Source organism: Balaenoptera physalus, assembly GCF_965194825.1.
Source record: "Balaenoptera physalus genome assembly, chromosome: 14".
In the NCBI taxonomy this organism is placed as follows: domain Eukaryota; kingdom Metazoa; phylum Chordata; class Mammalia; order Artiodactyla; family Balaenopteridae; genus Balaenoptera; species Balaenoptera physalus.
The window spans coordinates 73,686,146-74,509,899 of NC_138893.1; the positions used below are offsets into that span (position 1 = coordinate 73,686,146).

At 40.6% G+C, this 823,754-nt stretch overlaps 5 long non-coding RNA genes across 6 annotated transcripts; 3 read left to right on the top strand and 2 right to left on the bottom strand.

Annotated features, from left to right (window-relative positions):
• Positions 1 to 1,199: 1,199 nt before the first annotated feature.
• LOC309642566 lies at positions 1,200 to 192,952 on the top strand. The gene is made up of 3 exons (XR_014253258.1): positions 1,200 to 1,710; positions 54,163 to 54,251; positions 192,664 to 192,952. It is a non-coding gene; the product is annotated as an uncharacterized lncRNA (long non-coding RNA).
• Positions 22,524 to 32,706, top strand: LOC309642567. The gene is made up of 2 exons (XR_014253259.1): positions 22,524 to 23,729; positions 24,201 to 32,706. It is a non-coding gene; the product is annotated as an uncharacterized lncRNA (long non-coding RNA).
• LOC309642563 lies at positions 133,182 to 338,471 on the bottom strand. 2 transcript variants are annotated; one of them, XR_014253254.1, is made up of 5 exons: positions 338,456 to 338,471; positions 268,008 to 268,104; positions 258,674 to 266,389; positions 218,078 to 218,159; positions 133,182 to 138,304 (listed from the first exon to the last, which is right to left on the bottom strand). It is a non-coding gene; the product is annotated as an uncharacterized lncRNA (long non-coding RNA). The 2 variants fall into 2 exon arrangements; XR_014253255.1 differs by lacking the exons at positions 133,182 to 138,304; positions 218,078 to 218,159 and having other exon boundaries at positions 240,821 to 266,389.
• On the top strand, positions 234,932 to 239,755 carry LOC309642568. The gene is made up of 2 exons (XR_014253260.1): positions 234,932 to 237,252; positions 237,319 to 239,755. It is a non-coding gene; the product is annotated as an uncharacterized lncRNA (long non-coding RNA).
• Positions 338,472 to 338,578: 107 nt separating the features above from the next.
• Positions 338,579 to 628,802, bottom strand: LOC309642564. The gene is made up of 3 exons (XR_014253256.1): positions 618,700 to 628,802; positions 489,914 to 490,014; positions 338,579 to 344,065 (listed from the first exon to the last, which is right to left on the bottom strand). It is a non-coding gene; the product is annotated as an uncharacterized lncRNA (long non-coding RNA).
• Between the last annotated feature and the right edge of the window lie 194,952 nt (positions 628,803 to 823,754).

Genomic DNA, 823,754 nt, shown 5'->3' on the forward strand with positions numbered 1-823,754 from the left:
CGGACATCAGTACAGCCAAAATAGAACACATTTTCACCATCGCAGGACTCTTCATATTGTCCTTTTGTAGCCACATCCACTTTCCTCTGCCTCTTCTTAGCTCCTGGCAACCACTAATCTTTTCTCCATTTCCACAATTTTGTCATTTCAAGAATGTTACATATGTGGAATAATGCCGTATGAAACTTTTAGGGATTGGCTTTCATCACTCAGCATAATTCTCTAGAGATTCTTCCAAGTTGTTTTGTGTATTAATATTTGATACTTTTTATTGCTGAGTTCATGACTCAGCAATGGATATACCACTGTTATTTTAACCATTCACCCATTGAAGGACATCTGAGTGCTCCCAGTTTTTGCCTGTTACAAATAAACCTGCTATACAGACACACATGTACAGATTTTAATGTGAACGTAAGTATTCATTTTTATGGGCTAAAAATCCAGGAGTGCAATTGCTGGGTTGCAGTTGCTATGATAGCTATATGTTGGTTTTATAAGAAACTGCCATCTCTATGGGCATTCTTTCTTTGTTCCTGGTTTATTTTTTTACCATTAAGTATAATGTTAGGTGTAGATTTTTTTGGTAGATGTTCTTTATCAAGTGGGAAAAGTTTCTCTCTATCCCTGTTTTCCTGAGTGTTTTTGTATTTTTATGTATGTGGTAGGTTAGTTACGTTTCTTGACCTTGAAGAAGTGGCCTTCTGTAGATGTCCTATGCGTCCTAGCGGCCCATTCCCTCTCGTCACCGGAGCTATATGCTCTAGGGAGTCCCCCTAAAAGGGCTGAGTACGGCCTTCTTTTTTTTTTTTAATTTTATTTATTTATTTATTTTTACTTTTGGCTGTGTTGGGTCTTCGTTTCTGTGCGAGGGCTTTCTCTAGTTGCGGCAAGCGGAGGCCACTCTTCATCACGGTGCACAGGCCTCTCACTATCGCAGCCTCTCTTGTTGCGGAGCACAGGCTCCAGACGCGCAGGCTCAGTAGTTGTGGCTCACGGGCCTAGTTGTGGCTCACGGGCCTAGTTGCTCCGCGGCATGTGGGATCTTCCCAGACCAGGGCTCGAACCCATGTCCCCTGCATTGGCAGGCAGATTCGCAACCACTGCGCCACCAGGGAAGCCCCGAGTACGGGCTTCTGTTGTGATAGGCTGACTATGTGGGTGGTCTGGTGGGCTTGGGTGGCCCCTAGTCCGGTTGGTTGGTTGCTAGGTCCTACCTTGCGGGGATGCTGCCGGCTGCTGGTTGGTGGAGCCTGGTCGTGAGGGGCCTGACTGCAGAACGCCAGGGAGCCCCGGGGCTAGTGCCGGCTCACGGGTGGGTGGAGTCAGGATCCAGAAAACTCTGGGGCTGTTGCCCACCCACTGGTGGGCGGAGCTGACTCTTGGCCCTCTGGTAGGCTGGGCTGTATCTAGGGGCGTGTCCCAAGGTGGTCAAGCCTGGAAGTCTTTAGGCAGCCCGTCAGCTGATGCCTACGGCTGTGTCCCTGCCCAGTTAGTTGTTTGGCCTGAGGTGTCCCGGCACTGGCACCTACAGGCTGTTGGGTGGCGCCAGGTCTTAGAGCTAATGAGCTAAAGGGAGGAGCCCACGAAAATGCAGCCAGCACCGGCTTTCACGCGGAAGAATGTTCCCAAGTATGGCTGCCGCCAGCGTCTTTGTCTCCAGCGTGAGCCGCCCTCTCTTTCTCCTGGGAGACTCTCCTGGACCAGCAGGTAGGTCCAGCCCAGGCGCCTATCAAATTACTGCTTTTGTCCTGGGTCCTGGTGCACGTGAGGTTTTGTGTGCGCCCTTTAAGAGTGAAATCTCTATTTACACCCGCTTATCCCCCCCCACCCCGCCCCCGGCCCCTCTGGGGCTCCCAAAATTAAGCCCAGCTGGCCTTCAAAGCCAAATGCTCTGGGGGCTCGTCTTGCCGGTGCAGGACTCCCAGGCTGAGGAGCCCAATGTGGGGCTCAGAATTCTCATTCCTGTGGGAGAACCTCTGCACTGTACTTATTCTCCAGTTTGTGGGTCGCCCACCTGGGGATATGGGACTTGATTATATCTGGAGTCCACCCTTCCTACTGGTCTCATTGTGGGTCCTTTGTGTCTTTAGTTATAAAAGATCTTTTCTGGTAGATTCTGGTCTTTTTCATTGATGTCTGCTTGGCAGATAGTTGTGGTTATGTTACCGGGCCCTTTCCAGATTCTTGGACAGCAACATCGTAGAAATAAATATCACTTCCACAAGACTCTTAGGCAAGCAAAGCTTTTTACTAAAAGAGATGGCAGATGCACAAAAGAGAAGGCAGAAAAAAAAAAGTGCCAGCTCCCCAAGTAGAAGGGGCGAGTTGCTTTTATAACTAGAGGGGGAGGGTTTGTGTCATGATCACTGATAATTTCCCTAAATCCTCACACTTGTGTGATCAGCAGCAGGTGGCTCCATGGTGGATGTCAGGAATAGGGAGCATTTCTATGAGCAGAAAGAAATGCATGAAAATTTTCTGCAGGAAAGCACAGGAACAGATAAGGTTAAAATTTATAGTTGAACCTGTCTCTTGGCAACTAAGTGTACTTGTTAGTGTAGCAGAGATAAAGTAATCTTTTATTCCTGCAAGCATGGTTTTTGTCTCTGGGACTCAGGCCCTCAAGGCCTTTGCTCTTTAGCTTGCAAGGCCTGTTTTGCCCAAGGCCATTCCCCTTTTCCAAAATGGTTGTGCTCTTGTCTTCCTGTCTCAATTTTGGTGTGTTCCTGGGAGGAGGTGAGCTAGGGTCTTTCTACCATCTTGGCCAATCTCCTTCCTGAGTTTTTTTGTCATGGGTGTTGAATTTAACCAAATGCTTTTTCTGCCTTGACTCAAGTGAGTGCATGATTTTTTTTTCCCCTTTAACTATTTAATATGGTAGATTGCATTGATTTTCAAATACTGATCTATCCTTAAATCCCAGGAAAAACCTCACTCGTAATAGTATAATTCTTTCTATACATTGCTGAATTTTATCTACTAATATATTTTTAAGGATTTTGTATCTATCTTTAAGGGATAAATATACCTGTAGGTTTTTGTTTTTTGTTTTTGGTTTTGGTTTTGGTTCTGTCTATGTCTTGTCTTGGTATCAGGTAACAGTAGCTTCATAAAATTAATTAGTACTGCTTTCTGGGAGTGATTGTGTACAATGGGTATTAATTCATCTTAAATATTTGATAGAATTCATCAGTGAAATCTTCTGGGTCTGCATTTTTGGGGGGTGATAGTTAAATTAAAAAATCAATTTCAAGACTTCCCTGGTGGCTCAGTGGTTAAGAATCTGCCTGCCAATGCAGGGGACACAAGTTCGAGCCCTGGTCTGGGAAGTTCCCACATGCCACGGTGCAACTAAGCCCGTGTGCCACAACTACTGAGCCTGTGCTCTAGAGCCTGCGAGCCACACTACTGAGCCCACGTGCCACAACTACTGAAGCCCACGCACCACAACTACTGAAGCCCGCGTGCCTAGAGCCTGTGCTCCGCAACAAGAGAAGCCACCGCAATGAGAAGCCCGCGCACTGCAACAAAGAGTATCCCCTGCTCACCGCAACTAGAGAAAGCCTGCACACAGCAACGAAGACCCAAGGCAGCCAAAAAAAAAGGAAAAAAATTCAATTTCATTAATTGTCCATTAAAATTATGTTTCATATTGGATGAATTGTAATAATTTTTGCTTTTTGAGGAATTGATCCATTACACCGAAGTTGTCAAATTATGTTTTGTAGAGTTATTTGTATTATTCCCTTTTTATCCTTTTGAAGTTAACAGGGTCTGTAGTGATATCTTCGGTTTTATTCCTGATATTGGTAATTTGTGTCTTTTCATTTTTGTCAGTGTTGCTAGAGATTTGTCAGTTTTATTGATCCTTTCAAAGAACCAGATCTTGGTTTCACTGATTATCTGTTTTTCTGTATGCAATGTTATTTATTTCTGTTATTTTCTTTGTTGTTTCCTTCCTGTTGATTGTTGTGGGGTTTTTTCCCCCCTCTGGGGTCTTGAGGTGTAGGCTTGTATTGTTTTGAGACTTTTCTTCTTTCTAGTGTGTGTATTTAGTGTTAATTTTTTTCTCTTAGTACTGCTTTCTCTGTGTCTCACAAATTTTGATTTTCCAATTCAATGAATTTTTTAAAAATTTTGCTAGAGATTTTCTCTTGAATCTTTGGTTATTTAGAAGTATATTATTTAGTTTCGAAGTGTTTGGAGATTTTCTTGTTATATTTACATTATTGATTTCTAGTTTGACTCCATTGTAGTCAAAGAACACACTGTATGGTTTCAATTTTTAAAAATGTGTCGAAGATTATTTTATGGCCCAACATATTTTTATGGTCTATCATGATATATGTTTTACAAGAACTTGAAAATAATGTGCATTCTGCTGTTGTTGGGGGAGGTGTTCTATACATGTTGATTAAATCTTGTGGATTGACCATCTTTTTAGGTTCTTCCATTTCCTTGCTGATTTTTTTGTTTAGTTGTTGTATTGATTGTGGAGAGGGGCATATTAGAGTCTACAACTGTAATTGTGGATTGTCTATTTTTCCTTTCAATTCTATCAGTTTTTCTTCACATATGTTGCAGCTCTATTTTTTTGTGAATACACACATACCTTTAGGATTTCTATGTCTTCCTGGTGGATTGATCCTTTCTAAATCATATTATGTCCCTGTCTGTCTCTGGTAATAAATTTCTTTGCTCTGAATCTACTTTATCTGATAGTGATATATGCACTCCTGCTTTCCTTTGATTAATGTATACATGATATAACTTTTCCATTCTTTTACCCTCAACTTGCCTACATCATTATTTTTGTAGCTTAAAAAAAAATAAACAGCATATAATTGGATTATATTTTAAAATCTACTCTGCAAGTATTTGTCCTTTATTATAATTATACATTTGCTAGGGCTTAAGTCTGTCATTTCTTTTTCTCTTTCTTCTCTCTCTCTTTTCCATTTCTTTGTTTCCTTTTACTTTTTCCTGCTTTCCTATGGATTATGGCAGCTTTTTTTCAAGTTACATTTCCATTTTTATACAGCATATTTTTTTGTTAATTTTTAAATTTAATTTTATTTATTTTTTTGTACAGCAGGTTCTTATTAGTCATCCATTTTATACACATCAGTGTATACATGTCAATCCCAATCTCCCAATTGATCACACCACCACACCCATCCGCTGCTGCTTTCCCCCCTTGGCCTCCATACATTTGTTCTCTACATCTGTGTCTCAATTTCTGCCCTGCAAAACTGTTCATCTGTACCATTTTTCTAGGTTCCACATTAATGCATTAATATGCGATATTTGTTTTTCTCTTTCTGACTTACTTCACTCTGTATGACAGTTTCTAGATTCATCTACGTCTCTGCAAATGACCCAATTTCATTCCTTTTTATGGCTGAGTAATATTCCATTGTATATATGTACCACATCTTCTTTATCCATTCGTCTGTCGATAGGCATTTAGGTTGCTTCCATGACCTGGCTATTGTAAATAGTGCTGCAGTGAACACTGGGGTGCATGTGTCTTTTTGAATTATGGTTTTCTCTGGGTATATGCCCAGTAGTGGGATTGCTGGATCATATGGTAATTCTATTTTTAGATTTTTAAGGAATCTCCATACTGTTCCCCATAGTGGCTGTATCAATTTACATTCCCACCAACAGTGCAAGAGGGTTCCCTTTTCTCCAAACCCTCTCCAGCATTTGTTGTTTGTGGATTTTCTGATGATGCCTATTCTAACTGGTGTGAGGTGATACCTCATTGTAGTTTTGATTTGCATTTCTCTAATAATTAGTGATGTTGAGCAGCTTTTCATGTGCCTCTTGGCCATCTGTATGTCCTCTTTGGAGAAATGTCTATTTAGGTCTTCTGCCCATTTTTGGATTGGGTTGTTTGTTTTTTTAATATTGAGCTGCATGAGCTGTTTATGTATTTTGGAGATTAATCGTTTGTTCGTTGATTTGTTTGCAAATATTTTTTCTCATTCTGAGGCTTGTCTTTTCCTCTTGTTTGTAGTTTCCTTTGCTTTGAAAAAGCTTTTAAGTTTCATTAGGTCTCATTTGTTTATTTTTGTTTTTATTTCCATTACTCTAGGAGGTGGATCAAAAAAGATCTTGCTGTAATTTATGTCAAAAAGTGTTCTCCCTATGTTTTCCTCTAAGAGTTTTATAGTGCCCGGTCTTACATTTAGGTCTCTAATCCATTTTGAGTTTATTTTTGTGTATGGTGTTAGGGAGTGTTCTAATTTCATTCTCTTACATGTAGCTGTCCAGTTTTCCCAGCACCAGTTATTGAAGATGCTGTCTTTTCTCCATTGTATATCCTTGCCTCCTTTGTCGTACATGAGTTGACCATAGGTGTGTGGGTTTATCTCTGGACTTTCTATCCTGTTCCATTGATCTATATTTCTATTTCTGTGCCAGTACCATATTGTCTTGATTACTGTAGCTTTGTAGTATAGTCTGAAGTTAGGGAGTCTGATTCCTCCAGCTCCGTTTTTTCCCCACAAGACTGCTTTGGCTCTTTGGGGTCTTTTGTGTCTCCATACAAATTTTAATATTTTTTGTTCTAGTTCTGTAAAAAATGCCATTGGTAATTTGATAGGGATTGCATTGAATCTGTAGATTGCTTTGGGTAGTATAGTCATTTTCACAATATTGATTCTTCCAGTCCAAGAACATGGTGTATCTCTCCATCTGTTGGTATCATCTTTAATTTCTTTCAACAGTGTCTTATAGTTTTCTGCATACAGGTCTTTTGTCTCCCTAGGTAGGTTTATTCCTAGGTATTTTATTCTTTTTGTTGCAATGGTAAATGGGAGTGTTTCCTTAATTTCTCTTTCAGATTTTTCATCATTAGTGTATAGGAATGCAAGAGATTTCTGTGTATTAATTTTGTATCCTGCAACTTTACCAAATTCATTGATTAGCTCTCATAGTTTTCTGGTAGCATCTTTAGGATTCTCTTTGTATAGTATCATGTCATCTGCAAACAGTGACAGTTTTACGTTTTCTTTTCCAATTTATATTCCTTTTCTTTCTTTTTCTTCTCTGATTGCCATGGCTATGACTTCCAAAACTATGTTGAATAATAGTGGCAAGAGTGGACATCCTTGTCTTCTTCCTGATCTTAGTGGAAATGCTTTCAGTTTTTCACCATTGAGAATGATGTGTGCTGTGGGTTTGTCGTCTATGGCCTTTATTATGTTGAGGTAGATTCCCTCTATGCCCACACTCTGGAGAGTTTTTATCATAAATGGGTGTTGAATTTTGTCAAAAGCTTTTTCTGCATCTATTGAGATGATCATATGGTTTTTATTCTTCAATTTGTTCATATGGTGTATCACATTGATTGATTTGCATATATTGAAGAATCCTTGCATCCCTGGGATAAATCCCACTTGATCATGGTGTATAATCCTTTTAATGTGCTGTTGGATTCTGTTTGCTAGTATTTTGTTGAGGATTTTTGCATCTATATTCATCAGTGATATCAGTCTGTAATTTTCTTTTATTGTAGTATCTTTGTCTGGTTTTGGTATCAGGGTGATGGTGGCCTCATAAAATGAGTTTGGGAGTGTTCCTTCCCCTGCAAGTTTTTGGAAGAGTTTGAGAAGGATTGGTGTTAGCTCTTCTCTAAATGTTTGATAGAATTCACCTGTGAAGTCATCTGGTCCTGGACTTTTGTTTGTTGGAAACTTTTTAATCACAGTTCCAATTTCATTACTTGTGATTGGTCTATTCATATTTCCTATTTCTTCCTGGTTCAGTCTTGGAAGGTTATACCTTTCTAAGAATTTGTCCATTTCTTCCAGGTTGTCCATTGTATTGGCATAGAGTTGCTTGTAGTAGTCTCTTAGGATGCTTTGTATTTCTGCAGTGTCTGTTGTAACTTCTCCTTTTTCATTTCTAATTTTATTGATTTGAGTCCTCTCCCTCTTTTTCTTGATGAGTATGGCCAAAGGTTTATCAATTTTGTTTATCTTCTCAAAGAACCAGCTTTTAGTTTTATTGATTTTTGCTATTGTTTTCTTTGTTTCTATTTCATTTATTTCTGCTCTGATCTTTATGATTTCTTCCCTTCTGCTAACTTTGGGTTTTGTTTGTTCTTCTTTCTCTAGTTCCTTTAGGTGTAAGGTTAGATTGTTTATTTGAGATTTTTCTTGTTTCTTGAGGTAGGCTTGTATAGCCATAAACTTCCCTTACAATTGCTTTTGCTGCATCCCATGGGTTTTGGATCGTCGTGTTTCCATTATCATTTGTCTCTAGGTATATATATATGTGTGTATATATATATATATATATATTTTTTTTTTTTTTTTTAGGTATATTTTGATTTCCTCTTTGATTTCTTCAGTGATCTCTTGGTTATTTAGTAACGTATTGTTTAGCCTCCATGTGTTTTTTTTTTTTTACTTTTTTTCCCCTGTAATTGATTTCTAATCTCATAGCGTTGTGGTCAGAAAAGATGCTTGATATGATTTTAGTTTTCTTAAATTTACTGAGGCTTGATTTGTGACCCAAGATGTGATCTATCCTGGAGAATGTTCCGTGCGCACTTGAGAAGAACGTGTAATCTGCTGTTTTTGGATGGAATGTCCTATAAATATCAGTTAAATCTATGTGGTCTATTGTGTCATTTAAAGCTTGTGCTTCCTTATTAGTTTTCTGTTTGGATGATCTGTCCATTGGTGTAAGTGAGGTGTTAAAGTCCCCCACTATTAAAGTGTTACTGTTGATTTCCTCTTTTATAGCTGTTAGCAGTTGCCTTATGTATTGAGGTGCTCCTATGTTGGGTGCATATATATTTATAATTGTTATATCTTCTTCTTGGATTGATCCCTTGATCATTATGTAGTGTCCTTCCTTGTCTCATGTAACATTCTTTATTTTAAAATCTATACTATCTGATATGAATGAGTATTGCTACTCCAGGTTTCTTTTGATTTCTATTTGAATGGAATATCTTTTTCCATCCCCTCACTTTCAGTCTGAATGTGTCCCTAGGTCTGAAGTGGGTCTCTTGTAGACAGCGTATATATGTATCCATTCAGCAAACCTGTGTCTTTTGGTTGGAGCATTTAATCCATTCACGTTTAAGGTAATTATCGATATGTATGTTCCTATGACCATTTTCTTAATTGTTTTGGGTTTGTTTTTGTAGGTCCTTTTCTTCTCTTGTGTTTCCCACTTAGAGAAGTTCCTTTAGCATTTTTTGTAGAGCTGGTTTGGTGGTGCTGAATTCTCTTAGCTTTTGCTTGTCTGTAAAGCTTTTGATTTCTCCATTGAATCTGAATGAGATCCTTGCTGGGTAGAGTAATCTTGGTTGTAGGTTCTTCCCTTTCATCACTTTAAGTATATCATGCCACTCCCTTCTGGCTTGTAGAGTTTCTGCTGAGAAATCAGCTGTTAACCTTATGGGAATTCCCTTGTGTGTTATTTGTCGTTTTTCCCTTGCTGCTTTCAATAATTTTTCTTTGTCTTTAATTTTTGCCATTTTGATTACTATGTGTCTCGGCGTGTTTCTCCTTGGGTTTATCCTGTATGGGACTCTGCACTTCCTGGACTTGGGTGGCTATTTCCTTTCCCATGTTAGGGAAGTTTTTGACTATAATCTCTTCAAATATTTTCTCAGGTCCTCTCTCTCTTCTCCTTCTGGGACCCCTATAATGTGAATGTTGTTGCGTTTAATGTTGTCCCAGAGGTCTCTTAGGCTGTCTTCATTTCCTTTCATTCTTTTTTCTTTATTCTGTTCCATGGCAGTGAATTCCACCATTCTGTCTTCCAGGTCACTTCTCCGTTCTTCTGCCTCAGTTATTCTGCTATTGATTCCTTCTACTGTATTTTTCATTTAATTTATTGTGTTGTTCATCTCTTTTTGTTTGTTCATTAATTCTTCTAGATCTTTGTTAAACATTTCTTGCATCTTCTCGATCTTTGCCTCCATTCTTTTTCCGAGGTCCTGGATCATCTTCACTATTATTATTCTGAATTCTCTTTCTGGAAGATTGTCTATCTCCACTTCATTTAGTTGTTTTTCTGGGATTTTATCTTGTTCCTTTGTCTGGTACATAGCCCTCTACCTTTTCATCTTGTCTATCTTTCTTTGAATGTGGTTTTTGTTCCACAGGCTGCAGGATTGTAGTTCTTCTTGCTTCTGCTGTCTTCCCTCTGGTGGATGAGGCTATCTAAGAGGCTTGTGCAATTTTCCTGATGGGAGGGACTGGTGGTGAGTAGAACTGGCTGTTGCTTTGGTGGGCATAGCTCAGTAAAACTTTAATCCCCTTGTCTGCTGATAGGTGGGGCTGGGTTCCCTCCCTGTTGGTTGTTTGGCCTGAGGCGACCCAACACTGGAGTCTACCCAGGCTCTTTGGTGGGGCTAATGGCAGACTCTGGGAGGGCTCATGCCAAGGAGTACTTCCCAGAACTTCTGCTGCCAGTGTGCGTGTCCTCACGGTGAGACAGAGCCACCCCCTGTCTCTGCAGGAGACTCTCCAACACTAGCAGGTAGGTCTGGTTCAATCTCCTATGGGGTCACTGCTCCTTCCCCTGGGTTCTGATGAGCACACTACTTTGCGTGTGCCCTCCAAGAGTGGAGTCTCTGTTTTCCCCAGTCCTGTCAAAGTCCTGCAATCAAATCCCACTAGCCTTCAAAGTCTGATTCTCTAGGAATTCCTCCTCCTGTTGCTGGACCCCCAGATTGGGAAGCCTGACGTGGGGTTCAGAACCTTCACTCCAGTGGGTGGCCTTCTGTGGTATAAGTGTTTTCCAGTTTGTGAGACACCCACCCAGCAGTTATGGGATTTGATTTTATTGTGATTGCTCCCCTCCTACCATGTCATTGTGGCTTCTCCTTTGTCTTTGGATGTGGGGTATCTTTTTTGGTGAGTTCCAGTGTATTCCTTTCGATGATTGTTCAGCAGTTGTTGTGATTCTGGTGTTCTTGCAAGAGGGAGTGAGAGCACAGCCTTCTACTCTGCCATCTTGGACCAATCTCCTATATAGCATTTTTGAGTGCATTTCTTTGCATAGTTTTCTTAATGGTTGCTGTAGGTATTATATTACATGTACATAACATCACTGTCTATTGGTATTGTCCTTTTATCAACTAGTATGAAATGTTACTATAACCTTACATCCCTTTCCATTATTTTACTTTTCCTGTTTGTAGTATAATTATCTTAAATATTTTCTTTCCATACATTTAGAACCACATCAGACTGTTATAACTGCTTCATCCGTTAGTAAACTCAAGAGAAGAAGGGAAGTCTATTGCCAGTACTTGGGCTTACATGTTCTTTCTTCCTTCCTTATTTCCTGGGATTCCTTCTTTTATTATCTTCTTTCTGTTTAGAGAACTTCCTTAGTCATTCTTTTAGGGTAAATCTGTTGATGACAAATTCTCTCAGTTTTATTTTATCTGAAAGTGTCCCAATTTTGTCTCCATTCCTGAAGGATATTTTTGCTGAATACATGGCCTTTTGGCCTCCATGGTTTCTGATGAGAAACTCACTGTTATCCCAGTTGGTTTTCCTTTCTAGGTAAGGGGATCTTGGTCTCTTGCTAATTTCAATATATTTTTTTTGTCTTTAGTTTTCATATGTTTGACTATGGTGTGTCTTTATCTGGATTTCTTTGATTTATCCTGTTTGAAATTCAGTCAGCTTCTTGAACGTATAGGTTTATGTCTTTTGTGAAATTTGGAAAGTTTTTAGCCATTATTTCTTCAAGTACTATTTCAATCCTGTCTTTTCTTCTCTCTTCTGGGACTCCGGTGACATGAATGTCATATATTTTTATGATGTCCCGCTGGTCCTTGAGGCTCTGTTTATTTTTATTGCAGTCTATTTTCTTTCCTTTGTTCAGATTGGGTAATTGTTATTGTTCTGTCTTTATGTCCATTGATTTCCTCTGATCCCTACTTTCTGCTGTTTAGCCCACCATTGAGGCTTCTTTGTTTGTTTGTTTTTTTTAACCTCTGTTATTGTATTTCTCAGCTCTAAAATTTCCATTTGGGTTTTAGTTATATCTTCTATTTCTTTGTTGAGATTTTCTATTTCTTGGCTGAGACTTTCTTTTTCTTTTTCTCATTTTTAAAAATTTATTTCCAGCTCAGTGCTAATAGCTCATTGAAGCATTTTTTAATGATACTGGCTTTAAACCCTTGTCAGGTAATTCTAACATCTCTGTCTTCTCAGTGTTGACTCCTACTGATCATCTTATTCCATACAGTTTCCTGGTTCTTGGTATAATGCATGCTTTTCAGTGGAAATCTAGACATTTGGTGTATTATGCTATAAAGCTCTGGTTTTTATTTAAACCTTTTGCTTTAGCTGGCTTCCTCTCACTGATACTGCTCTGGTAGGAGAAGGTATAGGCACTGCCTGGCTACTTTCATATAGGAGTAGAAATTCAAGTTCAGCGCTTGGCCTCCAATGACATCCGACATTGGAGGACTCTGTTACTTTTGGGTGGAGGTGGAAGTTTCAGCTTCACTGACACCATGGTGGGGGTTGCCTCATTACTGTTGGGCAGTCCTGAAAGTCCTGACTCTCTACCAGGTCTCCTTGAATACCTCCCAGTTATTAGGGAGAAAGGTAACATTTTTCTTTTGTTCCCTACTTGGACTTTTCTGTTAACACCCTGGTGGGAGGAGAGGTGCTTTGTTACAATCTGACAATGGTAGAAGTCTAGACTCCCCACTTTGCTTTTGTTGGCATGGGTAGAGGTGGAGCCACAATTTTTTTCTGTTATGTTTCATAATAGTGGAACAGTTATTGTCCATAGTTTTCTGTCTTGATAGACTATCCACTTCCTGGTCCTTTGCTTAGAGAGAGCAGGGTTTTACTGAAGCTGTTTTTGTCTGTGCCTATTAGTGTTCCTAGGTTGCCTGCTCCTTCAGCTCCATGTCTGGGATATATGAGACAAAATAGAAAACCCAGGGAACTCACTGCCCCCAATCTCACCCCCTTTTTTTTATTGCTATAACAGAGGAGCTTTCCCATCTGGGAGCTAAGGCCAAACCTCCTACTGAACACTAGATCCCATCCACTCCTGCTTCCCTAGGAGCATTAAAATGTAGATTGTCTTTCCTTTCCCTTTTACATAGATTCCTCCTGTAACTAGATTTTTCTGCTGGCTTTTAATTGTGTACAAGTCATTTCTTGGTCTCACATTCCCTCTGGCTCCCCTCTTCTTTCTTTGAATTTCTCAAAAGAAAATGTCCTTATTTTTCTGTCTCCTATCTACCATTCAACCATTCCAATGTGGGTTTTGTTCCCATAATTGCACCTCCAAGTGGCTCTACTGTATATCATGTTTCTTGAACTGTCAGCACCTTTTGGCTCTGAAAGTCACTCTCTGCCCTTAGCTTCTGTGAGGCAGCACTCTCCTGGTTTTTCTCTTCTCTTGCCATTTCTTTATTTTCTGAGCTCATTCTCTTCTACCCTACCAGTAAATGCTATTCTCAGAGCTGAGTCACATGCTCTCTTCTCAGATCTTTCAAGTTTTCTCCCCGGATAGTCTACCAAGACAGAAAACTACCCTGGGCGTTTTCATTTATACCATGACTTCAGTTATTATCTTTATAGATAGCTCACACATTTATATCCAGCCTTATCTCTCCTCTGAGTTTCATACTTGTATGATCTCTCTTGGAAGGCTGAAAGTCTCTGCAAGCCAATATGTCCCGAACTGAAATCAAGATCTCCTTAGCAGTACCCCATATTCTTAATCCTCTTCCCCTGTTCTCTGAGTCAGTGAATGGTACCATGATCCATCCAATTATAAAAGTCAGAAAACTATATAGGAATCTTTTTCTTTATCTTCCACATTCTGTACATCACTGTGTACTGTTGATTTTACCTCCCAAAGAACTCACAAGCATATCTTGTCTGCAGTCCCACTGCCCTCACCCTGATCTGAGGCACCACCACATCTCTCCTGTCATGGCTATTGCCATAGCTCCCTAAACATTGCCAATGTCTACTCTTGCTCCTTGTCAAGCTGGTTGCCACACAGTAGCTGGAGTAGTTTTTTCAAAATTTAACTTAGATTCCCTGTCTTTCTCTGCCTCTCTGTCTCTCTCTCTCTCTCTGTCTCTGTCTTTCTCTGTTTCTCTATCTCTGTCTCTCTCTCTGTCTCTCTGTATCTCTCTCACACACACACACACATACACTTCATGCTCAAAATCTGTAGATGCCTCCATTGTCTTGCCAGCACTCAGAACAGAAACATGATTTAGTTACGTAGTCTAAAGCTCTGTTTGGTCAGCTTCTCCTCTAACCTTCAGTCTCATTTTGTACTATTTTCTCCCAGTTTCTGCATCAGCCACACTGGCCTTTCAGTAACAAGGTTGCTCCATGGTGCTTCTGCCCCAGGGGATTTGCCTGCATGTCTCTGCCTGAGTCTGTTTATCCTCTTCCATTCAACTCTTTATCTTTTCCTCTTCCTTCAATTCCTGGTTCAATCATCATTTCCTGAATCATCTTTGCAGTGTTTTATTTATTTGATGCTTAAAGTATTTATGCCCAGACCCCTCCGTTAGATTTTCAGATGCATGAAGGCAGAGAATGTCATTTACTGCTTATCCTTATATCCCCTGTGTAGCCCAATACCTCACAGAGTCACTGTGTTACACAAAATATAGGATGTCCCTGGAGTCATGCATTGCTAGAGCTGGAATTATTTACTTCACACACAAAGGATTAAAAATAAATACTGTAGGATGAATGAATGAGATTAAATCAATGAGACTTAATATTGAATTGGGCATATGTATGGGAGTAACTGATAAAAAAAGTAAATTGTCATTCTTAAGTTTTGACCTTAAGCAGTATGATTAATGTTAATGCCATTAACAAAAAAGGAGATCACAAAAGCAATTTTAGGAGGAGAAAGTTGGGTTTACTCTTTGACATATAATTTTTGCTATATAAGTGCAGATCTCCAGTGTTAAGTTGAGGTCCGGACTTGGGAAATTGGTTTTGGAATCATTAGCTTATAGATGGTATTTGTAGTCATATATGTAGATAAAATGTATTCAGTGGAGGGGGGAACTGGCTAAGATTATAAATGTGTTATCACAGAAGTCACAGAAGGAGGAAGTTTCAGAAGGAGGGTGTGATAAACACTATTAGAAGGTGCACATTTCAATTAAGATGAGGAATGGAGTGGAATTATAGATTTAGTCTTTCCAGAGTGGCCACGGGAAGATAGCAGGGGACTTGGGAGTGAACGGAATGATTGATGATAAACATAAAGACACAGCGGACACTTAATGGCAAGGCATGATCCACGGAGATTTTTGACAAAGTGGAGTCCTGCTGAAAACCAGGATATTTGAAATCTGAGGGACAGGTGGGGGACAGAAATGGGGCAAGAAAGGGGATTTCAGAGCAAAGATGAAGGAGTTCATGCTTAATGATCTCAGTTTTCTCAGTGACACAGACCACTTACTCCTCAGCAGAGAAAGTGAGGGCAGGAGCCTAGTGGAGTGCCTGGCGATGAAGACAAGACTGAGGGTCATCGCTGCGGGGAACAGGAAAGGCAGTCAGCTTGAGCAGGATAAAGGATTTAGAGTGAGACAGGAAGCTCAAGACAGCTGAGTTCATACATGTGTACTCCATTCAAGTCAGTGGCACTCCGCATCCCCAGACCAGCCAAGGGAAAAACAGGTGGTTGTACTAATCCAGGTCTGGACATCATCAGAGTCAGTGCTGAGAAAGATTAAGGGATCAGGGGAGTGGAGGAAGTTGGAATGACTTGTAGTCATGTAGCTGAAATGACTGACAACAGCAAGGAGGTTGATAGGGAAGGAAGTGAAGCTGGACTGAGGTTGATGGGCTGGAAACATACAGCAGGATTCTGAGACTGGAATTCTCCATGAGGCTTAAGTTAGGGCAGTTCTGCTGAGTCAGATGAAGAGAGAAACTGTAGTCAGACACTGAAAGATTAAATTAGAGATTGCAGCAAAGAAGCAGTGTGAAACCGATAAAAATATATACTTTGACGGTAGACACACCTGTGCATAAATCTTGTCTCTTAGATATTAACTGTGTGAACTTACAACGCAATTGCTTAATCTGTAAAATAGAGATAATAATAGTTCCTATGTCAAAAGCTTCTAGCAGGAATTAAATGTGCTAATGCATGTGAAGCACTTAGCACAGTGTAGACCATGGTAGGCCTTCTAGAAGTAGGTGGATATTTATATTCTTAACTTTATGGTGATCATGATGTGACCTCAGGGTGTGGTGTGACTGTGAGTGGCTGAAGATGTGCAGAGGGGCAGAATTTCGGAGTGGAAAAGACTTGAGACCAGGGTATAAGAAGGGTGAATAACAATATTCTTGCTTTGTCTCCATTACCAACAGGGGTGCCACAGCTGTAGGCTGGAGATGGTGCTCTTGGCTTCCCCCGCCTCACACAAGGCACTTTGCCAAGGCAGCCCAAGACTCAACCCAGTTGGGACCTTGCAACCGGAAATATGTGTGCAGACAAGTTCAGCTTTGTTTGCTTGTAGTCATTCTGTGTATATCACAGTGTTTGATTTGCATTAAAAGGATGCCCAGGTTTTAGTAATGAGACCTTTTTAATTGTTTGGTTTCTGCACATAAAATTGGTTCTGAGTCAGCCAAATATGCTCATAATTAGGAGACAAACAGCAGAGGCCAGTTGTTAGCATTTTCTTTTGCTTATTTAAATAGTCATCTTGTTTGGAGTCAAGCCATATTGATTCCAAGAAAGCTTTATTCAATTAGTGCCCATGTGTGCATTCAGCACTGTTTAGTCAGTGAGGACTCAGGTGGGCTTGAGAGTGACCCTGGTTACTTCCCAGAAGTGTTTGGTTACCACGTGTCCTGCATAGAAGATGGAGAGAATCTGGCTCCTGCAAGATGGCACTTACGTGCTGCCTCTGCAGACACAGACCATGTCAGCATCTTCAGGGTCCTATGGTCCTGTGCGTGATCCATTAAAGCCCACAAGTCTGGGTGCTTAACACAGGCTGAAAGACCTGGGGAAGATAAACTATGATTCCTAGCTTAAGAGAAGAAAGGAAGCTAGCAGTTAATAAGTGCTTACTGTGTGCCCGGTACTGTTCTAAGTGCCATTAGTGATATCTAATCATTTAATTATTACTCCATCTTACAGCAAGGGGAACCAGACTCAAAGAATTAAGTGCCTTGTCTAAGATCACACAAAGTGGTGAAACTGGGATATAAATGCAGGTGTTATGAGATCTAAGGCTCACATGCTTAGTGAACTGTTAGTGTTTTTGTCTTTTGTTTTGTTTCCCTTTGTGTACATATGTGTTTTTAAAATTTTTTTTTCAGGGCTTACTGGAAATTTAAGCAAATTACATAAAGGACTATGTATTTGTAGCTTGCAAGACCAAATACATGGGGAACATCCAGGACCAAGGTGAGATATTCTAGCAAGTTAGAGCAGGGCACTGGGTGTCCAGGGGCCCAAGGCCTATTGGGAAGGTGATGATGAGAATTACTGGGGCTAATGGGTACCTATTATGCCCAAAAGAAACATCCTGGCAAAGTTTCAAGAAGATCAGAGATCAAGGTATATTAGTTTTGAGTCTGATTGGAGATCGCCAAAATGCAGGGGTGATATCCATATTTCTCTTTGGCTTAAACAACTTAAAATTAAGTGAGAAGACAGATGAGGATAAAGAAGACACAAGGATGGTATCAGGATGTAGTATATGAGGGTCCCAGAGGTTCTGGCAGAAGAAGGATTTCATTAGGATAACTGGTAGAGTCAAAGTGATATTTCCTCAGCAGGAATAAAGTCAATACAACAGAAATGGCAGTTAAGTCCAGGAGTGGGGATTTAGGGTGCTTAACCAACCAGTTTCCCTAGAACTGTCTTCGTTTTTCATTGCAAACCCTACTTCTAGGAAATCCCTGTGTCTGGAATGAATAGGAAATGAGTCATCAATGCAGATTCCAGGAGAGGCTCAGGAAAAGCAACAGGAAGGATGGTAGGGCAGCTAAGTTCTTGTCACTGTAATCAATTATCTCTCTCAACCTCAGTGTCCTTAAATATAAAGTAGGGAGAGGGATTCTTCTTGTGTGTGGTTACTGTGAGACCTGGCTATAATGAGCATTAGAGAAAAAGGGACAAGGAACTAAAATCATGGAGCATTCTCTCTGAACCCATGCTGGAACTACAATGTCTCCTTTAATGCTCATTTGTAATATTATTATTGTTTTCTTTGTCTTATAGATAAGAAAAAAATGAATTAATGAGGCACTAAGTCACTTGTCCCAAGTTATATGACTGGAATGTAGTAGAGTTACATTTGAGAACCAGACAGTAGAGATGGGGTTAGATACAACTGAAGGAATTTCCTTGCCAGTGGGGTTTGTGAAAAATCCAGTGTTAGGAGCCCCACTACCCCAGTGAGGCCCTTCTACTGAGAAGAATGCCTGGGAATGATGTTATTCTGGCTTGAAGTGTCTGAGGTACAGGGTGCTGGATGGTTCTCAAAAGAGCTGACCTTTTTGACCTGAAACTATTTTTTTAAGAAGAAAAATAACCACTCCTCTTAATTTCTATTAAGGAGAGAGTTGGCCATTCCAAGCAAATAAGGCAGAGATAAAATGAAATAGGATCTGTTGCGGTCTACCCAAGAGTGCTTGTTTGGAATTATTTCTTCTTGGCTTGAAAGAAGATAATCAGCTCAGAAAAGAAAAGATGGCTTTGGGTATGAAATCTGTTTTTACTGTAGATGGTTGGTAACCATTTAATCAGGTGGAGAGACACACCTTAATCCACTGCAACCCAGAAGCCGACATGTCTCCACTGGAAATTAATTATTTCTGACTTAATTAATAAGGAAAGTCCCTTTCCAGAACCAGCTCCATGGGAGACCCCTGAGTGATGGCTCTTGGAACTTCATGGAGGCCTGAAGCCACCATCTTGCTCTGATAAAGGAAACTCCAGTCAGACTGGCCTCATACCTAGCACTCTCACATTACAGGGGACATTTCAAAAGGGCAAATGGCCTGGCAGATGTAGATCTTTGAAATGATAATCTTCTAATTCTTATTCATTAGCTTTCAGTTTCTGCAGAGATGTTTCTAAAGGGGGGGGGGGGAGGCGCAAAAATGACAACTAATCAATGTAGAATTTGAAAATCACAAATTTTCAACCTCTAATGTAAAAATTTATTCAAGCAAATATTACCAATTGATGCAAAAACCTTTGGGTGAATTTTTTTTGGGGAAAAAAGAAATTCACACAGTAACAAATATCACTGCCCAGTCCCTTATCAATTATTAAAGGTGTAGGTGTATAATGCAGTATTATATTACATAGATATGACCAAAAAAGTTGCAAAGGACAAGAAAAAAATGAAACTATGCTATAGGAAGATCCATATACTTATGGTAAAGTGGTATAATATTAACTTTTAAAGATTCTTAATGTAATTCCTAGAGCAATCACTAAATGGAATACAAAGACGTATAGCTAAATGCTAATAGAGACATTAAAATCAATTACTAAAAAAAAGAAAAAGATTTAAACAAAAAAACAGGAAAAGAATAATAGAAGATCAAAAAAAGACAGGGTAAAGTGAAAACAAATGAAATAATACAGCATGTCGATAACAGTGGGTACACCGTTTTACATTCGTACCAGCAATGTATGAGGGTTCCAATTTCTTCACAACCTCACTAATATGTATTTTCCATTTTTTGATAATAGCCATCCAAATGGGTTTGAGGTGGTATCTCACTGTGTTTTGATTTGCATTTCCTTAATGATTAGTGATGTTGAGCATCTTTCCATGTGCTTTTGCTGGCCATTTGTGTATCTTCTTTGGAGAACTGTCTGTTCAAGTCCTCTGCCCGTTTTTGAATTGGGTTGTTTGTTTTTTTGTTGTTGTTGAATTGAAGGAGTTCTTTATATATTCTGGATATTAAGCTCTTAGATACAGGATTTGCAAATATCTTCTCCCTGATTGTAGTTATTGATGCCTAAAAATAATTTGATGAAATTTAAAACCCATTCATGTTGTGAAACCTCAGAAAACTAGAAATAGAAAAACAATTCCTCAATATGAAAAAAGTCATGAAAAACTACACCTAACAGTATACTCCACAATAAAATATTTTACATTGTCATCCTGTGATTTAGATCAAGGCAAAGATGTCTGATCTTATCATTTCTATTTAGCATTGTACCGGCAGTCCCAGCCAGCACAATAAGGCAAGAAGTAAAAAATAAAAAGCATAAATACTTGGTAAAATAAAAAAGGTGAATTATCTGTGTTCATAGATAACGTGATTTTTACATTAAAAAATCCAGAGAGATCTATAAAAAACCCAACTTAGACAGTAATTAATTTAGTAAGATAGCAGGATACCTGAGCAGTATACAAAAACCATTTGATTTCTACATCATAGCAGCAAATAATTAGAAAATGGTGTATGGAATAAAGATAAAGGATAATTTATTTAAAAGTAACAGATATAATGAAAGTCATGCACTAAAAAATTTAATGCATAGCTGAAAGAAATTAAAGAAGGCCTAAATAAATGGCAAGATATAATATGTTTATGAATTAGAAGTCTCCACATTTTGTGATGTCAGTTTTTCCAAATTGATCTGTAAGCTTAAGGTAATTCTAATCATAATCTCAGCTGGTGTTTTGTAGAAATTTAGAAGCTGATCTACAGCCACAAAAATCTTGAAAAATATGAGCAAATACAGAGGAATTAAACTTTATGATTTCAAGACAATATAAAGCTACATTTATCAAAATAGTGAGTTTTTGGCATAAGGGTAGACAGATGGATCAATGGAAGAGAACAGAGAGTCCAGAAACAGGCCTACACTATCAATTTTTTAGAGGTGATATTTTAACTTTTTAAATAATTTTTATTGAAGTATAACTGATAAATAAAATTGTAAGATATTTAAAGTGTATAACGTGATGTTTTGATATACTTACAAATTGTGAAAGGACTCCCTGCAATGAATTAACACTTCCATTCCTTCACGTATTTACCTGTTGTTGTTGTTAACACTTAAGTTCTACTCACTTTGTAAATTTCAATTATACAGTACAGTGTTATCAATGTAGTCACCATATTATACATTACATCTTCACACCTTATTCATCTTATAACTGAAAGTTGCACCCTTTAACCAAGCTCTCCTTACTTCCCCCACCTCCAGCCACTTACAACCACTCTTCTACTCTCTGCTTCTATGAATTTGACTTTTTTTTAATACATGAAGAGCACTAACAACTTAATGAAAAAAGAGTAGAAAAATTGGACAGAAACATCACAAAAATGATATCAGAATGATCAGTGAAGTGATGCAAAAGCGCTAAACATAGTTAGCCCTTTCCTCCCTCTCTCTCTTCCTCCCTCCCCCTCACTCGCCTCACTTGCACTGTTGAAGCAAGTTGCAGTGCTATAAGCTCCCCTTTGGAGAGGCCAGTGCGGTCAGGAACTGGAGTCCAATAGCTAATACTAAAGAACTGAGGTCCTCGGTCCAACAACCTGCTAAGAACTGAATCTTGGCCACAGCCGCATGAGTGAGCTTGAATCATATCCTTTTCCAGTAGCACCTTGAGAGGGATATAGTCCCAGCCACACCTTGATTGCATTCCAGCTGAGCTGTGCCTGGATTCCTAACCTACAAAAATTGTGAGATAATAAAGGTTTGTTACTTTGAGCTGCTAAGTTTTGTGGCAATTTGTTACACAGCAATAGATACCTATTACAGTGACTTTATCAAAAATCAAATAATTTATTGGCTCCATTTCTGGACTTTCTAATCTATTGATCTGTTTGTCTATCTTTACCCCCCAGAACACACTCTGATGATTTCTGTGATTTTCAAATTAGGTATTGCAAATCCTCCAACTGTATTATTCTTTCTCAGGGTTGTTTTAGTTATTCTAGGTCCTTTGTTTTCTACACTGATTTTAGAATAATATTATCAATTTCTAAAGTAAGTAGATAAATAAATAATGAAAGCCTGATGTGACTTTGATTGGGATTGCATTGAGTCTATATCATTTGGAAAGAACTGACATCTTAACGAAGTTGAGTTTTCTAGTATATGAATATGATAGATACCTTTATTGTCTATCTTTATACCTTTCTATCTCTTTTTTTGGTCTTTAATTACTTTCTGCCTTATTTTGTAGTTTTTAGTATAAAAGACCAGCATATTATTTGTTAATTTCCTCCTAAATATGTTTATGATAATTGGTGGTGGTATTGCATTACTGTTGTATAAATTTTACTTGTCAATTTTGATTTGCTAGTATTAGAATTATATTTAGTTTTTGTATATTTAATTCTTGCTTCTAGTAGTTTTTTTAGTAGATTCCATAGGGGTTTCTACATATACAATCATTATCTGAAAATGATAACAGGTAACAATTTTACCTCTTTTCCAATCTTTATTTTCCTTTTCCCCTAACCTCCCTCCCTCCCTCCCTCCCTCCCTCCCTCCCTCCCTTCCTTCCTTCCTTCCTTCCTTCCTTCCTTCCTTTATTCTTTACTAGTTTGGACTTCCAGTATAATGTTGAATATAAATTAGGAGCAGATATTTTTGCCTTCTTCCTGATCTTGGTGGAAAGGCATTCAGTATTTCACAGTTAAGCATGGTGTTAGCAATAGTGGGTTTTTTGTTTTCATTGTATAAATGTATTTTATCAGAATGAGGAATTTCTCTTCTGTTCTTGGTTTCCTGAGAGTTATTATCATGACGAAGTGGTAAATTTAATCAAATGCTTTACTGTATTTACTGAGGTGATCATTTCTTTTTCTCATCATTCTGTTGATGTGGTAAATTACATTGCTTGACTTTCACATGTTAAAACAACTTTGCATTCCTGAGATAAATTCCTTTTGATGATTTATTATTCTTTTTATTGACTGCTGGAAAAGATATGCTGATATTTTATTAAGTATTTTGTGTCCGTGTTCATGAGGAATATTGATCTGTAATTGTTTTCCTTCTAATGTTTTTGTAAGATATTTATATCAGTATTATGTCAGTTTAATGAAATGTGTAAGAAATTGCCCCTTTCTCCTGTATATTCTAAAAAGTTTGTGTAGAATTTGCATTATCTCTCTTAATGTTTCATTGAATTGTTATGAAGTCATGTGGACTTGGAATTTTCTTTGTGGAATGATTTTTTTATTATAAATTTCATTTTTAGTAGATATTGTGACTTTTAGATTTTCTATTTCTGCTTCTGTTAACCTTAAGTTCTACTTTTCAAGGGTTTGTTCTTTTAAGCTATGTTAAAGAATTTATTGTCAAAGTTCTTCATACTATTCCCTTATTATCACTTTATTTATTTTTTTAACATCTTTATTGGAGTATAATTGCTTTACATTGTTGTGTTAGCTGCTGCTCTATAACAAAGTGAATCAGCTATACAACAAAGTGAATCAGCTATACGTATACATATATCCCCTTATCCCCTCCCTCTTGCGTCTCCCTCCCACCCTCCCTATCCCACCCCTCTACGTGGTCACAAAGCACCAAGCTGATCTCCCTGTGCTATGCAGCTGCTTCCCACTAGCTATCTGTTTTACATTTGGTAGTGTATATATGTCAATCCACTCTCTCACTTCGTCCCAGCTTACCCTTGCCCCTCCCCGTGTCCTCAAGTCTTTATTCCTGTCCTGCCCCTAGGTTCTTCAAAACCATTTCATTTAGAGTCTGTCATACAGAGTGAAGTAAGTCAGAAAGAGAAAAACAAATACAGTATGCTAACACATATATACGGAATCTAAGGAAAAAAAAAAAAAAAAGCCATGAAGAACCTAGTGGCAAGACGGGAATAAAGACACAGACCTACTAGAGAATGGACTTGAGGATATGGGGAGGGGGTGGGGTGACATGTGACAGGGTAAGAGAGTGTCATGGACATATATACACTACCAATGTAAAATAGATAGCTAGTGGGAAGCAGCCACATAGCACAGGGAGATCAGCTCGGTGCTTTGTGACCACCTAGAGCGGTGGGATGGGGAGGGTGGGAGGGAGGGAGATGCAAGAGGGAAGAGATATGGGAACATATTGTATGTGTATAACTGATTCACTTTGTTATAAAGCAGAAGCTAACACACCATTGTAAGGCAATTATACTTCAATAAAGATGTTTAAAAAAAAAAACCATTTTTTTTTTTTAGATTCCATATGTATATCACTTTAATGTTAATAGATCTATAATGATGTTCTCTCTTTCATTCCTGATGTTGGCAATTTGTGTTTTCTTTTTATCTTAACCAATCTTGTTAGATTTTGATTAATTTTATTACTGTTTTCAAAGTACTGACATCAATTTTTTTGTATTTGTCATTTTTCTATTTTATTGACTACTGATATTCGTTTTTCCTTCTGCTTATTTTTGGTGTAATTCGATCTTTTTTAGCTTCTTAAGGTAATTGGTTTCAGCCCTTCCTTCTTTTCTAATATAATCATTTAAAGCTATTTAATGCTGTCTAAGCACCTCTTTAGCCATAACCCACACAGTTAGATATGTTGGGTTTTCATTATCACTAACTTCAAAATGCTTTTTAATTTTCTTTCTGATTTTTTCTTTGACTCATGAATTATTTAAAGCGGTATTACTAAATTGCCAAATATTTGGGGATTTTCTGGATATCCTAATGATGTTGATTTCTAATTTAAAATACTTTTAGCCAGATAATATACTCTGCATGATTCCACTGTTTCATATTAATCAAAACTTGTCTTATGACCTAGAATATTGGTCTGTCTTGGTGACTCTTCCACATGCCACTGAAAATAATAAGTATACTGTGGTTTTGAAGGGAGGTGTTCTATAAATGCCAGTTAGGTCAAGTTGCATGATAGCATTTTTCAAATCTTGTCTTCTACCAATTTTTGTGTACTTACTCTATCAGTTACTCAGAGAGGAATGTATAAATACCCAACTGTAATTTCCCTCAGCTCTCCTGCTCTGCCCTCAGCTGTCCAGTTGTGGCAAACCCAGTTTGCCTTGATTGATCAGTTTCTCTCAGTTCCCTTCCTACCTCTGCTTTTGGAGGGTATTTGCCTTGCACTTGGGGGAGGGTCCATGCACCTCACTGGGATCTCTCTCAGCTCTTGCCCTGTATCCAGCCTTTCACATGGTACTCCTGAACGTTCAGTGAAGATCCATGGGAAAGAGTTGGTGGGTGAGGAAGACTTTGTAGCTGAGGTAGCTCAGAATTTCAGATCGTAATGCAAGCCCACTCAGGGCCATGGCAAGTGTATTAAAAGTGTTTTTATGTTCTCCTAAACCTCATCCATGATGGATTTTTCCTCTTCACAGTTCTCCATGAGCCATCAGTTTCTTTTATCCTATAATGTGTTTATCCTTTTCTGGAATTTAGTGCATTTGCATTCTGAAGTTTCTGATGGGATTGTTTAAAGCTATAATTTTATTGCATAACCAGCTTGTTTTGGTTGGTAGAATAAGAACAATGATTTCTTGCAACTTTCTAATACTAACAGGAGGAGTAAGTCTGTTTCAGTTGATTTTTCATTTTGGGGATTACTTTTTAAAGTCTATTTTTAAATATGAAAAACATTTACTTGGTTCAAAACCAAAAGCATATAAAAAGTATAATGTGAGAATTTTTGTTTTAATTCTTTTCTCCTTTTAAAATTAACAGTTGTACTTTGCTTCTTGTTTATTTTTTCAGTGTTTCTTTTTCAAAAATAAGCAAGTGTGTGTATGTGTGTATCTAGATAGGTTAGATAATATAAGTATATAGATCTTAATTTCCCATCCTTTCTTACACAAAAGGTAGCATTCTAAAAATTGTTCTGTACTTTGTTGGATTGTAAACTTAAAAAAATTTAAAGTTGACTATAATACAGAAAAGTATAAAAATGATAAGAATATAGCCTAGTGATTAATTATAAATGAATCCATTTGTGTGATCACTACATTATCCAAGAAATAAAATGTAAATAGAAACCCCTAAGACTCCCTCATGTCCCCTCTCAATTATTATATTCCTTTTCTCCTGGAATATAACCACTATCCAGGTTTTTACCATCACTGATAAGTCATGCAGGCTTTTGAAATTTTATAGGTGAAATCATACAGACATTCTTTTGTGTCTGGGTTACCTACTCAATGCTATATTTGTAAGAGTCAACAATCGTTTTTTATGTAAAGCCTTAGTTCATTCATTTTTATGGCTGAATAATATTCCATTGGATGACTAGCATGCGCTTTATTTTGCTGTTCTATTTTTCATTATATTTGCTATTGGAAATTATATTTGTAATTTAGATATCATCTAAAAATAATTACAGCTTTATTCCTTACTTTTTGATCCTTATACATGTGTTTTCTTTCCCTTGTCCTACAATGTTGAAAAGAAGGAGTAAGAGGGAACATATTAGTTGCTAAATATCATCAGGTTTTTATTCTTTGAGGATTAAGGCAAAGCTTTATATTCTGGGTTTGCTAGTAGTTTTTAATTTTTGTCATCAGTAGAGCTTGAATTTTATCACGTGATACCTAGGGCATCTATTGAAATAACGTTTCTCTCCTCTGTTCTGGTAGTGAGTCATATTACACTGATTGATTTTTGAATGATAAACCAACCACATTTTATGTTATCATTTTTATGTATTGCTGCGTGTTTTTGCAAATATTATCTTTTAAAAGTTTCATTTAAGTAGGATTGGCCAGTACGTTTCCTTCCTTATAATGTCTCCACTTTGTTTTAAAACCAAGTTCATTCTGTTTTCATAAAATGAAATGGCGGATGCTCCCTCTTTTTCCATTTTCTGGAAAGATTTCTATAAGCTTGGTGTTTTTCTACCCTAAAAGTTTACCGGACTTTCCCTATGAAGCAATATGGGACTACCATTTCATTTGTGAGGAGTTCTTTTTTTTTTTTTAAAAAAAAGGATACAATTTCCTTGATAGAAAAGGACTATTTATATTTTCTCTTATTCCTATGCCAGTTTTAGTGAATTATGATTTTTCTGAGATTTGTTTATTGCATCTAAATTATAAAATTTATTATCAAAAAGTTGATCATAATACCTTTAATTTTAAATGTGATCTCCTCCTCTTCCTTCCTGATTTTGGAAATTTTTTCTTTCTTTTTTTTCATCATTACTGTTAATTTTTTTAATCAATCTTTTACTCTTTAAAGAACCAAGTTTTGTTTTCGTCAGTCCTTTCTGTTATATTTTTGTTTTCTGTTTAATTTGTCTCTTTTCTTAGCATATTGATTTTCTTCGTATATTTCCTTTGTGCTTCCTTTTTGGACTTAATCTGCTTTTTGCTGTCTTCTGACTCTCCCTCATGGTGGATCATTCTCTTATTTTATGTAAGCACATCTTCAGGAGAGACTGTTTTGTCTATAGACATCTTTTTTTTTTTTAAATAAATTTTTAAAAAATATATTTAGTTTTTGGCTGCATTTGGTCTTTGTTGCTGCACTCGGGCTTTTCCCTCTAGTTGTGGCAAGCGGGGGCTACCCTTCATTGTGGTGCATGGTCTTCTCATTGCGGTGGCTTCTCTTGTGGAGCACGGGCTCTAGGCATGCGGGCTTCAGCAGCTGCAGAACAGGGACTCAGTAGTTGTGGCACACAGGCTCAGTTGCTCCGCAGCATGTGGGATCTTCCTGGACCAGGGATTGAACCCATGTCCCCTGCATTGGCAGGTGGATTCTTAACCACTGTGCCACCAGGGAAGTCCCTAAACATCTTTCTTATACACCCAAACTGTATAATAGTTAATCTGGATTGCTTTGCATTTAGTTTTGCCAGACAGCCTAAGAGTTTTCAACAGCTGGAAACTACATTTTACTGTTGTTTTTCTCATTTGTGAATTACCATCCTGAGTAGAGAAAATTCTGACTTTATTTCCACACATGAAATAAACTTACGAATTAAATTTCCATGGGAGACCTAGAAGACATTTTTGCCCACCCAAAGTCCTAGACAGAAGCTGTCATTTCCTAGGGTTCTGGGGGCTGGGGGGTGGGGGCAGTGCAGGCGTTCTCTTTATCCTATCAACCAGGTACAATCCTCCCATGATTCTGATTCTGAACCCGGCCTCACTGGCCCTCCTTGACTCATTTGGGCCCAAAGCCAAGTGATCTGTTTCTGAGACAGCACTGAGATGCCAAATCTTCCCTCTGAAGCCTCAGTCTGTCATGTTATGGCTTCTGTAGTGACACCTATAGGGCTCATTATTCTGCTTAATTTTATACATTGTTTCTGGGTTTTCTTTTCCTTTAAATTTTGGAATAGATAGATACTCCATTGGGATAGAGATTCCTGCTAACTCTTTCATCATCTTGCCTAACTTGATTCTAGGTGAGCTTTATAAAAGTTAGACTGGAATCTGATTAATCTGTATGTTTCAAGTGAGGTGGTTAGAGGTGGCAGTATAAGTGGGGAGAATATGGAAATGTAAGAATGCATTTGGATGGCCAGGAAAAAAGACAAAATGGATGAACTGTGTAACATGCATCTTATTCTGCTTGCAAGATAGCCAGCATAGAAAAATATCACTCCCAAGTCTTCTTAGATATCAAACAAGTCTTGGCAAAAAATTGCCTGTGGAATTAAGCATAAATAAATCAGAACACAAAGCTTATGCTTCTTCAGAATGCAAATATATATGAGATTTGAGGTTGAAAATAATTCTACAGTGAGAAATAAAATTCAGTCCATCAGTATGTATTGGGTTTTAGTGAATTTGGCATCACTCACCCCTAATTTAGAGTGTTCCAAAGTTTGCAGTTAAGAGCTACAATTGAAGAATGCCTGAACACAGGCTTATTAGTAGAGAGTTACAAAAGCTCACCAAAAATCACCTAAATTATAGACCTTGACTGTTCACAGGGCTTCCTCAGTTTTGGCAAATCAATGTTTTTAAAGGGTAAGTGTGTTGTTGGGGAAGAGATTGTGTATTTATTGCTTACTGTATTTATTTATATCAATCTTTTACTGTATCTCGGACTCAGAGATGTGCGTGACTTGAACTTCACATTCAATTATCCAGTAAAAAAACCCTTTCAGTTTTTGTTTTTGCTTTTACTGTATTTTTTTTTAAAGCAGTTTTAGATTCACAGGAAAATTGAGAGGAGGTTACAGAGATTTCCCATTAGAGCTCTTGCCCACAAACATTCGTGGTCTTCCTCATTATCAACATCTGTCACCAGAGTGGTGCATTTGTTATAACTGATGAACCTACACTGGCACATCATAGTCACCCAAAGTCCATAGTTGACAACACTCTTTTTTAAATTTTTTTTATTAAAAAATTTTTTTTGGCTGTGTTGGGTCTTCGTTTCTGTGCAAGGGCTTTCTCTATTTGTGGCAAATGGGGGCCACTCTTCATCGCGGTGCGCAGGCCTCTCACTATCGCGGCCTCTGTTGTTGCAGAGCACAGGCTCCAGACGTGCAGGCTCAGTAGTTGTGGCTCACAGGCCTAGTTGCTCCGCGGCATGTGGGATCTTCCCAGACCAGGGCTCGAACCCGTGTCCCCTGCATTAGCAGGCAGATTCTCAACCACTGCGCCACCAGGGAAGCCCCGACAACACTCTTGGTGTTGTACATTTTATGGGTTTGGACAAATGGACAATGGTATGTATCATGCAGAGTATTTTCACTGCCCTAAAAATCCTCTGTTCTCTGCCTGTTTATCCCTCCCTTTCCCCTTTCCCTGGGCAACCACTGGTCTTTCTTCTGTCTCCATAGTTTTGCCTTTTCCAAGATATCATATAGTTGGAATCATACAGTATGTAGCCTTTCCTGATGACTGTTCATTTAGTAATATGCATTTAAGTTTTTACTTTACCCATCCCTAACTTCATTTCTTTTTCTCAACACTTGTCATAATGTGTGAAATCTACATGTTTGGGGGGTATATATTCATTCTGAAAAATGATAATATTGTAATAGATAATGTTGGTAGCCTGCTGCATCCCTTAACTGCCATGAATGTTGACTTGTAACATTCCCAGTTGCCCCTTCTCTGGAGAATTGTCCTTAGCTAAAATTCCTTAGAATTTTAAATGTAATGTTTTATTTCTTAAGCTGAGTGGCAGGTATATGGGCTTTTTGTTATATTGTGCATACATCTGTATGCCCAAAAACTTTCTTGATAAAAAAGAAAAATGTATTTTATGCTGTTTCCTATGTATTTAAGTTTACATATATAGCACATGCACACCAACATTGCTTTGTTTTATACTTTTTTCCCTCCGGATTTGTTTTGTGTTGTTCTTAATACTACCTGTGTTGCTCTATGCAGATCTTAAGTGTTTCTGAATGCTGCAGTGCAGTCCAGTATTTATCCCTCACATTTTGCTTTCATTCTTCTAGCAGTGGCTCCCTTCCACCATTTTACCTGTTCTCTTGTAGACCTGTGTTGGAGTTTTCTTCATGTATTGCTGGATCATAGAATGTGCACATATGTAATTTCACTAAGTATACCCAGATAGCTCTCAATCAGATAGATCCAAATAACATCTCATTTTACACTTCTACCAGAAGTGGATGAGGGATTCTGTTTTTCCACCATCTTCTCCTAGGCTGTCATCAGATAACAAAATCTACAGCATCCTTTGTTGAATAAGAATTCTTAAATGTGATGTAGCAAAATTAGTTCATTCTTACCTCAAAATTTATGCTTTTTTTTTTTTTGTATCTGATTTAGGAAGTTCATTGTGACACCAAGATAACAGAAATATTCTGAGCTGAAGAATGGTGGTTCTAAAGGTTCTATCAGGGGAGTGCAGCTGGTTGTATGCTCTTGGTCAGAGAACTGTTCTCCTCTGTCTGAGAAAGTGATCCTTCTCAACCACAGGGGCAGTTTCAGGAGGAATGCCCATGGGGGTTTGAGGGAGAGGACTGCATTTAGACACCCAGAGCACATGTGTCGTCCTGGACAATCAGTGGAGACCCAGCTGTTCCAAACAGGACATTCTCATGTATGAGTTAGGAGACTTGAAAGCAAGACAACTCAGCCACACCGGACTAGCCTTTCCCTTTCTGCACCTCAGGATTCTCATGTGTAAATATGGAGAGGATGGCCAATAACATCTCTATTATCTCCTTAAACTCAAACAGTTCATGTAGGATATATATATATATATAACCAATTTAAAATTTCATCATTTCAGAGCTGTAAGAGTCAAGTTTGGTGCTCGTTTTTCATGTGCCCTAGAACAAGCCATTTATAAATCAAGGTCATCTCAGATTCTAGTTGGGACCATATTAAGCTCTTTACCAAGAGTATTACTTTAGCTTAACTGCCATATAGATGTATATATATAAATTCTCAAACCTTGGTGATTTACTGCAATAGAAACAAATTTCTCACTCAGGTAAAGTCCAGTTGAGGGATTTTGGTTGGGTGGCTTTCCAGGCCATCACTTAAGAACCCAGGATTCTTCCATCTTGTGGTTCTTCCCTTTTTGAGGTTCTTGAAGTTCTTTCTGGTCACCTTCCAGACAGGAAGAGAGAACCGAGTTCACTGTGGGAGGATATTTTGAGACTAAGCATTGAAGTGGCACACAGCACTGCATTCTCTGTGCTGGAACTTGATCCCATGGCTACAGTAACAGAGAGAGAGGCTAAGGAATCCAGTTTGGGTGTGTGCCATGAAGAAGACATAACTTTAAGAGAACACAGAGAAGTCTCTGCCACAGCAGCACTCCCTGTCAGGCATCTGCAGAACACAAATTAGTTTTGTTTTAATTATAGAAGCAATGTAACAACATTAAAAACAGTGTTTCAAAACTAGGGAGGAATTACCCATAATCCCATGCCAGGAACAAAATACCTGTTAGTATTTCTGCAGCTTTACATAGCTGGGACCTTAGAGGGCATGTACATGAGTAGTCCTCCCTCCCTTCCCTCCTTCTTGATTTTCTAACTTCCTTCTTTAAACATTTCTTGTTTTGTTTTGTTTAAACACTTCTTGGTTGTCTACAGGGTTAGACATCAGGAACACAGAGATCAGTAAGACACAGAATTTTGGGAATTCCCTGGCGGCCCAGTGGTTAGGACTGCACTTCCACCGCAGGGAACACAGGTTCGATCCCTGATCCCTGGTTGGGGAACTAAGTTCCCACAAGCCGCATGGCACAGCAAAAAGAGAAAAAAAAAAAGGGGGGGGAATTTTAAATTTGCCCTCGAGAAGTTCCGGTAGCATGAGATCAGGCAAGTAACCAACCGTTATAACATAACATGACTAGGGATGTGATAGAAGTAAATGTGGAGTATTGTGGCTGCACTTATCCCAGAAACAGATATCTAGAGAAGGTGGTATCTTAGCTGAGTAATAAAGGATAAATAGAAGCTAGTGTGGTAGTAAAGAGTTCCAGAGCATTCCGTGGAGAGGGGGGAGTGGGGGCACCATTCTCCAAGACCTGGAGACATGAGATAGAACAGCGAGCTGTGGGAAGTGCACATAGTTCAGGTTGATTGGAAAGTAGAGTGTGAACGGGAAGTGGTGAGAGCTGAATCAGGATGGGGTCAAATTGTGGAAGATTGTCAGCTCTGCTAAGGAGACAAAATTTTAGTTTGAACACAAGAGGAGTCATTGAAGTATTTTAAGCAGAGGAATGATTTAATTAGAACCTTGCTTGAGAAAGATAACTCTGGTTGCTATATAAAAAAAGACACCAGAGGTGGACAAAACTGAAGGCAAGAGACAAGTTAAAGGACTAGATGTATAATTCATATGAGATATGATGGTGGGTTTACTTGTGTTGTGATTGACATTGGAGAAAAATGTGTAGCATTCAAGAGATATTTAGGTGGTAAAACCAACAGGGTTTAGGAACTGATTGGATATGAGCAGTTAAAGAGAGGAATATGTTAGGGATGACCCAGAATTCAGACTTGGCTGATTGAATGGAAAATTAAGACAGAGATTACTGGAAAAGAGAGGATAATGAATTCAGTTTTTATTTTAATTTTGTGACACTTTGGGAAATATAAGTAGAGGAGACTAGTAGGAGGTTGGTTGATTATAAAACTGAAATTCAGGAAAGAGAATTACACTGGAGTTAAGATTCCTAATTGAATGTATAGGAATAAAAGAGGTTGTCCAGGGACCATATATTGAGTATGAAGACCATCATTTAGGTGAAAGATAAAAGAATAAAAGTTGACAACAGAGGTTATAAAGGAGCAAGCAAACAAACAGAAATGAGCAATAGAATAAGAGCATTAAATCAGAGAAACCAACGGAAGAAAATTTTAAGTGCTGAGAAGAGATCAAGGAAAATACAGATAAAAAGTGCCCATTAGATTTGGCATCCAAACAGTTCATTAATACCTTTTTCAGTACATTTTTTTATGGAAAAGAGTCAGATGACTTGAATTAAGAAGTGAGTGAAAAGTGAGGAAGTATCTCAATGACAGTCAATGGTTATCAATAAGAAGAGAGAACGAGATAGAAGCTCTAATGTTTATCTGAACAGGTTTTTTTTTTCAAAACTGGAAAAGATTTGATAAAGTGTAAATGCTTTTGGGAGAAATCTTGTAGAAAGGGATACTTTGAAAATAATTGAACGATAACAGAGAGAGGAGTAATTAATAGGATGAGGTACCCAGGAGGAAAGAGCAGACCTGAAGGATAAGGCTTCCACTTTAATAGGCAGAAAGAAGGAACAATGATTTTGGATGAGGCTACATTTATCAATTTAGTAGTGGGAATTTCTGGTAGATCTCATGTGCTGACTCCTAATGCATTTTTAGTGAAATGCCAACTGCTGAGGGAAAGCAGGGTGGTAGAGTCAGATATTTAAGAAAAGTGGAGAAGGTTGAAAATTACCGTTATGGAAGAAGATCTCAAACACACAAATATAACATCAATACTGAGTAGTGCTGGGAACTTCCTTGAAATCAGAGATGCTACAATGACCACCCTCCCAAGGGTGTGCTTTGGGAGTTTTCTCCAGCAGTGTTTAGTGTCCTATGTCCGCAGGTGAAGAAGGAAAGTAGTTGAATGGTCTCACAGTAGCCAGGTGGGTTTGGCAAAAGGACAAGAGAGGCAAAGATAATGGCAAGAAAGTGGAGAAAATGATCAGCCAGAAAATCTAAGCCATGAAAAATGGAAAAAGCTCCACAGGACTGGAGAGTCTCACAAGATGGAGATTAATTGACACTAATTAATTGAGTGAAAGAAAAGGAAGAATAAATGCTAGTACTCTGAGTAGATGTTTAATTTCATAAATCCATGAGGCTCTAAATAAATATTTGTTGAATGATGACTGAGCAGATTTGCTTATAGGCACGTATAAACTTTCCCCTGTGTTGTACACCTAGGTTGCTTTTATTTTCAGTTTTTAAAATGATCAATACAGTAAAATAGATTTTTTTCTTCCAGTGTACAGTTCTGTGACTTTTTAGCTAATGGAGTATATTTTTTAGAGCAGTTTTAGCTTTTCAGAAAAGTTGAGCAGGTATTACCAAGAGTTCCCATATACTACCTTTCTACCCCATATTCTGTACACAGTTATTAACAACTTATATTAATGTGGTACATTTGTTATAATTGATGAACCCATATTGATACATTATTATTGACTAAATCCCATAGTTTACATTTAGACTCGCTCTGTGTTGTATAGTTCTATAGGTTTTGACCAATATCAATATCATATTTCCACTATCCACAGTAAGCACCAAATGAATATTTGCTCTTATTGCATTATTAGTTTGGGAGGTAAATAACTGTTCTTTTTTTAATAGACTTTTGTGGGGTTTTTTGTTTCTTTTTAACAGGAGAAAACCAAACAAGTGTAATAACATGTGCAACTCCTGCATACGTGGGAGAGACCCAGGAAAACTGAGTAACTCCTAGACTTTATTTTTTAGGGTAGTTTTAGGTTCACAGCAAAATCGAGAGGAAGTTCCCATATACCCCCTGCCCCTATACATGCACAACCTCCCCTTCTATCAACACCTTGCACCAGAGTGGTAGTTTGTTACGATCAATCAGTCTCCATTGACACATCATAATCACCCAAAGGTCATAGTTTTCTTTATAGTTGACGTTTGGTGTTGGGTTTTAACTAATGTATAATGACATATATCCACCGTTGTATTATCATACAGAGTATCTTCACTGTCCTAAACATCCCCTTCCCTCTACCTATTCATCCCTCCTTTCCCCTCAATCCCTATAAACCATTGATCTTATTAGTCACTGTAGTTTTGCCAGTTCAGAATGTCATATAGCTGGAATTATATAGCTGGCCCTTTCAGACTGATTTCTTTCACTTAGTAATGTGCATTTAAGGTTCCTTCATGTCTTTTTGTGGCTTGATAGCTCATTTCTTTTCAGTGCTAAATAATATTCCATTATCTGGATGTAGCATTTTATTTATCCATTCACCTACTGAAGGACATTTTGGTTGCTTCCAAGGCTTGGCAGTTATGAAATTACTATGTAGATTTTTGTGTGGACCTGCAAGGAGAGATATTGCTGGATTGTATGGTAAGACTGTGTTTAGCTTTGGAAGATACTGCTAGACTCTTCTTCCAAAGCAGCTGTACCATTTTGCATTTCCACAAGCAATGATTGAGAATTCCTGTTGCGCCGAGTCTTCACTAGCTTATGATGTTGTCAGTGTTCTGGATGTTAACTATTCTAATTGGTGTGTAGTGGTTTATCATTGTTATTTTAATTTGCCATTACCTAATGATATGTGATGTGTTACATCTTTTCATATGATTATTTGCCATTTGATTATCTTCTTTGGTGAGATGTTTGTTTGGACCCTTTACCCATTTTAATTGAGCTGTATGTTTTCTTATTTTTGAGTTTTAAGAGCTCTTCATATATTTTGGATAGTAGTGCTTTATCAGATATGCATTTGGCAACTATTTTGTCCCAGTCTGTGGCTTGTTTTTTCATTCTCTTAAAAGTGTATTTCTTAGGATAGATGTTTTTCTTTTTAATGAAGCCCAGCTTATCAATTTTTTCTTCCATGGAGTGTGCCTTCGTACTGTATTACAAAGTCAGTGCCAAACCCAAGGACACCTAGATTTTCTCCCATGTTTACTCCTAGAAGTTTTATAATTTTGCATTTATATTTGAATCTATAGTCCATTTTCAATTAAATTTTGTGAAAAGTGTAAGGTCTGTGTCAAGATAAATTTTTTTTGTATGTGGATGTCCAGTTGTTCCATCAACATTTGTTGAAAAGACTGTCTTTTCCCCATTAAATTTCCTTTGCTGCTTTGTCAAAGTTTGATAAGCCCTATTTGTGTAGGTCAATTTCTGGGGTCTCTATTCCGTTCCATTGATTTATTTGTCTGTTCTTTTGCCAATACCACACTGTCCTGATTAATGTCGTTTCTATGAATTTTAATACATGTATAGATTTATGTAACCACCACAATAATCAGCATATGGAACAATTCCATCACTCAAAAAAAAAGAAGAACTTCCTTATGTTTTCTCTTTATACTCACATTTCCTACCTACTCACAACCTCTGGCAACCACTAATCTGTTTTCCAACACAGTAGTTTTGCCTTTTTGTGAATGTCAAATGAATGAAATCATGTGATATACATCCTTTTGAGATTGGCTTCTATCAGTCAGCATAATGCTTTTGGAGAATCATCCTTTTTTTAATGAGTATTAATGGTTGTTCCTTATTATGGCTGAAGGATATTCCATGGTGTGGATGTAGCACCACTTGCTTATTCATTCCCTATTTGAGAGATATTTGGGTTATTTTCAGTGTTTGGTGATTAAGAGTAAAGCTGCTATAAATATCCATGTACAGGTTTTGTGTACATGAACATAAGTTTTCACTTCTTGAGGTTCAATGCCTAGGAGTGAAATTGCTGGGCCATAATAAGTACATGATTAACTCTAGAAGAAACTACTGACCAATTTTCTATAGTGGCTGCATGATTTTATATTCCCACCAGAAATGTATGAGAGATCCAGCTGTTCCACTCCTTCTCTAGCACTTGGTATCATCAGAAATTTTTAGTTAAGACATTCAATAGATGGCAGTTTTGTTGCATCATGATTTTAATTTGCATTCACTAGCTAATCATGTTGAATACCTTTTCATGTGATTATTTGCCATCCATACATCTTTGGTGAAGTGTCTGTCAACATATTTTGCCCATTTAAAAAAAATGTGTTGTTTATTTTCTCACTGTGTGTTTTGAAAGTTCTTTATTATTATGGGTAGAAGTCCTTTGTCAGATATGTGATTTATAAACATATTCCCCCAATCGGTAGCTTGCTTTTTCATTCTTCTGATAGTGCCTTGTGCAGAGCAAAAGTTGTTAAATTTGATGGTTCAATTTATCAAAAATATATAATTTTTATGTCTCAGGTTTTTGGTATCATGTCTGAGAATTCTAATTCTTTGTATAGCCCTAGGTTACGAAGATTTTCTACTAAAATATTTATAGTTTTGCATTATATATTTAGATGTATAAGCAATTCTGAATTAATTTTTATATAAGATATGAGATGTAGGTTAAGGTTTATTTTTTTGTCTACATATATCAGATTGTTCTAACACCATTTGTTGAAAAAGGCTGTCTTTTCTCTCTTCAGTTACTTTTGCAGCTTTGTCAAATATCAATTTGCCATATTTGTGAGGGTCTATTTCTAGACACTCTATTCTGTTTCACTGATATATGTGTTTATTCCTTCACCAATATCACAATGTCTTGATTACTATAGACTTATAGCAAGTCTTAAATTTGGACAGTGTGATTTCTCCAAATGTTTTATACTTGATCAAAATTGTTATAGCTATTCAAGTTTCTTTACCTTTTCATATAAATTTTAGAATCAGCTTGTCTAAATCTACAATATGTTTTGCTGAAATTTTGGTCAGTATTACATTCATTTACAGATCAAGTTGGGAAGAATTAATGTCTTTACTATGTTGAATCTTCTAATCTGTAAACATGTGTCTTAGTCAGTTGGGCTACTATAATAAACATACATAGACTGAGTGGCTTAAACAAAAAAGTTTTATTTCTCATAGTGCTGGAAGCTGGGAAATCCAAGATTAAGGTATTGGCAGATCCAGTGTCAGATGATAGCCCATTTCCTGGCTGGTAATTAGCTATCTTCTTGCTCTATCCCTACAAGGCTGAGCGAGAGATCATATAACTCATACTTCTTATAAAGACACTAATCCCATTTATGAGGGCTCCACCTCCATGACCTTATTACCTCCCAAAGGTCCCACCTTCAAATATTATCACATTGGGAATATCTCCATTTATTTAGGTCTTTGCTAATTTCTTTCATCAGTGATTTGTAGTTTTTGGTATATAAATCCTATACTTGATTTTTTAAAAATATTTATACCAAAGTATCTCATTATTTTCTTAGAACTATTATAAATGGTATTGATTTAATTTCCGTTTTTAATTTTACATTGTTAGTATATAGAAAAAGGATTGATTATTTTTATGTTCTGCAACCTTGCTAAACTTATTTATTATAATTTCTAGAAGGATTTATGTTTGGTTTATAAAAATTTTTTATCCTCTGGGATTTTCTATGTAGGCAAGCAGTCATCTGTGAATAGAGACAGTTTTATTTCTTCATTTCTAGTCTATTTCTTAAAATAATTTGTTTCTTGTTTGTTGCACTGGCTGAAACTTCCAATACTAAGCTGAATAAAAGTAAGAAAAATGACATCCTTATCTTTCCCAATCTTAAGAAGAAAGCATTCAGTCTTTCACTAGTAAGTATGATATTAGCTGTATGATTTTTGTTTTTGTTTTTGTTTTTTTGATGCCCTTTGTTTGTTTGTTAAGGAAGTTCCTTTATAGTCCTAGGTTTTATCATGAATGGATATTGAATTTTGTCAAATTCTTTTCCTTCATCAATTGATCTGTTAATTTACTTTTTCTTCTTTGGACTTTGAATATGGTAGATCACATTGATTGTTTTTAAAATATCGAAACAGCTTTATTCTCTTGGGATAAATCTCACTTGGTTGCAGTGTTGACTGTGAATATATCACTTCATGTAGTTTGGTATTATTTTGTTATGATTTTTGCAATTTTTCATGAGGGATATTGGTCTGTAGTTTTCCTTTTTCCTACAATCTTTTGGCACAGGGTGATGAAAGTTTCATAAAGTGACTTCAGATATGTTTTCTTCTATTATCTGAGAGACATTTTGTACAATTGGTATTATTTCTTTAAATATCTGACATGATTCACCTGTGAAACCATCTGGGCTTGGGGATTTCTTTTTCAGAAGATGTTTAAACCAAAAATTTCATTTCTTTAATATTTATAAGACTGTTTAATTTATTTCATCTTGTGTGAATTTGGGTAAAGTTTTCAAAGAGCTGCACCATTTCACATAAATTGTGGACTAGATTGCACAGAGTTGGGCAGAATATTCACGTATTATCCTTTTAATATCTGTAGTATCTTTAGTGAAATTTCTTCTTTTATTTCTGCAGTTGGCAATTTGTGTCTTCTCTCTTTTTGCTTTATAAGTCTGATAGAGATTTATCAATTGTATTCATCTTTTTAAAGAACCAACATTTGATTACATTGATTTTTATTTTTTGGCTTTTAATTTTATTGAAGTTTACTCTTTATTATCTTGTTCCTTATGCTGTTTTAGGTTTCTATTTCATTTTTCTTTTTCTCAGTTCTAAACTTAGAATCATGAATTATTGATTTGAGACCTTTCTTATTTTCTAATAAAAGCATTTTTTGCTATGAATATCACTGCATACACTGCTTAAACTGCACCCCACAACTCTTAATATCTTGGTATTTTTATTTTCTTTAAGTTCAAATTTTTTTCTAATTTACTTCAGGACTTCTCTTTGACCCACAGATTATTTAGAAGTGTGTTGTTTGATAGCCAGGTGTTTGAGGATTTTCTAGTTATCCATTATTGATTTCTAATTTAATTCCATTAAGATCTGGGAACATAATTTGCAGGATTTAATTATTTTAAATTTGTTAAAGTTTGTTTTATGACCAAAATATCGACAATCTTGGTGAATGATCCATGTGGACTTTAAAAGAATGTACATTCTGCTGTTGTTGGGTGGAGTGTTCTGTAAACACCAATTAGATCAGTTGGTTGATTTTTTTTTTCAGTTCCTCAATATCCTTGTTAATAGTCTGTCTGCTACTTCTAACCATTACTGAGTGATGTATGTTGAATTCTCTAAATATAATTGTGGATGTTTTTATTTCTCCTTTAATTTCTGTCAGTTTTTGCATATTGAAGCTCTGTTCCTACATGCATATGCATGTAGGATTGTTATTTCTTTTTTTGTGAATTGAATAATTGATTAATATGCAATGATTCTCTTAATCCCTGGTAATTTTCTGTGCTCTGAAGTCTTCTTTGTCTGATATTAACATAGCCACTTCAGCTCTCTTTGGATTAACCTTTGCATGGGACATAATTGCCCACCCTTTTATTTTTAATTTACCTATTTTGTTACATTTGAAGTGAGTTTGTTGTAGAGAGCACATAATTGGGTTATTTTTTTAAATTGAAGTATAGCTAATGTACAGTATTATATGTTACAGGTGTACAATATATGGATTCACAATTTCAAGAGTTATACTCCATTTATAGTTATTATAAAATATTGACTATATTCCCTGTGTTGTACAATATATCCTTGTAGCTTATTTCATACATAATAGTTTGTATCTCTTTATCCCCTACTCCTATATTGCCCCTCCCCCTTCTGTCTCCCTACTGGTAACCACTAGTTTGTTATCTATATATATGTCTGCTTCTTTTTTGTTATATGCACTTTTGTTGTATTTTTTACATTCCATATATGTGATATCATACAGTATATGTCTTTCCCTGTCTGACTTATTTTACTTAGCATAATGTACTCCAAGTCCATCCATGTTGCTGCAAATGGCAAAACAAACAAACAAATAAAACTATTGATATTTTCATGTAATTGCTGTGTTTAGACCAATGCATGTAGTATAATTATTGATAGATTTAGATTTAGGTCTAATATTTTGTTGCCTGTTTTCTGACTGTTTCCTCTATTTTTTCATTTCTGTTTCTCCCTTCTTGCATTCACTGGGTGAATTTTACATTTTTATTACATTTTAACTTATCTATTTACATAGATTGTTAGTGGCTGTTCTCACAGTCGCAATACACATACTTTATCTTTCATTGACTCCTAATAATTTTACCTCATCAAGTGGAATTTAGAAATTTATCATCATATAGGTCCTTTTAGTCTCCCTCTTTTATTTTATAGTTGTCTTACATATTACAATTACATTAAAAACCTCATCACACAATGATATATATATTTTTTATTTTCAACAACTGAATATATTTTAAAAATTGAGAAGAAAAGAATAGTCTATCACATCCCCCAAGTTATTTACCATTTCTGTGGCTCTTCCTTCATTCCTGATGTTCCAAGTTTCCTTCTGGTATCAGTTCCTTTTTGTCTGAAAAACTTTGGTCCACAATTCCTTGTCTGCAAATCTGCTAACAACAAATTGTTTTAATTTTCTTTCATGAGGGAATGTCTTTATTTCATTTTGTATCCAGAGGATATTTTTACTGTCTACAGAATTCCTGGTCAATAGATCTTTCCTTCATCAGTTTAAAAATGTTGTGGCGTTGCTTTCTGGCCTTCATGCTTTCTGATGAGAGATCTGTAGTCATTCAAAATCAATTTCTTTAAAGGTAATGTGTTGGTTTTCTCTGATGCTTTTATAATTTTCTTTTTGTTTTTCATTTTTAGCAGTTTGATTATGATGTGTTTGAGTATGGAGTTGTTTGGGGGTTTCCTGGTTAAGTTTCATTGATGTTGGCTCTATAGGTTTATGTCTTTTGATGAAATTGGAAAGTTTTCAGCCATTTCTTCTTCAAATACTTTTTTCAAACTGTACTTTTTCTCCTCCAGTTCTAGAATTCCAATAACATAAATGTTAAATATTGTGTTATTGTCACACAGGTCCCTGGGTTTCTGTTTATTTTTTTGAATCTTTTTTTTTCTCTCTGTTGTTGCTATTGAGCCTATCCAGGGAGTTTTTAAGTTTGGTTATTATATTTTTCAGTTCTAACATTTCTATTTGTTTCTTCTTTATATATTCTATTTCTTTGCTGACTTTCTGTTTTTCCATTTTTTGGAATATTTATTTTTGCTTCTTGGACCATTTCATAATAGCTGCTGAATAGTCCTTATCAGGTAGTTCTGCATCAGTGTCATATTGGCATTTGTACCTGTTAATTATCTTTTCCATGCAAATTGAGAGTTTCCTGGTTTTTCAGAAGAGAAATAACTTTGGATTGTTTCCTGGTATTTTGAATATTATATCATGTACTTCTTCTATGGAAAATGTTGGTATTGTTCTTTTAGTAGTCAATTGACCTGGATAGCTTCAGACTACAAGTTTCAGCTTGCCTTCTGTGAACTGTGAATCCAGTCTCAGTTCAGTGTTCAGTGTCTTGCAGGACCACTCAGATTTGCCCCAGATATGTGCCACCCTGCGGTCAGTCCAGGGCCTAGACAATGATCTGTGTGTTACTTCAGTTCTCTAAATGTTTTGTGCGCTCAGTAGAATCAGGTCCACGTGTGTGTGGCTTGAAGACTAGTTCTTAAACAACTTAATACGGTTGTTTTCTCAGTATATATCAATACTGCCTTTTCACAGTCTCCAAGGTACAATATATCCATTCTTAACAGATTCCAAAGGGCCCCTGGCACTCTTCTTTTTTGTCCTCCAGACAAAGTGCTGTGGCTTAATTTGCCCCGCCCTCCCCTGAACTTCTAAGACTGCAGCTATGTCTCGGGTCAAGTGGAAGGAGAACATGAAAAAAAAAAATGGTGATTCACTCCACACTCTTAGGACGCCAACCCCACTGACTGGAGAGGCCTTTGCAACTATCACTGTGTTACTGCTTAGGGGCTGGGCATGAGATACCAGAGGAAAGAAAATAAACAAATTAATAAAAACAAAACCTGGGAATTTCCACATTCTCTTGAGATTTCAGAGTTCCCTTTCCAGCTCCAGAGCCAGAACTGGGAACCTGGAGGTCTCTCTGAGCTGATGGTCACCTTTAGGTTTTGGTTTGAATTAAATTCAGGCCAAAGGATACTGGAGGAAAAAGCATGTAAACTCACCACCAATTTGATGGTCTTTGGAATTCTGGTATTCTTTCCTGATCCACTTGCTACTACTTACTCTTCAGAGTCCTAAAACAGTTCCTCCAGGTATAGTGGTCACAGCAGTGGGAGAGACACGGGAAGTACAGTTACTCCACATAAAAGAACAGAAGCTGCAAAAATAATACAGAGAGTTTCTGCATGTGCTTCACCCAGCGTTAACATTTTACATATCATAGTGCTTTCCCCAGTGATAACATTTTACATATCATAGTGCATTTCAAAACCAGGACATTGGCAGTGGCATGATACTATCAATTAAACTACAGACCTTATTTGGTTTTCATCAGGTTTTTGTTGTTGTTGTTTTTGGTGGTGGTGCATAGTACTATGAAATTTCAACACGTGTATGAACTTGTGTTACCACCACCACAATGAAGATATGGAACTCTTCCATCACTACAAAGAAACTCTTTCACGCTACCTCTGAAGAGTCATACCCCGCTTCAACCCTAACCTGGGCGACCACTGATTTGCTCTCCATCATTATAATTTTTGGTCATTTCAAGGTTATTCTATAAATGGAAACATACAGTAGATCCATCAGTTGTTAACAGAATTCAGTCTTTGGCACTGTGTGTTTTGCTGCTATTATGCATTCAGACATCCAGCAATATTCCTTTACTGGGACAAAAACTATGAAATAGTGGCGCCTCCCCTCGAGTCCCTCTAACAAGTACAGGAATTTAAAAAGAAGGAATTATAGCCCAAGATATATATAGTGACTAGGGTCTGTTAAAGGACCAAACACCCCATTATTGCTCATGTCTGAGCACCCAACTCCTGGCCTTCCGGAGTCGGAATGAAACCAGCTTCCCCGGACGTAAAACTTCTGAGTCATTGCCTCAGGTCACAAGGGATGACAAGGGATCAGTGCATGCCTTCTCCCTAACCCCAGGTGGCCCGCTCTGCCTTCATGTGACTGTGAGAGCTGGAGAAAGGTGGGCTAGCATGCCCCAGGGAAGCTGTGCACAGAAAGGCACATTTAAACGCACCTATTATCCCTGTGGCTTTGTCAACAAAACATTTCAACCCCTGATGAATCTCTCTGTGTTCCTAGATTTATTTGTAGGCGCAGCACAACAGATTGTTTCTTTGTTTGCTTTTCTATTTGCTCATGGTTGTTACTTTCTCCTGAACAGTTCATCACAGTGGCAGTCATACAGTAAACATCTGGCAGTATATCGTCATTTATTATGTATTGAGTGCCATAAAGGCTCATAAAGCTTACCTGGTGTCTATGATGATATCAGCCATCGGCTGCAGAGCTTACTGCCGCACTCGGGCACTTACTGGGGAGCTTGAGCTGGAGGCTCAACGATGGGGCAGGCAGTTCTGGGAGCAATCTATTACTCCTGCTTCCTCCTGGCAGTATAAAGGGATGCAGAGCTCGAGAAGCTCCATGCAGTCAGGACACAAAGAAAGATGTGGATGGAGCATGAAATCTTGATGTGGATTGAACAAGGGAAGGTGGTGATGCCTGTAATAGCATGGATGGCTTGACTTCTTCAGTTCTGAAGACCCTGATTCTCATATCTTTTGAAATGAGATTCTATAGTTGTGAGAGAGGATGGGGAATGAGAAAAGGAGGGTCGAGCTAACTCATGTTTATTGATTATCTCTATAACCAACACTGATCTAAGCATTGGGGTATAGAGGACTGAACTCATAACGTGTTACAGAAAAGACAACAGGTGAATACATAAATGCATAATGTAGTGTCTAAGAAGGAGACTAAAGTTGGGTAAGGAGATGAAACATAAAGAGATGGATATTTTTAATGGATTGGTCAGAGAAGTGTAGCCTGAAGATGTGGCCTTTGTGCAGAGACCTTGATGAACTGAAAAGGGGAGCCGTGTAAATACCTGGGGAAGAGTATTGAGTACGAGAGAACAGCACATGCAAAGGCCCTGAGTTGGGGCACACTTAGCAAGTGGAGGGTCAAGTGAGAGCTCCTTTTGCTGTGTTGATCTTCACTCTATCAGGGAAGAGCCCAGGTTGGCTGCACTGGCCACTTTCTCCAAGCTCACAAGCCTGGGGGCACTCAGTTCAGTTACTTTCAAATACTGCCTGTTTAGGTCAAAAAGGAACAGAGGAGGAGGAGCTGCCTGAGGCCAGTCCTGCCTTGCAGGCTTGCCCCTCATCCTCATGGTGACTGGGGAGTGGAGCTCCATCAGGGTTTTCTCACCTCCCTCATGGGACACACTCCGGTCTCAGGAGGACGGCTGTGTTCCCTTCGTGGGTGTAGGAGGCTTTCTTCGCTCTTCTCCTTCTTGTGCTAGATTCATGACAGAATTCTACAACCGATCCCCCATCTTTCACTTGACATCTGCAAATTCCAATCAGCCAAGAAAATTTTGTCAAATTTACATTTTGAAGTTTGTTTATGAACCAATTCTCTCATTGCCTCTGCTTTACCAGCCTACTTGATGCCTCTCTGGAGTTTCAGGCACGCCTCTTTATTTTCCCCTGGATGAAAATAAGGTATAATTTAGAAATCCTTCAAGTTTATTTTTCACTTTTGACTGCAACCTGGGCCTGATAAAAATATTTTTCTCCATTTTTATTATCTATCAGTCTTTCTAATGAAATTAATGGAGATAGAGACAGTTAGATTCCTGTGCTGAAATCACTATCTTACCCCAAATCCTATGTAAGACCAAATGTTATATATTTTGAATAATATGGAGCTCATATATCCCTTAGATAAACCTACTTGCTGTTGCTAGTTTAAATCTTCCTGTTTTAATTCCATCATCTTTCCAGAGCAGGCTCAGATGAAGTCGGGAGTTTCCAGGAGACAATAGAGCACTTCTCATGCATAACAGGGACAGTGCCTCGGCTGTAACTCTCAATCTGACCAAACTCTCTCACACGATCACATGATTTCCAGCACTTGACACATGTCTATCAGAAACAGAACTTAAGAAATTAACCCCATTTACAGTTGCATCAAAAAGAATAAAATACCTAAGAATACATTTAACCAAGGAGGTGAAAGACCTATAATCTGAAAAATATAAGAAATTGTTGAAAGAAATTGAAGACAACACAAATAAATAGAAAGTATTTCATGCTAGTGGATTAGAATAATTAATATTGTTAAAATGTCCAGTTAGTACCCAAAGCAAGCTACAGATTCAATGCAGTCCCTATCAGAATACCAATGGGGTTTTTCACAGAACTGGAAAAAGATAATTCTAAAATCTGTATGGAAGCATAGAAGATCCCAAATAACAAAAGCAATCTTAACAAAGACGAGCAAAGCTGGAGGTATCATGCCCTCTGATTTCAAACTATAGTACAAAACTATAGTAATCACAACTATATGGTACTGGTACAAAAACACCTAGTTTTGATTAAGAACTTTCTTACTTATCAGTCTTTTCCGTATCTGTTAACTCTAGTCCTGGTTTTGTTAATCTAATAGTTGATGGACAAACATTGAGTACCTACTGCAATCAAAGGGTATTGCCAGGCATTAGATATATAATCTAGCACCTCAAAGAATCTAGCTAAATCATCAGGCTCAACAGGATTATTCTTTTTAACACAAGGAAACTTTGAGTTTATGTATATTCCTCCTCAGTCTTAGCCACATGCTTCAGAACTTGGGTTTGGCTCCATCTCAGAAGCTTCAATTTTTCAATGATGTTAACTTCAGAAAATTGTCGAGCAATCTCTGTTTTGATTTGACTTCTCACTCTGCCAGTGATACTGTGCTCACTTCTATTCGGTCTCCCAGTCTTTCTTGTCAAGTGATGTGAGGTATCCCCTTCAAGAACATTCAAGAGACGACAGAAGAGGAAACAGAGTGGGAAACCTTTTTTTCTGTAGAGGTGTACCTGTGGTGGGCAGAATTCTAGATAAACACTCAAGATTCTACACCCTAGTCCTGGAACCTGTGAACATGAAGAGATATTATTCCCGTGGCTATGTTATCTTATATAGCACACTTGACCAAGAAAAAGGAAGATTATTTGGGTGGAGCTAATCTAATCGCATGAGCCCCTAAAGCACAGAAGAGAACACAGAAGAAAAATTCAGAGCTGGAAGAGTGAGAAGGACTGATGCACCACTGCTAATATGAAGATACAGAGGATCATGTGAGATGCAGAGGAATCTAGGTGGCTTCTGGGAGCAGAGAGCACTTCTTACTGACAGCCAGGATGGAATTTGGCTGACAACCTAAATGAACTTGGGAGTGGAGTCTTTCCAGAAACTCCAAAAAAGCCCCAGCTAGGTCACACCTCCCTTTTGCTTTGTGAGAACCAGAATTTAGAACCTAGAAGAGGCCTCCCTGTCTTCTGACCTCTAGAAGTGTGAGCTAATAAAAAACTTTTGTTTTATGCTGCTAATCTGTGGTAATTTATTACAGCAGCAGTGGAAGGCTAATACCTACTCCTTCATGTGTAATTAAATTCTAAACAGAAGAGGTAAATGGAGTTACTGAATATCCTACTCTCAAAAACTAAATTAGAAGGTGAACTCATTTGCACTATAAAAGAATTCTTTATATTACAAAAGGATTTAGAGGTCCCTTTAAGTAGCACTTATTTAAGTGTTTGTTTACAGATCATTACTTGCTTAACAGAGGAAGAAACTAAAAGCTGAAGTTTTCCAAGCTATTGCTGATTAAATAGCAATCAAAAATGAAGATAAAGAATGAGATTATAATAATAAAAAATGGACATTTACACAGGCATTTCAAATATTTTCATTTTACATAAATGAAAGCAAAAATTCCAGGATCTCCAGTTCTCTCCAGGACACCTGCCCTTCTTATTCAAGTCATATTTAGTGCAAGCAAGAAACTGTGCGGCTCCAGAGACCTTAGAAGTACAAAGAGAGACAAGGAATTCTTGCCCTTGGGTCCTTTGCTCCAAACTATTTTGCCACGTACTTCTTTCTAACACTGAAATTTAGAGCAGAGGAGCAGGGATCTTGATTCTGGGGAAAGGAAAAAGGGAAACTTTGTCAGGCTCCCACTCCTAGGGACTGGTAAGAGAAAAAAAAATTCAATGACACTTGTTAAAGATGGTAGGGCAGACTTTACTGAGGATGATTGCCATGGAACAACTTGAATGGGGTTTTGCAGCAGCAGGAGAGAGATTGGGCTCAACTCTGAAAACAGATGGGCAGGTGGTAATTTATAGCCAAGGAACAGGGTGGGGTTGCTGGATGGAAAATTACTAAGAAGAAACATCAGGAGTAAAGGAGGTTCTGGTTAAACTGATCTCATAGGATTCCTGCGGAAGGCAGGCTAGAGTAATCAGACATTACCAGGGGGATGGATGATGCAGGATGAAGAACTTGGTCCAATATCAAGGATGAGCGTGATCAGATATCAAGGATGGGGGAATTCTTGCTAAACTGACTTAACAGGGTTCTTGCTAAAACTGGATTTTACAAAGAAGTGCATACATGTACCCAAGAGAAGGTTTAGGAACCTGAATAAAGTTTGGTCAACCAAAGAATCTTTGTCACTGGGCCAGGCCCACTTGACTTTTATTATCTCATTCAATTCTGCAGGGTATACAGCTTTGCTCCCATGTTTCGGGTAAATAAACCAAGGTTCCAAGAGGAAAACCAGTTAGCGCAACCTTACAAACATTTAAATAAAGGGCAGACTCAGTTTGGTTCCCAAGCCCCTGCCATTTTTATTTTAAAAAGCTGCCTCTCCAGACATTTGCAGAAGTGGACAGATGATTAAGAGAAGTTACAAAAGCAACACTAGGGCAATATCAATTCTATCTTTGTAACAGTGACCTTAGGACTCTGACCAGGTAGCAACAAATTCAACATTTTGACTAAAAGTTTCCTAAGTGCTTAGACACTTCCTCCTCCTATATATATATTATACATATATAATATATATAATCTCAACAAAATTGTGGTTAGTCCTAATAATTTTCACAATTACCTTTAAAGGACCTATGGTGGAACTAGGGGCCATTCATTGCCAGGATATCTTATTGCCCTGAACTCAAATTTTACCTTCAGGATGCTAAAGGTTTTAAAAGTTATCCAAACCAACTAAGCATTCCTTTACTTTCACCATAATTACAGCTTGGTGAATGCTGTGGTAGTTCATCATATAAGCTCAGCGTTACTAAATACTTCACCTGGTATAAAGTAGGCATCTTATAAGCATTTCTTAAATTACTAATATTGGTCTCTAGCTAACTCTGGCTCTTTCTCATAACCCCATGAGTTCTGTGAAGCAGTCAGTCATATACTCACCCACTCTCTGACTCATTAAGTCATTAAGACTCTTATGATCAGGTTTGTCACATTTATATTCATTTTCCTCACTCTCTCGAGTGATTTTTTTTTAGTTCAAATAAGAGTTCAGCATTTATTGAATGATTTCTATGTAGCAAATAAATTCCCCAAAACTATTTACTAATTTTGGTACTTTTATGCAAAATGATCTATGTGGTGGCAGTAGGATCCTGAACATAACTGCAAACCACTAATTCATTCATTCAACATATGTTTGCTTAGTGCCAGCTGTTTGTCACACACTGGAATGAAGATACAGAGGTGATGGACAAGTCTTCTGTCTTTCACAGAGCTCCCAATATAAGTGAGAGAGACAGAAGAAATTATTAATTACAAGAAAAAAAATGGTATGTTGGCAAGACTCAAAGGAAAATGCAAACACAGAGAAGAGACCTAACATGGGTGGAAGAAGGGGATAAAGGGATGATGAAAGGCTTTCTAGAGGAGTGAAAAAATGAGGAGGATTGTGAAAAATGAGTAGGACTGAGCCAGGTGGATAAGGAAAGCAATGAAGGACGAAGCGTATGCTTTTGAGAGTGATATTCTAAGGGATATATTGAGAAACTCAGACGTGGCTGACTGGTGTGTAGAAACGAAGCATGAGAAGGAGTTGGGAAGGTCAGCCTAATTCCCTTGTACTTCTGGCTGGGCTTGCACGTGGGCTGAGCAGATAACCATGGTGTCTGACAAGGTCCTGGCTGAGAAGCAAAGCTGACAGATGCCTGGCTTCTGCTTGAAGTGGAACACTGTCCCTGTAAGGTGAGACTGAGCTTATGTGAAACCATCCGCTGGCTGAAATGACAGTCCAGAAGGATGTGATGGGGAGCACTGGGGCCATCTTCATGCATGTGACTTTGGGAGTAGGTGTTCCTGGATCAACTGCCATTGCCAGGAAGCCCAGGAGGCCCAACTGAGATCAAAATAAAAGCAGGATGGGGCCTGAAATAGTCCAGCCAAAGGTCCAAAGAGAGTGGAGAAATATCGGACAAATGCCTGCACCACAGCTCCTGATGCACCGTTTGGCTCCTCTGGACCTCTCTGACCTCAGAAATGCAACCGTTTTTTTCCTTTTTGAGACGTGGTGGGATCCTGACTTAAGTGCTGGGGATGGACATTTGGGAGAGATAATGCCCAGTGTTGGGGATGGACAAACCTGGCCTGCACAATGGTTTCAGAAAAAGAAACCTGAATCCTTTTTAGCAGAACATCTAATTTCCAGTTTTCCATGCTCTACACCACTCCCTATTATGCCTGATTCATTAACACGTTCATCCTCCTTCCCTGACTCTCTAGGTATTTGAGTTTAAGACCTATGAGAAAACAGATAATGAAACTCTAGGAGACACCAGGCCAGCTTGGGGCTGACCAAATAACAATGATCAGAGGGAGAGCAGTAAGAGGGGTGTGATGGAGGCCCAGAGAAAGCGTGCTTGTTTGCAGCGAGAGGAAGGTGTGAACCCAAGTGCAATGTCAGAGGAAGATCAGGAAAGATGCATGTTTGTAGTGTCCCTTGGGTGTAGCACTGGGCAACACCAAACTGGGTCCCATCTGGTCCCTGTGGCATTGTCAGGAACTTGGAATTTTAAGAACCAAGTTTATTAGAGTCAATTTGCTTCATTATTGACTTCTCTGCGAGGATTCTGATTCATACAATTGAAATTATATTCAAATTGTCAAGAACCAAGTCTAAAGGGAGAACACTAGTTACCCCTTTCCCCAAGTTTTCATCCCTACTTCCTGACACCCATCTTCATATCCACCCCCCTAGCTTATCTTTGTCCACTTTTCCCAACTTGGGCCAGTTCTGTTCTTACTTTTAAGCTCAAATCCCCCTTCTAAGGACATCTTCCTGATGCTTTTCTTCAAGGCTGAATTGATTTGAACCATTTCTGAAAGCTTTTCCTGTGTCAATTTCCCTGTCCAAGGCAGTTGGCCACTTTGCTTGAGAGCTGATGAGGCCTGTGTAATGCCTAGACATTTTCTTCTGCCTCATTCAAGGGCATCAAGGCAGAGCCTCCTAACATTTGAAAATGGAAAAAAATTTGCAAAGATTACTCACCAGCAGCCTCAGGGATGAGTGGATTGTTGGGTAATGGTGCCAGGGATTTAAGAGGGTGGATTCACTGAAACTCCCTTCACTCTCCTAATAAGGGAATCTTTTCTTCTCCTCCCTGAGTGGGAAGGAACTGAGAACAGTGCGGGAAGCTGTGAGTCTATGGAACCTTGATTCCACTCTGCTGGCTCCTACCCTCCTTGTTCTCTCTGTGAGCTCAGGCCCCAGTAATCCAAACTCTCCAGTAACCCTATAACTGGCTTTTTTCCCAGTAATCATTTCACAGTTGGCTCTCTGGATAAGAATGCTTCCTAACATCTGTAAAAATAATTTCTCTTCACATCTGCCTAAGAATCTCTTACATCTGTAGCAGCCTTCAGTATTCATTATCTCATTTGATCCTTATAACTGTCATGTATAATCATAATAATGATGATAAAGATTATTTAATACTTAATTGTTCTAGGCAGTATCCTAGAAGTTTTGTGCTGCCCAATTCAATACTCTCAAACCCTACCATGGAGAGATTTTATTATTCCCATTTTTCAGAGATAGAAACTGAAATTTAAATATCCTTTAGTCAGAAGCATCAAGCTTTTTAAGGCCATGCTACTTTTTGGTTACAAAACTGTGAAGGGTAGCAAAATATACCACCCCAAAATAAGTCACTTTGGCATTCTGAACTGAAGGCAATTGAGAAGAAGCAGACATAAGAAAAGCTCTCTGCATTTCCCCTATTTGCCTAAAAGCAGGTCATACATTTGTAAAGGTGTTCCCACTCCACCAGAAGGGACAGAAGTTAATCAAGAGGGATAACTCTAGACCCTTATCAGCCCAGAGACAGCACCAGAGGAATCTAGATGATAAACCTTGCTAAAACTAGCCCTTAACTACCATTAGTTTCCCCACATGTTTGCTTTTCCATAATTTGCCAACCCTAGAAGCTCAAAGTCCTTTTTTTTTTGTCATGTCACTTCTCTAAAAATTTACTGTTCTTTTGTTAAGGTGCTATATAAGCTCAAGTTCTAACCAGCCCTTTGAGTTACTCATCTCTAGGTATTCTCATGTGTATGGGCGATGCACATGTTGATAAACTTCTGTTTTTCCCTTGTTATTCTGTCTTTTGGCAGTCTAATTTATAGGGTGCCAGCCAATGAACCTAAGATGGATAGAGGGAAACGTTTTTTTTCCTCCCCTGCGGCAGGTACCATAGATCAGGTATCCCAGCTCATGATCTTGTGCTTATTTGGTTACACCAGGTTGCTATAAACATATGTTATAGACAGCACTTCTCAAAATTTATTGTGCACAGAATCACCTGGCGATCTTGTTAAAATGCAGATTCCTATTCAGTAGGTCCGGGATGAGGCCCAGAAATTTGCATTTCTGACGAGCTCCTGGGCAAATGCTGATAGTGCGGATGCAGGGACTACAGTCTGAGTAGCAAGGTATTAGGAGATTGGACATATGGCCCCATCTGCATTTCCCTTTTTGAGATAACAGCCACTTTCAAAAGGGGATTTTTGCCACCTGATCCTCATCTTGCTTGCTCTGACAACCGTGCAAACAACGGCTTTGCATAAGCAGCTGAGCTGGCCCTGTGAAAGGAAAAGAGCAGTTACTGGAGAACCTAAGAGAATCTGCATTATGGGACATTAGATCCTCTTCCTGGGAGCTGGGGAAGGCATTGGTAATAGAGAAAAAAGCCAGGGCCTTTTGTCTCAAAAGCAGCCTTACTTGGTATGGAAGAAGGGTGTGATGTGGCAGGGGAGTAGATGCATTTTTTATCCCACAGGATGCATTTTTTTCCCCTCAGATTATCAAAGCATTGTATATCTTTTACGAGTCATTTGCAAGATACTTAAAATAACAAAAGAACTGTTTAACTCACTCAGAGCTCAAAATCTAGCAATGACCACTATTTACAATTTTTATGTATTTACAATGAGTTTTTAAGCCAGATGAAGATATCAACTGGCTGATAAAACAGTTGAGCTCACACTGCATTTTCAGATTTATGTGTTGCAATTGGTTGAAAATTTTGTTAGAAGCATCTCCCTGTGTTACTAGGGCTTCTTTGTAAACATTGTTTTTGATGGTTGCATGATTTTCCATTGCTTGTTCCCATCATAATTTCCTGAACTATTCTCAGATTTCTGTTCTTTCTAAGTTATTTTCAAGTTTTCACTCTTAGGATCAACGTTGGAATAAATCTTGGTTTACGTTTTCTGTGATTTCCTTATAATAAATTCCTAGGAGTGAAATTACTAGAGCAATGGTTTTAGACATTTTTAAGACTTTGGTTACATATTGCCAAGTCGCCTTCCAGAAATGCTGTTTTCTGGAAAGAAAGTTTTACAGGTGTCTTCTTCAAGACATGGCCCTGGATCGGGACACTGAGCCCATCTTCGGAGCCTTCCTCCTCTGGGAAGTTCAAGCCGTGTCCCTGCTATTTGCTTCGCAGTTGTTTTCCCAGGCTTTCCTCCCTCTCATTATCAGAAAAGTAGCAGTGGAGGACCAATTTGGTTCTAAATGCACTTTTACTAATTGCACCGTATGTTACACATTTGGGTCACGGTAGCTTTGGTTTCTGTTTGTGTGTCTTCAGGGAAGGAAATGGAAAGAAGCCAACAGAGGAAGGAACCAGTGATGTGGGAAGCCCAGCCCTTGGTGCCTCCAGCCGTCCTCTCCATCCTGGTAGGTCATGAGATATGCAGAAGGTGGACTGGGTACAAAGACCCACCCAAGTTTGCCTTTTTGGTCCATTTTAATTATCTGGCAATTTAATTGTAGTTAAGTTGAGCTGAAATTAAATTGTGACTTAGTTGTGGGTTCTTCCCCACCCCCAAGGTTGTGTTTTGTTGTTCAAAGTCACATGTCTTGGGACACATTTCCTTGCAGAAGATGTGAGAATAGCATGGGCTGTATAGGAGGCAGAACCCTGTATCACCCAGTAGCAACTTGTGTAATCCTGGCATTGCCATTTTGGAGCAGAGCCTTGTTTATATTGGGCATGAGGCAGGGCATTATGCTGAGGACCCCAGGCAGCCCATGGTCTGCAAGGAGGAAGGACACATGTGGGAAAGGTCGTGGGCACAGTGATATTGACAGTCAACACAGAGGTGAGTGAGGGAAAGGTTTGGGGATAGGAATGAATCCCAAGCCTGCAGGATAGGATCCAAGTGGTGGAAAGAAGATCCTGAAGCACAAATCTGTTAAGTCTGCAGTTTGATCTGAACCTGGCCTCAGATGGAGCCCAGCCCCTAGACTAAGCATTAATCTTAGTCACAAACTGGACTTGTCCCCAGGCTCACTAAGCCCTGACCCAGCCTCCATGTGAATTTGGACTTGAGCACAGAATTAAGTTGTAACCTGGCAAGTGTCTGAGCCTTAGCCCCAACCAAGAACAATTCTGTTTATCCATTCAAATAATGTTTATTCAATGCTTACAGATTTCAGGTCATTCTCTGACCTTGAAGCCTCTTCACCTTTTCTCATTATTAGTGTGAAATTGAATGAGATAATATACGTTCCAGGTTAGTGCAATTCCTGCACATAGCTGTTACCATGACCTACCCTCACCACAGCCTGAGCCCAACCAATCCCCCTCACTGTTGGGAGGACAGTAGTCTTCTTAGGATGCAAAGAGGGGCTCTTATAAGGCTTTCCAGCAGTTCTCTTGAAGGCTTGCCTCCGTTGGTCTTACATGCACAGTTTTCTGGGTCTAATAGCTGAACATTCTGTGTGGGTCTCCTTGCTTGCTCTGGTCCCCAGCCCACCTCCCTGCTTCTTCACAGCCTCACTCTTCCTACACTCCTGTCAGTGGAAACGCTCCAAGAGGAAAAGATTTCTGGATGACGTCTTTCCTTCTTTAACTCCTCTTCACACACAAAGCTATTTCTTTTCAGCTCCACTGTTCTGAGTATAGAAAAGATGGCTGGAGTTTAGAACTGTCTGTTCTTTTGCCTCTTCCAAAGGCAATGATGTTCTCTATCTTAATTTGGGCTGTTATAACAAATGAGCACTGATGCACAACTCATAAACAACAGAAATGTATTTCTTACAGTTCTGGAGACTGGGAAGTCCAAGAGTAAGGTACCAGCAGGTTCTACCAAATATATTTACAGTATCTGGTTAGAACCCACTTCCTGGTTCATAAATAGCTATCTTCTCACTGTATCTTCATATGGCAGAAGGGGCAAGAGAGCTCTTTGGGGTCTCTTTTGTAAGGGCACTAATTCCATTTATGAGGGTCCCACCCTCATGACTTAATCACCTCCAAAAGGCTCCACCTCCTAATACCAACTCATTGAGAGTTAGAATTTCAACATATGAGTTTGGGGGGACACAAACATTCAGTCCATAACATTCTCCATTGATGTTGGACAGAACTCTGTATCCCCAACCTGGGGCAGAATGTGGGTGGAGGTTGCCACCTGCAAATGACTCCAAATGATCATTCCTGATTCATTTATGATTCAGCCGTTGCTAGACTTCTAGTGGTACGTGAGGGCCTGTGACATTGTTGGCCTGGCTTCCTCCTTCAGATGTAAGTACCTGGGCATTCTGAACATCTTTGCTCTTTGTGATGTCTGCCATTTGGAGACACTCCTAGTGGGGACCAACCCCAGAGTGCATGGGCATTGCCCAATAATTCAAAGGTGACTCTGAATTCTGAATAAGCTCTCAGTCATCCAATCTCACTGGAATTGTGCCTGCAAAAACTGTTCATCTCTCTTGGAGACTTGAGGGATAGCAGGTATTTGTGAATTCTTTTCTACTTTATAGAGAATTGGGCCAGCAGAATCCACCGGAATGGGGCTGCTTTTTTGTTAGCAACAGACCCACCCAGATTCCTGGAGATCAGCCATTGGGAGGAAGGGGTTGTTGCCTTCCTTATACAAAGAAATGGAAAGGTCATTTCACTTGATCCTTAATATAGTTTTTAAAGTCAGTACAATTATTCCCATTTGCCTGATGTAGAAATTGAAGCTTGGAGATGTTAAGGAAACTGCAAATCACACAGTTATTGGCCCAAGTGGGACTGGAAGGGACAATTTCAGCATTCAAATGATCATGCTCTAGCATAGAGAAAACCACAAATCAGTTTTGTGGGGCACAAGAATGAACTTCTATTTGTATCTTTTTGTGATACATTTTAACTGGGTCTTCTCCCCTTGTTCCTTCTGAGATGTTTAGAACTTGAGAGTAAGAGGGGATCTCACAGACCCCCAGGTGAATATTCATGCTTCATAGAATGGGTCAGGCTGCTCAAATGAGAAGCAGATTACCAGCAGGAGGGATTTTCCAGGGCAGAGGTTGTGATAAGAAAGAAAGAAAGAAAGAGAGAAAGAGAGAAAGAGAGAGAGAGAGGGAGGGAGGGAGAGAGAGAGAGAGAAAGAAAGAAAAGGAAGGAAGGAAGGAGGAAGGAAGGAAGAAAAGAAAAAAAGAAGGAAAGAAAGAAAGAAAGTGAGCACAAGTTTTATGGTAGACCATACATATGTTTCTTAATATCTTTCAAACTTCTTTGTTTCCTTATTTGTAAAATGGGAGTAATAATACTTGCCATCCAGGGCTATGGAAAGAATTAAATGAAAGTGCATTTCTGAAACATTTGTCACTGTGCCATACAAGTTTAAAGAAAAAAATGTTCCAACATGCAGAGTGACTCTAAAATCTAAAGAGTTGGGAACCCAGATCGGTCCTTCTCTCCTCTGCCTCCCCTTCTCCACCAGCCTTTCTTTACCTGCCTCTGTCTTGCTGCCCCCTTTCTCGGAGCTCTGCTGCAGCCCACCTGCTCTTCACTCCCCGCAACCTCCCACCCACAAGCACACATTGTTCAGGTTCAACCTCTAGGCTCCCCCTCCTTTTCACTACTTTCTGCTTGTCCAGACTGTTTCCAGGTTCAGTGAACACTCGTTTAACCAGTTCAATGCCCATGGATCTCTGCCTTCTTTATGGCTCACTAATGGGTCTAAACAGGACTTGATCTATTCCAGCAGTTTGGGAGCTGTTTTATTCGAGGGGTTGTAAGACCATCAAGGGAAGAGTTTTCATTCCCAGCACAGCTGAGTGCAGGCTTCAGTTCATGAGAGTAACACTAGGCATGCCCTGACCATAATGGTCTAGAACAGTGCGTAGAATATGGACGAGAAGGGGAGGGAGAGGTTTAGAATCTTCTGCTGCTGCTCTTCTTCTTGTTGCTCTTCCCACCCCCTGACATACACACTAACTCACTCTCTCTGTCTCTCTCTGTCACACACACACACACAGACACACACACACGCACACTTAGACCTTAGCAAAACAGAGCACAGGGCTGGATCCATTTCACCACAGCAAAGCCTGTGACTTTTCTTTTAAGCACCTTCTTGGGAACCTCATCTGCTATGAACTTCAGTTTTGCCCAATGACCTAATTTATCTAAACAGTTCAGGATGATTCTGTCATCATGAGACAACTCAAACACCTTGAGTAATTGCCGAGCGCTCTGACTTCTGATGGAAAGGCCCTTCGTCAGTCGCAAGAGGTCTGCATGGTGAAGGAGAGGGGGAACAAAGAAACAGACCCACTGAGGTGTGGTTCTCCTCATGTTGGAGGACTGAGAGAAAATCTGAGCCTAAACACTTTCCAGAAACTTCCACAAGCCTTGCTTTAAAGCCAAGCCTGTCCGAAAGCTGTACCTGTAAAATCTGACAGAGCACATTTAATTTCCCCAACTTGGAACAGTCTCTCAATTGCTCCCAACTCAGAGCAAAATCAGATTACCTCTGATGTGATTTCTTTCCCAGTTTCATGGGTCATAGGTGTAGGTTATTTTAAGAACTGCTACCGGGCTTCCCTGGTGGCGCAGTGGTTGAGAATCTGCCTGCCAATGCAGGGGACACGGGTTCGAGCCCTGGTCTGGGAAGATCCCACATGCCGCGGAGCAACTAGGCCCGTGAGCCACAACTACTGAGCCTGCGCGTCTGGAGCCTGTGCTCCGCAACAAGACAGGCCACGATAGTGAGAGGCCCGCGCACCGCGATGAAGAGTGGCCCCCACTTGCCGCAACTAGAGAAAAGCCCTCGCACAGAAATGAAGACCCAACACAGCCATAAATAAAAATAAATTAAAAAAAAAAAAAACTGCTACCAAAGAAGAAAGGGAAAGGAATTCAACGGGTCTGTGCAAACTTCTTCTACTTGCCCCTCCTCCTTCCCTTCTTCCCATGAATCCTCCCCTCCTTGCTTTCCCGAACAAAATTTATTGATCCCCAAGCCACAGACTAGGTACTGAGGACAAGGGGGTGAGCAAGGACAGTACCCTCACCTAGTTCACAGGCCAGTTGGCAGAGGGAATGGCATAGAAGGGACCCAGTTTCTGATCAGGACTCTGCCGATGACTGCATTTTCTTCTCTGTGCAATTCCCCAGTGTTTCCTTTGTAATTACTGCTATCTTTCAGATTCAGTGACATCAGAAAGGTGAAACCTGGATGGAAAGGGGTTCAAGCAAGAGGGAGGGGGTTGCAGCAGACAGGATTATAGCCAATTCTGAATTTTAAGATTCTTCAGGCTTCATTCCTTTTTTGCAATATTTGTTTTTTTGTAGACTTTCTTGTTATACACAAAATAAAATCTCATTGCAGAAGCGTTTAAAAAAAAGATAATAGCTCACATTTACTAAGCTCCTACTTGGTTGCTAGGCCCTGAGCAAAGTGCTTTATGTGAATTACACACCTCATTGCTACTGAGACTTAGAGGGGTTGAGTTACCGAGCTGGCGGAGCAAGTTAGTGACAAACCAGGATTCTACTCAGGGTGTGTTGACTTTGGAGTGCAGCACCTTGACTACTAAACTATCCTGCCAAGAAAAGAAGGGGCCAGTTAATTCCCTTGTAAAGTCATTTTAGTTAGTACGCTTCCTTCTTTCTAATATTCACAAGTCTTTTTTTGACTCCAATTGCTTTGGGTTCCACATGCAGATTGATACTCAATACCATTAGCAAAGAAAATCAAAACCATGATGAAATATCACTTCATGCCTGCTAGAATGGCATCAAAAAGACAAGAGATAATAAATTCTAGCGAGGACATGGAGAAAGGGGAACCCTTGTGCACTCTTGGTGGGAATGTAAATTGGTACAACCAATATGGAAACAGAAAACAGTATGGAGGTTCCTCAAAAAATTAAAAAATAGAACTACCATATGATCCAGCAATTCCAGTTCTGGGAATATATCCAAAGGAAACCAAATCACTCTGTCAAAGAGATATCTGCAACCCCGTGTTCATAGCAAAATTATCTATAATAGCTAAGACATAGAAACAACCTAAGTGTCCATCAATGGATGAATGGAAAAAGGAAATGTTCTATCTATTTATCTATCTATGAAAGAAAGAAATCCTGCCATTTGTGATAACACAGATGGACCCTGAGGGCATTATGCTAAGTGAAATAAGTCAGGCAGAGAAAGACAATTGCTGTATAATTGACTAATATGTGGAATCTAAAAAGCCAACCAAACAAACAAAAAACACCAACAACAAACCCATAGAAAGTCATAGAAAAAGAGAACAGATTTGTGGTTACCAGAGGCAGGGGTTGGAGGTGGTAGACTTGGATGTAGGCAATCAAAAGTTACAAACTTCTAGTTGTAAGATAAATAAGCACTAGGGTTGTAATGTACACATTATGATATGCATGGAAGTGGTTTTCCTTGTATTTATCCTGCTTGTAGTTCATTGAGGTTCTTGTACCTGTAAGTCAGTGTTTTTCATCACATTTTATAACTTTTCAGTTATTATATTTCACATCATAGGCAGACTACTGGAGACCAAGCTAAAGATACAAGCTTGAAAGCATCCAGTGAAAAAAGGTGTGTTGTGTACATGGGAACAAAGATGAGACTGACCACTGACTTCTTATCAGGAAGACAGAAGACCAGAATGCAATGGAATGACCTCTTTATAGTGCTGGGGTCTTGGTGGCAGGGTCGGTCCACGGGAAGGCTATATAAACTAAAAACAACTTTCAAAAGTGAGAGTTTAATACAGAAATCTTATGGTAGAACAAAAGGTGAGAGAATTTGTTGCCAATATGCCTGCAATAGAAGAAATCCTGAAACCAAAAAGGAAATGATATCAGAGAGAAACTCAGATATCTAGGAAGTAAAGAAAGGCAACGGAAGTGGAAAATAAACACTTAAACATAAAAGACATTTTTTCCTCCTAGTAATTTCTATAAATATTAACTGATTTTAAAATAAAACAAGTAACATCATAAAGTAGAATTTATCATGTATTTAGAAAAACACCATGACACTACAGAAGGGGATTGTATACATAAAATAATACTGTTCTTTAGTTATTCTGTTTGAAAGATGCTAAGTGGGAGGTGTGAAGAGTGAAGTGGAACATTGTAACATCAGTAGTGGATCCCTCAGGTGTGACATGGTACAATATTAACCTAACTAGATTGAAAGTGAAAAATACAGCTAGTTAGCCCTGGAGCAACTACTAACAAAATAACAAAAGATGTCTTGCTAAGAAGTTAATAGAGGAAATAAAAGAGATTTTTATTTATTTATTTTAATTTGGCCGTGCTGCGTGGCATGTGAGATCTTAGTTCCCCAACCAGGGATTGAACCCATGGCCCCTGCATTGGAAGTGCAGAGTCTTAACCACTGGACTGCCAGGGAAGTCCCAAAAGAGATTCTTGTATATGAGTAATCCCCCCAACACCCCCCAACGAGAAAAAAAGGCAAGAAAAGCACAAAAGAAGAACAAAACCAGAAGACACAAATGGAAAAAAATTAGATTATTCCTCTTGCCAAATGGAAAACAAACAGCAAGATTGTAGACTTCAACCAACCACAGGAATAGTCCCATAGAAGAATGTAAAAGGACTAAACACTAATTAAAAGTCAGAGCTTTTCAACTGAAAAAAAGCAAGATCCAACCCTATGCTCCTTACAGGAGACACAAACAAATTCCAGCCTTACGTGGTTTCACCAAGGAATGCTACCAAATATTCAAGGGAGAAAGCAGTCCAGTCTCATACAACCCTTACAGAAAATAGAGGGGGAGGAGATGTTGCCTACCTCATTTTATAAATCCAGCATTGTCCAGATTCCCAAACCAGACACACCTATTGAAATAGAAAACAACAGACAAATACCTTCATGAACCTAGATACAAAACTCCTTAAAATATTAGTCAGTTGCATCTGTCGTTGGGCCCTCGTTCTCATTCCCAATGTTGATGAATTTTCTCTTTTAGTCCTTAGTTAAATTTATCAGAATGTTGTTTGTTTTATTGACATATACAAAGGCCTGTAAAGGTATTAATTTTAATTTATGTCTTACTTTAATATAATTTCATCTTTTAGATTGTATTGAGTCAGTGTGTATCGATTGTAGTATTATGGTTTTTTCCCCGCCCCGATATCCTATGGTCATTTAAAAAGATAGTACAAAATATATACATCTGGCAAATAAACTTTATTTACTGTATTATTCAGTTTCCCTGAAACCCATTTATTCTTGTTTATTTGATCTGTAAAAGATTTAGAGAATTGGATTAGTTTCCCAACTTGATGATAGTTCCATTAATTTCCCCTCATATTATAGCGGTTGTTATATTTACGTTGATGCAGTGTTATTGCCCATAAACATTTCATGGCAGGTCTATTGAGAGCATTTATCATTATCGACAATGCTATTAATACTAAATATACTTCCCGCTTATCTTTAAATATCCAGTTCAGGAAGCACCTCCTCTAAGTCTTGCCCTGGTCCTCCAGGCTCGTTTTTCTACATCCCCCCCAGCCCCCGGGGCTTAATTCTTTATTAATATGGTGCTTTGTGCGGTGTTCTTCCTCATTAGATTGTGAGCTCCATGAGAATGGAGTTCATGCCTTATTTCCTTTTAAGCTGCAAGTTTTAGCATAGTTCCTGGATTGGGGATGGAGCTGGGTAAACGTTCATTGAATTGGATTGAAAGAAAAGTGACCAAAAAAAAAAAAAATAGGTATTTAGAAATAGTCATCATAGGTATTGGAGGATGTGCTGGATGTGAAGTCAGATAATGGGAAGAATTTGAAAACAAACAGAGAAACAGAAGGAAGAGGCAGCCAGCTTAGAAACTGCCCTCACCACTCCAGCCCCATCTCACCTCCAGCTCCCTTCCCAAATCCTTCTCATCCCCACTCCCCCGCTAACCCCTGCACATTCTTCCCTCACCTTTGGCCCTGGAGCAAAGCAGGTCAGCTGGCTTGCTGTTTGTATGGCAAGTCTCTGGGATAAAAATACTGTGTTTTGACAGCTTGGTAGTGTGAAATCATTCTTTACAAGGCACGTCTGCGTGGGCTGCCTTACCTGGGAAGAGGATAACAAGGCAGTAACTGGGACGCTCTGTAGACACAGGGATGGGCCGTGGGAGAAATGAGTGTTTCTGTTTCAGTGTCAGGTATCAGGCACACGTAGCTCAGGGAATGCTCTTGGATGAGACAAGCCTGGGACTGGAGAGAAGCAACATGGCACCGTCAGCCCCAGTGCTTCACCTGCTTCTGACCTGTTGATTCCTAAAGGCCCCTGAACTGCAGCTTCAGCTGGGGGTCAGTAGAAAGGGAGACAGTTCCAAACTGCTCAACCCATTCCTATTCATCTCCACCCCTGCTCAGTCTTTGCACCTGGGGAGGAGGGCGGGGAGGGGATCTGACCAAAGAGACCACTTGCAAGTCCTGAAAGTAGTATTGTGTGCTTTACACTTTGGCCTCTGCACCTGCTATTCCCTCAACCCAGAATGCCCACAGCCCTCATCCTCTGCACCCCTTGCAATTCTATACATCTTTCAGGAACCCACTCAAATATCAACTCCTCTAGGAAACCTTTCTTTGCTTCTAAGGAGTACTGATAATATCCTTCTGTGTGCTTCTAATATAGCCTGGTCATTTAGCCATCATAAAATTTTAAGGGATAGATAGTAATGAATATTTTTATTAAGATATCTCTTTCTCTTACTAGTCTGTGGGATCCTTTTCTGTTAGGGCAAGATTTTATTCATCCCTTGCATTCTCAGTACCTAGTGGTTGGTACATAGTAATACTCAATAAAGGTTGCAAATTTATTGGAATTGAGGGGGTAGATGGATTAATTCACTGATAACTGGAGGGAAGAATGCTTTACATTGGAGGACTGACCTTTCTGGAAATGTACTTGGTATTTCTGATTTCTAAAACTTTGCCCATATAGGTTCCCACTGTCTAAAAAGTCTCAGTCCTTACTTTTTTTTTTTTTTTTAAAGAATCTTGTGCACTTGACTGAAAGGAACTCCAGCTCTCCTTAACCACTAAAGCAACATTGTCTACAGGCCTTGGATCCCAAAAGATACGGAGTCACATTTCTGTTCTATTACTAGAGTCTTGGTCTTGGTCTTGGTCATAACTTTTAGAGCCAATTTATTCATCTGGTAAAATATAGATATTAACTCCTACTTCTTTTGGCATAACCGACTGCCTGTGGATTTTTTTATTCTAATAATTTTTGTATGAAATCTAGTCTCTGATTTATGGTGTTCCTGACCTTCCCAGAATATCGTGGAGATTAAATGAGATGACATAGATGACAGATCAGAATGGCATTGGGAGTTCATGCTGTGAACCTCCCTTTTGCTTTAAACACATCAGTGATGGGTGAGCTGTGCTCACAAGCAAGAGGAACCTCTCAGGGGCCCAGAGCATAACTGAAGCCCTCTGTGGTGAGCAGAGCTGTAGTCACAGGCCTGCTGGGCAATACGTCTGGAAGCAAGCAGAAGCAGCCTGGAGTGAGTGTGACATCTGGGGGTAATGGGAACCAAATGGACTCTGCATGGGGTGGGGGTCCCGTGCCAGCACACTGCATGAGACAAAGGCAAGCACAGCGTTCTTGCACCTGGTAAAGAAGGCTGAAAAAGATACTATGGGCCCTGTCCTGAGGCGTGGTTTATATAAGCCGTGCATGCCTTGGCTGAAGAAAGATTTTTCAAGTTCACTTAGAATTTGCCCTCCCTTGCTAACATAGTGCTGGACCTGTGATTTGCAATATCAGTCCAGGATGGAGCCCCAAGCCACCAATATAAAATCTGTTTAAGGACTGGATGATGCAGGGGCCATATGGATAAAATCATGAAGCCACTAGATTGCAAGGAGTGAGCTTAGAGAGAAGACAAATAAAACACCAAACAAAGAAAACAGCCTCTCAGGATGAGTCTACAAAGAGCAACTCTAGGCAACCTGAAATGTACCAGGAGATGGTACCATCTCCCTTTTTCTTCAGTGGTCCTATCAATTTCTACTTTTTCATATATATATCTGTGTGTGTGTGTGTGTGTGTGTGTGTTTGTGTGTGTGTGTGTAATCATGTTTTCCTTCTAGACAGTGTGCTCTTGAGGCCAGTGGCTTTCTCTAAGTCCTCCCTCCTCCCTGCAGGGGTACAGGCCAGGGCAAACAGTGGAAGCTCTGTTTGCCATTGGCAGAACTCTGTGTATGCCAAATGCTGTGACTTTGTAGTGGAATCATTGCAAAGAGCACAGTGGGTGTTATCAATGTCTGTGTGAAAGGGAGTTTGAAATTCTTTTTGTTGAACCATTTGTGAAGACTGGGTAGTTGCTCTGGGGGATTTTCCTATTTCTTAGCACTAATAACATTCTCTACAACACAACTTCAGTGCACAGGAATCCTTCTGGCCATGGATGTAGCTTCCATCATAGAGTGGGAAAGTCCCAGGCCAGCCGCCTCCCGAGTTCCAGGCTCATCAAGCGTATTTCATCGTTCTGACTGCCCAGTACTATTTAGTGTTATTCTCTCTGCCGCTTTTTCAGATCTTTCTTTTTTCCCCCCATCTATTTCACATGCTTGGGTTGGCAGCTGCTCACTCAATAGTATGAGGAAGCCAGTTGCCTTCAAAACAGTAGGATAGTTTCCTTTGTTTTTTTTTTTCCCCCTCTCAAGTGTTTAATTTGATATTTTCGGTGAATTTGATATCATTTGGTAGCAGTCCATCAGCGCATACCCTGGGGCTACAGTTTGCCTTTAAATGAAACTAACTTTGCTTCTGAACTTCTCTCCATTAGTTATTGCTGTTTTGATCCTCCTCTGTCAGCCCACATCCGTTCTTCAGCTTCTCCCTTTTTCACCTCTAGCTCCTCATCACTCTCTCTTTGTTCCTAAGTGCCTGGGTTTCAAGAGGAAGGGGCCTGTGTCTTGCCAAGGCAGTCCTCTCACTGCCATTACTAATCAAGCCAACTCCCACCTTTGTTTAAATGTCATGAGCCAGCCGTGGCACTGTAGTCACACCCTCATTTGAACTCACAATATTCTCATGTAATTGTAAGTCAAGATCCAGGCAAATAAGGCAAGCCACTACAGAGTGATTGTTTCTACACTCAGCTCTAGACCTACCTGACTCCAAAGTCCATGCTTCTTTTTTTTTTTTTTTAATTAATTAATTAATTTATGGCTGCGTTGGGTCTTCGTTTCTGTGCGAGGGCTTTCTCCAGTTGCGGCAAGCGGGGGCCACTCTTCATCGCGGTGCGCGGGCCTCTCATTATCGCAGCCTCTCTTGTTGCGGAGCACAGGCTCCAGACGCGCAGGCTCAGTAATTATGGCTCACGGGCCTAGTTGCTCCGCGGCATGTGGGATCTTCCCAGACCAGGGCTCGAACCCGTGTCCCCTGCTTTGGCAGGCAGATTCTCAACCCCTGCGCCATCAGGGAAGCTCCCAAAGTCCATGCTTTCTTCACCCCAGTGTGATGACCCCTCTCTCTGACCACAGCACACTGTTGTGCTCGGGCTTCTCTGTTTTATCATGTCATGCACCATGCTTCTTTCTGGTGTTGCAAATCTATTCGGCTTAGAGTGTCTGTCATAGTTTTAGAGAGGGGGCTAAATCTTCTGGCTGGCCTGAAATACTCACCATTGCTCCTTTCGTTGTTGGCAGTCTGCTACAGGCCTGACAGAGTTACCGAAATTACAACCCTGGAGTTTTCTTCAGTCCTCCTCCTACTGTTGAAAACTTTTCTCCTCTGTCCATGGTTCTGCTTCTTGCTAATCCTGCTTCCATGCCCTCACATTTCTTCCTTTCTGGACTCTGGTCAGAGAATAGGTCTAAAAGCAAACAGATGTTAGACTAGCACAGCCTACTTTTCTGCTACTCAACATTGATTCTCAACTTCTGCCTTTATTTAACTTGCATACAACAGCAACTTCATGAGACAGAAGGGGCAACACAATGTCCTGTTATTCACTGTACCCATCTGAAAGTCTCACATCTCCAGTGATCTACCATCTTCCCTTTTACTTCTAGATGTGGCTTCTGGTGTTCTGTGAACTGAAATGTAAATGTAAGCACGACTTAAATATATATCACTCAACTTAATAGAAAAATGGAAAACTAAAAGAATGAAATATATAAATGTGTATATATATATATATATGTGTGTGTGTGTGTGTGTATATATATATATATATATATGGTTGACCCTTGAACAACAGGGATTTGAACTGCGTAGGTCCACTTGGATTTTTTTCAATAAATATATTGGAAATGTTTTTTTGGAGATTTGCGACAAATTGAAAAAACTCACAGATGAACCGGGTAGCCTAAAAATACTGAAAAAATTAAGAAAAAAGTTAGGTATGTCCTGAATGCATAAAATATATGTAGATATTAGTCTATTTTTACCACTTACTATCATAAAATATACACAAATCTATTATAAAAAGTTAAAATTTACCAAAACTTGTGCACACAAACACTTACAGACCATACATGGTGCCATTTGCAGTTGAGAGATATGTAAACAAATGTAAAGGTGCAGCATTAACTCATAACTGCATAAAATTAACTGTAGTAATACTGTCCTACTGTAGTAATCTCATAGCCACCTCCTGTTGCTGTTGCTGTGAGCTTAAGTGTTGTGAGTATCCGCTTAAAACACTGTGTGATGCTAATTATCTTTGAGTGAGCAGTTTGTCTCTCCAGTAAATTGTGTGTCATAATAAAAAGTGATCTCTTGCAGTTCTTGTGTATTTTTCATCGTGTTTAGTGCAATACCATAAACCTTGAATAACACCATGGGACCCATACGAAGTGCCACTAGTGATGCTAAAAGTGCTTCCAAGAAGCAAAGTCATGACATTACAAGAAAAAGTTGAATTGCTTAATGTACACCATAGATTGAGGTCTGCAGCTGAGGTTACCCACCATTTCAAGATAAATGAATCCAGCAAATGGACCATTGTAAAAAGAGAAAAGGAAATTCGTGAAGCTGTCGCTGCAGCTACACCTTGCACTTTTTGTGAAATACCTTTTTATCTCATAATGAAAATGCAGCTTTTATGTGGGTGCAGGATTTCTGTAATAAATGCATACCTATAGACTCTAATACGATTCAAGAAAAATCAAAGTCATTATATAACAACTTCAAGCAAGAGGAAGGTAAGGGATCTAAAGCTAGGGAATTTAATGCCAGCAAAGGATGGTTTGATAATTGCTGAAGAGGTTTAACTTAAAAAATGTCAAGATTACAGGAGAAGCAGCTTCTGCTGACCAGGAGGCAGGAGACGAGTTCCCAGATGCCTTTAAGAAAATTACTGAGGAGAAAAGATATCTGCCTGAACAGGTTTTTAATGCAGACAAACATGCCCTATTCTGGAAAAAAAAAAATGCCACAAAGGCTATTATCAGTAAGGAAGAGAAGCAAGTACCAAGATTTAAGGCAGGAAGGGATAGACTAAACCCATTGTTTTGTGCAAATACTGTTGGGTTTATAATCAGGACTACCTTTATCTATAAAGCTGCTAACCCTCGAGACTTGAAGGGAAAAGATAAACACCAGCTGCCATTCTTGGTTGTACAACAAGAAGGCCTGGACAACAAGAACCCCTTTTCTGGATTTGTTCCATGAATACTTTGTCCCTGAAGTCAGGAAGTATCTTGTCAGTAAGGGACTGCATTTTATAGTTCTTTTGATACTGAACAAAGCCTCTGGTCACCCAGAGCTCCATGAATTCAACACCGAAGGTGTCAGTGTGGCCTACTTGCCCCCAAACACAGTGTCTCTAATTCAGCCTTCAGATAAGGGGGACATAAGGACCTTTTAGGCTCATTATACTGTAATATAGTACTGTATTGGAAGGATTGTCAACTGTATAAAAGAGAACCCTGGTAGAGGGAACATCGTGAAAGTCTGGAAGGATTACACCAATGAAGATGCCATCGTTGTTACAGAAAAAGCCGCGAAAGCCATGAAGCCTGAAACAATAAATTTCTCATGGAGAAAACTGTGTCCAGAAGTTGTACATGACTTCACAGGATTAACTACTGAGCCAATCAAGGAAATCATGAAAGAGATTGTGGATATGCCAAAAAGAGTAGGGGAGAGGAGAAGGGTTTCAAGATATGGATCTTGGAGAAATTCAAAAACTAATAGACACCACACCAGAGGAATTAACAGAAGACAGCTTGATGGAGATGAGTGCTTCTGAACCAGTGCCAGATGATGAGGAAGATGTAGAAGAAGCAGCGCCAGAAAACAAACTGACATTAGACAATCTGGCAGAAGGGTTCCAACTATTAAAGATGTTTCTTTTGGCTTCTTTTAGGACATGAACCCTTCTATGATGTGGGCATTGAAACTAAAGCAAATGGTGGAAGAAGGATTGGCACCATATAGAAACATTTTTGAAGAAATAAAAAAGCAAAAAAGTCAGACAGAAATTACCATATATTTCCATAAAGTTACACCAAGTGTGCCTGCCTCGCCCGCCTCCCTTACACCTCCTCCACCTCTTCCACTTCTGCCGCCCCTGACACAGCACGACCAACCCCTCCTCCTCCTCCTCCTGCTCAGCCTACTCAGCATGAAAACGATGAGGATGAAGACCTTTATGATGATCCACTTCTACTTAATGAATAGTAAATAATCATCATGCCATCCAGTTACTAAACATATCTGTCGTGCATGTGTATGAGCTTCTTCATGTGAAAATCTAATAACTGTATGGCAAGAACGTGCCTGTGAATTTTGAGTTGGCACAAACATTCCTACCAGAAAGAGTGTTCCACATTTGCTTGGTAGCTGGTTCCACGGGCAGGGTTGGAATTACCAGAAGGAACATGCAGAAAGAATGGAAGAGACTCAAAAATCATCTCAAGAGACCAACATATCTCGGGCAGGCAAGGGCAAAGACCTGAGAATGGAGACCAGTACAGAACAGAAAAACAGCAGCAAGAAGATGGTATTTTGTTTATCATAATTACTCAAGAGAGAAATATGGTAAGAAGGTCAAGGACTTGAACTTGTAGGAGTCTGAGACATAAATACTCTATTTGGTATTGGGGAGGTCAGTTTCAGTGAGTGGTAGGAATGAAAGATAGATTGTATTTGTTGAGCAACGATCATGAGATAAAGAAGTCTGATCTTTAAAAAAAGATAGCATTTCTGGCTGAATTTTGCATTCTCAATAATTCCCTGTGGAGAATCTGGCACATGACAGATGTTTAATAATATCCTCATTGCTCCCTTGGAGTCTGGGTCTCTCTGCCTCCTCTAGGGATCTGCTCTGGGCACTCCTCCTAGGATCTACTGTGCCTCCTAAGTATGCTTGACATGTACCCTTGTGAGCTCTTGGTATTAAGCTCTCAGCCCCAGTTCTGCGATGGCTGACCTCAGCCTGCTCACTAGTGAGGGCTTGTTGCTTATTATCCCAGAGAGGAGAGAGAGGGCATTGCAACATACACAGGTTTTGCTTAGATAATTTCACAGAGTGATGACATTTCATTCATTATAAGTGCAAATGTTAGAATAAAGGAAACACGCTGTTTAACAGTTATAGTTTTAAGAGATGGTGTCGTCAATCATGATCTCTCACTGGACAAAAACATTTTTAATTAGCTGGTTTGAGAAAACAATCAACTGGAAGATGTTGTTCTAAAGCTGATGAACAAGAGTTGGATGCTATCTAGATTATTCATTTTTTGTCTGTGATGCTGACCACCTGATCAGCACGACCCACTATTCTCTGCCACCATTTTACATCCCGATGTTCTGTCTCTTCTGGAGTGAAAATGGTTCCTTAGCCCTGAATGACTGCCACCTAACCTCAGCATTTAATCTCTCCTCTCACTGCAAATAGGTTGTGGTTTCCTTGGGTCTTCTCCTCTGGCTCCACTCCCCTATGTCTCTTTGAGTCTTTTCGGAGCATGTCTTTGAAATAAAGAATTGTACCAGAGTAAGCATTATGTGCCTTCTCTTTCAAAGAAAAAGAGTCTAAAACACATTGTCTCTCTGCTCTATGCTAAGCACTTCCACAAATTTTATCTAATTTAATCTTTACCACAACTCAATGGAGTATGTTTTATTATCCCATCTTAGAGATAAAGAAATTGAGTCTCAGATTAGTGACTTGCTTATGATGACATATCCATTTGTCAGTAAAACCATAATTTATAACCAAGTCTGTCTTACCCAGTGCATTGCATTCTGTAGTGCATATTAAATCCATGTGATAACTTAGCACCTTATATCACTTGATATTCCCTCTACCTTGAATGCTCTTCTCCTGTGGCTGGATTCTGCTTTTTGCTCAGATGTAAGCTTAAATATCGTCTCTGCATAGGGCCCCTTATGACCACCCTATCCTCCAGCACTTTCTTTCACAATATAGCCATTATCAGTACTTGTCATTTTATTATTTATTTGGGGTCTTTATTGTTTGTTTTCTCCTTCTAGAATGAAAATTCTGTAATAATAGACCTCTTGTCTTTCCTAGTCAACACCATATCCAATCTCTATAACAGTATCTGGTATATCCTAGCCACTCAATAATTTATTGATTAATGAATAAATAAATAAATTGATTATGGATTAAATGAATGAATAAACGAATGAGTAGAAATTTATCTTTTTTATCAACTATACTTTTTAACTATTAAGTTTTACTCTATAATATAAATTATAAATCAGTAGTTCTAAAAAGGAATGAAACATTCTTTTCAAATTGAATTGGGCTTAGTTGATATAGAATAATATACACAAGTTCAATTAGAGAAAGAAGAACAAAAAAACCCCAAAGTTAGCAGAAGGAAAGAAATCATAAAGATCAGATCAGAAATAAATGAAAAAGAAATTAAGGAAATGAGAGCAAAGATCAATAAACCTAAAAGCTGGTTCTTTGAGAAGATAAACAAAATTGATAAACCATTAGCCAGACTCATCAAGAAAAAAGGAGAGAAGACTCAAATCAATAGAATTAGAAATGGAGAAGTAACAACTGACACTGCAGAAATACAAAGGATCATGAGAGATTACTACAAGCAACTATATGCCAATGAAATGGACAACCTGGAAGAAATGGACAAATTCTTAGAAAAGCACAACCTTCTGAGACTGAACCAGGAAGAAATAGAAAATATAAACAGACCAATCACAAGCACTGAAATTGAGACAGTGATTAAAAATCTTCCAACAAACAAAAGCCCAGGACCAGATGGCTTCACAGGCGAATTCTATCAAACATTTAGAGAAGAGCTAACACCTATCCTTCTCAAACTCTTCCAAAACATAGCAGAAGGAGGAACACTCCCAAACTCATTCTACGAGGCCACCATCACCCTGATACCAAAACCAGACAAAGATGTCACAAAAAAAGAAAACTACAGGCCAATATCACTGATGAACATAGATGCAAAAATTCTCAACAAAATACTAGCAAACAGAATCCAACAGCACATTAAAAGGATCATACACCATGATCAAGTGGGGCTTATCCCTGGAATGCAAGGATTCTTCAATATATGCAAATCAATCAATGTGATAAACCATATTAACAAATTGAAGGAGAAAAACCATATGATCATCTGAATAGATGCAGAAAAAGCTTTTGACAAAATTCAACACCCATTTATGATAAAAACCCTCCAGAAAGTAGGCATAGAGGGAACTTACCTCAACATAATAAAGGCCATATATGACAAACCCACAGACAACATCGTTCTCAATGGTGAAAAACTGAAACCATTTCCTCTAAGATCAGGAACAAGACAAGGTTGTCCACTCTCACCACTATTATTCAACATAGTTTTGGAAGTTTTAGCCACAGCAATCAGAGAAGAAAAAGAAATAAAAGGAATCCAAATTGAGAAGAAGAAGTAAAGCCATCACTGTTTGCAGATGACGTGTACACAAGTTCAATAAATAAAGGCCAGTAGAAAAAAAAGAGCACTGATGGGGATGTAAGGGGACTCGGGTTCTATTGTTAATTTAGCAATGCCTGGCTACATGATTCAAATCAGTAACTTTTGTGGAATAAAAATTTCCTTGCTTGCTTTAAAAAAAATCTAAATGTATGTGTAAATATTTGCCTAGATTTCTAAGGCGAAGTCCCAGTTAACATTCAGGGATATGGGCACTTGGAAAGTGTTTCCCAAAAAGAGTGATTGCTTGTGATTGCAGAGCATGAAAAAGTACACATCAGTTTACACTCCTGGGTGTCTGGATATTTTAGTTTCATATTGCTCTTGTAATAAATTACCACAAACTTAGTGACTTAAAACAGCACAGACCTTTTCTTTTACTTTTCTGGAGGTCAGAAGTCCTAAGTGGGTCGTTTTCCATGTAAGATCATATTCACAGGTTTGGGAACTGGTTTGAGGGCCTCTTTGAGACTCCATTATTCTACCTACCTCAAATTTTAGGTCTTTCTCCCATGGCCTTCAAAGCTACACATGACCAAGCCTTCATGTCTTCTACCATGTTTTGCATTGTTTTCCCTTTCTTGTACTACATTCTACTACATCTTTCAACTTCCCATAGCCTTTTCCAACATGGGATATTTGCACACATTCTTACCTATACTCGGATTTTCCACCCTATTCTTACCTATCCACTTATTTCCTTAAATATCTCATTCCTTTGTGTGTTCCCATTCTTGTCATTATGCCTTCGAGTTATTTTATATGTCTTTTTCTTTTTCTCTCTCTCTTTTTTGCCTCCCCAGTAGAAAATTAGCCCGTGAAAAGAGGACCTGTGTTTGCTTTATACCTGCAGTGCTTTGAATAATGCTTACTACAGGGCAAGCAGTCAACAGATATCTGTTAAATAAGTGAACCAACAAATGGCTTGGAGTCCTTTTAAAGGTTTTGGTATTTATTTTAATAGTGGAGAAAATTTTACAGAGAGTAAGATTGGGATTGGTTTGACATGATCTTTTTACATTTTAAAAATATTAACTTGGCTGTTGTGTATAGAGTGATTCTAAGGAAAACAAGAATGAATGCATGGATACATGAAGGCTGCTGCACATAATAATTGATGCCCCCTTGACTTAGTGGTGATGAAAATGGAGAGAAACATTGATGACAGGGAGAAACAGGTGTAAAGAATGATAATTGGGTTTTTTCTTTATGCAACTGAATGTTTATGCCATTCCCTAAGATAGGGAACAATGAAAGAGATTGCTTATTGGCAGGGAAGATTGTAAGTTTAAAATTGAAGATACTGAGTCTGAGATATGTTAGGGACATCCAAGTGGAGAAATCAAGTAGGAGATTGTTATACCTGTGGTGACCGCATGTGTTCTATTTTGCTTCAGACAGTCAGGTTTATGCCAGTTATTCCAGTGTTATAATCCACAGTACCTTCTTTCACTTAAAACTAGTTCTTTACTTAGATCTATTACATCAGAAGTTGGTTAGTATCAGAGCAAATTTTGTAGTCTTCTGCATCTAGATTTAATTTAAATATTGGGAAAAGGTATTACTGCTTAAAGAGAGAAGATAAAGTGAGAAAAGAAAGGGATCAAGGACCAAGGCTTTATAAGTTTCAGTGATGACATTGAGAACGTTGAGCCTACAAAGGAGATAGAGAAAATATGTCTAGTTCTACAGAAGACAAGGGAAGAGACAAAAAATTTCTGTATTTCTATGTAAAAAATATCAAATGCCTCTAAGTTGATAGTCTTGATATGATTTAAGGTCAATAAGCAATATTAACATGTTTGATTCTAAGACCCCCATTATCTTTTCCTAAGTAACACTCTCCAGACAGTGCTACCATATGATTGAAATAGAGGAATCAGAGCATGGGAAAAAGGAGAGAGAAGTCAGGGAGGGAACAGTGTTGATCTAAGCCTGAGCCAGGAAGGATATCTGCTCATTCTGTTTGGTGAAGCAAATTGTGAGGAAGTTTGGAGAGGTGTGAATTTAAAGCTGAAAAGACTTCAAATCATCTTCTAGAGTTGCTATTCACAACACATGGTGTCATGAACCCAACAGAGCCTCTATAAATATTTGTTCATGGAGAAAGTAATTTATTTGCCTAGCTCTTATATTGTCTTAGCTTTCACACCCACTGTGGTAGGCAGAATAATGGACCCTCAAAGATGCCCAGGAACTAATTCCCATACCTTACATAGAAAATGGAACCTTGTATATGTGATTAAGTTAAGCATCTTGAGTTGGGAAGATTATCTTGGATTATCTGGATGGGCCCATTATGTTCACAAGAGTCTTTATAAGAGGGAGTGTCAGTGTTGGAAAGAGATTTGAGTAGTCTACTGGATTTGAAAATGAAGGAAAGGACCACAAGCCAAGGAATGCAAGTGGTACCTAAAAGCTGGAAAAGACAGAAGCAAATTCTCCCCTAGAGCCTCCAGAAGGAATATAGCTTGGCCAACACCTTGACTTAGCCCAGCCAATTTGGGGCAAAAGGAGAAATCATGAAGTATTTCTTAAGTTTATGATTTGAGTAACTGGAGGAATAGTTCTATTTTTTGAAAGAGGGAAATCTAGAGGAAGAATGAATTTAAGAGGGAAAATGGGGACTTCTGTTTCAGGTATGTAATATTTGAGATTCCCACTAGACCATCAACTGGAGCTGTTGAGTGGGCAGTTGGATGTATAAGTCCGGAGTTCAAGAAATCGGTTAGTTCTGAGATATCTAGTTAGAGACATTTCATAATGCTAACAGCTTAATTATCAATTCCAATATACATGCTCCTGATAACAGAGCTTTGAATTTCATGCAAAGATTGACAGAAGTCCAAAGAGAAATAGACTAATCTAAATCTAATCTAGAAATTTTAACACTCTTCTCTCAGTAACTGATAAAAGACGAAGTAAGGATATAAAAGATTTGAATAAAATGATTAGCAAATTTGACAGAATAGGTTATATATAGAACATTGCACCCAACAAACACAGAATAAACATTATTTTTTCAAGTATACATGGAACATTTACCAACATTGACCACATGCTGGGTGGTAAAGGGAATTTCAACAAATTTCAAAGGATTGAAATTCTACAGAGTAGGCTCACTGAACACAGTGATATTAAGCTAGAACTCAATAACAAAAAGATAACCAGGAAATTCCGATTTGTCTAAAAATTAAGGAGCACTGTTCTAAATACCCATGTATCAAGATAAATATTGAATAAAATTGGAAAATATTTGAACTGAATAATAGCGAAAATTTTTATCAAAATTTTTGGAATGTAAGCAAACAATCTTAGAACAAAATCTATAACCTTAAATGTGAATATAATAAAAGAATAAAAGCTGAAAAATTAGTGACCTAAGCATGTATCTCAGAAAGTTAGAAAAAGTAAAATAAATTAAACTCAGGTAAAACTTAGAGAAGGAAACCATAAAGATATAAAAACAGAAAATAAGTGAAATTGAAAACATGCAGGGAGGGGATAAAATGTAAAAGTTGTTCCTTGACAAGACTAATAAAATTGTTAAGGCCCTGACCAGAAAAAAAGAAAGAGGACTCAAATATTCATTCTTAGGAATGAAAAGGAAATATCAGTATAGATGCTAAGGACACAAGATAGATAGTGAAAAAAAAAAAAAAAAAGATAGTGAAATTATATGATGAATGGCACTTTGACAATAAATTTGAAAATGTAGACTAAAGAAATATCTAGAAAAAGAAAATACTAAAATTGATGAAAGGAGAAGATTGAAGAGTAAGTGTTAAAGAAGTTGAATCTGGAATTTAAAATTTTCCAGCAAAGTATATACCCAGATGACATATCCTTGGAAGATTCTGCCAATATTTAGGAAAAAGTAATGGTGAAAAGTGAAAGTTTTCTTTCTGAGATTTGGAAAATACAGCATTTTCCCTCAGAGTAGGAACATAAAGATCACTACTCTCTTTGTTTTGTGTGACCAGAATAACCTTAATATCACAATCTGACAAGTGTATTATGTAAATGAAAAATAGAGGACAATCTCACTCCTGAAGATAGAGCCAGAAAGCCTAACACATTTTTGCAAACAGAGCCCATTATACATATACATAGTACAATTATATATATATATATAGTATAAAGTATATATATAATTATATATATAATAATTATATGTATCTGTATATAGTGTAAAGCTTCATGGCCATGTTAGATTAATTTTTGGTGGGATGATTAGTTTAAATATTAAAAAATTAAATAATGTGATTTACCACAGGAACAAAATAAGGAAGAACAATTATATTACCATTGCGAAAGATGCAAAGATGTTGATAAAATTTAACATCCATTCATCTTTGATGTCTTTAGCAACCAAGGAATAAAAGGGAATTGCCTTGATCTGATAAAGAATATCTGTAAAGGATTTTGTTGCAAATATCATATATAATGCAGTAGGATATTTTATAAATTATACAGGTACACCACAAAAATGGTAAACAGCCCAGATTCATACCTACTCATAAATAGTCACTTGTTTTAAAAGGAAGAATTACAAAGCAGTAGGAATAGAAATACAGCAAATAATAAATGTTGCTGAGTCAGTTGGATATCCAAGTGGACAAAAATGAAATTTGACTCCTATCTTGTACCTAACACAAAAATAAATTTCAAGGGGGCTGTAAATATGGATTTTCAAAGTCTATATGGATTGCAAAACACTGAAACTTCCAGATGATAGTATATGAAAATATGCTCATGATCTTGGTGTAGGAAAAGCTTTCTGAATGACATAAATATATGTAAATATAGAGGAAAAAATTGAAAAATGAAACTATATTAAAGTTAAGCACTTTTGTTTAAAAAAGACTATTAATAAAGGAAAAAAAAACAAGCTACAGAGTAAAAGAAGATATTTTAAGCCCATATAACCAATAAAACCATGTATACAGAATCTATAACTATTTCATTAAGAAGAAATAATAGACCACCCAACAGAAAAATGGGCAAGAGAACTGAACATTTTACCAAGATGTCTGTCCAATTGGCCATTAATATAATATTTATAAAAGTGCTCAACTTTTTGATAGTAATCAGAAAATGTAATAATTTTAATCACAATTTAATACAACATTGCTCTCACCAGAACAACTAAGAGAAAAAAAAAAAAGACTAATATTTCTAAGTGCTGACAAATATGACAGGGACAAAAAAAAAAAAATCTCTCATAGACTACTAGTGGGAGTGTAAGTTGGTGTAAGTGTTTTGGAAAACACTATTAGTGAATTATCTATGAAAGTTGAAGATACATAAAGCCTGTGATCTCTCACTTTTACATCTATTGGTATGTACCAATAGACATGTACAAGTACAAGGATGCTCATAGCAGCATTATTCGTAAGAGCCCCAAACTGTAAACAATCCAATGTCTATCAAAAATAGAATGGATAAAGAGGCATGTTCATTTAATGGAAGACTTTTTAACAATGAAAATGTATAAATTGCTTTGTGCAATATGACTCTCACAAACGTGATGTTGATCCAAAGAAACTAGATCCAAATTACTTCACACCATATGGTCATAAGATTAAAACATCAGGCAAGATAAAGTATAGCATTTAAGGATGCAAGCATAGGTGGTAAAATTACAAAGCAAAATTAAAAGGTGCTTAAGTAAATTAAGAATAGTTAACTTTGGAGTTTAGAGAAGAATCTGGAAGAGCAAATGAAGGGGCTCCTAAGGTGCTGACACTGTTCTATTGTTCTTTTATTGACCAGTGTGACAATTCATTGGTTTCTGTCTTTTGTAAATGTGTGTTATATTTACTAATTTAAAAATTGCACATCTGTGTGTGTGTGAGAGAGAGATTGAGAATGAGAGGTGAGAAACTGCTTATGAAGACAACTTTATAAAGAATTTCGTCTATAAAAAGAAAAAGAGAAGCATCATGGCAGATGCTAAGGGAATGTGGGTATCAATGCAGTTGTTTTTTAAGATAGAAGATACTACAGTACGTTTGTATACTAATGATAATCCTGCAGAAGGGAAAGGGACATCAGTGAGGTTGAACCCAGAGAAAGTGACAAAACATGACACCCTTGAAGGTGGTGGGAGTGAGCTGCAGAACATGAATGAAGGGATCAGCCTTGAAAAGAAGGAGCTCCTCAGAAAAGGGTCTTGAAGGAGGTTGAGATGAGTGTAAGTGCAGCAAGGTTTGCAGATACGAGTCTCAGAAAACCATCTCTTCCTTAGTGAGCTGTGGACCTCAGCATCCCCACAGGCTCACCTCAGCCTCGGCAGCTTTCTTTCCATTCCTGCAGAAGATCCTGCTCCTTCCTACATCATGTGCACCTCTGCACGTGCTGTCTGCTGCATAGAGTGATTCTACCCTTGGCCCCTTCCACCTGGTTAATGCCTGCACATCCTGTAAATCGCACCTGAGCCACCAGGCGTGCAGGAAAGCTTGACCTGACTCTCCAGTACACACTCTCAGCTCCCAGGGCAAACTTCTCTCACAGCACACATCCCCGTTGTGACTTCATATTCATTTAATGTAAGCTGTCCTCCCACAAAACAGTATGTGCTATGTATTCAGGGATTGTTTCTTCTTTAGACCCACCCCTGCCACGGTGCCTAACACCTAGTAGGTGCCATTTTATAAATGCATGAAACCATGAATAAATGAAGGTCGTGCAAAATATTCTTAGAAATATTACTTGAAGAAGTCAGAATTTGTTCACAAGAAATGTTATTAGCAATAATGTTTCTGCTCACTGATCAAACACTTTAATATATTTAACCTAATAAATCATATTTTCCTTTAGACAGACGTTCATTAATAAACATGTATTTAGTAAGGATGTAATGGGAACGGTCACAGAAACAATTCAGGTTTCATGTAGGTAAAATTGTTCTGTGGGAACAGCCCCTGGCTTTGGAGTTTATAGTTTGAATTTTAATTTTAGCTCTTTTTCCTACGATTTTTTTGCATTGGGTAAGTCCTCTAATTTCTTTGAGCCTTTGTCTCCTTAATAGTAAAATAGGACTCCTCATGCAGCTTTTACATTATTTTTGTAAAGATGGCATATGGTAACCTGTGTAGAGACTCATATGATGCCTGGTGCGGTGCTGTGTCCTGCCCTTGGTTCATATCTAGGTGGAGAAATGAGGCAGGAAGGTTATGCCCTGAGTCAGATTCTGCACATTAATGGGGACGGGGGACTGATGCTGAAGGAGGTCTTGAGTTGATCCTCAGATCCTTAGATAAATAGAGTGTCACAGCTGGGAGGAACTTAAAATTCATGTAGTCAGAATGCCTTCTCTACAAGTGAGGCCTCTATAGTCCTGAGAGGGGAAGGGCTACCGCAGGTCGCTGGCTTCATCTTGGAGCAGAGGGCAGCCTGTATCTTAGAGACGGCACACTTCTTCCTCCCTTGCCTGTAGGAGCTCTCGGCTGGGGTGCTAACAGGCAAGCTATTTTGTGCCAGGAGTTGCATAAAGAAAGACTCAACAGCAGTGCCCAGCCTTGGTCTTGCCATTGTGTTGGCCTCCTGTGTTGCTTCCCTCCTTGCAAGGCACTTTGTGTCAGCAGGAATGTGAGGCAAGTTGTGAAATTCAATTAATTCTACAGCCAGCCCACACACCTCCTTCCAGGGCTGGCCCAGCCGGGACTAGGCAGCATTACCAGCTTAAAAAAAGGAGGTTTTCTGATGCCCCACCCCTTCCCTTCTCCCAGCTCTTTCTTAGGTCTTCTCTCACTCTCCCCATTCTATCTTTGATAGAAGACAAAGCTGATCTATGGGGATGTGTTTCTATATTAAAATACTGTTGCAGACCTAAATTTGATTTGGAATATCTGAAAGCTTGAATTATGGAATTTCTTCTGTTGAAGATGGGAGGGAGTGACTAAGAGACTCTCTCCATCTCTCTGGAGTTCTAACAGAACAAAAGCAAAAAGCATGAATATCTATATGACTAATGTGTTTCCAGGATGCACCTGTAAACCTTATATATAGAGGTTCCAGTTAATTAAAACCAAAATAAGGGCACCAGTTTTCTCTGCTATGAAGGAGGAGGGGGTGAGGGGCAGAGACACGCCCTGGTTTCAGTGCATGAGATGAGAAAACCATCAATGTCCATATAAAAGACCCAGGTATCAGGAAGTGAGAGCAGGGGTGATATGATTCAAGTATTGCAGCCAATTCAGTGCTCCCTCTAAGCCAGTGAGCATCCTGGACTCTAACTGCACACAGAAAGAAAATTCAGGAGTGCAGAGAAGAGCCGAAAGTATTTACTCCAGTATTTTCTCCTTCTGGAGAGTTAAATAAAGTTCCCCTTTGTATGGACAAAGTGAACACAGGGAAATACTGGATCTCTTCTAACATTCTCCAAAATATTAATCTTGATATATTGGATGTGGAGTCTACAGTCTGTCAAGACTATAGTTGTCATTTTTGAGGAGGTCTATGACTTTTCAGAGCCGACCTGTCTTTGCTTTCTTGATGTCTCTCTTGATTAGAGGTGGAAGCTCAGATCAGCTCCTCCACCCAGGAGAATCTGAAATGGATTAGAATGGGCAGCTAATTAAATTAAATTTTAAGGTCAAGTTTTGCCCTTGGCAAATGGTTTACCCATGATTCTGTTTCCTGTTCCACATTAAGTCCAGACATATTGCCCAACAGAGAACACCAAGGAAGGTGCAACACACAGTGCACGTTGCTAGCACCTCCAAAGTTGAGTTATCCATCTTTAAACCTGTTATTCTCCACATCTGTGAACAGCTCACACGATCACGTAAGAATCACAGTGTCTGCCCCACGCACCAAGACTTCGAAAACACAAGGATGTTTCTCATATTTCCAGTTTTTTTTTTTCCTGGACCACAGTACAGAGTTTAATTTAGAGTCATACTGCTTGTTGTAAATCAAAGATGAGAATGGGGGCCTAATGCTCTCCAGAGGCTTGTAGATAAAGTAGAAAATGGGGGGAAAAAGGATGAATATTCTTGGTGTAAGCAGCACCAGAATGTCAGTCCTTCTAGTGAGTCTGTTCCAATTGTGTGGTGTATGTATGATACATGAACCTCCCTGCAATGGGAGAAATCTCCCAACAAGAGTTTAATTGTGAGATTATGAATGAGAGTTTCCTTATCCTGAAAAACAATCAGCTCTTCATACTTTTCTTTCCAAGTAAGCATTTAAGATATTGCTCATTTTGAAATATTTAGAAAATTGTTGCGGTGACACCCTACATCAATCTTCAGGTCTAATTTGAGACTTCCTTCTTCTCCTCACTGACTATCACCCACATTTAAAATCGCTTTACTTGCTATTTCCCTTTTGTTCCTGGCGTCAGAATGGAGACTGTCTTGTGGTCCCTTTTCTCTTGGTAACAAGCAAAAGCAGTTTTGTAAGACAGAAACTCCTCTGGCATGTTTCATTTCCTTATATTCCTCATAGCCCCAAATGTTTGTTGTTATATCTATAATTCTTTGGCTCAAATAAGACCTTAAAGAATTTTTGCCAAGTCTTTTAAATTCCACATGAAATTCTGAGTTTTTGTTTGTGAAGCCCAGTTTGAGAAGTACCGTTCAGCGCAATGAAGGAACATGGGTTCCCACAGTGGCTGCCATATGGATGGCTCTCAGTTTCCATCAAAGGCAGCACAAGTGCACCTGCCCAACAAATGAGAAAATTTCATTTATTCACAAATACTCTCAGGTATCTATCAAGCGTCAGGCACTATTGTAGATGCTGAAGATATATCAGTGAAAATACTGCCGAAATAGCTTGCCTTCACAGAGGTTACATTCCAGCGAAGGGAGACAGAAGATACTCCAAACAACCAAGTAAACACATATAGCATGTTGAAGTGTGAAAAGTACTATGAGGGAGAATAAAGAAAAATTAAAACGGCTAGAGGTTGCTAGGTGGTAGTGGATTGCCTTTTTAAATGCAGTTTGAGGGGGAATTCCCTGGCAGTCCAGTGGTTAAGACCCGGCTCCTTCACTGTCATGGGCCGGGGTTCGATCCCTGGTCGGGGAACTAAGATACTCACAGCCAAAAAAAAAAAAAAAAATCATCATAATAAATGTAGTTTGAGAAGATATTAATGAGAAAGTGACATTTGACATTTGAGAACAAATTTGCCTAATATCAGAAGTCTTGAATGTGTGCATGCACACAAACACACTCAGACACACACACTCTAGGTAGGTAGGAGAGGGAGATACAATTCTAATATTATCAAAAGGTATAGCCTGAGGATCTGGATCAATTTGGAAACAGTGGTATCAGAGCTGCACATCTTGTGGTAATACCTAGAAGGAAAAGCCAGAAGCAAAGTTGTTACAACCTGACACTGGTAGGACAGTTGCAAAAGTGACCCTAAGGCTATAATTAAGTGGTAAATATAGACTAAATTGGCAGGATGAACCTAACCACTAGGTAAAAATAAATCATGGAGTGGAATAAGAGGGTTATAGAAGATAAGGAAATTTTCAATAAGCAGATATTAAACATTTATGGTGTCTGAACGTATATTTTACAATGATATCTCACTTCATACACTAATAGCTTTAGGAGATGCATAGGTTTACCCCCATTTGGCAGTTGAGGAAAATGAGACACAGAATGGTTAAGTGACATGTTCACTTGTTCCACAATAAACTTTATATAGTTTTCTTCTCTAGTTCAGTATCTAATTGAAGACCTTGCAATGCATTTCATTGTCATGAATCTTCATTCCGCTTTAATATGGAATAGTTCCTGAGGTTTTCTTCATGTTTGTTGACCTTGATGTTTTTGAAGAGTCCAAGCCCATTGTAGAATGCCTATCAGTTTGTGTTTGTCTGATGTCTCCTTGTGGTTATTTTCATGTTCTTGTTTTTGTTGTTTGGAAATAATAGGAGTGTTGTATTCTCTTCAATGTATCAAATCAAGAATCACGTGATTCCAGATATCCTCAGTATTAGTGATATTAACTTTGATCACTTGGTAATATAGTGTTTACCAGGCTTCTCCACTGTGAAATTACTATTTTCTCCTCTTATAATAAATAATTTGTGGGGAGATACTTTGAGACCATATAAATATACTTTTCCCCATTAAGTGTTAAATCACTGGTTTAGGATCAATGAAGATTTTCTAACTTTATCATCCCTCTATAGTTAGTTGGCATGCTCCTGTAAGGAAGAGTGCCTGTTCTCCCATATTTATTAATTTATTCATTTATTTAGTTATATTAGTATGCCTCATGATTTCTTACTCCATTTAAATATTTTGGTGCTCAATTTGTCTGACAATTGGCTAATAGGAGCCCTTCAGGCTGGCTCTTACGACCTTTTAATACATCCATGAAAAAGGGAATATTACTATGAAAGAGGGGACATTATTAACAATCTTACAGAAAAAAGGGATTGTAAAGAAACAATTGTATGCCAACAAATTAGATAACCTAGGTGAAGTAGACAAATTCCCAGAAAGACACAAATGATCAAAACTGATTCAAGACAAAATAGACAATCTAAATAGACGAAAAATAAGAGATTGAATTAAAAATCAAAAAAATTCACCACAAAGAAAAGCCTAGGACCACATGGCTTCACTGGTGAATTTTATCAAACATTTAAAGATGAATTAATACCAGTTCTTCACAAACTCTTCATAAAAATAGAAGAGGAAGGTACACTTCCTAACTTCTTACATGAGGCCAGCATTGCCCTGAGAGCAAAATCATAAAATATATACAAGAAAACAAAGTAAAGAATACTATCCCTTACAAAAATGTAAAAATCCTCTTTAAAAATACTAGCAAACTGAATCCAGCAGCATATTAAAAAGGATTGTACACCATGACCAAACGACATTTAACCCAGAAGATGCAAGGTTGGTTCAAATACGCAAATAAATCAATGTAGTACACCATACTAATAGAATGAAAGTGAAAAAACACAAGCTCATCTCAAAAGAAGCATAAAAAGCATTTGAAAAAATGCAACACCCTTCCATCATAAAAACATATAGCAAACTAGGAACAGAAGGGAATTAACTCCACCTGATAAAAGTTATTTGTGAAAAACTGATGGTGAACATCACACTTAATAGTGAAAGACTGAAAGCTCTCCCTGTGAAATCATGAGCAAGCAAGGATGTTCTTGCTACTTCTGTTCATCATTGTATTAATGGTTGTGGCAAGGTTAAATAAATGGCATCTGAACTGGAAAGGAAGAAGTAAAACTATCTTTGTTGACGACATGGTCTTAAATGTAGAAACCTCTAAACAATCAATGAAAAATGCCTATTAGAACTAATAAGTTCAGCAAAATTGTAAGATAGAAAGTCAATACATAAATATCAGTTGTATTCCTATATGGTAGGAAATAACAATCCAAAAATGAAATTAAGAAAGCAATTCCATTTACAAGAGTATCACAAATATTAAATAATAGGATTAAATTTAACAAAGAAGAGTAAAAGTAGTACACTTAAAACTACAAAATATTGAGAATTCCCTGGCAGTCCAGTGGTTAGGACTCGGTGCTTTCACTGCCATGGGCCTGGTTTCGATCCCTGGTCAGGGAACTAAGATCCCAAAAGCCCCATGGTGCTGCCAAAAAAAAAAATTACAAAATATTGCCACCTCCCCTGCCCCGAAAAAAAAATAAAATGAAAAAGACTTAAATAAATGGAAAGGCATCCTTTGTTCATAGATTAGAAGACTTAATATCATTAAAATGGAAATACTCCTCCAATTTATCTAGAGTCAGTATCATCCTTATCAACATTCCAACTGCCTCTCTTTGCAGAAATTAACAAGACGACCCTAAAATTCATATGGAAATGCAAGAGACCAGAATACTCAAAATAATCTTGACTGTGGTGAGCAAAGTTGGAAGACTCATATTTCTGAATTTCAAAACTTACTACGAATCTATGGTAATCAAGTCTCTATGGTGATACTAATACAAAGATAGACATGTAGATCCATGGAATAGAATTTGGAGTCCATAAATAATCACATTTATTAGTGGTCAATTGATTTTCAATAAGGCTGCCAAGGCAATTTAATGGGGAAAAGGACAATTGTTTGTTTTGTTTTTAACAAACGATGCTGGGCCAACTCAATAACTGCACGCAAAAGAATAAAGTTGGACTACTACCTTACACCATATAAAAAAATAACTTGAAATGGATCAAAGACCAAAATATAAAAGCTAAACGTATAAAATTCTTACAAGTAAACAGATATAACTCTTCACAGTCTTGGATTAGGCAATAGTTCCTTAGATATGACACTCAAAGCATGAATGACAAGAGAACAAATATATAAATTGGACTTCATTAAAATTAAAAACCTTTTTGAATGAAAGGATAGTATCAAGAAAGTGAAAAGACAACCCCCAAATGGGAGAAAATATTGGGAAATCATATATCAGATAAGGATTTAATATCCAGAATATATAAAGAACTTTTACAATTCAACAAAAAGTAAATATCCCAATTAAAAAATGGGCAAGGATCTGAATAAATATTTCTCTAAAGTAGATATACAAATGGCCAATAAGTACCTGAAAAGATTCTTGACATCATTAGTTACCAGGAAAATGCAAATCAAAATCACTATTAGATGCCACTTCACAGCCCCTCTTATGGTTTTTATATAGTCAATATAAAAGTGCACTTATTTTACCTACATATTTTCTTTTTCATTACTCTGCATTTGTTTCTGCCCCTCTCTTCCCTCCTGGATCATTTTTTTTAATCTGCCAGAATGATTTTCTTTAATCTTGTTTTTAAAGATTTCTTAGAGACATATTTTTAGTTTTTATTTGTCTCAGAATATTTTTATTTTACCTTCTTTATTAGTGAATACTTTTTCTGGGTATAGACTTTTAGTTTGACCATTGTTTTCCTTCATTTCTTTGAATGTAACATATCATTGCTTTCTGAATACTGCTCTTTCTGTGAGTCATATTATTCAAACAAAATGAGATATAGAACACAATATTTATGTATGTAATAGAACACAAAAACCTACATTTTCATCGTCATGTAAAAATATTTTATCTCTTTTAATAAATAAAGGAGAGCCCCTGGGTTTGCATTTTCTAAATTAATATTTATTCATAATTGATGTTATACTTTTATCTATGAAGACTAATTTCAAGTAGATGAACTGTGAGGGTTCATAATCTTAGTTTTGGAAATTACTCAGGGAATAATTGGCCCTTCCTATTGACTCATAAGTGACAGAAATCCTGCCGAAGATACCCTGAGATCCCTCTTGAGTATCAAGAGGTACTTGGTATGGTGACCATAGCTCAGGCACACCACTGGTTGAAAGAAAAACTCAGATTCTTCATTGAACACAGGCAGAGCAAATGAAAAGAAGGTAGGCAGTATGCCCTTAAGGAGTTTGTAGTTTAATGTAAACAACAGTTTCATTAGAGACAGGGATGCAACAGAAAATAAATAGTGTAGTACTGTTGAAAAACAAATAGATTATCTTCCAGAGCTTGCAGGTAGATAGTGGGTCCAGAAAGCTTCCTGAAGATCTTGACCATCCAAGTTGTCTTATGTGAAATCTTAAAAATAACCAACCGTCCTGCCTCATGTCCACGCTACTCTTTATTCTGTCATAAAACACAAGCCTTTCCTTAACCCCATGTTATTTTAGAGTTCCTCTGTTTCCAAAATCCAGCTTTGCACTGTTGTCCTTCCTCAAACTCTGGGGCCTTTAAGATCTCACTCAATGTTAAATCAGCACATGCCATCATCATCCTGACTGAATCTTCCCTCTACCTGATAAAACTAAGATTCCATATCCCCTATAGACACTGATTTCTGGTAATCCTTTTTAGCAGATGCTTATTTTAAGGTAGGAAGTCAGCTTCTTCATCCTTTTCCTCCTAGGCACCTCTTCTAACTATCACTCTACACTCACTTAAACCCAGCCTCTCATTTACAGCAGGGGTTAAATGTGCACAACAAACAATCAGATGGCCTGGAAGAAAATTCTGCTGTACTGCTTACTGAAAGTTTATTTGACCTTTCAGTGCTCATTTATAAACTGGGGAGAAGAGCAGTATATCCCCCATAGGGACATTTTGAGGATTAAGTTAATATTATATATGTATTAGTTCCTGGCTCACAGAAAGTGCTTAATAAATGTTAGCAGTTATAATGGTTATTGTTTGAAGCTTATGATGCCCAGCAATAAAACTTTCCCCTGCCCTCTTTTCACCATCTGTTTAGTCACTCATCACAATTTGAGTGACTTGGCCACCTGGTGCACAGTCTTTCTTTACCCTAATATCTGCTTTCACTCCTGGTCACGTGCAGAAATATCCATCTGACATCTTTGCACCTGGGATCTTCCCATTTCTGGATCTTACTACTCTCTGAACGTAAACTTCTGTGCCTTCTGTAATTTAGGCCCTTCATTTAATCCTTCAGTTTGTTAAGACAACAGACCTTTGCTTTTCTATGTTCTCCCATATCAATGAGCTTTCAGATTCACCTTTTTTTATATAGAGCGTTCTGGCCAATACCCTCATCTCCTCTCTCCCTGTGTCCCTAAATGATTCCATGAGGCTGGATAAATACAAACATCTGCCTTCATTTATCTTGCTTTGGGACTATTGAATATTACTAGTGAACATTAGACAAACCTGAAATTTGGTGCTACTTTAGGCACATGATCACCATTGTCTATAGGGGCATTAGTATTTCCTGATAACCTTTCCAAATTGTCCTGTTTTATCCTATTTCTATTTTTCTTTCCATTCTCATTTAAGAATATAACTATTTAGAGAAATTTTCCTTAATACCAAGCTAGTAGGATGTTCCTCCTCCATGCTATTATAGTATCCTACTTTATCTCTATCACAGCTCACATCAAACTGGGTGGTAATTTCTTCCTTAATTATCTCAATCTACCACTAGACTGTGAGTTCCTTAAGGACAGTGTCCTAGGTTGAATAGTGTTGTCTCAAAATTCATATCCATTTGGATCCTCAGAACGTGACTTATTTGGAAATAGTCTTTGCAGATATAACTGGTTAACTTAAGATGAGGTCATATTGGATTAGGATGGACTCCAAATCTAAAAACTGGTATTCTTGTAAGAAAACCATATAAAGACACAGAGACACACAGAGCAGAAGACTCTATGATGACATAGGTAGAAACTAAAGTGATGAATTTGCAAGTCAAGGAATGCCAAGGATTGCCAACGACAACCAGATTCTAGGAGAGGGGCATGGAACAGATTTCCTTCAGAGCCTCGAGAAGGAACCAACACTGCTTATATCCTAATTTTGAAGGTCTGACCTCCAGAACTGAGAGAGAATAAATTTCTATTGCTTAAGCAAATACTGAAGCCTACGAAACTAGTACAAACTGGGACAATATCGTTTATATCTATACACTTAGCTTCTACCTTGGAGCATGGCACCAGGTGGGTTCTTAGGAAATGATTGTTGAAGGAATGATCAAAGCAAAAGGGAGATCTTACATGCAAGCTTGGTACTAGGACTAGGATTGACTAGTCTAGCTTGTTGAGTATAAGGCAGATTGAGCCCCAAACATTAGATTAAAAAGAGCACTTGGCAGCCCTGCTTGTGGCCCTCTGCTTAAGGGGACTTTGGGAGATGCGAGAGAGAAACTTGCCTGACTTTTGTATCCTAATCTAGTTGGGTGGATTCATACATACGGACCGAAGAGATGGAGCATCGGAACAGGAAACTGGAAAGTAATATGGCCAATGCCTGACGCTGGTGGAAGACCAGAGTCTGAGCTTCAAGCCAAGTATTAGGAGGGGAGAGTAGGAGGGTCATCGCCAGTGGAGAACAGGGATCCAGCATAAGGGAGAGCAGAGAAGTTTGCTAATTCTTAGCCACAAGGTGAATACATTTCAACACAGATAAAACAGTCATGTCAGGAAAATGTAGCAAGAGACAAGAAAGAATTTGTTACTGGAGTTCCCAGAATTCTATAACTGGAGAAACACTCTATGCTTCTATCATTTTACGACCTCAGCCTTTATAAAATTGAGCGCCAATTGTGATTCAATTACCTAGACCCAGGGGCCTGGGGAACTTGCAGAGTGAATGAGAATTCACTTCTAGGCACCCAGAAAAGCTTAACCTCTCTAATTCAGATGAGAATTTGGCTAAAAACACTTAGCTCTTCTTGCCTTGAGAGCCAAACACAACCATCCTGTTTTACTAGCAAATGTTATTAAAGGGAAGCATTTGTTTGGAACTGCTGGCCAGTCATTTTTCTGCTCTTTTTGTTTGCTTCATCTTTTTACAAATGCATCCCTGGGCTAAAAGCCATTCTTGTTTTCCTTTTGCTAGAATCCTAAATCCAAACAAATAAAAGATGCTCTTTGGCATATGAAACATGAAGCCATCTCAGTAATTAGTGCAGCCCATGGATTCAAACAAAACAAGAGGACTGCTAGACCGGAACCTGGAAGTCTTGTTGAAGACAATACCATCCAAGAATCTGTCGTTTTCTAGTCTGAGGATCAGTGGCAGGAGAAACCCATCATAATTTCCCTTTGAGCCTTTGAAAATCCCATCTGGGAGTTTTGATTCATTCATATCACTGCCTCATCTGTTGGCAGATTGGGCTCAGGAGTCTCCTCACTGCTGATATGCCACTGTTGAGACACAGATTTGGCAAGCCAAGCAAAGAGAAAGTCAGGAATTGAGGTTGGTTTGCCACAGGCAGGCTGAAATATGGAAGGGATTAGAGCAACTGAAAAAAACCTAGGGATATAAGGAAGGGAAGGAAGTTAGTGGAATTCAAGCTGCTGGATAGTGGCAGCTCCCGTTTCTGGAAACAAGGGACTTAGGGGCATCAATATGAATGCAAAGGAAATTAAGGACAGCAGAGAACTGTAATGAAGCTGTAACAATGTAGTTAGATTGCAGAACTAAGAGCAGCAGGGCTGTGTTCTTACAATGTGCTATACACTGCTATAAGTGCTTTACGTATACTGACTCATTTGATTGTCACAAGGCTGGGACTGTTACTTTCATTTACAGATGAGGAAATTGAAGCAAGCTCACACAGTTAGAAAGTGGCAGTTCTGGGGCCACAGATTCCAATGGCATGGCCCCAGGATCCATTCTTTCAACCCCCAAGCTATGTATCTCATACTCTATGTTTATTTGTATTTGTTTAGCTGGTCATGGAGATAACGTATGATCCATCTTTGCCACCTATGACTACTAGCTTAAGGTCAGGAATCGTGGAGGGTGATGGCTAGGCTGACCATATAATTTATTGAATTATAATTATATCATTTGGAAATATTTCTATACTGATCAACAACTGATTTATTTGTAGATGTATAAAATTGTTCTTTTATTTTTTTTTATTTTTTATTTTTTAAAATTAATTAATTTTTTATTTTATTTTTTTGGCTGTGTTAGGTCTTCGTTTCTGTGCAAGGGCTTTCTCTAGTTGTGGCGAGCGGGGGCCACTCTTTATCGCGGTGCGCGGGCCTCTCGCTATCGCGGCCTCTCTTGTTGTGGAGCACAGGCTCCAGACGCGCAGGCTCAGTAGTTGTGGCTCACGGGCCCAGTAGTTGTGGCGTGTGGGATCTTCCCAGACCAGGGATCGAACCCGTGTCCCCTGCATTGGCAGACAGATTCTCAACCACTGCGCCACCAGGGAAGCCCAAATTGTTCTTTTAAATAAAGCTTTCCATAATTATTTCTAAGACAAAATAATGATGTATTTCTATGAACCTTAAAACAACATTTAAAAATTTATATTGATTATCTGAAATTAAAAACATTAAACAAAATAATACAGTCTTGGCATACACTTATGTATCTTAATCAATTTTGTAGCCTTGTGTAGCTCACTGGTATTTTTTTAAAAATAAATTTATTTATTTATTTATTTTTATTTTTGGTTGCATTGGGTCTTTGTTGCTGTGCGTGAGCTTTCTCTAGTTGCGGCGAGCGGGGGCTACTCTTTGTTGCGGTGCTCGGGCTTCTTATTGCAGTGGCTTCTCTTGTTGTGGAGTATGGGCTCTAGGCATGCAGGCTTCAGTAGTTGTGGCACACGGGCTGAATAGTTGTGGCTCTCAGGCTCTAGAGCACAGGCTCAGTAGTTGTGGCGTATGGGTTTAGTTGCTCCGTGGCATGTGGGATCTTCCCGGACCAGGGATCGAACCCATGTGCCCTGCATTGGCAGGTGGACTCTTAACCACTGCACCACCAGGGAAGTCCCCTCACTGGTATTTTTAAGACTGTATTTTTTATTGTGATCTTATTTTTTCAAATAAAACTGTTCGAAACTTACTTCCAGGTTGCATGTTATGATTAATAATTTTCAAGTTATGACATTTCAATTAATCATTCTCTGTTGACCATAATATTTTTAAAAGAAAAAGTACTGTATAAGTGCTGAGATACTTGGTAATTACAAAGATAATGTTTACATTTAGTAGTCTAAATGGAAGTTATTCATAATTCTATTTTTTGTAATAAAATTGATATCTGTATTTCCACAGGACTGTTATTTTGCTTCAAACAAGTTTATCGTTCTTTGAAAAATATTTTTACAACTAAAATCTCATCAAATTCTTTTGAGTGTTTCACCAAATGTAGATACTGTAAAACCAGAGACCATTTCAATTTCATTCTTCTCTGGCATTGAATATCAATTTACTGAAATAAAAATAGGAGCTCTATCAAAAGATTCTTCCCACAGTTGAGATATTTGAAAGAGTAATTACAGAATTTAAAAATTAAATCTTCAACATCATTTGAATTCTCTTTGTTTAATTTGTTCAGCTTCACGTTCACTTTTACAGGATTAAATTTAAATGCCTTCCTGTTTGCAAGCTTTGCTTTCAAGTCTCAATTTGCTGAAAGCACAAAGGCTGGATTTTTTTGGTACCCCAAGTTTTGAGTATACTGATTAAAGTTTTACAGCTGATTTTTAATAAAATGCATGGTAGATTTAGAAAATTCATTTTAACATGATTAATACCGTTGTAGGGCATTTTAGTCAATTTACAAAGTAGTTCTTCAAAAGCTGAAACATTTCTAAAATTTGACTGATGTTAAGCAACAGTGAAAGCATGTGTCACCACGCTGAATTTTTGTAGTCAACATTTTTGTCACAATGATTCTGTAATTCAGTTACTTTGTGTATCTTGACTATAGTTTATGTATTTTGATTACAGTTTTTACAGAAATATTTGTTTCATTGTACAACTTTGAGTTACTGTCTACTGTCCTTTCATTTCAAACTGAAGGCCTTTTATAGTGTGTCATGTAGGGTGGGTCTTTCCTCAGCTTTGATTTATCTGGGAATGCCTTAATTTCTCCTTCATTTTTGAAAGATCATTTTGCCAGATTAGAATTCTTGGTTTTAAGTTTTGCTTTTCTTTTAGTTCTTTGAATATGCCATCCTTCTGGCATCTATATTTTCTTTTGTAAAATGGGTTATTATTCTTATTAAAGATTTCTTGTACATGGTAAATTGTTTTTCTCTTGTTGTTTTCAAGATTCCTTTTGTCTTGTCTTTTGACAATTTGATGACAATTGTCTCAGTGTGGATCTATTTGAATTTGTTCTACTTAGACATCATGAAGCTTTGTGGGTTTGTAAATTAATATCTTTCATCAAATTTGGAAGGTTTTTGGCTATGATTTTTTTCAAATATTTGTTCTCCTCCTTTCTTTCTCTCTTTTATTTCTGGGACTCCCTTAATACATAACCTGGTCTGCTTGATGGTGCCCCACAGATTCCTTAAGTTCTCTTAACTTATTTATTCTATTTTCTTTCTGCTCCTCAGACTGGTTAAAATCAATTACAGGTTCATTGATTCTTTTTTTTTTTTTTTCCTGCCTGCTAAAATCTACTGTTCAACCCCTCTAATGAAATTTTTACTTCAGTTATTGTACTTTCCAACTCCAGAATTTCCATTTGGTTCCTTTATTTGTACATAGTTTCCTTAGCTTTTTGATAATATTTAAGACAGTCACTTTAAAATGACTTTTCTTTTTCCTAGTAAGTCCAATATCTGAACTTCCTCTGGGATGGTTTCTGTCAATTTATTTATTTATTTTCTTTGAATGGAGCATCCTTTACTGTTTCTTTTTATCTCTGTGATATTTTTTTGTTGTTGAAAACTGAACATTTAAATATTTTATATTAAACAATATTATAATGCGGTAACATTGGAAATCAGATTCTCCTCCTTTTCTAGGGTTTTCTATTTTTGATTGTTGGAGGCTGCAATTATCTATTTGTTTAATGATTTTTCCAGGCTATTTTTGCACAAACTATATTCTGTGTTGTGTGTGGTCCCTGAAGTCCTTGTTTCTTTAGCTTCTGTCAGTGTTTTGACAGAAATTTTCTCAAATGCCAGAAACTAAAAATAAAACAAAAATGACAAAACAAAACCACTTCTCCTAGACTTTCTGGATTGGTTCTCTGTTGGGCCACTCCTTCAACACTTAGTCAAACTGCTTTCACTGAGCATAAATATCAGCCAGTGGTGGAAGTTCAGGGTCTTCTCAGGTATTTTCTGAGCATGCATCCAGTCATGCATATGTTGCTTTTGAGTGTCTTAATTTTCTAAAGGAATTCCCTCTCCAGCTTTTCCTCCAAGATTTAGGTGATCTATTGTGTGTCTAAACTGTAATCTTTTGCCCCAGGTCCTGAAAAAAATCAAGTGAGTTGAATGAAGTAATTCAAATTTCCATGGCATTTACCTGTTTTGTGTTGACACATTTCTTTCAACTCATGTTTTCAACCTAAGAGGAATAAAAAAAAAAAGTTTTTTATTCCTATTTACAGATGGTTCTGATAATGTGCCCATATCAACCAGTTTTTATCACCCCAATCAGGAGTAGCCATAAATTACAGTGGGGAAAATATATTCTCTCATTGGGCAAATCTTTGGGCATTGAATTTGTTTTCTCACTTTGAAAGAAGAAATAGTCAGAGGTATAGATGTACACTGCTTCATGGGCAATGGCTAATGTTATATCTATTGGTTAGAAATTTGGAATGACAAGATTTGAGGATTAGTGACAAGGAGTCTGGAAAAGACGTGCAGGTGTGCCTTGTTTTGTTGGGCATCACATTATTGTGCTTTGCAGATATTGCATTTTTTACAAATTAAACTTTTGTGGCAACCCTGCATTGTCAGATGATGGCTAACTTTTTTTTTAGCAATAGGTTATTTCTTAGTTAAGGTGTGTAAATTTGTTTTTTAGACAAAATGCTATTGCATGCATAATACACTACAGGAGAGTGTAAACATGACTTTTACATGCACTGGGAAAACAGAAAATTTGTGTAACTTGCTTTATTGTGATATTTGCCTTATTGCAGTGGTCTGGAACCAAACCCCCAATATCTTCAAGGTATCCTTGTATATGGAAAGCTCTCTCAAAATGGAGGATTTTTGTTTCGTTTGTGTGAATGTACACCAAAGGTAATCCTTTGTAGAGGGGTCTTTTAATAATCAGGGTGACAAAATTACAAAATCCTGGCTGTAGTTGACCACTTTCCTCAGTCAATAAAGTACTTGTTCGCAGGACTCAAGAATAAAGTAACCAGAGTAGCAGGGATGAAAGATTACATGTGGGCTAAACAATGTAGGTTTCCCCTGACCAAAACTTACTTATCCATCTTTTATTTTATGTGTCTACCTGCTAATGATAGAGACCAATACTGAGCTTCCAGTACAACCACATTCTACAGGGGAATCAGTTGTCTACCTAGTGGTGGGTTAATTTCAATGACCTCCTCCATCATGAATAGGCTTTCTATCATGAATGTATTTGTACTCAGTAGAAAGCCTTTTGCTTTAGATATGGACTTGCCTTAATATCCTAATATTTTTGCCAGCATCACCATCCATAGATTTATGGAATGCCTTATTCACTAACATTTTATCCCAAACACTATTGCCTCTTGTCAAGGAACTATTTCTATCCTGTTTTCCAAAGTGGTTTTATCAATATATGCTCCTGTTGAAAGTAGGTGAGAATCTCCATTGATACTCATCCTCATCAACACTGGCTATTGTTCAGCTCCATTTATGGGTAAACAGTTTGTCATTTTCTGGTGAAATTGAAAGTGAGAATACCGTATAGCTTAGCAAATCATTTCAGCAATATATACTCTAAAATACTTGAGAAAGTTTATGCTAAGATACATATACAAATGCTCGTATCAGTATCATTCATGATAACAAATAAATGGAAACAATCTATATGTACATCAACAGTAGAACAGATAAATAAATATTGGTTTATTCGCACAGTACAATAGTGGGAAGCAATGAAAATAAATGAATTAGAGTTATAGGTTTCAGTGTGAATAAATCTCAAAAACATAATATTAAGTCAAAACTGAAGAATATACACTTTATGATTCTATGTGTATAAAGTTCAAGAAGAGACATTCTCTCTATGTATATATTTTAGCAAGTGTTAGAATCTATAAAAAAGAGAAAGGGAATGGTTAACACAAAATTTAAGGTAGTGTTTTCCTTTGGGAGGTTGATGAAATGGAGTAGGGCCCATATGGACTTCTATGGTACTGTAAAAGTCTATTTGTTTCTTTTTTTTTTTTTTAACATCTTTATTGGAGTATAATTGCTTTACAGTGTTGTGTTAGTTTCTGCTATATAACAAAGTGAATCAGCTATATGCATATGCACAACCCCATATCCCCTCTCTCTTGCACCTCCCTCCCACCCTCCCTATCCCACCCCTCTAGGTGGTCACAAAGCACCGAGCTGATCTCCCTGTGCTATGCAGCTGCTTCCCACTAGCTATCGATTTTATATTTCGTAGTGTATATATATGTCCATGCCACTCTCTCACTTAAATTTACCAAGGCTTGATTTGTGACCCCAGATATGATCTATCCTGGAGAATGTTTCATGAGCACTTGAGAAGAAAGTGTATTCTGTTGTTTTTGGATGGAATGTCCTATAAATATCAATTAAGTCCCTCTTGTTTAATGTGTCATTTAAAGCTTGTGTTTCCTTATTTATTTTCATTTTGCATGATCTGTCCATTGGTGAAAGTGGGGTGTTAAACTCCCCTACTATTATTATGTTACTGTTGATTTCCCCTTTTATGGCTGTTAGCATTTGCCTTATGTATTGAGGTGCTCCTATGTTGGGTGCATAAATATTTATAATTGTTATATCTTCTTCTTGGATTGATCCCTTGATCATTATGTAGTGTCCTTCTTTGTCTCTTGTAATAGTCTTTATTTTAAAGTCTGTTTTGTCTGATATGAGAATTGCTACTCCAACTTTTTTTTATTTCCATTTGCATGGAATATCTTTTTCCATCCCCTCACTTTCAGTCTGTATGTGTCCCTAGGTCTGAAGTGGGTTTCTTGTAGACAGCGTATGTACAGGTCTTGTTTTTTTTTTTTTTTTTTATTAATTTATTTATTTTTGGCTGTGTTGGGTCTTCGTTTCTGTGGAAGGGCTTTCTCTAGTTGCGGCAAGCAGGGGCCACTCTTCATCGTGGTGCGTGGGCCTCTCACTATTGCGGCCTCTCTTGTTGGGAGCACAGGCTCCAGACGTACAGGCTCAGTAGTTGTGGCTCATGGGCCCAATTGCTCCGTGGCATGTGGGATCCTCCCGGACCAGGGCTCGAACCCGTGTCCCCTGCATCGGCAGGCAGACTCTCAACCACTGCGCCACCAGGGAAGCCCCAGGTCTTGTCTTTGTATCCATTCAGCCAGTCTGTCTTTTGTTGGAGAATTTAATCCATTTACATTTAAGGTAATTATCAATATGTATGTTACTATTACCATTTTCTTAATTGTTTTGGGTTTGTTTTTGTAGGTCTTTTCCTTCTCTTGTGTTTCCTGCCTAGAGAAGTTCCTTTAGCATTTGTTGTAAAGCTGGTTTGGTGGTGCTGAATTCTCTTAACTTTTGCTTGTCTGTAAAGGTTTTAAGTTCTCCATCAAATCTGAATGAGATCCTTGCTGGGTACAGTAATCTTGGTTGTAGGTTTTTCCCCTTCATCACTTTAAATATGTCCTGCCACTCCCTTCTGGCTTGCAGAGTTTCTGCTGAAAGATCAGCTGTTAACCTTATGGGGATTCCCTTATATGTTATTTGTTGCTTTTCCCTTGCTGCTTTTAATATTTTTTCTTTGTATTTAATTTTTGATAGTTTGATTAATATGTGTCTTGACGTGTTTCTCTTTAGGTTTATCCTGTATGGTACTCTCTGTGCTTCCTGGACTTGATTGACTGTTTCCTTTCCCATGTTAGGGAAGTTTTTGACTATAATCTCTTCAAATATTTCCTCAGACCCTTTCTTTTTCTCTTCTTCTTCTGGGACCCCTATAATTTGAATGTTGGTGCATTTAATGTTATCCCAGAGGTCTCTGAGACTGTCCTCAATTCTTTTCATTCTTTTTTTCTTTATTCTGCTCCCTGGCAGTTATTTCCACCATTTTATCTTTCAGCTTATTTATCCATTCTTCTGCTTCAGTTATTCTGTTATTGATTTCTTCTAGAGTATTTGTAATTTCATTAATTGTGTTGTTCATCACTGTTTGTTTGCTCTTTAGTTCTTCTAGATCCTTGTTAAATGTTTCTTGTATTTTCTCCATTCTGTTTCTGAGATTTTGGATCATCTTTACTATCATTACTCTGAATTCTTTTTCAGATTGGTTGCCTATTTCATCTTCATTTATTTGGTCTTGTAGGTTTTTACCCTGCTCCTTCGTCTGTAACGTTTTTTTTTTGTCGTTTAATTTTTTTTTGATGTGTGGTGCTGTATTCCTGTCTTACTGGTTGTTTGGCCTGAGACATCCAGCACTGGAGTTTGCAGGCAATTGGATAGAGCTGGGTCTTGGTGCTGAGATGAGGACCTCTGGGAGGCCTCACTCTGATTGATATTGCCTGGGGTCTGAGGTTCTCTGTTAGTCCAGAGGTTTGGACTTGGAGCCCCTACCACAGGAGCTCGAGCCCGACCTCCAGCCTAGGAACCAAGTTCCTGCAAGCTTTGTGGCATGGTAAAAAAAAAAAAAAAAAGGAAGAAAGAAAGAAAAAAAGGAGCAGTACAATATCAAAGAATAAAAAACAAAATAAAATTAGAAAGATAAAAAATATATTAGGAAAAATAAAACTATAATTGAAACAACTGCAACAAGATAAAATAAAACCACAACAGAAAAATGAAAAAAAAGGGGGGAGGGGGGAACAAGCCAAAAGGAGAGATCACTAACAAAGTATAAAGAATAAAATAAAGTTAGAAAAATAGAAGATTTATTAGGAAAAATAAAAATATAAAAGTATCAACAACAATGAGTCAACAAGGTAAAACAGAACCTCAATCTAAAAGAGGAAAAAAGAAAAGAGAAGAAAAAAACCCCAACAAAACAAAGAACAAAAAAAACCCTTGGCTATGTGGGCAAAGTTTAGGTAGAGGTGGAACTTAGGCAGGGGCGGGGTTTAGGGTGGGGCGGGATCTAGGTGGGTGGGGGTGTGATGTTTGAGTGTGAGGCAGGGCCTCTGCTTAGGACCTGCACAGAAAGGGAGAGGCAGCACGTGGAAAGGAGGGCCTCTGGAGTGTGGAGTTCCGGAGTTTGGAGGTAGGGGCCTGAGTGAGGGTGTGTGGGTAGGGTTTAGGCGCCGCTGGTTGGAGGGGGTCTCCGAGCATAGAGGTGGGGCCCTGGGTGTGGGTGTAGGGGCGGGGCTTGGGCTCTGTGCAGCAGGAGGGAGGCTCCGAGGGCAGAGGATTAGGCCCAGGAGCCCAACAGGCTTCCCGGTGCCTGAGTGGACAGGGAAAGCACTGGCCCCGTTCCCTTCTGTTCCTTCATGCCCCTCCCCCGCCATCTCCCCCAGGGTCTCCCCCGTCCCTGCTGGACCTCTAACCGTGGGTGGCTACCACTGGGTGTAGGAACTCCTCCCCTCCCCCAGCCACCCCTCAGGGGTGCTGGTCCCAGAGATCCGGCCTTCACTTTTGCTCCCCCTTCCCTCCCTCCCACTCCTTCAGGACCCACGTGCCTGGAGGGGGCCTCAGTGGGCAGAGGATCAGGCCCGGGATCTCAGCAGGTTCCTGGGGGCCCAAGTGAGCAAGGGAAACCTGACCATGCTCCCTTTTGATCCTCTGCCCTCCCAGTGGTTCCCCAATTTCCCCCTTCAGACGTGGGATCCCTTCCCCTCCCCCAGCCACCCCTCAGGGGTGCCAGTCCCCTCCAGCCTCCACTTCTCCTCCCCCTTCACTCCCCCCACGCCCCACGTCCTACCTGGTCTCTGGGGGTTCCCCCCATCCCCTTAGGTGTCCGTGGTCCCCCACCAGTGCCTGGTAGGTGCCCTAGTTGTGAGGAGACGTGAATTCCACGCCCTCCTAGTACACCATCTTGACTCCCTCCTCCTATTTGTTTCTTGAGTGGTAGGTATATACATCATCATTTTATTGTTTTCTTTAAACCATATTTACCAAAGACTACATCTGTGTTGACCAAACCTTTTCCTCTTCCTGGGTACATAGGAACACAGCAATTCTTAGCCCCTTGCCATTAGGGAATCCCATGGCATCAGTTTCAGCCAATGAAATGTGAGTGATGCACATCACTTCCAGGCTGAGGAAGGGAAAGATACAACGTGGTCTTTCTGGCACTTATCTTCTCCTGTTATGTTGGCTTCATGTTGAGACAGAGACTGCTTAGACCTCTTAAGTCTTAGATGTCTTCCTGCTGTGAGGGGGTGCCCTGGAGAATCTCTGGACCTGCAGTGGACTTTGTGTGAGTGAGAACTATAGTTTATGTGCTAAGCTACTGAGATGTAGGTGTTTGTTACTGCAGCATAAACTAGGCTTTCCTATCGAATGCAGCATACTTACATCATTTCTTTCTTTATCCTTGTGCATATAATAAATTTCCCAATATAAAAACTAAGCTCATGTTTTGGAACCAAATATGGAGAGAGAAGTTGTGAGGGGCAGGATCACTTACAGTTCCATTCTATAGTAGGTATGCTCCTTATTCAAATAACTTACCTTCCTGGAGCCTCAGTTGCTTCATTTAAAAAATTGAATAAAGTAACTACCTTACAGGGTTGTCTGGGCATTACGTGGGATAATGTGTGTTACTGGCGTAGTGAAATGCCAAGGACATAGTGGATATTAAAAGAATAATATTAATTTTAATTAATTAAGGAAGTAAGAGAAGATATAAAATAGGTAAAAGGCCCTTGGTTTCTTAAATGAAGATATTGTAGTCTCTTGACTTAGCTAAAACCGAAAGAAATGGAGGCAGAAAGAACTGAAACAAATATCAGTCAAAGGGAAAACCCAAGTAAACCTCAGGTAGGCTGGTTAGGATTTTCCATCTTCCCCTGTATGATCTGGTTAATGCAGTATTGAGAAAAGGTGAGGGTCATCACAAGCGTGATTTTGCGTCATGATTATCATCCCCAAACCGAGTGCTAAGTATGCTAAGAAATTAATTGTGACTTAGGACCAGACTGTCAGCATTATCTCCTTTCTGAGATCTTTGTGGTTAGAGCTGTGATTAGTGGGCTTCAGGGTAGGTTTAGCCACTGATCTGTCCTGGGTCATTCAGTCCTCAGTCACCGATAAGGTCTCATCTTTCTCTCTGTGTACTTTCCTGGACAACTTTTCCCTTTCCTCACTTCAGCCCCCACCCACCAGGGTCCTAGCGGCTTTGCAAAGAGCTAGGATTTCTAGACCAGTGGTTCTCAAAGTTGAACATGCCTAAGAATCATCTGGAAGGCTTGTTAAAACACAGCTTGGCTTCTCCCTCAGGACTTTGAACCCATTAGGTTATACTGGGTCCCAAGAATTTGCATTTTGAACAAATTCTCCAGTGACTCTGATGCTGTAGGCCTGGGAACCCCACTGTGAGAACAGCTGCCTAAGAGCATCTCCTGATGTTCTCTGATGCTCAGAAAGTTGCAGAAAGCAGGAGCCCCAGGCATATTGGAGGACTAGATTCTCCATAAGCAACGGTGACTTAGTTATATCTTTCTCTGGGTTTTGTGGTCTGGGGCTAGATGTCTGCCCTCATAAGTCAGAAGTCATCCCAGCATCTACTTTGACCTCTTTCAGGTGACTCAGCTAAATAGCAGAGAGTGATGGAAGAAATCAGGGAAGAGAACTGAAGCTGGACTCCTTGAAATGGACTTTTTCTTGATAAAATTTGTTATTCTGTGTATTTCTCAGAAGCTATCATCGCAGGCTGCTTGTGGGAGTGACCCTTTTTAGGAAGGGGAGAAGGAAGTTCTGGACACCCTGTGGGACCCTCCCAGCTCTAATTTCCCTCATTGTAATGAGCACTGAAGGGTACTGGGATCAGCTTTTTACCCAAGGGCCTGCATGGTTCTGTAGGAATCCTTTCCCGCTGTGGCACGTTTGGTCTGTGGGGAGAGGATGGATGCTGGTGGCACACTTGCTGACAGTAAGCCACGTTCAGGCTGGCCTCACATCATCTGATTCCCAAGGGAACCACGTGCCCTCCTTCTTCCCCAAGGTCGCACGAGGAACAGCCAGGGCTGATGGCCGCCCCCAGTTACAGCCCTTCAGGGCAGGCTCAGTGGAAGAATGTGATTCCATTAAAACACAACCGTCCCCCTGGGACAACTGAAGGAGACAATAATAATCTTTAGATCCAACCCTGAAGTTTAAGGAAATTACCGAGAATTAAAAACATGTTAGCACATTTTGCAAAAGAACTAGACTGAGTCTAAGCTAGTTAGGGAAGCTGGAATGAAGAGGAAAACTAAGATTTCTTGAGCACTTTCTAAGTACCTGGTGATTTAAATATGTTCTCTAATTGCACATTCAGGGAAATTCTGGAAACTAGAATTTATCATCTTAATTATATGAGGAAGTAAACTGGGGTCAGAGAGAGTAATTGATTTGCTGAAGTTTGGTGAGCGGTAGGGCATGGCTATGAAGCCCAAACTGGCCTGGCTGCACAGCCGTGTCTGTGACCACATGACCCTGCCTTCCAAAATGTTAGGCCTCATTTGGATCAGAATTCAGCTGGCCATCAGGAAACAGAATACCTATACACACTGAGCCTGTGTCTTTAATTTTCTATGCAGTATCCACACATTTGCCAAACTCCACACTTTGGCCATGGTGCAAATGGAATATTCCACTTGTGTTATCCTTGAAGATGGAGGAAAGGGGCCATGACCCAAGGAATGTTGGCAGTTTCTACCAGTTGGAAAAGGCAAGGAAATGGATTCTCCTCTAGAGCCTCCCGAGGGAATATAACCCTACCAACCTCTTGATTTTGCCCCTATAAGACTTATTTCAGACTTCTGACCTCCAGAAGTGTAAAATAATAATTTTGTATTATTTTAATCCACTAAGTTTGAGGGAATTTTTTCTAGCAGCCGTAGGAAACTAATATATTCTCATTCCCAAAGCAAGGAACAGTGAACTGGATCCAGAGAGATGAGTGAACTCCAAACTGAGAAGGGCTTGGTCCTCCAGGCAACTTTACCCTTTAATCCAGGGACATTTATCCCTTCCCTCTGCTTTTATCTCAGAGTATTTCAGCATCTAGCAAAAGACACATCTAAAACCCTGGTTACTTAGTTCTAAACCAGTTTCACTACTAGAGCCCTCCTTCCTCACTTCTCCCTCAACATTCACCATTGTATTCATTGGGCAATCCAAAGAACCATTCCCAAACCAGAGCTACTTTATGCCAGACTTCTCAAACCCTTAACTGGCCCCAGACTACAACCTCTTGTCTCACTTTTCACTCCTTTTAAAAACCCATCACCTTGTGATTTCTCAGATCAGATCATTCTTCTAGATATCAAATGTAGCATCTCAATTTGGATGTCCTGTAGCAACTTAATTTTATAACTGAAATATACCCCCCCGCAATAACCCTGCTCTATCTTGATGAATGGCATAAACATCTTCCTAGAAAGACAGTCGAGAAATTATAGAGATGTATTTGGTTTCTCCTTCTGCACCCCACCTTGATGTCTGGGTGCCAGTGTGCTTTGATGCTAACCTCATAATGTTTTTTTTGCAGCTGCCCCTTCCTCCCCCTCCCACTGTCTATGTTATTTTTCTTCTTTACTGTTTTCTGTTTGACCAACCTTCTGCATCCAGCCTTGGTGTCCTCCAATCTGTCCTACACCCAAGTTACCTAGTGGGGTCGGTGCCCCAGCACATCTCAGACCGAGCAAGTCAGTGCCTTCTCAAACACTCCCCTCGCATACATAATAATGTTTTTCTTTGTTTGGCATTCCCAAATCTTCCCAATTTGGCACTAGTCTATTTTTTTTTTTTTAAGCTGGAAGATTTTTATTTTTCACAATAGTTTCAAATCAGTCTATGATGTCAGATATTTTTTTAATGTTGATTTTTAAAAACTTTATTTATTTATTTATTTTTGGCTGCGTTGGGTCTTTGTTGCAGTGCACGGGCTTCTCATTGAAGTGGCTTCTCGTTGCGGAGCAGGGGCTCTAGGCGCGCAGACTTCAGTAGTTGTGGCACGTGGGCTCAGTAGTTGTAGCTCCTAAAAGCAGCAGAAGTCTTGTGATGATCGTCAGCACATCTTCACTTACTATCAGGAAGCAACATGGCTGAACCAGAACTCGTCTGGCCTGGGATTTCTCTGAGCAGGGATTCCATCACTGACATCTCTGGAACTGGCCACATCTTGTCATTGTCATGCATTTGAGCAATTTGAGTTTCTCTGGTGTTCAACGCACAGGCAACATTTTTGTTGGTTTGTTTTATGAAAGATACTATTTGCCCTTCCTTCAGTTCCTTTAGGGCTTCCTCAATACTTCCACCCACTGTGGGCTGTCACCTGAGAGTCAGGGAGAAGCCAGGGTTGACAGAGACCTGGCTGTCCCCTCCTTTTTTGTCTGCCCAGTGCTCTTGGAACTTGCCGAAAACTTTGACTGCTTCCCCAGGCAGCAGAAGCCTTGCAGGCAGCCTCCTGGGAAGGTTTCACAGAGAGAGAGAGAGAGAGAGAGAGAGAGAGATGGAAGACAGGCGGGGTGGGCTGTCCTTTCTTCAGTGCATTCAGCTCAGGCACTGGTCCGTTTATCTGCTACAGTGAAGCTCTGCTAATGCAAAAGGAATACATTCAGCCCAGAGTGCCCTGGAGAGCGGTGGGGATAATAATGCCACTATTCATTATTTTAAAACAAACACAATTTGGAGTGTGGATCTCTCTGGAAGTGTGAAATTGGTTCCTCTTAGGGAACAGCTGGCAAAGGAAGAGCATGTGACCAGCCCAAGGGCTAGGAATTCTACCTGGGGCCAGCAGTGTGGTCTCTCTGAGTCCTGGTCAGCCCTGCTGACTCAGCTGCAGCTGCATGTAATGCAGGAGTACAAGAAGAGATATTTAACATGTATGGAGCACCTACTGGATGCTCTATATGCTCTATTACACAACTACTGTGTAAGATGAATATTTTCCCCCCATTTTCTATAGGAAGAGACTGAACATCTCAGAGAAATTAAGACATTTGCCCAAGGTCACATAGCTCAGCCTTGGCAGGGAGGAATTCAATCCAGACTGACTTGACTTCAAAGCCATGTTCTGTCCACAGTACCTTAGGGATAGGGGTAGGGGTAACACCTGAACTACCTGAACTGTGAAACAAGGCCTTCTAGACTTGTCCCAGAGCCATGAAGTGGTGTGAGAAGGGAAGTATACAAAAAGGAAGGAGCCCTTCTTGTCATGGTCAAGGCTGGATCTCCCTTCCAGCCTGGCCGAGAGTAGGCACCAGAAACATGCATGACTTTGGTAGGTTATTTGCCAGTTCTGCCCCCAACTCCTCATCTGTGAAATGGGGATTTGAATGGGATGAAAGCTCTGCTTTTTCGGTTTCTTGTGCTAAAATCTTATGCCAGCAAGAGATCATTACTCACTGATCCATCCAGTCACTTGCAGGTTCCAAAAGGACCCGCAATGAGTCAGGAGCCCATGCTAGAACTTCAAGGCCCAAAGGTTCCTTTAAGGAGAGGGCAGACCTTCATGTGAGCTAGTTGGGGGTGGCCTGAATGGACCTGGTGCGTTGGTGTGGTCATTCCCTGAGGTCCAACTCCTCTGCACCAGTTATATGAAAGAATCACTGTGATGCGGTGGGAAAAGCAAGGTTTGGAATCAGAAAACTCTGGGTCCAAATCCTGTCGTAGTGTGGTCCATCCTCTGCAACCTGCTCAACTGCTTGGAGCCTAAGTTCCCTCATCTGTGAATTGGGGAAAGTAATGCAACCTTGCAGCTAAAGGAACAATTGAGTGAATACCGGGTGTGAAGCAGCTGGCCCAGTGGCTGGCCCAGTGTTGGTGTCCTTTGCCCTTCTTTACTTCACGTGCCTTCAATAGAAAGATTCCTCCTCTGAGAGGTGATTCACAGGCTCTAGATCTCATTGGGCCCAGTGAATCTGTAATGGCTATGCCTCTTTAAGATATTTAGGGTCATAGGCCCTTTTGAGACAACATGAAATTTGTGAAATTTTTTCCTAGAAAAGAATCACATTGAGCCATAAATGTTAGCTCACACTTTTAGGAATCCCTTCCCTGGAATCTCAGCCATGCACTCCAGGTGGCATTCTTGCTCTCATAGAAGGGTCTGGAAGGGTCCATGTGTCCTTTTTCATAGCTTTCGAGAATCCATGGAGCTGCCTGCGATTCAGTTCACAGGAAACAGGAAAATCTGTCCCAGATCCTGGGAAGGCAGTGAGAGAGGAAGTTGAAGGCCAAGTGGGTTGCCTGCTGGCCTTTCCTAATTGCTTTTCTTGTGCTTGCATGTGAATGTGCGCTTGTTAATCTGTGCTTCCTGAGCCCACGGTCCTAGCACCTCCTCTCATCTGTGACACCAGCAGGAGCGTAATTAGTGAGGAAGAACAAAGGCTCTGAGGCACCTGAACCGGGCTCTGACCTCACCAGATGTTGCGTCCTGGCTGTTTTCCTGTCGCTTCCCGGAGCGCACTGAAGGCTGCCCGTTGCTCCTCTCCAGAACACTCCCTGGTCTATTGAGGTGGCCGTACTTCTCTATTCTCAGTTACCCTGTGCAGTTACAATCATCTGTCCTCAGGCACTTTGCTCACACCAAAGCCAGAGACGCCCATCTTCTGAGATCAATGCTGTTTTGTTTATGACCTAACAGGAGAACAGGATAGACCGTTGTGCTTTAATGCGAAAAGGGTCCCTTAGTTCCCAGCCAGCCCCACACACGTGAAACTGCAGTCCAGGCAGCCGCAGAGGCAGCGGTGGCAGCAGCATCCTTGAATGCAGGGGCCGGCCGGCCGTCACTGGCTTGCTCGTAGTGCCATCCCCTGGGAGGGGGTGCCTGCAATCTGGCATCATTATCTGGCTCTTTTCCCCCCCCAGCCAGAAGCTCTGTTCCTGGGCCACCCTTGATGACACTAATAGATTCTGACCAATAAATTATGGAACTCCTACACACACACAAACACACACACACACACACACACGGCCCTGTTTTTGTGTGACCTTATCCCATGCACACAGGATTTGGATAACAATAGTTTTCATCTTCCCAGTGGCCACACACTGCCCCCTCCACATTCTGAACAAGCCCCTATTCCTGTAGGCTTCTCCATCTCATTTGCCTGTTATATTTTATCTGTAGAGCTTACCATTTGCTGAACTTCTATTACTTATTTATGTTTCTACCTGTTGACATCCATCTCTCCCACTAATGGGCAAGTCCACGAGAGCAGGGCCTTCAACCCTTGTTCATGTTCTATCCCCAGGGCAAGGAGTAAGCACACAAAACCAGTTCTGTTGAATCAAGTGTTTGTGGTAAAGGCAGCGATATATTATATGGATTCAAAACTTTCCCCTGCGTCTTGTTTTGCCAGGGATTTTATCCATCTGAAAAAGATTCAGAGGCTTTGCAGACCCAGGGCTGCGGTTAGTTGTATCTCTAAGATAATGCGTGATGCCACGGGAGTGGACTGCACATTGCAAGCGCTGTGGAGGTTTGTGCTGTTGTTTTGGCTGCTGTGTGTCTGAGTACCTAGATCTTGTCTCTGATACCTACTTGCTCCTCCTGATTTTTTAACTCAATTTCACTCATGTGTGTGCAATTTCTGGTTTCCCAGGAATGGCCTTCTCTGCCATATTGTGAATTCCGATTTCCAACCATTGCTGTGCGACCTGCTAACTAATCATAATGGTCACAGTCTCAAGGGCTGATATGCCAGTGTGGGGTCACTGACAGGAGCCTGGAGCGAGATCATCTCCTTCCTAAACTTGTGGTGCATGAAGCCATGGAGGTTCATGGTGCTTTGTGGCCGATTAGCACAAGAAGCTGGGATGATTGGTCTTCTGAGCATAGGGGGTCTACAGTGGTGATAATGATGATGATGGTGGTTTAACTATGTTAAACACTTACACTTTTATGGGGACTCTGCTAAGTGATCTATACATCATTGCATCTAGCAATCACAACAACTTAATAATGTAGGTCTTATTATCCCTACTTTTCAGATGAGGAAACTGAGGCCCAAAGACGTTAAATAACTAGGGCTTGAGTGTGACTCTAAAGCCCATTCCTTTAGCCACTATGTTCTGTGGCTTCTGTTCCAGTGAGGTAGGGAGAACAGACAGCAGGGTGCATGCCTGAGTGTGGAGAGGCTGGTTGGGATGTTTCCACAGCGGTGAAGCTAAACCACCAAATTTGGTGACTTGGGTATGGATTTGGTTTCTGATTTGTCCTTCCATTGATGTCACCTTGATCAAGTCACATTCTATCTTAACCCCACACATCCATAATCTTGAATAAAGAACAACAGCCTCCCTCTCAAGGTTGTAGTGGGCTTTAAATAAGATAGTCACTTAAGAGAGATAGTCACTTGGCATTTTCTCTGACTAATTGAAAATGTTCTGAGTCAGCAAAAAAGAGACCATGTGAAACTCCCTGGGCACTTCCCTTCCCCGCCTGCCCCAGACAGAATCCTCCATCTGGTCCTGGCTGATGGAGAGCAGGTGGTCCTCTCTGCCAGGCCCAGCACAGGCATTAGCACTCACCTTGTGGGATGAGGCCCTACAGTTCAGATGTGGGGTGCTGATGGGACAGATGCTGGCTGATGGGACACACCGCTGCCATGGAAGCTTGTGTTTTGTTGTAAACATGGAAGATGCAGGGACTAGATTCTCTTGATGTCCACCACTTTCCTTAACTGAGGTCTAAGGATGAGCTCATATGGGGCGTCTCTGATACCTGAATTGCATGCACATAGTTTGAGAAGTTTTATATCCTAAGGATCCAAAACATTCACCAATTCCTCAAGGAGCTCTGTGATCCAGAAAAATTAAAGGAATGTAAATCCTAGATGACAGTCCATGACATGGAGGGAGCAGCTTGGTACCTGGCCACACTGTAGGCTCCAATAAACATCTCCTAAAAGGAGAGAGGGCAGGCAGGTGTGTGGGAACCTCCGCAGGCTCTGATGTTTTCTCTTTCTGGAAATGTCTGTGCTAGAATCGGCATCAAAAGAAATTGGGGCGGGGGTGGGGTCGGGAAGAATGAACAAAGTTGCCATGGGTTTGTCTTTGCTGCATCCTTTGGATCAGCCCTTTGCCTCTATAATTCCATTTTAGTTTCACGGATAACCTCTAAAGGGTGATGAAGTAAGCTGCATTTTACATTGACGGGAACAAGCCCAGAGATGCTAGGCGACTCTTCCAAGGCAAACCAGCTAATAAGTGTACAGTTAGGATTTTAAACTCAAATATGCCCGACTCTCATGTTAGAACTTTTGAAAAGAGAAGTGAGAATATAGAAGAATAGTCATCATCCGTAGAGGCTGCCCTCCAAATTTAACGAATATAAAGGTTATGATAGACTTAGGGACTAACATCACCATCTTTGGTAATATAGAAAAAAATAGTTTTGTTTTTTTTTTCCTAAAGGATTAGAGACATGTTTCCATCTTTCCTTCCTTCTTTTCAACTTGACTTATTTTCTTCCTTTTTTTCTCTTTCCTTCCCTCCCTTTCTCCCTCTTTTCCTTCCTTCCTTCCTTCCTTCCTTCCTTCCTTCCTTCCTTCCTTCCTCCCTCCCTCCCTCCCTCCCTCCCTCCCTTCCTTCCTCCCTTCCTCCCTTCCTTCCTTTCATCTCTCCTCCTTTCTTTTTTTCCCCACAAATGTTTCCTGAGCCTTTCTTATGTGAAATACAGAGTACAGGGCATTGAGGGTCATACAGACCTGAAAATATGCCCAATGCCTTCCCGCTCTAGAGAAAATCTTAAACTACTAGGGTACTAATATCTAACCCAATATGCCAAAAGAAAAACCACCTAGGAAACAAAAATTCTAGGTGAAAATTTAGGAGAATAATTGTAGAATTGTTGGATGGAGGTACATTTTAGAGAAGAAAACTCAAACTATATATTACAAATATGTATACTATATATAGCAAACTACATAATGCATTAGTTAGGTCTCTTTCAATTGCAAGTGAAAGAATACAAGTAAAACTAGCTTAAGTTAAAACTACCTTAACAAATACGAAAGCTAGGATAGTTGCATAGACTATCACCATTCTTTTAAGTTAAAAGAAAATTTAGAAGCATTCAGAGATGGAAATACAAATTGTACATGACATTAATAATTAATTTCCTGAATATATCAGAAATTCCCACATTTTGATACACTGCCTAGCTGGATAATATCTGAATGAGTTTAGGTACAAGGAAACACACAGTTGCTGATGGAACTGTAAATTGCTTTAACTTTCTAGGAAAGTAATTATCAGGGTATTAAGTGCAATTGAAAATAACTATATATTTTGACCTTCTGGTAGTTGATAATACAAACATATATGTAGAAGGATGTTTATCACAGCAATGTTTAAAGTATCCAACGCACAAAAAAGCTTGAAGATACAACAATCTAAACATCTACCAGAAGGGGGATGGTTGAATAAGCAGCAGAACATTCTTACTATGAAATTTTATGCTGCTGTTAAAAAGGAAGAAGGAGGTACATGTATGTGGGATGGCTGTGATGGATTACTACATGTAAAAAACTCAGGGTGCAGAACCGTGTGTATAGTATCCTTACACTTTTGTACAACAATATAGATGAAAAATAGCATTTGTACATGCATATATATATCTTCATACTATCAGAGAGAAAGATGAGAAAGAATGCACACAGAGCCACTGTTAACGCTGATTAATTCAATTTAGTGGGACTGGGAGGTGGGGAGAAGTTGTAATACCAATATTTTTATTTTTAGAACTTTGCATTTTTAAATGTGTTGGAACTACTGTGTGTTATTTTTTTATTTAGGAAAGCAACTTACACAAGGAAAGCATAGAAAATCAAATATGGAGGTAAAATTCAGCATACTCCTTTACATTAAGAAGGAGTAGATGGTTAGCTGAGGCCAGGCATAGGAAGACTTGGCCTTTTACAGAACTCAGCGCGGCATGGTTATTTCGTTATCGGGGTGCTGCATGGACTCAGGACGCACCTCAGAGACAGGAAGGGCGACTGGCTCTCCATAGACGGCAGGGGGGGGAGACGTGTGTAAGAGACGCTCACATTTCACAACCCCGTAACATTAAGGAGAAATGAGAAAACTGATGATTTGCAGCTTGTGATGTGATTGAAAAGATTCCAATTTTAATTGTAATTGGTCAAAAATACGTATGTATTTTATCTTTGTCTTAACTCAGCGTAATTCCTTTTTGTTGTCCGCTGCAGACCATCCTTTGTAGAGCAATTTATTTATATTCTTCAGTTTCAGCAAGTCCCTAGCTCACCTTCAGCAGCTGCAACAAGTTGGGTCACGAGGCACATCATTTTAAAAAAACATGAGACTCTTGCTGAAGTGAGAAGACTTGGGGAAAATTTTTCCAAGTGCAAATTAGATGGAGGACACGGGTCCTAGATGGTTGTATTGGTGCCAAAGGACAAGTTAGTTTTCTCAGAGGCTCCTGAGCAGCATAATAAAGGCTGTTTCACAGGCTTCCAGTTCATAGGAGCTGTTTGATTTCAAACCCCGCCTGTCTTACATGCAGCTGGATCATTAACCTTAAAAATGTCAACTTGTTCATGTTAATGTGAAGTGAGTTACAAGCCAAGGGACCCTGCAGAACCAGCAGGTATTACGGACGTGCACATAACGTTCCATCTGCATGTTTATTCAGGCCAGAAGCCAGAGAGGGGCAGAGCAGCGAGTAACCCACAGTCTGTCCCTGTCAGATCTGCTGTGTCCAGTGGGAGAAAAGAAGGAAGGCAGGGTTGGGAGGGGCAGGACTGATACTGGAGTGAAAAATCCATGGGACAGGCTGAAGCCAAAGGCTGACCACAAGCACAGACCCGGGGAGGAGCCAAGAAACAAGGTTCTGCTGGCAGGAACAGGGTGGCTGCATCAGAAGGGCTGCACAGGGTGAGGTGGATGGAAATGTGCCTGCAGCCCAGCCTTTTCCCCACAGTTCTCTGGGCCAGACCCTCTGCCCCTTTGGTCAGGGACCCACCGTTCTCCCAACCTGGGAAAAGCAGGCTGCACCTGGGAGTCCCAGATTCTTCACTGAAACTTGGTATAGAGTTCATGGCCAGTAATTGACCATATTAGTTTGCTAGGGCTGCCGTAACAAAGTACCACAGACCGAGTGGCTTAAAAACCAGAAATTAATTTTCTCACAGTTCTGGAGGCTAGAAGTGAGATCACGGTGTCAGCGGGCTTGGTTTCTTCTGAGGCCCCTCTCCTTGTTTGGGGATAGCTATCTTCTCCCTGAGTCCTCACATGGTCTTCCCTCAGCGTGTGTCTGTGTCCTAACATCCTCTTCTCTAAGGACACTCTTCATATTGGGATAGGGCTCACCCATATGACCTCATTTTAACTTAATTACCTCTTTAAAAGCCCTGTCTCCAAATACAGCTACATTCTGAAGTGCTAGGGTTTAGGACCTCAACATCTGAATTTGGTGGGCGGGGCACAATTCAGCCCATAACATTACCTCTTTCCATTTTTTTCCCCTCAAATAAAACCAAGTGCCCAGTTAGAAATGTGTAAGTGTGTATGTAGGAATGTGAAATGATCCTTCTCCTCCCTAATGATACTTTATTTCTTCTAGTTTTCAACACTATGCATAGTCAGCCCCCTGAGCTGTGTACCTCCAAGGAACATGACAGTTAATATCCCTCAGAGGGACAAGGTATCTCCAAGCCTGTCCACATTGTACAGCTTTGAAGCCAACGCTCATCACTGCCCCCTGAGCTAGGCAGAAGCACTGCCTCCTTAAAGAGGGCTTGAGGTCAGGATCTGTCTCGAGATCTGATTTGGATCATCCGCCCTTTCAGTCTGCTCATACCCTAAAGATGCCTGCATCATTTATGAGATACTCTTAAGGCTGGCCCTTCTTCACCAGGCCCTTTATAGGGCTTAGCTCACTGACATTGTCTGACCCCTTCTAACTCTCTGTCACCATAGATATATGTGCATATTTGCATGTTGATTATTACATACCATGATTACATACCTGCTACCAGGTATTCTAAGTGTTTTGCAGATGTTAAGTGGTTTAATCTGCACAATAACCCTAGGAAGCAAGGGTCTTTATTATGCACATTTCTATAGTTGAAGAGACTGAGGCTTCAGGGAGCAGAGCGACCTGTCTGAGGTCAAACACCCAGCCAGTGGTGGAGCCTGCACCTGAAACCAGGTATTCCAGAGCATATCTATTCTTCACACAGCCTTGTGAGGGAGTATTTGCTTTCACATCTTCCAAACGAGGAAAGAGATTTATAGCTGTTAAGACCCAGGGGTTTCTAATTCTAAAACCATTTTTCTTTCCACTGTGCCAGCCTGTTTGCTTGGACACTGTCTGTTCCCCAGAACCTAGGCTGATCCTCTCTCCTGTCACACATCCCTCAGAAACACCCAGAACCAAGCACAGTCACTTCTTCACATCAATATTGCAGAGTGTAGAGTGCCATCAGGTCCCTTTGGGGAAATGGAGAAAGCACAGGCTTTAGAGTCAAGTAAAACTTGCTTCAAACCTCATCTCTCCTAATTTCCAGCTCTGTGGTCTTAGCCAAGTTACTTAACTTCTCTGAGTCTCATAAAAGTGAGGATAGTATAACTGGGTAACAGTGCATCTTAAATGCTCAGCAAATGGTAGTTAACCCACTCACCCTGTCCCCAGTGAATAGTATGGTAACTTGGCTCTGCAGTAACATGACTTTGCAGTTCTCCCCATCAAGAGATCACTCCCCATCACTCCCTTCCCTACCCTGGATTCTGAGCTGGCCTTGGGGCTTGTTTTGGCGAAAAGAAAGTGACAGAGTGATGGTGTGTCAGTTGCAAGTCTCAGGAGCCCTTGTATGCTTCCACTTTGTCTCATGGACTCTTACTGCCCCCATGAGAGCAAGCCTGGACTAACCAGCTGGAAGATGAAAAACCACATGGTGCAGGACAGAGTCATTGCAGCTGAGGCCGTCCTAGACTGGCAAGTCTCAGCCAGCTGGCCGGCTGACCACAGATGCATGAACAAGCCCAGCTGAGATCAGCTAACCACCCTGCCATCCTGTTGACTCCTGAGAAATAAGACACAGTTGTCATTTAAATTATTGATTTTGGTGTGGTTTGTTATGCAGCAATTGCTGACTGATACAGCCAGATATTCATAGTATCAGTACTTTCTAGAAAAACCTCAAAAACATGCTCAAATTTGCCCAGAGAAGCATCCCCTCTCTTGTATGTACTCTCATGTACACACTTATATTCTCCCCATGTGTTCATAAGAGAAGATCTATATACAGGCTCCTGTATGATGATTCTAATAACAAATGAGAGCGGTAAACCTTTGTTTCCATGGGCTCCAATAAACTGTATTTGCACATGCTTCTCATTTTCCTTGTGTCAGAATTGGCATATGGAGCTGGGATCTTTTTATGAGGCCTTTAGAGTTTGATTTTAGCAAAGAGGCTGGCACTTCTTTTGGCAAAGAGAACACAATTCAAATGACATTAAAGTGTTAGGGAAAGGGTCCACTTTCTCCCAAACTGGCCAATCCAACAGGGCCCAAGGGCCATGGTCATGGTTCCGTGTCCTTGTTGTGCCTTCTGTTCCATGGCTATAGCCAAAGCACTAGGGTACTTGCCTGGATGGCCAAGGCACACCCCAAGTTCCTATAACAACTGGTGGCCTCACATGAGCCTGCAGGGCTTGTAGCACTTATCAGGCCTAATGTAATTATTGTGTGTATGTGCACGTGTGTACCTGTGTGCATGTGTGTGTGCCTTTCTCCCACATTGTATTACACAGCAGTGAAATTTAAAATGGCTGTCTTTTATGGAGTCCTGAGTATTTATAATAGATCCTTTCTACCCCAGTTGAAAGATGGATCAGGAATTCCCACCAAAGCTGCTTGACGCCAGAGAGCCCAACAGTCCCGGCTATAGTAAGCACAGTTCCCTTGTATACTTTGATTCCAGGACAGTGTCAACACAGCCCCCTAGTGATTAAGTGAATCTGAATTCATGGTCTATAAAGAACGCCTTCATCACCTTCCCCTCTACTTCCTCAAACGAAATGTTCATTTCTTAGAGTCCAGCATAATTGTTAGGAGCCATGGGTGGGTTCAGATTTCGGCTCCAGCACTTTCTACTTGAGTGATCTTGCATAAGCCCTTTAACACTGATGAGCCTCAGGATGCTCACATGTAAGTAAAATACCCCATAATATTTATAGTGTCCCGATGAGGAAGTACACACAGGTAGTTAAATGAGATGGCGCATGTATGACGCTTAGAACACTGCCTGTCATAGAGTAAGCACTAAATACATAGCCCCTGCTGTCCATTTATACTTCCATTTAAATCACACTTGCAGAGCAGCAATAATTTGCCGGCTGCAAAATATGCAGAGATACTGGGATGGAAGAGAGCTGGCTCCTCCGTGAAAGGCTCACTAGCTGTAAGGGGGAAAGGAGGGTAAACAGTGAGGGGTGAGGGGGGCAGTTGTTCTGCAGATGAGAACATAGGTCTGAGGGAGCTCAGGGGAAGAAGCATATAATTCCTTCTTGGTCCAGGGAATCGGGGAGAAGTCGCAGAGAAGGCGATATTTGGGTTGCAATTAGAAGGATGAGGGGGAATTTGACAGTTGAAAAGGTCGGTTATTCCAGGCAGAGGGAAAGGCCTGTGGGAAGGAATTGGGCCACGCAGGGCCTGTGTTTTGATCTGGGGAAACGTGGAGAAGTTCACGTGGAGGCTCTCGGGAGGGAAGTGCCAGGGGTTTCAGGAAGTGTGGATGGAAGAGATGAACAAGAAGCGGGAGGGGAGATGCAGGGCAGGGCAGAACCAGGAGAGAGGGTGAGGAGGAAGGGAGCACGGAGCTGCCAGGGAGATAGTGGAAGGTGAGGAGGAGGTTTCCAGGCTGCTGAGAAGAGAAGAGGACAAGCTGTCTGTCACTTGAGCTGTCTGTCACTCGCTTTTCGGCTGCTGGCTCTGCGGTGCTGTCTTGCCTCTTCAGGAAAAGTGGCTGCACCGCCAAACAGCCTGCACAAATGGTGTTTGTGAGAAATGAAGGAACAGGGGCTGAGTTCCAAGTTGAGGTCAGCCCAAGGCAGAAATAAGTGGTAAGGTATCAAAATAGAGTAGAAATTAGGTGACGTAAACACAAAAGCCTCCAGGAAGTCACAAAAATGTGGAGGCAGTATTAAACTGCAGAACTTTTGAACCTATTTTATTTATATATTATAGAACAGAGAGACACTGGCTGTCAGTTGCGTTCACACGTATGTCGTATGTCACCCATGATCTTTGCAGGCATGAGGTCTTTTTCGAACACAGCATGCAGCTATTGCATCTTCAGGAGAAATGAGGAGGGTAGATTTTGAGAATATTTTAAATTTGGGATCCTTAACTATATATTTAATTTTCATAGCCATTTTTCTTGCTCAGTGATATGAGGGCGTCTTGACCTTTCAAGTTTATCTACAGCCTCTTATTCACTAAGCCCATGAAATAGATGGTACCAGAGCATAGGGCCGCCAAGACCTGACGTGTCTCCACTAACAGCAGGAGAGAATGAGAGAAACGTTCTAAAACTCGTAGTGCCTGAGAAATGACTGCGTGTTTTTTTTTTTTTTATTCAGGCATCACTGAGTAGTAAGGGACAGAAACCCACTCCAAATATCAGGAACAAAAGGGGGGCTCTTCTGGAAGGAAATTACAGTTAACTCAAGGAACCCAAGGCAAGGCATGGAGCCAGGAACAAGCACAGAACTGGGAAGTCAAGTGGTCTCTTGATTCTGTTTCTTCCAGCTGCATTTTGTCTTTCTTTCCTCCACCCCAGCATGCATGGGATCCCCAGCCTTGCTCTAGATAACCTGGGGGCGGGTTCTCCAGTCAAATGTTCCCCGGAGGCTGGCACCTCTCACCTGAGTTCAGATTCCCAGGAGCCCGAATCTCACTAGTTTGTCCCTGTGGATCAGCTGCCGGTTTGGGAATCTCCCTCCCTTCCGATCATCTGTACCTGGGAGTGGAGGCAGGTGGCAGGGAAGTGGATTCTCACTTTTGAAATGGACTAGTTTCAAAGAAGTCAGATTAATAGGAAAATACCCTCCTGCCTGTTGGGCAGAACTGCTGCCATTTAGAGCGTCTCCTCCACAAGGAGAGGGCACTGGCTTTTAGAGTACCACGTCTGCACGGCCTCATGCCAGACACTCTGCCCTTATCTCACTTTCTCCTGTCAGCCACTTTGGGTAGGAGATGTGGTGGTCCCCATTTTACAATTAGTGACTTGCCCGGAACCTCATAACCACTTCAGGGTGGGAATCACAGTTTAACCTGAAGGCTTAGCCCCTTTCTTCATGAATAGGAGCAAGCTGACAGGGCTACTCTGTCACCAGAGCTCATTCCTTGGCATCCCAGGCCCTCCTAACCCTGGCTCTGCAGGCCTCCAGATGTGCTGGAGGAGTCGGGGTGGCTTTGCCAAAGGAACTGGTCCTACACCTGGTTCCTGCTTTTGCTGTTGCAGTAGCAGCACTTAAAAGGGCCAAGGGGCCACAGGTGGACGATCATCCTGTGGAGACTGCTCGGTGAAGGAAGGGCTTTGAGAAAGAGAAATTATCAGAGGTGGTTTTGTTTACGTGGGCACGTAGGGGAAGCCTATCTGCATGCAATTGTCAAGGGCTCTCTGTACACAGAGACCCCTGTGCAGGGGACGCCTTTCACACACACATGCACATACACACGTACACACACACAAACCCCTACACAACATGCATGGAGATTATATATCTCACACACACATGCATCGGGTACACTGCATCTACAGTGTGTCAGACCAGGGATTTAAGATGTAATCCCAGCTTCGCCTCTTGCTACCTCTGTGATACTGGACAAATCTTTCTATATCTTTGATGTTCACTTTCTGCTTCAATAAAATGAAAATAATTATAGACTTTCAATGGTGATGTGAAAATAAACTGAGATAAAATATGTAAGAAACTAAGTGCCCACCACATATTTAGCCATATATAAATTTAAACAAAATATAAATTATTATTCAACTATATGTACCTAGACCCACGTGCACACATGCTCATTCATATGCATGCATACTTGTATTTCTGTACACATACATCTTTGTATATATACAAGAACATATAACCGTAAATACCAACATACACAATGATTTTATACACATCCATGGATAGTATTAACGTTTATAACCATTCACATACACATGTATGTTTATATGTAAACATACACATGTGTAAGCATACATCAACTTATTCTTAGACACACCCATAACATTAGACATATATGTATATACATCTAATACATAATACATAGCACACACACATATACAAATTGTATATGTGTGTGTGTATATATATATAAATATATATTACACATTTTATATAGTAAGAATTCACCTCTAATACTTAAACAAGTCAAGATAGTTCATAGCTCTGAAAATATCCCTCTGGTCTGCTGATCTTATTGCCTCACATATGACAAAATACTTCTGTTGCTTCCTTTGGGGAAAAAACACCTAGACTGCGGACATGCACTCTGTGATCTTCATTAGCCTGTTGGTGGTGGAGAAGGTCATCACTCCACGTCAGGCGTGGAGGAGAGACACCCACTTCCCAGCCTGGCGAGAGGAGCCAGTCTGCATTTGGAGCACCACCAGCCAACCATGAGATGGGCTTTTCTCATACAGAAGTCCTGTCTTTGGTGCTGGCTCACAGAAGGCTGGGCTTGGTTAGTACAAGGTGTCTTTCTTCCCTCAGTGATATGCTCATAGGTGAGCTGCCAGAGAGCTGCAGTTTGTATTCCTGAGTGTGTGTGTGCAGTGGGAGTGCTGTGTGCAGGGCACCAACGTCCTCTCAATCTATCTGCACAGTCCCAGAGTCCTTGGGAAATTGAATTTGTGTTCAGTGGCTCTGGAGCTGGAGCACAGGCAGAAATCAGCACTGCCTACTGCTGCCTGGGCATCTGGGGGCCTCACACCCAGGTCTCCAGTCTGCTTGGGACTTGTGGGTTTGTACATCTCACTTTGGGGAAGACACCCAAACCTAAGGGACTGGAGATGCAGGCAAAGCTCCATGCAGAAGGACATCAGGCTACCTCATTTATATGGTCTCACTTCCATTTGTAAATTACGAAAGGCATGAAGAAGGAAGACTTTGATCCATCAAATTTATGGATTCAATAACTGCTGCCATTTCAGACAGCAGGGATCCCTGCAGATTATTTCTCCATGTAGGCTTAGGTAGGAGAGAGAGAGAGAGAGAGAGAGAGAGAGAGAGAGAGAGAGAGAGACAAATGCTAAATATTCTGCTGTATTTATGAAATGTCAAATGTGCTTTCCAGGGTAATTACATGAATATTGAATAGACTCGCTGAAATTTACAACCTTGCAACCGAGTGTTTGGGGATGCTTCTTGCCAGCAGCCTTCGTGTAGATAGGACAACAGCTGTGGCACAAAAGACCCAAATGGAATGGAATCCAGCCTTCCCTCACTGCTCAGCTTGCTTTGCTTTTGCAGCTGGATGACTTGGCCTGACTTCATAAATATTGACCACCCAAGAAGTCCATGTCAGACCCAGTTGACATCGTAAGCATAAAGAGGGGACAGAGTTGACATTAAATATCCCATGACAGTTCTCAAAAAAAAAAAGTGTCATTTTATGACAATTGTCCCCAGATCTGGTGGAATAGCATATAGCATATCAGAACCCAGGACTCTTCTATGGAGAGATGAATCATTCCTTTGCTGGTTTCTCCAAAATATTGGCATCTTCTTTGACTGAGAAGAACATTCTAGATTCTGGCGGGCAAACAGCCTCGTCATTAACGGAGGCAAAATCCCGTAGACTTTCCCACTTGCAGACCTAAAGTCCTATTAATATGGGGGGGGGTGGATTGTAGTCCCCTTTTTTGTCAAATTTCAGTTAAATCAATGTAATAGTCTTACGGGGCATTCTCACCTCCTCTTTCTCTTTAACCACTGATAACCTTGCTGTCATAGATAAGACTGCTCTAATCTCAGAAATGTCTCTCGAAGCTCTAGCTTGTTTCGCCACTGTCTTTTCCCAGGGCCCCCCCCGCCGACTCCCCGAGATTATTTGAATAGCATCCTATTTGTCTCCCTGCCTCTAGTTCATCCTTCACTTTACTCCCAGAGTGACTTATTATTTAGGATATCATAACTATATGTACTTTACAGACATGTCACCCACTATTTCCCCTAGGCCCTGTGCTATAGCTCTTCATTGTCACTCACTGCTTCCTCAGCCCCCATAGTCTTCTCATACCTCTGTGCCTTTGTATATGCTGCCTCTACTGCCTGGAGGCCCTTTGTCCTTTTCTCCACCCAACACATTCCTAACTACCTCTGAAAGTCTAGCTCAAATGCTAAAGGTATATATTCTCTTTCAGATTCTTTTCCATTATAGGTTATTACAGGATACTGAGTATAGTTCCCTGTGCTATACAGTAGGTCCTTATTAGTTATCTATTTTAGATATAGTAGTGTGTATATGTTAATCCCAAACTCCCAATTTATCCCTCTCCCACCCTTTCCCCTTTGGTAACCGTAAGTTTGTTTTCTATGTCTATGAGTCTTTCTGTTTTGTAAATAAGTTCATTTGTATCCTTTTTTTAGGTTCCACATATAAGTGATATCATATATTTGTCTTTCTCTGTCTGACTTACTTCACTGAGTATGATAATCTCTAGGTCCATCGATGTAGCTGCAAATGGCATTATTTCATTCTTTTGTATGGATGAGTAATATTTCATTGTATAGATGTACCACATCTTCTTTATCCATTCATCTGTTGATGGACACTTAGGTTGCTTCCATGTCTTGGCTATTGTAAATAGTGCTGCTACAGACATTGGGTGCAGGTATTTTTTCGAATTAGAGTTTTCGTCTTTTCCAGATATATGCCCAGGAGTGGGATCGCTGGGTCGTATGGTAGTTCTCATTTTAGTTTTTTAAGAAACCTCCATAGTGTTCTCCACAGTGGCTGAACCAATTTACATTCCCACCGACAGTGTAGGAGGGTTCCCTTTTCTCCACACCCAGTTCATGTAGTGAAATGTTTGCATGGCCATGCAAGGTGAGTGTTGTGTCTGTATTCTGCCTTGAACTTCCCAAGGGACAGAAACCTTCGCTGCCATCACCCTGAAATGCCCCGTCCTTCCCTGGATCTCCCGTTTTCTCTTCTCTACCCGTATCTCCCTTCCTTGCAGCCCTCCCTGTCTAGTGCTCTGTCTCCCATGGCCCTGACACACACTGTCCCTCCGGTTCATGACAGTAATTCTTTCTCGTCTTCAGGTCCTCTTATGGCCTGTAAGTTCCAGAGCCTCAGAATTTAGTCTGCTCAGTTTCTTTCCGTGGCAGGGAGAGAATGGTCTCTTGTCTCAGTTCTGTTGAGTCTAAATGAGCTCTGGACAGGAAATTTGGTAGTGGTCAGGGGGCCTTCTAAGCCCACAGCATGGGCTGTGCCTGAAAATATTAATTTTTTTATGAGAGTAAATTGTATTCTGAAGACCATCTAGCCTCATCTTTGTCCTAAATGCTGTAGAAAGGGTAACAGTGGCCTTATGATGCTAAGGGCGTTGTTTCCTTCTCTTTAAGTGTCATTTTAAAATTTTTAAATAATCTGGCATTAATAGATAGTGAAGTTACCAGGCTCAACATGTTGCTGTCAAATTATTGGTAGGGGAAAGAGAACAGCCCTGATTTCCAAACCCAAGCCCTCCCCAGCACTTTTCTAGAGCAGTGGATGGTGGACTAAACCTTTCTCTTTGTGAATCAGACAGTCATTGACCTTAAAGTTATTGGCTGGCCCTTACCGTGCGTTTCAAGCAGATTAATAGACAAAGTCAAGATTCCTGCACGGAAGGTTCTGGCAGATACAATGAATCCAGATTGCACTCTCAGAAATGCGTAGACTATGAACAACGGGCTGAGGCCAAAGAAAAGCAGAGAAATATCTGCATCCAGCAACTGAGATTCATGCTGGGCATCGTGGAGTGTGGCTGGACTTCCAGATGGCAGCGCAGGCTACTGTACACCCCATGTCTCTAGTGCCCTGTGCAGTAAACTTTCTTGACAATAATTAATAAATGAATGGATACATTGATTAAAGCTTAGGGCCCTACTTACCCTGTCCCAGGGTGGTTACTTTTAGAAAAATACTGTGGTAACCAAGGGTAGTTTAAAAATTTATGATCTTTTGACAAAAATCTTTCAGTCTTTGAATTGAAAGAGTATAATTCAATCTATGAGCATTCTGCTAGGAATCTCACTTTCAGAGACTGAATTTGTCCAGGAAAATCTGGGGGAACAACTGACTACAAGATACCTTGGAACAGCACTTCTCAAACTTTAATGTGCACTGGGATCACGTTGGAGATCTTGTGGAAATGCACATTCTGATTCAGTAGGACTGAGAAGAGGCATGAGATTCTGCATTTTTAATAAGCTCTTAGGGGATACTGATGCTGAAGCTGCTGGTCCCTGGACCACACTTTGAGTAACAAGGCTCTAGAGGTGACTTGTTATAGGGCTCTCAGTAAGGTAGGGATAGAGGAGGGGTGTAGAGCTTACCTCCCTTCCTTGAGGATACTTGGTGACCTCTGGGAATTTTTTGATTGTCTTAACTAGAGAGATGCTTCTACTGTCGTATCATGGTAGAGGCCAAGGATGCCACTAAACACCCTACAAGGCACAGACTGTTCCCACACAAAGCATTATCTGGCCCAAAATGTCAGCAGTGCTGAGGATTAGAAATTCTGCTCTAGGGGAAGAAACACAGATTTGCAGTCTGGTTTACTTGCGGTCCACCCATGACCATTCCACTTAATTGCTGTAACCATTACAGTACTCTCTGAGTGTCAGTTCTTTGGAGAACTACCTAACGAGGATCAGCAGAAGGCCTGGATATGCAGTAAATGTTCAATAATATTTGCTATCAATTAAAAGAAGGTCAAAGAACTGTCTTTCCTTGTAGACCTATAGAAAAGCAATTACCATAATTGAGTACCTATTATTGTATAAATCAATAATTTGAATATTTCAGAGATGCTTCAGATTATACAGGCAAACCCTGGGCATAGACTGTCTCTTGAATCTGTAATATTAGATTTCTAAGATAAAATGGTCCTTCAATCCCCATCGTTGGGCAGATATTGACAGCAGCTATTCTCACAAAGTAACAAGTTATAATGGCCGGTCGATTGAGAAAGTTGGGTACTGTGTCTTTGACCATCCCAAGGGCAACAGTGTTTTCTTATCTCAGAGGCACCCGGCTTTGACTTGCAAAAGCATGAGTATGCAGAATCCCACTTCTGGTGATTTCAGGGGCTTCCCTTGGTTTTTCTCTTAGAACTGGAGCAAAGCTAACCCAGTAGGGAAGTCCTAGCGGGGTGATGGGGCAGGAGCAGGCCGATGCTGACCGTTCTTGGCACTGGTGTACGTGCACTTCAGGCAACAACCGAGGCTTAATCTTTCCATGTGTCTCAGAAAGCTTCTCCTATGTTCTTCCCCTCCCACACCCACCCTGCAACTGCTCTGCCCATCACATAAGCAGATGAACACAAACACACACAGACCGGTCCCCTGCAACACACACACACTGCCCCATCTATGTCTCAACAGATGAGTCTTTCTGCTACCTGCCTGTAAAAAGAAAAACAAGCAGATGGCACAGCTGGAAAAAAAATGTCTGTGCTTTAGAGGGTCAATAAAGCTCTTTATCATCCCAGCAGGAATGGGCAAGAACCCGGCAGGACACCGGGGTGCTCAGGAAGAATGTTAAGCATCTGTCTGACGTGTTGGTGGAGCATTCAGGAATCATCTCCAGGTCTCGCTCTTGCCAAATATCTTGCGTAATAGCCCTGGGACCCAGAGGTTGCCTTTTCCTGGTTCCCCTATCACTTACCATGCTGCTCTGCAGCCTGTCTGCCTGCCTGTAGAATTTCATGAAAAGTTACTCTAGAAGTTTCTTATATTTGCCTGGATGGAGACAATTATTAGATCAATTCATATGAATAGATAATTCATATCTATTAGAGTAGATAGATCAGGGATTTGGGACTGAATATGCTAGGAGGACTACAGGACTAGCACATAGTTCTACTCATGGCTATAATTTATTATGAGGAAAGGAAACTAAGCACACTCAGCAAAGGGAAGAGGCGCAAAAGGCAAGGTCTGGGGGAGACCAGCCTCAAGCTTATAGAGTCCTTGCCCATTGGAATCAAACAGGATACACTTCATCCCCCAAGCAACATGTGTGAAGAGTTGCCAACCAGGGAAGCTCATTAGAGACTTAGTAAAGAGTAGTTTTTACTGATCCCATAGGCAGGCTCTGCCTGGATTGTACCCAAATTCCAGACTCCCAGAAGAAAAGCAGCTGTTCAGCACACACCACATTGTTCACACAAACAGCTTAGGCACAGTGAGCCACTCTTACCTGGTTATGGTGGGAACTTTCCTGAAATCTAAGTTCCCAGACACTGGTCAAGGTCCAACCTTGCAAACAGGCCTTTTCAAGGATCACAGTGGAGACCTGTGATGTTAACTGTTTCTGCACAGTCATGGGCCCTGTGGTTCCTCTCTCTGTCCTCCCTGGGGCAATGGGCAACTCAGTGGGAGTCCAGACTCCAGAGCTGTGACGAGGTGCATTGAGGCCCCCGCTCCTTCCACAAAGGCAGAGACAGCTGGTTCTCAGCCACTCTGCCTGGAGCCTTTGAAGATGCAGGTCCTGTGGGAGAGGACCATGATTCCCAGGGGTAACGGGTTATGCCAAAACAAAGACAATCTCTTCTCAGAACCTTCTCTGTCTGTAAGATCAGCTGCTCCATTTTCTTCTTTGAATTAGGAACACTCAGGGTTTTATTCTTGTAAGTCAAAGGATCTTTTTGAAGAATGGCATGTAAGATTTTTTTTTTTTTTTTTTGGCTTGAAAGCTTGCAGGAGTCTTTCTTTATCTTTGAAATTGGAAGCTTTTCCCTCCTCCCCCTAGGATATGCCTTGGCATATTTTCTTATTATTAACTTTGTCCAGCATGTAATGCTCCCTCTCCATTTCTTACCTCAGATCTTTTTAGTATTTTCTTGGCAGTTCTACAAAGTTTTCTTCTATTAGATCTGTAATTATTGATATTCATCCTTGGTAATACTGACCATTTGGGGGCTAGATTTCCATGTTCTGTCTTGTCATTCATTTTCTAACTCATTTATTTAGTCAGGAATTTGTTCATTTACTCAATAAACAGTCCCAAACATCCATACCCACTAGGGGCACTACCAGATGCTAGAGATTCAAAGATAACTATCTTAGTTTGGGCTGCTATAACAAATTACCATAGACTGGGTGGCATAAACACCAAACATTATTTCTCACAGTTCTGGAGACTGGAACATCCAAGATTAAGGAAGTTCCTGTGTCTGGTGAGGGCTCACTTCCTGGTTTGCAGATGGCCATCTTCTCCTTGTAACCTCACATGGTGGAGAGCAGAGCTAGCTAGCTCTCTGGTCTCTTCTTATACTGACACTAATCTCATTCATGAGGGCTCCACCCTCATAATCTACTTACCTCCCAAGGGTCCCACTTCCAAATACCATCACATTTGAACTAGAGTTTCCACATAGGAATTTTGTTGGGACACAAACATTCAGTCCATTACAATAACTAAGGTTATTGTTGGTGTTTAGGATCTTAATAGTGAAAACACATGTGCACAAATCCCCAGAACAACAGGGCTTTAATGGAGGCCTGCCCACCATACCAGGGAACACGAAGGATGGGGATCTTTAGAGTGTGAGGGGCTTGTCTGTGAACTGTTTTCCTTAAGTTTATCTTTTATGCCAGCATTTGGTTCTCTGCAAAGCCACATTCTAATTATTTCAATCTCATTTTTATTTGGTTGGTTGCATTGCCCGTGCATTCACATTTTGTTGACAAGTGCCAGGATTTTGTACTTTGTGTGATGTGCTGATCTTCATCCTTCCCTAATGGTCTTAAGGAGCTGCTTGAAAGCTTGTTCCCAGCCTGCATGGTTCTAGTCCTAAAAGAGAAGTCAGTGAGTGGGAGAGGATGCAGTTTTCTCTTTCTCCTACACCTCAGGGCTGACAGTGCCTCACCTTGACACAGATGCAGAAAGTAGCAGGTGGAAGCTTGAGTGCTTCCACTCTCCTGTCTAGTGTGGCTGGAAGCATAGGGTACTTCCCAGGACTGGGGCTGGAGAGATGGTTCTGGAAGCCTCAAGGAGAAAGCCTCAGAGACATCATCACTGTCTGGCTGCACTGGGAACTCTACTCAGATCACAGATGGACGAGGGGTGGGAGCTGCTTCTGACACCTGCGCCAGGGGCTCAGGTGTTTTTAGATGGTCTCCTAGACTGTCGGTGGTAGCACAGACCAGGTACAGAAGCAGGTTTAACTACAACGATGAGGCGTGGTTGGACACAGAGACAGTCCTCTGATGCTGTGGGAGCAGCGTAGATGAAAGGAAAATGTCATGTGCCTTCCATTCCTGGGAGCCCTTGTTATTACCTGTAATTGCTGCCGCTACTGCTGTTGCTGTTGAAAACTCCTTGAATTAGATGATTTAACAGTAATAATGATGAGCATTAGGGGGAATAGATTCCTTGTTATTCATCTTTTTCTGCCATCTCTTCGGAATTCTTTCACCAGTTTATCTTCAAATAGAGGTAATTGAAAATTAATTTTTGTCATAAAAAATAAAAACCCTCTTAACATAATTGGAGCCTCCAGAGAGGGTCTTCTTAGTCAAAAAAGCAATCCTTCCCAATTACTGCTTTCCCGTGCTCTTTAGTGGGGGTATTTCAAGAGATCTAAGTAGAGGAAGAGATGAACTGCCCTCTATTGAGTACTTAAGTGAGTATTAGGTACTGGGGTCAAGTCTCTACCTGTGTTATTTTATTTGGTCCATAAAACAAACTGACAAATAAGTGTCCCCATCTGGCAGGTGACAAGACTGAAGTAGAGGTGAGGTTGAGAGATCTATGCTTGAATGAGGTTTAGGAGTTTCATTGGTTTCTAAGCCACTCTTCCTAGAAACATCTCTCACAGGTTAACTTACCTCTCACCTGCACAGATGACACAGTGTCCATTTTCTCTCCATTTGCTTTACCTGGTTTTGGGTCAAGGCCCTTTACCGTTAGGGCTTGGTGGGTCGTTCAGGGGCAAGGAAGTAAGAGCCTTCACACACCCCCATCCTCCCAAATCGAAGCTCCTTCACTGGCTATTCCATCCTCATCCTGGAACTGGATTACAGGCAGGCTGGGTTTAGGATGTTCCTCTGTCATTAAGGCTTGTCATAAGTTGTCATTATTCCTTAACTTCCACTGTCATTACTTACTTGGAACTGTTTTTTACACTTTCAGATGCATTACCAGTTCATTTTTCTTCCTAAAAGGATCTTTAAGGCAGGCATCCCACTACTTGCACAGATGATGGTGGCTGGACTATACAGCCATGCCCTAGAGGGGACTGGCTCTAGGAAGCAGGAGACTCAGTATGTGCTCATGCCTCTTGGATTACACAGATATCAAGTAAATGGGGAACCGTTTATTTGTTTCAAGGGTGATTAAAGTATTTGGGGTCATATTAGGAAAAGGGTCAAAAAGTTGAGAAAAGAAATTCCAAGCCAGGCTCTGGGGTGTGTAGAAGTGGTGAGCATGCCCCCCTGATTTTGGAGACAGACTGGAGGCTCCAGCTGGGGGAGCTCTGATTCCCCTGGGGTGCATTTGCAGCTCCATCCAAGGATGCTTCTTTTCCCAGTACCCGTGGCCTAACATGGGTGGGAAACCTCACTGTACACATGGTTGTGAGATCTGTCAATTCAAGACATTGTTTGGTACTTGGGGGGACGGAAACATCTTTGCTGGGGCCAGCTCTGAATATTTCACTTAGGGTCTTTCGTCCATCAATTTGCCATGTGGACTCTCCCAGTCACAGTGTGCCCTGTGGATGAGAAGATTTTTGTCCCAAACAGTCATGATCATAGAAGGGCATCCATGATATGCCAAAGCAAAATCCATATTTCTAGTTTTCTTGCTTATTTGTCATTTTGTTTTCCTTTTCTCTTTTCATTTACTAATGTATTTATTCATTTTTCTGCCTGATAAGGGTGAGGAGAGATGAGATGGCACTAGACAAAAAGTGTCTTTAGAGGACTAGTGAAGCCCCAATCACATGGTTTGAGTCATTCATTCATCCAAGAGTTCACAAGCAGGGACCACCTGTTTGCACTAAATGTCATAACATAGCATTTGTTCTTCACCTTCTTAATTTTTTTTTTTTTAAAGAAGCACTTATATAACTACATTACAGATGTCTTTCTTATTTTGGTAATAGTATTTTTTAAAAATTAATTAATTAATTAATTTATGGCTGTGTTGGGTCTTAGTTTCTGTGCGAGGGCTTTCTCTAGTTGCGGCAAGTGGGGGCCACTCTTCATCGCGGTGCGCGGGCCTCTCACCATCGCGGCCTCTCTTGTTGTGGAGCACAGGCTCCAGACGCGCAGGCTCAGTAGTTGTGGCTCACGGGCCTAGCTGCTCCGCAGCATGTGGGATCTTCCCAGACCAGGGCTTGAACCCGTGTCCCCTGCATTGGCAGGCAGATTCTCAACCACTGCGCCACCAGGGAAGCCCCTTAATTTTTTTTAATGTTACAAATTTATTTTAGCTCCTGATATCAGCAGTAGGCAGCCTCCTCCTTTGCAAGGTGTTTATGATTACCTTGACACTAATATATGGGTCCCAAATTAAGAAACCATAGGCTAGATAAACTCCAATATCTCTTCCAGCTCTTAGTTCCTATGATTCCTTTTTAATTTTAATTATGCAGATATAAATAATGAGATTGCTAAGCAGGGAGTTTAAAAAAAAAAAAAAGCACTCCTCTCCATCCCTACAATCATACTCAACTCTAAAAACCCAACCTCTTCAATTTGACTCTAAAAGTGGCCAGCTCCAATACATGAAATTTAAAATGTGGATTTAACAACAGTGAGGCAGAAACTGGCCAAGGTCTCCACTGGGAGAGGCCTCAGGAGAAGCAAGACTCACACCTGTGCAAAGCGGGCGTAGGGGTGGGAGCCGACGTGCTGAGAGCTGGTCTCTCAGCAATCACAGCCCCTTCCACTCGGAGTCAAGTGCCCCTCCTTAGGTGTGTAGGCATCAAAAGGCAATGAAACCCTAATTAAGGAGCTGCTGTTTTTTTCAAGTAGAGCCACACAGGCCGGGCGTGCTGCCATTTCAGCCCTAATTCAGACCATTCATCTGGAGGGGAGCAAGTTGGGAAAGTTTCCATTCCCAGCCCCAACATGCCCTGATTGGACCCTCTCCTCCTCTCTCACTTGAGCTTATTGAGATGAGCCTGCCAAGCCTGGTACTTGGTACCCAAGGCCTATGGAGGCGCTGGAGGCGCTGTCGGGACAGGTGAGCTGAACATCTAGGGCCTCTTCACTGAGGAGCCCACGTGCGTGTTTACACCAACGAACAAGTCTGTGGGAAAACAGAAAGAAGAAAAAAATTCCCCTTCAAACCAATTGATTCTTCAGCAGCAACAGGAAAATTTAAGCTGAAATGTCGATGGAACTCCAGCTTATGAAAGGCTCCAGTGAGGGCTCTGGGGAAGATAGGAGACACCTGCTAATGAGAAGCGTTTTTTTTTTAAACCATTGCAAATCTTAGTTTTTTATTCTTTAAAAAAAAAAAAAAAAAAAAAAAAAGACACCCCTAGAATGACAGTTTCCAAAACTGGAGGGAAGAGAGAAACAGCGGAGGTTTTATAGAGACGGAATCTCTTGCTGAGACAAACTGTCAAATTTTTCATTATATCCATTTCAAGGCAGGCATTTATTAGCTTTCTAGTGACTATATATCTCCTGTAATGTTCTTACTGTGGTTTGCCTCTTAATTACCTGTAGAATTTGCATTTAAACTGAGTTTAAGTGTGCTATCTACTCTTCGGCTTCACACAGCTGTTTCCATGGTAACCAAAGGGGTCTCCTTCACTTCACAGATGAAAGTGAATGAAAGCATCAAAGGATCCACTGACCCCTGTTGGATTTCTCTAGAAACTACTATCAGCAGCAAGATTTCCCTTTTTTGATGAGCCTTTCAGGATTGGGGTCTGGGGTTGATTTCTCCCTCTGTAGTCCACTCAGATTGTCCCCTCAGCTTCAGATACATCAATTGACTGGGCCTGATGTCCAGTCCCCTCTGTTGACCCAGAGACTTAGCACAGGTCCCGAGTCCAGGCTCCTCCTTGCCTGGAGAGCATGAGTGGAACTTCTTCCTGATGGGGAGCAGCCTGACCCTACATAAGCATTGTTCTTAAAGACAGTCATAGCGGGAGGTCATGACAACACTATGCAAACTGCACTGAGCTAGTAATCAAGAGCACCTGGAGTCCAGGCCTGGCTCCTGCAATCTTGGACGAAGCTGGTTTAGTCCTCCAAAGCTAAACAGAGATGAAAGGAAGATGAACGTGTGCTGAGTGATTTTCCTTGATCCCACTGGCACTGAAAGCAAATGTTTCTAAGGTTACTTTTCCCCTCAAAGAGAAATGGATTAAAAACAAACAAAGGTGCAGTATAACAATTTTTTTGGGGGGTGGGGGTGGGGAACGACTTGTGATATGGCCCTGCACAGACCACAAGGGAAGAAACACAGACCTCTGACCCATCCCATGGTGTGGCCTCAGACTTGGGAAGCAAGGAGGCAAGAAGGGAACTGCACAGCAATCTGTGCAACTCTTGCCCTCAGCTCTCTGAAAAAGCTAAGCAGAGATTATGCTCACACCTTCAAGGACCGGAGCCCAGCTACTAATGTTCCCCCTTAATCCTCTCTGTTGACCAGTCCCGGGGTTGGGCTGAGAAAAGGCATAGATCTAGGTCTGCCATGTGATCTGTTATGTACCATCTCATAATGGAAGAAGCAACTCAACTGGGAGTAGTGGTGGTAAACAGACTCGCAAATCACATGGACAATAGTAAGTGGCCAAAAGCCAGGATTCTAGGTAGTTCTACTTGCTTATCCTGGGAGCCAACTTTCCATTGCAACCAAATTTCAGAAGATAAAAATGTGGCAGATGTCAGTCATTGTTTCTCCATATTTAGTAAAGTCCTTCAAAAAATCTCCTTCGTTGCATCAGAACACTTAATCTGGTTTGTCTTCAAGATTGGCCGTGACTGAACCTGTAACTATATTGCCTTTTACTGGACTTTTTTGTTTTCTCCTCTCCCTGGATGCTGCAGTAAACTTACTTCAACTGCCTGTATTTCAAATTCATCAGTGATTTAGACTGAATGTCTGTGGCACATGGGAGTTCAGCACAACTCCCTGGTGACCCCCTGGCTGAATTCCTGAAAGGGAATGAGCTCCCTGTACTTGTCTTGATCTGTTTCCATGGGTCCTGAGTGGACCCCAGAATGGTGTGTATCTGTATAATGTGTGTCTGCTAAGGTGGCAATGTTGAAGACAAAACTTTCATCAACTGGGATTTAGAAAAATGCCTGTCTAGAAAGCACTTCAGCAGATAACCGAGCAGGGAAACGTTTGGGGACCCCCCCCGCCACCGCCCCAGGTAGGCATGGAGGCTGCAAGTTGAGCAACATCAGACTTAGGAATTGAGCCACTTCAGACTTGTACCTGCTTTTCCCAGTCCTCTCTCCATGTAACTACTTGAATATAAAGCTTTCACTAGGGGTTTCTGCCTCCTAAGCTTTAGCCTTCAGTGTTCTTGTGCCTGAGCTTAATGGTTTCCATTTTGGTTTCTTCTCTAAGATATTCAAAACAAATGTAACCTTACTGAAGACTGAGAGACACAGAGGCTAATGTCTTGCAATTTATTTTTTTCTCATGAGATCACTTAACCCTCTAGCCTGTGTAGGTGTATATCCTAATTCCCAGGATGTAAGTGAGCCTGAATTGTTCACATCTGCATGATATGAGTAGACAACTTTCCATCAGGTGATGGAGGGGTTCCCATGATCTTCCAGTGATACAACCAATACTATATTAGGCGTTATCCCTTTCAACAGTCTACTTCTAATTCTAGTTACTTCATTAGTTATTTCTCTTTCTGTTGCAATTAAGAGAAATCCAATCTAAAATATCTTAACTTTTAAATAGTTGGGAAGCAATAGTACATATAGCTGAAAATACCAGAGAAGAGCTGACTTAGGATGGCTGAATCTGTGAGATCATTCAAAACACATATCTCATCTCCCAGCTCTGTTTTCCTTGTATTACCTCCACACTCAGGTAGGCTCTCCATTTGAGGTGGCAAGATGGTAGTCATAGTTCCGAGCTTATAGAGTATCAACCTCCCAGAAACAACAGAAGGAAGAAGGGGAGAGTCTCTTTCTCACTGAAAGTTTTGGATGCACTGCTTATTGGGTCAAGTCAGGTTATATGTCCATACTTGATCCAGTCATTATGACCTAGGATATAAACAGCAGTGATTGGTTTAGGCTTGGTCCCTCTGACTGTCTCTGGTAGATGGACTGGGAACAATCCCACCTTAAACTACATGAAAGAGAAAAATCTCGATGCTACCACAAGAGATATAATTACTCCAATTTCATTTCTTTATGTCACTGTTGTGAAAAAAGACTTATTTTCCTTACGCGAATTTGGCAACTGATGCCAAGTGTAGTAATATTATGATACTATACGATTAATAGATCGTGATTTGAGTTCTTGTCTTTCTGACTCCATATTCCATGTTTTGGACTAAATTCTCTTGCTCAGTTTTCCTCGTGGCTACATTATGGAGATTGGACTCAGAAAATTTAGTTTGGTTTCTCAAAGTATACTAATTTTAATATTCTGAATCTTGTATGATGATGATGATGGTGATGATGATGATAGTGATTTTGTTAATTGGTATAAATTTCTAAATATGTTCCATCGATTATTTTCTCACTTGCTGATGATTTAAGCAAGTATTTATGTCCCCATATCTTTGAAGCTAAGAGGAAAGTAGACAATTCCCATAGTCACCCAGTCAGTGAAATGGAGAGCCAGGATTAGAAACTGGATCTCCTTTCTTTTATTTCAGAGTCCTTTCAACCACCTCCAATTCTCTGTTTTTATGATTTCTTTTCTTTTGCGAAGGACAGGCCCCCTGAGGAACAGGGTGAGACCCTAAGGACCCATATGGCAGATTCTTTACTGGTCCTGAGGGGAAAAGCCAAGTGAAATGGTCTAGAAGTAGAGGAACATCTATGAAGGTTTGAAAACCAGCATTACCCCCCAAACCACATTTGCTACCATAGTGAGAACTCCGGGTCCACCAGAAATCTCTGTTGGCCCTAAGGTGTTTTTGCTTTTCTGAAGGATTTTTATAATACTATGAGGAAGATGAGCTCTTAGCTTCTCCCCTTGTTCATGCGACACCTCTATTTTTGCAGTTCCCCCATTGAGTCACAGCTTAGGGGGAGGATGTGCCAATCTAAGTGGTCTGATCCTAAGACCACTAGGACTTTAGGATCTAGGCTTGGCTATGTTTACTAGTGAGCAAGGTCAGTGATGCCCAGGTATCGAAGGTGGAGCCATGTGGAAGTCCGCCCTGGCTGTACACAGCAAGGGAGGAAGCTGTCTTCAGGGAATTTAAAAACAATACTAAAATTGACTGAAAGTTGATCTGGTTTTTATTACCACTGTGTTCCCAAACTCAGTGTCAGTGACAAAATCCTTCTCCCCAGAGGGGTAACTGCTCCCACCACCACACCCTTTATATACCCCTGCAGGTAGGACGAATAGAGGCCAGGGGGACTGGAATAGAAATTTCCAATACTTAGCATTTACTGCAGCTGAAACCCCGCTCTCCTCCCCGCTGCCGGCCCCTCCCGAGCTTGCCCACAGATGCTCTGAGGGAGCACGCTCAGCAAAGAAACTGCTACCGATCTGTCACTGCAGACTGTCTGCGCTCCCTTTGGGCTGCTTGCCTCTCCCAAGTAACTCCCAGCCAAAAAGAGCTCAGCAGTGGGATCCCCCGGGGCAGCATAATGACCCAGACTGTAAATGTGGTTATTGCTACCGCAGCACTGGAAAGGGAGAAAGAGAGCGACAGTGAGAATAAGAGAGTGACTCTGAGTTGGGTACTGGGTGGGGGGGTGGTGGTGGTTTGAGACAGGGAGAGAGAGGGAGTGGGTGAGTGTGGATGCGAATGGCTATAGCATTGGGAATAAGAGAAAAAGAGAGAGAGAGGCTGTGAGCTCACCCTGTCGTCCAACTCTCACCCCTGGATAGACTGTGGCTTTAACTTTCTGTCCTTTGCTTTTCTCAGCAGCCAGTCCTTACTTGGGTCACTACTTACAATTCCTAACCCTATTCAGTTTTAGAGAAGTATTCACTTGCTTAGGAGAGAAAGCAGGGAATGTGTTGAAGGCTGCAAAGTGTCTCTCTCTGGCCCTTTCAACCTTGGAGTGCTTTGCTGGGCTTTATCTGTCCTCAGTAAACCTTTATTTTTCATGAAATGTCCTCAGCACCGCGCCCTGTGACAATGCTCCTTTCTTCCAATGTATGCACAGTGACATGAGGATAGCATCCCCAAATATACCCAGAAGCTGTGTCTGCATCCTGAGCTCTTTTGGCAGAGGGCAGGGAAACTTGCAAGGCCTCACACCCCATCTCTTGGCAGATGAGGAGTTGGGTACTAGGCTAAGAGGGGAGATACAGGGACAGGCATCTAGATTGAGGCTCTAGGAGGCTTGCTTTCTGGGGTCTCCCTGCTCCTTTATCTGACATAGGGTTGTCATTTTCCTGAGCTTTGGGGGTCATCTCTGCAGGACATCTTTAGAAACATTTGCTGGGCCTCTTTGATCTCCAGGCCAGAATGTATTTTCTGAAATACCCACCTGTGTCTAAAGATCACTCCTGTCACGTTCCCTGTCCAGGGTTGGATCTGAGAGAAATCCCTACGTGTTCCTGTGATTGCAGAGATGGGCATTTTCTCTGCAACATCAGTCCATGTCTCTAAGGCTGTAGACATGACACATCTCTGTAGAAAATTCTGTTTTTGCTTCTGTGACCCCTGTGGATCTGTCAAGTGTCTGCCTGTGGTTCTGGGGTCCCTGCATCTTCCATGGAACGGCCTTCCGAGCCGCTGTGATCCTTGGACTGGTGTCTCCTGGGAAACATCTTTCCTGGCCTCTGTGACTGCGGTGGATTTCTACCCTGGAACACCTGCATGTGCCAGTCATCTTTTAGGCTTTCTCAGGGAATCATGGTATCCTGCAGTAGGGGGGGAGCATTGCCTGGCACTAGAGCTGTCAGTTCAGTCTGGAAGGACCCTGGGCAAGCCCTGCAGGGAGAAGATGCGCAGTCACCCTTGTCAGCTAGGTGCCCTAGTCCATCCTTGGTGTAGAAATGAGGGGCTGCCTTGCCTGCAGAGAATTTAGAAACAATACTGAAACTTTCTAAATACTAATCTGCTTTATATCTGTATTAGTTTGCTAGAGCTGCCATAGCAAATACCACAGATTGGGTGGCTTAAACAACAGAAAGTTATTTTCTCACAGTTCTAGAGGCTGGAGGTCCAAGATCAAGGTGTTGACTGGGTTGGTTGGTCTGATGCCTCGCCCCCTTGGTTTGTAGATGATATCTTCTTGCTGTGTTCCCACATGGTCTTTCCTCTGTGTGCACGCATCCCTGGGGTCTCCTTTGTGTGTCCACGTTTCCTCTTATAAGGACACCAGTAAGGTTGAATTAGGGCCCCACTCTAAATTTTTCATTTTAACTTAATTACCTCTTTAAAGTTCCTATTTCCAAATATAGTCATATTCCAAGGTGCTGTGGGTTAGGACTTCAACATATGAATTTTGAGGGGATGCAATTCAGTCCATAACAATAATATTCTCATGTTCCAGAAATTCTAAAAAACTTCAGTAATAACATTTTCTCCCCCTGAAAGATATTTTTGTGATCTGAGTTCTAAGCAGTTGCTCTAGTTGTTGAATTTTTATTACTTCTACATTAATAAACATTATATTTAACATTGGAATTAGTTTACACGAATATGGGTTATACATTTGGCCCCTGCACGGGAGGACTTAGCTACACATGGTCATTCCAAGAGTAAGTTCTTAAAAGTTTGGAATCATTGAAGGCTTGTATCTGGTAGAGTTCATGTCTCCAACCCCTGTGTTTACTTCATACACCTTCATTTAAATGACTGATTAGAAATTAAAGGGAATGTTAAAGACAAACAGAATTCAATTTACTTCAGTTAGAGTTTGTGTTTAAATTTTAAAACAGTGAAACATGATTATTTTATTATCTCCAGAAATTCATAATTAATTGACATTCAATATAAAATTTTCACTGTCTATATTTTTTTTAATTTCTGGTCATTATTACCGTATGCTTAATACTGAAAATAACTTAGTAAAGAGGATGAGGATGCTAAAAAAATAGAAGTCCGTGCATGATGATCTTTAGCTCCAGGAATGCAGTTAACATTGGGGATTTAGAGGGAAAAAGTGAGGGGAGAGCCCACAGGTGTGTACAGGTTAAAATGCAGGCATCCAATAACTAGGGTCTAGGCAGGAAACCTGGGATTCCATCCTCAGTTCCCACCTTTCCCATGCGCGTGTGCGCACACACACACACATGCACACCACACGCACACATGCACATGCATACATTGTGGTGGATGGTATCTTAGCACTGGGACCAAGACAAACGTCCACTTCCATGAGGCCAGGCACAGGGCCCTGCAGGGCCCTGCAAAGGGGCTCCATTCTGCACAGGATCATGGTGGTGAAGCAGATGACCTCTCAGAGTGCGAGGTCCCATACAGAGACTCAGGGCCAGCCTCTGGGTTCAAGGACTCTAGGGACTGTCAACTCCCTTTTGCTCCTCAATGTAGCCAAATATTCCCTAACCTTCTTCTGTCAGCTGCAAAGTTCTCTGCCCAGCATGGGATACACAAACCATGGGGACAGGTCTTTGCCCTTGGGGAACTTAGTGTGTTGGAGGAATCAAAAATGTAAACAGATAAAATTCACCGGGTGCCAAATTTCCCCCCTCTGGCCAAGAGAGAGGGGGAGAATATTGGTTTTAACAGAGAGCTTCTGTCAGCCAGTGTGTAATTCCAAACTCTGGAGAGCAAATACCGCTGAGTGTCTAGTTGGGAGTCATATCCACCAAGTCCAAACAATCCCCCAGATCTGATGGGCCAAAGCTGATGTTGGGAACGAGATACTCCAAATACTGGAAAGAGGGTGGAGAGTTAGGGAGTGGAACTCCAGGGAGATGACGGAGGAGCTGTGCACATTGCAGAGCAACCTTGTGCGAGGCTGGGGGGGGGGGCGTGATGTTTCTTTATTAGTTGGTGGCTGAGTTTTCTGTGCAAGTGCTAGTGCGTCTGGGAGAAAGCCCGCTATCCCCACTGGTCCAGGACAAAGTGAGCTGGGCATACAGGAAGGACTGGGAGGATACCTAAGAGAGCACCCAGGAAGCTTCCCACGGGGGTGGTTCTGGAAATGAGCCCTAAGCATGAAAAGCATTTTAATTTGGTCAAGAACAGGGAGAAGTTTATGCATATTACAAGAAGAAGCAAGCATTCAAAAAAGTAACATGGTCACATGTGGCAGCCTGGCAGAGAACTTCAAACATTCCTGGTATAATTAACATGGGGGTAAGTGCCCATGATGAAACTGGAAGTGTGAAGCTGGGGCTGACCTGGCCCTCAGGGCACCTTCCCTGCTTCCTGCTGAAAAAGAAGGAGTCAGGCCATCAGCATTGAATCTCCGTGTTCTAGGTCAGTCCTCAGGGAGGGAGACTTGGTGCCCTGCCATCTGCCCCGGGAATTAGGACAGAACAGCTCCTGCAGGTGGAGAGCTGAGGAGCTCCGTGGGAGGAAGCCGGGCGGGACTGGCAGTCGTCTGTAATCAGCCAGGTGGGGCGTATCCAGCTTGTTCAAACGCAGGTTGAATTAAGCTCAAAGCTTTATCTCCTTTCTGTCCTCTGATCGTGGCTTAACTTTCTTCAGTTACTGCAAGAGATAAGAAAAAGCCCAAATGAGAGAGAAGCAGAAGGCCAGCACCTCTTTGCCTTAGTAAGACGGAAATGTGAGGGGAAGAGGATTCACTCCTGAGCAAATTAAAATCAACCAATTGGCCAAACTCAAGGATATGCTCATTATGTCTGCTTGAGACAGGAATTCTCAGGAACCAGAGCATTTACCAACGACCTCCAGAGATCAGCTAGGTCACCCCTGCCTACTGAAAACTTCCATTTAAATTTGAGGCCTTTAAAAAAGATTTTTTTTCTTATTATTCAAAAAATATATGCATTGTAGAACCTTTGGGAAATAGAAAAAAATTTAAATAATCCACATACCTTACTCAGCAATACCAATGTTAAGATTTTGGTTTAAATCCTTCCAATCTTTTTACACACACACACACACACACACCCCTCCCCCAACCCACACACACCCATACATACTCATTTAGTACTTCTTGTTTGACCATTATAATGGAATGGTACCATTTAGAAATCTGATTAGTAGCGTTAATTAATAACTCATACATAAAGCACATATTAACACCTCCTTTGTACAGGCCCCTTCTTAGGCCTGGGGATGCAGTGGCATCAACAGTTTCCATTCCCTTCTGGAGCTGACAGTGTGTAGAAGGATACAGCATCCTGTAAACTCAAGATTAGACCTCACGATCAAGTATTCTGATGGGAACGAGGTGATGGCACAGAGCCTAGCAGGACGGGAGCGGGGGTTCTGGAGCCAGGTGATCTGACACCTGAGAGCTGTTTGAGAATGGGACAGCCAGAAGAGTGTTCCAGGTGGAGGAATACACGGTCAAGCTGGAGGGGGAGGCCAGGGCCTTGTGAGCCACGGGAGGATTTTAATTTAAGTAAGGCTGAAAGCCACAAATGGATTTAAAGCAAGAGAGTTTATTATATAATCTTATAAATTGTTTTAAGACATGGCTGCTGTGTGGAGAACATAGTGAAGGGGCACATCAGAAGCAGAGAGACTGATAACTAGGAAGCTATTGCAGTGGTGCAGGCAACATGCCACAGTAGCTTGGCCTGGCTCGGTACCATCAGAGATGGAGAAAAGTACATGCCTCTGAGAGATACTTTGGGAATAGATCAACTATCTATGCTACTGACTTGGATGTGAGTGGTCAGTTATATCCTCAAGGTTTCTAAAAGGATATGATAGTTACTAATGTGGATCAGGTTGGGAGAGGACTACATTTGAGTCACTTTCTTTTGGGGGAGGTGAGTATGGAAAAGTCAAGAGATCCATTTTGGGCATTTGTTATTATTTGAGATGCTGTGAAACATCCAAGTGAAGGTTTTAAGTAGTCAGTTAGATCTGTTCATCTGGAGAGGATAGGTCTAGACTGGGGATTTGAAGGTAGAATATTGCTATCAAACCAGCCTTGGCATTGGTGTTGGAGAATAGGGTATATATACAAAAGATCAGCAGAGACCCTGGAAGAAGTTCTACAGTTGGTAAGAGAAGGAAAAGTCAATGAAGGGGCAGAAAAAGGAGAGGCTGGTGGGGTCAGGGTGGAAGGCAGTATGAAGGTGTGGTTTCATAGAGGCAGAAAGAGGAGAGGGTCTTCCTTTCCCATAACTAAATATTCTAAACCTTAACTTAAAATCTGTACAGTATCTTACTGAATGGGTATACCATAAATTTTTGAAATGCATGTGCTTTCACGCTGCTCATTCAGATGGAGGCCAGGGCATTTCTTGATGCCTGGGCTTGTCATCAGTGCTGCTCACAGACAAGATACTTCCCTTTCTAGGCACACGTAGAATGGCACCTCTGGACCCTTGAGGCTGGGCAGGGCCATATGGCCACCTCTGGCCAGTGAGTTTTGAGTAGATGGGCTATATATCAGCTTGGTTGGAGTATTTAATCTTCAGTTTGAGAACAGTGATTTCTCTTCCTCTGACAAGCAGCTGGCCACATTGAAGATGGTAGCTGCTCGGTCTGCCCGGGTCTCTGAATAACTGAAATGAGCAGAGTTCTCCAAATAACCCTTGACAGGCATATATAAAAAATAGATATAAACCTTTGCTATTTGAAGCTTCTGTGATTTGGAGGTTGTGTGTTACTGTAGCATGTCCTAGCCTGTTCAGACTGATTAACTTTTTCCTTTTCTGCCTCTTTATTCCCTTGAGGTTTGGTCACCTCAACCTCAAATTTATCAGCCTCTGCTCCATGCCATGTCCCTCTTGGCCTCTTTGCTCTCTGTGCTCTGGGGAACTTTGTCTAGCATGTGGCTGAGGGTGGAGCCGTGTTCTGCCCCAACATGGTCTTTTTTTTTTTTTTTTTTTTCCTTTATGATGCCGTGTGTCCTCTCAGGATTAGGGTTTTTAAAGCTTTAAAAGGATCTAATAACCCTTCTCTGAGGTTTCACTGGGGAGGGCCAGGGAATAAAAAATACCATCAAGAAAAGCAGTAACACACCATTTAGTATATTAAAATGTTGTTCCAGCTCAAGTACATCATACTGGGCGCCTATAAACCACTTTATTAAACTGTGCTTTTGCGTGGTACCATTTGATTAAGTTGAAGGACACCATAAGGAATAGCTCTGTGAAATGTATTATTGTGAATTCTGTCAGAATGTTGCTGAGGACTGTTGATTTTATCACATATGGTCTCTGTGTGAAGATACTCAGGAGAAATTCTGAACTTAGAATGGTTGAAATTGTGAGCAATTATTTTGTTTTTATATTGTAGATACTATGTGTTATACAAATAATTAGACATGAATCCATCCATGCATCTACCTACCTATCATTAATCAATGAAGCAATCCTCAGTGTGCATATAGTAAAGCAAAACCTAGTGACAGGATTGGACTTGCTATTCCTGTTCCACAGTCTTTGGAGCACTGGATTGTTCTCTGAGCCAGGGCTGGCAGGCCTTCAATTTTCCATCTTAGGAGGAAGGGCTATGTCCAACTTCACCTTGAGCCCGTGTCTCGGTTTAAAAGGACCAGTAGAGGCTGTTACAGCTGAGGCTCAGGATTTGACTGCCTCTTATTAAGAGAGGTGAGTTAACTGTGGAATTGTCTCAGGAAATCCAACATCATTTAGATGCATCAGGAATCTAGCTCCGATAAGAGTGACGCAAACTCAGAGCTTCTAAGATCCTCTTCTTTAACTCCAGCATCAACTTTCCTGGGTGTGGTGGCTTTGTAACAAGGTGTCAGCTTGGCTAGTGAACTACGCTTCCCTAAGTCCCCTTTCCTCTGTGTTTTTGGCCTGAGTCAACCACAGGGAGATGCTTAGATGTGGAGGCAGAAAGGAAGCAGCGGACATCCTGAAGCTCACAGACATTGCTTGATCAGCTGACTCACCTTGTGGGCGTGAGGCTGCAGCTGGGCCTTCAGCTGCTTCACCTTCCCCTGGAGCTTCCTTCTGCTTCTCTGACTCCTGGGCCAGGTGTGTATTTAGTTCTGTAACAAAGGGCCCTGGCTTTGGCAGGACACCCACACATCTGTAGTTCTACTGCTCCGGTTGAGAAGTGCCCTGGGATGGATCCACATAGCACGTGATAAGGAGTCTGCAGTAAGTGCCTCTTCCAGATCCTTCTTGGGCAGCTCAATTCCCAGAATGCTCTATTTCTGCCAGTGTGATGTTCTGAACATGATGTTTCTTTTCTGACTCATGGCCTTGTCTGCTAGTGGATAAATCAGCATACACCTGTTAATTCACCAAATAGGTGCTGAACATCTAATATCTAATGTATCTCAGTCATTTATCAGGTTCTGGGACTACAGAGATGAATGATGCTGGTAAAGATAGTCTACAGATAACTATTAAAATGTGGTGGTGGGGTAACAAAGAGATGTAAATTTTCATGATGGGAAATGGGAAAGAATGACTACTACTTCCTAGAAAAGACCTGAGATCAGGGAGGACTTCACAGAGAGATAAGCAATGGCCTTAACAGACAAGCTCATCAGACATGAGTATTCTTTGAAACAAACAAACAAACAAACAAGCAAACAAATCTAACAGTGCAAGACAACCCTGTTAAATGAAGTGGGGTCCACAGGAGGAATAGTGGGGGGTAAGATAAGAGAAGATGCTAATTCTCTTTGGTACATGTAGATTATCAGATGCCAGTAGGGCAGCCAGATAAAGATGTCCAGGAGAATGTTGTCTAATCCAGGTCTTCAGAGAGATCTGGGCTGGAGGTGTAGATTTGGAAGTTTTCAGCACAAAGGTGGGAGTTGCAGTCAGAAGCAAGGACCTCAATCCAAGGACAAACAACTTTCCTCAACCTGTGTCTCTGCTCACTGCAGCAGGAACCACAGACAAAGTGACTGCAGGTCCTTAATCATGGCTCAAAGGCTCCATGATTTTCCTGTTCATCCAGGCTTTGACTCCCCAGTTCCAGACTCAGTTAGCTTGACATCTTGGTTTATGCTTTGCATCCTATCCATGTGGAGATCACATGGGATCACTCACTAGGAATGTGCCCTAGACTCCATGCTCTGCACCTGTCGTGAAGTAGCAGGAAGTCCAGTCCACATTCCTGGGATCTGGCCTTGGTGAGTCTCCTGTGCTCTCCCATCTTGAATCCATTCATATGTCTTATTGATACTACCTCCAAAACATACCTCTGCTGCTCTAGGCATCCTTGCTACTACTCTGGTCTAAACCACCATGTTTCACTGGGACTATGGCCTCCTTACCATCTCCTTGCTTTCATACATGGGCCCCCATAACACACTCCCTTCACAGCAAGAAGAGTGATTGATCCCTTTAAAAAATGAATCTGGGAGTTCCCTGGCGGTCCAGTAGTTAGGACTTGGTGCTTTCATTGTCATGGTCAGCGTTCAATAATCCCTGGTCGGGAAACAAAGATCCCACAAGCTGCGTGGTGCAACCCAGGAAAAAAAAAAAAAAAAGATTCTGATCATTCCCCTTCCCTGCTCAGAACCATTTAGTGGCTTCCATTACACTCAGTATAAATCCAGTTCTCTACCTTGGCAGGGAAGGCCTTGCATGATATGTCCCCTGACCTCATCTCAAAGGTCATCATGTGTCAATCTCATCCTGGAGCAGCACATGCTTCTGCAACACTGGCCCTTTTTCTGTTCCTGGAACATGATAAACCTTCCTCACCTCAGGCCATCACGTTTGTTGATGGCCCTACATACAATCTCTTCTCCTAGCTCTTTTAAAGGCTTCTTTCATTCTTCAAATCTCAGTTTAAATATATCTTCCTCAGACAAGTTGTTCCCTTGACCCCCAATCCAAAGGAACCCCACCATATTCACCCAGTTACATGCTAGCCATTGCCATGCTTATGTCCACCAAACTTACGACCAGTGAATACCTTATTCATTCAGGTGTTTTTTTGCTGATCTGCTGTGCTCCACACTCTATTGTGAGTGTGTGTGTGTGTGTGTGTGTGTGTGTGTGTGTGTGTGTGTGTGTAGCGGAGTAACTTCCCCACATCTGAAGAAGATGATTTGATCTGATAGTTTATGAGCATAGGAAGAGGGCTAATGTCCTAGAAAATAATATGGTCTTATCCTTTTGTCTTCTACTATTTTCATTCCACTTTATTTCATATTCATTCCAAGTTGGAGATAGTCCTAATATTTCTTATTTGGAAAGGCAACATAGTGTTTCTTCATGTTGAGATTTATCAAGCTCTCCATTTGCTTGGTAATTGGATTATTTACCAGTTTTTTTTTTTTCTATTTTCAATTGTATTTCTATGAGTACATAAATTTTTGTTTATTGTATCCAGGAGAATTTCTTTGGGATATAAACACAGAAGTAGAATTTCTGGGTCAAAACTGTGAACAATTTTAGAAGTCTTATTACATAGCAACAGATTTCTCCTTAGAAAGATGGAACCAATTTGCTGTGCCCAAAGCAATGTACAACTGTGCCTGGTTCCCCAGAGTCTTGTCAGAATTGACTTTAAACTTTTTTTTTATCACTTGAACCTTGTTTTGCTAATTTAGGTATGTTGGGAGGCAACCATAGAAAATTGCACAAGGGAAAAATCACATGGTAGAGTCACTATGTTCCAGTGTGAAGCACTCACTTCTGCAATCCTAGAAACTTGATTTTATCAGAGCCTGTATCTTTTGGAATGCTTTCAGCAACAGAAAACAGGAAAAATAAAAATTCAAACTGGCTAATATCATGAAGCAGATTTATTGGCAGGTAACTGCTCTGTTCATTAGGACCGTGGCTCGTATCTCTACCATTCTCTTGCATTTGCTTTCCTCTTGGTGTCCACTTGATATTGGAGGGAAACTTGCTAATGCAATTCCAAGCCTCGCTTCTGCATATGACAACACCCAGCTAAGGAATGAAACAATTTCTCGTGACTCTTTTTACCACTGAGGAAGCTTTTCAAAAATAACTCCTCTCCCCTCCCAGATACATCCCCTGTGTCTCATTGTACTGAAGTGGGTCCCTTGCTTGTTTCTGAACTAATTACTATGTGCCAGCAATAAATGTGGGTATTATCTTAGGCTTGCATTCCTATACTTCTCCCACACAATCCATGCAAGGGGCAGATGTATGGTGAGTAGCCAATTAGACCCAAGCCCCTGGAGCAGGGCTCGGAATGAGGTGTCCGGAAAAGGAGAACACATGAATAAAAAACAGAACGATTAGGAGAGGGGAATAGATGCTGGGTAAACAATTTCCAACAAAATACTAGAATATAATCACACTCACATTAACCAAACTCACAGAGACAGAGATACCAATGGATTACTATTTACAATGAGAAACGGCACTGCCAAGAGGACAATGCTATGTTAAATACCTAAAGCATTTTCTCCCTGCAAGCTAACTGCATGTAAAGCAAAAAGTCCACTTAAAAAATGGAGCAATAAAACAAGTCTAGGTATTCTTCATGGCCTGTATCATCAAGCTTTGGGGGCTTATCTTACCATCTCCCGTACTGGTCAGAGACTCCAAGGGGGCCAGGAAGTGTTGGACTCTTGACCAGGATGTTCCTTTCTTACGAGCAGTGCCTGGACACTCCTGAGTTCTCTGATAAAATCCAAGTTGAGAATCCCCTATCCAGTAACCTAACTCTCATAAAGCCAAACACAATGGAAATTCGTGGGTTTCAGCTTTGAAAGCCATTGAATTTAGATTACCTGAATTAAATATTGTGTCCAGGTTACTTTTTATGTTCTCTGAAACTCATTCTCAGAGGTTGATTGAACCACACTTTAGGAAGTATATTATGCCCTCTTCATGTCCTATCTGCCCGTTTCCTTGCTTGCTCGGCTTGAGCGGCTGGGATCTCTTCCTGTTCTTCATCTGCTGGAAGCAGACTATCACCACTGGGAATTTTCATCTACTCCCTCTGCCTGGAGTACTTCTCTTCCACACACACATATTTCAATGGCTCCTTTTCTCATTTTATTCAATTCTGTTCGCACATATCTCTTTATAAGTGAGACTTTCGCAGACAATCCTATTTAAATAATATCCCATCTCTCTTGCTCCGCTTCAGTTTTCTACATTGTTCTTATCACAATCTGACATAGCTGTTATTTATCTTTCATCTCTTTGCTCTGAGGATCTTGTCTGTTTGGTTCACTGCTGTAACTCTAGCACCTAGAAGAATAACTGACATATACTAGATTCTCAACAAACACCTATTCAATCACACGGTTTGGACATGAATTTGTTTTCTTTTGTATGCCTCTTTGTTACAAAAGTGTGTATGTGTGAACAAATTCAGTATCAATTTAGGCCATTTTAGTAGAATCTATTTTATGCATCCAAGATTTATTTTTTTCTAAACTGCTTTGGCAATTTTGGGTCCTTTGCATTTCCACATAAATTCCGCAATCAACTTGTCAATTTTTCACAAAAAGGCTGCTAGATTTTATGGGGACTGTATTGAATCCATAGATTGATTTGGGTAGAATCACCATATTCACAATATTGAGTCTTCCAATCTATAAACATGGAATGACTTAATTTATTTAGCTCTCCTTTAAATTCTATCAGCAATGTTTATAGTTTTCAGTGTACAAGAAATTGTTCATTTTTTCCTATGGATTTTTATTCTTTATAATGCTGCTGTAAATAGGATTTTTTCAAAATTTAATATTCAAATTGTCCTTTGTTAATATATAAATACACTTGTTTTTTATATATGAACCAGTGATCTCCCTCATCTCTGTTTCTCCTTGAGTCAAGTTTTGTTTTTTTTTAATTTTTTGGTTTCTGCTCTGTTAGATTCTTTTTTTTAAATTAATTAATAGGCAGTAATTAATTAATTTTTGGCTGCATTGCGTGTTCGTTGCTGCACGTGGGCTTTTCTCTAGTTGCGGCGAGCGGGGGCTACTCCTCGTTGCGGTGTGCGGGCTTCTCATTGCGGTGTCTCCTCTGGTTGCGGAGCATGGGGTGCCTTGAATCAGTTTTGATAATTTGTGTCAATTTTTATTTCATCTAAGTTGTCTAATTTGTTGATATGGTAATTTATAATGACCCCTTTAAAAAACTTTAAAAGTTTAATTGGTGGTGATAGTTTTTCTTCCAGTCCTGATTTTTGATAATTTGTCTCCTCTCTCTTTTTAGTTTGGCCATTTCGGTAAAGGCTTATCCATTTTGTTTATATTTTCAGAGAAAGAACTTTTGGTTTTATGGATATTCTTCTTTGCTTTTCTGTATTTTATTTCATTGATTTTCCACATAATATTATTTCCTTCTGCTTTCTTTGTATTTACTTTTCTCCTATTTCTCTAGTTTCATAAGGCTGAAGTTTAGGTCAATAATTTGAGACCTTCCTTCTTTCTAATACAGGTGTTTAAAGCCATAAATGTCCCTTTAAGCACTGCTCTAGCTGTATCTCACTGATGCAAACATGTTGTATTTTCATTATCATTCAGTTAAATATATTTTCCGATTGTTCTCTTTTGTTTGATCAATAGGATATTTAGAAGCATGCTGTTTAATTTCCCTCCAGACTGGGCTTCCCTATAAACTAAACAGTGTTTTAGTGTTGATGAGCAGTGTTTTTTAAAATAACAATGAAGTCAAATTTATCAGTTTCATTAGGTGTTATTACTTTCTGTAACCTAAGGATATTCATATATCACAAATAGGTTCTCCTGTGTTTTCCATTAAAATATACTCAGTGTGAACTTTTACATTTAGATCTGTGACCTAACTTAACTGAGTGCCTTTGGTCTATTTCATTGATCTATTTGTCAATTCTTATGTCAGAACTACATTGTCACAAATATTTTAACTTAGTGATACTCAGCTTTTCCACTCTTGACATTTTGGACTGGATAATTTTTCGTTGCTTTGGGCTGTCTTGTGCATTGTAGAATGCTTAGGTGCGTCCTTGTGTTCTAAACACTAAATGCTGATAGCACCCTCCTCCAAGTTGTGGCATTTCTTATAGTTTGGGGACAAAGGATTTTCTTAATTTTCCTTTATCTAAAAATGTACTTATTTTTCACTCTCTCTTAAAGATATAGATATAGAATTAAGGATACAGAATTCTGGATTGAGATTATTTTTCTCTCATTAATTTGAAGATGTGTTTTCACTGTCTTCTGAACTCTGTAGTTTTTGATAAGAAGGCAGTGATAATTCAAATCATTATACCTCTGAAGGCTGTGTTTTTTCCCTTGTTGCCTTTAAGATCTTCTCTCTTTCTGTCTCTCTCTTTTTTGTTTTTGTTTCAGCACGCTAACTGATGTTCTTAGGAGTGTGTGTGCGTGTGTGTGCGTGTTTTAAACCTGCTTGGAATTCAAAGAGCTTTTTAACTTGTGAATTTGTAATGTCATGTTTTGGTAATCCCACAGAAATGGTCTGGCTTCCCCACCCACCAAAAAAATTGGTACAAATGTCAAACCTGATAACACCAAAAACACACACCAAGAAAGTATGTAAAGATTTATTACTCACATGATGAAGGTTTATGGCGAGAGCAAGGTGGGTTTCCCAAGCAAGTCCAAAATGGACTGAGAGAGCAGAGAAAGGAGATTGGCTTAGGGTTTTTATGGTGGTTAGGAATTTGGACCAGGATGAGTGTTGCTGCCTGTAAGCCAGAGCTGCATGGTATGAACTTCCCACTGGTTCAAACTGAGGCTACATCTGGGCTTTCTTATTTGCTTGCCCAGATGTGAGGCAGAAAGAGAAGAGGAGGGGTGATGCTTAAAAGCAATCAGCAATCAAACATCAAAAATGGAGTCAGACTCTTTATTACATGTGACCCAAACTGGAAGACATTTCAGAAACTAGATCTTCATTTTTTTCCCCTCCAGTCACATACTCTCTCTCTTCTGAGTTTGATATCAGCAAATTAATTTTTATCATTTTCTTTTAAATTATTTCTTCGTATTGGCTTCTTTCATTTAAAATAATGCTTTTGAGAGATAGTCATGTGATTGCAAGTCATTAGTCCATTTCTTTTTATTATGTGGATATGCCACAATGTGTTTATGCACCTACCACTTGAATGGAAATTTGAGTCATTTCAGTTTGGGGTTTTTAAAAAATTAATTAATTAATTAATTAATTATTTTGGCTGCGTTGGGTCTTCGTTGCTGCGCACAGGCTTTTCTCTAGTTGAGGCGAGCAGGGGCTACTCTTTGTTGCAGTGCGTGGGCTTCTCATTGCAGTGGCTTCTCTTGTTGCAAAGCATGGGATCTAGGCGCGTGGGCTTTAGTAGTTATGGCTCACGGGCTTCAGTAGCTGTGGCTCACGGGCTCTAGAGCACAGGCTCAGTAGTTGTGGTGCATGGGCTTAGTTGCTCCGCAGCATGTGGGATTTTCCTGGACCAGGGATCGAACCCCTGTCCCCTGCATTGGCAGGCGGATTCTTAACCACTGCACCACCAGGGAAGTCCCCAGCTTGGGGTTATTTTTGATAAAGCTTCTATAAACTTTTGCCTGCAAGCTTTTGTGTGGACACAAGTTTTCTTTTATCTTGGATAAATATCTGGGAGTAGAATTCCTGAGTCTACTATTATAAGTGCATAATTAACTTTATAAGGACTTCTCAACTTGTATTTCCATTAGCAGCATATGAGAGTGCCAGTTACTCCAGATATCACCAGCATGTGGTATTGTGATTCTTTTTAAGTTCAGCATTTTTAGTGACTGTGTAGTAGCAGTGTCTCATTATGGTCATAATTTGAATATTCCTAATATTTTTTTTCTGTTAATGGTATCTTGGGTCTAATTGAACTACATCATGTATTTGAGCTTAGTAAATTTAATTGACCATATGAAGGATATATAATACATGGGGGGCAAAGCACACTGGATATGGCACCAGATGACATGGGATTTGCATCCCAGTTCTGCAATATCTTAACTGTGTTGCCTAGAGCAAAGTCAGCTTCTTTGGTTTTGTTTTGTTTATTTTTTATTTATTTATTTTCTCTTATTAGTCATCCACTTTATACACATCAGTGTATACATGTCAATCCCAATCTCCCAATTCATCATACCACCACCCCCACCTCCCACCGCTTTCCCCCCTTGGTGTCCATTCATTTTTTCTCTACTTCTGTGTCTCAATTTCTGCTCTACAAACCGGTCCATCTGCACCATTTTCTAGGTTCCACGTATATGTGTTAATGTATGATATTTGTTTTTCTCTTTCTGACTTCCTTCACGCTGTATGACAGTCTCTAGATCCATCCATGTATCTAAAAAAGACCCAATTTCGTTCCTTTTTATGGCTGAGTAATATTCCATTGTATATATGTACCATATCTTCTTTATCCATTTGTCTGTCGATGGGCATTTAGGTTGCTTCCATGACCTGGCTATTGTAAATAGTGCTGCAATGAACATTGGGGTGCATGTGTCTTTCTGAATTATGGTTTTCTCTGGGTATATGCCCAGTAGTGGGATTGCTGGGTAATATGGTAATTCTATTGTTAGTTCTTTAAGGAACCTCCATACTGTTCTCCATAGTAGCTGTATCAATTTACATTCCCACCAACAGTGCAAGAGGGTTGCCTTTTCTCCACACCCTCTCCAGCATTTGTGGTTTGTAGATTTTCTGATGATGCCCATTCTAACTGGTGTGAGGTGATACCTCACTGTAGTTTTGATTTGCATTTCTCTAATAATTAGTGATGTTGAGCAGCTTTTCATGTGCTCCTTGGCCATCTGTATGTCTTCTTTGGAGAAATGTCTATTTAGGTCTTCTGCCCATTTTTGGATTGGGTTGTTTGTTTTTTTAATATTGAGCTGCATGAGCTGTTTATATATTTTGGAGATTAATCCTTTGTCTGATGATTCATTTGCAAATATTTTCTCCCATTTTGAGGGTTGTCTTTTCATCTTGTTTATCATTTCCTTTGCTGTGCAAAAGCTTTTAAGTTTCATTAGGTCTCATTTGTTTATTTTTGTTTTTATTTCCATTACTCTAGGAGGTGGATCAAAAAAGATCTTGCTGTAATTTATGTCAAAAAGTGTTCTCCCTATGTTTTCCTCTAAGAGTTTTATAGTGCCCAGTCTTACATTTAGGTCTCTAATCCATTTTGAGTTTATTTTTGTGTATGGTGTTAGGGAGTGTTCTAATTTCATTCTTTTACACATAGCTGTCCAGTTTTCCCAGCACCACTTATTGAAGAGACTATCTTTTCTCCATTGTATATCCTTGCCTCCTTTGTCATAGATTAGTTGACTATAGGTGTGTGGGCTTATCTCTGGGCTTTCTATCCTGTTCCATTGATCTATACTTCTCTTTTTGTGCCAGTACCATATTGTCTTGATTACTCTAGCTTTGTAGTAGAGTCTGAAGTCAGGGAGTCTGATTCCTCCAGCTCTTTTTTTTCCTCAAGACTGCTTTGGCTATTTGGGGTCTTTTGTGTCTCCATACAAATTTTAAGATTTTTTGTTCTAGTTCAGCAAAAAATGCCATTGGTAATTTGATAGGGATTGCATTGAATCTGTAGATTGCTTTCGGTAGTATAGTCATTTTCACAATATTGTTTCTTCCAATCTAAGAACATGGTATATCTCTCCATCTGTTGGTATCATCTTTTATTTCTTTCATCAGTGTCTTGTAGTTTTCTACATACAGGTCTTTTGTCTCCCTAAGTAGGTTTATTCCTAGGTATTGTATTCTTTTTGTTGCAGTGGTAAATGGGAGTGTTTCCTTAATTTCTCTTTCAGATTTTTCATCATTAGTGTATAGGAATGCAAGAGATTTCTGTGCTTTAATTTAGTATCCTGCAACTTGACCAAATTCATTGTTAGCTCTAGTAGTTTTCTGGTGGCATCTTTAGGATTCTCTATGTATAGTATCATGTCATCTGCAAACAGTGACAGTTTTACTTCTTCTTTTCCAATTTGTATTCCTTTTATTTCTTTTTCTTCTCTGATTGCCGTGGCTATGACTTCCAAAACTATGTTGAATAATAGTGGTGAGAGTGGACATCCTTGTCTTGTTCCTGATCTTAGAGGAAACGGTTTCAGTTTTTCACCATCGAGAATGATGTTTGCTGTGGGTTTGTCATATATGGCCTGTATTATGTTGAGGTAGGTTCCTCCATGCCCCCTTTCTGGAGAGTTTTTATCATAAATGGGTGTTGAATTTTGTCAAAAGCTTTTTCTGCATCTATTGAGATGATCATATGGTTTTTATTCTTCAATTTGTTAATATGGTGTATCACATTGATTGATTAGCATATATTGAAGAATCCTTGCATCTCTGGGATGAATCCCACTTGATCATGGTGTATGATCCTTTTAATGTGTTGTTGGATTCTGTTTGCTCGTATTTTGTTGAGGATTTTTGCATCTATATTCATCAGTGATACTGGTCTGTAATTTTCTTTTTTTGTAGTATCTTTGTCTGGTTTTGGTATCAGGGTGATGGTGACCTCATAGAATGAGTTTGGGAGTTTTCCTTTGCAAATATTTGGAAGAGTTTGAGAAGGATGAGTGTTAGCTCTTCTCTAAATGTTTGATAGAATTCACCTGTGAAGCCATCTGGTCCTGGACTTTTCTTTGTTGGAAGATTTTTAATCACAGTTTCAATTTCATTCCTTGTGATTGTTCTGTTCATATTTTCTATTTCTTCCTGTTTCAGTCTTGGAAGGTTATACCTTTCTAAGAATTTGTCCATTTCTTCCAGGTTGTCCATTTTATTGGCATAGAGTTGCTTGTAGTAGTCTCTTAGGATGCTTTGTATTTCTGCGATGTCTGTTGTAACTTCTCCTTTTTCATTTCTAATTTTATTGATTTGAGTCCTCTCTTTCTTTTTCTTGATGAGTCTGGCTAATGGTTTATCAATTTTGTTTATCTTCTCAAAGAACCAGCTTTTAGTTTTATTGATTTTTGCTATTGTTTTCTTTGTTTCTATTTCATTTATTTCTGCTCTGATCTTTATGATTTCTCTCCTTCTGCTGACTTTGAGTTTTGTTTGTTCTTCTTTCTCTAGTTCCTTTAGGTGTACGTTTAGATTGTTTATTTGAGATTTTTCTTGTTTCTTGAGGTAGGCTTGTATAGCTATAAACTTCCCTCTTAGAAATGCTTTTGCTGCATCTCATAGGTTTTGGATTGTTGTGTTTTCATTGTGATTTGTCTCTAGATATTTGTTGATTTCCTTTTTGATTTCTTCAGTGATCTCTTGGTTATTTAGTAACATAGTGTTTAGCCTCCATGTGTTTTTGTTTTTTACTTTTTTTCCCCTGTAATTGATTTCTTATCTCATAGCGTTGTGGTCAGAAAAGATGCTTGATATGATTTCAATTTTCTTAAATTTACTGAGGGTTGACTTGTGACCCAAGATGTGATCTATCCTGGAGAATCTTACGTGTGCACTTGAGAAGAAAGTGTAATCTGCTGTGTTTGGATGGAATGTCCTATAAATATCAATTAAATCTTTCTGGTATATTGTATCATTTAAAGCTTGTGTTTCCTTGTTAATTTTCTGTTTGGATGATCTGTCCATTGGTGTAAGTGAGGTGTTAAAGTCCCCCACTATTATTGTGTTAGTGTTGATTTCCTCTTTTATAGCTGTTAGCAGTTGCCTTATGTATGGAGGTGCTCCTATGTTGGGTGCATATATATTTATAATTGTTCTATCTTCTTCTTGGACTGATCTCTTGATCATTTTGTAGTGTCCTTCCTTGTCTCTTGTAACATTCTTTATTTAAAAGTCTATTTTATCTGATATGAGTATAGCTACTCCAGCTTTCTTTTGATTTCCATTTGCATGGCATATCTTTTTCCATCCCCTCACTTTCAGTCTGTATGTGTCCCTGGGTCTGAAGTGGGTCTCTTGTAGACTGCATATATATGGGTCTTGTTTTTGTATCCATTCAGGAAGCCTGTGTCTTTTGTTTGGAGCATTTAATCCATTCATGTTTAAGGTAATTATCGATATGTATGTTCCTATTACTATTGTCTTAATTGTTTTGGGTTTGTTTTTGTAGGTCCTTTTCTCCTCTTGTGTTTCCCACTTAGAGAAGTTCCTTTAGCATTTCTTGTAGAGCTGGTTTGGTGGTGCTGAATTCTCTTAGCTTTTGCTTGTTTGTAAAGCTTTTGATTTCTCCGTTGAATCTGAATGAGATCCTTGCTGGGTAGAGTAATCTTGATTGTAGGTTCTTCCCTTTCATCACTTTAAGTATATTATGCCACTCCCTTCTGGCTTGTAGTGTTTCTGCTGAGAAATCAGCTGTTAACCTTATGGGAGTTTTTTTGTATGTTATTTGTCGTTTTTCCCTTTCTGCTTTCAATAATTTTTCTTTGTCTTTAATTTTTGCTAATTTGATTACTATGTGTCTCTGCGTGTTTCTCCTTGGGTTTATCCTGTATGGGACTCTCTGCGCTTTCTGGACTTGGGTGGCTATTTCCTTTCCCATGTTAGGGAAGTTTTCGACTATAATCTCTTCAAATATTTTCTCGGGTCCTTTCTCTCTCTCTTCTCCTTCTGGGACCCCTATAATGCGAATGTTGTTGCATTTGATGTTGTCCCAGAGGTCTCTTAGGCCGTCTTTATTTTTTTTCATTCTTTTTTCTTTATTCTGTTCCACAGCATTGAATTCCACCATTCTGTCTTCCAGGTCACTGATCCGTTCTTCTCCCTCTGTTATTCTGCTATGGATTCCTTCTAGTGTATTTTTCATTTCAGTTATTGTATTGTTCATCTCTGTTTGTTTGTTCTTTAATTCTTCTAGATCTTTGTGAAACATTTCTTGCATCTTCTCGATCTTTGCCTCCATTCTTTTTCCGAGGTCCTGGATCATCTTCACTATCATTATTCTGAATTCTTTTTCTGGAAGATTGCCTATCTCCATTTCATTTAGTTGTTTTTCTGGGGTTTTACCTTGTTCCTTCATCTGGTACATAGCCCTCTGCCTTTTCATCTTGTCTATCTTTCTGTGAATGTGGTTTTTGTTCCACAGGCTGTAGGATTGTTGTTCTTCTTGCTTCTGCTGTCTGCCCTCTGGTGGATGAGGCTCTTCCTAATGTTTAATGACACTGTTAATCACTTCTCTTGCTTATTTACTCTTCATATATCTTCTTTGGTAAAATTTCTATTAATATCTTTGGCCTGATTTTTAAAATTCTTCTTTTTATATTTGCTTGTTTTATTTAGATTTAAATATTCTCTATATATTCTGGATAAAGATATTTGTGTTACTAATACCCTTCTCCTAATTTATCTGACTAGTAATGGCTTGAAAGGCAAAGGAAATCCAGGTCACAAAATTTTCTCCCATGTTTTCTTCCAAAATGTATATAGGTGTAGGGTTTACACCTCTATCTTAGTGACCTACATCAGGCAGCAATTTCTTAGATAAGACACAAAAACATGAACCTTAAAAGAAGGAAAAAAATACAATAGACTTCTCTTTATAAATAATTTAAGGCAGACGACAGTGGAGAAATATCTTTAAAGAACTGAAAGAACAAACAAACAAACAAACAAACATCAACCTAGAATTCCATGCCCAATAAGATAGTCTGCAATGATGAAGGTACAATAAAGATTTTTTGGGGGCATAAAGAAGCTGAAAGAATTTATGAGCAGCAGACCTACACTATTAAGAAATATTAAAGGAAGTCCTTCTGACAGAAGGAAAAAATCATATAAGATGGAAATCAGATCTACATAAAATAATACCACTGGAAATGGTCAAATATATGGATAAACATAAAATAATTTTTTTATAAAAATCTCTTTATAAGATAATTGACTATTTAAAGCAAAGCAAATGTGTTATGTAGTTTATAACATGTGTAGAAGTAGAATGTATGATGACAATAGCAGAAAGTCCAGCGGAGGGAAAACAGAAGTGGATTGCATAAGATTCTTACACAACATGTGAAGAGCTATAATGTTACTTGCAGGTGGATTGTGCTAAATTAAAGATGCATGTTGTAAATCCCAAAACAACCACTAAAAACACAAAGTAAATAGCTAATAAGCCAATTAAAGAAATGAAATAAAGTCATAAAATCTATTATGTCTGAACATTGGCATACACACACAAAACTCAGAATTGAAATTTTTACATGTTCAGAAATTTTCCAAATATAAAAGTTCAATGGGTGTAGAGCAAATGTGTTAAAATAACAAAGTGAAATATCTTCTCATTAGTGTGTAGAGACTGCTGATTGACTTCAAGAATTGTGGAAATATTCAATATAAAAGTCCAATTTCTGCAAAAACTAACCCCTATTTGGAATGAAAAATGATACTATAATTAACTATGCACAGCCGATGATGACATTTTCATTTAGATTCATGAATCTTTGTGAGCCATCTTTTTCAGATACTATAGCCATTAAACCAAGAATCAAAATGAACTAAACTTAGAACCAGACTTTGGAATTTCTATATCACCAAGGGTGAAATAAATATTATTCAAAAATAATGATGCATATTCAAACACATTGTCACTATTAAAACTTTATTATTAATGAGAATATTTACTATGTGAAAAATATTAAAATGTAAACATTGATTATTTCATCTTTATCTCATTGTTTTAATTTATAATTTTATACCATCTAATGTAATATCTATTTACAAATTTTACATTTACAGTTTATTCTGTTATTTATTGTAATAATTATGCTTACATAGTGATAGATACATATATATTATAAAATACATGTGAAATATACATATTACTAATTGTAGGAGTTATGATTATGTAATATTAATTATTTGGAGAGTAAAACCAATAAGCATAATGAGGTTTCAACGAATGGGAGGTTCAGTTCTAAAAGCCCAGTCTTGTCTGTTCTGAGAGACAATGCAAATGGATGGACAAGCAAAAAGTTCCAGAAAGAGACTTGCATGGGTTGAGGTCGTTTTAGCACTTTCTAACCATGAGAAAGTGCCTTTTCATGTCTTTAATTCAGAAAGTCCCTTTAATTCACACCTTTTAGCCTCATTTTCCCCTTTTATGAAAAGGAGCATGTATTAATACCTACCTCAGTAAGTTGTTGAAAGGATTAAATAACTTTGTAAAATAATTAACACTTGTAATTAGCATATGTAAATGAATTCAAATAGTGCATGAGACGCATTAGTGTTTACAACTATGATTAGCATTACTGCTACCATTAATTATTGCTAAAATTTATACAGCATTTTTAATAAGTGCTAAGGCCTATTTTAACATATTTATATATGTTAACTCTCTTAACCCTCATTAAAAAAAACAAGCTGGATATGCATGAGGTATTAGTCCTACTTTAGAGATGAACAAACTGGCATACACAGAATTAAATTTTATTATTATAGTGTGTGTGTTTTAAAGTAGCCTTCTATTTGGAGAATAAGTCATTTTTTTTTATGGTAGATAAATAAGGAATTAGGTTGGTTAAGGTAAGCTTGAAAAAAAGTGTCTTTTTAAAAGATTTTTTTTAAATTTATTTATTTATTTATTTATTTTTGGCCACGTTGGGTCTTCGTTGCTGCATGCAGGCTTTCTCTATTTGCGGCGAGTGGGGGCTATTCTTCGTTTCAGTGCATGGGCTTCTCATTGCGGTGGCTTCTCTTGTTGCAGAGCAGGGGCTTTAGGTGCGTGGGCTTCAGTAGTTGTGGCACACGGGCTCAGTAGTTGTGGCTCGCAGTCTCTAGAGCGCAGGCTCAGTAGTTGTGGCACATGGGCTTAGTTGCTCCGCGGCATGTGGGATCTTCAATGACCAGGGATCGAATCCGTGTTCCCTGCATTGGCAGGTGGATTCTTAACCACTGCGCCACCAGGGAAGTCCGAAAAAAATAGTTTTGCGTGGATTGTCTTAAGTTAGATTAGAATATAATGTTCTTTTTTTTTGCCCTTAACATCATATTTGACAATCAGAGTCACACTTGCGTCATAAAAACAAGTGAGCAAATTAGCTCTAAACTTTTAAATCTACTTTGAAATGGTTTGTGTAATATAGGAAATATTTGGTCTTTGATATCAAAAAATAAATCCAAAATTAAGGCCAGCTGGTGTGTGTGTGTCTGTGTGTGTATTAACACAACTAATTTTGATATGATATGAGAAACCTTTCTTTGATCTCAGTGATGGAAAAATATAATCACTCTATACATATAAGCAACATACAAATGAAGATATTCAAGACACCTTTGGGGATACTATGTGACTGATTATTTTGATTCCTATTAGCTGTTAATAATTAGTGTTTCTCTAGCCAAAGATTTATTGAAGGCATAGATCCACTGGGTCAATGGTCTATGACCTTCATTGTTAGAAACAAAGCAGCAAAAGCCTATGTTCTCTTTTCAATTAGCATTTATTGCACACCTACTTTTGTGCCTCGCACTGTGATAAATGTTGGGCAGCTAGCAATGGGAGGTATCAAAATTCTTGTCTTGAGCAATTCACAATAAGTGAGAGAGCATTGCAAGAAGATAATGACAATACACAGTTAAAGGTGTTAGAATAGCTAGAGATATGGGAATACAGTTATGGATTCAAGAAGGTCTCCATAAAGGAGACTGTATTTCAACTGCATTCTCAAGATACTTTTTTCCTCATATGAACTAGGCATTCAACACAGCAGGAGTTAAAAGAAGTCAGATTGTGAAAGAGTAGGGCATGCATAGAAACAGCTAGTTCAGAGTAACTGGAGCTAGTTGTTGTTAAGGTGAAGATGGACAAGCTGGGGTTTGTTCATAAATAGTTTAGCTTTTATCCTATAGAATACAGGAATGCAATTAAGGTAATTTCCATAATCAGATTGTTCTTTGGGTCAAAAAGAAAGATACGTTGAAGCCTATCCTGTGCCAGGCACTACACAAGACCCTGGAGATACAGTATTGAAGAAAGTAGAAATGTTTTCTGCCCTTGGGGTGCTTACAGGGTACTGAGCAGGTGCCCAGGTACTGTGGTCCTATGTCCTGACAATAGATGTTGAGGGTCACTGAGCTATTTTGGAGGTAGACTCAAGAGTATTTAGCAGACAAGTAAATGTTGCAAGTGAAGGAAAGCGAGGAATGGAAGATTTCTGGTTGGGAGGTGAATCGCATAGTGACATTACTGAGACTTACAGAAGAATCCGGGGTAGGGAGGAAGATGCCAGTTCAGTCTTTGACATGGGTGTGAAACTCTTCAGTATGACTGAACACACACTGAAGCTAATTAAAAAATACTCATCAGTAAGGTGTAAGTTAAAATATCTCCTCAAAGAGAGCTTCTCTGACCAGCTTAGCCAAAGAAGATGCTCTCCCTAACCACTTTCTACTCCATTACCCCAATTTATTTTCTTAACTCTTTTCCCTATCTAGAATTATCTTATCTGCCTATTTGTTCATTTTCTGTTTTCCCGAACTAGAAGGTGAACTGCATGAGGGCAGAAAAATGGTCTGTTCTGTTTTTATTCACCACTTTATCATGGACATTAGAGAGAGCTTAGGTTAAATTGGAAATCATTGGTGTTTAAACTCCAGGTGAGTGTGAGAAGATACAAACAAATGAATCAATATGTGATTTCAGATTACTGTGCTTTTGAAACAGAAAGAAGGCCGATATGGTGGAAGTGTCATGAATAGTGTCTTAATGGTATAGGATGAAGCTCGAAGAATAGAAAGGGACAGGTCATGAAGGGTCATAGTCAGGAGTATAGATTTTATTCTAAGTGTAACTGATGCTTCACAAACATGGTTTCATCTTCAAGGGCAAAGCTAGAGACCAGATATTCATCATGCCTAGCTAGACTTCCCAGTGGTCCCTTAAAAACTCTCCCAGTGGGAATCACTAACACCACCTTTAAATTTAATGTGACTCAAAACCCACCCACTTGGGAACACTTTTCAGCAGAATTAATTCTAATTGTCCCTTGATCTCCCACTACCTGTTTTACAAATCCGAGTTCCCTTCTTGAATGTCTACTTTCAACACTGCTTTGCTCCAGTCTGTCATATCCTCCTGATTTCCTCTTCACTCTCTGCTCTGTGATTATGGGTAAAACCTGTCATGGGTATCCTTCTCTCTTACTCCATATATGGCTTGGGTCACAAAATATAAATTAAAATATGATCCATTTCAGTTATTTTCCTTTTCTAACCTTCATAGACAGTTGAGGAATGTGCCGTATCTAGTATCTTGCTCAAGAGTCCTCTCCAAGGCATGACACTTCTACAGTTCTTCAAAGTGCTGGGAAATAGCAAAAATAGGAAGCATGAAAACGTAAACTGAGCTCTTCAACCCAGATTGATCCCTTGACCAAAAGCCAAATGTTATTTAAAATTTGTACAGGATTTCACAATTAAAGGTAACACTTGGCTGCAATTTCCCAACAGTTAGCATTCAATTTAGCATATCTTGGCTTTTTGTTTACCCTATTTGGCTTCTTGTACAGTCTTCATATTTACTATATTTTTTAATTAAAGGAAACTTGCAGAATTTCAGTCCTGTGTATTCGGTTGTTCTTCATGGAGTTGTGCCTTTTGAGAGAAATCTTTTCATTTTAAGAGCTCCATCTGAGAAACTCCTTAATGGAGTAGCACTTCCAGTAAGATCAAGAGTCAGTAGATGCAAGTGAATTGCAGCTGAACTCAGGCTTTCTTGTGGCTGGGTTACTCTGAACCATGCATTGTTCCTATTATTCTGTAGAATCTTTGCTGGAATGTTGTTTATGTTCATTGATTTCTCAAGGCAAGTGGTGGAGCTCAGTGAAATTCCTTTCTAAAAAGATAAGTGTACAACAGGAGAACTTGGATAATTTTACACTGCTTTCTTCTCCCTTCTGACTTCCACCTCCCTCTAAGGAAGAAGGATATGGAAAATAGAAAATATGGAATGGTGGATAAAAAATGGGATAACAGAAAAGAAGGAAAGGGGAAAAGTCTAATGGAGAGAAAGATAATGGGGAAGAGAGACATGAGAGGGAGACGCTGAAGGAGGGAAGATACATAGGATATATTGTTGGTGGAGGGAGGGAGGATATAAGAAGGTAGGTTTATTCCTAGGTATTTTGTTCTTTTTGATGCGATGGTAAATGGGATCATTTCCTTAATTTCTCTTTCTGACAGTTCGTTGTTAGTGTACGGAAATGCAACAGATTTCTGTATATTAATTTTTTTTCCTGCAACTTTACTGAATTCATTGATGAGCTCTGGTAGTTTTCTGGTGGCATCTTCAGGATTTTCAATGTATAGTATCATGTCATCTGCAAACAGTGACAGTTTTACTTCTTCCTTTCCAATTTGGATTCCTTTTATTTTATTTTTTTCTTTTCTGATTTCTGTGACTAGGACTTCTAAAACTAGGTTGAAGAAAAGTGGTGAGAGTGGGCATCCTTATTTTGTTCCTGATCTTAGAGGAAATGCTTTCAGCTTTTCATCATTGAGTATAATGTTAGCTGTGGGTTTGTCATATTGGGCCTTTATTATGTTGATGTATGTTCCCTCTATGCCCACTTTCTGGAGGGTTTTTATCAGAAATGGATGCTGAACTTTATCAAAATTTTCATTTTTGTGAAGGTGGGGTAAAGAGAAGTAGGAATGAGTGAATAAAATCTTTTGTTAGAACTATATAATCATTATTTAACCATTGACATATTAATTGATAAAACAAGGCAAGTTAATATTTGAGAGGGTAATATTTAAGGTAATTTAAAAATATATATTCAAAATTAATGGGGATGTTGGAAGAGAAAATGGTGTAAGGCAGGAAAAAGAAGGAAAAGAAAATGAACAAATAACAACAACAAATAGCAGACAGTTTAATAAACAGAAAATACAAATTAGAATGGAAGAAATAAGACCATGTATGTTAGCCAGCACAATAAACACAAATGAATTGATATCCTCTGTCATGATGTTGATTTTCACAATAGTACACATAAATACACATACACACACACACTTTGATATTTTAAAGTAGTATGCTCAATGAAAGCTACCAAGGAAAAATTTGAAATTAAATACTCTAGCAAAGATACGTCAAACCAGTGTAATACAATGAAAGTAGCCAAGGCTAAATGCAAAGCCAAACACATCATACAGGAAGAAAAAAGGTCTTATGTGTAAAGAATTATGAAAATATATTTCTTTATGAAAAAGCAAAATGGAAACCAAGTACATAAAGTAAATACTGTAGAAGATAGACTTGATAATATGAAATAACAGAGGAAGATATTAATAAAATTTATCAGGATGAAAAAAACTGATAAGTAGACTATATATGTACATAGATAAAGAAGGTTTAGATAATAAAATATTTGATTTGATGGATTTTTACAAAGATAATTTTCTTATATAGACTTTATATTGTTTTGCATTTACAAAATTAAATACTATTCAAAATTTCAAAAAGTTGAGACCTTATTAGCCTCCTTCATTGCTCATAAATTTGCAAAACTGTCAAACTTAAAATTAAATAAAAATTAACTAAGACACTGTTCTTAAATAATCTCTGAAGCAAAAAGGATATCATAATTGAACTTAAAACTTTACGAAAAGGAGAAAACCACACACTAAAATATATATCATATAACAACACGTTTACCTATAGGAAATTTATAATGGCATTTTTTATTATTAATAAAACAATAAAAAATACATTGAGTATTTGCCTACAAAATATAGAAAAAATTAAAAAAATTAAACAATACAAGATTAAGAACAAAAATTGAAGTAATAGAAAGCAACTAAATGGTGAGAGAGAACAATTAACAAACTCCCTTTTCCTCCAAGAATAGTAAAATAAATAAATTCCCAACAAGGTGGTCAGTTTAGGAGAAAAAGAGAGGCTAGAACAATACAAAACATTAGGAATGACATGGGAGGTATAAGCCCAAATACAAACAAATTAGATTTATTTTATTTATTTATTTTTTGACTGTTAATAAAAATACCTTTATTATACAGAAAAACATAAATTATGAAGCAAAACTACCAAAGAGAAGACTGCAGTCAAATGACTGACATATTCTTGAATATTCTGGGAGTGTGTCAGGCTAATAAATATTTAACTAAGATTTTTCCTTCCCCATCCCACTCCACCCCTCATTATTCGAATATTATTTTACCTTTGATTTTAGTAACTGACCACTCACTCACTGTGAATTTGGTCCTGCCCTGGATCCTGAGACACCACTGAGTCAAATCCACTTGTAAGTTCTGGTTATTCCTCAGTCAGTCTTACAAGGATTCCCTTCCTCCACCTGACAGACATTTAAAGTTTGGGATTTCCTAGGACTCTGTTGTCAGACTTGTCCCCTCCCTGTCAGTCACCTCTCTGGTGAGGGGTGATGAGATAAACCACTAACAAACATATGAGTATCTTGACTATGACAGTGTGTTTCATCTATCTCCAAATATTTACCTCCTTTAAGTTCTCTCTCCAGTCCAGGCCTGGCACATGCTCAAGGCAGAAAGTTGGAATCCTCCCACTTACTTTTCATATTCTATTATTTATAAGTCCTAAAATTCTACTTCCTGAGAATCTCTTTAATCCATTCTTTGAGCTCCATTTTGCAGACCTTTGTTTTTTCCTACCTTGAAGTTTGAAAGATTCTCCTATTTTCCTAATTCCTGGGCTAGCCCCTTTCTGGGGCACTTTGGACCTTCTCTGTTTATAACACTTCAATATCTGTAGGCTAAGCACCTTGGAAGGACACAAAGGTCCCTTGTGATTGGGCTCTTGTCCACCTTTTCAGCCTCACCTCCTCCCACTCCCTCTAAGATTCTGACAGATTTGCTCTGAGAAACTACAGTTCACCAAGTCACCTCTTTCTCTCAGGTGTCTGTGGCACTGTACAGATTCTTCCATCCATCTGAAGTGCCTTTGGCCTCTCTGCCTATTGCGAGACACCTATGTATCCTTCTGGTGACACTCCTGTGTTCTGTAGTCTCCATGGTCCCATTCCCATAGTGTGTTTTTGCAGACTTTTTTTTTTTATGGCAGGCATCACATATTTCAGTGGTTCTAGTAACCTGAATGTTTTATTATTGGAGTTTGAACTCTTTGAGCATGGAAATCTTTTTTTTTAAATTATTAAGTTTAACACCATGAATATGACAGGTAAAAATGGATAATTTCCTAGCAAAAAAGAAATTTTCATATTTCGAGATGGCAGGATGAGCTTTATGCCACCCCCTTATCCCACTCCCACCATAAATGGCTTCACATGGTAGAGAATATTAGATGAAAACCAACTAAACCAAACCTAACAAGAAGAGCAGAAGTAACACATCAACAACAAAAAAGTGGAAAAGAAATACAGTAAATCCAAAAAGCCACTGAAAACATAAAAGGTTATTATTGGTAGAAAGTAAACAAATACCTGTACACATAAAACTGTTACTCTTATATTAAAAAAGAAAAAAAAAAAAAAGGCAAGAAAGAAACCACCAGCAAAAGCAGGCACAAAAGAAGATTGCTAAAATGGTGAAGGTGTTTCTAGACTCTCTCCAAGCCTGATAATGGACAATTCTGGGAATAGAAGGGGCTCCAGTGTCCCTACAGAGACAGTATAATTAGCAACACCCAGCTACACCAGCTTTTTGACATCCATGCAATCCATCTGTCCTGTGCAGCATATGCAAAGTCACAAATCAGCCTCACTAGGGGCACGAGCAGTGAGTTTGGGCACTGATGTCAACATGGTGGGACTATCCCAGAAATCAACACGAAGATGTGGTACATCCCAGCTCTCCCCTAGGAACACTACATAGACTCACAAGTGCCCCCTATCAATCCAAGTAACTCTCAAATACAAAAATACATTCAGAAATACAATCACCAACTAGTTAAGAAAAATCTGTACCATGTCAGACAGAAACCACATTCAACCAATGCAAAACCTCATATCCGGTAGAGAAAATAAAAGGATATGTGGGGTTATTTTTCTTTTTGAATAAGGAATTTAAAAGGTTGGTGGGAGGAGGGTGATATAGATATGGATTAATGCTAGCAAGGTTTTGTTTGACAAATATAACTTTAAGTACATGTGTTAACACCTAAGGGGAAACACTTGAAAAATGGAAATAGAATTAATAACTTGCAGATCATTAGAGGAAGGGAAACAACAAAAAGTCCTTGGAGAAAATGTAATAAAGATGTACACAAAAATCCAAAAAGTGGGAGGAAGGAGTAATTAGAACTCAGAATAAATATAAATTGCTGAAAGGATGGAGAATACCCAAATATGTGAATAATCATTACCAAGATGAGTGAATAAAATTCATGTAGTAGAAACAGATTTTTAAATGCCAACAAAATAAAGCAAGCAGGATCAAGTAGAATTCAAGATGAAAAGATTTAAAAGCATAAAAAATATTTTTTCATTCTGATAAAAGGAACAATCCACCATGAAATTATTATATTCAATAATATTTATGTACCCAGCAGAATTGCTTGAAATATATAAAAGAAACATGATTAGCCATGGAGGACAAATTGACAAAGCTACAAACCTAGTGAGAGAGTTTATTACACCTCTCTCAAAAATGACAGAACAGATAAGTAGATCAAAATAAGTGTAAGTATATTGAATAATAAAATGAACAAACAGAATTTGAATTCAATAGAAATTGCACATTGTTTTGTGAATTTGAAGAATAAAAGAAATTTATTTGAGCAAATAACTATGTTACTTTGAATTTCACAAAACTGTGCTTTTTAAAAAACACAAATGAAACATTCACAAATATTGATTATGAATTAGGACCCAAAGGAAATCTCAACAAATTACAAGAAGCTGATATAATGCAATCTATATCCATTAAACAAAACACAATACAATTAAGAATTAACAACAAAATAGAAGCGAATGATTGCACTCACTGAAAAGTAAAACATATGCATACATAAAACCCACAGTTACAGAGAACAATTGAGTTAGAGAAAATGTAAAGTTAGAAATTACTATTCAAAACTTATAGCAAAGGCAACACCTAGATATTTTTTAAAAAAACAGTAAACATTGAATAACATATAGCCTTAAAATAAAATATTAGAAAAATAAGAAATTTTGGAAACAAATAAACTGAACTTTTAATTTAAAAACTAGACTAGGCCAATCCAGTGATTAAAAATAGAAGCAGAAATAATAAATAAACAGTCAAAACGATATAAAAAGGTAAAACAGAATGAACCAAAAGCCCAGGGAAGTTTTAATTATATTAATACATAATATTTATGAAATTTATATCAATGTGTTTGAATTAGGAAATCAATGTGTGTTATTTCTTAGTGTCCTGACATTCAGGGAAGTGACTTGTTACCTAATCCTTGGCAGAAGTTGACTCCTTTATAGTAGATAATCCCAACCATCTGAAAAATCCTACCTTCAGAGAAGACCAGAGAAAGTGAGGAGCGCCATTCACCTGCTGAAAATGCCAAACAATCAGACGCAAGGCAAGACTAGATGGGGAGTGTTGGGCAGGGTGATAAATTGCCTTTCATACAGCCCGAAATAGTCTGTGCCCATTTACAACTTGAAGAGCCCTCGGCAGGTACAGGGAGCTCTGCCAGGAAGCAGATACTCTAAAACAGCGACCTTGAATCTTGGCTGGCTGATAATGGACCACAAAGAATTGACACAATCCAACTGCTTGCTGGAAGATACATGGTTTCCTTCAGCAGACAGTGAAAGATGAAATAGATTGGTTTAAAAAAAAAAACAAACACCAAAGAGCATTGGGCTTATTGATTTTTATAAACAAAACCCTTTGGGTGCCCTACGAGTAGAAAGATGCTATGAAAATCTGTCTTCTTGGAATAAAAATAGAGACATATAAATTAAAGATGCTTTACTTCTGAAATACATGCTAAAGTAGAAGTAGAGTTAACTACTACTGGACCCTTTCCTTTCTTTTTTATTTTTTTAATCAAAAAGAAGTTTGCTTAGCTTTTTCTTTCTAAAGAAGTAGAGAGCAATGCACTAAAGCCTCTTCAGATCTTTGATCTACACAGAGATTAAAAGCTGGATTGAAGCTAGATCCTTCACAGGGGTTCCACCCTCATCCAGCCTCACTCTTAACCAGAAAAACTCATATTCATTATATAAGTTTTAACTTAAATGGACATTTTTTTGTAGTTTTTTGGGTATTTAAAATATTCTCCACTTCTGAGTTCATAAACTTTTTGTTCATTTCTCCTTTATATCATTTCCTAGATTCTATGTCTGTTTACCAACCCACCACCCCCCAACCCCCAACTCAAGGAAGCAAAGCAAAGTCACAGTGTGCTTCCAAAGGTGAAGAATCAAATCTTATTTTTGTTTCTAGGACCAGGGAGAAAGAGAACAAAGAAAGGAGGGAGGGGGGTCATGAAGCTAAATTTTAGTGAGTGATTACACTACAAAAGGTATTAGCTAGATTATTTCACCTTTTATTGCATTTAATTCACTCACCAACCTTGATATGTTGACACTGATAATATCAGATTGTATGTATATGAAGTCTACAAAATTTAAGGACTTTGGCAAAGGTCACAAACCTGGTTAATGTTATACCCTTCATCTAATTCCAAAGTGCATGCTCTCTTTGCTACTATACAATAATGTCAAATTTAAAAGCAAAATAAGTTGCCTGCAATATTGTCATTCCCTACAAGAGATGAGCCTCTAAAATGTACAGTGAACCTTTCAATTGCCAGTAACCATGAGAAAAATCAGAGCAGGTGTTATGGTACCTTTTGATAATGGTGTTTATTTAAGTAAAAGTAAAACAGGCTTGATTTTGAAACACAGCTGAGAAAATATAGGGAAAGATTTCCTGGGGGTGAATGAAGTTGTCAAGGAAGTCACACAGTTCAACTGTCGGTCACTCGATAGTAGTTGGAGTATGAATCCATTTAAGGCATTTTTAGATCAGATTTGCTATCCAAAGTTATAGGAACCTCACTCTCTCTGGCAGGATATCAATTAATTTGCCAACTTGACAGCCTCCAAATAATGATAAAGCTTTATGCACATGTAATTTTTTATGTCTATAATAAGATTTGGACTACTCAGTTTTAATTATATATTTGGTTTCTACCTGTTATTAAATATATATACATATTATATATGTACATAGCTGTACATGTATTTATTATATACATATATATACACACACACATATAGAGAGATCATTTTGTTTCAAACAACATTAAGTGATTGTAACTAGTTTAAGTATGAATAGAAACTTTTGGAATTATATTCTGTTGTCTCATGGAATCCAAAAAAGTAGTGAATCAAACATCATGTAGGTAAGCTACTGCTTATCTAACCCAGAGTCTTTGATATCAGGAGTTCACCAAATTTCTGTCCAACTGTTAATATAAATATGATTCAGCTCACAATCCAATCAGCTCATCATGGATGTGGTGCCCAGTTCTTAACCAATCAGAGCTGCCTGATGGTGCCAAGTAATATAATATAGACATGGCTGATGGGGATGGGAGAGATTCCCCACTGTTTCAGGAATAGTTACCAGAGAAGAGGGACTCATAAACCTGGATGATATGTCCCTTTATCAAACTTTTGATGAAAGCATTCTTCAAACTTTATTTTTACGTTCTGAGTACAATATGTTACACATTCAAAGTTAAGCCTGATTAAGCATTCAGTAAGGATTTTGACCAAACTAGAATTTTTATTCTACTTAATTGGGCCCACCTGGTTTAAGAATTGTTATAATAATGACATGGTATATGAAGAATACAAAATGATGTATTCAGAATGACTAAGCCCATAATCTATAGTAACAACTGTCCATTTTGCATTTCCCCAAGATGGCTACACAAATTTATATTCCGTTACACACACTCCTCTTAAAGTGCAATATTGATACCCTTGCATTAGCTGGTTTAGTCTATCTTCCTTTCCATTGAACCTGGGTAGAACTTTCTGACTAGCACAACTGATAAAATTGTAGACAGATGTGACATTGCATGACAATCAAGGACAGGTTGTAAAAGGCAAAACAGTTTCTGTCTGGCCCCCTCTCTCTCGGGATGCTTGTTCTGTGGGAAGCCAGTCACCATGCCATGAGAAAACTCAGACTAGCCCATGTTGAGAGACTACATGGAGAGAAGTTGAGGCCCCAGCTGACAGCCAAAATCCTATGCCAGACTTAAGAGTGAGCAAGCCTATGGTATATCCCAGCTTGCCGGCCTTGAGTTGCCCAGCTGAGAGAGTGGAGGCGGGATTTGAGCCCTGCACAGATTGCAGATTCATGCCCTGATTAAATGTTATTGTTCTAAGTCTCTAAGTTTGGGGTTGGTTTGTTATGCAGCACTAGCTAACTGGTACACATATTGGGACCTGGATGTTGTATGCTGCCATAAACAAAACCTAAAACTCTGATAGTAGCTTTGTGACTAAGTGATTGATTAGACGGTATCTGGAAGAACCTACAAGAAGCATAATGGCCCTTTTAGAGGCTACTGGTGAAGACTTAAAAGAAAGAAAATACTCTTGAAAACTGAAGGAAAGGGGATCCTTTAACTAGTTTCAGGAAGTTTAGCAACACTGTTATTTGTTATAATGTGGAAAGTAAAAAATGTACGTAATGAACTGTATGGTCTCACTAGAGAGATTTCCAGGCAAAGGATTAAAGGTGTTTTCTGGCTTCTTTTATCTGCCTATAATAAAATGCAAAAGAGAGAGGCAAGCTGAAGAAATAACTATTAAATATAAAGGGACCAGGGCTTACTGGGTTTAAAAATACAGCTCTCTCTCATTCTCAGTTTCGTAGCTCCAAAATTAAAAAAAGAAAAAAAAAAGCTTCAGAGCAATGATAAAATCCAGGGTGGGACTAAATTATGCCTTATAAAGTCCTCAGAAAGATATAAGGTAGTGTCTTAGAGAGTCATTCAATCAGAATAGGCATGACTTAAAGAATCTTTCCATTAAACAAAAGACCCTATAAGGGCCATACCACACAGCTGACTTAAAAAGTCTAAAGTAGGAAAAACAACAACAACAACTGTTCTTGAACAGGTTTGTGGATGTGGCTCTTTGTCTATTAGAGAGGATCATAGATTGATTCATAACAGATTCACAAAGTGTAAAAAGAATTCTATCACTTTGGACTGAAAGAGATAAAGATAATACAGAATGAAAATAGACCTTTGGATATTCAAATTACCTCTGTCAGAATGTACTCTGGGTAAACTACACAGCTACAAACACCTGTCACTTCTCATGGAAAAAAAGGATGATTTAGAGGGCAAAAGCAGTGGGTCAGAGGGTGGAAAAGAGAATCATGGAGAATCATGGCAGTAGGACAGGGTTCTAATTTGGTAACTGATATCATTGTCCAACTGGATTTCAGAATTGGAGCAGTTACTACTGTGTGCCTCCCTTTTTCTCTTCTTTGAACAGGCAGCTCCAGAGCAGTTAACGGATACCTGCTCTACCACTGTATGTTCGGTGTGTAAAGGGCATATAACTTGCCTTTTTAGCTCACAGATCTTCAGATCTAAAAAAATTTAACTTGAAGAGCTGTCCTTGAGAAATTTAACCCGAGGAGCCTCATTGGCAACTATACAGTATCTGGATGCTATGAACCTGAATTTGAAACGATGTCTTACTGAGATGAGGCTTGAGGGTCTTGGGGGAGAGAAATGAGTGTATTTTGGATATGAGAGAGGTGGAATTATGGAAGCCAGAGAATGAACTGTGGTAGATGATATTTTTCAAAGATGGAAGCACTAATATTTATCTGATCCCACATATTTTTCTTACAGTGTGGCGCTGACACTCCTCCATCAGGAGCTGAGTTTCACAACCGCCTTAATTAACTTTTTGGCCAACCTAAGAGAATGCAGTATAAGTAATACTATGACTTCCCTGGCTAGGTCACAAACAGCAATGTGACTCTGACTTGGTCTTCTCTTTTTCTCTGTTCTTGCTCTCTCTCTCCCTCTCTCTGAATCTCTCTCTCTCTGGATTTCTCCCCCTCTCTGAATATCTTTCTCTCTCTTTGAATCTCCTTCTCCCTCTGAATTTCTCGTTCTCTCTGGGACACTCACTCTCTGGGCAAGGCAGACACTGTTCTGTGAGAAAGTCCAAACTAGCCTCTGTTGACAGACCATGTGGAGAGGAAACTGAGCTGAAGCCTTCACCAAACCAGACATATAAAGATGTTTACAGCCCTTAGCCTTGGAGCTACTTCAAGGTGGTGCTCGTAGGAGCCAAACTTTCCCAAGCTCTACTCCAATTGTAGATTTACGGGCAAAATAAGTGTTATTCTTGTAAGGGGTATTTGTTGTGAAGCACTAAATAACTGAAACAAAAGCTATGTATGTTGGGATGTTTACATTCCAAACCTTTGAAATCAGTACGCCCCAATTTTTCCAAATGTGGGGAAAAACACCATATATGACCCTTCATATATGCCAAAACGTAGTAGTTCTAATCTCCCATCTGCTCAAGCAGAGGCTTATCCTTCTTCAAACCCACATCTTGGTCTTCTGCATTCTATGCTTAAAAAGAAGACATGTGTTCATGTGCACACACACATATGCACACACATGCAACAGTTCTCCCCTGTCTGTACAATTCACATCACCTCCATCCAAAACACAACAAATCCTTTCATTCAGGAAATTTACTCTCCAGAGATGCATCTCACTTGTATCTACCTATAGGTACAATCCTCAGGTACCAGCTTCATCTTCACTACAAAACAGGTGTTAACTCCTAATCAGAGTAACTAATGAAAAATACTGTTTTGTCTGGATTCATCTTTTTCTATGTAATGGAGATGTCCTTTGGGGCCGTGTGTTGGAATTTTTTTCACTGAACTGCTCAGCTTTGCTTCAAGGTTTTTTTTTTTTTTTGGAAGTGTAAAGTTCTTTATTTGCTTATGTTAAACACTACTTTTGAATTGAAAATTCATGTTTTACATCTAAGGAATCAAAGATTTTTATAAGTGACATCATTCTCCAAATTTAACAAATCCTTAAAGTCCAATAAATAATGAAATTAAATTAGAAAATTTTTCATGTTTCTAGGTAAATAAACATTCCTGATCAGCATATAATGAGTATCACACCTCTATCAAGAAAATAAACCTTTATGACTTGTTGCTTTTTATTTTTTCACCTTTTTTTTCAAGTCTTTATCCTTCAGTTCTTAATCTTTGCTCAAACTTCAGCCTTTTTGTTTTCTAGCCATGCCCACAATACTTGGCTCTCCTACCACATGCAGTGTAACTTGCTGGTGTCTTGCCCATCTGTTAATGGCTGGATGAAACAGCAACTCTGTCTCCTTAAACTGAGAGCATTATCTCTGTGTGGTCTCTGGCATCATCAGCATTCTGCTGAAGCTTTGGAATAAAAGTAGTGCTTTACAGTAACATTAGTAGAGAGAGGCTGATATGAAAACACATCCCCATTGTGCAGAACGTTGGGGTCTTTTGCATTCTACCATTGAATGACTCTCCAAAAGCCACAGCTCAAGGGCTTCACTGGTTAATTGTTTTATACCCAATGTCATGGTAGGTTTCATGTGCAAGTATCTTTGTCATATCAAAGTATTCATTATATTTTTTACCTTTTTTCAGTTAAAATTAATGTATATCATAGTTCCTATATGGTTTTTGAAAACATAATTTTAACAGTTGTATGTAACGGTCAATTCAGTGAATCAACTGTGACTTACTCAACCATTCCACTATTACAGAAACACTACATTGCCTTCCTATCTTCCACTACTATGAGTACTACATACATGGGAATCTGTTTAATATAATAATTTTTTCCCCAAATAGTGGACAATTTATTTAATCCTGTCAAGAACTAAAAAACTATGCTTCCTAACACAATATTGTCATTTTTATTCCTTGATGTTTTCTTTTCTCATTTTCACTGTCACCTTCATTATACAAGAGAAAACAAACATTTTCCTTACTCTTCCTAGGATCAGATATTTACCTTATTCATATTTTGCCACTTTCATAAATGAAAAAAGAACTGGTTGCCTTAATGAGCATTTCTTTGATTATTGGCAAAGATGAACTTTTTTTCATGTCTTTGCTTATAATATTTACTAGTTTCTGTTTCTCTTATGAATTGTCTGGTTTTTTGTGCTCATTATCTTTGCTAAAAGTCCTAGACCCTGTTCTCTATAAGGTCAGGGTTTGAAGCCAGGATTGCCAGACCCTGGGCAAGTAGTAGCATTTCTTTTTCATCTACAAACCTCAGAGATACAAGGCATCTTTTTTTTTTTTTTTGAAGGGTTTAAATTTCTTTTTTTTTCTTTAACATCTTTATTGGAGTATAATTGCTTTACAATGGTGTGTTTCTGCTTTATAACAAAGTGAATCAGCTATACATATACATATATCCCCATATCTCCTCCCTCTTGTGTCTCCCTCCCACCCTCCCCATCCCACCCCTCTAGGTGGTCAAAGAGCACCAAGCTGATCTCCCTGTGCTATGCAGCTGCTTCCCACTAGCTATCTATTTTACATTTGGTAGTGTATATATGTCCATGCCACTCTCTCACTTCGTTCCAGCTTACCCATCTCCCTCCCCGTGTCCTCAAGTCCATTCTCTACATCTGCGTCTTTATTCCTGTCCTGCCCCTAGGTTTTTCAGAACCATTTTGTTTTTTTTTAGATTCCATATATATGTGTTAGCATACAGTATTTGTTTTTCTCTTTCTGACTTACTTCACTCTGTATGACAGACTTTAGGTCCATCCACCTCACTACAAATAACTCAATTTCGTTTCTTTTTATGGCTGAGTAATCTTAATAGACATAAGAACTAAAACTGGAAATTAGTGGAAATTCAAGAAATGATTCTTGATAACAATATTATTATTTTTGTTGCTGTTGTTACATAAGTGATTTGATTATCCAGAGAGTATTAAAAGAACATTGATGGCAGGAATTGTCTTCATTTGATTCTTAATATTTATGGAATCACTTTTTTATTATTTTCACACTGTTATCATCTTGAATAGTGGTTCTTAGTATACACCACTTATTAGAAAGAATTTTATATTTTAACAAGGCTTTTTGGTTTCTATTGAGATGAATTTTATTTTGCTTTTTTTTTTGATTTGGCCAATTGATTTGATGTTTTGTTATAGTAAAGTTCTTAATATTTAATATTTGTGTTTAAAAGAGTAATCCTTATTTGGTCGTGTTTTAGTGAGCCACTAACTTCCATTAAGAAAGAATTGAGAGGAGGTAGAGAAGATGGTGGAAGAGTAAGACGCGGAGATCACCTTCCTTCCCACAGATACATTAGAAATACATCTACACGTGGAACTGCTCCTACAGAACACCCACTGAATGCTGGCAGAAAACGTCAGACCTCCCAAAAGGCAAGAAACTCCCCCCATACTTGGGTAGGGCAAAAGAGAAAAGAAATCACAGAGACAAAAGAATAGGGACGGGACCTGCACCAGTGGGAGGGAGCCGTGAAGGAGGAAAGGTTTCCACACACTAGGAAGCCCCTTCGCGGGCAGAGACTGCGGGTGGCAGAGGGGGGAAGCATCGGAGCCACAGAGGAGAGCGCAGCCACAGGGGTGCGGAGGGCAAAGTGAAGAGATTCCCGCACAGAGGATTGGTGCCGACCAGCACCAGCACTCACCAGCCGAGAGGCTTGTCTGCTCACCTGCCAGGGCGGGCAGGGGCTGGGAGCTGAGGCTCAGGCTTCGGTCGGATTGCAGGGAGAGGACTGGGGTTGGCGGCATGAACACAGCCTGAAGGGGTTAGCGCACCACAGCTGGCTGAGAGGGAGTCCGGGAAAAAGTCTGCAGCTGCCGAAGAGGCAAGAGAATTTTTCTTGCCTCTTTGTTTCGTGGCGTGCAAGGAGAGGGGATTCAGAGTGCCGCCTAAACAAATTCCAGAGACGGGAGCGAGCCACGGCAATCAGCGCGGGCCCCAGAGACGGGCATGGGACCCTAAGGCTGCTGCTGCCGCCACCAAAAAGCCTGTGTGCGAGCACAGGTCACTTTCCACACCGCCCCTCCCGGAAGCCGGTGCAGCCCGCCACGGCCAGGCTCCCGTGATCCGGGGACAACTTCCCCGGGAGAACGCACGGCACGCCTCAGGCTGCTGCAACGTCATGCCGGCCTCTGCCGCCGCAGGCTCGCCCCGCATCCGTACCCCTCCCTCCCCCCGGCCTGAGTGAGCCAGAGCCCCCGAATCAGCTGCTCCTTTAACCCCGTCCTGTCTGGGCGGGGAACAGACGCCCTCAGGCGACCTACACGCAGAGGCGGGTCCAAATCCAAAGCTGACCCCGGGAGCTGTGCGAACAAAGAAGAGAAAGGGAAATCTCTCCCAGCAGCCTCAGAAGCAGCATATTAAAACTCCACAAACAACTTGATGTGACTGCATCTGTTGAATGCCTGAATAGACAACGAATCATCCCAAATTCAGGAGGTGGACTTTGGAAGCAGGATATATTAATTTTTCCCCTTTTCCTTTTTTTGTAAGTGTATGTGTATATGCTTCTGGGTGAGATTTTGTCTGTATAGCTTTGCTTTATAATAGCTTTATTTTACATCACTATATTTTATCCTTTTTCTTTCTTTCTTTCTTCTTTCTTTCTATTTTTTTCTCCGTTTTACTCTGAGCCGTGTGGATGAAAGACTCTTGGTGCTCCAGCCAGGCATCAGGGCTGTGCCTCTGAGGTGGGAGAGCCAACTTCAGGACACTGGTCCACAAGAGACCTTCCAGCTCCACGTAATACAAATGGCAAAAATCTCTCAGAGATCTCCATCGCAACATCAAGACCCAGCTTCACTCAACGACCAGCAAGCTACAGTGCTGGACACCCTATGCCAAACAACTAACAAACAAGACAGGAACACAGCCCCATCCATTAGCAGAGAGGCTGCCTAAAATCATAATAAGGCCACAGACACCCCAAAATACACCACGAGACATGGACCTGCCCACCAGAAAGACAAGATCCAGCCTCATCCACCACAACACAGGCACTAGTCCCCTCCACCAGGAAGCCTACACAACCCACTGAACCAACCTTAGCCACTGGGGACAGATACCAAAAACAACAGGAACTACGAACCTGCAGCCTGTGAAAAGGAGACCCCAAACACAGTAAGATAAGCAAAATGAGACGACAGAAAAACACACAGCATATAAAGGAGCAGGGTCAAAACACACCAGACCTAACAAATGAAGAGGAAATAGGTAGTCTACCTGAAGAAGAATTCAGAATAATGATAGTAAGGATGATCCAAAATCTTGGAAATAGAACAGACAAAATGCAAGAAACATTTAACAAGGACGTAGAAGAACTAAAGAGGAACCAAGCAATGATGAAAAACACAATAAATGAAATTAAAAATACTCTAGATGGGATCAATAGCAGAATAACTGAGGCAGAAGAACGGATAAGTGACCTGGAAGATAAAATGGTGGAAATAACTACTGCAGAGCAGGATAAAGAAAAAAGAATGAAAAGAATTGAGGACAGTCTCAGAGACCTCTGGGACAACATTAAACGCACCAACATTTGAATTATAGGGGTCCCAGAAGAAGAAGAGAAAAAGAAAGGGACTGAGAAAATATTTGAAGAGATTATAGTTGAAAACTTCCCTAATATGGGAAAGGAAATAGTTAATCAAGTCCTGGGAGCACAGAGAGTCCCATACAGGATAAATCCAAGGAGAAACACACCAAGACACATATTAATCAAACTGTCAAAAATTAAATATAAAGAAAACATATTAAAAGCAGCAAGGGAAAAACAACAAATAACACACAAGGGAATCCCCATAAGGTTAACAGCTGATCTTTCAGCAGAAACTCTGCAAGCCAGAAGGAAGTGGCAGGATATACTTAAAGTGATGAAGGAGAAAAACCTACAACCAAGATTAATCTACCCAGCAAGGATCTCATTCAGATGTGATGGAGAAATTAAAACCTTTACAGACAAGCAAAAGCTGAGAGAGTTCAGCACCACCAAACCAGCTTTACAACAAATGCTAAAGGAACTTCTTTAGGCAAGAAACACAAGAGAAGGAAAACACCTACAATAACAAACCCAAAACATTTAAGAAAATGAGAATAGGAACATACATATCGATAATTACCTCAAATGTAAATGGATTAAATGCTCCCACCAAAAGACACAGACTGGCTGAATGGATACAAAAACAAGACCCATATATATGCTGTCTACAAGAGACCCACTTCAGACCTAGAGACACATACAGACTGAAAGTGAGGGGATGGAAAAAGATATTCCATGCAAATGGAAATCAAAAGAAAGCTGCAGTAGCAATTCTAATATCAGACAAAATAGACTTTAAAATAAAGACTATTACAAGAGACAAAGAAGGACACTATATAATGATCAAGGGATCGATCCAAGAGGAAGGTATAACAATTGTAAATATTTATGCACCCAACATAGGAGCACCTCAATACATAAGGCAAATACTAACAGCCATAAAAGGGGAAATCGACAGCAACACAATCATAGTAGGGGACTTTAACACCCCACTTTCACCAATGGACAGATCATCCAAAGTGAAAATAAATAAGGAAACCCAAGCTTTAAATGATACATTAAACAAGATGGACTTAATTGATATTTATAGGACATTCCACCCAAAAACAACAGAATACACATTTTTCTCAAGTGCTCATGGAACATTCTCCAGGATAGATCATATCTTGGGTCACAAATCAAGCCTTGGTAAATTTAAGAAAATTGAAATCGTATCAAGTATCTTTTCTGACCACAACGCTATGAGACTAGATATCAATTACAGGAAAAGATCTGTAAAAAATACAAACACATGGAAGCTTCACAATACACTACTTAATAACGAAGTGATCACTGAAGAAATCAAAGGGGAAATCAAAAAATACCTAGAAACAAATGACAATGGAGACACGACGACCCAAAACGTATGGGACGCAGCAAAAGCAGTGCTAAGAGGGAAGGTTATAGCAATACAAGCCTACCTCAAGAAACAGAAAACATCTCAAATAAACAACCTAACCTTGCACCTGAAGCAATTCGAGAAAGAAGAACAAAAAAACCCCAAACCTAGCAGAAGGAAAGAAATCATAAAGATCAGATCAGAAATAAATGAAAAAGAAATGAAGGAAACAATAGCAAAAATCAATGAAACTAAATGCTGGTTCTTCGAGAAGATAAACAAAATTGATAAACCATTAGCCAGACTCATCAAGAGAAAAAGGGAGAAGACTCAAATCAATAGAATTAGAAATGAACATTGACACTGCAGAAATACAAACGATCATGAGAGATTACTACAAGCAACTCTATGCCAGTAAAATGGACAACCTGGAAGAAATGGACAGATTCTTAGAAATGCACAACTTGCCGAGACAGAACCAGGAAGAAATAGAAAATATGAACAGACCAATCACAAGCACTGAAATTGAGACTGTGATTAAAAACCTTCCAACAAACAAAAGCCCAGGACCAGATGGCTTCACAGGTGAATTCTATCAAACATTTAGAGAAGAGCTAACACCTATCCTTCTCAAACTCTTCCAAAATATTGCAGAGGGAGGAACACTCCCAAACTCATTCTACGAGGCCACCATCACCCTGATACCAAAACCAGACAAAGATGTCACAAAGAAAGAAAACTACAGGCCAATATCACTGATGAACATAGATGCAAAAATCCTCAACAGAATACTAGCAAACAGAATCCAACAGCACATTAAAAGGATCATACACCGCCCTCCTCTCAGAGGCTGCGGGCTGCGGAAAGTTTCTCTTCTTGTCGCTGCTCGCTCCCTGTTCTACTGAGGCTTAATTGACGTTGAGTAACTGAAAGTGGGCAATCATTGATGAGTTTTCACGTTTATTTATTTATTCAAGCATGTATTCAACATACTGAAGTGGGTACATTTGCTTGCAAGTTCTCCTTCTCTTGGAAGAATTCAAGAGACACAGAAAAGCAAGACTCCAGCCTCCATGACCTTCCCTGAGTTCCAAAGGGCAGATTCAAACAGTTGTTAATCAAGGAAGGAGCAGCCAAGAAACCACCTGAGGCAAGATTAAAGGGACCAGAGACGCTCATCAAGATTAAGAGACCAGGACTTCCCTGGTAAGTCCAGTGGCTAAGACTCTGCCCTCCCGATTAAGAAGCTAGCAAAGGGAGGATTAACCAAGATGGCGGAGTAGAAGGACGTGCTCTCACTCCCTCTTGCGAGAGCACCAGAATCACAACTGGCTGCTGGACAATCATTGACAGGAAGACCATGGACTTCACCAAGGAGGATACCCCACGTCCAAGGACAGAGGAGAAGCCACAGTGAGACGGTAGGAGGGGCGCAATCAGAGTAAAATCTAATCCCATAACTGCTGGGTGGGTGACTCACAGACTGGCGAACACTTATACCACAGAAGTCCACCCACTGGAGTGAAGGTTCTGAGCCCCACGTCAGGCTTCCCAACCTGGGGGTCCGGCAACAGGAGGAGGAATTCCTAGAGAATCAGACTTTGAAGCCTAGTGGGAATTGATTGCAGGACTTTGACAGGACTGGGGGAAACAGAGACCCCACTCTTGGAGGGCACACACAAAGTAATGTGTGCATCGGGACCCAGGGGAAGGAGCAGTGACCCTGGGGGAGACTGAACCAGACCTACCTGCTGGTGTTGGGGGGTCTCCTGCAGAGGTGGGTGGTGGCTCTGTTTCACCGTGGGGATAAGGACACTGGCAGCAGAGGTTCTGGGAAGTTCTCCTTGGCGTGAGCCCTCCCAGAGTCTGCCATTAACCCCACCAAAGAGCACGGGTAGGCTCCAGTGTTGGGTTGCCTCAGGCAAAACAACCAACAGGGAGGGAACCCAGCCCCACCCATCAACAGTCAAGTGGATTAAGGTTTTACTGAGCTCTGACCTCCACGGCAACAGTCAGCTCTACCCACCACCAGAGCCTCCCATCAAGCCTCTTAGATAGCCTTAACCACCAGAGGGCAGACAGCAGAAGCAAGAAAAACTACAATCCTGCAGCCTGTGGACCAAAAACCACAGTTACAGAAAGATAGAGAAGATGAAAAGGCAGAGGGCTATGTACCAGATGAAGGAACAAGAAAAAACCCCAGAAAAACAACTAAATGAAGTGGAGATAGGCAACCTTCCAGAAAAAGAATTCAGAATAATGATAGTGAAGATGATCCAGGACCTCGGAATAAGAATGGAGGCAAAGATTGAGAAGATGCAAGAAATGATTAACAAAGACCTAGAAGAATTAAAGAACAAACAGAGATGACCAATACAATAACTGAAATGAAAACTACACTAGAAGGAATCAATAGCAGAATAACTGAGGCAGAAGAACGGATAAGTGACCTGGAAGACAGAATGGTGGAATTCACTGCTACAGAACAGACTAAAGAAAAAAGAATGAAAAGAAATGAAGACAGCCTAAGAGACCTCTAGGACAACATTAAACGCAACAACATTCACATTATAGGGGTCCCAGAAGGAGAAGAGAGAGAGAAAGGACCAGAGAAAGTATTTGAAGAGATTATAGTCGAAAACTTCCCTAACATGGGAAAGGAAATAGCCACCCAAGTCCAGGAAGCGCAGAGAGTCCCATACAGGATAAACCCAAGGAGAAACACGCCGAGACACATAGTACTCAAAGTGGCAAAAATTAAAGACAAAGAAAAATTATTGAAAGCAGAAAGGGAAAAACAACAAATAACATACAAGGGAACTCCCATAAGGTTAACAGCTGATTTCTCAGCAGAAACTCTGCAAGCCAGAAGGGAGTGGCATGATATACTTAAAGTGATGAAAGGGAAGAACCTACAACCAAGATTACTCTACCTGGCAAGGATCTCATTTAGATTTGATGGAGAAATCAAAAGCTTTACAGACAAGCAAAAGCTAAGAGAATTCAGCACCACCAAACCAGCTCTACAACAAATGCTAAAGGATCTTCTCTAAGTGGGAAACACAAGAGTAGAAAAGGACCTACAAAAACAAACCCAAAACAATTAAGAAAATGGTCATAGGAACATACATATCGATAATTACCTTAAACGTGAATGGATTAAATGCCCCAACCAAAAGACATAGACTGGCTGAATGGATACAAAAACAAGACCCATATATATGCTGTCTACAAGAGACCCACTTTAGACCTAGGGACACATACAGACTGAAAGTGAGGGGATGGAAAAAGATATGCCATGCAAATGGAAATCAAAAGAAAGCTGGAGTAGCTATACTCATATCAGATAAAATAGACTTTAAAATAAAGAATGTTACAAGAGACAAGGAAGGACACTACATAATGATCCAGGGATCAATCCAAGAAGAAGATATAACAATTATAAATATATATGCACCCAACATAGGAGCACCTCCATACATAAGGCAACTGCTAACAGCTATAAAAGAGGAAATCGACAGTAACACAATAATAGTGGGGGACTTTAACACCTCACTTACACCAATGGACAGATCATCCAAAATGAAAATAAATAAGGAAACAGAAGCTTTAAATGACACAATAGACCAGATAGATTTAATTGATATATATAGGACATTCCATCCAAAAACAGCAGATTACACGTTCTTCTCAAGTGCGCACGGAACATTCTCCAGGATAGATCACATCTTGGGTCACAAATCAAGCCTCAGTAAATTTAAGAAAATTGAAATCATATCAAGCATCTATTCTGACCACAGCGCTATGAGATTAGAAATGAATTACAGGGAAAAAAACGTAAAAAAGACAAACACATGGAGGCTAAACAATACGTTACTAAATAACCAAGAGATCACTGAAGAAATCAAAGAGGAAATAAAAAAATACCTAGAGACAAATGACAATGAAAACACGACGACCCAAAACCTATGGGATGCAGCAAAAGCAGTTCTAAGAGGGAAGTTTATAGCTATACAAGCCTACCTAAAGAAACAAGAAAAATCTCAAGTAAACAATCTAACCTTACACCTAAAGAAACTAGAGAAAGAAGAACAAACAAAACCCAAAGTTAGCAGAAGGAAAGAAATCATAAAGATAAGAGCACAAATAAATGAAATAGAAACAAAGAAAACAATAGCAAAGATCAGTAAAACTAAAAGTTGGTTCTTTGAGAAGATAAACAAAATTGATAAGCCATTAGCCAGACTCATCAAGAAAAAGAGGGAGAGGACTCAAATCAATAAAATCAGAAATGAAAAAGGAGAAGTTACAACAGACACTGCAGAAATACAAAGCATCCTAAGAGACTACTACAAGCAACTTTATGCCAATAAAATGGACAACCTGGAAGAAATGGACAAATTCTTAGAAAGGTTTAACCTTCCAAGACTGAACCAGGAAGAAACAAAATATGAAGAGACCAATCACAAGTAATGAAATTGAAACTGTGATTAAAAATCTTCCAACAGGGGCTTCCCTGATGGCGCAGTGGTTGAGAGTCTGCCTGCCAATGCAGGGGACACGGGTTCGAGCCCTGGTCTGGGAAGATCCCACATGCCGTGGAGCGACTGGGCCCGTGAGCCACAACTACTGAGCCTGAGCGTCTGGAGCCTGTGCTCCGCAACAAGAGAGGCCGCAATAGTGAGAGGCCTGCGCACCGCGATGAAGAGTGGCCCCCACTTGCCACAACTGGAGAAAGCCGTCACACAGAAACGAAGACCCAACACAGCCAAAAATAAAAATAATAAATAAATAATAAATTTAAAAAATTAAAAAAAAATCTTCCAACAAACAAAAGTCCAGGACCAGATGGCTTCACAGGTGAATTCTATCAAACATTTAGAGAAGAGCTAACACCCATCCTTCTCAAACTCTTCCAAAAAATTGCAGAGGAAGGAACACTCCCAAACTCATTCTATGAGGCCACCATCACCCTGATACCAAAACCAGACAAAGACACTACAAAAAAAGAAAATTACAGACCAATATCACTGATGAATATAGATGCAAAAATCCTCAACAAAATACTAGCAAACAGAATCCAACAACACATTAAAAGGATCATACACCACGATCAAGTGGGATTTATCCCAGGGATGCAAGGATTCTTCAATATATGCAAATCAATCAATGTGATACACCGTTTTAACAAATTGAAGAATAAAAACCATATGATCATCTCAATAGATGCAGAAAAAGCTTTTGACAAAATTCAACACCCATTTCTGATAAAAACTCTCCAGAAAGTGGGCATAGAGGGAACCTACCTCAACATAATAAAGGCCATATATGACAAACCCACAGCAAACATCATTCTCAATGGTGAAAAACTGAAAGCATTTCCTCTAAGATCAGGAACGAGACAAGGATGTCCACTCTCACCACTATTATTCAACATAGTTCTGGAAGTCCTAGCCACGGCAATCAGAGAAGAAAAAGAAATAAAAGGAATACAAATTGGAAAAGAAGAAGTAAAACTGTCACTGTTTGCGGATGACATGATACTATACATAGAGAATCCTAAAACTGCCATGAGAAAACTGCTAGAGCTAATTAATGAATATGGTAACGTTGCAGGATACAAAATTAATGCACAGAAATCTCTTGCATTCCTATACACTAATGATGAAAAATCTGAAAGAGAAATTATGGAAACACTCCCATTTACCATTGCAACAAAAAGAATAAAATACCTAGGACTAAACCTACCTAGGGAGACAAAAGACCTGTATGCAGAAAACTATAAGACACTGATGAAAGAAATTAAGGATGATACCAACAGATGGAGAGATATACCATGTTCTTGGATTGGAAGAATCAACATTGTGAAAATGACTCTACTACCCAAAGCAATCTACAGATTCAATGCAATCCCTATCAAATTACCAATGGCATTTTTTACGGAGCTAGAACAAATCATCTTAAAATTTGTATGGAGACACAAAAGACCCCGAATAGCCAAAGCAGTCTTGAGGGAAAAAAATGGAGCTGGAGGAATCAGACTCCCTGACTTCAGACTATACTACAAAGCTACAGTAATCAAGACAATATGGTACTGGCACAAAAACAGAGACATAGATCAATGGAACAGGATAGAAAGACCAGAGATAAACCCTCGCACCTATGGTCAACTAATCTATGACAAAGGAGGCAAGGATATACAATGGAGAAAAGACAGTCTCTTCAATAAGTGGTGCTGGGAAAACTGGACAGCTATATGTAAAAGAATGAAATTAGAACACTCCCTAACACCATACACAAAAATAAACTCAAAATGGATCAAAGACCTAAATTTAAGCCCAGACACTATAAAACTCTTAGAGGAAAACATAGGAAGAACACTCTTTGACATAAATCACAGGAAGATCTTTTCTGATCCACCTCCTAGAGTAATGGAAATAAAAACAAAAATAAACAAGTGGGACCTAATGAAACTTCAAAGCTTTTGCACAGCAAAGGAAACCATAAACAAGACGAAAAGACAACCCTCAGAATGGGAGAAAATATTTGCAAATGAATCAACGGACAAAGGATTAATCTCCAAAATATATAAACAGCTCATTCAGCTCAATATTAAAGAAACAAACACCCCAATCCAAAAATGGGCAGAAGACCTAAATAGACATTTCTCCAAAGAAGACATACAGACAGCCACGAAGCACATGAAAAGATAGATGCTCAACATCACTAATTATTAGAGAAATGCAAATCAAAACTACAATGAGGTTTCACCTCACTCCTGTTAGAATGGGCATCATCAGAAAATCTACAAACAACAAATGCTGGAGAGGGTGTGCAGAAAAGGGAACCCTCTTGCACTGTTGGTGGGAATGTAAATTGATACAGCCACTATGGAGAACAATATGGAGGTTCCTTAAAAAACTAAAAATAGAATTACCATATGACCCAGCAATCCCACTACTGGGCATATACCCAGAGAAAACCGTAATTCAAAAAGACACATGCACCCGAATGTTCATTGCAGCACTATTTACAATAGCCAGGTCATGGAAGCAACCTAAATGCTCATCAACAGACGAATGGATAAAGAAGATGTGGTACATATAGACAATGGAATATTACTCAGCCATAAAAAGGAACGAAATTGAGTCATTTGTTGAGACGTGGATGGATCTAGAGACTGTCAGACAGAGTGAAGTAAGTCAGAAAGAGAAAAACAAATATCGTATATTAATGCATGTATGTGGAACCTAGAAAAATGGTACAGATGGGCCAGTTTGCAGGGCAGAAGTTGAGACACAGATGTAGAGAATGGACATACGGACACCAAGGGGGGAAAACTGCGGTGGGGTGGGGAAGGTGGTGTGCTGAATTGGGCGATTGGGATTGACATGTATACACTGATGTGTATAAAATTGATGCCTAATTAAAAAAAAAAAAGGATCATACACCATGATCAAGTGGGGTTTATCCCTGGAATGCAAGGATTCTTCAATATATGCAAATCAATCAACGTGATATACCATATTAACAAATTGAAGGAGAAAAACCATATGATCCTCTCAATAGATGCAGAGAAAGCTTTCGACAAAATTCAACACCCATTTATGATAAAAGCCTTGCAGAAAGTAGGCATAGAGGGAACTTTCCTCAACATAATAAAGGCCATATATGACAAACCCACAGCCAACATTGTCCTCAATGGTGAAAAACTGAAACCATTTCCACTAAGATCAGGAACAAGACAAGGTTACCCACTCTCACCACTATTATTCAACATAGTTTTGGAAGTATTAGCCACAGCAATCAGAGAAGAAAAAGAAATAAAAGGAATACAAACCAGAAAAGAAGAAGTAAAGCTGTCACTGTTTGAAGATGACATGATACTATACATAGAGAATCCTAAAGATGCTACCAGAAAACTACTAGAGCTAATCAATGAATTTGGTAAAGTAGCAGGATACAAAATTAATGCACAGAAATCTCTTGCATTTCTATACACTAATGACGAAAAATCTGAAAGTGAAATTAAGAAAACACTCTCATGTACCACTGCAACAAAAAGAATAAAATATCTAGGAATAAACCTACCTAAGGAGACAAAAGACCTGTATGCAGAAAATTATAAGACACTGATGAAAGACATTAAAGATGATACAAGTAGATGGAGAGATATACCATGTTTTTGGATTGGAAGAATCAACATTGTGAAAATGACTCTACTACCCAAAGCAATCTACAGATTCAATGCAATCCCTATCAAACTACCACTGGCATTTTTCACAGAACTAGAACAAAAAATTTCACAATTTGTATGGAAACACAAAAGACCCCAAATAGCCAGAGCAATCTTGAGAACGAAAAATGGAGCTGGAGGAATCAGGCTCCCTGACTTCAGACTATACTACAAAGCTACAGTAATCAAGACAGTACGGTACTGGCACAAAAACAGAAATATAGATCAATGGAACAGGATAGAAAGCCCAGAGATAAACCCACGCACATATGGTCACCTTATCTTTGATAAAGGAGGCAAGCATATACAGTGGAGAAAAGACCGTCTCTTCAATAAGTGGTGCTGGGAAAATTGGACAGCTACATGTAAAAGTATGAAATTAGAACACTCCCTGACACCATACACAAAAATAAACTCAAAATGGATTAAAGACCTAAGTGTAAGGCCAGACACTATCAAACTCTTAGAGGAAAACATAGGCACAACACTCTATGACAGAAATCACAGCAAGATTCTTTTTTACTCAGCTCCTAGAGAAATGGAAATAAAAACACAAATAAACAAATGGGACCTAATGAAACTTAAAAGCTTTTGCACAGCAAAGGAAACCATAGACAAGACCAAAAGACAACCCTCAGAATGGGAGAAAATATTTGCAAATGAAGCAACTGACAAAGGATTAATCTCCAAGATTTACAAGCGGGTCATGCAGCTCAATAACAAAAAAACGAACAACACAATCCAAAAATGGGCAGAAGACCTAAATAGACATTTCTCCAAAGAAGATATACAGATTGCCAACAGACACATGAAAGAATGCTCAACATCATTAATCATTAGAGAAATGCAAATCAAAACTACAATGAGATATCATCTCACACCAGTCAGAATGGCCATCATCAAAAAATCTAGAAACAATAAATGCTGGAGAGGGTGTGGAGAAAAGGGAGCACTCTTGCACTGCTGGTGGGAATGTAAATTGATACAGCCACTATGGAGAACAGTATGGAGGTTCCTTAAAAAACTAAAAATAGAACTACCATACGACCCAGCAATCCCACTACTGGGCATATACCCTGAGAAAACCATAGTTCAAAAAGAGTCATGTACCAAAATGTTCATTGCAGCTCTATTTACAATAGCCAGGACATGGAATCAACCTAAGTGTCCATCATCAGATGAAGGGATAAAGAAGATGTGGCACATATATACAATAGAATATTACTCAGCCATAAAAAGAAATGAAATGGAGGTATTTGTAATGAGGTGGATGGAGTTAGTGTCTGTCATACAGCGTGAAGTAAGTCAGAAAGAGAAAAACAAATACAGTATGCTAACACATATATATGGAATCTAAGGGAAAAAAAAAAAAGTCCATGAAGAACCTAGTGGCAAGATGGTAATAAAGACACAGACCTACTAGAGAATGGACTTGAGGATATGGGGAGGGGGGAGGGGTGAGATGTGCCAGGGTGAGAGAGTGTCATGGACATATATACACTACCAAATGTAAAATAGATAGCTAGTGGGAAGCAGCCACATAGCACAGGGAGATCAGCTCGGTGCTTTGTGACCACCTAGAGGGGTGGGGTGGGGAGGGTGGGAGGGAGGGAGACGCAAGAGGGAAGAGATATGGGAACATATGTATATGTATAACTGATTCACTTTGTTATAAAGCAGAAGCTAACACACCATTGTAAAGCAATTATACTTCAATAAATATGTTTAAAAAAAAAAAAAAAGAAAGAATTGAGGATTTCCAAAACTATATTCATTGATTTATAGTTTTCTGTTTTTATTATCCTGGTATTTTTTGATATCAGGGTCATATTTTATCCCTTATAAATTTTTGCTTCATTTCTTCTGGGTTTTAGATCATTTTCTTTGTGTAGAAATTTTCTGCTGCTGAATATTTATAAAAACTAACTTTAATAATCAGCAAGACCTGAGGCTTCACTTGGGTCATTTTTTTAACAAATTTATGAGCTACTTTTCATGTTATGTATTTATTCAGTTTTTCTACTTCATTTTGTAATGACTTTTGTAATTTGAAGTTTTAATATTCTATGTGAAATATCTGCTACATAAAATTTCAGATAAATCAATATATGCTATTTGTTGTATGTTATTATAAGTTAAACATCTCTTCTGAATTCCTGTTACATCTCCTTTCCTCTTTCTCTCTTTATTTGTACATGTTTTTTTCTTTTTTATTTGTTTTGTTGGATGTTTATTTTTCAAAACAATATTGTTGTCTTCTAATCCATTTTAACCTTTTTGTAGTCATTATTTTAAAAAACTTATTTTTTGTTGTAAATTCCCAATGCATAACATTATTCTTATTTAATTATCATTATTATTAAAATTTTATATCTGTAAACTCACCTGTTTTTGCACCTTTGCTACAACATGTAACTCTTAAATACGGTGCTTTTATAAATTTCATTTATTTAAGCTGTATTTATTTCAAACTCTGTGCTAGGCCATTACTAAGCATTCATGATATAATTATGACTATGATATTTTTCTTACCACTTGGAGCTTACATGAGTGAAAAAGAAATTGGTAAATAAGGATTTATAAAACATCATGGTAAGTATTAAAATAGTATCCACAGGGTCCCATGGAAACACAGAAAAAAGGAAGCGCATGTGAGAAGTATCATAAAATGTTATACAAATATTAAATATTACATTTATTTTTCTTTTTTGCCTGTGTCATCTTTAAGGCTTTATCCAAAATGCTTGACTCTACTCTTGTGTATTCCTCTATATATCTAATCTGACCATCTAGGCAGCTGCAGGCTTAGAAATCTCCTTTCACACATAGACTGGACACCATGAGCTATAAACCAGCTTGAAATAGCAGCATTCCAGTTTGGCCCTTATGGTATATTCTGTTTATTACAACACAGTATTTTCCAAATTGGCTTCCAAAAATGATAGGTATTCTATGAAAAAAGTTGGGAAATCTCTAAGTCAGAGAATTATGTTTTCTATTAGATTTTAGAGATTTTAATGTGCTTTGAAATCTCTGCGTAAGAAATAAAATATACACAAATTTTCATATTAATTTTATCATGGGTTTCTTTGATCTGGGACCTTCTTGAGAGAACAATGTTTCTTGCAACAGAATTTGGGAACAGCTATTTTATACTACCATGGCTCTACTGGGTGTGTGAATCTGCCAGCCTCAGAGAAGGAGACTTAGAAAGGCCACTGTATTTATCTACATGTACTGGGAAATGTTAATTGTAGGATAAATCACAAGTAAAACAAAAGGTACACACATATACAATAAAATATACAATACAGTATGTAAATATATATACTATTTAATATGTAAATCCTGCTGTGCCTTATAGTATTATAAAACAAAATTGTTTTAATGAGACAACCTATGTGTGAAATGTTTCATAGAAAATAACTATTAGACAAGTTAGGGAAAAAAAGTACCCTTTCGTGAGACAGTCAGCAAAATGGCATGAACAATGTAAAAAACGATTGCAAGACTAACTTTTTATTTTTAAATTGGTAGGACTTACGATTCGCATTTGCAGGAACCAAACTATGTCCAGCTGGACCAAAGGAATAACAAATTGCATCTACCCCTATTTGGATGACACCAAAGGGGGACTCACAGTGAGGAGACAATTTCTATACTCTTAGGACATGGAAACCACTAGGATTGACTGAAGGTTGGTGATAATTCAAAACAGGACAGCTATATAGGCCATCTTTTTCCAAAGTAGAATCTTATTTAACTCCATATCACTTTTTCTTTAATTTTTTTGAAATAATTTCAGACATAGAGAAGTGTTGCAAAGCTAGTTTCTGTATACCCTGCACAGTTTCTCCTCATGTTAACATCTTACATAACCGTGGTACAATGATCAAAACTAAGAAATTAATGTCAGAAAAGTACTAAGAACTAAACTATAGACTTTATTTACATTTCCTCAGTTTTTCCACTTTTTAAAAAATTCTAGGATCCACCCTTGCATTGTACATTGCATTTAGTTGTCATGTACCCTTAATCTAAGTGGTGATGCGTCAATTATTCCTTGTCTTGGTGACCCTGACACTTCTGAAGTGTACTGGTCAGGTGTTTTATAAAACATTCCCTGATCTGTATTTTATATGTTCCCATGATTGGACTGAGGTTATACATTTTTGGAAAGAACACCTGAGAGGTGATGGCCCTTTTATTCTGTATGATAATCAGGAGCATGTGATATCAATATGACAGGTGATGTTAACCTTGATCACTTGGTTAAAGATGTGTCTGCCAGGTTTCTGTTCTGTAAAGTTATTATTTCCCTTTCCTTACTTTATTTGTTAGATCCACTAAATCCAACCCACGCCTAAGAAGTGAGGAATTATGCCTCACCACCTGGGAGAAATATCAAGGAATTTGTGAACAGATATTAAAATCATCATAGTAGTTAACAAATATTTCAAGAGAGATACTTCGAAGACATGCAAATATCCTATTTCTCTTTAATATTTCTTCTACTAAATTTGGCATTTATCAGTGGATTTTGTTTGAGTAATTATTACTGTGGCATTCTAGTGACAGCTTTCTATTTCTGTTATTCTTCTTTGTTTATTAGCTGGGATTCTTCTGTAAGGACAAGTTGCCGTTTATATACCTCATTTATTTATTTATTCAGTTATGCATTTATATATTTATTCTTTGGGTTATAACCCAGTACTATTATTTTCACTTTGTTGCTCAAATGATTCCCACATTGGTCACCGGGAGCTCTTACGGATTGGTTCCTGTGACTTTCTGACATGCCCCCATGCGTTTATATTTCTTCTTTTTTAAGCGTTTCCTTAATTCTGGCGCCAAAATACTCCAAGCTTATCTTATATTCATCTTGTCCCAGCCCTAGAATGGTCCATTTCTCCAAGGAGGCCACAATGGTACTTGGAGATCAAGATATTCTTATTTCTGTTTCTATATATTCGTACATACGTTAAAAAATGTAAGTTCAGGGGCTTCCCTGGTGGCACAGTGGTTGAGAATCTGCCTGCCAATGCAGGGGACACGGGTTCGAGCCCTGGTCTGGGAAGATCCCACATGCTGTGGAGCAGCTGGGCCCATGAGCCACAATTACTGTGCCTGTGCGTCTGGAGCCTGTGCTCTGCAACAAGAGAGGCCACGATAGTGAGAGGCCCGCGCACAGCAATGAAGAGTGGCCCCCGCTTGCCACAACTAGAGAAAGCCCTTGCACAGAAACGAAGACCTAACACAGCCAAAAAATAAAAATAAAAATAAATAAATAGAAAATAAAAAAGGGCTCTATTAAAAAAAAAAAGTAAGTTCTCACTGATATATCTATTTGACTCCAATCCAACATCACAGGTTCATTCTAGCATTACCTCTTTGCTTATTTGTTATATCTTTCTCTGACAGTGAAAAACCTGGCTTTCACTGTATAAATACATATGATTTTGTCCAAGCATAGTGTATATGTAAAGTAGTTTAGAATAACTAACCTGTACTCCTGTGAGAAATACATTTACCAATCAGACTACAAACACGATAGTGTTTACGTACAGTTCTTTTTGTCCTTAGCCTTATGATATGATATCTGCTTGAAATCACTGTTTCACAAAGATAATTAGGTAAGTTCTTTTCTTTCCCATACCTTAGTGTGGTTATGTTTTATATTTGTAATGCAGTTAGATTCATTTGTCAGTTTAGATTACATTTTGAATTGCTGGGACTTACTGATTTTTCTGCCTACTTGTACTATCAATTGAGAGAGAAGTGTTGAAGCTTCTGATTCTAATCATGGCTCTATCTCTCATTTTACTTCTACCAGTTTTTCCTCATTTATTATGAAGCTCTTTGTTAAATGCATTATTTTTGGATTAATATATCTTTTCAGATAAACTATTTTATCATTAATTAATGTCCATCTTTGTTCCTGAAAATATTCTTTGTTTGAAATGTGCTTTCTTTGAAATTAATATAGCTACTTCAGTTTATTTTGGTTAGTGTTTGCATGATATATTTTTTCATCCTCTTACTTTTAACATCTATTTTTTTATTTAATGTGATTTCTTGTAGATAGATAGCAATAGTCAGGTCTTGGTTTGTGTTCAGTATGACAATCTCAGTCTTCTAAATAATTTTTTTATAACATTTCCTTTCAATGTGATTATAGATAGTATTGGATTTATACCTACCACCTTATTAGCTCTTTTCTATTTCTTCCATCTGTTTTTTATTTATTTTTCTTCTTTTTCTAACTTCTGTTGGGTTATTTGAGAATTTTATTTCCTTTAGTGACTTGTTATTTATACCACTTTAAATATTTTAGGGGTGGCCCAAGAGTTTACAATATATATTTTTAAATAATCTGCGTCTACCTTCAAATTACAGTAAGTGTAAGGATCATGCAAGAGTATATTCCCAATCTCTCATCCTTTGTGATAGTGTCATCATATATTTTACTTTTAAACAGTGTCATCATATATTTTACTTTTAAACTTGTTATAAACACACAATACGTTTATATTAAATTTACCTTAGGACATCAATTATCTTCTATAGGGATTAAAAATAAGTAAAAATTATGACTTTTACTTCACCACGATATATTCTATTTCCAGTGATCCTCATTTCTAGATCCAAATTTTCAAATGATATCATATTCTTTTTGCCTCAGGAATTTCTGTTGATATTTCTTGTTGAGTAGATCTGTTAGCAGTGTATTATCTCAGAGTGAGTTTGTTTGTGAGAGAATATATTTATTTCCTGTTCCTCTTTAAAAAAAATTTTTTTTTAGTTACCATACAGCAAAACTGACCTTTTCTTGGTGTATGTTTCAATGTATAGATTCACATAACCGGGACTCCCTTGGTGGTGCAGTGGAGAGGACACGGGTTCGATCTGCCAATGCAGGGGACACGGGTTCGATCCCTGGTCCGGGAAGATCCCACATGCAGCGAAGCAACTAAGCCTGTGTGCCACGACTGCTGAGTCTGTGCTCTAGAGCCCGCGAGCCACAACTACTGAGCCTGTGCACCGCAACTACTGAGCCCGTGTGCTGCAACTACTGAAGCCCGAGTGCCTAGAGCCCATGCTCCACAACCAGAGAAGCCACCGCAACGAGAAGCCTGCATGCTGCAACTAGAGAAAGCCCACGCAGCAATGAAGACCCAACACAGCCAAAAAGAAAAAAGAAAAAAAAAAAAAAAAAGATTCACATAACCACTGACACAATAAAGAAACAGAATAGTTTTGCCCCTAAACAGTCCCTCGTCCCTTTGTGGTGATTCGTTGGGTTTAGACTGTTGGCTGTTTTCCAGAAGTTATTTCTCAATGTCTGCTTCCTTCTTGGCTTTGTATCTTCCCTTTACTCTGTGCTCTGGAAGGAGTTTGTCTCCTGCAGTTTCACAGTTAGCACTCCACTGTTATTTCCATTCTATAGTTATTAGCCTGTTGGAGGGCAGCACGTGTGTGTGAGTGTGGGTAGTACCTGATGTTTTGACTAAGCATCAATCTTAGGTAGACATTATATCCCTTCCTAGCCATCTGGCACCTCCTCTAGCTTTTGGGCTGTGCCTAGCACATATTCCTGCCCTGCACACAGAGTTAGATTCTTTTTGGTTTTTCATTTTATTTTTTTCTGTCTGCTTTACCCAACTGTAATGGATGCCCAACAGTACTTATAGGTAGAACTTCGTGATCTACTCTCACTGCAAATAAGGCTTTTAATCTCTAGAGGCAATAGGGGAGATGCAAAACCTATAACTTAAATAACTGAATTTTAAGAACTCATTTTAGGGCTTATCAGCCAACTGGTCACAATTAAAAGAGGATTAGTGAATGAAACATAAATCTGAAAAATATTCATACTGAAGAATGGAGAGGTAAAAGCAAGGAAAATACAGAAAAATAAAGGCATATGAAGTATGGTGAAAAGATATAACATGTGTAATTCAACTCCCAGGAAGAGAGGAGAAAAAGAAAATGTGGAAGATCAATATTTTAACAGATAATGGCTCAGAGTTTTCTATGAACTGGAAAGTAATACAAAGCTACATATTCAAGAAGCTGAATATTAAACAGGAGAAGCATTTGAAAATCATACATGGATGCATAATAGTACAACTACAATCCAAAGACAGAGAAATATCTTAAAAGAAGCCTTGAGCCAGGGGTAGATAGATATATTAATTAAAAGTGGCAATAATAAGGCTAGTAGGTGATTTCTCACCATAAATAATGGAAAAGGAAAGACAACTGTATTATATATTCAAAGTGTTGAAAGAAAATAAAATCTGTAAATTTAGAATTCTATACGCAAAACAGCCTTCAGATATGAAACAAAAAATAAATATATTTTCAAACAAACGCACAAAACCTAGAGACTTTACCACCAGCAGGCCCACACTAAATCTAATATTAAAGCATATATTTCAGGAAGAAGGAAAAAATAATCCCATATAGAAGCTCAAGAGAGCATAAAGGAATAAAAGCAATGGAAAGGGTAAAACTGTAGATAAAAGACAAATTAATGCTAAGTATATTAAAACAATAATAATGTATTATGGGGGTTAAAACTATAGAATTCAAATAATTAAAAGAAGACCATGTATGGTAGGAGGTGATTAAAAATAGATACTGTGTTACAATGTCTTTCCCTTGTCTAATAAATGATAAAAGTACTGATGTACATTGAACTTTAATTACTCAAGGATGCATGATGGATTTTCTAGGGTAACAAGTTAATAACAAGTGGATGCAGGGAATGGTAAATAGTAATAATAATAATATTAATGATAATTCCTATAAAAAGGAAGAAGGGAGAGAAAAAAAATAAGATGGTAAAGTAGCAAATAAAATGATAGATTTAAACACAAAAATTGACACTGGATGTAAGAAAACTAAATAATTCAATTAAATGACAAAGATTAAAGGGCTTTAAGTTTAAAATCTTATAAGATATATATATAGGAGACAAATGAATACACAAAGTTTGAAAATTAAAAGATCCAAAGAGATAACACCAGGCAAGTACTAAAAAGAAAGAAGGAAGAGTAATATTAATATCAAAGTAAACTTTAAGGCAAAAACCATGGATAAACAGGAATATGTAATAATGATAGAAGTTTTAAATCACTAGGAAATCATACAAACTTTAAATTTCTATGTATCTAATAACATACCCTCTCCATTAATTTCCAAGGGCTGCTGTAACAAAGTGAGTGACTTAAAACAACAGAAATTTGTTCTCTCACAATTCTGGAGGCTAGAAGTCTGAAACCAAGGTGTTGGCAGGGCCATGTTCCCTCTGAGACTCCAGGTAGAATACTTCCTTGCCTTTTCCTAGCATCTGGTGGTGATGGTCAATCCCTGGAATTCTCTGGTTTGCAGCTGCATCTCTCCAATCTCTGCCTCTATCATCACATGATGTTGTGATGATAGGGCCACTGTGTGCCTCTGTGTCTTCAGATGGCATTTTCCTCCCTGTGTCTCCACTTTCTCTTCTTATAAGAACAGTCATTTTTGGTTAGAGCCTACCCTAATCCAGTATGACTTCATTTTAATTTATATATGCAAAGATTCTATTTCCAGATAAGTTTATATTCACAGGTTTCAGGGGTTGGAAATTCGACGTATCTTTCCAGGGGACTCAATTCAACCCACAATAGCCTCAAAATATGTAAAGCAAATATTGAAGGAACTAAAACAAACAAATTACAGAAAGATGAAGCCAAGATCAACATGGATGATATTAACATACCATTCGTCACTGATAAGAATAAGAAGACAGGGCTTCCCTGGTGGTGGAGTGGTTGAGAGTCCGCCTGCCAGTGCGGGGGTTGTGGGTTCGAGCGCTGGTCCGGGGAGATCCCACATGCCGCGGAGCAGCTAAGCCCATGTGCCACAACTACTGAATCTGCGCTCTAGAGCCCACGGGCCACAACTACTGAAGACCCTGCACCTGGAGCCCGTGCTCTGCAGCGGGAGAGGCCACCGCGGTGGGGGGCCTGCGCACTGCAACGAGGAGTAGCCCCTGCTCGCCGCAACTAGAGAAAGCCACGTGCACAGCAACAAAGACCCAACACAGGCAAAAATAAATAAATACATTTAAAAAAAAAGAGTAAGACAAAAAAATCAGCAAGAAATTTGATTAAAATAATGATTAAAACCATGTATCCAACAGCAATAAAATATAGATTTATTTTGAAGAACACATTGGCTAGTAACCAAAATTGACCAATTGCTGGGATAAATAAAAATTCCAAATCACTGAACTTTTCAAAACTGAGTGGAAAGACAGTTTAGATGCTACCATTCATTGAAATGCCTTTGGAAACAATGATTTCAAAGATGCAGTAGAAAAGAAAATACTAATACCAAAAAAAAAGAAAAAGGGAGAGAGAGAGTATAAAATATAAACTGGAAATGGGAACAAAAACAAAAATAATGAACTGAATCATAATAAAATATGCTTATGAGAAGAGTGGAGAAGATGGCGGGAGAGTAAGACGCAGACATCACCTTCCTTCCCACAGATATAGCAGAAATACATGTACACGTGGAACTGCTCCTATAGAACACCCACTGAACACTGGCAGAAGACGTCAGACCTCCCAAAAGGCAAGAAACTCCCCACATACTTGGGTAGGGCAAAAGAAAAAAGAAATCACAGAGACAAAAGAATAGGGACGGGACCTGCACCAGTGGGAGGGAGCCGTGAAGGAGGAAAGGTTTCCACACACTAGGAAGCGCCTTCACAGGCGCAGACTGCGGGTGGCGGAGTGGGGGAGCTTCGGAGCCACGGAGGAGAGCGCAGCCACAGGGTTGCGGAGGGAAAAGTGGAGAGATTCCCACACAGAGGATCGGTGCCGACCAGCACTCACCAGCCCGACAGGCTTATCTGCTCTCCTACCGGGGCGGGGGGGTACTGGGAGCTGAGGTTCGGGCTTCGTTCGGATCCCAGGGAGAGGACTAGGGTTGGCAGCGTGAACACAGCCTGAAGGGGTTAGCGCACCACAGCTAGCCGGGAGGGAGTCCGGGAAAAGGTCTGCAGCTGCCGAAGAGGCAAGAGACTTTTTCTTGCCTCTTTGTTTCGCGGTGCGCAAGGAGAGGGGATTCAGAGCGCTGCCTAAACGAACTCCAGAGATGGGCGTGAGCCGCGGCTATCAGCGCGGGCACCAGAGACGGGCATGAGACGCTAAGGCTGCTGCTGCCGCCACCAGGAAGCCTGTGTGCGAGCACAGGTCACTCTCCACACCGCCCCTCCCGGGAGCCTGTGCAGCCCACCACTGCCAGGGTCCCATAATCCAGGGACAACTTCCCCGGGAGAATGCACGGTGCGCCACAGGCTGCTGGAAAGTCACACTGGCCTCTGCCGCTGCAGGCTCACCCCGCATCCGTACCCTTCCCTCCCCGACGCCTGAGTGAGCCAGAGCCCCTGAAGCAGCTGCTCCTTTAACCCCGTCCTGTGTGAGCGAAGAACAGAAGCCCTCAGACGACCTACACGCAGAGGCGGGTCTAAATCCAAAGCTGAACCCCGGGAGCTGTACGAAGAAAGAAGAGAAAGGGAAATTTCTCCCAGCAGCCTCAGAAGCAGCAGATTGAGGCTCCACAAACAACCTGATGTAAGCATCTGTTGAATACCTGAATAGACAACGAATCATCCCAAATTCAGGAGGTGGACTTTGGGAGCAGGATATATTAATTTTTCCCCTTTTCCTCTTTTTGTGAGTATATATGTGTATGCTTCTGGGTGAGATTTTGTCTGTATAGCTTTGCTTTCACCATTTGTCCTAGGGTTTGGTCTGTACTTTTTTTTTTTTTACTTAAAAAAATTTTTTTTTAAACTAAATTTTCTCTTAATAATTTTATCCTTATTTTTTATTTAATAATTTTTTTCTTATTTTTTATTTTAAAAAATTGAAAAAATACTTTTCTTAATTTTTTTCTTATTTTTTATTATAATAGCTTTATTTTATTTGATTTCATTTGATCCACATTCTTTCTTTCTATTTTTTCTCCCTTTTATTCTGAGCCATGTAGATGAAAGGCTCTTGGTGCTCCAGCCAGGCATCAGGGCTGTGCCTCTGAGGTGGGAGAGCCAACTTCAGGACACTGGTCCACAAGAGACCTCCCAGCTCCACGTAATACCAAACTGCGAAAATCTCCCAGATATCTACATCTCAACACCAAGACCCAGCTTCACTCAACGACCAGCAAGCTACAGTGCTGGACACCCTATGCCAAACAACTGGCAAGACAGGAACACAACCCCACCCATTAGCAGAGAGGCTGCCTAAAATCATAATAAGGCCACAGACACCCAAAAACATACCACTGGACGTGGACCTGCCCACCAGAAAGACAATATCCAGCCTCATCCACCACAACACAGGCACTAGTCCCCTCCACCAGGAAGCCTACACAACCCACTGAACCAACCTTAGCCACTGGGGACAGATACCAAAAACAACAGGAACTACGAACCTGCAGCCTGCGAAAAGGAGACCCCAAACACAGTAAGATAAGCAAAATGAGAAGACAGAAAAACACACAGCAGATGAAGGAGCAAGGTAAAAATACACCAGACCTAACAAATGAAGAGGAAATAGGCAGTCTACCTGAAAAAGAATTCAGAATAATGATAGTAAAGATGATCCAAAATCTTGGAAATAGAATGGACAAAATGCAAGAAACATTTAACAAGGACGTAGAAGAACTAAAGAGGACCCAAGCAACGATGAAAAACACAATAAATGAAATTAAAAATACTCTAGAAGGGATCAATAGCAGAATAACTGAGGCAGAATAACGGATAAGTGACCTGGAAGATAAAATAGTGGAAATAACTACTGCAGAGCAGGATAAAGAAAAAAGAATGAAAAGAACTGAGGACAGTCTCAGAGACCTCTGGGACAACATTAAACGCACCAACATTCGAATTATAGGGGTCCCAGAAGAAGAAGAGAAAAAGAAAGGGACTGAGAAAATATTTGAAGAGATTATAGTTGAAAACTTCCCTAATATGGGAAAGGAAATAGTTAATCAAGTCCTGGAAGCACAGAGAGTCCCATACATGATAATTCCAAGGAGTAACACGCCAAGACACATATTAATCAAACTATCAAAAATTAAATATAAAGAAAACATATTAAAAGCAGCAAGGGAGAAACAACAAATAACACACAAGGGAATCCCCATAAGGTTAACAGCTGATCTTTCAGCAGAAACTCTGCAAGCCACAAGGGACTGGCAGGACATATTTAAAGTGATGAAGGAGAAAAACCTACAACCAAGATTAATCTACCCAGCAAGGATCTCATTCAGATTTGATGGAGAAATTAAAATCTTTATAGACAAGCAAAAGCTGAGAGAGTTCAGCACCACCAAACCAGCTTTACAACAAATGCTAAAGGAACTTCTCTAGGCAAGAAACACAAGAGAAGGAAAACACCTACAATAACAAACCCAAAACATTTAAGAAAATGGGAATAGGAACTTACATATCGATAATTACCTTAAATGTAAATGGATTAAATGCTCCCACCAAAAGACACAGACTGGCTGAATGGATACAAAACAAGACCCTTATATATGCTGCCTACAAGAGACCCACTTCAGACCTAGGGACACATACAGACTGAAAGTGAGGGGATGGAAAAAGATATTCCATGCAAATGGAAATCAAAAGAAAGCTGGAGTAGCAATTCTCGTATCAGACAAAATAGACTTTAAAATAAAGACTATTACAAGAGACAAAGAAGGACACTATATAATGATCAAGGGATCGATCCAGGAAGAAGGTATAACAATTGTAAATATTTATGCACCCAACATAGGAGCACCTCAATACATAAGGCAAATACTAACAGCCATAAAAGGGGAAATCGACAGCAACACAATCATAGTAGGGGACTTTAACACCCCACTTTTGCCAATGGACAGATCATCCAAAATGAAAATAAATAAGGAAACCCAAGCTTTAAATGATACATTAAACAAGATGGACTTAATTGATATTTATAGGACATTCCACCCAAAAACAACAGAATACACATTTTTCTCAAGTGCTCATGGAACATTCTCCAGGATAGATCATATCTTGGGTCACAAATCAAGCCTTGGTAAATTTAAGAAAATTGAAATCGTATCAAGTATCTTTTCCGACCACAACGCTATGAGACTAGGTATCAATTACAGGAAAAGATCTGTAAACAATACAAACATATGGGGGCTAAACAATACACTACTTAATAACGAAGTGATCACTGAAGAAATCAAAGGGGAATTCGAAAAATACCTAGAAACAAATGACAATGGAGACACGACGACCCAAAACCTATGGGATGCAGCAAAAGCAGTTCTAAGAGGGAAGTTTATAGCAATAGAATCCTACCCTAAGAAACAGCAAACATCTCAAATAAACAACCTAACCTTGCACCTGAAGCAATTAGAGAAAGAAGAACAGAAAACCCCAAAGTTAGCAGAAGGAAAGAAATCATAAAGATCAGATCAGAAATAAATGAAAAAGAAATGAAGGAAATGAGAGCAAAGATCAATAAAACTAAAAGCTGGTTCTTTGAGAAGATAAACAAAATTGATAAACCATTAGCCACACTCATCAAGAAAAAAAGGGAGAAGACTCAAATCAATAGAATTAGAAATGAAAAAGGAGAAGTAACCACTGACACTGCAGAAATACAAACGATCATGAGAGATTACTACAAGCAACTCTATGCCAATAAAATGGACAGCCTGGAAAAAATGGACAGATTCTTAGAAATGCACAACCTGCCGAGACTGAACCAGGAAGAAATAGAAAATATGAACAGACCAATCACAAGCACTGAAATTGAAACTGTGATTAAAAATCTTCCAACAAACAAAAGCCCAGGACCAGATGGCTTCACAGGTGAATTCTATCAAACATTTAGAGAAGAGTTAACACCTATCCTTCTGAAGCTCTTCCAAAATATTGCAGAGGGAGGAACACTCCCAAACTCATTCTATGAGGCCACCATCACCCTGATACCGAAACCAGACAAAGATGTCACAAAGAAAGAAAACTACAGGCCAATATCACTGATGAACATAGATGCAAAAATCCTCAACAAAATACTAGCAAACAGAATCCAACAGCACATTAAAAGGATCATACACCATGATGAATTGGGGTTTATTCCAGGAATGCAAGGATTCTTCAATATATGCAAATCAATCAACGTGATACACCATATTAACAAATTGAAGGAGAAAAACCATACGATCATCTCAAGAGATGCAGAGAGAGCTTTTGACAAAATTCAACACCCATTTATGATAAATGCCCTGCAGAAAGTAGGCATAGAGGGAACTTTCCTCAACATAATAAAGGCCATATATGACAAACCCACAGCCAACATCGTCCTCAATGGTGAAAAACTGAAACCATTTCCACTAAGATCAGGAACAAGACACTCTCACCACTATTATTCAACATAGTTTTGGAAGTTTTAGCCACAGCAGTCACAGAGGAAAAAGAAATAAAAGGAATCCAAATCGGAAAAGAAGAAGTAAAGCTGTCACTATTTGCAGATGACATGATACTATACATAGAGAATCCTAAAGATGCTACCAGAAAACTCCTAGAGCTAATCAATGAATTCGGAAAAGTAGCAGGATACAAAATTAATGCACAGAAATCTCTTGCATTCCTATATACTAATGATGACAAACCTGAAAGTGAAATTAAGAAAACACTCCCATTTACCATTGCAACAAAAAGAATAAAATATCTAGGAATAAACCTACCTAAGGAGACAAAAGACCTGTATGCAGAAAATTACAAGACACTGATGAAAGAAATTAAAGTTGATACAAAAAGATGGAGAGATATACCATGTTCTCAGATTGGAAGAATCAACATTGTGAAAATGACTCTAGCAACCAAAGCAATCTACAGATTCAATGCAATCCCTATCAAACTGCCACTGGCATTTTCCACAGAACTAGAACAAAAAATTTCACAATTTGTATGGAAACACAAAAGACCCCGAATAGCCAAAGCAATCTTGAGAACGAAAAGTGGAGCTGGAGGAATCAGGCTCCCTGACTTCAGACTATACTACAAAGCTACAGTAATCAAGACAGTATGGTACTGGCACAAAAACAGAACTATAGATCAATGGAACAGGATAGAAAGTCCAGAGATAAACCCACGCACATATGGTCACCTTATCTTTGATAAAGGAGGCAAGCATATACAGTGGAGAAAAGACAGCCTCTTCAATAAGTGGTGCTGGGAAAACTGGACAGGTACATGTAAAAGTATGAAATTAGAACACTCCCTAACACCATACACAAAAATAAATTCAAAATGGATTAAAGACCTAAATGTAAGGCCAGACACTATCAAACTCTTAGAGGAAAACATAGGCAGAACACTCTATGACATAAATCACAGCAAGATCCTTTTTGACCCAGCTCCTAGAGAAATGGAAATAAAAACACAAATAAACAAATGGGACCTAATGAAACTTCAAAGCTTTTGCACAGCAAAGGAAACCATAGACAAGACAAAAAGACAACCCTCAGAATGGGAGAAAATATTTGCAAATGAAGCAACTGACAAAGGATTAATCTCCAAGATTTACAAGCAGCTCATGCAGCTCAATAACAAAAAAACAAACAACCCAATCCAAAAATGGGCAGAAGACCTAAATAGACATTTCTCCAAAGAAGATATACAGATTGCCAACAGACACATGAAAGAATGCTCAACATCATTAATCATTAGAGAAATGCAAATCAAAACTACAATGAGATATCATCTCACACCAGTCAGAATGGCCATCATCAAAAAATCTACAAACAATAAATGCTGGAGAGGGTGTGGAGAAAAGGGAACACTCTTGCACTGTTGATGGGAATGTAAATTGATACAGCCACTATGGAGAACAGTATGGAGGTTCCTTAAAAAACTAAAAATAGAACTACCATACGAACCAGCAATCCCACTACTGGGCATATACCCTGAGAAAACCATAATTCAAAAAGAGTCATGTACCAAAATGTTCATTGCAGCTCTATTTACAACAGCCAGGACATGGAAGCAACCTAAGTGTCCATCATCAGATGAATGGATAAAGAAGATGTGGCACATATATACAATGGAATATTACTCAGCCATAAAAAGAAATGAAATTGAGTTATTTGTAGTGAGTTGGATGAAGTTAGAGTCTGTCATACAGAGTGAAGTAAGCCAGAAAGAGAAAAATAAATACAGTATGCTAACACATATATATGGAATCTAAGGGAAAAAAAAAAAAAAAGGTCATGAAGAACCTAGTGGCAAGATGGGAATAAAGACACAGACCTCCTGGAGAATGGAGTTGAGGATATGGGGAGGGGGAAGGGTAAGATGTGACAAAGTGAGAGAGTGGCATGGACATATATACACTACCAAACGTAAAATAGATAGCTAGTGGGAAGCAACCGCATAGCACAGGGAGATCAGCTCGGTGCTTTGTGACCACCTAGAGGGGTGGGATAGGGAGGATGGGAGGGAGGGAGATGCAAGAGGGAAGAGATATGGGAACATATGTATATGTATAACTGATTCACTTTGGTATAAAGCAGAAACTAACACACCATTGTAAAGCAATTATACTCCAATAAAGATGTTAAAAAAATATCCATTTTACAGAAAATAAACAAAGGCACAAAGTTATTTGAAAAGACTAATGTAACTGATAAACTACTGGAAGCAATGAACAAGCGAAAATGGATAGATGGCATAAACTCCACTGTTAGAAATGAAAACCATCCCAACAGAATCCATTGCCACTTTTAAAAGATAGTAAGAGGACACTCTATAATTTTGAAAATTTTGGTGAGATAAATTCCTAGAGAATACTACTTAACCAAACCTGACACAAAGAGACATAATAATCTGCCAATTCCTAGATCTATTAAAGAAATTAAAACTCTAGAGGATACACTTCCCACCAGACAACAGCCCAACCACAGGAACAACTGCAGGCTGAAAGGCTTTGACCAGTGAACTCTACCAAATATTTGTGAAAGAAAAGATACAGATGTTAATGAACTTGTCCAGATAATAGAATAAGAGGGAATTCTGCCTAGTTCATTTTATGAGATCAGTATAACAATAGCAAAAGTTGACAAGGGGTTTGCAAGGAAGGGCAATGTCTTGAGGAACATAGGAGGCAAATTCCTGAACACTCATTATTAAACCAAATCCAGAGTTACAGAAAAGCAAATGTACTCTTTTAACTAAGTTCTTTTTTTTAAATTCCAGATATTAAAGTTTGATTAAACATTTGAAAATCAATTACTGTAATTTACATTAATAAAATAAAGGTGAGCAATCACATGATCATATTTAAAAGATTGGTTGAGGTAGAGAAAAGATTTAATTAGTAAATTATAAAACATGCATGCTCATGAGTACACACACACACACACACACACACACGCCACTCATGAATTCTTTATTTCATATGTGAATTGTCCAAGTCCTAGCAGAAAGACAATTTAAATACTAAAATTTGTTGGAATACCTTTAGGAACAATGATTTCAAAGACACAGTAAAAAAGAGAATCCACTTGCCAGAGCAAAGTAGATGTTGGTGGGGGAATGAGTATTGAGCTAAACTTTTGGGTAAACTGCTACTTTTGATAGGATGCAAAATAAAATTCTAAGTGCCACTATGCCTCTTTCCTCAGATGGAGCCCAGGGAAGTGATCAAAATTCAGAATGGAAATGGCTGCAGGCAGGTCAGTTGCAGACAGCCCTGAAAGGGGCTCAGAGTTTTTCTAGCACAGGAGGCTTCCAGAGAAGGAAAACATCCCTCTGCACCAGGAGTAACATGGCCTTGGGGAAAGGATGGTTTCTCAAGTCCAAGGTGATGTGGTTACAGGCACTAAGTCTCCTGTATCATAAAAAGGTGCTTGAGTGAGCTAAGGGAGAGCTGCACAGCCAGGAGCCTGAGGACGGGAAACTGGAGACTGTGGTCATCTGTGTGGACTGACAGCCCCAAACCAAATGCGAGCCATGAAGTCTGAGCATAGGCAGCATGGTAAACAAGGACCTAAACAAGTTACCTCCCACACCACCTGAAAATCCTGACATATGCAGAACTTTGGAAACCTAGACGGAACTCTGAGCAAGGCTGGTGGGTAGCCCTGAGTGGATTATTCTGTTTTCAACTCCAAGCTACTGATGTATCATGTCTCGTTAGAGAAAAAACTAAAAATAAAAAAGGAAGCTACACATTTCCTACAGCTCAGTTGGTGAACTGCTAAATGAGCATTCTGGGATGAAAGATCTAGCTATGGAATTTTGGAGCAGCCGGGAATCACTGTAGAACTATAGTCTGCAGTCGTAATTAGGAACATGATCTAGGTCAAAGGCTGGCCAAGGTGAGGAATAGGGATGCAGCTTGGGCACAGAGAAGGGCTACACCCTGGGGTTCAGGGACATGGGTCCTGGTGTCAGTAGCACCATGTACATGGGCTGTGAGAACCAGCCCACTTCCATTCATGGGAAAGAAGTAGAGGATTTATTTCATTTGACTTCTCAAGTGCTTTTCCAATTAGCCTGACAAATGGGAATGGCCCAGAGACCTACTGAGACCTGAGTCTGGCCCATACAGAGAGCTGCTCTCCTTTACTAGGGCTCAGGTGCCACGTCCCCATCACTAGCCTTCAGAAACATCTGTCCATCAGCCCAGCACCTTCAAGGGGCCTCCCAACAACCCTGGATCCTGGAAGGTTGCATCTTAGGGATACAATAAGTTGTTAAAAGTTGATCCCAGAAAATGAGATTTATCAGGAGAAATAAGTACCCTGGTCCAGATTCTCATCTGCACTCTGTTCTCAAACAGGGCAATGCCAATTGACTTCCTCAAATCTAACCTGCAAGATGGCACAGGGTCTCCACACTACTGGTAGGGGGACAGCCTACTGGGACCTTCAAATGTAGCTTAGCTCCTCTTTATATCATTAATTACAAAACATGGAAGTCAGTATTTGTCATCCCAAAATAGGAATGGCCCGTATGTTGGGATTTAAACATAGAATAAAGTTTGCATGTCTCGCTCCCCCTTCCCTCCAAATTCATCCCCTCTGGGCTGACATATTTTTTGTTTGCTCTGAACTTGGAAATAGAATGTTTGTGGCTCTGAGACTCTTCTTGTCTCCTTATTTTATGGGAACAGTGTAACATACATTTCTATTTCGGACAGAGACCTTCTGTTCTGAAAATTTGGGGGAGAGAAAGGCCTGCGGTCCTTTGTCAATACAGCATATGTCAGTGTGAAGCAGAATTAATTTTCTGAAAAAGAGAATGTGTTTGTCTTTAACCTTTTAAGGTGTTGTAGCGGAGGACAGATAGTGGTGCTGGGGATCTCAGAGAAGCTGGTTTTGTGGATGAGTAAGGAAGCTGTGTGGGAAGAACCCAGGTGGAGGTTTCTTTACAGGGGGTCTGGGTGTGAAGTGCGATTGGCGTAATTTCTAGTGAGTGCTCTGCGGCATGATCACTAGCAAAGGCAGCCTACAAAGCCATGGGCTCCCGTGTCCAAGCCACACGGGACACCACAGACTCAGAGACGGCAGAGGGCTTGTGCCGCCCCCTTTATAGGCCCACATTACTTACAAATAATTTCTTATGAATTTATGAGAATGGATCATGTTTTAACTCCTTGAGTTTTGGTTTCTCTGATTATCCTTGGGCAGAGGGTGCAGTGGAGAATGCAGGGGCTTCAGAACCAGACTGGGAATTTGGGGTACACCACCCATCTTATCTGAGCTTCATTCTCTCCTCCTGTGTAATGGGAAGGATAATCAATAATTTGTCATGCAGATTAAATATGGGAAATGCATAGAATACACTTGGAAAGCAGAAGGTACAAGTTACATTACATGTTGGCTATTTTTATTATGAAAATAAGATAGGCATCCTCTGAGTAAAACTCTGGCCACCCAGCTGTGATCATCATTCCTGATTGTCATTTTCTATCAGTCTGAGTAGGATAACAATTCTGTTCTCCCCCACTGTTTTTATTAATCAACCAATCATGGGTCAGGAAATATAATCTCTTTATTCTTTCTTCCAAAAAATGTAGTCAGCATGCTGAATACAGCTGTGCAATGTGGAGTCTTCACAAGTTGACTTAAGCGTAGGTTTCATTTAAGGACACACATGTACACACATCTATAAAACTGGAAGCATCTGTTTAGGCTTTAATCCAACTTCTCTCACTTTGGGGATGAGGACCTTGAGACACGGAGAGTTCAAATACAGAGTCGGAGCACCTCAGAGTTGGAAATGACCTCAAGAGAAGCGGTTATCTGATTGCAGATTGTATTTCTTCCACGACATCCCTGAGGAGTCTATTCCTTTCCTTTGCTTATTCATCTCCAGAAAACTGCCTAGTCCAGAGCGAGAGCTCGGATGGTCCAGCAGTTTCCTTTTAGTATCAAATGGAAACCTGACCTCCGAAAGCTTTCACTCTCATTGCAGACCTGGGTTCCTTGGAGAACGAGGACGACCCTCCCACGTGCTGGTGCCTCAGTGATTTCTCGGCAGCATCATGCCCTGCTGAGTCTTTCCTTTGTCAGAACCTTCTACTGTCACCTTCGCCACCCTGACTGATGCTCTGAACTAGCCCAGTGTGTGACAAACAGAAATAGATAGTGGCATTTGACATCAGACGGGTCAGATTTCTGATTTGTGAAGTGGCATTAAGAGTTACCACCTCACAGGCACATTGTGAGAAGACGTAGCGAATGTGTTCATTTCTTTGCCTCCTCCCATTTCTGTACCCATATGATTAAAACAGAAATACATTGTTAGCTGAACTGTGGAGGAATAATTGGTAGGAGTTAGATCTTCTTCCTTGGTTACGGATAAAGCCCAAAATTAAGAAAACGAGAAAGAAGGAGACTGTTATGCTGCGTTCATTTTCTCCCCCCAAATCGTTGCATAATTACATTGCCTCAAAGCACATAATTAGAACTTATAATTCTTATCTCATTATACTAGCTTCGAGCTTTAACAAATTTTAAATGTAAATGATATTTTATGGCCTATTATGTTTATAAAAGGAAAAAAACAAAAATACAGTGAAGCTGTAATTTAAGTAATGATTGTTTTTCTTGATCTCCCTTTCCCCACCCCTGTCTACAGGATAAAGGCAAGATCTCATAGTTGTAGATACTCTTCATCACTTGGCTATGTGTTTCCTTTTTTCTGAAAGTCACAAAAAATAAGGCCTTAGCAAATCAGTTGAAATGTAGTGTTTTTTTTTTAAAGATTTATTTATTGATTGATTGATTACTATGTTGGGTCTTCGTTTCTGTGCGAGGGCTTTCTTTAGTTGCGGCAAGCGGGGGCCACTCTTCATCGCGGTGCGCGGGCCTCTCACTATCGTGGCCTCTCTTGTTGCGGAGCACAGGCTCCAGACGCGCAGGCTCAGTAGTTATGGCTCACGGGCCTAGTTGCTCCGCGGCATGTGGGATCTTCCCAGACCAGGGCTTGAACCCGTGTCCCCTGCATTAGCAGGCAGATTCTCAACCACTGAGCCACCAGGGAAGCCCTGAAATGTAGTTTTTTAAACAAACTTCATTGAGGGTCTATTAAGCACCAAACACAATGATGATTGTATTGGATTTTTTTTTCTTTCTTTCATAATACTAATGTGTTTCCAATGTCTGGAGACAATAGGGGCTTCTGCAGCTGCTGGCAAGTTTCAAGTGTAAGGGGCAGGGAGACAGGGCACACTTCTGCTTCATCTACGACCTGAGTCCTGGTCCTGGACAAAGGCTCCTGCCCTGGCTGGCATGGTCCAGGCTAGGGGCAAGCTGAGCGCTCCCAGTGGGAGGAGGAGCAGGGTGAGGAAGGCATGAGATGGGGGTGGGGAGAAGATTGTGTCCACCCCCCCAGGATGGCAAGTAGGCAACACCCTTGTAACTCAGGAGGATGGAGCAGCAAACCTGACTCCACTGGAGGCTGAAATTATATCTGCTGAAGGTATCTGATCTCAGGCTCGGGGACTGTGAGGCCACAGGGCTTGGAGGCAAAGAATTTTCTGTTACATGATGAAGGTAAGAGTCACAGGCATTAGCAGGAACTCTGAGTTGACACAAGAGGTGCCAGGAGTTGGAGCCCACCACAGGAAATAGGAAAAAGTAGGGCTGAGCAAATGCACATCAAACCAGGAACTGGGCAGAAAGCCCATTGACAGACTGAAGGCACCCAGAGGGGCTCATCTGGGACTGCTCCTTGCTCCAGCATGGCACCCGGAAGCTCCCTCCGCTTGGATCCACTGTGGCCTCATTCACTGTGGGAGGAGGATTCTAGCTACGCAGCCAGGCAGGCTGGAATCTGCAGGCTCTGGGACTCGGTGGTGAACTTCCTGCTGCGGCTGGCAGAGCGCTGAGCTGGCTGAGGTGGACAGATCGTCCCTGAGCCCCCAGGTCCTGATGCCAGGGGACCTGGACACAGGGAGCAGCTTCTGCTTTAATGATAAGGGGTGGCCTTAGCACCTCACCCTGATCTCCTGCTCTCCTCCAATCTCATGGTACTTCTCTTGCTCAGATAAGATGCTCACATAGGAGTGAGGAAGATTAATTATTTAGTGCCAGAAGAGGGTGGTATTTCTGATGATGAAGAAGAGTTTCATGTAACTGCTAAGTATTATTATAATTAGGGAGCTAAGCAGATACACTTATCCTGCATCTACTAATTAGGCAGGGAAGTAAATTAATTCTTCCCTATCAGGCTCATTTTGCTTGTTGGCTATTTTCATATCAGGCACAAGGAGAAAACCTTCTCTCTTTCAGTACAGATTATCTACGCTGTGCTCCTCTGTCCAACCAATTTAGATAAAACTGGATCCACCCTACGGAAATTTCACTTGGGGAAATGGTGGTGGGAGGAGATAAGACCTCCTTGTCTGAGTGAGTTATAAATAGCGGACAAATAAATAGAAAGTCCCAGATGCTGTTGGGAAAAAAAAAAAATGTCTGTATTTTTTTTTTCTTCTCCGGTTACTATATAATTAGCATGAGTCACGGTCCTCCCGGCTTGAAGTGTATGAGGGGGTGTGGAGGAAGACAGCCAGGCCCAGGACCGGGGAAGGAGCTATTCTTCGTTGAGTTTCCCAGAGAGACTGGAGCTCTAGAAGAAATGGTACACAAAAAGCATCTGGTCCGAGTGGGGCACCAGGAGGAAAGGAACATTGTTGCTCAATGGAACTCATAGACAAGACGTTCTGGATGCATGTCCACGATGTGTCATGTCTGCATTTCATTTCCTCTTCGAGGCCTCATTCCCCAGGAGTTGTTTTAATAGATGTCTATCAGTGATCTTCTCATCACTTTTCCCTGCTGCATGCACCTTCCAGGGGGTGTTCATCTGGTCCTTGGTGGTGTCCATGCTGGCAAACTCAGACAAGCTCATTCCCTATCTGGCCTGGGACCCCATTCTCAAATAGGCAAGGCCACTCCAAGACTGTCTCCATCTGAATGAAACCCACTCCACTCTGGGGTGTTACGAGAGAGGGGTGTTACTCTTGTGATCAAGGGGAATCATTCTACTGCTCTATTTCTTCCTCCTTGTCTCTTACTCAATGTCCACACACACACACACACACACAGTCATTCAGGCAAACACATCCCAGCTCCTGGAACCAGCAGGAACTCTATTGGACTGTCTCAGGCCTGCTGCCTAGACATAGCCCCACCTATTTCTGCTCCAGCTCTGTTCTGCCACTCCAAGACAGGATCCAGACTAGGGTAAGGTGAGCAAGGCATCTAGTGCACAAAATATAAAGGCACACTCATTTTCAGCAGCTGATCCCTCACCTGGGATAATCCTGAAAGTGATGGACTCCTTAAGTCTCAGGCCCTGAGTGCTGCATTCGCCTCACCCTAGTCCCTGCTCTGCTCCAGGGTTCCCCAGGATTTACTCATTAAAGGAACTCTGGAGGGCTGAAGAGTGATCCCCAGAGATGTCCAGGTCCTAATCCCTGGAACTTGTGAATATGTTACCTTAAATTGCAAAAAGAGCTTGGTAGATATTGATTAATTTAAGGATCTTGAGATGGGGGAGGTAATCCTGCATTATCCACTTGGGCCCTAAAAGTGTTGTTATAAGAGGGAAGTAGAGGGACATTTGACTACTGAGACAGAAGAGAGAAGGCAACGCCATGACTATAGCAGAGAGCAGTATTTAAAGATGCTACGCTATGGGCTTTGAGGATGGAAGAAGACACCAGCCAAGGAATATGGACAGCCTCCAGAATCAGGCAAAGGCAAGGAAACAGATGTCCACAGAGGAAGCATGATCCCTTTAATTTTGACCCACTAAGAACTGTAAGAAAATAAATGTGTATTTTTTTAATAGGTCTTCATTGGACTATAATTGCTGCACAATACTGTTAGTTTCTGTTGTACACCAAAGTGAATCAGCCAAATGCATACACATGTCCCCATATCCCCTCCCTCTTGAGCCTCCCTCCCACCCTCCCCATCCCACCCCTCTAGGTCATCGCAAAGCACTGAGCCGATCTCCCTGTGCTATGCTGCTGCTTCCCACCAGCCAACTATTTTACATTCGGTAGTGTATATATGTCGATGCTACTCTCACTTCGCCCCAGCTTTGTCCTCCCACCCCATGTCCTCAAGTCCATTCTCTATGTCTACCTCTTTATTCCTGCCCTGCAACTAGGTTCATCAGTACCATTTTTTTTTTTTTTTAGATTCCATATATATGTGTTAGCATACTGTATTTGTTTTTCTCTTTCTGACTTACTTCACTCTGTATGAAAGACTCTAGGTCCATCCACCTCACTACAAATAACTCAATTTCATTTTTTTATGGCTGAGTAATATTCCATTGTATATATGTGCCACATCTTCTTTATCCATTCATCTGTCAATGGACACTTAGGTTGCTTCCATGTCCTGGCTATTGTAAATAGTGCTTCAATGAACATTGTGGTACATGTCTCTTTTTGAATTATGGTTTTCTCAGGGTATATTCCCAGTAGTGGGATTGCTGAGTCATATGGTAGTTCTATTTTTAGTTTTCTAAGGCCACCGACTTTGGGGTGATTTATTACAGCAGTCATGGGAAATGAATCAGAAGCCCAGCTCCTTCTACCCTTGGCTTCCCCCAAACCATCTGGGATGCTTCTCATCATGCCCCAAAACATGGAATAGGATAGAAGGACACAGACGTTGTACCCACACATACCAAAGTTGACTCTTGCCTTCCCTTCAGACTCTGACTCTTAAATCTTTAGCCTGTTGCCAGAGATGTGGCTTTTGCAACTCCAAAGCTCAGAATTGACATAGGTGGTGAAAGTGGAATGCCTGGGTACGAGGCAGCAATGAGGGAATCTTGGTAAATATCACAGCGAGCTTTATCTCCACAAAGATGGTGAGCAAGGCGATTTATACACTAGGATATTTACCCATGAAGGTAGCCCAGTTCACCCTCATTATGCAAATAAGTAAACAGAGTATCTAATCTCACAGTTAATAAACAGCAAAACAGGGGTTCTCTTTTCTCCTAAATCTTATTTTCTCCTTCAAACCAGGAGTTTAGAGCCCCCTCCTGGAGCTTGCAGGATCTGGAATTTAACATCTGCTGCCTGTAATGAGCCCTGGACCAGGGAAAATACCTCCCTGACAGCCACCAGTGATGCAGCTGTGTTGGTATTGCCCCACCTCTGTTAGTTTTTAGGGGCGTAAAGTTTAAGATCTTACCACTGCTCAGGAGGCCCTCTGTGATGTGGCCCTGGCCTCTTGCTTCACGGGGCATGGTGGGTCACTGTGCTGCTCCCCATGCTTGCTCCCACAACCTCTGGCACCAGTCTCTGTCACTAAAAGAATCATGCATCCCTATCTCCCCTGGTTCTGTAGACACACTCGCTTTTGCACGTGCCTTCTCCATTTATTCTGCAAGTGCTAAATCAACAGTATCTTCTTTGGCTAACTCTCTTCTGATACCCTTTGGGCAGAGTGAGGGTGCCCTTCTAGGGTTGCCACCAGAAGCTCTATCTCACTGCTCTATGATGGTTTACTCTCATTCTTCCTGCAACAGACAGAATCTGTATCTTACAAATTCTGCATCTTTTCCCTAAGCAACTTGCACAGTGCCCAGCCCAGTACATAAAGGTCACTCAATAAAGGTTTGTTCATTGAGTGAATAAATGAATTCCTAAGTATAATAAAGTAGAATGTTATCAGTGATAGCAATTTCTTTCTGGTATCTCTGAACAGCACCATCTAAGACTTGCTCCAGGGTGAGATAAAGCCTAAGAGAATACTTTGGAGGATAAATTCCAGTCTGACCCTTTGGAAACAGGGTGAGGGAGGGCTGCAGATATATATTTTTTTCTTCTTGGTTTTTAAATTTCATTTCAGTAACTATAACCCATCTCACCCCCAGTGGAGCTGTATGTCTTATAGAGCACATTGAATAGAATGAGTGTGCCTGGGAGATTATGTGGGGAATTGAAGATGAACATCAATTTACCTGGACCTGAAAATAAAAGTTTCATGGTAAGAAAAATCAGTAATGTGACTCTTCCCTTGAACTCAGAGGTAGATGAATGGATGAGGCTAAGTAGTGATACTAGAAAAATATACCACAGGATCTCGGGGAGTGGAAGAAACTCGTAGGGCAGGGAGGGGAAGCCTGAACAAGGAAACACAATTGGAAGACTTATTCTTCTTCGTCCTTCTGCTTTACTTCTCTCACTTTCAGCATGAGGTTGCCCCAAGGTGTACCTGGTTCATGAAACTCCTATTTTAAGAGTATGCCTTTTACCTTAGTGATTATATATCTTAGTCTCCAAATTCTGTAATTTCTTTTTTATTTTTTATTGAAGTATAATTGATTTACAATGTTGTGTTAGTTTCAGGTGTCCAGCAAAGTGAGTCAGTTGTACATACATATATATCTATTTTTTTTCAGATTCTTTTCCTTTATAGGTTATTACAAAATACTGAGTAGAGTTCCCTGTGCTATACACTATAGGTCCTTGTTGGTTATCTATTTTATACATAGTAGTGTGTATATGTTAATACCAAACTCCTAATTTATCTCTCTCTCCGCTTTCCCCGTTGGTAACCATAAGTTTGTTTTCTAGGTCTGTGGATCTATTTCTGTTTTGTACATAAGTTCATTTGTATCATTTTTTTTTAGAGTCTACATATCAGCAATATCATATGATATTTGTCTTCCTCTGTCTGACTAACTTCACTTAGTATGATTAACTCTAGGTCCATCCATGTTGCTGCAAATGGCATTATTTAATTCTTTTTTTATGGCTGAGTAATATTCCATTGTATATATGTGCCACATCTTCTTTATCCATTCATCTCTTGATGGACACTTAGGTTGCTTCCATGTCCTGGCTATTGTAAATAGAGCTGCAATGAACATTGTGGTACATGACTCTTTTTGAATTATGGTTTTCTCAGGGTATATGCCCAGTAGTGGGATTGCTGAGTCGTATGGTAGTTCTATTTTTAGTTTTTTAAGGAACCTCCATACTGTTCTACATAGTGGCTGTATCAATTTACATTCCCACCAACAGTGCAGGAGGGTTCTCTTTTCTCCACACCCTCTCCAGCATTTATTATTTGTAGTCATTTTGATGATGGCCATTCTAACTGGTGTGAGGCGATACCTCATTGTAGTTTTGCTTTGCATTTCTCTGATAATTAGCGATACCAAGCACCTTTTAATGTGCCTTTTGGCCATCTGCATGTCTTCTGCAAAAATCTGTAATTTCAAAAGCTAGGAAGTCTGGGAAGATGTGAGTTGAGGGAATAATGACAAGGTGAGTGAGGAATAGGTTTCAATCCTTGACCAGAGAAAAACAAGCCCTACAAAATATGTTTGGCCTAAAAGGCAAAAAAGACCCTAAGTACAGAAGCATTTTCTGTTTCCAGGTTTAATGGAAATAGAAGCATGTGTAAGTCCAATAGAGGAGAGAAAAGAGCATGGCCCCTGGGGTCAGAGTGGCCCCAGGCTCACGTCCCAGCTCTATCACTTGCTAACAGAGGTACAGGAGGGTACCAGCCAGCCTTGCCTCAACTACCCTTGCAGAAGTACGTTCATCTCCTCTATGGCTGTGGCTGTTGTACATGACAGGACACAAAGACTGTCCCTGACACATGCAAACACACTGCGGAATCAAAACAAGTAAGTTCCTCCTTCCCTGTAATTAGCACTGGTCTGCTAATTCAGATGCAGAAATACTACCGCATAGCATGTTAACGGTTTATGACATGCTTATCATTTTAATGTCATGACATCACCCTCCCTGACTCTTTCCTGGGAAGCTAATTTTAAATTTCTCTAGGTTAGGTTATAGGTTTGCTACAAACATCCTCTACATTCTTTTACAGTATTTCCCAAGCTGATAGTTATAGATTTGCTTCCCATATTCTTCTCTCTTTAGGTTTCGGGAGATTAGAGGATGGCATTGAGTCATGCCTGCAGGAAACCAACATTGTTCTTCAAATCTTTGTTGAGTCTTACTGTCCAAAAACACACACACACATATATGTCTTTTGATATATACATGTACGTGCATATATGTGTGTTATACATATATATACATGCTCACACATATATAAGTACATACATGTATACATAAAATATATGTATGAGTGTGTGTTAGTTTATACATAGAAAGAGATCAAATAAGTGACTCAAGTCGATGTGAGCCCTGAAACAATAAACCCATATCCATTATATTTGGCTTCTGTGGAAGCTCTTGAGAAATTGGAAACAGTTATATACAAAATGCTGTCCCCTTTGGCACTGACATGTGCTTTGTTAGGAATTTTCTGTTGCAAGGAGCAGAAACACACTCAGAAAAGCTTAAGGAAATAGGAGGTCAATTTATAAGAAGAGAGGAAAGTACAGCCAGACCTCATGGGAGCGTAAACCCTTTAGGCCGACATGATCTTCTATCTCACACTCTTCTTGCTCCAGGGGCCATGCAACTTCTTGTCTCAGTGAAACTGACTTCTTCTGCAAGCTCCCTATTTTCTCTCATGGTTTCTGTATACTCGTCTCCCGGACTTTGACCTGCATGTGATGTGATTCCAGCCATTCCTGGCATCACCTCTGGTCCCAACACCACTTACATTTCAGAACAGAAGTCTAAAGCACTTTGAGTTTCTCAGAGTAAAAATATAATGCAGAAAAAAAGAGAGGTTCTTCTTATATTGGCCCAGGTCCCAACTACTGTGGAGAGGGTTAAGTTCAAGGTCAGGGTGGTGACATATATGCCATGAAAGACGCAGGCTGGAGAGGATTGATTTGCATTTCTGGTAAAGGAGGTAAAAGTACATGGTCCAAACTTTTTGAAAAGAAAAGTTTCAGAAATTTGAGAACAGAGTTTTAAATTTGCTTGGAATCTTTGATCTACATATTCTACTGGTGGGAGTGTCATGTAAGAACCTTATACTGAATTTGGAAACAAATAGTCACAAAAATGTTCAATGAAGCATTAATAGAAGTGGAAAAGAAATTCTCAGTAATAAGGAAATGATCACTTAAATTAGAATCTGCTTCTGATGCATTATTTAACCGTCACAGTGTATAAGCATGATGACCATCCATTGAGTTCGTTAAAAAAAAAGTAAGATTCCAAATAGTACATACAGAAAAATCTAAAATACGCTGAGAGTGTGCATATACAAAATATAAAAAACGTTTGCATCTGGTGGCTTTGGTATACAGATCTGCATTTTTCTTCCTTTTTTCTCTAAAGTTTCGTGTTTTACAAATTTTGTATTATGAGTGTGTATTATGTTATACTAAAAATTTATGCTAAGTCCTATAACTGTTTTTAAGAGAACCCTTCTGGCTTCCTCTTCCATTTTGTCTCCTGCATATTTTTGGAAACATAAACCAAGACGTGTGAATGGAGGACACAATGAGCAGAGTTACACTGATAGGGGGTTTAAGAAATAAATCTGGTGTACTCCAATTTGTGGCAAGGAAAATATCCTAAACAGGGCTTTCATTTTGCCAAATTTCAATTAACCTTAGGCGTTTTTGGATATGTTAACACTTTTTTTTTTTGTCAGCTAAATGATGATTACTCAGTTTGCATGCCTCCAAACCCTCATTAACTCTTCTACTGAATCCTCACAAATTACAGCATTTGAGAGGTGCATTCTGCTACACAATCACAAGAAACCTTAGAAAAATGTCATTGATCACTTGTTTCTTCTCAGGGAAGAAAAAACTTAATTAGAGTTATTGGAGGTCCATCAATATAGTCTAAAATAGCAACCATTCTGACAGAGTTTTTAAGCTGATCTCTGAAAAAAGCTGGTGATTATTTTGCATTATAATAATACCTTCCCTCTTCTTCTTCTGTCCCCGCACACATTACCCTGGAAAGTCAGACTTCTTCATGAATGAATGCCTCTTACCTGCATACCCCATTTGAAAACTCCATGGTCAATAAGGTAACTTTTAATACCACTGGGAAGGAAGAAACATCAACATAGTACTGTCATAGGCCAAAGAGGACTGTTGTCCCCCTCTGAAGCATACATAGCACCTATGCCACTGTAATTTGCAAAATTATATTTTAATTTATATGTCCATGTATTCATTCATTTACTCAGCAAGCATTTGCAGAAAAGCCTAGAACAGCTATGGCTAACACCTAAAAAAAAACTGTTAGAAGAACTATTAGAAGAATATAAAGTACGTCTTGCACATTTGGCCAGGTAGTCTCTAGGTGCTGGGAGTATCGTAGTTAACAAGGTAAGATCCCTGCCCTCATGGAACTTACATTTCAGTGGAGGAGATAACAGTAAAGTAGTAAATAGTATATGATATATATATACATGTGCATGATATTTTTATCTATCCATATCATAATGTATACATATACATACATAATTGACATAGCATGTATATGTGTGCTTCTATTGGACCACACACCATGGAGATTGTGTGCTGCTAGAATGGGTTTGGGATTCACAGAGACTTGAGTTTAAACCCCTGGCTCAGTTATGTATTAACTTCATGGACTTCAGCAAGTGACTTAACCTCTCTGAAGAACCAACTTAAAAATGGGCAAACAACTTGAAAAAGATCTCACCAAAGAAGATATACAGATAGTAAATAAGCATTTGAAAAGCTGTTGAACATCATATGTCATTAGGGAATTGTAAATTAAGACAACAATAAGATACCACAACATACCTGTCAGAATGGCCAGTCTCCAAAACGCTGACAACACGGAACGCTGGCGAGGATGTGGAGCAAAAGGAACTCTCACTCATTGCTGGTGGGAATGCAAAATGGTACAGCCATGTTGGAAGACAGTTTGGCAGTTTCTTGAAAAACTAAACATACTCTTACCATTAACATGCAACGATCATGCTCCTTGGTATTTATATAACACAAAGGAGTTAAAATTTATACCCACTTAAAATCTGCACGTGAATTTTATAGAGCTGTATTTATAACTGCTAAATCTTAGAAACAACCAAGATGTCCTTCAGTAGGTGAATGAATAAACTGTGGTGCATCCAGACAAGGGAATTTTTTTCAGTGCTGAAAAAATGAGCTATCAAACCACCAGAAATATGGATGAACTTTAAATGCATATTGCTAAGTCAAAGAAGTCAGTCTGAAAAGGCTACATACTGCATGGTTCCAACTATGTGACACTCTGGAAAAGGCAAAACTATAGAGACAGTAAAAAGATCAGTGGTTGCCAGGGCCTGGGGGAAAGGAGAGATGAATATGCAGATCACAGAGGATTTCTAGGGCAGTGAAATGCTTCTATATGATACTACAATGGTGGATATATGTCATCATGTATTAGTCAAAACCCAACACCAAGAGTCAACTCTAAACTATGGACTTTGGGCAATTATGATGTATCAGTGCAGGTTCATTGGTTGTAACAAATGTGCCACTCTGGTGCAAGATGCTGATAGAAGGGACAGTTCTGCAGGGGCAGGGAGTATATGGGAACTCTCTGTAACTTCCTTTCAATTTTTTTAAAGTGAAACTGAGACCACTCTAAAAAATAAAGTCTTTTAAAAAATGAACAATTATTTACCTCTCATACTAATAATGCAAAATAGCCAATATTTATTTGATGTTTACCGTGTACCAAGTCCACCTATTTCTTTTTTCATATGAAAAAAACAAGATTCAGAGTGGGTAAATCACTTGCTTAAAGCCATGAAGCTAGTACTGAATGGATCCAGGTTTTAAACTCTAGGCTATGTGACTCCCAAACCTCTTTTAAGAGTGCACCATCTCCATGGTGTGTGGCCCGATCGAAGCATATTCACACCAAGAGTAATTACAAGCTTGAAGCAGGAAAGTGACAGACAACACCCAGCGCAGCATTCTCAGGATCTGAGGCCAGGCAGGATCTGCAATGGCAGGCTGGGGGCTTACAAGGCAGAAATACAACCCTTGCCTGAGCATTTATGCTATATGATGGACCTGCCAGGTATTCTTTTATCGCTATTCAATAATAATAACAATAATCTACAAGGAAGGTATTATGTATTCATTTAAGAGACCAGGGAACTGAGGCTCAGAATGTTGAAGTACTTCCCTAAAGGCTGAAGAGTTGGCTGTAGTAACGCTTGCCTTTGTCCATTCCAAATACTATCTTTCATTTGCTGGTGCTGAAATATTATTTGTACTTCATCAGTTCAAACAGATTACCAGACACTTATCGAAGGTACCAAAGGACCGAAGACACTGTTGAAGGACACTGGAGCCACAGTGTCACAAAATGAAACAGACAAGCCAAAGGAGCAGAATTCTCAGGTAGCACAGAATCTCCAGTGCTTAAGGGTCTAAGCAGTGTTTGTTTTTCTGATCCCCCATCTGCTCTGCTGGATTAGGGACCCTTGGGCACCTCATGGGGTAGATCACTCAAGTTTTCACTAAGACTCCAAACTGCTCATTCCCTTTCTCATTTCATTTCATCCATGGGTCATGGATTCTCTCAAATGAGAAAATTAATTGTAATTATTATTTTTAAGAATGTGCATCTTGGCTACTCTTTTTATTCATCTTGAAAACTAGAGAGCCTCTCTGAAAGAGTGACATGTCAATGAATAGGAAAATGGGAGGGAGTGTTTCAGCTTTTAAACTGTTCTTGAAAAACAATGCAAGCCATCTACTGAAAGAGGCTTTAGTCTGGAAAACCAGGTGGTCAGTATCACCTCAAGAGATGTGACAAAGAGGATTTAGTAAAAGGTTAAGGAGAAGCAGGCTTCTTTGATTTCCGTGATAATGACTAACAGGGTACTTCACATTATTCAGGAAGACTCACAAGTGCTTTGTCGATTTTTTGTAACCTGTGCACAAGTCCTTGTAGGTGGGAAGGACTTTTCAAGAACACTCTCAACACGGATACTCTTTGTTTCCATCTTTTAGTATTTATGATATTGAGATTTCTGATACTCACTACTTTTATAATCAGTATATCTGGTATTCTGAATTCCTATATTCAATATATATATTTATTTATTTTAAATTTGTATTGGAGTATAGTTGATATACAATGTTGCGTTAGTTTCAGGTATACAGCAAAGTGAATCAGTTATACATACATACATACATATACACATATGTGTATATGTATAACTTTTTTAGATTCTTTTTTAGATTCTTTCCCCATATGGGTCGTTACAGAGTATTGAGTAGAGTTCCCTGTGCTATACAAGAGGTCCTTATTAGTTATCTATTTTATATATAGAAGTGTGTATATGTCAATCCCAATCTCCCAATTTACCCCTCCCCCTCTTTCCTCCCTGGTAACTATAAGTTTGTTTTCTACATCTGTGACTCTATTTCTGTTTTGTAAATAAGGTCATTTACCATTGTTTTAGATTCCACATATAAGCAATATCATATGATACTTGTCTTTCTCTGTCTGACTTACTTCACTCGGTATGACAGTCTCTAGGTCCATCCATGTTGCTGCAAATAGCCTTATTTCATTCTTTTTTATGGCTGAGTAATATTCCATTCTGTGTGTGTGTGTGTGTGTGTGTGTGTGTGTGTGTGTGTATACACACATATATACACCATATCTTCTTTATTCATTCATTGGTCAATGGACATTAAAGTTGCTTCCATGTCTTGGCTCTTGTAAATAGTGCTGACATGAACATTGGGGTTCATATATCTTTTCGTATTATGGTTTTCTCTGGATATATGCCTAGGAGTAGGATTGCTGGATCATATGGTAGTTCTATATTTAGTTCTCAATATTTTTAATAATCAATGTTTCTCTTGGGATTTCTAGTTTGGGAACTCACTTTTTTTTTTTTGTAATTTTCTGTTTTTAAAGTCTCTGCCTCTTAGTGTCACATTCGTACCTTACCTTTGGGGTCCCCCAGGTTACTAGCTTAGATGTATCACCTTTGTGGGAATGTTTCTTTCTCAGAAGTCCTAGAAACATCTACAAAATGGGAAAAATGTGAGTCTCACTAACATTCTTAGTATTTGGTATTGAAAAAAAGTATCGATAGATGAAATATAACTTCAAACATATTGCCCATGTTAAGGGTAAAATTCTCACTATGTTTCTATTCTCCTTGCTTGACTACTGTGATAGAAGAAGAAAGCAAATATCCTGGTAACCAGCACCGCTCAGCTTCACAGTGGAGCCTCCTTCTGTCCCCAGGACAACATGCATTCCTGAGGAGTCCTTTTTCGAATATGGGTCACCAAAGACTAAGGGTCTTCTCGTAACGTTGCCAAGTTGTACTGTAGAGGGCAGTATTTTGAATTTACTGTTTTTGTCATCTTTATTTTAATATGGGTATGGTGCTGGTGGTCTATGACATAGCACAGATGTGGATATCCCTGCTCGCTCTCTGACCTTGCTTATAGATCAGTAGGCTGACCTGTGGTTCACTTAGAAGAACTTGAGACTTTCTTAAGCATCAGAGTGGCAATTTTATATGCAGCACAGACCATACAACCATGTAGCAGAATACAACTGCATCCACATTCTCCATTGTCCAATAACTGTGCTGTCCAATAACTACATACTGTAGTGGGCCACATTTTTATTTTTTAAATGGAATGTTCAAGGTAATATTGTCCTTTCGATGGCTTCCATCTTTCTTGATTTTTCATTACTCTTCTAAGATAAGGAATTTAGCAGTTTCTCTCTTTTGGGTTGATTTTGGGGTACCCCAAAATTGTCTCTATTCAAAATTATAGACAATCTTGCTTAGCTCCTGTTCTATAGCTATGGGACTAGGTCTTTACTAACTGCTTGACCTATTCCCACCTGGACATGACAACTGAGTTTGCATTTTCTTTTCATGAATATGACAAAATAAAAAATTACAATTCAAAATACATAATCACCTGAGATTAATTTTATCACTATTGATGACAAAATGGGTATCTATTTCCAAAGACTAACCCTCTAGGCATCAATCATGGAGTAGGCCATAGCCACTGTTCAGCACGTTGTCTGGGCTGCCAGAGCACTCTTTCTCTTGCGCTCACATGGTCATGGGTCCAACTAATTTAAAGAGCACAGCTAGGGCTTCCCTGGTGGCGCAGTGGTTGAGAACTTGCCTGCTAATGCAGGGGACACGGGTTCGAGCCCTGGTCCGGGAAGATCCCACATGTCGCAGAGCAACTAAGCCTGTGTGCCACAACTGCTGAGCCTGCGCGTCTGAAGCTTGTGCTCTGCAACAAGAGAGGCTGCGACAGTGAGAGGCCCGCGCACTGCGATGAAGAGTGGCCCCCGCTTGCCACAACTAGAGAAAGCCCTCGCACAGAAGCGAAGACCCAACACAGCCAAAAATAAATAAATAAATAAATAAATAAATAAAGAGCACAGCTAAAGCAAGGCAATCAGAAGCTAGTTTTTGCTGAGGATGTGAGCATGGAAAGCTAGAGTTCCTGATCCCAGAGCCACAAACATTTCACTTTCTGTGGTCAGTTACTCAGTGCCTGCAAAACTCAGGGCTGACCCTCAGTATAGACCCAAACACTTTTCCATTGATCAGGGTGTGTGTGTGTGTGTGTGTGTGTGTGTGTGTGTGTGTGTGTGTGTGTGTGTGTGTGTGTGTCTGTGTGTGTGTGTGTCTGTGTGTGTGTGTGTCTGTGTGTGTGTGTGTCTGTGTTGAAGCGGAGACAGGAAGGTCAACTCATTTTCTCTTTCAATGACTTTCAGGTAAAGAGCCAGGGATGAAGTGAGGTATTAGCAGTTTTTCATTCAGCTTATGAGGTCTGATAGACATTCACCCTGGTTAGCACAGTGAAAAATATGCCTTCCCTGGGAAATGATGCCTTGTTGTATTACCCCCATAATAGGGAAAATGTTTTGCTGTTCTTTATCTTTTACTGAATCATCTTCCCATTTGCTCTTTGGATTCCAACTTCAGGCGATGTATCAATACCATCCTATTAATTTAGAAAGAAAAATGCCAAGTTTTATACATTACTTAGGTAAGTAGGGATGAGTTTGTTAAAGTGCTGATAAATGACTACAGCAACTGGGCTCAAATTGTCAAAATTTCCCCAAATTTCATTTGATTCCCAAAGTTTTTAAAGTAAAAGAATTATTATGATTTCTAAGAATTAACATCTCAATTATGATTCATTCCTATAGCCAATACATCTTCTGAAGTTTGAATACGTATACAAGAGTGCTCAGATGTCTAGAAATGGCAAGGCTTTAACACTTTAACACTTGATGCTTTGAGTGCTTTAAATTTGATGAATTACAAAATAAATCACCTGCTTTTGTGAAATAATTCAAATTTGGATGATGTAAACATGGAGCTAAATATTCTTTCCAATTACCTTTAAGAAATAGCCGTTGCTTTAAGGATTGTATAGGATGTAGACTGCACTTGGTAAAACAGCAATTCCTGATGAGTGAATTTTTTGAAGCAGCAAAGAAATTTCTCTTCCAAATTTGTTAAACTGATATACAAATGATAAATAAGCACTTGAAAAGATGTTCCACATCATATTTCACGAGGGAAATTCCAATTAAAACAACAAGATACCACTATACCCTGGTTAGGATGACCCAAATCCAAAATACTGACAACAAATGCTGGCGAGGGTGTGGAACAAGAGAAACTCTAATCCATTGCTGCTGGGAATGCAAAATGGTACAGCCACATTGGAAGACAGTTTGGCAGTGTCTTACAAAACTAAACATACTCTTACTGTATGATCTAGCAATTGTACTCCTTGGTATTTACCCAAAGAAGGTGAAAATCTATGTCCACACAAAAACTTGCACATGGATATCTATAGCAGCTTTATTCTTATTTACCAAAACTTAGAAGCAACCAAGATGTCCTTCAGTTTAAGTGAATGGATAAACTGTGGTATACCCACAATGGAATATTATTCAGTGCTAAAAACAAATAAGCTATTAAGCCACAAAAACTACGGATGAGTCTTAAATGCATATTTCTAAGTGAAAGAAGCCAATCTGAAAAGGCTACTTACTATATGATTCCAACCATATGACATTCCAGAAAAGGCAAAACTATAGAGATAGTAAAAATATCAGTGTTTGCCAGGGGTTGTGGGGAGGGAGGGATGAATATACAAAGCACAGAGGATTTTTAGGGCAGTGAAACTCTTCTTTATGATACCATAAGGATGTATATATATCATTATACTTTTGTCCAAACCCATAAAATGTACACCATGTGTGACCTATAAACTATGGACTTCGGGTGATAATGATGTGTCAATCTAGACTCAATAATTGTGACAAATGTATCACTTTGGTGGGAGATATTGACAGATAATGGGGAAGGCTATGCATGTGTGGGGTAGGAGGTATGTGGGAAATTTCTATACCTTCCCCTCAATTTTGCTGTGAACCTAAAACTGCTCTAAAAAATAGTTTTATAAAACAACTCTGTATGCTGATCCTTTGGTATAGTATTTGGAGAGAGAATTGCCCTCCTCACTCCCCACATTCCTAAGCATGTTTGCATCCAGTGGATATAATCAAACCTTGGTAGAGAGGCAAGTTAAATATAAGCTGTTTGTCCCCTTAACTCATCCTATTTCTCTCCTTTGGTCATACCTATGTCACTCTACTCTCATTTCTCTGCAGAAAACTCAATTTTTAAAAAAGAGAATAAATCAATATACCTGAAAGATGATGTATTTTCTCTTTAATTCAGTCATTTGACAAACTTATATTGTGTCTATAATATGTGCCACACTCTTTACTATGCTTTTAGGGGGATCCTATGTAGAATACCATCATCACTCCTCTCAAAGAGGGTAAAAAAGAGGAATATTAGATGAGGAGAATTTGGAAATAAAACGCAAAAGCAATAGAGAAGATTTTAAAAGCCCAACATTTGTTTTTTGAAAAGATTAACAAGATAGACCTCGGGCAAGACTAAACAAGAAAAATCAGAAAGTACAAATAAATACCAAGTGAAAGGGGGTGATAATTAGACACATTAGAAATTTAAGCATATTAAAGCAACAATTAGAGAAGCAAAAACCAGATAGCATGCATAAGACAAGCTGTTCAAACTCATTAGTAATATGAATAATGCAAATTAAAACAACAATGGACTATCTCTTTAAACCGTGTAGATTAGAAAATTAGAAAGCTGGATGGTGCCAAGTATTCACAGGGATTAAGAACTCTGGGAGTAAGAACCTTGATTCACTGTGAGTGCGAGTAGACTAGGGCTACCAACCAGGAGAGTGAGCTGGCAGTACCAAGATCCAGCATTTATGCCCCTGGTTTTACATGCCGTGAGAGTTAATTTTACGTGTCAACTTGACTGGGTTATGGGATGCCCAGATATTTGTCAAACATTCTGGCTGTGTTTGTAAGGGTATTTGTGGATGAGATTAACATTTAAATTGATATACTGAATAAAGGAGATTACCCTCTATAATGTGAGTGGCCCTCATCCAATCAGATGAAGGCCTGAATAGAACAAAAAAAAACCTAACCCTTTCCTGGGGTAAGAGAGAATTTTTCTTGTCTGTTGGCCTTCAAACTGGAACATCAGCCTTTTTCTGCCTTTGGACTAGAATTGAACATCAACTCATCCTGGGTCTCAAGCCTGAAGCTTTTCAGTCTGGAACTACACCATTAGCTCTCCTGGGCTTCCAGTTTGTGATTCACCCTGCAGATCTTGGGACTTTTCAGCCTCCATAATCATGCCAACCAATTCACTATAATAAATTTTTTTAAATTAATTAATTAATTTTATTTTTGGCTGTGTTGGGTCTTCGTTTCTGTGCGAAGGCTTTCTCTAGTTGCGGTAAGCGGGGGCCACTCTTCATCACGGTGCGCGGGCCTCTCACTGTCGCGGCCTCTCCCGTTCCGGAGCACAGGCTCCAGACGCGCAGGCTCAGTAGTTGTGGCTCACGGGCCCAGTTGCTCCGCGGCATGTGGGATCTTCCCAGACCAGGGCTCGAACCCGTGTCCCCTGCATTGGCAGGCAGATTCTCAACCACTGCGCCACCAGGGAAGCCCATAAATTTCTTTTTAAAAAAAAAATTTTTAAGGCTTTTTTTAAAAACATTTATTTATTTATTTTTGTCTGCACCACGTGTTAGTTGCAGTACGCGGGATCTTCGTGGAGGCATGTGGGATCTTTGGTTGTGATGCGTGGGCTTTTCTCTAGTTGTGGCATGCCGGCTCCAGGGCATGCGGGCTCTCTAGTTGAGGTGCGTGAGCTCAGTAGTTGTGGCCCACGGGCTTAGTTGCCCTGCGGCATGTGGGATCTTAGTCCCCCGACCGGGGATCAAATCCACGTCCCCTGCATTGGAAGGCTGATTCTTTACCACTGGACCACCACGGAAGTCCCAATAAATTTCTTGATATATTAATACATATACACACACACACACACACACACACACACACACTCTATTGGATCTGTTTTTCGGGAAACCTTGACTACTACACACGCCAAAGTCTATCTACCAGTCCGTAAGAGGACATAGATAAGGGTGCTCCGTTTATCTGTAGACGTAGAGAGTGGCTAGGTCAAATGTGGCGTGATTCACATCATGGAGGGCTATACATTAGTCAGAAGCAATGAACCAAACAGAGCTGGAACGGATGGATAATGAAGACAGAGTGCTTAATGAAAAGCGAGAAACAGAATTAGATATATTACACAATATCATTAGTGTAAATTGAAAATGCAGGTGTGTAAAACAATAGTATACATTTTGTAAAACGAATGCCTATTTAGCAAGGATACAGTTTTATATAGCAATGGAAAGATATACGGTGAATATATTAGAATTTTGCCTAATGCGGGTGAGAGAAATGAGAGCAGACTGTGTGGAAATAAGAGGAAATGATTAAATAATTAAATTAATAAACAAATAAGAGGAGAGCTTTACATAGGCCAGCAGAAATAATATACCAAGAACTAAGTAGTATGATTAACTTAACTCTGTACTTTAAAGGGAATAAAGAAAATCTGATATCATCTAACATCTAATTAGATTATTTTAGACAATTAAAAAAAAAATCAAGCATTCCAGGGTGAGAGATTCACAAATTCTTAGCATTGGAGGGGGCCCTTGAGGTCACTGGCCCAATGTACCTCATGATACTGAATATCCTCTCAGACCTCACTAGGAAGTGTGTGTGCAGCTTGGGACAGAGCACTTGGGTGGTGAAGAGCTCAGAGTCGCCTACAGCAGAGACAATGCTGTCTTTTGGTAACTGTGACAGCTAGAAGGATCTCCTTCAAAATGTGATTGAAAATGTCTCCTCAACATTCCTGGCTGGCTCTAGGCCTTGGTTCCCTTTTTCCTGATTTCCTTTGCCTCGTTATAGTCTCAACATAACACCATAAATGTGAACATTTTTCTTTGTACTTAAATCTTCATTGTCATGATGCTAACTGCCTTAGGAATGCTTGGATAAAGGATCTTCCTTCAATCTCCCAACCTCACTCTACAACACAAAAACAAATTTCTACAGCTTACAAAAGCCCTGTGAGGCATAGAATTACCTTTATTTCTTTCTTAATTGGACTGGAAGTGTAATTAAGAACCTCACAGACGAATACAATTAGGTGTCACCATAGAAATAATTGTTAGATAAAATATAAAAGTCCAATCTTGGGCTTCCCTGGTGGCGCAGTGGTTGAGAATCTGCCTGCCAATGCAGGGGACATGGGTTCGAGCCCTGGTCTGGGAAGATCCCACATGCCACAGAGCAACTGGGCCCGTGAGCCACAATTACTGAGCCTGCGCGTCTGGAGCCTGTGCTCCGCAACAAGAGAGGCCGCGATGGTGAGAGGCCCGCGCACCGCGATGAAGAGTGGTCCCCACTTGCCGCAACTAGAGAAAGCCCTCGCACAGAAACGAAGACTCAACACAGTCATAAATAAATAAATAAATAAATAAAAAGAACGTGAATTTCTTTAAAAAAAAAGTCCAATCTTAAATTTGTAACCATGATCTATTAAATATTTTTTTTTGTTCTGAAGGGTCATGGTATCTAGTCAGGGCTGAAACATCAAATAGAAATGAAGTTGAATGAATATTCAGAACTAGGTCAGCAAATCTGAGATTCAATCCATCAGAGAAGTTATTGCATTCTCTATCATTGGTGTCCATTCATTTAAAAGGAAGGATGACACAGCCTTGCTCCTATAAAGAGTCCGTTTACATAAAATATCATGCACTAACTCAGGAGAAAAACACCAGATAGCTCCAATTCCTTAAAACGTCATTATGCAATGACAGGTTGGGTGTTTCAAACTAATTCTTTCACTAACAACAAATTAAAAGGCTGGGAACATGTAGAAAGATTTGTCTTAATGACATCAAAGACCAAACAAGATATTGAAGGTTATTGGACCAAGTCACTGGCTGAAAATAGGAGCAGAAAGTGTAGAACAGAATGCCCTGCATGGACATCTTCCTAGGAGTCAGGAGGAGGCGGAGCTCTGTGAGCAGGTGGGAGGCAGGGCAGCGTTGAGCCAGGGCACTACAAGGCAGGGACCAGAGAGACTCTGCTCTTGTCACGCTCACACACGCTGAAATCCTGTCTCCTCCCCCGTCTGTGCTTCCCTGACAAACAGCTGAGAGGTGAGTGGAGGTTTTGGTTGACACTTGGGGTTGACAGGATGGGAGCTCAGATCCACCAAAGGCAGAAGCCAAGAGTAACACCTCATACAACAGAGGTTCTTAATCTTTTGTTTTTTCCTCACGGACCCCTTTTCACTGTCTGAAGAAGCTTATACACCCCTTCTCAGAACAATTTTTTTTAATGCATTGTAATGAAATACTTAGGATTACAAAGAAACCAGTTATATGGAAAAGCAGTTATCAAAGTGTGTTTTGAAGGAAAATTTATTCTTTTTAGTGTGTAATTCTATGATTTTTGACAAATGCATATATTCCAGTAACTACAGTGACAAACAAGATATAAAACAGTTCTATCACCTCAAAAAATTCCCCATGTCTCTGTTGTCAACCCCTCCACTAAACCCCTGCCTGGCAACCACTGGTTTGTTTTCTCCCTGAATAATTTGTCTTTTCTACAATGTCATATAAATGGAATCCTATAGCATGTAGTCTTCCGAGTTAGATTTCCTTCACTCAGTATAATGCATTCGAGATCTATCTAAGTTATGTATATCAATAATTCACTCCTTTTTATTCCTGCATAGTAGTCCACGGTATTTATGTACCATAATTTGTTTATCCAGTCACCCTGTGAAGGACATTTTGTTTTTTCAGACTTTTTATGATTAGGAAAAAAGATGCTGTAAACACTAAGTACAGGTTTTATGTGTGTGTGAACATATGTTTTCACTTCTCTTGGATAAATAAGAAGTGTTGGGTCTACCTGTTTTATCGAAAACCCAAAGTTTTAGAGTATATAGAAGAAATGCAGAACTCTTTCTTTCAAATCCTTAACACGTGCTGCCTTAAAAAGTGAAACTATTTCATTCCTTGGAGGATTTTCTATGCGTTTCAATCAATGGGAGGAGACGTTTATAAATTAGCAAAATCACTGTTTGCTGATAATGGCTTTTTTCTTAATAATTTCATGAGCATTTAAAGAAAGTTTCTTGATTTTCATGATGAAGGATAAACTTTTCCCTTGTTTACCTGCTGATTCACCTTGTAAACATTTTCCCATTTGAACAGTGTGATTATCTTACTGTGGGTGAGGTCTCACTGGGCTCTTACTGGTTTATTGTGCCATGTCTGGCAGAATTGAAGCTCAAGGTCTTATCCAGGCTAAGGGGTTAGCCACCCTGTCTTGAAAGTGTTTCCTTGGAGCAGTGGCAAAAGTAAAGGCAGCCTAAAGTGTGTGTTGGGCAGGGGTGGGGGGAGGTGGATTCCAGACCTGCATTAGAGAACCTGTATTAGTTCCAGCTCTGTCACCAACTAACTACATGAACTGACCAAGCACTTTGTCTCCATGGGCATCAGTTTCAAGGCTCAACCCTGAGGTGAGTAAGGTGCTTAGGACACAAAAATCCCGGAGGCAGTCCCTCTCGGGGCAGGCCTTGTACCTGTAAGATCCTGTGAGCAAGTGCCCTTCAAATTTTGCACCCTAGTTGCCTCACTCCCCCAATCCCAGTCCAGGCATAGATGGTAATTTCTAGGAAAATTACATATTCATTTACCCTTTGACCCAGCAATTCCACTTCTAGGAATTGATTACCAAAATGCACAGACAAAAATATAAAAAGTTATATGCTCTCAGCATTCTTTGCAGGAATATTTGAAATATAAACAGACTAGAAACAATGCAGGCGACCAACAGTCTCCAGATAGGAGAATGGATGAATAAACTGTAGTATTCCACAGTGGAGTACTAAGCAGCTGTGAAAAGTAATGAGGAATATCTCTATACCTTATTGATAATTTGGGGAGTTCTCTAGAATATCTTATTGCCTAAGAATAAAGGGGAGAAGAGTGTATAGCTTGCTATCACTTATACAAGAAAATTGAGAATACCAAATTGTGTGTGCGTGTGTGTGTGAGCTTAAATATACTTGGGGGATGAAGCAGAAATATTCAAGGAGGGACAGAGTTAGAAAATAGACATCTTTGAATGTACTTTTTTTTTTAAGATTAATTTTGGAATCAGATACTTGAAAAATTGATGAACCGGTTTGCAAGGCGGAAATAGAGACACAGATGTAGAGAACAAACGCACGGACACCAAGGGGGGAAAGGGGGGATGGTGGGATGAATTGGGAGATTGGAATTGACATATATACACTAATATGTATAAAATAGTTAAGTAATGAGAACCTGCTGTATAGCACAGGGAACTCACCTTCACTTTGCTGTACAGTAGAAACTAACACAACATTGTAAAACAACTATACCCCAATTTAAAAAAAAAAAAAGAGAGAAGTGATATGGTAAAATGAAATTAAATGTTTGTCTATTTGGTGGCTAATCATTCAGGGTGGAACTGTTACAACTGACTCAAAAATGCCAATCATTTTACTCTAATATCCTAGTGGGACATATTCTCAAAGAGAAAAACTTCAACAAAAAAAATCTCAATTTTTTTTTACAGTAAACATATTGTTGCTGTTATTTATTTGTATTTGTTTGTGAGACTATTGAGTATGTGTATTTTGGGATTCATTGAATGAATAATTATATGATATTCTAATTCAATTATCCCTGTGTCCTGGAGTACTGAGATTCAAACTATAATTTCTATATCTATTACACAAAATAGATATATAAGATAGATAGGTGTGTAGATAGAAATAAATATACATACACACAAGTATATACATAGATTACCTATATAAATACATACATATGTGTCTATGTGTATTTTCTAGCTCTGTTCCCTGAAAATGCCTTGAAAACATAACAAACCAAATAGCAAGGAACACTCACGGCTCACAGACTATAGTCTTGAAATGCCATTTCGTACCCAAAGTAGCCAGAGCTCCTTTAAGAATGACTGCCCCTAGACACGGGTTCGAGCCCTGGTCTAGGAAGATCCCAGATGCCGCGGAGCAACTAGGTCCGTGCGCCACAACTATTGAGCCTGCGTGTCTGGAGCCTGTGCTCCGCAACAAGAGAGGCCGCGATAATGAGAGGCCCGCGCACCGCGATGAAGAGTGGCCCCCGCTTGCCGCAACTAAAGAAAGCCCTCGCACAGAAACGAAGACCCAACACAGCCATAAATAAATAAATAAGTAAATAACCCCCCCCCCCAAAAAAAAAGAATGACTGCCCCTAAGTCTGGGGCAGTGTTAAGATGATCATGGAATATCTTTTTATACTGGATAACAAGAACTCTATCAACTGGGAGGGTCATATCTAAACAAATTTGAAGTCAACCCGAGTAAGTTGTTACTGGCAAAAGTAGTACAATCTGAGCATCACTAGCACTAATTTCTGCTATGAATTTAAACACATAAAATTTGTATAAAACTGTAAGCTGCAATATGATACTGAAAAAAAAATAACCTTGGTGACCACTGGAAACTTGAAAATAAAGGAAAAGTATTCAGCATGTTATCATTTCTTCCCATACTATTAGGTCACCAAAAAGTAGATGAGGCAGTTTCTCTTTACAGAAGTATTCTAGCTAATGCATAAGGAAGAAATGAAAGAATTAGAACACCATCACTGCGTAACACATAGTGAATTCATATATCGAAGCACTGGTCATTAACTACTGCTAACATCACAAAAAGTGGCAAACAAATATTCCATATACCCTGATGAAATACACAAATCTATATGCAAACTACCCTTGTCCTCACTCAGATCAATCCTGAACCTGATCAAGACTTCCAGATTCAATTTAGCAAAATATGAAAGACAGAACAATATGTTGAACAACATATTATGTTAAATAACAGATGCTAAAGAACAACCTCAGGGCTGTAATCAGCAAAATACAGCTTGTACGAAGCTCTACACGATAAATGATCCTGTTTCTTCAACAAGTACATTGTAAGGGGGATGGAGAAAGATGGAAAGGAACTTAAAATATGGAACTTAGTTGAATACTGAGTCAAAGAAACTTTAAAAATGATATTTATGAGACAATTGGAAACTTATTTTAGATCCGTCTTATTTTTTGCCTTGTGGTCATGGTTGCTTGACTCTATACATTTATCAATACTCATGGAGCTGTACACCAAATACAGTAAATTTTTCTACATGTAAATTTTAAAGAATTCTAAACAAAAAGTAGCAAACCAAATCCAGAAATATAAAAAGTATAGTACATCATGCCCAAATTAAGTTTACCCTTTGAATACAAGCTTAAACATTAGAAAAATCAAACAATTTAATGTAGACGTTAACAACTTAATAGAGGGAAGAAAAACATGATCACCTCAATAATGTTTGATGGAATTTAACATTCATTTTCAAAACTCTTACTGAAATGTGAATAGGACTTCCTTAATTTGACAAGGAAATCCACGAAACGCATAACAAACATCCCATTTAGTGATGAAATGTTGAAAGCTTTCCTTTGAAATCTAGAGCAAGACAAGGATACTATCACAGACTGGGTTCTCTTGAGAGCAGACACTGAGATTAAAGCATAACCAGTATCTGAAACATAAAACAGGATAAAATGGAAATAACAGGAATTTAGGTACTTAATGAGGTTTAATGAAACTTCTGCTCCAATTCTACATATTGTCTACTGAATCATGATACAAATCTTATTTCTTGTTGTGGTTCACATCACAAAAGTATGAGGAACACCACACAGAATAGAGTCCAAACAGCTTTGTAAGTTACAGGAGGCTTTCCTTAACCCTGATTTTGCCTACCCTCTACCTGCCTCGATCCTCCTCTTCCACACTTCTTTTACCTTTCTTTTTAGCATTATTTAACAACTTGCAGTTTTTAGAATGCACTGTATAATTTCAGGTCCTGTGTGTTTGCAAACGAGAATCCTTCCCTAACTCACCCACCTAGTGCATTTCTACAGGTTGTTTAATGCCCAGCTCTAGTGCGCTCCCTGCAAAGGTGATTCACTGCCACCTCTCTGCCCCCTTGAATATACTTCCACTATAGTACTTAGTATATTTCCATTATTTGTGACAAGCTTCTTTATCTCTGCACAGGGTGCTTTTTGAAGGCAGGTATTATGCCTCAATTATCTTTTTAATTGAGATAGCAGACATTTTAGGAAAGTCAAGAAGTGAGGAAGGGAGAGAAGGAACGGAGCCTTGAGTAGCAGAAGTACATTTCCAGCAATGTCTTTACTTAGGCTTGAGCAGAGTATGTAGGATTTGAGGTAGCCTTTAAATGGGGAATCCTCCCAACACCTCTTGTCACTCACTGCCTGTCAAGCCTAGCAGCAAACACGTTGAGCCGTACTTTCCCACGTGGACCCCTGTCACCCCGGCGCAGTGACATGCCCCCACAGGGCTACTTTCCATAATGAGAAATGGGTCACAGAAGCATTTTGGCTAATAGGCAGCACTGAATTGTCAAATTATCCTCTGCTCTGGGATAGCAGAAGCCTAGCTTCTGTCGTCATGTGCTTCTAATTACTGTCAGCTTTATTAACTTCATGATGCTGGGTAGAACCTGATGATGAAAAGCTACAGATAGCTGAGCTTGAACTCTAGCATTTTCTCCACCAAAGCCCCAAAAGTGATTCACTAATGAATTGGGAAAAGAAGTGCTTCTTAGGGGATTGTAGAAACCATTCTTTCTCTAATAATTCTGAAAATATTTTCTGAGGAGGTATGAGCCCAGAACTGTGCATGTGAGGATACACTGATAAATAAAACAGATTTCTCATCCTCAAGGAGCTTAATAGTCTGGGAATTCATGCAGACCAGTAAAGAGAAAAATGTAATGGTGTAAATATAAAAATAGAGGTCTGCCCTGTGTGCTTCCCACACTTTAATGCACATACAAATCAGATGGGATACTCGATAATATGCAGGGTCTGAGTCAGTAGGTCTGGGATGGGTCCTGAGATTCTGCATTTGTAACAAGCTCTCACATGGTGCTGATACACTAGTCCGGGAACCATTCTTTGAATAACTAGGAGCTGGAAACATAGGGAAATGGAAGTGTATCCTCTGATAGTGTGTGAATAGAATAGTCTTCCCAAAGGCTCCAAGGCTTGAACCACATCTTGACAGCTACGTCGCTGTTTCCATCCTGATCTAGAGGGGTTATAGGCATTTAAGGTAGAGAGACGAGCACGCCCACAGTCCATTATGTTTAAGTAATTACAGTGGTGTCATGGGATGAAGCAGAACCATGAATAAATCAATGACAGGTGACAACCAGGGAAGGCATAGACCAGATGTTCAAGGGCATAGTAAGAAGCAGAAACTGTATCTTGTAGACACTGAGGAACCATAAAAAATGAAGATAGTGTATGAAAATATATGTGCCTTTTATATGCTGGGGAAAATGAGTGCTGCTGTACCTGTGAAGTAATTTATTTATGAATAAGATTAAGGAAATGATATCAACCCAATGGTTTTATGTATATATTTTAATATTTGCATATATATACATATATAGTCATATATATATATATATGATTATATGATGTGTGCAGATTATTTTATGCTTTTCAAAATGTTTTAGCCCAAATGGAAGCAGAAATAAATGAATTCAAGATTTAAAGTTAGAACCTATATGAGTTGGGGAAAAGTATAATATCAGGTTTTTTTTAGTCAAGTAAAATTCACATAAGATAATTTCACCATTTGAAAGTGCGTAATTCAGTGGCATTTGGTACAATCACAATGTTTGTGCAACTACCACCTCTATCTAGTTCCAAAACATTGTCATCATAGCAAATGGAAACCCCATACCCATTAAGTAGTCACTTCTCGTTCCTCTCTCCTCCCAGCTCCTACCAACCACTAATCACTGGTAAAGGACTTCTGTTGTTTTGCTATTTGTTTCTTTGTGTATTATGTCTTTTTATATGCCTATGTTCCTCCATTACTGCCTTTCCCAATAATCTATAAATTTTTTTCTAGTGCATCATTTTTATTTCCTTCTCTTTGTATTTTTAGGTTTTATTTCCTTAGTGGTTACCATGAGATTACAATTAATATCTAACTTTATAACAGTCAAATTTGAATTTATACCAACTTAGTTTCAGTAATATTCAAAAACTCTGATCCTTTACAGCTTTGTCCCTCCTCCCTTTATGTGTTATTGTCCCAGTTACATCTATATACATTATTTGTCCATTAACATTCATTAATAATTACTGTTTTATGCCTTTGTCTTTAAATTGTATAGGAGAGAAAAAAGAGGAAATACAAACTAAAATGCAAAAATATTGGCTTTTATATTTACCTCTGTAGCTACCTTTGCCAATGTCCTTTGTTTCTTCACATGGCTTTGCCTTACTGTCTAATGTCCTTTTACTTCAGTCTAATAGACTTTTGTTTAGCATTTTTTGTTGGACAGGTCTACTAGTAATGAACTCCATTTTTTTAAAAATCAGAGACTATTTTAATCTCTCCATTTCTGGAGGATTTTTTTTCTGGATATAGAGTTCTTTGTTGACAGGTTTTTTTTTTGTTTTTAATTTAAGTACTTTAAATATAACATCCTACTGCCTCCTGGACTGTATGGTTTCTGAAGAGAAATTAACTGTTAATCTTACTGAGGCTCCCTTATACATAGCAAGTTGCTTCTTTCTTGCTGCTTTCAAAACTCTATCTTTGGCTTTTGAAAATTTTACTATACTTTCTGTTACTGTGGATATCTTTGAGTTCATCTAGTTTGCAATTCCTTGAGCTTCTTGAACATGTACATTCATGTCTTTCATCATATTTTGGCCAATATTTCTTTAAAGATTCTTCTGCCCCTTTCTCTCTACCCTCTCCCTCTGGGGCTTTCATTATGCATATGTTCATTTGCTTGATGTTGTCCTACAGGTCTGTTAGCCTCTGTACACTTTTCCTCATTTTTTTTTTCCATATGCTCCTCAGATTGGATAATCTCAATTAACTTATCTTTAAAGTTTGCTGATTCTATCTTCTTTATAGTCAAATTTGATATGAACCACTTTAGTGAATTTTTAATTTCAGTTACTGTACTTTTCAGTTCTAGAATTTCTATTTAGTTCCTTTTTACAATTTCTGTCTCTTTATTAATATTCTCTACTTGATGGGACATCATTTTCATGGTTTCCTTTAGTTCTTTGTCCATGTTCTTCTTCAGTTCTTTGAACATAGTTAATACAGTCTTTGTCTAGTAAGTCCAATGTCAGCTTTCTCAGGGATGGTTTCTATTAATTTATCTTTTTTCCCCTGTGGCTGGGACATATTCCCTTGTTTCTCTGCATGCCTTATCATTTTTTGTTGAAAGTATTCTTCTGAATATTTTACTGTGGCAACTCTAGAAACCATACTCTTCTCTCTCCCTGGGTTTGTGCTCCTGCTTGATGGGGGTTGTTTGTTTGTTAATGACTCTTCTAAATTATTCTTCTAAAGTCTATATTCTCTGCCATATGTGGCCACTGAAATCTCTGTTCTATGAACTTAGAAGTCAACCAGTGTTTTGACAGAATTTTCTTAAATTCCTGGAGACAAGAAAAGAAAAGAAAATTCTCCCAATCTTTGTAGATTGGCTCTGTGTTGGGGCAATTTTTCAATGCTTATCCAGGACATTTACAACTTTGCCTTAACCTTCGCTTCCTGCTGTGTGGAGCCTGAAGATCAGCCAGAGGTGAAAACTTAGTCTTTTCAGACTTAGTTACTAAGAATATATCTATCTGTGGGAACGCGTTTGACCTTCTTGATTCTCCAGTGTCCACAGGAACTTTTTAAAGCCCTTATTCTCCTCAGATATCTCATTTCCCAGCCTATTCTTTCCTAGGAGTTTTGGTCTGTCTATTGTGCTTGTTCTGGCTGTTTTCCCTTGCCCCAAGATGCTGCACTCAATACTTTTGCCTTTAAGTACTTTCACTAAAAGCTGCCCAGCCCTGGGAATGCTCCAAGCCAGGGAAAACCAATGTCAGCCTTTGTGCCCATCATCAAGGAAGCTGCCAGCCAGGTTGAATCCTAAAACCACAATCTTTTTTTAATAATAAGATATTTATTGCTCCTGTGGTACTTGCAATATGAACCAGGTGTTCAGACTGCTTTTTTCATGGCTTCTGACATTCTGGAGAGTGGGGGAAGGTAGATGGGTGATGCAAAATGCCACAGCTCTCTCTTACCATAGTGAAGCAATTTCTATCTCCATTAAACTTTTCCTTGGCTATTGTAAGTTTTTTTTTCTTTTTTAATTTATTTTTGGCTGTGTTGGGTCTTCGTTTCTGTGCGAGGGCTTTCTCTAGTTGCGGCAAGCGGGGGCCATTCTTCATTGCGGTGCGCGGACCTCTCACTGTCGTGGCCTCTCTTGTTGGGAGCACAGGCTCCAGATGCGCAGGCTCAGTAGTTGTGGCTCACGGGCCTAGCTGCTCCGCAGCATGTGGGATCTTCCCAGACCAGGGCTCAAACCCGTGTCCCCTGCATTGGCAGGCAGATTCTCAACCACTGCGCCACCAGGGAAGCCCTATTGTAAGTTTTTGACTAGATTCCAGAGTTCTATAAAAGTTAATTCTGACAGTTTTTGCCAGCTTCTTAATTGTTTTTCTAGATGGACAGTCTTGGAGCTCCATATTTCACATTTGTTGAACTCATCATGATATTGTTTATACAGCCCATGCTGTAATCTGCATTTGTTTGTTTGTTTGTTTGTTTGTTGGCCATGCCACATGGCTTGCGGGATCTCAGTTCCCCAACCAGGGATTGAACCTGGGCCATGGCAGTGAAATTGATGAATCCTAACCACTAGACCACCAGGGTAATCCCCTGTAATCCATATTTCTGCCCAATTTGAGCAGAATAGAGAGCAATGTTGAGTGTTAATTATGGAGGAGTATTTACTTCCAGAGAAATTGTTTTTACTTCTGGGGCAAAAGGATTTCTGATCTTCCATCTACCTTGATTAGGTCTCATTGAGCTGGCCTCACAGGAACACAACAGTTCTGATCACAGGAGAAAGAATCCAGCCGTTGACTAAGAAAGTTACTTGTATGTTGGTTTGGGGTGCACATACCTCTGTGCCTCATCTTCGCCTTTCCTCCTCCTCTCAGATAGGGCTTGTTAAAATGTGACTTTTAACTTTCTAGTGATCTCTGAGAGACTATTTTGGAGGCAGGTCTGGGGCATGTATATCATCCTTAATACTTAGTTATTCATTCAATGTTTAGAATAACTTCACACATACCCTATGCCAAAACAAAGCCAGGAACTGGGGAGATAAGGAGGAATAATGTGTGGTCCTACCCTCATATAGCTCACTGGCAGCAGATGCTGGGTTCCAGATCAAAACAGTCTATCATTATGTAATTGTGGGGAAAAGATTCACCCTAAAAAGAAGTGCAAACTATTAACCTACAGCCATGATTTTTGTTAGCAAGAGAGTGTTAGCAGTTTCAGCAACATACACTTCTATCTTCTCTCAATAAATTCATGGACAATATTCTAATTTGTGCCTTTATTTTCTAAGTAAAAGCAGGCAACTGGGCTTCCCTGGTGGCGCAGTGGTTGAGAATCTGCCTGCCAATGCAGGGGACACGGGTTCGAGCCCTGGTCTGGGAAGATCCCACATGCCGCAGAGCAACTAGGCCCGTGAGCCACAACTACTGAGCCTGCGCGTCTGGAGCCTGTGCTCTGCAACGAAAGGTCGCGATAGTGAGAGGCCTGCACACCGCGATGAAGAGTGGCCCCCGCTTGCCACAACTAGAGAAAGCCCTCGCACAGAAACGAAGACCCAACACAGCCAAAAATACATAAATAAATAACACTCTATGGAAACTATTTTCAATACATATGACACATAAAGGGTTAAATCCATAACATCTCAAGAGCTCCAAAAATTGATTAAGAAAAAAAAAAAAAAAAAAAAAGCAGGCAACTCTGAAACCCAAATGGATATCTAAAAATCAGAGCAGATCTGTCACTGTTTGATCAGACCTCTTAACCCAATGTTCACATGAAAGCCAGTCACTACACAGTATGCTCCTTCCTTTGTTAAAAGGTTATGAATGATAATGGTCCAAGTTCTAGTAACTTTCTGAAATCTTATTGGTAGTTTGAAATGGAAGGAAAAGGATTAACAATTAGTTTTGTTAGTAAAATTTACATGAAATCCATTTGGGGAGGTGGGGCTAAAAGGCTAAAGAGTATATTTAACCAAGATTGAGTAAATACCGGATTACTCTCCTTTCATAAATTAGTAGAAAATTGGACAAAATATATATGAAAGAATAGTTTCCGATGGGTAGGACATGATTGTGATCTCTGAGTGAAGAGAAACAAAGGAGGTAAGCCCTATAATCACCCTACATTTCTGAGCTGCTTTCCAGAGAATGGTTTTCCAGTGGCAGAGAAGGAGAGCCCAAACATACAAATGTGGTTTCATTTCATTGAGGACAGAGATTCATGGAGGCCAAGGCAGCTAGAATTTCCATGGCAGATACCAGAGAGGAAGAAGTCACATAAAGAAAAAGCAACGGAAATATTCATAAGTTTCATAGGTTTCTATTTGAATCTTTGTCTGTTCATATATACAATGATTCCCCCACAAGGCCAGGCAAAGAATGACCAAAGACCTTACCTATAAACTGAGCAATTGTCAGATCTCACACAGGGGTAAGAAACTTTCTAGTTCCAACCAACCAATGTGGAGAGGCCTTGTTGAACATCTGGAATACTCAGTAAATAGCTCAGTAGGGAATCTTACTAGGAGGGCTAAACTATCAAACCTGGAAGGAAAATAGTCAACATTTTTAACAGCTTTATTGAGATAGCATTCACATACCATATATTTCATCCATTTAGACTGTGCAGTTTGGCAATTCCTCAAAATGCTAAATGTAGGGTTGCCATAGTCCCAACAATTCCACCCGAAAGAAAACACAAATCCACAGAAATAATCCACAGCAACATTATTCATAAATACTTAAAAAGTAGAAGCAATTCAAATGACCATAAGCTGATGAATGAATAAACAAAACATGTTATATCCGTACAACGGAATGTTATTTGGCAATAAAATGGAATGAAGTTTGGACACATGCTCCAATATGGGTAACCCTCGAAAACATTATGCCCAGTGAAAGAAAGCCCAATTAAGAAAGACAACAGGGGGCTTCCCTGGTGGCGCAGTGGTTGAGAATCTGCCTGCCAATGCAGGGGACACGGGTTCGAGCCCTGGTCCGGGAAGATCCCACATGCCGCCGAGCAACTGGGCCCGTGAGCCACAACTACTGAGCCTGCGCGTCTGGAGCCTGTGCTCCGCAACAAGAGAGGCTGTGATAGTGAGAGGCCCGCGCACCGCGATGAAGAGCGGCCCCCGCTCGCCGCAACTAGAGAAAGCCCTCGCACAGAAACGAAGACCCAACACAGCCATAATTAAATAAATAAAAAAATAAAAACTTAAAAAAAAAAAAAAAAAAGAACGACAACAAATTGTATGATTTCTTTTATATGAAATGTCCAGAACAGGCAAATGTATAGAGATAGAAAGTAGCTGAGGGCTGGGGAGGGGCAAGTGGGGAAGGGGGACTGACTCCTAATTTGGGGGGTGATAATATGTTCTAAAATTAGATTGTTGTGATGGTTGTACAAGTCGATGAATATACTAAAAACACTGAACTGTACGTTCTAAACGGGTGAATTATAGGTTATGTGGATTAAGTCACAATAAAGCTAGGGTTTTTTTCTCCCATGAGTTTTAAAGAGCATAAAGACTGGATACAATACCTGGTTCTGTAATGGATGCTCATAAACAAATAAATGAATTATTAAAGACGGTTACAGAAATTTGGATATGGAATAGACATTATCGAGACAAAGAATATTGAATATTGACATGGAAGCATAAAGGTAGACATTGCTTCTCCCAAATAATAAAATAAACACATTAACAACAGAAAAAAAAGGTAATTAAAAATGTATACTTTTATCTAATTTTGGTTAAATTAAAAAAAATAACAAGTAAGTGTGTGTGTGTTTACACATATGTAAAGATTTGGAAGGACATACAATATAAGAACATGCTATTAATTAAATTCTGGGTAATAGATGATGTTTCTATTTTCTCATTTTTTCTTTACTTTTTTTCAATTCTTTACACTGTACACATATTTATTTTATAATTTTATTTTATTTGTATATGTCAAACAAATGCAAAGTAGTGAGAATAAAGTGACAAGCCCCCATGCACCCATCATGCTGCTTCGACAATTATCAGCACAGTCTATTCTGTTTCATCTGAACCTCACCCTTATGCTCCTTGTGTTATTTTGAAGCCAATTAAAATGTTACTTTTAATTCAAAGATTATCATCAACTTGATAATTAACTTGATATAAATGCATAGAAGAAGGTCTATTAGGTACATATCAATTTGTGATTGAGAATAGAATAAGGACGCGGTAGAGTGGGTGGCTCTTTTATGATGGAAAAGTATTTATGTAGAGTTTTTTAAATCATGCAAAACAGAACGATAATTTTTAAAAAAGAAGCATTCCTCCATATGTATTAGAGGCATAAGGTTTTCCTCAAATTAGTAAAGGTCCATGGAAAGAAGTTGAAGAAGCACTGAACTAGAAATCAGGAGATGAGTTTTACTTCTATTTCTGTCACTGTAACAATAATCTCTGAGTCACTGCTTATAAGGATCAAGCATATTATTCACTCATTCCGATATCTTTGAGCATCTACTGTATGTCCTGCATTGTCCTTATTGCTGGAGATACAGAATGACTTCATTTCCATATTAGTCAAGACTCTTTGGTGGTAAGTAATAGTAACTTTGACTCAAAGTAGCTTAACCAAAGAGAAGATGCAACGGCTTACACAACCACAGAATCTAGGGATGGATCTGACTTCACATGCATCTGGAATCAGAGGCTATTAGAGTTTCATCAGGACCTAGTCTTACTATCTCTCCATCCCACCTCCTCAGCTCCACTTTCCTCTGTGTGGGCTTCCCTTTCGTGCAAACTCTCTCAATATGGTGACCCCGGGCAGCTCTATGGTTATATCCTCACTGCATCAAGACCAAGGGCTCTCCGTACTACCTTTCCTCCTCTAGGTCAATTATGATCCCATCTCAATATACTCTCTTGCGTAAAATCCAGAGTGCACCAAGCAAAACGTCTGGCACATTAGCTGCTACGTAAATGTTCTCTCTTTCCACCGTCTACCTACAAGGCTGCATCACTTATGCCTGACAACCAAGTTGTTTCCTTTCTTTGTTTTTTAATTTTTTAATTTTTAAAAATTATTTATTTTTTATGTTTTTATTTTTAATCTATGATCTATCTTCTGAGGCCATAGTTTGGAAAAGATCCATAGCCCATTGACTCATGATGATATTCTGGGCTGATTTTCATTAATCATCATGGATGTTTCCCTATTGAACCATCAGAGATCCTGCATGGGGTTACTTTGCCAGTACAACCCACGTTATTCACACTCAGTGCTGATGGAAAAAAACTGTGCTTGTGTGTTCACAGTTATTTCAGGAAGAAAAATGCCCATGATTCCCATCTCTCTTTTGCAGAATTACTTATAGTTTCCCTATTATCCAATGGAAAGTTGCAGCATAACATAGTTCTCTTTTTTCTTAAGGACAGTGTAAACATCTTTCCTCTCTACTTTCTCTTTCCTTAGAGTCAAGGAGGTATTCCAGAAAGAGAACATAAGACAGTGTAAAATCCCTCTCATCATCTGCTAGCTGGGGCTTCCTGGAAAGTCATTTGGCCCTTCTGAGGCTCATTTCTCACAACTATTAAATAAGGATAGTAGTGGACCTACCCCACGGAGTTCAGAGGATTACGGAAAATAGGTTTATAAAGTTCTAACATAGTGCCTGGGACAGACACAAGTCACTTTTCCTCCTCCAATGGCACAGCATGTTCAGATTTCTTTCTTTAGGTCTCACTTTATTTCTTTTTGTTGTTGTTATAAATTTGTTTGTTTGTTTATTTATTTTTGGCTGCATCAGGTCTTCATTGCTGTGCATGGGCTTTCTCTAGTTGTGGTGAGCGGGGGCTACTCTTCATTGCGGTACGTGGGCTTCTCATTGCTGTGGCTTCTCTTGTTGTGGAGCACGGGCTCTAGGCGCGTGGGCTTCAGTAGTTGTGGCACGCGGGCTTAGTAGTTGTGGCTCGAGGGCTCTAGAGCACAGGCTCAGTAGCTGTGGCACACGGGCTTAGTTGCTCCACGACATGTGGGATCTTCCCGGACCAGGGATCGAACCCTTATCCCCTGCATTGGCAGGCGGACTTTTAACCACTGCGCCACCAGGAAAGCCCCTCACTTTACTTCTTATATGACCATTACTTTTATCTCTCCTACTCATTCATAAATCCCTTTAGTTTGTGAATCATGCTTTGGTTCTACTTATTGCCCATGGAGCTGAGCACAATGCCTTTTCATGCAGAAGGGCCCTAGCCAATGACTCATAGCTGTAAAAAATGTCGTAACTTTGATACTCCTATCCCCAAACTATGGGTAGGAATATATTAATGATACAAGCATCTAATAACCCCACTACATGTGAGACTGTGTTATGTGATTTCTGTTTATTTTCTCATTTGATCTAACACTGTGAGCATAGGTATGGCTCCTTTCTCATTTTACAAATGAGGAAACAGGTTTGTAGATGCTAAGAACTCACTGCAAAGTCATTCAGCAGGTGAGTGGTGGGCTTTGTCTTTAAGCCCAGGTCTGATTACGCTGGACACCTAGTCCCTCTGACTCGACTGCACTGCTGCACATCGCCCGTCTTCCCAGTAGGCCAGTGCCTAGGACTTTGGCATCTCAGTCTGGTGCAGTATCAAAAGATCAGGCTAAGATGTAAAGTCTTCAGGAACCCATACTTCATGGTACAGGTGTATAGTACTGTGGGAGCAGAGATGTGAGTGCTCACAAAGGCAATCAGGGGAGAAACCTGGGCTGCAAGAATTCCTCTCTAGCTCTAAAGCCCAGTCAATTATGTGCAGATAAGCTCTTGTTCCAAATAAGCTCTTGGGCGCTTAGGTGTGGCGCCCATTCCCTGCTCTGGTCCCTCTGAGGATCCTCTTTATGTTATGGTTCCAGGTCTAGCCTGGGTTCTCTGTGGATGTTTTGTTTTGAGTCTCAGGTCTGTGCCCCACAAGGACACCCCCTCCTTGCCCTCCTGCTACACTGAGGGCTTTGATGTCTCAGCTCCCTTCTCAGCTTCCGCCTGCCAGATGGTCTAGTCAAACTCTAAATTGTTGTGGGAACCTGGCTTCTCCACCTCTCTTTTGCAAAGTAGCATCATGCTTCACTCTTGAGATTTAAAATTTAACAGCATACATATTTCTACAAAAGGAAAACATTTCAGCTCCCTTTCCACTGACTTTTTGCTACTTTAAACCTTCAAGCTTTCTCTCTTCAATAGCACTTGGGTCATTGCAAGCCCTGCCCAGTTGCAGGTGGATAGAGCCCAGTCTAGGTTTACAAAACAAGAGTGGGTCCCAAAGTGCTAGGTGGAGATGGTAGAACTGCCAGGTATTTGACCCTTTGATCTGGATTCAAAAGGAGGCAGGAAAAATGCACCTGGAGCCAGACACTGGGAAATGAGTGTAGAAGGAAATGAAGCAGGACCCTGAATCCAGATCATGTGACTGGAGAATAGGGTAAGAGCATCATGACTCTGGAAGGCAGTGATGGAGAATCCTATAGATGGAGGCAAAAGGGGTTAGACCAGGAAAGGTCTAGCCTGCCATGTGATACTAACAAAAAGAGTTGCTATCACTTTACAAATGTTATTTCTTTTCATCTTCCAAATAGATCTTTGGTATATATTTGTATATCCATTTTAAAGATGGGAAATTTGAGGTTCAAGTAGGTTAGGTAATCTGTCCAATGTTCTAGAGACAATGGGTGGCCAAGATTTAGATGTTGATTTGTCTGATTTCAGAACTCACACTGATTTTCCAGAGATACTGTATTTAAGGAGCTACACTTCAATATTATCCATGGAAATTAAGATGGTCTCTGAACCTAATGAACTGATGGGGCAGGACGTTACTGATGTACTGCTCAGTCAGATTGCTTCGCCATGGTACTACTCAGGTGACTGTGGTCCCTTATGGCCAAAGGAGACAGGGCTGGTACTGCTGGAGCTCAACACACGTGGATAAAGGGTTAGCACCAGAGGGCATGACCTGGGGCCCCTTGGATGTGGCAAATAGCTTCACCCTCCTTATTTCCCCACTCTTTGACATTTTACTGCCCTTACAGGCTTCCTCTCTCATGCCCCCATAACGTGTCTGCAGTGATTTGAGAAGGTTCACATGCTTTCCTGTGTCCCTTCAAGCTTGTAATTCCACAGGGCATGTTCTAAAAATAAAATGAAGCTATTCTGAAGTAGGAATATTCATTTGCTCAGAGCTCAGCTTCTGGGGAGCTCCAGGCAGTCACCGACACATTTGCAGAGACCTGTTCCATCTCTTACAGCACTGTCATCTACTCCCTGGGCCTCGAAATACTGCAGCCTGCCTCTGTAGCCCAGTATGACCAGTGCAGATTCTCTAGGCCTCCATTTCATTAAAGATAAAATATATTCAGTGAGGATCAAAGCACAGAATGCTCTAAGCATCCCTAGTGCAATGGTGGGAGCTTGGGAGCCAGCAGTGAATGATTGGCGGGGGTGCAGGGCATGGAGGCGGCATGCAGGGCAGGGAGGCTGTGGGAAGAAGTTATAGAGAAGTAGACTGTGGTCATATGAGGACATTCTAATAGCCTGAGCTGTCTGAGGATGAAATGAACCATTTTGGAAGGCAGAGAGTTTCTTGTCACTGAGAGCGGGGCTGTAGCAGCACTTAAGGGTACAGGGGAAGTGCTCACCCCCGCTGAAAACCTGGCCCCCAGGCCTGCACAATGGGGACAGAGTTCTGGGAAATAACCAGTTGAAGTGCTTGACCATGAAGGAAGCCGTTAGCCCAATCCCATCATCTCTGTGCGGCGTTCCAATTTGGACTGTGTGGGAGCAGGGTGGTAGTTCCCCGGCATCAGCAAGCTGGGTGTTGGCATTAATCCAGCTTAGCAGGGAGCAGAGGAATGAATGAAGCCAAGTGGGGCATTTGGCAGCATCTGAAAGAGTAGGGCCAGCTTTGCTTTCTAACAGAGTACAAGGTCAAGTCTCGTAGATCCCACAGAGGGGGCGCTACGGTCCAGGCGGGTGTCCGGAACTCTGGAGAAGCAGAATGATGTGCCCTAGACGCAGATGGTGTGGAGGATGGTGGGAGGGAGTGTTGGGGGCAGGGAGAGTTCCTTTGCTTCGCGATCCTGCCATTGGGCATGAGGTTCTTAGGGAAGGGCCTGTGTGTCTACACCCACTGAGGCAGGGCAAGCAGGAGCTGACTTTCCCTGCAGGGGCTGGGTGATTGCACCTTATACTGCCTTCCATTCTGAGACCACAGCATCCCATGGCCTGAGGGAATCTGGGATTCAGCCAGAGTTGTGTTAAGTGTAGAGGCGTCAGTCCTTGGTCTAAAGCAGCGATTCTCAAAGTGTGGCATGTATCAGATCACCTGGATGGCTTTTCAAACCCCGGATGGCCGGCCCCACCCCCGGAGTTTCTGATTCAGTGGGTCTGGATGAGGTCTGAGAATCGGCACTTCTAACAAGTTTCCAAGGTTGCTGGCGCTGCTGGTCCAGGGACCACCCTTTGAGTAGCTCTAGTCTAAAGTAATACTAAGAAAAAAAGTACCCAGGAAAGTGGCGCTTAGTCTTGATGCCAAGAACTAGAGATATCCCAATAAACAAGACAGAATCCCTGGTGTCAGTGGCTTATTATCTAGAGATACATGAATGGGCAGTTACGAGGCAGAGTATTGCCAAGACAGGAGTAACTACTGGTGATGGTGAGCCTGTGTGCACATGCGTACTGAGACATACAGTCCTGGGACGCTAGAGAAAGTTTCTGAACCACTCGACCTTGAAACTGGAAGCTGATTTTAGGGTCAGAAAACCCTGCATCAGCTCTTGGCTCTGCCCTTGGTAGCCGGTTGACCTTAGATGAATTAATTAGGTTCTTTGAGCCTCAGATTCCTCGTTAGCCAAGTGGTCCATAGTCACTCATCACCATGGCCACAGGCATGTTCTAGGCACAGGACCATAGAGAGTAAGCCTGACAGCCTGTCCCTGTTCCCAAGGAGTGCACACTGCTAGTGGCATTGGGATTGGGGACAGCACACTACCATGTAGATGCATAAATGAGATAAGCTGTAACAAAGTACAAACAGGATAGCCAGGACAGGGAGAGATGAAGGAGGACAGACGATTTTATAGAAGGTTGTCAGAAAAGGCCTCCCTGAGCAGATTACGTTTGAACTGAGGTCTAGATGACAAGAAGAAGACTGTATTTTCCATATAAGGTGGACATTGAGAAGATATGTGAGATAAATAACTCTGATGGTCAACTATCAATAAAATATGCTTATTATTATCACCATCTTTCTCTTTATTACACTTACTGCTGTTGTTATTCTTACAGTTATTACAATGACTATAATGCCAGGAATGCCAGCATATGAGTGAGGCCCAGAGAAGCGTGGCCTCCCAGGTACATTCAGAAAGGTCATAGGTCAGCAGCACTGAAGCACAAAGCATTCAAGGGGCGTGAATGACAACACCTGAGATCCAGTAACAGATCTGTGGAGCTGGCCAAACTCTGGACGTTGTCCTTGGGAGCCAGGGGAGAAATCTGGGTAGCAATGTGACGTGTTCATATTTGCATTTTAGGAAAAGCACCTGTCATCTCGTTTTCTCCTGTGTGCGGCGTGGGGAGTGGGCGGAGGTCAACAAGATTGTGGGCGAGGGGGAGATGCCAGCAGTCTACACCGGGAGGGACCGGTGGGGCAGGTGGTGACAGAGACACTTAGAAGGGGCGATGAACAGCCGTGGATCGGACTGGATGGCAAAGGGGCTCGGGCCATGGAGGGCGCCTGCCGCGGGAACAGGACACGCCTCTCCCCAACCTCCCTTCAAACTACGAGGAGGCAGGGCTTTGAGGAACCTGCTGCGGGATGTCAGGCAGGTGACTCTGCCATGTGGGCCTTCTTTCTGTCAAACAGGATATTTTTCTGCTTCCTGGAGAAGAGTATTGTGAGGACTGAGTCAGATGGCAGGTATGAAAAGCACTTTGGCAATTGTAAAACACTGTGTCAAATGTGAGGTGCTATTTTTATTACCCTTCATTTCCTTGTATAGAATGTGACCCAATAACTGGATGACAGTGGCTGGCTGCTCCAGAGGCAGCAACAAAGGAGGAGATGGCAGGCCCCGGGTCCCACCTGCCAGGGCCTCTGGACATGGCCTGAGCTAACTCCCCAGGGGCCCACCTTTCCCAACAATGCCCTTAATGTATCTCTCATTTAAAATGATTTGCTAGGCAAAGCTGTGTACATCATCAGAGGAAAGGCGGCAGCCTCGGATGATTCAGTGGTTGCAAAGAAATAATCCCCATCAACTCTAATGGGGGCTAAGGCGGCAACGACATGATTACCAAGCATCCTCCCAGGATTAGGCTGCGCAGGGCAGCTGGCTCTGCATGCAAACAGGCACTCCCAGCAGGGGCTCCCTGTGCAAAGCATTAACGAGGACTTAAGATAAATTCCTCTTCATTGGGCTTTGGAAATGGAAACCTATTTAGGGCAAGGCTGGGCGTGACACACCGTGGAAGTCATTTTACTCATAGCTGATCCCTTCCTTCTTTCCTTTCCTCTCTTTCTTCTTCCCGCCCACTTCTATTTCCCTTCCTCCTCCTGTCCCTCAGGTCTTTCCATCTCCTACTGTGACATAAGGAAGTCATCCCCGAGGCATGTACCCTGATGCATTTGGAGCCCAGCAGTTTAGTGATGGGGGCGCCCATGGGAGCGCAGGGCAGCACCTGCAGAGCTTCTCTGCGTGGGTGCTATGGGGGAGAACTGTGGGAAGCCTGTGGTCACACACACACTTGATTCTGTCCCTTGGAATGTGATGCACAGGTGAACACGTGGCTTTCCCATCCTTGTGTGTGTACACGTGTGTGCACTGTGGCCCAGCGTCGCCTCCTGTCCTCTCGCTCCAGCCAAGCATCTTGAGGACTTGCTCAGAGCACAGTGGCTACTTGAACTGTGAGGCCCCCGAGGTCCCAAAAGAATCTGCAAACATCAGCAGACTCATTTGCTGTGAAGGATTTTATATCAAGACTCCTACAAGGGCCACAGCAAAATAGCTCAATCTCAGATTGCATCCATAGTCATGGGTCTCATCCGTTCTCTCTCCTTCCCTTCCCCAAGTAATGAGCAATCTTGTCTATCCCAGCTCAGCTCCTAGGAGCTCTGTTCTCACCTTCTCTCAGACTGAAACCTTGAACCCTAGAGGAGGTCCTGGATCTCTGTAGGAACAGACCCTGGACTGGGTCCCCCCTTCTCAGAGCTGCTTTGTCCTTTCTCCCAGGGCCTATATTGGAATAGGTTATCACCTTCTCCCCAGAGATTACCGCCTTTCCAGCGTAAGACAGCATCCATTCAAGGCTGCACTGTTTACTGTGATAGGGACCACCGTCCCCGTTTGAGCCTCAGTACACAGCTGGCATTTCCATTAGTTCAATAAATGTTTATTGATTAGTGATTAGTGGGGATAAAAATGAAAATAAGACATAGCTTCTGCCTGTAAGAAAACCACAATCTAGAGGAAAGAGAAAGATGTAAACAAATAAGTTCAGTAGCTTATTTTAAGTGTCCTTTATAATTTGGAGATGTTTGCATTTACAGATATGTGTTCATCTCTGGAGAAGCCAGGGTGGAATAGAGCATCTAACTCATAATTCCTAGGGATCTCATGTTATTACCAAGAGTGACAATAATATTACAAGCCTTACCGTGATCTTCAAGCATCTGTAAGCACTAGTTCCATTATACTGCCAAGGAAACTGAGGCTTAAAGCAGTTAAATGATTTTCCCAACGCCAGACATCAAGAAAGTGGCAGAGCTATAAATCAAATTCTTACCTATTTGACTCCAAAGGTCTCACTCTTTACCTTACCCCAGCCTGCCTTTCTCTGACAGCCTTCTTTTTGGATGGGGACTTGCTACCAAACTGCAAACTGGTGGAGGGTGACCCTTTTTATGTCAGCATCACGTTTCAACTTCTGAAATCAGGCAGCATCGGTGACATGACAAGGGAACATTTCCCCCATTCAGAGGATCATTAACGGAAATGAAAGCCGGCGGATCATTGTTATGCACGAGGAAGCAACATAAATGGAAAAATCTATGAATGTCATATCCATAAGTCTCTGGGGAGTTTGCAGTGGAAACAAATGGGCCAGAGTATGAATGGGAAATGCTTCACCAATGGGAACCTGGGAACCATCAGGCCGAGCTCTCAGCAAAATGATCCATTCTGTTCAGCATGAAATGAATTCTCTGGCAAAATAGAGGAAAGGCAGCTTAACCACCTGTTTCTCAACTGTAAGATCTATGGATCTGGGTTTTGTCTTCTGGAAGATGAAGGAATGCCAAAGCATATTCCTTTGGGCATGTGGACAGAAGCTTGGCGGATTCTCCTGCAGGTGGGTTAAAGCCCCTTGGCCATGGCCCTGCAGACTTGGCAGTGTTTGGAGATCAGGGCTTGTTCCACACTCCTCAGGTTCGTTCTAAAGATGGCAGCTGGAAGACAAGGCCACTCCAGGAAGTTGGACATGGCATCCAACATGATGCCTCTTAGAACAAAATCTGTTCAGCAAGCCCGGGTCCTTTCTGACAAAGGGACAGTTCCTAGTTGATCGGGGGGATGTTTGAACATTAGGCCAAAATTTTCACTCTGTCCCTACTTGGGCATGGTCCAAATTTCCCCCAAATCTCTGTCTACTTGGGAATTCCATTCTGCTTCCCCTCAGAAAAGTGTCTTCCTCATGAAGATCTGATTGATCATTAGTACCAAACCAACAGCCCCTCTCCCTCAGGGTCCTTATGCAGCCACTGGAAAGTGTGAATCATACAGAGAAATTTGTTTTTCCTTGCCCACCATCTATCCTCACTTTGTATAATAGCACCAAGGTTTTCGGAGAGGAAGCTTCAGGACAGATATTTGTTCTCTTCCTAGGATTCAGTAATTTTATAGAAGAGAGGCTCTGGGCAGCTTCCATGAAATAGTATGATCCCATCTCTTCTTAAAAATAAAAATAAGAATTATAATGATGAATTAACTTCTATTGCATGCTTAAATACATGTACGGTATTAAGCACTTTTCATAAATTATCTCATCTAATCACCACACATACATCTATGAAGAAAACACTCTTATTCCCATTTTATAGGGACTGAGAATCAAGGTGCCAATAGTACAGAACCAGGTATTTACATCCAGATGTCTCTGACTTCAAAGTCTTTTCCTTGACTACTATGCTCTGTGCTGCCTCAAAACTCCTTTTTTTCAGATATACAATATAAATTTGAGGACTGAATGCCCGGACATGTACTCAGTAAAGAACATTATTTAATTTTGCTTCACCTTAAATAACATGGAGAGCTTTGTTAAGCTTTTCCAGGTACCACTGGCACTATCAGCAGGTATGTCCCTGCCTGACCTGTATGTTCAGAAGAGGACAATCGTGTAGAAGTTGGAGTCGTAGTATTGGTGGTGGTGGTGGGGATGGTGATGATAGTATTTACTGAGAGACTATCATGTGCTAGGTGTTTTCCATGTATTATCTCATCTAAGTCTTACAATTTTGGTAAAGAGTGAGTGTTATTATCGTCCCTATTCATAGTAGATGAGGACACTGGGATTTTGAGAGCTATCTTGCCAAAGGTCATACTATTAGGAAATGGTAAAACAGGAATTCGAACCCAGAGCCACCTGAATTCTCAGCCCCTGGGTGGTGTCTGCTTTTCTCCTAAGCGATGGCAGGCTGCCTTCCCTTGGGGAAGGGCCAGCCTCCAACCCAGCAGAGCCCCACCAACCCTGGTAGCTCAAACTCTAAAAGGACATGATGATTTTCTTTCAAGAAAGAAAAAGGAAGCCCCTTGTCCACCTGTCACTCAGCCTTCTAAAATGTAAAACATCGGAGCCCGTGGAAGTTCTGCTGTCGGCCACAGAGCTCTCCTGCAGGAGGCTGGACACAGGGAGGGAGCCCCACAAGCCTCCCTGCAGCAGCGCGGGCATCGTTCTACGTGGAACCCTATAGACCAAGAGGAGATTAAGGCTCCAAGATGCACGAATTTCAAAATTGAAGCAATAAAGCACATTTTTTTTTTCTCGGCTGGCAATTGCCCCTTAATTGGACCATGAATAGCAATTACACTATAAAGCCTAACAGGAATTTGTGGGTAATTAGAGTGTGTCTTGGGTGGTGGGTTTTAATGGAGAAATCCTGCTAATCATTGAGTGACTTTCACCCTCTACCAAGTGATAAAATCATCATGCAACGCTTATCAATCACTCAGAGAAATTGCAAGTGTGATTTTAATTCCTGTTAGAGTAGGACTAAGAAGGCTGGAAAACCACTCTGCCCAGAAGGCTCTGTCTGTGTCCTTGAAGAAGTGGAAAAAGCAGGAGCAAAGGTGCTCCCATGGTCTGGGAACTTACAATGCTCTGCTCTGTCTGTAGCTGCTTTTTACACAGTACTAACTTCAGTCCTCAGCATGGCTTTGTGGAGAGCATATCTTTACACCCAATGCATAGATAAAGGCATCGAGATTTGGAGTAATTTACCCAAACTCATATAGCTAGTAAGTGACAGATCCAGAATTTAAATCCATGGGTTTAATTTATGTCAAGCTCAAAGTTCATGACCATTTAACTCTACAATTGCTCAACATTTATTGAGTACCCACTCTAGGCACTGGCTTTCCACACATCATGCGATTTAATATTTTCAACAGGTACATTGGGTAGGTGCATTTTATCACATTTACAAATGAAAAAGTAGAAATCAACAGGAATGGTGGAAGTTCCTGTTCTGGACTATCACCCTCTCCTACACTTCCCATCTCACACACACACATGCACACCCCACATACCACATTTCTTCTGTCCTTCCATCTCTAGTTTCAAGTAGCTGAAGCCACACTTTTGGGGTTTCCCTCAAAAGCAGGCCGTGAGCCAACAATACAAGAGATACCCTAAGAAGCACCAGGGGGATGGAGAAATGGCACAAGGAAGGTAAGGCAGCCAAGAAAGGATAAGTTAGCAAGGCAGCTAGCAATGTTAGAGCCTGGGTACGGACTCACCGGGAAGCTAGAAAACAGTGTAGATCACACACAGCACTCACTGCAGAGCAACAGGGTGGGTATTCATCTATCGATTTCAGCAGTCATAGTTGGGGAATCCCGGAGGTGGGAGAGTTAATCCTTCCATGCTTTCAACTTCTGGCAAAGATAGCAAAATAGGTTCCAGAGCAAGAGAAGGCCCTCAGCAAAAGAATTCAGGCACAAGTGGTAAGGACCAGTTCAACAGTAATGGAACAAACTCGTCTTCAATGAACCAGGAAGCAAAGGAGAGGCAACAGAAAGAATAGCTCTGGCATGTGATAGACCTGCTTAGGTCTGCTTGCTGTATCATCTTCTGGCAGTGACTGACCTGGGCTAATGTGCTCACCAGCTTCCATTCAGTCTAGGTCAACTCACACATGAGCCAGGGAGACTGATGCACACATCCAGAGTGGATTAGAAGATTCTAGGGATAAGACCTGTCCGATCCCAGCACTGTACTTATCTGGCAGACATTTGTTGCTCAAGATAGTAAGTCACCTGCACCTTGAAAACTGCCTTAAAACCAAACAATAAAAGGCAATTTCTGGTCTAGCCAAAATGTCAAATCATTCTTCAGATGGGACCTCTAAAGAGTAAAGTGTAACTTGTAACTTCTCTATCCAAGGGGTCATGGATTTCTTTGAAAATCTCTTGAAATCTCCCAGCTCCATCCCAGAAATACACACAGAAGATACAAAAAGATAATTTGCAGAAGGCAAAAGAGATACTTCCACAATTATCTGGGGGAATCAATATGTAAACACAAGTACATTTAGTGAATTTGCTGGGTTTTGCCTACTATGAGCATTCCCTAGTCCTAATCCTGGTAGTGATGTAAGCCTGTGTAGACTCTTAGAAGAATAACATCCTTTATGGTGTCTCTGAATGGCTGAGGGCCAGCTAGGACCCTTATTCTGTATCCTCGTTCCCAGCAGCATCAGGACCACATGTTTCAGCAGAGACAGAAGCATTTTGTGAATCATTTGCTCAGTTCGGCTTTGGGCCATTGGTTTCCCTTCATGTCAGTGTCCTTCCAGAAAATGATTTAGGTCAAGCTGTAGCATAACTGCTGACTGGTTTATTCCAAGCTCTCAAGTATAAGCAGAAGCGTGATGGAAAATACAAGCCATGTTTGGAGTTACTTAACCTGGCTAAGAGACATCAGTCTTCCATGGAAAATATACCAATCGGCTGAAATTTTGGATCTGAATTTTGATTTGTTCCTTTTGGGAAAGGAAACCTCTACATGGGGGTGATATAATATCCCACCACCTTTTTATAATTGAATTCCTAAACTTGGCTTGCTAAGGTTCTACTTCCCTACCAAGCAGCATAAGTCAGAACTACACAGCACAGGGACCCATTACTTACTTGACATTACCCTGTGCCCTCATTTTCTTCTCCCTTTACTCCCTCCTGCAATATTTCGGGACAGAGAGTTGTGTTCTGAAGCTTCAGAAGAGGAGTCGTACTAAATCTACTTTGTGCCAAGGGGCTCTTCCATGTAAAAATAGACTCTGTTCCACTCAGACTCCGAGGGACCGAAGAGGGATCACTTAACCACAGGTTTACTGCCGAGCAATCCCGCCACTAGGCTCCCTTCCCGTGGAAGAGGAATCTGCTACCATCTGTATATGTGACAAGAGCAAGTGGCTAGGGGACCGAGTCACTGAATAAGGATTTATTCCTCCTTCAGAGATGAAAAAAGAAGCACATGTATGTCTTTGCCACACCTTCCCTGTTATCTCTTACCCTCTTTAGTCCTCAGTAAAGTATATAGTTATCAACAAGCCTTTCAAATGCCATGTGACAAGGGTACGCAAGAGTGACAGAAAAATAGCAAGAACTCCGCCCCTCCTCACACCCTCCAGTCTCCTGATGTATCGCCCTAGAGATCAGCACATTGTGGAGATATAGACACACAGCCTTAGGAAACAGGTAGTTCTGATCAGAGAGCTGAGCCTCTCCTACCAGCCCTGTGACCCTGGGCAAGTCCTCTCTGAGTATCTATTTCCTCAAAGCGGTGACACTCATATCTGTTGGGGTTGTCGAGAGGTTCATGTGAAATAAAACATGTGAAATACTGGATGTATTTTAAGTGTCCAAGAGATGAGAGGGCTCTTCCCCATTGCTCTGGGTTCCCAGAAGTCTGTATCACCTTTTCCGCGCCTCATATTAAAGTATAACCACATTACTGTGGATCCCACAAAAGCAGACAAAAAGACACATTTTTAAAAGGATGTATAACCGTAGGAAACACACCTGGCATCCTTATACCTTACTGAGACCTATGATAGGGTCATCACGTAAAATATGGGGTATCCAGTTAAATATGGTTTTAGTTTAAGTATTTCCAAACTTGCGTAGGATACACTCGTACTAAAAAATTATTTATTGTTTACCTGAATTTCAAATTTAATGGGCTGTCCTGTATTTTGATTCATTAATTCTGGCAGCCGCTTGTGCGTGTGTCTCACGACTCTCAATTTGCCTTACCTGGTTGAGCAATGTTAAGAGCTCAAGGGCACTAGTCAAATTACGTTGCCCTAATTTGGATCCCAAGACAAGATGACTGTCCTGCATAATCTTAACCATGTTTTAGGCAACATTGGAAAGATATTAACAAGCTTCAGGCAAGTAGACACAAATATCATTTTTATGATATGTAGGTTTGCCAAAAGCAATACAATAGCAAAATGAAAACAGAGCAGGCAGAACCAGATAAAACATGTTACTTCTTTGTTCAGAGGCAGCAATCTATAAGGGAAATTTAAGTTTTGTCATAAGAGTGTGGAGATATACTTTAATGATATGTAGATTTGCCAGAAGCAGTATAAAAGCAAAATGAGAACAGAGTGGCTAGAACCCGTAGAATGCTTGTTACTTCTCCATCCAGGAGCATCGATCTCCAAAGAAATTTTAACTTTTTTTGTTTTAAGAATATTTCTTTGTCTGTGCTAACGTAAGAAATAGGAGAGGAAAACTTTCCAAAGGACAGATAAGATTTGTCCAAATAGAAGATTCAGTGTGTCCTTCTAAATGCCTGATTTGTGGTTCTCCTTCTTTTAGAGGAAGGTGGTTCTTTGGAGAGGGGTACAGGCAGGTAGACTCTTAGCAGGATGTGTATTGGGAAAATCTGAGATCATAGGCTAGATCCCATAATCTAGATGTTTTGAGGCATTTCCAAGTTTGCTGTTCTCTTGTTTCAGCTGTCTATTGCTGTGTACCAACCACACCCCCCCTACACACACCCACTACTTACTTAAAAATAAACCACCATTTATTATCTCTCACAATTCCACAGATCACATGGGCTTAGCTAGGGTGCTTTTGCTCCTCATGTTTTTGGCTGACACTGCTGTGGTAAACAAGCAGGACCCTATGGGGTTTTCCCAGAATAGACCCCACCCCCATGTCCTCTGCCTGCCTTTTGTCTGTAGAAAAACTTCAATCAGAGAATAAATGTAATCAGAGAAGTGAGAAAATGCAGAAAGAAAGGAAAACAATCCAGCAAGACAAAATAATAATAGTTTAGCCATTAAACAAAGTCAAGAACCTTTAGTTCTTCCTCAAGCACTGCAGATAATATTCTGAGCCACGTCCTTTGAGCTGTTTGGCAGACACTGAAATCCCCACCAGGTGGAAGAAGTTAACTGCATGCTGCCCACAGGCCAGAGACCCCAGACCAGTTGGAACCAGAAGGTTGATGACGTTGACTCCCAATTACCTCACCACCAACCAATCAGAAGAATGTTCACCAGCTGATCACGCACCCCACAATCCCCCTCCCTCACCCGGTCTTTAAAAACCTTTCCCTGAAAGCCTTTGGGAAATTGGGCCTTTTAAGCAATAGCTGCCTGGACTCCTTGCTTGGTGCCCTGCAATAAACACTGCTCTTTCCTTCACTACAACATGATGTTAGTAGATTGGCTTTACTGCAAGTACGGACAGTGGACCCAAGTTTGGTTCGGTAACACTATCACCTGTAGGCTTGGCTAGGCCCGAACAACCAAGATGACTCACTCAAATGGCTGATGTTTATTAGCACTGTTGGCTGGGAGCTTGCCAGGGGCTGTCAACTAGAGAGCTTGCTGGTCCTCTACCCAGACTCTCTAACTGCTTGAGCTTCTCACAGTGCAGCCACTGGGCTCCAAGAGAAGGTGTTCCTAGTGCACAAAAGCTGCACATCTTTTAAGGTCCACACTTGCAAAACATGCAAGGTCACTTCCACCACACTTTATTGGTCAAAGCAGGTCCAAAGACAGCCCACATTCAAGTGGAGAGGAATAGGTTTCACCTCTAGATGCAGGAGGTGGCAAAAAATGACCACCATCTTTCATTACCCACAGTTCATCTTGTGGCCACAGATTATTTACATTCCTCCCACATGAAAATATACTCCCCTACACCCCAGGAACCATAAAAGTCTTATTCAATTATAGCATCAAACTTAGGTTTGAAGTCCAGGATCTTGTCATTTAATCATGTTCAAGAGTGTATGCGAAACTTACCCTGATGTGTCATTCCTTGGGGGTAGGTCCTTTAGTGTGGTTCTTCTCAATTTGATGACCTAGGAATTAAAGAGATACAATTTAACATGCAATGATGGAACAGGCATAGAATAACTACTAGAGAAACTCATGTTCACAAAGGGAGGAAATATGAGGTATATAAACATCACTATTCCATAGAAATCTGAAATCTAGCTGGGCACATGTCACAACTCCCCCTCCTTTGGGTGCAAGGGATGTATATTGATTAGGGCCTGGTTTTGCTCTCTCAGATCTTAGCTTTGTTAGATCTGGTTCTCCTGCAGTCTTAGCTTTGTTGTCTAGGCCCTTGGTTCTATCTGAATCATCTTTCCTGTATTGGCTATATTTTCTTATTTTCTATATTCCTGATGCTCTGACATTTGGGGCCTTCATCCGCAAGAGAATGCCCCTCCCAAGGCTAGCTAATTCCTAGAGATAGCAAACACCTCCCTTTATAGTACACTTTTGATATCAATCAATCCAGAGCCCACACCTCCAACCATTTCCTTTATGAAACTCTCACACACTAAGCCAATGATTCCTCTGTCCTAAATCACCCCAGGGGAAAGACACTTGAAAACTGGGAATTACCCCTATAACCTAGAGCCCACTTGAAATTATTCAAACTATCTAATCCTAAACCTAGCATATTCTACCCTGCCTCACCCATTCCTTCCTACAAAAACCCTTAATTGGGTTTTTGTCTCTGGATCATACACGCCCCTCTCTGCCTCCTGACCTTCCCTGGCCCTTTCCCATAAGGCACTGCATGGCATGGCATGCATTCAGCTTTTAGGAATCTGTGAGTATAAACTTCTTCCCTCATGACAGTCATTTCTGTGCCTGCTGTCGTACCATATTTGATTAAAACAAACCCTGGGAACATTTTAATACATCTCCTTTTACATAAGAAATAATTCATGTTTACAGTACAGTAGCTTTCTCAGGCTGCTTCCTGCCTAAAGAAGTTTGAGAGCATGGAAGCTTCCTCATTTCCTACAGTCAGGGTTCAACCAAGAAGGAGATCCATTAAAAGCACTGTGGAATCAGGGATTTATTACAGTAATTAGAATTTCCACAGTTTGTGGAAGGAGCTGGGTCAGTCCAGGTCTAGAAGGAAAAGGCACAAGATCCTAGGAGAGTCACAAACTCGGTGTCCTGGAGAAATGGAGCAGGTGGAGACGCAGAAGATGGCGGAGAAAACACCGAAGTGGATGGAGAAGAGGGTCTGGAAAGACATCTATGGAAAGCTGTTGTTTCTGTGTGACTCTTGCCTTTGGGGGCCTGCAAACAACTTTCTGATAATGGCCAAGGACCACTACTGGTTAGCAGAGCCAGCATCTGGAAGAAGATCGGGACACAGAGCAGATGGGCATAGGGATCAGCTGGAAGCCACCGGGCACGATGCATCTGACCTTCATCAAATCTCTGCCACACTTGCCTTTACTTCAGACATTCAGTTTCAGTTTTTCTCTCCTTTGCTGAGGACAGTGTTTCCCACTTCCTATGGCAGGAGACTGTGTCTCCCTTCCCTAACTCTTTGTGGACAGGCTTGATTCACAGTGTCTGAAGCACTCACACTCTCCCAGCATTATCCAACCCCACCTTTGCCTACTGGTCCAAGAGAGAAAATTTAATTGATGGGACTGTAATGCAGTTAAATCTTGACCTCACTTCAGCTCGTTCCTCCCTCTCTCCCTCCCTTTCATCTTGCCTTCCTGCCTTCTATCCTTTCCTTATGCAAGTTCTATGCATCGAATACCTATGATGTACCTAACACTGTGCTAGGTGCTGGGGCAGGTCACCATCTGAGTAACTGAGTAAAGGTACAGCTTCATTTATCTGTGCCTGCCTACCTTATTCATTCATCTAACAGTTGTAATTTGAGATAACATTTGCAGGACTTCGTGCTGGGGTCAGGGAGGCACCCAGCTCATTCTCTGGCAGAGGACAGGAGACACTAACTAATAGGTAAAGTAGATATTGAAAAGGCCAGAGGGGAGTTGAAGACAAACTACTGGAAGGTTGAAAAGATACACTAAAGTCAGATTATGAGAGTGTTTTAATGTTTGTCTAAGGACTCGGCCTTTTTCTGTGCCTAATGGGAAATCATTAAAGACCTCTGAGCTGGAGAAGGCTATAGTGAGAGTTGAGCTTTAGGGAAGTGTATCAGGTAATGCTGCAGAAGGATGAGGAGACGAAGATGACTAGAGTCAGGCTTATCAGCTGGGGGCTGAGGAAAGGTGAGCTGTTACTGATGTATTAGATGAATCTCCTTGGAGCTGGAGCCTCGGTGGTATGCATCGTCCTGGCATGACTGCAGGTATCTCTGAGTTTTCACAGCTGTGGGCATGGGAGGTACTGGGCAAGGGTTGTGCCATCCTGTGGGTGGCAGTGGGGTGTCGAGATTGTAGGGCCAGGGTTTAAGGCATTCTGGAAGACAGGGTATTTGCAGGACTCAGGACACCATGTCACGCAAGTTCACTTCATCCCACAGGCACAGTAAACTGTTCTCTTGGCTGTGTCCCCTCTGACAAGTGAAACTTCTCTTGCTACCAGATCAATAGTCACTGAGCTAAAGACTTGTTAGAGATAATTTTTAACTCAGTGGAGCATAGTTCCTATAAATCATACTTATTTTTACATCCATGTATTCACAAATATCAGTTAAGTGTGGGCTGTGGCACCATGATATATAGAACATTAATGGTGGTAGAGATGCGAGTGTGCCTGTCCTTTCCCTTATAAAATGATGGTGATGGCAGTACTTTCTTTTCTTTCCTTTTTAAAATAAGTAAATAATGTCCTAACTTGGCAAAATAAAATATTGGCAACCTTATGTTAATATCCCACCTCCCTTGCTGGTCCGTGACTCCAGGGTAGAAATCATTGCTTCATGACAGAGGCTGCACATTGTTTTTATCCTGTTCAAATGATTATTATGGACTTATAAAGGCAACGATGATATTCCTATCAAGTTTCTGCATGACAGGAATAGGAAAGGGGTCTAATATGCAGATATCTAATATGCTGAATCATGATCCAAAACTTTCCCAAAAAATTGCCAGTGCCTTCAGGAGATAGATTATGGACGTAGCTGGTGACACATGGCAGCATGGTTCAGACCACAGCTGCACATTGGGTCTAGAGCTGGCCGGCCTACTCTAAGAGCAATACTGACAGGGCCAGTCAAGGAAAGACTCGCCAGGATGTAGAAGCCATCGTTTCAGAACAGGAAACAATTGAAAGAGAGTTGTTTCTTCTTTTTTTTTTTCAGCCATGCCAAGAGGCTTACGGGAGCTTAGTTCCTGACCAGGGATTGAACCCATGTCCCCTGCAGTGGAAGCACAGTCTTAATCACTGGACCACCAGGGAAGTCCCAGGAAGACAGGTGTTTCATAAAAGAAGAGATGGTTTGAGGCAAAATGGAGAGAGTAGCCTAAGAATGCTCATTAAAAAAAAAAAAAAAAAAGTTATACAGTTGTATTATAAAGAATTTTGAACTTTTTATGCGTCCCACCAGGAGGCAGAACTAGGGAGAGCGGATGGAAACTGTAAGAAATGCCGTTGGTCTAACTATCAGAAAAAAAAAAAAAATCCCTCCAACGTTAGCATTTACCCCACAGGGGATATATCATTGCCTTGTCTATGATCTCATTCAGTTTATAGCTCTGCGACGTCCAGACCTCATCTTGGAGCTTTGGGTAGATCCCCAAACAAGTAGCCAGTACAGTGCCTGCCCAAGTAGGAGATGGATAATTGTGCAATGAACTGAATTAAGTGGATTCACTGCTTTGGTGTGATTTGTGTCCAGTATGGCAGTTTTTCATACAGTTCTTTTCGTCCTCACTCATCATAGTTAATCCACAGATAAGGATTGCCCAGCGCACGAACATTTTAACTTGTATTCCCTGTGGTATATAACTTCTTGAGGCTAAAACAGTGCACTTCCTCAGTTTCTCCATATGTACGAAAGAAATCCCCAGGAGTCCATTAGCCTAAATGATATGTACTTGGAGATACATAAAGATAGGGTATTTTGTGATACTACTCTTTCTGCCACTTGTTGACATTGATTGACGATGACTGAAACTCAATGGAGCCAGGTAGAAATAGCAGGGAGGAAGGACATAAGGCTGCCTGTGGGGGTCAGGAAAGGTTTCACAGAGGAGGTGGTATTTCTGCTTAATTTGCTAGGTCAGCAGTCCCCAACCTCTTTGGCACCAGGGACCGGTTTCGTGGAGGACAATTTTTCCATGGACTAGGGTGCTGCGGGGGAGGTGCGATGGTTTTGTGATGATTCAATCGCATTACAGTTATTGTGTACTTTATTTCTATTATTATTACGTTGTATATAATGAAATAATTATACAACTCACCATAATGCAGAATCAGAGGGAGCCCTGAGCTTGTTTTCACTCGCTGATAGGGTTTTGATATGAGTCTGCAAGCAGTTGATTTATTATGGTCTCTGTGCAGTCAAACCTCTCTGCTAATGATAATCTGTATCTGCAGCCACTCCCCAGCACTAGCAGCACCGCCTCAGCTCCACCTCAGATCATCAGGCATTAGATTCTCGTAAGGAGCACACAACCTAGATCCCTCGCATGCGCAGTTCACAGTAGGGTTCGAGTTCCTATGAGAATCTTATGCCACCGCTGATCTGACAGGAGGCGGAGCTCAGGTGGTTATGCGAGTGATGGGGAGCAGCTGTAAATACAGATGAAGCTTCGCTCACTTGCCTGCCGCTCACCTCTGGTTCCTAATGCGGGTTGGGGACCCCTGTGCTAGGTAGGCAAGGGGTAGAGGGTTGAGGCAGGAGGTGAGAGTGGAGAGCATGGGTAGAGTCAATCTGGAAGCGTTAGGGGCAAGATGGTTTGGGGAACTCAAAGATGTGATTAGATATGATGTGAGCACGTATTTTGAGAGAGAAGAGGTTGATGGGACAAGAAACCAAGCTACATAAGACGAGGAGACATGGTAGTCTTAAAGGGCAGGTAAGGGGTTAGTGACACCCTGCAGGTAGCTGGGCTTCTTCTCGGGGTGGTCTATTTTGTGGATCATGGAAGCTTCTAATGATGTGACTTTCCTATCTTTAACCCACAACTACTTAGATAATTTTGAAAACTTGTTGTATCCAAAGAGATTGCCATACAATGACTCAGATATCTATTGCATTATCTGCCATCAGGGAGATGGAGCATTGGTAATCATGTCAGAAGAAGATCCTTATTTTCCCCTTTGAAATAAATGTTTTCTATCCTCTCTTGTCCTATACCTGTTTCTCATTCTGCTGGCAATAAGAATCACAGATTTGACAAATGAGCAGGTAAGCTACCTTCAGCCTAACAACAAAGGCATTTAAAAAAATTATTATATTTTAAAATAAGCTTGACTTCACTAAGTCTTCCTGTTTCCTAAATCTATGAAACAGGAAGACTTAGAGAAAGTGGGCCTTCATTGTGAAGAGCAAACACTCCAAAATGACCCTTTTCCCTGCACAGACCTCTTAAAAAGCCAAGACTACTTGTGTGTGAGAATCATGTTTTGATAAAAAAAAATGTTTATAGCAAAGTTCCCCCACCTTGAATTCATCAGCAGGTATTAAGACATCCTTGAAAATGACACCAGAAATTAGGAAGATTGTCCTAGGGCCACCAACGTAAAAGGCTTAAGGAACCCAAATGGTTTTAATAAGATAATTAGAAGCCACAGCCTGAGTTGAGGATTACAACTCTCTCCTTTGTCTTTTTCAGTAGAAAACAGACGAGAAATAATGATCCTTAAAAGCCATCAGAGCAAAATAAGATTGTCCAGAAGGGATGGAAGTGTGTGTCTGTGTGTGGGTGGGATGCTGGGACTGGAGCAAGCCAAGCAGAAAAATTGCAACCATTTGCGTGATGAATACATCTAGGCAGCCTGTCTGTACCACACACGCTGGAATGAAGGGCTGGCTGGTCGGACAGGAGACGGCCGGGAATTTTGATAAAGCAGAAGTGAAGATGGAGTCACACCCCAGCCATGCCTGAGCCCTGCCAAGCACGGGGCTTGTAACACGTTCATGAGGAAATGACCTAGCAGGTAAGATAAGGCCCCTCTTTTCCTCCTTTACCTATCACTACTGGCCCAGGTCTGGGTGCTCACTCCCTCTTCCGTGGGGCCCTACTGCCTCCTGGGAAAGCGATCCTGACCGTCAGTGGCCCCTTGGGCTAAAGTGTTCCCACACATGGTACTGTGGTCCCCCCCAGCATTCTCAAGCATTGCCCACCAGCCTTCCTGTCCTTTGTCTCCTGTTCCTATTTTTCGCTTCTCATCTCTTCCTTGCAATGGTGACTCTAAATAATTTCAAATAAATATGACCCTGCAGAGCAAACTGCTGTTGACAGTGAAAAGACTTTGGTTACAAGGACTAGTTATTCGGCAACCAGTACTACTGCTAGGACTTATCCAGCACACAATGAGCATGGCACTAAATGCTATTAAACAGTGTCTCATTTTTCCTCACAAGAAATTTGGGAGGGAGCAAATTTTTATACCCAATATTGTTTGTGGCTGAGGAAACAGAAAGGCCAGGTAACATGTATGAGGTCACACAGCTAGTGAGCGGCAATGCCAGGCTTTGGAGCCCCGTGCCCATCGACACTCTTGACAATGACAGTGAGAAGCAGGTAACAATCCACCCTCCCCGTTGATCACTTACCCGTGAGAGCAGAAGATCCAGGATGCCTCGTTGGTACACTCTGACCTCAGTAATTCTGACAAGTCTGATTTTCTGAATTTAATTTCTGTGACTCTTGATGAAAAGAATCAGAGAGTTGCCCCCAGACCTTGTCCACCAGGGAGATTCTCCAGGGCTCATGCACCCATGAGCATGGAATTTGGAAACATACTGGGGGCTGCCCCGGCCTCCCAGAAAAGCTACCAGTGAGCTGGGTAAACACTGAGCTTCTTCACGGAAGGTAATATTTTCCCCAAGCAGCTCTGATGGGGGATAAATGAAATCCTGTGTGTAAAAGACAGTACAAAACCTGTCACAAAGGATGTGCTTGGAAAACATAAGTGCCTGCCTTCATTCCCTCTTCTGTAATCTGCAGGCTCGTGCCAGGCAGGCCCACGGACAGCAGCAGCCAAGTGGCACGGCTTCATGTGGAACATTTCCCGGTGGCATGGCCAGAGAGAGGGACAGGCTGAATATCCCTTTTCCAGAGCCTGTACAGGAAGCAGCATCCTGAAACGTGGAGATCATGATGTTGGGGTGAGAAACTTAGGGTAGAGGTGATCTGGAGCAAGTCACTTAACTGTTTTCAGTTTGTTGATTAAGTCACCTTCCAGACCCGGCTTCTGAGGGTGTTTTGAAAGTTATATACGATGACACATGAGAAGTATTTGGCATGATGCCTCGTTGAGAGGAAATGGTTAATGTGCATACACTCTCTCTTGTCTCCTGTATTTCCTTTCGTGTTCAGATTCAGACCTCTGCCAGGGGTTGATCTCTGATAGGATTTGGAAGATTAACAAAATGAGCTGTGACTCTCTCAGATCCAGGACTCTGTCCAGGTGAAAGATGCACAGCGCCCTGAGGTGAGTGCCGCCTTCCGGCACGGAGGAAGCAGCATGAAGGATGGGCCTTCTCCCGCCTCAGCACTGGATCAGGAAGGCAGAAAATCACACTCACCGGGAGCCGTTCTTCATTTTCTGCAATGAAATTTGGGAGGATCATCTTCAATCAGTATCATTCTCCGGAGGAGAAGGAGCCACTTTATATGTTCCTTCTGATTTCCCACAAAAAGAAAACCTGGATGAGGCCGGCCCCTGGCATCCACCGTCCTCCCCATTCACACCTCCCCCACCTGAAACGCCTCCCGAAGAGCACAAAGTGCAGCCCGCAGACTTGGGGAGACTGCCGTTCCCTGCAGACCCCATTTCCACCTTGTTTCTCAGAGGTGCTCCACAGCTGACACCCTCTCTCACCCGCTGGGGCTCCGTGAAGCCTCTTGTTTCTGCATCCCGTGCACAGAGGACATTCAAGGGGGGCTCTGTAACACCCCCGCCCCCAAACACCAGTCACCGCCCTTGGCCATGCCTCGCTCACAGATGTCCCCACCTCCTTCATTTCCTTTTTGCCTCACTTCCAGGGCTGGAGGAATTATAAACGTGTACTCTTGCCTATGATTCCAACATGGCACTTTGCCAAACGGCCTTAAGGTTCTTGACCAGAGACACTGTCAATTTTATTCAAGTCTAGAACTTTTCTTTCGCGTCTGTTCCAGCAGGATGACCACCTGTTTTACCCCTGTCTATAGGCGAAGGCTGAGCACAGTCTAACACGTTCTGTAAGTCAGCCACGCCTCATCCTTACTGCCGTCTTCTCTGTTTAAGTCACTCTCATGGGCCACCTGCACTGCTGTAATAACTGCCTGCCTTGTTCCCCTGCCCACGTCCTGCTCCCCCTCTTCCTGTGCCTCCAGAGTCTATTCTCAGAGCAGCGGCAACAGAGGGACTCATTAAACGGAAGTAAGAGCCGCTCTGAACTGGCTTATGTCTTCCTCTCTTCCAAGGAGGAAAAGGCTTTCAGTATCCCAGCCTCTCCCCTTTCCATCCCAGGCTACCCACGACCTGACCCCACCTCCTACTGTCTTCTCTGCCCCGTGACTCCTTCTTGCTGTCTGCCGACACGCTAGGCAGGCCTCTGCTTCGAGGAATGCTCTTCTCCCAGAAATCCAGCGTTTTATTTTTTTCTTCATTTCCTTTTTTTCCCCCCTCAAACACCACCTTTTCATTGAAGTCTTCAGCAAACACTCCATTTTAAATTGCAGTTTCTGCCTCCTGTACTCTGGCATCTATCATTCTGATTCCCCTTCCTTGCGTTATTGTTTTGTTCACAGTACTTATCATGTTCTAACATACTACATATTTTAATTATGTTGTCTGTCTCCTCACATTCCATTTTAAGCTCTATGATGGGAGTTTTATCTGCATCCCAGCGCCTAGAACACTTCCTGGTACATAGTGGGCTCTCAATAAATACATGTTGGTTAAGTGGACTCTAATAATTGCAGCCAGGTCTGGGATCTGGTCATCTCTCCATCCATCCCCTCTCAGTTTTATTCCTCACTGCTATGCACATGGCCTTTGAATGGACCCAGAGGCCCACAGCAGGAAGATGATAAAGGCATCACCCCTTTCTTCCGGAAACACATCTATCTAGACCTTTTTCCAGTCATTATCTACGCCCTAACTCTAACTAGTTTTTCATTACCACGTGTCATTGACTTTAAAGGACTCTTTGGAGAGCAGATGACCTTGTACACACCTGTTTCCTGTTCAGGGGCCAGCGTGGAGATGAAGGATGGTCCTGCTATTATTATAAGTTGTCAAGAAATCTCCTTGGCTTGATCCATCCAGACAACCTTTATTCAGAGGGGAGAGACAAATCAGTCAAATCAGTTATTTGACAAGGTGTCAAAGACACTTCAGTTATTTGGCTGAAACAAGATTTTTCTATCAGTTAGGGTGGTTTTGTTTAGAAACGTGCCTTCCCTCAAAGACTCTATAAAGTACACATATACTTAGTTATTCAAATCCCTAGAGAATGAGCCCAAACGTGCCTCATTTACTTGTCCTAAAACCAGGAACTACTATTTGTGGATGGACATGGTGGAAAGCTCCTAACCACTTCCCTATGTCAGTATTTGTGAGCTTCGGTAGTCAGAGTCAGATAGGTTGCACTTGAGGGTGGATGGGGAACTAATATTTATAGGGTGGCTACACTGGCCAAGGGCTTTACATAAATACAGCTCCTTATTTCTCAGAATAACCCTATGAGACAGGTTTTATCATCACATTTTACTGATGAGAAAACCACGGTGCAGAGAGGTTCAGTAATTCTCTATTTGATATGCAGCATCAGAGCTGAGATTTGAACCAGGTACTGACTGATTCCAAGCCCAGGTTTCTTTAGTGTTTCAATCTGTATTCCTAGTCTCATTCTTTCTCTTCTAGGTTACTTCTGTGGCCAGTTGAATACGAACTGTCTTTAAAATAGTCAAAGGTTCAATAGAAAAAGCATATTAAATATCCAATCCTTTCCCCTTGCATGATCCTTGGAGTGTATCTGCTCTCCAGCTATGTACATAAGCATTGAGGGGTCAGCCGTTCTTAAGTTAATATCTGAGGTCAACCATTACTTATTTAATTCAATCTTAACACTCATCCAACTGCTAGAGAGAGAAATCCACCTTAAACTGTCTTAAGGAATAAAGGAAAAGTGTTGGCCTCCTAAAAAGTCACATGGGTAGCACCAACTTCAGCTATGGTGGAACACAGGTGCTAATAACTATGGCACCGGGAATATGTCTCTCTTTATCATACGTCTCTAATTTCTTTCATATCAGCATCACAATTAGCTACACTTATCTTACCCGAGCAATCACAAGAAAGAGCTATTATCTTTCCTAACATATTCAGGAAAATGCAGGAGCTCAGTCTCACTGGCCTGGCCAAGGCCATGTGCCCATACTGAATTCACAAAATGGTCAGGATAATGGAACAATCTGCTTAGCCAGACCCAGGTTGTGAAATGGAGTCAGCCCCATTTCCATACAACATGTACTAAAAAATTGGGAAAATGCGTTTTCAAAGGCAAATCAGGGTACTATGACCTGAATAATGGCAAATGATTGCTGGATAGGCAAAAACAATAAATAACCACCAAACCAACAGTGTGATATAGGATAGCTTGCGTACCCTATATGTATATCAGTTTCCTTATCTGTAAAACAAACATACTGTGTATCTCACAGCATTTGAAAAGGATCCAATGATATAATGTTTGAAATTGCTTAGCACAATGCTTGATGCTTTGCAAGGCCTCCAAATAGCATTGTATTATTTTATATTACAATGTCCCAGGCCTCATGACTTCTACATGCAATAGCATTGAATTATTTTACATTACACTGCCCCAGGCCTCAAGACTCTCTTCTGATGCCTTCTTACATGCAACTGTATTGCCGTATTTTCCTCATGCCTCTGGCTCCTTATTTAAATGGTCCGGAATTTGTTAGACAATCTGAATTTTTGATGGCCAGAGGGTCCATGGGAAGCTGGAACCTTCAGAAAGGCTGCTACAAAAGCTGTTGGCAGCCATCCTCTTTCAGCGGGGGTTGTGTGTGTGTGATTTGTGTAGAGACGGTATGAGACAGAAGTACACATCTCATTATCCTATTAATCCTCTAACATGTTGCTATTTGGCCATAATCTCCTTTCCCCAAAGACGAAAAGGGAGAGGGAGGCAACAACAGTACCGCACATAACAGATTGTGCTTTGATACCCATGAATGATCTGGGGGGAGAACCACTTCATCCACAGAAAATACTTACTCCATAAAGTTTGGCCCCAGTAGCAATTAACTGGTTGGGGAATATTTTGGGGGAAGGGGGAGTCATATTAAATAAACTGTGGAAATAAGCTTCTGGGGACAGCTCTTCCCTTCCCTTTCTTCAAATCTGTTCTGTAAATATTTCAGGATAAGTGCTGAGAGCTGACTTTGCCTCCCTGGTGACACATATCATCGTTTCAGAAAACATGGTTTATAAGCAAGTTTCTGTGGAATGCTTTTTGTTTTTTAAAAAAAGCAGCCAACTTTACTTTTCACTGATGGAACATGAAAATGGCCGAGGAAACAAAGGAACTCCAGGGAGCAGGTAACCATGACAAGGACAATGGACAAGTCGGTCCTCTCATTTTGCTTTTAACGCCTTCTTGGTCTGAACACAATTGTTTTTCCCCATTCCAGGAGAAGGTGGATGGCAATCAACACTCACTCATTAAACCAGCCTTTGTTCTAGAGTCTAGAGATGTAGCTATGAACAAAACAGACGAAGTCACTGCTTTCAAGATCCTATGCTCTAGTCAGGGAGACAGAAAATCAACCAGTGATTAAGCAAGAAAAATATCAGAGAATAAATGCAAGCCAAAAGTTAAGTTAGGTTTATGTGACAGTGCGTAGATGGCAATGCTGGGCCAGGTGGTTGCAGCAGGTGAGCTGATGCCCTGCCTAGATCCTATTGTCAAGCCAGGGCACACATCCTCCAGCTGCTGGAGGATAATCCTGTGGCCAGTGGCTTAAATGTGAGACCTTCTCAGGAAAATTGTCCTTGGCTGGTAGGAGATGCCTTGGAGTCAGCCAGTGATGGACTGATACAGTGGTACAAAAGCCTGGCTCCTTCCTTCAAGGCCGACCGCCTATGCGGAATGATTTACCCTCCAGATCCCCCACTACCATCACAACCCACAGGTCAGGCCAATGTCAGGTAGACATTACCTAAGATCACATCTCAGACCATGTCCTGGTTCTCTTTTTCTCTTCCCCTCCTTGCTGCCCTCACCCCTTTGTAGGTTTTTCCTACGTATACGCTTTAAACAAAGCGTGTGCTCCCAAACCCTTCTCTCAGGCTCTATTTCTAGGAAACACAGCCAAGACAGTGGTCGAGGAAAGTCTCTTTTGAGTTATCATATTGAAGCTGGGAAATGAGTGATGAGAAGTAGCCAAGAATGCAAACATCTGTGGCACAAACTTGACATGCTTAAAGAACCAAGAGAAAATCTTGGGTGGCAGGCACTAGAAAGAGGGAAAGTGGAAACAGAGGAGGTTGGAGAGCCCCAAGAGCTGGGCCCAGATCTTACCGGAAGAAGATCCTGGATTTTAGTCCAAGTGTAACGGGAAGCTATTAGAAAGTTCTGAGCGGTGAGTGTTCTGACTTACGTTTAAAAAATTCCTCCAGAGAACAGAAAATCCTGGGGTCAGAATAGAAGCAGGGAGATCAGGTAGGAGACTACAACGATGACATTGGTTGGACTAGCAACTGTTGTGTGCCTGTTATGTGTTAGACAGTTTACCTCTACTGTATAAGTTCTACTAACAACTCCACAAGGTGGGTATTATTCTACCCATTTTAGAGATAAGGAAAGCAAGATAGATTGTTCATATAGCTACCGTGAAATCCCCCAGCTATTAAGTAGTATATCTGCTATTTAAACTAGACCATTTGGTTCTAAAACTGATGTTTTTCTTACTATATTACCCTCCTCATCTGATTTCCTGGTGTACAGTTTTCTTTGAAAATAGCTCAATCACTCTGGCTTGCCATATTTGGGTCATCAGAGGTGCTGAAGCCTCTCTGTCCCACTGGGGATATGAGTTCATGCTGAAGCATCGGTCTGTGGGGCCCCTGAAAGACTGGTTGCCATTCTTCAAACACATCTGTTTGTAATTACAAGGTGCCCTTACACTTCCCCATTTTGTCAACATAATTACTCTCAATTATGTGAACACTCCACCCTGACCAGCCCAGGGATCCACACCCCTGCCAACTACAATGGTTGATTTCCAAAGCCCCTGCCACTCCAGGCCAAACATATGGACCCTCTTCTCAGTTTTAAGCACAAGAGGGTTCAGGTCCAAATACAGTATGAATAGTAGCTACTTCTTGCTCTGTCTGTATCACTATGGCAATGCAAGAGATGGTTAAATTACTTAGGGCCATCTTTGAAATTTGCAATGACTTTGCCAACTAGAGGGAAATTTTTAATGGGCATTTAATTTGAAAGTGGTTCTCTTGCCACAAAAAGCCATGGCAATCCAAAATCTCCTCCTCCCAAAATGACGCAGAGAGAAAAAGAGAAACCAAATCTGTTTCAAATAATCAATTTAGAATTAAGGCAGAGGAGATGTACCCAAATTCAAGAAGTGCACAGTTCTGAAGAATAGCAAAATGGGAGCAGCAGCAGTGAGAGCTTTTTTATGTGGCTGATGAAGGTTCTAGATTAAAATCCAAACTTTGAGAAAGGGCGGTTGAAAAGTTTTCTGTAGTTAGTGTAAAACCCTGAAGTAAGCATGAGATGAGTCCAAAGTGCACTAAAATATGGAAGAAAAAACAGAGAATTATCACTTACTTTGCCTCCTCTTGCCAGGCATGTTTCAAGGTGTTTTACCTTAATGATGACATTTAATCTTTATACCAATACTATTAGGGCGATTGTTATTCTGGTTCTCTAATGGAGGAAATGGACTCAGAAAGCTTAACAACTAGCCAGAGGCTATAGACTTCATAAATGGCACAGAAGTCATCTGAGCTCTGGTCCCCGTGGTTTCAAAGGTTACAGTATCTTTTTAATCTGCAATAGTGAAAATGGAAAAGTGAGTGAACTAGGGAGAAGCAGAGAAGAGGAAGACAACATCACTAAGGAAGAGAGATTTCCTTTGGAGATACTTGACCAAGAAGATCAAGCAGCTCTTCAATTTGGTGCTGAGGGAATGATCAGAGATAATAATCAGAGATAATGATCAGAGAATCCCAAAGCAAACTAATTATAGCTTGATGAGTACCTATGTGTGTGTGCACCCAAAGCAGCTATGTATAATTGCCTATCATTCATTGCATAGTGTATATGGTTCAGTTGCTCTCAATACTCCTCTTTGACCCTAGTAATACTGAAGAATCATTGAAGTCTTTGGGACCCATGTACCATGCAGCTTGCAGAGCAGGTGACCATGCCCCATCATAAGACAGAGCTTAAGCAAATTCCATCTCCACTGGGGTAAGGCAGAGCTTAACCCTGCCCTGCTCAAAGGAGGCTCATTAATTGTCCTGGTTCTAATTCCAGACCTGTAGAGATCACCTGAAGTTAAATCCATATGCAGGGCAGTGCTGCTGATAGGAGTCTTTCCAAAGAATTCCTTTCCCACGAGTGTCTAATTGGGTCCCTGTGACAGAGATATAAAGATATATAGAGTAACAACAACCACCAATTCCCGAATCTCACGTCAGAGACTGTTCTAAGCACTGTGCCATGTGTCATCAATGACAACCCTGTGAGGCAAGTATAATTAAAATCCCCACTTTACAGGTGAGAAAAGTGAGGCTTAAGAGAAATAAAGCCTTGCCATGGCCACGCTATAGGTCAGTTTGGCACCCTAATCAGTACCCTTAGCATGCTGTGTCTCTCTCAAGGCTAAGTGCAGATTAGAGCCCCAGGCAGGGGAAAGGAGGCCTCATCTGTCTTGGGTACTGGGAAGAACAGAACAAAAGAACTGGAAGGTAAGGGGTGCCACCGTGTGCCAGGCACCCTGGGAGGATATATATAGATGCTTTATGATTGAATCCTCACCACAATCATGCTGGCAGGTTACTTTCATTGCCCACATTGTGCATGTATGTAAATATAAGCTTGAGGCTGTGACTGTGCTCCCCAAGGATATTCATTCATTCATTCATTCATTCATTCATTCATTCAACAGCCCTTCACTGGACATCTACAGGGGATCATGTCCTGTTCTGGAAGCTGGAGTGAATGAAATAAGTGACATTACAGCTCAGGGAAGGGGCTGCACACTCATCAGACAGTCACAAGAATGGATATATGGTTACAACCGTCACAAGTAAGTGCTCGCCACGGTGCTCTCGGAGGGAGTGTATGTCTCCTCAGGGGGTCAGAGGAGGCTTCCCAAAGGAGGTGATGGCTGAGCTGAGGTCTAAAGGATGCAGAGGTGGTGAAGGGGAGAGGGAGGATGGTTTTAGGCAGGTAGAAAAGCAAGGATGAAGACCCTGTGGAAGGAGACAGTGTGACCCATTTGAGGAGCTGAAAGAGAGCAGAGCGGGGAGCCACAGGGCCACGTGAGGCCAAAGAGTTTGTGTGGAAGCCAGGCTTGGCCGAGCCACGTGAGACCACAGAGCTGGTGATGGCTCGACCCCCAGCTACGCCCAGCCCTTGTTGTTTGCTCTGTCACAAACAGAGCCTCTTACAGGATGGGGAACAGGTGTACAAGGAACTGGAATCTTAAATGGTACACTGTCCAGTGGCTCCAGACATTATAGTCTGTCTGACCTCTCATAGGACTGAGACCTTACCAGTAAAGGCCATGTAGCACTTATTTAGGAAACCTATATTCACTAACCTGGCATCGAGGTCTTTCCCAGTCTTTCCAGTTTCAGGATAATCTACTCTATGGAACTCAATCTTCATAAGACTGGGTCCCTGATACAAGAATTCCTACCCACCCAACCCTATTCAATACTCGAGTTTGGATAGCAGACAATTTGGATAGTGAGGGATACATGGACTTGGCGGGATTCCACGATGCTCTCTGAATGCCTGGCCATCTTGTGGTGCCACCTCTCTGTTCACCTGAGTCTCTGCTGAGCTCAGATCCCATCAGTGACTTGCCTGGACCTCATGTAGACCATAGTCACACGTTGCCAGCTATCTTTACAATGGGAACCGTCTGGCTGCCCACCTGTATGAGTGCCGGACACCAGCTGCCACCCATCTGCCAATTGTCTGCCTGCCCTCTACTTGAATGTCCACTCTGGATGCTTGGGTCCATCTCAGCCTTTTGCCGGGACCACTTGCCTGCCACCTGTTCTCCCCTCCCTGGAACAGATGACTCCCTCTTGCGCTTATCTTTGCATATTTGTGTTGGGTTCTGACCTCGGCAATCACACTCCCTCTGAGTCCTCGAGGCTTGGAACCTTCACATCCAGGCCATCCAGGCCCTAAGTAAAGCCAGCTGAGTTTCAGCAGGCCAGGCCTTTGCAGACAGGGACTGGATCTGTCTCACTGCTCTAACCCTGGATTGTTGCTTTATCCGTGGTAGAGTGTGAGCTTCTACTGATCTCCACCATACATTCCCAATGCAATGCATTTGTACCTTTGCCTCATTTCTTACTTTGCTTTCCTGCTCTCCATACTTTTCTGGGGTCTGAAATTCCTGCCTAGTTACTGCCACATGCCTCTTTCTAGGGGAAATCCTTGTCCCCTTAAATCCAGTCTCTGCCAGAGGTTTTCTGCCGAACTGAATGGACTGCCTTGAGCCACAGACCACCTCCCACCGCACTGTGAGGGACAAGCATGCCCTTTGGAAACTTTGTCTTACTAACTTACAAAAGTTGAGGATGGATGGATGGATGGATGGATGGAAGAACTGATGGTGCCTGGCTTAGGAGGGATGAAGGACTCTTCAGCATGGCCTGGCAGGTGATATGGGTTGGCAAACATCCATCTGGTGCTTAAGTAGATATTCATCTCACCCACATCCAAGTGCAGCCGAAAGGCTCAGGGACATAGTGGCTATTGGGAGCAGCCCTGGGAGGCAAGAGGTGAGTTCTCTGCTAAATGCAGACTCAGTCCCAGGCTCACTGGGGATCAAGGTCAAATTGCTTCACCTCACTTGGTCTTGTTAACTCAGATGGAAACTTGGGTTAGAAGCAAATCACATACATGGAGAAGAGCTGCAGCTACCCAGGGCCTTTTACAGTGTAGCGGGGTCTCTGAGGAAGGAAGAATAGTTAAGGTGGATGTGTAGACAGGAATGAGGAAGGGATGCAGGCTCCCAGGGGAGTGGAAATCCCCATTAGCATCAGGAACATCATGCTGGAAAACCTTTTTTCGTTTCCTACCACAAGTAGTTGCCAAAAGTCCCCGCCTTCTGTCAGACCACAGTGAGGATCGCTGCCTAGACTTGGGTTGCAGAAACAGAGTGGGCATTTGGGAGTGAGCATTGCTCTGGGGATGAAAGCTAGTCAACACATGGCTGGCCAATGAGAGCAAAAGAAACAGCTATACTGCGTCCTGTCCCACCACCCTCATCTTACAACTCAGCTCCAGCTAGAAGCTTTGGTTCCCTGGCTACTGCTGGAGTGGCTCTGGGCTTCTCAGGTTAAATTTTGATCAGCACTGATTCTGTCCCACAGATCTCAGAGCCGGACAAGTAACTGTGTGCTCTGGCTGTACCTCAGCACCCTTGCCCACTCCTCCCACATTCACTTCTGCCCAAGTGTTCTGCTGGCCCATGTCTGAGAGGAACAACCACCAAAACTTCCTGTAGGAAGCCAATGCACTGCAGGATATTTTCATAAGGAGAATTTATCAAACCCCATTGTATGAAGATCATGATGGAAGAGCCTGAGTTAGGTGTGCTCACTCTCTGCCCCTCCAGCAAAGCGCAGCCTCTGGAAAAAGAGATAAATTGGTATCTTCCATTCACTACAGAAAATGAAAATTTTCTGCTGGGTACCCAGAGCCAGACAGGAAACCATTGATCATCCTGAACAAATATCCTTCAATAAATCTTTATCTCTTCTGAAGATAATTGGAAGGACAGTGACTTCTGAGTTTACTCTCTTTCAGTAGTCACCTCCCTTTCACTTTTCTGGGTATATTTGTTTTCAAAGCCAAAATGTACTACATAGTCCCATCCATCAAGGTGAAGGAACATCAAATGATTTCCTATTTCATCTCCAATGTGTTGAGCTTGAGAATTCTCTTAATCCACTGGCTTTGCAAGGTGCTTGGCCTTTTCCATCACAGCTAAGCACATCATGTTGCCTAATTCCTCAGGAAGGATGTACCCACACTACTAACCCCATTGCTCTGTTTGGAGTTAAGACTTCCTCTCTTTTAATGAGCATATTCATTTGTTCATTTCACATGCAACTTATCATATGCCCATCACTGTGCCAGGATGCCCAATTTTTAAAGTAGATATGATGACAGATTTGCATGTGCCTGAGCTCTCTGGATCCCAGCTTGCTTACTAGTGCCCCGTGAGGTGTGCAGCTGAAGCAAAGAAAATCATTTTGGTGGACCACGTTCATAACCAAACCTATACATTCTCGGTTCTAAAAGTCATTTAAAACATTGAAAACCTTAAACTTGGTATTTCTGATTTTCAGGACTCTTAGCTGTGTAGCTGGTACATCAATATCTTAAGACCCATATTCATTAAAAAAAACTAGGTTATTATAATGTATAACTTTTAATAAAACCTTCCAACTATAGTAATGCAAATCATAGCAGTCCTGAAAGCCCTATGAATCAATGCCATCACCTCACACCCAGCTGTGGAAGTTATTTGCTATTCACACAACAACCTTTAAATACGAGAGTGTGTTCTTAAGCATACTGGGCCTCAACAAGGGGCCCACCCACATGATGAAGAGGCCTGGCCTCTGTGTTGCACTTTTACGTGAAAATATAATGGAAAGAATTTTTAATGTGGCAGAAACGAATGTCAACTCTTACAAGAAGATTTCACAAGCATCTATAGAGTTCGAAGATCATTGACACAATGCAGATGGTTCTTTTATGCAAGTGTATGAAATACAAAAAATGATGGCTCCTCTGAACAGAGGAAGTTGTCAGATCTCACTAGGAAGGCTGTTTGAATAAATTTTAAAATAATAAGAATGAGGAACCAAATTACTTTTACAGTGGAGTAATCTGGAAAACCCCTTGTTTACCGAGTGATCAATGCTAACCTCACTGATAAAGGCATAAATTGGCATCATGTGCCTCCTGGTTTGATGTGCTGAATAGAGCAGAATATTGCTTTTATAGTAGTTGTACCAAAAATGTATAGCTTGAATCTAATCCCGAGATAAATGCAAATTGAGGGATAGTCTAAAAAAAAAAAACTTTGATTCTTCAAAAACATCAAAACCATAAAAAAGAAAGAAAAGGGGAGAAATCATTTCCCATTAAAGCCATGACCCTAGATTAGCACTTGGATATAGATGAAAGATTTATTGATCAATCTATTTAATCTATTTATCCATACATAATTTTCCCTCTATATCTGAGTGTGTATATCTGAAGAGAAGAAGGACATTCTTTCACATAACTATCACACAGTTATCAATTTTTGGAAAATTTAACACTGATAAAATAAAAAAAAAATATTATCTAGCTCTCTGTCCATATTCAAATTTGCCGATTTCCCCAGTAATGCCCTTTAGAGTAGGGGTTTGCAAACTACGGCCCGCCCACCATCTGTTTTCATAAGTAAAGTTTTATTGGAACAAAACCATGCCCCATTTGTTTACATGTTGTCTATGGCTGCTTTCACGTTACAACCACAGACTTGAGTAGGTGCAACAGAGACCATATGGTCCATAAACCCTAAAACATTTATGATCTGGCTCTTTACAGACATAGTTTGCCAACCCCTGCTTTAGAGCTATTTTATTCCAGTCTCATCCAGGGTAATATATTGTACTCAGTTGTCAGGTCCTTAACATCTCTTTTAATCTGAATTAGCTCCTAACCCTTTCTTTGTGTTTCTTAACCTTGGCATTTTTTGAAGACTACAGGTCTGTTTTGTAGAATTCCACTCAAGTTGGGTTTATCTGATGTTTCCTCATGAGATTCAGGTTATGCATTTCTGGCAAGAATAGATTGATGTTGCATCCTTTTCAATACCTCATATCAAGAGATGTGTGAGTTTATTTTTTGCTTTTTTCCAGTTTCATTGAGAAATAATTGATATATATTACTGTATATGTTTAAGGCATACAACATGAAGGTCTGATTTACATATATTGTGAAATGATTATCAAAATAGGTTCAGATAACATCCATCTTCAATACAATAAAAAGAAAAGAAAGAAGAAAAGAAAAAATATTCTCCTTGTGATGAGAACTCTTAAAATGGTTTTATCCCAATATTGATGATGGTAGCTTTGGTCAGCTGGCTAAGGTGGTGTCCTCCAGAAGAAAAAATATTTTATTTTGCTCTAAAGGACATTATCTGGAAGATTAGTAACATTCAAATACAGGTTGTATATTTGGTAACAGAAATTTTGGCATATTAGATTTCCATTATTTGATCATTGTGATGTGGTTATATTAAAAGAGTCCTTGTTCTTAGGAAATTTGTACTAAAGTATTTAGGGATGCAGGGTCATTATAATTACCACATATCAAATGATTTGGCACACACACACACACACATACACACACACGATGTAAATTTGGAAAATCTTACCATTTGGCCAATCTAGGTAAACAGTATGTGGGTGTCCATTGTATTATTCGTACAACTTTTGGGTAGGTTTAATTTTTTTTTAAATAGGAGGTTAAAATAATGATGGATCTATATTATCTGGCACATAAGACAGAACAGAGTGTCAGGAAGACAGTAAGGAAGTAAGATTGAGAATGAAGAACATCTTCCCCTCTGTACTGGGGGGAGCAACTGTGTAGACTCCAGTGGATAATAAAGGGAGCTCCCAGAGGGGAGATCCCAGGCTACTGTCACATTCCCAGCCATAGCATTTGCCCACCAACTGGATAAAATCGATTTTTATTTAACTGTATAGAATGCTTCAGCACAGTTTTGATTTACCCATGAAAGCTACAACTTCCAAATCAGTTAGAGGAAAAAAAAAAAATCAAGAAGGAAGGAAAAAGGAAAAAGAAAGATGACAGTAAGGAATTGTAAGAGATTTGCAGTAAGCCAAAATATATCAGCTATAAAAATAATGCAAATGATTGAAGAGCAACCTCTTGTGTAGGGTCAAAACACAAGAGCAAACTAGAAGATGAGCTATTTACAAACAGATAAACAAGCCTGAAACAAAAACTACAGAAGGGAGAGTAGAAAAGTGTTTGCCAGGGGCTGGGGGGTGGGGGACATAGGGAGAGGTTAGTAAAGGAGTACTAACTTTCTGTTATAAAATGAATAAGGTCTGAGGATCTAATGTATAACATGGTGACTATAGTTGATAATACTGTATTGTGTAATGAAAACTTGCTAACAGAGTAAAACTTAAATGTTGTCACTTAAAAAAAAAAGTAAATATATATGGTGTTAAATGTGTTAATGAAATTGATGGGGGGAATTCTTTCACAATGTGTGTGTGTGTGTTTATAGATATATACATAATTATCATGTTGCACACTTTAAATACCTTACAATTTTGTCATTTATACCTCAAAATAGCTGGGAAAAGAAACGCAGAAGGGAAGAGCAACTAGAGATTAGACAAATGCAAATGCAGAAAGCAGATGTAGCAAAATTAATAACAGACAAGATAAAATGGGAGGGCAAAAGCATAAACAGATACCAAGAGAGTTTTTTTATATTTTAAAATGAATAATCCACAAGGAAGACATATATTCATGAAATGAATAATAAAACATTGAAAAATATAAAGGAAAAACTGTTAGAAAACCAAGGAGAATTTGACAGTACCATAATTATAGTGAAACACAAATTTCAGTCTTTGACACACTAAGCAGACAAAATTTTAAAAAAAGGTATGGAGAACTGCATTAATTAACGTTTCACTCATACATATATATCAAATATATAACTATAGAAAATACTTATAAAAAGCATACTTTTTTTGGGCTTCCCTGGTGGTGCAGCGTGGTTGAGAATCTGCCTTCCAATGCAGGGGACTCGGGTTCGAGCCTTGGTATGGGAAGCTCCCACATGCCGCGGAGCAACTAGGCCCATGAGCCACAATTACTGAGCCTGCGCGTCTGGAGCCTGTGCCCCGCAACAAGAGAGGCCGCAATAGTGAGAGGCCCGCGCACCGCGATGAAGAGTGGCCCCCGCTTGCCGAAAATGGAGAAAGCCCTCGCACAGAAACGAAGACCCAACACAGCCATAAATAAATAAATAAATAAATAAAATTAAAGAATGATTGTTAAAAAAAAAAAAAAAGCATACTTTTTTGATGCCAATATAACATTTATACAGAGACCATATCCAATAATAAAAAAGAGAATCTCACTGATCCCAAGAGTAGAAATTCTATTAAGTTGCAATTGATTAATTATAATGTAAACAAACCAAATACTTAATACTAAATAACTTTTGACAAAATACGGACTTATAATTACAAAAACAATGCATTTAAAAATAAATAACAAAGAGTTAAGCAAAAAGCTCCAAATATTTACTTTTTAACTTTTAATTTTGACTGGGGCAGAGAACAAAATTAACTTTGAAGATTTTTTTCAAAATTAATTAGTGTTGAGCTGTCATTATAGTTCAAAGATTATCTCATATGAAACTATATATTCAAGAAAGTTTGTATGCTTATAAAATTTACTACTAAATATGAAAAAATTAATGAAATAAAAAAAATTTTTTTTTAATTTGGGAAGTGTGATGATGTAGCAGAACTCTAGGATCAATTGCATCTATTTAAAAAAATTATTTTTCTACTTAATTAATTAATTAATTAGGCTGTGTTGGGTTTTCGTTGCTGCACGCAGGCTTTCCCTAGTTGCGAGCAGGGGCTACTCTTCGTTGCAGTGCGTGGGCTTCTCATTGCGGTGGCTTCTCTTGTTGTGGAGCACAGGCTCTAGGCGCATGGGCTTCAGTAGTTGAAGCACGCAGGCTCAGTAGTTGTGGATTACAGGCTCTAGAGCGCAGGCTCAGTAGTTGTGGCACACGGGCTTAGTTGCTCCGTGGCATGTGGGATCTTCTAGGACCAGGGATTGAACCCGTGTCCCCTGCACTGGCAGGCAGATTCTTAACCACTGCGCCACCAGGGAAACCCTGAAATAAACTTTTATTCAATTCTAGAAGCAAAGAACAATGAGACCTTCCTAGAAAAGGCATAGAAAACAGGTAATAAAAATAAAACCAAAAATTAATGAATTAGAATAAGACGTAATAAAAGTAAAAAGTCAACGACCCGATTCCTAGAAAAGAGAAATAAGATGGATATGTCTCTGGCAGTACAAAAACAAAAACAAAAAAAGGCAAAAATAAAAACACAAAAAATTTATTACATTATGCAAAGTAGCATATACACACAGAATAAGAATGGGTGAAATAATTACAATGGGATGCAAAATGTCATTATAAGCTTAACAACATGCAGTTCATTGATAAATGCATGACTTTCTAGAAAAATGTAAACTACCAACACTTATTCATGAAAAGTTAGAAAAGGGAAATAGGCCATTAACTATGTTAGAAAATGACAAAAGTTGTCAAAGAACTTCCTCCAAAATAAATGTTTAAACCAAATCATTCTTCGAAAGAATTTTATCCAACACTATTTAAACTGTCAACATATAAGAAATTAATGCAAATTTCTCAATGAGCAGTATAAAACTAGGGTAAAACTGATGCAAAACTTGAAAAAAAGATAGCACCAAAAGAAAACCTGCAACTTAATCTCACTATGAATGTGTGTGGGTATAATCATAAATAAAATATTTCAAAACGTTTAAAATGATATACTATAGACATGTAAGTATTAATCCCAATAAAGCAACAAGTCAAAGGAATTTAAAAATTTTGGAAATCCTAATATGTAATTACTTTAATAGAGAAAAAAAAGGTCAATATGATTATCAGAAAGATAAGCAGAAAAGGTATTTGATGAAGATTTGCATCAAATATACTATTTTATTGTAGACCACTAGGAAGATAAGAATTAGCCCTCAGGGACTTCCCTGGTGGTCCAGTGGTTAAGAATCCGCCTTCCAATGCAGGGGACACAGGTTCAGTCCCTGGTCAGGGAACTAAGATCCCACATGCCTAGGGGCAACTAAGCTAACGCGCTGCACCTAGAGAGCCCACGCACCACAACTAAAGAGAAGTCCACGTGCCTCAACAAAGCTCCTGAGTGCCGCAACTAAGACCCGATGCAGCAAAATAAATAAATAAATAAATATTTAAAAAAAAGAATAAGCCCTCTGTTTGAAGTCAACAACCATCATTATGTTAAAGGAACATACTAGTGACACCTCCACTAGAGCCCCAAAGGGTCTCAGGGGCATTGCTGTTATTTAACATTGCTAAGGTCAGTGCAAGAAGCCAAGAGAAATAAATATGACAAACATACCTATAGGAAGATGGAAGAGGTGACTGATTACTTGGCAAATCAAAAGAATTTATTCAACAAATTTAGAAAGAGTGAAATAATCTAAGGAAGCTAGTTTACATACAGTCATGTTTAAAGATTTATCCTACCATTCAGAAGTAACCATTTGGAAAAGATTTTTTAAAAAAAACTCCCTTTCCAGTATCATATGTATTATAAAAATTTAGTAAGTAATCTGCAGAATTCTTTTGAGCAAAGCCATAATTTTCACTGAAGGAAATAAACACTTTATATGCATTATATAATGTAATCCTCATAACTAGACTATGAGGTAGACATAATTATCTTCATTTTGCAGACAAGAATACTGATTCAGTAACTTGCCCAAATTCACAGACTTGAAGTATCATATATTACATTTTATTTGGGGATCATAAAATAATATAAAATATGCAGTAAAATAAGAAAAGACGATAAAAGGCAATCAACAGAAACCCAAGACATTCAACAAAGCATCTGAATAATACATATGATATCTTTTAGTCACTGAAAGAAAAGATTAAAAGAAAAATTAAGCAATTGGTACACCACTACAGAAAAACATAATTTAGATGCTCACACCACGATACACACCAAAAATTTTCTGATGGATTATGAGTTAAGTGATAAATAAAAACATCAAATAAACAATTAAACAATGGCAAATGTATGTTAAATATCAAGCTGGGGAAACCCTCTAAGAATAACATCAAAGGCAAATGACGAATATCGTTAATAGATTTTACTAAAAATAGAAAAGTTGTATACAAAGAAACTCACTATAAATCATAATAGAAGTAAGCAGAAAACTGAAGACAGTGTATACTACAGGCAAAGAGTCTATGTTTTTAATCTTCAAATTAAAAAAAAAAACTCCTGCAAATTAATAAGTAAAAGTCTAATACGAAATAATCAAACTAACCTACTTTTAGGTATATACGCCAGGTAAAAACTAGAAACGTGTGCTTAGGTAAGTTTGTTCTGTGAAATACTGTTTATAAACTCCAAAATTGGGGGAGTGGAGGTTAAACATCTAAAAATATCTGTACTTTAAATTATGGTACACAATGTTATACGACACATTAAGAATACTATCACATTTTATATATTACACATCATGTACAAAACGTGATGTGCACATTAATGGAAATAAATGATTACTAGTATATTATTACTAGCATATTCTTTGTGTGATGGTGCTCACAATTTAATTCTACATTTTTTAAAATTATGAAACTTCACATTCAGTATGTTTTCATCTGTGGGAAAAGCATCCTTATAAGAAAGATTTCAGAAGGATTTGCACCAAAATTATATCAGCAATGTATTTGGAGACATGGGTAAAATTTCATTTTTTCTTTTGTCTTTGGTGTTTACAATTACATTTTAATGTGCCCCATGATCTTCCACTCACCCTCTAGTCATGGCCTCTCTACTAGGTGTCAGGCGTTATGGAAGCTGATGATACGGTGCTTAGCAAAACAGAGGCTCTCTGTCCATCTCAGGGGGGAGTAGCCAGGAAACAGATGAACTAACCAGTTGGTAAGGCCATTAGTTACAAATGCATACAGGAGCTCTAAAGGTACATGTAGGTAGTAACGGGGTACTCCTTCCAATAAAGTAATTTCTCTGAGCAGGCAATAGTAGAAATGGAACCTGGAAGATGAGGTTAAATTAAAGTATTGAGGGAAAGGTGTGGAGACCACGGGAACAGCAGATGTCAAGCCTCGGGAGACAGTGGTTAGTGGTGTTACGAGAAGGGAAAGGAGAGAGCGGCGGCTGAGTGGTATGAGAAGTGGTGGGAGACTTAGGCCAGGACAAAGAGTTTCGTTTTTATTCTAATTTGACAGAAGCCTTTGGAGGTAACACAGCATCTGGTTCACCCTGGAGGCAGACAGGGTGGAGGGACGGGCACGGCTGTGTTGGCTGGGAGGCTATGACAGTGGTCCAGGGTGAGAAGGGCTTTGGGCAACATTATGAGCAGCGTCAGCCAGCAAAGGAAAGAAGATGTGATCATAGGTAATGCGATCCTGACTGCGGGAGACAAGAGTAAAGATTCTGGGGTAAGAGGCCATTCCATTACTGCAGTTATCCAGGCCAAGACTTCGGAGCCATCCTTCCTTGCTCCCCAGCTCCTCTCTTTATACCACTCATCCAATAAATAAGCAGATCCAGTTTGCTTTACCTTCAGGATGTCCCCGGAATCCAATTCCTTACCTCCTGCACAATGACCACCCACATCCTGTAGTCTCCCAGTTGCTCCCCCCTTTCCTGTCCTCTCCTCCTTCCAATCTGCTTCATCTCCATATAGCAGCCTACACAGTCCTTTCAAAACCTAAGTCAGGTCACGTTACTTCTTTGCTTACTATCCTCCAGTGGTTTTTCATCTTATTGACAATAAAACCCAAACACCTTGCGTTTGTCCACGTGCCTCCTATACACCTCTCTGACACCATGGCAACCTCATCTCTCACAACTCCCCTCCTCTAGCCACACCGGTCCCTCACTCTTCCCGGAACCCTGTGAGCAGCTTCAGCTCAGGGAAGGCACCGACCACGCCCTCTGCTTGCAGTGCTCTTTCACCGGGGATCTGGAAGACTCCTTGCCTCACTTTTTTCAGGTCTCTGTTCAACAGGGAGGCCATCCTGGATACCTTATATGAAACTGCCCTCTGCCATTGTCTAGGTCAACTCCATGAGGGCAGGGAGCTCTCTTGGATTCGCGGCTGTATTTTCAGTGTCCAGGACGTTACCTGTCCTGAGGCGGTTCTCCTTAAATGGTGGGGGAGTAGATGAGTTCATTCAAAACATTTACTAAGAACGGGTTAGGAATCAGAAACCACACAGATGCTGAGGAAGCCACTACGTACTAAGAAAACATCACAGTCTAGAGGAGGAGGTAAGTGGAAGAAAAGGGCTGGGGAGTGGGCAGGTGTTGGTGGTCAGCTCCGTGGATGTCTACGTCATGCTGAGTGGCATCTCACTAGCCCTTGCAGCTCCATGATGTGGGCACATGCCCTTCATCCTGAAGAGGGAGATGGAGAACCATGGTAGAGTTTCCTTCAAGGGCTGATAGGATCAGTTTTGTATCTTAGAAAAATGGTTCTAAGTTCTTCATGGAGCTGGGAGGGCAGTGGGAGCTGGGAGACAGGGGGCTGCTGTGATAGGCCCTATGAGAAAAGACCCTTGCTTGACCTAAGACAATAGATCCGTGGGGATGGAGAGAAAGAAATGGCTTTGAGAGAAAGGTGGAGGCAGAACCCTAGCCTTCAGTAATGCAAAACAATAAATCAGGCATAATCTTGAGAGGCAGACAGAATTTCCAGAAGCCATCTCACTTCGTCTGCTAGAGTTGTTTCTTTTTATCCCTTTCAATAAAGGCAGTTAGAAATACTTTCAAACTGTCTTCTTCATCAAAATCGAGCTTGTCCTTGCGCACACGCAGGAGAAATTGATGTCACTATAACCATTCAACCCTATGGTCAGTCACCTGCTCACAATGCTCAGTGAGTGATAAAACACTAAAGTGAGGACCCTGGCCCAGCGTCTACATGGCCCAGTACTGGTGCCACAGAGAATGAAATAGATGCTTTGGGGGGAAACAGATACATTTGTGGGTATGGTGCCAAGTTTTTAAAGCTTTATCCTGGCATTACTAAAATCTAAACCTGTTGTCAGACTCAGTGGAGACACCTCTTCTCCTATAGCATCACCATCACTTTTTGACATTGTAGGCACCCACGTGCAGCCAGACCCCCGGTCCCCAGGGATCCTGTTTAACTCCAAATCCAGGACTGCTTGCCTTGGTTTCTCTGCCCAGAGAAATTGTCTAGGTTAGAGGGACTTCAGCTCTCACATAGAAGGCTAGAGTTTGGGCAAATCTAGCACTAGAGCAACGACTACATGAAGTGGAAACATTGCAAAGTTTGAGAAGAATTTTTTTTTTCAGTCCAGGGATTGGTGGTAAACCCCAGGGTAGTCAGTTAAAAAAAAAAAAAAAAAAAAAAAAATATATATATATATATATATATATATATATAAAACCCTGTGTTGAGACTAACTCAGCGGTGAAGAGAGAAACAAACATCAGGGGAGCAGAGAGACACAAAATCCACATAGAACCAGGGAAAGTGCTATATGCCCTGTAAGGGTAACGCCACTTTCTTAGACCCCAGTGTGGCTTTGGACAAGACTGGGTTAAGCTGGGCAGGAGGTCCACTGCCTCAATATCTTTATTGTGGATTTCACTGGAAAGGGATCAGGCCTCTGCAACTAGGATAGCTGGGGCACTGGCAGAACGGAGCAGTCACAAGATAAAAAGTACCTCAGTAAGGTGGGCTCTACGTGACCGGTCCCCTGGAAGGTGGGCATCTGATGGTACAATGTCAGTACCCAGCATGCAAAAACTGTCACCACCGTGCATTTATTCATGCAACAAACCCCTCATGTGCATTCCCTGCTGGGCAAGAAATGTGGGAAAGTGCCATCCTTCTCCTTTTTCAGCTTCCCATCAAAAAAAGGGCATGACACAGCTATCCAAGCAGCCCTCCAGAAGATGCCATTTTTCAGACCAAAGACCCCAGAGACCCCTTTACTGAGCCTTCCCCACCCCGCTCTTGAGATGTGCTTTCTTTCTTGAGATGTGAGAAACAGTTTTCCACGACCAGATACTGGGAGTTACGATGCTGCTCTGATTTGATGACGGGAGCTCAGCGCCCTGCTTATCTACACTTTATTTTCTTGCTTTTGAATTTGCAGGTCATAATAAAGCATTGCATGTCCACAGACCAGCCAGAAGAATTAATTAAGGAGAGCCTTTTAATGTAAAAAGCAGCTTACTGAGATAATGGAAAAGGCCTTGGTAAGACTTGGCTTAATTGGAATTTCAAGCAATTCCTCGTGTGTTGTACCAGGGATTTTTACTGTTATAGACAGGATGAGCAAGCTGTTTAAAGAGCTTATGGGCAGAAATGGACTCAGAGGTTTTGGCAGAGATGGATTTGGTTCAAACAATCAGGGCTGCCTCAGAAAACAGCAAGCGGGGAGCACGGACTTGTTCTCTTGTCACTGCACGGACAGGTAAGGCTTTTAAGCCTCTGTTGTCTCAGATAACCCAGAAACCAAGAGATGAACTGGAGGGTCAAGTTCCAGTGCACCACACTTGCTGCCCATTCCTAGATATAAATACGAAATGAAGCAAAGAGGGACGAAATACAGAGCGTGGGCTTTGGAGTTTGAACTGTATGTTCATGCCCCAATTCTACCACGTACTTCCTGATACAGCCAAATGATAATTCCCGCTCCCAGGAGCAGTGCGGATGTTAACTGTTAACCAAACATGTTAAATGCACAGTGCTCTGCTGTGATGGGTAGTATTCTCTGGGTAGGACACATCAGTGGGCAAGATAAAGACGCTTCCTTAAAGAGGTTTACAGTGTGTTGTAGACGGCCAACAAATTATATTAGCTGGGATGAAGCCTTTTCAATTTGAATCACTAACTAAGCATTAATGAGCAACCGAAAGATGAAGCCAGTTGAAATGACTGCCTTTAAAGGATATGGCAGGGTTTCAGGAAAGAGGACGGTGGCTCTGTCTTTTTGTGGGCTGAAGTGTGCAGGGGCAACAGAAGATGACTGAGGATTAGTCTGACTGGCCCACAGCACAGCTCTTTGCCTTTTTCCCTGAGTCCAGACGCTCGCTACTCATCATAAACATTTATGCCTGCAATTTGATGGGACCATCTGAAGGGCTGTTTGTCTGGAAATTTAGCCTGATTCACCTCTGGATTACCAATGATTACCAATGATTAGTTGATTATGTCTTGACTTGAGCTCCAATTGCTATAAAGTGCTATATGTCACCTTAAAATATATTCCACTGAAGACTATTTCCATTTGCTTCTTGCTGTATTGAGGCTAGGCTGAGATTCTCTTAGCACACCTAAAGGACAGCTTTGGGGAACAAACACATGGTCTCTTGTAATGTTCAGTCCACTTACTAGGTCAGGGAGTGCAAAGAATAATTCCTTGCTTCCAAGAAAAGGATGGGAACTCTTTCAGGGTGTCAATTTCCCCAGTAGAAACACTGTTTCTGCTTTAGTGATAACAAAGAGAAGAAAACTGAATCCAGGGCATTGTCCTGAAGCTTTTTCCAAGTAGCATATATATATGACTTTGAAAGTAAGCAGCCTTAAATAAGTAAGACCCTAGAGTCAAGAAAGAATCCAGAAGAATATGCATTTACTGGAATAATAACCTTCTAAATATAGCAACACAAAGCTTCCCCAATGCAACAGAAAATTCCAGGATGAGCTTTTCAGAAGAGGCTGGATTACAGCATTTTATATGAAGAAAAAATGGACCCATGTCCATTACTCTCCTCAATGTTTCTTGTACCAATGCCTGATATGCGTATATTACTCTGAAGAGCTTTCATGTTTGCCCTCCAGTTTTATCTACACATCAACCCTAATGGGTATCTATTTTACTCCCATTTACATGTTAGGCTACCAGGGCTGAGAAAAGGGAAGTCATTTTCCCAGGTTCACACAGCCATAAGGAGTGCAGTTGAGATGTGGAACACAGGCTCTTTCCTCCAATGATTGAGTTTTTTACTCCATGGTTTCTGGAATACTGTTTTGCTTCCATTTTTGCAGTTCTCCAGAGCACTTTCCTGGAGGTTCTACTCTAAAACTCCTACCAGGACCCCTATCCCAGCAGCAGGCAGATCTCAAGACCCTAGCACCCTAGACCAGGGGTTCTCAAGTGGGAGTCCATCTCAGAGCTACCACATTTCTGGGCCCTATTCCAGAGCCTTCTAATTAAGTAGGTTGGGAATGGCCAGAGAATTTGCATTTCTTTCTTTCTTTCTTTTTAATTTAACAACTTCATTGAAATAGACTTTACATACGGTAAAATTCAACCATTTTTAAGTGTACAATTTAGTGATTTTTAACAACTTGACCTACTTATACAACCATCACCACAATCGAGTTTTAGAATGTTCCCATCACTCCAGGAAGATCCCTTATACCTGTTCGCTGTCATTCTCGGCCCCTGACAAGCACTAATCTGCTTTCTGTCTCTATAATTGGCCTATCTGGAATCATACGATATGTGATCTTTTGCATCTATCTTCTTTCACTTAGTGTAACATTCTTGAGGTCCATCCATGTTATAGTACGTTTCAGTACTTCATTCCTTTTTTATTGCTGAATACTATTCTATTCGTTGGCGACACCACAACTTGTTTATCTATTCACTGAGAATGTGCATTTCTAACAAGCTCCCAGGTGATGCTGACGCTGCTGTTCTGGTAGCTACACTCTGAGAACCACTGATTTAGGCCAGCGGTTCTCAACCTTGGCATCCCATGTCCAACTGGAATCTCCAGAGAACATTTTACAAAGTACCACTCAGACCTCATCTAAATTCTGATTTACATGGTCTGAGGTGGGGTTTGGGAACTGGCACTTTAATAAAACTTCCCAGGTGATCTGAATGCACAGCTGAGGCTGAAAATTACATCTCTAAACCCTTGTTACTCAAAGTGTGTTCCTTGGACCTGCGGCAGCGGCGCTTGGCCTGGGAGTCTGATGGAATCTCCAAATCTCAGGTCCCATCCCAGAACTCCTGAATCAGAATCAGCATTTTAGTAACATCTCAAGGTGATCTTAGATACATGAAAATTTGAGAAGTGCTGTTCCAGAGCAGGGCAAAATGCTGAGGAACAGAAGACAGGAATGAAAGGGAAATTTCACTTTCAGACTGAACTGTAATGAGGTCCAAACAAAAGACCATTGATGAACAGGTTGTTCCTTTAGTATGAATTGCCAAGATGAGCTCTTGCATTGATTAAATTATGGAAAAATTGCTGACCTTCCTTCCCAGTCCCTGTGGCTACTGATAACTTAGTGAAGGGAGTTGGGTTAAACTGCCTGCTCTAAATAGATCTCATTCTCTTTCAGAAAGTGTGGCTGGTACATGTTAATGACTTGTTTCCTCTGTGTCCATCCTAATGAGGATGGGCTGGGATTCCTCCAACGATCTCTTGTCTGGACTGCTGAAGTCATGTATAGATTCCATGGAACCTTAACATCTTGACCAGATTATGACAAATTTTTTTGGTGAACCTATTTAGTTCTGGGCATGGAGATGTATTAGGGTACAGAGATCAAAACCCAGGGTCTGTCTGGAGGTACTTGGTGTACTAAGGGGTGCAGAGGCTCAAAGACACATGTAACATTCAGTGTGATGAGGATAATGGAAGCCCCAGAAGGGAAGACCCATAACCACATATTGAGGGGGAGGTGTAGCCAGGGAAGGCTTCCTGGAGAAGATTCCAACTGTCACCTGCCCTATTCACCTCCCATATATTGCCTGATATATTTATATCCTGACCTTTAGCCTTACAGCCAGTGCCTCTTCCGTTGGTGACTGCAGATCTGTGCAGCAGTCAGCTCTAGAACTTAAAGTCTAGGTTTCTCTTCTCTCCCTCTCTTCCTTTAGATTTAAATTTTCATGCTGCAGCTGCCTGAATACTGAGGACTTAAAAAGCATTCGAAACAAGTGGAAAAGAATTAACATTCAAGGGATGATCTCATTTCAATCCTCAAAATAACTCCGTGAAGTAGATAATAATATATTATCTCCATTTTACAAGTTCAGCAACATTGAGGCATATCATCTTGTCCAAAACGCCCCAGCTAGTAAGTGGTGGAAATGGTCAATCCAAGGTTTTCCCAGGACCAGGCTTCCCCTCACTGGGGCTATTTCATGTGCCAGTGGCTCAGCAGACACTAGAGATGCCCCAGTTGCAGTAGTGGTTGGGTCATTATCCTCAGAAACAGACTATGATGATCTTGGGAGCAGTTGTGGCCTGTGAAATGTTGCCGTGAATGTGAGTGGATATGAGAGTGGCCTCAATCTGCTACGTCTATGATTCCAGGCCAGGCAGCCAAGGGGCTGGCCTGAAAGTGTGCTCACCTGATGTTTCCACGTGTTCCACTGAGAATCCACGTTGTGAGGTCAACACAGGACTCAGACCCAGGGAAGAGCACATGCATCACAGCTGCAGAACAATTCTGCTTTGTTGGATACCAGCAGGCGAGTTAGCTTGAAAACAAATTATGCCTACGAAAGGGTTGGATGGGTCCATTGTGGATGGGCCTGCAGTATAGCAGGTTATTTCTTGTCCTTAATTACACTGTCCTCTGCTGGGGATGGAAAATAAGGTTAATCCATTACATTCTGTCCTCAGAATGGAGACCCCCTTTGATTATTTCAACTTTTAAAATACTCATTTTGTGTCAATGAGTATGATTGTTGTTTTAAATTTGTAAATTAATATAATTAACGAAGAAATCCTAATGGAAGTGTGAATTACATTTATTTGGCATCTACTCCATTAATGTCTAGCATGTAAAAAGCATTGTTAATTATCTCAACATGGTTAATTGCTGTTTTCTTAAATAACTAGTAGGCCACATGTAAATGATCTTTCAAGCATTAACATTTCATTTGTGAAAAAGTAAAACACTGAACAGATTGCATGATACATTAGACCGAACATGATCTTTGGGCCTTTCATGATGTATTAGGAGAATGGCAAACCAAGTGAATGATTCTCCCTTACCATCCAAGCTAAAACCTCAATGGCCCAGAGGAGCAAACATAACTACACTTGGAAATATGATGGAATTATCAAAAGAACAGTAAGTCTGCAGCATAAATTGTGAAACATAAGTTAGAATTCTACTTTTCTTATGACTGCAAACTTTGTATTTATTTGTCAAGCTAGGAGACAAAAATAATAATGTCTAACATGTAGGGAGCACTTGCTATATTCCAAGCACTGTGCAAGGGCCTGGTGCATTTTCTTGCTTCAATTCATTCTCATAACACTCCTGTGATGAAGATAATGTGATTATCTTCCCCTTTTAAAAACCCAGGCAGGGAAAAGTTAAGTAACCTGCCCAAGGTCACATACTAGTTTGGTTGGGATTGGGATGCTTATCTAATAGTCCCTATTTTCCTCCTTTTACATAGGGTTTCCCAGCAGCCTCTTTTGGTGGGTATTGCTTTAAAATAACAATGACCCCACCTTCTCTGCTTGTTGAGAACCTGAGCTCAGCATCAAGTAAGACTTACAATACCCACTCTCTAGAAAACCTGGAAACCTTCTGTAAACCTGCTTCCCATCCAGTGTGTTTGGGACAGATATGTTAGTCTGTTCAAGAAGCATGTTTGCTAGATGGGATGGCAATGCTTTTTTATATTTTTTCCTCCAGAGGCAGGAAAAAGGACTAAGGGTCATGGTAATCTTGGTGAGTTGGAGACAGAGTGTAGTGTGAATAGCGATAAGAACTCTACAACCAGACAGTGGATATACCATGATGCTAATGAAAGAGGAAAAGGTTGTGTGTGTGGTGATGGACATGAAATAAGAACATGACATTTAACTATAAATGTCAATCAACTAAATATGTTCAGCTAAAATACTATACCAATTTAGAGCTTTGTTAAATCTGGAAAAGCTGAAAAACACAGAAAGTGAGTGAAGAAACAAAGTCATGGTGATAAGTGGGGTGTGGCTGGTCAGGGCCCATGCATATGGCAGTGAGGGTGAGAGAATAATTTGGCCATGAGCAGCCCAAGCCACTGCCAAAGACATGGTTCAGAGCACAATTTCCCTGAACTGTCACCAATGACAGTAGCTGTATATTTTTAAAAGAAATAGCTTACCGCAATATTGAATCCTTGGTGTTTCCTGGTTTTTTAGCTTTCCTTAATTTGGCTCATTTCCATTATTTTCTAGGGTTACACATAAATCTGCGTCTGTTCATGGGTTCAAATGCATATATCTCCTTAGAGAAAAGAAACAAGGACAGAGAAGCCACTTCAGTTGGAGGACCTCACTCTCTCTGGGGAAGTTACCTCCACACTACTACCTCCACCATCACCCCCATTCCAGTTGACCTGGAAGGCTCCGAATCATTCTTCAAGACTCAGTCCATAAGTTAAATAATCTCTGCAGCCTTTCCTAGTTGCCCCAAATCATGTTACCTTATTTTTTATTTAAAATTTCCCCCCAATAAACTTGTTAACAGTACTTACTATATGTACTTACTTAATATTTCTCTATGTAACCCGAGGATCTAGCAAGAGATCAGTAAAGTTTCTTGAATGCATAAATGAAGGACAGTTAGGGAAGAAGGAAAGTAAAGGCAGAGGGAGTGGGAAAGAGAGAGAAAGAGAGAAAAGAAGGAAAGAAATAAAAGCTCAAGTTCCAGCCATATGAGCTTTGTTTTCGTTTTTTGAGTTATAATTAACATACATATTATATTAGCTTCAGGTGTACAACATAGTAATTCAATATTCTTATACACAATGAAATGATCACCAGATAAGACCAGTTACCAGCCATCACCAAAGTTGATACAATATTACTGACTATATTCCTATGCGTACATTACATCCCTGCGATTTATTTATTTTATAGCTGTACCTCTTAATCTCATGTCACCTATTTTGTTCATCCCTCAAAACCCCTCCACTCTGGCAATCACCAGTTTATTCTCTGTATCTATGAGTCTGTTTCTGTTTTGTTTGGTTTGTTCATTTGTTTTGTATTTTGGATTCATGTATGTGAAATCATATGGAATTAGTTTTTATCTCTGACTTATTTCATGTAGCATAATACACTCCAGGTCCATCTATGTATGTTGCCACAAATGGCAAGATTTCATTATTTTTTTAAGGCTAAGTAATATATTTATATATGTATATATAAATATATTATTTAGCCTTAAAATATTACCCATTCATCTATCCATGGACACTTAGGTTGTTTCCATATCTTGACTATCAGAAATAATGCTGCAATGAATATTGAGGAGCATATATCTTTTAATTTAGTATCCATGTTTTCTTTGGATAAATACCCGGAAGTAAAATTTCTGGATCGTATGGTAATTCTATTTTTAGTTTTTTGAGTACCCCCATACTGTTTTCCTCAGTGACTGCAACAATGTACATCCCCATTAACCATGCACGAGGGTTCCCTTTTCTCCATGTCCTCTCCAATACTTGTTATTTCTTGTCTTTTTGATGATATTCATTCTGACAGGAGTGAGATGATAGCTCATTGTGGTTTTGATTTGCATTTCCCTGATGATTAATGATGTTGATCACCTTTCCTTGTGCCTGTTGGTCATCTGTATGTCTTCTTTGGAAAAACGTCTATTCAGATCTTCTGTCCATTTAAAAAATTTTTTTTATTGAGTTGTATGAGTTCTTTGTATATTTTGGATATCAACCCCTCCTTGGATATTTCATTCACAAATATTTTTTCCCACTCAGTAGGTTGACTTTTCCTTTTGTTGATGGTTTCCTATTCTATGCAAAAGCTTTTAGTTTGATGTAGTCCCATTTGTTTATTTTTCATTTGTTGTCCTTGCCTTAGGAGACATATGAAAAAAATATGTTGCTAAGACTGATGTCGAAAAAGTCACTGCCCATGTTTTTGTCTAGGAGTTTTATGAATTCAGGTCTTACATTTAAGTCTTTAATCCATTTTGAGTTTATTTTTTACATGGTGTGAGAATGTAGTCCAGTTTGATTCTTTTGTATGTAGCTGTCCAATTTTCCCAACACCATTTATTGAAGAGACTGTCTTTTCCCCACTGTATGTTCTTGCTTCCTTGTCATAGATTAATTAACCATCTAAGCACAGGTTTATTTCTGGACTCTCTAGTCTGTTGCATTGATCTATGTTTCTGTGTTTGTGTCATTACCACACTCTTTTGATTACTATAGCTTTGTAGTGTAGTTTCAAGTATGGGAGTGTGACACCTCCAGTTTTGTTCTTCTTTCTCAAGATTGCTTTGGCTGTTCTGGGTCTTTTGTGGTTTCATACAAATTTTAGGATTGTTCATTCTAGTTCTGAGAAAAATGCTATTCACATTTTGATAGGGATTGCATTGAATCTGTTGATTGTGTTTTGTCATATATGGTCTTTATAATGTTGAGATATATTCCCTCTATACCCACTTTGTTGGCAGTTTTTTTGTTTTTTTTTTAAGCCATAAATGGATGTTGAACTTTGTCAAAAGCTTTTTCTGCATCTATTGACTTTTATCCTACTTTCTGTGGTATCCTCCATTTTGTGGTATCCCCAACACATGGGTCCTCTCTCTTCATCTTTGCTCTATTATAACAGCAATTCTACTGGTGATACTAGTCCATTTTTTTTTATCCTACCTCATCTCTCAAAGATCTCAAGGCATATTATCTGTAGGATTGGTCTGAAGAAAGTGCCTGCATCCACAGCATCACATCCAAAGTCAACTCTTCCATCTGCTCTGAGTCCCAGCATCTTCCCTTATCTGCTAAGGTGGGATATTTACATCAGTCCTACTGTCCATGAATTTAACTCCAAAGTGCCCAGTGGCTATTTTCTCTCCCCAAATGCCTATAGGTCCCTTCTGCAAATAGAACCCTTGGGCGCCAGCCCTGATACAGTGCACCATCTCAGAGTCTCTTCTCAGACGGATTTACAGAAGAGAAATATCTCTGCAACCCTTGCTACATTATCAATGAGCTGACCAAGGGAACATCGGAGAAAGAAATGGAAAGGGACTTAAGGAAAATTGACTTCTAAAGCCCACCCTGATTGGATATTGAATTGTTTCTTGCAAGGATGACTTTCTGTCCAGTCATTCTATGGAGTCAGCTGTCAGTATATTAATGTGATACTTATGCAGTCCAGGGAGAATAATGATAACCTGGCACAGACACAATTACACACTGACAATTTCAGGGCTGCCTCTGCCATCCTCATCCAGCCCAGCAACTTGCAGCTTTCAAGCCTCATTCTTGGTCTAGGCAGGGGACTGCCAGCCCACAAGGGTGTGCTCTTCTTTAAGGACATTATGGGCATGATGGGGTTGTACCCTGAATATCCTGTCATCTTCCCCAAATGCCAGCAAAATATCATTGAGTCTATTCACAAATATGATACTGTTTTCCCAACTGTTTTGACATTGAGGTTAGGTCTGCAGCAATAACCCAATGGAAAATGTAGCTAAAGAGATGATAATGTACCACCTGGGAAATGAGGCAGCATCAAAACTCTAATTTCCACGAACAAATTTTCTGAGCACTCACTGATAGGACAATCATATTCACCTAAATCTTTAACTGAGCATTTGCAAACCATGATTCTATTAGATTTTAAACCAGACTATATTTGCAAATGTGTTTTTATAGAAAAACTAATTAAAATAACCTGATATTGTATCTAGTGTGAGACTTAAAAAAACAAAAAGACTATAAGCTACAGAACAAGAATAAGCAATAGCTCTACTTTTCCTGGTGGATATAATGAACCAAAGAGATCTTAAAGCCCTGTTGGAGATTAGGATAAACCTTAATGTAAAATTTGGCACGTGTGCCAATTTTAATTTAATCTTTCAGTTATATTTAATCATACTTCTCCTTTTATGCAGGGGTATTGTCTTCAAGTTTTCTGTGAAGGGTGCACTTTTGGCCCAATGCCTCCTCAGGGACCTTGCGCTTCAATCTCTGAACCAGACCCTTCCAGCGCCCAGTGAGGAGATCAATCACTCAGGCATCTCCCAGGACACCAGGTCAAGTGGCGAAAGTTTGTCCTCCAGGATTCTTGGTCCTCTGGACTATTGCAGCATCGACTGTCAACTTGACAAAGTCAGCTGAGTTTTTGTGTGCAATCCCCAGACAGCGTAAGGCAGAGCAAATCCTGAGAGGCCAGCACTAAACCTTCAAGCTTTTTAAAAAGAAGACTGATAGGACATCGTTCTGCAGTAGGAAAAACAAACCACGTATATCCAGCACCATTTAGTAACTGTATCAACATGGATCAATTGAATAACCTCTCTGGACCTCTGTTTGCTCATCTGTAAATAGGGTGGTTGCCCATCTTGCAGTAGGTGAGCTGTCTCTATAGAGCTCTAAACCTGTCTTGTGATCCCACCACATGTTCCTCTGGGAACACTCAGAGGGGCCCATTCATTGTTATCCTCTTCTCCCCACCTCCCCAGTCATTCAGCGACACAGACAAAGGGCACAAATCTTTATGTGACCATGATGGAACTTGAAGGAAGATCAATAAGACCTAGGAGAGGGTCCTTGAATAACATCCTCAACCCATCGTTGCTCTGGGAGGAAAAGTATCCACTGCCAAAATCCAAGCATGTATCCCATTAAATGATAAATGCAGCAAGGGCACAGTGGGGCAGTCATTTTGGCAAAGATGCTCAGATTATCATAGCCTTGTCAGATCAGCCGGGAAAAGAGCCACTAGGGGATCCCTAGTGAGAGTTCACAATATCTTGACATCCAACAGAGGTTGGCTAGCCCAAGGCAAAAGAATTGTGATGTCCCAGCCTAAGAGTCTGCATCTTATTTGTACAAGAAGGGGAGGGGCTTCCCTGGTGGCGCAGTGGTTGAGAATCTGCCTGCCAATGCAGGGGACATGGGTTCGAGACCTGGTCTGGGAGGATCCCACATGCCACGGAGCAACTAAGCCCGTGCGCCACAACTACTGAGCCTGTGCTCCGCAACAAGAGAGGCCGCAATAGTGAGAGGCCCGCGCACCGTGATGAAGAGTGGCCCCCACTTGCCGCAACTAGAGAAAGCTCTCGCACAGAAACGAAGACCCAACACAGCCATAAATAAATAAATAAATAAGTAAATAATTTAAAAAAAAAAAAAAGAAGGGGAGGCTGGGAAATGGGGATCTGCAGATGGGGGCAGCTGGGATTTTTCCTAAGTATTTCTAGGAATTATATTCATCCTGTTAATACAGGAGTTAGATGAGCGAGAAGGATACCTCTGGTCACACAGAAGTTTGAGACATGCTAGATTAAGGAAAATGCTAGACCTTTAGTACATGACCTATCATTCATTCCTCTTCCCAGCATTTCAAGTTGCAATACCATCTCTCTTTCTCTATAGTGGGAGACAAATTTAATGACTTGCCCAAGGTCACACAGTTAGTTATCTCAAGTCTGCCTCACTCTCATGCTGATAGTTTTCTGTGAGAATGTGTTCCTTACTGAAGAAGGGAGTGGGCAGGGTTTTGAAGAGGACTTCGAGAAGTAAAAATAAAGCTTGTCAACGAAGGCCATGGAAATCAGAATCAGGCCTGCATGTGTATGGGCAGTATGCAGCTGATGGCGTTCCCATACTTTCAAGCCTGGGAAATATTAACATCCCAAGGACAGGCATAAGCCACATTCTCTGTCCGTGCCTAGAACAGAGTCAGAGCAAAAGGTACGTGAACACTCTGTGTGGAGAACAGAGGCGTCATTTGACTAAAAAGTGTCACTTGCCCTGCCTTGTGGCCAGTCGCAGTGCGAGCCTCTTCCCTGCTGGGCACTGGGATTAGTCAGGTGGCCAGAGGCAGGACTACCTCTTTCCAAAGCCAGAGCGAACAAGCCCATCAGGCCTCAGGGGCTTGCAGCTAAAGGATGCAAAGCCTTTCACTTTTTTTGAGGGGGTGGGAGTGGTGAGGGCAGCCCAGGCTTCTCTGTCCCTCTGATTCTTTGAAACATGGGGAAAGCATTGCTGTGTCATTCTCCTTTCCTGGAAGCCTGCCCACCTTTCCAGCCAAGCTCCTATTTTTTTTTTTTTTATCATCCAAGCAATATCTCCACTGGGCATCCCTGGACATGACTTAGCTCTGCATGTCTGGACTCTGAGGGTTAAGCTCACACCTTCCTTCCTTAGAATCAATACCCTTACATGCTCCCCAAAGTAAATAGCATGTGCCAATAAGTGCATTCAAGCTTTTTCACAACCATTGGTCTTTTGTTGTGATTCTGGTCCCCCTGGACTTGAAGGGCCGCAACTTCTCCTCCCTCCCTCTTAGTCTGTGCCCCTCCTTTCCAGTGTGTTGTACAGGAGGTGCAACCCTCTCCTGAATGCAGTTGCTTCTGGGGAGTCTAAGACCACAAATGGTCACTACCTTTCCCTGGACATGGAACCTCAGAACTTACATGGTTGAAGGCTCTCAAAATGAATTTAATATCTAGACAGGACTTCTCTGAAAAGGGTTTGCTTGAACCATGTTCTTTTAAATATATCTCTATGGGCAACCCACTTTGTCTTGAAGCCTCCAGAGGACAGTGTCCCTGCCACTCAGGAAAGGCATCAGTCATGTGGAGGATGCTTGGAAATGCTCCTCTTCAGAGAGGCACCAAGGGCTCCCTGGGCCCGGAGCTCTCAGCAGTGAGAGCAGGAGGCAAGGGGGACTTCGGGCCAGTGTTGTTTCTGAAGGATGGTGTGGCCCTGTTCTCAGAAGCCCCAGGGTTCTGTCTATAGGTGACTAGAGAAAGCAAGTCTCTGTGGCTACCTCCAAATGGAGGGATATAAATGGCACTAGTGTTAGGTGGCAGGGGGGCGAAACCATCGTCCAACTGCTGATTATGCGGAAATCAAGTGCTATTTTCTAACATGGAGAAATTACAGGTTGATAATGTGATCCCAATGGAAACAAAATATAGTGGCTGATCCCGTCCGTCATTCAAATCCTAGTGTCAGCAGGGAATCCCCATGCCGTGGGTTAAAATATGATGGTTTGAAAGGGAAGACATTAAAGCATAAATATCATTTGTGTTTTACTTTATGGAAATTCTTGACCATTTAGCTATTTGGTAATTGCTCTGCACAGCTGAGTAAATATACAGTGAGTCCCAAATCATTCAATACTAAGAAAGTGGAGCCATATATATATAACACTTTTCCTTACAACTTCTCTTGACACTGAGGTTCGCCATTCTTTCTAGTTGTGACTGGAGGTCAGCTGGAATGTTGTAAAATGTCAGAACTGCCAACCATTTTCTTTGATTTCCAATTCAGAAATGTTGGCCAAAGTGATGGGAAATAGAAAACTAGATCTCTCTGAGCACTTTTTTATTTTCTTTCCATTCCCCACATCTTTCCTCCCTGAGCAGGTTGGGCATCTCTACAAATAAATGCATTCATTCTCTTCCTTTCTCCCCTCTGGCAGCTATCTTCAGGGCAGCGCAGGACCTATAGGAGTGAGGTTGACCCAGGATATACAGAACCAGCAGTCTTGTCAGTTTTGTGCCTCAGGACCTTTGCACATGCTGTGCCTTATGACTAGGAGACAACCCTCACCTTACACTCTTCTGGCCAAATCCTCCCTCATCTTTCAGCTCTCATGTTAAATGTCACTTCCCCATGTCACTTTATCTGGCCCGGCGAGACCACGCCATATCTCCTGTGATTGGTTCTCTCTCTATCCTATACTTCTCTTTTATAACTTATCACAAGAAATGACAAAGGGATTCTGAGTGGTCAGCAGGAGTCAGAGAACCAGAACATGGGGTCTTATAAGGCTAAGGGAGCCGACTGGCATCTAATCAATATGCACACAATGGTTCAGCCTCTTCTAGAGCATCAGGATCAAAGCAAGCCATAGCGGGCAACTTCCAACTAAAGATAGCTGGGACAGACCTTTGGGCAAACTAATTTGTCTTCTTGCTAGGTGGATATTCTCATACTCTAAGGATATCATCACTGTCCCAGACCCACTTAAAAATATTGTATTTTCAACCAAGTTCTGCTGGATTTTAAATATATATTAAATATATATATTCTGCTGTCTTGAAGATAATTTTCTGGCATGAATCTATGACAAATTCCTGGCTTTTCTTCTTTACCTTTGTCCTGAGAATCTGTGTCCTCTTACCAGTTAACTCCCCTCCCCTGGTCTCCTTTCTGGATGGCTCTGAACATATCTCTTAGACTTTGACATCTGTCATATCTCACCTGGGGTCTGACCTGTCACCAGCCATTCTCAGCTGGTCCTTAAATGTAAGTGTTCAGGCCTTCGCCTGTGTTCTGGGGAAGAGTTAAAATCCCCAGCAAAAAAAAAGGGGATCTTAATCTTTAGGAGGAACGAACTTTAGAATAAGTAGTTTTATTTCTCCATGCGGCAGACACTTTATTCTTGAATTTAATAACCAGAGCTCCAAACCCACCTAGAGCAAGAGAGTCTTAATGATGAGTTCAGAGTGTGGAAAAGGAACCTCTGATTCCCTTTGGCCTAAGTTGAGAATTAATCCTAATGATGAGGAATGGGCCCGGGTCTGGAGTTTCAAGTCAGATGTCTCCATCTACGGGTAAATACAGATTGTTTGTTCTTATGATGCCAGCATCTTTATATCTCGCCAGGTCTGCTCTCACTTCCCGATGTCTGCAACTTCAAAAGATGAGACACTGACAACTTCTAAAGAGGAGAAGCCTCAGCCAGTGTCATTTCTAAAACAACATGTTTTTGCTGAGGGAAGTTATGGCAGCTGACATTAGTGACTCTACTGCTACATTCCAGGACTGGTTGTGTGTATGGAAATGTGCTTACCTTACCCTATAAGGATTGCTACCCAACAGCTCCTTTGGGCTTTCACAGCTCATTATCACCTCGTTAGAGAGGGCTGCAGGTCAAACTCTGGCACGAAAAATCCACCGTAGGTAGGTCCTTAGTGGCATGATTATTTGTGCTCTCCTCTTCAGAATTCAATTTACATGCTAATTAACCTTTCGTGCATCTAAGCACATTTACCTGTATAGAGTAGTCACTCTCTTCTTCCTCCTTGAACTCCAATTTGGTAGCATTACCATCCCACTGAGAAGGAATCATACTCACTGGGCCTTTGCAGCCCAGAATTGGGGGCACTCCCATTTCAAAACTCAAGAAGCCGTGTTCATTCATTTAGCTTCCAGAGATGAAGAGCAAGGACAGAACTGCCTGCATTCCTCAACACAAAAGAGGGCTTTTTTTCCTGCCTGAGTCATTTTGCAGGGCAGTATGGAAATCGGTTGTCTAACGTTCAATACTGCAGATCAAGTGACTTCCCTCTATCCAAATGTGGCTCCAAAGTCTTCAAATTGTTACTAAGGGAACTATTTTGCCCTCTATAGTGTGTCTGTGTGCAAGTGTTTTGAAGCACAAAATGCCAAACTGTGTGCATTAACCGAGGACTGCTCCTTTGCAGATTTTACTCCACAGTTTTAATTCAAGTGTAATTGACCATGACAATGCTGAAGGCGCTAAAACTCTTCCTTTATTGGAATTAACTGCAAAACATTTCACCCATTGGTGAGATATGCTGTACAGGAAGGGCTTATGCAAACATCCTGCTGAAAATTCATAGATAGGAACATTTCCTGGAAAAGAGTAAAAATGGAACTCAGAGGACAGTGGCATGAAAAAGAGGGCAAATCAAGCACATGGGCCAGCTCTGACTCCTCTTTGATTTCCACCATATATTTTTATGGCCGTTTAATAAGATGGACCAGCCGTGACAAGATGAGCTGCTGTTGTGATGCTGATGTCTCTCAATTGCCTAGATGCTGCTTTTCCCTGAATGATTTATAGATTCTGCCCACACCGGGCATTCTACTAGGGACCTCAGCGTGGGAGTTAGAAGAAGGATGGCAGATTTGGAATTCTAAGAAACCACTTTCAGCATTTCTCCTAAACTGGATCCTATAAGTCTTTCTCAGAAAATGTAATTGAAATGGGAATCTGTACCTCTAGTTGAATAAGACATGATATGAGAAACTTATCAAGACCCTGAAAGGACAAATGGTGTCTGGGTGGGTATTTCAGCAGCAGTGAGAAAGCCCTGATGTTTACATGGGATCTAGGAGACCTCAGAGAGCTCTTCAGGATAACCTCACCAGGAAGCATTTGTTGATCACCACCATCTGCCACCACCACCCACTGCCTCAGATGAAGCCTCTCCCCACATGCCACCAAGGGGCTCCTCGGATATCTACAGTAACAGTTATGAACACTAAATTGCACTTATGTATTTGTTTACACAAGTGTCTTACCCACTAGAGGGAGAGCACTTCAATACCATAATTGTGTTACCTTTGTCTTTATCTTTCTAGATCTTGGCACTCAGTAGGTGGTCAATCAATACTTGAGCTGAACTTTTTAAAAGGCTGCCTAAAGTGTCCATGACAGCAGCAGCAAGAAAAAATACAATCCTGCAGCCTATGGAACAAAAACCACATTCACAGAAAGATAGACAAGATGAAAAGGCAGAGGGCTATGTACCAGATGAAGGAACAAGATAAAACCCCAGAAAAACAACTAAATGAAGTGGAGATAGGCAACCTTCCAGAAAAAGAATTCAGAATAATGATAGTGAAGATGATCCAGGACCTTGAAAAACAATGGAGGCAAAGATCGAGAAGACGCAAGAAATGTTTAACAAAGACCTAGAAGAATTAAAGAACAAACAGAGATGACCAATACAATAACTGAAATGAAAACTACACTAGAAGGAATCAATAGCAGAATAACTGAGGCAAGAGAACGGATAAGTGACTTGGAAGACAGAATGGTGGAATTCACTGCTGCAGAACAGACTAAAGAAAAAAGAATGAAAAGAAATGAAGACAGCCTAAGAGACCTCTGGGACAACATCAAACACAACAACATTCGCATTATAGGGGTCCCAGCAGGAGAATACAGACAGAAAGGACCCGAGAAAATATTTGAAGAGATTATAGTCGAAAACTTCCCTAACATGGGAAAGGAAATAGCCACCCAAGTCCAGAAAGCGCAGCGAGTCCCATACAGGATAAACCCAAGGAGAAACACGCCGAGACACACAGTAATCAAATTGGCAAAAATTAAAGACAAAGAAAAATTATTGAAAGCAGCAAGGGAAAAACGAAAAATAACATACAAGGCAACTCCCAAAAGGTTAACAGCTGATTTCTCAGCAGAAACTCTACAAGCCAGAAGGGAGTGGCATGATGTACTTAAAGTGATGAAAGGGAAGAACCTACAACCAAGATTACTCTACCCGGCAAGAATCTCATTCAGAGTCGATGGAGAAATCAAAAGCTTTACAGACAAGCAAAAGCTACGAGAATTCCGCACCACCAAACCAGCTCTACAACAAATGCTAAAGGAACTTCTCTAAGTGGGAAACACAAGAGAAGAAAAGGATTTACAAAAACAAAACCAAAACAATTAAGAAAATGGTCATAGGAACATACATATCAATAATTACCTTAAACGTGAATGGATTAAATGTTCCAACCAAAAGACACAGGTCTGCTGAATGGATACAAAAACAAGACCCATCTACATGCTATCTACAAGAGACCGACTTCAGACCTAGGGACACATACAGACTGAAAGTGAGGGGATGGAGAAAGATATTCCATGCAAATGGAAATCAAAAGAAAGCTGGAGTAGCTATACTCATATCATATAAAATAGACTTTAAAATAAAGAATGTTACAAGAGACAAGGAAGGACACTACATAATGATCAAGGGATCAATCCAAGAAGAAGATATAACAATTATAAATATATATGCATCCAACATAGGAGCACCTCAATACATAAGGCAACTGCTAACAGCTATAAAAGAGGAAATCGACAGTAACACAATAATAGTGGGGGACTTTAACACCTCACTTACACCAATGGACAGATCATCCAAAATGAAAATAAATAAGGAAACAGAAGCTTTAAATGACATGATAGACCAGATAGATTTAATTGATATTTATAGGACATTCCATCAAAAAACAGCAGATTACACTTTCTTCTCAAGTGCGCACAGAACATTCTCCAGGATAGATCATATCTTGGGTCACAAATCAAGCCTCAGTAAATTTAAGAAAATTGAAATCATATCAAGCATCTTTTCTGACCACAACACTATGAGATTAGATATGAATTACAGGGAAAAAACCATAAAAAACACAAACACATGGAGGCTAAACAATACGTTACTAAATAACCAAGAGATCACTGAAAAAACGAAAGAGGAAATCAAAAAATACCTAGAGTCGGGCTTCTCTGGTGGCGCAGTGGGTGAGAGTCTGCCTGCCAATGCAGGGGACACGGGTTCGAGCCCTGGTCTGGGAGGATCCCACATGCCGCGGAGCAACTAAGCCCATGAGCCACAGCTACTGAGCTTGCGCGTCTGGAGCCCGTGCTCCGCAACGGGAGAGGCCGCGACAGTGAGAGTCCCGCGCACCGTGATGAAGAATGGCCCCCGCTCTCCACAACTGGAGAAAGCCCTCGCACAGAAACGAAGACCCAACACAGCCAAAAATAAATAAATAAATAAATTTTTTTTTAAAAAAAGGAAGACATTAAAAAAAAAAAATACCTAGAGTCAAATGACAATGAAAACACGATGATCCAAAACCTATGGGATGCAGCAAAAGCAGTTCTAAGAGGGAAGTTTATACCTATACAAGCCTACCTCAAGAAACAAGAAAAATCTCAAGTAAACAATCTAACCTTACACCTAAAGGAACTAGAGAAAGAAGAACAAACAAAACCCAAAGTTAGCAGAAGGGAAGAAATCATAAAGATCAGAGCAGAAATAAATGAAATAGAAACAAAGAAAACAATAGCAAAGATCAATAAAACTAAACGCTGGTTCTTTGAGAAGATAAACAAAATTGATAAACCATTAGCGAGACTCATCAAGAAAAAGAGGGAGAGGACTCAAATCAATAAAATTAGAAATGAAAAAGGAGAAGTTACAACAGACACCGCAGAAATACAAAGCATCCTAAGAGACTACTACAAGCAACTTTATGCCAATAAAATGGACAACCTGGAAGAAATGGACAAATTCGTAGAAAGGTATAACAATCCAAGACAGAACCAGGAAGAAACAGAATATATGCACAGACCAATCACAAGGAATGAAATTGAAACTGTGATTAAAAATCTTCCAACAAACAAAAGTCCAGGACCAGATGGCTTCACAGGTGCATTCTATCAAACATTTAGAGAAGAGCTAACACCCATCCTTCTCAAACTCTTCCAAAAAATTGCAGAGGAAGGAACACTCCCAAACTCATTCTATGAGGCCACCATCAACTTGATACCAAAACCAGACAAAGATACTCCAAAAAAAGAAAATTACAGACCAATATCACTGATGAATACAGATGCAAAAATCCTCAACAAAATACTAGCAAACAGAATCCAACAACACATTAAAAGGATCATACACCACGATCAAGTAGGGTTTATCCCAGGGATGCAAGGATTCTTCAATATACACAAATCAATCAATGTGATACACCATATTAACAAATTGAAGAATAAAAACCATAGGATCATCTCAATAGATGCAGAAAAAGCTTTTGACAAAATTCAACACCCATTTATGATAATAACTCTCCAGAAAGTGGGCATAGAGCGAACCTACCTCAACATAATAAAGGCCATATATGACAAACCTACAGCAAACATCATTCTCAATGGTAAAAAACTGACAGCATTTCCTCTAAGATCAGGAACGGAACAAGGATGTCCACTCTCACCACTATTATTCAACATAGTTTTGGAAGTCCTAGCCATGGCAATCAGAGAAGAAAAAGAAATAAAAGGAATACAAATTGGAAAAGAAGAAGTAAAAGTGTCACTGTTTGCAGATGACATGATACTATACATAGAGAATCCTAGAGATGACACCAGAAAACTACTAGAGCTAATCAATGAATTTGGTAAAGTTGCAGGATACAGAATTAATGCACAGAAATCTCTTGCATTCCTATACACTAATGATGAAAAATCTGAAAGAGAAATTAAGAAAACACTCCCATTTACCACTGCAACAGAAAGAATAAAATACCTAGGAATAAACCTACCTAGAGAAACAAAAGACCTGTATGCAGAAAACTATAAGACACTGATGAAAGAAATTAAAGATGATACCAACAGATGGAGAGATATACCATGTTCTTGGATTGGAAGAATCAATATTGTGAAAATGACTATACTACCCAAAGCAATCTACAGTTTCAATGCAATCCCTATCAAATTACCAATGGCATTTTTTACAGAACTAGAACAAATCATCTTAAAATTTGTATGGAGACACAAAAGACCCCGAATAGCCAAAGCAGTCTTGAGGGAAAAAAACGGAGCTGGAGGAATCAGACTCCCTGACTTCAGACTTTATTACAAAGCTACAGTAATCAAGACAATATGGTACTGGCACAAATACAGAAACATAGATCAATGGAACAAGATAGAAAGCCCAGAGATAAACCCACCCACCTATGGTCAACTAATCTATGACAAAGGAGGCAAAGAGATACAATGGAGAAAAGACAGTCTCTTCAATAAGTGGTGCTGGGAAAACTGGACAGCTACATGTAAAAGAATGAAATTAGGACACTCCCTAACACCATACACAAAAATAAACTGAAAATGGATTCAAGACATAAATGCAAGACCGGACACTGTAAAACTCTTAGAGGAAAACATAGGAAGAACACTCTTTGACATAAATCACAGCAAGATCTTTTTTGATCCACCTCCTAGAGTAATGGAAATAAAAACAAAAATAAACAAATGGGACCTAATGAAACTTAAAAGCTTTTGCACAGCAAAGGAAACCATAAACAAGACCAAAAGACAACCCTCAGAATGGGAGAAAATATTCGCAAACAAATCAACGGACAAAGGATTAATCTCCAAAATATATAAACAGCTCATGCAGCTCAATATTAAAGAAACAAACAACCCAATCCAAAAATGGGCAGAAGACCTAAATAGACATTTCTCCAAAGAAGACATACAGATGGCCAAGAAGCACATGAAAAGATGCTCAACATCACTAATTATTAGAGAAATGCAAATCTAAACTACAATGAGGTATCACCTCACACCAGTTAGAATGGGCATCATCAGAAAATCTACAAACAACAAATGCTGGAGAGGGTGTGCAGAAAAGGGAACCCTCTTGCACTGTTGGTGGGAATGTAAATTGATTCAGCCACTATGGAGAACAGTATGGAGGTTCCTTAAAAAACTAAAAATAGAATTACCATATGATCCAGCAATCCCACTACTGGGCATATACCCAGAGAAAACCATAATTCAAAAAGACACATGCCTCCCAATGTTCATTGCAGCAGTATTTACAATAGCCAGGTCATGGAAGTAACCTAAATGCCCATCGACAGACGAATGGATAAAGAAGATGTGGTACATATATACAATGGAATATTACGCAGCCATAGAAAAAGAACGACATTGAGTCATTTGTTGAGAAGTGGATGGATCTAAAGACTGTCATACAGAGTGAAGTAAGTCAGAAAGAGAAAAACAAATATCGTATATTAACGCATGTATGTGGAACCTAGAAAAATGGTACAGATGAACCAGTTTGCAAGGCAGAAGTTGAGATACAGATGTAGAGAACAAACGTATGGACACCAAGGGGGATAAACCATGGTGGGATGGGGATGGTGGTGCGCTAAATTGGGCAATTGGGATGACATGTATACACTGATGTGTATAAAATTGATGAGAACCTGACATATAAAAAAACAAAGAAACAAAAAAAATTAATAAAAAAATAAAGTGTCCATGACTTGCACAAATGTGCCCTTGTTATGTCCTTTGATTAGGTTTATCTTCCCACCCCACATTTCCCAGGCAGATTAGTATGGAGGGAAAACCTCTCACATCTTTACAGAACAGTTCATCCCTTGGCCCCTGAACAAACAAGCACCACCATACACTCATGCCTCCAACTGATGAGGATGATATGGTGCCTGCTACAGTGAAAGGAAGCTGGGACATTCCACTTAGAAAGCCAGCAAGTTTCCTATTTCTACAGCTATCTGGAGGGGGTTAGATAATCACTGCCTGCCTTAGAAGGAAGGAAAGAACCACAGGTCTGGACAGCTACAGTGGGAGAAAAGACTGTTATTTCTGGCCAACCCCCAGATAACATCCATGTACAAAATTCCAGGGGAGGAACTCTTGAATCTCTGTAAATGGTGTTGAGCAAACCCCACCTCAGACAGAGTCTATGTCCTGGAAGCCACTTGAACCCGGAGAACCTCACACCCTTTCCATCTCTGGTTTAAAAAGATTAAACTGATTAGACCAGAGGACACCAGGTATGAGCAGGCGGGAGGTTGGGAGTTGGGTGGGGGAGCGTAAGAGTTGGGGGTGTTTGTGGGGTAGGAAACCAATATAAAACTACTCCCATCTTATCCCCCATTTCCTGTTGCTGAGAAGCAACTGGACATTTCACAGATTGGCATCCAGCAAAGTAGGGCTTTATGGATTATCTAGCCTGAGACCCCAGAAAAGCTCAGGCTAGCAGAACACTTGGGAGCGAGGTGAGCTACAAGGGAAAAGGAACCTAATATTTCCTGAACTCCTACTATTGCCAAGCACTTTACATGCATTATTTCATTTAATGCCCACAAAATCCTGGAGTCTAGGTATTCTTCTCTCCATTTTAGAGAAGAGAAAACTGGCTCATAAACAATTTATGTAAGGTTTAAAAGTCATTAAAATGGATGAACTGGCTACACTGACTCATTCCAAAGCCTATGATCCATTTTACTAGGAAAGGAGAAAACGGAAAATGAAGAAAAGGCAATGGACCAAGGAGAGGAAAGAAAGAGAAAAATAAAGGCTATATACGCCATGAGAAAAAAAGATGAGGCATCTGGGCTCATGGGTCTCTTCCCCTTAGTCTGTATTGGAAGGACAGCTCAGGATAAATAACAGTGAGCAGATTTACCGGCCTTCTGATCCTTCCTGCTTTGCCTGAAGCTAGTTCTCTTCTATATTTGGTTCTTCATTTCCTTCAGGGGGTAATCTGAGTTTTGGCACATTTTGGTACCAATATGCCTGATGAAGTAGGCATAATGATCGTGCAAAAACCACATTAATTTTCAGGTCCTTATAACAAATACATGAATAGCTGCATAAGTCAGTTCCTTACAGGAGAACGATTGAGCGCTGAGGTGACCAACCATAACACTGTTTTTATCTTGAGTCAATGAGCAGGACACAGGGTGACTTTCAGGAGTGCAGGTCCATTCATGGTCAATGCACACTGTCTAATCTGTCCAGCTGGATGTGGGAGTCAGGAATCTGGGTTCTGGTTCTCACACCCATCACTGGTTGGATAAATTTACTTGGGATAGACATTGAGTTCTCATTGTTTGTCTTATTTACTGAAGTATCATTCTCAGATTAATTTTGCCTTTTTAAGCTTGGATACATCCTGATTACATTACCCTTTAATCTTAATTTAGCCACATCTGTCCACTTTTTTACTGAGAATTCTTTCATTGCATCTAAGCTTGGAAAATCCTCTTCCATGCGCACATGTAATACATATTTACTTCTATTTTACTAAATTGTTTTGTGAATTTTAAAAATTTAAATCCATAAAATTTATTTTGTAGTATTGTATAAAGTAGGGATATGGTTTATTTCCAATTATTCAACTCTAGTTATTAAATAATCAACTTTGTCCCTATTGATTTATGATGCTTCTTTTAAACTGGGGGATATTTTAGCTCGAAATTCTTGTGTACTATAAAAATAACCCTTTTCTCCAAATATTCTGACTCATTTTATAGAGGGAGAAGATCCTCCACAGGAATGTTTATAATTTATAGGTGGTTTCCAACCATGTGTCTTTTCTGCCTTCTCTCTCTCTCCCTCTCTCATCTCTTCCCCTCCAAATACTATAAATCTTTGTTTCCTCACTGTCTTCTTTGGCTCTTTCCTCTGACTTCTGGAATAATTTCTCAAATAGTTCTTTCAACATAATTTAATTTTCTGCACCTTCAATTTTATTCCTTTTTGACCCCAATGCCAATTTTAAACCTGACATAGCTTTTTTACTTTTGGTTTTGTGGCAGACTTTAACATTTTTAGCTTATGCTATTTTATCTCAGAATTTTGTCTTTTTATCTCACCTGTTCTTTCCTTATATGTCATTTTCTTGTTTCATGGTTCCTCTTTATCTTACCAAGAACATAAATCAGATACATTTTTTAAAAACTTGATCTATTTTCACAGGAACTGTCAAAGATAGGCTTTTCCTCTGAATCCTCCACACCTATTATCCTGCAGACTTTTCTCATAGGCCACAATGTCACATGCAGCGAGAGAGCGAACTATTTGGCAGAGAAACAAATTCCCTCAGCTCTTTGTAGCGTTATTGCCTCTGAAGGTCCTCAGAGAAAGAGTGCAGGGGATACACTCTGTGTCTTATTTGTCACTAGCCTCCACTTGGCTATTCTAAATCTGGAGACCCTCCCAAGTAAGGGGTCATCCCAAATCTCCAGCCTCATGCAAATATGAATCCAAAGTTTGTAAATGACCCCTCTGCCCCTTGTTCCAACCCAAATACTAGCCAGAGTCCTAACCTATTTTCTTTACACAATCAAAGTCTCATCTTCAAATCTTGTGGACACATTTTCAGCCCATGAATAGGGAGCCACCTTCAATGACTATCTTCACCAATGGATCAGGTATGTGATGGCCCTAGACAGCTACATACCCATTTGGATCCTCATAGAAAATTTCTTTGGGGGATATAGCTGGAAAGAGCGTGCCCATCCTCTGGCCCACATTCTGCTAGCCTGAAATACAACTGCATCATGCTGCCACCACCTAATTCTCCCAGTAGAGAATGAAAATATAGGCCATGGAGAATATGTGGTGGTCATTAGTCACCTTTTTTTTCTTTATAAACTAACCGTGATACCCAAAACACTGTTTGTGTGCTTCTCCTGCAATTCTTGCTGCTCCCACCTCACATAATATACTTAACCTGGGAAAACTGTAATTCCCAAAATGTCCCATCCCACCTTCTCTAACTTTTAGCAACACTGTATAGTGAGGGTTATTTTCTGAGGGGATGTAGAAAGCCAGAAACAGGAGAGTGATAGGAATTAGAAATGGATGGTAGATATATGATTTTTGCTTGATGTAGCACTTGTTTCATCCTTGCACTGTCAAACGTTAGTGTGCGTAAAAGTCACCAGGGAATGTAGTTAAAATGAAGATTCTAATTTAGTAGATCTCGGATGGAGCATGCGATTCTGTGTTTCTAATGAGCTCCCAGATGATGCCAATGCTGTTGATTGATGGACCACACTTTGAGGTGCAAGACTGTGAGCTCCTAGAGGCAGGGACCATATTATGTGAACTTAGCTCAGTGCCAGAATGATGACAGACACTTTCCAGGCATTTCTTCTACTGAACTGAAATGAAGCATTTTGGATTTGAAAGGCAGAGCACTCAGAAAAGACAAAATGTGCTTTTTAATCTGGCTGTGCTGGTAACACAGTTATACTTCTTTGTCTTAAAAGCTGACTCTAAGACATGTTTGAATTCTGAATCCCTAAATGACCATGAGTTTAGAGTTTGGGGAAAAGTCTGATGGAGATACACTCAGTTGTTTTAATCACAAAACCAAGTTTTCCTTCCTGTATATTTGAGTCTTCTGTGGCTCAATATCCCCCTTTCTCCTGGGCTGGGCGTCACCCTACTGAGCACAAGTATGTTCACCAAACGCACATAACCAGCAGATGTGTTCACACAGACACACATGACCATGGTCACCACCCATCACCACCCTCACCATCCCAGTCCCTCCAACAAATGGCATTCCATTGTGACTTTCACACAACACTAGTTCTGGTGGAGTTTATATCAGTATGGATCCACTCAAGAGACAGAGATTACACTAGTAATTTTATCAGACGATAGTTGATATACAGAATTGTAAACCGGGTATAAAGTTGTTCACTAGGTATCATGGAGGTGGCAAATGCAGGAAGCAGCTCCCACCCCAGAGCTGGGGAACAAGGGGAAGAGGTTGAACTTATCGAAAATGAGAAGCTTCAGAGGAAGGGCCCTGAAAACTGAAACTCAGATCCCCAGGGCCGGTGTCTGAGCTTGAGGGAGAGGACCCATGGGCCTGGGCCTGACCCTCTAAGGAGGTGCTGGTATCTCGGAGAGGGATGTAAGACAGTTGGCTCTGCAAGTGTTGGGAAAACTGCAAACTGGCTTCAGCTGCTGCTACAGGAAGGAAGTGCCTCTGCCAGGGCAAAGAGGTGTTGCTGGGGGGGACACAGGAAAAGGAAGCACAAGGCAACAGGAAACAGACAAGAAGGAGCATGTCTACCTCTTCCTCCTCCGGCCTTGTGTCTCCGCCTAGTGTCCCCTATTTGAAGTTCCCAACAAGGAGCATCTAGTCGAACAGAAATGTGGTTTGCAGAGGCCCAGCCTCAACATGGCAGAGCTAAGTATGGAAAGATGGGTCTGGAGCCAACAGACAATAACCAACAGCTTAAGAACTGATACACACATTGTGGGGGTGGGGGGAGTTGTATAAGTAAATAGATTTGGGGAAAATTGGGTTAAGAAAGTGTAAATATCAAAGTAAAATTGTAAAGTATCCTTTGCCTTAAACTATGACCCCCTATGGTTTTCCATCTATTGAACAAAGCTTTTTCCTACTTTAGAGAAAAAGTAGCTGCCATCAAGAACATAGGAACCACTGGAGGAAAGATGGAGGCTCTGACTCAGAGATGTCCTTATTTTCCATCAAAAGTGAAGGGGAGCTGGAAGTTCTTCTGGTTCTGGGAGGTGGGAATGAGAGGAGGATAATGAAAGAAATCAGGTGATCAGATATAAGAATCTTGGTTGCTAAAGCTCTAGGAAAAGAAGATGAAAGAGTGACAGAAATTCCAAGGAGGTTGAAGGAGAAGCTATGTTTGGGATTCTTGGAGGGAATTCCCCTCATCAGAGGGCCTGGAAGTGACCCGGGAGCAGCCACACTGTGTGCTTAGGAAGAGGGATAACCAGAGACAGCAACCCTGCTCTCTGCTCCTTTGCATCATGGATGGAATCCAAAGTTCTGTGTGCTTCCAGGATGCAGGAGGACGCGGTGAGGTACTAAGACCATGCGCTTTCCCTGGGGTCACTGTGAGCAAGAAAAAGAGTTCCTGTGGCAGTGGACATCTAGTTAGAAGATCTGACCTAAATACAGGGATTTGAAGGGCCAGCAGGAGCCATGGTGAGGTTAAGTTAGCACAGAGTCGCCAGGGAACTCTGATTAAAAAAAATATAGGTCATGGATTTCACCAGCCACAAACGTGAGCAGCCGATACTAGCTGGATGCCAAGTGTCCGGGCAGGGTGATGGACATCACTACAGAGGGCTCGTGAGTCCAGAGGATGGCACAAGCACCCTTTTGTAAGGCAGTAGTCCCTTTCCAACCTCCCTGAGGACCCAAAGAAATCTTCAGCAAAAGAAAAACCAATCCTGGTAAGGAGTTTGAACTTTGAATTTGACTAAATATTTATGAGTTTATCAATACAACATCAAGCTAACTTGAAAGTGATTTTTTTAAATGGAAGAGAATGAAATTACTTTAGATGATGAGACTTTTCACCACCACTGCCCTCTCTCTCCCTCCCTCCTTCTCTCTCTCTCTCTCTCTCTCTCACACACACACACACACACACACACACACACAATTTATCTAGGAGGATACAGGGGGCTTAGGAAAATGATAAGAGACCAAAAATAAAATTAATCATTTAAAAACCTTTCTCTCTTTTTTTTTACACCTGAGCATAGCCTGCAATTGTGAAACTTTCACTACACAGTCAATCAGTTGCCTCCATCACTTGACTTCTCCAAACTTTTACTATAATAGTGAGCGTGTGACTTTCCAAGAGGAGGAAAACACTGCTCCCCTGGAAATGTCCTTAGAGAAATGTACTGTAGACCACCCTTTGGGAAATCTGGATCATGTTTTACTAAGCATCTACTAAATGCAAATCATTGTGGAATCACTTACCCTGAATCATCACGAATCCTCAGATAGGCAAGGTAGCATTATGTCTGCATTACAGGTGAAGAAACTGAGTTTCAGAGAGGTTAATTCTTAGTCAAGATCATACACCTAAGTAGAGTAAAACTGGCACTCAAGTTCACATCTGTTTGGTCTCAAACCCACTATATAAATCAATATAAAACCAAGTGCTAAATAGAATAAGCACAAATTACAAACAAACCAGCAAAACTAGACCATACAGAAATAGAGACACAGATGTAGAGAACAAATGCATGGACACCAAGGGGGGAAAGCGGCGGGGGGTGGGGTGTGATGAATTGGGGGATTGGGATTGACATCTATACACTAATATGTATAAAATAGATAATTAATAAGAGCCTTCTGTATAAAAAATAAATAAATTAAATAAAATTTTAAAAAGAAAACAATCCCATTTACAATAGTATCAAAAATAATAAACTACTTAGGAATAAACTTAACCAAGGAGGTGAAGAATTTGTACACTGCAAACTTCAAAACATTGATGAAAGAAATGAAAAAAAAAAACGAAAAAAAAAACAAGACCATAAGTGCTCTGTGAGCCAATAACCCCTCTGTCCTTAAGACAAATACCAGAAAATAGCTTAGAAATACAGTCGCCCAGAGGTCTAAGCAAAAGCATTTACCACTACATTTCAGATCATCTGAAGACAGATTATTTGCATTTTATTTTATCTATCCAATTTTCCTTACACAATTGTCAAGTAGTATCTCTAGATCTAATTTAATTAAAGTTGGCCAAAGGGGACAAAGACAAGGAAACATATTTTGTAAGAACATATCAGATGCTATTATCCACAGTGCTGCTCTTAATCACTGCAGAAGTCACAGAGGGCACCACTGAGCTAATTTTTACTTTGTATTTTCCTTACTAGTTCATATTCATATCATCTCTGGCATCTCCCATTACTTCAGTTCCTCCATTCTAAAACTGGCACGTATATAACCACATGGCTCTTCAGCTCTCTCCTTCCCTTCCACAGTGATATTTTAGGTAGCCAAAGTGGTATGCACTGTTTTTAATTTTTTGCCTTTTATTCACTCTCCGTGGCATTTTGACTCCTGAACCCCCACTCTATTAATGATTCAGGCAAAAGCCAAATACAATTGACTAGTAATCAAATGTAGTGGATTCTTTTCAGTTCTCATTCTATTTGGTTTATCTGCAGAAGTTGACGTCAGTGTAACACTCCATCATTTATGAAAACCTCACTTTCCTTCCTTAATTCCTATGATGTCACTCTCTCCTGCCTCTCACACCTCTGACAGCTCTTTCTCTTTTTTGTCAAGTCCTCTTCCTTCCACTTTCTCTAATGTGATTTGCAATGTCTGTCTCTATCTACCTAAAACTAAACCTGTAAATACCAATCTTTTCCCAACTCTGAACCAATGGAATCTCTTTCTAATCACTGGCTGAACATCTGCATCTGGATAGACTACAGATGAGCTGACATTAATAGCTTCAAAGTCCGCTTCGTTTTCCACCCGCTCAAACCTGAAGTTCCTCCTTCAACCAGTTTTGTTTTATGAGTCTTGTGAGCCAGCTGAAGACCTCACACCAGACGACCTGAGTGTTGCTCTGGGCACTCCTTGGTTGGATATCCTTACCGTCTGCTCACTGCCAAGGCTAGCAAATCCGCCTCCACTGCCTCTTCCCTGCTCCAGGTAAGAATCACCTCTCAACGGTGCTGCTGTGACTGTTTACAAACATGCCTCTGCCTCTAGTCTTTGTCCCTCCAACCAGCCCTCCAACGGACTGACAAGACCACCTTTCTAAAACACAAATAACTTCACAAGACTCCAAAAAAATTTCTGACACTAGGAAAATGATAGCTTCCCACTACTTCATTATTTTGTTGTAAATTCATGTGGCACACACTATTTTTAATACACTGGCTTCAGGTCACTTTTGCAAATACACTTTTCTTCTCCTCAAAACCTTCCTGTCTCTGTATACTATAATTCTTCTCATTGCCTATAACACTCTGTGTAATTTCAGGACTCTAGACCTTGTTCATTTTGCTTCCTTTCTTTATTATTCAACATTGTTAAGATGCATTTCAAATGTCACTTTCTTTCTGCTGCTCCCTAGGATCCTGGAACAAAATCGACTGCTCACCTTTTCTCTTTATGAATGTGTATAATGTCAGCACATTGCACAAGCACAAACTGTAGTATATAATAAAAAAAGACTTTGTTTTTGACGTCCGTATTTCAATATTTGTTAGGCTCCGTAACTGACTGCTTCACTCTTAGATAATAATAATTTCTCCTCTTTCTTTATTTTGCAAGCATAGCCTCAGTTGAGAAGTTAGAATGTCAAGTTCCAAAAAAACTTAATAAGCTCCAAAAATAACATTGGCTACTTGGGAGTGGCAGAAGATGCCATGATTCTTCTCTTTTTTATCAATTATTCTAGAGAGACAGAAGAAGAAAACAGGACAGGGAAGTTCTTTCTAGAGCTGGCCCATCCACAAGGTGTCTTGGTGGTCTTCAGCCCTGGCCAATGTTGATAGTGACTCTCTTGGGTATTTCTGCAGAAATTTGGAGGCTCCTCTGCTAAGGCTTGCATATAATTTCCCACACTCCTTCAACTACTCACTTCACTCAGTGCCCTGTTTTTAGAGGTCCACATTCACTCTCATTGAAGTTCCATCACCTCTTACTTAGTGTTCTTGAGAAAGCCACAAAATAGCTCCAGGCTGGCTGTCTCTCCCGCAGAGTATGCATCTGGTTCCCAGAAAATGCTCATCCCTATTTGAACTGCCAACAGAAGGGAACTTAGTTGCCTCCCAGAAGCAGCAGCAACTTGCCTTCTTCTCTACAAGTAGAGCAGTTTGCCAGCTTATGTTGCCTGCCCTCCATATACCGTCACAGAATTCAGTCCCCTTTCCAGTCTCCCACATATCTCAAGTCCTCTGTGAGATTCCTGTGAAATCCCTGTCTCTAGTACTGAGGTGAAGGAAGTAGCATCCTCCCCCATCTACCCCGCCTTGGTGGGAACCAGGTAAATCAGGTACCATGTCAGTTCTTGCCAAAGAAATTTCATTATGATATCTTATTTTCATCTCCATTCTCTCAATCTTTTATAGCTTAGATTTGTTTCAGGATTCACTGTTTAAAGCGACCATGAGACATGAAATCAGTTACCAGTCACTTATTATGAAATCCTGCCTTTTAGTCTGGTATAATTCACTTTACAAGCAACATCTTTAGTGCTTTGGTTTCTTGGTTAAAACTTTAATTTCAATATCCTATTACACACAAATTCACACACATGCATGTAAAATAGCTGGGAGTAGAAAATGCTTTTTCCAAGTAATCTTAAATTTGGGTCAGCCCCACCTCCTGGGATTGGTAAGAAATCCAATATCAACTAACCATTTATGCCATGAAGATTGTGCGGATTTTTGCCCCTGTGCTGTGACAGTTTACTGGGAATGGCATTCAGTAAGGAGGAGTGAGTTCCTGATAAACTAATTCACCCCAAAATGATAGCTATGAAAGCTGAATTAACTTAAAATCAAAACAAGAGAACAAAAACCCAAAGTATCTATTTTGAGGGCTGTGGAGACTGAACAAAAGCAGATAATATTTATTTATTTATTTTTTAACATCTTTATTAGAGTATAATTGCTTTACAATGGTGTGTCAGTTTCTGCTTTATAACAAAGTGAATCAGTTATACATATACATATGTCCCCATATCTCTTCCCTCTTGCATCTCCCTCCCTCCCACCCTCCCTGTCCCACCCCTCTAGGTGGTCACAAAGCACTGAGCTGATCTCCCTGTGCTATGCGCCTGCTTCCCACTAGCTATCTATTTTACGTCTGGTAGTGTATATATGTCCATGTCACTCTCTCTTTGTCCCAGCTTACCCTTCCCCCTCCCTGTATCCTCAAGTCCATTCTCTAGTAGGTCTGCATCTTTATTCCCGTCTTGCCCCTAGGTTCTTCTGACCATTTTCTTTTTTTTTTTTTTTTAAGATTCCATATATATGTGTTAGCATACGGTATTTGTTTTTCTCTTTCTGACTTACTTCACTCTGTATGACAGACTCTAACTCCATCCACCTCACTACAAATACCTCAATTTCATTCCTTTTTATGGCTGAGTAATATTCCATTGTGTATATGTGCCACATCTTCTTTATCCATTCATCTGTTGATGGACACTTAGGTTGCTTCCATGTCCTGGCTACTATAAATAGAGCTGCAATGAACATTTTGGTACATGACTCTTTTTGAGTTATGGTTTTCTCAGGGTATATGCCCAGTAGTGGAATTGCTAAGTCATATGATAATTCTATTTTTAGTTTTTAAAGGAACCTCCATACTGTTCTCCATAGTGGCTATATCAATTTACATTCCCACCAACAGTGCAAGAGGGTTCCCTTTTCTCCACACCCTCTGCAGCATTTATTGTTTGTAGATTTTTTAATGATGGCCATTCTGACTGGTGTGAAATGATATCTCCTTCTTGTTTTGATTTGCATTTCTCTAATGATTAATGATGCTTAGCGTTCTTTCATGTGTTTGTTGGCAATCTGTATATCTTCTTTGGAGAAATGTCTATTTAGGTCTTCTGCCCATTTTTGGATTGGGTTGTTTGTTTTTTTTGATATTGAGCTGCATGAGCTGCTTGTATGTTTTGGAGATTAATCCTTTGTCAGTTGCTTTATTTGCAAACATTTTCTCCCATTCTGAGGGTTGTCTTTTCGTCCTGGTTTTGGTTTCCTTTGTTGTGCAAAAGCTTTTAAGTTTCATTAGGTCCCATTTGTTTATTTTTGTTTTTATTTCCATTTCTCTAGGAGGTGGGTCAAAAAAGATCTTGCTGTGATTTATGTCATAGAGTGTTCTGCCTATGTTTTCCTCTAAGAGTTTGATGGCGTCTGGCCTTACATTTAGGTCTTTAATCCATTTTGAGTTTATTTTTGTGTATGGTGTTAGGGAGTGTTCTAATTTCATTCTTTTACATGTAGCTGTCCAGTTTTCCCAGCACCACTTATTGAAGAGGCTGTCTTTTCTCCACTGTATATCCTTGCCTCCTTTATCAAAGATAAGGTGACCATATGTGCATGGGTTTATCTCTGGGCTTTCTCTCCTGTTCTATTGATCTATATTTCTGCTTTTGTGCCAGTACCATACTGTCTTCATTACTGTAGCTTTGTAGTATAGTCTGAAGTCAGAGAGCCTGATTCCTCCAGCTCCGTTTTTCTTTCTCAAGATTGTTTTGGCTATTCGGGGTCTTTTGTGTTTCCATACAAATTGTGAAATTTTTTGCTCTAGTTCTGTGAAAAATGCCAGTGGTAGTTTGATAGGGATTGCATTGAATCTGTAGATTGCTTTGGGTAGTAGAGTCATTTTCACAATGTTGATTCTTCCAATCCAAGAACATGGTATGTCTCTCCATCTGTCTGTATCATCTTTAATTTCTTTCATCAGTGTCTTATAATTTTCTGCATACAGGTCTTTTGTTTCCTTAGGTAGGTTTATTCCTAGATATTTTATTCTTTTTGTTGCAGTGGTAAATGGGAGTGTTTTCTTAATTTCACTTTCAGATTTTTTCATCATTAGTGTATAGGAATGCAAGAGAGTTCTGTGCATTAAGTTTGTATCCTGCTACTCTACCAGATTCATTGATTAGCTCTAGTAGTTTTCTGGTAGCATCTTTAGGATTCTCTATGTATAGTATCATGTCATCAAAAGCAGATAATATTTAGAGGGGAGTCAAAATTTAGACACAGTGTCTAGTGGGGAGTGAGTTCCTCCCCACCTTTTTTTTCCCTGTGCTATCTTTTGCTTTCCTTCTCTTTCTGTCGTTCCCTCTTTCTACTTTTCTTTCTTCCTTTCTTCCTTCCTTCCTTCCTTCCCCTCCTTCCTTCCTTGCCTCTTTCCTACTCTCTCTCTCTTACATTTTACATCAAGGGCAGCCATAGTTACGATGATCACAATTGCTCCAGGCAACTACAACTTTGATAGAAAATCCACTAGTTTTCTTATTCAGTGGAGAAAACCCTGGCCCTACAAGGATGGGCAGAAAAAGAGAGAGAAACACTAGAAATGAAAGATCAAAAGAGAAGTACAGTTATGGAACACTAATTCTATATGGAAACACTGTGAAAGTTTGTGACTGACTTCTAAATCACATATATGTGAGGTAAACTGAAAGTAGCTTGAACTTGAGCTCAAAGAACTGAACTGGCATTTGAACCACTGCTCACCACAGATGATCAGCTGGATTTGAGTCTAACAAGTCAATTGCCTACTTAAAAAAATCAACAACCTCTGGGGAAATATGAGAATCCAGAATCCTCACAAGATAACATTCAAAATGTTATGAATCCAAGATGCAATCCAAAGTTACCTGGCATATTAAAAACAAGAAGAAAGATACGCAACAGATGCCAATCTTGAGATGATATAGATGCTAGAAATATCAGATAAGGACATTAAAAAGTCTATTACAAGTATGCACACTGAAATAAAGTAAAACGCACAGACAACACACTTAAATGGAAAAGTTAATAAATGTCAGCAAAGAAACAGATAACAAAGAAATTAAAAGTTGGACCTTCAAGACCTGCAAAATACAATACCTGAAGTAAATTTTTCAACAGATGGGTTTAATAAGTGTAGCAATGAAAAGGAAAGAATCAGTGAATGCAAAGATGGATTAATATAAATCATAGAATCTAAAGACAAGAAAGAAAAGTATCAAAATAAGTTAAACAGTCTGAGAATCCTGAGGAAAATTTCAAAAGGTCCAGAAGAGAGGGAGAGAGAAGAGGGAAAAAAATATTTAAAGAATTAATGTCAAAAACTTCCCAAGTTTGTTCAAAAACAAATATACAGATTCAAGCAGCTCAGTAAACACCAAACATGATACATTTGAGGAGAATCACACCTAGGCACATCATAACCAAATTGCTAAAACACAGTACAAAGAGAAAAATTTGAAAGCAACCAGTGAATATCAACACATTACATACAGGGAAATAATAATTTGGATGACAACAGACTTCTGATTAGAAACAGGGGAGGTCAAAAGATGGTGGAACAACATCTTTAAAAAGACTAAGAAAAAAAGATATCAGTCAACCCAGAATTCTGTAAGCAGCAGAGAGCTTAATAAATGAAGGGAAAATAAAAACACTTGTAGTTAAAGGAAAAATAGAGTAATTCATTGTCACCAGACTTTGTAGCACAAGAAATGTTCACAGGAAATTTTTCAGCATGAGTGAAAACTAGACTCTTCAGAAATAAATGAAAAGCATTTGAAATGGTAAATATAAAAGATTATTTTTTTTTCTTAGCTTCTTTACAATTATATACGCTACAAAAAATATGTAAAAATTATAAATTATCTTACTTATGTAAGTGGATGCAATACATATAACAACTATAAGAAAAAGGAGGTGAAAAGATTAAAGAGCCTACATGGTTGCAGAGCTTCTGTATTTTACATGAAGTAATACTATATAAATTCCAGGTAGAATTTGAAAATTTAAGATTGTATGTTGTAATCTCCATAGCAACCAGTATAAAATAATGCACAAAGGTATTTTAACCCCTTGTTAAAATGAGAAATCTGCAAGATGGCCAGGAAGGAGGACCATCCCTCCCTTCCTAACTCCCCCCAGTTCAATTTAAGTAAACCCTCCCTTTCAGTGACTCCTGTGGGAAGCTTGTTAATACAAAAAAACATGCTCAGAGAGGAGCGGCCAGGTTCAGCTAATTGTTTCTATCTCAGGATTCGATGCTGCTTTCCCAGCTAGCTGCTTAGTGCACAAGTTCATTGTGACTCTTTCTGTAGTCTGTCAGACACGTGGAATTGCTGGGCTGCCAGTCAGAAGACTTAGAAGAAAATGTAGTAAATTATAGATTAGACGTACATGAAATACACGTAGAAAATAAAACCTAAGCAGTCCTGTCATAGAGTGAAGGGAATACAAGGTAATCCTCTGAGGGCTGTTGCTACTGTGATTTTATTTATTATATGTTATAAATCTGAAAGTATGCATTTACTTTATTGTTTTTGTAATGCTTTAAAATTTTTATTATTTTTTTATTTTTGCAGTAAGCCCTTTGGCAGTAGTGAACAACAAAAGTAAGAGCACATTTCATAAAAAAAAAAAAAAAGTGCTGAAATTGCATCTCTTACAAAAGCTGATGACAAGCCTGTAGCTTAATTTTTTATCAAAATTTACTTTTTACTATGGGGCCATAGTACTTTTTCTTGCTGCATGGGAACAAGAAGTCAAAAATTGCTAAGAAGTGTTGGAATCCACTATTAAACTTAGTACTTTGACTGGATTGCACTGGCTAGGATATCCAATACAGAGTTGAACAAAAGTGATGAGATCTTCGTTTCATTTTTTTAGCTAACAAAGAAAACTCAGTATTTCAAAAATAAATATGATGTTTACTGTAGATATGAAGTACTCATACTAGTTTGCTATTTACTTTTTAAACATAAATGGTTATAGAATTTCACCAAACGCTTTTTCTACGTATGTCATAGTGATCACATGGTTTTTCTCCTTTCTTTTTGTGTGTCAGTAACATTATTGATTTTCAAATGTTGACTCAGCATTAGAGATCCAGATAAGCCTTACTAGGTCATGATAGATTATCTTTTTAATATAGCATTGAATTTGATTCACTAATATTATGTTTAGGATTTCTGCATCAGAACTATGGTATAGGTATCCAATATAATAAAACCAATGTCTATTAATACAGAGGTACTTTAAATGATATTATTTATCATTTAGGTACCCTCTTTCTCTTTCAAAATTGTCTTATCATGAAAGATAAATTATATGGCACATAATAATATACCATAGTGTAAAATAAGAAGAGCACAGTCAAAAGATTCAGAGGTATAGCAAAGTTCTGGGAAGGATAAGGAAAACACTGGTTGAGGATAAAATGTCCAAAATATTTTGGCATCTTCAATAAAATAGAAAAAGATATATCCTCAGTGAAACAAGAGTAGAAAACCTTAAGCCAATGAAAGATAGAGATGGAAATTCAACAGAATGCAATAAGGAATGAAAAAGATGAGCTTTACAGAGAAGTGGATGATCACAGAAGGAGTTACAAGGCATCTACACAACCAAAAAACAGAATTAACATCCATGTTAGAGCATAAAAAAAGAGCAGGTCTGAAATGGCTGAACACAAAATCAGTAGGACTTTCAGTTCAAATGGCAATTTAAAACCACACATTTAACTTGCCTCTCTAACAACCCCACTAAAATGAATAATGAAATATAAGATTGGGAGAAACATGTATCACCACGTGAAACTAAGGAAACATGGCACCCAAAGGCAAAAGAAAAACTCAAAGGCTCTGTGAACTAGAGCATAAAAGCTCTGGATAAAATGAAGGGCCAATGGTCTCCAACAGAGCTGGCTGTGCTTAGGAGTGGGTGGACTTCCTCCAGCAAATCCCCAACATCAATTCCAAATTTCAAGAAGCAGGACCTGAAGGCAACCTTCGGCCACTGCATAACTGGCTCAGTTCAAACGCAGCCCTACAAGGGCGAGTGGTAACCAGCACGGCAGACCTGTTCTTGCGAACATTGCTCTAAAGAAGGGAGAAGGTACTGCTCTAACTGGCTGCAAATGAGGGATGACCTTCTCCTTAAAAAACTCATATACTAATCAGATATCTTTAAGCTATCATAAAAAAAGCAAAGATAAAAACAAGAGAGAGAGAGAGAAAAAAAGAAATCCAGAGAAAAAGAAAGCCAGAGAAAAGGCCTTCTGTACCTTCAGAGCGTGCAAGTACATTTACCTCTTGTGCTTGGACCACTACACATCCATGCACAAAAGAAAAGTCAGCAAATCTAAACATGCTCTTCTCACTCATCCAGCCCTAGAAATCTGAACAGTGCTCTTCATGGTCTCTAACCATGCCCATCTTGATTCCCAGTATTAGACAGACATGGAGCTCCCTCTTTAATGAGAGCAAACAGGAAAAAAAATATATATATATATATCTTTTTTAACTGAGGAATAGGGAATAAATGTTTCCTTCTAAGACAGATTATTCTAAGAAGAGGTATTCTAAGGTCCTGAAGGTATTCTAAGAAATACCTTCAGGAAATAGTTTACTTCATATATTTATCAAGATCTGAGATTAAAATAAATGTGTGAAAAAAAATAAATGAGCAATGAGAAAATATTGTTTTCAGATGAAAAATTAGATTATCAAAAAGTGTAAAGTCAATGAAGGCTGGGAATATCAGAAACTGTGATATTCTGTGGAAGCCCAGAAACTGTGGAGAGACAAAGAAACTGTGGAAGACAAAGAGTGGATTAAAAAATTGAGTTTGTAAAATATCAAGTGGAGCCCAACAGAAAAGGATAAGGAGACGAATGCAAGTTCAAGGATAGAATCTATGAACACAGAGTATTTATGGAGAAAGACACACACATTCAAGAAAAGGACTACAGAATAGATGAATAAGCAATAAATAAAGAAAAAAAAGAGAAATTTTACTGAGTTAAGGATTGAGGCTTCACACTGAAAATTTTTATTAAAGAAGTCTACCCAGACTGTTGATGGTGAACTTTCTGAAATTAAAAAAAAAGAAAGGAAAAAAGAGAATCTTAATTCTTATTTAAATGACTCACTGAGCATAAATATTTCCCTCTTCTTTCTCTCAAAATCTCATGAAAATGACAAAATTGCTCTGATGTAGGGGAAAAAAGGTAATGATACAATATTAAGAATGCCTTCAAAAGCAAAGAAATATAGAGTATTTCTGGACAATATTAAGCTAATGCAATGATATTGATCACCATACCTAATATGTCTGAGGAACCTTGAAACTTATGAAACAGATGAGAGAACCTCTGAAAAATTAAGTTTGTCCACAAGAGACCCTCAAAAACAAGGTCACAGAGAGCAAGAGCAAAGGAGCTAGAACAGAGTGTGGGCTTTTTTTAATGTGTAATTAAAGGATTACAAAATAGTTACTGCAGGCCTCTGCTTTCAGGCCTGCTGTCTGTTATATTTTCCAACTGGATAAAATCTGCAGGGCCACTTTTTACTGACCGTGGGAATTCAGCCAAAGGGTCTATAAAGGGGTGACTTCAGACTTCTGTCCCCCCTATGGGGGACAGGGCCACTTACATTGTCCACATAGGTTCTTTCTGCACCTTTAAGGTAGAGCCTGCTTACTTTTCCCTTGCTGTCCACTGGACAGAGCTGGTCTCAGCACTCATCATTGTGGCAATAACTACTGTCACATGTGCCAAGGAAATTTTCATGAACAGTGATCACAGCTAAATCTATAAGTGTATTAATATATGGAAATGAGCAAGGAAAAAAATCATCAGACATTGGAGGAAGAAAATAATTTTAAAAATTTAACACCATGAAAGGGAGAAATCAAAATCAACAAACAGGATAACTAACATTAGCGGAATCAGAGTTAGCACTGAATACAGAAAGATTTTAACTGTCTTGTATTCATATTTTCATAGAATGAAAGGATGCTCTGAAAAATAGAAAGTAATTATTTGTTTCTTTAAATTAAAAACATGATTACTAAGATTAAAAATACAATAATAATACAAAGGTTGGATAGCAGAATTGTCATGGATAAAGATTATTTTTGTGATTGGGAAGATAAAGCTGAAGAATGATCCCAGTGTACAGTTTAAAATTTCAAAGCAGTAAGAGTTGAAAGATACTAAGCAGAAGACATGGAGGTTAGATCTACAGTCGCCAATATCCTTTTAAGATTCCGACTGACATCCAACTTCTCATCTCAAACGCTGAATTCTAGAAAGTAGCAAGTAAGAATGAAGGATTTTTGAACTAAAAAAACCCTATCCCTATCAAAACTTTGATCCAACTATGAGAAAAAATAGACTTTTTAGACATCAATGGAAAAAAGCTATATTTTACTTACACTTCTTTTTTCACAAAATGCATTCACTAACATATCCCTGCAAACTGAGAAATGAATCTTAGTATGTGGAGGATACATAATGACAAAAGTAGTTAACTTTAAATCGTCATAGGTAGTAATGCTATGGAACCTAATACAGCTGTTAAATAAGTGTTCTTTTCCCAAAAAATTAGGGTCCAAGAGGAAGAGAAGAATTCAAATCCTATGGAAAACAGTGTGGAGGTTCCTCAGAAAACTAAAAATAGAATTACCATATGATCCAGCAATCCCACTCCTGGGCATACACTATAACTCAAAAAGATACATGCACCTCTATGTTCATAGCAGCACTATTCACAATAGCCAAAACATGGAAACAACCTAAATGTCAAGTTGTGGTACATATATACAGTACAATGGAATACTACTCAGCCATAAAAAAGAATGAAATAATACCATTTGCAGCAACATGGATGCAACTAGAGATTATCATATTAAGTGAAGTCAGAAAGAGAAAGACAAATACCATATGATATCACTTATATGTAGAATCTAAAATATGGCACAAATGAACCTATTTACAAAACAGAAACAGACTCACAGACATAGAGAACAGACTTGTGGCTGTGGGGTGGGGGAAGGACTGGGAGTGTGGGATGAGCAGATGCAAACTATTATATATAGGATGGATAAACAACAAGGTCCTACCATATAGCACAGGGTATCCTGTGATAAACCATAATGGAAAAGAATATATAAAAGAAAAGAATGTAAAGAAAAATACCCATTTCAAACCTATAGGACCAAAGAATAAAACTGACAGATTACAAAATTCAAAAAAAAGAAAAAAGAGAGAGAGAGAATTCAAATCCTACTAGAGTTTTTGCCTGTTCTATGGGATTCTAGGGTTGGGCTATGGTTAGCAATCCAGTTTTGACAAATGTGTTTGCTTAAAAGTTAATGTAATAACTAGTAGAACAGATGTGTGAAGTAGAAAGTCCAATCCATGAGAACAACAGAAAAAGATCAATCTAACAAAACTCAGGGTAAAGGGAAAAAAATCCATTGTAACTTAATGAAATAAAGCTTAATAAAGAGAAAACATAAACTGTGTCTAGAAATGTTGTTGATTTTATTTTATGAAAACCCTCTCATTTAAAACCACCTGGAAATAGCAGATAAAATTCAATAAAGATTACTTTACTTGCCTACCTGAATTTTCAAGAATGTTAGAGAAATCTTTATAGTCTGACATCTAGTAATTGGGATCACAAGCTACAACTGAAGACCTGGCTGTACTAAGGGCATTTTCCAGTTATAATAAAACCAGGTTTGACTCTTAACAACCTCAAGATCTTTAGGAGAAAGGGTCTTAGGTAAATATAGGTGGGAGTTAGATCAAATCCACCATATAAATCCCTCAGAAGGTTATACTGTCAGGTAAAGATACCTGTTTTCAAAGAAAGGTAACAAAAAACTTTGATTGCTCTAACCAAAAGCAAAAAGTCATAATTTCAGTCTTGCCCATACACAGGTAAGGGGATTAAATTTATTTGAATGTTCCAGAAAGTACCAATTCTGGATGCTAACTTAAAGAGTTTCCAGGTTCTTGACATACTTTTCAGGAGAAAAAAGAAGCCAGCCTTCTCAACTTTGTCACTAATAAATACCTGGTGAAAATGAGCTCATGCACTGAAAGAAGTCATTATAAGCTAAAGTAAGCTGAAACAACAATCAACAGAATTAAATCTCCACGGAGTTTAGACAGAGGAAAAATTAGATACAGAACATGAGACTTTTACTTAAAATGTTTAAAGAAATAAAAGAGAATCTAAAATATGTAAAAGAAGATGCTATTTATGAAGAACATGAGTATTTGAAAAATGAACCAAATCAAACAAGTTCTGAAAATTAAAAATTATACTCATTTAAATTAAAAACTCAGTGAATAGGTTAAAAAATAGAATAGACATAACTGGATAGAGAAATAGTGAAAGAAAAGATTGATTTCAAGAAATAACCCAGAGGCAACACAGCAATTAAGCATATGAAAGACAGATTGAGATACAGTGGTAGATAGACTGATAAGGACCAACATACATGCAACTGGGGTCCAGAAAAAAAGAGAGAATGAAGGAGAGACAGTATATATTTAGTTAAGTCTATAACTAATCAAATGCCTCGTTCTTCAAATCCTAGAAATAAACCAAATCCTAATCAGAAAAACTAAAATGAAAATCATACCTGAGTGCTAGCTACCATAACAAACCCTAAAATGTTTCATGGCTCAAACCTGATAGAAGTTAATTTCTTGTTCACATAAAATCCAAAATAAGAATGTTGATTATTGAGTGTCATCTATCATTTCTGCTCACATTCTTTTGGCTGGAAAATAGCTCATCAGTCACAACAAGGTGCAAAGAAGAGTGGGAAATGCAGGGTAGCTTTGAACCCAGGAAAAGTAAGAAAAGGACATTGATGAATGCATAGTGTTTTATCTGAAACAACTTACCCTTCTCATCATGAAATATTCATTTTATCCTTCCCCCTATAGAAGGAGATTACCCATGCCTATCTGGTTCAAAGTTCGGTATTTCCAGATGATTCCCATTCCTCTCCACCAGGTTTGTTTGTAAATCACCATGGGCCAGTGATCGGGGAATAAAAATATTTTATTTGCTCTAATACACAATGGTGGAAAAGGCATAGAATATTCATAATAAACACTTTCATTGTGAAAAGATAAATCACTTGTTCATTTGTTTGTAGGACTAATGAAATCTAACTGGGCAGGTTCTGTGAAAATCAGCTGCTTGTATGTGGAATGATTTTGATTCTTCTCTCTGGCCAAATCTGAAGTGGGTAAGGGCACACATATTCTCGCAGATATTAGGAGTTACTATAAAGTTATGTAGTAACTAAACTAGAGTATTAACACCACAGTAGTAGCAGTGCCAAAGGTTTGATGGTGGAACTTGATGACGGAACAAGTCTTTTAGTATCACTTAATGTGCTTCAGAGCCTCAAAAAGAAGAAATCTGAATTTGTTGGTAACATAAAAGGTGCAAAAATGCATAGAAATAGATGAATAGGTCATTGAAACAGAACAAGACAGTCAATGTATATATGCCAATTTAATATATGCAGAAAGTGGCTTTTCAAATAGGTGAGAAAGGAATAGATTATTTGGTTATTCAAAAAATGGTATTGGGACAACTCACTATTCACTTGGGATCAAAATATACATATCTCACTCCATACACAGAAACAGATTCTAGATAGATAACATAACTTTTCAATGCTATAAAATACACTATAAAACAGAGAGAATATTTTCATATTCTTATATAAGGTAAAATCTTTCCTAATGAATATTAAAAAAAAAAAAAACTAGAGGCTACAAATTTGACAAATTAAATTGTATATATTCCAAATGAAGTTTTGTTTTGCTTTTTAATTACAGAAGATGTGGTAAACAAAGCCAGCAGGCAAGGAAGCTTGGAAAATATAATCCTCTGAAATACAGAGCAGAGGAGATAAGAGGAATGGATTTTTGGTAACAAATAGACAAACAGACTGATACAAAGTGCATTTTAGACTGAAGAACAGAGTTCATTAAATGAGTGGGTCATTTCACACAAAAGGCTATTCTTATTTCAACAAAAGGGAACACTTAAGCAAGCCCCTCAATCTGTATATATGCTTTCAGTTATGGAAAAAGACAAGACTGCAAACAATGACCTGAGGTTTAGTGCTTAAGATCACCCATGTTTTAAATGTGGAATCTTTTGCTTGTAGGAAAGACAGCAGTTATGTCTATTTCAGGCTGAGGAACACACCAAGTGCTATCAAAGAGCATTCGTGTAATCACAATGGGCCACTTAAATGTGAATGGCACTCTGATAACTGCACCATGCTTTTTGTGTTATCTCATTTAATCCTCTCAAAACTACACTAGTCAGATAATATTGACCTTCTTTGTCTAAGAGAAATAAAGGCTCAAAGAGATTTAGACTACTTCCAAAAGGTTAGACAGTGAAGGCAGGAGTCAGGATTCAAATCCAGATCTTCCTTTGACACAAAAGCAGTGATACTTCTACCCCTTCAACTATGACCTCTCCCTCTTTATTCAATTGAGTTTAAAACATTCGATAAACAAGGTTAAAAGCCATCATAGCTCAAGGAAAATGATTTGCAACATATATAATACATAAAGCATTCATGGCTACACTCTTTAATGTGCTCCTTTGCACCAAAAGATAAAAGGCAAAGAAACCAACAGAAGCATAAGTAAATGACAAGAATGGATAATTTAAAGATAAAATGTATAAATGTTCAGAAACATATTAAACTACATTCTCTCATACTGATAATTAGGAAGATGCAGATTGAAAATGTAATTGCTATCTCATTTCTTGCCTATCAATTTGGTAAAGACATTTGATTATATTTTGTGTTGGATATTTATATATTTCAGTGTTATACAATGTATCATTTTGATAGTCAGAATACAGGAGAGATGCTATTGATTGATTAGAAATTGATCAATTGATTAGAAAGCAACCCACGTGGTATTTTCTACTAATCAAGACCAAGAACTTGCAAGAGAAGAGACTGAGGCTTTATCTTCAACTCTCATTTCTATCAGAGAAGATCTGCTTATATGTTAAATCTCTGGATAAAAGTTTATTTAAAAAAAATTATTCTGTCAAGAAGAAAAAGAGGGGGAGAAGGAGAAAAAGGAAGAGGAGGAAGAAGAGGACAAAGAAGGAGGAGAAAGGAAAAGAAAACAATGAAGAAAAATAAAGGTGTTGGAAAATCCTTGTTGCATTGGAGAGAGTGCAGGCACTGCGGAAAGCAGTTTCAATTTTACATTTCTTCCACCTCTCATTTCCTATGTGGCTATGTATAATTTGCATAACATGTATGAGCCCCAATCTAGTCATTTATGCCAATATTTTGCAATTTCTACAAAAGCTAAAAAAAAAAAGCCTTCTGAGGATAGACTGGTAACTCAACTGATTGAAGGAAACTGGTGTAATCACAGTAGGGTGTGGTAGGTTCCAGAAGCAACTAGAGAGTAAAAGCACACTAAAGGAATTCAAATACAAAAGTTCTTAAAAATATCATGCAAGCTAAGTAGGTCATCTCTTGGCACAAGCTGACTGACTGTGTTGGGAGTTTGAGCCCCTGATTTACAATTATGTTACATGGTAGGTTTAGTCCAACTTTAGAGAGCAGTGCTGTTTTATGGCTACAAGTATAAATTAATCAACTAAAAATGTTGAACAAATCACTTAAATGGTCTTATTTTATGGAAATACTCAAATAAAACTTGAGTGATAAATTATCTTTCATTTTGAATGGTGAGCCAGTCCTCAACAAGGATGGGCCTCTTTAAAAGATGTATTGCCTTAACTGAATATTAATTAGCTTTATTTTATACGTCTGCAAATGTTCCAAAGCTTCATTAAAAGTTTTCTTCTTAATTAGGCTCTCAATAAACATATTGATTAATATTACAAAAAAGAAAAGATCTGAGCAAGGCTCCTCTGTGGAGGACATCTGCTGTTTCTATTCGCCTTGGATTCATTCTACCTTTTCTGCAAAGAGTACCTCGACTTACCTTCAAGGATTTCCTCCACAAATCCTTAGGTGACATCACTGCAGTGACACTAGGCTTTTCCCATTGTCCATGCTGCCCTGACTCAAAACGTCCATGTTCCTCCTTTGCTAGCTCTGGGAATAAGAAACCAAGGGCTCACACTGAGGAGCAAGCCCAAGTATCAAACATCAGCAGTTATTTTTCTCAGTCTCTCCTCCCTCTGCATCCGCTCTATCTTTCATTGCATCATTAAGGACCCATTTCTCTAGTGCCATCAGTTCCTGCCATTTGTATCTGAGAATTCTGATATCTAATCAGAGACTATTTGTCAGAGCCACCCCAAAACTGCTTCCCCCAGTGCCTGTGCTCTCTCTCCAATACAAAGAATGATGATTGGTCCCACTTGGGTCAGACTCCCACCACTGGACCAGCCCACTTGGGCTAGAGCCACACCGCTCCCACTGCAACTGTGTTGATGGGGTTTGGAGAAGGAGGGACTATTCTCAGGAGAAAAAAAAAAAAAAAGGGTGCTAGAAATGTAAACAGATAGGCGTCCGCCACAAAGCCTGGAGATAGGGTGCCATCAACAGCAAAGGAGGGAAAATGCCAGGATCATTTCAAAGAAAGATGGAAAGTGTTAAGAGTGACAAAGGCTGCAGAGCACACAGTACCATAAGGGTTGACAGGAATCCCTGGATTTAGCAATGAGGCAGTCACAAATAACCTTGGCGAGAATGCAGCTCGTTGGGTGAGGTGTGAAGGAGACTGAGGTGACCACATCCAAGGGGCTGAGAATGCTATTAACCCAAGTTAGAAAGAATATATCCTTGACAAGAATGCTATTGAGATCTGACAAGAATGCTATCAAGTTAATTTTGTTTGTTGTTAAAGAATGAGCATGGTCATAGGCTAATAATCTCTTGACTTTATAATCCCTGGTTTTCTACCACGTGAGACTGGGAAGAGAATAGCCTCTGAGCGGATACTGGGGAAAGGACCACACCCCGAGGTTTTTGGCGGTTCAGGATCTCCTGTGTTTTTTTTTTTTTTTTAACATCTTTATTAGAGTATAATTGCTTTACAATGGTGTGTCAGTTTCTGCTTTATAACAAAGTGAATCAGTTATACATATACATATGTCCCCATATCTCTTCCCTCTTGCATCTCCCTCCCTCCCACCCTCCCTATCCCACCCCTCTAGGTGGTCACAAAGCACCGAGCTGATCTCCCTGTGCTATGCGGCTGCTTCCCACTAGCTACTATTTTACCTTTGGTAGTGTATATATGTCCATGCCTCCTGTGTGCTCTTAATAAACCATGTCTCTGCCATCCAAGGAACATATGCAGTGCCACAAGGAAGGCTCACCACAAAATATCTCACACTACCTGTACCAACAGATTAATTTATATCAACAATACCATGTCTGTTCAAGTCCCTAAGTTATATTCTTTCACGTCTATAAAACATTTTCTCTCCCCCATCAGTCTGACCACAGAAAGCCCTCTCTCCTCTAATATCAACACTTTCCTTTGTGGAAGTTTTCTGGAGTTACCCACAGAGAGTTAATACGTTTTCATTCGAATTCTGCATCTCTGAATGACCCTCATGTAACAGAGACAACATTATACTATGATGGTTCATGCACTCGTCTGACTTACTTCCCAGGTGTTACGCTGACCAGGTCAGGAAACGGTGCAGCCATTACAGAATCTCAGGTGTGGGCTGGGGCACAAGACACAGACCAGCGCTCAAGGGTACACTGCACTTCTCTTCCTCAACTGGCCTGCCTTACAGGATCGTTTGCATACCTACAGGAAAACACCTGCGACGTGAATACACCTAAGTAAGATATCGCCGCTCTGGAACCATCTTGTATTCTGTCTGCCCACCTTTCTCTCAACACCTGAAACATCCTGGCATCCCCCAGCTTGCCTCACCTACTGGATGAGACCAATCAGGACTCAGCCCCACATACTCTGTTCCATTCTCTGCAGAAAAGGTGACCCAGTGTTATGAGAACAGATGGGATTTACCCAGCATCTGGACTCAGCACAGAGGAATGTTATATATGAAACGAGGCCACTTGGTGGGGCAGGGCTTGAACCTCAGCTGGGAAGATTGCAGGCCACATTTGGCCTGCATCCCTTCAGAGAAGAGGGTGAGCCAGCTCTTTCTAGAAATGGCAGGATGGACGAAAGGAAAGGGAAAGGCCGGTTAGCAATAGTTGGTGCTCACACGTGTACAACTCTGACTCTCCAGAGAATAAGTTAGCATTTATTTAGGGATCAGTGACAATAGTACTCACTAGGAATAGGTGAGATTAGCAAGCGGGGCAAAAAGAAAAGTCTTCGGTGCCTCTGTTTAGGGGATCTTCCCTGACACCTTGGGTCTCTCAAGGGGAGAAGCCATGAGGCTTTGTGGTTAAAGGCATAGGCTCCAGAGTCCAGGTCCACCCCTGATGAACTGTGTGATCTTGGACAAGTTACTTAAATTATCAGCATTTAACTTCATCATTTAAAATTGAAATTTAAAAGTCCTAGCTAGCACGGCTGTTGAAAGGATTATAAAGCATAGAAAGCACTTAATACGTGAAGTGCTTAAGACAGTACCTAGTAGGTGTTCAATGAACAATTATTAACTGGAGGGTTTTCAGATTTCAGGATTTCCAGAAATTTGGGTTTTTAATTTCAGGTAAATGTTTCATTTATTTGATAGGTTTTGTTTTCTAATGCCATCAGTTGTGGTTTTGGTGGGAAGTTGGGAGAAGCTGAAGGAGATAATGCAATGGACTACCCAGTAAGATGCTATATTTGACCGGAAGCCTCAGAGAAAAGTAAACTACATTACCATAGTTTTAATTTTTAAAGTATTTAATTATATTCCAATTATTTGCAATTTGATCATCCCAAATGGCACAGCTCATATATGCAGTCTATTTAATAAACTACAAATTATGTTTCTTAACTCACTATTCTGGAAAATCTGCCTTAATTGATTTCCCAACCATTGATGACATTTTGAGCACTTGATTCTGCATGAACTTCTATAAGAAAGGATAAAACAGGCTAGTCCTATGTAAAATGCCTTGCCACAAAGAGTTAATGCACTGTCAATGATTATGTTTATAAAGTTATTTTAAAAAGCAAACCAGAAGCCTCAGCAGCTTTCAACCTTCCAGAATATGACAATAGGCCTAGTCAGGGAACTGTTCTGCACTTTTCTCTACCACTTTTGTGGAGTCTAGGCTCTCCCTGAGCGCAGCCCTGCTTGCTTCCTCAAGTTCCTCTCTCACCACTCTGCCTGGCTCTGTTTGATCCAGCGACATTGGCCTTCCCTCTTCTGGTTTCTGATTCTCCACCAGCCATTTCCTCTCTCTGGGCCTGTACCCACACTACTCCTCTGCATGGTATGCTCTCTGCCCTTCTTTTGAGGCTAATGTCTACCTAGGTTCAGCTCCCAGCTTAAGTGCTTCCTTCTCAGGGACACCTCTGATACCATATTCTCCTCCTCTGATCCTTTTAGAGCACCCTGCACTTTTCATCATAGCCCTTGTCACAAATGCATTTAAATGGTTACTTATGTAATTTTCACTTAATTGTAGTCATCCCTATTAACATGTATTTTTCATATTGAGAGAGACCATGTCTTTCTGATTTACTACTCTATTCTGAGCATTTAGCCCAGTACCTGTTCAATAAATATTTATGAACTGGGTGAATAAGTGAGGAAGCTTGTAGGAGAAGCCAAAGCTGTTTCATCTTGAGGCTGGTGCTCAGGCTTTTGAGCTTGACAGGTTTGGGACGGAAACACAGATTTGCTATTTAATTATCCTGTGACTGTGAGCAAGAAACTAAATATCTCTAAGCCTCAGCATTTTCCCTTCTGTGACATGGAGATAATATAGTACCTCCACATAAGGTTACAGTAAGATATAAATTAGGTTGTGTTGTACCCACAAATACCTATTATAGTGCACAGAGTAAGCACTCAAAAATTCCCAGTGCTCAAGGCTCACTACTATTAAGAGTGATGTGGAGTAGAAATCTATTTCCATGATAAATGCCTTGCATGTATCATTAAAACTCAGACAGCTGATATCATAGCAGAGTTAACATCAATGGCAGCTCAGTTCTTTCTGAAAGCTGATTGAGAGCATAACTGACCCTGATATAGCACAGGAAGACCATCTGCTGCCTCTCTAAGCTCAGCCTGAGAAGCAGTTCTCATCAAGTTGTAGCACTACACAGCTTCTCCCATGAGGGCTTATGGCTTCCCAAATACAGCCAAACTACCATCCTCAATTATATTGTTTAAAACAATGTACAGTGTCTCTCCTTCTGGGAGGGCTCAGCAGGGGCTCTTATAATTATCACCTAAGCAACTTTCTAGTCACTAGCCAGCATTAGGAAAGAGAATGTTCTGGTAACATCTGTTCTGGGCATACAAATGGACTTCACATCTAAGTATAAAACATGTAGGGGGGCTTCCCTGGTGGCGCAGTGGTTGAGAATCTGCCTGCCAGTGCAGGGGACACGGGTTCGAGCCCTGGTCTGGGAGGATCCCACATGCCGCGGAGCAACTAGGCCTGTGAGCCACAACTACTGAGCCTGCGCATCTGGAGCCTGTGCTCCACAACAAGAGAGGCCGTGATAGTGAGAGGCCCGCGCACCGCGATGAGGAGTGGCCCCCACTTGCCGCAACTAGAGAAAGCCCTTGCACAGAAACAAAGACCCAACACAGCCAAAAATAAATAAATAAAAAATAAAAATAAAGGAATTCCTTAAAAAACAAAAAAAAAAAACAAAAAACATGTAGCACTCACCACACCCAAGAGTCTACACAGTCTGGTAGGATACATGAATATCTAGCTCCTTACATCCCAGCCTCTTCAACATATCCATTTCAGATGTAGTTTGTCCTTTACATCTGCAAAACAAAATCATTAAAAAAAATCTGTTTAATAACTTTTTATTTCTAATTACACACTGTAGAAAATTATTTTGTACCAGAAGGAGCACTCGTCCCTTTAGAATACAACTTCCGGAGAACTTTGTAGATAAAAACAATCTTAAGAAGAAAAGAACAAAGCTGAAGGTATCACCCTCCCAGACTTAAGACTATACTACAAAGCTACAGTAATCAAAACAGTATAGTACTGGCACAAAAACAGACACATAGATCAATGGAAAAAAATAGAGAGCCCAGAAATAAACCATGTATGTATGGTCAATTAATCTACAACAAAGGAGGCAAGAATATACAACAGAGAAAAGACAGTCTCTTCAATAAGTGGTGCTGGGAAAATTGGACAGCTACATGTAAAAGAATGAAGTTAGAACATTTCCTCACACTATATACAAAAATAAACTCAAAATGGATTAAAGACTTAAGTGTAAGATCTGAAACCATAAACCTCCCAGAAGACAACATAGGCAGAACACTCTTTGACTTAAACCACAGCATTATTTTTTTGGATCTGTCCCCTAAGGCAAAAGAAATAAAAGCGAAAATAAATAAATGGGACCTAATTAAACTTAAAAGCTTTTGCATTGCAAAGGAGACTACTGACAAAACAAAGAGACAACCTATAGACTGGGAGAACATGTTTGCATATGATATGACTGACAAAGGGTTAATATCCAAAATATATAAAGAGCTCATACAACTCAACATCAAAACAAAAACAAAAACAAAAAAACCCCACACAACTCCATCAAAAAATAGACAGAAGACCTAAATAGGCATTTTTCCAAAGAAGACATATAGGTAGCTAACAGACACATGAAAAGATGCTCAACATTGCTATTAGAGAAATGTGAATCAAAACAACAATGAGATATCACTTCACACCTGTCAGGATGGCTATCATCAAAAAATGTACAAATAACAAATGTTGGAGAGGGTGTGGACTAAAAGGAAGTTTCCTACACTGTTGATGGGAATGTAAACTGGTGCAGCCACTATGGAAAACAGTATGGAGGTTCCTTAAAAAAACTAAAAATAGAGTTACTATATGATCAAGCAATCCCACTCCTGGGCATATATCTGGAAAAGATGAAAACTCTAATTCGGAAAGATACATGCACACCAATGTTCATAGCAGCACTATTTACAATAGCAAAGATATGGAAGCAACCCAAGTATCCATCAACAGATGAATAGATAAAGAAGATGTGGCATATATGAAATATTACTCAGCCATAAAAAAGAATGAAATTCTGCCATCTGCAGCAATATAGATGGACCTAGAGAACAGTATGCTTTGTGAAATAAATCAGACAGAGAAAGACAAATACTTTATGATATCACTTATATGTGGCATCTAAAAATTAAAACAAACAAATATATACAGCAAAACAGAAAGAAACTCACAGATATAGAAAACAAACTAGTGGTTACCAGTGGTGAGAGGGAAGGGAAGAGGGGCAACATAAGGGGATGGAATTAAGAGATACAAACTACTATGTATAAAATAGATAAGCAACAAGGACATACTGTACGGCATAGAGAATTATAGCTATTATTTTTAAATAACTTTTAATGGAGTATGATCTGTAAGAATACTGAATCACTATGCTGCACACTTGAAACTAATATAATATTGTAAATCAACTATACTTCAATTAAAAAATTAAAAACAAAGAAAAATTAAATCTTAATTGGGGCAGCTGTTTTTAAGTGAATTCATTTTATAATAAAATTTCAAGTAGTACATCTGAGAGAAGACAGTGGCTAAATGGCTACTATGACAAGGCTGGGTTCGTTCAGACAGAGACGGTTTAGGGGAAAGACCTTCTTGGCTATCTTTCCATCATTACTAAGAACAAATATATTACATGCATATGAAAGGGAATTTCATATTGAGGCGAGTCTTAACATTTGGAACTACCCAAGAAAGAATAAAAATCTCAGCTTTGCAACAGAGTTGATGCTGGAAAGTGGATGCTTAATCAGGGATTATAGTTGCCTGACCTCTTTTTTTTTAAAAATTTTTATTAATTTTTATTATTTGCTGTATCAGGTCTTAGTTGTGGTGTGTGAGCTCTTCGTTGTGGCACGCAGGCTCAGTAGTTGTGGCGTGCACGCTCTCTAGTTGTGATGAAAGGGCTCAGTAGTTGAGGCATGTGGGCTCCAGAGCACTTGAGCTCTGTAGTTGTGGCACGCAGGCTCTCTAGTTGTGGTGCGTGGGCTCAGTAGTTCCAGTGCGCGAGCTTAGCTGCCCCGCAGCATGTGGGAACTTAGTTCCCCAACCAGGGATCAAACCCGCATCCCAAAATTCGTTCCTTTTTCAGTTTGGTTACTTTTACTTGTAAACCTTGTACTTCTTTATCATGATACTCCTTTAGTTTTATCCAAAGATCCTTAAAGTCATTAGATACATCTGCAGAACCAGGGCTTCCACAACTGCTTCCCGAGACGTTCATCTTGCTTAATATATGCAACTCTTCTACTGCTTAATGTTTTCTGACCTTTTCTGTTACATTAGACAGGTCTGAAGTTGTCTTTGGCCAGTTTAAATACCCAAGGTCACAATGCTAGGACACAGCTACAGCTATATCACGCTGGAACTCAAGTTGTGATGCCAATGAACTCCAAAATACTTGGCTTGCAAGACTGCCTCGAGATTCTCAAAAGTCCCAGCAGGAAAGCGAGCACACTTTGGGGCGGGGAAGAGATGGCTGTTCGCTCTTCTTATTCCCTCACTAATCTGCAAAACTGCCAGCGGCCAAGCCACCCCCCTCGGGGCAGCCCGCTCTTTCCAGGGCTGCGGGAGGGCCCAAGGGCCACCGGCCCCAGTTGCCTGACCTCTTGAATCTAGATGAGGCCATGTGAGCAAGCCTTGCCAAAGATAAATGAGCAGATGTGCTGCTTGTTACTTTGGGGCAGAAACATTTAGGAAGTGGGTATGCTGGCCCCATCTGTCAGCTGTTTCCTGAGGAGCCTGAGGTCAAAGGGATGGTGAAACCACAAGTTGTAAGGAGCCTGATTCTCATAATCATTGCCTGAAGGAAAGTCGCCTGTTGACCAGGACTATCCATGTTGTACTGTTTCAGGGGCCAGACATATTATTTCTGTTGTCTCAAGGCACTGAAATTTTGTTAGTATTTATTACAGCAGTTAACATTACCCCAACTCATATATTCTTTTCAAAGGAAAGAAAGTCACACATTTTTCAGAAGGTTCTTGAGATCTTTAAGTCATCCAAGAAGTGGAAACATCTGCATGGGTGTGTCTAATATAGGACAGGATTTATCATAGGCACATGTCTGTTCTACTTGCTGAAGTGATATCTCTGGAGTTTTTGACTTTGGCATGCTTTGGAATTCTGATAACTATTTCTTAAATATGATCAATTACTAGTTTGAGACACTTCCTCATTTTTGGCATTTTGCTCCTTGACTTCATGCCCCTGTCATGGACATCGGGGACCACAGAGTCACCATGTGCATGCTCATTATTTCTTCCCCAGTGCACACAAGGCATGACATGTGCAATAGTCAACCCTTTCACTGAGAGGCAGACCAGAAAGCCATACCTCTAATAATCCAAAAATTATAAAGCAAATGAACTCACTGATCATGTTGCAGGCAGACAAAGGACTTAACAATTCTCAGAAGTGGCACAAACTTAGATAACCAGATTCTAGTCCAGTCATAGGATGTATCTGACTCGAAAGTTGAAGTTACGGTAAATTTTAAAGAAAAGTTCAGGTTGATTAAGCCAATAGTGGTCATCAAAGTCAGAATTATAATTGTTGTTGTTGTTGTTTTTAACACATCTAAAGAGTCTGCTTGAGTAAGTTTGGAACTAAGCTTGGACAACTGGCACTTTAAAACAATTTCCCACGTGCTTACAATGCACACTAACACTTGAGAACTACTGTATTAACTGTAAATCGTAACGTATAAGCATCCATGAAAAGGTAGTGTAAAGGCTGATACAAAAATATAAATGGAAGCATTTTGTTCTAATGTTAAATACTAGAAATGGGAAGATACAGCTTTTTAAAGGAGAAAACACATATATTATCTGAGAGAAGCTATCTAAATTACAGGCCTTGTCCTTTTACCATCGTCTTGCCCAGGTACCTCGGCCATATAGAGATAGCACACTCCATTGTAGGTTCTTAGTTGGGTGGATGAATTTCTGTAAGGAGTTGTTCCATTTCTGAAGCTATATCAGGGTCCATGATGGTGTTGGCATAAGGATATATTCAGGGAAGGCAGAAGATGGAGTGCCGTAGGGTTGTCCATCCTTTATGGACACATTTCAACCATTCAATGCCAAAGAGATTTCATAGACTCTCTACTTAAAAATCCTAGTGCTGGTAGAATAGTCATTAGAGTACAGGTTTGGATTTTCAGGTCTAAAACAGAAGCATTCAGAGCCACAGTAGAGAGTTGGTATAAAGGAAAAGACAGAATTAATAATTACCTTGTTCTATGCATTATACTAAACATTTTATTGACAATTTAAGGCTTTACCTTCCGAGAGGTAAGTGCTCAACTACACGTAATTTTACTTATATATATTATTTATTTATTTATTTATACAATCTATATTTATATATATTCTGATATAATTGGGGTGTTAGCCCTACCTTTCCATGGAGGAATTAAATCAGTACTTGATAAAAAGTTCTTTCCTAATCCTAGAAATTCACTGACATGCAGTGTCCTGACCCTTCACCTTGACAACACCCTAAAGGCAACATAATATCAAGGGACATATGTAATAGAGAATAAACAACATATTTCAAGTATGCAGAGTCTATACCATAACTTGAAGCCTCATTCTTTATTTTTTTTACTGCTCCTATTAGGCCCACAAAACCATCACTGCATTTGAATGAGAGGTTTCACTTCTAACACTCCTGAGTGATGTTGAGATTACTAAGATGTATGGGTGAGTGACTTCCTGATTCTGAAAGCCAGAAATCAGGGTCTTCTGTTCCAGGGACACCATCCATACCCAATGGTTCTTTTCAATATTTATTCCTTGGGAGTCAATATGTTGTGAGCAATTTCAGTGGCTTATTTACCATATTCTCCTGGTCCGTTACTCCCTTGCTACCCTCTCTTTCCAAACATGGAAACTGCAGGCCCACAGCAGTGACAGAGTCCCAAAGTTGCTATTACTCATTCTAATGAGGTGCCCTGGTACCTCTCATCCCTCCCTCCAGACACACCATCATTACCTGTGCTCATTTATAAGCATCTCTGCATATTTTCAACAACCCTGCCAAGGCTTGGAGAAGCTCCTTCATGTGATGAAATAATCAGAGAAACAGTGACTTTTCCGGTGGTTAGGCTCAGGGTGAGCACTGCTTGGAAGAACACGCCCTTCTTTTCAGGCGAACTGCTGTGTCAGGGAGCCAGGAATGCAGCTGAGGGTCGCTCACCAGGGCCAAAGGCAGCATCAAAGGAATGATCTGAAATGTGAAAAAGAATCAATAATCATTCTTCAAAATAAGGCCTTTTCAAACATGGCAAATGTCACTGGCTTTTGGCAACACTACTTGGGATTTATTCTCTCAAAAAAGGGCACCACCACAGGGCTGGAATAAAAAGCCCTGGTATGTTATTCTTTGAAATGGTAAAATGACAGAAGAGCAGGCATGGGAATTCAGACGCAGATGTAAATTAAATGTGCATAATTCCTCGAGGCATTTGCATCCATCTCCCCTTAAGGGCTGTGCTGCTAAACTAGTGGGTCAGGGTAGGTCTAACGGGGGTGGGGGTGGGGGGAGGACAGGAGGGGTCTCAGCAGAGCCTGGATGCTCTCACACACTCCCACATCCCAGTTTCAAATAAACGTCAAAAGTGGGCACTAACTTCTCGTTTCCTCCGCCGCTTCTGCCTTACATGCTACAACTCAGTGTTTCACTCCTCCCTCCCCTCTTGTCCACTTCTGAACATGTTAATCTCACTCTGATTATTCCACTTCTCTCCTTCCCTTGACCTTGAATCAAGCCAGCTGGGTCACCATGATGGCCTATCCTCTAGTTTCTTGATGCTGAATTCTCCTTGCCAACATGCACCAGTCATGTTTACATCAGAATAATGGGTGCAACACTTAGATCTGATCATACCACACCTCCTGTTGACCTCTGAAGATGCTGGGGGATGATCAACCAACACAGAGTTCAAACATCTTGAGGTACATTTTACATCCTTCCCAGTGTAGCTCCAATCTTTTTTTTTCAGTGCAATCTCCTATATGAACCCCCAAATCCCTATACTGTAGCTACAGCTACCCTCCAAATATACCATGCTTAAATGTGTATCTTCTCCCAACTGTCCATGTAGCAGCAACTTGTATCCATCCTTCAAATACCATTGTCTATAATGGAAGACTTCATAGGGATAAAAAGAGCTACAGGTACACACTGTCCAGGATGGATCTCACAGACCAAAGCTGAGCTAAAGAAAACAGTTACCAAAAAAACCTCCACCCATATCATATGAACCCATTTATATGAAATTCAAAAACAGGCAAAATGAATTCATGGTGATAAACTAGTAGTTACCTCTTGGAGGTGGGGAGGATTGGCTGGGAAGGGGCACAAAGAAGCTTTCTTGGGAGGTTGAAATGCCCCACCCAATATCTTAATCTGAGTGATAATTACATGAGTGCGCACATATGCAAAAATTCACTGAGCTATACAATGAAGATGTGTGAACATTACTGTATGTATGTTATACCTCACTTAAAAAGAAAACAAATACCAACAGATAAGTGATATTTTGGAAGAAGCATTTCCTATGTCCAACTGGCCACCACCACCCAACTCTGCTCATAGAATAATCACTCTTTTATGTTCCCATTGTCTATTACAGCTTAATTACAACAGATGGCCTTTATTGGCGCTTCTTTTGTTCTTAGCCTTGGGCATCATTATAAAAAGGGATTGAAGAGCATGTTTCTTTCCCTCCCCAGCACTTAACACAGTGTTTGGTCAAATGTTGCTGAATGAATGCAATAAGAAATCACAAACAGAATTGAGTGGGACCCCTGCAAATGTGGAACCATTCCTGCTATAAACGTCTCCTAGCAGGGCTATGCATTTCTCAACAGGCAGAATTCTAAACTGCCACCCTCTGTCACCAAGGTGTCTGTTAACACACTGCACCGTCTTCCCCAATAAGAAGTTGAGTGAAAGCAAAAGAATTTATACTACATGATGACATTCAGACCACCCTGCTCTGGGCTAAGAGAGGACACACAGTGAGGCTTGCCAGCTGCGTGAACATTAGGCTGGTTAGTTGTTTAAAGAAAGAAAAATTAATTTGCAGCTGTCAGTCAGTTGAGCAAGATTTGCTTCACTTCTGAAATTTATTGACAGGCTCTAATAACCAGCACTTAAACTGTCTTTTCTGGAAGCAAACAGCGAAAACCAAGAGCTAGAAATCTGATGATCACCTCTGGTTCCCAAGCAAAACAGAAAGAGGCTATTGTGGTCATATAGTTTTTAGAGCATTTTCAAATTTTAATAGACATTTTTGTTATTGGAAGTTTCCCAAATTAGGTTGCTGTTTTTCTTTACTACTGCAAGGTTAATATAGTCTGAGTGTTTTTGGCAAGGTTTATAGCACAGAGAGCGGGGGAAAAATAAGAACTGTGATTGCCTATAATAAAGAGGGTGTTGAAGACTCAGATTCAACAACCATTTTATTGAGGGACTTCTGGTGATGGGCACTTTGACACATTTTTATTCAACTACTCTTCACCAAAAGAGGGGTTTATTAGACCTAACTACAGATGAGGACAATGAGAGTAGTAAGGTAAAATAATTACCCAATATCACACAGTAAGGTTAAAGTCAAATTTAATACAACTCACACTAAATCCTATGATGTCTGGTGAGGTAATAATACCTTGTAATGTTATAGATGCAGTTTTTAGGAAGACACAAAGTCCTAGCTTCCCTCAAAACTCATCACATATGTTTACTTGACTTCAATAAGCCAGTCTCCCAGCCCGAGATACTTCCTACCATACCAGTCAACTCAAGGCAATATTTACCAATAGCTACTGAGAAACACACACCTGTTCATCTATTATCTTTACACACAATAGGGAGTCATGAGGAGAAGAGAATAGCCCTTGCCCTCAAGGAGCCCCCAGTCTACAATGAAGGGACTTGACCACTTCTCCAAGGTGTACAGAAAGTCGGGGTTGGTCTTAGTGTGATGATCTCTGCACTTGCTACTCAGCAAAGAAAAAAGCAGCAGCCTCCTCTGAAGTCGCTAGTTGTTGCCCTTGTGAGTCATGAGACTTGGATGTCCAAGGGCTGCAGGATCTTGGATCCCAGGGGACAGCTATCTTTGTCCCCTGGACTTCCCGCTGCAAGTTAGACAGCACTCGGATTGCCAAAGGAATTGAGGAGGTAGACAACGCTTGAATGTCAGGGACTTGGTGGGGAGGATGCAGGATTTGATCTCCTCTTGAGGAACTGATTATACCTATGGCAGATAAGAAGAACTTAATGGGGAGAAATGAGTTGTAGGTTAAAGATCTTCCATTCCACAGAGATTAAGTGAGGACCCAGTGGGTGTTGAGGTTGTGAGCCCCAGTGGGGAAGGTAGATGTAAAAAATTGTCACTCAGTGTGGGAATGGTCCAAATAAAGACAGGGGCAAAGTGTTATGGGGGCACAGAGGAGGTCACATCTAAATCCACCTGGAGCAGCTGAGAAAAGTCAGGCAAAGAAAATTGGAAGAGTATTCCAAGATGAGACGCTAGCAAGTAATCCAGCACACAGGCACTAAAGAATTAGTTGTGTATCTGGAACGATGGGGCTTTGACACGGTTAGAACACAGGCTTGTGCTGCTGGTTGTTTTGAATTGTTTTTCTACTTGTTGGTTTTTTGTTTGGTTATTATGTTTGATGGTTTACGTGACTTTTCTTTTTCTTTTTAAAAAATATTCCAAAAGGTGAATTATTCCATTTAAAGACAGAAGATCAGGTCCTATCTATATTAGTCAGCTTTCTCCAGAGAAACAGAACCAACAGAATGGTTGAAAGAGAAAGAGAGATTTATTTTAAGAAGTTGGCAAATGCAATTGTGGAGGTTTGGTAAATCCAAAATCTGCAGGGTAGACTGGCAGGCTAGAGACCCAAGGAAGAACCGGTACTACAATTCAAGCCTGAAGGCTGGCTTCTGGCAGAATCCCTTCTTGCTCCGGCGGGGGCGGGGGGTGGGTGGTCAGTCTTTGTTCTATTTAGACCTTCAATTTATTGGATGACCCCCACCCACATTATGAAGAATACTCTGCTTTACTCAAAATCCATCAGTTTAAATGTTAATCTCATCCAAAATAGCCCTTCACAGAAATATCCAGAATAATGTTTCACCAAGTATCTGGGCACTGTGGCCAACCAAGCTGACATATAAAATTAGCCATCACAGGTCCATAAAGTAAAAAGGCATGTTTAGAATTCCCAGGATTTTGTTTTTTATCTTTTGGGTTATACAGAGCCCTTGAAAAGTTTTAATGAAATAATGATTTATAAAATAGGTAGAGTTACATTGCAAATGATGCCTAAATTTTTAATTGAACAGATGCTAATGATATTAACTGAGACAAATATAGAAAGAAAAATAGGATTTGGTCATGTTGAGTTTGAAATAGCAGTGTGACAGCCAGGTATAAATATGCAGGAGGCACTGGAAACACAGGCGTGTGTGTCTGTGCAGCTTAGGTTAGAAGATATAAATTTTGAAATTGTTATTATATAGTTGACAGCTAAAATCATGCATTTACAGGGGGTAGAGAATGAGAAAAGAGCTGAGGATGGTATTCTGGTATGCACAGGCATTTTATATAGCAAGAGGGAGCAGGGAGAGGGTAAAGAAAGATTAACTACAAAAAAATACTTCGAATAAATGGTGAATAAAGAAAAGGTCTCAAAATGCAGAGGGGAGGGACTTCCCTGGTGGCGCAGTGGTTAAGAATCCGCCTGCCAATGCAGGGGACACGGGTTCGAGCCCTGGTCCAGGAAGATCCCACATGCCACAGAGCAACTAAGACCGTGTGCCACAACTACTGAGCCTGCGCTCAAGAGCCCAGGAGCCACAACTACTGAGCCTGCATGCCACAACTACTGAGCCCATGCACCTAGAGCCTGTGCTCCGCGACAAGAGAAGCCACCGCAGTGAGAAGCCCACGCACCGCAATGAAGAGTAGCCCCTGCGTGCAGCCATAAATAAATAAATAAATAAATAAATTTAAAAAAATGCAGAGGGGAGAATGGACATTGAATTAAAGGAAGAAGAGTAAATTATGAACAAAACAAAGTCACAGTGGTCTTCTCGGTAAACTATTCTAAATACTTGTGGGTATGAAAATATCCCACCTGGAAAGCTGAAGGAGGGAGCCAGAGGGTAATAGGGAAAACCATAGATGGAGACGTGAGAACTCTGAACATGAAGAAAGCTGCTACCACTCAACATCAAAGATGAGTGCAAAGAGGAGGAAGAAAGAATACGCGATGCACCGAATAGCAGAGGTGGTATGGAAAAGTTGACACACTGTCAGATGAATCATTTGAAAACAAAATGGTGGAGGAAATAAAGGGTCTTTTAAAGACCTTAGGGGAGTTTTCTATAACTGTGAGGAAGGCAGAGTTTATTCCCCAGCCCTTCTTTTCCTTCCAGGTGAAAGGTCATCATTAACATAACACTGCTGGACTCTCTCTCTCCCAGCACTTACTCTTCCCCCATGGTGTGTGGAGGGATTTATTTTCTGGGTAAACATGGAAAGAATAAACTTAGTGCACATGACTCAGAGCCTCCCTCTTCCTCTTAGGAGCAAGCCTTGCCAGCAGAGGGTGCGTGCCCTCGACTGCTCTCTGCCATGTGGCCAATGAAGGGGCAGGTCTGTCTATCTAATCCTGGGGATCAGTGTTAGGGCCACGATCTACAAACATCTGCCTTCCTCTCCAGTGTCATTATTACAGGTAAAAGAAGAGCTGTTTTGATATCACTTCTGCTAATTTTTGGTCTTAGTCCTCCATAGCTTCATCTAACTATGCATAAAGGAGAGATGCTATTATTAGGAATTTGATTCCTAACAAGGATTAAAGTAAAGACGAAATGAGCGTGTTTTCTCATCCACATCTAGACTGAGATATCGGAGGGCAGAGATGGGCTGTCCTCGCGCTTCATTGCCCATAGTACCTACATGACCCATAGGAAGCACCCGAACACATCAGGTTTAATTAATGATGAATGAAACGTTTCCTAACTTCGACAACCTTCATTTATTCTCTTTCCTAAATGGTTAGGGAGCAGGAAAAGGCAGACAGACAGAACATGACTGTAACATATACAATACAAAACAAACAAACAAACAAACAAAAACCAGTGTTCAATATATAGGAGGAGCTCCTACAAATCAATAAGAAAAAAAGACAGTAATCAGAAAGAAAATGGGTAAGGAAAATAAATGAAGCATTTCACATAAAAGGAAATAAAGTGGTCAATTAACAGACAGAATGGTGCTCAACCTTATTCACATCAGAGAATGAAAATTAAGCAACAATAATTCTGTTGTTTCACAAAGATTAAAAAGATTGATGATATCTAACGTTGGTGAAGATTCAGGGAAATGGGCAATGTCTATTGCACTTTCAACGGGGGTGTAAATCAAGGAAGCCTTTTTTGGCAGGTGATCTGGCAGCAGCATCTAAATATTAACTGTGCATATTCTTTTTCCAAGCAACTCCATGAATAAAAATTTATTCTTAAACATCATGAATACATAATATCAAAAGATATGGGCTGTGGCGATCTTTTCAGCATTGTTAGAAACAATCTTAGTGTTGCTTAGCAGGGGCTGTTTACACAAATTATGATACAACTATGTTACATTATGGAATACTCCACAGCCAGGTCTCTCAACCTCAGCACTGACATTTCAATCTGAACCTTGGTATTTTGAGCTGGATAATTCTTTGTTGTGGGAGGATGTCCAGTGCATTGTAGGATGTTTAGCAGCATCTAAACATGGCCTCTAACCTTCCTGGCACCCATTTCCCCGCAACTGTGACGACCAAACATGCTTCCAGACATTGGCATACGACAACATGTTTCCAGACATTGCCAAAAGACAGCCTGTGGGCCTAGAGCAAAATTACCTCCATTTAAAAACCACTGTTTCACAGATATACAGAGGAAAGTGCCTAGTAGACAGCTGAACGTTTTAAATGGTAGGGTTCCAAATCATAGTTTCACACCAGTGGAAAGAGCACGTTACAGAAAAATACATAGAGCACAACATTAATGTCCTAAAAAGATATATGTGAACACATGCATGGAGCAAGCATAGAATGAGTATAGGAAAATAAACACCAGTCCCCCGTTGCCAGTGGTTTACTCTGAGCGGAGAATGGGAGTTTTTTTCTTTTAATTTATTTTTTATTGAGGTAACATTGGTTTATAACATTATGTAAGTTTCACGTGTACAACAAGACACGTGAAGCACTGTTTTATTACACTGCAGTGTGCTCACCACCAAAAATTTAGTTTCCGTCTGTCACCATATAGTTGATCCACTCTAGCCATTTTAACCTTCCCCCCACCCCTACCCCGCTGGTAACCACCACTCTGTTCTCTGTATCTATGGGACTGCTTTTGTTTGATTTGTTCATTTTCTTAAAAAAATTTAAGAAAATGTTTCAGCGCATCTAACTAAAGTAAGTTAGAAATTGCATACCACTACAAGTAACAGAGCCTTGAAAATAGTGATTTGAACATGTCCAAAGGCAGGCAGTCTAGGGTTGGACTGTGTCTTCCAAGACCAAGGTCCTATATTTGATCGCAGGTAGGCTTATATGTCCATCACCTAGTGCTCATGGGATGGCAGCTTTACCTGGAGCACCAAGTCTTCCTTCCAGGAAGGGGGAGGACAGTGGGCACCAGGTAAGCTGAACTTATCCCCTCCACATACATGTCACTGGCCAGAACTATGTCACATGGCCACATTCATCTACAAGGAATCTATATTTTTTAAGCTGGCATATTACCAACTTGGACACAATCAATGTAGGCTTCTAACAATATTGCCACACTTGTAAACCTCTTTGAAAATGAAGAAAGGAGGGGAATGGAAAGACGTGAAGGAAAAAAGGGATGAGTGCAGAAGGAAAGATAAAATGGACATAGACCTTGAAGACAGTAGACTTGGGTTTGAAACCTGCTGTCATCACTTCCATGTTTATTGATGGAAGGCAAATTAGTTACTTAGAGGCTGCTTTCCCAACTGTAAAATGCCTATCTTACAAGGTGGCTATAAGGATTAAATAAAATCATTTTTTGTAATATTCTTAAAACAGTGATTGCACACAATAAGTGCCAAGAAAAGTGGATTTTCTTTTTCTCCCTAGAATACCCACAGTCTATTAAATATTAAAACATACAGGGGGACTTCCCTGGAGGTCCAGCGGTTAAGACTTGGCCTTCCAGTGAGGGGGGTGCCAGTTCAATCCCTGGTCGGGAAGCTAAGATCCTACATGCCTCGCGGCTAAAAAACCAAAACATAAGACAGAAACAATATTGTAACAAATTCAATAAAGACTTTAAAAATGGTCCACATCAAAAAAAATCTTAAAAAAGAAAAAAACACGCAAGTGCACACACTTGGTTCTCTAACTGTTTCATGGATGTCATATTGGATCATAGCGAGAGCTTCTGCTCTTCAAGGGCAGGGACTTTGGCATCTTGTGGGATCCCCTAAAAGATATGGATGTCTTTTATACCACATCCACATTCATTGGACACCATGTACCTTCTGCCCTGGACACTGGGCAGGGCTGATGACATAGCGATTCTACACAGAGGTGAGGCTGGACCTTCAAAGTGAGATCCAGTGAAGGTAAAAGAATGACTATTGTGAGGGCAAGTCCCTCCAACACATAAACAGGACTGACCTTCAGGATCTGGATTGGCTATGAGACTACAGAGACTCAACATGGGAAACGAAGGACAGAGAGATGCTCAGAAAGGAACAGAGGGAACCATGTAGTCTTTGCAAGGCGGAAATTTTGCTGAGTGAAAACTGTGTTTATGTGGTATGGGTAATTATGGAGGGCACCAGAAACCCTGGTGTGCGTACACACACACACACACACACACACACACACACACACACACACACACTTTTCTAAGGCTGGAGAAATCCCCCTGATTATTACCCCTCTTAGACTACCCACTTCAATTCCACCCCCAAACACAGCCCCCATCTCCACCCTCTCCTCTCATTAAGTGTGCTCTCCTTTTGGACATCCCAATCTCTGTCACGGGTGTCTTCCTTTTCCCTGCTCTTGGGTTCACAACTGAGTCCCCTTTGACTCACCCGCCAGTCATAAAATTACCTGCCAATCTTGCCTTTCACAGGACTTCCTTCCTTTGCATTTCCACGGCCATCACTTTAAGGTCTGTGGATTATTTACCCAATCTCCTTACAGTTCTCCTCACATTTCATCTCTACCTCCCCGTCACCATGCAAAACTTGTCTATCAATTTCTGAAACACAGCTCTTTTATTACATAATGCAGTATTACCCTTACTTTCTAGGTAAGTAAACTAAGGTATAGAGAAATGAAAGACCTTGACCAAGGTCACACAGCTTGTAAATTTCAGAGGTGTGGCACAGAATGTGGTCTCTCTAGCTCCAAAGCTACATTTTTTTCCCCCATAATACCACAGTGTCCCTCAGGCATCAGGGAAATCTCCTCCCCATGCTTCTGGAAGGTGGTTGACTTCCTGCCTTGCTCAACAGCTTCCTGCCTGTGTCTCAGCTGCTTTACCATCACTGACAACCAAGCCCTCTACTGAGATCCCTGCTGGAATCTGTAGTGAAGCCAACATCAGGTCAGGATGCCAGTTACTGGGCAGTGGAGTCAGGGAGGGATGAGTGCCAGTGCCTGTAACTTCTGTGCTTTAATATTCATTTAACTTTGTAGAGAGTAATTATATTCCACTCATTCTTCACCAGCTGGTATTTACTTCATCCGCCATCAGGCATCAACAGAGCATGGGGCTGCAAGACAGAAATATTACTCTGGCAAACATAAATATTTCATTTTTCACACCACAAATGTGCTGATGATTTATTAATTAGCCTAAAGGCTGCTGCCTCTGCAGAGCTGAAAATGAAGCCTTTCTGCTCTGTGGATTGGGTCTGTTTGGGGCACAGTGTCTGTGGGTGATGCTTAGCCAGGAACGTGGCCCAAGTTTGGCAAACAGTCTCTGAAATGCCCACTCCAACTTTGCAGGCCCAGCTTTGGGTTTTGACTATGCACAGAAGCCCTGCAGAGAACTTTCCCAGCCTCAAAAGTATTTTATCTTTGCCTTTCCATAAAATGTAGCTGGGACCAAAGCCAACTGGTCTACCTACCAGCTGGCTACTGAGATGAGGCTGCTGACCTGCCAAGGGGGTCACTACCTGCCTTTGACCCAGCTTTTGAGGTTACAGGACTCATCTCAGGGTTAGATATTCAGGAGACCCAATGGAGCCTCCCCTTGAACTTTAGCCACAAATGTCACTCAGTGACAGGGCTCAGAGCCCTCTCTTTCATAACTGTCTGAACATTATGAGAGGAATAGCTATCCTAGGGGTGAAGCACTCATGTGACAGAGGTCCACTCCAACTGGGACCTACACACCCACCCTATGCAATTCCCTGAGCTCTCTGAAGAGACTTTCATCTGAGTTCTGAATAAGTCATAAACTGTTAAAATGAAGAGTAAAAACAGAGCCCAAAACATCAGCTTTGTTGTTGATAAAGCTAAATGAGAGGCCACAATTTGGTGTCAGGTCCAAGTGGTCTGCCAACCCTTCACAATTGTTTAGGACAGTGGTTCTCGGGGTGGGGTGGTAATGCAATTTTGCAGTATCTGGAGACATCCGTGGGGATGCTATGGGTGTCTAGCAGGTGGAGTCCAAGGATGCAGCTAAAGATCCTACAATGCACAGGAGAGCTCCTACTAGACCCCACACCAACCCTAACACAAAATCATCTGGCCAAAATGTCAATAGTGCTGAGGCTGAGAAAACTTGGGCTACACTTGTAGGCAGCACATCTGAGGTGAACATGGTCTGTCAAGTAGACACACTTACACAGGTCATCCCACTATTCCTGGGGAAGAAGAAAGAAGAATGATAACCCATACGCCATGCTCAGAATCTTTGACAGATTGCCACTGAGAGATGCAATGGTTGTTGTGCTCTACCCAAGTTAACTTATTCTATCTTCATAGGTAGGAGTAAAGGGTGGGGCAGGAGGCCAGGAGCATTCTTGGGAAAATCTCCCTCAAAGATACCAGGAACAAGGAAAACATTCTCCCTCCTAACAGTATCCATCCTCAGACTCTAGCCAGACATGTAGATGAACTTCAAACACCAGCAGGTGATCGATGTAACAATCAGGAAGACACCCTGCCCCGTTCCCTAATCTTAACATGCTTCCCCTTCGTCGTCCAGCCTCAAACCCTTGGCTTCCTAACCTGACTCAGATATCTGTCCTTGGCTCCACTGACTTGCCCCAAACCTTACCCTAGACCTCAGCATGATGATCCGACTCCTTTCTCCTTCTGGGGTTTATGATCATTTTTCTGACTCCTCATGTATAACTGGAGCCATAGACTCTATATGTAAAACTGAACCGGCCCCTGGCTAGGGATAACCTGGTAAAAGGGTGAGAAATCCACACATGGAAGGTTCCCGGGTTGCACAAAGTTCTTGATATTAAGAAAAGATAGCAATCACTGGGTATTTACTCTGTTTCAAGACTCTCCCAGTACTTTATCTATTTTCTAACTATCAGCATTACATGCATTGCACACCATTAGTACCCCTGTTGTACAGATGAGGAACACAAGGCAAAGGCTGAGAGGATGCAATTTTCTCAAGATGGCATGGCTAGGAAGTAGCACATAAGGATGAGAATTCAGACTGTCTGGCCCCAAATCTGCCTTTGCTAACCACTACCCTACACCATGCCGGGGGATGGACATGAGAAAATGAAAGACAACTTCAGTGTGGGGAATGCATGACTAAGTTACACACAGGTCACTAAACAGAGACAAAGGGGACCTTAAGTAAGAGAGGAGGTCTCCCCAGAGAGGCAGTGTTTGAGGCTTGATAAATGAGGGCTTTTTCGAGGGCTGGGGACAGTCTTTGGTGGGGATCTTCTCGCAAAAGCACGAGAACAACAGAGGAACAGTGGCAGTTTGGTCTTGCTAGCTGAAACGTGGATCGTGAAGACAAGCAGAAAAGTGGAGCAGCTGGTGAGGCAGGCACAGTCTAGGTCACAGAGGACCTTAACACACTGCGTAAGCATCTGAGTTTTTCCAGAAGGCAGTAGCAGAAGGAAGGCCACAGGTCATTTGTGTCTTAGAGAGGCTCCTCTAAGCCCTAGTGTGGTAAACAGGTTGTGGGGTGATATTGGTCAACTAGGCCCAACAAAAAAGTTCTTATAAGGCCTGAACCAAGTCAGTAGCATTGGGCATGGGCAACAGCAGACAAATAAGAGAGGTATTTAGAGGGTGAAAACCTTTTGGGGTTTGAGTAAAGTTAAAAAACAAAATTTCTGTGTAAGTAAAGGGAGAGTTTCCTAACAAACCTAAAACCTCATAATAGCAAAGTTCCAGCACAGGGCACAGCCATCAATGGCCCAGGCCACAAGAGGCAGGAAGGAGAGAATTCCCTAATGGTGGCAGCAGAATCCATTCAGCGTATTGGGATGGCTAAAACGTTCGTTCCAGCTTTTCCGTAAGATGTTATGGGAAAACCCGAACTTTTTGGCTAACCCAATACATCAAAAAAGCTCTCCCCTCACCAGTGGCCCTGCCCACACAGTTGTCAGGCTGGAGCCACAGGCCTCAACATGAATAACCCACAGCCTTTACATTGGCCAATGTAGCTGGAGAAGCATGGATTGAATTGAACTAAATGAGCAATTCCTAATTCTTATTTTAGTGAATAAGGAACATCATCCAATAAAATTAGGCATCATTCAAAATGATTAACACTAGCAACTTCCCATGAAATAATTTAATCCACTTGATTTAGGGAATCTGGAAACCTTCCACAAAACCGTTATCAACATATGGATAGTTTTCGTTATTATTAATAAGAATCTGGTTTAGGCAAGTTGCATTAAAAAATGCTTTATACATCAAGTATTGAAACAGATGATATTCTTGGAGATGGCTGACACAGCCTCTATTTACAGGTGCTGCATCAAGGTTGTATGCAGGTCTGTGAGATGACCAGCCTCCCGCTATGGGTGACAAAGTCCATGCAGATCACAAGGATTTTTGAGAGGAATCTGTGGCAATCAGCCTCAGCAGAACCATTTCCTGTAGGAAAAGCCAACGAATATTTGTGGACCTGGGAGTACCTGAGAACTCAGGCTCCAGGTCAGTTTTCCTACGCCAATTCCACTAAATTTTAATAATAATTTGTTAAATGAGATGCCTGTACATCAAGTTTATTTCTTATATGGTAGGTTGATGTTAAAGCAGATATTGAAAATCCTTTTCTTTATATTCCTCTAGGTGTATTTTTTTTTCCATCTCATTTATTTTTAAGCATTTTTTAAAAAAAGAAATTTCAATGTAATAATAAAAAATGTATGTCTTCAGAGGAAGTAAAGTAAATGTACAAGAAGTGTCAATGTCTTCCTTATAAAGTAGAATGACTATCATCTCAGAGCACATATTTATCTTACTTTCTGTTGAGCTTTGAGGAAAATGAATAATCAGGAAGTGAAGAGGAGAGCCGTGCACCAGATCACTATGGATCCTTTCTTCGAGAGGTTATAAAGAGACATTTCCTCAGAGATTCATATAGTAACACAAAAAGATGAATTCCTAATGGCTGAGCAGTTAAATATTTTTAAAATAAAGCAATAGATCTCTAAAAAATAGAGCTGTATATTTATTCAACCTCTGCAGGGAGGACTTTTGAAAACTAAGATTCAATAGAAGAGATGACAAAGGATAAAAAAGACAATTCTGACTACGTCAAAGTAAATATCACATGTAAAATAAAAACTTAAATTAAAAGGCCAATAAGAATTTGGAAAATATTAATTTATTGATATATTTATCATATACAAATCTCAAAGTTGATATCTAGTTGATATCTAGGGTGTCTAGTAGCATCAGTGATGAACCAAAGATAACATTAAATGAAGAGAAATGCTTGAATGTGGTTATTCAGTCAGGTATTAACTACATAATTGCAATCCTGGTACATGAGTCATTAGACATATTGCTACATAAAAACAAAAGCCTAGATGTTTATATTTTGGGTGGTCTAGGAACCAGATGACCTAATGAATCCAATTGTTGAAACTACTAAAAGTTCTTGGCAAACAGAGCAAAAATTATGTTTACATTTATCAATGATATTGATTTAAAAAACAGAAACAAAATAAACAAACAGGAAACCTCCAGCTTGATAGAAGAAATGGAAAATAGTCTCTGGAGCAAAGAAAATTTAAAATAAGTGTCAAAGAATTTAAATATATGAAGTTTCAAGGAATGATATTTCTTGGTTAAAGATGAAAGCAAAAGGCATATGGTAAAAAAAAAATCATGAGTGAAGGACAGAAGAAACAACATAGACAAATCAGATCAGCAAAATGTCTAATATTGGAATTATCAACTTAAAAATGTAAGCTTAAAGGAAAAAACTTGAAACTGTGATTAAAGGACAGGAAAATATAGAATATAACCAAAATAGATTTTTCAAATTATCAAATTGAGATTCTAGAAGTGGAACAAAGTCAGTAATGAAAATTTAAAAATTCAATAACTAAGTTCAACAGCGAATTCAACAAAGCTGAAGAGTAAAATAAAGGATAGGATCAAATGAAATTATAAAGGATGAAGAACAGTAACAAAGACACAGATAATTGGAGAGAAATTTTAATAAACATTCAAGGTTAAAAAGCCTAACATAAGATCTGTTGGAATTGCTGAGAAAATGAGAGCTATTGAGAGAGACAATTTATTTGAAAGGAACAGCTACAGTAGTCAAGACGATGTGATACTGGGGTAAAGACAGACAAATTAAAGAGGCCAGAAATAGACCCACACAAATATGGACAACTCATTTTTGACATGATGCAAAGGCAATTCATTCAATGGAGAAAGTATAGTCTTTTACAAAAAAATGGTGGTGGAACAATTGGATAGCCATATGCAAAAAAAAAACCCAAAACCCTTTAGTCCATACCTCCCACCACATACAAAAATCAAAAGGATTATAGACCTAAAATTTAAAACTTAAACTATACAATTTCTAGAAAGAAAACACTGGAACAAACCTTTGTGAACTTAGGTTAGGTGAAAGTATCTTAGATATAACACTACTATAGATTTTTGTTCCCCCAAATACGATATGCTGAAGTCCTAATCTCCAATACCTCAGAATGTGACTTATTTGGAAACAGGGTCTTTACAGAGGCAACTGAGTTACAATGAGGCCATTAGGGTGAGCCCTAATATAATATGATTGGCGTCTTTATAAAAAGGAAACGTGGACAATAGAGATAGCCATGCACAGTGGGAAGACTTGGAGAAAAGATACAGGGAGAATGGCATGTGAAAGCAGAGGATTGGAGTGATGCAGCTACAAGCCAAGGAACGCCAGAGATTGCCAGCAACTACCAGACACTAGGAGAGAGGCATGGAACAGATTCTCCCTCACAGATCTCCAAAGGAAGCAACCCTGCTGACACTTTGATTTCAGAACTATGAGATAATAAATTCCTGCTTTTGTAAGCCAGGTTGTGGTGCTTTGTTACAGCAGCAATAGGAAAGTAATACAAACACTATAAACATAATTCATAATTTTTTAGATGATGGTAAATTGGATGTTATCAAAATTAAGAACTTCTGTTCTTCAAAAGTATTTGTTAACAGAATGAAAGGATAAGCACAGACTAGGAGAAGATATTTGCTAATCATATATCTGATAAATGATTTATATCCAGAATATAAAGAAGTCTCAAAATTCAATAATAACAGCCCAATAAAATAAAAACAGCCCAAAAGAAAATGGGCAAAAAGTTTCAAGAAGAAAAAAAAAAGATGTACAATGGCAAGTAAGCATATGAAGAGATGCTCAACACCTCAGTCTCTAGGAATTGTAAACTAAAATTACAATGAGATATAACTTCACACCTATTAGAATGGGTAAAATTTAAAAGACTGACCATGCCAAGTGTTGGCAAGGATGTGAGGCAACTAAACTCCTATACATAGCTGGTGGGAATGTAAAATGGCACACTTTGGAAAACATTTCTGCAGTTTCCTAAAAAAGTTAACATACACTAATTTATGATTCAGTCATCCCATGCCAAGGTATTTACCCAAGAGTAATAAAAGCATATAAACATATAACTTATATCTGAATGTTCATACAGCTGTATCTGAAATAGCCAAAAACTGGAAACAACCCAAATGGGCATCAGCAGATCAACAGATAAACAAATTGTTTCATATCCATACAATGGTATACTACTCAGCAGTAAACAGGAATGAACTATTTTTACACACAACAGCAAGTTTTTAAATAATTAATGTAAGTGAAAAAAAGCTTGACATAAAAATTATATACTTTGTGACTTCATTTATATATAATTTTAGAAAATGCACATTAATTTATAATGACAGAAACTCAATTAGTGGTTTCCTAGGAATGGAGAGGAAGGGCTGGGAGGGGCATTAGGGAGGGATTACCAAGGTGCATGAAAAAATTTTGGGGGGGTGGATAATGGATATTTATTATCACAATAGTTTTGATAATTTCATGGGTGTATACATCTGTGAAATTTATCAAATTATATACTTTACATGCAATTTATTATATGTCAATTATACAAAAGTATAATATACAGAGTGTAACTTGATGTGCAGTTTCTTTTATGCCAATTATACAAAATATAATGTCAATTATACAAAATCATAATTAAATTGGATTTAACCCCCCAAAATATAAGGGAATAAAGACATGTTTATATTTTAGTATCTTCTTTTATAATAACTATAAATTGAATATAACCTTTAAAAATTGTGAATCACTATGTTGTACATCTGAAATATATAATACTGTACGTCACCTGTACCTAAATAAAAATAAAAAAATTTTTAAATGTGATCAGATAAATAAGAGGTAGAATAAATGCTACTTTGTAGATGAATGCTCAGCCTCTGGACAGATAGACTTGGATTCATAATTCTGAATCAGCTACTTACTCATAAATGTGATCTTGCTCAATTAAAAAAAAAAAAAGAAGAACATTGGAGGAAACAATATGGCATTAAAGCACATCAAGATACCAAGAGGAGCACAAATGTATTAATTATCATTGTGGTCCATGTCCACATTGTACCTGACGCTGTAAAAACATAACGTGACTAATCAGGATGCCATGATGTCTTTCATCTCTGTCATAGGGCTGCCACTGAGTATTGCTCTGGTCTGATCATCTAAACTACAGACATTAAGAATATATCATCATCTTGCCAGAAGACAATTTACCAGTGTCTAGTTCTTTTCCATGAATGTTTTTGGTCAGTTTAGATTTGAAAACAATGCAGTGAATCACAACATAAATAGGTTTTATAAGCTTGCTCAAGATAAGATCCTGGTAGGATTCAGGGTTTAAAAGAATTTTCTGTTTTTTCACTATAAAATTAATTTTTAATCACAATTTACACAGTATTTGAGTTAATATTCATATGATACCCATATTCACTATTGACTCAAAAAAATTCTTAGTTATACTTTCTATTTCCCCCCTTTTTTCTTTTGTTTAATTTTAAGATCTATTTGATGTAACTGTCCCTAATACACATATCACATATTTCATAAAAGTTTGTATCATTACAATGTTAAATAAAACTTCCCCATAAAATAAAAATTGTATTTAATATATAATAAATATTAAAGGTAAAATATCAAATAAAAAATGCATCAATGACCATAGAACAATTAGAAGGGAATGTCTCTTAAAATTATGGAATTTTTTTATGCCTCTTAAAATTATGGAAAGCTTTATTTTTCTTACTCCTTTCTTTTGAGCTTTCCAACTTTTATTTAATGAGTATATACTATGTTTATAGTGAAAGCAGTATCCTACAAATCTCAAAGTCTTAGGTTAAATTACTGTAGCATGTGATTAACTGTTTTTTGATCAAGCATTACTTTATGATGTAGATTATTGAATAAAACAGAGAAATGGAGCTAAATAATTTTTATTCCTAGTGTCAAAGTATAATGTTCCACTAAAATGGCAAATTGGGTATCAGCTGATTTGCTTCATAGGTCCACAAGGGGTGCAAAGTCTCCTAAAATAGCCCCCAAACAGCAAAATGTAGGCCAGAACACCAAAAGGGATGCATTTGATGAACTGCATATGACATAATGTAAAATTCATAAATGGAAGCTGTCTGAATCTAAAAATACTTGAAATACTCAAGTAGCCAAACAACTCAAAATATTTCTAAAGGGATGCAAGCACTCACTCTAATAAGTGTAACATTGTGTGTATTCCATAAAATGCATTGCATTGTGTAAATATGGGTTTTGAGTGTCACTAGGAAACTTTCAATTAACCAAATTAGTGCCCATCATGGTGACGTCAGTGGGCAGGGAAGACCCACTGCCAGCACACAGACACTTGGCAGAAGCCAAACAAATGTCTGAATGGAAAGGGAAGAGGCACCAGGTTTAGCTGCCCTGGGAGGGAAGTTGACAAGAGGAAGAAAGAGTCTCAGAAAATGCAGTCAGTAGACACTCAGTGCTAATATGTGTCATATACAGTGAATAAGAGATCATTAAGAACATGCAGCTAAGAGAAAGAAACAGAAATACACAATATCATTGTAATATTATAAGCTCAGTATCCAGGTCTGTAAAAAGAGCAAACAAAGCTTAGAAGAGGTATTGGCATATCTGCTTTGAACATTGGGGGATAGAGTTGGGGGTCAGTGAGGAGCTGCCCAGAAAAAGGCATATTTTCGGACCTTAAACCTGAGTAAGATTCTTGTCAAATAGAGAAAAGGGGGAAAATAATGAAAAGGAAAATTGAAAGGGTGTGACTTGCTTATAAAATCAAAAATCCCTTTTCAGTACCAGAGTTTAAATACTTCAGGTGAAAAGTGGCAAATGTGAGTTCAAAGTTAGTTAGAGACAGTGTTTGGAGCTGAGAGAATGCAGGGCTGCATAGCTGTAACTTCTTCCTTAGGCATCTGAGACTCCATGAAGGTACTTTCGTTATTGCTGTTGTTTTGTTTATTTTTTTTTAAGAACAGAAATGAAACATGATCATTATTTTTTAAAAAGCTTTGAAGAAAGGACTAAAAATGGAGGCAGAAATTATTGTAACAGTCCAAGTGAGAGATGATAAGGGACTGAACTGAAGCTCTGTCACTAAGGAAGGACTATAAAAAGACTTAAGAAACATTTTGAAAGATGAATAGTCAGGGCTTGGTTCAAAACTGACTGTGAAGGAGAGAGAGAAAGAGCAGGAGATAAGGCCTCTGAAAGTTCTAATTAGGACAACCCAGCGGATGGCGGTATCATTAACCCAGATACGGAATGCAGGAAAAAGAGCTGGCTTTAGGAAGCAGATAATGAGTTTAGCTTTGGACATGCTGATTTGTATGTTCCTCTGGTACATCCAGAAATGTAGACAATGGAAATAGAGGTCTGGAACTTAAAGGTGAGTTTTGAGGTAGCGAAACAGATTTGAGACTCAAGAGTCCAGGGCTGGTGGTTAAAGCTCTCAGAGAGGATCAGAGACTAATAATCAAAACAGGATCCATGGATTTGGGTGCTCACTGTGTGATCACTTTACATATATTCATTTATTTAATTCTTACAGCGACCCCACACGTTAGGTACTGTAGTTGCTTCTCCTCTCCACAAGAAGCTGATTCACGAAGGGGTTAAAAACTTGTCCAGGAATAGAAGTGACCAAGCTGGGATTCACAGCCAAGTAGTCAGAGCACAGAAGTTTAGCCAACACTTTTACTTTCCTCAGCCAGTACATGACAAGGAGGATCGCGGATATTTGGGGGGCAAGTCTAGGAAGAGAGACCAATGGGCATCACAGAAGATAACCAAGGAGAGTGTAACGTTAAGAAAAGCAAAGGATGAGAAGGTCTCAAGGCAAGAGCAACCCACGGTGTCAAACACTGCAGAGAAGTCTCGGATGCCTGAGTAGGGGGTCGGGGCCAGAGAGCCGTCTTCTGGGAGGAGATGGGAAAGGAGGCTAGACTGCAGGGGGCTCTGGTGGCCATAGGAGTGAAGGGACAAGAGCAGTCAGAGCAGAAGACTTTTCCAGAAAGGAGAGAAAGGAGGCAACAACTTGATTGGTAACAGAATGGAGGAGAGATTTATGGCATTTTCAAAAGCAGAGGTTGTCCTGACCTACATGTCTGTCTTGACTCAGATAAAAAAGCTGAAGTCTGCAAAAGGGGATCACAGCCTTACCACTAAGCTTGTCTGAATACACTTTAGGTTAACATAATAGGTCAAAGGGAAGGCACTAGTGTTTAGGGTTGCAGTCAGGAGCAGGAACTCCGAAAGGTTGAAGGAAGCCCACTAAGACGGCCCCTGCCAGAGTGAAGATCTTGAGTGCCACAGCCAGGAGGAAGCATGGACATCGGCATACAGAATGAACAAAGGACACCCAAGACCTTGAAGCGGCACTCACCTAAAGCTGCCTAAATGGTGAGGTCTGGGAATCCAGATTTAGCAATGGACTGAGGTGAGGCACATGTGGTTGGGGGAGGTCTTAGCATTCCCCAAGACAGAACCCTCTTCTTAAGATGACTAATGTCCTTCTAAGCCTCATATTATTCCAGGCTTTGGAGTTTTTGTGCGTTCTCCCCCCTCACTGAATTAATATGCAAAAGAAGCTGTGCTGGGGCACGAGAACACTGGAGGTTACTGGTTCTCAGGGTCCAGTATGGCAGAGGCAGCAGCCAAGCCAGAAGGACATGCAGAGAGCCAAACACAGAATTCACGATTCTAAATATAAATTATTGGGAAGTCAGAGGTGGCCGGAGACTGACAGAGCCTTTCCTCTCTTTTTCAGTGAACTTGGGTCTTGCGTGTAATTCCCACACCCATGAACTTTCTCCTAGAAAATGACAGCTAAAACCTCCATTTGGCACCACAGGGCAAGGAAGACATGGGCCTTTAATAGCGGGAAGGAAGGAGCTCTCTGGCCCTGCTCTTCGAATCAACCTACTCAGTACTTAGAAACCCACGTCATCGCAAATCAGCCAGGTACATGGGACCTTAGACAATGGAATTCTGCGACCACTTTCTATTTGCCCACCCTAACTCTTAACTCTTGACATTCTAGGTTCTCTAAGATCCCCTTTCTACCAACTAGCCTTCCAATACTTTTCCAAGGATATCACCTTTATGCTATCCCTACCTCTTACCTGACAGCCATGTTTAGAATTGCCTATCTGAATTAAACTCCATGATTTTCAAACAACATAAATTTAGTATGTGCTTTCTGGTCCTTGAAAGATAACTGAAGGTAAAAGATGTGCCATTTTCCATCTGGACTCCAGGGTCCAACTAGCCAAGCTCATCTCTTGCCTGGTTTTCCACCAAGGTGAGCATGGACAGACAAGAAAATAAAACACAAAAGCTTGGGGATGGGGTGTGTATCCTTCCCCGTCAACTGTCCTGAATGATTCTCTTTTCTCTTCCCCAGCAGAACCACAGGGAAGCCTTCTGTTGTCACTCATTATCTTTGATTTGGAAAGAACAGAACCATTTTGCATAATACATGGGTCTCCCCTAAATTATAAATATGCTGTGACTTCAAATTTTCCCCACTGCCTCTGTCTATACCTTAATATCAGCTTAAAAATTGCCTTCCCAGAGTCAGGAAGATGAAAGGAAAATTAGATGTGGCAAGATCAGAAGTCAGAGCAAGGAAGTAACCATGTGTCCTGGCCAGCTTCTAAGACGTATGAGAACATTCGACTTAACTAGATTCTCCCACAGCTCATATGGGTCTATTCTTCTGTTTCATTTGCTTCTTCAGTGGCTTCCTATGAGTCCACTGCTTCCTGAGAGCTGGAATCTTCCCAGGTTTGTCCCGTTCTGTGCCCTGTCTCCCAGGACCCTGTTCAGCCTGAATCCTGACCCATGCACTTAACTTGTTGGGATAATTAGAAAGGATTCTGATTCGACTCAGTGCCTTACTCTACTGGAAGCCAACTTTTTAAATGGCTGTTTGATTGGTGTGGTTGTTTGTTTGCAGTATAAGATTTCATAATATCAAATCATATCTGGGTTCAAATAAAAAACAAACATTTTAATACCCTTTGCCTTCTGTTGTTAGGTTAAAGTAAACTAAAACAGGGATAGATTTAGAAAAAATAAAGAGCTCAGGGTAATAGCTGGAAAATAACTTCAGCCAGGCAGTTTTGCCAAATGTCCTGACATCCACTTCTGCTCAATGCAGTGATGTTGGGTCATGGGTTTTCTCACCTTGCATGTTGCATATCTCCTATACTTGTTGAAAAGTCAGGCTGCCATTGAGGGGTTCCTGCTTCTCTGTTTGTTTGGTTTTTTTCCCTAGTTCAGGTCCAAAACAAATCTACTCTTAGAAATAAGGCCAAATAGTAAACAGTTAGGTGGTATAATTCCTAGAGGCCAAGTGGTAGGATAAGGAGCTATTGTCCCTAATCTAAGAGTAGTAAAGGCAGTATCCAGACACTCTGTCCCCTCCTGCTTATCCCCACTGTTACGTCTAAGAACTTACTACAAGGATTCCTGCAGTATCCCAACAGCTCACTCTTGGCAATGACACAGTGCTTTCAAGCCCACTGGTTCACTTTGTCAATGGGAGGGATCATTTCAGCCAAGGAAACCAAGGCATACAGAGTTTAAAAATGTGTTTTGGAAGCTTGTCTTCATTAACACCCATGGAGAGAGCCCCATGCTGTCCTAAGATCATGTTCCCTGTTGTTGAAGGGGCTTATTAGATTCATGAACTTCCTAGGTATTTACTGGCTGCATACACACTTTTTAATTTAATAATAAACAACCAGGGTACAGGGACTTGTTTCCTTTATCTTATATTCTACAGTACTTTGCAGGCACTATGTACTAAAACTTGGTTCTCAAGTTCAGTTGAACTGAACCTAGCACCATATTCTACACGCTTTCGTTTGTTTGTTTTCTTCTGGTATACTTTATTTTTTATTTATTTGTTTATTTTTATTGAAGTATATAGTTTATGTACAATATTCTGTTACTGGTTGATGAGAATTTGAAATTGGGAGATTGGGATTGACATATATATACACCATATATATACACTAATATGTATAAAATAGATAACTAATAAGAACCTGCTGTATAAAAATAAATAAATAAAATAAAATTAAAAAAAAATAAAAAAATTTAAAAAAACTGCAACAAAATTTCCAGGTTGTAATTTTGCAATATCTACCAAAATGAGCAATAGCTTCACCCATGATCTTATCATTCAAATTTTAGGAATGTATCCTAAGAAATAATAGCACAAGTTGTAATGCTACACGCATATTCTAGCACCTTTGTATCAACAACAACAACATAGACTAATAGTCCAAATGTCCATTAATAGGGAATGAGTATAATGAATAAAAGTATAATCACACAATGGAATACTATATATCTGTTTAAAATAATGAGGTCAGTATTAAGGCAAAGCATGAAAATGAAAACAGTGCTCCATAAAAACAGACCAGAGTGACCAGCAGAATCCCTGAACAGCTGGGTCTTTACCTTGGTATTCCTTATACTTTACTGTAAACCCTCTGGTTTGGCTGCACCCCTCAAGGATATGCTTTGAAACTCCTGGAAAAGCTTCTCCATGGCTCCTGGTGAACAATTCTTACCACCCATCCTACTCCCCATCAACACTGCCTCCCACTCAAGGAAGTGGTCATGTTACCTGTTCCTGGAGAACATCTCACACTCTCATGCACTGACTACCACCCCATGTTCGTCCCTATTATACCAACATAAAGAAAGGAAGTGAGGACCAGCTTTGAGTGTCTGGTGAATGGTTATCATAGGCAGGGGAGACCCAAGATCCAGTGCAGTTGTTTTTTACCTTGAATACTGAGATCTTTAAGATACTTTAAAATTGACACTTTTTTAGTCTTACCATTTTTACGCTGCTTGCTCAAACTACTGTTGAGGGAGAAGAGGAATAAAGGTGGGCATATGTGGGTCACGAGCTAAGGGTTGCTTTCTGCCTATTCTTTGTGGCTTCAGGGGTGTGGTCCAAATCCAAGCATCCCAGAAGATGTAGCAAACTCAAATTCAGTTCTGGTATTAGATTATCTGTGGGCATCGGATATGGTGGGGAAAGCAGAACCAGGGAGCATGGAAGTGTTCATTCAAGCAGGTGGAACTGGAGAGACCCTGATCATTCTCTCTGCTTTCATTAATTCAACACACCCAACTCCGGTCAGTATCCCCTCTGAGGGTACAGAAGTGAGCACGATAAACATGACGCCTGTTATCATACAACTTGCTGTCTTTTAAGGGTGATGTACAATTCTGCTTTGGAATAGGATACTGGAAAGAGGTCACATAGGAGCAGAATACACACACATACATATATCATACACAAATGCACAAACTTTCTTTTCTCTTCTGAACACTCATTTTGAAACATCTTGTATTTTCTTTCTAGAAAATGGGTCTCTGTAACAATGGAAATGGCTGCTGTTTTCAGTCCAAGGGGATATAGGATTGTGTGTTTAAGGAGATACTAAATAAGCTTTGATGGCTGCTTGAATGGAACTTTCAATTTCAACTCTTCACCACCCAAAGCTCCCATGGCGGATTAAAGTGGCAACAGGAATCACCGGCTGCAGACCCTACCCCTCACTTCCTTAAGTCCAGTTGCAAGCTTACTTCACCCCTGCTGGGCCCTTGGAATTAACAGCAAGAGTGAAGGTAACCAATATCCCCCATCCCCACCCCTGAAAGACCACACACAGTGCAGCTGGGAGAAGGCAGCGGCCACTTTGAGTCACAGCCCCTCATCCCACTAAAGCTCTAAAGCGGACCGATTCCTAGGCGAAGAACTAGGGGAGCCTCCTGGGCTGCAGAAGCCTCTGATTCCTTTTCCTGGATGCTCTCTAGGGGTCAGATGCTGGGCCTAGCAAGATGCCCATGGGGCCCCAAAAATGATTGCTTGGGAGGGCCTGACTGGGCAGGAGTTGAGACCGCTTGACCTGAAGTTAACTTTGTGTTTTTATCTCTCCTGCACTATGTACTTTCTGATAAATCTAATAAGTCTCCTCTTGTTTAAGTGACAGGCAGTTGGGATGGTGATTTTTGCTTCTGGCAAATCCTCAAAGGGGAAAATCAACCCACACATCCCAGAAGGGAGGAGAAATAGGTCAAAACAGAAGCAAAGTTGAATTCCTTAGCAGTGGGCAGAGCTTAGGAGGAGGGTCCCTGCTTTTGACTAGAGACCCCTCTATGGGCCCCAGCAGACACGAGCACCCAGAGGGGTGAGGGGGCTCCGTTTGGCTCTTGGCCCAGAAAGAGAGCTGTGGGCACATGCAAATCCAAGCAGCACACGCAGGCACATCACAGTGGACAACCGTGCATCCCAATGCTACCTCCCTCTCCTTTTGAGATTTCTGTGTTCTCTGGCCAGCTTCCTGGCCTTTGCTTTATTGATCCCGGTAACTGGGGAGAAGAAAACGGAAAGACCACCAGAAAAACTAAATTAATCTACACTAGAAAGGGCATAAAGCTATGCACGATAGGAAAATAAACAAATAGAAGTAGAGCCAAAGAGATAGGAGGAGAAGGGGAGAGAGCGAGGAGTCAGCCTAGGTTGTGTTTACAGAGGGTTTACGGGAGTTGGTAGATGTGAAAGGAGAGGTCGAGGGGCAGCTTCAGCACCTTGTAAATGAAAGGGTAGGAGAGAGACCAAGGAAAGGAATTTCAGAGTTTTGGATTTGGGTTAGCTAGTAATCCCTATCTAGTGCCTCTTAAAGAGCCCTCAGTAAAAAAGTCAATTGCTTCTCAGTGCTCTTTGGATATCATACTAGTTTTACTTCTGAATGCAGCTCCCTGTATTTGGGCCAGTTTTATGTGGATTACATGTGATTAAACAAACGTGGCTCAGTGGATTTTCGAGTGCCTGACACCCAGCCGTCCAAAAGGGCCTCCAGATTCCGCAGGCTGGAGTCTGAGCCAGCTGATAGCCTGCGATTCCGGGCCAACAGCGGCTTGGGTGCGCTCAGTCTGGAGGTTGAGAATCCTCAGTGACGTGACTGAGAGGGCTCAGAAAGGCGGGAACCATGTGCCACCATTTTCCTCTAGACATCCTGTCTGTTAGCAGCTTTTCTCTGCCACCTTTGGCTAAATGCGGTGGCCATGCTCAGTTCCTCCAGCCACTCTGGGCACTGCTGACCATTCCCTCTTCCTTGGAACAACCTCTTATGTGGCCTCCATAACACCACTCTCTTGTTTCACTCAGTCTTGCTGGGCACCCTTTCCCAGCTTCCTTCACTAGCTTCTCCTCCTCCAGGTTCTGAGCTCAGGCCATTTCTCTGCCCACATCACTCCCTGAGTCATCTCATCTAGTTTCATGGCCTTAAAAGCAAACAAATGATGACTCAAGATTTAAATCTCTGGCCTGAACACCTCTCTGATCTCCAAAACCACATTTACAACTGCCCATATGACATCTCCATCAGATGTCCAACAGGAATCTCAAACACCACAGGGCCAAGGTTGAAATTCGACCTGGCCTTCTTCCCCTCACCCCCAAACCTCTCCCCATACAGCTCAATGTCTTGACAAATGCAATTCATCTGTTCTCATTGCTCAAGACAAAAATACCCAAGTCATCCTCAAATGCTCTTTTTCTCATACTCCCCACATCCAGTCCATCAACAAATCCATTGTCCATTTTCAAAATATATTCAGAATCTGACCACTGTCATACCCCTCACCACCAGCACCATCCTGATTCAAACCACCACCACCTCTAGCCTGAATTCCCACAAGATCCCCCACCTCGTCCTCCTGCTCCTGCCTCTGTCAGTCAGCATCCAGAGTAACCTTTCAAAATGTCAGCAGGATAATGCCATGCCTCCACTGAAAGCTAGCCAACAGCTTCCCAGCACTAAACAAAACACCACACATGCACACACACATATCCCGGAATTTTCTTCCCCTTTTACTTTGTTGTATCATCTTCCACAGCACCGATCGCAAATATACTATATATTTACATGTTTCTTTATTTCCAGTCTCCCCCCTAGAATCTAAGCTCCCTAATAGTAGGAATTTGTCCTGTTTTGTCTTATCCCTTATACCTGGAATTTTCTGACACATGGTAGGTATTCAATTAATATTAAATTAATAGATTATTGTTCTGAGCTTTATGCTTCCTTTTCCCAAGACAGGATATACCTTGCAAGGAACAAGGGTGTGAAATGGTGTATTACCCTTCCCAAGTAGTTGCTATTCTCACGCAAGAGTATTGTATTTCCCTGTCCCAGTGATTCCAACTTGGCTTGGTGACTTGCTTTCACTAAGAAAATAGGAGTATAAGTCACGGATACCACTCATAAGCTGATGCTTTAGGAGCCACAGTGTGGTTGCCCATCACTCTCATCCCAGATAGCGGCTAACCCTTCATCTCTGGTCCTGGAATGAAGATGTGGGACACAGCCCCAGTCCATCCATTATAAAGACATGGGACGTGAGTGAGAAATAAACACTCTGTGTTGTAAACCACTGTAATCTGGGGCCAAGTGTCACGCAGCAGAAGGTAGCCTACACTCAGCTGGTGAAGGTATGTATGGGGGGACACTCACGGGCCCATGGATGTTTGTGTGATGCTGTGTTCCTGCCTTGGTGAGCGTGTGCTCTCTGGGATGAGTGGGCTCGTCCTGCTCAGCAATTCTTCAGGGATGACCCCCCCATCTCTCCAATCTGAAGAGGACAGGTAGAGGGGCCACTCTAGGACATCAGCCATCCCATACGGGTATAATGTGGCCGCTTTACTTTTCCATGATGTGAGTTAGGGTCAGTGACGCTGACACACATTCAAAGTACTTTGGCTATAATTTCCAAACTTGCTGCTAGCCTTACTCATTCTGAGAAAGACTGAGGAAAGAAAAGAGCCAGCTGACAAGCTCTGTGCCCTGAGCCTGGGCCCAGATGCTCTGTCGGGGATGCAGAGAGTGGGAAATTCTTCCAACAACCTCTGGGATGAACGAGGGAAGAGTGATAACTAGAGTTTATGCCAGGTGGTGAGGCCAGCCATGGATCTCATCTGTGCCTGCTTTTTCACAACTAAAGGGTATATCCTCCAAACACTGAACTGAGCGCAGCTTCCCCCAGGCAACATTCTAAATCATGGGCTCTGGCTGTGTGTGGGGTGTGTGTGCTGGTGGGGTCCTCTTTCCTGGGCCCACTCACAAAGCAGACTTTGAGAAGTTAGACCCAAGATTTCCACAGATCCATGCACAGCCCTTGCGATTTCAAGGGTCTCCGTCCTAGGAGAATGTGCACCCATCTCGCCCAACTTCTTTTGGACCACAGAGAACTGAGCAGCAGGGTGAGGCTGGACTGCTGCCTCCCACACTCTCTCCTGGCAATTCCCTGAGGTCTGGCTCACCTCAGACAGATGTTAGGGCAATGCTTTGCATTTTATTCCCGACAGAACAATGCTTCTTCTCCTTTTCCAACCAAGGAATTTTCCATCATATGAAACAAAGTACATTCTGTGAATTAATGAGACAAGGAGGAAGGACTTGAGCTTCCTGTGGAGGCTTTGGGCGGCGGTGAGCCGCCCAGGAAATATTTAGAGGCATTTTTCCAAAGTAGCAGACTGCAGTAAATTGGTAAAAGTCAAGAGCTGTTTTCCGGAGCCCACAGAGACTGAAACTCGCAGCTGGGACCCAGGCATGATGTCTAACCTTTGCCTGCCTCCCGTGCCTCTGTCCTAGCATGGAGTTTCTGCCCGGTCCTCTCCAGTCTGTGAAAGCTTCTGTCTTTAAAGTTGGATCATCTGTCTGTTGCAATTACTGCCCTGGCCAATGGACATGGGGGATTTGATCAGATTAGGCCAGGAATACAGAGAACATACAGATTGTACTCATCATCCATTGCTGTTTGTCAATTATGAACCAAAGATCGTGTGGATGCTCAGATCTTGCAAGATGGGTTTGCCCCTGAAGTTTCAGGGATGAAGCACCATCGTCACATACAGCTCTCTCCTGGGATGAGAATCTGTCACATTATTTTAGTATCTAAGGAGCTTACAGCCAGGTCATCTATTCACAATCTCATTTGCTATGCATAAAACTCGCTTTGTTGCTACTCTTACCAGCAGACCTAGAGTCCCACAGAGAATCAGATTGGATTAGAGTGAGCAGGAGAACTACCATACGTAATCATTATCTTTGCAAAGCTCCAGGTTACAAATAATAGCCTCCAGGACAGGTGCAGCACTGCAGATGCATTAGGTTCTGTCCATACAATGTTTTCAACCAAGTTACACAATAATTTTTTAAAATAGGATATGCCATTTAAAACCATGGATACGTGGTTATTCTTTTTTTTTTTTAATTTTATTTATTTATTTATTTTATTTATGGCTGTGTTGGGTCTTCGTTTCTGTGTGAGGGCTTTCTCTAGTTGCAGCAAGCGGGGACCACTCTTCATCGCGGTGCGCGGGCCCCCCACCACCACGGCCTCTCCCGCTGCGGAGCACAGGCTCCAGACGCGCAGGCTCAGCAATTGTGGCTCACGGGCCCAGTCGCTCCGTGGCATGTGGGATCTTCCCAGACCAGGGCCCGAACCCGCGTCCCCTGCACTGGCAGGCGGACTCTCAACCACTGCACCACCAGGGAAGCCCCCGTGGTTAGTCTTAAACCTTGAAATATCTGGTAATACTGGCTCCAGACTTTAACATGGCAATGGTATACCAGAACTGAATAGCTAATTGTTGGACTTGAAACTAGCATACATTCTTCAGTTGACCAGAGTCTCCACCACTCTCTATTGCATTATTCACATCACATCTCTTGTGGTCATTTGAGTCTGTGACCTTAAAAATTATTGTTTAGTGACACAGCTGCTAGCCGAAGACACTCAGATACTCTAATATTTTAGCTTCATCTCAGGTGGAATGTAAAGCATGTTGGGCTCTGGTCAGGATGCGGTCTCCATCCTGCCCCTCTGTATTGTGCCATCATTGTCCCAGGAACTAGGCACTGCATATCAGATTCCCTGTTTATTACCCCAGTGAAGATTTTGATTTAGGGATCTCTTTCCTGCAGCTGTTATGACTACAGAGGGCTTTTCTGGACTTCAGTCTAATCCACTTTTTTTTTTTAAATGTCAAAGTCACGTATTTTAATAATCTCACATATTCTTCATATTTTCTTCCATGTCATTCTCTGAAGATCAGCTTTTTAAAACTATTTTCTAAACTTTTTATTTTATATTGGAGTATAGCCGATTAACAATGCTGTGATAGTTTCAAGTGCACAGCAAAGGGACTTAGCCATACATATACATGTATCCATTCTCCCCCAAACTCCCCTCCCATCCAGGCTGCCACATAACATTGAGCAGAGTTCCCTGTGCTATACAGTAGGTCCTTGTTGGTTATCCATTTTAAATATAGCAGTGTGTACATGTCGATCCCAAACTCCCTAACTATCCTTTCCCTCCATCCTTCCCCCCTGGTAACTATAAGTTCGTTCCCTAAGTCTGTGAGTCTGTTTCTGTTTTGTAAATAAGTTCACTTGTACCATTTCTTTTTAGATTCCACATATAAGGGATATCATACTATACTTCTCTTTCTCTGTCTGACTTACTTCACTCAGTATGACAATCTCTAGGTCCATCCATATTGCTGCAAATGGCATTATTTCATTCTTTTTAATGGCTGAGTAATATTCCATTGTATATATGTACCATATCTTCTTTATCCATTCCTCGGTCAATGGACATTAAGGTCGCTTCCATGTCTTGGCTATTGTAAACAGTGTTGCAATGAACACTGAGGTGCATGTATCCTTTTGGACCATGGTTTTCTCTGGATATATGCCCAGGAGTGGGATTGCAGGGTCATATGGTGGCTCTATTTTTAGTTTTTTAAGGAACCTCCATACTGTTCTCCCTAGTGGCTTTATCAATTTACATTCTCACCAACAGTCTAGGAGGGTTCTCTTCTCTCCACACCCTCTCCAGCATTTATTGTTTGTGGATTTTTTTGATTCCGTCTGCTCCTCCTGCTTTGAGCAGCGGCCAGTCTGGAAGGGGCATTTTGAGAAGGAGATGCAGTCTGTTTGATGGTTTCATTGTTGTCCCGTATAGCACCATGTTCAGCCTGTGAATGACTTGTTGTCTCCTCCTAAGCAGGAAGGTTCCTGCTGGTGGATAGGAGTTTCATAGTGACATGTCAGCATGATTCCAGAGTTTCCTCTAGACATATAGAGCAGTAGGATCTACTGCACGTTATGGTGAAAAGTATAGTCTAGAAAGCCCATCAGATATTTACATCTCCCTGAACACAGCCAGGATTGTCACTTGTGTCCCCCACCACTACAGGGAAAAAAAGGCTGTCATCTCTTTCTTGCCCTTAAAACACATGTGGTAAGCAAAAGCAGGCATTGGACGGGAGTGATCCATCTACCAGAATGACCCCTGGTCTGCTCCTGTGTTCACTGCTGTACTCACTGGGCTGAAAGTCTTGACCTGAACTCTCATCTAGCCAATGGTAGCCTTGGTCTTGCCAGCTACTGCCACTCAGGGGTGGGTTTCACATCTGATGTCAAATGAATCAATGCAGACAGTTCTCTCTGGACTCAGGAGTCCACCCAATACTGAGATCTGCTCCTGCAGTAAACAAGTGACCTTCCCTATAGATCATGCTTTTCATATAACCCCAATATCCCAGAGCTTGGGTTAGAATTTGGATGTTCCCTCATTGCCAACTCCCCGTCTGTTTCTTTCCCTCAGTCTCTACCCTCTGAGCTCAGCTCACTGTCTTCTATTTTGAGGAGACTCCATCATATCAGCTGGTTGGGCTAGCTCTGGTTGGAGCAGGACCATGCATCAAAACTCGAGTTGATTAGTTACCAGGAATTCCTTTTCCTGTTGCTTGCTCATAGAGAATTCAGATGAATATAGAAGAAACAGAAGGAAATAGGTGGTATCCCATTATCGGCTCTCTGGAAAAGAGCCCCGGAATATTTTATTATTAATTTAGCCTTCAGAAAAGTGCTGAGGATCAAACACCCATCTTATCCACAAATGACTATTTAAATGTAAATCAGATCACGTCACTCTTTTCTCAAGGAGCTTCCAACAGCCACCTGCTGCACTGAGAATAAAAGCAAAGCTTTGCCTATGGCCCACAGGGCTGTCATACCTTGGTACTGACCTATCTCCTCCAGCTCACCCTTGCCACAGGCTTCTCTTTGAAATCCATGATCCAGGACAATCACCTTCTTACAGTTCTTGAAAGGCCATGCACACTTTCCCTCTTCTGGACTTCCTTCTCCATAGATCTTGTCTGTCTGCCTAGATCACTCTTCTCATGGATTCTCATAGCACTCAGGTCTCAGTTTCACAGCAAGACATTTTCTGCTGACCCTTCTAGAGCAGGTCACTCTAATCCCCATCTCTGCACTTTACAATTTTCTCTCACAGTACTTATCAAAACTGGTAACTTCACAGTAATTTTTTAAAAATTGTGTATTGTATGCTTGCCCAACTAGACTATTCATGAGGCTAGAGATCATGCTTTCTTTATATACCAATACATCCTCATTGCTTGGTAGAAGTTCAATACACCTTTTTTGGATATATAAACAAATTCCAGATATCCACAAATGAATAAAATAATTAGCAGTACTAAATCAAATCTCATTTTCTGAAATTTAATTTTGTAGTTATCAAAAATCTATATATAGGTAGGGATGCAGGGAATCCTAGAATGCTCTCTTTCTATTCTCTGCCATCTCAGGCCTGAAATTATTTTACCCACTGAGCTTTCTGTTAATTTCATTTGGCATTTGCTGTCACCTGCTTCATCTACGCACAGGAGTAATACCTATAAAAGGGCCGAGACCTTTCTTCTTTGTCTCTAAACTAGAGTAGAAGTGCATCTGTAGCCCTATCTCATTCAAACTGTCTTAAGACTGCCCACCTTTGACTACAGGGATTGACTGCCCAGCGTTGGATCTCAGCATGATTACAAACAGAATTATCTATAACTTCCCTTTTGCCACAGGCTTTGTTTTATGTTGAGGTTTCCTCTGTGAGTTGGAGAAAATCAAAACAGCACTTTAGAGAAGATCAAGAAGAAGAGAAGTATTAATGGCAAATATCTTCCTCTGAATGTCACTGGTATCCTAAAAAGCATTGAAGAGCAGGATGGAGACCAGAGCTTTGGCATTTGACACATCTTTTTTTTTTTTTTATGACACAGAGAACACTAACTATGAAAACCTTACTCAGAATTTATCCTTTAACAATGAGCATATACTTATCTGTCAAGGGAGAATAATACTATTAACATCTCAGGATTGTTTTGAAGATAAAATGAGACAATAGGACACCCCAAATAGTGTCTTGATCAAAAAGACATTAACTTCACTCCTTCTATGATTTTCAAAGGTCACTCTTCATCTCCAGTTGTAGAAGGAGTAAAGGTCCCCTCAGGAAATTTCCACTCTGGCCTGTGCAGTAACCCAAAAGAGGAGGGTCTCTAAAGCATCACACAAAGCACCCCCTCCCATAGCGGAAAAACTGAGTCTTCAGAAAATCGTAAAATACTACTTAGTAGGACAGCCTCTGAAAAGAGCACACAAATGAAACCCTATCACCCCATGACTGGGCAACTTTGTCACAAGCTTCTTCTTCCCTCCCTCTACTCAGAGTGATATGTCACTGGTCACTTGATGAAGGATCTACCCAGTTTCTTGATTAATTTTCAGAGTATTCAGAAAGCCTCGGTCTTTCTGTAGTTTGTAGGTACCAAACTTAATCAATGTTTTCTATGAATCTGCTGGTGATAAAATGAGTGTTTTTTCCTCCTTTGTCTCAATACTTAAAGTCCTCGTGGTCAGATCCTCAAGGGGGACAGGAAGTGGGAGACAAAGGAAACTTCTTGTCCAGTTGGTGTCCACGTATTTTCTGAGAGAGAACACACTCACATGGACACCTCAGCCATCCTCCTGGCCCCATCTTCAGCTTCCACTTTGCCTCCGTGTAGGCTTATTGGAGTCCCAGCTGCCTTTTTCAGTTATACATTGAGCAGTGGCTTTTTGGGCACTTCTTGGTCCAACTGAAGATTCTAATATTGTATTATCTTTGAAACAGATTATATTTCCCCAGATTGATTAGAACACTTTCACCCCACATCCTCATCTCTGACTTTGCTCCTGCAGCATTAAGAGATAGAGTCTTACGCTGCTCCCTCTTGAATCTGGGCAGGAATGTTGCTCATATGGGACCAACAGAATGTGACAGAGTGATGCTGTGTGACTTGTAAGCTGAGTCACAGAAGGTGATGCAGCATCCGTCTTATGAGCCAGGACACTGACTCTTGGAGCCCTGAGTCATTGCGCAAAATGTCCAACTACCCTGGGACCACCACAGCGGAAAGGCCATGTATAGGCACACACCAGTTCAACAGCCCAGATGAGTTCCCAGAAGAAAACCAACAATAACTACCAGTCTTGTGCGTGAGTTGTTTTGCATACCCAGCCTGTCAAGCTTTCACAATTCTGCAGCACCAGCCAACATCTGACTGCACCTATATGAAAGAACCCAAGTAATATGAGGCTTTTCCAAATTTCTGACCCACAAGACTTTGAGCAAAATAGAGGTGGTTTTAAGCTATTAACTTTTAGAGGAATTTGTAAGGCAGCAGTAGTAACTAGAATAATCCTGGATGGGCCATAGTAAACAGGTTTTCCTAGCACCTGGTTTATCTGGATTAACTCTATTTTTCAATCTTATGCCCCAGAAAAAAATAAACTTAAGTAGATGTCTCATTTGAAGCTTCCAACAGTCTATTATATGCCTGGAATTAAACTTTCATGTTCAAGCTGCCATTGAAGATATGGAGCATGTATGTCCATGGCAAAATTATGTTTGTTGGAAGGCAGATTAGACAAGCTAGTCAGGAATGTAACTATTCATTTTGATAGCAAATCTTTTTTCCTTTATTGGGAAGATGATCTGAATTCCTTACTCCAGAAGACTTTGGACCATAGTCCTTGAAGGTTGGATAAGGTGGTTTAAAGACTCAAATATCCCTGGGCATTGCAGAGTCTCAGCAATAAGAGATTACCAGGAGCTTATTTATCTGTGTAGAATGTCACCAAAGAGAGGTTTCTGGGATTCAAAAGGAAGAAGCCCAGCTTTTGGTTTCTTTATGGCTGTGGGTCAGGAGAGAAGAATCCCATGAGGCTTCCTCACACCTAAGTGCAGACTATATCTGGCATCTGGGAAAGATTAAAAAGGAAGAGACATAGGGAATCAAAGATTCTGCACACTTAATATTCATCTGAGTACTGGAATCACTGTATCATTTTAACTCTAAGGACCAAAGTAAAGAGTCTAGAACTCTGAGGTGAAAATGAGAATTGTGTCCTACTGCTCCTATTACAGTTAAGTACCCAGTGAAATCAGTGGGAATATGGCTTAAGGCTTGCATGGATTACAAAGCAAATCCAAATTACATTTCTAATTAGCCCACAAAGAAAGAATAATTCTATAAAAATAAAGAGAGGTAGGCCAGCGTGAGTGGATTTATGTTTTAAATTCAAGGCATTTGAAACATGTTTCTTGGTAGGAAATTGAGTACCACTGAGACTTAATTGTGGACTAGTGGGACAATACCATATGGGAAAGCAAACAGAAATCATGGGTCTACTACATGTCATGAATATCTTTCCCTTAAATCCCACTGAAATAGGTATAAAATCTTCCGAAGCAAACAAACAAAATTTTCCTGAATCTGCAAGAATGATTAACAAAATATCTGACCTGACTCATATTTAAATATGACTCTCCGAATACTATTCATGTTGCTGGTGAGAAGTTTTCAGATGCATCTTCCTCTGAGAAGTTCTTGAGTCACAGTCATATTAAGAATACTCTACTATCAACTAAGCAGCTGGAACTCTATTTAAAAGTATTAAAATTTTTTGATAAACTATATGTATTAACTGCAAGAATACTCTGCAAGGTATAAAACAAGAATTGAAAATAGACAGTGACAAGCCAATTTTGACTAAAAGGTATTTTTGAATTCTTAATCATTTTTTCTTTTCTCCAGGTAATTCAGTTTTCCAAGGTCATTGCCTTGGGAAAAGAATGGGATGAGAAGATAAAGTGGGAGTGAGTTAGGGCCAAAGTCTTGGCTTTGGTTTGCAATAGCACTGGTCCTTTGGTAATGGAGTGCTGTCTGTGCATAAGCATCATACATGGGAGACACACGACGGGAGATAGTGGTCTCCTTCCAAAAGCCTCATGGAAAAAAGGGTGGTTAGGAGTTGGAGAGGGATGGGAGTGATATGATGAAAGCAGAGGAATTAGTGGACCTCAGTAGTAGTTACTGCAGGGCTCAGAGAACTGCTCCCTTGGAGCAGCTCCCACTTCCATAATCTCTATTTATCACATAAGTCCATTGTTTCCCTCAGCTCATGACTCTGATATGAAAGGTCTTCCTTTTTTATATATAATGGCCTCTCTTTGCAATTGTATCTCTTATTAACATTTTAATATCTGTTAAATCTATAGTAATGTTCCCTTTTTTACTCCTGCTATTGGTAATATAATCTTCTCTTTACTCTCATGTTCCCCCATGCTAAGGAAATGTCAATTTAAATGATGTTTCAGAGGAGAGAAGATGGCGGAAGAGTAAGACGCGGAGATCACCTTCCTTCCCACAGATACAGTAGAAATACATCTACACGTGGAACTGCTCCTACAGAACACCCACTGAACGCTGGCAGAAAACGTCAGACCTCCCAAAAGGCAAGAAACTCCCCACGTACTTGGGTAGGGCAAAAGAAAAAAGAAATAACAGAGACAAAAGAATAGGGACGGCACCTGCACCAGTGGGAGGGAGCTGTGAAGGAGGAAAGATTTCCACGCACTAGGAAGCCCCTTCGCGGGCAGAGACTGCGGGTGGCAGAGGGGGGAAGCTACGGAGCCACGGAGGACAGCGCAGCCACAGGGGTGCGGAGGGCAAAGCGGAGAGATTCCCGCACGGAGGCTCGGCGCCGACCAGCACTCACCAGCCCGAGAGGCTTGTCTGCTCCCCCGCTGGGGCGGGCGGGGCCGGGAGCTGAGGCTCGGGCTTCCGTCGGATCGCAGGGAGAGGACTGGGGTTGGTGGCGTGAACACAGCCTGAAGGGGTTAGCGCACCACAGCTGGCTGGGAGGGAGACCGGGAAAAAGTCTGCAGCTGCCGAAGAGGCAAGAGACTTTTTCTTGCCTCTTTGTTTCGCGGCGCGCAAGGAGAGGGGATTCAGAGCGCCGCCTAAATGAACTCCAGAGACTGGCGCGAGCCGCGGCTATCAGCGCGGACGCCAGAGACGGGCGTGAGACGCTGGGGCTGCTGCTGCCGCCTCCAAAAATCCTGTGTGCGAGCACAGGTCACTCTCCACACCGCCCCTCCCGGGAGCCAGTGCAGCCCGCCACTGCCAGGGTCCCGTGATCCAGGGACAACTTACCCGGGAGAACACACGGCGTGCCTCAGGCTGCTGCAACGTCACGCCGGCCTCTGCCGCCGCAGGCTCGCCCCACATCCGTGCCCCTCCCTCCCCCCGGCCTGAGTGAGCCAGAGCCCCCGAAGCAGCTGCTCCTTTAACCCCGTCCTGTCTGGGCGGGGAACAGACGCCCTCAGGCGACCTACACGCAGAGGCGGGTCCAAATCCAAAGCTGATCCCCAGGAGCTGTGCGAACAGAGAAGAGAAGGGGAAATCTCTCCCAGCAGCCTCAGAAGCAGCGGATTAAAACTCCACAAACAACTTGATGTGCCTACATCTGTGGAATAACTGAATAGACAACGAATCATCCCAAATTCAGGAGGTGGACTTTGGGAGCAGGATATATTAATTTTTCCCCTTTTCCTTTTTTTTGTGAGTGTATATGTATATGCTTCTGGGTGAGATTTTGTCTGTATAGCTTTGCTTTATAATAGCTTTATTTTACTGCACTATATTATAGCCTCTTTCTTTCTTTCTTTCTATTTTTTCTCCCTTTTACTCTGAGCCGTGTGGACGAAAGGTTCTAGGTGCTCCAGCCAGGCATCAGGGTCGTACCTCTGAGGTGGGAGAGCCAACTTCAGGACACTGGTCCACAAGAGACCTCCCAGCTCCACGTAATACCAAACGGCAAAAATCTCTCAGAGATCTCCATCTCAACATCAAGACCCAGCATCACTCAATGACCAGCAAGCTACAGTGCTGAACACCCTATGCCAAACAACTAGCAAGACAGGAACACAGCCCCATCCATTAGCAGAGAGGCTGCCGAAAATCATTATAAGGCCACAGACACCCCAAAATACACCACCAGATGTGGACGTGCCCACCAGAAAGACAAGATCCAGCCTCATCCAGCAGAACTCAGGCACTAGTTCCCTCCACCAGGAAGCCTACACAACCCACTGAACCAACCTTAGCCACTGGGGACAGATACCAAAAACAACAGGAACTAGGAACCTGAAACCTGTGAAAAGGAGACCCCAAACACAGTAAGATAAGCAAAATGAGACGACAGAAAAACACACAGCAGATGAAGGAGCAGGGTCAAAACACGCCAGACTTAACAAATGAAGAGGAAATAGGTAGTCTACCTGAAAAAGAATTCAGAATAATGATAGTAAGGATGATCCAAAATCTTGGAAATAGAATAGACAAAATGCAAGAAACATTTAACAAGGACATAGAAGAACTAAAGAGGAACCAAGCAATGATGAAAAACACAATAAATGAAATTAAAAATACTCTAGATGGGATCAATAGCAGAATAACTGAGGCAGAAGAAAGGATAAGTGACCTGGAAGATAAAATGGTGGAAATAACTACTGCAGAGCAGGATAAAGAAAAAAGAATGAAAAGAACTGAGGACAGTCTCAGAGACCTCTGGGACAACATGAAACGCACCAACATTCGAATTATAGGGGTCCCAGAAGAAGAAGAGAAAAAGAAAGGGACTGAGAAAATATTTGAAGAGATTATAGTTGAAAACTTCCCTAATATGGGAAAGGAAATAGTTAATCAAGCCCTGGAAGCACAGAGAGTCCCATACAGGATAAACCCAAGGAGAAACACGCCAAGACACATATTAATCAAACTGTCAAAAATTAAATATAAGGAAAACATATTAAAGGCAGCAAGGGAAAAACAACAAATAACACACAAGGGAATCCCCATAAGGTTAACATCTGATCTTTCAGCAGAAACTCTGCAAGCCAGAAGGGAGTGGCAGGATATACTTAAAGTGATGAAGGAGAAAAACCTACAACCAAGATTACTCTACCCAGCAAGGATCTCATTCAGATGTGATGAAGAAATTAAAACTTTTACAGACAAGCAAAAGCTGAGAGAGTTCAGCACCACCAAACCAGCTTTACAACAAATGCTAAAGGAACTTCTCTAGGCAAGAAACACAAGAGAAGGAAAACACCTACAATAACAAACCCAAAACATTTAAGAAAACGGGAATAGGAACATACATATCGATAATTACCTTGAATGTAAATGGATTAAATGCTCCCACCAAAAGACACAGGCTGGCTGAATGGATACAAAAACAAGACCCGTATATATGCTGTCTACAAGAGACCCACTTCAGACTTAGAGACACATATAGACTGAAAGTGAGGGGATGGAAAAAGATATTCCATGCAAATGGAAATCAAAAGAAAGCTGGAGTAGCAATTCTCATATCAGACAAAATAGACTTTAAAATAAAGACTACTACAAGAGACAAAGAAGGACACTATATAATGATCAAAGGATCGATCCAAGAGGAAGGTATAACAATTGTAAATATTTATGCACCCAACATAGGAGCACCTCAATACATAAGGCAAATACTAACAGCCATAAAAGGGGAAATCGACAGCAACACAATCATAGTAGGGGACTTTAACACCCCACTTTCACCAATGGACAGATCATCTAAAAGGAAAATAAATAAGGAAACACAAGCTTTAAATGATACATTAAACAAGATGGACTTAATTGATATTTATAGGACATTCCACCCAAAAACAACAGAATACACATTTTTCTCAAGTGCTCATGGAACATTCTCCAGGATAGATCATATCTTGGGTCACAAATCAAGCCTTGGTAAATTTTAGAAAATTGAAATCGTATCAAGTATCTTTTCCGACCACAACGCTATGAGACTAGATATCAATTACAGGAAAAGATCTGTAAAAAATACAAACACATGGAGGCTATACAATACACTGCTTAATAACGAAGTGATCACTGAAGAAATCAAAGGGGAAATCAAAAAATACCTAGAAACAAATGACAATGGAGATACGACGACCCAAAACCTATGGGACGCAGCAAAAGCAGTGCTAAGAGGGAAGTTTATAGCAATACAAGCCTACCTCAAGAAACAGGAAACATCTCGAATAAACAACCTAACCTTGCACCTAAAGCAATTAGAGAAAGAAGAACAAAAAAACCCCAAAGCCAGCAGAAGGAAAGAAATTATAAAGATCAGGTCAGAAATAAATGAAAAAGAAATGAAGGAAACAATAGCAAAAATCAATGAAACTAAAAGCTGCTTCTTTGAGAAGATAAACAAAATTGATAAACCATTAGCCACACTCATCAAGAGAAAAAGAGAGAAGACTCAAATCAATAGAATTAGAAATGAAAAAGGAGAAGTAACCACTGACTCTGCAGAAATACAAAAGATCATGAGAGATTACTACAAGCAACTCTATGCCAATAAAATGGACAACCTGGAAGAAATGGACAGATTCTTAGAAATGCACAAACTGCCGAGACTGAACCAGGAAGAAATAGAAAATATGAACAGACCGATCACAAGCACTGAAATTGAAACTGTGATTAAAAACCTTCCAACAAACAAAAGCCCAGGACCGGATGGCTTCACAGGTGAATTCTATCAAACATTTAGAGAAGAGCTAACACCTATCCTTCTCAAACTCTTCCAAAATATTGCAGAGGGAGGAACACTCCCAAACTCATTCTACGAGGCCACCATCACCCTGATACCAAAACCAGACAAAGATGTCACAAAGAAAGAAAACTACAGGCCAATATCACTGATGAACATAGATGCAAAAATCCTCAACAAAATACTAGCAAACAGAATCCAACAGCACATTAAAAGGATCATACACCATGATGAATTGGGGTTTATTCCAGGAATGCAAGGATTCTTCAATATATGCAAATCAATCAATGTGATACACCATATTAACAAATTGAAGGAGAAAAACCATATGATTATCTCAATAGATGCAGAGAAAGCTTTCAACAAAATTCAACACCCATTTATGATAAAAGCCCTGCAGAAAGTAGGCATAGAGGGAACTTTCCTCAACATAATAAAGGCCATATATGACAAACCCACAGCCAACATTGTCCTCAATGGTGAAAAACTGAAACCATTTCCACTAAGATCAGGAACAAGACAAGGTTGCCCACTCTCACCACTATTATTCAACATAGTTTTGGAAGTGTTAGCCACAGCAATTAGAGAAGACAAAGAAATAAAAGGAATCCAAATCGGAAAAGAAGAAGTAAAGCTGTCACTATTTGCAGATGACATGATACTATACATAGAGAATCCTAAAGATGCTACCAGAAAACTACTAGAGCTAATCAATGAATTTGGTAAAGTAGCAGGATACAAAATTAATGCACAGAAATCTCTTGCATTTCTATACACTAATGACGAAAAATCTGAAAGTGAAATTAAGAAAACACTCCCGTTTACCATTGCAACAAAAAGAATAAAATATCTAGGAATAAACCTACCTAAGGAGACAAAAGACCTGTATGCAGAAAATTACAAGACACTGATGAAAGAAATTAAAGGTGATACAAATAGATGGAGAGATATACCATGTTCCTGGATTGGAAGAATCAACATTGTGAAAATGACTCTACTACCCAAAGCAATCTACAGATTCAATGCAATCCCTATCAAACTACCACTGGCATTTTTCACAGAACTAGAACAAAAAATTTCACAATTTGTATGGAAACACAAAAGACCCCGAATAGCCAAAGCAATCTTGAGAACGAAAAATGGAGCTGGGGGAATCAGGCTCCCTGACTTCAGACTGTATTACAAAGCTTCAGTAATCAAGACAGTTTGGTACTGGCACAAAAACAGAAATATAGATCAATGGAACAGGATAGAAAGCCCAGAGATAAACCCACACACATATGGTCACCCTATCTTTGATAAAGGAGGCAAGCATATACAGTGGAGAAAAGACAGCCTCTTCAATAAGTGGTGCTGGGAAAATTGGACAGGTACATGTAAAAGTATGAAATTAGAACACTCCCTGACACCATGCACAAAAATAAACTCAAAATGGATTAAAGACCTAAGTGTAAGGGCAGACACTATCAAACTCTTAGAGGAAAACATAGGCAGAACACTCTATGACATACATCACAGCAAGATTCTTTTTGACCCAGCTCCCAGAGAAATGGAAATAAACACAAATAAACAAATGGGACCTAATGAAACTTAAAAGCTTTTGCACAGCAGAGGAAACCATACACAAGACCAAAAGACAACCATCAGAATGGGAGAAAATATTTGCAAATGAAACAACTGACAAAGGATTAATCTCCAAGATTTACAAGCAGCTCATGCAGCTCAATAACAAAAAAACGAACAACCCAATCCAAAAATGGGCAGAAGACCTAAATAGACATTTCTCCAAAGAAGATACACAGATGGCCTACAGACACATGAAAGAATGCTCAACATCATTAATCATTAGAGAAATGCAAATCAAAACTACAATGAGATATCATCTCACACTGGTCAGAATGGCCATCATCAAAAAATCCAGAAACAATAAATGCTGGAGAGGGTGTGGAGGAAAGGGAACACTCTTGCACTGTTGGTGGGAATGTAAATTGATACAGCCACTGTGGAGAACAGTATGGAGGTTCCTTAAAAAACTACAAATAGAACTACCATACGACCCAGCAATCCCACTACTGGGCATATACCCTGAGAAAACCATAGGTCAAAAAGAGTCATGTACCAAAATGTTCATTGCAGCTCTATTTACAATAGCCAGGACATGGAAGCAACCTAAATGTCCATCGACAGATGAATGGATAAAGAAGATGTGGCACATATATACAATGGAATATTACTCAGCCATAAAAAGAAATGAAATGGAGGTATTTGTAATGAGGTGGATGGAGTTAGAGTCTGTCATACAGAGTGAAGTAAGTCAGAAAGAGAAAAACAAATACAGTATGCTAACACATATATACGGAATCTAAGGGAAAAAAAAAAGGCCATGAAGAACCTAGTGGCAAGACGGGAATAAAGACACAGACCTACTAGAGAATGGACTTGAGGATATGGGGAGGGGGTGGGGTGAGATGTGACAGGGTAAGAGAGTGTCATAGACATATATACACTACCAAATGTAAAATAGCTAGCTAGTGGGAAGCAGCCGCGTAGCACAGGGAGATCAGCTCGGTGCTTTGTGACCACCTAGAGGGGTGGGATAGGGAGGGTGGGAGGGAGATGCAAGAGGGAGGAGATATGGGGATATATGTGTATGTATAGCTGATTCACTTTGTTATAAAGCAGAAACTAACACACCATTGTAAAGCAATTATACTCCAATAAAGATGTTTTTAAAAAAAAAAAAAAAAAGATATTTTAAACTTTTAAGATATTTTAAACTTTTAATGCAGACATGCAAATAATTCAAAATATATGTTTCCTTGATTGTTTGTATACTAAAAAAAAATGATGTTTCAAAGAAATAATATTTGGCTTTGTTGATTTTTAATCAAGTACTATAAATAAAATAAATTAATTATAAATAAAATACTCCTTATTTTGTGTCTTTTTTCCTGACTTCTTGTGAAACATGCTTAGAACATCTATTTTCAGTCTTTTATAATATATCAAATTAAGCTCTAAGATTCCTCTAAGCATAGCTTTAGTTGTATCCCACAAGTTTTAAAATGCTATATTTTCATCATTATTTGAGTCAAAATATTTTCAGTTTTCTATTGTGATTTATTCTTTGGCCCACGGTTTATTTAAATGTGTTTTACTTAATATTCAAGTATTTGGGGATTTTATTTCTAGATGGATTCCACTGTGGTCAGAGAATAAACTCTGTATGACTTCAAACTTTTGAAATTTGTGTGGGTGGCTTTCAGGCCCATCGTATGGTCTATTTAGATAAAAATTTCATGTGTACTTTAAAAGATAATATATTCTGCAGGGTTTGATTACATATGCATAATCAGATGACATTTGTTTCTATTTGTTAACAGATTTGTTGTTATTATGAAAGTCTTCTATAGCTCCACTGATTTCGTATCTCCTTTTCTTACCAGTTACTGGGAAAGAGATGTTAAAATCTCCACCATGATTTTGGATTTGCTGAAGTCTTTCACACATATCATTTTGCTTTATGTATGTATTTAAATTTACATAATTTATCTTATTAAGTGCAAACAAATTTATGTCTTTATAATTTCCATTTAAACAAAGGCTTTAATCATTGTGATATGTCTCTTTTTATATTTTTATTCTTTATTTTAGTGTGAGACTACTGGCAATAAATTCTTTTTTTGTTTGTCTGCAAAGTATTTTTCCATCATTTTTGAAATATGGAACAACAGGTTAGAGAATATTTTCTTTCAGAACTTGGTCTTGTTTTACCCTCTGTTGGTTGTGTCAGTCTTACTGCTGCTTCTGTGAAGCTAACGGGCCTTCTTTCGCTCTGGCTGCATTTAAGATTTTCATTTTGACTTTGGTTACAGCAGTTTTACTATAATGTATTCAAGTGTAGATTTCTTTGTATTTGTTCTGCTATGGTTTGCAGAACCTCGTGAATTTGGTCTTGAGGTCTTTCATTAGATTTTGTGAAATCCTTACCCTGTAGCTCTTCAAACATTTCTTATGCCCTGCTTTTTTTCTCTCTCTCTCTCTCCTTTCCTCCCAAGACTTCAATCACACATATTTAGACCTCTTAGTGTGCTCCATTTTTTTCCTTCAGATTTTATCTTTGTGATTAAATGTACATATTTTCTACTGCATATTTTAGTTCACTATGACTCAGTTCTGTTGCAATCAAACTTCTGTTGAACCCAGCTATTGGAATTAGTTCAGTTCCAAAATTTCCACTTTACTCTTTTTATAGGTTCCAGTTCTCCATTGAAATTTTTAATTTATTTTCTTGGACATGTGAACTATAGTTTCTTTACAGTACCTGTCTGATAACTCCAAATACTGGAGTTGCATTGTATATCTGGAGGTTTTTGGGGTTTTTTGTTTGTATGTTTGTTTTTTTTTTTTACATTGTGGCTCTGTTCCTTTTTTCTTTTTTCTCTTGATTTTCAGCCATATGGTCATTTTTTACTGTCATGTTTAGTTAGTTTTATTGTATATTTTTAAAATATAGAGGCTTTAGATGATTTATATTCTTCCAGATAGAATTTAATTTTCTTCTGACAGACTACCTTGGGAAGACTACCTTGATTTAATCAGGAATTAAGACGGCTTCAGGTTGTGTTTCAGGCTTTGTGAGGACTGGCCTTCTTCCAGTTTGCTCTCAGTCTTAGGAGGGGCTGTTCAGGGGTCTCAATGTCTGTGTTGTTTCCCAGATCCCTCCTCCATGGCAGGCTTTAAAATTCGCTCTCTCTCTCTCCCCTAGCTTCTCTCCCCCGATCTCTCTCTCTCTCTCCCTGAGATTATGTACATCTCTTTAGCTTTTTAACATCTTAAATATCTGTTTGGCTTCTCAGTCTCTTAGGGATTGGCAAATGCCTCCAGAGAAAACTTCATGCAGAACGTCAGGCTCACTTTTCTATGATACCCCTTTCTTTTGAATTTTGGACCCTCAAATCCACCCATTCCCAAAACTAAATTTCAAAATGTGGGTCCAATTAATAACAAGTATAACCCAATCTTGATATATATATCAGTCTAATGTGTCAGTCTAAAGAAAGAGTGAATGTGGGGTAGTTCTGTAAAAGGAATTTCATGTGAGAACTAGTTAACAAGGCTATTGGAAGCATCGCAAAGCCAAATAAGGGAAGAGAAAGCGATCCAGAGATTAGCAACAACAGAAAGCTGCTTCTGCTGGTAGGGCAGGAGAATAATGTGATGAAGCGTTTACAGAGGCCAGGAGCCAAGTCTATCAGGTAGACACCAGAATCAGAACAGAGGCTTCCAACAAGAGTGGGGAATCACATGGGAGACAAAGCCAGTGCTAAGAAGAGAGCAAGAAATGTGATTCCCCCCCTCCCCTGCTGCCACTCAATTGCCAATGTGTCCTTTTGGATAAACCTAACTGGTAGTTGGGAAAAGAGCCTGAGAAATGTAGGATCAGTCTTCTTTGTGCAGAAAAAAAGGACACTAAAGGCACCTACATGCAAAAGGCAAATGACCAGAAAGGTTCTTTTGGGGCCAGGTGCAGGGAAACTAATAGAAATACAAGACTTCCAGGTACCAATTACCTTCATTGACTGATTAAAAATATTCTTAGATTAGATATAAGATGAAGGAAGTTAAAGAAAAAAATGGCTCTTCTGAGTCAAAGATTTTCCTAAACAAATATTAAACAACCCTGGAAGAGATCAGTCATTTCAGCAGTAGCCAATTTAGTGGGTCTTGGCCAAGATATTTTAAAATAGAATGGAATGGAATAGGATAGAATAGAACATAGCAACTCACAGGGACTTGGAGAGAAAATATTTGTTCAAAAAGTTTTAAATCTCAGCCATCTAGGTGAGTTATTTAAAGTTGGTTGCATTTCACTGAAGAGGAAGCAGACAAGGATAATTTCATTTAAGAATATCAAGTCAAGACCCTTTAAAGAACAGAGAAAGAGGAAAGAAGATTAAACGCTCTTGGAAAAAAATTCTAAAGTGCCAAGTGAAATGCAAATTTTAAATATTCCCCAGCTAGTCAATAAATCCTTACAAATGTGTGGATTGTTCATCAGAATTGAAATAAGCCCTTGAACTTTGATTTTAATTAGTCTGGGTACATGCTGTTTAAAGAATCTTTAAATTTAGACCGTCACCTGTGTTGTGAAACATCTGACAGTAGAAACAAATTACCTCCTCATGGACTGATCTCCATTTCCTTCATTTTTCTCAGATATTCAAAGTGAAGAAAACAATGACCCCCTCACTGGGTCTTCATGAAGTGTTTCTGGCTGGGATTAAGTGTCTCTAGTCAAAAGAAGGGCTTAATTTCTGGGAAGGCAATTTTAGTTGTTTTGATTAGACAGTTTCTGTGACAAAAGGACTAAGTACTGGATCTGAGTAGAGCCAGCTGTGTTCCCTTTATTAGCTGCTGAGATGTTAGGAGAGGGATCCAAGGTAACTGATGACCCGGCAGGTGGGAAATGGGTGGGCATGGAGGACAGAGAGCTCTCCTTTCAGCCAAAATTGTGATTGCTTGTGTTACTAACAGGAGGGTTCATTTTGATATTTTATTACTAATGAAAAATTTATAAGTTAAGATCAGTTGGGTTGCAAGGAAGGGAAAAGTCAAATCATATTCATAAAGGGAGTGTATTAACCTTCAGTTCTGGAGCTTAGAGGTGGAGCTGGTTTCAAACACAGTTTGATTGGAAGGTTTGACAATCCATCAGGACCTAGGTTCTCCCACTCTATTTATTCACTTAGATTTCCACCTCACAGCCTTCATGCTCAGACTAGTGGAGAGCCTCATAGTCACAAAAAGCCTGAAGCAGCTTTGGAACTTAAATTCTCTCCTGGTCTCAGGTAGTGTAGGGGAAAAGGCAAGAGTTTCTTTCCAATGACTCCCTGCAAAATCTTTTGTATCTCATTGACTTTGACTGAACAGTATATCCTTGAGTCAATCATTGTAGCCTGATGACTAGCTTTAACTTAGGTCACATCCTCCACAGAGGTCTATGCAAACACATGGCTTGTGAATGGAGGACAGAGAGTCGTTCAGAGGGAAATGAAAGTATTTGACAAAAGCGAAGAAGGAATGAAAGGTGGTTAAACACACCCATGACGAAAACACATGTCCTCTTTATATGGTGGCCAAGTCCACTCAGCCACAGCATACTGTCTTCCTGAGGTGAAATGTGTTTTTGTTTGTTGTTTGTTGGTTTTCCCCATGCTCTTTTCTCATTACATCTTTGAATGGAAAAGTGTGGAGAACATTCCTGAGAGCAAACTTTTGCTTGAGGGAAGGGAAATAAGAGCCTTACCATTTGCTACTAGCTACCATGACCTCTTTTTTCAAAAGCTAATTTGCTCTACTTAAGACATACAAACAGATACTAAAACAACAGATTGAATATCTGTGAATTTGCATTCCTAATAAGGAATAAAACATTGTCAGCAGAACTAAATACCCCTTTGAAAATCTCCCCAATTCTCTTCCTTCCTTTCCCAGAAAAATATTATCCTGAATTTAGTGTTTTTTATTCCTACACCTTTATTCATATATTATCTAAAATTTTTATGACTCTCAATACAATATGTAGTACTGTTTTGCATGTTTTCACATATGTAAATATATAATTATATTAATATACATATTATAAATATATAATTATTATATTAAATATATATATTTCATATATATGTAGTCATGTTGATTACAACATTTTTCTCAATTATGTCTGATATATGTAGCTCTAGTTCTTCCATTTCACTATCGTGTTGTAGTCCTGTTTTGGTTTTTTTTTTGGTGTTTGAATACATCATAATTGAATTATCCATTCTCCAGTTGATGGACATTTGTATTCGTTCCATTCTAGCTATTAGAATCAGTGTTGTATGAGTGTTTTCTACCTGTTTGCTGGCATACATGTTTAAATACCTCAATGGTAGAAACCAAGAAGTGGAATTGACAGCTCAGGGAATATAGGCAACTTCAACATTACTGGTTATTGTCAAATTGTTTTTCAAATAAGTTGTACCAACATACATAATCACCAGCAAAGTACAAGTATCCCTGTGGCTCCACATCCTTGCCAACATGATAGCATCAGATGTTTTCATTTTTACTGTTCTGACTAGTGTGAAATTTGTGGTTATAGTTTGAATTTCCATGATAGCTAATGACATAGAACATTTTGACCTATCTTTACTGACTATTCAAATTTCTTCTGTGAATTTTCTGTTTACATTTTTGCTGATCCTCTGTCCACACCTCAACACCCCCCTGCTGCTTATTTCTTTTATTAGTGCTTTGTAGAATTTTGTATTATTCTGTATATTATTTTTTTTATTGGGGCCTCAAATATCCTTCTTCCAGATTTTGCGTTGTTGTTGTATGTATTTCTTAATAAACAGAAAATGTAATTATAATGTGATCAAAATTACCATTTTGTTTTTATGATTTGTGTTTTCTGTGCCCTAATTAAGAGATCCTTCCTTACCTCAAATTTAGAAAGATGTCTTCCTGCATGGCAGCCAGGCTTTCCCTGTTACTGAACTTCATGATGATGTTTATACAGAAGAAAGCCCATCTCACTGACAGATGGCTGGAGAGCTTTGCTAAATTAGCTGTGTCTTTCAATCTCTTTGAAGCAAGTGTTCCACACCAACGAGGAATGATTTCTTTGGGAAAGATCTTTCATCCCCTGTAGGATGCCTGTGGATCTATATACAGCTGAAAGGCATGTCCCATCCCAGTGGCACATAATGTGGGCGCTGAAGGGCAGCTGGAGGAAGGGGTCTTGAGCACAGGTTCAAATGCCCACAGGCCTATGCCAGAATCTCTTATGCATCTTTTTTCCCCACCGCACCCCCCTACACACACACGATGTCCAGGTAGGCAGCCTGGTCTGTGCAGCTGGGCAACCCATACTTAAGCGGTGGTTTTAATCACAAGACTGTGTAATTTTAGATTTGAAGCCGAAACACTGGTGCCTGTTAACCCCGATCAAGTTCAGGAACCCCTCTCTCTCTCTTACACTCTATCTCCCTTACCTACTCAAGAACAGCTGCATTTTAGCATTTGATTTTTTTTTCTCTCTCTACTGTGAGACTTGCAATATGAGGAAAACAGTGAGGAAGATAGGAGGGAAGGTAATGAAAGGTAAAGCTTTCAAAACTAGAAAATATTTCCACCTGCCAACTAGAGAAAGCATTCTGACTGTGAAACTTATGGGGTAGCCACATTTATCCCTGACAGAATTCCGGGAATCACTTTACCTTAAGAAATTTTCTCTAGCATCAGTACTTAGTCTAGTGGCCATGGCCATTTGAGGCATTAGGTAACAAAGTAAAGAAAGAGGTCATTTTTGACTATCAGAAACTAGGGTAGCTTGTCACCGAGGTTAAGCCTACTACTATGGGGAAACAAGCTCTGTGCTGTGTCAGTCTTAGATGAGGTTGTAGGAATTAGGCTCTTTGTCAAACTGCAATAAAATCTCCATTCTCCTCCCCAATCTCTCCCCACCAACCATCACTATAATAACTCACATCTCATAATAAGCAATCAGCTCCCCTGTAGTCTCAATCTACTGACTGCACCACAAATCAGTCTGTGAATTGCCCAGGTGCCTCTGGAGGCTTCCTAACACTTCAGCATGTGTCCTGTATCCCCAAAGACCAGCACACTTGCATTTGCAAAGGCCCCCTGAGCAGACAAAGAACAAGGCTAAAATGTTTGGTGTGGGGCCAGGGGAGGACATAATTTCATGTGATAGTAATAGGCCCCTCCATGCAATGGCACTCAGTATGTCGGTTTCTTCAATTCACTTTCTGTTTCTTCCATAATTCTTATTTTTTAAATTTTTTCATTAAATTGAGTGATAAAACAGTGATTCATTTCAGGATTCAACATTGATTTTATGAACTATCATATATTAAGTAGTTAACATGTTTTTCCCTCTTGAACATCAGGAAAGAAATTATGTTGAGAAATTTGGGGTGGGGGGTCATGCCCCTCTTCTTCCCTTTCTTTTTTTCCCATGCTGTGTTCCTCCCCTTAAGTTATGAATTCTGAAGTCCTCTATTGAAATAAGCATCAGGGGTGTTGTCACTCAAAGATCAAAGTGAGATCATGGGGTCTCTTAGACCTTGAAGAAAGTCTTACTTATTTTAGAGGCTGTTATCTTTTTCAAAAAAGATAGACTCAAGAAATCTTTCACAAATCCTTTACCTTTCATCCTGGCTATCTAAGGCAATTCATTTTAATTCTGATTGTGCACTTTCCTTTGCTCTTCCTTAACAAGCTTTAGAAAGGTGGATGTCTGCCTCCCTGGGAGAGCCTTTGTCCAGCCCCGCAGAGCTCTGGCACCATTAGCCTGACCTCCCCCCTTCTTATAAAAGCAGCATGCCTGGGTCTCCTGACAAGAGCTGGGCACAGGGAGGAAGGGCAGACCAGCTACTCTCCTAACAAGAGAGAGTCGATGTGAGTATTCTTCTCTAGAAAAGTATGGAACGTCTCTCAAAGAGACAAGCCATGACCACAAAGTCTTCTACCTGGGAAGGAAACATGGTTCACACTCCTTTCCATCTCTGCCTTGAACAAGACTGTGATTGTGCCCATGGAAACACATCTGGAATCAGTCAGAAGAACAGGACCATCCAGCGTGATGTGGGTTAGGGAGTGGGTGAGGGGGTGAAGAAGTATGAGATTAGATGATTAGATGATGGAAGTGGGGGAAATCCTTGACAAACAGATTCTTGCTGTGCTTACTCAGCCCTTCAGCAAACAACATCCTCTGGATGATGTTCTGCATCAAGATGAAAGAAGAGTGTTTTAGGTCTAAGAGTGAAAATTTGGGATCCCAGGTCCTGTAACTGTTCTTGTGCCTGGAGTAGGAGCTACTGAAACATGTTCAGTGTTCACGAGCCAAGTCGACACGACACTCAGATCACAACCTCACAAGAGAAAACTTTTTTGGAGGAAGTATCCATTTAGATTTAAGGCAATTCTCACTCATTCTTTCCTGAAGTGGTTTGCTAGTGTTATTCATTGGGTCTTATAAAAAAAAACTTTGCAAACTGTTGTTTTGAAACTCCAAAAGGAGAATGTCTTCTGCAGTCAGGCTGATCCAGAACAGGGTCAGAGGGTTGAAAACGTGTCCCAAGTGTAGTAATTCCTGAACTGGTTTCCTTCTCTTCACCTGAAACTTTTTGACTTTTCACCCTTTTATCAGCTTCAGATTCCTGGCAGCTTAGCTTCCAACCATCTTCACTCTGCCTCTGATTTTTTTACTATAAGAAGTAAAGACAGGTTGTTTAACCTGAGGCGATCCAGCACTGAAGCCATACCTGGCTCTTTGGTGGGACTAATATGGCAGACTCTGGGAGGGCTCATGCCAAGGAGTACTTCCGAGAACTTCTGCTGCCAGTGTCCTTGTCCCTGCGGTGAGCCACAGCCACCCCCTGCCTCTGCAGGAGACCCTCCAACACTAGCAAAACTTGAAGTCATATCTATGAATCCAGAGCTGAAATTAATGTCAGGGATCTGGAGCCCTGTTCTGTTGATCCCCCTCCTACAATTGCAGCCATTGGACACTTTCTGAGAGCTGCCGTGTAGCATTGGGTCTTGGTGCTCCGGCTGGGTGTCAGGCCTGTGCCTCTGAGGTGGGAGAGCCAAGTTCAAGACACTGGACCACCAGAGACCTCATGGCCCCATGTAATATCAATCGGCGAGAGCTCTCTCAGAGATCTCCATCTCAATGCTAAGACCCAGCTCCACTCAACGAACAGCAAGCTCCAGTGCTGGACACCACATGCCAAACAACTAGCAAGACAGGAACACAGTGCTGGACACCACATGCCAAACAACTAGGAAGACAGGAACACAACCCCACCCATTAGCAGAGAGGATGCCTAAAATTATAATAAGTTCACAGACACCCAAAAACACACCACTGAACACAGTCCTGCCCACCAGAAAGACAAGATCCAGCCTCATCCACTAGAAAACAGGCACCAGTCCCCACCACCAGGAAGCCTACACAACCCACTGAACCAACATAACCCACCGGGGGCAGACACCGAAAACAATGGGAACTACAAACCTGCAGCCTGTGAAAAGGAGACACCAAACACAGTAATTTAAGCAAAATGAGAAGACAGAGAAATATGCAGCAGATGAAGGAGCAAAGTAAAAACCCACTAGACCAAACAAATGAAGAGGAAATAGGCAGTCTACCTGAAAAGGAATTCAGAGTAATGACAGTAAGGATGATCCAGGGCTTCCCTGGTGGCGCAGTGGTCGAGAATCTGCCTGCCAATGCAGGGGACACGGGTTCGAGCCCTGGTCTGGGAGGATCCCACATGCCGCGGAGCAGCTGGGCCCGTGAGCCACAATTACTGAGCCTGCGCGTCGGGAGCCTATGCTCCGCAACAAGAGAGGCCACGATAGTGAGAGGCCTGCGCACCGCGATGAAGAGTGGCCCCCCGCTTGCCACAACTGGAGAGAGCCCTTGCACAGAAACGAAGACCTAACACAGCCAAAAATAAATAAATAAATAAATAAATAATAATTTAAAAAATAATAATAAAATAAAATAAAAAAAGATGATCCAAAATCTTGGAAATAGAATGGAGAAAACACAAGAAACGTTGAATAAGGACCTAGAAGAACTAAAGAGCAAATAAACAATGATGAACAACACAATAAATAAAATTAAAAATTCTCTAGAAGGAATCAATAGCAGAATAACTGAGGCAGAAGAACGGATAAGTGACATGGAAGATAAAATAGTGGAAATAACTACTACAGAGCAGAATAAAGAAAAAAGAGTGAAAAGAATTGAGGACAGTCTCAGAGACCTCTGGGACAACATTAAATGCACCAACATTGGAATTATAGGGGTCCCAGAAGAAGAGAAAAAGAGGGGGACTGAGAAAATATTTGAAGAGATTATAGTTGAAAACTTCCCTAATATGGGAAAGGAAATAGTCCATCAAGTCCAGGAAGCGCAGAGAGTCCCATACAGGATAAATCCAGGGAGAATCACGCCAAGACACATAATAATCAAACTATCAAAAATTAAAAACAAAGAAAAAATATTAAAAGCAGAAAGGGAAAAGCAACAAATAACATACAAGGGAATCCCCATAAGGTTAACAGCTGATCTTTCAGCAGAAACTGCAAGACAGAAGGGAATGGCAGGACATATTTAAAGTGATGAAAGGGAAACACCTACAACCAAGATTACTCTACCCAGCAAGAATCTCATTCAGATTCAACAGAGAAATTAAAACCTTTACAGACAAGCAAAAGCTAAGAGAATTCAGACCACAAAAACAGCTTTACAACAAACGCTAAAGAAACTCCTCTAGGCAGTTAACACAAGAGAAGGAAAAGACCTACGAAAACAAACCCAAAACATTTAAGAAAATGGTAATAGGAACATACATATCAATAACAACCTTAAATGTAAATGGATTAAATGCTCCAACCAAAAGACACAGACTGGCTGAATGGATACAAAAACAAGACCCGTATATATCCTTTCTACAGGAGACCCACTTCAGACCCAGGGACACATACAGACTGAAAGTGAGGGGATGGAAAAAGATATTCCATGCAAATGGAAATCAAAAGAAAGCTGGAGTAGCAATTCTCATATCAGACAAAATAGACTTTAAAATAAAGACTATTACAAGAGACAAAGAAGCACACTACATAATGATCAAGGGATCAATCCAAAAAGAATATATAACAATTGTAAATATTTATGTACCCAACAGAGGAGCACCTCAATACATAAGGCAAATGCTAACAGCCATAAAAGGGGAAATCAACAGTAATACAATAATAGTAGGGGACTTGAACACCACACTTTCACCAATGGACAGACCATACAAAAAGAAAATAAATAAGAAAACACAAGCTTTAAAGGACACATTAAACAAGATGGACTTAATTGATATTTATAGGACATTGCATCCAAACACAATAGAATACACTTTCTTCTCAAGTGCTCTTGGAATATTCTCCAGGATAGATCATATCTTGGGTCACAAATCAAGCCTTGATAAATTTAAGAAAATTGAAATCGTATCAAGTATCTTTTCCAACCACAACGCTATGAGACTAGATATCAATTACAGGAAAAAAAACTGTAAAAAATACAAACACATAGAGGTTAAACGATACGCTACAAAATAACCAAGAGATCACTGAAGAAATCAAAGAGGAAATCAAGAAATATCTAGAAACAAATGACAATGAAAACACGACGATCCAAAACCTATGGGATGCAGCAAAAGCAGTTCTAAGAGGGAAGTTCATAGGAATACAATCCTACCTCAAGAAACAAGAAACACCTCAAATAAATAACTTAACCTTACACCTAAAGCAATTAGAGAAAGAACAACGACAAAAAAAGAAACCCAAAGATAGCAGAAGGAAAGAAATCATAAAGATCAGATCAGAAATAAATGAAAAAGAAATGAAGGAAATGATAGCAAAGATCAATAAAACTAAAAGCTGGTTCTTTGAGAAGATAAACAAAATTGATAAACCCTTAGCCAGACTTCTCAAGAAAAAAAGGGAGAAGACTCAAATCAACAGAATTAGAAGTGAAAAAGGAGAGGTAACAACTTACATTGCAGAAATACAAAGGATCATGAGAGATTATTACAAGCAACTATATGCCAATAAAATGGACAACCTGGAAGAAATGGACAAATTCTTAGAAAAGCACAACCTTCTGAAACTGAACCAGGAAGAAATAGAAAATATAAACAGACCAATCACAAGCACTGAAATTGAAACTGTGATTAAAAATCTTCCAACAAACAAAAGCCCAGGACCAGATGGCTTCACAGGCAAATTCTATCAAACATTTAGAGAAGACTTAACACCTATTCTTCTCAAACTCTTCCAAAATATAGCAGAGGGAGGAATACTCCCAAACTCATTCTATGAGGCCACCATCACACTGACACCAAAACCAGACAAAGATGTCACAAAGAAAGAAAACTACCAGCCACTATCACTGTTGGACACAGATGCAAAAATCCTCAACAAAATACTAGCAAACAGAATCCAACAGCACATTAAAAGGACCATACACCATGATCAAGTGGGGTTTATCTCAGGAATGCAAGGATTCTTCAATATACGCAAATCAATCAATGTTATACACCATATTAACAAATTGAAGGATAAAAACCATATGATAATCTCAATAGATACAGAAACAGCTTTCAACAAAATTCAACACCCATTTGTGATTAAAAACTCTCCAGAGAGCAGGCATAGAGGGAACCTACCTCAACATAGTAAAGGCCATATGTGACAAACCCACAGCCAACATCGTTCTCAATGGTGAAAAACTGAAACCATTTCCACTAAGATCAGGGAGAAGACAAGGTTTCCCACTCTCCCAACTATTATTCAAAATAGTTTTGGAGTCCTAGCCACAGCAATCAGAGAAGAAAAAGAAATAAAAGGAATACAAATTGGAAAAGAAGAAGTAAAACTGTCACTGTTTGCAGATGACATGATACTATACATAGAGAATACTAAAGATGCTACCAGAAAACTACTAGAGCTAATCAATGAATTTGGTAGAGTAGCAGGATACAAAATTAATGCACAGAAATCTCTTGCATTCCTATACACTAATAATGAAAATCTGAAAGAGAAATTAAGGAAACACTCTCATTTACCATTGCACCAAAAAGAATAAAATACCTAAGAATAAACCTACCTAAGGAGACAAAATACCTGTATACAGAAAACAGTAAGACACTGGTGAAAAAGATTAATGATGATACAAACAGATGGAGAGATATACCATGTTCTCAGATTGGAAGAATCAACATTGTGAAAATGACTATACTACCCAAAGCAATCTACAGATTCAGTGCAATCCCTATCAAACTACCAATGGCATTTTTCACAGAACTAGAACAAAAAATTTCACAATTTGTATGGAAACACAAAAGACCCCAAATAGCCAAAGCAATCTTGAGAATGAAAAACGGAGCTGGAGGAATCAGGTCCCCAGACTTCAGACTATACTACAAAAGTACACTAATCAAGACACTATGGTACTGGCACAAAAAGAGATATATAGATCAATGGAACAGGGTAGAAAGCTCAGAGTTAAACCCACACACCTATGGTCACTTTATTTTTGATAAAGGAGGCAAGAATATACAATGGAGAAAAGACAGTCTCTTCAATAAGTGGTGCTGGGAAAACTGGACAGTTACATGTAAAAGAATGAAGTTAGAACACTCCCTAACACCATACACAAAAATAAACTCAAAATGGATTAAGGACTTAATGTAAGGCTAGACATTATAAAACTTTTAGAGGAAAACATAGGCATAACACTCTATGACATAAATCACAGCAAGATCCTTTTTGACCCATCTTCTGGAGAAATGGAAATAAAAACAAAAATAAACAAATGGGACCTAATGAAACTTAAAAGCTTTTGCACAGCAAAGGAAACCATAAACAAGACGAAAACACAACCCTCAGAATGGGAGAAAATATTTGCAAACGAAGCAACTGACAAAGGCTTAATCACCAAAATATACAAGCAGCTCATGCAGCTCAATATGAAAAAAACAAACAACCCAATCCAAAAATGGGCAGAAGACCTTAACAGACATTTCTCCAAAGAAGATATACAGATTGCCAACAAACACATGAAAGGATGCTCAACATCATTAATCATTAGAGAAATGCAAATCAAAACTACAATGAGGTATCATCTCACACCGGTCACAATGGCCATCATCAAAAAATCTACAAAAATCTATAAAATCTATAAATGCTGGAGAGGGTGCGGACAGAAGGGAACTCTGCTGCACTGTTGGTGGGAATGAAAATTGATACAGCCACTATGGAGAACAGTATGGAGGTGTCTTAAAAAACTAAAAATAGAACTACCATATGACCCAGCAATCCCACTACTGGGCATATACCCTGAGAAAACCATAATTCAAAAAGAATCATGGGGGCTTCCCTGGTGGCACAGTGGTTGAGAGTCTGCCTGCCAATGCAGGAGACACGGGTTCAGGCCCTGGTCTGGGGGGATCCCACGTGCCGTGGAGCAACTAGGCCCGTGAGCCACAACTACTGAGCCTGCGCATCTGGAGCTTGTGCTCCGCAACAAGCGAGGCCGTGACAGTGAGGGGCCCGCGCACCGTGATGAGGAGTGGCCCCTGCTCACCGCAACCAGAGAAAGCCCTCGCACAGAAACGAAGACCCAACACAGCCAAAAATAAATAAATAAATAAATTAATTAATTAATTATTGAACACCCATTAAGTGCCTGGAGCTGAAGATACAATGATGAACAGTACAGAAACTCCTGCCTTTGTGGTCAAAGAGCAGTTTGGGTTTATACGGCAGAGGTTTATGGAGCTCTATAGTGCCTTGCTTCTGGGGATCCAAATTCCTCTTCACTTTCATACTCTTGTCCAAGAAAAACAAACAAGTAGTCGAACAATCCAGGAAGAAACTGCTATCCCATGACTTGGAATCTAATCTTTAATACTAAAGAGCTTCTGACTCTAATTTTCTTACATGATCCTCATTTTGTCCTCATCATTTTTCACTGTGAGCTACAGAGCTTTACACATCCAGGAATGGGAGGACGCTCCGCATGTCAGCTACAACTTCGGAACTTTATCATCAACTCAATGGACAAGTAGAAATCAGGCCACTAGCAGTGAGTAAAGGAAATGCTTAGGTTCACAAAAAGGAGGATTTAAGGTTGGAGAGAACAGATAAAATTCAGCCTTGAGGGATATAAGCAAAGCTAGACTTCAGACCCAATTCTTCCTGAGTTGTCGTTCATGGTGTGTGTGTGCATGTGCATGCATTATGGTAGCTAAGACACTGATAGAGACCACATAGGTTTTCTTATTACACATAGTGGACTGACATGATAGAGAGTACATTTAGGACTGTATAAACTACACCTAAATCCGGGAAACTACTTCTTCTGCATTTGGGAGTGCCTATCTTCCCTGGCCATGCTGGCTACATAAGCTTCTCTTTGTAAACAACCAATGTATTCTAGGTATTCAAAACCATGAGAGGACTGGGATTTGGGAGCTAGGAGATGATTGAACTTGTAATTTAACACCCTGGACAATTCAAGAAATAATGGTTTCAGTAAACACTTCAATAAGATAATCACAAGGATACTGATAAGAAGTTCTAGACAAGATTGTCATGGGAAATAATAACTGGATGTACTAATTACCTGACTTTACAGAACAGGTGATGATTCCTATCACCCAAGATCTGGGGAATGGATGTTGTTCTTGACCAAATTATACAGGTCCCATCTAATTCCTTGAATTCTCTGGGCAGGTCCTCTCCTTCGGTACAAATACAAATGAAAGTACAGTGAATTTGTAATTTGAGATAATGGTGGTACCAAATGAGGCAGATTAATGAGGTATCTGCATCTTGTAGAAGGTTCAGCAATGCTTTCTTCATCCATTTCTCAATTATCTCTAACGAGGAACTTAATTTATATTTTGTCACCTAATTTCAGGCCAGGAGAGCTATTCTATCAGCAGCATGTGCCAGTTAACTCATGATAGCAAAGGAATGAAGATTCCCCAGGGTGAACTGTGAAAGAGAAACAACTGCCTCAGAAATCATTATTTTCATTTTATTAAGTCTGTATATTTTTCCTTTTTATATAGTGAACATTTGCTTCTTGGGAAATATTTTTTTAAATGAAAAAAGAAATCGGTGAATGTCACTATCAAAGAAATGAGTCTAGTGAAATAATTCACAGGCTTTGCACTTGAGAGATGTTTGAAGTAACTACGGGGTGTTTACTTTGGAGAAGAAAAAACTTAGGAGGTCATGATGATTAGCTTCATGATATAAAAAGGTCAATAGTGTGAAAGAGCGATTCAGCTTAGCCTATGTCAACTCAGAGAACTGACCTCAGGATAGCATTTTATTATAAAAAGCTAATTCTCTAAAAATCAGTGTTGTTTTGTAATGGACCAGAATAAGAGTCCCAGAGAAGTGGTGAGGTTCCTGTCACTGGAGGTATCCAAAATGATGGATGACCTTTTGGAGTAGAATGTAATAAAAGAAGAGAAAAGTAGGAGTGGTCATAAATTAGCATCTATTCTATGCTAAGTCTTTTCATATATCATTTAACACCTGTTTCCATGAGGTAGATATTATTTTCCCAGTTTATAGTTTATGACACTGAGGCTCAGAGAAATGAAGTCATTTGTCTAAGGTGACATGGCTAGAAAGTGAAAAGCCAGAAGTAGAAATCCAGTTCCACGGTTCTTTCCAAAATATTTGCTTTTGAGATAGAAGGAATAAATAAGGAGTTAGTCTAGTTGTCTGTAACTTTGCTGCCTACTAAATCACCCTGACCACTGCCACTGATGCAAAACTAGAAGGTATTGAGCCTTGGGTACACAACTATCTCACAGCTAAGGAAAACTCCACCTGCCACCTGGTCCTGTACAAATCCTGGAGACCTCCAAATCAAATTAACAAGGAAGAGAAGTAACTGACATCAAGGGAGATTGCTTCTACCCAAGACGCCAGATCAAGACTTCCTACTTTAGCTTAACATGAAACCCTTGCTTTTCTTATTTCCTTTACTTTGGCATTGGCCTGGAAAGACTCATCCGTATCTCCCAGGCCATTGTTAAGGAGGGTAACCTTTCAGGCTGCTGGATTTGTCATCAAAGATTCCGATCTATCCATGATTATCTAGATCAGATTCAGAAGAAATCACACTAAGAAATCTCACCAGCAGCACCTGTCTTTGCAAGGTATTTAGGATGACTCTTTACCTCAGGCTAGGGAAATGCAGTGAAAACCTGACTAATCCCTGGATTGAACAGGTAAGCACAGCAATCAATCCCTGTGAGTGAACCCACAGGGATTCCCTGGTTAGGAGATACAAATGAGAATATGATCAGAAACCTGAAGCCTCGTAATTATTAAGAGTTGACTCAGATGTAATGCTGGTCCCGATGTTTGCTAACTAGGAGAACTTTATCAATTTATTTATCATCTCTGTGCCTGTTTCTTCATCTCTAAACTGGAATAATTGCCATACTTATCTTGCAATTAAGATGCAAAAAACAAAAAAGCACTGGTACATGGTATGCACTCAACAAATTTCAGCTATTACTGCTCATAGTATCAGTTGGAACTAAGAAAAAAGAATATTTCCAATACATTTGAACATGTAATATCAAACAGGAAACAAACACAGATCATCATCTGCCCTATTTGATGAAAATTTTTGTGTCTTCTCCTGAAGACTCTGGGACCATGCTTTCTCCTTCTACTCACTCAACCACTACTCAGTGACAAAGGATATTAGAGCTGGGAGAACTGACCCCAATTTCTTGGCTTTCAATTCCATGCTCCCCCATTCTAGCTTCTAGGGCTGGCCATGATGCCCCTGCCCTCAGCTGCAGAACAAATCCTGGCCAGGGTGGACAGTCATGCTTTAATCGTGCTCTTAAAGCCCACTACCCTGCGGGCTTGCTGAGGTTCCTGCTGTCCTCAGCTTCCCCATCCAGCCACCTTTCTGGAACCGGGCGACGTCTGGGTTCCAGCCCCACTTAAAGAACTTCTGCTACTGTGCAAAGCTGCCCTTTCATGTGGGTTGAACCCCATCCTCTATGACAACCAAAATGAGCTGAGAGGGCTCCTAAGGCAGGTTGGCCATCCAGGACCAGGAAGCTCCCCCTGCATGTTGCTGAGCGGCCGGGGAGGGTCGGGGGAGGAGGAGTGTGGCCAGTATCTATTCCATGCTTACTGTCTGCAAGGAACTGAGCTAAGCAGTCTACAAAAGTAACCTTATTAATGTCTCACAACAACCCCTCAAGACAAATACTAAGAGTATCCCCAGTTACCGATGACAGCTACTGCATGATGGAGACTCTATCTGAGCATAGCTCTCCCTTGCTCTAAAGTCCAAGATTTAGGCCGCCGTGTGGTAACTGTTCTTGATTAATATAACTGCTTAGAATTAGGATAGGCAACTTTTGGGCACAAGAGCGATGCAGGGGGAAATAAGAGTGGGGGGTTAAGGGAAGCATTACTTATTAACTGAAAATAAAGAGAACTTTATTGAATCCCACAGGGGAAATACATATATTTAGCATTATGGAAATACTTTACCTTAATATGTGTGAGTAGTAGAGGCTATTTCCAATCTGTTGTCTCAAAACTGGATGGACTCCGGAAGTAGTTCTTACTCCCTTGAATCTCAGCCCCAGCCTGGATAGGGCTCAGGTTCTTTTCTTTTTTTGAAAGGTGTTTTTTGTTTTTTGTTTTTTTGGCCACACTGTGTGGCATGCGGAACTTCCCCAGCTAGGGATGGAACCCACGCCCTCTGGAGTGGAAGCGTGGAGTCTTAACCACTGGACTGCCAGGGAAGTCCCAGGAATCAGGTTCTACACGCGGTTCTGGACACTGTGATTGGACTTCACCCACCACACTCCAGTGGAGACCAGTGCCCCCCAGTCATCCCAGCTTCCCCTCCGTTTCCCTACATACTACTGAGCTCTTAGAATGCTTTGTGGCTAAGCATCTCCAAATGGTGACAACATCATCCCAGTCAATACAAGTGATTTTCCTGGGAAATTATGTGCATGTAAGTTGATTCAAGAAGAATAAGCAAGAATGGAAAGCTGGCATCATGATGCATTTTCTAGCAGTCGTGCCTTTCTATGAAATGAATAGCATATTCAAGATACTTTTAAGGTATATAAACAAAGGGACTATTCACAAATGCGTCAGCTGGGTTTAAAGGAACTACAAGAGGTAGTGCAGTGCCTTGGGCTTAGCATCAGGGACTCTGTTACCCACCCCTAGGCCCAAAAGGATGAGGGGAGAAAGTATTTACTAGACTCAAGGTGGAAAGAATGATGTAGAGAAAGCTTCCTTGAGAGGAGCAGAGACCTTCAGTTGGAAAATACAGGCAGCCTTAGTAAACCTTGCAGGGAGGGAACTGCAAGAATTAATATCCTGGTTTTACTCTTCTTCTACCTTCTCATTATTTCCAGTTACAGCTCCCAAACCCATAGGATAGCAAGAGAAGTGTACATGATCACTTTCCAAGGCAGAAAATCAGATGGAGAAGAGAGAAAAGTAGATCTGGAAAGTAACAGAAAGCAAAAAGAAAACCACACACATAAAAACAGTTATGAATATAATTATACATCACAACTGCTTAGCTTATGAAGACTTATAAGAAGTGCTGTAAGAGGTTCGAATAAAATGTTATGAATTAGAGCAGAAGCACACTTGTGCCTTTATTCAAATCCTTCTTAGAGTATCGTCTTCAGAGAGAATTGGTGTTCCTGCAGCGCAGAAGGGTTAGTAAGACCAGTTTCCAACGTGGCCAACCAAAGACTGAGTGATATACAACAGAGCCAGTGATACACAACAGAGCCAGTGATACACGGTGCTATGAACTAAACTGTGTCCCCCCCCAAATTTATACATATAAGCCCTAAGACCCAATGTGACTATATTTGGAGATAGGGTCTTTTAGGAGGTAATTATGATTAAATGAGGTCATTAGGGTGGGACCTTAATTTGATAGGACGGGTGTCCTTATAAGAAGAGGGAGGGCCACCAAAGATCTCTCTTTTTCCAAGAGAGCACAGAGGAAAGGCCATGGGAGGACACAGCAAGAAGGTGGCCAACTACAAATCAGGAGGGAAGGCTTCACCAGAAACCAAACCTGTGACACCATGATCTTGGACTTCCGGCCTCCAGAACTGTGAAGAATCAAGTGTCTGTTGTTTAAGCCACCCAGCCTGTGGTATTTTTGTATTGGCAGCCCAAGCAGACTAATACACGTGGCTTCTGAGATCTGTCACCAGACTTTTTGTCACCCTGTCTAGTCCACCCAGCCCAGCCCTGTAAGATTCTCTAACTGCATTACAAAGATGATTATTTCAACCCAAACAAATCCTCCCTTGGACTAGTAAGGAGTTTTACCCCTGAGGCTCACAGATGTGTGCTTTGCTACCTTTGTCCACAAACCAGAGAACTCAGAAGGTAATACCTCCCAGTCCCCAGGCACTACACCGTAACTATCTAGCCGACCTGTTGGCCATTAGGAAAATGGATTTTGTTGCTCACAATCCAAGGCATTATAATGTGCGACCTCTGAGTACCTTCTTGATCATCACGATATGGTCTTTTGGCTTCTGCCCTTTGAAAGTATCATTTGCCTCCCATAAACATACCTTGCAGATTATAGTATTATTAAGATCATAACTTTGGACTTTATAATGTAGCCTCATGATCCATTCTCCTTACCCCACCAAGACTTTATAAACTGGAAACTGGCCTTCAGACTGCCACTTCAGACATGATAAAATGGTTTTGTGACCATACCCCTTGGACATTATAATGCAGCCTCTAGGCCAATGTCTTGGGATATTATGTTATAGTTTTCTGGTCATCAACTTGGACCTTTCAATTCGGTCCACTGGCCACTGTCTCTGAGATTTAGTTCTAACAAACAGATGAATACCTAGGGTTTCACTTTGTCCACTTCTGGCTTGCTCTCCTCTCTCTGTGCTCCCCTTCTTGCCATCCCAGCAGACCTTGTGACAGAGCCTGTGTGAATTATGACAAGCTGAAAAATCTAAGACTTGAGCATGCTGGCAAGTTTGATTATTTTTTCTGCAATTCCAACAAAGTGGAATAATGGAGTTATCTAACTGCAGGATACAGTTAGAAAATGCATTTCCTTAAAAAATCAAAATGTCAGTGCAAGATAAAGCAACTAGACTTTGTTCAAGTCATCAAAATTCTCTCTTATTCTTTTAATTTAGTGGAAAGAAATGTCAGTTGTGACCAATGTCTCCTAGATCAATATTACACTTCAGTGCTCTATGAAGAAATGTACAAAAGGCAAAGTGTGACAACCCATGGCGTCTCCTTATTCTTGCCTAGGGGTCTTTGGTGTTGATGCTCTGCAATGGCTAATAAGGAAAAGTTCATGATGTTGCCATAAGGAGAGTATTCTACCCACATAGCAGGGTCTCTCCAGCCTTTAGGACTACCAGGGAATGGGGAAAAAGCAGACACAGTTGATCACCACTGCTCTGTGCCTCGAGTTATAATTTCAGGCTTGACCGAGAAGTCTTAATGCACAATTTCTCTAACTTTGAAGCTTAAATAAATATCTTTAGGTTTCTATTTTTTAATTTCCTTTTTCAAAGCATTAACGCAGGTCTCCTTGTTGAGATGCAGTAGATGTCACCGAAAGGAAGCAAAGCTGCATGCCCACTGCTCAAATTCAGGTATGCCCGCACATGTCCCGTCATGTTCTGCTCAGTTGCTAGGACTGGTTCATATCATGGTATTTATTTTACCCTCCTGTAAGGATGAGGTAAAAGCGCAATTGAAGCTGAGGGACTTCCCTGAGTTTGGGACAAAGGGAATGAGAATAAATACCATTCTCTTAATGCCAGGCACTAACGTAAACAAGAAACTGTGTCCTCCCCCACACCCAACTCCCACAACACACACACACACACACACACACACACACACTTCCCTGCCTAGGGAGTAAGCCTCAGAAAACCAGTTTTGTCCTTGACCAGTAATTTAGGGCTTTACCCAGGGCATTTTCTTTCACAGTATCTTTAGTCTTAAAGGAAGATGTTCCAAGTTCCCAGGGATAAAATGAAAGACTGAATCAAATTCAATAGTATAATTCTTGGTTTTTCACTCTAAAAGTCTGAGAACAAAGCGTACCTTGTGGCTGAGCGACAGAGCTATATTCTTCACTGGCCATCTCAGAAGGGCAGTAGAAAAAGCCTTGGTAACGGAGAGGAAAACAAGGCTGAAAGTGAGAGCAAGGGAGTTTGTGGAGAGTAGGTTGCAAGAGAGGAGTAATAACGATCTCTCTGGGATGCTGGTATGACATCAGCACAGAGTGTGTGGAAGCCCCACCTAAAGCAAGAGAGGAGGCCTTTTCTGCTTAGACTATAACTCCATTAAAAACGTGATATCAGCTCACATTATTTTATTAGTGATATAGTATCTATCGAAGGCCTATATTAAATAATTCTATACAGTAAGTGACTTTGGACTGAAACACCTTCAGGACTACCAGTGGAGCAGAGACATATTAATGACTCCTGATGTGGAAACATGCCTGAGCTTGATCATCTGCTGGGACCCCGGCACCACTGGCCCCCTTCTATGCCCTCTCTTACATCACAAGGACTACAAGCCTAGGAGCTGCATTTCCTAACCAGCTGGGTTCCGGTTTAGATTCTGCCAGTGAAAGGCACTCATGTGAGAGATGGAAGGTGGACAATAAGGTGAAGTCATATTGTTTTCGTGGCAGATACAGACAGATGCATGGGTTTCAGCAGATGGTAGAGGAGTGACCGGGGTTTGGAGCATATTTGAGTGAATCACTCACTTTGGTGCTACACGAAAGTGAGGTATCTCATGCAGGGGGTGGTTTCTGATTATTCTATCACATATTGATTTCCTAGAAGCCATCAGAAGCTTTCCCTATCACTCCCTCAGTCCATCTAATGGTATTGTAGTTTTCTATACGAAATAGTTTCCTGTTTGGAATTTTACAGTGCTTTCTGCTTTCCTGACCAAATCCCACCTGGGAAAAGGATACTACTGGGATGAGGGTAAGTGGGGTGGCTTAGGAAGAACAACCTGCTGGGGGGAGGATAAGACACGTGAAGATTTCATCAACTCTTCTGGGGACACTGAGCTGTATTCTTGTTGTTGATACCCTACATTTCTACCAATATGACTTTGGGCTATTTATCTGGGGAAATTATCACTGTACTCATGTAAACATAATTTACATCACTCCTCCCTCCCCCCAACCCTATCCCCTGCCTTGTTCTTTATCTTATTAACAAAGAAAAGAGACAAAAAATGGTTCTAACAAAGAGCCCATTGTTCTTTGTTATCTTATACACTAGCCCCTGCCCCTCCTTCCACCTTCACCTTTCTTAAGGAATTATAATTACTTATATTCTACCTTCATTTGGTTGTTTCCAATGATAATCCTAGTTGTTTTTTTCTGGAGTTTTTAAACTCTGAATCTATTGTAAATTGTAGTAGGCAGACTTGCATCATTCTAACATGAAGACACATAACAAGTATTCAAATTTGCTGAATCAAGATTTAAAGGCAGAAGTTGTTGTTTTCAATCTCCCTCTTGACAATATCTCATGTTTTACTGGTCTTTATGGCTGCTGAGCCAGTGCATCAAGCTAATGTTGCCACAAAACACTCTATAATCCTGAGTTTTGTGTCTCAACTCCTGATGGAAACAAATAGCTCTGAGCTCACTGTTTAATGCGGTTTAATCTGAAGTGTTATTAGATACAACACCTTCTACTCATGCACAGTGAAGCTCATCATTCCCTCTTCTCCCAACCAGAAGTCCTGAAAACTCCACAGCTTCATCAAGTCCTCTTTCCTCCAGGGCATGTATGGAAGAGTCCAACTGGCCCATCTCATGGAGGCTCCTATATACCATGAGATATACCCACTTAGCACGGAAGGAGAACAGATCTAGTTAAAATGAGACAAGGGGTAAATCCAGTTAACCAGACGCACAGAAACTGCAAAACATAACCCTATACCAAAAGTAAATGAAGTATAAGGCACCACTGCCAACTCCTCCCTGTTTTGGAACCTTGATATTTCATCAACTAAACTTGAGGTGGGACCATGTGACATGTGGACCAAGTAAAGACATCAGTGTCAATCCATATAAAATATTAGTAGAACTTCATTCTTGTTCTTTTTTGATAAACTATTAAAATAGAAGCCCTTATCTTTTTTTTTTAAATGCATATTGCAATGGATGATCTTGAGCACCCCTGGAGTGTGAACAGCCCATTTTGGAAACCACTGGTCAAGAACACTGCTTCGCACCAGGTGGTTCATGGGCCAAGAAGACAATGTTCTTTTGTCTTCCACTAGTTCTTCCCTTGGTCCACTGCCCCCTTCTGGCTTTTAAACAATGGCTGTGCTCCCTCCACTTCTCCATGATATCCATTATGAAATGTGTTTGGGGCTGAAAAGTATATTTGTAACACACCTATGAACCAGGATTCTGTCTAGAAAATGTGTCTTTTCTTCTAGGTGGTAATTTTGGAAAACCAAGACCCAAAGGACTTTTTTGACTTTTCTACTCACGTTTATTACCCTGCAGTTGAGCGGGGTGTGAGAAAGAGGAGGTAAAAATGTACCTTTGCTGTCAGTTGACTAGCAATTAGGAAACAGTGACCTGGACACAAGATGGCTAGCCAGCCTTGTTCTCAGAGTGGAGCCTGAGTGGGGGAATGCACGAGCCTGAACCCCAGTTCCCTGGGGCTCCAAGAACCTCCCAGTAACTGCGGCAGGGTACCTGACCTCCTCACAGGTCCCTCTCAGGAGCCAACCATGAGGACAACGCTCATCGTGACAGATGAATAGCACTCCACTTCAGAAATCTTTCTCTTAGAGTCATCAGTGGTTCCATTTTTTGCTTCAGCGTTACACGGAGATCTCAGAGACCCAGAGAAGGTTAAGGGGAAGTCAAAATTGAAGTTTTAGGTGCTCAGAAGGAACTTTAAATGCATGAGTTTCACTAATCCATGAAAAGAGAGCCAAACTTTATATTGAAGTCAATGGGCAGTTAAAGAAGGTTTGTGCACACAGGCATGACATAATCAGACCTATGTTTTAGAAAAAATTCCGGCAGTGGCTTGCTTGGGAGAACGCCAAGCGGTTAGAGTTCATTCTCTTGAAACACCCATATTTTCTGAGTTTCTGGTATCCTTGTGTTTTAATCAAGTGCTCCTTTGAAAGTGCAAGCTCTTTTGTCAGCAATTTCAGTTCTTTGTAGAGCATCTGGTTCTATCTGGTTGCCCATTGCTGGGCCTGGGAGAATCTACCTCACATAGACCCAGAGAAAAATAAGAGTTCAAGTCAAGACTCTGCGACTATATACTGAGTTCCCAGGTCTCTGGAGACTTCACTACCACATGCCTTCTTTCATTTCCAAAGGAAAGAACTTGTGTCTGTTTTCCTATAACACTGGCATCAGCCCTCTCAGTAGTAGACTTAGGAAGAGGTTCTCACAGCAAATAAGGGCTTCCATGTGTGGCAAGGAGGGGAAATGTGGTGAGGAAACATGTTTCAGTTCCACAGGTTTACTGTCAACAATCACAAGGGTGAAAATGACCTGAAAAATTTGAAAGAGCCTGTCACTGTTATTTCAGTGCATGGGTTTGGGTAGATATAAATTCAACAGCTTGCTTGTGAAAACCTAGAGCTAGATTGATATCTCCCTTAGCCATCAAAATAATCAAGGAAAGAGGAATCTGAAAGGAAGAAAGGAGGGAGAGAAGGGGGAAAAGAGAAGCATATTTTCTGGACATTAGAGGAATGGAAAGGGGCTGGCATCAACTTTCCCAGAGCTTATGTTAATGCCAAGTGTTCCACATGCTTTTTCTCATCCAGTAACCCACGGCTATAGAAATAGAAGCCCCCAAACCATGTGCACCTTCACTCTGGCTACTCCACTGGCTTCAGAACAAAGATATTTTCCTTCTTTGTGAGTGCTCTAAAGATCTGTTTGTGGTTCTTGTTTTGAAGGAGAAGCCACCCTCTGGTTTGGATATCTCTGTGTGAGGACGTGCTCATCTGCCCCAGCCTACACCTGAGGACTAGACAAAGGACCTCTGTGTTCTTTGTAGCCCTGCTGTCCGCCTGTACTGGTGACAAGGTCATCCTGGAGGAGCTACTTTTGCAGACCACCATCCTGAACTACCCCAGGGGCCAACATTCACATTAAAACCTATGTGAATGGTGTCCCTGGAATATTGACCCTCACTTTCTGCAGGGCTGCCCGTGGTAATTGTGTCTTTGGTACCCAGGGCATACACTGATGCCTGATATTTGGATACCACTGAGCAACAGATATCCTTGTGTCCTCTAAAACATATACTCCATTAATTGGGAGCAAGAATTAGGAGTCTAGACTCAGAAAAGACAACCATCCCAGAGCAAGGTCTCCCTAAAAAAGCTCTCACCTCCCTGTACCTATACACGTTAGAGTTCTGTCTTTAACGGTCAATGTTTCCTTGTTATCATATAATATCACATCATATCACATCACATCCTATTACATCATATCCTATCACATCACTTAACATCACATCATATCACATCACATCACATCACATCACATCACATCACATCACATCACATCACATCATATATATAAGGAAGAAGGTCAACATGGAGTCCTGGGAGAGGTACACTGAAGGATCCCAGGAATCATCAACCCTATGGAAATTATGCAAAATGTTTTGCCTGTATAAATACCTGCATTTTTTTCATGAAGAAAAATTTCCATAGTTTTTTTAATGAATTTCTCAAAGTGTTTTAAAACACAAAATGGTTAGCAACCAGGAGTTTAGAGGTAATTCACTTCTCATTTGGATATTTTAGCCCATCATTATTTGGTAGTTTATGTGGTTCCCAGTTGTCTCTTTCCTCAGGGGTTAAGAAGCCCTGACCTTTTTTTTTTTTTTTTTTTTTTGTCTTTCTTTTGCTCTACTTGAACTCTCTTTCCTTGCTTCCTGTGCCCCCCTCCAGGCTTTCCATTTATCTGTGTGCAAACATACCTGCTGGCCCAAATTATCACTCAGAAGAAATGTTTCATTTCTCATTCGGGAGTATTAATGGCCACAGAGTCTGTATGCTTATCTCATCTGTGTCCCAAGAACATAAGACGCCTCCAACAAGGAAGGTTTTCTTTTCAAATAAAGCAATCTCACACCTGTCATATTCCTCTCTGACAGAATGGTTTGTTTTCCCTGGCTTGCGTGCCCCTCGACCTCTGGAAGACATTTGCCACCCGGGAGAAGATGCCCACAGTGGGGGCAGCCGCTCAAGTTCATGCTTCACACTGGTCCCTTTGTCACCCTTAGTAATTTACAGCAGTTCTTTGGGTACAGTAAGTGTCTAAATGGGAGGGCAAAGCCTTTACCAAGTCTCCTCATAAATGTGCACAGAATACTATCCTGCAATAAACTCCCCAATCCAGGGCACAAAGTAGTCGTATATACGGATGGTTTTCTTTTTTCAGTTTTTCCTGTAGTCTGATTTTTTGTTCAGTGTCTGTTGGCGATGGTGTAATTGTGGGCTACCAGTATATACATTTCCCCTTTCATGCAGCAAAACCCACAGGTCACAAGGCACAGGCAATCACTTCTCCAAAACGGTTAATTATGTAAAAAATTCCTAGCCCAATAATGTCATATTGCTGTACATTTTTCAGGTTTGCATAAATATTTTCAGTTGTTGATCTTCGCAACAACCCTATCAGGTTGATAGGGAGAGGGTAGCTAGTATCTTATTACACAGGCAAAGACATCTTCAAAGAGATTAAAGTTACCCCATACACTAATAGCTAAGAAGGATCGGACCCTGGAGGTTTTTGTTTTGTTTTGTTTTTTAATCAAAGTCCAGTGCATATTCCATGATATGAGACTGTGTCTGAAATTTGAAAGTACACAAATTCAACGTTAATATGCCTACAATCATCCTTTGACGGGAAGTCTCAATTTAGTCTCTAGGTTTCAAGAGCGAGAAGGTAGAATTTCAAGGGGTGCTGGGGGTATGACTTCAGGATAGTTATGTAATCCTAACAAACGTCAGAGTCCTAGAAGATCGTCTCTTTTCTGAAGTCACGAATAATCAAAGTGATTACAAAAGTGATTCCATATTCTCCTTTGCATCTCTCAAAAGAACACAAATAGGAAAGCAAGTAATGCTTCATTGCAGTGCCTCTGATAAACCCAGGGTCCTCTGTCCCATAAACCCCAGACCTCAGAGCTACTCCAGAGCAGCGGCCATGTCATGCTCCCAACATCCCTCCCTGAACTTGCCGCAGGGCTGCTTATCCCTCTTTACTTTCCTCCCTTAAACACCCATCTTCTAGCTTCTTCATTTGTTTATTGACACAGAGTTTCTGGCAAAGTACTTCTGACTTCTCTCCCAAATATCAATCCAAAAGTAACATAGAAGTGAAAGGAGTGAGAAAAATGGACAAGAGAATTATCTTCTTTCTGGTGGCCTGTGTACTTATCCTGCAGATAAAGTTACATCACAGGGCCACTAAAACAAGGTAAAAAAAAAAAAATCGTTGCATACTAATTAAATCATTCTACTTCTCCCTCTTCTTAGCCCCAAATATTTCGTAGTTCTCTAGTACATGCTTTACGAAATTATCTAATTCAGACAACTCTACTTAGACCATGTTAGGAAAGAACTATTTATCAAAACATAAACTCATTTCATGATTCATCATTTTATGTTTCATGGGCCCTTGACTCTCGTCTAGTCTAATAAAAACAGCAGCACTATTTAGTCCTTAGCACACCGGGGACCTCAGTTCCTAATCCTTCTCACCCTTCCAATTCCTCTGCTAATGATTATATGAGAAACTTCAGCTTCTGGGGCAAAGACCCTACTGCTCTGTCAGAGAGAAAGAAAGGTGGGAAATTTCTGGATACTGATAGACTTTAGGCTCCTGTTCGAATGTAAATAGAGAGAGAGACTTGAGGGCAGAGAGGACAAAAAATTACTGTTCTTAGGAATTTGCAAAAAAGGAAACTGAAATGGCCAAGAAACATACAAAAGATGCCCAACCTTACCAGTAATTAGAGAAATTAAAATTTGAACCATAAACAATATGATTCTACACCAGCAATTCTGCAAAAATTTTAAAGTATGACAATGCCAAGTAATGATATGGTATAGAGACATGAAGACATGTATTACACTATTGATGGGAATATAAACTGGTCAACCACCTTAGAAACTATTTGGAAATATCTAATAAAGTTGAAAATTTAGATACTCTACCACCTAGCAACTCTATACCGGCATATATATTCTATAGACCACCTTAAAATTGTGTCATAAGGAGCTGTAGATAAAAACGTTCACAGCATAATAAATTGTAAAATTTTCATACAATGAGATACCATACAGTACTCAAAGTAAGTGAATACACCTGGAAAAATCAACATGAATAAATAAATAAATGTTACAAACAAGGCTTTGAGCAAAAATCAAAAAACACAAAAACAAAACAAAACAAAGCAAATGGCACTAGAATATTTCCAGTATAATACAATTTACATAAAGTTGGAAAACATGCAACTAAATACCATATAGTCTTTAGGGATACTTAGGTGGGGAAGAACAGCATAAAGAAATGGGTAGGTGTGAGAACAGCAAATCAGTATACCAGGCACATTTTGGAGGAAGGACCTCCAAATAATGGGATCGATGAGGGGTATACAGGAAGTTCAACTAATTTTCTACTTCTTGGATATACTGTGCATTGGTGTTTATGATATTTTTCTTTACAGTTTTAAATGTATAAGATCTTTCATGCTTTATTATTTAAAAAGTTCCAGTGCCTTGACTGCATGTTGGACCTCACTACATTACAGCTTTACTCCTATCACTCAACTGGGTTCTGGAACTTTGCATGGTGGGAGGGGGACTGGGGTGGTCACTGCCAGTGGAAGCCAGGTGAGAAGGTCTAACAGTTAGGACGGATGTGTTCCACTGATCTGCCAAATAGAAGGTTTGGCAGCAATTCCTCTCAACAGCATGAGAAGGTCATGAGGGTAAAAGAAAAAGAAGGCAGGACTCAGAGTGTGGTTTATTGCCACTTCTGAAAGTGTAGTTGTACTCCCCATTAAAGGGGAATCCATCCTGGCACGGAAACAAGTTTTCTGTGCAGATGTTTGGGTTTAATGCATCACTTAGGCTCCAACAAGGGAGGCTTCACCTCGAAAGCACAGCTGGATCCTCCTGGCTGGCAGGTTCTACTCTCCACATTAAGGGGTCAGAGAGTAGGAGGGGTTGTGACACCTGTTCCCTAATTAACAATTTAGAAGTGCTTATTTCTCCAGCACTACCCTTGGTAAAGAGAACTTCTAATTGCACTTCTGGGGCTTTAGTGGCCTTGAAGCATGGTTACATGTGGGCCCAGGACAGGACTCTCTTGTCTTAAACAAACTGATCTTCTGCCAAGTGTGAGGTCCTCACCTGGAGATGAGTTACTACATATGCAATTCAAGGATGAAGAAAATGGACAGGCGATCATGTCAGGGGAACAGGGTGAAGGTAGACAGGTCGGGTAAGGTGGGGGAATCCACAGAGTAAAAGACACTCATCTGGCTGGTGAAACACTTGTAGAGAAAAGTGTGATCATCAACAGGTGCAAGTGCAAAGGATGGCAGCAGATCGCGGAAGGCAGTTCGTGGCCATGGAAGGCCAAGATAAGGAATGCAAGATTTTGACTTACAGGCAGTGGCAGGTATGGGGTATTATGCTGTGATTAAAAGGCAATATGATGTCCAGAACTTAGAAAGATCACCCTATGCTACATCTTTTGCTGTATTACCCTGTGCAATTCATTTCTCCTTACTTTGCTTTTACACATCTCATCAAAGCACGGAACAAGTGAGCAGGGCCTAGGAATGTGCAGAGACAATACTCACTTAAGACTCTGTGAGCAGGTTAAGGAACGAGCTGTCAGGATGGAAAGTAAACTCACTACCCCAAAGAGGGAGGCATCCATCTCCTCAGCCAATGAGCTGGATAAGCTTTGGGCAAATGACTTCCAACCATAACGTGGTGTTGTTCTGAAATGAAATGAGTCACCAAATTATTGGGGGTTTTACAATCCTGGCTAACTGGCTAAACTCTCTAAAGGCTTCGGAAGATGACAAGTGAAGAAGCAGACTGGTCTTCTATTGGTCATGCTTTCAAAGAAGCAAGCACCTTCCAGCTGTTGAGAGTTGAGCCCTGCTGTGCCAAGCCACACCACCGTATCCTAGAAAGATGGTACCTTTCCTTCGCCACGATGAAGGAGGAACCCAAGAGGAAGTGAAGACCCAAAAACTGAGTCCTCTAAATATTGTGACCAAATTCTTAGTATGAATATTCTCAAGGAAACTTTGAATATTTTCCCATTTCATCTTTGTTCTAAAACAAGAAGAGGACTCCTGTTTGAGGTCTGAGGGAAGATAGAGGGACCTTCAAGTTATTAACTATAAGCTTGATATGAATTGTTTCCCATGGGAAGCCTCTGGTTTTAAGCTTCCCCAGTCATGAACTACTTTGACACAGTAGAGGGTGTGGCACAAACTGCAAGGGTTCGCAGCATGATTCTGCCACCCTCCAATTCTATAATCCTGGGCACATTACTTAACCTCCATATGACTCAGTGGAACGGGGAAAGTAATGATCACTATCCTTAGGGCGCAAGTGAAGATGAAATGAGGGCTGGGAGCTTAGTAAGTATCTCCAAACAAGCCCATTATCCAAATTGTTAGTGTCTGTGTATGTGTGTGCAAGTGTCTGTTTAAGATGAAGACAAGTGGGTTCCATTTCACACCACAAAGCAAGAAATTTAATAACATGTAACAGCAGATATATCTTCTCCCCCAAATACTTCTTTGGTTGCTAGTGTTTAGGACTCCGGCTATTGGAACACCCAGCCTAGCAACTATAATTCCCATGCAGCTTTGGACCTCAGGTTTTGATCTTTGCTGTTCTTCCAAACCCCTTTCTTACTGCAAGAAACTAAGCTCTGTCCTAGCTCCCCCAATCCCTAGAGTCCATGTCCATGGTTTCTATTAACCTTCAAAGAAATAGAGGGAAAATAAAATAACACATTCTTTGTCTTGTTATTTTCATACTAGGAAACTGTTAGAATTTGGACGTTGTCCAGCTGCCTCATTTAACGTTCTGCTTTCAACCACCTGTCGCCTGTTTATTTTTAAACACTTATTGTTTACCATTATTTGATTTCTAGTAATTTAGCTTATTTTTCATGTTATTGTCATTATCTTATTTCCTTTGTGATTGAATATTTTTACATTTCACAATACTTCACCATACGATTGACTTTTAAAATATTGTTTTATTTTTCTTACGCATGTTTCCTTTTTTTCTGCTCTGGTGAGAGTATTGATTATAATCTGAATCAGGACTTCCAGAATTAGTATAGAAATGATCATTGACTTTTGTTGTCGTTTCAGTTTTTGCTCTAAATTTTCTCCTTTATATACACTTTCTGTTTGTTTGTATTTTGGAATAACTGTGACACAGAAAGAAAGTGTCCAGATTGAATTTGTCTTCATTTATTCTCAGTATAAAAAGCAAACAGCTAGTATGTGTATTATCCAAACCTGCACACTCTGGGCATTTGGGGATCTTGTTCCCATTTAGTTAAATTTAACACTCAATAAAAATGTAATCTTGAACTATTTTTGTATATTTTCTTTTTTAGATTTTATCTAATCATTAGCTTTTATGCCATTTCATGATTTTAGTACTTTTATCATATTTTATTAGTACATTCCATATTGACCTAGTCTTTTCTTTACATTTAATAATTTTTCATTTCTTAACACTTTTCTATTTTACTTTAAGTAAATTTAATTTTCTCTTTGTATAAATATGTAATGTACTCTTTGTGTAACCATTTTTCCTTTTATTTGTTTTAGCTTATCTTAACTTTTTGTTCTTTTAAATCTTCTAATCCTTAGAGTTTTGGTCTTGTTTTGTTTTCTTTGCCCTTATTCTATTTGAATTTTAATATATTTTAATTATATTTCTGTCTTTCCATGATATTTTGACATTATATATTTATGCACTTCGGTCATTTTATTCATTGTATATCAGTAATTTAAAAGAGATTTTAAATTCCTACATTCCTAAAATACATTGAATGCTCAAAAATACTAGTCCTCCACTCATTCTCTCCAACCATATAAGATCTGTGTTACTGTGTCTACATTTTATTTTAAACCTTTGGATATTTATTGTATTATTTAGTTTTTGGTTCATTACTTTCATTTTTAATTATATTCTATATTTATATCTCTCTTTTAAAGTATCCAAATTTAAATATGACCTATTGATACACACAAATATGACAAATCGTACAAAGATAAGAATAAAAGTTGACTATGAGCGCCTGCACAGATAACCCCTGTTGACAAGTATTCACACAGTATGACTATTAGAGCATTCAAACAGTATAGAAAACTAGAGAATGAAAAGGAAAAGCTGTCCTCTATCCATTTTCATCCCTCCTGTGAGAGCTAACCGCACTTACACTCCCTAAAACCATTATTAATATTAATTTCCTATCATTCCAGATGTCTATTTGCACAAATGTAGATATAAAGACAGAGAATTTTTTTACTTGAATTTAATAGGAAAAAATATGCTAATGTGAAATCAAAGGGCTTGCCAAACTTCAAACAAGTATTTCTTCACTAACAGAGTATAATTTTATAAAAGCTTCCTTTTTGGTTTAAGAAATAATATTATGGGAAAAAAATGAAGATGCTGAAGTCATTACTCACTTGTTAATATTACGGTTAAGCTTGTGACAGTAGCGTTTGTTTCCCTACTATCAAAGATAAGGAAATTAGGTCTCCTATACTTTTTCCCAATGTCCTTCCAAGTTCCATGCATTATATGATTAGTATTATTTTGTAACTTTATAAGTACTTTTTCTTTGTAACTTTATAAGTACTTTTCTTTTTTTCTTTATATACACACACACACATATGATGGTACAAGGTGATGATCTGATCCACATATGCATTGTGAAATATCATCACAATCAAGCTAATTAGTATTTCCATCACCTCAAAGTTACCTTCATGTGTTTATGTGGTGGGAATATTTAAGATCTACTTTCTTTTCACCTCTCTCTAATGAGTCTCATTCTCATAGATAGCCAGCCCTGGACTCCTGTCTTTGAATTAATGCTCTCTATGCCTTTTCTGCCACAGTTTCTCTGTTCCTTCATTTTAATTCATCTAATAATTGGTTTTAATTCATCTAATAATCTAATTATACTTTTGTAGCCCTCTCAATACCTTATTATCAAGGCCAGTGTGACTGAATCACAGCAAAAAAATAAAGTGACTTAGAATGATGCTAGTGAGATACTCTGAGCCTAGTAACTTATGTTAAGAATTTTGAGTTGTATCTTGAGAGTACATTGAAAGGTCTTCAGCATGGGAGCGATCTAATCAGTCAAACCACCATCCTGGCTTAGATTTAAAGACTGGAGTGGAGAGGCAAGAGCAGACATGGATACGGTAGTAAGGAGATGGATGTAGGACAAGAGATCGTGGTAGTCTGGAGTTAGGTTGTAAAGGGTAGATAAAAAGCAGAGAGTGATTTGAGAACTATTTGAGCTGTGGAATCAAAAATATTTGGGGACTGATGTCTGTGGGGATTGAGATTTTAAGATTGCAAGTTTCTTATTCAAATAACTAGATAAAAAACAGAAATATACCCACAGACATAGAAAACAAACTTATGGTTACCGAAGGGGGGGGATAAATTAGGAATTTGGGATTAACATATACACATTACTGTATATAAAACAGATAACCAACAAAGGACCTACTGTATAGCACAGGGAGCTATACTCAACATTTTGTAATAATCTATAAGTGAAAAGAATCTGAAGAAAATATATATGTATTCTATACACCTGAAACTAACACTGTATTATAAATCAACTATATTTCAATAAAAAAGTAAAGAAAAAATAAACTCAAAAAAAAAGAGAATTTGAACTTAAAAAAAGATGAATGAGTTTTCCAAAGTGTGTCAGTGGCATCTCCTACCCCAGGTTCTTAACTAAATTATTAGAGAAAAGATATATTTAATTATTTGATTAAATAGAGAACTTAGTCATCCCTGGGATAAAATGAAGATTCCTTTACCTTTCAAGGAAAATAACTAGATAAAATAGATGAACAATTAGGTAGATAATTTATGGAGAACAGAAACTCAGAAGGAAAATCAGCACCAGAGAAAAAAATCATCAGTTCAGTTTAAAACCTTCATCCTAGGTAAACTCAGCTCAATGTTTATCTCATCTAAATGGCCCACTCCTCTCATCTGGCACCATCATATGAACTCACCATCATAAGAACTCCTTAACTGAGTTCTTTTCATATCCAGGGCATCTCCTGGATATAATTAAAACTAAAAATGTAGACTTAGAAATAATTAGTATGGCTTAAGTTAAAGATACTTAGTAGTACTAGAGAGGTATATTTATCTCAGAGTTTTAGTCCCAGGACAAATAATACCCACAGCTTATAAACCAGTAACTTCTTCAACCATAAATCATCAGATAAAATACTTTAAATCAAATAAACCTTGGATCATATTCTTGCTTCATCATCATTTTTTAAAATTAATTAATTTAAAATTTAAAATTTTTAAATTTAATTTTTAATTAATTAATTTTTAAATTTAATTAATTTTTATTTTAGCTTTATTGAGGTATAATTGACAAAAGTGTAAGATATTTAAAGTGTAAATGGTAGTGATTTGATATATGTATATATTGTGAAAGGATTCCCTTCATTTAGTTAATTAAAATTAGCACATCTACACCTCACACATTTATCTCTCTTGTGTGTGAGAACATTTAAGTTCTACTCTCTTAGCAAATTTCAATTATGCAATACAGTGTTATCAACTATAATCATGTTTTACATCAGATCTTCAGACCTTATTTCATTTTATAGTTAAAAGCTTATAACCTTTTCCCAACCTCTCCCTATTATCCTCAACTCCCAGCCCCTGGAAACCACTTTTTAAATTATCTGTTTCTATGAGTTTGACATTTAAAAACTTTTTTAGATTCCACATATAAATAATACTATGCAGTACTTGTCTTTCTCTGTCTGGCTTATCTCACTTAGCATAATGCCCTCAATTTCCTTCTTTCTCATGGTTAAATAATATTTAGATATATATCATATATATAAGCACATAGCACATCTTCTTTATCCATTCATTCATTAATAGACACTTAGGTTGTTTCCATATCTTGGCTATTACGAATAATACTGCAATAAACATGGGAGCACAGATACTTCTCTAATACCTTGTTTTCATTTCTTTCAGATATATATCCAGAAGTGGGATTGCTGGATCATATGGTAGTTCTATTTTTAATTTTTTGAGGAACCTTCATACTGTTTTCCATAGAGGCTGAACCAATGTACACATCCATCCACAGTGCACAAGGGATTCTTTTTCTCCATATCCTTGCCAACACTTATTTCACTTTTCTCTTTGATAAAAGCCATTCTAACAGCTGTGAGGTGATATCTCACTGTGGTTTTGATTTGCATTTCTCTGATTATTAGTGATGTTGATCGTCTTTTTCATGCACCTGTTGGCCATTTACATGTCTTCTTTGGAAAAACGTCAGTGCAGTTCCTTTGCCCATTTTTTGATAAGATTGTTTTTTTGCTATTGAGTTGTATGAGTTCAATGTCAATTCATTTATGACAGAGGAGCCAAGAATATACAGTGGGAAAAGGATAGTTTCTTCAATAAATGGTGTTGAGAAAACTAGACAGCCCCATGCAAAAGAATGAAATTGGACCTCTCTGTTACACTGTACACAGAAATCAACTCAAAATGGATTAAAGACTTGAACATAAGACCTGAAACCATAAAACTCCTACCAAAAAACATAGGGGTAAGTTCCTTGATATCAGTCTTGGTAATGATTACTTTTTTAATTTGACACCAAGAGCAATGGTAACAGAAACAAAAATAAACAAGTTGGACTCCATTGAACTAAAAGGTTCTGCACAGCACAGGAAACCATCAACAAAATGAAAAAGCGAACTATAACATAGGAGAAAATATTTGCAAATCATATATTTGATAAAGGGTTAACCTCCACTGCCATTTAAAAGTCTTTCAGGATTTAGGTTGCTCTAATCCTTGAGAAAGAATTTACTTTTACTTACTTTTAATATATGCTACATTCTAAAAAGTTTCAAAGTGATACCATATTTTTCCAAAGGGATTCTTCTACCCCCTCAAACCACATATTGGTCAGGTTGTGGGATATGTTCTCACAACCTGATACAAACTATTTTCTAGAAAGTGAGGTTTCTCCATCCAATATTTTACATGAAAAGTTGCCAAGCATCAACCAAAGATGCTTTGCCATTGCTCATATTTACAGCATTTATCAATTACCTGACATTTGTAAATAGGATGTTAGACTGTCTGAAGCTTTTGTTTGTATCTCAATGGTTATCCACGAAAAGCAAATAGGGACAAAAAGTCATGAAGTTCAACACACTTGAGCTGTTATAAGGGCAATGAAGGATAAACACAATTCTGCCAGGGCTACTGTAAGGTTATAGGTGTGTACCGCTTCAAGAAGGGCAATTTACACCATGAAATTGGATTAACGATTGCTCAAATGATCAAAATACAAGTATGAATGTGTTTCCTCAGAAGGGATTTATGTTTTTTAAGGCAAGGTATGTTAGCCAGCTCAGACTGGCATCACAAAATACTACAGACTGGGTGGCATAAACAACAGAAATCTATTTCCTCACAATTCTGGAGGCTGGAAGTCCAAGATAAGGGTACCAGCATAGTTGGGTTCTGGTGAGGATTCTCTTCCTGGCTTGCAGACGGCCACCTTCTTGCTGTCTGCTCACATGGCCTTTTCTCAGTGTGTGCACATGGAGAAAAAGAGAAAGATTGATCTCCTGCTCTTCTTATAAAGCCACAAATCCGATCAGATTAAGATCCTAACTTATGACCTCACTTAACTGTAATTACATCCTAAAAGCCCTATCTCCAAATACAGTCACATTGGGGGTTAGAGTTTTAACATATGAATTTTGAGGAAACACAATTAAGTCCATAGCACAAGGTAATATAATAAAAGGGATTCCCATCATAGTTTGAGCATCTGTGATTATTCAGTATCTCCAGGCCCCTTAATGAGAACAACACACATGGATACTACCCAACCAGTGGTGCTTATACTGGTGCAAAATATAGTTTCTCATGATCATACCATTCCATAATATAAATGCATTTCTCTGGATTCTTAGTAAATCTGGAATTGTTTCTTAATGGCAGTAAAAATACCAATGAGATATTCAAATAGTCAGAATGTCCTCAGCTTCTTGGCTCTCTTATCTGTTTCTAGCTATAAAGTGTTTCATGTTGAAGGCATGACATAAGAACAAAGTTTCTATAAGCATTTTAAAGCTATTTTCCTGTTTTACTTTCAAAAAGGGGAAGATAAAGATTTTCAATCTTCCAAAAATTTTAGATGGAAAATCCCATAGAATTGCATCATGTGGTTCACTCATTGTCCTGAAGAAAAACTCCTATGCAACTAGAGCTCCTTCAAAAGCAGTATTAGAGCTGTACATGCATATGTTAGAAATTATCATGTTCTCTTATCACTTATATTGGTTTCAGTAAGATCTGTAAATGTTAGGCCTAAATCAAGAACTGATAAATTCTAGCATGGTGTATTGTGGCCCTCCAAAATAGACAACTATCCTTGATCAGTGAACTGAGTTATTCTAGGTAAAAATAAGAGAAAATAACTACTATAATTGAAAGTATACATTCATCAGAATCTAAAGACTTCAAACTCCGTGCTAGAAACTCTCTGTATCATAGGGTAAGGTTGGGGTGGCGGTGGTATAAAGATACATATCTGAACCTTTCTCAAAGAAATGTACTATGTCTTTTATTGCTAAACAACCCACTCTCAGGAAGTCATTGGCGGGGTCCGTGTCAAAAGTTGACATCTCTACAGAAACATTTTTCAGGAGGGGAAATCAATGCTTTGACGGGGACACCTTTATCCCTGTATTAATTCAATCCCATGTCTAACTCAGAAGTGACTTAAAGCCTATATTTGGAAACAATGTTTAAGACTCTGTTTCCTTCTTTCCACGCCTAGGCAGAACAATCTTCCCTCTGAGGTCACAAAACATTCTACCTGCCTCCAAGTGCATATACTGCATTTTCCCCCCACCAAAGTGCATATATTTATTTGTTTAACTGTCTGATACCTTTTGTCAGATTAAAATGTCACTGACAGTAAGAATTACATCATATTGCTCTTTGCTATGGTGATAGGAGCCAGAACATAAAAATAGTTCCTGGATTAGTCCCAGCACATGTAATTTCCTGAAGTTATGTAGTGGAGTTCAAAATCGGCATGCATTTGTTGCCAGGAGCACGAGGTCAAAGGAGACAGGAAGTGGGGCCCTGAGGTACGGGACTCTGACTTTTTCAGTTGGGACAAGCGTTTCACGCGAGCTAAGTCAGTACCCTGGACAGTGCCACGGGGACTGGTTGTAATGAAATTTGATACGCTTTTATCTGTAAAAAGCTCAGAATGATGTTCTAAAGTTCCATGGCTGGCAAAAGGACCAACCACACTTACAGTGCGCTTTGTTCCTATGGCTCTTGAGCTCTGTCCGCACTGTTCTTCCCAGCTTTTAGTAACATCTTCATCAGAAGTGACGTTCAGGTCTTGCTGACCATTCCATTAGGATATCTATACTTTTGAACAAATGTAACCAATTGACAAGATGGGTTTTTTTTTACTTTTCATGGAACTTTCTTTTTCCTTTACGTGCTTTATATGATGGTGAGTATGGAGTAATGACCATGGTCCTTAATAGATATGAAATGGATAGACAAAGACTATTCAGCCATACTTCCATAATACAGCTGGCTCACAAATGATTTCTCCTATGTGTTTCATGGTGAGATAGTACTTGTTATGTCAATTCTATGTGCTGTCACACCCTTTGGGATTTCTGATTTGATTAAAAGAACTAACCTCACTTTTTTTCTTGCTTCAAAACTTCTATTGCCTTTATATGTGCGCCTCCTTTCTGCTTAATAATACAGCTTTATCTCTGGTAAATTCTAACTGAGACACAGCAAACACATCATTAGGTAAGCAACCTAAGCTGAAAATTGGCTATATTTTTAAAAAGCTGATGCATGGGATTTGGAGGTCTTACCTTACCTGACAGATGGCCAAAGAAAATTAAAGAAAATGGTTACAGCAGATCCCTTCCTCCACACTTCAATGCTTTGTTAAATAAGAATATGCCTATTTAATTAATATTGATTTAACACTGACTGTCCTTGAGACATATTACCCTTTGACACATTTTTACCTTCAAAACTGCCAAAATTGCAAAATGTATAATTATAAAGAAAAATTCAAATCCATTTCTAAGCCCAGGGTTACCGTGGTTTGTTATCACCAATTCCCAGCTACTCCAGGAAGGAGCTACATGTCTCAGCAAGCAGCAATGTCTTTATTTATGACCTCCAGAGATGCACTAGTTTTGCCAGACATTTCTCAGAGCATGTCCCAGGTCACCCAGGAGTGGAACTTTAGGGCAGGATAAAAGATTCTGAATATATTTGGCTTATGATCCTGGCATTTGTTAGAACATGACAACTTCACTTTGATAGAAATATCAGGTAGTTATTTCTTTGTAAGTAAATAACACAAAGAAGGAATTTATCACTTGGAAGAAGAGGGCAAGTTTATTATTCTTGACACGTTCTATCTGCATTTGAATAATGGATAAATAACCAGAAACCTTTGTTTACCTAAGGTAAGACTTCTTTTTTCTTTCATTTGAAAATTTGCTTATTCAGTTCTCACTCTTGGATTGCATCCAAGTTTCAGAGAAGGCCTTTAGGTAATAGTCCCTTCTAGTAAAACCCCATCCCTCTGTGAGGGGAAATGTACACATCATTAGATCCAGCAAGCATCTTTTGAGATCCACACTCCATTTTCAGTCTCAGAATACTAGGTCTGTCCTCCCACGTATAAATTTTACTCAAATATCGTAATTAATCAGCACCCTCATTTGTGTCATGGTGCAAATCACAACATTTTTTCTAACTCTGACCCCTCAATGAGTGAATGACATGCAAGAAAGCCAAATATCTGTTGAACTTTCCAGGTAGACACTGACTGGAGGAGGAGATGGGAGGCACTCATTTCAGCCCTAACCAACCTGGAAGTCATTTACCCTTGGAAGTCCTCTGCCCAAATCTGGGCAAAAGCAGTGTTTTCAGAATAGCGTGATCAGAGGCTCTCTTCCTGGGGCAATGTAGAGCTAAACGTTAGAGGTCTAGAAGTGAAAAATCTTGGCTACTTTTATCTCTAGTAATAACGGGGTGGATTTGTAAGTAATAAGACAGAAAATAAAGAAAAGCCTGGGACTAGGGTGAGCCATTGCTTCACCTAATTTAAAGAAAGATGCATGGTCACTCAGACTGGTATGATATTCTTGATAGGGTTGAGGTTAAATGGTTGGGTATGAAAAAGGGTCAAGATAAAACCAGCTGATGTAACAGAATGATTCTGAGTTGAAGCGCAGAAGTCAGGGCTGGTAGAGGCCATCTCTGGAGCAGTCTTTGCTAGAAGCATCAGGGACAGTCCCCCTAGTTACTGTTGCTGTGAGAATGGGGTTTTGCCAAAACAGCTGCCTTATTTTCCTTTCTGGTATGACTTTGCTTTTCTTCTTTGCTTTGTTTCTATGGTAATCATGGCCCTTTTCTCTGGATCAAGACCCCGTTCACTCTCTAGTCAACATCCATGGCCACAACTCATTTCCACACTCCCATGAAGTGAATTATCACAGAGAATGAGTGTTTGGGGTGTGCTGAAGACAGAGAAATGATATCAAATGTCTCTGTCTGAAAACCAGTAGATTACTGTAGCAACTAGAAGAGTCATATAATTGTCCCAGAAAGTTCTCACTTCCTATTCCAATCTCTGGAATAGCTCGTCCACTTGGCACCTTCCTCTAAGAACACAGAGAGCCACACTGCACAAAGGACTTGTATCAATGCAGAGATCTCAAGGAAGGTTTAGTGGAGTCTCTCATGCACATCTCAGCACCATCTTCAGTCCTAAAAAGGCAGTTGTCATAATTTCACATGTGGGCATCTTCCAGGAGCCCCTTGGGCAAATAAATGTCCCATCAGTCCAAAGCTTTCTGATTCACACCATACAGTTCCAAAAAGAAAGGAAAAATTGTATTTTGGAAAAAAAAAATAGAACTAAAAAGTTGTAACTGTTAACTATTATTTTCAAGTAAAGCATTTCAAGATATGTATGCTTCTTTTTTCCAGAAGATGTTTTATATTATTTCTACAAACATAACATGTCATGCCTGCAAAGTTCACATTAGGAATGTCTGCTTACAAGCTCTGCCAACTCCTTGTTGAATATTTCTATGAAAGAACACAAAGAAGGGGCTGCTCCTGAATCTGCCTCAAGTGAGTCATGGAGTTTTGACTTTATGTCACTGCTGCCAATCATTTCTGCTCCAGAGGAAACTATTAAAAGGATTGGACAAATCCCACCTTTGAAGCTCTCTGTGGTTATAGTCAAGCTTTCTATTTTGATTCTTCCTAAAAGGTGAATATTTGAAACAAAAGGACCTTCCAAGTACTGGGAGGACTGAAACCAATGTTGTGATATCATTGACTGAAGAATGAAAAGGCAATCATATAAGCCTTTGATTAAACTCTAGTCTCTTGCTACCTTAAACCTTCTGCCTCATTGATCATTGCATATTAACAAAAAATAGACCAAGGCTGAAAACTGGAGCCATCCTTTATTTTGACATACACTTAAAATAGGGAATAAACCCTAGGCAATGAAAGAATCATGGACTTGGAGCTCTGGAATGTGAAGGTGGGCTTATATTTCCCCATTTATTTACTAATCTGCAAATATCTCAGCCTTCAGATACTTTCCATATACTACAAATTATTATACTTTTTCCTTATGTAACAAAAAAGTATGGTCCAGTAAGAGACAAACACCCATGAACAATGCTCAGATGAGCTCAAGCATCTCCTGAGCATTTCATTAGCCATCCCGGTGTTCAGATTGACTTATGTGCCTCAGGTCCATCTTTTCCTCACCATTAGCCATTGTTAGACCATTATGACTCCCCGCAGTCCCTCAGCTTACTGCTTCCAGAGAGGAGGTGCAATCGTGCCCAGCGGGGCTGAGCTAGTTTTCACTATAACTAATTTTCTGCCAGAATCTATGAGTAATGTCACATTTCATGCTGTTCCAATAAAAACATTTACTCCCTGGCAAGGCTAGTAAAGAGCCTGATGGAGAAACTACAGAAAGTCCCCAGGGGGGCAAAAGGTGACTGAGGGATTTTGTCATGAGAAAAATTGAGTACCCACCTAGGCTGACACAGCAGATCAAAACAAAGAAAAAAGAATGAGGTAATCAGGTCATGACCCAAAGACTTTGAGACATTTATTCATTTACTCAAAAATATATTTTTAGCACCTACAATGTGCCAGACACTGTGCAAATAGAATTGTCATGTCTGTCCAAGGGACACAATCCCTTGGAGCCAGAAGGTCTGGGATCTGCTCCATGTTTCCACCTTACTGAGCTGTGCAACTTAATAAAAACGGCTTAACTTTGTGAGGCCCCTGGCTCCTAATCTTCTAATCTACATATTAGTCATCTGTTTCACAATACAGCTATATATTTTATATAATATAACCTATATAATAATCATTCAAATCTTAACTTATTGATAGAAATTCATGGAGAGTGGCAGTATACCTGTTGGAGGCATATATATATATATATATATATATATATATACACACACACACACATACACACACACACACACACACACACACAGAGGGAGAGAGGGAGAGAGAGAGAGAGAGACAAAGACAGAGACAGAGAGACAGAGATAGAAACAGAGAAAACCCTTAAGAGGAGGATATTCTCTTATATAAACACTCATCTACCCACTGTAGAAAAAAGGTAGGTCCTTCCAACATTCAGCTAACATATATGTGTCATCTCCATATTGCTGTCTACCCATGAAGCAAACACAAAGGTCAACTGGACACGAGAGAGTAATGGGAGTACCCAGTTCTCTAGGGCATAGTCTTAAACATTATACAAAGTTGATATTGAGACATCAGGAAACATGCCTGAAGCATAGTGCCTTCAGAAGAAGGTACTGCCAACTGATGGAAGTCTCTAGGACCATCCCATCAGTTTCTCTCTATTTACAGTGTCTGAGGAAATTTGAACATATTTACATGGATATACTTTCTCCTATGACGGTGCTTTGCTGAAATAAATTCCCCCTTCTGTATTAGCCTCTAACTTGTTATCACTACTGCTTTGAGGCATCTGACTCAGTTTATATGAAGACTATAGGAACATATAGGTAATATAACTATAGGATTTATTTAGTATGCTCCATACAGGTTGCCCAACACCCTCATAGACCCACCCCATTAGTTGTATCTCAAGGTGGAAATGGGATGCCTAGAACCCTAATCCCTTGATCCTCAAGTGGCCACCATGAGGTAATATACCCTTACTACCCAGAATACACACTGGACATGGCCCTCTATAGCCACTGACTGGTGTTCTGCTTCCAGGTGCCAGTCTGTTCTTCCACCATGGTTCTAGAACCATATCACTTTCATGGCCCTTCTAGTTCATCTCATGGTCAAGAAGCTGCCTAAACAGCTTGCTTAATGCTCCCTTCCCTGGAAACCCACCCTGCTTACTTCTTGATGTTGGGTTGTGGGTTCCTCTTGAGAAGGAGGCATCCAGAGGCCCATTTTTAGGGCAACAAGAAGAAATAGAAAGACACTTGCAGAATGAGTAGATCCAAAAATTAAAAGAGAGATAGTGGGGTCTCTCAGTCCAGTCCCCCAGCCATCTTCTACCAAAGCCCCTCTGTGGTCTCAGGAACTTTACTCTGTTCCTGAGAACAGGTCAGAACTCTCTTCTTAAGAATGAAGAATGAATAAAGGCTGAAATAAAATGAAGAATGAAGGGCGAAATGGGTGACGGGGGTCAAAAGGTACAAACTTCTAGCTATAAGATAAATAAGCCCAGGGGATATAATGTACAGCATGGTGACTATAGTTAGCAATACTCTGTTGTGTATTTGAAAGTTGCTAATAGAGTAGATCGTAAAAGTTCTCATCACAAGAAAAAAAAATCTGTAACTGTGTGTGGTAATGGATGTTAGCTAAATTTATTGAGGTAATAATTTCACAATGTATTTATAGATCAAATCATTATGTTGTACACTTAAAACTATCACAATATTATATGTCAACTGTATCTCAATTTTAAAAATGAGGCTGAAGTGATGGGACATTGAGTTTCCCCTTAAAATCTGCTAATATTGCCTGTCCACCTCTACCTCACCCCATCCTCAGCCTCACACTCTTGCAAAGGAGAGGACTGATGATCATTTCTCCCCAGGGGGTATTTAGACTTTAAGACTGAGACAATCGATGGAACAGAATAGAAAGACCAGAAATAAACCCACACACCTATGGTCAATTAATCTTCGACAAAGGAGGCAAGAATATCCAATGGGGAAAAGACAGTATCTTCAGCAAGTGGTATTGGGAAAATTGGACAGCTGCATGCAAATCAATGAAGTTAGAACACACCCTCACACCATACATAAAAATGAACTCAAAATGGCTTAAAGACTTAAATATAAGACATCACACCAGAAGAGAACATAGGCGAAACATTCTCTGACATAAATCATACCTATGTTTTCCTAGATCAGTCTCCCAAGGCAATAGAAATAAAAGCGAAAATAAACAAATGTGGACCTAATCAAACTTAAAAGCTATTGCACAGCAAAGGAAACCATAAACAAAAAGAAAAGAAGCCTACAGAATGGGAGAAAGTATTTGCAAATGATGCAACTGACAAGGGCTTATTTGCCAAAATATATAAACAGCTCATACAACTCAAAAACAAAAAGACAAACAACCCAATTGAAAAATGGGCAGAAGACCTAAATAGACATTTCTCCAAAGAAGAAAAACAGATGACCAATAGGCTCATGAAAAGATGCTTAACATCGTTAGTTATTAGAGAAATGCAAAACAAAACTACAATGAGGTACCACACTTTACACCAGTCAGAATGGCCATCATTAAAAAGTCTACAAATAACAAATGCTGAAGAGGGTATGGAGAAAAGGGAACCCTCCTACACTGTTGGGAATGTAAATTGGTGCAGCCACTATGGAGAACAGTACGGAGGTTCCTCAAAAAAGTAAAAATAGAGTTGCCATATGATCCAGCAATCCCACTCCTGGGCATATATCCAGAAAAAAACTATAATTTGAAAAGATACATGCACCCCTATGTTCATAACAGCACTATTTACAATAGCCAAGACATGGAAACAACCTAAATGTCCATTGACAGATGAATGAATAAAGAAGATGCGATATATATGTATATACACACACACACATATATATACACACACACACACGCACACACACACACACACACACACACTGCAATATCACTCAGCCATAAAAAAGAATGAAATAATGCCATTTGCAGCAACATGGATGGACCTAGAGATTACCATACTAAGCGAAGTAAGTCAGAAAGAGAAAGACAAATACCATATGATATCACTTATATGTGGAATCTAAAATACAATACAAATGACCTTATCTATGAAACAGAAACAGACTCACAGACATAGAGAATAGACTTGTGGTTGCCAAGGGGGAGAGAGGGGAGGGGAGGGAAGGATTGGGAGTTTGGGATTAGCAGATGAAAACTATTAAATATAGGATGGATAAACAAGGTCCTGCTGTATAACACACTATATTCAATATCCTTTGATAAACCATAATGGAAAAGAATATGAAAAATAATATATATATGTATAACTAAATCACTCAGCAGACATTAACACAACATTGTAAATCAACTATACTTCAGTACAATTTTAAAATATAAAATAAAAATAAAACTGAGACAATTCAGATTGCTTTGGAATACTCTATATTGAATGTAGTGGTCTATGAGCAGTGTTTCTGGTAACAGGCCCACCCACCTCCTCCATCACAGCTGATTTGGCTAGCTGTGTCCATCTTAGCTGGTGAGGGCAAGTGGAGGCAAGGTAGAATTACTATCTAGAATTATTTAGATATTACCTGGTTCTGCCTAATATTCCTGCCATCTCTGTACTTCCTATACACACACACACACACACACACACACACACACACATCTGTTTTCCTGATAAGGCTTCACTCATTTTTCAAAAATCTACTGATAAATGGCCTGAAATTGCAGAGTTCCTCCTTGATCACAGTTCACAATTATGAGTTTCTTCCCATGGTTAAGCACTGCACACCACTCCTCACCCTCTCCCCTCCTCCCACTAGCTCCTCCGTTCCCAGATTTGCCAGCTTGCTCCCACTACTCCAGGCGTACAGTGAACTCAACAGCACATGTGGATGTGCCAGTCTTTCCTGGGAACGAGTAACAACACAGCTTCTCAGCCCATCTCAGCCTTCTTGACTTCTTGCCCTCATTCTGCCAGTCTGATGTTCTTAGTGCCCATGAAATTGAAGATGAGAGAATGTTTATGAAAGAAACGGCCACATTTAAACTCCATTTTATACTCACCTCCCAGATATTGATGGGGGCCTAAGAATAAACTAATCATTATCTAGTCAAGAATAAAAGGCCCTAAACAAAGAACAAAGTTTTACTTAGATGGCCAATAGACTGCCATTCGGCAGTACTGATTTGTGGCAACACTTCGCCAACTTTCAGTTTGCATAAGAATTACTTGAGGGAATTTCTTACAAATGAAGAATCCTAGTCTCTACCCTCAGAATCTCGGAAGCCTTGGGTGGTCCCCAAAATATAGGTATATCAGGAGCTTCTGATGGAGGTGGTCTATGGACAACACTTTGCAAAACACTGGATTATGGTTAAGAGAAGAGTTTGAGGCCATGCTTTCCTCTTTAAATGAGATGATTACTTTTCAATTAATGTCTTCTGTGATTATATGGCACAGAAGATTCATTAAACAAAATTAAAGAGAATAGAAAAACTTACATGTTTATCTGTGCCTTGAATGCTGTGAATATACTTCTGAAGGCAATCTGTATCCCTTTTTATAAAGATTCAGATTTCAATTAGCAATTGAATTTGATGACAGTCCCCCCGAGATTAAACAAAATCCCAGTGGACACCCTGATTTTTCTGCTACTAGTTACATTTAAGGGCTATTATCTATAGGACATTAAGGAGGATATTATCTATAATCCTAAACCCTAATTTAAAAATACAGTAATATTACAACTTAAAAAGAAAGTTTTGTGTTTAATACTCCATCTAGGTGCATTTGAAGAGAAGAACGCTGAACATTGTGGAAGATGCTTCAAAAAGTCCTTGGATTTAAGGAATATATACAAATAAGCAGTCAAAGCAAGGTAAGGGAATGCTAACAAGTATTATTTCTTAAGTATGCTACTTAAGGTAAGTATTGTTCAACATAAAAAATGCATGTGAGTAGAAAACACTAAAAGGCAAAATATAAATTGAGAAATATATATAATATTGATTTAAAAGGTATAATGGTATAATTACAAAAAGGGCTCTTGACTTACTGCTCCTCCCTTGCCCTAGAGGATCTTCTCTTTTTCTCCCTTTCTGCCATTCCAGCAAGCTACAAACCCTCTGACAAAAATGCCTCTGCACCTCTAGCTCCTGCAGAGGTTAGCGTCTTCAGTGGAGTCTCCTATTGCAGGTCCCTGTAGCTGACAGGGTCTTGGTGCTCTGGCCTGGTGTCAGGCCTGAGCCTCTGAGGTGGGAGAGCCGAGAACATGACATTGGACCACCAGAGACCTCCAGGCTCCACGTAATATCAATCGGCAAGACCTCTCCCAGAGATCTCCGTCTCAACGCTAAGACCCAGCTCCACCCAACGGCCAGCAAGCTCCAGTGCTTGACATCCCATGCCAAACAACTGGCAAGACAGGAAAACAATGCCACCCATTAGCAGAGAGGCTGCCTAAAATCATAATAAGTTCACAGACACCCCAAAACACACCACCAGACGTGGACCTGCTCACCAGAAAGACAAGATCCGGCCCCACCCACGAGAACACAGGCACCAGTTCCCTCCACCAAGAAGCCTACACAAGCCATTGAACCAACCTTACCCACTGGGGGCAGACACCAAAAACAACGGGAACTACAAACATGCAGCCTATGAAAAGAAGACCTCAAACACAGTAAGTTAAGCAAAATGAGAAGACAGAAAAAAATGCAGCAGATGAAGGAGAAAGGTAAAAATACACCACACCAAACAAATGAAGAGGAAATAGGCAATCTACCTGAAAAAGAATTCAGAGTAATGATAGTAAAGATGATCCAAACTCTTAGAAATAGAATGGAGAAAATACAAGAAGAGTTTAACAAGGACCTAGAAGAACTAAAGAGCAAACAAACAATGATGAACAACACAATAAATGAAATTAAAAATTCTCTAGAAGGAATCAATAGCAGAATAACTGAGCAGAAGAATGGATAAATGGCCTGGAAGATAAAATAGAGGAAATAACTACCGCAGAGCAGAATAAAGTAAAAAGAATGAAAAGAATTGAGGACAGTCTCAGAGACGTCTGGGACAACATTAAATGCACCAAAAATTGAATTCTAGGGGTCCCGGAAGAAGAAGAGAAAAAGAAAGTGTCTGAGAAAATATTTGAAGAGATTATACTTGAAAACTTCCCTAACATGGGAAAGGAAATAGTCAATCAAGTCCAGGAAGCGCAGAGAGTCCCATACCGGATAAATCCAAGGAGAATCACATCAAGACACATTTTAATCAAACTATCAAAAACTAAATACAGATTGGCAGGAGAGAAGATGGCGGAAGAGTAAGACGCGGAGATCACCTTCCTTCCCACAGACACAGTAGAAATACATCTACACGTGGAACTGCTCCTACAGAACACCCACTGAGCGCTGACAGAAAACGTCCGACCTCTAAACAGGCAAGAAACTCCCCCCGTACTTGGGTAGGGCAAAAGAAAAAAGAAATAACAGAGACGAAAGAATAGGGACGGCACCTGCACCAGTGGGAGGGAGCTGTGAAGTAGGAAAGATTTCCACGCACTAGGAAGCCCCTTCGCGGGCAGAGATTGCGGGTGGCAGAGGGGGGAAGCTTCGGAGCCACGGAAGAGAGTGCAGCCACAGGGGTGCGGAGGGCAAAGCGGAGAGATTCCTGCACAGAGGCTCGGCAACGAGCAGCACTCACCAGCCCGAGAGGCTTGTCTGCTCCCCCGCCGGGGCGGGCGGGGCTGGGAACTGAGGCTTGGGCTTCAGTCGGAGAGGACTGGGGTTGGTGGCGTGAACACAGCCTGAAGGGGTTAGTGCACCACAGCTAGCCGGGAGGGAGTCCGGGAAAAAGTCTGCAGCTGCCGAAGAGGCAAGAGACTTTTTCTTCCCTCTTTGTTTGCTGGTGCGCGAGGAGAGGGGATTCAGGGCGCCGCCTAAACGAACTCCAGAGACGGGCGCAAGCCGCGGCTAGCAGCGCGGATCCCACAGCAACAGGGGCGCAGAGGGAAAAACGGAGAGACTCCCGCACAGAGGCTCGGCGCCGAGCAGCGCTCACCAGCCCAAGAGGCTTGTCTGCTCCCCCTCCGGGGCGGGCGGGGCTGGGAGCTGAGGCTCAGCTTCGGTCGGATCACAGGGAGAGGACTGGGGCGGCGTGAACACAGCCTGAAGGGGTTAGCGCACCACAGCTGGCTGGTAGGGAGTCAGGGAAAAAGTCTGCAGCTGCCAAAGAGGCAAGAGACTTTTTCTTGCCTCTTTGTTTCACGGCGCGCAGGGAGAGGGGATTCAGAGGGCCGCCTAAACAAGCTCCACAGACGGGCGCGAGCTGCAGCGATCAGCGCGGGCCCCAGAGACGGGCGTGAGACGCTGAGGCTGCTGCTGCCGCCTCCAAAAAGCCTGTGTGTGAGCACAGGTCACTCTCCACACCGCCCCTCCCGGGAGCCTGTGCAGCCCGCCACCGCCAGGCTCCCGTGATCCGGGGACAAGTTCCCCAGGAGAACACACGGCGCGCCTCAGGCTGGTGCAACGTCACGCCGGGCTCTGCCGCCGCAGGCTCGCCCCGCCTCCTCCGTACCCCTCCCTCCCCGCGGCCTGGGTGAGCCAGAGCCCACGAAGCAGCTGCTCCTTTAACCCCGACATGTCTGGGCGGGGAACATATGCCCTCAGGTGACCTACACGCAGAGGCGGGTCCAAATCCAAAGCTGATCCCCAGGAGCTGTGCGAACAGAGAAGAGAAGGGGAAATCTCTCCCAGCAGCCTCAGAAGCAGCGGATTAAAACTCCACAAACAACTTGATGCGCCTGCAAATGTTGAATACCTGAATAGACAACGAATCATCCCAATTTCTGGAGGTGGACTTTCGGAGCAGGATATATTAATTTTTCCCCTTTTCCTTTTTTTTGTGAGTGTATATGTATATGCTTCTGGGTGAGATTTTGTCTGTATAGCTCTGCTTTATAATAGCTTTATTTTACTTCACTATATTATAGCCTCTTTCTTTCTTTCTTTCTATTTTTTCTCCCTTTTACTCTGAGCCATGTGGACGAAAGGCTCTTGGTGCTCCAGCCAGGCATCAGGGCCGTGCCTCTGAGGTGGGAGAGCCAACTTCAGGACACTGGTCCACAAGAGACCTCCCAGCTCCACGTAATACCAAACGGCGAAAATCTCTCAGAGATCTCCATCTCAACATCAAGACCCAGCTTCACTCAACGACCAGCAAGCTACAGTGCTGGACACCCTATGCCAAACAACTAGCAAGACAGGAACACAGCCCCATCCATTAGCAGAGAGGCTGCCTAAAATCATAATAAGGCCACAGACACCCCAAAATACACCACCAGACGTGGACATGCCCACCAGAAAGACAAGATCCAGCCTCATCCACCAGAACTCAGGCACTAGTTCCCTCCACCAGGAAGCCTACGTAACCCACTGAACCAACCTTAGCCACTGGGGACAGATACCAAAAACAACGGGAACTACGAACCTGCAGCCTGAGAAAAGGAGACCCCAAACACAGTAAGATAACCAAAATGAGAAGACAGAAAAACACAGAGCAGATGAAGGAGCAGGGTCAAAACACGCCAGATTTAACAAATGAAGAGGAAATAGGTAGTATACCTGAAAAAGAATTCAGAATAATGATAGTAAGGATGATCCAAAATCTTGGAAATAAAACAGACAAAATGCAAGAAACATTTAACAAGGACGTAGAAGAACTAAAGAAGAACCAAGCAATGATGAAAAACACAATAAATGAAATTAAAAATACTCTAGATGGGATCAATACCAGAATAACTGAGGCAGAAGAAAGGATAAGTGACCTGGAAGATAAAATGGTGGAAATAACTACTGTAGAGCAGGATAAAGAAAAAAGAATGAAAAGAACTGAGGACAGTCTCAGAGACCTCTGGGACAACATGAAACGCACCAACATTCGAATTATAGGGGTCCCAGAAGAAGAAGAGAAAAAGAAAGGGACTGAGAAAATATTTGAAGAGATTATAGTTGAAAACTTCCCTAATATGGGAAAGGAAATAGTTAATCAAGTCCTGGAAGCACAGAGAGTCCCACACAGGATAAACCCAAGGAGAAACACGCCAAGACACATATTAATCAAACTGTCAAAAATTAAATATAAGGAAAACATATTAAAGGCAGCAAGGGAAAAACAGCAAATAACACACAAGGGAATCCCCATAAGGTTAACATCTGATCTTTCAGCAGAAACTCTGCAAGCCAGAAGGGAGTGGCAGGATATACTTAAAGTGATGAAGGAGAAAAACCTACAACCAAGATTACTCTACCCAGCAAGGATCTCATTCAGATGTGATGGAGAAATTAAAACCTTTACAGACAAGCAAAAGCTGAGAGAGTTCAGCACCACCAAACCAGCTTTACAACAAATGCTAAGGGAACTTCTCTAGGCAAGAAACACAAGAGAAGGAAAACACCTACAATAACAAACCCAAAACATTTAAGAAAATGGGAATAGGAACATACATATCGATAATTACCTTGAATGTAAATGGATTAAATGCTCCCACCAAAAGACACAGGCTGGCTGAATGGATACAAAAACAAGACCCATATATATGCTGTCTACAAGAGACCCACTTCAGACCTAGAGACACATACAGACTGAAAGTGAGGGGATGGAAAAAGATATTCCATGCAAATGGAAATGAAAAGGAACCTGGAGTAGCAATTCTCATATCAGACAAAATAGACTTTAAAATAAAGACTATTACAAGAGACAAAGAAGGACACTATATAATGATCAAGGGATCGATCCAAGAGGAAGGTATAACAATTGTAAATATTTATGCACCCAACATAGGAGCACCTCAATACATAAGGCAAATACTAACAGCCATAAAAGGGGAAATCGACAGCAACACAATCATAGTAGGGGACTTTAACACCCCACTTTCACCAATGGACAGATCATCCAAAATGAAAATAAATAAGGAAACCCAAGCTTTAAATGATACATTAAACAAGATGGACTTAATTGATATTTATAGGACATTCCACCCAAAAACAACAGAATACACATTTTTCTCAAGTGCTCATGGAACATTCTCCAGGATAGATCATATCTTGGGTCACAAATCAAGCCTTGGTAAATTTTAGAAAATTGAAATCGTATCAAGTATCTTTTCCGACCACAACGCTATGAGACTAGATATCAATTACAGGAAAAGATCTGTAAAAAATACAAACACATGGAGGCTACACAATACACTGCTTAATAACGAAGTGATCACTGAAGAAATCAAAGGGGAAATCAAAAAATACCTAGAAACAAATGACAATGGAGATACGACGACCCAAAACCTATGGGACGCAGTAAAAGCAGTGCTAAGAGGGAAGTTTATAGCAATACAAGCCTACCTCAAGAAACAGGAAACATCTCGAATAAACAACCTAACCTTGCACCTAAAGCAATTAGAGAAAGAAGAACAAAAAAACCCTAAAGCCAGCAGAAGGAAAGAAATTATAAAGATCAGGTCAGAAATAAATGAAAAAGAAATGAAGGAAACAATAGCAAAAATCAATGAAACTAAAAGCTGGTTCTTTGAGAAGATAAACAAAATTGATAAACCATTAGCCAGACTCATCAAGAGAAACAGGGAGAAGACTCAAATCAATAGAATTAGAAATGAAAAAGGAGAAGTAACCACTGACACTGCAGAAATACAAAAGATCATGAGAGATTACTACAAGCAACTCTATGCCAATAAAATGGACAACCTGGAAGAAATGGACAGATTCTTAGAAATGCACAAACTGCCGAGACTGAACCAGGAAGAAATAGAAAATATGAACAGACCAATCACAAGCACTGAAATTGAAACTGTGATTAAAAACCTTCCAACAAACAAAAGCCCAGGACCAGATGGCTTCACAGGTGAATTCTATCAAACATTTAGAGAAGAGCTAACACCAATCCTTCTCAAACTCTTCCAAAATATTGCAGAGGGAGGAACACTCCCAAACTCATTCTACGAGGCCACCATCACCCTGATACCAAAACCAGACAAAGATGTCACAAAGAAAGAAAACTACAGGCCAATATCACTGATGAACATAGATACAAAAATCCTCAACAAAATACTAGCAAACAGAATCCAACAGCACATTAAAAGGATCATACACCATGATCAAGTGGGGTTTATTCCAGGAATGCAAGGATTCTTCAACATACGCAAATCAATCAATGTGATACACCATATTAACAAATTGAAGGAGAAAAACCATATGATCATCTCAATAGATGCAGAGAAAGCTTTCGACAAAATTCAACACCCATTTATGATTAAAGCCCTGCAGAAAGTAGGCATAGAGGGAACTTTCCTCAACATAATAAAGGCCATATATGACAAACCCACAGCCAACATTGTCCTCAATGGTGAAAAACTGAAACCATTTCCACTAAGATCAGGAACAAGACAAGGTTGCCTACTCTCACCACTATTATTCAACATAGTTTTGGAAGTGTGAGCCACAGCAATCAGAGAAGACAAAGAAATAAAAGGAATCCAAATCGGAAAAGAAGAAGTAAAGCTGTCACTATTTGCAGATGACATGATACTATACATAGAGAATCCTAAAGATGCTACCAGAAAACTACTAGAGCTAATCAATGAATTTGGTAAAGTAGCAGGATACAAAATTAATGCACAGAAATCTCCTGCATTTCTATACACTAATGACGAAAAATCTGAAAGTGAAATTAAGAAAACACTCCCGTTTACCATTGCAACAAAAAGAATAAAATATCTAGGAATAAACCTACCTAAGGAGACAAAAGACCTGTATGCAGAAAATTATAAGACACTGATGAAAGAAATTAAAGATGATAAAAATAGATGGAGAGATATACCATGTTCCTGGATTGGAAGAATCAACATTGTGAAAATGACTCTACTACCCAAAGCAATCTACAGATTCAATGCAATCCCTATCAAACTACCACTGGCATTTTTCACAAAACTAGAACAAAAAATTTCATAATTTGTATGGAAACACAAAAGATCCCGAATAGACAAAGCAATCTTGAGAACGAAAAATGGAGCTGGGGGAATCAGGCTCCCTGACTTCAGACTATGTTACAAAGCTTCAGTAATCAAGACAGTTTGGTACTGGCACAAAAACAGAAATATAGATCAATGGAACAGGATAGAAAGCCCAGAGATAAACCCACACACATATGGTCACCTTATCTTTGATAAAGGAGGCAAGCATATACAGTGGAGAAAAGACAGCCTCTTCAATAAGTGGTGCTGGGAAAATTGGACAGATACATGTAAAAGTATGAAATTAGAACACTCCCTGACACCATGCACAAAAATAAACTAAAAATGGATTAAAGACCTAAATGTAAGGCCAGACACTATCAAACTCTTAGAGGAAAACATAGGCAGAACACTCTATGACGTAAGTCACAGCAAGATTCTTTTTGACCCAGCTCCCAGAGAAATGGAAATAAGGACACAAATAAACAAATGGGACCTAATGAAACTTAAAAGCTTTTGCACAGCAAAGGAAACCATAAACAAGACCAAAAGACAACCCTCAGAATGGGAGAAAATATTTGCAAATGAAGCAACTGACAAAGGATTAATCTCCAAGATTTACAAGCAGCTCATGCAGCTCAATAACAAAAAAACGAACAACCCATTCCAAAAATGGGCAGAAGACCTAAATAGACATTTCTCCAAAGAAGATATACAGATGGCCTACAGACACATGAAAGAATGCTCAACATCATTAGTCATTAGAGAAATGCAAATCAAAACTACAATGAGATATCATCTCACACCGTTCAGAATGGCCATCATCAAAAAATCTAGAAACAATAAATGCTGGAGAGGGTGTGGAGGAAAGGGAACACTCTTGCACTGTTGGTGGGAATGTAAATTGATACAGCCACTATGGAGAACAGTATGGAGATTCCTTAAAAAACTACAAATAGAACTACCATACGACCCAGCAATCCCACTACTGGGCATATACCCTGAGAAAACCATAGTTCAAAAAGAGTCATGTACCAAAATGTTCATTGCAGCTCTATTTACAATAGCCAGGACATGGAAGCAACCTAAATGTCCATCGACAGATGAATGGCTAAAGAAGATGTGGCACATATATACAATGGAATATTACTCAGCCATAAAAAGAAATGAAATGGAGGTATTTGTAAAGAGGTGGATGGAGTTAGAGTCTGTCATACAGAGTGAAGTAAGTCAGAAAGAGAAAAACAAATACAGTATGCTAACACATATATACGGAATCTAAGGAAAAAAAAAAGCCATGAAGAACCTAGTGGCAAGACGGGAATAAAGACACAGACCTACTAGAGAATGGACTTGAGGATATGGGGAGGGGGTGGGGTGAGATGTGACAGGGTAAGAGAGTGTCATGGACATATATACACTACCAAATGTAAAATAGATAGCTAGTGGGAAGCAGCCACATAGCACAGGGAGATCAGCTCGGTGCTTTGTGACCACCTAGAGGGGTGGGATGGGGAGGGTGGGAGGGAGGGAGATGCAAGAGGGAAGAGATATGGGAACATATTGTATCTGTATAACTGATTCACTTTTTTATAAAGCAGAAGCTAACACACCATTGTAAGGCAATTATACTTCAATAAAGATGTTTAAAAAAAAAAAAGAAAATATATTGATGGCAAATAATCATAAAAAAAAAAACAACTAAATACAAAGAAAGAATATTAAAAGCAGCAAGTGAAAAGCAACAAATAACACACAAGGGAATCCACATAAGGTTAACAGCTGATCTTTCAGCAGAATCTCTGCAAGACAGAAGGGAGTGGCAGGAGATATTTAAAGTGATGAAAGGGGAAAACCTACAACCAAGATTACTCTACCCAGCAAGAATCTCATTCAGATTCGAAGGAGACATTAAAAACTTTACAGACAAGCAAAAGTTAAGAGAATTCAGCACCACCAAGCCAGCTTTACAACAAATGCTAAAGGAACTTCTCTAGGCAGGAAACACAAGAGCAGGAAAAGACCTACAAAAACAAACCTAAAACAATTAAGAAAATGGTAACAGGAACATACATATCGATAACTACCTTAAATGTAAATGGAATAAACGTTCCAACCAAAAGACATAGACTGGCTAAATGCATACAAAAACAAGACCCGTATATATGCTGTCTACAAGAGACCCACTTCAGACCCAGGGACACATACAGACTGAAAGTGAGGGGATGGAAAAAGATATTCCATGTAAATGGAAATCAAAAGAAAGCTGGAGTAGCAATTCTCATATCAGACAAAATAGACTTTAAAATAAAGACTATTACAAGAGACAAAGAAGGACACTACATCATGATCAAGGGATCAATCCAAGAAGAAGATATAACAATTGTAAATATTTATGCACCCAACATACGAGCACCTCAATACATAAGGCAAATGCTAACAGACATCAAAGGGGAAACTGACAGAAACACAATAATAGTAGGGGACTTTAACACCCCACTTTCACCAAGGCACAGATCATTCAAAATGAAAATAAATGAGGAAACACAAGCTTTAAATGACACATAAAAGAGATGGATTAAATTGATATTTATAGGACATTCCATCCAAAAACAACAGAATACACTTTCTTCTCAAGTGCTCTTGGAACATTCTCCAGGATACATCATATCTTGGGACACAAATCAAGCCTTGGTAAATTTAAGAAAATTGAAATCGTATCAAGTATCTTTTCTGACCACAACACTATGAGACTACATATCAATTACAGGAAAAAAAACTGTAAAAAACGAAAACACATGGAGGCTAAACAATATGCTACTAAATAACCAAGAGATCACTGAAGAAATCAAAGAGGAAATCAAAAAATACCTAGAAACAAAATGAAAACACGACGACCCAATACCTATGGGATGCAGCAAAAGCAGTTCTAAGAGGGAAGTTTATAGCAATACAATCCTACCTCAAGAAACAAGAAAAATCTCAAACAAACAACATAACCTTACATCTAAAGCAATCAGAAAAAGAAGAACAAAAAAACCCCCAAAGTTAGCAGAAGAAAAGAAATCATAAAGATCAGATCAGAAATAAATAAAAAAGAAATGAAGGAAACAGCAGCCAATATCAATAAACCTAGAAGCTGGTTCCTTGAGAAGATAAACAAAATTGATAAACCATTAGCCAGACTCATCAAGAAAAAAGGGAAAAGACTCAAATCAATGGAATTAGAAATGGAAAAGAAGTAACAACTGACACTGCAGAAATACAAAGGATCATGAGAGATTACTACAAGCAACTCTATACCAATAATATGGAAAAACTGGAAGAAATGGACAAATTCTTAGAATAGCACAACCTTCCAAGACTGAACCAGCAAGAAACAGAAAATATAAACAGAACACTCACAAGCACTGAAATTGAAACTGTGATTAAAATCTTCCAACAAACAAATGCCCAGGACCAGATGGCTTCACAGGTGAATTCTATCAAACATTTAGAGAAGAGTTAACACCTATCCTTCTCAAACTCTTCCAAAATATAGCAGAGGGAGGAATACTCCCAAACTCATTCTACAAGGCCACCATCACCTTGATACCAAAACCAGAGAAAGATGTCACAAAAAAAGAAAACTACAGGTCAATATCACTGATGAAGACAGATGCAAAAATCCTCAACAAAATACTAGCAAACAGAATACAACAGCACTTTAAAAGGATCATATAACATGATTAATTGGGATTTATCTCAGGAATGCAAGGATTCTTCAGTATATGCAAATCAATTAATGTGATATACCATATTAACAAATTGAAGGATAAAAACTATATGATAATCTCAATAGATGCAGAAAAAGCTTTTGACAAAGTTCAACACCCATTTATTATAAAAACTCTCCTGAGAGTAGCCATAGAGGGAACTTACCTTAAGATAATAAAGGTAATATATGACAAACCCACAGCCAACATCGTTCTCAATGGTGAAAAACTGAAACCATTTCCACTAAGATCAGGAACAAGATAAGGTTGCTCACTCTCACCACTATTATTCAACATAGTTTTGAAAGTTTTAGCCACAGCAATCAGAGAAGAAAAAGAAATAAAAGGAATCCAAATCAGAAAAGAAGAAGTAAAACTGTCACTGTTTGCAGATGACATGATACTATACATAGAGAATCCTAAAGATGCCACCAGAAAACTACTAGAGCTAATCAATGAATCTGGTAAAGTAGCAGGATACAAAATTAATGCACAGAAATCTCCTGCATTCCTATACACTAATGATGAAAAATCTGAAAGAGAAATTAAGGAAATACTCCCATTTACCACTGTAACAAAAAGAATAAAATACCTTGGAATAAACCTACCAAAGAAGACAAAAGACCTGTATTCAGAAAGCTATAAGACACTGATGAAAGAAATTAAAGATGATACAAACAGAGGGAGAGATATACCATGTTCTTGGATTAGAAGATTCAACATTGTGAAAAAGACTCTACTACCCAAAGCAATCTACAGATTCAATGAAATCTCTATCAAACTACCAATGGCATTTTCACAGAACTAGAGCAAAAAATTTCACGGTTTGTATGGAAACACAAAAGACCCTGAATAGCCAAAGCAATCTTAAGAAAGAGAAATGGAGCTGGAGGAATCAGGCTCCCTGACTTCAGACTATACTACAAGCTACAGTAATCAAGACAGTATGGTACTAGCACAAAAACAGAAATATAGAACAATGGAACAGGATAGAAAGCCCAGAGATAAACCCATGCACATATGGTCACCTTATCTCTGATAAAGGAGGAAAGAATATACAATGGAGAAAAGACAGCCTCTTCAATCAGTGGTGTTGGGAAAACTGGACACCTACATGTAAAAGAATGAAATTAGAACAGTTCCTAACACCATACACAAAAATAAACTCAAAATGGATTAAAGACCTAAATGTAAGGCCAGACACTATAAAACTCTTAGAGTAAATCATAGGAAGAACACTCTTTTACATAAATCACAGCAAGATCCTTTTTGACCCACGTCCTAGAGAAATGGAAATTAAAACAAAAATAAACAAATGGGACCTAATGAAATTTAAAAGCTTTTGCACAGCAAAGGTAACCATAAACAAGATGAAAAGACAACCCTCAGAACTGGAGAAAATATTTTCAAATGAAGCAACTGACAAAGGATTAATCTCCAAAATAAACAAGCAGCTCATGCAGCTCAATATCAAAAAAACAAACAACCCAATCCCAAAATGGGCAGAAGACCTAAATAGACATTTCTCCAAAGAAGATATACAGATTGCCAACAAACACATGAAAGGATGCTCAACATCACTAGTTATTAGAGAAACGCAAATCAAAACTACAATGAGGTATCATCTCACACTGGTGAGAACGGCCATCATCAAAAAATCTACAAACAATAAATGCTGGAGAGGGTGTGGAGAAAAGGGAACTCTCTTACACTGCTGGTGGAAATGTAAATTGATACAGCCACTATGGAGAACAGCATGGAGGTTCCCTAAAAAACTAAAAATAGAACTACCATATGACCCAGCAATCCCACTACTGGGCATATACCCTGAGAAAACCATAATTCAAAAAGAGTCATGGACCACAATCTTCATTGCAGCTCTATTTACAATAGCCAGGACATGGAAGCAACCTAAGTGTCCATCAAACAGATGAATGGATAAAGAAGATGTGGCACATATATACAATGGAATATTACTCAGCCATAAAAAGAAATGAAACTGAGTTATTTGTAGTGAGGTGGATGGAGTTAGAGTCTGTCATACAGAGTGAAGTAAGTCAGAAAGAGAAAAACAAATACCGTATGCTAAAACATATATATGGAATCTAAAAAAAAAAAGAAAAAAGAAAATGGTCAGAAGAGCTTAGGGGCAAGACAGGAATAAAGATGCAGACCTACTAGAGAATGGACTTGAGGATACGGGGAGGGGGAAGGTTAAGCTGAGACAAAATGAGAGAGTGGCATGGATATAGATACACTACCAAATGTAAAATAGCTAGTGGGAAGCAGCCGCATAACACAGGGAGATCAGCTGGGGGCTTTGTGACTGCCTAGAGGGGTGGGATAGGGAGGGTGGGAGGGAGGGAGATGCAAGAGGGAAGAGATATGGGGACATATGTATATGTATAACTGATTCACTTTGTTATAAAGGAGAAACTGATACACCACTGTAAAGCAATTATACTCTAATAAAGATGTTAAAAAAAATAAAAATAAAAATAAAAATAAATAATAAAAAGAGCTCTTGAATATAAGACACAAATTATCCAGTGGAAGCAGTAGCAAAATTCACAAGCCCTACACTCAAAACAGAAAACACAAATGGACACTCAACATTTGAAAAAGTATTCCATCTAATTAGTAAAAAAAAAAATTATCAATTTTAATAATGAGATGTTTTCCCTAAATAAGCTAGAATTTTTCAAATGATAATGCCCAAATTTAGGAAAATAAGAATTTTAAATTAATATGACCATTTTGGAGAACAATTTGGCAATATATTACTCATTAATTCATTAAACATATAATTATTGAATACTAAGCCTGACCTGAGGCACTGGAGACACAAAAGTGAGCAAAATTTCTTAAACACCTTAAAAGTATTTATATACATTGATACAGCAAATATTGAGCAATCATTTATGAAAAAGGATGTTTACTATAAGATTATATATAAAAATTAGAAATAACCCAAATGTCTAACAAAGGGGCATTGTTAGATTATTGAGGGTATATCCATCTTATGAAATTATGCAATCATAAAAAAAAACATTTAGAGGCATGAAATATATATTTACCACATATATTTAATTAGAAAAAGAAGTTTATAGAAAAGTATACATAGTATGATCCCGTTTCACAGAAAATACATATATTCATATTTATGTTTGTATAGAAAAATGTCTGGAAAGTTATACATCAAAGTATAACAGTATAGAATTTTTATTTTAAATTTACTCTTACTTTTTATGCATTTTTCTAATATCTGCTAAGTGTAAATTGCTTTATAGAAAAGTTCTTTTTTTCTCATGGATTTTTTTAATTAAACGTTTTTATTTTGAAATGATTGTAGATTCCCATGCAATTATAAGAAATAATACAGACTAATCTTCTGTACCCTTCACCCAGTTTCCTTTAATGGTAATATCTTGAAAAACTATAGTACAATATCACAACCAGGATAATGACATTTATATATTCAAGATATAGAATATCTCCCTCACTGCAAGTATTCCCTACGTTGACCATTTATAGCCATGCCCACGTTCCTCCTGCCCTAAATCCCTCATTAACTCTGGAAACCACTAATCTGTTTTCAGTTTTATAATTCTCTCAAAAACGTTTTATAAATTGATTCATACATATGTAAATTTGGGGGATTAGCCTGTTTCACTCAGCACAGTTCCTTGGAGATTCACACAGGTTGTTGTGTATATCGCTAGTTCACTGTTTTTAATAACTGAGAATTTTCCTTGGAATGAATGCACCACACTTTGTTTAACCACCCATTGAAAGACACCTGGGTTATTTCCAGTTTTTAGCTATTACAAATAAAGTTTCTACTAACATCCCTGAATACATTTTTGTGTAAACACGAGTATTCATTTCTCTGGGAGAAATTCCCAGCAGTGTGATTGCTGGGCCATATGTAAGTGTATGCTTTTTTTTTTTTAATCTTGAATTTTCTTTATTTTTTTATACAGCAGGTTTTTATTAGTCATCCATTTTATACACATCAGTGTATACATGTCAATCCCAATCTCCCAATTCATCACACCACCACCCCCACCCCCAGGTAGGTTGACTTTATGTTGACTTAGTTTTTTACAAAACTTCCAAATTGTGTCCTAGGATATCTGTACCATTTTGCATTCCTGTAAGCAATGTATGTGTGACCCATTTTCTCAGTATTCACCAGCATTTGACATTATCACTATTTTAAAAATTATTATAGCCATTCTAATAGGTAGTGATATCTCATTGTGGTTTTAATTTTCATTTTCCTAAAGACTAACGATGCTGAACATCTTTCATGTGCTCATCTATACCTCCTCTTCAATGAAATGTCTCTTCATGTCTTTTCCTCATTTTCTAATTGGATAGTTTGTTTTTATCCTGTTGAAATTTGATTGTTCTTTATATATTCCAAGTACTAGTCCTTTGATGGATATGAAGTCTATGATCTTTTTAAAATTAACTTTTGTATATGGTGTTTGATTTTTTTTAATGTTGAACCAGCTTGCATTCACAAATAAACCCCATTTGGCTGTAGTATACAATTATTTTTACATATCATTGAATTCTGCTTGTTAATATGTTGCAAAGGATGTCTGCATTTCTATTCACAAGGGATACTGGTTTTTAGGCTTCTTCCTTTGTACTGTCTTTATCTGGTATTGATATCAGGGCAATATTAACTTCATAAAATATATTGGGAAGTGTTCCCTCTTTTTATATCTTATGGAAGAGATTATGTAGAATTGATGTTAATTATCTTTTTAAAATAAATTTATTTATTTATTTGTTTGTTTTTATTTTTGGCTGTGTTGGGTTGTCGTTGCTGTGCCTGGGCTTTCTCTAGTTGCGGTGAGCAGGGGCTACTCTTCGTTGTGGTGCGTGGGCTTCTCATTGCGGTGGCTTCTCTTGTTGCGGAGCATGGGCTCTAGGTGAGCAGGCTTCAGTAGTTGTGGCACGTGAGCTCAGTAGCTGTGGCTTGCGGGCTCTTGAGCTCAGGCTCAGTAGTTGTGGCACACGGGCTTAGCTGCTCTGCGGCATGTGGGATCTTCCCAGGCCAGGGCTCGAACCCGTGTCCCTTGCATTGGCAGGTGGATTCTTAACCACTGCACCACCAGGGAAGCCCCATTAATTATCTTTTAAGTATTTGGTAGAATTCTCCAGTGAAACCATCTGGCCCTAGAGATTCCTGTTTGCGTAACTTTAGAATTAGGAACTCAATTTCCTAAATAGTTATAGGGTTATTAAAATTATTTACTTCATATTGGCTGAAGTGAGGATGTTTGTGCTTTTCTAGGAATTGGTTCATTTTATTTAAGTTGTCACGTTTATGTGTGCGAGTTGTTCATAGTATGCCCATGTGTGTTAGTTTTCAATGGCTGCTGCAACAAATTAATATAAACTTGGTGGCTTAAAGCAACAGAAGTTTATTTTTTCACACTTCTGGAGAAAATTAGTCCAATATCAGTTTTATTTGACCAAAACAAGCTGTCAGCAGGACCACGCTCTCTCTGGCAGCCCTAGGGAACAATCCATTCTTTACCTTCTTCCAACTTCTGGTGATATTCCCTGACTTGGGGCCATACCACTCCACTCCCTGCCTCTGTAATTACATGTCTACTCCTCTTCTGTATGTATCCAATCTCCCTCTGCTTCCATCTTATAAAAATACATGTGATGGCATTTAGGGCCCATCTAGATGATTCAAGATAATCTCTCCATCTCAAGATCATTAATTTAATCACTTCCACAAAGACCTTTTTCCTAAATAAGGTAATATTTACAGGTCCTAGGGATGAGGATCTTTGAGGCCACCATTCAACCCGCCACACCTTATTATCCTTTTTATGTCTGTACGGTCTGTAATAATATCTCTTGTTTCATCCCTTATGTTGGTAATTTGTGTCCCCTCGCTTTCTCTTTTTTTGGCCTACGTGGGGCTTGCACAGCTTCTTGAGTCACTCATTTTGTCTCAGCCCTTGTTTCTTCCAGTACTTTTTCTACCCTGCCTCTCCCTCCTCTCCTTCTGAGACCTCAATGGCACAAATATTAGAGATCTTTAGATCATTAAATATTAGGACCTGTTAGAGTCCCACCAGTCCATAAATTTTATTCATTTATTTTTCAGTCTATTTTTATTTCATTGTTCAGATTGAGCACTTTCTATTGGTCTATCTTCAAATTCATCAATTCTTTACTCTCCCCTCTCCCTTCTGATGTTGAGTTCATCCATTGAGGTGTTTATTTATTTATTTTAGCTACTGTAATTTCCAGTTCTAAAATTTCCATTTGGTTCTTCTGTTTCTTTGCAGAGACGTTCTTTTTATCCACTTTTTTCAAGCATGTTCATAACTGCTAGCTGAAGAATTTTTATTTTGGCTGCTTTTAAATCTTTTTCAGATAATTCTAATGTCTCTGTCATCTTAGTGTTGGCATCTAATGATTATCTTTTTGCATTCAGTTTGAGATCTTCCTGGTTTTTGGTATGACGAGTGATTTTTTTCATTGATACTTTGACATTTTCATTTGATCTCCTTCCTGGGTTGCTTCTTGATGTGTTGGCTCAATGGATCTTGTCACTGGAATTTATATTTAGGCTATGATAGTCCTCCCACCCACTCTTTCACACACACCTTTGAACAACCCTTCCTTATTCAGATAGCACACATCTCTCTCCCCAGTGTTCCACTACTTTAAAAGTAAAATTTGAAGTATTTTAATCTTAGCTCCTTCATAAATCTCTTTCCATGAAACTTGGCATTTTCACAGAATTTCACTGGTCCCAATCTCCTGTGAAATGAAAGTCTCCTTGTTATGAGGTTTCAGTAAACCTGCTGTCTCCCTTAGAGTCCCCTCACCTCTTTACTTCTGCATTTGCCTCTGACTTACCTAACTCGAAAGAACTACAGGTAAGCCACAGTTATTTACATATTAACTTGGATAACCCTGAAACAGAAATAGCACCAAATGTGTGACCAATGCTCATGAGTCAATAAATAGAAAGCCAGGTAGGAAGGAGAGTGGGTGAATGTGAGGGCAGGTGGTTTAGAGGGAAAAAAGGTTTCAGGTGACACAAGAATTGTAGAAAGGTGACAGTGAACAGAGGGATTGCTTTAATTCATGTTAGAGGTCATTTCATTTCTAAACCAATACATTTTCACAGTTTGACTTTTCATCTTGACTTGAGCATAGACAATGGTTGTAAAGGTAAATTTCAGGGGAATGTGAGTTAATTGTTCATCAGATTAGGCCAGTCTCCGAAATGTCATTTGCTGCTCTATCCTGCCAACTAGACCTAGTTTCACACTCACAGGACTTTAATATCAGGGCCCAGGAAGAATGGCACCTCCCAAGATCTGAAGTAGCTCAAAGGAGATTTTCTCCTTGACACATGAACTTGATCAGTTAACCTGCCTCACAGTAGTTCTCAAATACAGATCCTACATGGGGTATTTGCCTTTCTGCTTCTTCTAGACTCAGCCTCAGTAAAAATCAAACAGATAAACAAATACAGGCTTGAACTGAATTTCAAAGCATTGCCAGATAAATCTTTCAGAGTTTATTTGATACTGGCTGTGTTTATAATATAGCCTGTTTTGTTTTTTTTTCCTTCTCCTGTTTAGTTTCCAGGTAGTCTTAGGTTTAAGTGTTGGCCTAGGGACTTAATATCACCCCTGCTCTTCATATATAAATCACAATTACAAGATCCCTTGGCCTTCTGTTCTTCCTGCCTTGTAATGAGCTAAGAATGGGAAGTAGATGTCATCTTCAGGCTCTTTCATGCTGTGACACATCAGCTGAAAATGACATCCTGGAAAAGGTTGTGTTCTGATCATAATAAATGTGTTACAGAAGGAAGATGAAGCTACAGTCTCATGTATTGTCTGTGAAGTGTGCTACATGACTTTTCTCTACAGTCATTAGCCTTCATTTTAATGTTTCTCTTTCATTAGCTTTCCTGAGCAAAGAAAGCTATAACATTTTTTTTAACATCTTTATTGAAGTATAATTGCTTTACAATGGTGTGTTAGTTTCTGCTTTATAACAAAGTGAATCAGTTATACGTATACATATATCCCCATATCTCTTCCCTCTTGCGTCTCCCACCCTCCCTATCTCACCCCTCTAGGTGGTCACAAAGCACCAAGCTGATCTCCCTGTGCTATGCAGTTGCTTCCCACTAGCTATTTTACATTTGGTAGTGTATATATGTCCATGCCACTCTCTCACTTTGTCCCAGCTTACCCTCCCCCCCCATATACTCAAGTCCATTCTCTAGTAGGTCTATGTCTTTATTCCCGTCCTGCCCCTAGGTTCTTCATGACCACTTTTTTCCCCTTAGATTCCATATATATGTGTTAGCATAAGGTATTTGTTTTTCTCTTTCTGACTTACTTCACTCTGTATGACAGACTCTAGGTCCATCCACCTCACTACAAATAACTCAATTGTGTTTCTTTTTATGGCTGAGTAATATTCCATTGTATATATGTGCCACATCTTCTTTATCCATTCATTTGTTGATGGACACTTAGGTTGCTTCCATGTCCTGGCTATTGTAAATAGAGCTGCAATGAACATTTTGGTCCATGACTCTTTTTGAATTATGGTTTTCTCAGGGTATATGCCCAGTAGTGGGATTGCTGGGTTGTATGGTATTTCTATTTGTAGTTTTTTAAGGAACCTCCATATTGTTCTCCATAGTGGCTGTATCAATTTACATTCCCACCAGCAGTGCAAGAGGGTTCCCTTTTCTCCACACCCTCTGCAGCATTTATTGTTTGTAGATTTTTTAATGATGGCCATTCTGACTGGTGTGAGATGATATACCTCATTGTAGTTTTGATTTGCATTTCTCTAAAGATTCATGATGTTGAGCATTCTTTCATGTGTTTGTTGGCAATCTGTATATCTTCTTTGGAGAAATGTCTATGTAGGTCTTCTGCCTATTTTTGGATTGGGTTGTTTGTTTTTTTGATATTGAGCTGTATGAGCTGCTTGTAAATTTTGGAGATTAATCCTTTGTCAGTTGCTTCATAAAGCTGGAACATTTAAAGCTAAGTTAATGCAAAATGTTTAAGTAATGTTGCTAGGAGCCAGTGTCCTGGAGATATTGTATATTGAACAAGTTATCACCATCAAGTATTCCCCAGGCACTGAGGCAGCAGATTTGATCTTGGGCATTTGCAAAAAGCATTTCAGATGTGGTCCCTTAATCAGATAGTTTAAAGTCCACGAGTTATAATACTGGCATTATAATAAAATAAAATAGAGTAAATGTAAACATATGGCAAATAAAGGAAAAGGTGGGAGAGGTAGGTAGATAGATAGATAGACAGATAAACTGAACTTAGGTAGAATACATTCAAGTAACAAATATATTGTCAGTAGACTGAATAAAATCTTGCAGAGTATGCAAAGTTAAGGGGCCATATGGATAAATAAGTAGAGAAGGCTTGAGCTGGACCAGTTCAGCAAGATTTTGTGGAAGAATGATTATTTCAGGATTTGCTTGCAAGCACTGTAATAACATGTAAGGCATGTTTAGGCTAAGTTTCCAAGTCAGAGGAGCATGATGTAAATTCGTTTATGAGATGTCAAAGGTTTGGGCTGAATTGTGGCTTAAGAGACATGGGAGATTAGGTGAAATTCTGAGTATGGATCATAAATGTACAGGACCCAATGGATATCCAGACTATATGGTTAAAAATTTGGGCCAAAAAAGGGGCGGGGTTATTTATCTAACAAGAAGCTTTTGAGACATAGCTCACTTAGTTCATACCATCCAGAATCTCCAAGGTTGGCTATTTCCAGAGCCTGTCATTCCTGGAATAAACACATAGGAAGCTTAGTCTCTGATTTACTGAGTTATTCATGATCTGGCAGCCTGGTGGACTTGCTTAGAAGACCAGGATCAGGGTCTAGGACTCCTAAAATCCAGGGAGTAAGCATCTGGGTGTCACTCAAGTCATTCACGTTAGTTGAGAATCTTTTGGAAGCACAATGGAAGACAAAAGACTTGGAGTCTGGGAGTCCAGTCTCATTTCTGTGATTACCAGATATGTGCCCTTGGGCAAATCATGCAGTATACGTGAGTCTCAGTATCTGAATCTAGAAAATGTGGAGTTTGTTCTACATTAGCATTTCCTAAACAGTCTTCAAAAAGCTGTTCAGTGGCTCGTGGTAGATTACATTCAAAGACGGCCACAAAAGTTCCTTCTTCCATTCCATGTGCCGCTTTGCAATGTGACTATTCTTCCATCAATAGTGGACATTAATTTATATGCCCCTTGAATCTAGCCTGGCCTTGTGACTTGCTTTGTTTAATATTATATAGCAGAAATGATGTTATTTGATTTTCAAGGCTTAAGAAGCCTTATAGTTTCTGTTGTTTCTCCTGAGCCCACCTTGGAAGGAAGATTTGGGGAAGATGAGAAACCTCATGGAGGAGAAGTGAGGTACCTCAGGTGGCACCAATTGCCAGACCATCTTGGAGTTTCCAACACAGGAAATCTATAGAATTGTGAAAAAATAATCCATCATTGTTTTTTTAAGCCACTAAATTTGGGGGTGATTTATTATACAACAATAGAAAACTGAAATGGTGTTCAATATCAATATGATTTTACTATCAAATAAGTTAGGTGAAGATTAACTGGGCAGTATAAATAGGTTTCTCAGACTGGAATGTCAGAGCTTCTAATGTGCTGACATTGCTTTAAAACTCCAAACTGTGAGAGAGATTTGTATACCTTGTCTGCCAGACTTATTTAATCATTGTTTTCTCTAGAAAACTGTCTAATCACTTGTGGGTCACAGTTTGGGAAATGCTGATGTAGTTGAATCCCAAAGGCCCTGCCCGCTCTAGCATTCTAAAAATCTGCAAATGAAGCAGGGAGGGTTTTGGTCACTATTTCTTCTTGATTATCTTGATGACAAGAAAACTCCTTCCATAGTTGGTTGTTACCAAATTTCATTATGCACTTCCACTGAACCCATTTTTTAATCAATTAACAGAAGAAAGCAGTATTGGAGTTATTAATGAGCAATTAAATAGAGATTAAAGAGCTATTAACCTGCAGCTTGGTGGTGGAGTCTTGGCTGTCAGGTGGTGTGGGAGCCTGACAGATGTGGACCCATGAGAAGCTGTCACAATGATGAAACAAGCAAAGAGCAGGCTAATAGATTTATCTATTTCTTCTTGGCAGGTTGTAATAGTATATGGAATTGTCCTGCTGATCTAGGGATCTACAGAAAGCTCTTAATAAAAAGAATGTGATTAGAAGAAAAAAGAACTGCATTCTCTATACCCTGTACTCTCTCAGACTAGTCACATGATCAGAGGGTGTACATGTGATGCTTGTGTGCACATATGTGTGAGAGTAGATGTGGGTAAGGGTTTTGCAAGTCCTGTTTTTCATATTGATTAAATGTGGCTCTTTGTGCGTATTTATGTTTATCAGAGTGTTTCTGACTTAGTCTGTAAGTTTGTGTGGACATCTGTACATGCATTTTCTTTGTATATTCATGTGGTTTTTGTGTGTGGAGGCAAACATGCATACAGATAAATATGGCTGGGACAGTACGTGACTGATACTGATCCATGGTTCTCTGTGAACCTGCAGGGCATCATGCAAGGTGACAGGAGTAAAACAGAGCCAGAGGAAAAGGAAAGGGGCCATTGGGACACAGTGGTTTCATGAGGTCAGTACACCATATAAGTGGCTCCACTGAGGGGAAGTTTTGCCTTTGTCTGGGGGTGAGTGAACTGGCTCCCCGTCTTAGTGAGTTCATCCTCCATTGTGGTAAGGAGATCAGAGACAGCAAGTGGAAATGAATCAATAAGGAAATGCAAGCCTGGGAATCAGATCAGCAACTTCAATCTACTTCTGGTTATGACTGGCCCAATGTCTTATTTGAGATAGAAAGTTGAGAACTATAATAAATAAAGCTTTTTTAATAGCTTAGAGAGGAAGAGAAAATTCCTCTGTTCTCTCCCCACTTAATTAACATTTGCCCCAGGTAAACTATTACTCTTTTGTTTTTTGATGAATTAGTCCAATCCAAACTCATTTGGGTTCCTGTCATTTAGTAATTTCTAAATTCATTGAGGTCCTCACTCTTAAGTAGTTTGCAGCATGTATTTGAGTAGTGTCAAACCCTCCATTCACATTTTACATGCACTGTTTTATTTAATTTTCCTAACAGCTGAATTAGGTGGTATTGTTATGTCCCTTGCACAGAGGGGCAAGTGAAGTATGGAGAAGTTCAGGACCTGGTCATAGTCACACAACTGTGAAGATTTCAGATTCACATCTATAGCGGACTGACCCCAAAACCCATGCTTCTGATAACTGCACTACACTGGTTCTCTTAAGAAGAGAATTGCCCAAGCTTACCTCCCATCATTTCTTTCTGCTTGGGGTCAGAACATGGGCATGGAAGGACTTTCACTTGGTTCCTTGGGGCTGATGAAAAAATCTGCTGGCTTTACCCCACTATACGTGTTTCTCAAGAGTATACTGAGAAAAACTGTGGTCACCTAACACACACCTAGAAGTAAGGGAAGGTACTCTCCTTGGGTGGAATGATTTCCTCAACTCTGCTTCAAGTCCAACTACTAGAGAAGGAGGAGATACCCTGCTCCAGGAGCAATGGCTGGAAGGGGCCTGGGAAAAAACAACCGGGAGCAGGTCACTTGGTTCTATGACCCCAAGTAACAGTGTGTTGAGTCCCCTGGTAGCTAGGACAGGTCATGACAATTAATGACAATAAATCCATTTTAACCAAAAAAATCCCCAAAGCTCATTCCTTCTGGATCAACAATGTTCACAGCTTTCCATGGGGCAAAAATCAGCTGCTATGATCTGAGCAGCTTGGAGCATGTACTACCAGGTTTAATCTACAAGCCTTGAGCTTGTCAAATAGGCACGTACTAAGTAGGCTAGGAAGTTTCCATGAGGTTATAAAAAATTCACTTCTGCAGAAAACTTAGAGTTAGCCCTTGATAGTGTTCTTCCTTTTGATTACAGATAAAAAGATGAGATAATAAAATTAGCATGAGCCTCTGGTTCTGACTTCCTAGGCTTCCCTCATAAGAAACTGACAACTTGTGGCCAAAAGGGGAAATACTTTGTTGGGTTAACTTTCAAAGGAGAAAAGAAAGGTGCCAACGTTTAGCAAACACCTATTTCCTACCAATTACTGTGATGGAGTTCCACACACGTTGTCTTATTTGATGCTCATACCTGCCCTAGGTGGTAGATAGGATTGTCTCTATTTTATATTTGAACCTCCAGGGTGTTACAGCTGATAAGAGGCAAAACCTGACACCAACATCAGTACATTCTCTGTTTTTGTTTTGTTTTGTTTTCCACTCTACATCTGCCTAATCCAGGTCATGATGTTATTGTTTAAACAATTTGTTTATCCCCCAAACACATAGATGCCTACTACCTCACTACCAAGGGGGAGCTTTGAAACTGGCAGAAGACAAAATGGCACATAGTGTAACAGGCTAGTCCAGTGGGGTAGAAATTTTGCAGGAAAAGCGAAAAGATCCTAAACAGAACCTGACTGCAGAAAATCCTCCTTTGCTTTGGGGAGTGGGGGTCTTGTCTTCTGCATCCAGTAACTAAGATGGGACCCATGAGTACCTTCTGCCCTTTCCTTGGTATATCCAAGGGTAGCCAGTAGGGAGCTTTAGAGAAAGGATATCCATGCAGCGGGCCTCTGAAGCACGCCTTCAAGTGTCGGTCTTGGACTGAGACAACAGCTACCCTGCTTAGTCCACATAAGGGCCAATCAGGTCATGAGAGTAGGAGCCGTGTGGGCATTTGGAGCTAGAGCTCCTGCTGGTAAACAAGACTGTGTCTCCAGCACTCCCCTATGCATACATCCTTCCCCCATGTGGAGGGAAGTGTCAGGACAGGGATCCAGTATTCAGACATCTAGATTCTGGCATTATCTCTCATCACGTATTTATAATCCTGCTTTACACAGGAGGAAATTGAGGGCTCTGAGAGATAAGTAACATGAAACCAGTAAGTGATTGCACCAGGATTGCACAAAGTCTGTCTGAATCTAAAGTCTATTACCCTTCTCGCCACTCCCTCAGCTTCAGTCTAGGAAGTTGTCTGAGAAGGGCCTGGCAGTAGGTTATGGTTACAACCCCAAGACATGTACTGAATTATTATGTTCAGGGCCGACACTGTGATTTGCATAGCAGGATACAAAATTACGTATTGCCCCTGCCCTCCAGAAGATCCTGATCTAGTGGAAAAGACTCAGTAGTCAAAAACAAACCATAAAAAGGGGGATAATAAAGGTTTATTGCAGAGATTTATAAGAATAAGACACATTAAGTTTATATTCTCCTGGGAGGCGTGAAAGACAGTTTTATTGTAAAACCTCGTCTCTGAAGGAATGGCAGTTTCAAGAAATGGTGATACATAGGACTTTTTAAGCAGTGAGAACAATATGAACAATGACAAGGGGCTCGAAGCCTGAAGGACATATTGAGGGATAAGCAAGTATTTGGGGGGTCACTGCATCAGATGAAACAGAAGGAGACTGGAGAAGAGCTGAAGCTAGAAAAATAGTTTTGAATTTGAAAACAATATTAGCTGATAATAGAGAGGCTTTCATTCCAAGTAGTCTGGAGTATATTCTTTGCTTAGGACCATATTCTTTGCATAACAGGGAATCCCAAAAGTTCCCTGGAAAAGGACTTTAGGAAACTTCTGTGGTGTCTGTGTAGAGGATCAACAGAGCAGGTGGAGAACTAGAGCCTGGGAGTTCAGGCAGGAGTGTTCATTTATTTAAGAGTAAGAATGATGGGTCTGTTGCTCATCGTCTCACTCTGATCTTTGTGTCCTTCTGCCACTATGTGAGGCACAGACCCAAAGCCCTAGTATGAGCCTTTTACAAGCAATGGTTCTCAGCTGGGAAGTGATGATTTTGCTAAGCATCCAAAGTAAAGATTTAGGGTGGGATTATTGGGAAACCTGTCAGAGTTTAAAATATCTAGTTGCACAAAGAAATCTCTGTCTTCAGGGTCACAGCGAGGAACCAACAGAGGGCCCCAAAGGCAGTGTCTCTGGCAAAGCAGAGGTGGCTGATTCTCTTTTCCCTCAGGGTATTAAAGAGAGAATATTGACCACAGGATAACATTTTGCAGAAAGGGAATCCAGTTGTTGGGGCAGTAGCCAACCAGGGGTATAACCTGTAAGGAGACACTGGGTTCTGTTTCACAAAGGTTTGGGTACTGCAACTTACAGTCTATCTACCACAACCTGTGCCAATGCTGGGATGAGAAGTTCAAGTTGAGTGTCAGATCTAACTGTTTCTAATAAAATTCTAGGCAGGCTTGGTTGTCTGTCTCCTTACCAGGCAGGTGAGCCTGGGATGGGTCTTCAGTGGACCCCAACAGACAGAAGGACAGCCTTCCAACCAGATACCCCGGGTGTATCCAAGCCTGGTTGTACTCAGGTATTGGTTGAGTCTGGACTCCTGCCATGAATATTTGTCTAAGCCCCCTCATCCTATTGGCTTTCACTGTCCTCCCCACCCCTCTAACCCATATGAAGGGCAGGTCTTGTTCCATTTGCCCCTGATAGAAGTAGATTTAGTGGAGCCATGTCACTACACCTTCCTGCCTATTAGCGCCATACTCCAGGGATCCTGGTATTTTTCCCATACTTATTAGGACAAACCCTTTGCTCACTAACTTCAACCCATGCTAGCCCAATGGTTCCTAAGCTTTTTTAAACAATGTATTTTGGGCTATGTTTTTTCTCAGTGGATCTTGGTCTACCTTAGGGTTTCGTTCTATTCTTGGCCCCACTAGACCTTGCATAATCCTACCCTCCAACCACTTAAAGTCATTTTTAAGTAGTGTAACCTTAGGTAAGTTAACAAACCGCTCCCCATCTCAGTTTCTGTGTGTGTAAGTGAAGATAAAGGATAACTCCTTCAGAGCACTGTCAGGAGGATTAAATAACATCAAGTCTACAAAACTCCTGAACACAATGGCTGACATAATTCTGGCTATCCTCAGATCATGAGGGACAAAATGGAGAATGGCACTTCTCGGGGAGGGGATCAGAATGTGTGGATGAGAGTGGAAAATGTGGAGCCTTTTTTTTTCTCTTTTCAAGACTGATCTCCCTGCAAAATATTTAACTTCAAGACACTAGTCTGTGACCCATTTTAGACACTGTTGTCCGAGGTGGTCTGTGTCAGCTCAGCAGTTCACCCAACTCTGGCTGGAGGGTGATGATCTCTTTTCCAACAATCTTTCACCCTTCCAGGTGCTCCCTATTTCTAAAGTGAAAAATTCCTAAAGGTAAGGATAGGAGTTGTGCTCCCAAAGCATAGGCATCTTAATAATTTAGGCTGTGTCAGGTGCCCCTTCTATCTCCTACCACAACACTTTGCACTTGTGTCATCACAGGACTTGTTTTGCAACTGTAGGTTCTGATGATCCGCATCCCTGCAAGACTGTGACCTCTGAGGGCAGGAGGTATATAGTTTTCCCTGTTGTACCACCCGGGAGAAAGCCTGGCAAACAGTAGGGGCTCAAAGAACTTTTGTAGAAATAAATGCATGACTGAGTTAATGCAAAAGGTACAAGGGACTCCATAATCCGGAGACTCAAAAACAAATGGAGAACTAACCTAAGTATTCATCAATGGAGTAATGGATCAAGAAGATGTGGTATATATAAACAATGGAGTATCAAACAACCATAAAAAAGAAAGATATCTTGCCTTTTGTGACAACATGCATGGACCTTCAGGGCATTAGGCTGAGTGAAATGAGTCAGAAAAGACAAATAGTGTACGATCTTACTTATATGTTGAATCTAAAAAAACAAACTCATAGAAACAGACAAAAGATGGGTAGCTGCCAGAGACAAAGCAAGGGGGTTGGGAAAAGTGAGCAAAGTGGGTCAAAAGGAACAAACTTCCAGTTATAAATAAGCCCTGGGCATGTAATATACAGCATGGTGACTGTAGTTTGCAATACTATATTGTACATGTGAAAGTTGCTAAAACAGTACATCTTAAAACTTCTCAAGATTGGTTCCAGATGGAGGAGTAGAAGGATGTGCTCTCACTCCCTCTTGCGAGAACACCAGAAACACCACTAACTGCTGAACAATCATCGACAGGAAGACACTGGAACTCACCAAAAAAGATACCCCACATCCAAAGACAAAGGACAAGCCACAATGAGATGGTACAAGGGGCGCAATCACAATAAAATGAAATCCCATAACTGCTGGGTGGGTGACCCACAAACTGGAGAACACTTGTACCACAGAAGTCCACCCACTGGAGTGAAGGTTATGAGCTCCACGTCAGGCTTCCGAACCTGGGGATCCGGCAACGGGAGGAGGAAATCCTAGAGAATCAGACTTTGAAGGCTAGTGGGATTTGATAACAGAACTTCGACAGGACTAGGGGAAACAGAGACTCCACTCTTGGAGGGCACACACAAAGTAGTGCGTGCATCGGGACCCAGGGGAAGGAGCAGTGACCCCATAAAGACTGAACCAGACCCACCTGCTAGTGTTGGGGGGTCTCCTGCAGAGGCAGGGGGTGGCTCTGTCTCACCGTGAGGACAAGGACACTGGCAGCAGAAGTTCTGGGAAGTACTCCTTTGCATGAGCCCTCCCAGAGTCCGCCAATAGCCCCACCAAAGAGCCCGGGTAGGCTCCAGTGTTGGGTCGCCTCAGGCCAAACAACCAACGAGGGAACCCAGCCCCACCCATCAGCAGACAAGTGGATTAAAGTTTTACTGAGCTCTGCCCAACAGAGCAATAGCCAGCTCTACCCACCACCAGTCCCTCCTATCAGGAAAATTGCTCAAGCCTCTTAGATAGCCTCATCCACCAGAGGGCAGACAGCAGAAGCAAGAAGTACAATCCTGCAGCCTGTGGAACAAAAACCACATTCACAGAAAGACAGACAACATGAACAGGCAGAGGACTATGTACCAGATGAAGGAATAAGGTAAAACCCCAGAAAAACAACTAAATGAAGTGGAGATAGGCAACCTTCCAGAAAATGAATTCAGAATAATGATAGTGAAGATGATCCAGGACCTTGGAAAAAGAATGGAGGCAAAGATCGAGAAGATGCAAGAAACGTTTAACAAAGACCTAGAAAAATTAAAGAACAAACAAACAGAGATGAACAATACAATAATTGAAATGAAGAATACACTAGAGGGAATCCATTCCCACTAGAGGGCATAACTGAGGCAGAAGAACAGATAAGTGACCTGGAAGACAGAATGGTGGAATTCACTGCTGCAGAAGAGAATAAAGAAAAAAGAATGAAAAGGAATGAAGACAGCCTAAGAGACCTCTGGGACAACATTAAACGCAACAACATTTGCATTATACAGGTCCCTGAAGGAGAAGAGAGAGAAAGGACCTGTGAAAATATTTGAAGAGATTATAATGGAAAACTTCCCTAACATGGGAAAGGAAATAGCCACCCAGTCCAGGAAGCACAGAGCATCCCATATAGGACAAAACCAAGGAGAAACACGCCGAGACACATGATAATCAAATTGGCAAAAATTAAAGACAAAGAAAAATTATTGAAAGCAGCAAGGGAAAAATGACAAATAAATGACAGAGAAACAAAGAAAAGAATAGCAAAGATTTAAAAGCTGGTTCTTTGAGAAGATAAACAAAATTGATAAACCATTAGCCAGACTCATCAAGAAAAAGAGGGAGAGGACGCAAATCAATAAAATTAGAAATGAAAAAGGAGAAGTTACAAGAGACACCGCAGAAATACAAAGCATCCTAAGAGACTACTACAAGCAACTCTATGCCAATAAAGTGGACAACCTGGAAGAAATGGACAAATTCTTAGAAAGGTATAACCTCTCAAGACTGAACCAGGAAGAAATAGAAAATATGAACAGACCAATCACAAGTAATGAAACTGAAACTGTGCTTAAAAATCTTCCAACAAACAAAAGTCCAGGACCAGACGGCTTCACAGGTGAATTCTATCAAACATTTAGAGAAGAGCTAACACCCATCCTTCTCAAACACTACCAAACAATTGCAGAGGAAGGAACACTCCCAAACTCATTCTATGAAGCCACCATCACCCTGATACCAAAACCAGACAAAGATACAAAAAACAAAAAGAAAATTACAGGCCAATATCACTGAAGAATATAGGTGCTAAAATCCTCAACAAAATACTAGCAAACAGAATCCAACAACACATTAAAAGGATCATACACCACGATCAAGTGGGATTTATCCCAGAGATGCAAGGATTCTTCAATATACACAAATCAATCAATGTGATACATCATATTAACAAATTGAAGAATAAAAACCATATAATCATCTCAATAGATGCAGAAAAAGCTTTTCACAAAATTCAACACCCATTTATGATAAAAACTCTCCAGAAAGTGGGCAGAGAGGGAACCTACCTCAACATAATAAAGGCCATATATGACAAACCCACAGCAAACATCATTCTCAATGGTGAAAATATGAAAGCATTTCCTCTAAGATCAGGAACAAGACAAGGATGTCCACTCTCACCACTATTATTCAACATAGTTTTGGAAGTCCTAGCCACACCAATCAGAGAAGAAAAAGAAATAAAAGGAATACAAATTGGAAAAGAAGAAGTAAAATTGTCACTGTTTGAGGATGACATGATAATATACATAGAGAATGCTAAAGATGTCACCAGAAAACTACTAGAGTTAATCAATGAATTTGGTAAAGTTGCAGGATACTAAATTAATGCACAGAAATCTCTTGCATTCCTATATACTAATGATGAAAAATCTGAAAGAGAAATTATGGAAACACTCCCATTTACCATTGTAACAAAAAGAATAAAATACCTAGGAATAAACCTACCTAGGGAGACAAAGGACCTGTATGCAGAAAACCATAAGACACTGATGAAAGAAATTAAAGATGATACCAACAGATGGAGAGATATACCATGTCCTTAGATTGGAAGAATCAATATTGTGAAAATGACTATACTACCCAAAGCAATCTACAGATTCAGTGCAATCCCTATCAAATTACCAATGGCATTTTTTATGGAACTAGAACAAAAAATCTTAAAATTTGTATGGAGACACAAAAGACCCTGAAGAGCCAAAGCAGTCTTGAAGGAAAAAAACGGAGCTACAGGAATCAGACTCCCTGACCTCAGATTATACTACAAAGCTACAGTAATCACGACAATATGGTACTGGCACAAACACAGAAACATAGATCAATGGAACAAGATAGAAAGCCCAGAGATAAACCCATGCACCTATGGTCAACTTATCTATGACAAAGGAGGCAAGGATATACAATGGAGAAAAGACAGTCTCTTCAATAAGTGGTGCTGGGAAAACTGGGCAGCTACATGTAAAAGAATGAAATTAGGACACTCCCTAACACCATACACAAAAATAAACTCAAAATGGATTCAAGACATAAATGTAAGACCGGACACTATAAAACTCTTAGAGGAAAACATAGGAAGAACAATCTTTGACATAAATCACAGCAAGATCTTTTCTGATCCACCTCCTAGAGTAATGGAAATAAAAACAAAAATAAACAACTGGGACCTAATGAAACTTAAGAGCTTTTGCACAGCAAAGGAAACCATGAACAAGATGAAAAGACAACCGTCAGAATGGGAGAAAATATTTGCAAATGAATCAACAGACAAAGGATTAATCTCCAAAATATATAAACAGCTCATGCAGCTCAATATTAAAGAAACAAACAACCCAATCCAAAAATGGGCAGAAGACCTAAACAGACATTTCTTCAAAGAAGACATACAGATGGCCAAGAAGCACATGAAAAGCTGCTCAACATCACTAATTATTAGAGAAATGCAAATCAAAATTACAATGAGGTATCACCTCACACCAGTTAGAATGGGCATCATCAGAAAATCTACAAGCAACAAATGCTGGAGAGGGTGTGGAGAAAAGGGAACCCTCTTGCACTGTTGGTGGGAATGTAAACTGATACAGCCACTATGGAGAACAGTATGGAGGTTCCTTAAAAAACTAAAAATAGAATTTCCATATGACCCAGCAATCCCACTACTGGGCATATACCCAGAGAAAACCATAATTCAAAAAGACACATGAACCCCAATGTTCATTGCAGCACTATTTACAATAGCCAGGTCATGGAAGCAACCTAAATGCCCATTGACAGACGAATGGATAAAGAAGTTGTGGTACATATATACAATGGAATATTATTACTCAGGCATAAAAAGGAACGACATTGGATCATTTGTAGAGATGTGGATGGATGTAGAGATTGTCATACAGAGTGAAGTAAGTCAGAAAAAGAAAAACAAATATCATATATTAACGCATATATGCAGAACCTAGCAAAATGGTATAGATGAACCGGTTTGCAGTAGAGAAATTGAGACACAGATGTAGAGAACAAACGTATGGACACTAAGGGGAGAAAGCGGTGGGGGGTGGTGCTGGTGGTGTGATGAATTGGGCGATTGGGATTGACATGTATACACTAATGTGTATAAAATGGATGACTAATAAGAACCTGCTGTATAAAAAAATAAGTAAAATTAAATTCAAAAAAAAAATTCGCCTTCCAGTGCCGGGGATGCGGGTTCGATCCCTGGTCAGGGAACTAAGATCCCACGTGCTGCAGGACAACTTAGTCCATGCACCACAACTACTGAGCATGGAAGCTACAGCTAGAGAGCCCGCACGCCACAACTAGAGAGAGAAGCCCACGTGCTGCAATGAAAGATCCCATGTGCCACAACTACGACCCAATGCAGCCAAAAATAAATAAATAAATACCTAAAATAAAAAATAAACTAAGTGTTGAAAAAAAAAATTCTCATCACACACACACACACACACACACACACACACACACACACACTCACAATGTAACTATGTGAGGTGGTGATTATGCTAACTAAACTTATTGTGGTGATTATTTCACAATATGTACATATGTCAAATTATTGTGTTGGCACTAAACTTATATAGTGGTTAAAAAAATGGAGGGCAGAGTAACTAGAAAGGCAAGATACAGTTTCTTGTCTCTTTCTCCAAGTTTCCAGGTAACTGATTAGGGTTTACAGCAAACGGGTTTTCTCAGTTTATTGTCCACAAGGAAACTCTAAGGCATTATTCTTGCCCTTTCATGGTATCTGGGGAGCAGCAGTGGTCTTGCCCAAATAACCTCCGTTATTTCATTCCTCTACTCTGTGCGAACATGAGCAAGACATTTTAACCTCAGCCTCATCCTGTGAGATTCAGAGTGGTTCTATGCCTTGCCTCATGGTCCTCATGGGGTGAGACCTGGTGGGCAGATGAACATAGGAACAGGTAACAAGTGGGCCTAAGACAAGAACACACATTACGCTCTTCTCCATCTGCCTGAGTTAATTTTTAATAAGGCAAACAATGAATGTTTGAGCTTCCTTCCTAAAATATTTTGACTAGCAATTTAGTGAGTGGGAAGGTTTTAGCCAGGCTGTCTCCAAAAGTGTGAGTAAAAAAACCAAAATGAAACATGCTAATTTTAAAGAAAATTAAACTACTGATAGCAAGCAATTTGGTAAAATACTCATCAAAGTGTGGGAAAGGGAGGGAAAAATAGTTGCCCAAATTTGTCCTATTGGGATCCTACTGTACCACCAAGGATTTGGCCCCATTTGAAAATCTGGGGTGCTAGACTGTATGCTGTAGACTAAACAGTGTTTCAGCAACATCTTCACAAACTAAGACCAAGTAATGCCAATATACCAAAAAGCTCTGGATATTCTGGGGCTCAACCCTACTTCCTCCCTCACTGAGCTGACCTGCACTGAATTTCTTCGTTCCAAAATGTCCTCAAGGAGGACCTTCAAGATGGCGGAGGAGTGAGCCATGGAGATCACCTTCCTCCCCACAAATACATCAAAAATACATCTACATGTGGAACAACTCCTACAGAACACCTACTGAATGCTGGCAGAAGACCTCAGACTTCCCCAAAAGCAAGAAAATACCCATGTACGTGGGTAGAGCAAAAGAAAAAAGAAAAAACAAAGACAAAAGAATAGGGATGGGACCTGCACCTCTGGGAGGGAGCTGTGAAGGAGGAAAAGTTTCCACATGCTAGGAAGCCCCTTCACTGGTGGAGATGGGGGGTTGGCAGGGAGGAAGCTTCGGACCCACTGAGGAGAGCGCAGCAACAGGGTTGCAGAGGGCAAAGCGGAGAGATTCCCACACAGAGGATCGGTGCCGATCAGCACTCACCAGCGCGAGAGGCTTGTCTGCTCACCCGCTGGGATGGGTGGGGGCTGGGAGCTGAGGCTCGGGCTTCGGAGGTCGGATCCCAGGGAGAGGACTGGGGTTGGCTGTGTAAACACAGCCTGAAGGGGGCTAGTGCACCACAGCTAGCCGGGAGGGAGTCCGGGAAAAAATCTGGACCTGCCTAAGACTCAAGAGACCATTGTTTCAGGGTGCGCGAGGAGAGGGGATTCAGAGCACCGCCTAAACGAGCTCCAGAGATGGGCACGAGCCGTGGGTATCGGCGCGGACAACAGAGACAGGCATGAAACACTAAGGCTGCTACTGCAGCTACCAAGAATCCTGTGTGTGAGCACAGGTCACTATCCACAGCTCCCATCCCGGGAGCCTATGCAGCCCGCCACTGCCAGGGTCCCGTGATGCAGGGACAACTTCCCTGGGAGAACACAGAGCACGCCTCAGGCTGTTACAACATAACGCCCACCTCTGCCGCTGCAAGCTTGCACCGCATTCCACACCCCTCCTTCCCCCCAGCCTGAGTGAGCCAGAGCCCCCTAATCAGACACTCCTTTAACCCCCTCCCGTCTGGGTGAAGAACAGATGCCAGAAGGCAACTGACATGCAGAGGCGGGGCCAAATCCAAAGCTGAACCCCAGAATGTGCGCCAACAAGCGATAGAAAAGGAAATTTCTCTGCACAGCCTCAGGAGCAGCAGATTAAATCTTCACAATCAACCTGAGGTACCCTGCATCTGTGGAATACCTGAATAGACAACAAATCATCCCAAAATTGAGGTGGTGGATGTTGGGAGAAACTGCAGACTTGGGGTTTGCTGTCTGCAACAGACTAGTTTCTGATTTATATGTTTATCTTAGTTTACAGCACTTGTTATCATTGGTGGCTTTGTTTATTGGTTTGATTGCTCTATTCCTTTTTTTTTTTACTTTCAATTTTAATAATATCTTTCTAACTTTTTATTTTAATGACTTTATTTTCTTTCTTTCTTTCTTTTTCTCCCTTTTATTCTGAGCTGTGTGGCTGACATGGTCTTGGTGCTCTGGACAGGTATCAGGGCTGAGGCTTGGAGGAGGGAGAGCTAAGGTCAAGACATTAGACCACCAGAGACCTCCCAGCACCACATAATATCAGTCGGCGAGAGCTCTCCCAGAGATCTCCATCTCAACACTAAGACCCAGCTCCACTCAACGACTGGCAAGCTCCAGTGCTGGACACCACATGCCAAACAACTAGCAAGGCAGGAACACAACCCCACCCATTAGCAGAGAGGTTGTCTGAAATCATAATAAGTTCACAGACACCCCAAAACACACCACTGGATGTGGTCGTGCCCACCAGAAAGACAAGATCCAGCCCCACCCACCAGAACACAGGCACCAGTCCCCTCTACCAGGAAGCCTGCACAACCCAATGAACCAACCATAGCCACTGGGGGCAGACACCAAAAACAACGGGAACTACGAACATGCAGCCTGCGAAAAGAGACCTCAAACACAGTAAGTAAGGTAAAATGAGAAGACAGAGAAACACACAGCAGATGAAGAAGCAAGGTAAAAACCCATCAGACCAAACAAATGAAGAGGAAATAAGCAGTCTACCAGAAAAAGAATTCACAGTAAGAACAGTAAAGATGATTCAAAATCTTTGAAATAGAATGGAGAAAATACAACAAACGTTTAACAAGGACCTAGAAGAACTAAAGAGCAAACAAACAATGATGAACAACACAATAAATGAAATTAAAAATTCTCTAGAAGGAATCAATAGCAGAATAACTGAGGTAGAAGAATGCATAAGTGACCTGGAAGATAAACTAGTGGAAATAATTACTGCAGACCAGAATAAAGAAAAAAGAATGAAAAAGAATTGAGGACAGTCTCAGAGATGTCTGGGACAACATTAAACACACCAACATTCGAATTATAGGGGTCCCAGAAGAAGGAGAGAAAAAGAAAAGGACTGAGAAAATATTTGAAGTTGAAAACATCCCTAATATGGGAAAGGAAATAGTCCATCAAGTCAAGGAAGTGCAGAAAGTCCCATACAGGATAAATCCAAGGAGAAACATGCCCACACACATATTAATCAAACTATCAAAAATTAAATACAAAGAAAAAATATTAAAAGCAGCAAGCGAAAAGCAACAAGTAACACACAAGGGAATCCCCATAAGGTTAACAGCTGATCTTTCAGCAGAAATTCTGCAAGCCAGAAGGGAGTGGCAGGACATATTTAAAGTGATGAAAGGGAAAAACCTACAACCAAGATTACTCTACCCAGAAAGGATCTCATTCAGATTCGACGGAGAAATTAAAAGCTTTACAGACAAGCAAAAGCTAAGAGAATTCAGACCACAAAAACAGCTTTACAACAAATGCTAAAGGAACTTCTCTAGGCAGGAAAAACAAGAGAAGGAAAAGACCTACAATGACAAACCCAAAACAATTACGAAAATGGTAATAGGAGCATACATATCGATAATTACCTTAAATGTAAACAGATAAAACATTACAACCAAAAGACATAGACTGGCTTAATGGATATAAAAACAAGACCCATATATATATGCTGTCGAAAAGAGACCCACTTCAGGCCCAGGGACACATACAGACTGAAAGTGAGGGGACGAAAAAAGATATTCCATGCAAATGGAAATCAAAAGAAAGCTGGAGAGGGAGGAGCTTCAAGATGGCAGAAGAGTAAGACGTGGAGATCACCTTCCTCTTCACAAATACATCAGAAATACATCTACATGTGGAACAACTCCTACAGAACACCTACTGAATGCTGGCAGAAGACCTCAGACCTCCCAAAAGGCAAGAAACTCCCCACGTACCTGGGTACGACAAAAGGAAAAAAAAAAAACAGAGACAAAAGAATAGGAATGGGACTTGCACCAGTGGGAGGGAGCTGTGAAGGAGGAAAGGTTTCCACACACTAGGAAGGCCTTTCGCGGGCGGAGACTGCGGGTGGCGGAGGGGGGAAGCTTCGGAGCCACAGAGGAGAGCGCAGCAACAGGGGTGCGGAGGACAAAGCGGAGAGATTCCCCCACAGAGGACTGGTGCTGACCAGCACTCACCAGCCCGAGAGGCTTCTCTGCTCACCGGCCGGGACGTATGGGGGGTGGGAACTGAGGCTCGTGCTTTGGAGGTCAGATCCCAGGGAGAGGACTGGGGTTGGCTGTGTGAACACACCTTGAAGGGGCTAGTGCACCACAGCTAGCTGTGAGGGAGTCCGGGAAAAAGTCTGGAGCTGCTGAAGAGGCAAGAGACTTTTTCTTGCCTCTTTGTTTCCTGGTGCACAAGGAGAGGGGATTAAGAGCGCCGCTTAAAGGAGCTCCAGAGAAGGGGGCAAGCGGCGGATATCAGCGCGGACCTCAGAGACGGGCATGAGACGCTAAGGCTGCTGCTGCCACCACCAAGAAGCCTGTGTGCACGCACAGGTCACTATCCACACCTCCCCTCCCGGGAGCCTGTGCAGCCCGCCACTGCCAGGGTCCCGTGATCCAGGGACAATTTCCCCGAGAGAACACATGGCACACCTCAGGCTGGTGCAACATCGCACCAGCCTCTGCCGCCACAGGCTCGTCCCGCATTCCGTACCCCTCCCTCCCCCAGGCCTAAGCGAGCCAGAGCCCCCGAATCAGCTGCTCCTTTAACCCCGTCCTGTCTGAGCGAAGAATAGACACCCTCAGGAGACCTACATGCAGAGGCGGGGCCAAATCCAAAGCTGAACCCCAGGAGCTGTGCGAACAAAGAACAGAAAGGGAAATTTCTCCCAGCAGCCTCAGGAGCAGCTGATTAAATCTCCACAATCAACTTGATGTACTCTGCATCTGTGGAATACCTGAATAGACAACGAATCATCCCAAATTGAGGAGGTGGACTTCAGAAGCAATGATATATATATATATTTTTCCCGTTTTCTCTTTTTGGGAGTGTGTATGTGTATGCTTCTGTGTGTGATTTTGTCTGTATAGCTTTGCTTTTACCATTTGTTGTAGGGTTCTGTCTGTCCGTTTTTATTTGTTTTTTTTTAGTATACTTTTTTCACTTGTTATCATTGGTGGATTTGTTTTTTGGTCTGGTTGCTCTCTTCTTTCTTTCTTTCCTTCTTTTTTTTATTACTTAAAAAAATTTTTTTAATAATTATTTTTTACTTTAATAAATTATTTTATGTTATTTTATTTTATTTTATTTTATTTTATTTTATCTTCTTCTTTCTTTTTTTTCCTCCATTTTATTCTGAGCCATGTGGATGACATGCTCTCGGTGCTCCAGCCAGGCAACAGGGCTATGCCTCTGAGGTGGGAGAGCCGAGTTCAGGGCACTGGTCCACAAGGGACCTCCCAGCTCCATGTAATATCAAACGGCAAAAATGTCCCAGAGAACTCCATCTCAATGCCAAGACACAGCTCCACTCAACGACCAGCAAGCTACAGTGCTGGACACCCTGGGCCAAACAACTACCAAGACAGGAACACAACCCCATCCCTTAGCAGAGAGGCTGCCTAAAATCATAAGGCCACAGATACCCCAAAACACACCACCAGATGTGGACCTGCCCACTAGAAAGACAATATCAGGCCTCATCCACCAGAACACAGGCACTACTCCCCTCCACCAGGAAGCCTACACAACCCACTGAACCAACCGTAGCCACTGGGGACAGACACCAAAGACAACGGGAACTAAGGACCTGCAGCCTGCGAAAAGAAGACCCCAAACACAGTAAGTTAAGCAAAATGAGAAGACAGAGAAACACACAGCAGATGAAGGAGTGAGGCAAAAACCCACCAGACGTAACAAATGAAGAGGAAATAGGCAGTCTACCTGAAAAAGAACTCAGAATAATTATAGTAAAGATGATCCAAAATCTTGGAAATAGAATGGAGAAAATACAAGAAACGTTTAACAAGGACCTAGAAATACTAAAGAGCAAAAAAATAGTGATGAAAAACACAATAAATGAAATTAAAAATTATCTAGAAGGGATCAATAGCAGAATAACTGAGGCAGAAGAATGGATAAGTGACCTGGAAGATAAAATAGTGGAAATAACTACTGCAGAGCAGAATAAAGGGAAAAAAAAGAAAAGAATTGAGGACAGGATCAGAGACCTCTGAGACAACATTAAACGCACCAACATTCGAATTATAGGAGTCCCAGAAGAAGAAGAGAAAAAGAAAGGGGCTGAGAAAATATTTGAAGGCATTATAGTTGAAAACTTCCCTAGTATGGAAAGGGAAAGAGTTAATCAAGTCCAGGAAGCAGAGACAGTCCCATACAGGATAAATCCAAGGAGAAACATGCCAAGACACATATTAATCAAACTATCAAAAATTAAATACAAAGAAAAAATATTAAAAGCAGCAAGGGAAAATCAACAAGTAACACACAAGGGAATCCCCATAAGGTTAACAGCTGATCTTTCAGCAGAAACTCTGCAAGCCAGAAGGGAGTGGCAAGACATATTTAAAGTGATGAAGGAGAAAAGCCTAAAACCAAGATTACTCTACCCGGCAAGGATCTCATTCAGATTTGACGGAGAAATTAAAACCTTTACAGACAAGCAAAAGCTAAGAGAATTCAGCACCACCAAACCAGCTTTACAACAAATGCTAAAGGAACTTCTCTAGGCAGGATACACAAGAGAAGGAAAAAACCTACAAAAACAAACCCAAAACAATTAAGAAAATGGTCATAGGAACATACATATCGAGAATTAGATTAAATGTAAATGGATTAAATGTTCCAACCCAAAGACATAGACTGGCTGAATGGATACAAAAGCAAGACCCATATATATGCTGTCTACAAGAGACCCACTTCAGACCAAGGGACACATACAGAGTGAAAGTGAGGGGATGGAAAAAAATATTCCATGGAAATGGAAATCAAAAGAAAGCTGGAGCAGCAATTCTCATATCAGACAAAATAGACTTTAAAATAAAGACTATTACAAGAGACAAAGAAGGACACTACATAATGATCAAGGGATCAATCCAAGAAGAAGATATAAAAATTGTAAATACTTATGCACCCAACATATGAGCACCTCAATACATAAGGCAAATACTGACAGCCATAAAAGGGGAAATCGAAAGTAACACAATCATAGTAGGGGACTTTAACACCCCACTTTCACCAATGGACAGATCATCCAAAATGAAAATAAGTAAGGAAACACAAGCTTTAAATGATACATTAAACAAGATGGACTTAATTGATATTTATAGGACATTCCATCCAAAAACAACATAGTACACATTCTTCTCAAGTGCTCATGGAACTTTCTCCAGCATGGATCATATCTTGGGTCACAAATAAAGCCTTGATAAATTTAAGAAAATTGTAACCATATCAAGTATCTTTTCCAACCACAATGCTATGAGACTAGATATCGATTACAGGAAAAATCTGTAAAAAATACAAACACATGGAGGCTAAAAAACACACTACTTAATAACCAAGAGATCACTGAAGAAATCAAAGAGGAAATAAAAAAATACCTAGAAACAAATGACAATGAAAACATGACAACCCAAAACCTATGGGATGCAGCAAAAGCAGTTCTAAGAGGGAAGTTTATAGGAATACAATCTTACCTTAAGAAACAAGAAACATCTCAAATAAACAACCTAACCTTACACCTAAAGCAAATAGAGAAAGAAGAAGAAAAAAACCCTAATGGTAGCTGAAGGAAAGAAATCAAAAAGATCAGATCAGAAATAAAAGAAAAAGAAATGAAGGAAACGATAGCAAAGATCAATAAAACTAAAAGCTGGTTCTTTGGGAAGATAAACAAAATTGATAAACCATTGGCCAGACTCATCAAGAAAAAAAGGGAGAAGACTCAAATCAATAGAATTAGAAATGAAAAGAAGTAACAACTGACACTGCAGAAATACAAACGATCATGAGAGATTACTACAAGCAACTATATGCCAATAAAATGGACAACCTGTAAGAAATGGAAAAATTCTTAGAAATGCACAACCTTATGAGACTGAACCAGGAAGAAATAGAAAGTATAAACAGACCAGTCACAAGCACTGAAATTGAAACTGTGATTAAAAATCTTCCAACAAACAAACGCCCAGGACCAGATGGCTTCACAGGTGAATTCTATCAAACATTTAGAGAAGAATTAACAGCTATCCTTCTCAAACTCTTCCAAAATATAGCAGAGGGAGGAACATTCCCAAACTTATTCAATGAGGCCACCATCACCCAGATACCAAAACCAGACAAAGATGTCACAAAGAAAGAAAACTACAGGCCAATATCACTGATGAACATAGATGCAAAAATCCTCAACAAAATACTAGCAAACAGAATCCAACAGCACTTTAAAAGGATACACCATGATCAAGTGGTGTTTATCCCAGGAATGCAAGAATTTTTCAATATACGCAAATCAATCAATGTGATAAACCATATTAACAAATTGAAGGAGAAAAACCATATGATTATCTCAATAGATGCAGTAAAAGCTTTCAACAAAATTCAACATCCATTTATGATAAAAACTCTCCAGACACTAGGCACAGAGGGAACTTTCCTCAACATAATAAAGGCCATATATGACAAACCCACAGCCAACATTGTTCTCAATGGTGAAAAACTGAAACCATTTCCTCTAAGATCAGGAACGAGACAAGGCTGCCCACTCTCACTACTATTATTCAACATAGTTTTGGAAGTCCTAGCCATAGCAATCAGAGAAGAAAAAGAAATAAAAGGAATCCAAATCAGAAAGAAGAAGTAAAGCCGTCACTGTTTGCAGATGACATGATACTATACATAGAGAATCATAAAGATGCTACCAGAAAACTACTGGAGCTAATAAATGAATCTGGTAAAGTAGCAGGATACAAAATTAATGCACAGAAATCTCTTGCATTCCTATACACTAAAGATGTAAAATCTGAAAGAGAAATTAAGGAAATACTCCCATTTACCACTGCAACAAAAAGAATAAAATACCTCGGAATAAACCTACATAAGGAGACAAAAGACCTGTATGCAGAAAACTATATGACACTGATGAAAGAAATTAAAGATGATACCAACAGATGGAGAGATATACCATGTTCTTGGATTGGAGGAAACAACATTGTGAAAATGACTATACTACCAAAAGCAATCTACAGATTGAATGCAATCCCTATCAAACTACCAATGGCATTTTTCACAGAAGTAGAACAAAAAATTGCACAATTTGCATGGAAACACAAAAGACCCCGAATAGCCAAAGCAAACTTGAGAAAGAAAAATGGAGCTGGAGGAATCAGGCTCCCTGATTTCAGACTATACTACAAAGCTACAGTAATCAAGACAGTATAGTACTGGCACAAAAACAGAAATATAGATCAATGGAACGGATCGAAAGCCCAGAGATAAACCCATGCACATATGGTCACCTTATCTTTGATAAAGGAGGCAAGGATATACAGTGGAGAAAAGACAGCCTCTTCAATAAGTGGTGCTGGGAAAACTGGACAGCTACATGTAAAAGAATGAAATGAGAACACTCCTTAACACCATACACAAAAATAAACTCAAAATGGATTAAACACCTAAATGTAAGGCCAGACACTATAAAACTCTTAGAGGAAAACATAGGCAGAACACTCTGTGACATAAGTCACAGCAAGATCCTTTTTGACCCACCTCCAAGAGAAAAGGAAATTAAAACAAAAGTAAAGAAATTGGACGTAATGAAACTTAAAAGCTTTTGCACAGCAAAGGAAACAAGAAACAAGACGAAAACACAACTCTCAGAATGGGAGAAAATATTTGCAAACGAAGGAAGTGACAAAGGTTTAATCTATAAAATATACAAGCAGCTCAATATTAAAAAAACAAACAACCCAATCCAAAAATAGGCAGAAGACCTAAATAGACATTTCTCCAAAGAAGATATACAGATTGCCAACAAACACATGAAAGGATGCTCAACATCACTAATCATTAGAGAAATGCAAATCAAAACTACAATGAGGTATCATCTCACACTGGTCAGAATGGCCATCATCAAAAGGTCTACGAACAATAAATGCTGGAGAGGGTGTGGAAAAGGGAACCCTCTTGCACTGTTGGTGGGAATGTAAATTGATACAGCCACTATGGAGAACAGTATGGAGGTTCCTTAAAAAACTAAAAATGGAACTACCATACGACCCAGCAATCCCACTACTGGGCATATACCCTGAGAAAACCATAATTCAAAAGGAGTCATGTACCACAATGTTCATTGCAGGTCTATTTACAATAGCCAGGATATTGAAGCAACCTAAGTGTCCATCAACAGATGAATGGATAAAGAAGATGTGGCACATATATACAATGGAATATTACTCAGCCATAAAAAGAAACGAAATGGAGTTATTTGTAGTGAGGTGGATGGAGTTAGAGTCTGTCATACAGAGTAAAGTAAGTCAGAAAGAGAAAAACAAATACCATATGCTAACACATATATATGGAATCTAAAAAAAAAGAAATGGTTCTGAAGAACCCAGGGGCAGGACAGGAATAAAGATGCAGATGTAGAGAATAGACTTGAGGACATGGTGAGAGGGAAGGATAAGCTGGGGCGAAGTGAGAGAGTGGCACTGACATATATACACTACCAAATGTAAAAGAGATAGCTAGTGGGAAGCAGCTGCATAGCACCGGGAGATCAGCTGGGTGCTTTGTGACCACGTAGAGGGGTGGGATAGGGAGGGTGGGAGGGAGACGCAAGAGGGAGGGGATATGGGGATATATGTATACGTATAGCTGATTCACTTTGTTATACAACAGAAACTAACACAACAATGTAAAGCAATTATACTCCAATAAAGCTGTTAAAAAAAAAATGTCCTCAAGTCCATCAGAAGTCCTCTGTTCAAGTTCTCTTCTCCTATGTTCATTCCCGTCCCTTAGTTTTGTCTCATTTTACAAAGGACAAGACAGAACCTTATCTTCACCCCAAGCCTGGAGCTCAGAGAATATGGAGACCCTTCTGGTCTGTGACCGCTGAAGGAAGCTAGCTGACTGCTTTGCATGCTCATGGTTTCCTTCCTTGAGCTTGAAAGTGGCTAAATGCATTCCAAGCTTCTCCTTTGCAAAGCAGGATATTTTTCTTTAAAGTTCTTTTGTTCTATAATTGAAGGTTGCAGCTAGCATACCTGTAAAAATGCAAAGGCTCATCTTACAATTAATCTTTTGTCTCCAACTTTTCTATGAGAATTGAAATATTAAAATGCAAACTCGTAGGGCAATACTTGTGCTAACACTGCCCAACTGAAAGCTTCCCACACCCAACAAACTGTAAGTGTTTCCAAGCAGTTTCTGGGAACCCTGGCACCCCCAAGTGGACAATCCCATGCTGGAAAACAATAGATACGTGACCTAATCGTCCCCACTCCAGCCAACAGCCAGCCAATAGCCAGTAATGAGAGTGACTCCATCCTAGACCAGCCAACCCTCTGCCAGCACACCAGCTGATGAAGACACCTAAGCAAACCCAGCAGACATCAGGGGAACCCAGCCCAGACCAACAGAACCGCTCATTCATAGATCTATATGATCAATAAAAAACACTTAGTGTTTTAAGCCACTAAGTGCTGTAGTGGTTTGTTATGCAGCCACAGATAACCAATATACTAAAATCTATGGTTATTTCATCTCTTCTTTTCTCCTGCATCTTTGCCTTAATTATTCAGAGAATTCACGAGTGTATTAACTCCAGCCTGGTAGAGTCTGCTCAGCACGCCCAGATAGAACAGCTTTGCAGCACAGATGGAACTATAACACAGATTTTTTTTTTTTTTTTTGGTCACTGTCTCTGCCTCCAAATACTTGTTGAAGTTGCCATGAAGACCACACAATTCCCTCCTCAATTTTCTGGATAAACACAATCATTTCCAATGTGTTTTTTTTTTTTCATCTATAATTTTAGCTTCAGGAAATATAGTAGTCAGGCTGAACAAGAATAATCAGAAAGGCTTCTTGGAGGATGTAGGAAAGTACACAATTCTGAAAATGAGTTAGACTTAGTTAGATTTTAAGAGGAAATTTCCTGTTCAGGGAAAGGAGAATTGGGCAAGGATAGGCATTGATTGATTCACCCAACAAATATGATTGAGCAACTACTCGGAGTCAGGCTCCATTCTAGAAAATGTGGATAAGTCCATGAATGAAACAGACAAAATTCCTTCAGGGGAACAGGTAATGAGTGAAAAAGTAAAATACTGTCAGAGGGTAGTAAGAGCTGGAGAAAAATAAAAATTGGGATTTCTGGGTGTTGGAGAGTGGGTTGCAATGTTTAAAAAGGTGGTCAGAGAAGGCCTCATTCAGAAGATGACATTTGATCTGTGCCCTGAAGAAGACTAGATTGTAAGTTTGGCAGATATACAGGGAAAGAGCATGCCAGGCAGAGGAAACAGCAAGTGTGCGAAGCCCAGGGAATTAGCAGTCTAGGGTCTGCAGAGAAAAGCAAGGAAGCAAGTGCAGCTGGAGCAGGTTGATCAGGGGTAGGAGAGTAGAGGGCAGTAGAAGATGAGATCAGAGAGGAAATGGGAGAGGGGCTTTGAGCAAAGGGTGGCGTGATCTGAGCTAGGTTTCAGAAGAATCACACTGGCTGCTGTGTTGAGCACAGACTATTGGCAGCAATGGTGGAAGCAGCGACCCCCATCAGGAAACCATTAGCATAATCTAGAAGAGAAGTGACAGTGGCTTGTGCGCTAATGGTGGCTTGGGAGTTTGATATGGAATATGGCACTTGGAACGCAGGTAGATTTTGAAGGTAATGCTGAAAAAATTTGCGGATGGACTGCATGTGCTCTGTGACATAAAGAGAGGAGTGAGCGTGAATCTATTGTTTCATAATTTGCCACTTACAAGAAGGGACAATCAGGTTTGGGTGAGAAAATACGAAGTTTGTTTCGGAATAGGAAAGTATAACTCCTATGATGCAGTCTGCATATCCCAGTTTGGTCAGTTTGCCTGAAAAATGTGTTATGGGCATGAAACTGGTGGGATGTGACTCAAGAGCGTTTGGGTCAAGATAATGGAAGGTTCTCGAATGTCTTAAATAACAGAGTCAAGAGTTTGAACACTTTTCTGACTGCGGGGATGGGGTCATAGAGGGCCAGCAAAATGCTTTGAAACTCGTTGTCCATTAGTGGCCCTCAGAGTGTGGTGGGGAAGGGAGTAGGTTATAAAAATCAGGGGCTACCCACTCAAACATTTAGAGCAGCCACGTAGTGAGTACAAATGAATGAAGCAGGATATAAGAAAGCAAAAGCCCAAGCTGTCTGTTAAATGCAACTGACTGTTGGTCTCAATGGCCAGGGGACAGTTTGATTGAGACTGTGACCTTCCATCCCTGGAGGGAAGGTGCTATGTATCTCCCAGGTATTATGGCCATATATAAAAGCATTCCCAGCATTGTCAGATCTTCCAGTTTTTTTTGTTTTTGTTTTTTAACGAAAGCTAGAAATCTGGATTTTTATGTGAACTCTCTAGATTTGTGTAATTTGGCAAGCAATTTATTTAAACACACAAATATACATACTGGAGGCAAAACAACTTGCAACTTGAGAAAGATGAGGCCCACTGGCTGCTAGTTCCAACCTCTGATAGAGATGTCCTGTATACCCTGCTTTTTGGGAGATCTGATTCAGAAGCCAGATTCTTAGGCCCCCTCAGGACATCCTGATTTTCCCATCAGTCACCATCAGAGGGTAGCTATTGGCTCATTCCTGGACCGTGGTCCTTGTAACTCTGACAAGATGATTTGGCTCAGGGTGTGATGAGATCACCAGATCATTGCTCTCCTGCTCCCATCAGAATTAGAGCTTGTAGCAATAAGGCTGGTAGTCTTCCTATATATACCCTCTGCACACACCGCAAGCACTGCAATTCTCTGTTGTAAAGCTTTCCCTGCATGTAAAAGACTACTCCCTTAGAAGACTGCAGAATCTGAAACCCTGGGGACAGCCCTTTGTCAGTGACAAAGGGAGTTGGTGCGTATGTACTGAAGCTTCATCACTTCTTGGGTAAGACGACTCTGAGGCAGCTTCCACACCATCTCCCAGAGGCCCCCAGCCAGACTGAGCCCTAACTGCCAACAGTAGTAACTTACTCATTTGTACACCATATACTGACTTCAGTCCCTTACTGGTGTATCCTGGCACAAATATGTGCATTCAAGTCCTTGTCCCAGGGTCCCTTGGGATAAAGCATCATACGCTCCGCCTTGTTGAGTGGCCAGAGCCGCAGTGTGATTAGGATGAGTACCGACATTTGCAAGCTCCTCTGCTGGGGCTGGATTCTGAAGCATATGGGGACTCTGTGACAAACAGGCTGATTTTTGGCCCTTCCAAGCCTGGTTTGATTGACAAAGGCATACAACTCTGCTTGAAACAAAATGTTTTTTAGCTCTGTCGTAAACAAGCTAATCCACAGACAAAGTACTCCCTCTGCTTCCTCTCCCCTCAGCCCCAGCACAATTTGTTTGGGATCCTTGGTTGACCTTTTAAGTGTATTTCAGTGGAGGATGGAGAGAAAAAATAAAAAGCCTCCCATCTGCATTCATACAAGCAAATGACTACAGCTTAGGGCAAAGTCTCTGATCATAAAAGGGACAGGACACTCTACCAGCTGCCTAGACAAGCCAGGGGCCTTTAGAGCCCAGCAGACACCCAAGCTCTGTCCCCCCGCAACTTTTAGGGAATCCCTTCAGCAGAGCTAATTGGGGGCTACCTGCGTCTGTTCATCTGGCTTAAGAAGAGAGAGAAGGAAATAGGACAAAAACAGCTTAGGCAAGCACTGAACTCAGCACAGCCCCTGATCTGATTTCTGGGGCATCAGGAATGGCTCCCCACAGGACTACATTTCCCCTTCCTCCTTGTCTTTCTCTTGTTATTCCCCTGGTGCTTAAATGCTGAATTGTGTCCTAGTACGACAGTAGGTACAGTCAAAATAAAGCTAGACTGGAAAGACCGTGAGGGCAAGGAATGCGTGTGTCTCGTTTTCTGATGTGTCCTCAATGCCTAGCACAAGTCTGCCCATAGTAGGCATTTATTTAATCACTATATGCTGAATAAGTAAGTAAGCAAATACATAAATAAGTCCTAGGGAAACAGTTTCAATATAAAAAGAAAACAAACTTGTTCTTACAATGTCATTAATAGATTTAAACAAACAAACACGCAATCCCCCCTCCCACCCCGGCCCGCCCACACCCACACACCAGTTCTAGGTGCAGGAAACACAGCAATGTTCTAGCTATGGAAGAAAGGTTTAGGAAACATGTTTTAGTCTGACAGGGATACTGATGCTCTGCCTCCTTCTTTTTCAGTTTATTCTCAACAGTTGTTAACAAGGTCCCAGAATTTTAAAACTGGGTTAAAACCATTATCTTATTTGCTAAATTTTTAAGTCACATTTGCCTCTGATTTGCTGGTTCAACGATTGCTCAAACCTTTCCTCACTCAGTTTTCTCACCTATAAAAGTAGTTATAATAATAACATCCTCCTTAAGAGGTTCTTATGAGGATTAAGCGAATTATTTCAGGAAAAGTACATGGAACAGTCTCTGGCACATGGTAAATTCTGTTAGCTATTGTGATTATCTGACTTCTGAACAATGGTAGAGTGAACAAGATGACATGAACCTTTCTCCACTCTAAATCCCATCAAATTATTCTTTACACCTTCCAAAAAGTGTCATTTCTCAGCAGTAGGTGTGACTAAACCTGGCGACAATAGCTTTACACATTTCAGAGGAACCAAACTAATAAGCATCTCTCCATCACTCATGAACCTACCTCCACTGCACCCAGCATGACCTCACCAGCTCCTGTTTCAGAAATAAATTCTCTACGAGTAAGACTGGAAGAAAGGCAGCCCTTACCACAGCCTCCTTCGCAGTCCCACTGTGGGTATGACAGGCAGATGGAGGAAGTGGGCCTGGGACCCCACTCTCATTCCCCACAGCACTGGGAGAAAGCTGCCCTGAGGGCCTCCTCTCAGTCCTTAGCCGGCGGCCTCCAACCTCCAAGCCTTAGGCAGAAAGGGCAACCCTCTGATAAGAAAGAGGGCTGTGAACAAATAGATGCAAATAAAGATGCACAACCTGCAGAACTCCCTAATTTCAATCCTTGAGGACGCAGATCCCTCAGCCCCTGTACAACCAGCTGTATTCAAGCTCCCTTAACAGAACTAACACCCAGTCAGCCAGCAGATTCAACCCAAACCAAAAAAGCCTGCTCAGCCACTTAGAGAGGATATAAATACTTCAGTACAAACATATAGATGGATGGGAAATGAAGAGTTGGAATGAAGAGCTTTCTAACTCTGTAACTAACTTGTGATCTGATTAGCTGATGGGCTCTGCTCTAATCGGGTCTTATGAGAAGCTTCGCTGATAACCCAGACCAATCAATGTTTGTTAAAAGCAATCCTGTCTGTGTCATATTCCACAAAATCTGGACTTTACTATTACAGCTCTCTTAGAGTGGGAGAGAGAGAGAGAGGTAAAGACAGGGAGAAAGACAGAGACGGAAGCAGGCAGACAGACAGAAAGAGACATAGAGATAGAGAAAGAAATTTGGTTAGACGTGTTAGCAAGGCAGCTTGCCAAATTAAACATAGAATTAGCTACTTAGGAATTCATGCATTGAAAATTTAAATATAAACAAAAATCAAAACAAAACAAAACTTGATTAAAACTAATTCCAGAGGGAAGTCTTGGTATTAGCTTTTAGGACTGAAAATTAAGAGGACCTGAGAGTATAACTGTCCATGAAAACGGTTTGGTTAAAAAAAAAAAAAAAAAAAAAAAAAAAAAAAAGCTGTGATGAATAAATTCTCATTGATATCTGTGGATCCATTTTTTAGGGCTGTTGAAACAAAGCCACTAACTGGGTGGCTTAAACAACATAAATGTATTGTCTCAAAGTTCTGAAGGCTAGAAGTCCAAGATCAAAGTGTCAGCAGAGCTGGTTCTTTCTGAGGGCCGTGAGGGACAATCTGTTGCATTCCTGTCTCCCATCTTCTGGTGGTTTGCTAGCAATCTTTGGTGTTCCTTGGTTTCTGTGGCATCACCCCACTCTCTGCCTCCATCTTCACATGTATTCTCCCCATGTGCATGTCTGTCTCTGTGTCCAAATGTCCCTTTCTTACAAGGACACCAATCATATTGGATTAGAACCCACCTCAATGACCTCATCTTAACTTGATCATCGGCAATGACCCTACTTCCAAGGAAGTTCACATTCATAGGTACTGGGGGTTAGGGCTTTGGCATCTTCTTGGTGGACACAATTCCACCCATCATAAGCTGAAGGCCTCCATTTTCAGTTTTCAACACAAACAACTTCTTCAAGTGAGTAGAACTTTAGTTTAGCTTAGTTTCATTTAGATACACTTAGTTCCTACAAAAACTCATTTAATTTTGCACCTTAAACAAAATTTTGTGATGAATTTTTTTTTTTTCAGAGCAGAACGTCCAATCTGTAGGTCAATTTAGAAACTTGACAAACTTTCTCAGGTACCATCTGTATTAGTTTCGTACAGCTGCTGTAACAAATTACCACAGACTTGGTGGCTTAAAACAACATAAGTGTACTCTCTGACAGTTCTGAAGATCAGAAGTCTGAAATGGGTTTCACTGGGCTGAAACGAGGGTACTGACAGGGTTGTGTTCCCTCTAGAGGCTCTACGGGAGGATCCATTTCCTTTCCTTTTAAAGTTCTAGTGGCCGCCTGTATTCCACGCCTTATGATCCCTTCCTCCATCTTCAAAGTGCACCACTCCAGTCTCTGCTTTCATCATCCAATTGCCTTCTTCTCTTCTGTAGTAAGTAATTATATGTCCACTTCTGCCTTCCTTTTATAAGGATACTTGGGATTACATTTAGGGCACACCCAGATAATCCAGGACAGTTTTCCCATCTCAAAATCCTTAATCACATTTGTAAAGTCCCTTTTACAATATACAATAACATTCACAGGTTCCAGAGATTAGGACCTGGATATCTATGAGGGATGTTGTTCAGCCTACCATACCACCCATCCTAGATCAACGCAAATGACAGTCCACCCCATTTTCACAAAGGAAAACCTTAAAAGAGCATTAGATGTGGAGAAACGGGAACCCTTCTACACTGTTGGTGGGAATGTAAATGGTACAGCCACTATGGAGAACAGTATGGAGGTTCCTTAAAAAACTAAAAATAGAGCTACCATATGATCTAGCAATCCCACTCCTGGGCATATACCCAGAGAAAACCATAATTCAAAAAGACACATGCACCAATGTTCATTGCGGCAATATTTACAATAGCCAGGACATGGAAGCAACCTAAACATCCATCGACAGAGGAATGGATAAAGAAGATGTGGTACATATAGACAATGGAATATTACTCAGCTGTGAAAAAGAACGAAATAATGCAATTTGCAGCAACATGGATAGACCTCGAGATTGTCATACTGAATGAAGAAAGTCAGACAGAGAAGGACAAATATCGTATGATATCGCTTACATGTGGAATCTGAAACAATGGTACAAATGAACTTATCTACAAAACAGAAATAGAGTCACAGATGTAGAAAACAATCTTATGGTTACTAGCAGGGAAAGTGAGGGAGGCATAATTGGGAGATTGGGATTGACATATACACCCTACTATATATAAAATAGATAACTAGTAAGGACCTACTGTATAGCACAGGGAACTCTACTCAATACTCTGTAATGACCTGCATGGGAGAAGAATCTAAAAAAGAGTTGATACATGTATATGTATAACTGATTCACTTTGCCGTACAACAGAAAGTAACACAACAATGTAAATCAACTATCCTCCAATAAAAATTTTTTAAAAAGAGCACTCACTTTGCTGTACAACAGAAAGTAACACAACAATGTAAATCAATTATCCTCCAATAAAAATTTTTTAAAAAGAGCATTCATTTGATACACGTTTCCTCAAACTTCCAGTTTTCTTTTCAGGTATAGGTTCCTCTTTCAACATCTTATCAAAGAAAAGTCTGATTTCAAATACAATAATGCCCCATTGATCAGTGCATGGATAGATCTGAACTGTAAGAATATTTGCAACTATTATTAACCTTCAATTCTGCAAACGCACAATAATTTCTTATGCATTACCATTTTTACAAAATCTGTGCTGTATGTTTTCTGCAGGATACTGGGAATGAATGCAGCAAAATCCTCTTGGCAAATCAAATCATTTCAAGTTTTATAAATTAGAGATGTTTAGCACCTCTTCTTTTAAATCTACTCCTTAATAATTTTAAACCACTTTTACATGAACTCAGAGCATGTTCCTGTCAAACTGAATAAAAGAATAAATTTGCCACTGTAGAAGTAAGATTACTGTTCAGAAAACATTCTCTCTTACTCTCCTCATCCCAACCTCTATGGAGAAATTCTACTTTGCACCCACTGATGTTGAACTTAACATGTGGCCTTTTTTCAATGTGGATGTAGGTGGAAGTGACAGTGTATCACTTCTGAGCTTAAGCTTTTAAATGCTTGTTGTTGCAAGCTACTGAGTACATGGTTACACAGCATTTTATAGCAATAGTTGATAAACACAGTCACTAATTATTTTTAGTCATTATAAGCCAAGAGTAGCTCCAAAAAGCAATTGACCTTGATATTTGATTTTTAATTAATGTATGGATAAGACATATAACAGCAAAAACATTCACTTTAATGTCAATCAGCATAATATTTATTATTTCGTAAATTAATGTTTATAATTTTCATTAATATGAGTTATTCTTAAATTAAGCTATCAGGAAAACAGCAGGATGTGAAGTTATACATATAATACAATCTCAACTGTGTAAAAAATTCATAGAAAAAATAATAGTGAATTACTTATGGTGAAGTTTATTACCTGAGTACTTTGTTGTTTACTAAATATGATCCACCCGATAGAATTTAGCTATTTACTACATATTATCCTATGTTATGTTTATGATGTATCTAAAACACATAATAACAATATTTGTTCTTGAGGAAAAGAACCCAGACGTTCATTTAGGAAATTGAACCATGGATCAAATTTTAAGTTATGATAAGGGGAGAAGAGAGGTATGTGCCCATGATGAATATTAATTATGAATGGACAGATAAGGTTAAGTTTTTAATTTCTTTCTCTCCAATATGCTAGCTAGCTGGGAATATTGTGTTTTCATTTTTAAAAATCAAGTGTTTTATTTTTTCCTTCTCAGCTGAAAGCTGATGATGTACAATAAATGTTCAAATAATAGAAATAAGAGCTCCAGAGATATTATCTTCAAAAATTGTGCTATGATTTGGCTTTTATTTTTAAATAACTGATTTTTTAACATTTATTATAATACACCTACAAAAGGTAAAAGAGCTGATTTTTCAATCATGATTAATTATATGAGTTTTCCCTTTTCTTACCTAGAAGCACATACTTAGAAAAATTCCCACTTACTTTTACGGAGAAGATCAAGGCTGTGAAGTTGTCATACCATGTATTTCTCAAATTCAGAAAAGGAGGGGTCTATGTTTTCTGAATATCCTGGAGTAGGCGGCCTTTAAGGGTAAAAGAAAATGAATTACATCAAGCCACAGCTTTCCAAAAATATCTTGCAAAATAATAACTTTCATATATTAGGGCATATACGCATTCATTTAGCAAGTATTGAGTTGTACCACACATTGTTTTAAACAGGGAAGACCAGACATAAACAAGAAATTAGGGTCCCTGCCCTTATAAAGCTTAAATTTTTTAGTGAATTAAAAGCTAGTTGCCTTCTTGAAGGATGAGAAGGAGAGAGAAATTCTGATTCCAGTGTCGCTGAGGTCTTTTGTCCCATTTCAAAGACAAACAAACAAACAAAAAACCCATGAGCTAAAAGCATTGGAAACCACCTAAAAGAAAAACTTCTCTAAGTATGAGCAATCATTTACTTTAAATAAAAATTTTCTGAAATTTTATTAAAACTGTCGATGTCTAAGCTCCACCCAGGTCAATTAAATTAGAATCTCAGGGGAATAGAGACCAGGAATTTTCATTCTTAGCATAATTTCACCTAAATTCATAGAGGCAGAGAAAGTTAAGCAAATTGAAAAGGCAAAGGAACCGCTCTCAATGGAAAGACCAAGGGAACACCACTGAAGAAACAAATAATGAAACAGAAATAAAATTTACCATATAAAGAATTCAAAACATTATTAATAAAAATGTTAACTGATCCCAAACCCCCTGACTACCCTTTCCCTTCATCCTTAGCCCCAATAACCATAAGTTTGTTCTCTAAGTCTGTGAGTCTGTTTCTTTTTTGTAAATAAGTTCACTTGTATCATTTCTTTTTCGATTCCACATATAAGGGATATCATACGATATTTCTCTTTCTCTGTCTGACTTACTTCACTCAGTATGACAATCTGATACAGAAAAACGCATATGTGATCTGGAAGATAGAATAATGGAAATCACCCAATCAGAACAGCAAAAAGAAAAACAAATGTTAAAAAACTGAAAACCATTTAAGAGATCGCTGCAGTAACTTTAAGTGTACCAATATTTGCATTATAGAGGCCCCAGAAGGAAAAGAGAGAGGAAGGGATCAAAAATATATTTGAGGAAATTAGGGACGAAAACTTCCAAAACCTGAAGAAGGAAACAGGTATACAGGTACAGGAAATACAAAGGGTCCAAAACCAGATGAACCCAAACAGACCCACACCAAGACATGTCATAATTGAAATGGCAAGTTAAAGAGAATTCTAAAGGCAGCAAGGGAAAAAGAGTCATATACAAGAAAATCCCCATAAGGCTATCAGCTGATTTCTCTGCAGAAACTTTGCAGGCCAGAAAGGAGAGGAAGGATATATTACAAGTGTTGAAAGGGAAAAACCTGTAACCTAGGATACTCTTTGATATAAATTAGCAATATTTTTTAGATCTATTTTCTAAGGGGAAAAAAATAAAAGCAAAAATAAACAAATGGGACTTAATTAAACTTAAAAGCTTTTGCACAGGACTTCCCTGGTGGCGCAGTGCTTAAGAATCCGCCTGCCAGTGCAGGGGACAGGGGTTCGATCCCTGGTCCGGGGAAGATCCTACATGCTGCGGAGCAACAAATCCCATGCTCCACAACTACTGAGCCTGCACTCTAGAGCCCACGAGCCACAACTACTGAAGCCCGCGTGCCTAGAGCCCGTGCTCTGCAACAAGAGAAGCCACTGCAATGAGAAGCCGCAATGAAGGGGAGCCCCCACTCGCTGCAACTAGAGAAAGCCTGTGCAAAGCAACGAAGATCCAATGCAGCCAAAAATAAATAAGTTAATTAATTAAAAAAAAAAAGCTTTTGCACAGCAAAGGAAGCCAATGACAAACTGAAAAGACAACCTACTGAATGGGAGAAACTATTTGCAAATGATATGACTGACAAGGGGTTAATAACCCAAAATATATAAACAGCTCATATCAAAAAACAAACAACCTAAGCAAAAAATGGGCAGAAGACCTGACTAGACATTCTTCCAAAGAATACATACAGATGACCAACTGGCACATGAAAAGATGCTCAACATTGTTAATTATTAGAGAAATACAAATCAAAACAAGATGTCACCTCACACCTGTCAGAATGGCTGTCATCAAAATGACCACAAATAACAAATGCCAGCAAGGATGTGGAGAAAAGGGAACCCTTGCACACTGCTGGTGGGAATGTAAGATGGTGCAGTCACTATGGAAAACAGTATGAAGGTTGCTCAAAAAACTGAAAATAGAATTATCATATGATCCAGCAATTTCACTATTTCATTCATGGATACATATCCAGAAAAAACAAAACACTAATTCGAAAAGATACATGCACCCCAATGTTCATAACAGCACTATTTACAATAGCCAAGATATGGAAGCAACTTAAGTGTCCATCAACAGATGAATGAATAAAGAAGTTTTGGTTTTTTTTTTAACTTTTGGGTTTATTTATTTGTTTATTTATTTATGGCTGTGTTGGGTCTTCGTTTCTGTGCGAGGGCTTTCTCTAGTTGCGGCAAGTGAGGGCCACTCTTCATCGCGGTGCGCGGGCCTCTCACTATCGCGGCCTCTCTTGTTGCGGAGCACAGGCTCCAGATACGCAGGCTCAGTAGTTGTGGCTCACGGGCCTAGTTGCTCCGCGGCATGTGGGATCCTCCCAGACCAGGGCTCGAACCCATGTTCCCTGCTTTGGCAGGCAGATTCTCAACCACTGTGCCACCAGGGAAGCCCAAGAAGTTTTATATATATATATATATAGCTATATATATACATAATAAGTTATATATATATAATTATATATAATGGAAAATTACTCAGCCAAAAAAATAATGAAGTTCTGCCATTTGCAGCAATGTGGATGGACCTAGAGAATATTACACTTAGTGAAATAAATCAGACTGAGAAAGACAAATACTATATGATATCACTTATATGTGGCATATAAAAAATAAACAAATGAATGTATATAGCAAAACAGAAGCAGACTCACAGATATTGAAAACAAACAAGTGGTTACCAGTGGGGAGAGGGAAAGGGTGAGGAGAAAGATAGGGGTATGAGATTAAGAGATACAAACTACTAGTTTAAAATAGATAAGCAGCAAGGATATATTGTACAGCACAGGGAATTATAGCCATTATTTTTAATAACTTTTAATGGAGTATAATATTTAAATATACTGATTCACTGTATTGTACACCTGACACGAATATAATATTGTAAATCAACTATGTGTCAATAGAAATTGTTTTAAATAACAAAAAGAAAAGGACCAGGGGTGAAAGAGCAGCCCTCACCTAGGACATGTCCATCTTGAAGCTGAGGGAAAGAGAGGATGATGGGCCATTCTAGGTTCTTAAAGTTCTGGTTCAGATGTGACACATATCAATTGCACTCACATTTCACCACCCAAAGCAAATCAAATGTACAAACCTATTGACAGAGGGGTGAAGTAGCATCTACTTGCAGGAAATATAATCTAGAGGGGGCCCCACAAAGAGGGGAATGGGAATATTTGGCTGAATAGTAGTAATATACTATATTAGACTTCTAATTATCTAATTTATGTTTTATTTCTTTGTTTTGTTATGCAATATCCACTATCTTTGCTGAAATTTTCGTTTAATGATCTTTTTTTAATCTATGGGATTTTTTTTCTTGTAATGAGATTTTTTATTGTACTCTGATCTTTAAAACTTTCTAATAATACCACTTTTTAAAAATTTCTATTTTCTTGTCGGTCACTTTTGATTGTTTAGATTATTCATCGCACAAACTTTTAGTTGATGTAACCTATTGGTAGCTAAAATAGACTCATTCAGAAAAGATTTATGTCATGGTTTAATTAATTCATTCTATGACCCATTTTCCTTACTACCTTAGTGGGCTTTTCTTCCCACTCATCCCCTGCAAAAATCCCTCTACTGTTAGATACTCACGTTATTGCTGAATTTCTTACACAGTTTTAGTGTGTTAAGTGTCACTCTTTTTGTTTTATTGACCGTATAGGATTTTTCCCTGTTACATTAATAGAGTCATTTCAGCAGGACATTTTAAGTAGGAGGGGGACAAAAGTGTGAGCTGTGGTCACAGTATTGACCATCATCTTAGAGAATCAATGAAATAAACATTCAATCCAAGAAGCAAAAATTCTCTTTAAAAGCCCTCAAAGTGAAACAAAGAGAACAGGAGAAAAACATTACAACTGGTACATAAAACTGTTTTTTTTTCTTTGACAAGACCAACAAAATATGTAAAGTTAAGCAATAGTGATCAAGGAAAAATGAAAGGAAACAGAAATGCACACTTTGGGGAATCATAAAATAGGTATATTCTCAGATACAGAAAAAAATTTAATTCTGTGCTTTTTAAAATATTTCATATTTTAAAGCATAAAGATGGAAAGCATTTTAATTTGTTTTACTGGACTAAAATAACCCTGATAATAAAATCTGTCAAATAGAGCACTAAGAAATAATCTACCAACCAATCCTTCCACTAAATATAGAGAAATAAAATGATTAAAATTATAGGCTTGGGAGTTAAATACATCTTACATTTAAATACAAGTATTTAAATACTTGTATTTTAAAGAAATATTTTGTGACTTGGATACTTAACTATTCTAAATCCTTTCTCTAAAGTAGGATTATAATACCTACCTTAAGAACAACCGCCAGGGTTGCACACTTTAAATTTCTTACAATTTTATTTGTCAACTGTAACTCAATAAACCTGAAAAATTACTTTTTAAAAAAAACAATAACTGTGAGGATTAAAAAGTGAGGTAAATAAGTTCTAAAATACTGTAGGCATTCAGCTTATGGCTTATAATGCTGCTAAAGGATGATGATGATGATGATGAAGATGATGATGGTGGTGGCAGTGGTGGTGGTGGTAGAATTGCTGCAACATCAAAAACAAAATTTCAGCAAACTGAATCCTGGAGTGCATTATAAAATAGATTCAAAGGAGTCATACACTGTTCATTCTGGAAATGCCACAAAGGTTCAACATTACAAATATATTTATTTAATTCACCATGTTATAGGTAAAAGGAGAAAAAATAATGTATGAACGTTTCAAAAAATGTTGGAAAGCATTTGATAAATTTCAACATTCTCTTTGAATTCAAAACAAACTAGGAGGAGACCTTCAAGATGGTGGAAGAGTAAGATATGGAGATCACCTTTCTCCACACAAATACATCAGAAATACATATACATGTGGAACAACTCCTACAGAACACCTACTGAACTCTGGCAGAAGACCTCAGACTTCCCAAAAGGCAAGAAACTCCCCACGTACCTGGCCGTGTGGCTGACAGGGTCGTGGCACTCTGGCTGGTTGTCAGGTGTGTGACCCTGAGGTGGGAGAGCCGAGTTCAGGACAATGATCCACCAGAGAGCTCCCAGTTCCACGTAATATTAAATGGCGAAAGCTCTCCCAGAGATCTCAATCTGAATGCTAAGACCCAGCTCCACTCAACGACCAGCGAGCTATACTGCTGGACACACTATGCCAAATAACTAGCAAGACAGGAACACAACCCCACCCATTAGCAGAGAGGCAGCCTCAAATCATAATAGATCACAGACACCGCAAAACACAACACCGGAAGCAGTCCTTCCCACCAGAAAGACAAGATCCAGCCTCATCCACCAGAACACAGGCACTAGTCCCCTCCACCAGGAAGCCTACACAATCCACTGAACCAACCTTAGCCACTGAGGGCAGACACCAAAAACAACGGGAACTATGAACCAGCAGCCTGTGAAAAGGAGACCCCAAACACAGGAAGTTAAGAAAAATGAGAAAACAGAGAAACACACAGCAGATGAAGGAGCAAGGTAAAAACCAACCAGACCAAACAAATGAAGAGGAAATAGGCAGTCTACCTGAAAAAGAATTCACAGTAAGGACAGTAAAGATGATCCAAAATCTTGGAAATAGGATGGAGAAAATAAAAGAAACGTTTAACAAGGACCTAGAAGAACTGAAGAGCAAACAAACAACGATGAACAACACAATAAATGAAATTAAAAATTCTCTAGAAGGAATCAATAGTAGAATAACTGAGGCAGAAGAACAGATAAGTGACCTGGAAGATAAAATAGTGGAAATAACTACTGCAGAGCAAAATAAAGAGAAAAGAAAGAAAAGAATTGGGGACAGTGTTAGACACCTCTGGAACAACATTAAACGCACCAACACTCAAATTATAGGGGTCCCAGAAGAAGAAGAGAAAAGAAAGGGACTGAGAAAATATTTGAAGAGATTATAGTTGAAAACTTCCCTAATATGGGAAAGGAAATAGTCAGTCAAGTCCAGGAAGTGCAGAGAGTCCCACACAGGATAACTCCAAGGAGAAACACACGAAGATACATATTAATCAAAATATCAAATATTAAATACAAAGAAAAAATATTAAAAGCAGCAAGGGAAAAACAACAAGTAACACACAAGGGAATCCCCATAAGATTAACAGCTGATCTTTCAGCAGAAACTCTGCAAGCCAGAAGGGAGTGGCAGGACATATTTAAAGTGATGAAAGGGAAAAACCTACCACCAAGATTACTCTAACCAGCAATGACCTCATTCAGATTCAACGGAGAAATTAAAACCTTTACAGACAAGCAAAAGCTAACAGAATTCAGCATCACCAAGCCAGCTTTACAACAAATGCGAAAGGAAATTCTCTAGGCAGGAAAAACAAGAGAAGGAAAAGATCTACAACAACAAACCCAAAACAATTAAGAAAACTGGTAATAGGAACATACATATCGAAAATTACCTTAAATGTAAATGGATTAAAATCTCCCACCAAAAGACATAGACTGGCTGAATGGATACAACAATAAGACCTGTATATATGCTGTCTACAAGACACTCACTTCAGACCTAGGGACACATACACACTGAAAGTGAGGGGATGGAAAAAGATACTCCATGTAAATGGAAATCAAAAGAAAGCTGGAATAGCAATTCTCATGTCAGACAAAATAGACTTTAAAATAAAGACTATTAAAAGAGACAAAGAAGGACACTACATAATGATCAAGGGATCAATCCAAGAAGAAGATATAACAATTGTAAATATTTAGGCACCCAACATAGGAGCACCTCAATACATAAGGCAAATGCTAACACCCATAAATGGGGAAATCAACAGTAACACAATCATAGTAGGGGACTTTAACACCCCACTTTCACCAATGGACAGATCATCCAAAATGAAAATAAATAAGGAAACACAAGCTTTAAATGATACATTAAACAAGATGGACTTAATTGTTATTTATAGGACATTCCATCCAAAAACAATAGAATACACTTTCTTCAAAAGTGCTCATGGAACATTCTCCAGGATAGATCATAATGTGGGTCACAAATCAAGCCTTGGTAAATTTAAGAAATTTGAAATCGTATCAGGTATCTTTTCTGACCAAAACGCTATGAGACTAGATATCAATTACAGGGAAAAATCTGTAAAAAATACAAACACATGGAGGCTAAGCAATACACTACTTAATAACCAAGAGATCACTAAAGAAATCAAAGAGGAAATCAAAAGATACCTAGAAACAAATGACAATGAAAACACGATGACCCAAAACCTATGGGATATAGCAAAAGCAGCTCTAAGAGGGAAGTTTATAGCAATACAAGCCTACCTCAAGAAAAAGGAAACATCTCAAATAAACAACCTAACCTTACACCTGAAGCAATTAGAGAATGAAGAACAAAAACAACCCAAAGTTAGCAGAAGGAAAGAAATCATAAAGATCAGAGCGGAAATAAATAAAAAAGAAAGGAAGGAAATGACAGCAAAGATCAATAAAACTAAAAGCTGGTTCTTTAAGAAGATAAACAAAATTGATAAACTATTAGCCAAACTCATCAAGAAAAAAAGGGAGAAGACTGAAATCAATAGAATTAGAAATGAAAAAGGAGAGGTAACAACTGACATTGCAGAAATACAAAGGATCATGAGAGATTACCACAAGCAACTCTACGCCAATAAAATGGACAACCTGGAAGAAATGAACAAATTCTTAGAAAAGCACAACCTTCAAGACTGAACAAGCAAGAGATAGAAAATATAAACAGACCAATCACAAGCACTGAAATTGAAACTGTGATTAAAAATCTTCCAACAAACAAAAGCCCAGGACCAGATGGCTTCACAGGCGAATTCTATCAAGCATTTAGAGAAGAGCTAAAACCTATCCTTCTCAAACTCTTCCAAAATATAGCAGAGGTAGGAACACTCCCAAACTCATTCTACAAGGCCACCATCACCCTGATACCAAAACCACACAAAGATGTCACAAAGAAAGAAAACCACAGGCCAGTATCACTGATGAACACAGATGCAAAAATCCTCAACAAAATACTAGCAAACAGAATCCAACAGCACATTAAAAGGATCTTAAACCATGATCAAGTGGGGCTTATCCCAGGAATGCAAGGTTTCTTCAGTATATGCACATCAATCAATGTGATAAACCATATTAACAAATTAAAGAATAAAAACCATGTGATCATCTCAATAGATGCAAAAAAAGCCTTCGACAAAATTCAACACCCAATTATGATAAAAACCCTCCAGAAAGTAGGCATAGAGGGAACCTACCTCAATACAAACCCACAGCCAACATCATTCTCAATGGTGAAAAAGTGAAACCATTTCCACTAAGATCAGGAACAAGACAAAGTTGCCCACTCTCATCAATATTATTCAACATAGTTTTGAAGTTTTAGCCACAGCAATCAGAGACAAAAAAGAAATAAAAGGAATCCACATCGGAAAAGAAGTAAAGCTGTCACTGTTTGCAGATGACATGATACTATACATAGAGAATCCTAAAGATGCTACCAGAAAACTACTAGAGCTAATCAATGAATTTGGTAAAGTAGCAGGATACAAAATTAATGCCCAGAAATCTCTTGCATTCCTATACACTAATGATGAAAAATCTGAAAGAGAAATTAAGGAAACACTCCCATTTACCACTGCAACAAAAAGAGTAAAATATCTAGGAATAAACCTATCTAAGGAGACAAAAGACCTGTATGCAGAAAACTATAAGACACTGATGAAAGAAATCAAAGATGATACAAACAGATGGAGAGATATACCATGTTCTTGGATTGGAAGAATCAACATTGTGAAATGACTATACTACCTAAAGCAATCTTCAGATTCAATGAAGACTGAATTCAAACACCATTCAAATAACAATGGCATTTTTCACAGAAGTAGAACAATAAATTTCACAATCTGTATGGAAACACAAAAGACCCCGAATAGCCAAAGCAATCTTGAGAAAGAAAAACGGAGCTAGAGGAATCAGGCTCCCAGACTTCAGACTATACTAAAGCTACAGTAATTAAGACAGTAAGGTACTGGCACAAAAACAGAAATATAGATCAATGGAACAAGATAGAAAGCCCAGAGATAAACCCACGCACCTATGGTCACCTTATTTTTGATAAAGGAGGCAAGAATATACAGTGGAGAAAAAACAGCCTCTCCAATAAGTGGTGCTGGGAAAGCTGGACAGCTACATGTAAAAGAATGAAATTAGAACACTCCCTAACACCATACACAAAATTAAACTCAAAATGGATTAGAGACCTAAATGAAAGGCCAGACACTATAAAACTCTTAGAGGAAAACATAGGCAGAACACTCCATGACATAAATCACAGCAAGATCCTTTTTGACCCACCTTCTGGAGAAATGGAAATAAAAACAAAAATAAACAAATGGGACCTAATGAAACTTAAAAGCTTTTGCACAGCAAAGGAAACCATAAACAAGATGAAAACACAACCCTCAGAATGGGAGAAAGTATTTGCCAATGAAACAACTGACAAAGGATTAATCTACAAAATTTACTAGCAGCTCATGCAGCTGAATATCAAAAAAAACAAACAACCCATTCCAAAAATGGGCAGAAGACCTAAATAGACATTTCTCCAAAGAAGATACACAGATTGCCAACAAACACATGAAAGGATGCTCAACATCACTAATCATTAGAGAAATGCAAATCAAAACTACAATGAGGTATCTCTCACACTGGTCAGAATGGCCATCATCAAAAAATCTACAAATAATAAATGCTGGAGAGGGTGTGGAGAAAAGGGAATCCTCTTGCACTGTTGGTGGGAATGTAAATTGATACAGCCACTATGGAGAACAGTATGGAGGTTCCTTAAAAAACTAAAAATAGAACTACCATACGACCCAGCAATCCCACTACTGGGCATATACCCTGAGAAAACCATAATTCAAGAATAGTCTTGTACCACAATGTTCATTGCAGCACTATTTACAATAGCCAGGACATGGAAGCAACCTAAGTGTCCATCGACAGATGAATGGATAAAGAAGATGTGGCACATATATACAATGGAATATTACTCAGCCATAAAAAGAAATGAAACTGAGTTATTTGTAGTGAGGTGGATGGACCCAGAGTCTGTCATACAGGGTGAAGTAAGTCAGAAAGAGAAAAACAAATTCCGTATGCTAACACATATATATGGAATCTAAAAAAAAAAGGGTTCTGAAGAACCTAGAGGTAGGACAGGAATAAAGACACAGACACAGAGAATGCACTTGAGGACACGGGGAGGGGAATGAGTAAGCTGGAACGAAGTGAGAGAGTGGCATGGACTTATATATACACTACCAAATGTAAAATAGATAGCTAGTGGGAAGCAGATGCATAGCACAGGGAAATCAGCTCACTGCTTTGTGTCCGCCTAGAGGGGTGCGATAGGGAGGGTGGGAGGGAGACGCGACAGGGAGTTGATATGGGGATATATGTATATGTACAGCTGATTCACTTTGTTTTAAAGCAGAAACTAACACACCATTGTAAATCAGTTATACTCCAATAAATACGTTAAAAAAAACTAGGAAAATTTAAAATAGATAGCTATTTATTTAGTATGATTTAAAGTTAGCTATCTGAAATCAGTAGAAAGTATTGTCCATATCTTGAAACATTCCCATTAAAGTCAGGAAAGAAAGAGTAAACCTAGCATCACTGTAATTATTTTGTATTTTTCTAAAACTTCTAGTAAATGTCACAAAGAAAAAAATGTAATAATAAAATGGAAGGGTCAAAATCATCATGGTTTTCAAATAATAAGACTGCTTACCTAGAAGAAACTAAAAATATCAGATTGAGATTATTAGAATGGATGAGGATATTAAGGACATATTTGCACAAATTCACAAAAATGTATTTTCAAGAGACTCACTGTACGATTCAGCAAGTAGCAAAATCATCTATCCAATCTAAAAGCCTGTTAATAAAGGACTGGCTAAATAAAATTCTGTCATACCATGGAATACACGCTTGCCTTAAATGTAATGGTGCAGAGCTAATTTTGTCAAAAAACATACTTGCTTTTTTAGAAATTTCAGATGATTTTGCAATAAGCATGTATATATTACTTTAAAATCAGAAAACTAGAACTTAGCTACTTATTTATACCAACAAATTTTGGCAAAAACATAGGAAAGCATATCCTCTCATTAAAGGGTAAATTTGTTAAATTATTCTCAGGGCAAGATCATCTATATTTATTAAGTCTTTAAAATGTCCACACTCAAAAGGATAATTGCACCTCTAAGAAATGCCTTATGGAAACAATAAAGGATGTGAAAAAATATGCACATCAGGGATGTTCAATATTTATTCAGTATAAATTGGAAATACTGGGAATAACTCAAGTGCATTGAGCTCTTACACTAGGAGGGTCTGTGCTAGGCTCTTCTATGTGCAGCTGGGCAGTGTTATTACCCTGGTGAGTGTGAGAGCTGGACGGTTTCGGTATAATCCTATTTCCTTTCCATGCAAAAGCCTGTCGTTTATGTCACCACCAGCCCTCTAGGAATCCATGGACTGAGAGATCATGAGTGTTCTGGGCTGCTGAGCAGATTGTTGTTCACACCGGATGGATGACATGGGGTGGTGCTGAGCAGTCTCGGGACGACGGAATCACTACCAGAAGAACGGCCTTGGGTGCTCTGCTGCGCATCAGCTATTGCTTATCCCCACCGCACAGCAATGCAGAGGAGAGATGGTCCCCGAGGCAATTCCGCGAAAGTGACTGGTGCTGGAGATGCAAGGGAGACTCAGATGGCCCCTCCCCTCCTTTTCCTTTTTAGCCCATGTTATAATTTACTCAGTTTGGAGGCAGAAGCAATTACTTTACAAGTATATATACAGATCTGTCTTTCTTCTACTCAGACCTGGAATACTAAACTTCGTCAAGTATTTGCAGGCTTTGTTTTCTGGTTCCAAAGTGAGTTACGTGTGTCAATCATTCTAAGGTAGGAGGGGCCAATGAGAATGAATAGGAAGACAGTCAATGAAGGCACAAGGCAGGATGGAGAGTAAACATATGATATATGACCTGAAGTGTTACCCCTCTGCACAACCATTATTTTATTTAATCTTCACAAGAAACTTTCTATACACAGTAGTATAGAAGAAGTATATAGTCTTATATACTATGGTAGTATACACAGTAGTATATAGTCTTTTAAGTCTACCTATAAACATTATATAGACAATATAGAAATATTTCCATTTTATAGACCAGGAAAATAAACATAACCAAGTTAAGACCCATGTCTAAAGTCACAGTCTGTAAGTAATAGACCCAGGATTTCAAACTCAAGTTGTCCAATCTCAAAGCCCATGAATTTAACTCCTAACCCATACTGAAAGAGCATAAAGGTCAAAAAATAAGTCATTGAAAATATAGTTAATGAACAAAAATTTTTAATTATTAAATCTTATCTAGACATTTCAGGTAACTGCTTACTTAGAAGATAATTTCATGCGGATATATCAAAATAGATAAAATTAAAAATTTGATCAATTTTTAAAAAATAAATTACACATGCACTGAAAAAATACTGGAAACACTGTAAAAGGTTGGGATTTGTTACACTGGTGGGATTGTAGGTGATTTTTATTTTCTTTTCTCTATATTTTTAAATTTCTATTATACACATTAATATCTGTACAACTAGAAAACAATATTCAAATAACTGCCCACATGGGCTTCTGTGCAAGTTACTAGAAAAATGTCAGTATAAAGCAAATTAAAGAATTGGACCTTTCACTTTGGAGCATGCATTTTCAAATGGTAAATAAATGAGCTGCAGGAAGAATCTTAGAATTACTGTAAGTGAGATTTTAAAGCCACGTTAGAGATCATTGCATCAACCTCTTCATTTTGCAGATGAGGAAACTGAGAGAAGAATAGAAGAAAGTCAGCATCCTTGACGCAATAAATCATTACCCTCTTAACAAAATTGAGAATGGACATTAATTCCTTAAAAGGTTTTTGATCTCTTGCCCTTCAGATAAATCAAAATCAAAATTAACAATGTGATCTTTAGCCTCTGCCCTGAGTGCAGAATTTAGCTAGCATAGAAGAAATGAGTGTTCTGCAGCATTCATTTTCTCTTTAAAAGCTACAGAGATTTAAAAAACGACAACAACAACAAAAAAACCCAAAAAACCAATGCTGTCCCTTCCCCTCCACCCAAAGCAAGTGCTGCTCTTGCTTCCATTAGCTAAGAAGAAAAAGACTCCTTGGAGGACTCTCTTACTTTTGCATGCGTGCACGTGCGTGTGTGCATGAGTGCGTGTGGGTGTGTGTGTTATTTCTGATTGTGAAAGCATTAGACATCCATTGTAGAAAACGTCGAAAATGCTGAAAATGACATAGAAAATCTTACGCATATATTATATTGTCACTCCAAAACAATGATAGTTAACATATAGTTCTAGATTTCTCCTTTCTCTCTTTCTCCTTTTCTCTTCTCTTTCGATAGCTTTTTAAATCAATCTTTGTTAGTCCACTGAAAAAGAATCCATTCCCTAACGCATGTGCCCAGTCCTGACCTCTCTATCTCCCGGCACACTCAGGCAAGATCTTATGGGGGCTAAGGTGGTTTCAATTGTTGTTCAAAGACATTCCCTCCCTGGCCCGGACCACAACCTCCATGGGAGTAGAAACTTCCAGCTCCTTGATATCCAGCTCGGCAGGTGATTTGCTTTCACCAAGGAGATTTTGAATGATACAAACAAAAGCTTGAAATGTATTTGCATGGGGAGGTTTGTCCTCTCCCACTTTTGCCATTTCTCCGAGAAAAGTTTCCCTCTGGTGACTGCTGCTCCTTCTGCCAGGGGCCCAGAGTAGAGCAGAGATGATTCAGGGACGCTGTACACCTGGGGCAAGAAGCAGAGTCACCCCAGCAGGCCCGCACCTGAGTGAAAGAATAAATGATTGTTGCTCTAAGCCATTGAGCATTGGCATTCAGAGACCACACACAGAAAGGTACCTCAAGGCAGAGTCCCCACTGATGGGCCTCTTCATGTCAAGGAGACTTTCCTTTGTTAAAGTTTCTTTGACTTATTTTGATTTTTTTCCACCAGTCATATTCTTCTGTTTTCCCTGCGGCACTATGGTGGTCCAATGAACATTTTTAACCTGACTTTCCTCAGGTCATTTATCCCTTCTACTGAGACAGTTTATAATGCATAGTCATCTTTTTACTGTTTTGATTTATTGCTATCTCATTGTGTCCATTTGAAGAAGTGAATCTTAACTCCAACAGACAAGAATAAAGTGAAGGAAAAATAGTGACAGAGTCTGTGAGACCTGAAGTTAAAAGGAGTCCCATGAATGTACATGGTAAAGAGGAAAGCAGGCTGAACCCCTGTGGGAAGGGAGAGAAACTCAGATGCACGTAGACTGAGCAGTGGGCGCACGATCAGAGGGTCCAGGCTCTGGCAGACCCCAGCCTCCGTGAGACCCTGTGTGGACATCTGGTATTTGTTTTTTTAACTTGGCAGACTGGCTACCCCTTTCTTTTGGTTGATGCATTCCAATCCCTTTTAGGAAAGTATTCCCTTTCACTACTGCATGTAATCTTGGAAGGACTGAATCAATGAAGTCTAGCCTCCTCTGGCCATGTTGAGCACGTGACCCAAACTTGGACATTTGGACCTTCCCACTTAAGGTTTTAAATCTTGCCCACGATGACATCAAGAAGGAAAACTCTCAGAGATGATTCATCCTGAATAACTGAAAAATTGTCCATTAATTTCCACTTCCTAGACTTCTGGCACTGTGTAGGCCCCTTGTTCTTCCAAAAGACTACTGCAAAGTTTTCCCTTCAATTCAGGATATTGTAATTAAGTCTCTGGTTCTTACTGTTAGTCTTCCAGTGTCTGGTGTCTTCCACCAAAGAAACTTAACCAATATAGCACAGATTTGGAGAAGACCTGGGTTGATACTCAGGCTGGAATTACCCTTATTGCATTTTGATTTTTTAAAATATTTCTGCCATGAAAGAAAGGCATCTTATGTTTTTATGATCATATGATATACTCTTATAGTAAACATTTTGAATAATTCACAAAAAGCAAAAATAATAATGAAATCTCCTGAAATCCTACCTGAGATCATGAGCACCACTAACATTGCTTTGACCATCTCTTCATGTGTCTCTTTGCACAGCTCTGTGTAATTTAACACGAATGGGATTGTATTGTACATGCCGTTTCTATGGTGAATAACCTCTTAATACAGTCTTTTTTGTTTGTTTTTGCTTTTCTCTCCTTTTCCGCTCATCTACCAATGCCAATATAACCCAGTTGATACCTTTTCATAGCTTTCCTTCTATTTAGATAATTATATACTTATATATTGCATACACAAATGCATACAGATACTTTTTCTGTTGTTTCAGAAAACTAGGATCATATTACTGCATTTTGCTTTGCTCACTTCACCCTTCATAGTCGAAATCTATCCAAGTTAACTTATTTCCACAGTCAGTGAGCATTCAATTTTGCAGACAAGCCAACATTTATTCAACCATTCCCATATAGATAGGCATTTTTTGTAGTTGTTCAGTCATTAGATTAATGAAGCAATAAACATTGCTATGAAAATTGAAAGAAAATGATAAAATATTTTTGCTGATAATATGATTATATACCTGGGAAACTCAAGAGATCCTAGTAAAAAAATGAATGAAACAAGTAAGGGTACATGATAAGGTGACTGGGCCCAAGACAGGTATACAGAATCAATAGTGTCTTTCTATGCTAGACCTAAAGGGAGGAAAAATAATCAATTCATGGTAGCAACTAAATGAAAAAGATTTCTTAGGAATGAATTTGATAATAAATAGTATTATACCTATAATAAAAAAACTATTAAATCTTTAAGAACATAAAATAAAATAGGAATAAATGGAACACTGTATTTTTTGGATATAAGATAATATCATTAAAACATGATTTCTCCCATAATTAATATAAAACATATAAATATATTTAATTCAATTCCAATTTTGTGGTGGTTGTTCTCTTGAAACAAGATAAAATGATCTTTGAGAAAATATGAAAAAAAACAGTCTGACAGTACTCAAGAAATGTATAAGAAGACTAATGAGAGGGACCCTACTTAAAAGATGCTAAAAGGCATTATAAAGTTGCTGTGCACAAAACAGGATGATACTGACATACTTTTCTCTAATCCTTTTGCTAAGTACAGCTAGAAATTGTGAACATTATCTATAAAACCAACCTAAAAAGACTCTGTAAGTTGAAGAAAAGAAGGCAAATGGATTAGGACCTCAGCATCCAAAGAATAACACAGGGGTAAGTTCCCTGCATTTTCTTTTTGCTTCATATACCCCAGACTTGGAGCTGAAGGAGCCAGTAACCCAGAAATTCCAACAAGCGCAGACAAAAATGGTCCCAACAAAAGTCTGCTCTTTCCAGTCAAAGGAGCAGGAAAAGGAAGTCTGGCAAAGCAAAAAAAGTATTAGACAATAACTCTTCCATTCCCACCAACACCGCAGAAAAAACTATCACGTCATCCTAACCCCTGCCAAGGAAGGTGGAGTAGAGTAGAGAGCGCAGATGTCCACATTTGCCAGGCTGGAAAGGAGGTACCTTATCCCTCACCAAAACCACCACCGCCATGATGGTTATCAGAAAAGGCTGAGTAGAAAGCCAGGATTTTCATCTCCACTGGAGGCGATGACCCCACACGCCACCTGTGGTGTCAGCCTGGACTTCCACCCACAATTGGCAGTAAAGAAGCATCCTCCCCACTTCCCACGGGAAGCCTAGTGGAGAGTCAGGACTTTTACCACTGCTGAGTGATAATGAGGTGATCCTTCGGTGGTGTCAGTGGAGGACACATAGGGAACATTAAGGAGACACTTCTACCTCTCCCAGCCTGGAGGATGTGACCCAAGGTCTAATGAGGAGCCAGAACTCCCAGTTTCATAGTAGTAATGCAGAGCCCCATCCCACCCCACCCCGGGTGTTAACAGAGGCTAAGTGGAGAACTTCAACTTCTACCCCAACTTGACAGCAGCTAGACTATGCACTCCCTGCCCCTGCTATGGCAGTGTCAGGCAAAGTCAACTGAAAACAGAAGGTTTAACTAAGATAAGAATTTCATAACATAACACCCCAAATGTCCAGACTTCAATTGAAAATCGCTTGTCATGTCAAGAACCAAGAAAATCCCAAATTGAATGAAAATATGCAATCAACACCAAGATGGCAGAGACATTAGAATTATCAGACAAAGATTGTAACCAGCCATGATCAAAATGCTTCAGTGAGCCGAAAGACAATACATATTAAGTTCTTCAGCACATAGCACAGGTCTTAACCTACATAGAAGCTTAATAAATGATAAAGTAAACTAAGTTGATGGTATGGTTAGGTAATGACTAGCTGTATACACCTTAGGAAAATATGCTTAGTAATTATAATAAATAGAATTCATTTCCTCTCCAGATCACTGCTCTGAACATAATCCTGTCTTCCAGATGTCCGAGATCAAGGTCAGACTATAATTGGGTGTATGGGGGACTGAGGGGAGAGGGAATTAGGGAGATGGTATCAAAATTTTGTTCTCTGAGGGAAGCTCCAACTATTCCTAGAAGGAATGCCTTCCTCAGAGGAAAAGGATGACATCCAATATCCCTGTTCACAAGAGAAAGAAGCAATGCTGCCTGCAGAAGAAGGAGCTGGGGTCTTTGAGCGACAAAACAGGGACCTGGGCTCTATTCTGGGGAGTTCCCAAGGTGGGACTGAGTCTAGTGCTCATAAGACTTCAATTCAGTGAAGGAAACAGAAGAAGGAGCAAGAACAACAGGAGATGAAACAGGAGGATGAGGAAAGGAGAGAGAAGAATGAGATGGAATGACAGACTCAGAGGAAGGGCAGAAGCAGAGTCAGACACTGGGATCCTTGAAGCTCAGACCTTTCTCATTAACCCAAGGACTCACCGTGTGTATTTTGCCAAGCTGAACTGTGGTTATAAGATGAGACACAGCGATGCCTGCTACCTCCCTCTGAGTCATGCCTACCTTTTGGGATTCTCCCTTTGATTCCAGCTTCATAAGCAAAAAATAACTGTATCCCAGTTATGACACTGGGATGTCGTAAAACCAACATCCTTTGTCACTCTTTTTAAAAATTTTCACTAGCATTTACTGAGCAGCAACTTTGGACCTGATGTAGAACTGGGCTCTGAGGGATTCCAAGCTGACGAAAAAACCCTTTAGGAGCCCCCAGACTGAGCAACAGGAGGGTGGCCAGGAAGTATTAGGGATACCTTTGAAAGAAAGGTAAGAATCCAAAAGTTATTTTAAAAAAAGATAGATATAGATATATTTAATTATTACACATTTTAATAGAAAATTATATGATTATTAAAGTCAACAGATAAAAGATAGATTGGGGAAATATTTATAACACAGATATAAGATAATTTAATATGACAAAACTTCTCCTAAATTTACAACAGAAAGACAACTATCCAATAGAAACACAAGTAAAAGATACAAAGAAGAAATTCATAGAAGGAAAAATGCAAACAATCAATAAACATGTTGAGATACTTGACCTCACTAGGAATAAAAGAAATGCAAGATAAAACAGTCTCTCTCCATGTTCATCTGGGCCAGAGCAATCGCAGAACAGGTTTGGTCGAACTTAGGTATCTTTGTCAGGAGAGCTCTTTTAAAGGCTCTCTGGGCTTTCTGGTCTATTCGCTTCCAGCCAGTCCATGAAGTAGCAGCCTCAGCCAGGGATCCTGTCAAGTCATATTGTTCAAGGGAGATGGGCCTGGGGAAACTGGCCTCCCGGTGGAAGGTACAGGTGCTTTGCCCATCCCTCTCCACCACAGTATTCAGGTTCCCCCCAAACTCTGCCTCAGCAAGTTGGAAGCACCTCAAATCTGCCTCTTGCAAAGTAGCGTTGCAGGACATCTTCGCTGTGCTAGCCATAGGACGTGGAATTAGAGGCAGCTAGAAAAGACCTGGCTGGAGTTGTATGTATAGGGTGTGGAGCAGGCGATCAGGATCGTCCGGTATTACCCGCTTTCTCACACCCTAGCCTAGTTTGTCTGTAGCGTGGGGATCAGCTTTTTCAACTCTGCAAGGCTGCAGGTTATTTTACTCCCACTTGGTTGGACTGCAGGCTTCAGACAGTCTTCCTGACTGAGGCCTCTCTGCTTCTCTTTGGTCCAGATCAAAGGAAGCACCTCACTTCCTTGGAGGGTTTTATGGTAGCTGGTATCCAAATTGGCCTACCAATAAACCATACTCCAGATATTCTTGTCCTTGCATAGTCCTCTCCCCTAGAATCTGGACTGTCCGTTTGACTCTCTTTTAACCTATAGAATGCAGTGCAAGTGACACTTTGTGACTTCCAAGGCTGAATTATAGTCAGTCTCTCAGCTTGCGCCTGGACCTCTTGGAATGCTAGGAACAGTCCCTCTTAAACCCAGCTGCCAAGCTTTGAGAATCTCAAGTCACAGGGAGAGATCACATGAAGGCACTCTGGTCAACAGCCCAGCTGAGCTCCTGGAAAGCAATCGGCATCAACGTCCAGCCCTGTGAGTGAGCTGACTAAATATCCAACCCACTGAGCCTTCAGATAACTGCAGATCCAGCCACCATCAAACTTCAATATGACTGACTATAAGCAAGAACCACCAAGCTGAGCCCAGGCAACCTGCAGAACCATGACAGATCATGACAGATCATAATATGTGTTTTAAGCCATTGAGTTTTGGAGTGGTTTGTAACATCTATTAGACAATCAAAACAGGACTTACTAAAGGCGGGGAGAAGTGGCCAACCTCAACCTCCTGATTTTTTTCCAAGATCCCTACTGCTACACTTTTGAAGATGAGTGGTCTGAATCTCAAAAGCCAACACAGGACAATTCAACCAGTTACTTCATTACTGCATAACAAGGCGTGCAAATCCCTCTGCCTGAAATAGAGGGTTTTCCACCCACTACCCTTCTCAATATGTCAATTCAGCCAACTCCACATCAGTGCTTGACACTTTCAACTCCTGCTTTCTGGTGCCAAACTCTACATTTGGTTCTTTCAGTTGAACAGAAGAGAAGACTCATTCCAAAATGGCTTAAGTACTGAGAAAATGTATTGATTCACATAATTTAAAAGGCCAAACATTTTTCTGGCTCCAGGAAGGCTGACAGGATATTCCCTCTGCTTCCTCTGGATCCATTTCTTCTTCAAGCCCTTATCTTCAAGCCTAAGGCTCTCAGTAGCTTTAGACTTCCTCTCATGTCTTTAGCACTTACAAGTTTCACATAATTACAAGATTCATTTTAAACCCTGGCCCTAGCTTTTACTAACCTGTGACCTTGGGCAAGTTAAAAAAGCTCTGGCTTTACTTTTCTTCTCTATAGAATGGAGACAATAATCATAATATATCTCTTAGAGTTGTAAGTATTAAATGAGTAAATATACATAAAGCACTTAAAACTGTGTCCACCATTGAGAAAGAGCCCTAAAAGTGTTACTGCTGTTGTTGTTATTCATAGTAATAGTAATACTAGTAGCAGTAGTAGTAGCAATAGTAACATTCTCTACCACCAACCAAGCACAGCAGAGAAAAAAGAATCTATGTTCCAGCGAGCATCCCATGAGGTTCCTTGGCTCCCTTTGGGTTCCCTGAACCCATGCCCCAAAGGTGGGATATATCAGTTGGCTCAAGATGCTCAGAGTGATACCTGGAACCAGGGTGGGGTCAGTCCTACAAGGCTGGGAAAGAGGAGCTCTGCCAGGAGAGAAAAGGGGTTATGGATTCCAGGGAGGCAATAGGCATCCCCTAGGAAGAGAAACTCTTCAGTACTCAGGCCTCACTGCCATACTGCTGAGCCCACCTTGGCAATGCCTCCTCATGTTCTTCCCTCAAAGGCCACTAATGAAAAGACTAACCTTAATCAGTCTGATTCGGAACAAGAGACCTTCTCATACTCCTCTGAGCATCTCTCTGTGTGTAGACTATGCTCTTGGCAGAGATGGAAAATTGATGGAGTAGCAGGGGAGCCTGTTGCTTCTGCTGCGCTCTCACTGACACCTTCTCCCCACACCAGAATGTTCTCAGACCTGCGCAGACTGAGGAAGGGGCCCCTGCATTCTGAGGTCTCTGCCAGGACCACACACATCCCCTGTGTAGGACCTTCCTGCTGGGGTGCAGAAGGAGCATGCCCAAATACTAAATTCTCTGAGTGCCAGACTTCAAGTCTTTCCAACTCCAGGAAATCCTTTTCATAGTGGGTCCAGATGGATTTGTATTTTCAGAGCAAGACTGGTTCATGTAATCAGTAGACCATAAATCCCCTCCCAACAGTGCAAGGAGAAAATGCCACACTACAAATGATACATGGTGTTTCTTGATCTCAATAAAACATTTGTCTCTCTTGTACATAATTAATTGTTAATTGAAAGTATGATGAATTATAGCTGCCTATAATTAATTTACTAAGAGGCTTCAGTGAAATATGACTCTGAGCCTTTCTCTAGACCTATTTTTGCTTTACCAAGCAGAGGCAGAATTGGATCCTGTGTGGATTGTTTTGTGGCCTGCTGTGCTCTAAGCACGACAGATTGGTAGGGTGGGGCAGGTTTGGAGTTAGGCATGGATGGTAGCATAATAAAAGGATGGCCTCCCTGAGGACAGCATCTGGCATTTGGGTTATCCATCTTTCCCAGCACAAGGGTGAACGGCTCTTCAGTTCTGAAGGATGAAGCCATCCATTTGAGCAACCATGAAGGCCCTGGTAGGAGCAGAGAACTTGCCTCGGGCCCCAGGCAGAAGTCTTCAACCGGCCTATCTTCATAATAGAGAAAAAGGTGTCCCATGAGGTCAGGGCCAACCTGGTTTTTTCTGGATGTCAGGTAGGGATGGGAAAGTAGTTTATCTTTTTAGTGTGAGTTACCTGAAAGGGCTCCCCTTTGGTCCAGATGGACTGCAGAGAGCAGAAGAAGTGCCCCTGAAGATAACTGCCCCAGTACGTGGGACTGACCCCCGAGGTCCTGTGAGTTTACTCCATAACATCTCACAAAGGGCCCCCAGAGGGATAATCACTCAGTATTCCTAGGACATCCTGGCCAGATAGCTGCTCACCTCTGCCCAGACTACCTCTAATGGCCCAGAGGCAACCACCTCCCCTAGTAGCTCACTTTACCCTCAGAACTTCCAAAGGGGGAGCTGTGTGAAGGATCAGGTAGGGAACCGACTATTTTTCACCATAGTTTATCACTAGCAGTATAATTAAAATTTCCTTTGATTTTTCAAACTATCAATATCTCCCTCCTCATGTTGTCTGCATGTTGATTATGTCCTTCATTTATGAAGTTTATTTATGAAGCCACTTGTACTGTCTGTTCCATTCACAAGTCACTTTCTGCCCAGGCTCACTGCCTGTTCTTATACCTCCTCCTCTCTCTCCAGAAGCCCCTTCCAGGCCTCACATTCATCCCTCATCCATACCAGCTGCTTTCCACCTGCACCCAGCACTCCTGTCTCCACTGCCCCATCCTCACCTCTTCCGACCTATTCTCACACCCTCATTCTCCCTCCACACACACCCTCCTCCCATCCCCAGTCTTCTTCTCATCCTCACTTCAGCCTCCCCCCACCACTCTGCCCCAATACCTGTCCCAGCCTCATATCCTACTCTCATCCTCATGGTAGCCCTTTCCCCTCTCCCTCCATCCTCACACTGTCTTCCTCATCCTCACATCTGTCTTCTGTGGAACAATCACACTTCATCCCCAGACACTATCATATCACCTCACCTGGAATAATTTTACTTCTTCTCTGTCTAAATAGAGATAGATACTCCCCAGTCCTGCTCCACCCAGAGTTTTCTCTACTTAAATGTCTCAAGCTTGGAGACTGGGTCCTACCCTTTCATCAGTAGCCATGTAAGGAAACAAGTAGCATCTCTACCTTTGTGGGGTGTGGGGAAAGCCTAGATGATTCCTGCCCTCCTAGGGACCATCTTTCCAGGTGACTCCTGGGACATTTTGGAGGCAGATAAAGACGCATGTGTCATCATTCAGTATCATTACAGTCCTCAGAACAGCTGGAGGATGAAGAATGAATTTTCTTGGTAAAGAACACTCTGAGGATCCTTTGTTTTATCTTATTTTTGAGAGAAACTGACTCTTTGCCATTACTACCTTCCTAGGCAGATAAGCATTCCAATCAGCAATAATCATGTTCACACGAAGCACAAGAATTATGATATTTCCACCATGCAAAAGTCAGAAACAAGAAGAAGGGTATGGGTGAGAAAAATTTAAGCCAGGTGGCTTGAAATAAGGAGAAATGATAAACAGCTTTGAAGACTTCTGGTCTAAAATGATGGCTGGCAGCAGCTCCCAGTACAACCTCTTCCAACCTCTCACTAATATACAGATGAGAATACAGGGAAAACACTAAAACACAACACGGTAAACAAAGTCATGCAGACTTAGAGAAGAATGGACTCTAATTTTGATGTAGATAAAGCTGATTTGGGAAAATCCTACTAAGGTTTTCATCAAAGGAAAACTCCACCTTAATGTTACAAAAGAGAGACCACCTTCAAAACTGAAGGAAGAAAAGGAGTGCCTTCTCCATCATTTGTTGTTTGATTCAGAGACCTGAGTACAACCAGAAAACTGGGAAACAAACCAACTTTTTCCACAGAAAATGGTGCTCTGTAAAACAGGCTGAACACTGATCCAATTTTTCTTCACCCAGACAGGTATTTTTAACATAGAGGTAAAAAAATACATATTCCAAGAAAATATTGAAGCAGAATTGTAGCTAAAGGAAACTGATCTTGCCAGTGAATTGCCGAAATGTGGTGCCTACAAGTGAAGTGTTGTAAATAAGGGCTGAAATTCAAAAGACACTATAATCAAAGCTTATTGAAATTGTAGTCTTCCTTCCCTCATTGCATAAGGCACTGAGGGTTGGAAAAATGAATTCATTTGGTAGAGAAAAGAAATACCAGATGCAAATATTGACATGGGCATCTTAATCTCATTCTGGCCATAGATCTACGATGGGGATTCAGGAACTCACCATCCAAAGCTTGCTACTATTAAGTGCCACTTGAGAGACACTCAGAAGATGATGAATTATATGGAAATGTTCTAATTCCCAGGATTCACTGTCACCTAACTTTTTTCAGACTCTGCTCCTGGGAACAGAACATTTCTTATTTGTGATATCCACACCTCCCAGCTTGAATGCACCTCTGGCAGGCCCTCTCCTTACTCCTTGCATGATGGAATGGTGGAATTCGTCTCTCATTTATTACAGCTATGAGAGGCAGATTTTTGGGAACACCAAAGGAAACAACATTGTTTCCATCTCAAAGATTATCTCCTATGGTGTAACCTACAGAAGAGAAAGGGCATGAGAATAGAAATGCCCCACTAAGCTCAGGCGTGAGGGGCTGAACCTGCAAGTTGGATACGGGGTTACAGGTCTGCTCTGCTCTTAACCCCAAAAGAACTTGTGCCAAATCCTATAGACAATAAGGAAGAAATATTAAAAACAACTTGAAATAAGAAAAGAAACAAGAGAGTTACAATATAAAGGCTATTATTTTTCAAAAGGGCCTCATTACCGTCTGTAATCCTGTCCCAGCAACAGCCTTAGAGGAGAATATGCAACATTATTGACGATCACATTAGTAAGACATCAGAAACCAAATTCTCTCCAAATCTGGTTGTAGCGGCAGGCGTTAGGCCCTACAACCAGAACAAGAAGAAATGGCACCAGTGGAGTGATCATGTGGTAAAGAGAAGGGATGAAAGAGCCTCAGACCCTGGAGAGACCACATGACTTAAATAGAGTAACTTCCCACTGGGAAGCAAAACTGGATCCCTGAGAGGGAAAGAAGCAAGGAGCTTGGGAATTATCCTTACCACCTTATTTAGGGTTTTTCCTCCCCCTTTACACTTATTCCCATAATGGTATGCTTACAGAAGTTTGAACTGCAGTGAGAAGGAAGGGGAGTTCTTTCTTCTAGAAATGAATCAGAGGAGCTCCAGTACCCAGGCTCTTTGGAAGGAGAAACCAATGCGGACCCTTTGGCCAGAGTCATGAAACCCAATCTCCATCTCATTGGACAGGCAAGAAAGTAGGGATATAGGAATGCAGAAGGGCCCAGTCTGGAGAGGCTGCACCTTGGAACCCCGGCCTCAGTCACCTCTGCTGCTGTATCCTTGCCCTTGAGAGCCCTCTGTTTTGATGCTTGGTCACAAGGATTTTTATGACTGTCACCCGTGTCATGCAGGTTAACCGGATTCAATGATTCTCAACCCTGATTGAATATTATAATCACCTGGGGAGCTGTAAAAACAAACAACAACAACAAACCCTCAGACCAATTAAATCGGAACCTCTGCAGTGGGGACCCCAGTATCAATATTTTTATAAAGCTCCAAATGTGCATGAGAAAAGCTCTTCTAGTGTAACCGTCTCCCAGTCGGCCTCTTTCAGTCTCCCAGCCTGTGCCACAGAAGCCTTTGTTAAGCCTGTTAAGCCCATTTTCACCTAACAAAATGCTCATAAGAGTAAGTTATTGATTTTGGATTCTAATTACTACTTAACCTGTAGTCCCATATTATTCTTTCGTATTATTACTCTGTGATATTGTCCCACATTATTGTTCGTGTAATTTTTCTAGGTTAACATAATCCATTCCATCCTCTGTGCCTTTATAAATTTAGCCAAAAAGCAGAGCATGAATCTCACACACACACACGCACGCGTGCGCGCCAGCCAATCTCTCTGTTTTGCCTCAATTTTCTTGGGAGAGCAACCAAACTCAGAGCCACTAGCAAAATGTGGAAGGAAAGAAAGAAACTCGGGCAATCTGAGAGAATTGGAGATATGACAAAATTAAGTTGAAATTTACCAATCTGTCAAAAATTCCTAAAGCGCAATTTAAACTGCAGTTAGCAGGACCTGTAACTACACCCTAGATAATTTGTTTTTTTCTTTTCTGTTTTAAGTATCATAATCTGTTACATGTACAGTTTCATTAGCTGTGTGTTTGTTTTTTCTTATTTTCCCATGACCACTCAATTCACTTGTAGTGAAATCAATGTATCTCAGATTTATTTTCACCTTTTTCTCCCTACCTGCCCAGGTCTGTCCAGAGATGTGGTTGGCAGAATCATGGCCCCCCAAAAACATTCATGTCCTAATCCCTGGAACCTGTGAATATGTCACCTTACAGGGCAAAAGGGACTTTTAGATATGATTAAGGAAAGGGCCTTGAGATAAAAAGATTATCCTGGATGATCTGGGTGTGCCAAATCCAATCTCCTGAGTCCTCAAAAATGGAAGAGGGAGGAAGGAAGAAAGAGGGGGAGTCAGAAAGATGCTATGTGAGAAAGAGGTGCTGACTTCTGAGAGGGAGGAAGCAGGCCACAAGCCAAGGAATGCAGTAGCCTCTGGAAGCTGAGGATGGCCCATAGTTTACAGGCAGCAGGAAAATGGGGCTCAGATCCTCCAATGCGAAGTACTGAATTCTGCCAACAACCCAAATGAACAAGGACATGGATTCTTCCCTAAAGCCTCCAGAAACTAACTCAACCTTGTGGACACCTTTTTTTAAGCCCACTGAGACTGTGCCAAGCTTCTGGCTTGCAGAACCGTAAGATATTAAGTCCTTGTTGTATAAGTAGCTAAATTTGCGGCAATATATTGCAGCAGCAATAGAAAACTAACACAAGGGTGAACTCTACGGTGGTTTGCAAATTAGTAGCACGGACTATAAGGCCAGCAATCTATACACCAAAGCTAATGGTGAATTCCACTCTTCTTCTCCCCTCTTCTCCATTTCTGACCCTTATGGATATAGGGTGTTTTCACTGGTTAAAAAAAATAGATAAAATTCTTAGACTTTATCAAAGCCAAGTCAAGGAAATTCTCATCAACTAATAATGCTAATTGGGTGGTAAAACATCCCTAACTTTACCTTCAGTCTTCTTTCTCTTCCTTGAAGCATATTAATAGGGCAAATGGGCAGATCTGTGAAAAGACAGTGACCTGGTCACTTAGGAGAGAGTGTGTGTGCCCACACACTTGTGGGACCTGCACAGGGTCTTCCTCAGGGTTTGGAGCAAATATCAAGAAAGCTCACCCTTGAAAGTGAAGGAAGAGAAGGTGCCAATATTGGTTTATTTGTGAATTATCACACTTATTTTACAAAGGTCCATGTACTATGCAAAGTGTCTTATGCATGTCATCATCTTTAATCTTTACAGCAATAAAAGAAAACCAGGAGTATTATGTCCCTTCTACTGCAGAGGAACTGAGGCTCAGGAAGATCCAGTAACTTTCCAAAGGCCACACGGAGAATAAGAAGTTTTTGCCCATTTTCAAAGTAGTCAAGGATGAAAGTCTCTCCCTAAAGAATATCAAGGCATATCCAGAAATCTTTATCCTGCATTTATGGACACAAACCACCTTTCTGGAGTACAATTTTTACCTGCCCAAGCTGACAATCAGCCACTGGTGTCACTTCAAGTGTACCAATGCTGCAAGTTTAAGAGCACCTACTACATGCCAAGCAGGAGACTAGGTTACTTACATCTGTTATTCCTCATTTTCACAATAATTTTCTCATGTAGACGATCTCTCCATTTTCCCAAAGAGGAAACTAAAATTCACAAAGGATAAGGGATGTTCCCAAAATCAACGAACGAATAAACAGCAAAGCCAGAGTTCTGATCCCTGTCAGGCTGGTCCAAGCACACATCACCTCCAGGATTCCACAGGTCAGGCCCCTGTGAATCTAGCTCATGTGAAGTTCCTTCTCTGAACTCCTCAACTCTGGGAGAACTGACAGATTCAAAAGCTTTTGCCCACATCTGCCCTGAGGACCCCACGAAAATTCAACCACCCTGCGAAGTCTTATTTGAAATTATCAGGCAATCAAGATTAGTTATCACCTTCCCTTCCATGAGATGGGGGCAAATTGTGTCCTTGAAATTTCTACAGGGAACTGTGGAGAGAAAAGCAAACTGGCCAACCCAGTAAGTGATTATAGCAGTCATTGTGTTGACCAAGCTTAATTGATGGAAACTTCAAACTGAGTTGATGTAAACTTTAATATCGTAATCTGAGCTTCCCAATACATACTGCGGGTGTTTGCCTTCCTTGAATACAAGGGAAATATTTATTATATGACTGTGTAAAACATGTAGCATTCTGTTTCCAGAACCAAGAGTTCTCACTGCCAAATACTAAGATCCTGCTAATTGATACACTGTGGTTTTTGGCCAGCCACTGTCTTATTTCCATAATGTCAGTTGGTGGTTTAGTACATTTTATTTTTCTTATGGTTTGCTTGCACTGTTCACTCTGGGTACAGAGCCAATTCATCCACCAGAGCATTCAGCGTGAATTGCTGGCCACCAAGCTGTGGCACTGCAGCTTCTGCGTAGATTTCAAAGACAGGCCAATTATTTTGCGGTATTAGTTTGCATTATATTTGCCTGTTACTGTTTTTTAAAAAGAGAGAGAAGCAAACTATAGGAATACAGGTGGAGTCAACTTAGCAAATTCCTAAGCAACAACCCTTCAGCAGAGGAACAGGGGAGGAAGCTGAAATATGAGTAAGAGAATGGAGCCCTTTAGAAAGTCAAATGGCTCAGGTATTATTTACTAGCAAGGGTAACAGGTTGTGCTGGATTTTAGAAAATTGGAAATTCTTTGTGGCAGATCTTTCTGTTCATCTTAGAATGTTATCGCTTAGTAAGATTTCTGTTCCCCAAAGTTCATTCTCTATGGGCAGGTATAAACTGGACCTAAGCTTAGTCAGTGTTCATTGATGATCTGTAGACGTGGGCATTTTTCTTCAGGTTGCCCAAGATCATTTCTCTGAAGGACACAAAATAATCAAGTGACCAGAACCATTTTCCATTCTGAGTCAACATTTTAAAAATGTTATCCTGAATGTGACAAGATTTATGGAATTCATGAAAGTTCTGGTCTTCTCAAAAATTAGTGTTTATCAGCAAGGTAATCAACATGATGATATAAGTTCTGAATGTATATCTGTATTATCAACATGGTTCAGAGGGAAAAGTCAGAGCCAATGGAATTGACATTTTTGGTTGAATTGAGTGCAATTTGCAGTGTGCTAGGTTTGGTTTTTTTTTTGTTTTTTTTTTTTTGTATGATAACCTTGGCTTGTCCTGACAGTTTAGAAAATAAATCTTCATTATATCTCCTGAAGATCAGACACCCATCTGTCAGTTCATTACGGTAGTTGTAGAGAAAACATTTGGAAAGGGTGATTGAACAAAAAGTAATTCTTGGCTACAGGGAACTCCCGAACTGCAGACAAACAGAATGGACTGCACCTTGGAAAACACAGAAGTTGGAAGGAACTCAGAACCCTGCTAGAAAGGAAACCAACCTGGGAAAGCCTCCTTACAGTTAGAACAGCATCGTTAAGACAGTACACGCCGAAGAAGAGTGGACAGCTGTCAAGTCTGGAGGAACAATAGCCAGACATGTAGGCATGACATTCCGAGGTGTATTGACAATGAGCCTCAAAAAGTATATGGCAGCTGAAAGAGCATGGGCAATGCTGGGTGTTGAGAAACAAAAGCCAGAGTTGGAGAGAGTACTGAGGGCCTGTTCTTTCCCAGAACCCAAGCTGTTGAAGGCAAGCAGGAATTTATGCTCAGGATCTCTTGTACCCAGAATAAAAGGAAATCATCCTAATAGACATAAATTGTTTTTGCTTCCCTAGCACCCAGCTTCTCTTCTTCTGAAAAGAGTGCCTAATATTTTCTTTTGTGAAATCATCCTTTCCCTTGTCTTTGAATATATATTGGGTTAGGCTCACCTCACTTCAGGTCCAAGAATGGGCATGTGGCCCTAATCCATTCAATTAGGATATCAAAGTCAGAGGTGGAAGTGGTGTGATAAACCATGGTCAGGGATGACCATGGAAAGACCCTAAGGAGATATAAATAGAAACTCCCTAGGCTCTGTCATTTACTGCAGAGAAGAGGAAGCTGCTTAGTGCTAGTATAGCAAGAATTTGAAGGTCTGAATATCATGCTTGGATCATTGCTTGCTGAATAACATAATTATTGCCTTGGATCACAGTAGAAGTCATTTCTGGATGCTGAAATAGCTAGATGAGTAAAAGGCATGTGGTCCTCTGACCTCGTGAACATCTTTTCCATAGGAGTTGCTAAGACTTTTAAGCTTGCCTATGAGCAAAACAAGGTCACTGGGAGCCTCATCCACAAACTTGCATCCTCATCTTATCTATATGTATGATTTTTGCCCTGCTTACACCATGCTTTGGAGGTAAAGCAATGTAAGCCACATTTGAACTGAGTCCAAGTTGGATTTATTGCCATTCCTTGAAACCCAGCCAGCTTGTGTAGTTGAACCCAGCAGAATCTGACTATAACATATTAGAACCAATCACAGGTGACCCAGGGATGTTGAATGAAGCAGCTGAAAGGGAGAGGAGGAATTCCTATCTCTGTTATTTTTATAGCTATAAAGTTACTATACTAGGGGAAAGGGAGCAGGGGAGGGATAAATTAGGAGTATGGGATTAACAGATACAAACTGCTATACATAAAATAGATAAGCAACAAGGATTTACTGTACAGAACAGGGAACTATATTCAATATCTTGTAATAACCTATAATGGAAAATAATCTGAAAAATATATTTATGTAACTTACTCACTTTGCTGTACACCTAAACCTAACACAATATTGTAAATCAACTAAACTTCCAATACAAAAAAAAAAAAAAGTGACTATTCTAACACTGTTGGGAGAAATCTTGCTACCATATGAGGAGATCCTGCCTAAGAACGGAAAAGCAAAGAAAAGCAGAGTGAGAGACAGAGATCAGATCCTGATGACATCATTTAACCCTATACCTAAAACCTAGCTATTTTTTGATTCTTCACTTACAAGAGCCAAAATTTTACTTCTTGCTTAAGTTAATTTGGGTTCAGATTCTTTTCATTTTCAACCAAAAAAGGAGTCCTAATTTATCGTCATACATGGACAGTATTTTGCAGGGTTTTCTTGAAGATTCCAGGGATGAAGATTTCCAACTGTGCCAATTAGGTGCCTACTGTTTCTCAGCTCTAATAGTATCCCTCATCTGTTCTGTTGAATCTAGAGCTGGGAGCCTGCAAACCACATTTCCCAAAATCCTTTGCGAACTGTCTTCCTGTTAGCTTTGGCCAACGGGAGGCAGTGGCAGGAGATTAGAAAGGAGGTGGAGGGAAGAAAAGACTCTTCCAGCTTCCATTTCTGACTACAGGAGCAGACAGATATGGCTCCAACCTCTAGCATCTTTTCACACTCCTGGCTCCAGCCACTATCAGTGGTGCCACCACCAGCAGCACTGCTCTGTCTTAGTGGTTGGAGCACTGACACAAGGTGCCCCACCATAAATCTGAACATCTGCAGCACGGCAACCTCCTGCACAGCTTAAATACCGGCCCTGCTGAGGCTCCTCTTCAAGCCACTAGTGCAGCTCTGGAGTCCTCACTACTTTTCTTCCACGTCCCTAGGCCTAGACTTGTGAGATAAATGTATGCTTTTGTATTAAGCCACCAAATATTAAGGAGCATGTTATCTAGCCCTACGGTGGTCACAGATCATTGTTACAACTTACACGACCAACTTAAACCTCCTTAACATAATGTGGTTTTCTGTTTTCCCCTAAGGGACACTGACTATACCAACTAACCCTGCCAAAGTGAGGGGCACAGTGGGACTTGGATAACTTGATGATCTCCAATGAGGCTATTAATGTTACTAGGTACATGGTTCTCCTAGGGTCAGGCCAGTTGGTCAGCTACTATCCTGGTGACTGGTCTCCCACCTGGTCATTCCCTGGGACTATACTCCTTAAGTGATGCACGGTTGCCTCCCACTGAAGGCATGGGTACCCATGATTAAAGCATGTATTTAGTTCACCCCCACTCCAAGTAACTAGAAATACCTTATTTTGCCTTACTCTCCCAAATGTAGGATAAGAATTGTACAGTGTGTTATTAATAACACTGTACAAATTTCAGCAAAACCTACTATTCTGATTATCTACTGCTGTACAACAACCTACCCTAAAATTTAGTGGCATGAGACAACAATGATTTCATTATGCTCTCAGATTCCATGGGTCAGATATTTGGATCAGGCAGAGCAGGGATGGCTTGCTTGTCTCTGCTCCACAACATCTGGGGTCCCAGCTCAGACTTGACTGCGTGAGGCTGATTCAAATGGCTGGGCTGGTATCATCTGGAGACTCTTCACTCATAAGTCTGGAAAACTGGTTCAAATAGAGCACCTACATGTAAGCTCTCCATCATAGCAACCTAAGGGTAGTTGCAATTATTACATGGAACTCAGGGTCCCAAGAGTGAATGTTCCAGAAAATAAGGCAAAAGCTGAATGGCCTTCATGAGCTAGCTTCAGAAGTCACACAGAATGCTTTCTGCCATACCCTCTTGGTTGAAGCAGTCACAAGCCCATTCAGGTTGAAGGGCACAGGACATATACCCACCTCTATGGTTAGACAAAGAACATGTAGCCCTGTATTAAAACGAACACGCTCACCATTCTCTTGGAAAATGGTATGCAAATAAAATTAGCCCCTCTTTCTTAAATATCATCTTTTTATTGCACTATCAATAATGTGCAGCCTCTGAATTAGCTGCGGGTCCAGAAGTCACTAGGATAACCGAAGGAGGACAAAGAACTGGCTGGTTCCCAGATTTGTGGATAGTTTAATTGATCATGTGGTACCCTCTGAAAATACAGCTGTAGGTGATGAGGCAATGAGACATTTCAAGTCTAGATTAAAAATGCCATTTTCACAAATTATAACAGTTAAGCTGCATTTCTGCATTGTATGATCTTTAAAATCTCATTATAGCCTACCTCCTCACATCCCCAAAATGAAACACATTGCACAATATGGAGCCGGTTCATCATCAGATGAGATGGACAGAATAAGAAAAAAAAAAAGCAACCCTCACCCCTGACTGTAGAACATGGCCCTACAGGGTCTTCTGAAATGATAATAACCTCCTGGGGCCCCTTGTAGTCTACGGAAGCCACCATCGGTTCTAGAAAAAAATCCACAGATGGATTCCTCATGCATCTGGGTGCTCCTGCCAATGGTAGTACTCGGATCCAGATCTGTCCTTTACAACATCCAGCAGTCACACATTAGAGATTTAAATGAACAGTAAACTTGCATAAACCCCACACATTAAATAAAGGGATGGGAAAGAATCTCGGCACTATCTAGCTCTGCTTGTATCACAAATAGAAACTATAAATGTATCTAAAATAAAGGAGGTTATGGATTATCACCACATGGCACCATCCATAGATAATAAAATGTGGGCTGTTCAAAGTTGTCCATAGGGACAAAGGGGTTGAGCGTAAAGGCCAAAGCAGTTTGGAATATCTGCTGACTTCAGACCTGTTCCTATTAACTTATGCTCATAATGCTATTACTGATCCCAATTCTAATTTAGTTTCCCCTCTTTAAGCCCTTCTGACACGGACATTAAGGAACTTTGATTACCTTTTGAGCTTCCCTTTGCTTCTAAAATCCAGTTATTTTTCACATCACACACAGTCATGACCACTGCCTAAATATTTTGATTGGAACTCAAACTTCCCCCAAGGTTTTGTAGCATGCATAGCATTACAACTTTGACCTCAAACTACCAAAAATTTCAAAAGCACAATCAACAGCCTTATTTGGTCCCACTGCCTTCTACTCTCTTGCTTTGTTGCAATGAATGCCCTCAATGATACTCTTTTCATCCCACCTCTTCCTTATTACACACCCTCTGGACTGTGGGACTGTGTCTGGAGGAGGATAGACAGCACCAGGATTGGATGGAGAACAGCTGGAGTCCAACAGATCTCCGCTGGAGATGCCTAGGAAGCACTCGGAGGTGAGTTGTCAGAGCCAGATATGGTCGAAAAGAGAAAAAAACAAAACAAAACTAAAATGGAACAGCTCTGTTCTAGGATAATGTATTGTTTATTATGTATTTCCTCCAAGGAGTGCAAATACCTTGCCCAAAAGAACATACTGCCATTCCTGATAAATTGCCAGAAATACTCTCTGCAAGACTCAGAAAGCAAGGTCTCTATTTGTTTCTACAGAAACCTCAGCTTGACATGAGGTACCTCATACTACAGCAAACTACCGACACTAACAAGACCTGACTCATGAGTTAGGAGAGAGTGGGAAAAAGAGAAAGGCATGTTAGAACAACAAAGAGAAATCTGAAATATAACTCTTCATTCCCAGGCCCTGGAAAGGCACGTTGCCGGGGACACGGTGAATGTGGAGTTCATGTTTATGGAATGAATAATTTATCTTCCTCACCTCAGTACTAGTACATCCACTGTGTCTGCTAGAATCCTGGTACCTCCCTCCTTCCCTCCACAGAGAGACATCCCACCCCCTGACCCCACTCATGCCACTCCCACCCCCAACAGAACTCTTAGGAAAACAAGAGGCTTGGTGAATGCTCCTTGATAAACCCTTCAGCAGAGTCAGCTGGAGCAAACTCTGTCCTACCTGCTTATAGGTGCTGCAGCTCTCTGCCCGCCCCATCACTTTCACCTCTGCAACTGCTGCCTCCAACTTCCTGTGACAGCCACCTCTGGCCAAACTCCTTGTTGCCCTCCCTGAGGTTCCATTCCTAACCATGCCCCTGTGCCATGCCCCTGTGCCATGGATCTATCTGCTTCAGGAGCCCAGACACCCCCAGCACTGGCAATATTACTTCTCCGCATCCTGGGTGGGTGCAGCTACCTGCTTCAGAACCAACCTCACACTGACCCTAAATGTGCATTCACCCTCTGTCTTCCAGCAAGGAAATCCGTTCCAACCCAAGCTGGATCATGTTCCCTCCTCAGCTCTCTGTAGTTGCTTTAACTCCAGAGTAATTTCCCACATCTTGCATCAAAGACTAGTTCCTTATCTTAACACCTATCAAGGACCTGTCAGTAAAGTGAAGAGGCATCAGAGTTCACCTACAGAATATATAGAATATATTTCTCAAAGAAACACAGAAATGATGGAGCATCAAGGGCAAAGGCTCAGTTTGCAAACTCTGGAGAGCTGAAAAAAGTTTCAACACTGGATTTGATCAAACTGGGTGAAAAGATATTTGATGCAAAAATCAAATGCCAGCCTCCGTCTTTATTAAGTCCTCTATACATCAAAATGAGCTTCTTTCAGAGCTTAAAATGGTGGTTCTCAAATCTTAATGTGCATTAGAATTACCCGGAGGGCTTGTTAAAAGTCAGATTACTGATTCAGTAGATCTGAGATGGGGGCTGAAAATCTGCATGTCTAACAAATTTCCACATACTGCTGAAGCTGTTGGTCCAGGGACCACCCTTAGAGAACCACAAGTATAGAGGCTTGGCTTTCGGAGAAAGTGGCCTTATTCTTTGCATAAAGGAGAGGCTGTCGGTTAGGAAGAGAAAACAGTGTAGAGACCTTCAGGAAAGAAACCAAGTTACCCTCAAACTCTTCTGGGTAAGAAAGAGATATCAGTCTTCCACAGCCCCTACAATGGGTGAATATGAATGGGGTGGGGGAGTTGGCATGGAGGCCCTCCTCACTCTTGCCATTCCAGAGAGAATCCTAGAGGTCCTAGGAACTCAGACGTTGGTGCAAAGTCCTTGGCTATCTTCAGAGCCCAAAGCAGAAATCACAGTTCAACAGCTTCTCACAGATGGCACCGTGCATGGGTCTTCACATCTCCCACAAACTCAATTAAATGCATTATGTTGTTTCCACTCACCCTTGAGTTGAGGCTCAAGCACTACATTTTGTGGGGCTCCCTTGTGTGCTTTTTCACAACATGAAGCACCCTCTTTAATACTAGGATTCCATTAGGCTGCTCCTTTTCCTCTAAGATAGAGAGGGAAATGCCTTGTGCACGATCTTAAACATTAGAATGCAGGTATAGGATCTGCCACCAATGAACTCTCGCTCATGTAACAAAGATGGAGCTTTCCCAAATCCAACCTTGGCCTGTCCTCAAGTCCTCCTGTGCCTTTAAGAGTACAGAGGCTGGCAGCATGGGCATGTTTCTACGGAGTAGTTGCCAAGACAATGGACTTTGATGCTCAGGGAAATATTAGTTAAAGTGAAAAACAAGGCTGTTGATTTTCCAAGATCAGAAAGTAACCCTGTCTATTTGAATTGTATTGCTAAGGGGTTAATGGTTTAACATGTATGAAGCATCAGCAGCCTCCCAGGCTTCCTCCCTGCACAGCTTGTGAGCGACAGCCTTTTCCTCTCACCTGACTGGGCCTCTGGGGCAAGGAGGTGCTACACGAAAGGAAACCTGAGGAACAGAGAAGTTAACTGCCTGGTCCAAGATCACAAACCTACCGTGTGGCTGACAGGGTCTTGGTGCTCGGGCCGGGTGTCAGGCCTGAGTCCCTGAGGTGGGAGAGCTGAGCTCAGGACATTGGACCACCAGAGACCTCCTGGCCCCATGTAATATCAATAGGCAAGAGCTCTCCCAGAGATCTCCGTCTCAATGCTAAGATCCAACTCCACTCAACGACCAGCAAGCTCCAGTGCTGGACACCCCATGCCAAACAACTAGCAAGACAGGAACACAACCACACCCATTAGCAGAGAGGTTGCCTAAAATCATAATAAGTTCACAGAAACCCCAAAACACACCACTGGATGCAGTCCTGCCCACCAGAAAGACAAGATCCAGCCTCATCCACCAGAACACAGGCACCAGTCCTCTCCAGCAGGAAGCCTATACAACCAACTGAACCAACCTAACCCACTGGGGGAAGACACCAAAAAAAAAAGGGAACTACAAACCTGTAGCCTGCAAAAAGGAGATGCCAAAAACAGTACGTTAAGCAAAATGAGAAGACAGAGAAAAATGCAGCAGATGAAGGAGCAAAGTAAAAACCCACCAGACCAAACAAATGAAGAGGAAATAGGCAGTCTACCTGAAAAAGAATTCAGAGTAATGACAGTAAAGATGATCTAAAATCTTGCAAATAGCATGGAGAAAATACAAGAAACATTTAACAAGGACCTAGAAGACCTAAAGAGCAAACAAAAAATGGTGAATAACACAATAAATGAAGTTAAAAATTCTCTGGAAGGAATCAATAGCAGAATAACTGAGGCAGAAGAACAGGTAAGTGACCTGGAAGATAAAATAGTGGAAATAACTACCACAGAGCAAGATAAAATGAAAGAATGAAAAGAATTGAGGACAGTCTCAGAGACCTCTGGAACAGTCTCAGAGACCTCTAGGACAACATTAAACACACCAACATTTGAATTATAGGGGTCCCAGAAAAAGGAGAGAAAAAGAAAGGCAGTGAGAAAATATTTGAAGAGATTAAAGTTGAAAACTTCCCTAATATGGGAAAAGAAATAGTCCACAAAGGCCAGGAAGTGCAGAGAGTCCCATACAGGATAAATCCAAGGAGAAACATGCCAAGACACATATTAATCAAATGAACAAAAATTAAATACAAAGAAAAAATATTAAAAGCAGCAAGGGAAAAACAACAAATAACGTACAATGGAATCCCCATAAGGTTAACAGCTGATCTTTCAGCAGAAACTCTGCAAGCCAGAAGGGAGGGGCAGGACATATTTAAAGCGATGAAAGGGAAAAATCTACAACCAAGATTACTCTACCAAGCAAGGATCTCATTCAGATTTGACAGAGAAATTAGAAGTTTTAAAGACAAGCAAAAGTTAAGAGAATTCAGTGCCACCAAACCAGCTTTACAACAAGTGCTAAAGAAACTTCTCTAGGCAGGAAACACAAGAGAAGGAAAAGACCTACAATAACAAATCCAAAACAATTAAGAAAATAGTAATAGGAAGAAACAAATTGATAATTACCTTAAATGTAAATGGATTAAATGCTCCAACCAAAAGACACAGACTGGCTGAATGGATACAAAAACAAGACCCGTATATATGCTGTCTACAAGACACCCACTTCAGACCCAGGATCACATACAGACTGAAAGTGAGGGGATGGACAAAGATATTCCATGCAAATGAAAATCAAAAGAACGCTGGAGTAGCAATTCTCATTATCAGACAAAATAGACTTTAAAATAAAGACTATTACAAGAGACAAAGAAGGACACTACATAATGATAAAGGGATCAATCCAAGAAGAAGATATAACAATTGTAAATATTTAGGCACCCAACATAGGAGCACCTCAATACATAAGGAAAATTTTAACAGCCATAAAAGGAGAAATCAACAGTAACACAATCATAGTAGGGGACTTTAACACCCCACTTTCACCAATGGACAGATCATCCAAAATAAAAATAAATAAGGAAACACAGGCTTTAAATGATACATTAAACAAGATGGGCTTAATTGATATTTATAGGACATTCCATCCAAAAACAACAGAATACAATTTCTTCTCAAGTGCTCATGGAACATCCTCCAGGATACATCATATGTTGGGTCACAAATCAAGCCTTGGTAAATTTAAGAAATTTGAAATTGTATCAGGTATCTTTTGCAACCACAATGCTATGAGGCTAGATATCAATTACAGGAAAAAAACTGTAAAAAATACAAACACGTGGAGGCTAAACAATACATTACGAAATAATCAAGCGATCACTGAAGAAATCAAAGAGGAAATCAAAAAATACCTAGAAACAAATGACAATGAAAACATGATGGCTCAACCTATGGGATGCAGCAAAAGCAGTTCTACGAGAGAAGTTTATAGCAATACAATCCTACCTCAAGAAACAAGAAAAATCTCACATAAACAACCTAATCTTACCCTAAAGCAGTAAGACAAAGAAGAACAAAAAACCCCCCGAAGTTAGCAGAAAGAAAGAAATCATAAAGATCAGATCAGAAATAAATGAAAAAGAAAAGAAGGAAATGATAGCAAAGATCAATAAAACTAAAAGTTGGGTCTTTGAGAAGATAAACAAAAATGATAAACCACTAGCCAGACTCATCACGAAAATAAAAGGGACAAGACTCAAATCAACAGAATTAGAAATGAAAAAGAAGTAAAAACTGACACTGCAGAAGTACAAAGGATCATGAGAGATTACTACAAGCAACTATATGCCAATAAAATGGACAACCTGGAAGAAATGGACAAATTCTTAGAAAAGCACAACCTTCTGAGACTGAACCAGGAAGAAATAGAAAATATAAACAGACCAATTACAAGCACTGAAATTGAAACTGTGATTAAAAATCTTCCAACAAGCAAAACCCCAGGACCAGATGGCTTCACAGTCGAATTCTATCAAATATTTAGAGAAGAGCTAACACCTATTCTTCTCAAACTCTTCCAAAATATTGCCGAGGGAGGATCACTCCCAAACTCATTCTACGAGACCACCATCACCCTGAAACCAAAATCACACAAAGATATCACAAAAATGAAAACTACAGACCAATATCACTGATAAACATAGATGCAAAAATGCTCAACAAAATAATAGAAAACAGAATCTAACAGCACATAAAAGGTTCATACACCATGATCAAGTGGGGTTTATCCCAGGAATGCAAGGATTCTCAATATATGCAAATCAATCAATGTCATATGCCATATTAACAAACTGAAGGATAAAACCCATATGATCATCTCAATAGATGCAGAAAAAGCTTTCGACAAAATTGAACACCCATTTATGATAAAAAACTCTCCAGAAAGTAGGCATAGAGGGAACTTACCTCAACATAGTAAAGGCCATATATGACAAACCCACAGCCAACATCGTTCTCAATGGTGAAAAAATGAAACCATTTCCTCTAAGATCAGGAACAAGACAAGGTTTCCCACTCTCACCACTGTTATGCAACATAGTTTTGGAAGTCTTAGTCACAGCAATCAGACAAGAAAAAGAAATAAAAGGAATCCAAATCGGAAAAGAAGAAGTAAAGCTGTCACTGTTTGCAGATGACATGATACTATACATAGAGAATCCTAAAGATGCTACCAGAAAACTACTGGAATTTGGTAAAGTAGCAGGATACAAAATTAAGGCTCAGAAATCTCTTGCATTCCTGTACACTAATGATGAAAAATCTGAAAGAGAAATTAAGGAAACACTCCCATTTACCATTGCAACAAAAAGAGTAAAATACCTAGGAATAAACCTACCTAAGGAGACAAAAGGCCTGTATGCAGAAAAGTATAAGACACTGATGAAAGAAATTAAAGGTAATACAAACAGATGGAGAGAGATACCATGCTCTTGGATTGGAAGAATCAACATTGTGAAAATGACTATACTACCCAAAGCAATCTACAGGTTCAATGCAATCCCTATCAAACTACCAATGGCATTTTTCACAGAAATAGAACAAAAAATTGCACAATTTGTATGGAAACACAAAAGACCCCGAATAGCCAAAGCAATCTTGAGAAAGTAAAACGGAGCTGGAGGAATCAGGCTCCCTGACTTTAGACTACACTAAAATGCTACAGTAATCACGTCAGTAAGGTGCTGGCACAAAAACAGAAACGTAGATTAATGGAACAGGATAGAAAGCCCAGAGATAAACCCACGGACATATGGTCACCTTATCTTTGATAAAGGATGCAAGAGTATACAATGCAGAAAAGACAGCCTCTTCAACAAGTGGTGCTGGGAAAACTGGACAGCTACATGTAAAAGAATGAAATTAGGAATGAAATTAGTACACTCCCTAACACAATACACAACACTAAACTCCAAATGGATTAAAGACCTAAATGTATGGCCAGACACTATAAAACTCTTATAGGAAAACATAGGCAGAACACTCCATGACATAAATCACAGCAAGATCCTTTTTGACCCACCTCCTAGAGAAATGGAAGTAAAAACAAAAATAAACAAATGGGACCTAATGAAAGTTAAAAGCTTTTGCACAGCAAAGGAAACCATAAACAAGACGAAAACACAACCCTCAGAATGGGAGAAAATATTTGCCAAGGAAGCAACTGACAAGGGCTTCATCTGCAAGATATACAAGCAGCTCATGCAGCTCAATATGAAAAAACAAACATCCCACTTCCAAAATGGGCAGAAGACGTAAACAGACATTTCTCCAAAGAAGATATACAGATTGCCAACAAACACATGAAAGGATGCTCAACATCACTAATCATTAGAGAAATGCAAATCAAAACCACAATGAGGTATCAGCTCACACCAGTCACAATGGCCATCATCAAAAAATCTACAAATATAAATGCTGGAGAGGGTGTGGAGAAAAGAGAACCCTCTTGCACTGTTGGTGGGAATGTAAACTGATACAGCCACCACGGAGAACAGTATGGAGGTTCCTTAAAAACTAAATGTAGAACTACCATATGACCCAGCAATCCCACCACTGGGCATATACCCTGAGAAAACCATAATTCAAAAAGAGTCATGTACCACAATGTTCATTGCAGCACTATTTACAATAGCCAGGAAATGGAAGCAACCTAAGTGCCCATTGACAGATGAATGGATAAAGAAGAAGTGGCACATATATACAATGGAATATTACTCAGCCATAAGAAGAAATGAAATTGAGTTATTTGTATTGAGGTGGATGGATCTAGATTCTGTCATACAGAGTGAAGTAAGTCAGGAAGAGAAAAACAAATACAATATGCTAACACATATATATGGAATCTATAAAAAAGGTTCTGAAGAACCTAGGGGCAGGACAGGAATAAAGACGCAGACGTAGAGAATGGACTTGAGGACACGGGGAGGGGGAAGTGTAAGCTGCGACGAAGTGAGTGAGTGGCACTGACATATATACACTACCAAATGTAAAATAGATAGCTAGTGGGAAGCAGCTGCATAGCACAGGGAGATCAGCTGGGTGCTTTGTGATCACCTAGAGGGGTGGGATAGGGATGGTGAGAGGGAGATGCAAGAAGGAGGGGATATGTGGATATATGTGTACATATAGCTGATCCACTTTGTTATACAGCAGAAACTAATACAACAATGTAGAGCAATTATACTCCAATAAAGATGTTTAAAAAAAAAAAAAGATGTATGAAGCATCAGATGCAGGACAATAGTGGAAAGTCCAGATTCATTGAAATAAAAATTCCACTGATAAAAATGGGCATACCAACCTCTATGACCCATTCTCAAACTATTAGTAGCTCAAATTACTCTCGTGTGTGTTTTTTTAATTATTTGAAAGATAACATGAGATAGTCCGGTTTAGTTCGATGAATTTTCACTTAGCAGCTGCAAGGTACTGTGCCAGATGCTAATGGCACACAGATGAAAGCAGCTAGTCCCTACCCTCAAGCTGATCACTGTCTGATTACTTGGAATTGGAGTGCTCCTCTAGCCTCAGGACTGGAGGTTGAGAATTGAGTACTACCTTTAAGAGCATGGACTGTGGAATCAGAAACGTGAGGTGTAAACACTGAATCTACAGCTCGCTGGCTGTGTGGCTCTAAATGATTTGATTGATGCCACTGAATCTCAATTTCTCCACCTTTAAAATAGGGATAATAATTCCTCCCTAACAGCCTGTTAAAGAATCGATGAGAAAATGCTTGTGCAGCACTGAACATCAGACCTGATACACAGCAAGAGTATAAGAGGCATTTTCTTTCTTGGCTCCTGTCCTCCAGGCTGCCTGCCTGAGACTGACGTCTAAAACAAGGAAGCTGGCAACTGCAAGCCATGGCCCCCACCTACCTGTACCCTGAAATTGTAATTGGGTAGAATATTAAAGGGTTTGAGGGTTTTACATTTAAGTCGCTCTGGATGTTGACACCATTCTAGTTTGTACCTGGGCTATTGCTTTGAGACTCATGTCTTCATTTCTTTCTTGTTCAGCTGGGTCCCTGTCTTATCCCTACTTTCTCCCTATGTCTGAGATCCCATCTCAGTGTTCTACTTGGTCACCCATCTCCTAAGGAATTACTGAAAGGCCTTTCTCCTTTTCTTTCCCTTTATTTTTAGATGAGTGTTATTTCTGTGGCCGCAGTAATGAGTTCTGATTCACTGACTCGTCTGCCTTTTAATCTAATTGGATATATCCCCATATATTGAAAACCACTCATTTTATCTCAGCCTCAGAGTAAAACAAGACTGGAGAGTGCTCTTGTCTCTGAATTAGATGAAGAAGAACAGGTAATGGAGCATATGGATGAGCTCTAGGTAGACCGGAGTCCCCTGTACTAGAATTATGTGACTTCCTTTGAGTCTTGGCCCCAGTCCCCACTCCGGAGAGCCTAACACCTTCACTATGAAGCTGACTTACTAGGCATGACTGGTGATCCTGCCAAGGTTATCCTGAAGTTAAAAATAAGGACTACCTAGCACCAAGTGCCAAGACTCCTCCAAGATGTGCACCATCCCTAGAATGTGGCCTTAACAAGAAATATTTGGTAGGGTTGAGATCAGCTGCTTAAAAAAGTAGCAGGGACCAGCCTACCTGGGAATGAGTGCTCAGTGTAAATTTCTCCCACATAGTGCCCAGAGGTCCAGGCTCCCAAAGGAGAATGGAGGTGGCCCTGGAAGTCTTTTCAGAACAACAGACCACTAAAAATGGGATTTTTTTTTTTTTTTCAGAAAATTCTACAGAGACACCTATCAGCTGCATGGAGATTCAAATGTCAAGGAACAAAGGTAAAAACTAGGAAATCCATCAGTGGACCATTAAGAAAGCCCAGACAATAGAAGAAGGTGGCTAAGTTGAAGGTGGCACTAGTCAAGGTAAGGAAAAGCCATGGAAAATGTTGCTGCATTGATGATATAGCCAACAGAATTTGGTGATGAATTGGATATATAAGCAAGGAGATGAGTCAATGAGAAATTCAAGGATTTGGGCCTGAGGGCCTTGAAGAATGCAATTGTTTTTCATTGAGATGAGAAAGTTTGAGGAGGAAGCCGCTGTGGAAGAGATTAGAAGCCAAAGTTTGGAAATTATAATTTTGAGTTACATGTTAAATATCCAAACAGAAAATGACATAATACAGACAAGTTACTTGATGTATACAGTAGGTGTTCAATAAATGTTTGTTCCTTTCTCCAAAAAAATTAAATAAATACATAAATATCCAAACGGATATGTGCAACAGGCAGCTGGATACAACCTTCAAATCTGGAGTTCAGAAGAGGGGTCAGAGTTTAAGACTAAAATATATGGGTTGTCAGACTGTAAATAGTGTTTAAAGCCAGAGAGTGAGATGAAATGACTGGTGCATGAGTACAGATAGAATAGCAAAGGTGTCTAAAATAAAGTTGTTCCTCTACTCATACTTCTGACACCAAATGTTTGGATTTTCCACAGCAAGCAATTCTCCACGGACATCAACTGGGTATCCTAAAATTTAATTCACTTCTGAAACTGACTACACAGAGTTAGTGCAGATCCCATAAGTTAAGGTCTCAGTCCCACAAGACTGCCCCCAGTGCAGATGCTAGTCACAAGTATTAGGTGCCCACAGTATCCACACTTCTGTCTGACTTGCTATAGATCAAGAGTTACCACAACCCTCTCCTCAGATTTGATAATTAGCTATAATGGCTCACAGAGCTCAGGGAATAGCTCTACTTACATCTGCTTGTTTATTACGAAGGATATTATAATGACTACAAATGGAAAGCTAGATGAAGAGATCTGGAAGGGTCCTGAGAACAGGAGCTTCTGTCCTCATAGAATTGGGATGTGCCACCTTCCTGACACATAAATGCATTCATCAATCCAGAAGCTCTCTAAACCTCAGAGCTTAGGAATTCTTATGGAGGCTTCATCATGTAGGCATGATTGATGATTCACTCAATCTCTAGCCCCTCTTCTCTCCTAGATGATGGAGGTGGGGCTGAAAGTTTTAGAAAGTTTCAGTATTTCTAGCGATCCATCCCCACCGTGAAGCTATCCAGGAGCCCACCAAGAGTCCTGATTAGAACCAAAGATTCCCCTATCACCCAGGAAATTCCAAGGGATTTAGAAGCTCTGTGTAAGATGCTCCTATCATCCCTATTACTCAGGAAATTACAAGGGTTTTAGGCGCTCTGTATCGCCTGGGCAGAGACCAAATATATATTTCCTATTACGTCACAGGGCCCAGTGACTGAGCAGTAGGACACTCCAACATTCAGAGGCCTAAGAGATGGAGCCCTGATGTTCTAAAATTGGTACAAGAGGCTGAGGATCAAGGGCAGAGTTAGCACTGGAGCTCTGGGAATCACAGTGCAGACATTGCCCTGAATAATCAGAAAGGAAATTCTACTGCTGAGGTGGAAGACAAAATAATCTAGGAAGAGTGTTTGTTTAGAGATGCCCTAGGCCACAATATCATGTTATTAATAATGGTAATGAGAATACAGAATCATAGGTCTAAACCAAGGATTCTTAAGCTCCTTGGTCTCAGGACCCCACTGCAATCTTAAAACTTATTTAAGTTTTAATTAGGAAGGCCACATCTATTGAGGTTTAACATACTGGAAATTGAAACTGAAAAGATTAAGCATTAGAACAATCAATGTCATCACTCATTAGGTAACTTCTGGAAAACTTCACTGTACACCTGTGAAAGGAAAAAAAGTGAGAAAGAAAAATAACATCTGAGTGTTGTTATAAAAATGTGAAAGTGTTTTTGACCCTGTGGACCACATAAAAGTGTCTTGGAGAGCCTCAGGGATCCCTCAGCCCCATGTTGCAAACCACTCATCTAAACAATAGTAACAGTGGAAATTGGGTAATGGGTATGTAAGAAATAGACCAGAAATAATGTGACTGATGGGCTGTGGAGGGTGGTATGGGTGACTGAAGTGTCTCCCATGACACCCAGATTTGGGCCTGGAAACTGTAAAGTGGTGTCTTGCAGTGAGATAGAGCAGTGGTTTTCATAATGCAGTGGTCACCCTTTAGAGGGCAGACCATTCGATTCAATGGGTGGCAGCCACCACTTGTTTAAATGAAACAGACAAGAATATAAAAGGTCATGAACTTCTTTTATATATGTATGTATATAAGTATAAGAATACTGAGTCCAGTTGTCAAATATAGCCCCTGGTATGAGTCCAGTTTGAAAATTCTTGAGATAGGGAATTAGTACTAGAAGGAAATCACCTCCTAGTTATGTCCTCCATTCCAGAAGGACTTACCAAAATGTCACTCTAAATGTGACAATCCTTTATTTAAAGCCTTTCAATAGCCTCTCCTCTTTTACTATAGGACAAACTCGAAACACCCTAGCATGGCACAGAAGGCCCCAGATGGTGTGACCCCCCCCCCACCTCTCAAGTGCTAACCTGTTACAGTCTCTCACAAACGCCCTATTCTCAAGTCAAAAAGAACATCTGTTGAATCCCCAAATATGCCTTGATTTCTCTGGTGCCTGTATAAACCATGCCCTTTTATGTCATTTCTTCTGCCTAGAATTAGACCCAAGTCATGTTTCAAGATCCAGCTCTCCCAGGTGTGGTGGAACATGACCAGATCCTCATGAAAACTTCCTCTTCCTAGGAACATACGCAAACATTTCTATACCATTTTGTAACTAGGTGGAGCATATGACCAGCTCTGGCCAGTGGAATGTAGGTAGAGAGTGATGTATGTTCCTTTTAGGCCAAGTCCCCAAACTATTCTGTGCTATCCTATATGTTTTCCCTGTTTCTTCTCAGACCACAGATGGAGAGAATCTCAAGGCTCTAGCAGATGTCAGAACAAGTATACAGTTGGCCCTCTGTATCTGTGTGTTCCACATCCACAGATTCAACAAACTGCAGATAGAAAACATTAGAAAAAAATTCCAGGAAGTTCCAAAAGGGAAAATTTGAATTTGCCACACACCAGTAACTATTTACAAAGCATTTACATTGTACTAGGTATTATAAGTAATCTAGAGATGACTTTGGTATCCACAGGAGGTCCTGGAACCAACCCCCCATGAATATCGAGGGATGACTGTAATGAACACATCACCGATCCCTGGATTTTTCATGAGCCCAAAATAAACATTTTTTTAATTACACTCTTTATTCAATATTTTCCCTAAATTTATAGTTTGTTGATCGAGTTTATTCATAATATATTTTACCATACAAAAGTATCAAAGATTTGAATAAATGTATCCGTTTTCTTTGAAAATTTTATATAAAATTTGTTCTTTTTTTTTGCCATATCATCTATGTCCTTATTTTTTTTTAAACATCTTTATTGGAGTATAATTGCTTTACAATGTTGTGTTAGTTTCTGCTGTATAACAAACTGAATCAGCTGTATGTATACATATATCCCCAAATCCCCTCCTTCTTGCATCTCCCTCCCACCCGCCCTATCCCACCCCTCTAGGTGGTCACAAAGCACTGAGCTGATCTCCCCATGTGATACAGCTGCTTCCCACTAGCTATCTATTTTACATTTGGTAGTGTATATATGTCAATGCTACTCTCTCACTTCGTCGCAGCTTACACTTCCCCATTCCCATATCCTCAAGTCCATTCTCTATGTCTACGTCTTTATTCCCGTCCTGCCCTTGGCTCTTCAGAACCTTATTTTTTTTCATAGATTCCATATATATGTGTTAGCATACGGTATTTGTTTTTCTCTTTCTGACTTACTTCACTCTGTATGACAGACTCTAGATCCATCCACCTCAATACAAATAACTCAATTTCATTTCTTCTTATGGCTGAGTAATATTCCATTGTATATACGTGCCACTTCTTCTTTATCCATTCATCTGTTGATGGACACTTAGGTTGCTTCCATTTCCTGGCTATTGTAAATAGTGCTGCAATGAATATTGTGGTACATGTCTCTTTTTGAATTATGGTTTTCTCAGGGTATATGCCCAGTAGTGGGATTGCTGGGTCATATGGTAGTTCTATTTTTAGTTTTTTAAGGAACCTCCATAGTAGCTGTATCAATTTACATTCCCACCCAGAGTGCAAGAGGCTTCCTTTTTCTCCACACCCTCTCCAACATTTATTGTTTCGAGATTTTTTGATGATGGCCATTGTGACTGCTGTGAGGTGATACCTAATTGTACTTTTGATTTGCATTTCTCTAATGATTAGTGATGTTGAGCATCCTTTCATGTGTTTGTTGACAATCTGTATATCTTCTTTGGAGAAATGTCTCTTTAGGTCTTCTGCACATTTTTGCATTGGGTTGTTTGTTTTTCTCATATTAAGCTGCATGAGTTGCTTGTATATTTTGGAGATTAACGCTTTGTCAGTTGCTTTGTTTGCAAATATTTTCTCCCATTCTGAGGGTTGTGTTTTCGTCATGTTTACGGTTTCCTTTGCTGTGCAAAAGCTTTGACGTTTCATTAGGTCCCATTTGTTTATTTTTGTTTTTCTTACCATTTCTCTACGAGGTGGGTCAAAAAGGATCTTGCTGTGATTTATGTCATACAGTGTTCTGCCTATGTTTTCCTATAAGAGTTTTATAGTGTCTGCCCTTTCATTTAGGTCGTGAATCCATTTTGAGTTTATTTTTGTGTATGGTGTTAGGGAGTGTTTTAATTTCATTCCTAATTTCATTCTTTTACATGCAGCTGTCCAGTTTTCTCAGCACCACTTATTGAAGAGGCTGTCTTTTCTCCACTGTATATTCTTGCCTCCTTTATCAAAAATAAGGTGACCATATGTCCGTGGGTTTATCTCTGGGCTTTCTATCCTGTTCCATTGACCTATATTATGGTTTTTGTGCCAGTGCCATACTCTCTTGATTACTGTAGCTTTTTAGTATAGTCTGAAGTCTAGGAACCTGATTCCTCCAGCTCCATTTTTCTTTTTCAAGATTGCTTTGGCTATTCGGTGTCTTTTGTGTTTCCATACAAACTGTGCAATTTTTTGTTCGAGTTATGTGAAAAATGCAATTGGTAGTTTGATAGGGATTGCATTGAATCTGTAGATTGCTTTGGGTAGTATAGTCATTTTCACAATGTTGATTCTTCCAATCCAAGAACATGGTATATCTCTCCATCTGTTGGTATCATCTTTAATTTCTTTCATCAATGTCTTACAGTTTTCTGCATACAGGTCTTCTGTCTCCTCAGGTTAAGTTTATTCCTAGGTATTTTACTCTTTTTGTTGCAATGGTAAATGGGAGTGTGTCCTTAATTTCTCTTTCAGATTTTCCACCATTAGTGTATAGGAATGCAAGAGATTTCTGGGCATTAATTTTGTATCCTGCTACTTTACCAAATTCATTGATTAGATCTAGTAGTTTTCTGGTAGCATCCTTAGGATTCTCTATGTATAGTATCATGTCATCTGCAAACAGTGACATCTTTACTTCTTCTTTTCCAATTTGGATTCCTGTTATTTCTTTTTCTTGTCTGATTGCTGTGGCTAGGACTTCCAAAACTATGTTGAATAATAGTGGTGAGAGTGGGCAACCTTGTCTTGTTTCTGATCTTAGTGGAAATGGTTTCAGTTATTCAGCATTGAGGACTATGTTGGCTGTGGGATTCTCATATATGGCCTTTATTATGTTGAGGTAAGTCCCCTCTATGCCTACTTTCTGGAGAGTTTTTATCATAAATGGGTGTTGGATTTTGTCGAAAGCTTTTCCTGCATCTATTGAGATTATCATATGGTTTTTATCCTTCAGTTTGTTAATATGGTGTATCACATTGATTGATTTGCATATACTGAAGAATCCTTGCATTCCTGAGATAAATCCCACTTGATCATGGTGTATGATCCTTTTAAGGTACTGTTGGATTCTGTTTTCTAGTGTTTTGTTGAGGATTTTTGCATCTATGTTCATCAGTGATACTGGTCTGTAGTTTTCTTTTTTTGTGACATCTTTGTCTGGTTTTGGTATCAGGGTGATGGTGGCCTCATATAGTTTGGGAGTGATCCTCCCTCTGCTATATTTTGGAAGACTTTGAGAAGGATAGGTGTTAGCTCTTCTCTAAATGTTTAATAGAATTCGCTTGTGAAACCATCTGATCCTGGGCTTTTGTTTGTTGGAAGATTTTTAATCACAGTTTCGATTTCAGTGCTTGTGATTGGTCTGTTTATATTTTCTATTTCTTCCAGGTTCAGACTCAGAAGGTTGTGCTTTTCTAAGAATTTGTCCATTTCTTCCAGGTTGTCCATTTTAATGGCATATAGTTGTTTGTAGTAATCTCTCAAGATTGTTTGTATTTCTGCAGTGTCAGTTATTACTTCTTTTTCATTTCTAATTCTGTTGATTTGAGTCTTCTCCTTTTTTTTCTTGATGAGTCTGGCTAGTGGTTTATCATTTTTGTTGATCTTCTCAAAGAACCACCTTTTAGTTTTATTGATCTTTGATATTATTTCCTTCATTTCTTTTTCATTTATTTCTGATCTGATCTTTATGATTTCTTTCCTTCTGCTAACTTTGGGGTTTTGTTTGTTCTTCTTTGTCTAACTGCTTTAGGTGTAAGATTAGGTTTTTTATTTGAGATGCTTCTTGTTTCTTGAGGTAGGATTGTATTGTTATGAGCTTCCTTCTCAGAACTGCTTTTGCTGCATCCTATAGGTTTTGGGCCATCATGTTTTCATTGTCATTTGTTTCTAGGTATTTTTTAATTTCCTCTTTGATTTCTTCAGTGATCTCTTGATTATTTAGTAGTGTATTGTTTTGCCTCCATGTGTTTGTATTTTTTACAGCTTTTTCCCTGTAATAGATATCTAGTTTCATAGTGCTGTGGTCAGAAAAAGATACTTGATTATGATTTCAATTTTCTTAAATTTACCAAGGCTTGATTTGTGACCCAAGATATGATCCATCCTGGAGAATGTTGCATGAGCGCTTGAGAAGAAAGTGTATTCTGTTGTTTTGGATGGAATGTCCTATAAATATCAATTAAGTCCATCTTGTTTAATGTGTCATTTAAAGCTTGTGTTTCCTTATTTATTTTCGTTTTGGATGATGTGTCCATTGGTGAAAGTGAGGTGTTAAAGTCCCCTACTATTATTGTGTTACTGTTGATTTCCCCTTTTATGGCTGTTAGTATTTGCCTTATTATTGAGGTGCTCCTATTTTGGGTGCATAAATATTTACAATTGTTATATCTTCTTCTTGGATTGATCCCTTGATCATTATGCAGTGTCCTTCTTTGCCTCTTGTAATAGTCTTTATTTTTATTTTTAATTTTTTTTTAATTAATTAATTTATTTATTTATGGCTGTGTTGGGTCTTCGTTTCTGTGCGAGGGCTTTCTCTAGTTGTGGCAAGCGGGGGTCACTCTTCATCGCGATGCACGGGCCTCTCACTGTCGCAGCCTCTCTTGTTGCGGAGCACAGGCTCCAGACACACAGGCTCAGTAGTTGTGGCTCACGAGCCCAGTTGCTCTGCGGCATGTGGGATCTTCCCAGACCAGGGCTCGAACCCATGTCCCCTGCATTGGCAGGCGGATTCTCAACCACTGCGCCACCAGGGAAGCCCAGTAGTCTTTATTTTAAAGTCTATTTTGTCTGACATGAGAATTGCTACTCCAGCTTTCTATTGATTTCCATTTGCATGGAATATCTTTTTCCATCCCCTCACTTTCAGTCTGTATGTGTCCCTAGGTCTGAACTGGGTCTCTTGTAGACAGCATATATATGGGTCTTGTTTTTGTATCCATTCAGCCAGTCTGTGTCTTTTGGTGGGAGCATTTAATCCATTTACATTTAAGGTAATTACCGATATGTATGTTCCTATTCCCATTTTCTTAAATGTTTTGGGTTTGTTACTGTAGGTCTTTTCCTTCTCTGGTGTTTCCTGCCTAGAGAAGTTCTTTTAGCATTTGTTGTAAAGCTGGTTTGGTGGTGCTGAATTCTCTTAGCTTTTGCTTGTCTGTAAAGGTTTTAATTTCTCCATCAAATCTGAATGAGATGCTTGCTGGGTAGAGTAATCTTGGTGTAGGATTTTCCCTTTCATCAGTTCAAATATGTCCTACCACTCCCTTCTGGCTTGCAGAGTTTCTGCTGAAAGATCGGTTGTTAACCTTATGGGGATTCACTTGTATGTTATTTGTTGCTTTTCCCTTGCTGCTTTTAATATTTTTTCTTTGTATTTAATTTTTGATAGTTTGATTAATATGTGTCTTGGTATGGTTCTGCTTGTATTTATCCTGTATGGGACTCTCTGTGCTTCCTGGACTTGATGGACTGTCTCCTTTCCCATATTAGGGAAGTTTTCGACTATAATCTCTTCAAATGTTTCCTCAGTCCCTTTCTTTTCTTCTTCTGGGACCCCTATAATTCGAATGTTGGTGTACTTAATACTGTCCCAGAGGTCTCTGAGAATGTCCTCAATTCTTTTCTTTCTTTTTTCTTTATTCTGCTCTGTGGTAGTTTCTTCCACTATTTTATCTCTTAGGTCACTTATCCATTCTTCTGCCTCAGTTATTCTGCTATTGATTCCTTCTAGAGAATTTTTAATTTCATTTATTGTGTTGTTCATCATTGTTTGCTCTTTAGTTCTTCTAGGTCCTTGTTAAAACCTTTCTTTTATTTTCTCCATTCTCTTTCCAAGATTTTGGATCATCTTTACTATCATTGCTCTGAATTCTTTTTCAGGTAGACTGCCTACTTCTTCTTCATCTGTTTGGTCTAGTGGGTTTTTACCTTGCTCTTTCATCTGCTGTGCTTCTCTGACTTCTCATTTTGCTTAAGTTACTTAGTTTGGGGCCTCCTTTTCACAGGCTGCAGGTTTGTAGTTCCTGTTGCTTTTGGTATCTGCCCCCAGTGGGTGAGGTTGGTTCGGTGGCTTGTGCAGGTTTCCTGCTGGAGGGGACTGGTGCCTGTGTTCTGGTGTGCGGGGCTGGATATTGTCTTTCTGGTGAGCAGGGCTGAGTCCAGTGGTATGTTTTGGGGTGTCTGTGAACTTAGTATGATTTTAGGCAGCCTCTGTGCTAATGGGTGGGGTTGTGTTCCTTTCTTGCTAGTTGTTTGGCATGGGGTGTCCAGCACTGTAGCTTGCTGGCCATTGGGTGGACCTGGTCTTAGCGTTGAGACGGAGATCTCTGGGAGACCCCTCGCTGATTGATATTATGTGGGCCCGGGAGGTCTCTGGTGGTCCAATGTCCTGAATTCGGCTGCCCCACCTCAGAGGCTAAGGCCTGACACCAGGCCGGAGCACCAAGACCCTGTCTGCCAGACAGCAAACCCCAAGTGTACAGTTGTTCCCAAAGTCCACCACCTCAATTTTGGTTGATTCATTGTCTATTCAGGTATTCCATAGATGTAGGGCACACCTCAAGTTGATTGTGGGGATTTAATCCACTGCTCCTGATGCTGCACGGAGAAATTTCCCTTTCTCTTCTTTGTTCTCACAGCTCCCGGGGTTCAGCTTTGGTTTTGGCGCTGCCTCTGTGTGTAGGTTGCCCTCAGGCTTCTGTTCCCACCCAGACGGGATAGGGTTAAAGCAGTGGCTGATTAGGGGACTCTGGCTCCTTCTTGCTGGGGGGCGGAAGGGGTATAGTAGTATAATTGGAATGCGGGGCGAGCCTGCGGCGGCAGAGGCCAATGTGATGTTGCAACAGCCTGAGGCATGCCATGTTTTCTCCCAGGGAACTTGTCCCTGGATCACGGGACCCTGGCAGTGGCAGGCTGCACAGGCTCCCAGTGTGGGGAGGGGTGTGTGTGGTGTGTGGATAGTGACCTGTGCTTGCACACAGGATTCTTGGTGGCTGCAGTAGCAGTGTTGGCATTTCATGCCTGTCTCTGGTGTCCAAGCTGATAGCCGTGGCTCACGCCCGTCTCTGAAGCTTGTTTAGGCAGTGCTCTGAATCCCCTCTCCTCGCGCACCCCAAAACAATGGTCTCTTGCCTCTTAGGCAGGTCCAGACTTTTTCTTGGACTCCCTCCCAGCTGGCTGTGGCACACTAGCTCCCTTCAGGCTGTGTTCACACAGCCAACTCCAATCCTCTCCCTGGGATCCGACCTCCGAAGCCCAAGCCTCTGTCCCAGCTGCTCACCTGGCGGGTGAGCAGACAAGCCTCTCAGGCTGGTGAGTGCTGGTTGACACCAAACCTCTGTGCGAGAATCTCTCCACTTTGCCCTCTGCACCCCTGTTGCTGCACTCTCCTCCGTGGATCCAAAGCATCCCCCCCCACCGCCCACCTCCACCCGGTCTCCGGCAGTGAAGGGGCTTCCTAGTGTGTGGAAACATTTCCTCCTTCACAGCTCCCTCCTAGAGGTGCAGATCTCATCCCTATTCTTTTGTCTCTGCTTTGTCTTTTTTCTTTTGCCCTACCCAGGTACATGTGGATTTTCTTGTCTTTTGGGAAATCTGAGGTCTTCTGCCAGCGTTCAGTAGGTGTTCTGTAGAAGTTGTTCCACATTTAGATGTATTTTTGATGTATTTGTGGGGAGGAAGGCGATCTCCACCTCTTACTCTTCCCCCATCTTGTAGGTCCCTCCCAAAATAAACATTTATTGTTTTAAAATATTAATATTGGGGACTGTGTGTTTTAGCTACTCTTACTAAATCACCAGATTTGGGGCTTGATTTTTTGAGGATTTTTCCCATTTTTATTGTGAAATAATTGGTATACATCACAGTATAAATTTAAGGCATAGAGCATGACGGTTTGATTTACATATACTGTGAAATGATTACTGCTATAGGTTTAGTTAACATTCATCATCTCATTTAGATACCATTTCTATAAAAGAAAAAAGTTTCTCCTTGTGACAAGAACTCATAGGACCTACTCTCCTAACTTTCCTATACATCATAGAGCGGTGTTAACTATATTCATCATGTTGTACATTATATCCCTAGGACTGATTTACCTTATAACTAGAAGTTTGTACCTTTTGACTACCTTGCTCCTATTTGCCCTCCTCCCACCCACCACCTCTGATAACCACAAATCTGACCTCTTTTTCTCTGAGTTTGATGAGGGTTTTTTGGTTTGTTTGTTTGCTTGCTTGTTTCAGATTCCACAATAGAAGAGAGATCCTACAGTGCTTGTCTTTCTCTTTCTGACTTACTTTACTTAGCATAATGCCGTCAAGGTCCATCCATATTGTCACAAATGGCAGCACTTCCCCTTCCCCTAATATGGTAATAGTCCTTATTATATGTATCTCCACAACTTCTTTATCCTTTCATCTGCTGATGAACACTTAGGTTATTTCCATGTCTTGGCTATTGTAAATAATGCTGCTGTGAACATGAGGGTGCAAGTATCATTTCAAGTTACTGTTTTTGTTTCCTTGGATAGACACCCAGAATTAGAATTGTGAGCTCATTTGGTAGTTATATTTTTAATAATACACTAGGTTTCACCCTTGGACATTTACCAAATTCCCTCATCATTTTCCAGTAAGGAAACTGAGAGATAAGCATCCCTCTTAGTTCTAAGCTCTTGTTACATTCCCCACTGTTTCCAGCCTCCTCAAAGTCAGAGTCAAAGTCAGCCTCCTGTCCAAAGTCAACAACAGGCCCAGACAACTGGAAATGGAGCAACAGAAGCCTCCGTTTCTCCAGGTTTATGATGACACTGGAGGGAAGTGCTCATCTCTGTATTGCGCAGGGCAGTCGTCCCTGTTCACAGATCCACAGGAAACCAATACAGCTCACGTCAGGCCTTGTGGGCCATGATAAGAACTTGGAATTTGACACTGAAGGAAATGGGCAGTGATTCAGGATTTTCAGCACCAAAATGGCATTATATGACTTAGAGTTTTAAAGATATACCCAGGCTGCTGTGTTGAGAATAGCTTGTGTGGTACAGGGAGGGTAAAGAAAGGAGATCAGTACGGCAGCCGATGGGTAACTCACAACAAGGTATTAATAGTGACTTGGTCCAGAGAGTTAGCAGTGCAGGTGTTAAAAAAAATGTCTGGATTCTGGATATATTTGGAAGGTAGAGCCAACTTGATCTTCTGTTGTGATTCACCTAGATCTCATACCTCACTCCTCTCTTCACTTAACCCTCTGCCCAAATGTAATAATCTCAGAGCGTTCCCCAAACACTCCATCTGAAATAGCCTTCTCATGCCCTATCGCTCTCCATCTTATCCTTTCTTTTTCCTTATAGTCTTATCTACCTGAAATTACATTATATATGAATTCGTTGACCTATTATTTGTCCCTCCAAATAAAATGCTCTTTTCATGACGGCATAGATTCGTCTTTGTCCTCACTATATCCCCAGAGTCCTGGCCCATAGTTGACACTCACATATTGTTAAATGAGTAAGTGAATCGATTCAATCAATCTTATTGGGGTAACAAATCTTGTTCCTAAAATATCAAGCAATAAATACAAGGCCCTTCTCTGCAGCATATTTGTTGTTATGGGGGGTCATCTCAGTGGTGAAAGAAAGGACTGGTGTGGCCTGAAACCTGGCCCCACTTTGATCTATGTATCTAGAGCCGAAGTCTCACCAAAGGGCTCCCACTCTGCATACTTCTCATATATTTTATTTTCCTCATCCATCTTGCTCAACAACATTCAATAGATTTCCAATTTCAATCTTTGACCTAGAAACTCCAGGATTGGAAACCACGTTGTAGTACTTTTATGTACATCTTTTAATTGTCAGCCAAGCATCTTAGAAAGTATTTGCCACTATCATCAGTGCTATGGAAAATTCGCAAAAGCCATCTTAGTCTGGTAAAAGGGACCTCAGCATTCTGGATACTATGATTTTTATGGAAGAGGCTTCTTGACTTGTGAAGGACATGTTCTGATACTCAGTAGGACCAAGGTCATTGGTCTCACTGGCAACAGCTTTATCAGGAGCTGGAAGCGACACCCTGAGAAGTGAGAGATACAAGGATCTGCTCACGACTGGGAAACCAACCACTGAGTTGCCTTCATTGTGTGTCACCCCATTAGCCTCAGTGAAAAACATCCTTTTCTGAGAATTAGCGATACTGCATGAACTGATGAGCTGAGAGGCACAGGAATGTCATCAAAAGGGAGGAGCTGGGGAAGAAGTGACCACTTTTGTAAGGTTAATTTTACTGCTTATGACAATGAGACAGTTGGATCCATTAGGACCCTTGAAATTAACAATCCAGCTCATTAACAATCAACCTGGCCCTGGGCGACTGTGCCCCTCCTCAGTTTCCTGCTTTCTGTCCTACTCCTGCATACCTAACCTCCTTGCAGTCTACATATATCAGAAGCGCAAACATTTATTGAGTATTTACTAGATGTCAGGTACTGACATCATTTCCATTCTGTTTTTTAGTCCTATAAAACTCATAGAGTAAGGCACCTTATTACCCCAATTCCACACATAAGGAAAGTAACAACCAGTAATGGACCGTTACTATCTACAAGACGAGCATTTTGGCAACTATTCAAAACTATCTTCAACTTAATTATTCTGAGAAACTAGTCCTTCAATTTCAGCCTTCATTCTCGTGCAACTTCACCTCCCCCAGGACAAGACCAGGCCAAACCCTCAACAACTCAATCATCTCAATGCCCACCTCTTTCTCAAGAAGGAATATTTCAATTTTTTACTGTAAACCTTCAATAATAGCAGGTTCCCAAGGCCCTTAAGAACTTTTCAATGAAAAATTAAGAATTTCCCCTCTTAACAATTTTAAAGTGTATAATCCAGTGTTGTTAACTATAAGCAATATGTCGTACAGCAGATTTCTAGAAGTTGTTGATCCTGTATAACTGAAACTTTATACCCGTTGATCAACAATTCCCCCATTCCCCCTTACCGTTCTTTTACCACAATAATTTTTAAGTAGGGGTGGGAAGTGCAGGAGGAAGCTCTTGGAGGTGATGGGTATGTTTATTACTTTGATTGTGGTGATGGTGTCACAGGTGTATGCTTATGTCTAAACTCATATGATACACGTTAAATATGGGGTGTTTTCTGTATATCAATTACACTTCAATAAACCTGTTGCTTTTTTTAAAAAAAAGACATTAAAACCATAAATTTGAAAAAAGATGAAAAGAAAAACAAAATTTCACTTTGAGTGACAGGGAGGTGATCTGGTAAGAGGGGTCACATGACCTCCCACGGCAGGAAATGCAGAACTTCCAGAGTGCAGGGGAGCATGTGGCTTCTACTGCTGCTGCTGCAGCTGCCAGGACTCAGCCTGTCATCTTCATCTCCCCGAGGTTTCCCGAACAGCCTCATTCCAGGTGTGCTTGATTTTGCACACCAGAGCAGTCAAAGCCAAAGGCAATGTTTAAAAGGAATTCATTTTTTTATGATATTGCTTTATTTTTTAATTAAAAAAGGCAACATAAGATTTCTTAAAATCCTCTGCAAACCACCCATCATCCAACCACTCTTACAGAACAATATTCCTCTTCCCTCCTTCAGACATATTCTTCATGGTTGTGATTGCAGCGAATTCAAGAATTTTTCATCCTTTATTTTACTGAATATTCCATTATAAACTTGTTTTTCAGTTTCGGAGTCTTCAAAATACCATCTTCATGGTTTTATAAAATGTCATCATGACAGGGCAATATAGTTCTTAAACAATCCTCTTAATGCGAGGTAGTTGATTTCTTCTGTTAAATTTTTGCTATAATTATAGTTTATACAACAGAGTGCCTGTGGCATGCCAGGCATTTTCAAGTGCTCCACATTTAACTCATTTGATCCTCACAACAACCCACAGTTTAGGCTGCTACACTATTATCTGCATGAAGAAACTGAGGCACAGGAAAGTCACATCACTTGCCCAAGGTCACCAGGTAGTTGAGTGGGAAGCTCCAAGAGAATCCGATTCCTCAGGGCACACACTGGACCGCTACGCCTCTCTCTGCTGCAACAAACCTATCTGTGCAAATGTGGAGTCTTTTCCTGGCAAATAGCTCCTTAGAATAAATTCATAGGGTCTGAAATTATTGGGTCAAGAAATATGAATACTTTTATGGCTCTTACTAAATACGTCTGCAACACCATTCAGAAGAGTTCTTTCCACTTCAAACTCCACCAGCAATGAATAACTGTGCCAGTAGGACCATACACTGGCCAACTTCAAGTTCTATTGTCATAAATTTTCATTTTGCTTCTTTAATAGCTGCAAAATGCTTTCTACAGGCTTTTTACATTAGCGATTCTTGGAATACTAAAACTGATGTGCACTTTTCAATCATTTCTTTGTTAGTTGTATATGTACTTTTGTTTCTTCATTCTTTACACACTAAACTACTGTGTTCTTAAGAGTACTTAGGCATTTGAAAAATAAGCTCTTTATACTCTTTATCTTTTTTCTTTAACCTGTCAGATTTGATATAGACATTTTCTAAATAGGTAACCCTTTTGTTCTCTCAATTTTATTATGTTCCATTTTATAGAATGTGTTGTGGGGGTTTTTGTTCGTTTACTTGTTCATTTTTAGAATCTAGGTATGTATTAGGTTCTGTTGCTTTGTTGATTCCAAGATGAGGTAGCACAGCAACTTAGCAGCAAAGTGGCTTTTGACACTCAAGATTCTTATCAGAAAAATAGGGATAATATTGTATGTGCCGTATGGTAGTTAACAGAAAAAAATGATATAAAGTCCCTGAAACCATCAATGTAGAGCCATCTCATTTTCTATTACTGTGAATAGAATTTTTTTAATTTCACCTCTTTTCATTGATGGTGGTTGGAGTAAAAAGAAAACCTATTGTTTTGTCTGTCTTTTATAATGCTATTCTATGTTCTGAAGCATGAAAATAATAGTTTCTAAATTGATTATGTTAGATTTTCTAGATTACTTTAGATTTTCTATTATTTTCTAGAATATAATAGTTTCTAAATTGATTACTTTAGATTTTCTAGGTACTCATGTGACCAGCCAATCATCAGTTTAGTTTAGTTTGATATTAAGTCTCTTATTTATTTTTCATGTCTTATTACAAGAATCTTCAAGACAATAGTAGCTGCTATTGAGGACTATGGGCATCCAAGCACTGAGAAGTTTACTTGCCACCATGTAAGGGTTGTGGGATGGTATTCTGAGATATCATCTCCCCACGGTTATTTGTACCCCTTGCACTTTCCACCCCCTTCAGTCAGCAGTGGCATTGCTTTCCTGAGAAAACTGGCACACCATAAAAGCAGTTAAGAGGCTTCTGGATTTCAAAAGCCTGAGATTTGACGATCTCAGGCTTCAATGTTTATACCATAAACAAAACGTTTGGATCACTGATAGAGAGATGCTCGAACTAGATTAAGATTCTCCAATCAGGAGAAAAAAAAGAAGCAAGTCTGGCCCTAGGTAGTTGGCTGACCCTGGAGGGGAAAATGACAGAAACTTAAGATTGGGTGGCAAAATCCAAGAGTAAATTACTGAATAGAGATGAAGGGATTCACGGAAGCCTTAAATTTCTCTGATTGGAGCCAACTGTTCTTCTCCCAGACTCTGCATAATCAAATTCCTGTTTGGTATTGGTCTACATGCTCCAAGGTACCCCTCTGCAGCCTCAGGTGCTATGGAGGGAAACTTCTCAGTACCGGGACCTTGGCACAGGGTAAATCAGGGGGAGAAGAATAAGGAGCACAAGGGTTAAGGTCTCCAATTCTTTGAGTCAGGAGGGTGAGGAGATAAGTTCTTGTGACTCAGAGTTAATGATAGAGATCTTCAATGCAAAGGTGAGGGGGTTTGGTCACCTCTAGCTCTGTGCTCCTCTTCCCAGGTCCCTGACATACCACCAGCATCTGCAAGAAAATTCTGTAGCATTGCTCAAAGATAGTCCCAAAAGAGAATGTTATAGAGTGTTTTTATTTTTTTTAATGTCTTTATTGGAGTATAATTGCTTTACAGTGTTGTGTTAGTTTCTGCTGTATAACAAAGTGAATCAGCTATATGTATACATATATCCCCATATCCCCTCCCTCTTGAGCTTCCCTCCCACCCTCCCTATCCCACCCATCTAGGTAGAGTGTTTTTAGATGTCTTGGAATTTGTAATCTCTCCTCAAGTTATTTTGTCTTCAGTATTTCTTTTTTAAAAATTCCAGTCACATGCTTGACCAGGGTTAGGTTCTAGGAGGAGGTGAAGAAGAGCATGCTCTCTGAGTGATCTGTCACACCCAGGAGATATCTGGTTGCAACCTGCTGTATCAATAGCCAAATCACTAGGCCTACACACCATAAGCTCGAGGGTATGCAGAGGCAGTAGTGACGAGAGGGCAGGGGGACCTCACTGTGCAAACTGGGGGAGGCACACACCATCATCAAAATTCCTCCCACAACAGCCCCACAACAAGCTCCTTTTACTGCCTGAGGTGTTCATGGGAATGCAGGTGGTGAGGGACTAAACAGTGAATACTTTTGTTTATTATTCCTAACCCATGACCCTCGCAGAGGACTGGAATGGCTCCCCAGCTCCCCGGGCCTCAGAGATGCCTATGGGTCTGGGCTGTGGGTATGACTGTGGTTTGGGGTTTGTTCTGCTTTCACTGTGTGCTGAACCTCCAAGAATCCCTGTGCCCTGGGTGATTACTATTGATGTATGCTGGCTGTGAAACAACACACCAAGGCAGCGGAGTGAATGCAAGTACAGTGGTGTACTAATGCCAGGGCTGGGATATTTCTGTCATAAGAAGAGAGCTCTGAGTGCAGACCTTGCAGGCTCCCAATTAAGTATTTGATGACAATTAAAGATGATTCACTTGTAAGATTTCCGATGTGTATGGGTCCTCTCCATCATTGGATTTGCTTTTGTCCTAGGCAAGTGGTAATGATGAGCTCTGTTTGGAAAGCCCAAAGGGCAGTGCTCCAATACCAGCTCACTCTCTCTTCTGACTTCCAGGGTCCTTTTTCCATTTTTCCATTGCAAGAATTGTATATAGTCTTCACTATTTGTATAACTTTTCCCCAAAGAATGCACTAGTGAAGAGAAGGAAATTCTCAGTGCCCTCTTACTTCCCCAAGGCCACAATCTCTTATTTCTCTGAGCATTTCACTGTGCTCTCACTTCAGTCTGTATGCCTTCCATGTCTCCTCCACCTGAGCACTCCCAGATGACCCACAAGACTCAGGTCAGGAGTCATTCATTTGCCTGTGAGGCCACCACTGATTCTGTCCAGATGCCCAGATGCCCTACTCTGAGCACCTCCTGTAACATCTGTATATCCCTCCATCATAACCTTTATAATACATAAGTGCCAGTTTCAAAAGTACAAACATGTTCCCTACTACAAGCCACCACAGGGACAAATTAAGGATCATTTATCCTCGAGTTTTCACACACTGTAAGCAGAGTGTTTGTTCAATCAAAACACTGTTATATGCCAAAGTATGAATGCCAGCATCAGAATGACCTGTCTGATTTTCGCCAGTCACCTCTCTCCATCCAATTATCTCATAGACCTTCCAATTCTGAAATTAATATATTCTGAAATAATTATCCTAATTACCCAGTGTGTAAAATATTTGTAACTTTAGATATTGTCCAATTGAAACCTGGCCTCTAAATAACTAAATTGTGAGGCATGAAAAATGATGCAGAGGTGTGCAGCCAGGAAGTGACATACCCTCCTCCTGAGGGGTAGTGTCTTTGAAACAAAACAGAGATGCCTACATGTAAATATTTTCAGACACCACAAAAGATTATTAGAATTGATAACAGAGGCTAGCACAATATTTTTTAAAACCTTTTGATCACAGACCTGACATTTTACTTTCATAAAGTAACACACCCTTATTACTCATGATGCACTTTTATATATTCTTCTTAGTTCATTCTACTTTCTTCTATTTCATGGTTTAAAGAAATTCTGGTTGTTAATCCAAATAAAGATTATAGTTGAGGTGCACCAGTACCAATTTCTTAGTTTTGATGATGTACTGTGGTTAAATAAGATGTTATTTTTGGGGGTAGCTGGGTGAAGGGTACAGTAGGATTCTCTGTGGTAGTTTTGCAATGTATTATTTGTCTTAAATGAGTTTTTTACAAAAATTTAAAAATATATGGGCTGTGAACCCATACATGCACAGTGAATTAATCTCGACAAAGGAAGCAAGACTATACAATAGGAAAAAGACAGTCTCTTCAGCAAGTGGTGTTGGGAAAGTTGGACAGCTGCATGTAAATCAATGAAGTTAGAACACACCCTCACACCATACACAAAAATAAACTCAAAATGGCTTAAAGACTTAAACATAAGACATGACACCAAAAAGCACCTGGAAGAGATCATAGGCAAAACATTCTCTGACATAAATCGTACATGTTTTCTTAGGTCAGTCTTCCAAAGCAATAGAAATAAAAACAAAAATAAACAAATGGGACCTAATCAAACTTACAACCTTTTGCACAGCAAAAGAAACCATAAACAATACGAAAAGACAACCTACAGAATAGGAGAAAATATTTGCAAATGATGCGACTGACAAGGGCTTACTTTCCAAAATATACAAACAACCCATACAACTCAACCAAACCACCCAATTGAAAAATGGGCAGAAGACTTAAATAGACATTTCTCCAAAGAAGACATACAGATGACCAATAGGGACATGAAAAGATGCTCAACATCGCTAATTATTAGAGAAATGCAAATCAAAACTACAATGAGGTACCTCACACTGGTCAGAATGGCCATCATTAAAGAGTCTGCAGGGACTTCCCTGCTGGTCTAGTGGTTAAGACTCCATGCTTCCACTGCAGGGGGTGCAGGTTCGATCTCAGGTTGGGACACTAAGATCCCACATGCTGAGCAGTGCGGCCAAAAATAAAAAAGTCTACAATTAACAAATGCTGGAGAGGATGTGGAATAAAGGGAACCGTCCTACACTGTTGTAGGAATGTAAGTTGGTGCATCCACTGTGGAAAACAGTATGGAGGCTCCCCAGAAAACTAAAAATAGAATTACCGTTTGATCCAACAATCCTAATCCTGGGCATATATCCATACAAAACTGTAATTCAAAAAGATACATGCACCCCTACGTTCATAGCAGCACTATTCACAATAGCCAAGACATGGGAACAACCTAAATGTCCATCGACAGATGAATGGAAAAAGAAGATGCGGTACATATATACAATGCAATACTACTCAGCCATAAAAAGAGTGAAATAATGTCATTTGCAGCAACATGGATGCAACTACAGATTACCATACTAAAGGAAGCAAGTCAGAAAGAGGAAGACAATTACCATCTGATATCACTTATATGTGGAATCAAAAATATGACACAAATGAACCTATCTATGGAACAGAAACAGAATCATGGTGTGGTTGCCAGAGTGGTGGCAGACTGGTGGTTGCCAAGGGGGAAGGGGTTGGGGGAGGAATGGAGTGGGAGGTTGCAGTTAGCAGATGTAAGCTTTCATATATAGAATATATATAACACAATAATAGTAGGGGACTTTAGCACCCACTTACACCAATGAACAGATCATCCAAACAGCAAATAAATAAGGAAACATAAGCTTTAAATGACACAATAGACCAGATGGATTTAACTGAAATTTACTGGACATTCCATCCGAAAACAGCAGATTACACTTTCTTCTCAAGTGCACATGGAACATCCTCCAGGATAGATCACATCTTGGGTCACAACTCAAGCCTTGGAAAATTTAAGAAAACTGAAATCATATCTGGCATCTTTTCCGACCACAATGCTATGAGATTGGAAATCAATTACAGGAAAAAAATTGTAAAGAAAAGCACAAATACATGGATGCTAAACAATATGTTACTAAATAACCAAGAGATCACTGAAGAAATCAAAGAGGAAATTAAAAAATACATAGAAAGAAATGACAACAAAAACACAACAACCCAAAACCTATGGGATGCAGCAAAAGCAGTTCTAAGAGAGAAGTATATAGCAATTCAATCTCACCTCAAGAAACAAGAAAAATCTCAAATAAACAATCTAAGTTTACACCTAAAGCAACTAGAGAAAGAAGAACAAAGACAACCCAAAGTCAGTGGAAGGAAAGAAATCATAAAGATCAGAGCAGAAATAAATGAACTAGAAAGGAAGAAAACAATAGCAAAGATCAATGAAACTAAAGGTAGGTTCTTTGAGAAGATAAACAAAATTGATAAACCGTTAGCCAGAGTCATCAAGAAAAAAAGGGAGAGGACACACACCAATAAAATTAGAAATGAAAAAGGAGAAATCACAACTGACACCGCAGAAATAAAAATGATTATAAGAGACTACAACAAACAACTATATGCCAATAAAATGGACAACCTCGAAGAAATGGACAAATTCTTAGAAAGGTACAATTTTCCAAGACTGAACCAGGAAGAATTAGAAAATATAAACAGACCTATCACAAGTAATGAAATTGAACTGTAATTAAAAAACTTCCAACAAACAAAAATCCAGGACCAAATGGCTTCACAAACAAATTCTATCAATCATTTAGAGAAGAGCTACCACTTATCCTTCTCAAATTCTTCCAAAAAACTGCAGAGGGAGGAACACTCCCAAACTCGTTCTATGAGGCCACCATCACCCTGATACCAAAACCAGACAAAGATGTCACAAAAAAAGAAAACTACAGGCCAATATCACTGATGAACACAGACACAAAAATACTCAACAAAATACTAGCAAACAGAATCCAACAACACATTAAAAGGATCATACACCATGATCAAGTGGGATTTATCCCAGGAATGTAAGGATTTTTCAATATACACAAATCAATCAATGTGCTACACCATATTAACAAATTAAGGAATAAAAACCATATGATCATCTCCATAGATGTAGAAAAAGCTTCTGACAAAATTCAACATCCATTTATGATAAAAACTGTCCAGAAAATGGTAGGTTCATAGAGGGAACCTACCTCAACATAATAAAGGCCATACATGACAAACCCACAGCAAACATAATTCTCAATGGTGAAAAACTGAAAGCATTTCCACTAAGATCAGGAACAAGACAAGGATGTCCACTTTGACCATTCTTATTCAACATAGTTTTAGAAGTCCTAGCCATGGCAATCAGAGAGGAAAAAGAAATAAAAGGAATACAAATTGGAAAACAAGAAGTAAAATTGTCACTGTCTGCATATGACATGACTATAAACAGAAAATCCTAAAGATGCCACCAGAAAACTACTAGAACTAATCAATGAATTTGGTACAAAATTAATGCACAGAAATCTCTTGCATTCCTACACACTAACAACGAAAGATCAGAAAGAGAAATTAAGGAAACAATCCCATTTACCATCACAACAAAAAGATAAAATACCTAGGAACAAACCTACCTAAGGAGGCAAAAGTCCTGTACTCAGAAAACTATAAAACAATGATGAAAGAAATCAAAGATGACTTAAACAAATGGAGAAATATACCATCTCCTTGGATTGGAAGACATCCAATGGATAATATTGGATAATAATGGATCATTATTGTGAAAATGACTGTACTACCCAAAACAATCTACAGATTGAATACAATCCCTATCAAATTACCAACGGTATTCTTCACAGAATTAGCACAAAAAATTTTACAATTTGTATGGAAACACAAAAGACCCTGAAAAGCCAAAGCAATCTTGAGAAAGAAACACGGAGCTGGAGGAATCAGGCTGCCTGACTTCAGACTATACTACAAAGCTACAGTAATCAAGACAGTATGGTACTGGCACGAAAACAGAAATATAGATCAATGGTACAGGATAGAAAACCCAGAGATTCACCCATGCACATATGGTAACTTAATTTATGACAAAGGAGGCAAGAACATACAATGGAGAAAAGACAGCCTCTTCAATAAGTGGCGCTGGGAAAACTGGGCAGCTACATGTAAAAGAATGAAATTAGGAATGAAATTAGAACACTCCCTAACACTATACACAAAATTAACTCAAAATGGATTAAAGACCTAAATGTAAGGCCAGACACTATAAAACTCTTAGAGGAAAACATAGGAAAAACACTCTTTGACATAAACCACAACAAGATCTTTTTTGACCCACCTCCTAGAGTAATGAAAATAAAAACAAAAATAAACAAATGGGACGTACTGAAACTTAAAAGCTTTTGCACAGCAAAGGGAAGCATAAACAAGACGAAAAGACAACCCTCAAAATGGGAGAAAATATTTGCAAACAAAGCAACAGACAAAGGATTAATCTCCAAAATATACAAACAGCTCGTGGAGCTCAATATCAAAAAAAACAAACAACCCAATTAAAAAATGGGTGGAAGACCTAAATAGACATTTCACCAAAGAAGAAATACAGTTGCACAAGAGACACATGAAAAGATGCTCAACATCACTTCTCATTAGAGAAATGTAAATCAAAACTACAGTATGGTATCACCTCACACTGGTCAGAATGGCCATTATCAAAAAGCTACAAACAAAAAATGCTGGAGAGGGTGTGGAGAAAAGGGAACCCTCTTGCATTGTTGGTGGAAATGTAAATTGATACAGCCACTATGGAGAACAATATGGAGTTTCCTTAAAAAACTAAAAGTAGAACTACCATATGACCCAGCAATCCCACTACTGGGCATATACCCAGAGAAAACCATAATTCAAAAAGAGTCATGGACCACAATGTTCATTGCAGCTCTATTTACAATAGCCAGGACATGGAAGCAACCTAAGTGTCCATCGATAGCAGAATAGATAAAGAAGATGTGGCACATATATACAATGGAATATTACTCAGCCATAAAAAGAAACAAAATTGAGTTATTTGTAGTGAGGTGGATGGACCTAGAGTCTGCCATACAGAGTGAAGTAAGTCAGAAAGAGAAAAACAAACACCGTATGCTAACACATATATATATGGAATCTAAAAAAAAAAAAAAAAAAAGGTTCTGAAGAACGTAGGGGCAGGACAGGAATAAAGATGCAGACGTAGAGAATGGACTTGAGGACACGGGGAGAGGGAAGGGTAAGCTGGGACGAAGTGAGAGAGTGGCATGGACATATATACACTACCAAATGTAAAATAGATAGCTAGTGGGAAGCAGCTGCATGGCACAGGGAGATCAGCTCTGTGCTTTGTGACCACCTAGAGGGGTGGGATAGGGAGACGCAAGAGGGAGGGGATATGGGGATATATGTATAGCTGATTCACTTTGTTATAAAGCAGAAACTAACACACCATTGTTAAGCAATTATACTCCAATAAAGATGTTAAAAAAAAAAAAGATGTGGTAAATATATACAATGGACTATTACTCAGCCATAAAAAGGAACGAAACTGGGTCATTTGTAGAGATGTGGATGGACCTAGAGTCTGTCATACAGAGTGAAGTAAACCAGAAAGAGAAACACAAATATCGTATATTAACACATATATGTGGAATCTAGAAAAATGGCACAGGTGAACCTATTTGCAGGGCAGGAATAGAGACGTAGATTTATAGAATGGACATATGGACACAGAGGGGGAAGGGGAATGTGGGACGAATTGGGAGATCAGGATTGCCATATATACCCTACCATGTGTAAAACAGATAGCTAGCAGGAACATGCTACAAAAATGTGAAAGCTCAGCTTGGTGCTCTGTGATGACCTAGATGGGTGGGATGGGGGGTGGGGTGGGAAAGAGGTCCAAGAGGGAGGCGATATAGGTATACATATAACTGATTCACTTCATTGTACAGCAGAAACTAACACAATATTGTAAAGCAATTATACTCCAATAAAATATATATAGAGAGAGAGAGAGAACAGATAAACAACAACGTCCTACTGATAGCACAGAGAACCATATTCAATATCCTATAATAAACCACAATGGAAAAGAATTTAAAAAAAGAATGTATATATATATATACACACAAACTGAAGCACTGTAAATCAACTATAATTCAATTAAAAAAATTTTTTTAAATATATGGGCTGTGAATGCTGAGTTGGCTTTATGATCCACTGAGTTCCATAATGAGTTTGTAAGCATTGGTCCTGCAAAATAGCTTTATACAAGATAAATCTATTTATTCCATGTATCCAGGACTAGCCAGTTTCATGACATTTGAATAAACAATAAAAATAAAAGGAATTACATTATAAATACCCTAGAAAGAGACATGTGGAAAATTATATGGGGAAAAATAAGTATAAAATATTGCAGACCTTTTTAAAAATTCTTGGGATAGAGAAGCTTAATATATACTACATAAATTTTAAGTTATTTAATTAATGCATGGATTTAATTTTATTCACATCATAAAACTGACTAGTTTTGAGGGTACCTTGATGAAATAATTCCGAAGTTCACCAAGGCAAATAAAGCAAGGATGAAGGTCTCTAAATAGAGTAGTGAATCAGAAGAGGCAGTGGTGTGTTGGAGCCACAGGTACCAGCTTAGGAGACCATACTGTTAAATTTTCAGGAATTCTGTGATCTGATTGATGTCATATTGTAGCTTGGAATCAATGGGAAAGTTAATTCCTCAAGGGTGGATATTTGGAAAGAGAATTATAGAAAACTACCTACCACCAAATATAAGAGAAAATTTGGAGGAATAAAAAGGTAACATACTAAATGTCACAATTGCTTTAAAATATAGAATAAAAATTAACGTAATCAATTTTAATCAAATATTTGGTTCTGGGAGAATGTTTTAAATTTCAATTTAATGAAAGAAATAACAAAGGAAAAAACATAGATATGCTGCCTAAAAGCTTACGAGTTCTGTGTTTGACTTTAATTTGTGTGTTAGTAAAACTTCTCCCCATAGCCACAATTAAAAAGTAAACTTAGGGCTTCCCTGGTGGCGCAGCGGTTGAGAATCTGCCTGCCAATGCAGGGGACACGGGTTCGTAGCCCTGGTCTGGGAAGATCCCACATGCCGCGGAGCAACTGGGCCCGTGAGCCACAACTACTGAGCCTGCGTGTCTGGAGCCTGTGCTCCGCAACAAGAGAGGCCGCGACTGTGAGAGGCCTGCGCACTGCGATGAAGAGTGGCCCCCGCTTGCCGCAAGTAGAGAAAGCCCTCGCACAGAAACGAAAACCCAACACAGCCAAAGATAAATATAAATAAATAAAAATTTTTTAAAAAGTAAACTTAGAAAAATATATTGCAACAAATAGCAGAGAAAAGTTTAATAATCTTAACATATAAATTACTTATACAAGAGTTAGTAGAAACACTAAAACTCCAATAGATAGATGGAGAAAAGCCATTTACTCAGAAGTCACAAGAAGCTAACGCAATGTAGATAAGAAGTGTAAACCCATGGAGCCAGGGTAACCTTTAAAATGTACAAATTTTACACCTCTAAAATGTACTACTTTAAAATGTACAAACGGAAATAATGAGACTCAGCTCTCAGGCTGCACCAACCTCTCTTGTTTTCATTATCATCGTCTCTTCACGTCTGTTCACCCCAAAGACGCCTACTCCTCCTGCTCCTTCTCTGGCTCAGCTCCTAACATCTATCACTCCTAAGGCTCCACAAGGATGTTCTACCTATCAAATGCTGTACTTTTTTCTTCCTCAACCTCCTTATTTCTACAGAACACTACTCACCGATCCATTTCTGTCCACAAAGTCCTCAGACACACTCTGGTTTTCCTATAACAACCCCACCTCCGAGGTCTGAAATGAAAAGTCTAGAATCTCCTTTCCACTGTTCAACAGTCCTCATGGACCTTTGCTTTGCCTCCATCATGACATTCAATCCATTGACCTCTCCACCTTCTCCCAGCCCACCATCTCCAGCTTTCTCCTCATTCAACTTAGATTCCATAGTCCATCATTCTCTTTAAAAACCTCTAAATGCCCAAACTTCTCCTTCCTTCCATCAAGCCCCTGGGCAAAACTTCTCTCTGTATCTGTAATCACTTTAGCTCAAGCTATCGTGGTCCCTGCACTGATAAAGTTCAAAAGTCTTCTTTCTCTCCTCTCTCCAAACCATTCTCTACACAGTCTAGCTAAAATGGTCTCTTTAAAACACTAAAAAAAAAAAAAAAAAAAAAAAAAAAATGGTTCTGAAGAACTTAGGGGCAGGACAGGAATAAAGACGCAGACGTAGAAAATGGGCTTGAGGACATGGCGGGGGGAAGGGTAAGCTGGGATGAAGTGAGAGAGTAGTATGGACATATATACACTACCAAATGTAAAATAGATAGCTAGTGGGAAGCAGCTGCATAGCACAGGGAGATCAGTTTGGTGCTTTGTGACCACCTAGAGGGGTGGGATAGGGAGCGTGGGAGGGAGATGCAAGAGGGAGGGGATATGGGGATATAAGTATACGTATAGCTAATTCACTTTGTTATACAGCAGCAACTAACACAACAATGTAAAGCAATTATACTCTAATAAAGATGTTAAAAAAAAACCCCACTAATGTGATAATGTTATTTCCATGCTAAAAATTAAGCCATCTGGTTCCCACAGTTCTTAAGATAAGGCCCTCATCCTCATGTCCTCTTCAGCCCAGCCTTATCCCTGGCTGCTTCCCAACTCTCACCACCCCACCACAACGGAAATCTCCCAGCATGTCTCAGCAAGCCATGCTCCCTTTCCTCTCACATCTCATTACCTCTGCCTGGAATGCCCTTCCCTGCACCTGCCCTTTGCTGGGACACTCTTACTCATCCTTGTGTATCAGATGAAGTGTTACTCTTTTAGAAAAGCCTTCCTAGTTCTTCAAGACTAAGTCAGTTTTCCTCCTTAATCTCTCATAGTAGCATTTACTTCTCCTTCATAGCACACATCATACACACAATTAAGTACCCGAATTATATCTTGTTTTCTGTTTACATCTGTCCCAGAGTATAATTTCCATGGGAACAGGGACAAAGTCTGTCATCTCCTCACTTTATCTCAGTGCCTAGTGCAGTGGCTGGCACACAGTAGGCTCCTCCTTAAAATATGTATCACATGAACTAACATACTCTCACCTATAAAATTCAGAAATAATCTTAACAAGAATTTCAAATGTTGACAAGGGTACAGTGAAATATGCCCAACTGCACACAGCTCTTGAGAATATAATTTATTACAACCCTTTTAGAAAATAATTTTACATGATGTATTACAAGTGTTACTTTTGATCTAGTAATTCCACTTCAAAGAAATAAGCTTAGGCACATGCACAAAAGCTTATACACAGATGTCTTGTCTCATTATTTGTATCTGCAATAACTTTGGGCAATGTTTATGTTTTAATGTTTCTGAATAAGCAGTATACAAAATTATATAGACAGCATGAACCCAATGTGTAAAAAAGCACATATAGAAAAAAAGATTAAAACTACAAAGAAATAATAAGAGTCATTATAAGAACAACAATGACAATAATGTTAACGACTAACACTTACTGAGCATTTGCCGTGTGCCAAACATTGTTATGTCTTACATACACTGATTCATTCAAGGCTCATAACAACCTTATTATTTCAATTAGGTTACAATTATTCCCATTTTTAAGATGAGGAAACTAAGGCTCAAAAAGGTAAAGTAACTTCTCTAGGATCACCCAGGATGTCCAATCAAAGAGTCTTAACACTTTAAAATAATAAAAATATTTCCAAATAATAATCATACCATCTCGTGGTGATATAATTATTCTATATGTGATTCTTTCTGTGTTTTCCTATTTCCTGTAATGAGCATCCCTAACTGTGATAAATGGAAAGAAAAGTTTCATCTAAAAACAGCCCATAAAGAAGAGCTTCTTAGTTGGCACAATCTTTATGCCAAAGCAATCCTGGAAGCAGTAAATTATAAAAGTATAAATATTTCAGAAACCTACTGCATCACCTTCCAGTGGCTATTAACAGAAGTATCAAGGCCACCTGGTTGCTTTAGAAAATTAAACCATGAGCAGTATCTTGGAAGTTCTTTCCTAAATGGAACCTCACTCCCATCCCATTAAGCAGCCATCTTTGCCAATGAACAGTGCACTGATGGGGTAAGACAGGGACCACACATTTTTTATTAAGCCATTCTTATGTAAGTATAGGACGATAAAGGATCTGAATTAATGGCACTTATTCATAAATTCAGATGTTTTGTATATATATATATACGTGTGTGTGTGTGTGTGTGTGTGTGTGTGTGTGTGTGTAAAATACCTCCTCTGGTCAGCATTCCATGTTAGCAGGACATTGAAGACACATTCAGAGGATTTGTGACAGCTATACCCAGCTCAACTTGAGGACACAGGTGTGTGGACTTCTTTGCTCAAGTACAGACTGCCCTTCCAGCTGACCTCTTTCTCACAGGCTTCCAGCAGAGCTTTTAATAGTTTGAAAATAAAATCTATCCATTTTTAAAAAATTAGGCTTAAGTCAATGGAAAGATAGGGGTATAGAGAGCTTGAAGTATATAATGATTGCAAGGCCCTTAGCGATACTGAAGTGGAGGTAAGATACTGAGTTCCACAAAGTAGCTGCTCTTCAGCTCTCCACTGACCTTGCCATTCATAGACTTACACCCAAGACCTAATGCGAAGAGGCTGAATTTGAAGTGAATAAAAATCATGAAAAAGTACAAATCTCCTTCAGATATTGGGAAAAGAGGTACTGCACCCCTAGCTTGCTCCACACAAGGGTTGAATATATTTGTCGCAGTTAGGGAAGGTGATGGTTGTGAATGAATCCAAGATTGAGCTGAGGCATCCCTGCTTGGGAGTATCCAAAGGTATCACCAAATAAATCTCCCTAGGGTGAAGGGACCCATGGGCCAAAGACAGAGGGAACTTGTAAATATCACCTAGAACCAAGAAGGATGAGTTTCAAGCACACGTGAGCCACTTCCTAGATACCTACTGTTCTATTTGGGTAAAATTTGGGAGAGAGATTGGGATAAAAGTTCTGATTACTCTTTAGATGAGCTCTAGAATAAAAACAGCTTGATAATTGTTGTCCTACTGTATCTATGAGCTGGTATCAACAGCAATGTATGGATTTCATTGAATAATGACAGCAAAAATAACTGCATGATAACCTAGGATAAAGGAATTAGTACAAAGTGATAAGGGACAAATAGTAACAATGTCAATTATACATTCATAAACAAGGTACTTAATGATGAAAGGAATACATTAAGCTAAAACAATATGAAAATAAATAACAATTTAAGAGACACAGGAAGAATAATTTCCTAATTGGCTAAACATTTTAGAATAAGACAATGAAGATCAAAGACATGTCACAATCATTTAAAGGAAATCAAGGTTCTCAAGGCAATACCAAATGCCATGCATTTGGCCTCCCAAAGTGGTAAGATACCCTCAGAGGAGAGAGAGAAAGAGAACAGAGAACCAACAGGCGTTTTGCTCTTCTGCTCAAAAATTTACTTTTCTACAGTTGGCACAGAAGAGCTCTCTGGAGGATGCTCCAGATGTTTTCTACTCACTGACAGACTGAGTCTTCTCACCTCATGACCCACCTTGAGCCTCAAAGCCTCTCTGAGCCTCAGTGCCTATGGAGATGTTAGTTACACCTTACTCATAAGATTAGTGTTGAAATTAAGACAAATGTAAACCCTTACCCAATCCCTATGCTAGTTCTCATGCTTTTTCACTGTTAAGCATGAGTATGTCACTAATATTTTTTTTACTATCCCACTCCTGGGCATATATCTGGAGAAAACCATAATTTACAAAGATACATGCACCCCACTGTTCACTGCCACACTATTTACAACAGCCAGGACATGGAAGGAACTTAAATATCCATCAACAGAGGAATGGATAAAGAAGATGTGGTACATATATACAATGGAATATTACTCAGCCATAAAAAAGAATGAAATAATGCCATTTGCAGCAACACGGATGGACCTAGAGATTGTCGTACTGAGTGAAGTAAGTCAGACAGAGAAAGACAAATATCATATGATATTGCTCATGTGTGGAATCTAAAAAAATAGTACAAATGAACTTATTTACAAAACAGAAATAGTCATCGATGTAAAAAACAAACTTACAGTTACCAGGGGGTAAAGGGTGGGGAGGGATAAGCTGGGAGACTGGGATTTACACATATACACTATTATATATAAAATAGATAATTAATAAGGACCTACTGTATAGCACAGGGAACTCTACTCAATACTCTGTACTGACTTATATGGGAAAAGAATCTAAAAAAGAGTGGATATATGTATATGTATAACTGATTCACTTTGCTGTACAGCAGAAACTAACACAACACTGTAAATCAACTATACTCCAATAAAAAAAAATAAATGAGTTCACACTGTAAAGTTCTCCAAATTGAGAACCATATATTTTGGCCGTCTCTCCCCTAAAACTCTGCTATAGTTTTACCTTTTTCAGCATGTCACACTAACGGACTCATACAGTACGTAACCTTTTCAGACTGGCTTCTTCCACTTCTCAATATGCACTATAAGATCCACCCATGCTTTTGCATGGCAAGATAGTTTATTCATTTACTGGTGAATAAACTCCATTGTACAGATACACCACTCCAATTTCAGTCCCAAACCATGCCAACAATGTCTTCTACCCCTGCCTTCACCACCACCAATAAAGATATTTGGAGCATTTTGGTTTATTCACTCTAGGGATCCTGAAACTATGGTACCTGACTATCTTCTGGCCATACTTGGCCACTACTACTGGGTACAGACATAGCTGTGGGAAAAGTGACCCTGAGCATCAGTAAGCCAAGGTCATGACAACTGCGCACTCCCACACTCTTTCACAGACACAGAGCCCCTTACTCCCACTTAGGGGAAACATGTTGGTTAAAATTAGAGAAATTTTCCATCAGAATTTTATAACAAGAATGTTTTAAGCTCCTCCCTCCAGTCTATGGCATAATTCAAAATTCTACAAGTATGAAGAGAGATGATCAGGACCCAACATCCTGAGTAACTTCTCACGTCAGCAGGGAAATCTCAGAGTTCAACTCCAGTTAGCACAACCCGATCTCCAGCAAAGCCTGGAAAGTCATATGGTTGTCCTCTATTCTCTTCCTGTTTGTTGAACATCTCTGCTCTCCCATGAAGTCCTCTTGTATGTGTGTCTGTTCGTATTGTCATGGCTTCAACTCTAGTCCCAGTTGTACCTGTAAGCTATGGTCTCCATTACCATCTGACTGGTTTAGGCTGTCTGTTTCAATTCCCAATGTCTGTATGTAGTAGACAACATCTGAAATCTCTAACCAGCTTCCACAGTTTGAACACACCCCATGATCTACAGACATAGGCATCGGCAGCCATGTTTAGAATCCAGCTATTTTTGATTAGGACAAGGGAAGACTGTCCTAAGGGAAGACTGTCCAGACCCCCCAAAAAACTAAACACATTTTCTTTCTTGAGAATTTTGGAATGTAAATTAAGATCAACAATTGGGAGTTCACATTGAATGATGTCAAACAAAACACTCTAGACTAGGATTGTTTTTCAAATTGTAGAACGTAACTGATCAGTAGATTATGGGAAAGATTAGTGAGTGATGACTAGCACTTTTGACAAAAATTTAAATAGAATAAAGTAAATGGTATGAGAAAATGTTATAGTACGCTGCACATAGTAAAAATAAATACTGTTTCATACGATTTTTGTTTCAGTTGTATACGTATGCCTTCTAGGGCAAATGTAAAATGTAGTTCTTACTGTGGGTCATGGTTCAAAAGGGTAGAAAGACCCTGTTCTATAGGGAATGTCCACAAAATCTGGGTGCTCCTTTCTCAAATCCTTGTTGTTCAACAGTCTTTTTGTGTGAGGGTAAGAGGGGACAGTTAATTAAGCTTGCTTGGGTACTATTATGAACCAAAATAACTTCAGCTAATACACTGGAAGCAAGAATCTGTTTGGCTGAGCTCCAGTGTAGAGCCCACCCCCAATCCAAGCACCATTGGCAGAATAATGAAATCACATGATCCATAGGGCTGCCACTTCCTAATCATGAGTCAGGCAAGTTCTACAAGGAGGCTATAAGGATAGACAGGAAATGCCAGGGGTTCTATTGAACTCTTTTCTGACCAAAAAGAATAATCACTGGATGATGTGGACGTGGCTAAGTTAGAAGAAAAGGGCCAGGTTCTCCTAGAATATGTAAATCTTAGGACACACCTCACAGGGTCTTCCTGGATTCCTTCTCTAAGGACCTGCCCTTTAATTCTGTTTTATATTGGAATTCCCTTTGCATCCAGGGCTAGCATGGATATCAGAATGGGAATGCTTAGTGGAGGTCTAGAACTGACACCAGTTGAGATTGCTACTTATGTCAAACATATTCCATCTGTGGAAATAGCCTGTAAATACAGAGGTAGGACCCCTGTGTTTTCACCCATGCCAGATACATGACCGTGATCTCTTGGTCATAATTAAGTGGTCCAGGGGTGAGCCACTGACCATTAGTAGTTATCCGCCAAAATTTTCAAACTGAAACTGACAGATGCAGGTCACTCAAGAATGGCAGCAGATTGGGTAATTGTAAGCAACTGATCAGGAAAAAGCCAGTTTGTAATAGGAGAGAATAAACAAATAAGTGAAGGAACAGAGAGAGGACCCAGGCAACATGCAAATCTCTGGCTCCAGTTGACCTGAAGACCAGTTGTACCCCTGCCCTTCCCACAATTATATAAACAATACCCTGATGATCCCTCAATAAATGTCACTTCGTACTTAAGCACTAGTAGTCACCATGTGCCTACAGGATACAATTCCTTTAAGGAACAAACTGGGACCAAAAAAAGAAGTTTTAGTACAAAATGGCATTTTCTTGGGAGATTTCAGTTTTCCCAAAGAGGATTTTGCTGGAGATGCTTAATAAGAAAGCTAATTCAAGTTGGGTCTCTGTCACTTAAGACCAAAAATATTCTATTATGATGACCTATCCAATGCCTTTCTAAGAATAAACTTGTACAAAAGCTCAGAGAATTTCAGCAAAGCAAGATATAGAAGGAATTGTGAATAATCAGCAGTACTAAGTGTCATGTAGTATGCTGGGCTGCCATCAAACCAACTTTAGAAATATGAAAGCTGAAGTCCTAAGAAGGCATCTTTGAAGGCACTCAGACGCTAAATGGCTGAAGTCAGAGCAAAATACAGGTCTGTTTGAAGCTAGAGCTTAGGCTTTTTTTCCCCAAACCACTTCCACAGTCTGCTGACAAGAAACTTCACCAAGGACAGTTTCTGGTTTCTCAATGAAGAGCTTGCAGTGTAACTTCATGGAAAAGGTAAAGTAATGCTGGCTCACTCACAGAATCTTCCTGAGGAAGACAGCTTTTATCACTGTTGGTCTTGATTGGGCCCCAGGCTGCTGGAGCTGTTCATAATGTCTCCCAGTTAGAACCATTAGTGTGTGATGAGGAGTTTAATTGATATTGTGAATCAGAGGAGCACACTAAACAAATCGAGGAATAGCTACAAGTTTCCTTCCAAGCCTCCAGCACCTACTGGCCCTTCTTAGTCCTCCATCTCCACCCTCTAGAGTATATGTTTCCATGGAAACAGATGCCTGGTGCTCTGAAAAGGCAATTTGAGTTCTGACTGGATTTGCATGATGAAGCACCCAATGCCTAAAGAAGTAGCAGGAAAAATGCAAGCTTCTGGGAGTCGTTCCTGGCAGGTAACTGAAATCAGGCATTGGGGTGCAGTGGAGTCAGGAGCACGAATCCTACATTGAAGAGGCGATGAATCGAATCCAACAATGATGAGCCTCCATCCTTGAGGAAGGCCAAGTGTGTGCTCCTCTGGTTTCTTTGCGGCCGAGGTTCTCACCGTGGTTTATGGATTTGCGTGCTCTGGAACCTTGGATCTGGTTCCCACTGAACTTCCCCCCTCTCGCCCTCATAAAGTCAGTGCTGAGTATGCACTCTCTCCATCCATCTGGTACCAGGCACAATCACAGGGGTGACCCTGCGCCTCATTCTCCCCATTATTTATCTCTCTGTTCCTGGACTTCACCACCATAAGGGCACTTCTCTGTCCAACAAAGAGATTATGAGCTTTGGCCTCAGACACCTCTGGGCTCAAACTCCAGCTCTTTCACTTATTGGTTGGGAGAGAGAACTGATCAGAAGAAAAATACATCAAGGTAGGGAGGGAGTTGAGGACTTGGGGGAAGTGGCCGTGTTTGGGCCAGGGTGCTCAGACTAGAGCAGGACCCTCTCCTCAGGGGCTCTATCCTGCCCCTCACTCTTTGGTCACCTGTTGGGCTCTTGTTCCCCATCTGAGTCAGAATGCCCAGAACCCTTGGAGCCCTCCCTCTCCCAGCAAACCAGGACGACTTAGATGACACCATCAGCTTCTCTGGGCTTTGGATCCTCCCCTAAGCCCTGACAGTGACCAGCCTTACAAGTGAAGCAGCATCCTCCAGCCTGTCCTTGCCCAGCCCTATTCTAATGCACCCAAATATTACTGCTCTACCTCCAGGGCTCAGTCTCATGCAGACAAGGCCTCTTATTTGGGCCACTTATGAGCTTGATTAGATTCCCAGGCTATGAGTCATGAGTCTATAATTCACAGACTGCATTCCAGCTCCTCCTGGACTGAAGCAGCCTCAGAAAGTTTGATGTCATATGCTAGTGGGCAGGTACTGTCCCTGCGGAGGGGCGCAGGCATGGCCCTCATTGGCAACTGACACCTCCCAAAGTGCGTTCCCAGGCCTCTCTCTATTTTCTTATACTATTTCTCTGCCTTTCTCTCATCTCTCTTTCTTTCTGTCTCCCTTTAACTCTGCTTCTTTTTCTTCCTCTCCCTTTCCCTCTTTTTCTCTCCCTCCTGCCATCTTTCCCTTTGTCATTCTTTCCCATACTGCCCCTATCCCTTTCACTCTCTCTCTGACTTCATGCCTGTCTCCCTCCATCTCCCTCTTTTCCTTGTCTGCTAAAGCCATGAGCCCTTTCCCCAGAAAGCTGGAAGAAGCCTGCAGAGTCCCACTTGTTAGCTGCCATCCGACCCATCCTTCATATTACAAAGAAGGAACTGGCTTCTCTCCCATGAGCAGTTTGTACTCCAGGGGACCACAGATACCCATGTGCCAAGGGAAGCTAGATGACCCCAGACTTGCATCAGAGTGCGCTAGAGATGCCCTCCACGCTCCTGAGAGAGGCCCACCCTGGGAAGTCCCTATGGGGTGGCAGCTCAACCCAAAGGAGGAGTCTGAGGCAACTGCTGGCTCCCCTGCCCCCTCAGGCCACCTCCACAGCTTGCCACTTAACACTGCTCCTTGCAAATGCTGTCACACAGCGCTCCCCCCGTCACCAATTCTCCTGTGCCAACCCTATGGGGAGGGTGATCTGTTACCTCCCTGAAAGCAAGGCTGGAGCTGTATATGGTCTCATTCCCCCAAAGGCTCCAAAGAGAGCTGTGCTCTTGAAGTGGCTTGTGTAATTATCCATGTGGGACCACCCACGTAGGAACCCTTAAGCATTGTTCTTGGCCTTCCCTCTAACACGTAATCTAAACACAGGCTTTTTCTTCTGTCTGCTGAATTGAAGTTGAAGGAAACGACCTTCTGCCAGCACTAACCATGAGGAGCCCTGGGGGTAAAGGCTGCCCCACCCCTAGGTTTGGGTACTGCTGGTTATTTCCCTTCAGCACCAGGGACAGCATCCTCGTGCAGCTAGGGGCCTGGGGCCAGCTCTTCTCTAGCCTTGCCTGACTTCCCAAAGGGACCCTCCACATCAGAAGCAATATTAAAGGAGAAAGGGGTATGATAAGATCCTGTCAAATTTCTCCATTCACAGATGTGAAAATCCAGCTGGGACGGACTGGGGCAAGTCCACAGAAACAGAGCCCCTCTCCCAAGTTCCAATCCAGAAATCCTTCTATGAGTTGTCTCCCTCTGGCCTCAGATGGCATATCTTTAAAGCCCTTAAGATAACTGGGGACACGTGCATATATTTAGATGTATGCATTTTCCTGCGTTTGTGAGTATACTGCTTGGGCATGTGTTCAGTTGTGAGGGTTTTTTACAGGATTTCTAGGATTCAATTAGATAAAGGATATTGTAAAGCACTCACCATAGGGCTTGCAGTAATAATTTGTCCCCTTCCTCCTTCACTCTCTTTGATCTCTTCTATGGATGTCAGGAAAAGGATGCTATATAAAATTTTTTTCTGTCTTGTTATCATTATCTAAATTACCACAATAGGTTGAAATAAAGAGTATTTTACCTCCCTGTTTCCCTACACTGGAGGAGACCAGCAGAATGGAAATAATTGGAGGGTAAGAAAAATTATTTCTCATTCAGTAAGATAGCTGCAGCCACTCAAACCTTTCTTTTCTTTTTTTAAATTGCTGTACAAAAAAAAAAAAAAAGGTGTTTTATAGGATTTTATGTAGAAGAGAAATAATAGAAAAGTTCTACAGAAATCACTGACAAGCTTATTTTGTTTGTTCCAACAGTCAGGCAGTTTTCCCATCAGATACTACAGAGAGTGAGTGCTTTGAATATATTCCTTTGGATACTGGAAGCAATTTTCAACAGCAATTATTTAAAATATTTATGAAAAGTTTTGGAAAAATCTGTCTCCCAAAAAGTGTGTAGATAAGTATCAAAATGTCTGTTTCTAGAGGGCAGATCTAATACTGGAAAGAGCTTTCCAAGCAATTGAATGGCCTGCATTAAAGCTATAAGGGAGATCCATATAAAAAGTGCTCCAAGAATATGTAAGTACGATTAAAACATAAGGGTAGTTTAGGCTTGTCTGTTTGCCTTTGTTATACACATTTCCTTTTGGTTAGTTTAGTGGCAAGAGAAGGCTTTTCACATCTATGAAATACAATCAGAATTTATAACTTAAGTATAAGTCAAAAACAGAATTCAGACCCTGATTCACCCTTCTTTTTAAAACATTCTCCAAAATAGAATTGGTCAGCAGAAATATTGATATGCATTTATGTTAAGTGTTTACCATATACCAGGCACTGTGCCTTAATTTATTTAATTCTCAACCCTGCAACCCTGGGAGACAGGTATCATTACCCTCATTTTATAGATGAGGAAACTGAGGTTCGATAATTTGCTCGAGGTAACAGAGCATGCAGTAGTGTTGGTGCTGGAACCCAGGATCATCTGACCCAGAAACTAAGCTATAAATTACAATTCATGTACTTGGAATAGCACCATGGCTACCCTCAGTGAAGGAGTAGAGGGGCAGATAGCTCTCAGGCCTGGCCACACATCTAATGCCGCAGACCCTGTTTCCTGGACTGATGAAATTGTTACATGAGACAGGGACTGTGCATGATGGTCCTGAGAAGAGAGCATGCTAGTTTGTTGTTTCCACAATTCCCAGGACCCTCCCCTTCCTCTCTTCCTATCCCTTCTGCTCTCCTCCATTCTCCTGCAACACCAACTCAAGGCTTCCTGGAGCCAGGAGAAAGTCACCTGGAGGAGCCAGCAGTGAAATCTGCAATATTCACTCAGACTCCCGAATGACATGCCCAGAGGCTTCAGGCCAGGATGGAGGGAAACACAGCTGCAAACCACGAGGGCAGTGGTGCCTTTGGCAACTCAGAGGTTTGGGAAGGAAATGGAGGGAATGCTTGCTCAGAATATAGTTTCTGATGCCTTTACTTCATCCTGGAATTACAAATAGCATGTCTGTGCTGGAATGACACCCCAAGAGACTATTTAGTTCAATTTTTTTCCACTGACAGGTTGAAGGTGAAGCTCAGAGGCCAAGTGAACTGCCAGGGGTGGCAAAGCAGGTAAACAGATCACAGGTGGTTACACAGCAGGCAGGTGGCAGAGCCCAGACATAATGAGGAAGTTAAGACCTGCTCCCCAGCTGAGTGCATGGATGCAGCCAACCAGCCCAACCTTATGGCCACTGTGATGGTTAATTTTTTGTGTCAGCTTGACTAGGCCACGGGATGCCCAGACACCTGGTTAAACATTATTTCTGGGTGTGTCTGTGAGTGTGTTTCTGGAAGAGATTACCTTGTGAATTGGTGGATTGAGTAAAGCATATGCCTTTCCCCAATGTAAGTGGGCATCACACAACCTGTTGAGGGTCTGAATGAAACAAAAAAGCTGAAGAAGGCTGGATTCTCTCTCTGCCTAACTACTTGAGCCAGGACATCAATTTTCTCCTGCCCTTGACTCTCCTGGTTCACCTGCCTTTAGAGTGGGCTGGAATCCACACAATCAGCCCTCGGCTCTCAAGCCTTCAACCTACACACCAGCCTTCCTGGTTCTCCAGTTTGCAGGTGGCAGATCACGGGACTCCGCAGCCTCCACAATCGTGTGAGCCAATTCCTTATAATAAATTTTATTTATTGAAATTAATCTCCTATTGGTTCTGTTTCTCTGGAGAACCCTGACTAATACAGCTGCCTTTGCTGGTTTCCCACTCTGTTATAGTGTCTGTAAGAGAGACCAACTCACAGTGGCTTAAGCAAAAAGGGAGGCTTATCAGAGGCTCTTGGTGGTTTGCCAAGCTGCATTTAAAGAAGAACCCAACAACCAAGTTTCAGAGAGGCAGAAAGCTGGATCATCTGGGCCTTAAACGTAGAACCTGGAATTAAGTGTCATCAGGATTCCCTTTTTCCAACCATTGTCTCAGCCTCTCTCTGAGCCCTGGCTCTATTCTTCCCTTTCAGAACTGATTTCTACATGGGGTAGGGGACATGGCTACTGGCCATTCCACATCTGTTATTGAAGCAAAAAGCCTTTTCCATGCCCCTACCCAGGGAAGGATTATTGGCTGGTATTTATATGCCCAGCCCTGTGCGTATGGGAGTGGGAGTATTATGACAAGCATTCTACATTAGAGACACATGACAAGAGTGAGAAAAAATCAAGTACTCAAAAAATTATAGGGATGTTTGGACAGAATTTCGGAGGCTCTTCACCCCTCTGTCTGTGCCATGTGCATGCAGATGGAGCCCCCAAAAGTGACTGTAACTGGGTAGGGCCTCGACACAGACTTTAAAATTGCAGATTGACCTTGTTCATGCCATAACCCTCCAGAGAAAAATGTGAAGGATTATTTGCAGGAAAAGTATATGCATGTGCTGGTCAGAGGTCAAAGGACAAATGTCCACACTAAAATAGGACCTCAATACATTGAGTTGGATCCACATGAGCAAAGAGACAAGAGATGAAGCCACAGTTGTCCTAGCATCAGTGCTGGATGAGGCTAAGGTGTTTGGTACCATGAGTAACAGAATTTTACTTCTCTGTTTAAAATTGCTGGGTGCCTGGAGGCAGAATTGTTTTGGAAGACAGTTTAAGCCCTTTATTTCTCAGATGAGGAAACTGAGGTCCAGAGAGGGGAAACAACTTGTCCAAAAATGCACAGGTAATTATTCGGAAGGTTTAAGACTAGAAGCCAGAATTTCCAGAGCCCAAAACTGTGTTCTTCCCTACCATCTCTCCCTGTGAAGGCCCATTACTCTGGGCCACCCAACCTTAGATGCTTCTTTCCAATCTCCCTTAGATGGAACTAGGTGGAAAAAATCAATAACCCTCATCCCTTCTCTAAATGTCCCTGTAAATTACCAGGGTCTTGGGACCCTGGCAGCAGCCTACATATATAAGGGATGAAGAAGAGAGAGAGACAGAGAGAGAGGCAGAGAGACAGACAGACAGAGAGACTCCAGAATACACGGGGCTGCCTGGTCTCCAGGGAAGTCTCAGACAGTGACCAGCCACTTGGGCTCCCACCCCTGACGCCTCCATAACTGCCCTTTTGCAATGGAGCTAAAGAAAATGGAGATGGAAAGGATGTGGGAGGAAAGAAAGAGAGGAAGGTAAAAACAGTAAGGGAAAAATGAGGAAGACAAAGAGGAAGGGAGGGAAGGAGGAAGAAAGAAGAAAAAGAAAGACAAGGAGAGACAGAGAGATGTGGTTGGCCACATGCAGAGAAAGAGAACAGTGGTGACAGTGAGTCAGAGGTCAGGGTCACAAAAAGAATGTTAAGTTACAGAACCACTGACCCTGCTGTTAACAAGGGGCTGGGTTTCCGACCAATCAAGAGGATAACCATCAACAGACCTCTGCAGAAGGGGAATGAGCTGAGAGTGAGGCTAGCCTACTTTCCTTCCCTGGGTCATCCAATCACAGCTGTTTACTAACACCTACAGTGGCTCTCCAGCCAGGAGCTGAGAGTCATACAAAGTCACACCCTCACCATGCTTGCCCAGAGGCCTTGAGCCTAGCTGTGGAAAGCTTCTTAAATGAAAAGACCACTAACTGAGGAGAATCATTCATCCAGTATATGTTCATTCCACGCCTACGATCAGCTCACCTAGTGGAAACCTTGAACAATCAGTCTCCTAATCCTGGGCTCCCACGTGTTTCCAAGCCATACTGCCTTCCAGTTGGCAACATCATCATCTATCTCCTTCTTCATGGTGATGATTATCATCATCATCATCACCTTCTTCTTCAGAGCAGCTATTCTTCACTGAGTGCCTAATACTAAGCCAGACACAGTATTAAGTATATTATGTATGCTATGTCTGATCTTCACAATTACTGTGTGAGGGAGGCCTGAGGTATATCCCAGTTTTGCACAACCAAGTCAAGTAATCAGAAAAGTTATATAACTTTCCTGAGAACAAACAGCTGCTGCAAGTCAGAGTCAAGCCTCATACCCATAATGTCTTTTCTATTCCAAAGTACCTAGAATGAGCTAAAGAAAAGGAACAAGTGAGGTCTCGTTGGCAATCCCCACCACTTTAATACTCTACCCACTTCACATGCAGGGACATTGTCAAGTATCAATAGAGGCTCTTTGCCTAAAAGATGGATTGGCTTTTAGAAAAGTTTGAGTGAGTCCAATTTTGTTGAATATGTACATTCTTTGCACAGGGAGCCCACATACTTTCTCATTCCCTAATTTACTTGTACCTTCATTCATTCAACAAATATTTATGGAGAGCTTAGATTATGTCTGAAACTATTCTAGGTGTTTAGAATATAGGTGTGAACAAACCAGACAAAGCTTATAGTCCAATTAAGGGAGATAAACAAACAAATAAATAGGTCAATATGTAGTATAAACACAAATAGGAATAATTGCTATGAACAAAAAGTAAGAAGAGAGAAGATGGTGGGAGGTTCTATTTCAGATAATGTGGTCAGGGACAGCTCTCTGAAGATGAGACATTTACTAAAAGCTTAAATGAAGTGAGGGGCTGAGTTATAGGGACCTCTGAGAGAAGATCAATCCTGAGAGAAAGGCAAGTGCAAAGGTCCTGGGGCAGAAGAATCCTTTGTGCTCAAGGCACAGTGAGGAGGTCAACACTGCTGTAGAGAAGATGAGGTCAAAGCAGGCAACTGATAATTAAGGGCTTGGAGAGCTTGATGTGAATTTGGAATATTACTCAGAGAAATATCCAGCTATTGAGTGGGAGTGTCATGTCCAGATTCGCATGTTACAATGGTCCCTCTGGCTGCAGCAAGAATGCATGAAGGCAGGAAGACCAGTTAGGAATCTCTGGCCAGTGACCAGGTGACAGGCCATGATGGCTTGGAGCGGATGGTAGCAGAGGATCTGTGAGCAGTGGTCAGGTTGGAGATACTCTGACCAACTGGATGTGCAGTGTGAAAGAAAAGAGAGGAGTCGGGGAGTACTTCAGTACTTTGGTGTACAAGCCTGAGCAAGAGGGTGAATTGAGGCAATGTTCCCTAATTTAGAGGATACTCAGGAAGTGTAATTTGGGGAGGAAAGGGGCAAAAAATCACGTGTACAGTTTGACACACGCATACTTGGAGATGACTATGAGCCATCTAAGTGGAAATATAAAGTATGCAGATGAATATATGCCTAGAATTCTAAGAGGAGAAACAAAAATGTGAAAGTCATCAGCATATAGATGATATTTAAAGTCATAGGACTAGATATGGTCACCCAGGCACACACAAAATGAGAAGAGAAGAGGGCAGGGCTAAGCCCTGGCACATCAACGTTTAGAGATCAAGAGGACACAGAAGTCCCAGCAAAGGCACTGGGAGTGAGGACCAGCGAGGCAGGAGGGACATTACCAGAGAGTGCAATATCCCAAAACCAGGGGAAGAGAGGGTTTCAAGCAAGAAGGAATCAAAACTTGCCCCAATGCTGTGAAATACCCGGGTCCTAGTCTCTTTGCCTGGGCTGCTAAGAGTGCAGCTGAGCAGTAGGGCCATGTGATAGCCTAGGTGAGAAATGGAGGAGTTCCCATAACCAGGCTGTCCTGACATCATGCCTTTGAGCTTGACTCTGGAAAAATGTCAATCCTGAGAGACAGCTGGGCAATCAGGGGCCCATAACACACTTCTCCAGGCCTTGGATGACTCTCAGGGGATACACTCCTCCCAGAGCAAGGACTGTGCCTGTATGCCACATGGCTAGCTGGAGGTCACCATAGATCCTGTGGCCAGAGTGGACCACTGGATCTCTCTCAGTACCAAGTGCTTGGAGTGTCAGAATACAAGACAGTCTCGGTGTTATTTAGGAATATGGTGGTTTATTAAATGACACACATGCAATCAGAAGAGTAGGCCAAGTCTAAAATCTGGAATGTACTCCATACCCCCAACAGGCTTTCCGCATCCCCTCCAGGCCATGGGCCCAGACCCACATGGGTCACCTGGGCATAACTGGGTAGAGTTAGCTAACTTCAACATGGGTGGCTAGGGCTGAAAACTGCCATAATATTATACAGATAACTGCTGTATTCACCTTCTTGATTTTAGCTCTTCCTTGAATAAGTTTCTTGGTTCTAAACTAACCAAAGCATGAGCTTCAATGAAAATGCTCAAGAATACAAATTCTATAGATGACCTCATTTCAAAATATGACCACCACACACAGAGGGTTGACGAGCGAGGGGTGCACTTGCTTCACTGGGAACTAGATTTGACCAACCTCCTCACTGGGACTACGTGAGCTTGGCTGAGCACCTGTCCTCACGAGGCCAACAGATCCCCGTGTGGACGCCTGCCTAGCTGGCTGAGACTGGGCAGCCTCAGAGGACATTTAAGGGGTGTTGCTTACTATAACCAAGAAGCCAGCTGCCTCCTCTGTCTCTGTTTTCTATGTCTCCTAAAACGATCCCCCTTTTCACCTACAACAAACCACTGGTAGAACTCAGCAACTTCTGAGTTCCCCTAAAAAATCCACACACACAAAAGAATTTGTAAACTAGATGAATGTGCCTGAGGCTATCCTGGAGGAGAGAGAGGAGATGGTTTACATCACCGACCCTACCACAAAAGGCTTCAAAAGCCCCCTGGACATTGGTGTTCTCCCAAGTTTCTGACTTCCTTTAACGTTGGGCCCACATCCTGCTGCACCCACTCCACCCCACCCTCTCATCCTCAGACCCCGGACTCTTGTCGCTTCTTAAATCCTATCCTTGTCTTATGCAGAGCAGTCTGGAAACCACCTTTTTATTTTTTTTCTTAATAAGACACATTGTTGAGAGCAGTTCTAGGTTCACAGCAAAATTGAGAGGAAGATATAGAGACTGTGCATATGCTCCCTGCCCCCCACAAGGTGCACAGCTTTCCTCATTATCAACATTCCCCACCAGAGTGGTATGTTTGTTACAATCCACAAAGCTACACTGACACATCATAATCATCCTACTTTACATCACGGTTCTCTCTTGGTGTTGTGTGTTCTATGGGTTTTGACAAACGCATAATGACGTGTATCCATCATCGTAGTACCATACAGAATAGTCTCACTGCCCTATTCATTCCTCCCTCCCTCGCAACCCCTGGCAACTACTGATCATTTCACTGTCTCCAAAGTTTTGCCTTGTCCAGAATGTCATATAGTTGGAATCACAAAGAATATAGCTCTTTCAGATTAGCTTCTTTCATTTAGTAATATGAATTTAAGTTTCTTCATGTCTTTTCATAGCTTGATAGCGCATTTCTTTTTAGCACTGAATAATATTCCACTGTCTGGATGTACCACAATTGATCCATTCATCTGCTGAAGGACATCTTGGTTGCTTCCAAGTTTTGGTAATTATGAATAAAACTGCTATCATCATCTGCATGCAGGTTTTTGTGTGGACATAAGTTTTCAACTTTTGGGGATGAATATCAAGAAGCATGACTGCTGGATAGTACGATAAGAGTATGTTTAGTTTTTTTTTTTTAATTAAATTTGAAATGTACTTCCCTTTCCGTATTTCTTTTTGTTTTTAATTTTATTTATTTATTTATTTATTTATTTACTAATTTACTTATTTATTTATTTATTTATGGCTGTGTTGGGTCTTCGTTTCTGTGCGAGGGCTCTCTCCAGTTGCAGCGAGCGGGGGCCACTCCTCATCTCGGTGCGCGGGCCTCTCACTATCACGGCCTCTCTTATTGCGGAGCACAGGCTCCAAATGCGCAGGCTCAGCAATTGTGGCTCACGGGCCTAGTCGCTCCGTGGCATGTGGGATCTTCCCAGACCAGGGCGCGAATCCGTGTCCCCTGCATTGGCAGGCAGATTCTCAACCACTGCGCCACCAGGGAAGCCCCGAGTATGTTTAGTTTTGTAAGAAACCACCACACCGTCCTCCAAATCGGCTGTACCCAGTTCACTGCAGTAAGTGAGAGTTCCTGTTGCTCCACAACCTCACCATCATTTGATGTTGTTAGTATTCTGGATTTTGGCCATTCTAATAGGTGTGTAGTGGTATCTCATTATTGTTTTAATTTGCATTTTCCTGATGATGTGTGATGTAGATCATCTTTTCATATGCTTATTTGCCATCTGTATATCTTCTTTTGTGGAGTACCCACGTTTTTAATGTAACTTGAGCAGGTTCTTGGGGAACTGCCTCCAACCCCAAACCCATCAATGTCCTTTTTTCTTCTTATAACCAAAGACCATTTCTATGTTGTGTTCTTATACTTCTGAGTCTGTCTGTTCACTTAGACTTGTACTCTGAACAGCATCATCTTTATTTCTTCCTCCAATCATGACCCAAGGCCTGTTGAAACAATCATTATTTCTGACAATTGATAAGGTTATTTGTAATGTAATCTTGCACAATAATAAAAGCAGCTCCTGTGCATTGCGCACTGACTATGTGCCGGGCACTCTACTAATCACTTGCAGTATCTCATGTTTTGCAATCTGTGCAACAGCCATGGATGTCACTAGTATCACTCCCACTTTAGAGTTGAAGGAGCTGAGGTCACATTGCTAACAAGAGGCAGAGCCCATCACCCTAAGCATACTGTTTCTGGAAGGATAAAGACTGAAGGTTCATACCCCTCCTAACTTTCAGTGGTTCAGAAGAGCCCTGCTCACCACTCTGAAAGATCAGGAAGCATCTCTCCCTATCCTGACATTCACAGGGACAGGACTCTTGGCTCAGGAAGGCAGACTCTGCTATTTCAAAGCTACTGGGTTCTATGCAATGAAGCAAGTTTCTAATCTGTTTTTTTTTTTTTTTTGAACCGGGTTTTTTTTTTTCGTTTTTTTTTTTTTTAATTATAGACCAGAGGTACTGTGTGTTCCATGAACAATCATCTTACTGACATGTTATTCTGAAGCTTGACTTCATTCACCATGACACACGCTGGTTATGAAACACACAACTGAATAGAGTTGTAATGAAGTGGGACTGGGGAAAGATTAAATTGGAATCTGAAATAATGCCAACTAAGGGACCCTACCTCCACTTTATTATTATTATTATGTTTAATAAACAATCATTCATGCTCTGAGGAAAGGGAAACAATCAGAGGCACAGCAGGGGAGCCATAAAAGAAATGCTTTAAACCTTGAATAACAACATGTTTGTTCAAACCCAGAGCTGGTCTTTTTTTTTTTTTAATTCAAAATGTTCGTGAATCGTCAAACACCTAGAGTTATTGAGAGGCATAAAAGTGGAGCTAGAGTTTGCAGAGAGGAGGCAAAGGCAAACCTCTTCTCTTCCTCCTCCCAGCTGAGGCCCGGCTATCTGCGGAAGGGAAGACAATCCCGGGCTTCAAGGGGGTAGTTGGTGCATCATTCCAACAGCCTTAACACCTGATGAACAGAACTAATAGCTCTTCTCTGTCTCCCGAATACTTGGAAAGACGTTGATCCCCCAGGAGGAAAATGAGCATAATCTGTCCAGAACTGAAGAGATTAGCCACACGCAGGAACACCTCAAAGGATAGATGTCACCCCAACTAAAGAAGAGCGAAATTGGCCTGGACATCAAAGCAAAGCACAGCCAAAGATTAAGCTACTGTTGATAAATTATTAATCTATCCGAGAGGAACTGTGTGCATGGAAAGTTTGCCAGCATGGAGCTTAGATAAGGAGTGAGCAATAATGTGTTGATGTTTGTCAGCACGGTCTGATGGACAGACAGTGGCCCTAGCCCGGGAGGCATCTTTGGTCACTAAAGAGATTGCTCTCTCCTGCGGTAAGTGACATGGAGGTGGACCTAGGCAGATAACGTCTGTGCTCCGACTGCGTTTTCCAGACACGTCTGGGACGTGGCTGCACAATCTGGGTCCCCCCAGCAGGGTACAGCACACTCAAACTAGGACAAGGCAAAGAGGTACAGGAAGAGTATAAGGAAATCACAAATGACTAATGACACTGCCCCCCTAGGATCAAGGGAGAAAAGAAAGGGGGCACTCAGGAGAACAAAGAGGAAAGAAAAGTATGGACATACGTCCTGGGAAGAGCTGTGATATCCCATCCAGGGGCATAGCTACACTGATCATACCCTCTCCCTCTCTCCGGTCACTTGCTGGTGCTCCCCCACTATACTACCCTAACCAGAAGCCAGTGCGAAAGAGAGTTCTTTGATATTATCCCTATAGACCATCTTCCTGGGGCAGAGAAGGCTGGAGAGACAATTTAGAGGGACAAATGGAAGGTGTCTAGCCCAGCATCATAGCAGAGAAGTCTGGCACATGCTTTAAAGTTAACACGAGCCTACATTTAAATTCTGGCCCTGCCATTTAGAGCTGCACGACCATGAGCTAGTTACTTCACTTCTCCTAGCTTCAGTTACTCCATCGGTGAAGTGACACTAATATTATCGACCTTGTGGGGTTGCTTTAAGGAGTCAAGGCTATGTTAGACATCTCATGTGCCTTGTCTCACATCCCCTCAGATCACTTTTTTGGTCTGGCCATCGCTGCAGCAACTAGTCACACAGAAGGGTAGCTTCAGGGCCCCTTGGCCCAGCTGCACCAAGCGTCTCTTGCATTCTTCCCCAGGGCTCCTGTGCCCTTCCCTGTGGAACGCCTGCAGGAGCCCACTTGCCCATCCTGGCATATATGCACAAACTTGGAAGCTGGAAGGACTTAACAGCACATCCTGGGCATAACCAATGATGGACAGAAATCAGGAAATGAATACGTCTATGTCTTGAGCAGACGATTCTGAAGCACATTCTACCCAGAGGCTCTCTGGTGGGATTGAGCCCCAGTTGCCCACAACAGTGACCAGCCCAATAACAGACCCTTGGATCGCCTTCCCTTCTTCCCTACTCAACCCTTCCCAGTGCCCCCCAACTCCGATTCCCTGGGATGACATCCCAAAATAAACTAACTGCATTCAAGCTGTGGTCTCAAGCCATGCTCTTGGGGAAACTCCACCTAAGGTTAAAAGAACATTTGTACTCAGCACACATTGGACACTCAATAAATGGTGTTTCTGAGGACTGTAATGATAATCCCTAACTGCTCTTAGGGTTTCCTGATATTTGGAAGGGTGTGATCCAGGTGGAAGGAATATCCTGCACAACACAAGTAATTTGGCGCCCGGTTCACATGTTGGTCTTTGGGTAGTTTGATTATTGTGAGTGAGTCTCCAGACTCATTGCCTGTGGGGGCCCTGACAATATTCCGAGGACTCCGTCTGAACACTAGGAGCCCCAGGGGTCCCGTCCTCTCCTAAGGCCCGGCCCGAGCTGCCAGTCCTCCATGCCCTGACATCTCTGCCAACATTCATATTTGTCTAAGTCTAGGAGAAGACCCCTGTCTCTGGAGAGGATGACCCCCACTTTCTAGGGAGCCCCAAGCAGCCCCATGGCTCTGGGAATCTCTCGGTCTTCTCAGTTCCCAGGGCTGCAGGGTATTGAGCTTTCTCTGTGTGGAGCCTTGGAAGAAGAGCCAGCAATGAAAAGTCTGAGCTCTTCTGAGAGTAATCCATGGCCTCCCAAAGGCTTCCATCTGCTTTCCCACTGTCCACAAAGTGGCCCTGTCTTTGAAAGAGCCTGGACCCGGCATCCAACTACAACTACAGGAATGGTCAGAATACAAACTTTTACTTTTACTGGCTCTACTGTGTGCCAAGCACTGGGCAATGTGCTTTGCGTGATTTATTTCATTTAAACTCTACAGCAACCCTGTGTGTCAAGAAGCACAACCCCCATGTCTTACAGAGAAGACAGCAAGGCTCAGAGAAATTGTGTAGCTTGCTCAGATAACTTAGTGGCATATGTGAGATTCAAACATAGGTCCATTTGATTCCAAAAGCAACTCTCTTTCCCTTGTTTGGAAAAAGAATAGCAATGCAAATAACCAGTTAGGTTTCAATCAAGTAACAAAGGATGTTATAAAAATAGTAGAAAAGCAAACATAAATAACTAAAGCTTATTTATGTGATTGCATACATTTGATCCTCTTCTTGTTTTTACTTCTAAAATGAAAAGCAGAGAGAGTACACCAAACAGCAGAGAGGATGGGAGAAAGGGGATCCCAAGCTTCTGAGTCATCCTCAGTGTAGATCTGGAGAAGTCAGCTCCCAGGTCTCCCTTGACCTATGGGATGTTGTGGGAACCCAAATGTCAGAGGAGGAAGTACACCTGTACCATCTGAATGCAGCCTGTACTCTGGTTTCCAGCAAGCAAAGGTTGGTGAAATGCCTTAATGACAGGTGCCCTTTGAATCCCTTTCTGTTCGTTACTGAGAGGCTCAGTGTGACAGTAGAAAATTATCTCAATTGCTTTCTTTCATTGGAGACATATGCTGTAGCCCACATTTTTCCATTTTCATTTCATCCCATAAATCACAGCAAGTACTATGATTTGGAAGCAGCACATAGCATAAGCTGAATGCTTTGCTCATAAAACCTTTATTAATTATTAATGAGGCCAGTAAATTTAAGATCAGGAGGCTTTGCATAGCTATTCTTACCAAAAAAAAAAAAAAGTTTCCAGTTCACAACTTCCAAGAAGAGTCTGATCCAGCTAGCGATGTTAACAGCTGCCAACACTAAAGACTCCCTTCCCCAGCTTTGCGAGGTATGCAGGTGGGGAAGTTATCACAACATGCTTTCTCAGTGTTCTAGGACCAACTGTGCTCATAATTCCTTTAGATTTCACCAGTATGGGCTTTGGGGCCCATCCATGTGATACCAACAATTATACCTTTAAAGAAAGGCATTCTATAGGGCTCTGTTGTAATCAATGATGTGCTGAAGAAGTGGAAAATAAGCTTTAAGAAAGTTGGTTGTCTAGAAACAACGAAGCATAGGGTTCCATTGGCACTTCTGAAAATAGCTCCCTTTAAATACAACTACATCGTCTTCTGATTTTATAATTCTGGGTAATTTAACAACAATCATTCTCTGATGAACTAAGATCTTTCCTCTAAGCTCCCTACAAAGGCATTATACAGTGATCATCAAGGCTATGCTTAGCGAGACCACAAGTTTTGGATCATATTGTCTCAGCATCTCTTTCTGAATTGTACTTTACACTGTAGCATCCTACTTTGCCTGATGTTAAGGGCTACCACAAGAAGGAGCAAAAATGACCTGTTAGTATATTCAGGAAAGATTTTGATGAAGACACTTCAAGTCTACCATTCAATATCTCCTACATAGACAATAAAGTTGATTACTATGTTTCTTTTTTAAACTTGGGCACTAGGAATCTTAGAAATGAACATTCAACTCATCAGTAGTAAATATCCAAGATTCACCAGGCTTTATTTCTGGATTCTAACACCCTACCCCACCCCCAGCCGTCTTGACCTTGTGCCCTGATTTAAATTTTTCCTGGTCCTGGGATCTATTTCCTTATTGTACGTAAATTTTATTTTACATATTGTTGAAAGCTAACTTTTAGGCTTTGTATCATTAAATAAAATACTGTCTAACACGTATTTATATTGTTTTCCCCTTGTAACTACAACTGATTGAATTAGTTTCCAACTAACTTCAGTGTTTATTTCAACACTTCAAATAACTTAACATCAAACACTTGGAATTAGACTCTGCTTTATTTTGGAAAACAAAAACATGCCTGAGTAGGTTAAGGAACTTACTGAAGAAAATCAATAAACCTGAAGATTGTTTCATTATTAAGGCTCCGTTTAAAGTTTCAATTTCACTGCAGGGAACAACATCCATGTGATACCAACAATTATACCTTTAAAGAAAGGCATTCTATAGGGCTCTGCTGTAATCAATAATGTGCTGAAGAAGTGGAAAATAAGCTTTAAGAATGTTGTTTTTCTAGAAACAAAAGGTGGGGAGCTTCAGATGTTCCGATTCACAGCAAAGGAGTTTCTCTGTTTGCCGTATTCCTTTTTCTGTGCCACTGTCAGTTTTAGAAGATTACATAAAATTTGGGAAAGAATGACTGATGCCTGTCATTTTGAGACAGTTTTTGCAAGCTCAGCCTTTCTGATTTTGGTTTATTTAAACATGATTGGCAGCTGAAAGTGAAGTCCTACCAACTAATACACTCTAGAAATAATATAACTCTCCAAGTATTTCCCAAGACTGATAGGCTTCTGCCTACTGCATGCAGAAGATGATTAAACAGAAGATGCTATTGCACATCTTCTGACCAGTAGATTTCCAGTAATAGTGCCCTGAACAACAGGACACAGGCGCCCATGGACAATGAAGACATAATCTAATTAATATCAGTTTTGAAAGACAGTCCACATAGAAAGATAGGATACGTGCATTTTTGGGTTTGGCACTTGAAGGAGGGACAGGACTAGTAACATACATGTGGCATCTCCAATTTAGAGGAAGTAAATGTGATTCAACAAGATCCTCAAGTCTTCAAGTACAAAAAGGTAAAGTGGGAGGGTAAGATGTCCAAAGAAGAATCTGAAGACAAAAAGACAAAATATAAAGTATGCAACCATAACAACTGGAAAGACATACCATATTCTTAGATAGAAGCAATTAATCTTACAGAGATTTTCCTTAAGTTAAAAAGTTAATTAATGGATTAGCAAAAAAAATTCCATCATATTGTTTTCTGGAGCTTATGCAAGTTAATTATAACATCGATTTGGAAGAACAAGCAAACAAGAATAGCCATAAAAATCCTGAAAAAGAAGAGCTGGGCTCTACCCACCACCAGAGCCTCCCATCAAGCCTCTCAGATAGCCTCAACCACCAGAGGGCAGACAGCAGAAGCAAAAAAAAACTATAATCCTGCAGCCTGTGGAACAAAAACCACATTCACAAAAAGACAGACAAGATGGAAAGGCAGAGGGCTATATACCAGATGAAGGAACAAGATAAAACTCCAGAAAAACAACTAAATGAAGTAGAGATAGGCAACCTACCAGAAAAAGAATTCAGAATAATGATAGTGAAGATGATCCAGGACCTTAGAATAAGAATGGAGACAAAGATCGAGAAGATGCAAGAAATGTTTAACAAAGACCTAGAAGAATTAAAGAACAAACAAAGAGAGATGAACAATACAATAACTGAAATAAAAACTACACTAGAAGGAATCAACAGCAGAATAACTGAGGCAAAAGAACGGATAAGTGACCTGGAAGATGGAATGGTGGAATTCACTGCTGCAAAACAGACTAAAGAAAAAAGAATGAAAAGAAATGAAGACAGCCTAACAGACCTCTGGGACAAAATTAAACACAACAACATTCGCATTATAGGGGTCCCAGAAGGAGAAGAGAGAGAGAAAGGACCAGAGAAAATATTTGAAGAGATTATAGTCGAAAACTTCCCTAACATGGGAAAGGAAATAGCCACCCAAGTCCAGGAAGCACAGAGAGTCCCATACAGGGTAAACCCAAGGAGAAACACGCCGAGACACATAGTAATCAAATTAGCAAAAATAAAAGACGAAGAAAAATTATTAAAAGCAGCAAGGGAAAAACGACAAATAACATACAAGGGAACTCCCATAAGGTTAACAGCTGATTTCTCAGGAGAAACTCTACAAGCCAGAAGGGAGTGGCATGATATACTTAAAGTGATGAAAGGGAAGAACCTACAACCAAGATTACTCTACCCGGCAAGGATCTCATTCAGATTTGATGGAGAAATCTAAAGCTTTACAGACAAGCAAAAGCTAAGAGAATTCAGCACCACCAAACCAGCTCTACAACAAATGCTAAAGGAACTTCTCTAAGTGGGAAACACAAGAGAAGAAAAGGACCTACAAAAACAAACCCAAAACAATTAAGAAAATGGTCATAGGAACATACATATCGATAATTACCATAAACGTGAATGGATTAAATGCTCCAACCAAAAGACACAGGCTCGCTGAATGGATACAAAAACAAGACCCATATATATGCTGTCTACAAGAGACCCACTTCAGACCTAGGGACACGTACAGACTGAAAGTGAAGGGATGGAAAAAGATATTCCATGCAAATGGAAATCAAAAGAAAGCTGGAGTAGCTATACTCATATCAGATAAAATAGACTTTAAAATAAAGAATGTTACAAGAGACAAGGAAGGACACTACATAATGATCAAGGGATCAATCCAAGAAGATATAACAATTATAAATATATATACACCTAACATAGGAGCACCTCAATACATAAGGCAACTGCTAACAGCTATAAACGAGGAAATCGACAGTAACACAATTACAGTGGGGGACTTTAACACCTCACTTACACCAATGGACAGATCATCCAAAATGAAAATACATAAGGAAACAGATGCTTTAAATGACACAACAGACGAGCTAGATTTAATTGATATTTATAGGACATTCTATCCAAAAACAGCATATTACACTTTCTTCTCAACTGCGCACGGAACATTCTCCAGGATACATCACATCTTGGGTCACAAATCAAGCCTCAGTAAATTTAAGAAAATTAAAATCATATCAAGCATCTTTTTGACCACAACACTATGAGATTAGAAATGAATTACAGGGGAAAAAACGTAAAAAACACAAACACATGGAGGCTAAACAATACGTTACTAAATAATCAAGAGATCACTGAAGAAATCAAAGAGAAAATCAAAAAATACCTAGAGACAAATGACAATGAAAACACGACGATCCAAAACCTATGGGATGCAGCAAAAGCAGTTCTAAGAGGGAAGTTTATAGCTATACAAGCCTACCTCAAGAAACAAGAAAAATCTCAAGTAAACAATCTAACCTTACACCTAAAGGAACTAGAGAAAGAAGAACAAACAAAACCCAAAGTTAGCAGGAGGAAAGAAATCACAAAGATCAGAGCAGAAATAAATGAAATAGAAACAAAGAAAACAATAGCAAGGATCAATTAAACTAAAAGCTGGTTCTTTGAGAAGATAAACAAAATTGATAAACCATTAGCCAGACTCATCAAGAAAAAGAGGTAGAAGACTCAAATCAATAAAATTAGAAATGAAAAAGGAGAAGTTACAACAGACACTGCAGAAATACAAAGCATCCTAAGAGACTACTACAAGCAACTCTATGCCAATAAAATGGACAAACTGGAAGAAATGGACAAATTCTTAGAAAGGTATAAACTTCCAAGACTGAAACACGAAGAAATAGAAAATATGAACAGACCAATCACAAGGAATGAAGTTGAACCTGTGATTAAAAATTTTCCAAAAAACAAAAGTTCAGGACCAGATGGCTTCACAGGTGAGTTCTATCAAACATTTAGAGAAGAGCTAACACCCATCCTTCTCAAACTCTTCCAAAAAATTGCAAAGGAAGGAAAACTCCCAAACTCATTCTATGAGGCCACCATCACCCTGATACCAAAACCAAACAAAGATACTACAAAAAAAGAAAATTACAGACCAATATCACTGATGAATATAGATGCAAAAATCCTCAACAAGATACTAGCAAACAGAATCCAACAACACATTAAAAGGATCATACACCACGATCAAGTGGGATTTAACCCAGGGATGCAAGGATTCTTCAATATATGCAAATCAATCAATGTGATACACTATATTAACAAATTGAAGAAGAAAATCCATATGATTATCTCAATAGATGCAGAAAAAGCTTTTGACAAAATTCAACACCCATTTATGATAAAAATTCTCCAGAAAGTGGGCATAGAGGGAACCTACTTAAACATAATAGAGGTCATATATGACAAACCCACAGCAAACATCATTCTCAATGGTGGAAAACTGAAAGCATTTCCTCTAAGATCAGGAACAAGACAAGGAGGTCCACTCTCACCATTATTATTTAACATAGTTTGGGATGTCGTAGCCACAGCAATCAGAGAAGAAAAAGAAAAAAAAGGAATACAAATTGGAAAAGAAGAATTAAAACTGTCACTGTTAGCAGATGACATGATACTATACACAGAGAATCCTAAAGATGCCACCAGAAAACTACTAGAGCTAATCAATGAATTTGGTAAAAGTTTCAGGATACAAAATTAATGCACAGAAATCTCTTGCATTCCTATACACTAATGATGAAAAATCTGAAAGAGAAATTATGGAAACACTCCCATTTACCATTGCAACAAAAAGAATAAAATACCTAGGAATAAACCTACCTAGGGAGACAAAAGACCTGTATGTAGAAAAGTATAAGACACTGATGAAAGAAATTAAAGATGATACAAACAGGTGGAGAGATATACTATGTTCTTGGATTGGAAGAATTAATATTGTGAAAATGACTATACTACTCAAAGCAATCTACAGATTCAATGCAATCCTTATCAAATTACCAATGGCATTTTTTACAGAACTAGAACAAAAAATCTTAAAATTTGTATGCAGACACAAAAGACCCTGAATTGCCAAAGCAGTCTTGAGGGAAAAAAACGGTGCTGGAGGAATCAGACTCCCTGACTTCAGACTATACTAAAAAGCTCCAGCAATCAAGACAATACGGTACAGGCACGGAAACAGAAATATAGATCAATGGAACAGGATAGAAAGCCCAGAGATAAACCCACACACCTATGGTCAACTAATCTATGACAAAGGAGGCAAGGATACACAATGGAGAAAAGACAGTCTCTTTAATAAGTGGTGCTCGGAAAACTGGACAACTACATGTAAAAGAATGAAATTAGAACACTCCCTAACACCATACACAAAAATAAACTCAAAATGGATTAGAGACCTAAATGTAAGACCGGACACTGTAAAACTCTTAGAGGAAAGCATAGGAAGAACAGTCTTTTACATAAATCACAGCAAGATCTTTTTTGATCCACCTCCTAGAGTAATGGAAATAAAAACAAATATAAACAAATGGGACCTAATGAAACTTCAAAGCTTTTGCACAGCAAAGGAAAACATAAACAAGATGAAAAGACAACCCTCAGAATGGGAGAAAATATTTGCAAATGAATCATCGGACAAAGGATAAATCTCCTAAATATCTAAACGGCTCATGCAGCTCAATATTAAAAAAACAAGCAACCTAATCCAAAAATGGGCATAAGACCTAAACAGACATTTCTCCAAAGAAGACATACAGGTGGCCAAGAAGCACATGAAATGCTGCTCAACATCACTAATTATTAGAGAAATGCAAATCAAAACTACAATGAGGTATCACCTCACACCAGTTAGAATGGGCATCATCAGAAAATCTACAAACAACAAATGCTGGAGAGGGTGTGGAGAAAAGGGAACCCTCTTGCTCTGTTGGTGGGAATGTAAATTGATACAGCCACAATGGAGAACAGTATAGAGGTTCCTTAAAAAACTAAAAATAGAATTACCATATGATACAGCAATCCCACTACTGGGCATATACCCAGAGAAAACCATAATTCGAAAAGACACATGCACCCCAATGTTCACTGCAGCACTATTTACAATAGCCAGGTCATGGAAGCAACGTAAATGCCCATCAACAGACGAATGGATAAAGAAGATGTGATACATATATACAATGGAATATTACTCAGCCATGAAAAGGAACGAAATTAAGTCATTTGCAGAGACGTGGATGCATCTAGAGACTGTCATACAGAGTGAAGTAAGTCAGAAAGAGAAAAACAAATATCGTATATTAACGCATATATGTGGAACCTAGAAAATGGTACAGATGAACCAGTTTGCAGAGCAGAAATTGACACACAGAAGTAGAGAAAAAAACGTATGGACACCAACGGGGGAAAGCGGCAAGGGGTGGGGGTTGTGGTGTGATGAATTGGGAGATTGGGATTGACATGTATACACTGATATGTATAAAACGGATAATTAATAAGATAAATAAATAAATAATTTTTAGAAATTAAAAAAAAACAAAAACTTTATACACTAAATATTGCATGCAAAATTAAAAGGCAAACAATAATTGGGAACATATTTGCAATAAACACAACCAAAATTTTTAATTAAAAAAAAAAAAAAAAAGCGTGCCAGACCACTTAATGGGGAAAGGTTAGTCTTTTCAACAAATGGTGATGGGAAAACTGAATATCTACATGCAAAAAAATGAAGTTGAACCCTTACCTTACACAATATACATAAATGAACTCAATATAAAAGACCTAAGCATAAGGACTAAAATTATAAAAACTCTTCAAAGAAAATATAGGTGGAAAGCTTCACGAGATTGGATTTGGCAATGATTTCTCAGATATGACACCAAAAACATAAGCAACAAATGAAAAAGGTTATTAACTGGACTTCATAAAAATTTAAAACTATTGTGCATCAAAGGACACTATCAACAGTTTGAAAAGGCAACACAAGGAGTGGGAGAAAATATTTGCAAATCCTATATCTGATAAAAGATTGATATCCAGAATATGTAAAGAAGTCCTACAACTCAACAACTAAAAACAAACAACTCAATTTAAAAATGGGCAGAGGATTTAAGCCATTTCTCCAAAATATACAAATGGTGAATAAGCACATGGAAAGATGTTCAACATCCCTAATTATTAGAGAAGTGCAAATCAAATCACAATTATATAACACTTCACATTCATTTGGATGGCTATTAGGGAAGTGCAAGTAAAACCACAATTATATAACAGTTCATATTCATTTGGATGGCTATTATCAAAAAAACAGAAAATAACAAATGTTAGTGAGGATGTAGAGAGGTTGGAACCCTTGTGCTCTGTCAGTGGAAATGTTAAATGGGGTAGCCACTGTGGAAAACAATATGGTAGTTCCTCAAAATATTAAATATAGAATTACCACAGGATCCAGAAATTCCATTTTGGGGTATATACTCAAGAGAATTATAGCAGGGACATGAACAAATATTTGTATACCAACGTTCATAGCAACATTATTCACAATAGCCAAAAAGTTAAAGCAACCCAAGTGTCCATCAACAGGTGAATGGATATACAAAATACAGTATATACAAGCAGTACAATATTGTTCAGCCTTTGAAAAGGAAGGAAATTCTTACATATGCTACAATATGGATGAGCTTTGAGGACATTATACTAAGTAAAATAAGTCAGTCACAAAAAGAAAAATACTGTGTGATTCCACTTGTGTGAGAAATCCAGAATAGTCAAACTCATAGAAACAGAAAGTAGAATGGTGGTTGCCAGGGGCTGGGGGTAAGGGGTAATGGGAACTTGTTATTCAATAAGTACTGAGTTTCAGTTTTGCAAGATGAAAATGTTCTGGAGATTGGTTGTACAACAATGTAAATATACTTTACACTACTGAACCATATACTTAAAAATGGTTAGGGTGGTAAATTTTACATTGTGTATATTTTACCACAACAAAAAATTTTAAAATAATTTTTTAAAGGAATTAAATTCTGACATGCTACAGCATGGATAATTGAAGACACTATGATAAGTGAAGTAAGTCAGACGCAAAGAGACAAATATCATATGACTGCATTCATATGAGCTTCCTAGAGCAGTCAAATTCATAGAGACAGAAAGTAGAATAGTGGTTGCCAGGGGCTAGAGGGGAGGGGGAAATAGGAAGTTATCACTCAGTGGGTACAGTTTAAGCTACAGAATGAAAAATCTCCTGAGATGGATGGTAGTGATGGTTGAACAACAATGTGAATGTACTTAATGTCACTGAACTGTACACTTGAAAATAGCTTAAATGGTAATTTTTATATTATGTATATTTTACTGGACTAAAAAAAAAGAAAAAACGAAAAAAGGAAATTGAATATATTGTTAACATTTAATGATCAAGAGAATTAACGTAAACTAAAAGAAGAGACTATGTGATAATAGTGTACCCATATTCAAAGATGGTGACAGTTGGAAATTAGTGGTTGCCAGGCTTGTCAAGGATCATGAATTCTTTAGCATCTTCAGCTCACTACAGTTCCCACCTCCCCAACCCGTTCTTCACTCAACATATTGCCCACCTGGACCCTGGAGTCATTTGGGTTTATGACCCCTGGTATAGAAAAATGTAAGAAGGAGGCAATAATTTTTTACTCTTAGACCACATGGAGTCAGCCTCCTTGCAGGAAATTGACAGTGACGGCTAAGATGTTTCCAAGTTTTGTCAAACTCTGGATAAGAGTGAGGAAGCAAAGAGTGGAGGCAGTATAAAGAATCTTCTTATCTTTCACCAAGCAGTCACATCCTGAGGTCAAACTTGGGTGGTTTTTTTCAAAACAGTTTTCTTGCTTTGTGGTTAGTGGAAATTCCCATCAGATTCTGCTTTGCTATTATAAGTTGTTGTGTTTGTGTGTATGTGTCTGTGAGTTTGTGTGTCTGCAATTGATATTTTGAGACTATCTTTTCTTGCAAGTTTCAGTCCATTATTACTGTCAATTGAGGACATCTAGATTCAACTTTTGTCACACAAATATTTTCCATCCCTCATAATTTAATACCATAGATAAATTTATAAATAGTCCTCTTAGACCTTTACTCGATTTTGTGATAAAGTCTTGAACAGGACAGGGGAGGGAGAAGAACTATATGGGCTGGTTTCTAAGAGGCTTCCCTCCACATAGATTATACATTATTGAATGAATATCCTTTGGATACCACTGGGTCACCAGTGATGACACAACTAACCATAGTCTTGGCCCATTCTTATGTCTCCAAATTGTCTATAAAGACCATACCAAATGGTCCCATTTGTCTACTATTTCTCTGATTTACCAGTGTAGCATTCCTATCAAAGACAAAATTGTTTTAAAAAGTAATAACTCACAACACTCCTTCTATACCTAAGCCATGGTAAGTCTGAAAACGGAAGGAACTGTGTGTGGCTGTAGCTTATGGAGTTTAGGGGTCAGTGTATAGAGTTTAAACTTGAGTGAGGAAAGAAAAAGGGTTAAGCCAGGAAATGTAGATGTTATCCTGTTACTCTGTTTTAGAGGTTGGGAATATGTCTTAGTAGTAATAAAGTATTTTAAAAGCCTCTTTAACATTTTTTTTCAAAGGTTAAAAAAATCAGCAATTTTGGATCTATAAGTAACTATGAATAATGCTTTTAACCGAAGCATCAGAGCTGCTTCTGGGTAGGTGCTGGATTTATCAGTAACAGCATCCCACAGTCCTTACCACCAAATACTATTAGATACCGCCATCAGTTCAAGGAAGCCACCTATCCTACCACGGCAGCCTCTTTGCCATTCTCTCTCTGCTGCTGCCGATAGCTCCACAGCTCCACAGAACTGGCAACTGTGCAAGGAGCTAGCAAGTGAACAAAGCCTTTGCTCCTTGCCCTGGCAGAGGAGCACAGAGAAAGGAGGTGGAGCACGTGGAAGTGTTTCAGCTGAGGAAGTAACTGACATCTCATTCCTCCTCGAGTGTCAGTGATTCACAAGAACAATGCTGTCCCCAGACTAGGGAAGCTGAAAGGACCTGCTCAGATTAGGACCTTGTGTAAAATGGCAAATTGGAGACAAAACTGGAGAACAGAGTCACAACGCTCCATGGGAGTGACAGTGGCCGGCAGTCTCCTGGACCACAGTTGGGTTGGCTGGTGGCTACAAAGGACCAAAAGGATAGATTATGGTGGTCTCAGTAGAGGTCTCAGTGTAGGGGCAGCAGTGGTCTCAGTGGTTCCCATAAAGGGGGTTAAAATGAGCATGTGACTTGTGTGTGTGTGTGTGTGTGTGTACATGTTCAGACTGAGTGTGGATTTTGGTCACCACACTATGGCTATTTAGGGAGACTGCATCAGCCCAATTCTGGCAAAAATAGATGGCATCAAAATAATCCACAGAGTGCGTAATAAAGGGACTACTGACAAGGGTGTGTGCAGGATGTAGGGAAATGACTAAAGGAAAACAGTGTCTTGAGTAAGTGGAGTTACATGCTTTAAGCCCGAAGGAGCAAGAGGATGGAGTGGTTATAGCAACCCAGAGAGAGAAAGAATGCCATGCAGAGGGCCCATTGTCAGAGCTGAGACCTGTGGACCGGGGACAAGGCCCATGTGGCAGCCCTGCAGGGAGGGAGCTGAGGAGCACGTGTCCCCCACCCACTCCTGCCAGGGCTCCACATCAGCCCAGTGGTGTGGCCCATAGAGCCTCCCTGGTCAAGAGCAAGGTGAACAAGGGCAAAGACAGTTATCACAGAGAGGGAGAACTTTTCCTTTCCAGTGAATACAAAGAGAAGCAAAGGAAGTGGGCTGGTTCCGACTGGGTACTCCTAGATTCCAAACACCGCGATATTAGTTTTACATAATCCCTAGCAATCCCATTCCTTTTTTGTGCCAGACACTCCTTTAGATACTTTGCACATTTTGTTTCTTTTAATCTTCACAAACATGATATAAATATTACTACTGGCACATTACAAATGAGGAAACCGGAACTCAGAGATGCAAAGAAAATGAGTAGAGAAAACTGAATTTAAACCCAAATCTCTCAGACTCCGAGGTTTGTCTGCTGAGCCATGTGGTGGGCCACCATTGGAAAAGAACATAAATAATTAAGGTCAAAAGTGGCCATCAGCAGTGGGGTCTGTGTGGTCTTTTTTAAGTGAATGGAGATCATGAACTCTCTGTCCAGAGGCAGAAAGGCAACCTGGCTCCAGTGAGCTGGTTCTCATCAGCAATTCTGTTTAGAAGGGTGGCCAGTAGGAGTTTTAAGGTGTAAATGGTTGGGTAGCTGGGAGGCTGCTGGTGGTGTTTTTCGAGGCACTAATGACAGAACAAACCTTTCTGAGCTACTTTCCAGGCATGAGAGAGATTTTATGCCACCTTCATCTTTAGGAAACTGAACAAGTTGCCATGTATCATAAGATTCCCTCACATCTTGGTCTACTTTTTACTAAATTTGCCCTGAACAATGAGCATGGGGATGGCTGAAAGCTGGACCGCTCTCATAGCTTTCTTTAATTCAACAAGTAATTATTGAACACCTATTATGTGCTAGACACTGTTATAGACAATCCTGGAGATACAGTGGTTTAAAGACAGAGTCATCTCCCACGGATGTGTCAGAGTTTAGCTATTAAACTAAGCAAAAAATGTCAGTTACAAGTATTACTATGAAGGCAATGAACAGTATGAAATGATAAGACAGTATCTGGAAAGCAAAGCGGCTACTTTACACAGACAATAAGGAAAGACCGCTTTGTAGAAATGATGTTTAAGCTAGTATCTGTCAGAGGCAGCCATGCATGGTAGCAATGGCAGAGCATCCTAGGCTAATGCAGCTAGACAGCAGCAAGCTGGAAGGAGAGCAGTGTGAGATCAGGATGGAGAAGTAGCGTCCAGGTCATGCAGGCTCTTCAAGGCCTTTTTGGTTCTGTTAATGAAATCCAAAGGCTTCTACATGGGGGAGTGGCATGATACAATTTATATTTTTAAAAGATCGCTTAGGCTACTATCTGAGGGGTCAGTTAAAAGGGATGAAAAATTAAAGAAGGGAGAGCCATTGAAAAACTACTGCTGTGGACCATGTGAAAGGCAATTTGTATGACAACTGTGGTCATGCATGTTGGGTGAAGGTGAGGGGTCTGAGTGTATTTTAGAGGTTAAACCTTTAATGAGTTGGGTGTGGGGAGACGGGAGATATAAAGAAAGCAAGAATGATGTCAGGTTTCCTGCTTGAACAACTGTGTGAATGGTGGTGATATTAACTGAGAAGAGGAAAACTGAAAGGAAACAGGTTTGGAAACGCACGAATTCCATTTCACAGGTATTGAGTTTGCAGTTGCTTTTTGGGCATCCAGTTAGAGTTGTCAGATATGTAGGTGGATACAGAAGTCTGGAGCTCAAGTGAAAGCTGGAGAAATAAATTTGGGAGTCATCTGATTTTATCTGATATAGAAAGTCTGAGACCAGATAAGATTCCATAAAGAAAGAGCATACTAGTAAAAGAAATAGGCCAAGGACTAAGCGCTAATGTTCTCTAATACTTGAAGCCTAAAGACAGGTAAAAAGTGACAATCATTATGCCATGTTCTCACAGCTTGAAATCCACTGTCTCATATTTCACTTTGTGATGCCAGAGCTAGAACCCTGAAAACAAATTTTATTCTTAGCCAGCTGGTTTCCTTTCAGGTTCTGTCAATAGGAGGCACTAGAAGGAAACCTGAAAGCTGAAGAAAGGAGACAGACTTCTCATCTCCTGTTGCTTTGCTGATTTTGTTGCCTCAGCAGCAGCCCTTCCCCCAGACAGACGGTGACAGTTTCAGTCCCTAGAAGTGGTCCTCTCTGCAGTAGCAGTAGCAGCCAGCAGTACTCACTCCCTGAAGTCTGAGCTCAGCTCTGCCAGGGCTCTCCTCTGAGTTTCTGGAGTGTCATCACCAGCCGAATGATATCCACTCCTCCAAAGTTTCAGTGCTAATTCCACAAGGGCCCTCCTCTGAGATTCTAGTTCCGGTAACTCCAACATCTCCCAGGTATTTCCCAGCCCTTGAGGTGTTAACTGCTTCCTGCAGGTACTATTTCTATGTTCATTTTTTTTTTAAGTGCTCTAACACCTGTGTAACCAGTTTTCTGTATTAAATTCTCCCTGCTGAAATACCTAGTGTGGTTTCTGTTTTCTAAGACTGATAAAGAGAGCCAGCAAAGTGTCCTGAAATGGTAAGAAAACAGAAATAAACAGGCGAGTATGGCTTAGAAGCCAAAATGAGAAGCTATCTCAGAAAAATAATTAGGAAGGAGATATTCAGTTCAGAGGTCAAATAAGATGAAAAAAGGTAACAATTAATTGGATTTAACCAAATGTGGGCTGTTGAGGGCCTTAACTACAGATGTTTAATGGATTCATTTTATAGGTGAGGACAAAAGCATTACCTGACTCATTCTGGCTGCCTCAAGAATTGGGATAACACAAAGTTTTGCCTCGGCTTTGGATTAGCCATTTGTGTGATTTTTTTTCTTTTTATTTCCTAAAAACATATTTGGCTGAGTCAATCATTTCCAGTATTTTGTTATCAAATATTGGATACATTTACATAATTTATAATCTGTACGGTATAAAAGATAACAAATAGCCATAAACTCACCACCTGATTTGAGATATAGAACTTTCCCAATGTTATTGAAGGTTTCTCTCTAAAAATCTGCAATTGTGTCCTTCTCCTTCCACCTAAAGGTAACCCCATTCCTGAATTTTTTTATCATCCTATTTCTTTTCTATATAGCTTTCACACATGTGCATTTAGCTTACTACTTTTTGCTCTTACTCATTTTTTGTATTTCTAACACAAAAGTTTTATAATTCAAAACTAGCTTTTCTGAAAGTTTTTTTCTCTTTTGGAGATTCATCTGTGTAACACATTTATTTTGGCATGTTTCTCCTTGGGGTTATCCTGCCTGGGACTCTCTGCGCTTCCTGGACTTGGGTGGCTATTTCCTTTCCCATGTTAGGGGAGTTTTCTACTATAATTTCTTCAAATATTTTCTCAGGTCCTTTCTCTCTCTCTTCTCCTTCAGGGACCCCTATAATGTGAATGTTGGTGTGTTTAATGTTGTCCCAGAGGTCTCTTAGGCTGTCTTCATTTCTTTTCAATCTTTTTTCTTTATTCTGTTCCACAGCAGTGATTTCCACCATTCTGTCTTCCAGGTCACTTATCTGTTCTTCTGCCTCAGTTATTCTGCTATGGAGTCCTTCTAGTGTATTTTTCATTTCAGTTTTTGTGTTGTTCATCCCTGTTTGTTCTTTAATTCTTCTAGGTCTTTGTTAAACATTTCTTGCATCTTCTCGATCTTTGCCTCCATTCTTTTTCCGAGGTCCTGGATCATCTTCACTATCATTATTCTGAATTCTTTTTCAGGAAGGTTGCCTATCTCCACTTCATTTAGTTGTTTTTCTGGGGTTTTATCTTGTTCCTTCATCTGGTACATAGTCCTGTGCCTTTTCGTTTTGTCTGTCTTTCTGTGAATGTGGTTTTCGTTCCACAGGCTGCAGGATTGTAGTTCTTCTTGCTTCTGCTGTCTGCCCTCTGGTGGATGAGGCTATCAAGAGGCTTGGGAAAGGTTCCTGATGGGAGGGACTGGTGGTGGGTAGAGCTGGGTGTTGCTCTGGGGGGCAGAGCTCAGTAAAACTTTAATCTGCTTGTCTGCTGATGGGTGGGGCTGAGTTCCCTCCCTGTTGGTTGTTTGGCCTGAGGCGACCCAGCACTGGAGGCTACAGGCTCTTTGGTGGGGCTAATGGCGGACTCTGGGAGGGCTCATGCCAAAGAGTACTTCCCAGAACTTCTGCTGCCAGTGTCCTTGTCCCCGTGGTGAGCCACAGCCACCCCCCACCTCTGCAGGAGACCCTCCAACACTAGCAGGTAGGTCTGGTTCATTCTCCTATGGGGTCACTGCTCTTTCCCCCGGGTCCTGATGCACACACTACTTTGTGTGTGCCCTCCAAGAGTGGAGTTTCTGTTTCCCCCAGTCCTGCTGAAGTCTTGCCATCAAATACCGCTAGCCTTCAAAGTCTGATTCTCTGGGAATTCCTCCTCCCGTTGCCAGACACCCAGGTTTGGAAGCCTGACGTGTGGCTCAGAACTTTCACTCCAGTGGATGGACTTCTGTGGTATAAGTGTTCTCCAGTTTGTGAGTCACCCACCCAGCAGTTATGGAATTTGATTTTACTGTGACTGCGCCCCTCCTACCATCTCACTGTGGCTTCTCCTTTGTTTTTGGATGTGAGGTGTCTTTTTTGGTGAGTTCCAGTGTCTCCTTGTCGATGATTGTTCAGCAGTTAGTTGTGATTCCAGTGCTCTTGCAAGAGAGAGTGAGAGCACGTCCTTCTACTCCACCATCTTGAACCAATCCCTCTAAACCCATGAAATTTTTGAAGTATTTCCTTTCTGACTGAAGTATTCAATTCATCCAGAATTGATTTTTGTGAACTATATAAGATATGAACCTAATATTATTCTCCATGTATATAATCGACTATCCCAACACAATTGTTTTAAATAGTTATCTTTCATAAAAGTCTGCCACACTGGCTCCATCACAGTTTAAGTTTTATCTGTTTCTGGACTCTTAAGTCCTTTCCTATTGTTTTAGTTGTCTGTTCCTTAACTAACAATACTAATAGCTTTATAAGAAGTTGTGATATCCAGTAGAGTATCTTCCATCAACTTTCTCTTCCTTTTGAAGTGTGTTTCAACTCTACTTGACATTGTTCTCTTAATAAGTTTAATAATCACCTTGTTAGATTCCAAGAAAAATTCTGTTAGGACTGTTATTGAAATCAAAGGGGTCCTTTGTGTGGGACATGACATTTTTAAATTATTGAGTCTCCCTTTCCCTGAACTTGGTATATTTCATCAACAATTTTAATTTTCTTTAATATAATAAAATTTTATAATTTTATTAAAGAGGTCTTGTGTATTCTTTGTCAGATATATTCTTTGATCCATTAAATTTTTGGTTGCTCTTATTAAATTCATCTTTTAAAATAATAACATTTTCTATTCTTTGTGGCTGGCATATAGAAATACAATTTATATTTGGATATAGAATTTATGTGTAGCAAATTTTCAAATAATTCTTATTATTTATAAATATTCACCAATAGAATCTTTAGGGTTAGCTATATTTACATCTATATCCTATGTGAATAATGACAGTTTTCTTCTACTTTTATGAATTTTTCTTCTTTTCTTGTCTTACTGCACTGTCTAGGACCTCCAGAACAAGACTCAAGCTACTTATATTGTGTTTCATTTTAAAGAAAATGGTTCTAGACTTTCACCTCTGAATATATTATATGCAGTAAGTTGTTGACAGTTACCCATTAGCAGATTCAGTTATGGAAAAACACGAATGAACTTTCTGGCCAATTCAATACTTCCTGGTTTTCTAGGAATTTTTATTATTCAATGCATGTGGACATTATGGATAGATTCTCTGTATCTATTGATGTGTTTTTTCTCCTTTAGTTCTTTAATGAGGTGAAATACAATAATAATGTTCTAATGTAAAATCATTCATGCTTTCCTTGGATAATTAATATCAGACATGATATACTATCTTTCTTATACACTATGGACTCATTTAACAAAAATATTTTAAAATTTTGCATCTATGTTCATGAGTGAGATTGGCCTATAAGTTTCTTTCTTATACCATCTTCATATGGTTTTGTTGTTATTTTTACAAAATAAGATTATCTAGTAAAATTTATATACTATTATAATTGTCTGTTACTTGAGTGTATGTTAGGATTTAAATATAAAACGGTCTTGGTCTTTTTTTCTTCTTGTTGTTGTTGATGTTTGGATGGAGAGATTTTTTTTTAGCCACAGGTTTAATTTTGTTGGTTTTTATTTCTTCTTGGTTCAATTTTGATAAATTTTATTTTCTGGTAACTTTGTTTTGATTTTCACATATATAGACAAGTCCCATTTATGTATTACCTTGTTAACTTTTAATCTTTGTTGTACAGTTAGACATGCCCTCTTTTTATTCTTAATATCGCTTTCTCCCCTTCTTTTGTCATTTTTTCTGAGTATTTTTCAAGTGATCTTTTAGAAGAAGCAACTTTGCATTTGCATTACATTTCCTTTTTTCTGTTCTTTTGTCTGTTATTCACTTCCAAGTTTTTTAAGTTGAATTCTTAGTTTATAGATTTTTAGATTTTCTTTTTTCCTAATATGAGCTTGAATTACCACTTCTCTTCATCCTACAAACTTCAACATTTCGTGGTTTTATTATTTTTCCATTCTAAGCATTTTCTAATATTCATTAAGATTTTGTTTGACTTACGTATTGTCTGGAAGTATGTATCTTAAATTTCTGAGCCTGTGGGGCTTTTTCAGTAAAAATTGAGTTTAATTGTTGATAGAAAATATGATCTGTATACTAATCATTCTTTTGCATTTGTTAAGACTTGATTAATATCTTAGTTTGTGGACAATTTTTGTAATTCTTACATGTGTGTTTGAAAAGAAATATGTATTTTCCAGTTACTGAGTGCACAGTTCTGCATTTCTCCATTAGACCAAGCTTGATAACTGGGTTGTTTGAATCTCCAATATTCTTATTATTCTTGCCCATTTTTTGTCAGTTTGATCTTGTACCACCAGGTTATATAACTCCAGGAGAATAATTTACACAGAATAGTGTTCTGAAACTATCTTGGCATCAGAATCACCCATGAAGTTTTTAAAAATGCAAATGCTTGTTGCCTGTACAGATTATGATTCAGTATCTCTGAGGTTAGGCTTAGGAAATGACATTTTTAAAAGGCCCCATGTGATTTGATAAGCAATCAAGATGAAGTAGCACTGTTTTCTGTTTGTTGGATTTCACTATATTATATTCCTACTGATGTCTTACATAATAAATTCACCTATACATTAAGAGCCAGCCCTTTCTTGAATCTGCACAATAGTCAAGAGATCACTAAAAACTTCAAGATAGGTATGGATAACTGTGATTCCTGATTCTATGTGATTTCCTGAGAAGACTAGAAAAGGGAAATTTAGTCTAGGAATAACCACTGTAGACAAAACCTAGTTCTGGGTCCTCAGGAGATCCTCTCCACTTATGATGGCTTATTGCTCTTTTTAGATATGTATAGGGAAACACAGGACACACTAGCCTGCCAGGGAATATCAGAAAAGGTTCCTCAACAAACCCCTTCTGGAAGGGAACTGAGTATAAGTGATCTGGTTTATCGCAAGGACCCAAGGACCAGAAACACTGAAATCACTTGAGAGCTTATTAGAAATGCAGAATCTTGGGTCTCACCCCAGACTTCTGAACCAAAATCTACCTTTAATAATATCTCCAGATAATTTGTATGTATATTCAAGTTTAAGATACTTTAGAAATGCAGACAGATTCTGCATCTCTAACAAGCTCCTCAATGATGCCAGTACTGCTGGTACTAGGCACACTTTGAATAGCAAGGGTCTATTTCACAAGGAATGTAAACAGAGGAAGGAAACCCTTAAAACCATTCAGGGATGCCCATACCTCCTACGCCAGTAGGATGCTATGAGGGCTTAGGGGATTTCTGAAACTCGAGGAACACATCCCTCCCCCAATTTAACATAATATGGAAGGGCACCGAACACTGTCTTTGTCAGGCAACAGAGGCATTCAAATACCCACGAGATAAACACTGGGAACAATTAAAACTTCTCGCCTTCTTTGTTGTTTTCCCTATGCAAGACAGTCTGCTCCTGTCTGTATGACTCAAATTCATAAATTCTCCTCTGCAAATTTTCATGGGCAGCATGCAGACTCCTGCCTTTTCCCGCCTTTCATTTCTATCATTCAGTAGTCTATTATCTTAAGCAGCCACGACTGGGGATGGATTCCACAGAGAACATATTTCGCTGTTGAAATGAGCAAGATATTTCCAGTCAGTTTTTAAAGATTTAGTGCTCACACACAGGCAACATTCACATAGAAAACATCTCTGCCTGGTTGATCTCAGTTCTGCTCATTTGGGCCTCATTTCTGGAAGTCAAGCTAGTATGGAGGGGAGGCAGAGCAGAACTTGGACCTTCCTCCAGGCAAGGGCAGAGTGGAAGTGGTTCGTTCAGTGGTCATAGTCATCACATCTTGCCAAAGCTCCCCAGTCACTCTTGGTAGAGGCGGACCTCATCTGTCACAGATTCTTCAGGAAGGGCTCTGAGTACAGTATCCCCTGAGTTTTTGAATACACTCATCCTTTGGTATCCACAGGTTCCTGGAACAAATCCCCCACGGATACCAAATTCTACGGATGCTCAAACACCTTCTATAAAATGGCACAGTATTTGCAAATACTACATAGTCTATGCACATCTTCCCATATACTTTAAATTATCTCTAGATTACTTATAATACCTAATACAATGTAAGTGCTATATAAATAGTTACCAGTGTGCCACAAATTCAAGTTTTACTTTCTGGAACTTTCTGGATTTTTTTTCTTCCAAATATTTTTGATCCTCGATTGAATCCACAGATGCAGAACCAGCACACAGGGAGGGCCAACTGTATTAAAACTGTTTTTTATAATTCTGATATATGAAGAACAGTTTGTCTGGACATAAAGTCCTTGGCTATCACTTTTTTTCCTTGAGTTGTTTAAAAATGATGCTCCTCTTTGTTCTTGCTTTGTAGGTTGCTGGAAAGAAGTTTGATGCCACACTGTTTCTCTTTCCTTTGTCAGCTATATGATTTTTTTGCCTGGAGGCCAGAGGTTTTTTTTTTTTTCTTTATTTTTAAAGTCTAAAAGTTTCACGAGGATATGTCCCAGAGCTGTTGGTTACTGGTCAATTTTCCAAACTTACAGTGTAACATTTTGATATACAGATACAGATTTTTTTTTTTTTTTTTTTAAATTTATGGCTGTGTTGGGTCTTCGTTTCTGTGCAAGAGCTTTCTCTAGTTGCAGCAAGTGGGGGCCACTCTTCATCGCCGTGCACGGGCCTCTCATTATCGCGGCCTCTCCTGTTGCGGAGCACAGGCTCCAGACGCGCAGGCTCAGTAATTGTGGCTCAGGGGCCTAGTTGCTCCGTGGCATGTGGGACCCTCCCAGACCAGGGCTCGAACCCGTGTCCCCCGCATTGGCAGGCAGATTCTCAACCACTGTGCCACCAGGGAAGCCCCAGATCATTTTTTTATTTACAGATTTTTTTTGGATTACAATTTTAGGTATTAGTTTCATTCTATATTTTGTTTTTCTTCTTCAGAGATTCCAATAATAGGTGTTTTGGATCTTCTTTACTTCTCTTTTATGACTTGTTTTTCAGATTCTTCTACCCTCTTTCTTAATTGTATTTACTTCTTTTTTTTCTGTTTTATTATTTCAGTCCACTATCCTTTGGGAACCTATAATTTAGTCTTCATTCCTCTGATTATTTGTCCTTTTACTTCAAATTCTTTCCTGATTTGATCACTTGTCATTTCATCTTGCTCTTTTAATTTTTTTGGTTCATTTCTCTTGTGAGTTTTTATTTTTGAATCAAAGTTGTAAATTTTGAATCAAGGTTTTCTTTATTTGCAAGTTTTTTTTAGTAGTATTTAATTCCTGTTAGAGTGTTGTACTACCATTTTCCTTTTCCTTTTCATTTTAGGCAAATGTTTTCATTAGCTAAATAAGTTGATTCTTATTTTCAATTTCTATTTAGAGTTGTTTTGTGTGGCCCTTTAATTTTGATTTGATTTCCTTTAATTTTAAAATGTCTTCCATTTTTCTAGATTAGCAGTTGATTTCCTTCAATTTTAAAATGTCTTCTATTTTTCTAGATTAGCAGTTGACCTCCTTCTATGTAGGAAGGTTAAAACTTTTGGATTAGTCTGCTGGGTTTCTTAGTTGAGCAGTATCCCTCTCTCTTGCTACAGAGAGTACAATTTACTTGGGGATAGAATCATAAATGGAGAAAGTTGGAGTGTCTTCCAATTCATCAGTCGTCTTTTGTTTGTATAGTATTGTTTATTTCCTCTACCTGCTTCCTTCTTCATCTTTGCCATGAAGCCACCAAGAGACACCCATCCTTTTCAAGACCCCTGCAGAAATGGAGCCTTCCCTGGACTGCTGCTCTAGTTTTGCACATTTTTGAGTCTGTTTATTTCAAGACTTCAGTAACTGTGTTCCAACTTAAGAGGACTCGGACCTGTTCTGGTATTTTCCCACTTTGTTTAGTCTCTCCCCGATTGTCCACACTGACTTGCACTCCAGAGCAAGGTCTGCTGTGGGTGTTTATTTCCCCATTTACATTTACCTTTAATTCTAGCTCTGGATTGCATTTTTAAATAATTCATGGGTCAAAGGAGACATCAGAATGGGAAATTAGTATTTTGAACTGAATGATTATGAAAATACAACATATCAAAAGTTATGGAATGCAACTAAGGCAGTATTGAAGGGGACATTTACACCACTAAATACTGATATTTTAGAAAGAAGAAAATTTTCAGTTCAATGACCACAGCTTCTCTCTTAACAAATTAGAAAAAAAAAAAAAAGAACAAATAAAGACAAAGTAAGCACAAGGAAGGAAACAGTAAAAATTAGATCAAAATCGATGAAATAGAACAGAAGAACAATAGAGAAAAATCAATGAAACCACATCCAGAATATATAAAGAAGTCTAAAACAATAAAAAATAATTTAAAAAATTCAAAATGGATGAAACATTTGAATGGATATTTCACCAAAAATGATACATGATGGTAAATAAGTGCATACACATCAGTCGAGTCATTAGCTGAACATCATTAGACATTAGGGAAATGCAAATTAAAATACAATAAGATTCCACTATCCCCTATTAGAAACTTGAAAATTAAAAGAGTGGCCATACCAATTCTTTCAAGGATGTGGAGCAATTGGAACTCTCATCCACTGCTGAAAGGAATGTAAAATGATACAAACACTTTGTAAAACAGTCTGGCAGTTTTATAAAAAGTTAAAAATACATCTACTATATGATGCAGCCATTCCTAAGTGTGTACCCAAGAGAAATTAAAGCATATGCCCATTCAAAGATCTGTTCGTTAACATTAGTAATAGTTTTGTTTGTAGTAGCCAATGACTGAAAACAACACAAATGTCCATCAACAAGATAAAGAAATTGCTGTATGTCCATATGATGGAACACTGCTCAACAATAAAAATGGGAGAAAAAACTACTAATACATACAACATGTTTGAATCTCAAAACAATGACGGTGAGTGAAAGAAGCCAGACAAGAAAGAGTGCATTCTATATGATTCCATCTGTATTAAATTCCAGAAAATGCAGTCTAATTTACAATAACAGGAAGCAGATCAGTGATTGCCTGGGGATGGAGGGTTAGAGAGCTGGAGGGTACAATTACGAATAGGCACAAAGTAACTTTTGAGGGTGATGGATATGTTCATTATCTTGATGGTAAAATGGTTTCTCGATGGTTTCATGGGTATACACATCTATTCAACTTATCAAATGATATACTCTTTATATGTGCAGTTTATTATAAATCAACTCACCTCAGTAAAGCCACTGAAAAGTTTAAAAATGTAGTACCGCTCACACTGATGTTGTAGATATAAATAAAAGCGGTGACTTAAGTGGGGACATAGCTCTATGTGCTGGGACAAGTGAATTTGTACCTACAGTGATGTAGCACAAGTACCTAAAAAATAAAATATGAGCAGAAAATACAATGACGAATATCTGAAAATGGGGATTGATGGAACCAACCAACTTTCTTAACTCCTAGTTCTTAGTGTGCTGTTCTACCTCTGGAAATAGGTTTTGGATTTGTGGGTAGTAAACACACATACATACACCCATACACCATATAAATTCCTAACTTTTTTTTGACAAAGGATACAGACCTTAACAGAAGCGTGAAGCATGGCAGTGGCCCCAGATAGAAATAGGCCCAGCCTGTCATTGTGGGCTCTTCTCTTGTTCTTGGGGCCCAAGTCTCCAGTGAACCCTGCAAGTCAGGTAGGACCCAGCCAGAAGTACAAGAAATCCAATTTTTGCTTTTTCCTTTTTTTTTTTTCTGTGGACATTACCAATCTGGACAAATATACACTTAGAAGCTTTTCCCTTTTTTGAAGGGAATGCTTACAAATACGACACTCTCCTGGTTCATGGACCAAATTAAGCAAGGCTCATGATTGCAAGGCCACATCCCCATCAACGATAGAAAAAGGAATCGTGCCAGCTGTTCCTGGCACTGCCTTCCTCCTGCTCCCCCAGAGCCCAGAAAAACCATGCTGCTACTGTAAGAAAACCTTAGCTAGTAGTGACATGAAGTCATCAAAGCTTGTGGTTCATTTTCAAAGATGCAATGTCTTTCTAGAAAAATTAATAAAAATAATGCTAGTGTCCCCAAATTAATTCAGTCACTTAAGTTATATAAGAGATCAAAAGAAAAGAGGCATTTTTCAAAGCTGTATTTCACACAAGGAAAAAAGATACAAGCTACACTATCTACTGATAAAACTCTTGTGATACACACAGAACTAATGCCAAATATTGTGTTCAGAACAGGCTTTGGTGAATTCTCTATAGCAAATGACACCACGTATGATAGTAGACATGTTTCTTTACTATTGGATGAAACTGCTGACTTGCAAAGAATGAATCAGTTCTTGGCATACATGTGTAGTATTTATCAAGGAGGAATGATAAATATTTATGCTCTTTTGAAGAGATAGTTGTTTCAGTAAAATGACTATTTTTGGAGGTACAATTATGGCTAGAAAAGCTGTCTTGGAATTAGTATTGTGGAATTCAAAAATACAAGTCTTCCTTCCTTAAAAAATTAGGGAATAAAGTGATGAACCCCCCCCATCTCTGATCAAAAAAAAAAATGAAATTTTAAAAAGCGAGTTTCCCTTTTAAGCAGAAAACTGGTTTCTGTAGCAGGGAAACTGTAAAGGGTCTAAAGTACTTTGTTTGTTCAGGCCTCATGTTGTAAATTGCTTTTCTTTGCTGATAAGAAAAGCTAAAAAGTCAGAATATTCATGATCCAGGAAGCTAAACAAAAACCTGTCTGTGAACTAATCAGGTTGAGACAAATGTGTAAGACTCAAATGTGATTCTGTTCAGTCGTAAGTGACAAATTCCCTAAGTTGTGTTTTCCTGTCATTCAACATAAAGAGATAAGTATTTTCTTGTCAGTTTTACTAATTAAGACCGTTACATCTACAGCACAATCTTTATCCTCCGGTCTTGAGAGAATTGCAAGGAATCACAGAAATGTTTTCACGGGAAAAGAAGAATGTGAGCTCAGGAGGGCCTGTTCCCTTTATCTCCCCTACAATTCATACTGCAAAGCCATCACCAGTGTATTTTTCTGTCTTTCTTTACTCCAAAGGGTATATAAAGAGTGAGAGCGGATTCTGGTTTAGAGAAGAGCTATCAGAATCAATTATCTTCCTTTTGCCAAAGAGTTAAAAAAATAATTAAAGAGACTCCTGACAGCATCAAACCTAAAAAAACTAGAAAGCAGGGTTTAGGGTTTGAAATCCCCACTGAAGTGCCCACGAGGTACGCTGGCTCATGCAAGCATTTGCAATTAAACATCAATCCCCATTTTTCTATATTCTTAGAGATGAGTTGGGGTTTGTATTATTTCCTGATCTTGATTATTTACTTAAGAAACTATGGATTTGATCATTCCAACCCCTGAGCGAATGTCTTTTTAGCATTCTACATAAAGAAATGGGCAAGATACATGATTCTCTTTTCCAAGGAGAAAGATGCACACACAAGTCTTCAAAATGAAAGATGTGATAAGAGCCGTTTTTTCGTGGCACTGATAATGCCAGCAAAGACGACTGCTGTGACTTCAGGTGCCTGACTCAACTGGCATATCTTAGCGCTAGAGTCAGTTATCTCCAACACTCTGAACCTAGCATGTCAGGGCTGAAATAGCTTATGTTTAATGAGGAGAATGATATGTCCAGGAATTCTTAAGAAAATCAAAGCGTGGTGCAAGCCGCTTGATCAGCAAGTCTGACTCTCCCTAAAATATTTGAGTATCCCTTTTTTTTCAGAGGGGGAAACACCTAATGATGTCAATTTTAAAAATTACATCTAAATTCTATGGTATTATATGACAAAATACATTCTAGAGCTGAGTAAAAACAACGAGTGGGTTAAGAATTCACTGACCACTCCTTTTCCAAATGAAAACTCGGAACCTCCCAGTATTTGAAAGCGCTTATTAAGAAGGCACAGGATTGCGGGATTCATTCATTCAACCAACTTATTGAGCCCCCACCATCTACCAGATCCATTTCAAGGCACTTGTGATACAACGGTGAACAAACAAATAAAAAACCCTACCCACATGCACTTTTCTTTCTGGTGTGTAGGTGGGAAGGGAGGATGGAGAGAAGACAAACAGCAAACAGTGAAAAAAATAGTACATATCTGTGATGAAGAAAAAAAAAGCTGAGTAAGTTTACTACTTACTCAGGACCAGGAACGCCTGGCAAAGGAGGGTGGTGGGGAGGGTGGATGCAGGTTGCAATATGCAGATGGCCAACAGACACATGAAAAGAGCCTCAACATCACTAATCATTAAGGAAATTCAAATCAAAACCACAATGAGGTATCACCTCACACCTGTCAGAATGGCTATCATCAAAAAGAACACAAATAACAAATGTTGGCGAGGATGTGGAGAAAAGGGAACCCTCTTGCACTGTTGGTGGGAATGTAAATTGGTGCAGCCACTGTGGAAAACAGTATGGAGGGTTCTCAAAAAACTAAAAATAGAACTACCATATGATCCAGAAATTCCACTGCTGGGTATATATCTGAAAAAAACAATAACACTAATTCAAAAGATACATGCACCCCAATGTTGATAGCAGCATTATTTACAATTGCCAAGATATTGAAGCAACCTAAGTGCCATCAAGAGATGAATGGACAAAGAAGATGTGGCGTGTATATACAATGGAATACTACTCAGTTACAAAAAAGAATGAAATTTTGCCATATACAGCAACATGGATGGGCTTGGCATTATGCTACGTGAGATAAGTCAGGCAGAGAAAGACAAATACTGCATGATATGACTTATATGTGGAATATAAAAAAATACAACACACTAGTGGATGTAACAAAAAAAAAAAAGCAGACTCACAAATATAGAGAACAAACTAGTGGTTACCAGTGGGGAGATGGAAGAGGAGAGCGGCAATATAGGGGTAGGGGATTCAGAGGTACAAACTATTAGGTGTAAAATAAGCTACAAGGATGTAGGGAAATATAACCAATACTTTCTAATAACTATAACCTTTAAAAATTGTGACTCACTATATTGTACACCTGTAACTTATATAATATTGTACAGCAACTAGACTTCAATGAAAGAAAAAAATAATAAAATAAAATAGGGTGATCTAAGCAGGCCATACTGAGATAGTGACAAATGAGTAAAGACCAGAAGGAGATAAGGAAGGTTAAGTATGCAGATAACTGGGGGAAAGCAGAGGAAGCAGCCAGTGTGGAGACTGGGAGGAGGTAATTTGGGTGCTGGAGCCACCAGCGGGCTGCAGTGGAGCCACTGAGCATAAGGACCTCAGGGGATAAGTCTGAGAAGTCACTGAGGCTAGACCACGCAGACCCTCCTAAGAACACTGGCTTCCACTGTGAATGACATGAAGTATTTGCAGGGTTTTTGAAGACTGGCATTATCTGGTTTAGATATTCCATGAATAAGTTTCTCTACTGTGTTGAAAACTGATTATGCAGGAGGGGCAGAGTAAGAAGCAGTTAGACAATTATTGTCATGACACAGAATGCAGATGAGATGCTGAAGGCTCCCCCCAGGGTGGTAACAGAGGAGGCCGTGAGAAGTGTTGAACCCTGGAGATGTGTTCTGAAGGTAGGGCCAACAGCATTTCCTGACAATATAGATGTCATGTGAGAGAGAGAGAGAGAGGAACGATGATGGCTCAAGTCTTCGTTCCCTGAGCAACTAGAAGACCAGATTTGCCATCAGCTGAGATGTGGAAGACTGCAGATGGGGCAGGTAGAAAGAAGGAGCTCTGATTTGGAACCTGTTGAGTTTGAGAGGCTCAAGTGGAAACGTTGAGTAAACTGTTGGATAAGTGAATCTGCACTTTAGAACAGAGACCTCAGCTAGAAACATACATTTGAGTGGTCAGGATGTAGATGTCTTTTCATGCCAAGAGGCTGAATAAAGGAGTGAGTGTGAAGAGAGAAAGGATCAAGGGCATTCCAGCATTAGGAGGTCAGGAAATGAGGAGGAACCAGTTACAGAGACTGAGAAGAATAACCAGTGAGGTAGAAGAACCATCAGGTCGTTTGGCACCCCAGAAGCCAAGTGAAGTAAGTTGTATGAAAGAGAATGGGGGTGATCAGTACAATGTGGAAAATGAAACTATGCTTCAGTCCCTGTTTCTGTAGACCAGACTCTGAAAGTATGCTTAACTCACGCTGGCCCTTGCTTCAGGAAACAGGGTCCTGACTCGCTACCCCTAACCAGAAGGGCGGGCCAGATCTGCAGGGATGAATCATGTAGCTCTAGGTACAGCAGCTCCCTCTTATCTGAGGTTTCCCTGTCTGTGGTTTCAATCACACACGCTCAACAGCAGTCCCAAAATATTAAACGAAAAATTCCAGGAAAAAAAATTCATAAGTTTTAAATTGTGCCCTGTTCTAAATAGCATGATGAAGTCTCATCCCATTCGCCCCACTCTGTCCTGCCTGAAATGGGAATCGTCCCTTTGCTGAGCGTCTCCTGCCAGTTAGTCTCTTAGTAGCCGCCTCAGTTATCAGATTGACAGTCGCGGTATCGCAGTGCTTGTGTTCATGTCACCCTTATTTTACTTAATAATGGCCCGAAAGTACAAGAGTTGTGATGCCGGCAATTCAGATATGCTAAAGAGAAGCCGTAGAGTCCTTCCTTTCACTGAAAAGGGAAAGTTGTTGACTTAGTAAGCGAAGGAAAAAAATTCACATGCTGAGGTTGCTAAGATCTACTGTAAGAACAAATATGCTATTGTGAAATTATGAAAACGGAAAAAGAAATTTGTGCTAGTTTTGCTTTTGCACTTCAAACTGCAAAAGTTACAGCCACAGTGTACGGTAAGGGCATTAAGTTTGTACAATAAGATATTTTGAGAGAGAGAGAGAGACCACATTCACATAATTTTTATTACAGTATATTGTTATCATTCTTCTATATTATAATTAGTTATTGTTCCTAATCGCTTACTGTGCCTAATTTACACATTAAACTTTATCATGTATGTATAGGAAAATATATAGCATATACAGGGTCCAGCGCTATCCAAGGTTTCAGACATGCACTGGGGGTCTTGGAACGTATCCTCATGGATGAGGAGGACTACTGTACTCCATCCATCCATGCAACCTCAGGGATGAGCCAGGCCTACAGTCACATTCATTCGGATACTAAATACAAGGTATTGGAACTCCCTTTACACAGTATATTACAGTGCTGGCCATCTGTTTAGAGAGGAAAATTCCAGAGATGGTTTATTTCCATAATCCTAGCCCTGATTCCCTCTCTTTCCCCACTGACCATGTCACTGAGCTCAACACGTCCCACATCAAATCCACCTAAGTGGTACCTCGTAAGCAGAGCAGTCCTTAGCTTTTCATCTCACTAGTCCCAGCACAACAGATTCTCAATGAGTAGTTTGTCAAACTGAACTGAACTGAGACTTTATCATACTGCCTTCTACTGCTATGGCAAAGGGAAAAACAGTTGTACAGGAGGAATGTGCATTCCTTAAATAACCTTTAATGGTGACAGTAAATGTTGCCTTCTGTCGTGGCCTCTGATCAGTGAGGTTTCCAATATACAGGCAACCAACTCAGGAAACACAGAAATGCCCCTTGAGGCAGGCCAGCATTCCCGCTGTGGTGAGAGCTCACTCAGAGCCACTGGCTCCTTGACAACAGGGAATGTCAGTTTCACCTGGAAACTTTTTTTTAAAGTATTTATTTATTTATTTATTTAAACTTTAAAAAAAATTTTTTTAAATGTTACTATAATTTTTAAAATAAATTTATTTATTTATTTATTTTTGGCTGCACTGGGTCTTTGTTGCTGTGCGTGGGCATTCTCTAGTTGTGGCAAGTAGGGGTTACTCTTCGTTGCAGTGCACAGGCTTCTCATCGCCGTGGCTTCCCTTGTTGCAGAGCACGGGCTCTAGGCGCACGGGCTTCAGTAGTTGTGGCACATGCGCTCAGTAGTTGTGGCTCATGGGCTCAGTAGTTGTGGCTCGTGGGCTCTAGAGAGCAGGCTCAGTAGTTGTGGTGCACGGGCTTAGTTGCTCCACGGCATGTGGGATCTTCCCTGACCAGGGCTCGAACCCATGTCCCCTGCATTGGCCGGCGCATTCTTAACCACAGCTCCACCAGGGAAGTCCCTCACCTGGAAACTTAATAGAAGGCAGCCACATAGCCAAGAATGAAGCCTTTCACACATCCTAGGCTCCACTTTGGCTGAGTCACCACACTGAAGCCATGATGGGGCCATGTTCCTTAGGGCCTGGAAGTGTGACTCACTCTCAATTCCAAAACTTACTTTCACTTTCATGGAGTAGCGCAAGGACACCACGGAGTGCAGTTGATTGCAAACATATCAGCCTCAATCATCTAAGAGAGGCATCTCAAACCTCTGATTTAAAGACATTGTTGTAAATGTCATTTGCATAGAAGAGAAGGAACTGCTTTCATCTCATCCCTAGCAAAACCCGAGGAGCAAAATCAGGGTTATAAAAATCGCTGCACAGAGGATGGCTGAATTCTGACTTAGTAAAAGGTTCTAGCAAAGGCAAAGAGGAGACAGGGCCATAGTAAAGAAAAATATCACTTGGGTTACTCCCAACTAATAGGATCATATAAAAATGAAATGGAGAATAAACCTACTGTGATGTTGATGGATTATGATGAGAACTGAGTTAAGGAAAAATAAGTGCTTTTACATCATCCAATTCTCTAAATAACATTGGAAACCAGGGAACTGGATGTGTTCAAGCTTATCTGCAAGAAATCTGAAAAATGTTGCCAAGATCACTAACTGCAATTTCACAATGCCATGATGGGGCCCCAAAAGCAATTCTGAAGACAGCTTGTCTCCTTGCAGAGATAACAGACTCAGACACAATCCAGGTTCCTTCAAAGGGTCAATTCAGGGGTTACAGACAAGATTAAGTTTGTAATTGTTGTAATTTCACCTTCGGCTGGCAGACAGCATCGAGTCAGAGGAGGCACTGCCCAGAAAGGAGCAATTTTCTCTACAAAATGATTGTCATTAATAGAGCTTATGGGGGAGGTGGCCATCCCTTTGTTCTTTCCCAAGTTCTAATTTTGTGCTACCAGAAGTAGCAAATCACAACATTTAAGAGAATCTAAGTGATGACCATGTAGCCACAGCTTTGAGATCCTATAACTACCAACAACCAAAAGACCCACTCAGAGCAACATCTCACCTTCTCATCCAAGAGTAGTTAGAGAAGCATGTTGGTGTGTGCACTGCCTGGGCAACTCTTGCTATTTGAGAGAGAGGTGCTTAGACTCGTGCCCATGCTCTGCAGAAGCAGAACAAAGGTTCTAGTCCTCACATGTCCTCGTGGTTAGGCTGGGAAGCTGTAGCACAACTCTTGCTTCTGTGGGAATGGGGCCTTCCTTGCCCATCCAGGAAGTAGCTACTTGCTCAGCTCCTAAAGGCCACATGGCAGGCTTTGCACTTACAGAATCCAAAAAGGAAACTTGTCCTCAATTAGATCAACTCTCTTATATTGATAATAGAGGTGTTAAAACTGACAGCCAGATTGGGTGAGTGACTTTCCCAAGATTACACAGTCAGTTAGTGGTAGAGTCCATGTTAAGTCTTACACTCTAACCACTGAGCAGCACTTTCTACTTGAATATATTTGACGTGGGGAATCATTCTGCCAACCATCCATCTGCAGTGTTTGATATTAGAGTATAAAGCTATGGGGACAGATATGTGACTTTGGTTTGCTGTTTCCTGTTTTTATTGTACTAATTACCATCATTCCTGTGTATACCAAGAAAGAGTTTCTCAGCAGAATCTTTATCTAGTGCCAAATAATATGTGTACTTTGGGGATATGTGTAATTACTGTCCCCCCCGCGAGTTCAATCGTGAGGCCAAGCAATATCTGTGTCTTTCCATATCAATACTGTTAGCTTCTTTGCCACAAGAAGAGATGTGATAATTACCAGATGCAATCAGACCTGGAACATAAAATGCGATTTCCAAATATCGCTGAAAACCAAATGCAGTTTGCTACATTCTTATGAGCCAAACTTAACTGGAGCACTAATAACACTGGTTTCTGTTGATCTACTTCTGATTTGACATGTAAAAGAAAAGTAAAAAGAGTAGGATGCCCTGAACTCAGAAGTCAAAGAGGCACCAGTCTTTAGTTCTCAATGTGGGGAACTGAATTTTCAATTGTCATTTGGCTGCCTAATGGGTTAGGCAAAGGCAGGCTTGATTGAATATGAGCTTTCAGCTCTTTGTTTGTGCCTGACATTGTTCATAACCACCAGGTCCTCAGTTCCCAGCCCAATTTGAAAAAAGTGTTCCCATCTTATTATTAATCATCCCATGATATGAAGTACAAGTGTTTCTTCTGCAAATTGCAACTCAAAATTAGCATGTTTGGGTAAAAATAAGCAAATATATATATATACACACATACAATCAATTGAAAACAAATAGTAATACCCCATCCTCAACCAGCTCTTCTTCTGCGATTTCTCTACTGACTATTGATTTGTGTTCTCAGGGAAAGTCAGATCCCAGCAGTTGGCCTCAAATGGCAAGTCAATCTAAGCAAAAACTATGATTCCTTATTCCTCAGCATCTGACATTTGCAGAGAGTGACGTCTAATGAAGGTCTCTTTTATGGGCTGCCCCATTAAAAGAAAAGTACCTATCAGTCAACCAGTGTGAGTTCACAATACCAAAAGCTCTGGGGACCCAGTTTGAAAGGGGTGAATATGAAAGGGAGGGCCACCCACCCTCACTGTGAAGTAAATAAGGGTTGTAGGACTGAGGCTCCCCTCCAACAACCTGGAATGAACCACCATAAGTGGTTCTCCTATTTGTGTTTCTGCTCAACACTGGAGGGCCTCACTTTTTTCCTTTAATGTAGAGGGAGAGAAAAAAAAAATCTGCCCTGTCAAAGCCACACAAGAGAATTCTCTTAAAATAAACAGCTCAATTTAACCGCAGGCTTTTCTTTCCATGGTCATATTTTAAATGTATATAATGTTAGATGGCTGCTGGAAAAATGACAAGTGTCTGTTTTCATTAGACTCCCCAACTGCATGGATCTAATTGACAGCCTTTCCGAGGCATGGAGGAACTTCCAGCTTCAGGGTTTCCATAGCAACATGTCCCCACTGCTAGAACCACACTCTAGCTCCAGCTCTAAGTCATCGTTCATGGGAACCCACATTTTAGACACTCTGTTAAGTTATCCAGGAATTTCAACATCCTGAAGGTTAACAAATCCAATTTTCCAAGTAGGTAAAATCTCCTGCTCTGGGGGCTAAGTTTCCACTTCAGATTTCCAAGAATTCTTTGTTCAAATTACATGCCTTTTTGTTTATTCCAGTCTGGCTCCGTAGCATACTGATTATATATTTTAAGGCTCCAAGGCTTAAATTGTCCTGGTTATCTCTCCATCTCCCTCCAAAGGAATAACACTGTACCCTTCTCCTCTTCTGGGAGGTATTGCTTGCCACTGTTAATCATCTAAGATGAGCATGGCCATATCAACTAAATCCAGGTTCACAAGTTTCCAGGTAAAGTGGGATGAGGGGAGGGCAGGCTGGGCAGCACAAGGGCACTTGGCCCAGGCAGGCACTGGAGGGGGCTGCAGCCCAGCCCACTCTCCACTTACCATGCCAATCAGAGGGGCCACATCACTCCAGAATGATGCCCTTTTCTAAGACAGACATGCGGCCTGACCATAGGTAACACACTTAGCATACATTATTTCATTTAATCCTCAGAGCCTGAAGACAGAGTTCTTATCAATCCTAAATTATACTGAGCAAAACCAAGGTTAAGTACCATGCTCGGGGCCACATAGCCTGTAAATGGCAAAGCCAGGATTTCAAAGTAAGTCCTCTGACTCCCATGCCCGTATTCTCCCCACAGCACTCAACAGTGGAGGAAAACACACGGAGTGTGAATGCCCTGACTTCCTCAAAGGGGAGGGCCTGCCGGACACAGAAAGGGTGGATTCTGCCCCTCAAACTGACCAACTAGAGGGATTTCTCACAAACTGCTATCCACACAGGGTCCACTGGCACTTAAAAAAATCAATTATCCCTTAAATGTGCACGGCGCCACCTTCTGGGCTGCATCACATGCAGGAGCCTCTATTCCACCAAGATGAAATGACAGCCACCCTGATAGTTATTGGTACCTAACGCTCTGTGTTCAAACAAGATGATTTGGATCCATGCTAACAGATTCTTGTCAATTAATTGAATCAGTCACTGCTCGTTTACCTGGTCATCTCTGATGGGATCTACAAACGGCACTTCACAATCAAGATCTTCCGGAAATTAGATGGATAAGTGAATTGCTTCCGTCAAACTGTAACGCCTCCACAGTGGGAAAGGAAGGTTCAGGTTTCATATTCCTGTGTGGGGGAGAAAAAGTGTTTGTTAAGCAGAGGACAAGTGTGGGTTTAGGGCTTAATCATTTTCATTTCTCTTAATTGAAATATTGTGTCGCAAGGGCTTTGTCTTCACCCTTTTCTTAATAAAAGAGGAATTTAGACATAAGAGAAGTATCTAAGTATGAAGTCAGTGACTGAGTGAATTGGGGAGACTCACCAGTAACTAACTGATCCTCAGACATGATGACGCCTACTCCTACGGCCAAGCCAAGGGCTGCTGATCACTATGAAATGCAGCTCAGTGAATTACCTCCCCTAGTAATTCACATGCAACAGACAATGATGAGGTTAAAGGCTACAGGGATGTAGCACATACGTCAGTGTCCAATGCTTTGAAGTATGACAACAGAGGAAAAGTTTAAAAAAGAGGAAGAAGAAGAAAAGAAACAAGCCAGAAGATTATCTCCCCCTTCCCCACCTAGGAAAAATGGGCTTTCTCCAGGCATTCTTCTAAGAATCCTATCTTTTTCCCCTCTCCTAACTAAATCAGCTAGTGAAGAGCACACTTTAGAATGTGCTCTCTCTAGCTGGAAATTCCGGCCATCCAACTGCAACCAAACAGGAGGAGGCATGGAAAGAGAAAGTACTTGCAGGCTTACAGAAGGAAAGCAGATAGAATTCACTCATGTATTCATTCTTTCAACAAGTATTTATTGGGTTCTTACTATGTGCCAGACACTGGGGAAGGAATAACAAACAAAATATTCTCATGGAACGTACACACTGGTAGGGGAAGACAGAGTAAACAGAAATATTTCTGTCAGATGGTCATCAGGAGGAATGAAAAGTAAAGTAAGGTAATGAGGAAAGTATTTTATTTATTATGGGGAGGTCACAATGGCCTGCTCAATGAGGTGGCATCTGAGCAGAAACTTGAAGTGAGGAAACAAGCCATCAGGACATGCAAAGGGAGGGGCAGTTTGGCAGAAGAAAGAGCCCATGCGAAGGCCCTGAGGTGCAATCAGGGCTGGCACTGTTCACGCCAAGCAAGGGGCTGAGGAGCTTGAGGGAATCGACCGAGTATTGCAGAATGGGGTCCCTAGGAAGCAGACTCAGAGAATGAGATGATTTTGCAGGAAGTGTGTTTAGGGAGTACGCTCAGGATCAACACATGAAAAAGGAAAGGGGAGGAAGCAGGACTGAACAAAAGGAGAAGGTGGACCATGATGTGGTCTTGTCAAAGGATTCAGGCAGCCCCTCAGTGAGCTGTTAAGCTGGAATTACCCTTCAGAGTTGTCCTGCATCGCCCCTAGGAGGCTGGACTCTATGCCTCCAAATTGGTGAGAGCCCTTGGTGACAGGAGTAGGTGACAGCAGAGCTGTCAACGCCTTGCAGGTGAGTCTCTATTGGCAGAACCCAGGAACCCAAGGATCCTACTCAGGGAGGGGGACTGGGAAGAATATGTTTCAAACCTGAGAACCACTGCCCTAAAACAGAAGGATGAGGCGATGCAGGACAACTCTGAAGGGTCATTCCAGCTTGGGCCACAGATGCCCTCCAGTTGTGAAACTATCATTGGAGCATTAAGTAAAAGTTTCTCCTTATTCTTTTACAGAAAAACAAAACTCAAGCAATCATAATATCCAAGTAGAGGAGCTTGAAGCAGACCCTACAGGCTCTCCTCCCATGTTACGATCACAGTAGAACCTGTACAAATTTAGAGAACCTGGCAAGAAACCATGGTGAGAGCTCACTACTTGCCTCCATTCCTATGGAAAGATAAGACCCCTACCTGGTGATGCCACGGGTCTCGGGCTGCATAAAGGGATTCTCATGAGGGATTTTCAGTAATGGGAATGCAATGTTTTTTATTTTTTGAATTTTTGAATTTTATTTTATTTTTTATACAGCAGGTTCTTGTTAGTTATCTATTTTATACATATCAGTGTATATATGTCAATGCAATGTTTTTTAATCAACAAGGTGGGGGTGGTGGGGACACAAAAATTTACGACAAATCTCATTTCATTTTCAGAAAACTTGAAGGGGAAAATGTGACCCAATGTTTATACTGCCTCAGTCAAGCTATCATTGATAAGTAAAGCTCGCAGAGAGACAAGCGAGTATAACAAACCTCAGAAATCTGTCAACCAATTATCCATCTGACTGAAAGAAGAAGGCTCTATCCGGAAGATGAAGGGCTGAATTAAACCACTGTTGCTTTTGAGAATATTTGATAAGCAGGTAGAGAAACTATGCAACAGAGAACAAAATCAAGATGAACTAAACAGAGGGCCAGGGTTTTTGCTAATAAGTACACTATACTATATTTTAGTAAATAAACTAAATTTTATACAAAATTCTCATGTAAAAATTGAATAGTTTAAGTCACAGATTAGGGAAGCCTGAACCAAGATGGCGGAGTAGAAGGACGTGCTCTCACTCCTTCTTGTGCAAACACCAGAATCACAACTAGCTGCTGGACAATCATCGAAAGGAAGACACTGGATCTCACCAAGAAAGATACCCCACATCCAAAGACAAAGGAGAAGCCACAATGAGACAGTAGGAGGGATGCAATCACAGTAAAATCAAATCCCATAACTGCTGGGTGGCTGACTCACAGACTGGAGAACACTTATACCACAGAAGTCCACCCACTGGAGTGAAGGTTCTGAGCCCCACGTCAGGCTTCCCAACCTGGGGGTCCAGCAACAGGAGAAGGAATTCCTAGAGAATCAGACTTTGAAGCCTAGTGGGAATTGATTGCAGGACTTCGACAGGACTGGGGGAAACAGAGACTCCACTCTTGGAGGGCACACACAAAGTAGTGTGCGCATCGGGACCCAGGGGAAAGAGCAGTGAACCCAGGGGAGACTGAACCAGACCTACCTGCTAGTGTTGGAGGGTCTCCTGCAGAGGTGGGGGTGGCTGTGGCTCACTGTGAGGACAAGGACACTGGCAACAGAAGTTCTGGGAAGTACTCCTTGGTGTGAGACCTCACAGAGTCTGCGATTAGCCCCACCAAAGAGCCCGGGTAGGCTCCAGTGTTGGGTTGCCTCAGGCCAAACAACCAACAGGGAGGGAACCCAGCCCCACACATCAGCAGTCAGGCAGATTAAAGTTTTACTGAGCTCTGCCCACCAGAGCAACACCCACCTCTACCCACCACCAGTCCCTCCCGTCAGGAAACCTGCACAGGCCTCTTACATAGCCTCATCCACCAGAGGGCAGACAGCAGAAGCAAGAAGAACTACAATCCTGCAGCCTGTGGAACGAAAACCACATTCACAGAAAGACAAACAAAACGAAAAGTCAGAGAACTATGTACCAGATGAAGGAACAAGATAAAACCCCAGAAAAACAACTAAATGAAGTGGAGATAAGCAACGTTCCAGAAAAAGAATTCAGAATGATGATAGTGAAGATGATCCAGACCTAGGAAAAAGAATGGAGGCAAAGATCGAGAAGATGCAAGAAATGATTAACAAAGACCTAGAAGAATTAAAGAACAAACAAACAGGGATGAACAATACAAAAACTGAAATGAAAAATACACTAGAAGGAATCCATAGCAGAATCACTGAGGCAGAAGAAAGGATAAGTGACCTGGAAGACACAATGGTGGAATTCACTTCTGCAGAACAGAATAAAGATAAAAGAATGAAAAGAAATGAAGACAACTTAAGAGACCTCTGGGACAACATTAAACGCAACAACATTCGCATTATACGGGTCCCAGAAGGAGAAGAGAGAGGGAAAGGACCCGAGAAAATATTTCAAGAGATTATAGTCAAAAAATTCCCTAACATGGGAAAGGAAATAGCCACCCAAGTCCAGAAAGTGCAGAGAGTCCCATATAGGATAAACCCAAGGAGAAACATGCTGAGACACATAGTAATCAAGTTGGCAAAAATTAAAGACAAAGAAAAATTATTGAAAGCAGCAAGGGAAAAATGACAAATAACATACAAGGAAACTCCCAAAAAGTTAACAGCTGATTTCTCAGCAGAAACTCTACAAGCCAGAAGGGAGTGGGATGATATACTTCAAGTGATGAAAGGGAGGAACTTACAGCCAAGATTACTCTACCCAGCAAGGATCTCATTCAGATTCGATGGAGAAATCAAAAGCTTTACAGACAAGCAAAAGCTAAGAGAATTCAGCACCACCAAACCAGCTCTACAACAAATGCTAAAGGAACTTCTCTAAGTGGAAAACACAAGAGAAGAAAAGGACCTACAAAAACAAACCCATGGGCTTCCCTGGTGGCACAGTTGTTGAGAGTCTGCCTGCCGATGCAGGGGACAGGGGTTCGAGCCCTGGTCTGGGAGGATCCCACATGCCGCGGAGCAACTGGGCCCGTGAGCCACAACTGCTGAGCCTGCGCATCTGGAGCCCGTGCTCCGCAACAAGAGAGGCCACGATAGTGACAGGCCCGTGCACGACGATGAGGAGTGGCCCCCGCTGGCCGCAACTAGAGGGGGCCCTCGCACAGAAACGAAGACCCAACACAGCTATAAACAAACAAACAAACAAACAAATAAATAAATAAATGAAAAAAAACCCAAAACAATTAAGAAAATGGTCATAGGAACGTACATATCTATAATTACCTTAAACGTGAATGGATTAAATGCTCCAACCAAAAGATGCAGGCTCGTTGAATGGATACAAAAACAAGATCCATATATATGCTGTCTAGAAGAGACCCACTTCAGATCTAGGGACACATACAGACTGAAAGTGGGGTGATGGAAAAAGATACTCCATGCAAATGGAAATCAAAAGAAAGCTGGAGTAGCAATACTCATATGAGATAAAATAGACTTTAAAATAAAGAATGTTACAAGAGACAAGGAAGGACACTACGTAATGATCAAGGGATCCATCTAAGAAGAAGATATAACAATTATATATGCACCCAACATAGGAGCACCTCAATACATAAGGCAACTGCTAACAGCTATAAAAGACGAAATCGACAGTAACACAATAATAGTGGGAGACTTTAACACCTCACTTACACCAATGGACAGATCATCCAAAATGAAAATACATAAGGAAACAGAAGCTTTAAATGACACAATAGACCAGATAGCTTTAATTGATATTTATAGGACATTCCATCCAAAAACAGCAGATTACACTTTCTTCTCAAGTGCACACAGAACATTCTCCAGGATAGATCACATCATGGGTCACAAATCAAGCCTCAGTAAATTTAAGAAAATTGAAATCATATCAAGCATCTTTTCTGAACACAATGCTATGAGATTAGAAATGAATTACAGGGGAAAAAAACATAAAAAACACAAACACATGGAGGCTAAACAATACGTTACTAAATAACCAAGAGATCACTGAAGAAATCAAAGAGAAAATCAAAAAATACCTAGAGACAAATGACAATGAAAACATGACGATCCAAACCCTATGGGATGCAGCAAAAGCAGTTCTAAGAGGGAAGTTTATAGCTATACAAGCCTACCTCAAGAAACAAAAAAAATCTCAAATAAATAATCTAACCTTACACATAAAGGAACTAGAGAAAGAAGAACAAATAAAATCCAAAGTTAGCAGAAGGAAAGAAATCATATAGATCAGAGCAGAAATAAATGAAATAGAAACAAAGAAAACAATAGCAAAGATCTATTAAACTAAAAGCTGGTTCTTTGAGAAGATAAACAAAACTGATAAACCATTAGCCAGACTCATCAAGAAAAAGAGGGAGAGGACTCAGATCAGTAAAATTAGAAATGAAAAAGGAGAAGTTACAACAGACACCGCAGAAATACAAAGCATCCTAAGAGACTACTACAAGCAACTCTATGCCAATAAAATGGACAACTTGGAAGAAATGGACAAATTCTTAGAAAGGTATAACTTGCCAAGACTGAAACAGGAAGAAACAGAAAATATGAACAGAAAATATGAACATCCATTTTTTTAAATTGCCACAAGGAATGAAATTGAAACTGTGATTAAAAATCTTCCAACAAACAAAAGTCCAGGACCAGATGGCTACACAGGTGAATTCTATCAAACATTTACAGACGAGCTAACACCCATCCTTCTCAAACTCTTCCAAAAAACTGCAGAGGAAGGAACACTCCCAAACTCATTCTATGATGCCACCATCACCCTGATACCAGAACCAGACAAAGAGACTACAAAAAAAAGAAAATTACAGACCAATATCACTGATGAATATAGATGCAAAAATCCTCAACAAAATACTAGCAAACAGAATCCAACAACACATTAAAAGGATCATACACCATGATCAAGTGGGATTTATCCCAGGGATGCAGGATTCTTCAATATACACAAATCAATGTGATACACCATGTTAACAAATTGAAGAAGAAAAACCATATGATCATCTCAATAGATGCAGAAAAAGCTTTTGACAAAATTCAACACCCATTTATGATAAAATCTCTCCAGAAAGTGGGCCTAGGGGGAACCTACCTCAACATAATAAAGGCCATATATGACAAACCCACAGCAAACATCATTCTCAATGGTGAAAAACTGAAAGCATTTCCTCTAAGATCAGGAACAAGACAAGGATGTCCACTCTCACCGCTATATTCAACATAGTTTTGGAAGTCCTAGCCTTGGCAATCAGAGAAGAAAAAGAAATAAAAGGGAATACAAACTGGAAAAGAAGAAGTAAAACTGTCACTGTTTGCAGATGACATGATACCATACATAGAGAACCCTAAAAATGCCACCAGAAAACTGCTAGAGCTAATCAATGAATTTGGTAAAGTTGCAGGATACAATATTAATGCACAGAAATCTCTTGCATTCCTTTACACTAATGATGAAAAATCTGAAAGAGAAATTAAGGAAACACTCCCATTTACCACTGCAACAAAAAGAATAAAATACCTAGGAATACACCTACCTAGGGAGACAGAAGACCTGTATGCAGAAAACTATAAGACACTGATGAAAGAAATTAAAGATGGTACCAATAGATGGAGAGATATGCCATGTTCTTGGATTGGAAGAATCAATACTGTGAAAATGACTTTACTACCTAAAGCAATCTACAGATTCAATGCAATCCCTATCAAATTACCAATGGCATTTTTTACTGAACTAGAACAAAAAATCTTAAAATTTGTATGGAGACACAAAAGACCCCAAAAAGCCAAAGCAGTCTTGAAGGAAAAAAACGGAGCTGGAGGAATCAGACTCCCTGACTTCAGACTATACTACAAAGCTACAGTAATCAAGACAATATGGTACTGGCACAAAAACAGAAATACAGATAATTGGAACAGGATAGAAAGACCAGAGATGAACCCTCGCACCTAATGTCAACTAATTTATGACAAAGGAGGCAAGGATATACAATGGAGAAAAGACAGTCTCTTCAATAAGTGGTGCTGGGAAAAGTGGGCAGCTACATATAAAAGAATGAAATTAGAACACTCCCTAACACCATGCACAAAAATAAACTCAAAATGGATTAGAGACCTAAATGTAAGACCAGACACTATAAAACTCTTAGAGGAAAACATAGGAAGAACACTCTTTGACACAAATCACAGCAAGATCTTTTTCGATCCACCTCCTAGAGTAATGGAAATAAAAACAAAAATAAACAAATGGGACCTAATGACACTTCAAAGCTTTTGCACAGCAAAGGAAACCATAAACAAGACGAAAAGCCAACCCTCAGAATGGGAGAAAATATTTGCAAACGAATCAACGGACAAAGGATTAATCTCCAAAATATCCAAACGGCTCATGCAGCTCAATATTAAAAAAACAAACAACCCAATCCAAAAATGGGCAGAAGACCTAAACAGACATTTCTCCAAAGAAGACATACAGATGGCCAAGAAGCACATGAAAAGCTGCTCAACATCACTAATTATTAGAGAAATGCAAATCAAAACTACAGTGAGGTATCACCTCACACCAGTTAGAATAGGCTTCATCAGAAAATCTACAAAGAACAAATGCTGGAGAGGGTGTGGAGAAAAGGGAACCCTCTTGCACTGTTGGTGGGAATGTAAACTGATACAGCCACTATGGAGAACAGTATGGAGGTTCCTTAAAAAACTAAAAATAGAATTACCATATGACCCAGCAATCCCACTCCTGGGAATATACCCAGAGAAAACCATAATTCAAAAAGACACATGCACCCCAATGTTCATTGCAGCACTACTTACAATAGCCAGGTCATGGAAGCAGCCTAAATGCCCATCGACAGAAAAATGGATAAGGAAGATGTGGTACATATATATAATGGAATATTACTCAGCCATAAAAAGGAACGAACTTGGGTCATTTGTAGAGACGTGGATGCATCTAGAGACTGTCATACAGAGTAAGTAAGTCAGAAAGAGAAAAACAAATATCGTATATTAACCCATATATGTGGAACCTAGAAAAATGGTACAGATGAACCGGTTTGCAGGGCAGAAATTGAGACAGCGATGCAGAGAATAAATGTATGGACACCAAGGGGGGAAACCCGTGTGGGGGGTGGGGTAGGGGTGGGGGGGATTAATTGGGCGATTGGGATTGACATGTATACACTGATGTGTATAAAACTGACGACTAATAAGAACCTGCTGTATAAAAAAAAATAGAGAAAACCTATGTATTAGGTTCATAGCCATGTGTGCAATTAAAAAAAAAAAAAAACACCACTGTTACCTTGAGAGAAAAAAAAAGACTATATATTTTCCTGTAAGCACAGCTTTAGTCATATCCAAGTTTTGGTATGTAATATTTTTATTATCATTCAGTTCAAATTATTTTCTAACTCCAATTGTGATTTTTTTGGGGGGGGTTACTTAGATGTAGTGTTTTTCATAACTTGAAGTTACTTTTTTGTTACTGATTTTTAGGTTAACTACAAGTCAAGAAACACACTTTGTATAATTTTAATACTTTGAAATTTGTTAAAATTTTCCTTATAGCACAATATGGTCAGTTTTTAAAATGTTCCAAGTGTGCTTGAAAATAATTTGTAATTTAAAATTTTGGAGTATAGTGGCTATATATCTGCTTGTTTAATCAAATTTGCTGCTCACGTTATTTAAGTTTTTTATATCCTTACTAATTTTTTGCGGGGGGTTTTACTGGTTCTGAAAGAGGTATCCTCTATCAGTGTATGACAGCAGTATGTTAAATCTCTTATTATGATAGTGAATTTGTCTATTTTTTCCTTGTAACTCTGTTGCTCTATATAATTTGAAGTTAAGTGCATACAAATTTAAAACTTCCTGGTAAATTGGAGTTGTTGATATGAACTGACCTTGTTTATTTCTAGAACGCTTTTGCTTTCAAGTCTACTGTATCTGTTATTATATAATTTCCTTTTGGTTTACATTTGCAGAGTATATGTTTTCCAATTCTTTTACTTTCAAACTTTTTGTACCATTACGTTTTATTTAATTTTTTAATAAATTTTTAAAAATTTTAAAAGTCACAGATTAATAAAGAATGGAAAAGGAGAAGGAGTCATGAAAACAAGCCAAAATCAAGAAGTTCTTATATTCCATAAAGAGTTTAAAATGGTTGCATTTCACCACACGTGGATGATTACGTAAGAATGCGCCTTTTCGTCTTTAAATAGTCACTTTAATTGCTAAAAACAAGAGCGACTATGGTCCAACCTTTACTAAGAATAAAGAAAACATGGCCATTCAACAAAAAGGCTAAATAAAAGAAAATAGTAAGATGTGTGCTGCTTTATGGGGTGAATAATTTATATCATGTAAAGAAAGAAGTTGTGTAAGTAGCGGAACGGTGTACTCCTCAAGCAAGGCACCTGAACAAACAGGAAACCCAAAGAAAACAACCCAGGACAGCAGCAGCGAGTACAAGATTGCAGACCTGAATCAAGTGTGTGAGGTCTACCCACTACCCATGCTGAGACACCTGTGCCCCTAAGCAATATGCCCACCACCCCAAATGTTCAGATCCTTGAGTATGCCCAAGGGAACTTTGTTTTCTACATCTGGCATTCTTCCAAGCAGCAGGCAAACGTGGCAGACATTTTCAGTGCAGGGACTGGAAAGCTCGGGCCCCTGAAGGAGTCAATCAGCTTATAACTAAAGGCTCCCTCGGGAAATTCCTGCAAGGGTTGCTCTTTGGCTCAGAGCTGTGGCTGGCCCCAAAGCAGATGATGAGCCTGGGACCAGAACAGGCAGTGAGTCACAGAAGCACCTATTCTCTTCCAACCTTATAGAAAGAGGTCTTGATAGTCAGTGTGGCTCAATGTTCCTGAAAGCAAGACAAGGGATCACAATGGGGTATAATCTGCTATACTGCTCAGCCCTGGAACCCTAAAGTCTTTGGTGGCGGGGGGGGGGGTGGTTATTAAATATACAAACCTAACTGCCAGGAAAGAGACAACAAGATCTGGTGAGACGGCTCTGCCCAGGCTTCTCAGCACTGAGGCCCCACAGTCCCCAGGCTGGGGAGGTGGATGCTGGCCAGACTGCTGGGCTCTGCTTCACCCCACAGTCTGCAGAGAACGCAGCCACAGGAGCAGCAGGAAAAGGAGACACGGACAGCAGGCAGGAACTTTTCTCAGTTGTAATGAATTTTAGAGAAATAAAGACCAGGGCCCAAAACAGATTCTCAGTTGAAGTTCTGAGTTGTAAACAGTGGGGAATTTTTTTGGGAATTTTAGAAAAATTGTGCACCCTTTGGAAAGTCAGGGGCAACAGGCTGAGCTTTCAGAAATATCACCGAGGACCATGGTGGTTCCAGTTAGGAAGCTGCTGGCACATGAACCCACGACCGTGTCACCTCTGACTCTACTCCCACAACCAAGAGGGCATCCCATATCCTGCTTGGTTCCCCAAGTGGCTTATACCTAACTGGTAGAATCTAAGTCACATGTCTGCACCCTGGCATTAAGGGAGGCTTGGAAACGTAGGAGTTTGGTGGTAATGGTGGTTTTATGATTTTTTTTGTTGTTGGAAAGACAGGATTTACAAAATAGGTCATTGTCAAACTGTGAAGGGAGCACAAATGATTTAGAGGATCTGTGAACAACCAATGTCAATTACTGTGGCTGTGGGTAAGTCACGTCGGTCTCCTCTCCCATAAAAAAGGAGTAGGTACTAATAACTTCTCCTATAGGACGTGAGAATTAAATAAGGATATGCATGCACGTCGCAGAGGCTGACACATAATTCTCCGTGTCAGTTCACAAAAGACACCTGCCCTAAATATATATGTAAAACTGTTATTGGCTCTTCCTGAGTCTGTTCCCATCACAAAGATGCTGAATTTGAAAATGTCATTTTGTATTCCATCCTGATGGAGGGCAAAAACGTTACCCAAAATATTCACAAAGAGTCTGGCTATAAAGTCAAAACATCCAACCAGTGACCCAAGAAAACACCCGGAATGGAGTGTTTTCCACATCTCCTTTAAAGAGCAAGAAGACAGTATGCTGAGGAAGATGCTCCACGGTTAGCTAATGTCTGGTCTAGCCACCAAACGGGCACCGTGACGACAGTGACAAAGAACAACGCGGTTCCCAGAGGCCGAGCATGTCTATGTGCCAAGCACTGTGAGGTGCCCTTTTCTTTTCAACATTATGACATTGACTTGGCACACCCGTCTTATAAGACGGGCAGAATTGCTTCCTCCTTTTACAGATCAAAAAAAACTGAGACTGAGAACATGCAAGGATCACCCCAAAGGAGTAGGCATTAGAGTTTAAGTCAAACTGTAGCCTAACTCCAAAGCTTTGGTCTTTCTCCTACACCAAGAGCCTCTGGTCTTGGGCTCCTTGCCAACTCCATGGTTTTCTGTGGTTTGACTCTACCTACATTTCCCTTGTCCGCATTCTACCCATGGCTTGACAGGGCCTGTGTGCCAGGTAATTCCTTTAGCTCCCGCTTCTTCAAAACTCTGCTGTCACTGTGCCCCCTGGCACTGACTTTTCTGTTTTTTGGCATCTGAGCCTTTGATCTCCATGATCTTTTTTTCTGAGTTCTGTCAAGACTCCACTGACCACTTTTGGCCTGAACCCTCGGAAGCCCACAGCTAGTAGCTGGCAATTTTAAAAAATGGATGGATTAACCACGAAAGGGGCAAAGTTCACATTTGGTCTCTAAATTTCAGGGCATCCCGGTGTAAAACAGTTGAGGATGCCTAGCGGAACCTGCTGATGCCCTTCAAAGTTCAATCACTCCCCCACCAGGCAAATGTTCAGCACTTATTCTCCTTGTGATTTCCAGCTTATTAGGGCTGCTGTGATAGCAGCCTGTGCTTCATTAGCTACTTGCTCCTTAAACTGAATCCCTTAGCTAAACATAACCAGGTGCCTTCGGTAGTTTGCTCTAATTGTGTTGAGTTGCTTTGTTAAGGTAAATAACAGAAGAAACCATCAGTGTACACACATGAAAGCAGTAATTTTCCTGTTTGCCGCAGACAGTAAGCACTTTGGTCATTGTTTAACAGGCTTATTCAGCTGTCAGATAAATGGGATGATTGATGATGGATGGGGGTCCTGCTCCAGTGACAAGCCCACAGCTGGGCAACATTTAATCGCACTCTCCCTGAAAGATGAGGAGCTGGGATTCCTCAGTGTGTACATTTCAAGTTGGGAAGCCAGCCACATATCTCTCTTGGGATGCGGCCATGTAGTAGGAGACTGGTCTGCTGATCACTGCTCTACCACGTGTTTGGATAGCCCAAACCCATAGTGGGGGAAAGGGACATACATCCCTCAGCTTTCCTACGAAGGGAAGCAACCACAGAGCTGCCTTAGCCAGCTCTCTCTACAGAGACGTCTAGCAGTCACCCTCCAGACCAGTGTCTTTCTAATCTCTTTTGAGCCATGGAATCATAAAGCATCATGGCATCGTAAATACAAGAGCAAAATGTAAAGAGACAAATTACATGGGTTGAGGTGTGGGTGCCTGGTGAGTCTACAGTTCTCCTCTGCTTTGTCACTAGTTGGATCCACAGGATCATCAGTTTAAGCACAATACATTTGTTCTAATAGTTTGGGTAAAAAAGAGAAGAGTAGATTTTTAGCTATCCCAAATTTACACAGAGGTCAAAAATGAGTGATTCTATCCAGCTTGCCAAATATTGTGTTGGCCATTTTATTTACCTCACAACACAAATACAGTGTCTTAGAAAGCAAGGTAATTAGCTGGTTTATATTCAATCAGAATGCAATCAGCTAAATCTTGTATTATTGAATCGCTTTATACCTGTTTAGGTCAATTAAATTTTTGGTCTCTCCCTGAAGAATAACGAAAGCCTGTGGGAATAAAAACAATCCATTTCTTCTTCGGGGCCTCTGGTCTGTACAATGTGTAAAATGTCCTTGCCTTCAGGGACCTTTATCTTTCTTGTGGACTCAGGATATACCTTCTCAAACTGCCTCAGTTTGGCCCACTATTACTGAACAACTCCTTCATTCCAAAGCTGTGACAGATGGAGGGGATACTGAGGTATTGTCAGGCTTTGAAGAGTGATTTTCCATGGGCAGAAGATATGCGAGAAAGACCCAGTATTTCCCGACTGGAGGCCCACACTGTAGCCAATTCTAAAGCAGGGATTGCTGGGTCTTGCCAAATACTTCAATCGTTTTAGATAACACCAACAATTACTGTTGTTTTTACTCGGTGGGATAATGGTCTATTATTATGTAAAAAATATCTGTGGGGGGGGGAGAGAAGATGGCGGAAGAGTAAGACGCGGAGATCACCTTCCTTCCCACAGACACAGTAGAAATACATCTACACGTGGAACTGCTCCTACAGAACACCCACTGAGTGCTGACAGAAAACGTCCGACCTCCAAACAGGCAAGAAACTCCCCCCGTACTTGGGTAGGGCAAAAGAAAAAAGAAATAACAGAGACAAAAGAATAGGGACGGCACCTGCACCAGTGGGAGGGAGCTGTGAAGGAGGAAAGATTTCCACGCACTAGGAAGCCCCTTTCGCGGGCAGAGACTGCGGGTGGGAGAGGGGGGAAGCTTCGGAGCCACGGAGGAGAGCGCAGCCACAGGGGTGCGGAGGGCAAAGCGGAGAGATTCCCGCACAGAGGCTCGGCAACGAGCAGCACTCACCAGCCCGAGAGGCTTGTCTGCTCACCTGCCGGGGCGGGCAGGGCTGGGAACTGAGGCTTGGGCTTCGGGTTGGATCGCAGGGAGAGGACTGGGGTTGGCGGCGTGAACACAGCCTGAAGGGGTTAGTGCACCACAGCTAGCCGGGAGGGAGTCCGGGAAAAAGTCTGCAGCTGCCGAAGAGGCAAGAGACTTTTTCTTCCCTCTTTGTTTCCTGGTGCGCGAGGAGAGGGGATTCAGAGCGCCGCCTAAACGAACTCCAGAGACGGGCGCGAGCCGCGGCTAACAGCGCGGATCCCACAGCAACAGGGGCGCAGAGTGAAAAACGGAGAGACTCCCGCACAGAGGCTTGGCGCCGAGCAGCACTCACCAGCCCAAAAGGCTTGTCTGCTCCCCCGCCGGGGCGGGCGGGGCTTGCAGCTGAGGCTCAGCTTCGGTCAGATGGCAGGGAGAGGACTGGGGTTGGCGGCGTAAACACAGCCTGAAGGGGTTAGCCCACCACAGGTGGCTGGTAGAGAGTCCGGGAAAAAGTCTGCAGCTGCGGAAGAGGCAAGAGAATTCTTCTTGCCTCTTTGTTTCACGGCGCGCAAGGAGAGGGGATTCAGAGCGCCGCCTAAACAAGCTCCACAGACGGGCGCGAGCCGCAGCGATCAGCGCGGGCCCCAGAGACGGGCGTGAGATGCTGGGGCTGCTGCTGCCGCCTCCAAAAAGCCTGTGTGCGAGCACAGGTCACTCTCCACACCGCCCCTCCCGGGAGCCGGTGCAGCCCACCACTGCCAGGCTCCCGTGATCCAGGGACAACTTCCCAGGGAGAACGCACTGAGCGCCTCAGGCTGCTGCAACGTCACGCCGGCCTCTGCCGCCGCAGGCTTGCCCCGCCTCCTCCGTACCCCTCCCTCCCTGCGGCCTGAGTGAGCCAGAGCCCCCGAAGCAGCTGCTCCTTTAACCCTCTCCTGTCTGGGCGGGGAACAGACGCCCTCAGGTGACCTACACGCAGAGGCAGGTCCAAATCCAAAGCTGATCCCCAGGAGCTGTGCGAACAGAGAAGAGAAGGGGAAATCTCTCCCAGCAGCCTCAGAAGAAGCTGATTAAAACTCCACAAACAACTTGATGTGCCTGCATCTGTTGAATACCTGAATAGACAACAAATCATCCCAAATTCAGGAGGTGGACTTTCAGAGCAGGATATATTAATTTTTCCCCTTTTCCTTTTTTTTGTGAGTGTATATGTATATGCTTCTGGGTGAGATTTTGTCTGTATAGCTCTGCTTTATAATAGCTTTATTTTACTTCACTATATTATAGCCTCTTTCTTTCTTTCTATTTTTTCTCCCTTTTACTCTGAGCCGTGTGGACGAAAGGCTCTTGGTGCTCCAGCCAGGCATCAGGGCCGTGCCTCTGAGGTGGGAGAGCCAACTTCAGGACACTGGTCCACAAGAGACCTCCCAGCTCCACGTAATAACAAACGGCGAAAATCTCTCAGAGATCTCCATCTCAACATCAAGACCCAGCTTCACTCAACGACCAGCAAGCTACAGTGCTGGACACCCTATGCCAAACAACTAGCAAGACAGGAACACAGCCCCATCCATTAGCAGAGAGGCTGCCTAAAATCATAATAAGCCCACAGACACCCCAAAATACACCACCAGACATGGACGTGCCCACCAGAAAGACAAGATTCAGCCTCATGCACCAGAACTCAGGCACTAGTTCCCTCCACCAGGAAGCCTACACAACCCACTGAACCAACCTTAGCCACTGGGGACAGATACCAACAACAACGGGAACTACAAACCTGCAGCCTGTGAAAAGGAGACCCCAAACACAGTAAGATAAGCAAAATGAGACGACAGAAAAACACACAGCAGATGAAGGAGCAGGCTCAAAACACACCAGACTGAACAAATGAAGAGGAAATAGGTAGTCTACCTGAAAAAGAATTCAGAATAATGATAGTAAGGATGATCCAAAATCTTGGAAATAGAACAGGCAAAATGCAAGAAACATTTAACAAGGACGTAGAAGAACTAAAGAGGAACCAAGCAATGATGAAAAACACAATAAATGAAATTAAAAATACTCTAGATGGGATCAATAGTAGAATAACTGAGGCAGAAGAACGGATAAGTGACCTGGAAGATAAAATGGTGGAAATAACTACTGCAGAGCAGGCTAAAGAAAAAAGAATGAAAAGAACTGAGGACAGTCTCAGAGATCTCTGGGACAACATTAAACGCACCAACATTCGAATTATAGGGGTCCCAGAAGAAGAAGAGAAAAAGAAAGGGACTGAGAAAATATTTGAAGAGATTATAGTTGAAAACTACCCTAATATGGGAAAGGAAATAGTTAATCAAGTCCTGGAAGCACAGAGAGTCCCATACAGGATAAACCCAAGGAGAAACACGCCAAGACACATATTAATCAAACTGTCAAAAATTAAATATAAGGAAAACATATTAAAGGCAGCAAGGGAAAAACAGCAAATAACACACAAGGGAATGAATCCCCATAAGGTTAACATCTGATCTTTCAACAGAAACTCTGCAAGCCAGAAGGGAGTGGCAGGATATACTTAAAGTGATGAAGGAGAAAAACCTACAACCAAGATTTCTCTACCCAGCAAAAGGATCTCATTCAGATGTGATGGAGAAATTAAAACCTTTACAGACAAGCAAAAGCTGACAGAGTTCAGCACCACCAAACCAGCTTTACAACAAATGCTAAAGGAACTTCTCTAGGCAAGAAACACAAGAGAAGGAAAACACCTACAATAACAAACCCAAAACATTTAAGAAAATGGGAATAGGAACATACATATCGATAATTACCTTGAATGTAAATGGATTAAATGCTCCCACCAAAAGACACAGGCTGGCTGAATGGATACAAAAACAAGACCCATGTATATGCTGTCTACAAGAGACCCACTTCAGACTTAGAGACACATATAGACTGAAAGTGAGGGGATGGAAAAAGATATTCCATGCAAATGGAAATCAAAAGAAAGCTGGAGTAGCAATTCTCATATCAGACAAAATAGACTTTAAAATAAAGACTATTACAAGAGACAAAGAAGGACACTATATAATGATCAAGGGATCGATCCAAGAGGAAGGTATAACAATTGTAAATATTTATGCACCCAACATAGGAGCACCTCAATACATAAGGCAAATACTAACAGCCATAAAAGGGGAAATCGACAGTAACACAATCATAGTAGGGGACTTTAACACCCCACTTTCACCAATGGACAGATCATCCAAAATGAAAATAAATAAGGAAACACAAGCTTTAAATGATACATTAAACAAGATGGACTTAATTGATATTTATAGGACATTCCACCCAAAAACAACAGAATACACATTTTTCTCAAGTGCTCATGGAACATTCTCCAGGATAGATCATATCTTGGGTCACAAATCAAGCCTTGGTAAATTTAAGAAAATTGAAATCGTATCAAGTATCTTTTCCGAACACAACGCTATGAGACTAGATATCAATTACAGGAAAAGATCTGTAAAAAATACAAACACATGGAGGCTACACAATACACTGCTTAATAACGAAGTGATCACTGAAGAAATCAAAGGGGAAATCAAAAAATACCTAGAAAGAAATGACAATGGAGATACGACGACCTAAAACCTATGGGATGCAGCAAAAGCAGTGCTAAGAGGGAAGTTTATAGCAATACAAGCCTACCTCAAGAAACAGGAAACATCTCGAATAAACAACCTAACCTTGCACCTAAAGCAATTAGAGAAAGAAGAACAAAAAAACCCCAAAGCCAGCAGAAGGAAAGAAATTATAAAGATCAGGTCAGAAATAAATGAAAAAGAAATGAAGGAAACAATAGCAAAAATCAATGAAACTAAAAGCTGGTTCTTTGAGAAGATAAACAAAATTGATAAACCATTAGCCACACTCATCAAGAGAAAAAGGGAGAAGACTCAAATCAATAGAATTAGAAATGAAAAAGGAGGAGTAACCACTGACACTGCAGAAATACAAAAGATCATGAGAGATTACTACAAGCAACTCTATGCCAATAAAATGGACAACCTGGAAGAAATGGACAGATTCTTAGAAATGCACAAACTGCCAAGACTGAACCAGGAAGAAATAGAAAATATGAACAGACCAATCACAAGCACTGAAATTGAAACTCTGATTAAAAACCTTCCAACAAACAAAAGCCCAGGACCAGATGGCTTCACAGGTGAATTCTATCAAACATTTAGAGAAGAGCTAACACCTATCCTTCTCAAACTCTTCCAAAATATTGCAGAGGGAGGAACACTCCCAAACTCATTCTACGAGGCCACCATCACCCTGATACCAAAACCAGACAAAGATGTCACAAAGAAAGAAAACTACAGGCCAATATCACTGATGAACATAGATGCAAAAATCCTCAACAAAATACTAGCAAACAGAATCCAACAGCACATTAAAAGGATCATACACCATGATCAAGTGGGGTTTATCCCAGGAATGCAAGGATTCTTCAATATACGCAAATCAATCAATGTGATAAACCATATTAACAAATTGAAGGAGAAAAACCATATGATCATCTCAATAGATGCAGAGAAAGCTTTCGACAAAATTCAACACCCATTTATGATAAAAGCCCTGCAGAAAGTAGGCATAGAGGGAACTTTCCTCAACATAATAAAGGCCATATAGGAGAAACCCACAGCCAACATTGTCCTCAATGGTGAAAAACGGAAACCATTTCCACTAAGATCAGGAACAAGACAAGGTTGCCCACTCTCACCACTATTATTCAACATAGTTTTGGAAGTGTTAGCCACAGCAATCAGAGAAGACAAAGAAATAAAAGGAATCCAAATCAGAAAAGAAGAAGTAAAGCTGTCACTATTTGCAGATGACATGATACTATACATAGAGAATCCTAAAGATGCTACCAGAAAACTCCTAGAGCTAATCAATGAATTTGGTAAAGTAGCAGGATACAAAATTAATGCACAGAAATCTCTTGCATTTCTATACACTAATGACGAAAAATCTGAAAGTGAAATTAAGAAAACACTCCCGTTTACCATTGCAACAAAAAGAATAAAATATCTAGGAATAAACCTACCTAAGGAGACAAAAGACCTGTATGCAGAAAATTATAAGACACTGATGAAAGAAATTAAAGATGATACAAATAGATGGAGAGATATACCATGTTCCTGGATTGGAAGAATCAACATTGTGAAAATGACTCTACTACCCAAAGCAATCTACAGATTCAATGTAATCCCTATCAAACTACCACTGGCATTTTTCACAGAACTAGAACAAAAAATTTCACAATTTGTATGGAAACACAAAAGACCCCGAATAGCCAAAGCAATCTTGAGAACGAAAAATGGAGCTGGGGGAATCAGGCTCCCTGACTTCAGACTATATTACAAAGCTTCAGTAATCAAGACAGTTTGGTACTGGCACAAAAACAGAAATATAGATCAATGGAACAGGATAGAAAGCCCAGAGATAAACCCACACACATATGGTCACCTTATCTTTGATAAAGGAGGCAAGAATATACAGTGGAGAAAAGACAGCCTCTTCAATAAGTGGTGCTGGGAAAATTGGACAGATACATGTAAAAGTATGAAATTAGAACACTCCCTGACACCATGCACAAAAATTAACTCAAAATGGATTAAAGACCTAAGTGTAAGGCCAGACACTATCAAACTCTTAGAGGAAAACATAGGCAGAACACTCTATGACATACATCACAGCAAGATTCTTTTTGACCCAGCTCCCAGAGAAATGGAAATAAGAACACCAATAAACAAATGGGACCTAATGAAACTTAAAAGCTTTTACACAGCAAAGGAAACCATAAACAAGACCAAAAGACAACCCTCAGAATGGGAGAAAATATTTGCAAATGAAGCAACTGACAAAGGATTAATCTCCAAGATTTACAAGCAGCTCATGCAGCTCAATAACAAAAAAACGAGCAACCCAATCCAAAAATGGGCAGAAGACCTAAATAGACATTTCTCCAAAGAAGATATACAGATTGCCAACAGACACATGAAAGAATGCTCAACATCATTAATCATTAGAGAAATGCAAATCAAAACTACAATGAGATATCATCTCACACCTGTCAGAATGGCCATCATCAAATAATCTAGAAACAATAAATGCTGGAGCGGGTGTGGAGGAAAGGGAACACTCTTGCACTGCTGGTGGGAATGTAAATTGATACAGCCACTATGGAGAACAGTATGGAGGTTCCTTAAAAAACTAAAAATAGAACTACCATACGACCCAGCAATCCCACTACTGGGCATATACCCTGAGAAAACCATAGGTCAAAAAGAGTCATGTACCAAAATGTTCACTGCAGCTCTATTTACAATAGCCAGGACATGGAAGCAACCTAAATGTCCATCGACAGATGAATGGATAAAGAAGATGTGGCACATATATACAATGGAATATTACTCAGCCATAAAAAGAAATGAAATGGAGGTATTCGTAATGAGGTGGATGGAGTTAGAGTCTGTCATACAGAGTGAAGTAAGTCAGAAAGAGAAAAACAAATACAGTATGCTAACACATACATATGGAATCTAAGGAAAAAAAAAAAAGCCATGAAGAACCTAGTGGCAAGACGGGAATAAAGACACAGACCTACTAGAGAATGGACTTGAGGATATAGGGAGGGGGTGGGGTGACATGTGACAGGGTAAGAGAGTGTCATGGACATATATACACTACCAAATGTAAAATAGATAGCTAGTGGGAAGCAGCCACATAGCACAGAGAGATCAGCTCGGTGCTTTGAGACCACCTAGAGGGGTGGGATGGGGAGGGTGGGAGGGAGGGAGATGCAAGAGGGAAGAGATATGGGAACATATTGTATGTGTATAACTGATTCACTTGGTTATAAAGTAGAAGCTAACACACCATTGTAAGGCAATTATACTTCAATAAAGATGTTTAAAAAAAAAAAACCTGTGTTTTTTTAGGGATGTATGCCAAAGAAAACAGGAGTGAAGTAATAAGGTATCTGGAATTTACTTTAAAATATTTCAGCAAAAAAAGAGAGGCATAAAGGAAATACGGCAAAATCTTAATCACTGTTGAATCTTGGTGATGGCATATAAGGGTTCATTTTTTGTAATTTAAAAAAAATTTTTTTTTAATTTGAAATTTAAAAATCTTTCTTCAACTCAATCCTTGGAGAGATTAATCTCTCCTTTCTAAGTGAAATGATCTGGAATGCACATGGCCAAAATACCCCTGTGAAATGTTTGTGAAAATCTGAACATGCAAAAATTCAGATGTTGTTGAGGTGAATTTCATCCCGGGCAGCCTATGTGTGGTGAAGAGACCAATGGGCTAAAATGACATTTCCCTAAACTCTGCTGCACAACCCCAGGCTTGTGACAAGCTCCAAGCAAGAAAGGGTGCCACTGTCATGTACACTTAGAAAATAGCTGCACTTGGGGCTCCTGCTCAGTGAGTCATCATGTATATTAGCACTTGAAAGACTGCTGAATCCTACAGGAAAAACACCCTGGTGTTATTTTAACCTGTTTGACTGTTAAACAGTCTGAGACTGAGACTGAGAGAGGAAAGAGAGGTCCAGGTACAGGAAAAAGCAGGGAAGGTATATCCTTCCATCCCTCGGGGCCTCTGCATACACCAGACTTTGTGTTAAGTGACTTTCCCAATGTCTACAATAGGTCCACATATTATGCATTCTCACAGCACCCTGTACTTCCCAACTGTAACAGGCATAATGCTTTACTGTGACTTCTAGTTCAGTAATTCATCTTCCCTGTCATACTGTGAACTGCCCATAAGTAAAGTCTGTATCTTGTGTTCGTCACTGATAGCTACCACTGTTATCCTTTTCACTTAATGTAATTCTTACCAAATTATAGATGTAGAAGAAATATTTGCTAGGGAAATAGACGTGCTATTTCATATAATCCTCAGGTCACATAGGAGATATCAGTCTCCCAGTTGTAGAGATGAGGGCCAGAGACCCACGGAGATGAAATAATTTTCTTCAACTTTTTACAACTAGGAAGTGGCATATCTGGCATTCAAAATCAGTTTTGTTGACTCCTAAAGTTCTTGCATACCTTCACTAATGAAGATTGTAAAACAAAATTGCAGCAATTCTAAAGAATGGAGTAAGAAAAGGGAAAATCAGTACAATTGAGCCTTGAACAACACAGTTTTGAACTGCACGGGTTCACTTATACACGGATATTTTTCTACAGTAAATTCTACAGTACTACGCAGCCTATGGTTGATTGAATCCATGGTTGCAGAAGAACCATGGATATGGAAGGCCAACAATAAATTATACACAGATTAACCCCCCAAACCCCGTTGTTCAAGGGTCAACTGTAACTTTACAGTGGAGAAACTTGCAGGCACTATCTTAACCAAAGTTAGCATCACCAATAACAACACCTCATGACCTTACATGATATCCTCTGACGTGATGTGATGAGAAGGACGCATCACCTCTGTGATATTCTTCCCCCAAACCCATACTTCACTCTAATCATGAGAAAACATCAAATAGACCTAAATCGATGGATATTCTACGGAATACCCGACCAGTACTTTTCGAAGGTGTCAAGGTTATAAAAGCAAAAGACTGAAAAATTCACAGATTAGACTAAAGAGAAACAACAACTGATTGCAATGTGGTATCCTGGATGGGATCATGGAACAGAAAAAGAATGTTAGCGAAAAATGGGGGAAATCTGAACAAGTCTGAAGTTTAGTGAGCAGTATGGTACCAATGTTCATTCCTTAGTTTTAATCATTGTCTTTATGTAAGATTTCAACATTAGGGAAAACTGAGTGGAGGGTGTTGTATTAGTTGACTATTGCTGCTGTAACAAATTACCACAAACTAGTGATTTAAACAATACAAATGTATTATCTGACAGTTCTAGAGATCAGAAGTCTGAGCTGAAATCAAGATTTTGGCAGGGGGGCATTCCTTTTGGAAGCCCTAGGGGAGACTCTGTTTCTTTGACTTTTTGTTATTGTGATGAATTTTACCTAAGATAAAATTCACCACTTTAACCATTTTGAGGTGCACAATTCAATGGCATTAAGTATATTCACATTGTTGGGCAACTATCACTACCACCCATCTCCAGAACTTTTTCATCTTCCCAAACTGAAACTCTATACACATTAAATGATACGTTCACTTACCTTTTCCAGCTTCTAGAAGCTACACACATTCCTTGCTTCATAGCCCACTTGTACCTTCAAAGCCCACAGCATAACATCATCAAATCTCTGTTTGGCTCTCCAACCTCCCTCTTTCCCTTATAAGGACCCCTGTGCTTACATTGGGCCCATCAGGATAAGACAGAGTAATCTCCCCATATCAAGATCCTTAATTTAGTCATAGTTGCAAAGTCTCTTTGCATGTAAGTGACATATTCACAGATTCATGGGGTTAGGACAGGTACATATTGGAGAAAGGGCATCATTCTTCCTCCACAGGTATACAAGAACGCTCTGTTCTACCTCTGCAACTTTTCATACTCTGATTTTGCCTCAGATTGCATAAATCTTTTGCTTTTTACTATCTTTGCAACTTTTCTGTAAGCCTAAAATTATTTCAAACTAAAACTTTTTTTAAAGAATACAGCAATAACTGTATGACAACCTATGATAGACATAAATTGCATTAAAATCACAGATTCATAGATTGTCCAGGTTGTATAGGAACTTAAAGATATTTCTGTTGTTGACCAAATTTTAGAGGTTCTTAGGAATTATACTCTGTGGAGAAATAGAGTTGTCTGAAAATAACCCCTTGAGATCTTTCTGGAAAATATTTGGCACTGAGCTAGCTGGGACTAAGAGCCCCTCCAGCAACTCAGTGGTTGGTAAGCCAGGGCGTTATCAAGGTAATTGATTTAAAACCTGTGTCTTGCACAGCTGAAAACATAATTCTCTCCCACTCTCCCCCTACAAAAACAGCTTCTAGAAGCAGAGGCCTTTGACCTCATGCCAAAACCAAAATTTATATTATATTATATTATATTATATTATATTATATTATATTATATTATATTATATTATATTATATTATCTCTAAAGAAAGTAGTTGATGTAGTAGCTGGGGGATACTTTCTAGGATAAGTGTGGTAAGTTGGGAAAGGGAAGCTGAGTAGAGCAGAACCAACTCCAGAGATCTCCAACAGACACTGAGAAAAAGGCATAAAGGAAGAAAACACACAGAGCAGCTACAATGAAAACAGATCACCTCCCAAGTAAACTCCCTCTTATAATTTTGGCTGTCAAGAGGAGAGAGGGTCCCCAGCCTGCCAGCCTGTTCTACTCCCACAAACCAAATGTAAATGCCTCTCCCACTTATAAACCATAATTGACTTTTCCATGTGCAGAAGACACTTGTTGGAAAAAAGGACCCATCTTTACTCATAAATATGCAATAATTTTGGTGCATGGTAATACAATTTATGGAGATGAGGAAGATGAAGGGAATATTAGTTTGGAGTTGGTGATAGAGACGTGGGGAAATGGGTGGAAGAAATCCAGAATTCTGTTTTAGACATGTTAATGCGGGTATGAGAAAATATCAAACATCAACTCTGGAAAAAGAAATGCAACTTTTTAAAACTCTCTTCTCAAAATCAAAATCTCTCAGATTGAGTGAAAACAAAATACAAATATATGCTGCTTTTTTAAGACACAACCAAAACCAAATGATACTAAAAAATTAAAATTAAAAGGTTATAGTGGCTGCCAACAAATGAAAATAACCCAGAGGCAGGCATTTTAGTATCGAAGTAGAATTCAAGGCAAAATGCATTAAGTAGGGAAAAGGTTACTTTACACAGATAGAAAGTGTAGCCTATAATGAAGACCCTAACAATCATGAACTTTGGAAATGAATGAATTACATAGCATCAAAGTGTAGGACAAAAACCATTAGGAATGCAGGAGAAAACTGAAGGAAACTATTAGAGTAGAAGGCTTTTAGTGCTACCAAATGTCAAAGACTAAGTAAGCCAAAAATATATAACAGAAGTAAATAAACAAATAAATAAGGGCATGGAGGTTTTGAACAATATAATGGATATATATGAAGAATTTTTACAGCATGCACTTTGAATAGTAATCTCTACCAGGCTCCTCTTTTCACCTATCCTGTGTACTCCCTCCTCCCTTCCTCTCCTACTCCTGGTTTCCTCACTTTTTTTTTTAGAAAGTGAGGAAATTGGAGCAGATATACATGCGCACACACACACACACAACTTACTTCAAATCCCTTTAGAATGATGGGGAACATAAATAATCGAGTAAGTACGGGAAAATGTTCTGAGTCTGTGAAGGAAGTTGTTATAGCTACAGACCCCACGGGCCGCTGTTGCCCTTGCCAGAGGCAGAGCCCTGAGCCTTCTGGGTGATGGTTTTAAAACCTCTCTCTGTGACCCCTTTATTTCTATTCAAGTCAAAGGCTGTTGAGCTATATAGCTCAGCCTTGGCCAACTGCTGGAGCTTTATGGTGCACAGCCTTTGACTTTGGCATGAAGAAGGGCCATTTTGTTATTATTTTAAACTTGTTTCACTTTTTTTCCTTCTATTTGTGAGTTTCGTATGCATCTTTTAGGGATTCTGGACAGTTCTTCCCAATCTAACATTTTCACAGATGAGACCTGGGAAGGTTTGATTTTGGAGTTGCGCAATTACACAACTGTGAAGTTTGAGGGACCAGCCCACGGGACCACCCTCTCTTCTGATACCAGATGCAAGTGTGAGGGGTTCTCAAAACCACCTGTAGATTTGATAACTTTCTAAAAGGACTCACTGATAGCTGTTGTAGTTTTATTAAAGGGAAAGATACACATTAAAATCAACTAAGGAATGAAGCCCAAAGGACAGAGTCCAGGAGAAGAACCAAACACAGAGCTTCTAGTTGTTCTCTCCCTGAGGAACCAGGGCACTGTCACTCTTCTGATAGTGATGTGTGACAAGGTGCATGGAGTACTGCCAACCAGAGAAACTTGCCCAAGCCTTAGTGTTCAGAGTTTTTATTGGGACTCCTTGTGCAAACATGATTGACTGATTGCCCACATGGTTGATTTCAGTCTCCAGTACCTCGGGAGGTTGATTTTATGACCCAAAACCCCACCCTATATCACATTGTTGGTCTTTCTAGCTTAGTAGTCCCTACCTTAAGAGCATCTAGTGTAGCCAGCCCCCACCATAAATCATATTGCTAGACTACCTAGCATGGCCCAGGGCCTCTAGGTGAACAAAGACACTCCTATCAGGCATGACATTCCAAGAGGGCAATAGCCAGGTCTCTCTGGGGGCAAAGGTAAATTCCTTACTACACAGAGGTGCTGCACCTTCAACTCAAGTAAGGTGTATGAAGAGCTGAAAGAAGTGAGGGCCAGATGATAAAGAAGAGAATATTAATAGCACGAGCTGGGATCTGCTGAGCTTTTCTACACATCAGGCACTGTGCTACACCTCCCTGAAGTGTCAGCCTCCAGATGGGATAGTTGCTGATATCCTGCCCCCAACACTGTGCAGACGAGGCTCACAAGGCCATGTGATCAGTGCTCAGTTGTGCTGAGACCGTGCTCCTTCTTTTGCTGCCTCCAGTTCTAAAGAAGGCAGATGGAAGATGCCTTGCACAGCGAAGTGACTAAAACCACGGACTAACCTCAAATTTCTACTATGGGTAACTTTGGGCAGCTGCTACTGGAATAAAAAATCAACGCAGGCAGAGAGTTTAGCCTGTTTTGTTTATCACTGTCTCTTCAGCACTGAGAAGGCTGTATAGCAAAAAGCAAATACTCAATAAATATTTGTTGAATGAATGAAATATCCTAAGCTAAGCTTCATTCTCTAGAGTTAAGAATAGTAAAAAACGTATCTACCACATAGAGATGTTGGAAGGATTAGTGAGTTAATGCAGCGAGGCCCCTGGCACCTAGTAAGTGCTCAGTAACGATAGTAATTGTTGTCAGTACTATTACTATTATTATTATTATTAATTATCCTCAAGCTCAGCAGGGAATCAGGCTTCGACACTGACAGAAGCCCATTTCAGGAGTGGAATGTGTAACTGATCGAGTGGGTCCCTCTTTGTGCCCCTCACGGATTTTGCATCTGAAAGTTTTGGCAGGACCAGCACGGGGTCCTCCAGGATTGCAGAGGGCAAAACACTCCCAACACAAAACTTTCTCCCACCTTTACAATTGTGCTTCAAGCAACTCCTCTTTATTTTCTATTTCATTCATTTCCAATAACATCTTAATGCTTTCTCCCATTTTATTTTGATTTATCCTCTTATTCTTTGAATTTTTTAAGTGTGTGAGATGTTCACTTTTAGCTTTACATTTTTAAAAATGATGGTGTTTGAGGCTGTAAAATTTCCTCCAAGTATCTCCTTAGCTATCTACCATAAGTCTTTCCATGATACAACCTTATCATTGCTTCCGAGTTAGTTTGTAACTGCATATTTTATTTCCCATCAAATCCTGTAACTGTTAATTTTTTTAACTAAAATTCCATATTCGCTGATGATAATGCATTTGAAAGCACTGGTTGAGCTGGATTCCTGGCAGAAAATCTAAGTCTTGTGAGATCTAAAGGCCTGAAATTAAGTTTTTTTAAAAAATAGGACATGCAACATTAAATAGCAAAGCTACTGGGTTTGCATCATAAAACATCCATGTAAGAGACTGGCAGACCATTTGTGTGGGTCCCTCCTCTGAGGTCCTTTGTTTAACAGGCACAGACACCAGCCTCAGTACTTCCTTCTAGAGTTTTCCTGTACTGTGAACCCCATGCTGGTGCTCAGGGGTGGCTCAGCTCACAGTGCTGCATCTGTTAGTATTTGCAGAGAACACAATTCGCCACTGGCTATGAGAGTGGGAGAGACAACTGAGGGTCACTCTTAAAAAGAATCTTTGCCTTATGATTTTACCACTATAAATTCACTTTTAACATACAAAAAAAATATATCTATATAGTTACTTATCTTTTTAAATTTTTAAGGAGAGTTTCCACTGATCCACGTGTTCCATGGTGATATTGTATTTCTGGGTTCATGTTTTTTTTTTAATATATATTTATTTATTTATTTTATATTTATTTTTGACTGCATTGGGTCTTCGTTGCTGCGTGTGAGCTTTCTCAAGTTGCAGTGAGCAGGGGCTGCTCTTCATTGCGGTGCGTGGCCTTCTCGTTGCGGTGGCTTCTCTTGTTGCAGATCACAGGCTCTAGGCACGCAGGCTTCAGTAGTTGTGGCTCACAGGCTCTAGAGTGCAGGCTCAGTAGTTCTGGCTCACAGGCTTAGTTGCTCCGCGGCATGTGGGATCTTCCTGGACCAGGGCTCGAACCTGTGTCTCCTGCATTGGCAGGCGGATTCTTAACTACTGCACCACCAGGGAAGTCCCTCTGGGTTCACTGTGAACCAAGTTGCTTCCTTCTCCAAGCCTCGACTGTGGGCCACACTAATCCTAGGGGGGCATTGGCTGAATCTATTAGATGAAAGGTCAGCATTGCAGATACAAAGCCTGTTGCCCCACTCAGGGATCAGGGCTCAGTAAATCAGTAAATCTCATCTTAGCAAGACCCCTTAATTTCCAAAGCAAGAGGCCCCAGGGATTGACCATGAATTTATTAACTCTTTCCCTCACACTGAGAATATCTGTCACCTACAGGATGCCCCCATTTACTCACTGTGTGAAATTGGGCAAGTCATTTCCCCTCTCTAGATCTCAGTCTCCTCATCTATAAGATGCGTGTAATCTTAGGGTGTAATCCAACCTCACTGAATTGCTCTGATAATTAACTGAAAGAATATATGTAAAACACCCAGCATAGTATCTGACACATAGTAAGCAATAAATGTTAGCTTTTATTATTATTGTTATTGTTGTGCTGATAGTTAAACTCAGATGAGTTCCCTAAATACTCTTAAATGCATTCTCAGCTAGTAAGTATTTGCAACAGTCCTGACAAGCAAACATAATTTAGTAGAAAAATGGAAAATAACTGTATGCAGAAAACTATGACACTGATGAAAGAAATTAAAGATGATACAAAGAGGTGGAGATATATACCATGTTCTTGGATTGGAAGAATCAATATTGTGAAAATGACTATACTACCCAAAGCAATCTACAGATTCAGTGCAATCACTATCAAACTACCAAGGGCATGTTTCACGGAACTAGAACAAAAAATTTTACAATATGTATGGAAACACAAAAGACCCCGAATAGCCAAAGCAATCTTGAGAAAGAAAAACGGAGCTAGAGGAATCAGGTTCCCTGACTTCAGACTATACTACAAAGCTACAGTAATCAAGACAGTACGGTACTGGCACAAAAACAGAAATATAGATCAATGGAACAGGATACAAAGCCCAGAGATAAACCCACGCACATATGGTCACCTTATCTTTGATAAAGGAGGCAAGAATATACAATGGAGAAAAGACAGCCTCTTCAATAAGTGGTGCTGGAGAAACTGGACAGCTACATGTAAAAGAATGACTTCCTAACACCACACACAAAAATAAACTCAAAATGGATTAAAGCCCTAAATGTAAGGCCAGACACTATAAAACTCTTAGAGGAAAAAATAGGCAGAACACTCTATGACATAAATCACAGCAAGATACTTTTTGACCCACCTCCTAGAGAAATGGAAATATAAACAAAAATAAACACATGGGACCTACTGAAACTTAAAAGCTTTTGCACAGCAAAGGAAACCATATACAAGATGAAAAGACAACCCTCAGAATGGAAGAAAATATTTGCAAATGAAGCAGCTGACAAAGGATTAATCTCCAAAATATACAAGCAGCTCATGCAGCTCAATATCAAACAAACAAACAACCCAATCCAAAAATGGGCAGAAGACCTAAACAGATATTTCTCCAAAGAAGTTATACAGATTGTCAACAAACACATGAAAGGATGCTCAACATCACTAATCATTAGAGAAATGCAAATCAAAACCACAATGAGGTATCACCTCACACTGGTCAGAATGGCCATCATCAAAAAATCTAGAAACAATAAATGCTGGAGAGGGTGTGGAGAAAAGGGAACCCTCCTGCACTGTTGGTGAAAATGTAAATTGATACAGCCACTGTGGAGAAGAGTATGGAGGTTCCTTAAAAAACTAAACATGGAACTACCATATGACCCAGCAATCCCACTACTGGTCATATACCCTGAGAAAACCATAATTCAAAAGGAGTCATGTACCACAATGTTCATTGCAGCACTATTTCCAATAGCCAGTACATGGAAGCAACCTAAGTGTCCATCGACAGATGAATGGATAAAGAAGATGTGGCACAATATATACAATGGAATATTACTCAGCCATAAAAAGAAACAAAATCAAGTTATTTGTAGAGATGTGGATGGACCTAGAGTCTGTTATACAGAATGAAGTAAGTCAGAAAGAGAAAAACAAACACCATATGCTAACACATATATATGGAATCTAACAAAAAAATATTCTGATGAACCAAGGGGCAAGACAGCAATAAAGACACAGATGTAGAGAATGGACTTGAGGACACGGCTGGGGGGGAGTGTAAGCTGGGACAAAGTGAGAGAGTAGCCCTGACATATATACACTACCAAATGTACAATAGATAGCTAGTGGGAAGCAGCTACATAGCACAGGGAGATCAGCTCAGTGCTTTGTGACCACCTAGAGGGGTGGGATGGGGAGGGTGGGAGGGAGACACAAGAGGGAGGAGATATGGGGATATATGTATACGTATAGCTGATTCACTTCGTTATACAGCAGAAACTAACACAACATTGTAAAGCAATTATACTCCAAAAAAGATGTTAAAAAAAAAAAAAAAGAAAAGAAAAATGGGAAGCCTTAAGTTGTGTGCTTAGGGAAATAAGAAAAAGAAAAAATATATATATATATATAATGTACATCTGTAATTATAATGCAATTAAATATTTAACATATAATATAGATATAAATATAAGTATTGTTTATTTATCCTTTTTTGGATGGATCTCCTTAGGGTCCCAGAACTTAAAGTCCTCAAAGTTGCTACTTTGGCTTCTTATTTATAAGCTTTATAGTGATGTGATTAGCTTAGTATGGAACTGGGAGTAATTTTTGTTTTCTTTAAACTGGTATCACACATAAGTTCTTCCAGGTCAAGAATTAATATAGATGATGTCTGTCCACCCTGAGTCTGACTTTAGGACACTATGCTCTGCTTCTCATAAGCAGATCCTGAACATGTGGCGGAGACAGCCCAGGGTCCCTAAGATATCAGCAGGAGTTTCTGGCTTCAGCAACAGTTCTCCCTCCACCAGACAAGGCTGCTCCTGCTAGCTGATGACTCACAAACACATTTGGCAATCAGGTGTATTTTAGCCTCAGGATGTAGTTGAAAAATATTTCACTTATGTGCCAACAGAATAATCAGATTTCATATAATTAGCCAAGCTCGTTGTTGTGGTGGTGGTTATTTAATATAGTATGCAAAATTTAGGAAAATGGATTTGAGTGTGTAGACTGATATGACTCAGGAAACAATTTGGTTATACACACGTGCACACACCCACGCATGCACACACAAGCACACCACACCTTTTGTTTTATCGAGAGTATTCAGTATATTTATATACTTTGACCTAGTAATTATACTTCTAGCGCTGCATCCTCAGGAAATATTTTTAAAGTATAATGCTTTAAATTTATTTATTTATTTTGGGCTGTGTTGGCTCTTCGTTTTCTGTGCGAGGGCTTTCTCTAGTTGCGGCAAGTGGGGGCCACTCTTCATCGCGGTGTGCGGGCCTCTCACTGTCACGGCCTCTCTTGTTGCGGAGCACAAGCTCCAGACGCGCAGGCTCACACCCACGCGCGCACACACAAGCACACCACACCTTTTGTTATATCGAGAGTACTCAGTACATTTATATACTTTGACCTAGTAATTACACTTCTAGCGCTGCATCCTCAGGAAATATTTTTAAATACAGAAAAGTATTCATTTGCAGAGATGATTATTATACTCTTATTTATAAAAATGAATACTGAAAAAAAATCTAAATGTCCAACAATAGGGGAGTTGCTAAGTAATTTACATTATTCCCATCTGTTGGAATATTATGTGGCCATTTGTTTATAAAGAGTTAGTAATAACACATAATGTGAAATAAAGTGTATGTTAAAATATCATAGTTATGAGAAAGTATCTAGGCATAGTAAAGCACTCAAAGAAAATTGGCTCAAATGCTATTATGGCTTGTCTTTGGATAGTAAAATTACAGATATCATTTTTCTCCTCTTCCCTTTCGATTTTCTAAATTTAACAAAATAAAGACATTTTAAATGAAACAATAGCCTTTGTTGAAAGAAAGGAAGGAAGGAAGGAAGGAAGGAAGGAAGGAAGGAAGGAAGGAAGGAAGGAAGGAAGGAAGGGAGGGAGGGAGGGAGGGAGGAAGGGAAGAAGGAAGGAAGGAAGGAAGGGAGGAAGGGAGGGAACTAAAGGAGAAAAGGAAGAAAAAGAAGAGAGGACATTTATTTTCTCCTCCCTCCTCTTCCTGACCCTTGAAAGGTCCCATCACGGGACTTATTCCAAGAAAGGGCTTATGCATTACTGGTTTATAATCTGCCACCAAGGTAGAGTGTCCCTCCACATGTGGCCTACTAAACTCTTAACATCTGGAAAGCTGGGGTAGGATTTTACTGTTTTCCAGCTCCACTGCTCAGAACAGGGTCTGAGTACTCAATAAACACTGAACCAGAGTGAGACCAAATCATGCTGGCCCAATCCCAATCATTCCTTCCAAGGGGGCTTTTAGTTTCAGTCTCCACTGCACACCCTAGATGGAAACAGCATCACAATTTCTCACTGTCTCCCGGGCTTCAGTCTTACTCATCACAAAACACAAATGTTTAGTCTTTCAAATAGCCCAGGATCCCCAAGACTGCAAACCTGTCCAGTCCATTGGAGCACATGGCCAAAGATACAAACTGTGATTTGGAGAGACCAAAGACGAACTCTTGGTAATTCAAAGAATGGAGAAAAATCAGTATCTTTTGGGGTCGGCTCCACTGCTGTGCCACAAGATAACCTTAAGTTCCTTCCCTTCCCTGCAAATCTGATATTTATCATACATTTGCTTCTACTCTCCAAGTCAAAAGCATCCCTTGGCCAGCTCACATTTCTACAAATTGGTGTCTATTTGTAGCAATCTGGTTTATTATCACTGGTTCAGGGACAATTTAGAGCAGACTTTGGCGGACTCTTGTGACAGCAATCTGCCCTGTTCTCCTTACGGAAGACACCTGATTTGCTAGGAAGATGCATTAGTTGTGGGTGACTGAATAAGAACACAATTAAGCTGTCAAAGTTTCCACTGGACCCTGCTGGGCCTGGGCACAGTAAACTTCAGTGATGCCCATCTTATATGCTGGCCACAGAACTTGTCCAGTCAAAGGGTCCTACTGCTTTCCTTCCCACATTTGGTGTTAGAAAATATCCATAAAGATACAGAGCACTTAGCAAAGAGATGAGGGCTCGACAGCTTCATTAATAGTCTCTGAGATGGTTATTTCTTCCAGAATCACATGCTTCCAACCCAAGAGAACCCTGGAATCAGCCTACAGCCAAAAGATCTTCCAGAGGTCACAATATTGCCAGAACATGTTGAAATGAGCTTTACGGGGGTCCAGCCTTGCTTCAACTTGAGTCTTCACCTAGTACAGATGCTTCTACTTACTGATGGCCAAGATGATAAAAAGAAATACGTCACATATCTCTCCTCAGTAAAGGATGACTGTCTCTGGAGGTTGAGGGGGTCATAGGTCAGATTTCCTGAACAAATAAATTATGTTTCTCTATCCACTGTGCCAGGCTTTCCCACCAAGAGGCACTCCAATTTTAATCATGGACAGCTTCAGAAAAGAAAAAGGGAGGAACTAATTCTTGTCCTTGGTTTTGCCCTCCCTCACCAGTTCCCAAACTACCAGACACTGCAACTGCTCAGCCCCTGGCCTATCAGTTCCCTTTCATGTGTGATGTGGTTTTGTGGAAAGGGCACATGCTTTGGACCTGCACCCAGATGGCCACAAATTTGGTTTTGACCCTTACGAGCTACAAGACCTCAGGCAAGTGGCAATCTCTGTATCAGGTAACACCTTACCAATTATAATGTGAGTTAAATGAAATCACATCCCCAAAGATCCTGGTAATGTCATAATAGATGTTAGTTCCTTTCTCTGTCATATACCTAGTCAGTTAGGTCAGTCAGGTGTCAGCCCAAGTGTCATTGCCTCAAAAAAGCCATCCTTGACCACCCACTCTAAAGATCCTCCACTTCCCACCCTCAGTAACTCATGAGCACATCACCTTTTAGATTTTATCCATTTACTCATTCATCTATTTGATTACTTGCTCATTTTGTGCCTTGCCAACTCCTAAAAACTCCACAATGGCAGGAGCTTGTCTATTCTTGTTGGCCACTGTATACAGCACCTAAAGCAGTTCCTGGGACACAGAGAATAAATTGGGTGAATAAATTATAAGCATGGGCTCTAGCTGAGAAGATCTCACAGTATAAAGAGGGAGGCATGGCCACTCTGCTTTGTATGGCACCAACGCTTCAGTAAAGCTTCACAGGCAGACCATGGCTTTCTGGGCCTGTGATGGTTAATTTTATGTGTCAACTTGATTGGGCTAAGGGAGACCAGATATCTGGTAACACATTATCTCTGGGTGTGTCTGTGAGGGTGCTTCTGGAAGAGACTGGCACTTAAATCCATACATTAAATAAAGAAGATCACCCTCACCAGTGCAGGTGGCATTTGGCATCACCCAAATTGTTGAGGGCTTGAATAGAACAAAAAAGTGGAGAAAGGGCGAGTTTGCTCTCTTTGCTTGAGCTGGGACATCCATCTTCTCCTGCCCTCGGACATCAGTGCTCCTGGTTCTCAAGCCTTCACACTTGGACTGAATTATACCGGAGGCTTCCCTGGTCCTCTAGTTTGCAAATGGTAAACCCTGGGACTTCTTGGTCTCCATAATTGCAAGAGCCAATTCTTATTTTGTCTCTTATTGGTTTTCTTTCTCTGGAGATCCCTGACTAATATACAGCCTTAGACAGGAAGTCTCAGCAGATGGTTCAGAGCTCAAGGGTAAGAGTTTTTAGCACAGAATTCACTTTTGTGTGCCTCCACAATCTTTCAAAGTCTCTGGTAAGCAGCTGAACAAGGGGAGAAGCTTCCATCAGACCAGATCATGCTGAGACCCTCGTGTTCTGGACCTCTTAGAGGACATGCCCAGTGTTTCACGGATAAGCCCAGAAGTGAGCAGAAGAGCAGGAGGAAACCTTCTCAGGAGGGAAGGTTGGAAGCACAAAGACCCAATTACATGTTTTTCCAGCCACAGAGACTGAAAACATAAGTCTTGGGTATGTGCCACAAAACACCTTCTGTTCGGTTAGGGAACCATACTTGGGCTCAGTTATCAACTTCTGCTTAACATTTCTTTGTTGAAAAAGAGTAAAAAATCTATCTCTGGTAACAGTAGAGTTTTTTATTCTTTAGAGAAAACTGAAACAAAGTAACATTTTAAAACTCACAGGTAATCTAAAAAATATAAATAAATAAAGTAGCATTTTCTCCCCATCAAATTAGAATATTTAAAATAATTCCCCATACTGACTAAGGTGAGGTAAAATATCACACTCTTATATGACTATTGGGAGAATAAATTACTATAAAAATTGTGGAAAGGAATTTAGAATCTTAGAAAGATTTACACGTCTGCCACTTTTGATTGTGCAAATTATATTTTGCACAACCCCAAGGGGCACTATTCACTGCAAGAACTGCAGCTTAATTATTGAGACAATATTCCCACAAATAGCAGTCAATTGTCTGGAGGAAAGGGTGCCTCTTTCTAATTTGCACAAAGTTACCTTACTAGCTACTGGCAAGGGTGATTCACAAATATGAACACAGTAGCTCCATTTCCACAAAATCTACACAAAGTAAAAAATTCCCCAATGTGGAAAATGTTTTATTTACAAAGATGTTCATCTCAGTATTATCCAAAAATTGCAAACAACCTAAATGTCCAATAGTCAGAAAATGATTAAATCAGCTGTGGTATATACAATTGGTATTTATGAAGTGCTATAATAACATAGAAAAAAAACCTCTGCTATGCTATCACTATAATTTTATACTTAGGGATACAAAATTGTGTATACAGTATGATTACCATCATGTAAAGCAAACAAAAAATTTAACAGCTATTCATAATAAAAATGCAGGATGGTAATAAGCCAAGATATTAGCAGCAGTTGTTTTGGGGTGGTAGAATTACAGATGCTTATTTTTGCCACTCTGTTTACTATATTTTCCAAATATTTTAATGAGCATGTATTCATTCTATACTGAATTCTCAACCAGTACATTTTTTGAAGCAGACAAGAGTTAGAAATTAGAGGCAGGATTAAAACCTTTCAAAATTCTGTGGCTGAGACAAGAAGACATTAGAACACCTGATGCGGTATTTCAGCACTTATGGAGGATGTTTCAGTACCTAGGCCAAAGAAATTATTTTACACCACCTGCTCCAGGAATCTTCAATGACAGCAGGAGCCAGGGATAAAAGCTCCAAAGAAGGAGAGAGAATGCCTCTCACCAGAAGTAAAAGAGTATTACTAATGCCCACAGAAATGCCTCAATATCAGTCACCAGACCCCCAATTAACTCTGGACACAGTCCATGAGGGGGCAAAAAAGGCTATTTCCCAATCATCATGGGATGGTTATGCCAGGAACACTGCTAAATATCCCTACTTCACATCTATCAGGGATAGCAACCATGAATTTATCTTCAGTTGCTTAGAAATCATTGGCCTTCTTAGGCCCTCTGTTGCTACATTTACTACCCATGTCACAAAGTAGATTTTTAGTTATTCAGGGCTAAATGATCTATTTTCCATTTCCTGTGATCCCACTCCCAGGGAGAAGGATGACTTGGAGAAGGCTTAAAGGTTGGGAGAGTCATCTTCCCGGTCAAGCACGGACAACTATATTCTTCAGACTCCACCCTACCCATTCCTTACTTGGGTCCTGACCTAGCCAAATAGAATATGTATGCACAACCTACCCCAGTCATAGACACAAGGAAATCTGACCTAAATCCAGGGTCTGGCATGCTATAGATCAATCAGGTTTATTTTTTCCATAATCCCTATTATATTTCCTCAGCCTGGCCTCTGACCTAGTTAAGACTTCTGTTTGGATTAAAGTCCTGCCCTGAATCTCACCCACTTGGTTATTCTTGGTTGTTCTAATACTCCCACAAGGTTGCTGAGATTCTACTTCAAACAATATGAAGCACCCCACTCTACAACACTGTCTGCTGTCAGTCTTTAGGTCACCACCAGGAGGTTGCTACCACCATCCCTCTCCCACTAGATCATTGATGCATTCTTTCGGCAGACAGTTGTGAATATCTACAAGGTGTCAAGCATATACTAGGCTCTGTGGATTCCATGATGACTTTTCTGAAGGAAAGTCAAAGCTCCTGCCCTCTTGAAAGTTACATTCTAATTAGATAAGTAGAAAACTGACAAATGATCAAATAAATAATTGAAGATAATAAGATTATAGGTTTTAATAAACACAATGGAAGAAATAATTAGAATGATGAGCTAGGGTAGAAGAAATCACATCTAAACTGAAGGATGGGAATGAGCCAGTCATGGCAATTGCTGAGCCAAATTAGGGCTTTCCTAAATGAAGCTAGAGTTTCTCACACCCTATAGACACAAGTTTGACCTGTACGTCAGATTGATTTTATTGACTATGGCCATGCCTGCTCCTGGCTTCCCCCTTCCCCAGTGGGCCCCCCGCTCTGATTTCACAGCATGCCCTGTAGCTATAAAAAATTATGGCTATTGTGAGTATGATTATGAGGAACTGAGTGAGGGGTTGAGGACAACCATTAAGATGGGACACTCTCCTATTCTCTGAACAATAGTTCTCAAACTTTAGCAAGAATCATGTGAAAGATGTATCATCACTCAATCCCACCCCCAAAGACTCTGATTCAATTATTTCTGGGTGAGAAAAACAAAAATAAACGAGTGAGGGGACATCAAACTAAAAAGTTTCTACACAGCAAAGGAAGCCATCAACAAAATGAAAAGGCAATCTAACTGAATCACTTTGCTGTACACCTGAAACTAGCACAACATTGTTAATCAACCATGCTCCAATATAAAATAAAAATTAAAAATAAAATAAAATCAACAAGTTTACAATCTCAAAAAAATGAAAAGGCAATCTATGAATGGGAGAAAATATTTGTAAATCATATATCTGATAAGGGGCTAATATGCAAAATGCATTTTAAAAACTCAGACAACTCAATAGCAAAAAAAACCAAATAACCCAATTTAAAAATGGGCAGAATATCTGAATAGACCTTTTTCCAAAGAAGACATACAGATGGCCAACAGGTACATGAAAAGCTGCTCAACATTATTAATCATCAGAGAAATGCAAAATGCAAATCAAAACCACAATGAGGTATCACCTTACACCTATTAGAATAGCTATCATCAGTTATCAGAAAGACAAGAAATAATGAGTGTCGGCAAGGATGTGGAGGAAAGGGAAAACTTGTGCACTGTTGTGGGAATGTAAATTGGTGCAGCCACTGCGGAAAATAGTATGGAGGTTCCTCAAAAATTTAAAATAGAACTACCATATAATCCAGCAATTCCATTTCTGGGTAGTTATCCAAAGAAATGAAAATACTATGTTGAAGACATATCTTCACCCATGTTCACTGTAACACTATTTACAATAGCCAATATATGAAAACAACCTAGGTGTCCATGGATGGACGAATGCATAAAGAAAATGTGATGTAGGTACAATGGAATATTGTTCAGCTATAAAAAAAAAAAAGAAGGAAATCCTGCCATTTGCAACAATATGGACAAAACTTGAGGGCATTATGCTAAGTGAAATAAGTTAGACAGAAAAAGACAAATATCATATGTCCTCACTTATATGTGGACTCTATCACATATCAATAAAAAAAGTGCCATATACCTGAAAGTAATATAATGTTATATATATGTCAATTATATTTCAATAAAAATATTTCTGGATAGGGCTCGGGAATCTGAATTTTTAACAATTAACCCCAAGAGATTTTTATATAGGTAGTCCTTGCACCATATGTTGAGAAACAGTGCTCTAGAACAAAAAAAAGTCAATATTCAATATTTGGTAAATTGTTACTATTAAAAATGCTTGGGGGGATGCAGTATAGCCTATCAAAGCAGGTAAACACATGGAATTTAGAGTCAGACAGATATAAATCAAGTCTTGGCTCTACTTACTGTGACCTCAGCCTCATTTTTCTTATTTGTAAAAAGAGAAAATAAAGATGCCTTCCTCATGGGATTATTTTGTTTTTCATCATGGATATTATTGAAGGCATTTACTCAGGGCCTGGCACGTGTTAAGGGTTCAAAAAATAGGTGTCTGATGATGGTGATGATTGTGGTAATGATGGTGCTGGTGATGATGATGAAGGTGATGATGATGAAGGTGATGATGAAGGTGATGATGATGATGATGCTATTGCAACAGGAGTATTTGGCAGGATCATCTGGAAACCTACATTTGGTTTTAAACATAGTTCATTCTGAATACACTGCATTTTTCCCAGATGAGGCACAGCCCTTCTGCAGTTTCCAGTCTGGGAGGAAAGGAAAGCTTAAATAAAGGAAACAAGAGAAAACAGAAAACAAAGACTTGGGCATTAACTCTAGAGCCCAAATGACCCCAAATGTTTCAGGAGAAGACAAATTCGTGAGGTCTGGATAGAGTCATTACAGTGGACATCTGCTGTTTTGTCTGCTAAGCATTAAGTCCCTTCTCTTTTGGTATCAGAGCCTTGATTTCCCTTTGAAAGTTCTCCCTTTCCCTCACTCTTATTCTCCATGGTTTGCTGGGCCTGAGCCCACTGCCCAGACCAGGGATGAGATAGGGTCAGAGGCTGCCTGCTTCATAATGTGGTTTGGGGAATGAAGTGGAAATCAATAAAGACCTTTGGTTTCTCGCTTCTACTAATCAGTGTAGCCATGTGGGGACAGAGACAAATAAAGAACTAGTTTGGTTCCACTGCAGTAAATAGCTCAGCACTTTGGTTATACCTGTGTTCAGGGCCATTACCTCCCCTCAGCCCCTACCCTTGCCCACCTTAACACCGGCCCAGACACATTGCTAAAGGAAATGCCATAAAGAGAAATGAACCAACACTCCAGAATGGCTGTTCTGGTGCTGACTCAGCCTGAGGGACAAGTTATTCCCTACATGCATCCTAAATCCTGCTCTCTGCAGTTTACATTACAGCTTTTCTGCTTAACCCTGTCCATGTGGGTTCAACAAAACAATGACTGTACAGGAACAGAATGGCTACAGACCCAGTGTGATTCCTGCTCAGTGTTGCTGAAGACGTGAGCACCACGCACACACATGAATTCTGTCACAGCTGGGCTGTGTGTCTCAAACATGGAACGCTGGCCTTGCAGGAACAGTGTGCACTGCCTCCCAGAAGGAACTGGCTGGTGGTTCCTGCCCCGGCTGAGCCACTGCTCACCAACCTAGGGGCTGTCAGGAGGGGCCTTGAGCTTACTTCTAGACCAAGATGGGAGGCTCCCTGAGGGCCTCTCACACCTGCTGCAGGACCCCTGCTCTGCCTGGCATGAAACAACAGGCTGGGAATTGATTCAGTCTAGAGGGGATGGGAATTTTGGTGTGCACAACTCCAATTTAGGGTGCCCTCCAAGACTTGTGGCCAATGGACCAGTCACGGCCAAACACAAAGAAGAGAGACAGAGAGGTCACTTTCCCCTGCACGTAACTGTCACTGTGCATGGAGCAGTCCTACCTTCCTCTGGTCAGGCTGAATGCTGAGCGCCAGGGACCAAGGGATGCTCCATGATAACAGCTCCTCTGACTGTGCTTTCTCATTCTTTCCTCTGCATATCACCAACCAAGATAATTCTAACTGCTGTTAATGGATATTAGGAGAACAAGATGTGAATATGCTTTTACAAATTCTATAAATTGCCTACCATTCAAGCTATTGATATGCCTGCTTTGAAAGCCGTTTGCTCCTTCATCAATTGAGAATAATGACACAAAATTTTAGGCATGCCTTCTCATGGCAGGGAGAAAGAGAGGTATATAAAGTAACAGGAGCTGAATTATTTGTTAATTGCCTTTTCTATGCCAGATAGTATACCAGATGCTTCATATTAATTATGGCATATAATCTTCACAAAGATGCCTATGAAATAGGATTATTTCCATTTGCAGATGAGAAAACTGTGGCTGAAAGATCTAACGTTGCTTGCTCAAAATCACACAGCTAATAAAAGGAAAAATCCAGAGCTCTCTGATTTCCAGATGCCTACACCAAGAGGTCCTTTACTCATATATGTGCACACACATACATACACACACATATTTGCTCACAAGGACACATGAAAGTACCCACTTTAGATGTCTACACAGAGGCAAAAACACGAGCATATAGTCTATGTCTGTACAGATAAAAGTCCATATAGCTTTGTGCATACACACCTGTCTATGTACACATTCTCTCTGGACTGACCAATGGGAACGTAGAAGGCTCAAGCTCATCTCTTGAAGTATTTATATCAGTAAGTGGTTCCACTTACCTTGACCAGTGCCAGAAAATCAAGTTAAAAGTGCGTCAAGCAGGCCTTCCATCCGCACTGCCCTGGACTCTTGGGTGACTGAGCTGACAATTGCCACACGGACCCCAAGGAGCCCTCAAATATCTGTCTGCTTGAAGGCAGAGGCTACACCAGTGACCAATCAGAGACTTTTTCAGGGCTCTGGGTTTATCATTCACCAATCTCCTGTAACCCAATTCCTGTCCTCAGTGGGGGAGTATGCTTGACCTTCTGAGTGTGGATACTGAGTTAATGTAGGATGCTGGGGTTGAAAACAAGAGCATCACTTTAGCCTTTAGGCACCTTGAGCCCGGCCGAGTGGGAACTCAATAGGCGTCTGCTGACAACTGACCAACTGACCAACCAACAAGGGAGACCAGAAGTTCCAGTGGCAAATTCACTTCTGTGGGTAATGAGATGGTTTGTAGACTTCAAGCCTGCTACTCCTTAGAAGAAAACATTTGCAACTAATTTATCCTAATTAATTTATCATCTTTCATAAGGATGGGGAAGAGGCCTTGGCTCAGCGTCCTGCTTGGCTCTCCCACTTTTCAGATGACATGGGCCTCCTTGCGCTAGATCCACCTGGTAAATTCCACCAACCCACACAGGCACCGTTCCCCACGAGCTGACTGCAAACACGAGTACCTACCCAAGGCAAGTACTGGTCCCCTCACCATATGCTGCTCCTATCATCCTCACCCTCACACTGCTGACTCCTCTCTGCATATCATCTTTCTATTTGGCTACCCTTCCAATCTCCTTTAGGCTTCATGGATTTGTCTTCCTGTTCACATCTGACTATTTCTCCCCCTTTGTTTTGATATCATTTGTAGCATCTGTTGAGAAACCCCTAGCTCAGCCCTGACGCCTCAAAATCTCACTGAAAAAAAAAGATCTCTCCCTGTTCCCAACCAGAATCTCAGTCTTCTGAACATGTTACAGGCTAAGGAATGAGTCCACATCCCCATGCACACAAACACTGAGAAAGAGGAGGGGACAGGAGGCTTCCAAACATCCCAGTTGCAAAAGGGAAGCAATGCTCTCCTGTGCCTTGGCTGCTGTATTCCACTGTGATGCCTCCAATTTAAATGTCAGTGCAATTTGCCCTTATAAAAACACAGCTTCCTCCCCCTCCTCCACCAGGGACTGCATCTGTAACCACGGTAACAAAATCCAGGTGCAGCAGCACAACCACTGTTTCTATGAGGATGGAGAACACAGAGAGGGCAAAAGGAAGGATAGGTGCTGAAATGTTCCCTTGCAGCCTGGGGTCTGTCCAGGATCCGCCCCTGTCCTCACTTAGTCCTGCCCGGGAGAGGCTAGGAACACGCACATCTATTTTACAATGTAAAATGAGCCCTTGCCAGCAATAATACTCTTCTACCTATTCTTCCACCTCATCAAAACCTCTGCTCCATCCAGTTCGTTTAGCTAAAAGAAAAGGTCAATTTCAGGAACAAAACAGTTGAAGCCATTGGTTGACTTGCCTAAAGCCAGGATGTCTCTCTGCACAACAGATGTGTTTGAGCTTGCTTTCCAATTGAGTGAGATACTTTCTCTTCTTCTCTCTCTCTCTCTATCTCTCTCCTCTTTTACTTTTTCACACACACACACACACACATCAGGCACAAAGGAAGAGGAAGAGGGAGAAGATGCTAAGACCTCCCGTTCCTTTGATCACCAGACATGGCACTAGTGCTTTAAAAGTGACTTATTTATATGTTAAGTCAGACAGAGGAAGACAAATATTATGTGATATAGCTTATATGTGGAATCTAAGAAAAGGCTACAAATGAACTTATCTACAAAACAGAAACAGAGTTACAGATGTAACTGGGGGAAGGGAGGGAGGGATAAATTAGAAGATTGGGATTGACATATATACACTACTATATATAAAATAGATAACTAATAAGAACCTACTGTATATAGCACAGGGAACTCTACTCATACTCTGTAATGGCCTATATGGGAAAGAATGTAAAAAAAAGAGTGGATATATGTATATGTATAGTTTGCTGTACACCTGAAACTAATACAACATTGTAAATCAACTATACCCCAATAAAAATAAATAAATAAATAAATAAATATTTTTTTACAGTTACTTATTTAATACTTACATCATTTACACTCTCCCACATATGTGCCAGTACATGCATCTATGTGTAGGTGTACATGTCTGTATGACTATATGTACATGTGTAGGTACAATACAGGTTTAATAACTTGCCTAAATTAAAGTAACTGTCAGAGTTAGGCATGCTCAGGATTTATGGCTCCAAAGCTTTCTTTTCATTAGACCATGTTGTTTCCCAAGTAGAATTTCAAGGACTGCCCAGAGGCAAGCAATAAATTTATTTATTTATTTATTTATTTATTTATTTATTTAAATGAAATTCAACTGTCATGCAAGACACACCACAACCTGGGACAAACAAACAGGAGGGTGCCTCTGTTGAGTCTCTACTACGGGCTCAGCCTGTCTTGGCCCCTGAACAGTCTGTGTGCCCAAATGTAGGTGCCCTCTTCCTACAGGCACATAGGAAACTCACCGACTGTCAGAAGTCCTGGGCACCTTTGAAGAGGTGGGGAAATCCTCTTGAGGACAGAGCACAAATTAAAAAAGCTGCAGGGCTTCCCTGGTGGCACAGTGGTTGAGAATCTGCCTGCCAATGCAGGGGACACGGGTTCGAGCCCTGGTCTGGGAAGATCCCACATGCCGCGGAGCAACTAGGCCCGTAAGCCACAACTACTGAGCCTGCGCGTCTGGAGCCTGTGCTTCGCCACAAGAGAGGCCGAGATAGTGAGAGGCCCGCGCACCGCGATGAAGAGTGGCCCCCACTTGCTGCAACTAGAGAAAGCCCTCGCACAGAAACGAAGACCCAACACTGCCATAAATAAAAATAATAAATAAATAAATTAAAAAAAAAAAAAAAAGCTGCAGGAAGAAGTATCAGGAAAGATTTTTGCCAGACTCAGGGTATACTCCCAGAGAGAATCCTTTACTTTGACTTTATTGTATTTCTTGATCTCCACTTGGGCACCCACCCTCTTTATCTCTGACACAGTGATATCCATTCATTCTCAGTTTATGACTTTCAACTTCACCTGTGCTACACTGACCACTCTGACCTTAATCATTTCATTTTCTAACTCTAATACTGACTTATAAATTGAAACTCTACTCTGCAGACATTGAGACCTAATCACTTCTGTGTTTGGACACAGAAATTTGGATCAGCTCAGTCATTCTCAAGCCTCAGTCCCCACCACCTGCTGTGGTCCATTTTCTCCCACCTTCCATAGTGGATAGAAAAACTAGACAGAAAATCAACAAGGATATATTAAGACTTGAAACAACACTAAACACTAATAGACATCTATAGAGCCTTCCATCCAACAACAGCACAACACACATTCATCTCAAGTATACATATAACAATCTCAAGGATAGATTATATGTTAGGTGACAAAGCAAGTCTTAATAAATTAAAAAGTACTTCCATCATACAAATTATATTCTCCAAATGCAATCGAATAAAATTAGAAATCAATACAGACAGAAATTTGGGAAATTCACTAATATATAGAAATTTCATAAAACACTCCTAAATAACCAATGGGTCATAGGAGAAATCAAAAGGGAAATTAAAAAATTGTTTGAGATGTATGAAAATGAAAATGCAGTATACAAAAACTAACGGGATACAGCAAAAGCAGTGCTCATAGGAAAATTTATAGCTGTAAATGCATATACTTAAAAACAAGAAAAATATCAAATCAGTAAACTAAACTTCCACCTTAAGAAACCAGAAGAAGATCAGAACCTAAAAACAAGTTTACTAAACCTAAAGTAAGTAGACTGAAGGAAAAACAAAGATTAGATGAATAAATGAAACAGAATAGAAAAAACATTACAGAAAGCCAATGAAACCAAAAGTTAGTTCCCTGAAAAGATCAAGAAAATTGACAAACTTTCAGCTAGAATGAACAAGAAAAAAAGAGAGAAGATTCAATTTGCTAAAATCAGAAGTGAAAGAGGGGCTATTAACTACAGAAATTAAAAGAATTAAAAGGGAATACTCTGAAAAATTATGCCAGTTAATATGTATCCTAGGTGAAATAAACAAATCCCTAGAAAGATACAAACTACTGAAACTGATTCAAGAAGAAATAGAAATTTTCAATATACATATAATTAGTAAAAAATTGAATTAGTAATTTTAAAAAAATCCCATGAAGAAAAGCCCAGGACCAGATGTCTCTCTTGATGAATTTTCCCAAACATTTAAAGGGTAATTAAAATCAATCTTTCACACACTGTTCAGAAAATAAAACAGCTGATGAGGAAAAACCTTCCATCTTATTCTAGGAGACCAATATTACCCTGATGCCAAGCCAGACAAATACATCACAAGTAATGAAAGTTATAGACAAATATCCCTAATGAACATAGATGCAAAAATCTTCAACAAAACACTACCAAACTGAATCCAACAGCACATTAAAAGGATTATACACCATGAAGAACTGGGATTTATCCCAGGAATGTAAGATTGGTTAACATATGAAAATCAATGTAATGAATCATATTAATATATTAATGGAATAAGGACAAAAAACACAGATCATCTCTTTAGACACCAAAAAGGCATTTGAAAAAACTTAATATCCCTTCATGATTTAAAAAAAAAAAAAAAAAACTCAACGAACTATGAATAGAAGGGAATTCTTTAACCTGATAAAAGGCATATAAAAAACACTCACAGCCAACATCATACATAAAGGTGAAAGACTGAAAGCTTTACTCCTAAAGGTCAGTATCAAGACAAATAATTTTTCTCTCATCACTTCTATTCAACATTTATTGGAGGTTTTAGGCAGGGCAATTGGTCAAGAAAAAGAAATAAAACACATCGAGTTTGGAAAATAAGAAGTAAAATTATCTCTATTTCATATGGCATGATCTTGCATATGGAAAGTCCTAAGAAATCCACAAGAAACTATTTGAGCTAATAAATGAGTTCAGAGAGACAGGATAAATGATCAATATACAAAAATCAATTGTATTTCTATACACAATTCAAAAATGAAATTATGAAAACAATTCCATTTACAATAGCATCAAAATTAATAAAATACTTAAGAATAAATTTATCAAAAGGGGCAAGACTTGAAATTTAAAATCTACAAAGCATATTTGCAAAAAAATTCAAGATCTGTATAAATGAAAAGGCATTTCTGTTCATGGATTGGAAGACTTATTATTGTTAAGATGGCAGTACTCCCCAAATGAATCTACAGATTCAATATAATTCCTATTAAAATTCTAGTGCCCTTTTTTCTTTTCTCAGAAATTGACATACAGATTCTAAAATTCACATTGAAATGCAAGGGACCTAGGATAGTAAAACAGTCTTGAAAATGAAAGACAAAAATTGGGACTTGCATTTCCTAACTTCAAAACTTATTACAAACCTACAGTAATAATGTGTGGTACTGGCATAAGGATAGATATATACATTAGTGGAATAGAATTAAAAGTCCATTAGTAAACGTATACACTTACAGCCATTTGCTTTTGGTAAATGTGTCAAGACAACTCAACAGGGAAAGAATGGTCTTCGCAAAAAATGGCACTGAGACAACTGGGTATCCACGTGTAAGAGAATGAAATTGAACCCCTACCTCATAGCACATAAAATAATTAACTCTACATATATCAAAGACCTAAAAAAGTTAAAACTATAAAACTCCTAAAAGAAAACATAGGGGTACATCCTCATGACCTTGGAATAGGCAATAGTTCCTTAGGTACTACACCAACAGTAAAAGCAACAAAAGTAGATAAATGTGACTTCATCAAAGTTAATAACTTTTGTGCATCAAAACAACACTATCAAGGAAGTGAAAAGACAGTCCACATAATGGGAGAGCTCATTTGCAAAATATATCCGATAAAAGTCTAGTGTCCAGAATATATAAAGAACACAATTTCATAATAAAAAGGCCAATAATCCAATTTTTTAAATGGGAAAAAAAATTTGAATAGACATTGCTCCAAAGAAGATATACAAGTGGCCAATAAGCACATGAAAAGACACTCAAGATCATTAATCATTAGAGAAATGCAAGTCAAAACCATAACAAGATGCCACTTTATACCCTTCAGAATGGATATAATTGAAAGGACAGATGATAACAAGTTTTGGCAAGGATGTGGAGGAATTGGAACTCTCATTCACTGGTAGTAGTAATGTAAAATGGTGCAGACACTTTAGAAAACAGTTTGACAGTTCCTCAAAAAGTTGAAGTTACCTTATGACCCAGCAATTCCACTCCTAGATATATACCCAAAATAAATGAGGACATAAAATATATGTCTACCAAAAAAATAAATGTTCATAAAAGCATTATTCATAATAACCACAAAATGGGAACAACTCAAATGCCCATCAGATGATGGATGGATAAATAAATGTTGTATATCTTTACAATGGTATGTCATTTAGCCATAAAGTACCGATATACACTACAAGGATGAACCTTGAAAACATTACGCTAAATCAAAGAAGCCAGACAAAAATGGCCATATATTCCATGGTAACATTTATGTGAAATGTTCAGAATAGGCAAATCCATAGAGACAGAAAGTAGATTAATGGTTGTCAGGGGTTTGCAGGGAGTAGGGGATGGGGAGTGACTGCTAATAGATACAAAGCTTCTTTGGGAGGTGCTGGAAGTATTCTAGAATTATACAGTGATGATGACTGCACAACCCTGTGAATATACTAAAAAGTACTAAATTGTATACTTTAAAAGATAAATTTTATGGTAAGCAACTTTTATCTGAACTTTTAAAAAGAATATGTAACCTCAATCTAACCACAAGGAAATATTACTCAAACACAAATGAGAAATGTTTTATTTTTTTAAAGGAAAGAAAGTATTCTTCAAAAATGTTGATGTCATAGATGTGGGAATGTTCTAGATTAAAGGATAATGAACAGGCATAACAGCTAAATGCAATACTACCTGACACTAGACTGGATCCTGTACTCAGGGGAAAAATGCTTTAAAGGATATTATTAGATCAACTTCTAAATTGGAATGTGGAATATTATTTCAGTGTGAATATGGAGTATTATAATCAATATAAATTTCTGAAGTTGAGAACTGTGTTGTACTTATGTAAAAGAATATCCTTACGCTTAGGAATTACATACTGAATTATTTAAGGAGAGAGAGAAAACGAGAGACACTGCTTTATCTAACATCTATAAAGTGAGATCATGCAAATGATAAAGCACATGGGATAAAAAGTTAATAGTAGGTGAATCTATTATACTATTCTTATTCTAGTGATCTTTCTGTAAATGTGATACTATTTTAAAATAAAAGTTTTTAAAAAATAATGCAGAGAGATCATAGGCTGTACTTTTGAGAAGAACAAATTACCATCTTATCCTCTAGTTAGGGAACTGTGCTGCAGAAACACAAAGGCTTGAAAGGTCTTGCCTCAAAAGTTCTTGGAAGAACCTGATATGTTCTCCCTAAAGCGTGGGTTGCAAAGAGATAGACTGCCAACTCTCACCTGGACAGTCCAAGTCTGGGAAATGGTCAGGCGAGGAAAGAGGACAACAGCGGGTCAGCTACATCTCTACCATCTGCAGGAAAGGGGTGCAAGGATTCCCATGGGGCAAGTGGATGCTGTGGGAAGTGAAAAAAAACTCAAGTCACTTTGAAAGGATCCTGAACAAGGGGGTGGCCTACCAAGATGCAAGGATCCCAGAAGTATTCAGCCACACAGGGACTGACAGCAGTCACAAAGAGGATGAGGTACATCAGAGGTCCTTGTGCAGAGGTATCCAAAGAACCAACAAAATTATGTTTTGGAAAAAAAACCTTTTGCACTCAGGCTGTAGAATGTAGCTGAAGAAAAATCAAGCTAACTAGTTTTTGTTTAAATTCACGACCACTAACCCCAAGGTATCATTAGGGCTGCTGGAATCCCACAATCACATTTCCCTAAGTCCTTTTACTTCCCTCCTCTTCTTCATATTTTCACCTCTCTCCTCAAACCTTCAGCACCTTACCCATTCCCAGAAGATGGCCTTTGCAGGGGACAGTGCCAGGCTCTGTCCAGATTCCCTCCTACTCCTTTATATTTTCTACAGTGACAACTCCCAAATTCAAAACTTCAACCTAGATCCCTGAACTCTACTTTTCAGACTTAATGAGTCCAAAAATCAAACCTGTTTTCCACCACCCTCCAGATGAGCCCTGTTTCTCCCGCAGCCTTTCCCATTTCGGTCAACAACAGATCCATCAGTCTAGTTGCGAGTGGGGTCATCTGGAGTCCCTTCTTTCTTTTTCATCTCAAATACTACCTATAAATAAACCCTGTTAGATTTACCTTCAAAAGATCCAGAATATGACTATTCCTCCTCCACCCCCCTAGTCTAAGCCACCACCATACTGCAAACCCCCTAACCGGTCTCCCCACTCCTGATCCTGACTCTACAGTCTATTCACCCAGAAGCCAGATGATAACGTTAAGGCCAGATCACATCCTTCATCCTCACACACATCTCCAGTGGCTTCCCAGCCTACCTGAAGCACAAGCCAAAACCCCTGCCATGACCTAGAAGCCTAACGTGACGGCCCCACTCCCAACTGCCTCTCTTCCCCAACGTCTGCTATGCCCCGCCCCACTCATCCCGTCAGCCACAGCTGGCTCCTTGGGTTCCTTGAGTACTTGGTCTCCTCTGCTTAGATTTCCCTCCCTGTATCTCTCCACGCCTCACTCCCTTACTTTCCTCAGGGCACTTCTCAAATGTCACTTTACCAGAAAGTCTTTCATGGATGGCTCTACGCAAGAGAGCAAACTCCATTCCCAGGACCCCCCGTTCCCCTTTTCCGCTTTATTTCTCCTCACAGTCCCTATTATTTGCAGATATATTATACTGTTACTAGTATATTTGTCTTGCCCTTCTTGAATATAAGTTCCATGAAGGCAGGGACGTTACCACATTTGTTCATACCCAGAACTCAGAACAGTGCCTAACACAAATTAAGAACACAGTGAATATTTGCTGAATGAATGAATGACTCCCTCCACCAAGCCCAAATCCAGGAGGACCCAGAGGCAGTCAGAAAGTGTGGAAGCAGAGCAATGCCAGGGAAGGGTGGAAGAACAGACACGCCCCCCACCACAAAATTGATCAATGAGCAGAGAGTCAGGGTGAAAAGGGCTAGAGGAGAGCTTTAAACTGCATCTGGGAAGGAAGTTTTGATTTAAATAGGTCTCAACTTGGTAAAACCTGAAGACAAGACTATTCTGATATCTGAAAGAGATTAGAAAAGCTGCAAGATCTCCCTAAATATGATCTAGTAGTGGGGAAGGGAGAGTTGACAGAACAGATTTAAAACCAGTGTGGGAGAATACTAAAGCTATTTTAGAGTTGCTCCCTGCCTAGTTCAGTCTATTTAATAAACCAGGTGCCCTCCTTCACTGCTGGAGCGGAACACCGTGTAGAGGAAAGTATTGTGACCAAATCAGAATACAAACAAGTCACCACTGGCATGGCAAGATCCCTTTCCTTAACAAGGTCGACAGCATCTTGCACAGTGTGAAATGAAAAAATGTATATAAACTGAACCCATAGGAACGGGTAAGTGTTTTTCTGCATCCTGCTTTTCAAGGCAAAGCCAGGATTTGCCAACAGAGCTCTGGGTCTATCTTGATTAAAGCATGATGGCCTTGAAAGTGCCCTAGAGAGGAAGGGCTGATCATCCAAGAAAGGCATGTCCCAAATATGTGAAAAGAAGGAATGTCATGAGGAAAGGGTGTAGAGGTAGAAATCTACAGCATGTGCTGGAAAACTCAAGCAAGGTAGCACAGCAATAAAAGAAGAGAAATGTTAGGATGTACAGTGAGACAAGCAAGAAGGGCTTAAGCTGAAAATACCTTTGAGAACCCCAATTTTTTTTATCCAACATATACGATGTGCATCCCCCAAAGCTCCAATGAGCATGCCATTTATAACTTCACCAAAGTCACTGAAGAGCATGTACTGCAGGATAGCTGTGGCCAGAGGATGCACCAAACCCCTGGAAATCCTCCTCCAAGTTGACTTTAATAAGTTAATACACACCATGTGGAGTGGACAGTCAATATGGTCTCCTTATTATCCTGGTTCCAACTGGTATTTTTTTTAACCTTGTCCATGGAAAAATCATGAGAGATTCTATGGAAGGTGTTGTTTAAACCAAATAAAGTATTTTTCTACATTTTGCACGTTTGAAAATCTCCTTAGTGACAGAACCAAACTGTACATCTACACACAACAAATGGGCATCCCATATTTACAGTATCATTCAGAGGGAGCAATCCCCACTTATGTAATGTGGAATTCATATACATAAGAGTGCTGATAGCATGATAACAGGCCAGGCAGTATTCTCAGAGCTTTATAATTATTAAATCATGTAATTCTCTATAGAGATGGAATGATCATTAAACTACTTAACATCTCTAAGGACAGAGGTGGTTAAGTAACTTGCCCAAGGTTAAACAGCTAGTAAGTGGTAGAACTGCATTTCAATTCCCAGAAGTCTGGCTCCTAAGTCAATGTCCTTTAAAGGCAATTAAGCCTGAGAAACAGAAGCAAAAGCTAGACTATGCACTCATTCCTTTTTCCTTCTGAGCTACCTTCCCCTGAAGGTGACTCCAGTCCAACTCACGTCTAAGTTGTCATCAGTATGGGTGTTGTTTTGTCCCACTTCACGAGCCTTGTTTGCTTACCTTTACACATTTTATGCCAAGGATGCAATACCCAGCCCTTCTTATCCTTCTCCACAAGACATATCCTTTGCTCTCTTCCATCCCAAATCAGTCATGCCCTCTTTTCACTACTTCTCTAGTAAAAGCTCTTGCATGCTTTGTACTATATATAAAGACTTCTCGAAACTCTGAGCAAAAAAGGCTAGCCTGGGGCTTTCCTGGTGGCGCAGTGGTTGAGAATCTGCCTGCCGATGCAGGGGACACGGGTTCGAGCCCTGGTCTGGGAAGATCCCATGTGCCGCGGAGCAGCTGGGCCCGTGAGCCACAATTGCTGAGCCTGCGCGTCTGGAGCCTGTGCTCCGCAGCAAGAGAGGCCGCGATAGTGAGAGGCCCGCGCACCGCGATGAAGAGTGGCCCCCGCTTGCCACAACTAGAGAAAGCCCTCGCACAGAAACGAAGACCCAACACAGCCATAAATAAATAAATAAATACTTAAAAAAAAAAAAAAAAAAAAAAAAGGCTAGCCTGGGACTGGGCGAAACTAGTCAGTCTCGACCCTGTAACTAGATTACTGGGATTCCTGAAGAGCCAAGTGTTATATAACAATTCCCCTTTATATTTATTTATTATTTATTTATATATATATATATATACATATATATTTATTTATTTATTTGGCCACACTGCGAGGCTTGTGGGATCTTAGTTCCCTGACCAGAGATTGAACCCAGGCCCTCAGCAGTGAGAGCGCAGAGTCCTAACCACTGGACCGCCAGGGAATTCCCAACAATTCCCTTTTAGGTTTGTAGCCCCCACAAGACAGTTATTCCCTGGTAACTGAAATTCTAAGGACATTTGAATACCGCAGTATTAACAGCATCACCACTTGATAAGGCACATATCTATGGTCATTGTACAGACTGTTTCTGCTTTGTTCGTTATCCAGCAATGTGCTGGCCTCCACACAAGGATGGTCCTGAGATTGCCATTTCAAAAGCCTGGACTGCTGACTCTCCAGGCTACAATGGTTGCTTCTGAATAACTTCCCAGGGAAGTCAAAATGAAGAGCTTACACGTTCACTCTATCTATAGCAAGAGCCCTGTGAAAATTAACGAAGACTAATATGGCTCACAAGAGTATAAGCAAAGCATATTAAAACCAATGGGAAGCACTTCCATAAACTCTAACATGGCAGGTGGAAGGGGTAGTTGGTAGCTTCCAACAGCCTCCTGGAACAGTTGTCTTCAACATTTGGCAAGTGGTTAAATCATCCCCACTTGAGGGCTCAAGTAGTGACCTCTAGAGACAATCCAAGCCATCCTAGGTCTGCCCTGTTGTCCACTAAAAAAAATAGAATGTATAGTAAAGGTCATGGGAGAATGCTCCTGTTTCATTATGTAAAAGGTCTGGGACAGGATCCAATGTGAGCATCAAGGCAATCCTAACATTTTGCACCTGTCTGACAATCCAATAGAGCCAGCCTGAAAAGGAGAGGAGCTGCCTTCCCCCTGGGAGAAATGCCTGCAACCACAGAGGAAATCTTTCATACTCTTAACACAAAGGAAGAAAAGGAGAAGATGGGTGAGGAGGACAGAGAGGAAGATGAGAGTAAAGGGATGAAAGAGACAATAGGAAAAGGAGGAAAAGGGGGAGAAAGAAAGAGATCATTTTTACTTGGTTCAAAATATAATTATCATCTATTGTCAGAAGCTGACAATTTCCCCTTCTCATTTCCCTTTACTTATCTCACTTCCTTATCTCTTTTTAACAGGAAATTGTTATTGACTTCTCTCCTTTGCTTTCCTTTTGGCTAAGAGTATCATAGCCTAAATCATTTCCCATTGAAAAACCTTTGGACTCCAGTTTCCACGTTTTACAGTTTCAACATGGAAAAAAACTTGGAAGCTGTTACTCTATCCTCACAAGAAAAAGGCAAGCAAACTGAAAATTATCAACTCTTGGGCTTCCCTGGTGGCGCAGTGGCTGAGAATCTGCCTGCCAATGCAGGGAACACGGGTTCGAGCCCTGGTCTGGGAAGATCCCACATGCCGCAGAGCAACTGGGCCCGTGAGCCACAATTACTGAGCCTGCGCGTCCGGAGCCTGTGCTCCGCAACAAGAGAGGCCGCGATAGTGAGAGGCCCGCACACCGCGATGAAGAGTGGCCCCCACTTGCCACAACTAGAGAAAGCCCTTGCAGAGAAACGAAGACCCAACACAGTCATAAATAAAATAAATAAATTAAAAAAAAAAATTATCAACTCTTCTTTGGTTCATCAGAGAATGGTGGGCACAAGGCAAATCACTTGCCCAAAATCTGGAGAGACAGGTAAATACAGTGAATGAGGGCTTACCAGGAGCAGAAGCCACAGCTAGAGCCTGGTAAGAACACTTTAAGGTTAACTAATTTCTGGAGGCTTAGTGCGGACTAGTTAAGAGATAAAACCTCCTGGGGGCTTACCCTTAGGGGGTGGGGTGGAGAACGTCTTCATGAGTTTTAACTCTAGGAACCCCATCAGCTTATCAGGGTGAAGATCAGAGAAATATCTCCTCATGCTGCAGGAAGGATGATGGGAAAAGTAACCATTTTGAAATGTACCCAGAGCTTTCTGTTCTCATTACCAGAGACTGACCCTAGGGAAAACTATTTCACCAGAGGTTAACAAGGACAAAGGGAAATACCCACCTTCAGCCACTCTAGCCTTCCTGTGTCACCTAAGGGGGGAAAAAGAGGGCGCTGAGGAGCACGTATAAAGGTCACAGCACAGGGATACAGACTCATCAACATACTGAGACCTGAGCATTATGAAATGGAAGGTGTGCCCTCTCCCTATATCTCACCACCACATCAACATATAACAGGAGATTACAGCTGAAAAGAACTACAAGGCTCAGGCTTAAGAAGGAGTGTCTAGGGAAACTCAAAGACAGCAGGTGCACACAAACAAGAACACCAGAGGAAACTTTAGCTTCTGACACCTAAAACTATAGCAAAAACTAAACAGCCTAACTGCTAGCCAGATAAACAAAACCTCATATTAACGGCCTATTTATCTCAGTTCCTTTTATCTAATATATCATGTTCAGCTTTCAAAAAAAAAAAAAATGCAAGACATGCTAAAAGGCAAAAATAAAAAATTAAAGTTGAAGGAAAAAGAGTCTGAAGATACAAACCAAGCATCAGAACCAGACTCAGGTATGGCAAATATTTTGGAATTATCAGACTGGGAATTTAAAATAACTATGATTAATATACTAAGGACTCTAATGGAAAAATGGATAGCACTCAAAACTATGGGTACAGAGATGAACATATGAGCAGAGAGACGGAAACTAAGAATGAATCAAATGGAAGTTCTAGAAACCAAAAACACTGTAACAAAATGAAGAATGCCTTGGATGAGCTCATCAGTAGAGTGGACACAGCCAAGAGAAAAGCGTCAGTGAGCTTGAAGATACCTCAATAGAAACTTCCCGAACTGAAAAATGCAGGGAAAAAAAATAAAAGAATTAGAAAAGGGAAGAGAATATCCAAGAATCATGGGACAATTATAAAAGGTATAACATATGCATATTGGGAATACCAGAAGGAAAGAAAGAGAGGAAAAAAAAAAGAAATATTTGAACATATAATGGCTGAGATTTTTCCAAAATTAGTGACAAAAACCAAACCACAGATCCAAGTGTCCAGAGAACACCAAACACAGTAAATACCAAAAAAAAAAAAAAAAAAAAAAAAAAAATCTACAACTAGGTATAGCATATTCAAGCTGTAGAAAATCAAAGCCAAAGGAAAAATTTTGAAAGAAGCCGGAGGGGGAAAATCCCTCACCTACAGAGCAACAAGGATAAGAATTACATCAGACTCCTCTTCACAAACCATGCAAACAAAAAGAGAGTGAAGTGAAATATTTACAGCGCTGAAAGAAAAAACAAACCAAAAACAGACACCAAGCTAGAATTCTGTATCCTGAAGTGAAATTATCCTTCAAAAGTGAAGGAGAATACTTTCTCAGACAAAAATTGAGGAAATTTCTCACCAGTAAACCTGTTAAATGTTAAAAGAAATTCTTCAGAAAGAAGGAAAATGAATTAGATCAAGAAACTCAGATCTACACACAAAAAGGAAGAGTATTAGTAAAGGAATAAATGAAAGTAAAATAAAATCTTTTATTTTTCTTATTCTTAGTTGATCTAACAGATAACAGTTTGTTCAAAATAATAATAGCAACAAAATATTAGATGATTGTAACTTATAGATTATAACTTAAGGTTAAGTGAAATGAATGACAACAATGTTAGAAGGGACAAGGGACAGGAGGGAGGAATTTGGACATCTTGTATAAGGTACTCACACCACCTGTGAAGTGGTATAGTGTTATTTGAAAAGTGGATTTAGATTAGTCGTAAATGTATATGACAAATTCTAGGGCAACCACTAAAACAAACAAACAAAAACCTTAAACCTTTACAAGCCAGTTATTCACATAAGTTACTTTCCAGATAACAGCCTTCTCCTCTAATCTAGGATATACTTCTGTGTACTCTTCCAGAACCTTGGAATACAGAAATCAGGAAGAGCATACACATGGGTACCTAGGACACAGGGACCCACATCAGTGATTGGATATGGGTGGTAACAGGTGAGGTAGTGGTGGGTGCCAAAGGAGACTCCATAGAAGGAGTCTTACCAACCCCATCCACTGCTTTTGAAGCATCTCAGATCAGATCTAGTCTGACCACAAGCTCATTGATAGAGACTAAGTGTCTGCAGATTTAGCTAACTTCATGTTTTCTGCACTCTTCTCCTTCCTTCCAAAATCCAGCAGAAGTAATCAGAGGCCCCTTGAATAAACTCCAACACATCTATGCACTTCCAAGAATCAGGGCTCAAATACTTAATCTTTCCTTCTGGTATGTTGAATAAACTGCTCTAACTCCTAGCTAGAGTCAGCCCCTTTATTTTCATACTAGATCCCCACCCTTCCCACCTACTCATAAATGGAGCTCAACAGTTCTCCTCTTGCAGCATCACTTCTTCTCTTGCTAATGGATTATTCACAAATGTGATATTATTTCTCCCATATTAAAAAAACCCAATAACTTCCTTTACTCTGCTTCCCCTTCCAACTACTGCCCTATTTCTCTGCTTGCCCTTTACAATAAAACTAATAAAAGTAAGAATTGTATTTACTTGCTACTTCTAATTTCTCTCCTCCAGTTGTCTTTTGGAGCCACTACAATCAGGTTTTTCACCCTCACCGTTCTTGTCAAAGCCACCAGTGACCTCTAGGTTGCTAAGAACAATGGTCAATTCTCAGTCTTCATTTTACTTGACGTTCTCTCTTTATCTACACACCTCCTTTACTGTTCTCATCCAATATTATGGATTTAGATACTATCATTGTGCTGATGACACCCACACTTACAGCCCCAGCCTGGACCTCTCTTTGATTTCCAGACCCATCTGTCCAATTGCCTCTAGACCTCACTATGTGGATGCCTACGAGACAGCTCCAGCTAGCAACTACAAAACTGAAACCCTGATCTTCCCCACCACCAAAACTTCCCAGAGTCTTCACTAATGGGAATCCTATCCTTCCAGTAATTCAAGTCCAAAGCTTAGCCTCATTCTTAACTCCTCTGTTTCTCTCACTTTCCATACCCAATCGGGCAGCAAATCCTGTTAGTTTTCCTTGAAAATATACCCAGACTCTTACACCTCCTCCCATATTCATTGCTACCACCTTGGTCCAACTGACTACCACTTCTCACCTGGACTATTTCAATATCCTCTTAACAGACCTTTCTGCTTGCACTCTTGCTGGCCTACAATGTAGTCTCGATATTTGAGCTACAATGAGTTTATTAAAACATGATCAGTGTCACAGCTTTTGCAACTGTTATTCCCTCCATCTAGACTATTCTTACACATCACTTATTCCCTCGCATCCTGAAGTTGGTGAAATGCTCTTTCTCAGAAAAGCCTTCACTGACCATCCTATTTAAAACCGACTCCCCATCCCCAGAATTCCTTACCCACACTTCCAACTTTATTTTTCTCCGTAGCACTTATCTACACACTTTATTTTCTCTTCTTTATTTTGTTTACAGTCTCTCTCTCGCCCTCTCCACTACACTACAAGATCCATGGGGGTAGAAATTTCTATCTGTTTCGATTACTGCTCTGCCCCCAACTCCCAGAAAGATGCTTGGCACATGGAAAAGAACAAGAAGAATTTTATAATAAGCAGTAACTATTTGATGAATTAATGCATCAATCCGTTTGCTACTTAATCCTAAGTGTCAAACTTCTAGTCTTCAAACATCTTTCATAAAATTCTCTTAACACTTTCTTGGAGGTTTCTAGCATCTTTTGAAATTCAAAGCACTAAAACTAACAATTTCTTAGAATCCATTTATCTACCTCTACTCTTTGCAGGAAACTAACCACAGGTGTCAGTTACAATTTTAAGTGAAAATTGATTCCCTTCCAATAAGATGGTACTGTTGACATGGCATTCCAGGAAGACTCTGAAACAGCCTGCTTACCTCTGCAGTTCTAGAAGCATTTCCACATTTCATTGCCTTCAGGTATTCCCCCAAATTATTTAAATTGGTTCCCAGTCATCTACTGCACAAGTCTGGAATCTTTTCCAAATATAGCAAACACACACATATATACACAGAGAGAAAATTACGGAATCAAAATGGCCCAGTACTTCTCAGTAAATTCTATCAGAGTCTAGTAGCAGGTGTTTCCAGTAGAGCCTGCAGCTTCGCATCCATAGTTTCAAGTTCCATTGTGCTTTCACCCAAAGCCCACCAAAGAGTACATAAAATTTCACAATAATTGCTCATAAAAATTTCCCCCACCCAAATTAAGAACAAGTAAGGCAATCACCCAACTGAAGAATATAATTATATAATTAAAATTTTATTAACATGGCCTAATTTCCATTCCCAAATTGTCCCATATCATTTTATCAGATGGTATTAGTCTCCTTTTTTTTCCTTTCCGTGAGCAAAAAAAGTGCCAAGTTAAAACACATCCGTTCACAGGGACACAAAACGCAGCCCTCTTCCCATGATGCACCCAGCTGCGACCTGAGCGCCCCTCTCCTGCAGTGTCGTATTCTGCTGGACTCACCTGGGGCTTGTTCTGCCAGCAGAAGAGAACAACAAACCTCAGGGACCAGGTCTTCACAGTCGCTCCTCTCCTTAGAGAAAAGGCACTTGTAGAATGTGTTCTGTTATGTAGACGCAGAATTTCCCCCAGAGAAATCCTTCATGCGCCACAGAAGGTACAGTTACCCAGAGCTTTCATTGTTCTGCTCTCCTGAAGGCCTCAATACCCACCCCACCCTGTATTTCAGGAAGGAGGCCACTACTCCACAGTGTTCACCCCCAATTGCCACCACATCAGCTTAGAGAGGCCAGACTTTGTGACCACTGGAACTCATACTCCATCATCAATAAATTCTCCTAAGGCTCTGGCCTTTGACTTTCCTGATTTCCTTTTTCTCTCTTGATTTAATGGAACCTCTTGCTTATCCACTATGCATTGTCAAATATCCTGCAGCCCTTTCGGTGGTGGCTACCTTTCCCCCAACAGGCTTTGTACCACTACGCCTGGAGGTAGGGTCAGTACCCTCTACTCTCCTCACTGAAGCACCCCTGTGCCCCCCTCATGTCACTATTCACCACTGCTGTTGCCACATCACAGACTAAGCCACCAGTACCTCTTATCTGGACTATGCAGCAGCCTCCTGCTTTCAAACTTGCTCTTTCACCGTCCATTCTTCACATACCTCCAGAGTAATCATCCTAAATTGCAAACCAGACAGCACCATCTTCATGCTGAAGACTCCCTAGCAGCTTTTCATTGCTGTTAGAATAACACCAAACCCCCTACCACATCAGGAAGGCCCAGTGTTATTACACCCTATCTGCCTTTCTAAAATCCTTCCCCTCCCCTTACTCTTTTGCTCATTATTCACCAGCTAGTGGCCTTCTTTCTATCCTTCTCAGCTTCCCACTTCATCCCATCAAGATCTTCTTGGAATGCTCCTCAGCTAGATCTCCAAATAGCTGTTTCCTTCTCAAATATCACTCTTCAGAGGAAATAATAAAGATCAGAACAGAAATAAATGAAATAGAGACTAGAAAGACAGTAGAAAAGACCAATGAAACTAAGAGCTGGTTCTTTGAAAAGATAAACAAAATTGACAAACCGTTAACTAGACTTATTAAGAAAAAAAGAGAGAAGGCCCTGACCAATAAAATCAGAAATGAAAGAGGAGAAATAAGGATACCACAGAAATACAAAGGATTATAAGAGAATACTATGAACAGCTATCCACCAACAAGCTAGACAACCGAGGAGAAATGGACAGCTCTTAGAATCATACAACCTTCCAAGACTGAATCAGGAAGAAACAGAAAATGTGAATAGACTGATCACTAGATACAGTACTTGAAACGGTAACCAAAAAGCTCCCAAAAAACAAAAGGCCAGGACCAGATGGCTTCACAGGTGAATTCCACCAAACATTCAAAGATGTAATACCTATCCTTCTCAAACTCTTCCAAAAAATGAAGAGAAGGGAATACTTCCTAACTCATTTTACGTGGCCAACATCACCCTGATACCAAAATCAAATGTCACCCTTCAGAGAGACCCTCCTTGATGACCTAACTTAAAATTGCCCCTTTCCCCAGCCAATTTCTATTATATTACTAACTTTTATTTTCTTCATAACACTTATCAATTCCTCAAACCATCTTATTTATATGGTATATATATAACATACAACATATATAACATATATACAACATATATATATAAACATATATATGTATTTGTATTTATTTGCATGGTTATTTTCTCACCAAATTAGTCTATGGCTCCTTAAAAGCAGAGATTCAATTATTTTTCTATCATCTGTTCAGCATCTAAACCAGCACCTGAGACAGGGTAAGCTCTCTATAAATACTTGTTGTCTGACTGGCTGACAAATATAATTAAATAAAATGTAAAGTTGGTAATTTAACACCTAATCCTGAGGAAGTTATAATTTACATGACTATTTTATATTCAGATGATGCTTGAATTTTCTAATTTCGTTGCCCCATTGATAGAAATATTGCAGCCTTGAAAAAGCACAGAATCACATTCTCTCAGGTAGTTAAGGCTCAGGAAGAAAATCACACATTTAAAGTGAAATTTACCCTGCATACACACATATTTATCCCAAACAGGTGCAAGCCCTCACGTGTACAGACACATTTAACATCCCCGAAAGCCTATTTTCCCCATTGAGCCACAGTAACTGTTTAAGAGAGATACCAGCTCCTTAAACAAACAGACCGTATAATCACTGATTCGCTCAACATTTATCATTCTCATGGCTGTGTGCTTCTCTAACCCAATATTCTTCTCCATATTCTTTTTCTCCTATATTTGAAACAAACACCCAATTACATTTACAGAAATATATAGTTAACAATTTTAATAGGTTGAAAATCCACCCAGTCCTTGTGTTACTGGAGCTACGGCTTGCTAAATCCATATGGATCAATGAAGATCCACAGAGGAGGATCAATGAGACAAAGGGGAAACAGGTTACCTGAGGCCTCTTTCTGCCCAGGATACATTTCATCAGGCTCATAAGCATGGGTAAACCCTTGTAAAGCTCTGCCCAATACATCATTTTTGCCTCGTAGGCTCTGGGGCCTTAGCCTCTAGCCCCAGTGACTGAGCAATTCTAAAAACGATCCACACTGTTGAAATGGCCCTAAGGGCTAACAGTTGACAGCATCTCTTAGCCTATATATGTGCTAGCTGACCTATGGTAGCACTTACTTTCTGGAAGACATAAACGCACACACATACACCCATATACACACACACAGGTGATGTTCTACACAGATCCTTTAGGCCTTCCTCTGCCATCTTGTCAATGATAAAACACCTCCACTTCCCTCAGACCAGACCAGAATGAAGACAAATGCCACTAATTGCACCAAAGCTGTAACTGGGCAGGAATAAGCCAATAACTGGGCTACCTCTATCACCAAGAGTTCCAATACTCTTAAGATAGAACACACTACCTTTTTCTTGAGCTTTCCCAGCATCAGCTAATCACCTCATAGGAGTAAATCCACTCAAGATTCTGAAACCAAGGCCTGGGAATACATTGTGTAATCTCCCCTCTCCTTTGCATTCCCTCTGACAGCCTCGTTGGCAGGTTGCATTTTCCAAAAATGGCCGCGACAACGTCTTCCATCCCACCTGCTCTTCTTACAATGTGATGTTGACACCTCTCCCGTCATGAACTGAGGTCTGTGTTCTCTCTCCTTGAACGCAGACAGGACTCTGTGACTGATTCCAGAAACAGAACATGGGAAACGTGATGCTGCATGAAGGGACGGCAATGCAGCTGGGAGCCCGGCCACCAGGCTGTGAAGGAACCCAAGCAGTCTGGGGGTGGGGCCGTTAAGAGGCCTGTGTAGAAATGAACCAAGGCCCTCAGACCTCAGCCGAGCTGAGCTCCCAGCCAACAGCCAGCAACAACTTGCCAGGCACATGAGTGAACCATCTCGGGAGTGGAAACCCCAGCCCCAGGAGAGCCACTCCAACTGATGGTGATTCCACAGCGATGGGCCTCCCTCCCTAAGCCCCATTCAAGCTGCAGACTCTTGAGCTAAATCGACTATTGCTTTGAGCCACTGCATTTAGGGCTGATTTGTTACACAGTGACAGTTACCCAAAACAGCTGCTGTCCCTTCCACCTCAGCCACATCCTCCGTATCACACAGCCGAGGTGGTGTCTTCTTTGTTCTCATCTCTGGATCTGGCACGGGGATGTTTTGACTCATTCGCCTTACTCTGAATCAAAATCTTCTTTGTCCTTTCAGTGCACAAAACTTAGCTCTGCCTGCCTACTCTTTGCCACACCCGCCCCGCGTTGCTTTGGATGCAAGGCTACCTCCACTCCCTTCTCAGAAAACTACCCCATCTAGTCACCTGTCCAAGGCGGTTGTCAGGTTTATATAAGAACTTGAAACGCAAGCCATCCGGAGAGACTAGAAGAGAGGGGACTCCATAATTTGAGAGGCTCTATAAGAGTTATAAGTGTGGGGCAAACTGTGACTCGGAGCCAGTCATCCAGTAATGCATCCGGGGTTGGAGCATCATACAGAGTCAAAAGGTGAGAACCTGAGCAGAGTTACAATACGGGATCAAGGGCCAAATAAAGTGAGGAAACGCCTGCAGAGTCTGGGGTGTCGAAGCAATACTCTACTGGTGATCAGTCCATGAACAGCGACCTCCGTCACAGCTGCTATTCCTGGCAACAATTATTAAGGTCACTCCTCACAACTTGTTATCTCCAGTAACCTTATCAACAAAAGGAATGAGGGTAAATGGAAATTTGTTCTCAGAAACCCATCTGTGTCCTAGTGCTCACACCTTCTCTATAGATGCTCCCAGGCCATTATTTGCTGTGTATGTATGTGTATGTGTATGCATGACAAAGCAGGTCCTGTATTTAGGGTCACCATTTGATAAAGCCATGTATAAGACAATACGCACTGATCTATCATCTCCAAATCATGGGCCACAACGTCAGATCTGGGTTCCACCCATGACCATCAGTGTGACCTTAACCAAGGTACTATATATTTCTAAGCATCTGTATTTTAATTATATAAAATGATGATGATAATAATGCTCATTCTCAAAGCATTTTAAATTAAATAAAATAACATAATTAAATTATCAAGCACCCTTGGTATGTGATATAAATTTTGAATTCTCTCCTTCCTCCCACATGTAAAATGTGGTGAGCCTACCCAGGACGGCCAAACAAAACCGTTTGCCCTCAAGCATTATTCAGAGCTTAACCCTGGCAAGTCCTGACTCCTAGGGCTGATCCAATTAGTCACTTATAGGCTGTAGATTTAGAGGTCTTGACACCATGCTAACAACTCTCCTCAGCAATTCCCTCCTTTCCTATTTTCCCTGATGGCTACAATCTCATTTCATCACCAGACAAAACCATCATCTCCTTCTTGGCCGTGTCTAAAGCAACTGGTTTGCCCCAGAGCCTCTCAGTATATATCCCTAAAAAGCAATCCCACCTCAGAGTCAGGGCCTGATTCAGCTCGATGACGGCAACATTCTTAATGAAGGTCAGGCAACAAGGCCTTCAGAGAGTCTGTCCCAGTGGAAGCACGGCAGGAAACAGATTGGGTTCATCGTCTATGTGGCTCCTGATTTTCCAAGCTTTAAAGCATAGCAGAACTGAAAATAGCCAATTTTTCTTCGTATTTTCACAGCGGCATCCTCTTTAAACCAGCTCCTTTCCATAAATGTCTCATCTCTAGGGACAAATATAGTAGGTAAACCAGGGGATCCTCAGGGACAACCTCGATCTTCTCTGCCTTCTGAATCCTGCAGCTGTATTCTGCCTACAGGTGTTGGGATGAGGCCACCCCACAGCAGTTCTCCCTTTTCAGACGAGGTATAAACATATCTGAAGAAAACCCCACAGAAAACTCCAGATAGAAATGTGCTTTGTCCCTGGCAGTGTGCAGGACTCAAGCCTGCACCTTAACAAAGAGTCTCTTTAACGCCTGCCTCACATAGCAGTGGAATACAAAGGTCAGCCCAGAGGGAGCTGTGCTGCAGAGAAACCCTCCACAAAGGGACAACCTGTCTTTCTGGAGAAACAGCAACAGCTTGCGCTCGGCAAAGCAGTGCTGGGACCCTCCAGTAGGGAGGCCGCACAGGGTCACGCAGACAGCTGCCCTTGATGTAAGGCCCACCTGGATTGAAATCCCAGCTCCTTCAGTGACTAGCCATGTGACCTCTGAAACTCAACATTGACATCAGTAGAGTGGAGAGAACATGAGCTGGACTCAAGATCTAGAGAAGGAACTGAGATGCCAAACCCCTAGAGAGGCATAATGCTTATAAAGCTCCCCTCAGAAACAGAGCCAGAGCTTCAAGAAAAGAACCAGGAAAAACAAGGACCCATGGGTCAGTAGGGTCTACAATAGGAAGGTGGTTGGTCTAGAGGTCTGGTGGCAATTTCATTATCTTCCCAGTGAAGGTTTCATTGGGGAAAGAGAGAAGGACATGGAAACTGTATAAATTAACTGGATTTGCATTTCTGGAGCAAAACTGAAGAAAACAAATTTGTGAACTCTTAGCCAAGGTGATAATCCCCAAGCCTGTATCCAGAGACCAGCTGGTCTCAGAGAGAAGATTTTAAGCTGAAGAAGAAGAGAAATAGATAAAGTGAGCAGAGAATCTTGTCATGTACACACACACACACACACACACACACACACACACACCATAACACAGGTCAGATCTTTTCTCACATAACACAATTGTGGTACCCTCACCACACCTGTTGCTGAACACAGAGCATAGACATGATAGCTCCACTCCGTCTTTGAGGGTATTTTTCCAAAACCCACGAACCTGAAATTCTAACACAAAGCTTCTTAAAACCCCAGTGTTTACAGGTCTTTATCCTGTTTCTCTACATCAATGTCTAGGAAAACAGGTAATGAAGGATAAACTTTGCGATAACCATTTGCCATCTAGTGGCCAGACACCTCGCAGGTCCCCATCTCCATTTTGGAGGAGGAAGATCATCCTCGTAGCCTTAGTTCTGAACCAGTGTCAGGTATTCCTCTGCTCATCTTTGAATTGCTTTGGTTTATAGGTATTTGGGATTGTTGTTTTCAGTCATCCCACAGGGGAAAAATTCAGTCTAAAAATCCAAGGGCAGGGTGGGTAGGTAAGTATTTTCAATGGTTATTGGTCTAGGACCAAGAGGGAAATGCCTAAATAAGTTCATGGAACAAATTCCTATAGACGAGAGCAGTTATGACTTTTATTTTTTATTTTTATTTTTTTGGCTGCGTTGGGTATTCATTGCTGCACGCGGGCTTTCTCTAGTTGCGACGAGCGGAGGCTACTCTTCGTTGTGGTGCGTGGGCTTCTCATTGTGGTGGCTTCTCTTGTTGCGGAGCATGGACTCTAGGTGCACGGGCTTCGGTAGTTGTGGCACATGGGCTCAGCAGTTGTGGCTCACAGGCTCTAGAGCACAGACTCAGTAGTTGTGGCGCACAGGCTTAGTCTCTCCGTGGCATGTGGGATCTTCCCGGACGAGGGCTCAAACCCGTGTCCCCTGCATTGGCAGGCGGATTCTTAACCACTGCACCACCAGGGAAGCCCCGAGAAGTTATGACTTTTAAATGATTACAGCAGTCATAGTTTACTCAAAGAAATAGTTGACTCAGATAATAATATTTATTGCTTTTGACATCTGTCAAACAAAACACAAAGTGTATTAAGAGAAATGAAAACAGTATGGGAAATACGCCTGCATGCTATCACCACGTCTGCACAGGAAGGAACTCAAGCTGGGAACAATCAGATATGAGAGTCTGTCGTACTCAAAAGCTACTGAATTGGAGAGAGAAGTGGCCGAGGTAAAGGAAGTGATCACAACTGTCTCAGACTTTCTTCTGACCACTAAGAAGGAATGGTCAGTGAAGTGGAAATTGTAGAAACTTAAAAGAAATTTATCATATCATCTCATGGTAGCAAAAAAGAATCAGCAGGGTAAAGTTCAAGGTATGTACTAGATTTTAGAAGGCAGATTTTGGAAATTTAAGAGAAAGCGTAGGCAGGATTATAAGTCAGGATACTTTGGGAAGGAAGATAATTCTCAAAATTGCGATTCCATTTTGCATCTGTAAATGACCCTGGTGAAAAAGAAGAGGTGGAGAACTCAAGCCAGTAGTCATGCTGGGGGCCACCACCGTGCAAGACAGAACAGAGGAGCGGCTAAGAGTCTGGCCCTGGGGTTTGGCCAGTGGCACTTGAACCTCGGCCCCACCACTTTACAGCAAGGATCTTGGACCTGTGAACTAACCTCTCTACATTACAGTTGTCTCATCCATAAAAATGGAGATGTAACAGCATTTTTTTCCATGTGATTACTGTGATGGTTGAATAAGATAATAAAGTGCCTGGCACCTAGTACAGCACAATAGATGGAAGCTATTGTTATCTTTACGTGCCGGGCTCCATTCTAGGCAAAGAAAAAAGGATGAGGCTTGGTCCCTGCCCCCCAGCAACTGCTATTTGAAATAACTAAAATGCAATGGGTAATGATTAGTACAACACAGCTATAGCTGCCTCAAACCCTCCCAGGAATTAGATATGGAGTAAGTTAATCATTTTCTCAGTCAACTCATCAAACTGTTAGCTCTAGAAAGCATTGGGTCTGCCCACCGAGCAGTAACTAATTCAGACTGTAAAAGAACATACTCAAAAGAAGGGAAGGAGGAAAATGATCAAAGTTGATGAACAGAAACATGAAAAACAGACCAGTGTGAGCTGCAGTTTGCAGAATGCTAAGACTCTCAATAAGGCTTTCTCAGTTACTCTGAGAGCCTGGAAAAGTCCACAGAAGGGGTAAACTTGGGACCAGTTGTGGAATACGGATGAATAAAGGAAAGTTAATCCCCTTATGTTCCATTTGTTTCTCTCTGCTCCAAGAGCATCGTATTTGGACTTGGAGGAATAGGATTAAACCACCATGAGAGAATTAAAGCCTCAAATCCATTAGGAGATTGTAAAGACACCTACGTTCTCTTAGTGTTTTCAAGTCTCTTGACTGACACGTTAAGAGTTCAAGGTACAAAGAGAATTTTCGACTGGAATCAACAAGCTTCTGTCAGCGATCTTTGAGAAATGAATGTAAAATGGCAAGTTTTCGATAGACTGGAAATCATCAAATGCCATTCTCATTTTCAAGAAGCAGAATTCTGCAAACCACAGACCGGGGCTTGGCAAAGACAGTTTGCTGTTGTAAAAAGCACTAAGAAAAGGAAACCACAAAGAAGAAAAGTATTCTTAAGAATAAGAGGTAGGGGCTTCCCTGGTGGCGCAGTGGTTGAGAATCCACCTGCCAATGCAGGGGACACGGGTTCGAGCCCTGGTCCGGGAAGATCCCACATGCCGTGGAGCAACTAAGCCTGTGTGCCACAGCTACTGAGCCTGCACTCTAGAGCCCGCGAGCCACAACTACTGAGCCTGCGTGCTGCAACTACTGAAGCCAGCGCGCCTAGAGCCCGTGCTCTGCAACAAGAGAAGCCACTGCAATGAGAAGCCCGCACACCACAACAAAGAGTAGCCCCCCGATCGCCACAACTAGAGAAAGCCCACATGCAGCAACGAAGACCCAATGCAGCCAAAAATAAAATAAAAAATAATAAATAAATTTATGAAAAAAATAAAAAAGAATAAGAGATAAATCAGTGAGCAGAGCAAGAAGACTAGAAACTGTGGCTCAAAATTATTTGAGCACCATGTCACGTACAAGCACTATTCTAGGTACTTTTATATACATGATCTTATTTAATTTCCCAAGAGCCATAGGTATCATTATGTCTACTTTTTATAGATAATGGCACTGGTATACAGAGAGAAGGATTAAAGAACAAGGAATCTGTGACCCATTTCAGAGCTAAAACCACATATTCAGGATTCTGCCCTTGGAGGATGAGCACCAGGAATTCTGGAGAAATAGAAACATCCCAGACACTATGGAGGAGTGAGGTGACCACACTGGAGAGAAACTGTACTTATGTCCGGGACTGTGTGGTACTCAGTGAAGTCCTCTGGGGGACACTGCGACAGGCCCCTTTTGTGATGTCTTTCCAGCCTGTAAACCACTTCCTTTTCTGAGAACAAACCACCCCCTCACAGAGATGCAGTACTACATGACACAGATGACTGGACCCAATCTGAGCCAGTGAATTTTCCCTCACAGGAGTTTGGATTTGGGAGATATTAGTCAATCTCTGCTGTATATTTGAATGGGGAAATGGTGAGAAACTAAGCTGGAGGTGACCATATTTGCCCTTAATCATATGCACAAAAGCGAAGGGAAGGCGTGGAGGACAAAGGGGCACAGAGGTGAGACCAGACAGCCCTGAAAAACAGAGAATAACCCTGGCTCCAGATGTTCTGTCAGGTCCTGACTCTAGTCTTCTGTGGGTCTATCTATATTTCTTGTTCCTGATTGCTCCTGTGATATTCTTACAGATCCTTACAGGGCTTAAATTAGCCTGACTGAGTTTGGTGAAATAATAAGCAAAATGCCTGGTGTAGATGACCACATACTGCTATGACTGGTATGCTCTCCTCTTGAAACATGAGTCTGATACATCACGGAGAGTTTTATGCTATGTACTCAGCACATGGATCATGAATTTTACCTAGATCATCTGGGAGCAAATAAAATCAAAAAGAAAATTAATTGTACATCTAGAGATTTTAAAGACCTGAGGAAATACGGAAGCATGTGAAGACAATGGTTATATTTTAATTTTCTTCTTCTTCCTAAGGATTATAATTTTGTAAGAGAAAGGACCATGCTGTCTCTGAAAGGAGAAGCTAGCACAAGACTCAAGTCTCCCGACTTAGCACAAGAGAATGGCTGAGTCACAGCAAAGGACAGACAGAATTTTATAAGGATAGGGAAGAATGTGAGACAGTTGACTTAAAAACAGGATCAAAGATGATGATGGGCAGAACTGTTAAAGAAGACGAAAACTTCATCTGAAAATTATGCCCCTGGAAACTAAGAAGGCACCAGACTTGACAAAGAAAGGATTCTCAGATAAAAATAATAGGTAAGGAAGTTAAGATGAAAATACATTGTCATTTCGGAAAGATACGACTGTGAGGGAATCCACATAAGTCCCTTTCTCCTCATTTCCTCTTAAAATATCCATGACATTTTCTATCAAAGGGGGAAAAGTCCACATTAACATCCAAAATGTTTGACAAGAATGTTGAGCATATTTCCTGTTCAGGAATGAATGTATACTCTTTCTTACAAAATTTGGAGAGAAATAAGAGTTAGCACCAGCAGCCAACCCAAGCCCAGGACCCCAACTTATAAGGGATATTGTGTCAAGAGAAGGGACTGACTGCAGCCTGAGCTCTTGGAGCCAACTCAGGGCTTAGAGTCTACCTATAGCTGAACAGCCAGGACACGATTGAGAAATCTCACCATGTGAGCTCACACTTCAGGCCATGATCCAGTGATAGCCTATTTCCTCTCATCCGCGAGCTTTAAGGTGAAAATGTACAAACTGGCCTGAGCCCCAGCCCTACTCCTATTACTGGAGTAGTTCTCTGCCAACATGATTACAAAATGAGGGGTGCTTTTCTGATTCTCACTCCAAACTGAAAAGAACTCCTCGTTATTAATCATAGTCCATATTTGGGAACACTTGATATGCTGAAAAGATAGAAATAACAAACTTTTTCAACTGAGACTACAAACTTCAGCAGCACCGAGAAATCATCATCATTCGACCCTGATTTGACCTGAGGATTAAGAATGTTCCTTTAATAATTACCCAGCCCCAAATCCAGGATGTGGATGATTCAGTCTTTTCCATTAGAGAAGCAACAAAAGCAAAATTTCAAAACAGCCTCTCAGGAAACCTGATCTCTGGGAACATTTGAGCAAACAGGAAAAAAGCTTAAAATCATAATGAGATATTTCCATGGCATCTTCAAAAAAAGAACAGAATAAACTTGAATCTCACTATGGAACAATTTAAATCAGTATTAGAAGCAGTTAATGATAGAATTGATGTTGCTGAAAAATCAATTATTAAAACAGAAAACATATTTGAGACACAGAATGTCAAAGAAATTAACACAGTGGAAAAGAATATAAATAAATGTTTCTTATATCCACATTCTACCTGGCTTTTCTGGATGCTGGGAATACAAAAATAAAGAAGCCATTTGCACCTTCCCTCAAGGTGATCACCGCCCAGTTTGGGAAGTAGAGAAATAAATAGATAATAATCTGGATGTTATTAACTGATACCAACTCACTACCCCAGAATTGAAAAAATATAACTTTTCTTATATCTTATATCCAGAGATGCTATACAGAAAGAAAGATTACAATAAGACACCAAGAATATTCTAATGCACTTTAAAAAGAAGAAATTTTATATATTTTATTCTCAGGACACACACTAATACATGCAAAAATATGGAAACTAAGCCTTAGTCTAAACGACAAGATGGAAATTAAGAATTCTTCAACAGTCTATTTTGGGGAAAAAGGTAAATTTTATAAAACTGTATATCATAATCTATGAGATATAAACACAACTGTATACAGAGAGAAACATACTTTCAATGTTTTCACCATTTCTAATACTATGGTCCCATTAGGAGATGGATTGGTAAATGAACTACTGAAAAATGGAAAACCATTGGAAATACTACAATACAAATAAAAAAGACAATTGAAAATCTATTCAAGAGAAAAAGAAAATTTATTTTTAAAATTATAAAAGGCTTCTCTTTTCATATCCTAATTGCATAAATAAGCCTTTTCGTGGTTGAAGGAATTTTATTAATATTATATATTATTAAAAGAAGAAAGAAAGCGAAGAAAATAAAAGGTCTTAGAACAAAAAAGACATGTTGAAAGTACACAAAATATGGAATTGCTGTAATAAAAAGTTCAATATAGGAGTTATGGTTCTGGGTAAAATAAACTAAGTACAGTCCACCCTGGCTCTTCTACTGAATGCAGCTATAAAACCTGACAAAATGCATGAAGCAGTCATTCGAGGAACCTGAAAAGTAAACAGTAGCAGGCAGATTCGGAAAGAAAACCAGAATTTGAAGTGCTACCAAACTGATGGTAAGTGTACCATTTTTCCCCTCTGGCATTCCATCAGCCCAAAAAACCACCTGAGATCCAGAATTGGGTGGCAGGGTATAGAAAGTGCTCCAGGGGAAGCCCTTTAGTACCAGCTCAACAAGCAATAAAGGGGATTTCCAATGCTCAGAGAGAGTGTGGAAGTCCTCTGGAATTGATTTTCTGTTTCTTTTCTTCTTCCCTTTACTTGCGCCCCAGCCCACAGCAATCTCCTTGTGGCAGCAACAGTAGTCCAGAGGAACCAAAACTCAAGAGGGGAACCCCGCTTCGCAATCCATGGAGCTCTGGTGGGTCTGGAGGGTGGGTCAAACGCCCACTGATTTTTTTTTTCCTCCCTCTGGCCTCCTGCTGCCTGTCTCTGAATGTGGAAGCAGTTGAAGAACATATGACAGAGATTGGCAACTGAAACCCCAGCGTTCTCGTCTAAGGATTAAAAAGGGGAGACACTCAGAACTAGAACTTAATACGCAGGAAATCGCAAGAGACACGACACCCGTGCAGTTTTTCAATGAATTCCCGGACTTAACCCAAAGTTGTGCCTGTGTGAATCTGATTTAATCAATGTAGTAAAAAATTTGAGAATAGAACTAACAGATCCCCAGCTCTCCAGCTGACCACTGGGTGGCACACATATAAGATAGCTACAAATAACATGGTAAAAGCTCTGCAAACTGAATTAACTTTGGAACCACAGGCCACAGAAGGTGGGCAGGAATGTACAGCTCGATTACCTGTGAAAAGTCTCTGCTTCACTGCATGTGCCACTTTCAAAATAATGGTGTCCCATCTGTGCAGAGTGTTTCTATTGAACTGGTGCTTCAGCTGCGCCTTCAGCAGACAATTCCACAATTCTAGCAGGCTGGCAGCTTCTGGGTGGAGAGGCATGTAATACAATTGGTGAATCCCATGGCCGTAGGTTCACTCCCATACCTCCTTCTCTATAAAGTTGGTTCCCTGGTCAGATGTTATGGTATATGGGATTCCATGGATAATGGTTCTGGCTGAGGTCCATGGGTTGGAAATGTGAACCCATAGCCAGAATAGGTATCCATTCCTGGAAGAATAAAATTCTGACTCTTCCAGAATAGAAGGGACTAATCTTACCACCAAGTGGACAATTGATCTCCTCAGGGAATAGCGCTATCCCAGCTGCAGAGCATAGGTCTCTATTACTGGCAGACTGCACATTCAAAAGAGGCAGTAGCTAGAATGGCCATGTTGTATGTGACTCCATGATGTTAGCACCTTGTATAACCTCCATCTCTCTGCCACTGTGGCCACTTCATTTGTGTCCATTGCACCAGCATGCGGTGGCCACAAACAGTGCTGAGCTAAAGGGGAGCTGTGATGAGGTCAATCAATGCCAATTCAGACTCTTTCCCCAAATTCCCCAAATGCTTGAGTATTTCCCTTTCCCTACTTGAGAAAATGGCCATAGACCCTTTGGGAAGGATACAGGATTGATTACAATTCCTATCTGTTGTAGTGTTGCACTGTCTTCCCCTGGTGGTCTGGCCATGTCTTCAATGGAGGTTCCAGGTCTGGAAATTGATGCAGGTCCAGAAACTAAGAAAAGATTGGAGCTTTTTTTTTTTTTTTAATTTTCTTTTTGTTTTAATTTATTTATTTTATTTATTTACTTTTGGCTGTGTTGGGTCTTTGTTGCTGCACGCAGGCTTTCTCTAGTTGCAGTGAGCTCGGGCTCTAGAGCGCAGGCTTAGTAGTTGTGGTGCACAGGCTTTGTTGCTCTGCGGCATGTGGGATCTTCCCAGACTAGGGCTCGAACCCGTGTCCCCTGCATTGGCAGGCGGATTCTTAACCACTGAGCCACCAGCTTTTTATTGCGGTGATCGCCCTCAGCCTCCTGCTTCTCCATTCTTGTCTTCTTCTGACTATAGAGGTTAAGCAGCACCCTCCTTGGCTGCCCAACTATTTTGGCCTTAAAGATACCATGTTCTATTAACCATATCCACATCTTTTTGCAAGCCAAGTCCTCTTAGCTGCCCCTCCAACCCCGCCTACCATTATGTGAATTGCAGCTCCCCACAATCCCAGCCACACGAGCCCACTTCTGATAGTTAAGCAGCACCATCTGGCCTCTACGGCTTTGTGGGGAGGGTAAGGCTATCATCCCCATGGCTATTAGTGAGCAGAAATCTGTGACAGCCTCTCCAGCTATCAGCCCCAGCCTGCAGAGGAGAGCCATATCTGAACTTCTTAGTAAGTGCATTCCTGGTGACCTTAATGATTATGTATCCCCATGGCCTTCTGATAGAACATAATCCTCTGGTGGTCTTTTAACCTCAGATAATATATCCATTCCAGCATGCCCACTTCCTGATCCTTTTAATCCCTTCCTGCACCATCTGCCACGGAAATTCAGGCATTTCAACATCACTCAAAGTGGGCTTTTCCCGCACTTTTAAGAATCACCTTAACAGCAAGTTTGCACCAACCCCTAGGTTCCTTCCAGGATACTGAACCCTATCCCTTGTCCAACCTTATGCTCTGGCCCCTTTAAGCACATTCAGAACCCAGCCTCAGAGATACTCCCCCAGCCCCTGGCTAGGTCATTCCCTTAGTTACAGATAATTTCCTTCTTTCTGGGTCTCAGAACACCCCCTGCTGGATTATGGTGCAATTCAATGCTGATTATAAGCCTGACAGCCAGAGAGAAAGTGGGTCATCTCCAGAGGGGGTAACTATTGCCTTGTGGGAGAAAAAGCTCTGTATTCCCATCCCACTTTGGGGTAGTGGGTAGTAGCTCTTAACAGAGACTTTGGGGGCACTTCTACAAGCTCAGAAGTTTTATAGAAGTCTTGGGAAGCAAACTTCTTAGGGAAATCCATCCAGATTGCCCCAGTCCCAGGTGTCAGAGTCCTCAGTCGGGGACCTGACTTCAGCATAAAAGACCTACCATAGTTGAGCAGTCAACCATCTTTGAAATATAGCCACTCTAATAGATCTTGGGTTGATGTTCAGCTTTTTCTTTGTTCACTGAATGAGATAAGGGCTTTTTTGTTAGCTACCAAAGAGACTGTCTGGCTCTAATATTCAATATTCAATTGCCAGTTAATTGCTCTCAGCCTTCGATGATCTATCCATGGGGTATCAATGAAACTTAATAACAACCACTCAATTCTGTTACCCTAATATTTATCATTTCCCCCATGTATTCCAAATACCTGGATCATCACACTGATCAATGCATTCTCCTACACTGCAGCATTCTCCCAAGATTCCACATTAAAGTTTTGACAATGGGGCCACCACTTTGTGCCAGAGTCTGCCCATGGTCCAGTGACCACCTGGGATGGGGTGTATTGCCAGCTGGGCAGTGATCCAGTCACAAAACTCTACCTTACTGGTGGTTCTCTAGGAAGCATAGGACCAGTTAGAGCTCTCTAGGAAGAGCACATGGAGATGGAGATAGAAGCTCAAAAGATATATTGGGGGAGAAACACTTACAGAAAAACACAAAGAAAGAAGCAGAATTGGGCTGCAAGGAGCAGGTAAGTTGGTTCAGCTACCAGAAATGGAGGAATATGAAGCCAAAAAAATCCATTATATACCCTGAGCTCAGCACAAAGATACCCTATTTCATTTCTGTCACTAACGTATGCTCCAGGTTTCTCAATAATTGGCAGGACCTCCCTACCGGTTTACTTGGGTCAAGAGCCCCTGAATTCTGTTAACCTTTTAGTCCTTCAAATGGACATCCGGGCACAGAAGCATTCTAGCCCCAAGCTCCTCCCTCCTAATATTGGCAGTGGATGGAGACATAGCTGCTCTCATGCACCAGTATGATGACTGCAAGGAGAGCTGGTTTCACATTTAAATTGTAGGGTGTGTCTACACTTGACGGTGGTGTCCCATATTCTTTCGCCCATGGAAGAGGCTGACTGCAGTGCCTTAGGGATTCCATTTGCGGGTCATGGGTGGACTTGCAAAGTAGGAGGCGTGTCTCTGTGTGGTGTAGCAGGAACTGCACAGGCTTTAGTGTTGTCTGTCTGGGATTTTATTTCTGGCTGCCCCTTGTGCTAAGCTACATAACTTTGGGCAAGAATACATGTCCTCTCTCATTCTTAGGAAGGATAAAAACAATGACGCCTACTCAAGGACCCCGAGGATTACATGTGATAGCATGTATCAGGTTTCTACCAAGGGACCTGGTATCAGCAGATGTCGACTACCTGTGAATTTTCCTCCCCTGCTGCACTTCCTCCTCTTCGCTGTCCTCATACATCTGGGTGAAATCAGCCTATTGATATATTCCTGTTATCTTGACTACACAAAGAAAAATGCTAAGAATCAGGATGTGCTGGGCACACTTGATGCTCTGCACCAGGCAGGTTTGTTTACAGGCATCCACAACTCAGCTTGAGGTGGGCAAAACTGTTCAGGCCCCTTCCCTTCTGGCCTGGTACACAAATCTCCCCTAGATGCATTACACTGACAAACAGCATGCTCAAGGTGGCAGAGCCACGACATCGATACCATCAATGGGCAAGAATGATAGGATCTCATTAACCCCTGATGTTGCAAGGCAGAGGACTCCTGAAAAGCTGTGCATCTATCACCATTAAGGACAGAGGAGTCATGGGGTGACTGACCATCTGCCCTACCTTGATTATGCAAAACAGATCATGGACAAAGCAAGAGGATATGTTCCACATTTGCTGACAAAATTGAGGAATTCAGGAGGCACAGGAAGAAAAATGAGAAACATTCAGCAGTGAGAAGAGAGAGTCTTCAACTTCTTTGTCCTTTTTCCCAGCTCTGCTGTCTTTCCCAGACCAGCTACCAACCTCCTTCTCTCTTTCCAGTCACAGCTCTGTTGACCTCTTAGCAGGGGTCAACAAACTATGGCCCATGGGCCAAATTCAGCCTGTCATCTGACTTTGTAAACAAAGCTTTATTGGAACACAGCCATGCCCATTTGTTTCATCATTCTCCATGCCTGCTTTTGTGCTGCAGTGGCAGAGTTGAACAGTTGCAACAGAGACCTTATGGCCGGCAAAGCCCCAAATATTTACTACCTGGCCCTTTACAGGAAAACGTTTGCCGACCCGTGCCCTTCAGAATAAGACTACACAAGCTTAACCTAATCTGTGATCCATGGGACACTAGAATCCTGGGAGTTGAATTTGTGTAACATTTTTAAGTCTCAAAATTTAATGAGTTTAGAGTTCTCTGGATTAGGCAGAGCAGTTTCTGGAAGAATTCTCAGAAACTATATTATCCTATATATATGAATCTCCAAAGGAATGGATGTTTTAATCTAGGAGTTTTAGCCTCACTTTCAAAAGAAAATCAGCCTGGGTTAGAGGCCTTACATGCTATTACTTTATTAGGAAATGCAAACCCAGGGAGCATGACAGAGGGACAAGGGGGAAAAAGCAGAGAAAGCAAAGAGGAAGTATGAGGCCGGCTGCCACCAGATGGGGGAGATGCTGGCTCCTTTGCACTCTCGTCTCAGGAAAGGGGAAATTTTACCCATCAACCTGTGCAGGCGCAGAGTACGACCCATGGTGGGAGCAGGCAGTGGAAGGCACAGGTGCACGCTGGAGACCAGGCGCCACTGGGTTGCACCCACCTGCAGTCAGAGTCCATGCAGAGCTACTGGCCAGAGATGCAGCTAGAACAAGAAAGGGATGAGGCAGAAGAAGATCTGAAGTGACGCACACACGTTCTGATGCCAGCGAACACCCAATGCTGGGTTTTCCAAAGCTATGTGACCATGGAGTCATCTTTCTCATGAGTATCCAACTGACATGTCAAAGAGGACTTACCTTCCTCACAATGGTGTAGACTTGCCAGGCTAGCCCTCTCTCTGCACTTCCCCATCTCCCTGTACTACCTGCAGCCTGATGCCTGTCCTTCTTATTCCTATACCACCACTGACCCCTCCTGAACACCTTCCAAGCCAGTGACCTCTTCTCAACATCAACCTCCCCCTCCTACTTCGAGAGGCAGCTGAGCATTGTGAAAAGGGCACACATGAACCTTGGGATCAGAGAGACCCAAGTTTGAAAACTGGCTCTCTACTCACCAGCTGGGGGAGCTCGATCAGGTTACTCAACTTCTATGAGCTTCTGTTTCCAGACCTTGACCATGGGACTGACAGCAGAGGGTGTGCCATGAGGAATGACAAGGTAACTCATGAAAAGGGCCCTGCCCACAATAGTTACATCAGACATTCTACTTATTCTTTTTATTATTATTACTACTGCATCATTTGATATTGTTGGCCTTGTATGTCCATGAACCCTCCTCTTCCCTGTTCCCCTGTCGGTCCCCTTAGTTCTCTCTCACCTCTTTTTTCCATCTTTCCAAGTCACCTTCTGCTATGGACTGAATTGTGTTCCTCGCTCCCAGTATTCATATGTTGAAGCCCTAACTCCCCAAATGACTATAATAGAGATAGGGCCTTTATGCAGGTAATTAAAGTTAAATGAGGTGATATGGTGGGACTCTGATCCAATAGGATTAGTGTTTTATAAGAAGAGACACCAGAGCACTCTCTTTCTCCATGTGTACACACCAAGGAAAGGCCACATGAGGACACAGCAAGAAGGTGGCCATCTATTAGCCCGGAAGAAGGTTCTCACCAGAAACCAACCCTGTCAGACATTGATCTTGGACTTCCAGCCTCCAGTACTGTAAGAAATAAATGTCTGTTGTTCCAGGCACCCACTATGCGGTACTCCCATGGGAGTTATTTCCTCTTTCCAAGAGGAAAGTTTAAGCCTCTTGCCTGGGATCAGAGTCAGTAAGTGATAAAGCAAAGTTTGGAGACCAAGCAATCAAACTCTAGAGCATGGCTTCAATCAGGTCACTGGACTTTGCTCAGCCAACCTTCTCTCCTCTACCTAGGTAACCCCATGCCCATCCATGTCCTATCTAGGCTCCTGACACACAGGAAAATAGCAATACGTGTTCACACTCTTTTACTACCTGTTCCCCCTCTTCTTCTCCCCTTTTTCATCACTGCCCACTTTACCAACACCATTTCCACAGCCTAGAACTATCATACTTTCCCTTGAGAACTGAGGCATGTGTCACAGTGTGTATGAAGCTTTTCCTCATTTCTCCAGGTGAAGTTCATCACTCCTTCCCCATGCTCCCTCCAAGCTTATTTTATTTTTCCTGCTATCAAAGGACATATTTCTTGGTATGAAAGTGAGCTCTGTTTGTCTACCCTGCTGGATCACTAGCTCTGGGACAGCAGGGACTTGACTGGTTCATCTCTGTGTGCCCCATGCATAACAGAGCACCTGCCCGAGTAGGAGGTCAATAAGTGGCTCTAACTGATGCTGAATCAGCCACAAACTTACCAAGGCTTTGGCTGTTTGGACCAGTGGGGTGAAAAGGAGCTGGGAGCTGGCAAGGACCTGTGATTACGACCAGGAAACAAAAGGGTTACATACTGGAAACTTCCACAAGAGGGGAAACTTTTTTTAAAGGGGGGAAATTATATCACAACTAACATCACGGACTCAAAAAAATCAAGCATGCCAGTGGCAGAAGGGCGCCAACTTCCTGACCCAGCCTCCTTCCTAAAGGAAAGAGGATTTTGCCAATGAGGAGGCTGAAACCAGAGGTTTCACATCATCAGGTAGCTCAGTGGAGGGGGGGAAGGTAGGATAAGGCCACTTTCACCTTAAGTAACACTCATATCGTCCCCAAAATGTCCACATCACAGAGACACATATGTGAATTTCTCAAAAGTATAAGAATATGTACACATCAGAGCACATGAACATGCGATAAGTTCTATCCACAAATTTAGGGCTGGAAGAAACATTCATTCCTCTATAGCTTATAACTCAATTAAATCTGTGTGCCACCAGGGTGGTAGAAACTTTCCTCTCTAGACCTATAGGTAGATATGGCAGACTGAGCATTTGCATCCAAAGCACCCTCTCTGACAAGCGCATGAAAACTACAATAAAGAGATTTTGTTTAAAACAAATGAAATCAAAAGGACCAGGAGAAGAGAAGACAATATCTGCCTAATTTTGAAGGCTGGAAAGCAGATGGATGAGTGGTAACCAATTTGGAAGCTCTAAGCCAACAGCGGGGAAAGCCGGAAAGGGATCCAAATAAGAATGCAAAGTCCTCAAAAGACTTAGGACTGGGCAGCACCAGGTAGCACCTCCAGAAGTGAGGTAGAATGGTGGATGGCTAAGAAAAGGAGGATCATTTGTAAGCTATGTAACTGTCAGAGCCCGAGCTGACAGTGCAATATTGTCAAGATGACACATTAAGGAACCCAACTGCCTGGCTCTAAGTCCCAGCTGGCCCTTACTGGCTGAGAAGTCTGGGGCATAATACTTTACCACTCCGTGCTATAATTCCTGCATCTGAAAAAACGGGATATTAACACTTTTTCCCTCTTTCTAAGCTATGGTTTGTAAAGTATATATACCATACCTGGCACATAGTAAATTCTAATGAATGAATGAATAAATAAATAAAAATAAATAAATAAATCCTCACTGCCATTACACACCACTGGGCTATTACCTCTTCTCCACCTCAGCTAGGCTGAAGACTTTTTCTCTGGAAAGAATAAAAGAAACGATATGTGAATAGCAGAATACCATGCACAGTTAGGGGCAGAGTAGCACATAGAAAACAGAAGTATTAGAGAATATTGCACACTAAACAGCGACCATCCTCTTTCTCCTTGGCTCCCAGAGCACTGGCAGCCAGGCCATACCTTCCCAGCAGGAGTTCAGATTAGCCTTTTCTGGAGAACCTGACCTAGGCCAAGAGGAAAAAGCTAACAACACTGACACCTGAGGTTCCCCAGTAAATGTCTGCAGGCCGATCATCCTACAGTGAAGCTCACAGTCCAGAACCCACACTCAAGTATTCAGAATTTGTGTTCATTTCTTAAACCCCTTGACTCCTAAACCTGAACAAAAGCCAAGGACCATCAGACATGGGAGGAAAGCATCTAATATGGAATACAGAGAACTAACTACCAACAAACAGGAAAGAGCAACCAGCAGAAAAAGAGAAGACATTGCATCCAACAAAGAAAAAATAATAGGATATGATAAGGGAAAAAGAAAAGCAGAAAACAAAAAGGAACTTTTGGAAATTGAAAATACATAGCAGAAACAAAGAAACTCAATAAAATGATCGGAAGATAAGTTTTGAAATGACATAGAAAATGAGCAAAAAGAAAAGAGATGGAAAGTATTTTTAAAGATACAATCACTATATCAAAAGATCCAACATCCAAATAATATGATTTCCAGGAAAACAAATGGGAGAAAATGATCAGCAAAATAATTCAAGTAAATTTCCAAGAACTAAAGGACATGAGTTTCAGATTGAAAAGGCTCACCAAATACCCAGGAGAATTGATAAAAATAGACACACTCACAGATTCAGCATAATAAAACTTTAGAAAAGTGAGGACAAAGAGAAGATTATATAAGTTTTCATAAAGAAATATCAGGTCACATACAAGGGATCAAAAGTCAGATGGATTTGGAATTCTTAACAACAGCACTAGGAGCTAAAAACAATAGAATGATGCCTTCTGATCCTGAAAGAACTTTTTCCAATTCATACTAGAATTCATACCAAGAAAAACTATCAGCCAAATAAAAGAGTAGGGGAAAAAAGATATTTTAAGATATATAAAGTCTCAAACACTTCCCGTCTTTTGTAAGCTACTGGGTGATATGCTCCACCACCAAAACAAGAAAGTCAACTAACCTTATAATTCACAGGACATCAGCAGAGTACTAAGAAGAGTTTCACCTCAGTAGTAGGGGAAATTAGCCTTAGACTAAACACTGATCAATCTGGTACTGCCTAACATAGATTAAAAGCAAGAACGAAAATTATCAAACTGTTTCCAATTAATTTAACTGCTTATCAGAACAAATTGTAAGTACATGTACCCAGCACTCAACAGATAAAATTTACAATGCCTGGCTTCTAATCAAAAATTAGCAAGCATGTTAAAAAGCAGAAAAATATGACCCAAATGAGGAGAAAAATCTATCAAAACATACCAGAAATGATGGAGTCGTTAGAATTTAAAATCTTTAATTAAAGATATTAAAACAAGTATTATAATTGTGTTCCATATGTTTAATAAGCTAGAAGACTGATTATGTTAAGTAAAAACAGAGACATATAAAGAGCCAAATCAAATTCCTACAGATGAACACTAAAATGACTGAGTTGAAAAATCCCTTAAATGAGTTTAACACTAGCAGGGGTGGGAGTTAGTAATTTGAAGACATATCAATAGAAAATGTTCAAACTAAAACCCAAAGGGAAAATGTACTGGGAAAGAAAAAAAAAAACAACAGCATCAGTGAGCTGTGTAACAATTTCATACAGGCTATCACTCAGGTAATTGGAGTCCTCAAAGGAGAGAACAAAGAAGGGTAGATAAAATATATTTGAAGAAATAATGGCCAAAGTTTTTTATAAATTGATTAAAAATTATAAATCTACAGATTCCCAAACCTCAATTAACTCCAAGCACAAGAAACATAAAGAAAACTATGTCATTGCACGTGACTACTGAAAACCAATGATAAGCACAAAATCTCAAAGCACCCAGAGAAATAAAGACACAGTACATAAAGAGAAACAAAAGATAAAGTGGTAGTGGATTTCTAAGTAGGAAGACAGTGGAACAGCATCTTTATAGTACAGAAAGAAAAACAAACAAACAAAAAAGTCAACCTAAAATTCTATAACACTGAAACTATCCCTCAAAAATGAAGGCAAATTTTTTTTAATGTTAGCCATACAAAAGCTGAAATAATCCATTATCAATAATAATCCAATATCAGACCTGCAATAAAGGTGCAAAAAAACCTACAATAAATGTTAAACATTTTTTTTAGCTAGAAGAAAACTGATTCCAGATAAAATCTGGATCTATACAAAGGAAGAGCACTACAAATGTTAACCATGTAGGGAAATTTTTTTAAATTCTTATTATTTAAATATGTCTAAAATATTGCTAATGTTAAAAGTAAAAAAATAGTAACAATGTATAAGGTGGTTTATAACATATGTAAAACTAAATGTTTGACAAAAAAAGCACAGAAACTGACAAGGGAAAAATAGAAGTATAGTGCTGTAAGGTTCTTATATTACACATGCTATAATATTCTACTTGAAGGTAGAATATTATAGGTTATAGATGTATATTATAAATACTAAGGTAATCACTAAAATAATACAACAAAGAGAAAAAGCTAATAAGATAACAAAGGAGATAAAAATGAAATTTAAAAACATTCAATTTAAAAGAAGGCAGAAAAAGAAGAAGGGGGAACAAAGAATATATGAGAAAAATTAAAAACAAATAGCAAATTGGTGAATTTATTTATTTTTTCAAATTTTATTTATTTATTTTATTTTGGTAAAAAACATATGAGATTACCCTCAACAGATTTTTAAGTGTATAGTACAATATTCAATTATTATTTTTATTTTGCTATTTGTACAATGATTGAGTTACTAATCATACTTCACAGCTCAAGGCTCATTACCATCACTGGTCTGTGTAAGGATCATCTCTTGTTTATTTACATATATATATTCCCAAATATCTTCCCTGTTATGCCCATTTTCCTTGCTTGCCTGCTTTCCAGTGCACTTTTTACAAAAGTCTAATGAAGTACTGGGAATATTTTGAAGGTGTGATATTGTGATGCATAATAAGAAATATATATTTGGTCTTCCTCCCTATTCGTAGCACAGAGCTCCTAAAACCCTTGGAATTTCCAAAGTGATGAGAATCATAAAGGTGTCTTGATATTCAAAATGAAACTCTTGTCAACGACACCAGACTTTGTGTTAATGAGGTGACTTTTGGAAAGTCCTTGAGGATGGGGGCAGCTTGCCAGGGGAACCAACCTAGTGAGATGGGGTTGGAAGTTCCAGTCCCACACTGACCTCCCAGGAGGCGAGAGGGGCTAGAGGTTGAATCCATTATCAATAGCCAATGATTTAATCAATCATGGCTATATAATGAAGCCTCCATAAAAACTCAGAAGGATGGGGTTTGGAGAGCTTCCAGGTCAGTGAACACCTGGGGATTTGGAGAGAGTGGTGTGCCCAGAGAGGGCATGAAAGCTCTGCACCCTTTCCCCATATCTTGCCCTATTCATCTCTTCCACCTGGCTGTTCCCAAGTTATATGCTTTTATGATAAACTGGTGATGTAGTAGGTAAAATGTTTCTCTGTATTCTGTGAGCCACTCTAGCAAATTAATGGAACCCAAGGAGGAGGGTATAGAAACCTCTGATGTATAGTTGGTGGCTCAGAAGCATAGGTGACAACCTAGACTTGGGGAGGAAATAAAGGTTCTTGCCTTTGTTTTATGGCTAAACTACTATTTTGTCTTGCTTCACTGTTTTCCTTTGTTTCTGCATTTTCCAATTTCTCTGATTAAATTTGTTCTTTGGAACTTGGGGGAGGCCTACACTACAGACGTAGAACACGACAGTTTGGAATTTAATGAGCTCTCCTCTATGACTGAATGGATGGGTTATTTTTGCAAATGTTTCCTGTGTGCTCAAAAGGAAAGTGGGTCCTCTGCTTGCTGGTTACAGTTCCAAAATTTTGAGGTTATTAATTGTATTATTAAGCTCTTCAATATCACTGCTTAGTGGGCTTCCCTGATGGCACAGTGGTTAAAAATCCACCTGCCAATGCAGGGGACATGGGTTCGAGCCCTGGTCCAGGAATATCCCACATGCCGTGGAGCAACTAAGCCCATGCACCACAACTACTGAGCTTGCACTCCAGAGCCCACAAGCCACAACTATGGAGCCCGCGTGCCACAAATTGGTGAATTTAAACCTAATCATATTGCGAATCAAACTAAATGTAAATGGTCTAAATACTATCAGTAAAAGTTAGAGATTGTCAAATTGTATTTTAAAGAGCAAGATCAAATATATGTTGCCTATAAGTAATCCACTTAAAATATGAAGGTCCCCAAAAGGCTAAACGTGAAAGAATAAAAAAAAAAAATACCATGCTAACACTATTGAAAAGAATTTCAGAGCAAAGGATAATTACCAGGGGTAGAGAGAGACATGTTATAATTATAAGAGGTCATCAAGGAGACATAATTCTCCTAAAGGTTTATCCATCTAATAACAGAATTTCATAATAAATGCAGCAAAAACTTATATAACTGCAAAGAAAAATTAACAAATTCACAGTTTTAGTCAGATATTTCTGACACATCTCTTTCAATAATTGGTAGAACAAGTAGACAGAAAATCAGTAAAGATATAGTAAACTGAACAACACTAGCAACCAATTTGATCGAACTGACAATTATAAAACAGTCCATCCAACAACAGAAGATTACACATTCTTCTCAAGTAAGTGCAGCATATTTACTGAGACCATATTGCAGGCAATAAAACAAGCTTCAATAAATTTTAAGGAATTTAAGTCATACAAAGTATGTTCTCTAAATATAATGGCATTAAATTAGCAATCAATAATAGATACTTGTAAAATCACTAAATATTCAGAAAACAAACAACACACTTCTAAATAAACTATGGGCCAAAGAAGAAATCAAAAGGCAAATTAGAATGTATTCTGAGCTAAATGAAACAAAATACAACAAACCGAGAGTTGTGGAATGCAGCTAAAGCTACCAAATGAGGCAGCCATTCCATTCCTAGGTATGTACCTAAGAGAACTAAAAAACAGCCTGGGTCCATATAAAAACATTTGCATATCATATAACTCCATTTATATAAAGTTCTAGAAAATTCAAACTAGGCTGCCTTGATAGACAGCAGATCAGGGTTGGTGTCTGGAAAGAGCAGAAGGAAGGATTACAAAGTAGCAAAAGGAAACTTTTGAGAGTGATGATATGTTCATTATCATCATTGTAGCAATAGTTTCATGGGTATATTTGAGTACACAGTTACTTATGTATTTGTTTGTCGTCCAATTAGCATACCATCTCATGTTGTTAAGGTCCAGGAAGCATCTCTTTATGTTCTTTATTGTCAAATGCACCATTCCTAGCTAATTTCCTATCTCCTGCCACACACACATATACACACAAAAGAGAGCAACATTTTATTGTTTACAAGGCCATGGTTATGGCTCTTTGGAACTGGATTGTATTGAAATAACATAGATATTTTTGCCCCTAAAGTTACCTATTACATTTATTTAATCCTGGTTACATCCTTGCTCCTGCCATTACATCATGGGTCATGCCATCCGTGAATACTGGCTTCTGATGACTTTCTTATAAGTCATTACTGTGTTTCTTTGATGATGACCACAGATGCAAGTCTTAACCAGAGTACACAGGAAAATGTGAGTGATAATTCATTTTCTGTTCATGTTAAATTTACTGGTTGGTATTTTATAGTGTAAAAGTGTAAAAAAGAACACCACTTTTCCCAGCTATGTCTTCTTTGAATTCTTTAGGCTGCAATCACTGCATTCCTAAAGTGGGATCGCCATCAATGTTGACCACAGACCACCTGCCCTCCATGCACTACCTCCAGTGGGGACACAGGCAAGAGGCTAATGTGTAGAAAGAAAATAGTCATCTCAATTGCACAAGGAATTTCTGTCCCTCACCCTATATGACTTAATACCATCTGGGAGGATTTCCCTGGTAGTGCAGTGGTTAAGAATCTGCCTGCCAATGCAGGCAACACAGGTTCGAGCCCTGGTCCAGGAAGATCCCACATGCCGCAGAGCAACTAAACCCGTGCGCCACAACTACTGAGCCTGCGTGCCACAACTACTGAAGCCCGCGCGCCTAGAGCCCATGCTCCGGAACAAAGACAAGCCACCACAATGAGAAGCCCGTGCACTGCAATGAAGAGTAGCCCCCACTCGCCGCAACTAGAGAAAGCCTGCGCACAGCAACGAAGAACCAATGCAGCCATAAATAAATAAATAAATAAATAAATTTTTTTTAAAAAGACCATCTGGGAGAGCACAGCATCACCACATGGATCAGCAGCAAGAATGGGCAGTGAAAAGAAGAGCTTACTGCATTGCAAAGTAATAGTCTTAAACGTCCTCAGTGGAGAAAGGTACAAACACTTGTCATAAAGCCTGCAGAGGGGAGAGGGTAACTATCTGGTAGCCAGGCATGAAAAGATGCATAGAATAAAGGACTTCTATCACCCTGCTACTGCTGCCCTCTGCTGCTGTAGATCAGAGGCAGCACTGAAGTTGAAACATACATGGTGATCCTCACACACAGGTCAAACACATCAGTCAGAAGTGAACTGTTGGTAGTCGAGAACCCTAATATCATTCTATACCTATATCAACAGTGAACTGTTGGTAGTCCAGAACCCTAATATCATTCTATATCTAACATTCTAAATCATATCACTAAAAATCAGCATATTGACACCATTCTGGTGGCCCAATCTCACACAATCCCATAAAACAAATACCATAGGAGCCAGCAGGAATAATCCACTTTCCATACCACTCCTCTGGAACCTGAGTCTAGCCACTGAGTCCAGAATAGCCCCATAGGTGCAAGGTTGAGCTGAGATGCTGCCTGGGGTGTCTGGTTGACTCTACATACTTGACAGACGGTCAACAAGCATTGCAAAAAGGAGAAGCAGGGACTGGGACCACCACACAACCTGGTCGAGGATCAGAGCACACCACCAACATAGCTCTACCAGTTCTGGCCCAGCCAGTCCCAGGCACTGGTGTGGGGGGGGGGGGGGGACTTGGAAAATTGCCATGTATGCACTTCCAGCAACTGGGACTCATGTGGGACTAGTCCGAACTCAGGGTGCCCTGCCAGCCCTAACTGGTCACAGCCACCAGAGAGGGACACAGACAATTTCACAGAAAGTACTCCTCTGAAGCATAGGACATTGGACAAAAGCCTCATTTCCTGTGAAGCATGAGGAAAAAAGCTCCCCTGCCTCCCTGAGTGAGGGTAACACAAAGCAGAGCACACAAGTCAACCTGCAATAAGGATGCAATATATGACAGAGAAATCAATGTTATGGTTTAGAGCCATTGAGATTCAGGGCTGTTCCGGCAGCAACTTAGCCCATCCTGACTGATGCACACGATGACAGCTATCACCAGGCATAGAACTATCAATCCAGATCAAAGCAATGTAATTCAACAGGAAGATATGTTGAGGGAAGTCAGCACCAATAAGCTTTCTGCTGTTAACAATTTTTAAATATTTTTAATACACAACGTTTAGGTAAGCCTAACCCATATTCTTATACATATTTTATTTGACAGGACCATGAGATGATGAAGTTCTTTCATTAGAACACAAATATCACTACCTAAGGAGACAAAAGACCTGTATGCAGAAAACTATAAGACACTGATGAAAGAAATTAAAGATAATACAAACAGATGGAGAGATATACCATCTTCTTGGATTGGAAGAATCAACATTGTGAAAATGAATATACTACCAAAAGCAATCTACAGATTCAATGCAATCCCTATCAAACTACCACTGGCATTCTTCACAGAACTAGAACAAAAAATTTCACAATTTGTATGGAAACACGAAAGACCCCAAAGAGCCAAAGCAATCTTGAGAAAGAAAAACGGAGCTGGAGGAATCAGGCTCCCAGACTTCAGACTATACTACAAAGCTACAGCAATCAAGACAGTATGGTAGTGGCACAAAAACAGAAATATAGATCAATGGAACAGGATAGAAAGCCCAGAGATAAAGCTACGCATATATGGTCACCTTATCTTTGATAAAGGAGGCAAGAATATACAATGGAGAAAAGACAGTCTCTTCAATAAGTGGTACTGGGAAAACTGGACAGCTATATGTAAAAGAATGAAATTAGAACACTCCCTAACACCATACACAAAAATAAACTCGGAATGGATTAAAGACCTAAATGTAAGCCCAGACACTATAAAACTCTTAGAGGAAAACATAGGCAGAACACTCTATGACATAAATCACAGCAAGATCCTATTTGACCCACCTCCTAGAGAAATGGAAATAAAAACAAAAATAAACAAATGGGACCTAATGAAACTTAAAAGCTTTTGCACAGCAAAGGAAACCATAAACAAAACGAAAACACAACCCTCAGAATGGGAGAAAATATTTGCAAAGGAAGCAACTGACAAGGGCTTCATCTGCAAGATATACAAGCAGCTCATGCAGCTCAATATGAAAAAACAAACATCCCACTCCCAAAATGGGCAGAAGACGTAAACAGACATTTCTCCAGAGAAGGTATACAGATTGCCAACAAACACATGAAAGGATGCTCAACCTCACTAATCATTAGAGAAATGCAAATCAAAACTACAATGAGGGCTTCCCTGGTGGCACAGTGGTTAAGAATCTGCCTGCCAATGCAAGGGACACGGGTTCAAGCCCTGGTCTGGGAAGATCCCACATGCCGCAGACCAACTAAGACCAGGCACCACAACTACTGAGCCTGCGGCCTAGAGCCCGCGAGCCACAACTACTGAGCCCACGCGCCACAACTACTGAGCCTGCGCTCTAGAGCCCGTGCTCCAGAAGAAGAGAAGCCACTGCAATGAGAAGCCCGTGCATCGCAATGAAGAGTAGCCCCCGCTCACCACAACTAGAGAGAGCCCACAGCAATGAAGACCCAACGCAGCCAAAAATAAATAAATAAAATAAATAAATTGAAAAAAAAAAAGAAAAAAAACTACAATGAGGTATCACCTCACACCAGTTAGAATGGGCACCATCAGAAAATCTACAAACAACAAATGCTGGAGAGGGTGTGGAGAAAAGGGAACCCTCTTGCACTGTTGGTGGGAATGTAAATTGATACAGCCACTATGGAGAACAGTATGGAGGTTCCTTAAAAAACTAAAAATAGAATTACCATATGACCCAGCAATCCCACTACTGGGCATATACCCAGAGAAAACCATAATTCAAAGAGACACATGCACCCCAATGTTCATTGCAGCTCTATTTACAATAGTCAGGTCATGGAAGCAACCTAAATGCCCACTGACAGAAGAATGGATAAAGAAGATGTGGTACATATATACAATGGAATATTACTCAGCCATAAAAAGGAACGAAATTGGGTCATCTGTAGAGACGTGGATGGATCTAGAGACTGTCATACAGAGTGAAGTAAGTCAGAAAGAGAAAAACAAATATCGTATATTAACGCATATATGTGGAACCTAGAAAAATGGTACAGATGAACCGGTCTGCAGGGCAGAAACAGAGACACAGATGTAGAGAACAAACGTATGGACACCAAGGGGGGAAAGCAGCGGTGGGTGGGGGTGGTGGTGTGATGAATTGGGAGATTGGGATTGACATGTATACACTGATGTGTATAAAATTAATGACTAATAAGAACCTGCTGTATAAAAAAATAAATTAAATTAAAAAAAAAAACTACAATGAGGTATCACCTCACACTGGTCAGAATGGCCATCATCAAAAAATCTACAAACAATAAACACTGGAGAGGGTGTGGAGGAAAGGGAACCCTCTTGCACTGTTGGTAGGAATGTAAATTGATACAGCCACTATGTAGAACAGTATGGAGGTTCCTTAAAAAACTAAAAATAGAACTATCATATGACCCAGCAATCTCACTACTGGGCATATACCCTGAGAAAACCATAATTCAAAAAGAGTCATGGACCACAATGTTCATTGCAGCTCTATTTACAATAGCCAGGACATGGAAGCAACCTAAGTGTCCATCGACAGATGAATGGATAAAGAAGATGTGGTACATATATACAATGGAATATTACTCCGTCAGAAAAATAAACAAAATTGAGTTATTTGTAGTGAGGTGGATGGACCTAGAGACTGTCATACAGAGTGAAGTAAGTCAGAAAGAGAAAAACAAATACCGTATGCTAACAGTATATATGGAATCTAAAAAAAACAAAAAAAACAAAAAAAAAATGGTTCTGAAGAACCTAGGGGCAGGACAGGAATAAAGACACAGACGTAGAGAATGGACTTGAGGACACAGAGACGGTGAAGGGTAAGCTGGGACGAAGTGAGAGAGTGGCATAGACATATATACACTACCAAATGTAAAATAGATAGCTATGGGAAGCAGCTGCATAGCACAGGGAGATCAGCTCGGTGCTTTGTGACCACTTAGAGGGGTGGGAAAGGGAGGGTGGGAGGGACACGCAAGAGGGAGGAGATATGGGGATATAAGTATACGTATAGCTGATTCACTTTGTTATACAGCAGAAACTAACACATGATTGTAAAGCAATTACATTCCAATAAAGATGTAAAAAAAAAAAGAACACGAATTTCACCCCCACTAAAGTGTTCTGCTTTGTCCCGACCCTAAGAACTGGACGTTGGCCGTGGTGAACTTAAAAGCAAAAAACTCAGAGTAGTCTGACCCTCCTGCCCAGCCTGTTGCCCGCACTACAACTCTGCCACATGCCCTTCCAGGCTCCTGAGCCTCTCACATACTCTCTCCCACTGACATCCTCAGAAGGTACTTTAATAAAACCTCAAGGATCCGAGGGCTGAACAATGAACCAAAGGCCTCATTCACCTGATCTTTTCCTGGAGGCCTTCATCTGATAAGAGTAATTATGCCTTTTCTTCCCCAGCTTGCTACTCCATATTTCTTTTAATCAGCCTTCACATTCATTTAAAGACAGCTTTGATAAAATTATAAAATATTGGCAGAAAAAAGAAATTTACTCTCATTTGTTATTGAGCCTTTCTTCCCTCCCAAGTTTGCAACAAATGGACCCCAAAATGGTGCCTGTAAAACAGCAGGGAGGTCTCTACTTCCCATCATGGTTGCTACTAACACCTTCATGGCTCAAGGCCTCAGTGGGCCTTTGGGAACCAGCCACACTCCCTTCCTTGGCATGGGACAGGCTGCAGGAGTTTCTACTAAGGCTGAGAATTCCAAGATAAACAGAAATTATATGCCATTCTCCCTGGATATACAATGCAGCTGTTTCCCCTGAGGGAACACCTCCCACTACAGAGCTGCCATTAGGCAGTAGAGGAGGTGGGCCGGCCTACTCTCACCAGCCCTTTCGCTCCTGTTCTAATCTTTGACCTCTTTTCTTGCAGGGGGTGACAAACCAATCTCTCTCTCCACTTGTTGTCCTGAAAGGCCTTTAACAAAAATTTTTCAGTGTTTTAGGTTCCAGGAAAATCCAGGCCTCAAAGAGCCACGTCTTAAAAGCCACTTCTGCTTTGGATCCTATAACACACTTGTCTCCCCCCATTCCTCACACCCACCAACCATGTCAAGGATATAACAGCCTACCTACTATCCTGGAGAAATACAGGGAGAAACTCTGAAATTAATCTGCATCCAATGAGCAGAGAAAAATAGGGTAGAAAAACCTCAGATGAGTACACACAAAATATACACATACATATACAACTTAGAGACCCACATAAACAAGCATGAGAGAGTAAAGAACAGATGATTTACACCTATAACTTTCAAGTACAATCAAATCCAGGCAGAATTCCTTGGACCACTTCTTATGAATTTTTGTAAAGAATCTAAGTGCTCAGCAGATGTTCCAGTGGATTCAGAGCATTTAACAGGTATCTCTGACAAGTGGTTCTAGAAGCCACTGTTCCTTTGTCTAATGCAGTTACTTCCCTGGCTTGAAACCCATTTCGGGGCTATAACGTGCAGAGCCAACAATATAAAATGTACCTGCAAAGTGAAGTAAAAAGGGTTTATTCAGGGACTTCTGAGCCCAGTTGTCTGTAATGAAGCTCTCATTTCTGCCTCTTCCTGGCTTCAGCTCTGATTCTGGAATATCACCACCAACGGCTGAACACACTTAGGGCTATCATTAGTTATGGCCATTTTTGCCTCAGCTCCAGCACTTGTGGGCTTCCTGCATTTCCCAGTGAATGGCTTAAAGAATGAACATTTTTCAAATTACTACTCTGTAGGTCAAAACTGTCAATTCTTCCTTAAAAACAACTGCAGGACCCCATTTTGAAAATGACTATTGTTATATAGCACTGTAAGGAAAAGACCCACATTATTGAATAGAGCCATCAAGAGCAATTTAGACCCATTTCATGCCTGCCATATTTATCCCTGCTCCTTGGTGGAGCTGTGGTCTGTGAGTATTTAACACCCTTTGTGGCGAGAAGTGTCAGGTTGGTTATGCATTCTTAATGGGTCTGTCTCTACAGTCCAGGAATGAATGGGAGACCTGATTTCAAGTGCAAGGACTGTCTTTGACAGACACATAAGATGAGTTGCTACAAAGCTGGGCAGGACCCGGTGTGTGTATTTTTAAAGTGTATGTAAACGCACAGAACTTACTCTGTGTGTGCAAGCAGGAATGATCGGGCAGGTGGGACTTCTGTGTGCGATGGCGCCTGAGCTGCAGGGACATGGAGGGCGCACGGCGCCATCCTGATGACACACTTTAAGAGCAGCATGCTCAACACAGCCGGCTACTGCATAGACGTAGCAAACCACCCTCTGCCGTGTGCAGACACGTCATGGCAGAGACACCCCACAAAAAGCAGATTAAAAGGGCTTCAGTCTTTGGGAGGTAAGAAGAGGAGAAAGCATGCTCAACAGCCAGGCCCTCGGTGGGGGGGGGTACATGAGAGAAACCCCAGTACCTCTCCAATTTTAGAGAGGAAAGCACCATGCATTTGCGGTCATGGCAGGTCGGCTGGGGGCTGGTTTGCATCCGACGACCTCATTCACATGTCTGGCAAGTGTGACCAGGGTTGCTGGGCACTCACCGGGCTGGCTTGGCCTTCTTCACAAGCTGGGTCGCAAGAAGGCAAGCCCCAGTGTACAGGTAATGATCCACCCCATGCTCACATCACATTCGTTGGTGTCCCATTGGGCAAGGCAAAGTGACAGCCTGGCCCAGAGTCAACATAGGAGGGGGTCCATGCAAGGACAAGGTACAGGAAGGTGTGACTCGTGGGGAGCCATTCATGTCACAAGCTACCACGCACTGTACGGTGCTGTGTCTCCCGCTGCGTGGGAAGCCCCTCTGGAACAGGCCTGCTCCTGCTTCCTCCTTATCCCCCAGTACTCAGCGTACAGTCCAGCTGGCTGGGGATAGGCAGGAGCTGCGGCAGGAAGCCAGAGTTCTGTCCAAGGCGCTGTAGAGAAGAGACTCTCAGTAACAACATGTTCCTCAGTCCTCGTCACAGCCGCTGGGTAATTGTTAGGATTAATAAGGAGAGACTTCTGTGGCATCTGCCCAGGGCTGCCTCAAGCAGAAGCACAAGCAGCTTGGGCCAATGACTTGCTGCAAAGCCTTCCTCTCCAAAGAAGTTTCCCATGCGTCCTATAGGTACCATGCTCAGTGATTATTATTTAATTTATTCCCCCCCCCACAACCGTGCAGAGTAACAATTATTAAGCCCATTTTATAGATTGGTAACCTGAGGCTCAAAGCACAACAACTTGCCCAAAGTCACAAGGCTTGGCCTTGCTTGTCACAAGCATGCCTGTCTCTCTCCAAAGCCTATGTTAGACTGCACGCCTTTTTGCCCCTGAAAGGCTGCTCTGGGTCTAGCTTTCCAGCCAAACACCAGGAATGCTAGATGTTCTAGCCTATGGCCCTGCCTGCATTTGAGAATGATGTGCAGGGTAATGGAGCAATTGAAAATGTTGGCTTTGGAGTAAAACTGTCAGGGTTTGAATAGATTACCTCTATCTTGGGCAGTTTTCTAATTTGTAAAATGGGATCATCATCATCTTACTCAGAGGGTTGTTTTGAGGCTTAACTAAGTGAGATGATGAAAGTGCTTAGAAAAGAATGCCAGGAGCACTCAAAAAAATATTCATGGTTACAATTATAATAGGTTGGGTTCCATCCTGACCCTTGAGGGCAAATGAATAGTGTCTTATTAGGAGACATAGCTGGGCACAGGAAGACCAACAGCAAAGAAACTGGTGAAGAATGACAGTGTATATGAAGGTAATATTGAAAATAATTCCCGTTTGGTACAGGAGAGGCAGTGACCATTCGGAACAGACTTCAGCGTTAACTACCAGTGTGTCAGGTGTCTTACGACAGACTGAGCATGAGTCCTCAAGCTGTGGACCTGACCTGGGCGGTGAGGAGAGGAGCTGGAGGGCAGAGCTGGCCCAAAAGGCTGGGAAAAGGGCTTCCCGAAGGCTTCCTTCTCCAGTGGGCAGGAAACGTCTGGGAGCAGGGCCCCAGTCCTGAAGGGTAGAGGTCCTGGGTAGGGACTCTTGCCAAGGAGAGGAAGGAGGTTTCAGAAGAAGACAGGATCCACTAACCTGACCAGAGTCCTGGATGGGTCTGGGACTGGGAACACAGCTGGAACCACACCAAATGGGATCCAGGGATGAGCCCCAAGGAACTGTGGCTCCTTTGCCCTGCCTGACTCAGATCTGGATTGTCTCAGGAGACGGTCTGCCTACAGACAGAGTAGGGCTTGGTGGTGGAATAGGAGGAATAGAGGGGAGTAGGGTGAAAGCCATGGAGGAAACAGGCCTGTGAGACTAAGATCTTCCCCTCTGAGAAGCCACCTAGCACTGTGGATCCTGCCACATGTGGGGACCACAGTGGCCCAGCTTAGCCAGGACGGCTTAGTCTGCCATGTCCTTCCCTTCCTCCTGCCTGTTAATAAGCCCTGATCTCCCCCAGTGAAAGCACACATGAGTAGTAACAAGAGCAGGAGCCTCAACACTCCAGTTCCAGAGTTCATGCCAGCCACCTCCCCTTTGCCCACTCTGACCCTTCCTTCTCCCTCTCTCTGCACTTCAACTCTCGTGAATCATCTGGTCCTGCTTTACTGATAACCCTCCTCTGACTCTTCAGTCTCCTTGAGGGCAAGACTCTGGACGCTGCCTCGTCCCCAGTCTCTCACATTAGATCATCATAGCGCTGGAGACCCTCTAAAGCTTCAGTGGACTCCACCTTCCCAGGCCAACAGAGCTGACCAGCTTCTCGCCAAGAAGGGTATCCCACTGTCCACTTGGGATTAGTCTGGGTGAAAGCCTCCCAGTCAGGCAGAAGAGGTCCAGGCTGCCTGTCTTCTGCACCCTTCCCACTGGGTCTTCTAATGGGCAGTTCTATGTATTCGGATGAGGAATGGAGTTTGCCGAAGAGAAAAAGATCCGGGGACGGATCTTCACATTTCTCCCTGGATGTGTTTAGGAAAACCTACCTTGGCTGAGCTGCTTCTTCTGCTGCAGATGCTGATAATTAACAACTGGCAGGGGCAGGAGCTCTTGAGGATGATTTGGCCACTGACTCACAGAGAAAATTCAGAGCATCATAGCCAGAAGACCACCCTCAGCAAATGCAAAGGGGCCAACCTCGCATTCTCCATCAGTGCAGTGGGATTTGGAGTCAAACAGGCCTGAGTTCTGGGCCCAGGCAGTATGACCTTGAGCACATTACTTAGCTCTGAGCCTGTTTCTTTGTCAGCAAAATAGAGATAAAAATGCCACCACCACCACTCCCCCCCACCAAGGATCCAAGGAGGATTAAACAAGATAACCTAGATAAAGTGTCTGCCCTGCCGTTGGTGGTGCCCAATATAGTTTCACTCCCATTCGCTGTCCTCCCTTCCCCTCCTAATAGCAGTGGCAACAAATCCTTTCCTTTCCCTCCTAGAAGGTGCCAGAATTTTTTTTTTTAACATCTTTATTGGAGTATAATTGCTTTACAATGGTGTGTTAGTTTCTGCTTTATAACAAAGTGAATCAGTTATACATATACATATGTCCCCATATCTCTTCCCTCTTGCATCTCCCTCCCTCCCACCCTCCCTATCCCACCCCTCTAGGTGGTCACAAAGCACCGAGCTGATCTCCCTGTGCTATGCGGCTGCTTCCCACTAGCTATCTATTTTACCTTTGGTAGTGTATATATGTCCATGCCACTCTCTCACTTTGTCACATCTTACCCTTCCCCCTCCCCATATCCTCGAGTCCATTCTCTCCATTCTCTAGTAGGTCTGTGTCTTTATTCCCGTCTTGCCACTAGGTTCTTCATGACCTTTTTTTTTTTTTCCTTAGATTCCATATATATGTATTAGCATACTGTATTTGTTTTTCTCTTTCTGACTTACTTCACTCTGTATGACAGACTCTAACTCCATCCACCTCACTACAAATAACTCAATTTTGTTTCTTTTTATGGCTGAGTAATATATTCCATTGTATATATGTGCCACATCTTCTTTATCCATTCATCCGATGATGGACACTGAGGGAGGTGCCAGAATTTTAAGCAGCATCTCAGGCTCATGCTGGCTAGTATTTCACTGCCCAAGGTATTCATCTGGCTCAACAGAAGCTCCTCCTTCTCCCTCCTCCTCCCTCCCATTATTTAGCATCCTTTTCATCTGCCATCCAGGCCATTTATACAGTTCCCTAACTCCCAATCTTACCTTCCTAACCCCTCCTAAGCCCCAGACTGAAAAGAATTGCCTTTTTCCACTCTGCTGACCACCTCTAGATGTACAAGTCACTTAGCACCGGAGGAAATATTGAATTTTCTCCTGTTCTGCTGAGGTTACCCACCACAGGCCATTAAAAAGATACCCATTTTTAAAATATACTTGACAGTCTGGAAGATATATTTGAGATATCAGAAAACTGAGCCCATTATGTGACATTTAGAATATACAGTATGGCGATATATTTCTAAAATGTGTGATATACCTTATGAATTTATATTGCGTACATGGTACTTAGATATTTGTATTATTTTTCCTCTGTGAATTCAAAGTTTCTAGATAATGTCCCCATTTGAGCTTCCCCTTCTTATTACTGAGCACTTGGCCAAGATAGCATGGGAAAAAAAAGACATGATGCAGAGTTCAAGGTCAGTTAGTTGTTGATTTCACGTCATGCAGCCCCAGGGGAGCCCAGAGGGAGTGCTGAGAAGGAAGGTGTTTCTGTTTGCCAGGCACACATACACACCACCAATGATTATATATATGTATCAGGTAGGTGCTAATGAGAAAACTGAGGCTGGAGCAGTGAAGTCCCTTGCTCCCAGTCAGGCAGCCAATGAGGGGCAGAAGCAAGATTAGAGCCCAGGGCAGCCAGATGCCCAACCGGCACATCTGCCCACAGCACCTCCCTGCCTTCAAGGAATAGCCCAGGGTCTGAAAGCTACTGTCTTGTAGGGAAAACAGTGATAATGGGATAGGACTTGAGTCTGAGACACAAGAGGACATGCAGGCTCATCCTCAGGACTTCTGAGGCTGGAAATCACCTTGGCTGGAACAGCGATGAGACTCAGAGTAGGTAGGAGGAAACAGACACAGTAACTAACATGAAATGCCAACTCCTTCACATGGCATGCAAGGTCCTCCCCGATCTGGCCCCAAGTGTTCTGTCCTACCTCCTCTCTCTCTCTCGCATCCCTGATGTCTGACAGATGTTCCCATCCCCCACAAATGCTTTGTCAAGTCCTGACAAATGATGTCATGTCTGCCTCCGTAAGGCCTCTCCACTCTCCTCCTAGCTGGTCCTGCTCATCATCCTCACTCCTCCTCCAGCTCTTTGCTAACCCTCCACCCACAGTCCCAGAGGCTTTCCCACTAAGCGTGTGCTGGACACCTGTCACAGTGAGCATCCCCTCCTCTCATGACCTTGTTGTAAGCTATCAATAGTTAAACCCATTTTACAGATGGGAAGAGTAAAACTCAGTGGACTCCTTTAACTTACCCAAGGTCCACACTAGTGACTTTGGAGCTGAAACGAGACTGAGCTCCCTCTGACTTTAGAGCCCTGCTATACACACAACACCTTTCTGTATCTCCCATAACCCCAGTCTTGGGCTGGGAGCCTGCTAAGAATGCCAGGCAGTTTCAGGCAAGACAGAACCACCTCGCTCCTGCCTCTGCCTTCTTCCTTCTCGACATGTGGGCCTCTGCTACTGTGCCCTCCTGTCTCTCCACGTCAATGCACAGGCATCTTCATGTTTACTCCTCTGTTAGTCGTCTCCCCAGTCGTATTTCACTAGACCATGCTCTCTGCTCCAAGAAGCAACACTTCTAAATCCATAGCAGGACCTTGATTCAAGGCATCTTCCTGATCCCCTCACTTTCCCCAGATTCAGACATTCCCTGCTCTTACCTCCTAGAGCAGTGAGCTTATATCCATGCAAGGCCACATTCTCCCAAACTGCCTCCTCACCAACGGCGGCCTCGAGCCGTGTCCTTCAAATGCAATTATCAGGTAACTTGCTCACAAATTCAACCCGCTCACTCTCTTTCCCTCTCTCTCCCAGTACTTCTTTCATCAACCCTACCATCTACAAGAACAGACTATTCCTAAAAGCCAGCTGCATCAGCTCCAGCTTCCTGTCTCTGAGGCCCACACCTGTCACGGCCAAAGCTACAGCTGGAGGAATATTCGGGCCATTGTCATTCCCAGGAGGGCACTGCTTGCCCCGGGGTTCACCACTCTAAGAATGTTCTCCAGGCTTCAGTCAGATTCTATCAGACCCTAACCAGCCCTACCTTCCACTTGGATTCCTGTGATTTTAAAAAGAGCAGCCATTCTGAGAGTGGGCACTACAATGAACCTCAGATTCTCAATTCAAATGAACTTGACAGAGCAAGAGATCTCTGCTCTTGGCCAGAAACAGATACAACTGTTATTTATGGTGGTTTCAAGAAATTCCAAATCTTCTAAATAAAACATTAAGCCCAAATCCAAATCTGGACACTTCTTGAAGATCCAAATACATCATTATCACCATCATCATCATCATCATCATCATAACAATATCAGGTCAATCCTAACATTATAAAATAGCCATAGTATAGGAAATGGAGAATTGGATTGTAACTGGCTTGCCACGGGTGACAGACCACTTACTATTAACCAATGACTGTGTGTCAAGCACCCTTCTAGGAACTGGGGGACAAAACAGTGCACAAGACAGAGGGCCCTGCCATTAGGAAACTTACATTCCAGGAAAGTACCTGACACAGGCCGCCCCAGCTGGGTGCGGAGAAAAGAGGGTGGCAAGTGCAGAGTGTCTGCTAAGCCCCAGGTGAGGGCCAACCGGGTGAAGGAAAGCATGTCTGGGGCCACGGGCAGCAGCTGGTGGGCCAGGAGCCTGTGCAGCTGTGGGAGTCCCAGGGGCGGGCTGATGGCTCTTTGCTCACAGACATGGCTCTACCTGCACCCAACTTAGCACTTGAAAGGGACTCAAGTCTCAAAGGATTTCTTGCTGCTTTGTCCTTAAAGTACACTCTGCTGTCATTGCTGTTTACAAAGAATGAAAAGAAAGCTAAATGCCCAGAACCGGTACTCAGAAAGCTTTTAGGACCTCAGCGCTGAACAGATGAGCCTTGGGAAAATGCTGAGTTTGATTTGAGCAAAGCCACTCCACTCACATGATTGCTTCGGGAAGAAGGGAGTCCCATTTTACAGCCAAAAAGGAGAGAAAGGACGTACGAACAGGGTGACTTGAGCATCCCCAAATCCCCGGATTTAGATGGGTTCATCCCACTAGGACTCTGACTCACGGGGTTTACTCTCCCAGAGCTGAGCCCGAAGATGGTGGAGGGGGAGCAGACCCGTGCCCCTTCCATCCTGTGGCACTGTTCCAGACCAGACTCCACGTGCAACATCCAGAGGTTATTTTCTTCCCTTGACAGACAGCTGGAGTCACAGCTGAGCCCAGGAATGGGGCTGGGGGGGCGAGGGTCGCAGGGAGGATGCTGTAAAAGCTCCAGCAGAAGAAGCCAAAGGTGACAATAGCAGGGCCTTGGAAACAGCCAGAGAGGCATCAGCCTCGAGAAGTACAAGACACAACTACAAGAACAGAAGCAAGACGCACAAAAGTGAGGTGCGGAACATAATCCACGGAGCACAAAGCTGTGAGGGAGCTGCTGAAAAGTCTGTCCGCGCTGTCCTCCCAGGGGCTCCTAGCTGTGACCCTACGACTGCCCATGACATCTGCGTTTGCTGTGCCTTTAGCGCTGGGGAAAGTAGACCTCTTAACCCTGGGATGTGTGAATGGGCTTCAGGAAGGGCTACAGCAGAGCATCTGAGACATCTAATTAGTGCACTAAGGTTGCATGCCATTGATTTGAAGACGCTAAGCACGCATTTTTGCACTGATCTCCTTTAAGTGTCATTTTCAAAGATCATGCTCATATTAATACAAAACTGCTGATACCATATCTAACCACAACTCTTACCTGCCCACGTGATATGAACCAGTCCTACTAGATTTGTGTTGGCTGGACCTGTGTTTATTCACTCGAAAGAAGAGTGGGTGTTCTGGATAATCTCTGCAAGAGGTGGTGTTGAATTTGCAAAGACCCGGTGTCACCCAGCTCCTTGCAGTCCTCTCATTTCTGTGGATAGGGAAAAGGAACCTGAGATATTTTTTGAGTATTCAAAGTCCTAATTAAGTCACAGAAGCCACGAGGCTAAGTTGTATCTCTGCCTTTCATCCACATCCATCCCTGAAAAAGAAATCAGGCAATGGAAAGTGAATGGCTGGGGATTTAGGTGGCAAAATGGACCAGATTCAGTTTTCTAGAGACCCTGCTGGTTCACAAACTGGCCCCTGGACACGGAGCGCAAGGAGAGACTGAAGAAAGAGGTAGACCACTCCAGACTGCTAGATGGCAGGTTTAGTAAGCAAGGGAACTTACAGAGAGGCTTGTCTTGGGCGACAGCAAGACGAGTAAATCTCCACACGCAGCCACCAGAATTTTAAAGTTGCTATAGATGCCTTAACTGGGTTCGGTCACATACACCGTCCAGATGGTCTCAACCACGCATTACTCTCTCCAGGCTACAAGCTTGAAACAGCTCCCACTGTGGAATCAGTGGGCAGTACGTACATTCCAAGGACCGGGGCAGGGGTGGGGTGGGGGGGCGGTGAGGGAGGAGCCTCCGGGTCACGTCCTCTTGATGGCCTCCTCCGACAGACCCGAATTAAAAGGCTGAAATAAGGGGCACCTGATGCTTTGGGAAGAGAATGTTTCTCTGAGACTCAGCATGCGGGTTGAGGGGCATTCAGCTAAGATTTAAGGAGCATGGAGATAAACAGTCTAGATAAAACTAAATCTAAATACTTTCGAGGACAGAAAATTTAATAGAGAAAGAAAAACCCACAAGTGTCTTCAGCCAAATTAATAATGTTTGATTACATAAGCTGGGAAACATACACAGACCTGTTCATTGTATCATTTTATATTACTTTGTGAATATCCAAAATATTTCAAAAGAAAAATTTTAAAGGAAAAAAAAAAACACTTTAAAAAAGAGAAAAGAATGGAGGAAGGGAAGAAATTAAGAAATAAGTAAAAAGCAAGGTCCAGAAAAATATCACTGGTTAGAAGTTTTGAACATCACACTCTTACTTAAAGTAGGAGCCATACCTGGCAGAGGACGCCAGAATCCTCATTAAACCTGCTCTTGTACCATGAACCTCTTCTGCCTTTTTTACATTGAAATCGAACTCACATACCGTAAAATTCACCTATTTTAAAGTGAAGAATTCAATAGTTTTTAGTACTGTCACAGAGTTGTGTAACCATCACCACAATCTAATTTTAGAACAAAAGAGCCAAAGAACAAAATTACGCCCCAAAGAAATCCCATACCTGTTAGCAGTAATACCCCATGCCTGCCCCTCTCCCCCAGCCCAAGCAAGCAATAATCTACTTTCTACCTTTATAGATTTACCTATTCTGGGAATTTTGTATAAGTAATAATGTACAAGATGTGATGTAGTCATTTATGGCTGGTATCTTTCACTTGGAATAATCAAGGTTAATCCATTGCCTAACTCTAGGTTACAGAGATCCTATTTCTAACGTCTAAGAGTTTTGTAGTTTAAGCTCCTATATTTAGGTCTATGCTCTATTTTAAGTTGTTTTGTGTACGGTTGTGATATAGGAGTTCAACTTAATTCTTTTCAACGTGGATATCCAATTATTGAAAAGACTATTATGCCCCCCATTGAATTGTCTTGGCAGCTCTGTCGAACATCAATTGTCCGTAAATGTAAGGATTTATTTCTGGACTCTTAATTCTATTCCATTGATCTACATATCTATCCTCACATCAGTACCTCATTGTCTTGATTACTGTAGCTTTTTAGAAATTTGTAAAATCAGGAAATTTGAGTACTCCAACTGTGTTCTTTTTTTCAAGATTGTTTTGGCTATTTTGAGTTCCTTGCATTTCCATAAGAATCCTAAGATCAACTTGTCAATTTTTGCAACCAAAAAAAAAAAAAAAATACAGCTAGAATTTCAATAGGTACATATCAAATCTACAGTTCAATTTGGGAGTGTTGTCATCTGATCCATGAATATGCAATGTCTTTCCCCTTATTTTTGGCTTTCTTTAATTTCCTTTGACAATATTTTGAAGTTTTCAGTGTACAAGTCTTGCAATTCTTTTGTTAAATGTATCCCTCAGTATTCTTAGTATATAGTATGTACTAAGTAATATTCTTTTTTCTGTTATTGTAAATACAATTTTTTCTTAATTTCATTTTCATACTGTTCATAGCTATTGTATAAAAAACTATTGTTTTATAAATTGATCTTGATCCTTCAACCTTGTTGACTTGTCTTTGGCTTTTGATAATTTGATTATTAAATGTCTAGGTTTGGATCTCTTTGTGTTTAACTTGGAGTCTGCTGAAAACGCTTGGATGTTTTAATGTTTTTCATCCATTTGGAGAGGTTTGGGCCATTATCCAAATATCCTTTCTGCCTCTTCCTCTCTCCCCTCTCCTACTGAGACTCCTATTTGTGTATGTTGTTGTACTTTATGGTGACCCATGAGACTCTGAGGATCTGCTCATTTTTCTTCTCTTTTTTCTTTCTGTTCTACAGACTGGATAATCTTAATAGACCTATATTCATATTTGCTGATTCTTTCTTCTGCTTGCTGAAATTTGTTGTTGAACTCCTACAGTGATTTTTTTTTTTTAATTCCAACTATTATACTTTTCAACTCCCAAATTTCTATTTGGTTCTTTTGTATAATTTCTATCTCTTTACTGATACTCTTTATTTGGTGAGAAATAATTCTCATAATTCACTTTAATTCTTTAGACATGGTTTCCTTTCACTCTCTGAACACACTTATAACAGCTGATGTAAAGTGTTTGCCTAGTAAGTCCAATATCTGGGTCCCCTCAGGGACAATTTCTATATCTAAACCATATTTTTCTGTTTTTTGCACATCTTATAATATTTTGTGGAAATCTAGACACTTTAGATAATGTAATGTGGCAACTCTAGAAATCAGATCCACCCCACTCTCCCAGGCTTTGCTCTTGTTGCTCTTGTTGCTCTATTTTGTTGTTGTTATTGTTGTTGTTGTTGTTGTTATGGCTGTTTCTTTGTTCAGTGACTTTTCTGGACATTTCCTGTGATGTACAGTCACTGAAATCTCTGCTTGGTTATCTTGGTGGTCAGCTAATGATTGACAGATGTCTCCTGAATCGCTTCAAGGCACTTAAGTCTTCCACCTTTGCTGAGCTCTGCTGCATGTTGGGGCATGCCTTCAGCACTACGGTAATTTATTTACAGGTCTAACTGAGCCATCACTCCTACTTGTACAGCGCCTCAGGGTCAGCCAAAGCTAAGACATTAAGGCCATTTGGGTATTTTTTAGTCATGTGCATAGCCCTACCTATGACTGTGGCCTTCTAGATCCCCAGAAACATGTCAGAGCTTTTTAAAATCCTCTGTGACCATCTAATTTCCCAGACTTTCTTTTTAAGTTTTTTTGGCCAGCTTCTTGTTTGTTCCAACTGGTATTTCTACCTCAGGCAGCTGCAATATTTAAAAATTGATGCTGATTGTTTTTGACAAATGCCCTAGAGATACAGTTTTCCCACTGAGCGAGCTCTAAATGGGGTCACATAATAACAGTCTTATAAATGAGTCTTTTTCAGGGAACTGGCAGACAGGTCAAGTAGTGGCAGTTCTCTGGGGGTGGGGCTTTTTGAGGAGCTCAAACTCAGTCTACTGCTGAGTTTTCACAGGTACTACAATCCACATCTGCTGGTTTTCACAGGTACTACAATCCACATCTGCTGGTTTTCACAGGTACTATGATCCACATCTGCTGAGTTTTCACAGGTACTATGATCCACATCTGCTGAGTTTTCTCAGGTACTATGGTGCTGGTTTTCACAGGTACTATGGTTACTAAGCCTCTCATTTTCAAGGCTACCATGGATCTGAGGGAAGGGGTTGGTAACAGGCAAGGTGAAATGCCACACAGTGTTCAATATTCTTACTGGGAGTCAGTCATTTTTCTTGAATTCTTGAATAACATTCCTTAGATCCATTCTAGCCTTTGGTTAATTTCCAGAGTTCTGCCAAAGTTGATTTTGACCATTTTTGCTGCTTTTATAAAGGAGTGGATTTATAAAGATCCTCACTCCACCATTCTAGAAGTTCTGGTCCTCTTCATTAAGGCTTATCACAGTTAAAAGCTACATCTATCTATGTGATTGCTTTATGATATGTGTCTCCTCCACTGATCATTAAGTGTCATGAGAACGTCTTCATTTTGGTTATATTTTATCCTTGCTAGATTCTATCACAGTGACACATAGTATGCACTCAATAACAATTTGTTATCAATTTAACAAATTTGTTAAATCAATAATAGATCATTAGCACAGGCTAGTGAATAGACACAATCTCCACAAACTGGTATTATGATAAATAATTGTTCAATAACCTCCAAGGAGCCCTCAATCTTGTTGAACTGGATTCTTTACACCTCTTGAGGAATGCACGTTCTCACTGTCCTGAAAACTATGACTTCCTCTCTCCCCCATCCTCTCTCTGATGATCTTGGCTTATTTGTCATAGAAAATATCAGACCAAAACTCCCTCCACTTTCCACCTGCAAATCTATCAATATACCCACATTGGTTCCCATATTCTTCTTCTTTCCTCCTGTTACAGTGGAAAGACAACCCCTCTTCCTGGCAAACGTCAATCCCCATGTGTGTCCTGTGTGCAACCCTTCCTGCTCTCTCAGGAACCTCACCCCAATTATTCTCCCTCTTCTCACCTGCATCTTCACCTATTTCAGCTCTACTGAATTGTTTCCAGCTGCATTAGGACATACTTTTCCCTAATTTTTTTTTTTTTAATATACTCAGCTTGGACCTCAACTAATATACCCAGGTTGGACACACTTCCAGTAATGCCTCACTCCTCTATTTTCAAGACAGATTTCTTCAAAGGTTTGGCTACAAAGTCTGGTTCCATTTCCTTACCTTCTACTTAGTATTTAACCCATTCTTATCTGTGTTCTATGTCCACTAGGCAGCTAAAATGGCTCTGATATTTTCATTTCATTCTTCCAACAAGTAATTATTGAGTACCCAATATCAGTGCCAAACACTGCTCTAGGAACAAGATATATAAAACAAATAATAAGATAAATACGACAAACAAGGTCTTTGGACATTTTCTTTATAGCTTTCATCAGCATCAGGCACAAGTGACCACAACCTCCCTGTGGAAATGCCTTCTTTCCTTGACTTCCAGGGCTCCTTACTCCTATCTCTCCAGCCAATCCTTTTCAGTCTCCTTTGCTGGATCTTTCTCATAGTTCCATTCTTTATGATGGAGGGTTCTTAATGATTGAGGTGAAATGCACATAATGTAAAATTAACCATTTAGTTCCAGTCTTTAAATGTTAAGATTTTTTTCTGGAATTTTCTTATCTTCTTTTCTACTCCCTCTATAAAGAACCTCATCTACTCCTTTAATTTTAAGTGCCTTCTATTTGTATACCTCCATTTATAGTTGTAGCCTAAAACTCTCTCCTGAGATCCAGACACCAATAAACAATCATCCCCACTCGGTTATCTCCCAAGGGCTTCAAGCACAGTATTTTCCCCTACAGCCTGCTGCTCCTCCTCCAGCACCCCTATGGCACCAACATCCATCCAACTGCTCCAGCAGAAAACTTGGTAGATAATCTTGATAATTCTCTTTTCTTCACAATTCATGTCAATTTTACAAACCAAATAGGTCTCAAATTCATCCATGTCTCTCCATTTCTACCAATGACACTCTGAACTCTCATCCTGAGACATGTTCTCAACTGTTCTTCCCATAGCCAGTGTCCCTACTCCTACCAAATCCACTCTCCACATAGTAACTAGAATTTTATCCTCCTTGACCAAGTCAGGCATCCAAATATAAGCTTTCATAGATTCCTCAACTTCTTGATTCAATTTTTACTATTTAAATTTTTGCGTGATTAGTTTTAATTCTCCCTTCCCCCAGTAGAATGTAAGTTTCACAAGGGCAGACTGTTGGTTGGCACTGTTCTCAGTTGTTTGCTCAATGTCTAATCACATTTCTTAAAAAGAGTAAGTGTATAATAAACACTTGTTAAAAGTTGCTAAACAAATGCCTCTTCTTCCTAAGCCTATGTCATAACTTAGCAAATAGCACCAATCACAGGTAGACGGTTATGGGAGCAAAAGCCATGAATGAAGTCCTTGATACATCTTTCTCTCTTGTCCATTACGTCTAAGCCATCATAAGAAAATTATACCTAAAGCCTAACTACAGCTGACCATCTCCACATTCATTACCAGACTCTAGCCTAGACTTGCAAAACAGCTACCTTACCCACTTCCACTCTTGCCACCCTCCAGGCCACCCTCTATTTAACAGCCAAATATGTTACTGCCCCCTTTTAACCCATCAAAAATCCCCACAGCTCCCAGGAGAAAAGACATTAAAAGACATTAATGTCTCATGTCCATTTAGGCATTACAGTGCACTGGTTAAGAATATGGGCTTGAGAGCCAGACCTCTGAATTTGAACATCAGCTCTGTGGCTTACTGGTGATGGGACTTTCACCAGCTTACTCAAATTTTCTGTTTCTCAGTTTTCTTATGTGTAAAATGAATTAAAATGTAATGATACCTTACTCATAGTGTTGTGTGGATTCAAGGAGTTAATTCATCTAAAGTTATGAAGATATGCCTAATATTGATATGGTAAATGCTCAAAAATGTTAGAAATTATTATTGATTCTTGTATCAGGAAATACAGAAGATATATTTCTAACATATCACAGTTACTTATTAAATATGATGAATGGTATAAAAAAATAAATCTCCATGTCTTGGTAGAATGGTACCCATGAGAGAGAACAGCAAGAACAGCAACAATAAAAACAATTAAAAATATGTGTGTATAAAATCCAGAAAAAAATAATAAGTATAAATGATCTATATGAAGAAAACTACGATACATAATGAGAGGCATAAAATAAAGAGCAACTTGAATAAATGGAGAAACATGCCACATTGGATGATTCAATGTTGAATAGGTATCAGTTAGTAGGAGAGAAAAAATGTATACAGTCAATTACATGAATTGGATGATGGGGCACCATGAGAAATATAGATCATTTGTTATGAAAGATGATTACAGAAGTCTTCACAAAGGTGGTAAGAAAAATGTGAAGAATCCTAATAGATGGAGCTGGGACAGAACAGCATTTTGCAATAAAAGCAGAGAGAAAGCAGAAATGCAGTAGACCCAGAGTTCTCAATGGGAGGGGTCTTTAAAGGTCACCATTCAGCCAGTGAGTAATAGAAAACCTAAATACAAGTGGCTTAAACACAAAGGTTATTTACGTTCATACATAATGAGAAATCCCAAAGAAGGAAGTCCCCCGCTAAACACTGTCAGGGCTGTGAAAGACTTCCCTTGGCTTTGCCTTCATGGTCTCAGGATGGCTGCAGCCCTTTCAAACATCAAGCTCTCCCACCATCCTGAAAGGTGGGGGGAACAGGGCATTTTTCTTCAAACCACTCTCTCTTCTTACCAGGGAGGAAAATCTTTCCCACAAGCTCCCCAGTGAACTACCACTTAACATCCTTTTGTTCAGAACTGGTCATATGCTGTTCTATTTTCTATTTTACATAATTAACCACCCCAAAACCTAGTGACATAGAACAACGACAATTTTATTTTACTATCAGATTACGTGGATCAGGAACTGTGACAGGGCACTACTCCATGATATACGGTGCCTTATCTTGGAAGACTGCATTGGCAGGGGATGATTTGAAGAGCTGGGGGCTCACTTGGAAGTTTCTTCACTCACACGTCTGACACCTGGGCTGGGAAGTCTCAAAGCTTGGGCTCAGGGACTTCCCTGGTGGTCCATTGGTTAAGACGCTGCACTTCCACTGCAGGGGGCATGGGTTTAATCCCTGGTCTGGGAACTGCTGCGGTGCAGCCAAAGAAAAAAAGCTCGAGCTCAGCTGGGAGGGTTGACCAGCACACCTACATGTATCCTCTCCATGTGACCTGGGCTTCCTCACTGCATGATGGAGAAATTCCAAGAGGAAACAGTGCAATAAGATGTTACAACAGAATCTAATGGATGCTGCATGATCTCAGAAGTCATATAGTGTCACTACCGTCACGTTCTACTGGTTGAAGGAGTCACAACCCCCCAGATACAAGGGAAAGGAACATAAACCCTACAGCTTAATGGGAGGCATGTCAAGGAATTTGAACTCACATTTTAAATCAACCCCTAAACCAATTCTAATAGGTGGGCCAACAGCTGAACAAAATAAGGGTCCTACATCAAGAAAGACGGGAAAATGGCTGTTGGTTTCACAACAAAGAGCATCTTCTACAGTCATCTAACCCATCCTCTCCACCACCAATTCAAGGCATCAGCCCTCTTTACAAATACCCCTCTTTAAATGTCCAATCATCCTACAATGACAGGGAGCTCCCTCTCTTCCTAGAATAATGGTTTTACATTGGGACAGCTGCTTAACAAAATAAGACTTATCCCAAGAAAAATATTTTTCCTCATGTTAGGCCACTTTGGTCTGAGCTGAGGATGGGAGATGGGAAAATTCAGGACAGTGAAATAAACTGATGGGCTGCTTGGGCTTCCCTGGTGGTGCAGTGGTTAAGAATCCACCTGTCAACACAGGGGACAAGGGTTCAAGCCGTGGTCCGGGAAGTTCCCACATGCCGCAGAGCAACTAAGCCTGTGCGCCATAACTACTAAGCCTGCGCTCTAGAGCCTGTGAGCCACAACTACTGAGCCCACATACCACAACTACTGAAGCCCGCGTGCCTACAGCCTGTGCTTCACAACAAGGGAAGCCACCGCAATGAGAAGCCCGCACACCGCAACGAAGAGTAGCCCCCACTCGCAGCAACTAGAGAAAGCCCGTACACAGCAAAGAAGACCCAACGCAGCCAAAAATAAATAAATAAATGAATAAATTTATATAAAAAAGAAAAGAATGATGGGCTGCTTGATCAGGGTCTTCCGATCCTCAAAGGGTGTGGATGTTCAAGAATTGTGGCTTGGTGGATTGCAGGGTCCTTGGTCTGTCAAAATCATATTCTCCAGTGACCAGATACATTTTAAATAAATCACTCTGGATTTTATTCACTTGCCATCAACATTGCATTTATGATGTGGCCTTTGAAAAGGCCATCAGTCCCTCCTGGAATCCTCTCAGTGCAAAGAGTTGTCAGATTTCCTAGCAAGGTCTAGAGCAGGCAGAGGAGACACACCAGGCACAAGCTTCACTCCTTCTCAGTTTTCCTTCTAAGTGATTCCTCAGGCATTTGACAATGTAGAAGTAAGAGCAGAGTCTTACCCGGGTGTCCTGCAGGCAGCTCTACTGCACACACCCCAAGCAGAATTCATTATTCCTATCACTGAAACTTGCTCAGACTCCTGTATTTGTAATCTCATTCAGGAGCATCCCCTTCTAGCTGGCAGCTGAGCCAGAAATTCTGGATTGGTTCTTAAATTATCCCTCTCTCCTAACTGCCAAAATTTAATCTTCACTATATCCTTCCAGATTGCCTCAGCAATGTTTCTTCTCCATCACCATACTTATTGGTTGGTTCAGGGTATCACTGTCTCTTTGCAGGGCTCTTGCTGCAACTTCAGGCCTCCTCCAGGGCCTGTCCCTCCACCCTGCTTCCAGAGGAATCCAACACCATCACTTCCCCACAAACCTCTGCCTACCCGTCATCCCTGTGCCTAGAAGATTAAGCCCCAACTATTTAACTCTATAAACAAGACTTCAGATGTATGGTCTCGCCAAAAACTATACTCCAGTCTCTAATCTCCTAGCACTCCCAACCCGTGCCTTCTTACCAGTTGTCAAATATATCAGATTTCCGATTTTTATCTTTACATAAAGCTGTTTATTATCGCTGCCTGAAAATACAGATCACCTCTTCTTTACTTTGCACAAGATTGCATGATTAAAGATCTAAATTAAATATCACCTCCTTTGTTTTTATTACTGCTATTATAATTATATTCAGAATTTATTGAGCACATACTATGGGCCAGCCCATGTGCTAAGCACCATATGTGGATCATCCCATTTAATATTTACAGCCACCCTGTGAGTCATGCAGATAAGGAGCTGAGATTTGAAGAGGTCCACTTGCTTATGTTCCCACAGCTAGAACTCCAAAGCTGGTGCCCCTAACCTTGTGAACCACACTGGAGGCAAACGCAGGGAGCCTTCCAATGAGCTCTGCCATATATGTCGTTAACGCTGCCACGGCACCCAGCACACAGTAAGATACAGCTGTTTGATCTTGTTTGGATACTGCTTCAAACAAACCAACTGTTCAAAAAACACACTTATTTATGGAACAATCAAGAATATGTGAATACTAACTGAACATTTGTAATACTAAGGAATTACTATTAATTACTGGGACTATGGTTATGTTTTTTAAAGTCACTGTCATTTGGAGATATACTAGACTAGAGAGAAAATTGTTTAAGGCTAAGATATGCAAGAAGGGACGTTATGTGGGGATAGATAAGTAACACCCTTTAGTATCACGTTGATAACTATTAAAAAAGGGACATGTGTGAAATGCTGCCATTTGCAACAACACAGATGGATCTAGAGAGTATTATGCTTAGTGAAGTAAGTCAGAGAAAGACAAATACTCTATGTTATCACTTATAGGCAGAACCTAAAGAAAGAAAGCAAATATATATAACAAAGCAGAAACAGACTCACTGGTACAAAGAAGTGTTACCTAGTGTTACACTACTGGTTACCAGACACACGCACCCCAATGTTCACTACAGCACTATTGCAGCACTATTTACAATAGCCAGGTCATGGAAGCAACCTAAATGCCCATCGACAGACGAATGGATAAAGAAGAAGTGGTGCATATATACAATGGAATACTACTCAGCCATAAAAAGGAACGAAATTGGGTCATTTGTTGAGACGTGGATGGATCTAGAGACTGTCATACAGAGTGAAGTAAGTCAGAAAGAGAAAAACAAATATCACATATTAACGCATATATGTGGAACCTAGAAAAACGGTACAGATGAACCGGTTTGCAGGGCAGAAAGAGAGACACAGATGTAGAGAACAAACGTATGGACACTAAGGGGGGAAAGTGGTGGGGGGGTGGGGATGGTGGTGGGATGAATTGGGAGACTGGGATTGACATGTATACACCGATGTGTATAAAATTGATGACTAATAAGAACCTGCTGTATAAAAAAATAAAATTCAAAAATTCAAAAAAAAAAAAAAGAAACAGACTTGCTGATACAAAGAAGTGTTACCTAGTGTTACACTACTGGTTAGCAGTTGGGAGAGGCAAGGGGGGGGAGGGGCAAAATAGGGGTATGGTACCAAGAGATACAAACTACTATGTAGAAAATAAATAAGCTACAAGGATATATTGTTCAGCACAGAGAAATATAGCCATTACTTTGTAATGACTTTAAATGGAGTACAAACTATAAAATATGGAATCACTCTGTTGTACACTTGAAACTAATATAAAATTTGAAATCAATTATACTTCAGTAAATACATAAATAGGGCTTCCCTGGTGGTGCAGTGGTTGAGAATCCGTCTGCCAATGCAGGGGACACGGGTTCGAGCCCTGGTCTGGGAAGATCCCACATGCCGTGGAGCAACTGGGCCCGTGAGCCACAACTACTGAGCCTGCGCGTCTGGAGCCTGTGCTCGGCAACAAGAGAGGCTGCGATAGTGAGAGGCCCGCGTGCCGCGATGAAGAGCGGCCCCTGCTTGCCGCAAATGGGGAAAGCCCTTGCACAGAAACAAAGATCCAACACAGCCAAAAATAATAAATTTAAAAAAAAATACATAAATAAATAAAGGCAGATGTGTACACGGAAGTTCATTCGTATTATTTACTCCATTTCTGTATATGTTTGAAGTTCTCTATAACAAAAATATTCTGTAAACTCACTCAAACAAATAAGCTTTTGTGTTTATCCCCCACTTTGGGGTTGATAAAGAGCAGAGGACATTTGAGTCTTAATCAGCTCAAATCTGTACCAGTAACTGGCACAGAGTAGAAACTGAGCTAACGTTCCTTGCTACCTGGATGAGGCAGCAACTATGACGGTCGCCTGCAAAGGCGGAGAGTGGTGCTGCCTGTCCTCCAGACTGTCTCACCGCAGACCAACAACCCCGTGACCACCAGCATTACGGATGGGCCCCTAAGGAGAGCTGAGGCCAGCAGCTGGAGGTGGACACACTATTCCTGTACCAGCTTCCCTGCTTCTAACCTATTTCCACACTGATCTGGCTCCTCTTGGGGTCTTGGGTCACAGCCCTCGGAACCCAGCTGGCTACCTCGTGATTCCTGGATGCCCTTAGGGCCTGTGGCTTCGGTTTCTATGTGTGCTTTTCTTGGTTTTATAAGCTAGCCCTTGGGACCCAGCCAGAGCAGGGACTTGGCCTTAACTCTTAAAATGTGACTGCTCACCTCATCCCCACGGCTTGGCTTGACTACTGGTCCTGACCTGGATGGGAGTAATTTGAAGTTAGACATGTTTTCTTTAGAGTGACACAGATCTGTGAGCAAAAGGCAGAGACTGCGTTTCAGAGAAGAATGGACTCATTCAACACCTCTGGCCCCCGCTCCTGCCTCTCCCTACGAGCATCTTCATCAGATGGCCAGAGCCTGCCTATCTGGTGTGTGATACCTACCAAGGCCCAGAGCCGAGACTGCCTGGGGAATTCAAGGCAACTTTGGCATTCTGCTAGCAGCAAGGGGTCAGGCTTTTGCTGTGCTCAAGTCACCATGCTCTATGATTACCAACAGCTGCCCTGGAGAGTGAGGAAGTGCCTTCCCCACAGGGGGCTGAGGGGGGCTGCAGTGAGCAGGCTTGCTGTGGTGTGAGAGTGAGGCACTTCTCCAACTCATCAGCCTCTGGGGAGCCTGATATTCAAGCCAAGCCTCACAACAGCCCCCAAAGCAGAAGAAAACAGCCTCATGGGGAAGAGAGATTAGCAAGCCAAGAAGCATCCAAATCAGGCACTGAAACCCCAAGCAAGCCAGAAGTTCTTACAGGCTTCCATTGTGTGAGGCTCATCCTCCTGGATGCTGGGTGAAGAACATAGACTCTTGCTGTATCTAGTCCAAATCTCCGTCTAAGAGAGATAGACAGCAGCTCAGAAATGCCAAAAGTAACGACATGTGCAGGGGAGAGTATTCTAGAAAAAAACCAATATACAGTGGTGTGATGGAGGCTATGAGGCTCCACCAGATCCCTTCAGGAACGAAGGACTTATTCTCCCAATTGCTGGGAGTGCTACTACAGAATGCCCAGGTCATGTTCCTACCCAGGGCAACCCATATCCAATAATGATGCACAAGGTGGCATAAAGGCTCAGCTCTCTCTCCCCAGCTGGGACAGCTCTGAAGACTTATCCCATCTCCAGATGTCCCTGTAGGGTCAGCTGAGGTTTCCATTGAGACTGCATCATGGATCAACTTCTCCCTTTACCTAATCTGCTCCCTTCCTTCCCTTCCCTGCCCCTCCCTTTCCTTTCTTTCTCTTCTTCCACAGGTATCGGTCCCCAAAGCATTCCCTAATAAGCCCATTCCCACTTTATGTGTCTCCTGTGTGCCAAAGACCATGAACGGAGCAGGCGATAGAAAGGGAAGATGCAGTCCTCACCTTCAAGAAGCTCAAGGGGACCCACATGTGTATATGCTTGATTGTTTGGTAGAAGATGATTAAGAGTAAAGCTTTGGAGTCTCAAACAGCATCTCTGCCATTTTGTAGTTGTGTTTTGGGAAAGTCATTTAACCTTTCTAGGCTTCAATTTCCCCAACTGTAAAATGTCATTAATAACACCTGCTGAACTGGTTGTCATGCGGGTTAAAAGAGATGTGTTTATAAAAAGTTTATTACAATGTTTGGCTCAATAAACAATGCTATACATCCAAATATTGAAGTATCCTAAGGAAGAAAATAGTATAGACAAAGGGAGGTTTAATTCTATCTGGAGATAGAAAAGAAAGACTTCTCAGAGGCAGTGAGGCTTGACCTGGGAAATGAATTTGTTTCATTCATTCACACACAGAGGGAGGACATGATGGGAATTCTGGGCTAAAATGCCATCAGGCTCTCCATGATTCAGCTTCTCTCAGTCTGCCCTTAAAACTCCACGGCAATACAGGAAAGTTGCAAAAATAGGTAACAAGGGATTCCAGTGTGACAGGCAGTCTGAGAAGAATTCCCCTCCACTTAGCAGCAGTGAGTATCATCACAGACCCAGGCCCACTCTGCCTTCTCTCAGTCCAGAGAGACCCTCGTACAGAAAAAACAGAGCTATGATAAAGGCGATGCATCAGTTAGGTATTGCTTAGCAGCAAGTGACAGAAAACCACTGAACCATTTCAAGACTAAAGAATGTGTTCTCACATGACAGCAGTCCACATGTGGGCCCCCATCCTTATTCTGTGGTTGCCCTGGCTTTGCTCCTCCATGCCTGGCTTGGCCCTCAGGAAGATCCCTCGTCACCACAAGCAACTTTAGCAACTCCAAGCATCACGTCCAGACGCAACAGACTCCAGAGGCAGGAAGGGGGCTGTCTCTTGTTTCTTTTTAAGAACAAAGAAACCTTTCCTGGAAGTTCCCCACATCCCACTCATCAGAATTAGGCCCACGTCAGTCACCAATAGTAGTAACTTACCGTATGTGTGTGTAACATTTTTCCCCTTAACTTTTCGTGTCTTTGTTTATTGAGCTAGCTCATTTTTTTTTTAAACAGCTGCACAGGACTTCATTAGGGGAATGACACCAAAATGACTAGACAGACAAATCAAAACCCACCCTCCTGGGGCAGAGGATTTAGGCATCTTCCCTAATACAGAGACCTCATGCAGAATGGGGTGGTACTGGCAAAACCAGGAACCTGTGCATCAGGAAGACACTGGTAAAATAAATGGGCCTGCTCGATGTACAAAAACAAGGAAGATTTAGGTGGAAATGTTACATAAGACACATAACGTACCATCTATGTAAAACCCAAACAGAACTCTCTCTACATATATCTATTTGTGTGTGTGCATGTATAAGTATATAAATGTACATGTATGTGTGTTTGTATGTGCACATGTGTCTAAGTGTGTGTGTGTATATATATCTCCATAGTAAAGGACGAGTAAAGTCTTGAGTGTCAAGCAAAGGAGTTTAGACTTGAAGAATTCTAAAGTAAGAAGGACACCTCTAGAGCAGAGCTGTGCTTTTAAATGGTTGGTGTGGAAAGCTGTGCGGGGTAAACTGAGGAAGTCAAGGCTCGAGTCAGGGCGACTGAAGGTGGCGAGGACACCTCATGGTTGTCCTGAGGGTTGATAACACAGGACGGATATAGAGGAGAACATTCAGAGGAGGGATCTGGCATGATTTGGTGACTGTATATATAACCAGGGAAAAAAAGGATTATAATTAACATTAATTGAAAGTGCTTATCTTACACCTGATAGTGTTGGAAGATGATAGATGACAGATAGATATAGATAGATAGATAGATAGATAGATAGATAGATAGATAGATAGATAGATAGAAGATAGATATACATACTTATTTAAACCTTACTCATATTCTTAGGCAGTAGGTACTACTTTTGTCCTATCTTACAAATGAGGAAACTGAGGCACACACAGATTAAGCAACTTGCTCAAGGTCACAGCTAAGGAATGGAGTTACAGGATTGAATCCAGACAGTCTGCACTTGAACTAGAGCACCTGCAAGTTGGGGAATTCGTCTTAGAAGGTTGGAGAAGAGATAGGAGCGCAGCTCTCCCAGGGCTCCCCTCGCAAGTGCCCTGCGATTTTTGTTTATTCATTTATTCATTTATGTATCTATTCTTTACATCCTTAATATTCTTAAAAACAATATCCTGCTTCCCAACAGTCTGTCTTTCTGGAGTGCGTGTAGTGCTGATTTCAGAGTGAATTTTCCAGTGTGATGCTTTTTAAGTCTTTTGTGCAGTCTAAATCAGTTCCTCCTTCACGTCCCCACATCAGCCCCTCTTGCACTGTACAAGTACGCTGTGTTTCAGGCCTCAAGGCTTTGTTTGCTCCCTGCTGATAGTGGGTGCTGTTTTCCTTGGGCTCTGGCATGCCTCCCAAGGAAGCCGGTGTTTCTTTCCCAAGGCGACTCAAGGACTTTTTACCAGTTTCGGGGTGACTTGGAGCCCCCATATCCACCTTGGGTGCACTGGTTTGACCCAGACAGCCTTAGAACTATGGCAGAAACAGTACGCAACCTCTCACACCCCACCCCCTCATGTTCCACCTCCCACTCCCACTTCCCATTCTTCAGCCCTCACTCCTCACTCCCACACCTCCTACCTCCACCCCTACTCCCCAACTTCAGCCCCACTCCCTACCTTCCTTGCCCTGAGAGTCCCAGGACAGAAGCCTTCACAGAGCCAGCCAAAGGCAGGTTCCATGGTACCCATTTCAACCACATCCTTACTAACAGCCTCCATCTCTTACCTGCATCGCAGCTTCCTGTCAAGAGCCCAGCCCAGGATCCAGCCCACCAGGGCTTGAGTGCTGCTAAAGGGATTCCACGGGCACACAGAGCTGATGAACCACACACTCATGGGCACGGTCTCCAGGGGGTCCTCAGCTCTTCCTGGCACTCCTTCTGTTTCCTGAGTCAGTTCCATCTCTAGGTCAAAATGCTGGGGAGAAGGCCAAAGCAAAATTCAGTGGCAAATATTTTAAATGTAAATGTGTCTGCTATTGAAAATGAAGACTATAACTAAATTAATTAATTATTAACTTAAAGAGATTTTTTAGGAAATCAAGAAAAATAAATCCAAAAAAAAAAGAAAAAAGTACCATTTGGGGGGAGGAAAAAACATAAACAAAGCCAGGAGTTTATATTTGGAAAAAGTATTAAAATAGATACATTTAAAGATAATCAAATCAAATCAAAATGTATATAAGCAACCAAAATCATAAATGAGAAATAAGATACAATAACATAAAAAGAATACTTACAAATTATATAAAAATATTTAAAGTCTATGCTTGAAAATTTGAAAAATATCAATATTCCATGAGTTCCCAGGAACTACATGAATTACCAAAATAATTCAAGAAAAAGTAAATATCCTGAATGGATCAATAACTGTGGAAGAAACTGAGTAAAGAATGAGTTCTATATAGACTTTAAAGTCAGATTTTTAAAATATTTTTCCAAATTTAAATTAATTCCTCTGTTATTAAATCTATCCTATAATTAGAAATATTAGAAAGCAAGCACAACTCTGATACCTAAACCAAATAAACATAATTTGCAAAAAAGAAATCATAGACTATGTGGTCATATTAAAATTCAATATTAAGGACTAGCAAATCGAGTCCAGCTGTACATTCAAAGAAAACAATGACACAAACAAGTAGAATTTGCTACATGTTAAGATTTGATACATAAAGTGGAATGGTTTTAAAACATGTTTACAAATTCCCTGACCCTCCTGCTATTAAGTGGTGGGGTCTGTGTCCCCTTCCTTTGAACCTGGGCGGGTGGGCCTTTGTGACAGCCTCAACCAACAGAATGTGGCAGAATTATGCTCCGTGACTTCTTGAGCTGTTTGTCAAAGTCATGCATATTCTGCTGGTTTCTCTGGGAACACTCACTCTAGGAGCCTCCAGGGGAAGTCTGTTTACCCTGGTCCCCCATGTGGAGAGACCACATAGAAAGTGGGAGATGCCCACGGAGCCCCAGCTGCTCCAGCCCCAGCAGTCTGAGTCTTCTCAGCCCAGGACCAGGCATGTGAGTGAGGAAACCTTCAAGATGACCCCAGCCCAGCCACTGTCTGTCTGTCTGCCTGCAAACACATGAATTATCCCAAGCCAGAACTGCCTGGTCAACTCACAGATTCATAAGCAAAATAAATGGTGGTTACTGCTTTAAGCCACTGCTTTGGGCAGTTTGTTCCAGAGCAACAGACAACTAGAACATATCTAATCATCAATTGATTGATATAATAATATATGATAATATTCATATGTGACCCCCACAAAGGCATCTGATAAAATTTAACATCCATTCCTTATCAAGAACTTTTAGTAAATGATCAAAAGAAAGAGAATCCTTGAACATGATCATGAAATCTGTCCAGAATATGAACCAACACCTTGCACATTATGAAACACTGTAGGCATTCATTCCCATTAAAATCTGAGGCAAGATAAACAGCATCAGAATTACATGACAGTGTTCTGGACGTTCAAGCCAATACATTAATAAAGGAAAAATGAATAACAGGTATAATATCATCAAGGAGATCAAATTAACAACATTCATAGTTGATCTGGTTGTCCACCTCAAAAACTGAAGGAAATTAAACTATTATGGAAAAGGACCAAAGTCACAATTATCAAAACCCACGTGCCTTTGGGCCTGTCAAAAATCAGCAAGTGATCTATCACTGTGTCACACTCATCTAAGGACTATCGCCTTAAACACCAAACGAGCTACACGAAGATTTGAAATTACTGCTTATAAGAAATAGCCCAGGGGATGGAAGAACCCAACAAATAAAGATCCCTAAATTTAGCAGTATCTGCACTCCCTAGAAATCAGAGGAAAATCAGAAGAAAAAAAGAAGAAGAAAGAAAAAGCTCAGGCTGATTGTGTGGGTAGCAAAGTGCTTAACTGCTTGGGCTCTGGAGCTAGACTGCCCGGGTTCAGATCCTAGTGCCTGCACTCACTGCTCCTAATGGCCTCAGGCACATTCCCTAAACTCTTACGCCTCAGTTTTCTCAACAGCAAAATGGATACATTAGTAACGGTACCTGATACATATGGCTGTGATAACAATTAAATTATTTTCTATCTGTATTCAGAACAGTGACTAGTAGACAGTAAGCTTTCGCCATTGTTATTAGAATAAATTCTTAGGCTAGGGTCTCCATCTGACTCAGAGAAGTAGGTAGTTGTTTTCTTCCAATAACAAACACTAGTGATTTTACAATGAATCTAGAAATAGCTCCATTAAAATTTAAAACACATATAACCTATGCCTCTCATTTTAGGAATTTATCCTAGAGATATTGTACGTATGTTTGCAAAATTTGTAGATACAAAGTTATTCATTAAAGCATTGCTTGGAATAATCAAAAAAACCTAAAATGTCCATCAATAGGAGGCTGGTTAAATACATCATAGCACATACATAAAACAGAATATGTTACAGCCATTAAAAAGAATAAGAAATAGCTTTATGTGCTAGTATATGGAAAGAACTCTAATTTACATTTGATTTTTTTTTGTTTTTTTGTTTTGTTTTGTTTTGTTTTTAACATCTTTATTGGAGTATAATTGCTTTACAATGGTGTGTTAGTTTCTGCTTTACAACAAAGTGAATCAGCTATACATATACATATGTCCCCATATCTCCTCCCTCTTGCGTCTCCCTCCCACCATCCCTATCCCACCCCTCTAGGTGGTCACAAAGCAATGAGCTGATCTCCCTGTGCTATGTGGCTGCTTCCCACTAGCTATCTATTTACATTTGATGAAGTTTCAGAATGGCATGAATAGTAGTCTACCCTTTGGTAAAAGTTACAAACATATATGTGTATATATGTGAATTATAATATGTATAATTTACACATAACTCACATATTATAATTAACATATATGTATGCATATACACATATATAATTGTACATATTCACATATATGTGAATATATATTTCCGCTTACATCTATGTACAATTTCTCTGGAGTATACCCTAAAAATAGGCAAATGGTTGTCTCCTGGGAGGTAAGCTGATTGGCTAGAGCAGAAGTGTGGAAAAGAGTCTTATTTTTCACCATATGTCTTTTTGCTTGTTTTGAATTTTGTACCTTGAGCTTACATTATACTACAATAAATACTTTTAAAGGCATGTGCAGGACCTAAATAAAGAAAATCATATAGTTCAACCCCATTAGTAAAACCAAAGAAATGTAAAATTATACAACAATGAATCAGTATTTGCCTATAGAAATGGCAAAGTCTTTTTGATTTGTTTTGTTTTAAGGTAAACAAAACAAAAGTGCCAGAAAATGAGAAATCTCATACATTCTTGGTGGTAATCACTACAAACATTTGGTAAAGCAATTAATTCACAGTTTCAGATGAGAAATCCACTTCTAGAAACCTATGCCTAAGGAGTTAATCAAAGTTGGAAACAAAGATTTATGTACAAATGTAAATCCACATGACTAAATAAACGTTTCAAAATAATGTTTGAAATAATGGTTTTGAAATATATGTAACAAAATAGGTATCATGCTTTGGGGGTGGGGGGTTGTTAATGGCATAATACTTTTTCGAGTTATTTAAACTTATTTTTTATGATAAAAGTGGTACTTGAACATTTGAAATAATGGATATTAATGGGTAACCTCACGAGATATTATTAAATAAATAATAGTATAATGAAACTATATATGCAGTATCATTCTACTTTTTCATATATTTTTATGCAAGTGCATGTTTGTCTTATTGGCACCAGGAAACTTCATCCCTCCCTCACACCCCAAAAACAATGGGCAAGACATGGCAAACAATTTAGAGCAAAGAATCTTACAGTTATTTTATCAGTATAGCATCACTGAAGTAGACTAAATCTGATGCTAAAAAAGGGACACTTTTTATTAAGGACCCTCTGCCACATTACACAACACAACATCCTCTCAACAGTCTCGGTGAATCCCTGTCCTTCTCAGCACCTTCCCAGCACTACAGGACTGAAAGTCATGAAACTAAATTTCCAAGACTCTTTTCCTTTGTTAGATTGGCTATGAGAGGCATTCACATGAGATCTGGGAGGCAGAAGAGAAGGAAGAGCCATTATTTTGTCCCACAGGAACTTCAGACAAGCTAATGGGAATCAGCAGAAGGCAGATAATGTGGATGCATCAGCAGCTTCCAGTTTTCTTCCTAAAAATGGCTTACGTTGCTGCTACATGCTACTGAGATCATCAGCAGCAAACCCTCTGGGATTTCTGCAGCCATCTGATCTCCAAAGAAACTTCTCTTTGACTCCTGCTTTCCGAATTTCCTGAAAGCCAGCAATACCCTCCACGATCCTCACTCTCATGCCCAGTTCCTCTAAGGGTTATGTAAGCTCCTAGATCCCTATATTGCCTCCCTTTCTGACTAAAATACCTAGGGTGGTTGCTCTGACCCTGACCAACTCCAGACTGACAGGACTTCCAAATTCCAACCTCTCATATCTCCATAAAAATCCACATCCCACCACAAAAGGCATTAGCTAGAAAGAAAAATAGAAACACAGATGTTGATATCCGGGTGTTCAGAAATTCCATTAACATGTTTATCTTCTTGATATTTCATGATCTAAAATATAACCAATTAAGAGTCCAGAAACTCTGGTGGTCCTAACTTCTAGGTGTTCAGCAGGACATGTTAAAATAGTGGTTCTTGCCCAGGGGTGATTCTGCCCCTCCCACTCTGGGACATCTGGCAGTGTTGGAGGAATTTTTGGTTGTCCCAACTGGGAGGAGGGGGTTATGCTACTGGCATCTAATGGGAAAATGCCAGAGATGCTGCTAAACATCCTACAATGCCCAAGGAAGACCCACACAACAAAGAATCATTCGACCTGAAATGTCCCTGGCGCCAAGGATGAGAGACACTGCCTTAAATCTTTTTCATCAGTTTTCCAGAAACATTGCATAAAGAGCTCAAGTTACACAAATTTTATCTTCTATATGATAAGGGAAGAGAAATCTTTATAATTAATTCCAAACGCTGGCTATCATCAGAACCTGTGACATAGATGAGGGGGAATACAAGTTGAGGAAGAGGATACCCTCCTTCAAAACTGCTTTTCACCCAGGTAACAAACAAACCAGTAAGTCAGAAAGAGAAAGACAAATACCATATGATATCACTTATATGTGGAATCTAAAATATGACACAAATGAACTTATCTGTGAAACAGAAACAGACTCACAGACATAGAGAACAGACTTGTGTTTGTCAAGGGAGAAGGGGTGTGGAGGAAGAGGAGATTGGGAGTTTGGGATTAGCAGATGCTAACTATTATATACAGAATGGATAAACAAGGTCCTACTGTATAGCACAGGGAACTATATTCAATATCCTGTGATAAACCATAATGGAAAAGAATATGAAAAGAATGTATATATACGGACAAGGAGCTTCAAGATGGCAGAAGAGTAAGACGCGGAGATCACCTTCCTCCCCACAAATACATCTACATGTGGAACAACTCCTACAGAACACCTACTGAATGCTGGCAGAACACCTCAGACCTCCCAAAAGAGGTCTGTGGTACCCACGTACCTGGGTAGGGCAAAAGAAAAAAGAAAAAACACAGACAAAGAATAGGGACGAGACCTGCACTAGTGGGAGGGAGCTGTGAAGGAGGAAAGGTTTCCACACACTAGGAAGCCCCTTCGCGGGAGGAGACTGTGGGTGGCAGAGGCGGGGAGCTTCGGAGCCACGGAGGAGAGCGCAGCCACAGGGGTGCGGAGGGCAAAGCGGAGAGATTCCCGCACACAGGATCGGTGCCGACCAGCACTCACCAGCCCGAGAGGTTTGTCTGCTCAGCCGCTGGGGCGGGCGGGGCTGGGAGCTGAGGCTCGGGCTTCGGAGGTCGGATCCCAGGGAGAGGACTAGGGCTGGCGGCGGGAACACAGCCTGAAGGGGGCTAGTGCACCACAGCTACCCAGGAGGGAGTCCGGGAAAAAGTCTAGACCTGCCTAAGAGACAAGAGACCATTGTTTTGGGGTGCGTGAGGAGAGGGGATTCAGAGCACCACCTAAACCAGCTCCAGAGATGGGCGCGAGCCGCGGCTATCAGCGCGGACCCCAGAGACGGGCATGAGACACTAAGGCTGCTGCTGCCGCCACCAAGAAGCCTGTATGCGAGCACAGGTCACTCTCCACACCTCACCTCCCAGGAGCCTCTGCAGCCCAACACTGCCAGGGTCCCGTGATCCAGGGACAACTTCCCCGGGAGAACGAACAGCGAGCCTCAGGCTGGTGCAACGTCACGCCGACCTCTGCCACTGCAGGCTCGCCCCGCCTCCTCCGTACCCCTCCCTCCCCGCGGCCTGAGTGAGCCAGAGCCCCCGAAGAAGCTGCTCCTTTAACCCCGGCCTGTCTGAGCGAAGAACAGACGCCCTCAGGCGACCTAAACGCAGAGGTGGGTCTAAATACAAAGCTGAACCCCGGGAGCTGTGCGAACAAAGAAGACAAAGGGAAATCTCTCCCAGCAGCCTCAGGAGCAGCGGATTAAATCTCCACAACCAACTTGATGTACCCTGCATCTGTGGAATACCTGATTAGACAATGAATCATCCCAAATTGAGGAGGTGGACTTCGGGAGCAACAATATATATATATTTTTCCCTTTTTGCCTTTTTGAGAGTGTGTATCTGTATGCTGCTCTGTGTGATTTTGTCTGTATAGCTTTGCTTTTACCATTTGTCCTAGGGTTCTGTCTGTCCATTTTTTGTTTTTGTTTTTTTTAATACTATATAAAACATTTTTCTAAATAATTATTTTTATTTTTTGTTTTAATAACTTTATTTTATTTTATTTTACTTTATTTTATCTTCTTTCTTTCTTTCTTTCTTTTCTCCCTTTTATTCTGACCCATGTGCATTACAGGCTCTTGGTGCTCCAGCCTGGCGTCAGGGCTGTGCCTCTGAGGTGGGAGAGCCAAGTTCAGGACACTGGTCCACAAGAGACCTACCAGCTCCACGTAATAGCAAATGGCAAAAATCTCCCAGAGATCTCCATCTCAACATCAAGACCCAGCTCCATTCAACGACCAGCAAGCTACAATGCTGGACAACCTATGCCAAACAACTAGCCAGACAGGAACACAACCCCATCCATTAGCAGAGAGGCTGCCTAAAATCATAATAAGACCACAGACACCCCAAAACACACCAGCAGATGTGGACCTGCCCACCAGAAAGATCCAGCCTCAACCACCAGAACACAGGCACTACTCCCCTCCACCAGGAAGCCTACAAAACCCACTGAACCAACCTTAGCCACAGGGGACAGACACCAAAAACAACGGGAACTATGAACCAGCACCCTGCAAAAAGGAGACCCCAAACACAGTAAGTCAAGCAAAATGAGAAGACAGAGAAACACACAGCAGATGAAGGAGCAAGGCAAAAACCCACCAGACCTAAGAAATAAAGAGGAAATAGGCAGTCTACCTGAAAAAGAATTCAGAATAATGATAGTAAAGGTGATCCAAAATCTTGGAAACAGAATTGAGAAAACACAAGAAACGTTTAACAAGGACCTAGAAGAACTAAAGGGCAAACAAACAGTGATGAACAACACAATAAATGAAATTTTAAACTCTCTAGAAGGAATCAATAGCAGAATAACTGAGGCAAAACAACGGATAAGTGACCTGGAAGATAAAATAGTGGAAATAACTAATGCAGAGCAGAAAAAAGAAAAAAGAATGAAAAGAATTGAGGACAGTCTCAGAGACCTCTGGGGCAACATTAAACACACCAACATTCGAATTATAGGGGTCCCAGAAGAAGAAGAGAAAAAGAAAGGGACTGAGAAAATATTTGAAGAGATTATAGTTGAAAACTTCCCTAATACGGGAAAGGAAATAGTTAATCAAGTCCAGGAAGCACAGAGAGTCCCATACAGGATAAATCCAAGGAGAAATATGCCAAGACACATATTAATCAAACTATCAACAATTAAATATAAAGAAAACATATTAAAAGCAGCAAGGGAAAAACAACAAATAACACACAAGGGAATCCCCATAAGGTTAACAGCTGATCTTTCAGCAGAAACTGTGCAAGCCAGAAGGGAGTGGCAAGACATATTTAAAGGGATGAAGGAGAAAAATCTACAACCAAGATTACTCTACCTAGCAAGGATCTCATTCAGATTTGACGGAGAAATTAAAACCTTTACAGACAAGCAAAAGCTAAGAGAATTCAGCACCACCAAACCAGCTTTACAACAAATGCTAAAGGAACTTCTCTAGGCAGGAAACACAAGAGAAGGAAAAGACCTACAATAACAAACCCAAAACAATTAAAATGGTAATAGGAACATACATATCGATAATTACCTTAAATGTAACTGGATTAAATGCTCCAACCAAAAGACAGAGACTGGCTGAATGGATACAAAAACAAGACCCGTATATATGCTGTCTACAAGAGACCCACTTCAGACCTAGGGACACATACAGACTGAAAGTGAGAGGATGGAAAAAGATATTCCATGCAAATGGAAATCAAAAGAAAGCTGGAGTAGCAATTCTCATATCAGACAAAATAGACTTTAAAATAAAGACTATTACAAGAGACAAAGAAGGACACTACATAGTGATCAAGGGATCAATCCAGGAAGAAGATATAATAACAGTAAATATTTATGCACCCAACATAGGAGCACCTCAATATATAAGGCAAATGCTAACAGCCATAAAAGGGGAAATTGACAGTAAAACAATCATAGTAGGGGACTTTAACACCCCACTTTCACCAATGGACAGATCATCCAAAATGAAAATAAAAAAGGAAACACAAGCTTTAAATGATACATTAAACAAGATGGACTTAATTGAAATTTATAGGGCATTCGATCCAAAAACAACAGAATACACATTCTTCTCAAGTGCCCATGGAACATTCTACAGGATAGATCATATCCTGGGTCACATATCAAGAGCCTTGGTAAATTTAAGAAAACTGAAATCGTATCAAGTCTTTTCTAACCATAACGCTATGAGACTAGATATCAATTACAGGAAAAAAATCTGTAAAAAATACAAACACACGGAGGCTAAACAACACACTACTTAATAACCAAGAGATCACTGAAGAAATCAAAGAGGAAATCAAAAAATACCTAGAGACAAATGACAATGAAAACATGACGACCCAAAACCTATGAGATGTAGCAAAAGCAGTTGTAAGAGGGAAGTTTATAGCAATACAATCCTACCTTAAGAAACAAGAAACATCTCAAATAAACAACCTAACCTTACACCTAAAGCAATTAGAGAAAGAAGAACAAAAAAAACCCAAAGTTAGCAGAAGGAAAGAAATCATAAAGATCAGATCAGAAATAAATGAAAAAGAAATGAAGGAAATGATAGCAAAGATCAATAAAACTGAAAGCTGGTTCATTGAGAACATAAACAAAATTGATAAACCATTAGCAAGACTCATCAAGAAAAAAGGGAGAAGACTCAAATCAATAGAATTAGAAATGAAAAAGGAGAAGTAACAACTGACACTGCAGAAATACAAACGATCATGAGAGATTACTACAAGCAACTCTATGCCAATAAAATGGACAACCTGGAAGAAATGGACAAATTCTTAGAAATGCACAACCTTCTGAGACTGAACCAGGAAGAAATAGAAAATATGAACAGACCAATCACAAGCACTGAAATTGAAACTGTGATTAAAAATCTTCCAACAAACAAAAGCCCAGGACCAGATGGCTTCACAGGCGAATTCTATCAAACATTTAGAGAAGAGCTAACACCTATCCTTCTCAAACTCTTCCAAAATACAGCAGAGGGAGGAACACTCCCAAACTCATTCTACGAGGCCACCATCACCCTGATACCAAAACCAGACAAAGATGTCACAAAGAAAGAAAACTACAGGCCAATATCACTGATGAACATAGATGCAAAAATCCTCAACAAAATACTAGCAAACAGAATCCAACAGCACATTAAAAGGATCATATACCATGATCAAGTGGGGTTTATCCCAGGAATGCAAGGGTTCTTCAATATATGCAAATCAATCAATGTGATAAACCATATTAACAAATTGAAGGATAAAAACCATATGATTATCTCAGTAGATGCAGAGAAAGCTTTTGACAAAACTCAACACCCATTTATGATAAAAACCCTCCAGAAACTAGGCATAGAGGGAACTTTCCTCAACATAATAAAGGCCATATGTGACAAACCCACAGCCAACATCGTCCTCAATGGTGAAAAACTGAAACCATTTCCACTAAGATCAGGAACAAGACAAGGTTGCCCACTCTCACCACTAGTTTTCAACATAGTTTTGGAAGTTTTAGCCACAGCAATCAGAGAAGAAAAAGAAATAAAAGGAATCCACATCAGAAAAGAAGAAGTAAAGCTGTCACTGTTTGCAGATGACATGATAGTATACACAGAGAATCCTAAAGATGCTACCAGAAAACTACTACAGCTAATCAATGAATTTGGTAAAGTAGCAGGGTACGAAATTAATGCACAGAACCTCTTGCATTCCTATACACTAATGATGAAAAATCTGAAAGAGAAATTAAGGAAACACTCCCATTTACCATTGCAACAAAAAGAATAAAGTATCTAGGAATAAACCTACCTAAGGAGACAAAAAACCTGTATGCAGAAAATTAAAAGACACTGATGAAAGAAATTAAAGATTATACAAATAGATGGAGAGATATACCATGTTCTCGGATTGGAAGAATCAACATTGTGAAAATGACTCTACTACCCAAAGCAATCTTCAGATTCAATGCAATCCTTATCAAACTACCACTGGCATTTTTCACAGGACTGGAACAAAAAAATTTCACAATTTGTATGGAAACACAAAAGACCCCGAATAGCCAAAGCAATCTTGAGAAAGAAAAACGGAGCTGGAGGAATCAGGCTCCCTGATTTCAGACTATATAACAAAAGCTACAGTAATCAAGACAGTATGGTACTAGCACAAAAACAGAAATATAGATCAATGGAACAGGATAGAAAGCCCAGAGATAAACCCACACACATATGGTCACCTTATCTTTGATAAAGGAGGCAAGAATATACAGTGGAGAAAAGACAGCCTCTTCAATAAGTGGTGCTGGGAAAACTGGACAGCTACATGTAAAAGAATGAAATTATAACACTCCCTAACACCACACACAAAAATAAACTCAAAATGGATTAAAGACCTAAATGTAAGGCCAGACACTATAAAACTCTTAGAGGAAAACATAGGCAGAACACTCTATGACATAAATCACAACAAGATCCTTTTTAACCCACTTCTTAGAGAAATGAAAATAAAAAGAAAAATAAACAAATGGGACCTAATGAAACTTAAAAGCTTTTGCACAGCAAAGGAAACCATAAACAAGACAAAAAGACAGCCCTCAGAATGGGTGAAAATATTTGCAAATGAAGCAACTGGCAAAGGATTAATCTCCAAAATTTATAAGCAGCTCATGCAGCTCAATATCAAAAAAACAAACAACCCAATCCAAAAATGGGCAGAAGACCTAAATAGACACTTCTCAAAGAAGATATACAGATTGCCAACAAACACACAAAAGGATGCTCAACATCATTAATCATTAGAGAAATGCAAATCAAAACTACAATGAGATATCATTTCACACTGGTCAGAATGGCCATCATTAAAAAATCTACAAACAATAAATGCTGGAGAGAGTGTGGAGAAAAGGGAACCCCCTTGCACTGCTGGTGGGAATGTAAATTGATACAGCCACTATGGAGAACAGTATGGAGGTTCCTTAAAAAACTGAAAATAGAACTACCATACAACGTAGCAATCCCACTACTGGGCATATCCTCTGAGAAAACCATCACTCAAAAAGAGTCATGTACCAAAATGTTCATTGCAGCTCTATTTACAATAGCCAGGACATGGAAGCAACCTAAGTGTCCATCAACAGATGAATGGATAAAGAAGATGTGACACATATATACAATGGAATATTACTCAGCCATAAAAAGGAATGAAATTGAGTTATTTGTAATGAGGTGGATGGACCTAGAGACTGTCATACAGAGTGAAGTAAGTCAGAAAGAGAAAATCAAATACTGTATGCTAACATATACATATGGACTCTGAAAAAAAAAAAAAAGAAAATGGTCAGAAGAACCTAGGGGCAAGACAGGAATAAAGACGCAGACCTACTAGAGAACGGACTTGAGTATACAGGGAGGGGAAAGGGTAAGCTGGGACAAAGTGAGAGAGTGGCATGGACATATGTACACTACCAAACGTAAAATAGATAGCTAGTGGGAAGCTGCCGCATAGCACAGGGAGATCAGCTCGGTGCTTTGTGACCACCTACAGGGGTGGGATAGGGAGGGTGGGAGGGAGGGAGACGCAAGAGGGAAGAGATATGGGGACACATGTATACGTATAACTGATTCACTTTGTTATAAAGCAGAAACTAACACATCATTGTAAAGCAATTATACTCCAATAAAGATGTTAAAAAAAAAGAATGTATATATACATATAACTTAGTCACTTTGCTGTACAGTAGAAATCAACACAACATTGTAAATCAACCATAAAATAAATTAAAATCAAAAAATAAATTAAAGTCAAAAAATAAATTAAAAAAAAAAAAGAAAAAAGAACCAGAGAGGGGCTTGATAAGAGAGCAAACAGAAGAGAAAAAACTCTTAAGCACAGAAATTAGGCCTTCTCTCTCTCACGAAAAATAATGACAGTGGTTATTTCTGTGTGACCAATTATAGATGCCTTTCCTTTTCCTCTTTATACTTTTCCATATTTTCCAAATTTTATGTAATGGCCATACATTACTTCTATAATTATAGAAAAAGTCAATAAGCATTATATTTTTAATAGACAGAATGAGAATAAGCAACCCTTTTGAGGAAATATTCTAGTCATATTTCTGCAAGTACGTTACATCATCTCTGAAATCCTCATGGTAAATAGAAACAAACAGAAAAATTATGCAGCTCCCATCAACCTTATTGTTCTGCTCTATAACTATGCATCCTCCCACCAAATTTTATTAACAAGGTTAATAAATTTTATTAATTTTTATTAATAAAATTAAATTGATTTAATAAATAAATTATTGTTTTAATATTATAATGTAATATAAATTATCAATAATATAAATTATTTATATTATTATTAATAGTAAATTAATTGAGTAAATTAAAAATAAATTTATTTTATTAATTTATTAAAATTTTATTAACAAGGTTTCTCCAATTTACCCAGAATGGTCAGGAATGAATTGTAAATTTTCCCTCAGCAACAAAGGTGCGCAGGAACAAGAATTCCACTCTGTTTGGGTCAAGAGATTGTTGTTCAGAGGACACAGAGGCCTCATGAGAGGGGGAAAGAGGCAACGTCCTCCTCGGTGTCCCACTAGAGGAAGGTCAGGCAATCAAACTTGATTTCTGAGGCCCCTGAGTGTGAAAGTCTGTCAGCCCAGAATTATGTGTGTCTACGAATAGCAACATTTTACTGTGTTTGTGACTAAAGGTTAGCTTTTAATCAGATTCCCTGTGGTTGAGCCAACAGAATCCCCTATGATCCCCATGGGGCGAAACCAGAATATGGGCTCCCACGAAGTGACCCATGAGGCTGAGGGGGCTGGATGTCACCCCTGGGGGAGCTGAGAGTGTTTTTGAGAACACAAGATACTAACATCTAATCTAACCTGGAATGAAGAGAAGAGAGAATGTCAGGGAAGATTCCTGGAGGAGTGATGTCTATCCTCTTTCTTAGAGGAGATATAAAAGCATCCAGTTGAGAAATGGGAAGGGTAGTGACTTCCAGGCAAGGAGAAAACCATACACAAGGTCACAGGTGTGAAAAAGAAAACATTATGGGGCAAAGCACATAAAATGCCATGTGTTGAATAGGGATTGGGGACACCATGGCTGAGAAGATAAGCAGAAGATAAGATATGAAGATTCTTGAATACACTGCTGGGAGTTCAGACATCACACCACAGGCAAAATGGCTGCAAACCAGGGGTTGCCTGGCATAATCATACTTGCCTCATGCGAAGATCACTGGAGGGCAAGGAAAGGCTAGAGCCAGGGAGGCAGACAGGAGCAATCCAGAGCTAAGTGTTGAGGGACGGTCTCAGTAACAAGAGCGTCATGGAAGGTGGTGATCTCTTAACATCTCTCAGGGAAGGCACACCCAGGTTCAACAGAACTACAAAGCTCAGCCACACCCACAAGAATTAATTTTCTCGACTTCCACAAGGCAGATACCTTTCTCTCACTTTTACGGTTCTGTCCTAAAACATTATAATTGCTCGGAGTTCCAGTTTTCTGGACTTCTGGTTCCATCCTCTGATTCCACCTTCTGCCTATGGCTCATCGATGCCATCTTGTTACTTGGATCTTGTTACGCTGTATAATTGCCTATTAATTTCTCCCTGGATCCTGACCCAGATTAGCTTGGAAAGCTGCCTCTGCTACACCTTGATATGTGGAGACAGGATCCACCAACTGGTATCTTCATAGCGTGTTGGGGCATCAACATTACAATTCTATGTGCTCAGCCTATGGGGAGCTGTATTAGTCTGGGTTCTCCAGAGACACAGAATCAATAGGATATACACACAAAGAAATTTACTAAAACTCCTAAAATCTGCAGTCAGTAAGCTGGAGACCCAGAAGAACCAAAGAACCAAGAAGCTGATGGTATAAACTTCAGCCTGAGTTTAAGTCCAAAGGCAGGAGAAGACCAACAGCCCAGCTCAAAGACAGAGAAAGAGAGAGTTCTTTCTTACTCAGCCTTTTAGTCTGTTCAAGCCTTCAATGGACTGGGTGAGTCCCATCCACATTCAAATGTTAATCTCATCCAGAAACACTCCCAACAGACACACCCAGAAAAATGTTCAACCAAATATCTGGGAACTCCATCATGGCCCAGTCAAATTGACACATAAAATTAACCATCACAGGAACTAAGAGGACCCCAGCCAGGATTTGGAAGTCTTGGATATAGATGCCAGTCCCTGGAGCTGTACCGTTCAACAGGGTAGACACATGCCTGAAATGCAGTTAGTCTGAATTAAGAAATATTGTAACAGCAAAAGACCAGATTTCAAAGACTTAGTACCAAACAAAAACGGCAAAATAACTTATCAATAATTTTATATTGGTTACATGTTGAATGATAATTGTGATAATATTCAGACATATTGGGTTAAATAAAATATATGTTAAAACTAATTTTACCTGTTTGTTTTTTTTTTAACGTAGCTGCGAGAAAATGTCAAATCATATATGTGGCTCGCATTCAATTTCTCTTGGCCAGTGTTGCTCTAGAGGGCTGGGTAGAAATTAGTTAACAAGGATTAGGGGTAGCATCAGGGGTCCAAGTAAAAAAGTTAAAAATTCAAGGTACAGTTTTAGTCTTAATAAAGCATGGCTAGACCAACAGGGAAACTGAGGCATGGGTTGAGCTTTCATTGCTGGGGTAAGGGGCCACTGTGGTTCCCTGGGCCTAGGACTCCTCAGATCTTTGGCTTTGACCACATAAGTAAGACCAGACTCCACTCCAGGTGGATTGGACATTGTTCTGTTTCAGGGACTGCTCTGGCTAGACTTCCAAGAGGAGGCTCTCCACGGTGCCATCAGCGCCCTGCTGGGGAGGAGGGGTACTGACACGCCTGCTGTCTGCCCCCTTGCTTCTTTGAGTCAGGCAAATTCTACTCAGGAGGAACAATAACCTGTCTGAAGCAATTCTTCTTTCCTCCGATCAAATACATTATAAGTTTGTGTTTCCAACCGGCTGCTTTGGGCCAGAGGCCTCAATGCCCATATCATGGGACAAATAATAAGCCTTCCTTCTCCTTTGTTTGCTCTTCTAAGTACTGAGAGGTAACAGATAGAATTAATTCCCTTTACTGAGAAAATTTCAGATCCATTTGTAAATACTGGTTTGGTTCTTAAACGGTCCTTGAGAGGTGATATATAATTAAAGGCTGTTTAGATTTCAGGTAAACAAGAAGCTTCTGAGGCAGGCAAGAGTGATGCTGCTGGAGGTGTGTGTTTACAGACCTTATTAAGGTCTTTAAGCATCTAGAAGTGCCCACCAGGCCTCGGTTGGCAAACGCCCAGAGCACGAAGGAGGAAGCTACAGGGGGAAGGCAGGCTGAAGGTTGAGGAGCTTCCCAGAAAAGTAGGAAGAAAGGAAGAAATAAACAAATAGCAGGTGAGACTGAAACAAGAAAGCCTGTTCCAGTTCAGCCCTGCTACCATGACTTCACGGAGAGAGATCAGAGCCGTGGTGAGCTGGGAAGCCTGGGTCCTGCTAGGATGGGTTTGGCGAGGTCTTGGTGAAGCACCCAAAATGTCCCAATGCTGTGTCCTCCTTGCCAAGTAGTCATCACCATGAAAGAGACCTCTTTGGCCTCTCCAGCGACAACCTGGCCCCGCCAGCCCTTCCCTGACAGGCCTCTGTCCCTTTCCTTGCCATTTCGTTGACGCTTCTTTGGCAAGACGAAAGTGATGAGATGGTGACTATTAACCTGTCAGCATGTCTGGCTTTGCCCCTCCCTGAGGTTGCTAGAGATTCGGTCTCTCTACCTCCCCCTCACTACCCTCCAACAAATGTCCTGCTCTGCCACACTGATCCTTGGGCTTCCTGAGATAGAAAATGAGAGAAAGTGGAGGAGGTCCACAGGAGGCATGTGGGGTGAGCACTAGAGGAGGCTACGAAAGACTGTAATGAGAGCAGAGGGAGCCCGGTGCTGAGAAGCCGCGCTGGGGTCTCTGTGCCACGTTACGGCACATTATGGCTCACTATTGGTGGGCCAGGGAGGACTGCAGGGCCTGCTGGGACTTGGACCTAAGGTGCACAGAGCTGAATTTCAGATTAAGAATATCTAACTATGTATGGCCTGAAAGTTTGTTTCCTCCATGAGTGCACAAAGGCTGCACTCAAGGTGTAAAGACATGAGGCAAGCATCAGGGCTCCTGGAAATCCCCCAGAGCCACGAGGACACTATGGAGACCTCATGGAGCTTGGAATTAGAACTGGGCGGTGACTGAGAAGTTCAGACCAACACATTCCACCCATGGCACTGGACTCCCATGTGTGACAGACACTGCCAAGTGCCAAGTGTCCATTCCCCTTCTCCCTTACCCAGAATCACACAGGGTGGTAAAGTACCAGCTAGAAAATTACACTGCAACCTCCCTTGCCGCTGAGAGCCGGTGCCCATGTGCCAATGGGACATGAGAAGCAGTCTGCTGGGAATATCTGGGAAAGCCTTACTGTCCATAGATAGCACTGCCCCTTTTCCACAGCCGCTTCCTTCTGCTTCCTGCCAGAGATATAAATAGGAGGCCAGAGAGGGAGCAACCACTATTCTGCCACCAAATGGTGACCATGAGAATAAAGGATGTAAACCGAGAACAGCAGAACAGAAAGAGAAGGAGTCGTCAGGCTACAGGTACCACCATGCACCCCACAACTAGACTCCTATCCCACATGTCTGGTTCCATGAGAAGTAAATAAGCCCCCTCCCCCCTTTAAACTATTCCTTTTCAGATTTCTATAGTTGCATCCTGCCAAGCAGACGTGTTATTATGTGGATTCACTAAGGAGAGGAAGTTAAAACACTAATTGTTTAAATTACCAGTTCCACAGACACCCAGTTTCTTCAAAACTCGGAATTCTTTAGGCCTGCTGGGAAGTAGTCAATCCAAATGAACTCTGACTTCCGCCACTAACACCACCCCACCCCCCCTCAAAGCCATGGCCGGAGAATACTGGTCAGGTCTGAATTCCCTCGAGACTTGGCTGGGGTCACACAACTTACTGTGGAAACATTGGCATGAAACTTAAGAAATCAGTGGGAAGAGATCAGGGTTTGTAGAAAAGCAGTTAAAGGCATGTTTAGATGCACCACAGAGACAACGTGAGGATGAAGTGACACTGAGACCCCCACGGGATCACAGATGTGGCCTGGCTCTAAAGGATGCTCACGGACACAAAGCCATAAAGCACCTTCTCTGTGGGCTGGGCCTGAGGCTCATCAGCCAGATCAGTTTCTGTTTCTCATCAGCCACAACAGTTACGTGAACAGAGATAACTTAGTGCAGAGTTGTTAACTAGGTAACTGAAAGGGTAAAAAGAGAACTCAGGTACTACAGAGGTAGTAACTGCAGGAAACAGCTACTGTCGCTAGAGCCAAAGGAACAAAAGGAGGAGGTTGGAGTTATTAAAACTTAGAAAAGTAGGGAAGGAGCCTTGTGAGCTGAAACTTAGGAATAGGGGGCACCAGCCAGTGCTGGGTGGGTCTCTGTGGCCATGAGGAGTGGTGCCATGATTCTAGTTTTGTGAGAGCTGAGAAAACTACAGACTGGATTCAGAGGCTGCTATAGAAAGGAACTGCCTCTGCCAGGGTGAAGAAGCACTGCTGAGCAGGGGAGGCGTGGTAAAGTGAGGACCAAGTTCCCCACTCCCTCTTCCAGCCCTGCAGTCCCCTTCCAGCACCCCCTACTGGCAAAGCCTAGCATAACAAAGCAGCTGGCAGAGCATCGTAAAGCAGAGATGAAGGAGGGGCTTGGAGCTCAAGACAATTATTTAACAACTGGCACAAGATCCCTGTAGCAGATTCTTAGTGAACACTGTTTGCCTCCTTATTCTGAAAGATGCTAATCAATAGAGGCCAGAAAATGGGTCTTGTAGGCTCAGAAGCATCTAAACACACTGAGGGGATAGGGAAGAGAGGCAGTTGTAAACAGTCAGAAATTAATAAGCAGCATTTGATTCCCAGGAGTCACCCCATTCTCACTATTGGCAAATCAAATCAGGACAGAAGAAATAGGGGAGGGATTGAACCCGCAGCAGGAAATAGCAACTCAGGCAGCCAGAGGCTGGAGAAGCCAAAAAGGAGGTCACTTGGGTTTCACACCTCAGAAACGGAGCTCAGCCGAGCACGGTCCCAGCGGCTGGAGATAAAGTGGTCCTCAGCCAGTGCTGGTTGAAGACCTGGCTTGTACTGTGCTTTCAAGGCCGAAGATAGGCCACGGGCAAAATCCTACAGGCATCAGGCGCTCGCGCCTTGGCATGTCACAGAGCAGGTATGAATTGATTCTGGAGGTGAGGAGAGTCTCACACTCGCTTTGGTTGTGACAACCAGAGGGTCAAACGGTTTCTTGTTCTCAAGGTCCCTTTAACTCCTCACATCAAAGACGCTGGTTCTACAGGGGAAGGGGATTAAATGCTTCATCTCAGGTTGATGAGGTTGCTTGTTTCCCAGTCCTGAGGTTGGTAAGGAGAGTCTGAGTGAACTCAGCCAGGCGTCTGGAGGCTCCCAAGATGCTAACACACACTCAGAGTAAAAAAAGACAAAGTTGGCAGGAGAGGCATGTGAATGTGAGCTAAAGGAGTCGATGAGGGGCTCAGTGAGTGACTGACATCTCTTTGAGGAGGCCATTCTATTGCTTAGGTGAAAGGGGATGGAATAAAAATATTAACTTTATTAATATAATAGGGCTTTGCCCCAGTCCCCAGCCCACGCTTGCTGAGCAGCGTTCTAGCCTGGCCTGATGCAGTTTCGCCCCTCCCCACCCTCCTGGGTCCCCAAGCTCACCGAGTCACTGCCAGGGCTTTTGTATTGGAGAGTGGAGAGGAACGAGACAGAGACTGAGGATGAGGTCCCAGGGATGAGAGGACCAAGTCCTAGGGGACAGTGGCCATGAGGGAAGCAATGTGAGGAAGAAGAAAAGGAGAACTTAAAAAGTGTTGCCAGAGACCATGCTTTCCCTTCATGGGCCTAGAGATGTACAAGAAAAGAACATAAATTGTTTGGAAATTACTTTGGGCTGTATATGCTGTGTCCTTTGAACCACAACACCGCTTTGGGACTAAACCATGGGAATGGTGGCTCCATAAAAGTCATAAAAACAATCTAAAAAGTCCCTCACAGACACAGGGACTGTCAGAGAACCCCCTAATTCTTTTCTACTTCTATTTCCGGGCCATTTCTTTGGCCAGGCCGGCTCAGGCAGGGTGGCCTCCCCACTGTGGCTCTCACAGACCCAGCTCTTCCCCTCCTCCCAGCACTGCCAGCCATGCTCTGTCCCTCAGGGTCCCTTCCCCGGCCTGACTGTGGAGGCAGACAGTTTCCCAGGCCTCTCTTGCTGTGCCTGACCCCTGCAGGCCTGGACACCCTTTTCATTCCTTGGGGTAGTTGTCATCAACAAATCTCACACACACACACACACACTCACACACACTCTCTCTCACACACACACACACTCACACACACTCTCTCTCTCACACACACACACACACACACACACACACACACACACACACACACACACACACACACACACTTTCCTGGAGATAAGTCTGCCAAGCCAACCAGCACAGAACAGCAAAGGGAAAGTACTGATGGCTCAGGCAACCTATTTGTCTCAGGTGGGTCTGTGGCTTCTCCAAGCCCCCTCACGTGGGGGATGAGGCCCTGGCCCTCCCTGGAACACCGTCACTTCCTCACAAGGAAACAGTAACCTGGGTCCTCATGTGTAATTCCAGTCCTGCCTCCTGGAAACAGGAAGGTGTACTTGGGAGAGGCACCTTTGGAAGAACTGTGCCATTAGTAACAGGTGGTTTCTGGGAACCAGGAACAGCAGAGAAAGTGGCAGTGGTTAAAAAACAAAGTCCAATCCATGACTGGAGTATCAAGCATATTTAACCTCATCCACTGTAGAGCCAATTATTAACTGATTGCCTTCAGCTCCACCATCCTGAGAAACTTCAACATCCTCACCCAATCCAACACACTAGCATTAGGTTCCTTGGCCTCCTCAACCCCAGGAACCCATATCTGAGCTCTATCCCCAGTCACACCCACCATCCACACCATCACCACAACCAACTCTTCTTCCAGCCCTTTCTCCCATACTCATGGGAGTATTTCAACTCATAAAGACATTCAGTCCTTTAGACCCTTCATTTTCTTCCAATCTACTACCAGTCAGTTTTTAGCCTCATTTTCTTCCAAATTCCGTTCATCTCATCATTAACTATCTGAATCATTTTCTCCCTCTGGAATTAGTGGATTGCCTGATTTTGAATCTTATCTCTAGCACATTTTACATATGGTGACTTTGGGCTAATTTTATTTACACTTAGTTTCCTCATTTGTTAAGTGGATCTAAAATTAATTTTACCTCCTAGAGTTGTTAAGAAAATTAAACAAAACAATATATGTAAAGAGCGTAGATCATTATGTCTGGAGCACAGCGTGCACTCAGTAAACATTAGGTGTTATTATCACTGTCATTCTCCCACTCTTGTCCATCAAAATCCCAATCCTGGTTCAGTGTCTCAACACATCTTCTAGAATTCTGTACCTAGGAAAATGAGTGCTGCTAGAGAATACCTTCCAACTCTGAGAAGATTCCATCACTGCCAATTAAACATGAGTGCCCTCAACTCCACCAGCCATGCCTTGTCTGTGGTTACCCCTCACATTCATTTACCCTAATTTCCAATCCTTATCTTCTTAATTTTTCTCAGGGCATTTACACAACCCCTGAATATGCCCAGCATAAAACTCTGTCTCCTGTTTCTCTAAGAAAATGGAGACCACAGGCACAATTGCCCTCAACCTCTAGCTCCTGTAACCTACACATTAACTTAGAGTCACTTAGAGAACTGCCTCCTCTCCTCCAGTCCCCTTCCTGTCCAAGTCCAAAGGTCCTCTCTGTCTGTCCTCTGGTCCTCGGGACCTCCATCCATCACTTACCCCTTCCTATACCTTCAGCCTCTCTACTGGGTGTTTTTACTCAATCTGTAAATAGATACGTCCTTGTCATTCCCCTACCCCTAAGGAAAAACCCCCGTTTTAACTCTGTGTCCCTTCTAGTAAGATTTCTTTTCACAGGAATTCCTTACAAGTGTAGTCTAACTCAGTCTGTGCACACATAACGCCCACTCATCCCTCAACCTCCTCCAACCAGACCTCCATTCCCACCACTCCATCTATGTCAGTCCTTATCTTATCTTCAACTCCCCAAAACTCCTGGCACTAGTGACCATTCCTTTTTATTCCAACACCCCCGCCCCCGCCCTTGTGTGAACATCCACATCAACACACCTTCCAGGTTTCCTCGGTCTCCCTCCAACTTTGCCTGCTCTGTCTTGTTTATGGAACCCTCTTCCTCCAATTGCCTCTTAAAGGTTATTGGGTTCTCTTTTTGACCCACTGCTCTTCTTATTCTGTATACCCTCGCTGGGTAACTATATCCTCCTATGTGGCTGTATGTTTCCAAATCTCTAACTCCAGTTTTTAATCCTGTCCTAAACTTCAGATCTTATTGGTTGTTTGAAATCTTCATCTGGACATCCTGAAGGACGTCAAACACATGTTCAGACCTCATCATCCCACTCCACATGCGTTGATACCTCAAACTCAATGTTCCTTACCCCAACCGATGACATCACCTTCCACACTGCCCCGAGTCATGAACACTAAGTTTTTCCTCCAGCCCTACGCTAACCTATTACCACTTTTTCTAACCTTTACCTCTTAAATATTTACCAAATCTATCTCCTTCTTGCTTTCTCTGCTGCCCTAGTCCCAGCTCTTCTCATCTCTTACCTGATGATTTTCTTCTCATTGACTTTCCATCTTTGATCTTGCTGTTCTAAACCCTCCCTGTACGTGGCCTTAGAGGGAGATAACCAAACACAAATCTGATCCACTTACCAGCCCGCTTAAAGCTTTTCGATGATTCCCATTTTCAAGCATTTTTTCACAGCCTGAAACAGCCCATGTCATCTGGTTTTTAGAAAACTCCCATCTTCCTCCTTCCACTCCCCACCTTGCATACTAAGCTTCAGCTAGACCCAATGTATACAGCACCCCATACACTGTATGTCACACTTGCACCTATGTATCCTCCAAGCCCTAGCAGATGGAGTACATTTCCTTTTCTGTGTTCCCTTAGCAACCCTCACATACTGACATCTGAGATTTCACCACACATTAGAGTTGGGGAAATTCTTTACTTTCTGGCTCCCCCACCAGCATGTGAACTCCTTGAAGGCAGGGCCAAGTCTGAGCCTTCTCTGCATGCCTGGCACCTTCCCAGCCCCTGACCTATGCTAGGTCTTGAGTAAAGGGTGGTTGAACTGAGCTGAACTAAGTTGGCCGCTCTGCCGCTCATTCTCAGAACTCTCCATATTTGCCTACATCAAACCTTCCTGCAACTGCCTCTTCAAAGGCGGAAACATTCCTTCCAGATGAAAGTCTTGTATCCCACGGTCACACGCTCTTTTCCTAACTCTCGTTATGTGAGTTGTCACTTCACTCGTACGGTCCCGTAAATGGAAGTTATTTTCTGGTTTTAGATAAAAGTCACCCAACACCCAAAAGTCATCCAAAACTATTTTTGTGTGATGGAAGGGACACCCAGCAGGGTGTCAGGACACTGGAGTTACAGCCGCTGCTCTGTGGCTGATACACAGTGGAGAACGAGCACTGTCTGGCCAGGGCTTCATCCCCTCATTCACACAGTGATCGGCACCAGGGTCACACTGTCCTACGTGTCAAAGACGTTTTTTGTTTTGCGTTTACCTGGCATCATTCCAAGCATGATGGTGCCATGCTGGGTTGTCAGAGTGGCCTCGAAGGAAGCACAGAGGTTGATAAGATGATGGGTTGGGGCGGGAGAGCAAGAAGAGGAATAGAGAACAGGCTGTATTTGTCTTATCTAAGGATGAAGCCAGGACAAGGAGGCCCTGAAGGAAAATATGGGCCTGAGATTCAGGCTTCAACCTGCTTGCCCTGGCACTCTTAACTCTTCTGGATTCCTCGCTGCCCAGACTTACCTCACTTGAACTTGTTCACTCCTCACTACCTCTCAGCCAGTTCTTTTCAAATAAACACTTTCCTATAAAGCTTTCACTTTCATCTGCTCTGGTACAAATGGCCCTAAAGCCAGAAGAGCCACAGCAATGAAAAGTTGATTTCGGCCCCAAATCTTGCACGGCGCCGGGGCTCTTCTTCAAGAGCCTGGCACATTCAGCTCACCCTGCACAGGCTGCCCTGCACTCTCCCTGACTCAGTAAATCTTAGAGAAAGATAAGAACCTTCCCAGCTCTGTGCTCCCAACCTCGGGAAGCATGTGTATTTAAAACACCCAGCAACAAGTGGATGCTTCCTAGCTGGAGAGGAAAGGCACTGACTTTTAGTAACTCAGCAACCACTCACTCGCCAAGAACGGAGCACACGGTGTGCTCTATGGGGAGTGAGAAATTATTTCTTTCACACTGTTCCTTGTTGGAACATTCCCCATCGACAGCAATCACTCACCCTCCCAGAGAGACAGGCTCAGACAAACAACAAAGGACAGAAGAATATGTAGGACTGCACAGGGACACACAAGCACACAGATGCACACACAGAAATTCACAAACGCCCAGTGAACATACACTCAGACACCCATTCACGGAGACGCTTAGATGTGCCCAGAAACAAACTAGCATTCATCCACTTGGACCTTCACAGCCGCAGACCCATGGATGTTCAGTTCCAGACCCAGGCACACTCACGCTCCCGGGCATTGATGGGCACATCACACTTGGGCATATGGAGCCCAGAGAGATATATAGACATTCGAAGAATAAGAAAAGAAAATGTAGAAATATACATCGCCACCTCAACCCCTGACACAGACAGGAGCAGAGGCGGCGAAAGGATGTAGGAGGGAAGTGACGTGCCAGATGTGTAGTTCAGGGATTAAATGTGGACAGAAGATGGGTGAGTTGATGGGAGAAAACAGTGCTGGAGGTTGGGGAGTAAGAATTGTTATCACACTAGTTGGAGTGAGAAATGAACAGGGGCTGCAAAGGGATGGATTCAGAGAAATTTTTAAGGTCAAATTGAATTAACTTAGTGACTAATCCAATGTACCCAGAAAAGTGGAAGAGGGGGTATGCCTCTTGGGATTCTGGCTTGGGCAACAGGATATCACTCACTGTGATGGGCAATACTGAGGAAGGAGCTGGGAGGATGGCCAGAATGACCCGTGTGGTTATATAAACTATCTACTGAAAGTATCATGGCCAAGACTTGGCGAGCCTACAGCCTGAAGCCCAGTGGGCTTTCAGAGTCCCATCCCAGGTATTTTGCCTCACAGAAAAGGATGAGCACACAGAGTTCAGATCTCAGGGAGAGCAAGGAGCCTAACCAGAGGCTGGAGGAGCCTGGAAACCACACGTGGGCGTGACTCAGAGCTTTCCTGCCCGAAACGCTTCTGACTGATCAGTTTCCTCCCATCTCCCAATTATTTGGGCTGCCGTTAATTACTATGGTCTAACATCATGATCCCAAACTTCCCTTTGGATTCAGCCCTCTCTGGATTCAAAGACACTTTTGGAGATGAAGGTCACCCTCTTCCCCCAGGGTTCTCCGCTTTGGACAAGAAATTGACATGTGCCACGGGGTCCTGTTTCCGTAACCTTTTTTACCCTTAAAATCGTGGTAATTTAAAAATAAAGGAGCACCTGGGGAAGGACTTAGTAAGTACCTAAGTGCCACATGGCAGTATTTATGGCCCCAACAGAACAACGGAGAACACTCTAGAGCAGGTGCACTGCCTCCGGGACTAGCTGTGATAAGCATGGTTGAAGGAGAGCCTCGCAAAGGCAGCAGCTAAGCTGGCTGCATTTTTAGCATTAAATCTTCCCTGTGAAGGATGAGAGGGAAATTCTCTCAAAGGCCTAATTCCTGGGAACTGGGTGTGACTTTGATAGAAACCAGGTCCCAGTGGAGGAAACGCTGGAGAAGTTCTGAGAGCTTCAGATGAGCTCAGCTCTTCCCGGAAGAACTGGGTTTCTGTTCAGCGTCTTCACTCCCACCTGCCCCACCTCCAGGTCCCCCTAGCTGGAGGGCACATTGTTCTTAGTACACAGGGGATAAAAGAGACAAGAGCCCTTAACATGTCAGCCCTGTAGAGGGACAGCAAGTCCTCAGCTCTGCCCTCAGCCCCCAATGCACCAAGCAAGATCACCCAGACGACCAAGGGGAAGGGAGAAAGGAGAGCAGGCCTGAGGATAATGCTCTGAGGGATGAGGGGTCCTCTTCTCCCTCCCTCCTGCTTAGTTCAGCAGACCTCTAATAAATGACAGCAATGCAATAGACAGGAGAGATACCAGGAAAGGTGCACGGTCTGCTGGTTCGGACGGACTTGTAAACCAATACTTTAGAAGACAGTGTGGTGAGTACTAGTAATATGTACAAGGAGCTATGAGATTGCAGGGGAAATAGTCACCATCTCTGCATTTGTGTGTCCTGGGGAGAGGAATATTATATAGAAGACTTCATGGAAGCAGAAGGGAGTCCAGGCAGGAGGAGGAATGTGTTGAAAACACAGGTTGGGAGGTGCATGCCAGGCGGTCTGAACACCTAGGGTATTTGACTGCTAAGAGCCAACCACAGACTAGGAACTGTACCTCCCTAACTCTATCCAGGCAGTTTTGAGAAGCTGCCATAGTCTTTCCTGACTCTTCTCACCTAGACCAGACTGAACCATTGAATCACTTTCCTGGGATATTTGGACTTGGGATGGGTAGAATCCATTCCTCGTTGGTGGCTGAAGCTATACGATAGAAAGAGCAGCAAATTCTTACTAATAAGAACCTGCTGTATAAAAAAATAAATAAAATAAAATTCAAAAATTCAAAAAAAAAATAAGTAAAAATAAAAGCATTGCTTACTTGAAAAAAAAAAAAAAAAAAAAGGCAGCAAAGAGCCAATTCCCAGAGAAGAGCAGTGGTAAGAGGTGCAGAAGCCTGACCACACTCAGGTCCTGGCTCCAGTGGTTCCTGGGGCCAGCTGCAGCCCTGACCTGCCCCAAGGCTTGGCCATTCCAGGAGATGCCACAGGATCCTTCCAATAACGTCCCCTCTTTGATAAACTAAGTACCAGCTGGTTTCTTCACTTGTAACCAAGACTACTTGAGTAACAAGATGCGTGGGAGTGGGAGAGGTTGGAATGAAGCTGAGGACAAGAGTGTGAAATCTCCTGAATGTCACTTGAAGTGTGGACATTAATCTTCAAAAGACGAATCAGTGCATGTTTCTGAGCCACACAGAGAGAGGTGTGACCTTGTAGAACATGGACTAAAAGAGTGTGAGACAGGAAAGTGGACCACATGAGAGGTTCTCAACAACACAGTGGAGCACAGTTGGGACAGATCCTAAATCAACTGTGTTGGGATAAAGAGAAGAGGGAAGATTCTAAAAACATTTCTGCAGCAGAAATCAAAGGATCAGGCAAAGGATGAAGAGGCAGCAGATTCTGAAACGGCATCATGAAAGCCAAGGAATAAGATAATTTTAAGGAAAAAAAAAAATGATACTCAACAATACTCCCACCACCACCAAAACAGAGACCAAGAGATCAAACAAGGCAAATATCGGAAAGTGATGATTGGGTTTGGCAATTCAGAACCTCATGACCGTACAACAATGGGTTAAGTAGGAAATGTGAAGAAAGGAATTGGGAAAATGATTACTGACTCAGTTTTTAAGTCCACCAAAAAGCAATCAGTAGTATTTCCATCAGATAACTCAGCGTTATATGTTGTCAGGATAGGACTTCTCTGGTGGCTCAGTGGTTAAGAATCCGCCTGCCAATGCAGGGGACACAGGTTCGAGCCCTGGTCCGGGAAGATCCCACATGCCGCAGAGCAACTAAGCCTGTGCACCACAACTACTGAGCCTGCGCTCTAGAGCCCGCAAGCCACAACTACTGAAGCCCGTGCGCCGCAACTACTGAGCTCATGTGCCACAACTACTGAAGCCCGTGTGCATAGAGCCTGTGCTCCACAACAAGAGAAGCCACCACAATAAGAAGCCCACACACTGCAGCAAAGAGTAGCCCCCGCTCAATGCAATTAGAGAAAGCCCGTGTGCAGCAACAAAGACCCAATGCAGCCATAAATAAATAAATAAATTTATTTAAAAAAATGTTGTCAGGATAATTCAACTTGATGGAGGTAAAATTATTCCATTTTTTGACAACAGCTTTGTGTTTCCTACTTCTATTTTTTAAAATAAGTTACACAATTTATTTCATTCAAAGAAAAATGCACTTTTTTCTCATCAGCCACAAGAACCTTAAGTTAATAACTCCTTTCTCTATGTATATATTTATTATGTTTTTATTTTTGAATAGGTAATACATACACATGACTTCTTTAAAAACTCACAGACTACAGAAAAGTATAAAGTGAAAAGTCCATCCCCTCCTCTCGCCCATTCTCCCATTATAAACAGTTACCAATCTCTTGCCAGTATATCCAGAGGTAGTCCATGCATACACATCCATATAGATATATGCCTTCCCTTTTGGCATCTGCGTACACTGTTTCATGCCTTGCTTTTTCCACTGCTCCATCTCTGCTTCTCATTTTGAAATGGCCGTATGGTAGTCCTTGGATTGATATACCGTATTTTATTTCATTAGACCCCTATGGATGAACTTTTAGGTTGTTTCCACAATTTCCCTAACATAATCAGGGCTGTAGTAAATTTTCTTTCTTTGGGTATGTATGCAGGACATATTCCTACAATTGAAACTGCTAAGTTAAAGGAAATGTGCATTTAAAATTCTGATAGGTATGCTCAAACTGCCCTCTCAGGTTCCCACCAACAATGTAAGAGAGTGACACCTACACTCCACCCTCACCCAGCACAGTGTGTTATGATGCCTTTTGCTCTTTGCCAGTCTTGGAGGTAAGGGTTAACCTCAGATCTGGGCTGATCCAGGAATGCTGAGACAATGACCTCAAAGTCCTGTGTCTCCAGAAAGTACAAAGTAAATGTGGAATGTTGTGTCTGCCTCATCTGCAGTGTGGGATTGTTCTTAGATTAAGGGAACTGTGAATGGGCATGCAGGCCTCAGGCCACCATGAATACAGGCAAAAAAGAGAGTGTCGGGTGGCCCACACACACCTTGGTACTTGCCCACTTAGGAAGTTGCTTGGTCTTCCAAGGAGATGAAGATACTGTGTAACTGTATTACTCATCCCTGCATCCCTTCAGAAAGCTAGGTAACCTCAGTATTAGTTTAAAGCCTATTATAACTCATTAATATGTGCAAATGCACATCTCACTGGTTTAAATTTGCATTTATTTTATTATAGTGAAGTTGAGCATTTTTCCTATAAGTTCGATCCATTTTTATGAACTGTCATGTTCTTTGTCCACTAAGGAGGTGATGGTTATATTCTTATTGATTTATAAATACTCTTTATGTATTACAGGATGCGTCCTTTGTCATATGTGTTGAGAATATTTTTTTCCAGTTTTTCATTTGTCTTTAGACCATGTTTATGGTATTTCTTACCATGAAGAATCATTTCATTTTTATAGTCATATGTATCCATCTTTCCTTGTAAGACTTCAGGATTTTGTAAAGGTCTTTCAAATGTCTCTTTTATTTTAAGATTATAAAAGCTTTCTTTCATGTCTCCCTTCTAGTTCTTTTAGTTTTTCCATTTTTTAGTATTCAATATATCTGGAATTCTTATTTTAGCTAAAGAGTGAGGTATAAATGCAACTCCATTTTTTTCAGATTATTACCTAAGTCAGTTCCTTGATAATAAATGCTTCCATACTCCACTACAAGGCACTGTTATAAGCTCTTTTTCAGAGTTAGCAATATTAGACTCTCAAAATGCTTAAAATTTCTCTCAGCAATATAAAACAGATTATGCCAATAGAAAGCCTGAGACATCTAATGCTCTATTCCATCTTTTTATTAACTATTCCTAAAACACACAATATAATAAAAGGATTTGTAAAATTTCAATAGGAATTGAAATTGTAATTTAGGTAAACATCTGCCTGATGCTCAAAAGAGTGTCCACTAGTCAAAAGAAGATAAATAAAAGTGTGTGTCCACCCACCCCTTGCATACGTCTTCCTCAAAAAGAACAGGCTTTTGCTGACCAGTTGGGAAGGCACCAGAAAGGGAAGGAGCAACTGAGGTGACAAGGGGTAAATCAACAGGATTCCTCTCCTGCTTGTACCCTTTCTCCCCAGAGAGTTCTAGACAAGTCAGTTCAACAACACAAACTCCCAGCCACATAAAGCAGGGGTGTAAGTGGGTTTGGTGTTAAATTCTCTACCATGGTAAATCCTCAGCAGTGGGCACCAGCTGGACTTTAAAGAGCCCAGCAGGTAGAACACGGATGGGCACAGAGTGGGAGTTGGGGGAAGTGTGAGTGTGAGATCTTCATTCCTGTTTTCTACACACAAAGCTACATTATCCAGGAAATAAAATTCCTTCCTTGCAGTAAATATCAGAGAAATGGAACCAAGAGAGTCTTTCCTAGATCAACAGATTTGCACTAAATAATTAACTGCTAAACCCCAGCAAATGTGGTTGGGAGCTGTGCATGTCAGCCATCCCATAGCTTAAGATCTGGAATGATGATTCTTAACAGCAACAAAATACATGCGAAACAGTTCAAGCAAACTGATCCACCAGCTTATGAGGAAACACCAAACCTGAAGAGACCTTTAAATTTCCAAGTAATCCAGGGAAACATCAGAGTTTAAGCAAAAATGTATGGTATTGGTCAGGGTTTTTCCCTGCATTAAATGGAAAGCAATTGTGATTATCTTAAGCTAAACAGGGAACTTAGACATAAAAGATGGCTACAGGATAAGGGCTGAAAAGAAGCAGAAACCAACAAATTCAGAGACCTAAAGAGCGGAATGCATCAGTCAGGCTCTTATTTAAATGCTACACAAACTGCCTCTGGCTGACTTCAGTGAAAATAAATTTACTAACAGCATCTTTGGGAGCCCTAGAATTGACAGAAAGACTGGAGAACGGGGCTCAGAAAATGATCAGGATTAAGGAGAAGAGGCATCACCAGAAACACATGAACTCCTCGCACAGTGATGGCACATCTGCCTCAGAGGCTAAACACTGTAACATGTGAGCACCGCCCCAGTCCCAAGTGACCATGACCCGGATCACGCCCCAGCACCATCACTTCTGCCCCTGGAAACTGGCCATGGCTGTCACCACTGCAGAGACCAGTGAATTCTCTACTGGCCCAGGTCTTCTTGGCATCGTGAGCTTCAGAATGCCAGGTAAGTCCATCTCATCAGCCAAGTCACATGCCCAGCTCCTGGCTTGTTACAGGGCCTGGGACTTCATATCTGGCTTTTTAGCTTCCATTGTGGTAGACTGACTCAGAGCTCCCCAACAAGAGGATAATCTGGGCAGAAAGGGAAGTGACAAACGGCTATTAAATGGACAACCTAACATGAATGTTCTGGGCGGGACACCTTTGCCACTCCTGCTGAACACCAACATTGTCACTCCTAGACACCACTGCTCTTGCTCCTGCCTCTGTAAATGAATTGGAACCAAGTCCTGGCTGCCAGAGGAAGGGACGGTGGAAGCATTTGGACCCTCAGTCTTCCAAAGAGAAAGGCAAGCAATAATGTTTTACTAAAAAGAGGACATAGCCACCAAGGTTCAAGAAGAATTTTTTTTTAATGTTTCAGAAAAATGTTTTTTTAAACCACATGCTTTGGTTTTTCATTTAAAGTAAGGTAAGCATGGAGTCTGTAAACCAAAAGATAAAGAGAACAGGAACCTAGTTTATGGAAGAATATAAAAGGATTAATACATCATATTTGGGGAGACCTTCAAGATGGCAGAGGAGTAAGATGTGGAGATCACCTTCCTCCCCACAAGTACATCAGAAATACATCTACATGTGGAACAACTCCTACAGAACACCTACTGAACGCTGGCAGAAGACCTCAGACTTCCCAAAAGGCAAGAAACTCCCCACGTACCTGGGTAGGGTAAAAGAAAAAAGAAAAAACAGAGACAAAAGAATAGGGACGGGACCTGCACCTCTGGGAGGGAGCTGTGAAGGAGGAAAGGTTTCCACACACTAGGAAGCCCCTTCACTGGCGGAGACTGGGGGCGGGTGCAGGGGAAGCATTGGAGCCACAGAGAAGAGCACAGCAACAGGGGTGCAGAGGGCAAAGCGGAGAGATTCCCACATGGAGGATGGGTGCCAACCAGCACTCACCAGCCCGAGAGGCTTGTCTGCTCACCCACTGGGACAGGCGGGAGCTGGGAGCTTCGGCTTCGGCTTCGTAGGTCGGATCCCAGGGAGAGGACTGGGGTTGGCAGCGGGAACACAGCCTGAAGGGGGCTAGTGCGCCACAGCTAGCCGGGAGGGAGTCCGGGAAAAAGTCGGGAGCTGCCTAAGAGGCAAGAGACCATTGTTTCGGGGTGCGCAAGGAGAGGGGATTCAGAGCACCCCTTAAACAAGCTCCAGAGACGGGAGCGAGCCACAGCTATCAGCACGGACACCAGAGACGGGCATGAGACGCTAAGGCTGCTGCAGCCACCAAGAAGCCTGTGTGCGAGCACAGGTCACTATCCACCCACCACCCGCCCCGGGAGACTGTGCAGCCCGCCACTGCCAGGGTCCCATGATCCAGGGACAACTTCCCCGCGAGAACGCACGGCGCGCCTCAGGCTGGTGCAACGTCACACCAGCCTCTGCTGCCACAGGCTCGCCCCGCATCCGTACCCCTCCCTCCCCCCAGCCTGAGTGAGCCAGAGCCCCCTAATCAGCCGCTCCTTTAACCCCGTCCTGTCCGGGCAAAGAACAGACGCCCTCAGGCGACCCACACGCAGAGGCAGGGCCAAATACAAAGTGGAACCCCGGGAGCTGTGCGAACAAAGAAGAGAAAGGGAAATCTCTCCTAGCAGCCTCAGGAGCAGCGGATTAAATCTCCACAATCAACTTGATGTACCCTGCATCTCTGGAATACCTGAATAGACAACGAATCATCCCAAAATTTAGGTGGTGGACTTTGGGAGCAACTGTAGACTTGGGGTTTGCTTTCTGCATCTAATTTCTTTCTGGTTTTATGTTTATCTTAGTTTAGTATTTAGAGTTTATTATCATTGGTAGATTTGTTTGTTGACTGGTTGCTCTCTTCTTCTTTTTTTAATATATAGATATATATATATATAATATATACATTTTTCCTTTTTCTCTTTTTCTGAGTGTGTATGTGTATACTTCTTTGTATGATTTTCTCTGTATAGCTTTGCTTTTACCCTTTGTCCCAGGGTTCTGTCTGTTCGTTTTTTTTTTTTTTAGTACAGTTTTTAGCACTTGTTATCATTGGTGGATTTACTTTTTGGTTTGGTTGCTCTCCTCTTTCTTTCTTTTGTTTTCTTTTTTTATTACTTTTTAATTTTTTTATATTTAATAATTTTTTAATTTTAATAACTTTTATTTATTTATTTATTTATTTTTCTTTCTTCCTCTCTTTTTTTCTCTCTTTTCTTCTGAGCCATGTGGCTGACAAGGTCTTCATGCTCTGGCCGGGTGTCAGGCCTGTGCCTCTGAGTTGGGAGAGCCAAGTTCAGGACACTGGTCCACCACAGACTTCCCAGCCCCACATAATATCAAATGGCAAAAGCTCTCCCAGAGATCTACATCTCAATGCTAAGACCCAGCTCCACTCAACAACCAGCAAGCTACAGTGCTGGACACCCTATGCCAAACAACTAGCAAGACAGGAACACAACCCCACCCATTAGCAGAGAGGCTGCCTAAAATCAAAATAAGGTCACAGACACCCCAAAACACACCACCGGATGCGGTCCTGCCCACCAGAAAGACAAGATCCAGCCTCAACCACCATAACACAGGCACCAGTCCCCTCCACCAGGAAGCCTACACAACCCACTGAACCAACATAACCCACTGGGGGCAAACACCAAAAACAATAGGAACTACAAACCTGCAGCCTGCAAAAAGGAGACACCCCAAACACAGGAAGTTAAGCAAAATGAGAAGACAGAGAAAGACAAAGCAGATGAAGGAGCAAGGTAAAAACCCACCAGACCAAACAAATGAAGAGGAAATAGGCAGTGTATCTGAAAAAGAATTCAGAGTAATGACAGTAAAGATGATCCAAAATCTTGAAAATAGAATGGAGAAAATACAAGAAACGTTTAACAAGAACCTAGAGAACTAAAGGGAAAACAAACAATGATGAACAACACAATAAATGAAATTAAAAATTCTCTAGAAGGAATCAGTAGCAGAAAAAATGAGTCAGAAGAATGGATAAGTGACCTGGGAGATAAAATAGTGGAAATAACTACTGCAGAGCAGAATAAAGAAAAAGAATGAAAAGAATTGAAGACAGTCTCAGAGACCTCTGGCACAACATTAAATGCACCAACATTCGAATTATAGGGGTCCCAGAAGAAGACGAAGAGAAAAAGAAAGGGACTGAGAAAATATTTCAAGGGATGACAGTTGAAAACTTCTATAATATTAGAAAGGAAATAGTCAATCAAGTCCAGGAAGTGCAGAGAGTCCAATACAGGATAAATCCAAGGAGAAACATGCCAAGACACATATTAATCAAACGATCAAAAATTAAACACAAAGAAAAAATATTAAAAGCAGCAAGGGAAAAACAACAAAGACCATTCATGGGAATCCCCATAAGTTTAACAGCTGATCTTTCAGCAGAAACTCTGCAAGCCAGAAGGACATATTTAAAGTGATGAAAGGGAAAAACCTGCAACCAAGATAACTCTACCCGGCAAGGATCTCATTCAGATTTGACGGAGAAATTAAAACCTTTGCCGACAAGCAAAAGCTAAGAGAATTCACCACCACCAAACCAGCTTTACAACAAGTGCTAAAGGAACTTCTCTAGGCAGGAAACACAGGAGAAGGAAAAGACCTGCAACAACAAAGCCAAAACAATTAAGAAAATGGTAAAAGGAACACACATATCAATAACGACCTTAAATTTAAATGGATTCAATGCTCCACCAAAAGACATAGACAGGCTAAATGGATACAAAAACAAGACCCATATATATGCTGTCTACAAGAGACCCACTTCAGGCCTAGGGACACATACAGACTGAAAGTGAGGGGATGGAAAAAGATATTCCATGCAAATGGAAATCAAAAGAGAGCTGGAGTAGCAATTCTTGTATCAGACAAAATACACTTTAAAACAAAGACTATTACAAGAGACAAAGAAGGACACTACATAATGATCAAGGGACCAATCAAAGAGGAAGATATAACAATTGTAAACATTTATGCACCCAACATAGGAATACCTCAGTACATAAGGCAAAAACTAACAGCCATAAAAGGGGAAATCGACAGTAACACAATCATAGTAGGGGACTTTAACACCCCACTTTCACCAATGGACAGATCATCCAAAATGAAAATAAATAAGGAAACACAGGCTTTAAATGATACATTAAACAAGATGGACTTACTTGATATTTATAGGACATTCCATCCAAAACCAACAGAATACACTTTCTTCTCAAGTGCTCATGGAACATTCTCCAGGATAGATCATATCTTGGGTCACAAATCAAGCCTTGGTAAATTTAAGAAAATTGAAATCGTATCAAGTCTCTTTTCCAACCACAACGCTATGAGAATAGATATCAATTACAGGAAAAAATCTGTAAAAAATACAAACACATGGAGGCTGAACAATACACTACTAAATAACCAAGAGATCACTGAAGAAATCAAAGAGGAAATCAAAAAATACCTAGCAACAAATGACAATGAATACATGACGACCCAAAACCTATGAGATGCAGCAAAAGCAGTTCTAAGAGAGAAGTTTATAGCAATACAATCCTACGTTAAGAAACAAGAAACATCTCAAATAAACAACCTAACCTTACTCCTAAAGCAATTAGAGAAAGAAGAACAAAAAGACTCCAAAGTTAGCAGAAGGAAAGAAATCATAAAGATCAGATCAGAAATAAATGAAAAAGAAATGAAGGAAATGATAGTAATGATCAATAAAACTAAAATCTGGTTCTTTGAGAAGATAAACAAAATTGATAAACCATTAGCTAGACACATCAATAAAAAATGGGAAAAGAATCAACTCAATAGAATTAGAAATGAAAAAGGAGAAGTAACAACTGATACTGCAGAATTACAAAGGATCGAGAGAAATTACTACAAGCAACTCTATGCCAATAAAATGGACAACCTGGAAGAAATGGGCAAATTCTTAGAAAAGTACAACCTTCTGAGACTGAACCAGAAAGAAATAGAAAGTATAAACAGACCAATCACAACCACTGAAATTGAAACTGTGATTAAAAATTTTCCAACAAACAAAAGCCCAGGACCAGATGGCTTCACAGGCGAATTCTCTCAAACATTTGGAGAAGAGCTAACACCTATCTTTCTTAGACTCTTCCAAATGATAGCAGAGGGAGTAACACTCCCAAATATCATTCTACGAGGCCACCATCACCCTGATACCAAAACCAGACAAAGATGTCACAAAGAAAGAAAACTACAGGCCAATATCACTGATGAACATAGATGCAAAAATCCTCAACAAAATACTAGCAAAGTAATCCAACAGCACATTAAAAGGATCATACACCATGATAAAGTGGGGTTTATCCCAGGAATGCAGGGATTCTCCAATATACGCAAATCAATCAATGTGATAAACCATATTAAGAAATAGAAGGAGAAAAACCATAGATAATCTCAATAGATGCAGAAAAAGCTTTCGACAAAATTCAACACCCATTTATGATAAAAACTCTCCAGAAAGTGGGCATAGAGGGAACTTACCTCAACATAATAAAGGCCATATATGACAAACCCACAGCCAACATCGTTCTAAATGGTGAAAAGCTGAAACCATTTCCTCTAAGATCAGGAACAAGACAAGATTGTCCACTCTCACCACTATTATTCAACATAGTTTTGGAAGTTTTACCCACAGCAATCACAGAAGAAAAATGAATAAAAGGAATCCAAATCGGAAAAGAAGAAGTAAAGCTGTCCCTGTTTGCAGATGACATGATACTATACATAAAGAATCATAAAGATGCTACCAGAAAACTACTACAGCTAATCAATGAATTTGGTAAGGTAGCAGGATTCAAAATTAATGCACAGAATCTCTTGCATTCCTATACACTAATGATGAAAAATCTGAAAGAGAAATTAAGGAAACACTCCCATTTACCACTGAAACAAAAAGAATAAAATACCTAGGAATAAACCTACCTAAGAAGACAAAAGACCTGTATGCAGAAAACTATAAGACACTGATGAAACAAATTAAAGATGATACAAACAGATGGAGAGATATACCATGTTCTTGGATTGGAAGAATCAACATTGTGAAAATGACTCTACTATGCAAAGCAATATTCAGATTCAGTGCAATCCCTATCAAACTACCAATGGCATTTTTCACATGCCATTGAAGTAGAACAAAAAATTTCACAATTTGTATGGAAACACAAAAGACCCCAAAGAGCCAAAACAATCTTGAGAGAGAAAAACGGAGCTGGAGGAATCAGGCTCTCCGACTTCAAACAATACTACAAAGCTACAGTAATCAAGACAGCATGGTACTGGCACAGAAACAGAAATATAGATCAATGGAATAGGATAGAAAGCCCAGAGATTTACCCACGCACACAGGGTCACCTTTTTTTTGATAAAGGATGCAAGAATATACAATGGAGAAAAGACAGCCTCTTCAATAAGTGGTGCTGGGAAAACTGGACAGCTACATGTAAAAGAATGAAATTAGAACACTCCCTAACACCATACACAAAAATAAACTCAAAATGGATTAAAGACCTAAATGTAAGGCCAGATAGTATAATACTCTTAAAGGAAAACATAGGCCAAACACTCTATGACATAAACCACAGCAAGATCCTTTTTGACCCACCTCCTAGAGAAATGGAAATAAAAACAAAAATAAACAAATGGGACCTAATGAAACTTAAAAACTTTTGCACAGCAAAGGAAAACATAAACATGCCGAAAAGACAACCCTCAGAATGAGAGAAATTATTTGCAAATGAAGCAACTGACAAAGGATTAATCTCCAAAATTTACAAGCAGCTCATGCAGCTCAATATCAAAAAAACAAACAACCCAATTCAAAAATGGGCAGAAGACCTAAATAGACATTTCTCCAAAGAAGATATACAGATTGCCAACAAGCACATGAAAGGATGCTCAACATCACTAATTATTAGAGAAATGCAAATCAAAACTACAATAAAGTATCACCTCACACCATTCACAATAGCCATCATCAAAAAATCTACAAACAATAAATGCTGGAGAGGGTGTGGAGAAAAGGGAACTCTCTTGCACTGTTGGTGAGAATGTAAACTGATACAGCCACTATGGAGAACAGTATGGAGGTTCCTTAAAAAACTGAAAATAGAACTACCATATGACTCAGCAATCCCACTACTGGGCATACACCCTGAGAAAACCATAATTCAAAAAGAGTCATGGACCACAATGTTCTTTGCAGCTCTATTTACAATAGCCAGGACATGGAAGCAACCTAAGTGTCCATCGACAGATGAATGGATAAAGAAGATGTGGCACATATATTCAACGGAATATTACTCAGCCATAAAAAGAAACGAAATTGAATTATTTGTAGTGAGGTGGATGGACCTAGTGTCTGTCATACAGAGGGAAGTAAGTCAGAAAGAGAAAAACAAATACAGTATGCTAACACATATATATGGAATCTAAAAAAAAAAAAAAATGGTTCTGAAGAACCTAGGGACAGGACAGGAATAAAGACGCAGATGTAGAGAATGGACTTGAGGACACGTGGATGGGGAAGGGTAAGCTGGGACGAAGTGAGAGAGTGGCATGGACATATACACACTACCAAATGTAAAATAGATAGCTAGTGGGAAGCAGCCGCATAGCACAGGGAGATCAGCTCGGTGCTTTGTGTCCACCTAGAGGGGTGGGATAGGGAGGGTGGGAGGGAGATGCAAGAGGGAGGTGATATGGGGATATATGCATATGTATAGCTATTTCATTTTGTTATAAAGCAGAAACTAACACACCATTGTAAAGCAATCATACTCCAATAAAGATGTTAAAAAAACGTCGTATTTGAATTTAATATTGCCTTAGAGATTTCAGAAGAGAAAACCAATAAAGACAAGAAAAGTCACAAAATCTTTCCCTTAGTGCAGAGAAGAAGAGCAAAGAAATAAAAAGATGAAAAATACAGATGCTATTAGATGAAGAGCCACATAGACACATGCAATACACTGGAAAGGGACCATAAGACATTGAAAAGAAGCAATCATCAGATATATAATAAAAGAAAACTTTTCTGAACAAAAGCAGTACCTTCTGAGAACTCAGATTAAAGTTTTTCTCCAAGAGCCAAACATAATCAACAGAAAGGAACAACATATACATATGTCTCAGCAACTTTAAAGATGACAAGAATAAAGAATTCTATGAACATGAAGACAGGGATAAACTGATGGCATAAAAAAGGAATAAAATATCAAGCTAGACTCAGACTTTTCCTTACAATCACTCCAGATGATTCCCACATCCTTGGCAGAAAATTTGTTTTAAATGTATTGGAGCCAATCTCAATAAAAATCACAGTAAGTAAAAGAAAGTAAAGAAACTAAAATATAAAATATTGGTAATGAGCAATGAAATCCCATATGTAGACATCTGTCTAAATATTTGTTGTAAATATGGTTAAGAGAATAAAACAAATGCCAAATTTTATTCTTAAAGAGAATATATAAGATAACAAAACTAATAATAATTATCTTAAAATTTTTTTTAAAGGACATGAAACTTAAGGGAAAGTAAACGTGTGTTTTCCTATGCTAAAGTTGACGAAAAGAAGACATATCTGGGACATCCCTGGTGGCGCAATGGTTAAGAATCCGCCTGCCAGTGCAGGGGACATGGGTTTGAGCCCTGGCCTGGGAAGATCCCACATGCCGAGGAGCAATTAATCCCGTGTGCCACAACTACCAAGCCCGCACTCTAGAGCCCATGAGCCACAACTACTGAGCCCGCGTGCCACAACTACTGAAGCCCGTGCACCTAGAGCCTGTGCTCCACAACAAGAGAAGCCACCGCAATGAGAAGCCTGTGCACCATAACGAAGAGTAGCCCCTGCTCGCCGCAACTAGAGAACGCCCGCGTGCAGCAACAAAGACCCAAAGCAGCCAAAAATAAAAATAAAACAAAATAATTTTTTAAAAGAAATATCTAATTCTATATTGCCATTCTGATTTTAAAAGAAAGAAAAAGTTTATATACCAAATAACACAGCATTAGATATAATATGTGGCGAGGAGCAACAAAACAGACTGAGAAGGCAAAGTTTGGACCATCCATCAGCATTCCACAGGACGTTGCCATTTGTAGAACAGAGCCTTGAGAAGGGTTGAATATACTTCATTGTTTTTTAAAATCTCCATGACACCTATCCAAAAGTTAGGTTATACATTCAGTATACGTCAATATTTAGTTTTAATGGCTGCTGTAGTCAAAAAGCTACTTACAAAAGCCCACGGAAACATATAAAAGAATCACACCATTGGCTGCACTCTCTCAATCTACTATGCAAAGGGGTTTTTTGCTAAAATTCTGTTAGTAAATTTTCATCATTCCAGCTGTCAATCAGTTATTCATGCCAAATAATTGGAAAGCAATTTGATTTTTTTTTACCAAATTAGCTCAAAAACAATAACATTCTTTGAACAGTTTTTAAAGCAAGTTAGCCTTTTTTTTTTAATTCCAAGGTTTCTGGGTGTGTATATGTGAAAGATATTATAAGTGACACATATTGTTCTCAACAGCAAAATCATGTAAGCGTGAAACATTCCAGACATGTGTTTTCAAAATGCTCTTTCCTTAGCACAAGTTTCTGTCAAAAAGCAGTTTCTCACTTGTTAAAACATCATCTCTACCTTGAAGGGAGGCATGAAATGGGTTGTTTCTTCAAAATGTCCACTTGGTCACCAAAGGGGAAAAAGTCATCAAATTTGGGATGCTTATCTTTCTGCATGAGAAAAATGTGTTTCACTTTATCCTGAAATTTGACGAGCCTTTGAAACCTTTTGCCATGAGATAACCAACTCTCCTCTGTGAGGTACAAGTAATACCCATGACCATATAGCCCTTCTCTCCTGAGTGTGTTACAAAGATTCTCCCTCTTTTTAAAAAAATATGTCACTGATACTTCTGGCTTCAACTAGATACATTTCCTAATTTACCATGGAGGTAACGGATAAATTTCATGTGTGGTGCAATCCATAACTCACCCTAGGACCCATTTTATTCCAACAGAAGCAGCTGCTCCATCTGTAACTACACTTATTCAGTTTTCCACTCCACCCCCCTCCATAAAACAGCAGGGTTTTAAAAATTATTGTTAAAGAAGTAATGTACTGTTGGAAAATTATCTTCTCCAGCACATTTAGAGGATGTGTTAGAGGGGCTCAACACACACTCTCTCTCTCACACACACACACACACACACAATGTGCTTTGTGCATTTAATTACTGAAAGATCATCTAGTAAATGCTCTAAGTTGAAACACCTTAGAGACATGTGTACTTTTATCCAATTATATACAGAAAACCTCCCATATTGAAGAATTTGTTCTAAAACTTGTCTTTTCAAATATATAACAATGCATTTTATCTATCTTCAAATACTTTTTGCTAATAAAGGATTATACTTTTAGATTGTCATGATATGGTTTTCTGGGTATAATTTCCATGACTTTTATCATGAAAGGAAGAACAAGTGCATCTCCTATGATGTGTGGCTTTTTGTCATTTACTGTACAAAAAGAAATCTCAAAACAAGTTTTATATTTTTTAATACATTTGGGTTAAATATCTTATGACTTAAATATGACTGGAAAAAATGCAGACACTTGTCTTCAGGTTCTCAACGCTTAGTTTCAAATGTCTTGCTATTTTGAGGGCTATACTTAAGCACACTTAGGTGAGACTTACACCATCATTGCTTTTACCTCTTAGTGTGACTCAGCAAGGCTTATACTTGGAGTAAAAGAAGTGTTGCTCTACCATTTGGTTGGGGGGGGCGGGGGGTTCTTGCTGTTGTTTGTCTGTGTTCTCATTATTAGAATCATCTTCTATCTAGGGTCATTTTTCAAGAATCTTTATAATCCACTATTCCATTTAGGAGGAATTAGTTTTGTTAAAACTAGAAAATTATATTTAAATCTACCAAGCTGGGAACAGGTAAACTGCAATGCATCACAATATGTTAAAGACTAACAAAAGCAGGATTGAGATGCTATCAACCCTCCTCTTTGGAAATTGTCCACCAATCTTTTAGTAAAACTTACATGTGACGCATGGCATGTAACTCTCTGGCATCAGTTATCTATGGCCAGAATAAGGCTGTGTAATAAACAGCCACAAAACCTTAATGGTGTATGACAATAAACACTTATTTCACTCAGAAATCTGAGAGGATCAGGGGATTTGCAGCTGAGCTCACTCACAGTTCTGAGGTCAGCTACAGCTTAGCTAGGAGGCTCTGCTGATCTTGGCTGGGCTTACTCTCATGCCTGAGAGTTGTCTGACTGTCAGCTGGTCTAGCATGGCCTCTGCTGGGATTAGTGGAGCAGCGTGGCTCTTTTCTACCTCTCATCTTCCAGCAGGCAAGCCTAGGTATATTCTCATGGCAATGACAGAGGCAAGAATAAGCAAACCCAATCCCGTAAGCACTTTTCAAGCCTTTGTTTGCATCAGGTTTCCTCCCATTCCATTGGGCAAAGTAAGTCATATGGCTGAGCTCTGGGTCAGAGTGGGAGAGTACCAAAAGTGTGGATGCAGGGAAGGGAAAAGAGTTGGGCTATCATTGTAATCAATCTACTGGAATCAGAGTGACCATATCAAGCATACAGTAAATACTAATACAACTTAATTTCTTTTATTAAAATAAAAATAAATAAATGTTTTATTATTTACTTTCTAAAACCTGTATATCCTCTGAAATATATACAAAGCACTTTTGATATTATTGGCTCTCAGGGGTCTAAATAATTTTAATGATAAAGTAGATGCATTGATTTATTTTTTGCCCTACTGAAAATACTTGTTATTTTTAAGACCACAAATTAAATTTCAGTGAATGCTAAAAAGCAAAACCATAGAACATATACCCTTGCCACAAAAGGAAACAAAAAATTAAGAGCATTCCTTTTAAAAACAAAAAGGAAAGAAGACTTGATCACGTAAAAAATAACATTTCAAAATAATTATATGGTGTCAAAAGAAATCAAAATCCCAATTATAAACTATCTTTAAATACAACGTAATAGAAAAAATTACTACATATAAATACATGTGTGATGTAGCCGAATCTATAATTCAATTAACTGCTTTAGAAAAGAAGGAATAAAACTATATGAACTATTTGACTTAAGAAATCAGAGGAAAAAGCACATCTTAAAAATGAAAAAAATAGTAAAGATAACAACAGAAAATAATAGAACTAACAAATTTATAGGGTGAATTTTAGAAAGAAGTAAAAAATATGCAATAAAAAGAGAAAGAGAGCTCACATGCACAGTATTAGAAATAGTGAGAAAAGGATAAAGAAAGGCAGGGATTTTTTTTTAATAGAGAATTACACTCTTAAAAGTCCATGCATATGGATTTAGAAATCTTAAAGGAATGGGAAATTTTAAAAAGCAAATATAAATCATCAAAACTGACCCAAGACTGAAGGAGAAATTTGAAAAATTTCATAGAGAAAAATCTGAAAACACTGTCAAAGAATTAAGTCCAAAAAAGATCATGGTCACAGATAATTTTCCAGGTGAGTCCCTTCAAATCTCTTAAGCATTACTTCAACTACCTTCTAAATGGCTGAAAAAAGAGTACTAAATAGGGGGCTTCCCTGGTGGCGCAGTGGTTGAGAATCTGCCTGCCAATGCAGGGGACACAGGTTCGAGCCTTGGTCTAGGAAGATCCCACATGCCGCGGAGCAACTAGGCCTGTGAGCCACAACTATTGAGCCTGCGCGTCTGGAGCCTGTGCTCCGCAACAAGAGAGGCCGCGATAATGAGAGGCCCACGCACCGCAACGAAGAATGGCCCCCGCTTGCCGCAACTAGAGAAAGCCCTCGCACAGAAACAAAGACCCAACATAGCCATAAATAAATAAATAATTATTTTAAATGTTAAAAAGAAAAAAATAAAAATAAATAAAAGAGGGGCTTCCCTGGTGGCGCAGTAGTTGAGAATCTGCCTGCTAATGCAGGGGACACGGGTTCGTGCCCTGGTCTGGGAAGATCCCACATGCCGCGGAGCAACTAGGCCCGTGAGCCACAGCTACTGAGCCTGCGTGTCTGGAGCCTGTGCTCCGCAACAAGAGAGGCCGCGATAGTGAGAGGCCCGCTCACCACGATGAACAGTGGCCCCCGCTTGCCACAACTAGAGAAAGCCCTCGCACAGAAATGAAGACCCAACACAGCCAAAAAAAGTAACAATAATAATAATTAATTAATTAATTAAAAATATATATAAAAAATTTAAAAAAGAGTACTAAATAAAGGAAAACTATATATCAATTGAAAATATAAATGCAATTATCTGTGAAATTGAATCCACAATATACTCAAATAAAATATACAACATAACTATATAAAAACTTGTCCATGAATTCAAGGGTTGTTTAATACTTGCAAATCTATTAAAACACTGTGGTATATCAATAAGTTATAAAAACTACATTATACCTGGACAGAAGCAGAAAAAAATGTATGATTAAATCAAGATCTCATTCATAGTGGTGGGAAAATACTAACAAAAATTAAAAATTAAAGCATATTTCTCTAATGTGACAAAAAATATATATGCCAAGATAAGAACAGGCATATTTCTTTATGATTCAATTTAGAGGCATTCTTATTAAATTCAGGAGTAGGAAAAGAATGCTTGCCATGACCACCATTATTTTCCTACTGTCTGGGCATTTCTAATCTGTACAATAAGAAAAAGCAAAAAATAAGAAAATAAAATATCATAGATAACTATACACACATAAGATATATATTATATATAAACATACATAAAATATATAAAATTCATTATTTTCAACGATCGACAAGAACCGATTAGAACCAGTAAGACATCTCATTAAAGTAAATAATTACAAAATAAATATGCATAAGCCATTAAGTTTTGATACAACCAGGAGAAGAACTGATCAATTAATGTGGAAAAAGTCACTCATAATGGTAACAAACAATATAAAACATTTAATATTCAATTAACCAAATGCGAAGAAAATTACTGTTTTTCTGTAAAAATAATAAAAGCTTGAATATCTTTTTTTATATTATAAAGTTATATCACAAATGTACATGAAAAATTAAACTCAGAATTTTTTTCCTTTTAATGGAATTCTAATCAAAATTACAATAAAGTTTACATGGCGCTCACTAAAATAAATATATTTCATCATAAGAATAAAGGAAGGAAATCATCTACTTTGTTAAAGAAGTGTACTATATATTTCCAGCCACATAAATGTGGCACTAAATGAAGATTTAAAAGACATTAATGAGGGAAAAAAATTGACAAACTCAAAAAAGACCCAAGTATTTATACATACTGCTGATATGAAGACAGGCATTTGAAACCAATGCAAAACAGGAGTTTTATTTAATAAATAATATTGATACCGAAACCATATACAAGGCCCTGTGTCCCTGTTCTTTGAATTAAGTGGCTTTTGCTTTAGTCTCCCAGCCCTCCCTTGAGTCTCAAAAGGCTGACTCAAGAGTCAATGATTGGCTTCCCTGGTGGTGCAGTGGTTGAGAATCTGCCTGCTAATGCAGGGGACACGGGTTCGAGCCCTGGTCTGGGAAGATCCCACATGCCACGGAGCAACTGGGCCCGTGAGCCACAACTGCTGAGCCTGCGAGTCTGGAGCCTGTGTCCCGCAATGGGAGGGGACGCGATAGTGAGAGGCCCTCGCACCGCGATGAAGAGTGGCCCCCGCTTGCCGCAACTAGAGAAAGCCCTCACACGAAACAAAGACCCAACACAGCTAAAATAAATAAATAAATAAATAAAGTAGCTATTAATTTAAAAAAAAGAAAAGTGGTAACTCTTGGGAAGAAACAGAGAAAGATCGCTTTTAAAAAAAAAAAAGAGTCAATGACTGATGTAAATTAGGTGACCATATGTGTGTGGGCTTGTCTCTGGGCTTTCTATCCTGTACCATTGATCTATATTTCTGTTTCTGTGCCAGTACCATACTGTCTTGATTACTGTAGCTTTGTAGTATAGTTTGAAGTCAGAGAGCCTGATTCCTCCAGCTCCATTTTTCTTTCTCAAGATTGCTTTGGCTATTTGGAGTCTTCTGTGTTTCCATACGAATTGTAAAATTTTTTGTTCTAATTCTGTGAAGCATGCCATTGATAGGAATTCCATTGAATCTGTAGATTGCTTTGGGTAGTATAGTCATTTTCACAATATTGATTCTTCCAATCCACGAACATGGAAGAACATGGTATATTTCTCCATCTGTTTATGTCATCTTTGATTTCTTTCATCAGTGTTTTATAGGTTTCTGAGTACAAGTCTTTCGCCTCCTTAGGTAGGTTTATTCTTAGGTATTTTATTCTTTTTGGTGCAATGGTAAATGGGATTGTTTCCTTAATTTATCTTTCTGGTTTTTCATTGTTAGTGTATAGGAATGCCAGAGATTTCTGTGCATGAATTTTGTATCCTGCAACCTTACCAAATTCATTGATTAGTTCTAGTAGTTTTCTGGTAGCATCTTTAGGATTTTCTATGTATAGTATCATGTCACCTGAAAAACAGTGACAGTTTTACTCCTTCTTTTCCAATTTGTATTCCTTTTATTTCTTTTTCTCCTCTGATTGCCATGGCTAGGACTCCCAAAACTATGTTGAATAACAGCGACAAGAGGGGACATCCTAGTCTTGTTCCTGATCTTAGCGGAAATACTTTCAGTTTTTCTCCAAAATATACAAACAGCTCATGGAGCGCAATATCAAAAAAACAAACAATTCAATTAAAAAATTGGCAGAAGACCTAAACAGACATTTCACCAAAGAAGACATACAGATGGCCAAGAGGCACATGAAAAGATGCTCAACATCACTAATTATTAGAGAAATGCAAATCAAAACTACAATGAGGTATCACCTCACACCAGTCAGAATGGCCATTATCAAAAAATCTAGACACAATAAATGCTGGAAACAGTGTGGTGAAAAAGGAACCCTCCTGCACTCTTGGTTGGAATGTAAATGATACAACCACTATGGAGAACAGTATGGAGATTCCTTAAAAAACTAAAAATAGAACTACCATATGACCCAGCAATCCCACTACTGGGCATATACCCTGAGAAAACCATAATTCAAAAAGAGACATGTACCACAATGTTCATTGCAGCTCTATTTACAAGAGCCAGGACATGGAAGCAACCTAAGTGTCCATCGACAGATGAATGGATAAAGAAGATGTGGCACATATATTCAACGGAATATTACTCAGCCATAAAAAGAATCAAAATTGAGTTATTTGTAGTGAGGTGGATGGACCTAGAGTCTGTTATACAGAATGAAGTAAGTCAGAAAGAGAAAAACAAATACCATATGCTAACACATATATATGGAATCTAAGAAAGAAAAAAAAATGGTACTGATGAACCTAGTGGCAGGGCAGGAATAAAGACGTAGACACAGAGAATGGACTTGAGGACACAGGTGGAGAGGGGGAAGCTGGGGCGAAGTGAGAGAGTGGCATGGACTTATATATTCTACCAAATATAAAACAGATAGCTAGTGGGAAGCAGCCGCATAGCACAGGGAGATCAGCTCAGTGCTTTGTGACCACCTAGAGGGGTGGGATAGGGAGGGTGGAAGGGAGGCTCAAGAGGGAGGGGATATGGGGATATATGTATACATATAGCTGATTCCCTTTGTTGTACAACAGAAACTAACACAGTACTGTGAAGCAATTATACTCCAATAAAGATCTATTTAAAAAAAAAGTTAAAAGTACAAAAAAAAAAAGTTAATGATTGGGAAATGTGAAGATGGAGAAACAAAGAAAAGCTTTTGGGCCTGGAAACTGGTAACAATTTAGACTATAAATCTGACACATAGCAGAATCCCAGTTCCCTGAAAGATATAAATAAAGGCCTGACACATATGCCTAAGTTGTTTTTACAGGAAGCTGACCCCCACCAGATGAAAACTGCTGACCATGAGAACACAGACCCTAGACTGGTTGAAACCAGAAGGGTGATGATGCTTGAAACTTCACCTTGATGTCAACCAATCCAACTGTGCATGAGCTGATCAGCCCCCTCCCTCACACTGCCTTTAAAACCCCTTCCCTGAAAGCCACTGGGGAGTTTAGGTCTTTTGAGCACAAGCTGCCCATTCTCCTTGCTTGGTGCCCTGTAATAAATGCTGACCCTCCCTTCACCACAACCCAATGTCAGTAGCTTGGCTTTACTGCCCGTGGGCGATCGGACCCAAGTTAGGTTCAGTAGCAATTGTTTAAGCATTTAAAAATAATAAAATTAGATCTCTACCTCATACCACACACTAAAATAATTTCCGAACAGTTAACAAGCTAAATCTAAGAAACTAAACCACTGAAGAAAGTAGCAGTGAATAGCTATCTGATCTTAGAGGTAGGAAGATCTTTGTAATCATGAGAGCAAATGAAGAGTCTCATTGATTTTACTACATTTTAGTAAACTAAAAAGATTTTTAAACTTCTGAATATCTAAAAAAAAATAAAATTAAAAGACTACTGACAAAATGGGAAAAATGTGGGTAACCTATACACCAGATCAAGGGTTTTTTTGGTTTTTTAGCCAAAAAACCAAAACATAAAACAGAAGCAATATTGTAACAAATTCAATAAAGACTTTAAAAAAATGGTCCACATCAAAATAAAATAAAACAAAATAAAATCATGCACAGAAGATTATTTAATGAGATAAGAAATTCTTCATTAATATAATGTTAAATAAGCAAAGCCAACCCATGTATGCAGTGTGATCACCTATTGGTTTATGAAAGACAGAGACTTAGAAAATAGGCCATAATTTTAATTTTGATGGTAGTTCTTTTTTGTGCATTTCTAGTTTTTACAATGAACATATATTACATTTATAAATCAGAAAGAAAATAATAAATCTTCAAAATTTACTCATTCAACATTTTTAAAAGCACAGTGTTCTCCAAGGTTAGCTTCTTAGCAACTCTCCTAAATAATCCATTGTCCCTTCAGATAGATTAAAGTCATCTGTCTGGAATTTTGAAAGCTGACAGCAGCCATTTCAGACCTTCCAGCATTCTTTCTCTCAGATGTAATAGAAAGAGATCATCATGTAAAATAATGGCAGAAACAAAGTATACCATGGGAATTTTGATTCACATTTTGAAAGAGAGTACGTAACAAATAGAGTCAAGTGGCAGAAAAAAACCAAACACACCAATAAGAAGTTTCCTAACTCCAAACTGCCAATAGGTCCAGCATATTGTCTTTAATCTGTTTGGCAGAATATAATGCTGCAAAGAGAAACAGATAAATCAGGACAAACAGCCATCGGTTCCCGGATCCCAGAAGGACCGTGTGCTACCCTTCTTCAGTCTGAGAAAGCTGCCAAGAGACAGGGCCATGGGGTATGGAGAGCTGCTCCATTCACCCGGCTTCCAATTTTAGATTCCATCTCCAGGCTGGAAGCAATTAGCACTCAGAGCAGCACAGCACCAGTTATCAGGAAACTGTTTATCCAGAATCCTCAAGGTCTGAACAGCCCTGAGCCCAACATAGAGACTTGGAGGAGGAGGAGGAGGAGGTAAGGCCGGGTGGGTGGAAGGTGAAGAGGTGAGTACGGCAAAGTCCATGACCATTAAAGGGATGCTGAGCAAAGGAGAGAGTAAAAGGGCTGAGGATCACGCCCACCCGGGGTCTCCCACTGTGAGGGGCAGGCCCTGTGCTGGCCCAAATTATCTCATGAAAGCCTCTCAAGGGTTCTGAGCAGTCAAGAGATGAGAGTTGAAGGAATTTACTCAAAGTCACATAGCAGGGATTGGTGAGCAGGACTTGAATGCAAATCTGCTTGGCTGCAAAGCCCCTGCTTGTTTCACTGCACTCTCGCTGGGCAGTGGTGTACATGCAGTCCAGCAGTGAGAAGGCGTGCAGACAGCCTCCCTTTCTAGGCTCATGGAACAGCAATCTCACTTTCTCTCATCTTTTTTATCCTCCTCCATCTCTTCTTTGCTTTACTGCAAGAGTCTCATTCCTCCCGTACCCATCCCCCCTTGTCTGGATGGCTATTCCTCATCATTTTCTCTCCATCACCCACTCTTTCTCCAGGCTTGCATCCTCCTCCCACACAGTGGAACCTGCTGACGCCCAGGGTCTAGGTCCCTCTTCCTGACCTTTCTCTTCTGCTCTCCTCATACCCCAACAGCGTTCTGAACTATAAATGTGTAGAAGCTCTTGTAACGCCAAACATTTTCAAGAAAAAAACAGAAAGACCTAAACTCACTCCATAGAATGAACTACATATGCATTTTACTAAATGAAGCAGATTGATGCATGGATACAGCTACAGAAGTAGAGACCATCCAAAAAAAGCAGAGGTAGAAGATCAAATAAATTTAGGAAACAACAACATACTCAGCTCCTCTTCACCAGGCATAAGAGCCTTAGGCTTGGAATAGTCCTCCAGTTAAAGGACCATTTTTTAACTCAAATTTCTTTGAACACAGAAGCCTTTTATGTAGGACGCTTCTAAATGTTTCATAGAATACAAGTAATACAGTAATAACCAAAAGAACACAGCTTGAGAAAGGCTGGTATTTACTGTACGTAATAGTATAAACCATAGTATGCCGGGAGAGGCTGAGCAACAGGCCTGCTCTGGTCATGCTCTCAAATTCCTTTTCTTTGGTTGTCTGGTCTGCCTCTCCCCTTCCCCACCCACCTCGGGGCTGCCCCTGGCCCCCCATCCATGAATGGGCAGGGTAGTTTGGACTCTGCAGACATGGATCCAAGTCCTCCCTGACAGGGACAAGTGGGCCAACTTCTCCAGGCATCAGATTCCATGCTGTCAAATCAGCAGCATGCTATTAACATACCTGGCGTGGCCCTGCCCACAGGAATATCCCCTCCTAGACACAAACACTCTGTCTCTCTGTCTCTCTCTGTCTTTGGCTCTGTCTCTCTGTCTCTGTCTCTGTCTCTCTCTCTCTCTCTCACCCCCTCCACCTCGAATGATCTATACTGAATTGGTCTCTTCTCTCTATCAGGGTCGATATACTCATTGCAGAGTCTTCAAACTCTGTGTCTAAAATTGCTTCAAATTCAGCCTTGCAAGCACTAACTTCAGCAAGTGTAAGTCTATTTCTTGAGCTATTTCCATTTTCCATTTGTTAGTGACAGATGCCTGCAATTACTGAAACTTCAGGAACAACACTTCCTTCCAAACCACCCTGCAAATATCGGCGGCAGAACACCTTCTCTTGGCTGCTACATTGGGATGGAGGATTAGGGAGGTTGACAGTCCTACCTTTGATGTTAGAACAGCTTCCAAGCTGAATTTTCCTGAAAATGTCTTCCTTTCGTGGGATTTTTCTGCACTCAATGACTGTGTCCCCTCTCCCACTCTCAAACCCTCCTTCTCCCCACCAATTTGTTTTAAAGCTGCACCTCCTGCCTTACTGGGTTTGTTGTGTCATCCTTTGAGGCCAGGTGTCCTGGCACACTTGCCCCAGCTCACAACAGGCCTAGGTAGCAGTCAGTTAGCTTGCGAAGTGCACTAACTCATTTGCAACCCAGATCCAAAGAGTTGCCCTTTGATCTTGGAGGATATAACACTGCAAGTAATTACCCAGAGAGACTAGCACTTGGAAATACAATCACATTTTCTTGTTACTTATTAGAACAAATAAGACCGCATCAGGCTCTTCCATGTTCCTCCAGTCCTGGCATTTTCATTCCTGCATAAATAGCATCACTGAGCTCACCAGAACATGCTAGTCTTGCTCTGGAATGGGAAAATACCGTGTCCTGACAAAAGACTGGTGTTTGAATACCCCAATCAGAAGAGAAGCTCAAGGAGGAGTTCCAGGAACCTACCTGAAGGAGCCCCTGGGACTTTGCCCTCCAACCTGGGCCTCCAAGGTTAGCAGTTTACTGCAAAACAGAATTGAAAACAACTCCCCCCTGAGGGTTTGTCCCAGCCTCCCAGGTTGGCGTGATGGAAGAGCATGGGCTTGGGAGATGGAGACGTGGATGAAAATGTTTGCCCCACTATTTGTTGGCTGTGGGATCCTAAACAAGCCTGTCTCCGGGCAGGAATGGATTTAAAAACATCTGGGCCTCTTCTCTCCTTCTGAAAGTATTCACAGGTTAGCCAACACATTCAGCCACCACCATAGGAAGTGACTCTGTGATCATTATACAGGGAGAAGTTCTTGTCAAAGTGTGGATTAACCTCTGGGCGCTCCACCAAGACCCCAGGAGAGGCATGAAACAGCAGAAAGAGTGTCCTCTTATGGGGTGCTGACCCAACCTCCCCTCGTGCTCCCTCGAGGGCACCTTCCACTCTGCAGACTGGGAGAACCAGGTCTGGATGAGAGCTTGGACCCACCTCTAGCTGGGCTTTGCATACAGAAATAAGGTTCCCTCTGACAACAAAGTTACCCTTAGGAGCAGCTTGTGAATTAGTTTTTTCAAGCCCCAAACATCATTCCAATCCATTCCCTCCTCCCCACACTTCTTGCCCAGTCTGCAGACTCATCAGTTCTCCTCTGAACCCCTAGGTAGCTCCTTAACTCCAGCATCGCTCCTCTCCAGGAACCACCCCTCAGCTGCCAAGGTCAAGTTTCAAAAATAAGAACCTGGTCAAGCTAACACTGAGGTGCGGGCCCCATCATCTTCCACAGAAATGAATGCAAACATCTTCCTCACGACCTACCCACATTGGCCCCCTTATGTCTTCTCTTGCTGTATTCCATAGTCCACACTCCACACGAGCCGAAATGATAAGCTGAAAAACAGAAGTTAGGTCATGTCATTTCCCATCACACTCAGAAAAGAATTCAGATCAGGGGACCGTGTATACCCTTCCATCCTACTGTTCCTTTGATGTTCATTGCACTCAGGCTCTCCACATGTGTCACCCTCCGTCTGTGGGACCTACTCACTTCACTCCAAACTCTGCCCTCGTCACTTCCTCAGGCTGGAATCCACTTCTCCAGATCTTGTGCAGCTGACTTCCCTTCTCTCCCTTATCACTCCTCCAAAGAACTTCCTTGACCTCGCAGGTTGGAACACTCAGGGAATCAATGCATTTATTGTATTTCTCCCTCCACCAGACGTAAGCTGCATAAGAACAGAAACACGCCTTTCTTGTCTTGATCACCCCGCTATTCCCAACTCTGAGACTAGTACTTGGCACTTTCAATAAAGTTTTATTGAGTAAATGGATGGAAGGATGGTGAATTATGTCACTTCTTTGATTCAAACCAGCCAGTGACTTGCACTAGGATGAAGGCCTCACTCCTTCCATGGCAGGCAAAGCCCCACATCAGCCCTGCCTACGTCACCACCTCATCCTCCACATCTCCCTAGTTCCAGCCTTCTGGTACTTAGAAAACGAATGCCAAGCTTGGAAATAAGACAAAAAAGCTTCTTGTGCCTTTCAATGTCACTCTGACACACTGCTTAACAAGCCCACCTAAGGATCCCCTGATGTTCTAGGGAAAAGTAATTTTGTTTGACTTATTGTGAAGGTAGATGTTAACTTCAGAATATTGATAAGTTGCAAATAATTTAACTTAGTAGAGATCTAAATGAATTTTGTCCAACAGAAAAGATACCAGGGCTTCCCTGTTGGCACAGTGGTTGAGAATCTGCCTGCTAATGCAGGGGACATGGGTTCGAGCCCTGGTCTAGGAAGATCCCACATGCCGTGGAGCAACTGGGCCCGTGAGCCACAACTACTGAGCCTGCGCGTCTGGAGCTTGTGCTCTGCAACAAGAGAGGCCCGCACACCGCGATGAAGAGTGGCCCCCGCTTGCCGCAACTAGAGAAAGCCCTCGCACAGAAACAAGACCCAACACAGCCAAAAATAAATATAAAAATAAATTTTAAAAATAGTAAAAGATTACTATAAAAAAAAACTTATAAAAAAAGAAAAGATACCAAATGTTACAGTTGTACTGCCGTGTGGAATATTAACCAGTTGGTATATAACCTAACAATCTTATTTCAGCATTCTTTCTTTCATTGACAACATGTTTCAAGCTCTCATATTGTCCTTTAGACCAGTTTCACCATTCTGCTGGTTCCCTCTTTAATGTGTTAAACCAATCTTTGATACGTGATCACTATATATTTTGGGGTATTTGAGGATATTATGCTTTGACACTAATTACTAACACACGACTATTCCATGTTCTTACAGCTCTGCCGTGTTTGCTCCTTTTGCTGCTACAACATGCCTTTTCTCAGCCCTGCCCTCTATACCCCCTGCCCCCAACTCCAAACCCATTTTCCACCAAGTTATCGCCTACTAATCAGGCCAAACTCAAATGTCAATTCCTTAAGCCTTTCCTGATGCAGCCAACACACACACAAACATACACACCTCCCTGAAATACATAGTTTTTTCTCAGAAAAAAAAGGAAGAACATGGAGTAGGGTAGGTCCACTAGGCATGTGCCAAGACTTAGACTGGCATCAATGCCTTTCACCTGTGAAGGGAGTAACCCAGCTCCTCCTGAGACATTAGGGACCTGGCAGAAGCAGAAATACTTCTGGGAAATCTCCACTCCTCAGAATCCCAAGTATATACTCCAAACGACGGATCAGGTGGAGACTTTTCTTCCACAGAAGTGATCAGCTCATACTACTCAGTATGGTAAAGTGGTTGAGTGCGCTGCCTCTGGAGCTGGACTCCCCAGGTTCAAATCAGGTTCAAATCTTACTAGCTGTGTGACCTGTGTGACTTTAAACAACTTACTTAACCTCTCTGAGCCACAGTTTTCCCCTCTGTGGAATGGAGATAATAATAATAGTATACCTGTGTCCACATAGACTACTATAAGAATCAAATAGAATACTGTAACTAGAGTGTCTGGAAAATGGGAATGATAATAATAATAAACCTATCCTCATTCTGTTTTAAGAATCAAATGGATTAGTATAGCTAGAGCACTTAGAAGATCAAGTGGCATGTGAGTGACATGTGAGTGCTTCTATGGTACTATGGTTCTTACTCCAGATAAGCCTCTTGGGCTCGCTTCTTCCCCAAGTCAGCTAGTGCTGCAGTGATGAGACCTGGGGCACCAGGAATATAACTGAGTAGGTGGAGAGGAGCTACTGCAGCAGCAACGGACATAAGACCACACGTTCCCATTGCAAACATATTGTAAACCACTGGGAATTCTGAGTACCCAACCCAGTACCTGGCACAGAAGGTATCCAGTAAATGCTGTGTCTTCCCTCGGCCATCTCTGTTCTATCTGTTCCCAATCCCAACCTTTATCTTCCGGGCAAGGAAGAGTTTGAATACTTTCAATGCTTGTGTAAACACTGACTCAGGGGTCAAGGGCTGTTTCTGATCATTATTCATCTTTTCATTACTGTCATGTATTTTATTGATCTTGCACTGAAATTTTTTTCCAACATTTTAAAATGAGACTCTTGCTTCAGCAGATTCCAGATCCTAACATCTGATGAATTATAAACAATTGTGTGGGTTTCTTTTTCTTCTTAATTTTAATTTTAAAAATCAATAAATAGTCTGTGGTGCCTTTAAAAGATATTAAATATCACAATCAACTTGGATTTTTATTATGAAGATGACATTTTCAACAGTGTCTACAAAATCACAGGATTTGTGAGATCGTGAAGTGTTGGGCTTTCTGGAAAACTTCTCATTATGATCCGGAACAGAACTGGAAGGGCCCATCATTCAGGCCAGCAAAAATTTTACATGAGAACAAATTCAAGGCAAATTAACAGATTTACTGGAAATGACTTTTTTCCCCATTCAAAATTAAAGTAGCTTTTGAAGAAGCTTTGGAATAATCCTAACTTTACCTACAATTTAATGAATAGCAGAACATCAGTTAGAATACAATGCTGCTCTGAGCCACTGAAATATTTATATCTAGGCCATGTGAGAAGAAACAATGTGAATCACTCAGTGGAAACAGTAGAGGCCAAAGGCAGAAGCCACGGCCTTGGAGAGCAGGCAGTCCAAGGGGAGGGGGCAGAGGGGAGGGGGAAAGGAAATGAGACGTTGGAAGCTTGGAGAAGCATGTATCTCACCTGAGCTTTCAAGCCATCAGGGGACAGAGACAGGATGGATCCAGCCCTCCTTGTTTGCTGCCCTGCACCCTTCCCATGTTTCCACGTTAGAGGTAAAACCTCAGAAGCTCCATCATCCTCTACCAGTACGGATGTTGCTCCAGGCAGCCCCCTCGGGCTGACTGACTCGGTCTGCCACTGAAGGTCAGGGCCAAGGACAGTGCTCTACCAAGCTCCCCACAAAAGACAAGTTGCTTCTGTAGGTTCAGGAGATGCATGACTAGCAGTGAATTCAGTGGCCCCTACTCTGCTGGCTGCTGGATTTGAAGATAAAGGAAAAGATTATACACATACACTCGTATTTTGTTTAAATCTGGCTCTGCCCAACTCACTGAATGGCCCTTTCTGACCCTCTAGCACTCTCAACTGTACCCACGGCAGGATAATAAGTGGCCTTCCTATACTGTTCCAACTCTGCTAACCCATCTTCCACATCGGAGGCAGCCTGAGGCCACTCACTAGCCTGCCCCTGCCCGTGCCTTCCCCGTGACAGAGTTCCACCCTCACCCTGTAGTTCACTTTCCTCCAAATCAAGTCCGTGGCTCAGGAGAAGCGTTTGTCTAACCCTGTCAGTTCCTCTGAGCGCCCAGCTCTGCCAGCACCAGAAAGGCGTGGAAGTCACGGCCTGGCGATTCCTTGGTAGCTGATACAACACTGACATCTTGTGGTCTGGAATTCTGCCTGCCCCAAGCATCACAGGACAAAGCCACCCCCAAGCCCACCAGGAGGAGACTTTCCCAGGTAGGAGTGGATCAGTCCTGTGGGGACCCTGCGTGCAGGGGGCTCAAGGTCCAGCAGGACACCCAAGTAACCAACATACACTGGATGATACAGTCTGTGATCAGACCTGCCATGCACATGGGTTCCAACCCAGTCAGCAAATAATCAGTGTGCAATACTGTGGGCAGCTCCAGAACCAGGTGGTAGTAGAAAAGGCATGCAGGCAATTACAATTCAGTGAGCAAAGTGCCAATTAAGGTATGTATGATATCTGTGAGAGCTCAGAGGAGGGAGGGGCAAACAGCCTGAGAATGAGGTAAGACTTTAGAAGTAACACTGGGTCAGAATCTCCAAGAATACTTTGGAGCCATCACGGAAGCAGGTGAGGAATGAACAAGTTAGAATTTCTGACCTTGCAGAATAAATTCAACTTAGAGATGGGGTACTAAGCTAGGGAGATGACTTTACAAGTGTGGAGGGGGTAGGCACGTGGTTTATTTGGGGAGAGGCAAGAGTAGGGGGCACAGATAGGGAAAGGATAGAAGACAAGTCCGGATAGAGAAAGTTTCAAATGCCAGAATGAAGAGCTCAAACTGTATTCAGTTGCTGGGAATCACATCACAAAGTTGTATTTAAGAAGAAATGATCCGGGCTTCCCTGGTGGCACAGTGGTGAAGAATTCACCTGCCAATGCAGGGGACACGGGTTCAAGCCCTGGTCCGGGAAGATCCCACATGCTGCAGAGCAACTAAGCTTGTGTGCCACAACTACTGAGCCTGTGCTCTAGAGCCCGCGAGCCACAACTACTGAGCCTGCGTGTCACAACTACTGAAGCCCGCGCGCCTAGAGCCTGTGCTCCGCAACAAGAGAAGCCACCGCAATGAGAAGCCCGCGCACCACAACGAAGAGTAGCCCCCGCTCACCGCAACTAGAGAAAGCCCATGCACAGCAATGAAGACCCAACACAGCCAAAAATAAATAAATAAAAAATAAATAAATCTATTTTTAAAAAAAAAAGAAGAAATGATCCTACAAAGATAAAGCATGAACTATATGCATAAAAAAACACCTGGAAAGATATTCACCATAATGTCAGCAGCAGTTATCTCTAGGGCAGCAGACTACATGTGCTTACTTGTGTCCTTTTTTTCTTTCTTTTTCTGCATATCTAATTTTTCAGTTTTAATGAATTTTTATTACCTTTGTAATGAAAGAAATAACAATGCAAGTTATTATATCAAGTATATGAATGGTGGAATTTGGAAGCTGCCCATTGGCTCATGCTGTGATGGTCAGTCTCATCCATGAGGAAGGGGGTAGGACAGGGGACCATGTAAGATTCAGGATCAGAGACCAGCATCTGTCACACTGGAGGGACCTTGGGTACCTACCCAAACTCATACTTCAGACAGAGAAGCAAGGTCTGCTGAAGGGACAGTGGCTCGCACGAGGACACACAGCCCTCCCGGACCTCAGGATTCAAGCTCAGCTCCTGCTTTCCACTCAGGACCCCTACGCCCACCCCTTGCTGCTCACCACCTCCTATAACCTGTGTGGCCAGAAGCTCACCATGCACAGCAAGGACCCACAGCTCTACAAGGCCTCACAGGTAGCAGGCGGGCCCAGGCAGTGTTGGCAGGTCTGCCTTTCCACAGGCCAAGGTCAAGTTCCCTCTATCACATTAAGACATGCTGTAAAGCTCAACTTGAAAAAAGAAACAACAGAATATCAGGACTTTCATATGACTGAGCCCAACAGTTCTCAAAGTGGGGTGCTGGGACCCATGGAAGTCCCCATGGCCCTTTCAGTGGGTCTGTGACGTCAAAACTATTTTCACAGTAACATTAAAGTACAATTTGGCTTCTGCACTCTCGTTTCTTGCATGAGCATACAGAGGACTTTTCCAGAGATGACCTGATGTGTAATGTCGCAGCAGATTGGATGGAGCTCCTGAAGTCGTTGTTGAATGATGAAAAGGCAAGTGCAAACTTTATTCTACTGAATCTATTCGACTGACTGCAGAGATGAGAACCCAGCTGTCTCCCATCCAGCTAGACATTAAAGAAAGTTGCAAAAATATAAAACCATGCCACTCTTCTCATTATTTATTCTAATTTTTGAATTAGAAAATATAGTTATTTTTAAGTGTTAGGTTTACAGTTTGTTGTTTTATTTGAATGAGTTCATAACTACACAAATTTAAAATTTATCTTTTCTGATTTATAATATTGTAAATATTGCCTGATATAACCCACATAAACAAAAAGTCTTTGGAATCTCCATTAATTTTTAAGAGTGTGAAGAGGTCCTAAGACAAAAAAAAATTCAGAACCTCTAATTGGACTTTCCAACTTATTCTGTACCCCTCCCTGCACTGACACCAGCACCTGCCCGTGTCCCCCACCTACAGGGGATGGTCCTACTCTCTTATCCCTTGTGTTCTCAGATGGACACCTAGCACATTTCCTACCAGATGCATCTCTCTACCAGATGCATATCTCCTCCCTCTCTCTCTCTCCCCACTCCGCCACTTCACCCCAAGCTGTGCCCTTGGCCCCAGGCAGGGTTGGGCTAACAGTGTTCTGGGCACAGAGTGGCTTTCTTCTCTCTCTCCTGCTTTCCTGCCACCAGTTGCAGCCCTAGAGCCTGCATCCTGCAAGCTACCTGTCTTCCTTCCTTCCAAGTGCTTCTAAAACAGCACTTCTCTCCAGAGGTTGGCCCCCAAACCTCTTGAAGGGGATCACAGACTGAGGAACCTGATAGAATGAAGCTTGCACCTGCCTCTTCATCATTCAGCCATCGTTTCAGGAACCCCAGGTCCATGCCAGATGCTGAGGATTGGAAGACGAGAAAGACATGTCCCTCAGCCTGCCCACAGTTTCCAGGGAAATGAAGACGCAGCTAGCAGCTGTGTCTTAGGAAAGCCGGGAAATGTTTCCCAGAAGATATAACATTTGACATGGATTATACAAAATGAGGAGGTGTGTATCAGTTGAAGAACTGAAGATGTTTTCCTGGTGAGGGAAGAGTCCTTTCACAGTCACACAAATGTGAAAATGCACAGCATGTTTAGGGAGCTGAACAGATTGATGTGGGTAGACTACGGTGTGCATATATGTGTGTGCATGTGAATGTGCATAAGTGTATGTGTGCATATGTTGTGTGCATGTGTGTGAGCATGTGTGTACGGCTCTGTGTGCATGTGTGCACATGTGCCTAAGGGCATGAATGCGTATGTATGTATGACTGTGGGTATGTGCCTTGTGTGCACGTGTGTGCATGTGTCCACATGTGTGTTTGTGAACATGGTGATGGCGAGGGAGGTGCGTCTCTTGGGAGAGAGAGGAGGAAGCGGGAGGGAAGGGAACTGTGCTAGACACCTTACACATGGTCTCTATTTAGTCCTTGCAGCAGCCTTGCCATATGGCTGTCATGGTACCCATCCTACAGAGAGGATTAGTGAATTGCCCAAGGACAAACAAGTAACAGGTGATGAAGCTATACTATAATTCAGGCCAAACCTCTAACCAGCCCCAACCACAGGGTCCTGAGACTCGGGTACTGGAAAGTCTGGAAGCCCAGCTCTTTCACGTGCCCACCTCTCCAGTGGAATCTCACTGAGCCCCTGAATGCCCGACATTCCGCTGAGAAAACCTCACTGGACGGCGCTTATTTCCCAGAGAGTTCCACCAGCCTGTGCAGGGCAACTCTACACCTCTGCCACTGAGGCAGAAGCTAACACTTTTTTACAAAGCTTTTCTTGCAATTTAGAGAGCCAACAGGACAACAAAAACTAAGATTTGAGTCTTCTGGAACGGCCTGTTGGGAAATAAAGTAGGAGGTCAAGGTCTGAGGAAGCTGGCAAGGACCATCAAATCCTCTCCGCCGGACCGGGCCGCTGAGTACTTGGCTTAGCTCCGCACAGAAACATCCTGGCTCTGCCGGGCTCACTGACCTGGGCTCTCCTGTCCTGCCTCCTGTTAAATCTGCTCACTAAACAGTGGTGACTCAAACTCCGTGCATCAGCTAAATGAAAAAGGGGACTCCTCCTTCTATCAGGTACCAGGACACTACATTCTCTCACTTAAGCCATGCCGGTTTGCTACAGGCTATACTGTATTTCTATATCATGTTATATAGAGTAAAACTGTACATCACATATTACATATTTTATCATTTATCATATATTTAATACATAAATATTTTATATATGTAATACAATTATTCAATTATGTATTAAATATAGTTAATGAAATACATATTAATTTACACACTTAATATAATTAATAAAACTAAACATTTTCTATGTTTAATACATAAATATTAAATGTTATGTATCCCATGTGGCTTATTACATGTTTTATTTTTAGTACAATCATTTGAATCTGTTATTTATCACCCCATTTTCAGACAAGAAAACTGAAGCCCAGCAGGCTTTGATAACTTGTCTAAAGTCCTGCTATTAGGAAGTGACAAACAGAATGCAAACCTACACCTTCCTGAAACTAGAATCGTGCCTTTTTCTCTGCCGCAGCTCTCTGGATGGGTCTCATGCTCAGTCACAACTAGGATGAGACCAGAGGCAGCCTGGACCCCATGGTCTCGCCTCCGGCCTCCTCTGCTCCCTGTGCACCAAGGCTGACTCAGCCGGGTCCAGCCACCGCCATCCCTTCGCAGCCTGAGGGTGGCGGCAGCCCTGTGGACGTGTGTGTGTGTGTGTGTGTGCGTGTGCGTGTGTGTGTGCGCGTGCGCGTGCGCGCGCGCGCGTGCACGCGCCTGCTGTCAGGCACTGTGCTAATTGTAGGCAGTGGCTTTTTTTTTTTTTAAATCTGTGTATTTTTATCTGATAATGAGAAATCTTGTGGACATACTTTTAAAGTCCTGGCCTGAAATCATTCAGCAAAGTATGGCTCATCCAGAAATACAATATTACAGAGCCCTTAAACAGCATGTTTACAAAGTGTTTTTATGGCCATGGAAATAAATGCTCACATGTAAAGCTAATAATAAAAACAATAACAGACACACATTCATATTCACAGCATGAGATCAACAACGCAAAAAAAAAAATCCACAGAGGAAAAGCCAATTAGGAAGGTCACCTAACGCTAACAGTGGTTATTTCTGGATGATGGGCTTATGGGTGCCTGTTTCTTCTTCTTTTGACTTTTCTGTATTTCACAATCTTCCACAACAGACACGCATCGCTTTACAATGCAGTGTGTGGGGTGGGGGCAGGGAGGGTATTTAGAACCTGACTTGCCTTGAAAACCGTGTGACGCCCCTTTCCCGTGCACTTCAAAGCGCCCAGGGCTGGAGGGCGGTTCCCCATCTGGAGAGCCTGCCAGAGCCTCTCAGCGGGAGCTCCGCGCCCCTGCGTGGGCCTGTGGTTTGATGTCTCTGCCCTCCTGTTCTCCCTTCTCGCTTCACCTGAATTTCCCTGAAGGCACAGGCTGCAGCCTGAATTCAATCTTCCCTCCCCAGCCAGCCCACATCGCTCAGCTCTGCAGCCACCAAACCAGACACCAGGCCTGACTGCTGGGTAAAATGAGCCTGCCCCACAATAGACCTCATCCCTGGGGGCCTCAGAGAAACCCCCCTAGCCCTGTATGGGCAAGTGTACAACCTTCTCAGAGGACAGGGCCCAGAAAGGCACCCAGGAACCCCTGTGCCCCCTCCCTCTTTGTCTATTGCTGTCACCCAGGACCACATACGGGACACTAGCAACTCACTTCTTCCTCCCACAAGCATTTAATCTGTGCTTCCTACAGGGGAAGCTGAGCAGCCCCCTGCTTGGAGGAGGTCAAGTTCCACTGGCAGACAGACACATGACAACACACTGGATGAGTGGAGGGATCAGCACCACGTCCAGTGGGGTGGCAGTGGGTGGAACAGACCCTGTGCCTGGGAAAGGCTGGCCGGGAGCAGTTGTGTTTGAGCCAGATTCCTGAAAGATGAGGAGTGACTGGATAGAAGAGAAATGGGTCAGCATTTTGTGCAATGCAAACAGTGTGGGCAAAGGAGCAGACACAAAATCAGAGTGTTTGAGATCTCTGGCAGGAGGTAAGATGGTTAAGGTGGGAGCTGAAATGGTACCAGCCCTGTCTGCAGTGCCAAGGAGATGGGAGTCCCTCCTTTTGGCAAACGGAGCCAGTCAGGTCCGTAAGCGGAGGAGCTATCACAGTGACAGAACAGGAGAAAAAATCGAAGGCAGAACAGCCACGGGAGTTGCAGTAGATATTTTGTCTGCCCAGCCCCCTAGGACCTTAATGGAAATCTACCATAGAGTAAGAATCACATATTTGTTCTGCCCTGGTCCAGACATGAGCAGTGACATAAACGGGGTACATTTCAGACCCTTTCACAGTCCCAGCTCTGCTGGGGAAACTGACCTGAGCTAGCCAGGGAGTGCCACCCCTGGGAACTTGGCACTGGGAACCAGAGACGCTTAATCTCATCTCCTTGGGGGCCCTGGTCTATGACTATGAACCTGAGAGAAGTTGGTGGTGGTCTTATTTGCCACCAGATAGAGCATAGGGGGAGCTATTCTGCAAGAAATGAAGCAAACAAGACAGGAGAAACAGAGGAGAGAGGTCACGATGGAAAGCTGTCTGGGCTCTGCACTGCCCAGTCTCTGGTCCCATTTCTGAGGCCCGACTTCAGCTCTGTCCTTCCTCTGCATTCCATGGAGTTGGAAGGAGAGTCTGATTTTTTTTTTTTTTTGGTTAAGGTTGCAAGTTGAATCTCTGTTACGTGTAACCAAAAAGTCCTAATAACGTTTTATTTAAAATCTTGAGCAGGGTAGTGGAGCTGAAGAGAACAAGGGTTATTTGGGAACTACTTAGATTATGAAGTCAACCAGACAGGCGACTGGCTGATTTGTCAACTAGCCAAGGTCAATTACTTATAGACAGCCCCCCTTGCATACCCTCCAAAAGCATCTATGGGTTTCAAAAAGAGAATGCACTGGCTCTATCTAGAAACCACCCACCTGCAAGCAGATGCCAGGGCAGCTCAGTAAAAACAAGCAGGGCATCCTCTACATAAAAGGATGGAGGGTCCTGGTCATCTAGTAAGCACTTTGGCCCCTACAGCCACTTAGAGGATGGTTGAGTAACTAGCACTGTAGAACCTCTCCAGACTGAGTTTTCTGAGGCCTGGAGCTAAATGGCATCACTACCCTTGTGGGGAAGCAAGTTGCCTGTAGCAAGCTAATGAGAATTCAGGCACCACTGCTGCCAGGGACAGAGGAAAGATGGCAGAAGCTCCGGGACAGGATGGAGTCCCATGGCTGGTCTAAAGACATCCAGCCTCCTCCCACTCCTCCTATGTTTGTAAATGTCACTCAGAAGTCACTGATCCCTTCAATTAGAAACCTCTGTACTCACACTTCATGTACCAAGTTCAGTAGCTTCATCTTGCAGCTTGGGAAGTTTTCCATCTTAAAAAAAAATCTTGCCCAGGTTTTTCATCTGATCCAGATTTCAGTGCAGCAGTATATTGGTTGGCCTCATTTAACAGAACAAGAAGAGGGCTCAGCCAAGCTTCAGCCTGGCACAGTTTATCACGGGCATCTTCTGGAAACAGGCTCCAAACTAAAGTAAAGGTGTAGCTTTCCCAGGTGGATGGAGTTCAACCAATTCTGACCCAAATTTGCATCCCAGGTATGCTGGGTGAACAGGGAGGATGTGTGCAGCCTGGAGGGCACTGGGAGAAGCCCATTTCTTCTCTGCAAAGCTTGGCCATCGGCCCCAAGTCCCTCCATCCCCTGGGTTTCTGCCCAGGGCGCAGCCAACTTTGTCCATTTTGGCCAAGACAAAGGCCTACCTCCACTCACAGAATCAGACCACAGGGTTGCAGCAGACATTTCTCCTTTTGATACATCCCAAAGATTCAGGTAATATTTAAGCATTAAATGTCCTTCCCTACGATGAAAAGTCTTGCTTCCATTGTTGCAGAATGAAAGAGAAAAAACTTCTTATTTTCTCCCCTCTCTGGTTTCAGAAGGATTAAGCTATGAGGCCAATTCTCCTGGTTTGTACAGAAATTCCCTCCCTGCCTGGGCCCCCAAACCCTTTTCTAATGAATGCCCTGAAGCCGTTTTACAGAAGCAGCCTCAAAGCTCAGAGCAGACGTGAGACACTGGAGGCGGCCACACAGCTGCCAAGACTGCAGAGTGGGAGGAGGCGCTGTTGGCTCCATGAAGGCGGCCTCTGCGACCCATCAAATTGTCCATCGTAGGTCCTCCGTGCGGGGTGTCAAAGCCCCTCAGGGGGGCTGTCAGCTGCAAACAGGCAGGTTCTTTTTATCTCTGACGAAGCCACTGTCCTCTGTGCCTTCACTGACCGTTTATTGAACACTTAGTATGTACCAGATGCCCTCCTCATTCCAACTTTAATGACATTGTTTCTTTTGCCACTCCAAAGCAGCCAAGAGTTTTCAGGACTCCAGTGTCTTTGCCCTTCAAACACCTCCAGTGAAGAATGCCACTCCAGGAACGGGTATACATGGTGAATACCATGTCTAGCTTTGTCCAGAGGCAGCCAAATGGCTGGCTTTGTGGGGTCAGCCACAACCAGCCAAGAAAGAGATGTCGGGGCCTGTGGTGCACCTGGAGATGGACTCAAAGAAAGTTGCCTGCTGGAAGCCCAGCTTCCTCTCCAGCACCAGGGTTGGCCCTACAAACTGCCTCCTTCTAGAAGCTCAGGAGACCCCAAGAAGATGTACTGCAGCTCCTCTAGCTCTCCAGGTGCTACAGCCTCTCCCTTGCCCACTGCTGGTCCCAGCCCCACACCTGGGAGGTTTACACCTGAAGGGCAGACAGAGCCTGCCAGGGAGAGGGAGGCCAAGACGCTGAGATCGCTCGCCGCCTCCACGGGGGTCCCCTCTATCTCTCTGCCTTCCTCCAAGGTACACTGGGGAGAGACCAGTCCCTCTCCCTGTGATGCTGGAGCCAAGGACCCCATGGAGCGAGAGTACCACTCACCAAAGGAACACAAGGCCTGGGAGGGGCAGTCGGCCACTGAGAGCCAGGTTGAGGGAGAAGCTGAGCAGGTGACAATGAGCCTGGCCTCTCCAGGGCCCCGGAGGATGCAAATTCTAGGTGGGCCAATCCCACAGAGCCTCTTCAAACCAATTTTTTAAATGTATTCAACATGGTAGAATAAGAAAGCAAAACAAATTTTCTGTTATGTTTCCTTCTGTTCCGAAGAAGAGGTTACTTTTACCTATAGAACATTATGTAACATTTTAACAAATTCAGAATTGTCTCTCAATTCTCAATTTTTCGGCACCTTTCTCAAAAGCATTAGTTACACTCACAGGAGATGAAGATAACTTACAAGGAAACAGTTATAAAATCTGGTTGAAGATATATTATATATATATATTTATATATATATAAATAGATATAGATACATAAATATATATATTTCTCTGGCATTTACCTCAGCAAAATATTCCGTTATCTGTAGTTCTTGTTCTCTCCTTGGATGTTTATTTGTTTGTGGGGATGTGCAAGTTTCTGAACCAGACACCTTCTTGAATTTAAAAATTAGAGAAAAAATAACTGCCTTCTTCCTGGTAGTGATGCATTCTTAGGTCTCAGGATTTCAGCCAACACTGCCTGCCAGCTTCAGGGGACTACCTGCTCCCTGGTCTCAGGCTGAGGGGTGTGGCCTATGGTTGCGACATTCGGTTTACGTATGTGCATGGCACAGAACTTACACAGGAGACAGGTCAGGGCTGGAAGACCAAGGGGGAAGGAAGGAGAAATATTCTGGGGTGTGTGTGTGTGTGTGTGTGTGTGTGTGTGTATGTGTATGCTCTGTGTAGTGTGTGTGGTATGTGGTGTTTGTGTGTTGTGTGTAGTGTATGTATATATGGGGGGTATAGTCTGTGGTATGTATGTGGTGTTGTAGAGTGTGTTTAGTGTGTATGGTGTGTGTGCATGTAGTATGTATGTGTGTGTGGTTTGTATGGTGTGTATGTGGTGTGTATGCAGCATGTGTGTGTGTGATGTGTGTGTAGTGTGTATAATGTGTACAGTGTGTGTGGTGTGTATGGTGTGTGGTGTGTATGTAGTATGTATGTAGCATGTGTGTATGTGATGTGTGTGTAGTGTGTATAATGTGTACAGGGTGTGTGGTGTGTATGGTGTGTGTGTGTGGTACGTATGGTGTGTGGTGTGTGTGTAGTGTGTATGTAGCATGTGTGTGTGATGTGTGTGTAGTATGTATAATGTGTATAGTGTGTATGCTGTGTATGGTGTGTGAGTGTGGTGTGTATGTAGTGTGTGTGCATGTGGTGTGTATGGTGTGTGTATAGTGTGTATGTGTGTGGTGTGTGGTGTGCATGTAGTGTGTGTGTGGTGTGTGTGGTTTGCATGTAGTGTGTGCATGTGGTGTGTAAGTTGTGCGTGGTGTGTGTGCAGTGTGTGTATGCAGTGTGTGTGCATGTGGTGTGTATGGTGTGTGTGTGGTGAGTATGCAGCATGTGTGTGTGATGTGTGTGTAATGTGTATAATGTGTACAGGGTGTGGTGTGTATGGTGTGTGGTGTGTATGTAGTATGTACGTAGCATGTGTGTATGTGATGTGTGTGTAGTGTGTATAATGTGTACAGGGTGTGTGGTGTGTATGGTGTGTGTGTGTGTGGTACGTATGGTGTGTGGTGTGTATGTAGCATGTGTGTGTGATGTGTGTGTAGTATGTATAATGTGTATAGTGTGTATGCTGTGTATGGTGTGTGAGTGTGGTGTGTATGTAGTGTGTGTGCATGTGGTGTGTATGGTGTGTATGTAGTGTGTGTGCATGTGGTGTGTATGTAGTGTGTGTGCATGTGGTGTGTATGGTGTGTGTATAGTGTGTGTGCGTGTGGTGTGTGTCGTTTGCATGTAGTGTGTGCATGTGGTGTGTAAGGTGTGTGTGGTGTGTGTGCAGTGTGTGTATGCAGTGTGTGTGCATGTGGTGTGTATGGTGTGTGTGTGTGTTGTGTATGGTATGTAGTGTGTGTGTGTGTGTGTGGTGTGCGTGCAGTGTGTGTGTGTGTGGTGTGTGGTGTGCGTGCAGTGTGTGCGCATGTGGTGTGTGGTGTGCATGTAGTGTGTGTGTGTGTCGTGTGCATGCAGTGTGTGTGCGTGTGGTGTGTATGGCGTGTGCAGTTTCTCCCCCTGCCCCCCACACCCGTGTGCTCTCTAGTCTGAGAGCAGTGGGGCTAACCACCCAGCAGGCTGCACGTGGAGAGGGGCTGTGCAGCACACCGTATTCCCATCAGCTCCCCTGAGCAAGCAGCCCCTTGTAGCTGGTGTCCTGGGAGCAGCCTGGCCAGCGCGGGTCTCCCTGCCTGGTGGGCACCACTCCTGGGCAGAGACCTCGACTGAGGCTGGGCTCAGAGGACAGTGGGGCAGCCTGTGGAGCGAGGTGCCCAGCAAGCCTTCCTGGAGCTCTGAGGGGTGCGCAGTGGTGCCCTAGAGGAAAGGTTCCCATTCTCTTGGATCAAGTTTCCACACAGAAGCCTGTGAGTCTTGGTCCCCACGCTTCCACGGGACCGGGGCGTCTCTCAAGGGTAAAGCCAGTTCCACTCTCCTGGGGACACAGGGGAGGGCTTCAGACTGCAGACAGACAGCTGTGTCTCAGCTTCTCAGGCTCCAGCGAAGAGCAGCGTGCACTGCACTTCCTGGTTCTGGTCCACCTACCCTCACGGGGGTCCGCACACTACCTCCACCCACCCCCCCTTCTGGATCCCAATGCCTGCTGGTCTGTTTTCCCCCCACGCACTCCTTTGCGGCAGTGGCTGTGAGAGATGAATCCATCTACAAATAGAGAGAGGCAGCGTTCATCACAGTGGCATGTCCTGCAGTGCTCTCAGCCCCCGAGATTTCCCATACCTCTAGGTGAAAGAATGGCCTGTCAGAATACAGAACTGTCTTCCAAGGCCTCCCCACTGAGCTTGATGGAAGGGTAAGAGGTCCTCAAAGGGAGGGCAAGGCTGGGGGCACAGCAGCCTTTCCATGGGATGACCTGCCTTAACCTATCTATAATCTTTCCCTCTCCCAAATTCCGTTCAGCCTGATGGAATGCAACAGAATTCAACGATCAGCCAATCAAGCAGGGACCTCTGGTATATGACCTGAGCCAGGTCTGTGGTTAGATGGAGCTGAAGGCTGAGGACCAGTGCAGGAAGGAAGCCACCACAGGTGTCCTGGCCACAGAGAGTCCAAGAGCAGGACCTGCCCTTGGGCGGGGGCTGGCCAGCCTTCACCTCGGTCTGTCCTGCAAACCAAATAAGCCTTCGCCCAATGCACTGGGGAGAGTGTGCAAATAAAGTAGGAGCTGGCAATCAGGTTCCGGGCGGGAGTGGGGGCCAGTGTGCAATCACACCACCCCTCTCAGACAAGCGTGATGAAACCCCAGGTGGACGGGCCACCCTACCACTGAGACAATCAGGATTGAAAGCCCTCCCCACACTGAGGAGCTGATTACAGAGAACTAAGTCTAGAGGCAGAGACGGCTGGGCTCGGGCTAAAAACATTTGATAAAATGGCAGTGGCAGAATAGAGGCTGTGGGAATACGGATCTTCACTATGAAGGTATTTCATCATTGCCATATGTTAGAAAATTGTTATATTAAAATGTTGGGAGGGTGGGGGGACATTTTCTCCTGCAGAGGACAGGGGAATATAGGGTGACAGTAGCTCATATGAAAATCCGTGAGTCCTCAGCCCCTGCTCTATGGCTCCCGCCACCAACCCACCAGCTCCTGGTCCTCAGAGCCCCTCCCTGCAAGCTCAGCTGTCTAATGGGTGCAGTTTTCTCCCTCCCAGCCCTGTGATTCCACAGCCACCATGGTAACTAGACTCCTGCAAGACTATCATATATTCTGAAATTGTGTCCCTGATTTTGTCATTAAAATGTTATTCTTTATGTTAAGTGCTGAAGATAACAGATAGTCTTTTTTTTTTAATGCTTACATTTGGTAAAATAAAAGGTTGGGTTGGTATCTAAAATTCTTTTTAGAAATAGAACTGACCTGTGAAAACCAGATCTGGGGACTTCAAATGCAGGGGAGCATGTGGACTTGGATTCCTACAGGCATGGCCAGAACCCCAGGTTCACTGCCCAGTGGCTGCTAGCTTATTCACTTCCAGGGAGCAGTGGGAAGGCCTTGGTTTCCACGCCCTTCGAAGCATAAAACTTAATTGGATCTTGATTTTTTTTAAAAAGGCAAAAAAAGACATTTTGGGAACAACTGGGGACATCTGAGTATAGACTGGGTTTTTAATTATATTGGGGTATTATTAATTTTCTCAGGTGTAAAAGTAGTATAGTGGCTCCGTGGGAGAAGTTTCTTATTTTTAGGAGATACACACTGAAGTACTTAGAGGTGAAGATTAATGATGCCTGCAATTTCCTGTGAGATGGTTCAGAGGGGAGAAAAAGCAAGCAAGAAGCAAATTCGGTAAAATGTTAAAAATTGTTGAACCCAGATGAGAGATACACAGGTCTTCACTATACTATGCTCTTAAATTCTCTATAGCTTAAACGTTGGCATAATAAAAAGTTAGGGGGGAAGGCTTTAAAAACACCCCATTTGCTTATTTTGGGGGCAGATTAAGTAAAACGATATACCAGAGAAATTCTTGTTTGAGAACAAGGAACAGAAGGGCAAACCTGTGACCCAGCCAGTCACCATTCTCAGGACTCAGGAGCTCCGTCCTTCACCCACCAAAACAAGATGGCAGCAGAAGAAGGCCTTGGTGAAATCCTGCCCAAGAGATTTATCTCCCTCTAGGATACTCTTAATTTTCAACCCCACCGGTAAGCTCACAAATGTGTTTCTGGGATCCCAAGGTATATACATTTTATGTATCTCTGGGGCTGGTTACATGGCCAAGAAGTCCAAGAAATAAACCAATTATGAGAGAGGCAGATAGGCAGAGAAGAAGAAGAGGGAGAAGAGGAAGAGGAAGAGGAGGAGGAGGAGGAAAGGGGGAAGAAGGAGAGAAAAGCCCCTGAGTAGATCCCCAGTCATTGGTCACTGGGAGGTTTTCTGAAGCCTGGATAATCAGACCAGGGGCAGAATAAAAAATGTCTGCTCCCTTAGCTTCACTACCAACTTTGTTTATTGCTAATCCTTCTTGTTAATGCTCTTAAGTCTCAGCATATGTTTCTACCTTTATGAAAGCCTATACATCCTCTTTCAGAATGATCTATTTGTGGTCCTTGACCATTCATTGAGCTGAGTGCATGCCCAGGTCTGGAATCAACACATCAGATGGATGACAGACTGACCTCCAGATGGCCAGAGGTGGGGGTGACCCTGGGCCTCAAGGAGATCTGAGGGTCCCAAGTGGGGAACCAGGCAGGAGGTGAAGACAGTGCATTTCTTGCCATCTGATGCTCTGGTCCATCCCAAAATAGGAAAGCTCTGATCTTAAACCCAACTTGGCACAACTGAGGAGAGGATCAAGGGAAAGCAGTCCCAGAGCACTTGTAACACCTGCTGTCATCAGAGGTCCTTAAAAGGGTCCTTTGTACCCAAGAGGAGAGGGAAGCTAAGCCCAGTGGTGGGCTCCTGCAGCAGTCTCTAACTAAAGACCAGGAAGTAAGCATGAGGACCAAACTGCCTTGGCCAGAGCCTCTGGCAACAGCCCATGACTCCCCTCTAGACTGATATTAAGTTTCTTGTTCTTGGTCTAAGACCAAAGCCAAGAACCACTCCAAAGGGACCTACCAATGGAATTAAAGAGTAAAAGTTCCCACTGAGATGGTGGAAGCATAGTTCCCTGGATCCTGGACTCTTCCATAAACTCTGAGAGGGGTCTGAGAGCCCATCTCATTTCCCTTATATTCTCAGCCAGCATACAGGTAGGGGTCTCTGAGCAAATTAAATCTGATTTAGAGAAATAAAGGAACATGGCATGTCACACATTCTGTTGCTGTGGCCTGATTGTCATGACAGGTCAAAACTCCCTCGCTGAATGCTTACAGCTTTCCATGATCAGATCCCGACCTGCATTTCTAGTCTAACCTACCCCTCCACTGCCTAACATCTATCACATACCATGTTTAAACATACCCTGTGTTTTCTCACGCTTTTGTCTTTACAAATTCATTTCCCCTACAAGGAATGTACTTCATCCCTTTACCATCTGTTGAAATTCTCCCCAGTCTTCAAACTCATGGGGTACCTATTTTAAGACACACAACTGGATCTTATATCCAGACAGAAGTGATCTCTCCCTTGTTTGTATCGTACCCACATCTACGTTTGCTTCTACCCCTGTGACATTTATCATGGTCTGTCTCAGTATAGAGAACTGCACACTTGCCCCCATTTCCTTACCAGATTGAAAACTCCTTGAGGAAAGTATCAGCATGAATTTTATTCTATATGAACTGTCAGTGCCTAGGGCAGTGTCCTGCACAACACGGATTCATAGTAAATCTCTGTCCAATGCATTAATGAATGGTTCAGTGAGTGAACAAATAGAAGTTGGGTGGATGCATGGATGGATGGGATGGTCTGACAGTCCTATATATGAGGTATAAATGGAGCTTAGCTTTACATGGCCCTAACTTAGTGTCCAAACGACCTCCCTATGCAAGTGTGAAGCCCAGGATTGGGAATACCTTACATCTGATGATGGGACCGCAGGGTAGGGGGGTACCGAACAAATATTTCTGCTCTTTGAGTTTGAGAAGACATGGGTTCGACTTCATTTCTCAGTTCCTATGTAGATGGGCCTCTCATTTTTTGCCCAGGAAGGCTGGGTGAGGATATAACTTCCTTCCTACAAGAGGGACAAATAAGGCATGGGGACCCAGGCAGCCACACTGTCAGCCCTTCAGCCACTGTCCTGCACCCAGAGGAAAGGGAGCCTGGAACACAAGCCACAATTTAAGTGGCTTTGTTGTGGAATGTGGTGTTTCTGCACAGCCCGTGATGTGATGCCACCAAATTCTTTGAGTCTCTAGCAAGGAAAGGTAGCAGAGAAACTTATCAAATTTCATCTTAGAAATTCCACAAAGCCCCTGGAGCTGGGCATCCCCCGGGCTCATAGCATTATTGCTTTAATGAAAAACATATCAAGAGTCATATCATTGTGTGTCATATGGTTCTATTCAACTTCAGCGGAGGGAGAGAAAGTAAAGGGGAGGGAGGAAGATAACTGAGCCAGAGAGAGGAGGCTGAGAGAAGAGATGGAAGGGAAGGGAAGGGACAGAAAAGAAGACGGCCTCAAACCAAGGAAAAGAGGAGGAAGAACTCACATCTCAGACCTGCCAGGCATGTTAAGGGATGGAGGGGTAAGATCAATGATTCTTCATCTGACTCTTCCAGAGCAAGGTTAGTATGCTTTGGGTGGGATCACAGGTGGGAACTATTTATTCAATAAATGTATTATTCTTATTCAGTAATTCAATAATTCAGGTGGTAATCGAGATCAGGAAGAAACTCACATCTGCTGAGTGTGCAACTGTACTGTGCCACTGACTCACTGAATTCTCAGGACCTTGTGAAGTAGGTACTACATTCCTGTTTGTGGATGAGGAAGTGGGACTTGATGAGGCCAGCTGACTGATCCAGGGTCCTCCAGCCAGTAAGCAGCAGTGTCAGAATCCATCTTCATTCTATTCCACCCCAAACACCACACTGACACACCAGTGCCACCTCCACAGCTCACTATGTCCTAACTCACAAAGTAGACTTGATGTGTATTACATAATGCCTTTCAAGATGCAAACTTTGCAGATTTCTATATTAAAAATAAGAACGATACTTTGAAACTATTAAATGATACCACATTCAGAAAACAGAAGTGCAAGTCTTGCCCAAGTCCAAGGATCCTGATGACCCAGATAATGACAACAGAAAACAGGAACCAAAATCTCACTTTGTTATTGGCAGGGACAGTGCCAAGAACCCACAGAGCAGAGATTTAATAAATTTAGTTCCAACATTTGGCTTAAGATTGAGCCCAAGACAGTCCTTCAATTCTACTCTATGTCACAAAACAAATCTCGTTACCTTATCATTGTCTGGTCACCACGTGGAGCTATGATGAGGATCCTCCAGCAGTAGTGAGTGATTTTCAAGAGCGTTACCTGAAAATGCCAAAGGGGATTTTCCCACTCCACGTATAACCCCATGACCATCAATGAATAATGACCCTGCCCCCTAGTAAACCAGGCAAAATCAATGTCTTTCTTCTTCCTCCCTCAAAGAAAACCTTAGAAGGTTGTGAGTAGAGAGAAAGCCTTGGCACATGGGAAGGTAACGGCGTGTTTCCGACCCCACTTTACTATTCAGCTATTTTAATAGCATGAAAAATGGACCCAAAGACACATGGCACATGTATAAATGGGAATGGCCCCCAGAGAAGCAACAAGGGGCGGTTTTGGTAGGAAAAAACGGGCAATGTGAAACAAATAGTGCGTCTGCATAGGGGTAGAAAGGGGTTCATCCTATTTATCCTATCCCTGAGGGAGGCATAAGTTCACCTCCCTTGGGTGAAAACAAGGGGCAAAAGATAGATTGAGGCAGCCAACCTATCGTCATCATGAATAACCTATACTCACTAGGGTTACCAGTAGCATGAGCCCTCCTGCTCCCAGGACAGAGCTTCTTTGTGTAGTAGAACTGACAGGTGGGACAATTAGATTCAGAAACACTCAGTGACCTGTGACACACCCAGCAGGAAAAAACAGACAGGAAGTGCCCAGGAGTTTTCAGTATCTCAGGTCCAGTGAACTCCTTCTCCTTTATCCTCAAATCAAACTTGTCCACACATATAATGGAGTCATTATACTCTCCACAGCCTCCTCTCAAATTGCAAACCAGTTCCTCTCACTCTTGTGATGGCCAGAAAATTAATAACCCAGCCTCTGTTGTGTGCATTGTGGGAAAAAGCAAAAGATTATGTCGGTATGATCATACATTTAGAAAGACACTTGCAACAGGTATTGGGAAGCAAGTGAAAACCCAGGTGAAAACCTGGGATTTTCAGCATAGGAGAAAGGAGACACAGATATCAAATTGATATGGTTAAGTAGAAATTCAACAATCGTGAATTAGAACTGGAAGTAGCAATACGAATCCATGATGTATTTTATTTAAAAACAAATACGCATTTCCTAGCTATGTTTACTAAAAAGGTCTAGAAACAATAACCAACCCAATAGCAATGAGCATTCCTAGCATTCACATGGTGGTCTCCAAATCCCATGAAAGGGAGCCAGAGTTCCAAGGGAGAAATGTGGATTCCAGATTATGACATGAACAAGACGAGTCTGTTACATCTTGTTAAACTAGAAAGTAAGAAAGCGATCAGGACTTCCCTGGCGGTCCAGTGGTTAAGACTCCGCGCTTCCAACGCAGGGGGCACAGGTTCCATCCCTGGTTGGAGAGTTAAGACCCCACATGCTGCATGGCACGGCAAAAAAAAAAAAAAAGAAAGCGATCAGTCACGTCCACAGGACTCAGAGCCAGTTTGAACAGATTGATCTTCCAGGCAAAGAAGGAACAATCTGGGCATCAATAAGGATAAAAGCTATGATGGACTGACACATATTAGATACATTTCAATCCATGAGTTCCATAATGATGCTCAACAGAAGGAAAAAAAAAAACTGCATTGGACACCTTTGGAGAATGTTCTGGAATCAGCTCACTGTTTTGAAACCTTATAAGTAAAGGGGAAGAATTAAGCCTATTTCTCTTTCCTATACAACCAGATTTCCGGGTAATCCAATAGTCAATGAAGCGAGGTTTTTCTTTGTAAATGTTTTCCAGCTTATAAATGAAGAAAAATGATAAAAATAGAATGACACTGTGTTGCTATTTCTAATGCATTAACAATCCTAAGCTGATCCTCATGGCTGCTGATCATGAAAATGAACAACCAGACACTCCATGACTCCTCATGGAAGTCACACCACCACCTAGGAAGTAGGTGGTACCGACAAATCTCCCCTGAATCTGGGCACGCCACTAGATCTATTTGCAGGCAACGCAAGAGACAAGAAACATGTAATCAATCCTGAGGATGCTACCAGCCAAACCGACTGTGGGAAACTTGACAGGAGAGACACCACCAACAACATAGAGAGGCTTAAAAGACACTCATCTCGAAATGTGGACCTTATTTGGATCCTCATTCATATAACCTAGTTAAAAGTTTAATATTTATCAACGTTAAACAGGGAAGTTTAAACACTGACTGGATATTGATGTTGAAAGAATTATTATTAAATTCTTAGACGTAATAATTATGTTTGGGTTATTTTGTTAATGTCCACATCACTTGTAAGGGATCTGCTTCAAAAGAATTCAGAAAAAGAAGAAACAAGGTTGGCCATGGTTGGTAATTATAAAAGCTAACTGATGAATCTACAGAGAATATGAGTTTCTCTTCTCCATTTCTGTGTAATTATTAAATTGTTCATAACAACAAGTTGTAAAAAACAAAAAAGATAGTTTCTTCCACTTTTTCATGCCTGTCTTGCTCATTGTATTGTTGACCTAGGTATATTTTTCTGATTCAGCTGAATTAGTACATTCTAATTCTACTCCTAAAAAAAAGGATAATACACAAAATATTTCTAAACACAAATATCTGATAAGATAAATTTCCCAATCATATTACCTAACCTAAAAATGTCTTACTTAATTTTCTTACTTAAATTTCTTTTTTGATTAGCATCTCTCATCACCTACTTCCCAACACCTGTTGCAGGTGTCTTTCTAAACATTTGATCTAAACATAAAAGGAACCAACTGCTGAATAGCTCCCCAACTCATCTCCCATCAATATCCCCAATATAGAGGCACTACAACTGGAAGTTTATCAGTGCTTCACTAAATAAAAGTGATGGATAATCACCAGTCAGAAATAGGAGGAAGAGGAGCTGGTGGCGGTATATGGCCTTTGCTCTCCAGCCGACCTGTCTCTATACTCTGTTCCTTGGGCAGATTATTTCATCTCAGTGACCCCTTCATAGAGTTTTCATAGAGAATGAGATAATGCATATAAATATTAAAAAGAGGTCCAGGGACTTCACTGGTAGCGCAGTGGTTAAGAATCCGCCTGCCAATGCAGGGCACCTGGGTTCGAGCCCTGGTCCGGGAAGATTCCCCATGCCGTGGAGCAGCTAAGCCCGTGTGCCACAACTACTGAGCCTGCGCTCTAGAGCCTGTGAGCCACAACTACTGAGCCCATGTGCCGTAACTACTGAAGCCTGCGTGCCTAGAGCCTGTGCTCCGCAACAAGAAGCCACCGCAATGAGAAGACAGCGCACCACAAGGAAGAGTAGCCCCCGTTTGCCACAACTAGAGAAAGCCCGCACGCAGCCACGAAGACCCAATGCAGCCAAAAATCAATCATTCAATCAATCAATCAACTTAAGAAAAAATAAAGATAAGAAATAAAAAGAGGTCCAGACACAGAAAAAGTGCCCAAAGTAGGCAAGATTCTTTCCCACTGAAAATGGAGGCCAAAAAAGACAATGGGAACCCCAGTGGTGGTTAAAAAGAGGGCCCAGAGGAGTCAAAGGAGCCCAGAGACCGTGTTCAAGGTGCAGGTACAATGGCCAGGGTGACAGAAGAAGAAAGCTACTTGGGATACAGTCAAGTATCGACTACAGGAAATCTTAGCGGACCCACAAAGTATGTCACCAGGTCCCAGGAAATGGGGAGGCCACTGTGAGATGGTGTCCACACGGGGAATATAGGGCCGCTGTTCATTCCTGATCTGCTGCCTCCACACACCTGCCCCCCACCTCATACCTGCCAGCTGGCACCCACCCCATGCTGCTCAGCTCCCGGCCAGCTCAGCCTCTCCAGTGTGACCCGTCCTTTGGTCTTCCTCCCTGTGTCACTTGTAGACTCCAACTGGTATTTTTCCCTGGCACAACTTCTTTGTGCCTAATAATCTTATCCGTGGGTCTCAGGCAAGAAAAAAAAGGCTTAGATATATTCAAATGATCCATGAAATCAGATTTTGAGGATCAAAAGCTACAGGTCTGCGCCATCCACACTGAGTAGGGGTCCTTGCCACACATGCACAAACGGGGATTCCCAGTCCAGACAGCTCCCTCCTCCCTCAGCAGGAGCCCCTCCCCTGCCTTAGGACCTATTTGCATGAATTGGCACCCAAGTTTCTAGGCAAAAGAGGCAAGTAGAGATAAATGAAGGTTGGCTTGATGTCTTTTTCTAACTAACCCTGAAGGGACAAAGTGACCGCAAGCAAAAGCTGAGAGTTCCTTTAATGAGCACCCATGAGGTTCCAGACACAGGCTGGGCTGCCTGAGGCCCAGGTGGAAAGGTGGCATAGAATGTGGGCTCCATTTCTTCCTGACACGTGACCCACTTTGATTCAGGAAGGGTGAGGCATATGCAACACTGTGGAGCCCTATTTGAAGAGCACTCAGAGACAAAGGCCAGGGAGGAGAGGCAGTGGTGAGGGGCTTCACGCAAGCGACAGCAGGAAAGGACCCAGCAAGAAGACCAGAGCAGAAGAAAATGAGAGGACACGTCGTAATCCCATCTGACATTCCCCCAGGGACCCCAAGATCTCTAAGCACAATTGGGAGGCTGAGATCCTGCCTTTGCCGAGGAAGTTAACAGCCACCAGCATTCAGACTAGTAATATTGCCGTTATCTTTTTGTACTTACATGCTGACGGTCCCAGGGCACTCAAATCACACACACATGTGGCCTGAACACCTGTGCAGGGAGATTCAAAGAAAGGGGGCCTTGTCTTAGGCACTTAGGACACAGCTCCTTGCAGGAAGGACAGAGTTTATATTTGACCAGGAAGACCAGCTCTAACCATACACAATAGCCCACGATCTAAGGCAGAATGAATACCACAGAAAGCAAGAAATTTGAAATTCAGAAAAGTTGAAGGTCAGTGTGTGCTGAGAGCTCCGAGAAGGCATCTCAAAAAAACTGTGTTTGTTCTTTCCCTGAACATTTATTTATGGAGCAGCTCCCAGGAGCGTGCCAGGCATTGCTCCCATCTCTGGGGACCAGAGAGAAGTCAGGGTTGCCCTCAAGAGGCTCAGAGCCTTGCAGGGTAGCGGGCTGCGGCGCTGTCACAATCTCTCTTTAGGTCCATAAGGGAGGGAGCTGTGGGAGCACAGAAGGGGACTACTCATGCCACCCAGGCGGGAGGGAGGCACGAAGCCTTCCTGAGGCGACGACTGCTCCAAGCTTAAAGCAAAGGAGCAGGGCTAGTCCAGGCAGGGGGACAGAAGCAGCAAAGCCCCTGAGCTGTGATGCTTTGTCCATGGAAGGTCTGTGGGGTAGGAAGTAAAGGCGGGAGCCAGACCCCAAGGGTCTTTGAGCCCTGATAAGGCAGAAAGTATCAGAAATGCCAGTGGGATTCGTGGCTCTGGGGAAAAGAGAGAATGAATGAGGTTCATCAGTCAGAGGAAGGAACCAAAGCATCAGGAGTGATAAGGCTCATCCTGGCAGCCTCCGCCAGTCTGTCACCTTCTCCTGGGCTCCTTCTCCTCCTCGGTTAAGCAGGAGCCACCCTGCCCCTCCCCCTCCTCACCCCAGATACAAGGACCCAGTGAATTGTGGTCTGTAGAGTCCTGAGACTAGTTCCAAGCGCCGTACAAGTGCTGGAGCAGCTCTGCTGTGAGCTCCCAGAGCCAGCCCGGTACGTCCCAGACAGCGTCACACAAACAACGAACCCGCTTAACAACCATTCACTCAGAATTGTATCCAAGAGCGCCCGGCTCCTCTTTTCTAGGTAGAAACCAAGTCTAGCTGATTTATTTTAAGTGAGAGTTACACAAGTCATCACCAAGTATGGATTTAAGCTTTAAGAATTAATGAAAGGAAAAAACTGTGAATGTGCCCAAACCACAATCCAAATGAAGCTTTGTCCTTGAACAATCATAATTTAGGATTGTCATCTGTGGGCCTGGTAATGAAAAGGAGACTTTATCCAATCCCTTCTCCAAATACTAAAAATTGATTTTTGACCAAGGCCAATCTATTGTTCTGGATCATTAACTCCAGAGAATAAATCATTTTTCAATGCAGTAAAACTGGTTTCTGGGGGTTTGCTGTTTCAGGCAGCTGGTAATGCAGAACTGAGAGACTCTTTCAGCCTGAAGCAGCTCTGGGGAGGACAAAGGGGCCTCCCTTTTCTGATTCTACGGGCTGGGCTTCCTTTCAGGCATTTGAATTCCAACTAGACCTGCGTGCTTTCAAAACAATCCCATTTTAGCCTTCTGGTCTGCAGGCCTGAATTCCAGCTTTTCCTTCAGGAATGCCCTCTGTCTGTCTCTTCTCTGGGTCACATCAGCAGCTGCTGACCCATGGGGCCCTGGTTGGACCAACCTGACTTGGACAGCGGAGCAGGGGAAAGTGGGTGTCCCCCAAGGCCAAGATCCGTGGCCCTCATTCAGAATCCGAATGAGCCATAAGCAAACTTCATTATTATCAGTAAGAAGTAGGAACTGTAAGACATTCAGGAAAAAATACATTCTTCTCCCTCAGGAGTGAGCACACAATGACATTCTCCCGATTCTTATTCTGGGTGACAAAGGTGTCTCTTCCCAGCAGGGGGACAGGAAGCTAGCACTTTTCAAAGGATCAGCCAAGTGACAGATGTAGTTCCAGGACCAGCAGCACTTCTGGCTTCCCCTCAGCAGCCCGAGCTCCTCCTCTGTTCTCAGCCCACTATCCTGCCCCCTGCCCGTCAGGCCAAGGAGTAGGTGCTGTGGGGTACTGTGTTCAGGCCTCAGGCAGGAGTTTCCCCAAACCCTGCATCCTTGTCACCACAGGGGAGCAGAACACCCTTGCATCTTACCCTCCTCTTCCCCCACAAAGGGCGGAACAACCCACATTTCCTACTCCTTAGACCTCTGAGTCTCCTGGTCCAGCCTCAGAGTCAGATTCGACCCACAGAGAAAAACTGCTTTATCCTAAGGAAAGTCACCGGAGGAGGCATTTAAAAAACACTACCCTCTTTTCCGATTTGGATTCCTTTTATTTCTTTTTCTTCTCTAATTCATGCGGCTAACACTTCCAAAACTATTTTGAATAATAGTGGTGAGAGTGGGCAACCTTGTCTTGTTCCTGATCTTAGTGGAAATGGTTTCAGTTTTTCACCATTGAGGACAATGTTGGCTGTGGGTTTGTCATATATGGCCTTTATTATGTTGAGGAAAGTTCCCTCTTTGCCTACTTTCTGCAGGGCTTTTATCATAAATGGGTGTTGAATTTTGTCGAAAGCTTTCTCTGCATCTACTGAGATGATCATATGGTTTATCTCCTTCAATTTGTTAATATGATGTATCACTGTCACTGTTTGCAGATGACATGATACTATACATAGAGAATCCTAAAGATGCTACCAGAAAACTCCTAGAGCTAATCAATGAATTTGCTAAAGTAGCAGGATACAAAATTAATGCACAGAAATCTCTTGCATTCCTGTACACTAATGACGAAAAATCTGAAAGTGAAATTAAGAAAACACTCCCGTTTACCATTGCAACAAAAAGAATAAAATATCTAGGAATAAACCTACCTAAGGAGACAAAAGACCTGTATGCAGAAAATTATAAGACACTGATGAAAGAAATTAAAGATGATACAAATAGATGGAGAGATATACCATGTTCTTGGATTGAAGACTCAACATTGTGAAAATGACTATACTACCCAAAGCAATCTACATATTCAATGCAATCCCTATCAAACTACCACTGGCATTTTTCACAGAACTAGAACAAAAAATTTCACAATTTGTATGGAAACACAAAAGACCCCGAATAGCCAAAGCAATCTTGAGAACGAAAATGGAGCTGGAGGAATCAGGCTACCTGACTTCAGACTATATTATAAAGCTGTTTGGTACTGGCACAAAAACAGAAACATAGATCAATGGAACAGGATAGAAAGCCCAGAGATAAACCCACGCACATATGGTCACCTTATCTTTGATAAAGGAGGCAAGCATATACAGTAGAGAAAAGATAGCCTCTTCAATAAGTGGTGCTGGGAAAACTGGACAGGTACATGTAAAAGTATGAAATTAGAACACTCCCTAACACCATACACAAAAATAAACTCAAAATGGATTAAAGACCTAAATGTAAGGCCAGACACTGTCAAACTCTTAGAGGAAAACATAGGCAGAACACTCTATGACATAAATCACAGCAAGATCCTTTTTGACCCAACTCTTAGAGAAATGGAAATAAAAACAAAAATAAACAAATGAGACCTAATGAAACTTAAAAGCTTTTGCACAGCAAAGGAAACCATAAATAAGACCAAAAGACAACCCTCAGAATGGGAGAAAATATTTGCAAATGAAGCAACTGACAAAGGATTAATCTCCAAGATTTAGAAGCAGCTCATGCAGCTCAATAACAAAAAAACAAACAACCCAATCCAAAAATGGGCAGAAGACCTAAATAGACATTTCTCCAAAGAAGATATACAGATTGCCAACAGACACATGAAAGAACGCTCAACATCATTAATCATTAGAGATAACGCAAATCAAAACTACAATGAGATATCATCTCACACTGGTCAGAATGGCCATCATCAAAAAATCTAGAAACAATAAATGCTGGAGAGGGTGTGGAGAAAAGGGAACACTCTTGCACTGCTGGTGGGAATGTAAATTGATACAGCCACTATGGAGAACAGTATGGAGGTTCCTTAAAAAACTAAAAATAGAACTACCATACGACCTAGCAATCCCACTACTAGGCATATACCCTGAGAAAACCATAATTCAAAAAGAGTCATGTACCAAAATGTTCATTGCAGCTCTATTTACAATAGCCAGGACATGGAAGCAACCTAAGTGTCCATCATCGGATGAATGGATAAAGAAGATGTGGCACATATATACAATGGAATATCACTCAGCCATAAAAAGAAACGAAATGGAGGTATTTGTAGTGAGGTGGATGGAGTTAGAGTCTGCCATACAGAGTGAAGTAAGTCAGAAAGAGAAAAACAAATACAGTATGCTAACACATATATATGGAATCTAAGGGGGAAAAAAAAAAAGGTCATGAAGAACCTAGTGGCAAGACGGGAATAAAGACACAGACCTACTAGAGAATGGACTTGAGGATATGGGGAGGGGGAGGGGTAAGATGTGACAGGGTGAGAGAGTGGCCTGGACATATATACACTACCAAATGTAAAATAGATAGCTAGTGGGAAGCAGCCGCATAGCACAGGGAGATCAGCTCGGTGCTTTGTGACCACCTAGAGGGGTGGGATAGGGAGGGAGGGAGATGCAAGAGGGAAGAGATATGGGAACATATGTATATGTATAACTGATTCACTTTGTTATAAAGCAGAAACTAACACACCATTGTAAAGCAATTATACTCCAATAAAGATGTTAAAAAAACCAAAAAAAACACTACCCTCTTTTCATTTAAATTGTCTTCACTCATGTTCTTTTACTTGTAGTAATTCTTAATGAGTATAGGACTGGACAAGAAATTCCTGTTTGGATCTTTCCAAGGACAGCTTTTGGGGCCTCAGCCTTCTGAAAACACAAGGATTACAGGGGTGGGGGAGGATTAAGGGGAGTGGAGAGAGGGGTTCAACCTTTGATTCCATCTGTCCAGTGACCTCCAGGGCAGAGGGGTCCCTAAACACGGAAAGGAGGGCCTCTGGGCTGGCCTGCTGCTCGAGCCCCTTATCAGGTGAGTAGAAGAGTCAGGGAACCTGGCCCCCTGGGGTTGGCTGCACTTGGGCACGTGAGCCTCTTTCCACTTCCTGCACCCTGATCCCTGCAGGGCAGGGTCTGTCCTAGATGTCAGGTGCTGGACGGAGACTGACACCCTTTCCACCTGCCCAGTCCTCCCTGTCTAGCTTTGACCCTGTTCCTCATGAGCCAAGCCACTCATTGTCATAGACTCTACAGAGATCACAGCACTGGGCACCCCGTCCCTCCAGGGCTGGGAGGAGAGCACCATCTGGCCAAATGAGGCCTGAACCACCCACAGTGAGAACTGGCTCTTTAGATACTGTCATTAGAAAGCTCACTCCTCCCACCACCTGGATCAGTACTCTCTCCTGCTGCCAGCCCCAGCTCACTGCCCAGGCCTGCTCACTCCACCCCCGGCTCTAGGGCCTCCCATGGCCATGCCATCCCTGGTCACCGAGGCCTCAGCAAGCTCACATTGTCAGGATGCAATGCTCCTGATTACCCTTAGATCCACATAAATATCACTCCCCAACAGATCTAAAAGGACACCACCAAAAGCTTCTTGCCTCCACCTTCTTGCCTTCATTCCAGCCTCAGCTATTTGTGGCTTGAGAACCCAGGAAGCAGGGTCCTCAGGTCCATCAGCACCGCTGCCCACCCCCAGCCGTCAGTCTCCCCCTGCAGGGGCTCTGCGCTTCCTCTTGGTGGAATCACTGTGGCTGGGTAGGTAGAATCCACTTCTGCAAATCCCAGAGGCTTGCGCTGGGGGAGCGGAGAGGAGGGACACTGAATGAGCAAGGGTGCCCATCTAGCACAGCAGGGAGGGAGCTGCAGCTGTGGGAACACTGGACTCCTGCACATATGCTCCCTCGAGGCAAGCAGGGTCTGAGGCTGACTTCCCTGCAGACACATCTCCGCATCTCCATCTGGGATTGGAGTCTTTGATTGAGTTTAATATCTGGATTCAAAACTGTGTTACCATTTACAAAGTCATCTTTAATAATTTCATACCATAATCTTCAAAATTCAATAAGCCTTCCAGAGATCATTAATAAAAACGTGACCTAACGTAAAAGTAAAATGTAGTGGTATAATATCTTCAGATATTAAAAGGCTGTTCCCAGGCATCCAGTCCTGTGATCCTTTTCCCACCTTTCTGGGAACCTTGGCTTTTTCCCAGCACTGCCCTCAGGGGGAGGAGGAGGGAAAGATTCAGACCAGAACAAAGAGTTAAATTCTCACCTTTGAGCTCAATTCCAAGAGCTGGGTGCTTAAGAGGGAACTGATTCTCCTTTGAATTTCAAAGGATGTATTTGACTTGGATAATGTGGAACCACATCTCTGAGAATGCAGCCTGGAGTTAAAGTCCCAGAGTGGAGGAGGTGAATGTGGGGAAGGAAACAGGAAAAGACAAAGAACCATCTCCCTGCTGAGATGGGGCTGGGGGTCATCAACAGGATTTGGAAGTGGTGACACCAAGAATGGGACATTGCCTGTGTCCCTTTGAAGGGACTGAGAGAGCTGAGTTTTGTGGAGGGGAACCTGAAAGCAGAGGGTAGGAGGCTGCCCCACTTCCTGCTGAAATTCTGGAATATTATCACCTAGATGCTTTACAGCAATGTCGGACCCCTAGAGAATAGAGCTGGTGGCACAGCATGTTTAGGTAACATATTTGTCAAGATTCTTGGTTTAAAACAAAGAAACCAATTCTGGCTAAATAATCAGAAAACACATTTATCGGCCAGGTATCAGAGCGTCCCCAGAATGGACATAAGGGACATGGAACATGCAGCCTTGGTTGGGCAGTGGAGACCTCTGGCCTTTGGCCTCTGCCCTTGCAGATGCCACGGCTGAGTGTCTGAAGCTGGTGCAACTCATGCTCTCTGCTGGCTGCATGAAGCTGGCCCGTGTCCTTCCGTAGATGACGCCATCATTCTTGCACTGCTGACCCTCTGAGACTCAGCCATGCCCACCCTTGTCCCCAGCCCACTCCTCACTCACTGGGAGGACCATGCCTCACCCCACAGTGACCTCTGGCAGGCACACTGTCTCAGAATCCCTGGCTAATGTCTGCATCCCTCTCCAAGAGGTATAGAAATTGTTGTGGATTTTCTCTAGGCTCTGCGAGAGATGAGACAGGCTGGGGTAGGTGGGCAGAGGCTGACTCAGGCCCTCTCTGGTTCCAGAAAATATTTCTCACTTTGGCTTTCCAAAATCCAAACATCTTTCCTATGTGGGGGAATCCCAAGACAGAAAGGAAGCAGCTCTACCTCTGAAGCCATGGAGTGGGAGAATAGGTGGCAGATATTCCCTCTCCCCACCTGCCAGCCCAGAGGGTAGACATGTGACCTGAGTATGGCCAATCGGGTGCTACCACCAGGTCTTGGCTCCTGAGGGATGCAAGAGCTCAGGGTCAGGTAGCTGGTTTCCATGGTGGCAGAGATGGGATGAAGTCCAGCAGTCTGGGGGCAGCAATGCCCATGGTCAGGTGAATAGGGCTCAGCTGTCAG